The 1,124,757-nt window shown below is 45.3% G+C and overlaps 17 protein-coding genes across 50 annotated transcripts; 9 read left to right on the top strand and 8 right to left on the bottom strand.

The window, feature by feature from the left end:
• The first annotated feature begins 145,460 nt into the window (after window positions 1–145,460).
• Window positions 145,461–176,023, top strand: MRPS18A (mitochondrial ribosomal protein S18A). Its single transcript, XM_073338477.1, has 6 exons — window positions 145,461–145,686; window positions 146,828–146,859; window positions 149,868–149,972; window positions 161,585–161,708; window positions 164,328–164,394; window positions 175,288–176,023. Exons 1-6 carry the CDS (start codon window positions 145,467–145,469, stop codon window positions 175,430–175,432), a joined length of 693 nt encoding a protein of 230 aa, XP_073194578.1. The 5' UTR covers window positions 145,461–145,466; the 3' UTR covers window positions 175,433–176,023.
• A 1,185-nt stretch (window positions 176,024–177,208) lies between these two features.
• On the bottom strand, window positions 177,209–199,193 carry RSPH9 (radial spoke head component 9). Its single transcript, XM_073338479.2, has 5 exons — window positions 198,877–199,193; window positions 197,658–197,820; window positions 196,615–196,744; window positions 195,480–195,626; window positions 177,209–177,475 (listed from the first exon to the last, which is right to left on the bottom strand). Exons 1-5 carry the CDS (start codon window positions 199,101–199,103, stop codon window positions 177,315–177,317), a joined length of 828 nt encoding a protein of 275 aa, XP_073194580.2. The 5' UTR covers window positions 199,104–199,193; the 3' UTR covers window positions 177,209–177,314.
• Window positions 199,194–238,709: 39,516 nt separating this feature from the next.
• LOC140909361 (epoxide hydrolase 1) lies at window positions 238,710–257,241 on the top strand. Its single transcript, XM_073338475.1, has 9 exons — window positions 238,710–238,843; window positions 242,471–242,681; window positions 244,250–244,430; window positions 245,301–245,528; window positions 247,896–248,025; window positions 251,727–251,941; window positions 253,127–253,235; window positions 253,569–253,694; window positions 256,824–257,241. The coding sequence occupies exons 1-9, from the start codon at window positions 238,815–238,817 to the stop codon at window positions 257,023–257,025; spliced, it is 1,431 nt and encodes a 476-aa protein (XP_073194576.1). The 5' UTR covers window positions 238,710–238,814; the 3' UTR covers window positions 257,026–257,241.
• A 3,967-nt stretch (window positions 257,242–261,208) lies between these two features.
• MAD2L1BP (MAD2L1 binding protein) lies at window positions 261,209–265,256 on the bottom strand. The gene is made up of 3 exons (XM_073338476.1): window positions 265,167–265,256; window positions 264,792–265,081; window positions 261,209–262,152 (listed from the first exon to the last, which is right to left on the bottom strand). Exons 1-3 carry the CDS (start codon window positions 265,195–265,197, stop codon window positions 261,616–261,618), a joined length of 858 nt encoding a protein of 285 aa, XP_073194577.1. The 5' UTR covers window positions 265,198–265,256; the 3' UTR covers window positions 261,209–261,615.
• Window positions 265,257–269,651: 4,395 nt separating this feature from the next.
• GTPBP2 (GTP binding protein 2) lies at window positions 269,652–291,142 on the top strand. 2 transcript variants are annotated; one of them, XM_073338474.2, is made up of 12 exons: window positions 269,652–269,868; window positions 274,402–274,428; window positions 275,171–275,355; window positions 275,783–275,891; window positions 276,494–276,691; window positions 277,176–277,350; window positions 278,047–278,263; window positions 278,702–278,837; window positions 279,589–279,647; window positions 280,507–280,678; window positions 281,038–281,202; window positions 281,668–291,142. In XM_073338474.2, exons 1-12 carry the CDS (start codon window positions 269,698–269,700, stop codon window positions 281,863–281,865), a joined length of 1,812 nt encoding a protein of 603 aa, XP_073194575.1. In that variant the 5' UTR covers window positions 269,652–269,697; the 3' UTR covers window positions 281,866–291,142. The 2 variants fall into 2 exon arrangements, with proteins under 2 accessions (XP_073194575.1, XP_073194574.1); XM_073338473.2 differs by having other exon boundaries at window positions 269,655–269,868; window positions 278,044–278,263.
• Window positions 287,843–299,214, bottom strand: POLH (DNA polymerase eta). 3 transcript variants are annotated; one of them, XM_073338470.2, is made up of 10 exons: window positions 298,907–299,212; window positions 298,685–298,819; window positions 297,412–297,638; window positions 296,348–296,517; window positions 295,032–295,135; window positions 293,558–293,677; window positions 292,372–292,495; window positions 290,734–290,799; window positions 289,804–289,976; window positions 287,843–288,792 (listed from the first exon to the last, which is right to left on the bottom strand). In XM_073338470.2, exons 1-10 carry the CDS (start codon window positions 299,041–299,043, stop codon window positions 287,949–287,951), a joined length of 2,100 nt encoding a protein of 699 aa, XP_073194571.1. In that variant the 5' UTR covers window positions 299,044–299,212; the 3' UTR covers window positions 287,843–287,948. The 3 variants fall into 3 exon arrangements, with proteins under 3 accessions (XP_073194571.1, XP_073194572.1, XP_073194573.1); XM_073338471.2 differs by lacking the exons at window positions 292,372–292,495; window positions 293,558–293,677; window positions 295,032–295,135 and having other exon boundaries at window positions 298,907–299,214; XM_073338472.2 differs by lacking the exons at window positions 290,734–290,799; window positions 292,372–292,495; window positions 293,558–293,677; window positions 295,032–295,135 and having other exon boundaries at window positions 298,907–299,213.
• A 136-nt stretch (window positions 299,215–299,350) lies between these two features.
• Window positions 299,351–337,419, top strand: XPO5 (exportin 5). 4 transcript variants are annotated; one of them, XM_073338468.1, is made up of 33 exons: window positions 299,356–299,641; window positions 300,544–300,665; window positions 301,380–301,452; window positions 304,074–304,211; window positions 304,504–304,686; window positions 306,014–306,055; window positions 306,910–306,936; window positions 307,343–307,528; window positions 308,327–308,403; window positions 309,010–309,109; window positions 310,211–310,294; window positions 310,741–310,866; window positions 311,101–311,191; window positions 311,804–311,932; window positions 312,698–312,813; window positions 313,767–313,922; window positions 314,670–314,711; window positions 315,355–315,444; window positions 317,026–317,225; window positions 318,080–318,179; window positions 319,212–319,393; window positions 325,232–325,332; window positions 326,969–327,065; window positions 327,588–327,724; window positions 328,572–328,669; window positions 329,523–329,569; window positions 330,210–330,304; window positions 332,511–332,576; window positions 333,240–333,322; window positions 334,195–334,302; window positions 334,514–334,651; window positions 334,846–335,010; window positions 335,642–337,419. In XM_073338468.1, exons 1-33 carry the CDS (start codon window positions 299,627–299,629, stop codon window positions 335,783–335,785), a joined length of 3,558 nt encoding a protein of 1,185 aa, XP_073194569.1. In that variant the 5' UTR covers window positions 299,356–299,626; the 3' UTR covers window positions 335,786–337,419. The 4 variants fall into 4 exon arrangements, with proteins under 4 accessions (XP_078708371.1, XP_073194569.1, XP_073194568.1 ...); XM_073338467.2 differs by having other exon boundaries at window positions 299,356–299,731; window positions 306,913–306,936; XM_073338466.1 differs by having other exon boundaries at window positions 299,356–299,731.
• A 1,367-nt stretch (window positions 337,420–338,786) lies between these two features.
• Window positions 338,787–345,785, bottom strand: POLR1C (RNA polymerase I and III subunit C). Of its 2 annotated transcripts, XM_073338463.2 has the most exons (9): window positions 345,520–345,781; window positions 345,285–345,356; window positions 344,899–345,006; window positions 343,935–344,067; window positions 343,642–343,761; window positions 343,197–343,349; window positions 342,554–342,703; window positions 341,864–341,980; window positions 338,787–340,677 (listed from the first exon to the last, which is right to left on the bottom strand). In XM_073338463.2, the coding sequence occupies exons 1-9, from the start codon at window positions 345,736–345,738 to the stop codon at window positions 340,559–340,561; spliced, it is 1,191 nt and encodes a 396-aa protein (XP_073194564.1). In that variant the 5' UTR covers window positions 345,739–345,781; the 3' UTR covers window positions 338,787–340,558. The 2 variants fall into 2 exon arrangements, with proteins under 2 accessions (XP_073194564.1, XP_073194565.1); XM_073338464.2 differs by lacking the exon at window positions 345,285–345,356 and having other exon boundaries at window positions 345,520–345,785.
• YIPF3 (Yip1 domain family member 3) lies at window positions 345,731–357,053 on the top strand. The gene is made up of 9 exons (XM_073338465.2): window positions 345,731–346,167; window positions 346,424–346,630; window positions 346,999–347,105; window positions 348,046–348,091; window positions 348,953–349,045; window positions 350,389–350,520; window positions 351,129–351,242; window positions 351,817–351,940; window positions 353,359–357,053. Exons 1-9 carry the CDS (start codon window positions 346,078–346,080, stop codon window positions 353,478–353,480), a joined length of 1,035 nt encoding a protein of 344 aa, XP_073194566.1. The 5' UTR covers window positions 345,731–346,077; the 3' UTR covers window positions 353,481–357,053.
• Window positions 357,054–363,437: 6,384 nt separating this feature from the next.
• LRRC73 (leucine rich repeat containing 73) lies at window positions 363,438–371,934 on the top strand. Of its 2 annotated transcripts, none has more exons than XM_073338462.2 (6): window positions 363,438–364,899; window positions 365,555–365,715; window positions 366,737–366,859; window positions 368,426–368,526; window positions 369,286–369,397; window positions 371,394–371,934. In XM_073338462.2, exons 1-6 carry the CDS (start codon window positions 364,628–364,630, stop codon window positions 371,462–371,464), a joined length of 840 nt encoding a protein of 279 aa, XP_073194563.1. In that variant the 5' UTR covers window positions 363,438–364,627; the 3' UTR covers window positions 371,465–371,934. The 2 variants fall into 2 exon arrangements, with proteins under 2 accessions (XP_073194563.1, XP_073194562.1); XM_073338461.2 differs by having other exon boundaries at window positions 363,440–364,899; window positions 369,286–369,469.
• A 6,265-nt stretch (window positions 371,935–378,199) lies between these two features.
• On the bottom strand, window positions 378,200–440,461 carry TJAP1 (tight junction associated protein 1). 11 transcript variants are annotated; one of them, XM_073338454.2, is made up of 13 exons: window positions 440,261–440,461; window positions 438,979–439,067; window positions 434,060–434,236; window positions 399,626–399,719; window positions 397,234–397,286; window positions 394,131–394,289; window positions 390,457–390,485; window positions 388,516–388,677; window positions 387,759–387,825; window positions 387,285–387,314; window positions 385,807–385,914; window positions 384,409–384,492; window positions 378,200–382,405 (listed from the first exon to the last, which is right to left on the bottom strand). In XM_073338454.2, the coding sequence occupies exons 6-13, from the start codon at window positions 394,254–394,256 to the stop codon at window positions 381,089–381,091; spliced, it is 1,923 nt and encodes a 640-aa protein (XP_073194555.2). In that variant the 5' UTR covers window positions 394,257–394,289; window positions 397,234–397,286; window positions 399,626–399,719; window positions 434,060–434,236; window positions 438,979–439,067; window positions 440,261–440,461; the 3' UTR covers window positions 378,200–381,088. The 11 variants fall into 11 exon arrangements, with proteins under 11 accessions (XP_073194555.2, XP_073194553.2, XP_073194552.2 ...); XM_073338452.2 differs by lacking the exon at window positions 434,060–434,236 and adding an exon at window positions 406,766–406,943; XM_073338451.2 differs by lacking the exon at window positions 434,060–434,236.
• Window positions 440,462–461,234: 20,773 nt separating this feature from the next.
• Window positions 461,235–479,113, top strand: DLK2 (delta like non-canonical Notch ligand 2). The gene is made up of 7 exons (XM_073336688.2): window positions 461,235–461,287; window positions 464,755–464,912; window positions 467,930–468,031; window positions 470,471–470,534; window positions 474,718–474,848; window positions 476,029–476,173; window positions 476,807–479,113. Exons 1-7 carry the CDS (start codon window positions 461,235–461,237, stop codon window positions 477,582–477,584), a joined length of 1,431 nt encoding a protein of 476 aa, XP_073192789.1. The 3' UTR covers window positions 477,585–479,113.
• A 1,279-nt stretch (window positions 479,114–480,392) lies between these two features.
• On the bottom strand, window positions 480,393–503,952 carry ABCC10 (ATP binding cassette subfamily C member 10). 7 transcript variants are annotated; one of them, XM_073338441.1, is made up of 23 exons: window positions 503,760–503,952; window positions 499,198–499,395; window positions 495,950–497,330; window positions 494,678–494,905; window positions 494,143–494,299; window positions 493,093–493,232; window positions 492,917–492,996; window positions 492,579–492,750; window positions 491,455–491,553; window positions 491,005–491,194; window positions 490,469–490,543; window positions 489,537–489,728; window positions 488,846–488,981; window positions 488,157–488,352; window positions 487,233–487,576; window positions 486,881–487,050; window positions 485,726–485,886; window positions 485,028–485,281; window positions 484,474–484,619; window positions 483,869–483,966; window positions 483,479–483,591; window positions 481,583–481,706; window positions 480,393–480,970 (listed from the first exon to the last, which is right to left on the bottom strand). In XM_073338441.1, exons 2-23 carry the CDS (start codon window positions 499,356–499,358, stop codon window positions 480,815–480,817), a joined length of 4,773 nt encoding a protein of 1,590 aa, XP_073194542.1. In that variant the 5' UTR covers window positions 499,359–499,395; window positions 503,760–503,952; the 3' UTR covers window positions 480,393–480,814. The 7 variants fall into 7 exon arrangements, with proteins under 7 accessions (XP_073194542.1, XP_073194548.1, XP_073194544.1 ...); XM_073338447.1 differs by having other exon boundaries at window positions 487,233–487,360; XM_073338443.1 differs by lacking the exon at window positions 503,760–503,952 and adding an exon at window positions 503,638–503,748.
• An 8,275-nt stretch (window positions 503,953–512,227) lies between these two features.
• ZNF318 (zinc finger protein 318) lies at window positions 512,228–548,403 on the top strand. The gene is made up of 10 exons (XM_073338440.2): window positions 512,228–512,777; window positions 519,821–519,972; window positions 528,272–528,899; window positions 530,782–532,194; window positions 534,506–534,605; window positions 535,810–536,096; window positions 538,514–538,717; window positions 539,192–539,291; window positions 540,440–540,558; window positions 541,003–548,403. Exons 1-10 carry the CDS (start codon window positions 512,457–512,459, stop codon window positions 544,597–544,599), a joined length of 6,921 nt encoding a protein of 2,306 aa, XP_073194541.2. The 5' UTR covers window positions 512,228–512,456; the 3' UTR covers window positions 544,600–548,403.
• Window positions 548,404–560,990: 12,587 nt separating this feature from the next.
• Window positions 560,991–579,958, top strand: FAM98A (family with sequence similarity 98 member A). 3 transcript variants are annotated; one of them, XM_073338437.2, is made up of 9 exons: window positions 560,991–561,208; window positions 561,445–561,550; window positions 564,691–564,839; window positions 566,899–567,033; window positions 568,585–568,769; window positions 571,608–571,688; window positions 572,538–572,654; window positions 576,659–576,826; window positions 578,011–579,958. In XM_073338437.2, the coding sequence occupies exons 2-9, from the start codon at window positions 561,498–561,500 to the stop codon at window positions 578,770–578,772; spliced, it is 1,650 nt and encodes a 549-aa protein (XP_073194538.1). In that variant the 5' UTR covers window positions 560,991–561,208; window positions 561,445–561,497; the 3' UTR covers window positions 578,773–579,958. The 3 variants fall into 3 exon arrangements, with proteins under 3 accessions (XP_073194538.1, XP_073194539.1, XP_073194540.1); XM_073338438.2 differs by lacking the exon at window positions 560,991–561,208 and adding an exon at window positions 563,707–563,819 and having other exon boundaries at window positions 561,282–561,550; XM_073338439.2 differs by lacking the exons at window positions 560,991–561,208; window positions 561,445–561,550 and adding an exon at window positions 562,440–563,441.
• A 29,239-nt stretch (window positions 579,959–609,197) lies between these two features.
• RASGRP3 (RAS guanyl releasing protein 3) lies at window positions 609,198–714,928 on the bottom strand. Of its 3 annotated transcripts, none has more exons than XM_073338433.2 (17): window positions 714,748–714,928; window positions 662,591–662,782; window positions 660,581–660,683; window positions 659,843–659,905; window positions 658,216–658,347; window positions 656,894–657,041; window positions 648,242–648,415; window positions 647,648–647,764; window positions 647,044–647,319; window positions 639,451–639,528; window positions 631,465–631,581; window positions 628,002–628,117; window positions 619,308–619,455; window positions 615,228–615,264; window positions 612,075–612,200; window positions 610,636–611,000; window positions 609,198–610,090 (listed from the first exon to the last, which is right to left on the bottom strand). In XM_073338433.2, exons 2-17 carry the CDS (start codon window positions 662,658–662,660, stop codon window positions 610,082–610,084), a joined length of 2,079 nt encoding a protein of 692 aa, XP_073194534.1. In that variant the 5' UTR covers window positions 662,661–662,782; window positions 714,748–714,928; the 3' UTR covers window positions 609,198–610,081. The 3 variants fall into 3 exon arrangements, with proteins under 3 accessions (XP_073194534.1, XP_073194535.1, XP_073194537.1); XM_073338434.1 differs by lacking the exon at window positions 714,748–714,928 and adding an exon at window positions 685,441–685,524; XM_073338436.2 differs by lacking the exon at window positions 631,465–631,581.
• Window positions 714,929–742,508: 27,580 nt separating this feature from the next.
• LTBP1 (latent transforming growth factor beta binding protein 1) lies at window positions 742,509–1,118,017 on the bottom strand. Of its 6 annotated transcripts, none has more exons than XM_073338422.2 (32): window positions 1,117,206–1,118,017; window positions 1,115,982–1,116,052; window positions 1,083,766–1,084,054; window positions 1,001,363–1,001,538; window positions 976,564–976,731; window positions 944,145–944,369; window positions 938,550–938,827; window positions 926,203–926,305; window positions 920,433–920,504; window positions 894,263–894,385; window positions 881,733–881,900; window positions 877,192–877,425; window positions 872,381–872,403; window positions 870,196–870,298; window positions 867,093–867,191; window positions 862,210–862,335; window positions 860,105–860,230; window positions 845,083–845,202; window positions 840,703–840,825; window positions 838,408–838,530; window positions 835,185–835,307; window positions 832,091–832,216; window positions 822,647–822,772; window positions 813,715–813,858; window positions 798,114–798,296; window positions 796,868–796,954; window positions 791,209–791,337; window positions 789,664–789,804; window positions 787,106–787,276; window positions 758,181–758,303; window positions 751,358–751,507; window positions 742,509–743,491 (listed from the first exon to the last, which is right to left on the bottom strand). In XM_073338422.2, exons 1-32 carry the CDS (start codon window positions 1,117,634–1,117,636, stop codon window positions 743,322–743,324), a joined length of 4,854 nt encoding a protein of 1,617 aa, XP_073194523.2. In that variant the 5' UTR covers window positions 1,117,637–1,118,017; the 3' UTR covers window positions 742,509–743,321. The 6 variants fall into 6 exon arrangements, with proteins under 6 accessions (XP_073194523.2, XP_073194527.2, XP_073194524.2 ...); XM_073338426.2 differs by having other exon boundaries at window positions 877,192–877,260; XM_073338423.2 differs by lacking the exon at window positions 845,083–845,202.
• Window positions 1,118,018–1,124,757: the final 6,740 nt, after the last annotated feature.

Genomic DNA, 1,124,757 nt, shown 5'->3' with positions numbered 1-1,124,757 from the left:
CTGACGACATGTACCCAGAACCACCCGCGACAATGTTTTAGCCCCATCAGGCACTGGGATTTCTACCCAGAATTCAAATGGGCGGCGGAGACTGTGGGAACTGTGGGTTAGCTACCGACAGTGCAACGCTCCGGAAGTCGATGGTTGCCTCAATACTGTGGACACACTCCGCCGACTACATGCACTTAGAGTATTTGTGTGGGGACACACACAATCGACTGTATAAAAACGCTTTCTACAAAACCGACTTCTATAAAATTGACCTAATTTCATAGTATAGACATACCCTCAATTCATCATTGGGTAACTTTATTCAGGGCAACAGTTTTTACTTAGTCCTGGTCTACACTATGTGTTTAGGTCAAATTTAGCAGCATTAGGTCGATTTAACCCTGCACCCGTCCACATGACCAAGTCTGTTTTGTCAACTTAAAGGGCTCTTAAAATCGATTTCTGTACTTCTCCCCAGCAAGGGAAGTAGCACTAAAATTGACCTCACTGAGTCGAATTTGGGGTAGTGTGGACGCAATTCAATGGTATTGGCCTCCGGGAGCTATCCCAGAGTGCTCCATTGTGACCGCTTTGGACAGCACTCTCAGCTCGGATGCACTGGCCAGGTAGACAGAAAAAGCCCTGGGAACTTTTGAATTTCATTTCCTGTTTGGCCAGCGTGGTGAGCTGATCAGCATAGGTGACTATGCAGAGCTCATCAGCACAGGTGACCATGGAGTCCCAGAATTGCAAAAGAGCTCCAGCATGGACCGAACGGGAGGTACTGGATCTGGTCACTGTATGGGGAGAAGAATCCGTGCAGGCAGAACTCCATTCCAAAAGATGAAATGCCAATATATTTGCCAAAATCTCCAAGGGCATGATGGACAGAGGCTACAACAGGGACACACAGCAGTGCCATGTGAAAGTTAAGGAGCTGAGGCAAGCCTACCAAAAAACAAAGGATGCAAAGAGTCAATCCAGGTCAGAGCCCCATACATGCCGCTTCTATGATGAGCTGCATGCAATTCTAGGGGGAGCCCCACCACGGTCCGTGGACACCTGCAAGGGGGGAGTCTCACGCAACAGGGATGAGGATTTTGTGGATGAGGAAGATGAGGAGGAGGAGGAGGTTGAGGATAGCACACAGCAGGCAAGTGGAGAATCCCTTCTCCCCGGCAGCCAGGAACTATTCATCGCCCTGGAGCCAATACCCTCCCAACCCTCCCAAGGCAGGCTCCTGGACCACGAAGCCGGAGAAGGCACCTCTGGTGATTGTACCTTTGTAAATATAATACAGGGGTTTAAAGCAAGCGTATTTAATGATTAATTTGCTCTGAAGACTTGGGATGCATTCGCGGCCAGTATAGTTACTGGAAAAGTCTGTTAATGTGTCTGGGGATGGAGCAGAAATCCTCTAGGGACATCTCCATGAAGCTGTCCTGGAGGTACTTTCTGTGTTAGCCTCAGGAGAGTGATATCATTCATGGTCACCTGGTTGAAATTGGGAAATTTGTTTAAGGGGACATTCAGAGATGCCCGTTCCTGCTGGGCTGTTTGCCTTTGGGTGAAAAGAAATCATCCCCGCTGTTAGCCACGCGGGGGGGGGGGGCATTCATGCTGAGCTGTTCACATTTGGCTGACAGGGATCTTCCCTGATACTAGCCACATGGTGAGGGGCGGGGTGAAGCGATCATCCCAGAGAATTGAGTGGGGGGGGGATTTGGGTTCTGCTGCACATTCACCCTAGAACCACAGCCCCTCCTTTTAAATGGCCAACCCAACGGGCTTTGCTTGGTATGGGAAAGGAAGGTGCTGCTGTTTGAAACCATTCCTACATATTATGAAGGTTGAAGAAGCTGAAACCCTTTGCCTGACCATGGCTGCCTCAACCTGAATTCTCTTGCCCAGCCGAGTGTGCATGATGTCCCACACCAAACTGGCAGGCACTCAATATAAGAGGCAAAATGTGACCTTGTACCCAAAGTACATGTGCTATATAATGTGAATCGCTTGATTCAGTGTGAAATAGTCTTTCCTTTGTTCTCTAAAATGTATCTTTTTAAATACTACTCTCCCTTTTTTTCCTCCTGCAGCTGAAAATGTTTCTACACTCCCCCTATCATCTCCATCCCAGAGGCTAGCGCAGATTAGAAGGCGAAAAAAACACACTTGTAATGAAATGTTCTCAGAGCTCATGCAGTCCTCCCACACTGAAAGAGCTCAGCAGAATGCATGAAGGCAAACAATGGCAGAGTCTAGAAAAGCATTAAATGAACGCAATGAGAGGAGGGAGGAGCATGATGAAAGGAAGCAGGAGAGCAATGAAAGGAGGCAGGATGCAATGCTGAGTCTAACAGGGGAGCAAACTGACATGCTCAGGGGTCTGGTGGAGCTGCAGAAAAGGCAGCAGGAGCACAGACCACCGCTGTAGCCCCTGTATAACTGCCTGTCCTCCTCCCCAAGTTCCATATCCTCCTCACTCAGATACCCAAGAACGTGGCGGGGGGAGGCTACGGGCACCCAGCCACTCTATCCCAGAGGATTGCCCAAGCAACAGAAGGCTGGCATTCAATAAGTTTTGAACTGTAGTGTGGCCTTGTCCTTCCTGCCTCCCCTCATCCAACACCCCACCCGGTGCTTCCCTCCTCACCCACCCCTCTTGGGCTACCTTGCGAGTTTTCCCCCTATTAGTGTGATGAATTAATAAAGAGTGCCTGATTTTGAAACAATAATGACTTTATTGCCTCTGAAAGCAGTGATCGAAGGGGGGAGGTCGGTTGACTTACAGGGAAGTTGAGTCAACCAAGAGGGCGAGTTTTCATCAAGGAGAAACAAACAGAACTGTCACACTGTAGCTTGGCCAGTCATGAAACTGGTTTTCAAAGCTTCTCTGATGCACAGAACACCCAGCTGTGCTCTTCTAATAGCCCTGGTGTCTGGCTGTGTGTAATCAGCTGCCAGGCGATTTGCCTCAACCTGCCACCCAGCCATAAGTGTCTCCCCCTTACTCTCACAGATATTGTGGAGCACACAGCAAGCAGCAATAACAGTGGGAATATTGGTTTCACTGAGGTCTAACCTAGTCAGTAAACTGCACCAGCAAGCTTTTAAACATCCAAATGCACATTCTACCACCATTCTGCACTTGCTCAGCCTATAGTTGAACTGTCCAGGGTGCCTGTGTATGGCTTCATGAGCCATGGCATTAAGGGGTAGGTTGGGTCCCCAAGGATAACTACAGGCATTTCAACATCCCCAATGGTAATTTTCTGGTTTGTGAAGTAAGTTCCTTCCTGCAGCTGTTCAAACAGACCAGAGTTTCTGAAGATGTGAGCGTGATGCACCTTTCCCGTCCATCCCACATTGATGTCAGTGAAACATCCCTTGTGATCCACCAGTGCTTGCAGCACCATTGAGAAGTACCCCTTGCGGTTTATGTACTGGCTGCCAAGTTGGTCCAGTCCCAAGATAGGTATATGCGTTCCGTCTATCGCCTCACCACAGTTAGGGAACCCCATTGCAGCAAAGCCATCCACTATGACCTGCACATTTCCCAGGGTCACTACCCTTGATAGCAGCAGCTCAGTGATTACATTGGCTACTTGGATCACAGCAGCTCCCACAGTAGATTTACCCACTCCAAATTGATTCCTGACTGACCGGTAGCTGTCTGGCGTTGCAAGCTTCCAAAGGGCTATCGCCACTCGCTTCTCAACTGTGAGGGCTGCTCTCATCTTGGTATTCTTGCACTTCAGGGCAGGGGAAAGCAAGTCACAAAGTTCCATGGAAGTGCTCTTAAGCATGCGAAAGTTTCGCAGCCACTGGGAATCATCCCAGACCTGCAACACTATGCAGTCCCACCAGTCTGTGCTTGTTTCCCAGGCCCAGAACTAGCGTTCAACGGCATGAACCTGCCCCATTACCACCATGATGTCCAAATTGCCAGGGCCCATGCTTTGAGAGAAGTCTGTGTCCATGTCCCCATCACTATTGTGATCGCACTGTTGTCGTCTCCTCGACTGCTTTTACAGGTTCTGCACCTGCTGCAGGATAATGTGTGAGGTGTTTGCAATGCTCACAACAGCAGTGGTGAACTGAGCGGGCTCCATGCTTGCCGTGGTATGGCATCTGCAGGAGAGCAGGAGAGCAGAGTTGCAGCGGAAGCGGTGGATGACGATGGATGCCATGAGAATAGATATTTATACAGAATGACAATAGGACCTGCGAGGTGAATTCATGGCACCAGGAGAGCAGAGTTGCAGCAGAAAGCTGATGTGGGGGGGTCACAGGATTGCCACCTTCATTTCTGTGCTGTCTTCAAAGCTGGGCTCCGGAGACAGCAGCCACAGAACCTACTGCAGCTGGGGGAGATTCCCAGAGGTGGGTCTGATCTCTCCCTGAGAGTATCCGTGCAAGGGAAGGAGAAGAGGAAGTCCTGTCCCTCCCCCGCCTGGTGGACTAGCAGCTGGAGCCCAGTGAATGGAGGGAGCCCCCAACTGGGGCACCCTTAGCCCTGCCAATCCCCCACCCCTCCAATAGCTAGATTGCACTGGGGAGATTTGATTTCACAGTCCCTGACATTTTTTCACAGCCGTGAATTTTGTAGGGCCCTAAACATAAGGCCATATAATTTCAACCAGGCCTTGCTTCACAACACAAGCGTCGGAAGAGTCAGAAGATTTTCTTTGCAAGCAGGATACTAATTTAAAAATAAAGAAAGTCAGAAATCTTAAATTCTACAGAATCTGAGGGGCACAAGGATGTAGTGATATGGGGGATTCTCCATCACTTGCAGTCTTCCTAAAATATATGCTCTTAGCCCAACCAGAAATGATGGGGTTGATGCAGGAATCACAGGGTGAGTTTCTATGGCCTGTGTTATGCTGGAGGTCAGACTAGATGATCATCGTGGTCCTGACTGGCCTTAAAATTTGTGAATCTAAGAAAAGAAGTTCCTTAGTGGCCCTAGTTTGTCTACCACAGCTCTAGAGCTTCTGGGCATCTCTACAATAGAATTTGTCTACCCAGTAATACATTTTTAGGTTCCCTTCCATTTCCTATGTGTCCCTCCTCCCAACCCCGTCCTCACTTTTAGGAAGGCCAAGGGATATGGTAGCCTGTGAAACATCAGAAATAACATCATTTTAGAAGTACCTTTCATGACCCTACAGGTCTTGAACTTGGGTCCACAGTCAACTGTTGGTTCTCTCCTCCTACCTAGCAGGTTGCTACTAATCAGTTAAGCTGGAGAAGCCATGAAACCTGAAGCTATATCAGGGACGGCTTCCCAGGGCCTGAATGGAGGAACACTGGGAACTCTGATTGGTCAGGGCTTCCTATTTAAACCCGAATTGTGAGACAGGAAGTTATTTGCACATCTGGGCTCTACCAGGCTGCTACGTTGGATCCTGCCTTCTTGCCTGCCTCCTGAACCCTGATTCCCTGACCTATTCCTGGTTCCTGCTTTATTCCTGATCCTTGCCCCTGGTCTCTGAATCTGACTCTGACCCTGGGTTTGACTCTCCAATTCTGAGCCATGGCTCGACTCCTGACTCCAACTCCTGCTCCAATCATTGGTTTGACTTTCCGACTCCAGTTTTGAGCCTTGGCTCAACTCCTGACTGTGACTCTGGCTCAATTTCTTGGCTTGAGCCTCTAACTTCAGCTCTAACCCTTGTCTTGACTCCCAACTCCAACTCCTGCCCCAACCACTAGACCCGGCCACCTACCTCTTGGTCCTGACAGTTTGTGTGGACCACTGCCCCAAGAGGCGGGCCCAGGAAAAGATTGAGGATGGAGCCAATTAGTCAACCTCGGCTTCAAGAAGAACCAGGCTTACCTGAGTGGGCTGACTGCCCTCAGGTGGACAACCAAGCACTACATCTCAAAGTGCACAATTGACCACTAAGAACCAACTGTTGTGGGAGCAGGTGAGCCAGCTCCATAACAAGAACACAACACTGCAGGCACAACCCACAGTTTCTGCCCCAGAACAGGGTCCCTCAATCCCCTGCCAAAATGGTTTGACGGAAGTCATTGGGTTTCCGGGGGGGTTTATGAATCAATGCCACCTCCAGTTCTCAGTCCGTTCCTAGGCCTATGCACCTGACAAGGCCAAGATAGGCCTGGTAATTAGTCTACTGTCTGGGGAAGCTTTGGATTGGGCCTACCCTTTGCTGGAAGGCAATAGCCTGGTATTGTCAAACTGGGACACTTTTTTCAGTCAATATTGTCAAAGTATGTTGACCTTCATCATGCCCACTTAGCAGAAGCCGCATTAAGGAAGCTTCAGCAGAGACAGGGCATCACCACCTCTTACATGGTGCACTTCCACCAGTGCATTGCAGTCATTCAATGGAATGAGGCAGCATGATGATACCAATTCCAGTGCAGCCTGCAAGAGGAAATTAAGGATGAGTTGGCCCAGATAATGAATCCTGCAGGCCGGGCACTTTCATCAGCCTTGCTATGAAATTGATGCTATTGCTGAATTGATGACCAATTGCAAAAGCAGAAAGAGGAAAAGAAGGGCTCCCTCTAGCCCCTTTGTCTCCGTGCAAGTCCATCAACACGTACCCTGCCTACCGAACCAATGTAGATAGATCTAGGCCCCAGGCAGCTTGCCCCCAAAGAGAAGGAATGGCACCAAAAATGCCACCTATGTTTTTATTGTGGTGAATCTGGTCAAGCTGTAGTTGTTTGTCCCATACAAATCCCAAAGAACTAGCCCATGGCACTGGTTGTCTTCATTAAGAAGAAAGATGGCATCCTCCGTCTCTGTGTAGATTACCTACCCTTGAATCAAATCACAATCAGGAATCAATACCCTCTGCCCCTAATTCCTGAGATGTTGGATTGTGTAGGGTTTACCCAAATATTTGCAGAACTAGACCTTCCGGGGGCCTACAGTTTTGTGCAGGTGATATGTGGAAATGGTGTTTAGGATCCATTATGGCTGCTTCCAGTATTTAGTAATGCGGTTAGGCCTTATGAACACTCCAGCCACTTTCCAACATTTCCTCAATGATGTGTTACAGGATATATTATACTACAACATTTTGGTCTATTTTGACAACATACTCATTTTTTCCAACAACTCAAAGAAGCACAATTTCCACACCAGGACAGTCCTAGAGAGACTATGGCAACATGACCTTTATGCTAAATTAGAAAAATGCACTTTTGATCAAACCACTATAGAGCTCCTGGATTTTATCCTGTCTCCTGAAGGAATTAAGATGGATACATACAAGATTCAGGCTGTTTGCGATTGGGCCATTCCCTGAAATGTCCACAATCTGTAATGCTTTCTAGACTTTTCCAACTTTTATCATAGGTTCAGCCCAAACTTCTCAAAGCAGATCACACCTCTCACAACCCTACCTGGCAAGAATATTTAGTTCCATTGGCCCCCGGAGGCCCAAACTACTTTTGAACCATTAAGCTAGCCTTTACCACTGCTCCTATATTGGCTCACCCAGACATCCCACAGGACGTTGTTGTAGAAGCAGACACCTCCAGTATGACGATTGGAGTGTGATTCTCACAAAGACACCGGGCTGAGGAGATTTTACATCTCTGTGCCTATTTCTCTCAGAAACAAACCTCTGCAGAACAGGACAATGAAATCCTGGACAAAGAACGTCTACCCACCAAAACAGCCTTCCAGGAATGGTGCCATTACCTCGTGGTGGCTCACCATCCAGGCCCAGTTTTTATTGACCATAAAAATTCAGAGTACTTGCACAACGCTAGAGCACAGAATCAGTGACAACTTTGATGGGCCTTGTTCTTTTCACAGTTCAACTTAATTATTTCCTAGCATCCTGGAATTAGAAATAGCAAAGCCAATGCCTTATCCCGGAAGGGAAAATATTACACCACTTTAAAGGATCCAAGCCAAGAACCATCTCATATACTTTAACCCCATAATTTCATGAATGCTGCCATCTGATAGAATTTATTTTCTTTAATCTATTCTGCCTCTGCTTCAGGAATACCTTCCAATGAATTAGCTGCAATAAACAAAAAGGCACATGACACTTGGGAGGGAGTCACATTTATGAAGGGCCATATCGACATTCCCCCTGGTCCCCTATGCATGATGGCACCACACAATAAACCCTCCTTCAACGCCTGGAAACCTCACCTAGGCCTTGGGCAACTATCACATTAAATGTTATTGTAGAACTTTCAGAGTCCAACAGGTTTACTATAATCCTGACAGTTGTAGACCACCTTACAAGAATGGCTTCTTTTGTTCTCAGTGCCCATCTACCCTCATCTGAAGAAACAGCCTAATTATGGACAATCTATGTTGCCCATATCCATGGTCTCCCAGACTACATTATCTCTGCTTGTGCCCCACAATTTATCTCTTGGTTCTGCAAAGAGGTACTGCAAATTGTGGGGTCCACACACATCCCTCCTCTGTATACTGTCCTCAGACCAATGGCCAAATGGAGAAAGTAAACCAAATCTTGGAGCAGTACCTACAATGCTACACCAACTACCATCAGGATGATTGGGCTTCACTATTACCACTGAGCTTCACTATTACGCAGAATTTGCATACCACAGTGCATATCACATTTCCACAGGTCAGAGCCCTTTCTTTGCAAACTATGGGTTCCACCCAGAGTTACCAGCATTCTCCTCTAACCCAGCTGCATCAGATGGGGTTCAACAAATCCATCAGACCCAGGAGAAACTAAGGAACCATCTCAAAAAGCAAAACTGCATTATAAAAGGCATGCCGACCAGCGTCATAAACCAGGTCCCCCTTATTCAGTGGGTGATAAGGTGTGGCTTTCAGCAGAAGGTCTTTCTACTGATAGACCTTCATGCAAACTGAACCACCAGTTCCTGGGTCCCTCTCAAGTCCGATAACAGATCAACCCAGTCACCCACAGGATCCAGCCTGTTTCAGTGCTAAAACCATACACAGAAAACCCCTTCCCTCATCGGAATAAACTACCTCCTCTGCCCCAAGACTGAGTGCTCCTAGACTCCGAGACTCCACAATTCAGTGGGGCAAATTCTGGTACCTAATCAAGTGAAAAGGATGTGGCCCAGAGGAACATACTTGGGAACTGACACAAAACATTCATGCCCCTGCTCTTCTCAAGGCATTTCACAAAAACCACTCACAGAAACCCAGTCCTTTAATGCCCTGAGGGCACCTCCAAAGAAGGGGGCACTGTTATGATGCTGCAGGACTTGAACCTGGGTCTATGAAGCTTCTAGTTAAGTAGTGCTGCCCTGCTCCCAACAAGCAGCTCATTACTAGCCAGTGGAGCTGGAGAGACCATGAAACCTGAAGTTACATCAGGGAAGGCTTCCCTAGGCCTGATTGGAGAAACACCGTGAATTCTAATTGGTCAAGACTTCCTATTTAAACCCAAAGAAAGGCACAGGAAGTTGTCCATGTAACTGGGCTCTACTTGGATGCTATATTGGATCTTGTCTCATTCCAGCTTTCCTAACTAGTTCCTGTTCCTTGCTCCTCATCTTCAAAGCCTGCCCTGACCTTTGGTTTGACTCTTAGACTCTGGCTTGGACCCCTGGCTTGAGTCTCCCACTCTGACTCTGGCTCTAACCACTAGACTGGACCACTTACATCTCAGCCCCAGCAGTAACTGAAGAAACTTAGTACTAATTCTTCACACTCTCTTCTCGGGGCTCTTTTCCAGGTCAGTCATTGGCTGCTATTCTGAAGGAACTCACAGAATCGCTTAGATCAATAAAATCCCAGAGCAGGGAAGGAGCAAAGCACAGCTTGGAAATGACAGTTAGGAGAGTAAAGGGATGGAGGGAGGAAGAAAAGAACAATGAGACAAAAATGAGAGTGAAAAGGAAAGAGAAAGAATAAAGGAAAAGGAAGGAGTGAAAGGGAAAGAAAATGGGGAAGAAAGGAGAATGGGAGAAAGGTGAAGAGCAGGAATAAGAGAAGGATGAAGAAGGGGAGAAGAAAATTGAGAAGGAAAGAAGAAGAGCAAACAAAAGCTTGCCAGAGAAAGGAGAGAAATAATAATACTTTTCATGTCCCAGTCTGGGAACAGAAACATTGCCATGTGACTCTGGAGACCAACCAAACAGCACAGGAAAGGGCACAGTGTGGCTAGTGCCTGTAAAACTCAGAGGGTGAAAGTCTCTACTTGTGGAGATCATTAGACAATCATAGACAATGAACCAATTTGTAAAAATTGTGGGAATTCACAAACAGAAAAAAGGAATCATCCGAGGAAAGATTCACAGTGAACTATGCCATAAGCTTTCATTCTCCCCTGATACTATTGGTCTGGCATCAGCTCCCTGCCTCACCAATGTATTCCCAGCAAACCTGCCAAGAAGAGCTAGGAGAAGACCAGGAAGACTTCTCCTTGAATACTAAAGTGAAATAGAAAGGGAATGACGACTTACCATATTCTCAGCCCTTTTGCGTTCACTTTCACCAGGGTTGGTGTGAGCTTTTTTATTGGTACAAATGTTCACGGCCAAATTCTTGTGGCCAAAATTCAGTCTGAGTAGAGCAGGTTGAAAACCAGAATTTGGGAAATTGGGATATTTGCAGTGGGAAATTGCAATATTTGGACATTTGTTTTCATCCCCAACAAAAAGTTGAAATATCAAAACCGTTCACAGAATGAAAAGCTCCAAAAGAGTCCATTTGTTTGGACATTTTCAATTGAAATGAAACATTTTTACATTTCGGAGTCTAAATGTTGTGATTTATGAACCCGACATTTCAACTCCCGTAGGGATCCCCACGATGCACTGCAGCAGCTCAGCCACAGGGAAAGACTGTGCTGCATCATACAAGATGTAGTCTAAATCGGGAATCGGGACTAGTACTCAGTACTATACTCAGCAGTGAGTACTTTCCCTTCTTCCTCAGTCAGGTTGCCCTGCAGAGACCGCTATGTCTGGCTAGCAGATGGCTGTGGCCTCCCTCTTCCAGAAGTCCCAGGTTGTGAAGCTGGAGCTATGGGTGGGGCCCATGTTATGATTTTCCTCTTGGGTGGAGCCTACTTGGCAGAACACTTTCTCCTACTGCCGCTTCTCTCACTCAGTGTTTGTGCCGATGACCTGTAAAGGAAGTAATAACTGACATAACAGAGGGACAGGCTTGTTGAGATGCTCCTCAGAGACCTGAAACAGAAACTATTCCAAAGAACTTACTGTGTCTTTCCCACCAGGACAGGGGATGTACACCCACGCTGCAGTTACTAACGGTTAGATTGCGCAACCTTATTGAGCATTTACACAAGGAACCACCCGGCTTCTTTCTGTGAGTGCTCCCCAGAATGAGTAAGGGCTTACACAACCTAGCCTTCACTTTGTGACAGTGACAAATGGGAGGAATGGAGACAAGAAAATGGGTAGCTCTATGAAATGTTACTGCATAGGGGATAAGGCAGAGTAGTTAACACAGTAACCTTCTTAGGGACTGTGTCCCTCAAACACCAGGCTGGAGCCTTGGTACTAATCGAGTTAAACAACACAGACAAGGGTATGTACCCACACTTCTCACAGCTGAGATCATACAATCCACCCCTCACCCCAGCCAGATTCTGACCTAGATTTAATTAAATAAGACAGCAAAGGAGATGCCTGTGTCTATAGCTGCATGCACATATCACTCATGGGACTTCATCTGCATGTGCCAAGAGAGCATTCATTTTTAAATCTGACACCCCTGACCCCGCTCAGCCCCTGCTCCCAGCCCATACTATTGCAAAGCCCCACATCTGGAGGAAAACAATTTTGGGAAGTAGCAAACAGAGGCAAGTATTGAAATACCTAATGCCAAAGAAAGAAATATTTCAGTTAAAATACAAAGAACTCCACCACAAAGGAAATTGTGTGTGATTCAGATACAGACAAAACCAAAAATTGTAACAAACCACTGCAAATTCTTAGTACCGGTGAAAGAGCAATAGACTCTGGTTTCTAGGCATATACTTTAAAACCAGTAAATGGAGCTCAGGAAGCAAGATAACATGATAGTTGTTATTGTTTTAGGGCTGTGTGTTTCCACATTGTAAGGATGCCTCCTGCATTACTGAACCAGATGCTCCTAGAATTGTGAGAAAACGTGTTGGTCCTTTCTGGGCACACAGAGGGAATTGTGAGAAGACACTAGAGGACTAGCAGCACCCATGTGGACCTAGCCTACATCCACACTATAGAGTAGTCATAGTAGCTGCTGAGTTGGGCTCACAAGAGCTTTAGCCTACACACTCTGACAGGCCAGGCAACTCTAGTGAAAAATTCCACCACACTTTTGTGTGTGGACAGGACTCAAGTTAGGGGCACTCAAATTATTACTCGAGTTAACTGTGCAGTGAAGACAAGCGCCAAGAGGGAGGACAGTAGGGAAGTGCAGATCTAAAGGGAGGAACAGTAGAGCAGCTCGGCCCTGTCCTGTCCTTCCTGATCATTTTTGGTCCTTCCGCTCTCACCCCAGCAAATTCCCTTTGCACCACAAAGCCAATGAACTCAGTAGTACCTGGGTCAGGTTGGGGCCGGACATGGGATTCCTGCCAGTCTCCCACGACAAATGATCTCAGCAACATGATATGTTCCCTGCTACATTCCTGCAACTGCCACCCACTCCCCAAGAGACATTCCAGGACCAAAGCACACCGCCAGCGAAAGGAGCTGTCGGTGCAATTGCTTTCTGGGTTTCACAACCACCTGTCACAGCAACTTTGAACTCTATCTACTCTTTGTGTGCAAACGCATTGTGTGCCTGAGAATCTGGCATGCCTCTGTGCATGTTGGTGTGTCTCTATGTACGCGTGTGCTGTGGCGTGTATGTGTCTGAGTGAATGGGTGTGTTATGTGTCTGTGTGAGTGAGCGTGTTGTGCCATGTGTGTGTTGTTTCTGGTCACTCTGTATATCTGATGGGCATGGGAAATTCCTGCTGGACTCTGGCAACATGTCCCTCCCTTGGCTAATTTTTAATGGCAAAGGTTTCGTAATCACCCTCTGAGCTTGAGGAGCGGGAATTCCTGGGAAGTAATTGGCTTTGTCGGTCTGTTGAGCGCACTCGGCCTTGATCTCTTCAATTACTGCATGCATGTACCTTCTCTCACATTGACATGCCACTAAGGGGAAGCCTGCCAGCTCAGGGAATGGATGCATGTGTTCAAAAGGCACGACTGTCCTGGGAACTAATCCAGTGCATGAGACAAAAGGCAATGCTAGCAAGGGGATGCCAGTCCCAGCTCAGCAGTTGCCAGGTGGCTAGTGACAGTGTATGGGCTCTGCTAGCCACGCAAGAAGTGGCTTGATGGCTATTGCGACATGACGCGTTTCCGCCAGCATCCTTATGCAGTGCTTGTATAGGATGGGCCATCAGTAAATCTTGTTCTGTTTCGTCCACACCACTCAGCTCACATTCAGTGGAATTGGGCCTTCACCATTTGCCATGACTGATATATTATGGGCTTTATTCTCATTTAGACCAAAGCCTCATTTCCACTAGACAGCATGGATAGTGTAGCGCTATACTGGCAAACCCTCCTAGTGGAGACGTAGCTTATACCAGACTTTGCCTGTGCAGCTTAAACCAATTCCCTGAACAAAAACGGTTGTGGAGTTTTTTTGCCTGCACACCCACATCTCCACAGGGACTATTCCTGGCATAGCTGTGTTGGTTAGCGGGGTGATTTTTTTCACACTCCTAACAGACAGCTATGCTGGCAAAACTTATAAGTGTAGACCAGGCCTAAGGCTCCTTTCCGCTGCTCTGGTAATGGAAAGAGTGGGTGTAAATGACGTTTAAGCACATTTGAAGGCCCCTTTACACTGCCAGAGCCACATGAAGGGGCCTTAGTGTCAATGGGAATCAGGCCAAATGTGTTTTATGTCAAATGATACATTAAATATCACTAGAAATATGGTGCAGGGCACACTAAGTGGATATACATCTGAACCTCATGTTGATGGATACAGAGCATTCATTATGGTCTAATAGCATCTCTCTGTTCTCCTTATCGCCTCTGCCTTTATCGTCCTCACCTTCCGTCATCACATCACCTTCTTCACCCTCTGTGCATGTCAAACATCCTCAGCTCCATCCCCATTGCCTCACCCTCCTGTGAACTCTTTGATACCATCTTTCTCTATGAGGCCTTTGGGTCCATCCCCAATTCGCCGTTTGCACCGGGGCCTGTTGTCTGTCCTCTGATTGCCATCAACAGATATCTGGTTATTCCCTCCCAGCCATCTCATGGCTATACAGGCTGGAGTTCACTGCATGCAACTCTGACTCCCTCGGTTCCTTTAATTGCAGTCAGCATTCCCCAAGCAGTAGGGACAAGGGGCTCGTAAATAGTGCTGACATTCTGAGGGAGTCTCCCGGCTAGTAATGGACTGAACTTTCCAGCTGCAGTTCCAAACAAGAAATTAAAAAGCACTGTGACCTCTGTCAAGGGCACGGGCAACCCCTGGCAACATAAACATGGTCTCCCAGCGTAACTCCATCCTCTGCAGACACTGAGCTGACAGAGACTGGCTGTTTTGCATTGGAGTTGGGATGGCCAGGCCAGACATCTTCTTGAAAGTCTGTGTTAGGAGAACTAAAGACAACATCACAGCCTGTAAATCAGGCCTGGGCCAGAGGTTTGCCCTGGCTGAATTCTCCATAGACCCCTTATCAGAACAAGTTGACATCACCCATGTTAAGGGAGGGGCAGAGAGCAGGGAGCGCTGCCAAGCGACCTCAGATTAAGATAAGAGTGTAGGCAAAGCAGACCTGGCTCTCTTGAAAGCCTCCAGAACCCACTGATATGCAGGCCTGGTCACCACCATCCCACTGCTCTGGGGAGCCTGCCCACCCACCTGAAGCTTAAAGAACCCTGGGGTCTTCTGGCTCTGGGCGTGCTGGATTTCTAAAAATTGTTTCAGGCTCATGCAGCCTCCTTCACGGGACTGCAGATTAATCGTGCAAGCAAAGAGTTGACAAATGTAGGCATCTGAGAGCAGAATGAGAAGGGGGATCTCTAGGCCCAGACTCCCTCGGCCGATCCCCTCCTGCATTGGATTAGCAGAGAAACATCACTTACCCCGGAGTGCTGCACAGAGCTCAGAATAGCTACATAAAAATGGAACCTTTCCCGACAGCTGCTCTTTTGGCAGAGTTTCCAAGGGCTGCTATCCGAGGTCCACTCTTACAGGAGCAAATAGGTACTACGGATGCCTCCATGATCTGGAACGTTGTGTGGTGTATGTTAACTCCAATCTTACACCTCTTCTCGGGGCCAGGGGCCAATGATAGGAGTGCAGAATGACTACAATTAAGGGCACATCCCTGAGTATTCCAGTCTCAGCCTTCCCCAGCAAGAGGTGCTGTAGGGAATGATGAAGAAGTGCAGAAAGCTCCCATCTATTCCAGTGCTTGCATCATCCGGCAAGAAGAACCATGGTGAATGATGCAGGAACACTGAGAGCTCCCGACTACCTTAGCTCCCAGAGGGAGGCACTCTAGGGAACCGAGCAGAAGGGCAGGAAGTTCTCTGCACCCCAGTCCCAGCCGCTCCCAAGAGGACAAGCTGTAGAGAATGGGGCAGAAGCCCTGGCTGTTGGGGGAGCTCTCAGAAGGAGGTGTGGCAGAGCAAGGAGTTGTTTCAGCTTCCACTTAAAATCTTTGGCCTGGACTGGCCAGTGTGATGACCTCACCGCCTATTGTGCCATTTGCTTCTGTGTGTGGGAACCCAGTGTGCGGGGCATCTCCTCATCTCCCCCCTGGGCCCAGATACTCACAAAGTTTGAAATTAAGACCTAATTATGTGGCCTTTTTCTCCCTCTTTACAATGTGCCATTCAACAGGCCTGATGGCTTAACCAGGTCAGGCTGCTGCCTCTCTACCTTCCCTCCACCCTCCCTTTTGTCCCCAAAGAAATGGCCATGGGGCCTAATGAAAAATAAACAGTCCGCAAGCTTTATCCTCAGCAAATGAAATGGCAGTGTTTACAAATAGGGATTACAATGTATAGCTCTCACTTCCCCCAAAACTCTTCTGCTTCCTTCAGCCACCCCCTCTGGAAACAAGGAGCCATTCAGATATCCAGAGGGTCCCCCATGCCTGGCAGTGGTGCCGGCTTCAGAACTTTCCCGTCAGCTCCCCTGTGGGCCACACAGTCATTTTTAAAACAGGTTTTTCTTGTGCCTCTGATTCACTGTAGTAGGACCCGGGAGAAAGCTAGGCAGCACAGTGGGTTTCTGCTCCCATTCTGTCCCTCTGGACACATGGGCTCTATAGTTCTTCAGGATCACAAGTGAAATGAGTTGGCTTGCTCCGTTTGGTCTCCAATAAATATAGCTCCATATCACAAAACAGCTGGGACACTTGGTTTTCTTGAAAGCTGAAGACCAGGAGTGGAATAAGCACGCAGATACTATGGTGGTGAGTGCAGTATAAGATCCTATACAGAATAGAGTAGAATAGAATAGAATAGCAGGGGGCTACACATCAGAAGTGAGGGGCATTGGCAGAGCTGTGTGTTGGGAGCCCAGGACTAAATAATGGGGGTCTGTGGGTCAATAGTGAGGGGCACCAGCAGAGCTGTGGGGGTGGGGAAATAACAGGGGATGTCCAAGGTCAGGACTGAGGTGCATTGGCAGGTCAGCATAGGGTTGAGGTCTAGAACAGAAGGGGCTACAGGTCAGGCCTGAGAGACATTGACAAAACGTTGTAAGGGACACTTGTCCTCACCATGCCTATATGTAGCCAGCACCGTCGGTCCCTCACTTTTTCTGTACAGTAACAGTCAGCCTATAAAAGAAGATTTCCAACTGCAAAGCTTGGTCACTGGAGAGGGGAATGTAACTTAGGTGAGACACATACTGTAGGGTGTCACTAGAAGAGAAGTTTGGACTGGAGAAACAAAAAGTGGTGGCACTCTCACAAGAACAAGAAAGCCTCTTTACTCCGTGTAAACCATGGTTCTTGCTGTTAGGTGAAGATTGTCTAGGGATGGAGAAATACAGGGTCCCTCTAGGGCAGAAACGGGGCTGGGGGCAGCAGCAGAGACAGGCCTCTGCAGGGCAGGGCTGGGGGTGCCTTAGCAGGGGGGTGGTTAGAAATGCCCCCAGCCTGGAGTTGGAAGTTGTGCGAGGGATTCACAGCACAGTGCTTAAGAACAGATAAGTGGTCAAAAGGTCTAGCCCTGCTAATCCCATTTCCCTTCAATAGCTCTAAATCCATCACTTAAAAATTCAGCATCTCTGTGCTGAAGAGCTGGGTGGCCTGAGGGATGAATGAAGCACTTCACCCCTGGACAGCAGGGAGGCTGCAGACCCCAGGGCAGCAAAGGTCTCTGAGTGTCAGCACATAGCTGGGCTGTAATTTACACACATGTGCTCCCATTAGCAACCTCAGGTGGGGTCCAGCACTAAGGCTTAGTCTCCTTCCACCCTGGTTCCAGTAGAGGACTTTTGGAGGCAGCGGTGGGTGTGTTTGGCTGCTGGAGAGAGGTGACTATACTCAGAGCTGTGCCACATTTTTCCCATGGATGTTGTGGGTCTAATTTCCTGCCTGTCACAATAGACCTCAGGCCTTCTCACTTGCTGCCTTTTTGTGCAAAATATATGGGACAACATGGCAGATCTGTCTGAATGATCTGAAACTGGCCTGCTTCCCTACGGAATTCTCATAAATAGGATGGACACAATGGGCCAAATACATCCTTGCTGTAAATCCATTGACTTCAGGAGTCTTGCAACAAGGATAATTTGGTCCAGCATATTTAAAATGCTGTCTATAAATGAATGCCCAAGAGTCCAGCAAAGGTCACTTAGTGAGTAGACAGGCCTCTTTAACTGAATGGCCAACACGTTTAATACTGGAACCTTGGGGCTACTTTAAAAATGATCACATGATGCACTAGTATGATTGACTTATTAAGCGTCAGTAGTAGCATTTGCCATAGGAGTCACCAAATCCTGCCCCTCCAGCTGCACAGAGCTGCGCTCCACTAGGCGAGACACAACCGTCTCAGCAGTATCTACCTCCTGAGGGAATGAACAGCTGTGGGGGGAGGCCTCAGGGGCAAAGATGCCGGTTTCATACTAATGCTCCCAGTGATAAAATCAGCAGGGTAGAGAAATACAGAGAGTGCCTGGCCTATGGGCAGAGCCGTCTCTAACCCCTCAATCACTTATCATACCCTGCACTTTTAGCACCTTCCAGCTATGGCTCTTGGGGCATCACTCCCCCCAGCCCTCTCCTCCCCTCCATTTCAGCTGAGGTCTATGTCTCCATAGTCTCCGACTACCACAAAGCCAGTGCCCAGATCTGTGCAGTCAGAAGGCCTGGCCCGGCTCAGCAAGGAGGGAGTGCTGACCCTGTGTGTTCTTCCAGATCCCTCCCTTATCCACTCCTCCACTCAGTAATATCCCCACTTCTATCAGCCATTTGGGAGCTGACGTTCTTCGTGAGGCTGATAGTGTGCAGTGAAGGGATTATCTCCCCTCTCCCTGGAATCATCAGAGAGCTCTCAGCTCTGGCCCCCAGCGATTCCGCTGCATACATGGCACATTCTCAGAGCGCCAGAGCCTCTGAATCAATGTCGTTCCATTGACGTCAATGGACCATGCCGATTTACACCAGCTGGGGATCTGGCCCATTGACTTCAATGGAGCTATGCTGATTTACACCAGTTGGGAATCTGATCCTGGGAGTTTGCTTTCGAGATTCCATTCCCCCCTCCAAGCAGTCAGGCATTTCCCTTCCCTGGGGATATTAAAATCAATGTCCAGGAAGTGATCAAAGTCCAGTTTGCCTGAGCTGGGACCATGAATACACACAAGGAAAGTGCTCACACCAATGGCACTGGAACTGGTGGGGGCGAGAGGGCCATGCTCCTCCACTTTTTAACATGGGCATAGTTTGGGGAGCAAGGGGCTCCATGCCTGCCTGAGGCTTGCAGTTTGGGGGGACAATGCCTCCCCCTACCCCTCATATTATGCCCATGTTAAAAAGTGAGGGGGCATGGCTCCCTGCCCCCTCCGCTCCCCCCCAGTTCTGGCACTGATGGCACCTCCCCACTTCTACAAAGGTTCTGGTGCCCTTGGCTCGCACACTCATTATTTCCTCCGACCAGGTGGCAGGACAGGGAGGCTTGCAAGCCAGCTATCACTAACTCACTCCCCCAGGAGCGGGCAGCTCACTGAACACCGCATCACTCCCCAGGCCTACTTTGAAGGATGCACCCCAATGGCTTCTCCCTTCACGTTCTTTATCTTGTGGATTTGATTTGGCTGTGTCCCTGTATAGGTGGGGAACCCACAGGACAGGGAAAGAGCTAAGAATTTCTCAAGCGGATGCCAAAAGCCAGGTTCCTAAGTCCTGCAGTGCCCCTGTGCTCCACTAAGTGCTAGCTCCCTGGCCTCTCTTGCTCTTCCCAGGGGGAGAAGCCAAACTCTCTTGTCAAGCCTGACCTGCAGCCAAAATCTCCCTCCCCTGCAGAGAGCTGGGCAGCTTGGAGCCATAGTGCACTCCTCCACTTCCTCCTCCTTACCCTGTACTGGACAGAGAGGATCCTGGTATTTCCCTGATTTCTGTCCCCAGAGCCCTCCCTGTCAAGTGTTAATTAACCCCCAGGGGATAGGTGGAGGGGAGGAACAGAGGATGGGACATGAGGAGACCTCTGCTTATCTCTCATCTGGGGAATTTGTCACTTCTGCTCAGCTTAGCTGCCCGGAATGAGCCCGTCACAGAGACCCTGTCTGGTCTGCCCTGCTGACAAAGTCACAAGAGATGCCGAGTGCAGCAGGAGATCAAGGCAGGGTCTGGGAAAGGGTTTAAGCCCATTCTCCCTGCTCTGCTCCCCAGAGAAAGCGGTTGTCGTCTGCACAGCGGGAAAGGCCAGCACAGAGCTCGAGCTCCTGCAGCCTCTCAGCCATGGCCTCTCACCACAGCCTCTACCTTCCCTGGCCAATCAAAGGGGCAAGCAGGTTCAGGCAGCACAGAGTTTATGGCTGGAGACATCATCCTTTCAGAAAGGATGCAGCCGGGACATACCAAGGTTCACTTGTGTCTAATCACCACCAGCAGGTTCCCAGCCCAGCCACTCCACCCAGAGGGGATCACAAAGAAAAGGCAGCCCTCTGGCTTGGGAACTTAACAGTGAACTGGAATCATTTCTTGACGTGCATCTACAGACACTAGGGATCCCTTCTTCACTGAGGGCAGACAGGCTTCTCCACCCTCTCTTCCTTCCCCATACTTCTTCTCCTGCTCTCATCCTGCAAGGTACTGAACAGCTCTGAAACCCAAGCCCCTTATTCAGGTGCCTCTCTATGGATTTAGATAGCTAATTTTAAGATCCAGGTCTGAACATTTTTGGCCTGTGGCTCAGTTTCCCCATTTGTAAAGGCTAATGAAACTATACCTGCCTGTCAGGGGCACTGGGAAGGCTAGTTAATGTTTGCATGGTGCTTTTCACATGTAATCACACTATCTACTAGAAGTGTCAAGTATCACTCGTAGAATGCGGTTCAGTTGTCATGATGGGTTTATGCAATGCCATACATGCTGGATAAATAAATAATAATAATAATAATTAATATAATAATTTGGGCCAAGATTCTCCAAAGTGACTGGTGATTTGTGGAGCTTCTGTCTTTGGGTATCCAACTTGAGCCATCTCTAAAGGGCCTGGATAGTCATAATGTGCTGAGCACGCACCTATGTGTAAATGATTGCCCCATGTGCCAGGCAACAGTGGTTCAGGCCCAATCCAGGTGTGTGGAAAAACAAACAGTGGATGTATAAACAGGGAAATCTCAAACAGGAGTAGAGCAGTTATTTTACCTCCGTATTTGGCACTGGTGCAACCACTGATGAAATACAGTGTTCAGTTCTGATGTCCACGATGCAAGAAGGATGCTGATAAATTTGAGAGTGTTCAGAGAAGAACCAGGAGAATGATTAAAAGATTAGAAAACAGGCCTTATAGTGATAGACTCAAGGAGTCCAAATCTGTTTATCTCAACAAAGAGAAGGTTAAGGGGTAATTTAATCACCATTTATAAATACATTGGGAACAAAAGTTTGATAATAGAGGGCTCTTTAATCTAGCAGAGAACGGTATCACATGATCCCATGGCTGGAAGTTGAAGCTAGACAAATTCAGACTGGAAATAAGGCGTACATTTTTAACTTCTAGTGTAGACCTGGCTTTAGGCTGTAATGGCCAGATGTCCAGAAGTGCTCAGTTTCCATTGAAAAAAATGGAGAATCTCCTCCCCCAGGGCAATCACAGCAGCAGCTGCCGGATGTTGAGCACTGTGGAAAATCTGGCCATGAGCATCTCAGGGCAGAGGTCTGGTAAGCCCCAGGCAGAGCTGGGCCGTTGCAGGACAAATCATTGATTATAATGAACGAATAAGTCTTTCCCACCTCAATCTCCAGTTATCCTGTTGCATTAATATGGTGGGCTGAGTGTGATTCTGGTTTCAGTCCAGCAGCCGCCCTCAGCAGATGTGTGGGCAATACGCCCCTTCCAAGCCCAGTCCATCAAGGACCCTCTCTACTCCATGGGCATGTTCTTCAGACCCTACTGTGCTGTGCTTCTCCCTCTCCTAAAATATATACACACTCCTTCCCCGGGCCTTCAGGGCACTGCTGTTGGAGCCTTTTCCATGCTGCAGGCCGGCTGGTACATGGAAGTCCTGGCTCTTCCCCAGGTGCAGCGTCTCCTCTTGCCATCAGTGATGTCAAATCACTGAGTTGATTGATGAAGATGAGCCCTTAGGGAGGTGGGAGGAACAGAGCCTGGCACAACTCACAGCCAAAGCCCGATCTGACTTGGCCTCTTCAGTGTCACCACAGAGAGCAGAGCTCCTGCTTTTCTTCATCTTTCAAGTTTATTTTAAACCAAAACCCCATGATCCAAACAAATGCCCCTGCCTGGAAATCCAGGGCTCAGACTGGCTACAGGGGCTGGGGGAAGCCAGGAACCAGGGAGGTGCCTACTAGTTCCTGATGGTTTTCTCTCCAGCAACGCTGATGGCACTGAAGTCCTGCCATCCACAATGACAAGAGGGAGGGTCATGTTACTATGATGCTGAGGCCCTAGGAACTGGGGGAATAAAATTGGGAGAAGGAGAAATATGGGGGATCTCAGAGGCCAAAACCTATCCCTGCTCCCCACCAACAAAAAATTCTGAGTAGTGCAAACACTGAGGATCTAAGTGAAAGTCCCAAGACAGAGGAGCAGAGTTCCACCCAGCGTGACTCATCGGTTTCAGAGGAGAACACAGCGCTAAGCTGGCAGAGCCAGCCTGCCGCTTACTGTGCTGTGACATCAGCTTTCAGGTGTGAAGCCTCTTTGGGACAGTTCTGACTGGGTTTGAAAAAATCCACCTACTTTGCCTGTCCCAAACCCCAGGCCTTGGCAGCTGCGCTGGACAGCCGCGTGACTGAAAACGTACAATTTAAACCAGCTCAGAAAGGCCAGACTCTCACCGCTGGAGCCCCAGCTTGGCTCTCAAGGCGTCCAGGATTTACAAGGGGTTTTGAAACCGATTCATGACTTATGATCAGAGTCAGCGCTAGGCATAAACAGACTAAGCAATTGGTTAGGGCCCAAGCAGCTCAAGGGGGCCCTTATTCATTATTAGTATGTGTTGGGTGGGGCAAAAATATCCCTGCTTAGAGCCCCCAGTGGGCTACCATCAGCACAGCTTGAGGCTTTATGATTTCAAGAGAAGGCTGTGTGTGTTTGTGTGAGAGAAGAGATGTGGGAATAGGGGAGGGAGGGATGTGTGATTGAAGGGAATGAGGTTAGGGGATGTAAGGGGTCTGTGTGTTAGAGCAGAAGGTGACCGGGGCGTGCTAAGAGGAGTTGGAATGGGGGGAGATGCGGGGGGTGAGCTAAAGATGAGGGGGTCCAGAGGGGAGCAGGGAGGCAGGATATATGTGTGATAGTGCCTGGGAATGAAGGGAGGTGAACAGATAAGAGTGGGGGAAGCAAGGTGTGGATTGGTAGGGGTGAGAGAGACCACGCATTGTTAGCTTGTACGTGCAAAGGAGAACTGGAGACATGTTCATATTCCTTCATCTGTCCATCTATCCTGAGCCCCAGAAACCTTGTACCTTTGTAAACCCCCTCACCAAGGGAAAGTATTTCACAAGATCACACTTGGCAAAACTGACTTTCCTGGAAAACTAGGCCCTTGCGTCGCCGTGTGTTTGTTTTGCTGCAGATTCTGGTTTCAGTCCAGCAGCAGCACTATGGATTTCCTAGGCAAGGAAATGCAAATGGCCAGAGCAACATTAACACTGAGATTTGGTGTTTTGCTTACAGAGAGCAGAAATGCCGCGCCTTTGGTAAAGGAGGTGGAGATTGTGGGGACTCTATCTACAATGCAGAAGGCAGAGCATATGGGACTCTATCTACAATGCGGAAGGCAGAGTAAGGCCTCCAGGCAGGACTTGAGTGTTACAAAAGGACATTACACTTCCAGACAAGCAAGCTGGAAATCACTTCCATTGTTACTTACCCAACAAATCCCAAGTGAAGACTTTTGCATTTCCCATGCAAGAGATGGTGCTGTCTCTCATGCCTAGGACTTGGGACCTGGATGGCCAATGGAGAGGCCTCTCTCTGGAGCCTGCCAATATCACTTCTGTGGCCGCTGGAAGGGGCTGGGGTGTGAAATGCTCCCTTTCACTAGGAGCTAAGCCCATTGCCGGCCAACGCTCCCAGCTGTGGAGTGTGATGAGAGTGAAATTGGAGAAAGAGGATCACTTTACAGGAGGACCCTAGAGTGGTGTGGGACCAGAGCTTCAGGAATGCAGGACTGGGGCTGGCTGCTGGGAGACAAACAGCAGAGCCACAGCATTAAGGCTGGCTTCTCATCATGTCTAACAATGCTGCCCATCCGCACAGTGTCTGGACACCTTCCGCATAAAATCAATAGCAATAGCAATGTCCCTAGTAGACTTCATGGAGTCTCTGGCACGTCTCCCCTTTTGGGTTAAAAGCTCTGTTACTTACAGTTCTGCCTACTTGCCTCATCATTTATATCTAATGAAACGTTGCTCCCCTGGCTCCACACTCTGCCAGCTGCTGCTATTGCTAGATGACTCATCCCACCAGAGCTGCTCACCCAGAAACATGGCGGTGACATCCTCTCACTCCTTCTTCATGCATCAAGAGCCAAATTCTAACCCTGGGCTCCTCCAGTGGAATCCAGGTTGTGGTTGCCCAGTGGCAGAAAGTCTCGTCAGAAGTGAGTGGCAGTGGTACATACTGCTCATAAGCCCTGCCTCACCTGGTGCTCAGAAAGTGGGCAGAGCTGGCCAGGGAGTTGGCAGGGCCAGGGCATAGGGAAGATGTAACATAAAGTCATCCACCCGTCTCTGGAGGTGAATCACCCTCTGTGAAAATGATGCTGTGAGTGACTCAAGCCACAAACCTAGTGGTCAATAACAACTCAAGCACATAAATGTAGCATGGGCCTGAATGGAGTGTCCTGCGTAGAAGTGCTATCATACACCAGCATCTGGAGACAATTGTAACAGGCCTATTAGAAATGCCATGGACAGAGCGAAACACATCCTCTGTCAGGCCTAGTTTGGAGGCTCTCATTTCTGACATAAAAGGTTGCCATAAAGAGGGGAGCGATTGATTGTTCTCCACACCCACCAGGGGTAGGACAATATGTAATCAGATTAGTTTGCAGCAAGGGAGATTTAGGTTAGAGATTAGGAAAGGCTTTCTAACTATAACGATAGATAAGCTCTGGAACAGGCTACCTCAGGAGGTTGTAGAATCCCTGTCCTTGGAGGTTTTCAAGAACAGGTTTGACAAACAGCTGTGAGGGATGCTCTAGGTATACTTGGTCCTGCCTTAGCCTGGGGGATGGATTAAATGAACTTCTGAGGTCCCTTCCAGCCCGACATTTCTATGAGGCTTGCAAATTCAAGGGAAGCTGCAGGCCATCAGCTGTAGCAGCCTGTCAGCTATATACAGCACTGAGGCCGAGCACACACTACCCTCCACTCCAGGGCCAAAGATTGCAGCTGGAGAGGTGAGAAAGAAAAAGCATTCTACTGAACCCACAAAGGACCCCAGCCCTGATACTGGGAAGCAGATTTTCTGAGCATAGGTGGCCCCACAAAAGGGCCAAATGGATTGGGCTCTGAGACAAAGACATAGATTTGCAAGTGACTCAGAGAGTTGTGCCTCCCAATGAAGGGGAAACCAAAAGGAACAGACATCAGAGGACATGGATAAGAGGGAAGGTCCTCTCATGGATTAGTGACTGGTTAAAAGGGTAGGAATAAATGGTCAGTGTTCAGAACAGAGAGAGGTAAATAGTGGTGCCCCCCAGGGATCTGTACTGGAACCAGTCCTATTCAACATATTCATAAATGATCTGGAAAAAGGGGTAAACAGTGAGGTGGCAAAATTTGCAGATGATACAAAACTACTCAAGATAGTTAAGTCCCAAGCAGACTGCGAAGAGCTACAAAAGGATCTCTCAAAACTGGGTAATGGAGCAACAAAATGGCAGATGAAATTCAATGTTGATAAATGCAAAGTAATGCACATTGGAAAACATAATCTGAATTATACATATAAAATGATGGGGTCTTAAATTAGTTGTTACCACTCAAGAAAGAGATCTTGGAGTCATTGTGTATAGTTCTCTGAAAACATCCACTCAATGTACAGTGGCAGTCAACAAAGCAAACAGAATGTTGGCAATCATTAAGAAAGGGATAGATAATAAGACAGAAAATATCATATTGCCTCTATATAAATCCATGGTACACCCACATCTTGAATACTGCGTGCAGATGTAGTTGCCCCATCTCAAAAAAGATATACTGGAATTGGAAAAGGTTCAGAAGAGGACAACAAAAATGATTAGGGGTATGGAACAGTTTCCATGTGAGAAGAGATTAATAAGACTGGGACTTTTCAACTTGGAAAAGAGACAATTAAGGGGGGATATGATAGAGATCTATAAAATCATGACCGGTGTGGAGAAAGGAAATAAGGAAGTGTTATTTACTCCTTCTCATAACACAAGAACTAGGGGTCATCAAATGAAATTAATAGGCTGCAGGTTTAAAACAAACAAAAGGAAGTATTTTTTCACCAACACACAGTCAACCTGTGGAACTCTTTGCCAGAGAATGTTGTAAGGGCCCACACTATAACAGGGTTAAAAAAAGAACTAGATAAATTCATGAAGGATGGCTCCATCAATGGCTATTAGCCAGAATGGGCAGGGGTGGTGTCCCTAGCCTCTGGTTGCCAGAAGCTGTGAATGAGTGACAGGATGGATCACTTGATGATTACCTGTTCTGTTCATTCCCTCTGGGGCACCTGGCATTGGCCACTGTCGGAAGACAGGATACTGGGCTAGATGGACCTTTGGTCTGACCCAGTATGGCCATTCTTATGTTCTTATGGACAAAGGGCAAAGGTGATGCTATAGAGAAGATAGAAAAACAGATCTCCACAGAGGAAAACTGCCTCAAAGTGCTTCTCAAGACCCGAAGCTATTGTATTCTGTTATACTCTATTCTAGGCAGAAAAGGTAGCAACACCTCTAGTTAAGCTTGCCCAACATTTTCCATTATAAGTCCCTGTTTTCTGCTCCTTATAACTTTGCCAAACTTTAATCATCCAGGCTGAAATTTTCCATATTGGGTGTTTGTCACAGACTGACTTGTTTTTACATTGCAGTTAAAATAGTTCAGTGATTTCTCAGAATGAGATTAGGTGAAAGTGTGTTGTTTTTACCTATGTTAAAAAAATTCTTACCACTGTTTCATTGAGAAGCTCTACTTTTGGAGCAAGGGCTTGAAATTTGGCAAGATGTCACCCTTGTGTCAGAGATGTGCCTTTTGCGGTCCCTGTGACACTTTGGCCAAATTTGGTCAAGTTATAAACCTCTAAAAATCTTAGTTCACACATGCTCAGTAGAGACCTCTTAGAATTTGGCAATGACACTCTGAACAGCCGCACTGAGCGTGCTATATCCCCTTGCAGCTCCTACATGACAATCTGAACTACAGCTCCGATGAGGCTCTGTGGCAGGATATCCAAATCAAAATATTTGGGGTTTGGGTGTTTGGTTTTTCAATGAAAAATCAACATTTTCTGCAGAAAGTAGACACTTTTTGTGAAAAACTTAATTAAGCTGAAAATGCAATTCACCACTGAAAAACAATGTGGACCAAAACTTTTCAACCAGCCTTATTTGCCTTCCAACTTCTGCAACAAATGAGGCAGAGGTCCTACAGACAATAGACTCCTTCACTGCACAACTCCGATTCATCCCTAGAACGTGGTGCATCCTGTGCACTGAATGTTGTGAAGGCCAAAACTATAATGGGGTTCAAAAAAGAATAACTTCGTGGAGGACAGGTCCATCAGTGGCTATTAGCCAGCATAGTCAGGGATGCAACCCCATACTCTGGGTGTCCCTAGTCGCTGCTTGCCAGAAGCTGGGAGTAGACGACAGGGGGTGGATCACTCCATGATTGCCTGTTCTGTTCACTCCCTCCGGGGCACCTGGCATTGGCTACTGTTGGAAGACAGGATACTGGGCTGGATGAACCATTGGTCTGCCCCAGTGTGGCCGTTCTTAATGAATCAAGGGTCCTGTTGAAAAAATAATATGTGTCCCTATAATTAAAGACTGTATCAGAATGTATACATGCAAGGGGGCCAAACTAAGGTTGCACAGGCAGCTTTAATTCTAGCATTTCCTGACTTCTGAGTGCTTGGCTTTGCAACCTTAATCATTTTTTTTAATGTAGGATTTGGGGGATTCTATGTAGGTTCTTATACAGCACTCATCACCACGGTATCTGAGCTAGTATTTATTCTGCCTCATGAAGTCAGAGGCCTTGAATGGCCATACTGTCCAGCACTTGGGGCAGGAATGGGACAATAGGAGACAATGATATCGTTAACCCACCTTTGCACTTCCCATATTCTTGCATAGACAGGGGCCTGGCTGGCTTGCAGTGTAAGTCAGAGCAGCTTCCAGGTTGCTATAACTTGTCATCTGCTTCCTATGTCTGTCTATGGACTCTGGGAAGCAGAAACTGAAATAGCACCATCTTCTTAGCCACACACTCCCCTACCCCCCCCCACCTATACCAGAGCCAGGAGCAGAGCTATCATACAGCTCTGATGCCCGCTCTCTGCCTCCCAGGGAGCCCACCTGCACAAAGGGGTATTCTCAGGGGCCAGTTCCACTCCCTTTAAGAGCAGGACCCTCTTAGTGTAACTGCAAACCAGGCCCATAGACTCTTTTGGATCTCAAGAGCCCTCCAGCGGGCCATTTAGTCTCCTGTCCTGCGTCATTTAAAGATTGAGCCCATCGTCCTGAAAACAGTCCTGGCAGACGAGTGTCCAGTCTTGGCCCTGAGTGTGTCCTGGAATAAGGATTCCACGCGCTGCTCTGGCATCTTGTTCCATCCCTTTCCTTCTGATATAAAGGAAAGAATCCACCATCTAACATCTTTAGAGTCCCATGGAAGTGTGCCTGCCATCTCTCCATCTCAGATGAATGAGAGGGGACAGGGTTGAGAAGGGGGTATCACTTGCTTTTCTGATTTGGAAAAATCCTGGAAAGGCTGACACAGTAGCCAAGTTTTCCATGGAGCCAATGGCTGAGCCTGCTTCAGCCTCCATCAGCCTGTCACCTGGGGAGAGGGGGCAGATGTCAGCAGCTTTCGCACTAAGTCATGTGGCATCAGCTTTGAGAGCAGGGCAGAAGCAGCAGCCCCTTGTGCTTAAGCAGTGGGCACTCAGGCATCCTGATGGGAAGTGGCACATCAAAGTGGGATTTGTGTGGAGGTCCGGCAGGCTTCTCCTCTCATCTCTGCCGGGGGAGGGAAAGGCCAGTTTACCAGGTAATTTCCGTACCTCTTGAGTCAGGAGCACACTACCTGCAGATCACTATGGCCAAGAGAGTTTGCTTGCCTCAGCCTTCTGCATTCAAGTGCCTGGCCTCCCCCTAAGTGAAGCATAGAGAGAATATGGCCTGGAGCTCTCTAAACCAATTAGGTCTGCCTATTAACACAGCAAATCCAGGCAACAGAGTGCACTGGACACGCCTCAGTCCCTAGAGGAGAAAGTCAGCGCAGTGAAGGCCCATGACACTGCCAAGAACTCTGTGGCCCACATCTTTCAGTCTGCTTGGGAATCATGTTTCATTGCTTCAGCCTTCTCTTCAGCAGACACAGAAAACATAAAACAGAGTGAAAATACAGCACTGACAATCCACTGTCCTTCTCCAATGCCTGTCCTGGTTGTTCCCCCTTTCCAGTCTGCGTCCCTGTTTCAAACTTCTCTCTGGGTCCTCCTCCCATCCCTCTCTCTCTCTAGATCTCTGTCTTGTTGTACAACATTCTCCACCAAAATATTTCCACAAGTAATTCCTGGTCTGTAGCTCAGTCATGAACACCTCATTGCACGTATGCTTGAAATGCAAATGATTGTGATTGGATATGTAGGTCATGTGGAATCCTTTTCTTGTCCCTGACTGGATAAGTGTAACCCTCAGAACAGTGCGATGCCAGATAATCAATTCAGAATTTGCTCCCTAACAGTATTTTCTAATACCTGTGATTACCCATTCCACAGATCGCGAATGCTAAAGAGCACAGCCAAAAGCAGGGCAGGGTGAGGTCACTAAATGAATAGCCGCAGATTCGCTCAGTTGTACTGATCACCTGCAGCTACCCATGTACGAGAACTGGGGGCAATTTTGGCAACAGCTGTGGTAGCACCCTGTTCCCCAGCAGGGTTGCACAGCCCTACAGGAAATATCACCCTGAACATACACTATAGCAGTAAGGAACTGGAGACTCCAGCATACACTACCCCCAATCCATCCTTTCCGAGGAATTCCTTTAAGGGTATAAACAAACAAACCAAAGCCCTTCCTCAAGCCCATCCCCAGTGCCCCAGCTGTGTTCGACTCCAGGAGAGATCATGTTGGAAAGCGTTTCTCAGGGTGACGGGGCTGCTTAGAGGCACTTAAAACAAAACAACCAAAGCCACTCAATTAGAGTTTGGGGCTTAGGCTGCCCTTTATCTCATGAAAAAAGGATTAAAGTTCTCTGATAATTTATAAAGCGCTTAAGAGTTTAAAGGGGAATTGAGCTTTTATCTGAACTATCAGATAACAGAAAGCACGCAAAGGCCACGCACAAGGCAGCTCCATGCTGCAGTCACTTCTACGGAGCAAAGAATTTTTGCCACCAGCGAGAAGATCTGACCCCCACTCCCACTGAACGTAATAACGAGACTCCCCTTGCCTCGCTTGTATTTGTAGCCATGCAACTATAGCGTGTCCCATCACCTCCAATATTCAGCCAAGTAACTCTCACTTGATACTTGGAAGGCTTTAAGCATTTGTTACTTAGTAGCTCAACTGCACTTGCTTCCTGAACTAACCCTTGTGTGTAACTCATGGTTAGGTCAAGATCAGTCACTCCTCCTGCGTGTGACACTGAGGACTTGTTCCACCACACCGTGTGCTGTCACTATTATTTTTTGAGTACTGACAATACATTCAATGCTGTGCAAATATATTAGGAAACACAGTCTGGGCCTCAGAGATCTTATCATTTTGTTCAACCTGTTTTTATTTGTTTGGTATTTCATTCAGCCAGTTAATATTTGAGTGGTTGAAATTGTCCTTCATTATTACCCTGGTAGATCTTGCTGCTTTTCCAGATCTCTCTCTTTCTGTTCACCATCAATGATGACCTCCCATGACAGCTACATTCTGGCAGAGCAATGATTCTGTCAACCAATAGTGGGAGGGCCAGGAGTGCAGGACGCAGAACTTTCACTGGCTCTGATCCTAGGCAGTGGAACTCACTCCCACAGGATACGAGAGATCATGGGCCTCACTGCCAGTGCTGGCCTCTGCCCAAGTGTGGATTTTGTCCAGCAGTAAACAAGATGCTCATGTCAGTAGCCCCAATGTGAATAAGTGTTGCACATTTGGCTCCTTTGTCACTAAAGCTAGCTGAATCTTCCACAAGGAGTAAGGCAATTGAAAATTGTCACCTCTTTCTCATTTCACAAACTGTCAGCGGAAAAGTCATGATGTTCATGAATAAATTAGTTACTCAGAATTATTTGCCGAATCATCATTTGTAGGAGGGATTTTTGTGGGCTTTCAAAGACAGGATGAGGCATGAAGGTTGGCTGGGGAGACTGTGGGGGCTATTTACAGGAGACAGTGAAGTCTAGTGGGTAGTTCACTGGTTTGGGAGACCTGGGCTGGAAATCCAGAAGTTAGCAAGCGGTTGTTAGAAAATCTCAGCATCAGTGTCTCATCACAGGAAAGGTCCATGAATGTTTCTTTCACTATAAGTGACATAACAGCACTTGCAGTTGCTTCTGCATGAAAGGGATTTCTAACCCATGCTTCTGTTTCCCAATCCTTTTCAGGAAAGTACTCCGGAAACTGTAGTTTAAAGCTTTCCAGGTGGCTGCTGCTAATGGGTTGCAAGTCATGCTTTGGCAAGGCATTTTGATCCAAAAAGTCATCCAGTAAAAAAAAAAAGTTTCCAAACTGCCACTGTCCACAAGATAGAACATACCACAAGGAAAGTTTCTTGAACCAACTTTTAATTTTGTCAGTGAGAGAAAAGATGGAAGCATCTTGCTCTTCAAGTTAGGTATTTAACACATTTAAGCTTTCAAAAATATCTGCCAGGTAAGCTAGCCAAATAAGCCACTTCGTATCTGCAAACTTTTTGGCCAGCAGGGAATCTTTGTCTGAAAGGAAAATACTCACTTCCTCTCTGAGCTCAGACAAATGATGGAGAACCGTTCCCCAAGACAACCACCGAACTTCTGTGTGGTCAAGTAACTGATAGTGCTCAGCTCCCATCTTAGCTCACAAAACTCCACAGATGTGGAGCAACTCTTCATGAAGTTGCCTGTGCAAGCAGCTTCCTTGAGAGCTTGTTTTAGAATGGGTGGCTTTTTGTTGTTGTTGTAACTATTACTATAATACAATACAATACCAAAAATACAACAGTGAGTCCAGACTGCTTGTGGTGCAACACTCGGACTGCACTCGGAGACTAGCCCACTGTTTTTTCAAGTCATTGCATGAGCACCATCCCTGCAGATTCCTACACAGCACTGCCATTCCAAGCCAGAATCAGGGACAAAAGCATCCAAAAGTGCAAAGAGCTGTTCCCTTGTAGCACACTGTGGTAATGACTGACAGAACAGAAATTCCTCTTCAAGTTTTTTGTCATTCTCAAATTTTACACATGTCAGCATCTGAGCAGCAGCTGACACATCCATCATTTCATCAAGTTGAATGGGAGGAAAAAAGGACTCCACTTGATTTTGGCAATCACTTGTTCAGTTACATCATTTGCCATACTGTGAATACACCTGGCAATAGTATAGGCAGACAGGGTAATCGAATCAAGTTGAGTCGCTGCACCTTGCCCCATTATAATTAGAAGCATTTTCTTGGCATATGATAGGGGGGAAAAGTCTCCAAAAGTGTGCGATTTCTCAGTTTTAGCTATCCTATATGACAGCGAAAGATGACTCCAGGGCTTTCTCATTTGTTGGAGCTGCTGTTCCCTGTACTGTTGTCTTTAGCACTCTCAGCTTTCACTGAAAAAAATCAAGCTGTTTTGTTTGAAGAGAACTGTGCCATGTCTGCGAGTGCCACAACATTTTAGATGGTTTTAAGCTCTCCTTTGCCAGAACTTCACCACACACCAAACACTGTGGCCATGGGTCAAAACCAGTCCATGTAAATCCATATTCCAAGTAGTACGGATCATGTTTGTGGTTTCTTGTTTTTTTACTGCTGTTCGGATCCTTGTTGACAGCCCTTCCTTTGTGGCGCGTGGCAACTGACTCCCCTTCATTACCCCCTCTTCCTCCACTTTTCTTCAGAAAATGGTTCATTGCTAAAATTATTTCTGCAGCAACTTTTCAAACTGGCTTCAGCCACAATGTGCTCAATCCGTTGCTAGGAAATCATTTCAGACCGTTCTGACCAGCGTGGGCCTGAGAGAGGAAGTGGCACCCAGGGCCGGCGTTACAGGGTGGCAAGCAGGGCCATTGCCAGGGGCCCTGTGAAGTTAAGTTGCTTGGGCTTTGGGTTCAGTCCTGCGTGAGCGGAGAGGCTCAGGCTTCAGCTTTCTACCCTGGGCCCCAGCGAGTCAAATGCCAGCCCTGGCAACCCCATTAAAATGAATTTGTGGCCCACTTTGGGAGAACTGCTGAGTTAGACGAGAAGGTCTTTGGGTAGGGATTGTCTCTCAGTAAATGTTTGAGTAGCACAATGGGGCCCCAATCTTGGTTGAGGCCTCTGGCGGGCTACCATGATACATAATGAGAATTATGTGCAGTCCTTTCTCTGATATTGTGTGTTTTAATATATGGAATTTGGACCCTGAACATAAGATGGGCACCTAGAGATATTTATGTATAACTGATGTGACAAAGTTCCTCCTCTACCCTGGTGGGTCTTGCACTTTTTGGCGGATTTGCTTGCCTTGGAGCTTCACGGCAGCCCTCAGCTTGGCCGTTTTTCTGAACCCACAGTCCAGGTTGACTCCTCCTATGTCTGACCAGGAGTTGGAAGGATTTGGGGGGAACCCGGGCCCGCCCTCTACTCCGGGTTCCAGCCCAGGGCCCTGTGGAATGCAGCTGTCTAGAGTGCCTCCTGGAACAGCTGTGTGACAGCTACAACTCCCTGGGCTACTTCCCCATGGCCTCCTCCCGACACCTTCTTTATCCTCACCATAGAACCTTCCTCCTGGTGTCTGATAATGCTTGTACACCTCAGTCCTCCAACAGTCCGCATTCTCACTCTCAGCTCCTAGTGCCTCTTGCTCCCAGCTCCTCACACGCACACCACAAACTAAAGTGAGCTCCTTTTTAAAACCCAGGCGCCCTGATTAGCCTGCCTTAATTGATTCTAGCAGTTTCTTGATTGGCTGCAGGTGTTCTAATCAGCCTGTCTGTCTTAATTGTCTCCAGAAAGTTCCTGATTGTTCTGGAACCTTCCCTGTTACCTTACCCGGGGAAAAGGGACCTACTTAGCCTGGGGCTAATATATCTGCCTTCTATTACTTTCCTGTAGCCATCTGGCCCGACCCTGTCACACTGAATAAATACATATGTAATAAATATTCATGAAAAATGAGCACAGAAGCAGCATAAACAAGGAGGGAGTGAATTTGTTTAAAAATCTGGAGACATAATCTTGGGAAACATTTGGAATAATTCCATGGTATTTGTGATATGTATATTGGGCATGGGAAGGCCCTCACTGATTTGTGGCACATGTGTACTGGAGTTCAAAACACATCTGGGATTTGTGACACTGGGTCTGAACATACTTGGCTTCTGTGGCATTTTTTGAGGTTTAAGACCACTGCAAAAACTGACTAAAAATAACTCAGTGTGACAAATCCCCGTAGTTCACCTGGTCAGTGTACTAGCAAGCTCATTCTTACCTTGCACAGCTGTCATTTACAAACAAAATCCCTATTAATTGTGTCTGACTGAATTTCAGGCTGTCCGCTAAATCATCATTGATACAGGCTCAAACAATGAGTGGGTAACAAGCTGAATCCTCTTACAGGAAATGTACAAGACATTCTCTTGTGTTACCAATTCAATGAAGAGGGGTGAAGTATACTCCTGGTTAGAGCTGCCTGAATATCTTGAAAACTTTTGGCTTGAATAAAAAATGGAATTCATGTCAGCTGAGTTCACGCCCCATGCATGTTCAGTCCCCAAAACTGTCCTAGCCCAGGTGTTCGCAGGTAGGAATGTTTGTGAGAAGAGGAAACTGTATGTGACCATTGGTGGAAAACAAATCTTTGTAGCATTCTAAGAGTTATGTCCATTCAATAAGGGAGCAGACACCATACCATGTGAGTTAGGTATCCAGTCAACATTAACCATCACAGCTGGAATCTTGAACATCAGATACTCACAACAAACTTCTCCCAAATGGGCTAAAAGCTCAAAAATGTCAGCAGAAATTATCTGGCAAATAGTTTAGAATAATCAATACACTCAAGAAATCATAAGCCTATGGACAATCTGCAATCATTAAAAGAGGCTAAATTCACAGGATGCATTCGTGGCTATAAGTGATCCATCTACTCTACTCATGGCTTTTTAGGTCCATGTGGTGGCTGGGAACTCAGCCAAGATCTCCCCTCTAGATGAGGAACCTGGTGTGCCGGCTCCTGAGCCCTTTCACTTTGTCTCATTCTTTATGAAATGCATAATGACTTATTTGTGATGAAAGCTCTGTCTTAGGCTTTGCCAGAGTCCCTCTGGGCTGTAGCTCACCTCCAGGCAACACATGGAAAACCCTCAAAGCCAGAGCAGTGAGGAAAACCTGTGCAGGTTGGCTTCTTACCCCACAGCATGTCTCTCCACTGCTCTGCAGTCAGTGCCAGAGTCTCTGGCTTTGCGTCCAAGTTCCCCTCCCACACAGAGCTGAATCACCTCCTCCCCCATTTCTGCTTTAACTTTCTTACATAAGAAATGGAAAATTCAGAGAAGGAATTAAGCCGTAAGGAACTTTACAGACACCGAAGACATTAATAATCTCCTACTTTCCTGCAAGAGACATGTTACTGGCAGAGAAAGAGCAGACCAGTTCAGCTAACACGGGACACACCACAGCATGTGTGTTACCCTGTAATAGCGCTGTGCCCCCGGTGCAGTAGCACATGACGTACTGTGTATTACCCCTCTATAGCAGCTACGGGTACAACACAGAACAGCCTGTATTATGTTATGCCATTATAACAGCCTCACACCCCAGGTACAGCAATGCACAGTTCAGTTTGCATGATATCATGCCTTTATAACAGCCCCTGGTGTCTGATGTGATAACACACAACAGGCCATAGTGTGTGTTATAATGCCATAAAATCTTTATGCCTTGAATGCTATAACATACAACAGGGTGGGCATTAGTTAAAATGTAATACTCAGAGATTCATCCCCCTGGTGTGATAACAAAACAGGGTGTGTATTAGGTAACAACAATATCCTTATTCTCTAGGTACAATAATATTCAACAAAGCATATGTTACTCTTTAATAACAGTGTCCCACTGCTGGTGCCAAAACACACAATAGACTACATCCTACTGTGATAACAGTCTTATACCCAGAGCTAATAACAGGAAAGTGTCTCCTTAAGAAAAGAGCAATGCATGATGTCATAGTTTCAGAGTAACTACAGCTGCATTCTTCCCACCCTCCCCCTTCCTGGTCATCTCCAGGAGTTCCCAGTCAAGTCTCCTGCCATCACTTTCTGTTAACAGAGACTCTTTTCTCTCTCCCTTCTGACCAGGGCGTTTTAAGGCTCAGCATTTCCCTGCCTTACACGATGATATCCACAGCAAGCCAGTCTGCCTTGCGGCCAGTGCCTGGTCATTGCTTTCTCTCCAAGGGCTATGAATAGTGTATTTCCAGCAGTTACAAGTTACCACATAGCTCTTTCTAAGCAAGCACATTTATTTTTGAGGTAAAAGCATTCCAGAGAAAACATAAAAAACAATTAAAGTTCCTGTTCACATGCTAAAAGCTCACCAGAGGTCACAGTTAGATGGAATATATGGGCCAAAGTTAGATGGAATATATGGGCCAAAGATGTTAACATAACTCAGTCATTCTCCAGCATTAAACAATGTTAAACTGATCCAGGGCTTGGTATACAGAGACCTCAGCCTGCTTAGTGCCATGGCAAACACACCATTAAATTCCTTTTAACCTTTTATTAAAGATACCAAAAAAGAAGAAAAAACAGTTAAAGTGTTTGAAATATAAAGTATTAAATAAGGCTTTCATTCTAACAGCATCCCTGGAACAGAAGGTCCTTTTTGTTTGCTGCATCAGAAAGAAGGCCTGGAGTTAATTTAACCACCGCCTTTTTATGACAAAAGCCCTTTCTTTGGCTTTTGGTCTCTGAAAAACCCAGTTTGAACTGCTGTATGCAAGCCTCCACAGGGGTGGTATGTCTCTGGAGGTGTTTACAACCTAAATGATTCACCTCAACAGCTCCTTCCCCATTTTTGGTTCTAGGAGGAGCTGTGGTAACCCTTCCCCATGGACTTGAACACAATCCTATATACAGTCCCTGGTCCACAGTGATACAGAAACCACATACAGTATGTTCCCCCAAAGATACTGCATGTGGTTGCCATATCTGTCACATCTCCCCATTAAGAAGTGAGTGTAACTAAGGTGTGTGACCAGCAGCCTAGGGGAACCCACGGCTTATTCCCCGGGTAGTGTTTCTGCCATTGCCTTTCAGAATTTCACATTTCTACTTCTCATATAATAAACATTCTGCTAACAAGCTGACATACATCATTCATGTAATTTCTCTCTTTAGAACATATGGGGCAGATCTGTAGGGGGAGCTCTCTTAGGTGCCCCCTTTTATTCCTGTCATCCCAAAACCTTTGGGTGTGAACTTGAGTCCTACTCCCACCTCCCATCCAGTTCCTAGGGAGTGTGTGAGCTGTCCCATTGTCCCTCAACATGTCGGTCGAAAATTCCCCACCCCCTCTTTGGAGTATTCCAGGAAGCAACTCTTTGGACAAAAGAAAGAACTAAGGCAAGGCTGGCTCCCTGCAACGCAGCTCTTAGTTCAGTGGTTCTCAGCTTATTTACCACTGTGGGCTGCATATGCAGCTCTCTGTGTGTTATGTGGGCCGCAGCCACACAATATATATACTACCTGTGTGGCCCTGAGAATGTCACATGAGCCGTCGCTGTGTGCTGATTGGGCCGCAGGTTGAGAACTACTGTCCACTGTGCTTAACAGCATAGGAATTGGGCAAGGGAGATTTTTCAAACCTCCCCCATACCCAAATTCCTTTCTCTGCCCCACCTCCTTCAAGGTGGGGGCCTGGGCATCCCTGTGGCCTGACCTCAGCTTCTCTGAGGGGAGGGGGAAGAATATTGAGCCCCCATCCCACTGGGTTGGCCTTTTGATCCCCACACACTGAGTCAAGGTGCGCAGCAGTTCTTCCCCCATCAGACTCAGGGTCCTTCACATTTTCACGGACCATCAGGCATCACAGACTTGGGAGGGAAATTCCCCTTTCTTTTTGCCTGTAGTTATCTCCGTCAGCTCCCAGGTAGCTGGCATTCATTTCACTTGAGCATTTTCCACCATAGGGCATGTGTCATAGACTTGGCAGCACACTGCAGCCGCCTCACTGTCCCCATCTTTGGCTGGAGACACTGCCATCACCAGGCTGTGTACTGTCTCTGGTTCCCAGGTATGGGAGGGAAGAGACCTTATTTTCCTGGCCTGGACATCAGGACTTAGAGAATTTCCCTTTAAGTCCATAAGACTCCTAGCTCCCCTGAGCAAGAGGTTGTCTCATCTTCTCTTCCCTCAATCCCTGGTATTTGGTCTCATGTGCTGGGGGCGTAACTTGAGCGCAACAGTGTTTCCTCTCTCATTCTGGCAGGGATGACACAACCACCTCCTCCCTGTCAAATACTCCATTTGCATGTCGGCTAACAGCGCTTTGCAGGTTTGGAGCTCACTGAAGGGTCCTGCTTCACCCCCTTTTGCCTTCAAAGTCATAATAGTCCCACAATAGCAAAGGATATTGACTGTCTGCTAGCACGCCTGCAACTAGCATGCCTGACCCTTCCTGGGTCTGTATAGGAATCGGTGCTGTAGGTAGAGCAAAAGCTTTGACACCGGGAACTTTTACCCACATTTCACACCCTGGGGCATTTGATGGGGTTTTATGACATGGCGTTTAACTATTGTCCTAGCAGTCCCAGTGTCTCTCCATCCAGCAAATGTCTCCCCACAGTCTACCACCTGCCATTGGGGATCAGCTTGGTCTGCATGCTGGAGCGGGCAGCGAGCAGCGGGTGTTTTGGAGTGTGAAGAGCTTGGCATGAACATCATATGCCATTGGTGGACCAGCTGTGTGACGCCCTCCAAAGTTAATTCTGTGAGGCTGGGGTGCCATGGCCTTTCCAGCACTTCATGGGGCCTTAGTGGGTGGAGTGGACAATCCTGGACAAAGTGACCTAGCTAGCTATAAATGAGATACTGCTTTTCCCCACTCGTCCTGGGGCATCTTGGAGGTGGTTTCCCTCCACGTTGGGTGTGGGTCTCAACTTGGGCCCAATCGCTGTTCTCTGATCCCATTTCATTCCTATTAGATTTTCTATCAAACACAGGCCAAGTATTCACATAATGGTCTGCCAGTGTCCTAACTATGGTTACATTTGTAGGATCTTTTTCTGTAAGCAGTGATTTTTTTCTGTCAGAGTAACAGAGTTTATAGAATTGTTCTAAACTATTAATTCTTAGGCCTTATCACCCATGGTAATCCCCCAACCAGTTGCCCATTTTCTTATGCAACCCCTAATTTGGGTTGACATCTGAGCATAACTCATATCCCCTTTTTACTAAACTCCCCAAAACTTCTTCCTCTATATTTCAGGAGTCAGTTTAAACTTTTGCAACAAAGCTTATTTACACAGCCCATAATCTTGACGGTCCTCTCTGTCCATATGGGTAAAAATGTCTAAGGCCTTTGTCCTTGACAGTAGTGGAGACAGATACCATACCATGTCCTCCTACCCCACCTGGTTCAATTCAAACCCCATTTCAAAACACAGCCATGTTGTCCCCTTTCCTAAAGTAAGGCAATAATTTGGAATCTATTCCTGGGACAGGTTCATGGGGTCTGGCTCCACCTACCAGATTAGGGTTTTGTTGGTGCAGTCTTTCCATATATAGCTGTTACTGACAATGCTCGTCCTTCTCTTTCTCCTTGTGCTGTTGCAGTTTCTTCTTCTGTCTCTCCTCATGCTGACGCTGCTTTTCCAGGTCTGCCAGCAGCTGAGTTTCCAGACTCATTCTGTCTCTCTCCAGCTGCAGCCTCTCTTGCGTTAAATGTCCATTTGTCCATGATCCCTGTTGCCTTGGTGCGCTCTATCTAGATGGAGCTTCTGTCTCTGTCAGCCTCCTCCCTGCTTCCTTAAGTTCTCAGAAAGTGTCTCCAAGACTTCCACTCACCCCCACTTCTGCCAGTGGTCTGACTGTCCCATGCCACCCTGGATCATCATTCCTTTTCTGGTCCTCAGAACAGAGCAAGTTGACTAGCTGTGCCTTAGTCCAGCTCCCCAGCGTTGAGCTGCCTCTCCCTGCGTATTTCAATCAGCTGACTTTTTTCAGCTATTCATAACTCATTTTCCCCTGTCTCTCTTTTCGTTATTCCTCACCCAAAAAGTCCATGAGACTTTTCTCTGTGCTTTTTCCTTTCCACAGTACTTGCTTTCACTATGGTTGGTGCTTACCTGGCAATCCTCCACTGTCACACGTAGCACCAAGAGAGGCTGGGTAGGAGAGCACCCCAGGGAGAATACTGTAACACACAGTTACCAGGAGTGCTGGAACAATTTGTACAGTGGGGATGCTGAGAGCCATTGAACCAAACTGTAAACCCTGGATATGGTGGAAACCACTTCAAGTCAGAGGGTGTGGCAGCATTCCCAGCACCCCTAATTCCAGCACCTACGGGTGTTATTGAAGAAAGCTTGAATGCTCCCAGCAGCCAGTTAGCTGGGGAGCAGCGCAAACAAGTCACTAGCACCATCTGAGGCACTTGTTGTCTATGTGACACAGCTAATAAAGCAGGCTGTCAGAAAGACCACTCCTGAATTAAGGTCTGGCGGCAATGTGGAGGAACCCTGGGAGCAACATATGCAGCAGGGTTTGCTGTGCAATGAACCCTGTTTCAAGCACGCACTAAAAAGACTGGCAAAAATGGGTTGCTTTTAATAGAAATGTCTACTAGCAAGGGTGGAGCAAAACTATGCTCACTATGGCCCCAGTTGGGGAAAGCAATTAAGCAAGTGCTTCACGCCCTTTGACTTTGATGGGACCTATGCACATGCTTAAAGCTAAGCGTGTGTTGTCTAAGCTGTGTCCTGGATAGGGATGGTTCCTGAATCAGGGCTTGTGTCTGGAGATAGTTTAGGATTGTCTCTTAACCTAGGAGGTTGTGTAATATGAGCTGGTCTGGTACATGTTTCCCTGCACAAGATGGCAATGGATATGGGGCCAATGAGGAAAGAGGCCTTGTTAGTAACTGTAAATGGCGCAGAGGCCCTGGGCATGCTCAGTCACACCCACAGATAGGGATGATTCTGAGAAGCCATGAAGTCCTCCAAGGCTTTATTATGCTCCCTGATTTTCACACAAGAGCCCCTAAATGCATACGAAAGCCTTGAGAAATAGGTCACGGATAGAAGCCTTGAGGAATAGCTCGCTGCCTCAGGAGCCAGTCTTGCAACTTTAGCTGCTAAAGGTTCCCTGATGTGATAGTTTGAGAAGGGCTGCAGTGATAGGAAAGTGCATGTACATCTGTTCAGAGACCAAAACAAACCTGCCTGGTGACTGAAGAAGCCTCAATGAAAATTCATTCAAGTGGGTTGTTGAGATACTGTGCCTGAGGTTATTGCAGAGTGAGGCTGAGGAAGAGGCAGACTTAAATCAGTCGGCACAGGAAAAGACAACCAAACCTTGTACCAGACTTCAGTCTACATAACTGTTCGGGGATTAAGGATATGGCATGCATATAAGATGCTAGGGCCCTGTATAAGGATGAAAGGCTTCTCTGTTGAGTCAGCTGATTATCAGGTGCTTGAACCCTGCAGGATTTCAAGGATGTTGAAAAATTGGAGCCAGTACAGGAAAGAGCCACAAACATGACTCAAGGGTTGAGAAAATATGTGACAGCGAGAGGTTTAAGAAACTCAATCTGTTAAATTTATCAGAAAGAAAATCAAGAGATAACATGATTATGTATAAATACCTTCACAGGAAGAAAATACCAGGTACCAAAGGGCTCTTTAATCTAGCAGAGAAAGGCATAATAAGAACCATTGGCTGGAAGATAAAGCCAGACAAATACAAATTAAGAATAAGGCACAATTTTTAACAGTGAGGGTGATTAACCTCTGGAACAAACCACCAAGGCAAGTGGTGGATTCTCCATCTCTGGATGTCTTCAAACCAAGACCGGGTACCTTTCTGGAAGAGATGCTTTAGCTAAACAATTACGATTATGGGCTTCATACAGAGGTAACTGGATGAGGTTTTATGGCCTGTGTGGTACAGACTAGATGATCTAATGGTCCCATTTCATCTTAACATCTGTGAATCAATGAAGGCACCATGTAATTACTGCTGAATCATGTCAATAAGTAGATTTCACTTAGCTCCAACCAAGATATATGAGAGTAATTTTATTATTATTTATTTATTTATTTATAGTCCTATAGTGACTAGGAGCCCCAGTCATGGAGCAGGACCTAGTCATGGAGCCGGACCCCCACCATGCTAGGTGCTGTACAAACTCAGAACAAAAAGACCCTTCGAATCTCTTTCAAAGGCAGAGGGATTTAGGGTCTAGAACACAGAGGTCCCAAAGGAAACCTTTAGGAACAGCCAAACTCCGCTCGGCGTGGGAGGAGGGGTGCCTGGACAAATTAAACTGATCTATAAGTTATCAATAAATGCATGTCCCAGGAAAGTGGGAGGGTTTGGACCTTATACAGTATGTGTATATTCTAGTCAGAGCAAAGTGGGGACTGCACTTGCATAGACTGAACATTGTCTGGTGTTTGGGCAAAAGTGCAGAGTGCACCATTAGTCCAATCATTTCCTAACTAATGCAAACAAAAGAAATCCATGAACGCAGAGAAGGAATCCAGTGATGCTGTTCTGTCCATTCACCCTGTACATCATACTTTGCAACAGTACCACCAAACTGCATGGAAAGCAGACAGGTGCTGAAATGAATGCATCACCCTTCCACTCTGCTCTCCCTGAGAAACAGATCTCCACTAATGAAACTGACAAATATCTGGAACACATACAATGGACTCCCTATTCCCTGATGGGAAGATGCAGTCTCAACCTGACCTATACAAAACTGAAAAATAAACGTCTTCACTGATGCCAGGGTAAATCAGGAGTAACCCCACTGAAGTCAATGAAATGACACTGGTTTAAGAGCTGAATCAGTCGCAGGGTGTGTTAGAAATAAGGAAACTCTTGGGAACATTAGGGAAGTCTGTGATCTGCAAAACTGGCTTCCAGTGTTTGATTCTATGTGTACATTTCCTTTGGCTTTAGATCATTATTAATTGCTTAGTTTATTTATTGGTTACAGTTTATTTACATAGTTAATGAGCATGTGTCTAATCACACAATTAAGATATTGAAGTGTAATCACCTCATTACAGCATGTAACTATGACACAGACTACTTGTGTGACCCAAACAATCCTGTCTACATTCAGCAAACAATTTCCAATCTGCCACAGCTGGGGCATTTTCAAACCGCTCTTTTGCCAGCTCCCCAAAGCAATGAGTCCAGAATGGGCAAAGCTATTACGGACATTTTGTTTAAAGGGACCAAGATGATCCTGCAGTTACTATTGGAAGGCAAAAAAAAAAGGATTTGAACAATGGGAGCATTCATTCATAGCTTTATGGGTAAAATCCACCAGTGGGCAGAGGGCCAGTGCAAAGCTTATGCACCAACCACGTCCCACTGAAACTGAGGGGGTAAGTGGGAAATAAGTGGGCACAGGCCTCGTTCTGTCCCTCACCACAAGTGAATTTAGCCCTGATGAAAGGTATTGAACTGGTGGCCCTGGAGATGAAGGCCTCAATGTATGTACAAAAAGGTCACATCAGCATGAGCCTCCAATGTGCCTTGCTGGCCAACAGCTGTGGATGGGCCTCCATCTTGTCCTATCAGGAACACATCTAGGAGGCAGCTCATCCCCATGCCTATAAAGGCACCAATGACTTCCCTCTGTGATGGTAGGTCCGTCATGTGGAAACTTATCTACTCAGAGCAAAGGTAGGAGGCAGTAACTAATTTCACACAGACCACCAACCAACTGTCTCTCATTGTTGACCTGTGGCCAGATTGTAGCCAGCACTAAATTCACTTTAACAATGGCTAGTCTCAGTGTCATGGGAAGGTAAAGAGAGCCAGCGTCACTGAAGGACCATCCTCACAAACCGTAATAGAGGACTGTGTAATAACAAAGCTATAGCCCAAGCATTATAACACGGTTTGGTGCTCCCAATGGAGAAGGGATGGAGCCATGTTAGGGAACTATGGGACAGCCCTCCACAGAACATGTGGCATTAGCCTCTCCCCAACATCCTGGCAAGTTGAACTCCCAGGGGCTTCCCATGTGTGTCTGGCCTGACAATGTTGTATGGCTGGGGCGTTATTGTAATGCATAACTAGGTATGAAGCTGAGGGGCTGGAGAAGGTGGCGGAGTGTTTTAAAGCAGTTAAAGATCAAGAGAGACAGTGACTAAGGAGCTGTTGTCTTGACAAGGACAGCAGGAGAGTCTTGGGTGCAGTTTCTGCAGAATGGCATTGTCTGTGCGTGGGTTTGACCATCTCTGTTCAAGATAAACAGGACTTGTGTACATTTACACAGGAAAATACCCTACTGGACACTGTCTCACTGAATTCGCTACCAACAGGACACTGCCCTGCCGGGACAATGATATGTAGAGTATTCTTATGCACCTGTGAGGATCCAGGGGCCCAGTACCCAGGCAAGTGATGCTTCCATGCTGCCACCCAGCAGCCATGGCAGAGCCGTGATCAACACACTATAGATCCTGGCAGAATAATCCCCACAGGAAGTGCCACCTACCCCCCTACCTCTAATTGGTTCAAGTGCATTATTTAAGCAGGGAGGGAGTTCCAGGAAGCTGTCTGTGCAAGCCACAGTACCTGGCCTGCTGCTACGACAGACCCCCGCCCTCCTTCCCTGCTCTGAACTCTGGCACTGTTCTCTGGCTTTGACCCCTGGCTCCACTCCTGACTTGACTTTGACCCTTGGTTTGACTCCTAACTCTTTGCTCTGCTGTGACTCCCAACTCCAACTTTCGCTCCAACCACCAAGCCCTACTCTTGTTCTGACCACTAGACCTAACTCCTGGTCTTACCCACTCGGCCAGACTGCCCACATCCTGGCCATGATAGCACCTCCCAGAGTACTGTCCCTCCCACACTGCAAGAAAAATTGCTCCCAGCCCTGGGACCCAAAACGCATGACACTGAGCATTCCAGACAGAGCAGCCCAACCACATACAGCTTCAGGCAATAGTTTGCTGGGATATCTTTCCTGTGACTACGTTTGTTTATTATTTTTGTTTAATTGCAGCTATCATGTGGTATCTGAGCACTATCCAACAATGCAGTTTGCAACATGACTAGTATCTGTTGCATATGATACGGTGCCTCCTCTGTTCCTCTTCTCTCCCCAGAGAGAAACATTATGTGTGTCGGGGGGGGGGAGATTGCTGTTGTTATGAGGTGCTTTGTGTTTTATTAGTGAGGGCAAGGATGTCTTGCAGTTGGAATGGAAAGTGGGGAGGTTGGAAGTGGTTCTTAGTTTTGGGTAGAGTGCACCTACCATGGCACGGATCATTCTGGGTGAAGCGTGCCCATCATACCATGGAATATTCCAGATATGCCTGGTTCGAGTGCACCCACCATGGCACAGAGCAGTCCCGTCAGAGTGTGCCTGCCACACCATGGGACATGCTGGGTAAGGAGCCCCCGCCTTGTTACAGAACGTTCTGTGCTCTGTGTGCCCAGGCAGGGGGAAGAGGTGTCACTCAGTGGAGAGTAACAAACAGAAGCCATAAAGATTGTGCCGTCTCTATAGACCACCAAGTGGGCAAGCCAGCAGCAGGCTCCAAAGGCCAGCCTGAGTGCTGCCATGAATTCAGTGCCCACGTGCATGCAGGCCCTGTCTGCTGTCTCCAGTTCAGGCGATGAGTTCCACCCCAAATGCAGGTCCCTGAGCTCAGGCTCCCAGCGCCCTCCCAAATTCAGACCTCCAGGGGTGTCCCAGGTTTGACTCCTGACTCCTCTGGGTCTCTCCTTGAACTGGAGGGACAAACATTCAAACTAAAGCTACATGAGAAGAAAATGGTGTTTCCTAAGGCACTTCTGGGAATTCCCAGCCTGACCTCTGATCCCCTAGGGGAGAGGCAAAGGAACCAGATCTCTGACTTCCCCCTCTTCTCCTGCCCAGTGCAGTCTGACTGAGAGAACATACTGATTCATTAAATGTGAGGACACTTGCAGTTCTTGTGAAGAAAGAGGCCCTGAGCCCAGCCTGCTGAGCTCAGCTGAAAACTGGACATCTCCCACTACCAGCAAGACAGGGAAATGTGTGTCAGATGAGGAATGACCCTGCTCTGAGACCTCCAGCTGCTTCCTATCCCCAACCAGGCCCAAGACAGCATTAACTTCCCAACTCCCTTTCCCTGAATCAATTACCACATTTATCGCACAATACATTGACCTAAATAGGTGCCACGTTGCTGACAAATAGGCAAAAACAGTACACAGCTCAAACAAATGAGACACAGTCAGCTCAGAGCAAAAGGCTCTGGAGAGAATGGCTCAAAAAGAGCTCTCACCTATCCAACCCCAGCCTCTCCCAGAAGAAAGCGCTGTGGGGTCTGGGGAAGAAGTCGTGACTGTAGGGGAGCTCACCACTCTCAGCAGGAGGGTGAGGCCAAGAATGGGGCAGAAGCACTGACCGGCTGGGAGCACCCAGCTCCTCCAGACCCAGCCAGCTCCAAGTGCACTGATCCTGTGCACAGGCCGTAATTCCTTGTAGGATTTATGGGTCCGGCATGTGAAAACGTCAGACTGTAACCACCAGCACAAGATCAGGTGAGACTCTTTAGTGAAACCACAGGTGTGTCCCCATTGTCTGTGCCTAATGTGTGCTCTGATGGAAAAGTTTTATTCATTGGTTACTATTGTCCCTTCAAAGGCTGATTCAGGCTCTCCACTCTATGTTTATATAAGGAGTTTGGTGTGATCAGGAGGTCAGGAAAATTCCGCTTTTCCTCTCTCGGTGCTTTCCATGCAGTTACCCCTTTCCTCTCCCACGCCAAAACGCTCAATTTCATACAGTACAATTTAGTTATCACTAACATTGCTCATTCATACAGAAGGTTCCAGGTCATTTATAGTCCATACACATGGGCTATGTTGCTTAGCCTGTGCAGCCTGCAGGGAACAGCTGTACATGAGAGTGTCATACATAGGCGTGCACATGGGGTGTGCCAGGTGTGCCCAGGCACACCCTAACGCAGGGCAGAGCTCTGGGGGGGCGGGGCTGCGTGCTCCGGTGGGGCACCGTGTCTGGCTCTGTGCTGAGCCAAAAGCTGCTAGGAGCCTCATGGTTAGTGTGGCCGGGGAGTTGGATAAGGGGCGGGGGCAGTCAGGGGACAGGGAGCAGGGTGGGTTGGATACATAGGCGGCGAGATGGGCCATGGTGTGGGGCGTTCTAACCTCGGGGGCAGCTCCCCCTCCCCGGCGTCCCAGCATGCTGCTGAGAGTCTCGGCAGAGGCAGGGCAACTCTGCACGCTGCCTCCATCCCCCCTTCCAGAGCTGACCCGGTTCCCAGCCCATGAGAGCTGGGGGGGGTGGGGGGGTGCCAGAGCTGCCTGACCACGCCTCCCCAGCAGGGAGAGGGAGGGAGCTGCAGGCAGAGAGAGCAGCAGGAGTCTGTCACTGTCAGACACAGACAGGATGGGAGCATTGTGGGGGCAGACAAACAGATGGAGCCGGGGGCAGGAGAAAGGAGCAGCGATGGGCACCCCGGGGCTGGCATAAAATACACAGTACAGAGGGGCCTTCCTGGGGGGGGGAGGGTATAGCAACACTCCCTTCCCCCACAGAGCAGAGACCCAGGCTGCAGCCTCTGTTCATCACTCCCCCCCACCCCACAGAGACCCAAACAACCCTCTGCCCCCTGGAATATCCCCACCAGCCCCTATGCCCCCATCACCCCTCTCCAGAGAGCCCCCCCCGTGTGCCTCCAGAAACAGCTCCCCACCCCGCTGCCTCCCTACAATCTTCCCCTTTGCCTTCCCCCTCCCGCCCCCAGCTCACTGGCCAGGAGGCTCCCAGACTGTTGGCCACCAAGGCCAATGGGAGCTGCTCCTGAGGCAGAGGGCCTGCTTGCAGATGCAGACCTGCCCAGCTATGACTCCACAGCATGGGGAGGGGGAGCCACAGGTGGGCAAACCCCGGTCATCATCATCACAGGCCCAGCAATTCTCTGGATATTTAATTTCATTGCGGCAAGTAATTTAATCTACTCTTCCTTTCCAGACAGTTTGTGGCTTTTCCTGTAAGAAAACTTAAAATTTCTTTGCAAAGAAGTCCAGTTATAGTTTTTCACTTGAGAAGTATATTTTCTGGTTATTCATAAGCTCATTTATTTTGTTAACTCAGTTTCATAGGGAATTTTAAAAGTCATTTGAATTGTAACTGTTTTTTTCCATTGGTCCAAAAACACATGGAAGAGGTGCAGACTTTTATTTCTGCAGGCCAAACCACCCTATGTAGAAATGTAAATGTCAGAGCTAGAAAAGCTCAGCAAGGGTATGGGTCCCTCAGGAAATTGTCCTCAAGTCATTCATTCTTCTGGGCATTCCATTCTATTGTTCCCTCTTATAGTGATAGAGATCAGTGTCTCCACCCACAGCGGGGATGCAGAAGACTGGGCCAACCCTGCAGCCGCTCTGCCTCTACCCTTGTTCTCTGTCTGCTCCCCCTACCAGCCCCTTTGGTCTCCCTGGGATTCCCCCTACCATTACTCCCTCTGGGTCTTCTTTCTCTGGAGCTTCTCACAAAGTAAAGTTGTCATTACAGGTTCTTATCTCTGTAATGTATTTAATTTTGATGTATTTATTAAGTGTTAATTAATGCACTATGGGAGTCCCCCTTCAGCCCGCTGTATAAATTGATCCTCTTTTTTCCATATGTTTTGCCCGTAGGGTTTTCTGCAGCCCTAGGGCAGCTAGCAATAACACCTGCGCCTTTGCAATGGGGTGAGGGAAGGGGACCACGGGTTCCCTATTTATGTGATTTGCAAGAAGTGTTATCATTACTCAGGGTACCAAGTGTGTTTAAATGATATAAGTGCCTTGTAAAATCCCAAAGCAAGCTCATTTTCAATTCTCATATAATAATCTCATATACAGTATATACACTTTTTTCATTAATTATGAGTTGATTTTATTATTATTAATAATAATTATTATTATGAACTAGGTTATTGTTTTCTTTCAGTGCGGAAAATTGTGTACTATTTTACAGGTTGAATGACTGAATGACATAATACCCCTTACCTCCCCCAATGTCCATCACTAAGTCCGATAACTTTGTCAAGTGTCTGTCGCGCAACATGGTGGTGCCTAGCCCTGTCCCATTCTTCAGGGGGACAAGGGGTCCAGGGCAGCCTCGGAGGTTAGTGGGGGGCCTGGCGCTGGCAGGAGCAAGTGACCTTGCCTCAGCCCACTCTGCTCCACCCCACCGGCTCCCAGCGATGCGCAGGGGCAGGGGTTTGGGGGAAGAGGTGGAGTGGGGGGGGGGAAAGAGGTGGTGTGGGGCGTGCTGGGGCCAGGTTGCTCGCTGGTGCCAGGCCCCCTGCTAAGCCCCCTAGGCTGCCCTGGACCCTGTGTCCCCCTGAAGAATGGGACAGGGCTAGGAATCGGATCTGTCTTCCATGTTCCAGGCCTTTTACAAATTTATTCAATGCTTTGCAGTCTTACCTGTTACAAGCTGTTCATGTAAAAGAGCCTTTTCGAAACTAGCACATGTAAAAAACAAGCTAAGAAGTACAATGTCCCAACAGCGCCTTGACTCACTCATGATTTTGTACATTGAACAAGAATTGGCTTCGTCAGCTAATTACAATGATGTGATTGAGGAAGTTAAGTCCATAACACCTGGTGAGCGACATCTCATTCTCTAGGACAGGAAGATGAAGAAACCTTAATCTGTTTTGGTCAGTTTGGGTTAGTTCATTATCTGGTTAAAGATAAAGATCATGCAAATTGACTGTATCTTTGTATACGCCTGGTTATCACTACAGCAAAAATTTGGTATTTTGTGTCTCATTTTTTAAGTTTGAATTTTTTAAGTAAAGTTTAGTTGTTAGTTTTAAAAAAATTAAGTTTAGTTAAGTTTTAGTTTCTTTAGTTTGTTTGATGAATAAAAATAATGTCCCTTATGACTGAGTATTCAATAAATGTTCACCTTTAAAAATAAATAAATAAATAAAATTCCCTGGGTGCACACCCTAATGAAATGTGCTGTGCATGCCTATGGTGTCACACAGTGGCGGGCCCTTTAAGGGAAGAGGACTCTCAACACCACCTGTGACACAGGTAAGACCCCCTTCCCAGATGCGGAAAATGGGTCACATGACCTAATCGGACCTCTGGGATAAATGAGGGGGAGAGCGAAGGAAAGCCTTCAGAGAAAGAAGCCAGCATACCTGCCTGCCCTAGGAGTGAGTTCGCTAGAGAGCAGGGAACACCCCCAAAGGACTTCAGGAGGCGCTGAATGGGAGAGACTGAAAAGAGCCTGGGAAGGGCGGAAAGCTGCTAGGCCCTGGGAAGAAGTGTGGTGGGACTCCTTTGTCAAAGAGTAAATCTTGCTTGGGTTAGTGAGACAAAGTGCTGGGACTGTGGGGCCAAAGGATCTGTTGTTGATTAAAGACTGAATAAGTAAGATCCCACAAAAGGGAATCTTATTGTAAGGATCCTGGTTTTAGAGTCAGTCACTGCAAAGAACCCAAGAGGGAACTGAGGGCTGGGCTGGATTTAGGGGCAAGATACCCAGGCAACTAGCTGGGGTGCCGGGCTTGGGGGGTGCTGGGCTCGGGATGCTGTAAAGTATTCAAACATTTAAGTGTAAGCAGTGTCAGGATGAGCTCCACCCTGACATCTGGTAGTGAGGTGTGGCAAGTTGTGGAAAAGAACTTCAGGGGCTGATCTCATTTGCATAGGCACACCCACCACACCTAGAATGAGGCCATAGCTGCCCAAATGGTCACTTTGGCTGCTGTGGGATCCCCAGTGTCTCTGTTATTGGGGCAGGAAGAATAAATTGTTGTTACCCTGATTATGGGAACTCTGCTTGGAACTGTACGTGGCCTTTTGTTATGATGGAGGGACTCTCCATCACCTAAGTAGCACTCGCTAGCCAAGGGTCATGGGTTTTAAAACTCTGTGAATTGAGAGAGGCTGGGGACAAGTATTAATACTTGGTGGCATGGGCCCCTTGGTGAGGGCCTTACATGCTCATTGCACTTCCTCCTCTCTCCACTGGGGAATATCAGAGCTAATTTTGATTCCATTAGGAGTCTAGTTACAGGCTGCTGAGCTCACTTTGGGATAATGGTGCACCAGCACTGGGGTTCCCCTACTACAAGCTGAATTCACCAAAGAGCTGAACTGACTAAGAGCTGAAATCACTGAGTGTTGTGTTAAGTAGTGGGGGAGCCTGAAGATATATTGTGGAGCAGTTTGCGGGAGGGCTGGAATGCCTTGTGGACAGGCTGGTGGAGCAGTTTGTAGGACGGCGGGAGCTGCTGGGAGCTGCTGGTGGGATGCGGAGCAGTTTGTGGACCAGCTGGTGGAGCAGTTCTTGGGACGGTGGGAGCTGCTTGTGGGCTGCGGAGCGGAGCTGAGCGAAGGAGTTCGTGGGGCGGCTGGCAGAGCGGAGCAAAGGCCTATGGAGCTGTGGGGCGGTCAGCTTCAGATCATGTAAGGTGCCTCTTACCCCCACCCCAATCTCCACCCAGGTTGGGAGGTAAAGCTCTGCAGATAAACTTTCGAACTCTGGGGATGCCCTGACCAGGGACAGAGACTTTTGGGTCATTGGACTTTTGGGACTTTGGGTGATTTGGGGTTGCTGGACTCAAGAACCAAAGGGAAAAGGGCATGCCCCAATTTGCTTGGGGTGGGTTTTTTTTGCTCATGGGTTGTGTTATGAATCCTATTGGTGGTGTTTCCCCAACATAATGCCACATTGTTTCTCTCTGTTATTAAAAGGCTTTTTGCTACACTCAGACTATGTGCTTGCGAGAGGGGAAGTATTGCCTCTTGGAGGCGCCCAGCGGGGGTGGTATATATTTGTCCCAGGTCACTGGGTGGGGGCTCGAGCCGGTTTGCATTGTGTTATTGGAATGGATCCCCTAGATATTGAACCCGGCCCTTGTTGCTGCTAACTCTGACGGGCAGAAGGGTTACATAAGAAATGGATGGGAAGGGTGTTGAAGATGCTCCTCACCTGGGGAACCATTTGGTCTGGGGCCAGCCCTGACTGAGAGCAGAGTGCCTGCAGGGTCATCTCAGGCCACAATGGCATGGGCCGGGGGAGCACCCATTCACAAAGAGGAAGGGAAAGAAAGAGCAATGGCTGAGAATGAGCATGGGAGGATCAGGAGGCTCAAGGAACGGGGTTGCATGAGAAAGGGAGCTCAAAGTCCATGGTCCAGGAAGAGCATGGGGATAGGATCAGTAGTGGGCCAGTGGTGGGCAACCAGGGAGATCAAGAAACTGAAGATATGGATTGGGGAAGGGCAGACTTGCAGAGAGAGGCGTGGGCACTGGAGAACAGGAAGGGATGTGGGGAGGGCTGCTCATGGAGGCTCGTTAGAAAATGGGGGGATTTTTTTCCTGGGTTTTGAAACCAGCTGGAAGCCCAGGGCACATTTTGGAAGCAGAATCAACAACATGTTCTCATTTCCTGCTCTGGGGTGGAGGGGGCTGTGCTGCAGTTTGGACAGGCTGTAGCCTAGCTGGGATTTATGGACAGCGTCATGCAGGAAGACGGCAGAAGGAGCTTGGTCTCAGCAGAGGAGGGTTTGAGATAGTGTCGCTGTGGTGACGTTTCAGAGGTGACAGGAGGCAAGATGATGGACAAAGAGGGGTGGAGGGTGAAGTGGAACCGCTTGGGCCCTAACACTAGGAGTAAAAGCGGAGGCAACTTAATGAGAGTTTGCTCTTTACGGCAATTCCCCTGCACTCTCACCTGGGGCCTTTACAGAAAACCGGGGCAAGCCCCAGACAGGAGAGCTCGAGGGGAGCACCTGGATGTGTTGGGCCACAAGTTAAGTATCTAGGGCCAAAGTCCGATGAAGTTAATAGGAGCTTTACCATTGACTTTAATGGGCACTGAATCAGGCCTTTAGTTAGCTGGCCGCTTATTACCAATGTACTACATGTACTGCTGAGCACCTTGCTTAACTGAGCCATTTAGGATGCACCCATCTCTCCTTCAAATCCTTAAGAAGCAAAAATCTGGAGCCACCCTTAGAACACAGTTAAAGTTCCCATTGCAACAGTGCATCCATTTCCGATGGAAACCAAGATCCAGTTCAGCGTTCTGTTTTGTTATACAAAGTGCAAAACAGGTATCCTCGGTCTAAGACACTTTTATTTCAGGTGGCGAGCACTTGTACTGTCACGTGGTCATGGAACAGATGGATGATGTGTATGAACCTTCTTGGGCAGCCCAGTTTAGGCAGAATAGCCCATAGACCCTCTCTGACTGTATCAAAAGCTTTGGTCCAGGTCCGTGGCTAGGTGCTAGTACTGCTGAAAAGAATCTGGGGATTGCAGTGGATCATAAACTGAATATGAGTCAACCAGGTGACGCAGCTGCAAAATAGGCTAAAATCATTGTGGGGTGTATACAAATCATCTGTCTGCTCCATGATCACATGACAGTACAAGCGCTCACCAGTGGTGACTTTTCTGACACTTCTGAAATCTCGAATGGAGTGAAGCCAGGCTACGTACTTGCTCCAGTGCTGTTCAACTTGTCCTTTGCCTGTGTCCTCAGCCATGCCACAAGGGACTTGCATCAGGGGATATGCAACCGCTACCGACTCGATGGCTCCATCTTTGATCTTCGAAGACTCAGTGCTAAGACCAAGACGCTGGAGAGAGTTCTTATCGAGGCACTTTTGCAGATGACTGCACCTTGGTGGTTCACAGACATAATGACCTTTGGGTCATCGTTGATAGATTTTTTTTCTGAAGCACCCCATCTCTTTGGCCTCACCATCCATCTTGGGAAGACAGAGGTCTTGTTCCAACCAGCACCTCATTCCAATGCCCCAGTGCCAGCCATCTTCATCCAAGGCATACAGCTGAAAAATGCAGCTCAGTTCAAGTATTTAAGCAGCACCATCTCAAGTGACGGTTCCCGCGATAAGGAAATTTCCTCCAGAGTTAGTAAAGCCAGCAAGGCCCTTCGCCGACTCCGAACAAAAGTCCTTAACCAACACAACGTTCGTCTCTCCACCAAATTGAAAATCTATAGTGCCGTGGTCCTAACATTTCTCCTGTATGGTTCTGAGACATGGACTCTTTATAGGCGGCTCATTAAGCAGCTTGAGCAATTTCAATAATGAGCATCCGCTGGCAGGACAGAGTGACCAATAGTAAGATCCTTGAAATAGCAAACACAACCAGCATTGAGGAAATGCTACTGAGAGCAAAACTTAGGTGGACCAGACATGTCATCAGAAAGAAAGACTACTGTTCCCCAAAACAGATCTTGTATGTTGAGCTGAGTCAAGGCAAAAGAAAGAAGGGTCATCCCTATAAGCACTTCAAAGATAATCTGAAGAGTAGTCTCCAGGGGGCTGGCATCGATCCCAAAGAATTTCAGCAAATGGCTCAGAACAGGATTCACTGGTAATCTCTGACAAGATCAGCATGTAACAGGTTTGAGCAGGATCGACAAATTCATCTCCAGGCTGCAAGTGAAAGGCGCCACCAGAGCTGCATCATCAAACATCATAGATACAGACTTCCCGTGCCCTCAGTGCGGCCGACTCTGCGCGTCAACATTTGGGACTTCGGAGTCATATGCATAGCTATAGACAAGAACTGCAACAATATTGTCATCATCGTCAGCAACGGACTACCAATAATCAACATGAGCACCTAGCCAGTTATTCCCCATTTTTTAGTTGTGTATTTGACATTTCCTTCCTAAGTGAAGTACTTTGCACTTGTCTTTATTGAATACATCCAATGTTCTGTCCTGTAGGATGGGAAACTCACTGCTATGGGCTGGCCCAGCCAGCTTGCTACCACAGTGAGAATTGTTCTCCATGAGTCACAGCTCCTGGAATTGCAATGAACCCCACGTTCCCCTCTACACAAATTGCACCCTTTGCACTAGCCACAGGATCCCAAGCTGGACCAGTATCTCACTCGCTGGCCTGCCAGTGTCATAGAGGGGAGCAACAGAGAAGGAGGGGAACCTCTCCCAGTCCTGGAAGGATCTGATACCAAGTCCGTTAGGCTTTACTGAACCTCAGATACACAGGTACTCACCAGTTAATACATGTCTCTAGCAGCATATTAAAGGAGAGCTTCATCCCAAAACTTCCTCTCTCGGGGATGAAGTCATGTTTACACAGTGTGGGCTGATGTGTCCCCTGCTCCAAACCTTAGGATTCCCTTGACAAATCTGTAAACCCTACAAGGAGGGGGATGGGTGAGTTAGCCCTAATAACGTCATGTTTAACTAGACTATTGCAGTAGTTTAACCCTTGGCCAGTTGACCAATCCCACAGACCTCACATCCTTCTAGGGCTGAGCTGTTCTGCTTATGAGTGCTCCCTGTCAGCTGACCCAGGAATGGGTTTGAACTGTACACAGGGATGTCACACACCAGCTTTTCATTTGGTCAGGAGGATGGGCCAGCCTGGTGTAAAATCTGTCTTGGAGAGGAACATCTAGATTTTTGCCATGCAGAGTGGGTGGTTTCATTAGGTGGGAATGGGCGGAGAGAGGCGGGTTTGCTTCATTAGGGAAGTGAGGATAGGAAGCAGTTCTGGGAGAGTACCTGTTGCAGAAGTAGAGAAGTGTTTAACGCCCACTAGAAATGGTAGCGAGTGTGATGTAATAGGGAGCCTGGGAGTCAGGACTCCTGGGTTCTATTCCTAGATTGGGGACGAGAGTGTGGTGTACAGTATTAGTGCAGGGGTCTGAGGGTCAGGGCTCCAGGGTTCAGAGTCCAATTCTGGGAGGGAGTCTGGGCTGGAGGCAGGGAAGGAAGGAGCCTGAATGTCTGAGTTCTAATCCCAGTTTCACCACTGAAGCGCTGTGTGGCCTTGACACCTAAATCTCTCTGTGCCTCAGTTTACCCCTCTATAAAATGGGGAGAATGAAGCTGACCCACCTCGCTGGGTACTCTGAGGTGTAATTAATGCCTGTAATGAGCTTTGAGAATGTCTGATGAAAGGGGAGGGAGAAGTGTGATCATTTCATGGAGAGAAGCCAGCATGATTCAGTGGGAGAAGCTGCCCTGTCTAGAACGTAGGCCAGGCGGGTGCTCGGGGGAGAGGGGTGTATCAGACTCTCCCCATGTCCAGAATCAGCTGCAGCTCCAGTCCATCAGGGTAATTCCCTGGTGGAGCTGTGCTGCATCAGTGTGTGTTTGTGTTGCCTAAACCCCGCCAAGCAGCATCTCTGACATGGCAGCAGCATGATTAAGATGATCCTGCATTGCTGTCACAAGCATGTAATTAGGGGTTTCCTGTGTCACTCCCTGCTGGGAGGTCTGCAACTTGCCTGCCCTGCCTCCCTCAACAGCTCCCCATATGCCTTTTAACCTCCCTACCAGCACAAGCCTCCAGCAGGGAAGGGAAGAGCACAGTACTCAGCCTGGGGAGGGGAAGGGCAGAGGAAAAGGAGCAGTGGAAATGGAGGGGGAGGAATGACTTTGCAAGGGAAAAAGGAGGACAGAGAGTGAGTGAAAAGAAGAAGGAAGAGAGAATGATACAGAGATCTGGAGGAAGGATAACAGGGAGAGGCAAAGAACAAGGGAGCTCCTTCCCTTTGTGCTTTGCAGCTGCAGTCTAGTGATCACCCTCCCCCAGGGGAAGTTCTGGGGGGAAGTGTAATATACGTGGGGGTGGTGGGGGTGCTGTGTACAGCCTGGGGTACACCCTGCAACCACCAAGGGGGGGCCGGGCTGTGGAGAGAGGGAAACGGAGGACAGCTGCTGCATGTATTTCAGGGGACTGCTCCTAAATATTTAAATTCTGACCCCAGTAGGACTTATCTGTTCAGATCGCCCAGTGAGACAGGAGGCATTGTTCCCATGGTCAAGGTCTGCACAGAAGTTTGCCAGGTGTGGTGGGAGTAGGCCATTCTGCCTGCCCGATGGGAAACCCATATTACAACAAGTCCAGAGGGAGCAGGAGGAGTCCAAATGCAACCTGCATCACCCTGGTTCATGATCTCCCAAAGTCCATGGACACGGCAAACCCATTCAGATGCATTAACAGCTAACTCCAGCCTTCTCCCCTAACCCTAAGTAGAATGTCCTAGGAGGCCCCAACATTGCTGGTGACTCATGGGTAGTAGCACATGCAGCATACCAATAGGCAAGTAAAAATTCACAATATTATGTCGCAAGCAATCTTTATCCAGAGCCACTGCATAAACGTCTTGCTTGAATGTCTGGATAAACTTTTCCACTCATCCATTTGTGGCTGGATGGGAAGGTGCTGATGTTACATCTTTGACATAACTTCTTTTGACAAACAATTGAAACTCTTCAGACGTGAACTGAGTTCCATTGTCACTTACAATCTTTTCAGATTCAGGGACTCCCATCCGTGAATATAATAGTCTTAGCACTTCCACTGTCTGCGCTGAATTAGTTGAATTCATACAGAATACTGAAGGCCATCTAGAATGGGCATCTACTGCAATCAAAAACATATGGCCTATTAATGGTCCAGTGCAGTCTATGCGGATTTGCTGCGAAGGAGCAGTTGGCCTCTCCCAAGGGTGCAAAGGAACATATTTAGGGATGTGTTGTGTTTGCTGATAAGGAGAACTGGACAGACAATGCAAATCCTTTCCTTTGAAAAATGTAACATTTTTGCAAAAAAATTCATTCCAAATCAGGACAGTCAGAACCTAATGGAATTTTTCACCATGTCAGCTGCCTGTCTGGAAGGCTCTTGTCAACTGATCCGAGCTGTGCAGGAGAGCAACCAAGGAGCTGTCATTTCAATTATCCCAACAGAAAATTGAAATTTTCCCATGGAAAATTTTGATTTTACAAGGCCAGCATTTTCCATCGGAAAGTCATTCCAGCAAAAAATTCCCAACCAGCAATACTGATGACCTTGACATTGTTTTGCCATTCCCTAGATTTGTATATCAGGCCTAAGCCTTCGCACCCAACTTATTACATTTCCCCCATGTGGAACAGGTGCAGTAATTTCACATGTGATGGGAGATTGTACTGAAAGGCCTGCTGCCTTTGCTTCTAGATCCCTTACCTCAGCAGACAGTAACTATGTTCAAACTGAGAGAGAAGCTCTGAGTTTTGTCTGGGGAGTTAAAAAGTTTCACCAATATCCGTATGGAAAATGATTTTACTCTGTTTACTGATCAGCAACTTTTGGTTTCATTTTTTCACCCAAAGGCAAGAGTACTAGCAGTGTCTGAAGCACGATTACGAAGATAGACATTCACAGTCGCAGTACTGAGTTGAAAAGCACCAACCAACATAAGACTGCAGATTGCTTGTCAGGCCTGCCACTGGAGATAGTGAAGGAAAACCAGAGACAGTAGGTATGCTCTATATGGCTCAGATTGAACCATTGGCAGTTATAAATACCAGGGTACAACACAAAACTTAGAATGATCCACTGCTGGCTAAAGTGTATAGCATTCTGATGAATGGATGGACTTATGCAAACAACCATTTCCAGCTTTTGTTTTTTTCATGTAAAGAACAGATAAGTGTATATCAAGGAGCCTAATGTACTGCATCAGAGTGGTTATTCGTATGAAGCTCAGGTCACACGTACTCCAAGCATTACATGAAGACCAGTTGGGAATTGTAAAGCTGAAAGTCCTTGCCAGATGCGGATGCTGTTCCAAACACTAAACTGTTAAATTGAATTGAGGTACTTCTTGTCACTGTCTTCAATCTCTATTTGTAGTTAGGCTTGGACCAGTGGATCTTGGAGAAATCCTTATCTCCAGCTAATGAGGCAAATATAGCCTCTAATCTAGGCAAAGACCACTGGTTAATGGTAACCTTGAATGGTAACCTTGAATTACCACAGCTACAAACAGCCCACTCTTTTTCATTACTGGCACTATAGAGGTGCTCCATTTGCTCCAGTTAACCTTAGATATAATTCCAGAGTCCCGTAAGTGCTGAAGTTGTGTCTCTACCTTTGGCAGCACTGCCAAAGGTACTGAGCGAGCTTTGCAAAATTCAAGAATTCGCACTTCAAGCACAATTTTTAATTTAACGTGATTTAAGTTTCCAGTGCCATTGTGAAGGACATCAGCTGCCTCGTCCAGAAGTTCTGCAATTTTAAGTTTGGGCCTTTTGATGCTGTTGCAACTCCCTGGCATCTTTAGTAGCTGTCTCCGTTGACGGGGCAATTTCTGGAGCACGATTTAAGGTCAAATCAGCTTGAGTCAATAACTGTTTTTGTATTCCTTTATTTTCAATACCTCCCACTAGCAGGTCTCAATGTATGATATAAACTCTCTCCAAACTGGCAATGATCTGTTAATTTGTGTAATCCAACCACATATTCAAATTTTGTTTCATTTTCTCGTTAATGCCATTTACAAAAGCATAAGTGCTGTGCAATCACCAACGACTGTGGGGAGAGGTAATTATGTAAAATTCCTACAATCTCAGCAAATGCTTTTGTCATCTGGTTTAATAGGAGTGGTTAGGCTGCAGTTTCCTCGTTCGTTCGTTTTGCTTTTGCTAAGCCTCTGCAGTCACTTTCTAACTCACAGCATTCCTGGATTAGGCGCCCTTCCTCATCACCAAATGTTGTGGTTTTGCTCTTTACACATCAAAGAAAATACGAAGGAACCACTTGGATGTGAAGAGATCTGAGTGAATGTTTGCAGAGTATACACAGCCTGCAAGGCCTAGTTACAAATAAACACTGCTGCTCTGCTTGAGTAACGGAGGCTTCTAAATCATAGACTTGAGTGAATATCACAAGAAGGCTCACAGCCTATTTAAAGGGAGACTACTCTTTTCCCATGCACTGAAGATAGACAGATGCACACACATACACATCTATACATACAGAGCATGTATTTAATAGTGGAACCATCACAATATACACATCACAGCCCCAAGTAGCCACGTGAACTTTTATCCTACCCATGGCCTCCTTTCCACTCTGCCCCACAGCCACCGCTGGTTGTTGCAGTTAGGTGTGGCATACTGTCTCCTTTTAGACTCTATTTGGAGCAGCACCCATGTCCTCCCAGGTGTACAGGCTGTGTATTTTTTAATGCCTTCTGCAGGCACAGTACACTAGGTCCAATATGTGTTTCCCCACAAGTGACCAGCAGCCCATCCTAGACACTCCCTGTGGTCTGTTACTTGCTTTCTCTGTGCAGGGCTTTCCTTGCAAAGGCCTGAGTCAGGCACATAGAGAGGAAGGACGGTTCAGTGGTTAGGGCACTCACCTAGCACTCAGAAAACCTGCGTTCAATTCTCTGCTCTGCCACAGACCTCCTGTCTGCCCTTGGGTACGTCTCTCTGTGCCTAGTTCCCCAACACACACCTTGAATGGGATAATAGTGCTTCCCTAACTCACAGCAGTGTTGTGAGGATCAATATATTAAGGATTATGAGGCACTCAGTTACTCCAGTCATGGGACCATAGCAGTTCCTAAAACAGAACTGAAATTTACTAGCAATTACCTCTGATCTGGGCTAGCAGCCAGACACTTACAAACCTTCTCAGGTAACAACTGAGTCAGAGTGATGGGGGAAACAATATATTCTGCTTCAGTGCTTCAGCTAGTCACGTTAACCATTGACTCACTCCTTGGAGGTTGTCAAACGCCAGGGCATAAAGAGCCAGCTCTATTATTGATCCTCCCAGGATGTCCTTAAACTGATCTCAGACATCCTGAGATTTAAATGGCAGCTGCTCCTAGTTCTATGCAGGATGGGTCCTCTCTAGAGTGAAAGTTCCTCCAAACACAATGCTGTGTGTGTGTCTGGTTTGAGGTGTCAGGTCCTTGCTGGGGAAAACAGATGGCAATGCACCTCAGATGGCAATGCACCAACACTGGCCTACCTCAGATTGGGGTCAACATCATGTACTTGGGCACTGGAATTCCAGCTCAAGGTCAAAGTACTGCACATCCAGTGCAACTGATATCTGCACTGGATGTTTACCTGCGAAGCCAAAGCTTCCGCCTATTGTCTCCATCTCTAGTGAGAGCTCCTTCAAAGGAGAGGAGTCTTTCCCCAGCATACTCCCTCTGATAGAACCAGTAGTAACTGTCAGAATCTCCTAGTTTTGACTTGAGCCCAGAGGGGACTGCCTAGCACATCCATCAAGTCCTGGATACTGCAGGGTCGAACCAGGCAGGAAGAGTTGCCCTTCTTGTGCTTGGAGGCACCTTAAGAGTTAACACTGTAGGTTTTACTATGCCGGCACTCCTGTATCACTTCCTCCTTACCACACATAAAGTAAATATGGCTCTTGCAACCACACAGGTTCCTCTGTGCTCCCTGCTCCTGCCTATCCCCCACTGCACACAATCAACTTTGTGTCCCCTATTCCTCTCTGTCCCGCAACCTCACATGTCTCTGTCAGCCGCTTGGGCGGAACCATCCTGCACACCCCATGCAACCCTCGTTTCACACCTCCAGGTCCCCGGGTTTTCATTTCTATGCTCTCTTCTCTGCCAGGTTCATGTACTCAGCCAGCAAGTTAGTCTCCCAAAATGTGGCCTTTCATTGGACAGCTATTCCCCTCAGGAAATTCTGCCCCAGATCTAAGGGCCATATAGAGGTAAGTTCTTTCTAAGAGCCATATGTTTTCTGTGGGATATATATTGGAGGGGGTGAGCACTTTCTATGTGCAGTATGGGAGAGAGCAGGCCTTCTCCATACCCCATATGGTAGACAGTGCTCTCTGTATGGGATTTGCGCAGCTCTGTGTGCTCTACAGGAGGGGTAATATTCATAAGACCCTGCACTTCTACAGCATCTTCTGCAGAAATCATAGTGCTTCCATCAACACCATTATCCCCACTCCACCGAGTGGGAAGTGGAGGGACAGAGAGGTTAAGTGATTTCCCCAAGGTCACACAATGAGCCAGTGACAGAGCCAGGAGAGACCCAGCTCTCCTGGCTCTACACCCGAGACTAGACTTCTTCCTGGCATTCTTATTACACCATGGGGGACTGGGGGCAGGAACATGTCTTTCATTCAGTGCAGAGCGGGAGAACAATCCATGCACCATACCAGAAGGGAAGAGCTGTCTCTGCACTGCACTGAGGCACTCTCCAGACATTGCACATAGGTTGGGGACTGCCTTCTGTGCACTATCTCTGGAGGCCATAAAGAGATGGGGGAGAAGTGGTCTCCATGCACCTTAGTGGGGGGAATGTCCCCTGTCCAGCAAGGGAAGCACTCTCCATGCACTGCAGAGGGAAAGGAGAGGGGGAAGACATGCTCCATCTACCATACAGAGAGGACATTTTCTGTGCCTCCCTACTGGGATCTGGCATACACCAGTCTGCAGAGGTGTGGAAATTCACCTGCAGCGTTGCATCATTATGGTCTGGCTTAGGCAACATGAAAGAAAATGCTTTCACACATAAAACCCAGGCATCAAACCACCTGCTGCAGTCACATTTTCCTTTGAAAACTCTTGCAAGGTGAGTCACAGGTACAGAAGCACGTCAGGAAAGAGGATGCCAGCTTTCATCATCCTCCCCGCCCATTTCAGCTTCAGAAGTAGTTACTACTTGGCTCTTGCTAGTGGCATCTTCTGTATAAGCTTGGCAGTTCAGGTGATGCCCAGAAATAGCTTCCCCTGGAGGTGGAAGGGAAAGGTGAATGATACTTGAAGTAACACCTATAAGATTCTTGTAGAAGGCTTATCAGAGAGAAAATTTGGAACTGTCTATTATCTCTCCCTCTCTTGAATAGAGAGATAATGCTACCCATGAAGCACATAAGCAGGTGATGGAGAAGAGGCAGAAGACTCTCTAAATCCACCAGGGACTTTGCTGTTGCCAATCTAGTTAATGTGTGAAGTGCTCAAATATTGCTATGATGGGTGGCAGTACAAAGCCCTAAAGACAGGTGGGTAACAAAATACATAGGTAGGTAACAAAACTGAAGTGCTTTTCCTGCTGAAGTTCTGAAATACCTTCCATTTGTCCTGCACCTTGGGCCTTCTCACCTGCACTGTGCCCACTTACTCAGCTCTCCTGGGGCTACATAACACATGTCACACCTCCGAGCAGCTCGTTGGGGCAGGAACCCTCTTCTGGGTCAGTGCTTGCACAGTGTGTAGCACAATGGGGTCCTGGCCCGTGACTGGGGCTTTTAAGCGTTATGGAAATACAAATAAATAATCAAGTCACCACAAAAAAAGACTCTACCATAAACACTGTGTTTTTTCTTTCACTCCAGGTAAAAACAGAGATGGAGAATTATCCCTGGCTTGAGGCCCAGAAGGGGCAATAGTCAATACTGGACCAGGGATAGTTTTAAGGTCTAATATATTGCAACCTGCCATGGCCAGAAACATCATCCTCATATCACCAGAGAGCTGAGGTTACAGGCTTTCCAAAGATATAGTGCTTCGCAGCATTTGTTTCCAGCCCCATAAAGTCTCAAGATATCCTCTCTATATCTATGTTATTTATAGGGCACCGGCAATACTGGACAGACCAATATTTGAATTTCAAATCATGACAGCCTGTTTTAGGAAGCTATTTCAGACCATTCCCAGGGCTGGAATAGCAGGGGGCTGCAGATCAGGACTGAAGGGCACCCACAGAGCTGGGGGGCGGTCTGGGACAGAAATAGCCAGTTGGGCTGGAAGTCACTATTGAGAAGTGTCAGCATAGCTCTGTGGTGGGGGCCCAAGACTGCAATAGCATGCAGTGGGCTGGGCGTCAGGCGTGAGGGGCCTTGGCAGAGCTGTGTTGGAGACCTAGGAGTAGAATAGCTGGGGGAGCTGCAATCAAGAGTGAAAGGCATTGGCAGGGCTGTGGGGAGGAAGTTTGCACAGTCCCCGTTTGCTCTATGCCTAGATCTTGCCCATGCTCTCCGCCTTTCTCCTTCCTGAGCAGCAAATGTATCTGGCTATTTAAAACTCAAGAATAATTATAAGAAAGCTGGAGTTCCCCGAGGCAGCATTACTGTCAAACCCCATTGCCTGCCTTTCATGTGTATACACGCAGAGACTATCTGCACACTACGGACCCAGAATGTGCAACCCACCTATACAACTGCCGTACATGTTGCATCAGGTTATGTAAAGTTCAGTTGCATCACATACTTCATAACATTGCACAACGCAGCCTGCAATCTAATGCAATGCCATTTGCCAATTGGGGGTCTACAGTTGCAGCCTGGTGTTAGGGGGAGACATGCCGGGGCGACCATGGCATATCAAGCTCAGCCTGATGTGGGAAGTGCGTTCCCTGGCCAGGAACGAGGATCTCCCCTTCCACACAGGGGAAAGCAGCTTCGCTCCCGGGCCTTCACTGCCATTGGCAGCAGCACAATAGCAGCCATGGAGCTTGAGGACTGAGTGCGTGAGGTGTGAGCGGCGCACGTCACCTCCTCTCCTCTCTGCACAGAGAACTGAGGAAGCCACCCATCAACACGCCTCCCTGGGAAAGACTCCCAGGCTGAGGGAACCCCTGGGGATTCCAGCACATTTCTGGGTGAAAACTTTGCTGGCAAACCCCTCTGAAAAGAGCCAGTTCAGGACAGTCCAGAAGAGGAACTGATACATTCATAACTTCCCAGGACTCAGTGGGCAGCCCCCAATTTGCATAAAAGGGAGCTGGTCTCAGCCAGCCTGCTCCCTGATATGCAGGTGCAGCCTGCTAAGATGATAAGTCCCAGAATACAGACTTCATCCCTGGTCCAGGCAAACAGACTTTAAATGGACCTTCCTGCTTCTTCACCACCACTTTTATTAATGCATTATTATTAATAATAATATTTTATTATTAAGCTAGGTGAATCTCTGAGGCACAGGACAAGCTTCTCAAGCCATGGGGAGTTTGTGACCCACTCAGTGAGGCGCTCTGTCACCCTCTAGTGGTGGCAGAGCAAGATGTGGCGGCTGTTGAGCAGCCTGCTACAGCCTTTGCTAGCAGAATAGAGGCTTTTAGTGCGAGCTGTAGAGGCCCGTGTACTTATCTTCAGAGACCACAACGTCGATCCCCACTGCCCACGACTCTCCTAGCGCACAGCATTACGTCTGCGTTGATCAGAATGGTTTCGGGAGCAAACTAGCCCTGACATTAGAGAGGCAAGAGAGGAGGAGGAGGAGAGAAATGAAGGGATAGTGAAAAGGAGCCGCATTCTTCTGTAATCCTTCAAATTTACAACAAAGGGCTTGTCTCCCCAGGGGTTTTAACCAAATTGAGTCAAGTTAATACAGTTTGAAAATGCTTGCACAGGCATGAGGTAACTCATTACAACGTACTAACTCCACATTTATTACAGGCTCGGGAGTTCTCTTGCAAAGTGAACTAAGTTTGCTCCAAATCAATTTATTTCAGCCCATTGTTTGTGTTCACACAATACTGCTGTGCACTACTTTGGCAGTCCTCCAATGGCTATCCCACACTGCTCTGCAGGCAACCATTACTGACCAGTTTGTTTACCTGTGTACCCTTCTGTGCTCTGGTGTTGCCAGATGCCCCCTCCACCATATAAAAGTTGGCAGGGAGCCAGATTTTGCCCATTTACTCCTGGATTCAAGTATATCAGCGCTGCTGTGCTATTACTCCAGAAGCCCGCCAATATGCCTTGCACAGCTGCTTGGCACTGTCCTGGGAGGTGATGATCAGGAAGCTCTTGGGGCCAGTCACCAGAATGAAGATATTTGTGTGGACACTACTCAGCAGATGTCCATGAGAGGCCATGGCCAGGATGCTAGCCAGTGCTGGATAAAGAGCAAACAGCTCAGGAGAATGTACTTTAAAACTAGAGATGACACGAAAAAATCCAGCAACCTGTCCATTTTTTGAAGAGCTGGACAGGATTTTGCACCATGACATGCCCATCCAACCCAGGAAGGTTGTGGAACATGCTGCTCACTCTCTGCCCATCCACATACCCATGAGGATGACCAGCAAGCCTCACTGGAGGAGGAGCATGAGGAGGCCAATGAAGAGCTGTCCCTGAGCATCAGCATCGCTTTGGAACTCGGGACCCTGATGCCAGCCACGTAGAAGGCGACCCTCAGTCCTACCGAGCCCGATTCCCAGCCAGCAACCCAGGCCAGGCCTGAGGAGGCAGATCCTGTGGAGGGAACCTCAGCATATAAGTACCTCTCTTTACAGTTTATTACTATTGTTATTGTGCTACACAACTGTGCTAGCTCTGTTCTGGGTGCCCCATGGCCCACAGCCATTTTAAGCAGATGTGAGGTAGGAGCCTTTCCGAGGCAGAGGACCCCACCTTCCTCATCTCACCCTGTCCGCTTGGGCCCTTCCATATACATTCCCAAAATGGCAGCTACTCCAGCCAGACAATCGGTCCCTGTCTCATGCTAAAGCCCCATCTATCGACCGTTTTTAGGCCCATGACACAGAAGGCACATGCCCACCTACCTGTTTTCCTTTCTCCTTCCCTCATCTGTCCTGCCCAGTGAACACCGCTGCCCCATGAAGCTGTTTGTCAGCTCAAAATGGCGGGCAGCAGCATCACATAGTATAGCCTCTTGTATCTTGAGTATAGCCTCTTGTAGTATAGCCTCTCAACCGAACACCCAGTCGAAAAGGGATCCTTGCTAGCCCTCCCCAGCCCAGTGAAAACGAGCGAGTGAGTGAGGATGGGAGAGAGCAAGTGATGGAGGGAGGGGGGATGGAGTGAGCAGGGCCTCGGAGAAGGGGCGGGGCAAGGGTGTTCGGTTTTGTTCGGTCAGAAAGTTGGCAACCCAAAGCCTCTACCCCACTCACCATGGCAGATTCAAATAATAAAAACATTCAATTGTGTGAAATTCAACAGTTTTTTCAAACAGTGATTACAGAAAAAATAGTTAGGTTCATATTCTCAGTTTACATGAGGTAGACATGGATACTGCATGCCTAGAAAGGTACAAGGACTACAGCTCCCCACTGAAGTACAGATGCCCTATAACATGCATTTTTGCAGGAAAAGGGCTTTACGTTGGGGATAGGAAAGCTCTTAATGGCTCTTCACAGGCTTATACAGAGAAAGCTTGGGAACAGTGAATGCTCCAGACAATCAGTGCAGGACCCTACCTAAGATGGAGAAATTGCTTGAGTTTGGTCCAGACATTATGGGGGATAACTGCACCGTCATACCCCCGGTATTGCTCACAAGTCCCTTCCACTCCTTCTGGGGGACCTTCTTGGTGAATCAGTTCACAGTCTATCTCAGTCATCTGCCCTTTTGGCTTTTTGAAGAAGGTCATTCTCTGTCTCCTAGACACCTGCCTCAGAGTAACACCATTGAAAGTCAGACGGCCTAAAGGGGATGACCATCCATCTTGCCCCAGATGCCCCCCGCTAACCCTCCAACACCGTATCAGCACCTCCATGGCACCACAAAACTGCCAACACAGAGCAAGAACATTATTCCCATCTCGTCCTCCGCACGTGCACACATACTTTCCACATCCTTTCTCCAATGGCAAAGCCAATCAGCATACACTGCATAGACAAAAATCCCAGTACAGCTTCCTCCTGCACATACCACTTACCATCTTGGAGCTCCCCCAAGACCTGGAAGAATCTCAGGGTGAGAAGGTCAGAAATGCACGTTAAAAAACACTATCATAGCCTCACTAGAATATGAACAAGAACCGCTTGTGTTTTGTTCCTGCTCCTATAGCCACAGCACCTGCAGCAGCCAGACCCTCCAAGACAGGTCCTTTATCTGTGGCTGAGCGGCTGGCTAACCTGAGGGGGAGAAAACTCGGGGTGAAACATTTGCAAACATCATTGCAGAGTCCCACAGAAAAACGGAAAACAGCAGAGAGGTGGAGGCAGTAACCGAGGATGGAGAGGGAAACAGAGAGGGAGTCCCCCAGGGAAATTGTGGAGTGGCCAAGGACAGCATCACCATGGCCAAAGACAGGGAGAGGCAAAGGCAACTCCTGCAGGGAAAGTTCTTTGGGACAGCAGGCACTGCAGAGTCGAAACCTGGGATCCAGCCATGTCCTGCAGCCTCTGGAGAATGCAAGATACGGGGACCCCCAGCAACTCCTCCCCACTGGACCCTGCAACAGTTCTCCCTCAGGCCGTTCCCTTCACAGACCCAAGTTCAGGGCAGTGAGAACAGTCACACTTGGGAGCCCAGCTCTTTTGAGCTCTGCAATGCCTCCGATAGCTTTGAGCCTCACCACTCAATACCAAAGGCCCATGAACAAGAAGAGGCAGAGGCAAGACATATACTCTCCTGTGACTTTAAGCACCGCCCCTCCTCCCCCCACGTATGTTTTGTTCCGCCCCACACGGCACTGTTGCACTTCCAGTTTTTGCTTCGCTATTGTTTGAACTAAAGGTTTCTTTCTAGTCGGTAGCTCAAATAAAGCTCTATTGTTTGTTACATAATTGATGTTGTTTCATCATAAAAATCACTACAGATTCATTCCTAATGAGTCATCAACACATTTAACAAAGACAAGCTATGGAACAAAAATAATTCACCGAACTTCACAAAAGCACCTAGGCCAAGACACAAAGTAATACAAGGATTGCCAGAGCGCCCCGTTTCCACGACCCAGAAACAAGACTGTACAGCTCATAAGCCGCCCTACCCCTCCTCCTGCTCTATGGTTTAACAGCTGGACGTGCAGCTGCACATTTTCAGGCTGGAGATGCAAAATAAGAGCAATAAGCATCCCTGACAATATTGCCCCAGCTGTTTTCATTTGCTGCGGGACGCCTTGGTGGCTGCTCAAACCGCTGAGCAAGTCTCGGCACCTCGACCTCCCACCCGTCGTTAAGACTTTCTCCCTCACCCTGACAAATACTGTGCAAAACACAGCATGTGGCTAACATCGTTGGAACGTTGTTTTCTGCCGCTTCCAACCTACCCCACAAACAATATCACCCTCCCCCGCCATTCTGCAACTACTGAGTCGGGAGTTTAAAAGGTCCTTCTGTCCAAGGGCTGTGAATGGCTTCATTAACCAGGGTATCAGCAGATAAGCCAGGTCTCCCAGGGTAATAGGAGCAATCTCCACACCATTAATAAAAGGAGAACTCGTGGCACCTTAGAGACTAACAAATTTCTCTGAGCATAAGCTTTCGTGAGCTACAGCTGACTTCATCGGATGCTGTAGCTCACGAAAGCTTATGCTCAAATAAATTTGTCAGTCTCTAAGGTGCCACAAGTACTCCTTTTCTTTTTGCAAATACAGACTAACCACGGCTGCTACTCTGAAACCTGTCACATCATTAATGTCCACAGTGTTCCTGGAGACAGACAGTCCTTTCTCCATTAATTTAAATAGCACTGAGTTCTGGAAGAGCCTAGCATCAGGAACCCTTCCAGACTGCCCTGCCTTTATGTCTGTAAACCTGCCATGATGGTCAACCAGCCTGTTGGACACCAGGAGAAATAACCCTTTCTGTTTATAAAGTCTGTACCCTGCTGCAGGTGGGGAGGACATCAATTGCCCCAGTACAGTTTGGGAACCTCATGCGTGCAAAGCCAGCAATAATCTCCTGAGCATGACCAAATGTTATAACCTAGTGGGACAGTACCTTTCTCATGGCACCACATACCTGCATGGCAATGGCCCCAACAGTCGATCTGGCCACACCGAATTGTCTGCAATCTGGGGTGACCAACTTCCAGATGGCAATGGCGACCCGCTTCTCCACGGATCTGGGCACTGCGTGTTGGTACGGTGCTGCTGCAGTACTGGGACTAGTTCAGCACAGATCTCGAAAAAAGGGTGCCTTCCCCATCCTGAAATTCTCTGACCACTGCTGGTCTTTCTGGTCTGCAGAACAAGCCTTTCCCACCGCCTGATACTCGGGTTTCCCGCTCCCAGAAACGGTGCTGCCCTGTGTGAAGCTCCTCTAGTGTCAGTTCTGGGTGTCCTCTTCATCCTTGCCCTCATCCCACTTCCTCTGTCACTGAACCTTTCCTTCCTGCCACTGCTGCCGCATCATCTGCTCCATGGGGCAGTGGGCACAGCCCAAGCCAAAGTCATCTGGGTTTGAGCGCTGAAATACAGCCCAAGCAGCCTCGGTGTGTTCATGGTTGCCAACAGAGCAGTGTTGGGTCCATGCCGATCAGCAGCAATCCAAAAATGGCACTAGCCAACCCAGAAAGGAAGCATGGGGTGGAGACAATGGACACATGGGATTTTTTTCAAATTTGAACCTACCTGGCTTCCACTATGCATCCCACAATGCACTAGTGAGAAAAATCTCCAGATGCCCAGTGCTACGCAGCATAGCAAAGGACCATGGGATAACCTCTGAGGATCCTCCACGCTTAGTATGCAGTACACAGGATGCAAATTGAAAGGCAGCACTGGCATTCCATGTGCATGCCATTAGCGTGGCTTGCATAGTGCGAGTTATCTGATTCACATCAAAGAGCTGCAAATTAACCCCCCTGTGTAGACAAGCCCCAACGGAGAAATAAGAAGTCGCCAGTTGTGACAACGCACGATTGTGATATACAGAGAGCTTGTACATCATGCAAAGCTCAACCCTCCAATCACCATTCGGTGAGCACCTGGTACCCAGTGCAAATATCCATTCTCCATAGACCTGATCCTCAAAGCTGTTGAAAAGTTAGGTTTGGCACATTTACAAACTTGGGGAAATAGGACTTCCCAGTCCCATTTTCTTCTCACCCCAAGGATTGTTGTTATAACTGGAGAGGAGTCCCAGGTTCTATATCTCTATATCAAGAGCCGTATAAAGACCAAGGTTGCATATACTGTACTACACTAGGAACTTCCTCAGCGGAGCTGCAGTTGAACAGGGACATCGGCTGGTCAGTTTTAAGACTGCACTGCTCAAGAGCACATTTCCTTCAGCTATGAAAAGCCCAAGCCAGTACTGTGCAGTGTGCAACCCCAACAGAGCCTAGGATGATGCAGATCCATCCACACCGTGAGTCAAAGAGACAATCTTTCTGGACAAGCTGTATGTGCACCAGCGTACAACACAGCAGGGGTGGAGTCCAAGTGATCCACCTCAAGACTCTGTCATCTTAGGGTGAATGGAATCTTCTTTGTCTCTGGCAAGGGATTGTGGGGGAGAAATATGAGTGGGGCGGGGGAGTTCTGAGAATGATACAGGTGTGTGAAAACCCTCTACTCTGGAAGATCTATAGTTAGTCCTCTGGGATAACACTAAGAAAATGTGTCCACATCCTGAAGACTGGGTGTCCTCCCTAACAGCAATATATTATATGCCAGCTAGCTGCAGGGGAAGGTGGATGAAACCACACCATGAACCTCCAGGCAAGGCGCACCAGCATATTCACAGCTAATTCTTCCTTCCAGGAAAGTGTGCAACACCAAGTAGCAGCCAGAAGGCTGAGCTTGTTTGACTTGCTGCAGCTGTTCAGTAGGAAGAGGTTTTAAAACCAGTCAATCAATGGTGAATTGCTTCGGGTGTGAGGGCAGGGTGGATTATAATGATGGTGTGGGAATTTGTTAGACCAACTGTGACCCCTACTGGTTCTGTCTGAAATTAGTGTGCTGGTTGTCAGCCACTGCTGACTGCCATGCAATGAGTGTAGGGGAAGTGCATCAAACTGCTAAACGAGCCCTGAGAACTTGCATGTTAGGGTGGGTGGGGATGACTGTCTCAATGCAGGCTTCATTGTCAGTCCACATGCCATGGTAATGCACCTCCCCAAGCCCTCTTCTACCCATTGGGGCAGAAAAAAATGGCTTGTACTCCTCCAGAACGCATACTTGTGTGTTCTGCCGTCATGCCAAGTTTCAGCTCAGATCCCAGGCAGCTGAGAAGTGTTAGGAGGTGCCAGTACTTGCATGGGAGACTTGCACAGGCCACTAAAGTTCTGCAATCAAGAAGTGCTGGAGATTAATAGTCCCTCCCCCTAAATCCATACTGAACCAACAACTGGCATGGTTTCTAGGGGGCCTCTGCTGTGGAGGGTACTGCGCCTTGGCTGCAATGCACAACGAAGTATCCTGACTACATGTGATTGTTAAAGACCCCTCAAGGCATAGGCGCCAACTCTGTGGGTGTTCCAGGGCTGGAGCACCCACGGAAGAAAAATTGTTGGGCGCTCTGCACCCACCAGCAGCTCTCCGCTCTGCCCCGCCCCACTTCAGCTCACCTCCATGCCGCCTCCTCCGTGAGCGCGCTGCACGCCCGCTTTTCCCCCTAGCTCCCAGCACTTGTGCTGCAAAACAGCTGTTTCGCATGGCAGGGAGGGAGGGGGGAGGAGGGGGAATGTGGTGCGCTCGGAGAAGAGGCGGGACCAGGGCGGGGATTTGGGGAGGGGTCCAATAGGGAAAGGGAGGGGGCGGAGTTGGAGCGGGGACTTTGGGGGGAAGGGCTTGGAATGGGGGCGGGGCCGGGGCAGGGAAACAGTGGCGTCGGGGTGGGGCCGGGGGGGGCACTAGCACCCACCGGCGCTGTGGAAAGTTGGCACCTATTCCTCAAGGCACTTTTCAAAGACCTGAGCTGTCAGCACTTTTCAAAGACCTGGCTAAATTCCATTTTCAGCCTTGTTATCCTAAACAGCTGTGTAACACTGTTGTGCACGGGGCCGGATTAAGGCTGTCCAGGGCTCTATATGCATCATAACATGGAGGCCCCTGTGACTCTGCCCCTGCAGCCTTGCCCTCCACTTGGAATGGTGGTGGCCAGGGGATCCTCCTACCTACCCAGAGAAGCATGCATCACTAGGGAGCAGCAGAAAGATGGGGGAGTGTGTTATCCCAGTTGCTGGGATACATATCTGCTTGGGTGGGTGATCCAGGCCTACTGCACTCTTCTCCCATGGCTTCAAACTGAGTCTCCTACCAGGGTAGTGTTGGCTGGGCTCTCCACAGCACTTGGTGTTGGAGTTAACACCCCACTGAGATGGGTCACAGATATGGCTGCATTGTCTACAGCTGGTTCTGGTGCTCAAGCTTTTCTTCACAACCAAAAGGGCTAGAGCCTTACTTTATTAAAAAGTGAAAGCTGAGATTCTGATTTAATCTCATGACTCCAGGAGCCCAGGACCCAAGCATGGGCCTGTAGTTCCTATACCTTTATCTGGTCTTGGGTGTGCACTGTTTCAAAGAGCTGCTATGTTTTGCTCCAGAGGTAGTTGCATTTCACTGTGGGGCAAATGTTTGTTTCCATTGCTTTGTACAATGTTGTAGGATGCATTTGGATGAAAAGCACAATACAAAGGCAGACTCATTGGTATAACATTAAGGCGACTAACCATATTTTCAAAATCAAAAACAGAATCATTTGTGGTGACACTTTTTAGAGTTCTACAAAAGACTAGTGATTTTTTCTATTAGGTGTTAATGTCACTACTGCCAGCTTCCAACTCCACAGCAAGACATGAGTGTTTCTTGAAGCAGAAAGAATGAGGAGTACTTGTGGCACCTTAGAGACTAACAAATGTATTTGAGCATAAGCTTTCGTGCACTAAAGCCCACTTCATCAGATGCATGCAGTGGAAAACACAGTAGAAAGATATATACATATACAGAGAACATGAAAAAATGGGGGTTGCCATACCAACTCTTAATGAGAGCAATCGATTAAGGTGGGCTATTATCAGCAGGAGAAAAAAAACTTTTGCAGTGATAATCAGGATGGCCCATTTCAAACAGTTGACAAGAAGGTGTGAGAAACAGTAGGGGGAAAATTAGCATGGGGAAATAGTTTTTAGTTAGTGTAATGACTCATCCACTCCCAGTCTTTATTCGAGCCTAATTTAATGGTGTCCAGTTTGCAGATTAATTCCAGTTCTGCTGTTTCTCGTTGGAGTCTGTTTTTGAAGTTTTTTTGTTGAATAATTGCGACTTTTAGGTCTGTCATTGAGTGTCCAGGGAGGTTGAAGTGTTCTCCGACTGGTTTTTGAATGTTATAGTTCTTGACGTCTGATTTGTGTCCATTTATTCTTTTGCGTCGAGACTGTCCAGTTTGGCCAATGTACATGGCAGAGGGGCATTGCTGGCACATGATGGCACCATTTTTTCCAGTAATGTTGTATTCTAAATAGCTTTAAGGTGAAACAGTGAACAAAACTGTATGCTAATACAGCTTTGATGGTGTCCTCCCACATCTGACTTGTCTCTTAGTCCAAATGCTGTTCATCACACTGAACAAACCTTCCAATGGGCTGTTAGTTCACTCTAGACACTGGACAAATGCCTCAGTGCAGCATTACATACGGATTAAACATTCAGCAGTTATTTTAAAAAACAAACATTTTGACCAATGAAATGAAAAACTAGGACATTTCACGTATACTGGTTCCTGGGACACTGGGACATCATATGACAAGCTGGGACATGTGGTCACTTTACACACAGACACACACTTATCAGGGGGACATCTGCACTGAGCTCTCAGGTTGCTTTATATCACATGAAGGAAGTACTTACCTGACCTGATCTTGATGTGATGCTATATCAAGAAATGTGCCTTACTTTTATATAGGTACAGGGATGTGTACAGGAGGCAGTGGTCACACACACCTGCTGTCCCCAGGCCAGCAGATGCCTGGTTGATAAGGCCATAAGAGAAAGAGAGAGTATTAATGGTAACCCAGAAAAAGAAGGTGAAAATCATGAGACTGGAGGACACAGTTGATTATTATTATTATGTTTGTGTTGCAATCGAACCTAGAGGCCCCCATCTCTGATCTCAGCCTCAGTCCCAATTGTGAGAGGCACTGCACACACATATAATGAAAAGATGGATCTGCCCTGAAGAGCTCGCAATCCAAGGAGAAGACAGGCACATAGACAGAGATCAAAGAAATGGAACCAATAAAGAGATTTTGATACCAGGCAACTAGGTTGAAATGCAAGAGAAAGAACCTGCAATTCTGAGAGAGAGGTGATGATTGATTATGACATTGAAAAAGCGAACCAGTGTAGGTCTTGATATCATCAGTGGAAAACCTTGTGAGTGGGGTTAGGGTCAGTGGGAAGGAGATGACTTTAGGAGAGAGAGAGAATCAATGACACCCTGGAAAGAGGAGAGTCAATGACTTGCTTAATAGTAAGAGAGCAGACAAGCAGCTTGGGCCTTTACAGAGGACTGTATGTTACATCCCCAAAGCCTGTGACCTGAGCAGGCAAGTTCTCTTTGGAGCACAACTAACTATTTCTGTAAGTTATTTTTAAGTATGTGTTTTCAAGCTGGAATATATTTAGACTAGTTAAATGAAAATGTGGTTTACAGCAAACTGCTTCTTTGGAATTTCCCACGCTGGGGAGTCTGCTGTGCCTGCTACATCCAAACACATTATAGCTTGGACCATACATGACAGGGGGAAGGCACTATACATGCTTATGCTGTCTTTAGAACATGAAAATAAGATGGTAACACAATACATCAATGGGCCGGGGTCCCTTCATTGCTTGGATGGGTCAATTCAAAGGAACTCCCCTGTGGGGCAGAAAATGCTCTTCCTCTTTCTTCTGAGCCTGTACTAAACTACTACTCCAAGTTGGGGCAGAGGGGCATCAGGATGGTGAAGGTGCTGTGTAAAGCTGACGGTCTGTGCACTTGTGGTCCAGTCTCATGGCACTTCTCACAAGAGTCAGGATGTTCATTCTGGTGTCCTGGCCTGATTTGAGTATGATTTGAGTAGCTAGTATAGTATCATAAAGTCTAGGGGTGAAAATGTCTTGTCAATTAATCCAGTTCATCTCCTTGCCCATTGCCGGATTGCTCCCTATATATGAAATGTAGTATTGTACTATGAGCACATTCTGTCTCCCCAAATCCCTAAGGCAGTTTCAAATGGTTACAAGATTCTTTCTCCCTTCCTGTCTTAAACAATTGTTCAGCGTTGCTGTACGATACTGACCAGCTGCTGTGTCCCAACCCAGAAGTGGCTGCACTTCAGTGGAGGGTCAAGTTCTCCCAGCAGTGTTTTGGGATGAAGAAGAATTGCAATATGTTATTATTTTTGTTCTAGTTTATGAGGCATGAAGCTGGGAATGATGCTGTGCAGAATAATGACTAGCATTATTTATTGATTTCTCTTGCAAAGCTCTCCCTTTCCCACTGGATTTCAGCCTGCTCTGTTGATTTACAGAAGGCTTTTTGAAGTCCCTCCACTACCGCCTGCACAGCTAGATTGATTTTTTTTTTTTGTGCAGTTCTGGGAAGAGCACATCCAATAGAATCCCTTTCCAGGGCTCTGAATTGCTTTTCCAGCTTTTACAGATATTCCAGCTGGAGCAGCACAACCGTATGTGTTATAGTTTAGAAATATGACCTAGTTCCTGAATCCATGCTATCCACTGCAGCTCTCGAAGAGCTTGGAGGCAATGCAGAGCCTCTCTGGGTCACCTAAAACAGAGCTTTAAAGAGGTGCTTTTCTACTAGAGAAAATATTTTTGGCCATTATTAAATAAACCAATCAATGTGAAAAAATAATAGAGCTTAAATGACAACAAACTTTGAACGCCCTCAGTTTCTCATGAGTACAAAAGGGAGCTATAGCCCTGTGACCCAGTCTGCATCATCCATCTTAGTCTCCTGCAGGGGAATTCCAAAAACTGCTTGGGAGAACTATTTGGTAAATATTAATACAAAATTAAGTGCAATAGACCCTATGGCAGGGCAACATTCAGGTTGCTGTAATGAAATACAAAGGTGAAGGCCCTAAATGCAGTGTTAACTCCACTGCATTGCACACACTCTATGTTTTAATGCAATGTTTCTCAGCTGGTGACTTATGACCCTTGGGAGGCCAGGGGAGGTTCACAAAAAGCAGTCCAGATGCCAGGCATTGAAAATTTTATTACAAGCTAAAGCAAAGAAAATCTCACTTGCCCCTTACCCTTCAAGGTCTGGTGTTCTCTGTCAACCTCTCAAAGCACACCCACAAATAAATTATACAGGTTTAGGATTGTTAGCATTGATACTTCTTTTTTACTCTTACTTTCATGGTAATTGGGATGGAGTCATGAAAATTTTTGACTTCAGATAAGGGGTTGCCAGCCTGAAAAGGGCGTGAGACACTGCTCTAGCACATACATTTCACAGCACAAGCAGCAATGTTTTAAACTATATTTGTAGCCTCTGTCAGTGGTGATCTCTTTGTAGGGCTCTCAGATTCTATAGGAATAGAGATAGTATGAAAATCTAAATGGACAGATGAGTACAGGACTCACTCCTGGTCCAAATCAAGCCAATGGGAAAACTTTTAATCATAAATAACCCCAGTCTTTTTAATCTGTCTTTATATGAGAGCTTTTCCCAAGCTCCTAAACATTCTCACTGCCAGTACAAAACCCCCTCCACTATCTTTTTGAGATAGTATGACCGGAACTGCACGGATAATTTCAGATGAGGCCCCACCATTGCTTTATATAATGGTATTATGGTGTTTTGCATTTTAGTCTCCATCCCATTTCTTATGCATGCAAAGATTTTCTTTGCTTTTTAGACCACAGCTGCACATTGAACAGAGGTTTCTATTGAGCTGTCCACAGTGATGCCCAGGTCTTTCCCTGAAGTAGTCACAGTTAATTTAGAACCTAGTCATGTGTATGAATAGTTCAAGTGATTCCTTCCAGTGTACGTTCCCCTGCATTTGGTGACACTGAATTTCACCTGCCCATTCACCTAGCTTGGTTAGGTCCCACTGAAGTTCCTCACAATCTTTATTGGGCTCGACTAACCTAAATCATTTGGTGTCATCTCCACATGGGGGGAGGGATAGCTCAGTGGTTTGAGCATTGGCCTGCTAAACCCAGGGTTGTGAGTTCAATCCTTGAGGGGGCCATTTAGGGATTTGGGGCAAAAAATGGGGATTGGTCCTGCTTTGAGCAGGGGGTTGGACCAGATGACCTCCTAAGGTCCCTTCCAATCCTGATATTCTATGATTCTATGTGTTGCCACTTCTCTGCTTAGTCTCTTCTCCCTTAAATATATTAAACTCCAATTGTAAGGTGGCCCCTCTGGGCATTTGAAAATTGCCCATTGATTCCTATGCTTAGTTGCAGTCTCCCTCTTGCAAACTATCGCTGTAACAGCCAAAATCCTTGCCTAACTCTCTTGATCAAGCCCAGCAAGAAGAGTGCTTGTGGCATGACAAGGCTGAGGCTTCATTTAGCCAGGCTATAGAAACATAGGCGGCTTGGCATGCTCAGACTTTTTTTCTCCACCCCCTCCCTCAGTGCCTTTCCTTTGCCAAGTTTCTTCTCCAGCCAGGGCTGTCGCTCACGGAAACACGTGCTTGGGGTTGTTGGGGGGTTTTTTATATAAAATGAAAGTTTCTTTTCATTTTCCCAGACCTCACAATCAGCAACGGGATTTTCCAAAACAAAATCCAGTCTCAGGCCAAGCCAGAGGGTGGAAAATTTCATCCCAAACAGTGACTGTTTCAGAGCATTCCCGTAAGGGACTGGGATGTAGGCTGCCTTGCCCAGAGGTCGCAGATGGGCTGAGGGCTGCCCACCAGGGATGGAATTTGCCAGGCCAGAGTTAGAGGGATCACAAGGTCAGGTTCCATAAACAAGAGTCAGGGCCAGAGTCAGGCCGGGGTCAGAGACCGGAAAGCAAAGGCAGTACCAGGTTAGAATCGAGAGGCAGTAATCTGGGTCAAAGTCAGGCTGGAGTCAGAGACTGGCGATCAGAGGCAGTTCTGGGTTAGGATCAGGCCAGAGTCAGAGACCAGAAGACTAGGAAAAGTTCAGCATAGTAACAAGCCACGGTCTGTATGGTTGCCCAGACAAATTCTTGGGGGCCACCCCTGGGATTAAGTAGGGGCACTGGGCCAATCAGAGGACTGCAGGGTACTGTCACTCAGGGTCTTGTGGGTGGTACTTCCTGCAGCACCTATTCTCCACAGTGCTCCCCGGGTGTGCTTCTGCTGCGCCTTCTGATGGTACTGAGGGACTATCAGCCACCCTAAGCTCTACAGACCCTGGTTCTAGTCACTGGGTCCTTACAATTCCAAGCACATGAGAGCAGGGGAGAAGAATGAAAAATCATTGGAGATAACAGGAACATACAGAGTTTAAACAGTAAGAAATAAACAAGAGTTTGGGGAAAGGATATAAAACCTATTGCTTAAGCCAACCTCTAACTATTGGGTCAGGAGGAAATTTTCCCTAGGATCAGGTGCTCCCAAGTTCTCTTCTCTGCCTACTACAGGGTTTTTTTGCACCTTCCCCTGAAGCAGCTGTTGCTAGCCACTGTCAGAGGCAGGATTTTAGGCTAGATGGCCCCTGCACTGATCCAGTCTGGCAATCCCTATGTTCCTATGAAAACTGTCTGGTGGCTACAGTGGTCATTCCCAGCACCCATGGCAACACAGAAGCATCTTTTCATTCTGTGTTTGTACAGAACATGTAGCACAATGGGGACATGGCCCATGACCGGGACTCCTGAGGCCTATCCCAATGCAAATAATAATAAATAGTAAATATTTAGGCCAAAGTTCTCCAAAAGTGTCCCCTGTTTTTGGTGGCCTCCAGTCTGGGGGGTTGGGCACCCAAAAATGGAGGAAGCCAAAATCTGGGACGCCCAGCAGTGGAAGCATAAAGTCAGCAGCCACATTTGACATTTTCATCCCTAATGAGTTATCGTTCTAGCCCCCAGAATGAATCCTGGCAATGTTCATTCAACAAGGCGACCCTGTTCTAGGCAGGTGACCTATTCAACCTGCCTCGACACCTGAATGCCTGAACCCATTCATTAACTCAGGGACACCCAGGCGCTTAGCAGCTCCCGCTGGTGTGTGAAGAATGTGGCAGCCGGCCAGACGCGCCCTGAGCCTCAAGATCCCCCATCCCGCCACACTCCCAGAGACGACCCCCCGCTTTGCAGGCCCTTGTCTTCCGTGACCTTTCACACATCACATGCCTCCCATGGGGCACTTTGCAGGTGAAGTGAAAAAGGGGGAGGGGGCTGCATTCCCAATCCCCCTGCTGCACTGTCACCCACAGGTTAGGCAGTTCTGTCAACCAGGCCCCTCTTTGCTGGCTCTCTGGGAGTTCGGTAGCAGACGCTGGCTCAGTGTCATGGTCACAGGGGAAGGGATGGGGGAACACCTCAGTACAAGAGGGGACTGTTCATTTCAAACCACTTTTTCAAACCCAGATGGAAAAGGGGACAGGGCACTGGATGGAGCAGGGCTGGGGCAGGACACAAAGCTTTTCACTTCTGAGTCATCGGGGCCAGTTTGGTCAGAGTCACTGTGGAGGAGTCCGGCTGGCTCAAAGGGATTAAGAATGCGCGACAGAGCTGTTCACCTGTCTGATGCCAGCTCGGGTCAACCTTGGTGCAAGTGGGTGCAGCCGCATTGACTGTTGGAGCTGCTGGATTGGGCCCTCTGGGTTTGAAAGCTAATACAGCCCTGCACCGAGCTGGATGCCCATGCAGGGAAGCTGCTCTTGCGGCCAAACTCCTATAGAGGGGCGCACTTGTGGCCTGACTCCCCCAGCACCATCCCCCTTTTATCTCCCCCATCTCCCGCTTTCAAAGGGCTCTTTCTTATTTTCTCCATCTCTAAAAGTCACTTCCATTCAAGGCAAATATTTCTCCCAGCCCCTTTGAGCTTCCCCCCCTTCGGGGCCCTTTCTCGGGCAGCAATCACAGCGAGCCAGGCAAACATTGCCTCAGGGACACTTTGAATTAGGAATGGGGGTGTGAATAGGTCCCACACATTCTCCCCAGCCTCCACTCTTTCCTATAGCAACCCCGTTGGGAGCGAGTGGGCCACACAGACCCTCTGTTGTGTGACAAACCCTGTCACCCCTCTCAGTTCAGGATGGGGGAGGGTGGTCATTTCTTTGCTGTGTCTCAGGGCCTGAGCTGGTTGCGTAGGACAGGGGGCTGACAGCACTGAGGAATGGGGCACAGTAACCTGAGGGATGGAGCTGGCTAGACAGAGCCCCCTGGAATGGAGCAAAGAGGGGACTCTCTGCTCACACACAGCTCCATCTGCTGCAGCTGCTTTCATCAAGTGACTCTGATGCTGGATTGACAGCTCTGGAGACTGACGAGCCCTGTGTATCCTCAGGGCAGGTATAGTCCAGGCAGGAGGAGGACAAGCTTCCTCTATCCACATGCCACTCTCCCTACTACCATTCCCTGGTCTTGATGCTTAGGAGTGAGAGGAATTCAAGCCGCATTAACAATGGGCCCAGATTGGAACCATTATCCAAGTCTCTCTTCCGGCCTCCCAGCATTATTAACACTCATTATCTGTGCTGTTATTTGGATCGGGGCCCTGTTGTGCTGGGCACTGTACAAATAAACATTAAAAAAGACAGTCCCCACCCTGAAGAGCTCACAATTTAGGTACAAGATGAAAGACCATTTAGCGGATACAACAAATAGATGGGAAGGCGGGGGGAGGGGGGCAAGGAAATGATGAGACGATTATGAACACTCTGATGACCAGCCTGTCGGGGATGAGGATGTAAGGGGCCAGGGTCTGAACCGCTGCTGATTTGGGCCTTGCACAATACTGCCTTGAGCGCTGAGGTTTCACAAAGCCAGACACGCTCCCTGTCTGGCCGATCTCTGATCTCTAGGCTCTGGTCAGGCAATGGCCTCGTCTTTACAAATAATAGAATACCTATTTTTAAATGGAAAATGTTCTGGTGACTCAGAGACTGGAGGGAGAGTATGGAGAGGTGAGGATTCTGGAAGCTAAGGGATGTTCCTCTCTGCTTCAGTCCAGGCGGCCAGCATTTTACCATTGTGTGTGTGTGCATGTGTGTGGAGAGAGAGAGAAAGTGCACAATTTGTGTGCCCTGCAGAGGTAGGGAAGTTGGGAGCAAACACCCTAGTAAAGTTACGGGCCTAGATTTTGGGCGCAGAAGTATATATGGGAATAGCATGAGCAGATAGGGACAAAATCAGGAAAGCCAAGGCAAAGAATGAGTTACAGCTAGCAAGAAACGTTATAGCGAAGGGGTTCTTCAAATATGTCAGCCAAAAAAGAAAGATCAAGGACGGTGTGGGTCTGCTGCTCAATGGAGGAGGTGAGCTGGTAACGGAAGATGATAGGAAGGCAGAGCTGCTCAAAGTCTACTTTGCTTCACTCTTCCCACAAAAAATAACATGTGACCGGACGCCATGCGAAGTTACCACAGACAATAAAGGGCAGGGATGCAGCTCGGGATAAATAAAGAACATGTCAGAGATCTTCTGACCAATTTGAATGAATTCAAATCAGTGGGGCCTGAATCTGTTCACCCCAGGATGCTGAAGGAATTAGCTGAAGAAATCTCAGAGCCATTGGCAATAATATTTGCCAACTCATGGATGAGAGAGAGGTCCCGGAAGACTGGAGAAGGGCTAACATAGTACCCATCTTTTAAAAGAGGGGGAAAGAGGAGCTGGGAGCTCTAGACCAGTCAGCCGGACTTTGATACCTGCAAAGCTACTAGAGCAATGTAAAAGACATTCAATTTGCAAATACCTGGAGGATGAAGGGGTAATCACGAGCAACCAGCATGGATTCACCAAGAACAAATCACGTCAGACCTGCTTGATTTCCTTCTCTGACAGGGTAACTGGTTTGGGGGATAGGGGGAATGCAGAGGACATATTGTACCTGGGCTTCAGCAAGGCTTTTGACACAGTCCCACGTGACATTTGATAAGCGTGCTGGAGAAACGCAGGCTTGGCAGAGCTACCATTCAGTGGATACATAGTTGGTTAAACAACCACAACAAAGAGTAACTATTAATGGAATGATGTCAGACTGGAGAGAGGTCTCAAGTGGGGTTCCACAGGGATCTGTTCTGGGCCCCGTGTTGTTTAACATCTTTATTAATGACCCAGATGCAGGAAGAGAGAGCACAGTGATCAAATTTGCAGATGACACAAAGCTGATGAGGGCTTGCCCATACTTGGGAGGATAGAGCTAAAATATAGAGGGATCTTGATAAATTGGAGAACTGGGCTAGAGACAACAAAATGAAATTCAACAAAGACACATATACGGTGCTACACATAGTGAAGAAAAACCAAATGCACAAATACAACATGGAGGAGAACAGGCGTGGCAGCAGCACTGTTGAGAAGGATTTGGAGTTGTGGTGGATCACAACCTCAACATGAGTCAGCAATGCAATGCTGCTGCAAAAAAAGCAAATGCAGTTTTGGGCTGCATTAACAGAGGCATCGTATGCCAGTCATGGGAGGCGATAGTACTGCTCTACTCGGCACTGGTTAGGCCTCAGCTGGAGAACTCTGTCCAAGTTTGGTCACCAATGTATAGAGACTGGAAAGGATCCAGAGGTGAGCAACAAAGGTGATCAAAGGGTTTGAACACAAGCCATATGTGCAAAAGCTGAAGGAACTGGGTACGTTTAATTCGGAGAAGAGACTGAGGGGCGACATGATACTTGAAAGGCTGCCATAAAAAAGATGGGGAAAAGTTGTTCTCTCTTGCCACACAGGGCAGGACACGAGGCGATGGGTTCAAACTACAGCATAGCAGATTTAGATTAAATCTCAGGAAAAACTTCCTAGCTGTGAGAACAGTAGGAGAATGGAACAGACTGCCCAGGGAGGCTGTGGACGCTCCTTCACTGGAGATTTTCAAAAGGAGGCTGGATTCATCTGTCTGGGATGGTTTAGCCATAACAAATCCTGCAGCTTGGCAAGGGGTTAGACTAGACGACCCTTGCGGTCCCTTCTAACCCTATGATTCTATTATTCTAGTACCAGGGCCATATAAGGCCCAATTCATCATTGCCCTGTATTTCGTGGAGCCATTTACATTGAGGCTAGTGAGTGCAAAGTGGAGGTAAAATGTTCCCGGATAAAAATGGCAGCATGTTACACTCTCTCTGCACTAGTATAAATGACCACCCAGGGTGCAGGGCAGTGGTGAATCAGAGTCCACAGAAGTTACCCTTATGGACAAGCTTCACCACACCATTCACACAGATCAGCTCTCTAATATGTCTGTAAATAAGAGCAGCATTGCTCACAATGCTCTTGGAGCGGAAAATGCAGGCTCCAGGGCTGAAGGCAAGTGCCTTGCCCCCTATCATAGGCTGACTGTGATCCTCAGACCATGTTTCCCTTGGGAGATCACCATCAGTAGGGAAATGGATGAAGCTGGAATTCAGTGCAGTGCTGCCAGGCAGCTCTGTCACTGAGGCTGTGCAGTCCCTGAGGCATAGCTGCAGCATGCTGGACACACCTCAGCCGGCCACAGTCCCTACCTCTGCCTCTAACCACTGCTTAGAAGCCAGTGGTTTGTAGGGATTCTCTGTGCGTGCAGAGCTCCCCTCACAGCACGGATAACCACTTGGATATGTGCATTCCTCCATCACACCTGTCCCAGCTGCCACAGGAGCAGGGAGAAGGAGCGGGCTCTGAATCCAACAGAAAGTGTGGGCTAGTGAACTGAGCAAGGGACTGACTATCAGGAACTCCTGAGGCCTAATGCCTATATGCTCTGCCACTGGCTTGTTATGTGGCTTTTGGGCAAGTCCCTTTGTAGCTCTGTACCTCAGTTTCCCATCTGTAAAATGGGGAGGATACGGACCTCCCTTATGAGGCAGGGATGTGAGCATTAATGAAAGCTTGCATAGGGCTTTGAAAACAATGACCGCTATAGTAGCCAGACCAGATTGTGGCAGGACTGGGAGACACGGCATCACTATAATGAACCTCCCTGCATTGGTTAGGGTCATTCCAGCCTATGTGCCTGAGCTATGATGGAGGTGCTCAGATACTTATGGGAATAGGGGCAATACAGAATGAAAGCCCCTTCCAGAAAGACCCATCAGAAGCTTTCCCTGCTCTTGGTTGCTTAGCTATTTGATCTCTCCCAGCACATGCATACAAATGCAAAAGCCACAGAACCCCAGACAAAAGGTCCAAAAGGAACCAGATCCTACACTGTCTAGCAGTTGAGATTTTAAACAACGCACTTTCAGAAAAATTACAGTTAGTGTGAGAGCTAACTCAGGAACAGGCAGTGCAACTGACAGGTGAGAATGCAAGTCACCCTCCGGAACGTAGTGTGGAGGCAGGGTACATGGAGAAACAAAGACAAAAATTGCAGAGGGAGAAGGGAAGCAACATAAAAAATGCCGCTTAAGAACACAGAGTTCCATGGGTGACAATGGAGAACACAGGGCAGACGGCACTTCCAGCCCATGGAAGCTTCTGCAGGAAGTCTTAGAAGAAAGTGACTCTTTCCGTGATCCTTGACCCAATTTTCAGAGAGAGCCCCTGCCTCTTCTGGCCTCCCCAGCACACATTGTAGAATAAGAACCATTCCAGCAATCGGGAGGGTTTGATCAGCATCTTCATGACATGCCCCAGCTCCCAATATTAACACAGTCATAAAATCTCCCTGCAGGGTCCAGATCCTTTGCACCTGGTGCTTCTGCCAATGGGAAATTCCATCCAGATTCTCTGGAGCTTGGAGCACAAAGCTGCCACACCCTTTCTGGGTGTAGATCTAGGCTGTTTCTGTAACCCAGCACTCAGCAGTGTGGTTTGAAACAGATTCTTTAGAAGGGTTTAATTAAAGCATACTGTGGAGCCACTCATTTCTGAAGGCCTCCACTGATCCTATAAGACTCCCCTCCAGCCCCCAGCCAGGGAGGAGTGCATGTGACTCCCCTTAGAGTAACTGGATCAGTCACCAGGACTGAGAAAGGAGCACCACTCACCCCTCCCTGTGGACGCTGCACCACCTTCTCTCCTGGGCCCCACACTGGCATTTGTTACCTTTTATGATGCATAAATCATACAGTGTTTAGCTCCAGATGGCAAGTGGGTAGTTTGAACTTTTACCTCTGACCTTATGCACGGTCACCTCCCTTCTTGCTTGTGTCAAGGTCCTCTCCCAGGGTGGGACCTCCATGATAAAAGTGCATTGCTGAGTGCACAGGGTGTTCGCTGTTCCCTGCAAGAGCTGCTCCCTCCCAGCATTGGCAGCTTTCACAGGGACCTCGAGAACCCAAGGCTCCAGGTGACTGTCATGGATTTTAAACAGGGTGAGGTACAGCTGAAGGGGCTGGCATCAGAACTATGAGGAGCAATGTCAGTTAGTCACATCCCTGCATCCACAGGCCTTTGATGGAATTAGAGTGTCACAGGAGTAACTGGGGACAGGATTTGGTTCTTTGCAGCTGTCTGCTGCTTGAGGTGTATGACCCTAAGTGACAGGGCCAGTCAGGGCTGCATTAAGGCAACACCCAGCATGCTCCCACCATTTGCACTGTGGCCCCAACCCCCCACCTAGAATAGCAGTGGCAGAGGGGCACCTTCTTTTCCCAAAGAGACAGGGGCGGCAGCAGCAGCAGCATAGGACCCCCTGTTCCCTCTAGGACTGGCAGCAGAAGCCCTCAATCCCCTCATGAGCAGTAGGGGGGCAGCAGAGGTCTTCTTTGCCCCACTCCCTAGAGAGGCAGGGAAGCTGAGGGGGCCCTAAGTATTTACCACATAGATGGGTGGGCTGAGTCCATTGCACCATTCGTCTGCTACCCACAGAGGTCTCTGCTGGGATGGTGTTGGCTGGGCTCCCCAGAGCAGTGGGTCTTGGAGTTAACACCCCATTAAGATGCATGGGATAGTTCACACCTCTCAGGAGTACTGATCTAGGCTCCGGGCAGACTCAGGCAGGTGTGACAGCATCAGCTACACTTGGTTCATGCTTTCAAGCTTTTCTCTGGCACTTTTCCTGCTCCTGTGTAAGCTCTATCTCCCACACTCACCAGCCTCCCCTAACAGCCAGCTGATTCATTGTTCTGAGAGAACACTGCTGCCACAGCAGGTCGTGGTCGTGTACTGCAACACAACCTTTGAGGTAGCTAGGGCCAGTCTCATGGAGGGCTTTGAAACCGAGACTTTGAACTGGACTCTGTATTCAATGGGGAGACAATTATGAGAATGGAGCAAGACTCATGAGTTGCTAAGCAGATGGTTTTCTCCCAGCTGTAGTTTTTTCAGGGTCTGTGGCTTCCATCCTAAATGTGAAGGGAAACCATCAATTTGAACTCTAGTCAGTTTTCAAAATGAGTATATTATGGTTATTTTATGTCTAATTCTTTGTTACAGGAGCAATCATAGCACACTAAGCATTGTACAGGCATATAGCAGGCAGGGTTCTTGCCCCAAAGACCCTATAATCTATAAAGACAAAGAACAGATAAATGATGGGAAATAGGGGTACACCAGGCCTGCAAAGCGATCAGGACAGCTGGAAGTCATTTCAGGTCTTACACATTACCGTGAGACCCCAGGTTAGTCACATATATTTTTTAAAAGGTTTTCTCTCCCCTGAAGGTGTATGAAAGACCCCCCACAAACCACAGAGGAAAGTGACTACATGCAGAGTGCTGATAAATACACAGAGGGAACAAACTGGGAAAATAGTGTGAATGTTTTTCTCTAATTTCTGGAATTCTTGGGAGCATCTCAGATCAGTAGCAGGGGAAGAGCTGTCAGATAGAAGGATAAGGTTTCAGTGGTCAGTGTCCCGTCAGAGAGTTCCCACCTCCTTTCTCATCTGGAGGAGAGGTTGTTGCTGCTCTACCATAATCCCTCAGGATGAGGATGAGATGTCCTTCCCCTGATGGGGTATCATCTTGCCACCCGCAAGTGAAACCTTCAGATGTGAAGTTCAACATGAGGGTTGAGGATGGGGAGAGAGGCAGATTGTCCTAACACTCATCTAGCTCACAAATGCCATGGGTTTCTTTACCCCACCCCAGAGAGTCTCTCTCTCTACCCAGCTCAGATGGAGACCTTCTCAAGAGTCTGAGGTTTATTGTCCTGGGCTGCCCAATCAGAGACTTCCTCCCTCTTCTGGGAAGAGGCCATTAATGCAAAGACAAGAAGAATGCAAGCCCCCACGCTGTCCGGCTGCCCACAGCTTCTGGGCCAGGCTGAGTTTCAGTGGGGATGAGGGGGCAGACCTTCAGAACATCAGAAGCCTCACCACACAGAGCCAGCTGCATTCCTTCCCTTTGACTCCAAGATAGAAAACCAGCCACTGCCTGGCAACTGGCTCTGTTATTTGAGGTTAGGCTGTTGGCCAAGATGGCTGACTCGGCACGCCTGTCCACTGCAGGCTGAGCTGACTGTGTTCATAGCACATAGTGTGCTGCTGACAGGTTCTCAGCTTCTGCCCCGGACCTCTCTCCCTGCTCTGCTTTCACCAAGGATCGAGACACCTGAGAAGCACACAGCACCTCAGAAGGCAACTGGGCACTCAGTGAACAATGGGAGCTCCCAATCCTTGCCACCAGGAGTATGGTCTTGGCCCAATCTCTGCACCCATACAGAGCTCAGCTCATCACTGCTGCCTGTCATGACTGCAGAATTCATCCTCCTTTCCGCGTCCTCAGCTAACTGATGTCCCAGCACGCCGCTTGACGAGGAGCCGGGGAGAGACACTGGGAGGTGGAATGCACAGGGCCAAGAGGGGGCAGGGGGCAGATTCATTGAGAACAGCCACAGCCCACTCTGAGGGATGCACGAGTGTCAGTCAGGCCCAGGGTGGGACAGCATTTGCTACTGGGGTCTGTGCTCCAGCTCGGTGAGGAGAGGGCTCCCCAGGCCTGTCCCTAATGCAGTCTGCTCTAGCGTCAGACAGGGCAGAGAAGAGTGCAACCTCCGTCTGATCATTCTCTTGGTGAGGGACCCGCTCTACCTACCCACCCTAGACATGGGCGGGTGGATGCCTCGAATGAGGATGATGCTGATACTGCAGGAGCTCAGTGCTCTCATTGTCTGCCTCCACTGGCCACCCCTGTGCGACATTCCCTGCTGAATACTGAGTATTCAATACTCCATCCCAATTCAACCAGGAGCTCCCAGCTCGGATTCCTCTTCCAGGAACCTTCCAAAGCCTTCACTCACGGACCCTATGAGCCTTTGGTGCCCCTTGGAGAATGGGGGAATGACGTATATAGGTAACATTCCCAGCCCTTACCTGTGCACCAGGTATCTCTCAGAGACTGCAGGGGGAAGCATGGCTTTGTGGTTAAGGGACTGGACTCAGGAGACCTGGGTTCAAACTGACTGTGCGCCTTGGGGCAAGGGCCTCAGTTCCCCCTCTGTGAAATGGGGATGATAAATAGTGGCCCAGCTCACAGCGGTGTTGTGAGGAAAAGTTTCTTACAGTCTGTGTGGGGCTCAGACAGTATGGAGATGGGGGCCACAGAAATTTATAGAGACACACATATAGTTTAATTACATTGAACGCCATGCAGGACACTGACAAGGCACCTGGCTAAAGTGTCACTTACCCTGCAGCCACGTTGCAGCTTTGGGCAGCCCCTGTCTCTTCAGAGAGTTGTGGCCTGCTGTGGGCAGTCCCCCTGTCATTTCAAAGACCCCCAGTCTCAATAGTACTTGTGAAACACAGATTGCTTCTTCTCTTTCTACTTATCACCATGTCTTGGGACCTGCTCCTGCTCTGAGGGGCTTAGAACAGCCCCAGAGAGGGCTGGGGAACCTAACCAAGTGCCTAGAGTGGAGCAGGGCTGGGGGAAGACCAAGGGAGCTGGGGAGCTCCGGCCTGGAAACCGCCTGGGCTGTGGCCCAGTCAAAGGCCGTTAGGTACTGGGGTTGCAGGGGGCAACCCACGGGTAGGCAGAGGCATCAGGTCCAAACCCCCCTTGCCTGTGATGAGTGGCTTATATACTGCAGTCAGCCCCAGTGAACGGGGGCTAGATAGTGACTGGGCAGTAGCCAAAGACTGAGGCAAGGTGAGGGTTCCCCTGGGTGGGGAGACCCTGCAAGTGAGGCGTTACTGCTAGGGGGCAGCACCCTGGCATACAAGGGGCACTGGGTCTGGGAGGGACACGGGGGCCTGGCCTAATTGGGACACTGGCCTGCAGAGGGCGCTCCAAGGCTGGAAGTAGAGCTAATTCCCAGTACACCAGCAGGAGGCACCGCATGCTTACAGCACCCAAGAGTTCTCAGAAGAGGCATTTCCCTTCCAAAAGAGTAGAGGGCCCATGCAGGAGCCTTCTGGGGGGAGCCATGCCCATCTGCATACTGGGGTCTGTCTTTCCCATCTTCTCTTCTGTCCTTGTCACGCCGCAGCTTTGGTTGTTTTCAGAACAAATCCCTGCCAGAAAGCAGGAGGGCTAGGAAGGTGGCCTAGCTAACTAAGCCTCCATCTGAGCTGTCAGGGCAGTTAGTCTGGGAATGCTTGGCCTCGATTAGAAGTGGTTTATTTCTGGTAACCGCTCCAGCAGATTCCAGTAACAATCATGAAACTCCTTTCTTCTCAGAGTACGGTGGGTTCCAAGGCCTGTCAGGGTTATTCTTTCCCATTTGGTTTCTTTTATGGATAATTGGTGAAGGAATGAAGTCACAGAGGGAACACGATGGAGAGGCCAAGGCTGCCCAAGATCCCACAGAGAGGACGCTGTCAAATTCTTACTAGATCCCAACGCTACGCTATGACTGGCGGTGAGACAACCTCACATGCCTGGACAATGCCCAAAAGTCTGGCATGTTGAGGGAATGAGAGGGGTTATGATGACAGGGAAGCTACTCTCCTACCACCTCCTCAGGCCCTTGGGATCTGTCTTATTTGAGGGGAATCCCATTATGCTGCCCACAGCCCTGCTCAGAATAGGCCGCTCTCCTCGCCTCACTCTGCTCAAGCCTGAAATGGGGCACTCACCGTTGGAAGCAGCTGGCTCTGTCTCATATCTGCTCCTGACCCTGTGGTGGCCAGTGCCTGTAAAGCCTGATGGCAGATTGGGAGGCCAGCCAGAGAAGGGCTTTCCCCTAGAAGCTGCATAAACAAAACCACGACACCCCAAAGCTTTGCCGCCACCACTGCTGGTGGGGAACTGGAGCCACGGGCTCTGCACTGTCAGAAGTGAAGCCAACACTGCGTGGAGAGCAAGTGAGAAAAGCTAACACTGGCATTGGCCACCTAGCCACCAGTAACGTCCTTCCTGCCATACCAGATCAGATCATTGGTCTAGCTAGCCTAGAACCCCGGCTCTTCACAAACCACAAACAATTGTTTTTTCTAGTCTAGTATCCTGCCGTCATTAGACAGGAATAGACCATTACCTGGTCTAGTTAAGAACACACCCTCCAGCAGGGACCAGTTATTGTTGTTGTTATTTGTATTTCCATACTGCTGACGAGCGATAGTTATGGACCACGACCGTGTTGTGCTAGGCACTGCACAAACATGGAACAAACGGACGGTCCCTGCCCCAAAGCACTGACAATCTATGTTGCCACATGCTTCAGAGGAAGCATAATCCCTCCTCCACACCCTGGTGGCACACCTAACTGTGCAATATAGAATGCAGAGGACATGTGTTCTTCCACACCCCAGCTTCTAAGCTGTTGATCAGTGTATACCTTGACACATGAGTCTAGTAACCCTGGCAATTTTATCCAGGCCAATCTCACTGCGGATGCTGGATACAGCAGCTAAATATAACAGTTTTATAAAGATATAACTATTGAATCCTTTCTGAATCTTTATTGTTTGGCAGAGTTCCACTGTTGCATGACAATTCCTTTTATCTGGTTACAACTTGTTGCCTTTTGATTTCATCCCACGCCCCATTCCCCGTGTATTGTGGGATGTGGTGAACTGTGCCTGACTGATCCTCACTAGACCATTAATTATTTTATACCCAAGCATGCTGTCTTCCCCTTACCTCCTCTCCACACTTCCCAGCCCCTCTCTCCCCCATGTCTCTTGGATTAAAGCCCTACGTCCTTCTCAGTGTTTCCATTGCCTTTCTTGGGCTGTTTTCTACTTCTGCGCTGCCCTTTTGGGGCTGAGATGATCAAAACTGAACAAAGGATTTCCAGAAGGATTCTCCCTTCAGAAAACACATCGCTCCCTGCACGTGAAAAGCACAGGCAGGCACACACAAAGCAGTAGACACCCCAGTGAACAAACGTGCACTCAGACACCGAGCTGGCACATGTGAGTGCGTGCATGCACACACATAGGCGTGCACCATGCTAGTTTCAGAGGGCAATGCGGATTGTCTCCCCAAAGGCCTGCTCATCTCCCCTCTGCAGCTTCCCATTTATTCTCTCACAGACTCTACCCTTCGACAGTGTCACAATGTGAAGCATCGGGACAGCACCTCGATAAAACCAGTTGCCCATACCCATCTTCCGTGCCCCACCGTTTCCAGCCTGTCCTCCAATCCCAGAGGCAACAGCAGGGGGCTTGATCCATCTGTCTCAATGGAAAACGCACCTATCGCTCAGCTATGCTTTCTTTTTTCCCTGCTAGCTAGTTTGGCTTGGCACGGGGCCAGATGTTAAGGAGGAGAGAAGGAATCTCACTCCCTACCTACTTGGAACTCACAAGGAGCAGCTGATAGCAGATCCCCACCCTCCTCCATTCAAGCTGTGCTCTGGCCTTTCCTTGGTTGGTCATTTTAATGACTAACCATGTCTGTGAAAGTCCTGCCAAGTTTCAGTCTCTCAGATGGAGGGAGAGAAACATAGAGAGTGGAGGGAAAGGAGGAGAGAGGCCAAGAAGACAGAGGAGAGGTCTTATCCTCAGCACATCACTGGGAGGAGAGAGGGAGAATGAAAGCTGAAGGCAACTCAAAGCTGTAAGAGGAGAGGGTGTGAGGTGAGGGAGAAGGAAGGGTGGTTCTCCGGACTATAACAGGGACACAAGTGACCCTGCATTCTTTGTGTGAATTGGCTCCTCCCTTCCCATCAGGCTGTGATCTGATGCCTCCAGGCAGAGGCAGCAGAGATGCTCCCATCACCATCAGACACTTCCCTCTGGCGCATCCCAAGGGCAGAAGAGGTGAGGAGGTGGTGGGAGCAGGGAAGCAACAAGCACGAGGCACAGCCCAAAGTGTGAAGAACCCAAACAGAAAGAGCAGAGAGGAAGAAGAAACGCTGGTAAAGGGGATGCTCTGAGCACCCTCTCCCACCCCCCATATCCCCAGCAAACCAGAATCTCTCGGAGGCCTCAGATCCTGTAGCAAGGGCATTAGGGACATTCAGATGAGCCATTGGCCCAAGGCAACATTGAGGAGTGTTTCTCCAGCCTTGAACATGTGAATGAAGATTTGCTATCCACAGACCTTCCCCAGGGCTCATAAACTCACACAGGATCCAAGGGCAGTTTCCAAACAGACTCACTGGCCCCTTCTCTGGAGGGCCCTGTGCTCTGACACACAGGGTGCGCTGCAGGCTGTGCCCACTACTGCCAGGTATCATCTTATCGCCTCCCTGGCTCTGCATGGCGTCTCTGAATGGTGTGAAACAAACCAATCGTAGGCCACGGCCAAGTCCCAGCTCCCATACATGCTCTTCTGTTGGATCAAGGAGAGGAGGGCGAGCTCTCCCTCTGCTTTTTACAGACTAGGGATAGTTTTTCTTTCTCTGCCCTCTTTACTTTTTTTAATCCCTGGCTCTTAGTCCACTGCAGAAATCTGCCAGTGCTCCTCACCCCTGACCTACACCAGCTCCCCCCACCACCCCCACTATCCCAGCCCTGGGCTCCCCACACACAGCTCTGCCGTTGCCCCTTATTCCTTTTCAGAGTAGCTCTGTAGCTTTGCCAGCCCAACTGTAGCCCTCTCGGAATGATCCTAAAAAGTGTAGTGATTTTATGATGGAGACAAACATCTCCTGAGGTGAAATGCTGGTGCCCTGACCCTAACCCCCTCCTCAGAGATATGGCTCTCAGTTCCCCTCTCTTCCCGCAGCTCTGAGCTGGCCTGGAATTCACTCTGAATGGCGGATGGGAGGAAGTGGATTCCCAGGCCCCTCAGCCACAAGTCTTGGAAGCTCATCGGGGAACTTTATTAAAAAATAATCATGATGATAAAAAAGGAGCCTTGGAACCTATTCAAACTGTGAGTGCAATGGTCACAGGAGGCCCTTTCCGATGCAAATGAGAGCAAGCCTCCTCGAGTCCCAGAGACGCTTCAGGCAGCAGGTACCAGTTACCATTAGTACAGAGATCCAGGTGCAGATCACTTCTGAACAAAGCCAGCCCCCTGTCCATCACCCTGCTGGGAATGGAAAACTCTCCCCTCCTCTCCTTCCCAGGATCAGTTCCTGCCTCGATCGCAATGAATGAAGCATTTCACGTAAGCTGGCTGTGCCCTTTCCCAGCGGTTTTCTTCTCACCAGCTCAGAGGATTCCCCTGCTCTGCTGTTTTCTCCTCATCCCATGGGGCTTGCTCTGGGACCATCTAGGCTCAATAAAAAAAAGCCCCATGAAGTAAAATTCCCTTTCCCACACCATCACCAGGATAGTAACAGAGATGGAAAAGCCCCACAAGGTCCCGCCTAGTCCATTCCCTGTTCTGGAAGTGAGGACAGGATCCCGTACAGTCTATTCTCCCATACTTTATACAGTCCAGTTTTCAACACATTGGGTTACATGGGTCCCATTCCTTGCTTGGGTGATAGTCCCATAGCCTAATAGATTCCTCACCCATTAGGGAACATTTGCTGATGTCCAGGTTAAATGTTTCTTTGTGTAATTTCACCTCTCTCTCTCCTAGCTCCACCCCCTTAGTTCACCCATACACCTCCTCTGCTCATCTGGGGTTTACACCCTTGGCAGACTAGTAGTCACGTCTCCGCCCTTAGTCATAGTTAAACCAGGCTTGTCCGAATTATTCACGCCCACCTGACTTGATAGCCCCTTTGGTTGCCCTTTTCTCAACTCCATGCAGTTTCTTGCCCTCTTTCTGGTGAAGAGGAGGCCAGATAGGACTGCCATGTTGTAGGTGAGGATTCCCTAGGACTATCCATCCCAGATCTGACAGGAAGCCCCTGTGACAGCAGCACCAGGTCACATTAGATGGAGCTCTCCAATGCAACCCTGGCCTCTCTTTCCATCTGATGCTTCATTCTTCTCATTAAGGAGTTCCATTGTCTCAGCTAAGCAGGACATCTTGTTCCTCCTAGGTACCTGGCCTACAGGCCCCCACAGGGCAGTAAGTAGCACAGTGGGAACAGGTGATTCAACATGCTCTGGTGTTTGCACTGTCAGTGCCTTGAGTTTCCAGTCTGCAGACTAGACCTGCCATCCCCAGTCAAGATGCAACCTGCCAGTCCTTCACCTCAGGCATTCCACAGGAGAGATGTCAAGTCCAACCCATCCCAAATGCCTGGGAGATTCCCCCTCGGGCTTGGCTTGCTCTTCCCCAGCAGAGTTCCCTATCCCTGCCGGGTCGGGATTCTGCTGCACAGCTGAGAAGTATCAAAACAGTGACATGAATTGAGGTGTGTGGGGAAGGAGCGGGAATGCAGCTAAAGGGAATGGAGTTACTGTAGTGTCTGTAACCCTGGGAAACTGATCTAAACACCTTGCGAAAGAGAAGCTCAGACAATCCCAAGGGGTGGCTGGAATTTCAGGGGCCTCTATGGCTTCCTACAACCTCTGGTGTCCCACTGCTGTCAGCGTGGCTTCCCCCTGGCTGGAGCGGGTGCATGCGGGTCACTACTTGGCCTTATCTACCCTAGATTTGTTTGTGCCAGATTTCCCAGCATTGTTGGTACGGATGGGAGCTCTAGTGTAGGTAGACCACCAGCATTTTAGGCACTGTGTTTTGTAAGCCTGTGCTTAGACGTTAAAAACAGGAACTCTATCCACTCTCACCAAGCAAAGGTAGCAAAGGTGGGAACTTTTGGGGGGTGGGGGTTGGGAATGCCTTGTGTAAAGACCTCCATAAGAATTAGAGCCTGACCAGGCACAGTGCCAGGCTGCTTCCAAGGCTTATTCCAGTCCCTAGGAGAGAAGAGGGGGGTTTGTTCTTCACGGCCCATTCAGTCCTTGACCTCCCTGCCGAAGCAGCCCATGAGGGTGCCAGTTGGTGCCACTCATAATGGAAACTTTTCCTTTTGTGTTTTGGTTCTACTGGTAGGTTACCCCACCCCAGTGCATGCTGGGAGCTCGTTTGTGGGTCTCCTCTTCCCTGCCACTCAGCTGAAGAGGACTGAGCTTGTCGACACTATGCTGGCCCAACCGGGGTGAGACTGCTCTGTCTGCCACCTTCCTTCACTCTCTCTCTCTCCCTCTTCCAACTCAGCATGAACAGCCCCAGGGAGGGAGGAAGCTTAGACCTCCCAGAATTCCTGACCAGTTGATGACACCACAGAGAGAGTCCAGAACAACTCGCTCTGCTTGTGAGAGCTCCAGGATTTTCTGAGGCCAGTCAGCATACATGCTGCAGGACTACTTTGTGTCACTCTCATACCTTTGGTGTCACTGGCTCTGGGCCTACCATATCTGCCCCCATGACATTGCATTGTCCCTGGATGCTCCAAGCCACCCAGACCCTCTTGACCTAGGTTGCATTTTTCTCCCCGTTGGCTCCAATCTCCAATTACTTCTGTCTGTCCCTTTCTCCATCTAGCCATCTGTCTGTCTACCTGGGTTTTCACACTACGCCCACCACTGGAGGATCTTAGCACTTTCGAAACAGTCCCATGCCCGCTACAGCCTGTTTCATCATAACACGTGAGAGGATCAGGTCAATCAGTGGCTCCTCCCCAGGGAGGGAACAGTATGGAGCACCCCATCCTGACAGCACCCCAGTCCTGCCTCCCTGACTGGTGATCCCAGCAGGAGGGCGCTGATTCGCTGGCAGACACAGGTGATGATGATGCCTTCATGTTAGTCAATGTGGGCAGGTTGTTGGGCATCTGGGACTAGGAACCAAAAAGCATGTACTGGCTGGAGGCTCCTACTTAGGGCTCTGAGCTGGGATGTGTCAGCCTGAGTCACATCCTAGACCAACAGAGCAGCCACAAGGGCTGCTGAGTCAAAGGAAGCATGCAAAGTGTACAAGGCGTCACCTCTATGTGTGTGATAGAGAAAGGAAGGCAGATTATCCGGGGAAGGAGCACAACACCCCACCTCTTCCACTCTCTCCATTCACATCCCCAGTCTCGGAGCTCTCCTGATTGATACACCTGAACCAAAACATCCGGCACACGCATAGTGCATCACATGGCCCGGATGTGACTTTATCAGCCCTCTTTTTCTCAAAAGCCTGTTTGTTCTTCCCCTGTCCAGGCATCACCCTGTACTGACATCACGTGGCTCAGCCCTTCCCCAGCTCAGAGGTGACGGGAGTCCTGTGTAAACAAACTGCCAGCTCACGCTGCACTGCTTGTTCTGGATGGTCCCCAGACAGCTCCTGCGGTTGAGCAGGGGGGCTCCCTCCCTGCCAGCACCAGGGAGGATGGAGTTAGCTTCACCCTCTTCTGCTTGGGGCACGGTAAAGGCAGGGGAAAGGGCAGTTCCGCCAGGCTGGGCTGAAATAAATCTGGGTCAGGTCATGTTCTGTGTGCAGCTGACCCCAGCACAATGCTGACATCCCGCCTGCAAGGGACTGGGCGTGTCAAGAGAACACAAATGGGCCACTGACCTTCAGTTCCAACCAGTTTACTGGCATGACAGGATACCATGTGTTGCTCAGGTGACTCCATCCAGTCTCTGGGCCTGATTCTCCTCTTAGGCCTTGTCTACACAAGGTAGCAAAGTGTGCCAGAGGAGTATAGAAATCACACACGTTGCACTCTGACTGCCCCGTGTAGGCCCTGCTGGCTCACTGAAAGGTCCCTAATTTGCATTAATTTAGTCCTGTTTCAAATGTTAACAGAGTGCAACACGTTAGAGCACTTTACAAATCACAACCCCCTTATGCACTTTGCCAGCAACATGTGGACAAGCCCTTCGACACACTGGTGAAAATCAGGAGCGACTCCATGGAAGTCAATGGACTCACCCCGGAGTGAGTGGAGAATCAGGCCCCCTGTGGTAGGCTGAAGGGTTTAACAGGGGGCATGGGACTGTTATACTGTGTGGGTCAGATCCCCAGCTGGGGTCACTCAGCGCCATTCCACTATACTCAATGGGACAGATCCTTAGCGCAGGTAAATCAGAACTTCTCCCTTGGTGTCAATGTCTGCCTTCTATTTCAACCCCCCCGGGGGGGTCTTCCTTTGCGAGGCTGTTCCTGCGTCTTGTCCTTTGCTCCATGGGGTACACACTGCCTGGAGGACTTGTTCATCAGTGGGAGACGTCTCTTCCAGTCTCTTTTTTTATTTGTATCAATCCCCACGCCTCAATGCTACAAGCACAGCATGACTATGTCATGATTTCTGTTATTCCCACAACATCAGCTATTACCCAGCTGGACCTGGGGGAGCTAAACGCTGCTCCTGTGGATAAATGGACCCTACTGTCACACTCTTCACCAGACCTCGAATGTTCATGTTGAGGATAGGATTGCCAACCCTCCAGGATTGTCCTGGAGTCTCCAGGAATTAAAGATTAATCTTTAATTAAAGATTATGTCATGTGATGAACTCTCCAGGAATACGTCCAGCCTGTTGTCCAAAATTGGCAACCCTAGCTAAGGAAGCGAAGAAATGACAAAGGCCATTCTTACCTCCATTAGGTTAAACATTATTTGGTTTTGGTTATTTGGGGCTTTTCTGGAAAATCCTAATTTGGGTTTTTGGGGCTGTGACAGGGTAGTGGTGCCTAATGGTCAGTCCATCCTTTCATGTGGCGTGGCCCTTTTAGAGGTTAAAGGGTCTGATCATATAGGGCCCAGAGAGATATTGGGGGAGAGGAAGTGGTCCCTAGACTAAGAAGTATTTGAAAGGCAATCCTATTACTGTTTCTTTAAGGGCCTGCGGTCAGGAGCTGGGTACAGAGGGTGGGGCAAGGGTCCCCTCTCACCTAACCAATTGGGGATGAGATGAGAGAAGGCAACCAGTATAAAGGCTGACTCCTTTCACAGCAAAGTAGATGGTAGGAGATACTAACAGCAGGGAAAGGTTGGCCTGCTGAGAAGCCATAATAAGGGAAAGGTGCCAGTTGGGGGAAAAGGCTTCGTGGCTGGCTAATGCCCAACTCAGTTGTAGAGAGGAGGGCTCCTGTTTAGGAAGGACTAGCCAATATGTCAGACAGAACCCAGCTCCAGGGAGGAGAGCAGGGGATCCTGCTAAGGAAGGACTGAAACGGGGGTAACCCTGACAAGGAGCTAGGAAGGGTTCCCACACCACAGTCTGTTTTCAAGCACAGGAAAGAGTCGTCTTCCCAAGGAAGGAGCCAGAGCCTGCTAGTGGAACTAGTCCAGACAGATATCCCTGGGTGTATCTGAGTGCACTTCTGCTTGTGCCTATGGCTATCACTAATAAATGAGGCCCCTGAATGGGGGGGGCTGCGTCTTAATATTTTTTAAAAAGGTCTGTCTGGGCTTGTTTATAACCTAGGTGAATGGAAGTGAGGCAGGGCTCACCTGCAGCACCATGCCTGACTGAAAAGGGGTGCACCAGGGTGACCTTCACACCATCGGAGGGGCCTGCGTGAGTTGCTCCAGCCACTCTAGGAGAGATTGGAGAAAGGTTTATGAGGCAAACAGAGAGACTGAAGCTCTCTCCCTTCCAGAGTGCGGTCCCTCTGGGGCAAGTGGGGGGTGCTCAGGACTGAGCAAACATGGAGATTACATCCCCCTTTGCCTCACCTCCAGTGATGCTCAGGTCATAAAGGAGAGGCTAATCCTATAGGCATCAGCCTCAACCTGCAGGCAAAGCAGAGACTTGCAGCTGCCAGTGGACATGTGAGCAGAGCTGCCAGGCTTCCCCTTGCCCTTCCCACACAGCCCGATCTGTAAACATGGTTTACCTTTATTTTGTCCATGCACTAGGTGGGGATAATGGCAGAGGCTGCCAGAGTATCTCTAGGCACAAGAGGTCATGAGGGCTGCCTCCTTTGGGCAGCCTGGTGGTCTGCTGAGCTTCTCCTGTGCTCTGGGAGATGATTATCAGGGGCATATGACTCAAGCATTAGCTCTCTGGTTACTCCTACCCAGCAGGGGCTCTCTCAGATTCCTGCCATCCCCCATCCATTAAAGGTTTCCTGCCTCATCTGGTGCGGCATGGCTTTTCAGACCCCGCAGGGAGTTTGTCAGGGATTCTGGGATAGAACAGGGGGTGGTGAGAACTTTATCAGATAGGCTGTGATATGGCTAATCCTAGGATCAGCAAGAGTTCAGCGTTAACAGCTCCAGGAGGCAGATGCAAAAGGTGTCTGGGGAGGAGCAGATAGGATGGGACCTACAGCAAGACCCCAAATTACTCACCCAACTACCAGGCAAACACACCTCCCATGTGGCTGTGTTTCTTAAAGCAGGTATCATCCAGCCACTCGGGCACTAACCTGGGATGTGAGACCTGCAGTGTTCAATTCCCTGTCTGTAAAAAGGGGATGATCACACTGCCCACCTCACAGGGAAGTTATGACAATAGATACTTTGAAGAGTTTGAGGTGCTTAGATGCTATAGCAATAGAGGCTACATAAATACCTAAGATAAAGAGAGAGGGGTGCACTGGGCAGATGCCACTGGTTTTAGGAGTTGATGAAGACTTAGGGAGAGGAAGATCCTCAAACAGTTCCATTCAGATCATAAGCAGGCAAGTCCTGGGATGTATCTGAACCTCTTTGGTCCCAAAATGTAGCTGGAAATTCTTGCAAATACAAATTTTAGCCTGCTGTTTACAGTTCTGTGGGGAAATCCTGGGGTGGGGTTCCACCTCTGGTCCAGCGCACACAAGTTTTACCCAAACTTGTTCAGACCTTCCTGGAGCTCCTGTTGCGTTTGGACAAGTGAATCTGAGGGGGAGGCTCAGGACCTTTCATTTGTGATGTTTTCACAAACTCGCTCTCGCTCTGCTCAAGGGTCAGGGTCAGACTCTCCAAAACCAGCCCCACCCTGTTGGCCTCAGAGGAGCTACAGCAAGCAAGTGGAGGTCCTGCCACTGGGCGTTCACTGGGTGATATTGGCAGCAGCCTCAGGGCAGTGGGTGTCAACTGCCCTTTACAGGTTCCCCTCCCCCTTCCCTGTCACTAGAGAATCCTGAGGGATTTCCTCCGAGATGTCATTAATTAGAATCTGTAACATGTGACTGCACATCTGGACTGAGTTAAATGGCAAGAGCCTTGCCAGCTGTGCTCTGTTAGGTTTATTCATTTGTGAAAGGGCTGTGTAGAATAAGCTGTAAATAAAACGTTCCATTGGTTGACATTTCCCTCTGGGGCTTTCCCTGCCCTGCAGGCTACAACTGGGCAATCAGCACTGGAACCCACTACTGTATGATAATGCCCGGTAATGACGGTGGATGGCTGGGGATGCTGTGTAGGAAATTACTGCGCAGGAGTTAATGATCAGCTTTCTTCCTGCCAGAACACAGCAAACTGTGCTGGGACAGTGTGAGGGAAGTGAATTAATAAGAGTATTTAAGGAGTGAGAACAGCAGCCCTGGAGACTGATGGCCTGGTCTCCATTATTTATCCTCAGAGGAAGTCCAGCAACAGCAACAACTTCCTACGCAAGACCAGTCACTGATGCTTCTCAACTCTGACCTGGAGGGACTCCCTCTGGGGTTTTGGGGAGTTCAGTCTCCCTGGCTCATTCCGTCCTCGGCCTGTGCTTAGAATGACAACACGGGGGCCAAACAGAGACATATGGGAACAACGTTCAGTCACACAGAGCTACATGATGGAGGCAGAGGAGTGGTCTGGGGGCACTGGAGAAATAAAACATTCCCTGATTCCCTCTCCTCCCTACTCTGGGATCCCACCTGCTGACCCATTTAATCTGGCACCCAATCCTGGTACTTCAGAGGAAGGTGTAAAACTCCCCCCCCCCCACGCTATTCCCACAAAACCCCCCTTATTGAGCAATACTGTCCTAGACAGACACACACAATTCAGAAGGCTCCTGCTTGACACACTAAACCCCTTTAGTTTCCACAGGGCATTTTCATTTCCCATCTGAAGCTATCTTCAGTTGCTGCCATAGCTTTGCATCTGGATCCAGTAGGGATTAAGGAGGCCCACGATCAGCCAGAGGATGATGGGAAAATGCCTCAGGAGAGCTATTTCCCAGCCTCAGTGAACTTTACCGGATGTGTCCACAGATCCTGGACTCTGCTGAGCACTCTCAGCTCCACACATTGAGCCTGCTGCTGCCCAGAGCCATAACCTGCAGCTTTTCAGGACTGGCAGGCTGGATCCCTGACAGTAGTGTTTAGCCAGGGCCCAGACTGATTGCTGCCAGCTACGGAGAAAGACTATCTGCGATGCTTCTTTTAGGGTACCCAGAACTGTAAGCCACTGTTATCCCTCTCATCCTCAGCAAGTGAGAGCTTCACTGCTGCTAAGCTGTGTGTCAGCTCCCTGACATACCAGCTTGCCGGCCTTGCCAGCAAACTCTACAGGACTCTGCCAGGCCAAACCTTGCCTTGCAGGTAACAAACTGTGAACCCCCGCTCCTAGCTCTCTCTCTGCAATGCCCAGTCCCTCTTGCTGGACACTCACAGCAGTTATTAATGACAGGTTTCAGAGTAGCAGCCGTGTTAGTCTGTATTCGCAAAAAGAAAAGGAGTACTTGTGGCACCTTAGAGACTAGTCTCTAAGGTGCCACAAGTCCTCCTTTTCTTTTAGCAGTTATTAAGTTTGCTGCCTCCAGAGAGAGCCTGTTCGGTTAGCTGAGAACTCACTCTCCAGTTCAATACATAGCACTAGGAAGGGTTTGTAATGAAATAAGACTCTGTTTATTAACAAAGAGAAGAGATTTAAGTGATAATAGGTAAGGATAACAGAAATGGGTTTGATTACAAGAAAACCCAAACAAAACACACTTTCTAATGGCAAAAACTTAATTTTAGCAAATTACAATCTTTGTCTAAGCAGGTTTCTCACCTATAGTCCAGTGTCCAGCTACTCTTGCCTCCCAGGTCAAGAGGATCCATCTTTCATGGACTCAAAGGCTGCTGCTCTCCTTTGTCCCGTAGCTGATGGATGCCTCGAATGTCTCTGCCCCCTTTATATTAGCCCAGAGTTCATTGTCTCTGTTTCAAGAGCCAGGAAGGTGGCCTGGGGTGCAGACTCCATCCCTTGGTGTGATGTTAAGCAGTTATCTCCCCTTACTTGTTAGCTTGTTGGCTTTGGTTCCCTTATACGTCAGTGTACTTGTCACTGTCCTCGGCGATCAAGCTGGTCAGACAAGTAAATAAATTTACCTTTGTCTGGGTCAGGCCTGGCTTCATGCTCTGCCTGCCAAACACATTCCCAGCACACATTTATAACTCTTTGTACACACCCCGTACATACATCAAGTGATGATTATTGGGACCAGCCTGTTACCAGTTTGCACATGATACTTTACACAACACCTTTGGGATACAGATTCTGACAGCACTGAGTTGGGGCAATGAGTGTGTCAGGTCTGATGTGAGTTCTGCTGTGGTGTACCTTCTACCAGTTGCCACTGGGGGACTCCCAGGGTCACACCATCTCAGGCAGCACATGCAAATGGACAGAGGCGCACTGAGGGATGCTACCAAATGTCAGCCAGAGTGACCAGAAGATCAGGGATTATGCTGCTCACCTGAGATCTCACACAGGCTGCTAGTGACCTTCCCCACACGCCAGCTCCAGAGCTTGTCACAGCACTCAGCTCTCCTGCGGTGTACATGACCCGCAGGGAATCAACTCAGAGAGATTTCAGAGTAGCAGCCGTGTTAGTCTGTATCCGCAAAAAGAAAGTACTCCTTTTCTTTTAACTCAGAGAGAGTGGTACTGCTACCTAACCAGGGCTATAACGTAATCCATGTGACAAGTGATCTCGCAGCAAGGCCCTGAAGTGGGGATCACGTTCACGCTGACACGTGTTCTGCTAAAGCTCTTCGCCAAGGTTCTTTTTTTATTACTTCTCCATTTTGTTTAAAATCAGGGCTGAGCCGTTTGTAAACAGACACGCCACAGGCACAAGAAACACTGGCCTTCCCCGGCAATTGCTTGTTTGGCTTCTGTGTGCTGCTTGGGCTAAAGTACCCCTTCCCCCTCCCCTGCTTCCCTGTGGTTTGGTCCCTACACTGGAGCAGAGGGAGGGGAGGGGAATCCATGTGAGGATCACTAAGATCAGCAGCTCAGATAGGACATTACATCCTTATGTAGCTGGGAACTGAGCTCAGCCAGGTGTCCACAGTCCCCAGGCCTGGGCGGCACAATGAAGCAGTAACCATGCCATCCATACGCTGGGGACTCTGGAGGCCAGGACATGCTGCAAATGAGATGAGTGCCTTCCATGTCCAATGTGTTTCCTGGAGGTGGTTCCAGTGTTGGGCAGAATCCATGTGAAGTGAGGCCAGCCTGCACCCTGGGTGATGGAGCAGAGACTGTAAGGAAATGGAGAGATCAGGAATGGCCCCGTCAGCCTGTATCACACACACAGGGGCCAATGTCCACATCTACCATTAAAACCGGCGGCTTCCATTCCCTCCTCCCCTTGTGGCAGTCACCTGCAGTGTTTTAGAACATAAAGGGTGACTGATGCTGGCTGGAGGGAGCCAAGTGTAGAGTGTGTAGGTGCTGTGCAAGCTTCTCCCACCCATCCTGCTCCATCAGTGACCTACAGTCAGTTACAAGAAAGTAACTTAAAGGACTTACCAGTAGGCAGGGCGGCTGGGCTCCTGGGCAAGGTGAGCAGGGGGCTCTGCAGCCCTGGAAGGGGCGGGGCCTCAGGCAGAAGGGGCGGGGCTGGGGCCAGACTCCCGCAACCAGCCCTTCAGCATTGCCCAGCCTGTGCCACCCGGGGCTCTGACGGCAATTTAAAGGGCCCGGGGCTCCAGCCGCTGCCGGGAGCCCTGGGCCCTTTTAAATCACCAGACCCTGGGGCAGCTGCCCGTTCTCCCAGACCCTGTCAGCAGCCCTGCCAGTACGGTGCTTAAAGCACTGCCACAGCAGCACTTTTAACGTCAGCGGTGTACCAGCCCGTACCAGCGGCCACTGTCTTACTGGTACACCCTACCAGCCCGTACCGGCTTACTTTCACCTCTGGCTATAGTCCTGTCCCTCTCTGTTCCCAGCCTGGGCTGATCCTAAGTAGCACCTGTGATGTTATTGACATGAACTGTGACTGTATAGATCATTGTTGCAACCAGGGTCCTCTGGTGGCGCCAGGTCTTGTATAGAGGAGGCCAAGTGGGGTGTCTTTGGAAAGGTTGTAGTTTGCTGGTTATGATTATGCTGTATGTCTGTATGTGTGTATTTGAAGTTATGAATATTGGCTGTGTACTTGTGTCTCAATGTGTTTGATTCTAAGTAGCCTCAGTGAAGCATTTGGTCAGCTTCTTGAGAAAGGACTATTCTCAAAAAGTGCCCAATCAATAAACACTTAATTGACAATGGACTTTGGGAGACACCAATCGACTTCTGAGCTTTCCTGGAAACGTTTAAACTAACATGTAAACAACGGCATCGGCCTGCAAAAAGCTGAGTCATTCATGGACATGTGACTTGCCCAGGTGGCTACAAACTCCATGTTGTTGCTGTGACTTTGCACAGAAGAACAAAGGGGTTTCCGCCCACAAGAGAGAGAATATAAAAGGCCCTGGAAGCCTCTCCATTTTGTCTTCAGCTGGCTCAAGAGATGGCCTCTTCGTTCCAGTTTCTTTCAGGAATTTCTTGAGGGTGAAGGACAGTAACTACGGGGGTGTCAGTGATTGCTGGACCCAGATTAGGAAGGAGTCCAGTCTGTGAAAGAAGCTTATTGGAACATCTCTGGGGGTGAGATTCCATCTGTAATCAGTTTCTTAATGTATTAGGCTTAGACTTGCTTGTTTTGTTTTATTTTGCTTGGTAACTTACTTTGTTCTGTCTGTTATTGCATGGAACTACTTAAATCCTACTTTTTATATTTAATAAAATCACTTTTTCTTATTAATTAACCCAGAGTAAGTGATTAATATCTGGTTTCAGAGCAACAGCCGTGTTAGTCTGTATTCGCAAAAAGAAAAGGAGTACTTGTGGCACCTTAGAGACTAACCAATTTATTTGAGCATAAGCTTTCACGAAAGCTTATGCTCAAATAAATTGGTTAGTCTCTAAGGTGCCACAAGTACTCCTTTTCTTTTTGATTAATATCTGGGGAGCAAACAGCTGTGCATATCTCTCTATCAGTGTTACAGAGGGAGGACAATTTATGAGTTTACCTTGTATACACTTTATACAGAGTAAAACAGATTTATTTGGGGTTTGGATCCCATTGGGAACTGGGTGTCTCTAGCACCCAGACAGGAGCACTTGCTAAGCCATTTTCAGTTAAGTCTGCAGCTTTGTCAGACCCTGGGTTTGTGTTGCAGCAGATTAGCATATCTGGCTCAACAAGGCAGGGTTCTGGCGGCCCAAAGTGGCAGAGAAAATGGGCTCAGAGGTAGTCTCAGCACATCAGGTGACAGTCCCAAGGGGGTTTCTGTGACCCAACCCATCACAGCACCCATCTAGCACGGTAAAGTGTTGTGAAGGAGAAGTGGAGATCGCTCATCTCACTTCCCATCTAGTCTAGGCCTGTGACCTGGATGCTGGAATTCAGAGAGCTTCTGGGGCTGTGAGCCTGGGGCAAACACTGCCAGAGAACAATCTTCTCCTGTTTGTCACTTCGTGCACCCCCTGTTACTAGCTTGGCAACGAGAAGCAAAGGTTCACGCACTCCTTCGGACGGCAGCGCTCCCTCCACACCCCGCCAGGTCCCAGCTGAAGCCAGCAAATACCTTAGAAACCAGGAAATCAGGGGCCATCTGAGAAGCTGAGCTACAGTTGCCAGCTTTGGTTGGACGTATTCCTGGAGGTTCCATCACATGACATAATATTTAATTAAAGAGTAATCTTTAATTTGAGCTGAGAGTCCTTGCCATTCCTTCATGATTCAGACAGTGGAGCTGCTGCCTGCCAGGGGTGACTGAGCCACACAACCCCCAGGAGTCACGCGACTGTGAAACGGCGTCTTCCCGCACTTTGATTAAACCTTATTATTGAAATCACACACCCTCTTCCCCACCCCAGAGAGGGATGAGCCAGCAGCTGGGTCACGGTGTGATTGGCAGGGACCCAGCCGAAACCCGGACTGCTGGTTGCTGCGCCTAGTAAGCTCAGCCTGGAGGATCACAGAGGCAGAGAAATTTGAGAGCTCGTAGGTCGCAGCTGCTCCATCCCTTATGCCCAGAAGACAACTGTTGCCTGCAGTTTACTCTCTAGTATTGAGTCCAGCACAGTTTGAAATGACTCATGCACTGGGGCTTCCACCACAACCTTGGGGGAGGCCTTTTTCCAAGCCTCATAGGCCCCTCGTTATTAGGAAGTTCTAGACTACGCCTGATCTCAACCAACATAGAGCGAGGACTCAAGGGATGGGATTCAAGCCAGTGCCTCACCCCGGCGTACAGAACGGGAGATGGAAAGGTCGTTCTAAGGAGACAAAGCTCCATAGCTTGTCTGATCTCTCACTCTCTCTCTCCCTCCACGTGTTCCCCTCTGTCCATCTATCTCTCTGGTCTGGCACTCATCCTACCTGATGCTTACACCGAGTGCCCATGGAGTGCCCAGATCTTTCCCCATGGGACAAATGGTTGCTGCAATGTCCAGGACTGACATGCGGGACAGATCATGTCTAGTGGTGCTTAGAGTTGACATGCACTAACAGGCACTGTCTCACTACAGAGCCAGATTCCCCTTGCCCCTGATTTGTAGGGCCCAGGAATGTGCCGAGCGCCTGAACTCCATCAGAATAATATGGGACAAGCAGCTCTTTGCTGGAAGCGACTGAAATCCCTCCACTTCCAATGGACCCAACCTAGAAAAGCCCAAGCACCTTCCCCTAGCATATCCACAGAGGCCCCACCTGAGCCAGCAGAGGAGTGGAAATCTGATTAAAGGGTTTGGAGCAGCTCCCAGGGGAGCACAGCTATTGCTGTCTGCTGTTGCCACACACCTTTAGGGCATGAATTTAACCCTGTAACAGTCTCCCAGGGATAAAGAGTGCTGCAGGCAGGAAATAAACTCCCCTCGAGTGTAGACAGTCTGGGGAGGAGAAGGGAGGCAATGGTTGGCATCTGCAGGGGAGAAGTCGGGGCGGGAGGCCTCAGATTTTTCATCTGTGACCATTTCACTGGAAGGGAGATATTGACATGCTTGGATGAGGGGGATCCAGCTCAGCACCCCTTGGCTAATAGGCTGGCAGGTTGGGCTGTGATTTCACTGTCTCGGCGGAAGGTATTAAGGATGGGAGGGCAGTCCCTGAGCCTCCTCTCCCCTTCCCTCCCCTCCCAGGCTAGATTTATGCAATTTGAGGCCCTAGGCACCCCATGATGCAGGTCCCCTCTCACTCCACTCTCCCTCCCCATTTGGAGTAGAGGTAACAGTGGAGCTCCTTCCTCCCAGAAAAGCAGGGGCAAAAGCATGAGTCACCTTCATTCTGATCCAATCCCATGACTCCAGAAGCTGGAGCCATAGCCATAGGCTTCTCTGCCTATATCTTAATCCTTCCCTCCCTGGGGATTGCTTGCCATAGTCTCCCAATAATGGTATTATTATCATTGGTGTGGGACTGACCCAGATTTTGCACACTGGTGTCAGGGGCCCACAGCCGCTGGGATGGCAGCAGCCGTAACCTGAAGATTATACATTTGCAGGAGAGGGAGGTTCCTACAAAGCCAGCCTCCCTCTATTAAGACTCTTGTGCTGAGAGACAGACTAGGGGTTGCTGCCTCCTCCCCCTGCCTCCTCTTGCAGCTGCGGCTGGTCTCCTCCTCTTGCAGCTGCAGTGCCTAGAATGAAGGGGGTGGGTTATTTCCCTCTCTCAGTCCCTCCAGAACCTGTGTGTGGCAGACAGAATCACTTGGGGAACAGGGTGGGAGCAAGAAAGAATCTAGATGGGTGTAATAGGGACCCAGCCCAAAGAGGAGAGAAAGTGGGGGAGATGCCTCCTGAAATTACCATGAGAGGTGGGAAGAAGCCTGCTGTCTTCTAAAGATGCCCGAGAGGTTGGGGTACAGACCTGCCATCTGTTCCTGGAGCACACCAGAGTGGGAGCAGGCCATTTGGCCCTCGCCCCCTCCAAGCAGACAAATACAGGGGTAGAGCCCTTCTGGGAGAGGGCAAAGGCCCACAGGGACCTCCATTGGCTCAGAACAGCACTCAGGTGCTTTACAAAGCCCAGGTACTGGGGGGGTTCCCTCCCTCCCAGCTTACCCCCCCTCCCTCCCAGCTTATAAATATTTTTACAGTATTGCAAAGAGGCTGAGCTATTGAGGGCATGGAGGGAATCAACGTCAAGGCCCTGATCATTTCAACTCATTATTTAAAATAACCTACAATTCCCCTGGATGCGCCTATGTCCCCACCTCCCATTCCAGGGATTCCCAGGGCCCCAGCTTATCGGGAGACGTGCCCCATGGACTCATGTCCAACCATTGGCAGCCAGGCTGTTCATGTCTGCCAGGGTACATGGTGCTGCACAGAGCAGAGAGGAGGAAGTCGCAGCCTCCGCGCTCCCTCTGCCCCCACACCAGGACTCAACCTCTGTGATTCAGACACAGAAGGCAGCAGGTGGGTGGCCAGAAGACTGCTTTACGTGCAGAGTTGGACGGAGGATTCCCAGACTCAGCAGGACTCTGCAGTGGAACGTCTGTTCATGTACCGTTTGAAAGCACCTGGCTGCACGTTTCTGGACATTCCCTGACTCAGCTCACTCTCACCAGCGAATGCAACATCTGGGCTGCTGCAGCAGCCAATAAGAGAGCAAGCCTGTGTCATGGCAGCTGGAGAGAACCTCAGAGTGTTTGGCCAAGTCTGCCCCGGGGACCACAAAACCATGAGCTCCATGGAAATCCTCTGGAAAAAGCCCCCCCCCCCCCATGTGGGATTAGTTCACAGCAGCCCCTTCTGGGGCACTGTAGAATTCAAAGAGCAAACATTTCGAGCTCCTTACAGCTGAAAAGGCAGCATCAACAACACATTCGTGTAAGCTCAGGCATGCAGTCTAGTGGTGAGAGCAGGGGAGTAAGCATCAGGACCCCAGGTTCTAGTCCCACCTCTGAACTTGACTAAATCACATGAGAGTGGGGGTGGCAGGTTATTACTAATTCCATCTGTATGGGTCACTGTTCTCCTGGAGCAAATCCCTGACATCCTGCTCTGTGCTCTGTTCAACCAGGGTGGGTGTCAGTCTGGGGCAAACTGAGTTTTGGAATCCAAGCGCTTCCGCATGTCATTTTTTCACTCAATGCTCTCTCAAACTGTACAGGTTCCATCTCTTCTTTTCTGGGACCGATAGGATCTTGCATACAGTATCTGTAGCCCATTTTGTGTAGCTAGATGTACCCCAGGGGCGAAGAGGTGGTTCTGCACCCTCTCCTCATTGCGGCTAATTGAAACCAGGAAAAAAGTTGACAAACTGGAACATCCCATCGCTGTGGGGGAGCAAGGGAATACCACGCACACACATGCAGGTGGTAAATTGCAGCCAGCTCTGGGGTAGAACATGGCAGCACTTCAACACCAGAGCTCTCACCTCAACCTAGGATGGTGGCTATAACCTATAGGGAGTGTGGTGCTGACAGTGAAGCTTGTGGGGCTACAGACAGGGCTTCTTCAGCAGCGGCCCCTCAACAGCTGAGCTTCCTTCCAGCAGAAATCCAGATGAGCACAGATCTTGCCACCTGCTGAGTTAAAAGCCTCATTCTTGTGCAAAACTCTCCCAGAAAAACTTCCCCGAGAATGGCATAGCCACTCACCCCTGAAACAGGCTAATGACCGATGAGAGGGCATTAAATCATCCAGGCTTAGTAACGGCCCAACCCCCACTCTCAGTCACACACACCATCCAGTCTCTCCTGGTGCAGAGCGACTCTTTGCACTGAGGCCTTTGGGCTGTGAATGGCCCCATCACACCCTGCCAGTCAGGGGTAATTGCTCTTTGACTTCCAAACTCTTAGCCTGAGATTCCATGCTGGGAATCCAAAATTTCAACGCAGCAGGCTCCTGGCCCACCTTTGCTAAGCCATTCCAGAGCTGAGAATGGTATTGGTATCAGTGCACCGCCTGCCCCAACTTTAGCCTATCCCTCCCTTCTCCTCACCTTCTTTCCCCTTCCCACTATCTAGTGCCCTCTCCCCTCTTCCAGCCTCCCATCCCCTTGCCTGTCACAAAGGCAGACTGGAGGCATTGGGTGGGATCTGGTTCTTTGAAGTCCACGGCACATCATTCAGGTGAGACCTGAAACCACAGCAGCAGCCAGCACAAGGGGCCTGAGTCTCCCCTGCCCCTTGTGGAGTCACATCTGTGCAAAAGTGGATGGGAAACCCGCTTAGGCCTGTTACCGTCCCCTCCCCTCCCCACCCCCCCCACCCCACCCCCCCCACACACACACTGTGATGTGGGGTCAGGATCTTGAGGAAGGTGGTCTGGGACAGACGGGATGGTGCATTTATGTTGCCTGCCAAGCAGGGAGGGGGTGGGAGCATCTGTAGCAGGTGTCAGGCTGTTCTGAAGTGAAGCAGAACTCTGCCCTGAGCCATCCCCCCAGAGCTCCGCACCTGTTCTCTCACCTCACAGATGTGTAATGCCTTAAACAGCCCTCACCCCCCAAGAGGGGAGTCAGGGACATTATCCCCATTGCAGGCGTGGGGACACAGAGGCACTGAGTGGAGAAGGAACTCGTCCAAAGCCACAGAGTTATGCTAAGAGGTCTAGTCATTTCTACTTCTCTGCCCACCGCCACCACGGTATCTAAGCCCCAAGAGATCCTGGCTTCCAGCCGTGGTCAGTCCACACTGCACCATTATCCACCTTCATCTGAAAGCCTCTTTCCTAGGGGCTCCTCTTCACCCTCCAGCTGCTGCACACAGCTTCCTACAGCTCCCAGGATAATTAATATGCCTATGGGGAGTAGCGCTGGTGGGGATGGGACAGGGATGTGAGTGACAGTGCAGGCCAGTGGGGAGAAACACAAGCTGGGTGAAGATGGGGGTTTAGGACTGGTTGAAGACTGAGGGCTGGGGCTGTGCCTTGGGCTGATCCTGAGCGCACAGAGCCAGGAGCGGGGTTAACATGGTACATCCCAGCCAGAGCACTGCGTAGCACCAACTGCCAACGGATACAGAAAGTAGCCCACTTGTACCCAAGGATTTGAATGGCTGCCATCCTGGCTGGGCTGGTAGGTGAATTACTAAACGGGGCCTGGCAGCTGGGGCCTTTAATAGGATTGGCTGGGAACTCTGCATAAAGCCCAGCTGGACCATGGCTCCGGCTGCAGCTGCCAGATGCTTGGGTGTTGGGGAGGAGGAGGCAGGGAAGAATGTATGTGTGGGCTGGACTCAGTCATGGCCAGGGAGGTCCCCAGACAGCAGCTAACGAGACAGCAGGTCCTGTATAGTTGAGGAGTCAGTGAAGGACTCACCCCTGCATCAGGAAGCTCAGACAGCTTCCCCCTGAGGTCTTGGGCCAGCCACACAGCCCCGGCTAAAGGCAACTGGAATTAGTCAGGGTGAAAACAGTCGTGTAATAGCACCGTCTAGAATACATCCTCATGACCCGTGAAAGCTCTCCAGGACCCCAGCGATCCCCTCCTTCCGAGTTCTGCATCACAGCTTCTCCTTGTGTCTGAAGGGGAGTGGATGGGATCCCCCATGGACACGCCACTAACGCTTGTTCAGCAGGCAGAGGATTCACCTCTGCAGCACTCCCTGCCCCTTGCTGCAACAGACAAGAGGCCAGCCCCTGTGCGAAGGAAGAGTCAAACGTTCCCACTCTGATATGGCAGCTGGGCCAAAGCTTCGCCATTCAGTGAACTGCACAATGGAACTTAAAAGCCACAGACACAGCAGATTTCTCATGTGTGCTGTGGACTCTCTCGGGACCCTTTCTCAGTCCCACCAGAAAAGAAAGGGGCATGCAGCACATGGACACGGCTGGGCACAGCTGCCAGCACTGGCAGACAGTATCCAGACCTTGGGGAGGGCAGAAAGAATCACCGCTCTTTCTAAACACGCCACATTGATTACCCCCCCCCAACTCTGTGTGAGTATCTGATTCTCCCTTGGGCAGGAGCTGGATGGTCTCCTATGCTGGCAGTCCAGTGCCTTTAGACAAGCTCTAGGTTTCTATTTGTCTCCACCCCATGACTTGGACTCCCTATAGTGTGTTTAGTGCAGCAGAGAGAGGAAGACAGAGACACAGCCTCGCTGGTTGCCTCTGGTTGGCAGCCCAAACACACTGCGGCGTGGCTGTGTGGAATGACCATTGCTCAGAGTAGAGCAGAGACGGTGGTCGGAGCAGCAGTGATGTGTCCCTCTAACGATGCTTCATTGACAGAGATTCTGGAACCTGAGGAGTCTGTAGGAGCGAGGCTCAGTGAAGAACTCATGGTAGTAGGACCTGCAGTGAAGCAAGTGGGAGCAGGCCCCATAGGTGGAGGACATGGGAGTGAGCTTCATATATGGAGCCCATGGGACTGCTCCTGACTGTGGAGTCTATAGGAATGGACCTCACATGCAGAGCCCATGTGACTGGACTACTTACGTGAAGCCTTTGGGAGCAAACACCATAGGCAGAATTTGTAGGACTGAGCCTCACTCAGGGTCCTATAGGAATGGGCCTGATATATGAACCCCTGACAGCAGGGCCCATAGATAGAGCCCTTGTGAACAGCCCCACAGATAAGCCCCAAGGGAGCAGCATCATGACAGAGTGTCAGCTCTTTGGGGCAGTGTCCATCTCTGGGTCAGTGTCTGTACAGGTCCTAGCACAATGGAATCCCGGCCCATGGCTGGGGCTCTTAGGCACTACTGAAATACAAATACTAATCATGATCATTAGTAATGGCAGTGCACACAAGAATGGGCCCTGATCAGGGCAAGGTGAAACGCAAGGTTGATAGTGGTGGGGGGAACTGACTGGCTACTGTAGTGACATCATTCTTGCAAGTGCCACCTCTGGCATGATGCTCCACCCACAGAAAGATGCCTCTAGTGACAGTATGGGGGCTCAGTGAGGCCCCCCAGCAGCCTTGCCTGCAGGTCTAAGAGAAGCCTGACAAAAAAAAATTAAGGTTCCCCCCCCTCAGCAAAATGTAAACAAAATACAGTGTCTGCTTGGGATGGTTGCAGTGTTACCTGGCCCACAGGCCCCTTCCTGGTCTCTGAGTGCACCCCCTCAGGTGTCAGGCCTTGTGCCTTTACCTCTCCTAAAGTAGAATCATGCTATTCTCCCACTCTTCAATTGGCCCTGGGGTTACAGTATCCTGTGCCCCGACTGTGGTTGCCCAGCAGGTACGACTGGATTCCTCCCTTCAGGAGTCTGTGACCAGTGGTGAATATAGAGACCAGACAGCTTTCTTAAAACCAAAGTATTGTTTAATCTTAACAGTAGGAACAAAGCATAAGAATCTCTACATGCATGTCTCTTACCTATAGCCCTACCACCCTGTGATGGCAACCCAATGAGTCCTGGCTGCCAGCCTCAACAATCCCCAACAGTAACTACCTCTTAGATGGAGAGTCACTTTTGACCCAGCCAGAGTTCTTTGTTCTCTCAGTTCCCTACCTTTCTGGCCCTGCTGCCCTAAACCAGTTTGGTGGGCTCAGGGATAGGTCAAGCCGGTCTATTCGAGGCCAGCAGCTCTGCCATTGTACTGTGACAACCCTCAAGTATTTGCTGAAGGGCATCTGATCTTGCGTGGTTGTTTCCCCTTCCTGCTTGTTTCCCAAGAGGTAAGCCTGTTGATTTAACCCAACAGAGTCATGTAGTGAACATTCCCTGAGTGAGGTCACATGCAGCATTCATAAATAATTTCAGAGCAGACCCACATCCTTCACACTACTAGAAGGGGATTGTTATTTTCCACTTTCCTGTGACTCAGTGGTGAGTAAGGCAAGTGGCCTCCGTTTGGTGACTACATGTCTGTGCATACTCATGTCCGTGGAGTGATTAGACAGAGGGTCAGTCTATAACCTCAGCTCTCTTTGGCTTCCCCAGTTCACCAGCTCAGCCTCATCACAACCAGGAACTCAGCACCCATGAGGCAGGGTCTGGGCTCACTGGACTCAAGTGCAGGATAGGCTCTGGATTGGGGACATGACTGGAGGAACTCTGATGTTAGTTAGACCTCTAATTACCTGGTGTCCTATAGACTCATAGACTCATAAATATTAAGGTCAGAAGGGACCAATATGATCATGTAGTCTGACCTCCTGCACAATGCAGGCCACAGAATCTCACCCACCCACTCCTGCAATAAACCTCTCACCTATGTCTGAGCTACTGAAGTCCTCAAATCATGGTTTAAAGACTTCAAGGTGCAGAGAATCCTCCAGCAAGTGACCCGTGCCCCACGCTACAGAGGAAGGTGAAAAACCCCCAGGGCCTCTTCCAATCTGCCCTGGAGGAAAATTCCTTCCTGACCCCAAATATGGCGATCAGCTGAACCCTGAGCATGTGGGCAAGATTCACCAGCCAGATACCTAGGAAAGAATTCTCTGTAGTAACTCAGATCCCACCCCATCTAACATCCCATAGATGGAACTAATAACGGAAGAATGATTAGATGGGGGGAAAGAATTTTGGATGGCATTATTGAAGCTCCATGCCCACAGTGTGCTGCTCAGAACTCCAGATCATGGGACGCCCAGTAACAACCCCAGGAGACCCAGCTGTTCCCAGCTACAGGACCCCCAAGTCATTCTCACCTGGCCATCTGTAACCCCAAGCCAATCTTCCGGAGACTTTGGTATCTACGGTTTCTGGAAACACAAAGCAACAAGCAAGATCCATGGGCATCCTCAGTTACTGGAAACCTAGTCTGATCCCCAGGAGCCTTGTGCTGGATCTCCAGGAAGACAGTGCCAGCAAAACAGCATAGGAATGACGTGGCAATAGCACAAAGAGCTATTGTCCTTCATTCTTCAGAACCTCTCTTCCCTTTATCTTTCCATGACATCCTTCTCCTCTATCTCCCCTCACCCAGAAACCTTCCTGTCTGACACCCCCCACCCCATGCTATTGGGAAGTAGGATACAGACAAGGCTGATAACCATACAGTTGTTTGTTGCCCAGAAAATCTTTGATACATTTCCTAAGAGCTGTCTCTGGAGTAAGCTGCAGTCTGGCATTGCTTTCCACACAGTGGAGCTTGGACACAGAGAGGTGGAGCTTCCAGGATCTTCCAGGTCTCAGCACCTGGCCCTCTGCAGGTGAATTCTATTGGTGAGACTGGGCATTGTTCTGCTGTGAGCTTGAGTGCAGGGAGCTGGGTGTGTGGGAGGTGGGGGTAGGAGGGGCTTGTTAGGGGAAGCTCCCCAAAAGAAGAAATATGTCTAAAAGGTCACAGCTTGCGGATGAATTGCTGTAGATGGAATCCTCCCAGCTTTAACTGTATGTGCATGTTCCACCCTGTGTCAGTAATGATGCCATTCCAGGTCTCTCGGAATGCCCCGGGAGCAGAATTTTAGAAGACACTGACATGGCTAACCTGGGAGATTCCAGCTGTGCACTTCCCAGTGGGTCCATTTCCAGTTGCAGACTCGCTCCGGGGGACGCTGTTGTCTGGGGCCAAAGAATGGCAGGCAGCGAATCCCATGATTGCTGCCTTCTCGGAGGAAGGCAAGACAGGCACTGTCTGCTCTCTGCTACTACCAACAGGCAGCTCAAGCAAAGTCAGATCACAAAAATACGCTCCCTCCCCCACTCTTTTCTAATCTTCCTTCCTAAGTGACATAGTATGCTGGGGAAGCTTGGGTGGGAGGATGATCTGGGCCATAGCCCTGTTGGCAGAAAGGATGTGCTGTCTGCTCCAGATTGAGGCTGAGGGCCCTTGGCAGGGGCTACCGCTACCCATATGGACCCTGTTCTGGGAATAACTAGAGCCCTGCAGTCTCCAGGGCCATCAAGCCAGCACCTTTTGCCAGCACTGAATACACCTGAGGAAACAGAAAGCAAAAACAAACCCCACCCCTCATTCCCAGGAAATGGGGGTGAGTTTTTGCAGGCTGCTTTCAAAGAAGAGAGATCTGTTCCAGCCAGCCAGTCCTTCATGATCCTATCCCTGTCCTTCCTCCTTACTCATAGCCAAGGAGACAGTCCTCAGAGCCAGCTGTCTCCCTGCACCAGCCACCTGGCTAGATACAGAACATTAACAAGGACAAGCACGATTTAGGGCTGATCTACACATAGTCTGTATCCCTTTACCTAGATATGTTCGGAAGGCCATATAGCTAAATCAGTATGTCCCGCCCCCCCCGTCCCTCCAGCCCCCCAATAGATGGAGTTATAGGGGTACTTGTCTTGTTACAGCTGCTCCTTTACATGTATAATTCGATAGCGCAATAGGTGCAAACATTGCGTGTAGACCAGGCCTTACTCATGTTTGTCTCTCCGGCTGCAGTAACCCATCTGCTCCTTTGTCACAGTGCCAGAAGCAGGGCCTCTTCCCCTTCACACACGCGCACACTTGGGCCTTCACGCTCTCCCTGCTTTGCTCTGCCCTGCAGCCTGAATTCTGTGGACAGAGCAAACTGGAGGTTTCCCTTCTGTTCATCTGTAGATTCCCTGAACCCTCTGGTTCCTGGGGAGTCTGAGACACTGAGGCACGTCTGGCACTGACTCGGTTTTCTTTGCTCCATCTTCTGGACTTTTCGCCTCACTTTCTCTTTTCATTTTTTCTCTCTCTCCTTGTGTAGCTTGGCGCTCAACCTCTGAAAAATCCACTTTCTGATTCACCTACCACAGACCCTGACCAATACCGAGGAATAAGTGAGATCCGTTTACTCAGGCAGGCAATGAGGTCGTTTCTTCCACTTCTATCCATAATGGGAAATGATCTGAAAGGGGAAAGAATGGGTTCAAAATTGTCTCAGGCTAAGAATGGACTGAGTTCAGTCAGGTCAAGTCCAGGCTTCTCCTTGATGATTGCTTCTTCACATCACAGTCTCTCTCTTTCCAAGAGTCCTGATCCCTCAGTCCTCTACTCTAACCACCAGGCTACACTCTCTGCTAGAGCGGGGAATAGAACCGGAGTCCTGACTCCCAGTCCTCTGTTCTAGCCACTAAACCCCACTCAGAACAAGGAATGGAGCTAGGAGTGCAGATGCTCAGTCTCCTGTTTTAACCACTAGACCACATTCCCCTCCCAGAGCTGGAAACAGAACACAGGAGTCTTGTTCTAGCTGTTAGACAACACTACTTGGAAATGCAAGAACTCTTGCTCCCACTTATTGAAACAAAAGGGAGCTGTGGAGGTTGCTGAGGGACCCAGTATGACACAGAGCTAGCCTCATGCACATACATTGCCCAGTAGCGAACGGGACACAGAGCCTTCCCAGGCTATGTGCCCAACCAGCTCAGCACTGGGCTGGCTTTGTACATGGTACCCTCTCAGTGGAAGGGTGGAGGAGCAGTGCTGAAAAAAGGCTTTGAGGTAAACTGGATCTAAGTGAGATCTGCTCAATGCCTTTGCCCTCCAGTGCTTTGTCCCCTATTATTGGTATTCTCCAGTGTCCCTCTGTCATTAGTGTGCTCCAGCACCCTGTTCTTTGGATGTCCTTGTGCAGCCTGGACTGTGCAGACATGTGCTCTTCGGGCTTCAGTCCCATCACAGCCTGTTCTCAACTGCCCTCTACAAAGCCAGCCCGCAAACACCTATCTCGCTGCTTACATAGCGCTCTTCAGCATGCTATCAGAGCGTGTCCCAAACACAAAGAAAACAACAGAATCACCAGCTCTGATTTTTGGAACGCCAACTAAACTTGCCTCAGATTCGCCAGCAGCTGTTTCTTATTTGGGTAAAAACGAGGTGCCGGACCTCCAGAAGTTATTTCGAAAGGCTGATGGATTGCCAGTACATCTGAAACGAGGAGTTCCTGATCAGCTGCTATATCGGACCACTATGGCTCTAACGATAGGAGGGACCATTTACTGTCTGATAGCTCTCTACATGGCCTCACAACCAAAATCCAAGAAGTGAATGAACCATAACTAATGGGACTGATTCAGCATTTCTCTGAAGGACCAGTTGTGTACTACCCCTTTGTATTTACTGCTTAATCCTGTGATTGTATGTTGTGGATTCTTCAAATAAAGACATTAAGGGAAAAAAAACACCCTCTCTCCCCTTTTGCTGTCTGCAGGAACAGCTGGAGAGGATGAAGGCTTTGTCCTTGTGTATCTGTGCATATGTGTGATGAGCTCACTAAGTCAGATGAGCTCAGTGCTGACCATGGTGAAGCCCATGGTCTCTCGTCTCTTATGGGAGGGAGTTCCATTTTCTAGAGCCAAAGCTGTCTCCTGCACCCAAGAGACTATTGAGTGACAGCTTCATCGTTCCAGTGTGGAATGTAGCTGTTATGGTTACAGAGGGAGAGGTGGTGCTCAGGTAGATAGGGCCCATCTCAAAGAAGGATTTGAACATCAAGACAGAGACCCCACCTGGGCCACTGTATTCAGGAAAGGAGCCAACAGGGAGCAGAGCACCAGGATGATGTATTCTCAGTGACCTGTGTTGCTCAGCATACAGAGAGATGCAATTTGCATCACTTGATGATTTCTCAATTTCTTTGGCATCATTCCCAGCTATAATGAGTTGTAATAATCCAGTCTAGAGGTCATGATTGCATGGATCACTGTTGCCAGGTCTGCGTCTGACAAGACAGGGCCATGGGGTGATCCTTGATAAGTCAGCTCCAGGCAGGTCTGGAAACGTCATCACTGATTTGATCTGTGTGCGTGTCACTGCTCTCCAAAATCACGCAGAGCAATTCCCTGACATCATCCTCTCTGCCGGTCTTGGCAGAGGCCTGGAACAGCTGGTAGGCCAGGGACCGTCTGAGTTTAGACAACACAAGAGTTTCCATATGTGGTTTGTTCACAGGACTCCATTGCCGCTGTGCAAAAGCCTCAAACTGCACCAATTTGCTCACCAGAGTAATAGCTGTTCTAGCTGTCCCCTGTGCTCCATGGAAGTATAACAAGTTCTGCAGCAGGACGCCCTGGTTATTGCAGTGCTTTGGGACAGCCAACTGGAAATTCGTTGGCATCTTCAGTTCTGAGAAAAGGTGGTGATTTTTACTGAATGAAATGTGAAAATGAACAATACCATCACTCCCATGTCCCCGTGCTGTTCTTCAGTTGGATATCAGATTCCATGTGTTTATGCTGCCTTGACACTTTCAATCTGCTGCAGGATGTTGGCTTGAAAATACATCATTGCTTCACCAAAGGGACCAGGGAGCTGAGGAAGCTGGAGGTCTGGGCAGCTGATAGGCAATATTGGTGGGGAGGGAGGCTGGCACCTGGGGAGGCTGGTTGGGATTTTGGCGGGAGCACAGAAGCAGGATAATGCTGCTAAAATGGCCAGCAGTGAAACAATTAATGGTGACGTTTAAATGATCCTAAGTATGTTGCAGCAGCTCTGAGCCACAGGACCCATGTCTGACAGTGACCTGTGTGGAGCCCGTGGAGCTCAGAGCAAGGCTTTTCAGCAGCAAAACCTCGACTTCGCCCAACAGAAAGCCAGATGAGCCCAGATTTTACCATCTCTGGAGTGAAACGCAAACCCACCTCTGTGCAAAAGCCTTCCACAGAAACAGCCCAAAAGAAAGGATCAGCACCTCAGCCCTGCAGAGACAGGAATACGCTGATGCTAGAACTAGCCTCAAAAGCATCTAAACCTAGCTCACTCTAATGGCAGAGAGGGAATGCCCTCCATGAGAAAAACTGGATGTACGGACATTTTGTACGTGCCTATGTACCACAGAGAGGGATGCATTTGAAGTGATAGATAGGTTAATTAGATAGAACAGTTTGGAGAAAGACGTGAAGAATCCCGTTGTTCAATTGAAATTGCAGGGAGAGGCACCATGGAAGCATTGAAGGTGGAATTTGGCCAGGACACTGCAGATAATACATCAACTCCAGTGAAAAATTCCCCAATATCTTTAATAAGTGATCAGGCCATGGATTTATCTCTCATGTAATAGATGGTGCCTCCTTGCCCCTGCTAACCTGAGCACCATTTGGTGGCATTGGGTTCAGTTAGTACGGGAAAGTGTCAGTTACTGAACAATCAATATCACTCCCTGCAAAACACCCCTTAATTCAGCAGTGACTCAGAAGGAAAACTTCCTTCCTATGAAATCACCTTCACCACTTCTTGCAACATCTGGCTATTCCCCTGGATGTCTTCCAGCCATGTAATGACCAATTCCAGCCATGCTTATTTTATAGGGTTTGATGGGGTCAGGTATGCTCCCTATGCTTATTTACTGCTCACTCACTTGCACGTATCCAGCAGGGGGAAACCCTAAATGCCCATCCTCAGTGACACATTTACCCCTAAGAGACTCAGCCAGTGCTGGGGAATTTCTTGCCCTAGGACAGAAACCTGACAGGTCTGCACACCACCAGCTACACTAGAAGTGGCCAAACCTTGCTTGCTTGGGGGCTGGCTGCCAATAAGGGGCTGTGAAAGCTTACCGAGAGCCTGCGGGCTACCCCAAGGCTGCGTGACAGAGTGGATTGCAGCCATCCACATTTGGCACTGTGCAATTGAGTAGCTTCCACGGACTGTGCTAAACAGATGAACAGCCCCAGGCCTCATCACAGAACTACCAGGGGGGCAGGGATAATTTGTCACTGGACTGTGGTCACTTTATGTTGGCTCCACCAGCTAATGTAGCTGCAAAGCAGGCCCAGGTCCCTCCTGATGAATTACCCTGGCACAGGGCAGGTGCAGAGACAACTACTCTAGCTCTGTCCCCACCAGCTGGGGATGTGTCAGGGCATGCAGGGGCTGGGCAGGAGGAGGCATGCTTGGAGCTTCTCTACGTCCCAATAATTCCCTGCTGCCACAGTGCTCATAGGGATTATGGCATTAGGGGACAAAAGTTAAGGCAGCCCTCAGGCTTCTCTAACATGCTCCATGAGCCAGTCTGGTGACCATCAGCCTCAGCACATCAGAGATGTCCTCCCCTCTTTGTTCTGGCTGTGCACCAGTGCAGAGATGCATCCCCCCCTACACACACACACACACACGATCCTTGGGCCACGTTTAGACATGCCTCTAGCATCTTCAGGGTGCTCTGTGCTGCATTACCTATAGTGCTTTGGGCTTGCCACTTTGCCCAGAACTAATATCGTTGTGCTGCATTGACAGACCTTATTGCTAAATCCCCAGACTGATAAGGGATGAGCAATTGGGTTTGGATGAAATAAGAACCCTTTTCCTATCCCAAGGTGCAAACCCAAGATCTGAAGGTTTGAAACAATGGTTTACGGGCCCCTGCAAAGAGCTGCCAGGTCCCCAGTGGAGGGTTGCTGGTTCCCAGTGCACAAGGCCAGAGGGAAGGGCAACAGGCCATCTGGCTGGCTCTCTCTAGAGGAGCCTTGCTGCTGAGAAAGGAGGAGCTCACATCAAAAGGACAGAGGAGAGCTGGGCACTGTTACAGAAAGGGAGAGAGCCAGGCCTCAGTAGGAACAATTTTTAAGTTCTCATCTGAGCCAAGCCATCCCTGCAAAGCACTCGGAACAGTTTCTCCCTTGGGTTGCTGAGTCTGCCGCTTTTGCTTCCTCAACCATTTCCTGTCACTCACCTCCAAACAAGCACATGAACTGCTGAGTAGTTCTGCATCATTAGGGCAATTCTGTTGGACCTGTCCCTTCCGTCTCTGCACATGGAACAATGCCTGGATCTCATGGCATCACGTCCCTCTCCTCCATGGAGCACGCTTTCCAGCCCCTAGACAGCCCATGTTAGTAGCACCTGGGCAGTGTCAGTCAATGGGCTTCCGCATGAATCCCTCTCCTCTGCACCTCTCTGCTCCTGCTGGGCGTGGCCAGACAAGGTTGCATTTGAGGAGTTAATATTACCTACTGTACGGGCAGAGGTTTAAAGCTTGCTCTGTGTGTGTGCCGCACACCCAGCCCTGTGACCAACCTGCAACCCCCAGGCAATTGAGAAACAAGACTGAATGAATCAAAGAAGACCCACACTACAGAGACTTTTGTTAGGAAGAAGCACATGGAGTTGGTCCACAAGCCACATCCTGGTGTTTCACCCCTTGCAGCCTAAACGCTGCAGGCTGATTGCAGTGCTGCTTTATTCCGGACCGCACTCTGTCATAATACAGTGAGCACAACCTTGCCTCTCAACCAGCAACAGCAGCACAAGTAGCCACAAGCTGAATAATCCCCTGGGACTATTTGAATTGGTGGCTGGATACATCAGTGGCAAGGTGAAACCGTAACAGCTGATTCTCGGTCGCCCTGCCCCTTGTAGGGTGATGTACACCAGGGCAAAGTGGGTATGGAAGAGGCGACTGCTCTGATCTGGGAGAAATTTACACCCACGTCACACTGGCGCAGCTGGCTCCACAGGGTATTGGCCAATGGCGAATCAAAGCCCTAGTATTGCCACCTCAGTGGGGCAGCTTTGTTGTGGTTGCCATTCAGTGAGATGCTCAGCTGCTCTGGGAGCTTTGTAAAGCTACCCAAAAGCTCCCAGATGGCACTTGGCAAAGCAGTGTTCAAAGGCAGGAACAAACTCCTCATCCCCCACCATCCAGCTCAGTTCTCAGAGGGTGCATATGCACTGGGGATTTCTGGCCTGTCTCCCGCTGCTGATCTAGCATCTATGCTAGCAAGAGTGTATGATTAAGTGTATGATGGCTATGATTAAGCAGAGAGTGGAACTAGACACTCTCACATCCTAACCTGTGCGCTTGACCCTGAGCTGCAGGGCTGGCTGTGTCACCGCCCCCTAGCTTAATTGCCATTCCCCTCCAGGGCCATCTAGCCCTTCTGACTTACAGAGACAGAAGGAAAGCAGAAGACAGTAGTGCAAGGATTCAAGGGAAGCAGTTCTCCCCAGTCTGCTCTTTTCAGCCAGCTCAGATCCAATTCTAAACACTCCTCCGACAAAGTGCCTCTCGGCTCCTGGAAACTCTCCCCTTGGGGGCTGTTCCTCATCAGTGCTTTTCTCCCCTCTTCATTACATTTCGTCATCTTGCTCCCTGGCTCAAGGTTTATAAGCCTGGTTTTAGTGACTCCTGAGGCTTCCAGCCCTGCCCATATCTTCCGAGTGCCCGCGGTGGGGAAAGGAATGTTTACCCCTGCAACCAGGGCTTGGCAGCAGCTCAGTAGCTGGAATCAGGCCCTCCGGGTGGGAAGCAGCATCCAGATTCCAGGCATTCAAATACCATGGAGGTGTTCAGCTACCACAGTGGTGGGTCAGGTTGCCAACAGTCTCTTATTAAGAGGGACAGCCATTACTTTTTCATCTCTGTACAGCAAGATCGGGAGTGGAGGAGGGCTGCAAAAAGCAGCAAGAAATACCCCTGGCAAACATAGGTGAGTACAGCTTATTATTAATAATAATGATGATGGTGATAATAACAGGAGGAGAGCTGGGGTAGGGGCTGTAAGAAAACAGGCCCTTATTTTTGAAATACAATGTTGGCAACCCTAAGGTGGTCGGCACGGTAGGTAAACAAAGAGGATGGATGGATGTTTTAGCTCTCTCCCTCCCCTTTTCTTCCCCCATAGGATTTTAACCCAAGGAAGGCAGCTTAGGGGATCATTTCCAGCTATCCTCTCACAAGAGCTGTGGCATACTGTATGGGATGTGAGGGTGTATGCTATCATGTATGACCATCAATAGCCCCTTCCCTTCCCATCCCCATTGCTTCCTGCTTTCCGTTCTTTCAGCTGAGAACGCCAATTGTGCAGGGCTGGGGTGGGGCAGCGCCGGGAGCTGAAGAACCTGAAAATAATGTTGCTTAAAACATTCAACCCCCCAGAACCTGACAAACTAGTGGAAAGTGTGTTCCCCTTCCTGTTGGGGTGCGAAGGAACCTAGTGGGTGGTGGGCAGAGTGAGCTCCAGTCTTGCTTCCTTGGCTATTTCTCTGGGCTGTCTGTCCCCTAGGAACCTATCTGTCCTTCCTGTGAAAGCCCTGCTGATTTCCTTGCTAAGGCTCCCTTGCCTCCTCCACACTGTCACAGGAGCTTTAGGGGAGACTTAGGAGAGCAGAGCTGATAGATCCAGCTGAATTCCCATCTCCCACCAGACTGGACCCCCGTGTCATGTCTTTGCCTTCCCTCTGAGGCTTCTGGCTTTAGTGGGACAGTCACTGCTGTGAGTGCCTCACGACTCACACCCCTTCGAGGTGAGCTTCAGTGGATCTGACATGGCCAAACCCCACACCCGTGTGGGAAGCTTTCTTAGCCTGGGCTCAAGGCCTGAGAACCAGAATTGTAGTAAATAAAAAATGGTAAATAAATATATTAATCAACATCATACATTCCTTTGTGTATCTTTTTGCGGTAGCAGTGTGTAATGCTTAGGGGAGAAAAATATAATAAAAAAAAAAGGTGGAAGGCGGGGGGGCAGAACAGCCCGTCTCAGCTGACCAGCCTGCTTGCTTACATAAAGCTGTGTTCTGTCTCATCATTGAACCGCCACAGGGATCCAGGTGCATGGCTGCGGGAGCTGATCTGGATTCCTGGTTAACCAAAGCCGCAGAGCTCTTCTGTTAGAGGAGGTGTGCTTTCCAGCCCTTTCCTCATGCAGCATTACCTCCTACTGGAATGGCTCTGGGTAGCAGAGACGAGCACTCAGGGCTCGCACCTGTCCCTGCATCCCAAGCCCTCTGCCTTTTCTCGCTCCCTAGGTCTGCTGGATCTGGAAGAAGAGCTGTGGCAAGAACTCTGGCAGTAAAACGCCAGTCCTTCGGCCGCTGGCCCACTCCTGTGGTTATATTGTCACACACACGATTAGTCACAGACCTGGCTCCTACCCAATACCAGAGGCACAACCCATTGGCACTAAATGATGTTACGGAGCACAGCAGGCATGTAGGCAAAAGGACACTGACCCACTCAGCACACCCACAGGAATAGGGGCTCTCACCTGCGCTGCTCTCTGGATGATACTGCACCCTGTAGGGGTCGGGGGCTCCAGCACTGCTTGGTTTAGACTGGTGACTATAGACAGTCACGTGTTTGTGTGCGAAGGGGTCTGCATGTCTGTTGGGTGCATGCAGGCCAGCAAACAAGAGGGAGGTGTGTGTTTTCTGATGGTGGGCAGGAGTGGATGGGAGAGTGTGAAAGAGCTTTCAATGTCTGGGGGTGTTTTCATGTTCTCCCTGGGTGTGTGAGTGCGAGAGAGAGAGTGTGAGAGTTTCCATGTTGTGTCTAATAGGCTCTTTGTTTAACCAGTGCAGAAGGAAGAGAAAATCATCTGCATATAATGAATCCATTTACTGGATGGAGTTCCCAGGAGAGGGGCAGGAGAGCAGGATTTATGGAACGCACCAGGCTGTTGCTGCTAGGAGGGGGACACCAATCTGGTTTTGATTTTCACTCATAAGTGGAGGCGGCCACACAAGCCAAGGCCTCATAAATGTCCTGCTGAGAAGAGTGGCCATTAGCACTGAGCAACCCCATGTCTCTGACTAATTCCAGCCCTGCTGTACTGGCTTCCAGGGATGTGTTTCCCCAAGTAGCAGCTATTCAATGGGGCCTCACCTCCCAGTGGCTCTGAGAAGCTTTAAGGTGAGAGGGGAGGGGAGAATGGAGAAGTGAGCAGAGCTCTCCCACCAGGAGACAGGGACTGAGCCGCAGTAGGTTGAGGACAGAAGCCCTTTAACTGAAGAGCGAAGTGCTGTCTATGGAGCATGAGCAGTGCGCAGTGAATGATGAGATTGTAGTTTCGCCTTGTGCACACATCTGCCTGACAGATCTTGCTTCATCTGGGCCACAAAGCCATGGGTGAATCACGGGAAAGCTGAGTAACAGCAAATATTGACCCTAGTTACAGTGCCTTCATATGCTGAAGCCGTGAACCCCATTTCCTGCCCGAGCATTTTGCACACGGATTTTAAGTACATTTAAGTCTAATGGATTCTTCTCGGGCACAGTATCCGGTGAGCCCTGTTCCAAAACACAGCTGCCACGTGGAGCCAGTTCAGTGCTTTCTCCTTTAAAGCTCCATGTGCTCCTTTAAAGCCAGGCCCATCCCTCTACACTTCAGCCTTTGGGGCGGGAAGCTCTTTCGAAGGGTACGTCTCCACAGCCTGCCCCAGCCCACGGCACTGAGCCTCAGAGCCTGGGTCTACAGACTCCGGCTCATAATATGGTGCTAAAAATAGCTGTGTAGATGGTCGGGCTCGGACTGGCGCTTAGGGTCTGAAGCCCCCCTTGCCCAGCTTCAGAGCCCAAGCGCCAGCCCGAGCCCCAAGGTCTGCACAGCACTTCTGAGTGCCGTAGGGCAAGCCCCGTGAACTCAAGTCTGTAGACAACAGGCTCTGAGCCTGGCTGCCAGGGGCTGAGGCTTGCTGTGGAGACATACCCCAGATCTCCTCTAAAAGGAGCAGAGTCTCTTGTTAGAGGCCTGGAAGCCTAGTCAAGAACCTTCTGGCACAGCAACACCTACTGCCACATTCTGCCTCATGAGGAATGGGCCATAGTGTCTTCCACACTGGCCTCAGGAACAGAGCACCCCTGTGGCACGTGCCCTATCCACAGATTTCATGTATTCTTGGCCTTTGGGCTTTCAATGTAGCTTGTTCTTTCCAGCAATTCAGGTAGAAGTGGTGCGGGGCTCCCTGGAGGTGCCAGGGCAGCACAGTGCTACTGGCTTTATTGCTGGCAGGGTCAGGGCCCTGCTGCCCTCTTCACTCTGGTTGCAAAAGAAGTCACTAGAGAGCTGTGAATAGGTTGCTTGGACAGCGAACAAAGGTGGCATCTGGGAATGGGCTGTTTCTCTGCCGCAGCCCCCCAAAACACTGAATCCTGCTAAGCAAGGAAGACTTGAGTGGATGAAAGAGCTCAGAGTGATCCAATGACTTTCCCTCACCGCCCTGCCAATAAACCCTCCTCTTACCCTGTGAGAACCTTGCCTCCACCCTCCTGCACTCCAGAGCCAATGAAAGGTTGCAGGTCATCAGGCAAATGCTGTCTCTCCCATAACGAACCATACGTAGCTGCGGGGGGTGGGCTGGGTGAGCACAGTGTGTGTGTGTGTGTGTACACGTCAAGGCAGAGGGGGATTTGCCATAATTGAATCTCTTGTGCTACTTTAAACCAGCCCCAGACAGGCTAAATTTTCATTCTCCAAGCCACAGGGAAGAGAAAGAGGGAGTCACTTTAGATAGATAGATAGATAGATAGATAGATAGATAGATAGATAGATAGATAGATAGATAGATAGATAGATAGCCCCCAAGACTGATTGGGCAGATCCCCTATTTGCAGGTCTCAGGCAGGCAGCCAGAAACTCAGTCAGGAAGTGACTCTCCAATCTGTGGGAGGGGAAATTAAGGAATCCAGAATGGGGCTGGTCAAATTCTACTGGACATGATCCCACAGCATCTTCACCCTGATGGGGATGAGGTCCCCTTACATTATATCCAAGAGAATTGCACTGTTTGAAGCTGAAAAATACAGATATTTTTAAAGAGTCTCCCATGTATATAAGCACAGAGGAAGGCTGAGGGCATCTGGGAGCCAGTTTCAACTCCCTGATCCTATGGGCTGGTTTATGCCAGTCCAGGCTCATGCCACTGATGTATGATCTTTATAGGATCTTGCACCAGTGGAGAATCAGTGTAACAAAGCAGAACTTTGCCATGTTCTCCCCTTGCCTATGAGATATCCCTAGACCAGGGTGATGGGGGCAGCCAGTGCAGGAGACATCTCTGCCAGCTTTATGCCAGCTGAGAGATTCCTTCCACCAGGGGAAATCTCTAGTGGCCACTTGCAGTCAGATTCCAGATAGTATGCACTGACTGAGTGATGCAAATTGGTCAAAGTGGAAACAGGACTCTGAACAACTGTGTATATTCTCCAGGCTATGTCTTCTATTCCCCCAATCCCAGATATTTTTCCATCCATTCCCATGTCTGGCCTAGGTTCTACCATATTTACAGAATAGACTGGATTGTGTGACATGCAGTCCATGCTGGTTTATAGCATGCAATTTCCACTGGACTGGGACATGCAATCAGTGCTGGTTTATAGCACCGCAGTTTGCACTATGAATGGGATTTAAGTGTAAAGGGAAACATGAGTGCATCACATAGAGAGACCAGCTGAGGGTTCTAACAGGGTCCACTGGAATTTCCACTAGGACGAGGAACAAGGTCTGCTTCTTCTGGAGCCCCAGTTTGATGGCATTGAAGTGCCAGAGAACCAAGACCGGGAACAGCTGATCAAGACGGTTTCCCTGTCCAAGCTGGATGAGAAGCAAAAAGTAAACAAACAGACTCAATACTCTACAGTTGTTGAGATTTTAAACTTTCTTTCCATGTGCATGATCTCACATGTCATTAGTAACATAGGGAAGGATATTTAAAACAACGCAAATGTTATGGTGAGTGGCTAATTTAATTACTTACTACAGCTCTCCCTCCACCCACCTCCATCCCCTGCCCTTCTCAAGTACTAGTGCCAAACCTACTCAGAAGAATAGTACAATGGATTGAAGGCCGGAAATGTTGAAGGGAGTTGGGTTGCACTATACTGGATCTACCTATCATCTAGAGTTTTCTATGTCCCCCATCACTGTGGTATCTGAGCACCTCCCAATTTTAAATGTATTTCTCCTCACAACATCCCCTGTGAAGTGGGGCCATGCTGTTATTCCCATTTTACAGATCAGCACTGACTCCCAGACCCTCAAAAGTATTCAGGCGCCTAACTTTCATGGAAATCAGTAGACATCAGATGCCTCAATATCTTTGAGGCTCTGGGTCAGAAAAACTAATTGTCTTGTTCAAGGTCACTCAGGAAGCCTGTGGCAGAGCAGAGAACTGAACTGGGATTTCCTGAGTCCCAGGCTAGTGTCCTAACCCCTGGGAGCATGATGCTGTAACAGCCTGGAAGTGTCCTGAGAAACTTTACACAATCATCAGAGGTTACAAGCCTAACAGAGAAGGAGCAAGGTAGCTAGGGAAAATGTGTGAGCTGTATTCACAGACTTGCACACAACTATACACAGCAGGACATGCTCACACGCATAATTGCATGGCTGCATCTGTGATATACTCTCACACCCCACACTACGTTTGTGGGTGCTATGACACACAAGAACATGCAAACATTATTAATTTATTATTTATTATTATATCTATTGCAGTGTTACCAAAGGGTCCCAAATATCAGCTAATGCCATCATCTCCTCTCCAAATAGCCCTTCTCTAGCCAATCCCATGCTAGCAATTAAATCTACCTGCCTGTCTCCTTCACATCCCCCACTGACTGTTTTCAGGACACAAACTCTTCCTCTTACGAGGTGTATTTCCATCTCCCCTGAAGTCTGGGGTTTCCAGTGTCTGCAATCAGGAAATCCATGTGCAATCCATTTAACGTCCAGGTGATGGCTGGCAGGCTGAGCCCTACTGGATTCTGTGGTTTGGCTGCAGCCTCTAGGTTACTGTGCTTCCTGTGCTCCAGTTGTGAGCAACTTTATGGTCAGACCCACCCCTCTACAAACCTTCATGAGAGGGGCCAGAAGGTGGAGAAGAGAATGACTGTCTCTGAGCGTTAAGACCAAGAAGCAGAGTTTCCTGGAACTACTCTGGTGAGCACATGAACCATCCAAGCTGTGGAGCTGAACGCACAAAGGATTCAGACAGAGCCTATAAGCAGAGAAAGTCCCAGCCGGGCCTTAGGTTCAGCGGCATGAAGTCTGCCACTTATTATGGAAAAACTATAGGCTCCAGTGTTGGCCCTTTAGAAAAGGTCTTGCTTGGATGGTGTAATTTGTGAACAACTCTCAGAGGATACCAGCCCAGCATGGTTTGTCCGGGGCAAAGCAAATTCTCCTGAATGGCTCCTACCAGTTCAGTGAGGAAGTAACTTTCCTCCAGGACCAGCTCAGCATGGATTATACCAGCTCAGTGTAGTTCTGACCGTCTTGGCAAGGGGCAGGTGACTTCAAATTAAGTCCAGCTCAGTAAAGCTCCTACCAGATCCACTGATTTCCACTAGCTCCTGTTAGTCCTAAGAGGCTCCCACTGGTTTGGATGACAGGCTGAGCTCTGGGAAAGGAACATATGTCTCCTCTCCCCTGCAAACTAAAGCAAACCGTGAGTGGGAGGTCCAAGGGACATCACCAGTAGGAAAGCTCTCCCAGGTGGCATTCCTCAGGATGACATAGAGTGGGGCAAAAGGGAGAGGATGTTATGGTGTTAAAGCTCTGAAGAAGTTCAGGTCCCCCTGTCTGTAGAGGTACCCATCAAGCCATGAGCTAGTCAAGAATGGTGCTTTGACACCCACAACTGTTTGCTTGTGCCAGAACATCATGGCATCCACAAATGTGTTGAGGCGAGGGAGTGAGTGGGATTTAAGTGTTACATCCACGTTGTGTTGGCCAGGACTGGATTTCCCCCAAAAGGAACACAAAAAGGGCACCAACAAAGCCAGTGTGAATATGTGTAAAAATATTTGGAGTAATGCCCTCCTCCAGCACAAACATCAGCCACCTGGCTTGGGCTACCAGCCAAGAGCCAGTTGACTGATCTCCCAGGCCCCCTGGACACAGGCTTCCACAGCTTCTCAGCCACTTCCCCCCCCCCCGAATATTTGCTGCCCCTTGGCTGCACTGAGCCCAGCTATCAGTGCCCCTTGGTGCTGGAGACGCTTGCAGAGAGAGAGAGCGCCTTCCTGACCAAGAGTTTTTCATCACTTAACGGCTCAATAACACGGTCCCAGAGAGGGACACTCAAGAGTACCCTGGAGACAATCCTGGAGACAAGCCCAGTCCTGCAGCACCTCTTTCAAACTCCGCAGGCACTTTCCCCACCCCCTTTATTCCCTTGGCAGAGCTGGGAACCAAAAGGATTGCTTTGATTAGATGCTTATGGACACTTGATCGTCTGACTTGCATCCACGTCTCCTAACATTAACTGACTGTGTGGGCTGCTTTGCCTCAGGACCAAGGAGCCTGCTGCATTCCCCTCCAGCTGTGTCGTCGTCAGCGTCATGCTGACTGATTCAAGCAGTGAAGAGAGAGGTTGTTTTTCTAACCTGTCCTCCTTTAAGTAAACTTTCCCAAGTATTCCTCTCCACTGTCGTCAGGATCATCTGCTGCTCACAGATTTCGAATCCTGAAAGGAAAACTTCAGAATACAGAAAAGATTTTCAAATCCCTGCATCTAAAAAAGAAAGATAAAAAAATCACCTCAACACTAGCCTGCAGCATCCCCTGCTATTTCAAATCCTGGGCGCCACACTCCCTGCACAACTCTACGGACACTCCTCACTCGGACTTAGAGCCCCCCGTTATCCCAGTCCTCCCCCCCCACAGCTCTGCCCATGCCCCTCACCCCTGACCTGCAGCCCCCCTGCTATCCCAGGCCTGGGCTCCCCACACACAGCTCTGCCAGTGCCCCTCACCCCTAACCTGCAGCCCCCCCGCTATCCTAGCCTTGCCCCCCCCCGGCTCTGCCCATGCCCCTCATTCCTGACCTGCAGCCCCTCCGTGCTGTTCTAGTCATGAGCCCAAATTCAGCTCTGCTAATGCACTTCAGTCCTGATTTATGACATCCCCTGCTATTGCAGTCGTGGGTTCCACAACACAAGCGTTCCAGTGCACCTTAGTCCTGACTTGCATCACCTCCTACTCCATGTTATGTCTTCCCTAGACATAATTATCAGTTGTGGAACATAGGAATTGCCACACTGGTTCAGACCTGCGGTCCCTCTAGCCGATTGTCCTATCTCTGACACTAGCCAGCACCAGGCACTTCAGAGGAAGATGTAAGAACCCTACAATTAGGCAGATATGGGATAATCTACCCAACACACTACATCTCATCCTAATCTCTAATAGAGATAAGGTTTACACCCTAACACATCAAGTTTAACATCCCTTCCAACATTTTTATTAGCAGTAACTATTATAACTCTAAATATTGGTCAGCCATATACATGTCCAATCCCTTTCTGAACCTTGCTAAGTTCTCGATCTCAACAAATTCCTGTGCCAATGAGTTCCACAATCTAATCACACATTGTGTGAAAAAGGATTTCCTTTTATCAGCTCTGAATTTGTCACTTTTTAATGTCATTGAATGTCCCCTTGTTCTTGTGTTACAAAGCAAGGAGAACAGAAGCTTCCAATTTCCCTTCTCTGGACCATTCATCGTCTCCTCATCACTTTTCAAAGAATCCCGGTCTTTTCAATCTCTCATCATGTGAGAGTTTTTCCGTGATCATGATCATGGCCCTTCTCTAATTGTGCAGTATCTTTTCTGAGAGAAATGACCAGAACGTCACACACTATTCCAGAAGAGACTGCACCATTGATTTATATGATGGCATTATATTACTTTCTGTTTTATTCTCCATCCCATTCCTCATGCCTTCAAACATCTTGTTTGTGTTTTTGACCATGGCTGTGTTATACTGAGCAAAGGTTTTCCTTGAGATGTCTGCAGTGATGCTTTGGTCCCTTTCATGCATTTATACAGTTAATTTAGGACTTTGTAAGATGTATAAGTAGTTTAAGTTTTTCCCTCCAGTGGGCACCACTTTACATTCACCAACATTGAACATTATTTGCCATTGGGTTGCCCATTCACCTAGCTTGGTTAGATCCCTCTGAGCTTCCTCAAAAGACCTTCCTGATCCTGACTAACCTAAATTTTGTTAGTTTCAGCATGCTAGCATTAAAAGCTCCTGCATTGCAAGTGAAAAAAAGTGCCATTACAGAATGCCAAACACCACCATTTGTTTTGTATTTGTAAATCATTTGCTGAACTGCATGCTGTTGAATTCACTGCCCTAGAAAATGAAAGCCTCTCTGGACACAAAAGGAACAGCACCAGCTTCCCCAGAGCGTCAGAGGCCCCATCTCTCAGTACCCTAGGGAGTTGAAGCTCTGTGACGAGTTCGATCCATGCTTTCTCTGATGAAACTATCAAGGAGAATGATGACAGCCAATTGCTAGGTTGTTTGGGTGATGCTAGGAATTCAACTAACCGCACCCAAATCATTTCACATATGGGCTGCCAAACAGCCATCAGATGGAAATGGCTTATTGTGCTATGGTTTGCCATGAGGCTGAATATCCACTTAAGAATAAACCACAAGCATCAACCTCCTCTCCTCAGTAAAACACCTTCCAGCTGAGACTTTCCACAACATTCCCTCCCAACAGTGTGGTTTACAATTCCAGAGCAGGGTTGTGGGTCCACTGAGCTCAGGAGCTACTGCACAGTGGTGCAGGGACTGAGGTCCCAGCCAGCTGTGGACCGAGTGTGAAGAGCAGAAGGTTAACATGCCCCATCCATCACTGGACAGCACATCTGTAAAAAAGGAAATAAATATGAACTCAAGTTAAAATCTTGTCTGGAGATGAGTTGAGTTCTCCCCAATGGCAACTAAAGAATATGATGTGGGGGCGAGGGGTGCAGCTGAGCTGATTTAGTGCTGACTTGTGCTTGTGATTCTTCAAAAGAGTCTTATTCCCTCTCCACTGCATCTCCTCTGTCCCAGAGACACAGAGTTCGAGTACTGCTCGGAATATCATTCTGCTTCTTCTTCCCGTCCCAAAGAGATTTAAAATTTTGTTATCTTGCCAGACTCTTAAAAAGAGGCCATTACAGTCTGGACAAATTTAAAAGAACTGTGTGTTTTAGGAAAACCCAATTAAATTCTCTGGTCCTCAGTATCTCGCTTTCATCTCTGCCGAGTATCAGCTTTCTCCTTTCCTACCAGCCTCATCCTCCTTTCTGATTCACTCAGTAAGATTATACCCCAGAGCTCCCTAGGGTAGAGTACCTGACTTGCCGTGTATACCTGCAGAGCACTATGTACAACTGTGTCTCTATATAAATAATGATGATAGTGCAGTCCTATCTTGATGTCTCATGCACAAGGCACTATCCGGAAACTCTTGTAAACTTCCCCCACACGCGCATGAACATACATACTTCATCCTACTGTCACCAACAGGGCTTCAGCAGTCCTGCCTAGTGGTCATAACAGGGGTGGTCGGAGGCCAGGAACAACGCCAAAGGTAGAGCTGGAGTCAGGAACCAGGACTCAGAGCTGGGGTCAGGAGTCCGAGAGCAAGCCAAGAGGCAGTTCTATCACTATGACTAGCAGCACTGCACTGACGCTTCTCGGAAGTGCTTGTGGGCTTACATAGGGCACCTGAATCAATCAGAGGCCACAAGGGAAGCTGTCAGTCCAGCCTTCCAAGGTGGAAGTTTATTTGCACAGGGTGTATGTGATAATGCATATGGCCCTATTGTGGCTGCTGGGTAGTGGCATAGAGGCCATGGCCAGCAACGTGGGTTCTAGTTCCCATAGAACCTCACAGCTATTCCCAGGGAGAGGTGAGAGATAGGACAGTGGGAGAGAGGGCCAAACGAAAATGCAATGCACTCTAATGGTCCTGGCCAGTGGAGTGGCCCCTCAAAGGCCATGAGGCTGTTCTAAATTTTGTCAGAGGCCAGTGTAGTCCCCAGTATCAGTAGAGAAGTGTCATAAAGCCACCAATGATCCCTCCTCCCCAGGTGTGCCAAATACACCCCAATCCTTTTCTTGTGACTCCCCCGCAGAGAATGAATCCACCTGCCTGGGAGACACACCTAAAAGCCTTAAGAAATAAAATGGCATGTAGTGTTTTCGCCTGACTGGCAAGGAGGCTCAGAGGTGCCACATTTCACCGCAGCTTCCACACCTACCACAGGCCCTTACGTAATGAAAGAATAAGTCCCCTTCTGGGTATTCTCTTAGGGAATGTTCAGCGGAAAATTGGAATGCAAGAGTCTGCGAAACAGAAAGCACATACAATAATTAGGGATGGTGTAAACTGATCTGAGTAGCCTAACAACCTGAATTCCAATCCAACCAACCTGAATCTTTGCCCAAAATACCAGCCCAACCACCCAACCTTCCTAGGATAAAAAAAAAAATGGTTATTTTTTTTCCAACTTTCACAGGTGTTTGAGATTCCATCTATTACCAGAAATTTACCAAAACACAGAAGAGCCTTTCTCACAGATCATTCTGAATTGAGCAGTACAGGGAATTACCAAAAAGCTGGAAAGAAATCCTGTTCTCTCAGGATCTGCAAATGGATTTCTAGGTTCAGATAAACATACTTTGTCCATTCCAGACTTATCTCAGGACTCAGCTTGGTGCGTGATGGCATCAAGCCCAGGTGGCACCGATCGTGTCATGGTCTTAGACTTCTAACCATCAGGAAAACAAGGAGCAAAAAGGAACAGCCTCCTGGTAGTTACAACTTCCATGAGGTGATTGATCCTAAGTGTGCACTGCTCAGAGAAACAGAGTTGCAGCTTTGATGGCTGAACTCTCCAGAAGTGAAGGGCTTTGGGACACAGTTGAGATATTTGTTATACGGTACCAGCATAATGTTTCAACGTGCCTAAAAAGGAGTGAAGAGCAGGCAAAGGGTCAGTGTGTTTGGTGGGGGAGGGGGCAAGGAAGCAGTGCTGAAACCAATTGGGGGCCCGTGGGAGTGGCTTCCCCCCCCCCCGAACTCTGGCACCCTTTAGGTATATGTATGGTGTCTTTTCAAGCATATTTTTCAATTGAAAAATGGCCAATGACTCACTCTCCTCCTGTTTCGCCTTAGTTACAAAATCTGGCTCTGCTACTGGGACAAGACCTAAGGAAAAGGCAAGACTAGCTGAGAACAGACTCCATTTAAGTTGCATACAGACCTCACACAAAGCACAGAGAATTGGTCAGTAGATTGAAGCCATCTGGCTGGAGCAGCCATCAGAGGAAAACCTTGCAGGAGGTTTCTCCAACATACCCCATGATGCTCCAATATCAGAGCATGATATGGGTTTCCTCCATTCCAAAGAAGTGCAACTAAATGGAGGGAGAATAGGACTCTCTGTAGTTTGTCTTTCAGATGTACTCACAATGTATGAGTCCAGCTGGCACTCACTCTTGCAAAGGATTTCAGTTCTGACTCTATGCCTAGTTATGCAGATCCTGCTGCACTTAGAGTCTGGAAGTCTGTGTCCTGGCACTGGGCTGCAGATCCTGTGCTGTGCTCAGAGAATGGAGTGCAAACCTCGGCACTAGTGCAGTGTGTGGTGTCTTGCTGCTCAGAGGTAGAGGGCGATGGAACTTTTTCTACTCAGAGCATGGGGCTGTGGATCCTCTCGCGCTCAGACGATGGGAATATGAAGCCTAGAGATCTCCAAATTAAATACTCAGTGAAGCAGTTTCTGCAGTGGTAAAGGAGTCCACTAAAAGGAAGGTTAGGGGATCATTGGTAAGGCCCTACCAAATTCACGGTCCATTTTGGTCATAGGACTTTAAAAATCATAAATTTCATGATTTCAGATATTTAAATCTGAAATTTCATGGTGCTGTAACTGTAGAGGTCCTGACCCAAAAGGGTATTGTGTGGGGGTTAGAAGGTTATTGTAGGGGCATCGTGGTATTGCCACCCTTACTTAGGTGCTTGCTGCTCACCTCCCCTCTGCCTCCGGTCCCACCCTGACTCCACCCCGCCTCACCCCCTTCCCCCCCATTCCAACGCCTTCCCCAAAGTCCCCGCCCCAACTCCGCACCCTCCCTGCCCCCATTCCAACTCCTTCCCCAAATCCTCACCCCCATCTCTTCCCTGCCTCCTCCCCTGAGCGCGCCATGTTCCTGCTTCTCCCCCCTCCATCCCGGAGCTTGCTACAGTTGTTTGGCAGTGGCAAGCGCTGGGAGGTAGGCGGAGGAGCAGGGACACGGCGCACTCAGGAGAGGAGGCGGAGGTGAGGGGGGAGGAGCTTGGCTGCCGGTGGGTGCAAAGCATACACTAATTTTTCCCTGTGGGTGCTCCATCCCCAGAGCACCCACAGAGTTGGCGCCTATGCTTCAGAGCTGGGCGGCTGGAAAGCAGCGACTGCTGGCTGGGCGCCCAGCTTTGAAGGCAGCACCACCAGCAGCAGCACAGAAGTAAGGGTGGCAATACCGTGACACCCCTACAATAACGTTGTCATTCCCCCACAATAGCCTTTTGGGTCAGGAACTCTACAGTTACAACACCGTGAAATTTCAGATTTAAATCCTATTAAAATTTTATGTCCAAAACTCCAGCAGCAGTGCAGAAGTAAGGATGGCATGGTATAGTATTGCCACACTTACTATGATAACTTCTGCGCTGCTGCTGGTAGGGTGCTGCCTTCAGAGCTGGGTGCCTGGCCAGCAGCTGCCGCTCTCCGACTACGCAACTCTGAAGGCAGTGCAGAAGTAAAAGTTTGCAATACCATGCCCCCCCACACAACAATCATGCGACTCCCCCGCAACCCGCTTTTGGGCCGGGAACCCAGTTTGAGAAATGCTGGTCTCCCTCATGAAATCTGTACTGTATAGAGTAAAAATTCACAAAAGACCAGGTTTAACGGAGGAGACCAGATTTCATGGTCCGTGATGAGTTTTTCGTGGCCGTGAATTTGGTAGGGCCCTAATCATTGGCTTTGCTCACATTGCCCCGAGATATTTTATATTTTAGTCATAACCGGAGAGAAGCAGCAGCAGCTACAGTCTATCCACTCCAGTCAATAGCATAAGCGCATTAAGGGAGACTATTGGTATTAGACCTCCCAGGCTCTCCACAATAAAAAACACCCATTGGACTCTATCCATCCGGAAAAAGAAATTCATTGATGTATGAGTACATGTGGAGGGCAGAGGGATTCCTGCTTATTTCCCGAGCTCATCCCAAATATTCACCCATTGCTGAGGTACAGCTGGACATTCGTCACAACACAGCCCCAATTTTGTTCAGAACTTCCCTGAAATATCATCAGCAAGGGCGCTTTATCATGGCATTTTTAGGGAGTCACAGACAGCTCATGGTGAAAAGGGCAAGGGACATGGAAATGTCTTAAATCACAAGGTCACATACCACAGGCATCATTTTATATCTCAAGTAATCTTTCTTTGTATTTCATTGAAAATGAATGATGCTTATGCTTTGATAACATTGAACAAAGCTGAACATACTACAGTACAGCAACTGCTGTTCTAGAGCGGGCCTTTATAAACTCTTTTTTAACAACTTTCTTCATTGTTAGTTTGTTAAAATTCCTTCTTCACCTAGGTTGGGGAAAGGCGAAACTTCATCAACTCTGGTGATATTAAAGATCCTGCTTGGGAGTTCCTTAGTTGGTTGCTGAGTTTCCGTTCTCTGTGATCCTCCCATGCAGCCAGGGCTTGTCTACATAGGGACATTCAGGAAAATTAATATGAATTAACTAAAGATGTGAATTTGAAGTATATTAGCTAAACCGCATTAAACCTGTATGTAAAAATCATCATTCAGAATTAAACTGCCCTTAATTCTGTTTATCTTAATTCACCTCCAAAGTGAATTAAACTAACCAAAGGCCACTTTAATTCTGAATAATAATGTCCACACATTGATTTAATATGGTTTAACTAATCCACTTAAAATGTTAATTTGGATTAATTTTCATGAGTGTCCCTTTGTAGACAAGCCATAGATTTTAACTTGGCAAAACACAAGATTCTCAGTGTAAGTGGTTCAACTGTAACTGTCACATCCACTTGCCCATACGCAGACGTCCCAAAATGTCAAAAGCCATGATGGATACAGAGCAATTTTAAAAAAATCCACCTGAGAAATATTTATCTGAGGAATTTCAGCTGGTGACAACACTGCCACAGATAGCAAGGTTATGGACAGTAGCAGCCGGGATAGTAAGAAAAAAACCTATGAGGCTAAAGTCCTATTGAAAAAAGTTGTTGGATTTATTTCCCCTCTGGATTTTACTTGTTTACACTTAGCCTGAAATCTTGGAAGGAAATGTAATTAAATTATTACTTTGTTGTTTTAGTTTGAAAAATAACCATATCCCCTGGGAAAAGCAAGAAACTTTGGAAATATAAACAAGTTGTTTTCAAGTGAGTGGGGAGTGATAGTTTCCTATCACGGTGCCGCCTTCTTCTCCCTTTGCCCTACTCTCTTCCCAGTATCTCCTTCCTTGTCTTTCTCCCTTCCTTTGCCTTTCCTTTCTCCCACAACGTCCTTATTTCTGTCTCAGAAACCTTCTCCTCAGCTCCATTTCATAAAAGGCAAGTTACTTGATAGTTGTGCACAAATCTGGACATTTAGGGAGGTTGTCAGTTTATGGAGTGGACTAGCCTCACCTACGAAGATGCATCCAGCTAACTAAACCTGAAGTGAGATGAGTTATGAGTGATGAGATATAGGTGAGATGAGCTTCTTCAGTAACCCATGGGCCCTAACGGATCAGGGTTACTGTTCAATTCTCAGAAGGTCTTCTGAACTCTGGTTCTGGATGGTTGGGCTATTTGGTGAGCTGCACTTCTGATGAACAGTAAATAACTGATAGTTACTAAGGGCCAGAGCCACAAAGGTATTTGGGTTTCTAACTTGCATTGATTTCATTGAGCTTATGCTCAAATAAATTGGTTAGTCTCTAAGGTGCCACAAGTACTCCTTTTCTTTTTGCGAATACAGACTAACATGGCTGCTACTCTGAAACCTGCCATTCTTGACAGTGGCGACACAAGATGGGTGAGTTAATACTTTTTATCGGACCAACTTCTCTTGGTCCTAGAGACAAGCTTACACAGAGCTCTTCTTTGGGTTCTGACCTCTCTAATAGCATGGGACCAACACAGCTACAATACCACTTGTAATTCTTGACAGTAGTATTTTGCAACCAACTTGTTGCTGAGTTCTGAAGGTTTCCTGACTTTCGCAGGAGCTTTCTGGATACAAACTCTGAATACTGACCTGCAGTGACCTCTTATGGAAAGTAACAGAAAATGTCCCATAGGGAACAAACCTGCACTGGCCAGGGTTGTGTGTGGGAACTAGATGGCCTTATAAGATTTTCAATCTTAACTTCTATGATTCTTTGATCAGGGTTAGTTGGAACTGCTTCAACCTTCCTAGGAATAGGTCCTGCCATTTACATGGAGATATTGCTGCAGGGGAGACACATGCCATCCATTAGGACTGGCAGTCCAGGGGACCAGAACAGCTTCTCTATTACTGGAAGCAGAAAGCAGTAATACAGTACAATCAACATAAAAATACAATAGATTACATACCTCAGATGAGGACAAAGAATGGAACAGAAGCCAATAAAAAAAGTGAACACAAAGCCTCACTTAATATTTTACTTCTGCAAAATATAATATTTTCACTACAAAGTACAGTACGAAGAGAAACACCCTTTCCTTGAGAAAGTGTGATGAAATCTTTAATGATTACAAACAGTCAGAAACTTGGTTTTATGTCTCATACAAAAAATGCCACCTCTCTGCCTCTGCCCTACCCAACCAAACACACAATAGTATAATTGTTCAGTTGAAAGAAAGAAAGGAAAGAAAGAAAAAGAAAGAACGAACATCCCCTACTGAATTACCAGCATCACTTGCAACATCCTCGATTTTCCTTGGAAGTCTCCCATCCAAGTACTGATCACACCTGATTCTACTTAGTGCTGACAAGGTCACAGCCCAAGACTATATGGCTGTTGGCTTTAAGAGAAGTCTGTTGGGAGAACCTCTTTCATTTCTCCTTTTGTGACACATAGACACTATCCAACAATTATTTTTCTTTTCCCCTAAGTACCAGGGCTTGATGAGAGAAACAAATATGGTCACTGCTCCAAATTCAAAATTAACTGTGAGAAATCAGAAATATGACAAATTTCCAAACTCAGAGAGATAGGATGGGCTTCTACCCAAATTGGCAGGCACTTTGTTTGTATCCTTGGGACTGTATGATCTACACTGTTAACAGTTATTGTCAAAAATGCTCTCTGATCATAAAAAGTAAACAAAAAAAAACCAGTCAGACTGCCCAAAGGTTTCTCTTTGTTATGAAGACAGATAATCTTCTTTCCTGCATTAAATTATGTGCCAGTTAAATTTCTCTGGAAAGATGGAGTTGGGTGGAAGGTCAAGGAGAACAAATTAAGCACTGTATCTGCATCACCATATTAGCCTCATTCTGTAGGACTTCTCCCTAGTGCTGCACTAACATCCCTACCCCAGGTCAAAAGATACTGTGAAGCTCCTGGAAAGCGTCATTTGCCTCCTTGTCTTCATTATTTGTGAACCAATGTTGTACTTCCAACTGTTGGTCTCCCTCCCATTTGAAACACAGTCTGCCTTCTCTGCCACCTGTGGCAAGCCAGCTAGGAGAAGGAAAGTTGAATATACTGAATTGAGAGTTTATTCAATAACCTATCAGCTTCCTGCAGCTAACCTCCTTTCACCAGCATGAAGCTCACTTTATAAAGAAAAAAGTAAGAAAACCCCCACAAAAGTGGGGCATCACTGTGTCCAATACTGCTGAAAATATCCCTGGACAGGAAATCAGCAATGTCTCTTCTAGCTGTTAGGTATAAGCTTAGAGAAGTTAAAGACCATCCTGCTTCTAGAGATGGCCATATTGCATAACAAAGCAAGAGGGAACAATTTAAAAGCCTTATGCTAATTAACAAGGGCTCTAAGAATCTTATTAAAAAGGTGGGATGCAAGGGGAATACTTGGAAGAGACCTCCCAGGGGAGAGGTATATTGTTCTTCTCACGTCCTTCCATCATAATCATAGGGTTTTTTTCCAGTGTTGGGCACGCATGCCCAATCTGTAGTACTGGCAAGATATTCCATGGTGCATGGTTCCTCCAGGAGCTGGCAGACCAGCAGATGTTCCATGGTTTTGTGTTTCACTGCAGCCACGTGTGTCTGGACTGTTGGAATAGCCCCACTTCCGCATATTGACTTTTGACCTACCAGCTCTTGTTTGGAAGTAATTTAAACGTCTCCAGGTTGACTAATCTTTTTCTGTGCCCATGGGAAGGCATTCAGCAATGTCAATGTGTATTCTGACATCCTTGTGAAGTATTTCAAGCTGTCTGTGCCACATTTCCAGTCATGCAGCCATCACTGATTTTTTTTACATGGTTCCATTACACCTAGGAAGCTTTTCCGCGACTTCAGATGGTTAACTGCTGTGGTGTGGCCATGGAGCATATGTCTGGTATCTTGAGGTATACTGGGAAAGTTTATCAGCGGTACGGGAAGTAGTGTGGCAGGACTCTTCTGTGACAGGCGTTCTCTCTGGTCCATTTTGTATATAACACAAGAGACCTGGATGCAATCACTGCCTTAGTTTCAGAGTTTCTTGTTCTCTGGAAAGATCCTTCAGGACTTATACAGAATACCACTTATGTCAGTATAACTTATGTCACACAGGGGTGTGAATAAGCCACCTCCCTGAGCGATGTAAGTTACACCAACCTAAGCACCGGTGTCAGTGGGAGAGCTCTCTCCTGTCAGCACAGAGCACTTCTAGTGTAGACTAGCCCTTAGCTAGTGTTCTGCATCACCATGGGAGAGCCTTGCATTCAGTTCCTGGTCTGCTCTCCTGTTCCAAAGGCCAACAGGATGATTATTAGTGTTCTGGTACCACCCAAACACCCTAATCAAGATCAGTGCCCTGTTGTGCTAGGCACTGAATAAAGTAATATAAGATATGGTTCTCCTGCCCCAAAAAGTTTATAATCCAATTTAAGATAAGGTGTAACAAGTAAGTGTAACAAATAGGTGTGGAGAGGCAGTAATAAGAACACAGAGTTGCAGTTTAGCTAGAAACATCAACAGGGTATCCTGCATGTGCTTTTGGATTCCTGACCCTCAATTCAACTGAATGGCTGGATTTTTTAAGTAGTGTTTGCTCATCCTTTCAGTTTTAAGAGGACATTGCTCCCAGTGAATTTTCATGCTGCTGAAACAGCCGTAAGAAAGCCAGTTACGTTTGTGGGAAAGCCTGTAAGTGAACTTATTGCTCCCCAAGAGATGTAGTACCCCTTAGCCATCAATCCTTAAGAAAACTACTCCTGAAAAGGCATCACAAATACTGAAAATGAAAGGCGTTGATCAGCCTAGTAAGGGTTGATCTAAGGTAGTAAAGGCCTAGAAATGTTTATCATAAAGTCCCCATGATCCATGTTATATCTCCTGTATCATCAGTAAGGATACAATTTGGTCATGGAGGTTGCAGACTCCATGAGTTTAACAGATGGTTGCGACTTTGTCGGCTCCAGCTTTAGCCCTCCCACCGCAGGGCTTGGACTCGGCCCCCGTATGACCACATCTTGATTTTGTACATTTTTACCATGACTGTTCCATGCATTTTTCCGAATAAAATGTGACAAAATCATATCCATAAGTATCAGTCAGACCCTTACCACTCTCCTTCCGCCTCCTCCCTGAGGCAGTGGGAGAGGGAACAGTAAGATGCCATGAGAAATGACTGCCTAGGAAGGAGTATTAATGAAAGAGATCTAGGGATTATAGCGGATCACAAGATAAAAATGAGTCAACAGTGTAACACTGTTGCAAAAAAAGCAAACATAATTCTGTACTGAACTCCTGTATTAGCAGCAGGGTTGTAAGCAAAACATGAGAAGTAATTCTTCCATTCTACTCTGTGCTGATAAGGCCTCAGCTGGAGTACTGTGTCCAGTTCTGGTGGCCATATATCAGAAAAGATATGGACACACTGGAGAAAGTAAGTCCACCCTGACCTATGAGGAAATATTGAAAAAATTGGGTTTGTTTGGCCCTGAGACAAGAAGGCTAAGGGGGGACATAAGAGTTTTCAAGTACATAAAAAGTCATTACACGGAGAAGGGTGAAAAATTAAGTAATGGGCATAAATTGCAGCAAGGGAGGTTTAGGGTGGACATTAGGAAAAACTTAACTGTCAGTACAGGTAAGCATTGGAACAAATTGTTTGGGGAGGTTGTGGCATCTGCATCATTGACGATTTTTAAGAAGAGGTTAAACACCTGTCAGGGATTGTCTTGGTTTACTTAGTCCTGCCCTGAGTATAGGAGACTGGACTAGATGACCTACTGAGGTCCCTGCTAGTCCTACATTTCTATGCCTCTCTGCCAGGGGGCTGATGAAAAAATGCAGAGATAGGTATGAAGAAAAGGCTCTATTATTATTATTTGTAACATGGTTCCCTAAGACCCCCAATCAACCACCAGGTCTCAACTGTGCGAAGAGGGGATCCAAGAGGGGGGTCCAAAGAGGGGGGTCCAAGCCCCCAGAGAACTTTACAATTGATCTAACTGCAGCCAGGCCTCCCTCTGCCAGCTGAGGGCTCCACCTCCGAGCTATAAAACCCAGGCCAGGCAGGCTGATGCTGAGCCCCAGCGTCCCCCTACAGCGACTTCCAAGGGCGGGCAGCCCTAGCGCGGAGCGGGGCGGGTGTATGGAGCTGGAGACCCAGCTCTTCCTGGCAGGGCCCCGCGGTAGGGGTGGACCGAGGTCTCTGCTGGCCCCAGAGAGGGCTGATGGTGCTGCGGCCCCCACAGCCGGGATGCACCCCTGGCTCTAAGCTTCCCAAATGAGAGCCGCGGCTCTGGGCCCGTCCCTTCAGTGGCGGCTAGGGAGCGGGCCTCGCTCCAAGATGGCGGCATCGCAGGCTGCTCCCCGCCCTCTTCCCGCCTGCGGGCCCGAGCGCCCCGGAAGCGGAAGTGGCGCGCGGCGGCGGGAGGTGGGGGTGTCGGGTCCGATTCCCAAGATGGCGGCCCCCGGCTTGCTGCGCGGTGTCTGGAGCCGGCTGGTCTCCGGTCTCCTGGGGCGGGGGGGCGGCTGGGCCCGGCCTCCGGCCCGCGCGCTCCGGCAGGGTGAGTCCGGGGGGCGGCTGGGGGCGCCGCGCCGCTACTGTTGCCGCCGGGAGACGCGAGCCGGGGGGAACCAGCGCTCCGTTGCCGGCCCTGGTCGGAGCGAGGGGTGCGGGTCTCGCGCGGGGGGGCAACGGGCGGGGAAGGGCTGCAGGCTCCTGGCTGACAGGGTGAAATCTACCGCTGCTGCTGGCAGCGCGTCTGGGCCCAGACCGGGAGGCGCCCATCGGCCACGCCGGCTAGCCCGATTTGGCACCTGTAGGGGGCTGTTCCCCTCCGAGTTGCTTGGCAAAGGTCGGCTTGGGAGGGAGCGAGCGAGTGAGCCGCGAGGGGTGGGGCTAGCGATAGGGATTCTAGAGACCCGAGCTAGGTGCTTGCTTAGACATAGGCTTTCTGCGTGGCTTTGGAGAAGTCACATTGTCTGCCTTGGTTCCCCAGATGTGTGATGGGGATAGTGCTTCCCTTCTTCAAAAGGGTGGGGTGCAGATACGCTCCACTGATCATTGTCCACCACTGAGTTACTGCAATGAGATGCGACATCTAAAACAAATAGAAATAATTGTGTTGTCATTAAAGTTGCAGTAATTAGGGTTCAGGTTTAATTTCCTATCGCTATGAATGGGAGACCTTCCAAAATCCCAGTTCTGCACTTTTAGTTTCACAGATTCAAAGCAAGGTATTTGTTCTCTGTCTGAAGATTGTCACAGCCAGAAGGGCAAGGAAGTTTCTTTCCCCTCTACACAGACTTTAACCATGGAGGAACTCAAAACTCTGGAGGCAGCCTAAATGCTTGACATTTTCAGATTGCTTTTACTTAAAAGGGTCTCTTGACTTCCTTGATCAGAATTAGCCACAGATGATAGGGAAATATACTCAAAACAGTAAAAATTAAGCAATGAGAGGTCCCCAGTTTGAAAGGCCTGCCCTCTGCTCTGCCTCCAACTGCCCACCAGTAAAGCATTACTTTTGACAGTCTTCGTACCTCGGGTTTGCTTTGTTGGGGAATCACACTCTTCTCTTGCATCGCAGACTTCTGTCCACCACATGTTTTGTTTGTACATAATTTCAGTTTATTGATTAAAAGAAAGTCACTAGTTCCAGCTTGAACATGTCTGACCTGGTTTTCCATCTTTTATTTCTACAGTTGTGGAAGTTACGGAAGGAAGTACAACCATTGTAAGTTATTACTTTTTTCCAAGTCACAATACACACTACTTCTAAAGCCACATAGTTTGGGTTTGTTTGTTTTTCTTGCATGGAGAGAAATACATTTTCTTTAGAAACTTCAGGGATGAAGTTGTTGGGAGGTTTTTTGGTCACATTGGCTTATTTTGTCTGGAGGTGGGACATACAGTACATGATTTTTTTTCTGCTTAATGCAGTTCACTCTTAGTAAACGTTCTGTGGCTCGAATGCAATGCAAATGTAACCGTGTATTATGAATTCAGGCAACACAGGTGAGTAGTTGGGTTGTTAAAGTTCTGGGTCTTCCTCTCTCGCATGGATGAAAGCAGCATGAGATCCTAAGCTCTGATGGTCAGAATCACATGTAGCTGTAAATGCTCCCATATTATGGTCCAGCAATGCGACTGATAATATTGGAAGTCCTGGCTGGGGGGGACTTCCAATGTTATCGCAACTCAGCACATGTAGCACTCTTGGCTTCGGGTTCCCCAGCCTCGTCTTTTCAGTGGAGGCATTCATCTCTCTCCCTTCTGACTGGGGTATTTCCAGGCTGAACAGTTTAAACTCTGATATCCCCAACAGAAGACAGGCTTTTTTTGCATTCTCTTCAGAGGTGGTTAACAGTGTAATTACCACAGTTAATATACTACACAGCTCTTTCTAAGCAAGCACATTTTATTCTTAAGGTAAAAGCAATACAGCAAAAACATTAAAAACCATAGAAGAACCTACATGCATACTAATAAGCTTACCAGAAATCATTCTAACTCCAAAATGGACTCTGGCAGGTGAGCAGTCCTTTGAACCCCAGACAGGGGTTTTCCTTTGGTTTCAAGTTCATTACACTCTTTTCTTAGAACAAGAACACAGGCTTATGCGGTCTTAGCAAGCCAAAATCCTTCCAGCTCATCCCTAAGCATTGGGGCCCTCAGTGGACTTGAGATCATGTCCGTTTTCTAGATCAGGAGGAAGGCAAACACCAAAAAGGAGAGCAATTTGTTATATTACCAGCAGGTATAGGTAGGAGTGACTGGATGAAATCAAAGGTGGCCTACAACTGTCCTTTCTTTGCTTGCTATTGATTTATAGACAAGTTTGGCAAGACAGCACTTACCAAAAAGTGTGTTCCCTAAAAAGTTTGGGGTTTTTTCTGGTCATTTCTACATTAGATATCATGTATTGACTGAAATCTGAGCACCTTACTGGGTCAGAGTTTTTAGATTTGTTTCATTATATAACATAAACAGTCTATCCAGGTCTCTGTGTCCTTGATATGAAATTGATTGTATTTTTAACATATTTGTACCAACAAGAGTAAAACCGATCAGCAGCCATGGAATCGGGGGATGGATGACAGTCTCTGTCTTTCTTACCCTCAAATCCATATGCACCAGCACTCAGCATGCCTTTCTGCAAAAATCTGGAGAAAAAGATGAACTAGCACCATGCCCAGAAGGTCAAAAGATTGATGCTATTTCAGCCCAAATGGAGAAACTAATTCCAACGTTGGAAGCCCCTCAGGGAGAACCCCCTACTAATAGTATCTCCATTCAAAAACAAGGGACTTTCATGTAAGTGGATTACTGAAATCTGCAAGCTCCATCCAGAGCACTTCTCAATAAACTAGACTTGAGGTGGTAATAGCGTAGATCATAGTAGCAAGATCCTTATTTGAAAGAAATGGTCACAAACTCCTGGCGAGAGGTAGATGGTGCGGGGGAAAGAGAGAATTTCTGCTACATAATTTCTTAACAGCAACTGGAGATCATCAATATCCACAGAATGGAAACTCTCAACAAATGGTGGGCACACAGCATCAATTAAGGGGCAGACATAGTCCTCCTCATATCTTCTGATTGCGCCACCCATCCTACCAACATCACTTCAGTCTCTTCTGGATTCCGCCTCAGACAGCTAGCCCTTATCTGTATTCCAATCTTTATCAAACATTGAGAAAGGTATTTACCATGTATGGATGAGAATGTGCTGGGTCTCATGAGCCCGTGAAAACATAAACTCATATGCCTCCTTATTAGCCCTTCTGCAGGCCCAGTACACACAATGAACACGTGGTGTGACCACATAGAAACCCACATAAGAGTAATCAGGTGTAGAGGAGCCAAAAAATACATTCTGAAATTTTTTCAAGAGATGAGACTGAAGCTACTGAAGGGCATGTGGCTCTTTTTCTAGGGTTCACAGACAAGTCAACAACACCTTGTGGTCAGCAATATCAAAAGCAGCTGATAGATATAATAATATCAACATGGATGATGCATCTTTATCTATTACCAGGATGGAATCATTTATCAAAGCAGCCAGTGCAGTGTTTAATGTCACCAGGTCTACACCCAGACTGACAAAGAACAGAATACTAGATGCTGGCCTATGTTTGGCTAGATTGTTAATATCAAGCAATGATTTTTGAGAGACAGCCATCTGTACAACAGCTTCCTTAATAAAAGTTGGGTGTACTGAGAGATTCTCCCCACAGTGGTTTAACTGTACTTCACCGGGCAAGAAGGGCATGGGTCCAAAACACAGGCTGTGGCATGAAATATTCCCAACAGCTAGTACCTCACTGTGTGACACCAGACCAAACTCCAACAGAGAACTCTAAGTATTTGTCCCCATCACACACTACCTTGCACTCGCAGAAGCAGAGAGCTCAGTCTGAATTCTCTAGATTTTTACCTGCAAAGTAATATGAAACATCTGCAAAATAGGAGGGATTCAAATTAATCGAGCTCTCCACTACTCAACACAAATCCACTGATCAAGACTTACCAGGCCCTAATGACTCTTTGGACTTGTGCCAGCTCCTATGTACATCTGAAATGCTTGTTCTGTATGTACCTGACTATAAACAGCTTTAGTACAGGGACTCTCTTATGTTTATACAGGGCTGAGTAAGCTGTTGGAACTTGAGCGATAAGTCTACATAGGCATGAACTCTGGGCTCTTCATCTGATCAGTGTATCCTCTGACTTGTTTCCCAGATTGAGGGCAAAATTATAGAAGATGTCAAAACCCCAACTCCTCCGAACCCTTCTGGTCAGTGTCCCATTTGTCGCTGGAACCTGAAGCACAAATACAATTATGAGGTAAGTGTGGTGACACTTAGCTAGTTGAATGTTATCCTCAAAGCTGTACTCATTATGCTGCTACTAAACTGCACAGCCTGACATTCTTTTAGCTTCCTGAGCAGAATAAAGATTCACAGCTCTATCTCCTCCTCCTTAAGGTTTAGTGAAAACCCCCTTGTGCGAGAGCAGTTCCTACAAAGCCACAACTAGCCTAGATGAACAGCATCTAAGCACAGCTGGCTAGTCCTGTGCTAACTACTGTCCTATTACCAATGTGTCCTCTAAATTTTCGTTGTACTGAGCGGTTTACAAACTCCACAGAGCCTCATGTGATGGAGCCTGCATCCATGGGGGAACAGAGAGGAGGCAGAGACTGGGAACAGCTGGAACCTGTGCAGCGGGTCGCAACGCCATTCGAATTTGGCAGGCTGCTCCTCCATCATGCCAGCAGGGAAGGGACTCAACCATTACACCACCCAGCTCTGGTAACTGCTTCCCCATTGGTAGAGGTGTGACCTGACCTGTGGGCCGGCGGGGGGAGGGGGGCGCAAGGCTGGCCACAGTCAGATAAGCTCCAAGTTCCCACAGCCAATGGGAAGGCAGTAACCAGAGCCAGGTGGCATGGGGCATTGCCCTGCATGAGTGACAGAGTGGTGTTGTGCCCCGTCGCATGGGCTCCAGAGCCAGACACAGGCTTGGGCTCCGTGGCACACCACTCAGCTTTGGTTACTTCTTCCCCATTGGTGGAGGTGTGCCCTGCCTGCTGCTGGGAGCCTTGGCCAGAACCTTATTGGCTCTCAGCTCTCAAACAATCAGCCAATGGGAGGCAGTAACTGGAGCTGGTTCGGGGGGGGGCAGAGTCAAAGGTCTGAGTAGCATGGTTTGTGATGTGTGGTACATGGAAGATTGCTGTGTGATGCGCATATGCACAGGTTAGGGAACATTGCCTACCACACAGCCCTTCTTTGGATTGTTCATATCTGGTCTGGAGTAGTTTGTGTGCAGTGGGAAGGAAGGGATAGGACATGTCAGAACTTTGGAAACATGCATCTCTCGCCATCCAGTATATTATCTGGAATAGATTTATCTTTTTAATGAGCCCCAGTATCCAACATTGAATCAGTCTTCCAACTGGACTCTAGGTAGTAAACCCGCGCTAGTCAACTTGTTCAAGCCTATTCCTGATTCCTGGTAGCTCAGAAAGCTTGAGTTGTTGTTCCCAAAGAGGAATTAGATGTAATGTCTCCAAACACTGCAGGCTTCTCATTGTCATCAGTTATCTTTATAACTGGATGGTGGAGAATGGGAAGTGGGCAGGGGAAGGTGTTTAGAAACATGACAAATGACCAATAATTGTTTTACACAAAGTTGTGCCTGGATATGGAAGCGTCCGCAAAAAGAGCCTTTCTGTCTGGGCAAAAATTACATTGGGGAAGAAAACTATTAGAGCCTCCCCTGGGATAGTGCTTGGGGTGTGCTATAGACCGCCGGGATCTAATTTGGATAGAGCCCTTTTTAATGTTTTTAATAAAGTAAATACTAATGGAAACTGTGATCATGGGAGACTTTAACTTCCCAGATATAGACTGGAGGACGAGTGCTAGTAATAATAATAGGGCTCAGATTTTCCTAGGTGTGGTAGCTGATGGATTCCTTCATCAAGTAGTTGCTGAACCGACAAGAGGGGATGCCATTTTAGCTTTGGTTTTGGTGAGTAGTGAGGACCTCATGGAAGAAATGGTTGTAGGGGATAATCTTGGCTCAAGTGATCATGAGCTAATTCAGTTCAAACTGAACGGAAGGATTAACAAAAATAAATCTGCAACTAAGGTTTTTGATTTCAAAAGGGCTGACTTTCAAAAATTAAGGAAATTAGTTAGGGAAGTGGCTTGGACTGAAGAATTTATGGATCTAAAGGTAGAGGAGGCCTGGGATTATTTTAAATCAAAGCTGCAGAAGCTATCGGAAGCCTGCATCCCAAGAAAGGGGAAAAATTCATAGGCAGGAGGTGTAGACCAAGCTGGAAGAGCAAGCATCTCAGAGAGGTGATTAAGAAAAAACAGAAAGCATACAGGGAGTGGAAGAAGGGAGGGATCAGCAAGGAAAGCTACCTTATTGAGGTCAGAACATGTAGGGATAAAGTGAGACAGGCTAAAAGTCAAGTAGAGTTGGACCTTGCAAAGGGAATTAAAACCAATAGTAAAAGATTCTATAGCCATATAAATAAGAAGAAAACAAAGAAAGAAGTAGTGGGACCGCTAAACACTGAGGATGGAGTGGAGGTCAAGGATAATCTAGGCATGGCCCAATATCTAAACAAATACTTTGCCTCAGTCTTTAATAAGACTAAAGAGGATCTTAGGGATAATGGTAGCATGACAAATGGGAATGAGGATATGGAGGTAGATATTACCATATCTGAGGTAGAAGCGAAACTCAGACAGCTTAGTGGGACTAAATCGGGGGGCCCAGATAATCTTCATCCAAGAATATTAAAGGAATTGGCACATGAAATTGCAAGCCCATTAGCAAGAATTTTTAATGAATCCGTAAGCTCAGGGGTTGTACTGTATGATTGGAGAATTGCTAACATAGTTCCTATTTTTAAGAAAGGGGGGAAAAAAAAGTGATCCAGGCAACTATAGGCCTGTTAGTTTGACATCTGTAATATGCAAGGTCTTGGAAAAAATTTTGAAGGAGAAGGTAGTTAAGGACATTGAAGTCAATGGTAAATGGGACAAAATACAACATGGTTTTACAAAAGGTAGATTGTGCCAAACCAACCTGAGAAAGTAACAGTTTTTTTAGACAAAGGAAACACAGTGGATCTAATTTACCTAGATTTCAGTAAGGCGTTTGATACCATGCCAAATGGGGAATTATTATTTAAATTGGAGAAGATGGGGATCAATAGGAAAATTGAAAGGTGGATAAGGAATTGGTTAAAGGGGAGACTACAACGGGTCCTACTGAAAGGTGAACTGTCAGGCTGGAGGAGGTTACCAGTGGAGTTCCTCAAGGATCGGTTTTGGGACCAATCTTATTTAATCTTTTTATTACTGACCTTGGCACAAAAAGTGGGAGTGTGCTAATAAAGTTTGCGGATGATACAAAGCTGGGAGGTATTGCCAATTTAGAGAAGGACAGGGATATCCTACAGGAGGATCTGGATGACCTTGTAAACTGGAGTAATAGTAATAGGATGAAATTTAATAGTGAGAAGTGTAAGGTCATGCATTTAGGGATTAATAACAAGAATTTTAGTTATAAGCTGGGGATGCATCAATTAGAAGTAACGGAGGAGGAGAAGGACCTTGGAGTATTGGTTGATCATAGGATGACTATGAGCTGCCAATGTGATATGGCTGTGAAAAAAGCTAATGCGGTCTTGGGATGCATCAGGAGAGGTATTTCCAGTAGGGATAAGGAGGTTTTAGTACCATTATACAAGGCACTGGTGAGACCTCACCTGGAATAGTGTGTGCAGTTCTGGTCTCCCATGTTTAAGAAGGATGAATTCAAACTGGAACAGGTACAGAGAAGGGTTACTAGGATGATCCGAGGAATGGAAAACTTGTCTTATGAAAGGAGACTCAAGGAGCTTGGCTTGTTTAGCCTAACTAAAAGAAGGTTGAAGGGAGATATGATTGCTCTCTATAAATATATCAGCGGGATAAATACCAGAAAGGGAGAGGAATTATTTAAGCTCAGTACCAATGTGGACACAAGAACAAATGGATATAAACTGGCTGCCAGGAAGTTTAGACTTGAAATTAGATGAAGGTTTCTAACCATCAGAGGAGTGAAGTTTTGGAATAGCCTTCCAAGGGAAGCAGTGGGGACAAAAGATCTATCTGGCTTTAAGATTAAACTCGATAAGTTTATGGAGGAGATGATATTATGGGATAACATAGTTTTGGTAATTAAATATTCATGTTAAATAGGCCCAATGGCCTGTGATGGGATATTAGATGGGGTGGGATCTGAGTTACCCAGGAAAGAATTTTCTGTAGTATCTGGCTGGTGAATCTTGTCCATATGCTCAGGGGTTAGCTGATTGCCATATTTGGGGTCGGGAAGGAATTTTCCTCGAGGGCAGATTGGAAGAGGCCCTGGAGGTTTTTCGCCTTTCTCTGTAGCATGGGGCACGGGTCACTTGCTGGAGGATTCTCTGCTCCTTGAAGTCTTTAAACCACGATTTGAGGACTTCAATAGCTCAGACATAGGTGAGAGGTTTTTCGCAGGAGTGGTGGGTGAAATTCTGTGGCCTGCGTTGAGCAGGAGGTCAGACTAGATGATCATAATGGTCCCTTGTGACCTAAATATCTATGAATCTATTTAAAAAATAAAGCCAAAAACCCCACAACCAAACAAAAAAATCTGTACTAGAAATAGAAAGGAAGGGAACCAGACAAGAATGCACAGTTAAAAGATAAGGCAACCAAAAATGCAGAATAAGTTAATGCCAGTGGGATTAGGGGGATATAGATACAAATACATCTGGAGGAAAATAAATACTTGTGAGAAAGTAGGCCCACTAATGATGAGGGGGTTGAAAGCCAGAATGATTCTAATATGGCTGAACTACTCACATGTATCCATAACAAGAAAAATAAGGAAAAGAAGTTTGAATAATTGGGTAGTGATGACAATCCTGTGAATAAGCTTTTGCAAAAAAGTAGGTAAGGAAATTCTTAGAGACATTGACTTATACACACACACCAGCATGCCAGGATCACATGCAACCCTCCAGGGTCTTGAATTTGCTAATGGAGCAGTTGGTTTGTTAGCTGTTATTTTTGAGAAGGCATAAAAAACTGGGGAGGTACCAAAGGATTTGAAAATAATGAATGAGTTACTAAACATCCGAGAAATGGAAGTATGGTCCTGGCAATTGCTCTTTGGGAAGTCTAACCTCTATTCCTAGTTATATAACAAACAAAGGGGGAGAACCACACTCAGCACTCACCGGATAATGGAACTTAGAATAGAATATCAGGGTTGGAAGGGACCTCAGGAGATCATCTAGTCCAACCCCCTGCTCAAAGCAGGAGCAACAAGTAGTGTTGAGGGGTTATGAAGAATCATGCCAAACGAAAACTTATTCCGAGCAGGTGACACAATAAGTGGGAGATTTAAACTTCAATAAAATATTTGATTGTGTCTAGTGAAATATTGTAGAAATTAAATTGGCTAGGATGGGAGCATTTTCAATGGATTGAACACACAATGAGCAGAGTGCAATAAGAAATGATTGCGAGAAGTGTCCAGTGGCTGGTCTGGTCTTTGTAATTATCTAGAAGAATCAGGAAATAGTATCATTTGCAAATTTATCATTCTAAATTGGGAGGAGTTGCAAACACCAAGGATAGAAAAATACTATCCATAATGGGGATCAGATTTTTTCATAAGAATATAAGAGCAGCCATACTGGGTCCATTTAGCCCAGTGTCCTGTCTTCCAACAGTGACCAATGCCAGGTGCCCCAGAGGGAATGAACAGAACAGGTAATCTTCAAGTAACCTATCCCCGGTCACCCATTCCCAGCTTCTAGCAAATAGAGGCTAGGGACACCATCCTGGCTAATAGCCACTCATGGACCTATCCTCCATGAACTTACCTAGTTCATAGTGCTGCCCACACTTTAATGCAAAGATTGTCTTGAAGGAACTCTTCTCCAGTTCATTATTGCAGAATATATAACTACAGCAATTGCTTACACAGAAAAGTAACATTAGGAAAGAATGTAATGTGGTTTTAGTTTTTTAATGTGACTCTGAACAACTGGAAACAAGGAGCCAGCACCAACTAGCTTTCATCAGATCACCAGCAAGTGTTTCATGGACCAAAGTTTAAGAGCCTTGAGAAATTAAAAATCAGTAGACTTCTAATGTCCTCAGCACTGTAGTCTGTGGGTATTGGAAAGAGAGCCAGGAAATAACAAAAAGAAGAGGAGTACTAGTGGCACCTTAGAGACTAACCAATTTATTTGAGCATAAGCTTTCATGAGCTACAGCTCACTTCATCGGATGCATTCAGTGGAAATAACAAAGATTCAGCCTATCAAATGCAGCAATAAAATGGGGTTTTAGAGTTTAAGAGCAGAAGGGACCACTAGGATTATCTAGTTTCATCTCCTGTATAGCACAGGCCACCAGTACCCCCAGCACCCACACTCTAACCCAAGTCTAGATAGGTAGTAATCCAAAACACTTCGATCACTAAGGGAGGGGGACAAACATGTATTGTCAGCAAGGGGTAGAACAAGGAGCAGTGAGACCTCATTAAGCAGAGGGAAATTTAAGATGAATATTAGGAATCACTTTCTAGTGCTCTCTGTGGTAGGAGGTTCTGCCACTGGTGGGAATAAAAGGGCTTCTTGGAAGCACAGAGGTAGTTGTAGGTAAGTCCATTGTGCTGTTTGTGGCTTTAGAGCCTGAGAGCAGAGTTCTAGTATCAGAGTTGACTGTAGGTCCCATCACTGGATGAAAGGTATGATCCTCTTTTAAGATTTTGGCTGTAATTCAGCTCGGCTGGTCAGTGTGCTTGTAGTTGAGCTATTCAGTTTGCCCCATACTAGCATTCAGTTTGGCCCTTAGATGCTGATCTTCTGGAAGGAGGTGAAAACTAAACACCAGGGGAGCTCACCTTGTTTTAAGAAGCGTGGCTGGAATCTCAGGAGCCATCGTATGGAAGTTTGCATTCGTGGTCTCAGGAAGCAGGCTGGGAAATGTAGGCCGCCATGGCAGTCATTTTGGCCTTTGAACTTAGATTATATAACCAGTTCTCTTGCTGCAAATCAAAGGAGAGGCTGGAGAAAGAGATAAAGGGGATGGTGTGGATTGGAAAATCAGAGCAGTTGCGGATCATGACAAATCCACAGCTGGAGGTGTGCCTTACTCCAGTGGGACTGATTGGAGTTGTGAAAAGTAACTTGAGTTCTATTGTAAATAGTCTCTTTTTTCAGTATGTCTCTTATGTGTCTAGACTTTGTATCAGTCATGGTTTTTCAAATTTTGAAGTGTTTGGGTGGAATAAATGTTTCTTTCGCCCCCAGAAAAATCTCAGTTATGCTTCCTAGCCAAAGCAGTAGTGAGTGCTTGAGAAATAAAGAATTTGAATTTTTTAACAGTGAGGGTAATTAACCATTGGAATGATTTACCAAGGGTTCTGGTGGATTTTCCATCACTGGGAATTTTGAAATCAATACTGAATGTTTTTTCTAAAAGAGAGATTCTAGTTCAAACAGGAATTATTTCAGGGAAGTCTTGTGGCCTCTGTTATTTGAAGTCTTTTTAAATCATGATTTGAGGATTTCAGTAACTCAGCCAGAGGTTAGGGGTCTGTTACGGGGGTGGGTGAGATTCTGTGGCCAGCGGTGTGCAGGAGGTCAGACTAGATGATCATGATGGTCTCTTCTGGCCTTACAGTTTAGGGATATATGAAATACCACTCAGCTGTAAAGCAAAGGAAAGCATGTGAGCCCCATTGCTGGGGGCACACACAATTGGACTGGATAAAGCACTATAATACAGGGGAGTCTTCCATTAGTCCCTGGGAGGGATGGAAGAGATGACCTCAGGACTACTACTTCTCTAACAACTCTGATAGTGGAGCCCGAGGCAGTGGTACAATGCGTGATTTTAGTTTTGGTGTCAGATAAACAGATTCTTAATGAATCAGAAAATGGTATTGCGGGCAGTGGCAGGTCAAGCTTCCATCTGGCCTCCTTGCCAGTGTTCCTCAACCCTACCCTGGAGGGGGACAGCCTCCATTGATCATTTATTCCTTGGATTCTACTGAGGTTCCCTGCAATTGGGCCAGTTAGTGCCAATTATGATAGTGGTTTATGTGATGGGTAGAGCCCTGCAAATTCGCAGATATTCGCAGACCAGTTTTGCAGATCAGCTGCGGATACAGATTTTGTTTGTAAAGCCCTGCAAATCTGCAGATATCCCCTTTATATCCATGAACCATTTTTGTGGATCAGATGCAGATACAAATTTTGTGTTCGCACAGGGCTCTAGTGATGCAGACACTTCTCCACTAGGAAATTTGACTGACACCCTAGTTCATTTCACCAAGGTCACCTAATAGCCATTAGAGATGAAAACCAATTTCAGTTACTATCAACCTTAGGCTAGATTAGAACCTGCAACCTAGAAGTCTCAGCCCCCAAATATACCTGATATATAATGCCTGGAGAATGGTATAAAGCTCTCAGGAATAATAGAAGAAAGAAAACTGATTCTTATGTATCTCAAAGTAACAACCGGCAGATATGTCTGGTACAGACCCATACTTGTTTTGTTGTACAAACAGAACTGTTCTCAGAGTGAATTAAGATTTTCATGAAATGTGCATAACTAGCAATCAGTCTTAGTTCTCAAGGGTGTTGCAGTTATTGGGTCTGTGCTGCATTTCAGCAGGCCACCCAATGAAGGGAATGCACTGTTCAAACTTGGTTTTATATTTTTTATCTAGTTTATCCACCCTTTGTAGGGAAAAGTAAAATTGTATTTCCTTTTTCCCCTTCTCTGCTTTGAATACCATTAGTCTGAGCAGGCAGTAAATGTCATTGTACTTTGGCAGCACACAGGGGAGACCGAACTGCAGCCTTTGCCTATTAGCCCCAGATTAATTCCGTCCAAATTGTTTTCATCAGATGCTACAGATTACAGGGGTGGGAATCTGGGTCCAACCTCTCCTGAGAGCTGTCCAGTGATTAAAGCAAATCTGTGGTTACAGTCTTGGCTGCCCACTAGCACAGAAAGTTAATTTCATGGAACGTGACAGCAACATGTAACCTTGCCAGACTTCTTTTCTTCTTTAACCCCCTTACGTTTTTGTTCAGCTTTTCTCCCCATCCTCCCAAAACTGGCTGTCTCTGTCCGACCTCTTCTTAGGGGTGAGATGCATCTGGGTAAGAATTCTGGGAGAGGCACCTAGCACGTTACACTTAGGACCCTTCTGAAGTCATCGTAAGATTCTCGCCAGTGTGCAGCACTTCAAGCCAAATGATCTTGAGCATAATTTGTAAGGCAGAAAGGGTGGGACGTAGATTTCAGTAAAGAAATAACCGTCACAAGAGAGAAGCTGATTGGTGCTGACAGCATTGGGCAGAGATAACACTGGGGCATGGGCTCTCCTGATTGGCAGCGCAATAGATAAAGAGCATCCATCTCCCCCTGCCCTTTTTTCTTTCTTTGCATGGAAACGTTTGATATCAGCCCGGTGACCCCACAGGGCGTGGTGGTAATGTGAGAAGGCCCTTGGACCAAACGCACCCTACCTGAACCCTTCTTCTCCCTTTGGGAAGTGAGCTCTTTCAGTATTGGGTGGGGGAGCCAAGGTGTTGGCAACATGGAGAACTGGATAGCTGAAAGAGCTGGGGAAAGGGATGTGGAGTCTCATTCTGGGTCAGTCGATCAAATCCAGCTCACATCAGCAGTGACCAAAAGTCATTGCCCTTTGACTGTTTGGCAGATCTCAGTCCAATTTCCACCAATCCAGCTGACAGTTATTAGCCCTCTTGTAGTGGCCTCAGTGCCAAGGCCAGAGATTGGTTGGGACATGGACACTGAGCTTTCCTTTTGTCCTTAGGTGGTCTCTCCGGATGTTGTCCCTGTTGTCTGGATAAATCATCGCTCCACAGTTATTGGTCAGGCCCCTTGTATCAGCATTAAGTTGCCTAAATGTTTAATTTTAAAAGGGACTGAATCTGAAAAAAAGGGTTAGAATGGAGCCAGAGAACAGGAATTGTAGATGAGGAGGAGTCAGTGGCAGGCACCTTGAATAGTCTGGCACAAGTGCCCTTATGTAGTAAAGAAAGTGCGACTGAAAAAAGCTCTAGACTCAGTTTCTGTTGGTGTCAGCAGGGCTTGTGAGAGGGTCTAGCATGAGCAATAGCTCCCAGAACACAGTGCTACAGTCCATTTATTTCAGAATCAAGTCTCTCCAATACCGTAGTGATGGGTGTGGGATATAAACCTTGGTAGCTGGATATCCTGGCTTTTGCATTGGCTCAGCCAATAGCAGAGGTCTAGTTTGCCTGCACCAGTAGGTATGGGGGTGTGTATTGTGCTTGTCCATCTAGCCCTGATTTCTCTCAGGCTGGGCATGGGGAATGCCTACTGACAGGTCTTTTCCAGGCTGCGAGCCGCATGCACACGTGCCTTCCATCCAAAATATGGAAATATTTACAGCAGCAACAGAGAAATAAACTCCCAACTAGCATGGTGACTCTGGCAGTGGGAAACTTCCAGCAGATTGGGAAAAACAAGCCAAGCATTTCCAGTGGACTCTTGGGATAACATGATATCAGCATGTGAAAGGGGTGTGTCTGCATTGGTCTGAGCGGTGTGCTGGAATTTGTTGTGCTGCGTGTGGAAATGGAAAACATATCTGAATGCTGGGCTGTGCTCTTTGCACAGCTAATGGACCCCAGTGCAGCAGCTGCCGCTGCTGTGTCTAAAGTTCCGTCATCGCAGTTATGTGGTGTTACCAGATCCGGAAGATACACCACTTAAATTGTGTTTTATAAATAATGCTTTGCACTTCTGTAGCTTTTAATCTGAAAGGTCAACAGCAGTGAAGTCTACAAAGATCTCTGAACTCTGTCTGAACACACAACCTGCTTGCTCTCAGTGCTCTCTGGTAACAAGACTTCCTTTCCTTGACGTTGCTCTAACAGTCCCTCCTAATGTGCACGCAGCCAAAGGGCTGAAGGTTTGTTCTATTAGGACTTAGCCGGTAACAGTACAGCTCTCTTATGAGGCGCTTATTGCTGACAAAATCTACTAGATTTTGGACTAATCCCCCTTTGGGCACCCCAAAGGGACATGACAGAAGCTTCACCTTGGGAAATTGGATAAAGAATTGAGGAATAGACAGTAGAGGACAATCCTGCACTCAGTTTATAGGGGAAAACCTAGATGTGGCCTAATGTGTGAGTGCTGACATCTGTGTACGCAGATACTGATGAGCTAAAAATCAGCTCTCCACTCAGTCAAAAACATTGTGTAAAATTATATCTTCCTGCATGTTTTGTAAAACTGTATCTTTGTATATCTAGATGTTCGACAGATTATATTAGGTACGTAGTCTGAAAACGGCAGCAAATGGTGAGATGGCAAAAATGGCAGATGACACAATGATTTACATTAATTAGTCTATAAAAGGCTGTGAACTTCAGAGGACTTAACAAAGCTAAGCCAATAGGCTACACTAGTGGTTCTCAAACTTTTGTACTGGTGACCTTTCACGTAGCAAGCCTCTGAGTGCGACCCCCCCTTATAAATTAAAAACACATTTTTATATATTTAACACCATTATAAATGCTGGAGGTGAGGCACAGGGTTTGGGGTGGAGGCTGACAGTTCGCAACCCCCCCCCCCCCCCCATGTAATAACTTTGCGACCTCCTGAGGGGTCCCAACCCCCAGTTTGAGAACCTCTGGGCTACACAATGGCAGGTGAAATTCATTGCTGACAAAATGCCAGGTAATATACACGAAGGAATAATTTTGAACTTCTCATACGTTGCACTGGGGCAGTGTCAGCACCTAAGAATTGTAGCTGTTGGTGCAGCTCTGGCACTGATTTTTCTACCTTCTTTCCTTGCTTCCTTAGGATGTCTTATTGCTGAGTCAGTTCATCCGTTCTGATGGAGGGATGCTGCCCCGTAGGATCACAGGTCTTTGTCTGGAGGAGCATAAGAAGGTTGCAGTGTGCATACAAATGGCTCACCGAGCAGGTAATGAGTCCTCTCTGGGAGCAAGCTCCTGACCCCTTTATTTAGTAGTAACCACTTTGGGGAGCGAACACACCTTCCTCCCTCCGCACCACCGCAGCCACCAGAATAACAGCTGCCAGTGAGCTCTTATTGTTTTGGGACCCCTTACTACCAAGTGCCCAAAGCCCTTCGGTAAAACCTGGCCATCATTCTACCAACCTCCAAAAGGGTGATGAAACGCTACCCAGTGGCCCTAAAGAATTTTGAGTCTTCTTCCTTCCACCTAAACTATGAGTCATTAGTAGTCACAGCAGTATAAGAAAAATCCAAGTCAGTGAAAGGAACTCCTGACGACAAAGAGCCCAAAACATTGGATCTGTTCAGGCAAAAAGCCTGTTGTTGGCTTCACTGCAACTACATATGGCAAACTACCAGGCATAATTTGCCAAAAACAATTTCCTGACTTGGAAGAGAGTGATCCATTTTTGCCCAAATTGCTTCAAGACACTAAGAAGGAGCTGAAGGAAATTATACAAGAAGGCCAGATGGTTGCCAGGAGAGCTCTGCAGGTGGTGGCCACACAGGCCTTGGACATAGCCACAAGGTTGATGGCTACGTTTGTGATCAGGAGACTAACCTCATGGCTATCATCCTGGAGGGTACCAAGATAGGTGTAGGATACCATTCAAGATCTCCCATTTGAGGAAATGGAGCTCTTCAGTTCGAGGACTAGGCACTACCTCCCTAAAGGAATCAGGCCACCCTGGGATTCCAGAGGATTTACACACCATTCACCAGTAGGAATTCCTACAGATAACCCCAACAAAGGTAGTGGGCTCACCTTTACTCCCAGAGCAGACAACCGGACTTCCAACAATAGAAATGTTCACAGTACCAGTGAAGGTGCCCTTCATCTACCTCCTCCAGCATCCACTCCTCCTCCTCCTCAGTCCAATAGCAAATTTGATGGGAATGTCATGGGCCATATCAGAATCGATCAGGTGCTGGCAACTACTTTCAGGAGCCAGCTTGCCCCACTTTGTTAGTCTTGGTCTGATATCACCTTGGACAAATGAGTGCTGGGAACCATGTCCGTGGTTATCCCACTCACTTCCCCATCCCTCTTCAGGGACCTATCTCATGAGAGCCTATTACTGAAAGAAGTGGTGTTGGTTTATCTAGGCACCATAGAAGAAGTTCCATGGGAGTACAGGGGTAGAGGCTTCTACTTGCAGTGCATCTTTATCACAAAGAGGGAAGGGACAGCTGATCCTTGTCCTAGACCTGAAGAGACTGAACAAATACATATGTTATCTCAGATTCCGGATGGTAACGCTTGCCGCCATCACTGGCTGCTGTACCTTTCCCACTGAATATCAAGGCTCACTCCACCAGAGCTTAAATTACTTGTTTTGCCTGCTTCAGACATGTGTCAATGTCAGAGATCTCATGTAGAGTAATCCACTTGACCTTTGTCAAGCGCTGTGCCTTGGACTTAGCGGCTAGGTCAGATGCCAAGTTCAGGAGAGCAGCACTAGAATTATTGTTGCAGCTGGAACTCTATGGAGGCAGTGTTGCCTAGTGGATACAGTAACGAACTGGGATTCAGGAAGCTGGGGTTCTATTCCCACTGGCGTACTGGGTGACCTTGGGCAAGTTGTGTCACCTCTCTCTGTTTCAGTTCCCCCTTCTGTAAAATGGGGAAAAACCCTTTTGTAAAGCACTGTGAAATCTACTGATGAAATGCCATAAGTATATATATTTTATTTCGACCATCCATAGGAGATACGTCTTGCCTGCAGTGGGCTCCACATTGACACGTTCTCAAAAAAAGAGTGGTTATTTACCCTACAGTAATAGTGGTTCTTCGAGATGATGTAGCCAGCGTGGGTCCCACAACTGCCCCTCCAAGCCTGTTCTTAGGAGTTCTCAGCTACTGTGGGTTTTGAATTGCAAGGGAACTGAACATGTAGTCCGTGGGATCCAGTAAGTAACTATTCTTTCATGTCTCAGTGATCTTTGAGATGGAACAAAGCAATAATTTGTGCATAGCAGCACACACAAGTGTTCAGGACAGGAAGTGAATGTAATGTTTGGCATATAGCCCCACTCATCTGAGGATTTCAAATTAATTTACAGAGATGGGAAAGTGACTTGCCCAAGGTCACACAGCAAGGTGTCAGTCAGGAATGGATCCCAGGTCCCCTGCGTGGTTCCTTGCTCTAGCCATTATGCCTGCTTTCCCATGCTATATCCAAATTAAAATGCAGAGAGAATTCAAAGAGGCAGATTGTAATCCTTGTGCTGGAATTTGGCTAGATGTCAGTGCCCTTTGTTTGATAAACAGCACCATGGGCTCTTTAGTGACCACAAGTGGTCAAGTCTTCAGTTATATGTTTCATCTCAAATACAACACCTCCAGCCGTACTGCACCCCTGCCTGTGTTAGGGCATTGGATCAATAGTGACTCAACAGGAAGAACACCTCTTCGATTTTAGCCCCTTGGGCTCTCTCCAGAGATCTCCTATCCAAATACGGTCTGCTTATCTTATGAGTTGTAATGGGATCTCAGAGTGGTATAACTGTAGCTATTAGCAAGGGAACAATGCAAAATCTCACATCTTTCCTTTTCCATCTCAGGTTTGCTGCCAAACCACAGGCCACTGCTTCCTGAAGGGCATGTTTCCAAGAAACCCAAGCTCAACAGGTAAATAGTCTTCTCTTGCCTTTAAGGGGTCTGGAGGTGGGAGGGCATTTCTGCCTCCAAACAAGCCTAAGGCAGTGAAGTCAGCCTGGATTCAGGACCTGTAACGAGTGAGGTTCTATCACTGTGCTCTGGCCTGCCAATGCTTCAAGGCACTCCACAACTAACCATACCTGATCCAAGCCATCCACACAGAGTTTAGAAACTGCTGGACACATAAGATACGTTCTCCTTCCCTCAAATCCATCGGCTTCCCCATAATTGGCAATAATACAGGGAAGATACTGCAGTGAGGACTGCTGGTACAAATCCCTGAGCTAGGTAGGATGCAGAGAAGCCCACGGTGGGCAATAACAGTGGATGGAGGAGGGCAGGCAGAAGGAGCTTGTTACAGGCATGCTGCACTCTTTGCCCTTTCCGTGTTTTCCCCTTTTGACTGTAGTTTGTCATTCACCCTCAGCTTGCCCGTCCTGTGTAACAAGCTCTCTTCTCTTCCTTCTTCTCCCCCCGCCCAGCCCCCTGGCCTTTGATGGGAGAATTGAAAACCCCCTGTCACCTCTTGTGCCTCGCTCACTGTTGGGAGGTGCTAATCCCCTGTTTATGACCTCACACTCTGTTTCCATGGAGATGTCAGAGCGGTTTATGAACCTTCATTAGAGAGTTGTGGGGTTACCAGAGGCCATGGGCCTGTTGCTGGGAGAGCTTAGACTCCAAATCTCAGGGTGGCTTGAGACTCCTGGGGTTTGGGCCTGGCTTTATAGCTGAGACTTGGTGGGCAGCTCTTTGGGGTTTGCAGGCCACTGGGGGTGTGCCTATACTGTAGTTAAAAATCCCCAGCTGGCGCATGACAGCTGACTCGGGCTAAGGGGCTGTTTCATTGTGGTGTAGACATTCAGGCTTGGGCTGGAGCCCGGGCGCTAAGACCCTGCGAGGTGGGAGGGTCCCAGAGCTCAAGCTGCAGCCCAAGCCCATATGTCTGTACCGCAATTAAACAGCTGAGCCCCACGAGCCTGAGTCAGCTGGCACGGGCCAGCTGCAGGTGTCTAATTGCAGTGTAGACATACCCACGCTGTGCTGTCAGCAGGGATCATATTGTGTGCATTCAGGGTCTCCACAGTGGGAGACTTTATAGGATACGGCCCCAGGCTCCTCAGATATTGGGCTCTGAAATAATACTTCACATTTCCATATCTTAAACCCCTTTATCCAGCACATCTAGGGTGGAGTGCAGCGATTGTTTATCACACACAGCAACTCTGCCCAGCTGGTTAGGACAGGAAATGGAGAATCCTAGAACTCACTGCAGGGACCAAGGCTCCAGGGCTAGCACCCTGACTTCTGCTAATTATGCTGTGGGCTCTTCAGTTGGGTACCTCCATATACATCTGGCAGCACAGCACCCCTGAGAACCAAGCTTGGGACTTGGTATCTGAGTGTTCTCTACTGGATCACTATCGCTTCACTCTGCAGTACCCTTGTTTCCTCTCAGTGGGAGGAGAAAGGTATCAGAGCTGGGACTGTGATTGAGTTAGAGAAGGCAGGGAACAGAGCTGGGCCGCAGCAGGCTGGGATTTGAGAGGGAGCTGGCAGTTTGTGAAGGAGGCAGGATTGGGGTTGAGAGATCAGCCTGGTGATTGGGGAAGATGGGGATGAAGCTGAGGGAGGCAGGCCAGCTGGGGGACTGCAATGAGGGCATTTCAGGAATGCTGCTTAGATATTGTCTCCTCTAACTGCTGGAGGTAAAAAGCTCTGCATTTTTGGAGCCTTGCCATGTCTCGGCTGCTGCAGCACTGTGAGAGCTTTGGCCCCATGCCTACTCCCACCTGTGCCTCCCACATTGCTCTCTGGAACAGCAGCCAGCACTGCACAGGGCAAAAAACTTTAACCACTTCCTTCCTCCTGCCCAAATCACCACCTCCCTTTCCCTTCATGGTACACAGCAGTGTCAAAAGATGGGCTTGTGGTTAAGATGCTGTACTGGGACTTGGGAGACCAGGATTCAGTCCCAGGCTCAACCACGGGCTCCCTGCATGACTTTGGACAACTCATTTAATTTCTCTGCCTTGATTTCCCCACATCTGTGAAGTTCCTTAAATATCCACAAGTATGTAAGTGGTGCTCCGATCCTGTGGCGATGGGGGACCTAAGATCCTGTCCATAGTGAGTTAGGTGGCCGGGACCTTTGAGCAAACTCACGCACCTCCATTCAGTGCAGTGAGAGTTGAGGAGTTTTTACCAGTTTCCCCACAAAGCCTTTAAGGTGTAACATTAGGACCCCTCAGGTCATCTGACTTGTCACTTTGCTGCCTTTGAGCCTATTGGATTTCAAACTGCCAACTTGGGGAGGGGTCAGTTGTGCTTTGAGAGGGGCCTGAGACTGGGTGGAGGAGGTCACTGCAGTGAGAGGCAGAGCAGAAGGGTCTGGCCTCTCTCAGCAGACACTGTCTCACACAGCTCAATGGTGTATTTACCAGTTCCCCAAGAGCAGTAGCCCCCACTCCCATCTTCCCCTGTGGGGACTGCTGTGTTGAGTGCTCTGGTCCTTACTAGCACAGCCTCCTGGCTTCTCCAGGTGCCTCCCTACTTGAATGAGATCCTGTAGTTTCCTTTGGCATTGCTGCTATAGCCTTGGAGACATCCGTGGGGATTTGCTGAGGGGTGTCCTTGCAAAAAGTTTCTAAAGAGACCCCAACAGGAGCTGCAGTGACACCAGGCAACTTTTCTGTCCAGTTATTAAAGCCCTGCAGTTCCTCTTCCAAGGAGAGGGAAACAAGTGAACGAGTTCCAGGAATCTTAAAACCAGCCTATGTAGCCACTGAACTCAACCAGCTCTTCCTGTAGTGCTGGCTGTCTCTCCCTGCCCACCCCTCCCAGTGCGACTGCTGTGTGAATGGTGTTAAAAACAACATTCTCCCTGCCTGTCACTCCTGCAGCATATTGACTGTGCTATTGAAATGCTTTCAGCTGGGCATGGCTGGCCTCTTAGCACTACATGGGACAGCCAGGAAGGCAGAGCACCTTGCATTACTCTGCAATGACCTCCCCCTCTGGCTAGAGGGGGATCACTTGCTGGGCTCTGTAGAGAGTCTTTCTGGCCTTTAGCTGAAGGAAGATGGCAGGTGGATGGGACCTGGAAGACATGAGGAAATAAAGCCAAGAGGAAGGGAGGTGAGGAGTGATGCGATGCCTAACTCCTGGGGGGTACCAGGGCTGCAGACTTTTGGAGAAGAACAGCTTGCTCAGATGCCTAGCTATGTCAAGCTCTCCCTGATTCTCATCCCCTTCCCACCACATGGTTGCCCTGTTGCAGGTCATTTCCCCTCATCCCCCTTCCCCTGAAACACACACTTCTGTCTCAGGAACTTGCATATGGTAGTTCCTTCTGTGGATCTTCTGAACAGGAGGCAGGACGATAGGGATGCAGAGCTTTGTGGTTCTGTGGGGAGTGAAGTTTCCTCTCTATGGGGCAGATAGTAGTTTGCCTTAAGCTGAGGGACAGTGTGTCTATATTAGCATCTTATCTGCAGGTATATGTGCTCACCCCCCTCTGCTCCTGAAATTCCTCTCCTCGCTCCCCTGTGCTGAAAGATAAGCAGCCCATTCAGCCACCTCTTGTCTGTCTGGCTCTTTGCCCTAGACAAAAGAGCTGGGAAGAGACTATCTAGCTCTGGACATGGCCACCAGAGAGCTCCATAAGAGGGTGTCAGGGAAGATGACCTGGGCTCATGTGTGAGGAGGGGAAAAGTTATCTTGAGCTGGATGTGAAGGTGTTTGGTGCTTTGAACCTCTTCTCAAACAGCCAGTGTAGGTCATCTTGAGGCTTAGACTGAATAAGTGCTCTCATTGGCTGCTGGACTGACAGGCTCAGGACTGCTGCCTGAGATGAGAAGGTTGGTGTTAGATTCCCATCCACCTTCCCTAGGGTCAGAAGAGATTCACTATTCGTAGTAGACCTACCTCTGGCAGGTCATTAAGTCAAAAACAAGGCAACCTTGCTGATCAGCATAACAATGGTTTCATTCCATCCCCATGGACCTTTCTGCTCCCCAAGTAGGAGTCACAGCCCAACATCTTTGCTAAAAGTTGGACTGAGGCTCTAAATCCTATTTCCAAGGACTTGAGCTTCAGTGTGTGACTGGCAGGAATCAGGCAAATGGCTTCATTTGGGGGAAGCAGAGGAGGTTTAACGCATAGCTCCTTCCAGAGTCCCATCAGTGCTGCTCAGAGCAGCATCAGCTGGAGGAACCAATGTAAGACTCCCTTGTTTCTCCCTCCCTTCCCTGAAGTGAGCTACTACATCGAGGCCCTGGCCAAGTGGCTCCATGGAGCCTCTCAAAGGGCTGTTCATTAAAGGACTTTCCCATGAAAAGCCAGCTGCACAAACAATCCCAACAGACAGTCTTTGTTCCTGAGGCATCTGCAGCTCCTTCTTTCCTTACCTGCTGAGATGGCGTGGAAGACCAGCTCTTGGGATGGGTTGTAGGGTTCCTGAGGCAACGAGCAAAGGACAGTTTATTGGGTACTTGTCAGACTCTGGCTTCTCACAAACTAACTTTGGGGACTGCACAGCAGCAGCCCCTGAACTTTTCCTCTGCTACACTTAAGGTCATCTCACAAAGGATGTTCTGTCTCCCAACATGCTGTGCCCAAATTCCACTAGTCCTGTCAATTTAAGTGACCCTGTTTCATAGCGCAGGGTTTGCCTTCTGATCTTATCTGGGTGATCGCTCTGACTGTGCTTGCCGAGTGCCACTGTAAGGAATGGTTTCAGAGTAACAGCCGTGTTAGTCTGTATTCGCAAAAAGAAAAGGAGGACTTGTGGCACCTTAGAGACTAACCAATTTATTAGAGCATGAGCTTTCGTGAGCTACAGCTCACTTCCTCAGATGCATATCGTGGAAACTGCAGCAGGCTTTATATATACACAGAGAATATGAAACATTCATATTCTCTGTGTATATATAAAGCCTGCTGCAGTTTCCACGATATGCATCTGAGGAAGTGAGCTGTAGCTCACGAAAGCTCATGCTCTAATAAATTGGTTAGTCTCTAAGGTGCCACAAGTCCTCCTTTTCTTTTTACTGTAAGGAATGCAGTCAAGCAAGATGACCTCTGTTGTAGGGCAGTGGGAGTTGCTGCCCAACCACTGGCCTCTTGGCCCAGTGAGTCTAACTTGTGTGTTGAGCACCCAGCGACCCCGGTCTGCCTTGTCCCCTTTGTCCCTCCATAAAATGTTTCACAAGTATGCTCCCTGCACATACATGGTGCCGTGTCTCTCATATCAGTTGTTCTTCAGGGAAACAAAAGCCCTGTTTCCTCTTGACTGTGAAGGGGTCCCATCGTGTTACCTGATGCGTGAACCTCTCCTCATTGGTCCCTTCCCTGAAGTGTGATAAGAGTCCCTCCCTGATCTGAGCTCTTTTTTCCATCAGGTCACTTGCAGCATCCCCGTTTCCCACTCAAGGTGCTCCCAGTAATGTGGTTGGCCCTAACTGTTCCCATTCTTGCTGCCCTCATTTTGTGTGTGGCAGGGCAAGCACTGAGGATTGGATCATTGGGAAATGGTAAGAACATAAGAATGGCCATACTGGGTCAGACCAAAGGTCCATCCAGCCCAGTATCCTGTCTGCCGACCTTGGCCAATGCCAGGTGCCCCAGGGGGAGTGAACCTAACCGGTAATGATCAAGTGATCTCTTTCCTGCCATCCATCTCCACTCTCTGACAAACAGACGCTAGGGACACCTTTCCTTACCCGCACCCCCTGGTTTGTTTTCGGTTACACACGCTACCCTGCATAAGAAGGAGTCTGCATTCAGGATTGGAAGAGCCCTCTGTGCTTTAACACTAAGGAGGCATTTGAGAAGTGACAGTAGTAGAAGCAGGTCTAGTGCAAGAGTGTGATACACCTACTGAGGCTGTGATAGCTTGTGGTTAGCAGCTGAGCCGGAGAGAGGAGATCCGGGTCTAAGCAGCACTCTTGGCTGAATGTGGTCTCCTCCCTGTTGTCAGGATACTGCCCAGGTGAGAGACCTCTCACTGTATTTCTCATATCCCCTTTGCTTCCTGTTTGCTACTGTTCTTGACAGTAGTAGCTTGTTAGTGCCATCTGTTAGCTGTTTTACCAGCTGAGGGCCTATTGTAGCAATACTGTTGTTGGGTATCCACGTTTTGGTGGCCAGCGTGTAACAGGGTGTGTTAGCTGTTGTGCCCCTTCTCAACGCGCATTGGAGAGATGCCTCTGCCCATGGTATCATGTTTGTAGAAACTGGATGTAGAAAAGCCTTCGATTCCACCTCTTGGCAATGCAGAATTGTTCCCTACAGGGCACTTTCTAGTGTTTTGCCCAGTTTAGGGCTTCTGCCGCCTCCTTGAGATGATTCCACAGGCTACGGAGATGATCCCTCACTGTCAGGGATTGTTCCCTGATCTTCAGCCTGCATTTTTCTTTTCTTAATTTCATCACATTACACCTAGTTATGCCTCTCTTATGCTTTCACCGAGTATGTGCTGAGCAGTTACATGCCACAGCAACACAATCTTTTCAACGGCCAGCTTGAGAGAGTGGGATTTTGTGAGGCTTTTCCAGTACGATGTGCAACTTCAGTCTGCATTCAAAAATTCCAGAGCCGTGTGTGCAGGCCACACACACCAGAACAATCTGGGAAGCTGTCATGAGCAGCTGCAGATCAAACCGCCCTCCTTGCTTTCAAGATCAGAAACCGCACTAATTTGGCAGCTTCCTTTCTAGTATCTAAGTTGTTAGAGGCCAAGTGTGGGAGATCGCTGTTCTGAGCTCAGTGGCCATCCCAGAGGCAGAGTCTGGAGTCACTTTTATGTGGATGCTGCACGGGATGCTCATTTGGTCAGGACCAAAATATTGGTTAAAGCAAAACTCCATGAAATCATTCCTTCCATAAACTATTACAGGGATTATAGTTGTGAATGTAGGTCGTAGCTTCTCAGGGCCTGCTCTCTGCCAGTGGGAGATGCTGTGGAATTATGGGGTAGAAGCGCTGGATTTGGAGAGCTCACAACTACTCCATTTCCACCTTCCTGCCAGAAGGAGGCATTATAAGGCTTGGAGTCAGAGTATTGGGTGCAGATAGCTCCCAGTTTATTCTTCCCTAGTCTTAGCCCTTCTTTGTCCCTTGGAGAAAGGAGAAGTTACACTGGGTTAGGTAAGAAGGAGATTACTTAGTAGCAACTGGCTGCTAAACTCCTAGAAGGAAGTTTTCGCTGGGATTAGTGTCTCCTGCTGACACACCTTTCCACTTGCTGGGAGCTGTTATCCGCACTTAACTTATGTGGCATGTGGCTTCTCACCTGCATTGAAAGCCTGTAGCCCTGTTTCCTATTAATTCAAAAACAAAGAACCAGAGCAGCCTCAGGTGAGTGGAAGCTAAGAGGCATCCTGGGAAGGGGGCGTGGCAAGGAGGAGGCAACCCTGCCAGCACTTTGATAGAGGGTTTCCTGCATAGGCTCAAGCCCTCTGCTCTTAATCCAGACAAGAGCCAGATTGAAAAAAGTTCAGTCAGGGTTCAGAAGTTCAGCCTTGAGCTGCACCAGGATGGCTCCTGCACGCAGGTCCACAGCTGCCCCATGTGCAAGTCATTTCCCTCACCCTAGCACACTCCTTAGTGTTAGCAGCAGTGTCTGGATAATGTAACTTGTAGGCTCTTCCCTCTCACAAAGTGAACCCTGGAACCTGACTTCAACGTGCCATAGAAATTTGGGATGGCCCAGGGTACTCCAAAGACCACAGGTGACCAACTGCAGCTGTTTTTATACTTCTCATTCTTGCCACTACCCAGCAGGGTTGAAAATAGCTTTGCATGCTGCTCACTCCCACCATACGTTGTTACATAGTGGTGATTGTGACGCGGGGCTAGCCGCATGCACCTCTCCCAAACCTCGTTCCCCAGGACTGGTAGCCATGGCCCCCTTTGGCACCCGTGTGGCTAAAAGTTTGTGAATACTCTTAGAATGCAGAATGCTTTGTCCATCCATACTCCAAGGCACATCAGGCTCTAAGCTCTGCCCTGGCAGCACCGATATGCTTAAGAAAATGCAACTGTGTGAAGTGTAGGAGAAAGCAAAGACCCCTCTACAATGGACCCTAGTGCTTGGATACAATGGTAATGGGAGATAAGGAAACTTGAGAGGAATGGGATGCACAAATTATCAAACGAAGCAGTGTGCTTGGAAACCAGAATTAGCCTGAAAACTCCAGGTGCTGGACAGGTTCCATGGCCTTCCTCTCTGTGTTCCTTCCAGATAGAAAGTGAGTGCATTCTAGCATCAAACAGTGGGAAGAAGGGGTTAGGCAGAGAGTAGGAAAGGTGCTTTGCAGCAGAGTGGCAGGTCTTGGGCCTCAGGGCGATGCTTGCTTTTTGCCATTGCAGGATCATCAAAGTAAAAGGCAGCAAGCAAAATAGGTCAAAATTGAGTTTTGGACAAAGCAAGCATTAGAAACAGTAAAAGCAAACTATGCTCCAGGAAGGGAGAGCGTCCAAATGTCTGTTTCAACTAAAAATGAAAAGCCCCAGCCTGCTGTCCCCAAAGGAAGCCAAAGGGCTGGAGCAGAGGGTTGGATTAGACCTGCTCAAAGGAGAAATAACAAAAGCTCTAAAAACAGGCCATTACTAAATCCTTTTTCCTATGCCGATTTGGGGTGAGCGCTTCCAGCGCCCACATGGAAACAGACCAGGGATTTCTTAAAGCCACTGGCTGTCTAAACGTGCACACAGCATTGATGTATATCTCCAACATTCACTGTGCTTCCCTCTTCTAGTGAGATCATTTGTTATCACGGGAGCTCTTTCCCGTAAGTGGATGGTCATGTGACCAAAACTGCACTTGGCACATTGTGATGCATTGAAACAATTTTGGATTTTCCTCCTCTTTCCCTGTAGTTAAGTTCCTCTCCATCGGAGCTCACTGTAGGTGCATGGCTGCAGTTCAGATGAAATGTAAAAATAAGGACCCTGTCCCCTTGTGCTCATTAAAGATCCCATAGAACTTCTCCCAAAAGATATAGCATTAACCCCAGTTTCTGGCCAAATTCCAAATTGGTCATTGCTTTTGGTCTCTCTAAATCCTGCCTGCATTTTCAGTTGAATATGGGAGTCTCCTTCACTTCCTGTCCTAAAGACTCCATTAATGCACCAGTATAAGGGTACGTCTACACTACCCGCCGGATTAGCGGGTAGTGATCGATCTATCAGGGATCAATAAATCGATCCCCGATCGCTCTGCCGTCGACTCCTGTACTTCACTGCGGTGAGAAGCGGAAGCGGAGTTGACGGGTTAGCAGCGGCAGTCAACCCTGCGCCATGAGGACACGAGGTAATTCGACCTAAGATACGTCGACTTCAGCTACGCTATTCTCCTAGCTGAAGTTGTGTATCTTAGGTCGATTTCCCCCTCCCCCCCCAGTGTAGACCAGGCCTAAGATTAACCATAGAAAGGGACTGATACAATGTATGCAGATGAGAACAAGTGAGTTGATTCTGTGATGTGCAACTCGCCTCCCATTCTCACCCCCTTCCTGTAGTCTCCTCTGGACATGTTCATGTCTGCTCTAGTTGTAAGCTCCTGGACGAAAAGCCTAAATCTCTTTATTTGTCTGTAAAGCAGCTGAGAGGCAACTTTGTTTCAGTAGCAGAGATCTTTAGACACAATTTGTTTGTAAAGTTCTTCGGGATCCTTGAGGAAGAAAAGTGCTGGCAAAATGTGTACTGTTTTCGTATAGTCCATAACCACCCAGCACTGTGAGATTTATTTTACAGTTCCCAAGCATGTAGTAAATGCCTTGCTATACATATAAATTGCACATGGCCTCTGCCCAAAGCACTTAACCTTTAAATTCACACATGATGCAAATAAGAGGTAACAAAACCTTTTGTTTGTTTGTTTTGCTGGGGTGGGGGGAACAGATTGGGGATCATACTAAGATCACATGATTACTCAGCAGAGATGGCAAACAACATTGTTGGACAAAAAGCTTACCAGGCTGTTACAAATTTTAATTTGTCCAAGTGTGGTTTACATCAGAGTTTTGCTTCAGATCTTGCCTGACAAAACTTATTTCTTCAAGGACTTCTATTCCCTCCCTACCAGTAGCAAAAGATTTGAAGGGCAACAAAACTCCAGGCTTCCCAGACATGGAATTAGATCCCTGCTAGCTGACACTGGGCATGAAATTCCATCTTGTGTTCAAGGCCAGATGTAAAGTTCAATGGTAAAAATCCAGTGTAGTCCGTTAAATCACTAGGAGTTGCTCTTGTGATATATTTGCAGTTGTAATTCCACTCCCAGCGCTTTTTGCATTGCAAGTTCTGGTTTCCTGCACCAGCATGTTGGAACACAGTTATACAAGCACATCACAACTAATGTGTGTGTGTGTGATTAATTGGTCAGAATCCCAGGAGAAATAGCTGCCTACCTAATGAAAATAGACTAACATCTTTGGAGACTTTCAACTGAGTTGGGCCTGCCTTATTCAGGCTGGCTGTGGAGCTGGTATCTTCCCAATAAGATGGCACGGGGGGGGTGGGGGGTGAATTTAGAGTTGGCTTTTGATACAGTAAGGAACTGGATGCTCAAACTGGGTCAGATGGATAACTTGCCAGGAGCCTGCACCTACACAGAATGGAGCTCATGGCAGTTGCCATTGTCTTCCATACAGAGGTACAGCCTATGAGTCCCAGGATGCAGTGTTCCCTTTCAGTGATCCTTCTTGATCCAGTGGGGAGTTTTGCTTACTGTGTCCTCTGGTGTTCATAGTCCTTGCCTCTGTAACAAAAAGGTGGCAGTGGCCACCCCTGATTTAGCCAAAGCCTTTTCTCAGTTATCAGTCTCAAATTTGAGGTGCTTTTCTGCTTCTGTTTTTACAGGTATCTTACCCGCTGGTCAGTCAAATCTGCTAAGCCCATCTGGAAGAGGGGTCCTAAGTGGTGCAGAGTCCCCTTCCGTGTTGGACACCCCTTGCTGATGGATAACATCAACTATGGGCAGAAGCCTGTTTATTTAAATCACTGAGGCACAGCGGAACTTGCACAGCCAATGGATCACAGTTCTTCAGGCCACTCTGCCCTTGTTCTGAGTTTCTCAGCCCCAGCGACACCCTGATTCCAAGCATCTCTCCTTTTAGCATTCTGCATGGTCTCCAGCGAGCAAGCAACCATCTGCTCCTTTGGGGGCATGCAGGATTCGTCATCATTGCCTTCCTGTGCAGTTAGAACAAGGGGTGACATTTGATTATCATTTAAAAGCAGGAAAGGATCGGATCATGTCTTCGTGACGACCCAAGGGGGTTTTTGCAGCAGGAAGCTTTAGAAGGAGAATACCTCTCAGATCTGATTTGTCACTGGCCCAAGCCCTACAACCTTTGACTCTGAAGAAAAGTTCTCTTCTCCCTACTACCACATCAGGAGTGATGGAAATTGTGTTAATCAGTGCTGAAGTGGAATATTTGTGTAGTGTGTAATGACTTTAGTCTGAGGCAGAAAACACATGCCAGTGGCAGGCAGGCATTTGGCATGATGACTGTGTCTCACTGTGTGCCTGTTAGCATTATTTACTGGCTCACTGTAACTCCTGTTCCTGACAAATACAAAACACATTGACATCCTTGGTCTTTCTTCTCCTTCCGTGTAAACTTGCTGAGAGCCACTCTTGTCAAGGTTGCAGCTGCTGCCTGGAACAGTGTGTGGTTGGAGCTTATACATCATTGTCTGTCCTGTAGCTCTGTTCCTGTACCGTTCATACACACAGCTGGCTTTCACCTTAGTGAGCAATCCTACTTCCAAAATGTTAGGTATGGGCCTGATGCAAAAGCAAGATTAAATTTACTAGGGTTCATTGCTGCTATGTCTCCCTCTATCCAACATACCTCTGAGGCGCCAGGCTGTGTAGCCCTTTTTTATTATCTTCTGTTGTGCTGGTGAGTGCTGTGTTAGCTTAGGCAGGACCGTCTGTTACCATCTACCACCATGGACAAGAGAAGTGAGGGAGAGTCAATGACCTGTGTTGTGTAGCGGGTCAGACTAGATGACCAAAATGATCCTTTTGGGCTTGAGTCTGTGAAAAGGAAGCTCTAGATTCAGGCCAGGCGGAGTGCAAGATGCCTGGATCCTTGGCTTTAGGGAAGATGTAAGTGTTGACTCTAAGTGTGTTGAATCCTTAGGTAAAATCTCTAGCTGAGCCTCTCAGAAAATGGAGGCTAGGAGCTCTATCACCATATTCTGTCCCTTTCCGCTCTCTTTGAACGATCGCTACTCACATTGTGTCTAGAATAAACACACTTCCATGGCATCTTTTCTATGGCGGGTAACCCAAATCAGCCATCAATGTGATAGTGGGAGAATGACTGGGTGAGACAAGTGCAGTGGTACGCCATGTGGACCCTGAATGGCAGAACCTGAGAGCACAGTATTTACCAGCGCAACAGACTGACTCTTGTACAGTTGGGTCTTTCACTTCTGCCAGCAGTGAGCAGGGTGGACCTCTACTTTTAACAAAAGAGACCCCCTTCTCTCCTCAACACCCACACCGAGCACAAGGTGGAGTGTGGAGCCCTGAGTGTAGGCAAGACCTAGAATGCAGCAGCTTTTCCTTCTGATACTGAGACAGAAGCCTTATTTTCTATTTATGTTCACATGCTACAATCAACCTTCGCTCACGCTGCCTAGGAATAAGATCTGGCACACAATGCCTGAGCACTCAAACGGGGCCTAGGTTTAAGAATACACACAGTGAGGCATTAGGGAAATCCTCAGGACTCTTTTTGGGGCACAGAAAACTGCTGACAGGTGCAAGGATTTCACACAGGTTTATTAGAACAAACAATAACTGCAAATCCCCAAGTATAAAATCTAAATGTGACACCTCTTCCCTTGAATTCTCAGCTTGGGTGGGCAATTCACAGCATGAAGGGCAGGTCTATGTTCTTCTCACCTGTGCCAAGGTAGATATAGCCATATTGTTTAGTCATGGGGGTGTGGTAGAATGTCAGTCCTGGCCACAGCAAGCTCCTCAGAACCACCAGGCTGCCTCCCCTCTCCAGCTGGATGCTCCAGGATCCTACATAACAACAATGTGGCTGCTGAGAGTCAGCACAAATGCAAGACACCCTTCCTGCAGTGATATGTGCTAAGATCAAGGAGTGATCCCAATGGGTTGCTGCCTGGCTAGCACAGGGAGGTGAATTAAATGGTACACAAGGCTGAGCTAGCACAGCGGGGACTCTGCTACCTTATGGGTGTTGGGGATATCAAAGGATCTGCCATACCAGGAGGACAAAGAATTCTGAACCCTTCCACACCACTCACCCTAGCACTCCAGGCTGCCTTTCTATTTCCAGGCACTCCCCTCTAGTTTCACTCAGCATTTTCCCACAGCTATGGTGTGATGAGAGGTACCGGTGTGTGATCTGAGCCTAAGAGTCAGCAGATTCTGTTATTGGCTCTATTTGCTAAGGGAGGCAGCAGATATTCTAACGTGGGGCTCTGTAGCCTGCTTGGTCTGTGTACCCACTGACCCAAAAAAAAAAAAAAAAAATGGTTAATGCAGAGTTAAGGTTGCATGCTGGTATTTTGTGTCCTTCCAGAATGTAAAGTTCTGAAAACCAGGAAATACAGAGGTAAGGTACACAGCTATGCAACTTTAAACCCATAACATGCACCTCTGTAGCAGCCCTCCCAATACTTACCTCCCCCATGACCTGAGCACCTCAACCCCTCTCCCCTCCCCTCCCACTCATTCCCATTTTCCTCTTCTGTTTCTGCAGCCTCCCCTCCCTCCCTTCCTCCCCAAACATTCACCTGTCATTTATTTTCTTTTCAAAAATAATTTGAATGCCTTCTGAGTTTTCTGCTGTATGCAGATTACATTTCCCCAAACTAAAAAAAAAAACCTTTGACAGAGGCAGATTGTAGCAATGCCTATTCCTCCTCCCCCTCCACCCCTCCCCCCAGATTTCTGGCAAGTGTCAGATTTGAATTTACAGTGCCTCAGTGTTGTTCAAGTTTGATGTCCCCTTGAGTCACACAGGTCTGATGAGCTACGGCGGGCTAGCAACTGTCTTGGGCTGTCTGTCTTCAAAGTGTAATCTGTTTGGCTCACGAGTGTTAAGTATGTGCGTATCTAGATGCCAAACTCTCTTTCAAATACTGTTTTCAGTTGTGTTCCTGCAAAGGGCTTAGTGGGTGCCTTGCACTAGTCGGGGTAAACGATGAGTGATTGACACCATTTTGGCCATGATCACAGGCATGGTTTGATCCTATGTCTGCACACAAAAAAGTTGGTAGACTCTGTCAACTTTAAAAATAGCGTCTTCTTTTTTCTCTCCAGTGGGCTATTTCTTGAGAACCTCTTACACAACTGACCCCAAATTTGGATAACTGACTCTACCCCTCGTCTCCATGAAGCACATCAGATTTCAAGGCAATCCAGCTGAGTCGACCTTTAAACAGAAAGCAGTTCTCAACCTTAACTAAAGCAGCAATGGCATTCTGCTATTATTATATGGTACCTGAGCTAGCTATATAGCTGATCTCAGGAGGCTAACTTGGAGTGGAGTACTAAGCCCTGGAGCAATTTGCTCTGCTCATCTCAATCCTTGGATCCAAGCTTCTAGCAGCCTTGGGAACAGGAATCCGCAACTGGTCAGGAGCTAGACTCTTTTCCCAGAATGCTGCATGAAGACAGAGAAAAGATTTCCAGCTCCAAGATGGAAGATTTGCCCTGTTGTAGGTCCTGAGTGAGAGGAAAGAAGAGAAAAGTGAAAGGCAGGGACACTTTTCAGAGCTGCCTCCAAGCGCTGAGTGATTTATAGAAAAGGTTAATTTTCCTGAGCCTTTCTTGGCTCCACCTTTAGAGTGGGGATTAGTTTCAGTGTTAATTGTGCTTTGGCTTTGCTGAGAAGGTTAGGAGCCAGTGTGAAAATGCAGTTTCTCCTGGAAGTGAGAAGCTCTGAGCTGCTATTTGTTTTATACTTGACAGGACATTCTGGAAACAACCCACCAGAGAGGAGGTGGCAGGAGTGTTAACTAGGATTCAGCGCTAGGGGCCAGGAAGTGCCTGGAGAAGAAAACATGGGTTGCGACACCAAATCTGCAATGGCTAGAGCAGAGATGGGCAAACTACGGCCCATGGGACTGTACTGCCTGGCCCTTGAGCTCCCGGCTGGGGAGGCTAGCCCCTGGCCCCTCCCCTGCTGTTCCTCCTTCCCTGCAGCCTCAGTTTGCCGTGCCACCAGCATCCCAGGGGGAAGTCAGGGTACAGGGGGCAGTTGGATAGGTGTGGGAGTCCCAGGGGGCCTGTCAGGGGGTGGGGGTGTGGATAGGGGTCGGGGCAGCCAGGGGACAGGGAGCAGAGGGGGTTAGATAGGGGGTAGGGTCCCAGGGGGGCAGTTAGGGGTGGGGGATCCTGGGAGGGGGCGGTCAGGGGACAAGGAGTAGGGGGGGTTGGATGGGTCAGGGGTTCTGAGCGGGGCAGTCGGGGCAGGAAGTGGGAGGGGGCAGGGTCAAGCTGTTTGGGGAGGTACAGCCTTCCCTACCTAGCCCTCCATAGAGTTTCGGAACCCCGATGTGGCCCTCAGGCCAAAGAGTTTGCCCACCGCTGGGCTAGAGAGAGGTAAAATGCATGGGGAGAAGGGCTACTGGTAAATCTCCCCGATCCAAACAAGAAGCAGCTATAAAGCATCAGGCCCAAATCAGAAAGACAGCAGCTGGAACTGTCAGGCTCCTACTGGCCCATAGGTCAGCTAGACTGAGAGTCTTATCAATTTTTGCTGCTTCCAGAACAAGCAAAAAGCCCCAGTCTGTACCTAATGGGTGGCTTGGTTCACTTCTTTCTGCTAGATCCCTGAGGGCTGTGATGGGCAGCTTACAGGACTCAGTCTTGTTATTTCATGTCTGTGTGGCCACTGAAAGAATTGAGATGCTGTACTCTTCCATCTCACCACTGTGCAGCTGATCCCCCCACTTTGCCTACGCCTTGACAAATGCAGACAATGCAGTGCTCCTAATGATTCAGACCCCTGTGAAATGCGGCTCAGGACAAAAAGTAGATGACTCGAGATCAAGCCTAACGAGACAGAGGAGATGTTGGTTGGTGGGAGGATGCATTTCCTGGAACTATGGTCTCACCATCCACTAAAATTATCTCTTCACCCATGCACAAAGTGGTGAGCAGGCTTACCATTGTTATGTATTTTAAATGCCAGAATAGCTGTGGCCAGAAATGCTTTCTTTCATCTTCTGATGGCCAGACAGCTGTAGCCATTCCACCCTTATACAGCCCAAGCCAGTGCATTATGCATCTATCTCCTCCCGACTGGATTTCTGCAATGCTCTCTACTTGGGACTGATGCTAAAGGCCCATTCAGAAACTGAAACTGGTCAACTGTGTGGCTGTCTGCCTTTTGAGGAGATGACATCAAAACAGAGCTCTGCGCTCTACCCTACCTGCTAATCAAATTTCAGATCATATTGACGTCTTTGTCCTTAGCTTTAAGTGGATTTGGGGCTCTGCTATCTTAGAGCCTGACTTTCCATAGCCCACTGTGTGAGATGCACTCAAAAAAGGATGCTTCCGGTGAGAGAGAGCAGGTTTGAACTCAGAAAGCACGGGGCTGGAGTGTTCTCCGTGGAGGATTTGTAACTATGGAGCTCTCATTCACCAGAGAGCAGGCTGAGCTCACATCTCACCATCTTGATACAACAGTGCAAAACCCACCTTTTCATGCAGGAGTTTTCCAAATAAGCGTGTCATAGATCACCCTAAGCCTGCTCTTTTAGAAGTCAATCACCAGCATCTGAGCACGATCAGAGAGCAGTCGAATGGGAAGAATATCCCTTTCTTTCCCCTTTGAGAGAAGGTATTACAACAGCTCCCAAGAATTAAGAAAATTAAATGCTTCATTCACACCATGCTGGGGTCCTTCCTAGTGCTGTGAACCGAACCTCCACTGAGGTCACATCTGGGAGGAAGGCTGGTCTTGTGTTAAAGTATAAGATGAAGAAAGAGGTAGAACTCCTAGGTTCTATTCCTGCCACTGACTCAGCACGAGCCTATGTGAGTTATTCCACTCAGTACTTCATTCAGTTTCCTTCTCTGTAAAATAGAGCTAAAGCCTACCTCATGGGAAGATTGAGGTTTAATTCATTAGTCTGATAAGTGCTTTTATCAGGTTCTCAGATGGAGGGTACTAGGGAAATACAAAAATCATTTGTACTGCAGGGGAAATGTAAATAGAATTAATAGTAAGAATTAATAGTAAGAAGTGGCTTTTACCAGCATTAAGTACTACTGTTTGTAAGCCCCAGTTCTGTGTCAGATGTGGCCTGTGCTGTAACTAAACCTCACCTGGGGTTGACTCCACAGTTTGGTAGTAACTAGGCAGTGGTTCCCCAAGAAGCAGGGGCCTGGAGAATCACTGAGCTTGTGGCAGAAGCTTCCCACAATAATGCTGCTTAGTTTAAGTTTCTGTTCTTTAAAATGAAGGGGGGAAAAAAGGACAATTTACATTTTAAGTTGCATCCGCCAAAGGTAAATAAGTCAAGCGCTGTCTGTGTGCTGAAACTATTGCCTGTCGCAGCTCCAGAAGGGAAGGGAGGGCGCTGCTGTGTGGGAGGAAAGAGCATGGGAAAAATATCCTCTGGATGAAGATCTGGAGCTTCCTATTCCCTCTTTGGAGCAGACTACAGCCTCCGCCCCTCCAAACACAGGCAGGAATGTTGAGGAGTTCCTTACATCTTTCCAAACAATAAAATGTTTTGAAGCTCAACCAACCAGTGTTAAACCACTGCCTCTTTTATGGCCCTTTGAGAGCTGCCAGGATACCTGGGCTGCATTTCAAAAGTCAACCTCCCTCTCAGCTTCTTACTTTCCGATCACAGATAGAAATCCCTGTCTCATCCTCCGTGTCTGTCTCAGCTCTGGGCTGAACCTTGTTCACAGAGCAACAGGGAGTATGCAAGGGTAACTGTAGTGGGAGAGGCTTTTTAAACAATGCTGTTTGCAGAAGAGCTTCCCCCAGTGTATGGGCCACTTTCAAGCTAACCTCCAATTGCACAGCTACTTTGGAAGTGGTTCAGTGCTCCTCATTTGGGGGTGATGCTGAGAAAAGGCAGCTTTATACGGAACGCGACTCTGATACAGAGGCGTCATGTCCTAAAAGGTCCCTACAGGGTAATAGAAGTGACAGCACCAGCTCCTCTTAAAAGGAGGAAAGGTCCTATGGCTAGAGAGGGAACAGCATGGCTGCATTCACCACTAACATCATACATAAGACGACCTTACACCACTGCAATTCTGCCACTTCTGGGGGAAAAACTGAGGACATGGTCAACAACACAAATGTTAATATCCATACACATGACAGCATGGCCAGGTTCCCTTTCTAAAGCAACCGCACATCCTTCATAGCCACAAGCATTTAGCTCTGATAGTGCATCACCCACACCTACATCACCCTTAGCTTCCACTTCTACTAGTGACAAAAAACCTACACTGGGGAGAGTTTCACACTCCTACTTCACTGTCGCTAACTGCAAAGGAGTGGGCCATAAGGAAAGGAAAGGGCTCCCCACTCTAGCTCTTGGTGGAATTCTATGCCCACGAGCATTCTCACATTGCACACTAGCTTTGTAGAGCAAATCCTTACTACTCCCTGTGGGGCTTAGCCCCATCATGCCACTCACCGGCTGCAAGCTGAATCTCTCCCACTTGCCCAACGTGCCACCTGCATCCCACATGTTCAGCTATAGTCAAACATTTAAAATTCCCTGTTTGAATTTCTTAATAAAAACTAAACTAAAACACAGCCTGGCCAGAGGTTCAATGGTATTAAAAAACCCACCAGAGGCAGGAAAGCGGAGCCTACAAAGAGTAGAATGTTACCAAAAAGGGTTCTTGCCTATTCCTAATGCCTGCAACATCCCTGTTACCTAAATGCAATTACACCCAAAAGTTCTAGGGGAAAAGTTTTAACTTCACGGCCTTCTCTCTACATTTTTCTCTCCTATTGTGAACTATTTTTTATTACAAAAGATAAAGCATTTCAGTTAAAAACAAGGTATCTGCTTTCTTATGGCAAGGAGGAGCCCCTGCTTCCCAGAATCACATTGCTCAGGTGCCTGTGAGATTCACACCCAGCCCAGCTAGACCTACTGGTCTAACACCATCTGATCTTCAGGAAGGGGCTAAAATTCCCCCACTAGCTGAATTTCTGCCAAAGAGAAGGATGCAGACTTTGCACAGAAAGGCTCAGGAACAGGGATCTGGAATGGAGCCTTGCACTGGGAAACAGCAGAACTAAAGCTGAGGGGGTAGGATGTTTACAATACCAGTCTCTTCCTAGCTGCTGTGATTTTGATTACTACAACCCGTCACTTCATCGTGGGCCCTGTATGGTGGGTTTAGGAATCTCTTAGAGTTGCAAAGCACCCTCCTCCTCAAGTGCAGGCTTCCGTTGGATTCCGTCACACTCCATATTTCTTGCTCAGCTGGTCGCTGTGGAAACGTTTTTGGAGCGTGCCAGAAGTCACGTAGCATCTACCTGGGGAGCCCCTGCATTAATCCGTCACCTTCGTGGATTCCTGTGATCCCATTGGTTACAGGCAAGAAAAAGAAGGAGTCTCTCACCCCTCCTTGCTCTGAATGAAAGACGCTTCCTCTAAATCTTGCTGCTGGTTTTCAGGCTCAATTCAGCTTCTTTTAAGCTTTTGTTACTGAACAAATGTGACGTTTTTGAAAGAAAGATTAACAGTTCGATGAAAAGGCTCAATGGGCAGCTTTGTTTCAGCCTTAGGATCCTTCTTCCCCTCAGAATTTTCGGTCACTGTCTCTTTCTTAACCAACGGAGAATATTTGTCTGACTCAGAGGAGATTATGGCTGCCTTGTAAGTCTCTACCTCACTTGATCAAAAAGTGTTGGCCACTGTTAGGATGTAGTTATGACACGTAGGGGATGGATTAGGGGCAAATGTTGGAAATTATCCTACAGTAAGGGACTGTGTGTTGGCTTCTGTGTTAGCACACACGAGCACAAACTGTGATCCAGACTCAGTGCACTCGCTGCATATCCCATTCACAGCTCTGTGGAAAAACCCGTAGGATGGGAAGAGTTACACAGAGGCAGCCACTCACACAGCTCCCAACTCATCCAGTTAGCAGGACTAGAAGAGGAGCTCAGGAGTTCCCCCCCCCCCCCCCCCGATCCCAACTCGCACACCCAGACTATTCCCTCCCCTTCCTAGTAGGAATAGAGGTCATGGGTCAGAATCTGGGAGTTTTCATGCTAACAGACTCTGCATTAACTTTAGTGGAAATTTCCCTGTAGGTTTGCCATTTTCACAGGGAATTGTGTCACAAGGTGACGTCCCTAAACTTCTCCACTCTCCAGGCAGCCACATATCCCGTAAACCCTCAAAGCCCCAACCCACATGATGTTTGTATAGAAGCGTTTCTAGGGTATGAAGGGACAGGTCAGTGTCATGTTGACTCCCCTTCTTCCACAAGTTCTATAGCCAAAGAAGTAGGATTTCTGTTCCTTCCATCCCTTCTGCATCGTGCCCCAGAGGGGGAAGATATGTCCCATTGCTTCCAGATTATTTTTGCACGATAAATCTTCAGCTATTCTTCCGTAATCTGTGGCATTAACAGTCACCTATGATGGGAACTGCGGGGAAGTCAAACTAATGAACGATAATTCCATAGGTCAGGGATGGGAAGAGAGAATTTAACTGTGCACGAGCAGTCTGCGGGGCATGCAGCACAGCTCTGCTACCCTGAGCGGCCATTAAAATAATAAATAGCTAGGAGACAATATAAATGCAGCTGACGTCAATGCCAACCTGGGAGCAGGCACAGTGTGCCACATCTCATGTGAAGCCACATCAGATGCAGATTGTTCCTCGCAAAAGCTGTCTTGGTTAAGCTTTCTCTAACGTCCAGTAACACTGTTACTGCCCTAGCGCTTCACCTTCATATAATGTCTCATCATTCCCCAGAATAAGGTTTATTCCGCTACTGATTTATGTGGCAATAAACCAGAACACATGGTTCTATCTAAGAGGCTATTCCTGCATTTCCTGTCAGGTCAACAAAAAAGGCATTAGCAAAAGTGGAATGAACAAGAGACCAGGAACCAAAATGGAGACTGAGTGGGGATTTTTTTTTTTTTTTTTTTTTTTTTTGAGGAAGAAAGAACTTTAAATACAATCCCTGGAAAGTTGCTGCAAAGACTCTTTGTCTCTGGCTTCGTCATCGCCTTGTAGCAATTGGGACGGTGAAAGCCTCCACCACAGCCCAAAGGTTGATGGACAATCCTGCTCCAGTATAAACTCAGCCAAGGCCTTTGGCTAAACAAGCCCCCTGAAGTGATGTAGAGTTGGGACCCAAAGATAGTAAATACACTGCTTTATGCATAGAACCCAAGCCCAAGGAAAACAGACATCATTCCAGAAATCAGAGCAGACTGTGGACAGCAAGTCCAAAACTGTAATGCTAGCTGCCTCTGGAGTTCTCCTGCTGCTCTGCCACATGAGGGATTCCAGTCCAGTCCGGAACTCCTCAGCTGGCAGTGCCCAGCTCCAGGAAGAGGGAACATCTTGTGTCACTCTTGAGCAGCTCCCTTGGGAGTGGCACTGACAAGTCTGAAGTGACTCCAGACTCCTCTCCACTTGGCAAGAAGGATGGGTAGGGCTGATGTGGAGCCTTTGAAGGGGAAAATTATGGAGGAACTGAACATATGCATGCTCTCACTCACATGTGCACACTTGTACACTAGTGCAAAATCCCAACAGCCCTTCTTGGAAGTTGTCTAATCTGAAGGGGGACAGATAAAGCTCTTCTCTGACAGGTCAATATATCAGACGCAGTCTGGTCTCTCTGTCCTCATCTTCTTCACAAAAAGTCTGAAGCTCTCTTCAATACTAGACTTGCTCATTTTACTTTTTGATAAAAGAAAAGGAGTACTTGTGGCACCTCAGAGACTAACAAATTTATTTGAGCATAAGCTTTCGTGAGCTAGCTGTAGCTCACAAAAGCTTATGCTCAAGTAAATTTGTTAGTCTCTAAGGTACCACAAGTACTCCTTTTCTTTTTGCAGATATAGCTAACACGACTGCTACTCTGAAACCTTACTTTTCAATGGTTTCCTTTTATAATGTACTCAGCACTGATACTGATGCCATACTGTCCCCTGCTGGAAGACGTGAGGTATAGCAGTTTACCCCATGTATGCTTGATTTTTGTTAAACAGAGGAAACAGAGGAAACCAGGTACAGTACAGCCAGTACAGGTACAGTAGTGCCTTGGTCAAGTCCTGTAACCCACTGCTCCGGCTGTTTGGGTCTGATTCCCAGCTCTGGAGGCTCCCAAAAGTTCTGGGCACACTCATCAGCTGTACTGACCAATGTCGTCATGTTATTGCTTGTTTACCAAAATTAGGGTGTACAGATGTCCCGATTTTATAGGGACAGTCCCGATTTTGGGGGCTTTTTCTTATGTAGATGTACCCCCCACCCCCATCCTGATTTTTTACACTTGCTATCTGGTCACCCTAACCAAAATAGCCTTCTAACTGGCAAGTATCCCCATGGGCTGCACTATCTCAGGCTGTCAGACATAGTCTCCAAGGATCGCCCTTCTGTTCTGGGGATAAGGATGGCTATGGGCCGCATTGGAGAACTTGGGCCATACTTTGGCCACTCCTGCTTTAAAGCATCCTTTTCTTTCTAGCACTGCCCCCTCATTCATTATGGGCCTTTTAGTTTGGATTTCAGTGAAGCAGCTTGAAAAGCCTTGTCCCTGTGTGGCTCTTGGCAGGCTGAAAAGTAAAGTGCTCTCACTCAGCTTTCACAGAGCTAGGGTGGTGCTGCTTATTGTTAAGCAATGAAAGGGGTGGGCTCAGGTCACATCTGTGAAACGTTAGCAGAGAAGGGAGGCTGGGTGAAAGTAGGTGGCCAGCACAGCATAGCACTTTCCTGGATTTTGCAAGGCCACTGGGGAGATAGGCAGCCATTTGTCTTAGAGCCCCGATAACAGGCTGTCTTGCACTCTGCAGGCTAGCTGGGGGCCGTAAATGCCTCAGCAGACACAGACTCTTTGAATGGCTGGAGATGGAGGCTGATAGGGATTAATCACCCCAGGGGGGCCTTTGAAAGGGAGTTAATTAGCTGTGTTAATGCCTGGAGATAAAGCAGGTTCATGTCTCTTGGCTCTGTCACTCCCAGCACCTGGGGCTTTCCAGGCCGCCATGAAACCACCACCAAAATGATGTTATGAGCGTGGCCGAAGCAAACGCACAGAGAGGCTCTATCTCCTGCTCAAGAATGCAGTTCCTCCGTGTGCAAAGCCCATTAAATTCTGGCTTTCAGTGTGCAGATAAAGTGTGTGCAAGCCAAGTTCAGAGGCAATTACATCCCTGATTTCACCAGGCTATTGTCAGGAGAGTTTAAGGATAGGGTAACGCACAAGCATGGGGCCAAGTGGTGGTCACAAACCACTTCATATGCAGTGCTGCATCAGGAATACTATGGGGCAGCAACACTTCCTTGTGAAGCGGTGGTGCCTGGGGACGAGTAGCTGCCAGCTCCCCCAACACTTACTTTGGAAAGGAGCTAGAAGAGTTTCTGTTTATGTGGATTCCATTAAGTAATCTCCTTCTCCCCATCCCCCTGGTGAATCTTGAAATAGAAAGAGGCCAAGGAGCCCCATCTTGGTCCATCCTGCCTATATAGAGCCAGCAGGGTGCCTCCTCAAAAACCACTCTCTAATATAATGTTCTGCAGTTAAACCACAGGGAGTCTTATCTCAGTTCATCCCCCCATGTGCTGAGACAGCAGTGGCTAGGCCCGATGGGTGCTTCCCCACACCCCACATTCAATGCCCATGATCCGTCTTTGGCCATCTCTTCCCCATGCGGTTGGTAGTGGCAGCTTTGTGCCCTACTGCTGCTGGCATTGCTGCCTTGCTGCGCTGTGTGTGCTGCAGTGTGAGAGGCACTGCGACTCATTGGCGCACACACTCCACAGCAAACAGAAAGCTCAGCACAGAGCCAGCAGTTGGGCGGAGCAGGACACACAGCCCCTGCCACACTGATCGCTTGGGCAGGAGGAGGTGATCAGAGACAACCTGAGCCCAAGATGTTTGGGTTGTTTTCAGACAAGACCTGACACAAACCCAACACTTGTAGTTGGATCATGTTGGGTTTAGGTCAGGTTGCAAGGAACTGCATCTCAACTGGGTCCCCTTTCACTCTCACCAAGAGACTAGTCAAGTGTCACTGATTCTTTTCCCCACACTCCTCCATCTTTAGCAGACTGCATTTTGTGCAAGGAAAGCCAGACTACACCGTCTCTACAAGTCTTTCACTGCATTTACCGCTTCCTGTTGCTGAACTCCAGCGAAGGGATATGGAGCTGAACACCCTTATTTGCCCCACTGGTTTTTGTCACAGCCTTTTTTGATGTCCATTAACTTCACAGCTCTTCTCTAGCTGATCCAGTGATCAGTAGCAAATTCTTAGTGTCAACTTACTTCCTTGGGGTTGAGCCATAAAATAACTGTATTCCTCATCCCCAGGATCTCCTGTTTCACTTCCTCCTAAGCCTTCTTTGCACATCAGATACTCATGCCCCTTCCTGTCCTCTCCAATCACTTGTGTACACAGTCTCTGTCCATCAGTAGTTAGCCCCCATTAATTTTCAGTTCTCAGTCATGCCTATGAAGTTGAAATCTGCTCACATATTTCTCCTTTCCTCGTTGTGACTATTAGTTCATATCTGTACAGTATTAGGTCAACTGAAAGTTCGATAGATATGTTAAGAATTATCATCATTCTCTTTCCAAACTTCTTTCCTTTGCCTCCTGCTATGTGAAAAACTGTTTCAGCACTAGTTTCTGAAATGCTGGTACCCAGGATACCCAAACTTTGCCCAACGTTGACGTCTTGCCAGAATCTCAAAGGCTACACCTAACATGCATAAAATCGAGCAAATTTTCTGCTTAGACTGGACCAGACAACCTTATCCTTTAATACAGAGAACCTTATCCTTTAATGCAGCAAAAATTACAGGTCCCAGCATGCAATGCTCCAGCAGCATAGCCATTTGGATCTAAATGGAGAATTGCATGATCAGATACTATGGTGGCCAGAGCTGTCCCTTGGGTATGGCGAATCGGGGCGACCACCCCAGGCCCCGTGCTTTGGGGGGCCCTGAGGACGGGGAGGTGAGGCAGAAGGTGGGTGGGCGAGCAGGGTGAGCAGACAAATGGGGAGGCGAGTGGCTGGCAGGCAGGTGGGTGGGAGGGGCGAGGAGGAGCCCCCCTACCAGAACCTCCCCCTCCCCCCAGCGCCTCCTGCCTGCCGGTGGGCCCTGCAGATCAGCGCCTCCCCCGCCCTCCCAGCACCTACTGCCTGCTGCAGATCCAATGTTTCGCGGCATCAGGAGGCGCTGGCGGGAGGAGCGAGGACACAGAGCGCGCGGTGCAAGGAGCAGAACTGGGTGGGGAAGAGGTGGGGTGGAGCAGAGTGGGGGTGGGAAGAAGCGGGGTGGGGCTTTGGGGGAAGGGGTGGAGTGGGGGCAGGGCCTGGGCGGAGCCAGGGGGACCACCCCCTGGCAGATTAGAAACTCAGTCCCTATGTCACAGGCCCCGCAACCCCCTAGGGACGGCCATGATGGTGGTTATCAGCATCATCACCACCACATGCTCAGAAATCATGAAAGAGGCCTCCAAAATTCAAGAGGTTCATTTAAATATTGTAAGATTTAAAAAAATAATACATATGGGGGCTTGTTATTTGCTTTCTGGTTTTTGAGACTGTAGGGTTCACATTTTCATACTTTTCTTTATGATCATTAATGCCAGAAATTACTTTTTTTTTTAAAAAGCGAGATGAGATTCTCACACGATCACTTTCCTCTAACAGGTGGGGGCTTTGAGAAAAGCATCAAATATCATGAGACTCACAATACAGTCATGAGAATTAGCATCGCTGGCTAAGCTATGGAAATATACATATAACTAGACAGATAGATAATACAGCATGCTGGGACTTGTAGTCTCCTTAGGTATCACCTTTATACTAAAGATAAGGGCAGCAAGGGACCCCATTATAGAACTCTGCTTGCTGCACCCCTGCAATTGGTTCCCTGCTCTTACCACTGTGTGTTTTATTAATCTGGTGTTAGCTGCTTTTCCTTCCACCTCCTAGACTTCATATAGAAACCTCACTCTGCCTCCAACTTTCCAGTCTCCCATATCTGTCTAGCTTCTTTCCCACTACAGCGATTCTCAAACATTTTATAAATGAAATCCATTTGGAAGCCATCATAAATTCTCAGCATTCAATGAAAAATAAGACTGCTCCAATTACACTTGTTACTTGCCTGCTTTTAGACATGGAAACTCATACTTTAAGCAGCTCTTGCAGTTTTTAGGGTCAATGCAGGCTGGGGGTACTACTCATACAGCTCCCACTCAGCTGATCCACTTTTCAACGTACCTGACTGAGGCAGAGCAGGAAGCCAAGTACCACATAGCATGTACCTTATTCTGATCAGATGGCTTCAAATGGAATAAAGAAGACCAATCTGAAGCTCTAGAAAATAAACTAGTGGCATGAGAGCTGCATGAGCACCTGCCAGAGAAACAAAGAGGAACCAAACATGGAAACCTGACTAATTAGCTAACACAGGTTTTGTTCCATCTTGGGAGGGGAAAGGCCTGGTCTGCAATAAAGTGGAGGGTAGGCAGAGCAAGGATGGAGTTTTATTTAGTTTCAAATCAAGGGAAAGAGGGTAACCTTAACCCCAATCACAGTTTTTAATGCAACAAAAATACATTTTGAGGTTACCCACCTCTGAGCTTTGACAATCTCTGCTCAAGAGAGACCCTGCCCTGGAAAGGCAGGGATGCTTCAGGTTGGGAGGGTTGGCTGAGCAGTGTGGAAGGAGTCCAGGACAGGAATGGCCATAGTTGCTGTAGGTCAGGACTGAGGTGCATTGGCAGAGCTGAGTGGAGAAGGAGAACCCCAGACTGGAACAGCAGGGGTTGCAGCCAAGATTGAAGGACTTTGGTAGATTTGCGCAGAGGAAACTTGCATAGCATCTACCTGCACTATGCCTGGCTCTGCCCTGTGCTATCTGTCCCCTCATTTTAATAAGCACCCATTCCAAGTTTTAAATAGAGTGAAAAAACTCTGCAAACTGCATGCTCATCCAGGGCATGAGCTGGTCTCTTTAACTTTCAAAGCTCCTATTTGGGACTGGTCTGCATGCTGTGGGAAGCAATTAGAGAGGCTGCATGCCTTGTTGACCCTGTCAGCAACATTTGCCTTGTTCCCATATCCTGATGGGCTCATCCTATAAGAATCATCTCTATAGTCTAAGCAGTGGCAGGGGAATGTGACTGGATTTATACAGGCAACATAAGATGGATTTGTGCAGGAACCACACAAAGTCCTACAATGGCCAACTCTTCTGTTAGGAAGTGCACAGCTGCACCTGGGCTGGAGCTGCCTTTGAGAATCACCTCCACTAAAGGCATTTAGATTTGCAACAACAGCCTTCCCAGAAGAGACAGCAACAACTCACATTTACAGTAACCTCAGGTAGCTACAGTTAACTAAATGTGTTATTTGCCTCTCCCCTCTTTGACCCCCACATTCTAGCCCAGGGCTGGCTAAAATGCAGCCTGTGGTCAAATGTAGCTACCAGAGCTCTACAAAGCAGCCACCTTCATGTCTAACACAGAGGTGTGACCAACAAATGGCCTAGTCCTGAAGAACCAGAAGAGGAGTTGCATGGTGGGACCTGTAGTCTCTTCAGGCTGCCATTGCATATTACAGATGAAGATAGCTGCAATCAGCTATGTTATGCAAATTAGCCCTCAGGCTCTCAGCCAACCGCCACTGCCCTTGCTGCCTCTGTTCTAGTGGAGCATGGAAGGCTCTACGGATGCACAGCCTCCTGCATTGGCTCTATAGTTTCAGTTCTAGAATGAGTAAAGTTCTGTTCAGCTTTGCCTTGGGCCTGTTTGCAGTTATACTGTATTGGATTTCTTGGCCTTCACAGAACAACTACAGGCCTGACCCCTGGATACATTTTAAAGCAGTGCCCCAGATTTAAGCTCTCTCTCCTTCAGTCAGTTCCTGGTTTGACCTCAATCCTCACAAACTCTGCTGTTGATAGAGATGATGAGCTGAATTGCATGCGAGCGTCTTTGTTACCTCTGCAGAGGGTGTTCTCTCCTGAACTGGTGGCAACAACACATATCAGTGAAGCAATAGGCAAGTCATGAAGATTGGGTTCTCACAACTTGGAATGAGATACTCTGGAGTGCTGGTGAAAGGTACCAGCTTCATTGACAGCATTGACCTTGAAGGACCTGTGTTCACTGAACAGGGTCAGCAACAGCAGTGCAAGAGAGGTGTGATATAATGGTGTGAACACTGTACTGGGAATCTGAATTATAATCCCCACATTAACATTAAGGAACTCCAAATGGTGCACTAGGGAAGAAAGTAGCATATCATATAAACCATTACGTTAAAATCTAACTGTTTCACCATCAGGTTACAAACTTGTACCCTGGGATTCAGAAAGAGCTGGAACATGAACCCCAGAAGAGAAGGGTCTATAAGAGAAACCCAGACAGAACCTGAACTACAGCACAGTATTGCTGCTACAACACTAGGATAAGATTAACACCTTTCTTCAGATTTCAGAGTGGTAGCCGTGTTAGTCTGTATCAGCAAAAACAACGAGGAGTCCTTGTCGCACAAGGACTCCTCATTACCTTTCTTCAGAGGCATCTAGGAGCCAAGCTTTGTAAACATGAAGCAATACAGCTCAATGAAGAATGGATGTAGGAGAGAACTAGGTGGGATAGCTCAGTGGTTTGAGCATTGGCCTGCTAAACCCAGGGTTGTGAGTTCAATCCTTGAGGGGGCCATTTAGGGATCTGGGCCAAAAATTGGGGATTGGTCCTGCTTTGAGCAGGGGGTTAGACTAGATGACCTCCTGAGGTCCCTTCCAACCCTGACCTTCTGTGAAGAGGAAATAGATATGTAAGTAAAAACCTGAGACAAATGGGCAAATATAGCAGTACAGCCAATGCCAGGCCATTTAAGATGTCTTGAAACTCAACATTAAGAGGTATACTCTCTAGAGCCTCAGAAGAAGAGATTACTGTCCCCAGTGGGAAAGACACAGGGTGAGCAGGGATTACAGCCCTCGAGCATTGTTCAGGATGGTGATCCACAATATTCCTGATCTTTAATAAGAAGGTGCAACATATGGACACTACAGATCTCTACATACACTGTTCCTTTTTTTATTTGAGAGGATAGGCTTATCAAATCAATGGAGACCTATATGCAGAGACAGACATAGGGCTTCTCTACCCAGCACTGGCAAAGCGCACTAGAGGGGTCTGATTTGTAGGGTGCTCTAATGTGTTTCACTCTAACTGCCCCATGTAGACCCAGCTGGTGCACTCTGAAAGGTACCTAGTTTGCGTTGATGTAGTTCTGTTTCAAACAGGAGTACGTTAATGCAAACTACGTACTTTTTAGAACCAGCAGGTCAACACAAGGCAGTCACAGTGCACAGCACATTAGCGTACTTGACAGATCTCACCCCTCTGGTGTGCTTTGCTGGGCCATGTAGACAAGCCCTTGCAGTCTCTTCAGGCTGCACCTCTGGATCATGGCACAAGTAGCAGCACTCCCAATAAAGTTGAATGACAGTTTACTCCTGTTTACACTCACTCAGTACTTCCTGAAACTTACAGAATTTCAGCTGAAATGTCATCATTCTCTGCTCAAAAGTTACATTTTGACAGAGAAAGTCTGAGCACAAAATATATGTATTTGGGCAAAGTCTGGGAAACTATTTACATCCTTGGCACTTCTCAGCTCTGCCAGCCATGAAGGGAGGCTTACACAGATAGCTACTCTAGAAGGGAGATAAAATGGCAAGCCAAAATCCAGGCTTTTGGGGCAACAAGAGCTTTTGACATCAGGACAAGGAAATATCCCACACTGGAATCCTTGGCCCCAGCCAGAAGCATTTAGCAAGCCAGCAAAACACAGGCAGAAATAAAGAGTGAGAAACTGGAAGCAGTTAATGTTTTATAAGGATTACAGTGCATGTTAAATTGGTTAGTCTCTAAGGTGCCACCTAATACAGCAACAAGGAATGTATCTGCAGAGCATGTGGGACTTATAAAGATTCACTCTCCCTTTAAACTATGAACTAGATCCTGGCCAGAGTTTCAGAGACAGAAGATTATCATAAATCCAACCTGCTGGCATCTTTTTAGAGAAAGATTCTGCCAAATGAATCTTCTGGGGGACATTAAAGAAAACAAATAAAGACTGTCCACCAGACTGATGGGATCTGAACTACACCTACACTGTAATATACACATGCATGTAGTCCCTCTTTCTCCTTGTAGTTTGTTTTATCCTGCCAGTGTAACAGATTATTACACACTGCAGCATTTCTACTACAGTTTATCAAAGGAAAGTTTGAACCCAGCCTCTCAAAGATATGAGTTTAGAGTTAATGAGAGCCCATTTAGATAAGGAGAGCAATATAGGGTGGGATGGGAGGTGTGAAATACTTCAAACCCCATAAACTACCCTCTATCGCTAGCAGTGTTATCTGCCCCAGCAGGGCACCAGCTGCTACAGACCCCTTCCTAATCAGAAGAGAATGCAGAGCTCTAGCAGAGGAGAGTGCTGACATAGGGGTCAGGAGAAGTTACCTCTATTAAGGATGTGACAATCCTACTGCAGTTTATATTTAATCAGGAGAATCTTGGCACTGTAAATGTTTAAGATTTCTTGAGCGAGGGTCAAAACACAATATTCCTGTGTGCTGGACAGAGCTCCTTTGAAAATCAATGTGGCTCAACTGAGACCATTATTACAGATAAAAGGCTCCTTCTGAGCATGCCAGCTCCACAGAACTCCTGGGCCTAGTCCACTTCGGATCTGGAAGGCCACTAGGAGGTTATCCCTTTCCTTCCATCCTTTGACTCTAATCTCTTAAAAAAGTCTGTTTACCTGTTGGGATATCATGCTCCAGAGAGTCCAGGAAGTCAATGGATGGGTCCAGGTCAGCCTTTTGCAGGAGTGTTCTGTTCTTCAGGTTAACAGGCTCAGTGAAGTGGAAATAGGAATTTAACTTTTTTGCCTCAGTCAGAGACAGACCTGTAGTATGAACAGTTGGAGATCATTAGCACTATACCTGATCAAATACTCATTATATCAAGATCTCTCTGCTTGTTCATAATCCAGAGTGCACAGCAGAACCACAGCCTCTCTCCAGCTTTGTCCCATGGGCTCCAGAGAAAGATCAGAGACCTGCTGGAAATGGATGACCTCACAGTGTTGGGGGAGATTTTGCAGGCAATGCAAATTTCAGTCCCAGATAAGCAATGGGTGCTGAACAAGACAAATCTCTCTGTGAGCCCTGCAATCAGAGGGAGAATTCCTCTAGCCCTACAACTACCAAATGCTGCTAGACACTCCATGGACCATAGCATAAAGGCAGAGGTTCCCAAGATTGGTTCGCGGCTTGTTCAGGGTAAGCCCCTGGAGGACCACAAGGCGCTTTGTTTACCTGAGCGTCCGCAGGTACGGCCGCTCGCAGCTCCCAGTGGCCGCAGTTCGCTGTTCCTGGGCAATGGGAGCTGCGGGAAGCAGCACGGGCCGGACCACAGCTTCCCGCAGCTCCCATTGGCCAGGAACAGCGAACCATGGCCACTGGGAGCTCCGAGCAGCCGTACCTGCAGATGCTCAGGTAAACAAAGTGTCTCACGGTCTGCCAGGGGCTTACCCTGAACAAGCCACGAACCAAGTTTGGGAACCCCTGCATAAAGGAAACTCTATGCTCAGTAACTTTAGAGACTCAGAGACAAATCAAATCCATTGGTGATTTGGAGTCCTTCTCCTCCCATCTCTCAGAATTATGCACTCTGTATAAGTGATTTTGTTAACTCTGTTAACAGTTCCATAAGATGAACCAAAATGGATTCAGCAGTAGTGGATTCACTAGTCTCTGTTCACCAAGTCAACGGAGAGGAACAAGCCAGGAACCAGAATACCAGCTAAAAGGAGAAAGTAAACCTCTCTTACTGCTTTTGTATTCAAAGTACAGACATGCATCTGAATCCTGATATAGATTATGTGGATTTACCTTCAAAATTCCTGTTTTCATGGACAGGGCCAAGCGGGGTCTTCACAAATGCACCCCGTGGGATGATACCCACTGCCTTATCTATCTGATCTATCGTAGCTACAAGACGGATTTCCTCCTTGATCATGGGCTTTAAAGAAAAATAAACAAATATTAAATCACAGCTTTCATTGTTTCTTTTATTGGAAATAAACTCAGGGTGCATGTAGGAACCACAATACAGTCATCATCTTGAGTTTGATGTGATTATGAGAATGATCACACCTCACATATTCTTAGTGAAACAGTATAACATGGAACATTGTTAAGAGTAGACATGTCAAACCCACTGGGGCAGTAGCTATTATTCCTTCCCTCTGGATTAACCCAGACATAACTGAGATCCGAATTTGGCCATTTGATTATAAGCAATAGCAATTGTGTGTTCAGTTTCTATATAAAGTATCAGGCACAGTTATGAGACAAGATGCCAATGTTAAATAATGCTACATAAAAATATCTGAAATTAATCCAATTAATTCATATAAACAGAAAGAAGAAGTGAGGATGTTTCCAAGCCATTTATAACTCCAAAGTTGGCTGAAGTGGTCAATGAAAGTTGCTGCTGTTCCATAGAGACAGAAATCAGGGAAATGCATGTTCATCCCAATATGAACAGGGATTTCCTTAAAGGAGATGTGAGCTATGTTGAGCTCCTGTTGAGACTGAAATACTACTATCCCTCTTCTTCTAAGGCAACAGTACCCAATATTTTGGAGGCACCAGTTAGCACTGCCTGCTTCTCTGCAACTCCTCCCATTCAGTGGCACCCACTCAAACATGTATTGGTTATGAATGATGGGATCCTCGCAAGTGTAACACTTTGTACTCCCTTGATGATTAAAGCATTCACAGCTGGTTGGGAAGGGCAGCAGACTGGGAACCGGTATAGGTTTATTACCAGGAAGAAGTATCAATTTCAAGTTTGTTCAGTTCAAGCTGGGAACAACTGTGTCAGGGGACATCTTAGAAGACAGGTCTGGAAAATGGCCTGTTGTACTTACCCCACCTTCCTCCTCATATATTCTCTCATTCTCTTCCCCCTTCTTCTCAGTGGGATCATACTCATAAGATGGATCCCCCTGGAAACGGCCCTTTAGCCCTGCAGTCTGTGTGATCATTTCCTCAGTAGCTGGTGGCAGAAGACTCCACTCCACACAGTTCAAGCTGTCAGCCACACAAACACAACAAAGGGCAATGCTTATTGAAACACAGGGACCCTCCTTTTCAGATGTAATGCAGCCCACTGGGAACCTTGCAAGAACCATTGGAGAAACAGGTAACATGCAGAGAGACTCAATGGTGTGCATTGATAGAAACTGATTGCCTTCTTAAAGCAAGGATGGAAGCTGCTGTTCAATACTACATTGTACAGCCAGCATCACACAGACATTTTTAAAAGTCTTGTGGTTAAAGAACTAGGAGGTCTGGGTTCTATTCCGAGCTCTGCCACAGACTTCTCTGTGTGAACTTAAAGGTATGTCTACACTGCAATAAAAGACCCACCTAGGGTGACCAGATAGTAAGTGTAAAAAAATTGGGACGGGGGTGGGGGTAATAGGAGCCTATATAAGAAAAAGCCCCCAATATCAGGACTGTCCCTATAAAATTGGGACATCTGGTCACCCTAGACTCACCACAGCCCAAGTCCCGTGAGTCTAAGTTAACTGACCCAAGCCAGATATGGCTGTGCCATGGGTCTTTCATCACAGTGTAGACGTACTCTTAGGCAAGCTTCCATACTTTTCTGTGTCTCAGTTCCTTCTCTGTAAAATCCCCTTCCCATAGGGAAATTGTGCAGAGAAAACCATAAAGGATTTGTAGGGTGCTCAGATGTTATGGTGATGAGCACCATAAAACACCATAATAAAGTCTTGTCACAGTAAGAGGCAAAAACAGAAACCAGCTTGTCCCCGCCTGCAGCCCCTCTCAGCTGCAGAAGTAACTCTTCGGCCCAGGCTACCCCGCAACCCGTTGCTGTGTCCTGCATGGACAAATCCTGGAAAGAAGGTGCCCCTCCAGGGACTATATGGATAGTTCCTGGACAGTCTGCCCTCCCCCCTGTATGGACAGCTCCTGAGTCCAGCCTCCCATGTCCCCATCACCTGCATGGATAGTTCCTGAGCCCTGCCTGCCCTCCCAACACCTCTCTATGGGCTGTTCCCGGATCCAGCCTCCCCCCGACCTGTATGAACAGCTCCTGCCCCTCCCCCCCACACACACCTGTAGAGGCGGCTCCTGGGCCCGGCGCGGTCTCCCCCCAGCCCCTCGGCGATGTAATAGGGCCCGTGGATGCCTTGGATGCGGCCCCAGAACCGGATCTGCTCGAAGCGATAGTCCCGGCGCAGCAGCAGCAGCGAGGCCCGCAGCGCCGCCCGCTTCTCCGAGCTCAGCCCCGCGCCGCCCCCGGCCACCAGGTCCAGCGCGTAGGTCAGCGACTCGGCGTCCATGGCGGGGCTCCCGGGGGGCGGGTGGTGCCGGCTGCGCAGGAAGCCGCGTCCCGTTACCTGGCAACCGCCTCCATGGAAACGCGTCTCTCGAAGCGGGCGGAGTCGAGCCGTTGCTGCGGCTCGGAGGTCGGAGGGCACAGGGTGCTGGGGTCAGAGGTCACGGGCGGGCAGAATTTGAACTTCCCTTGTTAACTCTTTACTTCGGGACGGGGGTGGGGGAGGAGTTCTCAATTTTCGGTCAAAACTGAAAATTAATCAAATTCAGTCACATGGAAACAGTGCAGAGGCAGATGGTGGCACCATGGCACCAGCAAGACCCATGATGCCATGGCAACCACAACACCTATGATGACATGGCAACAGCAACACACATGGGACTAAAGGACACCTGAGCAATGGCAACACCAGATCAATTGCAGTCCCAGTTTCTCCCCAGCATAGCTGACCTGAAGAAACACATACAGGACATAATGTGGCTTCCCTCCTTCACCTGGGCCAGGGGCAGCCCCCTTAGAGCCTGTCCCACCCAATCCTGACACCCCTCTGCCCCGGCCTTCCCACTTGGCGAGAGAGCGTTGGGGTGGGAATGGGCATTGCCACACAGTGAATTGCACTGAGGACGGCCTCTGTCACTGGGGGGAGGGATAGCTCACTGGTTTGAGCATTGGCCTGCTAAACCCAGCGCTGTGAGTTCAATCTTTGAGGGGGCCATTTAGGGGGGGAAATTGGATGATTTAGTTGGGGATTGGTCCTGCTTTGAGCAGGAGGTTGGACTAGATGACCTCCTGAGGTCTCTTCCAACCCTGATATTCTGTGATACACCAGGGTCTTCATCCTGGCACAAGGGACAAAATGGCCAATCTGCTTAGTAGCACTGACAAGCATGACTGGCCTGGGCAGGTTCTCAGGCAAGGGCAGGAGTCCAAGATCCCAAAGGATGGCAAGGGGCTGGGGAGCACTCAGAGAGCCTGAGGGGATCAATGTGTATTTGGGTAGCTATCTCAAGGGCTCCTAAGCACTGGCTATACTAGCAACCTCTTGTCTTGTGTGGGGTGAATCCTTGATTCCACTGGCAGGACTAGAATTCCCTCTGCAGCCTCAGCACCCTCTCCCCCCCCCCCCCCCCGCCCATTAACAGACAGGGAGTGAATGCTACCAGGAGATCCAGTGAGAGGAGAAATCCAGGCACCTGTAATCACCTGTAATCAGGGCAGTTTTAAGAGGCAGTCCTGTGCTTCTCCTGTAGCTCCACCTTGTGATGGAGGAGAGAGCAAGGATTGTAAGAGAGTTTGGAGATGGCAGCCTGGCCAAACAGACCCCTGTGTGCTGTTCCTGTGTAAAGTGGAGCACTCCCTGAGCAATTGGGGACAAGCAGTCTCTTAAGAAGGTGGTTGGAGTAGGTTGTGCTGCATGGATACACGTCAGATCTCCTCAGGAGGCCGTACACCCTCAAGGTAAGTCTGTGAACCTGCAAGATAGCTAACTGTTGTATGTCTCTTGTTTGGCGTGCCATCCTGCTTCCTCCCCATTTCCAAAAAAAAACCCCATAAATCCCACCCCCCTCTGGTATCATTTCTACTGATGTTATTGTTGTTTATCTAGTGTATTATGGCAACATTTGAAGGCAGCAATCAGAATTGGGTCCCCATTGTGTTGGGCACTCTGCAGACAGAGGAAACAGTTCTTGCCCCATAGTGCTTACATTGTAGTTTTAAGGCAAGATGCAGAGAATGAAAGATGAGGGCAAAGGTAATCAGATCCAGTGGTTCTGATTGATGAGTCCACAGCTGTAATGTCCACAGCTTGACAGCTCTAAGTCACTTAAAGATTTTTTAATTATATATAAAAATTCCTTATCAAATCTAACTTCCTGGGTTCTTTGCACATTTTCCCCTCACACTCACATCTGGGGAAAAAAGTGATCCAGGGATTGTGCCTATAACTTTTATGTTTGGTTGGTCTCCCCCTTCTATATAAATAAACTATTCGCAGTTGTCCCTCTACCAAGCATTATTAAATTTAGTGTTAGCTCTGGGATACGCTTTCTGAGAGGCACAGCACAGAATCTGGTCTATTATTTTTAGTTAATTCTGGTGAAAGGAGTCAGATTGCTAACCCTGGAGACAGCCTCTATTTAACCTCAGATCATCACAGACACTAGCAACTCAAGTTTTCCACATACATTGTCGCCTACCTCATTGTACCTCATTCCGATCAGGAGAGATTACCTGTAGGTGTAAGAGGGGAGTTCAGTCTCCATAGTCCATTTAGTCTTTGGTTTCTATGCTGAGACTGCCAGCTACACCCATTGTTATAGTGATTTTTATGATATGGACACCTGTCCACTAGGAACTGGACTGAGACCTCCAACTCAGTTCACCTAGGTCAGCCAGCCACCCTAACGTGGTAATGACTTTCTATCACTATCATCCACAGTTGGATTCAAACCAGATGCCAACAGCTGAAAGGCTCTTTATCCCATTACTGATCCCCTAAGCCACCCAGTCTCCAGTCTCTGCCTGTCTTGACTGAAGATTATCGAAAAGGAAATCTATAGCTTAAGGAAATTCTTCCAGGTTCAATAAAGCCTGGTGGGTAACTGTACTCTGCCTTGCTTTGTCCTGACCCCAATTACTAAACACTGATAAGGATCGGGAAGTAAGTGGCTGTATTATTTAACAAATGAAAGGTCAAAAGCACTGCCATTCAGCAAGGTCAAAGGTTACCATCACTGTTATTAAACAATTTGAAAGCAACCTCTCCCATCAGTGGCTGTTCCAGGATAAAGCAGCAAGCCCATGAGGAGCCAGGCAGGCTGGGGAAAACAAAGCACCGACGCCAGATATAGTTCAGTCCAACACTTGGTTGTGGGCTTCATTTCTAATACCTTCTTCAAAAAGGGAAAGTCAAGTGTTCCAGGAACACACACGGACCTGTTGTCAGTGCAGCTAGCTCTCTTGCCCCTACCCCAAAGAGATTTCAGATCCTACCACAAGTTAATAGGATGGCTGTCCTGTTAGAGTTACCATTCATTGGGTGAGATATTAAACTGAGGTCCCTTCCACCCATCTCTGGTGGGACATTGAATATCCTATGGCAGTTTTCAAAAAGAGTTCAAGGAAAACTTCAGTATCAGGGTCAAACATTTCCTCTTTGATTAGACCAGTTCTAATGCTGGAGGCTGTGTGCAGGCTACTGCTGGATGCAGAATAGCCACTGCAAGCTTTACACTATTAGTACTACTTGACTTCGTAAAGTGCTTTGAGATACCTTGGATGTTAAAGGTGTTGTAGAAAAACAGTTTCTCTTCCATGGTGTTTACTTAGGGCTTCACAACTCAAGAGGAAAGAACAGATGTTGATCCATTAACTACCTCATGGGAACCAGTAGGAGATATCATATTAATAGTGGCCTGGTCAATGTCTCCTTACCTCCTGGAATAGATGTGACAGAGTCTCAGGCCTTCTCTGCCCTTTGCTAAGGGGACAGATACACACTCCCCAGCCAAGGAAAATCTACTCAGATCCGGTGACCAACAAGACAGCCCTCCAGAGATCTAGAAGGGCCAAGAGGAAATATTGGCAAATCAGGAAACAGCAGGCCAGTTAAGAAAGGCAGAGCTGGGTGAGACTGGAACAGACAGGGCTGGCTCTACCTTTTTTGCCGCCCCAAGCAGCGAAGAAGAAAAAAAAAAAGCGGCTGCCAAAGAAGAAAAAATGAAAAAGCTGCCACCGAAGGACTGCCGAGGAAGGAGTGCCGCCCCAAGAACAGCCGAAGTGCTGCCCCCTTCTGATTTGCCACCCCAGGCACCAGCTTCCTTAGCTGGTGCCTAGAGCTGGCCCTGGGAACAGACCAAATCAGTGGTTCCCAAACTTTAACAGCCCGTGAACCCCTTTCACTAAATTGTGAAATCTCATGAACCCCCTCCTAAAAATGAATATTTCCAGGGATTTAAGTTTAAATTTCCTCCGCACGCTGCACTCCGCGGGGCTTCTGCTGCTGGACCCCGTTGACCGCCCCGGTCAACTGAGCTCCACTGAGCTCAGGCTGCAGGTCCCGCTGACCACCAGGGCTCAGGCTGCCAGCCCCAACTGCCCGGCCCTGCTCTCCCTGGGGCTCGGGCTGCCAGCCCCCTGCTGAGTGCTGGGGTTCGGGCAGCCGGCTCCCCCACTGACGGGGGCAGGGCTTGGGCTGCCAGCCCCAACTGACCGGCCCTGCTCTCCCTGGGGCTCGGGTTGTCTGTCCTGCAACCGGATCCCACCTGCTGCCTCCAATGCCCGGGGTCCTCTGGCCGCCATTAGTGACATTTTCCAGTGAACCCCGTGTACCCCCACAAACCCCAGTTTGGGAACCACTGGACTAGATAGATGTTCCTCAGGGAGAACACAAAACACAGGCCCTGGCACTTGCCCTAAGCACTGCAACTAAGTGTTTATATTTTGAAAAGGTTTTTTCTCTTTGTTTAAAGGTACATACAGCGAAATCCTGTGTTGCTATTTTGTTACATGACTGATAAGGGACTGATGCCATGCTTTTGGCACAGACTTATGGCACACACAGGGGGGCAAACTTTACAGACTCAGGCAGGGAGTTGTTGGAATGCCATGTATGGCCTGGAAGGGGACACTGCAGAGCAGCCAGGGCTACCACAGTAGCCCATGAAAGCCTGCTCTGAAGTAGTTGCCATGGGATAAATTCAGCACAGTTCAGTGTTTCCAGCAGTCCATCACTACTCTCAGATTATACTATTAACAGAGGTGGGATCAGTATCATTGGCATGCCCTGGGTTATTTCCTGGTGCTGTGAGACAAGACAGAAACTGGGCTTGGTGGAGAGAGATGCAGGCAGAGGTTACTCATTCCTACAGTGTAAGGCCAGACCTTTCTCATGGCTGTCTCAGGAATCCAGCACTGTCATGGTTTTAAAAAACATCCATGACTTTGAGGGATTTTTGTGCATAAGTGAGCACTGGAGAGGGTGGATGGGGCTGTGAATGTTAGTAAGCAGGACAGAAGGGTGCATAGTTTAACAGGGGTGTTGGATGAATAAGGGGGTTCATGATGGGATGGGCTAACGTGGGAGGAGTTTGTAGATGATAAACAATTGCACAAACTTCATCAAGAGCTTCAAAGCAAAATCCTGAGCTCCACTGAAGGTGAACAGGGAACTGGAGCTCAGTGACAGCACTGTAGTGACAGAAAGGACCAGAGATGTCCCTTCTTCTCACAGCACAGGTGCTCTGCTCTGGCCTGGGGTTTGCACTAAACACAAGTTACTTTGAGTGCAGAGTATTGCCAGAGACTGGCAGTTTCTTTTGACTCTTTCCATGACTGTTGCCGTTTTCACTGTTTCTGTGAAAATTTCAGGAACCTTCCATCCATTTAAGTTTCCTCATAGATGAGACCCAAGGCAGTTCAGTAATCTGTTTCTAAAGTTGAAAAGATCTGGTGGAAAGGAAGGGGTGAGAAATTCAAAGTGCTCCAGAGTCTGGGATTCATCCCACATGTTTCACATCTGGAATCCCCCTAGTAGCATTTTCTGTAACAAGATAGGAAGAAACCAGGCCAGTAGGTCACGATGGGAACAGCTGTGCTGAGATAGAGCAAATCTGTGGGATAACTGTGGCCAGCTTTCCCTGGAGACTCTCTTTGGCATGATCTTGAGTAAAAAATGTGCCCGGACAGCATGGTTATCCTGCCCTAGTCAGGGAGAAGACAGGCACCAGGCCCAAAGAGCTGTCTTCATTATATCAGTTAGTTACATACAGTTTTCTGTCTTTTGGCTGCATTCCACATTTTTCAGCACTTCTGCAGTAGTGTTCTTCTTCCTGCCTCCTGGAAGAAGGAAGAAGAAATTAGGTGAAAAGAGGAAAGGTGCAGAATTTATCAAAGTGCCAGTGTGTTGTTTATATCGTCCTGCAGTGAGCATCACATGAACAGGGCAGCAGCCATTCTCCTGCCAACAGATTCTGTACAGACCCCTTCCTTTGTGCTCTCCATGCACCCAGATCAGTAAGATGTAGGCTTCTGTGGGACTCAGTACCCACCACACTGCCAATCAAGCTGCCCACCGTATGATAGAAAGTGTGTTGTTAAAGTGCTTCAAGAGGGGTAAATATCACAAAGAGTCTCTTTTATGGAATGACACTCACAACTCCGTAGTTAAGGTGGTGGGAGGCTTCAATGTCTGTATTTATTTCTTTATTTATTTATCTGACACATTTCTAAGGAGCCCATCGCCCTAGTATCTTGGCACCTTTAATAGATATAATTTGAGAAAATACATTTTTTCTTAAATTAGGGAATAATTTCTCTGTTTTTCCCTCATGACATCCAACACTACTGCCTGAAAGGATATTAGAATCAAAAGAGAAGCAGCCAGAGGGAATCCATAGTAAAGAGATGCATCTTCCATCATGCCCTAACAGTGGCAAGATATGAGCTTTGATAGATTTCTGTGGGGAGCGAATTCCTGATTGAACAGCCTGCTGCCAATAATGTCTGACCCCCACAAATTCAACCCTGGGGACTGAACAACATCCAGATCATCTGTGTGGGCTGCAACTGCTGCAGTGGGATGCAGAAGTGGTCTATAAGATTGCCAGAGTCCTGGTCCATTTAGGGCTTTAAAGGTCTTGACCAAGGCCATGAATTGCATCCAGAAGAGAATTGACAGCCAATGGAAAGCATAGCACTGGTCCTACATGGTCTCATCAGCCTGTCCTAGAGAAAGCAGGCCAACACATTCTATAGCTTCCAGTTGGCACCAGGTAGAACACATTGTAATAGTTTAGCATGGAAGTGACAAAAGTCTGGATGAGCATTGCTAGACTCACAGCTAAAAGGAGTACTCCTCATTCTTTTAGCTAAAAGGAAAGCACACACTTGTTTGGCCAGCTGAAGATGACAAGGGCATTTCTGGCCTGCTATTGGAGAATCCAGAGCAGAAATGAGTCCACAAAGATGCTGGGATCACAGGGCAAATTCCATTAACTCAAAGTGAAGTGACACTTCCTCACAACCTATCCTGAAGGACGATCCCTCACTCTCACAGATCTTGGGAGACAGGCCAGTCCTCGCTTACAGACAGCTCCACAACCTGAAGCAAATACTCACCAGCAACCACACACTACACAACAAAAACACTAACCCAGGAACTTATCCTTGCAACAAAGCCCATTGCCAACTCTGTCCACATATCTGTTCAAGGGACACCATCATAGGACCTAATCACATCAGCCACACCATCAGGGGCTCGTCCACCTGTACATCTACCAATGTGATATATACCACCATGTGCCAGCAATGCCCCTCTGCCATGTACATTGGCCAAGTCGCTACACAAAAGAATAAATGGACACAAATCAGATGTCAAGAATTATAACATTCAAAAACCAGTCGGAGAACACTTCACCCTCCCTGGACACTCAATTACAGACCTAAAAGTCGCAATTCTTCAACAAAAAAACTTCAAAAACAGATTCAAACAAGAAACTGCAGAACTGGAATTAATTTGCAAATTGGACACCATTAAATTAGGCTTGAAAAAAGACTGGGAGTGGATGAGTCATTACACAAACTAAAAACTATTTCCCCATGCTAATTTTTCCCTCACTGTTGCTCGCACCGTCTTGTCAACTGTTTAAAATGGGCCATCCTGATTATCACTACAAAAGTTTTTTTTTCTCCTCCTGATAATAGCCCACCTTAATTGATTAGTCTAGTTAGAGTTGGTATGGCAACCCCCATTTTTTCATATTCTCTGTATGTGTGTGTATATATTCATGCATCTGATGAAGTGGGTTTTAGCCCACAAAAGCTTATGCACAAATAAATTTGTTAGTCTCTAAGGTGCCACAAGTACTCCTCGTTCTTTTTCCTCAGAATACTTCTAGCTAGCTTTGCTTCTTATCTAGAACGAACCTTATCCATCTAGTTATAGCCACGTTACTACCTCAGCCAGAGGAGGCACAAGAAAAGGAGAAAAATGGCATTGTCTGGGTTTATTTTCTACTCTAAATCCTGATTTGACACCCTTCATCTTTCTCAGGAAAACTCTTTCTAACCTGAAACTTCTGCTCAGTCTCAGATACCAGATTATAAAAGTTTAGTAGGCACTGGAACTAAGAGTCAAAGGGGGATCTGAGCCATCAGTCTGCACTGCCCTCCTGGTTAAGTGTTTGTGTCTCACTGTGGGAGCATTGACCGTCTGGCAATATGTCTCACCCCATGTTGTGGTCATTCACCCTTAGTAACCATTCTGGGTTTCTGTGGTTCCCCTGTTGTCACCAAATGCCTCATAACAACATGTTCAAACAACCCAGCTGTCTCATGCTGTGTGGCTTCTTCTGTCCCTGTTCCAATGGTACAGTCAATTCAGGTTGTTTACAGGAAGAAAGGGATGGATATTCATTGCTTTCTGTACCACATCTGCTGATGAGCCCATTCCCCCTCATTTCCCTTATACATATATACACACAGACACTGCACAGGCCTTCCTCCATGTAGCTTTAAATTTGCATTAACAGAAGGGGTATCCTTGTTGTTGCAGTGGAAGGGGGGGAAATGCTTTCTCTGGTTCTAGAGAAAGTTTTGCCCTTCTGAAATCCCCAGTGTCTCCTCTGCTCAGAGCTGGGCTGTGACTGAAGAAACCTGAGATGGGCCAGGAGAGAGAACAGCAGTCTGCCTAAACTGTTTGAAGAGTTAATACTCTTTCCAAATGCTGGCACCTGGGAATCCTTTAATGACTTAGACGGTGCTTTGGGCAGACTGAATATCTCCTTTCAGCAACAAAGGCCCTCAAAATATTATTTATTTATCTGACTTAAATTCTTAAACTATTCCATTGCTGTGTCCCACCTCCTGCCTTTCTACTGGACATAATGAGACCAAATTCTGCTCTCAGTGATGCTGGTTTTATACCTGTGTAATTTATGTCCATTGATTTTAATGGAGATAGATTTACATCTGGTTTTCTGAGAGCAGAATTTATCCCAGGCTGTATCCTATATAATGAAAGCCTAAACCATCACGCTCCCCACTCAGGAGGGTATTGTATATGAAATATTTAAAACATTTAATGGATTTATGCCCCCTGCATAGCTATTGAAAATATAAGTAAGCACTTGTAGCTGGGAGAGGGATGTCATTTAGAGGAATGATGGACCACCCTGCTGTGTTTTATATCGTGTGTTGAGAAATTGTGTTAATCAAGTGAGCTTTTATTGGCAGCACTCTGTTTAGTTGCATTTTTGTTTCTCTTTAGTTTAGAGACTCCCACTGGTACCAGAGTGGGACATAGGCCGAGGTTTCATGGGTATAAACGAAGCCTCACTCCATCTTTTTAATACCCAGTTCTAGACTTTATAATCCTCTGAAAATTATTTCCTGCCTCTCTCCTTCCCTCCTCGACTTGTCTGTCCTTGTCTGAATACCTCTCAAGTCCACGTTAACCCCATAAAGCACTGATCTGTAGGAACTCCCCAAGCCCCCCTTTCCTGGTTTGATACATTTTCCTATTCCACAGTCTCTAAAAGATTGAAAAAAGTTACAGCAAAAAAATAGGCAAGCAAATGCTGCCCCTTCAGAGATCTCCTCAGCCCTGGGGAACCTGGCTTACAGCTGTCTCTCATCATGTGAGACGTCTCTCACTGTGTGTTTGTACAGCACCTAGCACAATGGGATCCCAATCTCAGTGGGAGCCTCTGGACACTGCTGGAATACAAGTAATACATTATATATAATAATTAATGACTGAATACAGCTTTGCTTCTGGAGACTCCTCTCTGGTGCACCTCACTTCTTCCCCTCTACCTGCTCCACCCTCAAAGTGCAGTGACTCTACTAGTATCCAAGAAGTCACTCCAGATTTCAGTTGTGAACGTTTTCTGGTGACAGTAACAGACTCCCCTCCCACAAACCCCCAAATTCAGATTGGCCCTGCAGCGGCACAACATGCTGCCACTAAACAACTGGCTTGGCCCTATATGCTGCATTCTTATAGCTTTGCACAGCAACTCTAGGGCTGTTAAATTTGTCATATAATTTTTGGGACATATGCCCCTCCTGATAGACTGCAAGCAAATAGTGCAATAGATTTACCCTATGATGGGCTGTGGCATCTATGACAAGTAACTCATGTTACCAGCATATAAAGACCTGAAGCATGAGGACTAAGTCAGGAACAATGCTCCTGCATTGAGGTACCGCTCTCACAGTCACCACTGTCTTTCAGAGTCATGGGTTTGACATTTCTTTGGTGTGGGCCTTACTTCTGGCTGCATGGGAGCCTGTCTCAGCACAAAGAAAAGGAGTACTTGTGGCACCTTAGAGACTAACCAATTTATTTGAGCATGAGCTTTCGTGAGCTACAGCTCACTTCATCAGATGTGAACATCAGGAACATCTGATGAAGTGAGCTGTAGCTCACGAAAGCTCATGCTCAAATAAATTGGTTAGTCTCTAAGGTGCCACAAGTACTCCTTTTCTTTTTGCGAATACAGACTAACACGGCTGTTCCTCTGAAACCTGTCTCAGCACAGAACTCCAGTAAGGTCTCTGGAGCTGCTGCGCTGATTGATTTGGAGTTTCCATGTCTCCATGTTTGCAAAAACCAGCCGATTTGATTTCAAAATGTGGAACCACTTAGTGTTTCCTTTTCATTTGACCCTGGCTTTACATCCACTCCAGTTAACCCAGTATCACATTTTGCAGCATGAGACCATTTATCTTTGGAGTAATAGGATGCACATGGGGTGAAACCCTGATCCTATTGAAATCAGTGGCAATACCTCCCGCCCCAATTGACTTCAGTGGAGCCAGAATTTCACCCATAGTGTGGAAACATGGGTCCTCAGGGTGATGGAACAAAATCAGCAAAATGGGCTGTAAGGCAGTTACGATAAGGCAGATACCTTGTGTCTCATGGAGAGACAGGAGAACAAGCCCATAGATAGGTGGAAGAGCTCATGGATAGTGTGAGAAAGTTACAGTGGCCATGTGATATGAAAAAGAGCTGGCAGGTGGATTCACCTCAGGATGGCAAGGGCATAAAATGTGGCTGTGGTAACTATGAGTACCATCCTTGCAGAGAGACCTTGATGCCTTTCATCATTACTGATCCACACAGACATGAAGGGGGGGCCTGTCTGCCAGGTTACTTCCTGTGAGAACACAGCATGGTGCAGGGCACTTGTGGTTACAATTGAATAACAATTCCATAGTCCATTGAGCTGATTGCTCAAGCCAGTGGTAACCTTGGCTGACGACTAGATACCTCTGTATGCCCTATAATTCCTGACTGGTAAACATTCCTAGATTTCCTACCCTGCTGAGCAGCTGCCTCATCTATGTAAGAATGTCAAACCGGTAATTCCTGCCAAACATTAGAAATCTGGTTTTGGACGGGGTGGTTTGCAAGAGATCTTAGCTTTTGGTATAATGCAGTATTAAAAAGCACCCTCTTGGGTGCTATAAACAAATAATAATGTTGTCATCCCCCCTCCCCCCCCCTTGGTTTTAGACTGAGTGATTCAATCCAGTAAAACCCTAAGGAAGGAGGGGCAGTTACTATTTCACATTTGAAGAATGTTTGATTTTTTTTTATCTATCTTTTCTTGAAAGCTCATTATATTTTTGCAGGGTTTTTGACCCTCTAGAATACATCTGGGCTAGATAGAGAGCTCGCTCGCTCGCGCTCTCTTTCTCTCAGTCTCTGGGGAGGGTGAACAGCTGTATACTATGTATGAGGGACAATTTATGTGGACTGAATGTTTCATTGTTATGGAGGTTGGATCATAATTAAAGGGACTAGAGGAGGTGGTGGAGGCAAAAGTCCTGTGAACCAGGAGAGCAGGGAATTTCTGAGTATGGAAGATTTGAGCTATCTCAGATCGGGAAAGCTTGGTAGACACTGCCCTCTTTGTACCACAAACAAGACTGCAGCTTCTGTACCTTCATTGCTAATCTTGCTTGACAGAGACGCTGAGGAGATGCCAGCAGTACAGCCTTGCCTCTTCAAGCTAATCTTGGTGAATTTGGAAATCATGTGCAAGTCAGGGGTCCTAACAGCCACAAGACAGAGCACAGCAAACATTTATTCAGGGGTCTTTGTGCTCATTCTGGGAACTCTTGCAAACATGAGCACAGGAGGAGCCCTTGTGCCTCTGCAAACATCGGTGTAAGGTGCTCTCACCTTCCACAAGATCATTAGAATTACACCCACTTTAAGCTCTATTTCCTTTGAGGTAGGTAGCCTCGGGAATTGGGAGCCCCTCTGGTTATACAAGCCTATGGAATGCCCTGAACATGTAGATTTAGTGAGCCCCTCATTCAGTGACCCTTTCCCTTCAGAAACATTTCTGTGCACACATGAACTTCGTCACTGGAATCACTATCACAAGACTTCCTCCTCCTCCTCCTCCTCAAAGAACCACTCTTGTAGCTGCATTGGAGCCCCCTCTGCCTTCCCTCTGAGTCATAGAGAAGGGGGCAAGAAGGGCACAGTTGGCTTTCAGTACATTTCTTGCAGTGTCACCTCAGTAACAGGAATCACCAAGGGAACAGAGAACAGAGATGTCGGATGCTGACAGGAGAGTTTTCATATGTTGGAGAAGAAGCTGCGATGGGTTCTATGCTTGGAAATTAACATGGGTTATGCCTGCCCTGGCTGGAGCAGAGCTTGATGAGACACCTGTTTTCATGGAGTCTGGAGACAAGTATGGGCTGACTGAGCACATTCAACAATGAGGAATCATGCAGCTGCTCTGCCTGGCTTATGCACATAGGTGCCTCAAAGGTCCAGAGACCCTCTTGGTTCCAGGAACTAGTTGAAGAGGCAGCCAGGAGGAGCAATGAAAATACAAACTAAATAATCAGGAAAAGAAACAAACTGTGCTGAGTGGCAGCTGGTCTTCAACGGGTGAGCTGTGTAAATACCACAGGGGTCTTGTGAATAGGCCCTGGGAATCCAGTCCCTGGAGAGGTACTCAGTTGGGTCAGAACATTGTTCCTCACAGGAGGTATGTTTACTGTTGCACAGCGCCGGGTGTCTGCTGTAAAAACATTCCACTGCTGATCTCCAATATACACTGACCGTTCAGCCAAAAGATGTTTCCTCCCTGTGTCTGTGCACATCTGTCTGTCTGCGCACATCTGTCTGTGCCAGAGAAAAGAAAGTGTTCCAAATGGATCCTGCACTGGAAATACTCTGCTCAGACCCCAGACAGGGGTGCACTCCAGCCCCACTCTGGTCATGGAAAGGCCCAGGACAAAATAATGAGATTTTCCATTTTGTCACGATTTCACATGCTTGGTACTTGTATGGTGCTGCCCTTGTACCCACATGCTGTTACACTGGAAGTTATTTGGGGCAAAAACCTGTTACTTGGCACATTTCTCCTATGGTGCAGCACCAGGTAGACTGAAAATGCGATACAGATAATATCATCAGATCCCAGAATCCTCTGAGGAAGCAAGATATAAGGACCTGCCAGTGTGGGTTGCCTCCAGAAGAGGCAAGGAGCTTGCCAGCTCCATGAGGTCTAAGTTCCTAGTGATATCACTGCTCCTGAATGATGGTGTACGAACAGTCATTCAGTGAGTAACCAACCAAAGGTATCACCAGTCAGCACCTCTGATTAATGTTCCTCCTTTCTGTCCATTCTGCTTTCTATCTATATCCTTTGTCTTCCTCTTTTTCTTCTTCCCTTGTCTCTCTCTGATCCCTCCCGCCTTTCAGTTCTGTGGTAATGTGCCTCATTATGCTTACTCCCTATAACCCTTTTCTGCTGGCAGATTTGCCATAGCAGGAAGCCCACAGCCACTTTGGCACTGGCTTCTATACAGGATCCAATAACCATAGCAGAAGAGTTGGTCTCAGCCTGGAACCAAAGGCACTGGAGGTTTCTATACAGGGTCCTGGAGAGATGCCACGGTGCAGAGAGAACAGAGGGAGAGTAACAACTGAGACCTTTTAGCATGAATCAGGTTTCCTTGTAGAAACCAGATTTGTGTCAGAAAACTGATATTTTAACAAGTGGCACTTTGGTGGCTTCCAATTCTGCTCCTTATGTCTTGTAGCTGCAGTGGCATTGTGACATTTGAACACACACTGGCTATGCCATTGTGCCCCACCCCACTTGTAGTGGCTCCATATATGCCCTCCTGTCCCCAAACTGTAGATCTGCCATCATCCACAGTTTGCAAAATATGGGCCATGGCAGTGGAAGGATGGGGGACTTTCAGTCATCATTTTAAAAAATGCCACCCCAGAAATTAAAGAATAGGTCACTGCAGTGTGCAAGGGTAGCAGAACTGGGGGGGGGGGCAGGGGGAGCTAGCACCCCAGCAATGGAAGCATCATGGGAACTGATGTATGTTTCTCCCCCCATATGTCACAGGCCACTGAGATTGGTTGTGGCCCTGTGGCTGCTGAGGGCAGAGGTAAGAGTGGGACCCAAAGGGGCTGGAGCAGCCACCACAGCGTCCAGAGCAGGAGGTGATCAGGACAGGAGCAGCTACCCCTGGTGAGAGGCTCCACACCATGAGTGGGGGTAGGACATTGGGAAGGGGCAATGCCACTGCTATTGCTGTTATACTGCCATAAGTGTGCATGGTGCTATAGGAGAGGTCACTGCCCCCGGGAACTGATAGTCTAAATTAGAATGATAACTGTAAAAAAAGGACAACCGAGCACAGGGAGGAAAGGGGACCACATGCCCCAAGGGTAGAGAGCTGCTCTCTGCAAAGTGCTCACAACAGCATGTTTGTTTCACAGGTGGGGTGGGGGACAGGTAGTTTTGTCTTTATCCAGAGGGAGGGAGGGAGCTTGGCAGTAGCCAGACAGCAGGGTGGAAAGCAGTTTGGAAGAAGAAATTTGAGGAGAACATTAAAGAAGGAAAGGGAGGCTGCCTTGTCACATGGGGCCTCTGAGCCACCCCAGAGCAGGTAGCTCTGTTTCTTGCCCTTTCATCTGAGATTACTTTAGTATCTGATCCATTCTCTTACCATTCTTCATTGTTTGTGGTAGTGCCTGGGGGCCAACAAAGATCAGATTATTATTTATTATTTGTGTTTCCATAATGCCTAGGAGTCCCAGTCATGGACCAGGACCCCACTGTGCTGGCTGTTGCACGACATAGAACAAAAAGACAGTCCCTCCCCCAGGGAGCTTATAATCTAAGTAGGCAAAACAGACAAAGAGCAGTAGAGAGGAAGTATTATTGTCCCTGTTTTATAAATGGAGAACTGGGGCACCAAGAGATCCAGTAACTTACCCACATCTCCTGAGTCCTGATCCAGTGCCTAAATCACAATTCCATCTGTTCCTCAGTGGGGGAGTCTGTGCAGTCTTTGCAGAGAAGTGGGGTTCCTTATCCAACAGGAAATAGTATATAAAACCCTCCCGCTCTTGGTCCTAAACCAATCTCTATTTGCCAGGGGTTAGGAAGAAATTTCCCCTACGAGCATGTTATTCCATAATTGTTCACATTAGAATTTCTGAAGTAACTGATATTGGCCACTGACAGAGACAGGATACCGAACAAGATGGACCACGGGGCTTATCCAGTCTGACCATTCATATGGTCCTATACTCTTCCAGTGGTAACCTTGCTGATCATGACTGGGACAGGGAACTTGGAAGACAGGCTTGCTGGAGACAGAGGGTGAGACTCAAAGCTGTGCAGGGCATTTGTTAGGGTGATTGTACTACACACTCTCTTCACACAAGGCCTGCCCTTAGCTCTGTCAGTGGTTGAAAGTAGCTGCGTGATGGACTCGGCTGGGAGAGACAGAAACACAGCTTGTTTTTCCAGAGACTGAAGTGGTTGTAGCCATTTCTTGTGCTGCAGGTGGGCAGTGGGCACCCAGCTGGTGACTCATCTGAACCCATCAATTTGCTGTTGTCATCGCAGCTGCTGGAAACCCATTCCTCCATCCACTCTGTAAACAGAGGCTCACCACAAAGCAAGAAGCTTCCCTGGTCGCCCATCAACGCAAGGAGCCAGAGAGCTTCTTGTTGAAAGCTACCTTCTCTTTGCTTTCAGACTTGTCAATATTTACCAAGTGAGACTCCACCTTTGCCCAGCTGGAGCATGACGGCTTTGCCACTCTTGCACTCAATGCCTGGACAGTGCAGCATTAACATTAGGAGGTGATGAGTGACTGGGCTGACATGACAAATGAGAATAGATCTGCAAACAGAGAACAGCAAACACTTCATGGGGGGGCTCAGGACACCTGCTGGGAAAGATGTTCCTTTTGCATGAGTCAGGTGGCATATGAGGCTGTATTAAAACTCCAAGAACCTGCAGTCCTGGAACTCCCTGATGGGGAAGGTACAGACCCAGGTGGAGGTAGACACTGAGGTGGTAAGGTGGCACTGAGGGGAAAGGTGTGGTCCTGGGGCTGAGCTAAGAGGGAGGTTGCAGTACAATCCTATGGATGTGCTGTCATGGAAGATACTTTGTCGTGACCCCCAGGGATTTCACTGCTATTTGGAGGCTACAGTGATGCTACAGTAAAGCTAGATGGACTGGATTAGACAGAACTTGGCCCAAATTCTCTGACCCATGAGAACCCATTTATATTCATAGATTCCAGTGGCTGACTGAGTGGGTGAGGGAAAAGGTGCTGGGGGAGGATATCTGAGAAGAGAATAAGTTGTTCAGTTTGGGCTTGGTTTTGTTGGTTCGCTTTTCACTGCCTCCAATCATTTCTGTTTCTTTCAGTGGGAGGTTCTGGCTGCAAGGTGGGGTTTTCAAAAGTGACTGAGAAGCACAAGTCCTTTGAAAGCCACTTCAGCACTTTTGAAAAGCCCACCTGAAATGTGTAAGTGGGAGGTAGCATTTTCATGAGGAATTAGAGTGAAGAGAATTTCAGGGACAGGCATTTAAGGAGAGGGGGTTTGTCTGTTGTACAAGTGAGGAGCAGCATGGAGCAGGCACGAATCTGAGGGTGGGAGAAGGGTATAGAGGGAAAATGAAGAGGGGAGGCCTGAGTGAAACAGAAGAGGGAGAAGTAAGAATAGGCAGAAAGCATGCGGAAGATGAGAGGAAGTCAGGACAGGGATTTGAGTAAGGGAATGACATGGCCTGGGCAATGAGTGAGGAGACCGATTTTGGCAATTGAACTCTGCATAGCATGCAATGAGGTGAGACTTGGGGAAACCAGACAGGAGGAGGTTGCAGCAGGGTCAAGAGGAAACACAAGCAAGGCTTGGACAAGGGTTTATGCAGTCAGCATGCAGAGGGGAAGGCTGGTTTTAGAGAGGTGATAAAGGAAGATGTTGCAGTTCAGCTGGCTGTTGGGCTATTTCACTTTGCGCCAAAAACTAGGCTCTGGAACCCCATAGAAAAACTTACTTCATTTCACTGAAATCCAAATATCTAATACAGGAGAGTCGAGGCATTAAGAAGAGTAAAGTATAAAGGCTGCTGGTCCACTTTCTCTAGAGTTCTTGTGTGCCTGGGCTTGTGGTGGGGGAAGACTCTAACGTGTCCCTCATTTCCCTTTGGAGATAGTGCCAAGATCCCTTCCTTCTCTTGCCGCCTCCTGCGATGAGGAAATGTTCCCTCTCCTGGTTGGGAAGGTTTCTTATGTGGAGCAAGTGGCTGATCTAAATTCAAGGTCATTATCAGATTATTATCGACCAAAAATACCTGCGGCTAATAAAACCAGTGACCAGCTAACCCAAACACCCAGACTGCCTGCAGGATGATCAGTGCTGGTAATCAGCAGGAACTAAGTCTACTGATTGACAGGTTGGAGACAGAGGCCTACACAGGCCACCAAAGGGCTTTCTGATGGCAACAGATTTCAGTCACGGTTGGCCTAGGCTGGATTGGAGCCAGTGACCTGGTGGTGCAAGCTCCTCTCCCGTTATGGATCAGAAGGTTTCTCATCAGTGGAGTCTATGTCCCGGTTTGCAGAGTGTCAGCAGGAGACCAGGATTCTACAGTAAATATCTTATGTTTGGGGATTATTTAAAGTGAATTTTGATAAAAGGACTCCCCAAAAAACAAGCTACCAAGGCAGGAAAGTACTTAACCAAGGGCCCTAATCAGCAGTGGTCTCTGGAAGAACAGACTGTCTGAAAGGGTCCTACCCCAGCTGGCCCAAGCTGACAGAGCCCCAGGCGGACAGCAGCTGCAAAGGGGCTGCCTCCCAGGAGCAGGGTGGGCAGACTCAGCCAACATCTGTTCCCCTTTAATCTCTTGTTCCTCTCTGTTTTGATTTGGAGCTCTTCTACATAATGAATTACACTCCCTGGCTCATCCACAGCCACTACCCTGAACTGCAGCTTGCTGGGACAGAAGAGCTCTTGCAGCACTCACAGCCATACCTGGGATGCTTTCAGAGACTGCAGGTGTACTTCTGCTGGTTGTACCTCTTCCTATCCTACCAGAATCCAGCAGTGTTCCCAGACCACTTCATAAGAGCTCAGCTGCAAGAGACTGGAGTGTTGTTTTATTTCACTTCTCTGACCTCACTGTTTCCAGTTGTTCTACTTACAAAAGACTCATGTCAGGACAACCTCCTGGGCTTCCTTTTATTCACACCCTCTTACACAGTCAATGTCTGCTACTCCCACATCTGCAAGGCCTCTGCCTTCAGGACGCTGGAGCTTTTAACCTCTTGCGTACGCTGTTTAGTACACACCATTACAATATCAGACCAGGGATCAGAATATTGAGTATACTGAATCCTAAAGATCTTCAACAAAGGCCGTGTGCTTGGTCAGCTTCTGCTTCTGCCCCTGTGGGAGCTCAGTGAGGCACTGGGAGAGGAGCCAAGGATGTCCTACTGAGAGGAAACAGCTAATATGTCACATATAGCCCTTCCCCATTCAACCCCCCGCCAAGGTGGCTCACAAAGGAGACTTCAGGGCTAGGGTTTGAAAAATGAATGTCTCCCAGTAATGCTGAGAGTGTCTATAGAACCTACAGGGGGTCTGGGAGAGGGAAGTGGTCTCCTCCCCAGACAATGTGAGAAACCTCAGCTAATGCTATCATTTCCTGCCTGGCACTTCATGCTGTCCATTCTGATCCTCTGGGATCAGGAAGCACAGAAGGATAAAATAGCCGTGCCCTCCACTTCCAATCCTTCCCCAGAGTGATGTGCCAGGATCATTGCTAACCTTCAGCATCCTGGCAGTCCCCAGGGAGCTGAAATATGCAGGGACATTGAACTCTGAGCTGATGCGGTGAAGCACCTTCCTCATACACAGCGCCATGCTGCAGTCAGAAGCAGTAACACCTGGCAATACCCTGGATGGGGAAACCATTGCAGAGGGAAAAGGAATGTCAGCAATACACAGTGGGATGGATTTCAGAGGCCAGTGAACCCAGAGCAGCTCCAAAGAATTGTGAAATTACCTCTCCGTGTCCAGCTGTACAACAAAGCTGGCAGGCGCCAGAGTCCCAAGTCCCAGAGCAGGGGAGGAGGAGCAAAACATGGGGCCCTATGCAGAGCAGGGGTGCCAATCTCTAGATGCACCACACGAACACCATCTCATGCGGACCTAGCTCTCCGCTTTGGTGAATGTACTCCCCTCCTCCCTAAGTCAAGAAGAGAAGGGATGGGACAATGGCAGCTTGCAGCATGATAGGGATGGGGAGAGATCTCACGGAAAGCTAAGCTTTTGTCCTGAGAGGCAGAGATTTCCTTCTGGTACAATGGCAGCATTTCTTCAACCAGGACTGGATAGGGGTCTTCCGTTAAGAACTAGCACAGAGATGGGCAAACTACGGCCCACGGGCCACATCCAGCCCGCAAGACCATCCTGCCCGGCCCCTGAGCTCCTGGCTGGGGAGACTAGCCCTTGGCCCCATCCCTGCTGTCCCCCCGTCCCGTGCAGCCTCAGCGCGATGCAACGCCAGCGCTCTGGTTCACCATTCCTGCCAGGCAGCGCAGCGGCGGCATGGCTGGCTCTGGCCAGGCGGAGGGGCTTTGCTGCTCTGAGCAGCATGGTAAGGGGGGGTTGGATAAGAGGCAGGGAGTTCCGGGGGGCACTCAGGGGACAGGGAACAGGGGGCGTGAGATAGGTGTGGGAGTCCCAGGGGAGCCTGTCTGGGGGCGGGGGTGTGGATAGGGGTCGGGGCAGTCAGGGGACAGGGAGCAGGGGGGGTTGGATAGGCATGGGAGTCCCGGGGCTGCCTGTCTGAGCCTGGAGTGTGGATGGGGGTCAGGGAAGTCAGGGGACAGGGAGAAGGGGGGGTTGGATAGGGGATGGAGTCCCAGGGGCCGGTTAAGGGCCAGGGTCCCAGGAGGGGGTGGTCAGGGGACAAAGAGCGTTGGATGGGTCAGGGGCTCTGAGGGGGGCGGGAAGTGGGCGGAGGCCAGGCTGTTTGGGGAGGCACAGTCTTTCCTACCCAGCCCTCCATACAGTTTCACAACTCCGACGGCCAAAAAGTTTGCCCACCCCTGAACTAGCAGATACTTTGACAGCTTTCTCTGCCATGGCCTCTGTGCTAACCAGAGGACACTGCTTCATCAAGGCTCTTTGTTACCCAGGAGAAGCTGCTCCCTCAGAGCCTCTGAAACCCAGAGTTGACTGGTTCTGCTGTAGAGCGAATGTGTGTGAAGCTGTCCCTTTTTCTCTCACACTCTCAATAGCTTCAGTTTAAAGAGGCCGGTAAAAACAGGATATGATGAGTTCAAGTGAAAATCTTTAACTGCTTCTCCCAGGAAAACAGCCTGTGGGCAGGGACCCTGCACAGCCAGGGAGGAACCGCCAGGAAAAATAAACAGGCACCCAGCTGCGGCTTCCCCTTCTGCATCTGTCACCTCTCCAGTTTCAGAACAAGCTGTGCATCCCTCTTTGTGCTCCTGTGATCTCCACCCAGGTCGGGTACATGAGTGCATTGTGGGACACCCACTAGGCATAGCTCTGCAACAGTGGAATATGGGGGAGGGAGGTGTTCGGGAGCCTATGCAAAACTGTGAAGAACCTCTTCTTCAGCCTGGTTCCCTTCAGTCCCCCGCATATGCTTGTCTCTGCACTGCCTGCTGCTGAGGAGCCTGGAACTAATGGAAATAGAGAAGTTAGTAAAGAACAGCCAGAGTCATTCCAGGAACATTAGAAAGGCAGAGGCTTATGGGAGGGGTTATGTCACACCTGCTTGTGTGTAACAGTTCCCTCTCTCTGGGCTGGTGGAGCTGTGGCTTTAGCTTGGATGGTAGAGGCCCGTATTGTGAGCCTAAGGGCCCAGCCTGGGTTCCATCTATGGTACTGTGGAGGGCAGAAGGCCTTGAGGCTCAGACCAGTCACACAAACCATCCAGAAGCTGAAAGGAGAAAGGGGTTTGTTCCCTTTGCTTAGAGCAGGGGTGGCCAACCTGAGCCTGAGAAGGAGCCAGAATTTACCAATGTACATTGCCAAAGAGCCACAGTAATATGTCAGCAGCCCCCCAGCAGCTCCCCAGCCCCCCCCCCGCCTGCCGTCAGCCCCCCACCAATCAGCGCCGACTCCCCCCCACCCCTCCGCCACCGCAGTCAGCTGTTTCACATGCACAGGAGGCTATGGGGGGGAGGCGGGAGGAGCGAGGGCATGGCAGACTCAGGTGAAGGGGCAGAGGCATTGGGGGAAGGGGTGGAGGGGGGGCAGGGCTTGAGGCAGAGCAGGGGGTTGAGCAGTGAACACCCCCAGCACATTGGAAAGTTAGCATCTATAGGTCCAGCCCTGGAATCAGTGCCTAGGTAAGGAGCCACATATTAACCTCTGAAGAGCTACAGGCGGCTCAGGAGCCACAGGTTGGCCACCCCTGGCTTAGCAGCACCTGCTTGTTTTGTTCTTGCCCAAACATGCGTCCAGGCTAGAATCGGTGACAGAGTCTAAAACAAAGCTATCTGAATTTTAATGATTAACCTACCAAGAACCTGATAGTGCTGGGCTATGGATCTTGGTGGTAGTGCTCTTGAGGTGTGGATCCTGTTACATCCAGAGACTGGGATGGGTTAGTACCCTGGGGGTGCGGATCTCACTGTCCTCAATATGAAGAAATGTGGCAGCAAATTGAGTGAGGGGATGTAGCTAAACCCATCTGCAGATAAATGTTGTTTCCCTAGAGGACATGCTATCACTGGTACAGGACAGTACTTTAACTGGAGCATTAAAAGAAGCAGCTTCTTGTTCCCTCAAATGGAGAATTGAGGGAGAGAAAAAAAGATCCTTATCCTCCTCTGTTGCTCTACTGCTGCCCCTGTGAAGTCAATGTAATTAAATCAGTGTAACTTGCCTTACGGATTCCCAGCATCTGCCGCAGAGTCTCAATCTCCCGCTATTCAGTCTCATTATACACATAGCAATTGACACAGACAAACACACACACACACACATATAAAAGTAAGAATCAGGAGCTGGTCGGGAATGGTATTTTATTTCCTGTGAAACATTTGTGAAGACTAAACTATTTCATTTTTGCTCAAAACAAACCAAACCAAAAATATTGTGGAAATTTTTTAGGTTTTCCTTGAAAAAACAAAACAGTTTTCAGATTTTTCAAATACCCGCCCCCCCCCCACACACACACAGAAATTTCCCTTTGGAGGATTTTACATCACAGCAGCCATCTGTGAGCTGCATCCCCCTCAGCCTGTGAGAATGTTAAATATACAGCCCCCTGTCTGGATCCAAGGTTCTGCTCTAACGGGGGCACTTTAGAAATGGGAGGGGGTCATACTTGTTCTTTTCCCAGGGCTCTGCAGTGGCCTCAGAACACCCTTTGTATTTGACTGTGCAGTGTTTTAATAAAATGAATCCCAAATCCTGTGCCACTGGGAGGCAGCTCTGTGGCTGTAATCATTTTCCTGAGGGATTAGCTAAGCCTGTTTTTCTTCCAGCCAAGCATTTGTTAAGGGTCAGGCCACCCCTTCACAGTTGCAAGGGGGCTCTGAGAACTCTGCACCAAAAGGAGGAACCTCGCATTGACACCTTCCAAGAGCCACTGTGGCTCCTGTCGGGTCAACTACACATCACTGAAGAGAGGTATATGGACATAAGAAAAGGAAGAGCAATGGGCAGACAAACATAGAGACCATGGGAAATGGCCATTCAAGAATGAAGAACTATTGGCTGTGGGGGTAGCTCTCAGGTACTCCAGTCCCTGCTTCACGCAGCAGGAGGCACTGAAGGGAATAGGGCAGGAGTGCTGGCTGTGGCGGGAGATGCCAGCTACTTCAGTCCCTGCAGAAATCATCCCAGTTACAGACATGGAAAAGAGACAACTAAGGGGGGATGTGATAGAGGTCTATAGAATTGTGACGGGTGTGGAGGAAGTGAATACGGAAGTGTTATTTACCCCTTCACCGAACACAAGGACCAGGGGTCACCCAATGAAATGAACAGGCAGCAGGTTTAAAACAAACAAAAGGACGTACTTTCTCACACAAGGCACAGTCAACCTGGGACTCTCATTGCCTGGGGATGTTGTGAAGCACCATACTATAATGGGGTTCAAAAAAGAACTAAAGAAGTTCATGGAGGATAGGTCCATCAATGGCCATTAGCCAAGATGGCTGGGGATGCGACCCCGTGCTCTGGGAGTCCCTAGCCTCTGACTGCCTCTGGACAATGAGATGGATCAGTCAGCTGAGTGCTTGTTCTGTTCTTATTAGACAAAAAGGAATTGTAGATTGTAGAAATGTAGACTGTGCTTACGCACACAGAAAGGAGCTGGATTCCCTTCACAGCATCGTGTTTAACGCTGCCATGGCCTGGGGCGGCTACTCCATCAAGCACCAATCACCCAGACATGTTGGCAGCCACCAACTGTGAAATGGGAGACAACTGCACAGAACTGGCCCTGCCAACATTTCACTACCTGCTTCAGGCACTTGGAGACAGTGCAGGCTTTGTTTTACCTCTCACGGAGACATGCTGAGTATATTTCCCTTTCCTTTCTTCCCTACGCTGGTTTCACTGGCCCATGGGAACATTCAGCACTTTCCAAGCCTGACTGTCCATGGAAACATACTCTGACCCAAAGGGCATGCTGAATCCAGCTGCCCCCCGTGGCCAGTGCCTATAAACTTGCACAAGGCTGAGTTGAACCAGATTCTCCTATGTGCTCTGAGGAAGGGAGGAAAATCACCTTGCCAGTACTGGGGGGATTCCACTCTGGAGGGAGGAAAGATCCTAACTGGGTGAAAGTGTCACGGCTTTAGCCCTGCAGCTTAGCTCAGCCTTCAGCGCTGACAAGGTGTGATCCTGCCAACTATGTGAGTTCCTAGGCTACTGAATCTACTCTTTGTCTTGAGGAATCCACTTTGGGGCTAAGGCTTAGCCAGGGCTAATATTCAGAGCTTCTGAGACACTGCCATGCTAGCCTGCCCCCACACAGAACATCAGCCTCTGAGCCTCCCCATCCTATCTCATCCCCCCAGCTCCCATCATGCAGAACTTCTACTTCTCTTCGATAGATAAAAGCAGTGCATCCTCATGGGCTCTGGGGCTCAAGGTGAATGCCAGAGAGGGGGGAAGATCATGAGGACAGGTGTTGTTCAGAATTAGCCTAGAAGTTTAAGAGTTAAACATGGCAGCAAAACTACACAGTGTAACACAGCAGGAGTTGGGGCCTCTAGGTGTAAAAATGGAGTTTTAACATGATGCTAGACATCAAGTTTAGGGAAAGAATGAGAAGCAACACAAGAGCTTACTATGATCAACAGGTGTGTAGGTCCTGGTGCATTCAGAGGCTGGGAGTGTGAATTCTGGTGCTAGTCTCCTGAGCTATGGATCCCACCATATTTAGGGGGTGGGAGGATGAATCCTGGTGCTAGTTCCCTGGGCTGTGGACCCCGCTACACAGGGGCTATTGCTTATGTGCTCAGGGGCTGGAGGATCTAGCACTTGTATCACACAAGTTAGGGTGGAAGAATCCTATTATGTCATGTAGACCAATGCTGAAAGAAATTTTCTGTTGCTTTGTCCAATCTAGTTTGAAATGTCCCAGGTGATGGGGCTTCAGTCACATTCCTTGGGCAGGTGACTGACTTCTGCTTATCTCTAAACTGTTCATTTTATCATTCCCTCATCCTTCCCACCCACTCCCACCGCCCATTTGTCTGTTTCATCCACATATTGCATCCTGTCTGTCATGGAGATTGTAAACTCTCTAGGGCAGGGCTACGTTTCACTGGTCTGTACCATGCTTCCCACACTGGAACCTTGTTCTTTGACTGGGGTTCCTCGATAAATAATAATAAAATTGTACAGCCTGATATCTTACCATTAGGGAAAACTCAACGTGAAGATGAGGAACATTTTCCTGTCTTATTTCCTCTAGTTACTCATAGTTATACCTCCTTTTATTATGCTAAATAATCTTCCTCCATCAGGGCTATTTACACATTACAGCTATCTGGAAACTCTTATTGTGTCATTCCCAGGCAAACTAGACAGATTTTGCTACCTTTAATGTTTTCATCATCAGTTCCTCCAGCCCTATGATCATTTTTGTTGCTGTTCTTTGAACTCGTTCCTATTTGCCAATACTTTTCTGGTAGAGTGGTGCCTGGAACTGAACGCAATATTCCAGGCATATGGGCTTTGTGTGTATGAGCAGGTATGTGAAATTGCCATCAGGTGGCTAGCAAAAGGAGGATGTGATTTAGGTAAGAATTATAATACATCTGCGGCATATAGATGTATTACTGCACCAGAGTTGTGGAGAGGATGATGACGATGATTATTTATTATTTGTATTACCATAGTGCCTAAGCACTCCAGTCATGGACCAGGAGCCCACTGTGGTATGTGCTGTACAAACACCCAAAAAAGGCAGCTCCTACCTCTCTGCCTTTGTGTATGGAATCCAGGATCACATTGGCCACTTCTTGCTGCCTACTCTGACCCCTAAGTCTCTGCATTGCAGCTTTGCAAGTTTCTTCTTCCAGTTGAACAGTTTGTGGATCCTGCTGTACTTAGAGGGTAGGAATGTGAATCTTGTTTCTAGTGCCCTGGTGTGTGTTACTGAATCCTGGGACTAGGAACATAGGAATTACCAGACTGGAACAGATCAATAATGACCCATCTATTCTGGGAGATTGTCTTCAACAGTGTCATAAAACTGCCAAAATATAGCTAACTGTGCAGTATTATACAATGGTAGGGACACGTCTTCCTTACCATAGCCAGTGATCAGTGTATGTCTTGAGCCATGAGGATTACCCCAGTAATTTTGCCCTAGTCACTTCAAATGCTGAGGAAGGTGTTTGTTTGTTTGTTTGTTTGTTTGTTTTGGGGGGGGTGTTTGTTTTCATATACTTATCTAAATACTAATTTTTTATTCTGAGCTATTTGCCTTTGGTCACATTCTGCAGCAAAGAGTCCCACAGGTTAGGTATATGCCACATAAAATGTATTTCCTTTAATCCCTTTGTGATGAGATGTATACCCCTATGCCGGTTCTGAATGCAATTGGTTGCTCCTGACAGGTGAGCCAGGGACAATTAAAATTGAAGCCCAGGTGTGGAGGAGCTGGGTAGAGCTATAAAGGCAGGAAATTGGAGTAGATAGGGTTGGGGTAGGAATTGTCTAGTTACTTGTTTAGCCCTAAGGCATGGAGAGACCCGTGGGAAATAGGAAGGCTCTTGCAGGCTAGGAGGGAGCGCGTGGAAGGGAATGTACTGTGAAGACACAGGATTTAAGCAAACTTCTGTTGCTGATCCTGACACAAGGGTAGAAACCAGACCTCTGGGCAGAAGCCCTGGGAGGTGTGGCTCATTACAAAGAGTCCCGGGGGGAAAGGCCTGAGGAAAGGCTAATAGTAAGGAGCCCAGAAAGGAGTGCCTATGTGTCTGACTGAGCAGACCTTGGCTGCTCACCATAAGGTCCCTGGATGGGAACCTGGTGTAGAGGGTGGACCTTGAGTTCCTTTACCAACCAACGGGGAAAGTGGTTTGAAGCCCCCCTGACATGAGGAGATAAGAGTGATTTTAAAGACCTGAGAAAAGGATGTAAGGATCCCTGGCCCCAGAGTCAGAGACTGGAAATCTGATACAAAGCCTTGAAATTATTTACTGGACTTTCTGGCACCCTGGAAAGGGTGGGATTAAAAAGTGACCTGGTTGGAGGGCTGAGTGATGAGAAGAGGGAGACTCCTAGAGCAACCGTTGGCAGGGAGCACTAGACAGGAAGGAGCTGCTACAGCAAGCCCAGCCACCTGCAGTGAGTCAACCCTTCTACACAGTTTTAAATGTTTCCTTGTTATTAACCAAGTGCCTTCTAGTTCCTGCATTATAGTTATAACAGATGGTGCAGGACTTGGCCCCATGGCAGCATTGATGAGCAGCAGTGCTAGCTGCCCCATAGCATGCTCAGGTTTTGCCCCATGTCCCTTCTGTCATGATAGGACCAAAACTGAGTGAGCAGGGTTGCAATCTGTTGCTTGGGGGTTGCAGTGCAGCTGAGGTTTGGCCCTGTGGGGCCTCCTAGTCATGACAAGGGCTGTGGGGCCAAATGTGACACCACCCATGTGCCACTCACTCAGTTTTGGCCCTGTGCCCCTCCGGTCATGATGGGAGGGCCACAGAGCCAAACTCAAATGGGCAGTGATCTGGCCAGCACTACTGCTCCTCGCTGCTGCCATTAGGAGGGCCCAGTGCTGATGACTTGGTACCTCCCTGCCAATGGTATGCACAGTGCATAACAGGCACACAACTGTGTGTACAACTGCTTTCAACATGCCTAAAATTGCATTGTTCCACATAGAATTTCATCTGCTATGATGTTCCCCGAACACCTAGCTCTGCGCTCTGTCCTGCTCCAGTTGCAGACCATGCTAAAATACCCATTGACTTCAGTAGGAGCAGGAGCAAAAGCCTTTATTAGGGCCTTTGGAAATTCTTCACGACCCTCCCTCATCTTGAGTAACTTAAATGTTCTGCCATAATCAAATCAGGCCCCCTCACTAATCACTCTTCTTCTGGATCATTCATAGAAAGCCAAATCTTGGTCCCACTGAAGTCCTAGAGAACTATGCCACTGAATTCAAAGGGGCTGTATTTGACTTATCTTGGCCATCATCAGTCTTGGTGGTGATTCATGGGGGTATCACACAATTAACCTCTTCCTACTGTTGGGAATGGATCATTTATTCCTACTCTTTCCCTCCTCTCTCTTCCCCCAGCAAGATGGCTGTTGCACTAGTGCAATATACCACATTCTTATATCTGGCCCATCACTGTAGTACCTGAAGGCAAGACCAGGAGTTTCCTTGAGTGAGGACTAAGTGGAAGGAGCTTTGGATCTGGCCCATGTTAACTTGTGGTTATTAATTATTATTATTTATTTTATTAGAGGTTTAACCACACAGACTGAGGATGCTGTGCAGGGAGGGTTCCTTTGCTCTGGTCATTGTTACTGAGCATGATGGGGGAAATTTCCTCCCATTTCTCTTTGGCTCTGTTAGCCTCATTCATGCTTGATTGCTGGTTGGGGGTCGCGGGGGGGCGGGGTTGGTGGTTTGGCCTGAATGCACTCTTGGGCTTGCCCTTTAGCCATATTAATTTATCCTGACTTCTGTTCTTTCCTCGGCCTCTTCTACTGCAACACCCTCAAGAAGTGAGTCTTCTGAGGCACTCTATTCCAAGAGACATTTATTTATTTATATCTATGTAATCTTGCAAATAAAAAACCACCTTCTTCCATGCTGTGCCCCGCCCTTCGGTCAACTGTGTCAACTTAGCGTTGGGATCCCCTCCCATCTCTACCCCACTATTGTGTTGCTTCTCCTGGGTCATGTGAAATTATATTGTAAGTGCTTTGGGGCAGGGACCATGTCAGGTCACAGTACACTTTAGGTGTGGCAAAACAATAAACACAGTAAGTGAGAAGGTTTCTGCAGCAGCCTCTTGTTGACTTTGAGTTTAATTCCCTGCAGGATATTCTAAAAAACATGGTTACCTACCTTTACATAACTGTTGTCCTTCAAGATGTGTTGTTTACATCCACTACAATTAGGTGTGCACGCACCGCGTGCATGGAGGTCAGAAACTTTTTCCCTTAGCAGCTCCCATCGGGACGAAAGGGGAGCCCCCTAGAGTGGCGCTCTCATAGCGGTATATATATTACCATGCTGGCCCAACCCCCCCTCGGTTCCTTCTTGACGTTGATTCAGACAGAGGGGAAGGGGGGTGGGTATTGTAATGGACGTGAACAACACATCTCGAAGAACAACAGTAACAAAAAGGTAGGTAACCGTCTTTTCTTTTTCAAGTGATTGTTCACGTCCATTCCAATTAGGTGACTTCCAAGCTTACCATAGGAGGCAGGTAGGCATCATGGAACGATTGATTGGAGAACAGCTCTGCCGACTGCCGCATCATCTCTGGCCTGTTGGTTAATAGCATAGTGGGCTGTAAACGTGTGTACTGAAGACCACGTGGCAGCTTTGCAAATCTCGTGGATAGGGACCTGAGCCAGAAAGGCTGTTGAAAATGCCTGTGCTCTGGTTGAATGGGCCGTGATTGCTGGGGCTGGAACCTTGGCCAACTCATAGCATGTGCGAATGCAGTCTGCAATCCAGGACAATATGCGTTGCACAGAAACCGGAAGACTCTTCATTCTGTCGGCTATGGCAACAAACAATTGGGTCAACTTGCAGAAAGGTTTTGTTCACGCTACGTAGAATGCCAGGGCTCTCCAGACATCCAGGGTGTGCAGGCTGCGGTGTCTCAGGCTCATGTGGGGTTTAGGAAAGAACATCGGTAAACAAATGTCCTGACCTATGTGGAATTGGGAGACCACCTTGGGGAGAAATTTAGGGTGCAGTCTAAGCTGCACCTTGTCCTTATGAAACACTGTGTAAGGTGGTTCAGAGGTGAGGGCCCTCACCTCGGACACCCTCCTTGCTGATGTAATGGCCACCAGGAACGCCACCTTCCAAGAAAGGTAGAGGAGGGAGCAAGGGGCCAGGGGCTCAAATGGTGGGCTTATGAGTTTGGAGAGGACCAAGTTCAATTCCAGGTTGGGACAGGTGGGCGAGAATATGGGAACACCCTTTCCAGACCTTTGAGGAATCGCCCCACTATGGGATTAGAAAACACCGAGCACCCAGAGTACCCTGGATGGAAAGCTGAAATGGCTGCCAGGTGTACTCTGATGGAGGAAAGGGCTAGACCTTGATCTTAAGGTATAGGAGGTATTCTAGAATAACTGGGATGGTAGCCTGGAGCAGTTGAAGACGCTTGGGTTCACACCAACAGGAAAACCTTTTCCATTTCGCCAGGTAGGCCGCCCTAGTGGAAGGTTTCCTACTGCCGAGGAGAATCTGCCTCACCGACTGAGAGCACTGTCTTTCCGTGGAACTTAGCCGTGGAGTTTCCACACCATGAGGTGCAGGGATTGCAGGTTCGGGTGAAGGAGGCGCCCGTGGTCCTGCATGATCAGGTCTCAGTGGAGGGACAGTGCAATAGGGGCATCCACAGACAACTCTATAAGGGTTGTAAACCAATGCTGATGGGGCCAAGACGAGGCGATCATGATTACCGTCACCCTGTCTCTGCGAATTTTGAGGAGGACCTGGTGGACAAGCAGAATAGGAGGGAAGGCATATTTCAGACCCCCGCCCCATGATATTAAGAACGCATTGGCGACTGAAATCGGACGGTGGTTTTGGAAAGAGCAGAACTGAGGGCACTGACAGTTGCTCTTGGTGGCGAAGAGGTCTAGTTGGGGATAACCCCACTTCTGAAAGACTGACTGTATGATGTCCAACCTGATTGACCACTCGTGCGTGTGATAAGACCTACTGAGGCGATCTGCAAGCTTGTTCCGCACTCCTTGGAAGTAGGATGCTTCAAGCTGAATGGAGCGGGCTACACAGAAATCCCAGAGAAGGAGAGACTCGCGGCAGAGAGTTGAGGAGTGGGATCCGCCTTGTTTCTTTATATAGAACATGGCGGTGGTATTGTCTGTCAGGACTGTCATGCTGTGACCTTGTAATATGGCATGAAAGGTTTGGCAGGCCAGACGAACCGCTCTGAGCCCCTTCAGGTTGATATGGAGAGGTATCTCGTCCCTCGACCACAAGCCTTGCGTCCTCAGGTCCCCTAAGTGTGTACCCCAGAACTGATGTGTCCGTTACTAGCATCAGAGAAGGTTGGGGCTTGGCGAAGGGGACCTCTGCACAGACCACCGGTCGGTCCAGCCACCAGCGCAGGGTTTCTAGCACCTGAACGGGGATTGTCACCACAAGGTCCCGGGGGTCTCTGTACTGATGGTAAGACAGTGCGAGCCACGCTTGTAAGGGTCTGAGTTAGGCATGCTTGACCACGTACGTGCATGATGCCATATGTCCTATTAGCTGTAGGCAACATCTGACTGTAGTAGTGGGATACCGCAGCATTGAATTTACGATCTGCTCTATGGCCTGGAATCTGGGCTCTGGAAGGCTCGCTCTTGCCTGTATTGGGTCCAGGGTCCCTATAAACTCTAACCTTTGGGTGGGTATGAGAGATGATTTGGGCACATTGAGGAGGAGCCCCAGCCTGTGAAACGTCTCTATGGCCATCGTCACGTGGGACTGAACTTCTTCCATGGAACGACCTGTGAGAAGCCAGTCATCGACGTACGGGTACACTTGAATGTGCCTTTTCCGCAGGAAGGCTGCCACCACCGACATGCATTTTGTGAACACTCGGGAGGCTGAGGAGAGGCTGAACGGGAGAACCATGAAGTGGTAGTGATGCTGGTTCATGACGAATTGGAGGAAGCGTCGGTGCGCGGGATGAATAGTGATATGAAAGTATGCATCCTTCATGTCGAGGGCAGTGTACCAATCCCCCGGATCCAAAGACGGAATAATAGTGCTCAGGGAGACCATGCGGAACTGGAGCTTGGACCAAAAATGTGTTGAGTCCACGAAGGTCTAAAATGGGTCAAAGACCCCCCCTTTGCCTTGGGGATTAGAAAGTAACGGGAATAAAACTCCTTTCCCCTTAGCTCCTGTGGAACCTCCTCCACCACACCTATCGCGAGGAGCGAACGAACCTCCTGCATAAGGAGTTGCTCATGAGAGCGGTCCCTGAAGAGGGACAGGGAAGGTGGGTGGGAGGGTGGGGAAGAGGAAAACTGGAGAGCGTATCCCACCTGTACCATGCATAGGACCCATCAGTCCGATGTTATATGGGACCATGCACAGTGAAAGTGGGATAATTGGTTTGAAAACCTTGGGAATGGATCTGGGAACTGGGTTAGTAGGCTGTCCTCGGGTGCACCTTCAAAACCCTTACTTGTTACCGGGTTGAGGCTTATTCTGGCCCTGGTTAGGAGCGTTGTTCTGTCTGCGCCTGTTATTTCTGCCCCGCCTGTGATACGGTTCCTGCCTAGGTCAGGGATGGTACTGCCTCTGCTGCGGCAGCTGAGGCTTAAAGGGTTTTCTCTGGGTTGCCGCCGTATGCCTTCCTAGCGATTTCAGCGTCACCCTGGAGTCCTTGAGGCCATGTAGCCTGGTGTCTGTTTGCTCCAAGAAGAGGCCCGAACCTTCAAAGGGGAGGTTTTGGAGGGTATTCTGGACCTCTGGAGGAAGGCCCGACACCTGCAGCCACACTGAGCATCACATGACTACTCCTGAAGCGATGGTTCTGGCCGCAGCATCCGCCGAGTCAAGGGAGGCTTGCAAGGAAGTCTTAGCTACCATCTTCCCTTCCTCAACTAAAGCTGCAAACTCAGGGTGTGCGTCCTGGGGCAGGCAATCCTTAAACTTGGACACTGCTGTCCAAGAATTAAAGTTGTGTCTATTGAGGATCGCCTGTTGATTGGCTATGCATAGCTGGAGGCCCCCAGAGGAGTAGACCTTTCTACCAAGAAGGTCCAAGCGCTTAGCTTCCTTGGCCTTGTCGTTCCCTTTCGCTGACCACTGAAACGACTAGGGAACAAGGAGTCGGGTGGCAGAACAGGAATTCGTAGTCTTTGGAGGGGGCGAAGTATTTCCTCTCTATCCCCCTAGCTGTCAGGGTGATGGAGGCCGGGGTCTGCCAAATAGTGTTGTAATTTGACTGTATAGTCTTTATGAGGGGGAGTGTGATTCTGGAGGGACCCTCGGAGGTCAGAATGTCCACCATCGGATCCTCGTGCTCGACTGTTTCCTCTGCTTGAAGGCCCATGTTGAGGCCATATTATTCTTTTACGTAGAGACTGTCCAGTTTGACCAATGTACGTGGCAGAGGGGCATTGCGCTACGTAAAAGAATAAATGGACACAAATCAGATGTCAAGAATTATAACATTCATAAACCAGTCGGAGAACACTTCAATCTCTCTGGTCACGCGATTACAGACATGAAAGTTGCTATATTACAACAAAAAAACTTCAAAACCAGACTCCAGCGAGAAACTGTTGAATTGGAGTTCATTTGCAAATTGGATACAATTAACTTAGGCTTGAATAGAGACTGGCAGTGGCTAAGTCATTATGCAAGGTAACCTATTTCCCCTTGTTTTTTCCTACCCCCTCCCCCCGCCCCAGACGTTCTTGTTAAACCCTGGATTTGTGCTGGAAATGGCCCACCTTGATTATCAAACACATTGTAAGGAGAGTGGTCACTTTAGATAAGCTATTACCAGCAGGAGAGTGGGGTGGGAGGAGGTATTTTTTCATGCTTTGTGTGTATAAAAAGATCTTCTATACTTTCCACAGTATGCATCCGATGAAGTGAGCTGTAGCTCACGAAAGCTTATGCTCAAATAAATTGGTTAGTCTCTAGGTGCCACAAGTCCTCCTTTTCTTTTTGCAAATACAGACTAACACGGCTGTTACTCTGAGCCCAGATTTGTGTTGCCACCCCCAAGCACTGCAGGATCCATACCCTAAGGCACTAACACAGCCTCTTGAGCTCAACAGGATCCATACCCCGAGGGCAATAGTTCCAGGACTTTCACAACCAGACTCTGAGTATGATATCCCAACCATTACCACCCCTGGGTAGCAGTGACCTAAATAAACAGTCTTGGATCTGAATGTTGTTTTTGTTTTCTTTATGTTGCTGAGTCTCTGAAACCAGCACATGTAACAACAAATCATCTGGTTCTATGAGGCTGTTGTGTAACTCCTCCTCCCCCTTCCACAATCCCACTGTCTACCATTCATGTAATGGTCTCAGTTTCATTGCAAAGTGCCCTAAGGACCCTCTTAGCTTCCTAATTAGCAACAGAAGGGGCTAATCCTTGCTGGAGGTAGCAGTGAAACATTTGTGAGCTCTCCTGAGAATGAAAGAGGCAGAGAAGGGACCATCTCCAGCTGGGAAAACACAAATGTTTATTCCCATACTTACTATAGTAGACCATGGGAAGGAGATCTGTATGGGCAGTGATGGGGAGGGTGCTGTGCAGAAGGGGTCTGGAGATCTGAAGACGGGATGTTGGGACAGTAGGTATGGAGAGAGGAAGATCCTTTGTGACTCCTCCAGGCTGCTAGCAACTACCTGAACCTAAGTTTTATGTAAGATGTTTTGAGGCATCAGCCATCGTGGAGACCTCGTGGACAGACTTCCCATGGGAGGAGGGAGGGGATGCCTTGAGCCGCTCTCAGATGTAATAATTTATTTGCTGTTAATAAGATTCAGGAATTAATGGCTCAGAAGCGCTTAGGAGTTCAGCATTTCTTACTGAGATATAATAATCAAGGCTGAGTACAGAGGCCGCCATTCATGAATGGGGCAGATTTCGGCGCAAAACAAATCTCCTCTAGACCAGCTGAATCCCTTGAGGCCACTGTTTCCTTTGAGAAGGGGTCATCTTTTCCTGCCCATTGTTTGTGGGTATTGGTGGATAGAGCCACAACAGAGTGGATAGAGCTCTTCCTTGGGCCCCACAACCCAGCCAGAGGCCACAGGCTCTCTGCTCAGCCACATGTTCCGTGCAAGAGGGATGAGAGTTCTTGGTTTGATTTAAGCAATAACAAATGAGTTGTGGGGCATTTTCTTGGGATTTGTATCCCCCTGGAAAGAAATGATGACCCAAGACAGAGCCACCAGGTCCCTAGGAAATGCACTGTGCAGAGGCCCTTAGTACTATTAAAAGGTGAACATGTGATATGTGGATTTTTCCTGTGTGAAGCCGTTTCTGGGCAGTGGTTATACAGGGCATATCTAGAAGATGAACTTCCTGTCAGACCCTCATCCATTCCCTTTATAATTATCTCTAGGCTTGGACGGATTTGGTCCTTCAAATCAACTGGGAGATGACCAGCAGATTCAGCCCTAGAGGGTGAGGAAATGCTTCTCAGCCCTCTCTGGTAATCAGCTCTGGATAGTTCACAGGACTTTTGAAGTTAGTGGAGATTGGGGGTGGGGAGATGTTATGGTTCTTATGATAAAGTGCATATAGAAGCCCAGAAAAGGAAGCTCCCAGGAAGCTCCCAGAACATGCAGGACAGCGCCCAACGCAGCACAAGTATATTCTAGCCAGCAACTATGAGGTGGCCACATGAAGAGGTGACAGCCTGGTCGCCCAAGCATGTCAATGAGTAAGGAGGGCTCCTTGCAATATTGTTACACACTGAGATATTTGTTCCCTTAGTGAGATTCTCTGAGATGCTGAAGCTGACTTAGTTCCTCTGAAAAAGGGACTATTAACCAAGGCCGGTGTGACCAGGGATGCACTTCCTCTACAAACATAAGAACATCTAGCCCAGTATCCCGTCTTCCAACAGTGGCCAATGCCAGGTGCTTCAGAGAGAATGAATAGAACAGGTAATCATCAAGTGATCCATCCCATCGCCCATTCCCAGCTTCTGGCAAACAGAGGCTAGGGACACTATCCCTGCCCATCCTGGCTAATAGCCATTGATGGACCTATCCTCCATGAATTTTTCTGGTTCTTTTTTGAACCCTGTTATAGTCTTGGCCTAAGGAGAAGGGCCAAGCATTACAGTCACCTCCACAAACTCAAGTCAGAGGCTCACAGTGACTCTGAAGATCACAATGGTTGTTTTAGATTTTACAAGTTACCATCTTACCCCAAGATACAAAAGCACAAGACTGAGAGTCAGGACTCTTGGGCTCTAGCCTCAGCTCTGTCACTGACTCACTGGGTAACCATGAATAAGTCACCAGTTTCCCTCTCACTCTCTCAGTTTTCTTTCCTCTGTAAAACAGGGATAAGGCATAAAGATACTAACTTGTGAGGCTTAAGTCATTGACATGTGTAAAGGCCTTTGAGATCCTTTGATGAATGTGCTAGAACAGGGGAAAGCACTGTTATCAGTGACGCCATGAACTCCTTATGTCCACCAGAGGGAACCCAATCCACACAAAATTATTGCAGTTTCTCTAGCTACCTTTTGGCCCATAGCATAGGAGTTAGTTTTATAGAGAGATCCAGTGCTTAATTTGTGCCAGGGCTGAGCCCCGGCATCTCTGGGCTTGTCAGTTCATAGCCCTGGCACCTCTGGGTTTGCTGCATCAGTTATGAATGTAAAAAATTGCTTGAGCCCCGGCACCTCTTTCATTACAAATTGAGCACTAGAGAGATCCTTTCAAACTCAAGGTATGTCCAGGTGCCTTTTCAAGCAGCAGTGCTCAGACGCTGATTTGTGGAGCCCTTACTGATAGTGTGTAGTGAGCTGGCTGGTTACGCTGTGACGGCTTCTCCTGCTTGTTTTCAGGTGCTAAACTGGAGCTAAAATACACTCAAATGCTTACTATTACTTTGCCATGAGAGCATTTGCTATAGTCATTATAGGGGTGATATGCAAGGATCGGTAGGAGCAAAGTGCAATGGCAAAGGGGAGGGGAGATGTCTAAGAAACTCTTTCTCTATTAAAATGTGGTTCATGTCCTTAAAAGGTTTGTGATCCCTTATAATAGATGCTGGCTGTGCAGCGGCCTTGGAGTCATATCTGCTAGACTGAAGTGCATTAAGGCAAATTTCTTTGCCACCCTTTTTTTCTGAACGATATAAAAGCAGCTGGGCGAGGAGAAGCTCAGAAAAGTCACAGAGCCATAGGTCCTGCTCTTCACTTTGCTGCACGCCGGATAGGCACAATTAACAGACATCTTAAAAAAGAAAGCACTGTTAGTGGAAGCCTACTTGCTATGAAGATAATGAATCCCATAGCTAAAGTAGTCAGAGCTGCTTGGGGAATGTCAGCAGGGTGAGTGGGGAATTCTTATTCTTGTTAATGAGCACTGGGTGAGTTAATTCCCTGTCCACCGCCCTACATATTCCATCCGATCAGATATGGCTTTAATAACACTTTTGTGGTTTTGATCTCCTTAGAGACCAGACTGGGAAGGGATTAGGAGCTCCAGGGCTTCTCTTGAGTTCCTCTTGCAGCTCCTGGGTGGAATATTATCCTGAGAATGTACGTCCCTGTGTGTATGCCCGAGGTAGAATGGAGACTGAATTCCCTTCTCTTTGCTCCAGGACAAATACTGTGCCTTGGAATCAAACTTAAGGGCAACAGAATGGGACAAATTCTACACCTCTCATTAATGAAAAGCAGCGACATTAACGGGAAACTGCAAAGCCATGCTGTTAATAGCCACCCATCCTGTCCTTCCTTATGTCACTAATGACTGCTGAAAGGACTGAAGTAATCGTAAAGATAAACATGACTTTTCCCTATTGATCCTGCTTGTTTGCATTCTGCCTTTCACTCAGTTTGGGCAATGAAACTGGAGAGGCGTCAGTTTTGCTTTAGAGTCTTGTCAATTTCCTGTTCATTCCTGGTTCTCAGGCCCTGCTGCAACCATGGCCAGGGAAGGTTTCCCATTTGTAAGCAGGGGAAGAAAATAATCCTTTATCCCTTTTCTTGGCATGTTCTTAGGATGGATGAGTTAATGTTCGCAAAGTGTATTTAAGATGACAAGTGTGATGCTGCTTAATTTAATTCTGTTCTTAATTGAGGCAAATTGTCTTGTTAAATGTTCATCATTCAAACTCTGGGGTGCTTTCCCTCTTACAATTAGAGTATTCTACAGTAACCTAAGCAAGCACTACACCTGACAGTGTTTGAACCCACAACTGTTCAGAGCAGTAGCATTGTCAATTTTAGAAGGGCAGGTCAGCAGTAAAGCTCTAGGGTAAAAGTGCAGAGAGAGCTGCCAGCAGCTGAATTAATTTGCAGCATGTCAGGAGAAAGTCAGTATATTCCATGTGGTCAACCTCTGCTCATTTCAGATGTATCGAGAAAAAGGGGAATAAAGTAGATAGTAAAGAGTTTTGTAGTTCAAACCAGATATCTCCCTGAGAAAATGCGTGGACTTAGGATGCACATTAAAATTATATGAAAGTCTTGTTGAATTCAGCTATAGCTACTCCTGCCAAATGTTCTGCATTTTGGCCACTAGAGGTAGCAGTTTAACAGAAAATTATTCTTGTTTACTGGGTAGATACTGCTGCAGTCCAAGAGTAGACGATTTCCCAGGATTCGCTTGCACTCTTTTTCCCTCCAGGGCTTCCTCAGTTCCGCACAGACAAAACTTCAGTGCTTTAGAGCCCTATTGAAAATGCAGTTTTAGTCTCAACCATACCAGGATCCAGAGTGTTAGCCATGTTAGTCTGTATCAGCAAAAACAATGAGGAGTCCCCTATCTCCCCTTGCCTCCTTTTTATTAATAGCCCAAGACTGTCTCCCCTTATATCTTAGCTAAAATCCATCTGATTCCCCTTAGCCCTTTAACAGCAGTAACTCATTCAGCCCTTATCTTTCTCTTTGGAGCCTTAACTATCTATGTTGGTTCCTTTCCCGCAATCCTCATACTGAGGATTTTACCTTGAGATCTTTGAGCCACTTCTTCATCTAACTGCACAGGCCACTTCACTTGTATTTACTGCTAAGAAATAAATAATAAGGATTTCCCAGTATAAGGTGTCTCTTGGACTCTCCTTCATTGCAAAGAAATCACAGTCTGTTGCACTTTAATTAGCATTCTTACAGGATTTCCCAGCTGCCTTCCACACGGTTGGGTTCTAATTCTTCGTTCTGTGCTCCTCATTCACTTGATTTCTTAATACAGTCTCTGCTTATGAATCCAAATGCCAGGCTCCGAAAGACCCAGGGAACCCACTTTCCTCCCGCTGCCAGAGGTGCAGGCTGCCCTGAAAATGCAAAGAGACTCTCAGCAAATGGGTCTTCAGCACCAAGGATCTCAAAGATTGTTGTTTTTCTAAAAAAAAACATGCTCTAGTTCAAACAGGAATTATTTCAGGGAAGGTCTTTGGCCTGTTACACAGCAGGTCAGACTAGACGATCACAATGGTTTCTTCTGGCCTTGAAATCTATAAATTATTCCATTTCACCTGGAACACCGCATAGACAGAGGAAGTTTCTTCCCCCATCACTGAAATACCAGCATCTCATGGGTGAAATACAGCAGCCATTCTGCACTAATGGTACTACAAGGCAGTTTAGGACAGGAAGTGAAGGAGAATCCTTTATCCAAATGAGACTGCAATGGAATGTTAGGGAGGCAAAATATGATTCTCTAGGCTAGAATGCAGCTAGAACACCCTGATGCTTAGGACAGGGCCTCACTTTTTTGTCTCATCCAAAACTATAGGTGAATTGGAGAGGTGCCCAGGTGATTGGGCCATTTGCAATTCCACATGAAGGCAGCAGGTGGCACTAGCCAACTATATATAGGTAGTTTGCATCCTCACTGAGAAAGCAGAGAAGGCGGTAGCTGCGGTTGGGGCGTGAGACTTTCTAAGTCCAGCACTAGAGTTGGGCAGAGCTGAACTGCAAGTCACAGGCACTTGTACAGACATGTGGCAGCAAATCCTTCAGAGTGTCCGGTGAGTGCAGCAGGAGCAGGAGAGCCCTTTGGGGGCGAGTGCTATGGGGTTGTGCTGTTTGTCATCCAGAATCATGGCAGAGGGGTGAAGTCCAACAGGGCCCTTGGTCCAAGCTCCAGCACTAATCTAATGCTGGGAACAGAACACTACCTAGGTAGCCATTCCATTCGGAAGCGTCACCTAGGAGTGGCTGCCTATGCACCCCCTGGACTGAGAACGCTTTGCTAGTGAACACTGCCTTGGGGCAGTCAAGGGGCTGCTGATCTGAGCCACTTGATGCGGATTAGCAGGGTTAAAGCTGCTCAGCCCTAAATTGGTGCCATAACCTGCCATGATACTCTGTGTTTCAGGCCTCCAGGCAGTTAAACCTCTGGGATTTAAGTGCACGGGGATTCGATTACCTGTTGCGTAAACTGCTCAGCGCCCGGAAAGCACCATGAAGGGGGCAGCTTAGGCTTTTTGTTCTCAGGAGCCCTGCTCCCTCTTGGCAGGCAGAACTGGCAGGAGCCTCCTGCTCAGCAGCTTGACTGGGGCTGTTTCAGAGAATGCTGCCCCGTTTCAGTCGCGGGGTCTCCAGTAACTAAGGGTGCCATCCATCTTGGTTTTCCCAGGATCATCCCTTTTTTGAGGTAGCTGTCTGGGGAAATCTGTCAGGGTGCTCAGGACACACTGCCAGCTGGCCAGTTTTATTGGCTCAGGATCAGCAAGATCTCCCATTTTTTTTGCACCTCACAGGTGGCAACCCAAGCCCTGCAGGAGCTGCTTCTGTTCCAGATCATGTGGGTGGAGTGGGAGCAAATGCTGCTGTCTCCCCCTTTTTCACTGCCCTGGCTAGACACAGGGCAGCCCCTCACACTCTTTGTGTCCCCACAAATCTCCTTTCCTGAGCCTCCTAACTTCCTCCATGCCAGGTCTAGACAGAGTCACTATTTCCACAACTGGCAGAAGAGCTGGAGCAAGGCTTGGAGACTACATAGCTGAGGGATGATTGAATGGCTTTAAATGATACCTCATATTTGCTAGTGCCTGCCCTGATTACGTGACACTTTCCTAGATAGCCTGAGTTTACAGCACCATCTTGCAACATGATATAGGGCCAGTGTCATGGTGACTATGGGCCCTAGAGAGTGACAGCCCTGGGAAGGAATGGGGGCACCAGACAGAGATGGCCCTTGTCACGCTGTCTGGAGTGGCCAACCTCAGGGCAGACTGTCAAAACCAGGTAGACACCCCAAACTGGTGGTATGTTCTGTAATTAGATTTCACCAACCGAGTAACCAATGTGAACTCCTAGATCACTATACCAGTCTTACTATGGAGTCATAGACAATGCCCTTGGGCTCGCCAGTCTATCTTGCCACCCAGGCAAGCTAGACTTAGTGATAAATGGTCGGTTACATCAAAAATCACAAAATATTAAGGTTGTTTCCAGAGCCCAAAGACCAGTCACTTACCCCAGATCGATCTGTACCTTAGAACTCTCACCAAAGACAACTCCTATAGCAAATCCTGTAATAAACTAACTAAAGGTTTATTCACTGGGAAAAAGAAATGAGTTATTTACAGGCTAAAGCAAGCAAGCATATATACACCGATGAATTTCAATCTGTGATTCAAAAGGTGACAGATATAATCTATCAGCATTGAATCTCTTTTTAGGGGTTAACCCAGGTTGACCCTGGGAATCTCTGCTTTTTGTTTCTTAGCTCCAGCCCTGTGAGAATCCAAATAGCAAAGAGATGAAAATTCTTCATGTTAGCTAATTTTATTTCCCTCTTCCAGCATCTAAACCGATAGGACGAGGCCTTCTGTACATACTTGCCCATGGGTGGATGGGGTAATCAACAAAGCTTTTGTCTTACAATAGCTCACTTAATTTTGATAGTCCTCCTGGATGGGCAGTGGGAGCCACTTTACTGTCTAGTTCACAAGTTCAGAGCAGGCATTTTTGCAATTATAAAACAAACTTATATTTTACCTTATAGTATGGCATACAGACATTACAAGTGAGATTAATGCATGCAGCAACTTACAAGCATTTAATAGAGTCCAAATACTAAATGCCTTCTTATAAGACTAATACATATTCTGAACAAAACTAACATAAAGGTGAACTGGTTTGGTTTCCAGCTATGAGTTTGTCAGTTCTTAGCTAATGCCTACAACCTTGGCAAGAGCTGCCACTTGGTCTACCAGCGTCAACAGCCCTGCAGATCTTTGCTTCTATGGAGAAACCAAGGCCTCAGGTCCAGTGGTGACCTAGAGGATGTTCAAACCTGTGATGAAACCATGTGGAAGGCCCTGCAGAGTGGAGTTGGGGGAAATTATCTCAATGCTCCTGTGCTGACGGTTCCTTCCAGAGGTTGACGGCCATTGTCTTCCCTTGCCCCAGAGTCCACTCTTGCTGTGCATTGGGAAGCTCCACCCCCCTCCCCCATCACTATTCGGCGCTGGTGAGGCCACACCTGGAGTACTGTGTTCAGTTTTGGTTCCCACACTACGGAAGGGATGTGGACAAATTGGAGAGAGTCCAGCGGAGGGCAACGAAAATGATTAGGGGGCTGGGGCACCTGACTTATGAGGAGAGGCTGTGGGAACTGAGGTTATTTAGTCTGGAGAAGAGTGAGGGGGGATTTGATAGCAGCATTCAACTACCTGAAGGGGGGTTCCGAAGAGGATGGAGCTCGGCTGTTCTCAGTGGTGGCGGATGACAGAACAAGGAGCAATGGTCTCAAGTTGCAGTGGGGGAGGTCTAGTTTGGATATTAGGAAACACTATTTCACTAGGAGGGTGGTGAAGCTCTGGAATGGGTTACCTAGGGAGGTGGTGGAATCTCCATCCTTAGAGGTTTTTAAGACCTGGCTTGACAAAGCCTTGGCTGAGATGATTTAGTTGGTGTTGGTCCTGCTTTGAGCAGGAGATTGGACTAGATGACCTCCTGAGGTCTCTTCCAACCCTAATCTTCTATGATTCTATGATCACACTCCCATGCATGACAGTGACACAAATCTAGCACTTTATTGGATGAGCTGACTCGGCTACCTTGAGATATACATGTGTGTTCCCCTCCCCCACTGCAGTGCTAAAGTATATCTGAACATTAGGCCTCCCAGTGTCCCCCGTGGCCAGTTCCCCAATCTGTGCATATATTTTTTCTGCTGTTAAGAATATGGGATTGCTGTTCACCACAAGGAGAGGGCCTGGGTAGCTTTGTGACCAGTGTCCAGGCAGGTGGTGATCCAGGTTCCTCAACCCATGTTTCATTAGTTGCAGGTGTGGTATCTTGATGGCCTGTTGGAAAGCTGGTGGGGGAGCTCTGTGGAAGCCTAGAACCTTCTCTCCAGCTGGTGCAGTTCTGTTCAGCTCTTGTTGAAATTGTTGTTCTGTTTCTAACCTGCTTCCAGGCACTTAGGCCGACATCTTCAGAGCTGGTTACTCATTCTGGGTGTCCCCAACTTGGGAGGGCCTGATCTCCTGAGGTGAGGGAACTCATAGCTCCTGTTGACTTCATAGGAGTTGTGGGTGCTTATCCTCTCCCAAACTCACCATGTATGTATACGGGTCTTGGTGCAGTCTCAGTGTCTTGAAGCTTTTGTTCCTGAATGCGAGCATCTTGTGTCTTCCTAGGTCCTTTAAATATCCCTGGAGGAGTGTAATTCTGGCCCCTGCTGCTCTGGGAGCTGGAGGGCTCCTCGTTTATTGGCTCCTGTCTAGACGGAAGATCAAGACTCTAGAAATGGGAGATGGATGGTGGGGCTCAGGCAAGAGGCCACCAAGAGAGAAAGAAGATGAGAGAATACGATCCTTCCAAATTGAAACCTCTGACAGGGAAATTCAGGTATCACTGACTGAGAATAGGGAACTGGGAGAAGTATCCAGGGAGGGGAAGCTGGTGGGGAATAGAAAGCAGAGTGAGAGGTAGAGTTAGCCAGTCAGATCCATCTAACTGCTTCAAGGTGATGTCCTAGTGACCTTAGCGTTGTACTTGAATACACCAGCACAGCTGTCTGGCACTGTGGGACAATGTACTGGCTATCCATCCCTCCACACGTGAGTTCTAGTCCAAATTAGATCACAAAATAACCGAGTTTTCTGAGCCCCAGTCTAAGGGAAGTTTATCAAAATCTCCACAGAGGTCAAGACAGTTTCTGCTGAGAGGCCTACGTCTGGAACAGCAGAAGCTGCTGGTGGAGACTGAGATGCACTGAATGGTAGAGCTGTCTGTATTGGTTTAGGAATAGCAAGGGGCTGCAGGTCAGGATTGAGGGCATCAGTTGAGCTGTGTGTGGGGAATCCAGGGCTGGAATAGCAGGAGGGCTGCAGGTCAGGGGTGAAGGGCGCTGGCAGAGCAGTGTGTGGGGAGCCCAGGGCTGGAAATAGCAGGGAGGCTGCAGGTCAGAGTGCGGGGCACTGGCAGAACTATTATGGGAAAGTGCAGACTATGCCTACCACTAAGATTCTAATTTACTAGCAGTGGGCAGGGCAGGTAACTAGGATTGAGCAATAGAGACTTTCACCTTTAGGTCACCAGTTCCATTCCAGTCCCTGTCAGTAGTGACTGAAAGCTGCTGTTATTTGATTTGATTGAGGAGCTGCTCATGTTGGGTGGCCAGATCACAAAACCACCCTGCCTCTGGCACCAGTTATCTCTGTTGTTTGGTGTCTCTGCTCAGGCTTCAAGGCCTGAATAGCACTGTCTCTCCAGGGCAGGGGTGAGGCACACTTGCTGGGGCAGTATGGGGTTCCATGCCAGATCCATATTACGAATAAAAAGATGCCTTCAGCTCCCAGGGCTCATAATCCAGCACCATGGTAAAAAGATAGGGTTAAACCCAGGTGTTGGCAAAACAGCTCCTTTCACCAAGCAGGATGCTTTAGGCTCTCTAGGAGAATGCTGATAGACTAGAACCTGGCACTTCCATGCAGCAGGCCCTTCTACCCACCTTTCCTCCAAGGAGCTCAAAGCCCTTTGCAGTCATTAACAGCCTCCCAGTCCCTAATCTGCATTATGTCAGTAGGATTACCTCACTGTATAGACAGGGAAACTGAGACAGAGAAGGGAAGTGATTTCACCAAGGTCACATAGCAAGTCAGAGGCAGAGCCAGGAGTAGAACCAAGGAGTTCTGTCCCTAGTTCCTGGTTCTAGCCAATAACATACAAAACATATTTTCACCATGTACCTGATCCAGGAGGCCCGGTGTGGCATGTGGCTGCCTGAACGGTGCCCTTTGGGTCCCAGATAATGATATAGAAAGCAGAGCTGCCTCCTTAAGGCCCTGGGCAGGTAGGAGACTTTATCCTTGGCTCCCCTGTTAGAACAATTCCTCCAGCGGGTAATGGGCACTGAGAGCAGCCCCTGTGAGCCTGGCCTGGGATGGAGCAGTGTGGGAACTCTCCCTCTGCAGGAACTGCACCAGCGCCTGGACCAGGCTCGCTACACACCGCCACTGGAGGGAGTTGCCTTCCAGTATGGTTTCAACTCCACCTACCTGCAGAGAGTTGTTGCTTATTGGAGGAACCAGTTCAACTGGCAGAAGCAGCTGGAAATTGTGAACCAATATCCACATTTTAAAACAACCATTGAAGGTGAGTCTCAGCTGCCCCTGAATGCTCCCTTTGCCTCCTCCAGAGGTCCTGGTGCCTCTTCCTCCATGGAGCACCCACCTATTGCTCCCCTAGCGGCCCTGGTGCTCCTAACAAGTTCCCTCTATTTTCTTTGTCTAGCTGCCCCATTGTCCTGTCCCCTCACTCATGAATCACCCCTCCATTTCTTTCCCATCCCTAGCACTCCATCCTTGGAGCTCCCACAATTCTCTGAGATCCCCCACTTCACTTAGAATCATAGAATATCAAGGTTGGAAGGGACCTCAGGAGGTCATCTAGTCCAACCCCTGCTCAAAGCAGGACCAATCCCCAATTTTTGCCCCAGATCCCTAAATGGCCCCCTCAAGGATTGAACTCACAACCCTGGGTTTAGCAGGCCAATGCTCAAACCACTGAGCTATCCCTCCCCCCATCTTCCTCTCATCTGCCCTCCTATGCAGGTTTCTCTGGAACTCGAGACTAGGCTGCTTGTTCCATGCAGAGCTCAGCATTGCAGTGAGATATAGTAAAGCAGGCAGAGGTATCCAAGGCATCCATTGTCTGCTAGGGTCACCACCTCACAGGAATCAGCTTCAGGAGGACAAATTTAGGACTCCTTTCCCAAGAGACGTAGTTGCTGGGGTCTGGGCCTCTCTCACTGTGGCGTTATTCCTCATCCACAAAGGAGCAAACATAGATCCAAAGGGGTAGAGGGCACCCAGCTCCAGCTGAGCACCTTCCTCTCTCTGCTGTGGTTTTCTGTGTGGCCCTGCCGTGAACACTGGCTAGGAATTTCCGTCTCTCCTTTAGGGTCTAGGCCAGGCGCTGAGAAGCAATTGGAGCCTTAACTTTTTTCTCTTGGGTTTGTGGCAGGGATTGAAGTCCATTTTGTCCATGTGAAGCCCCCTGGCATCCCCAAGGGTCAGGCAGCCAGGCCTTTGTTGATGGTGCATGGCTGGCCTGGCTCCTTCTATGAGTTCTATAAGATCATCCCACTGCTCACTGACCCAGCTGGGCACGGCCTGAATGAAGATGTGGTGTTTGAGGTCATCTGCCCATCCATCCCAGGCTATGGCTTCTCCGAGGCACCTCACCAACGAGGTGAGTGATGGGCAGGAGGGAGTTAATTAGAATCCCAGTGCTTTCTGGAATAGCATCTGGGAGACATCCCTGGAACCATGGATTAATTTCTGAACACTGGGAGTTGGGTTCTCCACCTGCTCTTTTAATAAAGCAAATCTGGTGGTGGATTGATGGCCCTAGAGCAGGGGTGGGCAAACTTTTTGGCCCAAGGGCCACATCGCCGTTATGAAACTCTATGGAGGGCTGGGTAGGGAAGGCTGTGCCTCTCCAAATGGCCTAGCCCCCGCCCCCTCCCACTTCCCACCTCCTGACTGCCCCCCTTGGAACCCCTGACCCATCCAACCCCCCCTGTTCCTTGTCCCCTGACTCCCCCCTCCCAAGACCCCCCGACCCTAACCGCCCCCCTGGGACCCCACCCCCTATCCAGCCCTCACTGCTGCCTGTCCCCTGACTGCCCCAACCCCTATCCACACCCCTGACAGGCCCCCGGGGATTCCCACACCTATCCAACCTCCCCTGTTCCCCATCCTCTGACTGGCCCCCGGAACCCCTTGCCCCTTATCCAAACCCCCCTCCTGCCCGCTCCCTCACCATGCTGCTCAGAGCGGAAGGAGTTCGCAGCCCCACCGCCTGGCCAGAACCAGCCACGCCGCCTGCACTGCCCGGCTGGAGCGGCAGGCCAGAGCGTTGGCAGCGCACTGAGGCTGCAGGGGAGGGGGAACAGCACGGGAGGGGCCGGGGGCTAGCCTCCCCAGCTGGGAGCTCAGGGGCCGGATGTGGCCTGTGGGCCGCAGTTTGCCCACCTCTGCCCTAGATACTGGTATCCACAGAACAGGTACAGCAGGGGCAAGGCCAGGGCAGACTTCTCTCAGCCTGCCTCACCTGACCTCTAGGGATCACACCTAAATAAGAAAGGGCAATTCATGCTCCAGAAACCGGTCAGTCCTTGGTGTCTCTGCTGGGCTGGAGGGGAGGGGCATTTACGATGATGTTTGTGTTGTTGACGTGTCCAATGGGAACTGGACTCAGACTTACGTCTCAAGTCACACAATCCACTAAATGTCCTGAAAGTTAAAGTCTTTGTGTCCTATTCCTGTGAGTCAGGTAATTATTGCCTTGGTAAAAGGCTCCATATCTCATTTTCTACACACATACCCCAAGACAGCCAGTCTCCCCAGTCTTGGGCTGAAGTGGAACCAGTGCCCCATAGACAATAGGATCCATAGTCCATTTACCACTTCCCTGAGACCCCCACACACACACCAATCCCCCCAGCCTGGAACCAGAGAGGAACCAGGGTCCTAGAGGTGAAAGACTCTGTATCCTAGTCTGTGACCCCCCCGAGCCAGCAAGTCTTCTCCTGTGCCAGCTCTTTCTGATGTATGACGCACAATAGGTGAACACCATGCTGTACAATGGGGTGATGTATACCTAACAGATCCCTTTCCCAAAGGAATAGGGGTGCAATAGAACATGGGGCAATATGAGGTGGGTGGTCATTAGAGCCAGGTCACTTCATGGACTGGGGCGGGTGTTTTCCAGTGGTTGTTGGAGAAGATAAGGGAGGGCGCTGGGAACCTTAACTGGGAGGCTGTTACAGGCCCATAGTGTGTCCTGGGAGAAGATGCAGGATGAGTGAAGGAGGCAACAGGAGCAGAGATTAGGGAGTGGAAGAAGGGGAAATGAGGAGGGTGGGACTGGAGACTGCAAAGCTTTAAATGGGAAGAGCAAGGATGTGAACTTGATGCCGGAGATTAAGTGGGAGCCAGTGAAGGGATTTGAGCATGGAGGGTGCAGGTATGGGGAGAAAGATTAATTTGGATGAACTGCAAGGTGGAGAAGGCACAAGTGAAGAGGGAGGGAGAGTCTGTGCCCTATGTTGTATCTGGGAAAGCACCCTGCACTCTTACAGTGCTTCTTAAGGATGATCCAAGCTGTCTACAGTCTGGGACCCGACCTCTCCATACTAGGATACAGGCAGCTGGTATCTGCTTCATTCTAGGCTCCTGGTGCTTTCAGTGCTTGTCTTCTCCATGGGACACTGAAATGACTGCAATGCACTCATTTCTTGGCCTTTTAACCCCAGTGTGCTAACTGCTTTGTGATAATGGGTCAGCTCCATCTGCCAGAGAAGAGTTAGTCTTTTGCAGTGATATTGGGAAAGTCCATGGGGCTGAGGTCACAAAGCTTTAGGGGTGGGTGTGGAGATTTGGAATGTAGGGGATTGGAAGGTTTCCAATTACCTCAAGTCTCCTTTCACTGTGATCCAGAGGACCAGTACTAGGCAATACCCAACAGAACACTGACCTGCATCCCCTGTGGTATCAATGATTCCTCACTGGGTGGAGAACAGGTGTTTAATAATAGGTTTCTCCTTATGCACAGGTTTTGATACGCTGGCTGCTGCTCGGATATTTCACAAGCTGATGCAGAGACTGGGCTTCCAGGAGTTCTATGTACAGGGGGGAGATTGGGGCTCTCAGATCACCATAAACATGGCCCAGATGCTGCCAAAGTGAGTAGCAAAGGGGGTTAGGAGAGGGATAGTTGTCTGTTCTGGTTCCTATGACATACCCTGCCCTCCCCCTTGTACTCAGGACACACTGTTGCCAACTCTTGTAGTTTTATCCCCAGTCTTGTGATATGTGGAGTCTTGCTCCCCAGCTCCTGGAGTTATGTGGCTACATAAGAATCTCATCATTCATTTAAAAAATAAAATAATATTTCTCATCCTTGTAGTTGGAGAGAACTGAAAAATATGAACCCTAAATGCTTAAAAATCAAAAGGAAAATGGAAAGAACCAATAATGTACTGATTTTTTAAAAAACACATCCCAGCAAGCAGTCAGGCAACTCAGCTGGAGCCTCTGCAAGCTGCACCCTTGTATTAAGGATTCAGATGCTTGCCATCTTCTCCAATGGATAGGGATTAATATCAGTCCTCGGACTCCTGCCAAGTTATCTGTGAAGCCCTTGTTTGAACAGCCCTAGCCCAGAGAACCTTTACCAAAATATAGCTGACAAGCAGTCTCCAGGTGAGCAGGAGTCAGGAGGTTTCTGAAACTATTTCTCTTGACTTTTCTGCATCGCTGCTAGGCAGTAGTCTGGATTCTAGAGCAAGAAGCAAAGCTACGATCCCGTAAGGGGTTCTAAACTTTCCTTAGATAGAGTTACTCCAATTAGTAGAGAGATCCTAGGATATAAGCTGAGCCAGAAACAAGCCCCATAACTGGAGCCTGTGAAGCTGATTGAGAATTGGTCCCTGTCCCCTTTGCATTTGTAGAGTTGTTTAATCTTGGGTAAAGCACTCTTCTTTCCTCTGATTTGTCCATACTTTTTCCTATGTATGGTGACAGGTTTCAGAGTGGTAGCCGTATTAGTCTGTGTCAGCAAAAAGAATGAGGAGTACTTGTGGCACCTTAGAGACTAACACATTTATTTGGGTATAAGTTTTCGCGGGCTAAAACCCACTTCATCAGATGCATGCAGTGGAAAATACAGTAGGAAGATATATATATATATATATACACAGAGAACATGAAAAAATGGGGGTTGACATACCAACTATATCATTTTTTCAGGTTCTCTGTGTACACATCTCTTCCTACTGTATTTTCCACCGCATGCATCCGATGAAGTGGGTTTTAGCCCACGAAAGCTTATGCCCAAATAAATTTGTTAGTCTCTAAGGTGCCACAAGTACTCCTCATTCTTTTTCCTATGTATGTTGTTGTCACTTGGACTCTCTCCAGAGTTAATGTCCTTTTTAAAAAAAGAAATAGCATAGATCCAAAAATTTTTAATGGCCATTAATGTTGAGTGTCCCAGTTTTTGTAAACCTCAAGTTTGGCACCCAAAATTAGTGGCCATTTTAAAAAAATGTTTGCCACAGTGAGTGCCCAAGCTGAATGTAAGGCTACAGCTCTGGCTTCACAGCTGATCTACACAGCCACCCTGATAATATAAACCAGTACAGGCAACAATGCATAGCTGACTCCTGTTGAGTTTATCCTGCACTCTACCCCCAAAATCAGATAATTCTTGGGGCTGCCTTGCCGCTGCCTAGCTCTTCTTTTCCATTCTAGCTTTGTGCATTGGATTATCCCCTCTTATGTATCCCCCCACCTCTTTGCATTCATCTTTATTCATTCCCGTTTCATAGATCTCAGCCTATTTCTCAAGCTTGTTCTATTGCATTCATATTTCAGCGGTATCTAAAGTATTTGTGATCACTCCCAGCTTTGAGTCAGCTGTGAATGTGAACTGTGCCCTCTCCATCCCATCCTCCAAAGAAGCCTTAAGGCTTAGAATAGACCCACCCGGTGATCTCTCTTCCAAATCAGAAATGAGAAGTAATGAGGAGATTCAAATCTGGTTGGGGAACCTTTGAGAGGCTAAATGGTAGCATGAGATATAAATTCCTTCCTTGCCTAAAATGCAGGCTTAGAACATCTGGGTGGAGGAGAAACATGAGGCTGCTCTTAGATGATAAAGTTAAATGTTAGGTTATGACTACACTGCGTATCTTACAGCGACACAGCTGTGCTGCTATAAGGACTCCAATGGAGCTGCTCTTTGCCAGCAGGAGAGAGTTCTCCTGCTGGCAAAATAAAACCACACCCCTGACCAACAAAAGTTTTACTGACAAAAGTGCAGTGTAGACATAGCCTTAGACAGTGAGTTGTTGTAAAGCATGTGCTCCATGTTAGCTCCCTAGGTGTGTTATACCAATAAAATAAAAACCAGCAGGATCTTATTAAAAGGGGAAAAGGCAAAATGCCACATTTATTGTGAATACAGAAAGAATCATAGTAAGCAGTTAGTTATAGCTATAACATTTCATTCAATCTCATATTTATTCACACACAGGTTCTGCAAGGTTGTTATTATATTTACCAGCCTTAGAGTTGTTCATGCCAAGCCCCTGGCCAGGTGGCCTGGACATGAGGAGGGAGCAGGGCCTTGTCAGATGCTCATCTGATGCTCCTGGAAGTTGGTTTGCAGAATCAGACCCCAAAGTTCTCACTTTCTAGAGTCCATTTTTATAGGAATTTCTTCCTATGCCAGTCTATGGGAATTGCTTCATCATGCTGTTGCTGAATCAATCAGCAGATAGCACATTCCTGACGGCTCTATGCTGCCAGATGTTATCTTGTTCTTTGGTTCTCCCATCCTTGAGGCTGTTGGGTGGATTCCAGTCTGCCCTCCGGGGGTCCTCTGGTTATTTCCACTTGACACCTTCTTTAGCCGATGGACACTGGATTCTTAGGCTGGCACCTCCCTGATCATTCAGTTATTATCCACACCAAGCATCCATCCACGTACATCCTCTATCTCTATTTTAATCATAATTGTTAACAAAGCGAGATGAATACAACAAAAGGGCGGGGAGTCTCTGGGTGCTGTTTCTGTTGTTACAGAGTATTGCTTTGAGTCTCTCTCTCTGTGAATAGTTGTTGTTACAAAGAATTGCTTTGAGAACAGACTCTGTCTTAGAATGTACTAACACAATTAGCAGCTTGCAAGTTTCACACAGAGAGGGAGAGAAACAGTACCAAAAACCAAGAGACCTCTTAATTAGTAATGCCCTGGAATTTAAACTATGGGGAATCAAACTCATTTGTGATTTTAATACAGAACTTCTTTAATATGATCCAACAGGTGAAAGGAGACCAAATCAAGGGGGAAGGTGCTAAAGGAGTTAGTCATCATGGCCCAGGTCCTTAAAAGTATTGAGATGCCCATTGATTTCAATGGGAAGTCTCTGGGAGCTTTAGGGTCATGTGTGGTTCACCACAGGCTTCTCAGCAAATGCACAATGAAGCCTTCATTACCTAGGGTTCAAAATGAGGCTCTTAGGAGAACAACCCAAGCCACAGTGATGGCTCTGCCATGCCAAGTCAAATGGGAGTCTAAGACTGCTGTAGTTATTCTGTCCTCTCCAGTGCAGCTGTGTTGGTGCTCGCATCAGCTGCGCTATCTCTACGCTATTTGCTACATGTCTTCACATAAGGGAATTGTGAATACACATGCCTGAAGAGCTATGTATGGTTAGGAGAGACATTCTTCCGGAAGTACCGATGGGCCTAGTGCAGTGTTGCTGTCCTAGCACAGCTCTGTATCTCAGAGGGAACCTGGAGACAAGATCCCTTTGTTCTGTTATTGTTAATCCATATTGCTGATTCTTATTTTATTCCTCAATACCATTGGTTCCAGGTCTGTGAAAGGGCTTCATCTGAATTTTGTCATCACCACCTCAAGAGGTTTGGGGAGGCTGGTGTCTTTACTGCTGGGGGCCTACGTGCCATGGCTGGTGGGCTTCACCAGGGAAGACTCCCGCCGCTTATACCCATACTTGGAGAAGAACGTGTATGAACTTCTGCGGGAGACCGGGTATTTGCACATCCAGGCCACCAAGCCCGACACAGCAGGTAGAGTACAGTCTCCACATGGCTGGGGAGTTTGTATAATAGACACATGTGGTCCATGAGATACCTGTCACATCTGGACAAAGGCCTAGAATGTTTGAGGACCAATGTGGACTGAGCAAAGGACTAGGAACCAGAAACTCCAGAGTTCTAGTCAAGTTCTAACAAGGATTTATTACACATGGTTTTTGGCACGTCACTGTATCTCCCTCTGACTGTTTCCTTAACTGTAAAATACTTCCCTACCCCACCAGGTGAACAGATAATATGCTATATAAATTCTGCATTTATTATATTTTGGTTCACAAAGCATGAGTAAGAAAAGGATAGTGGGGGCACAGTATTCTCACCCTTCCACCTTCATAAACACTGACTAAGGGCACTCTAGAACCTCCTGACCTCTTCCAGTCACACCCATTGTTTGGGAATGCAATCCCCACTTCCTGCCTCCTTTAAAGTGTAGTTCCTTTGGACACTTTCCCATCGTGCCATTACTGCCACCACCATGACTGTCCTAGTTCTCGGCTTCTCTCTGCATTAAAAAACTGGGGGGACGGGTCTGAGAATGACAATCTGGGCTCTGCCAGTACTAAATGTCCCAAACGGAATTGCACAAAGGTGGGTAGTATCCGAAGTCTCTGCTTGATCCCTATAGGAGACTTCCTGGAAGGGCAACAAAAATGATTAGGGGTCTGGAACACATGACTTATGAGGAGAGGCTGAGGGAACTGGGATTATTTAGTCTGCAGAAGAGAAGAATGAGGGGGGATTTGATAGATGCTTTCAACTATCTGAGAGGTGGTTCCAGAGAGGATGGTTCTAGACTATTCTCAGTGGTAGAAGAGGACAGGACAAGGAGTAATGGTCTCAAGTTGCAGTGGGGGAGGTTTAGGTTGGATATTAGGAAAAACTTTTTCACTAGGAGGGTGGTGAAACATTGGAATGTGTTACCTAGGGAGGTGGTAGAATCTCCTTCCTTAGAAGTTTTTAAGGTCAGGCTTGACAAAGCCCTAGCTGGGATGATTTAATTGGGGATTGGTCCTGCTTTGAGCAGGGGGCTGGACTAGATGACCTCCTGAGGTCCCTTCCAACCCTGATATTCTATGATTCTAAGTCCAGTTTATCCTTAGTGGAGGTAATGCAGTGCCATGTGAACCTCAGAGCTGTTCTGTTGCTTTCCTGAATTAGGCTGTGGACTAAACGACTCCCCTGTGGGACTTGCTGCATACATTCTGGAGAAGTTCTCTACCTGGACCGATAGATCATTCCGGGACATGGACAATGGAGGTCTGGAGAGGTATGGAACAGTGGCATGTCAATGAATGGGTGTGAAGGAGAAATGCAACTAAAGGAAGGCTGCTCACAACAGTAGGGAGGTGAGACAATCCACCACTGAGATCAAATTTAAGTAGAGGGCAAGGGAACATACAATTCTAAACTATGCAGATTGCCTTGTGTAATGGATTGGCTGCAGCACTACTGCACCAACACTCAGTGCTCTACAGCTTAGTTTAGGGCCAAGTGATGAGAGGAGAACAGATAGGCTGCCCACTCTTCAAGGCATGTACCTGATAATGTGCAGAGACTAGCCCCTGTGACAGTGATGCTTCTCTGGTTTATCCCTCAATAGGAAATTCTCTCTGGATGACCTCTTGACCAATGTGATGATTTATTGGGTAACTTCGTCCATTGTGCCCTCAATGCGCTTCTACAAGGAGAATCTCTCCAAGAACCTCAACACCGCTCCCGCTGCCAGGTAAAGAAGGGGTGGGATGAGGTGCAGGCTAGACACCATTGCAGGCAATAAACAATCTAGGTACTTATATGGCTCCATCATTATAGTAGCTGAGCTCCTCCTACATATTTCAAAAACAAATCAATCCAGATTCTTATAGTGGTACTATCACTGTAACAAAAAGGGTGTTTTTTCCCCAACCTGTTGGAGAAACAGCTTGATTATTTTTGGAATATAGAGGTGAGTGGTGACGTGTAGAATTTCTTTAAGGAACATGAAGTAACAGCAATGAGTTTTGTATGTGATGTGTTCAAAACAGAGGCCCATAGTCATTCTTAGCTCTTCTGGGAGTGAGTTTAGCTTGAAGCTAGCTCCTGTGAGAGTTGTCTCCTGCACTCATGAGCCTCTCCCTTTTGGTCAACAGTTTCACTGAATTAATAAGTAATCACTTTTAGACAGACTACAACTAGGAGCCACAGATATAAGTAAAAAACACATGGAAGGAGAATTTAGAAAAGATATTACAAAGGGAGTGGTCCTCTAGGAGAGGTAGTAGTGTGTTAATGTATTTAAGCAAGTGATGGATGACTATCTGGAATTTGGTATGGTGAACAAGTATTAGCTTTGGATTCGTAAAGAGCTGACTGCCACTGATAAGGCTAAGCAGGAGCACTTTGCTGACCATGATTCCTCCCCTCCCACCCTAAGACTGGCTATCATTAGTTTCATACACTATAAGGAAATCGAGAAAATTGTCCTTTAGAATGGAATTGATTCCTTTAGATTTGTATAGGGGAGTCTACATACAACAGCAACAGGGGCTTTAAAATGCAATCAGTTACTGAGAGGAGATGGGTCGATTGCATGGGAGGCTGTGGGCTCCTGCTATACAAATTTAAGTGTAGTAAGGTTAAACTGGTCTAGTCTACAGCATGCAAAGCTGTTCTAGAAGCTGTCTGTTTCTAGTACAACCCTACTATTTAATGGAAGCATTTCAGAGCCTGAACGGCACATATCACTTCTCCAGCCTACGTAGTAAGCCAGAAGAAGGGAGGCACTCCCAGGAGGCAGTAGTACCTACGGCCATGACTCAATTTGCTATGCTACTGCAGGCCCTACCACCAACTACAGCCAGCAGATTTGGAAAATATCAAAAGATATGTTAAAATATTTCAAGCACCAGCATCCTAACAGTTATTAAACTTATGGTGCCTGGTATTGATGGTCTGGCCCTTGAAGAAAGATATACTATATACAATGTGTGAAACTGTTCAAGGGTTTTAACCAAATACAAGAAAAATGTTGGAATTACAGAAAGTAAGGAGCATCACATGGGTAAAGAGATTCTGTGGTAGCTATGAGTTAACTAGCTAAACCAGTTCATTAAGGAATGCTGAACAAGGTAAACTGCCTGCTCTAATCAGTGACAGATAATTAGCTTAATGGTATTGTCCTTAGTGTATAACAAATGTAAGGTTCAATTTATACCATTGAATGATAAGACATTGAATAGTCAGCTCCATTTGGTTTATGTCAAGTTGCTTTAAAGATAGGACAGCATGCATATAGAAAGGCAGAACTCACCAAACCAGGGTCACCAGGCCTGTCTGCTCACACTGGGCCAATCGGATTTATGATCTACAGGGTTGTTTTGTTTTGTTTTTTAAACACATAACTTATTTTAATTTGGCACTAGTCCAATTGAAATTGACCACAAGGCAGACATATAATAGTTAGTTACATTTCTACTACCCTTCAAATTTCCAGCTACAGAGAATCTAAATAGCTTTAACCTACTGGAGAGCTTAGCTTGGGTTCAAACAAGATTCTAAGCCAATCATTCCATTTGTCTTTGTGGATGGGTACAACACGGGGGACTGTTGGACAAAATTGTTAGCCAACAGTATGTATTTCTAAAAAGGATTTCTAGTATGTTAAAGTGAAGCAAATACTGTGCAGTGGTATGGACCAGAAGTAGCCACACTTAACTTGTTGATATCCAGTGCGGTATATCACTGGAACCCGCAAGTTGAGCCCAACACCTTGGCTGCTGGTGCTGTTGCATATTGCTCCCCCATCCATTCATCATGACGCCACTACCCTTTGGGAATTCCAGTGGATCAAGGAAAACGAATGTCTTCCCATCCACCAGAACCTTAACAAACATTCCTCACCCCTGCTCGCAGTCATGTAAGTCCTTTTGGACCCACATGTTTAACCTTCGCCAATGCAACTTCAACTCTGAAGAAGCTTGAAAGGCTGAATGGAGTTCACAAGAAGTCACAAAAACACACCTCATGAAAGACCTGATGCAGAAGATCCCTGGCTTTGATCTCCTGCGAAGTTCATGAGCAACCCTAAACCACATCTGCACAAACCATGGCGGATGAGGATACTTGCTGCACAAATTGGAAAATTAAAGACTCTTCCGTGTGCAACTGTGGTCACCCAGAACAGACCATGGAACATACAACTCAGTGCCCAATTCACAGATATGAAGAAGCTATCACAGCAACACTCTTGGCTTAACCATCTGAATGTAAAATGATAGTTGGTACTCTAAATATATATCAGCCATACAAAGAAGTATTAGTGAGCCATTTTTCCCAGTATGCTCTGTCTTGAAATATATTAAACTGCAATGTATGAACTCTTCTTCCTGGCACGGGTAGAGATAGCCAAGAACAAGATAACTGTTCTGCTGAGGTTTGAGACTAATATGCAAACTGGTTGAATTGTTGCAACAAACTGTGTACAGAATTCCAGTAACCTTGAACCACCAGTGCAGACTGCATGGGAAAAGAAATATTAGGGTATTCCTGATAAAAAATGAATTTGGAGAGTTTTCTGTCAGAGTAACATATAATGTATACATGCTACTCAGTAGTGAATATATATTTCCAGAACAGATTGCACTGTGGACTGTTTCCCACATCGATGGAGTAGTAATGATTTAACCCCTATCTTTCTGTATTTGTGCTGATTAATCTTGAACTAATACCTTTTGTAATAGATCTGATTGAGCTTGATTATCTAATATTTTATTAAGAAAACCAAATGCTTTAAATAACATCTCCCTCCACAAATAATATGTACTGATTTAAAAAGCTCCTAACAGGATGGGTTTTTTTGTTTTTGTTTGTTTTTAAGGATTGGAGTGTATGTACCCACTGGCATTGCTGCTTTCCCCCAAGAGCTTGCACATAGTCCACGCTCCTGGGCACAGAAGTTGTTCAAGAACATAGTCGTCTACTCCTACATGCCACGTGGGGGGCATTTTGCTGCCTTTGAGGAACCAGAGCTCCTGGCACAGGATATCAGGCAGTTGGTCAGAAAGGTGGAGCATCTGTGAGTCATGACCAAGTGGGTGGCAGTATGCACAGATAAATGGTAGCACATTGGTAGACCACCAGCCTGAGGTAATTATTAACTGTATTTCTAATTACACTTTATAAAGCCAAATATCTATTTGCTTGGTAGCCACAGATACCAGCCTAAAACAAAATGCCAGATGGTTAAAAATCAATTTCTAGAGCTTTTAATTTAAAAATAACCATTAAATTCTCACTGAAAGTTAGGAGTATTTTGTCCTATTTCATTCTAGGAGCATGTTAGAGGGAAAACTCCTGCTGTATCTGGGGAATGGGTGGTTGCTGTTTAATGTGTGACAACATTGCACTGCACTTTAGCTTTTTAAGGATAAAATAGCCACCTATTTCTGAGCAAGGGCAGCAGGTTCCAGAGAAAAGCCCATCCAAGTTGTCTTCATCTCTAGAGTGACTTGACCTGGGTTCAGTAGCTGAGGTGGAAGTGACAAGTATGAAGGTCTTCCTCTTCCAGGCATGTGTATCCAAGACCCTCCTCCTGGATGGCTACAGAGCATCATATGGCAAACAGTGCCACAAAATCTAGAGAGCACAGTATGTTAGAATGCACCATTCAACCACAAGCTCTGGATAGCCCTGTGCAAGGCAGCTTTCCCTCTTTTTCAGGAATTGTGCCTCACTATAGATCAGTGCATTTGTTGTATGTTACAGCACTGACCACTGAGTCTCTCTACAACAGTTGGGGCACTCATCCAGGATATGGGAGACCCAGCTTCAATTCCCTCCTCTGCCTGATGTGAAGACCAGATTTGAACAGGGGCCTCCCACCTCTCAGAAGAGTGCTCTATACACACACATTCTTACTCATTGGCCCACTGTATATTTAATTATTTACACCTAGTGAACAGCTTCAACAGGAGTGACAGAGAGCCCTACACTAGAACATCCCCTAGAGTCCTAGACCACTGGTTAGAGCACTCTTGAGGGAAGTGGGAGACCCAGTTCAAATCCTATTCCACATCAGGCAGAGGGGGATACTGAACCCAGGCTTCTCACATGGCAGTGGTCCCCAAATTTTTCAGGGTCATTCCCCCCTTTCCAGAGTTGGGGCCATAGCTCCTGGGGGAGGGGGTAAAGAGGCCAGGGCTGGGGGCAGGAGCAGAGCTGTAGCCTGGGGCCAAGAGTAGAGTCACAGCAGGGCTATGGCCAGGGGCTGAGGCCAGGTCCATGGCTAGACTGGAGCAGAGCTCGGAGCGGGTCTGCGTGAGACTCCCTCCCCGCCTCCCCTCTGAGGGGAGGGTGTAGCAGGGCCCAAGCCAGCCAATGTTCCTCTGTGTCCCCCTAGAGAGGTGCACCCCACAGTTGGGAACCTGTGTCAGATAGGATGTGGTAGACCTAACCACTGGGCTAAAGGGAGGCCACCTCTGCCTCCTATCTAGCCCCCGGCCATTTTTTGTGGAGTCAGGCCTGCTCCAAGAACACCTACTAAGTCAAGGTCCATAGCTGAGGTAGGTACCAATCACCAGGAATGAGGCAGAAGTGCACATACCCAAAAGTAGAAACTTAGCTGCCCTGGAGACTCACGGACATTTAGATGCCTCCAGAGTTAGTTAGCAGCTGAGCAGAGATTGAGCTCAGTGCAGGGGTGCTCGAACAATTTGCTCAGCAAGCCCACTATACAAACTAAACCCTCTATAGGATGGAAATCACTTCAAGCCAGGGGGGTGCAACAGCAACCCAAGTTCCAGCACTTATGTCTCAGTGGTGACTAAAATGTTGGATTTAGGCACCACTCTGTTAGTGGATTTGGGCCTAAATGACTTTACCATTAAGAGTTAATCTATGTAAAGAGAACTTAATGAAGAGGCATTTGTACACCCCCAGGCCACACCCCAAAATTGGATAACAAGAGCCTAGCTGGTTGCATTGCAATAGGATCACGCAACCCAATGGCTTTAAAACTAGCTCAAGTGCTTTGGATCCAATAGAGCTCCCTTTCATAATGTACTAGATGAAGCCAGGTAGGTTTCTATTTCTCTCCCCTCTTATTCCAGGGTAGCTGTAACCCTTTCAAGTCTCTGCACAAGTCATCAAGGAACCAGGAGAGTTTTGCTGCTGAACAAGATCACAGAATTGTAGATCTGTAAGGGATCTTGAAGTCTAGTCCAGTCCCCTGCACTCAAGGCAGGACTAAGTATTATCTAGATCATCCCTGACAGGTGTTTGTCTAACCTTCTCTTAAGTCTCCAATGATGGAGATTCCACAACCTCCCTGGGCAATTTATTCCAGTGCTTAACTACCCTGACAGGAAGTTTTTCCTAATGTCCAACCTAAACTGCCCTTGCTGCAATTTAAGCCCATTCCTTCTTGTCCTATCCTCAGGTTAAGGAGCACAATTGTTCTCTCTCCTCCTTGTAACATCCTTTTTGTAATTGAAAACTTACATCCCCTTCCAGTCTTCTCCAGACTAAACAAACCCTTTCTCCCCCCCCCAAAATCTTCCCTCATAGGTCATGTTTTCTAGACCTTTAATAATTTTTGTTGCTTTTTTGTGGACTTTCTCCAATTTGTCCATATCTTTTCTGAAGTGTGGTAGCCAGAACTGGATACGCTACTCGAGTTGAGGCCTAAACAGTGTGGAATAGAGCAGAAGAATTATTTCTCATGTCTTGCTTACAACACTCCTGCTAATACATCACAGCATACAGGTTTTTGGGGTTTTTTTTTTGGGGTGGGGGGGACCACAAGTGTTATACTGTTAACTCATTTTTGTGATCCACCATGACCCCCAGATCCCTTTCTGTAGTACTCCAGCCAAGGCAGTTGTTCCCCCTTTTGTACACGTGCAACTGATTATTCCACTTTAGGAAGGAACACTGTTCTTCGTGAATTTCATCCTATTTACTTCAGACCATTTTAATCCTATCCTCCAGAGCACTTGCAACACCTCCCAGCTTGGTATCATCCATGAATTTTATAAATGTACTCTCTATGCCATCATCTAAATCATTGATGAAGACAGTGAACAGAACCAGACCCAGAACTGATCCTTGCAGCATGACTGTGAACCACTGGTAATTACTCTAAGAATGATTTTCCAACCAGTTATGCACCCACGTTATAGTAGCTCCATCTAGGTTGTATTTGCCTAGTTTGAGACACTCATGCAAGACAGTATCAAAAGGCTTACTAAAGTCAAGATATACCGCATCTACCGTTCCCCCCCCCCCCCCCAACAAGGCTTGTTGCTTTGTTAAAAAAGCTATTAGGTTGGTTTGACACTATTTGTTCTTGATAAATCCATGCTGTTACTTATCTTATAGGTGTTTGCAAACTGATTGTTGACTATCTGATTCCAGTCCTGACTATCCTTTTCCAGTCCTCTGGAATCTCACTCATCTTCCATGACCCCTCCTTATGCTCCTTGCTCAGAGGTCATATGCAAGGTATTACCCTATCCAGAGCACTTTACTGCCCCTACTTCCAGTTTCTCAGTAACTAGACTCAATTTTGTGCTGTTACCTTACAGAACTTGAATCTACGAAACCCATAGGTTAGGTATGGAAGTACTCCATCTCCTTTCAGCACAGATTAGGGAGAGATAGTGATAGAATGGGTAACAACTTATAGATTTGACAAACTGATTGTCTATAGGGGAAGAACAGCATAAATCAAGTAAAAAACTCCTGTACCTTTATAAACTCCGAGCCTTCTACTAATTAGGGGCAGGAAGGGCTATAAAGTGAAATCCACAAGCCTGAAGACATTTCTAGTTTAAACTAGGGCATCAGATACTGTGCAGTTTGAGAGATTAGTGAAGAGCCTCAGCCATTCATAGAAATGAAACATGAATCATTTATATGTTTTCACTGATAGTTGGAAAATTTAAGACATTCAGAGCCCTCTCACCATAGGTGCAAGTGGCATTGCTCACACATCCATTCTCCCACAAGTATAAGAAAGGTAATGCTGGGCAGATCTCTCTCATGGTTAGAGGTCTCCCTCTTTAGAACATCCCTCACACAACATTACATCCCTGAAGTGATTCTTGTTATAGCTATGCAACCCCCAACCCTCCCTCTGTTTTCATGGTATTACCAGACTGTAAAGGAGATGAGATCCTGAGTGGCTTAGTAAAACCTGCTAGATAGCCTTTGTCACCCCCATATTAAGCATAAGCACCAATCAATCAAGTCCCAGTGCATCCATTAACATTGCACACTACTTTATCAGCAAGTAGAGGAGAACAGCTATGTGAACACCATGATACTCCCAGAGAAGGTTGCTTCAAGTATTGGCTGGGTAAGCGAGCATGCTGCAAAAACATAAAATTACTCCCACTAACCCTCTAGGGAATTCCTTCTTCATGACTCAATTCCCCCAAGAGACCTATATCTGGGGCAAAACTGCTCTAGTGCTTACCCTTGCATGAGGATATTTAAAGCTCTGTTGTATGGACAGTGGAATGCACCCCAACTGCATGCAGGTAGCAGATTCCCTGGATATAGGATTCAGAGAGGTGTAGTTACAGATCATAAAAACATTCTTTTGTATCAACTAAAGTAGCACCAGATGATTATTAAAAATGCCCCATTAAAATGCTATAGAGCAAGAGTCATTCATGGAAGCCCTTAACTGTCACTGGTGCTTGGAACCATATGTAGTTGTCCCAGGCAGAGGTCACTCCCTGCTGAGTGGATGGATTTGTACTGCTGTTTCCACCACAGGACAAGTTGACCGTCAGCTTCCTCCCACGTGCTGGCACTTTATAGTTGAGCTTGGGTCGGAACCAGTCAATGCCACAGTCACGGTGCCCCTGGACCATGACAATGGTGCCCATGACAGGGACAGCCTGTAGCTCACTGAAGACATCTGCAAGGAAGAGTGAGTGAAAAAGCTTACGAACACAGGATGGTGTTTGCAGGCTCTCCTCAGCATTGCCCACAGAGATGCCCTCCAAGTTGATTTCATAGAGCTCCTTGGGGCTCATGGCATTTCCTCCAAGTAGAATAAGGACCCGAGGGACCAATGTCAGGTTGAACATTGCTTCCAAGTGCAAGAACACTCCCTCCAGCTCCATTAGCAACTGCTGGCACTTCCTGCTGCTCCCTAGGTCTGGGGGATGTGGCTTCTTCTTAATTGCATCTCCATCCTGCCAAGCAAAAAATTGGTACATTCTGAATTAGGCGAGCGGTGGTGCATTTGACTGCGTTTAGCACCTTGAACAACCAGACCTGACACAGGAAGCACAGAGATTTTTTCTAAAAAAAAAACAAACAAAAAAAACAGTTTAAGACTGAAAAAAGGAATCATCCTGGTGTCTTAACAACCAACTTGGAACAATTTCAATACTAGTGTTTCCTGGATTTAAGGTCAGTAGAAATAAAGGTATTAGAATGGATGTAACAGAACTAGAAACGTGTGAGCTTTCAGAGCATGTCATGGCTCAATGTGTCACAGTTCAGTCAACATTCACCCCACTCTGTAGGGGTGTGTCTGGATTTTCTTAGGCAGATTTTCAAGTTGTCTTAACTACAGACCTTGGAGTACAGCAGAACAATACTCCTGTGGAAATTCTGTGCAAAAAAAGTTAATTCTGCACACAATATTTTCAAATTCTGCAAAATTCTGCATATTTTATTTGTCAAAACAATATAACCACACCAGTTTCAATTATTTTTGGTCATTTCAAAATACCTGTCAGCAGGTATGTCTAACAATACAAACAAAGATTCAGAAAATGTTTCTTGACAAATAGATTCTTTACTAGGCATATTAATACAGAACTGAATAATAATTCATTTAAACTACAATATAGACCCATATTTCCCACACCCCCCAGAAGCAGTGCAAAGGCTGGGGAGAGTCAGGGGTAAGGGAGAGGGAAGTAATTGCTGGAAAGAAGCCTGGCTGTGGGTGGGAAAACTATGCAACAGGTTTGGGGGGGGAGAGGGGACTGTTAGGGAGCTTCCCCCATGCAGACCCTGGTTGACACCTAGCCTCTCCCATTCAGTTAGGCACATCTGCCCATTCCCATGGGTCTCTGCACACCCACTCCTCCCATCCCCCTACAGCCCTGCACCCTGTCCCTACATACTCAGCCACCCCTTCCCCCTGTAGCTCTACACCTCCCTCTCCTATCCCCACGTGTCTGTGTCCTCACTCAGCCACCCCCATTTTCCCCTGTAGCTCTGCATCAGCACTCCCATTCAGCCCCTGCCCCAATCTGTCCTCCCCCACTGCCCTCATCTGATTTCCCCCCCCAGTAGCCCCACACTGTCTCCCGACCTGGCCCTACAGGTACTGCAAAGAAGGCTCTGCAGGCTCTCTTTTCTGGCTGGCTGGGAGCAGCAGCCACGTACTATCGCCACAGGGGCCTCAGGTGGGCAAAAGGCAGAACTGCAGCAACTTTTCGGCAGAAGCTTTTTTCTGTGCAAAAAATTAAAAATATGCATGACTCATTAATCCATAGAATCATAGAATATCAGGGTTGAAAGGGACCTCAGGAAGTCATCTAGTCCAACAAAATAACACAGCATTCCCCCAGGAGTAGAACAGCCAGAGAGGTGAAGTAGTTTTGTCCTTACCAAATGTCAGGTTTCAGAGTAACAGCTGTGTTAGTCTGTACTCGCAAAAAGAAAAGGAGTACTTGTGGCACCTTAGAGACTAACCAATTTATTGGAGCATGAGCTTTCGTGAGCTACAGCTCACTTCATCGGATGCTCAAATAAATTGGTTAGTCTCTAAGGTGCCACAAGTACTCCTTTTCTTCTTACCAAATGTATTCTCTTTAGGATATTGTATCCCCAGGAATCACATTAAATATAATGCAGTGTTTAAGACAAAACCTACAGTGCATGTAACCTGAAATACAGAAGGATATCTTGACAGAAACTACAAATCAAGACAGCTAATAGATTAGACATGCAATTCTTGGAAAAGGCTGACTTGCCTTAGGAGACCGTGCCACTTCATTCAGTGAGAAAGAAAATGAGCCTCCTAGTCTTTATTCAAATTTTTCTTGCACACTAAACACACTCTCTATAGGTCTAAGAGAAAGATTAGCAATGCAGGATTTAGCCAATCTGATGAGTTGTTTTAAAATACATAATCTCTCTACCACATGCAAGTTTCTATCATTAATAACCTATTTCAAATACATAGGGCATAACATCCCTGGCAGACCTCCCCTTCCCCCCTGTCCTGAGGAGTCTGGTCTATCTTAGTTGTGCAAAGTTGCGTGGTCAGGCACTCTCCCATATCCCAACTCCCTTTGGTTCCAAAAGATACCGTTCCAGCCAAGCCACTTTCTGCAACCAGTGACTGCTGCCCCTTAACCAACCAGAAAGCTTACTACTTTGATCTGTAGCTGCTCTCTCCCGAGTCAGGGCGGAGCATTCTACCTCTGCAGGGAGCAGCTAGAATTCCTGCCTGGCCTTGCAGAGGCGGCTGCTATTTGCGGAACCTGCCGGGAACTGCCTCCAGCCCGCCTTGGCCCCCGGTAAAGTCACTGTCGTGCAGGGGGATGGAAGCGCAGCTCTCAGCAGGCCCCCGCAGAGCGTGATTTGCTGCGCAGGCGGAGAAATGAAGCCGATTTCCTGGAGCGGGAGGAGACGGCCAGCCGCCAGCTCGGGATAACAGCGTCTCACGCCGCACAGTGCGGAGCGCACCTGGCAGCCGAGGGCAGCGCAGACTGGTCGCCAGGGGCGTGGATCTGGGGCTGCGCCAATTATCGCCCCAGCCGGCTCTCGCTAGCCGAGGCTGGTTGGCCCCGGGGAGGCCCAGACTTACCTGCGGCTGGCGGGGCAGCGCCCTCCTGCAGAAGTAGGCGAGCTGCTCGTAGGGCAGGGGCAGCTGGTGCCGCTGGTACAGCACGTGCTTGAGGAGCTCGCAGGCGAAGTGGCAGCAGCCCTGCTGGGTCACCGGGCCGGGGAACGCCACCGAGACGGAGCGGCAGCCCGGGGCGCGGCCGGCCGGGCCCTGCGGGCAGTGAAACGCCGCCGCGCTGCTGCCGCCCCGTCCCGCGGCGAGCTCCGGGGTCACCGTCGGGGCCTCCACGGGCTCGGTCGGGAGCAGGTCAGCTGCGGGGAGAGGGGAGAGGTCACCCGGCTGCGGCGCGTACGCACGGACTGGGGGTGGGAGCCCGGAACCCGCCCCTCACCTCACCTGCCCGCTCCTGACGGCCCGGCCCCGCCATTTTCTGCCTCGAGCTCGGCCGCGTCCCGGCCCCGATTTGAATGGCCGCCGCCGCGGGGCACCATGGGAGCCTCGCGTCCGCTCTGCTTCCGGTCCCGGCGGGCCTGACCCCCCCCCCCCCCACCGGAGCCATCTTTGTTTAGGGCACAGTGGAGTCGCGCTCCGCCCCATCCCCTTCCCAAGGGAGAGAAGCTGCGCCTGCGCCGCTGAGAGGCGGGGCCCGGGAGGCCATGGCGTGTGTGCTGGGGAGGGGGATCTTGTCTCCGCCGCTTCCCCCCCATCCTCGGCATAGTGGAGCTGGGCCTCAGGCAGCGATTGGGTGCGTGGCAGGGAGGGGGGAGAATCTAGTGCTCGGGACGGGGCCTGGGTATGACGCACTGGGCATGGTAGCCTAGGGTGACCAGATGTCCCGATTTTGGGGGCTTTTTCTTATATAGGCTCCTATTACCCCCCACCCCCTGTTCCTGTTTTTCACATTTGCTGTCTGGTCACCCTATAGCACCCAGACACCACAGGGCCAGGGCTCCCCTCCCTGCTGCACCACCCAGGCTCCTGGCCTGTCTGTTGCCCTGAAAGCCCCCCATAGTTGTGCTCTATCGCTCCTGACTAACTGGGCCATGCTCAGCCTCCCATCGCCCATCTGCCTGCCCTTTCCACAAGCCCTCCTCCCCTGGGCATGAACAGCCTCCCGCTCCGCTCCCTAAAGCCCTTGCGCCCTCTCCTCCGCCAATGCAGCGTTGCCAACTGCTGCAATTTTTCGCCAATTTTGAAAGGCCTCAAGGACAAAAATACTGAATCATTTATTTGAGTTATAAATTACTTTCTTGGAGTGAAATGGGGGCAGTTTTATGCAGAGTCCTACAGCTGCCCAATCCCTGGCTCTTTGCTGCTACCTGGTGGCCTTTAAATGAGGAGCCACTCAGGCACACAGGCAACTGGACCAAATTGACCTCTCCGGTTAGGAGAGGCCACGTGGCACTTGTGCCATTGGGAACAAAGAAAGAATTCTGCAGCAAAGCAGGTCTTCTTGTTGACACTGGGATGTATCCAGCTGGGTGAAGAGGCAGCCAATGGGGAAGCAGGGGCAGCATATGAACTTGGAAAGAGCTCACATGAGTGAGAGGTGGCCTCTGCACAATGTTGTCAACCTTTTTTGAAAAGGGAAAAATTGGGGCTTTTTGAAGCAAACTCGTGTTTGGTGATATTTAGGCTACTTTTTGCATGTGATCAGTGAAAACTCAAGCTTTGTGAAAAGGAGTACTTGTGGCACCTTAGAGACTAACCAATTTATTTGAGCATGAGCTTTCGTGAGCTACAGCTCACTTCATCGGATGCATACCGTGGAAACTGCAGCAGGCTTTATATACACACAGAGAATATGAAACAATACCTCCTCCCACCCCACTGTCCTGCTGGTAATAGCTTATCTAAAGTGGGGTGGGAGGAGGTATTGTTTCATATTCTCTGTGTGTATATAAAGTCTGCTGCAGTTTCCACGGTATGCATCCGATGAAGTGAGCTGTAGCTCACGAAAGCTCATGCTCAAATAAATTGGTTAGTCTCTAAGGTGCCACAAGTACTCCTTTTCTTTTTGCGAATACAGACTAACACAGCTGTTACTCTGAAACCTGTCAAGCTTTGTGGTTGGCATTCAGCTACAGAGTGACATTCACCAGAGAACAGCACTGTTTCTGCACAGTTCAAGTGTATCATCTGTTGTGAGTGACACTGACACAAAAAAATGTGATATTTAACCACCATGATGATAATATTCCAGCCATAATTAATGTATTACCAGTACCATCATTACCATAATTAATTATAACAATGGGATTTATACAAAAGGCAATGAAAGGGAGATCAAAAGGTTCTCTCAGCACAGTGAGGAGAAGTGATTTTGCCAAGTGCTGGGACTAGAACTCAGGAATCCTGACTACTTAGCTTGTGGCTTAACCACATAATCAGCCTTGCATGTCTAGTCTGACTGTCTTTTTTATAGGAGTCTACAGGTGAGCTAAAAACACCCTGGGGAAAAGCAAGGGGTTGAATTAAATGTGCTCCATATAAACTGGGTCTTCCCTTGCATTTCTGTACACCACAGTATCTAGGCATATAGACTTATTCTGACACTTTTTAACTTGGCTATGATAACAAACTGAATTTGGTGGCTATGACAACAAACTGAATTTGGCCACCATCATGCCACAAGGTAAAGGCTGGGTTCTAGTGTCCTTCTAGTGACCTCTCACCAAGAACAGGAAGGGGTGTCAGTTGCAACATCTTTTTTTAAGACCTGTATCAGTGGAACAGGCCCACTGGGTGTGGGCCAAGGACAGTACTCTTTCCTCAGACTATTGATGATACCAAGTTGGGGGAAGTGGGGATATATCATAACATAACACACCATTTCCCCTTCTTTAATTTCCATGTCCAGCTGGTTTGCTATAGGCAACGTTGTCTAGTGATTAGTGCAGGTGAGGGACTGAGACTCAGAGCTCCTGGATTCTACTCCCCACTCTACTACAAGTTCACTGCATGACTGTGGCCAAGACACTTATTATTTTTATCATTTATATTACAGTAGAACCTAAAGAACCTAATCAGGATCAGACTCCATTATTTTAAGCACTGTACAAACAGAGCTGGTTTACATTAGAAAAATTAGGACCCATAACCACCAGATGGGAGTAGTGCTCCTTGTTGTTTTTGGTTTTGCTGATACAGAGTAACAAGCTACCACTCTGAAACCTGCTCTGAAGCTGTTATCTTTTCTCAGCTTGCTGTAGTGGGTGATGCAATTTGTTACCGATAGGAGGTCAGTCCTGGAGGAGGCGGTGCCAGGAAGCACTGAGAGGGTGTGGCTACAGCTAGTTGTGTTTGAAAACAAAACATCCCTGATTCCTCATTGGCTGCAAATTTAAAAATCAAAATAGGGAAGAAAAAGGAGTCCCAATTCTATATTCTACATGCATGATGGGATCTGTAGTTCCATGGCTTCTGCATGTTCTTGTGTGTGTAATATGCTTAGTGTGGGGGTGTAATGTACTGTATTTAGATTACACTAGTACCATGTCCTTTCATAGCACCTTTCATCAAAGAATTTGAAAGTGCTTTACAAACATTAATTAATGAAACCTCACTAGAGGCAAAGTGATTTGGCAAAACTATACAGTCAATCATTTGGGGGGAGCTGGCAGTATGACCTAGGAGTTTCCCAGTCCAAAATTCTTGCTTTAATTGCTAGACCATAGTCTTAACATGTGTCACAGTATGTTTGATATGAATATATTATATCGTTTTGTCTTTATAGATATTTAGGCGCCAAATTTCTAATCTGCCGGGGAAGATTTCTAATCTGCCGGAAGATTTCTAATCTTCCCAGCTGGCTCAGCCCCCACTCCATCCCTTCCCCCAAGGCCGTACCCCCACCCTGCTTCTCCCCACCCCCACTCTGCTCCCACCCTGCCTCTTCTTGCCCCTCCTCTTCCTCGCCCAGTTCCACCACCTCCCCCGAGCGCACTGCACCCTCGCTTCTCCCCCCTGGAAAAAAGCGGCCTCTTGATAGTTTCTTGGATTGCTAATGTACTATACAGTTGAGGCTCCTACAGCTCTCTTCTATGCTATATAAGGCCACAGTAGCCAGAGGATGCTAGGGGTCTTATGTACATACCCAGCACCATACACACAAGCACTGTACACTAGATGTAAATCTGTAGATTTCAGAAATCGGATCTTACTATATTGGTGCCCAAACTTTGCCCAACCATGAAGCTGCATGAGCAGCTTGCTGGGACTTGCTTGACATAGAATGATGTCAATCACAGCTATAATACAGAGGAGCAGCCCATGGAGGCAATGGGCCTCAGCATCAAATGTTCCATCTCATTCCCTTGAAAGTGTGTTAAGTCGTTTGGGAAAGGTGCAGAGCACAGGTGATGCCATTCTGCCTCCCTTCCAGTGCCCCAATTCCTTTCATGAAAGACAAAGAGGCTTGTTCTTAAAAAAGCAAACACAAGAAATGAGCCTGGTCTGAAACCATCACAAAATGGTAAGATAGCAGAGAACCAGCAAGCAAGCAGCCACTCAGTGAACTGGAAAACCACAACTCCCAGGAGCCTCTGCTCAGCAGATCCATAAGGAAAGGACGTTTTGGCCTTAGTGCATGCTGGGAGCTGTAGTCCTTTCGAAGTAGAGGCCACAGACGGTTTTTGTTTAGCGCAGTGGACCCTGGGAGCTGGGACTGCTGCGCCCGTGGTCCTTTGCGAGGAGGCCCCCAGAGGGAGAGAGGCGTGGCGAGCGCGATGTATGCTGGGATTGCTATGCGGCGCGGTGCATGCTGGGGGTTGTAGTCAAGGGCAGCTGCCCGCACTCGGTTTCCCGTGGCGCCCCGCGGCTGTTTCTGACGCCAGAGGCTGGAGGCAGCTGGAAGGGCTGGAGCCGGGGGGGCGGCGGCGGCGGCTGCCGGGGCAGGGGCAGGGAGGCTGGGACGCGCCGGGCCGGGATGGACTCGCGGGTGTCGGAGCTGTTCGGGGGCTGCTGCCGGCCCGTGGGGGGCGGCGGGGCGCTGCGCGGCCGCGGGGGGGCGGGGGCCGGCGGGGGCTCCAGGGGGAAGAAGAAGAGCGGGAGGAACCGGGGCGGCAAGGCCAACAACCCGCCCTACCTGCCGCCGGAGGTGAGCGCGGGCCAGGGCAGGCGGGGGGCGGGGGAGGGGAATGGGGGCCGTTGGGCTGGGGGTAACTTTCGTTGATTAGCATTTGCTCCGTGGCGATGGGCAGCGCCGAGTGCTGTCATTATTGTGACGCGATTCCCCTGGCTGGGGGCGTTAATGGGGCTAGAGGGTCCTTGTCGCTGTGCATTGGTGTGGGTTGTGTTAGCGGGGCCGGGGGGTTGTGGAATTGTGGGGGGGTTGATCTGTGTGTGCAGCTGTCTTGTGTCCTGGAGCCCAGAAAGGCCTCATCTCAATTCCAGTGCCCCTAGGCTGGCGATAAAAGTTTTGGAGGTGGGGACGCAGTCTCTGCTGTCCTATCAGGCTTCTCAAAGCCCCCTTGGCAGAGAATTCCGGTGCCTGCCTCTGCTCACGCTATAGCTTGCCAAGCCGCTCGAGAGTGAAACTCGTATGGTTCTCGTTTACTTCAGGCTTTCCAGGAGAAGTAGGGGAAAACCGAATAAAGCTCTAGTCATTTTTCACTTTTTTGAAGCTCTGAGTTGTGACCGAGTCACTGGAACTGGCTGTCTGCCTCGGTTATACCCAGTTCACATTTGGAAGTGCCTTTGCAACTGTAAAGGCTAGGAAAAACTTTAATTGATAGGTTAGTTTCTGTGTAAATTGGTGGCTTCGCTCCCTGCCAGGCAATGCTTCCAAAAGTCACAGGCAAGTGAAATTTTCAGGCCTTGATGATGTAAGGCAGTGACAACAAGATAATATATGTGCTGGCTGCAGGAGAGCTGAGGCTTGGAAAGGTTATGGAAGAGGGCTTTTCATCGGGTAAGAGAAAATGATGGTCAGCTGGGGATCCTAGCAGAGGAATTCCTGCCCCTCTTTGTGTGTGACTCTAGTTTCTTGCTGTCTCTTCCTGTCTCTTCACTAGCCCCCACCCTTGTAGGTGTGGAAAAGCATAATAGGTTTTCATGATTATTAACTAGATTGGAAGCAGTTCCTGAGGGTGGATCCTGTTCAGTCAACTGAGGAGAATGCGTTGATGTGTATCTGCTGTTAAGGCACTAGAATATTAGGCTATGTCTACACTATGCAGCTTTTAGTGACGGGGCTGTGTTGCCACGGCTGTGTTGCTAAAAGGCGCATAGTGTAGTCCCTGTCTGTAGACAAAAAACTTCCACACCCAATGAGCGCTGTTAGCTTTGTCCGTAGGAGAGCGCTCCTGCCGACAACGCGCTGTTCATACCAGCGCTTTTCGTCAGCAAAAATTTTGTCTTTCAGAGGGGGTGTCAACACCTCTGAAAGACACAACTTTTGTCATTCCATTGCCAGTGTAGACGTAGCCTTAGTGTAGCTTGGGTGGTTAATGAGGCCACATTAAATCCTTTTTCCCACCCTGGCCACATCCTGAGTGTGTTTAGCACATTTTGCCTTCTCTGCCTTTTACTCTGATTAATGAATACTGGCAGCTTGGCCTCTTGTGGAGGGAGACACTTGGGCAGTCCCTCTGTAGAGCTCTGATGTGGCAGTGCTACTCTCTTGTGCTGCCAGTCCCACAGAGGTACTTAAACGCCATTGGTGTTTAGTGAGCTGGCATTAGTGGGGCACAGTCTGCTTGTCTAGCATGCCATTTGAGTGCACTTTGCAGTCTGATAGCTACAGCCTTGGGAATAGGTTCTGCCGGACAGCTCAGCACGCAGTCCAAGATGCCCAGTTCCCTTCCATTGCTGAGATTTGATCTGCCATGTTCTATGGAAACACATTCTCAGCTGGCCCAGTGACACCCCAACTCCTCTTGGACTGCTAATTTGAGTTAGCAAATATTTGCTGAGTTTGGGATTCCACCCTGTAGAGGGTCCAGACCAAACCCTGGGTAAAGTAAGAGGTGGTTCCAAAGCAGATGGTGCCATGTCTGATGGGGTTTTCCTGCTGCATTGTGAAAATGAGTCTGGTAAGTGGCCATCTTAGTTGCTGGAGCTCAGACAATTCCCAATGGCCTGGGGCTGATGGATACCACTGCTTGAGGAGCATGAGGTTTGCCATGGACCATTGGTAGTCTGGCCCTGTGTTTCATCACAGGATATTTACACCATCCTCAAAAACATCAGGGTGCCAAGTCCCAAGTGAGAGGTGCGGGACAAGTACTTCTGTCCAAGGCAGGATGCTTTGCTTTGGGGGATGAGGAACAGAGATGCTAGAACAGGTTAATCCCTACTGAGTCCCAAATAGTCCATCCTTAGGGACAGGATTGTTCTCTGCAGTGACCTGGCTGTTATGCCTTTCAGCTGTAGGAGGGACAGTCCTCTCAGGCTTCAGTATCTCTTCCTTCCTGTCCCCAGACACCCTGCCTGCACCACTGTCCAGCAAGTCTAGACTTGTCACTGTCCTTGTACCTCTTGCACTAGACTAGAGTCTCAGTTGCTATGAGACAGGCACAAAACCCTTGTTCAGAGGACAATGCAGATACTGATGCAGTATCCAGAGCTGAAAGGCTAATGGATGGGAGAGGTTGGCAGATGGCACCCTCTTACCAGTGCCCCTATCTTGCTAAGAAGCTCCAACTTTAAGAGTAGAGTTACTTCTTTGGCCCTTGCCACCATAAGCCATTTATTTTGGTTAGGGGCTGAGTTAGAATGCAGGGCGGGGGCTTTACTTTCCCTTGCTGGGCAGATCCACGTGCTGGGAGAGGGAGCTGTATATTTCCAGAGAAGCCAGCTGGCAGGGCAGTTGTAGTTCAGGAAGAGCTGAAATCCAAGCAGGTCAGTTTTCACACTGCTGTCAATCTGGTTTACTGCTCTTTCCACTGGAGTTCCTGGCTCCCTGCAGGACCCAGTCCTGTCTCTGTAACCTGTAGACTGAGATCAGTGGGGGATCCAGTTTAGTATTGGACATGTCTTCTCTCTGGGGGCTGAATCCTGCCTTGGCTGGAACGGAATTGATGAGCTAATACATCTTTTCATTTCTGCCTACAATGATCTGGCCTCCTGAGGAAACCCTTCTGTGCCCAGGGAAGCTCCTGGCTCATATTTCTCGGGAGCTGTCAGACCAGTGAGTGGTTTGTTTTACCACAAGTTGATCAATAGCACTTGCTTGCTCATGGCTGTGAGGAGCATCTCTCACTGGGGGGCAGCCATGCATGCTTATGGGGAGAGGTCAGAGAGAGGAACAATTAGCAGTAGGTGCAGTCACTGTCAAGAAAGGTGGGAGTCTCTGATAGGCCAGCTCAATGCTGGATCAGTTGTCTGGTTCTCTTGTATTGAATGCAGATTTAAGAGCAGTATAATGCTGTTAGGGTTGGAGGTCCCTAGATGGCTTAGGCTTGGGTTTAGGAGTAAAGAGCTTTTTACTCCATGTCACCAGTTCCAGTATAGATCAGGGGAGGATGAGCTGGGTGGTTTGAGATTGGGGAGAGGGATATGGAACCTTTTGCCGCAGGTTACCAGACCCAAGACAGGCCCAGCTTGCTAGCAAGTAATAAAGCTGTTCCCATAAGACTTTTAATGGACTCTGTGTAACATAAAGTGGGGTGGCGTGTTCCAGACCAGTGGTTCTCAACGAGGAGTACATGTCTCTCTGGGGGTATGCGGAGGTCTTCCAGGGGGTACATCAACGCATCTAGATATTTGTCTAGTTTTACAACAGGCTACAGAAAAAGCACCAGTGAAGTCAGTACAAAGTAAAATTTCATACAGACATTTCAATGACTTGTTTATACTGTTCTGTATACTATACACTGAAATGTAAGTGCAATGGTTATATTCCAACTGATTTATTTTATAACAAAATGCTAACAATGAAAAAGTAAGACATTTTTCAGTAATAGTGTGCTGGGACACTTGTAATTTGATGTCTGATTTTGTAAGCAAGTAGTTTTTAAGTGAGGTGAAACTTGGGGTATGCAAGACAAATCAGCCTCCTGAAAGGAGTACGGTAGTTTGGAAAAGTTGAGAGCCACTGTCTCGGACCACTTCCTAGGAGGACACGCAATCACTGGTAACCTCAGCAGAGGCACAAGGAGTTGACTGGGCCATGGAGAATAAACTCTCCTCACACCCCTACATAGAGTGACTCCAGGGCAGGGTTGGGAGGTAAATGAAGAGGCTTGTGCGTTCCACTGCCCGGGCTGTGCCTATTGTGGACGTAGAGGTCTTTTAACTGGGCACTTCCTTTTGCTAGCACTAAAAAGATTGTCCATTCCCAGTACGACCCCTTAATTTTGGCCTCCCAGCATTCATACTAGAGTGTCCCAGCTGCTTTGTAGCGCAAACAGCAGCAACGTGCACGTGGTAGTTTCCAGTACGGCGTGGGACTGCAGCTCTGGCAGGGAGGCTATATCTTAGCATGTATGTTGAATTCTCTGCAGTTTCTTTCTCCTTACGAAGCTGGCAGCAGCAGCTGATTATCCATGTGTCATTCCAGACCACCCGGAATGGTGTGTGGGCTCCATGGTGTTAGGGAAGTCATGTGGGGTGGGCAAGGGCGTTTGGGAAAAGTGCCTGGGGTGGTGAGGTGGTTGCTAACCCATGTCTCATTTGGTTCTTTAACCAGGCAGAAGATGGGAACATAGAATACAAGGTGAGTCCTCAGGGGATTGCAAAGGGGGATCCTCTTCCCGACCAGTTACCCTGTAACCTCGGGTCCAAGGGGATGAATTGAGCAAAGCGGGTGTATGGGGGACATGCCCGGGGGATACTCAAAAGGGAACCATCCTAGCCTTGCCCTTGGGAGGGTGGGCCTGAGGTAGGGCACTATTCATCTCACTTTGGGTTCTCTGAACCTGGTGGGAGAAACTGGATGCTAGAGAATGTGCAGTGCAGAATCCCTTTGGACCGTACTCTGGAGGGGCGTTTTGTGTCCCATGTGCTGACCAGTGTAGAGGTCACTCTGCCCTGTAAAGTCCATCTTTTCATCCCCCTCTCTCTTTTCTTAAAGACCCAGAGCTACAGGTGCCATTTATGTCCTTTCCAGTTGTATTTTGGGGCAGTCCTGCCGTTCTCACTCAGACCAGAGCACAAATGGTTTGGGCCCTATGGCACAGGCTCCCTAATCCAGTGCTTCCCTCATACCAGCCAGTTTTCAGGTGCCATCTGCAAGATACAGGAATGTTCTGCTACAGAAGTTCTTGTCTCTCTTGTAACCTTCTCTCTCCTATCCCACTGGCTCCTCTGCAGGTGTTAACTCGGAGTGTGTTTCCCAGAGGTGGGTCTGCTGAGGGGGCCATTGCTCCATGGCAGAGGGTTAGGGAGTCACTGCCCCAGGGAGATGGGATTCTCTCTGCCCCCAGGCAGCAATTGTAACCGCTCCCTCCCTCGAGCAGCTGAAGCTGGTGAACCCCTCGCAGTATCGCTTTGAGCACCTGGTGACACAGATGAAGTGGCGCCTGCAGGAAGGCCGGGGTGAGGCTGTCTACCAGATTGGCGTGGAGGACAATGGGCTACTGGTGGGCCTGTCAGAGGAAGAAATGCGTGCCTCCCTCAAGACATTGCGCCGGATGGCTGAAAAGTACGTTTCTGAGGATCTCTAACCTCTGCTGGGCCAGAGAAACCCAGCTCTGCCCCATTCTCCCCGCAACCCCCAAAAGGGTCTTGGTGGCTCTTTCTTCTTCCTCCCCTCCTCTGAAAGGCCTGTAGATCAAGGAAACATGTCTCCTATCCAAGAGCCTAGGACCTTGTCCAGTTCACACTCAGAGAGGCCCCAGGCCAGGGAAACCAGCCTTGCCAAGGCTTTGGGGTTTTTGCTATTAGAAAAATAGCAAAACTGTCTGAAGGTCTGAGGCTTCTGTCCTGCTGCTCTCAGAGCCTCCAGCCTGCCCTGCAGTTTCAGTCCTGTTCCTAGGTCCCTTATGGTGCTCCGGCCAGGTGATGCCCTGGATAAGGGGCCAGTCATGTACTAGCTCACCCCAGGCTATTCCCTCTTGCCCCCTTTGCAGGGTCGGAGCTGACATCACCATCCTGCGGGAGCGCGAGGTAGATTATGACAGTGATGTTCCAAGAAAGATAACAGAGGTTCTTGTCCGGAAGGTCCCTGATAACCAGCAGGTAGGGAGCCCTTGGCTGGGTTGCTCTCCTTGACCTGGGAGCCCTGTGGTACTGGAGACTCCCAGACTCCATTCAAGAGGTTTCCCTTTGGGATGAGATGGGAACCCTTCCCCCTGGAACCACTTCACATTATAACAGTTCACAGGGCACACGCTAAAGAGCTACCAAAAGGGGGCTGAGCCTTTCATCCTCCGGGTACCAGCTGCAACTTACCCCAGACAAGGGAGGCTGGCTGGGCCAGGGAATGGGATATGAAACCTTTCACCTCCGCAGCACCAATTCTAATCCAGCCCAGTGTGGAGACTGGGGAATGATCTGGCATCTGTATTGCAGTAAGTGTGTAGATGACCTTTTTGTGATGTCATAGACTTGGCATGGTGGAGTCATAAACCCTAGTCTACAATATCGTGGGATGGTCAGAATCTAAAAAGAAGTGCTGCATAGCGATCCCTGCCTTTCTCAGCCCATTCTGGAGGGAACATGTGGGGCATGTCGGCTGACATGGGGTGAGCACGTGCCACCCATACCTGTGGGGTTCTTGTCCGTGCATCAGGTGCAGGTTGCCCCGTGGTTTCTCTGCTCTGACTCTTTTTTTCCTTTAGTTCCTAGACCTGCGAGTGGCTGTGCTGGGGAATGTGGATTCAGGGAAGTCAACGCTGCTGGGTGTCCTAACCCAGGGTGAGCTGGATAATGGGCGGGGCAGAGCCCGCCTCAATCTCTTCCGGCACCTCCATGAGATCCAGTCAGGGAGAACATCCAGCATCAGCTTTGAGATCCTTGGCTTCAATAGCAAAGGAGAGGTATGGAGCGTGAGTGCTGTCGCAGCAGTGCGGAGAGAGTGACGCCCAACTCCCTATGAGGAGTGGGAGGAACATGACTGCCCTCCTGTCTCTGTGCCGCCCCTCACTGCGGTGGGTGGAGCAGGACTGACTCAACAGCAACAAAGGAGTTCTGTGCCCCCTACTGCTGCAGCAGAGAGCCTAGGAGTGATCAAGTTGTAATTAGAGGTGGTAGGAGAAGGTGCTGCTTGTCCAGTTGGAACAGGCATCTGTTCTGGTGTCCTGCTTCTTGCCTCCAGATTAGTGGTGTACAGGGTTGACATTACAGTATAGCCACAGCAGCCTGCATAGTCAGGCCTAGTCCCTTTCCAGGTGCAGAGTCTCAAGCCCTCTGGCACTTGTTTCTGTTCAGATGGAGTTGGTATGGTTGGGGTTGTCTCTTCTTCCCTCTGCCTCCTCCTTTGCATACCCCATACCTCAGTCTCTGGTTCCTTGTCTTCTCTAGGTGGTGAACTATAGTGACTCACGGACGGCAGAAGAGATCTGTGAGAGCTCCTCCAAGATGATCACCTTCATTGATCTGGCTGGCCACCACAAGTACTTGAAAACCACCATATTCGGCCTCACCAGCTACTGCCCAGACTTTGCCATGCTGGTGGTGAGTGCCAACACCGGCATTGGTAAGTGCACTATGAGCCAGCCTTGGGAAAAGCACAGAGGGTCTGGCAGGATGCTTTAGGGGCACTTGAAGAGTGGTAGTTGCTGGCTAATGGGTGATTGTAGTTGGAAAAAATGATACTGATTCCAATTCCCTCCTGACTCTCTGTAGCCCAGTGAGTCCAGTGCACCTGTGGGTGCTGCAGATGAGCTGGGAACTTGGCTGCCTCATACACCATTGGTACCTGAGCTCTGATTTTATTGCTGAGGGTTGTGACCAGGGCAGGAAAGTTTTGGGTAGCATTTGAGGGCATTCTGAGCATGTCAGGGAAAAATCACCTTGATATATTAGTGGTGTATATTGGATCCCAAAGCATCTTAAAGGAAGTAAACTAGAACCTTCCCCTGTCCATTTGGACAGCCACTTTTCTGACTAATCCATTAGCTTCTGGAGAGAAACTCCTGGGTCCTAATGGAGCAGAAGCAGGTGCCTTGACCCAGAAAAACTTTGATCTGTCTTTCTGGAATGATGGTTAAAGAGCTGTGCCCCCTTGCCTTTGCCTGAGATGCTGAGCAGGTGAAGTGACACAGTTCCATCCTCATCTGTTTGATGGGCCCATGGGGCACTTCTTGGGCAGGGAGATGCTGGCATCCTGTGAGCAGGTGGCTTTGGTGCCCATGCTCCTTTTAGCTGAGCTCTCCCTTGTTTCTTGTAGCAGGTACCACGCGGGAGCACCTGGGCCTGGCCATGGCCCTCAAGGTTCCCTTCTTCATTGTCGTCAGCAAAGTGGACTTGTGTTCCAAAGCCACCGGGGAACGGACAGTGAAGCAGCTGGAGCGGATCCTGAAGCAGCCGGGCTGCAACAAGCTGCCCCTGCTAGTGAACTCGGACGATGACGCTGTCACGGCAGCACAGCAGTTTGCACAGTCTCCCAAGTAAGGGACCTTAATCTCTTCTGAAAGGAGCAGAGGGAGTCAGCTGAGTTTAGTCTGTTGGGATTTTACCAGCTCCGCTCACACAGGGGAGGAGACTACATCTCTAGGAGGCATTAGCTGTCTCCTCCCCAGATTTCACTCCTTCAGCTCCTCCACACATGGCCCCCTCTCCCAGGCCTTTTCAGTGGCTGAAAGTGTGGTGAATGTGTTCCTTGCTTACCCTAGAGACATAGCTCCAGTGAGGAAGCCTGGATTGGCTGGGTGCAGATGGCCCGGGCCAAGCTCTGGAGAGGCTTTCATAGTGCTGTCTCCGCTAGATCCCTTTTAGCTCATGTATTCTCCTCTTGGGGGGCCAATTCCTTGCAGTACTTTCCCCAAGATGGGCTCTGCAGCTGTGTTGTGGCCCCCAGCTCATTCCTTTCTCTGTGTGTTTGGCAGCATCACCCCGATCTTCACACTATCCAGTGTTTCTGGAGAGAACCTGGATCTCTTAAAAGTTTTCCTCAACATCCTTCCCCCTCTGACCAACAGCAAAGAGCAGGAGGAGCTGATGCAGCAACTTACAGAGTTCCAGGTACATACAGGCATTGGACTGATGTTCTTATACTGCACCCATTACCATGGCAGCTGAGCACCTACCTGAGAGCAAGCTGCACTGCAGTCCCCTGTATCTGGGGCAGTGGTTCTCAATTTATTTATCATTGTGGGCCAAATATGCGGCCCACAAAGTGTTACCTGGGCCACAGGTTGAGAAGCACCGTGCCCCCCACCTAAACCCCCACACAAACCCCTATGCTCAGGGCCCTCTGCCCAGAGATCCCTCCACAAAGTGGGGCCAGGAGCGGAGAGCTGGGTGGGGGGAAGGGACCCTGGACCCTGCTGTGTGGGGATCCCCAACCCCCGCCATGTGGGGCCAGGAGGCAGACGGCTGCCCGGAGCCCGCAGCCTTTAGCACACAGCTGACCTGGGGTGAGGGGAGGTAATGTGCTGAGCCACTGGAGTAATGAGGAGGATGGGAAATTAGAAGTGGTGCTGGTCCCCTCTATATTCCATGTGCTGCTTCTGAAAGGGCCTGCCAGGTATCTGAGTGTCCAGCTTAGTGCAAGCCAAGAGATGTGCTGGGCACATCTCTGAATAATGAGCTCTTGGGTGTCTACTTCACTCTGAGACTCTTTAAAATGGGAAACAGTTGGAGCAGGGAACAGGTCTGCTATAGGCCCCTGGGCGTCTGTGGTGGGTGGATGGTGGCTCATTCCAGTTCTGAAGTGCTGCTCTCCCAGTTGCATGGTGAGTCTAAAGAGCTTACTCTTGTTGCCCTGCTGCAGGTGGATGAAATCTATACTGTGCCTGAAGTGGGGACTGTTGTGGGAGGAACTCTGTCCAGGTGAGCGCTGCTCTGTGCACAGTGACTTGGATGGGCTCAGGGGGATTAGGGTTTGGAGGGGAGAACATGGGCTGAGCACTGACAGATCTCCCAGGGGATTTAATTCATCGTGTACGGGCTGGGCAGTAAAGTGGAAGCTGCCTGTAAGTGGGGATGGGGGTGAACATGGAGGCTGAATTTACGCTTCGCCTGGGTAGGACGGGGAGCAGGATAGGGGGAATCTCAGCCCAGAGGACAGGCTGTCTCCAGAGCAGGGCTCTAGTGTGTTGGTGGGAACCCTGAGCAGCTGCTTTGCCTCTGACAGGGCTGTGGTTGGAGCCTGGGTGGCCTCCTGAGGGTTGTGTCTTTCACTGGACTTTCAGAAGTCCTTCATCAAGAAGCAGGTGGGTAGTTTGGGAGGAGAGACAGCAAATCAGCAGTCTTAGGTCTGCTCAGGGCAATGCTTGCTCCATTGGCCCCAGTAGGAGTGTGGGACAGCTTTAGCAGTTGGTCAGTATTCCAGGGCTAGTCGAGTGCACCCAGTCTCTCGGGGATCCCAGGCAGCACCAGACCTGCAGCAGGTCACCTCTGTGCTGCCTCTATTGGAACAGACAGAATGGAAGAGCAGGTGGAGACTGGCTGAGTTGCCTGTGTCTAAGTCAAACCCCTTGGAATCTCAGAGGGCTGCATTAGCTGATAGTCCTGGGAATCCTGACTTCCTTCTGCTGGGCACCTGAGTTAGTTGGTCAGACACTGGGGAGGGAGAGTCCAGACAGACTCATTTCCAGTGGGATTCAAAGAGGCTATCCAGGTTAATCTCATTGGATGTCTTTCCCTGTGTCTCTGGTTAAACTCTGTCCTGCTCTTGTGCCCCCGGCAGTGGAATCTGCAGGGAGGGGGAGAGCCTTGTGGTCGGCCCCACTGATGATGGCAAGTTCCTCCAGCTGAAGGTGTGCAGCATCCAGCGGAACCGCTCTGCGTGCCGTGTGCTTCGGGCAGGACAGGCTGCCACGCTGGCCCTTGGGCCCTTCGACCGCTCCCTGCTGCGTAAGGTGAGTTGTGCTCCCATCTCCAGGGCGCTGCAGCTGGGCTCCTCACCTTGACAGCATCCTGAGCAGGCAAGGAGGAGGCTATTGTGCTTCCTCTGAGATTCCTATTCAAGGGGAGGGAGTTTAAAAACATGAAACAAGGCACATCCCCAATAGAAACCTCACCCCACTCCTGTCCTATTGCCAGATTCTGGTTCAAATGGTGGGGTAGTTGGCCTCCAGGCTAGAGATGGATGCATGGAGCTTTAAGTAGGGTTCAGAAGATGGGTTGGGGGAAATTGTAGGGGAAAGTTCATGGGGTTCAGCAGCAGCAAGGGGGCTGTTCCTGATGGTCTGGGTTTTGAGCTTGAAGTGTTGTGCAGGGCATGGTGATGGTGAGCCCAGAGATGAACCCCACCATCTGCTCAGTATTTGAAGCCGAGATCGTGCTGCTCTTCCATGCCACGACTTTCCGAAAGGGATTCCAGGTGACTGTGCACGTGGGGAATGTGCGGCAGACGGCCATCGTAGAGAAGATCCATGGAAAGGTGAGATTCTCACCAGCGGGGGTGTTCTGGCAGTGTCCCAGAGCCCTGCATGCTCTGGCTTGTTAGGTTTCCTTAGGACTTCTCCCCTCCCCTCTGTTAGGAAGTCTCACTTCGCTCCTTCCTGCTAATGCCATGGCACTTTCCTCTCCTCCCAGGAAGCTGCCTTTGTCCTCTGGCCTGCTAGTATCACTGGGGAACTTCAACAAGGCAGGGCAGAGGAGTAACCCCCTGGTCTCCAGACCTCTTTGCTGCAAGTCAGAGTTCCTTTGCCACAGTGCCCTGACTAGTGGGAGGGCCTCAAGCTGTGGCGCCTTAAATGGTGGGTTCTGGGAGAGACTCGGGATATCTTGTTAGCATTCTTCCTCCCCTCTCTGCCTTGGACTTCCCAGTGCCCCTGGATATGGAGGCAAAGGGCTGGGTGGGCATGCTCCTGTTTGTGATGGACAGCCCTCTCCTCTCCCTCAGGACAAGCTGAGGACAGGGGAGAAGGCTGTTGTTCGTTTCCGGTTCATCAAACATCCTGAGTACTTAAAGATTGGCGCCAAGCTGCTGTTCCGTGAAGGAGTCACCAAAGGTATCGGGCATGTCACCGACCTCCAAGCTATCACCACTGAAGAGAATGGCGTGGAGGAGACCCTGGGGAATGGGCGTTTGACCTTCTGACTCCCACTAGATCTGTGAGATCTCCAGACACCAGCAATGGAGGAGAGAGTTGTGGGGAGTTGTGAAGGGCAGGACGTGATTGGAACTTCTGCTGTCCGGTTCTAGCATGGGCTTCTCCTCTCCACACTGTGAGGGTGGAGCCCAGGAGAGCTCCCTGTGTTCAGTACCCCCCACGGGGAAAGTTAAGCGTGTTGTCTCCATCGTCTGCTGCTTTCATTATCCTGCCCTCCTCCACAATAGACCAGAGGCAGCCTTAGTCTGGGCAGGCGAGTCCTGGCTTTGTTTACAGTACTTTGGTGGGAAGTTGTTGGCTGGTACAAAGCAAAGCTCCTGAGGTGCTGAGCAGCGGTGAAGGGATGCTGCCACCGCTGTTACAGGGTCAGTTCCATTGCAGCTCTCTGAGCATTGGGCCTGACCTGTACTGTGTGCGCCCCTGTCTTCCAGTCTCAGGCTTTTCCCTCCAGGGCAGAGACCTTTGGGACAGCATAGGAAGCCCAGCCACCCAGAGTGCAGAGACTTGGTTAAACTCAGGTTCACAAACAATAGGAACCTGAGAAAAGTTCAGGACCCTTGTAGCCCTTTTAATCTTGGTTGATTTTAATCCCACGTGGGCCCCCCTTCTGTGTTCAGTGGCTCCTGCTTGGCTGTCCCAGCTGTACCCCAAACCAGTGCAAACAGGGATCTCTTCCATGGACTAGCCCTTGCAAGATTGTGATTTAAGCCCCATGCCCATCCTAGTGCTCATGTCTTGTGGTGGCTGGGGCTGCCCCCACACATCCCAGTGCAATCAGCCTCCTCGAGAACCTGCATGAAGCCAGGGTCTCTGCCTCTAGCCTTCTGCTCGCTGCAGCAGCTGAGCATCCTGCTGGCCCAAGCAGGAGGCCATTTTTGGGGAACAGAGCTGGGCCCACAGCTGGGCTTGTATCTGCTTGTCTGCTTCAACTAAGCGCCCCTGTGGGAAGTCTCCTTCACTGAGTTAGTGGCAGTGCTTTGTGATGGATTTCCCTGCTGCAGCCCAGCTTGCTCCTCGGGGACCTGCCTTAACTCTCGAGGAGAGGCAGAGGGGGCTGCCGTACTGGCCCAGGAGGACGTTTACTGTTGGATGCCATCTGACAAAGCTATTGTAAGGATTTTTTGTTTGTTTGTTTTTTGCTCTCATTCTACTTAAGGGAAACTTCCTTTCTTGTCTCTGCCACTGAGGTTTCAGTGCCTAGGAGAGCTGGTGGGAGCCAGCACAGCCAGAGGCTCGGTAGGTGTGTGAAGACATGGAACACTTGCTGCCATGTTTCCCCAGCTGTGCCTTCAGGTACCAAGTGCTGAGCATTGCCCTGTGCAGCTGCTGATGAGGGTCAGCCCGGTGCAGCTGGGAACAGGGGGGCTGGGGAGGGTTATGTAGTGGGGGCTGCATAGCTGTCAGAAGGCTTTTGATTTCACTGGTGACTGTTGAATAGAGCTGGACGTGCACGGCTGCCTGAGCCAAGGTGTGGTGTCTGGACAGGGAGGGGGCTCTGCTCCAAATGTTGCCAATAATCCCCAGGCTGTGCTGCCTCCTACTCAGGGTCTCATACCGGGGCTACTGGCATGGGCAGTGCACACAAGACTGAGCTTCTCACAGCAGCTCTCCCTGCCACAGGCCCTGCCCTTGCTGTCTGGAGGAGCCTTGCGGGGCGGGGGCAGGGGATTCCTGCCTGCAAGCTGTTCAAGTGCACCAAGCTGATCAGTGGGGAGAGGAGGAGAGTTGTTCCTCCCCTGTGAAGGGTTATGAGGAAGCTCCTGTGCTTTCTCCCACTGTGTTCTGTGCTGGAATCCTGGCTTAGACTGGGACCTGTAGGGCAAGCCTGTCATGCAATTGCTGTTAATAGCAGCATTGTCAAGGAAGGTACTGAAGAGTTGCCTCCTTAAATTCTTGGGGGATAGGATCCCTCCTCCACCTGACGGGGACTTGAACCCTGGACCCTCAGATTAAAAGTCTGATGCGCTACCAACTGAGCTAGCCATGAGGAGGCACTGCCTCTTCCCTGGGGGAGGTAATGTATTCACTCTGCTGGTAGTACCTTGCACACTTCGTGCTGGGGGAGGCTCGGTCTGTCTTTTCTCCCTTTCAGTCCCCTTGCACATGACTGCTTTGCTGGCTCAGCTAGTCTGAAAGGGGAACCCTTCCCATTCCAGCCCTGGCACTTAGCGCTGAGTTCCATTACAGTGTGTGCCCCTCATATGCTCCTGCAGGGAGAACAGAGTCCCAGTGAGCACTCCCCTCTCTTGTTATTGTGTAAATACAAATAATGGTGCCCTGGAAGGGTGAGTGTCTCCTGCTGTTTGCAGTGACCTTGGGGTAACCTTCAGCACTGCCACATACTCAAGCTGCTGCTCCCTTCCCTGGAAGAGCTGACAGGGGCTGAGCACCTTCCCTCTCTCCCCCCACCCTCCCTTTCTGTGGCGTGACTGTTCTCAGTGCCATGCTTGCCATGCTCCCTGTTCTTGTCTTGGATTCTCTAATGCAGAGGGATGGCTTCCATTTCCTTGGCATCTATATATAATGTACAGAATAAAGATGTTTTATTGAGACAGAACCTTGGCTGAATTGTGAAGGGGGATGGTTGAGCAGAGCCCTCTAGCCTCTCCCCTACCAGCCCTCCCCAGCCACTGCCTTTTCAGTTGTTTACCAGAGGGTAGTAATCTGTGCTGGGGCCTGTAAGGACTGCGTATATCACGGGTTACAAGCATCCACTGGCTGCTTAGCTGAGCCTGCCCGACTGTGAGGCTAAGGTAGCTGACAGCCACATTGCCCTGAGCACAGTTCTTATTGCAGTGGGTGGAGCTAGCTGTGTCTTATGTGTGGCAGAAGCCACAAATTCCTGCTACCCTGGAGTCTGTTTAAAGGGAGACACGATGTGACCTTCACTGGTGCTTGACACAGCTCATGTTAATTTAAAAGCAGTATGTAACTGCGGGGGGAGGGGAATTGAGTGCAGCCTGTCATCTTTAATTTGGATGGATAATATCAATGTTTGTTTAAGCATTTTTTATTTTTATTTATCTAAATTTTGCAATGGGGGCTCAGACTAATTATTTTATGACAGTAGATGTTGAGATTCAAAAAGCTAAAGCTTTATAAACAAACTGTCAACTTGTCAAAATACACAGAGTAACTAGCCATAGTTTGAATTAAGTTCTCAAGCAGCATTTTCCTTTCTTTGCCTGTCTACACTTTGATTATCAATGGAATATTTTCTCAGCAGTCGGGATGCATACAGTGAAATGGATGGTTGACATTTACTGCTTCAAAAATCTAGTCCTTCCACACCCATACAGAGGAGACTAACAAAACTGGAAATGCTCCAGTGTTTCTCCTTGAAGGGATTGAAGTGCAGGAGCAATTCTTGCAGCGTGCATCACTGAAGGTGACCTGCTGGACCTGTCTCCTCCCTTCCTTATCCTGACCAACACCTCAGTGGATCCCAGCTGGATGCATCTTCTCTTACTCAGCCTGTTTTCTATTTTATGGCCTAGGCCACCACCTGAGTCAGTTTCATTTCTTGATTGCCCTGCAGGAACTAGCTGTTGTGACAGCAGAGTGATGCAATCCTACCAAACAGGTTGTAATGTCTATTCAGGGGAGGGTGAAAACCCATCATTTCTTTCTAAAGTGGAGGCCTAACATGAGTGGGAGGGTCATTTTAATTCTGTCCCTCCCAAATGACTAAGGGCAGCACTGGGAAGCAGAATTCCTTTCCTATGCTGCTGCATCCCTACCTCCACCCCCCTCAAAAAAGCTACAGGAGTGAGATGGACTGGAAGGTATTAGAACTGCACTAACACCAAGAAGCATCCCAGAACAGGATAAAGCAGGCTCTGGCTGAGGCAGAGCTAGCAACTGATGCAAGAACTTGCTGTTGCAGTTGAGCTAATGGGGGAAGGGAAGGGAAATAATCATGCAAATACAGCTGTAGCCTGCTCCCTGCTATCTACACTCAGCAGTAGGATCCTGAGGCTGTCCAGCTGCTGCTCACTTAAGGAGAATCCCACAGCTGATGAAACTGCCTGCAAGGCTAGAGTTTACGAACCACACCCAGAGCTGCTTTTCCCACACAGTACTAAGTTCAACTGCATGGCAGTGACTAAGCCTCAAGAAATCATCTACTGGAGGGTTATTTCCCTGTTCACTGAGCTCTGTGCTAGCAGTGCAGGGTGATAGCTCTTCTCAGTCACTGAATGCACTACAATCCAGCTCTCAGTTCAGGCTTGTTCCCTACACATTCTAGTGCTGTCTGCTCTGCTGCAAGGGTGGTGAGTGCCAAGCCAGCCCTTTCCATCCCCCCAAGGTGAGCTATCACTCCCCAGCCTGCCAGCAAAAGTCCCAAAGATCTTTGTAGCCTCCTTGGTGCAGCAGGGGAGAACTGGGCCAGTAACAAGGGGCCGTAGAGCACATTGTTTTCATGCTTGGGGTAAAGGACATGCTTTTAGAAGTAACATAAACTGAGTGACTCTTAGCCCATTCTCCTCTTCCCCTGCAAGCAGTGGGTTTGATTTTGGAAGAACATGATTTTCAAGTCTCTTTGCCCTCCCCCCAAAGGGCTCTAGTTCTGGACTTCAGCTACACCCCCATCATTACTGGGGTCATGGGACACTGGCATAGGGCCTCACAGATCCACTGAGCTCTGGGGCCTTGCTGCTCAGGCCATCTCACAGGAAGCACACGTCTCTTCTGAGTGAGGGGTGCCTTGTGTGTATCAGAGCCCAGCTCTGTGCTGATGCTACTGTAATGGCTTGTAGGCTGCAGGTGCTATTTGACCCTCCTCAGCTGTAGTGCTCTGCCATAATCTACAATGCAATGCACTGTACCATGCCTTGGCTTCCCTGCCTTGAGAGGAAGAAAGGCCTGCACAGTATGCTGACATGCCATGGCTTTGAAAAAACCTCCCTAAAAGGGGACTAGAGCTAACATACTTGTCCCAGAGGAGTGGATCACATCCCTCCATACATGAGGCTATGCTGACAGAACAAAGCTGTAGATGAGAGGTGGGAAAATTGCAGCCCACAGGCCACATCCAGCCTGGCCCTTGAGCCCCTGGCCATGCCCCTGCAGTCTCAGCTCACTGTGCCACCAGCGCTCTGGGCAGTGGGGCTGTGAGCTCCTGCCAGGCAGCACAGCTGCAAGAGCAACCAGCCTGCCCCAATGCTCTAGATTGCATGGTGGCATAGCTGGCTCCACCTAGGCAGCACATCTGTCAGTCCTGGTGCACTGAGCAGCATGGTAAGGGGGCAGTGAGCAGGGGCATTAGATAAGGGGCAAGGGGTCCCAAGGGCAGTCAGGGGACAGGGATTGGTTGGATAAGTGTGGGTGTGTGGATAAGAGTTGGGGGGTAGCCTTCCCTACCTAGCCCTCCATACAGTTTCAGAACCCCAGTGTGGCCCTCAGGCCAAAAAGCTTGCCCACTCCTGCTGTAGAGCATCACTGTGCCCCTGGAGACTCCTTAGCACTGATAGCAGCTTCTCAGACAGGACTGATTAGAGAAACTCCCCCTATGCTGTAGGATGTTGGTGAAGGAGTGTGGAACGTAGGGCTCAGCTACCACATTGCCCCACTCCCTGCCCCAGTAGCAAGGAGTGGAGGTACTATACTAAATAACTAGAATAGTCAGACAAGAAGGAAGATCCTGTGGTTAAGGCACTGCAGGGATTACAGCTCTCCCTGAGGCAATCACTATCCCTCTGGGCTGTAGCTCCCTAGCTGTAAAATGGGGATAATGACACTTCCCAACTCCCAGGAGCATTTCAAGTGTAAACATCCATTACTGTTTGCAGAGCAAAAAATGCCTAGTGATGGGACCATGGGAACACCTGATCACTATGCATGCTGTGCCATCCTGACACTGTTTCTGTCAGCATCAGCACCTAGAGGCAGAAGAACTGTTACCAGAATCTGCCAAGTGAAAAGGTGGGTGCATTTCCCTGCTGTGTTTCCCCAAGAGCCTCATTAGATTCCAGACATTTATTATGCAATCTTTGGATAAAAGTTCTTTACAGAAAGGATAAAAACTTCACAAATCACTCAACTTCAGGCTAAAATGGTCCTGGAGCTCCTAGGGGGGCAGCCGTTTAAAGAAGAACTCCAGAGTCCTGGTCACTCCTTGCCTGGGTCGCTTTGCACTGGAGCCACCAGGGCTCTTGGCTTTGCTTTTGCTCTTGGCAGGAGAACTGGAAGCAGCAGCAGGGGCCCTGAGGGGGCTGGGTTCGGAGAAGGAGCTCTGCAGCTCCACAGCAAAGTGATAGTCCATGTGCTCCAGGAGCTCCCACACTGGCACCTGCTGGCCACACTTTTCACAGTGCAGCTGGTCTGGTGAGCTGGCAGGGCCTTGTGAAAACCCAGCAGAGGATGGCAAACTCTGCTCCTTCCACTCAGGGAGCTGGGAAGCAGCTGTTCCAGCTGATTCTGTTTTCAGAGTGCTCCTAGAGGCTGGGTCAGCAGAGGGCATTTCTGCAGGATAAGGGAGCAACTCCTCAGGGGGAAGCCGTCTGTATGGGGAGGGGGAGCTGCCATCCTTGGGACTGTGCCTCGCAAGGGCTTCTGGAGTCTGACTCTTGCCGAGGATGAGACCGTCTCTCTCACTCTGGCCACAGGGATCAGGCACTGACAACTCTGCCTCTGCACTGGGGACACTAGGCAGGCAGGGCTCTGTGGCCACACGGGCTCGCTGCCTTTCTGCTGCCTTCCGGAAAAAGGACTCAATAGCATTGATGGGCTTCTTGATGGGCTCTTTTCTTGGGCTCCCAGTGCACTTGACATTTGGGCTGGTTGCATTGGTGCCAGCTGGCAGGGTACACTGGGCATCACTGGTCAGGAAGGCAGCAATGCCTCCAGGAGAGAGCGTGGGAGCCTCAGAAAATTTGCTTGCGTAGATATGCAGAAATGTAAGCGGAGGGGACCTATGGAGAAAAGCAGATTAGCAGCAGCTCAAACCCAGCCAAAGAAGTGTGAAGCCTTTCAAGGCAGGATTTAAGTCAGTGTGTCAGGTTTCACTGGGCATGGTGACAGTGCAGCAGCTGAGACAACAGGACATTGGTGGGCTGGTAGGGGAGGATGTTTTAGTCATGCCTGTTGGCCAAACACTCGTACCCCCTCCTCCTCCTCGTGACTTTGCAGTAAGAGGCCTGGGCGCTGCAGATTGCCTGTGTCCCTGCCAGGAGCAAAGCAGCGCTTCCTTGAGGAATGTGACTTGAGCAGAGGGACTTGCCAGGCCCCCTGGATTCTGGCAAGGAGCCTGAACCCTCAGTCCCATCTGCCAGGGGTGGGAGCTCCTGCAACTCTCAGGCTCCCAGTCAGGGACAAGCTGTCCTGAAGGAGTCACTGTGGTGTGCTGGGCACACCTCATCCTCCTGTCCAAGCTAGGACATGAAAGTGGAAAGGAAACAGGTTGTACTTAAAGTGCTTTTATTCCCCCCCCCATGCCCTCTCTGCCCAACAAGCATCTTGTCCCCCTGACCACCAGAGCACAGTCATTCTCTTCTGGCTATCCCAGGGATGATGGCACCCTGAGTACAAGCCAGCCAGGTACTCACGGTGCAGCAGTACAGCTCAGTTCATTCCAACTCCAGAGGAGCACAGCCTTGCCCCCCTTTCTATTGGCACCACCCAGATGCTGAAGGTGGAAGTTAGCGCTGCATGGTGGGGGTTTGGGGGAGGACGATGCTCAACAGCTGCCCTTCTGGATGGGTAGTGCTCACCTGCAGCTGAGCCTAGGACAACATGTGCCTTGTGTCTTCCAGCTCTGAGGGCCCCAGCTCTCTCTGCCAGAGCCAGCTCCTTCCAAATTCAGTCCCTGCTCCTGTCTGTATTCAGCACAGCCCCTTTGTCCTGCATGTGTCATCTCCCAGGGCACAGCCCAGCCCCCCTCCTCCAACACACCAACCCTGAGGCCAGGAAGGGGAACTGCTCACCATGCAGCCTGCTGGGCTCCAGCCACATTGCAGTTTCGGATGATCATGAAGGCATCACTGCTGATCTTGTGGGCGTCATAGCGGGGCAGGGCACAGCAGCGTGACAGGCCACTCGCTCGCTGATCACCTAGCATGCGGATGCTCACAGTCAGCTGTTTGGCCACCCGGCAGTTCTGCAGAGAGAGGACACAGCTGCAGTACAGGGCAAAGCAGTGAATGCCAGGAATGTGCTCAGAGAGGCGCTCAGCCTGGAGCACTGCACTGCCAGCCAGTAACTTTACAATCCAATGCCACCACCTGTCCTGGCAGGATCAGCTGCTGTCTGTCATCATCACAGTCTGAGGTGGATACCGAGTGTGTGAGGGGCTCATACACCTTGTGCATGTATCGGGGGAGGGGGTGTCATCCCTGCTTCCAGCCCTACACAGGTACGTTCCCCTTTATCCACATCACAATACAGCACGGCTGCCAGGTTAATCTCAGCCCTGGCCAGCAACATAGGATCCATGGGTTATAAAGCAGCTCGTTCACTTTTAGTGGTGTAGGGCAGGGCTCCCAGAAGTGAGCCAGCAGGAAGCGCATGCTAGGACTGAGGTGCACAGAGAGGAAGCTGCCTGCCCCAGCACACTCATCCCCTCGTGTACCTAATGCTCGCATTCATTAAGGGAGGGGAGAGGAGGACAGTGGTTAGCTCAGGGTATTTTTGGGTCAGGCCCTCCTACAGCACCTTTCCCTCTCTGGGTCCTTCCTCACTTCTTAACTCAGTCAGCCAGCAGCTGTGCGTTTGAATGCAGGGCAACTTCCTCTGCCACTCACCACAGTCACCACATCCCCCAGGCTGGTGTCAGACAGCTCAGGTAGCGAAGACCCTGCTGCCTCTGGCCCAGCCCCACAGCAAGAGAGGCAGAAAACCCTCAAGCCCCGCCTTACTTGGTCTCTGTCCTTGCTCAGTCTCTCCTCCAGCTCCAAGGCCATCTGCAGGAGCCAGTGCTGCACCTGCAAGCAGGACACAGCAGCATTTGATACAGCCCCAGGACATCCCCACACACATCCAAGCAGCTGCTGTTACAGGACCTGGAAGTCAGCCCTGAACATCACCACACTCGGCAAGCTGCTGACAGCCAGAGCCCCAGGCAGTGAGGAACATTCAAGGGGCACTTGGCTCAAACTAGGACCACAAGGTCAGTTTCTTACAAACCCCAAGATCACCACAAATGCTTCCAGCAAATCAATAAACCCAGGGGAGACGGGGTTTAGATTTAATCTGAGATGCATCCACCATGCCCCAGAATCTAGAGCAGTGGTCTCCAAAGTTTTTGGATCGTGCACCTCCACTATGCCACCGAAGAAAGAAGAGCGGAAGACCTGCTGTGGACATGCCGCCGGAGGGGAAGAGCTGCTGCCGAAGAAAAAAAACGGCGGAGTGCCATCCGGCGGCACTCCTCCTGCCACACACCGCCTGGGATCCTCTGGCGCACCCCACTTTGGAGACCACTGATCTAGAGCATCCCAGATATTGCAGCACATGTCAGTGCTGGGAATCTGAAAGGGACAGAACGTCTAGTGACATTGTCCCAGGCCAAGGGAAACGCAGCAAGTGCAGAAATCCTGTAGATTTTTAGAACCGTCTTCACTCCCACCTTCTCAGCTGTTAGTAACACAAGGAAGGACAGAGTTTCTAACATGACAATGTCCATTTAAATCTGGATCTGAAAGCAGGCTGGGAGATTCAGAGCTCAGCTTTGTGCTGCTCTATCATATGGATGCTTAGAGAACCCTCTCGCACCCTGCCCAAAGACAAGGTGCCCTCCAGTATGGGCCCAGCTGATGTGGGTGGCATTTGTGTTAGCAGCAGGTTTACCACCACTTGCACTGCTGCAGTCACACAAGGACTTTCATTCCATCCAGGCATTTAAAGGCTCCTTTCCAGCAGGAATCTGGATTCCCCTTGGAGAAGAGACTTAGTAACAGAAGGCCAGCAATCCTGACAGACGCAACTAGATGACAGGGAATTTCAGCAGCACAATCCGTTAGCGGTCTTCATCCAAGCTCCCACTAGCTGCAGTTAACCAAGACAGACGGAAAAGCAGCAGGAGCACATCTTGTAGCGAAGGCAAAGGCAGAATATAGTGTACAGGACATTCTCATCCTGGCACATCCACGTGCTCCCTCAGGCACAGCAGGACCAAGGGGATAGAAATCCATCAGTGCCAAGAAGGGATTGTGCGCACAGCTGTGGAGAGGACAGGATAAAGGAACACTCCCTCCCCTCACTCCACACTGACCAGTGTGCTGTAGAGTATGAAGGGCTGAGAGACTCCTGTTCCCTGCTGATAGAGGGAGATGTAAGGTGTTTCCCCAAAGGAATTACACAGCTGCTGGTGCACAGACTCTACGAAGCCTAAGAGCCCGATTTCAGGGCGCTGCATTCAGCATGGTGAAATGCAGCAGCTCTTGCAACACAGTCTGAGCCCAGAGGGAGGGGGCTGCAGCCTGTGGAATGGATCAATGACTATCCCTATCTCAGGTCCAAACCAGTTCTGCTCAGGAGATCTCACGCTCTCTTACCTGCTTCTGAGTGGTCAAGGCTGCTTTCCCAGGGAAATTCTTGCTGCATCCAATGGACTTAGGCAATTGCCTAGGTTTCACAGGTTCCTGTTCAATTCCTCTGCACAGATCATAGAGCCAGGACCTGAAAGTCCCACATGAGGTTTGAGATTAAGGCTGATAATGGTCCATCTCTCCTCCTGAGCTCACTGAGGATTCAGATCAGGAAGACCTCATGGCTCCTGCACACCTGCATGTGAAACTAGGCCCCAGGGACTCCTGGGGCAGTGCACACAGGCAGGGTTCAGGGATAACTTTCTGTTCTAAACCCAGCCAGCCACTTGAATTATCCTTGCCTAGACCTGCCTAGGCAGGCAGTTAGATAAACCACACAATGGGCCCCATGGGACTCACCCCTTAGCACAGAGTCCTTTACTCCTGCAGAGTACTGCACAGGTATTATCCAACAGCTATGACCCCAACTGCATCTCACACTGGCCGCATCTGGGGCTACAGAGCTAGGTGACTTCAGCTAGCTGAAGCAACGGGCTGCTTCTCTGCTTGGCCATTTTAAACTATATTCAGGTGATGGTTCCAGCTCCCCAGGCAGCTGCAATGGCAGCCAGCAGCAGATTTCATTCAGCTACTAATGGGGAAATACCTTACAGCAGTTATTGCTCAAGTGCCCCAACTCCCTCCCTACAACAGCAGCATTCCCTAGACTAGAGGTTCCCAGCCACTGCTCTGTGCATTGGACATTTCAGGCTTCAGACTGGTATCCTAAGCTCCCAATGCCCAAGCTTGGGACTGGTATTCCTAAGCTCCCAACACGTAAATGATGAGCCTCCATGCTGGGCCTGAGCACTGCTGCCTCCCATTCCATCTTCTCTAACCTGCTCCGGAGCTTGAGTTGTGTCCCTGGAGCAGCACATACTCCACAGCAGCATACAGGGGACAGCTGAATGAAAAACAAGCGCTTAGCCTTGGGAGGATGGACAGGTGCTTGGAAAGATCAAAAGCCAGTTCACATGCCTAGCAGACCATTACAGGACACTGTCTCAATGCCATCCTGAAAAGGCCCAGACAGAAACTCTCCTGCGCAACAACCTCAGCAGAATGGCCTACAGATCTACTCATGAAGAGGAGGGAGAACACAAGCCTACTATCCTATGGAGACCTGCAGCCTAGAAGCCAGCATGTCACCTACCCAGTCTTGTCTCCGAAGTGAGTTTGGAGCTGTGACTCGCTGAATAGGGTCAGCTGCCCCATGTACTCCACTCCCAGTACGTCTGCGATGGAGGCACCCAGCTTCCCTCCCAGGTGCCGGCTGCAGGAGAAGGAGGAAACATAGAAGAGAACTGTCACATGGAGACTGAAGCATGTTCAGCACACCCCAGCTCCCATTCACTGGCAGGAAGCAGGATAGGTGAGGGAGCAGCGCTGACTGGCCAGACTCCTTTACTGAGGAGCAACACATGATGATTCCAGTGAGGATGGGACAGCTCATCAATTCCTAGCCTGAGACGTGGTCGCATAGGAACAGGGAGAGAAAAGGCAGAAATGCACAAAGGCAGCACCCCAGCACGCACCCTTGCTTAAAATCTATTTGTTCACTCACTCTTCCCTGCCCTCTCCCCAGATCTAGCCATTCCTATGTGGGCAGGAAAGACCCCAGGAGTAGCTGCCTGAAGGCAGATGCTAACTTTGCAGCTCTGGAGCACGGCTTCCCACTGGAAAAGTTGGTGGTTACTTTTTCAGCTCCAACATTGTTCCCGAGACATTGTTCATAGTAGATTGTGCAGATGTTCAGAATATGACCGTGCATGTTCTCCAGGCTCCTGGTGCTCAGCTCCCCAACACTAAAGTCTGAATACACCAAGCATGAGGAGTCTGCATGTTTCCACTTGGTGAGCCTTGCATGTTGTCCAACTGCACTTCTTGAGCTTAGCTACACCTTAGGAACAGGTTCAAATGATGCCAATTGAACTCTGGTAGGCCTTTTGGGCTTGCCTCCTTCATTGGGGAAGGAGCGAATGACAGCATCTCCCAAACCAGTCACTCACGGAGTCAGAATGAGCAGTCATGCTCAGTAAATTGTGCAGATCTTCCCAATAGGATCCCCTTTCTCTTTTCTTGCATGCTTTAACAAGCAGTGAAGTAGTTAATATTTTAAGGGCTTGTCTACGAACAATTAGTTCTTAGCAAGCTACGGTGTGAACTGACCCTGCAATTAGCTTGCCATGCAAAAACCATCTGGTAATGCGCTTTGATCTAGTCCCGTTTTAAAGTGCACTAAGGAACTGTTTAGTGAGCGTAAACAGGGTCCAGACAGCGTGCAGTGAGGTAGATTCATACCCCAGCCTGCTGCAAACTAAATGTTCATGTAGACAAGCCCAAAATGTCTACATCATCATCACTGGGCATCTGAATTAGCCCTCACTGAGCTGAATAGGGCAGTTCACACCTCTCCACGATATTCAACTGAGTTTTGCACGCAGAGTGAGCATGAACTAAAATGTGCATCTTGGCAACCAGACCAGCTAGAGATTATTTTTTAAATGAAAGCTTAAATTCTGGTGAACAAAGCAGCAGCATGAAAGAGGGGCTGATACACTCTACTGCCAGGTGCCAGCTCAGTCCAAGTCCCGGGTTCAGCGAAAGCACGATTCCCCAATACTTACATGCTGCTGATGGGCATGTGGCTGAAGAGCTGTGAGACAGATCCCTGGGATACCAGCGTCTGGCGGTTGGGCTTGTTCAGCCCACAGGCCAGTTTTGCCAGTGCCTGAAATATGGAAGAGTGTGGAAACCCCATTACTGCAAACCCTACATGCTTCTAAAAGACTGCCTACTAGGTTCTGCAGTAGAGCCCCCAGCTAATAGCTGAAGGGCTCTCTCTAGGCTTTAGGATTCCACAGCATCTTCCATGGGCACAGCTCTGTTGAGGACAAGATTCAGGTTCTATCACTCTTCACTCCCCGTTATTAACTACCACAGGATCTGAACTGTGCTGGCTAAACTGTCTTTAAACACAATGTCAACTGCAACAGTCTAGCTCTGAGAAGAGAGTCAGAACCCTGCTTTAGACAGTTTAGAGGACTCAGTGTGTTCAGCATGGTTGTGCTGGCTCAGTTCTGGTCAGGAAACTGTGCTAAAATCCCAAGAGCAGCCCTCACACTCCTGCCCTACTACCCACCCCATGCCTGTTTTCTCTGTCTGGGCCTCTCCTCTTCCATCCTCTCTGCTCCTGTCTTGCTCTTTCTTGCTGTGTCTCCTTTAGTCTTCTCTCTGCAAGGTCAGCAGCAACAGAGTGCTACAGAAGGAAACCTACAAGATGCTAGTCAGTAAAAGGTGTCACAGTTAATGCAGCAGGAAACTCAGAGCTGCAGTATCGGAGTGAGTCAGTTCCCCTTTGCAGCTGGCTGTGTGTGTGTTCCTGTGGTTGCTGCTGGTGGCTGGTTGTACATTACCCAAAGCACATCCACCAGACAGGAAGACCAGAAAGCCAACCTGACCCACATCACATCAGCATTCGTGGGGTGGGATGTGGGGAGGAGGGGAGACACTGAACTAGGGTTCTTTCTGTTCAATTAAACAGGAGTTTACATCAGTAAAGCCCTCCTATGGGCACAGAATATGTCTCCTCATTCTCGGAAGGAAACACACACTTTAAGATCAGTCATTTCTAGCGAGGACTCTCTCCTGAGCACTTTAAAGTGCTTTTCCACAGTGAGTTGACTGCTCGGGATATGCCAGAAAAATCAGAGCCCTGGCCAGTAAGTGAATCCGGTTCTAGGTAGTTTACATCTAAACAGTACTGGGCACACATTACAGCCTATCCCCATGCTTTATTTTCAACTACATGCATTTAAATGTGGCCATGATGTTCCATTCTGCTCAGATTCCATCAGATGGTGACTCTGATGGTTTCATTTATTTTACTGCATAATCAAAGTACACCACTTGAAACAAAACCACCCGATTGTGTTACACACACCTTGTTGTGTGAAATCCCAGCTGAACACCTCAGTCCAGTAACTGCTTCCACAGCTGCCCTCATTTCCTCCACAATTACTGCTCCTACTGTCAGCTGCAGCTCTGGACAGCTGATGTCAGCAAAAGGCAGCGACTCAAGCCATTGGTGCAAGCCACACTGCCGCAGATCCTCTGAAAAAGAGCACAAAGGGGATTAAAGCCCAACACAGCAAGGAGCGTGGTGGTTTTAGCAAGCTAGAATGAACAGTGGCCACACACTTGTCATTGCACCTTTATTCCATGGTCAAGAGGTAAGCTCCCTGCACCAGTGCATTTAGAAGAGGAGAAATTCTATTTGCCAGACACGTCCTTTGGAAAAAGGAAAGCAAGTCACTTTCCTGCCAAACAATTGAAACAGACAACTACTTCCCAACTGCACCAATAGGAGCTGGAGAAGGAGATGGAGATGAGGTAAGACTTTCACACACAGCTCTCTGCTTCAAAAAAAAAAACAAAAAACCTGAAACAGACTAAATGAGTTTGCTCTAGATAAGACCCAAGTTTGTAGGTACATTTGTCCAGATCTGCAAAGTGCTCAATTATTTACATGAACAACAGTGCTCCCAAGTGGTTGTTTGGGTACATTTCAGCCCATAGATGTTTTCTTTTGAAAATGAAACTTTAGTCTGAATTTGAGCTTCAGCACCAGATCATGGATAACAGAGCCCTGGGACCAGACACTCTGCATGGCAAGTAAGGATTAAAGAGGTTGGGAAGGGCCAAACAGGGAAAAGGGACTCTAGAAATCTTTTCCCAGACTCTATTTGCAATGCTGGCCTTTCACAGTCACAAGTAAGTCGTCTTTCACCTGTTCCTTAGGACAGCCTTGTTTCCCTTGCATTAGGGCATTTCTACACTGTGAGGCCTGCATTTTACTTTCTCTTTGACACGAACTGCAGTGTAGGGCAATTTCATTTTACCCTCACTTTCTTTAGAGCTGAAGGGAAATAAACTAAGATGAAAAGCAAAAAGGAACTGCTTAACTCCAGGAAAAGAAGCAGCATGCGCCTGGTGGCTTGACATTACCTTTGCAATCCACACTCTTATTCTTTGCTGCTGTTGTAGAGACATTTGGCAGTCCCTGGATGTAAGTAGTTGGCAGCCGCTCTGCTAGGATAGGCTGCCCTTGCATCTTTTTGAGCCTCTCTTGCACAGCGCTAGTCAGGTCCATGTAGGCTTCATCAATGCTGGCACGCTCAATCACAGCAAAGCGCGACATCACTTTCATCACCTCTACACTGGCCTCTCGGTATCTGCAGCAGAAAGACATAAGGAGCTCAATCTTTGTCATGCACCTGGGACTCAGCGGCCTCTCAGCCCACGGTGTCTCTTTCCTTTTGTCTCTCCGTCCAACTTCCCTACTGGCTGAGACCTAGCCAACCACTTGGGCTACTGAGCAGCTGGTTTAATGGATGTGCTCCTCTCCCAAAGCTAAGTTTACGTTTTGCATGAATATCTTAGCCCCACTATTCAATGACACTAGTCTGACCCTCGTGTGGATGAGCTCAGAGGCTGAAAGTCTGGGCACATCTCAGTTGGGTTTTCTAAATATGAGGTTAGTGTTAGGGAAGGGTCTGCCCTGATAGATTCAGACACTGAAGGCTAATCTACAGTGAGAAGTTACACTAGCATAGTTCCATCTCTCAGGGGTGCCAAAAAACCCACAGTCCTAAGAGATGTTACTATGCCAACCTAACCCCTGGTGTAGACACAGCCAGCCGATGGAAGGAATCTCCCAGCAACCCAGCTATTGCCTCTTGGAGAGATGAATTAATGACACTGATGCAAAAGCCCCTTCCGTCGATGCAGGAAGCATCTACGCTCAGGCTACGATGACCTTTCCAGTGGGGCTACGGCTACACCACAGAGCTTACAGTGGCGCAGCTGCACCCTTGTAGCACCACTAGTGCAGACGCTCTAACCCAACGGGAGAGCGCTCCTGTCAGCTTCATTCCTCCAGCCCCCGTGAGCAGCGGTAGCCATGTCAAGTGCTGTCCACACCAGGGCTTAGGTCTGTGTCATTTATGTCGCTCCGGGGGGTGGCTTATTCACACCCCTGAGGGACATAAATTATCCCAAGCTAAGCTGTAGTGCACACATAGCCGCTCCCTGCCTGGGCCCTAGCACAGACCCGGGTCGTGGCTGGGACAGCCTTAGCGTAGGTTTCCCACTCTTCCCTCGCACCCTGAAACCCGGGCCCCCTCTGGTCAGCGTCTCCTAGCGCCCAGGAGGGACCCCGACCCTGCAGCAGGGCGCGCGGCGCTGCACACACGCCCAGCGGGCCCCGGGCTCGCCTCACCTGCTGAGGTCCGCCTTCCCGTAGGCCTCCGGGACCCGCGCCAGCACCAGCTGCGGGCAGCGCTTCTGGGCCTCGTCCGCCCGCATGCCCCGGCTGATCCCGAAGGCGCGCGCCTCGTAGCTGACGGCGATGATCCTGCGGGGAGACAGTGCAGAGAGTGGGGCGGGCCGGGCGGGGCGGGGGGCCGCGGGAGGGGTGGGGGAGGGGAGAGGCAGCACGTACCCGCCGCCCCGCCACGCGTCGTACTGTACCACGGCGCAGGGCTGGCCCCGCAGCCGCGGCTCCCGGCGCTGCTCCACCTGCGCGAAGAAGCAGTCCATGTCCGCCAGCGCCACCACGCGCTCCCGCCCGCGGGACATGGCCTCGCGAGCGCGCGCGCGCGCGCGCGCCGGGAAAAGTCAACGGCTACGGCTCAAGCGGACCGCGCCCGGCGGCAGTTTGTTTTGCTCCCCGCCCCCGCCGTGACGCCGCGCGCGGTCTGCTGGGAGCTGTAGTCCCCGCGCGCAGCAGGATGAGGGCAGGAGGCCCGCGGTGCATGCTGGGAACTGCACTTCCCGCGGTGGGTTGCTCTCGCGCCCCGGTGATATAAGCTCCCTCTTCCGGTTCGGAGAACTGGCGCGGTATGTGCGGCTGCTTGTGATTGGATCACCGGACATTAAGGAGTCAGGACAGGGGTTGGCGCAAGCGCATTACCATGTCCCCAATCGCCGCCGCCGACGTTATCCTCCCTTCGCGCATGCGGTTTCCCTCCTTCAAGCGTCGCGCGGTTCACTGGGCGCATGCGTAGAAGCCTCCCGGTTCCCGTTGCACATGCGTAGTATGTAGAGCCATCTTGGTCCCGGGCGCGCCTGCGCACCGCCTCCTTCCCTCTCCCGGTGTGGTAGCCCTTGGTCCTCGCCTGCTCGGTCGCCCCGCGCGGACCTTGCCCCGCCCGGTGCCGCCATGTCCGCGGAGCAGGTGAGCAGCCTGTGCGAGCAGCTGGTGAAGGCGGTGACGGTGATCATGGACCCGGCCTCCACCCAGCGCTACCGCCTGGAGGCGCTCAAGGTACCAGGGCAGCGGGGTCCGCGTGGGGCGGCCGGGCTCAGCGCTGCCCGCTCCCCACCGGGGTCCTGGCCCGGGGCAGTGCCGGACCCCCGGGCCCCAGATCCCGGGGAGCACGGTGATACACCCCCCGCCCTGAAACCTGTCCCCCCCACCCCCGCCCGATCCGTAGCCTGGCTCTGCCCCCTGTGCAGGGTTCAGCCCATGGGTCTGCTCCGGGACAGCACGTGCCCGATACCCCTGAATTCTGCCCCCGCCTGAGCTGGGTTCCCCAGTCTCCGTCTGTGAGCTCGCCCTGCCCCGTGGCATGGAGAGCTGGCAGCCTGCATTGCCTTTAATCCCTGTGCGGGTGTTTAGGGACCCCAGTCATACGCTCTAGTAAAGGTCTATAGAGACACCAGGCTGGGCTTTGCTGCAGCACCTTTCCCAGAGTGAATATGAATGACCCTGAAGTTTGTCTCTTTCAGGGCCGGTCAGGGGGGTCTGAGGAGCATCAGAGACTCTCTTTCTGCTGCTAGAGGCTCTGAAAGTAGCCTGTAGCCTCAGGAAGGCAGCTCACGGTATTGGGCCACAAAGGGAAAGTATTCCCAGATAATGAAGATTTGAGACACTCGATGTGAAGCTGAAATTGTACAGAAATTGTTTGCTTAGCCTCCTGTGCTTTCCAGGGAGAGTTCACCACTTGCAGTGGGCAGTTTTGAAGCTCTGTTTTTCCTCTTTTCTCCAAATTGTCCTAATGTTTCACTTTTCCCACGCTCATTTCCATGTTGCCACTTGATAGTTTTTGGCTCATTGTTATCCTTGTTCCTTTTCAGTTCTGCGAGGAGTTTAAGGAGAAGTGTCCCATCTGTGTCCCCTGTGGTCTGAAGCTGGCAGAGAAAACCCAGACAGCCATTGTCAGGCACTTTGGTCTTCAGATCTTGGAGCATGTGGTCAAGTAAGGGAGCTCACTTGGGCTGCATGGTTTTGGTGCTATCCTAAACTATGGAGAGAGAACAGGCCTGTCATGTCACAGTTGTCAGTGCAAATTATTGTTCCCAGATGTCCGTCCATTGGTTACAGGAGTGGACAGGGTGTCAGGAGATTTGGGGTCTGTACTGAGCCCTGTCATTAACTCACTGAGTGACCTGAGGGGGCAAGTCACTTCCCATCTCTGTCCTTGTCTCCCTATGTTTAAAATGAGGGTAACAGCAAACACTGCAAGAGGGGCATGCAGGTTAATTCATTGCATAGATTTTAGACAAAAGATGCTGGAGACAGACAGGGAAAGTATTATCAGTAGATCACTGTAAAGTTCTCTGCCACTAATTTCAGATTAATAAAAGTACTTCTCCACTATACAATTTGGAGATCCTTCTCTCTTGACTCCACAAACCCAATATTTTGTGCTCTTGGTCCTTTTCCTGTAGATGTTAACGAATCCTGCCCGTCCCCTGAGCTGTGCTGATCTCGGTGCAGATGCTCTAACTGGGCTGTAATTTTAGCTTCAGCCAATAACGTTGCTCAGTAAGGGATTGGGTATTGGCAGCGCAAATGAACGATGCAGCCTCAGCCTCCCTGGCTTGGGCAAAGGGCTGATGGATTTCTAAAACAAGTCAGTGATCTGTGCCAGCGTATTGACTTGGTGCCCTCTGTGTGTTTTGTTGGACAGGTTTCGCTGGAACAGCATGCCTCGCCTCGAGAAGGTCTATCTGAAGAACAATGTCATGGGGCTTATATCCAATGTAAGTGCTGGCTGCCTCCAGGGCCAAACCACCATATGGAGCAGACTCATAGACTTTAAGGCCAGAAGGGACCATCATGATCATCTAGTCTGACCTCCTGCACCCTACAGGCCACAAGAGCTCACCCCCCCGCTCCTGTAATAGACCCATAACCTATGGCTAAGGGACCATGACTAAGGCTATGTTTTAGTCACAGATATTTTTAGTAAAAGTCATGGACAGGTCACAGGCAGTAAACAAAAATTCACGGCCCGTGACCTGTCCATGACTGGTACTATATACTCCTAACTAAAACTTGGACGGGGGGCTGCAGGTGCTCTCAGGGGGCGGTCTGGGGGTGCCGCAAGTGCTGGGGGGATGGCCCGGGAACCCGCTGGTGCTGGGGGGCAGGGGAGGGTTGGCAGGGCTGGCAGGCTCCTTACCTGGCTTCACATGTCCCTGCAGCCCCTAGGGGTGGAGTAGGGAAGGCCAGGTGCACTACATGCTCTGCCCTCGTCATGAGCTCTGGCTCTGCAGCTCCCATTGGCAAGGAACTGCAGCCAATGGGAGCTGTGGGGGCGGTGCCTGCAAACAGTGACAGCGCACAGCGCCCCCTGCCCTTCTGCCTAGGTCAGGTAAGTGCCGCCCCACATCCCAACCCCCTGACCCAGCCCTAAGCCCCCTCCCACACCTAAACTGCTGCCATTGCTGGTGACCTTCCAGAGAGTTCAGGCAACCCCTGAGCCAGCCGCACCAAAAATCACCAAAGTCACAGAAAGAAAAGGAGTACTTGTGGCACCTTAGAGACTAACCAATTTATTTGAGCATAAGCTTTTGTGAGCTACAGCTCACTTCATCGGATGCATACTGTGGAAAGTTTAGAGGATCTTATTATATACACGCAAAGCATGAAAAAATACCTCCTCCCACCCCACTCTCCTGCTGGTAATAGCTTATCTAAAGTGATCACTCTCCTTACAATGTGTATGATAATCAAATTGGGCCATTTCCAGCACAAATCCAGGTTTTCTCCCCCCCCCCCCCCCCCCGACTCACTCTCCTGCTGGTAATAGCTTATCTAAAGTGACCACTCTCGTTACATTGTGTATGATAATCAAGGTGGGCCATTTTCAGCACAAATCCAGGGTTTAACAAGAACGTCTGGGGAGGAACAAGGGGAAATAGGCTACCTTGCGTAATGACTAAGCCACTCCCAGTCTCTATTCAAGCCTAAGTTAATTGTATCTAATTTGCAAATGAATTCCAATTCAGCAGTTTCTCGCTGGAGTCTGGATTTGAAGTTTTTTTGTTGTAAAATAGCGACTTTCATGTCTGTAATCGCATGACCAGAGAGATTGAAGTGTTCTCCGACTGGTTTATGAATGTTATAATTCTTGACATCTGATTTGTGTCCATTTACTCTTTTATGTAGAGACTGTCCAGTTTGACTAATGTACATGGCAGAGGGGCATTGCTGGCACATGATGGCATATATCACATTGGTGGATGTGCAGGTGAACGAGCCTCTGATAGTGTGGCTGATGTTATTAGGCCCTGTGATGGTGTCCCCTGAATAGATATGTGGGCACAGTTGGCAACAGGCTTTGTTGCAAGGATAGGTTCCTGGGTTAGTGGTTCTGTTGTGTGGTATGTGGTTGTTGGTGAGTATTTGCTTCAGGTTGAGGGGCTGTCTGTAGGCAAGGACTGGCCTGTCTCCCAAGATTTGTGAGAGTGTTGGGTCATCCTTCAGGATAGGTTGTAGTTGTAGGTTGTATCCGTGCCTTCCGTGACCGATACATGCAGCCTTAACCATAACCTCTGGCTGAGAGTCCCACGACCTCTTGCGGAGCTCTTTCACTTTGTTGAGGTGGTACATGAAAGTGAGGAGGAAGGATGACCTTGTGGTTAAAGTACAGGAGGCCTGAGTTCAATTCCAGTCTGTGCCCTTTACTTGCTATATGACGCTGGGGGAAATACCATTTCCCTTTCTGCCTCAGTATCCTCCTCTGTAAAATGGGGATAACTTACCCACCTCAGAAGAGCTGGGGGTTGTGAGGTTTGCTTCATATCTACACAGTGTTTTTGCAGTCCTTGGATGGAAGGTTCAGTAAATGTGGAGATTGTCACTCATTCAGTTGAAGTATAGTGATCACTGCTCCAAAATGAATCTCTGAGGTGAGAGGATTTCTGCTGCTCTTTGCATGAAGGCTAGATGTAGCATCAAAGCCATATCCTTGACTCCTGTGAAGCATGCAATTTGGTCTGGTGCTGTAGGTCAGCAGTGTCTGGGAAAGCAGAATTGTGGATTGAACCCAAAGGTGCTTTAGAGTGCTAGACCTTCCATTTGGCCACCACAGGAGGTTTCCTGGAAATTCCCACCCACAACTGTCAATCCATCCAATGGAGGCGATGGTCTTCAAAGACCTATTCCTCAGATGACAGTCATCTGGTGCACAGAGCCTGCCAGCTGTGAATGCCTGGGAAGGCGGGAGTTCCAATCAGGACAAGAACAGCTGGGATGAAGGTGTATTTGTGTTTTTCTTATTGTCCAGTGGGTCTGCAGCCAGACTCCCCCATGGTATGAATGATTGTTCTGGGGGCAGCTGGCTCCATTTTGTGTGATCATCTTCTTTCTCTCATAGGGAACACAGAATATTTTAGAGGAGGAAAGTCACATTAAGGATGTCCTGTCTCGCATTGTGGTGGAGATGATCAAGCGTGAATGGCCTCAGCACTGGCCTGATATGCTGAAGGAGCTGGATACGCTCTCCAAACAAGGGGTATGAAGCACACCTGTCTGTCATACTTGTCTGTACTCTTCCAGTGGCTCATAATTCTAGGTCTCCTTTCCTTATTTCATGGTCAAACAAGCTGGAGTTACAGTAGGTTCACAGGCTGTTGTCAGGTCCCATTATTCCAGGAGATCACGTTATCAGAGACTAAACCATTGTAGTCATCCTTCTCTGGCTATTCCCCAGACCCTGGTCTGGTGTTAATCTGTGTCTCTGAGCTGCTCTCTGCAGGGCTTCATGTTACGGCTAGATTCATGGGTGTGTTTGTTTGGGACATTAGGAGACACAGACAGAACTGGTGATGTTCATCCTCCTGCGTCTGGCAGAGGACGTGGTGACCTTCCAGACGCTGCCCACCCAGCGGCGACGGGACATCCAACAAACCCTTACCCAGAACATGGAGAAGATCTTCAGCTTCCTGCTCACTACCCTGCAGCAAAACGTCAACAAGTATAGGCGCATGGTAAGAAGCTTCTTCCTGGGAGCCTAGTCAGCACTGGGATCTTGGATATGGGTCGCACTTTTTGGGCAAGTGAGAGGAGACTCAGTCTGAAATCAATTGCTGTAGTTACACCATGGAGCTCTGTTGTGAGCATGAAAACAGTCAATGGCTGATGAGAAAGTCTCAGGGTTCAGGAGGCAGCATTGGTGTCAGCAGTCTGGATTTCTAGTGTTGATCATCTGAGATGGATGAGAACCTTGCGCTTGCCACTGGGAGGCTCAGTTTGTTGGCATTAAGGCATTGGTTTGGCCCCATTCTCCTAGAGATCAGGTCAGAAACTCCTACTGCAAAGAGATGGTATGGGGTGCTGCTACCTTCTAGTATCAGATGCCCCTTGTCCTCCCATAAACGGGGCGGTTTGGGCTCTACTTTACTACGATTATAATCCTATGATACTGGAGATGTGCAGGGTGCTCAAGACGTGATAAAGGCAGATCTTTGCCCTGAAGAGCTCGTAGTCTGATCCGGTGAGAGTGAGATGGGGTTGGGAAGGTGAGGGATACAGCACTGACCAATCCAGAGACAAGCTTCTTATGTGCACATCTTGTTCCCTTTTATAATGTGTTAAAATGTGGAGTCATGTTTAGCATAACAACAGTGTGGTGGAGATGAAGCAGTGACAGGCTGTATCCTATTCGCCGAGAGGGACATTTCAACCAGTTTCCTTGGCACATTCACTGGCCTCATAGACTAGCGGTTCTCACCCAGGGGCACATGTACCCCTGGGGGTACGCAGAGGTCTTCCAGGGGATATACCAACTCATCTAGATATTTGCCTAGTTTTACAACAGGCTACATAAAAAGTACCAGCGAAGTCCATACAAACTGAAATTTCATACAGACAATGACTTGTTTATACTGTTCTATATGCTAGACGCTGAAATGTAAGTACAATATTTATATTCCAATTGATTTATTTTATAATTATATGGTAAAAATGAGAAAGTAAGCAATTTTTCAGTAATAGTGTGCTGCGACACTTGTATTTTTATGTCTGATTTTTGTAAGCAAGTAGTTTTTAAGTGAGGTGAAACTTGGGGGTACGCAAGACAAATCAGACTCCTACAAGGAGTACTGTAGTCTGGAAAGGTTCAGAGCCACTGGCATAGACCATTCCGTAGAGCTGTGTATTTCTTTTTGCCGTTTATGGCTGACCTGGGGTGGGTGGGAAACCTTGTTGCGTTTTGTAGTTCGGTTGAGTACATTTCCAGCTGAGGTCTGAATTGCAATGCTGAGACTCTAAAGTATGGTTTCTTCTGCTAATGGTGGAATCCTTCTGCTTGGCCAGGTGGGAGCGCCCCAGGAGCGAGATATCCTCACCACTCCACAGGTTAGCAGATCTTTGAGCTGTTTTGTGCACAGGGTGAATACTGCGGGTTGGGTGTCCAGCTACCAGTCTGCTTACTGGATTGAGAGGGAGGGAATTGCCAGGCCTGGGAGCTGTACTCTGCAGTGCTGTTAGATATTCAGCTGTGATGTGGTGGGTCTGTACTTAGGTATTTGGGGTACATCTGGGGTGACTTGAGTCATTGCACTCTAAATGTTGACAGAATGGAGTTTCCAAAGCAAAACCTTGCAGAAGAAAGGGATGCTTGCAATTTTCCTTGCATGCAGAAAAACAGGGCATCTACTCAGATCAGACTCTGCTGTTGCATAATTTAGGCAATAAGATGGCACACACACACTGCATTGTTGCTGTTAAGCAGTTAGAGCTGGGGACTGGAAGTCAGGACTCCTGGGTTCCAGTCCTAGCTCTGCCACTGCCTTACTTTGTGGTCTTGGTCAAGTCACTTCTTTCTAAGCATTAGTTTCATTAGAATGAGGCCACAAACGCTTCCCAGAGGTTGTGATCGTTGAACGTAAGACGCTTTAAAAGGGAAGCAAAGGCATCTTCTTCCCTGGAAGTTTCAAGGAAGTATTGGAACCCCCACACACACATTCAGAGGAACCTGCCACCTGGAACATCTTCTTTCAGAGGAGAGAATCTGTGGCTTAACTTCCAGTGGAAAGTCCTGGGGCAGTATCCCAAGCTGGAAAATGTGTTGCAGTCTCTTTCACCAGGCATCTATTCACTGAGGCTTCTCCGGGCTGCACCCTCTTGAATGAGCCGGGGACTGCCCAGCAGTTGCTGGGAGGAGATGTGCACCACAGCAGCTCACTTACTGTCTCTTGTTCTTTTTTCAGAAGACTGAACTGGCCCAGGAACCAAAGGTGAGTACGGCCTGGGGAGGCAGTGCAGAGCGAGGCTGTTCGGAACCAGACTCAGGTTTCCATGCCGTAGCCTGTCACCAGACACCGAGTTGCAGTTTATACTTTGGTTAATTACCTTACTATCTGGAAAGGAGGGAACTGCTCATTTCAAGCGGCCCTGATACTGTTAGCCTGAGGACTTTGCCCCACTTCCCCTACCCACTGCCACCTCAGTTACTTTCCCGGAGAAGGCACTTCAGAAGGTAGTTGCTGTCATATAATGCATGTGCAGCTCCAACATGGAGAAGTCAGCTATGGCTGAGACATGGGTTGCCCCACATCTGGGCCAGAGGCAAAGCTCTGCACTGAGATTGTTTCCATATAAATCCTTTCTGGCTCTGAACCGTTGGTTATGGTCCGTTCACAGGCCCAGGCAAACTGCCGCGTTGGGATAGCAGCACTTAACACCCTGGCAGGCTACATTGACTGGGTGGCCATGAGCCACATCACAGCAGATAACTGCAAGCTCCTGGAGATGTTGTGCTTGCTCCTGAATGAACCCGAGCTCCAAGTGGGAGCAGCAGAGTGTCTTCTGATCGCTGTCAGCAGGAAAGTGAGTTCCTCCTCCCAAGCCTCCCTGACCCCTCCTGCCCTCCACATTCCCCTTCTCTTCCTGGGTTTAGTCTTAGTTTATCAAGTTGAGCAATGGTAATGTCACTCCTTTAGCTAAGGAATTAAGTCACCTGCCTCTTTGGCTGCCCAGGCACCCGAGTGACTTTAGGGTTGGTGCTTCCCCAGGACAATGGACAGAGCAGTTTCTGGAACCCACCCAGGCCCCGTTTCTCTGTCTGCCCTTCCATACAACTTTAAAGCTTGAAATCCCTGCTTGAACAAATAACGTTAACTCATTCCTAACCCCTGCTGTCCTCAGTGCTCTCTGCCACAGAGGAGTGTTGGGGTATTGCCATCTCGCTGTAAGAACCTAGTAGGATTTCTGATGCCCAGTAGATGTTTTCTGAAACAGCGCCATCGAGGTGTGCCCTGTATGTTCTGCTGCCACGCCCACCCAGTGTGTGCTTATCCCAGATCAGTAGCACAAGCACAGTGCTTACAAGCAACCTTACAATAACAAACCAGTCCAGCTGCCCTGCAGCAACAAGCCAATATGCAGTGGAAGAAGAAATAGGCCTATGAGGACCAGGTTTTGGTTTAAGGCTCCCAGTGGGGTTACTGGAGAAAACTACTTTATTCTCCAGTAGTTCTTTAATTTCTTGTTGCATTTTGTTCTGCTCAGTAGTGGAATTCAGGTCCCCAAATGGTAGCACAGCTAGTGATCTGCTAGCTCCCTCTCACTGGTGGGATGAGGTGCGGTCACGTGTTTTGACCAGTGTGTACTTTGCTTTTTGTCTAGGGGAAGCTGGAGGATCGGAAGCCCCTTATGGTCTTGTTTGGAGATGTTGCCATGCACTACATACTTTCTGCTGCGCAGTGAGTACTGTCCAGTTGCTGTGGGAGCGCATCATGGTCTTAAGTGGAAACTGGCTGCAGCTGGCCTGTATTAATAAGTACCTCTCTGCCCCAAGCTATGAAACTAAAACTGGTCTCTTGGAAATTACCTCAGCACCTGTTCCCATCATGGCCTTTTCTCAGGTGTGGATAGAGTTCTTAGCCTTAGTACTATCGAGTGCTGCATATCGAACCACTGCTGTGCATAGATCCTGAGTGTGGGCAGCATACAGATCCAGTCTGGCCTAATGGCAGCAAGCTGGCATTGGATTAGGAGAGGGTAGAAAGTGTTACTTTTCCCAAACTTGAAAAGCCAACCATTTTCCTAAGTCCCATAACTTCAAAAGAAGCTGCTCAGGGTAACTCCCAACTTCCCAAAATCTTCTCTTTTGGCCTGAGATTGATCAGGAGATATTGGGAGAAGGTCCAAAAGGTTTAGACTAGAAATACTTCTAATCTTAAAATTGGATCTCATATCAATAACTTCTGTAATGGGGAAGGGAACCCAACCATGCTGATGTCAAATTGTCTTCCCAACTTACTACTGTGTGTGTAATCCTGACCTTCCCTTTCCCTTCTCCCTCCCAGGACAGCAGATGGTGAAGGCCTGGTAGAGAAGCATTATGTTTTCTTGAAGAGACTTTGCCAGGTCTTGTGTGCTTTAGGCAGTCAGCTGTGTGCATTAGTGGTGAGTCTTCTACAAACATTGGAAGCAGTCCTGACAAGACTGTCTTTCAGGGGAATGATTGGGGATATGGATACCATGATTCTTGTTTATAGCATTGATATGGAGAGCAGCAGTTCTTTCCTCTAACAGAGGAGGGAACAGAAAGGGCCTTGCATGCAGTGAAACCTGGCAGGTTTGATGCCAACTCTTCTAGGGGTGTGCTGGGAACTTTGGATCTTCTACCGATGGCACCAAAGTGGGGATGTAACAAGAGCGATCATTTAATAACGGAGCTGTCTTGCTGAAAGATGTTGTTTGTGGAAAGACCAGGTCAGCTGGCTGCAGAGAATTGGTGTGACAGTAAACTCACAGGGAGCTGTGGGAGGAAGGAAAATCCTGAACCACTTGAGAAGATAGACTTAACAAGAAGCAGCTCTTGGAGGTTTGACTACCTCAAGCTAGGGTGACTTCACTCACTGTATGGTGGAGGGGAGCCTTGGCTATTAATCCTTAGCAAAGCCTGCTGTGAGTGGCAAGGGCTTGTGGCCCTTTATAATACAGGCTCAGTTCACTCCAGGGATGTCAGGGTGACAGGCAACCCCACAGAAGGATGTGCTGCTAAGGAAATCCTGGGAAGAACAGCCCCAGAGAAGGGAGCACTCAGGACAGTGCTAGGTCAAAGAGTACTGCCGGAGTGAGGAGTGAAGCAAATGCTGATGCTTTTTTAAGAACTGCTACATCTCTGGTCTCCTTTTTCCCTCCATTTCTGAGGTAGTCAGGTCATTCCGGCCCGCCAGTGAATACCTCATGATGGATTGGGTGTTGTGGAGTGTTCATAACTTTTTCCAAGCTACTCATAGTCCATCCTTTTCTCCTGAATGTGGCTGTTGTCTCCTTTGGCACTTGCAAGGCAGGTAGTGGGAACTTGGCACTCTGGAGCAGCAGCAGTTTCAGAACACAGCTCTTTTTCCGCCATTATGCGCTGGCTTTTTTGTCCCCCCAGCACATTGCGCTCCTGGTTTCCAAGTGGTGCTGCCACCCAGCTCCTCCTGCTCTACTGCTGAAGCGTTGTCTGAAATCACTCGTCGTTTTGTCTGAAATTACTCATCCTTCCGTTAACAGGGCTCAGATTCTGATGTGGACACCCCAGCCAACCTTGGGAAATACCTGGACTCGTTTCTAGCTTTCACAACCCATCCCAGCCAGGTAGGGGAAAGGGAGAGGGGGCTCTGAGTGCAGCGTGTGTAGTTAAACCACAGCGTAGGAGACTGTGTCACTCCTGCTGCAGAGGAAATCAGCTCATGTCTGTTACGTTTTTGAGAGCCATCTGCCATTTTCTAACCATTTCCTCCTCTGAGGATGTAGAAAGTGATGTGGTCAGTGCTGCACTGCCATCCAGTGTCCCATAAGGCCCACACAGCATGGAGAGCACAGATTTCAGAGACTGGAGCAAACCCTGGTATTTGCTTGGTGGGAGACTCTTTCCCATTTGCCAGAGTAGCTTGGCAGTTTTGTCTGGGTCTGGAAAGCGTGTGGCCTGGATTGGGGAGTCATTGTAGCTTGCCATTCCCCTTTTAGCACAAAGGTTCAAACTTCTGCACCAGAGAGTACAACCCTATTGAAACTTTTGTTCTTTCTTCTTTTCCCCTCAGTTCCTGCGATCTTCCACTCAGATCACCTGGGGAGCCCTCTTTCGACATGAAATCTTGTCCCGTGAACCTCTGCTGTTGGCTATGATCCCAAAGTACCTTCGTGCATCTATGACTAACCTAGTGAAGGTATGGAGGAGCTCTGCTCTGCTGGGTGTGAGCTGCTGGTGCCTCAGCGAATGTTTCATAGTGCTAACAGTGGAGAAGCTGGGTTTTTGACACAGCAGTGTAGAGTATCAGTCCTGGTCTGAAGATTACAGTTCTTCCGCTCTTCCCCTTGTGTGAGTCCCCTTGGAGCTGGTGCTCAGGCAGAGGTGGGTGATTGCTCCACTCGCTCCCTCACCACGTCCCTTCTGTTTCCAGGTGGGCTTCCCCTCTAAAACAGACAGCCCCAGTTGTGAATACTCTCGCTTTGACTTCGACAGTGATGAGGACTTCAATGCCTTCTTCAACTGTAAGTCATCCGGGGGCCTCCCAGCAGGGCCTGCTGCCTCTGTTTGAAGTTTGCGGTCTTCCCCTCGCTCTCACAGGGCTGGGGTTCCTGGCCTAGCTTAGTGCCCACCCTCTCAGCTCAGTAATGAGCTTCAGTTGCTCACATTGCTGCTCCAGGTCTTCCCACTTGCCTTGTGCCTGGTGAACTTCTTGGCATTCTCCTGTGACAGCCCAGGCATTCAATTCTGTTTCCTCTTGGCCAACAGGTGGCAACTAAGGTTTGCTGAGCCTGCATCACTCCGTGTCTGAGGCATGTGCTTCCTCAGTCAGTTATCCGGGGGGAATGAAACTCACTGTACCCCAGGACTTGAACAGGAGCCAGGCCTGGGGGCAAGGATCCTAAAAAGGGGGCTTAGCTAAAGAATTTAATCTTATTTCCCAAAGCAAAGCTGGAAGGCTCCCATGCTGTACTACAAGCTGGTCTACTACCAGGTATTTGAGCTCGCTGTGCAGAACTCTGCTGCCAAAGTAGCAGCCACAGATGTTCCCAGCTGTGGAAAAGTGAAGAGCGACACTGAAGGGAAGCCATTTCCAATATCTGAACCTGACTCCTCAAATCCAATTCCCTTGGCAGCTTTCCGTGCCCAGCAGGGAGAAGTCATGAGGATGGCGTGTCGCCTGGACCCAAGGACTGGCTTCCAGATGGCTGGGGAGTGGCTGAAGTACCAGCTGGCAGCTCCTGTGGATATTGGACCCATGAACTGTAAGTTGCCTGAAGAGCAGGAGAGACAAGAGGCTCAGCCTCCCCCTGGAGCCCCAAACAAGCTTCTGTGTGTGTCTTTTGAAGCCACACCTCTTAAAATCAACTAGGTTTCCAGGGTCTCTGCAGGAAAAATCCCTCACTGCCTACTTAAGCAGCCACTGGTCGAGAGTCTTTGACTGACAGGAAAGCTCCTTCCTTCCCCCAGTTCCTCTCACTTGTATCTTTCCCATGAAAACAATTTCAAAGTGAAAGGCCAGACTTGACTGGATATGTCCTTCCTGTAAAATGCAGCCAATCTCTGTCCTGAGAAATCCAAACATATCTGCCTCGCAAAGGCATCTGTCACTTACATCGCTCGTCCTCCACACAGGCCACTTGCTCCCTTTAAAATCCCATTTAAGTGAGACCCTTCCTTTGTTTTCCCTTCTGCTGTGGTTTGTTGGAATCACTTCCTCTTATATTTCAGGGATGTTTGTGATCCAGGAGCCTCCACCTCGATGACAAAGCAAACAGCCTTTGAGCACCATTTAGAACCTACCTCCCATGCTTGCCTGCTGAAACCTTCTCCCTAGTGGCAAAGGGAATAGAGGGAAAGGATAGGAGCACTCATGAGTGGGTGGTTCAGATGTCCAGCAAGATTTCCCTGAGTGTGGGACTTCGCAGAGGACTTTCCAAGCTGGCATTGTGCTTGGGAGGAAAGGGGAAGCTAGACATCTCCAGTGTCACAAGTGCTCCAATCTTCTCTTCTCTTCTCTCCACTCACAGCTAAGACTGGGGAAGGTCTCTGCTCCATCTTCTCGCCTTCCTTTGTACAGTGGGATGCTATGACCTTCTTCTCAGAGAGTGTCATCAGCCAGATGTTCCGGACCCTGGATAAGGAAGTACATACCCTCTAACTGCTGTTTGCGTGGTTTCTGTGTTTCGGGTTGACATGGGAGGTTGCTGACTGTGTTGCTTTTCAGATAATATTTCCCAAAAATGCTAGCTTCCAGCAGCAAAATACAATAGTGCTGAAACTCCAGCTGTCAGAGGAGGTCGTAGTTGCATTGGGGAGTGGTGATCTTTTTGGTAGGTAGGGCCAGTTCCACTGTGGGCTTTGAATGCCAGAAAAGTGCTTTGGATTTGGACACTATTCAGTGAGGAGCCAGTGCAGTGATTAGGGTCCCAGGTGATCTCTTCAGAGCAGCCTGTATAGTTGGGAGAAAGAGTCTGTTTTAAGTGGTAGCTCTCTGGTTTTGTTGTTCAAATCAGCTTGTGTTTTTTGAGGCAAACGTGCACACACGGTGGAAGAGAGAAGTGAACAGCAAAAGATGAGAAAAATGCAGCTTCTCTCTGCTATTTGCAGTGCATTAGCTGGAAAAACACAAGTGCAGTGCACTGTCTTTATTTGCCAGTTAGGGTCTGGCCAGTTTTTAATCAGGATTGGGCTGCTTGGGCATGCCATTCTGGTCACAGCAAAGAATTGCAAGGGTTGTTTTGTGCTGGCTGGTTAAGCCTGAGACTTGTTAGCCAGCAGGCAAAAGGAGAGCTGGGGAAGAGGTGGGAGGAAGTGGACACCCTAGACAGGCAGTAAGAGTTGGAACCTCCGGTTGTTTCCAGACATCTGTAGAGACGGTGATGCTGTCTGTTCCCTCTTTCTTGCAACAGTAATTGCGCATAAATTAAAATGAGCTTTGCCACTTTTAACCCACTTTGGGAAGACTTCACCCAAGGGTGCTATTCAGCACAGCAGCTCCCTGGCCAGGCCCTGGGAGGAGACATTGGAGAGTTGGTTATATTTCACATCGCTGACTGTTGCTTTCTTTCCTTTCCCCCTCCCCTTTTATTCTTGCAGGAGATCCCAGTGAATGATGGCATAGAGCTGCTGCAGCTTGTCCTGAACTTTGAAACAAAGGATCCTCTCATCTTGTCCTGTGTGCTCACCAATGTCTCTGCACTCTTCCCGTTTGTCACCTATAGGCCAGAGTATCTACCCCAAGTCCTCTCCAAGGTAGGTGTTCTGTAGGCCAGTGGTTCTCAACCAAGGGTATATGTATTCCTGGGAGCATGCAGAGATCTTCCAGGAGGTACATCAACTCATTTACATATTTGCCTAGTTTTCCAACAGGCTACATAAAAAGTACTCGCAAAGTCAGTACAAACTAAAATTTCATACAGACAAAATGAGAAAGTAAGCAATTTTTCAGTTATAGTGTGCTGAGACACTTTTGTGTTTTTATGTTTTGTAAGCAAGTAGTTTTTAAATTAGGTGAAACTTCGGGATACGCAAGACAAATCAGACGCCTGAAGTGGGTATGGTAGTCTGGAAAGGTTGAGAACCACTGTTGTAGACTACTCTTTGATCAGATAGCCTCTGAGTGGAGTATTAGTACCACATGGCCCTTACATATTTTAACTAATCCTCATGAGACCCTGAGGAGAGGAATTATCCCTCCTGTTAGAAGTGGGATTAAAACTGAGGCAGTGAAGTGACTTGTCCAAAGACAGAGAATCAGTGGAGGAGTCAGATAACCTGGATTTTGTGATTTCCAGTCCTGGATTTCAACCACTAAATGACACACTCTGTCTCAATAAAAGCTTTATTTTATATCATGGCCTTGGTGCACTGGGAACTCATACCCTTCCTGAATAAAGGGGTTTCTGCTGGCTTGGTGAAGTCACACCAATATCCTGTGCCTAGTGTTCCAGAATGAATGCCAGATATTGATGAGTGACTGCCTTTTCCTTTGTCCCACAGCTATTCACTGCCGTCACTTTTGAAGTTATAGAAGAGAGTAAGGTAAGTCCATACTCCTTGGGCACAATATGCTATAGGACTTGCATCAGGTGTGCCCTATTTGAGAAGCATATTGATGCCTGAGACAAGGTCTGAAGTGCGCTGCAACTAACTTCTCAGTCGGATCTGTCCTTGACAAGGGGATACCTAGACACTTAAATCCCTTCTTCGCAGTCTTAGCCAATAAGCCTTGGCTGGTGGAAGCTTGGGAGTCATTTAGGGTGAAATTCACCCCCAAGAAACAGTCCAGGATATAGCCATTTGGGTATTTGTGCAGCCGGCCTCTACTTGGGAGTGACTTTCACTCACTAGCCACCACACGTACCCTTCAGTGGTTGGCCCGTGTGTGGCTGTGGTTGGTGTTGGTATGGCTGCTACCCCTGGGTGCATGCTGGGAACCGTAATGCAGTAGATGAAAATCAGTTGCATTCTCATCCCAGGAGTTGAATTGGAGCCCAGAGGCTGGGGCTTCCAGCGACTCCTCTGGGAACTGGCATTAACTGAACTCTTGGAATGCACGAATGGAAGTGTCAGTTTCCCCTGGTCTCCACAGCCCAGAAAATTACATTAATGGATTTGGCTAATGGGGAGGCCTTGGGTCTGTCTGGGTTTTGTAGCTTGACCCTGAATTTTGTTGTTGGTCCAGGCCCCAAGAACTCGGGCAGTGAAGAATGTAAGAAGACATGCATGCTCCTCGATCATAAAGATGTGTCGGGACTACCCTCAGCTTGTCCTGGTATGTATATGTACCTCTCTTCCAGGGCACCACTGCCCCATCTTCAGCTGTATTTCTGGGGATGGGGGATCTTCAGTTCCTCTGCCTCAATCCATTGTTTTTTTTCCAGGGAGACTCTCCCTATTTTGACTCGAATGGGACTGTAAAGCAGAGAGTGTTCTGCTGCACAGAAAGTCAGCCGACTTCTTCTCTTTCTCAACACTAGAGTGATACTGACTTGTTTTTTGTTTTTAAATATATTGCAGTAGCACCTAGAGGCCCTGATCAGGACCTGGACCCTGTTGTACTGGGCCCACTAAAGATATAGAGCAAGGCACAGACCCTGCCCCACAATTTACGATCCAAGATGCCGATCAACATCTGAAGTGGGGAAAGGGAGTATTCAAGTCTCTAACCATTTTATAGGCACATTTGTTATATTTTATTTATTGTAATATCAGTTGTGCCCTTAGTTGAAGCCATTAGCCCTGGCTGATCTCTTAGATTTTGCATCAGAAGTGGGTCAGGAGAAGGGACGTGAAGGAGCTGGGGAGGATATTGGCTTTCTGGATCAGTCCAGGGGGAGTAAAAGAGAATATAAATACTGGTTGCTCTTTCTGCTTGATCCCACCAGATCAGACTCTTCTACTAGCTTCACTGAACCAGGAAGCCTGCAAACTCTGTTTGGGCCCTTGGCTCCAGCAGCACTGGTATTTGATTGCTAGGGGACCAGGGGAGCTGTAGTTAGAGGAGCATTGAATTGTCAACCTGTTTTAAGGAAGGGAACTGTTGAGGCCTGAAGGATAATGGATGGCATTCTGCTCCTCTTGAGGATCCCTTCGGTTGCTGGAGGCGTAGCAGCTGCCACTCACTTTGTGGCTACAGATTAGTCTCTATGTTGTGGCAAAACACAAGCTGGTGCTTTGAAGGTGCTAATTGGGGTCGTTTAGGATTCCAGCTTGTATTTCAGTACAGCTGCCAAGAAAGAGTGGGTTTGTCATCATCCATCCCAAAGGTAGCGAACGCTCCTTGATGCTTGTACAAGCTTCTATGCTTGTTCCTTGACGCTTGACTTACGAGTAGAGTAGGCAAGCGAAAACTGAACCACTGCAGTGAGGATAGACCATTAGCTTGGACAATCAGGTTTTCTTGGTTAGACTCACAAGGGTGGGAGCGGAGAGATGTAAAGTCCTGAACTCTGAAATTTGAGTGCCTAGAGACCAGCTCACTTCCTTGCCATCCATGAAAGACTAGAGCAATTTGGGGTTTAGACCACGCTGTGATGGTGCAGCTGGCTGAGGCAGCAGCGTCTACCCTGATCTCAAACATTATTTGCCATGAACAGTGGAGATCATTGGAGTACCTAGGGGAGGAAGGAAGATAGAGGAGCAGGGTAGAAACAAGGCTTTGCCAGCCTTAAGGAAGAGGCTGGAAAGATCAGGGTAAGGGAAGATCAGAACAGGCCCTACTCATCCAGCTATTTCCTGCATCTTGTGTGTGGGAATACAGTACATACCAATCTGTCTCTTCCCCCGAAAAGTGAGTGCAGCATCCCCAGTCAGGTGGGTGAGTGACAATGTCCTGCTTGGGTCTTTGTTCCAGCCTAACTTTGAGATGCTGTATAACCACGTGAAGCAACTGTTGTCCAATGAGCTGCTCCTGACGCAGATGGAGAAGTGCGCTCTCATGGAGGCCCTGGTCCTCATCAGCAACCAATTCAAGGACTACCAGCGGCAGAAGGTTTTCCTGGAGGAGCTCATGTCTCCTGTTGCCAACCTGTGGCTCTCTGAAGAGATGCAGAGGTACTGGGTCCACATTAACCATTCCTGAGCTAGAGCTGAAGATGGTGCAGAGATTCCAGGGGCTAGTATGTGCCTCCCTCTAGAGAATGTGTGCAGCAGAGGAGCATCGCTTTGTGCCTCCTGTGTTTGCTAGCCACAAGCCCTCTGCACTCTTAAGAAATTTGGCCATGCTTTGAGTCCCTGCTAATAGCCTAGGAGATGGAAAAGCTTCTTGGTGTGGAGTATATCTAAACAGCATATGCTGGGAAGGGGTATGGGGCCACAGCACTCTCCAAACCTCTGACAAAAAGGGGAGTCAAAATATCCCCTTCGCTGACCTCCTGGAGAAGCCATGTGTGCAGAGCTGCTGTCCTCTGCCAACACCTGGGAAAGCTGCCACGCAGCAGCTAGAAGCAGAATTACTGAGCTTTGAAAGGTGCAAAAGGGCTTCTCTGGAATATTCCTTAACTGAACTGAAAGAGGTGCTGGGCTGTAGGTGGACTGTGCATGGGGATATTCGGAGAGCGGTTTGTTGGCTTGTTTCTGCAATTCTGGACCAAGTCAGCAGAGCTCAATGCGGAGAAGCAGACTACAGCTCAGCCTGTTTCACCAGCCTGGCCTGATCTTGGGTCACTTGGCATTGATGAGGCCTTGTGTACAGTGAGGGGGTCAGTTTCATTAAACTGAAAGGGGAAGCTAAGCACAATTGTTGAGGGCGGTCACCTTGAGTTCACCTTTAAGATGAATTGACTGACTGTGGTGAATAGGACTTTTGACTATCTGTGCTGGGACAGCATTTATCACAGATGCCAGACTCTGCTTAAAGGTCCTCAGTGCTTTTGATAATCCCAGGCTTGCTCGTTTCTGCCCCTCAGAGTCCTATCAGATCCTGAAGCTTTCATCTCTTACGTGGGTGCTGACAACAAAATCACTGATCCCGTTTTGGAAGATCCCAGTGGCCTGAACCGATCTAGAGTGAGTATCCATTACCTGGGGAGGCTCGGTCTTTGGAGAGTGGCAAGTAATTCCTCTGCCTTCTACACATGCTCACCTATTCTGCCTCTTGAATAGGGCCTTGTGCAAGACCTGTCCTAAGCATGCGCCTTTTGTTGAACCCAGATCACTACGTCGTTCATACTGCAGAATGGCGGATGGCTTCTGACTCTAGCTCAGTGGACATGGGTCACGTAAGAGAAGCAGGATCATGTCTCCCGTTCCCCCATCCCTGTGTGGTATATAGAATCCTGTAACCCTGCAAGGCAGGAGTCTTGCTGTATTCCTCATGCGGTAGTTCACAAGCCTTTGTGCCTGGTATAGCTCAGGCTCTTCTTGGAGCAGTCTGTTTTGTGGATGCAGTTGGGTTAAGGCCGGATGTTTTGGGTAATGTGGTGCAGTGAATTGCGATTCCCAAGTGAAGCATTCTGGAAAGCGTGAGACTAAGGCTGCGTTGCGTGGCGTGGCATGTAACTCAAATACTCACCAGGACCTGATGTTGTATGAGAGGCTAGCTGCAGGATGTCTTCGCTGCAAACTGGTAGTTGCTGTCTTCAGGGTTTGGTGGATGTGGAAATGCCGATGGTAGGACTCTGCTTGTGACAGACACTAATGCGGTTTTAGGCAGTTGCAGGAATGTGGAGTTTCTGGTCAGTCCATGATGTGTGCAGGGAAATGAGACAGTGATGACTTCAATGTTTCCTTTTAGAGGGTGCCCCACGTGGTCATTTGGACTCGGCGAGACCTTCTGCATTGACACTGTGTGTCCAGTAATAAGCTCCTGTGCCATTCCTGCATGTCAAGGGGTTCTTGCAAACTCTGGAAGGTATCAGGATAGTGTGAGGGATCTTCTCATGCACACGTTCCCCCGAGGCAGCCCCGCCCTCTGGGTTGGGCAAGTGGAGTGCCATCCCAGGAGAAGGGCTGGGGGAGAGGGTTCTCTCTGGCCTTCTGTTGCTTTTGCTTGCACCCTTGCTAAGAAGAGTTCTCTCCATGTCTTTTGTTTTGCTGTAGATAAGCTTTTGCGTGTACACCATTCTGGGAGTTGTGAAACGGGCTCGTTGGCCCACTACCCTGGAAGAGGCTAAGGCCGGAGGATTTGTGATCGGGTGCATGCCCAGCGGCAATCCGATCTACCGTAACCCCTGCACTGAGCAGGTCCTGAAACTTCTCGACAACTTGCTCGCTCTCATAAGGTGGGTCGAGTTGACGTGACACCAGTTATGCTGACTAAACAGTCTCTGGAAGTGAACCTGCAATGTATGTTGTGTTCTCTGAGCGTGTTCTCCCATTGAAGCCAACGGGAGCACAGGCTTGGGCACCTGCACCAGTGCTGTTCCCGACTGTTCTCAGTGGGGAATGGGACTGGGGAAGTGAGCCTTCTCCACACGCACAGCCCTGGCCCATGAGATTCCATTAAAGCCAATGGGAGCTCAAGCTGGGGTTGCCTCCCCCACCTCCACTTCCACCTGGGAATGTGTCCAACCTAAAGCTGCCTCCCTGACTAACCAAGTATTTCTCAACTAACATCTCTGCTCTGCCTTCAGTCCCCACCAGGCCACCTCTCCAGTCACCACCAGAGCAGGGCCTGCTCTCCTGGCGTCCAGTGGGAGTTTGCTTTAGTCTCGCTTCAGTACTAAGTTGAGCGTCTTTGATCTGGCTGCCTGAAGCGTGATCTGCCATTGAAACCAATGGGGGCTCATGCTAAGGCTCTTTCTGTGCCTTGCAGTGCCTCCTCTCGGTGTACCCGCTGGGAGTCTGCATCGTGTGTCTGCAGCTTAGCCAGGGTGGAGGTGAGACGAAGGTGGTTCAGGTTGGGTGGGAGGAGGAGTTCTGGATTGTGCCGTTCCCTCACCCGGTGATGCAGTGTTAGGAGAGTAACAGCTCTCTGAGCTACCCCTTGGTGGATTCTCTGTGACTGCCGATAGGGAAGCATTGCTAGGCTTGGAGCTGGCTCTCAACCTCGCGCTGGCCAGTGATGAGTGTAGTGTATGAGGCCGTTCCCCCCCTTCTGGAGCTGGGTGGCAGGTGGGAACAGTGTTTAATCGCTACATAGCTTTTCAGCACTCAGCTCTATGGGGATGAGGCCCATGTAGGGCACTGTCTAGCCAGGTTCTTAAAGTATGAGTCACTGACCAAATCAGGACAGTGCTGCTGCAGTTGTGAAGAGCAGGGAGGGGTAAGTGTATAGTCTTGGCCCACTCAAGCAAATTCCTCTTTACAAGGTGTAGGCTGAGCACTTTAGCCTATTGTGAGTGTTGAGCTATCCGGTTGCTATTGATGCAGCAGGGATGAGATTTGCCCTTTATTCGTGAAGGTGGATGATCCCATGCGTCAGTTCTCTTTGCAGGTTGTGAGCTCTCTGGGCAGACAGTCTCATGCAGAGTTTCCTGGGTGCTGAGCACTTCATCAGTGTATGTTTATATGGCATCATGTCTCTGAAATCCACCAAACCAGTGTCCAAGTGAGCATTCCCACTCCTTGAAGCAGGCTGATGGCTGAGGCTGAGTGAGCTGTTTGCCTTTACAGTCATTGCACTGCCAGTACCAGGCTAGTACTTAGTAAAGGCTTTAGGATACATAGAATCATAGAATATCAGGGTTGGAAGGGACCTCAGGAGGTCATCTAGTCCCACCCCCTGCTCAAAGCAGGACCAATCCCCAATTTTTGCCCTGATCCCTAAATGGCCCCCTCAAGGATTGAACTCACAACCCTGGGTTTAGCAGGCCAGTGCTCAAACCACTGAGCTATCCCTCCCCCCAAGGAGGACCTGTGTGACAAGCCTAGGAAACTAAATTCCACCCTTGTATGTCAGTAAACTCCCATTGTACTGGTTCTAAAGAAGCAGAAGCTCCAGTATTTGCTCTGTTGCTAGTGCTCCTTCTCCAGTGCTGTGGAAGTGGCTCCGCTGCTGTTTTCTGTGGGGATGCACCAGCGTTCCCATTAAGACTTTTCTGCCCCATACTGATGGAACCACTGGTTTTAGGCATGTCTGAGAAGTAGATTGTAGCATATTGCAGTGGCTTGCACTTGATCCTCAAAGGCACCCTCCCTTTCCCAATGGAGTTCTCGAGGCTGGTGCTGCACCTGGAAGAACTGAATGGTTGAGATTTTGAAAGTGACCAGCCTCCTGCCTTTTACCTTACTTTGCTGAGCACGGGAGGTGAGGTCCAACTCTGTATGGCTGCCCCAGTCTGCAGGATGCAGGGATTTCTCTGTGGTTGCTCTAGATTTGCAAAATTACACATAAGCAGCATTGGAGCTTCCAGGAAAGGGTAGAGCTTGTGTTGTGCTTCTCTCTGGAGTTGTTTCTGCTCTCCCAGTGTGTATGTCCCCTGCACTTGTCTCCTAGGGTACCTGTTAATGTGGATGTCACGAGGGGCTGTGAGGTCTGGAAAAGACTGTGTGGGGAGGTACAGTGTAAGGGCAAAGCGTGGCTGCCTGGAGTGGTAATTGCAGGATCAGGACAATAGCTGCCTTATTGTTGGGATCGATCATTGCTCATAGCACTGTGCCAATAGGCCAACTACCTGGGAGAATCAGCCAGCTTCTGCATGGTTAATGTGCCACTGAGGAGAAGGGGCTTATGGTAGGAGCTGGGAACTCTTGCAGGATGGATTGGCTGACTTGAGAGCGACTGGATCGGTAGGAGGCAGCCACATAAATTCTCCTGAGCAGTTGAGTTGAACTGTAAGTAAAGAAGCCTCTTCGAAGCAGGACTGTTCTCCAGTGTAAATGGTTGTGTTTACTCCTCTCTGGGTGTCTTGTCTCATCCTTTGTGCCATGTATGGGAGTAGATAGAGGCTGTGAAAACACACAGTAGTCACAAGGTCTGTGCTAAGGTAAGTAGTATGTGGAATAGGTCCTCAGTCTTGGCCATGCCTTTAGGGAGATGGCCAGTGAGCTGATACGGTAAATAGGTAACTTCTCTGAGGCAGTCCGCGTGCATGTTGAGGGGCATAGATAATGTAATGTAACCTCAGCTGGCCAGTTCTTTTATGCCTGACCTAACTTGCCTTTCGCTGTTTTGGTGGTTGTGTGAATATTTGTTGAATGGGCTTGAAATTGCTCCATTAATTACTTGTTGCTTGCAGCTTGTTGGCCAATCATTTCCCTTATCCTCTGGTATTTTAGTTTATCCAGCTGCTTTTGGCTTCTGGTTATCTTTATTTCCTGCCTGGATTTGAGCCTGAATAACGGTGCCCCCGGCCTTGGACATGATCTCTGCCTCTGGAGAAAGGGGAGTTTTCTGGAGTCAGCAGCTGCACAGACTGACTCACCCAGCATCTTCTATGCCTGGGATCTGTTCCTGTTGCATTAGAAACAGGCTTATCGTGTGCCCTGCACAGCCACAGGGCTCTTTCTGAATCCATCTTGACAAGATACTGCTTTTATACAGCATCCGTGTCCTTGGTGGATCAGGTGTACAGATATATATATAATATGCTCTGGGGAACTCCCTTTTTTTCCAATATGGGAGGCTCTGAAAGGCGAATCCTATGGCCCAGAAGATTTAGTCTCAGCACAGGAGACACTGCCTGCCTGTTGAGCGGAGCTCTAACTGTTTCTCTGAAAACACAGCCCCCGTGCCCTGCCATATCCTTTCCTTGGGTCTTTCCTATATTATAAATACATCTATTAGGAATGTCCTTTTTATGTTTTTTCTTTGGTGATGAATTCCCCAAAGGCCTCTTTGCCCTCTCGATTATGCTCATGGGTCACATTTTGATCTTGTCGTACGCAGTGGCTGAATTCTACCATACACGGTGGCTGTGCTTTCATGAGGAGCAGCAGATCAGCCCCTCATGTAACCTGTTACTGCTGTAGCTTTGCTGAGCCATTAGCCGGGGGAGATTGACCTTTATCTGACTGAGCATCTGCTCGTGCCTCTGCCTGTGATATAGCAGAGGTCACACAAGATAATTTTTGTGATCCCTTCTGACATTAAACTCTATGGCTCATGCAACTCTACTACCAATTTAAGAAAATGTTCTAAGATAGGACCCAAGACAGAGGCCTGTGAGATGTGATACTCTGATCCTCACCGGACTGTCCAGACAACCTCTTTGGTCAGCATAATCTTCCAAACCCACCCTGCTGCAGGACTAACCACCAGCTCCATAATCCTGAGTTTGGAATGCAATATGGCTTAGTCAGCATCCAACCACGTCCCTTTGCTCCAGCTGTTATTAGCATGAAACAGGCTGGAGAGACACACGAGGTGACTGTTTAAAGATGATGAAGCTCCTTTGGCTGGTTGTGCCACATAGCACTGCGTAAGTGGTTCTGTGTAAGCCTCCGATAGGGGTATGTAGCACTCTCTGAGCCTGTAAGGCAGCATTTTCCAAATTTGTTTTTGAAAGCTGAACCCTTGTCTATAATTTGCAGCAAGCGCTGGTGTAAATCTCCCCCACAGTAGTCTGCCACACGCCAAATGTCTGTGCGGCCTCTGCTTAGCAGTAAAAGTTCTGTGGTGCACTTTGGTCTGTTCCCATTTCAAACTGGGTTAGATCAAAGCACACCAGGGAACTTTTAGTGCATGGCAGGGGGGACCACATGGGTAATTAGTGTGCAGGGGGCTACTGCAGGGTAGATTTACACCTCAGCTTGTCATGGACTAGCTGTTCATGTAGACAAGCCCAGAGTCCCCTTTCAGGGAAGTAAAACCAGTCATGACCTCCTTTCTGCCCCACTGTGTGGTGTTAAAAGCCTACCCAAAATGAGTGGTCCGTCAGAGTAGATTGTTTAGACCTTCATGTACTTCCTCTGCTCCCTTATATGCCTTGAACAGTGAAATAGTTAATAATGGTTACAACTAAAATATCATCACTGGCATCTGTGTTAGCACTCATTGAACTGAATGGGATAGTTCACACCTCAGAGCTGTGTTTGTTTCAGGCTCTCTGCAAACTCAGGCAGAGATTGCTGCATCTTTTGTACTTGGGTCATCTCTTTGAAGGTTTTCTTCATGACGATAGCAGCTAGAGACTTATTTAAACAAAAAAAAGAAAGCTGAGACTCTGAAGAACAATTGAGGCTTGTCTGTGCCCCCTGCCCCCAGCTAGTCCTTCACACCCCCCAGGGGAGCGCGCACCCCACTTTGGGAAACGCTGCTCTAGGGGGAGATACTGAGTTGCCCTTGATCACCTCTAGCAGCAGGTACAATGGCATTGCAGTTTTGGAGGAGGCTGTTGGGCCGTTTGGCTGCAGGATTTATGCTGTGTGCAGCTGTCGACGCCCAGAGTGGAGGTCTGAGGTCTCAAAGGAGAGAGGTAGGTGAGAGAGACACCCCCTGCTGAGACAAGCTCTGAGAGTCACTACTCTGACTAGTGAAGGACCCTTTTTGGCCTGGATGGCAAAGAACCACCCACCCTTGGCTGAATTGGGATCCATCACAGAGAGGTGACAGTGAGTGGCTATCTCCTGGTTATGCAGAACTCTTCCCTGCCGGATGCATTGTCCAGGGGGCATATGTCTCTGCCACACTGCCACTTGTAACATGTGTATATTAGGCTGTTGTGCTCCCTAGAGTTCCTCCAGTGCCGCCTGCCACTCTGGGGACTGTGACCCATCCCTGAGGTGCAGCGTGTGTATTTCGGAGCTGGGACAGCCTCTCCCTCTGCTGGGCCATTGGGTGCAGAAGATCTTGCTGGAAACAGAATTCATGTCTGTGGGGTTTTTAAATATATTCTCTGGCCGCGCTGGCCAAGCTAATGAGCTGTTGCCAGTGTCGACTGGAGAATTGTTGGGAGTCTTTGCTGCTAGCGCTCGAAAAGGGTGGGGTGAACGGGTGGGGAATGTGAGGGGGCAGCTGGGAACTCCAGGACAGAAGGTGGAGTCTCTCCATGTCTCTGGAGTATGAGCTTCCCTGATGTTTTCCCAGGTGGAGAAGGGGGATCCCATGCACAAGTGCTTGGTCTCACCTTCCTCAGCCACAGAGGAGCTGTTGACAGGCTGAAGGTGGAGGATTCCATTGCAAAGCAGCAAAGGGGCTTGACTTGCATGAGTATAAACTACTTTTCCTTCTCTTTCAGGACCCACAACAATCTCTACATGCCAGAGATGGTGGCTAAGCTGGGGGAAACATTTGCAAAGGCTTTAGATATGCTGGAAGTGGAGAAGAATGCCATCCTAGGTAAAGACAGCCAGCTCATTTTCATCTGAATCAACCTTCCTACCCAGTTCACCAGCAGGAAGTGGTAGCACAAACCCTCATCTCCCTATCTCGGCTGGGGGGGCATTACAGCTTCTTGGCAGTTCATTCCCAAAAGAGGGACTGAGCTACTCATGTGTGTCTGTCTGTCAGCTGCATTAATGTTTCCATGTATACACATTTGGATCTGTGTGCTCCCATAACTAGATCATTGTTCCACAGTAACACTGCCTGCCATAGGAGCAGAAATCTGCCATCTCGGCATCCTCAGTAGAAATCTGGCCCCTGCCATTTGCCTTTAGTCATTATAAGCAAGGCCCTATCAAATTCACAGCCATGAAAAACGCGTCACAGACCGTGAAATCTGGCCTTTTATGTGCTTTTACTCTATACTATACAGATTTCATGGGGGAGACCAGCAATTCTCAAATTGCGGATCCTGACCCAAAGGGAGTTGCAGGGGGATCACAAGGTTATTTTAGGGGGCAATCGTGGTATTTCCACTCTTACTTCTGCACTGCCTTCAGAGCTGGGCGGCTGGAGAGAAGCAGCTGTTGGCTGGGTGCCCAGCTCTGAAGGCAGTGCCCCGCCAGCAGCAGCGCAGAAGTAAGGGTAACAGTAATGCAACCCTCCCCTACAATAGCCTTGCAACCCTCCCACCCCAACAAGTCCTTTTTGGGTCAGGACCCCTACAATTACAATACCGCTAAATTTCAGATTTAAATAGCTGAAATCATGAAATTTACTGTTTTAAAAAACCTGTCAGTGTGAAATTGACCAAAATGAACTGTGAATTTGGTAGGGCCCGAATTATAAGTAGGTTTTCAGAACCTCATCCAACAGATTTGGGATGCATCAGGCATGTTAATATATGAAGTGTTCTGTGTAACCAGGGAAGGATGGTCCTGGGGTTAAGGCACTGGCCTGGAACTCGGGAGATCAGGGTTCAATTTTCGACTCTCTCACAAACTCACTGTGACCTCATCAAGTCACTTCATCTCCCTGTGCCCCCCATCTGTAAAACAGGGATAAGCCTTCCTCTCTTTAGGCTGGAAGCTCTTCAGGCAGGGACTGTCTCTTCCGAGGTGTTACAGCACCTAGGCCACTGGGGCCCTGCTGGAACTCTAGAGGCTACCATGGTGCTAACGACTTGCACCCAGTGAGTCTGGCCAGCCCCCAGGACAGCAGGTGACTATTAAAGAGCCCACAGGGGCTGTTGGAAGAGGGGTTGCAGAACTGGCAGGTTCTCTTCTGGCCTACTTTGAAAGGCTGGCCCTGTCAGCCTATCCAGAGCAGTGAAGAGGGGCTAACGGAGCTGTTGGAAGTTGCACACGCTTTTGCTGCATTTCCCTAAGCTTAGAGAGCTGCCACATGTATATAGTGGGTATGTCCAGTCAGCAATTGTCCAGATGTGGGGGTTCTGTTGGGTGTGTGGTATTGGTGTTGTAAATGGGCTGGCTGCCTCCTAGCCTCGCTGCTTGGTTCCACGTGATCGTGCTGAGCACCTCGCTCTGTGCTCTCCCAGCCACCAGGCCTGGCTTAACTGGGGCTGCTGTGAAGGTGCTGTAGGATGGTTTGAGGTCTGTGGTTGATATATTCGATTTTCCTTTCCCTTCAGGCCTCCCTCAGCCTCTCCTGGAGCTTTATGACTCTCCTGTTTACAAAACCATCTTAGAAAGGATGCAGGGCTTCTTCTGTACCCTCTATGACAATTGGTAAGATCTCCCTCACACAGTCACTGATCAGCTGTAACCTGGAGTGGACCATCCTGGGGAGGGGGGATGGCATTCTGACCTCAGCTAGCAGACAGCTTTCCATGTGTGTGCACTATGGTTTTTTCTAATATCCAAGTGACCATGAGCAGTGATGTAACACAGAGCTCCTGTAACCCACCAGACATACCTGGTGTGCAGCTGCCAGATTAGCAACACAGGCTGGTGGGTCTCCTGATAACGCTTCCACTGTCTGCTTGTAATACCCTGACCTAGTTTGCTGCTTGTGTCCTGTTTCAGGGTTAGTAACATCAGCACTTGGGAATGCTTGGTGCTTAGATACTTCAGGGATGGTCCCTCTGCACATTCCTGAGAGAGGTATCCCATAGTGAAACTTCCTGTGGGCTTTATGTAGCCACAAGGCAAACACATCTCCAGAGTGGAGCCCTTCCAGCCTTTGCTACCATGGGAGGCATCGCATCTGTTGTGCAGCTTAGCTCACTTATACCTGGCTTTTCATTGTAGTTTTCACATCCTGGGTAATGCCGGCCCGTCAATGCAGCAAGACTTCTACACTGTTGACGGCCTCGCCAGCCAGTTCCTCAACTCAGCCTTTGTTAACCTCAACAATATTCCCGACTACAGGCTGCGCCCCATGCTTCGTATCCTTTGGCTGTGGCCTGAAACCAGCCCAGCAACCACTACAGAATGTGGCAGAAGGCTCCCTTTCCAAAACTGCTCTGGCTTCACCGTCCCTCCCCCTCCTCCCCAAGGCTGAGCCAGTGGAGGGAGTAGGGAAGTTAGATCAAATTAAATAAATCCTGCCTCTGCCCCCCTTATATTGTGGCTAGGACTGTTCCGCTCTGTTTAGTGGAGTGTGAGCAGGTGCACCTCGAAAGGCACTGCAAAAAGTGAAGTCAGCACAGATTACACGTGCAAAGAAGTTGCATTGCCCTGGGCAGCGGCAAGAAGGAGGGCCTCTCTGCCAACAAGTCCAACCTACAACAACCTTTGGGGGCTAGATTTCTCAGGAGGTTGGAAACCGGGTAATCTGGTGACTGGTTCCGACTGGCTGTGTGCAATGAGCTGTGGTGCTCAGTTCGGTTCCCAGGGCACAGCTGTCTACATTGCAAAACTGCAACACCACTTGGCACTAATTGTTCCCTTTCTGGGCAGTCTCAATTGAACGGCCTTCACACACTAAAAGTGGGGCCTCCAAGACCCAGGTCAGGGCTGCTGGGAAGGTGGGCTAGAGAAGCCTGCTGGGCCGCTCTGTGCAGTTCCTGCTCTGACTTCAGATGCTGGTACTGGTGTGAACGGTTCATTGGTGGTTGTCAGTCTGTTTCAGCTAAGAAGCAGAATGCATGGGGCTCTTCCAAGTATACGATGGAGCACTACACGCTGGGATCTGCAGTCTTCATGCTGTATGGTTGTCAGCTGTGTTGGTGCACTGCAGCCTGCCCTGGCATGAGACTTGAGCTGCATAACTTCCTTAACCAGCCCATGCAGGTGTGTTTGTGAAGCCCTTGGTTCTCTCCTGCCCCTCGGAGCACTACGAAACCCTTCTCTGTCCCATGCTCGGCCCACTCTTCACCTATCTACATGTGGTAAGAAACAGCTTTTTCAGCAGCCCTCCAGCCTCATCCTTAGCAGGGCTCCAAAGCCCAATTACACAGGGAGCAGAGCCTAGAAATTTGACTTTGGCCACTTCAGTGTGTGGAGTCTGGATTCCAGATATCGTCTTGCCCAGTTGCACCCGCTGTGCTGGTGTGTTAGAGTTCCTGGCTGTGAATTTCCAGGCTTGGGGATGTGAGCCCCCTGTGGTCTTCAGTCATTTGAATCTCTGTAGCCCTAGGCCCTTGGTAAAGCTGGGTCTGCACTCCCTCCTTCTCCCTTTCCTGGTAGGTAGCTCTGTAATTCCTAGAGCCAGCACAGCTACATCAGCTTTCCAGCCATCACTAGGCCTGTGGTTCCCAAACAATGGGTTGTGCCCCAAGTGGGGTTGCTCCATCAGCAGATGGAGTTGTGGTAATCCCAAGTGTGCTACAAAATGGCGTCCCCTGAGCAAAAATGGCATCCTCCACACAGCATGCCCTCACATGTACCCTCCATGCAAGATCTTGCTGTGTGGAAGCTGCCATTTTAAAATGGCATCCTTCATGCTGCCTGGAGTCGTGGGAAGCAATACATCTGCAAATGGGTTCATGCAGGGAAAAAGACTGGGAACCGCTTCAGTAGGAGTTTTTGCTGGGCTCCTGCCCTGTTCAGGGGGTGGGGGAGCTTTGAGAGAGGTATATTTAAACTTCTTTTGAGTCAGACCAGGTTCGTCACAGAGCCATGTCTGGTGGCCAGGGTCCTGCCCTGTTGGCTCTGCGGTCTGGTGAATGGTGTTCAGAACTCTGTACAGCGTTACTGGGATGGCTCCTTGAGGTTATTAAATCTTATCTGGTATTTTTGCAGAGACTGTCCCAGAAATGGCAGGTCATCAGCCAGCGGAGCATACTTTGGTAAGGGATGTGGACTGAAGGAGAGGCAAGGGGTGGGAACCACATCTTGGGATTCTCATCTGGTCTTTTGCCTCCAGCCGGCAGCACTGAGGAAGGGAGTAACCCTCCAATAGCAATATCTGTGAGCTCCGGCGGGTCGTGTCCAGCCCTCCTGATTGGGATGGGAGCACAAGAGACCACCCCCCGGCCCCAGAGAAAGGGAATCAAAATGGAGGTGGTGCTGCTGGGCCTGGGGGCTTGGACTCCTAGTCTGTGGGGAGTGTGAGCTGTTGAGCAGCTGCCTGAGGAGTGACTGTTCCCTCCAAGCCTGCAGCGCTGTAAGGGAAGATACCCTGAAAAGGGAGACACCACCCCTCTTGATGCTTCTCCGTGATGCTTCTCCGTGATGCTTGATGCTTCTCTCAGTTCCACAGTCTCTCTCTCGTCCTCACTGGGAAGTGAAGATCTTGGTTACTCTTTGGTCATGGGAGAACTTGCTGCCCTCCACTCTTCTGTTAATCTGGGCTGTGATCCAGGCCAGAAGCCTGGCCAGCTGAGTCGTTTGCGCCATGTATATAGGCAAAGCTAGCATACTAAGGTGCTGCCTCCCTGGTCTCAAAGTGCTCCCCTAAACTTCCCACCATCTTATTTTTCTTTTCAGCGAGGAGGACACGGCAGATGACAACCCTGAGTCCCAGGAGATGCTTGAGGAGCAGCTGGTCAGGTTGCTCACCCGTGAAGTCATGGATCTTATCAGTAAGTGAAACAAGCTGGTTGCAGGATGTCACAGGGAGAGTCCTGCCCTGGGCAGGAACACGGGGGTTGCCAGACTGCATCATACCTATGGTGTAATGGCCAGCAACGGAAGGCAGATGAGAGAGAAACTGCCCCCATGAAGATCTCATCTAATCCCTAATTGAAATCAGTTTACAGCCTAAAGCAGGAGGTTTATCTTCCTTCCAGTACGTTTTTCTGTTAGCATTAACTATTAGAATTCTGAATATTCTTTGTATCCATGTAGGAGTCCAGCCCCTCTTTGAGTCTTGCTGAATTATTGATTGGTGTCTGATGGGGTACATGTGCTATGTTTCCTTGTGTGTGGGATCAGGGTGGGGGTGTTAGCCCGAGTGCATTGGCACCACCAGGAGCAGAGTCGGGCATGGCCAGATCATCGTCTTTCTGCTGGTAATCACATCCCTTCTCCCTCTGTGATGAGAACATCTCTCTTTCTTTGGCAGTCCCCTTTAATTAGCTCCCAGGCTTTCACACACCCCAATCCAGAGTTTGAGGAAATTTATTTCCACATAAGAATTACACCGTGTGTGAGAGCCTGACCTTGTGAGTCATTTCCTAATTAGCCTCACTCCTTTAGGTTGCTGCACCCCAGCCAGGATCCTGGCACTGAATAAACTTGCTCCAGTGCCCTTTTCACTGCTCAGGATTTCTGAGACAGTCATGTACCCTGTGAAGCCCTGTGACAGGTTCCCCACAGGGTGCTACCTGGAACTGGGGTGCCACTGAGCCCCCCTGCTCCACCAGCCTGGGCTCTCTCTTACACTGTACTGCTGTGACAAGCTGCAACACCCTCCAGGCTTCAGCCTGCACTTTCCCCAGCATACACACAGGTAGGGACACACCCAGCTGCAGTTACATGCATACAGGCTCTTTGGCCAGCCCCTGCATGGGAAAACTACAGCTAGGGCATCTACCAGCTTCTCAGGCCCTCACCCCCTCTGGAGTATAAACCCAAAATTGTACTGTCTTGTGCTGCACAGGAAACTGTACAGCATAAGCTCATAAAATTCGCCCCCTCCCTCAATGTTGAGAGGAATATGCAACAGCCTTTTGCCCTTGAGTTATGATTCCCACACATTGGTTTAGATAAAGCAAAAATAAGTTTATTATCTACAAAAGATTGATCTGTTTGCTGTCACTTATAATCTAAGTAGATTACCTAGAAAATAAACAAAAACGCAAACTAAACTTAATATACAAAATGGATTGTATATGAATAGCAATTTCTCACCCTAAGAGATGATACAAGCAAGCTACAGATTCTTAAGGGGCAAGCTGCACTTGCGGGGATTCCAAGCTGTAAGCGTGTTCCATTCACAGGCTAAAAATCCCTTGAGCCTGGATCCAGCACTTCCCCCAGTTCAGTCTTTGTTCCTCAGGTGTTTCCAGGCATCTTGTGTGGGGAGTGAAGAACGCCAGACAATGATACTCCCTGCCTTATATAGCTTCTGCATATGGCGGGAACCCTTTGTTTCAAAGCTTGGTCCCCAGACCAGTCTGTGGAAAAATACTGACATCCCAAGATGGAGTCCAGCATCACGTGGTCTGATCACATGTCCTTGTAGAATCATAGCAGCCATTAGGAGATAAGATTCTCCAAAGGCCTATTGTTTTCCTAATGGTCCATTCCCCACCCACTGTCTAGAATGAAAGCATGTTGTCTAGTCGGCGTTCCCCAGATGAATAATTACATTTGAAATGCAGAGACCTAGTCAATATTTATAACTTCAGATACAAACTTGATACATGCATACAAATAAGATACTCATATTCAGCAAATCATAACCTTTCCAATGACCTCTCACATGACGTATCTTCTGTAAAATACATCATAACTCTATCTTAATCCTATCACAGTAATATCACTATGAAGCATATGGGGTGCAGTATCACAATCCCCCTCTCCAGTCTGGTACTGCAGCGGGTTTGAGGATGAAGATGCTGTGATGAAGACACTTGAACATTCTGCCCCTTAGCCCAGTCTTCGGCCTCACTTCCTGGCTCTAATGTTGCATTTGGCGTTCCTCAGCCGTTGTGCAGGGAACAAAGTTTGGGGCGTGTTGGGGGAGAACAAAGCAGCAGGGTCCCATGAGAGTGAGCAGGATGATCCGTGTAGGCTCTGTGCTGATATCTCCCCCGCCCTCCTGACCTGTTCTTGTGTTTGCAGCTGTTTGCTGTGTTTCAAAGAAAGGCACCGCTGAGCATAACAGCTCTACTGCTGCAGATGGAGACGGTGAGTATGTTGCCTTGCTGTATCCGCTCTCCACTGCCGTGCATACAGACAGACCCTTCCCATCTTTAGGCTGGCCTTTCAGAGAGACTGTGGCTTTCATTTGAGGTTCTGCACAGTGTCTGATCAGGGTCTCCAGCTCTGCCCCTGGTGGAGCTCCTCTCTAGGGCTCAGGAGTCCAGTCTGAGCCTCATGAGTCAGAGCTACCCATACTGACTTTGCAGGTAACTCTGCAGGAACCCAAGCGCTGGGGAAGTGTCTGTGATTCTTTGTCCTGTGATGGTGAGGCTTCCTCCTCCTAATCCCCTCTCAGCCGGATCTTACCTCTAGGATACAAGATGCCTTTTCCACCCCAGCATATGAAGCAAGCCAGCTGCTCCAACCGGTGCTCTGCAGGCCTTGTTGGCATGAATGGGACAGTGGAAGTTGACCCCAATGAACTGAGCTGGGGTGTCTGGTGAGAGAGGCTATCTGCATGGCCTCCATCCTAGCTGGGTGAGCCATAGCTAGGGGATGCTCTCATCCACACAGGCTTGCTTGGAGGTGTTTCTCTGGTGGGCTGAGGTGTCGACTCCAGAGTGTCAACAAACTCTAGAACCAGAGTGAGCCTTGCTGGTGTAGGAAGGGAAGATGGTGTTCACGCAGTTGCTTTTTCTCTGCTTGTAGATGATGAGATGATGTCCACAGACGTGACCCCACCTTCCAGTGCAGAGCTAACTGAGCTGGGCAAGTGTTTGATGAAGCAGGAGGTAAGAGAGTGGAGATGCTGGAGGCCTCTCCCACTTTCTGTACCCCTTGTACTTTACTGTAGTCTGTCCATGCTCCCAGTGCAGCTGTCTAGTCTGTGTATCCCCTGAAACAAGAGACCCCTGTAACAGAGGGAAAGTCTGTTTTAAGGGCCTCACCAATCATCCTGGAAAGTGCTAAAGGGGGAGGAGAGAATAAGGATTCAGGCTTCTAGTGCATTGCAATCTGAGTTGATGTATGGTCCATGCTAGGAGTAAGTCCTTTCCTGTAGTGTTGCCTGCCTGGCCCTGCCCCCTTTTCTGGGCCCTGCCTTTCAAGAAGAACTACTTGGAGCAGCTGATTCTTCTGTAACATCTGCCCAAATTAGCAGTTTTTGCTCAGGTCGGAGCAGAGGTGGGGGTGCTGGGAATTCTCTGTCCTGAGGCACTGGCCCAATCCACTTTACTCTCCTCCCCACACTCAAACTCCTCCTCAGATATGCCCCAGAGTTCTTTGCACCGACTCCAAAGTAGCAGCTAGTGTGAGTTCTTGGAGTGTTCTGGTGTTTGTTCCTGCCCACTTGCAACTGCCTGACACCTTGCTTCAGCAGAGACTGGCAAATAGGAGCAGACCCAGACTCTGTGGCACCTGCAGGCTGACCAGGTACATGCTGACCCTCTCTCATGCACAGAGTGGAATGCAGTGTTGCCTTTGGGGATAGTCAGGGACCTCAGCATGCTTCTTGCCTTTTGTTGGAGCATTAAGTAGGGTGCCTCTGTTAGGAAGATATCCCACCTGGGTTCGTGTGAAGGCACCCCCATCAGGAACAAACCCTTCAGCCAAGCTGAGAAGTGCTTCCACTGACTCGTTCTTTCCTCTGCCTTCCGCTTTCCAGGATGTCTGCACTGCTCTGCTGATCACAGCCTACAGATCCCTCTCTTGGAAGGACACCCTGTCCTGCCAAAGAACCACCACTCAGCTTTGCTGGCCACTGCTCAAACAGGTACTTTCCCTACAGGGGACCATTGGTGGAGGGGGCAGAAATGGAAGCTCTGAGTACTGGTGGTTCCTTCCCTTCTGACCCCCTAACCTTCATGGACAGACTCTGACTTTGGTCTGGATGGGAGCTAGATGTTTCCTTCAAATGGACTGTCTGGAGCAGGCCTGGCTTGTGTTAGTATCTTGGTTCCATGCTGCTGTTGTCTCTCCCCTAGGTGCTCACAGGGAACCTGCTCCCTGATGCAGTGACCTGGTTCTTCACCGGTGTGCTGAAAGGGTTGCAGACACACGGACAGCATGACGGCTGCATGGCAGCTCTTGTCCACCTGGCTTTCCAGATCTATGAGGCTTTGGTAAGGAGCTATCGGGAAAAAAGGGGGAATCTTTATAGTGCCAGGTTTGATAGATAGTAATGAATGAACTAGTCCCGGGCCTAAGTGAGGAAGGGGTGGAGGAGGTAGTAGCCCCCTTCCTCTGTGCCATCAGGGGAAGGTGGAGGCTTCTGTGGTAGAACTTCTTTGATTGGTCTCTTCCCTTCTCCCTGTAGCGCCCCCGCTATGCTGAGCTGAAGGCAGTGATGGAACAGATCCCAGAAATCCAGAAGGAATCGTTGGAGCAGTTTGACTCCAAGCTTCTCAACCCAACTCTGCTGAAAGTGGCAGACAAGCGCCGGAAGGACAATTTCAAACGCCTCATTGCAGGCTGCATCGGGGTAGGCAACCGCTGAGCCCAGAGCAAACCTGTTTCCTCCCTGTGGTCTGGGCTCCTGAATCCTGTAGAAACGGCCCTAGCCAGCCCGCATCTCCCCTCAGCCCCTTTCCCTTGTCCAGCTCTCGTGCTGCTGGAATGTGGCTGCAGCACATCCTTCATAGTGTTTGTGCTGCTCTGGCTCTCTCCAGCCCTGGCCTGGGTGAGATGGTAACTGAGCACTCAGGGCACCTTGCGGAAGCTCTCCTAGCTGAAGGGCTGCTGGCTCGCTGTGTACAGGGCTCCTGCAGAGAAGGTGTAAGCACCCCTGGGCAGGGCCCACGGGTGGGTACAGAGCTTTAACCAGGACAGCACCATTGGGTTAAAAAACACTGGGTTCCTGTCGACTATGTGGTCACAGTCAGGACCCCATTGTGGCAGTGTCCATTGGCATGTACTGCAGATGCCAGGCTACTCTCCTGGAGACAGAAAAGAAGGGGGACATGAACTGGAGCAAAGCATAGCACCCGAGCTGGGTAATGACTGCCGTAGAACCGGAGAATGCCTGAGACACACTTAGGTGACAGATTTTCCTTTGGCGGAGTGGGTCTGCAGGTGCAATGACTAACCTAGGCCTGTCCCTCTATCTCCTGCAGAAGCCTCTGGGAGAACAGTTCCGCAAAGAGGTTCACATCCGGAACCTCCCATCTCTCTTCAAAAAGGTGAAGCCATCGCTGGAGACAGACGTACTGGAGAATAACGAGGATGGAGAAGGCCTCACTGCACTCTTTGAGCCCTGAGTTGGGGTACCTCAGCCACCCCCATCCTCACTTCATATTTTCTGTCTCCTCTTGTAGTAACCACATTAGATTCCTCTTATCACTGCTCCATGTGCATTTGCCTAAACAGAGCCCCCACTGGTCTCATCCCCATACCTTTCCTGTGCGGGGATGTGCCCTGAGTTCGGACTTGATCCAGCCTGTCAAGCTTTCCCTAATTTTCCTGTCGGATTTGCAGCTTTAGGCCTCAGCTTGTGTGCAAGATGAGAGCTGAGCACAAAGACTCCACTAGGTAGAGCCTAGTTATTTTGCAGCCTTGGGTCACTCGAACCCCACCTGCTTCTGGGCTAGTCCCTCAGGAGTTAGGTTGAACAGGAGAGGCAGAATAGTATCCCAGCGAAGATGGCACTCCCCAGCCTCACTCTGAAGGGAGGGAGCCAGGCTTCACCTGGGACGCATCACACTGCTGTTGTGCCCACCACTGGCTGTCCCCATCTGGTATCATCTTCAGTGTGACGACAGCAGAGGGCTTGTTTTCTGGTGAATCTCTTTCCCTCTTGGACTACTTGAAAGCAGCCCTAGTTTTCTCAGCTGTGATTGCTTTCCTGGCTGGAGGCTGCATGCTTGGGAGTGATACAGTGCCCTAGAATCTCCCGGAGTCAGTGTTCTCAGTCTGATTTTTAAAACACTGCTCCTCTCTGGAAGGAGACAGACGTCGTCGTATGTGTGCTCAGTAGATCTTACTCCACAAGGAACCAAATGGAAAGCTGGCTTAGCCTTATGCTAGTTTCTATCAAAAGCCCCTCAGGGCTGGGGCAGGAATGTCATGCAGCATTTCCTGTGGACTGGAAAATGACAGGTGCAGAGTGTGGAAAATCTGGACCAGTATGCCAAGAGCCTGTAAACCCTGAAGGGGATCAGCCCTCAGTGTTGCGCGGGGATGACAGTGGGCCTGCATTCTGCTTTAGGGATATGCAGTCTCCAGTATCACCGTTCTTCCTGAAATCTTGACCTGCTGTAGCCAGGGGTTGAGGAAGATGGGGGTTGATCAGGAATTTTACCATTTTAGCAGAATAAGGAAATGGGGACTGAGCTTTGAACCCTTCTGTGCCCTGTTCTGGTGGCAGTGAGGGTGGTTTAGAGTTTGTTACTTGAGGATCAAGTGTTGTGGCAGGAGTTGGGCTTTGTAATGCAAATTGTATGGTGGGGGAAGGTCTTTATCCAAAACGAGCTTTTATGGTTTGCCATCCAGGGGACTGCAGAGAAGTGTATTGGCTAGGCTGGGGCCTGGACGAGGGCCAGAACAGAAATCTTAGAATAGAGCTGGAGAGAACAGCAGGCTTCGGGAACACAGCGTGACCATCCCTGTGGCCTGAGCCCACTCATCCTATTGCCCTTGTTACTCAGTCCCTTCCACTCTTTGCCTCATAATCTTTTTACTTACTCCTGAGCTGAAGTGACTCCTGGCTTCAGCAGAGGCTGGTTGTATTTATTGTGTTGTGGTATTTTTAACATTGTGACTTCATGCTACAAACAAAGATTTTTTTTAATGGTTTTTAGAGCCTTCTTTTGTAGGAATATTAAATGCAAAGCTGTCTCTGGATTGGTTGTTAAACCTCTGAATGTCAATAAAGGTATTTCGGTTTCATACACAAGGTATCATGTCTGTCTTTATTCTGTGGTGTTCTCTTGTCCAGCTGATGGTGAGGCTTCCACACTGTGTATTTCTCCTCCCAACACCCATTTTTCACTCCAGTGGCAAAAGTGTTTCAGACTCACAGCACTGAGGTTAATGTACTCTCCGGGCTGACTTGCATCATTAGCCATACATTTGGGTGAAGATCAACTCAGAAGCTTAAGAACTGTAGTCTACGTTAAAGGTATCTAATTAAGGGGAAGGTATACATGACCTTTCAAGACCAACAGCTGCAGTTAAAGCCGGGGAAAAAACAACTACAGTTGCACCTAAACAAAATACTATCTCTCATTCATGTAACCACTGCAACCTAACTCTGCCTCCGTTGGCATACAAGAATGTATCACCGTCCTGAAACAAAGCAGTGCCTGGGGTGGTTCATTTGTCCTTTGGAAGTGACTCCTGATACTGAGCTATGGAAGCTAATTTCCAAAGTTTGAGTCGCAGCATGTCAGGCACTGGATTGCTCTGGTCCACACCGCTTCCCAGGATGTTAGAAGTCCTGTCAGCGGTGCTCCCCCGCTAAGGCAGGCTAGTGCCTACCTTCTCCGACACTGCGCTGCGCCCCGCCGCAGGGCCATGGGGATCTGTGCCACTGGGAGCAGGGTGGTGCCTGCAAGCCAGAGTTGTGTGGAGCTCCTTGTACACCTCCACCTAGGAGCCAGACCTGCTGCTGGCCCCTTCAGGTGTCTCTTCACCCCGGCTGCACCGCCAACCGGGAGCCACCGGAGGTTTAAGTCCAGGCCCCAATCCCCAGCCCTGAGCACACCCCTCCCCCCCCACCACCTGGAACCTCTTCCTGCACCCCAAACCTCTCAGTCACACCCCAGCCTAAACCCCCCTCCTGCACCCTGAACCTTTCATTCCCAGCCTGCAGCTCTCACTCCCACACCCCAACCTACTGACCCAGCCCTGAGCCCCTCCCACACCACAAACCCCTCATCCCCAGCACTGTTGGGTCACGAGCATCAACAATTTTCCTCAACTGGGTCCCCAGAAAAAAAGTTTGAAAACCACTTGTCTAGGCTGTGACCTGCATGAGGTCAGATTATATGATCACAGTGGTTCCTTCTGGCCTTAAAAGTCTATTAAAATTGGAAGTGAAAATAAGACTGATTAGAGAGGGGACATATCATCTACCACTGCTGTTACTTAGTTACACAGTAGGAATTCCCTCTTTTTTAACTCCAAAATTAAAAGAAAAAACTCATAGCCTGTATCTGGATGTTAATCATTAAAGTGGCAAATATGAAGTGGGCTGTTCCCATAAGATGTTGGTTTAAGTGATATGAAAGTAGACCCAGGAATGAATGAATCTTGCAAACATTTGGCTTTTGTACTAGTTTTATTAAGTGCAGCTGTGGGATTAGACAGATGTCAATTCATTTACTCTGAGGGGCAGAATGAAGGGTGTGATGATTATTTAAGTCAGTATCTTATTTTGAGAGATGCTCCCTAACTTACCTTTCAAGATTTGGTAAAATGCTTAAATACATACATGGACCCAGTCTTTCTTCCAGCTTTTATACTTTGCCTCAGATTTTCCTCAGTTTAACACTCTTAATCTGGGATTGGAGAACAGAGGCATATGGGAGAGGGGAGCTCTCTCTCCCACCCTTGTTCCCTTCTAAGAGCTAAAGGGTCACTTTTTAGCATGCAAACTGCTGGCCTGGTTGACTTCACTATTGGTAAAAAAGTTCTTTCCACAGATAATTATTTTGCTAAACAACAGGGTTACATTTTGGAGTCTGTCTCTGTAAGGAAGAGGGCAAAAGCCTTTTTTTTTAAATGGAAATACAGGGCTCCAGCAGTCACCAGATGCCCTGTATTGAGCTCCTACTGTGATAGCATGTTACTGTTTCTAAAGTTAAGTGAAATCTCATTTTAATCCCCTAAAGTTTTTTTTCCCCCGAGGTGGGAAAAATTGGGCAGCCTTATTTTTAGGGCAGGATACAGATATTCCTTTATTTTTGGTCACCTACAGGAGCCCATAAATAAAGATCAATAATACTTAGTTGCAACCTAAGAAGCAAACTGCTTGTGTACAGTGAATAGGCTCAGAGCCAGGCCAGAACTCCCTCTCCACTGTGATCCTTAACTTGAATATTATACTTTCCCTCTTACTAGTTTCATTAGTTGTGATGAAATCTGCAGTCATACAGATCACATGCCTATATTTAGCAAGGTGGGGCTCCATATGAACAAGCTAGCATCCTCTTCTAAAACTTTCTGCGGCTAGGCTTATCTTAGGCCTAGAGCTGACTAAGAACATTGAAAATCCAATTTTATTCTCCATGATTTGCACTGCTTGACTAAGAGCACGTGCTCCTGTATGAGCAGTAATGCTTTAACTTTCACAGAGCAGACCCCCCTCTTAACAGAGATGGTCTTAGCATCTCTCTTCCCTTGGATGATCAAATACCCATTTTAGCACATACAGCAATTGCTAACCCTGAAGGGAAAAAAGGGAAAGTGGCATTTTAGCCTCTACACTAGAGCCCAGCTCTCGACGCACCAGCTCAAGTGCTGCAGCACTAGCATTGTTATTGTTAATGAATTAAGTGCAATAAGTGGTGACTCTTTCCACTGACCCCCCTCGGAAATCAAGCCACCCCCAAGCTCAATTTATTTAATGAAGTCTGACAGTTAAAACAGCCTCTACTTTATTAACAATTCCACACAATCTGCCTTTGGCTGAAGCTGGGTCTTCTCCTTAGCAAGGCTTCAGTTAGAAGATCTAGGGCCTTTAGTAAAGCCCAGTGGCCAGTCCAAGCCTCTGTTGTGCCTTACTGGCCATCCTCTGCAGGTGCTGCACACCATTAGAAAGAGTCGTAAGACTTTCCTAGGCTCCTGCTAGTGCATATACACAGCTGGAAGTTAACCTGAAACTGTTAACAGCACACCTTCATTTCTAGTGTGTCCACCTGCTTGCTTACATACAGTATGGGGGATAGGTGATGGATGGTTCCATTGCTTGGTAACACAGAAGGTACCCTTCCTGTTTACATAGGCTTGTGGGCTGGAAACAATCCCTGCAGATGAAGAGCCCAGGCCAACAGAATCAGTCTCTGCTTCTCAAACATGAGGCCCTAAACTGCTCAGTCCATGTGGTTGGAGTCCAGCTCATCCAGGAACCGTCGACATTTCCCTATCAGCACTTTGATGGCTTCGCTCACCAGCACATCTGGGGGCAGGACACCTGTAGACTCCACTGAGACTAGGGAAACAGACAAGGGTCAGCCCAGCTACTACCCAACATCAGATCCTCCATGTTAATTAACAACTTGGATAATGGAATGGAGAGTATGTTTAGAAAATTTGCAGATGACACCGGGGGAGGAGCTTTAAGCACTTTGGAGGACAGGATTGAAATTCAATCAAGATAAGTGCAAAATACTACACTTAAGAAGGAAAAGATCAACTGCACAACTACAAAATGGGGAATAACTGGCTAGGTGGTAGTACCACTGAAAAGGATGAGGGGTTAAAGTGGATCACAAATTCACAACTTGTGAACAGGGCTAATATTCTGGGGTGTATTAGCAGGAATAGCCCAAGAGAGGAGGTAACTGTGAGGCCTCGGTTGGAGTACGGTGTCTGATTTCAGGCTCCACACTTCACGAAAGATGTGGAGAAAATGGAGAGTCCAGAGGAGAGCTACAAAATTAAGAGGTTCAGAAAACATTGACCCATGAGAAAAGGTTAAAACTGGTCTTGTTTAGTCTTAAGAAAAGACGACTTGGGGGGGGAGGGGGGGGACAAAGGAGGACGGACCCTGACAACAGTCCTCAGAGATGTTAAGTGCTGTTATAAAAACAAGGATCAGTTCTCCACATCCACTGAAGGTAGGACAAGAAGTAATGGGCTTAATTTGCAGCAAGAGATTTAGGTTAGATATAGTTAGAAAGTTTCTCCTAATAAGTGTACTTAAGCTCTGGAATAAGCTTCCAAGGGAGGCTGTGGAATCCCCATCGTTGGAAATTAAGAACAGGATGAACAAACACTGCCAGGGATGGTCTAGCTTTCTTTAGTCCTGCCTCAGCGTAAAGGGCTGGACTTGATCACTTCTCAAGGTCCATTCCCCTTCTATGATTCTATGCTCCCTGCCACTCTGCCTACCTGTGGCTACAAGCAGAGAGTGACCTGCATACAGTGACAAGTTAAGCCAATGTGGGCAACAGTTCAGACACTGCAGGGTTTGCTTCGTACAGGGAGAAGGAAATGTGAATGTCTCCTGCCCCAAAGCCAAGCCCCCCAGGGGCACCCACTGTAACATGAATGTATGAAAGGGTGGATTTTCTGCAGACAATGAAGAGGCTTAAAATAGCGTGATGACAAGTTTCTGAAGGGTGAGAAGCCAAGAAATGGGCTGAAGCATCCAGCAGAAGAAGAGGATTACTTACAGATGTAGTGATCTCGCACTCGTGCCAGGCGCACAAGGTTTTTCAGATCATCATGCCGAAAGATCTCCCGGCTAAACGTGTCCATCCGAGCATTGGCCACTCTTGCCACCTTCTTCCCTGCAGGAGATAGGGACAAATACATACCCCCTCTCCATACTAGTGGACCAGCGATCTGTTTCCTGCCAGCACTGCACCCAAAATATGCAATTCTCCCCACCAGGAAAAGGCATTGAAGTCCTACACAAAAAACTGCCTTACTTCCAAAACAAACTTCAGCAAGGCATAAGCCCGAATAGGTAGCTCCAGCTCAAAAAGATAATGTGCATCCTGTCCAACATTAGGCACAGTTCCACCTGAGGCCTCAAGACTGCTGGGAATGGCAAACTCACAGCCCACAGTTAGAACAAAGCCTTACGGACAACTGAGCAGCACCTGCAGCTGTAAAGAGCAATAGAAGAGCTAAATGGACAGGCATATCCTAGCCTGACATCTCAAGGAGAGAACAGCCTCAACCTCATCACCTTTTTACACATGACAAACCCATTCATTTGTAGAGCCCAAACCCAGAATCGAGATTCCGGATTGAGGGCCACTGGGGAAGCAGGCTCTGTTTGTACAATGCCTGGCTCTAGACTGTACTCAGTCTCATCTCTGCAAATGCAGAGTCCCTGGGGTAGAGGTGGAAGGTACCTTTGATGTTCTGAATCTCAATAACTCCAGGGGAGAAGCACTTTTTCAGCGTCTCAGCTGCCTCCCCCTCAATGGGCTGCAGCAGAGTGATGTCAGGCAGCAGCCGGTAACTAGCTGTGGCCACTGGAGAAAACTTGGCATGGTCTTTACCTGAGGGAAAAGAGATAAGAAGGCAGGAGCACATTGCAGCAACTCAGAGAGAGCAAGATCCCCCAGGGCTGCCATTACCATGGCTCTTCCTAGCTCAATTTACCCCAAGCAGGCCCTTCAGAATGGTACTGTCAGAAGTAACAAGACATCACAACCCAGTCTGACATTGCTGCTTTGTGTGGCCAGGATGGACGCCCAGTTTAGTTTCTGGATGATGTGGTGCTCATCCTAGGTCCGCCTTGGGCTTCATTAAGGATACACAGAACCCACCTCCATTCAGAGTGCCCACTAATCCCTCATTAGAGAAGGTTAAGCTCTGAACTGCTCCTTAATGCCTGAAATTTAAGACAAAAAAGCTGAGAGCCAAGCCACACTCAAGGCCCCACAGATCAGGGAAAAATCCCTATGACCTCATGCCCACTACACACACCATACCCCACCTGAAGGACCCACGCTTTTCATCTCGCTGCCCCACTGAGCACCCTTGACTGACCTATGCCTTTGACACAGTGCATGAGCACATCAATTTCCTGGCCAGGCCGCAACTGGGCAATAAGGATGTCATCATGAACAGGCCGCAAATCTGCATCTGGGAACAGGTCTGCTTGATTTCCCAGGGGCACCCACGTGATGTGTTTGCTGTACACTGTGGAGAGACGTACGACAGGTATCAGGCCAAGCTGCCTCAGCACTTAGAGAGATGAGACAACACTTATACAAGAGGCTGCTGATCCCAGCAGGGCAGGGAAAATACAACCATGAGGATTGGACCTTGCAAAAAGCAAGTTTCATAGAGGGAAGGGATCAGTTTTCTTCATGCCAGCGGGAGGGGAAGAGAGGAGTTCTCTTTCTGGTTGAGGTAGAGCTCACTGGGGTCAACAAAGCCCCTATCCTCTTGGGAAAGGGGAGAGTTTACTTCCAGAGGAGCATAGTTTTACCTCTGTGATTAATGTAGAGCTCATTGGGGTCAGATGACTCCTTGACCGCACAAGGGTTCCGGCTGCATTTGATTTTCAGCTGGAACTGCAGCGTGTCAATTTCTGTGCCTTCCTCATCACCTAAAAAGGGATACGGAAAGCAGAATAAGTCCTGCCTGGGCCATCTCCCCATTGACGAGATTCCCACTCCCTCCTGGAACAGCAGATTTACTCAATCCATCTGGCACTGGTTTCACTTCAGAGCAGCCTCCAATATTTCCATTTATCATAGGATCCCCTGCACAGACTCTCACCTTGATTCTTATATTCAAAGAGGCGTGGGTCAGCTCGGATGGGAACGAGGCCCAAGCGATGGGCCAGGATCTCATCCTGCACAATGGACGTGTTGTTGTACACAAAGACCTTCTCTACAGCCATCGTCGGCACCTGAGGGAGAAGGAGACAGAGCAAATCAGGCAGGCAGTACCCCAGCCATGCACTATTTGCTAAGCACCATTCCCTAACACCCAGCCAGAAGTTCTCTTACTCCACCCCCACCCTCTTTGGGGTTTGATTAACTCTTGCTCTTCACCGACACCATTACCAAAGGAGGGATCTAGATGAGGATCCTGTATCTTCTCTCTGCTCCTCACTTGAGTGTTACCATTGATTTTAATAGGATTTGCATTACCCCATATGAGCAGTTGTAGAACTTGGCCCTATGCTGGGGGGACAGATCTGAGCATAGGATCGGGGTGGGGGGGTGACACTGTTTAACAGCTACTAGCAGCTGGACTACATTTATCCCAGAAATGCAACAGCTTTTGCTGATGGTCTCTTATATGCCCTCTAAGCTCTCCTAGCTTACAGAGGGACTATTTGCCTCTCTCAGGGGCAGAGACTATGCATTGTGAGCTCGGCAGCCCATGGAATATTCTCACTGCACTTCAAGCCTATTCTGCACCCCACTGAGTTTGGGGCTTCTGTCTTCTCTACACCCCTCAGTCATAATCTCGCCTTTCCCAAAAGTTGGGTCTCACTTCCCGACACTCCTAGGAGCTAGAGCCCCAGCCGGCCTCCCTGGAGACTTCTTTACCAGTCAACACAATGCAGGTTCTGGGCAAAGAACGAGAAGATTGGGATAAATTTTTGTCCATCCCAAAGCAGCTCAACTTTAGCCAGGACTAGCAGTGAGAAATAGCTATGACAGGATTTCATGGGACCAGCAGCTGGGTCAGACAGCCCTGGCGTGAAGGTCCAGAAGCCCCTGCTGGGTACCTCAGCGAGCAGGATACGCCGGAAGGCATTGGCGATGGCTGCGTCGATCCCCACCATGTCGAACTCCAGCGTGCTCTCGTCCATGCGGATCACGTCCACCCGGAAATTCTGCAGGGCAGAGGCAAGGGAGCAGAGTCACTGGGGGTCCCCAGTTCCCGGAAGGGGGGGGGGGGGTGAGGTGCGGCTGGGCTGTGCTAGCTGCCGCCAGGTGACCGGGCAGCCTAGGGCCTGTCCCTTAGCCAGGCCCGGGGCCACCTGCCACAGGGCTGCAGAGACCAGCCACGGGAGACCCCAATCCCCCTCCCCCGCTCTGCTCTCAGGGCCCCGCCCCCCCCGCTCCCTTCACCACCCCCCCTCCCCCACTCGGGGCCCCAGCGGCTTCTCACCTTCTCGAACTCGGCCTGGTCCCAAGCGTCGTCGTACCCGGGGTAGTTGCCGGGGAAGTCCGTGGTGTGCACCTGAAGCGAAGCAGAGAGCTCGGTGCTGGGCGGGGCCGCTACCGGACCCAGGACCCCTCGTGCCCGCCCCCCACCCCCCACCCCCCGCCTGCGCGCTAGGCCCCGCCCCTTGCCCCACGCCCGGGAGTGACGTCCCCCCCCCCCCCCCCCGCAAGTCACTCACGTTGCGGACCCCGAACTCCCCAAGTACCACACGGCTCCGCATCTCCTCCACGCCGCCGCGCGCCGCCATGCCCCGCTCGCAGCCCCGGGCACGCGACGCAGCGACAAGGGTGCTCGCCACTGCGCAGGCGCTTGAGCACGTCCCCGCCTCTCCGTCACGTGATACGGCCCCTGCCTTTTCGACGGCGCTGGCGTAGGGCACCGGCTTGGTCTTCACCATATTGGGCGTGGCGCTGTCATAGGAAACAGCCGCTGCTACTCCCGTGTAGTTGTCGGCGTTAGCAGCTGGGCTGGGTGCGCGCTGTCCGGATAGTAGGGCACAGCGCCGACCCTTCTCCCAGAGGTGCCCTTCTTCACGCTCGCTTTTTCTGCCACAACCAAAATGGCGTCGCGGCCAGGCCGCTATTACGAAAAGTCGCGAGAGTAAAGGCGCTTCCACGTCCTCGGCCCGAGCGGCTGACGTCCGTGTCCGTCACCTCCGGGTCCTCCGTGGTTGAGACGCGGCTTCCCCGAGCCCCTGCGGCGCGGCCGGGGGCTCCTGTCCCCCTAGCCAAGGGGGATGATGTCGGGGCCAGCGGGGGCAGGCGGCGGCGGCGGCGGGAGGAGCGGGGCCGGCGCGGAGTGGGGCGGCTTCGAGGACACGCTGCAGGTACGGGCCGCGGGGGCCGGCCTGGGGGAGCCGCTGCGGGGCGCCCAGGGCTAGTGGCGGGGGGAGGCGGCCTGGCCGGCCTGTGCAGCCCCGAAGCGGTCAGCCCTGCGGGGGCCCCCCCTTGCGCTGCCCCTCGGGCGGCGGCGGCGGCGGCACCTGCTCTGGCTGCGGGACCGTAGCGCTGGGGCGCGGTCTCCCCTGGCCCGAGCCTCGGCTCTGCTGAGCCTGGCTCACTGTCCGTCTGCCCTGGGCGCAGGGGGGAGGCTCCGCCGTGATCGACATGGAGAACATGGACGACACGTCTGGCTCCAGCTTCGAGGACATGGGCGAGATGCACCAACGCATGAAGGAGGAGGAGGAGGAGGACGTGGATGCCGAAGCTGCTGCGGCAGACGAGGAGGATGGAGAGTTTCTGGGTATGAAAGGTTTTAAGGGACAGCTGGGCCGACAAGTAGCTGACCAGGTGAGCAGAGTGCTGCAAGGATGGGGCCCTGGCTATGTTACCTTCATGCACTGGCTCTGACTGTGGTGGGCGCCAGATCCCATCTCAGGGCCAGGTAGCCCTTTCCCAATTGACCCTGTTCTCTCCTGGCCTCTATTCCCCATCTCCTTGAGGGTTTCCCAGTGCTCCAACCTGAGTCCCATTGTGGCCCTGATGTCCTTTGTCCTGCTTCCTCCCAGGCTTTGGGTGGGATGCTGATCTCTCTGAAGATGTTTCTGTTTCCTCCTGGTTATTTAGCCACCTGGTGCTTTGGTTCTAGGGGAATCTGCTCAGAGCAGCATTGCAGAAGGAGTGTTCAGTCTGCTACAGTTGCCCATTTCTCTCCGCAGATGTGGCAGGCAGGTAAGAGACAAGCCTCGAAGGCCTTCAGTCTCTATGCCAACATAGATATTCTCAGACCCTACTTTGATGTGGAGCCTATCCAAGTTCGGAACAGGTGAGCAAACTGGGCAGAGGGGCAAATGATTCAGGTCATGCAGGCTTCTCACCTGCTTTTGAGCAGCTGTATGCACTGCTGTGGCCCATACACCAGGTGCTTTAGAAGGGCTGCCCCATGATAATGGACCAGGGACACATAGTAGAGGTGCCACCTGAATAGGGCAGAAGAGCCATGCCATAAAATGAGGAGCATCTTCCACGCTATTTCTTGTATAATGAAGGCCTGGATTGCTCCTAATTAGTCCACTTCTGCTTATGGGCTTTTTATGGAGAAAGCTTTTGGGGGGGAAAGTGCTCCAGGATACTCAAAGTACTTATCCCTCTTTATCCCTAAAGAGTTACATCAATACATCCCCTAACTGAGTTGGATGTTGTTTCATTTGAAGCCTGTTGGTGCATTCTGTGTTCAAGACATAGAGTTTGTGGAGCTGAGCCCAGCAGCTCCTTTAGCTTTTCATTGTTGCTAATCTCTCATCCTGTGTGGGGAAAGCACAGAGGTCTACTAAACCTCCATCTGTCCCACACAACGTTTGTTTCCACAGGTGCAAAGCTTTGGCTGTCTCCTCTATGATAGCCTCTCTACACTTTCCCATGGTGCCACCCTGCCCTCAGGACACCAGGGAAGAGTTTTTTCAGAAATCTGCTTGTGCACAGAGGGCTAGGATTGCAATACAGATCCTTTCCTTCTAGGGCACTGTTTCCAGTCTGGTCCCTGGTTGCTATTGGGATTGACTGGCTCTGTTGGGGGTCAGAGGGAAAGAGAGATGGAGCCTTACATCACTAGAGCACTGGTTCCAATATGGCCCCAGGTCACAGGGTTACACTGGCTCAGGAGATCAGGGAATAGAATACAGCATCTCTCACTTCTCAGGTTTCTTGTTAATTTTTTAATTGTCTTCCTTGCTCTTGACATCCTCCCGCGCTTTTGTGCGGTGCAGATTGCTGGAGTCCATGATCCCCATGAAGATGATTAATTTTCCCCAGGTGAGTTCCCTTGTGATGAACCAGGCTCTGTATCCTGAGTGAATGGGCTTCAGAGGCATTGGAGCGCTTAATCAGATGTTTGGGAGATGAGTGTGTTAGAAATGCCTATCAGTACTCTGCACACCTTTGCCTGAGGGGGTTTCAGCAGTTGTGACCGACAGCAAGGAGACCATAAGTCCGGCCCTCTTAAGGCAGTGCTGCCCTTTATGTCTCTCTCAGAGCTGGCACAATCGTACAGCACCTACTCACTTCCACCCCCAAGTCCAGTGCTCTCCAAAGCTGTCAGTTTGCTAAGTAATAAGCCTGTCAGCAAAGTGCTGCTGACACAGTGCTACAGACAGCTTTTGTTCGCTCTCTCACTAATTGTACTGGAGTTGACTATGGCCTGAGAGCAGGGAACTCTGGGCTCTGACACAGACGCCTTTTGTGGCCTTGTGTTTTGCCTCCCTTCTCCCCCCACCCCCTCCAAAATAGGGCTCTATGGATGAATTTGTTAAAGCACTTTGCCATGCATGTGTAAGGGTGATTGCGTATGGATTGTGTGGGACAGAAGTTCTTGTATGGTCCCTCAACCAGATTTCCTGGTTAATTCCCATTAAACCACATCCCCCTACTCCCATGCAGTAGGACCCTAGCTCCTGATCTGACTCCTCAGTCAGTATCTCAGTTAAGCTTCCTCCTTAACCCTTACTTGTATGATTGGTTCTTTTTGGTTCCTATCACCAGCCTTTGCTGTAATTGCTCAGGTCAGTAAGTGACCAGAGTATGAGCTAGGACTAGGACACTTCCCATATAGCCTGGAGGTGGTCTGGCTTCCTGCAGCACTAACTAAACCCCTCCCTTCTCTGTCTCCCCTTGTAGAAGATTGCAGGTGAGCTCTACGGCCCCCTCATGCTGGTCTTCACGTTGGTGGCCATCCTGTTGCATGGGATGAAGACCTCAGACACCATCATTGTAAGGGAACATTTCAGTTTCAAGCCAGGGTTTGCACCAGGCTTTGAGCTGCTGTTGGTTACACAGGGTGCTTCTGTTTTGAGAGTGACTTAGAAATGCGTTGGTGAAGGGGACCTTGGTGTGTGGTAGGGCCTATTGTTCTGGGGCTGGCAGGGTCAGAAGAATCCAATGCTCTGCTGTCTGGGAAGCTCGGAAAGAGCCTACTGCAGTGGATGGACCAGTGCAGGGGTGTAGTGCTGCTTAAGCAGTCCAGAGAGGTGCTCCGGCACCTGAAATCCAGGACAGGATGGTCAGGAGCGAGAGGAGCCACCCTAGCCTGGGAGAGGAGCGGAGTGCTGTGCCCAGTGAGTGCCCAGAAAGGTCCCGGGGTGAGTTGTGAGTGGGGATTTCGTGGGATTGGGACTGGTGGAGTTGGGGGGCCAGGATATTGAGATGAGTGGGGGCTGTGACCAGTGGGGCTGAGGTGTTGGGCACTGCTAGGAGTGGGATGTATGGTCAGGGCTGCTGGGATGCGTGTGGGGGCTGTCAGGATAAGTTGGGGCTGGTGGAAAACCATTGCCATTAACTGATCAGCCAGTTAAATTGGGTTTATGGAGCAGCCCAATAAACATAGCTGGAGAATACCAGTGAGCGTTGCCCTAATTTGACATTTGTAGAGATTATTAATGTTGTAAAAACAGTATCTTACTTGTGCTGCCAGTGGGATTTTTGACTAAGCATATGTGTGCTTTGGATGTGCCTTGCTACTTAGCTTTTATACACCAAACTGTAAACTGAGTTATGTATGTTTTATGTTGATACGATACATGTATTTGGGGGGAGGGATAGCTCAGTGGTTTGAGCATTGGCCTGCTAAACCCAGGGTTGTGAGTTCAATCCTTGAGGGGGCCATTTAGGGATCTGGGCCAAAAATTGGGGATTGGTCCTGCTTTGAGCAGGGGGTTGGACTAGATGACCTCCTGAGGTCTCTTCCAACCCTGATATTCTATGATTCTATGATTTATTAGTAAGGTCTGAAGTCTCAATTGCTGTTATGCAGCTTTTCAGTTAAATGTACTGGTAAAACGTTAGATGTTGGATATGGGGGCTTTTTTATGGTGATGTCAGACACACTCATGTGTGACAGAATTACCAACTTGAGATCACTTCTGCAAGACTCCTGCACTATACAATTAGCACTGATTCACTGGTCCATCCCCCCTGGATGCTGCTAGCCAGGCATTAGGTAAACATCTACCAAAGGCAAGGGGAAATCTGCTGATGGTGGGTAGTGGTTGGTTGGTAACTGTTCTGTGTGTGGTGTCTTATCTGCCATCCTCTTCACCTTCTTGCTCTCTCTGCAGAGGGAAGGCACACTGATGGGCACAGCAATTGGCACATGCTTCGGTTACTGGCTGGGCGTCTCCTCCTTCATCTATTTCCTGGCATACCTGTGCAATGCCCAGATCACCATGGTGCAGATGCTGTCACTGCTGGTATGTTCAGAGCGGGGTTCCCAGAGTGCAGGGTAGCTGCACAGAGCTCCACCAGGGGATGGAGGATGGGAATGTAGCCCTTGCATCATGGTAAACTGATGGTTTCTATTTGTGGCTGTACTGTATACATATGAACAATCCCTTGGGGCAAGGCAGGAATTTACTTTAAGTCCCAAGCTGTTATCCCTGCTGGGGACCCCTCTCCTGGGACAAGGGGAGGGGGCAGTTGCTCCAGACTAACAGCTTGTTTCTTTCCCTGATTTCAATGCCCAGCTGTGAAACTGGGAGATTCCCATTTGCCTCTAGACATAAGTTAGTTTCCTTCATCTGCCACAGCCAGGCCCTGTGGTATCTAAGTCCACAGTAGGGCCTACTGCCAGACCCACCTCCAGCAGGCCCTGGCATTCTGGGGCAGGAAGCCATACCTCCAGCCATCACAGTAGCCACAGCTGGTTGTGTGATAGTTGGCTGCTGCACCTCTCTGGCGTACATGCACCTAGTGAAGCTTTGGTGTGCTCAGAGTAAGCTGCTACTTTTCATGTCCAGTGCACATTATGTGCCTCCATGTGGGGCTGCCACTCTTACCATACATTTTCTGTTCCTTTCAGGGCTATGGTCTCTTTGGACACTGCATCACCCTCTTTGTTACCTATAACATCCACTTCCACTCCCTCTTCTATATCTTCTGGCTGGTGATTGGCGGCCTCTCCACACTACGAATGGTAAGGGATGGGCAGCCCAGCAGGGGCTCTCTGCTAAGCAGGCTTGTCAGCTGTAATTTTGCAGAGATACACCTTTGATGTCACTCCTCCCTCACCTGAGGTTAGTGGCTAAAGTCTGGATCTTGCTAGGCTAGGGGGAGCCCCACTGCAGGTGAACTAGAGGAGACAGCAGTGTGATGTGCTTTCTGCTCTGCAGGACTGGCAGTAATTCCCATCACAACTGAGTGGGATGTCATGGGAAGCAGCCTGACTCCCCTTGTAGTGGGCAGCATGATGGGGAGTCCTGGAGGTCCATACCCATTCCCACAAAGAGTTCCCAGTATCCATTAGCACTGACAAGAGGTGACTGCTCACTGAACATGGTACCTTCTAACCCTTACCAACTTCCTCTGGCTAGACCCAAGAGCTCTGTCTAGGGATATTGGAGACCTGATTGCAGCAGGAATCTGCCTGAAGAGGGGGTGAGGGATCAGCAAGCTCTTGCAGCTTGGCCCATCTCCCATGTGCATCTCCTGCTCAAGATTCTGAAGTCAGAGGCGGGGCCTTGTCTGTCTAACCCGGGTCTCTTTCCTAGGTTGCTGTGCTGGTGTCACGCACAGTAGGACATACCCAGCGGCTCATCCTGTGTGGAATCCTGGCTGCTCTGCACATGCTTTTCCTCCTCTATCTGCACTTTGCCTATCACAAGGTGGTGGAAGGTAAGAGAAGGCAACACCTGTTTAGGCTTGGGGTTATTGACTGGGCATCCTGGGGCCCTGGTTTCTGTTCTTCCCAAGCTGTAGCACAGTTCTGGGTCAGGTAACACAGGAATTGCCATATGTGATCAGATGTGAGATCCATCTACTCTAGTATCCTGTCTGTCAGTGGCCAGTACTAGATGCTTCAGAGGCAGGTCTAATGTGGTATAATCTGCTGCCTGCGTTCAGTCTCATTCGAATAGCTACAGCCTGGCATAAGCCTTGAAGCACAAGAATTGATAGCCCTTCCAAAGTGTTAGCATAAGTGTTAACTGTGGATATTCTTGTAATCCATATAAATGTCCAGTTCCTCTTTGAATCTTGCTAAATTCTTAGTCTTACTTGCTGCCCTTGGCAGGGAGTTCCAAGGTCTAATTATGCATTTGTATGAAAAAAGTATGTTTATCTACTTTGAATGTAACATCCCTTGTTCTTGTGTTATGAGGCAGGGAGAATTCCCTTGTTTAGACCATCCATTATATATAATCTCCTCTGACTGTAAACAATGCCAGTCTTTTCAAATGAGTTTTTCCAGGTCCCTCATCATTCTTGCCACCCTTCTCTAAATCCCTTGAGATAGGGTGACCAGAACTACATGCAGTATTCCAGATGCGGCCCCACCCTTGATATTTATAGAATGGCTTAACGTTTTTTGGAAGTCAGCACTGCCCTGTCATGGATCCATTCTCTCTGCTGGAGCAAGGGCTCCAAGTCCACAGTGTGAGACTCTTCTGCTGGGAAGAACATTTTCCAAAGGCTTGCCCTAGAAATCACTTGCTTTAAAGGGGTTACAGGCAGGGCCTGGGGCACAGGTCTTCAGTCTGTACTTGTATTCCCTGCCACACCAGGTCCATATTTGTACTGCAGAGAGAGACAAATGTCTCACAGCCCTTGCCAGCTGCAGCTCCCGCTGTAAATATTTTATGCATAATTAAGGATGAAAAACAGGAGATCTGTGGGACTGCCCTGAGGGACAACTGGACAGGTGCTGAAGTCAAATGGAGAGAGGGCTCCCTCAAGCTGAGGGTACCTAGGAGTATCTCAGGGGAGCATGTGACACTGCAGTGGTCCCCCAGAGAGGATGATGGCTGACAGTCTCAGGGTGAGGGGCTCTGTATTCCACTCTTCAGATACACAGCCACCCTGCCCTACTGCAGAGGTGACAGGCTCTTCTCAGTGCAGCTGTTTGGCCACGTGCACACAGGGCTCGTTCTGGAAGTATTACTGCTTGTATGAACCTAAAGCTACCTGTCCTGAGACCCCAGCCTCCAGCATACATGTGCAATACCTCTGAGCATGTGCCCTGTCTGCCTGGCCAGAGTGGAATAGAAACACTCTTCCCTTAGTGTCTAACTCTCACTTCTTACCCTCCTCCACAGGTATCCTGGACACGTTAGAAGGACCCAACGTCCCCCCCTTTCAGAGAGTCGCCAGAGACATCCCCGTTGTTTCCTCTGTTGTCCTGAACACAACAGCCAAAGCCATCGCATTGACCCTGTAGCCTCATGGACTCTGACTTGCTGCCCTCACCTCTTCTGGGGCCATTAGGTCATAACCTCCTGCTGTTACCTGGGGAAAGGACAAAAGAGCAGGACTTGGTTTCTCTGCACCTCTTTCGGGGAGCTGAGTGCAGGGCTCCCCCTTGTGTCTCAAAGGAACTCAGCTCTTCCCAGCCTGCATCTGTGCTGGTCAGAGCTGTCCTCTCAGCCTCCTGCACACTTAGCTGGGATTTTATAGCTGCTGTTCCCACCCTAACCCTTTTGCTTGTCTTGTAACTAGCAGCCTATGTGCTCTGCTCCCCTTCTGAAGAGGGAGGAATTAAATGGATGTTGGTGCTGAGTGATGCCTTATGTTAGAACCTGCTCATATAGGGGAGAGAAGGAAAAGTTTTGTTGGGTCCCATCTAATCTTTCCCTCTCCCCTCCCAGAGCTGAACAGGATTATGCATTGCAGCCTGTTCCCTGGGCCTTTATCTGGTGCATTTTTAAAAGTCCTGTGAGGGGGCTTCCCTTGAGCAACTATTCAGTAACTCAAAAGGCCCTTCAACATTAGCAAAGGTGCCCTGAGAATCTGCTGGAACATTGCACTGCTTAACTGAGCCCCCTTCCTCTTTAGCATTCCCCACAAACAATTCCTCTCCATTTCCAATAGGTGCAGGCTTATCTCACCCTGCTTCCCCTCTTGTTGCTATATGTCATAGCCAGACTGACCAAGTCTTGGTCATGGAACTCAGTCCCTCCACCTCCATGATCGCGCTGTTGCTCTTCTGATACCTCCCCTGCTTTATTGTTCCATGGGACAGGGGTTCCCCCACCCATCCCACTGGCAACTGCATTACTTGAGCCTGCTCATAGCAGTTGGCAGAGGTGCTTATTTACCTTCTTCTAGATAAACCTACTGTAGGATGGTGCACAATTGCCTAGAAAACCACACTCCGTTATCAGTGGCTCACAATCAAGCTGGTGGGGCATCTCAAGTGGGGTCCTGCAAGGATCAGTCCTGCACCTCGTTCTATTAAATATCTTCATAAATGATTTGGATAATGGCATGGAGAGTACACTTGAAGTTTTCTGATGATACCAAACTGGGAGGGGTTGCAAGCAGTTTAGAGGACAAGATCAGCATTCAAAGTGATCTTGACAGGAGAAATAATCTGAATTAGGGACAAATGCAGAGTACTACAATTAGGAAGGACTAATCAGTTGCACAAATACAAAATGGGAAAGGACAGCCTAGGAAGGAGTACTGCAGAAAAGGGTCTGGGCATTATAGGAAATCAAACTAAATGAATCCGTTTAACACGGTTGCAAAAAAAAAAAATCTGGGATGTATTAACAGGAGTGTTTAAGCTTCCACTCAGTACTGATAATACTCCAGTTGAGGCCTTGTATCCAGTTCTGGGCATTACACTTTGGGAATGTGGACAAACTGGAGAAAGTCCAGAGGAGATCAACAAAAGTGATTGATGGTCTAGACAATGATTTATGAGGAAAGATTGAAAAAAAAGTTGGGTTTGTTTAGTCTGTAGTAGACTGAGGAGGGACATAAGCCTTCAGGTATGGAAAAGGTTGTTATAAAGGAAAGTGATCTCCTTAACCACTGAGGACAGGATAAGAAGCAAGGGGCTTAAATTGCAGCAAGGGAGATTTAGGTTAGACTTTAGGAAAAACTTTCTACTGTAAGGGTAGTTAAGTAGTGGAACAAATTACCTATGGAGGTTGTGGAATCCCAGTCACTGGAAGTGTTAAAGAACAGGTTAGACAAACCACTGTCAGGGATGGTTGAGAGAATAATTACTGCCTCTGTGCAGGGGACTGGACTAAATGACATATCAAGGTCCCTTCCAGTCCTGCGTTTCTATGATTCTTGGCAGTAAATGCAAATCACTTACTCTGCCTGTCTCCTAGCTGTGGACATTGGTTTTCATGTCTGGTGTAGCGGAGGGGCTTCCTGCTCCCTAGCACACTCCATGAATTGTTTGCCCTCAGCTGTCCAACCTCTTAGTCTGAGGCTCAAATACTGTTTCCCAAAAGTGTTTTTAAGCAGATTCTCTGGCCTTCTCCACTCCATTTGGACCACTCAGGTAACACCAGGGGAGCAGAAAACATCTATTAGTCCCCTGCAGGGGATTCCCCTATGCGGTGGGAGGTGTGGGGAGAGAAAGAGAGGGAAGAAGAGTCTCTACAGTGCATTATAGCAGATGTATTCAGCTCATAGGCCTTCTGCTGCAGGGGCTATGGCAGAGTGCAGATGAGCAGCTCAAACTAGCCCTAGCTACTGGCTTGTCTTCTGGCAGCCATAGCCAGCTAGTGCAAATGAGAGCAGCCTCCAAGCTATTCCAACCTGTACCAAGGCAGCGAGTAGATGGCTCTCAGCTTTCCCCCTCCCCCGAAGGCTGGGCTAGGTTGCTTTCTGTAGCAGAGGACCCATATTTCATAGAATCTCCCCTTAGCTGTGGGTAGAGCTATTCAAGCACCTAACTATATATTGCTACCATGAAAGACAGTGATTAGACAACAGGCCAGGGAAAGTATGGGAATTACTCTAGTGTGGTGGTTACCGCTCTCACCTAGGACTGGGGAGACCCTGTCCCAGTGTTTCTGGAAAAAAAATGAAATAACTTCAGCAGGAATGTCAGAGGCAGTCATCTTGTAGCACCCCCTTGCAGCTGGGTGTGCCTGTGCCCCAGATCTGCCTCATTTCTACCCCCTCTCCCTGAGCAGGAACTGCACAAGTTTCACTGTTACTCCCGGGCTTGGTTTGTTTATTGGCACACATGTAACTTTCTTATTCCCACATTAATGGAAAGTCCAAACGCCCAACTGTCCAGCCAAAGTAACATTCCCTTTGGGACTTCTGCCAGGCCTGGGTGCCTCTTTCATAGACTGTTTTAAGTACACTCCCAAGCCAAATCAATAAATCACCGATCCTCTTTAAATGTGCCCTTCCTCAAACTCCTCTCCAAGACATCCATATGTACAGTCATAAGAAAAATCAATAAAACATACATCCAGTCTCCCTTTATCAAGTGATACTTCCTAGGGCTCTCCTTGGCCACAGGTTCCTTTCCAGAGCTCATAATTACCTGTCTTCCTCACCCCCGGGTACCATCCTGCCATCTTCCTCAAGGCCCATCTTGTTGGTACTTCCTTTCCTTCTTCCTAAGAACTATCTGACTTTATATAGGGTAGAGGTGCCCACTACTAACCTTATTAGGAGGTACTTAACTGGCCACAGCGGGACTGAGTCCACTCCCTGTTAAGGGGCTAGCCCCAACTATGACAAGGAGAAACGGAGAAAGTGCTGCATCAGACTGTCCCGTAGCCTGATGGCTAGGGACTACTGTGATGTGGAAGAACTCAGTTCAAACCGCTTCGCCACAGCAGGCAGAGAGCAAAACTCAACCAGGATTTTCCCCAACTCAGGAGAGGGCCCTAATGACTGGACTACAGGTTATAAGGGAGACTTTTTCCTTCCTCCCACCAGGCCATTTTGTGACTCTAGCCTCCCTTGCCTTTGTTGAAATGCAGAACTTTGAGTTGGGTCAAAATTAAAGGTTTTGATATTTCTGAAACATTTTGATTTTTTTGGTTTTGGTTGAAATTATTTGCTGAACTCACATTTCACGATGAACAAACTCGCACTTTTTGACAAATAAACTATTTGACAAACAATTTTTGCTCAGCTCTGCTGCTTAGTCACCTGTCTCTTTGTGCCACTTGGTAACTTTCCACTCTCCAAACCCTCTCCCTACAGACCAATGTGCTCAAACTAACTTCCCAACCCTCAGACACCCTCCTTAGCAAAACTATTGTGTGATCCGAGTACAGTCATTAAGGTCAGCTTTCTTTTGTGCCCAGTCTTAGGAAGACAAGAGACAGCCTTTACCAACAGAGATGGAATCCATGCATGCACAGACAGAGGGGCATTCATGATCCAGCAGTTTTCATAGTAACAACTTCATAATATCAACCAGAATTCCTAAATTGTACATAGGTTCCCCAATTCATCACAGGCTCCTACCCAGGGATACAGGTACATTCCCACAACGCACATACCCTGCAATGTAAGTTCCTGCCTGGAATTGCCTGTCTGGCTTCCCTTCTCAGGGCAGCTTATTTGGGCTTATGATCGGCCAGATTGACCCAATCAGGATCACTTTGGGGGCAGTGTCTAGAGTCAGGTACTCTGAGTGGCTTACTTTGGTCCACTGTCCTCTTTTCTAATGTCTTGGGTGTAGGGCCTAGGTTCCAACTAGTCCCTTCTGCTCTCATAATCTAGAATGAGTCTATTCCTGTTCTTCCCTGAATGCTGTTTCTTCCAACACCAAATGGAGTACATGCAACAGGACTGATTTGGAGATGGGGAAGGATAGAGACTCATCTCTAGGCCATTGGGCTCTATGCCACTGGGATGATTCCAGGCCAGCTCAGCAGGGCCCAAAACTCATTGCCCTCTCAGCTGGCCCACGGACACTGCATTTTTTGCTAGGCCAGGCTCCATCAAAACTGGGTCTTCAGGGCTCCCAACACAGAGATAAAGAACTGTGTCTCCGCTTCCACATCTAGTGATGGTTCCTCCAGCTTAGGCCCAATGCCTGGGTCCCAGTCCATTCCCTCATGCTCACTGAAAGCCCAGCAAATGTCAGTGTGCAGGGCTCTCTGGGGAGTGCCACACCCTAGTCTGGGACTACAGCCTGGCATAAGGTCTGACACCCCTTGACTCCATGCTGCTAAAAGCGGCAGTGTGGTTTGTTTCATTCCTTTTCCCAGTCCCAGTTTGTATTTTATGAGCACGAGTGTGAGTGTACAGTGGTGTTTTCTGCCCTGTAGGGTTTTATATTCCGCTGAACCATCTGGAGGTCAGCCAGTGCTTTTGCATAAGAAAGAACAATACATACAGTCTGCAGCATAAGTTTTACTGCATAAGCCCCTTCCCTATATCTCACTAAATCTGGTCTGGGGCCAGGATTAGGAACTGATTAGCCACCAGGCCTTCTTGCCCAATGCACCGGCTGTTTTCACAGCCCATGCCCCAGACACCCAGAGTAATCATGTTTGGAACTCACAGCCTCTGTCCTCTCAAAGTGTTCCTCACTATCCCAGCTCCAGAATCTTAGAAGTGGCTTAGCACTCATGCCAAGTGATGCTGCAGGGCTGCTACAGTTAATGGAAGTTGGACATGTCCCAGGGGCTCTCTTCCCAGAGCCACTCTCTAATAATAGGCCTTTTAGTGGAACATGGGTAATTGGTGCCTGGAGGTAATCATGAGGGAGAATGCAACATCTTCTCCTTTTCAACCTGCATTGGCCAGAGGCACTGAAAAGAGACCTAGCTGCGCTATCCAACAATCCTTCCCACTGGAGCTACTGTGTGTCTGTCTAGGCTGCTCTGACACACAGCCATTTTACTCACAAACCCCACAGCAAAGGGCCTTATTCCCACTCAGACACCTAATCTGAGCACATAAGAGATTCTGCAACTCCCTGTCTGCAAAACATCACCTGTACCAGCACTGACACTTGGATGCAGGGAGCCAGGGTTGGCACCACAATGGCCCCTCTCCTACTCCAGGGCCCATGCAGTTATTTCTCCACACCCACTTGACTTCAGAGTCTTCTTGCTTCGGTTTTTGAGCCTTTTGAAAACCTAGCCCCCCATCAACCCCCTCCATCTCCATCCCACCTGCTGTGAAATGGAGAGACCGGTATTCACTCGCCTCTAGAACCTGGTGGCTGGAAACTGCTAGAAGGGAGCTAAGGGTTATTCAGACAGGGTGTTGACATCTTCAGAGAAAATCAGGTGTTGCAACCCAGGCCTTGGACTTGTCACCTGAGCCCAGACCCTTACCTGCCTTGTTCTGCCGCTCCCCTTTGGTTTCTATATGCTGCCTCGTGCGGCCTCGTGACATGCAAACCCTGGCTCAAGTGACCCCTTCTCCCTTCCAAAGAGAGAAGTTGAAAGGCTACTTAAAATGCTCGCCTGGATCCAGTTTCTCCCCCACTTGGCATCGCCTCTCTCCTGTGCCTGATGCTCAGGAGCCTGGTTTTGCTTCCTTAATTACTCACGAGATGGGATTTTGCTTGGGGGTTTCTATATACAGCACCCAATCCTTTTCCTTAGCAGATTAGCTCTTTGCAGAAAGCTGCCTACATATGCAGTTTAACCTAATCTTCACATCACTCCACTAGCTTCTTTATACTGCAGTTTATACTGAGCTGAAATCTAGCCAGAGTCTCTCTGCTTCCTATTTCCCATCAGCTACAGAATTCTTTTAGGGACCTCAGCATGGTGCTTTCCCAGCTCCCTCTCATCTGCACCCTGGGGAGCACTGTGAATGGAAGGGGGCCAGGCCCCCTTCACCTGCGTTGCTCACACTTAAGTTCATTCATTTAATGGGAGTGGGCCAGAAAAGTCCTGCACAGTGAGTGTTGCTGAGGTAAGCAAAGCTGGGATGTTTCCCAACCCCCTTCTCTCCCCCTCTGCCTCCATGCACTGAGCAAGGGATGTGAGCAGAGCCTGGCCCGTCTAACTCAGGGCTTGGCTACACTTGAGAGTTACAGCGCAATAAAGGAGCCCCGGGCGCCCTAGCTCACTACCCATCCACGCTGGCAAGGCACGTAGAGCGCTCTGACTCCGCGGCTCTAGCGCTGCTGGGACTCCACCTTGGCGAGTGGAATAATGTTTGCTGCGCCCCCGCTGGAGCACCGCAGCGCCAGTGTGAACAAGGTGTTGCATTACTGTGCTCTGATCAGCCTCCAGAAACGTCCCATAATCCCCTTAAGTCAAGTGGCCACTCTGGTCATTGTTTTGAATTCGCAGTAGGAATGTGGATATGCCGTTCGAAAGCTCCATTTCTGACAGCTGGCTGCTTATCTGCTCCCAGACAAAGCAACCATTACTGTGGAATGGGGTGTGTGAGAGAGGCGGGGGGAGGGAGGGTCTGCTGCTGTCTGAACTTACAAGACAGCATGCTGACATGCTCTCAGCCCCCCAAAACCCACTCTCTCTCCCCCACATACACACAACACACTCCCTGTCACACTCCACCCTACCCCACCCCCATTTGAAAAGCATGTTTCAGTCATTTGCATGCTGGGATAGCTTCCCATAATATACTGCTCCCAATGCTGCTGCAAGTGCTGCAAATGTGGCCACGCCAGTGAGCTGGAAGCTGTCAGTGTAGACAGACTGCAGCGCTTTCCCTACTGCGCTCTCCAAAGGCTGGTTTAACTCAAAGTGCTCTACATCTGCAAGTGTAGCCATGCCCTCAGATGATGAGCCCTGGGGGCAGGAACCACGTCACTGAGCACACACCACCAGTGTTTATCAAAGAAATCCCCAGGTCTCTGGCCTTTCTGCTCTGACAGATCATTCCCTGATCAGCTTTAATTCACTCTCTCCACTGAATGAAGAAAGGCACAGGGTTGGGGGGGGAGGGGAGGCAAACTGCCTGACTCTCTTCATTCCTACCATGTTTCCAGCTGTTATCCAGGATCCTTCCTCACCCCCTGCCTCTCCTCCTCTTCTTTCAGAGTAACTCTCCTGGGATCTACAATCCCCCGTCATTTCCCTGCCTCAGCCAAGGCTCTGTTAGTCCCATGATACCCTAGATTATCCCGTTAGCCTTTGAGATTGTCGATCTCAATGGGTAGTGATCAACGGCTCAATGTCTAGTTGGCAGCCGGTATCAAACGGAGTCCCCCAGGGGTCGGGTGCTGGGGCCCGTTTTGTTCAACATCTTCATTAATGATCTGGATGATGGGATGGATTGCACCCTCAGCAAATTCGCAGATGACACTAAACTGGGGGAAGAGGTAGATACAATGGAGGGTAGGGATAGGGTCCAGAGTAACCTAGACAAATTGGAGGATTGGGCCAAAAGAAATCTGATGAGGTTCAACAAGGACAAGTGCAGAGTCCTGCACTTAGGACAGAAGAATCCCATGCACTGCCACAGGCTGGGGACCGACTGGCTAAGCAGCAGTTCTGCAGAAAAGGACCTGGGGATTACAGTGGACAAGAAGCTGGATATGAGTCAACAGTGTGCCCTTGTTGCCAAGAAAGCTAACGGCCTATTGCTGCATTAGTATGAGCATTGGCAGCAGATCGAGGGAAATGATTATTCCCCTCTATTCGACACTGGTGAGGCCACATCTAGAGTATTGCAACCAGTTTTGGGGCCCCCACTACAGAAAGGATGTGGACAAATTGGAGAGAGTCCAACGAAGGGTAACGAAAATGATTAGGGGGCTGGGGAACATGACTTACAAGAAGAGGCTGAGGGAACTGGACTTATTTAGTCTGCAGAAGAGAAGAGTGAGGGGGGATTTGATAGCAGCCTTCAACTATCTGAAAGGGGGCTCCAAAGAGGATGGAGTTAGGCTGTTCTCAGTGGTGGCAGATGACAGAACAAGGAGCAATAGTCTCAAATTGCAGCGGGGAAGGTCTAGGTTGGATATTAGGAAAAACTATTTCACTAGGAGGGTGGTGAAGCACTGGAATGCGCTACCTAGGGAGGTGGTGGAACTTCCATCCTTAAAGGTTTTTAAGGCACAGCTGGACAAAGCCCTGGCTGGGATGATTTAGTTGGGGTTGGTCCTGCTTTGAGCAGGGGGTTGGACTAGAGGACCTTGTGAGGTCTCTTCCAACCCTAATCTTCTATGATTCTATGAAACCATGTGACTCCCTTATATGTGTTGCCGTGCAGAAGAGAATGTGCTTTCCACTCTTCCTTTTCAAGCCATGCTTTAGTTCCACCAGTGCAGAGAGATTTGACTAAAGCCAATGGCCTCTGCAACCAGCTCTGCTGCAACTCCCCAAGCAAAGAAGAGGAAGTGCCTAGTCGACAGGACCCCCAAACCACCATTTGGAAGCTGTTGCTGCAGCCAGCCCTCATGGCGTCCCTTGGGGAGGCCCTCTGTTTTAACCCTTGCTGTGGAGAGTTTTATATCAAGCACTCTCACTGATGTCATACCAGGCATTTTACTTATACCCGTGCCATGCCACAACAATATTACTAATGGTGAATAATACAGCATCTTTGTTCCCAACATCACCTTGCTCGCCCCCAGCCTACCACCAACTCCACTCACATACCAGCCCTACTTCAGAAGATGTCTCTGATAGCAGCAGCCCTGAAAGCACCATTTAAAATCCTTTTCTCCCCATTTTTAGACCAACAGCTTGACCCTCCCGGGGTTGGCATGTGGAGTTGTCTCACTTGATGGGTAACACCACAGTATGTTCCCCACCCATCTCTGGCCTGGAAGTAGGGTCCTTTTTACACATGCCTGGCCCTCTCAGATGTCCATGGAACTTATTCATTTCCTGACCCTTTGCCTGGGTGCTTCAGACAAGACTCTGTTAGTCCCATGATACCATAAAATATCTCCTCAGCCTTTGAAACTGTGCGACTCCCTCTTCTGTGGCTCTATTACCTGGACCACTGCCCTCCTCTTTGCCTTCCCAAGATCTGCTTACATGCCACTAGGGCTGCTCCAGGCCTTGGCCTCTAGGCAAGTCCCCTCCCTCTCTTGCCTGTCTCTCCTTCTCCATTTGTAGTTCAATCACACACCCCAACAGGGTTCAGTTTTCCTTTCCCTAAGCTCCAGCTGCAACCCAGGTATCCAGCCTGGAGAGCCCAGTGGCCTGAACAGGGGAGTGGGAACTGGAAGCTCCTGACCATGGGGTGTAAATTTCTCCCCCTCTCATTGTAAGGGGTGGATCCCACCCCCGGGAGGGGGGGGGTGAGGGCTTCACGGACCTAGGTGTGTAAGGTGCAGGGCCTCCTGCCCTAACTACATTTGTGGGGGAGAGGCTATATCCCAAAATAGAGGGTGCAGCAAGGCGGCCTGAGGAAAGGGTGGGGGATGGGCGGTCCCAGGCCTTTTGCACGGGACCAGGTACCTGCTGCCCTGTGCTAGCGGAAGCAGCGGGGGGAGGCGGTCGCGGTCGCCGCGGAGCCAGGCAGGGCAGGGGGCGGAGGCTGCTGGTCTGTGGCAATAGGAACCAGCCAGCCCCCGCCGGGCCGGCCCCAAACAAAGCCGGATCCCGGGAGGGAGGCAGCGCGAATCCCCGCAGCGGCGCTGGACCAGGGGTCTCGGGGGGCACCAGGTCCGGGCGGCTGCAGCCGCTGCCGAGCCGGTAGGAGGAGCCGGGGCTGCGAGGGAGGAGCCGCGCCGGGTCGGCCACACGGGGATCCGGAGCAAGGTGCAGAGGGAGCCGGGCCCAGCCGGGGGCCCGGCCAGCTCCGCCCCGGGAATCCCGGTGCCACAGCAGCAGAGTCCCCGCCTCCAGCAGAGCAGGTGCAGCGGGCGGAAAGAGCCGCAGCGCAGAGATCCCGGGCTGGCTGCCGCCTGCCGGGGGAAAGGAGCTGGGCACCGGGGTAGGGATGATCTGTGCCCGCGGAGGTCCCGGCCTCTGATGCTGCTCTGAAGCCTGATGACAGCGCAGCCCGTTCCCTCCCGGTCTCAGGGGCCCCGCGGCTGCTTCGGCTCTGTCTCCCCATATCGTTAGCGGTCGGGCTCAGTTCCACGCGGTGATCCGGATCCGATCTGGATATAGACCCTCCTTCTCGGTGATCCGGATTGCACGGTACCCGGTTCTGTTGCGGATTGCACACCTCTTTCCCGTCCCGGGAATCGTGCTCCAGCCGGACTGCAGCCTTGATTGACTCTCTACCCGTAATTGCGTCGAATATTGAAGCCGCTACAAGAATTGGAGATTATCTACCTGCTTGTATTTGGATTGCACTTAGTTTCCTTGCGCCGCTCGAGGTTGCACAGCAGCGCTGCACTGACCCGATTGCACAACATCAGCACCGACAAAGCTCCAGGTTGCACGTTAGTTACTTGCAGGAATTGGGATTGCACAGCAGCCTTTGCACAGGTCCATAGTGCACATTACTTACCTGCACCAATCCGGATTGCTCGGTAGCCTTGGGCTAATCCAGACTGCACAAAAACCTTTACACTAATTAGATTTGCACAGCAGATCTCAGCATTGATTGCACCTGCACTGATCTGGATTGCACACTGTTCACTTGCACCAATTCAGATAGCACATTATTTACCTGCACAGATCCAGATTGCACAGCAGTTTCTGCAGGTGTCTGTGTGTGTTTGCTCACGGCTAAAACTGGTGAAAGATGTTGCCAGGGTCTATCCAGATCTCTGGGGAGACTTTATCAAGTGCTGAGATCCGGGACATTTGCGAGAGCCTGCGGGAGAACTCGGTGCGACTGCTGTCACTCCGGGGCTGCCAGCTTTCTGACCGGGATTTCGGGCGCATTTGCCGAGGGGTAGCGGAATCTCACTCCTTGGCTCAGCTCAACCTCAACCTGGGGATTGTGTCCAACATCAACCGGGTCAAGCAACTGGCGGAAGCCCTGAAGACAAACCGCTCTGTCCAGTCTCTGTTGTAAGTAGGGGAGACCTTGCTGGATGTGGATGTGGAGATGTGCCACCCCCAAGAGTGGCCTTCCAGAAGTCCAGTATCCCTGCCCTCAGTGAGCATCCATGTCAGGAGATGTGCTCCCCTCTCTTCCCCCGCTGTTCTGACAGGGTTGCCTCACCCCTCTGTGGCACTGTGTTGCTCTTCAGTCCTGTAAATTAATTCTTATCTAGAAAAAATGTACCTGATTTTAAGCATCAAGTTCCCCTGCCCCATGCTGGGAGGAGGCCACCCCTGCACCTCTCCCATCTCTTGGCATATCTGATCTCTCTCCTATTTTGGAAGGGGGATGTCTCTGCATCCCTAATTCCCTAGAACCCTGTCTGTCCCATGCTGGGAGGGAATTGTCTGCACCTCTGAAGTCCCCAGGCCTGCTTCCCGTCCTATGCTGAGAGGACTGTCTCTGTACCCCTATCACTTGTCACCAGAGCCCTTTTTGTCCAGTCTGTTCTAAGCTCCCTCATTCAGGGACACAGCATCCCTAGGCATTTTGGAGCCTTGTCCCCACCAGGCAGTGGCATCTTCCTCCTGTTCCCTCTGTTTCTTGGTTCCCATCGTCTGAGGCAGTCCCCAGTGCCCTGAGGAAGGCACATTAAATAATTCCTACCCTTTACCCACATAGCCTCCATGGGAGCCCCCTGACAGACGCCGGCCTAGCTCTCCTCAATCCAGCGCTCTCCATCCATCCCTCTCTGGTGGCTTTGGACTTGGGAGACTGCATGCTGGGTGACGAGGGCATCAACTTGATCTGTGGGCTCCTGCCTCCTGATGGAGCCAAGTCAGGTAAGCAAAAGGGTCTGTGGGGTATGCAGTGGCCAGTGGAACTCATATATGGCTCAGGCCCCTCTGCTTAGAGCTAAACTTCTTCTGCTTGTGTCTTGTTAGGGGAGCAGCACATAAAGTTTCTCCCTCTGCTGAGACATGGCACGAAGCTTCTCCTCCCAGCGTAAGTGCAGTGAAACCGTCCCTTAGTACAGGAGCCATTGCACTGGGTGAGGACTCTGCTTCCTCCTTGCCTACTTCTAAGGGGAGGGAGCCCTATCCAATGGAGCATGGTTCCTGGTACAGTGGACTGTTCCATTGGCACGATGCTAGTGGGGAATGGTGACCAGTTTGCTGCCTCGTGATGGGAGAGTTTGAATTTAGTGGGAGGGAGGCACAAGGCTTGGACTTCTGATTTGGTGTTAATATTTTGCACTTGTGAAGCCTGAGCTGTGATTGTTTCATTTACAATGAATGCAGATCAATGCACATTACGTTTGCCCCCTCCCCCATCCTGCCCCGGAACTGGGGTTTACAGTAAATTCGCCCCATTGGCTCCTCTTGGAATTAACACTGAATGGTCCCTTGTGGCTGTTTTATGGGGAAGGGAATAACTGTCTGCTGGCTGAATAAGTTCCTTTTTAGGGGGGATGAAGTCTGAGGCCTGGGCCCAGCACCCTAACCAGCTATTGACCTCAGGCCTCCCCAGGTATATGCTCACAATAGACACAGCAGCCGCCCCTCCTGAAACTCAAGCTTCAGTACCTGCCTGTCCTGCCCTTCCTTGCCACCCTTGCCCATTTCCCCCTCCCATGCTGAGACTGCTTTTTGTGAGCAAATGAAGGGGCAGCACTGCAGGTAGATAATTAACTTTAGTCATTCTATAAACCATACCCTCTCCACCAATCAGGGTGCAGGGAATTGTGAAACTCTGAGCCATGCGCTTCCTAGCTCTGTGATTGGCTGAGCGGGTTCTCCTCTGGAAGGTTTGGTGACTTGTCTGGAGCCTTAGGGTGTTCGTTGGCTTCTCTCTTTTCTCCAGGCCTTAAGGAGTTAACACTGAGCGCAAACCCGGGTGTCACGGCCAAAGGTTGGGGACGGCTGGCCATTGCAGTAGCCCACAGCTCCCAGGTGCGAGTGCTGAACCTGGACTACAACCCCCTCGGTGAGCGGCACAGGCGTGAGAGGCTCTGAACTACTAGCTTGACAGGCTTTGTGTGAGTTTGCTGCTGCTGAAGGTGCTGGTCTGATGGCCCTGGAGACTGAATCTAGACCAGGGACATCCTGGGCACTGGCAGGGCAGGGCAGGGCAGGTTCCTCCACACTGTCCCTTCTGCTGGGCCTCTTCCTTGCCCTGGAGGTGCGGGCTAGGGAGACCAGATATCCTGATATTAGGAGATTTGTGTTATAGAGGCAACTATACCCTCCCGCCACCCCCCCTCCCAAAAAAAAGTGTCCCAGTTTTTCACACTTGTTATCTGGTCACCCTAGTGAGGGGGGAGTTCATTCTTCATAGCCCATTCAGTCCTCCAGCTTGAGACTGGGGGCCAGTTAGTCTCACTTGTGCTGATAGTTTGTGTGATGAGGACACGTGTCCTGCCAGGAAATGCATCAAACATGTTTCACAGAGGAGATGGCAGCTGCAAGCAACGCAGGGAGGAAAGACCCCCCCTCCATCCGCCAGGGACTCTGGGCTCCCCGTGTCCCACTGGCTGTGTTTGCTTGTGTCAGGCCTCAGCTCAGGTGGTGACCTTCCTCTGCTCCCTCCCATTCCCAATCCCTTAGGTCTGAGCCATTGGCCTGCCAGATGGAACATGCCCCCCCAGCCCACCCCTTCCCCCCAGCTCCTTCCCCAGATAATAACATGGAGGAGAAGAGTCTGGCAATGGTTGCCATGGAAACCAACTCTCCTTCTGCAGCTTGTATTGCTGCTGGTGAGGCAGAGACCAGGCCATGTGGCTCTCCCATCTCACCCTGCCCTAGGAAACTAGGCCAAGCAGCTCTCTCTCCCCTCCCTGCCACCCCCACCCCAGCGGAGACCCTGGCTGGGTGGGTGCTTCTGCTCTGTGTTAAGAGTTCCTACCATGGTAGCTGATGGAGCCCCACCTGCGACTGTCCCCTGCCTCTTTCCTGGGGATTTTCAGGGGAGTGCTTTACTGGCACTGGCTGCCAGTGGGGTCAGCCCCAAAAGAGCCATCCCCCTACAAGGGGTGACAGCATGTCTGCTGGCTAGGACGGTAGACTCTTGGGTTCTCTTCCTGGCTCTGAGAGGGAGCGGGGGCCAGTGGTCAGAGCAGACGGCTGGGAGCCAGCACTCCCAGAGTCTATTTCTGGTTCTACTACTAACTTCCTCTCTGACCCTGAGCCAGTCACTTCTCCTCTCTCTGCCTGAGTTTCCCCACTGGTGATGACGGGAGGCTCTGAGACCCTCGGGTAGTGGGGTGGAAGGTGTTGTGTCTGAACAAAGTCTTCTTGTAAGAGAAACAATTTCACTATGTTCCTTCAAGTTCTCTATGTTCAGTCCCAGAACGGCCAGTCACAGCCCACAACTAACAATCCGCTCTTTTCACAACCAATAACCCTTTACCTCCTCCTCCAAGATGTTCTTGGCAAATAGGGATTAGTTGGTAGCATTGGGACGGGGTAGTCCCATGATCTGCCAGGCCCAGTGGATGCATGGTCTGTGTGAAGCCAGACTCTACTTACATCCCCTGGCTTTCTTCTCCTCCAGGTGACCAGGTAGCAGGGATGCTGGCTGTTGCTGTGGCCTCCAGTCGCACCCTGGAGGTTCTGGACTTGGAAGGAACAGGACTTACCAACCATTCGGCCCAGGTAAGGAGTGTCTGGTGCTGATATAGCATCATCTGCGCCTCAGGGACACAGGTGTTAACAAACAGTGGGGTCCCCAACCCTGAGATGTACCTCCTTCCCTCCCCCCATCAGTGGATGCTCTCTTCAGAACAGTCTCTGCACCTAGAAGTACTGCTACTATCTGTTCCTTTCCCTGACCCAGGGCTCTCAGCCCTTGGAGGTCCTGCTCAGCCCTAGCCTGAGGCTTGTGGCCCCTGCCTCAGCTCCAGTGAGTGGAGAGCGAGAGAGCAGATATTTTGCATCTTTGGTTCTCTGGAAAAGTGAAGGAGAAGGTTTGGTTTCAGGAACAAGGTTTATGAATAAGTCTTGCAGTTTAGGCTTAGCGCGAGATTAGGGGGTAACAGATATTTATCTGCTGAGTGGTTTTTTGCAGTCTCTTCTCTGAGAAGCTCAGCTCATGGTACTGAGATTTCCCATTCTCAGTGTCTCATCTGACTCAGGCTTGCAGGGGACATTTGCAGGTAGGAGAGAGCAGTAGTTTCCTCCTTGGGTACAGCCAGGAAGTCCTGGCAATGGCCTCAGGTGGAGAGTTTTTAGTGTCCCTAAAAGCTGGGGTGGGGAGGGGATGCGGCTCAGAGCCAGTGGAGGGCAGAGAGAAGAAACGAGGACAGGGGTTGGGGCAGATGAAGAGAGTATAAAGCAGCTCTGAACGCCTTTCCTGTCAGTCTGACTTCTGTCTGTGCTGCCTCTCTACCCGCTTCTGGCTCTCGTTCTGCTCAGACCTTGCTGGACATGGTGGAGAATTACCCGACAGCCCTGCGGACGCTGATCCTGGCAGAGAACAGCATCAGTCCCGAGCTGCAGCAGCAGATCTCGGACCTGCTCTCTGAGGGTGAGGAAGAGGAGGAGAATGAGGCTCATGAAGTCACGGCTAGGGAGAAGAACCCCTGGATCTGCCAGAGCAGTAAGACCTCTGGGACCCCAGAGAGGTGGAGATGAGGCTGGACTGGGGAGGCTGTCAGGAATGAGGGTTCTGTGTTGTTTTCTGCTGGGATGAGTATGTCATTGTGGGGTTGGTAAATGGACAAGGTCCCATCTCATTGTGGGCTGGAATACAAACTGACTTCAAGTCTCATCGGCCAGTTAAGTAGAGTTGGGCTGGGTCAGTACTTCTATAGGAAGCCTCCCAGGAAAATCTGGCTTCTACAAGAAGTGGAGGTGGGGCTTAGTGGGCTCTTTCCAGTACCAGTGCCTTGGCGTGATGCTGCAGGAATTAACATCTTTCAGCAGAGATGTAAAATCAGAGTCATGGATATTAAAACTCCCATGGGTCTTTTCATAAAACTTGGGGATTTGGCCCTGGTGTCTCAGCTAAATTCTAGCTCATGTCATTCCAGGCTGCTTCCCTAAATTCCCGTCCAATTTGAATGGGGTAAACCTTGTGTGGGTTACCGGCACTATATTCTATCTCCATTGGCTGTATTTGAAGGAAAGGGATATTGTAGTGATTCCAATGAGCTACTGTATACCAATGTTTGATAGGAATCCAGCAGAACTAACAGGGATAAAGGCAAAAAGGAGATCTACCTGGATCCTGCTAATTTTTTAACTAGTACCTGCATCCAACCAATTTTTGTCCAGTGCTCACCCCTCCCCACTTCCAATTCCAGTGTCTAAATAGAGAACAAGTATAGCTGCTCATAATGCACCAAAAACATCTGGACCCTGACACATCTCGGTGCAGCAGTGCCCCAAAACCTGCCTCCAACACCCAGATTCTGTGAGATCCAATCAATATTTGGACCTAGTCCCTCAAATTTAATTGTCCAAATAGAGACCAGGGATAACTTCTCTGAGTCCAAAAACATTGTGACCCCCAATACTTCCTGGTGCAAGAACCTGACTCCAGCACTTCAGAAGAAGGATGGGGTTGTCTGCTTCTCAACAAACACATGTGTTCAGCTCCATACACACCATCCTCAAGACACTCAGCTGAGTTTGGGGAAGAATTCCTTTGGCAACAGTGGCTGGTTCTTTGTGCAGTCATGTACTGGCCAGTGCTATCAGGAGCAGCGGGGAGTGTGAGGTAATGGTATGTCCTATCTGCTTTCCGGCTTCATCTTCCTCTTTAAAACTGAACAGGGAAGTTACATGTCAACCCTCAATTCAGACAGTGTGAAGAGTGAGAATTTCCAGGTGTCAGTTGGGAAACAAAGTGCCGTGTGCTCGTGCCCCTTGGTTCTCCACAGCCTGGCTTCCCATGTGCATCGGGGTAGATCTGCTGCTTACTTCTGTGAACTCTGCAGCGCAAGCACAGCTAAAGGGGAGTGAGCTGGATTCTGTTCTTGTGGACTGGCAACAGAAGGGGTTGCGAAGTTCTAGTCAGTTATACCTGGGCAGCCTCTCTGAGAGCACAGGAGTTTTCCCTGAGGGTAGACTTTGAAGGCAGTGGGATTGCACAGGTGTCACTGAAGGGCTAATTTGGCCAGCAGAACCCATAGTGCTCCTGATGATGGACAGACTCTCAGATCCCAGGGGGAGTTTTCAGGGCTGGCTTTTCCTCTGTAACCTGAGCACACGGCGTCCCTGCGAGACGATACATCTGGATCCCCGCAGTGACATTGGGGCAGTCACTTCAAGGTCCCACAAACAGCATTAACTCTGCCATGTTGCACAGAGAGTGTGCATCTGATCACCTCTCCCCCTCAAAATCCTCTCTGGCTTCTGGCTCCTTCCATGTTAGCCAAGCTCCTCCTTAGCCCTCATTTGCTCTGCCTCTCTCATGTCCTTTATCCCCTTCTCTCACTCTCGACTCCGTGCCTGGTGGCCAGACCTGTGTTCTTCTTCAGCTCAAATGTCTAACATTCTCTCTCCCACCTGCTCCACAGATCCCAGCTCCCAGATGGTCTTGGTGACGTCAGGTCTGGGCGAGAGCCTCTTAGCAGAAACAGAGATGTGACTAGGATACTCCTGCAGCATCTGCTGAGACAAGCACTGTTTGCCTGTATGGGTGGGCCATGTGCAATGCGTGCATGGAGTGTGTGTGTGTGTTCACACCACACATGCTGGGTGAATGTCTGTGCTGTGTGTGTGTGCATACCCTGCTGTGCCCATGCCCACATGCCTCCAGCAAGCCTGCCCCAATTGTGCATTCACATCGATGCCATCTTGGGGCTCTGAGTTTTGGATCCTGGCCTGAGTGAATCTACATGAGTGTCTGTATCACATGCTTTGTCAGCTGCTTGTGCTTATCCACTTACTGCATGTTTAGATCACATGCCTTCCCTCTCCTGGCTGTACATTCCTGACCCCCGTGCTGGAGGTTGTATTTATTCAGAGGTATATATTTGTGTATAACAGATGTTCTTTCTATTGCTTGTACCGGTGTCTTGAAGAGAGTTTTATAAAGGTCACAGACATGGCACAGCTCATGGCTGCAAGAGGCTCTGTCATTCCTGCTCCCACTGACAGGAAAGGGCGTTGAATGGGCTTGGAGAGGTTGATTGCGCGGGTGAGGAGAGACCTATCACAAACAGATCCCTGGAATGGAGCAGGGATTCCCCCAGCAGAACAATTGCAAGGGACTGCTGGACTAGCAGCAGCCACGTGAGCTGCCCTCCACTGAGGTGCGTATCAATCTGCTGATAGAAACCAGGCTAGAGTGGGTGCAGAGGAAGCCAGGCACAGCCCCCAACAGAGGTTCCACAATGCATCTGGGAAGGGACAGGAAATTGTCCCCAGCGTTTAGTGTATTGTGCTTGTGCATTTATCCAAAGAAGGTAATGCACAAATAGCTGGGGCAAGACCAGATGCCTGGCCGGTGCTGCTCATATCCCCCTCTGTATGTCCTGGAGCCGGTGCTGGGCGTGTGAGCAAAGACCATATGGCCAGAATCTACTGCTCTGTCCCCACTTCCCCATGACCCAGAGCTGGCTATCAGGCTGGATGGGCTGAGAAGTTCTTGGTTCTGTCCTTGTGGGAGAGAGCCAGATCCAGTCCATGTATATAGGAGATGCTAGAAGGCCTGTATGTACCAGGGCTCTCTGCTGTTCCATGAGAGCAGAGCCCTGAAATCTCATTCATTGCTGGTACCTTCGAAGCATATGCTCCCACAGGAAATCAAAGCTGAGCCAGATCCTGCATAGCCCCATCTCCCTGAAGGGAATAACAGTGAGAAAGGGCCAAAGCCCTTGCTGTAATAGGGGCCTGTCCCTCTAGTCCTGGAGCCCTTCTAACTCTGCTCTTCTGTCAACAGCTGCAGAGCTGGGCAGATTTACAGGGGAGATGGCCAGTGAAAACCTAGGCGCTGCAGGCAGAGGTGAGGGAGGACTCAGGAAGGGGTGCGCTGCCCTTTTCATTCAGTGCTGACTTTAATGCCTCAGGAAAGTGCAGAGGGATGCAGTTACAGGGTGTGACAAGGGGATTCAGGCAGAGGTGCTCCTTGGGCCACAACCACACCAATGCTCCAGGTCAGTGCCAAGGGACGATTTGCTGTTGAAGCCACTGTATCTCAGGTGAGCCTTAAAGCCAAGGGTCTGCTCCTTGGGGCAGTTTATGTAAGAGTGGGGAGGGAGGTCAAATTCCAGCTTTTGTGAGTCCAACCTGCCTTCCTGAATCGGCCCTGGGTGACGGCTTGTCCTGCCCTCCCGTGGTGTGTTCCTGCGTGCTGTTAGCCCAGGCTTTGCGTCAGTGAGTTTGTAAAGTGCTTTGGGATGGCTGGGGCACGGTAGCAGTTTAAGAGGTGTTATTCCATAATAATAAAACCCAGCAGGGCAGAGCCCCTTCACATCTGAGCTCAACCTCCTGCACCGCCACTAGAGAACCAGGCGGAGTGGTTAGCTGGAAAGGCTCAGATTGGAGCTGGCTTCAAACCCCGGTAGAACAATAAACTGCAACTGGCTGCGGCAGGGCGAGTTCACCCTCTCCAGCACTGCGGAGAGCCCTCAGCACAGGGGAGTGAGCACACAACAAAAGCCAGGAGAGCCACCAGGAGGCAGCAGCGCTCTGAAGTGCCTGCCTGGGCTTGGCTGGCTGCCCGCTCAGCTCCCAGCCTGCTGGTCCTGTGGTGGTGATGTCTGCCTGCTGCAGGGGCACCCAGCTCTGGCCCTGCAGCACTGGAGGAAGGCTTTGGGGGAGGGATGGATGGAGGAGGAGGGACAAGCAGCCAGGTGAGTTGTGGGACACAGGGACCCATTTCTATCTGGTGGGATCCTGTCAGGCCCAGGCTGGGCAAGGCAGTGCTGGGGAGAGCCCCATGGCGCACTTGGTAAGAAAGGCCACACTACGGCAGTGTCAGCTCGTTAGCGTTCTCCCAGCTCTGCTCTCTCTTCACTGCCATGCGGTTGCATTTTCATACACACCCAGACTGATCCAGTCCCTGGGTCAGGGCCACCTTCCTAGGCTCCCGCAACATGCTAGCCGGACCACAGCAGTCTGGCTCTTCTACATGGCCACATTTGTCCCGCTTGTCACACCCCAGCCGTTTCACTGCCTTGGACAGGAAACAGTGATGCTCTCGCCCTTCCTGAGAGGTTGCAGTTCTCCTGTTTGCGGCACAGCGAAGCAACTGGGGCCCACCAGTGCCCTGGTCTCTGCTCATGCCCCATTCTGCAGCCCCTCCTTCCCCCACCCCCATCTCTCCCCCCCTACTGTTCAGCTGAAATGAGGAAGAGTTCACAGTGAATTGTCCAGGACAGACTGGGCCAGTGGGTTGGGTGTTAACCTGGGTATTGGGGGAATCCAAGCACCTTCCTACGTGACCTTGGACAGTCACTTAGGGCTGGGTTTGTAAAGGTATTTGGGGGTCTAAAAGCTGCAGAGCAGTGCCTAGTTGTGGTCACTGAGAGTTACCTGCTTTGGAAAATGCCACTCGTGGCATCTTCAGTACCTTTGAACCTAGCCTTTCTGTGCCTCAGTTCCCCATGTGTGACACGGGGCTAAGATCGGTGCCCTATCTCACAGCAGTGTGGGAGGATCAATATAGTAAGGACTGTGAGGTCCTCAGAATACAATGGTAATGGGGAGCACAGAAATACCTCAGATAAGTAGGATAATGGGGTCCCAGCAAAAACCCACACACAGCTGCCAACAGGAGGCTCAGGGCAGCAGGGACCAGCCCTGGAGAAACAGGAAGGGTGTGAGCATCAGCAACTACCTTTCTCAGGAGGGAGCTGGGGGAAAACAGGGCTTTCTACAAGGAGGGGATAGGGATTATAACCAGAGGCCAGCAGCTGGAGCCAGGCTCCATGAAGAAGCCAGTGGTGCTAGGGAAGCAGCGCTGGCAGCTTCTCACAGTTGCTGACTGTGCTTGACTCCTCACTACTGAAGCGGGGCTGTGATGTGCCATTTCCCTCCAGAGCCCCCAGCTGCTGCCATGTGACAAGGATGTGCCTAGTGATTGCAGATCAGCATGCACTCCTCTGCAGTCACTCGGGGAGAGGGAGGGAAGCTGCTAAGAGCCCAGGCAGCAGCTTAGAATATTTCCCTCATTGCCCAGGCAAAGAACATTGCATGAAATGGTGAATGCAATGTGCACCCAGTCCCCACTGCAGCCAAACAAGCTGAACTAGCCAGCAGCAGGAGCACATAAGTAACTGGAAGGTCAGATGCCTAGGTTCTAGCCAGACTCTATGACAGAGGATGGGATTATTGTTAAAACACAGAACTGGGACACAGGGCTCCAGGATCCTAGCACCAACTCTGTGACCTTGGACAGTCCCTTGCCTCAGTTTCCCCATCTGTAAAGGCAGTTGTGGGCCTTAGGGCAATTTCCTGTACTATCCTCTAAAGACCTTGTTGTATACAGTTTGTGTATTATTGTGGAACAGGATTTCATGTAACCTCTCTATGGGAGAGATGTCAGACATTGCATCCCCATTCAGTATCCTCAGGGATCCATTGTTTTAAATGACTGCCTTGTGTACGATTTGTGTTCTCCTCCATGGGGGAAGGCTGCCACAGCTCCTCCAGGAACTAACAACAGTTGTGGGGATTAAGGCAAATCATAGAATCATAGAATATCAGGGTTGGAAGGGACCCCAGAAGGTCATCTAGTCCAACTCCCTGCTCGAAGCAGGACCAATTCCCAGTTAAATCATCCCAGCCAGGGCTTTGTCAAGCCTGACCTTAAAAACCTCTAAGGAAGGAGATTCTACCACCTCCCTAGGTAACGCATTCCAGTGTTTCACCACCCTCTTAGTGAAAAAGTTTTTCCTAATATCCAACCTAAATCTCCCCCACTGCAACTTGAACCTCCCCCACTGCAACTTGAGGCAGGTTGTAAAATCAGGCAGGTTGTAAACCCCCCCGCCCCCCAACAAGAGAGGTATCACCTCCTGCAGAGGCTCACAAATACTAATTCAAACTGGAGTCTCCACATACCGGACAAAGAAAGGACTTTTGGATAAATAGCCTGAATTTACACTGACTCAGGATCTTCTTCCTGATCCAGCAAAGGGACAGGCCCTTTGGTCCAAGAGGGGCCTCCAATCCTTGTGGAAGGGTTGACACCTACCAGAGAGTCAGCTCATAAGCTTTTTAGCATGTGTGTAAGTTTTTATTTTTTTAATGTTTTCTCTGTAATGCTTTCACCTTAAGAATGTGCTTCCTTACCAAGAGCTGTTTGGTAATGCACAACTGCTGGCTATTACACTGTTCATAGCCTCTAGAGAGAAAGCAAACTGCAGACACTGGCCTTGTAGGCAGCCTGGATTGCTGGGAATATCACAGTGCAGGCAGGGAACTGTATAGCCTGGGATAACCTGTCAGGAAGGCAAGAGAGACAGGTCTCCACCTGAGAGAGGTGATGGCTGAGAAGCTGGGAGCCTAGAGTGGGGTCCCTTAAATGACCACAGACTTAAATTCCATAATATCTGCAAAACTCCAAGCTCCTCCTGTGGAAGGTGCAAGAGATGGGCTTCACTCTCTCTCATGTTAGACAGGGCCCACATGCTTCTGTTCCTCCCCCCTCAGTACTAAACCCATAGTAAGTCTCCCCCAATTTCCCCCACGTAGCAGGACTAGCAGCCGTAAATCATCCACTTCCAGGCTCAGCCCAGGGGAAATGCCTTGATAAGCCAGCTCCATCACCCGAAGACTAAACCCCAGCTCTGTGTCACACATCCCCCAGGCTGTGAGGGAAGGGGCTGAGTCCCTTGTTAGAGCCCTGCGGGGGAGGCAGGGCTGTGGGGGACTTGGCACGGAGCATGCACCCTGTGGAGAAGGCTCCAGCCAGTGCCTGCCCAGCAGGATACACACTGTGGGCCAAGTGCCCCTTGCACCTTGCTGGAGCCAGGCAGCGGGGAAGATTGTGTTTCAGGGCTAGAATTAGGCTGGAGGATTAAAGGGCAGCAGGAGCAGCTGCTCCCAGGAGCACACAAAATAAATAATTATAGGGACAAAGGGAGCAGGAACCACAACGAAGAAGGAGGAGAGCCCAGCAGGGAGGCAGCACTGGATCAGCTCAAGCTACCACAGGGAGAAGCAGGCAAACACAAGTCTTCCTCTGCTTGGCCCTCAGGTCTTGGCCAGGGAGCTCCTAAGGTGCAGAGTGAACTTCACTGTATGAGCTCAGCAGCCCCTTTATCCCTCAGACTTGAACAGCCTTTTCCAGTGGGGTTCACAGCATCACCAGCACCTAATATTCAAAAATCACACGTCAGGCCCCCCCAAAGTTATGGGACTGCCATAAAAATCAAGAATAAAAAAGATTTAAACAGTGGGTTCTTTCTCTTTGCCGTTTGCTTTCTGAGCCTGTAGGTGCCCGTGGGTCATATTTGCCAGATTTTGTCCACAACCTCAAGGGTTAGAAAGACATCTCTTTTAAATGAAAGCTGCCAGTCTCACCTAATCACATGGCTCCAGGAGCTGGAGCTTTAAGAAAAACCACCAGGCAGCAGAGTTAGCAACAGAGTTTGGCGCATGTGGGCTAGTTAGAAAAGGTGCCAGACTGAGCGCCGGAATTACAGCACAGGGACAACCAGCCCCAACAAGGTCCAGAGGTGTTCAGTGCCCCTTTCTCCCATGAGCCCTACGCCTTTCTCTTGAGTCTCGGGGACTCACTGCGAGGAAGGTTTTGGTTAAATGATGCTGGCCTTTGAGGCAGGAGCATCTACATTTTCAAAATATGAAACCACAACACTAAGCAGCTAGTTTAGGTTCACAAAATAGTCATGCAAAAGGCAAAAGTACACTTTATAAAAAGCGTGCTCCTGTTGGTACTGCCAGTTTCCAAGTCAATGACATGTGAACACTGCTGGGAGTGAGCATTCTTCCACAAACTTAATAGGCCGAATGAGCCTGAACACCTGACAACATTCACTGTGAGCAATGGAGCAGCTCCCATGGCGTCTATGCTCAGCTGACTTCTCTTCAGTCCAACACTCTTCAACACTCTAAACTCTCCTTCCCCAGCCCCGTTAGTCTGGTCCTGGTGAGCACCGAGTAGATGATCTGGGCAACGAGACATTTTGAACAAACATTGTGTAGTTAAAGCACAGACGTGTACTGAATGGTGAAAGGAAGAACCAGGACATCATCTGAAAAGACAGGTAATATGTTCAATTTATCCCTGACAAGCCAGGAGGTGGCATACAGGACCCTGCACACCTCTGGGACAGCAGCTTGCCGTAAGAGGGCCCCCGGCCACCAGGATGTACCTGCTCTTGGCTTCCACCCAGCATCCCACAGCCACAGCTTATTTTTAAAATAGTTTATTTCTGGTTTTAAAATATACATCAGTTTGAAAATCTCAGAAAAAACATGTTAGTTGCAGATGAACAGGCTGGACTTGGGACACTGAAAAGTGCCCCCCCCACCCCCCCAGAGCCAGTACTGCCAGACACAAGAAGGAGGGCAAAGGCCTGATGCCCCATGGACGCAGCCTCGGAGCAGGTTGCTCCTTCTCTTTTGGCGGCACAACATTCCCCTCACCATTTCTCTCGTGGGCTCTGCTGCTGCCTGGTCACACTCCAAAGGAAATGGCACCTCAGGACCATGGCCTGGACTGGGTCTATGGGCATTCCTTTGCTTCTAGCCTGATGTGATCAAAGGCAAAAGGGAAATTAGCTTTTGCCTTACAGGGACCAGCACACCAACTGCTTCTACAATCAGGTGGTATTCATCTTGGTCTGAACTGCTCAGGACAGCCAATTGCAGGGCAACCAGGGACCTTTGGGTTGAGGCAGGAGGGGAAGCACCTCTCGCGGAGAAGTGGAGGTGATCGGACCCACCTACACTAACCAGCTCAAGGACTAGACAGCCCAGGCCAGCCCCAGCTAGCCGCCATTGCTCCCAGCATGCACTTGCAGCTCAAAGCTAGGTCATGACACAAGTGAGGCCACCACGCAGCCCAGGAGGCTTGGAGTCAAGCTGTGCTGACCAGGTAGAGTCTGGGCCTAGGAGCCCAATCAAGAGGAGAGGCCCTGTGGCCGGGGCATGAAGATGGGGTGGGAGGAAGCAGCAGCTTGGACCTCAGCAGTGCAAGGAGGCTACAGGAGAGAGAGGAGCTGGGCTGCACTGGGCAGGGCCCTCCCCCACACAGAGGATTAGTACCTTGCAGGTTGAGGAGAGGCTCCCACCATTAGCACCAATTTGCTAGGGCAGCTGCTGAAATACTGAGTCCCAGCCCAGCTCCACACTGAGCTGAGTGGCCAAGAACAAGGCAAGTGCACAGGCAGCTGCTGTGACCAGAGTGCCCAAACCTACCCACACAGAAAGCAGCCACGGGCTGGGCCAAAATACAAGGAGAGGGAACAGCTCCCTTTCACAGGCCCTGCAGCCTCCAGGCTGGAGCTGAGAGCAAATCTTTGGCCCTGGCTGCCAACAGCTACAAACGCAGGGGCTTAGGGAGGGACATTGCCCCAGGGCAGCATCTTTTGCTGGGTGTTTGAATGGGAGCTTCCTTCCTGCAGAGAGAGGCTGCACCCTCCATACATAGTGAAGCACAGAGCAGCAGCTCGCTCTCACTGAAGGAGGACGCTACAGCTCCAGCTTCGAACCCACCACAGCCAAGGGAAGGGGGTCCCCAGGCCCAAGGGAGCAGCACAGGGACCATGCCAGTGTGCTGGGTTACACCTTCAGGGTGGAGAGGTAAAAATCCAGATAGGCAAGGGCAGGTTAGGAAGCTAGTAACTAGACCCTGGCGCTCTCTCTCACAAATAAAATATCTACACTCCCAACCTCTCCCCTTCCCCACCCCTGGGACGTGGAGCACAAACACTGAAAAGGAAAATCGTACCAACACTGAACACAAGGAAAATCACACACACAACTCCAGCCCCCCCAGTGGGGAGGCCTTGGAAGGGCACCAGAGCCAGCCCGGGACCCAGCCAGAGGAAGGGATGCACGTGCACAGGGGCCTTCCCAAAGGGCCACTGCTGAGCCATGAGGTACCGTGTCTGCATACGGCAGCGATAAGCCCTGCTCCCAAACAGGTCTCCCTCTCTCCCCAGAGCCCTTGCTGGGGCCCTGCCCAGAGGCAGCTTGCTATGGTCTTTCATTTATTGCTCTCCTGGGGTAAAATCCTGCCCTGGAGTCCATATGGCTCTGCTGGAGTAAAAAGACCTGGATGGGAAGCGGGAGCTGGTGGCTCCAAGGGCAGGACCTCACACCAAACCTCTGGGCAGACAATGGATTGGCTGTCAGCTGCTTTGCTCATTTATGCAGGAAGAGAAAAACAAAACATTTTAAAAGCAGAGGCCTGGAAAGGATTAAAATGAGAAGACGACCCAGGTGTGGAGAATCAGCACTAGCCAAACACAAGCCAGGCCAGTGCAACGGCACCCAGAGATGGAGAGACAAACACACAATCCAACCCACAGCATAGAAACCACTGTCATGGGAACGAGGCAGGCCAGCCTCGCTGAGCAACTGCTGGGGGCAGCTATGGCCCAGCCCCATGGCAGAGGGAACTGGGGCTCTCCCAGGGCATTGCCTCTGCATGAGCCACATGTTGGGCCAGGCCCATGAGCTAAGCAGCAGGGATCTGCAGAGGAAGCTTTAAGGGAGAGCCAGCCATGACTGCTGGCTGGTTTCCACAGAGATCAGCAGGGGGGAAACAAAAAATAGCAAAACAACAGTCCCCAACTCAATGCTTCTGACCCACAGCAGGGGGCCAGCCATCAAGGAGCACCCACCCCGCAGGGCAGTCCTCATGTCCCACTCAGCCTGCAGGGGCTCATGGGGATCAGACAAGACCAGAGCAAAGAGTTTCTATTTGTTGGCACCAGCACAAGTGCGCCCAGGGCCATGGGCATTAGCGTGAAAATGAGGGCATGGGCACCAGGGCAAGGTTGTGAGCATGAGTGTGAGGGCAGGCACAGGCCTCAGGTAAGGGCATGGGCACCAGAGTGGGGTTGTAAGATTGTGAGGGCAGGCACCAGATGAGTGGTTAGCACAGGCATGGGCATGCATGCCAGGGCGAGCAAGGCCTCAAGTCTGTGTTCTGGTGTGGTGGGTGCGGAACGCCAGCAAGATCCTGGCGCTTCCGGGTATCAAAACCAGAATAAATATAAGGTGGGAGTGGAGCCTGAAGCCCCCTGGGGCATGTGTGGCGCTGCCCTGTGGCGCTGCTCCCTGCCCAGCCTCAGTTGAGCAGGTTGCCCTGCTCCTGGGCCTGTGTCAGGCTGTCCTTGCGATGGAGATGGTGGACACCCATCCTCTTAGGGCTGCGGTGTGGCCGTCCTGAGGGAGGCTTGCTCCTGCATTCCCCGCTCTCCTCCAGGGCTCCCCCCGGGCTGCTCTCCTTGCTTGGTTTCAGCAGCATTTCCCTTTCCTCAGCTGGGCTCCCAGGTGAGCCCAGGTCCACATAGTCCTTGTGCTTCTCTGGCGGGGGGCTGCTGGGCTCAGTGGTGCCCCTGCCACTGCCCTGGAGCAGCTTCCGGGCTTCATCCTGGGAGAAGTCCATGCCGTAATCGGAGGAGAAATGGCTCCTGCGGGCTCGGGACTCAGTGCTGTCTGTGTCTACGCTTGAGTCCCGGCTCACGGTCCAGCTGCAGCTCTGTGCAGATTCCTCGCCATCCGAGTAGGCCGAGGCCGCCCTGCCCAGCTCCTGCATGGAGCGGCTGAACCGCTTCTGGAGCTCCGGGGCCATGTCACAGCTGAAGGAGGTGCGGCTCACCAGCACCTGCTCCGAAGTGGGCGGCGCCTTGTCCACAAACATCCGCTGCCAGTTGGCCAGGAGGTCCTCCTCCGAGCTGGCGGAGCTGGCAAAGGCGCTGGGGATCTGGGGTGGGCTGCTGAAAGGGCTGCTCTGCGAGGAGCCGTGTGCTCGAGCCGCCTTGGGAGACGGCTGGTAGGAGCAGCTGGAAGCTGAGTGGCGGCCCTCTGAGACAGGGCTGTTAGGGAGCGTCCGGTGCCGGTCACTGCTCTCGTCCTCGCCCTGCACCAGGCTTAGGGAGATGGCCTGCCGTGTGGCATAGGTGCAGTTGGGCAGGGGGCTGTTCTTTGGGATCCTCACTTTGTCCTCAGAGAACTCAATCACCTTACGCCCTGGGTACATGGGGTGGGGAGGGGAGGGCGTGGGATAGGGGCTCAGCTTCTCGAAGGCAGGCACCTCCTCTGGCAGGCTCTCTACACTGCTCTGTGGCTTGCAGCCCCCATTCTGCTGCTTCCCCCCTTCCCCTCTCTCCTTCCCAGGCAGCCCTGGGCTGGGGCAGGCATCCAGCAGAGCTCCACTCATGTCCACGTGCACAAAGACATCCTCAGCTATGGGACAGCTGCCACTGCTGGACTTGGCAGAGTTCAGGACCAGTGACTCGGGCTTCTCCAGGACTCTGGCAATCACTGAGGTGGGCACGATGTCAGATGGGGCCAGGGTATGTGCAGCCTCCTGCCCAGGGCCTGGGGACTCTTGGGTGCTGTGCAGGTGCTTATTGACCATGTCCTGCAGCTCATAGGGAAGCTAAGGAGAAAGAGAGAGGGCATTAAGCCTGAAACAGCCCCTCAGGGCCTCAGCAGAGCCAGGAGAGGCTGGGACAGAGCCACAAGCAGCACTTGGGAGACTGCAATACACTGCCTGCTCCACCCAGCCCTAGCTAACATCCCACACTTGCCTACCCCTAACATACTCACCTGCTCCCCACCACCTGGGCAGGGCCCAGCCACTGACATACATGCTGCCCTCCCCACCCTCAAAACAGGTTTGCCCCACAGGAGGAGTTAGCAGAGCTTTCCCAGCTCTAACTTCTGGCTGCAGGATGCTACTGCTCTCAAAGCACACAGGAGCCTGCCCCAAGCCTGACCAAGGGGCCCCATTCGGGAGAGGGAGCAAGGGAAGCCTGCTCACGGGCCTCAGGCCCATAGCTTATGAGAGTGGAGATGAGGCCTAGCTGGTGGGTGCTAGGCAAAGGGGCTATTGATCAGTGGAAAATCAGTTGGTGATTGCGTAGAAGTGACTGAACAGCCCCCACTGGCAGGATCTACAGCTCCCAGGAAGCGCACAGTAATTACAGCCCCACTGCCTTGGCAGCCTGCCCTAGGATCAGTATCGATGACTGTCCTAGCACTTGCTGGTTCCCCGGCCTGGTCCAGCTGCCTCACTGAGGCTTTAGCAGCTGTGGCAGAGCCTTGGCGACCCCCACACCTCACTGGGGGTTTAGCTTTTGGTTCAGAGCTTTCAACAACGAGAATAGTAACATTCAGGGCATGCCAAATGTTTCACTGCACCCTGGAGGCAGCCTCCTTGAGTCCCGGGTAAACTGGCTGCAGGACTAGGGTGAGCACAGACCTGCCACAGCCAGCCAGGCAAGCAGGTCGATTCCACCCTGCCTGTTAAATACCATGCTCTTTGGCCACACAAGCACCATGGTGAAAGATTAGGGTTGGGCTTTGTGGACCCCCCTCTTGAAACCCCCAGGGCCCCAAGCCATGGCACAGGCTGCTGCAAGAGGGATCCTGCAGTCAGACAAGTGGGCCCAGGGCACACAGATTGGGAATGGTGAGTGCAAGGTAGAAGGTCCTTGCACAGCTGCATTTTGCCTCAGTGGCATCCTAGTGTGGTCGAGCCCTCTGGGGGCAGAATTCAAAGCTCCTGTGAGGGGAGACAGCTGGTAGAGGTGAAGGTTATCCCAGCAGTAACTGATACGGTGACCTCAGGAGCGCTAATTTGAGACATGCTTGGGGGACAACATACCAGTCATGTGCTCACTCACAAAAGACAAGCACCAGGATTGGATGTGCAGGGCGCTGGGAGAGCCCTCTAAGGGAGCCCACGTGACGAAGCTTTATGGAGAGGTGATGAGAATCCTGAGGCTGGGGCCAGATCCCGTTCCAGGGGGAAAAAGAAATACCAATACAAACATGGGCTCCTCCCTCACGCGCAGGGATGGGACATTCCCAGCCTAGTACTGCACTCAAAGCCTTGCCCTCCCTGGTGCCCTTCCTGTCGGCAGATCTGTGAGCTCCCAGGAGTGGTAAGCATACCCGAATCTGGCACAAGTAGCCGCGTCCGTGAGCCAGACCAGCTGCATTCAGGTTCACCTGGCCCCTCAGTAGGCAGGATGAGCCTTGCACGTGGCCAGGTGCGAAGGGGGAGAAGACAAAAGGGTCAGTGAGAGGCCTGCTCCTCTGCCAGCTGCCTTCAGGCACCCGACAGGCTATCGGATTCAAGGCTATTGTGCTGTAGACGACACTCGCTCCCTTGGAAAGGCAGCTCAAGGCTCTTTTTATAACAGCCCCCGACTGAGACGTGAAATGGAGCCAGCCTGAAAGAGGAGCCAGCAGAGACCTTGCACAGAGGGCCGGGAGCTCCTTACACCTTTGACTGATGCTCAGGGGAGCGGGGGTCGGTGGAACACACGGCAGCTCCCCCTACCTGCAGAGGAGAGTGACCAGGTGTGGAGTTATGGGCAGGGAACAGAGCAGCTGTGAGCCCCTCCCACACCCTGCACCAGAGCTGCTACTCACGTCAGCAAACTTGTGGTTCCTGAAGTGGGACTTGTTGCACTTGAGTAGCTGCACTGCGAGGTTACAGTCCTGCCGATATCGCTCCTGCCAAGAGAGCACACGGGGATGGGAGTCATGCTGGCCTCATCTGGTCCCTACACACACACACACACACTGCCAGCAACACATGTAGGCCCCTGCTGCCCGAGCAGACACCTCACTCACATGGGGGAGGGGAGGTCAGCCATCCCACACCAGGGGGCTCCCACCATTCCCCTGGGGAGGCTCCTTCTCAGGCCAGTACCTCTCTCCCACTCGGCTGAGAAGCTCCTCTCCATTCCAGCCCCTCCCTCCAAGTTTACACTGAGTCTGTAACAAGCTTCTCCCCCTCTTGGGCCTGACACCCCTCAAATATCTGAGGGTCCGTACCGTCCCCCACCACAGGGTGCTGTCAGCCAAACTGGAGAGTTCAGTGCCTAAACAGGCCCTCACAGCCCTTCTCTGAACTCCTGCCAGTGTTAACAAAGTGCCCAGAATCAAGTGCAAGACCTCAGGCACTGTGGCACCAAAGCTGCATGGAGGGACCATCCCTCTCCCGGCTCTGGGCTGCTCAGCCTTTAGTTTTGCAGCCCACACTCAGGTGGGCCTTTTTTGCTGCCACTTCACACAGCAAGCCCAGATCTCATTTGCTCTCTGCTCAACTTGTAGGACTCATATCACAAGTCATTTCCTGCTTTTTCCTGCTATTTCCTGCTTCCCCTCTCTATTATTTATCTGTCCTCACTGGTGTCCTCAGCTCCCCACAATTTCAGCCATGGTTAAGACTACAATTATGTCACGGAGGTCACAGAATCTATGATTGCCATTGACCTCCATGACATTTTCTGTCCAGGGGTTGGAGCTCCCAGCCCTGGCGGGTGGGTGCAGCTGCCCAATCTTGGCGGGACCTCTGCGGGCAACCCCCCAGCAGCTGCCCAGACATGGCAGGCAGTTGGGACTCCCCACAGCTACACAGTCACAGCTGCGGCCAGCAGCTGCAGGACCCTACAGCTACCAGCCCCTGGGGCAGGGAGACCGCAGAGCTCTCACGCACCGCAGTAGTGGGGGACCCGAGAGCCCCAGAAGCAGTTGGGTATTGAACCCACCTACCTCTTTTGTCAGGGATATTTTTAGTGAAAGTCGGGACAGGTCACAGGTTGCCGTGAATTTTTGTTTATTTCCCATGACCCGTCCATGACTTTTACTAAAAATATCCGTGACAAAAACTTAGCCTTAGCCATGATGAATGTCAGCCATGTTCTGCTTGCCCCTCCCCATTCATTAGTAAGGAAGTGATAGACCAGACCTTATATTAATCAGCCATGAAACTACCACACATTTCCCCACGTTGAGCAGACAGGCTGTGGACTGGACACTTACATTGAGCTCCTCAAGTTTATTGATGGTAGTTTTGGCATCTAGCAGCTTGTTAGTGAGCTCCACAATCTCCCAGTCCAGGGTCTTCCGGTCCATCTCTGCCTTTTTTATCTGGGGCACAGGAACACAAGATGTAAATTCCACCAGAACAGGCTGGCTTGGCCTCTTACCCCAGCTAACCCCCTGCATAACACACAAACACATTCAGCTTGGAAATAAAACCTTCCAGACAGACAGGTAACAGCCCCAGCTTTGCACAGAGGGAGGGTCTCTGATAGCACATAAAGCCAGCCACCTTATGCTGGGCTGCTCAGAATTCTTGCCATGTTTGTTAGTTACTGAAGTGAGGTGAGTTTGATCCTTTGCAGCCCTGTTGCTCTTCCTACCCTTCCTGCAGTGGTAGCATGCAGAGACTGAACTCCCTCTCAGCATTAGAGTCACAAGTGGACTGCACTGGGACTGCGGAAGAAGCTTGCACTGGTGCTTCTCTAGAGATATACAAAGGATTCAGTCCCTGCCAATCCAACACCTTTCACCAGCAGCATAGATCACTGTGTTTGTGACATCCAATCCTCTCCACCAGGGCAACAGGAAGCTGTTGCTCAGAGAAGCATGCGAGTCAATGATAGGTACAGCAGAAGTTGACTCAGCATCAAGAAGGCTCTGCTTTTGCATAAGAGCTCAGGGAAGACTCTGGGGCTTGCCCTGCTGTGAAAGGACCTGTCTGTGCAGTTTCATCTCGGTTAATTCTGTTCCCAAAGGGGAACATTTCCTCACTAGACTCCCCATGGGTTCCTGCTCAGAGGAAACAGACATGAAGGCTAATAGCAGTGGGGGGGCAACAGCTCAGAGCTCCTGATCCAGCTCCTGTACGTGTCCCAAGTCCTCAGGGCCACAGAAGCCCCGGAATCTGCTCTCAGCCTGGGACTAACAGGGCCCACTTGTGGACCAGTAGTGGTAGCAGGGCCCAGTGCGACAGGCAGTGACGCATGCAGGAACAGGGCATTTCCGAAACATGGATTGACTTTTTGGTAACTGCATAAATAATATTAACCCCAAAAGCTCCTAGTGCCAAGGGCGAGAACCGACCCTGCATTCTCTATTATGGACAGGTGACTGATGATGACTAGAACAAGCATCTGTTTACTTACAGTACGGGTGGGCCAAATGGGTTCACAGACGCCCACACCCATAACACAGTATTGCAGCCTGTGGGCATTATGCTTCCTAGCAGGCAATGCTCCATTTGGATCAGAAGCAAATGCTCACATTCGGCTGGAGCACTGCGTGCTAGGACCAGTCGTCTCTGCAGACAGCTGTTTTGTTCAGTAGAGGTGGAGCCTTTGGCTGGATGAGGTTTGGGGCCCCTCAGTCGAGGATGGTACAAGTGGGCCAAGTAATGTGTGACTGACAGTGAAAATGACAGGCTGAGACATGTGAAGAGGAGAAAGAAAAAAACCACACAAACGAAAAGACGCAACTGCAAAAATCCAGTTTTGGCTGAGAGAGGCCTGAGAGGTGAATGCGCCCAGAGTGTGCCAGCAGCAGCATGGGGAGGAGAGAGAGAGGGAGGGAGGGAGAGAAAAGAAACAGCCATGAGCGTTATGAATGCACACAATACACACACACATGCTGGCTCCGCTCCAACAGCCCCAGTCCCCTGGGAGTGATCCCCTGGAGTCTGCAGGGAGCAACACATCCCTGGCACCTTTCAAAGAGGTTGATGCAACATGACAATTACATTGTGGGGAAACCAAGCTCTGGTGCATGATAAAAGTGGGGGCTCAGCAAAGTACCCAGTTCAGGACAACAGGCTAGGCCTGGGAAGGATCATGACCAGAACCTCCCACATGAGCTGCTGTAATGCCTGGCCTGAAAGCCAGGGTCCCTTCCCTCTGTCCCAACACACCAGATTCCCCCACTTCCTCTCCCCAGAGGCTCAGCAGGTCAGTTACCAGGGTATGCAGCTTCTCCTCCAGGTCCTGATTGGTTCTCTGTGAAGCAGTGTAGCTGTTCTGTAACCTAAACAGAGGCACGAATGTCCAAGTGAAAAGGAATCCAGGCCATCAACTCAAGTTCTCTTGATAGCCTGGAATGTGAGAACCGCTCCTCACACAACAGGAAAGACTACTTGCTACAGAGCACACCGACATGTTAACTCTTTGCCCAGATTCTCTCTCTTGGAGGCTGTAATCCCTTCACTTCTCAGGCTAGAGTGGGTCAGTATTTGGACGGGACACCTCCAAGGGAAAAACAGGCTGTTGCAGGAAGTGGTGTGGGCACTCTATAGTACTCAAATGTGGTGGTAGGGAGTGCTGTTCTAACTAAGGTGCTGCCTTTCAGGTAAGACATAAAAAAAGAGAACCCAGCCAACTATAGCCACTGATTTCCCTTTGCATTTGTCAGGGTATTAACCCCCAAGTCCTGGCTAAATTCCAGCTCAGACAATTTCATTCTGCCTTTGTACTATTCAAACCGATAAAGAATTCTCCATTTCCTGCCTTAAACTGCTGAGTAGCATTGCTGTGCTCCTCCCCAGAGGTGGTTGCAATGTGTGCTGAGCTTTATCTGTAACTCTCCTAATCTCCCCATACCACATGCCTCAGGTTAACACAACACAGGCTCAGCCGCCTCTAGACAGCCAAGCGAGTCCCTAGGCAGAGGTACCCTGTCTCCCCACAGCCACATCCTCTCCTCTGGTGTTTGCCATACCTACGGAATTTGTCCTTGAATTTCTCCAGCTCTTCGCGGTTCTGGCCCAGTTCCAGCTCCAGGTAGTCCTGGCCGGACTCCAGTTCCCTCTCCATCGCCTCCATCTTGTTAGTGACATAGGCCAGCCGCCGGCGCAACTCCTCGTTCTCATGCTGCAGCAGCCTGAGGCACACAGAGCAACAATGCACCATTCAGTAAGCGATGGGGGCTGCAGTCCTCAGTGCAGACACCCAGCGTCTAAGCTCACTTCAGGGCCCTGAGAAGCAGAGACCCCATATAGACAATGATGATGCTCCCAGGTGGTTGTGGTGGCACCATCCAAACAGGTGCTAATGGACCCCATCCCCTTTCCAGCTTAGCTGTTGGGGAGCATGCGGGCATTTCACACGCAGACCTCCCCTGTGAACGGAAGTGATTCTTTAGGCTCAGATCTCATCCCTCCTCTCACACCCACAACGGGACGCCATGAGGAGTCCGATGGTGTCTGAAAGATGGCTGTGTGCATGCACTGCCCCCGGAGGACTCAGTTGTTCATCTGGACTCTCAACTATTGTTCTAAGCCCCAGGACAAGGACTTTGGGAGGAGGCTCTGCAGGTCAAGAATATGGGGCATTGGCCGAGCTGGGGGGAGCAGAACTGGACTAGTGGGGGGACGCTGAAGAGGACAGGAGTGAGATGCATGGACAGAGTTTGGGGGCAGTTGCAGAGCCCCTCCTGCCTTAGGTTGCTGTTGCTCATGCCGTGGGTTTTGTTTTTTTATGAGCAGTCAGGGCCTGTAGCAATAAACTAAACTGACAGGAGGGTCAAATGCAGCAAGAGGCATGCGTCTCTGCTCAGCTGAGAAGATGAGAAATTCAAGCCCTTGCTTCCTGGCAACACAGGTTGCTCTCTACTCTTGGAACCAGGGGCAGAGAAGCATAAGCAGCCCTGCTATCCATGACACCAGCTCCCGCTCAGGTTGCAGCATTTGGATAAAGTCCACTAGCCAAATGGGCTGCACAGCTTAGGTGTCCCTCCCTGGAAATTGAAACCCACTCAATAATTTATCCCAGCCCATACTGCAGGAGTTGGAGGTGAAAGAGGCATCACAAATCCACAGCCCCAACCAAAGCCCTAACCCTAAACATGCAGTAAAGCAGGAGTCCCTGCAATTGCTGGGCCAGCAAGTGGGGAGCTCGAGCTGCGGAGGGAAGCATGGGCAGCATACGCGTTATGGGGAGATGCTGTGGCAGCCTCAAACAAAGAGACTCACTCCTGCATGTGCGCTTTCACTGTGCTCAACTGTTCAGAAAAACCTAGAAAATACAGCCTCTCTCTAGCTGCGTCAGTTTGTTCTTCACTTGGGATTTTGAAGGGACTGAGATCTTCAGAGCTGCGTCCTGCTAAGATTCTGTCTGTGCAAAAAGTTTTCATTCACAGTCACCAGGGGGAGCTCACACACTACAGTGAGTCACACCAAAATGGTATATTTGTGGCACCTTAGAGACCAACATAAGCTGTAGCTCATGAAAACTTATGCCCATTAAATTTGTTAGTCTCTAAGGTGCCACAAGTGCTCCTCTTCTTTTTACCAAAATGGTAGCGCTTTGAGTTTTTCTCCCTTTGACGGTGAAGAATAGATGTTTAGAATCAGGAGTGTTTGCCCCACCACCTCAAACTGTAACAGCATTCAAGGGACCCTGAGATGGGTCTCCTAAAAGCATCCCATCTGCACAGAGCTCTAAACTGTCCTTTCAGGGAATGCAGAGAACCACGGCAAAACTTGGCAAGTGGGAGCAGAACAGAGACACACCTGCCCCAGTCTCTCCAAATGGGCCTAGCTTCTCAACAGAAGGGAAACCCACCATGCAGATTCAAAGGAAGCTGGACAATGGGAGGTGGGAATCAGCACACACACAGCTGCAGTGAGATTGGAGCATGAGTAGGGAACAGGACACTTACTTCATCCTTTCTGCATCCGTCAAGGGCTCCTGTGGTGAGAAGAAAACAGCTGTAAGAACCTCTCAAAATAGGTGTCAGATTCAAGCAAGTACCAAAGGGCAAGATTTTGAGAAGTGAACTCCTCCCACCTCCCTGACAGCTCTGGGCAGGCCATGTCGTGCATAGCTAGCACTCTCCATGCACTGCTTCTCAAACTAGTCAATATCAAGAGAGACCACATGGTTTATTTCAGAGTCAGCAGTAGTCTGGGTTAAACCAGAGACCTTCACAGAGAGCCTGCAACTTCCTTCCCCCCGTGCTACAAGTTCAGAGACCCCGCAGTCATCACCCCACAGCTGCTGCCTCAATATTCAGCAGCCCCACAATGTCTGGGTGGTTAGGATGGGAGTCTCGTGGACCTGCATACACAAACCTATGATCCCTTCACTGTGGTGGTAACACCCCTGTAGATAATGAAAGAACTGCTCTAAGTGGCTGAGGAGCTGGGAAGCACCTTTTCCATTTGCTTCACCCAGGTAACCCCAGATGAGGATTCCTCTGTGCTCAGCTCAAGCTGGTTACTGGAACCAGGCTCCTGGGTGAACCTGGACACAAAAATAACAGGCAACATGCTAAAGGCCAAGCAGCCCAACAGAAGGGCCTACAGTGCTGAGAGCAAGTCACCTGCGCCTCTCCAGCAGGCACTCCCATAACACCAGAGCTCCGGCACATAGGCAGGGACAAGGGAGTGGGTATGAGCAGCTTAGCCTCCCCACTCTGTGCATTTGATGTGCTAGACCAGGTAACAGAAGCTGCCTCTCAACATGCCTCACTTGTGGCTGGGAGGAGAATTCCATCTCCAGAGCCAGTTCGTGCTAGCAAGGATGGCCCTTTCTGGGAAGAGGAGGCTAACCCTGGAAGCTGGAGGTTTCTCTTTGGAAAGCCCAGGTTGTTTTCAATTACTTGAAACAGCGGCTTTGGGACATACTGGATGGAGCCCTGGAGCCTTTGCTAAGCAAAGCACACAGGTCCCCAAAGATGACACTGCGCTTCAAAAGGTGCATATTAACAGACGTACAAGGTCCGCACATGGGACCCTGCCACAGAGATTTCCTTGGAACAGATTCAGTGCTAGCAACAACATGGTATAGAAGCCAGCCCAATCATGACCCTAATGCACAGTGGGGCCATTTCTCGCTCCCAACAACCTAGAGTGCACTGCACTGGCCCATGCTGCACATGGTGGCCCCATAGCTCTAGCTGCACTAGACATGCTGTGTCCCCGACACTAAATGCACTGCAGCAGCCTGCACTGTATACAGCATGATACTGTCCCAGTCCCAAGTGCACTTTATTAACTCATACCATACGCAGCATCACCACCCTGCATCTGTCTCACCTCTGAGGACTCCAGCTGATACCAGGCAATCAGGTGCACAAGAATCAGGCCAGGAGACGGGTGATTCCTGTTTAAATGAGTCAATGTCCCAGGAGCCCGCTGGGTGGATGGAAGGGAGGGGTTGGCAGCTCTTCCAGACAAAGACTCTACCTCAATAGACAAGGGACTTCTCACATAAATATGGGTCTGATTTACCAGGGTATCCACCATTAAAGCATTAGGAGGATTCAAAGGCCCGCATAGGGCACTAGACCATCCCGCTGTGTCCAGCTCTGCACACTGGTATCCTGCAGTCTGCTAGGCAGATTCTAAACTTTGGAAGGCAGACAAGCCCCTTCAGTGGGGAAAGAGGCACCAGCTGCTGCTTTTATGGCTAACAACTCCAAGGGGCAGCTGTTCCCTTCTCCCCTTTGAACAGAGGCACTCCACCTGGGTCACAGCTGGGAGCAACACAAACAAGGAGCAGGATCTGCAGCCAAACAGGCCAGCAGGGAGGCTGGAGGTTCAAGAGGCATTAGCACCACATATGTGTGTGGAGCACAGAAGGGCTAGGTCTGGGGAGTCACAAGGGCGATGCTCTGTCCCCTCTGAGGTCTTAGCATTTTGCTCTTGGGCACCCCTAACAGCCAGTTCAGGAGGAGCCTCCCAGTGGGGAACAATGGGGGTTGGTGTAAGGGGGGCTGGGATGAAGACTGTACCCTAAGTGAGCCTCAGAGAGCCCCTCACACCACTTGGGAGGTCAAAGTTGCTTGGCCAGGCCTCCCTGAGGCAAAGGAGGCTCCACATTCCATAGATCAACATCTGAATGGATGAGATGAGAGTTCAGACACAAATGCCCTGCCCCTCACTCCCCACATCAGCGCTAAGGGCACCTCTGGGAGCCGAAGGGGGTGGCCATGGCCTTTTGGAGACCTCTGTCCCCATCCTGGGTGAGGGGCCTGGGCTCCAGGACTCTGGCACCTACCTTGTTTAGTGCTAGGCTGAAGGAAGGGGAGGTTCTAGGTGAGGCAGTGCCCTCCTCCTGGCTCCGGTGTGTCGGAGGGGAGAAGGATGCGCTCTCTAGGTAGCCTGGCTCTGTCATGGGCTTCCGGCCAGGTTTGGTGCCAAGATGCTGAGGCTGCACTTGCCGCAATTGGTGCTTGCTTCGGTCCCTCTCTCTGTCCCTTCCTCCCTCCTGACTGGTTTTCCATGAAGGCAACAGTTGCTGCTGCTGCTCAGAGGACACCCCTGCCAAACCCAGCTCTGCCAGCTGCTGCAGTTCATACTGGCACAGATCCACTACCCGCCTCTCCAGAGAGAGGAACTTCTCCTTGCTGTCCTTCCTCACCAGGATGGGCTTTCTCCTCAGCCTGGGGGCCCTCTCAGCCTCCTCAGGGGGCTTCCTCCGGCAGGAAGCCATTTCCAGACCCTCACGCTTCTTATCTGCCTTTCTCCTGCTCAGGCGGTGGCTCTTCTCAGCTACTCGCTTGGCCCCCTCAGGCTGGCTTTCCTTCTGACCTTCTGGAGTGGAGCCTCTCAGTGGGGAAGGAGAGTCCTGGCCTCCCCCTCCTGCTCTGGCCTCCCCCAGGGATTGCAGGTGGACAGGGCTCAGCACACGGTGGGTGATCTCATCCAGGAACTTGGAGAACTGCAGCTTCTCCTCAGTGACTTTCTCCTGGCGCTTGATGGCATCGGCAGTGCTGCTGCTGCGCTCCAGCGAGCGTCTCTCCCTCGGGCTGAAGCACAGCTGAGGGTCGCTGTACTTGCGCGAGCTGCGGCCATGGGCCAGCGTCTCCACTGAGCGGGACTTGCGCAGGCTCTCGGGGCGCACTTCCAGCATGCCCGTCTGCTTCAGGATCCCTTTGAGAGGCAGATGGGTGGCAGAGACCTGGAACTTCCTGGGAGCTAGGACCTCGGCAGGCTCTTTGAACATGAGGGAGCGTTCCAGGCTCCTGCTCTTGAAGGAGCAGGTCGGCCTCCGGCCTTCGTCTCCAGACACCACAACCGTCTCCACACTGCGGCTCATGAACTTACTGAGACACCCCTGGCTGGGGTGCCGGCAGTGCTTCCCGCTCCGCCTCCCTGCCTTCCCACTGTGCGGCAGCACAGGTGACAGAGTCCGGCTCTTCAGCTTCAGCTCCGCTCGGCACCCTGCTACCTCCTTGTCACTGCTTGACTCCAGGGACCAGGAGGAGGAAAAGTTAAGGTTGCGCACCTCAAACCCATCCACCTGTTTGAGCTGGCCTGCCTCGGCGTAACTAAACCCCGCCTGCTGGCGTAACGGCGCCAGGCCCTTAGCCGCCCGGTTATCCGTTACCTGACTCTGCTCAGCCAAAATCACGCCATCTTGGTCATCTCGAAGGATGGGCAGATCATGGCGGATCTCGCGGTGCTGCGGCGGTGCCTTGCGGTAAGGCTTCTTGGATGGAGCTGTGCTCGTCATCCTCCCTCCTGCTTGGGTGCGACAACTGGTCACCTGCCAAAAGCAGAAAGGGCAGAGAGAAGAGGGTCACCAGTGCCCCAGCCAGCCCCGAGGGCTTCCCAGCAGCAGGAGATCAAATACCCTATGCTCCCCAGCAGCTTCCCATCCAAAGTGCTGAGAGAGTAGGAGGAGCTGGCAGCCCTGGATCCTGGAACAGCAGCCGCGGCAGGGAAGGGGGACAGAGAAGAATTTAGCTGTGTCCTTCTCCCAGCCAGCGCAAACAGAGAGTTGGCACATCCTCCCCCCCCAGCCGCGTGCGCACGCTGACGTACAGCGTGTGTCCAGATTATATATAGTAAACGAGAACAGGCCTCAGAGCAGCATATTGATTGGGCTCTTTAGGAAACGCCTTTTCTAATATGGAAACTGCAAGCCTTACAGGCAGCAGCGACGGTCAGGGCAGGAGCTATTGATCTCGCACTGTCACTGCCAACAGGGGCTACAGTCACTAAATGAGCAGCCAGAGCCAAGAAGTCCTTGGCTTGCACTAGTTAAAGCCAGCTTGTTCCTGGGTGTCTTGAGAGGGACTTTCTTGGGATTTGGGGAGCTGCGACTCAGGGGAGAGAAAACAAATACAAGGCACCATCAAGGCACAAGATGGCAGCAGGGGCGCGTGATGCCACCCAGCCTTCAGGCAAGAGGCTGGATTATGCCATGTTCAGTAGTAGCACTATGAGGAAGGACAGATCAGTCACCACCCACCCCTCCGACCTGTGGCAGGCTCAGACTCCCAAGCTTCAGGAGAAGTGGTGCAGGATCTGAAATGGGGCAGAGACAGCAGAACTACAACGGCTCTCTGTGGACATGGAGGGGGCTTCTGCTTCCAGCCATTCAGAGGCAATTGCAGCAGAGGGCAGCACTCAGGAAAGCTCTTGCTGCCATCCAGGGTTTGCACCATTTCAGTAAGCACAAGACATGAGTGAGGCATGCCACAGGCCACCCAGTAATGAAGGTGCCTGCTGATGTTTCCAATGCCAAAGGCATATCAGTCCTCCCTTCGGGTGCTGGGGTAGGTAACACAGCTACCCCTATGCTCAGAACAGACTCCCTCTTCCCACCCTCATCGGCTGTCCTTCTCCTTGCCTTAGTCTCCCAATGCTGATAATCCAACGCCGCTCTGTGCGCGGGCACCACCCCTTCCCTCAGCACTTGTGTGGCATCTCCAGCTCCCCTGAATTCAGACTAAATTCTCTCCCTTGTGCACAGGAGCTGCTCTACCGGGGCAGAAGCTCTCCCAGCCTGGCTCCTTTCAGAGCATTATTCCCCCTCCCATTGGGGGAGCAGGGACCGTTAATTCAATGGCTCGAAGAACGCTCACAGTGCCCCCCCCAGCCAGAAAACACAGTTCCTAGCCTGCAGCCCCCAGAACACACAGTGCACAACCACTCTCTTCATTTGTACGTCCCCACTAGTGCTCTGTTGTGTCCTGTCTGACACCTAGACTCCCACTCTCTGGGGTAAGGACTGTGCATATTCCTTGCCTGTACAGTGCCTAGCACAATGGAGCCCTGGTCCCTGTTGAGCTTCCTAGCCATTATATAAACATTCATCTCCTGTTGTGTCACTCTTTGCTTTGCCAAACACAGAAGTTCCCCTCAGATGCGTGGAATGCCCTCCTTGAACTGATTTGTAAGGCCACTACCCCTTCTTCTATCAAATCCTTGGAGCTCACCTTTGCTGCGATGCCCTGGGAAAGGGCAGGTTGATGGGGACAGATGAGGCAATTTCTAATAGCTCTGAAGAGCAAGTCTAAGGTATAGAATGTGTAGAAACACACACTCTGTATCCCTCTCCCTCACCACCTGGGCATCACTTGTCTTTGCAGAACAGGGGTAGGCAATAATTTCCTCAGGGGGCCCACTCCACACATTTTGGTAAGTCATCAGAGGCCGCATATTTCTACTATATTAATGAAATTTTTAAATTCTACCCCTCCACTGCAGTGCCATGTAATAAAATAATTCGTGCAAAAACTGAGGGTGCAGCAAGAGGTGTGGGGTCTGGAAGTTCCGGGCTAGTGCAACATCTTGGGGTGCAGGGTCTGGGAGGGAGTTTGGGTGCGGGAGCGGGTTTGACCTGGGGCAGGGGTGCGGGAGGGGGCGTGATGTGCAGGCTCTGGCTGGGAGGTGCTTACCACAGGCAGCTCCCAGCCGGCAGCACAACAGGGCTCAGGCAGGCTGCCTGCATGCCGTGGCCCCCACCACTCCCGGAAATGGCCGTCAGGTCTCTGCATGCCCCTTAAGAGGGCAGCGGGTCTCCATGTGCTGCCCACACCCACAAGCACCGCCCCCGCAGCTCCCATTGGCCAGTTTCCAGCCAATGGGAGCTGTGAAGATGATGCTGGGGGTGAGGGCAGCATGCAGAGCTGCCTCCCCCTCTGTTGGGGGCATGCAGAGACATACCAGCAGCAGCCAACTGCTTCCGGGAGCAGGTGGGGCCATGGCAGGCAGACAGCCTGCCTGAGTGCCCCGCTGCGCTGTGGGACTTTTAGCAGCCTGGAGATCGTGAGGACAGAAGTGTTAGATGGGCCTGATCCAGCCCACGGGCCATATTTTGCCCACCCCTGTTCTAGAGCGTAAGCACAGCACCCAGCAGAACGAGCCCCAGTCCTGACTAGAGCCTCTTGGTGCTACTCTGCAAGACAAACACCAACGCTGCTGGGAGGTAACCACTGGGGCCTGTTCCTTCTGCTGCTCATTGCAGGAGCTGAGGCACATCGGCTGGGTGATAAACCTGCCTTGCTGGAAAGGCATTCCTTCTCCTCAGAGAGAGGGGCTAAGTCCTGACTGAATGGCAGCTCATGTTAGCCACGCAGCAGCTAGGTGACCGAGAGGGGTGTTCTTGTTACCTCCTTCCACATCTAGGAAGCATGGACATGTGTTAGTGCAGATGTTACCCCACAGCAATCTTTGTACCCCATGACAGCTGGAGCACTTACCAGCCTGCGCTCAGAGTTGAAGTCTCATGTAGGGGGACACTCACTCAGATGCCCTACAGGTGAGAACACAAAGAATTTAACAACCCCCGCCCAGAGACCACTTGCATGCCCCAGCCCACCCAAACAAATGGGTGCCTGTGTCTGGCTGCAGCACTCCTAATGCTCTGCTCTCATGTGTCTGTGGGGGACCATGTGATAGGGGAGAGAACTGGTCCCCATCTGTGAGCCCCATGGGAACTTCTGCTTCAAGGCTCATACTCAGCAAACAGAGCAGGGACAGCCAGAGGAAGCTGGGCACTCCTTGCTCCCCAGTCCCCAGGCTTTGAGAGCCCTTGTTACTGCCCAGTCACAACCCTGTTTTAAAATAAAGCATATATAAGTTTCTGAAGTGGCAGGCCCTTCTCCCCACACAGCCCAGAATCTCCTTGACAGGTGGGAAGCCCCATGTCCCCTGAGATGCCGCAAAAGCAGTCTAGCAGAATCTACGCTCTGACGCTGAAGGCACGTTTCTAATCCTTTGGAGTGGGTAGAAAACTTCCCAGTGTTACCCTGGTGCGGCACTTTCCCAGAGCCAAAACAATGGCTCTAAAAGCCCACTCCTGCTTCCAGTGATGGCAAAAGCAAGCCACTAGCAGGAATGGGGCCCTTAAGAGCATGACACATTTTCCCATTCACCTCAGTGGGAAGTTAGCACTGAACTCGCACAATGCTGGATTTGGCAATATTAACTATTTCCCTGCTGAGCATTTTAGCAGAAACATTTAGCTAATGCAGGTATCCAGCATTATGGGTTGCATTGGTGGCACCTAACAGATTCTTATTCAGATCAAGAGGGGGTATTGCATACTGGAACGGCTCCATGGCCTCTATATAAGAAAGAAGAGCAAGCTTCTTTTAGAATTCCAATTTAGACACATGAGATGCTGTTCTCTGGCTCCTGGCAACAGTCACCACAGCTCCAAAGCCCTCTCTGTTCTACAGGGGTCTCTGAGGTGATGTGCTCCCAGACAAACACACACAGTAGAAACATAAGGAGACTGACACCCGCCTGCTCTGAAGGCCAGAGCCCAGGTTATGCAACCATCACAACAAAACATATTGAGATACTCTGGTGATAGGAGCCAGACAGTCATTTCCTTGCACCGCCCCAGGCACTACAGAAATTCCAATGGGGCCCTCCCTTCCCCATACACCTCTGCTGCAGACCTTTCTCTCTCCATGGCACCCAGCCTGAGGAGGTGGGGACTGGAGCGTTTGTACACATGCAGAGGGAGAGTCATACACAAGGCGAACGGAACAGGCAGGCAGCAGCGACTATGCAGAGCTCTGCTGAAACAAGTTTAAGAGATTCCCCTGGCATTGGCCTGGCCCCAACAAGCTGGCTGGCCCTGTTCCCTACTACAGTGCTGTCCTTGGGCCCCAACTAGTACAGGAAAAACAGCTTCACAATGGCATAGCTACCCCTCCCCAGGGCCCCAGCACAGCTACAAGACAGAGAGAGACAGACCAGCTCAGTACAGCTCATACCTACTCGGCCACAGATAGGAGACTCCAAGCAGGGATGCAAAAAGAAAAGGAGTACTGTGGCACTTTAGAGACTAACCAATTTATTTGAGCATAAGCTTTCGTGAGCTACAGAAGTTCTTGTTAAACCCTGGATTTGTGCTGGAAATGGCCCACCTTGATTATCATACACATTGTAAGGAGAGTGATCACTTTAGATAAGCTATTACCAGCAGGAGAGTAGGGTGGGGGGAGAGAAAACCTTTTGTTGTGATAAACACCCATTTTTTCATGGTTTGTGTGTATAAAAACATCTTCTGTATTTTCCACAGTATGCATCCGATGAAGTGAGCCGTAGCTCACGAAAGCTTATGCTCAAATAAATTGGTTAGTGTCTAAGGTGCCACAAGTACTCCTTTTCTTTTTGAATACAGACTAACACAGCTGTTACTCTGAAACAAGCAGGGATGGGCTCAGAGCAGCTCCTGTTGGGTCAGCTGTGGCACTGACTGCTGGCAGATGACAGCTCCAAATGACTACCACCAGTTTGGCATAGGAAGGCTCCCTCTGGTCTCACCTGGTACAGCTGCTATGAATGGCCTAAGAGAGTCCTTGCTGAGGTCTCCACTGCAGGGACGTTCAGAAGGCTCAAGCTAAAGGTCTGGCCAACTCTCAGCTGGCAATTCCTCAGTCTCACTGTGACTATCCTCCTCCCTTCCCTGGTATCTAGCACCTCTGCCATTCCTCATTCTCACTCCATTTGCCTGACCCCCGGGGTGGGAGGAGGACAACCCCACCTTGAATTCCTAACCCACTCCACAGTCTGAAACAACTTCCAGAGACATTCTCATCATCCCCCAAGTAACTGTCCCTCAAAACAAGGACTCACAGATCCAAAGCGACGTCCCGTCCAAACATCTCCCGGTCCACCTGCCTCCAAATCAGCTCTCCCCTGGTGGCATCTGGCAGCATCTGAATGGCTTCTGAAACACGAGAAAGGAAACTTGGCGTCAGTCACCTATCAGCATCACATATGGACTCACATGCGTGTGCGCCCAAATACAGCCATGCACCAGGGCTGGAGTCTGCAGCTTCAGGAAGCTTCCCCGTGGCAGGATTTCACAGTACAACCGGCTCATTGCCTCCACTGTGTCCTGGAAAGGGAAGGGCTTTCCAATTATCCCCTCATGGAGCAGGGAATTCCAAGGAGACCAGGAACTCCAGTGCCACCAAACAAGGAACAGGATTGCTAAATGGCCGGATGCGTCCCTCAGTACAGCAGTGGCTTTTGGCAGAATGACTCCAGGAACGACAGCAGAGTTGCACCTCCTCCCTTGATTTTATTCCTATACAGTGTGGTGTGTGTAACCGCTCTCACTCTAAGAAGTTAGTAATTGCCACAGCGGCCCTGGGGGAGCAAGTGGACTTTCATAATCCTTCACCAGCAATATGGCTGGGGCCCTGGAGGCATAATATCTAGGTTGTTCCTTTGCGCTCCAAAATCAGAGGGGAGGATTCAGAGGAGCGACTCTGAAACAGGCCTCAGTTCAGAGTGGAATGGAAACGCCAGCTGACACATGGGGCTGTTTGTTCTGAGGGAGGGGAGGATGGACTGCTGAAAGGCATGCAGATAACAGCCAGAATTGGGCACACAGCATGCACTGATTCTGCCCCATACTCACCAAGCTGTCAGCAATCCTATCTCGGGTGCAGCCCTGATACTGCAGCCAAGTGTGTGAGACCCAGAGCATCACAGCTTTGGCCTGAAGCCATAGAAGGAGGTGGCTAAGAGCCAGGTCTCTGGCCACTCTATTAGACTTGTATTGCAATAGGAAACTTAATCTCCCAGTCCCTTTTATCTGTCCTCGCTATCTCTCATCAGCAGGCAACGCTCCTCAAGAATTAAATCCCTCCCCCCTTCTGGGCTGCTGTCTGCAATGATGCTGATCCCATTTCAGAGTCCACTGAGAGATGCAAACATACTGGGAAGGATCATATGGGGCTGTCATTGTTCCAAGACAGTCTCCCAGTGATCAGATTCAGCGGTGGGCATGGTCACCCAACACTCAGAGGGACAGAGGATTTCAGGGTAACAGAGCAATTCATTCTATTTGTACAAACTGCTGGGGAATAGTTCTCCTCTCCCTCCCCTCCCCCGCCCACACACAAGGGGGTGGGGGTGCACATCTTCCCCTTTAGGCAGAGGGAGCCCAGGGCTCTGAAAGGAACATACTTTGCTTCCTACCCCAATCATCCTAACTGCCTCCATTCTCCAAGTTCTAATTCACAAGTGATGAGGTCCCCATGCATGGCTTCCAGCATTAACTGCATTTCCACTCCAGGTGCTCCCTTCCTCCTCCCGAACCCATTCCTATCTGCCCAAGTGACACAACATGATGATGCTGTGAAGTATCCCGCAGCTAATGCTTGCTCTGGGCATAGGGAAGTGCTAATTAGCTTCACTGCACAGTCGTCCTCTCCTCAACCAGAAGGATTGTCATGTATGATTTGGGGCCTGGGAAGGGGTAGGAGGAATCAGCATCCTTGCCCTCATCAGGAATGGAATGAGAACAGAGAACCGGAAGAGGAACTGCTCCCTGCATCTACTGCACAGGCTCCACAGAACTGTATTAACTTTCAGAGTAACAGCCGTGTTAGTCTGTATTCGCAAAAAGAAAAGGAGTACTTGTGGCACCTTAGAGGCTAACCAATTTATTAGAGCATAAGCTTTCGTGAGCTACAGCTCACTTCCTCAGATGCATATCATGGAAACTGCAGCAGGCTTTATATATACACAGAGAATATGAAACAATACCTACTCCCACCCCACTGTCCTGCTGGTAATAGCTTATCTAAAGTGATCATCAGGTGGGCCATTTCCAGCACAAATCCAGGTTTTCTCACCCTCCACCCCCCCACACAAATTCACTCTCCTGCTGGTTATAGTCCATCCAAAGTGACAACTCTTTACACAATGTGCATGACAATCAAGTTGGGCTATTTCCTGCACAAATCCAGGTTTTCTCACATCCCCCCCACCCCCATACACACACAAACTCACTCTCCTGCTGGTAATAGCTCATCCAAACTGACCACTCTTCAAGTTTAAATCCAAGTTAAACCAGAACATCTGGGGGGGGGGAGGGAAAAACCAGAGGAAACAGGCTACCTTGCATAATGACTTAGCCACTCCCAGTCTCTATTTAAGCCTAAATTAATAGTATCCAATTTGCAAATTAATTCCAATTCAGCAGTTTCTCGCTGGAGTCTGGATTTGAAGTTTTTTTGTTTTAAGATAGCGACCTTCATGTCTGTGATTGCGTGACCAGAGAGATTGAAGTGTTCTCCGACTGGTTTATGAATGTTATAATTCTTGACATCTGATTTGTGTCCATTTATTCTTTTATGTAGAGACTGTCCAGTTTGACCAATGTATACGGCAGAGGGGCATTGCTGGCACATGATGGCATATATCACATTGGTGGATGTGCAGGTGAACGAGCCTCTGATAGTGTGGCTGATGTTATTAGGCCCTGTGATGGTGTCCCCTGAATAGATATGTGGGCACAATTGGCAACGGGCTTTGTTGCAAGGGCTGAGAGTTACCAAAAGCAACTACAGCATTTGCTCAAGAAACTTCCTGAAAAAGCACAAGATCAAATCCGCACAGACACACCCCTGGAACCCCGACCTGGGATATTCTATCTACTACCCAAGATCCATAAACCTGGAAATCCTGGGCACCCCATCATCTCAGGCATTGGCACCCTGACAGCAGGATTGTCTGGCTATGTAGACTCCCTCCTCAGGCCCTACGCTACCAGCACTCCCAGCTACCTTCGAGACACCACTGACTTCCTGAGGAAACTTCAATCCATCGGTGATCTTCCTGATAACACCATCCTGGCCACTATGGATGTAGAAGCCCTCTACACCAACATTCCACACAAAGATGGACTACAAGCCGTCAAGAACACTATCCCCGATACTGTCACAGCTAACCTGGTAGCTGAACTTTGTGACTTTGTCCTTACCCATAACTACTTCACATTTGGGGACAATGTATACCTTCAGATCAGCGGCACTGCTATGGGTACCCGCATGGCCCCACAGTATGCCAACATTTTTATGGCTGATTTAGAACAACGCTTCCTCAGCTCTCGTCCCCTAAAGCCCCTACTCTACTTGCGCTATATTGATGACATCTTCATCATCTGGACCCATGGAAAAGAAGCCCTTGAGGAATTCCACCATGATTTCAACAATTTCCATCCCACCACCAACCTCAGCCTGGTCCAGTCCACACAAGAGATCCACTTCCTGGACACTACAGTGCTAATAAACAATGGTCACATAAACACCACCCTATACCGGAAACCTACTGACCGCTATTCCTACCTGCATGCCTCCAGCTTTCACCCTGACCACACCACACGATCCATCGTCTACAGCCAAGCTCTGCGATACAACCGCATTTGCTCCAACCCCTCAGACAGAGACAAACACCTACAGGATCTCTGTCAAGCTTTCTTACAACTACAATACCCACCTGCAGAAGTAAAGAAACAGATTGATAGAGCCAGAAGAGTTCCCAGAAGTTACCTACTACAGGACAGGCCTAACAAAGAAAATAACAGAACGCCACTAGCCGTCACCTTCAGCCCCCAACTAAAACCCCTCCAACGCATTATTAAGGATCTACAACCTATCCTAAAGGATGACCCAACACTCTCACAAATCTTGGGAGACAGGCCAGTCCTTGCCTACAGACAGCCCCGCAACCTGAAGCAAATACTCACCAACAACCACATACCACACAACAGAACCACTAACCCAGGAACTTATCCTTGCAACAAAGCCCGTTGCCAATTGTGCCCACATATCTATTCAGGGGACACCATCACAGAGCCTAATAACATCAGCCACACTATCAGAGGCTCGTTCACCTGCACATCCACCAATGTGATATGCGCCATCATGTGCCAGCAATGCCCCTCTGCCATATACATTGGTCAAACTGGACAGTCTCTACATAAAAGAATAAATGGACACAAATCAGATGTCAAGAATTATAACATTCATAAACCAGTCGGAGAACACTTCAATCTCTCTGGTCACGCAATCACAGACATGAAGGTCGCTATCTTAAAACAAAAAAACTTCAAATCCAGACTCCAGCGAGAAACTGCTGAATTGGAATTAATTTGCAAATTGGATACTATTAATTTAGGCTTAAATAGAGACTGGGAGTGGCTAAGTCATTATGCAAGGTAGCCTGTTTCCTCTTGTTTTTTCCTACCCCCCCCCCCCCAGATGTTCTGGTTTAACTTGGATTTAAACTTGAAGAGTGGTCAGTTTGGATGAGCTATTACCAGCAGGAGAGTGAGTTTGTGTGTGTATGGGGGTGGGGGGGGGGGAATGTGAGAAAACCTGGATTTGTGCAGGAAATAGCCCAACTTGATTGTCATGCACATTGTGTAAAGAGTTGTCACTTTGGATGGGCTATCACCAGCAGGAGAGTGAATTTGTGTGGGGGGGTGGAGGGTGAGAAAACCTGGATTTGTGCTGGAAATGGCCCACCTGATGATCACTTTAGATAAGCTATTACCAGCAGGACAGTGGGGTGGGAGTAGGTATTGTTTCATATTCTCTGTGTATATATAAAGCCTGCTGCAGTTTCCATGATATGCATCTGAGGAAGTGAGCTGTAACTCACGAAAGCTTATGCTCTAATAAATTGGTTAGTCTCTAAGGTGCCACAAGTACTCCTTTTCTTTTTGTATTAACTTTGTGTTTATAGCGCATCTGAGCCATGAGAAGGTCTATCAGCAACGCTCCTGACAATGCAGCTGCCAGCTCCAGTAATAAGAGAACAGTCTTGGCAGTACACTCTAAAGCCCAGCAAATTCAGACGGGGCAGGTAAGAGGGAGGACTGCAAAAGAGTTCCAGAGTCAAGGGGTACTTCCAGGAAATGTTCCCTGCTAGTAGTTTCCCTCTCTCACACCAAGGGGGCTCCAGCTCAAGCGTCTATGTTGATCACAATCCAGTTTTCTCAAGACAACGCTTCACTAGAGAAGCGTTCCTGAGGCAGCCAGACACCAATGGGCTACGGTACCCCGCAAAGCCCAGAACTCAAGATATACCAATGAAAGCTACCACTGCTGCTCTGTCCCATGCATTTAGTTACTACTGTTAATCCACCAGTTTCACTCTGTTTTGGACTGAATCTTTTATTTGAGTCCAATGAGACGGATCTCGTTACATAACACTCTGGTGTGTAACAGTTTCACTCTACTAAGATCACAGAAAATGAACTCTTTCCCATCTGCAAGAGAGCCAGAAAGTCCCCTCCCCCTGCCTTGCAGATATATCATCATCAGTCATAGACTCTAGCTGCCTCAAGTAGTGGGACTGATGCTCAAGACAATGGAGCAACCAGACAGGTCAGGTAAAAGCTGCTAGAATTTCATCAAGAGATCCTGACCAGGAGACTACATTAGCCTGACTGAGGCTAAAACAATCACCACAGACTGTTCCCCAACAGTTCAGCCATAGCAGGAGAGGGCTGCAGGGTATTAATTACAGGAAGTTTTAGCATCCAAAGAGGAAGGCTCTCTTTGGAAGCTGGCTAATCTCTTCAGTCAACCAGAGAATCCCAGTTAGAATTAGGTTCAAGATTCATTCTGCTACTAAGTAGCTTGTAGCAGGTTAGTTGCTCTCAGCACAGAAACATGCATCCCCCTACTAGGCTGGCTTTGCATATCCTAATGCTCGCAACACAGGTTGGACTAACAATGTTACACTGTCTGTCGCCTCAGAATCAGGATGGAATTCCATGGATTTTCACTCATTCCTTGCTCTTTCATATCAGTAAATCTTGATAGCTAGGTAGACAACATTGCTCCAAGCATGTGACAGGTCACAAGAGCGATCAAAACAAAGGGATCAGACTGGCCACTAAGCAATGAGCCCTACTTAATAGTTAACATTTTTCAAAGTTAATGAGATCAACAGAACCCTCAGATTGAAAGCTTTTGTTGTTGCTGAGTATAAGAAGGATCAGGAACATGAATAGGCTGCCTAGATAATGTGTCCCAGAAGAACCCCTTGTAAAGTTACCAGAATCACACCTCCCTCACAATTCCCCTCATCCCCTCCCACTCAAAACAGATCACAGGTTTTCTTTTTATTTATTTATTAAGTTTTAACAAGTTTTCAAACCCTTGCCATGTAAATATAAGAAACAAAACCATTACAACAGTTGCTTTTGTTTAAAGAAACATTATAGGAATATAGTCATCAGATCTTTCCATTTACCAGGGTGTTACCATATTACAGAGTAAGCATCATTAGTATTCCCCTTCTATAATATGCTGTTTCTAGATCACAGGTTTTCTAATTCAGCTGTAGTCCATTCACTAGGAACACATCCCATTACTTACTGCATTGATCGATCATCAATTTCTACAGTGCCTTATATCCCAAACCCTTTTATAAACTTGAACTGATCATCAGTGCACACTCCCGACATCCATCCACCACTGACAGGCAGCCACCTCTGGAGTGGAATGCAACAGCTGATTAACAGCTGAACAGCAACATTACACAAAAGGTTAAGACAGGAAGCAAAGAATCTGATACCCAACCAAAATGTAGAGATAATGCCAGTGGGGCAAGTTAAAATTTGACCAGGATACCAAAACTAGCATTCCAACTCTCCCTCGCTCTCTTTGTTTAATAAAAGTACTGAAAAATCTTTAATGGTTAGACTCAGCATTAGCTCAGAGAAGAGTGCCATCTACTGAATTATCTGCACCACTCCCTACTGTACAAGGTTTTCACTGAAGATATCCCACCCAAATACTGAACCAGATTAGCTTGGGCTGTGCTCTCTTCAGATCTCACAAGATGGTCTGGCTGCTGGCCAAGTAGTTCTCTGCTCGAGTTCCCAGTTTACATTTGCTTTCCCTCCCCTCACACATATGCCCCTGTTTTTAATCCCCTCCCCCGGAACAAATTTTCTCTTACCTGTGCTATCTTTAAAATGTCTCCTCTGCAGGCAGAGCTAAAGAATCATCGTTAGGCCTCATACTGAGACAGCAACAGCAGCAAGGCAGGGGCACTTCTGTTTTGGCATAAGCCTCTTGAAGGAGATACATCAGAGCATTCCAGTCCCTTGGTGAATAGTTCACAGAAAGCAGATGAGCTGTCAAAAGTTCCAGAGGATAACAGTGATGGCCCTGACAGCATAAAGTGAGTGTTGATCTGAGGCCTAAATCTCTGGGCAAGTGCTGGCAAAACACAGGAGGGAAGTTAGGGAGCCATTGTTCTAAATTCTCTCTCAATGAGCAGTGAGGAAACAGCTGCAGCAAGCAAACTGTTTGGAGAGCGGTGAGAAAGTGTGGGTGAACATTTCTGAAAAAAATCAACAAGCAGGAATCCCCTTTCCCAGTGCTCTGCCAGTTCTTGTGCTGTGTGGGTGGGCATAGGAGGGGAAGAAGAGGGAGAAAGAAGAAATCAGTAAACTGGAGTATGGAATCCAAAATAAGCCACTAAATCAGACAAACCAGGCACAGGTTAAGCTTTGCCTGGTCTTTCCTCGGGCAGCATAACATTCACTAAATCTTGTATAATCCACAGCAATCTAGATCAGCAGCCCCTCTGCTAGTCTCACAGTCTTGGTGCTCTAAGAAACCTAAACTCCCATAACTCACCCCCATAACAATATAGACGACCAACAGGATCACTAAAATAACCCTCTAGCACACAAGTTATCACAGCACTAAAGGATGTTCCATATTCTGGGTCTTTACATATTCACTGTAATACGCTGCCTCAAACATCCCCATCCATGAATGCTCTGCAGCTACAGAGAAGGCACCACAGAACTAGTGTTCTGTGTAGTACGAGAACACATCACCAGCCATCGGCAATATCAGGACGGATAAGCTGGAGTGCTGATGAGAAGCACAGTTGGGAAAGTAACTGAAATACTTCCCTGATGGACTGTATTTTCTAAATGGACAACCTACCCTACATTCTCAACTACTGAGGGACAATCTTTACTGATTGCTATATTTGCATTCCACAACGAACTCTCTGTTTAACTTTTCATGAGTAATGTCCCCAAATACTTGGATGCTAATATCTAAACTGTATTGTTAAATCTAATCTAAACCTTAATTTGGGTTATTGCTGGTTATGCACTATATGTATTTTATGACTTTTAAAAACAAACTTTGTATTTGTGGATAATCTAATGTACAGACACTCATTTCTTAATCTGTGTAGCATATAATTTTTAACATTAGCTTTAATAAAAATTTTAAATCTGTTTTTATCCCCTGGGGCTACTAAAGGAGATTCTTCCCTCCCACATAAAAAATAGCAGCTTGTAGCAATGCCCACCCAAAGTGAACATTACCGATTCCGTGGAAGCCTTAAATCCAATGCTGATGCTGCCAGGTGCTAAGCACTGCATGGCCAAGGCAAAAGCAAATGCCAAGAAACAGACTTGCTCTTAATGGCAGTCAGCTTCATTCCAGAGCTGTGGCACTCCAACGAGCCTGATTTTGGTCATTCACTGGTTAGATACAGTCCTCCGCTTCATACAGAAACCTGGACAGGTTGCACTAATTGGACATGGCCCAGTCTATTGTTGTTGGTTATGGAGGGAATTTTGAAGACTTGATCACGCAGTGTAACACAACCTAGGTACACAAGTGGAATAGTTACAGCTGCTGGGGGACCCATATTTGCCTAGTTCCTGATCTGGTTTTTTTTAAATCTCAACCCTAATAATGTTGCATTTGCTTTTGATGATTGATATTTTAAGTGTTTTGACTTTAACCACCGATTGACAAGTGTTTTGCACTTCAGCAGCATGTCCTACGTGAACATTAACAGATTCATGTTCCCCATTTCCACCCACCAGGAACTATCCCCATTTCACAGGTGGAGAAACTGAGGCACCAAGAATGGAAGTGGCTTCCACAAAGTCACAAGGTGAGTCAACAGCAAAGCTGGGAATGGACTGCAAATATGGTTTCATCCAGTGCTTTTACCTCAAGAAAACACCTCATTTCCATGAAGTTTGGCTTGGAAAAGGGAAGAGCCACAATTGTTTTGGAATTTACTTCAGAAAATTCATTAAAAACTCAGACGTAATGTTGCATTAGTGTAGGGCTTTTTGCAAGTAATACCTACACATACACACACACACCCTGTAGCCAGAAAATACATATTCTAAAGGTAAAGGAGAAAGGGCAAGCATGCATGGTATAAGCACATAACTGAGCTGCAGAGCAACGAATCAGAAATGCTCTGGGATCCCAAACAAGCGAAAATAAAGCATCAACTCTGACCCCCTAGCAGGAGAGGGATCTTTATACCAGGTTTAGTTCTCTCTGCTTCTAGGCTTTCATCCCAGAAAGACTTCTTTTGTTTTAATTACCCTTTCATCAGCAAATGGTCAGAGACATGAAAGGCAGAGGATGGTACAGACCTAGCTGTTGTGTGTAGATTTACAGCTATATCTGTATCTGAACAATTATGTGTATGTCCTTGATGCCATGTAAACTTTACAGCTGCTAAGGTCCATTTCTGGCACAATGGGAATGTCTCCCCCTTTCTCCAGATTCCACGCTGGAGGAAAAAGCACTCTCCAAAAGCAGGTGGGGATAACTAAAATGCAGCCTCACCTTCCTTGAAAGAAAAACTCCAAACACCAGTCAGCTGGAAGTCTTTCATATTGCCTAGGTGACATCCAATCATACTTAAAAGCATTTCTATGGAAACTTTAGCCATCCTCTCTGCTAGCCATCCTAGAAAGCTTGTTAGACTGGGCAATTCCATGGTCTATACAGCACTGAGCACACAGATGGCATACAACCTAGCGTAGCTAAAATCTACAGACTTCTGAGCTGTGTAAGGACAGTGAGATGGGCCTGTCCCCCTCCCAACCAGCCTGGACATCTCTTATGAAAGCTCCGTTCATGTACAGCCAACAATAGCTCTTGATAGGCTGGCACTTTGAGGGGAGATGCTGTCCAATCTTCCAATGGAGTGGGGCTGGTGGCCACTATCACACCACTTGCACCCACACCTCTCTTCAGTCAGGAAGATTTCCCCCTTAACACCCGCGAGGTCTCCACATCGCGGGGTGGCCAAGTGTTCCTCACAGACTTCTATAACACAGTCCACGGCCACTCCTTTCTCTGCTACTAGTGCAGTTCATTGCATGCTGGGACCTACAACTTCAATGCTCTACCTAGATCACAGCAGTCTGACCTACTGAGAGCAGTTGTTTCTACACACCATACATTCAGAATGAGGAGAAAAGAGATTGCTTTATAAAGATACACTCTGAGCTTAGCAGATTCAGAGCACAGGCCAAGGGCTGGAGCAGGCACAGAATTTTCCCCCGGCTTTGTAAGTGGTAGAGCTGTACGGTTATTGTAGCAGGGTGCAGTCCCAGAGCACGTCCCCAGGCAGAGCGGCACTGCAGTCAACCTGCCTCAGTTTCCCTCCTGGGTTTTTCAATGACTCTGCTTTCAGGCCAGTTCAGTTGCTAAAGCAACTCAGCCAGAGGGCAAAGCCACAGACGTTCACCCCTTCCAGAATAATCAAAGTTCAAAAAGAACACGCCAATCTTCCATCTCAGTCCTGAGTCAAGCACACAACTGTCTTCAACTCTTTGCATCCTGGAGTCAACTTCCAGCACTCCTGGCTCTGGTTTGTCCCTTCTTCCTCCCCTTAACAGCAGGGGTTGCTGCACCCCATCCAGTATAGGGGGAGCCCACACCCACCCTTTACCAAGTACTCCTCAGCTCTGGAAACCCTAAATAATGGGGCTGTCTGCTCTCTGTAGCCACAAGCTGCCCTGGCTTCTCCTTCCCAGGGCCTTTTCCTATATTTGCTGCCCCTCCTTCCTGGGCTCAAAGGTCTCCACCTTTGGAACAGGGTGGCCACAGCCTTCCTTCCTGGCACTGTGGCTGGCTTCCCCCAGCCCTTCAGCTTCTCCTTGGGATGAGGCTCTACAGCCCTCCTTCCTAGGTCTATGCTGTAGTCGTCACTGACTCCCTAGTTCACCCTCATCAGGGATCAGGTTCTGCTCCAGGGAGTCTCCCTCCAATTCTCTCCGGAGCCTAGGATCCCTCAAGTGAGCTCAGTGCAGTCGTTTACCGGCTGAGCATTACTGTCATCTGTCTAGGCACTTGGCCCCCGTTCCCAAGCTGTCTGCTGATTCTCCCCCTAACATCTATTCTTAACGTGGCCATGTCTTGGAACAGGGACTGACTGGCCCCAGGCCCCACAAGGGCCAGACCACTCTGTTACAGTTACCTTTTTTGTTAAGGGCCATAGTGTAATAGTGCCTTCATAGAACAAACACTCCGCTGGTCACGTGAGGGCTGAGGACAGGTGGATGTTGCTGTCTTCCTGAGATGCTGCAGAGGGTTGTGTTGGCCAAACCTGTAGAGCAGCTTGTTTGCTTTCATTCCTTCTGCTTAGTGTAGGCACCATGGGCAGGGCCCCAGGGATTCCATGATTCTGAGTTGCAGAATTTGCCGTACAGGGAAGCAACCACAGCAGTCCTACTGGCTACAGGAACACCAGCACTTAGGACAATTAGCAGATTTTATTGCAATCTACTGCCATACTGGGCTCCCTGCTTTCCTCTCCCTACTCCACAAGGGGGAGACCTAGCTATTTATGAGAGCAGTTTGCCACCGGAATAACAAGAAGGAGCTTCCTCAGGCAGTTAGGCTTTGGACCAGAACGCTGAACCTCAAACCCTGCAGATCAGCAGCCCCTAACCCAGTGTGAAAGTTAACCCTGGAAACTGAATTTAAGAACTGGCTGCGTGATCCCTACAACCGGTCTGAACTATGGCTGATGGGAAGGGAAAGGGATAGGGCCCTCTTACCTCCCCCCCCCCACACACACACTTACTTTTGTCCTTTTCACTCCAAGCCCCCTCCTAACACCTCCTAGCAAGCAGGAGGAGGTGGAGATGGGAACAACATAGTGACCCCAAATCCTACAAGACCCCCTGGTTTTACAGTAACAATCTGTATCCCAAAGCAAACTACCAGTAAGCTGCAAAGCCTGGAAAAATAAATGCACAGTGATTATTCCCTGTTAAAGGATGATAAATGGGGGACTAACTACCCAGATATCTGATGGAAAAGTTGGGGACAACTTGTTTCAGAAGACAGAGGCAGTAAGGAGGCGGCCAGCCATTTTAGACTTGATTCGGACCAACAGAGAGGAAGGAATTGGTTGCCCCTCTGAAGGCTGAAGACAATTTGGGTGAAAATGATCGCAATGATAGATTTCATGATTCTAAGGAGAGGAAGGAGTGAGAGCTACAGAATAAGGACAAAGGACTTCCAAAAAGCAGACTTTAGCAAACTCTAAGGACTGGTAAGTAAAGTCCCACGGGTAGAAGGGAAAAAGGAGTTCACCAAAGCTGGCAGTTTCTCAAAGAGACAATATTAAAGGCATGACAGCAAACTATCCCAATATGAAGGAAAGATAGAAAGAAAAGTCAGAGGACAAAATGATTATATCAGGAGTTCTTTAATGACATAAAAAGAAAAGGAGTACTAGTGGCACCTTACAGACTAACCAATTTATTTGAGCATAAGCTTTCGTGACCTACTTATGCTCAAATAAATTGGTTAGTCTCTAAGTTGCCACTAGTACTCCTTTTCTTTTTGCGAATACAGACTAACACGGCTGCTACTCTGAAACCTTTAATGACCTGAAAATCAAAAAGGAATCCTACAAAAAGTGGAAGCATGGATGAATTGCTAAGGATGAGTACAAAGGATTAGCACAAGCATGTAGGGACAAAATCAAAAAGGCTAAGGCACAAAATCATAGAATCATAGAATATCAGGGTTGGAAGGGACCTCAGGAGGTCATCTAGTCCAACCCCCTGCTCAAAGCAGGACCAATCCCCAATCCCTGCTCAAAGCAGGACCAATCATCCCAGCCAGGGCTTTGTCAAGCCTGACCTTAAAAACTTCTAAGGAAGGAGATTCTACCACCTCCCTAGGTAACGCATTCCAGTGTTTTACCACCCTCCTAGTGAAAAAGTTTTTCCTAATATCCAACCTAAACCTCCCCCACTGCAACTTGAGACCATTACTCCTTGTCCTGTCCTCTTCTACCACTGAGAATAGTCTAGAACCATCCTCTCTGGAACCACCTCTCAGGTAGTTGAAAGCAGCTATCAAATCCCCCCTCATTTTTCTCTTCTGCAGACTAAACAATCCCAGTTCCCTCAGCCTCTCCTCATAAGTCATGTGTTCCAGACCCCTAATCATTTTTGTTGCCCTTCGCTGGACTCTCTCCAATTTATCCACATCCTTCTTGTAGTGTGGGGCCCAAAACTGGACACAGTACTCCAGATGAGGCCTCACCAATGTCAAATAGAGGGGGACGATCACGTCCCTCGATCTGCTCGCTATGCCCCTACTTATACATCCCAAAATGCCATTGGCCTTCTTGGCAACAAGGGCACACTGCTGACTCATATCCAGCTTCTCGTCCACTGTCACCCCTAGGTCCTTTTCCGCAGAACTGCTGCCTAGCCATTCGGTCCCTAGTCTGTAGCTGTGCATTGGTTTCTTCCGTCCTAAGTGCAGGACCCTGCACTTATCCTTATTGAACCTCATCAGATTTCTTTTGGCCCAATCCTCCAATTTGTCTAGGTCCCTCTGTATCCTATCCCTGCCCTCCAGCATATCTACCACTCCTCCCAGTTTAGTATCATCCGCAAATTTGCTGAGAGTGCAATGCACACCATCCTCCAGATCATTTTTGAAGATATTGAATAAAACCGGCCCCAGGACCGACCCCTGGGGCACTCTACTTGACACCGGCTGCCAACTAGACATGGAGCCATTGATCACTACCTGTTGAGCCCGACAATCTAGCCAACTTTCTACCCACCTTATAGTGCATTCATCCAGCCCATACTTCTTTAACTTGCTGGCAAGAATACTGTGGGAGACCGTGTCAAAAGCTTTGCTAAAGTCAAGAAACAATACATCCACTGCTTTCCCTTCATCCACAGAACCAGTAATCTCATCATAGAAGGAGATTAGATTAGTCAGGCATGACCTTCCCTTGGTGAATCCATGCTGACTGTTCCTGATCACTTTCCTCTCATGTAAGTGCTTCAGGATTGATTCTTTGAGGACCTGCTCCATGATTTTTCCGGGGACTGAGGTGAGGCTGACTGGCCTGTAGTTCCCAGGATCCTCCTCCTTCCCTTTTTTAAAGATTGGCACTACATTAGCCTTTTTCCAGTCATCTGGGACTTCCCCGTTCGCCACGAGTTTTCAAAGATAATGGTCAATGGCTCTGCAATCACAGCCGCCAATTCCTTTAGCACTCTCGGACGCAACTCATCCGGCCCCGTGGACTTGTGCACGTCCAGCTTTTCTAAATAGTCCCTAACCACCTCTTTCTCCACAGAGGGCTGGCCATCTATTCCCCATGTTGTGATGCCCAGCGCAGCAGTCTGGGAGCTGACCTTGTTAGTGAAGACCGAGGCAAAAAAAGCATTGAGTACATTAGCTTTTTCCACATCCTCTGTCACTAGGTTGCCTCCCTCATTCAGTAAGGGGCCCACACTTTCCTTGGCTTTCTTTTTGTTGCCAACATACCTGAAGAAACCCTTCTTGTTACTCTTGACATCTCTTGCTAGCTGCAGCTCCAGGTGCGATTTGGCCCTCCTGATTTCATTCCTACATGCCTGAGCAATATTTTTATACTCTTCCCTGGTCATATGTCCAACCTTCCACTTCTTGTAAGCTTCTTTTTTATGTTTAAGATCCGCTAGGATTTCACCATTAAGCCAAGCTGGTCGCCTGCCATATTTACTATTCTTTCGACTCATCGGAATGGTTTGTCCATGTAACCTCAACAGGGATTCCTTGAAATACAGCCAGCTCTCCTGGACTCCTTTCCCCTTCATGTTAGCCCCCCAGGGGATCCTACCCATCCGTTCCCTGAGGGAGTTGAAGTCTGCTTTCCTGCAGTCCAGGGTCCGTATCCTGCTGCTTACCTTTCTTCCCTGTGTCAGGATCCTGAACTCAACCAACTCATGGTCACTGCCTCCCAGATTCCCATCCACTTTTGCTTCCCCCACTAATTCTTCCCTGTTTGTGAGCAGCAGGTCAAGAAAAGCTCCCCCCCTAGTTGGCTCCTCTAGCACTTGCACCAGGAAATTGTCCCCTACGCTTTCCAAAAACTTCCTGGATTGTCTATGCACCGCTGTATTGCTCTCCCAGCAGATATCAGGAAAATTAAAGTCACCCGTGAGAACCAGGGCGTGCAATCTAGTAGCTTCTGCGAGCTGCCGGAAGAAAGCCTCATCTACCTCATCCCCCTGGTCCGGTGGTCTATAGCAGACTCCCACCACTACATCACTCTTGTTGCTCACACTTCTAAACTTAATCCAGAGACACTCAGGTTTTTCTGCAGTTTCGTACCGGAGCTCTGAGCAGTCATACTGCTCCCTTACATACAGTGCTACTGCCCCACCTTTTCTGCCCTGCCTGTCCTTCCTGAACAGTTTATAAATGAGTTACACCTAAACAGGGACATAAAAGACAGTAAGAAGAAGTTCTTTAAATACATTAGGAGAAAGAGAAAAAGATGAAGGAAAACAAATACTCGACTCAGCAGGGCAGGAGAGCTAATTGATTATATCAAGCAGGCTGATGTGTTTAATACCTGTTTTCCTTCAGTTTTCACCAAAATGGTTAATTGTGCCCAGATGCTTAAAAGCAGGGCTTGATGAAATTCACCCGAGAGTACGTAAGGAACTAGCCGAAGCAATCTCAGAACCCAGAACCATTAGCAATTATCTTTGCAAACTCATGGAGGATGGGTGACATCCCAGAGGACTGGAGAAGGGTGCAAACAGTACTTACAGTTAAAAAGGGAACAAAGAGAAGCTGGTGAATTATAGACCAGTCAGCTTACCTTCCATATCTGGAAAGATACTGGAATAAATTAGTAAACAATCAATTTGTAAGCACCTAGAGGGTAACAGAATAGCAGCCATCACAAAAGATTTTTCAAGAACAAAATCATGCCAAACCAATCTAATTTCCTTCTCTAACTGGCCTAGTGGATGTGGGGAAGCTTTAGCTATATCTTGATTTTAGTAAAAGTACTCCTTTTTGTTTTTGCGAATACAGACTAACACGGCTGTTACTCTGAAACCTTGATTTTAGTGAGGCTTTTGACAGTCCCACATGACATTCTCATATGCAAACTAGGGAAATGTCACTGTCATACCAGAAGTCTGTATCTAGTGGGGTCACGCAGGGGTCTCTCCTGGGTCTGGTACTATTGAATATCTTCGTTAATGATTTGGACAATGGAGTGGAGAATATGCTTATAAAATCTGTGGATGACACCAAGCTGGGAGGGGTCTGGATGCACTTTGGAAGACAGGATTGAATTCAAAACGATCTTGACAAATTGGTGAATTGGACTGGAATCAACAAGATGAAATTCAATCAAGACAAGTACAAAGTACTACATTTAGGAAGAAAAAAATCAAATGCACAACTATAAAGTGGGGGGAAACTGGCTAGGCAGTAGCAGTGCTGAAAAGAATCTGGGGATTATAGTGGATCACAAATTGTGTATGAGCCAACAATGGCAAATATTCTGGGATGTGTTAACAGGAGAGTTGTATGTAAGACCCGGGAGGTAATTGTCCAGCTCTACTCAGCACTGTCGAGGCCTCAGCTGAAGTACTATATCCACTTTAAGAAAGATGTAGGTTTAAATTGGAGCAAATCCAGAGGAGAGCTATAGAAATGATAAAATGTTTAGAAAACCTGACGTAGGGAAAGGTTAACAAAATGGGCATGTTTAATCTTGGAAAAACACGACTGAGGGGGGACTGAGAACAGTCTTCAAATATGTTACGGGCTGTTTTAAAGAGGATGGTTATTGATTGTTCTCCAGGTCCACTGAAGATAGGACAAGCAGTAATGGGCTCAGTCTGCAGTGAGGAAAATGTAGGTTAGATAGCAGGAAAATCTTTCTAGCTGCAAAGATAGTTAAGCACAGGAATAGGCTTCCAAAGGAGGCTGTAGAATCCTCATCATTGGAGATTTTTAAAAACAAATTAGAGAAACACCTGTAAGGAATGGTCTAGGTTTACTTGGTCCTGTCTCAACACAGGAGGCTGGATTGGATGTCCTCTTAAGGTCCCTTCCAGATGTTCATGTCTATGATTCTACACAATTCAGCTGTAAACTCATTTATTCATATTTTTTTCCTAATCTCATTCTGCCACAGAGCATTGAGTCTGGTGCAGATTTCAGCACTACTGAACCACAAATCCAGGAGTCTCTAAGGGTATGTCTACACAGCCCGCAGAAGCAAGCCTCCCAGCCTGGGTTGACAGACTTGGGTTAACTGCGCATACGCTAGTGCTCTAAAAAGAGCTGTGTAGACCACCCTTTGAAGTTCCAACTCTGTCTGTACCTCAGACTCTGGAGCCCAACTCATTACCTAGGCTTCTTCTAGGATAAAAAACCTTAACACCCCTGCTTGCGGGGTGCCACATGTAGGGTAGGGTAGAGTGGTGTGCACCTCATTTCCTCTAGTTTGAGATTGCTCCTTTCGTGTCAACGGATGCATCCCTGAACAGTGCTGGTGCTGCATTTGCATCTGGACACAGCAGGATGGCCCGCACAAGTTGAACAGAAACAGGTACCAGCAGCACCTGATCTGAAGACTATGTCAGAGGAAAAGGGAAGCAAGAAAATGAAAACCAAGGCATCCCTAAAATTCTGTTGTTCACTGATCAAGGGTGGAGGCAGGGAGGGTCTTTTGCAGATGGCAGTGGTAATCCTCAAATACAGCAGCTTTGACTTGTGAGGTGGAATTTGGAAGTGCCTGGCCTGGGTTATGATCACAGACTTTGGGCCTGCTGGGAATTCCCACAGGAAGTTTCATTATGTGTAGCATGCATTCCACAGAGGCAGGAAGGACAACTTGCTGTAGAGACTGGAGGCTCACTCAGTACACATCAGAGGGTTTAATGAAGAAAGGAAGTTCTGTGTTCTTTCCACAAGACTTGACCCAAGACTTTGCACCTCCATATTGGCCAGTTCAAATGGAATCAGATTGCTCCCTTGGGCCATGGCAGATGGATCCCCCTGGCCAATAAAGACTTACGGCTGGACAGGGGAGGGTTGTACATGGCAAGGCTACAGAAAACAAGTGCCTTCTCCTGACAGCATGTTGAGCAGTGGGACAGATTATTATATATCTGTGTCCCCCGTCTACAGTCATCACTGAACTTCCAGCGCTGGAGTTATCAGTGACAGAGGCTGGTCTCTTCAGGTGTGTGTGGAAGAGAGTGGCAAGAGCAATTCAACCCAATGCTCATTTTAAATATTTAACTGTATGAAGACTGGATGTGTCCTCAGTGAGAGACTCACAGGAGTGGAAGAAAAACACCAAAACAACTCCAGTGATCACAGACTCTGGAGTCTCTACGTCTCCTGTATGTCTCTCACATACAGTTCGTACAGACTACACCATGATGGCACTAGACACCCAATCATCAACCATTCGGGAAAGAAGCATGCTGGCCACAGGGAATGAACCAACCTTAACTGGCCTTCTTGGTGTAAGTTTCAGAGTAACAGCCATGTTAGCTGTATTCGCAAAAAGAAAAAGGAGTACTTGTGGCACCTTAGAGACTACCCAATTTATTTGAGCATAAGCTTTCGTGAGCTACAGCTCAGTTCATCGGATGCATACTCTGGAAAATACAGAAGATGTTCTTATACATACAAACCATGAAAAAATGGGTGTTTACCACTACAAAAGGTTTTCTCTCCCCCCATCCCACTCTCCTGCTGGTAATAGCTTATCTAAAGTGATCATTCTCCTTACAATGTGTATGATACTTAAGGTGGGCCATTTCCAGCACAAATCCAGGTTTTCTCCCCACCACCCCCACAAACCCACTCTCCTGTTGGTAATAGCTTATCTAAAGTGATCACTCTCCTTACAATGTGTATGATAATCAAGGTAGGCCATTTCCAGCACAAATCCAGGGTTTAACAAGAACGTCTGGCGGGGGTGGGGGGTGTAGGAAATAGGCTTGAATAGAGACTGGAAGTGGCTAAGTCATTATGCAAGGTAACCTAAGTTAATTGTATCCAATTTGCAAATGAATTCCAATTCAACAGTCTCTCACTGGAGTCTGGTATTGAAGTTTTCCTGTTGTAATATTGCAACTTTCATGTCTGTAATCGCGTGACCAGAGAGATTGCAATGTTCTCCGACTGGTCTATGAATGATATAATTCTTGACATCTGATTTGTGTCCATTTATTCTTTTACGTAGAGACTGTCCAGTTTGACCAATGTACATGGCAGAGAGGCATTGCTGGCACATGATGGCATATATCACATTGGTAGATGTGCAGGTGAACGAGCCTCTGATAGTGTGGCTGATGGTATTAGGCCCTGTGATGGTGTCCCCTGAATAGATATGTGGGCACAGTTGGCAACGGGCTTTGTTGCAAGGATAGGTTCCTGGGTTATTGGTTCTGTTGTGTGGTATGTGGTTGCTGGTGAGTATTCGCTTCAGGTTGGGGGGCTGTCTGTAGGCAAGGACTGGCCTGTCTCCCAAGATTTGTGAGAGTGTTGGGTCATCCTTCAGGATAGGTTGTAGATCCTTAATAACACGTTGGAGGGGTTTTAGTTGGGGGCTGAAGGCGACAGCTAGTGGCGTTCTGTTATTTTCTTTGTTAGGCCTGTCCTGTAGGTGGTGACTTCTGGGAACTCTTCTGGCTCTATCAATCTGTTTCTTCACTTCCGCAGGTGGGTATTGTAGTTGTAAGAATGCTTGATAGAGATCTTGTAGGTGTTTGTCTCTGTCTGAGGGGTTGGAGCAAATGCGGTTGTATCGCAGAGCTTGGCTGTAGACGATGGATCGTGTGGTGTGGTCAGGGTGAAAGCTGGAGGCATGTAGGTAGGAATAGCGGTCAGTAGGTTTCCGGTATAGGGTGGTGTTTATGTGACCATTGTTTATTAGCACTGTAGAGTTTAGGAAGTGGATCTCTTGCGTGGACTGGACCAGGCCGAGGTTGATGGTGGGATGGAAATTGTTGAAATCATGGTGGAATTCCTCAAGGGCTTCTTTTCCATGGGTCCAGATGATGAAGATGTCATCAATATAGCGCAAGTAGAGTAGGGGCGTTAGGGGACGAGAGCTGAGGAAGCGTTGTTCTAAATCAGCCATAAAAATGTTGGCATACTGTGGGGCCATGCGGGTACCCATAGCAGTGCCGCTGATTTGAAGGTATACATTGTCCCCAAATGTAAAATAGTTATGGGTAAGGACAAAGTCACAAAGTTCAGCTACCAGATTAGCCGTGACATTATCGGGGATAGTGTTCTTGATGGCTTGTAGTCCATCTTTGTGTGGAATGTTGCTGTAGAGGACTTCTACATCTATAGTGGCCAGGATGGTGTTATCAGGAAGATCACCGATACATTGTAGTTTCCTCAGGAAGTCAGTGGTGTCTCAAAGGTAGCTGGGAGTGCTGGTAGCGTAGGGCCTGAGGAGGGAGTCTACATAGAGATCTTGTAGGTGTTTGTGTATGTAGACTCCCTCCTCAGCTATTACCAGCAGGAGAGTGAGGTGGGGGGAGAGAAAAACCTTTTGTAGTGGTAAACACCCATTTTTTTCATGGTTTGTATGTATAAGTACATCTTCTGTATTTTCCACAGTATGCATCCGATGAAGTGAGCTGTAGCTCACGAAAGCTTATACTCAAATAAATTGGTTAGTCTCTAAGGTGCCACAAGTACTCCTTTTCTTTTTGGTGTAAGTTAAAACCCACCACACATCCAATCCTTTTGGAGGGAACAAGCACGAGTTATTTTGCTGCAGCTATTAAGGCAATGTTGCTGCTAGGACATGCCCCTGGAGTGACTCCGTTCTGCTCTGCTCTCCCACTGCATTCCTCAGGTTGTTTAACATGGATTTGGCTCCTTCGTTTCCACAAGTAAGGAGAAGCCTGAATGCTGACTGCCATCTGCAAACACAGCCCAGGCTCCACCCCCGCATGCCTGCAGGCCACCAGGTGTGGCCAGAAATGGCACAAGCTACACACCAAACACACCTTTGATGTGGAGCTGAAAGCATGTAGCCACAGGGCACAAAGAGCACGCCGCCTGCTGCCGTGCTGACTCGCTGTGCAGGAATGCGGGCTACAACCACAGGACAAGACAGACAAACACGGTGCATTCCACACCAAAAAGGGAAAGAAAACAAGCAGCTGAGCCCACATGCCCTCTGCATGCCCACATGACCTCCCCACACAGGCCATGCCACCTCCAGAACCTCCACCATGGCCTCAGTCCCAAACCCAATCAACCAACAGGGAGTAGGAGCCCCATGTAGCTGCGAAGCAAGGGAAATAGCATAGGACAAGAGAGTTAATAAAGCAACCCACAGAGAAAGGGGAAGAGACGCTGTCTGGGCTGGGAAGTGACTGAACATCAGAGTTCGTAGAGTAGCAGGGAAGGGAATTTCCCTGTTTTCCTTATATATAAGTCAACAGACAAACCTGTGAGTGAGTCTTGTTAACAGGAGCAGACAGAGCTGAACTCAAGTGCAAAGCCTGAAGCTGAATTCAGGTATGAAACAAGTCAGAAGGGCTGGGCCTTGGGCCTCCCGTAAGAGACACCAATTTCCTTTTTCTAGGGTCCACTTTCACACACATCCTTCCCTGGAGATACAAAACCACTCCCATTCACTCTTACGCACACACACCCTACCCCAACATCCTTTCACACACACTGCCAGCACAAATTGATCTGATCTCAGTTCTACTCAACTCCTCCGTCTCTAGGTAGGCACACGGCCACTTGTATTAACATGAGGAGAACTCAGTCAATACACACAAAGATCTCAGATGCCTGGTAACCTCTGCCTAAGGTGATCACTTCTCACAGAACCCCACCTTGCTGGATAGAGTTACAAACAAGTCCTGGCTCTCTAGCCAGGGAACTGCTTCTCTTGCCCCTCAACTGAAGCCCTGCTCCCATGTTAGGGAGCCATTTCAAAGGGAAAAACAATAAGAATGATCCCCAAGAGGACACGAGTGGCCAGCATCCCCAAGCAGCCCAGGTTTAGCTGACTCTCATATACTCTGCCTTTCTGTTTCTTTTCTTTAAACTCAAAAAGAAGAATCACCAGCCCATTTTGTCTATCAAAGTGTGGGCAGCTATGGAACTTAGTGATCAGTACTCTCACTACCAGGCTGGAGACCTGGGTTGGAATCTCAGCTCTGTCTCGTGCCAAGGGCTCAGCATTTAACAGACAGGAAACACAACCTTCAGGACCAGCATTGTGGTGAGCGTATGCTTCATGTGACACTCTTCAGCAACAGGTTTCAGAGTAGCAGCCGTGTTAATCTGTATTCGCAAAAAGAAAAGGAGTACTTGTGGCACCTTAGAGACTAACAAATTTATTTGAGCATAAGCTTTCGTGAATTACAGCTCACTTCATTGGATGCATTCAGTGGAAAATACAGTGGGGAGATTTATATACATAGAGAACATGAAACAATGCGTGTTACCATACACACTGTAAGGAGAGTGATCACTTAAGATGAGCTAATACCAGCAGGAGAGCGGGGGCGGGCGGGGGGGGACGGACCTTTTGTAGTGATAATCAAGGTGGGCCATTTCCATCAGTTGACAAGAACATCTGAGGAACAGTGGAGGGTGGGGAAATAAACATGGGGAAATAGTTTTACTTTGTGTAATGACCCATCCACTCCCAGTCTCTATTCAAGCTTAAATTAATTGTATCCAGTTTGCAAATTAATTCCAATTCAGCAGTCTCTCGTTGGAGTCTGTTTTTGAAGTTTTTTTGTTGAAGAATTGTCACTTTTAGGTCTCTAATCGAGTGACCAGAGAGATTGAAGTGTTCTCCGACTGGTTTTTGAATGTTGTAATTCTTGACATCTGATTTGTGTCCATTTGTTCTTTTATGTAGAGACTGTCCAGTTTGACCAATGTACATGGCAGAGGGGCATTGCTGGCACATGATGGCATATATCACACTGGCAGATGTGCAGGTGAACGAGCCTCTGATAGTGTGGCTGATGTGATTAGGCCCTATGATGGTGTCCCTGAATAGGCTTGAATAGAGACTTGGAGTGGATGAGTTATTACACAAAGTAAAACTATTTCCCCATGTTTATTTCCCCACCCCCCACTGTTCCTCAGACGTTCTAGTCAACTGCTGGAAATGGCCCACCTTGATTATCACTACAAAAGGTTCCCTGTCTCCCCCCCCTTGCTGATAATAGCTCACCTTAAGTGATCACTCTGGTTACAGGTTTCAGAGTAACAGCCGTGTTAGTCTGTATTCCCAAAAAGAAAAGGAGTACTTATGGCACCTTGGAGACTAACCAATTTATTTGAGCATAAGCTTTCGTGAGTTACAGCTCACTTCATTGGATGCATACTGTGGAAACTGCAGAAGACATTATATACACAGAGACCATGAAACAGTACCTCCTCCCACCCCACTCTCCTGCTGGTAATAGCCCATCCAAAGTGACCACTCTCCTTACAATGTGTATGATAATCAAAGTGGGCCATTTCCAGCATAAATCCAAGTTTAACCAGAACGTCTGGGGGGCGGGGAGGTAGGAAAAAACAAGGGGAAATAGGCTACCTTGCATAATGACTTAGCCACTCCCAGTTTCTATATAAGCCTAAATTAATAGTATCCAATTTGCAAATGAATTCCAATTCAGCAGTTTCTCTCTGGAGTCTGGATTTGAAGTTTTTTTGTTGTAAGATAGCGACCTTCATGTCTGTAATTGCGTGACCAGAGAGATTGAAGTGTTCTCCGACTGGTTTATGAATGTTATAATTCTTGACATCTGATTTGTGTCCATTTATTCTTTTACGTAGAGACTGTCCAGTTTGACCAATGTACATGGCAGAGGGGCATTGCTGGCACATGATGGCATATATCACATTGGTGGATGTGAAGGTGAACGAGCCTCTGATAGTGTGGCTGATGGTATTAGGCCCTGTGATGGTGTCCCCTGAATAGATATGTGGGCACAGTTGGCAACGGGCTTTGTTGCAAGGATAGGTTCCTGGGTTATTGGTTCTGTTGTGTGGTATGTGGTTGTTGGTGAGTATTTGCTTCAGGTTGGGGGGCTGTCTGTAGGCAAGGACTGGCCTGTCTCCCAAGATTTGTGAGAGTGTTGGGTCATCCTTCAGGATAGGTTGTAGATCCTTAATAACGCGTTGGAGGGGTTTTATTTGGGGGCTGAAGGTGACGGCTAGTGGCGTTCTGTTATTTTCTTTGTTAGGCCTGTCCTGTAGGTGGTGACTTCTGGGAACTCTTCTGGCTCTATCAATCTGTTTCTTCACTTCCGCAGGTGGGTACTGTAGTTGTAAGAATGCTTGATAGAGATCTTGTAGGTGTTTGTCTCTGTCTGAGGGGTTGGAGCAAATGCGGTTGTATCGCAGAGCTTGGCTGTAGACGATGGATCGTGTGGTGTGGTCAGGGTGAAAGCTGGAGGCATGTAGGTAGGAATAGCGGTCAGTAGGTTTCCGGTATAGGGTGGTGTTTATGTGACCATTGTTTATTAGCACTGTAGAGTTTAGGAAGTGGATCTCTTGCGTGGACTGGACCAGGCTGAGGTTGATGTGGGATGGAAATTGTTGAAATCATGGTGGAATTCCTCAAGGGCTTCTTTTTCATGGGTCCAGATGATGAAGATGTCATCAATGTAGCACAAGTAGAGTAGGAGCGTTAGGGGACGAGAGCTGAGGAAGCGTTGTTCTAAATCAGCCATAAAAATGTTGGCATACTGTGGGGCCATGCGGGTACCCATAGCAGTGCCGCTGATCTGAAGGTATACATTGTCCCCAAATGTAAAATAGTTATGGGTAAGGACAAAGTCACAAAGTTCAGCCACCAGGTTAGCCGTGACATTATCGGGGATAGTGTTCTTGACGGCTTGTAGTCCATCTTTGTGTGGAATGTTGGTGTAGAGGGCTTCTACATCCACACAAAAACTTGGATTTGTGCTGGAAATGGCCCACCTTGAATATCATACACATTGTAAACAGAGTGATCACTTTAGATAAGCTATTACCAGCAGGACAGTGGGGTGGGAGGAGGTATTGTTTCATGGTCTCTGTGTATATAATGTCTTCTGCAGTTTCTACAGTATGCATCCGATGAAGTGAGCTGTAGCTCACGAAAGCTTATACTCTGGTTACAGTGTGTATGGTAACACCCATTGTTTCATGTTCTCTGTGTATATAAATCTCCCCACTGTATTTTCCACAGTATGCAGCCGATGAAGTGAGCTGTAGCTCACGAAAGCTTATCCTCAAATAAATGTTAGTCTCTAAGGTGCCACAAGTACTCCTTTTCTTTTTTCAGGAATAGGTGGTGTCTCTGCAGCTTCCCCTCTCCCTCCCACAACCCACACATATACTTTGTATGTTTAACACTGTCTCCTGGTACAACCCTCATCCTGCCACTGGTGGGCGGGTAAGGGGGGGAAAGGGGCCCTTTATAATTGTAGTGTTGTAATCTGCCAGCCCGGCCAGGCGGCCTGTTCCCGCCTGCACTGTATTAAATACCTTATAACTGATTACACCCCCATGGGGCATGATTAGCAGTCTCCAGAGAACAAAGTCTACTTTCAGAAGAATAAGAACAGACACGTACTGCTAACTTACTACACAGCTGGGCAGGGGAGCAAACAGTGTGAGCTTAATTTCACTGAAGTGAGCTGTAGCTCACGAAAGCTTATGCTCAAATAATTTGGTTAGTCTCTAAGGTGCCACAACTACTCCTTTTCTTTTTGCAAATACAGACTAACACAGCTGTTACTCTGGAACCACTGATTCCTCTATTATTCCTCTCCCTCCCTCCACTCCCCCCCTCAGAGAGCTACAGACGCTAGCCAGTGTGAGGTTTCCGCCACTGGCTTATTCTCTTCAGAGTTATACTGGAAGATTCAGAAGATACAGTCTCACACAAGCAACCTGCTGCCTGTGGAACAGAGTCCTAATTCTAGGGACAAATAGCCTCAAGGCAAGTTTTTTTGGATTATCATACACACTGTAAGGAGAGTGATCACTTTAAATAAGCTATTACCAACAGGAGAGTGGGTTTGTTTGGGGGGAGTGTTGGGGGGTGGGGGAGGGAGAGAAAACCTGGATTTGTGCTGAAAATGGCCCACCTTGATTATCATACACATTGTAAGGAGAGTGATCACTTTAGATAAGCTATTACCAGCAGGAGAGTGGGGTGGGGGAGAGAAAACCTTTTGTAGTGATAAACACCCATTTTTTCATGATTTGTGTGTATAAAAACAAACATCTTCTGTATTTTCCACAGGATGCATTCGATGAAGTGAGCTGGAGCTCACAAAAGCTTATGCTCAAATAAATTGGTTAGTCTCTAAGGTGCCACAAGTACTCCTTTTCTTTTTAAGGTTAAACTTGTAGCTCCAGTCTGGGTGACGGAGAAGGTAAATCCTTTGCACTGATTTCCAGGGTGGGGGAGGGGTCCATTCCACCAACAGCAGCAGGAGAACCAAGAGAGCTAGAAATATGATCGTACAACCACACCCCTCTCTAGCCACATTATGTACCTGGGGGGTTCTATATAAAGAAGAGTAAAGAATCTGATTTAGTCCGTTGGCTTAACAGCCATCCAGACCTAGACTTTAAGATTCTGTGGCTTAGGGCCACTCTCCCACAGAGATGGATTTTAGGGATCCCGAAAGATGGTAACACCTACCTACCTCTTATATAGCACTTTTCATCTATAGACCTAAAAGCACTTTACAAAAGGAGATCAGTATCACTACCCTCATTTTTACAGATGGGGAAACTAAGGTTCAAGAAGGCAAAATGACTTGTCCAAGGTCAGCCAGCAGGTCAGTGGCAGAGCCAGGAACAGAGCCCAGGTGACCTGAGTCCTAGTCCAGTTCTCTATCCACTAGACCACATTGTTTCCCCTGTTCTTGGGTGGCCATAACATAAACAGCCCCCAATATATTTGACACTAATTGACCTCAGTCTCAGGATGCCAAGGGTCAGGTTGACACTGGAGACTGAATACCTTCACCTAAAAAAAGCTAGTGAAATGTAGGGGAACCTTCAGTACTCTGGCAAGGACATGAAGAGCCATGCTCCCCTGCATCCCCAAAACCAATGTATCAGTGCAAACCTAGGTAAGCAAAGATAGTGTGAAGCTGTTCAGCCCTTTTTCTAGACCCCAATGCATCTAGGAGTTGCAGTACCTCACACTGCTCATCTGCAGGCCGCAAGCATGGCCAGGTCAGTTAGGAAATGTCAATAAATGACAGCTGAGTTTAAAAAAAACTAATTGAGAGGAAAACATTCCTACTCCAGAGAGAGGCATCTGTACAGTGGCTCAGTGAAACAGACTGAGAGGCTGTCTGTAAAGCGATGGAATTAGAAAAACTATTTGCTTACTAGCTTCCAGAACCCATCTGTCTTGCCCTTGTCCATGACCCTGGCTTTGCCTGACATGTGCAATGACACAGAGTGGTGTAGTCTGGAGGCACTGGTACATGGCTGTTATGTTTGAAGGATGCAAGGACCTTGCTGAAAAACATTCCACACGGATTCTCAAGCCAAACAACCTACAGAAGGATTTGCTCATGGAGACACTAATCCAGCTACAACTAACATACTAATATCTGTGACATGTGCAGAGTATGTCTGAACATAATGGCTGGTCTCATTTAGACTGTAAAGTCTGAGTATTCTGTGTATTATGGTAACACCTAGAGACACCAATTAACACCACAGCTTCGTTGTGCTAGATGCTGTACCATTAGCGTGGAAACACATTCAGTGTTATGAAACATCTCACTTTTAGGGACTGAAGGGGGAATTCACCATAAATAGTCCTTCTCCCACATGCTAGTCACTAGAAACATACTTAGGTGATTCACTACCACTCTTTCAATACCCAAGACAGAAGGAAAGAAATAGACCCCAATTCTATTTAGGTTCTTATGGTGTATCTATCACTGAGGCATCTTTAGCATTACAGTAGAACTCTTTCTGAAACCTGCAAGGTAGTTGTAAAGCCCTGGGTGGCATCATACAACGTCCAGTTCTGCTGACATTCAGCAATCCCAGAGAAACTGTACCACAGCCAGGCTGCAAAAATAAGCCCCTGAGAGTAGCCTTTATATTCTCTCAGCTCCTCTGTGGCAGGAATGACTGATCCACATTCTGCCTAATAACACAATTGATTGCCTACATTTAGCAGCTAATCTCCCCACTATGCAGGGCAGCCATCAATCAGGTATTCCACCTTAGCTGGTGAGTAGCAAGCACATAGCTACCCTGACAGCCTGAAACACCACCACTTCCCTTTCCCTGCCCTTCTGCCTATCCTGAGCCAACAGCAGGGTGGATTGATTTAAAATCACCAAGTGGAAAGGCTTGTATTAAATCTATTTTAAACCAACTTTTCCATTTGTACCTCAGTTATTTTCTAAAGAAAGGTGCATTCTCATTGACATAACCATTAAAACACAGGTTTCAGAGTAACAGCCGTGTTAGTCTGTATTCGCAAAAAGAAAAGGAGTACTTGTGGCACCTTAGAGACTAACCAATTTATTAGAGCATAAGCTTTCGTGAGCTACAGCTCACTTCACTGATTTACAACTAAATAGAGCCTTCACACAAGATTTGTGTGTACATCTTTTTGCTATCTTGGGGGGTACACTATAATTATATACATATATTGAAGCAATTATATAGCTTCATGTTTTCAGATTCTTATTAATTGTACATTTTTAGTATAATAGAAAATGGCGAATATGTTGCTTATTTATTTACCAGATAATTAACTTTTAGCTCATAACTAGAATTTAATTAATTACACAAAGCAGCATATAAAATTTATTTTTATTAAAAACGAAACAGCCTTAAAGTTTTGGATACATAAACTTCCAATCAAAACATGATTCACATTTACAATTAAATGATTTATTAAACAGAAATATTAATTGTAGTAACTGAATTAAACTAATTATTTCAGGTCAGCCTTTGGAAAACTTTCAAATATGCCTAAGTGAATGTGGCTGGAGCTTATTTTCCTAAGTCTCTTGAAAATGAGAGTCTCCTAAGTTATTTAGATTGTCTTTCAACTTTTAAAACTAGTAGATCTCATCTCCTTTCTATTCATAGACTGGAAGAGAAAGACAAGTTTTCCTGCTTTTTCAACTCCCAGTTGATTTCTCAACTTTGAATGAACTAGTGGAAGTGAAAAAAATATTCTTTCTGGGCTTGCAGAAAAGGCTACTGCTGTCAATAGCTGATTTAGCACTTCAACAAACTCTGGTTGGTTGGTTCCAGATGCTTAGCTAGTGACTTCCATCAGTTCTGTGGTATTACTTTCTTTAAATTGAAAACTGAGCCAGTCAAACCGAAGGTAGGGAGCAGCTGTAAAAATAGGAATATACATAGGCACCGACTCTGTGGGTGCTCTTGGACTGGAGCACCACCAGCAGCCCCCCCTCAACTCCCCCCAGCATTTGCCACCAGCCAGCAGACCCCGCTAATCAGTACCTCCCCCTCCTTCCCAGCATGCAGGAGGCTTTGGGAGAGAGGGGGAGGAGCGAGGGCACAGCGCATTGGGGAACAGGGCGGAACGGGGCAGGAAGGGGTGCAGTGGGGGTGGGGCCTGTGGCAGAGCCAGGGGTCGAGCACCCCCTGGCACATTAGAAAGTCAGCGCCTATGAGAGTATAAGACCACCCATCTGGGCTCAGTGGATGATCCTGATGAGATATAGGATGGTGTCTCCTGAAGTCAGGGGTCAGGTTCCAAAGGCTGCGATGACTTTGCTAGTCTCTTGCATCCAGTAGCACAACTCCTTAATCAAGTTCTTAATATAGTACATGACCTATTGTGCCATATTTATAAAGCTTAACCTCAAAAGTTACTTTTCCCCCCAATTGTTTCTTTATATAGAAAAAACAGCTTTTAACTCAAAGGTTTTGATAGAGGGTCATAGTTTTTTTTATTTAAATATTTTAAGAGATTAGAAGTAGCTTAGGCCTTAACATATTTTGTATTAAATTCAGATTTCATTTTAAACAGGTTTATCTTTGTTTAATTATTTAAATAATAATAAAATGAAAAAAATCTGATTTAAATAAAACATCTGATTTTATTTTTTTTAAAATGCTGATTTTTATCCACCCTGGCTAACAGGTTTCCGATTGAAGAGAGGTTTCAGAGGAACAGCCGTGTTAGTCTGTATTCGCAAAAAGAAAAGGAGTACTTGTGGCACCTTAGAGACTAACCAATTTATTTGAGCATGAGCTTTCGTGAGCTACAGCTCACTTCATCCGAAGCTCATGCTCAAATAAATTGGTTAGTCTCTAAGGTGCCACAAGTACTCCTTTTCTTTTTGCGATTGAAGAGAAGCACTCCTGCACTCCACTCTCTCCACTACCAGCATTCACCACCAGGGCAGCAGACCCTAATTTAGCCCAGCATGAGCCCTCTGCAAACTGCTAATCCCTGTGCCCAGCTGTTTCTCAAATGCACTGGCATGAGCAAACCATAAACGATTTATGGCGCGTGGCAGGAAGATTCCTGGCTCCCTGCATGGGCGGGGTTTTGGTAGAAGATCATGCTTGGGCTAATGTTTATATTGCAAGTTGTCAGTCTAGCAATAAATCATCTTCTGTACTATACAGTAATAGAGCTCTCCCCACCCAGCTGGCATCCTGACTACACTGAATCCGATTAGAGCCACTTCAGACACACCTGGGAGGCTTCTTTTTTTTTTTTTTAGAACAGAAGCACTAACAAGTCAGGGGAAAATTGATACATTTACAAACATAATCTATAAGAATTCTCTAGTCCTGCAGGCTGGGTTTACTTTCAGGAATCAACCCTGCCTGGTGCAAACGACTTCCTCAAATTACATTCCCAACCTGCTGCAAGTACATACATAAACACCTAGTACATACATAAACATCTTCTGCTACTACAGTGCTTTACCAATAATGAAGAGTTACGGCCAAGGAGATCCTTCCAAGCAAAGCTAGTTTTCAGGAACTTGCATAGCTGAACAGAGGACCCCTGGAAAGCTGAGTTATGAATATGGGGACATAAAATATGTTTTTCATATATTAGTCACGCAGACACTTCCTGCTTAGAAAGCTCAAACAGTTTAAAGGGACACTGCCAATTTGAAAACAAAAAAATCACACTTCTCTAATACTGTTGCTCAAAACAGCTCCGATTAAAAATATTTAAAAAAAATAGGACAATGAGATTTAAAACCACAAACCAGCAGGGAGAATCTGGGGCAGCTGAAGCAGCTGCAACTACTTTTAGCCCGTTTCATATCAACAGATTTCGAGTTGACAGCATCCTTTTCATTTTTTAAAGCTTCCCACTTGGCAGGGACACAGCCCTTACTAAGTAACAGCAAGAGCGTTTCAGATATTCCTGTTTTAGGAGTATGTGAAAATCACACTGAGCGTGTGCAGCAACACATGCTCAAGCTGCAGATTTGGACCAGGAACCATGGAGCACCTACCAGAAGCTGCACATGCTAAAACAATAAAAAAAATTGTTGTCGTAACTACTGGCCTAGTTTAGGGGGGAGAGCGGGGAGCAAGAGACAGGATATATCTTGCTTTTAGTAAGATTTTTGACACAGTCCCAACATGGCATTCTCATAAGCAAACTACAAAAATGTGGTCTAGATGAAATTACTACAAAGTGAGTGCTTGACCCCCATACTCACAGTAATTATCAAAGATTCACTAGCAAACTGGGGGGGAATGCGTCACCTGGGGTCCTGCGGGGTTTGTCCTGGATCTGGTACTATTCAATATTTTCATTAATGACTTGGATAATGCAATATAAAATATGCTTAAAAAAATCTGCAGATGACACCAAGCTAAGAGGGCTGCAAACTCTTGGGAAGACAGGATTAGACTTCAAATGACCTTGACAAATTGGAGAATTGGTCTGAAATCAACAAGCTGAAATACAATAAAGGTAAGTGAAAAGAACTATATTTAGGAAGGAAAAAATCAAATGCACAAATACTAAATTGGGAATAACTGGCTAGGCAGTAGTACTGCCGAGTTATATTGGATCACAAATTAAATATGAGCCAGCAATGTGATGCAGTTGCGAAAAAGGCTAATATTCTAGAGGATGTATAGGACTGGTGCATAAAAGATAATAAGAGTGATGTATATAAGACATGAGAGGTAACTGTCCAACTCTGCTTGGCACTAGTGTCAACTGGAGTACTGTCCCGTTCTGGGCATCTCACTTTAAGAAGATGTGGACAAATTGGAGAGAGTCCAGAGGAGAGCTATAGAAACAAGAAAAGGTTTAGAAAGCCTGACCTATGAGGAAAGATTAACAAAACCGGGCATGTTTAGTCTTCAGAAAAGAGGCGGGGGGGGGGGGGAAGAGGAGAGGCAGGGGGGAGACTTGAGAGTAGTCTTCAAATATGTTAAGGGCTGTTATAAAGAGGACAGTGATCAATTGTTCTTCGTGTCCACTGAAGGTAGGACAAGTAGTAATGGGCTTACTCTGAAACAAGGAAGTTTTGGGTTAGATATTAGGAAATGCATTCAAACTATACAGATAGATAAGCACTGGAATTAGGCTTCCAAGGGAAGTTGTAGAATTCCTATCATAGTCTAACCTGTTCTTAAAAGCCTCCTCCTGTCAGGGATGGTCTAAGTATACTTTGACCTGCCTCAGCGCAGGGCGTTGGACTTGATGACCTCTCGAGGTCCTTTCCAACCCTACACTTCTATGATTCTAGTCTAATTAACTTGGAAAACATTTGATCTTCACTAGAAACAAATGCCACAGAGTCAAGTTTGCCTAAGGTTTTATACAAGTCCAGGTACAATGCCCCAACAGACATAAGCAATTCCCCTTCTCTTCTTTTGACTTTAAAGAAAAGTCAGTAAGTTACATTAATGCCACATAAAGGCTGAGATTTTACATGTACAACAGTTGGAAATTTCACAGTTGTGGTTTCTGCAGCACTGTCAGTCAACCTCATTTCATAGATAAATTATAACAAGACAGAACCTGGCCCAAGACACTGTTCCTGTGCAAACCACAGCTCTAACTGTAAGCAGAGTTAAACACTGGAATGCTGACCCTTGGGCATTTGAAATTGTTATATCAATGCATAGCACTCAGCTGCCTCCTCCATCAGCACAAACCAAGTTCCATACTGTCAATGAAGTGAAGCAGCCACAGATCAGACCTAGTGCAGGAACCCATGGCAGTCAGTCTGAGCCCTGCAGGAAGTCCTACTACCTGACTCTGCATCATTTCACTTCTCAACATTATTCCCTCACGATCACACAGGCAATTGCTCAGAACTAGCTGGGGAAATCACTAGCTGTTTGTTCACTGAACATGGTTACACACAAATGGCTAAATTCTGCCCTAGGATGCATGAATAGTACCCAGTGAAATCCATGGGAGTTGTGTGCACAGATCTCAGGGCTAGAATCCATCCACAGCTCTGGAAATCCTCCAATTTTTCCATGGCCTTTGTAACAGTTCCTGCCACGCTCAGACATACACTGCTACTAAATGCTCTCTTACACACACTTCCCCACCACAGCCACTTACCAGGACCTCTTGCCTTATCTGATAGCCCATCTCTCCTGCCCGATTCAGTCAGCAAGACCACATGAACAAGCAGCACACGACCACCTCTAGGTCCTCGGCACAGATGGAGGTAGATAATGGGACAACGGAAATGCCTTGCAGAACAAGAAGGCTTTAGCTGGCATAAAAGCATACCAGATTTCACTAGAATGTCCTTAGAAGAATTCCATCCCCCAGCCAGCAAGGCTTCCAGCACCTCTCAGACTAAAGTCCACTGTTAGCTTACAACGTGGAGGGGCCAAACTCCACACATTCCTTTTCCTTCTAGCACCAGCTGAAAGAAGCATAGAGTGATGATGTCCCCTAATCACCAAGAATAAGGAGGCCATACCCACAGGTCTAGGGAGGACCCATTCATGGATAAGAGAAAGTTAGCTGCTAGAGGCTGCACTAAATCCCCAAGATTCCCCCCCAAGACCTTCTAAAACCCTCAAATGTTAGGACCAAAAAGAGTGATCTTTAAGGGTCATGATCATAAAGAGGAAGATTTAACAGGCAATGTGACAGGGCAAAGATGTACTGTACCTCTGAGGAACTGCCAGGCTGGATCAGACACGGGGTCCATTTGATTCAGAATATTGCCTCTGACACTGCCAAGTACTAGATGCTTCAGAAGAAGATGCAAGAAAATCATAGTGGGCAGCTATGGAATACCTTCTTCCTCCTCCTTGTAAACCTCAGCATTTAGAGTTGGTTTATGTGCTGAAGCACAAGAGAAATAATTCCATTTAAAATACATATATTATAACAAAAGTAAATCTCTGGACCTTCTCATTCATTTAAATGTCAGATCCATTCTGAATCCTGGTAAACTCTTAGCCCTAATGCTATTATGTGGTAGTGAGTTTCACAGATTAACTATGCATTGTGTGAAAGTATTTTTTAAACCAGTATTAAATATGTTGCCTATCAGCTTCATTGAATTTCATTCCATTTAACTGAAAAATACAGTCAGTCACTTTAACTTCTCATATGGAGCCTTCCAGGACTCAACACCTAGCACTGGACAGGGCCAGGAATACAGAGCTGATGCAAGTGATATGAATAAAGCATTCCAAGTAACTCTTCATTCCCACCCTGGCATTATGGGACTCATACCCCTCTGGGACTATGCCTTCATAGCAGTTTGGAAAGCCTTAGCAATCCACTAAGCATAACTTCCAGTAAGACACTCCAGAGTGTATCATGTCATTCCAGACACAAGATAGACTGTGAGCTGCTGCTTCTGGGGCATCCCTGTCTGAGCACATTAGCAATAAGAAAGTACATTGACATGCTGGCAAACAAGAGAATAGTTTCCAAGTCTAAACGTGAGGAAGGGGTAGAAAGGAGAGGAGGAAATTTGAGTCATGTGTAAAGACACAGCCATACAAGAGAGCATGTGAACAGTGGAAACAAATGTACAGATCAGAGACGCTAGGGGCTTTCTTAGAATGCCCTCCTCCTTTAAATAGAACAGGGGTGTAACTTAGGCCGTTTTACAGCAATTTCATAACTCCACAGAGCATGCAGGATAGTGGACCACACGAGTTCCTCCTTCATTCTGAGCATCAGGTAAGTCACACCTTAGTTAAATTTATTTATTTGTAGGTATTTCTATGGTGTTCATCTCCGAAGCATCTAAGCACCACACAAGCACTAATGGAGGTGCTCAACCCCCTCAATTCCACCTCACTAGGGAGCAGTATTAACCCTATATGTAGCTGAGAAAAGGAGGCAAAGGGAGGCAGTGTCTTTCACAAGTTCACACGATAAATCTGTGCAGAGCCAAAAACAAAACATAGTTCTCCTGTGTCCCAGGCCAGTGCCCTGACCACAAGATCATCCTTCCTCTCAATCCAGTCTATAAAGATACTTCACCTGAGAAAAGTAACATTCCTCCAATGCAGTTACAAATCTGTCTTGGATAAAACAGCAGACTTTATGCAGAGGTACTGGCTCAGGGAAAGAGGACTGATGATTTCACCTTTGTGGCACTGGCCAAGTTGGCAGAAATCTACATTCACAGCTCTTTGTTGGTCCCTGGATGATATCACTTTGGGAGGGGGTTCAGTTCACTCCCATCCTTAGTGAAGAGGTATCCATAACATATTTGGCACTAACTGAAGCCTAGCAAGTAGTCTGAGTAGAGGCCAAGGATCAAAAGCATGACTGTGACAGACTGAACTGTCCTATTCAGGCATCTTAATTTGTATCTGAAGGGCAGAATCCACAAAACCTTCAAGTGTGGAGATGGGGGCTGGGAGTCACTAACATTAACATATCTGCCCCCTCGTGACAATTCCAGCCTCAGTCCTGCCAACAAGAATACAAGATAAGTCCCCCTTCTTGTGGTGGGCATCCTCCCTTTGCTCCACCCCAACTCCATCTAACAACTGACTGTGCCTGCGGGTCTCCTGCATACAGTACGGCAGAAGCAGCAATGGCAGAGGGAACTGGACCCGTATTTGGCAATTCTCATCACGCATACTACTGACAGTGCTATCCCTCTGCTGCTGAGGAAGCAATATGTGGATTGGCTGTGACCCTGCCCTACAGAATTGTCCCATGCAGCAATGTTTGGAGTGCGGAAACAAATGGAGTCCCCACAACGACTTTAAATGCCCTTTCCCTAAAAATGAGTAAGGCATATTATCAGGATGGGAAGCCCACCTGCTGCTACCCAGGCTGCACCTCCTGATACACAATGCCAATCTCCAGGGCTCTCAGGCACCAAGTTTACTTTGAATGGAAGAGTCTTTGGCCGAGCTTGTGAAGGCCTTACTCAACTCAACAACATTTCTGTTTAGCTGTAATGCAATAACTTTTGAACTCTGAATCTGATCAACTCCAACATTTCAAGGAATGTTCTAGGTATCAATGGCCAGAACCCTATTGATTCTGGAGAAAATCGGAAAACCGAAGGAGGGAAATGGGGGACACATGAAGCCCCAGCCATCTGACTAGCACAGCCACAGCTTCAAGCACCTCTGCAACTGTGTACAGATCAAACTACTGGTTGATAGCACGCATTAAGACACCCTCCCAACAGAGTTTAACATGTTAACACCCTAAATGACATCTCACAGACAGAAAGAAGAATAATGGTGTGGGGGAAAGGGAAATGGGAGTGCCCACAGTGCTCCTGGTTTGGAGAGGAAATTGGGGTCCCTGATATGGGGGAGGGAGAAATGGGGCACACAGAACACAAGGCAGGGAGAGACTGGTGGACCCCAGTATGGGGAGAGGGGAACAGGAACACAGAGCCCCTAGCACAGGGGGCACATGAGAATGAAGTGCACATAGAACCACTGGCATGAGGGGATATTGGGAGATGATGTCACATAACACAGGAGGAAATGGAGGGGAACAAAAAACCCCTGCTGTGGTGGTAAGGAGAAAATGTGGGACACTAACAGGCCAAAGCATGAAGAAGGAGTTAGGGGGCTTTGCAGGGAGTCCCCGAAATAGAGGGGACAGGAAGGCAGACAAGGAGATGTGGGGGCAAAAGGAGGGATGTAAGAAGCCCCCAGTGTGTGTAATAATCTCATCTTGCACAAATTATGAAGCATGTGACCTGCTAGTTAGGGCCACTGGGTAAAGCACAATCATGGTTTTAGTCGATTCCATTTATTCTGCCATTACTGAGCTGATTGTCCTTGCTCCACCCTTAAAAGCATCCATAAGGCAAGGAAGGCCAACTGCCACAATCCTATATTACATGCAGCTCCATATACCGCACACTCTCCAGAGGATACCCACCACCATGCCGAAGTGTGTTGCATCAGTTACCCACCCTGAATACAAGGGGCAGATCCTTGATGAGAAGCACACCCTTCCCAAACTCCAGGGCCCTTTTATACTCTGTGCCAGCTGCCATTTAGGAAGACAGGAAAAAGATAGGTTTCAGAGTAGCAGCCGTGTTAGTCTGTATTCGCAAAAAGAAAAGGAGCACTAGTGGCATCTTAAGAGACTAACCAATTTATCTGAGCATAAGCTTTCGTGAGCTACAGCTCACTTCATCGGATGCATTCAGTGGAAAATACAGTGAGGAGATTTATATACACACAGAACATGAAAAAATGGGTGTTATCATACATACTTCAGGGTTTGAAATCTGCAAAACAAGCAACTAGCAGAGAGCCACAACTACTCAACACAGTATGTAGAAGTCTGCAATGCATCTTTGATACAGAGGCAACAGATCCCAGAAGTAAGATCCCCTCTTGATCACCAAGTGGCTCGGTGATATTAAAGATGAGAGTAGCCACAGGCTGCATTGTGGAACTCTATAGGCCACATTTAGCAACCCCGAGTGTGTTCCCTGTATATTATATGAGCCACATGGCTGCCTATAAGGAGAGCTAAAAGCAGAGAAAGGACTCCTGATGCTGCAGGCTACACCAGTGAGATTAAATGCTGACCTTACACTCTGAATCTGGTATGCACAGAACACCGTTTAAGTACAGGTACCCAATACTTTCTGTACAGATTCAGTGACAGGTAGAAACGGAAAGGACGTTTACACTGAAAGTGACTCAAGGGGAAAAGGAGTGAGGAAGGGCAGCACAAGTAAAAAAAAACATAAAATGGAACATCCCATCTTGATCTCCACACATTCCTTACCCCACTGCAGGCAAGCTCAGACATGCACTTGCCTTGGCATTAGAGCATCTAAAACATAGATGCAAAGGATAATTTACTAGAAGGAATTACCTAGCAGATTAGGGAATTACTAAAATTACCCAATTTGAGACATCACAATTATCACAAGAGGCCATGTCTGCACTATGGGTGCTATGGTAGCACAGCTTCAGCTATGCCACTGCAGAGCCGTAGTGTAGAAACTTCCTCCATTGACAGGAGGAGTTTTTCCATCAACCTAGCTGCATCTACACTGGGGGTTTGGGCGGCTCAGCAACAGTGCTCAGGGGTGTGAATTGCTAGGTCAATCCACATTTTAAGATCAGACCAGGGATGAAAGAGATCCTGAGGATTTGTCTGTGCAGCTCCAGCGGGACAGACCTTTTTTTAATTAGGCTGGGATAGCTCCAGCGCTCCCTGGACCCAGTCCACATTGACTCATTTCAGGAGCTATATCCACAGCTACTTCAGCACTGAAAAAGGGGGCTTTAAAGTGCTCATTTCATGAGGCACAAAGACCACTAGTACTGCCCTGGTTCAAGTTAAGCTATTCTGCCTAGTGGCTAATCTTGAATTCTACCCAGAAACTCCCAATCTCTCTTATTAGTACCCTGCAGTTACCATTTCTCCATCTACCATCTCACCTTGGGCCCGCTTTACATAACATGGACCTAATATGACAAGGAGGATGCCCTAGCGTGGAGGACCTACAGATGGACCATTTGCTAGGTATGCGACTCACACATTTGCACTCTGGGATTTCAGGATTGAAAAGCAGAGTGTGCTCTGATGTAGCATCACCTCTTTCCTGGCTTCCTTACCTGCTCTCTGCTGTTTGTATCCAAGGGATTCACTTCCTCCTCCTCTGCAGACGCTTTTCATCAGTTCTGTCTCTGGACTGATTCTGATTCTGCAAAATACAGATCTGCAGCTTTGAGAAGCCCTGTCAGGCAAGAAGCAGTCTCATTTTGCGGGGCTGTCTTTTCAGTGGACTCACTCCAGCTGGCCTCTCTCAGACCTGGTCCATTCCCAGCTCAGAGAAACTCACAGCTCACTCGCTCACCCTTTTGCCTATTAATGCAATTTCAGTTGGAAATATTTTTTTCCTCTTCCGTTTACAAATCCCGGTGCCAGTGCTCAACCTTTCACTTCTTTCCTACTCCGTTGTCTCCCACTCACACTCTAGACCAGATCCAGATGTGGTTCAGTATCATCTGCTCAGCTCTGCTGTTCTCTAAACTTTCCTTTTTCTTGCGATCTGTTCAGATTCACTAACTTTCTTCCAGAAAGTCTCTTGGATGCTGCCTGGTGCCAGGGAGGGTCTCTAGTTGGTAAATGATCCTCTCTCCTCCCCGACCTTCTGCTTTGCCACAGAAACAGTGTTGTTCCCTCTCCCCTACTCTGACTTCTTCAACACAGATAACACAAACTGTCTCAAATTTGCTTCACTTCATTTCCAATTCCAAAGCCCTCTTGTTGTGGCTATCACGGTCTCTCCCCAAAATACACATCGCTCCCCATGTTTCACTCCATAAGGATCTGGTTCCATTCAAACTTAGTTTAGACCTCTCTGGCCCACAAGCAGACCCAGTTCAGTTCTGGGATCAGTCTTCCTCCATTTCCAGACTCAACTGGGTTTAAACTGGCTCAGTTCCACTCTCTTCCCCTCCAGGACTCAGTTCCTGACCCATACACCTCTTCTGTCCCCAATTCAGTACTGGCCTGTACTGGCCCCTGCAGCCCAGCGGTGATTGTCTGGCTCTGATAGTTTTCCTCCCTGGGCTCACGTCTCCCAGTTCTGTTCTGACCGGGTTGGGCCCAACTCCCCCAACACCAATGTGACTTTACATCTAGTTCTGCCCGTTTCCCTCCCCTTTAGCCCGAGGGCGACAAGCTGGGGGCAGAGCCGAACTCCTCCCTTTCTCGCGAGTCCCGGTTCGGATCTGACCCGGATGGGGCGCTCTTGGCGCTGGCGGAGCTCTGACCTGGCCAGGCTGGGCCCTATCCCAGACCGGCTCTGACCCAGCTGGGACCCGGGCGCTCGAAGCCAGGTACGGTGCCGGCCCGGTTGGGCCCCCTTCCCGCCCCGGACTCGGTTCTGACCTGGCTGGGCTCCCTCAACCCCCCAGGGTCCCGGACTGGCTCGGAACCAGTCAGGCTCCGCTCCTCCCGGACTCCCGGGGACTTTACAGCCGGTTCTGACCCGGTTCGGTTCTGTCTCGGGCCCGCCCCAAACTTTGCCCCCGCTCGGCCCGGCCCCGCGCGCTCCGCTTAGGCCACCATTTTGTTGCGGGGTTCGCTGGGTAATCCGGCGGAATCCCCACGCAGCGGCGTAGGTGCGTCATCGAGGGGGGAGGGGTCACGCACGGCGGAGGAAGAGAGGCGCGTGGTAGATCACCATGGCAACGGGAGGGGGCAGAGCCTGCGCGCTCCTCGTCGGGCGAGTCCCGAGTTGAGACTCGCGGCGGCGGCGGCGGCAGCGGCAGGTTGCTGTGTAGACGCCCCCTGAAGTGCAGCTCGGCACAGGACTGCGCCGGTGTGGGCAGCGCAGAAGCGTCCGCTGCCCACGGGCTGGTGACACCGGAGTCACCGCGTAACGGGGGGCTGCCCCATGGAGACAAGCCCTGGCCGGGAGCAGCTCACCGAGCTGGGCTGTCCCGCGTTCACAAGCATCTGCCAGGTGTCAGGGACCCGGACCCGGACCCGGACCCGGGGAGGGGAGGGGAGAGGAGGTGGTCACGGGCGAGGCGATAGCTTTTATTGGGCCAGCTTCTGCGGGTGAGCGAGCTAGGGCCGGCCCACCACGTTTTGGCACCTGAGGCGGGGAGTTCAAATGACGCCCCCCCCCACCCCAGGCGGGCGCCTCAGTTTGCCTCCTGGTAAGGCCAGCCCTGGAGAGAGCCACGCTCTGTAACCCCCTGTTTGTCCTATGACTGCAGGGGGGTTAAGGGGCCGCTCTGCCTTGAATGGTCCCTTACAACATGTGCGAACTACTTAGGCTAAACTATCTCTTCCGCCTTCCAGTTCGCTGTGACGCTGGGAGGCTCGTCTCACTCCCCACCGGCAGCTGGTCTCCTAAAAGGTCTTACCACCTTGTCTCTCTAACATCCTGGGGCTAACACAGCCACAACTACACAGCATCCGGGACACTGGGGCGCGGCCAGGCTGCTCCACCTCCTCTAATTGGCTTCCCCACCCTGGATGAGGGGCAGTTCAGAGCACGTGTTTGCTCAGAGTCCCTCCCCAGACTTCCACCTCCACCGCCCTGTGACTACCTTAACCCTGCCCTGGAGGCCCTGCTTCCTGGTAGGGGAGGGGAATTCAGCGTCACTAAAACAACCTGAAGGAGGCGGTTCCTTTCTGCTTTGGCCCCTTGGCCTTTTCCCATCTCAGAGATGGGGCTCACATTAGGGATGCTGCGAGGGTCCATAAATCAATTGAATGGGAGGCCATGACACAGAGATATGATTCTGCTACAGTAGGGTTGTAGTCCTGGATGGTATCACAAGCAGAATCTAAGGCACTGAAGCTATGACTCGCATGTACATGCAGGTTTCAGAGTAACAGCCGTGTTAGTCTGTATTCGCAAAATGATGAAGTGAGCTGTAGCTCACGAAAGCTTATGCTCAAATAAATTGGTGAGTCTCTAAGGTGCCACAAGTACTCCTTTTCTTTCTATGTACATGCAGGAGTCTTTTCCTTGCTGAATGCAGGGCACTCTGGCCTGCATCGCAAGAACAAGAAGCAATTCTGCCTCAGATATTTCCCAACGGTGTCACTTTAGCAGATGCCTGGGCCGAGAGCATCTTACCCTTGTTATGTTTCAGAGTAACAGCCGTGTTAGTCTGTATTCGCAAAAAGAAAAGGAGTACTTGTGGCACCTTAGAGACTAACCAATTTATTAGAGCATAAGCTTTCGTGAGCTACTTTTTACCCTTGTTATGTAACTAATTCCCAACAAAAATCCTGTCTCCCCTCCCCAGAAGGCTGCACGTCAGACTTAGTCCTGGGGCACATCATAGTCTGTTGCTATGTTATAATGCTATAAACAGAGGATTCTAACCTGTATGTGGGACCAAGTGGGGAGGGAAAGAGATAGGTGGAGAGTGGAAAAATCCACTTAACAACAGCTGTAGGAGAACTGTGGTCTCCTAAAAGTGCAGAGGAGAATGGATAGAGGCAGACAGAATGTGAGCAAGGCCTGTTAAAACTGTGGGACTACCACCAGTAACCCTCACTCCTCACCTGCAACCCCCTGCTATTCTAGTCCTCCCCCCCCACCCTCAAGCTCTCTGAATCCTGACCTGAAGCTATTTCAATTTTAGACCAGATAGAATTCTGCCCATTGTCCCTCACTCCTGTACAGCAGCCCTTCCCACCCCTGTTATTTTTCAGTCCTGAGCATCTCCTGAGCAGGGCAAATGGACTGAGCCAAACTGAGATGAGATTTTTTAAGTTGGAAAAAGCCCTCCGGGTATTTGGATGAGACCTCTAAACTTACTTCCTCTGTGACCCTGCCAGGTCCACATCCAAGTGGTGAAAGGCTGGCATATTAGCTCACAGTGCTGCTGAACCCTCAGACAGATCTCTTCTCTCACAGCTGAAGACAGGGATTCGGCAGAGTTCTGCTTCCATGACCTTGAGATTGTTGTGCTTGGGGAGAAGCTAGAACGTCTGAACCACACCCGGTGTGTGCCTGCTGCCCTGGGCCATGCGTCAGCCAGGGATATTTCAAGAAAGCCTTCAATACTTGTGCCTCCATAAATTCTCAACATCCTCTCTCTGCACTGGAGTCAGATAACAGGCAGAAGAACAATGGCTCCAAGAATCCAGGCTGCCCATCTGCTCTGTGTTTCCAGATTCTTGCCTCCACAGCGCCAGCTGATGAAATTTTCATAGCTGATGAGGTTTCTCATTTCGACTGGGCCTTGGAGCCTTCGCAGTTGAGCCTGTCTGAGTTTCTGTGAGTATATGCTGTAGGTGACAATGATTAGAGAGCCCCTTGCTCTTTTATAGACCTTTCAACTTAGGATCTCAAAGCACTTTACAAACATACATTAATTAAGTCTAACAAGAAGTTAAGGGCCTGATTTTCAGATATTCTGAGCACTCACTGCTCCTATTGACTCCTCTTGGAATTAATGGTGCTCAGCAGTTCTCAAAATTGGACCCTAAGTGACTTCCACAGTGTCAAACAATGAATTAGAGACCGAGTCAGCAATATAACTCTGAATCCCATGTTATAACCACTATAAAACACTCCCCTCCCAAACCTAAAACCAGTCCTGACTCCTATTACTCTACCCATTATTTACTCCCTCTTGGCTCTCCTATCCCTGTGTTTCTACAAGCTAGGCAGCAGGTTCACCCCTGCACTGGAAGCTGAGGTGTGACATGCAGTGAGGTGGGGGCATTATGTTATGTTACATTATATTCATTTATATAACACTGTTAATACCAAAGCGCTGCTCCCTGCTGGAGCCAGTTGCTCACTAAAGCCTCTGAAGTTCAATTAACAAGCCCCAGGTAATCTAACACTGGACTCCCAATAATCCCTTTATTTTAAGGGGCCTCTGGCTGATGCAACAGCCCCCAACAAATGACCCTGGAAATACATTTGAGATTCTCTTAAATACCAGCTGAATTTATGACCCTCAGTGAAGAGCAGGAAAGAATCTCTTCAAAATACTTTCCAAGTGGCAGCACTTTATATAGACCACTGTAACAGTATAAAAGAGACCCCTGGAGGGGCAGGTGCCACCCTGTGGAGAGATGAATCCCCCTATTTAGTAACGCATTTACAACCTTGCCTGGTGATGGAGTGGACATCAGGAGGCTGAGAAGTATTGTCTCCCCACCAGAGGGAGGCAGTGTAGGCTCAGGCTGCTTAGGTTCACAGTCACCCCATGTCAAGCTGTGCCCCACCAGGGAAGCCTGAAATAACAGACTGACTCACTGGCCTCCAGCTTTCCTCTGTATGAAGCAAGGGATGGAGCCTCCCTGTAGAGATGTTCTCCCCTCTCCTTCCCTGGGACATCACAGGCATGCGGAGGGCACTCAGGAAATACTCTGTCCCCCCGCCTGCATTCCCACTCATTCTGGAGCAGCTTTGGCAGGCTCTGGAGGTGATTCCTGGCTAGTCCTCAGCTGAAAGGCTGGGGCCTCAGTGGGAGAGGAATTCTCATGGGATGGGTCCAAAACAGGAAGTATGTGAACAAAACCTTTGCAACATAGGACATGCACTCTGGGGTAGGCAGGCACAAAGGGATCCTGGGGCATCCAGGCACAACAGGATCCTTTCTTAGAGTGGGACACCCAGATACAGTGGGGTCCCTCCCAGGAACAACAAGAACAGCTAAGCACTTTCACCCTGGAACAGCCAACTATATCCTGCCAAGGCACAATGGGACAGCCAAACACACCCTGCCAGCGTGTGCACCTACTGGATCTATACAACTCACCAATAAAACTGCTGCTACCAATGCTGAGCCATATAATTCAACTCATTCTCATATATGGGAGCAAAGTCTGCGGCCCAGCTTTAGCAGCCAATCATATTTATTAAGATAAAACCTTCAGAGAACCCCTATTTGAGTTTTGCAAATACTTTTTGCACCTATCAACTCCAGCAATAATGGCTCCATCAAAAATAGGTTGATTCCCCTTCCTAATTAGTACTTGTATTCTGGTAGGTCCCAAAGGCACCAGTCAGGATTGGATCCCAATTGTGCTGGGCACAGTACAGCCATACAAGTAGGCCCAGTTTCTTATCTCAAAGAGCATACAATTAAATTCAAGACAAGACTCAGCAAGTGGGTGTAACACATGATCAGTGGGAATGGGGAGGAAGGATGAGGATAACAATGATAAAAACACATGGTTACAATAGATTGCCTTTAGGACAGCTAGATGGTTTCAAGTCATTTAAACATACGTATATAGGTATATTTATTATAAAATATAAATACACAGAAATCAAATAGATCTCAATGGCCCCTCCTCATCATTCACATGACAAATCCCAAAAAGATATGGCCTCCTTGCAAATCGAGCACCACCCAGGTCAGTCACTGAGAAGATGTTTCCGATGGTCTAACTGTATATTCAGCGTATGTCCATCACTGGCAATCTTATCACGCCATTGATGTTTTTGGTCCTCATGTGATCACCGGCCATATGTAGCAGCATTCCTTGGTACACATGCTTTGGAATTTCATTGGTTTTCCATTCTAATAATATATCCACACCTAGAAACGGACCTAGTGCTTATGAAGGTAGTTGCAGGATTCAGCTTTGAACATCCTTATTTCTGAGCTTTCCCTGCCACTTGATATGGAGCAGCTGATGAAGATGGCAAGAACTGAAAATGTCAATCTGGTGTCCTTCAGCCTTCCTTAGCAGTACATTTCAATTCCGTACAATATCACAATTCTCAGTGATCCCAACTGGCCATCTAACTAGCCATGAAGAAAAGAATATAGCAGACCTGATCGTCTCTTGTCATAGAATATCAGGGTTGGAAGGGGGTCATCTAGTCCAACCCACTGCTCAAAGAGGGACCAATCCCCAGTTTTTGCCCAAGATCCCTAAATGGCCCCCTCAACGATTGAGCTCACAACCCTAGGTTTAGCAGACCAAGACTCAAACCACTGAGCTATCCTACACCTTGTGCAGTTATTTACCCTGGTGCAGACTCTAGGAATACAGGCTCTCATTAGATTTGGGTGAACTATAGTTTTAAATTGAGTTGGGGTATTAGCACAAGCAATAGGCCCAAATCAAGGAACCAAAAAAAATGAGATTATGAGAAAGAAGAGTTGTGTTAAACTTGTAGTGATTCTTCAAAATACCAGACCTGGTCTATACTACAGGTTACTTCAGTATAATTTATGTTGCTCAGGGATGTGAATTATCCACACCCTTGAGTGATGTAAGTTATATTGATCTACGCTCTGGTGAAGACAGCACGAAGGCAGTGGGAGAGCTCCCACCAACACAGCTACTGCCTCTTGCAGAGGCTGGAGTTATTAAGCTGATGGGGGAACTCTCTCCTGTCGGCTTAGAGCATCTCCACCACAAGCACTACAGCAGCACAGCTGCATCAGTACAGCTGTAAGAGCCTTACTTCAGATGTAGCTCCAGTGTTATTTTATTTAAGGTTTGGGCTAAAGTAATAGAACTAAAATAAGATAATTGGATACAAGGTGCAGTAAATAATTGGCTATATAAGAAACTCCTTCAGCTGGCCTTAGCTAAGGTCCGATAATTGGCAATGACATCATTTGTTTGTTAAAAGGTATAAAAAACTAAACTCTTAAAGGGTTCATTGCTAATATCTGCCTGACCAAGTTGGAGCTGATCAATGTGGGTCTGAGCACCCCTAGCGTTAGCACATTTGTAAGTATCTTGATCAAATACTTATAAGCGGTTTTGTTACTGTCTGGATGTAATAAACTGCTTATTATTTAGGCTTTTTACACATGTTTACAGCACTTGTATAAATACCATTTGGCCTTTGGATTTAATAAAGGAATTTATGGTTTACTTAGTGTGGTGGTGATACACTCCATCAATAATAATGATTCCAACATTGTGGTGACCCAGGAAGGACAGACAACACTAATTTCAGTTGTTCTAAGTCCCTAGGGTGAAGAGGTAGTGACCTATCTTCTGGGGCCAGTATAGAATTTTCTCCTAAAAGAAATTCAGTACCATAAGGGGAATAGTGGGAGGTACTTTAGATACCTATGTAAAAGACAGCTTGGTAGACCATGGCAGTGGTCCATTGAATGCCATGAATAAATTCCTGGCAAATCACGGCAGAGGTCCATTGAGTGCCACTGAAATTTTAAAGAGTTGGACTCATGGGTGACCATGAAGAGAACAGTAATTGTAGCTAAACAGTAAATGCAAAAAAGCACAAAGATAAGGTCAGTGCCAAGAGCAATTGGCTGATGACCATGTCACTTTGGAAAATAAGTACATGATTTAAGGAAAAGAGTGAGGAATTAAAGGGAGTGTTTACACAGACATCAAAAACTTTGCAGTGTGCTGGAGGGATTAAAAAAGCTGGTGTAGTAAAAGGACTAGAAGCAACATCAGTAAAATGGGAAAAGAGAGTGCTTGGTTTGATAACGAAACCCAGTTATTTTATGGCAGTATAACTCCCTGCAGTCATGCCCAGTGAAATGCTTAGTAAAATCAAACAAATTATGCAACAGTAGTGACAACAACCACCACTATGCTTCTCCCCCTCTCCACCGCAAGCCTTTATAGCCATTCTGAAGGAAATGGACCCTTCCCACTGAATGCCTCTGTAAAAAATTGATTGTAAATGACAGCTTGTCTCTCTGCCTATAGCAGACTTGAATCATTTTACTATGGACGATTTAGTCAAAATCGCTAAAAGAGGGGTTTCCATTTGAGCGTGACTGCTTCCGAGTGTACAAGTAGGGAAGGATATCTGGGTACAGTTCTCTAAAAAAGTAATAATTAGAGCAATGTAAGGGGTATTGAGCAAAAATGTTTACAAGAAATACAGATACACTTGTGTAATTATGCAAAGTTTAAAAACCTAAACAAACACTCCTTGCTTGTCAAACCCTATTTTGTATATGTGAAATGAATGGGCTTTTAAAAGATTTCACTACAAATCTATTTGAATCTTTCATTTAAAGTTGCAAAACTGACACTTATTGCCAAACACAGGTAGCAGGTGTTATTTGGCTTTGTTATTTAGCATTTAACTCTTTGGGTACCTCAGTGCTTTTTTAAAGTTCAACCTCTTTCTAAATAAGGACTAGAGGAAATGGTCTTGACTGTGGCACAAGTGGCCAGAACCAGAATAGTGGGGAGAGACCCTGATTTATTATAATAAAGCATCAGCTAAAATAGCTGCAGGAGAAGAATGAAAAATCATACGACATCATGTATCTCGAGCAGCAGGGTGGGGGGCAGCACAAGAGAAGCCATATTAGGAACACTGAGCCTTAAGGAGGCTCTGGGTAATCAGACAGTTACTTTGATAGAAGTAACTGTAAGAACACAACCCACAGTTCCACTTTATGTGAAAAGTGATATGGCTAATATGACTTTATGGCAAATAAAAGATGGGGGTCAAAATATGGAAGGAATGTGCATTCCCACAGAATATGCAGCATATACTAGAAAACGTGTAAAAGAAATGTAAATATGACATGTTATTTAATTAAAATCATATAAAAGCTCCAAAGGGGAACCAGAGTCTGTTGTGTTTTCTTTTTCTGAGGGCTGTATGCTTTGACAGCAGAAAGCAACCCAGCATCAAGCAACATCAGCGAATATAAGAAATCGAGCTTAACCATTAAAAATCCTATCCGATCCAGTTTTGTTCAGCTATGGTGTAAAGTAAATGTGATGACGGGAGTGAAAAACATATGTGGTGGTGTTTTGTAAATGGAAAAAGAATAATTGTATCAAAACAAAAAAATAATATTTTTGGTCAATTGTATAAGAAAATGTAAAAAGAGAAACTGAAATGTGCTAGATTGGAAACGGGTCCAAATAATGGCTTAGGGTTAAATCTATTAAAGAAATATTGTATAACAATGTTCAGTTTATTCATGTACCAGTGTTATTGAATTTCACTAATTTGCATTCCCTGGAGTTTAGTCAAAAATTATTTAAAAACTATTAAAAGGACTTTTAAAATGTATAAACCTGCCAAGGTGGGCAGCAATGAAACCCAGAGGGGACTTACTAGAAATGGTATGGAAGCTGAACTGTTTGGGACTGGTATGTCGCTCTGAACCCAAGCTGACGTATAGAGACAATGTGGGAACATGACCAAGCATTTTAACAGAAGCTAACAGCAGAAGTACTGGATTTATTAAATAAGCAAGTGTTTTAGCAAGAATTAGTATCTAGAGAATTGCATTGCATTTTTAAAAATGAACAAAGCAAAGCACTGATTGAGAAAAAGCTTTTAAGTGTTTTATATGCATCCTGTTGTAAATGATTTTTTTACAAATTGTAAGATAAAATTAATTTGCTGTCATGAAAGGTAAAAAGCAGAAGTAATGACACATCTAGTATGTGGTATATATATGCTGTGAAATCAGCCTTAAGTGACAGAGAAAAGTTAAAAATTCAGTACAAGGGAATACTAATTGGTACACGGTAAGAAATTAACAAGGGTCCCATAAGCCTTGGTCAGAGTGTTACCAGTGAAATACTGGAAAATGCTGCAACCCATATGGTGTGGAAGGAGTGTGTTTTCCTTTCTCACATATTGTTGCAGACAATGACAAGGTCTGTACTGCTGTTTTCACCTGGGGGATACTTACACGTGCAGGTGTAATGTCTTACAAACAGAGTTGCCAGCATGTAGGTTCACTATGGGGGAACAGTCTCCAAATTGCATAGTATGGTTGAGACACTGGGAAGCTGATTAAGTAAGAGCTGCCTATGCTGGAAATTAAAGAGACAAGGGGGTAAGGTAATATCTGGGACTATGCTGTGAGAATGGCAAATATTGTGTGGTGACTGGAAACGACCACTTTCCGTATGGAACCAGCAAATGTTATTTTAATTGGCCTAAGTTCTGTTTCACACCTGAACTTCCCATGGCAATAAATGGAAATAAAATATTTTTGTACTAGTTTTTCATAATGTAATTGAAAATAAAGGCAAAGTTAAAATTGCAGAAAGGTGCTGTAAAGGCAGATCAATCTTATAATGTGGGATTATATCTATGGTGAAGGTTATCATTAGAAGTTTTGGTAATGATCAATATTATTGTGGTGATTGATTCTATACTGCAGAATTTAGCAGTTGTATTAACATTTTGCAAAATTGCAGAAGTCTGTTTGAAATGATTAATGTCCTAAAACCCACATTAGTGCATAGGGTTTTAAGGTGGGGAATGTAGGAATATAGGCCCCCATTAGATTTGGGTTAACTATAGTTTTTAAAACTATAGTTTTAAATAAAGTAATAGAAATCAAACACAGTTAAGTATAAGGTGCAGTAAATAATTGTCTATATAAGAAATTACTTCATCTGGCCTTAGCTAAAGTCTGATAATTGGCAATGGCTCCACTTGTTTGTTAAAGGGTATACAAAAGTAAACTCTTAAAGAGTGCATTGCTAATACCTGGTTGGAGCTGACCATTATAGGTCTGAACACCCATGGCGTTAGCCCGTTTGTAAGTATCTTGATCAAATGTTTTGTTACTGTTTGGATGTAATAAATTGCTTATTATTTAGGCTTTTTAGGCATGTTTAGAGCACTTGTATAAATACCATTTGGCCTTTGGATTTAATAAAGGAACTTATGGATAACTGAGTGTGGTGGTGATAGCCTGCATAAACAATAACTGCAACAAAGTGAGTGCAAAACCTTACCAGATCCAAAGAGTTGCGCTGGTGTGCATCACTCCACAAAGTGCTGGCAGGGCAACAGAAAACAAGGCCTTCTGTAACCATGTGCTCTGGTTACCATCCCCCTCATGCTGGCTCCTACCCCCACCCCCCCCATTCTGCTCGTTGGTTACACTCACTTGTTCCATCTTGCCTTTAATGAGGCTGCGATCTTGCAATGAGTTCTGCATAGTTGGACCCCTCCACCTTCACAGATCCCTGTGGAGTCAATAGAACACAGCGATCTACCTCCAGAAGTCCAGTTGCAGTACTTGGTAGTTCGTCAGTGAAGGAACTGTGTCTTACTATATGTTTGTACAGTCCCAGCACAATGGAGCTCTGATTTCAGATGGGGTTCTGGATGCTACTACAATACAAATAGTAAACATTAAAATAATAACTATGTTGCAACTTGCCACTGAATAAAGAACACAGGGAACTGACAAATGGATCCAGGGTGTTAAACTTCAACTACACGGTGAAGCCCTGTCCTGGGCAGAGGCTGGAGGGATTGTGTCTGCCTCAGAAAGAGCCTCCAGAGGTTCTGGATCTGTTACCTTTGTGTGAAAACTTGTTTAGCTTGTCCTGCTAATAAAGTGTTTGAAATGAACTGGGTTCAAAGTACACAGGGGTTCTCCTAGGGTTGCCAACCCTCTAGGATTGTCCTGCAGTCTCCAGGAATTAAATACTAATCTTTAATTAAGGATAATGTCATGTGATGAAACCTCCAGGAATACATCCAACCAAAATTGGCAATCCTAGGCATGGCTACACTTGCGGATGTAGAGCGCTGTAAATTAAACCCGCCTTCATACAGCGGGAAAGCGCTGCAGTCTGTCCACACTGACAGCTGCAAGTACACTGGCGTGGCCACATTTGCAGCACTCACAGCGGCATTGGGAGCAGTGCATTGTGGGCAGCTATCCCACAGAGCACCTCTTCCCATTCTGGCGCTGTGGCTTGTGGGAAGGGGGCGGGGAGTGCAGCGCATTCTGGGTCCTGTCCCAACCCCCTGTGATGCATCGGTTCACATCCCAGCATTCCCTTTGCTTCCATCCACATTTGGCGGTATCTTTCAACGGTTTTTGTACTGCGCTCTCTGTCTTCCCTTTTGGTCTGCGGGAACGGAGCCCGAACTGCTGAGGAGTATGCTGACGAGTCTTGCCAGCGCGTCACGTTTGGCAGTCGAGTTATTCCTTAAGATCCAAAGTGACAGTGAGGACTCCAACGATGATATTGACTTGAGCAAACAACATGAGTTTGCTTGTGGCATTCATGGACATGCTCACCATGGTGGAACGGTGCTTTCGGGCTCAGGAAACAAATACTGAGTGGTGGGATCACATCATCATGCAAGTCTGGGATGACGAGCAGTGGCTGCAGAACTTTTGGATGAGAAAAGCCACTTTCATGGGACTGTGTGAGCTCACCCCCACCGTGTGGCGCAAGGACATGAGATTGAGAGCTGCCTTGACTGTGGAGAAGTGGGTGGCTACTGCAATCTGGAAGCTGGCTAACCAGTTTGGAGTGGGGAAGTCGACCGCTGGAATCGTGTTGATGCAAGCTTGCAGGGCCATTAATCGCATCCTGCTCAGAAGAACCGTTACTTCGGGTAACGTACATGACATTGTGGCTGACTTTGCACAAATGGGTTTCCCTAATGGCAGAGGGGTGATAGGTGGAACGCATATTCCAATTCTGGGACCAGCCCACCTAGCCTCCGAGTACATTAATCAGAAGGGCTATTTTTCTATGGTTCTCCAGGCGCTTGTGGATCACTGTGGGCGTTTCATTGACATTAATGCAGGCTGGCCCGGAAAGGTGCATGACACACGCATCTTTTGTAACGCTGGCCTGTTCAGGAAGCTGCAAGCTGGGACTCTTTTCCCAGACCAGAAGATCACTGTAGAGGAAGTCGAAATGCCCATTGCGATCCTTGGAGATCCTGCTTACCCTTTGATGCCATGGCTCATGAAACCCTACATAGGGAGCCTTGACAGCAGCAAGGAGTGGTTCAACAACAGGCTGAGCTGATGCAGAATGACTGTGGAGTGTGCTTTTGGCCGTTAAAGGGTGGCTGGTGCTCTCTGTATGGGAAGCTGGACCTGGCCGATAACAACATCCCCGTGGTTATATCCGCGTGCTATACCCTCCATAACATTTGTGATGGGAAGGGTGGAAGATTCACTCAGGCATGGAACTTGGAGGTTCAACACCAGGAGGCTGAATTTGAAAAGCCAGAGAGCAGGGCTATTAGAGGGGCCCAGCACGGGGCTGCAAGGATTGGGGATGCCTTGAGGGAGCAATTTGAGGCAGAAAGCCAACAGTAATGTCTGGTGTGGTGCCCTGCACTGGAGTGAAGTGCGGTAGGAATCTGTGTTTGCTACATATGATACGCTGACTTTCAGTGCCTGTTGCTTTCCTGGGCTAAGGTTTCTTTTACATTATGCAATAATAAAGAATGTTTTCAAAGCCAAAAAAATCAATTGATTGAAAAGAAATACAACACAACTGTTTGGGAAACACAAAGGGCAAGGGGGTGGGGTGGGGAACGGTACAATCACAGATTTGCATATGTCCTGTCTGGAGTGCTGTGCAATGCGTGCTACACTTCAGGATGGCTACACTGCATGGTGATGGGGGTTGAGTGCCGTGGGTAAGGGTCGTCGTTTTCAGGGCTGGGTGATGAAGCTACAGGTATTGGAGGCAGCGGGTGGTGGTAAGAACTCGGATGTTGGGGAAAGTGGGTTGGAGGTGATATGGTGGCACAAGGGAAAGAGTTTTGGGACAAGGACTGCAGGAGGGGGAGGGCGGGTGCAGTAGTGCTCTGCCTGCATGGCTATGAGCGCCTGGATAGAGTCTGCTTGGCGCTCCATCATGCTTATCAACCGCTCCGTGCTTTGGTGCCAGGGATCCGCATTCTGCTGGCAGACCCTCCTTTCACTCTCCCACCACTCCTGCACTTTTTTATTTTCATTAGTTGAATGCTGCATGACTTCCTGCAGCATGTCCTCTTTGCTTCTACGTGGCCTCTTCCTGATTCTTTGCAGCCTCTCGGCTGTTGATAACATGGACGGCTGAGATCTCAAGGTTACATCTGTAAAGGCAAAATGCAACACTTAACAGAGGCAGCATTGTTCACACCAGACAGAGCAATGACTCCCCCATACTCAAGGGCAAGCACAGGCTACACAATAGCATAATTTTCCTGTCCCAAAGCGAGTGCACATAACCCATGGGAGCCCCAAAATTATGAGTAAGCACAGGGTCAAGCGTAACTGATTGTTTCATGGCTGTACTGTCCTCTGGATTTCTGTGCCTTGGGGAGAGACAACAGTGGCAGGGAGCCCCTATACTGAACACTGTCCCCACATTTTCCACAGGAGTTCATCCTGGAAGATATCTCGCTGCTGAGGTGACCAGGGAAGCAAGAGAGGGTCTTCTACTGCAATGTGGCTTCCGCCCTGGCCCATATGCAGCTTGCCTGTGTGCACCAATGGTCCCCCCACCCCTCATGGGACAGTGGTGCGGACAAGTTAGCCTTACTGGGACGAGGACAACAGTGGCTCTCCCGAAAAACCTGCGCAAGAGCATTGCCCAAGTTCTGGCTGAGACCTTTGAAGAGATCATTGAGGCCGATTACCGCGATGTGAGAGAGCATGAAAACGCCCTATTCCGCATCTAGGCATGCATGCAGCCCTAACCCTTCTCGCCTCAAGAGCCCGCACTGAATAACTTCCTTCCCAAAATAAAAGCCGCTTACCGGGAAGCTCCTCTGGTGTTTGTCCTTCCTCAAGCACCAGCCGCCGCAACTGACTACCTTCCTCCTGGCTTGAGAACAGCTCCTGGCTGCATGCATCTAAAGATTCTGGGGTGTCTTCCTCTGCCAGAGCACCCTCACTCCAGCTTTGCTGCTCCTCCTACTCCTCCTCCTGCCTTGTTGTACTGGCCTCTGAGGTGTCCATGGTGGTACTCGGCATGGAGGCAGGGTCGCCCCCAAGTATCGCGTCCAGCTCTTTGTAAAAACGGCAGGTCGCAGGGGCAGCACCAGAGCAGCTGTTTGCCTCTCGGGCTTTGTGGTAGGCATTCCGCATCTCCTTCACTTGAACCCTGCACTGCAGTGTGTCCCGCTCATGGCCCCTTTCCAGCATGGCCCTTGATATCTGCCTGAAGGTATCGTAATTCCTGCAGCTGGAGGGCAGCTGGGACTGGACAGCTTCCTCCCCCCAAACACTGATGAGGTCCAGCACCTCGCCATTGCTCCATACTGGGGATCTCCTAGCGCATGAAGGCATGGTCACCTGGAGGCATGGTCACGTGGAAAGTTGTGCTGAGAGCACTCCACGCCTGGCTGAGCAAACAGGAAGGGGATTTTCAAAATTCCCAGAGAATTTAAAGGGCGGGTCTGACGGTTGGTCACCTGAGGGCAGGGCAGTAGAGTTCAAAGTGATGACCAGAGTGGCTAGAACAGGCATGGTGGGATACTTCTGGAGGCTGATCACAGTGTATTAATGGACCAGGGAGTCCACACTGGCGCCGCGGCCCTCTAGTGGTGGTGCAGCAAACGTTATTCCACTTGCCAAGGTGGGGTACAAGCAGCGCTGTAGCCACGGAGACAGAGCACTCTGCGAGCCTTGTCAGTGTGGACAGGGAGTGAGCTAGGGCGCCCGGGGCTCCTTTATTGCACTGTAACTCACAAGTGTAGCCAAGTCCCTAGTTCTCATCTGTGTGTGCAGGAAGGTGGCTGAGGTCTAGGTATGATGATGGGACTCACCTGTCTGCATACCCAAAGGGGGCTTCACCTGTCTGCATACCCTATAGGTGGGGCAGAAGAATCACCATGGGTGTGCAAAGGTAGGGGAGGCTGTCTCCTGTGTATGTTTGTGTAGAAGGTGGCTGCCTCACCTAGCTGTGTGAATAGGGACCAGGGGCAGCCTCACCTGTGTGTGCAGGGAGACGGGGTGCTTTCCCTGTGTGTACAGGGAGACGGGGTGCTTTCCCTGTGTGTACAGGGAGAGGGAGGTCTCATGTGTGTGTGTGGGGGGGGTGGTCCTGTTTACCTTTTATGATGATGTTATTCTGTAATGTGGGCCATCCATACCCGCAGCCCTGCACAGACTCAGGCATTGCCCTGATCCTTGTCTGTCCTGAGCATCTGTCAGACAGGGGTATCTGGATACCTGGGCTCCTGAAGAACCAGAGCTTGTCTGAATTTTTCTCCATTCCTAGCTCACTCCTCCAGCTTGGAAGAGATGTTTCTTGTGAAATCCGTAACACCGCTTTCCCTGGGGAGCCCTGGCTGTTGATAGGGACAGGTCCAGGCAGGCCAAGAAGGAATTACCTTTCCTTAGGACACACTTGGCGTGTGGCTGAGTGTGCTGGTTCCCTGCTTCACAAGAGTTCTTGAGGCCAAGGAGCCAGTCAGTCTGGAATCAGCTTCCTGCCTTACCATCTCACCCCCAGAGACCTGGGCACCCCTAGAGCTTTGGCTGGAAATGGTGGGCTCCTCCTTATCGCTCACAGTGTCTGTTCTGAGCCCTTCTAAGGAGAGGCTGTAGTTGGAGGAAGAGAGCTTGGCATCTACTGTAGCTGACACTCCTGCCAGGCCTCACTGTGAGGGTGAGGTACACTTAGGGTGTCCAGGTGCCTGGTTTTTGACTGGAAAATCCGGTTGAAAAGGGGACCTCACAGTGTCCAGTCAGATCTACTGATGGGACAGCAAAATTCTGGTTACTGTGGGCAGGGGAGGCAGGGAGGCAGCAGGTCATCACCCATGCCAACCCCTACTTAGTCAGGGCTGCCTCCTACCTGTGTTGGCTGCAGCTCCCAGCCCCTGCTTCACAGATGAGTCCCTCCTGAGCCGGGCAGTGGGGTGGGGAAGAGCAGCGAGCAACACGGAGAGGGGGGAAGAGGAGCAAATGGGGCCGGGGCCTTGGGGGAGGGGGCGGGCCATCAGAGGGAAGAAGTGGGGAGGGGGAGGTTCTGGCGCTCCCACTGGAGTGTGTGTTTTTTAAATATTACAAAGTTGGCAGCCCTAGGTACACCAGCCCTCGTAGAAGATAGCTGGAAGCATGCTCTGCATACCACAAGCTCAGACGCCACAAACACTAGACTTGGAGGGGAATTCATTTTAGGGCCTCCAACAGGAAGAAGAGTGGGCAAATATCCTAGGAACCAGCCTAGAGATTACAATAAAAGATAAACACAGGAGCCCCTAAGCTAGCCACTGCCTGTGAGACTCCTCCTTTCTGGCATGACCTGAGTAGTCCATCCCTTGAGGGCAGCTAACCACCATCCCTTGAGGTGTCGCTAGGGCTTCTTACACACTGTTGCCCACCAACAGCGATTGCTTCCTGTCTCCTACTTGCAGGCTACTCCCCAGTGCTACCAACTTTCCTGAGTTCAACCTGAGCAACACAATGTAGGGCCCTTGCTGGAGCCAGTCTCGCCAGGCAAAAGCCCCTCTGGTCAGTCAGCTGTCTTCCCCACTTGCCTCCTCTCCTGGGGAAGAGCAGCAGGTCAGGGCTGCTGCAGGAAGCAAGCAAAGCTCTACCCCAGCAAGGAAGGAGCAGAAATAGCCCAACAGCTCAGGGGGCCTCCGCTCCCTCCTCCTCTCCTGTAAATAAGGGGTCAGTCTGATCCTCCCCTCTCAATCTCAGCAATGCCAGGCTTGAGAAGGAGGAGAGGAGAGTGAAGAGCCCACGGAGCTGTCCCCTGTCCCAGGCATGAGAATGGGGAGAGGGGACCCCACTGCAACTGCCCCCCAGGCCTGGGAGAGGGGAGGAAGTGCCCTGGAGCTGCAGGAGGAGCAGAGGTGGGACTGGGGGGATAAACTTTTAGGCTGGGGAATGGGCAGAAGTGGGGTGGGGGGAATGTTGGGGTTTGGGAAGAAGCTGGAAGCCCCACACCACCAGGCAGCCTGCAGCCGGGGCCCAAATCACCCTAGTGAGTATCTTTGGAAGAGTGGCAACATGAACTGTGTCTCTCACACACACTGGGGGTGGGCAGGGGAAGCTCAAAAATCAAAAGACGGAGTAAAAACCTCAGCCTAACCTTTAAAACAATCTCATGATTTTTTGCAGTTGGATTTGTGAACATGTGGGGTGAGAAATACCGCTTCCCTTCCCAGTCAGCTCCCAGGCTGCTGCCTATAAGCACCTCTGCCTCACTCCTGGAGCCTCAGCCTCTGAGCCCGCAAGCTTCCCTTTTCTTTTTCTGGTCCCTCTGCCCTCTCCTGGCTAGAGTGGATCTGGGGCCCTGCTCCTCCCAAAATGACCTATGACCCAGTCCTTCACTCCAGCTCATTCTAGCAAGGGTTGAGGCTACCCAGTATTGAGCAAGCAGGTTTGTTCGTAGGAACTGCCATACTGGATCTGCCCACAGGTCCATCTAGGGCCCAGTTAGTTTTCACCCTGGAGCCCCTTGCACCAGCCAAGCTACAGCATGGAGTCCAGAGAGCAGACATAAACCCCAGAAGGAATAACCCCAGCACAGGAGACCCCTTTGCCTGGTGCAGGGCAGACAAGAGGCAGGGCATGGGCAGGCCAGAGGAGGGAGGATTGGATACGGCTTGAACGGATCTTCACTTTTGGTGATTCTACACCCCTACAAAGCCCTGTGGGGCCATTCAAGCAGGGGTGCAACTTAATCACCATTGGCCCAAAGAACTTCTGAATATGGGAATTGCAAGTTGCCTCCCCTCCATTCAGATGCTGGCACCTATGCAACTGCATGGATGGATTTGCCCCAAGTCCAGAATCCTGTCTCCAACAGTGGCCAGTACCTCATGCTCCTGGGGAAGGTACAAGAATCCCTAGTGAACATTTATGGAATAACCAGCATATATAAACTGCTTCTTCCTAATGACTCTGAACTAGAGAGTGGCTTAAGAGCCCAGGAGCTGGAGGGTTTGTATCCCTCCTGGAACTATTTTTTATATCCTTATTATCATTGCCCTGGTTGTTCTCATTGTCCATGTAAATGTCCGATCCTTTTCTGAGTTCCACTGAGCTCATTGTCTTGATATCTTGTGGCAGCGAGTTCCAGGGGTTATAGACACATAAACTTTAAGGCCATAAGGGACCATCATGATTATCTGGTCTGACTTACAGCACATTGCAGACCATAGAACCTCAGCCACCCACTCCTGTAATAGGCCCCAACAGGTTATTTATGTTCTGTGTGGAAAAGGGTTACCTTTTATTAATTTTAAATATACTGCCTTTCCATTTAATTGGAATGTCCCCACCCTTGTTCTTGTATGGCACAAGAGGGTAAATAGAAGTGCCATCTGGAAGGGCCAAAAGTGATGTGAAGTCCCATGAACTAATGAGTCTGGTGCTGAGTCTAGGCAATGGCAACCGGGACGTCAAGGTCAGAGAGAATCTGGCACTGGGTTTGAACAACATCCCCAAGGACTTTGGGGTACAGAAAATGTAGCATTAGGTGGCCCGGGGGCGGGGGGGGGTTAAGATAGCAGAGAATGCAGAGCTGAGCCAGGGGGTGTCCCAGCCCAGTTCCTCTTATGCCAGTGTGCATACCACAAACCCACCATTGCTAATGGCATTAGTTGCCCCTTTGCTTGTCCTCAGTGGCAGCCTCAGCAGCGAGGCCAAAGGACTGAAAGGGCCTTGGAGACTGAACTCCATTTGTACCATCGGAGGACGACCACCAGAGCAGGCTGAGGAAGGGCAGGCAGCGTGAGGGAGTTAGTACTATCACTTAGGCCTTTCCCATTCTTCCTCCTCCCAGGATCTGCTCCAGGCCCCAACCACACTTGTCGGGTGTGTGCATAGTTGTATTTCAACACAGCCACTCTCCACAGGGTGACAGATTGTTGACATGGTGAAAATTACCCAGGAAGAGCCAGAAGCTGTTTCACCTTTGCCCTTAACCCTCTCTCCTGTTTCTGCCACCCCCCCCCTCCCCAGTACACACACTCACGCTCATATCCCTGCTGCCCATGGAAGCTATTTCTAAGCAATCCCGGGCATCTGGGGAATGAGGCTCTGAACAAATATCGGAGCGTGCGCGTGCACGCACACACAGAGACACAGACACGTGCTGCTGCTGCTGCGGAGTCAAATATAGACCTTGGGGAAGGGGGAACAATGGCAGGGGGGTTGGGTTACATTGCCGCAGGGCCAGCGGGCTGCGGGTGTTTGTTGTGGGCCAGGGTGGAATGGGAAAAGCGAGGGGGAGGGAGAGAACATTTGTTTTAATATATAGCCCCCCGCCTGGTGCTGTGCTATGCTGTGCAGTGTGTGTGTGTGATTGACCTGGAGTGAGAGCCAAGCTATGGGATGATAAATTGAGTTGGCAGCTCAGTGGCTTTTGTGGTCTCTCTCCAGCTGGTTTCCGCTACTCCCCTGTCTCCTGGCCTGGAGGAATTAGAGGGGGCAGGAAGGGGTGAGTTTCACTGGGCTTCTGCACAGAAAAGTGTTTCTCTCTTTGCTTTGGAGAAAGTTTCCCCAGTGGAGGGGAAGCCGCAGCATCACCTGTTCCCTCAGCCCAGCATCTGCTTCATGCCCCTGATGTCCAGTTGCCTCCAAGGAACAGGCTCCAGACAGCAAAAGAAAGGGAAGCAGGTCCAGCTGGTTTTGACAGGTAATTTTTCTGGCTGTATGTGAGTGGTGATAGCACTTTGGAAGTGTGGCCTGGGAGGGGCTGTTTAGCTGGCACGTGCCAAAGGAGTGACAGGTCACCCCATTCCAACCCCAGGTTCCCACTTTGTGGGATTTCCTTGAACAGGGGAAAATCTCTGGACAGATTCTTATGGCTAGAAAAAAAATCCTTCCTAATTCTGACCCAGCAGCTGTTCAATGTGAGAAGCCGCTGGGGATGGTATAGCAGTGATCAGAGGCGAGCAGAGCAGGATCTAAGCCTGAGCTAGGGGGCAGGAATCCCAATCTCCAATCTCAGGGGCTGCAGAAAGAGTTGTCTTTCCTGACTAGGTCTCAAAGAATTGGACATTGTTATAGCAAGTCCTAGACCAAGGATTCAGCAGGGGAAGGTTGAGAACCCTGCACTCCTGGGAAAGTTTCACTCTGAGCCCCTAGTGCTAGACAAGAAGCTGCAGGTGTTCTCCCACTCCTTTTTCCCCTCTGTCCCCTTCCCCCACTTTCTTTACCTCCCTTCTCCCCATCTCTTACTCTCTGTAAGAATCATACAAGGACCATGGTTAAAAAGTGAAAGGAAAAGTGTCATTTGTTTAAATTCACCCATTTTTTCCTCTCTCAGTTATTGAAATGATTTCTGTTCCCTACCCTACTGCCTGTGAGTTTATATCTCCAGTGACCAAGTGTCACCTCATGTACCCAGATGGCACTCACTCAGTGCCACGGCTCTCACGCTTGAGAGGAACAGAATGGAGAACCCGGGGTCCTGTATTACTTACTGCAATCTAAGCCCATCTCCCCCTCTTACAGATCCTGGTGAGTTGTATGTACACGCACACGCTGATCTTAACATGGAGTGCTTCTCATTATATGGGTACACACACATTCACTCTGTCAGAGCAGACACACACACTGATGCCACCACGGCTACACAAATACATAACACACACACTCAGTCCAGCAGCACACACAATGCCACTGGCACTCAGAGGTCCTTATCACTCAAACTAAGAAAAATACAATGTAATTGTATGGGACCCTGTTCCCATAGTGGCCTCGCAATGCCCAGCAGTCAGTCCCAGGGCAATATCACAATAAGAGCATGTGAGAACAGGTGAGGACAGGGAACAGGGAGAGATGCGAAGAGTGAGTAATAGCAAGCGCCTGCTACACCAGGGTAGTGTCCGAGGAAGCTGGTGCAGGCAGTACCATTTGAAGGAGGAGGAGGGAGGGAGGTGAGAAGCCTAAGCCCCATAGCAAAGGTGCTAGCAGTGCCAGGCGCTGCCTGGGCTTGGCAGAGCAGAGGGAGCAAGTGGGGATATTGGGCAATGGTCAAAGAAGATTGAACAGCAAGGGAGTTCTTCCTGTTCTTTTAGCAGTGCCAGCCAGGGAGGGAGAGCTCTCCTTCTGCTTTTAGCAGAGGAAGGGGAGATGTACTCTCCTCCTCACTGCTCCCCTTTACTGTAATGCCTAGTATCAAGAGAGGTAGGGTCACACTTGTAGACTGAGTCGGAACACAAAGGGCCTTGAAGAACAGTGCCTTCCATGACTAGGTCTCCTAGGCGCTATGATAATACAACTACTACTACAAAGATGAGGCTAGTGACTTTGCAGAAGATGGAGAACCAGTGAAGGCATCCCAGGATAGAGCTGGAGCAGTTCTGTTCCATGCACATCTGAGCAGATGGCTGAAGCATCCTGAAGAGACTGAGGTATGGATCTGAGGGGCCTCTGGAGACCATGGAAATGGGTGCTCATGCACCTGACTTGTGAAGGGAGCGATTCAGCAAAGAAGGTCTAGAAGATAGATTGAGGTGCAACAGTTTGCTCAGAGACTAGGGGAACTTAGGGCCAAGAGGAGAAAAGAGACCAGTGAGAAGGGAGGTGGTTGAATTGTGGTTACAGCTGAGCATCCTTCTCTATCCAAGAGGGAAGGTGTCTGTCTTGTTGATGTTTGAGTGGAGCAAGTTAAGAGCCAGGTGTCACCGTGTGTGACAAAAGGGGAGGGAGATGCAAGGAGAGGGAGTTGAGGGTGATTAGCATAAAAGCAATAGTTGAGGTAAGTGAAATGATGTGCCCAAGTTGGAAGGGGTGGATAGAGAAGAGAATGGTGTCTTGTATGACAGACATATGAGGCACAGTTATAGAGACAGGTGAGATCCCAGGTAGGGAGGGAGCAGAGACGCCAGCCTGAAGTCCAAGAGGGATGTGTAGCCCATGTCAAACGCGACACTGAGGTCAAGTGTGAGGGAGCCCTAGACAACAGAGGGGAGGAGGAGAGTGCCTGAGGAGGGTGCTTTCAGTGCTCTGGAGTTCAAATTGAAATGGACCAAGGATGCTGTGGGCACTAAGGGTGTTGCAGAGATGATTTTCAAAAGTATTTTGCTTTGAAGAGTACATTTGATCTGGGGCCACACTTGACAGCAGTGGGGTCAAAAGTGATTTCTTGAGGAGCACTGCAGCTATGAGTGTGGTAGGGATAGAGCTGCCAAGAAATGAACGGACGATCATAGTGCTGGCAGAGAGAGCCAGAGTGGAGAGGACAGGGCCTGAGAGAAGGTAGTCAGATGTGATGAGCGTGGATATGGTGATTTGGGAGGATTGGGAGACAGGAAGCGCGGAATTAGTGGCTGTGTGCTTTTGTTAACTGATGCAGTTCTGGAGTGGTAGGAAGTGGCAAACTCTGGGCAAGAGGTGAGGGGAAGAGGAGAAAGTGGGCAGGTGGCGGAGCAGATTGGTAATGCTGAAGAGTGAAACTTGCCAGGGCCTTTGGATGTTACACAGCAATAGACAGGAAGGTGCCTTCCTGGGTTGGAGAGAGGCCTTGCAGAGGACTAGCTGTTCTGTCTATGTCTGATGAAGAAAGCTTTGGGGCACCAGTACCTCTCCAAGTGATCTCTTAAGGGCTTAGAGCTTATCCATGTAATGGAAGGTTCGGGAGGAGCAAGGAAATGTAGAGTTTTTAGAGAGGCAAGTTGGTTTGGAGATGCAGACAGAACAAACAATCAGATGCTCCCCAGGAGTCCTTGTCACCACACATAAAGATCCTTGTTATACACGCACACGCAGACACAAGCAGTCAGCTGACTGAAGATGGGACTGACACACCAGTAAGCTTCCTGGAGATCCTTGCCGTCTTGAGTGGATGGAGAAGAAGAAGTTGGTTAATGGCTTGTGGATGGTATGAAGAGGAGGGCTGGGATTCACAGAGCATTCAGATTGCTTTTCTGATGGGAGGTGACTGTCAGAATTACTCTGTCTCTGCTTTAAGCAATGGACTATCCCTTGGGGTGAAAACTGGAAGAGCTTGCAGGGCAGCCTTTAAACTAGACAGGAAGGGGCTGAAGGAGGAGCTTTTACTTAATTCAGATAATTTTGCATGTACTTTCAATATAAACATCAAAATAGAAGATGGAGACATTTTTCAAGAGATGATTGATAATGGCGGAAATGAGCACTGATGTATGAAAAGGTATGCAGAAAAAAGCAGCAAGTGTGAGCAGGAAGACTTGATCAAGGCAGGCCTAGATAATGCAGTGATTAAAATGTGGCATCTTTGTGTGGTTGATTCACACAAGGACTTCCAATGTTGCTCCTGTTGCTGGAGCCGTACTGGTGCTAGTGCCACTGGGAGAAGGAGAGAAATGCCAGAGAAGCCAAGACCCTGCTGTGTTAGGGGAGTCTCTTGCCCCATTCTCCATGTGGATCTGAAGCTGCTTGCAGTCCTTGGTTCTCATCTTCCACTCTCAGCAGGAAGCCTGGGTTGGTGTCTCTGCTGGTCAGTCTCCATGAAGCAGATTTTGGCTGGCTGCCAAGCAATATGTGCGTAGTTAAAATCTCCATGACCACTGACCAGCATCCTGTGGCATGGGGTAACCCAAGAGTTGTCCTGGGGGTTTCTCCTTGTTTCACGTCTGTTTCTCCAGCCCTTGGTACTGGTTCCTGGCACCCAGTGGTTTCTCCTTCCTTGGCTTTTCATTCCTTGTATCCTTCCCCCCCAGACGTCATTCCCCACTTCCTCTCCTCACTCATATGGGACGGTAGCACCCCATCAGTGGGAAGGGGTTGTCTATTCAGCCCTGCACTCCCTTTCAGTGTTTCCTGGGCAGACCCTAGAGGGCTCCAGTGCCATTCCAGATCACAGGGGGATCCTCCCCCCAGGACTGGGACAGAGCTAGGGGGCTCGGGCTCTGTAACAGGGCACTCTCCTCCCTCCTCCTCTCCCCTGCTCCTGCTTTGCAGTGGTGTGTGGCTGCCCCCCACCCCCTAGGTGAGCAAGCACAGGGACAAAAACCTTGGGGCAGATTCTGCGGGGGAGGCCGGAGGGGGAAGATCTCCTGGGAGGGGGCAGGGAGGCGTCAGCCCAGCTCTCGGCTCAGGCAGAGGCGGCTTCCCAGCTGCCAATCGGGCTGGAGCAGGTGAGAGGTGAGTGGGGCAGGGCAGGGGGCTGCCTGCGGCTGGGGGCTCTGGGTTTCCTGGCTCCCGCTCGCCGTCGGGCTGCGGGAGGCGGCATGTCCCGGGGAGGGCGCAGGGATGTGCAGCCACACGCAGCCCCTGGCAGCCGGCCTGAGCGCACGGCAGCGGCGGGAGGAGCAGCCGGAGCGGGGAGCCTCGCAGCAGCTCCGCAGCCCTGCGCCTCCCGAACCCCCCGCAGCCGGGCCGGGCCGGGCATGGCAGCCCCCCTCCGCCGCTCCCCGAGTTAGACCCCGGGAGCCAAAGGAGCCGCTGCGATCGCCGAGGTGAGGAGGCGGGAGGCGGGCAGGACCGGCGCGGGAGATCAGGGGGCGGCCTGCGGGCTGGGGAAGGAGTAGGGGGCGGTGGGTTGGGTGCGGGGCCGCGAGGGGAGGGAGGGAGGATCCGGCTGCCTACGGAGGAGGCGAGCAGGCAGCTGCGCGGAGGGCAGGAGCCGGCAGAGGTGCTGCCCCACCGCCAGCTGGAGTCCAGGCTCTCGGTGCCCGGCGGCCTTTGCTGGCTGGCTGGCTGGCTGGCGGGCGGGGGGGAGGCGCCCCCTGCCGGGCCGGGCGCCTGGGGAGGGGGATGTGGCTGAGGTGAGGCGGGGGCAGCACGTGTCTGCACTAAGCGAGCCCCTTGCAGCTGGCTCGGGGGGAGGAATGGAGGCGTCTGCAGCGATCTCGGAGACCTGGCTCCCAGGTCCCTCTCTTCTCGCTCCATCCCGCGGGGCAGAGCCGTTCTGGGCTGGGGGTCAGGCTGGATGCAGAGACCCTGCCTGAGTGCACAGGAGTCAGGGGGCTAGGCAGGGCTGACAGTGCTCCTCTCCCCAAAGCACTGAACCTCGAGGGGTGCACCCCAAGGGGCACCACCCCCTGCACACTCCTTGCTGCCCAGGGGAGATCGGGCCCTGGCCTCAAAGAGCCAGAACCTGGAGCTTGAGCAATATCAGGATGTGCCAGAGAGAGATTCAGGGCCATCCCCTCCAACAGCATCTGGGGGCAGGGGACAATCCTCCTACTTTGCTCTGAGGTGGTTGCTTTTTTCAGCTGATCCACTTTGTGCTCTGCCTTCATTTACAGCTAGTTTAGTTTAGCTCCCTCTCCCAGAAAAGAGAGAGCTGTAGGGAGCCCGTGCGCCCCCACCTCCAAAGTGTGACGCTCGCCTAGTGAGCAAACTCGTGTGTCTGTGAAGTCAATGCTAAGGAAGCAGAGAGGTCAGGAGGGCAGCTCTAGGTGGGGAGTGGAGCTTAGAGGTGTAAGTCATAGCCCCTGGAAACCCCAGCCACCAACCCCCCCAGTAACCGTCAGCCACCAATCCCCCCATCCACCAATTCACCCAGAACCCGCTGATCTGGTAGCCCACAGAATCCCTACTCAGCAAGCCTAATAAATACATGAGTACAGTATTGAAAGGAGAAAGTTCCTTCAGTTCATGAGAGTGACCTAGGGCTTGGAATAAAGACCTAGCCCCAGTCCAAATACTGCTCATACTGCCTTTGCATTGTCAGAACACCTTATGTTTATTTAGAGCCTTTAATCCCAAAGGCTCGCACGGTCTCTGCATGCTGCCTCCCCACTAGTGCTGGAAGGTTCTACCTGAGCTGCAGGTACAGCGTTGGGAATAATGTCCACATTTTGATGGTCATGCCTCAAACTGGGACACTTCATGAGAAATCTAAGGGAAAATGACCTTTTCAATGACATGTGGTATGAGGCTCAGCTCCTAATGGCCCCGGAGGAGCAGGCTGCCAACTGTTCAATCATAATCCCTAAATTATTTTATAAGATTCACAGGAATCACTTCACCCTCGCCTGAAATGCAGCAGCTGTTCAACAGCTCACACCAACACTACATAGCACTTTAGGACAGGAAGTGAAGGAGAATCCTGTGCCCAAATGTAAACTGCAAGGGGGAATTCAGGGAGGTAGAATGTAATTATCTGTGGTGGAATTTGGTCAGGCTAATCAGAAGTGCCATGGGACTTGTAATGGCCACAGGTGGTTAGAATCTTTGTTCTGCAACTCATTTGAATGATGCTTCTAGCAGCACCGTACCTCTAAGACAACAGGACAGTCCAGACTCAGACCAGCCCGCTGCTGAGGTACCAGTGTCACTTCCTGAAGAGTCTGTCCGCTGCCTGAATCCTAGGAAGTCTCCCATCCAAGCATTAGCTCAGCCCAGCACTGCATTGCTTGCAAGCCACCCTTAAGGTAGAAGAGCCCCTGTCCTTCCCATCCACATGTTTGGGTAGAGTCCCTCCATATGCTCATCATTCTCCTAGGAAAATTGCCTGGCCCTTCTGATCTGGTTATATTTCTTTCCCTATTGTGTCAATTGCTTGCCCATAACAGTCCCAATGTGCCCCAGAAAGCTATGAAGGAACAAGGCCTTTTTGGGAAGTAGTAGTGCTGCTCCAGGAGGGCAAGCAGTGGATGGAAAATAAATGGCCTCAGAAACATTGGAGCTACCAGTGGCGCTGCAGGAAGACAGGAGAAACAGGAAAGAATGAACTACAGTTAATTAGGAAGGGAATCTTTGCTTTTGCTTCTTTAAGCTTTAACCCCAAATCTAGGGGCTTTTACCCCACTCCCATGTCCTGCAAATGTTGCTCCTGGCAGTACTGACCGCCTGCCAGAGTTGGAGGGATTTATTTTCCTCCCTCCCCCTTTTGAGTCTGGCAGAGACAGAAGCAATTTCCCTGCTTAGCCATCAGCTTTATTAGGTTTGCTAGCTGCAGCTCAGAGTCTAGTGAGAGGACATAAAGTCACCAGCTCTACATCTGAGTGCAGTTGGCTGCACTGATTGCAGAGGCAGTGAGGACTGAGAAGCAATCTCCTCAGCACAGCCTGAGCTGCACCTCAGAGTGTGTCACCTGTCCATTCAGACTGCAGTTAAGATGCATTGGTAGAGTCATGTGGGTGATCTCAGTATTGAATAAAAATGGGTATGGTTCCCCTATGCTGGGGAAGTGGGATTGCTGGAGGGGAAGGCTGAGATACATGGATGGGCTCCAGTTTAATATCCTTAGTCATTATATACAGTACACAGATATAATTCTGCTTTATACATTTAAAGGAGGCTGTTTGGACCCTGGAGCGCTGGTTGTCCCCATGAGAGGAGGTAGCCCAGAAAGACCTGGTAGAGAGATGTAGTGAGAATGTGACAAGTGGACAATCCTTGTAAAAATGCATGTGAACTTAGAGAAATAGGATGATGGGGAGAAAGGGATGTGTGAAGCAACCCAACAAGGCTGCAGGGGGGTGGGTGTAGGGTTTTTCTGACTGTTCTCTTTATGTCTCTGTAGGTGTTCATCTCGGTGGGGCCACATTGACCATGCTTAGAAGTTTCTGTCTTCAGCTCATGTCCTTGGTTTGGATCCTCTTGGCCCATCACCATCTTGCCCAAGGTGGGACTCAGTAGACATGTGTCTTTCTCCTGTGTCCATCCTTCCAAACCCACTTTGGTGCTCCTGAAGTCTCCTCACATCACTGTTGTCCAGCAAAAGGAAGCTGATCCGACAGATGAGAGCAGCGGCTCTGCTTAGCCAGTAGGCGTACTGTGCATGACTGGCTGCTTTCCAGAAGTGTTATATCAGTGCAGTGCTAGGCAATGCCCAAAGGGACAGAGGGTAGGACTCCCTTGGGCTGCATAGGGAGCTCACTCACTTTCTATAAAAATGGCTGGATTATGGTAATGGACACAAAAGTTCCAAGAGGCAGGGAAAGGCAGGAGGAGTGCAAAACTCCAACTTGGATCCTGAATTTGCCCTAGTTAAGTGGTGAAGCCACAAAGCACCCACCATTGCAGAGTGCTTATAGACATGAAACAAGATAGTACTCAGCCACAGGCTGAATTGGCCCCTCATGCTGCTCCAGATTAGCCATGGCACATTATGGGAGTTTCTGGTCTTGGTCTGGGCCAGAGGGAGTCTGCCTCCTGCTTGCAGTGAAGGCCGTTAGGATGCAGTGAGGAGAACACGCCATCCCCTCTGACTTCTCATGTTCCAAAAGTCTCTTTTGCTGGCAGCCTGATATAAGCTCTGCTGATGGGATTCGAGATTCAGCACAGGCCAAGGGGAGATGGACTCAATCAGCTACCAGTCCTCCATCTCCAAGATGGGGGCTGAAGGAGGCTCAGTCCCCGAGATAAGAGGTCCAATTTCCTGATATTTGCTTCTGCTCTCCCATTCCTACCCCATGCGGGTCTCTCTTCCTGCTCTCTTTGTCTGACTCCAGCCCATGTTTCAGGTGTGCAGTGACACCTGCTGGACAGGGGGCAGGATGAGAAGCTGTTTGCTTTGTTCTTGCCTCTGGCTCTCAAAGCCTAAGAGTAACAATGATGGGGAGTGGAGCTCCCCCAGCTTGTCCCAGCCACAAGACTATGTGGGACTGAGCGCTCTAGACTGAGTCTAATGGCCACTTCTGAGCCCTGGAAAGCCATGTCTCAGTGATAATCAGTGAATAGGAAGAAGAGAGCAGGTGACCCGAGAGGGAGAGGCAGAGAGCAATGAACAGGAGGGAAGAGGGCTGGAGATGAAAGGAGACACCTGACTGAAGAAAGGAGGCCAGTGTTGGAGAGGAGGAGCAGCGCGGTCAGGCCATGGCTCAGTTACAGCCTTTGGGGCCTTTAAATAAATAAACAGAACTTGACACCTGTCAGGTAATAATGCCCCACTCTTGCCTTCCTCTCTGCAATAGAGTGAGGGATTGTTACTCAGAGCCTGGCCTTGGCAGAGCCTCGCAGCATAGCACTCTGAAAGCATCTGCAGCCCTAGGGATAGAGGCCCTGCTGGGGACTGAGACGGTGCCAGTCCAGCCTCACTCACCTCACATCCTGGGGAAACTTGGCTTTTCCCAAAGGACACAAATGTTTAGAATCTTTAGAATAGAAGGAATCCTTCTCAAGGCCCTTAAGCTCCTCACATTTCTGCTCGGAAGCTAATCCTAGACTTTACTATCATTATTATTTATTATATTATAGTAGCACCTGGAGGCCCCAGTAGGATGAGTCCCTATTGGGCTGGGTGCTGTAAACCCACAAGTAATACATATTCCCTCCCAGAACAGCCACAGTCTTAGGAAAAAAGAAAAGGAGGACTTGTGGCACCTTAGAGACTAACCAATTTATTAGAGCATAAGCTTTCGTGAGCTACAGCTCACTTCTTCAGATGCATATCGTGGAAACTGCAGCAGGCTTTATATATACACAGAGAATATGAATGGGTTAGTCTCTAAGGTGCCACAAGTCCTCCTTTTCTTTTTGCGAATACAGACTAACACGGCTGTTACTCTGAAACCAGTCTTAGGAAAGTGCCACAGACAGGGTGAAGGACATGATCCCAATATGTAATTTTCAAGCACATTGTTAGTTTTCTGAACAAAGACGCAGTGTTTCAGCCACCTACCTGCTGTGTCTTGTCACAGCCCTAGATTGTGAGCTCTCTGGAGCAGGGATTGTCTTGTTTATACAGCACCTAGCACACCAGTGCCCCTAATTCTTGATTGGGGTCCCAAAATGCTGTTGTCATACAAGTACTACCTGTTTCTGTGCACCTGCTCCTCACTGTCTGATCCTTCCCTGTGCAGATGGTCTCTTGTAAAGCCCTCACACCCCATGCGGTAGTGACATAATGAGGGGCAGTCAGAGATAAATGAAGGAGGGGGAAGTGAGCACTTGCAAGATAAAAGGGATATATCGCCCCAGGGCCCTCAGCGTGGATAGATCTGACCTAATAGGGGCCCTTGGCATGAGCAGTTCTGGAACCCTGGGGCTTGCATGCACTGGTTTATGCTTGCTTTTCTGACCTCCTTGTGCACTAACTCCCACTCTCTGCCCTGTCCTGCAGGTGATGACTGCAGTGAGCACTGTAACTTGGCCCACGGCTGCTGTGACCAGGACGGCAAGTGCAGGTATGGTGTCTGGAATTCCAGTGTGGGTGCATTTCAACTTTAACCATTCCTGGGACAGCTGATCTCTCGCTCCATGCACTGTTTCCCTGGGACATCCAAACCCTTTCCTAGGTCAAAGAACGCAAAGGGACTCATCCTACTCAACTCATCCAGATCTCAGTCCCCAGGGTCCAAGAGTCACATACTCCAGCCAACTGGATGGACCACCCTCGTTGTGGGAAAGGGTTGTGGGCTTTGCTTCAATGCCTTTAGATCCCACCTGAAGCCAACAAACTTGCACAGTTCTGCAGAGGCAAAGTGGCCCCTATAATCTCAACAGCAGTCTGATAGGCAGCACAGCAATGTGAGAGACACTAGGGATCCTCAGGGCTTAGATATTACAGTGATGGGTATCCTAGACAGAGAACGATAGCCACCCAGACAGCAGGAAAAGGTTAATTGTAAGCTGCTTTAGACTCTGAGCTCTTTGGGGCAGAGACTGTCTTTCTGTGGGTGTGCAATGTGGGTACTTGCAGAACACATAACATACATGATAACAGAAGGCCACAGTAGCGTTGACACCCACAACAGAAAGAGCAGCATTAGCTAGAATCCTGGCTTAGGGTTCAGTTATAACAGTGTCACTGGAGCCGTACTCTCTCTGTGCTACTTGTTTCAGGTGGGAATGGGGGAACCCACTGTGGCTCAGTTCTGTAGTGATGGCCTCTAAGACAGTGATGTGGCTGGTTTCAGGGGTGGCAGGTTTGTATAATTTTTGGTGATGCCCAGAACAGGTTCAAGTCATGCTCCCCTCCCCCGCCCCACCTCCCTAAGGGTCTGGGAGGGCGTTTGGGTGCGGGCTCTAGGCTGGGACAGAAGGTGGGCTCTGGGAGGGAGTTGGGATGCAGGGGAGGGGTTGGGGCAGGAGGAGTGGGTGCAGGGGATGGGCTCTGAGAGGGAGTTTTGGGTGCGGGGGATGGGCTGGTGCAGGAGGGGGCTCAGGGCTGGGACTGAGGGTTGGGGTGCAGGATGGTGAGGGCTCTGGGATGGGGCAGGGCTGAGGCTGAGGAGCTTGGGGTGCAGACAGGCTGCCTCGGGGCTAGGGCCAGGGAGGAGGACTCCCCCCAACCCTCTCCTCCACTGGTACTGCCCCTCACTGTAGCCTCACTGGGGGTGGGGTATGGGGCTGCTGCTTGCCCAGCATGGGGCAGGAACAGTGACTGTGGGCGGGGGGGGGGGAAGGGTGTCACAACACTTACCCAAGCCCCAGCTGCTCAGGTCCAGGAAGCCCCCTCATCTCCCCTGTGGTTGCTGGAGGGGGAGGGAGCTGCCATCACATGTGGCTTCCTCCCCTGCTGCAACCTCCTGCCCCACACCATAGTCCTGCAGGGCAGGATCACAGGGTCAGACACTCAAGGAAGCCCTAGCAGCTGCTCAGGTGAATGAGGTCCAGACGTATCCCGGCTGGAAACCCACTCTGGGTCACCTCCCGGTGGGTGGCAGGGGAGGGGAGGGCTGGGCTGCCAATAATGTGTGCACCTCCTCAGGTGCAGCAGCAGCCAGCTGCCGCAGGCCTGCTCTTGTGCTGTAACCTAGCCTCAGGCAGCAGCAGCAGCCGGCAGGGTAGGTGAGGGAGAGCAGCGCAGAGCGGCAGGGCAGCCCCCAGCTTTCAATCAGGCAGGGACGCTCTGGGGCCCGGGGGGAGGCACGCGGGGAGGCACGCGGGGGGGTGGCAGGCAGGGGCCAGGCCGGGGAAGAGACCTGGCTCCAAACATTGGTGGAGCTGGGCCCCTGGCCTTGAATATTCCTGGAGCCCGGGCACCACAGACCCATGTAACTCGCTGCCCCTGGCTGGTTTGGGGCACAAGAGGTGGCAAGGGCAAGTCAAGGGTGCTGTGCTAGTCAGGATGGTGGTCTTGCTGCCTGTTATTGAGGTGGTTACAGAGGTGTTAGTTACTGCCTTCCCTTTTCAGGTCACCCTTGTTCTCTGAATCCTCCTACAGCTTGGCAGCCTCTTCTCCCCATCATCTGGTTCTCAGAGAGACTCTCTGGCTAGCCTGTGCTAGCTCTGGCTGCCTCTGTCCGGACTTTCATTGCCCAGATGTGGAGAAGCTCAGAGCTCCTGCTATCTTGCTGGAGCCTATTGGGATTGTAGGCGCTGCATTGTGTTTGTGAGGTTTAATTCTGTGATACGTTTTGAGTCCGATTCTTATATCTTCCCTGCTCTGTCACCTCAGCTCAGTTCTACTTTAATCCGGGTGCTCTCTTTCTCGGACACATCTCTTCTTTCCCCATTGGGGAGTCGGGCACTGTCCAATCAGGGAACACTTACAATCAATGCCCACTGTCCTGTTAGGTCCAGAATGCTGCTGTGTACTGCAGTGACTGGTTTCTCCATCACACTCTTATGGTGAGCTTGTAGAATAAGGTAATACTATACATGGATCCCATCTGGCATACTGTACATGGCTTCACATCTGGATTATTGTGCAGTGCCTTGAGTCCCACAATTCAGGAAGTGTGATGGGGTGTTCATCCCACATGTGCTGGGCAAGGGTTAATATGGGCCTGAGAGACCAATTAACCTGCCTGCTCATACTTGGAGGGTAGGCCAGGCATAATTAGAGATAAAGCCCAGCTGGGGGAAGAGCAGGGCTTGTTTCTATAAAGAGCTGGGTGAGCCCAGTTGGGGAGGAGAGACCCAGAGGAGAGGAGGTAGAAAGTTTCTGCTCTAGGAAGCAGCCTGACAGGAGGCTGAGAAGCAGGGCAGGCTGGTTGGCTACTGCAGGAGTGAGCTGGAAGCCAACTGGAGACAGGGACCCTGAGGTGTTATAGCCTGCCAGAACCCCTGAGGGAGGGAAGGGAGGAAGGAATGTGCTGCTCCCTGGACAGTGGGTTGTTCAAGGCATAGGAATCTGACAAGGTATGGGGACAATCTGTAGGAGATGAGGCAAATTTGTGAGGAAGAGGCAGCCAGCTGAGGGCTGAAGATCTGGTTTTGTTGATATTTCTTTTGTTCTTTGGTAAAGGACTCTATGGCCCTGGGAAGGGCAGAAATTTTCAAATTGTCCTCGCCCTCTGGTCAGACCAATCTTATAGCTGGAGTAGGCCAAAGGACAGTGAGGGGAAACTGAGGCAAAAGTTGCTGCAATGCCAGAGCCAGAGAGGAGGGGGTGAGTTGAGCTGGTAGCTTTGTTGCAGGAAGGAAATGGACACATTATACTAGTAAAAAGAAAGCAACAAAATGTACAAAGCTACGGGGCCCTGGGGGGAATTCTGCATCCCTGATGGTGTCTGTCACCTGCCCTTTAGCTTGGCTGGAAGGGTACAGGCATTTTCTTTCTGTCTAATTTGATACTTGGATACAGAGCAGATTACTGGGAGGAGGACAATGTGGACTAGCAATTAAAATCAAGGCTGTTAGCCAAACGTCTGGGGTTCTGTTACTGGCTCTGCCTCTGCCACCCTATGTAGCCTTGTTGGGTAAATCTTTTCTTCTCTGCCTCAATTCCCACATCTGTAAAATGCAGATAATATTTACCTCCATCCCTTGGGAGGAGTGAGGCATTAAATGTTGGGAAAGGGCTTTGATGCTGAAGTGTGTGAAAGCATGTGCTGAGTGCTGCTACTCCAGCTTTTATGGGAGAAAATAAATGCGGTAGTAGCGGTCGACATGTATGCACACAATGTCACTACAGCCATGTTACCAGACCAGGCATATGTTTACGCTGCAGTCACGGGTGTGATCGCAGCTCAGTGGACTTACCAGAGCTAGCTTTAAGTGATGCTGCGGCGTGATGGGCTAGCTGTAGAGGAATTACCCACGGTTCCAGGAATACTTACGCTGCCGGCACTGCCCTGGCTTTACTGCTTCTGGGACCCAAGCTGGCTACAATAAAGCTTGCTTGGGTACATCTACACCAGCTACAATTACACCTCATGATTAGAGTGTAGACATGCCCAGGATCTGTCATCTTTGCCTCCTCCCTTGGCCTTGATGGGCTCCCCAGAAGAAGCAATTTTCTGCCTCCTGGGGGCGCTTTGAGAGAAGACTTTCCAAGCACCCCACACACCTATAGCAAGCGCAGGACGGTGTGTGAAGATAGGCTTACGTAAGCCATCGCATAATCCACTTCTTGTCCATACTGTGCTACTATTGGGGAGGCTGCTGTGCTCGGACTGACCCTCCTGTATCCTCTTGCAGGTGCGATCCAGGCTGGGAAGGAGAGTACTGCGAGGAGTGTGTGCGGATGCCGGGCTGTCTCCATGGTACATGCCATCAGCCTTGGCAATGCATCTGTCACAATAGCTGGGCTGGCAAGTTCTGTGACAAAGGTAGGTCCCACCAGCTGGACAGGAATCCAGCTTGCTTCAGCAAAGGGTTCAGTGACTGGTAACTTGTTTACAATAAAGATCTCCAGGTGGGGAAAATGTGGTGGGGGGGAGGGTCCAAGTGCCCTGCAAAGCAAGGGAGGGGAATGTGGAGGGCACAGGGATTCGAGGCACCAGGTGTCAATCCAGCTGCCTGAGCGTATCCCCCATGAGATTCTGTTTTTTACCCTTTCACGATTAGGGTAGGAGCCCAGCACACATTCCCTAAATGAAAGGTTGATGTTGCTGTTTAGGTGACCAGCGTTTTCTCATTGTGATGCTTGCATGGGAGGCTGGGGTCTTACCTTTCTGTCAGAGATTTGGCCCATCCCTTTTCCTTTCTACAGAAGGTGGTCAGGCTGCTGGGCTCTGATTCCCAGTTTGCAGGGCCCCTGATGCTGTGACACTGATGGGCCTGAGGCAGTGGCGTTAATGGTATTCACTGGCTTTCCCTCACTGTTGGGTCTGCTGACAGTGCTTTCTATTTCCATCCACACTTTCTGCCTTTGGCAGCCAGCTGGGTGGGAGCCACTCACTCTGTCCACTTCAAATGGAAGTGAGTGATGAAGCAGCTTCGTGGCATAGCTAATCTGCCCTCCAGCTAGGGGTCTCGGGGTTCTGCGCTTCAGGCTGGAGGGTGTTCAGAATGCAGTACGCAGTTATACTACGGCGCTCAGAGCCACAGGGCAGCTAAGGGCCTTCCCTTCTCTGCATCTCGCTTTCCCTGCCATATAGAACAATGTAAAAGTGCGTTGAGAGCTGTCGCTGAAGAGTTTAAGGCCAGATGGGACCACCAGCTTATCCAAACTGTCTGACCCCTCTATACCACAGGCCATTAAACCCTGCTCAGCCACCCCCACTCCAAGCCCAACCACCAGAATTAGACCAAAGTTTTACAGCCCTCAGAAAGCTAAACTACTGTGTGCCACAGGCAGAGAACAGGCGGGACTGAGGTGCTCCAGTGCCTGAGGCAATGACAGGGAACTGACTGAGTTGTACCCCAGTGAGTTCTGTGTAAAAGCCATGCTGCTGGGACTGAGGGAAGCTGCAGCTCATGATTCATCTTTTCCCTTTGGGGTGGGGTTGACAGTTCTTGTTGGCACCAGCTCAGCTTACCAAATGCCTCCCCTTTCTCTCTCCTCAGACGTACACATCTGTGAACATGAGCTCCCCTGCCAGAACGGGGCCGAGTGCGTCTATGACGGGGATGGGGAGTATTCCTGCCTGTGTCCTGAGGGCTTCCATGGGAAGGACTGTGAGCGGAAGACAGGGCCATGTGAGAAGGCAGGGTGAGAGAGAGCGGCAGGGCAGGTGGAGATTACATAAGGCATTAGCTCCAGCTCCTACTCTATCAATCAATAGCCCAGCTTGGATCATTAGCTGTGGATTTCCTTGTTTATGGCACAAAGCCAAAATCTTCCTAGTCTTTAGGGGAGCTTTGGTTTAGCTAACTGTAATGGCAGCTCCCACAGTGGATGGAGTCTGAGCTGTGATCAGAGGAGATTCCAGTCACTCACGGTTAACGCAGTGACCCTGCCTCTGCTTTGCACTCAGGGAAACTTACTGGGAGTCAGCCTTCTCCTTTGTAAGGTTTGGCTTTAGGCTTTTCCTGATGTGGGATTGGCCAGTGACTTGGCCACAATCTCTAGAAGGGTGGGACGTAGCTGGGCTCCAGGTGTGTCTGTGTACGTCCATAGAGACATCTTTGGCGGCCTTTTTCCCCTCTGTGCACAGGGACCCAAACACCTGCCCTTTTCTCTCCCCCGCTTGAGGGTGGAATTCCCCCTTGTGCAGAGACCAAGCACAAGGCCTAGGCACCACTTAAGCCCATGAGTGCATTTCACCCTGAGAATGCAAGTCTATCTGGGTCCAGAGCTATGTCCTATCCAGGCCTGTGATCTGTTCCTGCTCTCTGCCTGCAGGTTTCCATGCAGGAATGGTGGCCAGTGCCAGGACGAGAACGGCTTTGCTAGGAACTTCACCTGCAAGTGCCTGGCTGGCTTTATCGGTGCCCTCTGTGAGAATGATGTAGATGACTGCCTGATGCGTCCCTGTGCCAACGGTGCCACCTGCCATGATGGCTTGAACCGCTTTTCCTGCCAGTGCCAGGTGGGCTTCGAAGGCCGTTTCTGCACCATCAACATTGATGACTGTGCCAGCCGCCCATGCAAAAATGGGGCAAAGTGTTATGATCGCATCAATGATTTTGACTGCTTGTGTCCTGACGGTTTTACTGGCAAAACGTGTGAGGTCTCCACTCCGGAACCGACCTGGGTCACCTTCTACCTGCCTGCTAACAGGGAGAACAACGGTGCTGTGAAAAGCACAACCAGCGAGCATCTCTGGGTCACGCAGCCCGAGCCAGTCAGGACTGTGGTTACTGGGAGGCGGGTTGCCAACCACAGCGAGAGAGCCAGTGGGGGAGGGCTGTTGAAAATTTCTGTGAAAGAGGTGGTGACCCAGCAGGACGCAGGGTTGAGTAAGTCCCAGCTGGTGACCGTGCTGGTGTTTGGGATACTCACAGCTGCGCTGGTCCTGGTGACCATACTGTTAATGCTGCGGAACCGGCAGAGAGGGCGTCAGAGGTCAAACTGGTACCAAAGCCCCTCACAGGCTGCAAGGAAGCTCCAGGAACAAGAATGTCAAGTGGGCATGTTAAATACAGTCATGGTAGAACCCAGGAAGACAACAGAGCTGTGAGGACTCTGGCACTCTTAGAGTGGGGCCCTGCCAGGCAGTCATGCCAATGAACCCTTCACACTACGCCCTGGGAGTCATTCTGGTTGGGTATCTCCAAAGTACTAAAGGTCTTTGGTATAACCTGGTCTGTGAATCAGTGGGGAGGGGGTTTCCACAAGGCAGCGAATTCGTATTTGAAAACAGAACTCTCGAACAGGGTGTGACCAGCCTGTCCTGGATCTAATGCATCTCCATCAACCAGGCGCACCTAGGAGTCCAGAGCAAGGGCTGCGTCCAAACAGCCCACTACTGGAAACGGCAGCACACTGACTTTGTCAGCTAGCACCAGAAGACATTGGTACCATCTTATACTAAACCACGCTAGAAATGAGACTGATCATGGCAGAGCAGAAGAGGGGCATGACCCTCTGAGAAACTCAAACTCTGCCAGGCCCCTGGATGCTTGGTAATTCCTAGTGCTGACACTAGTGCCATCTTTGGCCTACTGTTCACAATGGGGCTAGGGCTTCTGGAGCTGTTGGGCTCTGTGTCTGCCCTTCTGTAGTGCTGTGGGGCTCCCAGCTCTTTCTGGTGGCCATAGTTTGTCTGTTCCAACTGCACAGTCCAAAGGAGTGAGCAAACGGGCTCCCTCCATAGCCTTGAGGTGCTGTGAGCTGGTTGGGAGAGACTCCAGAGGTGGCTTGAGAGCCCATCTTGCCCTGATACCATGTCCCTTCTTGTGAGAGTGTTTTGTACCTTGCTGCTGCTGATCCATCTGTCTTTCCCCCTTTACCAAACTGGTTTGTGTGTCTTCTACTAGTAATGCACAAAGCTCCTTCCGCACCCCAACACATGCTTCTGCTTCCCCACTCGCTGATGGGGAGAGCCAGATGTGTTAAAAACACAGCCATCTCCCCTCCAGTGTTCTGGAGGACTGGGCTGGTCCCTACCACATGCCCCTGCAGGTGGAATTGAATTTGGAGGAGGCTGGAAGTAAGCTCTGGTTGGTTCAGAAGTAGTCCAGCTCCCAGTTCCTGACTGCCTCTCCCAGGCACAGAGCTGGGAGTAAGCTAAAACCAGCCATTGGTGCACCTTTCAGTAGGAAGCACACCTGTCCTGATCCCTAAAACACAGCAGAGGGAATGGGACATTTAACCACGGATCTAGGTAATCTCCTGGCTGGTCCAGTCCAATCACCGGTGACAGATCATTCACTCCCTCCCTGCCAAGGACAGCGTAGGGCTAGACACCATGCCTCAAACAAGGGTGAGAGAGTTTCCCTGTTTCTCACCACTGCCCCACAGCCTTGCTATGTCGTATTCAGGCAGGGTCCACAGAAGCCATGCCACAGCCAAGGTAAAGGAGCTAGAGCCCCAGGTGGAAGGGCGGGCTCCTGCGTGGGAATGAGGCAGAGCAGGCAAAGGGGCTAGAGGGAGAGGAGATTAGGGCTTTACAAGGAAGATTATTTTTTTTAATACACTGATGGATGATGTAACTTTATCAAATAAAATACCAGAACCAGCATGGAGCCTAACAAGCCCACAAGCAGAGCCCTTTGCCGGTGGTTTTCTCTCTTCTGCCCAAGTCCACCCTAAATCTTTGCCAGAGGAGCTTCCCCATAGCCCCTCTAAAACCTGATTCTCATGCTGTACCTCAGAGAGACCCTCTAACCCATGGAGCCTGCTGGGGGGGTCCTCAATCCTATTTCCCCCAAGACAGAAAGGCAGTGTTACAACTTGGGCTACAGCTCAATGAGCAAAGGGGGACCAGAGCACCCCGCAGGGATGCAGCTGGGTCCTGCAGCCTCAGGTGCAGGAAAGGGGCACCTGTGTCTCGGGTCAGCCTGGAGAAGGGTTTGCTTCTGCTATGGGCATCCTCAGAGTGGTGGAGAGAGGGGCTGTGTGGTAATGGCAGGGTCCCCAAACTGCACACTAGGAGAACGAGATGGGTTATGAGTCTGTCTAGCCTAACTATGGGCAGTGGGAGGGGAAATGGGGAGAGATCTCACACCAAAGGATGGAGGAAAACTCCCACCCATGGGGAGGTAAGAAAGGGAGGTTCAGCTTACATAGGCCAACGTCATTGTGTGGAAGACATGGATTCAAAACGCAGCTCTGCTGCTCCCTCATTCCCTGCCCACACCCCAGATCCCCAGGCTGGTAGGCTCTACCCTATCATGTGAGATACCCAGGCTTCAGTCTTCATTATAGGGGCCTCTCTCTATGGCCAAGCTGGAATCAGAGCAGTGCTGAGGAGCTTTGAGGAGAAGATTTCTCCAGCCTCCTGAACCAGAAGGTTGTGGAGCTGAGGGAGGAGGGATATAAGATCTCCTTTGGAATAGTGCCACCTAGATTAACTTTGGAGGCCTTTAAACACCTGAAGGGTGTGGGGTCCCCGAGCAGCCATAACGAGTACAACATGCAACACTGACACCATCTCTGGGCACTAGCGTATTTGTACGCACAGGGGGCCAGATCCTGTCCCTGACCCAATGCCCACTATTCAGTCTGCTGAGGCTGTGCCGTAAGGAAACCACAGCTCAGGGGAGGAGGTATCTGCAACCTGTGCTGGGCTCCCAGCATGCGAAAGGGCTTACTCCAGCAGGAGATGTAGGGACAGAGGAACCATGGCTCCTAAGCACTGCCTGTCACTGGTGTCAGTGTGGAGAGTCATGGGCTGCTTTGTGGAGGCCGGTGAGGAGACTGCACCTGAAGACTGTGTGAGTGAGGGAATCTTCTGACTGGGAGAGGGATTGTGAGGAGGCCTGGTTCTGGGGAAAGGGGAGCAGTGATGAGGGCCAGGGCCAGAGCCAGAGAACAAACAGAGAGCTTAACAAGGACATTTGCTCTTTATTTTAAACCATGAGTCCTTCACTGGGAGTCACTGATTCACTTAACAGTAGAGAATAAACCCTCATTACACCAAAGGGGATGCTGCCCCAAGCCAGGAGCATGTTTCCTCATCCTAGGACTCTTGACCCAGACCAGTAAGTCTCAGTCCAACCCCATCATGGCTTGGGAGACTGCTCCTCGTCCTCCCACGACTTCCCGCCTGAAACAAGGTCCACTCTGAGCAGGACCCAAGCCAAGAGCCAGTGTCACCCTCTGCTGTCCTTTGTGCAGGCTAGTGCATCCCCTATGGCAGCTCCTGGCCCAGCAGGAAGTAGGTAGTTGCCTGCACCCACCAGCCTGTTGGGGTCCAGCAGAGATGGGGGTTGCAAGTGTGCAGCCAGGAGGTGCTCATCACTGGTCTCAGTCCTTTAGCAGAGAAGTCATTGCTGCCCACTGGTCAAGAGTTGCTGAAACAAGGAGTCTTCCCTCTTGCTGAGGACAGCAGGTGAATCCAGCTCCGCCACCTTCCCCCCATGCATCACTAGCACACGGTCTGAGTCCAGGATAGTGTTCAGCCTGGTGAGAGCAAACATAGAAAGATGCATGTGTGTGTGTGCGCGTGGGTGTCTTGGTCTGTGCAGGGGGAGACACACCAAATACTGCTCCCCCATTCATTTGCACAGAAGCCTGAGACCCCCCCACATAGGCACCAATATCTACGGAGCCCTTCATCACAGTTGCTGAGGGAGCACTTATATACACAGGGATCACTCCTTCAGCACTAAAATGCAGCCATCTCTGGGGAGAAATCTGGGAGCTGTTTAACAGGAACGCTACACAACAACTTTCAAGACAGAGTGAGAAACCAGGAAGACAGCATTTCTCGTAGGTGAGAGCAGGAAGGCTGGGAGTCAGAACACCTGGGTCACCTGCCTGGCTTTTCCATCAACTGGCTTTGTGAACTTGGGTGAGTTATTTTGCCAATCTGAGCCTCAGTTTCCCTATCTGTAAAATGGGGATAATGATAGCCATTGCCTCCCGGGGGGCTGGGAGCCTAAATTCATTCCTGTCTAAAGCACACAGAGATACAGTGGGAGGATGTAGTATTATTAATGGTATTAGAATAAACTGCATGAAGTCACAGCACTGGAATTGGATCAGAACTGACATTAATAACCCAACTCTTACAGAAAGTACGAGTGGATCTTCACATGGACCCCAGGTGGTCAGGATTCCCATCTCAGTTTCCCATCTCCCCCAAAAGACAGAACCTCCTGCAGCCCACAGTGCCGGGCTGGGGCACGAGTCAGTCCTGATGGAGTGAAAAGTACCAACAACTGATTCTTTTGCAGCACCTGGATTTCCCTAAAGGTCTCCCATCCAAGTAATGACTTAGCCACATACATCAGAACAGCCATACTGAGTCAGAGCAATGGTCTATCTCCTATTATTTTTAACTTGGTGTCAGCAAACCTTATACTATAAGGCATTATCTGCGGCTGCAACATTGTTTTAAAAGCAAAAGAGCTTACTCAAACCAGCCAGGCCTGAATTCTATTAAAAAGGGTTAAAAAAAAGCCCTTAGGCCTTCAGCAGGAAGACCTCCTCCACTTCCATCCCCTCGACTTAACTAGTGGCCATGCCCTGGGGTCTCCAACATTATGAAAAGGGGTAAATAACACTTCCTTATTCACTTCCTCCACACCATTTCTGATTTTATGGACCTCTGTCATAACCCCCCCAAGTCGTCTCTTTTCCAAGTTGAACAGTCCCCTTCTTTTTAATCTCTCCTCAGATGGAAGCTGCTCAATACCCTTAATTATTTTTGTTGCCTTTCTCAGTGCCAGTTCCAATTCTAATGTATCTTTTTTGAGATGGGGCGACCAGAACTGCACACAGTATTAAGATGAGTATAGTCTACAGCCTGAGGTGGCCTGGCTGCAGCATGCTCTTCCTATCCATCAGTCCCTTCTTTCTCTTGGAACTTTTTAACCTAGTGGTAATGGCCCACACCAGGGGAGCAAGGGCATCCCTGGCCGGGAGGTGGCAGTGCAGTCTCTTGTCCTCTGCCTGTCCTGCAGTGCCCTCTACTGGGCAAGACCAGCTCCGTTTCATGTTCTGCACCCTCTCTGCTCTCCATGATGGTGGGGAGCTTTGAGTACAATTGTCAGGCTCTCCGTTTTCTATATTCTCAACCCCTTTTCACCCTCTGAGGCTACAATACCCCTGTTCCACTTGGCAGGAAATTCAGGGGCTCCCTAAGTCCCTATCAGACAGCTTCCAGCAATATATAGAACATGCTGGGTTTCCACCTGGCACCTACCAAAGAGAAGAGTTTGCTATTTGGACAGTATCTGGATGCTCCTGGAGACTGGCAGTCAGGTGGACTGGGGCCCAGGGGCAGGAGCTGAAGGGGGATGGTAAATGTCTGCTTCGCTCCAGAGCAGCAAAAGGAAACAGACAAGTTTGCACTTGAAAAATCTTGTCATGCTGATTTCACAGGTCAACTCACATATGGGGCTGAATATCAAGGTGGGGGCAAACACAATGCTGAGACTGTGGGTGTGGCCAGCACTGGGCATGGTGAGTGGGTAATGCTGGGGCTGTAGATGTGGCTAGTGGGGGAAGGCTGGCGCTGTGGGCATGGTGAGTGGTTAATGGTGGGGCTGTGGCTGGTGTGGGAAGGCTGGCGCTGTGATGAGGTGAGTTTAAGAGCAGAGGGCTGTCCCTTTCTCCATAAGGCATTTAGAAGGCTCACAGGGTATGTCTACACTGCCTCTGGCAGCCAGCCTCCCAGCCAAGGTCCAGAGACTTGTGCTAGCAGGGCTCATGTTAGTGCTCTAACAATAGCTGTGCAGATGGTGCTTCAACATTATGGTTTGGGCTGGGCTCAGGGTCTCACATGGCCCCCCTTTCTCCCCGCAACTTTAAAACCCGAGCTCTAGAACAAGCTGCAACATCTACACAGCTATTCTGAGAGCAGTAGTGTGAGCCCCTCTAGCACAAATCTGTGGACGGGGCTGGAAGGCTCTTTCCCCAATGCAGAGGAGACATGCCCTTGGTGTGAGAGGAAGCCGGCTGTACCTGTGAGCAATCATGAGCACAGTTTTGTCAGCAAAGCGCTGGCGGATGGTCTGCTGTAGCAGCTGATCGGTCTTCTGATCCACACTGGCTGTGGCCTCATCGATGCACAGCACCTGCCAGCGACACAGTGACAAAGTAAAGGGTATCCCAACACCATAGGAGGAGATCTCTGTTCCTGGCCCAGAGATACACCTAAGAGGGCACCATAAATCAGCTCACAGCCCTAATTCCCATACACATCAGACAGTCCATTTACTCACTAGGGCCTCCTGACACAGACTCCCTGTCCTGCCCTACTATCCCCACAATCAGGAACAGGCACCCCCTCTCCAAACAAGTAATTTCCCTGCTTTGAGCAGGGAGAATCCAGTTGGAGTTAGCAGCACTCACCTTGGCCTGGGTCAGGAGGGCTCTTGCCAGACACACGAGCTGCCTCTGTCCCACCGACAGACTCCTCCCTCTCTCCCCCAGTTCAGAGTCCAGTCCACCTGCAAGTAGGCAAGGACAGCTCTTATCTAGCAAGGCTTTGGTTAGAGCCCCTGCACAGCATGCCTGGGCCAGGAGCTTCCAGCTCAAGACCTCATCTCTGCTCAGTCCCAGCCCAAAGCCTTGGGATTTTAGACTCGGACAGAAGCAAGATTTGTCACTAACAGTGTGTGTGTGTATCCTCTGCTAGGATCACAAAGACTAGTGTGTGAGACTTGGAAGCCCCTATTCTTCCCCCACACTGGATCCCATTGGGGGTTGGCCTCCCTTAGTCAGTCCTGCAAGAGCCGTGCCTACTACCCCCATCAGATAAACTCACCTGCTTGTGTCCTTCCACTGGACCTTACAGGATTCTGTTTGGGCCTCACATGTCAATCCCATTGGACCCCACTGGGGTCTTGCCTCCCCAGAGCAGATCTTGCTGCATCTAGGCCCTTGACTACCACCTCCAACTCACTGGCTCTGCCCACTGCCAGAGCCTCCTCATCTCCTGCTGGCATTGGACTCACCCATCTGAGTAATCACCATCTGTAGGTGGCACTGCTCCAGCACCTGGTATAGGTCAAAGTCTGTATGTCGCCCCAGGGGGTCCAAGTTCTCCCGGATTGTCCCACTGAACAAAAATGGGTCCTGGGGGATTATGGCCAGTTTGGATCTGCAGGGAGAGGAGAGATGAAGGCTTAGCGGGTGGGAACAGCACGAAAGCAAAAGGCCTTTCCTCTGAGCCAATGGTAACCAGGCTGGCCCTGACTCTCCTGGGCCGGTCCCAGGCATGGGCATGTAAACAGGGCATGTTTGAGACACACTAGGGACCAGGCAGGGCTCTTCTCAGCCTAGGAGTCTCAGCACACACAACCAGGGCAGGAGGGGCTCAGGAACATTTCAGCAACTGATAGGAAACTGCCACAAGCAGCCAAAAGTGGCCAGAAAGGATCTCCACTAACCAACCCCCTCAGTATCACTTTGCTGGCAGCCATTAGAACCAGAGTCCTGTCTCTGGTGGAAGGGCTCCTGGCTGGACCCTAAATGACATTTGCTCCTCCTTCTGCTCTGCCCACCCTACCTCAGACTCTCCAGGCCCACTGATCGGCTGTCAACATTGTCCAGGAGGATCCGTCCCCCCCTCAGCTCCACCATGCGGAAGAGTGCCAAGAAGATTGTAGATTTGCCAGATCCAGTGCGCCCCACAATCCCCACTTTCTCTCCAGGGTAGATGGTGAAGGTCACCCCATCCAGAGCATTGGGCAGTCCCGGCCGATATGTCAGAACCACCTGCTGGAACTCCACGTGGCCCTGGCTCGGCCAGTCAGGGGCAACCTCAAAAGAAGAAGAGGATGAGACCAAAGTGTGACCAGGATCAACTACCAGCCCTGCCCCACTTGCCACCTGTCCCTTCACTTGGCTTCTCTGTTCCTGACCATCCCTGACTCTAAGCCTCCTCTGCACTTCCCAATCGCACAACAGCCCTGCTCCACCCACCCTGCCCTTCTCCCACTGCACAAGAAGACCTTGGGGGCGGGGGAAATGGGGGGTTGGTATTAGGAAAGGGCAATTGCTCTGAACAATTCCTGTAGATCAGGCCAGCAGTCCCCAGTGCCCACTCATTAGATCCCTGTAATCATCTCCAGCCACCGGCTCATCAGAGCCCTGTGGGACACCTGAGCAGATGGGAAGAATGCACAGACAGGAGAGAGAGTGCAAAACACAGATCCATGAGATGGGATGCAGGCCAGACCTGGAGGGCTGAGTGAGAAGTTTTACCTGGACCAGCTGCTCCTGGGGCTCTATGGGGATGTCTGTGGAGTACTCCTCTGCTCGCTCCACACTCACCATCATGGTCTCTGTCTGCGTGAAACTGGAGATGAGGCCTGACAGCAGGTTTGTGACAGACAGGGCATACGAGAGGGCCAGGCCTACAAGACCTGAGATGATAAGAGAGCACAGCAGGCATGTGAAGGAGTAGAGAAAGCAGGGGACGCAGCTCCAGCCAGGGAGGACTGAGGGGGACAAGGAAGGAGCCAAAGCACCAGGGGAAGGTTATAAGCTGGCAACCCATCTCTGAGATAGGGAGATGGAGGGGGAGGAGAAGAGGCTGAGGATCTACCTCCTGGGAAGGTGGACAGAGCTGCAGCTCTAGGATAGGGAACAGGATGGCCTGAAACCAAGTGCTTTGGGCTCTGTGTTAGATCCTGGCTAAGGACTGGACAGCCATGCTGGAAGAATGACTGTGGTGAGAAAACTACTTTGAACAAGAGATTCAAGTTTGTTAAGTTAGGTTTTAGTCTTAGAAGCATATTTTTACGTTTGTTTGTTTGTAACCATTTCTATCCCAATTTCCTTCTACTTAGTATCACTTAAATACCGGGGGCCATGAATCGGTGTTCATGTCGCACTCCCTGTTAGTACCCGGCCCAGGCAAGCTAATGATCTGACCCGTGGACCAAATTCAGTGACGAATCCAGGTCACGTGCCACCTGAGGCACGTTGCGTATACACTAAGAAGGCTCAAATACCTGTTCTTTGTTAATAAACCTAATCTTGTTTTATTACACAACCCTTTCAGTGCAGCATTTCCAACTGAAGAGTAAAATCCCCAGGCAACCTAACAGGCTGGTGCTGTCTCTTTAAAGAAGCAGAGAACTTGATCAGGTTTTGTGAGTGCTGCACTGAGCGGGGCTGAGCACTGCAGAGGAGATGGCTTTGGGGAGACTCGGGACTGGAAGGGCTGCTGGTGCCACCCTGCAAGGAGTAACCAGGCTGGTGGAAGCCAGGATGAGGTCACTGTGCTGCGAGCAGGCTGCTGGTATCAGGGTTCTGAGCCAAAGCTGCACAGCACAGAAGCACCCAGGGTTACTGGGCAGGCAGTGACACAATCCCTTACTGATCTGGGTGAACTTCCAAAGTTTCACAGCACACCTGGATTTCCCAGTTGCCTCTGGTGCTGGATGATGGCGATTCCTGCTATAGCTGTAACCACAGCAACTCCAATCATCTGCAGGCGGATGTCCAGCCACTGCATGGCGGTGTTACTGGCAAAGAGGCAGCGCTGGTTCTGCTCCAGTCGCAGCTGATTCTCTGCCTCAAATCTGAGCCGGGCACAATACAGTGGTTAATGTCAGGATCAGTCCCAGGGTCCACTGCCCTTCATCTGTCACCCCAGCCAGCCCCAGGCCCAGAAGCTCTAGGTAACACCCTTGTCCCTTACAAGAGTGAAAGCCCCAAGTTCTCCAGGTGCTGTCACCCTCCCCATCCGAGGAGCAGCCCTCACCTGTCAGTGGCCCGGGTGGCTCGGATAGTGCTCAGCCCTGTCAGGGTCTCTGAGAAGTGGGTGTAGATGGGGGACAGGGTGAGGCTGTAGAGGCGCTTGAGCTCACGGGAGGTACACCGGTAATAGCGCTGGATGGAGAAGTAGAGGGCAGCCAGTGGCAGCAAGATCAGGCCAATCCAGGGCAGCCCATAGGTTATCATCACCAGCATGCCCAGCAACCCAAAGACATTGGCCAGGAAGATGTTGAGGATGAAGGGCAGGCTGTCGTCCACACAGTACAGGTCCGAAGAGAAGCGGTTCAGGATCCGGCCCGTGGGCGTAATGTCAAAAAAGGTCACCGTGGCCTGGCAACATGGGAACCAGAGTGGTAAGAGCCACACTGGACTGGGACAACCTTGGAGAGGGAGCGGTGCCCCTGGAGTTATATATAGCTTGGCTGGTAGATGGCCCAGCAAGCAGCCACTATTCAGAATGCCTGAAGAGAAGCAGGACTGAACATGGACAAGGAAGGAATTCCCAGCCTGCACTGGTCCAGCAGACCCAGACTCCAAACCCCTCTCCCCCCGAGTGTAGAGGTGCCCTGCTGGAATGGGCATCCTCAATCCCCAGCAGCAGCACACATCTCACAAGGCACAGCCAGCCACCTTCACAATGTGGTGGCTTCAAGGTACCTCTTGCTGTGGAGAGTTGAGAGGCAGGCATAATGATTGCAGCCAAGGGGTGGGCGAGCAGGTCAGCACTCCAGTGAGCCGTGACTATCTCTGTTCCCCCTGCCCCCATTTGTGACTATCTCTGTTCCCCCTCCCCAGCTGAGCATGTCAGCACTCCACCCCATTTGTGACCATCTCTGTTCCCCCTGCCCCCATTTCTTTCCCCGAGCTGAGCTCCTGGGACCTCACTCTACCCCACCCTTATGACCGATACCTTCATCACTCTCTGGAGCAGCCGGCTGTGAATGACAGTGGCAGCGCGGATGGTGCCGTAGGCAAAGAGGAAGGCCCGTAGGATGGTGAAGACCGAGTTGGCCCCAGCAATGCCGCCATACACCATCAGGTAGAAGTTCACATCCAGTGTGCTATTGGGATGGACTGGAGCTGTGCCCAACACCTGGATGCGGGACCTGGGAGAGAGAAGGAGACAGAACGTGCTTCAGCCACAGTGCGCACTATGCCAAGGCTGAAGCCTAGAGCCCCTGAGACAGCAAACACAAGGGCCAGGGTGGGGGAGAAGCCAGGAGTCCTTATTCCCAAGGTGGGCTACCAGCTTCCTCCTGCTGTTCATCAGCCTTGGCAAGCTGCAGCAGACTGATCCCTACAATTCCAGCTGTAGGCGCTCTCCACCCCCAAGAGCCTTGTGCAGCCAGGGGGGTCTTCCATCTGCCTCAGACAGCAAATCCAGCAGCACCTCTTCACTACCCGTTTGCGCTGGGCTGGCCTTTTTGTCCCTATCTAGCTCGCACAACCATATTGGCTCTATGCAATGGGGGTGTTTAGCCAGCTTCTATTCACAGCAAGAGGCCTTTGCAAAAGGGGCACCAAGGAGCAACTTTGGAGACTATTGCTCCCCCGACAGCCAGACCACACCAGCTCCTGAGCCAACCTATGCCCACTTACACAAGCCCCGCAAGGGAGAAGAGCAGCAGCTGTGGGGAAGGGACAGAAGCTGACAGGGGCCTCGTGGAGATGTTCGCCATCTGGGGCAGGTTGGAGATCCAGTGTGACAACCACCAAACTGAGACATTCCCAGATGCTGCAGAGATACACAAGAGTCAGTGCAGGGTGGGGGTTAGACTCTGCTTCAGCCAACATGGGGGAGAAGAGCAGGAAGTGGAGCTGAGCTGGGGCTACTCTGAGGAACTGCTCTTACCACCTCACTACCCAGCCTAACCTATACCCTGCCGTCCATACATTCGCCACTGCGGTTACTTGAGCAGTAGAGATGACAGCCAGCAGCCATAGGAGCCAGGTACAGCAGGTCCCCTAGGGAAAAACAGTCTTCTATGGAGACACCACCCCACACCCCAGTGTCCCCCATGGTAGCAGGAGCACAAATTAGGACACAATGTCTTACCCTCACTCTGGCTAAGGGCTCTGGACAAACCCTTCAACTTGATGGGCAGGAAAGTGCTGAAGTGGCCCCGGCTGGAAAGTTAGGAGGATTGGGCCTTCCTCCTGCAGGGGCTAGGGAGAGAGAGAAAACCAAGTCTGCCACCCCCCAGGGACCCCTCATATATCCGGGGAGCACAGCAAGGGAGCAAGAATGGAGAATGGCCCAAACAGAGCATGGAGCGAGCTGCTGCCTTACCTTGCATCAGGAGCAGGGAGAAGAAGATGGACAATGCTAGGCAGCTGCCCACTGCCAACCAATATGCCCTATACACCTGAAAAGCTACTGCCCCTTCTTTTTTTTCTTCCTCTCGCTGGAGGAGGCAGTTGGCTTGGCCCAGTTCCTCTTCCTCTATCTCCATGTCCTCCTCCTGGCCTTGCTCAGCAGGGACTGGGGGAAAAGGCACAGGTCAGTGCAGCATCAATAGGACCAGCTCCTCACTGTAAACAGGGCAGGTCTATGCCAAAGGGAAGGCTTCACCATATTCCTAGGAGGCTTTCTAAGGTTTGTCCCCTCTTCGTTCCCTTTGCAACAGAGTCCATGCCAGCTGCACCCTGTACCATAGGCCTCTATCAGGAAATCCTGCAGCAGGTGGGAGTGCAGATCAGCTTACTGCTTCCTGGCCAGTATCCGATGGCTCCTTTACCCCAAGCACAGAAAATACCCCTGGCCCACTGTGCGAGGTGTGGGAATGGGGGTTCTTTTCCAAGCCCTACAGCTATCAATTTAATTACCCCCATTTCAGCTCATAACTGCGGATGTGATTACTGCTAAGGCGCCAGGAGAACTCAGAGAAACCTGTGTATTCAGACCTTTTCCACATATATTGTATGCTCTTATTTCTGCCACAAAAAGAAGGCAAGGCCTAGTCAGCAGATCAAGCACAGGGCTGGGAACCAGGAGTCTAATAATCCCAACTCACCCTGTGATGTTAGGCAAGTCACTTCCTCTGTCTCCCTCAGTTTCCCTTGGCTGTTTTCCTGCTCCACCCTGTCCCATTAGAGCAGTTGTCTTGAACTCCTGCTTGGAGGTCAGATAGTGGCAGTAGGCGGTTACGCATGGATGTTTATCCTGAGCCACAGTGACCCCACCCACCCTCACCAAAGCCCCTCAAACTGCCATATATTGACCTTTATTCTGCCTCCTCTTATTCTCATTGACTTTGGGAGTGGCTTCCACCAGTGGCAGGACTTCAGATGGGGTCCCTGGAAAGAGAGCGAGCGTGAGGGCTTTATACACTGCAGAGATCCTAAGAACCGTATGCTAGCTGCAAAAGTTCAGCTAGCTATTTGGTACAAGACAGCCCAATTTACTTCTACCTCTGCCCTCCTATTCCTCCATTCAGCACCCACAACCCTACAACCACTGCTCCACAGCTTCCTGTCCATGCACTGTGTCTTACCCCAAGACCCATCTCTTCAGATTCCGTCTGCTTTATCCATACTCCTGTACATTCACCATGTCCCAGTTCTCCCAGCTTATCCAGTGTTCATCTTCCCCTGGGCTTCCACTAATTTACCCCAGCCTCTTTGCAGCTGTCTGCTTTGATCCTCTATGGCCATTTTCCATCCAAACTCACAGCCCATCTGTCTGTTTGATAAGGCTGGGACAGAGTTCTTAGCCCTCTGGTACACAGACTGAAACAAAAGCAGGTGTGCCACTGTACCTGTCTTGACTATTCTGCCATTGTCCATGAGCAGCAAGGTGTCAGCCTTCTCTAAAAACTCCGTCCTGTGTGTGCAAAGAATCCTGGTCTTGTGTTTGAGAACTCCCAGAATACATTTCTGCATAAGGTGATTGGCTACATCAGCATCAACAGCTGCCAGTGGATCATCAAGAAGATAAATCTCCTTCTCCTGAGGAAGAAGAGACAGTGATACATCTCCCAGTTCCATCAGTGCCAGCTTTCCCCAGAAGGTGGTGTTGTAGAGAAAGGTGCATTGGCTTGGGGCTGTTCCCAGCTCCTTTACCGCCAGCCTGCTTGAACTGGAAGAGCTGGAGGATGTGCAGCAGGAGCTCTGGCTGTTGGACACTTCCTGCTTCTCTAGCCCAGCCTTGGCTCTTGGATAATGCACCTGCAGCAACTGGCCCTCTGTAGGGTCACTCTCCTATTTACCTGATAAACGGCTCTAGCAAGGGCGATTCGAGCCTTCTGTCCCCCACTGAGGGTCACTCCATTCTCACCTACCTCCGTCTGGTCACCTGCTGGTAAGATCTAGAAATGAAACGCACAAGATAATCCATTTAAAAAGTTGCTTCACACAGACAGCATGACATAGGGGATGCAGAACCAGGACTCCTGAGTTCTATTCCTGGCTCTGACACTAACTCACTATGAGACTTTGGACAAGACACAAGTGGCCTGATTTTCAGAAACTCTGAGCACCCACAACTCCCGCTAAAATCAAAGGGAGCTGCCAGAACTCAGCATCTTTGAAAAATCAGACCATAAGCCTCGTGTTTCTGCTTCCCTGTCTGTGCAATGGAAGGACAACAATCCCTCCCTCCTGGGTATTGTAGGAGAGTTCATCAGCTAATGTTTCTAATGTGCTTCCTGGATGGGATGTGGGGATTACTGATTGGAGAAGGGTGAGGGCTTGAATCAACCTAGATGAGCAATTCTTTCCTTCCAGGTCTCTTTAGGGTTGAGGCGTGGAGCATCATCAGACCTCTGAGAGATTTGATGCTGCCTCATCTCCCAAAAGGAGTCTGCTTTGCAGTTCCTTGGGACATCTGGGGCTCCTGCCTTGCTACTACCAGCAGTCCCACATGGAGGACACAATTTCAGGCCTCTTCTCATCCTGTGTGGCTCCACCAGATTCTGGGGAAGGACTTTCTGCTCCAACAAAGCATTGGCTTCTGATAGTTTCCCTGTAGCCAGAACCTGACTGCTTATTAATGGGAGTACTCAGGCAGCCTCAAACAACCTCTCCGTTTCTTGGGATTCAGAGCTTTCTGCTCCTCAGGACAAGTCTTAGAGGAAACAGTACAAAGTGTTGTCAAGCCAACCTCACACATGAGCCTCTGCCCAAGGGAAGGGAAGTGACTCAATGTCAGGGACCAGTAATGAAAATGAACAAACAGCTAAGCTGTGTGAGACACATGGCACATTTGGCTTAGGAAGGAGGGAGAGGCTGGGGAAATAGGTTCTGTGCCCTGATGGAGAAGTTAAGGTTCAGGCTGAGATTCATGGCAGGGCACAGGGAAGCCAATGGGATGTTTTCATCACAAGGCACTCACATTCAGATCATCGGAAAGTGCACAGCCCTCAAGCACCTCGTGGTACAGCCTGGCATCATAGTCCCTCCCAAAGAGGATATTCTCACGGACAGTGGTAAACTGGATCCAGGGCTCCTGCGTGGCCAGGCCAAATCCTCGCTCCAGATCCCAGACATACACTTGCCCGCCAAGTCTGCAAACACCCCAGAGCCGGGTAGGGGAGAGAGGCAGAAAAGGAAAGGAGAAGAAATAACATGGGGAAAGTGTGCCTGGCAAATGGGTCTACCCATGGAAAATCCCCTGTAGCAGAGGTGCTGGAAGGTGGGACAAGGGGAGAGAAATGTCTTTTGGCTATTTACCTGTTGAGTTCTCCAGTGATTGCTGCAAGCAGAGAGCTCTTCCCACAGCCAACCTTCCCAACAACTCCAACCAGCGCCCCCTGCAGAGGGAAACAAGCAGCAGAAGATTTATTGGATTAACACTTGGTCCTTCTGGTGATGGCTCCCTCTTCCATATTCCCTGCACCCCCACTCACCTTTGCCACTGCCAGGTCCTGAATGAAGATCTGCAGAGTCCCTCTGGACAGGTGCTGCCTGGTGCTCTCCTCCCGGGCCGGTGACCAGGAGAAGATGGAGTGACGCATTTCCAGTGCAGAGGATGGGTCTGTGGGGCCATCTGGCAAAAGAAAAGCAGCACAGCCACTGCATTAATCCTCAAGGATCAAAAGTGCACGGGAGACACTAAGCTGGGCTCAGTCACTCGGGTAGTATGTTTCCGAGAGAAGGCACCCAGACAATCTCAGATGCTGGTAGCACCATCAGCTCCACTCCCAAACAGAGTAGGCAAGGATAAGACACAGCTCTGACACACTCCCTGCAGCTGTACAAGGCCACTGTGTGACACTGAGACACTTCCCTGTTGTAACCTCACCTTAAAATCCTTCCTTCTTTCTCTCTTCCACCTGTCTCTGAATCCCTGTAGGAAGCAAGTGGAGACCCAGTGACTCCCATGGAGTCATTCCAAGAACAAACTGGATTCCCTGTGTCTGAAGGTGGAAGGAACAGCAGGGAGCTGGCAACAGGGAGTCGGGGGTGGGGGAGAAGGGAAATATGGTAGAGGGCAGTGCAGAGGTTCCACCCATTCTGCCAACCAAAGCCAACAGGGCTCATGGCTTCAGTGTCAAGGGAGATTTTTGAGAAATGAGCAAGCAGCCTTTGCTTTAGGAATATACAAAGGCTGGAATCAGCAGGCACAGGCATGGTTTGTTTGGTGCTGGTGGAGAGTAATACTACTGCTCTGTCCTCTCCTGGGGACACTTCCACAGGTCCATGGTGTGCGCTCATCTCAGACTGACTGAAGGAAGCACAGCTCACTACTCAGCACTCTAGGGAGTTCAGAGGAGGTGGAGCAGTTACCTAACTGCACTAGGGCCAGTGAGCCCGGTTCCTATAGGCTTGTGCCATATACACCCCAAGCACCTTCTGTGTTCAGACTTCTCCATTCTCTTCCCACCCCACACATGGAAATTCCATACAAAAGCCTACAGCATCCATTCCTGGTTGTGTCCCATCTCTTGTCTCCATACCAGTGGTGTAATAAGCATGCAGGTCCTGGTCAGAGAGCTCGAGGAAACACTGGATGCGATCCAGGGACACTTTGGCATCCAAGATTCCATTCAACACCCAAGGGAAGTTATTGAGGGGAAGAATCAGCATCCCAACAAGCGCCAAGGCTGTAAATACCTGTGTCAGAGAGGGAGACAATAAAGAATCGGGGGATAGTGACCCTTTGGCACCCCCCTTACATACACAAAGAAGAGTTTCACAGATTAGAGACTATCATGGGGAAGGGGAAGACAGCATGGACAGATGTCCTTGCATCTGTGGGAAGGTCATGGCTTACAGAAGGGTACTGAGCTCTATTCTCAGGGTGGCTACAGCTGCACTCAGCATGATGGGCTGAGCTCTGTCCCCAGGGGACATTCCAGAAAAATGCAACCCCATGCGGGAGAGGTGCCCCCACTGTCATTATGCTTAGAATAGTTCTGAAAATTCCCCTCCCACCTCACACATCAGTCTGAGCAGAGCAATGGGGTTGCACAGGTCTCCCCTGTCATTCACCTTGGTGGCAGTGAGTTGGTGCCCCAGCAGGACATAGGTGATGAAGATGACAATGGAGACGACTACTGGCAGTGCTGCCCACAGGTACACGCACACGGCATCCAGGTACTTGATGGCTCGCAGCTTTTGCAGCTCCTTGGCTCGGCAGGCATTTATCCGGGCGCCGAAGTGCTGCTCCCAGGTGTAAAACTTGATCACTCGCATGCCACACAGGAACTCTGTCATTAGCTGTGTCAGAGAGGCAAGCAGAACAGAACAGTCCCAGAGCCATGTCACACTAGACACTAGCCAGACAGATCTGACAAACAGGGGACAAATGATGGAGAAACAAAGGGCTAGGACATGTCTACATGTGGCAGTAGCAGCAGTCAGGAGTTCTGACCCCTCTTCCCTGATGATACCCCCTTCTATTTGAGCTCTGTGGTGTTCAGTAAAAAACTAAACACTGAGTATTTAACGTCTGAGCAAAACAACTGGCTCCTCACATAAGGTTCATCCTGCAGAGCAGTCCCAACTTATCTAGAGAAGACCACCGTGCACACTGGGGGAAATATAAACTAGATATAACTTCCTTCAGGAACATATTGCAAAAGCTCCTACAGATTTGCTGTGTGTATGGGAGTGAGACTTAAGTTTCTATGCTTCCAAAATATGGGTTGAGAGTTGCCAAAGGATTGGAAGGGCTGGAGAGAGCTCTGTCGCCATTGCAGATGCTAAATTAAAACATTACAATAAAATCCTATCACTCTGGAGCCCAGGACACTTGGATAGTAATCCCAAGAGGGAAGAGTCAGTGGTGGAGATGCTCACATGACAGAAGCAAGAAAGTGGATGACACTGACTCTGAGGTTGCCAAATCAGAGAGGCACAAACCCACCATACAAAGGTGAACGCATGCACGCACTTTGAACCAGCAGTGGGCAGGGGTCCCAGAATTAGAAGGCATCAGCGGGAAGATGGGATGGGAGTGTCTCAAAGGAATGGGCCCTGGGTTCCACAGTAACTGCTACTCACAGGACAGGGATCTATTGGAGAGACTGAACATGTCAGGGAGGCAATGGAACATCTGAGAATGGTATTACAGAACAACTTCCCTCTAGGTGGAATCACAATGACATTGCTTTGCACTGAGCTCCTTGGGTATCTCACCTTTCTGCTCTCCCATCAGGGTTTTCGAGGTCCCAGCTCATTAAATGGGTTCCACAATATGTATCCAAAGTTCTAAGAATGACCAGGAAAAAAATGCAGCAATGAACCCAAAGACTGCCTCACCTTAACTCGTGTGTCTTTGTGCTTCAGCATCTCCTTGTTGTTCTCCATGATACGGTTTGCTATGACCTTGTTGACAGGCACAAGCAGCAGGGCCAGGGCCAGGCCTCCCAGGAAGGCCACCCCCACCTGCTGGTAGAGGAGGTAGAGGGTGATGGCAAACTGGAAAGGGAGACTCCAAACCTCATGGAAGCTGATGCAAAAGTTGACCAGCCGATCGGTGTCTGTGCTCATGAAGTTGACAATCTCACCCATGGTGAAGCCAGCCAGACTGCTGCCGCTAACCCGCAGAGCCTTGCGATAGATGGCAGAGATGACTGCCGCACGCACCGTCAGCATCACCTTATTCACCTCATAGCTGAACTGGTTCCGCAAGAGAGCACCCAGGAAGGAGCCAGCAAAGAGGCCAAGGGCATACAGCACCCCATGGCTCAGAGGCTCCTGGTGCGACTCCATGAAGCTAACCAGCAGGTTCAGGAGCAGGGGACCTGAGAAACCCAACAGGCTACCAGCCAGTTTGAGGAGCCCTAGGGAGTAGTAGCGGAGCCCAAAGGCTGCATGCAGCACTGAGAGGAGTTGCACAGCCTGCTGGGCATCACAGCGGCTCCCTGAAGAGGGGGAGGCATCTCCACTCCCATCACTTTTGGTGACAATTGGGCTAGTGGAAGACACTGTATCTTCCTCCTCTTGGATGAGAGCTGCTTTTTCCTGCCAGCAGGAGTAGAAATGGTCATGGACCCTGGCAGCCTGGAGCCGTCGAGGTAGCAGATAGACATCCTGTGGCCGATTCAGCATCCACTGATAGCCACGCTTCATAAGAGGGTTCATCCAAGCATAAGAGAAGCGCGAGAGCCAGCTTTCACCATCCTCTGCCACTCCCTGCCAGTTAGGTGCTGGGATCCCTGACTCTGTGATGAGAGGTTCACGCTGCCAGGAGTCATTGATGGAGCAAAAAACTTGCCTGCTGGCAACAGGAGTAATATACCCGATCACATAGATAAGTAGAGAGGCCAACTGCAGGCAGAGGATGGAGAGTCTGCAGATGTGAGCAGCATGGAGGTGGGGCCAGGCCACCGCATTCTGGCAGTACCATACCAGTGTGATGATAAGGGCAGGGACAGGGAAGAGGGCTAGGAGCACCATGCCTGCAGGGCCACGGGAGGAGCCGTACGTAGACCTGTAAAGCATGAGGAGTGCCAGGCTATGAGTGAGCCATGCCAGCAGAGCAATGCCACTTGCCAGCACTACCAGATACAGGGTACCCAACTCCTGCTGAGTGATGGCTGCTGAGATTATATCAAGGATGGGGAGGCAAGTGAGTACGAAGGAGGCAGCAATTCTGCATTTCCAGCCAGGTCTGTGGGAAGCCCCTGGGACAGGAGATCTAGTGGAGAGAAAGGTGGTGAAAGCTTCAGAGTGGAGCCAGCTACCATTCCATCACCTCTGACTCACTCCTCCTCTTCTCTTCCCACAACTATCCAGTCACCCCTAGTTCTCACCCATACAGAGGGTGGCAGGCTCTGTGTCCCATTCAGAGCTTTTTAGGAAGATAAAAATTGCCATACCTGATCAGATCATTTGTCAATATACTCTGGTATCTAGTCTCTGACAGTGGCCAGTAGCACATACCTCAAAGAAAGATGCAAGAAACCCCACAGTTGACATTTATGGGGAAAATTTCTTCCTAACCTGTGATACTTGGTGGTTGAATTAGGTCCTGAACCAGGACGGTTTAAATCCCTGCTAAATATATATTTTTATCCTCTCTAATATAACTCTGGATAATATAACTCACGTTCTTCATACAAATTTCTGATTCTTTTTTGATTCCTCCTAAACTTTTGACCTCAGTGATGTCTTGTGGCAAAGAGTTTCACTGGCTAATTATCCACCGCATAACAATTTCCTTATCAGTAATATATTTGTGGCCTTTCAATTTCATTGACCATTCTCTTGTTTGTGAATTATGAGAAGGAGTAAATAGGAAACCATAATATAATTTCTGTACACCATTTGTTACTTTGTATATTCTCTCAATGCCATGTTGTATTTATATCCTCTCTAACCTAAATAATTTCAATCTCTTTTCATACAGAAGTTTTTTTCAGGCCTCTAATCCTTCTGATCACTAGTCTCTGAACTCCCTCTATTTCTACTCAATCTTTTTTGAGAATATAGCAACAGCAGCTATATACAATACTTCCAGGTGAGGAAACTGATTAGTGTAATGGCATTATAATATTTTTCTCTATCCAATCCCTTATACAGAATAAAGGATGCATTTGTTTAACAATCTATCATTGCAAATTGAGCAGATGTTTTCACTGAGCTGTCCACAATGATGAACACATCTTTCTCGAGAGGTTACAGTTAATTTAGAACCCAGCAACATGTAGGACTTTTCTTGTTTTAAAAAATAATACAACCTAAGGGACTGGAGGGAGTGAGATACAGAGAATATATGTGCTTGGCTAAGAAATGATTCAGGAGGGACATGATAACCACCTACAATTATGAAAGGAGCCGGAGGAATTGTTTAGGATGGTACCTAAGGTATAACTAGGTCAGGGGTTCTCAGACTGGGGGTTGTGACCCCTCACGGGGTCACGAGGTTATTACATGGGGGTCACTAGCTGTCAGCCTCTACCCCAAACCCTGCTTCATCTCCAGCATTTATAATACTGTTAAATATATAAAAAAAGTGTTTTTAATTTATGGGGGGGGGTCGCACTCAGAGGCTTGCTGTGTGAAAAGGGTCACCAGTACAAAAGTTTGAGAACCACTGAACTGAAGAGGAAGGAGAAAAGACGTACAACTGGCTTAGCTATGGTGTGTAATGCAACAAAACACAAACACAGGATAAATATAACTTTTTCAAAAGGGAATATGTCAGCTGAATATCAGGAAATATTAGCGACAATTAGGCTTGGGCATCATCTCCCCAAGGGAAACGGTGGAATTTCCATTGGTTGGAATATCTGAAACTGAACTGGACAAAACCCTGGGGAATAGACTATACGGCTAGATTCTACACTGGCCCTGAGAGATACGGATGGACTAAACAGGACCGAATAGTCTTTTTCACTCTGCATATGCTCCAGCACTCCTCCCAAAAGGGAGTAAACACAAGACTGTCAATGTTTCCTGCAGGCAGCTGCCACGTGACACAGAGAGAAATGATTTCCACCATTCAGGAGCCTTTTCCCACATTCTTCATTACAATGCAGAAGAGACACAGATGGCTACCGTACCTTGGAGTGCCGAGGTAGCAGGCGCTTACTAAAGCAAGGATTGCGTGAGGGACAACATTCAAAATCAGCTGGTTAAAGCAGTGACCAACACTACCATGGACCCACACAGGAAGTGGGTCTTCCAGCCTGGTACCACACAGATCAGCCAGGATCTCTTCCATCTTCTCTTAGGAGCCAAGTGCAACAGCCAGAGAGCTCCTAGGGAAGAAAACAAGAAAGAGAATGAGTTAGGCACACAGCTAAATCAAACACAGCTTGAGATAGGAAAGGAAGATTCCTCCTTTATTAATAATAAACTCCTTGCCACACTGCAGGTCCCTTGTTATGAGGATCTCAAACAATTTTACAAACATTTATTACACTTTACTGCCTTCCCCTTATCCCCGTGAAACAGGTAAGACACACACAGGATTAACTTCATCCATGACTATAGCCAGATGAAATTTTTCATGTGAAACTTTTTCTTGCTGAAAATTGTAGATTCAGGTTGATGGAAACCTAGGGAGGTGGTGGAATCTCCATCCTTAGAGGTTTTTAAGGCCCGTGTTGACACAACCCTGGCTGGGATGATTTAGTTGGGGTTGGTCTTGCTTTGAGTAGGGGGTTGGACTAGATGACCTCTTGGGGTCTCTTCCAACTCTAATCTTCTATGATTCTTTGAAACATCTAATGAATTTGTGTCAAATTGTTTTGGTCAAAATCCCAACCCCTGCCAAATCCACAAAAGATCAAAACATTGTTTTGACATTTTTGAAATGAAATATTTTGATGTTTCAATTCAAAACAACTTTTTGTTTCTAAATTCACTTCAATTTTACAAAAAATAAAAAATATTGAAAATATTGAAAACAAAACATTTTGTTTGACCCAAAACGACATTTTCCCCCAAATTTTTGGTTCACTAAAAATTAGATTTTTTTGTTTTTGTTTTGGGTCAACCCACAACAATTCCCTCTCCCCTTGATTTTTTGGAATGGCCAATGAACTGAAAAGTCACTTATTCGTACAACTCTCCCAATGACTGCTATGTGACTATGCCTGGAGTGGAAAACAGCAGTTTTTTAACAGTGCACAGCAATATTATGCAACGCTTTAGAACAGGAAGCAGAAGAGAATCCTATTCCAATTGAAACTGCCAAGGGAATTTAAAGATTACCTACAAAGGAAAAAAAATTGAACTTGTGCTCATTTTTTGCCTCTTACTGATACGTACAGGGGCCTGGAAATGTTTTGTTATGAAAAGGGTTCTTTTATATTAGCAATTCCGGTCCTGTGCATCATGATAAGGTTGACAACTGGAGAACTAGTGAAACATGACAGCATGACATTACAACAGTTAAAAGAGTGAAAGCTGCAGTAATTAAGGGAAAGGGCATTTTAGTCACTGTTTTAAACACTGGGTTTTTGTTAGCGCCTATTTAAAAAAGTATGGATAGGATGAATGGACTATAAGGTGGATAGAAAACTGGCTAGACTGTCGGGCTCAATGTCTAGTTGGCAGCCAGTATCAAGCGGAGTACCCCAGGGGGTCAGTCCTGGGGCCAGTTTTGTTCAACCTCTTTGTTAATGATCTGGATGATGGGATAGATTGCACCCTCAGCAAGTTCACAGGTGACACTAAGCTGTTGGGGAGAGGTAGATACGCTGGAGGGTAGGGATAGTGTCCAGAGTGACCTAGACAAATTGGAGGATTGGGCCAAAAGAAATCTGATGAGGTTCAACAAGGATAAGTGCAGAGTCCTGCACTTAAGACAGAAGAATCCCATGCACTGCTACAGGGGGACCGACTGGCTAAGCAGCAGATCTGCAGAAAAGGACCTCGGGATTATAGTGGATGAGAAGATGGATATGAGTCAGCAGTGTGTCCTTGTTGCCAAAAAGGCTAACGGCACATTGGGCTGCATTAGTAGAAACATTGACAGCAGACTGAGTGAAGTGATTATTCCCCTCTATTTGGCACTGGTGAGGTCACATCTGGAGTACTGCATCCAGTTTTGGGCCCCCCACTATGAAAAGGATGTGGACAAATTGGAGATAGTCCAGCAGAGGGCAACGAAAATGATCAGGGGGCTGGGGCACATGATTTCGAGGAGAGGCTGAGGGAACTGGGCTTGTTTAGTTTGCAGAAGAGAAGAGTGAGGGGGGATTTTATAGTAGCCTTCAACTACTTGAAGGGGGGTTCCAATCAGGGTGGAGCTCGGCTGTTCTCAGTGGTGGCAGATGACACAACAGGGAGCAATGGTATCAAGTTAAAGTGGGGGTGGTCTAGGTTGGATATTAGGAAACACTGTTTCACTAGGAGGGTGGTGAAGCACTGGAATGGGTTACTTAGGGAGGTGGTGAAATCTCCATCCTTAGAGGTTTTTAAGGCCTGGCTTGACAAAGCCCTGGCTGGGATGATTTAGTTGGTGACTGGTCCTGCTTTGAGCAGTGGGTTGGACTAGATGATCTCCTGAGGTCTCTTCCAACCCTAATCTTCTATGATTCTACATCAAGAACTAATTAAAATATTGTAGACTTTGAGCCCTCCCCAGCAAACCAGGGAAAACTAGACTATGGCTATGTCTACACAACAGCCTAAGTCGTCAAAACTTAGGTCACTCAGGGGGTGTGAATACTGTTGTAAGGAGAGAAGCTCTCCTGCCAACATAGTTTCTGCCGCTTGTGGAGGTGGGGATTTCATGCCGATGAGAGAGCTCTCTCCTGTTGGCATAGAGCATCTTCACTACATGCGCTGCCAGCTGCGCCACTGCAGCGCTTTAAGTGTAGACATGCCCTTAATGTGCCTGAAGATATGTCTGCACTACAAGCGCTACATTGTCAAAACAAGTGCTGCAGTAGTGTAAGCACTTGCTACAGCGACAGGAGGGGTTTTTCCATTGTTGCAGTAAATTTGCCACCTCAAGAAGCAGCAACTAGGTCAACAGAAGATTTCTTCCAGCAACCTAGTGGTGTCTACACCAGAACTTAGGCTGGCTTAACCACATCTCTCAGGGGTATGAAGTTTTCACACCTCTGAGGGACATAAGACAAACCATTGGTCCATCTAGCCTTGCATCCTGTCTTCCGACACTTGCAGTGCCAGATGCTTCAGAGGGAATAAAAAGAACAGAGCAATTACTGAGTGATCCATCCCCTGTTGTCCAGTCCTACTTTCTGGAAGTCAGAGGTTTAGGGACAACTGGAGCATGGGGTTACATACCTGACCATTGGCTAATAGTCACTGGTGGACCTAATCCAGTTATACTTTTGGCCTTCACAACATCCCCTGGCAATGAGTTTCATGGGTTGACAGTGCTGTGTGAAGAAGTATTTCCTTATGTTTGTTTTAAACCTGCTGCCTGTTAATTTAATCAGGTGATCCCTGGTTCTTGTGGTATGTGAAGGGGTAAATAACACTTCCCTATTCTCTCTCACACCATTTACGATTTTATAGACCTCTATCATATCCCCTCCCTTCTCATTCCTAAACTGAATAGGCCCGTCTTTTTAAATCTCTCCTCCTATGAAAGTTATTCCATAACCCTAGTAATTTTTGTTACCCCTTTCTGTACCTAGAAGTAGCTAGGTTAATGTAAATTTTACATGTAGACCAGGCCTTCCATATCCAAGGTTAAGAAAATAAGCAAAGCCTTCCCCCACCTCACCCCCTATTTTTATTTTTAAAAAGGTTAAACCCTCTTTCAGGCCTCTTCCTCCATCATAAAGCAGCAAAGAAAGAAAGAAAAAAGGCACCAAGCCCCCTTTCTACAACGATCCTCAGCAGGTCACAAACTTGTTTCCTTGGATGGGTGATGGAAGGGGGCCAAAATTATTTTCCCAAGCTGGATTCAGCGAAACACTTGGTCTCAGCAAATCTCAAACCTAATTCCCATCACTTTGGGTACAACCCTGACTGGGCCCGAAAGGAGAGAAAATGCAATTTACTAGGGCAGCGAGGCAGTTTTCCAGCTCCAAAAAAAAAAAAAAAAAGTCCCATCCTGCCTGGGGCCGGGGAGAGGAAAGCTGGTAGGGATGGAGCATCCAACAAATCAATCTCCGGGGAAGGGGGGTAGCAGGGTGTCTCCCTTGAGCGCAGCCCTCGCTGGTTGAATGAGAGACACGTTCACTGGGAAGCGAAAAGTCCCTTCCATCGAACCAGACACCGGCCCCGTTTCCCGCCCTCGCACCTTCCGCCCTTGGCCGTTTCCTCCCCAAACCCCGCCCGGTCCCGCGGGGGGTCGGCCGGGCTCCTCCTTCCCTCTCGCAGCGGCTGTCCGGGGCGGAGCGCTCGGGAGGGATGTGGCCAAGGCAGCGGGCCCAGCCCGGCTCTGGGAGCTTCCAAGCGGAGCCCGGGGCCCTCTGGCCTCGGCTGAGCCTCGCACACCCGCCCGGCCCGCAGCGCCCGCCCCAGCCGCCGCCCGGCCCGATGCCCGGAAAGGGAAGGGTCCCCCGGCCTACCCGCCAGGGGCAGGCAGTGAGGACAGGGCCGGGGCCGTCCACAGCACCCGCCAGGGGCTCGGGTGATGTCATTGGCTGCCGCCCCCTGAGCGGGCGGCCTTTGACCCCTGCCCCCGCGGTACCTGAGCGCGTCCCTGTCTCCGCTGGGCTCGCGAGGACGAGCCCGCACCCATTTCCTCGCGGTTGCGCTCCCTGCCGCCGGGAGCGCGTACTGCTGCCGAGCCGGCCTGGCGACGGCGAGCCAAGAAGGACAAACCCGGGCCGTGTCCCACGGCGGGCCTGGGCGCAGTGTCCGCGTCAATCCCGAGCCGCTCCGGTGGCAGCCGTGCAGGGCCCTAGGGCGGAGCGGGCAGGAGGGGAAAGCGCCCGTCCATTGGCTCTGCACAGGGGAGTGTCAGACCAGGAGGAACCTCGGCCCTGGCCCTGCAGTGAGACGGGTGCAAGCAGACCCCTGTGCTGGTGCAGAGACCTCTGGAGTTCAGCTGGTTTTTGTGCAGGTGTAAGGGTCCACCCGCAGAGATCTGATTTCCCAATGGGTACCATAGCCAAGGGTGCCATTCAGAAGACAAACATCCAGCATTACAAAGTAATCGCATATGTTATTCATCAGTTAAGTAAATCTATGCCTGCTACCATAAAGTTGATGGAGAGACACTACAGAGACAGTCAAATCAACAAGGCAAATAATAAAAAATACAAATTAGAAAGCAATAGAATTTGAGACTCTTGACACACAAAGCAATAACCCCAAGGAATATACAATTTGCCAATGACACTACAATGAAAGGAGTTGCAAACACTAGGTTAGAGAAATGTAATACAATGGGGGGAACAGAGATAAAAGAGAGGTAGAAAATATTTAAATAAATTGAGTTTTAAAATATGCAGCTAGTACGTCTGGGGAAGGGTAACATATGGGAAGGAGCAACCTGGAAAGTAGGAATGGCTGAAAGAGATGTATGAGTGACTGAACAACAAATAAGACATGGCCTTGCAAAGTGACATAGCAACTAAGCAGGTCAATGCAATTTTGGGCTACATACAGAGCGTCGTATCTTGGAGTAGAGAGTTCACAATCTCGCTCTAATCAGCTCCACTGCAACGGCTTCTAGAATATTGTGTGCCATTTTGGGTACCTCATTAGCAGAAAGATGACAAATTGGAGGGAGATCAGAGAAGTGCATCAAAACACGTTTGTGGGTCAAGTTATGAGGAAAGGATAAAATATGTGCAGCTTAATGAATCTGAGTTCTTTAAATATTTGCCTAACTAGTACACTGGGTACATATACAAATACTATGCAGCCTTCCTTCTCCTCCCACCCCCCAGAAAAAATGCCTAGAAAGCAGATCGGTGTCCAAGAACAACAATAATTGTTTCCCAAATCCCATTAATTCCCTCACAGGTTTCCCAGACATCCCTCCTGCTCCCCTCATCTTGGTTCTCAACGTCAGCCACCTGTTGTCAGATTTGTAGATTTTAAGGCCAGAAGAGACCATAAGGATAATCTAGTATAACTAGGCCAGAGAATTTATATCAATTACCACTATATTGAGCCCAGGGGTTAAATTCTCAGAACTTATTTCCTGGAGCCCCCCATGCCCTCCCAGCCCCATTCAGGGCTCCAGACTTCAGCTGTAGGGTGGGGTTCTTGGGGCTTTAGCCCTGCTGAGGGAGGCACTGGGGCTCTATGCCCATATGGGGCACCAGGGGTTGGGGCTCTAGCTGCACGGTGGGGCACTGGAGCTCAGGGCTTCAGCACTGTGAGGTGCACTGGGGCTCTGGGCTTCTGCCCCATGGGATGCACCTGGGCTCAGGGCTTCAGCCCCGTGGGACGCACCAGGGTTCGGGGCTTCAGCCCTGCGGGATGTGTTGGGGCTCAGGGCTTCTGCCCTGTGGGAGGCGCCCCAAGGCTTGAGGCTTCTGCACTACAGGGCAAACCAGGGTTCAGGCTTTCAGCCCCGGAGGAGGTGCTAGAGCTCCTGCAGGTTTGAAAATATTTACTGGAGCTCCACTCCAGATGACTCTGGCTGAAAGTAAGCCCTGACTGAGCCCAATCACTGTATTTGACTAAAGCATGTATAATGTGAGGCAAGCAGAATCAGGAAATACAAGACACAACTTTTAACTACAAACACACAGGCCCTTAGCAGATGAGATAAAGGCTCAGCTTCCTCAAGTCAGACAAGAAGGAACTGATATACACATAAGCAGGTCCAACATTCCCATCTGGGATGGGACAGTTGCATGCACATACAACCCATCTATAACAGAATGATAGGTGGGTGTAAGGTCACCCCCACAGTATGAGCACTCTGGCTGGTGGAGAAGGGAATTGTGATTTTCAGTACTGAAGCTATGAGTACACGCCTTTGCCAAGGTCTCTCTGACCCCTGACTCTGCCAGAGTTAACTTCAGGGCCAGACAGGCTGCCCCCTGCAATTCTGTACAAAGTGGTAATTCTATCATCAGATACAAGCAATTCCTTGTAGATAGCAAGTGTCTTTCCAACTCCCAGCCAGTACAGACACACATGGTGAAGAGTCCTCTGTGCTTGTGAGAGTAAGTGTCAATGTTATCACTGGTTTCAGAGTAACAGCCGTGTTAGTCTGTATTCACAAAAAGAAAAGGAGTACTTGTGGCACCTTAGAGACTAACCAATTTATTTGAGCATGAGCTTTCGTGAGCTACAGCTCACTTCATCACTGGGGTGCTGGAGAAACAAAACACCAGCAGCATTCCTGTCTGGGAAAACAAAACAATCAGGCTGAGGGAGTTTGAGCTGTAGCTCACAAAAGCTTATGCTCAAATAAATTGGTTAGTCTCTAAGGTGCCACAAGTACTCCTTTTCTTTTTGCGAATACAGACTAACACGGCTGTTACTCTGAAACCTGAGATAGAAGAGGCAGAAGTAAAAGCTGTGAGGCCAAAGCACCTTCTTATCTTAGGCTCCTTGAAAGAGAGAGAGGGAGAGAAAGGAGAGTCGAAGCAGCTGGCACTCACCAAAGGTCTTTTGCAGGTTTTAAGGGGATGGAGAATGACTGAAGCCCCAGGGTGGATACTGAGTGCCCCCAGTCCCAGATAGTTTGTGCTCACTGCCAAGACTCCTACTTGAGCCTATTTGGTATTTGGATTCCTTTCACTTTGCTCCTTTCTTATCCTGTTTTTGCCATGCTGTGAAAGATGAGAAGAAACTGTGTAAAGGATCAAGGTTTCTCTACTATGTTCCCATTTAGGGTGACCAGATGTCCTGATTTTATAGGGACACTCCCGATATTTGGGGCTTTTTCTTATGTAGGTGCCAATTACCCCCCACCCCATGTCCCGATTTTTCACACTTACTATCTGGTCTCCCCTTCTCCACAAGAGATAGTACCTCTTCCCCACCATTAGCATCTTGTGCTGTTCTTTTCACATCAGAACACTGGCTTTCAGCTGGAGTTACTGGTAGATTGAGTGAACTGGGGTCCTGCCCTTCCTCTCAGACAGAGGGACCCAAAGGGCATGAATACTGTACTGTAAACAGGGACAAAAGGAAAGAACTGGCTCTGTGTAGGCCATGACTGTGAGCCTCTATTCCACTCACTGGCCCTCTATCAATGTTAAGTATTATTACTAAGGGGCAAGAAAAAGGTTTATTTGTCTATTCTGGTCCGCCTGGTTGCATAAAGCAATTATTGGTATATCTATATGCTTGTCCCATTCTTCTGCCCATGTATCCTGGCTCCTCCTGGTCTTAAATGTAACACTTACCTGCATGTAGAAGTCAGAAGGTACCTTTATCATGCATGTATTGCCGGCCGTTGATTCTGTACAAACTGTGTGTGTGTTTGGTGGGTTCTTTCTTGCCTCTACCATACTGTTTTAAAGGCTATGAAGAAAGATTATGTTGACTTTAATAAGTAAGTCAGCTTCCATGTAGAAGACATGATGATTGGATTTCTGCTGTTGCTTTATGTGCTCTCTCATCAAGGAAGGTACAACTGAGGAAATGTTGTGATACAAAAGGAATCTCAAGAACACAAATATGAAACATCCGAGCTTGTATCTATCCTTGAATAAAACATTACAGCTCTTCATTGTGCTGAAATCTTACTTAAGTTCAAATGCAGAAGCTTCTCATAGCTTTATAAGGCACCAAGAGAAGTTCTTAGATATCCAGAACAAAGCATGACTTTATGTTCTTCAAACTACTCTCCCCAGATTTTTTCAACTAGACCTTCTAGTGTCTCTTGTCTCCTTCTGCTGCCCCTATTGTGCCCTCATTCTGCCTACTCTTCTCTCCTGACCTCTCCTTTTGGACCTGCTTCCTCGGGAGTGAACGAGAAGCAGTTTTCAGGGACCACTGATCCTTCTTTACTTCAGCCAGTGTTGTCTACCCACTCACACGATTATATATATATAAAAAACTAATAAAGCGAACCAGGAAAAGAACCAAAAAAACACCAGAGTCCAACATAACTGATCTGAACTTATTGGTCCAAAGTCTGTACCCTCTGATTGAAGTCAATGGCAAAACTCACATTGACTTAAGTGGGAGCAGGGTCTCATTACTAAATAATGCTTTTTTTCCTCTGTTTTCCATCTTCTTGTAATATCATCATGGCTTGTTCTAATTTTCCATTATGTTTCTGTCTGATCTAGGCTCTGAGCAACTTGGAGCAGGGGCTTGTGCCATATTCACGTATAAAATACCATGCACACCATTTATAAATAATAACACACCCTACATTTATCATAGAATCCTAACACTAGAGATGGAGAAAAAGTTAGGACTAGTCCCTCCCCCAGGGCCTAGCACAAAATTGTTCCCAACCGTCTATTCTCCAGGGCTTTGACCAATCAAGATTAAAATGTCCCAAATGATGAAGCGTCTCCTATTTTCGTTGATAATTTATTTTTGGACCTATTACATAGTGCCCATAGCAGGGCTTGTGCACTGGGAAGTGACAGAGGGGGGTGTATGACCATCTCACCTCCCAAACACAGGTAGGTATTGAATTCAATCAGGAGGAGGCAGACCCAGACAAGGCTCAAACCCAGAAATATCAGTGTTTTCACCATCATCCACAAATGGTCTTAAAATAACTATTTGGCTGCAGTTTTGTTCTCCCAGCTGGGGCTTTACTATCAGTTGAACTGTCTTAGAATTCTGTGATGTCACAAGAAGGGGGAGGTTTGAACATTCCCTCGCTGGCTCAGTCTGGAATATTTTCTTGACCTGTTTACTTCTGGATCTGAAGACACAGAATGTACACTTCTCTCTGCCCTCCACAGAAAAAACTAATGCCAAATTCTGGAGACAGGGGATAACCTCCAACACACCTCATATGGGTGAATGCACACACAGCAGCAAACATGCAACTCTGCCTAGGAAGAAAGAAAAGAAACCACATTTTCTCTTATTAATATTCCAGGGATTAGAGATACTGGGGCCTGCTGTGTGCTGGTCTCTGGTCTTTTCTCAGACTTATGAAGGTAAAACAAATTTAAAAATAAAGATTTTACATGTTTCCTAGCCTTTATTCTTGTCCTTGTCACTTAACAGCTTGTCAGCCAAACCCGATTCCTGATGCCTGTTCTTATTTACTTTTTTAATTCTCTCTAACTTCTGTTGGCTAATTCCCTTTCATGTTACTCTCTCCCCTCCTCTTTCCTCAAACTACTTTCTTCTGCCACATTCTCCCTTCTGTTTCTTTATTTAAGGCTTCTTGTATCCAGCTCTGGGTATCTGGCTACCGACTGGGAGAAATAAGAGTGAAAAGACCCCTTATTTCCAAACACTGCCATCTACATCTGATTGGTTAAAATCTCTTTCTTCAAGGATCAGCTAGTTGGAAGTTCCTCAGCCCAAAATGAGCCTCAGGGTTCCAAAGGACAGTTTCAGGTCCCAACAATTAGCACAGAAGGCTGAGTGGCAGCCCCTTTGTCCTGTGAAAGCCTGGAGCATCAATGATGGGACTTTTTCAAAAACCTCTGCAAAGCAGGTAAGGACCTTGCTTGAGTATTTCAATCACATGACAAAGCTTAGGGCCTCATCCTGTGAAGTGCTGAGCATCCACATTTTGCTCTGCACCTGGAAGGACTGAACCCTTATGGCCTTATTTTTAGAACTGCTGAGCACCCATAAATTCCATTGACGTTAAAGATTGTTTAGCCCCTTTGAAAAAAGGGTCAGTAGTGTGTATTCTAGAGATGGAAATATAGTGCAGTTTCTTAACTGAAAATGTAAAGAGCTGCCCAGTAGGATAATAGGACACTATAACATTAGGTTGTAATGCTTCTTTAAGACAAGATGAGTTTTTCTACTCTAGACTGTTTCAGACCCATGTAATCTCTCGTGTCTGCATCCTTTTTATTTGCCATTGAGCAGTTCTGTCATCTGAATGGAGAAAGAGGTTTTAGTCTTATTATTTTTCATTTGCATTTTTGTAACATATTATTTATTATTTTTATTATCATTATATTGAGGAGCCCATGGATCAGGACACCATTATGCAAGGCACTGTATACACACAGAACAAAAACATAATAGCAATGGCACCTGGATACCTTCTGCTTCCAGGTTCCACTTACTACAATATAGTCACCAGGACCTGTTCTTCTGTCTAGAGGAACAAAGTGAGAAAACATTTTGGTGTTCTGGGTTTCTGTGCAGCATTTATATGCCACAGTAATGAATGTTATTTAAAAGCCTGAGAGAGAAAGCTTTCCTAGGGTTTTTATATTGGTTGCTTTAAAGTGACTGTCTTAAGGGTAAAATGACTACAGAAAAAGGAAACAAATTTGTCTTTTTTAAACCAAAGATTCAGGACTGTTCTGAGGAAAGCAAGGGGATGGAACAAATATTCAGGCAGCTGGAAACCAAAAAAGGACATTTTTCTCCATCACTGGAATCTATTTTTGCATTTTTAAAGTTTGTGGCTCGCATCTTTCCTTGACTTTCAGACATGAAGATTTTTTTTTTAATTAATAAACGAAGTATATTTGTACCTATTACATTGTCCTGGTTGCAAATTTTAAGTGCTGTAGCGGTTTCATAACATTGTCACAGAGCAGTACTCAGTGCATTGCTGAGTTTGAAAGATTCTGAGCTCTGCAGAAATAATTAGTTAGAAATTATTTACCTGGTCATTTTCCTTATTATTAATTAGTTCTATTGTGTTGCACACTTAATCTCAGTTAGGATCAGAGTCCCTTTACGTTGGGCACTGTACAAATACATGCAATGTAGTCAAAAGTCACAAGTGAATCTTAACAAACTTTGAGAGAGTAGTGGGTAGGGTGGAGAAGGGTAACAGAAATAAATTCACGTGATTATGCAGGGTGCTGTGTGTTGTGCATGCTTTGATGGTTTACACATTTAAGTGTATTTCCTGAATTAGTATAGCAGAGCACTCATTCAGAAACAGTTTAAAGGTGAGGCAGTTGGATGTAGTGTGCCATTAAAACTCAGTTTACCCCCTCTGCACATGTGCCTTGTTAAGGTGTCAGGGGACCAATAAGCCTGAAAACCTTACTACAGCTACAGTTGTCTGATTCAAGTGTGCTCTGGGGCACGAAACCCCAGAAGTGGGCAAAATTTGAGCTGAGCTTGCAAAGACCTAGAGCCCTGCAAATCTGCAGATATCTGCAGAACATGTTTGCAGAGCAGATGCGAATATGAATTTTGTATCCGTACAGGCTCTACAAACACCATCCCTCAGATCCCAACCTGTTGTTAACCAAAGACTAAACTCATCTCAACTCCTAATCAACAAAGAAGGGCAGGGATTTAGAAAGTGGGGATTTCCACTGCAACATTAACTTGTCTGCTTTAACACAGGAAAATATGATTTGTCACACTAAATTAGGACAGCAGTCCCTCAGTCCAATGTCCTGTCTCTGAGAGTGACCAGTACCAGATGTTTCCAAAGAAGCTGCAAAAGAGCCTGGACACGTATGGAATAATCTCCCCGTAAAGGGAGTTTCTTCCTGACTCGGTTGTATAGTGATTGGCTTACACCTTGAGGCAGGAGACTTAATATGCTTTCCAAACTTTTACAAAACTTTATCTAACGTAGCCAGGAGCATTCCCAATGCCCAGCTAGCTTGGTTTGAATCCCGTTAATCTCTTGGCCGCAGCGGTAGCTTTGGGCTCGGCATTCCACCGGTTAATTACATGCGTGTCAACATATTTGCTTCCAGCACATCTACATTTGGTGCGTCCCCGGTTCATGACACGTGCCTCTGTTCCTGTAGCACGACATGGGGAGAGGGAGCCGGCCGCCTCCTCTCGACTGCTCGTTGCTGGCGAAGCCAGCGGTCTCCTCTCTGCACCGGGCGCTGGTCGCGGAGAGGAAGCTCTGCTTCTGTGCAGCTACAGGCCTCACCCCGCTCCGTCCCGACTTCGCTCCAAGGAGGGCCGCCTGCCCGCCAGCCCCGGCGCCCCGCGGCCGCACGCGAGGGGTTACAGCTCCCGCCCCCGGGCCGGCAGGGGGCGCTGCAGGGCAGGATGCCGCCAGAGACGGGGCTGGCGCCAGTGCTGCGGGAGGCAGGGAAAAAGAGGCGCTGGCCCTAGCGGGAGGTGGGCGATTTTAGGCAGGGTCACCCGCGCAGCAGGGAGACGCTCCCGCCGGCCTCAGATCACGTGACCGGGGCTCTGCCGGCGCCATTTTGTTCGGGTGTCTGAGCGCGCCGCCTTCGTGACGGTGGTGGTGTCGGGGACGCGCACGCAAGGGGGCCCGCGGGCAGAGGAGGAGAACAGCGCCGGGAAACTGAACTGCGAGGCCTCCCGCCCGGCCCCTTGCACCACCACCACCACCACCGCCGCCGCCGCCATGTACCGCTCTAGCAGCGGCCGCTCCGGTCCGCCGCCCTCCTCCCACCGCTCCAAGGAGAGCAGCTCGTCGGGGTCCCGCAGTTCCCGCTCGGGTACCTCGGGGTCCGGGCCGGGCCCAGGCCGCGGCCGCCCCCCCTCCTCAGCTTCGCCGCCTCCCCCGTCCCGCCGCCACCGTTCCCCGTCCGGCCACCGCGCAGCCTCCCGCCGCTCCCCGTCCCCGCACCGCAGCAAGAGGCTGCCCTCCCCGCCGGGGGGAGCGGGGCCCGGGAGGAGCCGGGCCCGACGCGGGGGCGAGCATGGAGACAGCAGCAGTAGCCGGGTAATTACCCCTCAGGACACCCTCGGCTAGGCCCCGGGTAATTAGCCGCTCCGCCCCCTCCCAAGGCTGGGCGATTGCCCTGCGGATCGGACAGTCTGTGGTGTCCTAGCGCTGCCTGCCTGGCGCTGTGTACTTGTCCCCGCTCCCACTGTACCCTTCCCTCTTACTGGGGTAAGGACACCCTGCTCTGTATGTTTCTCACCTGTCCCACCATGGAGGGACAGCCGCAGCCAGGAAACTACTCCTGAATGCCCCATCTCCCTCATCTGAATTCTCCCAAATAACCCCCGTTTGATTTCCCCTCAGTAATACTGATTGTCCTGCTCCCCTGAAGTCTTTCTGATTCTTCCATGAAATAATCCGTTCGGAATCTGACACCTCTTTCCACAGAACAATATTTTTCCTGACTGACAGAGTCCATGGGGATCAGTCCTGTGTTTTTAGAGAAGTGGACAGGATGGTCTAGTCAGTGAGTGGGGCACTGGAGTGGGTGTAGAGAACTGGCTCGGTTTCAGATTCTGTCACAGACCCACAGTGTGCCCATTCGTAAATCACGTAATTTCCTTGAGCCTCAGGTTCTCCATCTGTATGTAGAGTAAGGATAATCATTCTCACCTACTTTTGAGATCTACAAATTAAAAGCAGTTGATTTTATTTACTAGGGATCTTTCGTTTCTAATGTCTAATGATTTCTCCTTTCATCATTTATCCCCATCCCAAGTAATGCCCCTTTGATTTTTTCCCTTCAGGCTTTTATTCCGCTTCAGAGTTATAGCTGGCCAGAAACCTTAGCCATTTCAGCTAAGAATCAAAGATCAAACTATCTTTTAGCTAAGCAAAGGCTCCTATGGGTAAAATAGAATATTTAGCTAATGGGATTAGTTTGACCATTTAACAGAATCTTGTACTTATAGATCATTTATATGTGCAGAATGCAGAGAACTTTCTAAATCAAATGTCTAATAAACATTAAGTTCTTCCTGTTGATATAGAGAGCCAGTTAGTGGTTCATCAGATTCATTCTCTGAAAGTTGTTTAATATGTTTTTAAAACTTCTCATCTCAGCCTAAGCAAAATATTCAGATTTGTGCATGTAAAACCCTGTTTTTAAAATTCTATTTCTGATGTGAATATCTTTACTGTTTGGTACTGTGATTGTATAAGGAGTATTCTATATAGTAAATAGTAGATTATCTATGAATATGCTTTGCAGTAAGAAAGAGGTTTTTGTCTTGAACTGTAAGAGCTTCTCAATGTGGAGAATTATTCTGGAATAGCTATTCCTGATTAACTCCATGTGTGGATGCCCTTATTCAGGAATGAGTGCGTTTTTCCATATTAGTTTTATCCACTGGGTTTGACAGCAGTCCAGTGGATTAAAATAATTTAGAAAAAGGTACTCTTATTCCAAAATAAGAGCATCTGCACATGTAGTTAATCAGGAATACTTAATCCATTTTAAATTCATACCCTACCTTACTCCAGATTTTCTTGGGTAGACAAGCCCTTAGTTAATAATATACTTGCAGAAGAGATTCCCAAATGATTGTAGCCTAGCACCAGCTCTGCTAGTAAAGTTAATAATTGCTTTTATTATTCTGAGTGCTCTAAAATCCATATGCTTACTCAGTTTGTCTTTACACTTGCTATGTGTCTTGGGGGTGCTGGGTAGTGTTAATGCTCCAATTTTGGGGTCATTTGAGTAAGGGGTTCATGAGGTAGAACTGATCGCAGTCACTCAGCATTTTTCTCAGCTTGGGCATAGTACCCACCTCCCCTTTGGAGAAGCAATACTGGGAAAAAAAAGTATTGACCTTAGATTTTTGGATCTAGAGATTGGCGAACTGCAGAACCAAAGAAACTGAAATGTGCATTTGCAGCTAGACTAGGGCTCTATTGAAGTAAGAGGGTTTCTAGGCAAGCTATTGCCGCAGTGACTGAGTGGCTCAAGACGATATGCTATGGTCGCTGACCCAGAGCTACACCTGTGCACTGAGTATGAGCCCTACACTTGATAGTTTTCATAGCATTGTGTACATTCCTTGTTCTCTACCTGCATTCTGCAGGGGCTCATTTTGGAAGTTTTGCCCTGAGACCAAAACTTCTGATTTAAAAATGATATTTTTTCAAAGTGCTCTAAAATTCACATGCATACGCTCATTTAAATTTAGGTGTGTTCTCAAGAAAATTAGCATTGATCAAACAGAAAAAAGATGAAAGACAGGATAATGTGCTCACACTCAAAGTTCCCATTGTTCAGGAAGCATGATCAAAGGAGAGCAAGTCACTGGGTCATTTGGTCAGGACTTTTTCCTAATACAGAGTCCCCCTAACATGAGCTGTTCATAAAGTTTTCAGATCCTTATAATCTGTTGGTGCAGACCAAGGAAATAAGGGGGGGTTATAGCATTGAGAGGGAATGTGGGGAGGTTGTTAGAGCAGTGTGGGAATGTGGAGATTGAGAGAGGGTGTTAGGAGGGAGATGGGAGAGAGGGGTTTGCAGTTGCAATGAGGAGAGGGTGGGTTATGCGGTGGGGAATAAATGGCAAAGGGAGAGGGGTTGGGAGGCTGAGAGGGAGCATTGGGATGAGTGGCAAGTGGAATTGGGGGATTAGCATGGTGGAGCAGTTTGAGCCATTCTTCCTATGTCCCTCTGCCCCAGTGTGTAAGCCAAGATCAGGGGGCCCTTCCCCTTGTGAGGGTAAACCCCTCTCCCTGCCCTGTTGTGAGCTGGGATCTGGGGTCTTTCTATTGGGGGTGTGGATCTGAGCCCCTCTCCCCTCTGTGAGCCTAAAGGTTGAGGGAGGCAGTGAGAACACCTGCTGAGTTGAATGGAGCAGGTCACAAATCTCAGAGTGATTGTTTCAGGCTGTATTCATCTCCATTGGTTGTACTTATTCATTTGAGATGTTCTCAGCTGAATATGCTTCTTTATACTTCTCTAAGGCTATGTGTACGCTAGCACTTTTTTGGTAAAACTTTTGTTGGTCGGGTGTGAAAAAACACACTCCTGATCGACATAAGTTTCACCAACAAAAGCACTGGCATGGACAGTGCTATGTCGCTGGGAGATGTTCTCCCACCGACATAGCTACCGCCACTCGGGGGGTTGTTTGATTATGCTGACAGGATTGCTCTCTCCCATCAGTATAGAGTGGCTACACAGGAGACCTTACAGCAGTGCAGCTGTGCCGCTGTAAGGTCTGTAGAGTAGACATAGCTTAAGATTCCCATGCTGTAGATGGCTTTGTAGATCTCCTTCCCCATACATTAGAACTAGATATGGGAAACTGCATCTCCAGTTTCCTGCCCCTTGCTGTGTCCAGCATTCCTGGCAGCCCACCACCTCCCTACAAGCTCTCCAAGCTTAGCAGGGGCATGGAGTGAAAAGGATGAGGTGGAGTGAGAAGGCTTTACATGATATAATTGGCGGGGGAGGGAGGTGGAGATGAACCTCAAAGCAGTGGGGAATATGTGAGTAATCAGAACAATGGGTGTAAGGGAGAGACTGTTGGAGGAGTTGGAGCTCTGTTGGAGCAATGGATGGGTCTCTTACACAGTTGAATGGAATATAGGCAGTTGCAGCAGTGAGAGAATGCGGGGTGTTGGAACAGTATATTGAAAAATGGGATGGAAAGCAGGAGTTCTGAGCTGTGCAATGGGGAATGTTAGGGGACTTCTCTGTTTTCCCCCAAACCCCCTACGTCCATGCCCCACATGTCTGTCCCAATTGACTCCATGCTTGTCCCTGCACTCTTCTTGCATCCTCGTCACAGCTCCTCAAACTGCAGGTCCTTTGCTGACCCTTTCTTTTCTGGGGGGAGGAAGGACCAAGTCTTTGTGGATAGGCAGAGAGAGGGGAGACCAAGACAAGACGCAGGGCAGTGAAGGGATTAACGTGCAGCCAGTGCATTCTGTGGCTGGAGGAATCATGGCTAAGGAGCCTGGGGCAATGGAGGGGGAGAGATGGGCTGTGGTACAAGGGGGTGCTGAGAAACTATTATTTTTAAAACTGAAGGCAATTAAATGCCCAAAAATATAAACACAATAGTTAAGGTTGCCCAGTGATGCCTCATGTCCTTCCAGAACAAGGGGAGTGGCTAAACTTAAAACTGAAAACCAGAAAATGAAGAGTTAAGGTAATGCAAACTTAAACATCTGGAAACCAGGAAATACTAAGTTAAGGTACATCTTATCCCCATTATGCATCTTTACTTCTGCCCTCTGAGCAATGTCCCCCCATGGCAGTAACATATACTCGCACTCTACCCTTCAGGTGCTACAGAACACTTTGGGACCAGAGCACATGAGCACTACAGGACAAAGTTCCAACACCTCTTTGTTAAGGCAAAACTCGGGTTTAGGACAGGTATAGCAATCGGGAGCTGTCTTCACCAGGCCTACCTTGAAACACTAAGTCTATTCCATACAACTCAACTCACCGCCCCGCCCCGGTTGCTAAATGTGGTCCCCCAACACCCTTGCCCTGAGGATTCTTTCTGACACATTGCCTTTGCTTACCCCTCGGTAAGCCCTGGAGAATGCTATCATCTATTCTACCAGACCATTGAGAATGCCCATGGGAAGAAGATGTCCTTGTGCATGTTTACTGACATCCTACAAAACTCATTGCAGAAATCAGGTGTGTTTCATCCTTCAAAGTATACAGCCACCTCTCATCATATCACAGTAACAGCTCTGTCACACTGCTCCAACAAAACCCTCCATCATTTAGTACAACTACACATAACGCAGTGAAGGCAATTGGAGTGCATGCAGATAAATGCTGGAATTCAAATCTGTGCTATGTAACAGAAACAGTGGCATATTCTCTTAGAACTTCCTTGTCTGCTTATTATGGCATCTCCCTGGCTGAACCATTCCCAGTGGGTGTTGCTAGCTAGCTCAGGGTCAGAGTCAAGGTAGTGTAGTGCAGGTGGCATATACCATAACTTTTTTATGTCCTGATTTTCTGATTTTTAGGTTTAGTCATCACTCCATCTTCTGGAATGCCTCACTTGGCAACCTTAACTCTGTGTTAATGAAGTTCTTGGGTATTTAGTGTTCTAGGGGGAAGTCTACAAAGATAGCTCACTCAGACCTTGCCTACCTAGATATACAGAGATTTTTTTTTTTTTTAAACTCTAGCACAACTGTCAAGTTGCAGTGGGGGAGGTTTAGGTTGAATATTAGGAAAAACTTTTTCACTAGGAGGGTGGTGAAACACTGGAATGGGTTACCTAGGGAGGTGGTGGAATCTCCTTCCTTAGAAGTTTTTAAGGTCAGGCTTGACAAAGCCCTGGCTGGGATGATTTAATTGGGGATTGGCCCTGCTTTGAGCAGGGGGTTTGACTAGATGACCTCCTGAGGTCCCTTCCAACCCTGATATTCTATGATTCTAGTGGTAACAATGTGGGTAATGCTAATGTACATGAAGCGGTTGTGGCCGTTGGCACTTTTAACACTGTGGTGTTTATAGCTGCTGTAAGTACGTTAGACAACAAGGAAGGTGTTGAAAATGCCAGTAGATAAAGAAGCTTTGTTTTTACTAAGGTTCACATTGGTACTGCTCTGATAGAGTTGCACTAGCAACGTGTGGAAATTTCTGCTGAGAAACCCCAGTGCAGGTGCTGCTCAGTCCTGGAGATAGGAAGGTGATTGTGCCCTTCAACAACAATCCTTCAGCCATTCAATTTGTTGATGGGCTTTGGAAGATCTTCCTGCCCACTCTTCAGGTAGAATAGCGATTGCAATCCAGGGCTTTGTTTTGAACATGGTCTTCAGGGCTCCATCAAATAATAGGTGGCTTGTTGAGGAGCTGGAAATAGTATTGTTTCTTACAAAACAACACAGAATGGGTACAGTGTGTTTGATAAAAAGAAATGTGTGCTGTACTTCTTACTCCAGACTAGTGCATCTTCCTTCCCTTACAGAAGTAATGTGTTTGGGGAGACATTACAGCTTCTCATCTCTAACCCATCACCAGTGTTCAGTATCTTGAACTGGCCAGCTCATGAAGATTAACCGTCCTATGTAATAGCGGAGCTCCTTCATGTAGAGCAGTGGTTACCTTTCCAGAGAACTGTACCCATTTCATGAGTCTGATTTCAGCTCCGGGCAGCAGAGCTCAGGCTTCAGTTTGAGCCGTGGGCAGTGGGGCTTGGGCTTCTGCATGTATCTTAGCTTTGGGGGCCCCTGCTTGCCACCTGCTAATGCCGGCCCAGCACTTGTGACTCTCTAAACTCATCCTGTGACCCCCCCCCACCCCTGCCCCGGGGTTCCCACCCCCAGGTTGAGAAACTTTGTTATAGTATATAGAGCAGTGTAAACATGTCATTGTCTGTATGAAAATTTTAGTTTGTACTGACTTCACTAGTGCTTTTTATGTAGTCTGCTGTAAAACTAGGCAAATATCTAGATGAGTTGATGTACCTCCAGGGGAATGCGTACCCCTGGTTGAGAACTACTGATGTAGAGCATTCATTTACTACTGAGTCAAGTAGCAGAGCCCCTTCTGGAACACTTTCCAGTTTTGATAATGGGCTTTGTCACTGTCATTGACCCAGGCTCTCGTTAAGCCAAGAGGACCTGCCCAGTAAGTGTATCTGCTATAGGTGCACAAAAATTCCTTGGCACTGCAGGGTATGCAATTCATACAGTTGGCTGTCCCCAAGCAAGAGGAGAGCACAACAGCAGCTTTGGAATTTATTGAACAACTTCTTTTTCCTCTTCTTCCTCTCTGTTGTTCTACCTCCAGAAGTGCAGTTCTTCAAAGGTATTTTCAAATTTAAAAGTTCCTGTGGAGCTAGTGTAAATACAGAGTGACTGTTAGTTGCATGTAGGATTAGAAGTAACTACACTCAGTCCCTTTCTTTTTTTTAAATTGCATAGTAATTTATATAAATGGAGAAGATGTACAATTAATTTATTTCTTACGATCCCTGCCCCCAAGTCTAATATGATGAGGTGGACAGACTCAGATGCCTGTCTTGTGGTTGAGGGGACAGTCCTGTGCTGGGCTTTCATTCTCTCTTCAATTACAGAGACGTTCTCCGAGCCTCCGTTCTGAGTCTTCACTGGAGCAGAGTTTGCGGATCACTGTTGGTAATGACCGGTATTGCATTGACACACCAGAGCGAAGGAGGCTGCCTGAACGACTGGGCTCACCAGTTGATAACCTCAGTGACATGGACAGGTATGGTTCTCTGCAGACTGGGATCCCATAGAGTGAGACTATGGCTTAGCTCCCCAGGTTCTTTAAGCAATTTTTTTGGAATGCCCTACTTGCTTGAGCCATACAAAAGCCCAGATAACAGCCCTAGAGTGAAATGGGTGTTCTAGCTGGGAAAAAGCCGTTGCAGTGGCTGGAAGCTGTATGGAGTGCGCATCAAGATGTAAAAGCAGCCTTTGGGAATTGAGCAAGAGGCCATGCTTTGTTGCTAGGACATTGAGAAGGAGAGTGTCTCACACAGGACAAAAATTCAGTGAAGTGCTAGGATTTCAAAAGCCCCAGTGATGGGACTTGGAGACAAGTACACCTAGTTCAGAGATTTACTGGAAGTGATAGATAGTACTGTGAGGAGCATGGTATAAATATAGATAGACATCTATATTTTAAAAGTGTCTATTACAGAAAAGCAGGTGAAACTGGGCAGAGGAAATAAAGAACTAATACTCAAAGCTTGAATCGTCTTTTCTCCACTGAAATTGTTATCTGCTTTGACATAGGAACACAGTAGTCAGAGATGGAAAAGACTTTACATAGTCTGTGTCCCTCCTCATCATCATCACTGGAGCCACTTGTGTCTTCAGGTGAGGGGTTAAGCAGCAGGTGCAGAGGAGGCACTGAAACATCCTCTTTTCATGCAAATACCCCAACAGTAGTAGCACAAAGGAGGGGAACTGAGCAGAATTCTTTCATTATATTTCCTGTCTCGAGAAGTATATCAGCTCTTTAAAGTTGTTATGTTCCAGCAGGTGCGGTAATTAAAATTAGGGTTTAGTTGGTAATACTATCACTTTTAAGCCTTCTGCTCAATTCTCTTGTAATCAGTGTTTCATCTGTAAATCCCCTTTGCAGGGTACTAGTTTTCCAGCCAGAACTGGTGCACATACACAGGGGATAGCAGCATGTCCTGGAGGTGGAGGGAAATGATACAAAAGAGAAATGTGAGCATAGCCACAACTTTAAGGCTTGTCCTTATTTGCCTGTTGGGGCTTCCCCACTGCTTTCTTTTCTCCAGTAGGTGTATATATATATCATGTTTTGTGGTCATGCTTTAGGGTTAGAAGTGGCCTAGTTTATTTTAATGTGAAAGTGAAAATGCCCTGCTGGGAGGGACATTACCTCCCTCAGACAAATTAACCGCTTTCACTTAGACTCCCTGATAAAGCTTTGTTATTCGTTTGAAATGGTAAAAGAAGTAGTGAGGAACATGGGGCTAAAAAAGTATGAAAAGCAACAGCTAAACCAGACTAAGATAAGAAGGAGAAAGGGAGATAATATAAACTTACATTCTTATTTGAATGCTTTCCCGTATCTATCCACTGTTGGCATATATGCATCTCATGTACTCCAGTTCAAATTCTTTTGGTCAGCAGTCTCTGGGCTGCATCTGTGCCCTGAGTGTCCTCATGCCTCCCACATCCCACCTGAGGGCATAAAGGGCACAGTGACCCCAGCTGTGTCTTAGATATCCTCCCCCCAGCTACAAGTCGGAGTCAGAACTTGTAGTGTCCAAATTTCTTGGTTACTGAGTGGTCTATGCATTGTATTGTACATAGTTTGGTACTTAATAGTTAGTTACTTGAATTAGCTTTAGAGTTTTTGATTTCTTCCTTCAAAAGGAGAAAGTAAAGTCAGTAAAGGATACCATTATCCAAGACATATTCATTAAGTGGGGTCATCCATAGACCTCTTTGCCACTAACGAGAACAAGAAGTGCCACAAGATCTGCTCCAGAGATGGGCATAGTCAGAGTCTGATGCATTCCTGATCCCCTGGCCCTTGGACGTAATTAATGTTTACTCTGATATTTTATTGATCCCAAGAACTTCAGAGAAACTCAGGCAGGACTTTCACATTGATCATGATGGCATCAGCATGGCTGAGGCAGCTCTGGCTCTCAGACATGATGAATCTCTCCATTCAACCTCCAGTCCATTTGAGCCTGATGTGATATCCCAAAGATGAGGATAGATTCTTCATCCAGATCCACCTTCTGGCACCTCACAGCCTGAATGCTGTCTGGTTAACATCCGTGGAAAGGACCTGTATCTCTTAAGTACAAAACATCCTTATCCATAGTAGAAAGGACTCTGACACTTACTTACACAGCCAAGTGGCAAAGATTCACTGTACGCTCAGCAGCATCAGTTGACTCCATTTAGCACCTGCCATACTGGAATACCTTCTGTGCTTAACTCAAATAGCCCAGAGTTCTTTCTCTTAGGGGCCACCTGGCAGCCATCTCAGCTTTCCACCATCCAATTCAGGGATATTCCATATTTTTACATCCTACAGTATCAAGGTTCCTGAAAGACCCTATGGAATTATATCTTCTAGTCTGAAAGCTTCCCCCTTGTTGGGATCTCAACATTATAATGATAGGTTTAAAGGGTCCACCCTTTGAGCATTCTGCCTACAAGTTCCCTGTTTTTTCATAAAGATAGTAATTTTGAGACTTCACCCAAAATTCTTGCCCAAGTACTCTGTAAATTCCATGTCAGCCACATAATACATCTGCCTGTTTTCTTTTCAGAGCCACATTCCAGCAAAGGGCAGACTAAACTTTACACCCTAGATGTTTGTAGGGCACTTTCCTATTGGAACAGGACTCAGAGCTGTGAAATAACCTGAGGAGGAGTGGGTGGGAAGAGGCGGAGGAAAGAAAGCCAGGGCTGTTGGACCCCACTCCCTGGGGATGAGATGCCCTGGGTGTCTTCCCCCCCATTCCCAGTGGGGAAGGGGGAGGCAAGAAGCCTTGGGTGGCTTCCCCCGGGGAGGCGAGGGGCAGGGGCAACACACCTGGTGAGGACACACACCACTGACCCAAGGAGGGTAGTGTGGATATGCACCACTGCAGTAATTCCTGCGGTGGCTGTAAGTCGACCTAATATAGGTCTACTTAAGTTTCTAGAGTAGACATGCCCTAAATTGTTTTTGGAATCCCCTACCCCCAGATTATTTGTAGTTTAGGGAGATAGAGTAAAAGGTCAGACCATATCCACACACAGACTCTTAATGCTGGATTTCTACAATCATTAAGTTGTGCTGTGAAGTAACCAACTTAGATCTGCCATTGAGTGTTACAGCACATTCCACTAGAGCTCAGGCAGTTTCTTTAGCTTCTTTGAGAAATGTTCAGTACAAGAGATACATAGGGGAGCTACCTGGGGTTCACCATTACTTTGTGGTAGAAGCATCAAGATCTGATCCCCATTTCGGTAGGGCTGTTTTATAATCATTGTTTACATAGGCTCCTAGCACCCACCTACTGTGATCTAGGTCAGGGGTTCTCAACCTTTTTCTTTCTGAGCCCGCGTTTCTTTCCCCCCCCCCCCCACTATAAAAGCTCTGTGGCCCACCTGTGCCACAACAACTGTTTTCTGCATATAAAAGTTGTTAGGGAGTAGCAAGCCGGGCAATTGCCTGGGGCCCCACGCCAGAGGGGCCCCCATGAAGCTAAGTTGCTCAGGCTTCTGCTTCAGCCCTGGGTGGTGGAGCTCAGGGCCCTGGGCTTCAGTCCTGGGTGGCAGGGCTTAGGCTTTCTGCCCTGGGCCCCAGCAAGTCTAACACTGATCCTGCCTGGTGGACCCCCCTGAAACCTGCTCACAGCCCCCGAGGGGGCCCTGGACCCCTGGTTGAGAACCACTGATCTAGGTCTCTGCTAGTGAGTCACCAACAGTGGAATATATATGGATAAACACTCGAACATAAGAATAACCATTCTGGGTCGGACCAATGGTCCATCTAGCCCAATATCCTGTCTTCTGACAGTGGTTGGTGCCAAGTGCTTCAGAGGGAATTAACAGAACAGGGTAGTTATCGAATGATCCATCCCCTGTTGTCCAGTCCTAGCTTCTGGTGTCTCAGAAGCATGGGGTTATGTCCCTGACCGTCTTGGCTAATAAACACAGATGAACCTATCTAATTCTTTTTTGAAACCAGTTATACTTTTGGCCATCACAACATTGCCTAGTAACAAGTTCCACAGGTTGACTGTGCATTGTGTAAAGAAGTACTTCCTTATGATTGTTTTAAAGGTGTTGCCTATTAATTTCATTGCATGACCCTTGGTTTTTGTGGTTTATGAAGGGGTAAATAACACTTTTGTCACACCATTCATGATATTATAGACCAGTATAATATCCCCGTTAGTTGTCTCTTTTCTAAGATGAACAGTCCCATTCTTTTTAATTGTTTCTCATATGGAAGCTGTTCCATACCCCTAGTCATTGTTGCCCTTCTCTGGACTTTTTCCAATTCTAATATACTTTTTTGAGATGGGGTGACCAGAATTCCATACAGTACTCGTAGTATGAGCATACTGTAGATTTATATTGTGGCATTAAGATATTTTCTGTCTTATTATCTATCCCTTTCCTAATGGTTCCTAACATTCTGTTAGCTTTTTTTGACTACCATTGCACATTGAGCAGATGTTCTTGGAGAACTGTCCACAATGACTCCAAGATCTCTTTCATGAACGATAACATCTAATTTCAACTCCATCACTTTGTTTGTATGGTTGAGATTGTTTTCCAGCGTGCATTACTTCGCATTTATCAACATTGAATTTCATCTGCAATTTTGGTTGCTAAGTCACCCAGTTTTTTGAGATTCCTTTGTAACTTTTCACATTCAGCTTTGAATTTAACTATCTTGAGTAGTTTTGTATCATTGACAGATTTTTCCATATAGGTGTGAACCCCTTTTCCAGATCATCTATGAATATGTTGAACAGCACAGGTCCCAAGGGGGCATTGCTATTTACCTATCTCCACTGTGAAAACTGACCATTTATTTCTGCCCTTTGTTTCCTATCTTTAAGCCAGTTACCACCAGTCCACGAGAAGAGCTTTCCTTTTATCCCATGACTGCTTGCTTTGCTTAAGAATCTTTGGTGAGGAACCATATCAAAGGCAAAGAAACTGTTACTTACCTTACAGTAGCTGTGGCTGTTTAGGATGCACTGTCCACAAATATTCCATGATCCATCCTCCTCCTCACTACTGGGGAATCCTGTAATCCCTGGATTCTTTATTGGTGAAGGAACAGAGGTGCGGTTGGGGTTGCCTCACCCTCTATGCTCTCAGGATGGGAGGCTTGCGGACACTCAGGGCACAGGTGCAGTCCCAATGGAAACTGCTGGCCAAGTGTGTGGGATGCAGGCACACCCACAATGGAATGTATATTGACAGCATGTTTTGAAGAACCAGAGTTACTGTAGGATAAGCAATTGTTTCATATATCCCCAGCCCTGTACACAGGTGTGTTATATCCTTTGCTCTCCAGTGTGGCTGTCTTCTAAATCCATGTTTCTTTGCTGTCCAGAGTGTATTTTTGGTGCCTTTGCTAATTACGCCGATGACACAATTTCAACTCCATCCCCTCTGAGATATCATTAAATGTTCCCCTTAAGTTGGCTGCTATAATCAGAGTTCATAAGGATTGTTGATTGCTACTTGGCTAGTGAGAGTGACATAGTTAATTGCAGAAAAAAATCAGCTGAAGGTATTTTGTAACGTGAATCAGTTACTCCCCATGACATTTTCATGCATTTTTTCTGGGTGTAGTGAGATCTCAGGAATAGGAGGGGGTGGTACTGAAAAGGTGTTTCCTGAAAGTGAAGAATAAGTTAGTCAGCTGTGCCCTGTAGTGGTGAAAGTACCAGCTTTTATATGCGTGCAAGTTATTTTCAGTTACTGTGGTATAAATATTTTGGTGCTTATTTTATGTACGTTGCCAGAAGCCAAAGCTAGAAACGTGATCATATAGTCAACTTGGGTGTGTTCTACTTTAGGATTACAGTAGAACCTTGTTAATTCCTACTTCCACCTTAACTCTGATCCAAAGACAGTGCTAATTAACTTTTTCAGTATATATCCATCACTAAATTTGTATGTCTCTGACTTGGGGGGGAGGGATAGCTCAGTGGTTTGAGCATTGGCCTGTTAAACCCAGGGTTGTGAGTTCAATCCTTGAGGGGGCCATTTGGGGCAAAAATTGGGGATTGGTCCTGCTTTGAGGAGGGGGTTGGACTAGATGACCTCCTGAGGTCCCTTCCAACCCTGATATTCTATTATTCTGTGTAAAGCATCCAATCAGTGACCTATGAAGTGTGTTGAGAATTGTCTTGTGGCTCAGAGTTGAATTACTGGCATGAGGAAGATGAATTTTCACATATCAGTGTTGTTATTAACAATGTATAAACTGTAAGAGGAATAGAATACTTATGCAGACTACCTTATCTAATAATTTCCAGTCATTTTAATGCTTAGGATTTTTAATGGTAATGATTTATTTGATATCTTTAGAGATGGGAATATATTTACTGTAATTCTGATTCTTTGAAGGTGTCTTTTTGGCAAGAATCACATGCATTCACCAAATGATTCAATCACATCTCCGATTTCTGGAATTTTTTGAATAGGAGATGATATGCTTGGGGTTTCATCCTCTAGACAATCATCTATCCATTGTCCATCCTTTATGTGGCATGTTGATTACTTGAGGGAGGTTTTTCCCTATTCTTTTTGTTTCATTAGAGGCTTACAGGGCACTTTTGTTTCCTGCTGTTGAAAGGAACTAGCTAGAATGTTTGGGTACCTGAAGTTGAACCATGCTCAATATGACAGACCCCTCAAGCTACCCTACATGCGCTTCAGAGGGTCAAAAGTATTGAGAGATGGGAATTTCCCATGACTCCAGTGCATGTAATGTATGAGAATCCTGCAAGATGAATTCTTCAGAGAAGCAAAATTACAGGGCAAGTAAATTCCCAAATAAGTTAGTTGCCTTTTTAATATTGCTATTTAAAAACTACCCAATACATGAGACTTTTAGAGCTACCTCTCCTGAAAGTTTGAACTGTTAAGTCTTCTATAGGAGAGGGATCCAAAGCAGTTAGACACCAGCCCTAAATTTCTCTAAGGGGTCACATGTCAGACTTGCATAAAAAAAAGTACTCTAGAACTTAGCCTAACATCAGTATTTGTTTCCATGCTCAATGAGGATTTAAATAACACTTAATTGAAACCTGAACAAAACCTTAATGCCACTGAAGAAATAGTTGCTACTGACCCATCCATATTAGAGAAGACTACTCTCACATGCAGCTCTTGGGAGGAGGTTCTGGATTCCCCAGACTCTTGTTCCAGTTTCATTTTGCTTCCAGCGTTCTTGCCAAAATATCATAATTTTACTGTGTCAAATACTGATCTATATAGTAAGCTGTAATTAGCAGTGTTTTACAAAAAGTCCAGTACAGGCATCAGTTTTATGTACTGTGAAAATGTTCCATCTTCCCAGTAAGAAGAAAATGGGGAAATCAGGGGAAAGCTTAACAGGTACTTACTAGATGGAAGAGATAGAGATACATCCAGCAGCTGCCAGTTGCAAAATGGCCACTTCAGGACTGCAGCTGCTTGGCTCTGTTAAAGGCCGATCCCAGAAAGGCATACTGGGGGAAAAACATTCTTAAAGTCCTCCCTTTAAACATCTTCCGTGCACTGGGGAGTGTTAGTAGGGAGCAGTCACCAAAGAAGGTGCTGATTTGGTGTTGTACTAACTATTAACATATCATATAAATATATACTCTTCCCATCTAAACTGAGGCTAGCACAAAGGAGTGATTTTCTTACATGTACAGACTTCACTGCTTTGGTGTCCTCGTGAAGTTTGAAGAGGTTCCAAAGCATCTTTTCTGGTACACTAGAAATGTGTTCACTGATAACCCATGTACAAAATCTGTCTAGAATTCATGGCTCAGATCCTCAGCTAGTGTAAATCTGCATAGCTGATTTTAAAGCACTTGAAGATCTGGCCACGTGTGCAATGCAAAGCTAAATTATCCTGAATAATTCCTATGTAACACAACCAGAGTACCTAGCAGAGGGTGGGAGAAGTCTTTTGTGGCCTGAAACTTAGTAGTAATGAAATTTAGAAAACATGTATGTAGCCTTTTTCCTTCACAAAACCAAAGCTATCCTTTTGATCAGTTTCCTATATTAAATCTTGGCTGTCCTTCTGCAATTTGTGTTTGGGCTTCTGTATTTGAGAGTGATCCCATAGGAGGGGGGTGAAGTATCATATGTATATAATACTGGTGGTCCTCTTCCCTGCTTCTGAGGTGCTGCTTTTCACTTATGCCATGAGTTCATATTGTTTTCAAATGGCAGCGTTGAAGTCTTGCTACTGTAGAGTAAGAGACTGAAAAACTTTTCCTCTAACTCACTGACCTAGGTTTAACTCCATGTGCCTCTCTTACCAGGGATGACATGGCTGATGGTCCAATATTTACCAGAGGCCTCCCATGCCCTCGAGGCCTTGAACGCTATCCCTCTCATGAAGATCCGTCTTCCAGTCCCTACATAATGAGGCATGATGAGGACTACCGCAACAGAGATGTATTCCTTCACCGATCAGACTATAGTCCACACTATGGTCATCGTGAAGAACTGTCAAGGGGACCTGACAGGGATAGTGATAAACTCAGGAAATCCTCCTACCCAGCAAGGCCAGAGGAGAGAGGGCGAGAAGCGAAGCGCCCTCGGTACGACAAGGATGAGAAGATGCATGGCATGAGTGGTGATCATCATGGTTTCACACTGGGAACACGAAATTATCGCAGACGGAGCCGTGGCCGAAGCCAAAGCCCATCATATCTGGGTGAAGAGTTCCGGGAGCTTGACCGTGCCAGGAGGAAAAGAGAAGAGGAAGAACGGAGCAGAAACTTGAACCATGATCTGTCTGGTAGTGGATACATGATCCCTGGCTTAACTAGCACACTGCAGTCTTCTGAGACTCGGTACTTATACAGACCTGATGAAGCGCCATCTATGCCCAAAAAATCTATCCTGAAGAAACGAGTGGAGGTGGAAATGGAGTCCCCAATGCAGGTTTGGCCCTTAACTATTCCTCTACTTCTCAGAACAGTCCATTTGCACTCCACTGCATTAATTTGATCTTCAGTCTCTTGCCTTTTCCTTTCTCTGACAGACTGAATTAAGGATACTTGTTCTGTCGTATTGGTGCATCTCTTGCAGGTTGTCCTCCCTGTTTTGGAGTTTGATCCAGCACAGTTAATTACAGAAGCCGCAATTGCTCTCTGTACCTCTGTAACCACTTGTGACCACTTCCCCTAGTTTCTTATGTCTCAGGGCATCAGATCTGTGTGTCCTCCCTTTAAACATCTTCATTTATGTGCAGAATGGAACTCTACCAAGGATTTTCCAGAGAAGCGATAGCTATGGGGGGAAATCTTGTGCTTTAGTGCCATCTAGTGGGGTCACTGTCATTGTCTGCATAGGTCCAGAATTAAGATATACTCCCTTCCCCACCCCTTAAACACGCGCACATGAGCTGAAATTCTAAAGAAAGTCCCCACAGTTAAATAAGTGTTAAGTCCGGAGATGTGAAAGGTCAAGTAGCAGCAACATTAACTCAGCCAAGATGCACATATTCTATATTTTATGGTACAGATATATATGTAATAACTTAAACAAATATACTAAACCTGTATATTTAGAGAGGAAAAGGAGGAATAAAAGATGTTACATGTATTTAATGTGACCAGGTTAACGTGTCGGAACCTGAATCTTTGCATTGCCTATTTTTTGTGTGTGTTAAATTTTGCGTTATGTTAAAGCTATGATAGCTGGGTTTGAGTGAATGGGTGTACAATCAGGAATAAATGGTGCATTAGCATCTAGGTTAGATATTCAGATATTCAGCAGTTCATGGTAGCTCCATACGATAGTTAGGGCAGTTAATGAAGACTCTTGTATGCAAGTAGAATTTAGGGAGGCAGAATGAAATACCCTGGCTGCAATTTAGTCAGGGCGCTGGGATCAGCGCCAAGTTTTACAGAAAGTGCTACAGTATCTTTAGTAACACAGGCAGTCAGTATGTTAATTGAGTGGCACCTCCAGCTACAGTGCCCCCTAGAACTCTTTGCATCAAAATGTTAGATTGGAAATGGCTTAGCGGAGTGTTAGATTAGAAATGGATCAGTGAAGAGAGCCACCTACTGAGTATCAGTATTACTTTTTACAAAATCTTGCATTTTTCATTGGTTTCCCATTCAAGTACTGATCAGGCTCAACCATGTTTGTTATGAGAAATAAGATTACATAGTTCAGTCACCAATTAAGGCTAGCAATAAAAACTCATTGGTATGCATTTAGCATTTAGTAGAGGATACTTTGAGCTGTAGCTCACGAAAGCTCATGCTCAAATAAATTGGTTAGTCTCTAAGGTGCCACAAGTACTCCTTTTCTTTTTGAAAGTGAAGGGTCTCGGCTAGATATATTAGAGGAAGCCCTATTCAAGGGAGAATGAGTTGCATGCATACCCTGTATATAAGTGATTGAAAATAGCCCCAATCCACACAGTTTTACCTGTATTTGAGATTGATCTATCTAGATACATGATTAAAACCTGTGGCATAGTTCTCTATCTCATAGAAGTTCACAGAAGAAAACTTCAATTTGTGAGGCTGCTGAGAACTTGTAATAAAATGCTAAGTGGTTGTGCATGTGTATTCTCTTAAGCACCCATAAAAACATCTTAATGACTTCCCAAGTAACTACATGAACTTTTTTATAATACTTACCTTCTTTTCCTTTGTTCCCTTTCCATGGTTTGTTGCTCTCATGTGTTGTCTTTTCTAAATTTTTGATTGTAAATTCTTCAGGTGAAGTGACCCTGTCTTTTTATTTGTACTCTGAGGTGCTTATCCCCCTTTTGGGGTGCTGTAATAAACATTCTTTTCTTTTTCAGCTTGAGGGCTTTCCAAGCAGCTCTCCATCCAGCAAAGATCTCCCTCTTCTTTCAAGTCATTCATCTTTGTCCCAGAGCAGCAGCAGCACTCCTTTTGCCTCTGAAGTGGAGAACTTTCTCAAACGGTTTAACACAGACTCTGTGGAATCGGCAAACAAGGAATTGCATGATGGTGTATATGAGTGGAATTCACTTCCTGGGCTTCCCAATGACAACTTTACATTTGAAAAGAAGTTTGGAAACTTCTTAAGTCACAAGGAGAAGTTGGAACCAAAATCAGAGCCTGCAGACCGTCATACTGACTTCCTCCTCCCTCATGAGAGGGCCAGTCAGGATGGCAGTGGCTTCTCGCGCATTCTGGGCATGATGGCTGATTCTGCCAGTGCTCAAGAAAAGAGAAGGCGCAGCTTTCCTGACATTGAGGATGAAGAAAAATTTCTTTATGGTGATGAGGATGAAGACTCCAAAACAGAATCTTCCTCTGTTCAAAAGCCCCCAGTGAGTTGTGGGAGTGAAGTTACAAGCCAGAAAGTGAGTCCCCCTCCTTCTCCAGCTGTAAAGCTAGATTCTCTGGAAGAGTCCAATACAGAATATGCAAAGATTCATGACTTGCTCAAAACCATTGGGCTTGACATTGGGGTGGCTGAAATTGGCAAACTGGCTGTCCGCACGCAGGAACGTCTCCATGGCAAAAAGCTGGCATCTCATTCTCCTGATCGTCACTCTTCAGATTCCCGCAGACTGGAATCCTGGGAGATGCGCCGCAGCCGGAGTGACACTCGTTCTCCAGAGTCAAGCCAGCAGCGCTCTGCATCACCTCCTGGCTCTTTCCAGCCATCCAAAGAGACATCCTCTCTCCAGAAATCAGAATATTCTCAAAGCAAAGCTGTGGGTCAGGAGATACCTGCTTGCCCACCAGAACAGTCTGTTCCTTCTGTGTCTCTAATCCCTTCTGCGCCGCCTGCTCCTGCCAGTTTGCCCCCTACCTCTGTTTCCCAATACCAGATTCCAAACTATCCACAATTCACTGCAGCTCAGATGCCACAAAACTATCCACCTCCCACAATGGCCCCTCACGCCTATGATGCATATGGGCACTATATGGCTTATGCAGCCTCTGGCTGGCCCATGTACCCCCCTCCACAGCAGCCTAACCCTACACTGCCAGAGGCTCATGGGCTTCTCACAATGGCAGTGCCAGCAAACCCCACACGCCCAAACCTCCGGGTGATTGAGACAGTTTCCATGGGCAAAAATCCCCCTAATATCAAGAGAGGTGACTCTGTGCTCATGCAAATCCCCATCACGACTACCACTTACTCCAAAATGCCCCTTCGGCTTGCCACACGCCCACTCAAAAGTACCACGGAAAAGATCTCTGATGAAAAAAATCGGGCAGCTCAAAAGCAGAAGGTGAGTGTATTATTTGGAATTATAAATATGTGGCTAAACCACTCAAATTTAGAATCATAACTTGTATCTGTGTTTGTTTTTCAATCCTCTTTGACACAGCAAGGTTTCTTGGTTAGATTGCTAGTTGCTGCTGATGCTCTGATGAAATAATTGGCTTTTCATCTTCAGAGGCATGTTTTTCCGTGTGCTTGCAGTTTAACAATATTTATACTGAATTCACTTAAACCGCAACAAGTCATATGCTCTTGGGCTGTTGCTGAGCAGTTTGGGAGGGAGGTGCAAAGCTGATCACCTTCAACCAGCTAAGAAATGGCTGAGGAATACATGAAGATCACTATGTTATGCTTAAAACATTACAGGAGCTTGGAGTATTGACAGTAGTAGGCATTTTTTTTGTTTTGTTTTTTTAAACAGGTGAGTTTTTTATGTATCAGCGGGAAAAATAGTTGTTAGAGAAGACTATTTTCTGGTGAGATGGGGAACTGTTGAGCCTTTGAAGGTAAACAAGCTTTTCTGATTTGATTTTTTTTTTTTTAAATACAGTGTAGTGATAGCACAGTGCTGGATGCATTAGAAATTCTTAAATAGGTATTAAAGGACCAGATTAAACATCACATTTAAAAAAAATTTTTTTTGCTACATTTGTTTCAAGTAACTCGAAAGGTTCTAAGAAGTGGAAGAGAGAGGAAAAAATATTGTTCTTTGCTTTTTAAATTTACTTAGTGCATTTGACAGCATTTTTTGTGTAGTTAATTTCCCTGTATCTTTTTGTATAGTCAGATTGCCTGTTTGTGTGGGCCTTCCACATAAAATCAGGGATTGAAAAATGTTTTTAAAATAGCCTTACAATCATGTTTTTCTGTTTATGCTATAGACTTCTGCCAGCATAGCTATATAGTGTGAAGAGGAGTGATCCCTGGCTGACATAGCTGTACTGAAAGAAGCCCCTAGTGTTGATGCAGTTATAGTGGCAAAACTATGCTTTTACCAGCTTGTTGGGGCAGGGTCTTAGTGTACTGGAATAAAGCACAGCTTTGCTGGTATGGCTGCATCCACACTAGGAGTTCTTTGCCGGCATAAAGTACCGATATTCCTACTGATAAAGCACTCCTAGAATAAAAGTATAGTAGCATAAAACTTTGATTGTTAGGGGGACCTGAAAATACTTCACTCTTAAAATTTGACTGGTTGTCAAACTGATGGTGTCCTTTCAGCACTTTATGGTTACAACAACATTAAGACTCCTTAATGTTAATTTGTATCCCATTTTGTTTTTGTACGGGAGGGACCAGTGTTACCCTCTTAGAGGGTCCTTGTATGCTGCCAGATTCTCCTAGGTAACAAAACCTGGTGAGTCTGTTTAAAAAACAAAGCTGGAGGGGATGAGGGGAAGCTGAAAAAAGCTTCCAAATTCATTGTAAATGTTTTCCTTAGAACAGGAACATTGTTTTCTAAATGGAAGCCTATTTACATTGAAAATAGGCGCTATGAATTCCCCAGTCCCCATTTCTGTCTGTGTTATACAAGAAGCTGACAGCATCCAGGGACTCAACAGATGTCAGTTGTGTTTCAAAACATAGAGCATTACAAACTGTTTGGTAGCACTGAAACAAAAACTAAATGGTTAAATCCAAGGAGAGTGTAAGTAGTGAAAGCCAGATGTAGGGCTTGGCAGTCCATTTTTCATTTGTTTTCGTTGAAGTGTGCATGCTGTGAAGATATAGCGTGGGATTTTCAAAAGGGCTCTACACTGGACTAACTGCACTCAGCGAAGTCAGTAGGCCAACACCTGAGTGCTTTTGAAAATCCCAGTCATAATGTAAAAAGAATTTGTAAGCTAATGGATTTAGTTTATTCTCTGCCAAAAGGCTATATTCTACAAATAGATGTCACTGGCTTGCAGTAGATTAGCATGAGCCTTGTACTCTCTCCCATAACTTACTGGTGATTGAATTCTTTAAAAAGTTAAATTAGATTTTCTGAGAATAACTGCATTTACCAGTGCAGTAGCAGCAACAAGAATTAATGCAGTTCAAGTCTAGATATAGTGGTGACTTTTTTCTTGGGTTTTCGTTGGATTGAAAAATTGACACAGATACAAAAAGTAACTCAAAAATGCGAAAAAAAAAGTGGATTTGTTTATTATATTAAAAAGTTAACAGCAAAAGATTATTTTGAGAACAGTGATTAGAATAAGTGACTGACATCCAATGAACTGCAAAGGGGTCCTAGCAATCACTTTTGCAGTATTGCTTTATCTGTGCTGGAAGGAGATGGGAGTTTCATGCCCTTCTCTTCCCAATCTTTTTAGGTCATAGAAGAGAGAGAGAAACTGAAGAATGACAGAGAAGCAAGACAGAAGAAGCTCTATTATCTCAAGACTGAATTAGATAGGCTACGTAAACAACAAGGTACTATTGCTTTCTTCTCCTCCTTCCCTTTTCTCTCAGGATGTACTCCAGAGGCCCTATGTCATAGTACAGATCAGAATAAGTACAGATCAGAAATAATAGTTTAGAATATGAGTACAGATCAGAATAATAGTCTAGAATATGAGATATAATGTTTTCCCACCCAGGCACCCCAGAATTTTTTTTGAAAGCAGTGACTGTAACATTACCATCGTGCGTGTAGGCAAATGAAACAGCCATTCTGTAACCAGCAGTTGCTTACATGTCTTTGGAATTGGAATCTCTCTGTAGTGACCCAAAGTATGTAGGCCACGACTTGTGCCCAACTTTCTGAAATGTGCCATTGAGCAACTTGACAAATTAAATTTACTTCACTCTGTACATTGCAGTGTGTTAATGTAGCAGAAATGGGGGCCTGTCAATTTACCCTTCACTTACTTGTTTTTATTAAATTTAGTCTGGAGAGAGAGGATAAATTCCTCTTTGGGGAGGCAAGATAGTTGAGGTAGTATCTTTTATTGGACCGGTTTCTGCTGGTGGAAGGTACAAGCTTTTGGCTACACAGAGCTCTTCTTCAGGTCTGGGGAAAGAAATCCGAGTGTCTGAACTAAATACAATTACAATCTATCCTAACCGGTATTTAGTGCAGACACTGATTTCCTTCCCCAGACCTGAAGAAGAGTTCTGTGTAGCTTGAAAGTTAGTACCTTCCACCAACAGAAGTTGGTCCAGTACAAGATACTACCTCGCTATCTTGTCTCTCCCATATCCTGGAACCAACATGGATACAACAACAGTGCAAGCAATCTCTTAACAGAGTCAAACATATTTTTGGGTAATTTCAAACTTTTGTTTAACCAACAAAAGATTGAATTCTTCCTTCATCCCAGGAAAAAGTGTCCTTCAGGACAGAGTTTGAGATCCATTTGTGGAGCAATGCAGGGAAAGCCAAGGACTGCTTGTTTGCTCAAAAGTAAGAGGGAAATTTAAGTTTCTCTCTTGGGGTGTGAGCTGACTCCATTGTGGCTATTTCCCAAGAGCTCAGCTTCATCCTTCTTTCCTTTCTGGTCAAAAACTCTAACCTAGATATTTCCTAGATATTTTATAAATTTAACAGTTAATTATCTGACTGGAATAATTGTACATGTTTTAACATGATTTTCCTCTTGCGCTTCCTACTCCTCTACCTCCTCATTTGGCTCAGGGGAGATGCTGCGGAAGAAAAGGCGGGAGAAGGATGGGCACAAAGACCCTTTACTAGCAGAGGTGAACCGGCTGCAAGAAAACATTATGAAGGAGATTTCTGAGCTGCACAAGGAGTCTGATGCAGCAGAGAAGAAGCAATCTGAGCTTGACAAAGTAGCCCAGATCCTGGGGATAAACATTTTTGAAAAACCCCGGAAACCATCCATGGAAACTAAAGAATCCACTGAAAAAAACAGCAAGTCAGAGAATGCAAAAGGTCTGGAGAAAACGCCCTTTTCCAATAAGGTAAAATCTTAGACTTGGGTGAAAAACGATTTCCCCTCTTTGAGAAGAGGGCACTGAGGAGGTGTCTGTTCCCAGCCACTCACTAGGAGATCAGGGCAAGACTTATTAAGCTAACATTTTTATATGACATTATTGGTGCACACATACATACATGCCTGTTCACTTTTGGGGAATGCCACCACTCTTCATATGGGCTCTCTACATTTAAAGGGGTAACAATAACCCCAGAATAGATTACCTACATTCCAGAGGACAGTCCTAAAACTTTTATGTAGGTCACATGTACAACAGCCTCTGAAGAGGGGTGTATATGTTTGGGAGACGTATGAACCTAGTTTCTGAATGGGTAACATATATTTGGAGGGGAGATAGTATTCACCATAAATTTGTTTTGTTTTGTAGGTGTGACCATATTGTGTATTTTGCAAAGGGGTTGGTGGGGTTGCGACAGTTCAGACTATGGAGCATTCCACTCTTATTACTTTGTCTTATGTTGTTTGTACTCTGTATACTCATAGTCAACTGATTTCCTTTAATGGTTGCTCATTTTAATTTGGAAAATTCTACACCCTCACCAGGAACAGCTGGTATATTCTTACAGGCACATGGAATACTGGGGTTAATCTCTTAGATTCACCTAGGAGTTCGGATTGGTAGCTTTTTAATAAAAAGAAAAAGAGAAAAATTGGTTGTGACCTTTTCTAATCTGACATGAGGATTCTGAACATTTTTCTTGGCCTTGGGCAGGGCTGAAACAAACTCTCCATGGCATGAGTGTATCTGTCTCTGTGGCAATATTTTACAATCTATCTGTCTGCTGAGACTGGATAGTCAGTGTGTGGTGGCACAAACCCATTGCAAATATGGAAGTTGAAACATAATACTAGTGGTAAAGAAGTGAAGCACCAATTTTGCAGTATTGCCTGTTAAACAAGAGGCCCTAATAAGGCTGCTCTCCTGCATGAGCTTTTTTCCTTTACGGTTTCTGTTGGTTTTGAAGAGAGATCCTGTGATCTGCATGCTGCTCACTTTCAAGCGAAGAAGCATAAAAGGAGGTGAGAAGTGACTGCCATCTGTCATTGGGTCAATATGATCATTCCAAAGGGATGTGACTTATTGGGGTCTGTCCCTGCCATACAAAATGCCTTGTAGGACCCCAAATATGAGAGTGTATATAAAATTAACAGCATAAGCAATCCCACTTCTTAGATACAATGGATACACTTCCTTGTTCTTTTGACCAATCACTTGTTGCCCTGTACATTCTCTGGATGAGAGAATGCTATGTTCACTCTGTTCCTGAGCAGTCAGTAGTTATGGAAGTAGCCACTAGGTGTGTAGATCTCTTCCGGCTCTATTATCAAAGAGAACTTCAAGTAGGGATCACTAATGAGAAGATATGGAGTGGTCATATAGTTGGATTTGTTCGACACTGGGAACTGAATAACTTGGAGATGGTGCAACAGATCCATGCTTTGTGCCATCTCAGTTACCTTAAAATGTTAATTTTTGAGACAGTTGCACAGATTAGAAATGGTCCTATGATGCTGTTTCACCCAATCAGAATGTAAAGCACAAACTCGGTATTTACTAAATGGCAATATCTACAGGTCATTGTCTGAGCCAACAAGCTGACTCAATCTTATGTCCCTCTTGGGTATTGTTTGATTTTTTTCACTCTCAGATTTTCACCTGTACCTCAGATACTCATTTTGTTTATTTTTAAAAATGGTGGGAGTCTTCTGCTGTATGACTTTGGCCTTTACAGGTCAGTGTCCATTAGCATAGACTTCAAAGCGTAAAGCGCTAGCGTCTATTCCAGGATGTATCTGAGCACAAGAGACACGTTGTATCACATAAACTTGGGTAAAAGAGGCTTCTTTTTGGCTCCTTAGAAATCATGAGCCTGTTGGAAAATACAAGGCGCTTGTTTAGTTTTGCAGGGTGTTGTTCTTTGCCTGTTAAATAGTTTTGAGTTAAATGATTCAATTTCTTTTTATTCTGTTTCCATCCAAGTTATTTTTACAATAACCGCAGTATGGCAGTAGGGAGTTTTTTAGATATTCCTGGCAATGTTTAGCTGGTACTCCTAACTGGCACCACTCGGGTACATACACTTACCCCATAAAATGGGGAGGATGCTTACCCTGGGGGTATTTGCTCATTTGGTTCCTTAATTACATACCTACTATCTAGCCATTACATCTGGGAATCTTATTGGAAGCTCTTCATTGGCCACACAGCATCTGAGTCTGCAGTGCCAGCTCACTGAAACGGTGGACTTAGCCTGAGCGTTGACTAGCAGGTGATATATATTTTTTGTGTGTGTATGGTCTCTGCTGGAGGCAGGTTTTGAGTTCCAACACATCGTGTGTCCTTCCATGTCTTAAAGAAACGTTTCCTTGTGTTCCATTTAGGAATCAAAAACAACAAATGAAAAGTCCAGAGGTAAAAGTCCCAAGCCTGCAGAATCCTCTTCTCAGTCGTCCAAGCATCCTTTCCAGTTGGCCAATATTTATGAATATTATGATGCAGGGAACCACTGGTGCAAAGACTGCAATACCATCTGTGGGACCATGTTTGACTTTTTTACACACATGCACAATAAGAAACACAGACAGGTATGTGTCAAGCCTCCTTCATTAAGTAGATTTCATGTTATAAGGAATTACACACTGAAGTATCAGTCACAAAATTATCCTTTGCAAGAGAGCCTAAAGTGATATTGAACTCAAGAGCAATTGCCTAATGTAATTTGCTTAATGTAAAGCTTCAGCAGTTTGTGTAACTTGTTTATGAGCGTAAATGGGGCTTTTGTATCTAGTTCAGTAGGGCACCAGTTTTTAAAATTTGCATTTCAAACACCACCTACTTGTTGATTTGATTTATCTGTTACCTTTTCACAGGTTATTTTCTTTATAACAAATCACAAGGAGGGAAGGGGAAAGGGAATAGAACATAGTTCGTGTACATATTTGTATTCTGATTTTGGTTCTCACTGTATTAAAGTGATGTAAAAAGAAAAAACAAGAAGGGTGTATTTGACTTGTTAGTGTAATGAATGAGCTTGTATGCCTCTGTCACTATGCAAATAGACCCTGGATCCTTACAACAGACCTTGGGCTTCGAAGACCCAGAGTGAGGCCAAACAAGACTTCGTAAAACGCATTGATAAGATAACGGTTCCCGCCAAAGGTAACTTTACTTCCTTTTCTCCTACATATGATCTTGATCTGCCCTCCAGCAGGTTCCAGCTGCTCTGGGAGAGGAAGTCCAATGGTTTTGATTGTGGTTCTAGATAGTGTGTAAAACCTTGCTATGTATGGGAGGAGTATGGTAACCATTCCAAGTTAGGTGGGAATGTTTCATTACCTGATTATCAAGTTTAAAAGAGCATGGAGTGAGATTGTAGGGAAACATAAGCTGTTTTTAACATTTGACTTTTGTGGTGGTTGCTTCTTCTAAGCGTTAGGTGGTTTGTTTCCTTCTCTCCAGACGTTCTAAGATCTGCTGCTGAAACAGTGGGAGTAAGAAAAAGGTTGTAAAATTTAGTGTTTTGGGGGACTTTAGTATTTTAGCTGCTCTGAAGCCTGTAACTTTCCTTTATATATTTGCTTTGGTCCTGGGAATTGCCCCTGAGAGGCCTCTGATGTAAACTTGTTGGGTTCAAGTGACAGAGACCAGAGGAAAGGATTTATAGTGAATTGGGAAGGTATAATGTTTGGATCAAAAAATACTACTGCACACAAGTGATGTACTTAACAATCCTGCTAGGAATTGATTTACTGACTTGTGTATAATCTTCTCAATCTGGTGTGTTGGATAATGGCACTGGAGGAAGGATCTGCTGTATGTTAGGTTACAGTAGGTGGTTTCCTGTGGGCACAAAGACCCAATGAATTAAGCTTTATTGAGAAAGTTGCCTTTTTTCCCCAGGCATGCATTGTGGATTTTCAGTGCTTTCCTTTAGAAGGCTTTGTAGTTTTAGGTGGTGATTAGTATTTGAGTGGACTTCGTGTTGGAGATGAGAAAGCAGACAAAAAGCACAAGCACTAGCAGTTTAATATTTTAAGAAATAGTAGTGGATGAGGGAAAGAATTGAAAATAATTCTCCCAGCCATGATGCTGAAGATAGATGTGTTAAATCTAAGGAGTATTCCCGATAGTGCAAGTTCCCATACTGGAAGTGTAAAGAATAGTTTGTCCAATTCCAGGAGCATGAATAGGAACATTGCTGGAGGTTCTACATCACTGGTACCTGTCATGGATTTTTTTTTTTGGCTTTTATTAAAGGTTAGGCATTTTCTTCTGTTTTATTTCTATATTTTCTTTTGCCTTTTCAGGCTCTGAGTTTCTGATTCCCATCACTGGATATTATTGCCAGCTCTGTCATGAATTTTTTGGAGATCAAATCTCAGGAGAGCAACATGTGAAAAGTCATCCCCACAATGAGAAATACAAGGTTGGTACCTGGGGTACTGGCAGTGAGCCATTCCTTGGTTAGCTTCTGATTCTCTCTGTTCCTTCCCTTTGAAATAATACTTGCCTCATGGTTGAGTAGTGTGACCATTTACGACTGAACAAATTAAACACACTAAGAGCAAGAAATAGAATTTACTAGCTTATATAGAGGCTCGTTCATCTGTGTGGTATTGAAGTCAGGCTTTAATCCCAGTGCTGACTTTCAAACATTTCCGTAGAATATAGGATTTAATTTTAATGTTTTCTTAGCATTGAGTTGCAGAATTCTGGGCGTGAAACCCCTATTTCCTGTTTCTTGGCAGGAAGAAGATCTCTCTTCTCCTAATAGTGTTGAACTGGCAAATCTAACAAGTCAGAACCGTTCCAGAGCAAAGTTTTATTTCTTTAGTAACAGCTGCTGAGATTGTGCCATTTCTTTTCACAGAAACATGTGGATGAGAATCCACTTTATGAAGAGAGGAGAAACCTGGACCGTCAAGCTGGGTTGGCTGTGGTCCTGGAAACAGAGCGCAGGCGGCAGAATGAGATGAAAAGGAAACTGGGAGAAAAGCAAAAAGAGGAGAAAGATGAGAAGAAGGCAAAAGTGGCAAAAAAAGAAGAAACAAAGAGCACTCCAGAGCTGGGAGAAGGGGTTAGTGAAACCAGTAGTACTCAGGGCAAAATGGATACTGCTGGACGGAAACTTGGTATTAAGCTTAAATTGAAGAAGGAAGAGAAGAAGGAAGAGAAGAAGGAAGAGAAGAAGGAAGAGAAGAAGGAAGAGAAGAAGGAAGAAAAGAAGGAAGAGAAGAAGGAAGAGAAGAAGGAAGAAAAGAAGGAAGAGAAGAAAGAGGACTCAAAAAAGGAATCGCCAACTCAATCTTCCTTTGGAAAGTTCAGCTGGAAAAAGAATGAGAGAGAGGATAAAAATCCAGGAGCAGTTGCAGCTCCCCCAAAGGAGGAGAGTGTTGAAGGAAGTAAAGATAAGGAGGAGGGCAAGTCTCAATCTGGGAAACCCCATGCTAAGCCCATTGAAATTAAGCTCTCTGGGAAGACCGTTATACCACACACTAGCCCCTGGACGCCAGTCGCTTCCACTTCAACACAAGCAAAAATTCGACCCAATCTGCCAGTCCCTACCATGATTTTCAGGAAGTCTGCAACTGCAACAGTAAGCAAGCCAGCACCTTTAAACACTTTTTTGTCTATAAAATCCTCTGGTGCCACCACCAAACCACTACCCGTGGTGAAAGAATCCAATGCAGATGTTCTGCTGCCTCCAGATATAATCTCAAAAGCATTTGGGGGAGAGGAGGTAATTTTGAAAGGGACACAGGAAGATATGAAAGTGCCAGAGAAGAATGAATCCTCTGAGAAGCCACCTCCCCCTCCACCCTCAATTCCACCCCCAGCTAAACAGGCAGCAGTCATCCTAGCAGATGAAGTGGCGCCAGGGGTATCTGAGAGTGACCAGGAAATGCTGGCAATGCCAGTGCGCCCCCCTCCACCACCACCTTCTACTGCTTTTAGTGACCAGGCTAAAAAAATAGAGAAACGGAACTCTTGTCTGGCCACAGCAAATGCTAAAGACCTCTATGATATATTCTACAGTAGTGGTGGAAAGAATTCATCTGACAGCAAACTTGCAAGTTCCCCAGTTCCAAATGGAGAAAACTTTAACATAGCAAAAACAGAGAGAAGCATAGATATGCCAGCAAACTCTAAACCAAGTGGCAGTCCATCTTCCATGAAAGAAACTTTCCAAAATATAGCTACTTACTCAGAGGTTAGTCAGGTCTACTCAGATGAGGGGGCCTCAGAACCTGAGAAAATAGAAGTCCAGGAGACTTCAACACCCTATACAGAAAAGAGCACTGAAATCCCAAACAGAGTTCAGGGGGAGGTGAGCTATGAATCCCAAAATGTTCTTGCATCAGATTTTCAGGCTAAATCCAAAGAGGAGGAAATCGCGCAGTCTAAAGATCAAGCAGCAGGTGCTTCAGTTCCCTGGGAGAATGAGTTAGAAATGGAAACTATTGATCAGGCAGAAATTAGTAAGAAACTGCCAGAGCCTCAGATACCAGAAATGTCAGTCACACAATTGTCAGAAATTAAAACCGTCACCCATATCCAGAAATCTATAGAAATGAGAGACATGGGTAGAACAAGTGGAGAACAAGAGGTCTGCCAGGAATCCCAAGATCCACAAATAATTGAGGTCCAAGGGAAAACCAGAGAGGAGAAGAGAGACAGTACTGTGGATGCCAAAGCAGATATATCTAATGCTTCTGAAAAAGATATAGAGATGGAAGACTCAGAGTTAACAGGAGCTCAGTTTGAACTTAGTCTCAGGCACCCAGAGAATCAGTTACCTGAAAGATGCAATGAAATCCACAAGGTGGGAGATCCCAGTTTAACAGAGGAAAAATTAAGTGATGACAGCCATAAAACTAATACAGAAATTGACAGCCCAGAGTTGCCATATGTTCAGGGTGAATTGGTTCCTGAACAACTAGACACATCAAATAAAGTCAGTGAGGAAAAAGTTTCAGTAGCGATAATGATAGAACATAATGCTTCCTTACGAGGTATAAAACTGGAAAATGTAGTCTTGGAAAGGTCTCAGTCAGCAGTCATTGATGAAGCCCTCCAGACTTCAGAGATCCAAAATAGGGTTTCAGAATTGACAGCAAAATGCCCAAGTGAATTGGACTCCTCTCAAACTAGTAATAAAAACAAACAGGTCATCTTGGTTAGTTCTCAGTCACAAAGTAGTCAGGAACTACTATATACTCAAACAGTAGATAATCCAGAAATAAACAATGGTTCTAATGAAGTCAGTGTCCCTGTCACGTGTCTCACCAATGTAGAAATGAAAAATAGCATATTAGTGGTACAAGAAGAGCTCAGGCATGAACATTCAAGCTGTGCGACGTTAGACATCCACCACCAGGAACAGGATGTCACAGAGCTAGTCAGCACCTGCACTGCAAACACTGTTGAACCCAATTCCAGCCTAGAATTAATGTATGATGTTGAAAATAATACATTGAGGGGCCCTGAATCAGATATAAAGTTAGGGAATTTTACTGCAGAGAAAGATGCATTAGAAATAGGAGGTGTTGACTTTTCTAGTGCTCAGTCTGATATGGTTCAAGAGCCACTAGATGCTCTACCAGCAGACTTCAGTGTGGGTCATCTTGGAGGAGGGACCCTTACCCACACAGAAATAAACCAAGAGGTCTTAAGTACCTCAGCAGCTAATGACTTTGACCTTAACACCACTTACTCAGAATTTAGCTTTGAACAATCAGAAACTCTCACGCTAAATTTTAATATGGAAAATGAGAAAGATTCCTTAAAGCCAGAAGATGTGAAACCTAGTGACACTCCCATCCTGAAAGCAGAGTTGGAGTTAGAAAGCATTGATTTCAGTTTGGGGGACATTGAAGTGGAACGTGAACATCTTGGTATCCTAACAGCAGGAATTCTAAATGAGGATACTGAAGATCTCCCCAAATTAGAAACCATTGCATCCATCGGGCTGGAGCCCAGCAAAACCAGTGAACTGAGCATTGAGCATCCAGTGGATGAACCAGAAATTATTGATTTTGTTGCATTAACTTCTGGTGATCAAGAAGACAAATTTTGCACCCTGATCTCTGAAACAGCTGTCCCACACCTTGAGTCACGCTTATCAAATAGTGACACTGCCGAAGTGGGCATGCCTGTTCTAGAAATACAGGGCATTCCTCCAATCTCTGAGATCCTTCTGCAAGTGGAGGAGAGCAAAGACAGCACAGCAGACATTGCTGAAATGCCATCTTTGAGCTGTGATGGAGACAGTGTGGAAAACCAGGCTTCTGGCTGCATTGAAACTGTCCTCCCAGAGCTCAAGGAAACACCTGCAAAGGAGAGTGGCTCAGGGGACAATGGATTGTGCATTGTTCAGAGCAAGACAAAAACTGCTGACGGTAGTTTGGAAACTAACAAGCTAGTTTCAGTAACTGCTGAAAGCTCAGCAGAGAGCCCAGTGGGTTGAAATGGACCCAGCCAGTCTCAATATTTGAGGAGCCAGTGCTGGGACTTTGTTATGTATATTCTTTGTTTCAGTTTAATATGGGAGTATTTTGCATCCTGCAGTAGATACTGACTAAAGCTTACACTTGTTTTACCAAAAACCAGACACACACTTTATTCTGTACATACTGAATTGTGTAAAATGCTTTTCTTGTGAAATTTCACCAATTTCTTTTCTGTACTCTGCCATTAAAATGGAATCTCATAATGTGTGATTTGGTTGTTTTTGTTTATTTTTTGTCTTTTATTCTTTACCATTTTTGGATGGTTTCCAGTTCACACGTTTCCATCAGTAACATTCCATGACTAGTCTGTGAGACAAGCTCAAGAAAACCCATTCAGAACTTAAGGAAACGGACACTCTTGCAGAAGAATTGAAACTAAAAGTTTATTTCAGATGTAATGCATGATTTTGATTGCTCCCATTGTTTGAAATGCAGAAAGTGTGAATAGAGTTGACTTTGTTTCATGTCCTGTGGTTTGTAATTACTGTTGTATTACACCTGTACTTAAATGGTCTCATACTGTATTGTATAAACACATGTGGATACCACCTCACTAAGCAAGGGAGAAAATCTGTCAACTCACTTTTGAAGAAGAAGACTAATCGGTAAGGCTCCGTGGCCTGACACCTGGACCAGACATTTTGAGGTCACTTACATGATTTGAAATGGCCTTTCTTTCATTGTATTGTGATCCAGTAACTATTTGTGTTAAATCATTTAGCAGCTGCCCTGCTCTGAAGAACCAGAAGATCTGAACCCTGGTCTCAGGAATTGGACTCGCTCGGTGTGCCACAGCCGCATACATGCCCACCCTGAATGGTCCCTGAGCCATTAAACCTGTAGTGTGATGGTTTTCATTTGTACAGTTTGTCAAAGATTAAAGCGTTAAAATGTTTGCTTGCATAAATCTAACATTTTTTTATTTGTTAAATCATTTAAAATAAACTTATGGTAATCAAAAATATATTTTTTCTAAATATTCATTGTTTTATTTCAAACAAGTATTTCATTTTAACCATCTTCAGGTGATGAGAGACACTAATATGACCGCAGTAGAGAAGTAAGATCTCCACCATTAAGCCTGACCAGTAAAGGCTTGATCTAATTCCCATTGAAATCAGCAGAAAGGCTCCAATTGACTTCAGTGGGAAATTGATCAAGTTCTGAATTATGCAAGGTTAGCAGAAAGGAGCAGCAACTTACCATTTCATATTTCTTGTTTTACTCCACGCCAGCCTGTAACTCTTTATTCTTAAAGGTGGACTTACAAAGGTAAAAACGGACTGGTGCCCTTTTTGCTTTTTAAAAAAATGCGTGTAAAAGCATGAATTTTTTTCAAAAGTTTTTGCTTTATTTTTATGTGAGAAATTTAGGTCCCATCTAGGCTGAAAAACTGGAGAGCTAGTGTAAATGGTGACATCACAAGAAAGCAGCAAGATAATGAAAATTAAGCTGTTAGGGGAAAGGATTTTTAGTTAAACTGCCTAAAACTATTTTTTATTGACACTTAAGCGTTTACCATTTTGAATACAGGAAGCCTTTGTGAGTCATCACCCTCTCCTCTTCAATTAAAATGTTATATCTGTTGTAATTGCTTATCTTCCACTTCCCAAAATGCCTCCCAACACAAAACCAAAGAAGACAATATTATGCATTCCTGCTATTATTAAAACACAAGCTGGGGCAGGGGGAGAGAGATTGTTCAAGTCGTCTTCATACATCATAGAGGTACCCTTTCAAAGTTGTGTTTGGGTTTTGTTTGAGTTCTATGCTCTTGTCTTGGGATTCAGTCTCCCTTCTGTATTAGCTTCTGTTCCTCCAATGATACGTTCTCTGAATGCAACTGATTGCAAATGTCAGTAGATGTTGTTTTTCCTCCTTTCTTTGTATCAGTTTCTTCAGAGAAGTATCCTACTCCCTGGTATCTTTTTTGAAATCTCCAGTGAGAAGGAGAAATCCATTTTCTTGCCAGCTTTGTATGGCGTTCAGAGTTTGTCGGCAGGTGAGGGGGAGGATTAGCTTCAGAATATTAATGGTGACTTTGAACATAGTGAGGGTGAAGTTTACTCTCCACTTTTCTGGGGGCTTAGTCTTCACCTTTCTGGGTCAAAAACACTGTGCATTGGAATTCAGTGGCACTTTTTGGTTACTGCCCTAGTCCAGAGGTTTTCAAAGCCTGTCATCATATGGATGACTAATGTATGAGAATTTAATGAACAGTTTCCCACTCCATACATCTCCATTCTGCACCACAATATCCCTGTTGCAAGTAGTGTACTTGGTGAATTAGTAAATGCCAAATTACATTTTTTTGAGAAGAAATAATTTGAATCCTGTCTTCCTTTTTTTCTTTTCATTTCCTCTTTCTCCAGCTGCTTCTACAGGCATCAGTGTTCTGTAGTGAGGAGCTTATTTACCCGTAGAAGACACTGTAAATGAGCAGCTAGCACAAGCTGAAAGCAAGAACCCTTTGCAAGCCATAATTTGAGAACTGCTGCCACAATATTTTTCTCCACATGTTGAAACCTGATTTAAATTACATGTGAAATGATTTTTTTTCTTACTGTACTCCTTAGCAAATATTCATCCCAGAGTGTGGTACAACTGACCGTCTTTGTTCAGTATGCCTAGATTGGAATAGCAGGATGTTAGGATTGAGATGTACTGACAGACATTGGGATAGGTAGCAGTGGGAGAGCAGGAGCTGCTCAAGAGTAGGATGAGGGTATATTTGCGGATATGTGGAGGGCGGCAGGGAGTTTGTATGGGTCCCTTCACTTTTGTCAAATGGCATAAGTTTTGTTTTTGCTGTGGTTTACAGATAAATACATTTAATGGGTTATCTACTGTACTGATCCCTGCTGCTTGTAGATCTCTAGTCCTCTGACTTGGAAGCCCTAAGTCCTAGGCTGACTTTGGATTCTTGACTCAAGAGTTTCAGGAGGAGGGTTGAGTTTGAGAGGTGTTTTGTTTGTGTATGGTGGGTGAGTGGTGCCATACTTGGTTACCTCTCCTCCCTGAGATGGCTGTCTGAACATTTTATGTGAAGTAGGAAGTTGCTTTTCATTTCATCTTATAAAGTTGTTGGTTCTATTCATCTGCTGATAAGGTGGAATAAGTAAAGCGCTCTGGAGCATGAATAATATTGAATACGCAAAAAAAAACCTTTCAGGCACAAGCTTCTTGTAAATTCAAAGAGCAATGTTTGAATGGTACAAGAAGCTGCATGTTTCATTGTACTATACTGGAGTGCAGCAGAAATGAAGAGCCCTTGCTGTAGTGAATTTAGATCAAGTTTACTGCAAGATACATGGGGCCTTACTAAGCTGCAATGTAACAAGGAAATTCCTTGTGAAAGCTGCTGGCCTTCTTCTTAACACTTATCAATGAGCCTAGTATTGGACATCTGTAACATCTAACAATGCATGTGGAAAGAGGTAACCCCTTTCAAATAATCTGAAATTACTTGGATTATTTTTGTTAAATTAAGTTTGACTTTCTTGATATAACACAATACAAGAGGACAAACCAGTACAGTTCTTCTAAGGATAAATCTTGTCTCTAACTTGTTGCAATTCTTCGAAATGGTTAACTAAATAATGACAAAAAATTTTATTTAAACTTTAAAAAAGCTTTTGAAAAAATGCCTGTCAGCCATCTTCAGACGTGAATTCTTCCTGACCACATTTGTGTTTAAGGGATAAAGGTAGGCAGCAGAGAGCTGAGATGTAAGGTTTTGGTATAGATTAAAAAGTAGTTAAGGGTTAGGCAAAAAGAGGGAATAACTGTCTGGTTTTCAGCATGGAAAGGGCTTAAAGGAAACCTACAGATAAGTTCTAGGATTGGTGTTTAATATATTAAATATTTGGAAATTAAGGGTGAATAGAGAGGTGGCAAAATATGCCAGTGAGGTACTAGTTAGGTTCCTCAAGCCTAAGGAGTGTTGAGGAACTTCAGAAGTACCAATCAAAGCCAGACAATGTGGCAACCCATGAAATTCCATGTAGACCAGTGCAACATAAGGCATGTTAAAAGAAACAATTTAAACTTCTCATATACACTGATGAGTTCTGAATTAGTGGTAACCTCACAAAAAAGATCTAGGTATTGTATTTTAGCAAATATGTACACTTAGCACATCATAAATAATTTAGTGTTTTGCCCGGGGGAGAGAAAAGGCAAAAGAAAAGCATGGACTAGGTACTTGTCCAGCACTTAGAGTACTTGGAGTAGGTACTTGTCCAGCACTGCTGCAACAATGTTTTCATCTTGAGGCCAAACATATTCCAAAAAGGTGAAGGCTAAAACTAGTACTCTGAGGCAGAATCTTTGTAGTGTGCCACCCTCTTTGCACTACTCAGATAGCACAAAGGCAGCAGAAACCACCCATGAGAACCCAGCAGCCCCAGAGATGACACAGCTCCTTTCTGGGCCTCATGTTGCATTCCAGCTATCTCCAGCTGACTGATCCATTGTGGCTTATAGCTGGCGCAAGTTAGAGCCGCCCTCAAGCTGCTGTAACCTGCACTAGAGCTGCAGCACAGACTCCAGAAGCCATATTTGGTGATTGGTTCAGTCCCCGCTTCCTCCCCTCTCTCCTCAGCTTCCTGGTGCTTTTGTGGGGGATGGGTGCTGTCCTTTGCTAGGCACTCCCCTAGGCTCAGTTAGAGCTCCTCTACTGCTCTTGGAGGTCCAGTAGTCATCAGGGAAACAGGTAATGGAGCAGCCAGATTTATTTTCTTCCTCTGTGATGCAGCAAGTAGCTAGTGAGGAGCTGCTAAGTAGCAGTAGCAAGGAAAACATGCATCAGAGCTGCTTCAGGGGAAGTGGTGGGAAGCAGTCATGCTAACCTATTCCCCTTAGTGATGGGCTGATTCAAGACACTTCAGATTCAAAGTTGCAGACTAGCTCAGAGAACACAATTTTAGGACTTTTAAATGCAATTTTTTCTCCTTAAAGCAGCTCCCTTTGAGAGCCATGGAGTAGACACAGTGCACTGGAAGTCACTCAGATACAATGATGAGTGTGGTATAAGAACCTAAACAGAACAAAATACACAGTCTTGCAGTAATAGAATAAGTTGTTAGGCGCTATTATGAAGATAGAGGTGATGGCAAATCCATATTACAGCTGTTACATAAATAGATGGTGCTGGTGTCATCTTGATACCTCTGTTGGTTCTGGTTATCTAAACTCAAATGGGGAAGAGCAGAAATTGAAAGGCAAAATGATTGGAGAGGATTCCCATGGGAGGAGAGCTGAGGGATAGGTGACGAGGACTGTTTAGTTTGGAGAAGTAAATAAAAGGAGATAGGTACTCCTGCCAATTCATTTATACTTTAGTGTTTTTATTGCCATTTTCCACTATACAAGAACTATGTTGCCCCTAGGTAATTAAAGAGCAACATTTTAAATTGATTTTGAGGATTTATACATTGTATAATTAACGTGTGGAGCTTGCTGCCACAAAGTATTATTTCATCAAATGTCTTTACAAGCTCCAAACAAATGTGTTCTTGATTGCATCTGTAGTCACATCATCTAGGAGAAAATTATAAAGGTCAGTCTGTATGCTTCTTGACAAACTTGTCTACTGACGTCAGGAAGGAATCCCACACCCCATCTGGTATGGTATGTTTGGTGTGTTATGTGGGGATTACACCTTCCTTGGAAGCATCTCACATTGGCCACTTGGAAACAGGATACAGGACTAGATAACTGGTCTATTCTAATATAACAATTCTTTATAAGAGCTAGATATTATTGTGTTCTTAGGTACAAACTGACTCTTACAGCTGATCCCCAGTCCAGATTCCTGGAAGGACACGAGGGACTATATCCTGTCTCAGGTTTGTAAAGTGACCCGAGGGTTAGCATCCCAGATTAAGTAGCATAAGGGACAAGACCAGAGTTGCTTATTTTCCCCAGTAACACTTATCCCAGTGGTTACCAGTTGCCTGTTTACTGATGTTAGCACAATCCACGATTGTGTCTAGATCAGTTTGTTTGGCTGTTTTCATTCTGCTCTGAGTCCACTTGCCTTTTTTCCAGATGGCATTAAGAGAACTGTATGCCAGAAGGTTTTGATGTGGCTGGAAAGAAAAGTAAAGGGCGCCACAGGGTTGTGAGTGGTATAGACTTAAGTACTCAGCACATGTGTCTGGGTTGACCACCCAGTTTGCCCTGCTCTGTGGCAGACCCTGTCCCCTTCCTGGCTTTTGGTTAATTTTCCACAGGAGTGATACAAATGTTTTCTGGAGCTGTTTGACTGCTGGAATCCTACTCTGAGAAGGTGGGTATAGAATTGCATGCTTTATACAGTTCCTTATTTTCCCTTTCTCTTTGATGAGAGGGCACAAGGTCTCAGGCTGGCTTAAAGCATTGCTGTAAAAACGGAGCCCGTTAATCAGCGCTGAGGCTTTTACCCCCAAGTCTTCAGATGTGCTGTCCATGACCTACCTGTGTGTATGTTTGTTCTTTTGATGGCATCCTAGAAGGGTGTGTATATGTGGACACTGCTCTTTCTAATATTAAGCAATATATTAAACAGTTAATGTGAAATGACTCTGGACCTTGTGTGCTGTTTATTAAATCTTATTTTCAGTGAAGGATTTTTAAAAACTTTTATTTCATGCAGGTTATTTTAAAGGAATATTAAAAACAGTGTCTGTTTTAGGTGCTGGAGGATGCAAAAGCTGCCTCACTCCTGTTGCCTCCCAGGACCTTTGCTTGTGTGCTGAACAGAATTTGACAGTCGTGTGTATGTACTCTGTGGAAGGACTGGTGGTGGCAGGGACAGGATATTTTAAACTCTTACCTTTCTGCACTTCTTGGGTATTTTCCATGCAGCGTGAAACTGACAACTACTCTTAAATTCTTTTGTAAGTTGCCTCTTTTATGTGCTCAAAGCACTTGCAGGAAGTTATTTCACCTGCTTCTGAGGGGGATGCTGCTGCTTTTCACCAAGAAAAATGTCTTGTAATGAAAGCATCTTAATCTGTGGCTGGCAAGCACATAAAAGAACAGAAACAAATCCAGGGAGAGGACTTTTTTTATTAAATTCATTTATCATAGGTGTTAATTATCCCAGAAAATATTGCACAGGAGCTTGCCTTATATTGTGTGTATATATAATGCAAGTTGAGCTAGTTCTGCTGTGAGAAGAAATAGCTGATCTCACTTGTCTTTGCTGCATGGAAGAAATTCTCATTGTGAAAAACAAATGTCCTCTAAAGTAACACCTGGGCACCAGCCATACTCACTCCTCTTTGTCCCTCTATATAGTCTACATACTGAATTGCCAAGGCTGTGCCTGCTTCTGCTCCACAGATGGTGAATTTCCCTGACTTCTTTGTTAATTTGTCACTACAGAAGTTGAGGATTGGCTAAATGTAACCACAGAAGCACTGAAGTCCTTTCTATCTGGTTAATATTGGAGTAATCCAGTGATGGGCTCAAACAGCAACAGCTGCTCTCCCATCTGTAGGAAGTGGATTCTGCTGATTTTGCTGCATGTGTCGTGCTTGTAGATCATGTGGTGAAGACCCCATATATCCCTTTTCATCAGAGATGTCCAATATCTGGCCTACCTATTGTAGTTGTGGACCCCAAAACAATTTAGGTTGTGCAGAATGTCAGTTTTCATGTATTTAAAAAGAACAATAAGTTTCTAGCCTTCATGGTTGCAAAAATAAGCTTCCTAATGTGAACGGAGCATGGACCAATGCAGAGATTTATTCCTGAATCTGCAGGCAGTCTGAGACAATAGCAGTGAGATGTAAACTGTCCTATCTCATTAATCATAGCAGGTGCTGGCTATAAAACCTGCTGCTGATGATTTAAGCATTATTTACTTGCTGATCACTTTACCAGGTGGAATGAGATAGGAGTGATGCCCTAGGAGTGGGAATTGAGAGCTGCTGCAGTGAAGGTAAGTGCATAAGGAAGAACAGAAGAGTCAAGGCCAGTGAAGGACAAGAAACATGAGGCAGAAATAGCAGTAGTCCTGAAGCTAAGTGATGCTGAATTTGGTAAAAAGGTATAATACTGATAATGAAAAATATAATTGCTAACTAAAGGTCATATTTTACCCTGAATCTTTGTGAAAACTTCCCACTGACAGCAGTGGGAGTTCTGATGTGGGGCATCGTATACAATCTCATGGCATTTCTCTTTTTGTAATGGGATAACTTTGGTATGCCACATCAAATTAATTCCAAAACTTCAGGGAATGTTCTAGGTATCAACAGGCACAACCCTTTTGATTTTGGTGCAAATCAGAACACAGGAGAAGCCTCATTCACTGAAAAAGCAGGTCCCCAAGTAAAGAAATCTCTCTGCTGCACCTTCTGCTGCCTACCTGTGTCAAGCCAGCAGCTTAATTTGTTACATAGGGAGATTGTCTATAGGCTGGACTCCAAGAGAAATGAGACCCTTACAAGGAGAGTTTGTAGAGGAGATGGGGTGGGAGAAGCAGAAGGGATGGGGCAGTGGTGACGAGGGAAGCAACAGGGGCTGGAGGGAGAAGTGGAAATGCAAGCTGACCATCTGAGTTTATGCTACTACCAGGAGGAATAGTGTTTTAGAGCAAAACTGGATTGATGCTTTAAGACAGAATGGAATAGAGAAGGACTTGAGCCAATCCCTTATGGGACCAAGACTAGAAGTAGTAGTAAGAACCACTACACCATGTCCCCTTGTGTTATTTATTTCGCTATTCCTTGTGACCACAGTTGGGGGTTACAGAGTAACAGCTATGTTAGTCTGTATTCGCAAAAAGAAAAGGAGTACTTGTGGCACCTTAGAGACTAACCAATTTATTTGAGCATGAGCTTTCGTGAGCTACAGCTCACTTCATCGGATGCATACCGTGGAAACTGCAGCAGACTTTATATACACACAGAGGATATGAAACAATACCTCCTCCCACCCCACTGTCCTGCTGGTAATAGCTTATCTAAAGTGATCATCAGGTTGGGCCATTTCCAGCACAAATCCAGATTTTCTCACCCTCCACCCCCCCACACACAAATTCACTCTCCTGCTGGTGATAGCTCATCCAAAGTGACAACTCTTTACACAATGTGCATGATAATCAAGTTGGGCCATTTCCTGCACAAATCCAGGTTCTCTCACCCCCTCACCCCCCTCCCAAAAACCACACACACAAACTCACTATCCTGCTGGTAATACTCATCCAAAGTGACCACTTTCCCTACAATGTGCATGATAATCAAGGTGGGCAATTTCCAGCACAAATCCAGGTTTTCTCACACCCCCTCCACCCCCATACACACACAAACTCACTCTCCTGCTGGTAATAGCTCATCCAAACTGACCACTCTCCAAGTTTAAATCCAAGTTAAACCAGAACATCTGGGGGGGGGGGGGTAGGAAAAAACAAGGGGAAATAGGCTACCTTGCATAATTGTTAAAATGTGCGGCGGTGTAGGAGTGTTTCACAGCTGGCACTTGTGGCACCAGGCAGGCTGTTTGGGATTGTGAGATGAGCACATTCGCTGAATGTTTATGTTATAATGATCAGTAGTGAAACAGTTAATGTTGACATTTAAGTTTTTAAAGTGACAGCTGTGGATGACATAACAGATAACAGCTGGGACAGTTCACGCATCTCAGAATGGTTGTTTCTGACTACCTGCAAACTAGTCAGATATCCCTCTCTTGGTTACACTTGCTTCATAGTTTCAATGTTTTCTTTGCAACCAAAAGGGGCTAGAACCATTTCAAAACTAATGCTTAGATTCCAGATCGTGATTCTGATTCAAGGGGTAGATGCAGATAGTGGCCTTGGAATCATTATGTATGTAGGGCCCTGTATTTAAGTACTGTTAATACAGACAAAAGAAATGTAAAAGAGGATGTCAAGAAACCACTGGTGGAAGGACTCATGGAAGAAGTGAGTAGGGGATTTGGAGGAAGGTGGAAGAGAACATGAAATAGTAGACTTCGGAGTAGAGGGGACAGCAGTTGCTCAAATATTATGACGACAGGCACCATACAAACCCTTAGGAAGAGACACTGGATGGGTATTGGATTTGTCAACAGGGATAGAGAGGGGAGGCAGTGAGAGAAAAGTTGAGCTTAGTTCTGGAGACTGAGGAAGAGACAGAAGAAGAGATGTGAAACTGGCAGGGGCTAAACAGAATTCTGGGGAATCCTCTGCATAGAAGAGGGAGCTGAAACCATAGCAGTTAGTCACCTAAGAAAAATATAGTAATACTTAGCACTCATGGTAGTACTTCAGACTTTTTACACAGGTGGGTGTTGCTAACCCCATATGCACCTATGGAAACTGAAGCCCCAAGAAGCAATGGCCCATTGCCAAAGGTCTGAAGAGTCATTGACAGAGTTGTGAATAGAATTCAGTCTTGGGGAAGAAAATACAGGAACAAGGACAGAACCTATATTGAGCAGTGACAACAGCTACAGGACACAGCATGATGGTGAACTGCCACAGGAGATAGTGAGGTAGTAGTCAGCTCGGTAGGATGAAAAATCAGAGTACAAAGGACTAGAGAGGGGAAAGTGAGAAGTGATCTAAGGCAACAGAATGAGCAAGAACAGAGAAATACCTCTTCACTTTAACCAAGAGGAGCTCATTAGTGATCCTAGGGAAAAGTCAGTCAAACTTAGAGCTGGGGCACTGGATAGAAGGAAGGGGGAAAGATTTGTGGTTGCAAGCATAACCGATTAGATGGACACTAGCTCCAACACTGACATTTCCCTAGAAATAATCCACCAGACTTTTGGTGGTCTGTGTTAAATGAGCTGCAGGTCTCTGTCCAGTTACCAGTACACTGGAGACCAGGGTAGTGTATACAGCTTATTAACAGTCCCAACTCCCCTGCATACTGACCATCTGAGTTTATGCTACTACCAGGAGGAAGAGTGTTGTAGGGCAATGGATATTACCTAAGAGGGTAAGATCTCTAGGACAAAGACCAAATTGTAATTGTAAAACACCAGGCAGCTGCTGTAGAAATAACCTTGGCTAATCCCCTACCAATGCTGCAGGCTCAAAGGACAGATTAGAAATAGTATCTGTGCTGCTGCATCCCTCTGCTCAGAGACTGAAACAGCATGCTGCTGCCACCCGGTCATTGAAACAACAGCAGGAACCAAAGGCACCTCAAAGCAAAGAAACCCAAATCCGTATTTGAACTATAGGGATCAGCTCAGTTCTTGGAGATGTTTTGTTGGCACCAATTAGACCAATAGAGAGACTTTCTATCAGATCACTAACATTGGATCCTTTACAGAAGCCAAACCTTCCTTCTCCAGGCCAAACAGATACATTAACTAAATGATAATATGTTTGGGTGTGTTTAAACTTGTGTAAATGGAGAGGGTGGTGTAGCAGGGAAAGGAATTCCCAACAGTAAGAACTGAGTATCCCCTACTTTTTCATATTCACTCTTAATTGCTTTTCCTACTGCAGTACCTCCTGTCTCCTCAACATACGAGTTACCCCCATTTCCAGCTGTGTACATTACATTTCCTTTGTCTTTATGCTACATACTGTATAGGGCTGAACCTCAATCCTCTGACATATGAAGTGTCCAATCCAGCCCAAGTAAGGGAATTTGATCTTTTACTGGTAAAGGGAAATGTAATGAATTGTACTGACAGGAAGTACCACCTCTTATTGGTACAGGGCTCATGGCTAAAGATTATTTCTAGATCCCTTTGTTTCAAAGGCCATCCTGTCGTGTTCAGATGCCTCTCTCCTTCCATAGGCCTATCCTACAGTTTTCATATAACTAAACTGATTTAGAAACAAATATAGTTAAATCGGTACAACCTCCTACTATGGACACAGCTATAACAGTGCTTGTATTGGTATAGGTCAGTGTTTCTCAGCTGGTGGGTTTCAAAAGGCAATCAGGGGCATTTTGTGAGGCACTGAAAATTTTATTACAAATCTAAAGCAAAGAAAACTGGGATTACAAAAGCCTTCAAACTGTGTGAGATCAAATATAGTAGTTTGTATTATAGAGGTATATCATTATCAATGATATATTTGTTACGGTTACTGTTTTATAGTACATGAGGGAGATAAAAAAAATTGACTTTGAATAAGGGGCCATCAACCTGAAAAGGCAGAGGAACGTAGGCCAAGCTTATTTCCCTAGGAATGCAGCTGCATTGAGATAAGACCTACATTTTTGTTCCTTACTGTTCATATGACCAAATTCTGGCCCTACTGAAATCAGTGGCAATCTTCTTATTGACTCCAGTGGACCAGGCTTTGGTCCATGAAGATTAGACAGAAGGTGAAGCAAACATTAAAAAATGTTTATCCTTGGGCCTGACAAACGATTGTGGACTACAGCTGTCCAAAACTTTCTGAAGCCTAAGGGCATGTCCAGATGAAGATGTAGTGCATGGCAAGCCAAGGTGTAAATCTACAGTAGGCTATTCCAACATGCACTAACACGCCATGTGGACCCCACTGTTCCCTCTAAGCTGTGTACATGTACACACACAGATCCTAAACCCTGCACACATGGTGAAACACTGCACGCACAAAAAATGAAATACTACTTCGGAGCCAGGCCGAAATATCATTTACGGGTGACTTTTGACATTGTTTGCCAGCCATCTATCAACACAGCAAGATTCTACTAGCTGGCAAGGGAAAGGAGGTTAAATTTCCTTTTTCTAAATATTTAAAAATGACATAAAATAACATGGTGTAAAATTATCACAAATTAAAACTTTTAAAATGTATAAGCATTTTACTTGCTTGGGCGCAATTGCCTCCTGGTGCAGAAATTTGAACTTTGCTTCAAAAATTTGCAAAGAAATTTTTTGTGCACACGGCCTGTCAAAAATTAGAGGGAACATTCACCCAGCTACCATACACTAGAAGTTCTGAAGCGTGCTTTCACGTACAAACAGAATTATGTCAAAGTATGTCTTCAAGGGGCCGTTTCTGCTAATAAAACAAAAAATTGGAAATTAAAAAAACTTTAAGAATTTTTTAGTAGCTAGATCCACGTGGCTAGTTAGTGTGCATCTGGCTAGTAGGCTGTAGATTTACACCTTGTCTTTCTGTGTACTAAGTCTCCATGTTGCCAAGCCCAAAATCTAAGAGCCTGGACTATGGCTACTGAGCCTACCACAACAGAGGCAAAGAACTTAGGCCTAGATCTGCAAAGGTATTTGGGGCTTCTAACTTAGAAAACATCCCCCAAGAACTCTATTAACCAAATATATGCTTTCTAAATCTGTTTCTATAAGGAGCCTGGCCAAGTGCCCTACCCCAGTTAGATCACTCCACAGGTACCCCACTTGTGTGTTTCTAAATCTGTCCTTTTCAGGTATGTTTTGTGTATATTTTTAGAGTAGTTAGGCCTGGGATGTGAAATGTCCTCTGGGCATGGAAAAATAGCAGCAGGTAAACTTGGGGACTTGCACATCTATACTGGACAGATTACAATTAAAGCAATGCCTTGATCGTTCCTATGACCAGCCAATCAGCTCTTGAGACAGGGAAGCACAGAGTACTCACAACACATCCATATCCCCAAATAGCTGGCTACACCACCCTTCAGGGATATTTAGCTCTTCAGTAACCTAAGCTCCAAGTGAATCCTCATCTGATTAGCTGAGTTCCACAGAAGACAAAGCTTTCTTGCCAGCTTCCCTCTTTAGCGCTGCTTCTGAAAGGGACTGGATGAGCTCAAGATCACTCGTTTCTATGTAGGCCCCAAGAGCACCTGCCTTGGTAGGGCTCAGCTTATCTCACCTGAAGAGCAGCCTAGGTGGAACTTGACTCTATGGAGTATTCTCCCAAGCTCATCACTGTTCCAGACACACCAACCCCCACGCAGGCACAAAGCAGCTAATGTACAGTAAGGTTTTTTTCATTGCAAAATAACACATACTGATCATTTTTATTACAAGAAATAGGAATAATACTCTCTTTCTGAGGACCAGTCAGTCTGCAGCTCCTGAAAACCACCAAATACAATAGAGAGAAAACACATGCACCACTCAATTCACAGCACAGTACCAGCTTCTCAACATGGCTTCGCTTTTTACCACCTAACATTGTCTCATCCTTGACAAGCCACCCTTTGGGGATTCATGGACTCTCTGCAGGACTGGCTGCAGGACCCTGGGTGCCTGTCCTGTGGCAAAACAGCCTAGCAGTACCAGAGCCAGCAGAGGGAATTCTTCCCTTCTCGACGGGTTCTTATTCCCTTGTGCTTTCTCCTCTTTCTGTACCTTTATGCACATACATAGTTTCCCCTTTGAGGATGTTGGCAGAATCCACTCAGAATCTGTCCTTCTCACAGGATTTACCTTGACTAAAAAATAAGGTTTTGTTAGAACATGACCTTGAAAAATTATGTTAACATGATGTTAAACAGTTTGTTTCCATTTGCACTGGTTGCAGAGTTCTGTTTAACAGCAGTAGTCTAATTTGCTATGGGGCAAGGGCCCTTTCCCTTTTTTGAGGTCCCCCCACTTTTCATAGGTCTATATTACATCTTCCACTTTTTGGTCCCCTAACTCCAGGATACCATTTAACCACCGATAACACTCTGTGCTGGCACGTTTGTCTCCTCCCCACAGAATTTTTCTGAAATGACACCCTGCTTAATATCTTGAAAAGTCATGTTAAGTAATATGATGATCAACAGGGCTTTGCAGCTACTGTAGGCAGGGACTAATCGAGTTTAACATTGTGTTAATGGGCTTGACTGCTCAAGATTCTTCACTCCCTCTTCCTGGCAACGGGGCAGTCTCTAATCTCCACACACACCTGCCAACATCCTCACAGGGAAACATGATTTATTTGCATAAATCTACATAAAGAAAAAGAAGGGAGCCCGCGGAGTTTCATTCTCTCTCCAACCTCCCCTCGCCAGCAGCTTAAATTCGTCACACAAGCCTGCAACCGCATTTCATTACAAACACCCTGCTTCCGTTTTAGAAGGCTGAGGGAAAGGGCCCCTTCCCTGTTTGATCTCCAAAATCCTGAGTCTCCTTAAGCCTGGGATGGGGAGCAGGGGACCTGGCAGTGTTGGGAGCTAGAAAAGTTGCAGGAGGAAATTGCCATTCCTGTAGTAGGGAGCACTGCCTGCTGAGGTGCTGAGAAGCCCAGCAGCCCCTCAGCAGAGACAGAGACTCTAATTGGCAGAGGAGGGTCTTCCCCTGGAGGCAGGGTGGGAATGGGGAAGGCCTTATTGGAAATCCTGGGAGGTGCTTGCCTATGTCTAAAGGCCCCTCCCCCAGCCTTGCAAGGGGGACCACTGGCCCCAGGAACCAAGTGAATGTGGGGGACAACTAATGAATAACAGGGTCAGGAGTGAAGGTCACAGGTTCAAAACTAGGGTTCCAGTGGGGGAGCAGAGAACCCTGAACAGTGCCCACTGCTCCTCAAAGCTATCTAGTGAGTCAGCAGATGCTGCCTAGAGGAACTCTGCCGGGATGTGTGAGACCAGGGAAGAGTAGAAATAGGCCCCAAAGTCACAGAGCACTCCCTCGTTTAGCATCCTCCTCCTGGTGTTGAAGATGGTCACTTTGGCCAGGGCCAGGAGGAGGTTGACGAGGCGGTCTCGTGACTTGGTGGGGCTGCGGACAGGGTGTGCGAAAATGAACAGCTGTGGGGAAAAGTGCAGCCCAAACCTCAACAGGAGGCTCTGGAGGAGCCACAATAGGGGCTGTAATCTGATGCATTCAGTGTAGGCATGTGCCAGGTTTGTCCTCGTGCTCCAAAAGGGGCAGGCGTCGGAGATGGGCAGGCAGTGGACCGTTCAGCACAGGATTTTGCTGCAGCCTGACTCTGGTCTGGCCCATTGAAGGGGCTGCAGATGCGGACCCACAGGGCTGGACGTTGTTCCTCCCGCAGGTTCTCTTTTCTGGGGCAGCAAGATGTGGGTGGGCGGCCGAGTGAGCACGCGGCAGTTGGCATAGGTGGCTGCCGGACAGCTCGGCAGAGCATGGGAGGTAGCGCTGTAGCTGGAGCAAGGCCCGTTCTTTCCAACCTGGGTTGCTAATTGATGCACGCTGAGCCATGACGAAACGTGCGGATGTGGTACCTAACGGCCGCATAGCTCCAGCTAGTGCTTGGCATGATGGGACTTGTAGTCCTAGCACAAGCACCCACGGCCGCCATCTGCTGAAGTTTGTCCCTTTTCCCGCTCCATGTCTCCTCGTTTCTTTAACTTCATCGTCTCCGGACGGCCAGAACCCTCCACATTCCAACGTGGGTTCCACAGGAGGGGGGTCCTTCCGCTCAAGGCTGCCAGACGCTGCCTGACAAAAATATTTTTCTTCAAGGGGCCGTTTCTGCTAATAAAACAAAAAACCAGAAATTAAAAAAAAAATCACCCCTCACACTGAAAGAGAAACGGAGAGTAGCGGAGACGTTAAAAGAACACAAGGTGGTGATGTGAATTAGGCACCGCGCAGGGCAGCTCCCGGTGCCGGGTGAGAGGTCAGGCCGGGGGCCTGCTCCCCTCCTCTCCCCTCCCCCCCCCTCCCGCTCTGACATGCCAACCCGGCAGTCGGCTTGGTAGCTGCTTGCGCAGAGTGCGTCGGGGGAGCCCGGTGGGGCAAGGGAGGGGGCAGGCCTGGAGGAGGGGGCGGGGAGCTGACAGGGGTGACCCCCGGCCTGGGCAGGAGCGGTAGCGGAGGGCGTGGCTGAGGAGCCCGGGGCCCGGGGTTGCCGCTGAGCGGGGTGGGGTGAGGTGGCCTCGCCCCGGGCCCGGGGCTGTAGCCGGGGCAGGGGCTGGCGCGCTGGTGACTGACTCCGCTTTGCTGTGCAGGTGCCAGCTTTCTCCCTCGCAAGGAAACAGGCCGGTGGGTGCCCGGGCAAAGGATGGAGTTCGAGCTCATGGAGAGCGACATCCTGGAGGCGCTGGAGGATCTAGGGTAGGTGTCCTTCCCCGGCCTTCCGCGGGATACACGTGTGGGACCGGCTACCCCCTCCCGGCTCGCCCAACCAGCGCTTCGCTCGGGGCGGGGGCAGGTGGACCCGTATCTGGTGGGTGACTTGGCAATTCCCGTGACGGGGATCGAGGCTGAAAACTCCTTGTGCTCGTGTTTCCATGTTAGCTCCGGGTGGCCAATGTGACACTCGCCTATTGTTCCCTCTTCCATAGGCACACGTGAGGGGCTCCTCTAGTGGCAGAGGGAGAGGTGGGGTTTAGGGATTCAACTTCTTCAACGGAAAATCTTTGTTCTAGAAGAAACCCGACTTTGCAGGTTTTGAAATCTTTCTTACAGCAGAAAAATCCTCTCGCAGAAGTACAGCATGTCTGTTGTGTTCTCAGACTTAGTTTCCAGGGCTATTGTGTTGTGTCTGTTGATGGTTTCAGAGTAGCAGCCGTGTTAATCTGTATCCGCAAAAAGAAAAGGAGTACTTGTGGCACCTTAGAGACTAACAAATTTATTTATGCCACAAGTCTTCCTTTTCTTTTTGTCTGTTGATGGTACTTATTTGGATTCTGTGAGTGCAGTATCTGAGAGATGGTCTACACTGGGAACTTACATTGTAATCGGTACATCTCTCAGAGGTAATGAAAAATCTAAGCATGTGAGAGACATAGCTATACTGACCTAACCCCTGATGTCAAATTCTTCCATCAATCTAGCTACCGTGTCTAGGCCAGCTGGATTGCCTACACCAGTGGCCCCAACCTTTCTGTGGGAATAGCACATTCCTATTCCTAGAAGACTGTGGTGAGCACCGGGCACCCCGCCACCGAAATGCTGCTGAGAAGCCGCAGCGAAAAGAAGTGTTGCCACCAAAGTGCCGCCGAGAAACGGCAGTGCTTCTCAGCGGCATTTCAGCAGGCGGTTCTCTGGCGGCTGCACTCAGCAGCGGCATTTCAGTGGCGCGGTGTCATGCGGGCGCACACAACTGCCCCAAAGGGAACCATTGCGCCTGCGGGCACTGCATTGGGGACCCCTGGCCTACACAGATGGGAGAACCCCTCCCGTCTGCGTAGGTAGTGTCGACACTGAAATATTAGTAGGAGCAGCCGCAGTGTTTTGAGTCATCACTTATCCTTGCAGCATCATTGTGTGGTGAGGGAGTACTATTATACCCATTTTACAGATGAGGGAACTAGGCACAGAGAGACTGAGATCCAAGGTCATACAGGAAGTTTATGGCAGAGCAGGGAATTGAACATTGGGTTTTCAAGTCCCAGGCTAGCACCCTGACCAATGGAGAATCTTTCCTTTCTAGTTGAATGTTTAACGAAGGATGCCTTACTACAAAGTGTTCATTAGGCACTGAAGTCAAACAGATGTTGTTAAAAACGAATAAACCAAACAGCTTTAATATGTTAAAAGTCTCTGATTAAAATTCCCTTCTGCTTTAAGTTACTCAGCTTTAATTCCCTTGTTTCTTGTGATGTCCTCACTTCATTAGTTCTTTGATCAACATATGCTTTCATGCTAACCGGGGCGGGAGAACCAGGAGTAAAACCTTCCCTTCAGAGAAGGGAGGAAAACAAATATGTAGGCTCTGTACATTATGAAGAAGAATAAAAGGACACAAGCCCATTTTTCCTTTTTCAGGTCATCTTTATAGCACTCTGGGCCAAATTCTTTATTCAGGGTGTACATTGATTTAACTTTCAATGTCAATAGGAGATTACACAAATGTAATGGAGGGCTGAATTTCGCCCAGTGTGGCTTTGTTGATCCATCTGGACTAAACAAAAATGCTGTCAAACTGTGGATTACAAGAGGCTGCAGCAGAAAAAATACATCAACCAGAGCAGGGACATTACTGGAGGGAAGAGGAGCAGAAGTATGTGTATTATGGAACATGGGGAGGCACAGATTGAAGTTTCAGTCAGCAATCCATAGATTGGATTGCTAGCTAAAGAGCTGAAGAAGTGGAGCCAGGTTATGAGAGAGATGTTAGCTGGGACGGCATTTCTAGGGAAGGGGGAATTGCTAGGAGAATCAGAGAGTGGGCCTTTCTCTTGACAAACTATTTAGGCTCTAATCCTGCAAAGATTACTTGTGTGTGTAACTTTACACCCTGTGAGTAACAACCCAAATCTTTGCAGGATAAGAGCCCTCGTATGCTGGTTGAGACATCTGTCATCTTTGACATCTATCAAGAGTTGACTGCACCAATTGTCAAAGTGGACTCAGTCATTTGAAGTTTTACTTCTTCAAGGTATCAGGGTAACTTCAATTGTTTTTGAGGTTTCTTTGATCCCTTTTCAGATGGGTATATTACATCAAAACAATCTAGCACCTTTTATATTTACTAGAGTACAAGCTGTAATTTGTGCCATTACCGTGCTGGGGGAAATTGTTAGGTTTTCTGGACAAAAAAACCAAAAACCTCCGATCTTCTAAAACCAGTAAATAACTAAAATGTGTTATATTTAGAGTTGAATAAGATTCAGCTTTGACATAGTGCGTACAACTCTCATTATAAAATCGTGCCTACTTATGCCAGGCCTGAATTTGTCCCATAGGTCTCCATACAGAGACAACTTTTCACCTCTTTAATGTCCATATTAAAGTTTTTATTCAACAGAAAATTATTCCTCCTTCACTACTTATATAACATCTTTATCCAGTGTTTCTAATTTGCATTGTCTGGCAACCCAGTAAAAATATGAAAACAAATGACATTTGGGCAATTAAAAAAAAAGGCAATAGAACAGTCAGGCACTAGTTACTCAACATATTATGAAGCAATAATTCCAGAGAGGTACTTTAGAATTGCAGAAAGAATAGATCAATAAACTAATATCTATGATAGAAGTTGCACTCCATATTTCGGTAGCATTGCTCCGAATGAAAACATTTTGACTCCTGTCACATTTGTTTTACTCAAACATTTTTAATGTCCTGTTTCCCCATAGTTAAATTCATGAATTTTTATGACATTTCCCTGTATCTTCAACACTTAAGATATAATGGTGATATTCCTTACATGTGCACATAGATGTTAAAAAAAAAAAAAAAAAATCTATAGCGGAATTCAGTCATAATATAGATGCTTAATAAGTTGTGCTTTTAATTTTACTTGCCAGTTACAAAGGTCCATTGTTAGAAGATGAAGCGCTGACTCAAGCAGTCTCTGGTGGAGCCAGTTCCCCTGAATTTACCAAACTCTCTGCTTGGCTGGTATCTGAGTTAAAGCTATACTGTAAATTAGAAGAAAATGTGCAAGCTACTAACAGTAAGTAACCACAGCCCTGAGAACAAAATTGTGCAGTTAATACCCTTTTATAGATGTGTGTTCCATAGATTTGGTCTGACAGTTGTTAAATCAATTGTACCACAGAGTACTGTGCGCATCCTATCAGTTTTTGGATGATTTCCACCTCATTTTTCAAGCTGACCCAGTGTGCATCCAACAGAAGCTGAATTCATTGTTGGGATGAACTTTCTACTGAAGTTATTTTTTCCTTTAACTGATTTTCACAGAGAGGAGTGTGTTCAGTTCTCGAATACCTTCTTATTTTTGGAGGAAAAAGTTTTATTTATCAAAATTTCAAAATAACTTTTTTACAACTTTTTGAGGATCTGATGTATTAAATTATATTTAAAATTCCAGAGGGGATGCTCTAATAACTAGAGATTTGCCTCAATTGTCTATTTACTCTTGATTATCTTAAAGGGAAGACAAACAGTGAATTATGAAATGCTTTGTGGGGGAGGACTTGGAAATCTAAAATTTTTCATAATTTTTTTAACTTTAATGGGGAAAAACTAAATAAAACTTTCAAGAAAATGTTTAAACAATTTTATTGAGTTTTTAATGAGCTCTAATTCTGGCATTCTTCAGACTTATACTTTATGTATCAGAATCCATATTTTATCTTAAACAGGTATTCAACATAATTCTGAATATTTGTGGAATTGTATACACTTTTTAACCTATTTTTGTTACAATACCTAATCCTAATATTTTTCTTTAATTTTTCAGTTACAGACTTTTCTGTATTTTTCCATTTGTTTACTTTGTGCATTAATTTTCCCTGGTACAATTGGTTTCCCCTTTGGTTAATGAAAGCATTTAACACTTCAACACAAGAGACTTTTTGTGTGTGTGTGTGGAAATATAAAACCACACAGATTGGCAAATGGACTCTTAATGTAAAAAGAGAATTTTAACTTGTAATCTACTCAATGTCCCTATATATCTTTTTGTTTCTCAGCGTCCTGTCTCTTTCCGTTCTTTTTCCCACTGTTCCTTTTTTCAATATTTTCCATCTCTTCTTCCTCTCTTTAGTGTGCTCTTTCCAATAATCCTTTTCTCCCCATATTTTATTCATTTTAGTGAGAATACATTACTAGTAGAGGCAGTAAAAGATCTTGCATGTTATAAGGTTCCCTCTTCAGGGGCTGAATCAAAATAGAACTAAACTGGATCTTCGTGCCTGTTCCTAAATTCTCAGGAACTTGGGCAATAGATATATATCAAGGGTTTATATATTTATAGTGCTAGTAAGTGGTATCCTAATTTTGTCTGATTTGGTCTTATAATATTTTCGAGTTGATGTCTCTTTTTTAAATGCCCTAATTTTAAACTTTTTTTTTCTATTCACATTTTGTACTTCACTCAGCTTGGATGATGAAAAGCTATCTTAGTTTCACTCTAGTTCTTGGGCTCTAGGACAAGAAAACACATCTTTTGTCAATCTAAATGTTGCACCTAAGCTACTTGACTTTCCCTCCTACTAAGAAAAAGCAAGTAGGTGAGGGTCATAAATGTAAACTTAAAAGGGGTAGGTTTGTGATACTCTTGACCTTTCTTACCCAGCAGTTCCTAATTATTTACTAAGAGTACTTCAGTCAAAATTGTCTAAATCTAAGATGCCTATCGCTCTGATATTTAAGTGACACTAAGATTCCACACGGATTCCAGATTGGTATCTGTGATATCATTAGTTCCAACTTCTGTACTTTATATGGCTACTAAGTGAAGAGTTCCTAGACTGGGGGAGAGAGCAAATGGAAGCATAAGTCTGCAATCACTGAGGAACTACTTGTCCTCAGATCAGTCATGCTGAGTCCCAAGCTTTGAAAACCCAGAGGACTTCGTGGCTTTCACCCACAGCAATATTTTCATTTTGATACTCCTTTAGCATGAATAACTTTCTGCTGTAGCCACAATTTTTTTTTTTACCAAATCACCCTGGTCTCCAAAGTTCTGTAGTTCTTAATTAATTTATGATCACAAAATCAGGAAACTAAATATTTGAACTGATTAAACAAGTTGCTTTTTTTTAAAGGTCCAAATGAGGCAGAAGAGTTCCAACTTGAAGTGAGTGGGCTTCTGGGGGAAATGAACTGTCCATATGCATCACTAACATCAGGAGATGTGACAAAACGCCTTCTCAATCAGAAGAACTGCCTCCTGCTGCTCAGTAAGTTAAAGGGAACATTTTCGTAGAGGCCTGCTAATGCAAAGATTTCCGCTCCTGTTCCTTTTTATGATTCTGAAACAGAATAGTGGTGGTATTGTGTTGTTTGTTTCCCATAAGGAGTGAATAATTTTTCAGTAATTCTTAAGTAGGCCAAAATCCAAACAAAAGAATTGAAGGAGTCACATTACACTGCCACGTTTTCAAAAAATTTACCAGTCAGTATCCAGTAGAAAAGATTTGAGGGTGGGAGAGCACCTGTGAAGACCAGAGGCAATGACCTGGTGAAAAGCCTATTGCATTCCTCTCTACAAAGGTACTGGGAAGAGGGAAGCATGTTGAGATTCCAGTCAGGGTAAAGACCTTGGACTTTGCTCAGAGGGTTCACTTTTTGTATCTCACTCTGACTGGTAGATCTGTCATTAGTTTGAATCTTCTATCATGGCCTTCTACCTGACTCTTGGGATGTGGTGGATGGTTAAGAACTTTCCCTCTTCCACACCCCTAAAACCGATCTGAAAGCCTGACTTTTGGGGAGAGAAGGAGCCTCAGTTTTTCTGTGTCAGCCTCCTCCATAAATAGCTCCTGTATCTCTTTTTGCTGTTTGGTGTTTGAAAGCAGCATAGTAAAGTGACATTCTTGTTGACATAGAATTCCCATTGTATTTTGGAACAGAAGAACTCTAAATTACTGTTGAGATTTCTAGGTGAAATTAAAGAGAAAATGTACCATTAAATACATCACATTTTAATTCAAACTTTAAAAATTATGGGAATCACAAGCTAAGGTTACATAATCAAATCTGACATTAAACATAATGCTGAATTCTTGTACATAAGCAGACACTTCACAAGATTTTGTTCATTTGTGAGTTTTTTTGGGAGGATGGGGTGAGGTGGTAAATCCCTGGTTTGCCATCTTCCTGCTGTCTTCATGTGAAAAGCTTTGCAGAGTTCTCTATAGTCCGATTCAGCATCAGTTCCTGCTTTCTTTATATAGTGTCTCCATTGCCCCCAAGAATAGCTGCGATTGTTTTAACTGTTTTCCAGCCAGCCTAGCACCCCAGTTTCTTGGATGATCTCCAATCCTGGTTCCCCTGTGAGTCTTTCATTTATACCTCTAGCCGTCCCACTTTTTGACCCAAGACCTTAAGGAGTCCTATCAACCTGGCTGTAAATCCATGGGCTAGCCCCTTCTTGCTTTTTTCCCCATGTTCCCGATCAATATTACTCACTCTGGAAAGGCCTTGCAGGGGAAGAGCCATGCTCTGTTAGGCAGTATAATAAAATCTACTGGAGTGGGGCTTCTCGGCAGGACTGCCAGTTGCCACAGGTGCCTCAACCTTAGAGTTTCCCCTTCTCAGTGATCCCCTCAGGACCACATGCTCCTACCCAGTGATTGTTACAAATATGAGCTTTCTTTGGATTGAAAAATTACATTCTGAAATCTTTCTAAAATGCTCTGTTTGTGCCTTTATCATTTGTAAGTACTTTAATTCTCAGTAATTTTAAAATTAGATGTATCTTACTCTGAAATCTAATTTTCTTACCCCAGCATACCTCATCTCAGAACTGGAAGCTGCCAGAATGCTATGTGTGAACACCCCTCCAAAAAAAGCACAAGAAGGAGGTGGTAGTGAGGTCTTTCAGGAGCTAAAAGGCATTTGTATTGCATTAGGCATGTCCAAGCCTCCAGCCAACATAACTATGTTCCAGTTCTTCAGTGGAATCGAAAAAAAAGTAAGATCCAAAGGAACAAAAGTACAATATTAGAGTATTATTGCTTTCATTTAAATGAGCTCCATTGCCTCTTTTGAAACTTTTCTACCATTGGGGGATTAATGTGGTTTACAGAATGTGCTATGAATCACAAAGAAATTGCAGATATTAAAAGTGAACTTAAGGGCTTCTTCGTTGTTAAGACCTGAGGTCAGGGTTCTGTGTATCTTGCTCAAAGGCTGTGGCTATCTCATTACCATGAAGGGTTCCATATTCCTTATGCAGCTGTAGGTCTCTGAGTCATTACCTGCTGCTGAGGATTCTCAGAACCACTGAACTTAGGTCTTGGCAGGTAAGTCAAGGAGAAACTTGTTTCTAATTACTACTTAGATATTTAAACAACTTTTTAAAGGGATCTGTCATCTTGAAATCTAGTCAGTTTAAAATTTATATCAAGTGAACACCTACCCTAGAGTCCCCATGTCATTTTGTGTGACTTTGATTACATTTTCTATTTTCTTTTTTTTTTAAATAAGGAATGTTCTTACTATCTGGGGGAAACAGTGAAACTGAATGTGTGGTCGAATGCACAAATTAAACTGCAGAAAAAAAGGAAAATATTTTTTCTTTGTTATAAAAATACATTTTTGTTTAAAAAAACCTTTAACTTTCTTATATTATCTGTCCCTTAAAGTTTACATAATTACTAAGGTCCCCAAACCCCCTTTTAGAAATCTTTTGTTAATCTTTTAGGAATTTCTACTTCAGCTGAGTCAAAGTTGCTAGAAATGACTCATTTGGAAGTCTTTAAAGAGAATTTGGCTTTCCAAATTGCCCTCATTTAGGAGGGGAAAGATAATGTGGACTCAGGAGATCACAGGTTTGTTCCTTGCTTTGTCATGGATTTGAGACTTCAGGAAAGTCAGTTTAAGATCTCTGTGCCTCCATTTTCCCATCTGTAAAATGGAGAAAATGCTTTATCTCACATGGATGAACTCATTAACATGGCAAAGTTTTTCTGATGAAAGGTGCTCTATAGATAATTCTTTGTATTTATATCAAAAGATTCTGATCATACAATGTAAAAATGACATAGTAGAGTTCATACTTTTTCAAAATTTCATAATTAACTTCCCTATCACTTTTTTGCTTGGTTCACAATAACAGGCAATGCTAAGTCTATTAAGCTTAAAGGGATACTGTTAAGTCAGTTTAGGCCCCAAAGTCATCTTGTAGTGAAAACAGACTAAAAGGCTAATGAGATGTTTCAGTGAATTTTTAAAAAACGTTAAGCAGAAACTTATTTTTCAGGGAATTTGCAGTGTTTGCAATCCAAACTTTGGAATATCTTGGTAGTAGTTAGAAACCAAAATGTGAAGCTGATTAGACACTGACTATAAACAAAATTGAAACGTAATGGTCGACTTTCATTGACACAATCTGAATGAAAGTCAAAAACTACAATATCATAAGTAGTGAAAAGTTTAGATTTGAATATACAGTGATGATAGCTGTATTTTCTTCTTTTGTGCATTCCAAAGTTTCTGCCAGCTGCAGTAAACTTTGATTTCCAACCTTGTTCATCTTGTTCATGCATATGGCAAATATGCAGCTTATTTAAATCAACCATTAGTTCTGCTGTTCTGTATGTATTGGGTTTTTTGAACTAGTAAGCAAAACAGATAGGAATTGGCGATGAGTGTAGTAATAAGTAGCACTTACAGTCATAAAGAATGATTATGAAATAGACAGGTACCTAGAATTATAAACTTGGAAACCTTTCAGTTGATATCCAGTTTTCCAGAAACTTCTTTGGAACAACAACATTTTGCAAATCAGAAAGACGTTTGCGTGCAATTCTGGTGGTTGTAAAGGACATGTTCTGGCAGGGACAGAGATAGGTAGGAAAAGTTTTCTAAATTTTAAGAGAGGACCAGGCATGCATTTACCAGTATGTTGAAAAGGTGAAAACAACTTTCTTCAAATGGGTTGTGCTTCATGAAATGTACAAATTACCATCTGGTAGGAAACCATAAGCAAAGAGTTTGGGCAAAGCATCGCTTCTTTTTATGACTGTGGCTTTATCTGGGGCATGACTTGCAGAGGCACTGTTCATCTACAGTTCCCATTGATTTCAGTGGGAGCTGCAGGTATCCAGCACCTCTGGGAAACCAGGCCTTACATTTTGTAGGCCGCTGAAGAGAGTATTTGCATAAATTCAGAAATATGACTTGCAACAGTGGAAAGAAGCAGTATCTTTGTGACTCATTGACCCACTTTTCCTCCAGTCCAAGTGTTTTATCCCATTTCTATACCTGCGTTCTTAGTAGTTTTAAGATGGGAAAGATGGAATAGTAGCTACACACAAATCATTTGATCAGCATATAATTTAAATGATCATATTGAAGAATGTATTTTTTATTACAAGAGGGGCCCGTTTTAGATCCTCCTTCCATGAAGTCTTCATATAAAATATTCTGGAATTGAGAATGCTATGAAGTAATTATATATAGGATAGTTTCTGTGTTTAAAGGGAAATAGACCTCATCAAACGTTTGATTTTCCATTTTAATCACAGATGTTTCCTATCTCTGAGGTCATAATGGAGTCTGTTGCTCTTTGTATGTATTTTCTCTCCCTTATATCTAAGATTATTATATTACTTGTAACAATAAGAGTTAAGAATTTTCAGACACAAATGTGATTGGCTCTTTATACAGCACAATGTATTTTGGACAGTCCTGTATCAAAACAAAGGGCCCCCCTGTGCTTCCTATATAATACCCAGTCCCTAAATCTGATTTTTGAAAAGCCGTGTTTATGGCCACGGTAGCATGTTCACAATATATGTTATTACAGCTAAAAGAAACCTTAGCAAAGGTTCCGCCTGGCCATGTTGGAAAACCTTTACTGAAGAAACCATTGGGACCAGCTCATTGGGTAAGGAACCAAGTGTGTAAGAGACTTTTTGTCTCCCGTGTCTGGTAGCATTACCAAATACTTTGTGGTTTTTTTTGTTTGTTTTTTGTTTTTTAAAATCAGTTATCTTGAGTACAGACTCCTGGCAAAAGATAGACAAGAATTCCCTTTAGCCCTAAATGTCTGCGTTTTTGCCCTAGCAGGGACCATTGCTTGCCACCCTGAGAAGCCATAGCGTTTCCAGTGGTATCTTGTCTTTTTTTCCGATTATGAATCATAAAGGAACATCTTGTTGCTGCATGAGGCTGCCTTGTCTCTGCTGCATCATAGCCTCTAATCGAGATCCTTATACAGTATTTCAAACAATTATCCAAGTACTGCTTTTTATTCTTAGCGCCACATCTCGTGTCTTAAAGACACTTTAGTTTTGAGGAGCTGTGGACTTCAGACTCCCTAGCACTTGAGGGTATAAATCCTTGCATTTCTTTGAGTTTATACCTTGTTCATATTTTTCTCCTCCTTACTTGTTTGCTCTGGAAAATACTGGAGGAAGCAAACCAGCAGCTTAAAAAAAGTGAGACGTTTCATACCGTATGAACAACATTGAACACTGTGCCGATAGGAGGCTGTACTTGGGCTGCCATGAAGAAGGTAGAGCTTTCATGGCAGTCAGGGAAGTAGTGTTAGCAGCTGGGGCTTGCATTTGAGGCCCAATTCCATGACTGGAGAATGTTTAATAGGTAGATAATTGTGTGCTAAAGTCAAATCTGTGTTTAATATCTGAATCTGTTTATACCATTGTCTATCATTTATTGTTACAATTAGAAAATAATCTAGTGTGTGTGTCACTCTCATGAATCTTCATTTCAGGAAAAAATTGAAGCAATTAACCAAGCCATAGCCAATGAGTATGAAGTTCGGAGAAAACTCTTAGTGAAACGTTTGGATGTAACTGTGCAGTCGTTTGGCTGGTCAGATAGAGCTAAGGTACAAATTGCTTTCTGTAAACATGCTGAACATGCAGATCACTTATGCTTTATATAAAATATCTTTTGAAAACTGACTTTCCTTGCACTTAATGGAAAACATCCCCTGATGTAATATTTTTGGTTTATGGATTTCTGAAGAAGTTTACTACAGAATAAGTTGACTACAAAATTCTGTTTTAAAACTGATGATTATTATATGATTTAGTAACTATATATGTGCATATAACTATGTATAGAGAGCAAAAAATAAAGTTAAATGGATAAATAGAAGAATAAATATTAGGGATAAGAGGGGATTGTTAGATTTTTTCATTCACTGTCACATTAGCAATCTTACATTAGAACCAAGGAAACCAAGATTGGAATCTCTTCTTTGCATTGTTTCTGAAGAATCATGTCAGTGAATCCTGCTTCTGACCACCTCTTTACTTAGTACCAAAGTCTGTGCTGTCTGCTGAAGTGCTGACTTTTCCCCAAAATCAAGCTGCATCTGCAAGCCCAGATCCCTAGGTACATTACTGTTATGTAAGGCTGTCTTGAATGTTTCCATGCACTGCAATTTGCTCTGTCATCCTGGCTGTCAGGTAATATTTTGGTATATAATTTTGTTCTTGAATTGTAGCATGGAGTGTGATGTGATTTCAACCCCTTCTGAAGTTAATTGGATATGATCATTCTGGTTTCCAAACTAACTACCTGATCTCTCCCCTATGACAAAATTCCAAATATATTGATAGCAAAAATTGGGAACGATTATTTTAAACATGACAAGCATTATAAATCTGGCTTCTAAAATTATCACTATTGTCTAAATAATGTCCATAATGGTGCGATTAGTTAGCACTACCACATAAATTAGGTGGCCATCAACATAGGTGAGTTTCAGAGCCAGATGATGTAAAGTCTCACGTCCAATGTCTTTTGACTAAATAAGTTACTTAAAAATCAACAGCTTAAAAAATAAATTGTTCTGTATTTATCTTCTCTCTGGCTTGGGATCCTCTACCATCACACAGACGGGGCTATAGGTGTCACACAAGTGATGGAAGGCAGTGGCGATATGTCAGGTTTCATTGACAAACTTGGAAGAGCTGTTTAATACTTAGTGTTTCAACAGAAACTGAAAGCGAGCAGTGAGTTTTGGGCTGTGTTAAAAACACCTTGGGACTTGTGGCTGTGTCATGGTTTTGCAAAACCTGCCTTTTTTTCAAAAGAAGTGTCTTGCAGGGGCTCCAAGGTTTGATCAGCTGTTCAGATTTAGTTCAGGAAAAGCACAGTGTTCTTCACTGTATTTTCAGTAGAAATGTATTGAAAGAGCTGTTATGAACACAACAAGGGAGGACTAAGGACAATGTCTGGGCTGGGGAAATAGCTTGAACTGTGTGAGATTGCAATTAAACTGTGTAGGGAAAACTATATGTGCACAGTATTTAAGCACTGGCAATATGTTATATTTAAAATTTTATTTTCCTAGCAACTTTCAAAGATACGGTATTCATTTTAAAATATGAACTTTTAAAAACTTCTTTTTATAATTTCATTAAGAATCAAAGAATGCAGTAGTGGTAACTAATTGCTTAATTGTACAGATAAAAACAGTAAATAGATTTCACATTTGATGACAAATGACCTTGTTTTCTTCGCTGACTTGTATTATGTCTTATGTATTAGAGATTTTTAAGGTTAAAGAAATAATTAGTGCAAGAATACTAAAATATTATGGCTGCTCTGTATATTGTATGTGTATTCACCTCAAGGTTGGCTTCATATAAGATCACAAGTGTTTGGATTGTAGGTCAAAAATGGAAAAACGTACTGTACTTCTGTTCTTTTTCCCATGCTATTCTGTTCTTTCTGTCTTTGCTTAGTGTCAGGTAATAAAGTAAGGGTGTCATTCAGTTTTGCTATCTTTATGGTAAACATTTTACCTTTAGTTGCTAATGTAAAAGTGTAAAGTTGTTTGGTTTTCAAAAAGAATATTTTACGGTGTTTTGTTTGTCCCTGAGTAACCACTTTGATCTACCCACTACAGCTCTTATCATTCCTGTTTCCTGCCTTGAAGGGGAGCTATAGATGGGAAAACTAAAATTTGTTAAGTCACCCTGAAGATGTTAAAATATCAGGAGTTCAGCTGGGAGAACAGATTCTCCCATCCACCTGCCCTCACCCAGTGTTGTCCGCCCCAGACAATCCACTGTTCAGTTACACTAAATATTCAGTTACATCTCTTTATTCCTTTGCTCCACACCTTTGTTATTCCCTCACTGTCCTTTATCCCCAGTTGCATCTCTGATCCTATTCAATTTGGGCTCAATCTTGATGATATGCTAGTCAAAGCTAGATGCAGCTAACTTGTGTTGTATCGAGCATGTTACTTGGGGCGGGGGACAGGGGACCTTGCCATAGGTACATTTGGGCAGGAGGTCAAGAGAGCAAGCTGTTAATGACAGAAGGCAATTGGGGAGGATGCAAATGGGAAAGTTAATAAGCTGGTATTTTCTCCCGACTGAACTTCTGACTTCACACTGCTCAGAGTGACTTACGTTTATTTGCCTGTAATATCTCTTCTTGAAGTAGTTTTTTAACTTTCATTACCTTGGTCAATTGTAGCTCCCCTCAAACACAGGAAACAGGAACCGCTGATGGCAGCGGAAGCAGCATGTGAGCAAGAGTGGCTTCTTAGGAAAAAAACGAGGTAAAATATTCCTCTTTTAACTAAACGTTTAAAAAAAGAAAGTTACAGCCTTGAAAATTGGCATTGTAACTCTGCAAAATGTCCATGTAAACTTACCAGCCCATGCACATCTACTTACCTGTGGACTATCATAATTGATAAAAACATTAATATTTTACTAGCCTATCAAACAATTTACTCACACCAGGCAAGGAGAAATGTGAAAGGTTGTATCATATGTAGTAACCACCCACCCTTTCAAATGGCACGCTGACACACTATTTTATGTACGATGTAAGGAAACTGGACAGTTGTGAATTTCAGTAGATTACTTGAGGACGGTGCCCAGATGGTTTTTTGACCATTCAAAGGACCCATCATCAACACATTGGTTTACTGGCTCTTTCATTCCCGCCCTCTTTGTAATATACAGAGTTTGTTACCGAGGGGAATTATATCTAGCAGTGAACAGGAAATAGGATTATAGCAGCAGTTGGGAAGAGTTAAATAGGTTCCTATTATTTAATATAACAGGTGACAGATTTAAGAAGTTAGCGTATGCAAAGCAGTAAATAGCTTTAGCTAATTAAATAACAGTTAAAACTGTGAGGTGTTAAACACAATAGCCACATATTACCTCAGTGTAATGAAATCTGATTATGGTTCAACAAACCATCCCTAAAATAAATGATCCCTTTCCTTTTTATGACCTTCTACGCATTGGTATTATGTAATTAGGTGCTTTACAGACAAATGGGACATCATCTCTGCTTCAGAGAACTTACTGTGTAGGGAAGTTTATGGCTAGCATAAAACTGATTTGAGGGATGTTTTTTTTAAACATCGACTGTTTAGGAATTGTGCGTGTGCAAAAGGAAAAGGAGATGTATACAATCCGAATCAGTAACTTTAATTGGCATTGTGAAGGTATTGATTAGCTGGAATTCTTTTTCTAACATAGATAACTGATAATACTGACTGCCTACTCAAGACAAATACATAAATGCAGAATAACAAAATATCTTTCTCTCTCAACAATTTTCAGCTGTAAGAAGCAAATGTGTGCAAAGTAACATTTTGGCAATCAGGTTAGAATGATCATTTTTGTGTGACTAGAGTGAAAAAATAATTTGGCTCACGCAGTCCTTATTACAGTAATCCTTAAATTCAAATAGTGATTCTTAGCCATTTTGATATTCCTCTTGTATTTTAATAACACAAATATATTTTTATCTAGTTCATTTATTGATCTGGATCTTTTGGTTAGACACGGTCACATACTGATGCCTTTAGCTAATTGAATCATTTGTTTTTCTTTCCTCCAACAGAGTCAAACAGAGAAACTGGCTAAAGTCTACCAACCCAAACGTGCCCTTTTAACTACCAAGTGCACTATTTCCATTGCTCACCTCTTGGCAGCTCGGCAAGATTTGTCAAAGATTATGAGGACAAGCAGTGGGTCTATCCGAGAAAAGACTGTGTGCGCCATTAATAAGGTATGTCTTCAGTGACTGCTGTGAGATGGCAAATGTAACTTCGTACTAGGCTGTGAACATTAAGTCATTTCATTTTAAAATATTAAAAAAAATTTTTGTCCCAATGAGAGAGTGAGTGTTTTAAACACAATAACATTCTGTATTTTTCATCAAAGTCAATGTAAACTGGAAAATACGTGATGAGAAACTTATCTTCTTGCTGCTGATCCTTATGCACCAAAGCAAAGTGCGTAGTGTACTTTGAATTAGTTTGTAATTTTAGGAATTGTAACTTCTAATATTTAGGGTCAAATTCTGACACACTCGCAGTGAATAATATCATACTCCCCAAGCACCCCCTTTGCTTTCAGTGTGACTCATCCTGGTGTGTTATCCTATTCTGTGTGAGTAAGGGGTTCATAATATCTCCCTTAAGATCCATGTTACAGTTACACTTCATAGTCAACCCACACAGGGAGTGAGGAAGCTACTTGTATATTTGTGGTGTTATCATTTCACTATCAGGTGCTGCTATTGCTCTGATGTCATTAACATCACATCTAGAATAAAGAATGCAATCATTTAATTAAATGGATTTTAATTAGACGGGGTATAAATCTGTTTGCAAAATCAGTGTTTTGCTATTTAGATTCTCGTATGAGTTCTGATTAGATTACACTTATATAGTCAAGGTGCATATTTTTGTAAGAGCAAGTGTTGCCGTGGAAAGAATATTGCATAAATTAAGGAATTACACACATGCTCCTCCAAATCCCGTTATTCCCCTGAGAATTCAGGCTAATCAGACTGACTTGTACCCTGAACTTGAGTCTTATTAGCATTACACTATAGTGTATCTGTTCTTCAAAAGTTAACATGAAACGTCACCCACAAAGAATTAAAGAAAGTTTCCGTATTTCAGTAGCACTCAGTGACTGCAGTCAGGATTGGGTTTTGTTGTACTGAACTCTGTACAAACATAAAAACGGTCCCTACCCCAAAAAACTTGCATCTTGTGCCTATTTAGGCGTCAGCAAGGAGGTACAGAAGCCAAAAGGAAAGAAATGGGCCGACAAGGATGATAGTAATAGGAACACAAGGTTGCATATACTATTCACTAGGAACATAAGATTTGCCATACTGGATCAGACTGGTGATGGCATGATATTAGAACTCCTTAAACAATCTTTTTCTTACCTTTACAGGTATTAATGGGCAGAGTACCTGATAGAGGGGGCAGACCAAATGAAATTGAGCCTCCACCTCCTGAGATGCCACCATGGCAGAAAAGACAAGATGGTCCTCCACAGCAAAGTGGAGGCAGAGGAGGAAGAGGTGGCTATGAATCATCATATGGAGGAAGAGGTGGTTATGAACAAGGGGGTCATGACAGAGGAGGGCGAGGAGGTTATGATTCTTCATATGGAGGACGAGGAGGTCATGAACAAGGGGGTCATGAACGAGGCGGTCGAGGAGGAGGACGGGGTGGTTATGACCATGGAAACAGAGGGGGAGGAAGAGGAAACAAGCACCAAGGAGGCTGGACAGATGGCGGAGGAGGAGGCTATCAGGACAGCAACTACAGAGATAGCAACTACAGAGATGCAGGTTTTCAAACAGGTGGTTACCATGGTGGCGGTGGTGGCTACCAAGGAGGCGGCTATGGAGGCTATCAATCGTCTTCATACACAGGAAGTGGATACCAGGGTGGTGGCGGCGGCAGCGGTGGTTACCAGCAAGACAACAGATACCAAGATGGTGGGCACCATGGTGATCGAGGTGGTGGGCGTGGAGGCGGGAGAGGTGGCCGTGGAGGCCGCGGTGGCCGTGGAGGCCCAGGAGGAGGCTGGGGAGGCAGAGGTGGACAGAACTTTAATCAAGGAGGGCAGTTTGAGCAGCACTTCCAGCATGGAGGCTATCAGTATAATCAGTCTGGATTTGGACAAGGAAGACACTTTACTAGCTGAGGCTGCTAAATCTTACACTTCAGCAGAGCTCAAGTAATAGAAACCTAGTGTCAGAGGCCTGATCTATTGCTTCTTGAATTAGTAAAAGACCATATGTGGTGGCAAGGCCCTGTCTGGGTGAGAGGTCTTGCTTCAAGCAAGCTGTAGGTTCCCATACAACTCTGATTTTCTTTTTGTTGTTTGACTGAAATAAATAAATTGCCACTCTTCACTGGGATTAACCAAACCTTAAACCAACAGCTTAGCTTTTTAGATGGAATCCCTTTGATCAAATCATTTTGTTCTGAAATTATTACCCTGCTGTGATTGACTTCCATTCTGGGGGTATAGGAACTTGTAATACACACACACAACATTGAAAACTAATTAAATTATCGTTTATATGTTCTGCATTTCTCTTTTTAACTATTCTTTAGGTGTATATGCTCCAAACACAGTTTTGAGTATTGCTTTTGATTTGCTGCCCTGTCATCTTAATCAAGAAAAGGTTTCTCGCTCATGCTCTCACATACCTACTTTCAAACTGCTTTCTAGCTCTCAGGTCTCTTGTATCTATTATCTGAGCTCTACTGCAGATACCACATTCAGTAGCCTTATCTTCCACTAATTGAAAATTGTATCTCCTGCTCAACTCTGGAGATCTCGCCTGCGGCCAGAATCTGTGAAGATCATTTTAAAACCAAGCTAAGTTGTGAACCGATAGTGTATGTAGGGCTGTAGTAAAGTATAGCAATTCAAACTGACCTGCATCCATCCAAAACAAGTTGCTCCTCTTACAAACCTAATTTTTACTTGAAATCAGCTAGAAGGAACAGCAAACTGAAATTTGTTTTATGCACGAGTTAATACCACTGGCTCAGCAAATTCAGGGCAATTTGTTTTGGGGGTTGTCTTTTTTTTTTTCTTTTTTTCTTTTCTTTTCTTTTTTTTTTTTTTCTTTTTTTTTTTGAAGAAATGCACTACGGCCTGGAAAGACTAATTCCTGCCTGGAGGAAGCCCTTTTACTATTGCTGCAGAAAATGAAGCCTGGCTGAGTTTGATGTCTTGACATTTTTTTCCTTTACTGAAAGCCACATAATGCTTCTTGCTGGGATTTTGTGTACATAAACATTGTCAAGCTGTGAAAGAAAATGGCTGAAGGTGTGCTGTTGTATAAAAGGTGAGCAATAAAAGTATCTGTATGTTCTCCAGTTTGTTTGGTTTTCTTTAAATCATGGTAAGGTCTAAAAGAATCGTGCACTAGCAGGAAATCTATAGAGGTTCCTGGCCAGCTATTTTAAGCATGGGATGGGATGAATTCTGCATCTCTTGATGTTTTCAAACCAAGACTGGTAGGATGCCTTTCTGGAAGACATGCTTTAGTCAGACACAAGTCTGGACTTAATACAGGGGTAACTGGCTGAAATTCTATAGCCTGTGTTTATATGGGAGCTCACACTAGATTAACCTATGAATAAATGTGCTCATTTTATTTTACATCATTATCTATTGTTGATCATAAGTTATAGCACCTGAATGCAGCAATTCACAGCATAATAGAATATAGCTGGACAAATAGTATTAATAGTCACTCACTATACTAATCAGAAGACAGAGCCAGAAGAAATTCAAATTATTCTCTGGCCACTAGGTGTTGCTATTGATATACAAGTGAAGGTCACTTCAGAAGCACCAATAAAAATATATAGGAATCTAGGTCAATGTCCATTCTGTTCTCATTTAACCTATGGTCTATGTACAAATAGCTTGATGGAGGAAAATGCTTATTAGAGTAGATGGGAGCTTGCACAAGCCCTTTTTTGCAAGCCTAGTAATGTATTTGTCATAGTGTGAGCTTGGTGCTGTTAAATGAATTATGAACTTTCAGCTACAACTGAGCACTTTCACTTCACAAATGTACAGATGGCTTCCAGAGCCAGGCAGTTTGGAGTCTCTAGTTGATGCATTTGTTTTCTGATGGACTATAGTTCTTTGCCCATAGCAGTTTCTGCTGTCAAGTTAAATTTATTTAAAACCCTTCTTTCTCTATCCTCCTCTCCCCTCCCCCCCGATTCTCAGGAGGGTCTGGATAGCTTTGGATTAGCAAAAGGGTGTTGATCCTTTCACATCTAAGGTCACTGGTTCAGGTTTGGTTCAAGTTGGTGGTCGCTACTATTCATTGCTATCGGCACTTCATTTTATAAAATGGGTTGGTGGTCTCAACCTCCCCATTTGGAATTTGCTCCTATTTGCTAGCTGCCAAAGATGGAAGGTGCAAGCTGGGTTTGTTCACAGTAGCTTTTTTTCCTCTTATCTTTGCTGTAGCAAGAGATCACTTCCTCACCCTGCTGATGGGTTAAATAACAGGTAAGTACGTGAATAGAATACCATATTGTTAGTACTTGTCTGGTAGCCATGGAGCTCTCAAAGCAAAGAACTGTAAACAGATTAGTTCTCCCATGGCAAGGGCTGCTTATTCCTTTTTCAAGAACATGGTTTTCACTAAGAACAGATGTTTACTAACTTCTAATCTTGATAGGCCCACCTACAGTGTCATTTAGCTTCACTTTCCCACTCAGATCTTCAGCTTCATGCACTTGTGTGTTCAGGCTGGAATGGCATAGTCAGACAAATGGCACTTGTGCTGAATAATAGTATGGAAGCTTAACCTTTAACTCTCTTCATGGCTTTAATATTTCTGGTTTCTGAAACTTATTTCTGTCAAATAGATGGTGAGGAGAGTCATGTTGGTAGCGTGTGTAAAAGGGTGTGGGAATCTCTAATCCCCTCCCAGAGAGAGAGGTGTGTGAGTGAGAGACTTGGCTGTTCCTTCACAGGGCAGCCTGGGCTGGAAAGAGAAGATACAGAATTTCCCACACTATTCCTCATCAAGCAGTAGGAGGGCAGAGAGAAGAACAGAGGATCTGGAGGGAGAGCTGTGCCAAGGGAGTAACAGGGCTCTGGCTAAGGGAGGGCAGGCAGCAGAAATTGTGTGTGATGGGGAGGAATCAGAATTAAATGGTGCTTAGAGGACAAGAGGGAGTGGGGGAAGGAAACCTTCCACTCCCTCTGACCTAAAGTGGACTCTTACCTAACTCCTCCTCCTCCTCCTCCTCATACCAGCCCAGTTGTTTTCCTCTCCCACTTTACAGAATGAAGGATTGATAGGGGATGGAAGAAGAGTGCCCTCTTGTGGTGGGGGTGGAGCCAAGAATCCTAGCAACACTCATCCAATTCTTATGGATGTAAGTGGGAGTACATGCTGAAGGTGTAGCTTCCCTAGGTGTGGGTGAGGCCCCCCAATCATAGGGGGAATAGTGGGAGCAGAATTGGTATATGGGACCCACTGAAGGGTAGGAGCTAATATCTACTTTGTCATTTGGTCCCCTACCTGCCCCAGGTAAAGAGCTGGAAGCCTGGATGCCTTTAGCAAGTACTCTGTTTCCCATGGATGTAGATTCTAAATCTAGTAGCTGCTTGTAGTCAGAAGTTGTTGGCAGGACTGCATGTTACATATTGGCTGTAAAAGACTGCCATGTTTCACTGGTTTAGATTTTGATTACTATCTGTGTTATTTAATTGCACTTTCAAGGGGCAAGAGTGTTTGAAGTAGTCCAGGTCTCAAAGTAATGCTGCCTGTGCCTTCCACCTTATTTACCATTGCTTGTAGATGCTGATAGTCAAGACAGTATAAACTAAACATCAGGGTTTACTTTTCGAACAGGAAGAAAAACACTTTCCTTCTAACACTTGCTATGTTTTTCCTTAATGCTCTGTTATATCCTCTGTCATATTGCAGCTCCTTGGTTTTTCAGGAAAGCAAATATGTTGCACGCTCTAAATCAGCAGTTTTCAAACTTTTTTGAGCTGAGCTGTTTCTCCCTCCCACCCCCACTCCCCAACCTAGACAAAAATAGACACAATACCTGTCCCTCCCCCTTACCTAGGGAGGTGGTGGAATCTCCTTCCTTAGGGCTTTGTCAAGCCTGACCTTGGCTGGGATGATTTAGTTGGGGATTGGTCCTGCTTTGAGCAGGGGGTTGGACTAGATGACCTCCTGAGGTCCCTTCCAACCCTGATAACCTGAATCATGGAATTTCAGGGTGGGGGAAGGAATGTGGGATGCTCTCTGCAGGCAGAGCCAGCATTGGGGGTGGAGGCTGCCAGGAGCAGTGGTGGATGTTGACACCAGGTGACACTAGGTGGCCTGCTGAGATGAGTCAGAGGGTCAAGGTGGTGCTCCATCCCTGAGCCTCACCATTCAGGAGTGGCCCGTGCCACTTGGTGTCGCCACGCATCCCTGCCGAACATTCCTCTGTGCCCCTCTTTGAAAACCTCCACTCTGAATAGAGAGACGCCTTGATTAATGGAAGCAAATAGGGATTGACTCATTATTGTCTGTTTTGTCTCATTAAGTCTCTCTGACTTTTCTGTCAAAATATTTTTCTGTGCTGTTTCACCTGTCCTATTCTCCTTGAGCTGGCAGAACTTGAATCAGGAACTTGCACTGCAGAGTAAGTGTATCAAACTTATATGGGGTGGAGTTTCATTGTCAGCTGGGATATACATTCTGTATTTCATACGTCCCTTGATCCATAAGCAATCTCCCACTATGTGTTAGAGGGAGGTTTGCAGAGTGATCAAGGGGAGAACACAGTCTTCGCATACGAACTAAACTTCAATTTATTTTGTTCTGTCACATTCAGGAGTACTCAGTGAGAAAGTCATTTATCTTTAGGCTCCTGATCCCTTTCTTCCTCACCCCCAGTCTTGGGCAGTTTCCTCTGTTCTTCCCTTCTGTATTTCTGTCACTACAGCAACTCCCATTTCCTGCTTCCCTAAGGGCTTTGCACCCATCCCCTTTCCAGGCCATCTGCTAGAATGACCAGCAGTGGATTGCTTAATGTTGACATTAAAGATGACATGCCAGTGCTGACACTTTAAAGCCTAATGAGCTGATTGGGAAGCAGCGCAGTTCACACCCCTCAGAGCTGTTGTAGCAGGCTGCCTACTGACTCTGCGACACCACTGTCTGTTTAGACTTGGGTCACATTTGGAAGGTTTTCTGTGCAAGTGTGAGGCTAGAAACGTAGTTATTGTTTTTTCTTTAAATGAAAACTGACAGTCTGTTGACTCTGAATATGTCTTGGTGGCTGGAGCTTTGTAATAGCCTGTAAGGATATTAAAAATACATAGTAATAGTATTCTCCAACAGACATACTCCGCTTTGTCCTTGGATTTAGGTGATGAAGGGCAGAGTTAAACAGAACCGTTGGAGAGCTGTTCAAAATGTAGATCTATCGCCTTAATCTGACAAGCATGTTAGTGTGTCTTAGGAGACAACATACCATACCAAGCTTCTCCCAGGAGTAGTATACACTAGGTGATATCTTTACCTGTGTAACTATGCCTCTGCCTTGTTCATCTTTGGGATTGAATTTTGTGCTGGGGCCTTTAACTCAGGCTGTGGAGACTTACAGGGGTAGATCCTCCCTGAACCCGATGAGCTGGTCTCAGATGTTATAAGTGGTGGGGCCTGTAGGGGGATGTGAACTGCTGTGCAATTCTGAAGCTCAGGATGGTAACAGCTGTGTCTACTGTCTTCCTAGTGGCATTTTGATGTGTTGTGGGAATGGACAGGTCCTGGCTGTATTTCTTAGAAAGGGGTTTGTGTAGGGCCTAGCAACTCAGATGGCAGTTTCCTCCCTCACCCCCACTCTGCCCAATGGCTCTTGCTCATTGGGTGTGAGCAGAGGCTGGGAGTGATGTTTTCCCTGACTGAGGTGGCCAAAGGATCTTTCCCTAGAGCCCAAAAATCTTTAGCTGACTGCTGTTTGAAGTCATAGCAACCTGTTCTCTGCAGCAAGGTGGAGCAGGTGATGCTATAGGGAATGACCACACAACAAGTAGGATAGGGGTTTCATGGGGGGGAAAAAAAAGGAGAGTTAGATATGTAAGGAAGGGCTTCTCAGTATCGAGCAACCTGAGCAGGGAGTTGCCTAAACTAGCCAGGAGTAAAATACATCAGAAATATGGCCCAGATCCACAAAGGGATAGATTACGATTTATTGGGGCCCTGGGTACAAAGAACTTTTAGACATCATGCACTCTCTTGCCATGGGGCCAGGCTGCTCCTCCACTTGCCATAGGGCCAGACCAGAAGCTGCAGCAAGCTGTGGTGAGAGCTGTGGCAGCCACCCAGGGAGACGGGCTCCCCCCAGCAACCTAAGGGGACTGGAACCTTTGTAAAAGTGGGAGGGGGGCAAGGCCAAAGTGGCAGAGGAATCCATCTCCCCTTGCCCCTAAGCTACCTTCCATGATCTCACATCCCAAATCCACCCTGCTCCTCATGATGGTACCCACCCATAAGGCCGGTCCCGTGTTCACCTTAGTTCCAAACTCCATCATCTTCATAGCTTGCCATCAGGATACATGTGCCAAAATTAAAACTGCCAGGCTCAGTGTGGCCTAACTGCTAAACAGTAGGATACTACCCTCAAGATTTACCCTCCTATAGTGACCAAGATGCAGGCTCTCAATGTGTTAGGATGCATACAACAAGGCCCTAATGACAGGGTTCACATTAGAGCGCTGTGGGGGGGGGAGGTAATATCTTTTTTTGGACCAGTTTCTGCTGGTGAGTGAGACACGCTTTCAGGCGTGAAGAAGTGCTCTGCATAAGCTCAGAAGCTTGTTGCTCTCCAACAGAAGTTGTGCCAATAAAAGATAGCACCTCACCCCTGCTTGTCTCTCGCTAATATCCTGGGACCAACAGGGCTACAAGAACACTGCCTACAAAAATGGATGCTTCACATTAACAGCCCAGTGTGACCATCACACCAGGGCACTATTTTCAGGAGTCAGATGGCTAGCATAATGTTGTGGGCAGCTATGCCTCCCCAAACAGCCCGCCATGGCCTTGACCCCCAGGCAGGCTGCTCATCTTCAGGGAAGCGTGCCGGGACTTGGGGCTGGGTATGTGCCGCCCGGCCAGCACTCTGCAGCTGGGGGGAGCCATGCGCCACCTGCCTGAGGCTGGGAGAAGGCATTCCCCACCCACCCAGCACTCTGGAAGGGGGGGACATGTGCCACCCGCCCAGCACTCGGGCTGGGAGGGGGCCATGTGCTGCCCACCTGGTGCTCTGGGGGGCAGGAGGGCTTTGGGCTCTGGTGGGAGGGTCGGGACCAGTCAGAGGCTAGCCTCAGTGGAGGATTTAGAGTTAGTAGAGTCCTGTGCTTAGCTTCATTTTTGAGATTCCCACCCAGCCAAGAAAAAAAACATGCTCTCTTATTTCTTCCATCCCCTGTTTTTCATTTTTTTTTCTTCATCCTCCTCCTAAAGTAATAGGAAGTAAATGAAAATAACGTGACGTACTTTGATTGTTTTGTAGTCTAACTTTTTTCACAGCCCACTTGAAAAGTGCTCAGGGTCTCGGTGGACCACTTAATGATCTTTCCAAGTATTTGTGCCGTTTGCTAACTATTGTAAAGTGCTTTGGATTAAAGCGCTTTTTAAAAAAAACATACATAACAACCTTTTCTTGGTCCACCTGAATGGAGTTCTCAGATCCCAGTTTGAGAACTTCTGGTCTAGATGAAAGCTAAAACGTGAAAAGTGTGTAAAAATAAAAAGTGTAGATGAATGGAAAAATAAAAGTTAACTTCCTCTGAAGAAACTTATTCAATGAGAAAAAAAAAATTTATTCAGATAATTGATGATTTTGTAAAGAAAAAAAAGTGTTAAGAGGCTTTGGCAATATTGTTGAACTTGTTCCTGACTCATCGTATTTCGCAAATAATTGTTAACTCATTTCAATACAGAAAAAGAACATTCACCAGAAGCATTTGTGGCAGGAATTGTAAAAAATATTCTCAGAATGGTTTCTACATTTGGAAAGGTTGCCTACAAACCCTCACGTACAAGTCTATACAAATCAACTGGTGCTCTTGAAGCACAGACCTCTTCATTTTAGATAAAATGAATGAAATATGTCACTTCATCTTCAAAAAGATTTATGGCTATGTCCTCTCAGTAGAATTCACTTAATTTCTTACTGTAGTGACTTGTAGCATTTTTGTCCATACTTCTGTCAAAAAACACACAAAATAAATCAACAGTTTTCTTTAGGGATTCACCTCTACTCTGCAATTGCACTATTATTGTATCACATATAACATTGCCTGTCTCAACAATGATCTTCTCTTTCCCTTTTAAATTGATTTCATTGTCTCTAGTTTCATCGAAAAATAGCTTCCTGGTTTTTTTATGCTTCTCATCAGATATATCAGAGGAACCTATATTTACTGTTAATGTTAGTGCCGCTGCTTCCACCGTGCTATAGTCATTTCAAACTTCCATGACAAAAAAACTTGTAACTGAGGCTAACAATTGTGCAGCATTCAATAAATTTGTATCAACCTTTTGCAGTATTTGCTGAAATAAATGAAGTAAACAGTCCACAAAAGAGGAAAACCAGCAGCATCGTACTTTTAAAACTTTACTGCTAAGGATTTTGCTTCAGTTTTCACACGTGGTTTTTCAGAATTGAAGTGGCTATGTCTGATAAGGTTTTCTGTATACCATCATAGCTCATTTTCAAAGCCAAAACAGCATCTGCACAAGCAGACCACCTGGTGTCACATTCTTTTGACTGTCAAATGTGTTCCATTTGCCTGCTCCAAGCGTGATTGTAGCCTACTCCACCGATGTGTGGAAACTGGAAAAAAGGCACGTGTTCTGAACAAAGTAAAAAAATATGTGTAGCTCCCTCACAAGATTCGGCTTCAGCATTGCAGATTAAATTTAAGGAATGGCCAGAACATGGTATGAATAAAGCAGAGGGATTTGCATTGACCAGTCTTGCCTGTAGACCTGAATATTTTCCTGCCATATTTGCGGTGTTATCAAAGCTCTGCCCACAACAATTTTTGATGTCCAAACCTAAATTTGCAATGATTTCCAAAACAGTTGTCTCTAGACATTCAGAAGTGTGGGATTTTAAAGGGACGAAACAAATAAATCGCTCTACAACTTCCCCATTGCAAGTCACATATCTTAAAATTCATGTTAATTGGTCTACATGACTCACATCTGGTGTTGAATCGACTATTATGGAATAGTACTTGACATCCTTTACTTCATCAGTGAATTGGTTTCTGAGCTGCTCTGCTATTATAGTGATGAATTCATTGTAGGTTTGGTGCGTTAAAAAGTTGGTCTTCCCTGAGCCATAATACTGATAATTTTTCAAACATTCATTGAGAAAATTGTCAAATCCACTAAGATATTCAAGGCAGGTTAAAAAAATTACCTTTTCGATTTGACAGTGATGACTCATCATGTCCTCTTAGAGTTAGGCCCAAAGAAGAGAGCAGTTTGACCGTGGCAACAACACATCTCAGCACTTTCCTCCAATAAGAACGCTCCTTTTCAAACTGAGCCGATAACACAGAATCAATTCTTCCAGATACTTTACGTCTTTGAACGAATTTACACATAGGATTAATATGAGCTTTGGGGGTTTCATGATCAGCAGTATGTCTTGTAACGCTTCTCCAATGAGAGTGCCCGTTGACAAATGTTTGTTTTTCTTTGGTCAGGGAATAATTTGCAAACATGACAGGAGACTGCCTTGGTGGTTTCCGAAAAAAATCAACCAATTTCTCATTTCTGTCATCTCATTTTTCTTCTTCCTCAGAAAATGGGGCTCATGAAGACCTCTACATTGCTTTCATCCTCCAACCTCATACTCTTTTCTCAAATTTTCCATATTACCGACATTTTTCAGTTTATTGACTAAGAAAAATACTATCATATCCAATTAAACAGATTTTGGCAATAATACAATGGCTTTAGGGTAGGTTTCTTCCCTTACTTCAACAAAATTACCCATATTTTGTAGTTCCATTGACGCTTCAGAGTCCACTTGTTCAACTTTTGCAGTCGTCGTGGTATCCCCTCAACTCGGCAAGTGATCAGATGTTTCCTTGCCCATATTTTTTGACAAATGTCCACTATTCAATACTTCAAGCTTTTTAAAATAAGATGACAAACTGTATTTTTGCTTAGCTTCATCTTCTTGCCTCGCCTTCATTTTTTGCGTTTTTAACTGCCAGACTCATAGTGTTGCTTCATTATTGCTAAAAAACTGACCTTGATTTTAGGAAGATTAAAAGTGACTGAAAGAGCAGGGACATAGCCATGGGTGGACCGTGGACCACCGAATTAGGTTTAACACCAGTGATGCTGCAATGTTTTTAATAGTGGGGTGCTGAAAGCCAGCCCCTGTCCCTCCCAGCTGCGGGTCCAGACCTGAGCGTGGGTCGCAGGGTGGCAGCCGGGACCATAGGCACAGGAACTAGGGGTGGGGGGGCAGGGCTGCTGACAGAATTGCCAGGCCTCTGGGCAAGGTGAGGGCGGCTGGCTCTGGGTCCCCAGAAGGGTTGGGGCCTCGGGGCATGGCTGGGGGCCCAGTGCATGAGCAGAGCTACCATGGAGCTGGAGAAGGAGACGAGAGGAGACACCAAGATCTCCATGGCCACCAAGGACAGCTTCGGGAGCCCCGGTGGCCCTGTGCTGGCTGGCCAGGAGAAGCGGGCAGAGACCCATGTGAGCTGAACACCCACCTGAAGGTGCAGGGGGGAGGCACGGTTCCATCAGCAGCCACCGGAGCGCCCTGCTGCCTCCACACGCTCATCTCTGCTCGCCTCCCCTGGCTGTCCACCCCACCTGTGGGCTCTGGGCCAGTTCCGGCGGCCAGCCCCCACCCCCAGGCTGACCCCTCCACACCGTGGGCTGCACCCAGCCGCCACTCACCAGGCAGGAGAGCAGGGAGGGAGGCTCACCTGCAGCCTCAGGAGAGCAGGTGGGAGGTACGGGTGGCGGCGAGCAGCGCGAACGCGGGCCGGAGGACTCAGGAGGAGGAGAGGCAGCCATGCAGCCGGCGGCCGGAGAGAAGCGGCAGTTTCCTCTTCAAAGCACCGCTTCTCTCCAGCCGGCTGCGCGGCGGCCCCGTGCTCCTCCTGAGTCCTCTGGCCCACATTCACACCGCTCACCGCCACCCGTACCTCCCACCTGCTCACCTGAGGCTGCAGGTGAGCCTCCTTCCCTGCTCTCCTGCCCCCCACAGCTTCCACCCCTGCAGTCTCGCCTCCCTGAGCTACCAGGTCACCCGCTGTCCATCCATAATATTGTCATTACACAAGGGCAGCGGCACTATCCGCACAATGAGCTACATATAGCAGAGTGCAAGTGCCAAAAATTCACAGTACAAGTACACGGGGATCCATCCAGCAGGCTAGCAGTGTCAGACCGCGTGGTCACAATATAGTGGGGACGCACTCAATGCCTGAGTATAAGGGGTCAGCTGAACATACGGGCACCTGCAACCAGCTGTACTAACAGTAGGCTCTGCACTATTGGCCCAGTAGGAGTTGCATGTCTGGGCACTAATTCACAATCCCAGTGTAATGGGATCCAGGCACCAGGGTTTTTGTACTTCCAAAATAGTGGGACGGACTCACAGAAGTTAGAGGAGAAAAAGCCCTCTGTGATCATCCCGTCTCAGTCTATCTCCCTGCCAATGCAGGGCTGCTTCTTACAGCATGTTTTGTCCCATCTCCTTTTTAAAGAGTCCCAAGCCTTGGGGCTTGCCTACACTAATGCTTAAGTCGATGTAACAAAATCGCTCAGGGGTGTGAAAAAGCCACCTCCCCGAGCAACATAAGTTACATTAACTTAAAGCGCTGTCTACACTGTGCTATGTCAGCGGGAAACGCTCTCCCATCCACATAGTGTGTCTTCACCAGATGCGCAACATTGGCGTAGCTGCATCGATGCAGAAGCAGTGCGGTAGTGAAGACAAGCCTTTGGGGTTTTCAGCCCTTCCCCTGGGAGACTGTTCCACAGCTTAAGACAGAGATCACACTGCCAGGAAGGTTTCCCTGATAGCTTTGAGTTTCCCCCTCTTAATTTCATCCTTTTACTCGGAGTACTGGTCTGTGCAAAGCAGGGTAACAGTCTCAGGCGTCACCTTTCCAGCAATGTGAGAACTGCACGCCAGCCCCCGTCAGGGGGATCTTCACCTCCATGGTCTTGGGGAAAGGCATCTGTTGCACCAGAGGCTGGAGGGAGAAGGCTGAGATGCCCCGGACTCTGGAGATAGGACAAACAAACATGGGGAGTGGTGCAACCACTTCTTGCAGGCAGTTTAAACCGCAACAGGGAGATGTCCTGGGAAGGGAGGAGGCCCAGATGAGTGGAGGGTTCTGGTTGTGTCCCCAGGGGATGGGGATGAGGGACTGGATGTGTCCAGGAGATCCTGGTCAGTAGAGGATGTATCCCTCTGGGGCGAGGGGATTCCAGAGTGTAGAGAAGGTAGCCCCCTACAATGGGGTGATCACAGGCCCTGAAGGCAGGTGTCCCAGGGGATATTGAGCTCTGTGAAGCAGTGGAGGGTAGGCACAGGGGGAGGCAAGGCAGAGGCTACCAGAGCCCCCAGGATTGGCTCCCTGCACTCCGGCCACTGCACTCAGCACTGCAGCCAGGGCCAGCCCACAACATTTTGGCATCTGAGGCCGGGAGCTCAAATGACGTCCCCATTCTCCCTCGCTTGGGCCAAATCTTTGAAAGGTCTCAATTCTGCCTTCTTCCTGTTCTACTCCTCTCATGGTACTGCTCTGGTACCTACCCCAATAAAGGAGAACTAACAACTTAAAATGCCTTGTTCAAAAATTTTAAGTAACACTTAACTTTCAAATGCCTGAACAGCAAATGTAACTTTTCTTGTCTGCATAGTAAACACTGGCATTTTTATCTGTTTGAATAATCAAAGTGGTGCTTTCCATGCCTTCTTGGTTGCAAAGATTTGAACTGCTTCCTGAAGGTCCACAGTCTGGGCCAGCTCATGCTCTATTGAGATGGTTGCAAGGCCGACCAGCCTCTCCTGTGTCATTGTGGAGCGTAGATGTGTTTTTATTAACTTCAGCTTGGAGAAGCTGCATTCTCCATTAGCAACTGTTATAGGAAGTGTTAGAAGTATGCCCAGAGCAACAAAAGCATTTGGAAAGAGGGTGGTCATTTTATTTGTGCACACATATTCCAGAACAGCCTTTGGAGTTGATCCTGCTGAAATGTATCTTGAAAGGGCTTTCAGTTCATCACCTAAATCACTCGCATCAATATCGCACATGTCATCATGTGTCAACACTGTCTCTAGTGCCCTGCATTGCTGGTGTAGGTCTTCTTCAGGTATAGTGAGGAGTTCTGGAATATCATACAACATCCCAAATATACTGCTGTGTTCCTTGAGCTGCGTGAAATGTTCTTCAACTGACAGTATTGCACAATCTAGCACCTGGTTAAAGAATTCAACTTTGAATTGTTGTTTGGGGTCTCTTATGGGATTATCCCGTGCCTCGTAATCAAAATTTCTTCTTTGGTGACTCTTGTATTCTTGAATCGGTGGGAAAATAGCTGCAGTGTGAAGTTCCTCTGCCAACTTCTGTGCACTCTTCAGAACGTTTTGAAATCCCTCATCTGACCAGTAAGACTGTAGGTATGACTTTGCTTTGTCCAGTTGTTCTATTGCTCCAGATATATCAAGGTCAACACCTTGGAGTCTCTTGTTTACAACATTTATTTCAAACAGTATGTCACGCCACAACACTAAGCCACACAGAAATTTGAAGTTATGTATGTTTCTGGTGCTTCCATTTCCCTCTGCCACTGTTCTCCCACGAACAGTTCCTGTCATATCATTATCCTCCATAATGGCAACTATAGCATCATCTATCTTCCCAATTTGGTGTTTGATAGGCTTTATCACCTTCCCTCGACTTTCCCATTGTGTGGCACTCAGTGGTTTCAGTGTCAGAGAGCATGTTCCCAGATGTTGCTTCAAAATTTTCCATTGAAGAGTTGATGCAGAGAAAAATTACATTAAAAAATTCAGCAGCCTCACTAGAAGCTGATGCTGCATCACTGACCACCAAGTTCAATGAATGAGAACTGCATGGGACAAAAAAAGCTCGAGGTTTTAACTCTCGGATCCGTGTCTGCACTCCTCTGTTCTTTCCTCTCATGTTGGCACCATTATCGTAGGCCTGACCTCTCATGTCAGCTATCGCAATTCCCGTATCTTCCAGCTTTTTAAGAAGCACATTTGTCATACCAGCTCCTGTAGTATCATCAATGTCAATAAATTCTAGAAAATGCTCTCTGACAGTCACCATTGCATGGACATTTTCACTAGGTTCTGTTGTTATTACAAAATGCACCATTAAAGTCATTTGTTCCGTATGGCTGATGTCAGGTGTGCAGTCCAGAATAACAGAGGAATATCTTGCAGACTTCAGATCTGCCACAATCTTCTGTTTGACTTTTGTTGACAGTAACTGTATGATCTCATTTTGAATTGTTTTTCCAAGGTAGCGTGGTGTGTGTACATTTCTTGGGTGGTAACTCTTCTTAGATGCTCCTGGAGTACAGCATCAAACTCAGCTCCACAATTTTAAGGAAGTTTCCATTGTTTGGCACATACAGCTGATCTGAAGTGCCATGCAGTGCTGGGTTTTGGGTAGCAAGCATTCTCACAATGGCAATGAGCCTTTTCTGAACATTTTGCCAGTAAAGAGACTCTGATGCAATCTTCTCTTGATGCTGATCATCTGTGGTGGCCTTTAACCTTAGTCTCATCTCAAGCTCTTTCCACCTATGGAATGCTCTCTGGTGATTTGCTTCCTTCTCATGGCATGCCAGATTTCTAGCCAGATTTTTCCAGTGCTTTGTTTCTGTAGAACCCAATGTGGCTGGAACATTAGACTGGAAGAGTTTGCAACAAAAACAGTATCCAGCATTCTGGGTTTTTGAGTACATAAGCCATGGCCTCTCCACTTTGTCACCATTGGGGATTTCACGCCAGTAATGTGTGGATGGAAACTTCTATTTTCATTGTCTTTGGGGAACATGAAGTTTTTCACTTGCTGAGGCCCACGCAGTACAAGAAAGTCCCTCAGGCTACTGCTCAAGTGGGTCCACAGTCCTGGATCATCTAGACTTAAGGAACTAAACTCAGCAGCAGCTGTTTCTTGTGCCTCCACCACACTCTTCTCTGATCTACACTTTTTTTCAGTAAAAAGAAAAGGAGTACTTGTGGCACCTTAGAGACTAACAAATTTATTAGAGCATGAGCTGTAGCTCACATAAATTTGTTAGTCTCTAAGGTGCCACAAGTACTTCTTTTCTTTTTACGGATACAGACTAACACGGCTGCTACTCTGAAACTTTTTTTCAAGAATGTGCATGGTTACATCCATTTGAGATGGAGATATGGATGCTGCAGTAGCTGCCAGGTCACCTGCACTCTGACTAACTGGAAGATCAGGCATCTCCTCACCACTCACATCCTCACTGGGGCTGGAAGGCTCACCATGAACATTTGTATCTATGTATCTCAGGAGAGTTCCTTCCTGCTTAGATAGAAAAGCTTCCTTTGCTTTCTTTTTCTGAATGTTGCCCCAGAGTGGCGTTTTCTTCTTTCACTCATGACTGCTGTTCTGTGTCAGTTATATTGGCTCTCAACACTCAATTGAAGGGGACAAATAAGCAGGCTGGTAGCAAGGCCTGAGTGAGGGAAGATATCAGAGTCTTAAGGGCCTAACTGGGTCCTACTACTTCAGTTGACTGACTGTTCTCCTCAAGTGGGTTCAGGGAAGCAGCAGGAAACAGGAAGCTCCCTGAGAAGCTGGTGTTAATCAGTCCAGGCTCCTGGGGGTACTAGAGGGGTACATAAGAGGCTCCTCCTCCTCTCTCTCCCTGCAGCTCCTGCTGCTTTCTGTTATTCCCTCTCAACTTTTCTCCTGCCTGCCTGTTATGTCTCTTCTGGCCTCCTTCCTCCAGCACAGCGCTCCACCATCTCTGTGCATCTAGAGCAGAGAGAATACATATGCACCAGCAGCAGACACAATTTTCTACACTCTGGGTCCTAGTGGCGCTCCCACAGTCTGGCACTTGAGGTGGCCGCCTCAGTCCCCCTCATGGTAAGGCCAGCCCTGACTGCAGGTGCCACAACCTGTGGCCAAAAGTTGCAAAGTCCCGTGCCAGCTGCTGCAGGAAGAAGAGCCCAGAAGAGCTGCAGCCAGGACAGGCTCTAGGCACCAGCAAAGCAGGCACGTGCTTGGGGCGGCACAATTCCAGGGGTGGAATTTTATTTTATTTTATTTTTTGCACTTGAGCAGTTGTGCTCTCGGAGCTTGGGGCGGCAAATTTTTTGCTTGGGGCGGCAAAAAACCTAGAGACGGCCCTGGCTGCAGCCCCAGCACCACCTGGAGCAGAGTGAGAGAGCAGGTGCCTGGGAGCAGTCCCCCTCTAGTGGCACTGCAGGGCAAGCTGCCAGACAGCCTGAGCACTGGGGGCATGGGTAGTGGGTGAACTGGCTGTTGGGGGAGGCAAGCTCCCAGCCCCTCCCCTTCTCCCCCACAGGAGCCCAGAGCATCCCCACCACACCTGCTGGCCCCCCAGCTCCAGAGTGCCAGCACCCAGCTGCCCCGAGTCCCAGTGCAGGCCAGCCTGCCCCAGTCAGCCTGGGCCACGGAAGAGCGAGAACTGTAGGAGGGGGTCTGGGGGTGGAGCTTGGGCAGGGCCACACCAGGTTGCTTGAGAAGGCTCAGCCTCCCCTGGATTATGATACCCACTGCCCATGATTGGGGGTGCCAGAGTCAGCTGGGACGGGGGTCAGATGGGTCACAGCTTTAAATACTGCCTAAAGGGCAGAGAGAGCTGAGGTAGGCCCCCAGGGGCAGGTGCATCCCCTCCATAAGTGTAGTTTGGCTGCTATATTTGGGGTGGGGGGCAAACGTGTGCATGCTGAAGCCAATCCCCCTGGCTCACTGGGTCTCTCCCCCCACCTGGAGTGGTACCTGGGCTGCCGGTTCTGTAGGGGACAGCTTAACGGGTGAGTGGGGGTTGCTGCTGTGGCCACTCAGGCACTTCAGACACACAGTGCCTCTCCCCACCCCATCCCCTTTCCTCTCCACACTGTCCTCTGCCCCTTAACACGCCCCTGCTCCATCCTCTCCCCACTTCCCTTCCCCCCCCCGGCTGAGCAGAGCTGCTCCACGTGCTCAGAAATCAGGGGCGGGGGGCCAGTGGCACATGACCCACATGCATCCCCCATGCCTTGACCCTGTTTGGGGGGGAGGGGACAATGTCCTCCCCAAACTATGTCCATTCCCTCCCAGTCGCCCACCACTGCAACCTCCCCTTCCCCTGAGCCAGGATCCCTCTGCCCTGAGTGGGACTCACCTGCTGCTTGTGAGCCCATGCTGGACGCTGCAGCCGCACACACAGCCTGCCTGCCCGGCGGAGCAGGGGCTGGCGCTGATGAGGCAGCACTCCCTGCTCTCGCCTGCCCCTAAGGCAGGTTTCTTTTGTGAAAAAGTGAGCAGCCGTAGCCCTCCCACCTTCAAAAGCCGAGGGATCATGCCCCCCCCCCCAGTCCCGTCCCCGGTTCTGGCACCCCTGTCCGGAGAAGGGGGAAGCTCACGGGCTCGGGGCTGCTCTCAGGCACCCCAGCCCCCCACCTAGGGCAGGTGGAGGATCCAGGGTCCCCCCACACCTCCCTGGGTGGCTCTGGCCCAGTTCTGGCTTCCAGCTTGGCAGGGGGGAGAGAGGAGGAGCAGGGGGAGGGGTCATAGTTCCCGCACTCCTGGGGACCCCCAAATTAGCTGGGGCTGATGGGAAACCAGGACCCTGAGACTGACAGTCCCCTGGGGCGATGTGGAGAGGCCCATGTTCCAGGTCAGCCTGATTGACAGGGCAGGCTGGCCAATGAGGGAGTCAGGAGGCCAGAGGTCCCGTCTCTCGTGTGAGCTGGAGCTGCCTGGGCCAGAGTGGGGCTGAGCTAAGGGGAGAGCTGGAGCCTGAGCTGGGGAGCAGGGCCGCGCCAGCCAGAGGGGCAGCCCAAGGAGCTGCGCTGGAGGCAGAGCAGCAGTAGGTAGTGGAGCTAGAGCATAGATACATGCGGGGAGCAGAGCCACAGCAGCCAGCCAGACCAGAGGAGCAGCCCAGAGAGTAGCTACGTGCGGGGAGCAGCCCTGGAGGCAGAGCAGCAGCAGCGCTGAGGCAGAGTGGAGCTGGAGCAGTCTAGAGCCGGGTGCGGTGAGCAGCTGGGAAGCGTGAGGGGGACCCTGGGCAGAGGGCCCAGCACAGGGCAACACCCCAACCAAGAGGCCTTGCAGGCCAGACTGGGAGGAGGATCATAACCTCGATGGGGGAGGCTGATGCTGGGAAAAAGGGCCCTGTCACCCAGACCCTAAGGGCGTGTGGCCACTGCCAGAGCAAGTGTCTGACCCGCGGCCAGGGCCTGGGCAGGAGGCCTGGGACGTGTGAGGAACAGACTGTGAACTTCCCTTACATTCCAGAGATGGCTGGTTATGCTGTCACCATGCCACAGAGCTGGGTTACATATTTTCCTTTAGCCTTTTCCTTTTACCATTTTTTCCTTATTTTTAAAATTGGTTGCTGTTTAATAAATTGTATTTACTTGCTTGAACTATGTGCAACGGTGAGTGGGTCAGGGAAGCATCCAGAGTGGAGAGATTACCCCAGAATGGAGACACCCTATGCCCTGACCTTATAGACCATGACAAGATTGGGGGTCGAGCCCCACAGGAATCCTAGGCCCAGCCTTGTTGGGATTACAAGGACTTTGCCACACAGGACAATGGACAGGGAGTCTTCGAGGTCAGGCAGGCCTCACGGTAAAGAGAGTGGGAGTGAGGACTCAGATCCTTTTGCTAGCCAATTCCACTGGTGTAGTATATAAGCCAGGAAAGTTCCCCACAATAGCAGGAACAGACCCCCACTTACATAGGTACCAAACTGATAGGCTGGAGGGAGCTGCTCAGCTCAAGGTGGGAGTATCCGCTGTGAGGCTTATCCTGGAGTTAGGTGCCTAAACCGGAGCAGCCTTTTCTTATGAAAAAATAAGAGACAAACCCCTTGATAGCCATTAGCAAGGGTACTCACCTGGGATGTGGGAGACCTGTTTTTCAATCATTGCACTGCCTGAGTTAGAGCAGTGACTTGAACCTGTAGCTCCCACAGTTCACTAGACTATGGGGTATTGTGAAGTAAAGGGAAGCTCTCATTCTCTCCTGTTGAAGCTGGTGTTCTGTGTATTAACTAGTCAATGGCAAGAGAAAGGAAAAGTAAGTAGTTAATCCTACAGCTCAGTGCTTGAGCTCTCACACAGTAGGTGGGGGAGTCTTGGTCAAGTCCCTGTGTTAATGATTAGCTCCAATAGAAGAGTTTGAGAAAACTCCTCCAGTGTGCCCAGTAGCCTGTTGATGAGGGCACTTTACGGGGAGCTGGGAGATCTAGGTTCAGATCTCCTCGTCCAACTCAGGCAGAACAGTGATTCAATCCTGGGTTGTTTACATCTCTGCTAAGGACCCTAACCATCAAGTTATAACTTATTACTCTCTGCTGCAGCCCTGGCTGCCTTTTGTGCAGCTTAGATGGGGCCTGCATAGTTTAAGAATCCTGCCAGGGCTTACATGTGAGCAAAGGCTCTGAGCAGCATTCTAACTGTGGAAAGGTATCTGGACAGAGGTAGCTTTGTGCATGTCCAGTGGCAGAGACTTGGGCAGCAGTGAGGTGGCACCTAAATGTTGGCCTGTGATACACATCCTGTTGTGAATCTAGGCCAAAGAGACTTGCTCATGCTCAAACAGGAAGTCTGTGACAGAGCAGGGAATTGAGCTGGGGCTTGCTCAGAGTCCAGTCTAGCAGCCAAAATAGTGGACTGCCCTTCCACTTATTAGCGCAGTCCTGCCATACCTAAAGAGGGCAAATCTCATAATTTTGATACTGTGGACGTCACTGTCTCATGGTCCACTCTCGTCACGCTCAGCTAATATCCCCTATAGAGCAGGGGTGGCCAACCTGTGGCTCCAGAGCCACAGGTGGCTCTTCAGAAGTTAATATGCGGCTCCTTGTATAGGCACCGACTCCGGGGTTATACAAGATGCCAACTTTCCAATGTGCCACAGGATGCTCAGTGCTCAACCCCTGGCTCTGCCACAGGCTCTGCCCCCACTTTGCCCCTTCCTGTGCCCTCCCCTGAGCCTGTTGTGCCCTCGCTCCTCCCCCGAGCCTCCTGCATGCCACAAAATAGCTGATTGGGAGGTATGGGGCGGGAAGGGGAGGCGCTGATCGGCGGGACTGCTGGTGGGCAGGAGACGCTGGGAGCAGGGGAGCTGCTGGGGGGCTGCTGGCGTATTACTGTGGCTCTTTGGCAATGCACATTGGTAAATTCTGGCTCCTTCTCAGGCTCAGGTTGGCCACCCCTGCCCTATGGCAACTACAGTAGCTACTTCCTTGGAAAACAGGTATGTATCTTTAAGTGTTTTAATGTACTTTAGCATTTGGAAACAAGGTGGCATTATAGGACTAACAGCTCTTACTCATCTGCAAACAACTTTTGGTTCACAAACTGCTGAGTTAGATCAAATCAGCATTGCTGCAAAGAGCATTACACTGAAATAGATATGAATATTCTATTTCCGATGCTGGTCTAGTTTGGGAATCTGTACTCTCTCATTCTTTAGGTTGTGCTCTTTCAAAGGGATAGAGTAAGATGAAAAGAAAATCACACTGCTTGCTCTCTGAAATAGTTACTGGCTAAGAGCTCATAAAAAAAATCCCCCTCCCCCACCAATAACAAACAATACCTCACAACACTGTACCAAGCAAAATGAGAATGGAAAATATTTTTCTCACTTATTTACTTTGACACCCCTGTGCACTGTAAAAAACACAGTGTCATGGTTTCCTCTTCATTGTCAGTCAGTTTCCTTTGTTGTCCACGTGGGTCTCTCTCACAACAGGTGTGAGAAAAACAAGTTTTTTAAACATTAGAAACTTATTGTAAAACCAGAGCCAGGGTTGTGGGGGTGTGTTCAGTACAGGTATAGGTCCTTTTCACACATCTAGGAAACTTAAACATCAAGTTGGTGGGGATCCTTTAAACTTTCCAGGAATGACTTAACCTATTGAAAAACCCAATACAGCTAAAGCTGTATGATCTGGAAAAAGGGGTAAACGGAGGTGTCAAAATTTGCAGATGAGACAAAATTACTCAAGATACTTAAGTCCAAAGCAGACTGCAAAGAGTTACAAAGAGATCTCACAAAACTGGATGTCTGGGCAAGAAAATGGCAAATGAAATTCAATGTGGATAACTGTGAAGTAATGCATATAATAAAACATAATTCCAACTATACATACAAAATGATGGGGGTCTAAATTAGCTGTTACCACTCAAGAAAAAGATATTGGAGTCATTGTGGATAGTTCTCTGAGAACATCTGCTCACTGTGCAGTGGCAGTCAAAAAGGTGAACAGAATGTTAGAAATCATTAGGAAAGAGAGAGGTCAGGGTTTCTCAGACTGGAGTCCGCAGACCCCTAGGGGTCTGTGAGGGTACTCCAGGGGGTCTGCAAGTAACATCCGGAGCTGCTGGCCCTGCTGATCAACTCCTCCCCTTCCCTCCCAGTGCCTCCTGCATGCTGTGGAACAGCTGTTCAGTGGCATGTGGGAGGGGGAGGAGCGGGGATGGGGCGCGCTCAGGGATGGGGTGGAAAGAGGTGGAGAAGAGGAGGGGCGGCGGTGCGGCCTGGGGGAAGGCATGGAGTGGGGACAGGGCCTGGGTCTGAGGTGGAGCTTGGTGGGGGTTTGTGAAAATATTTAAATCAAAATAGTGATCCTCGGGTTGCTAAAGTTTGAGAACTGCTGGGATAGATAATAAGACAGGAAATATTATAATGCCACTATATAAATCCATGGTACACCCACACCTTGACTATTGAGTGCAGTTCTGGTCACCCCATCTAAAAAAAAAAGATTATTAGAAAAGGTACAGAGAATGGAACAAACAAAAATGATTAGTAAAAGCGGCAAAGAGTCCTGTGGCACCTTATAGACTAACAGACGTATTGGAGCATAAGCTTTCGTGGGTGAACACCCATTTCGTCGGATGCATGTAGTGGAAATTTCCAGAGGCAGGTATAAATATGCAAGCAAGGACTATCCGGATATGTGGACTCTCTACTCAGACCCTATGCCACTAGCACTCCCAGCTATCTCCGTGTCACCACTGATTTCCTGAGAAAACTACAATGCATTGGTGATCTTCCAGAAAACACCATCCTAGCCACCATGGATGTAGAGGCTCTCTACACAAACATCCCACACACAGGTGGAATACAAGCTGTCAGAAACAGTATCCCTGATGATGCCACAGCACAACTGGTTGCTGAGCTCTGTGACTTTATCCTCATGCACAATTATTTCAAATTTGGTGACAATATGTACCTCCAGACCAGTGGCACTGCTATGGGCACCCACATGGCCCCACAATATGCCAACATTTTTATGATTGACCTGCAACAACATTCCTCAGCTCTCGTCCACTCACACCCCTTCTCTACCTACGCTACATTGATGACATCATCACCATCTGGACCCATGGGAAGGAAACCCTGCAAGAATTCCACCACGATTTCAATAGCTTCCACCCCACCATCAGCCTCAGCCTGGACCAATCTCCATGGGAGGTCCACTTCCTAGACACCATGGTGCAAATAAGTGATGGCCACGTTAACACCACCCTATACTGAAAACCCACCGACTGCTGTGCCTACCTTCATGCCTCCAGCTTCCATCCCAGACACACCACACGATCCATTGTCTACAGCCAAGCACTGAGGTACAACTGCGTTTGTTCCAACCCCTCAGACTGAGACCAACACCTACAAGATCTTCACCAAGTATTCTCAAAACTACAATACCCACACGAGGAAATAAGGAAACAGATCAACAGAGCCAGACGTGTACCCAGAAGCCTCCTGCTGCAAGATAAGCCCAAGAAAGAAACCAACAGAACTCCACTGGCCATCACACACAGTCCTCAGCTAAAATCTCTCCAACGCATCATCAGTGATCTACAACCCATCCTGGGCAACGATCCCTCACTTTCACAGGCCTTGGGAGGCAGGCCAGTCCTCGCCCACAGACAACCCGCCAACCTGAAGCATATTCTCACCAGCAACGACACACCGCACCATAGTAACTCTAACTCAAGAACCAATCCATGCAACAAACTTCGATGCCAAATCTGCCCACATATCTACACCAGCGACACCATCACAGGACCTAACCAGATCAGCCACACCATCACTGGTTCATTCAGCTGCACGTCCACCAATGTAATATACGCCATCATGTGCCAGCAATGCCCCTCTGCTATGTACATCGGCCAAACTGGACAGTCCCTACGTAAAAGGATAAATGGACACAAATCAGATATTAGGAATGGCAATATACAAAAACCTGTATGAGAACACTTCAACCTCCCTGGACACTCAATAGCAGATTTAAAGGTAGCCATCCTGCAGCAAAAAAACTTCAGGACCAGACTTCAAAGAGAAATGGCTGAGCTTCAGTTCATTTGCAAATTTGACACCATCAGCTCAGGATAAACAAAGACTGTGAATGGCTAGCCAACTACAAAAGCAGTGTCTCCTCCCTTGGTGTTCACACCTGTGACCGGTTTCAGTTGGTCCTCCGAGCCCCTAGAGGCGATGGAGAGTTATGATCCCATTGGGAGACCTCAGTCACACCTTTCAGGCCCTGGGAAATTAGCGGGGAAGGTGTGCTGGCCGGAGTCTGCGGCCCGCCCCTCAGGCCGGGGGAGCGCCGGCACGAGTCTGCGGCCCGCCCCTGGGCCCGGTCAGTGGTGAGAGGCAAAGGTCCTGCCGCTGGGTCAGCGGGGCCGTCCGCGCCCGCTGACCAAACACACCCACCCCACGGTGCAGTTCTGCCCCTGGGCTACTTCCTACCTGGTCTCTCCGGCGGCTCTCTCCGGTCCCTCCGGCTTGTCTGGGTATTCCGCTGATGGCAGCTCCAGCTCCCCCTCCCCGTCTGTGTCGGACTCACGCCGGCCCGGGCTGCAGCCGGGCCCCTCAAGGTCCTCCAGGTATTCAGCGGCTGGCAGTCCTGGTTGCCACAGGCCTTCCTCCCGGTCAGGTTCCTCCTTGCCCAGGGCCTCACCTGGGTCAGCAGCAGGATCGCGAGGGAGCAGCCTGCGTCTGTCTCCCTCCCTGGTGCTCTCCTCACTGGGCAAAGGGCTAACTCGTTATCCCTAGCCTGATTCTTACTTGCATATGTATACCTGCCTCTGGAAATTTCCACTACATGCATCCAACGAAGTGGGTGTTCACCCATGAAAGCTTATGCTCTAATATGTCTGTTAGTCTATAAGGTGCCACAGGACTCTTTGCCACTTTTACAGATCAAAACTAACACGGCTACCCCTCTGAAAAATGATTAGGGGTATGGAACAAATTCTGTATGAGGAGAGATTAAAAATCCTGAGACTGTTCAGCTTGGAAAAGAAACGACTAAAGGGGGATATGATAGAGGTCTTTAAAAACATGACTGGTGTGGAGAAAGTGAATAAGGAAGTGTCATTTACCTCTTCATATAACACAAAAAGCGTCACCCAATGAAATTAATAGACAGAAGGTTTAAAACAAACAAAAGAAAATACTATTCCACACAACGCACAGCCAACCATAACCTGATAATTGCCTTGTTTTGTTCATTCCTTCTGACTTTGGCCACTGTCAGAAGATGGGCTAGCTGGACCATTGGTCTGACCCAGTATGGCTGTTCTCCTGTTCTTACTCACTAGTAAGATCTCCGCCTATAACAACAGCAGCCTTTCACTGGTGGTTTTTGCACTAGATTTACAAAGGGACATAGACACCTGCCTGCTTCTTTAGGTGCTTAAGGCCAACATTTAGGCACTACTGCCATCCACAACAATCCTGATCAACTGCCACCTACCCCTGTATCCATTTCAGCTGATCCACTAAACTAGTGGTCCCCAAACTTTTTCAATTGTGCCCCCCCCCCAATCTGGCCTGAACCCCCCTGGGAGCTGGGGTGGGGAAGGGGTGAGTGGGGCAGGACAGGGGAGGGGGAGCTGCACTCGGGGCGGGATGGGGGAGCTGCCAGTACCTCTCTCACCAGAGCTCCTCCAGGATCCAGCAGCACCTGCTGCTCTTCCTGCTCTCCTGCTGACATACATACTGCTGCTCATTAGGGTTGGTTTAATTATGCTGGCGGGAGAGCTCTTTCCTGCTGGCATAGAGTGGCTACACGTGAGACCTTAAGTGGTGCAGCAGTGGTACAGCTGGGCTGCCGTAAGGTCTCTAGTGTAGACATAGTCTGGGGAAACCAGGGGAGGTCTGCAGACTCCCTAGGAGAGGTGAGGAAGGTTCAAGAACTCTGGCTGCCCTGGCCATGCTGGGGCAACCACCTTTATCCCAGCTCCAGCTTGTCTTATTTTCATTACTCTCATTTGTTGAAATATGCTCTCTGAGTCCCCACCCCTGGTTGGAGGCCTCCAAGGTGATTATTCCTGATGGCAGTGGAAAGCTGAAAGCTACCTCCTCAGAATGTTGAATCCACTACATCAAGGATAGCAGTATTTTTCTTGGAATGGTCAGCCATGTGGACATTCTATCTGCACTTGGTTTGTAACTTAACACCAGCCAGTGCTGCAGACTTCTTATCCTGAGCAGAGCCTAAGGTGTGACAAAAGTGACTGAGGCCATGAGACCCAGAAAGAAGATTGCTTTCTGAGTAGGATTTTGATGAAGAATCTCTATGGTGGATTGAAACTTAAGAAATGTTTCCTCTGGCAGAAAGGCTCTACCTTACAGAAATAGATAACTGCTCCTTTAGAAGAAATCCTTTGTATATGTCACAGAAGAGATTTTTACTTGTTCATCTTGAGTCCTAACCCTCTGAAGAGGGAACATGTGTAAAATATGTCCTTGGGAAAGCCCTTCTTCTGAGGCTTTGATCAGCTAGCAATCTAAATAAGGATAGACAAATATACCCTGGCATCTTAAATGAGCTGCTACTTTGGATAGGTACTTTGTAAACACATAGGGGAGTAGATAGACCAAAAGGTAAGACTTTGTACCAATCAGTAAACAAAGATAGTGGTGGTACTTGACAGAGATATGGAAGTATGCATCTTTCAGATAGAACAACAAGCCAATCTAGGGTAGGTGGGGAGGGTGTGATGGATACTAGTGTCAACATGTGGAAACAGAATTTTCTGATTAAAGGAGCTGAGATTCCATAGATCTAATATTAGACAAAGCCCTCTATCTTGTATCCATATCAGAAAATATCAGGAGAAGAGTCTTTTGACCTCTGAATTCCCTTGGCACGTCCTCTAGGACTCCTGCTTCCAACAGAATGTGCACCTCTGCTCTTAATCTCCTCTCACGAGAGGAGTCCCGGAATAGGGATGGGAAGTAAAAGGGAATCTAATTGAATGGCATAACCATTTTCTATGATCTCCAGAATCCATTTGCCCAATGTGAATTCCAAGTGTTGACGTCTCCAAAAGGTAGGAATGAAAGGCAGATGCAGATTGGTTTGAAGCTCCTGATCTTACATCAAACTTGAGGCTTGATGGTTGAATCTAAAGTCAAAATTGAAGGTTGCTTTCCCTTCATTTGAAGCTTAAAAGACATCCTCCCCTACTCCAGTTATGTATAAGGAGGCTGCTGGTGTTGAAAATGACATCTTTGTGAAAAAGATGACTACAAAGAAGAAGGTGTTAGTACTGCCTATGGCACTTGAAGCCAAGTTCCAAGATCCTTCTCCTTGGAGGATGGTAGATACCCAGAGATCTTGCTGTTGACCTCTTGGGCTTCATCTTTTCCAGTGGCTCATCGGTCTGATTACTAAATAACTCATCACCTTTGAAGGGAAGGTCTTTTACCTTCCATTTGTTTTCAGGTAGGAAAGTAGAAGATCTCAGACAAGCATGTCTGCGTAGCACTATAGTGGATGCAATTGCTCACACATTACTGAATCTGACACATAAAAAGAAGCTCTAAGCATATGTTTAGTTACTGTCTGACCCTCCATTACCAAGGCATTGGCCAGCTTCCTTTGCTCTTTGGCAACCATGGACACCTTTTTCCCCATTAGTGATATTGATAACCTAACATCACTGCCTGGTATTTTCTGAGGAGGATACTTACCACAGACCTTCCTTTTATCCTCTTTAGGGGAAAGAAATAATTGTTGTCCCTTGTGGATCCAGCAGTGGATTCAACTGTGGATCTGTGTGGTGCACTTGCAGCACCACAGTAAAGGTTGGTGCAGAGTAGCAGGGCAATGTAGAGATGACTGCTGGCTCTGGAATGATCTTCAGATCCAATGCAATCTTCAGAACTGGGGGATGACTCTTAGGATCTGATGTTCTTGGATCCAGATCTGAGGAGTCTCCTGAATGTGATTTGGCTCTGCTAACAGGAGCTTTATCCAAAGGTTTTTCATGCAGTTTGGCTCTGATTTCAAAGGTCGGCACCAAGGGAGTCTCTGAGCACTTTGGGGTTGAATCTGATAACCTGGGAACTGACTGCCCTGAGGTGTTGAATCCTGATGTTGGGGCAGATATGGGAATCTTTTGTATAGCCCTCTTCATCCTAGCCCTCGAGGTGTCAAGAGCAGACACTCACTAGTCTTTTCACCTTAGACAAAGACCCCTTAAATGGAGTCAGATCTGGGAGCTGTTGCAGACAGAACTTCTTGCAGTAATAAGGCTTGCAGCCTGTTCTGGGTGCTCCTTATGCACCTTTCGGATAAACATGCTGCAGATAGAACACCTGGAATTAGAGTACTTGTGGCACCTTAGAGACTAACCAATTTATTTGAGCATGAGCTTTCGTGAGCTACAGCTCACTTCATCGGATGCATACCGTGGAAACTGCAGCAGACTTTATATATACACAGAGAATATGAAACAATACCTCCTCCCACCCCACTGTCCTGCTGGTAATAGCTTATCTAAAGTGATCATCAGGTGGGCCATTTCCAGCACAAATCCAGATTTTCTCACCCTCCACCCCCCCCCCACACACACACAAATTCACTCTCCTGCTGGTGATAGCCCATCCAAAGTGACAACTCTTTACACAATGTGCATGATAATCAAGTTGGGCTATTTCCTGCATAAATCCAGGTTTTCTCACATCCCCCCCACCCCCATACACACACAAACTCACTCTCCTGCTGGTAATAGCTCATCCAAACTGACCACTCTCCAAGTTTGGACTCCAAACCAGCAGGAGAGTGAGTTTGTGTGTGTATGGGGGTGGGTCTCACATCGCAAATCCCTTGAGTGGTAATACCCCTGGGACACTCAAGGAACAATTTGTTACAAGAGAACTATTCTCCAGTTAGCTGCTCTATAATTATCTCTCACTATCATCACCTTAGGCCCCTCTCCTGTGAAGACTTTTGCTCATAAGTAACTTTACACATGGAAGTAGCTCCCATTGAACTCAATGGGCCTACTCCAATGAGTCAAGTTAAGCATATGGACGACATATTTGCAAGATTGAGGCCTGTTTAATCAAAGGAACTGTAGGATCAGATTTTTTGTCAGCATCTCCAGAAAAGGTAGGTTAGACTAAGCAGTAGCCAGCAATATTTTGTTAGAGGAAGGGCTAGCTCACAGCATGAGTAATGGGCTGTTCTACTCTGAAAAGTGACTGTAAAAATGGTACCTTCTTACTCAACAGATCTCTTTCCTGGGTGTATTCAAAGACCCATCTGCCTGCTTGAGTGGCCAAAATAAGTTTTCATTGTTTTACACTCCTCTTGGCCCTGAAGAGCCAAGAAAGATGAGAGACAGAGCGCACTGGATTCTCTTCCTGCTTGTCCATCATCAGTTGCATTAGTCACTAAATGCCAGTCAGTTACCCTTGTGCACAGTTGACACTGAAAGGTTGTAGGACCTTCATTTATTGATGTGTGAAATGGGAGTGAGCCCAACTTCACTCTCCAACCCCAGGCTGAGGTTTCAGGGCTGGCACCTGGGAAGACACAGCTTTTGCTCAGAATAGGGTTTCCACATGGCTGTTTTTTAATCAGCCTGGCCAGTTTTTGCCAGTGGGAAGATTTAATGTGCCAGGGTTTGTTTTTTCACTTGGGATTTTTCAACTGCTAAAAGTCTGGAGGAAAGATTGTTGCAGTTGCTTAGTTGACAGATCAGAGAAATGCTTTCAGGACCTGTAAGTGTCTCCAAGCACACATTCCTGGATTTGTGATGAGGAAGAAAAACAGGTAAAGTGAGAGACTGTGAATTTGAGCAAGAGGCTGCAGCTAGTAGTCAGTAAACGTTTACACAACTGCACTGGGGCTCAGCGTGTGCTCTAGAAGTTACACAAAAGGACAAGTGTGCATTCTAACCGGTGTGGTTATTCATTTAAATCTTAACTGTATCCATTTCTGCCTAATTTATAGTAAACCAAACCAGGCTGCCAACATATTTCCAAATATGAAAATAATCCATGTTTTCTAATTTGTGAATTAGGGTATTTACTTTTCATTCCCAAATGAATGTAGTCAGTTATCTACATTTCATTTAAGAAGCATTAATAGGAGCAATTCAGGTTAATTCCATATTTCACATCATATCCAATGTACTACAGTACATTAAAATCCTTTACCAGATAGATTTTGTGCATGTGGAAGCTGTGTGTACTGATCCCATCATGTGGGTCATGTGACACAGGTCAGGAAATCTAGACCAGTGCTTACTGGCACTTGTGTGTGTCACACACTGAGGTTAACACAAGAAGGACATAGGTCCCCTCCCTCAACCTGGCTTGGGAACTCCATATTGTCCCACAGCTCTTCCTCCTCCCAAAGTGGTGCAGCAAGAGCTCCTCCTGCTCCTATTTTAATTATGGGTCACAGCTTTATTACAAGCTTCAGTTACTGATTTCCAAGCAGGAGAAACATGCAGGATACAGGTTGTGAACCAGACAAGGCAGCCTGTAACCACAAACTTCATTTAGAGACATGCAATCACAGAGGAGTCCTTTGGAGGCTGATTTATGGGTCAGTTAGTTTACAAAGTAGTTGCCTGATCTTGAGAGATGAGATTCTAATGAAGAGATCCCACCTCTCAAGCCAAAACCCTTAGCTAGCTCAGGTCCTCAGGATATCTTAGAAAATAGCTTCTTTCTGGCTGTTTTTTCCTCTTCTACTATCATGTGTAAACGTGAGTTAATCCAAACCAGACTGTCAATTTGAGTTGTGAACATTTAAGGGTGGGATTTTCCAAAGTGCCCAAGTGATTTAAAAACATAAGCCCCTTGGGGTTTTTATTTTAATAGGACTTGTGCTCCCAAGTTACTTGGGCCCAAACTAGTAATTCAATACACGTGGTTCATGGTACAGGTCCAAATACCAGCTCATGAGGAACATTGATTATGATCAAGTTGACACAGAGACAGTGAAATTCCTAAATTCAAGGTTGCTGTTAGTTAAATCTAGTGTTAAATTTTATTTAGGTATTTTCAGTTTGATTAAAAGAAGGACATTAAAAAAAAGTGAAACTAAAATGTTTATTACATGTTAATTTTACCATAATCAGTGCTGGGGGAAAAGGCATCTGTCCATTTATTGTCTAACCAGACATATGAATAATGATATTTGTCCTGAAATTCCTATCGTTCTTTGACACATGCTGTATGTTTGAAAGACCCTTCTCATATGGCCCTGTATTATAAACATGTGCTGCACATCAATACACTTAGGTTTAATGAGAACAATGTAAACATCTTAAAAGTTTGAAAAATGGTGTGCAAAGGAATGCATCCTAGAGAAGGATTTTTAATTCTGACATTTTCAAAATCTCCTGTTTGAGATTTAGCAATGAACATAAACTCAGTTCTTTCCAGATAAAAGAACATTATGAGCACCTGAATAAGGAGCTTTATCAAATAAACTTGGGTACTCAGATGCCATCCTCATCACCTTTGCCATGTATAGACACAATGAGCTGATGTGATGCTTTCAAAGAAGAGAAAATCCATCCTCATTGGTTTGTAGAACTGTAGGACTGGGTGTAGAGACAGTTTCCACCTTAGGGCATATAGCTACAAAAAAAATCATAGACCAGAAGACTGAGTCACATAACACACTGTTGTGCTCTGTCTAAGCAATGTTCACCAGGTGACTTACTCGTGAGAAAATAAATAGTGCATTTTGACTCTAACATCCTATTAAATAAGATAACAGGAAGGTCTGCTGGATTCATAAGGTTTAAACATGAGGTACAGGAATATTCATTCCCATGGCCAAAGGGTGGTCTACCGAATTCCACATCTTGCTGTGTTCTAATGGCCATCTTAATTGTCCTCCATCTTTCAGGGCAAGCGATCAGCTATCCTGTAACCAAAAAACAAGCACTCTTTACACCTCAGAGTTCCACTCAGAGTTTACTGACCAACTGTGCTAGGATATAATCTTTTTTTACTGCTCCTTGCAGTAACTGGCCATGTTCTGCTTTCACATACACTAGTGTCCATCAGGTCCAAATTCTATTGAACCCAATGATATACTCTGTTTTACACTGGCACAACAGGACAGAATATGATCTGATTATTCTCAGATTATTCTACTTATTTAATATCTCAGAAGGAAAATAATCCACAAAAGTAGAACATCTGACTTCTAAGAGCGCACTTGGCCAAAGCACAAAAAAATCATCCCCAGTGTTAGAGTAAAAAATAATACACACAACAAAGTTTGGGTTTATAGAAAACAGATGCTTATATATTTTGATAGTTTAGTGTTTAACGAGTGAAATCTTATTAAGTGATAGCAAAAAAGTAAGCAAAAAACCAGCATTTAAAAATGCACATAAAACAGTTTTATACACTCCTTGAGTAGTAGCAGATTTTAAACAGACATGCTCATGCTTTATTACCCACCTCAGGTTCTTGTCTTTCTTGGAGTGTTTCTATTCCATTCTCATCCAGCATATGTTCTGTGGTCTCTACCTCAATATCCAAATGGACCTGTAGGTTGGGTTTTTCATTCTCCCATTTTGCAAAGCCTTTGTTCTTTCCAGCTTTGCTATGGAACTTGGACTTCATTTTGGGGAAGGTATGGGAACCTGACTCACTCCAGCCAGGTTCATGCCACAACGGTTCCGTCTGTGTTGCTTGGCTGGTGGTAGCCCGCTGGAGACGGACTGAAATCTTTCGAGAAGAGCCAGTCACTAGGGTGATTGCTCTGCCATCTAGGTCCTGATGCCCTGTAGCAACACTGGGGAATTCAAATACTTCATCTTGTACTACAGGAGAGAGATTGCAATAATTTATTTTCAATATACAACTTCAAGATCACTAAACGCTTCCAAGATCTTTTAGCAGGGATCTCCTAAGCCAAGTTCCAACTCTTACTAATTCATTTAACATTTAGGATTTGATTCTTCCACACTTACTTAGACAGAGTAGCACCTTACTCCCTTGGGTAGCCCCACTGATTTTTTAGCAGGACTCTTCTTGGCGTAAGTTGCTACTCAATGTGAGTAAGGGTGGCATGATCAAGGCATTATATAGCGCAATGGGTTTGCATGGGGCTTTATAAAATGGTGGTTTTTTTTAAAGAAGGGAAAATTAGGGTTGGGGAGAGGGGAGGAGAAGGGGTCACTTTGCAGCAGTAAGCCACGAAGGAGTTCTATCAGACTCAGCCAAAATTCTTCTTGGGGTGGAATGGCAGCTCTACCGTGATTTGGAAACACACCTCTGGGCCCCAGAGCAGCTCCAATAAGGAGGTGGTACGGATAGGGCTCCCAGACCCTATTTGCAATGTCCATACTCCATTTTGGGATTGCCACTGGCTTTGCAACATGCAAATGGGGAAAGAGGGTGCAAGGGGAAGTAAAGGATTGGGTAAGGCTGGAGTAGTGTCACTACCTTCCCCAACTACTGACAGCAGAGCCGGCCTGCTACCAGGTGGAGTGAATTTTACTGAATTATTACTTACATGTTAGGGTGTCTAGAGCTTGCAATAGGTATATTTTTATTATTTAAATTTTTAAAAAGTATAATACAAGCTGCAACCTTTCAAATGGCAACAGAGCTGTTGCTCCAGCATTCGCTCCTTCAAAGGCCCCAGAAGCACTGCTGTTAGGAGTCCTGTCTGTGAGGACTGTAATTATGTCCTTGAAGGATACAACAGGTCTTAATGTAGCTGGGAACTACAGTAGGATGGGCTGATGAATTATGGGAATACTTTTAGGCACCCAAAAGTCTGCTCTATGTGCAGATATAATGATTAAATTAGAGCTAACGCAGTTTGGATGTTGGGTGCTGTCAAAAAGAATTCAAAATGAGTGTAAATTAGTAATAAAGGCTGCTTTTACCTGGTGGCAGAGATGGACTGTTAGGCAGAGAACCATGATTACTGCCCACGGAGGTACCTCTGGTAAACTTCCTGCATGCCAGCACAAGCAGGTCTCTACACTGCTTATGGCAGTTGGCACCACAATCTGTTAAAAAAAAATATTGCCAAACCATTGAGAGTTAGGGATTACCAGACACTACAACTAAAGGCCATGAACAAACATACACATGCAAAAGTTCTGATCAAAAAGATTTGGAGAAAACAAAAAGCAAGGGAAATGTGTGGGTTACCAAATGGTTAGTTTCCAGGACAATTAGCCGTTAGCACGAATAAGTCAGTCAAGGTGGGGTTTTTTGTTTTTTGTTTTTAAACGGCACCAGACAGTGCACTGAGGCTAAAGGCAGATCTGAGCACCATCTTCAAAGAATCTGTTCCACTGAACCAACCTCAAAAATGGTGGATAAGTTGGGTCTTTTGTTTGGTGTGGCAAACACTGGGTGTTTCAAGGAGCTTCTGTTTATGTTTAGGGCTTCTGAATATTGGGTTTAAATGATATGCACTGATAAAATACCCCCCAATTAAAAAAATCAGCATTTATCCAATGAACACTTGAAAAACCATCAGATATGGTTACTTGTATGTAAGGATTTGTCTCCATGTATCAGTCATGTGGACTATGGTAGTGTGATTTCTGAAGCGCACTAACATGTTGTGTATTCATTGTTCTGCGCAGACCCTGCTTGTGTGCAATAAGTTCCCTAATAGATTTTAGCTTAGTCCTGTTTCAAACATCACCATGTTCACGTTTGCTAGGAAACATTACAAAGAGATTATTCATTACAATATATACTACTGTAATGAGTAACGTACATAATATACATTACTCATTGCAATATATACAAAGAGAAGGCCCTGAAAATCCCTGATTTTTGGACAGCTACATAAAACTCAAATATTGCTACAAATAAACTCCCCCAAAATTAAACAAACCCCGAAAAACAGAAGACCTGTTTATATTCTAAATCTGCACGTTTTGGACACATTGTTACTTTCATAGTCTGAGCCTTTGGCAGCGCAGCTGAGAAAGAAGCCAGTTAAAGGACTGGCATTTTTAAAGGAGCCTATAGAAGATCAATGCCCAAATCCCATTGACTTTCCCTCACTCTCTTAGGCTTCTTTGAAAATACATCTTATTTATGTCTCTCTTATAACTAACTCTTTATGCATCGCTGTTAAAGTACAGTTCCGCTCCGATAAGTGACTCTAAAAAGGACATTGACTGGATCCATGCTTATTCCTTTGCTGCAGCTTCCAAATCTAATATGCTCACTTTACTTGTACAAAAGTAAAGTTACCTTCCTTACTTGGAGTTTTATCTTCTCTGAAGGTAAAAACAAATAAAACTGAATATAGGATCCTACTTGGAGATGGTTAATCTCTCCCAATGTCTATTAATCAGAACATAGAGTTATCTTCTTGGCTGTGGCACTTGGTTGGGGAACTGGGGGAGGGATGTAAGTTGTCATCTGAATAGGCAATTCCCCTTGATGGCACAAGGTCAGTAAGCTTAAAAATTGAAAAAGGAGACTGGCTTGGAAGATGAGGAGGAAGAACCCATTTGTAATGGTTCATGGAGCAGCAGGTGCTCACAAGGACAGGTGGTTCTTGAAATTGCTGCCCTGCAAACTCAACTGGGACCTGAAAGTCAAGCTGAACTCTCTCCCGGTCATTCATCATTACCTGTCACCTGGGCTCTGCAGAGAAGCACATTTCAATTTCATGTTAATAAACAAAACAACAATAAACACCACCTGGCTCTTATGCAGCACTTATCAGTGGGTCTCAAAGCACTTTACAAAGGAGGTCAGAATCATTATCCCCATTTTACAGTTGGGGCAATGAGTCACAAAGATGTGAAATGTCTAGCCCATGGTCACCCAGATGTCCGGAGTCCCACTCCAGTGCTCTAATCACCAGACCATACCGCCTTAACTACATCTCAGTTGAGCCACTGTATAGGTGATGACGTGTGAACAGGAGAGAGTTCAGCTTGACTTTCAGATCCCAAATTGAGTTTTCAGGGCAGGAATTATAAGCCCTGCCTACCCATCTTTTTATTAATAAAGATTTGTATTGCTGCTTGCCCTTGTGCTGTGGCACATGGGAACAGAAGGCAGTAAAGATCCAGTCCCTGGCATGACCAAACAGTGGCTAGCCACAGTTGCTGCCATGGGGCTCCTGGTAACAAATGGACTGTGCCATGGATGCCTCCCCCAGGCGCAACTGAGCAATAATGGGCAGGGAGAGATGGCGAATGGACAGAGCCATGGCCCCCTCAAATACAGGCCAACAGGAATGGGAGTATGCTTCACCTTGAAAACAAAAGTCCTAAGTTACTTGTCCCTGGGAAGTCTGGGGAGGCAAAGAGAAGGAGCCTGCATGCATCTAAGCACCAAAGTGAGCCCTGGAAAACACCAAAGTGCAAGAATCATGGAATCCACAATGCTGTTTTCCATGTCTTTTACTGGAGTAGACCTGTACTTCATGAAAAATACATGCTGATTCAACAATTAGCGACAAAGTTTCCAGAAAGTATTCAAATGGCAGGACTACAAGAGTTGCAGGTTGTGTGGTTTTTTTAAATGAAATTTTTATTGGAGGGAGAAGAAACCTGGAAATGAGATCTCAATCTATCAGGTATTCTAGGAATTAAAAAGTTGACTATCTGTATTGCAAGTAGCTCATTCTTGCTATTGCATTTTGAGGCTAGTAGACTTATCTGACAGACAGATAGGAGGAAGACAGGAGCATTGCCAGCCCACATGGATCTCCGGAGCTTCAGGGCCAAATCAAAATGCTAAAACACTTCAGGATTTCTCTCTACTTCACATGGAGTGAGTTAGTTTTACCAATATAAATTCTAATCACTAGCACTAAGCTACATCCTTGTGAAACCAGAGATCACACTGGATTTCTGGCTTGTAGTGTATGAGCATGCAGCTAGTGTTTTATAACAGTAAAACTTCACAGTTTACTGAGAATTTTGTTGCAAATGACACATCAAAATTTGGATGAACAGAATGTTTTTGCCAAAAATAGGAGTCTGACTTATTTGTGCTAAACATCATAATACCTATGTCTTGAAAACAACATCCATGCATTATGTATTTACCTTTACATTTGTATCCTTGTTTGATTATACCCCAGAGCTGTAATGAAAGACAAAAGAACATTAAGGAATCAGAAAAGAAAGCTGGAAGGAAAACAAGGTCATAAATGAAGGAAGTACCCATAGCTACAAAAGCACAAACAGGATATAACTGCTCTCAACACCCTTCCTGTTAGATAGAACTCCCCCTCCAGTTGTGATAAACTTAGACTGGCTTCCACCCTCACTTCTCTTACCTACTATAGAGCTAGCATAGGAGAGGAGACACAGAACATGCCTGCTTCCAGAAATGGGTGAAAAATTGCCATCTTGTCAGTTTACGTAAATGAATCAGCGTAAAGTATAACACTGCTTGGAGTGCTTAATGTAATCTAGCTATGCAATGCTAATATAGCCATTCTCTGGCTACTTGGATGGCATGTGGCATGCAGGTATGTCAGGACAAAATTAACACAGATTAAAAATTCAGCTCTCATTTACTATAGCAGTCACCAACGCATCCACTGTAAAAGACAGTTCTGGCCATCTTATTTTTTCCCCAAAATGGCTGAAGTCAAATGTCAAATGTCAAAACTGGCTTGAAAATAGGCTCTGGGGGTCAGCCCTGCAACCCTCCCTCCCATGATTAGTCCTTGCTCACCCCAGAAGTCCCCCAGAAGTACATGAGACGGCTTGCACAAGCAGAAGGTGTAGTATTAGGCTCTTAAAAAGCAATATGTGCATTGCTAAATTTGAACAAAGTTAGCTTGAATGTAAGATGTAAAAATCTAGATAAATTCATGGAGGATAGGTCCATCAATGGCTATTAGCCAGGATGGGCAGCGATGCAGAACCACGCTCTGAAATGTCCCAAGCCTCTGTTTGCCAGAAAGACAGAGAATGGATCACTAGAGGGGACAGCAGCAGAAATAAGGATGGGTGGTGAATTTAGTCTATAATTTATACCCACTGCTATATTGCTAAAGTTCTCCTTTCCCTTTGTTTTCTCTTAATACTTACACACTAAAATTAAACTTGGTTTACGTGGCCAGATAATGAGAATGGTACGCATTTGTATTAGTTTGGAAAGTGACACCAGAACTGACACTATTAGCTATTTTACATGGCTTTGCCAGCCCTTTTTGCTGATAGCTATTTATGATTCTTCATACCAGGAAATAGTTTTTGATAATTATTTGCTTCCATTAATCTTTGGACCAGTAACACTGAATATCGTTTTGCTTTAAATTATCCCACCCATCCAACATAGTACCTTCTTTAGCCTCTAATTTGACATCACTATGACGGTTACACAATGGAGATTAAATTATAGATTCTACTCCAGCAAGTTTGAACATGTTGGACACAGATTTTCTGGGAGCTAACTTGAGGTAGCTCTAAGCTAAGCGGAAATGTCTGAACAGTCCCCATTGCATTAATACAACACTGGACACAACTTTGACCTGTAATAGCCACATCAGTTCAGCCTTGTCAAATGCCAAGAGATTTTAGCTTGACATTTAATGTTCACATGTGTTTAATAATAGATATTTTATTGGCTAGCATTGACCTTTAATTGTCATTTCAATTCAGCCTTGTACACTCTCTGTGCACATTATTTTGACTTTGAATCACCACATCAGTTCAAAACAATGCACTATCCCTGAATGAACAGAACTGAAATGCAGGAGTAATGCATGAAGAGCTTTTAAGTTCAATTTCTTTTGCTCTCATTACATACTCTGGGACAACTTCACCTCTGACACAATGTCATTGGATTCAGTGAATTTGCATCAGGGATATCTTTGACCCTCTCTCTTTACTCAAAATACCACCTTTTCTCTTCAGTTGGATTTAACAGAAATCAGAAAAATACAGCTGTACTGAATTATTCCAGAACAGGACAAATAGTAAAAAGCTTAGTTCTCTGGAGAACAAGGATGGGCTTGTGGATAGGACACTGGAGATCTGGGTTTAATTTCCGCTCTGCCACAGACACACTGTTTGACTGCAATTGAAATCTCAGCTCATCTCAGGAGCAGGCCCCAAAAAACTACTCCTAAAATGACATCAATGGAAAAGGCAAGAAAGCAGATCAGAGAACTTGGGGACCATCTCAAGGTGATAAAGTTTTCTTCTGGTTTGCTTTGTGGAATAGCTTATTGTCTCATTGTAGGAGATTAATTAATAGATCTTAACATTCATAGAGTTTAAGCCCAGGAGGGACCATTAGTTCATCTAGTCAGACCGCCGGTATATTGTAGGCCATGGAATTTCATCCAGTTACTCCTCCACTGAACCCAATAACTTTTGACTAAAGCATATCTTCCATATTAGAAGGGTGCATTATATGCAAAACAGCTTTCAGTGGTTTTCAGATCTTTAATAGCCTGTAAGATAAATGTATTGCCTCTTTCTAACCATGAGGTTTTTAAATTAAAACAAAGCTGTAAGCCCTCCATAGTTTACTTGTCAATATACCGAGATCCATTAACAAATCATCTGCTTTCTTCACAACGAAATAAAACAAAAAGTTTTTGAACAGGCAATAGATCTCTTAACATGAAATGCTTTCATTCATAGATGTCTAACATATGGCCCCTGGGCCAGATCCATCTTGATTGATGTATTTATGTGACCCACAGATTTTGCAGCATCACATTTCCATTTAAAAAAGTACCAAGTTTTTAGCCCTCATGTTTGTGAAGAAAATCTTCCAAATGTGAATCAAATGTAACCAATGCAGTGATGTCTTCCTGCAACTGCAGATAGCCTGAAAAGGACAGATCTAATAAGTGTGACCTCCTCTACTCTCATGAGGCCACTTCAACATTAAGTATTCCACTGCTGATCATTTTAGCAGTTAGAATGGGAAAAGGTGCGAGTGAAGACCATGGGGAGGTGGGAATTGTTGCAGGGAAGGAAATACAGAGGGAAGAACAGAGAAGACTCACAAAGATAGAGAAAGAAAGGAAGAGGCAAAAAGAAGGGAAACAACGAGCAGATATTATGTTGGTCCTAAAGGAGAGTGGATTTTTGCCACCGAGTGATATGGAAACCAATTATGTGTTGAAAAAACAATACCTCCTCAATGGAAGTTCAAATGGGAAAATGATAATCCAGCATAATATTTCAGATTGTACTTTACATTCATTTAAAAGTAACATTTAAATCCTAGGTTTCAGAGTAGCAGCCGTGTTAGTCTGTATCCGCAAAAAGAAAAAGAGTACTTGTGGCACCTTAGAGACTAACAAATTTATTTGAGCATAAGCTTTCGTGAGCTACAAGTCACTTCATCAGATGCAGTGGAAAATCCACTGCATGCATCCAATGAAGTGAGCTGTAGCTCACGAAAGCTTATGCTCAAATAAATTTGTTAGTCTCTAAGGTGCCACAAGTATTCCTTTTATTTAAAGCCTACTGATTCATTCTTTTATTATGACTTGTTTGAAGCAGAACTGGTGAAAGGTTTATTATTGGTTTTAAAAAAATATTTGGTTTGCTTGACTATTCAGGAAATGCTTCAGTAAAGAGTTAATTTGTTTAAAAGATGGTACTCTATCATTAATTGATGGCATTCTGTATGTTATGTTGGAGAAATCAAATCATTTTTCATATTTTATACATGTTGCTAAAAGTGCCATTGATTTATTGGATATTTTTTTAACATTCTTCTCAATCTGAGCAGAGTTATGGTGCCAAGAGCAATTTAATGAAAAAGTTCTGCCTCTTCTTCATCCACATCATCTACTCCACACACCCACTTTCTCTAGTTAATTTGGTTTAGCTCCCTGTGTAGATAAGCTCTCTGTGAGGATTCTCTCCCTCCATCCTCTAGGACCCTTATTTCCTTGGCCATCACCTCTCTTTCCCAAAGAGAAAGTCTTAAAATTCAAAATATCCAAAAGCCAAAGGAAGAAAATATCGACAGCACAGAGTAAACATTTTCAGTGTCTCATTGTAATGAGATATTAGGACAGGATGAAGACACTATTCTTCCTTCTAGTGTTTGGGGCCCATTTCCTCTTTGTGGTGTTAGTTCATCATATCCTGAGTCTGACTAAGTCTATACGTGAAGCATGAGAGTGCTAAAAACATACTTACAAATCCTGCACAGTGCTCACAGAAAGTTGGTTTAAGATAGGTCATCTCATGAAAGTTATGAATAAAACCTGGTCCCATTTTACACTGTAGCTGCGATTTAGCCCTCAGAAAGTAGGCCATCATTTCTTCTTTGCTGATAAGACCATCCCTGTTCAAAGAATTTCAGGGTAATCTATTAATATGTCGCCACTTTGGACATTTTGGGATTCAACTGTTTAAAAACATATAGAATACACATGTACAGAACATAATATATAACAGAGATGGCAGAGAAACCAAGTCTCTACTCAGATGCTCTAAAGAGATAGTGTTGCCCCTTATTAAAGAGCTAAAACTAAATTCATTGCCTAGCAGGCATGGCTTTCTCTCCTGATGATAGATCAGCATTGTAGTGCTAAACTTTATGGTGCAGGAGCCCTTCAGAAGTGATTGCAAGTTGCTAATTCTCTCACCCATGAGATAGATTTGGGAGATTATCTTGTGTTATCACTATAACAATCAACCAACATTTTACCCGTTCATTTTATCTAACTGAAACTGTGCAACAGCAGTTACGAGACTTCACACCTTAGTAACAAACACACGTATCAAAAAAAGACATGCTTAACTCAGTATCTATATGCCAAACTGTAAACCAGGTAGCAAGGCACATCCAAAGCACCCATGTAGTTTGTCAAAAAGCCCACTGATGACATATGTAAGATACTGTTTTTACAACATTAATAGTTTGTACAAACTTCAAATAAGGGCAACAATCGTTGGTATGCTCCATTTATGTTTGGGCCACTCCATAAACCAATTTAACTGGCTGGCCAGACAAGGTTGGCAATAGTTTTCCATCAGCCCCTACTTATCCTGATAGCCCGCCCCCAACCCGTGGCTGGCATACATCCCATTCACAGCAACCTCCCAACCCCTCAGTCCCACAAGCCACAGCCCCCAACACCCCCGTACCCTCACCACCTCAGCACTCCCCACTCACTCCATAGCGCACCAGCAACTAGCCCACAGCCCCCCAAGGAACCCTTCCGGCCACTCATCAGTACTCACCAAGCACAGCATTTCACTCCTGTCCCAGGCTAGGGCAGCTCCTCCAGATCCCAGCCACCCCGTGGCTCCACTCTCTCCCAAGGCACAGGTCAAATTTGAGTGATGTGATCCAGCACATGGGATCATGGCAGCACTCAAGTTAGCCTGGGAGGTCGCGCCTCTGTCTTTATCGGGGGCAGCTAGGCCAAATTTGTGCAGCGTTGGGCTCCACCTGCCCTGTTGCAATGCCACTTAGGTTTGGCCCAGCTGCTCCTCTGTCCATGCTGGAGGGGCAGCCGTGCCGAATTTAAGTGGTGTTGCAACCCCATGCACCAGGAGATGTGCCAGAGTGCTGCTTCACCCTAGATCTCAGGTGCCAGGGCAATGCTACAGCTCTCCTCGTGATAATGTTGTATTCTCTATCTTTCATACTGGTTTTAAAGCATTCATATCATATGAATGTAAACCGATTTAGCAGTGCTTTTGTGATCAGCCAAATTAATATACTTATTATACTTACAAGGATACTGTCAAAACTTCTTAGGCCCAAAAAGCCTCCTACCCTTCTTCCAATGATTGCTGTTTCCCCTTAATAAATACTCGATGTTTCCCTCTTCCTCTGTGCCCCACGCAAAAAAAAAAAAAAAAAAAAGCCATCTCCCATTAATTTCCTTGAAGTATCACTCTAAAGCCCAGCAAGATAACTTCCATGTCCTCATTTCCCTACAATACCACACCAGTGCCCAGTGATTCAGGAAGGTTCTCTTATGTAACAAGTGTGTTGATCAGATACCAGACCTTCAGGACAGGCAAGGTGATTGTTCTGATGTAACTGTTCATGCAGCAATCACACGGTGTACCATGTATGTTCTTTAGACTGAGAGATATGACATCTATTTCACCAACTGAAAATATTTTAGAGCAGCTGTACAAAGCAGATGGCTTGTACAATTTTGATATGAAAAGAGTCAGGCCTTTAGTTGTAGTGGCCTAAACTAACCCAAACATAGAACACCCCCGGGGCTCTTAGCTTGTAGAATCACTGGGTTTCATGAGGTGCTCAACTGGGGCAAGTTAGAGCAACTCTGATGTCCTGGCCCTGATCTGCTCCCAAGAAGATCTGGAGAAAAGGCTACATCTTGGTTTCAGTCAACAGGTCCAGACTACTCTTACTAAGTAATAAGGATGGCAAATAAGCATGTAGCTGTGTACCTGGATGGGACCTGCCTTTTAGAATTTGGTTCTGATTGGCTGGACATCGTTAACTACGTGGAGGTTGTGTCTCTTTCCTTCCAAAATATAAAAGTGGCCTTTGTATTTGTGAAAAATTGACAGATGATAGTAATAAAAAGTGTTGAAAAGTTTTGAAATTTTGTACAATTGCTCCAGAGTTTACAGAAAATTCTCAAACCTCCCCCCAAAACAAAACAAAATCCTAGCAAATTTCATCGGAGGAAACAACAAATAAATAATCAAAAACCCCTTCCAGTTCATATTCTGGATCTTTTCACTCTTAGCTACATCTTTAAGAGGAAGCAACTGAAAAAGTGTACAAGGTACTGCACATGAAGGAAAATCATAATAAGATATTTGTTTGTAGGGTGCTCATTGCCTAGGATCTGCGTGTCTTGCATTCCATTAAAAAAATCCCCAGTCACATCTAATAAATGTTAATCACTCAAATGGAGGCCTTAGAGTCGTACACCAAGGTACAGATTCAACAATGGCACATCTGACATGCTGATGTGCTTTAGGGTATGTCTACACTACGAAATTAGGTCGAATTTATAGAAGTCGGTTTTTTTGAAATCGGTTTTATATATTCGAGTGTGTGTGTCCCCACAGAAAATGCTCTAAGTGCATTAAGTGCATTAACTCGGCGGAGCGCTTCCACAGTACCGAGGCAAGCGTCGACTTCCGGAGCGTTGCACTGTGGGTAGCTATCCCACAGTTCCCGCAGTCTCCGCTGCCCATTGGAATTCTGGGTTGATATCCCAATGCCTGATGGGGCTAAAACATTGTCACGGGTGGTTCTGGGTACATATCGTCAGGACCCCGTTCCCACCCTCCCTCCCCCCGTGAAAGCAAGGGCAGACAATCATTTCGCGCCTTTTTTGTCTGCTGCCAGCCAAAGATGTAAAGGATAGATGGAGTGGGTCAGAACAAGAAATAGACCAGATTTGTTTTGTACTCATTTTCCTCCTCCCCTGTCTAGATCACACTGCAGTCAGTCACAGAGAAGGCGCAGCGAGGTTAATCTAGCCATGTATCAATCAGAGGCCAGGCTAACCTCCTTGTTCCAATAACAACGATAACTTTGGTGCACCATTTCTTATTGGAACCCTCCGTGCAGTCCTGCCTGAAATACTCCTTGATGTACAGGCACACCCTTTGTTGATTTTAGCTCCCTGAAGCCAACCCTGTAAGCCGTGTCGTCAGTCGCCCCTCCCTCCGTCAGAGCAACGGCAGACAATCGTTCCGCGCCTTTTTTCTGTGCGGACGCCATACCAAGGCAAGCATGGAGGCCGCTGAGCTCATTTTGGCAATTAGGAGCACATCAACCACCACACGCATTATCCAGCAGTATATGCAGCACCAGAACATGGCAACGCGATACCGGGCGAGGAGGCGACATCAGCGCGGTCCCGTGAGTGATCAGGACATGGACACAGATTTCTCTGAAAGCATGGGCCCTGCCAATGCATGCATCATGGTGCTAATGGGGCAGGTTCATGCTGTGGAACGCCGATTCTGGGCTCGGGAAACAAGCACAGACTGGTGGGACCGCATAGTGTTGCAGGTCTGGGACGATTCCCAGTGGCTGCGAAACTTTCGCATGCGTAAGGGCACTTTCATGGAACTTTGTGACTTGCTTTCCCCTGCCCTGAAGCGCATGAATACCAGGATGAGAGCAGCCCTCACAGTTGAGAAGCGAGTGGCGATAGCCCTGTGGAAGCTTGCAACGCCAGACAGCTACCGGTCAGTTGGGAATCAATTTGGAGTGGGCAAATCTACTGTGGGGGCTGCTGTGATGCAAGTAGCTCACGCAATCAAAGATCTGCTGATATCAAGGGTAGTGACCCTGGGAAATGTGCAGGTCATAGTGGATGGCTTTGCTGCAATGGGATTCCCTAACTGTGGTGGGGCTATAGACGGAACCCATATCCCTATCTTGGCACCAGAGCACCAAGCCGGCGAGTACATAAACCGCAAGGGGTACTTTTCGATAGTGCTGCAAGCTCTGGTGGATCACAAGGGACGTTTCACCAACATCAACGTGGGATGGCCGGGAAAGGTGCATGACGCTCGCATCTTCAGGAACTCTGGTCTGTTTCAAAAGCTGCAGGAAGGGACTTTCTTCCCAGACCAGAAAATAACTGTTGGGGATGTTGAAATGCCTATATGTATCCTTGGGGACCCAGCCTACCCCTTAATGCCATGGCTCATGAAGCCGTACACAGGCAGCCTGGACAGTGATCAGGAGCTGTTCAACTACAGGCTGAGCAAGTGCAGAATGGTGGTAGAATGTGCATTTGGACGTTTAAAGGCGCGCTGGCGCAGTTTACTGACTCGCTTAGACCTCAGCGAAACCAATATTCCCACTGTTATTACTGCTTGCTGTGTGCTCCACAATATCTGTGAGAGTAAGGGGGAGACGTTTATGGCGGGGTGGGAGGTTGAGGCAAATCGCCTAGCTGCTGGTTACGCGCAGCCAGACACCAGGGCGGTTAGAAGAGCTCAGGAGGGCGCGGTACGCATCAGAGAAGCTTTGAAAACCAGTTTCATGACTGGCCAGGCTACAGTGTGAAAGTTCTGTTTGTTTCTCCTTGATGAAACCCCCCGCCCCTTGGTTCACTCTACTTCCCTGTAAGCTAACCACCCTCCCCTCCTCCCTTTAATCACCGCTTGCAGAGGCAATAAAGTCATTGCTGCTTCACAGTCATGCATTCGTTATTCATTCATCACACAAATAGGGAGATGACTACCAAGTATCCCAGGAGGGGTGGTGGAGGAGGGAAGGAAAATGCCACACAGCACTTTAAGCACAGCACTTTAAAAGTTTACAACTTTAAAATTTATTGAATGACAGCCTTCTTTTTTTTGGGCAATCCTCTGTTGTGGAGTGGCTGGTTGGCTGGAGGCCCCCCCACCGCGTTCTTGGGCGTCTGGGTGTGGAGGCTATGGAACTTGGGGAGGAGGGCGGTTGGTTACAGAGGGGCAGCAGTGGCAGTCTGTGCTCCAGCTGCCTTTGCTGCAGCTCAACCATACACTGGAGCATTCTGGTTTGGTCCTGCAGCAGCCTCAGCATTGAATCCTGCCTCCTCTCATCACGCTGCCGCCACATTTGAGCTTCAGCCCTGTCTTCAGCCCGCCACTTACTCTCTTCAGCCCGCCACTTACTCTCTTCAGCCCTCCACCTCTCCTCCCGGTCATTTTGTGCTTTCCTGCACTCTGACATTATTTGCCTCCACGCATTCGTCTGTGCTCTGTCAGTGTGGGAGGACAGCATGAGCTCGGAGAACATTTCATCGCGAGTGCGTTTTTTTTTCTTTCTAAGCTTCACTAGCCTCTGGGAAGGAGAAGATCCTGTGATCATTGAAACACATGCAGCTGGTGGAGAAAAAAAAAGGGACAGCGGTATTTAAAAAGACACATTTTATAAAACAGTCGCTACACTCTTTCAGGGTAAACCTTGCTGTTAACATTACATACATAGCACATGTGCTTTCGTTACAAGGTCGCATTTTGCCTCCTCCCACCGCGTGACTACCCCCTCAACCTTCCCCCCTCCCTGTGGCTAACAGCGGGGAACATTTCTGTTCAGCCACAGGCAAACAGCCCAGCAGGAATGGGCTATACTGAGTGTCCCTGAAGAAAAGCACCCTATTTCAACCAGGTGACCATGAATTATATCTCACTCTCCTGAGGATAACACAGAGAGAGAAAGAACGGATTTTGGTTGAATGCCAGCAAACATACACTGCAATGCTTTGTTCTACAGTGATTCCCAAGTACGTGTTACTGGCCTGGAGTGGTAAAGTGTCCTACCATGAAGGACGAAATAAGGCTGCCCTCCCCAGAAACCTTTTGCAAAGGCTTTAGGACTACATCTAGGAGAACCGCAAATGCCAGGGCAAAGTAATCCTTTCACATGCTTGCTTTTAAACCATGTGTCATAAATATAAAGGGAAGGGTAAACCCCTTTGAAATCCCTCCTGGCCAGGGGAAAGCTCCTCTCACCTGTAAAGGGTTAAGAAGCTAAAGGTAACCTCGCTGGCACCTGACCAAAATGACCAATGAGGAGACAAGATACTTTAAAAAGCTGGGAGGAGGGAGAGAAACAAAGGGTTTGTGTGTCTGTCTGTAGTCGTCTTGGCCAGGGACAGAACAGGAATGGAGCCTTAGAACTTTTAGTAAGTAATCTAGCTAGGTATGTGTTAGATTATGATTTCTTTAAATGGCTGAGAAAAGAATTGTGCTGAATAGAATAACTATTTCTGTCTGTGTATCTTTTTTGTAACTTAAGGTTTTGCCTAGAGGGGTTCTCTATGTTTTTGAATCTAATTACCCTGTAAGATATCTACCATCCTGATTTTACAGGGGGGATTTCTTTATTTCTATTTACTTCTATTTTTTATTAAAAGTCTTCTTGTAAAACACTGAATGCTTTTTCATTGTTCTCAGATCCAAGGGTTTGGGTCTGTGGTCACCTATGCAAATTGGTGAGGCTTTTTATCCAACATTTCCCAGGAAAGGGGGAGTGCAAGTGTTGGGAGGATTGTTCATTGTTCTTAAGATCCAAGGGTCTGGGTCTGTAGTCACCTAGGCGAATTGGTGAGGCTTTTTACCAAACCTTGTCCAGGAAGTAGGGTGCAAGGTTTTGGGAAGTATTTTGGGGGGAAGGACGCGTCCAAACAGCTCTTCCCCAGTAACCAGTATTAGTTTGGTGGTGGTAGCGGCCATTCCAAGGATAACGGGGGTAATATTTTGTACCTTGGGGAAGTTTTGACCTAAGCTGGTAAAGATAAGCTTAGGAGGTTTTTCATGCAGGTCCCCACATCTGTACCCTAGAGTTCAGAGTGGGGGAGGAACCTTGACACCATGTATAGCATTTTAAAAGGTACACTCACCAGAGGTCCCTTCTCCGCCTGCTGGGTCCAGGAGGCAGCCTTGGGTGGGTTCGGGGGGTACTGGCTCCAGGTCTAGGGTGAGAAACAGTTCCTGGCTGTCGGGAAAACCGGTTTCTCCGCTTGCTTGCTGTGAGCTATCTACAACCTCCTCCTCCTCCTCATCTTCTTCGTCCCCAAAACCTGCTTCCGTATTGCCTCCATCTCCATTGAAGGAGTCAAACAACACAGCTGGGGTAGTGGTGGCTGAACCCCCTAAAATGGCATGCAGCTCATCATAGAAGCGGCATGTTTGGGGCTCTGACCCAGAGCGGCTGTTCGCCTCTCTGGTTTTCTGGTAGGCTTGCCTCAGCTCCTTCAGTTTCACGCGGCACTGCTTCGGGTCCCTGTTATGGCCTCTGTCCTTCATGCCCTGGGAGATTTTCACAAAGGTTTTGGCATTTCGAAAACTGGAACAGAGTTCTGATAGCACGGATTCCTCTCCCCAAACAGCGATCAGATCCCGTACCTCCCGTTCGGTCCATGCTGGAGCTCTTTTGCGATTCTGGGACTCCATCATGGTCACCTGTGCTGATGAGCTCTGCATGGTCACCTGCAGCTTGCCACGCTGGCCAAACAGGAAATGAGATTCAAAAGTTTGCGGTTCTTTTCCTGTCTACCTGGCCAGTGCATCTGAGTTGAGAGTGCTGTCCAGAGCGGTCAGAATGGAGCACTCTGGGATAGCTCCCGGAGGCCAATACCATCGAATTGTGTCCACAGTACCCCAAATTCGAGCCGGGAACGTCGATTTAAGCGCTAATCCACTTGTCAGGGGTGGAGTAAGGAAATCGATTTTAAGAGCCCTTTAAGTCGAAATAAAGGGCTTCACTGTGTGGACGAGTGCAGGTTTAAATCGATTTAACGTTGCTAAATTCGACCTAAAGTCCTAGTGTAGACCAGGGCTTATACTATTGAGGTTTAAATCCACACCTCACCAAGATGTTAACATTTTCAGAGGCCTAATTAAACAGGAAAGCCTTACACCACATCACTCTGGTATTTTTAGTACCATTTTCTATTCTTCTTTTACACGTTCTAAATGGTTTAATTAGCTAATCAGAGTCACCTACTTGTGTAATCTGCCAAATCAAATTTAAATAATTATGATAACCACTCCCAATTGGCTAAGAATTGTGCACATTCTGTACTATTTGTTACCATCTCTCCTGCCCCTACCTGCCTGCTTCTTTGTTTTATCCATCTGATATATCACATCTTTTTGACTGTAAGCTCCTTGGGGCAGGAATTGTCTAAATGTGAGCACAATTGGACCCTGAACTGGAGGGCTCCTAGGAACTTCTGCAATATAAATGATAAATAATAATAATAAATAATAAAAAAATAACAAAAGGTAAAAGATTAATCATCATTTCTCTTCCAGTTTCTGAGTGAAAAGGCACATATATAAAAAGTTTGGAGGTCTGGGAGGCATTCTGTGTTCTTTAACTTAAAAATCCAGTGAAACAAAGAAAGAAATTAAAGAAAAATATAAACTTACTGGTCTTTGTCCAATACACAAAAGGAGTCCAGGAAAGGAAAGTTGGCAGCTATACTTTCAAAGTCTTCTTGAGAGATATAACCATCATGGTCATGATCATAGTTCCTAAAAACAGACTGAAAGACGAAGGAAGTACTGTCTGTCTCATTGACAACACAATGGCAAAATAAAATCCAATCAATGCACATTTATGACTCCAAACCAGTTTTGGAGTTACATGAGTTAAATGTCCATCCCTATTAACCAGACACTGCTGAACTGGTTCATTTAATCCAATGCATGCTATTAGTACCTGGTACTTTCATGTTCAGATCTGTTAGACTATAGGGAAAAGGCCAGTTCTTCAAAGAAAACTTGCCCTCGATAGTAACCTAATGTACATACTGCTGAGTTCCCACCACACATACAATAATCCTACTCACTTTTATTCACACATGCTGTCAAATCATCCCCCTTGCACCACCCTTTTCATCCTGCCTGATGTACTTGGTAAAAACACCACACACCTATAAGACACTTTCTTTTCAGTATTACAAATTTTCTTGATTACGTTTTATAAGTTTATGACCAGAGCTGTTCCTCTTCTCTCCAATATAATACTTCATAAATCTACTTTATTTACAAATACCCTGACATCCAGAACCCCTACACTCAAACACACACACTCAATCTATGACATACCGCCTAATGGAAACACAGATAGTGTCCCAAATTCACAAGGTTGCATAAGGTAGTGTAAGCAAGGCCCTCCCGTGCCACACTAATTTAATTTCTTTGTAGCTATTTGCATTTGCATAAGGAACTCTAAGTCACATGCCATAAAACTGGGAGAAAAGTATATGTCAAAGTCAAAATAGTTTTATGGAAAAATAGATCTTGTCAAACCACCTGATTTCATTTTTTGATGCAGTTACAGATGTGGTTGGTAACGCTAACTATGTAGATTTATGTATACTTAGATTTTTGAAAGGCATTTGATTTACTACTGCATGATATTCTCATTACAATGTTATCACTACACAGTTCAACAGAGCACACACTAAATGGATTAGGAACTAGATAACTGACAGATTAAAAAAATTAGCTGTCAATGGGAAATGATCAAATGGGGTGTTTTCAGGTGGGCTTCCACCAGACTGATGCTATTCAACATTGTAATCAATAATCTGGAAGTAAATATAAGATCACTACTGATAAAATTTGCAGATGATACAAAATTGGAGGAATGTTAAATAGGGATGAGGGCAGTACAGTCATACAGAGCAATCTGGATTGCTTGGCAAGGTGGTCCCTTTCCAACAAAGTGTGTTTTAATACAGTCAAATGCAAGGTCACATGTCTAGGAACAAGGAATGGGAAACTGTATGCTGGAAAGCAGTGACTCTGAAAAGGATTTAGAGATCATAGCGGACAAGCAACTCAAGACGAACTCCCAGTGTGATGATTGGCAAAAAGGGCAAATGCAATCCTTAGGGGGTATAAGCAAGGAAATAATGGATTTTTTCCCTCTCTATATTACCTTGGTGAGACCAAGGCTTAGAACACTGCACATTTGGTTTTGATATTCACACTGTAAAGAGGGTGTGGAAAAAGTGGAGAGAGTGCAGAAAGGAGTCACAAAAATGATTTGACAGTTGGAGAAATGACTTGAGTGACAGACTTTAAGAGCTTAATATGTAGATTATCAAAAAAAGAAAAGAGGTGATTTGATTACAGTGTATAAATACCTTTACAGGGAGAAAATCCCAGGTAATAAAGGGCTCTTTGATTTAGTGTAAAGGGTCATGACAAGAACCAATGGCTGGAAACTAAGGCCAAATTCAAATTAGAAATAAGGCACATGTTTTTAACAATGAGGGTGAATACTCATGGAGCTAACTACGAAGGGAAGTGGGCGATTCTCCATCTCTTGACGTCTTCAAATCAAGACTGACTAAAGTGTATCTTCCAGAAAGCCATCCAGACACTAATGCAAGTAATTGGGCTCATTAGAATGGTAAAAACTGACTGAAATTCAATAGCTTCTGTTGTACAGGTGGACAGACCAGCTGATCTGATGGTGTCTTCTGGCTTTAAAAAATCCCAAAACAAACTAGCACTCTCTGGAAAGTAGAAACCTCCTACTTTCCATAGAGTGCTAGTTTGTTTTGGGATTTTTTAACTTTAATGTAGGTCTTCTGGCTCCTCGGTATGCAAATTAGCCCATTAAGAGTCCATTACACTTCAGTGGAGCAAATGTAAGTAGTTCTAAATTAGCAAAAAAAAAGATTTGTTCCACCTTACATATCCCTTCCAAATTTGGTCTGTTAGCTCCAGAGCACAATTCTCAACCTAATTATGCCCACATGTCTGACATCAGCCTCTAAAATGGGAGACAGAGACTGACTATGCTACCTTCAGCATGCACAATATGCTCCAGACACTCAACACCAGTCTAAATTTAAATCCGAGATGGGCCACAGATTGCCTTGTAGTTTTTATTTTGCAAATCCCAAAAAAACAAAAACCCCAGGACTGTTCAGATCCAGCTCCCATTTTATTTGAACCACCAAGGTCTAGTTATAGCTCATCTCTAGGATTAATGCAGCCCAGATCTTTGCACTCAAAGGCCCTGCTCCTGTTCCCATTTAAATAAATGGCAAAACTCCTATTGACTTCAATGGGAGCAAGAGCAGGTCCTAACTGTGCCGCAGTCGCAATTAGCACAGGCTTATGGTGCTTTTATATCATAGGATCATATGAGCTAATCTTAACCAATGATTAATCTCAACCAAGTCGTAACAACAACAACAACAACAAAACCTATTGACCATGTGGCCCAGAACAGAATGGAGTTGAGGTTTATAGTAGAAAATTGTTGTCCTGATGTTTGGAAATATTGCTGATGGCACCAATAGAATGCTCAGGCTACCAAATGCTGCTAAACTAGGCATGGCTTCTCTCTGAAGATGGCTCATTGAGGGGAAGGGAATTTAGACTAAGTTTGTCAGATCCTGAACAATAAAATAAAATAAAAATCATTTCTGCCCTTTTGGTTCTGAAGTACAAATTTGACTTGCCTGATTTTTAAGCTGTCAAAAAGTTGCATTAACACACTGGTGCCAAGAATCGTGAGGTTTGCCAGCAAGTCAGGGCAAACATAAGTTACTGTAGCACTTACAGATAAGATTTCAGAAAGGGTTGCAGTTGCATTGGTGCCTGCCAAAATCCATTTGCACCTCATTTTACAAATAGAGCCCATAAAAAGGGAAGCCTGACTTCAAACTTCTGAAAGTTTATGCTTTGGCATACGGATACTGGGTTGCTGACCTGATCTTTGATTTTCAGAGTAAAGTTAAAGTCTGACAGTACAAGCAAGAAGATCACAAGTTACTATAAAATAGAAATTCATCTTGCGCTTGGAAATCTTAGGAAAGGCAAAGTTGCTGTCCCCTTTGAGTAATATAATCTCTCAAATACTTACATCCACTAGCTTTCTTATGTGCTTGTTAATGATGGTTGGGTCAGGTTTTGGTAGCACTCCAGATGCCCACTCCAGTGGCACTACTGGCTTGTTAGGGGTCGTTGGGGAGGTAGGTTGCTGACAGAAATTAGAAAACAGTATTTTTCAAATTTTAATGATAAAACAAAGTTCATTGCTAAAGTAACACTGCAGTCCAGAATGACAAATTATCGGATCAGCGAGGCTGTGAAAAACCTGTTTGGTAAGATGTCAAGTAAGGGCTCAAGGAAGAGGGGAGTTCCTTACCTCACACAGCTCCAGTTCTCAGACTGTATTGCCCCCATGCTGTTGGAGTCCTACACCTAAGCATGCAGCCACCAAACCTCCAGGAGCAGTGACAATTGAGGGTGCATGCATGAATAGCCTTTCCCTGCTAACTCTCTTTGGTTTCTTTCTACCGCTAGGTGCTTCAACAGTTACCAGGCTCCAAAATAGAGGGGCGGAGGGAAGGTCAGTGTGGCACTGTAGAGACAAGACAATCAGAGAACAGGAGTTACACAAGGTAAGTAACTTCCTTTTCTCCTTACTGAGGTTGCCTCCACAGAATCACACCACTAGCAGACAACTGGCATTGTCCTCTCTGAGGAGGTGGGACAAGGAGCACTGCTTGTTCAACAGTGATGAAAGCAGCGCCCTCCTGCAATTAACATTTATGCTTCGTGTTGTGTCAAGCGAATAGTGGTTTATGAAAGCATTGACAGAGTTCCACATAGGAGCCCTACTGACTTCTGATAAAGGCATGTTACAACTGCCTGGTTGGGAAGCTGCTAATCCTAGTGGAACAAGTCATAAATCTTTCTGGCACAGGGACTTTAGGGAGGTCATAAAAGGACTGTGGACTCAGCCTAATCCATTTAGACAGCCTTTGAGCAGAGGGACTAACCTTTGGATTTCTCTCCAAAGGCGCCAGCCAGCCTGTTTGATTTTCAGAATAGCATGTTCTTGTCTAAACAGTAGCTGACAGCTCATGTGACTTGAGTTGGGTGAATAACTGATTTTTTCAGTTCGTTGTCAGTTCTGAAAAGTTGGGAAAAAAAATTCAGTTTGACCCAAACCGACAATTGTGCAAAATTTTGATGAATCAAAAAAATTGACAAAAAACTTCATTTTGGATCAAATGAAACATTTTATTTGACCTGCAACAAAACGTCTCATTTTGTTTAGTTTCTGGGCACTGAAAGCAGAGGGGGAGTTTGGTGGTGGCAGCACTGTTAGCGGTGACTAATTAAATAGTCATTGGAGCAGGGACTTGAACTTGGGCCTGCAATCTCCTAGGTGAGTGCCCTAAAACCTCCCTCCTGTTTTGTGAACAGTGCTTAAGTTCCGAAAAATTATTTTGCCAGAACTATTCACGAATTTGTGTCAATGTCACAAATAGTTTTGCCTTGACCAAAGCTGCATTATTTGGCAAATTAAAAAGAAAAACATACACCCAGCTCTACATGTGATACCTAGAATACCATCTGACTCACCCTGAGTGACTATGTGGTTTAGGGAAGAAAAAGGACAAGATGGACTTGTTCAAGTGAAAGATCTGAGACAGCCTTGCTGATAAATTTCAAGGGAGGCCTCAACATAGCCTTATCCTTATGAAAAATGCCAGAAGGTGGACTTGTTTATTTATGCCTGCAACTGAGACACACCTGGCTGAGGCGATGGCAACCAGGAAAGAAATCTTCAGTGAGACATTGAAGAGAGATCAAGAGCCCAAAGGCTCAAAAGGTGCTTGTGTAATTTTAGCAAGCACTGAATTCGAGTCTCACAGGTTGTCAGGCTTCCTGGTAGAAGGGTACCGGCTCATGTGACTTGAGGCAGAGCGAGTTAAACTATCTAAAACTTAGGTAGTATTTAGAATTTGTGTTTAAAAACTATCAATATAGCTACATATAATATAAGTATTTTACACATTGCCATTGAGGGGGGAAAAAAAGGAGTAAAGGTTCCTATGCAGCTGTGTTTGGCAGGAAGCAAGGACCTGGGTGCATCAGTGGGGTGGATTAGTTATACCGTTGGCCCAAGGCTGTTAGGAGTTGAGGAACACATACACATTCCCCCTCACTGCTCTTGTAGTTTCTGTAGCTGCAAACCTAGGTATATAACTCCTACAGTGAGACTGTGGAGGCAAGTTTAGGAAAGAGAAATCTCTATACTCACAAGTCCAGAGGGCTCAAGTTAATTCAAATAAGAAAGTAACGTGACAAATGACCTCCACATATATTGTGCTCAAATCATTGTTTTATCCCAAGACTAACATGCAAGGGACTTTCTTTGCTAGAGTTCATGTCTCAGAGAAACAGTTTGCTGCACCCCTGCAACTGCAAGTTCCACATTTTTGAAGTACACAGTCTTTTAAAATTAACACACTAAACTTATAACTACTCTGAATGAGAGTCTAGCTGATATTGCTGCATTCTTATTGCTTTGACATGTTCCTTCCCTTTAAAATAAAAAACACCCATCAGTAATAACCCCCAAGCCCCAGAGCTTAGCAGAGTGATGTTAGGGTGTCTGGGAACCATTGCTGTATTAGGGAATGATCCTGTCAGGTACAGAGCGCTCTCAACTCCTGCAGACCTCAGCATATAGAAGGCATTTAGTACCTCACAGTATCTCTCAGTGGAGCTGAGTGGGAGGTGCTCTTCCCACCCTGTGAAAGTTTGGTATTCTGAAAATGTTCCTGTTCTGAATGAGGATGAAACCTTTTCAAGCTGAAAAGAGAGAGAGCAAGAGAGACCCCAGAATAGCCAATAGCTTGGTGGTTATGGCACTCAACTGTGAAGTGGAAGACTCAGATTTAAGTCCCTGCTCTAAGTCAGGCAGTGTAGGGACTTGAACCTGGGTTTCTCACATAGTGGTTGAGTGCCTTAGCCACAGGCTATTGGTTATTCAGGGAAGGGGCCGGGATGGTGTCTCTCTTGTTTTGACCAGAAAGTCCATCCTGGGCCTGAGAAACAATTTCTTGATGATGATGAAGTGTTGTTGACACTGTTAGGTTACCACAAAAAGTTCTGATTTTGATGAATTAGCTTTTCAGACAAAAAAAAATTGTTTCATCACAGTTTCCTGACCAGCTGTAACTCTCAGTTCATAGGAGTGCTTCCGCTCCTGCTGGGAGAGAGTGCTGCTTTTGACACATGCTGAAGGATTAGGCAGCCACCCAGCATGCACAGCAGGTCCGACTGGCTGCCCTTCCCTTGGAGGTGGGGTAATGGGGAAAGAGCCTCTCAGAAGGGAAAATCCCTAATCCAGCAAGGAATCTTCTGCAGACCCACATGAGGGTCTGAAAACTTATAGTCTGTGGGGAAAACCCATATAGCTGGCAGGAAGTCCAAGAGAGCTGGGAGGCACTTAGTATCTTGCAGGATTGGCCTGCAAGTTTCGTATCTTACTGCTACATGACTATTGATGGAGACTATGGAGGTTTGGAGATAATGAACAAACCAAAGAACCCCTGCCTTATAGGTCCGTTGTTGCTATCCCACATGATTCAACATGGATTCACCAAGGGCAAGTCATGCCTGACCAACCTGACTGCCTTCTATGATGAGATAACTGGCTCTGTGGATATGGGGAAAGCGGTAGATGTGATATATCTTGACTTTAGCAAAGCTTTTGATACGGTCTCCCACAGTATTCTTGCCAGCAAGTTAAAAAAGTACGGATTGGATGAATGGACTATAAGGCGGATAGAAAGCTGGATAGATTGTCTGGCTCAATGGGTAGTGATCAATGACTCGATGTCTAGTTGGCAGCCGGTATCAAGCGGCTTTATTAATCTTTAATCAACATCTTTATTAATGATCTGGATGATGGGATTAATTGCACCCTCAGCAAGTTTGCAGATGACACTAAGCTGGGGGGAAGAGGTAGATACAATGGAGGTAGGGACAGGGTTCAGAGGTAGATACAATGGAGGTAGGGACAGGGTTCAGAGTGACCTATACACAGGCCACACCTGGAGTATTACGTCCAGTTTTGGTCCCCCCATTACAGTGGAGTGCCCCAAGGGTCGGTCCTGGGGCCGGTTTTGTTCAATATCTTCATAAATGATCTGGAGGATGGTGTGGATTGCACTCTCAGCAAATTTGCGGATGATACTAAACTGGGAGGAGTGGTAGATACGCTGGAGGGGAGGGATAGGATACAGAAGGACCTAGACAAATTGGAGGATTGGGCCAAAAGAAATCTGATGAGGTTCAATAAGGATAAGTGCAGGGTCCTGCACTTAGGATGGAAGAATCCAATGCACCGCTACAGACTAGGGACCGAATGGCTAGGCAGCAGTTCTGCGGAAAAGGACCTAGGGGTGACAGTGGACGAGAAGCTGGATATGAGTCAGCAGTGTGCCCTTGTTGCCAAGAAGGCCAATGGCATTTTGGGATGTATAAGTAGGGGCATAGCGAGCAGATCGAGGGACGTGATCGTTCCCCTCTATTCGACATTGGTGAGGCCTCATCTGGAGTACTGTGTCCAGTTTTGGGCCCCACACTACAAGAAGGATGTGGATAAATTGGAGAGAGTCCAGCGAAGGGCAACAAAAATTATTAGGGGTCTAGAACACATGACTTATGAGGAGAGGCTGAGGGAGCTGGGATTGTTTAGCCTGCAGAAGAGAAGAATGAGGGGGGATTTGATAGCTGCTTTCAACTACCTGAAAGGGGGTTCCAAAGAGGATGGCTCTAGACTGTTCTCAATGGTAGCAGATGACAGAACGAGGAGTAATGGTCTCAAGTTGCAGTGGGGGAGGTTTAGATTGGATATTAGGAAAAACTTTTTCACTAAGAGGGTGGTGAAACACTGGAATGCATTACCTAGGGAGGTGGTAGAATCTCCTTCCTTAGAGGTTTTTAAGGTCAGGCTTGACAAAGCCCTGGCTGGGATGATTTAACTGGGAATTGGTCCTGCTTCGAGCAGGGGGTTGGACTAGATGACCTTCAGGGGTCCCTTCCAACCCTGATATTCTATGATTCTATGATTCTAAGGGATGTGGACAAATCGGAGAGAGTCCAGTGGAGGGCGACGAAAATGATCGGGGGCCGGGGCACATGACTTATGAGGAGAAGCTGAGGGAACTGGGCTTATTTAGTCTGCAGAAGAGAAGAGTGAGGGGAGATTTGATAGCAGCCTTCATTTACCTGAAGGGGTGTTCCAAAGACAGTGGAGTTAGGCTGTTCTCAGTGGTGGCAGATGGCAGAACAAGAATGGTCTTAAGTTGCAGTGGGGGAGGTCTAGGCTGGATATTCGCACACACTATTTCACTAGGAGGGTGGTGAAGCACTGGAATGGGTTACCTAGGGAGGAATCTCCATCCTTAGAGGTTTTTAAGGCCCGGCTTGACAAAGACCTGGTTGGGATGATTTAGTTGGTGTTGGTCCTGCTTTGAGCAGGGGATTGGACTAGATGACCTCCTGAGGTCTCTTCCAACCCTAATATTCTATGATTCTATGATATTTTCTTAACATCCCAGCTCATGGAGTTATGCAAGAGAATCAGCTTTAACCCAATAAATGGAGTGAACCCTAAATGCTCAAACCAGAAGATAAATAAAGAGAACCCCAAACATTTTTAAAGCTGTTAATTTTTAAGCCAACCTCTATTCTTTTTTGGGAGGCAGGAGGAAGGTGAGAAGAAATTAGGTTTGTTTTGGGGGTGGAGGGGAAAAAGAGGGATTGAAAAGGGCAATGTAAACAAGATTGTGCAGTGGCTCAGCTATTGTGTACACTCTTGTCAACTTAAATTTTTTTATATAGTTACAATTAAAATATAATTTGAGCCCAATTTAAAGGATACACTAGCAGAATGCTGTTCTTTCTAGTAGAGTGACCAGATAGCAACTGTGAAAAAACGGGGCAGGGGGTGGGGGGTAATAGGCACCTATATAAGAAAAAGTCCCAATTGATTGCAGTGTTCATTGATTTAAGAGCCTAAGTCGCTTTTGAAAATGAGACTAAAGGTTGGTTTATACTTGAGTTTTACCAATAGGACTATGTCAGTTAAGGGTGTGATGTTTTTGGCAACATCGTTATACCAGTAAAAACCCTAGCATAGATACAGTTCTACTGGTATCAAGATGCTGTAACTGGCAGAACTTATTTTGCTTCCCAAACCAGAATAATTTATACAATATCAGAGCTTTTATACTGGTATAACTGCATCCACACTACAGGGTTTTGCTACTTTTTAATTATACTGGCATAGTTAAAACAACAAAAAACTTTCTAGTGTAGATGCTTTTGAAAATGTTACCCCACTTTTCTAAATTTGGGTTTATAGCAGTATATCATTATTGGTACATTGCTATCAAATGAAAATTGCTATAGCATTTTTTGGTACTCTGTTGCAAATGCTGAGTGTCACTGATTATTCATTAATTACTTATATAGAAGTCCCTGATCATTCATGGTATTGCTAAGGTCACAGGACTGCTCCCTGCAGTATTTGAAAAAAAGATTTATATAATCTTTATTTTAAAAAGAGACTGGAGAATAAAGCAGTGAAGTGTTTATTTAATTTTTTCATAGTAATGACCCATCATTACTTCTTGACACATTGCTATAGCAATTCAGTGTTGCAGTTGTTGATGGCAGTGGAGGCATATAAGGGGTTTAGAAGAGACAAGGGATGAGAGAGATAGATTGATTAATGATCAGGTAGGTGTGCATTTTTACTACCAAATCATACCCTAGAAACCATGAAGAACAAAGAAGTGTTACATTAATTCCAGGAATTGAGAGTGAATTAAAATCGAAAGCCTGTTGAAATAGTCAGAGGAGAAGTCCCCATTATCAGATATTTTTAGAAAAAGGTTTCTTTTGTTCTACATTTGACCAGAGCAAAGATGACCTTACAGCACACTGTCCACAGTAACAGTTCTTATTCATGGGCTCAGCACTATGATTATATCAAGACACTTGATTAATCCCCCAAAATGATTTGCTACAGACAGGGAAACAATGTATTTGGGGTTGCAAAGCTTTTAAAACCTACATAATGCAGACAAGCTTTGAAAAGACTGGATTTACATACAATCAACTTAGAAGTTTTGGGACCCAGTCCTGCAATCTGCTAAACATCTCCTAGAAGGTGCCTGGGCTCTGTCAATTTCCACTGATTTTAGAGTTGAGACATGTGGCAGGACTGGGCCCTGGATGAGTAAAACAATATTGGAATTAATAAACTGAAAGTGGACTTCTTTGGAGTCCTAAGATTTTTACTGGAGGCCAAATAGTAATAATTTAAATTAAGGGTCCATTAATACAGATTGAATATTTACTAGATTCAGCTACATTCTATTCTTCTTAAAGCACAATAAAAAAAATGCACCAGTTTCTCAGGGTCCACTCTAATGTGTTCTTTTAAAGCACAGGAAAATACAGATGTTAAAACATATTCCTACTGTAATATGATTTACATTATTATGAATCATGTTTGAGAGTGCAATATATAGTTGATGTTTGTATAAACAAAGTTAGAATGTGATGGGATATAAAATACCAAATCATTAACAGCAGACCAACCTTTGACTAATTTTTTTAAACAAAATTTTATCAATCATCGTCATCCAAAAATCAGAGAAAGGGACCCATGAAAAATATTTAGTTAATAGTAAAATTGTAAATGGTGTCTTAACATAAAACACCACTAAATTTCTTGCAACCTGTCGAGGCTTGGTTAAAAGCCATTAGAGATGAAATCTGGGACATTTTACAAGAAGTTTCTAAATTATCCCATTTACAAATGCATATAAAAACTATAATGAGTGACCACCTTCATAATAAAAAACACATGAAAAAGACTTTAATTAAACTTGAACCAGGCAAACACCAATGGGTCTATTTTCTTCTAATTCCCAGGCATTTAAGGGTATAATCTCATTATTGCTACTATAAATATACTAAAATTGATATGCAACTGTATCCCCTTCAAAATTCAATAAAAGTGACTTACTGATTTAGAATTCCTTGGTTCTAGCACCAATGAGAGCTTGTAAATATCATCTTCTGTATGGTAGAGGTCCAGGGAAAGCTGTAAATAAGCAGGCAGGAAAACAGTGATATTTATTTGATCAGGTTGGAAATGACAGGCAAGCTTAGTAGTTTAAAATAAGGGACTCTTTTTGCTCCTACAAAAGTCAATGGGAATTTTCCCATTTGGCACTCAGCGTAAGTAGGGAGGCTTTGTGTGTGGAGGTGCACAGATATGCAAGAATACTATTTTTGATGGAGCTATTGTAACCCACTAGCAAATGTGTTACAAGTCGCCCTCTGTACTAGTCAGCAGAGGATATGAACTATTACAGTCCCCAGCTGTAGTATGTTACAACATGTCACGTTTGGCAGGCCCACATTTTGACCATTGTCAAAGGATGAAAACATGTGCAAAGAATTACCCTGCCACAAATGCTTCATTGTCAGCAGCTCAGCAATCAACAATCCTGGAAAAAGAATCCAGTGTATATGAGAGATGCAAGAAGGAAACAAACATCCTGTATTTGTCATGTCATGTATTTGTAACATAAACAGAGGTAACATTTTAAACCGTGCTGATTAGAAATTGGCAAACTATTTGCAACAAACCTATTTGTTCATCTTGGATATTTTTACCTCACAAATTGCTTGCAAACATATCACAGAGTGGTTTTGGTTCAATGTTATTTTACAAGTGTTTTATGTAACGTATTTCAGCCCACGAATCTCCTGAATCTATTTGCAGTGAGCACTAGATACAGGCAGTTCAAAACTCAAGCTGCTTTGATTGGATATGTAAGTCTCATGGTCCATTTCTGTTCCCTGACTGGATGAACATAAAACTCAGCCTCAAGCTGCTGGTGCAAATACTTGTCATTACAAATTCAAAATTCACCTTCTGCCCATATTCTATAGCGTCACAACAAAAAACTTCTACCAGCAAACTTGTTTTCAAGGACAGACATCAACAGTCAAACCTGTCACTTTTGTCTTACCATAAATTAGACTTCTAAGAAGAGGAAATCCGCTACTCTGGAGGATGAATGTGTTGACTGAGCCCATCCAGGCCCACAGAGGCAGCTCGCTCACTTGTGAAGAGCTTCAGTGCCATCTTATTCCCCCTCCCTCTATATACAGTCTGGTAACTGCATCACAAACTCCATTCTTCTGCACTTAATACAAGCAGATCACATTATGCTCTCTGCTGGGAAGTCCAAGGACTTTTTTTTTTTTTTTTTTTGGAGGGGGTGGGGAAGGCAGTGGCAATCTTTCCCTTTTGTGTTCCTGCTTCCGCTATCTTTTCCTCCTTTTCCTTCTGGCAGGCTCAGACCCGCAGGACTCAGCAGAGGAGAAGTTTAATAGGATCAGTGCTGCTCACGGCTCCAGTCCAGTGATGCTTACTGCCGAAAGCAGGGTACTATACGCTATCCACTGCTTGTGAGCAGCAACGTCCTGGGAGGGTCCCATGCATCAGAAGCAGGTGTGTTATTGCTGCTGCTCTGCAGAGATAATGCCAAGTTTTAACAAAGGAGGAAGTCCCACTGCTCAGATAACTCAAGAGAAACCCTGGAGACTGAGGATACTACAGCATAGACCCTATCTCATGAGGTACACAACTAGATGCAAGCCAAAGGAGAAGCTCCTTCCTTCTGTGGATCAGCAGAGTCCTCAAATCCAGTGTTTCATTCCCAACCAATCCAGTCACTTCATCTCATGTCTCCAGTTCCTACTCTGCTCACTATGATTACCACAGGCACTCCCTGCTTATGTGGCCTTAGATCTTCATGTATCTGAATGAGCACCTTCTCCCTCAGCTCCATTCCCAGACCCTCCTGGATAGGCGTGGTCAACCCAATAGTCCTCCAGGCTAGTGGATTTGCTGTGCAAATGAGAAAAAGGGCACAAATACAGTAAAAATTGTTTGCTAAAAATGGAAACAAATGTTTGTGAATTACTTTAGCAGCTTTCACTCAGCTCTAACAATAATGATTTATCGTACACAATGTCTTACCCACTCTAAACTATAAAGGAAAGAAATCATCAACACTAACGGCTTGGAGTATGCAAGAGGCAGGAGACAACATTACATGTTTCCTGTGATCATGTCACTGCATTAGTAGATTCTGGAGTAATTCTGATATGATTTGAAGTTATCTACCTTGCAAAATCAGGATTGTTTTGTTCAAAGATTTGAAGAGGTGCTGTTCACAGAATTATCTTTGACTCAAGATTTATGAGGAAAAAATATTCTAAAAAAGACTGGTGCAAGTGGCTTCATACAAACAAGTGATAGCTAAATTTCAAAATCCTCACCCAGAACTCAGCTTCATTTAGGGAGTACTTCAGCGGACACATTAACAACAACAGATACTTGATAAAATTTTCAGAAGGCCTAAGTCACTTAGGAGCCTCAGTCTCAATGAAAATGGGACTTAGGCTCTTGTGAAAATTTTTACCTATTGTTCACATTTGAGAATAAATAGGGCACATTAGAGATATTTGGATTCATTTCATACACGCAACATTTAGTAGGATCACACACTCTAGTGGAAGAGTCTTCCACTCATTCAGCTTCATTAATTTTACTGGTACATTGCCTTCTGAGCCTTGCAAGCCCATACTGGTGGGTGAGTGAGAGTGCAGCATTTGCCCCAGAGACAATAAATGTACTATGATGTAACTGTTAGAGAGAGAGAGAAGCTTTTGAGCTACACAGAACTCTTTTATATAACTGTTTTGTTCATGTAGTTATTTACCCAAGTACATGTACATCCAAATTCTCTGTTCATATAAACAGGCAAAACTTCATTAAAGCCAATGATATTTAGTAGATCAGGTTGCGAATGACAGAGTTAGTAGTTTGAAATTTAAGGACCTTGTCCTGCTCCCTTTGAAGCCAAGAGAAGTTTTGCCATTTGGAGATAGGGTAAGACGGGAGGGTGTATGTCTGGGGAGGGAGAGTGTACCCATATTGCAATTTTTATCATTGATATTTAATTGTACCCATTTACACCAATAGAGATTTGGCCTTTAATGAGCAGATATGTTTAGTTTAATAAACTTAACATGTAACTACAATGTAGGACTAAATATTGTCTAATCATAAAATCTTTTAGGGGGTTGGGATTAGTTACTCAATTCATTCAAATACTAGTAAATAATTTAAAGATATACAATTACTATGTAGTTCTCAATACATCATACAGTTACAGAATAGTTACACAGCATTTCAGTGAAAGATAGGCAAAACTGCTGGGGAAAAATACCCTACTACTCCCTTTATAATGGAAAGTAGCTCTTAATTTTAAATTTAATTATCATTCTTGTTTTATTTATAAATCATTTTGAAAAATAAAGAGTTATAAATTAATTTTCTGTTTTGTAAAAGAAACTTCACCAATCAAGAGTTTGTGAGGGTGACTGACTTTCCATTTGATTTTTAGGTATTTGTCACTTTGCTTCGCTAGACTAAAAATGATGGGGACTTTCCAGTTATTTGCATAGTCTCAGAACAGGTTAGTTAAGTAACTGTTAAAGCTAAAAATAAAGAGAAAACAAAAAACTCTGGCATCAAATGTGGTTAATATGCTGTTGTATTAAATGTGTGTTAGATTAGCAAAGTACCTATGCATTATAATCAGTCCTTTTAAGGAATTCAACAGCTGCCTATAGTCAGACACTAATCCATGTTATAAGAGTAAAGGGAATGTGACGTCACATCAATATTGGAGAGATTGTGCAGCAGGTATTATTATCCCAGCATTAAATTAAGCCTTCCCACGCTCCTTTCAAAATTATCGCTTCCCAATAATACTCTTGGGGGAGGAGGGAATGGCAGGGGGAGAACAGTATTATTCTTAGAGCTACTCTTCCTTAATGTAGAGCTTTTCCTAGAACCTTTCCCAGTTCTGCTGCTGCCTGACTCCCTGCATCAGTTTTAAAGAAACTTTATACAGCTCACCTATGAATTTGGCCCACTCAGTCACTGGGAAACTAAGGGCATGTCTGCACTGCCCTGCAGTTCGGATTAAGGGGATCTGTTGATTTCAGTGTGCACCAAAGTTCCATGCTGTAACTTTCCTGTGTGGACACTGTGTACTAGTTTATACTAATGGAGTACAAAGAGGAATTGAAGAGGATTACATTAGTGAGAACTAGGGACCTTTAAATTTGTCTGGAGTGTACAGTGCAGCACTTCGGTGCACATTGCTATGCACCCCAAATAATCCAAACTGCAGGGCACTGTATACATGCCCTAAACTGGTATAGCTCAAATGTCGAGGAGTCAGAGGGGAAGGGAGCATAGCACAGACCAACAGTGTAAGACCCTGAAGTGAGATTAAGCCACCCCCCTCTTTTAATTTACACCTTGTTCTTGCCTCAACTTTTAAGTCATGCCAAGGTTGATTTCCTTGCACGTTAGTAAGGGTGTATAAATACATCTAATTTACACATCACCTCTGAATTTAGCTTCTAGTGCTTCAAGCCATTTCTCATTTTGTCACAGTCTCCTATACCACATTAATATGGGGAAAAACGTGACATGCACCAGTATAGCAATACTCACTTTTGTGACATTTTAGTTACCACACAGCTCTTTGATTTGTTTTCACCTTGTACAAGCAACTGACTTTCTAGCTCACAGTATGTTCATTTTTATACTGAAACGCATAAGGGCCAAGATTTTAAAAAGTGGGCTCCTAAATTCATATTTTAGGCACCTAAAATAAGTGGCCTGACCTTTAAAGTGCTGAACACTCAGCAATTACCACTGACATCAGTGAGAGCACTACATCTCATATGGGTGTTTTAAATAGTTTTAGATTACATTGAGTTAGATTATTGGATTAGGACTAGATTATTGGGCTCAATACAGGAGTAACAGGATGAAATCCTGTGTTATACAGGAGGTCAGTCTAGATCAGTGGTCCCCAACCTTTCTGTGGGAATAGCATATTTCTATTCCCAGAAGACTGTGGTGGGTGCCAGACACCCCGCTGCCAAAATGCCGCCGAGAAGCAGCAGCAGCAAGAAGCGTCGCCGGTCTCTTCTGGTCTTAAATCTATGAACCTCTGCAAGTGCTGTACCGTGATAGTTTCATGGGCTTCCTGTCCCTTATTCCTCCCCTCTCTGTCCAAAAGGAATTAGATTTTTGCAGTGCTAAAATGGCTAACTTTTTGGCTGTTGTATCCCTAAGGACTCCTTGATGAAGTGGCCTCAAACTGGCAGAAACTCTACCACTGCCCCTGTGCTGGTCTACCCATTTTCAAGCTAATCTGACTACATATGTGGATTTTAGAGGGGATGTAAAATTCATCTTTAAAGAGAAATTTGGGCTGCAGCCTTTATCTATGGAACAAGTAGATGTCATCCCTTAATCATTAACATTAACATTGTGCAATCATCATCATCATCATCATCCAAACTACTCAAAAGAGTAAGAGACATGGATTGATCAATGAGAAACGCCAGAGAAGGCAACGGCAAAGCCCCACACGATCACGTTCTCAGTGAGATACCCATTTAGTTTAGTTTTGAACTGTCTGTCCAGCGAGTATACATCCAATGATTAACCTGTCAAGTAACTGAAGGCCAGATTGTTGGCAGTTGGGAGCAGTGAGAATGCTTGGCACGTTAAAGACCTCCAATCCCTTATGGTATTGCAGTCATTTTACACGCGGGTATTCAAGCCTGACTGGGGAAGTCATGTACCAAAAGTTTCTGAAGAGAGTTAGTGGGAAAGTGGTGCCAGTACATAACGAACAGGTTGATTGGCTGATTCACAGTGAGATGCACAATACTGTACCCATTTACTGGCTCCATAAGGGAGCTAGCTTCTCTAGGCAAGTTAAAGATTAGAAGGAAGTTGACATTAAACATGGAAAAGGCAGCAATAGATTGAATGCAAAATTATCCTTCTGTGTAGTGGAATTCAAGTACAACATTTAATAGTGAGGGAGGAAGAACACACTGGAAGAGCTCATGTTTTAGCAGGGGTCAACTATATTTAGTATGCAATTCTTTCCAGATTTTGGCAGCAAATCTTAGCTTTTCTCTCCCCCCGTGATCAAACTATTCTCATTGACTTATTGACCAGTATATTTCAGAAATATTTCAGCTACTGTATGACTTTGCTATTAGAGTAGAATAATAGATTCTTTTGTGAAAATTTTAACAGTTTATTTTAGTTATTTATATGGTACCAATCTGAGTAGTATCTAGATGTTGAAAAAATATTCATAGTATGACTCCAAGAAGGGGTTCCAACCCCTGACTTCACTGAAGCCAATGGCAAAACTCGCAAAGGTTACAATGGGGCCAGGATTTCACCCAAGGAGTTTTAGGATACATTGAGCTATCTATTCTACTAAAGTTTTAAAAGCTGATGTGACACCACCGTGTTAAAGCTGTACACTCACTAAATGAAAAGCAGGGGAAGCCTCAAATAAATGTTAACTCATGACCAGAGTTTAGGGCTTTAACATTGCAGTATGTAATGCCGCTCAATTACAAAGTCAACATAATGGGTCAACTTTAACCCTGGTGTTACTGAAGTCAGTGGAGTTATGATAGAGACGCATCTGACCCAGTATCATAAAGAGGCAAGCACCCATCTCTTACTCAGTTATGTCTCCCAGTGGATGGTTTAAAAAAAGGAAAAGGAAAATGGGATCCAACTTTTTGAAGGTGACTAACAAATGAGGAAAAAGATTAAAAAACAAAACAAAAAGTATTAGAGGCAAAGGAATCATAAGAATACAAGTGCACAAAACTATGGGCCTAATTCTGCAAAGTCCTGAGAGGTGTTAAGGCCCCTCAGGTCCCAGTGAAATCAGGATCAGGCCCTCTATGAACACAGACAACAGTAGTTCATGTAAATGTCAACAGGTAAATAGTACTTCAGCTACCACTTCACAGGATCCAGCTCTTGCCCTTCAGGCTCAGCTTCCTATTGCTTTGGTTTCTCTGTCTGAAGTCCCACTTCCTCATATTTAGGTTTGAAAGAATATGCAGACTTGAAAACGTACAGCAGATTTGTGTGTGTGTGTATAAGTAAACAAGAAAATTCCCCACCCCCATAAAACAAATGAAGGTTAAATTAAAAAAATATATTTTAACACAGAAGTTAGCGTGGAATCCATGTGGACTATCTGCATAGTCATATAGGGTTTTGTTTGTTTGTTTTACAACTCTGGTTTGGACACGGTGAAAAATGCCAATGTATGTTTAACAACTGTAAATGGTCAGAACCTCTTTTTACATCTCACAGTATGGAGATGTACATCTCATCTACAGAGTAGGAAGTCGATCAATTCAGTTGTCTGTTCCAGCTGCTAGCTCCAACTAGCCAAGACTGTATCTTGTCAAAGTCTTCTGTGACCTTATTCATGTTTTACCTAGACTGGCTTCTATTTTATATATTTATCCTATTTATCTTCACCTTTATTAAAAAAAAGCCCAACATACTAAGAGTGCTGTCCTGCAAATTCTTGCTCTCATGAATAGTCCTATTAACTTGAGTGCACCTACTGGGCTGTGACAAGAGGTGAATCAGAACCGTCATGACACTTACTGTTAGCAGGTTAATTAAATCCATATTTGGCTCTAGATGATGGGTAGCAGTCTGCAGGGAAACCAGTTCATTCAAGGTAATGGATAGTTGCTGCATTTTCACTATGTTTACTTTGTTCTCATCTATCCAGTCTGGAAAGACGACATGAACGGCTATCAAGTCTTTCAAGTGAACTCCTAATATGGGGATTTTGAAGCCAAGAGAGTCAGCAAAAGCTTTGCGGTAGTTGCAGTAGTTTCCATTGGAGGAGACCAGTTCTGTCATCTCATTCCAGTCCTATAAACAGCCATAGAAGCAAGACTCTGTAAGACCACCCATAACATTTGTTTGATCTATTCTGAGTGCAGCTTAAGCAAGTCACATCAGGACGCTGAATACGTCCATTTTATCCGCACCACAGTCACACAAAAACAAGTTCCCCACAATCAAATAGTTTTCCATCAAGAGCAATCTGACTAGTCTGCCTTTTAGGCTGCCCCAGTACAATGGTTCAAGCGTTCTGCTGCTGATATATCTTGTAATACCCATTACACACTACAGATATTACACAGTAAAGTCCGATATTTATATTTTGGATCCCTTCATATTAGAGATGCTCTTGTACCTTTGTAACCTCGGAAGATAGATGAGAGTGAGTTTCTTTGAGACGAGAAATAGAGCTGTGGCTTAGGCCTCCCACAACTGCCATCAGCGTGTTAAAGTTCTGGAGATGAAGCAGCTTCTGCAGTGGAATTAAACATATCAGCAAAAAGACTGAGGGCCTTTATTGTAGGATACTGACTACTGCTGTACCTGTGCTAAAGCAGCTAAAGTTAGTTACTGCTAAAATGCAATGGAAATTCTACAGAAATATAGATTTGATCATAGTACATCATAATGACCTAGTTTAGCACCTCTGATTTCCTGTAGAGCAGGACAACATAAAAACATTCAACTGACTAATTCCCAGAATGTCATCTTGAATACAAGAAGCCAAAAATGTGAACAGTAATGAGAAGTTACTATCAAATTTTCATATCTAGGAACATCTGTTTAACATTTTGATTTACAAATAGCTCAATGAATGAGCATCAGCTATGACTGAATAAGCTTTCAGCAAGAAAGCACCTTGCCTGCATGTCTAGTTCATCAGTTTTCTGTAGCATCAGTTTCTATTATTTCATTCGAGCAGACAAAACCACTCAAAGGTTAGTCTTACCTCTGCAACATTGATAAACTTTGTGATTACTTCTGCCCTTTGCTGGGGCGTTGGCTTGCTAAGAACCATCAGCTGGACCCACTTAGAGATACCGTTAAATAATGCAATTGATCTCTCCAGGGTGGGGTTGTTCTCCAAGCAGCCATGAATCACATAGCTTTGGTAATCTGTAAACTAGCAAAGGAAAGATTTACAGTTAAGGATTGTATAGAGTCAAAATGATATTTAAGCCACTTTTCTTTTAAAAAGTCCCACTGGTTAGAAAGAGACTACCAATTTTATGTTATTTCTTTAAGATGTGTTAATTTTTTTTTAATAAGGAAATTACAAAACATTACTCTCCTCTCTCTTTATATATAATCAGAAATACAGTAACAGACATTGTGAACATGAATTTATCACCTTCAGGAAGTCAAGACTACAAGGAAAGCTACCTTGTGAGAACTGCCAAAAGCCAAGCAGAGTTGGACCTTGCAAAGGTCTATAGCCAGAAATAAAAAGAAAACAAGAAAAGAAGCTGTAGGATGGCTAAACACTGAGGATGGGGTGGATATTAAAGATAATCTATGCATGGTCCAACACCTAAGCCAGTGGGTCTCAACCTTTCCAGACTACTGTACCCTTCAAGAGTCTGATTTGTCTTGAGTACCCCCAAGTTTCACCTCACTTAAAAACTACTTGCTTGCAAAATCAGACATAAAAATACAAAAGTGTCACAGCATACTATTACTGAGAAATTTCTGACTTTCTCATTTTTACCATATAGTATAAAATAAATCAATTGGAATATGAATATTGTATTTACATTTCAGATTATAGTACATAGAGCAGTATAAAGAAGTCAGTGTTGGTATGAAATTTTAGTTTGTACTGATTGTGCTAGTGCTTTTTATGTAGCCTGTTGTAAAACTAGGCAAAATATCTAGATGAGTTGATGTATCCCCTGGAAGACCTCCGCATACCCCTGGTTGAGAACCACTGACCTAAACAAATATTTGCCTCAGCTTTTAATAAGGCTAATGACGAGTTTAGGGGTAGTGGCAGGGTGGCTAATAGGAATGAGGATATGGAGGTAGAAATTATCAGAGCCATGGTGGAATTCAAACGCAAAAAGCATAATAGGACTAAATTGTGGGGGCCCCAGATAATCTCCATCCAAGAATAGTAAAGGAAATGGTACATGAAATTGCAACCCCAATAGCAAGGATTTTTAATTAATCTGTACATTTGGGGGTCATAGCCTCTGACTGGAGAACTGCAAATATAGTTCCTATTTTTAAGAAAGAGAAAAAAAGGTGATCCAGGAAATTACAGGCCTGTTAGTTTGACCTCAATTGTATGCCAGGTCTTAGAACAAATTTTGAAAGAGGAAGTAGGCAGGGACATAGAGGTGAACAGTAATTAAGATAAAATACAACATGATTTTGCAAAAGGTAGATCATGCCAGACCAACCTGATCTCCTTCTTTGAGAAGATAACTGATTTTTTAGACAAAGGAAATGCAGTATATCTAATCTCCCTGGATGTCAGTAAGGCATTAAATAATTTCCCATGTGGAACTGTGTCAGTTAAACTGGAGAAGATGAGTATTAATATGAGAATTGAAAGGTGGATAAGGAAGTGGTTAAAGGGGAGAGTACAACAGGTACTACTGAAAGGTGAACTGTCTGGCTGGAGTTCCTCAGAGATCGGTCTTGGGATCAATCTTATTTAACACTGTGATTAATGTCAATTTTTTAAAAACATTTTTTTAAGGTTTGGCACAAAAGTGGGAGTGTGCTAATAAAATCTGGAGATGACACAAATCTGGGCGGTATTGCCAATACGGAGGAGAACAAGTATTATACAAGAAGATTTGGATGACCTTGTAAACTGGAATAAAAGATGAAATTTAACAGTGCAAAGTGCAAGTTCATGCATTTAGAAACTAACAAGAATTTTTGCTATAAGCTGGGGATGTATCAGTTGGAAGTGACAGAGGAGGAGACAGACCTTGGTGTATTGGTTGACCACAGGATCACTATGAGCTTCAAATGGGATGTGGTCATGAAAAAGCCTAATGCAGTCCAAGGATGCATCAGGCGAGGTATTTCCAGTAGAGACAGGGAAGTGTTAGTACCATTATACAGAGCACTGGTGATACCTCATCTGGAATACTGTGTGCAATTCTGGTCTCCCATGTTTAAGAAAGATGAATTCAAACTGCAACAGGGGCAGAGAAAGGTTGTTAGGATGATCCAAGAAATGGAAACCCTACCTTAAATAACTTGGCTTGTTTAGCCTAACCAAACCAAGGTTGAGGGGAGATATGATTGTTCTCTATAAATACATGGATAAATACCAGGGAGGGAGAGCAGTTATTTAAGTTAAGCACCAGTGTGGACACAAGAACAAATGGATATAAATGGGCCATCAATAAGTTTAGGCTTGAAATTAGGTGAAGAGTTCGAACCATCAGAGGAATGAAGTTATGGAACAGCCTTCCAAGGGTAGCGGTGGGGGCGAAAAAAACCTAACTGGCTTCAAGACTGAGCGTGATAAGTTTTTGGACAGGATGGTATGACGAGACTGCCTACAATGGCATGTAGCTGATCTGTGACTGCTAACAGCAAATATCTCCAATTGCTGGTGATGGGACACTAGATGGGGAGGGCTCTACGTTACTACAGAGAATTCTTTTCCAGGTGTTTGGCTGGGGGTCTTACCCATGTGCTGAGGGTCTAATTGATGATCATTTTGGGGGTTGGGAAACAATTTCCCCCAGGTCAGATTGGCAGAGACCCTGGGGGTTTTTCACCTTGCTCTGCAGCATAGGTTATGGGTCACTTGCAGGTTTAAACTACTGTAAATGGGGGATTCTATGTAACTTGAAGTCTTTAAACCATAATTTGAGGACTTCAGTAACTCAGACAGAGATTAGGGGTCTATTACAGGACTAGGTGGGTGAGGTTCTGTGGCCTGCACTATTGAGGAGATCAGACTAGATTATTATGATGGTTCCTTCTGACCTTAAAGTCTATGAGTCTTTGTCTTTCCCCACAATTAATCCCCTTCCGTTCTTCATATTTTTCTTTTAATTTTTTGCTGAGGAGATAACATTCTGCCATCAAATATATATTAAAGAAATGTTCTCTTATCATGCTACACTTATGAGGGCATGAATACAACAATTTCCTTTCCCTAGAGTGAATTCCTCTCCAGCATGCTGACAGATGGCATTGTTGACATAAAGAGTGAAATCCCAGTTCCATGGCTATCAATGGGAGTTTTGACATTGACGTCGAGGGAGAAAGAATTTCACTGAAATTAGACACAGCACCTATATCTTTCCCAATTTTTTATTTTTATCACATTTATTCCAATAAGAACTTTCTGTACAGGATAGGGTATGTCTACACTTGGGGCCTGGGCTGTGTTTCATAGCTCAAGGAGACACACTCGTGTTAGCTCTGATTGCACTAACACACAGGTTTCAGAGAAGCAGCCGTGTTAGTCTGTATTCGCAAAAAGAAAAGGAGGACTCGTGTGCCACAAGTGGTGGGATGGACTAGTCGCCCTGAGTTTGTGCCTAGGGTCTCTGACAAGCATGTACTCAGAACAGCTAACCGCCTCCCTTCCCCCCTGCAGTGCCGCAAGCATTCCTGCAGTTACCTTCTGTTTTTAGTGCCCAAGGTTGAGCTGAGCTAGTGCGAGTATGTCTCCTTGAGCTGGGAATCCAAGTGTACACATAGCCTTAGTCTGAGTTCTTCCAGGGCTTGCTCTCTTTGATGATAGTCAATCCTTTAATGTTCATAGATACTACTTTACAGAAGAGCTACCGTTAGTAAGTGTTTTACTTACCTGAATTTTTGGAAGTTCCCTCCCCCGCCCACAATTGTCCCATAAAAATGGGTCTCTGGCAGATTATGGCCTTACTGTAATTTAAGTACAATACTCCTCAGGATACCAGGCCAGAATGCCTTTTTATCAGACTAATGATAAGGAATTGCTTAGGCCATCAGATGGCCTCCTAGTACACCCGTGTATTATCAGACACTTCAGTGCTGAAGGTACCCAATATCTCACAGATGCTGCTCAGAAGCTTTCAGATCTTCTCTTTGTTTAAACAATCTCCAGTCTCCTTTTCCTCCCCTTATCTGTATTTTTATGCCTTTATTCCACTGTGAACCCTCCAAAATAAAGAAGTAGTTTGACTTTCCTGGACAGATTGAGAATTACAACAAATTCAGTGGAGTTATATATGTTGCCCCCACATACCAGCTATCTGCTTCTCTGTGACAACTCTCTGACTGCTCCTCTGAGAGTCAGATAGGAGGCCTTGTGCAGAGCCCAGTGGACTAAGTTTATCTATCAACCTCCATCTTCACAAGGCTGCCCTTCCACCCACCCCGTAGTCCCTTTTAATTGTCAGTGTGCTGCCACCCTTATTACTTACTAGTAACCAATCTAACCTTTATTTAAAAATTAACACCTCGCAGTTAACACCCTCTTTAACTTCTGTATCATGCCAGAAAGAAAATGTAAGTTTAATTGACTTCAGTCCTGAATCCTAAAAAGCCTAACTAGTTATGGAGAAGTATCCGAGCTAGTAAATTCAAACAGAGGCATTAGCTATTAGTGTAACTGTCTGATTTCAAATATCAACCACCAACATAGCCACCATTCCTGCAGGTCTGAAGAGTCCCTGTTCTGGGAATGCCACAAAACTTTCATATATATATATAAAATTGAAAAAGCCATCCCCCTGTTCTTTGGCATTGCCATCTACCAGAAAGCCTTTCCTCTTCCTCCATGTTTTCACTGGGCCCTGCATTATACAGTTCATTATCATTTATTCTTCACAGATTTTTAATTAGTGTTGGTACATACAAAACTGGGTTACCCTTTCTGAGGTTCTTCAGCTCAAATTCCTCCCCATTTTTTCACATGCAGAATAGTGTAAAGTTTACTTTGAATTAATGTAATGATTTAAAAGAGAAACCCCAATTATACCTGTTTCTTTTCCTCATTTTGTTTCCCTCTCTTGAAGAATCAAGGAACAAAGATTTCTTTCATTTCCCTGATCTTCCTCATAACACCATCTTTCTGCTGAAAATAATGGAATCTGGAAACCATACTCTGGGATAGTTTCTGTTTACTACTAGAAGAGCTACAGTCATGACAGCTTTGTCTATGGACACTTCACTAGTTGAATCCAGGTTTAACAGATTTTTAATTAGTGTTGGTACATACAAAACTGGGTTACCCTTTCTGAGGTTCTTGAACACATTTAATTCTAATATTGTTCCTCTGGTCTCTGTTTTAATTGTCATCCAATTTTGTCTGAAGAATCTCCTCCTTTTGTTCCAGATGTATGACTCTGATCAAGAAAGGTGAGTAGGTTTGAATTTTCCTCAGTTCCCACTTCTACTGAGGTTATTCTCCTCCAACCATCAGCTCCAAGGAGATCTTTTACATCTGGCTTTGTAGCAGCCATTACTGTCTTTCAGCACAAGCCCTCCTTAGTGCCATCTTGCCTAGCTCCTTGGGAACAATATCATCTTGCTGTAGGGTTTAATCAGTTTTTGCAATTTAGTAAAATACTACATATTAGCAAGATCTGCAGAGTGAGCTGATAGAGACCAATACAACAGCTGCTCTGCCAACGCAGCACACTTATGCTTACACTACTAGTTTAAGCATTTGGGATCCAAGATTTTGTTTTGTGTGGTGGAGGAATTAGAGCAAATGTAGGGATCAAATTTAGGGCCTACCAACCCCAACAGTTTCCCTTTAAGAGTACAATGCTGGAAAGTTATCCATAAACATTGCAGTCCATAAATCAAGAACTAAAAGAGAAGAAAATTTGCAATATGTTTTAAGAACTAAGAAGTCTTAACAATGGCCCCTTTCTTCACCTCTCTTATGCATCATGGAGCAAAAATCAAGTCACCCAGTGGATGAGCACATTTATGAATCACTAATCACCATAATAGCTGGATACCTTTTATCTTGTTTATATCAAGATAATGAACAGTTGTCCCCAAAATAGGGAGTGTTGACTCTTTTTCTCCTCTTCTCAGCAATTGAGAACTTGGGTGGGTGGTGGAGAGAAGCCACTCCCTTCAGCACATAAATTCTGAGGTTTCTCTGAATTCAGAGGTGGGAGAGTAGGGAGAACTACAAATTCTGGGGGAAACACTGGAACCGGCAAAATTGAAATCAGCTAGTAACTATGTGTAAGGATGAGCATCACAATGGAATTATTCCCATAATGCAATAGCTAAGGCAGAAGCCTATTGACAATGCAAAGAAAAGGGAGTTGAGAAGATAGGAGGATCTCCAGGGAATCAGGGAGAGGGAAATGAAGCCAGGAGAATGAAAGAATAGTGTTTCAGAAGGTGAGGAGGTTGGGAGTGCGGGGGTCAGATGAGCTCTAGGCTCCATCTGAAACAAAGCCTTTGAGGGTTGCTGATCACTAGTTAAATATTTCCCCAAGAAACAAAAGGCACTGATTTGTTATTTTAAGTTTGGTCAAAACAAATCCTTGCTCATGGTTGTAGCCCTCACTCAGAATTACTGCAGAGGATTAATTTTTTTATGGTAAAAGTTATAACTCATGAAAATATAATGAAGTATTGATCCAACCTTTGAATGATTATGAATGATGAGATGTGATACTAGAATCACGCAAGTGTAGGACCAAGAAAGAACCTCAAGAGGTCATATAGTCCCCGCTCCCACAGTAAGGCGGAATTAAGTACTCCTAGACCATCCCTGAGTGGTGTTAGTCTAACCTGTTCTTAAAAACCTTCTTGGATGGCACTTCCACAACCTCCCTTGCTGCAAACTAGGCTGATTGCTTGTTCTCCATGTCTACTGAGGGTAGAACAAGAAGTAATCATCATCCTCTGCATAACATTTTACATATTTGAAGAATTTATGTCCCCCTGCAGCTGTCTCTTCTCTGAACAGTGGGGGAGTGGTAAATAATTAAGGTCACTGATTCAGAGCAATCTGGATCACTTGGCAAACTGGGTGCAAGCAAACAATATGCTTTTTAATATGACTAAATGTAAACGTATATGTCTAGGAACAAAGAATGTAGGCCATACTTACGGATGCAGGACTCTATCCTGGGAAGCAGTGACTCTGAAAATGATTTGGGGGTCATGGTGGATTAGGGTTGCCAACCCTCCAGGATTATCCTGGAGTCTCCAGGAATTAAAGATCAATCTTTAATTAAAGATTATGTCATGTGATGAAATCTCCCGGAATTCGTCCAACCGAATTTGGCAACCCTATGGTAGATAAATCAGATGAACATGAGCTCCCAGTGTGACTCTGGCCAAAAGAGCTAATGCGATCCTGGGATGCATAAAGAGTGGAATCTTAAGTAGAAGTAGAGAGGTTATTTTTACCTGTGTATTTGGCACTGATACTACCACTGCTGGAATACTGTATCCAGTTCTGGTACCCACAATTCAAGAAGTATATTGATAAAATGGAGAGGGTTCAGAGAAACACCATGAGAATGATTAAAGGATTAGAAAACATGCCTTGCAGAGATAAACTAAATATATTGAGAATTTCAAGTCTAACAAAGAAGGTCAAGGGGTGACTTAATAACAGTCTATAAGTATCTATATCGAGAACAAATATGTAATAATGGGGTCATCAATCTAGCAGAGAAAGGATAACAACATGATCCAATGGCTGGAAGTTGAAGCCAGAAAAATTCAGACTGGAAATAAGCATAAATTTTTAAGGGTAAATAGTTCCAATGGTTAATTACTCTCCCCAAGGGTTGTGGTAGATTCTCCATCACACACAATTTTTAAATCCAGATTGGATGTTTCTCTAAAAGCTATGCTCTAGGAATGATTTTGGGGAACTTCTACGGCCTGTGTTATATAGGAGGTCAGGCTAGATGATCACAATGGCCAGTACTTTCAACCTTTCCTTAAGGGCATGTTTTCTAAACTTCTTACTTTTGTTGCCCTCCACTGGGCTCTCTCCAATTTGTTCACATCTTTCTGAAAGTGTGGTGTCCCAAACCAGATTCAGTACTCCAGCTGAGGCCTTACACCATTGCCAAATAGAGTGGAATGATTACCTCCTGTGTTTTACATATGACACTCCTGTTAATACATCCCAGAATGGACATTTTCCTTTTCGCAACAACATGATATGGCTGGTTCAGTTTCCATTTGTGATCCACTTTAACCCCCAGATCCTTTTCTGCAGTACTGCTGCATAGCCCGTTATTTCCCATTGTGTATTTCGTAATTGCAGTACTTGGCACTTGTTTTTATTGAATTTCATCATATTGATTTCAGACCAGTTGTCCAATCAAGGTTATTTTGAATTCTAATCCTGTCCAAAGTGTTTGCAATCCCTCCCATTTTAGCGTCACCCGCAAACGTTATAAACATATTTTTCACTCCATCATCCATGTTGTTAATGAAAATATTGAACAGTACTGGACACAGGACAGAACCCTGCGGGACCCCACTTGATTCCTCCTCCCAGGTGTTATAAATATTTGCTACAATTAAATGGGGTACAACATAAAAGTGTTATAAATGTTAAAGCTGGCAAACTCTCTCAGTTTAAGCATATAGCTCTGGTCAGATTATAACTGAGTGAAACAAGAAGTTGTAGGCTTCTTACAGCAATCCTTCTAAAAGATTTATGCTCCAGAAAAGTGAGGTGTTCAGCTAATTCAACGGGTTCCAGGTGGTCAAACAACAGGCAGGCTTTTCCCTTCTTGGAAGTTTTTTTCCTCTGTGTGACTCTTCTCATCCAGTCATAGGAGGGACTGCAACAGAAAAGAGGTACAATCAGCAGATCCTGTCCATGCAAAAAACTCATGTGAACTGTAATCTGGGCATACAGAATAAAGTTAACCAAGAAACTGATCAAGAGTTCCCTGAACTATGACATCCAGCATATTGTGAACATTCAGAATAGAAAGATCTCTTCCAGTTTGCAATAGATTATATGAACTTAATAGGTACTATCTGAACTGATGTATAGCAGTAGAGCTATATATCTGGCACTCAAGAACAATTCTTTATTCTGTGTTACACTGTATCACCTAATTCAATAGGACCTAATGGCTACATTTCATCTAAGATCAAATTCAGACCAAAAATTGGATAATGTCAAATGTGTGGTGTGTTTTTGTTTTGTTTATATCTGGAAGACTACAAGCCCTGAAAAATGGAAAAAAAGAAGAAAGGGCATCTGTGAACTACATATGACAGCTAGGAGAGTACTTTGCTCTGCTGACATACAACTGAGCTTCACATATACTCGCTTTACTGAACTTTTGTCTGCATGTGTGTGTTTTGTTGTTCCTCCACAGGCCCATCCTTTATATTTGGCTGCTGTAGAGATGCACCATTGAAATGCTATTATTTTATTCTAGTATGATGTAGATATTTAGGAACCCCTTTTCAAAAACAAAGCACTAGGACTAAGCCTCCTAACTTTTGGATGTCCATGGGAGTTAGGTAGCTAAATCCTAGAACTAGTGAGGAACTGGAATTTCTATTTTGTGGGAAATGCCAAGATTTTAACTTTGTTTTTGTTCCAAATTAGAATGAAATCTCAAATGTGAAAATTTCTTGCAAAAGAAACATAGTATTCTTTACATATCTGGCATGAGCTTTGCAACATATAGAACCAGGAACAGTTTATATTCATATTTATATAAAAATGCAGCAATTCTTCTTCACTACAATTCAAAATATGTGACACTTGCCAGTCTATATTATCCCAAATGGTATTTGGTGTTTTAGAACTTTATTTCGGTTTTGGAGAGATCATCATCTTTTTGAGAATTACTTCCCAGTGCTCACTATACCGTCCCTTTAAACCAAAATGGGATCCTCAATATCACATAGTGCATTCTGTACAGAGTAAGGGCTCTGGTGTTACAAAATATGGAAAGAAAGGTGCCTGTGGAACCTGACAAATTATATTCTTACATGCTGGAGATGTCAATAAGGTGGACGTGTTCCTCATAACCAAGCTGGCTGGCTACTTCCCGGAACTCCTCAGTCAGACGAATCAAACCAAGATCCAAGTTAAATTCTGCTGGAAATTCCAAAATCCAGTACCTGAAATTATGGGAGAAAGGTTATGCAAAGATCCAGACATAACATTCTGTGGCTGCATAGATGCATGCCATGATTACTCAGCCACCATTCACATGGCACTCAGAAGAAATCATTGGCGATCCAAAGTCACAAATGTGGTAAACAGCAGTCCCACCACTAGTTCTTCCAGTAACTGAACGAGTATGCTTGACAAATCCTGACATGCTTCATCCAACAGAGGACAATGATACATATGCAAACGCCTCTTATTGCATACTTTCCCCGAGTTAGCACATTCCCTTCAGTGGAACACAGTGGGATTCTTCTGAGGTGCATTTTAATGGGAGTTAGGCACCTAAGTGACATTTGCACCTTTCAAAATATACTCTCCATTTAGGTGTAAGGCCTTGCCTATATGGTTGATACTGAAAAAGCTTTCCCAAAGTGTGAATTTAGACAGATACAGTTAAGCCAGTATAATATTCCATGAGGACACTTTTGTTCCAGTATAAGTGGGGTTTTTTTTGGCTTTAGCTTAACGCCTTCCCAAGCAAGATAAGCTACACCAAAAAAAGCTCCTCATACTGGAGCACAAGCATCCACATTGGGATGGGCTACAGGAGGGTGGTGTTAACCAGCATAGCTCTATCTGTTTAAATTCACACCTTACCTTGTACTGAAAAAAGAAAAAAGAAAAACCCAAACCAAACAGTTCCGTTCAGAGGTGGCCTTACTAGATCAATATTCAGGTAAAGATGTCAGAAAATTTTACCAATTTGACAAGGCAGCACCTGCCATACATTCTCCTGATCCTATATACCAGATACTTGGGGCATCACTGAAGTTGCTAAAACATCTTCTCTTAGGGTATATTTCATTGCAAATAAGTATGTTAACATGGGTTAGCTAATTCACATTAAAATAGCAGTGAAGACAAGGCAACTTGACTTTTAACTCAGGTTAATAGCTCAAGTTAAAGCCTATAAGGAAGCTGGGTGTTGAACTTGAGCAGCTAACCCAAGTTAAAAGTCAAGTTGCCTTGTCTTCATTGCTATTTTAATTTGTGTTAACCCACATTTTTGTTTGTTTGCTTTGCAAAGACATACCCTTGGTTTGAATGATCTAGGGTTCACATGAACTGAAGTGAACAATCCAGGGACAATCTTTCTATACCACTCTAGATTACACTATGACGTACTCCCCCCAGCTTTGCGTGCTGTGCCAATCTAGCCTGAGTGTTAAACCTCAAAGAACAAATACCAGTCAAACTGTAGCATGAGTTTTCAGTAAGCTCTTTAGCTTGATACAGTGTAAGTGTTCAAAAACCTGAATAACCCTAGTTGAATAACTGTGCTCTGAATAGGATTTTCCCCCAACCCCATGTTTGTAAACTAGTCCAAGAGAAAGCATTAGTAGGGGTAGACTGACTTGGTTTAGGATTTTTTATTATTTGTAAAAATTGACTATTCAGAGCTATAAAAACCAAATCCCAGTGAAAAAAAATCAGCATTTTTACCTCATGAAACAGCAGATTTTTAAGCGGAATTCACTGCATTTTTCGCCACTGGCATCTCTATAGGTAGATTAGTTAAAGAATAAGCTTCATGATCATGGTTTCAGTAACTTTTTTTTTTTACTCTGCAGCAGTCTTGTTTTGTTTAGAGAGTTTTCACTTTTGTACAGGATAGAGTATTTTTGTATGTTATTCCTCCAAATTAAAATGTGCTATACCTTGAGATGAGATAACACACTGAAAAATATAGACAGTATTTCCAATTTGGCAATTTGCCATTTGTCTTAGCAAAAACATGCATCTAATACACACTATTTCTGAATATTCTGCTGGACAAATAATTTCCCACCAGTACAGGCTAATCAAGGATATCAGTAGATACTGAATGATTACAGAGGAGATTTTCAAAGGCACAAGTGCCAGGCAAGCAACTCCCATAGAAAGTCAACGGGAGGAAAGTGCCCAACTTCTATTTGTATCTCTGTGTCCTTAAATATTTTTGTACATCTCAAAAGCTAATTCAAAATACACTTCAGCAGGCTCATAAAAGACCGGATCCAAAGTCTATTGTAATCAGTTGAAAGGATTTCAATGGGCATTGGACCAGACCCATAAACTGCTGAAGAGCCTTATATGCTGATGGCACTCCAATACTACTGTTTAATGCACAGACTTTACATGTTATCACAGTTTGTCTTCCAAAGTGCTAATGCTAGGCTATATGGATCTTTGAAAGGATATATGGAGAGAAGTTTGCCAACCAGTTCTGTGGAAGGCAGATACCACCGGTGCATTAAAAGAACCATTCTTGGCAAATGACTGGTGCCCAAATGTCCTTTATTATCTGTAAAATAGAGACACCATTTTAAGTTAAATGACATGCATTATTCAAGGGCAGAGATCAGCCAATTTCCAGATATCCATGATCTATTACCTCTCTTAAGGGAAGTCAGATGTATTAATATTCAAAATGAAAATATATCCAGTGCATTATTAATTAAAATATCTTCAGAACAGAAACATAACAAGTAAAATGCTCCTCTAGCAGTGAGAGTCAGGAAATTACAATGGTTGTAGCACATCAATTATTAAATAACAGTGTAAAATGAAAGAAAATATATATTCACTTCCTTCCCCAAAACCTTTATTAAATATTACTTAAAAAGTGGCAAAATAGCAATGTTGCTGTTTCAACATGAGTAACTTCTTCAAACTCCAAGTGGAATTTTTTTTAAGAAAGCTTTGCACAAGAGAAAATTGATACCAACTGATTATAATAACCCATTACCTAAAATGCACCCAAAGCCCAGAATTCTAGATTAGTAAAACACTATAATTAGAAGTTCAGTTGGATGTACCAAATTTTGAATTTTCTGATGATCACTTTATCTTGTCATTCATTGATAAAAACTGACTATGACAACCAAATGTCACACTCAAATGTGTATGTATTGGGAGGGACTACCTGGGGAGTGGAGAATAGTTCTTCATTAAATATTCTCTATAACTGGAAAAACAGAGTAAATCAGGACAAAGAGGAAAGGGAACCACACACACATATTATGGACTTCAGTACTCAAAAGAGAAGTGTATGTATGTATTTGGGGGAAAAGGGAAGGAGGAATGATAATTCCAATATGTAAAATGTAAATGGCCTCTGCTATCTCTGGTTAAGTATACCCTATATGGGATTTGCACCATTTTAGGGCCAGAATTGGCAATTGGATGTGCATGGATGCAGTGGTGTGTCTGTTTAGATTCAGGTGCAGTAACTGGTGCTTAGTGATTTCATCTCTGACAGTGAGAAGCTCTGTCTCTCAAAAATGAAATCAAATTATAACCTTATTCAAACCAAGTGGTCACATGGTTTTTAAATAAAATCATTTTGATTAAGGCCTCAATTCATCAAAGCACTTAAGGCCTAGTACCTTTTAAAGTTGAAAGAGGTGGTGTATATTCATGTTCCATAAAATGAAAGGTCCTAATATGATTATTTGTTTTCTTACTATAACTAGCAATTTGTGAGTTAATATAATTGCTCCTGACCTGAGATGTGGGGTCATTGTTTTGTTTTTTCAAAGGGTTAGAATTCATTTCTATATATGACAATCTATAAGGGCATCCAAGTATGTAAATTATATGCTTAGCAACAGGCTCACATAAATGATAGAAAGTTCTATAGGTAATGGTTGATTAAAATGAGAACCTGCAATCATATTACTACACAATGCATGGGGAAAGCTTCCAGAAGTAGCACTAGATTGAAAAAGATCCAGTGTAAACAATACAGCAAAACAAAAAAATAAATAAATCAGTGCATCAAGAAATATATTCCTATTCTTTTGTAAAAAATCAGAGGCAAATTCATAAAACAATCCAACTGTACAGTTATCTAATCTTAATACAGACCCACACTTTTAAATCATTCTATCAATCTGTCTTGTGTTAAATGTATTAACTTTTTTGGTATTATGTAATGTATATTATTAAAAATACACAGTTTGAACCCTTGAGGACAGAAGAGAGACTCTCCCGCCCCCTCACTTAGACAGATGAAAGAATTTTCTTCAAACTTTTCAAGACAAAAGTTTTCCTCTGGGCTAAGAGCCAAGCATGGAAAATTTCACAGCAAGAGGAATTTGTTTGCCAAACGAATGATCAGCTGAAAAAGATAATAGCCTGGGTGAGCTTATAATAGTAGTTGAATTTCAAGAACAGCAAGCAATGAAACAAAAGATTGAAGAATCATACCAAACATTTCAATGCAAGTATTTAAAAGTTCATCTAATGTTGCAGCCTTCCCAAGTATATTTGACCCCATTGTCCTTTAATCGTTGTCAAAAAATTAGAGTCATTTTCACCACGTAGAAGAATGTGTCCACAGCTGCATGGGCCTTATCAATGTATTGCTGGTTGCGTATTTAGCTAGGCTTCATGGAAAATCTGGAGAAAGAAAGCAAAGGAAATGACCACAATAGGACTGTAATGCTGCATTATGAAGACAGAATGTTTACAGTTTAGTGCATCCTTTTGTAGACTGATTTTTTTCCCCTCACACAACATAGAGTAAAAAGAAAAGGAGGACTTGTGGCACCTTAGAGACTAACAAATTTATTTGAGCATAAGCTTTCATGAGCTACAGCTCACTTCAGTCTCTAAGGTGCCACAAGTCCTCCTTTTTTTTTTGCGAATACAGACTAACACGGCTGCTACTCTGAAACAACATAGAGTATACATCAAAGATCACCATGCATTTTTAGTTCATTCCAACTTTTATTTTAAAATATATTGTTCAATTTTTGTCCACTAGTCCAAAAGAAATATGTAGTGATGTTGGAAAACAGAGGTTACACTAAGGCACATGTCATATAATTGATGCACTCTTTTACAGCCCATTTTATTTTCTTTATGCTTGATAACCCACATTTTGTTAGTACTTCAGTTATGCATAAAACAGAACAGATTATAACAAAAATTGTTTTATCCAGTATTACTGTTTAATAATAGATTTTTAAGGTAATGCATTTATTGATCGGAAACCCACAAAATGATTAATAATTAAGTTCACAGGCACATTCTACAGAGCATACACTAATGTATAAGAGGGAGATTTTCAAAGGCACAAAGGGGGAAAAGGTGTCCAGTTCCCTCTGACAGTCAGTCAGAGTTGGGCTCCTAACTGTTCTTTGTAAATCTCTCCTAACAATTTACAAGACCTGAAGTAGCACTTTCAACACCTACTAAAATGCATTTATTTTAAGGATTGCACATTTTATTATAGATGGCAGATTCCAAATTTCTAGAAATCTATCTAGTCAGCCTTTTAAAAAGTCTACTATTAGAGAGTAGAAGGGAGTATTAAATGGTATATAGATTCTCCATAGAATTTCTTGTCAACTTGTATTTCAAATCTCAACTTGTTCTATTTACATAAGTTTCTTTTAAATACAGACATGTAGCAAACAATATGTAGCATATCCAGCCACTTTTCAGAATCTAAACATTGCTGGAATTCTGACAAGTTTCTTTTTAAAGGATGTTACATATTACCTAACTTTTTGACGTTTTGTCAGGTAATTCACTGAACAGGATATACTCTGTACTCCACCCATAGTTGTATACTTTATGGCAACTATCAGATATGACATAGACCACACCCTTAACTCTGCCTCCCTAGGGACAGTATCCTTCCAACACCCTTTTTACCAAACTACCCCACCAAACAGGCTATCCCCGATCTTCCCCACATAAACTCCTTCACCACATTATTATAAAATAACTCTCACTTCACAGAAATGGCAGAAGGTACTGCTAAGAATTCACTAGGAATGAGGCTGTTGAATTCACCATGCAGTTATGTTACAGTAAAGGTCTTAAAAGGAAAATATAAGGCGAAGATTTTCAAAAATATAAGGGGTGCCTAAAGTTAGGCTGTTATATCCCTATCTAGGTACCTAAATAAGTGGCTTAATTTTCCACAGGATCAAGTACTCAACAGTTTTAAACCTCAGTTGACATTTATTCCCACCCCTGCCAACTCCCCCACTCCTAAACAAATCTTTTACAAAGGTAAGTTACTGCACTTTAAAATGCTGCTTCAGTCACTTCTTTAAAATCACAAAAGTAATCACGGCACATTTCTTGGGGTGAGTAATATTTGCCTCGTAGAACTGTAGGAAAGCAAGCAATTCAGTCCTGCTTTTCAGTTGGTTAGTGCTGCTTTACATTGTAATAGCCCCAGATGACACAGCTAATTAAAAAAAAATTGAATTATGCTATTGAGAGGGTGAAACAGCAATAGCTAATGTCCCCATGTTAATTTCACTGAGGTTTTTCTACTATGGCATCTACTTATATGCCCTCATCATCACAGTATCTAAGCTCCTCACATTCAGTAATGGATTTTTATCCTTACAACACCTAGGAGATAAATAGTTTCCATTTTTACAGACGAAAAACATGGTAGACTAAGCGACTTGGACAAGGTACATGTCTGTGGCTGAGCCAAGAATTGAACCCCGGTCTTGAGTTCCAGTCCAGTGCCCTAACAGTTAGATCACCCTTCCTATTCATTATCACCATTTGTGTTATTATGTAGAAACCTCAGATTAAATAATATTGCTACATTATTGAAAGATTTCCTATCACCATGGTATCAAAGTGCTATCCCACAATTAAAGATAGTTTTGTGGTAACAATGCCCAGTGCTAAACAGCAACAAGAATACTCAGTGCTATAATAATTACAAACATTCAAGATTCATAGACTTCTAATGGAAATTCCACATTCCCAGGCGTGACCCTGTAAGGTGTCAAGTGCTAAGTATTTTCAGTTACCATTGGCTTCAAACGGAAGTTGAAGATGCTCAGTCCCAGTATTTGGGCAGGGACTGGAAGCATAATTATTTTTATGTAACCCAAAGTGTTACCTAGACAGACTTTCCAAAAGGTTAAAAAAAATTAAAGGGACAGGACAAGAGAAGGTAGAGATTCAGGAGGAATGCAATCAGGTCATCAGACATAGTAAGTGGTGTGAATTTTTAGGGTACTTATTTGGAAAGCAACATATTACATTCATAAAGCTCATGCTCTGTTCCAAGCTATATGTATCATTCCCAGAACAAACAAATAAAATCTTCATTGAGCGAGAATTGGAGTTACAAATATAAAATCTTAAATGGAACCTCATTTGAATGTATTTCAAAACAACAGAAAGGCTGGAAATGTAGAGTTATGGTTTTGGTAACAGCATTAATGCTTACCATGTGACCCTGCCCGCTAACACAGGAATATCATAGAACAACATCTTTACAAACTTTTTAACATAATTTCCTACAAAGGAAATTGGCCTAGATTCTAGACACACATAGATGCCTATTACTCCTTCATGGAGAGCTAGTAAGGTTTACCCTTCAAATTTTGATCCTTAGCGTTCTTTTGAGAAATGAAAGACACCTGGAAGAGTGCAAACACCTCTTAAGAGTTTGAGAGGGCACTGTGGGTAATGTGCAACCTTAACTTTTAGCGGTGTGAAAATATAATATGTTCTGGATTGCAGTCTTTCAGTTCATAGGGAGCAAAATCAGAGAGGAGTTTTGCTATTCGACATTGGTGAGGCCTCATCTGGAGTACTGTGTCCAGTTTTGGGCCCCACACTACAAGAAGGATGTGGATAAATTGGAGAGAGTCCAGCGAAGGGCAACAAAAATGATTAGGGGTCTAGAACACATGACTTATGAGGAGAGGCTGAGGGAGCTGGGATTGTTTAGCCTGCAGAAGAGAAGAATGAGGGGGGATTTGATAGCTGCTTTCAGCTACCTGAAAGGGGGTTCCAAAGAGGATGGCTCTAGACTGTTCTCAATGATAGCAGATGACAGAACGAGGAGTAATGGTCTCAAGTTGCAGTGGGGGAGGTTTAGATTGGATATTAGGAAAAACTTTTTCACTAAGAGGGTGGTGAAACACTGGAATGCGTTACCTAGGGAGGTGGTAGAATCTCCTTCCTTAGAGGTTTTTAAGGTCAGGCTTGACAAAGCCCTGGCTGGGATGATTTAACTGGGAATTGGTCCTGCTTCAAGCAGGGGGTTGGACTAGATGACCTTCAGGGGTCCCTTCCAACCCTGATATTCTATGATTCTATTAAATGAGTATTTTTAAAAACAACTTTTTCCTCACTGGCAAGATGAAATGGCAATATTTTAATTGCATCAGAGAGTGTGCTAGGAGGTTTCAAATACAGATGAGAGACAAAATCCCTGCCCCAAGCATCTTCCCAATTTAGTTCTGAAATGACACAAGGAGACGGGGTAATGAAACAGCAGTTACAGTAAGGGTAGGGGAGTACAGACAAAGGCAACTCCAATAAGATTATATTGTTACTCAGCAAGGCTAGCTTATCCCATGATGGGTTGGTTTTTTTTGGTCTTATCATAGAAACGCAATAAAAGTCATAGCTGGTTAATCATAGGTTTAAAAGAAGATAATAAAAAAGTAATTAATAACTGTCCATCGGACACAGGTAGCAACACCTTGTAAATAACCTTACTGTAATTCTCTGGGGCTGTCCCCTCTAAATTCTTAACAAGTTTGTTTCAAAGGAGATAATTTACTCCAAATTTTACAGTGTACCCAGTGTTTGCTGTGACAGGATCTTAAGAGCTTAGCTGGAGCTGAGTGAATACACAGACAGTATAGATACAATTGACATAGTTATGTACCTCACTACCAATTCTCAGGGCTTTGTTTTAAGGTGCTCCTTGTAACTTGGGACACAACACTAATATTTCTGGGGACTGAGTCATAGTGTAAAGTATGTTATGTTTGTCCGTTGGCACATCACCTTTCTGGATAGATGCTGCTATTCAGAAGTGCTGTTTCTGGGAAGGGAGAAAGGTCTATGGCGACATAGGGATTGGTAGGAAGTCATAATGAATTAAGTTATCTATCCTTGATCCCACATATGCAGGAAGTTGAAGTCCCACATATGCAGAAACTAATCAGTTTGCCTTATCTCTAATAGTTTTGTGGCACAGCTAAATATTCTGTTCTGTGATTGTAATATTATTGGAAGTTATTTATATGGTGATGTTATGGTCTGGCTAGTTCTGTTTAAATGAACGTACAGGTAGTGAGCTCTTGAGATAAATGCTGTGACAGAGTTCTTTTTAGAAACAGAGTATATTGCCAGTACAACAGGTGATCTTTTTCATACTTGTTGAATCACTTTCATAAGTGCTAGCACAAACAAACAAAAACATTACATGTTGTGAACACAATGTGCATTTAAACTTTAACAACTTAAGTCATGGCTACTGTTGTCAGTAGTAAAATCAAAAGACATCTTCACTGCAAGAGGCTACTAAGAGGTGGTCTACATACACAAGTTATAGCTGTTTACCTTAAATTAGTTTAAAATTTGATTTAGTCAAACCAGTGCAAACCCCCTAAGAGGGCACTCATATTGGTTTAAAACTGGTTATATTGGTTAGAGCTGCACTAAACCAATAGGTCAGGTTTAAATAGATTTCAGAATGTCTAGACACAAAAAGTTACATTCAAACTACCCCCTTACTTAAACTGGCACAATTGTATGTGCAGAATTTTCCCTGCAAATGAAGTAAAGTAGCCTATTTTTCTTCTGCCTAGTGACAGAGACACAGATGAACATTCCAGCTCTGACATTCAAGCACCTCAGTGGTTCTTGGTTCACCCATAAACTTCAGGGAGGAAATATGAAGGAGACATTCTTTACAAGGTTAAGGCATTCTTTGTTTTGTTTTGTTTTTTTCCAGTAAACCATTTTCTAAAAGAAAAGGTATACTCTTATTAACAGGAACTTCAGCCACATGATTGCTCAAGGGAAAGACAAAAAGCTGAGTGCAAGCAGCAGAACAGGGAAATTTAATAGCAGCAGAAAGCACAAGAGAGCTCAGAAGAAATTAAAAATCTCAAGAGAAGTTGCCTATAGAATATCCTCTATATTTTTACTCTTTTCCTCTAGATCTGTCATGTCTATTTAAATTGTAAACTCTTCAGGAGAGGGACTGTCTGTGTACAGCACTAGCAGAATGGGGTCCCAATTCTTGATTGGTTCCTAGGCACTATTGTAAACAAATATGACTACTAATAAATAAATAAGATGAGGGAAGAGCACATGGGAAAGGTAAATGCTGTACCTTTAAATTCATGGTGGGAAAGGGCAAATAAACCATCTGTTTGGACCACAGTTAATACAGGCAGTAGGATGGGCAAGTCACTGTTCTAGATGTTTTCCCTCTCCACCAGAGAGCTTTTCACAAGCCTTTAAGTTTACATGTAAGTGGTCAGTACTTTTACTTATTACTATGTAGATAACTATATTTTTACTTCGAATTGCTTGCATTAGCAAAGTATTGAAACTCCTCCACAGAGTGTTTAAGAATTGATCATATTAGCCTCACTAACCACAACTGAAATCATTGACATCCTCCAAAGTTATTAAAAATGGTATAGGCCCAGTTCAGATGCTGCAGAGCTTTGTTCAACATTTATTGCATTCACTGAACAAGGGAATACCTATGTCCAAAAGACCTTGTTGTAAGTGAAACCAGATACTGTGGAATCTTTTATAGTGAACTCTGATCCAGCAATACTGTACCAAATACAGTACTGTACTGTACTAGGACCAAAACCTAGTTTGGAACAAGGAAGGACTGCAGAAGGCTGTAAACACAGTGGAACCTCCATCTTTTAGCAGCATGGGGAGGGTAGGGTTCAGAGAAGCCATGCAGGGGGAACTTTGCACACCACAGTGCTCCATGGTAGCGTTCACAGGAGAAGGACAGTGATGTGGCTAATTGATCCAGGACTGGTCAGTACTGCCAAGTCCTCTAACAAGAGATGCTACTGTACCCAACAGGCTGCATAAGCAACTGCAGAGCTGCTCCACAGCTTAGGGTTTTGGACAAAGGATTCCATCTGCCCCTTTGAACTCCCCTACCCAAAACTGGTTTAGAACATATACTGTGTCAGACCAATGGTCCATCTAGCCCAGCTTCCCGTCTTACAATAGTGGCCAATACCAGATGCTTCAGAAGAAATGAACAGAACAGGGCAATTATCAAGTGATCCATCCCTAGTTGTCTAGTCTCGGCTTCTGGCAGGCAGACGCTTAGAGACAAAGTGCGGGATTGAATCCCTGACTATCTTGGCTAATAGCCATTGATGGACCTATCCTCCATGAACTTATCTAATTCTCTTTTGAACCCATTTATACTTTTGGCCTTCCCAACATCCTTTGGCAATGAATTCCATCTGCTGACTGTGCATTGTGTGAAGAAGTACTGCCTTATGTTTGTTTTAAATCTGCTGCCTATTCATTTAATTGGGTGAACCTTGGCTCTTGTGTTATGTGAAGGGGGTAAATAATACTTCCCTATTCACTTTCTTCCCACTATTCATGATTTTATAGACCTCTATCATAGCCCCACCTCAGTCGTCTCTTTTCCAAACTGAACAGTCTCAATCTTTTAAATCTCTCTTCATATGGAAATTGTTCTATACCCTTAATCATTTTTGTTGTCCTTCTCTATCTTTGAGGTGGGTTGACCAAAACTGCATGCAGTATTCAAGGTGTGGGCGTACCATGGGTTTATATAGTGTCATTATGATCTTTATGGTCTTATTATCTATCCCTTTCCTAATGATTCCTAGCATTGTTAGCTTCTTTGATTGCCACTGCATATTGAGCGGATGTTTTCAGAGAACTATCCAGAATAACTCCAAGATCTTTCTTCATGGTAAGTGCAAATTTAGACCTCATCATTTTGTAGCTATGGTTGAGATTATACATTATTTTGCATTTATTTATCGACACTGAATTTCATCTGCCATTTTGTTGCCCAGTCACTTAATTTTGTGAGATCCCTTTGTAACCCTTCACAATCAGCTTTGAACCTAAATATCTTGAGTAATTTTGTATCTTCTGCAAACAAACATCACCACTTCGGTGTTTACTCCTTTTTCTAGATCATTTATGAAGGTGCTGACTAGCACTGGTCCCAGCACAGATCCTTGGGGGACCCTGCTGTTTTCCTCACCCTGCTGTTTACCTCTCTCCATTCTGAAAACTGACCATTTATTCCTACCCTTTGTTTCCTGTCTTTAACCAGTCACTGATCCATGAGAAGACCTTCCCTCTTATCCCATGGCTGCTTACTTTGCTTAAGAGCCTTTGGTGAGGGACCTTGTCAAAGGCTTTCTGAAAGTCCAAAACGCTTGTCCAGCATGTTTGTTGACTCCCCTCAAAGAATTCTAATAGATTAGTGAAGCATGGTTTCCCTTTACAAAAGCAGTGTTGAGTCTTCCAACAAATCATGCTCATCTACATGTTTGATAAGTCTGTTATTTACTATAGTTTCAACTAATTTGCCTGGTACTGAAGTTAGGCTTAGAAGCCTGCAATTGCCAGGATTGCCTCTGGAGCCTTTACAAAAAAAAAAGATTAGCGATCCTCCAGTCATCGAGTACGGAGGCTGATTTAAGTCACAGGTTACATATCACAGTTTGTATTTCTGCAATTTCATATCTGGGTCCCTTAGACTCAGACTTTAAGGCAGGGGTCTCAAACATGCAGCCCGCAGGGTTATTTCCTGCAGCTCGCCAAGCTCCCCACATCCCCCCGCCCCACCCTCCCAGAGTTCTTTTCTGTGGACCGCCAAGCTCCCTTCCCCCTAGCTCCCCCTCCACCCAGCGTGCCACGTCCCCACTCCTCTGCCTAACTCCAGGTGTTTCGCTTAGCGCTTTCCGGGGGGAAGGGCAGGGGGGAGCAGGGAGCCGCACGCTCAGGGAAGGAGACAGAAAAGAGGTGGGGCTGGGGCGGGGATTTTGGGAAGGGGTTGGAATAGGGGCAGGAAGGGGGCAGAGTTGGGGTGGAGACTTTGGGGAAGGGGTGGGAAGAGGTTGGGCAGGGTCAGGGCCTCATGGAAGGGATGGAGTGGCGGTGGGGCCGGGGGCAACAGGGGGTGTGTGCTGTCAGTGACGCGGCCCTCGGGCCAATGTACTAGTCCTCATGTGGCCCTTCTGGTGATTCGAGTTTGAAATCCCTGCCCTTAAAGGTCAGAAGTGACCATCATTGCAGGCCACAGAACCTCACCCACCCACCTCTGTAATAGGCCCCTAATCTTTGGCTGAGTTACTGAAGTCCTCAAATCATGGTTTAAAGACTTCAAGTTACAGAGAATTCACCATTTACACTAGTTTAAACCTTCAAGTGACCTGTACCCCATGATGCAGAGGAAGACAAAAACCCCAATAGGGACTCTTCCAATCTGACCTGGAAAAAAATTCTCTCACCAAATATGTCAACCAGTTAGACTCTGAGCATGTGGGCAAGACGCATCAGGCAGATACCTGGGAAAGAATTACCTGTAGTAACTCAGAGCCCTCCCTACCTAGAGTTCCATCTCCAGCCATTGGGGATTTTTGCTATTGGCAGTTGCTGATGGGCCACATGCCATTGTAGGCAGTTCCATCATACCATTCCCTCCATAAACTTATCAAGCTCAGCCTTGAAGCCAGTTAGGTTTTTTGCCCTCACTGCTCCCCTTGGCAGGCTGTTCCAGAACATCACTCTTCTGATGGTTACAACCCTTTGCCTAATTTCAAGCCTAAACTTTTGATGGCCAGTTTATATCCATTTGTTTTTGTGTCCACATTGGCACATAGCTCCTCTCCCGCCCTGGTATTTATCCATATATTTATAGAGAGCAATCATATCTCCCCTCAACCTTGGTTTGGTTAGGCTAAACAAACCAAGTTCTTTAAGGTAGGTTTTCCATTCATTGGATCATTGTAACAGCCCTTCTCTGCACCTGTTCCTGTTTGAATTAATCTTTCATAAACATGGGAGACCAGAATTTCACACGGTAGTTCAGATGAGGTCGCTCTGTATAATGCTCAGTATACAGTGCTCAGTGCTCTGTATAATGGTACTAACACTTCCCTGTCTCTACTGGAAATACCTCACCTGATACATCCTAGGACTGCATTAGCCTTTCTCATGGCCGCATCACACTGGCATCTCATAGTCATCCTGTGATCAACCAATATACCGAGATCTGAAACCTCCAACTGATAAGTGCCCAGCTTATAGCAAAAATTCTTGTTATTAGTCCCTAAATGCATGACCTTGCACTGTGCACTATTAAATTTAATCCCATTTTTATTACTCCAGTTTAAAAGTTTGTCCAGATCCTCTTGTATGAAATTCTGGTCCTCCTCCGTATTGGCTGTACCTCCCAACTTTGTGTCATCTGCAAATTTTATTACATACACTCAGTTTGTGCGCCAAAGTCAGTAATAAAAATATTAAGATTGATCCCAAGACTGATACCTGAGGAATTCCACTAGTAACCTCCCTTCACCATAACAGTTCACTTTTCAGTAGGACCCGTTGTACTCGCCCCTTTAACCAGTTCCTTATCCACCTTTCAAGTCTCATATTAATCCCCATCTTCTCCAATTCCCCACATGGAACTGTATCAAATGCCCTACTGAAATCCAGGTAGATTAGATCTACTGCACTTCCTTTGTTTAAAACAGAGGTGGGCAAACTATGGCCCACGGGCCACATCCGGCCTGCAGGACAATCCTGCCCAGCCCCTGAGCTCCAGCTGGGGAGGCTAGCCCCTGGCCCCTCCCCCGCTGTTCTCCCTCCCCTGCAGCCTGAGTGTGCTGCACCGCCAGCGCTCTGGCTCGCTGCTCTTGCCGGGCAGCGCGGCGGCATGGCTGGCTCCAGCATGGTAAGGGGGCGGGGAACGGGGGGTTCTGGCAGTCAGGGGACAGGGAGCAGGGGACAGTTGGATGGTGTGGAGGTTTTTGGGGGGGGCGGTCAGGGTCAGGCCCTCCATATAGTTTTGCAACCCCGATGTGGCCCTCGGGCCAAAAAGTTTGCCAAAAAGTTTGGTCTAAAAAGTCAGTTATCTTCTCAAAGGAGATCAGGTTGGTCTGGCACGATCTACCTTTTGTAAAACCATCTTGTATTTTATCCCAATTCCCGTTCACCTCTCTGTCCTTACCTACTTTCGCTTTCAGAACTTGTTTTTCAAAAAAGTCTCCCATAATCACACAATTCCTAATAATATTTATTTCATTAAAAACACAAAAAGAGGTCTCTGTCCATATCCAGATTGGATTCTGGTGGTCTGTAACACATCACAAGCACTGTATCGGGGAGCCTCTAGTAGCTTTCTTCACCAAAGTGATTCTGGCCCAGACTCTGTCTTATCCATTTCATCACTTCTAATTTCTTTACTGTCTACCTCAGTGGATCTCAAACTTTAGCAACACAAGGACCCCCATTTTGATTTAAAATTTTTCATGGCCACCAAACCGCCACGCTAATTCAGAACAGTTTTTTTGCATAATTAATGTCACTAGAAATGGCTGAACTAGAGTACATTAAAATACACCCAATAGAAGTAAAACCAGAAACAATTATCATGATTTGTAAATACGATCTCCATGGTGAGGGGTGATCATGTGCCTATTTTTCCTTTTGGCTCCAATTACTTCATATATATTACACCTATAATTCTGTCTCTGAAATGCACATTTAGTTTCAGATACATTTGTGGCCTCCTACTGTAAAGGAGATAGCTTTCGCTACTGCTGACCATAAAACGTTACATCGCTCATCTTCTCTCTTGTGACTGTGTGCCTTGCGAAGGTCTGGTTCAGAAATACTTTAACCATGCGTTAGCAACACAGCTGGCAGTTAGACTGGGGGTGATAGCAAGAGACTTTCAAAGCCCAAGAGGGTAGGAAGGCAGGTGCCTGAGAAAAAGGGGGCTGTACAAAAAAAATGGGGGCACAGGGTAAGGATGCTTACGTGTCATAACAGCCAAGCAAGGAGAAAGAGCTATTCTGAGCTATTATGCTTGATCCTTTACCTTTGATGACCACAGAGAAAGGCTCTCATATAACTGCTCCTTCCCCAAGCAGGAGGGGAGCAAAGACCGGCCCTTCAGGACTGATACATAGTACCCTCTCCTCTTCCTGGCTGCAGTGTTCCACTTAATCAATAAAAGCTAATCTTTAAAGAGCCCCTAGAGTTTCAAATTATGCATTAAATTACAGAGGCCATGTAGACGGACATGACATCAAAGCCAAATGCCTGACATCTGGCAGATCTGCTGTGGGACCCTGGGAACTCATGCAAATTCACTTGAGTGTGCAATGGACAGCAACCACAGAAATTGGCACTTGTGCAAAGTCAGGATTTTGCATTTGCACAAAGCATCGATGGCTCATAATTCACACATGAATGGCCCAACAGGAAAGTAGGCAGAAACCTGTGTGAATTAGAATTGGGAGGATTCGACAAGTCATTCTTTTAATAAATCTGGCCCACAGACGCTGAACATCAAAACACATGAAGAGCCTTCCTTCCTAGTCTATTTTTTGTGCAAGCTTCCCTAGGGAAGGGGAGTGAAACAATGGCAGACTTACAGTTTCTGAACAATGATGCAGAGAGAATATTTTTAAAACTGTATATAAATGGTGTTGTTTGAAACCAAACATTTCAAATGTTCTTAAAATATTAATTTTTTCCTGAAGAAATGGTATTATTCATGGTGAGGCAGAAAAGACACCCCACTTTTTTTCAGTAGTTAATTTGATCAGATTTAGATACATATTTTGTTTTGTTTCCTCCCAAATAAGAATCAGCTGATTAAGCCCCATTCCCTTGACAACAGCTGTCATGGGAGACAAACTGATCAGTACAATAACATAAAGACAGACAAGTTTCCAGTGCTATTTATAACATTCTGAAATCAAGTTGATAAAGAATTAGAAGACACAGCATCAATGCAGTTCCTTCCCTCTGCCTACTGCTAAAAATTAATGTATATATCTAAGCTACTGGCACACAGCAAGCATTATTAATAAACAGTATACATATCACCCTGATAATATTATGAAGGTTACAACAGTGGACTTGTTAAGGATTTAAAACCCTATTTTGCAAACTTTACTAGTTACAACAGATTTTCCTCCTCCCATTAGAAGATTTATGACAATGAAATGCAAGGTTATTTGAGTAAGGACTAAAACCAAAAAGAATAGCATAACTACCCCCAAAAGGGGAGGGATATGTGTGTTTTAAAAGAAGAAAACCCTTTTCCACTGAAGGAAGGAAAAAACCAACGTATTACAGACACTCACTAGAGAACAATGCTTAAGCATACAGTACATCAAACAAAAATGGGAAATTTGACCTTCTTTGCCTTGACTTATAGGGGTTCCTTCCTAAAACAGACGCTTAACAACTATTCCAACACAGGCCCAGTTCCACAAGAACAACAACATACATTGCAATAGATCTCATGAAAATATAAAGCATCTTTGGTCTATCCAGTTGGTTTTCACAATGTTTGTTTACTAACGTACATCACTAGAAGTCTGTAAAACAAGGGGAGAGAAAAGAACAATATTTACAGCCCAAGCTATTTTCTTCTGAAAAAAGTCTGTGGGGGATATTAGAGATATGTATTTTTTTGCAGATTTCGTGCCTGCAATATTCTTTTAGCTTTGTCATTCTGTGACAACTTCAGTATATAAATTACTCTGCCTGTAACATACCAGAGTTTTATATTCGACTAAGGATTTGGCTGCACTAGAAATTTTTAATCCTGAGTTAAACAGATTGCCAATTAATCTGAGGTAGTTAACACCTTTGTACAGGCTAGTGTGGGCTCTCCCCAAACATTTGTAGACTGGACCATAACTCCCTGACCAGCCTAATTAATTCATGTATGTGGGTGAAGGGCACTGGTAAGAGATTTTACCCTCCTCTTTAGCATGAGAGCATTCGTGTCTCTTGAATTGATTATTTTAATCAGAAATTTTGGAAAGGTTTGTTTGGTCACCTGACAGAGTATCTGCAGTGGTAATTTGGAAATATATCAGTCCAACTATTGTGTGAAAACCTGACTGCATTCTGTGTAGAGAAAATCCCAGGTGAAAAAGGAGCTCAGAGTAGAAGAGGAAATTAAAGTGTGGGAGGAATTAGAGTCTGTGACAACAGGAAAGGCTTGATTTAGAAATCATGCGCTAGATTTTTTTTTTTAAAGACGTTACAACCATACTTTCAAATACTGAGCACCCAATAGCAGGGCCAGATTTTCAAAACAACTTCCCTTCCATTCAGACACATTTATAGTATAGCAGTGTCAACAGTAGCAACTGCACCAATTTTATTCTATGCATGGAATCCATGAAGCTACTTCAACACCTAAATCCCATTTTTTGGCACTTAAATCCCCCACTGCAATCCCATCACATCCTGTAGGTGCCTAAACTTACTTCATGCCTAAATTTCTCACAATAAAAATTCCCTTGGTGCCTACATTTTTGCCTCTAGACATGTGCTGAGCTGTCTCTTTTCAGGCTTCCCAGATGCTCATCTCCCACCTGAGTGCCAGAGCAATTTACAACCTGGGGGAAGGCAGGTGTTCAGCCACCTAATTTATCCAGGGGCCCGATCCAATATGCATGCTCAGAGAGCACATACAGTTTAGGTCCCATTCAAAATCTGGTTGGGAGGAGTTGGTGCTGCCACTCACCTTATAACACTTTTAGCCTGGGAGGAGGAAGACCCAGGTTCAATTCTCTCCCCTCTGCTTGAGAGGATGGAAGGATTTGAACCCATGGTCTCCTGCCCCACAGGTGGGTGCCCAAATTACTGGATTAGAGATGGTCTCTCTCTCCCCCAATCACTCTTTGTTCACAATAGGTCAGCATCAATAGGAGAGACTGAGGGAGACTGAGGCAGGAGCCTAACTCTCTCCTATAAGAAACTATGTAGGTCCCTAAGCCAGGAGAGGGGTTCCCATTTGTGGATTGCCAGCAGAGCTAGGTGTCTCCCTGCAGCCTGGATTTAGGAACCTATCTCTGAGAAAAGGGCAGGGCATAACACATCAGCATTTCCCCCTGGCTTCTCTTAGGCAGGGAGCCACCTAGCATTCCGGCATTTGTGGATCCCCTTCTCGGTGTCTGCCTCTCCCTATTCATTGTATAGGGAGCCTAGGTATCCAAATCAGGCTTTTGGAAGTAGTTTGCTGTTCCTGTGATTTTCTAGGTACCTATAAACGAGGCACCATAATGCTCAGCACCACATTGCCAAAATTCTTTTGCGGATTCGATCCTATCAGTTTCTAAACTGGATTAGTTCAATCAGTACAAAACTGTACTGCCCTCAGGCGCAGATTTTTGAAAAGCGCTCAGCCTCCAGTTGTTTCCATTGGGACACATAGCCAGGTTTCAAAACATAGCTCCGGTTTCTGAATTTATTTGAAAATCTTGCCTTTATTTTGGTACCTTCCTGGGAGCTGAGCTCCTTTGAAAAGATGACCCAGTAAGCCATAAATTAGCTGTTGAAAAAATGAAAACAACTTTCACAAAGCCTCTTCCTGGGGTGTTTAAAAATAATTAAGGCTTGATCAGATATGGTGATTGTCAAGTTTTAAAATAAAGTGTTGTCACTGAAGGAAGAGTCCTAAGCATTGGGATAAAAGGACTGGTGAAGATAGAAAGAGGGAATGTTTCCTAAGAATGAGAAATAATAGCGAGGCTTAAAGACAACACTAAGAAGAGACTTATAAGAAGTCTGGAAACTGTAGTTACTCCAGAAAATAGGCTATTGTGAATTTCACAGGTAAGAGTGAGTGTTTGTGCTAAAATGAGCAAGAGGTCTCTAGTAACTGAGAGGGTTATTAGACTCTTAAGGAAGCCACCTGATAAGCTGTACAGTAAGCCCAGAAGTTAAGTGGTTATTCTGATCAGGATTGTAGTTCAGTATAGTGATAAAGCCTCTACAAATTCTAGAAGGCTAGCTAAATGATCTAGTTCTCAATCCCGCAAACATTTACACATGTAATTAATCCCACTGAATTCAGTGGGGCTGCTGATGTGCATAAAGGTGAGCGTGTATGAAAGTCACTGCAGGATCATGTTTCTTGACTTTAGCAAAGCTTGTTTCTTGACTTTAGCAAAGCTTTTGACACAGTCTCCCACAGTATTCTTGTCAGCAAGTTAAGGAAGTATGGGCTGGATGAATGCACTATAAGGTGGGTAGAAAGCTGGCTAGATTGTCGGGCTCAACGGGTAGTGATCAATGGCTCCATGTCTAGTTGGCAGCCGGTATCAAGTGGAGTGCCCCAAGGGTCGGTCCTGGGGCCGGTTTTGTTCAATATCTTCATAAATGATCCGGAGGATGGTGTGGATTGCACTCTCAGCAAATTTGCAGATGATACTAAACTGGGAGGAGTGGTAGATACGCTGGAGGGGAGGGATAGGATACAGAAGGACCTAGACAAATTGGAGGATTGGGCCAAAAGAAATCTGATGAGGTTCAATAAGGATAAGTGCAGGGTCCTGCACTTAGGATGGAAGAATCCAATGCATCGCTACAGACTAGGGACCGAATGGCTAGGCAGCAGTTCTGCGGAAAAGGACCTAGGGGTGACAGTGGACGAGAAGCTGGATATGAGTCAGCAGTGTGCCCTTGTTGCCAAGAAGGCCAATGGCATTTTGGGATGTATAAGTAGGGGCATAGCGAGCAGATCGAGGGACGTGATCATTCCCCTCTATTCAACATTGGTGAGGCCTCATCTGGAGTACTGTGTCCAGTTTTGGGCCCCACACTACAAGAAGGATGTGGATAAATTGGAGAGAGTCCAGCGAAGGGCAACAAAAATGATTAGGGGTCTAGAACACATGACTTATGAGGAGAGGCTGAGGGAGCTGGGATTGTTTAGCCTGCAGAAGAGAAGAATGAGGGGGGATTTGATAGCTGCTTTCAACTACCTGAAAGGGGGTTCCAAAGAGGATGGCTCTAGACTGTTCTCAATGGTAGCAGATGACAGAACGAGGAGTAATGGTCTCAAGTTGCAGTGGGGGAGGTTTAGATTGGATATTAGGAAAAACTTTTTCACTAAGAGGGTGGTGAAACACTGGAATGCGTTACCTAGGGAGGTGGTAGAATCTCCTTCCTTAGAGGTTTTTAAGGTCAGGCTTGACAAAGCCCTGGCTGGGATGATTTAACTGGGAATTGGTCCTGCTTCGAGCAGGGGGTTGGACTAGATGACCTTCAGGGGTCCCTTCCAACCCTGATATTCTATGATTCTATGATTCTATGATCATGGCCTTACTCTGAGGGCTACGATGTAGTACGGCCAACCTAAACACTTCAGAAGCAAGAGTAAGTCCTCTTCCCCCAAAATCACAAGATTGGCTTAAAACCATGAGAATTAAAAAAATAAAAAAAGTTCTTTTTCTGAGCCTTTAGGTCACACTTGGGTCATGTTTCCAAGCTTTTATTTGCAACTAAGAGCTGGAAACTTTCATTTAAAAAAAAATAGTAAACTGAGATCTCAAGCACTCTCTTGCTTCTGCAGCTGAGGCTTTAAGGAAAACATCAAGTGTTGTGAGAGCTGGCACCAATGGCTTGGGGCAGAGAGGAGTTAAATATTGGCCTTCAGGAGCTGATTGGTAAAATTAATGAGGCGATGAGAGAGTTATGAACTATGGTGAGCAAATCTCTAAGACTCATGTATAATGCTGGCTATTTCAGGAGGAGATAGTTATATGCAATGTTGCTGTAGCAGTGTTGGTCCCATGATATCAGAGACAAGATATAACCTCACACATCCTGTTGCTGATATTCGAGTTAGTGAGCTGGAATTCTTAACTGTGGAAAAGCCATTTCTTTATATAAAATGTAGGGGGATGCCAAGAATATGGTATAATAGCAAGAGAACGGAGTGTAACCTGTAGCTCAAGACCCCTGTATTAGAGCAAGTAACATGCTCAGCAATCTATCAGCCAGAGTCAGACATCTGGCATGCCTCTAAGCTATCCATAGATACACATTTTTAATGCTGCTTTTACATTTAGTGTATGAGAGAAAACAGAAAATATTTGTTGCATGTCAGAATACATGCCTGTTTTACTTCAGCATATATAACTTCCACTACTAAAGTCTGCTCATTGGCCTGTAACACTGAAAATCAGCTGTCTGCTTACAATATGAGCTCTCTCGCTAATGAAAAATCCATGTTTCTCTGGCAGAACCTAGATGGGAGCTGCTATTTCATGCATTCCTTGTGGCTGCCATGGTCTTTGCTCTCCCCTGCCCTCCTTCCCCCCTACTAGGTCTGTGCTTCACATAGTGAAGCATCACCTCTTACTATAGGAGCTTCAGGGGGAAGCAAATGCATCACCACTAGAAGGAGAAAGGCTGAGGTATAGTTATATACATATATACTGGTATAGTTAAAGCAGTACAACTTTTGTGGTATATTCACATCTGAGAGTACACCAGAGACTTCTGAACTACCAATATCAATGAACCATTTCATGCTTATTTAAGGCGAAGTGGTTGTTTTCAGTTTGTAATAGAAAAATATACCAAATCTGGACCAGAAGAGCTCAAGTGCTTGAGTTTAACACTGACTAATAACTTGGGCAGATTCTTCAGACTTTGGAGCAGTCTTCCCTCAGCTGTGAAATTCCATATAATTAACCAAAAAGAAATGAAAGCTCAGAGATGGGCGTGTACAGTGTAGAAACAGTCAAACCAAAATATTTTTATTTGAATGTGGTCAGAGAACACAGTAGAAGGGGAGTAGTGCTTCAGAGAAGTGAGACACCAGATGTCCACCAAAACAATCAGAGTAATTCTCAGAGGAAGATGTATTTTCTGATGAGCTACCAACTTCAGAGCTATGGGTATTTCCACACTCCCACACACTGACCCCCAACCTGAATACACTTATACATATGCTTAACTTTTCACATGGAAGTAGTCCCATGGAAGTCCTACTCATGCCTGAAGTTCAGCAGGAATGCACTTACTTGATTTTCTTGAACCTTTCCTAAAGTTTCATTTCTTTCTAAATTTAAAATCAGATAAAAAACTATGTAGAGGCTATAAACTGGATTTTGAATTCAGTTAAAAAAATCTGGAGTTAGTTCATTAATTTCAATAGACTTGTCTAGATTTATGTGAATGTACATGAGATCAGAATCAGGTCCTTATGTTTTAAGACTTCCATGCCTTTAATATGTGTTTTATAACTATAACTGTCTGATCTTTAAGAATTATACAGCCACAGCTGCAGTTAGTAACAAGGTCTGAGGTCTGGAACTGCCTGAATCCCTAAGTGCTATTGACTGAACACTCAAAATAACTTTTATAAAAAGTTAAAAAAAATTCTTATACTATAAACATTTATTTTTGCTAAGCTAACACTATACTACTGGACACCAAATACTGTATTGTTCACCAAATATGTTGCCATGAACTGCTGTCTAAAATAAAGGGCTAACTTGAAAATACAACAGTTATATTCAACAGTGGAAAAATCAAAACATCATAATACAGATTTACTAGCAGAGGAACAATTAATTATAAAGGTACTTGGGCAACTTTTTGTAGCCAGATCCAGACAATTTTGGGAAAAAGTCAAGCAAACCCCCACAGCATGTTCAAATCTAGTTTCCTTTCTTTATCTGGGGATTTCCTAGGAGCTGCCCTGTTTACAATAGCATTTTCAGTGAAAGGATGGGTGAAGCTGTATTTGCTCTTTGGTTAGTTTGTAAAGCAGCAACATGCTTGACCAGAGATCTGTAAAAGCAAATTTTTAATTTCCACTTATTTGTATTTGACCTTCAATATGGATTTTTAGTTTAATAAGAATACATAAAAATGTTTTCTAAACTCTATTAATCATGAAAAGTAAAAGTAAAATCATATAGTAGGAAACTGCTAAAGTTCTGTAAGATAGGAGCATGTGCATGGTTTCTAAAGATGGACAAGGATGCCATCCTGCCAACAGAATCTGTTCTGTCTCCTCTCAGTAGAACCCAGTGTAAAGTAGTACGCACTTTCCACGAAGTGGCACCAATATCATTCCTGTAATTACTACTATGTAACCAAAAAAAGACTCCATGGATTGTTCGTCAGTCAGGTCCTGATCCTACCAAGTGGTGAGCAGCTTCTGTGAGGTACTGAGCAGCCTTTATTTCTTTTGCAATTAATGGGAGATGCAGGTGCTCAGCACATCTGAGGACTGGGCCTTTACATCCTGGTCATGCAAAGACTTGACAATGGTTAGGCTGTTAGTGTGTAGACACCACTGCCTGTCATGCTAACCAATACTCGTTATTTCCTTGTTCTTCCCCCCACATCTGTCTACATCCATCTGTTGTGTCTTCTACTTGGAGTGTAAACCCTTTGTGGGCAGGGACAATGTTTTCATTCGGTGTTTGAACTACACCTAGTATAGTGAGGTTCTGGTCCAGGATGAGGTCCCCTCACTGCTATGATAATAAAAATAAACACATGCTCAACTTTACACATGAGTAGTCCCATTGACTTCAATTAAATCAATGGTACCACTATGCATAAAGCTGAGTGCATACTTCAGTTTTTGCAGAATCAGGTCCTTGATGGTAAGACTTCCCTAGTGCACAGATCTTAACTTCCAATTGTCTGTAATGCGCTCAACAGTCATACGGTACTTCATGAATAGCAGCAGTAACTATCCTCACAAATACAGTAGCATTAACAGAAACTCATCAGAAAAGCCAAGAACTGAATAGTCTGAAGACTGCAATACCCTCTCATCCTTCAAAGCACATGGTCATTGCTTAAAAAACAACAAAGTGAACTTGAGATAAGGGTTGAAATAAAATAGCAGCATGGAGAACTTTGGGCTGTCATTCCTCATGTTTTCTCTGTTCTGTGGATAGAGGATTTGAGTACCTAGTTCTATCAGTCACTCATTTTCCTTGAGCACTAAGTTGTATTTATAATGAAAAGATAAAAAAAATAAAATAAAGGTACATTACAGATTAAGGCTAAACAACACTGATTACCTGTGTGTGTATAGTTTAGGACTTTTAGTTTTGTTTTCAATCTCATTGTATAAATCTGCAAAATTTAGATGATCTTAACAGGAAATATACACAGTGGGGAGATTTTCAAAGGCACAAACTGTGTGCCTACAGTATAGTGAAATAGTTACTTCATTGCTGCTTTCTCAGAAATAACTCTCCGGTATCTGCAGATTATCTTGGCACGGTGCAGTTACATCATTTTCACCATGTAATAATCACCAGTGCCAGAGTCTGTTTTATAGAGCAGGCTCTTTATGCTCCTGACTGCACAGAGAAGCCCAAAAGGGGCTAGAATTAGCCCCACAGAATATTCTGATAGTCTGAAGGTACTCCAGCTAGCACAGAGCAGGTAAGTATAACAGTTTTTTGCCAGCCTCCCACCCGCCTCCCACTGTTCCTGGCATAGTGGGTGGGTCAGGTTTGGGGAAGGGCCAGAGAACAGAAGGATGGGGTGTGGCTGACATACTTTGTGCTCCACTTAGTCTGTGCTAGCGTTATAGCCAATAGACATTTGGAAACTGGTGGAATTTCAAGCAGCCCTGATTTTTTCAGCTTTCACATAGGTGAAGAATACCCGTCAGTTTGTAGTGAGATAATATATGGAAAGCAGTTCTCATCCCAGCCTACCACCTCCCACTCCCAAAATACCCCTCTCTACCATAGGGTGAAGGAAAGGGCAGAGGTTGTACTCCAGTATATGACTACCTCTTCTGGGGGCACTGGGCAAGAATGTGCTGATTTTCTCCTTCCCCACCTTGTGGTCTTTTTCATGGAGCTGTAGAGCTCAAACCCTTTCAATATGACAGAGATGCTTTCTGGAGGATTTCAGGCTTAACCTTAGCATTCAAAATAACATCCATCATCCAACTTTTTTAACTTGCCTCGTAATGTGGTTAATTTAACATGTTCCTCACAAGTATATAATAAAGACTAAAATCTTGCACACACTGGACTCTTCATGGCTCTAATCATAACTAATGGCATTCAACTGGCAACACCATAAAGTGGTTAAAAGAAAAGATGTCAGAGCTAAATAAATAGTTTCCTGCTTTGCAAGTCAAAATCTTTGGACCTGTTGGTAAGCTGGCATCAGAATAATTGTTCCGCCCATCTTTGTAGGACAATAAAGGTTCAAAAGCTAGCTGGTGTTTGCATTTGACATAACTCTGAAATTGCCTTCTGACTTTATATCCATCATCTTGGACAAGATTCCACTGCTCTCCACACTCACCCCTTTTCACCTTCCTCTGAAGCATCTGGTACAGATCAACTCTCTTGGGAGGATACCAGACTCAATGGCCCATTGATTTGTTCCAATATGGCAATTCCTATGTCCCAGGCCTAAATAATAGCTGGTTGTGGTGTAAAAATTCATCTGTTTTACAGTGTGTATTGTAACACTTATGTTTCTTGCACATTTCAGACCAATACACAGTGATCCTGGGATGTTAGGACACAAGTTATCAGGAAGTGAAAGAAACTTAAAGAATCCAAATATAAATTGGATTCTGAAGGCCAGAGATATTTAGGAGGCTTGGTGGTCCCTGTTTTTTGGCAGGATTGCACACGTCTATTATCTAGGATTGTCAATCAGTGAAGCCTTTATTGGCACATCTTATGCTTTCCTCCCTGTATCTATCTATCTATCTGCCTGTTTCTATTTTTTTCCTTTCTAAAAATCCAGTCTCATTCATCAGCATACAACACAGAGTAACATCAGTCACAAGTAACTCTTTAAAGCTGGATTGCATTGTTTTGATGGAATTCCTTTGTAGATTTTCAACATTAATATTGTGAAGTCAAATATAATAATGACAGTACTCCCCCTTTGTGCCCTAATCCACTTCAGAGTTCTGTTTGGAGGTCAACAGAGAAAACACATGGACCATAAACAACCTTTCCATATCACCATCCTAGTAAACAAACAGCCTTTTCTCTTGCTAGAACTAGGGCAAAACAAGATACCCGTTTCATTTCTGCAACAGCGAACAATGTTGTTACTAACAAAGGGTCCAGAAAAATATAGTCATTCTCAACACGAATGACTGTTTATCAGTGAGGTGACAAAATATGCCTCGCCCTTAAGTGTTTTTGCAAGAAGTCTACAATGAAAATAGGAAAGCACTGGCAGTTAAAAAAACAACAAGGAAAATCACTTACTGTACTTGGTTCTGCAGAGGTATTCAACACAAACATCACCCTTCCTTGTCCAACTGCCAAGTGCTAAAGCATGAAATGAGCAGCTGTTTCCTTCAAGCTGGGGCTGTGTGTCTTAACTAGTCACATGCCCCTTCTGATAAATCTCACTGCTGTGCCAGGAGGTCAGAATCTGAAGATCATTATTCTCCTTATTAGAAAACCTTTTCATAACAGCAGTCTTTGCTAAAACATTTGACTGGAACGTGGGGAAATGTGCTCCAAGACTAATTTTTTTTTTAAACTTGACAAACAGTAGATAAGCGTTAAGCCAAGGCAGGGGCAGCTCAAATGGAAAGTTAAACACATCCCTGGTGGTCATTCAGTTTTGTTTCTCACCTTCCATGGTTCTGTATTTTAATTTGCCCTTAATGCCGGGAGCAGGATAATCCAAATGTTGTGTGGCACTGATCTCCCCTTCAAACAATGCTATGCCAAGCTTCCAAAGACCATGCATGTTTAAGCTGAGCACAACCCTAAAGTTGGTTTGGGAATAGTTGGATTTCGTGGGAAGCATGGTATCTTTGATGCTCAGATGTCAGGGTGAGAGATGCCTAATTAATACCTTTGATAGATTTAATATTTGTACTACGGTAGCACCAAGATAGGGACCCATTGTGCCAGGTGCTGTCAAACACATAGGGCCTGCCCCAAAGAATGTACACCCTCCTAAACAGAGAAGACAAACAAGGGCAGATGAAAGGAAGCATCATTATCCCCTTTTATAGCTGGGGAACAGAAACAGAGAAATTAATTCTGAAAATTTTCAAAAGAAATTAAGGGAGGTAGGCACCCAAATCCCACTGAAATTCAATGGGACCTGTGTGCCTAATTGCCTCAGGCTCCATTGGAAACCTCAGCCTAGGGACCGGATTTGTAAAGGTACTTCAAATCCTAAAGATGCAGATAGGCACCTAAAGGGATTTTCAAAAGTGCCTAGTCCAACTTAGTGCCTATCTGCATCTTTAGGATCCGAAGTACCTTTACTGTCCTAAGTATCTGTCCTAAGTGTCTTGCCCAAGGTGACACAAAGTCTGAGGCATTGTTGGGAATACAATGCAGACTGCAAATATACTGCCTTAAACACAAAAGCATTTTCCCTAGAGAAGACAGGTTGCAAAATAAGAATTCAGGATGGAATTTAAAAAAGCATTTAAATTAATAAGCAGCATAGGTCAGTGGGGACTGGGCTCCTAAGTAACTTGGACTCTCGACAAATCCACCCTTAAACTAGCAGCCACCCAAAAGTTTTTTTCTGAAGATTTGTTTATGGGGCTAACCAGATGGGGCTTCTCTGGAGACAGATCTGGAATTTGCAGGTGATAGGGGCTCACACACCACTGGTTCCCAATTAATAATTAATAGTGAAGATAGTAAACAGTTGAAAGATGCTGGATGCATCAATAGAACCAATTCTAAATGACTGTGGGTAAGTGTAGGTGAGAAGATTGAGAGGGTGATTCTCTAGTGACAGTGCCTTTTGTGAAGATGAGAAAGACAAATAAAAATACAAACTGGTTTTTAAATTCAATTTTCATCCAAAATATGACATAGAATAATGTTTTGATAACCCAGACCCACTCTGGGACAGAGTTAGGGCTGCCTGTTTAGCCAGTAAGTGGTTTTCCAGAAGTTTGGAGTTGAAATCCAACCTTCCCCTCCCTGCTGATAGCTGTGCAACTGGAGTGCAAAGGGCAGGGAAAGGTAACTTGAAGCCTTTTTTGGTCTCCCTGCTGCTGGGTCCTGCTAGATCCCTGGCACAAGTTAATTTACATCAGCTGGCCATGTTCCCAAAGGACCATTACAGGAACCACATCCCTTTCCCCCTCAGCAATACCCATGAGTGAGGGAGTTCCCCATGTGCTGATGGGATGGGATCCTCTGAGTCAGATCGGAGTAGCCCTAAGCCCCAACATACCACAGAAATGGAGATTTAAACAGGAATCAGCCTTTGTCCAACTCTTCTCTGAAAAGAAGGGGTGAGGCAGTAGGAGGCAGGAGACCATGGTTTCAGCTTTAGGAAATAGAAAACTCAAGTGACAGTGTTATTTGGATTTCAGGATGAGACACTGTGGCAGACTGGGTTTTAATCAGTCTATTTAAATTTCATCTAGGAGAAGACTTACTGGTAAGAATGAATTATGAAAGAAATGAAAACGCCTGTCTCTTTAAAAGCAGGAACCATCAGCTAAATCAGGGACATCCTTAAAGAAGTTTAGCTTGGGCAATCTCCCAGAAAGTGGGTAATGCAAAATGTTTAGACACCCCTACAGTGGAACCTCAGAGTTATGAGCACCTCGGGAATGGAGGTTGTTCATAACTCTGAACAAAACGTTATGGTTGTTATTTCAAAAGTTTACAACTAAACATTGACTTAATTCAGCTTTGAAACTTTACTATGCAGAAGACAAATGCTGCTTTCCCTTTATTTTTTTAGTAGTTTACATTTAACACAGTACTACTGTATTTGCTCTTTTTTTGTGGTGTCTGCTGCTGCCTGATTGCATACGTCTGGTTCCAAATGAGGTGTGTGGCTCACTGGTCAGTTCATAACTTTGGTGTTCATAACTGAGGTTCTACTGTAATGTATTTGTACACCCTCAAAGAGATTAGAGAAACTGTAACCTACATTGTGTAGGTAACACTGATTACAATGAGGAATGACTGGGGAAAACAGGAGCATGAGCCCAGCAGTCCCCTGAGGGAGACAGCACTTTGGCAGGTTGGGGGTGCCTTATATGATTAGTTGGGCTAATCAAATGAACTTCTAAATGTATAATCAGAGAGAGGGGGAAGGAGAAGATTGTAGAAGAGACAAAGATGTTTGGCAGCAACTCAAAGACACTCTAAGAAGAAGAAGTTGACATGAGACTGTCAGGCTGACTAAGGGGGTCATAGCCAGAGGTGAAAGTAAGCCAGTACGGCGTACCAGTAAGAAAGTGGCCGCTGGTACACAGGTGACATTAAAGCGCTGCTAAGGCAGCTCTTTAAGCACTATACCTGTGGGGCTCCTGATGAGGGGGGAGGGCAAAAGGGGCAGCTGCCCCAGGGCCTGGCTACTTAAAAGGGCCCAGGGCTCCCAGCAGCGGCTGGAGCCCCAGGCCCTTTAAATCGCCATTGGAGCCCCAGGCGGCGTGGGCCAGGCAGTACTGAAGGACTGGCTGGGAGAGCCTGGCCCAGCCCCATCCCTTCCGCCGTAGGCCCCGCCCCTTCTGGGGGCCCAGAGCCACCCCACCCCACCTTGCCCAGGACCCCAGGCGCCCTGCGTACTGGTGAGTCCTTGAAGTTACTTGCACCCCTGGTCATAGCACTGTTTCCTCTCATTCACTGTAACTAAATTTCAGGTGAGCGTTGCAAAGTTCCATATTAAATTTGTTCCACATACTATTTCTTTTGCTTTAAGATAATCTTCTTAACAAATCTTGGGCCACATTCTGGACCCTATTCTGGGCCCTTTGCACCATTCCTATAGTCCAACATGAACAGAGAGCTGCAGAACATACACTGAGAAATCTCCAGCTGGCATAATGTTGGGGGCAGTAGACTTAACCCTTGAGAGAGCAGCTGAGGATTCCAATAGCATAGTACCAATATTATGCCAGTTCATGCCTGCTCCAAGCCTTGCATTTTGTGGTATGCTGAGGGCATGTAAAGGGTAGAAGGGAGCAAGGCTGGAATGTGTAGCCTGACAGTGCTGTGCCAGGATCATTATCCATTAGTGTTTGTTAGAGCAGTCTCAGGGCTGTTCTAACTTGTAGTGGGCAGACAGTGATCCCAAGTTTCCTTCAGGATCAGGGTGGGTGGAAAATTGACATAAACCCACCTCTGTCAAAGACTGCTCTGGCACAGCTGTGGATCTAGAGAGAAAGAAAGAAAATGGACTTGGGAAGATTGATTTCAAGAAAGTTTAGAAATAGAGTTTCTCTTGTTGAGGCCTTGTCTATCCTTAAAATTTTTGCCAGCATAGCTTTGTCAAGAGCACAAGGGGGGGCGGGGAACACACACTTAAAGGACATAGCTATTCCAGCAAAAGCCATCATACCATCAGAGTCCCTTTGGCAGAATAGCTTATGGAGAACTGGATTAAGATATACTTGTTTAAAAACCAAACAAAAGACCCAAAAAACTTCTCTCACCCTAAGCTGCGTCTTCTCTAGGGGGGATTTGCTGGCATAGCTGTACCAGTATATCTATGACCAGCAAACACTTCCAAGGATAGACAAAGCCTTCATTAACACCCAGCTCACTTATTCTTCAGAAGTCCCTTCTGCAAATGTCAGCACGGCCAACTCACTAAAAAGCCTATTTAATGTACCACTGAGCGATCAGGATGAGACTCTCAGTACTTTGTGGAATTGTCTTTCCTTTCTTCTTTTTCTAGAGATCTTTTGTTTTTTTGTTTTGTTTTATTGTCTCTCATTTCAATTTCAGCTGAATTTGGTCCTTTTTCTTATCCTTCGTGTTTGTCTTTTTTAGCAAAGGATCAGCAAGGACACTTTTGGTTAGATTGACATTTCACATATACAATGTAATTCTGGAATAGTACACAACTTCAGTCTCTTGCATTGTCATCTTTGTTACTCTGATGTAAATCTGCTGTTCTTGGTACTGGAACACTAATGTCTAAACCTAAGCAAAGCAGAAATTCAGTGAATCTAAACTGAAGTGCACTATATGATATTTTCATTATGGCACATTTATTGACTATAAATATTATTATAATGAACACCCTCAGGCAAATTCAGGGAATTGTTTTGAGCAGTGTTAAGTTATTAATTTATTTTAATTGTATAAAAGTAATTAATCTATTTGCTATTAATGATAACCGAGCAATTCAGTGAAAAGTTCAGACTGCCCCTTTGTCCTTGGCCTACTATATTGTGCATACGATTTAACATGTTACATAAACTCACTCACTGTTCTGAAAGCATGCAATATATCAGGCACCTCTATTATAGCGTGAGTCAAGGAGAGAGGGATTTCAGCCTTAACTGTCATTATCCGTGCTTTTGTGGGGTTTGCAGATTTTTATTATAGCAAAACTGCAGTTTTTCTTGAAGAGTTTTCTTAAAAAAGCAGCAAAATGTATTTTCTAAAAATTAAATGAAGGGGAAAAAAATCTCAGATTAAATCCAAACCAAGGTGCTTCATAAGTGATGCTTTCGTTGTATCCTACCTGTATGTGGACAGATGGCCAACTGCAGAGATGAGGATTTATGCATATAGAGGAGGCAGAACTGCAAGGTGTGCAACATGCATTATCTTCCCCAGTATCAAAGAAACCAGCAGGGAATAAATAGAAAAATGAATCCTGCCCAAGGCTGGTTTAATGTTTGCATGCCCCTTTTTCCATGATGGAGCCCCACTCTCTTTTGCAGGTGTGTCTGGGTGCAGTTGCAGGCAAGTGAAGCTCTAGCCAGCTTGGCTCCACCATGTTCATTGGACAAGTTGGGATGAAAGAGGTAGTGGAGCAGAAGGAAGCATGGAAGCACCTGACCTCCAGTGTATCCCCACTGATCTTAGGAGAACCATATATTTTGGGGATGAAATGCCTACTTGTTCCACAGGGATGGGGAGGGATAAAACCCCATCTCTGTTAAAAAGATCTGGTGGAAACTCCCATAAGAAGCTCAGGGAGTTCCATTTCCCATGCATGCTTTTCTCCTCAGGGAATGATTTGGATCTAAGTAAAGACCTGATGATTTGTTTCATTGACTTTAATGTGCAGTTCTATTCTGAAAAGTGACTCTAAAAAACATACCGTGGGCTGTTACCAACTCCATAATAAAGACAGTTAATTTACAAGTGAAAAGCAGCTTTTTTCCTAACTGCCCATCCTGCAGCACAGCTGGGGCTTTAAGGGTATGTCTACACTGCAGTTAGACACTGTGACACTCTATACCTCATGGGAGCACCCTGTAACCCCCCATATTCATTATTTATATATAATTGTGATATTCATTTAAAGTGTGCCATTTAAGATATCATGGGAAAGGCTATGATCTGCTGAAAGCCATTGTTCTATCTAAATCTGTATATCATTAGTGCATATGAAGTTATGAGATTGTGTCATATGGTTGTCACTAAAATATGCTGTGAACTGGGGAATTGCCAAGATATTAGATCCCCAGAGACAAGAACAAGCGAGCTAACCAATGCCCAGGCGGGTGTCGAACAACTATCAAAAGCCATGGTCAAGCAAGAGAGTTACAGTTCAAAGACTCACTTGCACAAAGAGAGATTACTCAACCAGAGAAATTACTCAACCTTGTCTGGTGACTGAGCAATGCCCACCAGACGTGCCTGGACTTAGGTTCTCCAAGCACATGGAACAAGGGTATAAAACAGAACACAGTGGCCCCATGCTTCGTCTTTTCTCTTCTCCCCCACCTACGCTGAGGGCAACGAGAACGCTGGAGCTGAAGAGACTGGTCCTGAAGCTAAGCGGGAAAGCCTGTGTATGAAAAGACTGTGACCAATCTGCAATATCCAGTGGAGTGAGAAAAACTGCTTAATCTAGATGTTGCCCAGTCTATAGGTTGAGAGTTTAGACTGCGTACTTATATATTTTATTTTATTTTGGTAACCACTCTGACTTTTTGCCTATCACTTAAAATTTATCTTTTGTAATCAGTAAACTTGTTTTGCTTAGGAAAGGGTCTTGAGCAATGCAAGAGGGTATATTACTAAGGAACAAGGACGGGAGCTGTGGAGATTTGGCTGGTGCCTTTCTGGTGTGATTCATGAGTGGCTCTGGGAGCATTCATACAATCCAGCCGGGTGTGGGGCTTCACATGCAGTTGTATGGAGTGGTAACAGCTCCTAGAGGGCTTTGCTACTTGCCACCATTGTGAGAGAGACAACCCAGATTAATGATTTAAGAGGAAACAGCAGTCTCACAGTCCCAGGTTGTACCATAGGGATCCTGTTACAGACACCCATGGCGGGCCCGTGCCAACTGACAAGCTTGTGTCAGCTGACAGGCTTCCCGGGTAGACATTCAGGGCAGGTCTACACTATGGCAGAGATCGACACTCTGAGATCGATCCACTGGCAGTCGATTTAGCAGGTCTAGTAAAGACCTGCCAAATCGATTACAGATCGCTCTCCAGTTGACCCTGTACTCTACCCCCGATGAGAAGAGTAAGGTAAGTTGATGGGAGATTTTCTCCCGTTGACCCCCCGTGGTGTAGACTCTGCGGTAACTCGATCTATGGTAAGTCAACACGAGTTGCACAGCATAGATTGACTTACCCCAATAGTGTAGACATAGCCTCAGGCTCAGTCTACAGCCTGAAATCTGTGTCCCTCCTACTTTGCAGAGTCCTAGGGCCTGCACTCCAGCCTGAGCCAGAACATCTACGCTACAATTAAACAGCCCCTTAGCCTGAGTCAGCTGGCACAGACCAATCATGGGTTTTTAAACTGTAAGTGTAGATACAACCTGGGACTCAAGCTTGTTTCTTTCCTTTCTTTGCATCATCCCCATTAATAATAAATAATAATAATAAAGGTTCTGTTATTATGGTCTCACTCCCATAAGACCATAGTTAAGGAAGCAATGGAATGTTCTGTTTTAAAGGGTCTGTACCTCAGTGCGGGAGTGGTGGAAGGTCCCAAAAGTGAGGGGGCACCGGCGCCTGAACCGTGGCCTTGCTCCCGTGCACCACCCCTTCCCCCGCCCCAGTCCTCTCCCCGCCCCCCACATTGCTCATGTGTAAGGCCAGTAAAAAGTGCGGGCCATGGCCTTCTGTCCCCCCAGTTCCAGCACCCCTGCCTCAGTGTCTCATCTTTTTTCAGATCCCTTTTTGTAAGCATGCTGTGAGGAATTTGAACCAAATTTCAGCTACAATGAATGTTCATGCAGTGACCTCCCATGTGTTTGTATGTTGTTGGCTTTTTAGGAAATTTGGGAAAAACTTGATTACTCTCCCCCCTGAGTATACATTTGCTGCCATCTCCTGTCATTGTGAGATCAGAGATAATCAACCACTCACCACTCCCTCCTTCCAGTTCATTTGCATACCTGTGGAGAGTCACTAGTACCCTGGTTGTCATGGCAATGGCTGCCTTTGGTAATGGACTTCCCTCTGCCGACCATAACATTACCACAAGGAAGGGTCCAGGAGGACCTGTAATGAAAGCTGGCAGAAGTGACTGCCTGGGAAAGTTCAGTGCAAGTGACTTGCCCAGCATCCAAAAGGAACCCTGTAGCAGGGGCGCCACTTTTTACCGGCTGGCCGTAAGGGTAAGCAACGGGAGGCTAGGGAGAGGGGGCAGGGCAGCACAGGGCCCCTTACTTTCAGGGATCTTCCGGTGCTCCTGCCTCGTTGGCATTCAACTGCCTTAACTGAGAGACTGGCCTTTCTCTTCCTGCAATCTCCTGCCTCATTCATCACAAACCTTCCAACTGCTGCAACAGAGGAGGTAAATGACAGCCTCCTTTGTTTCACTGATTCCTTCCCAAAGTAGGTCCATCCTGTGCGCTAAGGGTAGATACACACACAACCCCATGGCTGTCCCATGTCAGCTGACTCACGCTCAACAGGGCTTTGGCTGCAGGGCAATAAACTTGCTGTGTAGATATTCAGGCGGGGGTGGGGGGTGGGGCGGCAGGGAATAAATAAATAAATAAATTCAGCACACCCAAATATAAAGTTAAAAAGCTGAAGTTAAGCACCAGGTATCTATAACTTAACAAAACAAGCCACAAAAATCGTGAAGAAAATGGAGAAGTTACCCTATCCTTTTGATTCATGTTGGGGTCAACTGCAAGTCATTCACTTTGTGTACTTTGCAAAATAAAGTGCCTAGAACACTGCTGATGCCATAAATAAATAATAAAAGAGCAAAACCTCTCCTTTTTCAATATTTTATGGCTTGTTTTTACTATTAAGTGATTCTCTTAGCTTTTTAGTCCTATTTGAGTGTGTAATAGCTCTGTTCTATTAATTATTCATATGAATGTTTATTAATTTGAGCACTGATTAATGTGCTCAATTCAGTACAGGTCACGGAATTATTTTGTGAATTATTGGCATTTGGTGACTGTCCTTTTGTGCACTGTGGGGGGATTAAGAACCTTTACAGAATTTAAAAAACATTCTGCATTTTGTATAGTAATTGGCCAGATTTTCAGCTGGGGTAAATCAACATACCTTCAATGGAGTTATGCCAGTTAACAGCAGCTGAGGATCTGGTCCATTATATACATCCATTTCCTAAGTTAAAACAGTCATTTGACTGTAGTCATTTGAGTATGTGGAATCCAAGTCTAAAAAGCAGCTGCTGGGCTTGCTGATCTACTTCACTGGTCCAAATAATATATATCCTTTCACTAGCAACAGAACTGAAAGAAAGAAAACTGGAAATCTTCACTAGACAGGATGTTTTAATAATATCTAAGTGTGATTAAAATGCCTACTATAAATAACCTAACAGCTCTCACATGAAGTTGTTCAGCTGAAGGGCATCTAAAGGACATGATGGAAAGTAAATCTTGAAGCCAAGGGTTATCAGTTTTATAGCAAGCTCAGTCAGACTGCAGCATCTATAAGCTACATTAGTGATGAATAGTTTAAATAAATCAACTCTGAATTCTACAAAATACTTTCAGCTTTGGGGTGCTATAGTTCTGCAAATACTTGCACCCATTTAACTAGGATTTCTATCAAGACATGTTCCTTGTATTGATATTATTGGGAGGGGGGAACCCCATACCAATATTAAGGTTGAGAAATCAAACACTGAAAATCAAGAGATGTAGAGTTGGAGTCAACAGATCAACTAACTCTATCTCTAACTGCTTATGCATTGAAATATGTCCTCTCTTTACAATAGAAATTATTTGTTAATTAATTATACGTGGTACAGTTAGCAATGACCACAATTAAGCTTGAGTAACACTTTGCATTGCAAGATCCTGTTTTCAGTTATTTAATTTAATTGTTTGGCCTGAAATTCTCTATGTTGTTTGTCTGCCTCAGGTTGATTTTTTTGAAAATTTAAATAATTTGAAAGTTCTAATTCTCAGAAATGAAGGAATAAGTATTTTGTGTTGTCATGTTAAAAAATTTGTACAGAAGCATTAACTTCATGCTTCGGAGCACAGAATAGAAATGTGTCAGGGAGATGAGACTGGCATTGTGGTGCCTTTTGTTGTCCGTGTGAAAATTCACACAAATTCGGTTAAGTTATAAGCCCTTTAAAAAATCTCAGTGTGCACATGCTCAGTAGAGACCAGTTTGCCAGCTAAATTCTCATCTGCACTGGGCGTGCTCCAGCACTTCACAGCTGCCATATGCTGAGCAGGCTGCATAGAAGCGCTATCCCCACAGATCAACTGAGCATGCATCAACCCAGAGCTGCAGGATTTTCCAGTGTGCATACTCACATTCATGATCTCAGAATTTACTTTCCACAGGTATTCTGCAACATTGCTAAAACAAGGACTTAAGCTGAACATTTTTGCTAATAAACATACTAGTTAGAACATTTGTGGGAAGTGAACACAAACTGGGCGTTAGAGTCAAAACGAATGTATTTCTTTTCATGCTGAGTGGTTATTTAGAATGATTATATGTTGTGGGGCTATTATTTATTTTGGTATACTGATTTAGTGTATTTAAATAATTGTCAGAGGTACCTAGACTTATAGAGGCACCTCCTATCATTTTATAGATTGAAATAATATATTCTATTGAATACTGGCATTTTTTGGTAATATTCATAGAGCTCTCTTTTCACAAGACCCTTGAGAAATATCAATCCCATTTTTCAGAAGGGAAGTCTGAGATGCAGGGAGTTTATAACTTGCCCTAGGTCATACAGGAAAAGTGTGGCAGAGTTGGGAACAAATTTCATGGCTCTGTCTTGTGACATCACAAGACTAGACTTTCTATCTGATTTTATCTTCTTTAGTGGAGTTTCTGGGTATATCACATAATGCTGAGTACTTACATTAAGTGAAAAAGACACATACGTAGCTAATCTGAATAGATAACGTGGAAATAGTGCTTCTGTGTCTTTCATAGTCAAATGCATCCCACAGTTTTCCAAAGACAGTGTGATTAAAAGCCCATATAAATGATGCATAACATTTCTAAGAAGGGGCCTTTTATTCCCCAATCAGCCCAATGTTGCTTGTTCTGATAGAGAGATTCATAGCATATCATAAGATGATTGTGAATCACCATGTTGTTAATTATCCAGCTCAGAAAGCTTTTCCCAAAGCAAGGCTAGACTACAAGTTATTTATCAAGATTTGCATTATACACAAGCAGGTGAAAAATGTTCTGCTTGTTAATCTTTATGTAAGTGCTACCAACCACAGCATCACAACAGCACCTAACACTGAGAACTTTGATTGTACAATCTGCACAATGAGATGGGGACAGGCTGATATACCTGATCTTCCTCTACCTTGCACCAAAATACCTACAACTGATACAGACAATCCATAATAACTTAAAACAATACATTTACAATGAATTTACAAGAGAAGGAAAGAGGATTAAAAGGCTAAACTAGAAAGCTGCTGAAAGTTAGAGCTGGTCCAAAAAAAAAAAAAAAAGCTGAATGATTTTTGTCAATGATTTGAGGTTTTGAAAAGTTTTCATCTGTGCTACAGAAAACCCTCAGCTCCCTCTGCAGTCAGTCGATGAGACTAGAGAGCACTCAGCTCTTCACATGGAAGAGGCTTTCTCGGAGGCTGTCACTACAATGCTCACCATTTGTGCTTGAGAGGATAAGCAAGTCTCATCACATGTGGCATTCTACTCCATAGCCCCGCCCCCTAGGGTCTAAATTCCCTGCTTTTATGACTCTGTTGAAGTTATTCAGCATGGCTGAATCTGGACCTTCACCTCTTGCTGAGATTTCCACCTATAGCCTTTAACAGAGTAAAGATGCTATCTTGCTTTGTTATCCATATGTGAGGTATCTATTCACTCTTATACTCTGAATACTTCACACAAAATGTTTCACGATGTTCAGGATTCAGTACAGGTCATATAGCAGCTATGAAATCACACTGGGATGAAGACAGTATGGATGTTTAACCATCCATCATCAATCTCTAAAATTCATTCATCACTTGCCTAGGAGGGAGAAGGCAGAGATATTGTCATGTAACTGTGACCTGTAACTAAGGCCTAGCAGTAACTATGAAGAAGGCAAAGTATTTTTGAAAAATCCAGCACCAGTCCAAAGCTTTGCCTTCCCACACTTCTGAACCAGTCAAGAATACTTTCAAATTCAGTTGTTTGGATGTTGTTTCAAGTTCCCGCTTCCATTATTACTGAGCTACTCAACCCTTGGAAACCTCGCCCATACCTCCTTATTAAACAACTACAACATTCTGCAGAATAGTCCAGAACAGTAGAGTAACACAATACAAGATTACACTGGTACAGTACATTAGTGTGAGATTCCAAGAATGCTGGGGAAAGAGACATGCTGCACCATCAGCAAAAGCTATTTACGCTTAAAAAAGGGAAGTCACATATAGGGTGAATACAACCCATGATGAAATCTGACACAAGCCTATGCACCACTTAACTCCCATTCAGTGGCGTAGCCTCAGGGCCGTCCTTAGGATTTATGGGACCCTATGCAGTATTATTAAACTGGTGCCCCTATGCCCGCTGGCAGCCTGGGCTCACAGCCTGGGGGGGTGGGAGGAGGGATGAGGCAGCAAAGGATATGAAGATTCATGGCGGTGGAGAGTCACAGTTCCCCACAGAGAACCCCGTACCCTCTCCCTCACGCAGAAAGCATGGTGCCGGCACATTAGGCTCCGTGAATATGACCCCTGCCTAAGGAGACTGCAGTGTGCTCTGGGTATGCGGGAGCCAACCCGCTTTTACCTGCTGTCATGGGCGGCAGGTGAAGTTGCCGCTTGGGGAGTGTCAAGGTTCCTCCCCCACTCTGAACTCTAGGGTACAGATGTGGGGACCTGCATGAAAAACTTCCTAAGCTTATCTTTACCAGCTTAGGTCAAAACTTCCCCAAGGTACAAAATATTCCACCCTTTGTCCTTGTCGTCTTTCCCCACAAAATACTTCCCAAAACCTTGCACCCCACTTCCTGGACAAGGTTTGGTAAAAAGCCTCACCAATTTGCCTAGGTGACTACAGACCCAGACCCTTGGATCTTAAGAATAATGAACAATCCTCCCAACACTTGCACCCCCCCTTTCCTGGGAAATGTTGGATAAAAAGCCTCACCAATTTGCATAGGTGACCACAGACCCAAACCCTTGGATCTGAGAACAATGAAAAAGCATTCAGTTTTCTTACAAGACGACTTTTAATAAAAAATAGAAGTAAATAGAAATAAAGAAATCCCCCCTGTAAAATCAGGATGGTAGATACCTTACAGGGTAATTAGATTCAAAACACAGAGAACCCCTCTAGGCAAAACCTTAAGTTACAAAAAAGATACACAGACAGAAATAGTTATTCTATTCAGCACAGTTCTTTTCTCAGCCATTTAAAGAAATCATAATCTAACACGTACCTAGCTAGATTACTTACTGAAAGTTCTAACTCCATTCCTGGTCTATCCCCGGCCAAGACAGAATACAGACAGACACACAGACCCTTTGTTTCTCTCCCTCCTCCCAGCTTTTGAAAGTATCTTGTCTCCTCATTGGTCATTTTGGTCAGGTGCCAGCGAGGTTACCTTTAGCTTCTTAACCCTTTACAGGTGAGAGGAGCTTTCCCCTGGCCAGGAGGGATTTCAAAGGGGTTTACCCTTCCCTTTATATTTATGACACGCCCCCCAAATCTCAGCTAGGGTGAAACACTGGCTGGGATTTCTTCCTGGAGCTCTAGGAAAAACAGAGTTAATAAGACACATGCATCTCTAAATATACTACCAAGTACATAAAGACTAACAATATTTTCTACATCTCAAGGACGATTTTAACCAGTTGATTCTGGGAAACTTTCACGGGAGAGTGCATCAGCCACTTTGTTAGAAGCTCCTGAGATGTGTTGGATGTCGAAATCAAAATCTTGGAGAGCTAAACTCCACCGAAGAAGTTTTTTGTTAGTTTCTTTGACGGTGCGAAGCCACTTCAGTGCAGCATGGTCAGTTTGCAGGTGGAAATGTCATCCCCAAACATATGGGTGTAGCTTTTCCAGAGCATAGACAATGGCGTAACATTCTTTTTCAGTGACTGACCAGTTGCTTTCCCTCTCAGACAGTTTTTTGCTGAGAAACACTACAGGGTGGAATTCTTGATCAGGTCCTTTCTGCATTAAAACTGCTCCCACACCACGCTCGGACGCATCTGTGGTTACTAGGAACGGTTTGTCAAAGTCTGGAGCCCTTAGTACAGGGTCAGACATGAGTGTCGCTTTAAGCTTGTTAAAGGCCTTCTGACACTTTTCGGTCCACTGAACAGCATTTGGCTGTTTCTTTTTGGTTAGGTCTGTCAGTGGGGCGGCGATTTGGCTGTAGTGCAGTACAAATCGTCTGTAATAACCGGCCAAGCCTAAGAAGGATTGAACCTGTTTCTTTGACTTTGGGACAGGCCACTTTTGGATAGCATCCACTTTGGCCTGTAGGGGGCTGATAGTTCCTTGACCCACCTGGTGTCCAAGGTAAGTCACTCTGTTTAGGCCTATTTGACACTTCTTAGCCTTAACAGTTAGTCCTGCCTCCCTTATGCGCTCAAGGACTTTTTGTAGATGTTCCAGGTGGTCTGCCCAGGAATCCGAAAATATGGCCACATCGTCATGGTAGGCGACTGCATATTCTCCTAATCCCGCTAGGAGACCATCTACAAGTCTTTGGAAAGTGGCGGGTGCATTTCGCAGCCCGAAAGGGAGTACATTAAATTCATACAGCCCGAGATGTGTGTGAAGGCTGACCTTTCCTTGGCAGATTCATCTAGCGGTACCTGCCAGTACCCCTTGGTTAAGTCCAAGGTAGAGATGAACTGGGCCCATCCCAGTTTCTCTAATAGTTCATCTGTGCGTGGAATTGGATAGTTGTCTGGGCGAGTTACAGCATTTAGCTTACGGTAGTCCACGCAAAAACGTATTTCCCCATTTGGTTTGGGAACTAGAACCACTGGAGATGCCCATGCACTGCCAGAGGGGCGGATTACCCCCATCTGCAACATATCCTGGATCTCCCGTTCTATAGCAGTTTTAGCTTGAGGAGACACCCGGTAAGGTTGGACTCTAATTGGGTGAGCATTACCTGTGTCAATGGAGTGGTATGCCCGTTCAGTCAGTCCTGGGGTGGCTGAGAACATTGGTGCGTAGCTAGTGCACAGCTCCTGGATCTGCTGTCGCTGCATACGCCCAAGGGTCATGGAGAGGTTCACCTCTTCCACACCACCAGCACATTTCCCTTCGTAGTAGACACCTTCAGGCCACTCAGCGTCATCTCCTCCCTGGACTGTAAACTGACAAACCTTTAATTCTCTGGAATAAAAGGGCTTTAGAGAATTAATATGGTACACCTTAGGCTTTCGGTTGGAGGTGGGGAATGCTATGAGATAATTAACAGCTCCCAGGCGCTCCTGGACCGTGAATGGCCCTTCCCAAGATGCGCCTTTAAGACCATGACCTGGTCTCCTACTTTGAAGGAACGCTCTCTGGCATGTTTATCATACCAGGCTTTTTGCTCTTTTTGAGCATCCTGTAAGTTTTCTCTAGCAAGGGCTAAAGAGGTTCGGAGGGTGTTTTGTAGGTTGGTTACAAAGTCCAGAATGTTAGTTCCTGGAGAAGGTGTAAATCCCTCCCATTGCTGCTTCACCAACTGCAATTAACCTCCCGGCCATATACAAGTTCAAATGGGGAAAACCCTAAACTGGGATGTGGTACAGCTCTGTAGGCAAAGAGCAACTGCTGCAACACTAGGTCCCAATCATTGGAGTGCTCATTTACGAATTTACGTATCATGGCCCCCAAAGTTCCATTAAACTTCTCCACCATGCCATTTGTTTGATGGTGGTAAGGAGTGGCAACCAAGTGATTTACCCCATGAGCTTCCCAAAGATTTTTCATAGTTTCTGCCAGGAAATTAGTCCCTGCATCTGTGAGGATGTCGGAGGGCCAACCTACCCTGGCAAAAATGTCTGCTAGTGCCTGGCACACACTTTTAGCCCTGGTGTTGCTTAGAGCTGCTGCTTCCGGCCATCAGGTGGCAAAATCCATGAAAGTCAGTATGTACTGCTTTCCTCTGGCTGTCTTTTTCAGAAAAGGACCCAGAATATCCACAGCTACTCACTGAAATGGAACTTCAATGATGGGGAGTGGCTGGAGAGGGGCTTTGACCTGGTCTTGGGGTTTTCCCACTCTTTGGCACACCTCACAAGACTGGACATAGATAGAAACATCCTTGCCCATTCCCTCCCAGTGGAATGACCTCCCCAAACGGTCTTTGGTCCTGTTCACCCCAGAATGGCCACTAGGGTTATCATGGGCTAAGCTCAAGAGCTTGGCCCAGTATTTAGTTGGAACTACCAACTGTCTCTGAGGATGCCAGTCTTCCTGGTGTCCCCCAGAAAGAGTTTCCTTGTATAAAAGTCCTCTTCCTGGATCAATTAGAAGAGCTGAGAGGCGGTGGGTTGCTCCGTGCCGCCGTCCAAGCTCTCTGGAGGCTTTCATCTGCTTCCTGTTCGGTCTGGAACTGTTCCCTTGATGTTGGAGACATCAGTTCCTCACGGGATTGTGGACCTAGGCTTGGTCCCTCTGGAAGCGATATAGGGGATGGAGCTGTTTCTGTTGACTGTGAACTGCTCTCCGCTGGTGCACTATGTTGGGATTCAGGCTCCGGCTGAGCCTCTTGTGTAGGGTTATCGGCTGCTGCCAGTTCAGGTTCGGTGGGGCCCTCTGGTGTTGAGGTTGCAAGTACTGGATTCAGTGCTGACACTGGGTCTGGTGTTGGTTGTTCGGCTGGTTCTGGTTCTGGGACTGGTTCCGTCTGGGTCTCTGGGACGGGATCCACTACTGCTGTTGCAGACATTGGCCTGGGGTCCGGGTCCATCACCTCTGACCGGGTCCTGATAGAAGTTTCCGGAACAGAGCTAGGCCTCACGGCTTGTTTAGCCTGGCTGCGGGTGACCGTTCCCACCCTCTTGGCCTGCTTCACATGATAGGCCAAGTCTTCCCCCAACAGCATGGGGATGGGATAATCATCATAGACTGCAAAAGTCCACGTTCCTGACCAGCCCTTATACTGGACAGGCAACTGGGCTGTAGGCAAATTGAAAGAGTTGGACTTGAAGGGTTGAATTGTCACTTGGATCTCTGGGTTGATTAAATTGGTGTCCACTAAGGAAGCATGGATAGCTGACACTTGTGCTCCGGTGTCCCTCCATGCGGTGACCTTCTTCCCGCCCACACTCACAGTTTCCCTCCGCTCCAAGGGTATCTGGGAGGTATCTGGGCCTGCGGACCTCTGGTGTGATTCCGGTGCAATGAACTGTAATCTGTTGGGGTTCTTGGGGCAGTTGGCCTTTACATGCCCCAGCTCGTTACATTTAAAACATCGTTCAGCTGACGGGTCACTGGGGCGAGGTGGGTTGCTGGAGAATGGGGTGGTGGGACGATAAGGGGTCTGGAGGGTTCTTTGGGAGGTAGGTGGGGCCTTGGGCGGCCCCCCGGTAATAGGGTGTGGTCTGGGGTTGTCCCTTCTGGTCTCCGCTCCAACTGCGACCAGTTTTCTTCTTCTCTGCCACCTCCACCCATCTGGCTCCAATCTCTCCTGCCTCGATTACAGTTTTGGGCTTCCCATCTAGGCTGTATCTTTCTATTTCCTCAGGAACACCCTCTAAGAATTGGTCCATTTGCATTAGGAAGGGCAAATTTACTGGAGATTCAACACTTGCTCCTGATATCCAGGCATCCCAATGTTTCACAACGTGGTAGGCATGTCGGGTAAATGACACGTCTGGTTTCCACCTTAGGGCTCTGAACCTCCGACGAGACTGCTTGGGTGTTATCCCCATTCTGACTCTCGCCTTGGATTTAAACAGTTCATACTTGTTCATGTGTTCTTTAGGCATTTCAGCTGCCAACTCAGCTAAGGGTCCACTGAGCTGCGGCCTCAGCTCTACCATGTATTGGTCAGTAGAGATGTTGTACCCAAGGCAGGCCCTTTTGAAGTTTTCTAGGAAGGCCTCAGTATCATCGCCTGCCTTGTAGGTGGGGAACTTTCTGGGATGGGAAGTGGTACTTGGAGAAGGATTACTAGGGTTTGTTGGGATATTCTAGTGAGCCTTTATCTTCTCCATCTCCTCCACATACTTCCTCTCTTTTTCCTTCTCCAGTTCTTTGTCCCTTGCTTCCATAGCTCTCCTGTGAGTAGCCGCTTGGTGTTGTTCTGCCTCTCTCGCTTGTTCCTTCTTCAGCCGCATGAGTTCTATCTGTCTTTCATGTTCCCTTTGTCTTTCCGCCGCCTGAAATCTGGCTAATTCCAGCTTGTGTCGAGCCGTGGATTTTGTCATTCTAACCTCTCTGTTTTAACTAACTTTACACCCAAACTTTAGAAATAAACAAAACTTGGCTGTAAAATTTTGCTGTGCTGGAATAGAATACCTATTCTCTGATAGTGATTGTCAGCCTACAGAAAAAGACAATTCCCTTGTCTCTGCTCTGGGCCCAAATCAAAGCAAAAAACCTCCAACTACTTGGAAACCTGCTTACCAGCAGCCCAACGGAAAAAAAAAAATTCCTTTTCAAACCTGTGCTCCTTGTAAAACAAAAAAATCAAAATTCTAAAAAAAAAAAAAATCCTGCCCTTTTTGTCTCCAGGAAAATGGGTAGAACACCGCCCTCCCTATTTACTTTTAGGGGGGAAAAAAAAAAAAACCTCTGGGTTGGAAGACTGAGAATTTCCCTGCAGGAGTTAAGTACCCTGCCTCCAGGCAAAGAAAACCTGCAATTCACAAAGATAATCCCCTTTTGTCTCAGCTCTGGCTCCAAAGCAGAGAGAAAACAAGCTGCTTTCCCAGGAGCTCCAAAGGAAAAAAAAATCCTTTTAAAAATCTGTATTTCTAGTTCAAAAAATCTCAACTGGATCTCAAAATGATTTCAGGTTAATCCCACCACTATGCCACCATGTCAAGGTTCCTCCCCCACTCTGAACTCTAGGGTACAGATATGGGGACCTGCAAGAAAAACTTCCTAAGCTTGTCTTTACCAGCTTAGGTCAAAACTTCCCCAAGGTACAAAATATTCCACCTTTTGTCCTTGGATTGGCCGCTACCACCACCAAACTAATACTGGTTACTGGGGAAGAGCAGTCACAGGTTTTTTGATATGCCCTGAAGTTTGTCAGATGTTTATTTGCAAAAACTTTGTAGTAAGGGTGAGTCAGCTGTCTTGCTGAATACAACATTAAATATTATGGAATACATGATGCAGCTCTTCTCTGTTTTACATTTTCTTAATCAGTATTTCTAAGCTGATTTTATATTTTAAATGTACTCTCAAGCCTTCATTAAGTAATCATTCCAGATTACTACATATTTAACTCACTGAAACAAAGACATTATTTTAAATTAATCAATCACAGAGGTTTATTGTGTTCATAACAATGTTCATTGCTTTTAGAAAAAGGGAACACTAATTTACTTTGTGTGATCTCTGTAACAATAGACATGTTTATGAAATTTCACCAACTTTAAAAAATATGTTTCCAAAGATTTTAGGCATAACAAAGGATTTTATATCTTACTAGGTACTGATTTTGCTGGAGAGATCTCTTAAAACTAGTTCATCAGATAGTCCAAGGTAAAGAAAGGGAAACTCTTTGTCCAGCTATCTGGAAGGAAAGGGGTGTTCTCCCTTTAAAGGTTCTCTTCAACGTGGGAGGGGAAAGAGGTGTGTGGGAAGGGAAAAAGGGATGGGGAGAAAGGACAGGAAGGCTTTGGAAGCAAGGTTTTTTTACTATAGTAATTCAAATTAAAATGTATATTTTAGATAAGGGTGGTCTTTTGAAGGATTTATTTAAAAAACTATACGTCTGAAGATCCAAGTATTTAAGGCTAAAGATGATTGTGCATCTAAAAATCTATGCAAGGATTTCTTAAGAGATGTGATTTTATAATCTTCACCAACTCACTAATGAAATATTTTTAAAGCAAATTTTAAACTAAGGTCCTGTAGCCCAACATGTTCTGAATAAACATTACAGAAATGCACAACTGTTTTTGTCAGTAAATTCATAAACTGACAGTATACACCTGTGGGTTGGCAAATGCCTGTTAAAGGGCTTCATTACCACTTGAATGGCTCTTTAACAGTTTCAATGTTGTGCAAATAGGTCTGGAAGGCTTTTTCATTTTTAAGTTACTAGGGACTTGTCTACGCTTACATTTTATAGCGCTCTAACTTGCTGGCTCAGGAGTGTGAAAAATCACACCCCCCCTCCCCAAGTGCAGCAAGTCTGAGTGCTTTAAAGCGCTAGTGTAGATAGGCTCCAAGTGCTGGGAGCCAGGCTCCAAGTGCTGGGAGCCGCGCTCCCAGCACTCGGAGCTAATCCCCTTGTGGAGATGGATTACCAGGAGTGCTCGCGCGCGACCACACTCGCACTTCAAAGTGCTGCCATGGGAGCATTCCCGCGACAGCGCTTTGAAGTTTCCAGTGTAGCCATGCCCTAGGTCTCCTCCGGAGGAAGACTCACCAGGCTGCAGCAGCCTGCTGCGTGGGAGCCTGCAGGAAGGGTCAGAACAGGGATAGGACGAGCCGGGAGGGGGTGGACACTAAAATCCAGGGTGCCCCAAATTTTCAGTTGCCCTACGCAGCCACATATGCTGCGTATGCCTAAGGATGGCCCTGTGTAGCTAGGATGGCACATGTGGGTGGGCCCCAACTTGGGGTGGGTGGGCAATGATGTGGGGTAGGAGCGATCAGGACCACGTCTCCCCTCCTCCAGCCAGCCTTGCAGGGGGGAATAGATGCTCTGGCCAGGGCCCCTGGAAAAATGGGAGGGCCCGGAAAAATATGCCACCGCTCCCGCCTGGGGCTTGGGGCTTGCCCTGCTCTGCTCGATGCTCCAGCCCAGGAGCAGGGTTGGGGGCTTACCCCGCTCTACCCTCCCAGTGCTCCAGCAGGGAGCAGGATCGGGGCACGAGGGCTTGCCCTGCTATGCCCACCCAGCGCTCCCACTGGGGAATGGGGTTGGGGGCTTGCCCAGCTTTGCCTGGCGCTCCAGCCAGGGAGCAAGGTCAGGGGCTTGCCCTGCTCCGCCCTACCCACCTGGCACACTAGCAGGGGCACAGGATCAGGACACAGGGGTTTGCCCCTCTCTGGTGCTCCAGTTGGGGAGCAGGGGTCGGGGGCTTGCAAGCCCCCACACCCTGACCCCTGCTCCCCGGCTGGAGCACCAGACAGGAGGAGTGGGGCAAATGCTGGGGTGGGAGCAGAGGTGGGGCTGAGGGTGTGTGCCTGGGTGCTAAGTGGGTGGGCCACAGCTCACCCAGTCCCACCAGTGGTTACGCTCCTGTTCCCACTTAAACTAAGAGCTTTTTATCACTCTAATTAATCCTCACTATTCTGATCCTTCAAGTTTATATAGAATATTACCATGTTCCCCCTTAAGTCTTGAATTTGCAAATACTTATACACAAGCTTTACTTTAAACAGGGTATGGGGCTCAACAGGGTTCACTGGGTGAAACTTAGTGGCCTGGGATATGTAGGTGGTCAAACTAGGTGATCTAATGGTTTCCTCTGGCCTTAAACGCTATGAATCTGTTGAAGTTAATGTGACTACTCACCAACTTGAAGTTAAACACCTGCATAAACATTTGCAGCACACTGGGCTTTGGTCAGTTCTTAGCCAGCTTATGCTTATTTAACATTTTCAGTATTTCATCTGATATAAAGCTTTTAGCATTAGCCTTATTTGTTGTTCTTCTTTTAAGTGCATGTCATTTGGCAATATCTTTATAGTACTGACACACCCAGAACTGAAAGCTCTTTATCAAGTGGTTAATTCCCCACAATGTTTTGCTTGTCCCCCATGTGCTGTGCTAGGCTGTTGCATAGATCACCACATTCACATGTGTTCTAGGAAAGCTTCCTTTAACTGTCCCCTAATAAAACACCTGCATTTCCAAGGTTTTGCTGCTTTCTGATAATGTTATTGGATCATTTAGTGGGGTCAGCCACCTCCCATGCACCCTGCTAATAATTTCTCCCTCAAATGGCTTCTTAAACTCTTAAACTTACTAGCTCATTCACCATCCCATCTCAAGGGTCCAAGTTTAGTCACATAAATAAAGCTCCAAAATAAAACTCAAAGTCCCTAAACACAGTCCATCAGTTTTATTCTCTTACCAGGTCACTTCCAGACTTTTCTTGCCTGCTATCTCAGTAAGGAAACACTACACCTTAGATCTCTCTGTGGGAGCCAACTCATTCCTAGCAGTCTCTAATTCACTCTACTCCCAAGCCTTCCAGCCTAGGTCCTTTCCTGCTTTGACAGGCCGTACCTGTTTGGAGCCTCAGGGCTTGGGCTCTAGCTCCCTGGGAGCAAGCTCTTCCCTTCAACAGCTTATGGGTTCCTGCACTTTCCCAACCCTCCCCCCACTTCTACAACCACCTGCTGCCCTTATAGGGAATTACCTGATCGGATCCAGGTATGCCTCCTTAATAATCTGGGTTGGCTGGCCGCAGGCTCTCCAGCCCTTAAGGGGCAAGCCGCCCTGTTGCAGGCCAGAATGTGACAAGAGTACAAAGAGATGCAAGGGAGTAGCAATCTTTCCTACACAGTTAGGGGGGCTAACCAGACATTGAGTCCAGAAATGTACGAATAAATGAGGTACTTGCAGCATAGCTGGTGGGTTGGGAATGGATGGACACTTGACTCCCCCTTTCTTACTCACTGGCCAGAGTATCTGAGCTATCTTATGTTGTGGAGGCAATAATTTATTGATGGTACAGGTCAATTGATGGTAAATTACTACCTGCTCAGGAGCAAGGAGGGAGCAGGGAAGAAATTATGACTCACGGGGATGTCTCTCAGTGAATTACTGGCTTCGCTGAATCTCTTGACAAAACTTTGACCATTGACTTCAAGAGGTACAGGATTTTACTAAGTGTCTCCTGGAACTTCTCATAAGGGCATGCATCTTAAAGTATCACCTCTTGCTCAGGGCTGTACCCAAATTTACAATCTAAGCTAATATGTTCCGAGTTATTAAACTCACAGAATAAAACACTTTTGGCCCTGTGCATTTAATGTAGGTATCTTAGAATAAATCTTGATATTTTTAATACTTCAGTTAATGAATACTGAAAAAAGATTATTTTAGGCCTACAACACTTAAGCATAGACACATTAAGGGCAGGGTGGGTAGAAACCAACAGCAGTAGGCCTCACTTTAAAATAACAGACCAAAATCAATACAAATGTTTGCATTTCATTGTTTTCCATATGATTTATGACTGTATTTTTCACCTCTCTCTATTCAACAAAAAAGCAGAGAGGAAAGTCATTAGATTAGAGAAACATAAAAAAGTATTCTTTACCATGTTGTTTTATTGTATTAGTTAACTCCTGACAAACCTGGGGCTTATTCATAACCTAATGCATGGGGAATTTAATAACATAACTCCTGTTAACTCTAATGGAAGTTAAGCACATTAACTCCCTGTGGAATGAATGGAGACTCAATTTTCATATTTCAGTTTACATCTTGATGCACCACCAAGTCATTTCACACAGATTGCTGAACACCCGTCAGATGCTAAGAAGTTACTGTCTCTACCAACCATTTAGGTGTGTCAATGCCTGTGTTCACTAAAAGGAGTTTATCTGGTTACTGGAAGTGATTGATTAAAGGATTAGAAAACATGCCTTATAGTGATAGATTCAAGGAGTTCAATTTATTTAGCTAAACAAATAAAAGATTAAGGGGTGACTTTATCACAGGCTATAAGTACCTGCAGGGGGAACAAATATTTAATAATGGGCTCTTCAGTCTAACAGAAAGGTATAACATGATCCAACAGCTGGAAGTTGAAGCTAGACAAAGTCAGACTGGAAGTAAGGCATACATTTTTAACAGTGAATAATTAATCATCGGAACAAATTACCAAGATTTGAGGTGGATTCTCCATCACGGACAATTTTTAAATCAAAACTAGATATTTTTCTAAAATATCTGCTCTAGGAATTATTTTGGGGATGTTTTTTGTCCTGTGCTACACAGGAGGTCAGACTAGATAATCACAATGGTCCCTTCTGGCCCTGGAATCTATGATTCTCATAAAATAGTTATAAAATCCTTCTGGATTATATGTTTTGAACATGTCTATTGTTTCCTATAAAATCAGAGTATATTATATACTCTGGAGTGGCTGAAGAGTAAGGCTTACTGCTTTCTCTTGGGAGTAGTTACATCACCAGTAGAGAATCCCTCCTTTTGATATATATCTCATTCTACAAATAGTGTTTTGAAGCTAGTGAGCTCACAGACACAGTACTGTCAGCCCTAGTAATGTTAAATCAAGTCTTATTATATTTGGTGTTTTTCTTAGAGCCCCAGCTCTTGGAATCATGTGATTCTATAAGAATCTCAGTTTATTTAAATTAAAGTTCTAGCTTTCTTGGTTGTGGAGAAAAGCTTGACAACATTAACACTAAAATGTCAAATGGCAAATAAAAAGCACCTGACACTTATTGTATTTAAAAGTCTCATGGTTTTTAAGACAATCTCATGATTATACGGAGCTTGACTCATAATTTTTGAACACTTGATTTTGGCAGTACTGCAGACACAATGACCCTGATTTTCAGTTGCTCTATTCCCATGCTGAGTGCAGGTGTGAAAGGGTGTGGGAGTGGGTAAAGGTAGCTTTACATCAGCTTTGCATTCCCCATAGTGTGAGAAGCAGAGAAAAGTGGGTAGACAGTCTGCTATGCTGCGTGCACTTAACCCCATGGGACAAACTCTGTCCTCGGTTACCCTAGAGTAACTGTATTGACTTCAGTGGATTTTCATCCGTGTATACGATCAGAATTTTGTCCCTAATTCTCCTTTCTAAGAGTATGAATTTATTAAACGTATGTGTGATGGGTTGGACCCCTTGGGAAGTCACTTGATGTGCTGAGATACCACTGAGTCTACTTGTTCTGCCAGCATGGGCCCCCTTTTACCTGTGTTGCTGAGCCAGATTCTTAAAACCTCCTCCAACACACACACAGGTAGGGACACACCCAGCTGCAGATCAGCTCTGGGAAGACTCAGTTTAAGGGACTCGCTCCAGCACTCAGATGGCCACCTCACTTGGAGTACAGGCCCACAGATATATTATATTCGCCTCTTCTCTCAATGTCGAAGAAGGTATGCACAATTTCTCAACCCCCCCCAGTTAGAAATCACATAAACTGGGTTATATTATAAGCCAGAAATAAATTTATTAACTATAACAGGTGTATTTTAAGTAGTTAAGGAGGTAGCAGACAGAACAAGGCAGATTACTAAGAAAATAAAACAGAGCATGCAAACTAAGCTTAATACACTAAAGAAACAGGTTACATGTGGGTTTTCACCCTAAATGTGGTTCTAATAATCTTCTTCACAGGCCAGATGCCCTTCCAGCCTTGGCCCAGTTCTTTCCCCATGTTCAGTCTTATTTGTTTCCAGCCGTCATCTTAGGTGGGGTAGCAGGGGAGAACTGATGACCTGGATTACCTCACTCCCCACCCTTAAATAGGATTTGCATAAAGTGGGAGTCCTTTGTTTCCTAGTTTGACACCTCCCTCACTTACAGTGGAAAGTTGCAAGAAGTCCCAGGTAATGTTTTAGCATCAGGTGACAAGACCACCTGACTCTATAGGGCCCTCGTAGCCATTCTTCACAGGCAGACTCACACGTTCACAGGAAGACTAAGCTCTTTTACAGTCCATTGTCCTTGTTGATGGGCCATCCGCCCTGTCTGGCTTTTCCATTGTTGTACAGTAACTCCCCACTTAACATCCTCTCGCTTAACGTTGTTTCGATCTTACGTCCCTGATCAATTACAGAACATGCTCCATTTAAAATTGTGCAATGCTTTTCTATAATGTCGTTTGGCTGCCTGCTTTGTCCACAGCTGGGAACCCCCCATCAGCTCCCCTATGCCCCCCCACAGCGCCTCCCGCCCGTCGGCATACCCAGCGGACCAGCGCCTTCCCCCTCCTCCCCCTGCCTCCCGAATGCCGCAAACCAGCTGATTGCCACGGGCAGGAGGCAGGGGAGGGAGCGGGGAGGCTATGTGCCAAGTCCTCGCTCCTCCCCCCACCCTCCTGCCCCCTGAACATCGCAAGCCAGCTAATTGCCGTGGGCAGGAGGGAGGGGGGAAGAGCAAGGACACGGCGTGCGGACTAAAGTGGGGGGGAAGAAGAGGTGGGTTAAGGGTGGGGGCTTGGAGGAAGGGGTGGAGTGAGCGGGCCGAGGGTTGAGCCCCCTGTCCCTGGTGCTTGCAGAGTAGGGGAAGCTGCCCCTGCTGCTGCACAATGTGCTTCTCCTAGCCTACAGCACTGTCAGATTCCTTGCCTGCCTCAGTATCTCCAGTGCCAGTGGGCTGTGCCTGTGTGGGGTAAGGCGGGGGCACCTCCCAACTATAGTACTGCACTGTACGGCAAAAAAAATTTCCCTGGAACCTAACCCCCTCCCCCCATTTACATTCATTCTTATGGGGAAATTGGATGTGCATTTTCCAGGAACATAACTACAACATTAAGTGAGGAATTACTGTACCTAAAGTGTTGGCAGTGGGCATCACCCAAAGTAGCATAGTTGAAATACAGGTACATAGTCAATATTCCTATTTTCAGATACAGAAATGATAAATGCATACAAATAGGAAAATCACATTGAGTAAATCATAACCTTTCCAATGATATCTCACATGAGCCATTTTGCATAAAGTATATCTCAGTTATGTCATATTTATATCATAAGCATATTTTCATAAAGAATATGGAATGACACATCACAGTATGAATTAAGTAATTTCTAAGTAACCTCTATAATATACTCTCTTTTTCATAGGCACGCATGAAACTGCCTCAGTACACTATTCTGTCATTTTAAGCCATAGTAACTATTATAAACTAACAATATAAAATGGCTGGTTCCCAAACAGTTTTCCTCTTCCTGGCTAAACAATAGTCTCAGGTTTTGTACACACGTACAAGCCAAATGTACTTTTAAAATAATATTGTAGTGAACATCTCAGACCTGAAAAATTCTGAATGTTTGACGACTTATGCAGAGAAAGTGATCAATTTATCCTATATTTTCTGGAATTAACAAGGCTGATACACATGCATTGTACAAAGAGAGAATAGTGTTGCTATTCAGTTGGGTCCCTGAAGCCTAGCTGTTAATATTAATTAAACCAATCGCATTCACTTAGGGATAGATTTTGCAACCCTTACGCAGTTTGATGAGCACTTACTCATCTGAGTAGCCCTACTGAAGTGAGCAAGAGGTAATCTGTATTAATAAGGATTGCGCAATTTACCTTTTTTCGACTTAAAAACTATGGGCCAAATCCTCTCTCTGTTTTTACTCAGTCCTTATGCAGACAAAACTTTTACTGAAGTCACGCATAAATAGCGCTGAGTAAGAACAAATTGACTATCAACCTTCTCCACAAAAATTAATTGTATCTACCAAGGCATCCATTGCAAATATTTTAATAGACCAAAATCCTGTGCTGTGCTTATTCTATCTGGTTTAAAGCACTGCTTGTTTCCTTACAAGAGTTGTCTTTTCTAAGAGATTGTGGTCCTCCTCCTGTGAAGTGTGGAGCATCTCTGGTGAGAATGAAGTCAATGGCAATATAGATGCTCCACACTTCACAGGAGGAGGACCACAATCTCTTAGAAAAGACAACTCTTGTAAGGAAACAAGCAGTGCTTTAAACCAGATAGAATAAGCAACCTGATGCCATGAAATCCTAGCTCAGCACTAAACAAGATCGGGCTGTTAGTAAACAGCACGGATTGACACTATTTACCATTGTCCTATCCCAGCTTCTTACCTCCATATGTATCAGCAGACATCCTGCCTTGCTATCTTCACAACACCAGAGTCTAAACATAACACCATCCTACCAGGATAAAGTAGCATAACAGCATACGCTTTTCCTTTTCTTTTCCTCACCAGCAACATTTTACAATAACACACTAATCCTTAATAACATGAGTAATTCATGAATAATAGGGATTGTACCATGATAGACATAATACAGTACATCACTGAAACCGGTATAATGATCACTGTCATGATGAATTCAAGAATGGTGAAAAACCCATAGTACTGTCCACACCCTGTGGAGATCACTGAATATTTCAGAATTATACGATATATCCTGTATTTCTACTATTTTGACTTCAAGTCACACCACCACCTCCTATTTTGGCATGAGGCAAAGCAATTTTGAAATGAAGAAAACAAAAACCAACCTAATCTAGATCGCCATCAATGAGAGAAAATCTGTATTTTTAGGACTTTCCTCTAAGAGTCTTCTGTTCTTGTTAGTACCCATCCAGTAAGATGATATATTTTATACCCTGACATTTTACAATGTAGCTTTTATAGATAATTTCAGGTTATGTTTGTCATAAGATGATATAAAATGTGTAAATAATATACCAAAACAAAAGGCTTACATTTTCTAATCTATTTCAGTCTGCCATTGATTACATTGGACTTTGCAATGGCTGCTGCATCATTTTGAAATTAAATAAGCAAGCAAATAACTAAATTAATCCCAAATATGTAATTTGCCATCATGTTTTTAAGAACAATATAAACTTTCAGATGCCTCCATTTTAGGTTGATTCTTTTCAATGGACATGTCTGACAAGATTAAATCTTTTATTTTGTGACATTTTTAATAATGTACATTTTGGTGTTGACTTCATGTTTTTCTTTATAGGAAAAAAAGCTTCCATCAAAATGACTGTAGTAATTAATAACTGTAAGCTCAAACAGAAGACAAATGTATCAGAAATAGCAAAATTATCTAATAGTAGTTGTTTGGAAAAGATTTCTATTGCTTAGGAGGAACTCTTAAGGATCTATAACCAAACCACAATTATTTCTCAAGCAAGCTTTATCATTAAAGGCCAGTTAACCTAGTAATATGTTTGTGTGGCAAAATTCGTTCTCTGAAGCTCATACTAAAATGTATGGAGACTGAATTTTGCCACACAAACATATTATTACTAGCTGCTAGACTGAAAAACCATGGACAACTGCATTAACAGTGTAGCAAGCAGAAATGCCAAAGGAGATACTGACCTTAATTTGACACAGTCCACCCCTTTTCAGTACTGTATAGTTCTTCTTTTTCCCCACAATAACTTCTCTTACATGTGTTGAGCTGCTGAGATTTTTCTTTCCCCTTCTTCAGTACTTACATTATTTTCATTATTCACCCCCACCCCCTTTTAACGATTCTAAAGAGAAAAACAGAATTGTGCTCTGTTTACTCTCAGCAGCTACAGTAAAGCTGGAGAGCTTTTAAGCCCAATTAGTTCTAGATTGTTTGGCTAAATGGCAGTCACACTTCCTGCTATTCTTTCCCAGCTTAGTTTTTCTGCTTCCAGTGGAGGTTTTTCCTTTTCTTGGACTATAAATAGGTCTGCCACTACACAGTATATAACAATAAAGAAGGCAGGAAATATATTTAAACAAAGGAGAGATCTTGTATTTTTGCTATTGAATACTTAAATGTATATAAAACTTTTAGAAGAAGTTTCTTGTTTTTCAGATGCTGTTCTCATCTATATGAGCAGAACATTATTGGTAATAAAATGTTATTAGGATTTCATCCAGATCTATTTCACAGCACAGTGATGGGACATAACAGCATCAGACTTCTTGACCTTACATAGTTTTCTTTAGTTACTAGTATTTCATTTTAATATTAATTTTGCTTATCCTCAAACTCCAGTGAGGGCTTTGTGGGATTAAACAAAGATTTCATGTGGGGATGTTTTAATAAAAGCAAACTAAAATGAACAACACACTGTTTAGGGAATGCTCTAAATTAAGATTCCAAAATGTATATTCTAATAGGTGTAGGAATCACACACCATATCTAATCTTGTGAATTTAGACCAATCCTCCAATTTGTCAAGGTCATTTTTGAATTCCAATGCTATCCTCCAAAGTGCTTGCAACTCCTCCCAGCTTGGGGTCATCTACAAATTTTATAAGCATACTCTCCTCTACATTATCCAAGCCATTAATGAAAATATTGAATAATTTTGGAGCCAGGACTGACCCCTGAGGAACCCCACTAGTTACGCCCTCTTAGTTTGACAGCGAACCATTGACAATACTCTTTGAGTAATCTTTCAACCATTTATGCACTCACCTTATAATAATTTCATTTAGAACACATTGCTCTAATATGCTTATGAGAATGTCACATGGGACTGTATCAAAAGTCTTACTAAAATCAAGATATATCACATTTACTGCTTCCTCCCATCCACTGGGCCAGTAACCCTGTAAAAGGAAAGTAGGTTGATTTGGCATGATTTGTTCTTGACAAATCCATGCTGGCTCTTCCTTATAACCCTATTATTCTGTAAGTGCTTACAAATTGATTGTTTAATACTTTGTTCCAATATCTTTCCAGGTATTAAAGTTAGTCAGGTCTATAATTCTCCAGGTCCTCTTTGTTCTCCTTTTTAAAAATAGGGACTACGTTTGCCCTTCTCTTGTCCTCTGGGACCTCATCTGTTCCCCAGGAGTTCTCAAAAATAATTGCTAATGGTTTCAAGATTGCTTCAGCTAGTTCCTTTAATATCCTAGAGTGAATTTCATCAAGCCCTTCTGACTTGAATACATCTCACTTATGCAAATATTCTTTAACCTGTTCTTTCACTATTTTGGCTTGTGTTCCTTTCCCCTTTTTGTTAATTGTATTGATATCTGTTCACCCTTATTATTTTTAGTGACGACTGAAGCAAAATAGGCATTAAACACCTCAGGCTCCTTGATGTCATCAGTTATTATCTTTCCTTTAATGCTAAGCATGGACCTACACTTTCCTTCATCTTTCTCTTGAGCCTAATGTATTTAAAGAACATCTCTGTATTGCCTTTTATGTCTGTTGCTAGGTGTAACTCATTTTGTGCCTTAGCCATTCTGATTTTGTCTACATGGTTGTGCTGTTCTTTTGTACTCCTTAGCATTCATCCATGTTTCCACCTTGTGTAGGATTCCTTTTTTGCTTCACAGGTCATTAAAGAGCTCCTGATGCAGCCATATTGGTCCTTTGCAGTTCTTCACATCTTTTTTTCGCATCAGGATAGTTTTGCAGTTGTCCCTTTAATATTGTCTCCTTGAAAAATTGCCATCTCTCCTGAACTCCTTTATCCCTTAGCTTTTCTTCCCATGGGGCCTTACTTAGCAGTTCTCGGAGTTTTGAAGTCATTGTCCTTATTCTCCTGCTCTCATTCCTTTCTTTCCTTAGAATCATGAAACCTATGATTTCATGATCACTGTCACCCAAATTGCCTTTCACCTTCAGATTCGCTATCAGTTCCTCCCTCTTGGTCTGAATCAAGTCTAAAATGGCTGTCCCCCAAGTTACTTTCTCCACTTTTGAAACAAAAAGTTGTCCCCAGTACATTCCTAGAACTTACTGGAAATTTTGTGTTTTGCCATTTTTCTTGTCCAACAGATGTCTATGTAGTTAAAGTCCTCCATTACTACCAGGTCTTCTGTTTTTGGATATTTCTGTTAGTTGTTCTAAAATAGTCCCAATGTTGTGTTTTTACATGGTCACTTTTCAGAATACCACTGGACTTTAATGCACAGGGTGCTCAGTGGTGTTCCGCTTGTATAGTCCCTTATTCAAATCCATTTATGCCATGAATCAACTGAGTGAGTTGCCAATGTTTTTGGACATAAATTCACATAATCTGGCACTGTTAGCACCTTGTGCAGTCTATGCCCAAGAGAGACATAGGGCTGAAGTGGCATGGATGTGTGTGTTAGGACTGTGGGAGAAATCTTGCATGATGTCTGCCAGTGCTGTTAGCCTCAATTTTCTTGAGCATCAAAAATCAACTATACCTTTCCTCAACATTAGTCAAAAATATTGCCAAAGGGTTAAGAATTGAATGGAAGGCTTTAACAAGGATTTCTTTTTGGCACTCTGATGTCATCAGACACCAAGAGGAAATTCTCATCTATGGTGTAGTGCTTTTAAAAAAAATGTATTCCCAATTAAAAAAAAAAAAAAGAAACAAAAAAACTCTCCCCAAGAAGCTACTTGTACTCCCTTCCCTCATGGAAGGCCTGGTGGAGACAGCTTATAACTTCCACTTTAAAGAGCCCTTTGGAAAACCAGTAGCTGATGGAGCTACAACAGCTAATATAAAGACAGTCACAAGGAGGAAAGAGTGTGTGACAGAGAGTTGCTGAGGAGGAATAATCAGAAGAATTGTGTGTCTCAGAGCAGAACAGAGATTTCTTTTTGTCTGACAGCACCATTCCTACTCTGTGGCTTTCCTAAATTGCAGAAAGCTCAATTATGCCTTTTTGCAAAATCCTGTGTTTGTGGCAGCGTTGAGCATTGGCTCTCAACCTTTCCAGACGACTGTACCCCTTTCAAGAGTCTGATTTGTCTCGCGTATCTCCAAGTTTCACCTTACAAAAATGTCACAGCACACGGTTATAGAAAAATGTCTTGCTTTCTAATTTTTACCATATAATATAAAATAAATCAATTTGAATATAAATATTGTACTTACATTTCAGAGTATAGTGTAGACAGCAGCATAAAGAAGTCATTGTCGGTATGAAAATTTAGTTTGTACTGACTTTGCTAGTGCTTTTTATATAGCCTGTTGTAAAAGTAGGCAAATATCTAGATGAGTTGACGTACCCCCTGGAAGACCTCTGCGTACTCCCAGGGGTACACGTATCCCTGGTTGAGAATCACTGGTGTGGAGTGTATTACCCAAGGGGGGGGGCACTGGAAGGTAGAATTCCTCCTGCAGCTCCTTGGCACATAAGTCAAGTGTGCAGGCTGCTATACCCCTATATGGGGTGCAGTATACACTTCCACCCTACATGCTGGTCCCATTCTGCAGCCAGTGTAAAGAGGGATAGTTCCAAGGTGTCCTCTCCTTCCCACCTCCTTTTGTTTGCATTGCATTGCTGGAGGAGTACAGTGTTAGGGGCTGATTTAAATAGCTGCCAGAGGAAACCATTTGTAGTGCACAACAAGTTTTATTAGTCCAACAAAACCCAGGAACTATACTATGTATTATTGAGTGCCATCCACTGGCACTTTAATCTGTTGACATTAAGGGTATGTCTACACAGCAATCAGATGAGTGACTGCAGCACATGTAGACATACCTGGCTAGTTTTGATCTAGCTAGCTCAAACAATAGCATGGCAACTGAGGCAACATGGACTGCACAAGCCTGTCAAGGACCCTGGGTATGTACTGGAGTGGCTGCCATGGCTTCACAATCCTAAAGCTTGACATTTCTATAATGTCCTCCATCCAGTCTTCTTACACACCTGCAAACATTTGGGACTTAAGCCTTACAACAGGCCTATGAGGTTAGGAAGTATTACCCTGATTTTATTGAGGTGGAAATGGAGTGTAACCCCTAAGAAAAGGAGTACTTGTGGCACCTTAGAGACTAACCAATTTATTTGAGCATGAGCTTTCGTGAGCTACAGCTCACTTCATTGGTTAGTCTCTAAGGTGCCACAAGTCCTCCTTTTCTTTTTGCGAATACAGACTAACACGGCTGTTACTCTGTAACCCCTAAGGAGTTTACCTGGGTTCCTGGTGCTCTGTGTGCTGGTATTGGAAGCTCAGGGAGAGGTGCACTGTCCCTGGGAGGGGGAGCCAAGGCAGACTCAGAATCTGCTTGGCAACCAATAGGGAGTGAAATGCTCCCCTCCCCCACCCCGGGAGCTGAGGAGAGGGGAGAAGCCATTTTTGGAGCAGTCTGGAGCTATCCAGGGAAAGCAGGTCTGGTTGTGTGGGGAGCTGGAGAGTCTCAGGCTTGCATGCAGGGTTCCCCCTGAGAACTGGCCTCTGGGGACCTAAAAGCAAGACCCCTCAGCTTGAACTTTTCCCGCTCTGAGGTGACTCCCAGTTTGTAGAGTTTTGCTGGGAAAACTTCTCCCAGCCAGGCTGAGTTTGCCCTCCAGCTCTCTAGGTCACAGATCAGGGACCACATGGCACTACTGCTCTGGCTGCCTGCTGTGAGTGTGTCTGAGAATAAAGTTTGGATTTTAGTAGAGTTGTGTAATCTGCACCTTGAGCCCTGCACCCCTTGGTGGTGAGGGGAAATCCTGGGACTCGAAGCAGCCTGACTCCTGCATGAAGAGCAGGCCTGCCAGCAGTAGCCATCATCCCCTCTGCAGTGACTAAGGAGTTTAGAGCCATCTCTGAACCTGAGGATCATTCACAGAGTTTGTGAGTACACCATCTTTTAGTTAGCTAGTCAGGGAAGTTGTTTGGGAGACCCCTTACTCCCTAAACTCTGTCCTCAAGCCAGGGGGTAAAGGGTTGGGGATTTTATTACCTGCTGCCTATTAAACCTAAGGAAGGACTTACCACCTTATCCCATTTGTGAGTCCTTTGGGCTGTACTGAACCCAGCAGCCAAATGGTTAACTGCTGCACAGAAGATATTATGGTCACAGTATTTCTTGGGAGTTTCCAACTATTTGGCAAGTAAGTGGGGGTTGCCCTGTGGTTAGAATTTTCCTGCCAAGGTGCCCTACTGACCCTGCCAGGAAAGAATGAGGGGAGTGGAGGCACTGCTAAATACATTCATATGGGAAGAAAATAAAGGAGTTACACCCTGCTGAGTGGGTGTTGGGATCCAGAAGAACCCAGGCCTGTCCATCAAAACCTGTAAGCAGATTGGTATTAAAGGAGGTAACCAGGTGGAGTGGCTGCACTATAGGAGCCACAGCGTGATTTGCCTACGATCACACAAACAAATGGATAGTACAACTAGGAATAGAAGATCTCATGTTGCCCAGTTCAGTTCTTTAACAAGACTGTCCAGCTCAAAAAAATAAATAAATCCCCATTTACAAACAAAATATAAGAGCAGAATTAAACTTTCAAATAAAAGCATTTGAAACAGAGTAAAAACTAGGGCTGTCAATTAATTGCAGTTAACTCACGTGATTAACTCAAAATAATTAATCACGATTAAACAAATTAATCGCGATTAATCGCACTTATAACAATAGAAATACCAGTTGAAATTTATTAAATATTTTTGGATGTTTTTCTACATTTTCAATATTGATTTCAGTTACAACACAGAATACAAAGTGCACAGTGCTCACTTTATATTATTATTTTTTATTACAAATATATGCACTGTAAAAATGATAAAACAAAATAAATAGTATTTTTCAATTCACTTCATACAAGTACTGAAGTGCAATCTTTTTATTGTGAAAGTGTAACTTACAAATGCAGATTTTTTGGGGTTACATAACTGCATTCAAAAAAACAAAAACAAAAAAAAACCCATCAGTGTAAAACTTTAGAGCCTACAAGTCCACTCAGTCCTACTTCTTATTCTGCCAATCGCTAAGACAAAAAAGTTTGTTTACATTGACGGGAGATACTGCTGCCTGCTTCTTATGTACAGTGTCACCTGAAAGCGAGAACAGGCTTTCGCGTGACACTTTTGTAGCCTATGTTGAAAGGTATTTACATGCCAGATATGCTAAACATTCATATGCCACTTCGTGCTTTGGCCACCATTCCAGAGGACATGCTTCTATGCTGATGATGCTCATTTGAAAAATAATATGTTGATTAAATTTGTGACTGTACTTCTTGGGGGGAGAATTGTATGTCTCCTGCTCTGTTTTACCCACATTCTGCATATATTTCATGTTATAGCAGTCTCAGATGATGACCCAGCACATGTTCGTTTTACGAACACTTTCACAGCAGATTTAACAAAACGCAAAGAAGGTACCGATGTGAGATTTCTAAAAATAGCTACAGCACTCGACCCAAGGTTGATGTGAGATTTCTAAAAATAGCGACAGCAGTCGACCCAAGGTTTAAGAATCTGAAGCGCTGTCCAAAATCTGAGAGGGATCTGAGGTGTGGAGCTTGCTTTTAGGAGTCTTAAAAGAGCAACTCTCTGATGCAGAAACTATAGAACCCAAACCACCAAAAAAGAAAATCAACCTTCTGCTGATGGCATCTGACTCAGATGATGAAAATGAACATGCGTCAGTCTGCACTGCTTTGGATCATTATCAAGCAGAATTCATCATCAGCATGGAAGCATGTCCTCTGGAATGGTGGTTGAAGCATGAAGGGACATATGAATCTTTAGTGCATCTGGCATGTAAATATCTTGCAACACCAGCTACAACAATGCCATGCGAACGCCTGTTCTCCCTTTCAGGTGACATTGTAAACAAGAAGCAAGTAGTATTATCGCCTGCAAATTGTAACTAACCTTGTTTGTCTGAGTGATTGGCTGACCAAGAAGTAGGACTGAGTGGACTTGTAGGCTCATAGCTTTATTTTTGAATGCAGTTTTTTTGTACATAATCCTACATTTGTAAGTTCAACTTTCTTGATAAAGAGACTGCACTACAGTACTTGTATGAGGTGAATTGAAAAATACATATCTTTTGTTTTTTACAGTGCAAATATTTGTAATCAAAAAGAAATATAAAGTGAGCACTGCACACTGTGTATTCTGTGTTGTAATTGAAATTAATATATTTGAAAATGTAGTAAACATCCAAAAATATTTAAAATAAATGGAATTCTGTTGCTGTTTAACAGCACAATTAGTTTTTTAGTCACTTGACAGCCCTAGTAAAAACATTTAATTCTTTGTTTACCTATCATGATTACTGTACTAACCAAAGAATGCTAATATTTTGCCCAAGTATCATTCTTAGTAAGAGGCGACTTCACTACAGTATTGTGTACGCTGTTAAGTATTTGCTAAAAAGTAGGTGCAGATAGCTGTTCTTGTGAAAATAATGCAGTGCAAAAATGAGCACATTATGGATTAGTAGGATTCATTTTGAAAATGAAAAACATCTGATGAAAAAGCAATGAAAAATTGTGAAACCCCAAATCATTTTGTTAAAAAAAATAGAATGAAAACATTCCTAAATTTTCAAAATTCCTGCAAATTTTGTCTTCTGTTTTTTGATGAGCTCTAGCTGCCATCTCTTACCCAAATGGTGATAAAAATCTGTTGCTGGTCTCTGTTGCTAGTTAGACATCAGGGGTTAGTGTGGAATCCAATAAGACCCCAAAGTTGCCATAATTTTTGCTGACAGATTAGCTCAGGTGTGGGAACAGCATGTGGGCCTCATTCTCTTCTCACGTCCACCAATTTGACACTGGTATAACTGCATTGACTGTAAGGCAATTACTCCTGATTTATATTAGTGTCACTGAGAGGAGAATCAGATTAATTTTCTTTTGCAATATTTCAGAGTGATTCCATTTGCTTACCAGTGTCACTTAAATTTTTTGGCTTGAATTAGAGATACCTGGCCTTTATTCAATTCCGTACCTCTGCCAAGCGCTGGGAAAGCAGGGAACAGTTCTGTTAGGGACTATTGAAAAGGAGACAGAGCTGAGCACCATCAGCATACAGAAGACTTGGTATCCCAAATCCCTTCTCCATCTCTCCTAGTAGTTAGAGATAAACTCTAAACAAGAGTGGTGATAGGACAACGCCGAGCAATTCGCCGGTGCCATCACTGGTGAGCTCTCTGAAAGGAAAGTGCAGAGGGGTGATTCCACCCTCCCCTACCAGATTACATAGAGTAGCATCTCATGAGTGATGGTATTGGAGTTTTCTGAAAGATCCAGATAATACAGTATATCAGCATTGACACTTGGGGTGATATCTTGGCTCAGCTGGGATTTTGCCATTGACTTCCATGAAGCCAAGATTGCACCATTAGTCTCTGTCCATGACTGTTTACTTTGCTTAAGAGGGACCTTTGGTGAGGGACCTTCTCAAAGCCATGTTGACTCTTCTCCAACATCATGCACATTGTGTGTCTGATAATTCTGTCCTTTACTAGAGTTTCGACCAATTTGTCTGGTACTGAATTTAGGCTAACCAGCCTGTAATTGCCAAGATAGCTTCTGAAGCCTTTTTTAAAAATTGGGTTACATTAGCTATTCTCCAGTCTTCATCTGGTACAGAGGCAGATTTAAGGAATAGATTACATACCACAGTTAGTAGTTCTGCAATTTCATATTTCAGTCCCTGCACAACTCTTGGGTGAATCTCTTCTGTTCCAGGTGACTTATTGTTTAATGAATCAATTTGTTCTTCTATTGACACCTCAATATGGGACAATTCTTCAGATTTGTCACCTAAAAAGAATGGCTCAGGTATGGGAATCTCCTTCACATCCTCTTTAGTGAAGATTGATCTAAAAAATTCATTTACTTCTCTGCAACGGCCTTGTCTTCCCTGAATGCTCTTTTTGCACCTTGAGTGTCCAGCGGCCCCACTGGTTGTTTGGCAGGCTTCCTGATTCTGATATATTTTTAAAATGATGTTAGTTTGTGTCTTTTGTTAGTTGCTCTTCAAATTATTTTTTGGCCTGCCTAATTATACTTTTATCCTTGACGTGTCAGAATTTATACTACTTTGTACTTTCCTCAGTAGGATTTGACATCCATTTTTAAAGGATACCTTTCTGCCTCTAACTGCCTCTTTTACTCTGCTCTTTAGCCATGGTGGCATTTTTGGTGCTTAATGTTTTTTTGTCTTTTGCTTTGGGGTATACATTTAATTTGGTGTTTTTAAATAGTTTCCATGGAGCTTGCAGGTATTTCGCTCTTATAACATCATGAATGGTATTGAGAAAGCGTAATGCATGAACTAGGGAACACCTGGTGAAATGAATAGGCTTAGAATGAACAAAAGGAAGTACTTCTTCACACAGGGCACAGTCATCCTGTGGATCTTGTTGCCATGGAATGTTTTGAGGCCAAAGGGATAACTGGGTTGAAAATAATTAGATAAGTTCATGGAGGATAGGTCTATCAGTGGCTATTGATCAGGAATGCAACCTATGCTCCGGGTGTCCCTAAACCTCCAACTGCCAGAAGCTGGGACTGGGTGACATGGAATGGATCACGAGAAATTCCCCTGTTCTGTTCATTCGATCTGAAGCATCTGGCTCTGGCCACTGCTAGTAGACAGGATACTAGTCCAGCTGGAACATTGGTCTGACCCAATATGGCAATACTTATTTGTTTTTATGTAGAATGCTGTCATAATCTTATACTGCCATTTCTTCACTTTGTTCTTTGACATTTTTGGATATGTATGAAATTATTGTAATCCTTTATCTGTAATATAGTATAGTTAGTTCTGAACACATCCGGTGTGTATAAGCAAGCTCTGTAGCCAGTCCATATCTGTATGATCTCTTCAGTGACCCAGAGATCAGCTTTGACAAACCTTTAGAATGATCAGACTGGAAACAATATTTTGTAAGATTTCACATTGCAAACAAACTCCTTGAAGTATCTAGATATAGAGGTATCTTCTTTAATTTATGTTATGGGGAAGCAAGCAGAGTGTATCTTTAAATCCTTTGACTTTACTGAAGACAGTCACAAAGATGACTATGAAAGGGTTTTGACCGTTTTTGATGCATACCTCAGAGAAATGTGGTTTATGAAAGAGTGTGTTTTCACCAGAGAATTCAAGAATCAGGGGGAAATGTTGAATATTTTATAAGCGTTCTGCATTCTTTGGCTGAAAATTGTGATTTTTTTGGGAATGTAAAACTTGAAAATATTAGTGACAGGCTGGTTATTGGGTTAACTATACAGATAAAAACTTTTCACAACAGCTACAATTGAAGAGAATTTTAACCCTTGCCAGACTTATTCAAATAGCAAAACAGACTGAAATGGTGAAACACCAAACCCTAGAGAAACTTGAAAAACCTAAAACTAGCTTAGAAACTGTAAACAGACATTACTATAAAACACCTGAGGCAGGGAGAGAGAAATTTCAGGCTAAGAGGGACAAATTCCACCCTACATGCATAAGGTGGGGTAAAAGTCATATCCAGGAGATGGTGTATGTCCACAGCCAGAGGCACACCTTGTAATAACTGCATGAAATGTGGACATTTTGCAGCTGTTTGCTGTATCAGAGCAATCAGGGAGTTGACTCATATTACAGAGAGCCATTGTATCTGGGATCTATCACTTGTGAGGACACTGAATATTCATGACAAGATTATTGACTTGAAAATTGGCTCAGGAGCTGGTATCACAATCATCTCAGAAGGGCTTTACAATCACCTTCAACCTTCAGCCAGTGTAAGGGACTTGGACATAGGCAGTCTTGTTTAATGGTCACAGCTGGGCTGAGGTCTGCTCACCAGGGACAGAAGTTGGAGGAATCACAAGGCCAGGTTCTGTAAACAAGAGTCAGGGTAAGAGTCAGGCCGGGGTCAGAGATAGCATCAAGTACGAATCAAGAGGCGAGAATCAGTCAGGCTGGAGTCAGAGACTGGAGATCAGAGGCAGTACCCGGCTAGAATCAAGAAGCAGGAATTGGAGTTGAAATCAAGCTGGAGTCAGAGACCAGAAATCAGGAGACAAGGCAAAGACTGGCATTACAGCAGGCCAAAGTCTGTGTAGCTGCGCAAACAACTTCCTGCGCAACCCCTGGGGTTAAGTAGGGACACTTGGCCAATCAGAGGACTGCAGGGTACTGTCATTCTGAGTTTCTTGGATGGTACTTCCTGGGGCACCTTCTCTCCACACTGCTCCCTGGCTGTATCGCTGCTTAGCCTCCTGTTGGCACTGTGAGACTATCAGTTTCCCCAGGTTCTGCAGAGCTGGGTTCTAGTCCCTGGGTCCTTACACCCAGAACTGAAGTCACCTGACCCATCCTTGTAGGTATTTGAAACTACATGGGCCAGTTCACCACAATAACAACTTACAAAAACAAAAGCTGTGCATTCAGAATGTAGGTGATCAAAGGACCACAGGTCAACAGTCTTCTCAATAGCAGCCATCATGGGCCTAATGAGAAAGGTGGAAGAACTCAATGGAATATGTGGTGATATTGGACTTTTGAAAAGAGACTCAGTACAAATAACCTTAAGAGACAATGCTGAACTAAGTATATAGTGTACAGACACCTCACAAGATCCCTATCCCATGATTTCATAAAGTGGAAACTGAGTTAAAGAGAATGGAGCAGATTGGCGTAATCAAGAAAAATCCCTGAGCCAACAGCATGGTGTGCCCCAGTGGTACCAGTTGTCATACTATCTGGAGTGGCTCACAACTGTGAGTGCCTGTCTCAGAGCAGACTGTCAGAAAACAAAGGCAGACACCCCAGACTAGTGGTATGTTCTATAATTAGATTTCACCAACCCAGTAACAAATGTGAACTCCTGGATCACTATACCAATCTTACCATGGAGTCACAGACAGTCCCCTTAGCCTCTGCAGTCTATCTTGCCACCCAAACTGAACTTTGTGATAAAAGGTTATGAAAACCAAAAATCACATCACATCAGATTGCTCCCAGTTCCAAAGGACCAAGTGACTCACCCCAGATCAATTGATACTCCAGATCTTACACCAAAGACAACGCTGGCAGGCAATTCTATTGTAAACTAACTATAGGTTTATTAGCTAAGAAAAAAAGAATGAGAGTTATTGAGAGGTTAAAGCAGGTAAAATATAATTGGTAAATCACAGTTTGTAACTCCAAATAGTGGCAATGATGTAATATGCTGCCAGTTTCCCAAAAGTCTTTTCCAGGGCTAGAATTATTCTGGGGATCTCCGTCTTCTCGTTCAGTTATTCTGCCGTGTTAGAATCCAAACAGTCCAGAAATGAAGGATCTTTCCTTGAATCCATCTTTTATATCTCCTTTACACAGAAAGCTAGCTGACAGTGTCTGTACCCACATGGTTTTTTTCTTTAATGACAGATAGCGAGGAATGCATTCAGAGTCCTTGACCTTGATCATCACACACAATGATCACTTGCTTTGAAATCAGTATTTTCTGTTAACATTCTTCAGTCCTTCATTAGCATATCACAAGATTTCTCTGATGGGTAATTTAGTTGCAAGGATAATTACCATGTAAATGTTGCTGTTACATTATGACAGGAATAAATAAGTGAAAACAATACAAGTAACATCCCATTAGTTTTATGAAGTTTAAACATCCAAAACACACATACATTTACAATTGCTTTGATCTAATACACATGTGAATTGGCCTGAATACACTCTGGCATGACCTGGTCAGCCCCTGTCACACTAGTTATAAAGACCTAATGGAAAAATGTGAATCTTTGTGGATTTAAAAAGATTTAATGAACTAGCTGTGAGAGAAAAATATATCCTTCCAACTCTGGGTGCCTTCTTTCCCAGAGTGAAAGGAGCTACAGTGTTCTCCAGGCTGGATGTCTTGATCAGATTCTGGCAAATTTCTTTAGCCAGAGAAAGTCCTAAACTGACTACATTTGTCACACCTTTGGGGAAATTTTGCTTTCAAAGATTACCTTTTGGGTCTCCCTTGGGGGAGCACCCTGTGACCCTCATATTCCTCATCTGTATATAAAATTATGATATTGCATATAAAGCAGGCCACGTGAGGTATCGGGGAAAAGGTTATGATCGGCTGAAAGTCACTATTCTATCTAATTATATATATCTTTAGTGCATATGAAGTTATGAGATTGTGTTCTATGGTTGTCACTAAAACATGCTGTAAGTTGGGGAATCAGCCAGATATGAGCTCCCCAGAGGCAACAGCAAGGCAAATAACCAACGCCCGGGCGGGGTGTCAAACAACCATCAACAGCCATTGTCCAGCAAGGGAGCTACAATTCAGTGACTCACCTGCATAAGGCCACACGAGGGGAATTGCGCAACCTCGCCTGGGGTCTCAGCAATGCCCACCAGACATGCCTGGACTTGTGTTCTCCAAGCACATGGACTAAGGGTATAAAACAGAACAGAGGGGTCCATGTTTGGCCTTTCTCCTACCCCCACCTATGCTGCAAGCAACAAGGACACTGAGAAGTCTTAAGACTCCAAGAAAGGAGACTGGCCCCGGTTTCAAGGGCTCACTATGTGTACTATGAACTGCAATATTTAGTGGGGTGAGGCTTAATCTAGTTGTTGCCCAGTCTAATAGGGTTGAGAGTTTAGACTGCATGCTTATATTTTATTTTATATTGGTAACCACGCTGACTTTTTGCCTATCACTTAATATCACTTAAAATCTATATTTTGTAGTTAATAAACTTCTTCTAGTGTTTATATTTACCAGTGAGTTTGTCTGAAGTGTGTGGCAAATCTGCTCTGGTTTACAAAGGCTGGTGTATATCCACTTTCCATTGATGAAGTGGTGAACCAATTAATAAATGAAGTGGTGAACCATTCATCTTGAGCAGTGCAAGACAGTATTTTTCTGAGGTACAAGGCTGGGACTTGGGGGGGATTTGGCTGGTTCCTTTCTGTAAGTGATTCATGAGTGGCTCTGGGAGCATTCATGCAATCTAGCTGGGTGTGGGGCTCCACATGCTGTTGTGCTGAGTGATCACAGCGCCTGGAGGGGTTTGCTGCTTGTCACTAGCAAAACATTGTGTGAGACAACCCAGGCTGGAGAGTTAAGGGGGCACAGTGGTCCCATGGTCCCAGGCTGCATCCCGGAGATCCTGTCACACAGTGCATCTGAAATTTTCCAAAGAAAGATGGCAGAAATGTTAACAGACACAAACTGATTTTTTGTTTTCATGGACAATATTCTGATATCTGGATCTTCAGTGGAAGAACACAACAAAATCCTCAGCAAGTACTAAGCCTAATCAGTCAGTCTGGACTGAAGCTAAACAACGAAAAATGGATTTTCCACATTCCCTAAATTAAGTTTTTGGGACAGACAATACACAAAGATGGAATCAGTCCTAGCCCTGAAAAAGTAAAAGCATTTTCAGAGTTCAGTGCATCAACTAATGTACTAGAACTGAGGTGTATACTGGGGATGGTAAATTATGGTGGTCGATACCTAATAAGATCTTTCTACAGTGACAAAACCATTGGATGAATGGTTAAAATCCAACACATTGTGGCTATGGGGACAAAATCAATGGCTTTCAAAAAAGCAAAAGAAATGATCTCAACAGCTCCAGTTCTCAAGTACTACGATGTGAACAAACCCACAATGGTCAGTGCAGATGCAAGCAGCTATGGCCCTGGTGGTGCATTGTTGCAACAACATGGCTCTGAGAGGAAGCCAGTTGTATTTTGCTGCTGCACACTTACAGAAGCAGTAAAATGATATGCACATATTGAAAAGGAGTGCCAGGCAAGCATATGAGCATGTAAGAGCTTTAACAGCTATCTATGTGGATTGGATTCATTACACTGATAAAAGACCATAAACCACCTGTAACCCTCATCAGTGGAAAAAACCTGGATCAAGCACCACTGAAATGCCAACATCTATTGATAAGGTTAATGTTGTTTAACCACATTGTTAAATATGTTCCTGGGAAAAATCTGGTAGTAGCAGACACTCTGTCACAGAGGCCAGCATCGCACTCCACTACCTGTGAGCTCAAAGATGACATAAAGGTATATGTAGATGCATAGGCGCCAACGTCCACTGTTCCTGGTGGGTGCTAGACCCCGCCCTTGGCCACACCCCTGCACCACCCTTGCCCTGCCCCCATTCCACCCCCGCCTCTTCTCTGCCTCCTCCCCTGAGCGCGCTGAGTCCCCACTTCTCCCCTCCCCCCCGGAAAGTCCTAAGCACTGCCAAACAGTGGGCACCGCTGGGAGGTAGGTGGAGGAGTGGGGATGCGACGGACTCTGGGGAGGAGGTGGGGTGGCAGGGAGTGGAGCATGGCTGCTGGTGGGTGCAGAGCATCCACTAATTTTTCCCCGTGGGTGCTCCAGCACCAGAGCACCCACAGAGTCGGCACCTATGTGTAAATGCTATGGACACATATAGATCAAGGTTAGAAAACAGATGACACCAGCTACAAAAATCAACCTCAATAGACATAGAACTTCCTGCAATTGCAAGTTACATTAGAGGCAGTATCTAAAGGACACTAAGGAAGTGACAAGAGACTACTTTGAGGTGCATGGACAATTAACAGAGTCAAATGGAGTCATGATTAAAGGCATGATAATTCCACACAAAATGAGAGGAGAAATCATAAACCACATCAATGAAGGATGTCAAGGATTAACTATATGCCATGAATGGGCCAACCAGTCAATGTGGTGGCCAGGTATCAGCAAGGACATACAGAATAAAGTATCTGCATCTGAACATTGCAGAACTAACAAACCAACACAACACTAAGAACTTTTAATAACAACACCTCAAGACAGAACTTGGAAGAAACAAGCTGCAGATTTATGCGAATTCAGAGGACATCACCACCGAGTAGTCATGGACTGTTTTCCCAGGTACATAGAAATAATGTACTTGGACAACATATATTGCAGAGTTATCAAGAAACTGAAGTGCACTTTTGCTTATGAACATTTTTACAACAGACATCATTCAGTTAGAGAACTGCCAGGTCTAGAACCTGGTGACTATGTTCACGTCATGTTGGATGGAGAAAAAGGATGGACAATTCCAGCTGTTGTAAAGAAAAAGAATTCAGTTCCCAGATGGTATGATTTCAAGACTGACAGTGTGGAGATCAACAGAAATTGTCAACCTCTACAGTTTGTTCCTCAAACAGAACAATCAACAGAGCAAACTACAGATGGCAGATGCAAAACAAGAAGAAGCCGAAACTATTCAAAACCAACCACAGCCAGTCATTGCCACTAACGGACAGCCAAATTACCAAGTTTGTTATGCATTTGGGTCAAATAATTAGAAAATCAGAACAATTCAGAGACAATTATCAGACTGATTTGTACTGAACCTCAAAGTCAGCATGATCATGTTAATATTGTAAATGATAGGAATGTAAAAGAGGAAGATGCACTGGAATGACAAACTGTTCTGCCACTAGATGGCACTTTATGTAAAATTCCTTTTTTAATGAACCTCAGCCATACCTGGCAGAGCATTGGAGCAACTTATAATGAAGACATCTGGTATGTATAAGCAAGGTCTGTAGCTAGTCCATAGCTGGTACAGAAGATGATGACACTTGGAGACTGATTCTGATCTCATGCTGGTTTTACAACAGTGTAACATTATTGACTCCAGTACACTTAGTTCTGATTTACATCAGTATTACTCAGAGTCAGGCCCTTGGTGTTTATCCTATTTTGTGGTGCTATGATAAAACTGGGTTAACTGAAGGTCATTTTAAAAAAGTTTTAAAATGTACCACATCTAAAAATTCAGCTTGACTTTATTTCTGCCTTCTTGGCCCTTGATCACAGTACATTTTAATTCACATTTCAGATGATGGTCACCAGGGGACTTAGAAGGGATTGGGTGAGGTAAGCATTTCTGCAACACATTCTTGAAAAATTGCTCATTTAAACTTATTCTGTGGTAGGTCTGAGAATTTTGCTTAGCGTCTGACATTATTTTTATATTTATTACTTGGCACTTTGAGTTACTGGACTCGCTAAGCCGTGGCGCATTAAGAAGCTAAAATAGTTATTTAATTGATACCAAATTCAACCCTGGTGTAAGCCCATTGAAGCCAAAGGTAAATGTGACCCCATAAATATAGTTGACTGGAAAGGATGAGGAGAAAGCAGATTTATAGCGAGACAAGAGGATTGGAATGGTGAAATTGAAAGTACAGGGAAATTGAAAGTTTGAGGGGCCTATGTGGATAACAAAGGATTTGGAGGTGAGGGAGGGGTTTGCTGGGGAAGAGTCGAGAGAGGAATCATCTGAAGTGGAGCACAGAAGGGGACCTGAAATGCGACCTGAGGCTGAATTATTGTCTGGATCAAAGAAGTGACTCCAATGAGAGGGGAAAGCATGATTTCACCTGGAGCGCCTCATAGGGAAGGGAGAGGGGGCAGAGAGCCAGCAAGAAGCTAGAACCCAAGTGATTTTCACATGCTGCTGAAAAACAAGTCAGCAGCAGGTACAAATACAAGTGTTGGCTTTAGATTAGCTGAAATGAGCACATTGTATTCAATTGCTTTTTGTTTCTGCTCTGTGATCTGTTGCTAGTTGGGCGGACCACCTAAGGTTTGAGAGTAAGTGTAAGTAAGGAAGAGGAAATGAGCCAGAATGGAGGGTGAAATCCTGGCTCCATGAAAGTCAGTGGCAAAACTCCCATTGACTTCACTGGGGCTGGGATTTCACCTGGAGTGTATCATTTTTAGAGCTATTAACAACATCAGAAGTACATGAGAGCAATACAATAGTGTGGAGAACTGGAATGTAGCCAATGGCTCTGAATCAGGAGAATTTGTAGCAAAACTGGAGCCACCTTGCAAAGCTATTCAGTGGGCCTCCAGTTGCCAGGTCCAAGAATTGATAAACAACCTTGCCCACTGTCCCAAATTCCTCTGTGCCACCACCTGGGGTTCAATGCAGGCAGGCAGGAGCATAGGACAAAGCCCGGACCCACAAAGGGAATTAGGCATTGCAGTGCTCAGGTTGTGTAGAAAATCACATGAACAACACTGTGACCAACAAAGCCTGAGTTAGACACCTGGTGTCTCCTCATTGTGATGGTACCAGTGCCCGCCTTATAGCTTTTAGCCCAGCACTCACTGGGATGTGGGAGACCTAGGTTCAGTTCCTCCCTTTGCCTGAGGGGGAAGATGGGATTTGAACAGCGTTCTCCCACAGCTCTCAGGAGTGGGCTACAACCAGGGAGCTATGGGATATTCTGATGTGAAGCTCCCTCAGTCTCTTCTGTTGAAGCTGCTACACTGTGTATAAATACTTAGAGTCATTGTGCCAGAGAGAGAAAGAGGGTGAGGCCTGGTCTACATTACAAATTTAGGTTGATGGAAGCCGCCTTATGGTGTACTGTTGGCATTTCAGCGTCATCAGTGGTTATTCTCTGATCTGGAAAGAAAGTCCCTGCTTGCAACTTTCTGAACAGACACATGTTCTTAAAGATGCGCGTGTCATGCGCCTTTCTTGACCATACCACGCTGATGTCAGTGAAACGCCCCATGTGATCCATCAATGCTTTCAGTACAATAAAAACGTATTCCTTTTGGATTATGTACTCTCTGGCAAGGTGGTCTGGTGCCAAGATAGGGATATGCATGCCATCTATCGCTCCCTGCAGTTAGGGAACCCCTTCGCAGCAAAACCACCCATTATGTCCTGCATATTACCCAGAGTCACTATCCTTCTTAGCAGAAGTATTAATGGTCTTGCACACTTGGATCACAACAGCTCCCATGGTAGATTTATCAACTCCAAATTGATTTCCTATTGACCAGTAGCAGGCTGGCATTGCAAGCTTCCACACAGTGATCATCTCTTGCTTCTCCACTGTCAGGGCAGGTCTCATTTTAGCATTGCTGCACTTCAGGGCTGGGGAAAACTCTGCAGAAGTTCCTGGACAGTGGCCTTCTGCATGCAAAAGTTCTGCAGCCACTGCTCAACATCCCATAACTACATAATGGTGTGGTCCCACCAGTCAGTGTTTGTTCTTCAAGTGCTTGTTCATGTCCATTCCAATCAGGTATGTGTGCGCACATGTGCATGGTGTCCAGAAGATTTTTCCCCTAGAAGCATCCTTTGGGCCAGCCTGGGCGCCCCTGGAGTTGTGCCTTTATGGCGCTCAATATAGAGCCCTGCCGACCCACCACCCCTTCAGTTCCTTCTTATCACCAGTGACGGTTGGGTGGAACTTTCTTTAGCCCTTGCTTAGCAAGCGTGTTCTATAGGAACTGTATGTAGTTACCTTAATATCCGTTCTTAGTATTAGAGTTCTTAGTACAGAATTGTTGTGGGTTTCTCCTGCATCCCACCTTCCCTGAGCCGTGGTATGCCACGGTCCCCGGGGTTTAAAAAGTGTGTGGCCTGCGCAACACGCATGCCAAAGAGTGACCCACACTCGTCGTGTTTACAGTGCCGAGGGAAGGGCCACCAAAAGGATCACTGTAAGATCTGCCTTGAGTTCCGCCCTAGAACTCTTAAAGAAAGGGAACAGTGGCTTAAGGTGATCCTCATGGAGGCAGCCCTACGCCCCCACTCCGACCCAGACTCTGGGGATCCGGCCCCTAATGCTTCGTCCTCAACGAGGAGCACCCCGGCACCGTCGTCAAGCTCGAGAGAGGACTCGTCCCGGGACGCTCAGCACTGACACGGCACCTCACAAGGCCCAGCTGAGAACAGGCACCGATCCCATTCGCTGGTGCCTCAGAAGAAAAAGAAGTCAGACAGCCGCTCACCTCCGGCTCAGTCCAGAGAAGTGAGATCCCAGGTGGGCCACAGCTCTGGATCCCCTACCGGGCCGCGTCGACTCCTGCCCAGAAGAGGCAGTTGAGTCTGGGCCCCCCTCAGTTGCTGGACCCTACACAGCAGCTACAGCTTATGGCGCTGTTCTCACCCCCAAGGAAGGAAGAACCTCCACCGCTGGCAGACCCACCCCGCCCCTCAGTGCAGTCAAGAGGGAAGCTGGCTATGATGTCCAGGTGCTCTCCCTCCCCAGCCCACTCGGGCAGAGAGCCTAGCTCCCTGAGCTCTTGATGCTGAAGGCATTGGGGCTTGGCTCCTCAGTGGTTTTCAGTCTTGGAGACCTCGGAGTTAGAGTCCGACTCCTATCGCTCCAGGAGAAGCAGGAGCTGCAGATCGAGGACTGGGTGAGACAGGAGGGAGCCCCAGGCATGGCCTCTGCAGTGGCAGAACCCACCACAGTGGCCCTTCTGAACCCCTGGGCCTTTCACCAAGGACAGGGAGAGAACCAAGGTCACCGCTCTGCAGCGTCTTCTGTGACCTCAACTACCTTGACCTCGCCATCGGCTACGCATCTTCCCTCGGCGCCTGCCCATGCACCAACACCTCTGACAGCGCACCGTCGTCGACTCCTGCACCAGATTTGGCACCGCCCTTGACAGTGTCCTTGGCACCGATGACACGCCCGACTTCCACGCCAGCACCATTGTCAATGTCGACTATGGCACGGGCACTGACGACCCTGGCGCTGATGCCAGCGACAAACCCTCCATCTTCGTCGGCAGAGACGAGAAGATCGGCAACAGCTCCTTTGATGGTTCCTCCCATCGTACTGATGACGGCGCCAACACTGTCGAGCGCACCACTGGCACCAATGCTGCCGCAAGTCTGGGGACCCCCGGGGGCGGATGGCAGGGAGCATCCGCTCCATATAAGCACTTCCTCTTCTTCGTCACCTGATGAAGCATTGGCAGGTACAGCCGTAGTCTCAGCGTTTGAGGACAACAGGGTGCTGCACCAGTTGCTGCGCAGGGCTGCTCAGGGTCTGGGCATTAAGGCCGAGGAGGTAGTCGAGGAGGCTGATCCCATGGTGGACATCCTCACCCCCTCAGGACCTTCCAGTATTGCCCTTCCACTCATTAAAACCATTGTGGACACCACCAAGACCCTGTGGCAGACCCCAGCTTCCTTGCTGCCCACTGCCAAGCGTAACAAGAGGTGTTATTTTGTGACCTCGAGAGGGTTCAAACGTTTATACTCTCACCCACCCCCACTCTCTTGTTGTGGATGCTGCTAACCAGCGTGAGAGACAGAGCTTCCAAGGGCCCTCCCCTAAAAACAGGGAGGCTAAGCATCTAGACCTTGTTGGGAGAAAGGTCTATTCCATAGGGGGTCTGCAGCTCTGTATCGCAACCAACAGGCCGTCGTCAGCAGGTACTCTTATAACACCTGTGCAGCAATGGCCATATTAATGGAGCTCCTCCCATTGGACACCCATTTGAAGGTGTGACCCTTTTTTCTGAAAAGACAGACAAGAGGCTGCACAGCCTGAAAGACTCATGAGCCACCCTCAAGTCGTTGGGCTGCACACTCCCACCACACAGCGGAGACGCTTCCGACTGTAACCTCCTCCGAGATTCCATCAGCAGAATCATCAGGAGAGTTCCCGGAGGAGGAACAGGAGTGGCAGGAGGAGGGAACACCCATCCTCAGGCCAGGGCTCTGGCCAACCCAAGCTGCCCTCTGGCCCTAAACTGGCCTTTTGAAGGTGCAATTGAGGATGGCGCACCAGATCAGAGACTGGATCTACCCTGCCTTACCTTTTCCTGCCGACTATCCCCTTTCTACCATGCATGGTCCCATATCACTTCGGACCACTGGGTGCTCCCCACAGTAGAAAGGGGATACTCCATCCAATTCTGTGCCCTCCCGCTCTTCCATCCCCCTTCCCCGTCCCTCTTCAGGGACCCCTCTCACAAGCAACTCCTCATCCAGGAGGTGCAGTTGCTCTTATCGCTAGGGGCAGTGGAGGAGGTTCCTCTGGAACACAGGGGCGAGGGTTTCTATTCCCGGTATTTCCTTATACCGAAAGCCAAAGGCAGCCTCAGGCCTATCCCGGACTTGCGAGAGCTCAACAAGTTCATAAAGAAACTCACGTTCCGCATGGTTTCCTTGGCCTCCATCGTCCCCTCACTAGATCCAGGAGATGAGTATGCCACCCTTGACTTGAAGGAAGCTTATTTTCACATCACAATCACTCAGCCCCACACGAAGTATCTCAGGTTTGTGGTCAACGGTACCCATTACCAATTTACTGTCCTCCCGTTCAGTCTGTCAGCAGCACCTCGAGTGTTCACCAAGTGCATGGCAGTCATCGCCGCGTTCTTGCAGAGGCACCAGATACAGATGTTTCCATACCTCGACAACTGGCTGAGCAAAGGCTGCTCCAGGACCCAGGTGGAAATTCAGGTCACATTTATCAGAGCTACCTTTGAGAGCCTGGGTCTAGTCCTAAATGAAGCGAAATTGACTCTGTCTCCCATCCAGAGGATAGAGTTCATAGGGGCAGTACTGGACTTGACCCAAGCTAGGGTATACGAGGAAAGATTGAAAAAAATGGGTTTGTTTAGTCTGGAAAAGAGAAGACTGAAGAGGAACATAACAGTCTTCAAGTATGGAAAAGGTTGCTGTAAAGAGGAAGGTGATACTTGTTCTCCTTTACTACTGAGGACAGGAAAAGAAGTAATGGGCTTAAATTGCAGGAAAGGTGGTTTAGGTTAGACATTCGGGAAAACTTCCTATTGTAAGGAAGTGGAACAAATTATTAAGGGAGCTTGTGGAATCTTTGTCATTGAAGGTTTTTAAGATCAGGTTAGACAAACACCTGTCAGAGATGGTCTAGATCAGAGGTCTTCAATCTGTGGGGCAGCCCCTCTGGGGGGGGGGCATGAGTTTAAAAAGTTTGAGTTCCACTGGTCTAGATAATACTTAACCCTGCCTTGCATGCAAGGGACTGGAGTAGATGACCTATCTAGGTCTCTTCCACTCCTGCATTTCTTTGATTACCTGTAGTGAGGTGGAGTGGCCTCCCATGGACCCAGAGGGGGAGGGACCACTGACTGAGCCCTGGTGGGCAGAGCTAGGCTGTGCTCACCCCTCTCACCGGAAGTCAGTGGGCGGGATAGGAAGTATAAAAGGCAGGCCTGGGAGCTCAGTTGTGCTGCAGCTGCCAAAGGAGCCAGGTGTCTCCTGCCTGCTGCCAACCTGGGAGACTGCCCTGGCCCCTGCGAAGCTGAGGACTGGCCAAAGCTGCCGGAGCCACCTGTTGACCAAGCCATGGAGGAGTTGCTGGGACTCCCGCGGGCCTTCTCCCTGACAACCAGAGGACCCCTTACGGATCCAGGTACACCCTGAGGAGGTAGGAAGTAGCCCAGGAAAACTAGACAATAGTCTGGTTAAGAGCTGGCCTGGTACAAGGTCAGTGTGTTGCGGGTGGATCCCCGCTGACCCAGTGGTGGACCACTCTGCCACTGTTAAGGCCATGGACTGGGATGCAGTGGAGTTGGGCGGGCCTGCGTCCCTCTTGCCACCCCATTCCTGTGGTGGCAGTACTCCCGCTCCATAGGCCAGGAGGCCTGCATTATCCTACAGTCCGCCAAGCTAGGACACTAGACTCTGTGAATCCTGCCTGAGACTGTATTTAGGTGCTCTACCCCTGCCTGAGCCCTAAGGACTTCTTGCCTCGCCCTGACTAAGGGCTTGAGCCTCCTGTTTGTTGCTGTGCCCTGGCTGCTGCCCAGAGCCCCAGCCCTGTGTGTTGCCCCGCTTAATTCCCCCACAGTGGGTGACATATAGGGGTGTAGTGAGGCAGAGTGGCCTCCCATGGAACTGGGAGAGGGGAGGTGGGCAATCACCACCAACCCACTACATTACCTATTTAAAATCTTTTAATATTTTTATATATCTTTTTTGCTTCAAGACATTGTCTTTTTTTCAGCTTCTCTTGTAGTCTTTCTTCCCTCCTTTATGTCCATTTTGATTAATTTAATCTTACTTCTCTCTGCACTTGTGCTAAACATCTCTCTTCTTTGTTAAACCTCTCTCTCTCTCTCTCTCTTTCAACTCCTCTGTGCTTTTCTTTTGTCCACACATAACCCCAGAACCGTCATCATCAGTCTGAAGAGAATGATACCCACATAGAGAACTGTGACAGAGTGCTGTTGCTCCAGGACTCCTCCATCCTTCATGCCACTTTCATATATTTTCAACTAGGACAAGAAGGAAGATTTTTCTCCTCTAGCTGATTATCATGAAGGACATGGAGCTTGTGGCCTCTGTTGTAACAGGGACATACTGTAATTATACTACTTCTCCTACTGTATGTAAGGGAGCAGTATGACTGCTCAGAGCTCCGGTACAAAACTGCAGAAAAACCTGAGTGTCTCTGGATCAAGTTTAGAAGTGTGAGCAACGAGAGTGATGTAGTGGTGGGAGTCTGCTATAGACCACCGGACCAGGGGGATGAGGCTTTCTTCCGGCAACTCGCAGAAGCTACTGGATCGCATGCCCTGGTTCTCATGGGTGACTTTAATCTTCCTGATATCTGCTGGGAGAGCAATACAGTGGTGCATAGAAAATCCAGGAAGTTTTTGGAAAGCGTAGGGGACAATTTCCTGGTGCAAGTGCTAGAGGAGCCAACTGGGGGGGGGGGAGCTTTTCTTGACCAGCTGCTCACAAACAGGGAAGAATTAGTGGGGGAAGCAAAAGTGGACGGGAATCTGGGAGGCAGTGACCATGAGTTGGTTGAGTTCAGGATCCTGACACAGGGAAGAAAGGTAAGCAGCAGGATACGGACCCTGGACTTCAGGAAAGCAGACTTCGACTCCCTCAGGGAACGGATGGGTAGGATCCCCTGGGGGACTAACATGAAGGGGAAAGGAGTCCAGGAGAGCTGGCTGTATTTCAAGGAATCCCTGTTGAGGTTACAGGGACAGACCATCCCGATGAGTCGAAAGAATAGTAAATATGGCAGGCGACCAGCTTGGCTTAATGGTGAAATCCTAGCAGATCTTAAACATAAAAAAGAAGCTCACAAGAAGTGGAAGACTGGACAAATGACCAGGGAGGAGCATAAAAATATTGCTCCGGCATGTAGGAATGAAATCAGGAGGGCCAAATCGCACCTGGAGCTGCAGCTAGCAAGAGATGTCAAGAGTAACAAGAAGGGTTTCTTCAGGTATGTTGGCAACAAGAAGAAAGCCAAGGAAAGTGTGGGCCCCTTACTGAATGAGGGAGGCAACCTAGTGACAGAGGATGTGGAAAAAGCTAATGTGCTCAATGCTTTTTTTTCCTCTGTCTTCACTAACAAGGACAGCTCCCAGACTGCTGCGCTGGGCATCACAACATGGGGAGTAGATGGCCAGCCCTCTGTGGAGAAAGAGGTGGTTAGGGACTATTTAGAAAAGCTGGACGTGTGCAAATCCATGGGTCTGGACGAGTTGCATCCGAGAGTGCTAAAGGAATTGGCGGCTGTGATTGCAGAGCCATTGACCATTATCTTTGAAAACTCGTGGCGAACGGGGGAGGTCCCAGATGACTGGAAAAAGGCTAATGTAGTGCCAATCTTTAAAAAAGGGAAGAAGGAGGATCCTGGGAACTACAGGCCAGTCAGCCTCACCTCAGTCCCCGGAAAAATCATGGAGCAGGTCCTCAAGGAATCAATCCTGAAGCACTTACATGAGAGGAAAGTGATCAGGAACAGTCAGCATGGATTTACCAAGGGAAGGTCATGCCTGACTAATCTAATCGCCTTCTATGATGAGATTACTGGTTCTGTGGATGAAGGGAAAGCAGTGGATGTACTGTTTCTTGACTTTAGCAAAGCTTTTGACACGGTCTCCCACAGTATTCTTGTCAGCAAGTTAAAGAAGCACGGGCTGGATGAATGCACTATAAGATGGGTAGAAAGTTGGCTAGATTGTCGTGCTCAACGGGTAGTGATCAATGGCTCCATTTCTAGTTGGCAGCCGGTGTCAAGTGGAGTGCCCCAGGGGTCGGTCCTGGGGCCGGTTTTGTTCAATATCTTCATAAATGATCTGGAGGATGGTGTGGATTGCACTCTCAGCAAATTTGCGGATGATACTAAACTGGGAGGAGTGGTTGATACGCTGGAGGGCAGGGATAGGATACAGAGGGACCTAGACAAATTGGAGGATTGGGCCAAAAGAAATCTGATGAGGTTCAATAAGGATAAATGCGGGGTCCTGCACTTAGGACGGAAGAACTCAATGCACAGCTACAGACTAGGGACCGAATGGCCAGGCAGCAGTTCTGTGGAAAAGGACTTGGGGTGACAGTGGACGAGAAGCTGGATATGAGTCAGCAGTGTGCCCTTGTTGCCAAGAAGGCCAATGGCATTTTGGGATGTATAAGTAGGGGCATAGCGAGCAGATCGAGGGACGTGATCGTTCCCCTCTATTCGACATTGGTGAGGCCTCATCTGGAGTATTGTGTCCAGTTTTGGGCCCCACACTACAAGAAGGAAGTGGATAAATTGGAGAGAGTCCAGCGAAGGGCAACAAAATGATTAGGGGTCTGGAACACATGACTTATGAGGAGAGGCTGAGGGAACTGGGATTGTTTAGTCTGCAGAAGAGAAGAATGAGAGGGGATTTGATAGCTGCTTTCAGCTACCTGAGAGGTGGTTCCAGAGAGGATGGTTCTAGACTATTCTCAGTGGTAGAAGAGGACAGGACAAGGAGTAATGGTCTCAAGTTGCAGTGGGGGAGGTTTAGGTTGGATATTAGGAAAAACTTCTTCACTAGGAGGGTGGTGAAACACTGGAATGCGTTACCTAGGGAGGTGGTAGAATCTCCTTCCTTAGAAGTTTTTAAGGTCAGGCTTGACAAAGCTCTGGCTGGGATGATTTAATTGGGGATTGGTCCTGCTTTGAGCAGGGGGTGGGACTAGATGACCTCCTGAGGTCCCTTCCAACCCTGATATTCTATGATTCTCCGGATAGGTCCCTTCTACCACCATAGTCCACTTGGGTCTAGACTGTACCACCATTACTCATTATCAGCTCTTAGTTGTGCCAATAGTCTCATTGACTTCAGTGGCAGTTGCTTTTGAAAATCAAGCCTCTTACATAGGTGCTTAACTAAGGATTTAGTGGGGATATTTTCCAAAGTGCCCAAGGGAGCTAGAAACACAAAACCAATAAAAAGTCAACTTTCAAGTCAGCCTAATTCCCTTAGTTGTGTTTGAAAATCTCCCTGTAGGAGTCTAACTTTAGTCACCCTCCAAAAGACTCATAGACTTTAAGGTCAGAAGGGACCATAGTGATCACCTAGTCTGACCTCCTTCAATGAAAGTCTTGGCCTTGATAAAGCAATATGAGAGAAGAAAAAAATGTGATGAATCCTTAAAACTACATTAGTGTAAAATAAATCCAGTAGTGTATGAGAATATTGGTTAGTGAGATATACAGCGGTACCCTAATTTTGTTAACTCCATTGTAAAACATGAAAAAACAAATGCCAATAAAAATCACTACATCCATGAAAGAAATAAGATAATCTACAATTAATAAACAGCTTCTTTTCTAAAAAAAGAAAAAGGAAAAAAGTGATTTTATTGAGTTATAATATACAGCTTTAATATGTTAGGATAATCATACAAGATCTCTTTTGTGTTCAATTTACATATTACAATACAGACATGAGCTCAAATCTTTTGTTTTAATGTACAAAAGGAATCCAATGGTTGTCCATTAGCAGCTTTGAAACTTGGCAAGAAAGGTTCTAAGGATTTTAAGTGCAGTATAAGACCATGTAGAATACAAAATGAGTACAGAGGACTTTTCTCCAAAGTGTATAAACATTTGAGAACAAACAGTGCCTGCTCCACAGGGCAGACAACTGGCAATTAAAAAAGTCAGTGACCAATGTTCCAGTCCAGAAAAGAACTGGAGGAGCATTACCCTGTGTTACAATTTTTATAAAATGGCCTTAAAAATCTGTATAAAAGAATTTGCACTGTTCAGAAAAAAGTTTTGAAGAGAAACGGTAGGAAAGGAACTGCACAATCAAAAAATGAAAAAAGTAATAAAATATTTTCACTGCTATTTAAATGCCAATTAAATCAAGCAATAGTAAAAACAAAAACAACCACCCCCTCTTCTGTTTAAAATAACAGCACTGTTTTGCCCAATTCCAATGAGTTGTACTTATGAACACACTATATACTTGATTTTCTTCCATATAGAGAAATGTGTCCATTTGGTCTGTCATTTCAGTGAAGCTGATGAATATCAACCCATCACATTTCACCTTCAAGAAAACACATTTTAATGCTGTTTTCCATATAGTCATCACTAAATTAGGTGCATCCTCAGCTCAAGTTAAATACATTTCTTCCTTTTCTTTATACAGTGCAGAGTATATGGGCTTAGGTTATGTAGATTCTTCTCTACTCCAGTTCACTGTCTATTTCTGAGTTCAGTGGTGTGCAGTAGTTTGGCTTGTCTGAAGGTACATAGCCTGGCAGACACAAACACTTGTACGAACCCTCTGTGTTAATGCACTTGGCGTTCTTGCAGAGAGACATCCTACTGTTCAATTCATTGCATTCGTTCACATCTGCAAAAACAGATACACCAGAACATGTAGATAAAACTACAATATAACTAAACATGTCAATGTAGCCATTTTCCTCCACAAAGACTATTTCCCCCGGATGCATTGAATTAACTTCTATCATCCATCAATGGTAGAACATGTATGAAAAAGTGAAAAATTGTATTAACTTCAGATTAGGCAGAACTATATTAGGGAGGGTCAAAAGCTTTTTAATGAATACACATTTAATGGAAAAGAAAACAGCGGAGTGGATATTATAGGGAATCAGTAATGGTTTAAAGAGTCATTCACTGCTAGATCACTAGTTTGAATTCAGTCCAGGCTGTTAACAAACAATTATTATTAATACTCACTTCTAAATAGGTTTGGCAGAGTTTAATTTTTATTCTTTTCTAATTTCAGCAGCTAATAATATTTATTTTAAGCTTTTTTTCTATTTTTATCTATATACATTTTCACATGTGCACAAAATTATGGATTTTAAACATTTCCATTTTTATCTGTGAATTTTTGCAGTCAGAGGAAATTTTTTTGGGTGGGGTCAGACATTTAATGACAGTAGACACAGATTCAAAAAATTAAAGTTTTATAACTGTTAAAACACTAATTGTCAACATTGCATGTCAAAATATAAAAAAATAAATATCCTTCAGTCAAACTCTAATAAGTTCCGAAGCAGCATTTTTCTTACTTTGCCTATCTATAAATTTTGATTATTATCGAAGGACATTTTTTTGTTGTTGTCAATTTGCATGTGCATGATGAAATTGACATTGACCAACAAAAATGAGGAGGTTCTTTGAGGTGTGGTCCTGATCTGTATTCTCCTATGGATTATGCACATGAACCATATGCCCGAAGTCAGAGAATTTGAAAGTAATGTCCATTGGTCCATGCATGTGCCTGACTTGCTTTATGTTTCTGTCTGAGGCAATAAAGAGCAGGGCGGACTGACTGCATCTCCAGTTCCTTCTCCAATGTGAATTTGACAGATCTGAAGCAGAGGGGAAAGAAGGCGGGAAGTGGAATACAGATAGACCACACATCTCAAAGAACTTCAAGTTACAGGTAAGTAACTTCCTCCTCGTCTTTGAGTCATGATCCCTATTGTATTCCACTGTGGGTGATTGACAAGTAATACCTGATTTAGAGGAGGGTGCAAGGAGGACAATGGAAGGATCATGTGGAGAACTGCCATGCCAAAGGAGGCATTCGCCACTGAGTCCTGCACCAAGATGTAGCGTGTTGCAAATGTGTGGACAGAACTCCACATGGCTGCTCTACATATGTTTATGAAAGACTCGTCTTGAAGGGATGTCATGGTCATTGCTTGAGCTCTAATGGAGTGACCCCCTACGTGTGTGTGTGTGTGTGTGTGTGTGTGTGTGTGTGTGTGTGTGTGTGTGTGTGTGTAAAAGCAGGTTCAACAGCTAGTAGCAGAGTTTAATGCAGCTGGAAATCTATTTGGTGTTTCTCTGGGTGGAGATGGCCTGTCACCTGATTCTCTCTGTTACTGCAATAAGCAGCGTAAGGGACTTCCTGATTGTTTTTGTTCTTTGCAGGTAAAAGGCCAAAGCTTGTCGGATGTTGAGGGAATGGAGTCTATGTTCTTCTGCAGATGTGTGCGGGTTTTGGGAAGAAAACAGGTAAGTGAATGGATTGTTAAAAATTTCAGGTGTAGGCCTAAGGAGACTTAATTCTTGTGGAATACTGTAAGGGGCAGGTCTGCCTCATAGCTTCGAGTTCTTCTTTAAGTGTTTGCTCATGTCCATTCCAATAGGTGTGTGTGTGTGCTGTGGGCACGATCGTCAGAAGGTTTTACACTAGTGGTACCCGTCGGGTCAGCTGTGGAGCCCCCTGGAGTGGCGCCTTTATGGCGGTGTATATAGGTCCCTGCCGACCCACTGCCTGCTCAGTTCCTTCTTGCCGGAATACTCTGACAGAGGGTAGGCAGGCGGGATTTGGAATGGATATGAGCAACACATCTCAAAGAACAACAGTTACGAAATGTAGGTAACTGTCTTTTCTTCAAGTGATTGCTCACGTCCAATCCAATAGGTGACTCCCAAGCAGGTTTGACAGAGGAGGGGTCGGAGTTCACTGAGTTGCTGATTGCAATACTGCCCGGCTGAAAGCTGCATCATCCCTCACCTGTTGGGTGATGGCGTAGTGCAACATAAACGTGTGGATGGAAGACCACGTTGCTGCCTTGCATATGTCTTGGATAAGGACCAGCGCAAGGAATGCGGCAGATGACGCCTGCGCTCTTGTGGAGTGCGCCGTTAATGGCGGGACTGAAATTTCAGCTAGGCCGTGGCACGTTCTGATGCAGGACGTGATCCATGATGAAATATGCTGGGATGAGACAGGGAGCCCTTTCATCCTCTCGGCAAGTGCAATCAAGAACTGTGGTGACCTACTATTTTGTGCAGCACCTGAGGTAGGAGTGGTAGTGGAGGGAAGGCACAGTTCAGTTGGTCTGAGCAGGAGAGAAGGAGGGCATTGCCCTAGAGTGGTAACTGAGGGCTCCTCTGGAGCTGTAGTGGCGCACCTGCTGTTTGTCTGAGAAGCAAATAGGTTTCTGGCTGAGTTCCTCCATTGCGCTAAAATGTTGTATAGCACTTTGTTGTGAAGTTCCCACTTGTGGTCGATCACGAAGTGTCTGCTGAGTGAGTTCACAGGCACATTCTGCATTCCTGGAAGGTAGGCTGTGGATAGGGTGATCTGATTGTTGATGCACCAGTTCCAGCTATTGACTGTTTCTGCACATACAGCGGCAGATTTCGTTCTCTCTTGTTTGTTGATAGAGAAACCAGGGGTGGTGGTGTTTGACACGACCAGGACATGATGAGAGCAAATGAGTGGAAGAAAGAATTCACATGCCTTCCTTACTGCTCCAAGTTCTAGGAAATTGATGTGCATCCTGGATTCTCGAGATGTCCATATGGGCCCCCTAACCTAACAGGGACATATCAGTAACGATAGTTTTGTCTGGGGAAGAAGGAAGACAGAGGGCTCCCACACGTATGTGATGTGAGTCTGTCCATCATAGAAGGGATGACAGTACCTTGGCTGGGACTGTCAGCAGGAGGTTCATAGAGTGACAGCCCGGTGAGTACGGTTGACGCTGACTCCCTGTGAAAAAAGGAGGCTGAGTAACATAGAGGTCAAATCATGGGCTTCCTGGCAGCTATGGGCCAGTTGTTGAGATATGGAAAAACAAGGAGACCGTAATGCCTGATGTGAGCTGCTACTACAGAAAATACTTAGGTTCAGTGGGTGGTGGTTCTTAAGCTCATGTAAAAAATCTCATGGCTTGTGGTTGGGTTTGAGATGTTGAAGCCTGAGAGGAGGGCCCACGGCAGCGAGAACTTTGGATTTTTTGTCATTTGCATGGAAGTTCATTGGGTCTCTGCTGGTAAAACTGTGGAGACCTGTACCTCTGTGTGGACAATGGAAGGTGGAACTTTCATTTTGCGGCAGGAATGTAGATGCCCAGTTAGTGAAGGGTGGTCCTGGAATCTTTTAGTATATACAAAGATTCATCTATCTTCTGTTTGAAGAGATGGGATTTGTCAAAAGGGAGATCCTCAATTGTGTTCTGGACCTCCATAGGAAAACCAGAAGCATGAAGCCAAGAGTCTCTTTGCATCACAATAGCCATAGCCATGGCCCTGGAGTATGTATCAGCCATGTCCACTGTGGATTGGAGGGCAGTTCTGGCTAAGAGTTTCCCTTCCTCGACCAGGGCCTGAAAGCAAGCACAATCTTATGGGAGACTATTAGCAAATTTCTTGAATTTAGCATAATTCAGGAAGTAGCCAACAATGCTTGATAATTGGCTATCTTGAATTGTAAACTGGAAAAAGAGAAGACTTTTGTTTTCCCCTAGGATATCTAAATGCTTCCCTTCCATGTCCACAGATGTGGATCAAAGGTGTTGTTGTTTAGCCCTCTTCCCAGCAGCCTGACCTACCAGTGAGTTTGGAGCTGGGTGAGAGAAGAGGAATTCTGAGCCTTTGGCCGGGATGTAGTAGAGTCTCTCCGCTCCTTTAGGGGTGGTGGTAGATGTGGCAGGGGTGTGCCATGCTGTTCTGGATGGCTCCAGTAGGCTTTGTCAATCAGCAGTACTGTTCTTGTCAGTCCCAAAGTGTGAAGAATGTCCAGAAGCTTATGCTGTGAGTCTTGGATTTCTTCCAACCAGATTTGGAATTTCCATGCAACTCTCCATAAAAGGTCTTGACATTGTCTGAAGTCATCCATTGGGGAAGGAGATAACACAGTCACAGTTATGTCCAGCTATGAGGATGGGAATCTAGCCAGCTTGGATTGGACCACTGGATCTGGGGAATAAAATGCTTCCTCTGCTATCAGATTCGTGGGCATGCTTGATGGATCCCTTGGGGGGGGGGAAGCAGGAAGCTAGTGATGACCCTCTTGTGGACTAGACAGGCTCCGAAGGAGGATACTGTACCCAAGGCTCCCAGTATGGACAATGAAGCAGGATCAACAGTGGCTCTGGGAAGGGTTAGGAGGTAGTTCCATGAGTGTGTTGGACTCTGTGATGTTGGACAGAAACAGTATGGCAGAGGCAGTTCTTTCCCCCGTTCTGATTCACTGGAAGAGGAAAAGGTGGATTCTGGTTCCAATGGTAGTACCATCAGAGCCAACGGAGTGGTGTATAACACTTGCGAAGAGGGTGATAGACCCAGTATTGTAGTCATATCCTGTGGCGGAGATATGAGTTCTCTGGAAGTGGAGGGACCTTATGGAGGAGGAGACTCTGGATTCGGTAAGGCAAAGACATCTTGGGGTGTAGCCATGGATCTGGATCTCCCTGGTGTAGGGAGTACTCTCTTTTTTCTGGTTGCCAGTACCGTTGCTGAAGTCTTCCTGGTGTAGGAGGATCCTGCGTCTTGGGAGGTGCTGGAGATGGCGGTACCAATGCTTTGCTGCCTGGAAGGAACCATTAAATCCTATTGTTTATGGGTCTTCTTCTCGTGCCTGTGGGACTTCCCCTTGGGCCAAGCTGGTGGAGGGAATGTTTCAGTTCCTTGGACTTGGAGGAAGACTTAGGGGTGTGCTTGCTAATCTTCCGACTAGGCCCCCCCTGGGGTCGGTGGGGGCGGTTCTGCTGGCACCAGAGTTTGACACAGGAGCACATAGCACACTCCTCACTGAATCAGGCTGACATAGGATTCCCTGGCCTGGGTCCGAATGAGGTCTCAGGGCCATCTCCATGACATACTTCCAGGGAACAAGTACTCGGCCTTCTCAGATAATGGCTGGGGAAGGACTGGCAAATTCTGCACTTAGCCAGGATGTGAGTTTCTCCCAGGCAGTAGAAGCAGCGTTGGTGGTTGTTGATGACTGAGAAGGATTGTGAACAAGAGGCACAGAGTTTGAAGCCCAGAGTTCTAGGCATAGTCCAGTACTTGAACAGGAGTACCAGGTAGGAGAACAGAGGGTGAAAATCTCCGAAGTATATTCTAATCTAACTGTTAAAACTAGTAACTACTAAAACTAGGAAACAAATAAAATTCGAAAAAGTATGGCTAAAATTGATACAACTATTTACAATTGTAATTATTAGAACAGAGACAAAAGCACTGAAGGTTCCGAACCAGACTATGCGGCGGTGAGAAGCAATTGGAGACGTGGTTGTTCTACCCTGCCCTTTATCGCCTCGGATGGAAGCACAAGGCAAATCAGGGCACATGAATGGATCAATGGGACACTACTTTCAGATTCTCCAACTCCAAGTGTGCATGCGTAACCCACAGTGGAATACAATAGGAACCTTCACTTGAGGAAGAACTAATCCTTTGAAGCCTGCTCATAAAGTGCCATCTGGTGACTGTTCAGTGGTCTACGTGAAATGAATTGTTGATCTCAGTTCCGGTGTAATACAATTCTTACATAACCATATTAAAAAAAGAAAAGAAAAACAACTAGCACTAGTTGGCAGTCTTAGCAGAGAGGCCAGTGACTAATAGCTGTGAAGAGAAATCTACCACATTCCTCCACCAAGTCTCTATAGCACTGGACTGAGATGCAGTAGGTCTATGCCTTCATTGCCCGAAAAGGTGGCTGGTTTTTTTGGTTTGTTTTACAGAGAGATAATGAATGTGTATTACTATCTTGCTGTAAAATCCTATTGGAGACATGGTGCAAGTAGTTTTTACTGCAATGCAGTTAGACAAGATCAACAGTATACCACCCCACCTGTGGTTGACCTCAGCTAGCTACTTTGCAGTAACAACCACAGACCCTTTGCCTTCACTAGCATTTTACAGATATAGCTAATATACGTTAGTTATCTCATTGCAAAACCACACCTTTTTTTTGGCAGTGAAGACACAGTCTGTTAGGGCAGAGCAGTGTAAAGAAGCTTACGGTGCTGCTACTAGAGTTGCATCTGTATTGCAGGTAATAAGAGTATGTCAGTCTCCGGTGCTCTCAATTCAGTTCTTTACATGAGTAATAAATTCACTTAAAAAAATCTTGGGGAAACAAGGACAGAAAAATACATGTGAATATATATACATGTATATGGGAAAATGTATGATACAGCTAGATAAAGGATGACATTTTCCAAAGTGATTTAGGGCCAGATTTTTAAAGATATTTAGGTGCCAAAGATCCAGATAGGTGCCTAGTGAAATTCTCACAAGCACCTAGGTGCCTAACTCCCATTGATGGACCTCTCGAGGTCCCTTCCAATTCTATGGTTTCAAAGGTAGGGAGTTAGATACATAGATACTTCTGAATATCCCACTAGGCACTGATCTGAATCTGTAGGTGCTGTGACAAGATGGCCGATATTCCTATGGTGGGGTGGGGGCGGCTAAGACACCACCCTTTTCCCCTGCTCTTGGGCACCAAAGGCCCCACTAGTGGCCCGGAAAGGTGGTAGAGGAGGGAAGCCGGGGAGGGGGTCTGGGTTTGCTCCTCACTCTGAGTCCCAGCCCCCCTGCGGGTTTCTTACCCTCTTACCCCTTGGGTGGGGTTACCCTCGGTCCTTAGACGCTGCGGGAGGAAGTCTCCCTTACTTTGGTTCTCTGGTCTTTCAGCTCTCACAACACACCTCCAAGCTCCAGTCCTCTTTCCTTCCTCCTCTTCCCCTGACTGCCTAAAGCAGGGGGTTTATTAGTTCCTGACAAGGCCTTAATTGACTACAGGTGCTCCAATTAACCTGTAGCAACCCTCCCTAGTCTACAGGGAACCTCGCCTTAATTAGCCTAGGGTTTATATATTTCTCCTCTACCACTGCTCCTTGGCCCTCCCGTATCACAGTGCTTGAATACCTTTAAAAATCTGTCCCTAAGTAACTTTTGAAAATGGGACTTAGATACTTCTGAAAATTTTAACCAAAGCTTGTTCTGCATTTTAATGTATTATATTTTATGTCAGTTATTAGTGAGTGTCTTTTAATTAAGAGTACCTTTACCATACTAGTTAGCTTAGCATTGAAATTGACACAGGCACACTAACATACTTTTTATAACGATTATGAATAGTATGTTCCCCTAGCTAATTATTATTAGTATACACTCCACAATCCCATATTTCTCATGGATACTTAGGACAACTGTTCACTGATATTCAAATGATCTAGGAATTCAGAGATGGCTGCTCAAGTGAAAACTGGCTTTCAATATATCATATATAGATTTAGAATGTTTAACATAATTCAGATGATCATTTGTCAGAAAGGTTTTGCTCCTGCAAACTCTTATGACAAATGAGTAACTTTACTCACATAAGGAGTCCCACTGAAGTCAAGTGAATGGGTCTGCTTGTGACAGTAAATCTGCTAAAATACAAAAAATGAATTGTATGTAAAATATTGCATTATAATCTCACCAACACAAGTCATTTTGGCCATGTCCAAGTGGTAGCCATCAAAACAATCACAGGTATAGCCTTCCTGGACTCTCACACACCGGCCATTTTCACATCCATTCAGAATGCCACATTCCTCTGCTTGTAATTCCTCAAAGCTGTTCAGGAAACCTGGGTGGAGAAAGTATTGCAAACACATCAGTTAGATGCTGAATCCTTTTTTTTTTTTAATACAAATGTACAGTGAGACTCTTTAATTGTCTCAGGGATTTACTGGGATGTGACTCAGCTTTGTAGAAAATAGGTCACCTTTAGCAGATCTGCTCCATCTGGAATGTTTAATGTACTAATAAAATACAGTTATATTTTAAGATGAAAATAAAATAGCTGTGTGAAATGTGTTCAGTGTTAAAAGCTTTGATCCATTTTTAACAGAGACACATTTTGATAAATTATCTCAATGATAAAATATTACTTTGTAATAAAATCTTGTAAAATCAGACTTTATAAAAGTTTACAGTGCTGATGTAGAAGTGTTGTAGGGTAATTTGAAAAATAATTATAAAAAGCTCTTCTAAATATTACTATAAAAAGGGAGGGAAGAAGTTATATTGTAATTACTGTAGAGGAAACATGCAAAAAAATATTAGTCCCAACTGCCTTTAGTGAAGTAAGAGGAAATTAGACTACAAGCCTATTGTGGTTTTGGTTAATAACTCTTTAGGGGTCACTCAGATATTTGAGTGATGGGCACTGATATAAATACCTATAAACTACTTTACTGTGTCTTGTCATAATCTTAGGTAGTGAGCTCTCTGGGATAGGGACTATCTTTGTTTTACTAGTTCGTACGATGCCTATTATGATGGAACCGTGAGTCCTGATTTAGGGTCTCTAGACAATAACATAACAATAATAGGGGAAGAGTGCATATATTTTAAAACTTATTCAAAAATTTTAAATGCTCATTGAATTTCAGTAAGATTAAAGTGCTCATCTAAGTACCAACAAGTTAACATTATACAACAGTCTTACTGTCTTTCCATTCTTAGAAGCAATAAATCAAACAGAACTGTAGATGGCAGCCAACCACATCAAAAAGAATACTTGAGAAAAAGTCCACAACATTTAATATCCCTCCTGATCCAGTTTAAATAATACATTGGGGTTTGGTTTTTTGTGACGTCATGGTGTGCGCATGGCAGGGGAGTCATAGAGGGGTTTTTCTACTGATATTTAATTCACACATTAACTCCACAAACAGACCATTGGTATATCTAAAACCTGTTCATATATTTGGAATCATTTTTAACAGATATTTGTATGTATAATACACCTCAACTATATGTTTGTCAAGGTTCCTCCCCCACTCTGAACTCTAGGGTACAGATGTGGGGACCTGCATGAAAACCCTCCTAAGCTTATCTTTACCAGCTTAGGTCAAAACTTCCCCAAGGTACAAAATATTACCCCCGTTATCCTTGGACTGGCCGCTACCACCACCAAACTAATACTGGTTACTGGGGAAGAGCTGTTTGGACGCGTCCTTCCCCCCAAAATACTTCCCAAAACCTTGCACCCCACTTCCTGGACAAGGTTTGGTAAAAAGCCTCACCAATTTGCCTAGGTGACTACAGACCCAGACCCTTGGATCTTAAGAACAATGAACAATCCTCCCAACACTTGCACCCCCCCTTTCCTGGGAAATGTTGGATAAAAAGCCTCACCAATTTGCATAGGTGACCACAGACCCAAACCCTTGGATCTGAGAACAATGAAAAAGCATTCAGTGTTTTACAAGAGACTTTTAATAAAAAAATAGAAGTAAATAGAAATAAAGAAATCCCCCCTGTAAAATCAGGATGGTAGATATCTTACAGGGTAATTAGATTCAAAAACATAGAGAACCCCTCTAGGCAAAACCTTAAGTTACAAAAAAGATACACAGACAGAAATAGTTATTCTATTCAGCACAATTCTTTTCTCAGCCATTTAAAGAAATCATAATCTAACACATACCTAGCTAGATTACTTACTAAAAGTTCTAAGACTCCATTCCTGTTCTGTCCCCGGCCAAGACGACTACAGACAGACACAGACCCTTTGTTTCTCTCCCTCCTCCCAGCTTTTGAAAGTATCTTGTCTCCTCATTGGTCATTTTGGTCAGGTGCCAGCGAGGTTACCTTTAGCTTCTTAACCCTTTACAGGTGAGAGGAGCTTTCCCCTGGCCAGGAGGGATTTCAAAGGGGTTTACCCTTCCCTTTATATTTATGACAATGTTCTATTAATTTCTTCCTCTCTTGCTGCTCTTCCCTTCCATCTGCCTTTTCACATTTTCCCTTGTTAACCCAGACCCCTCTCATTCTTTCCCTCATCTCACATTTTCTCTATCCGTGCCCTACCTTTCTAATTCTACCCTCTCTGTCCTCATCCACATGCCCTCTATTTGAACAAATCTGGTGTGTCCAGCACTGGCTCTTCAAGGTTGTCTGGATACTTCACAGGTTCATGTCCACTTGTGGCTGAAATGCGCTCAGTTTGGGATAAGGTTGATTTGTGGAACAGATAACAAAAATGGTGCCACATACCATAGAGACTTAGAAATGAACCTGAACATATATTTACTTTGTTGAGTACACACCTTCACATATAGTAAGGATCATTACAAAGTTTCCTATTAATATAGTAAACTGCAGTAAGATACAGATATACAATAATTCATTGAGTAGATTATTTTGGTTTACTGCAAGATAGCAGAAAACTTTTCAACAACCTCTATTATATTTTAATCCATTCAGAGCGCCTACATGGGGCTCCGTTACATTGCATGCGTTTGATGGGCCATCATATAGACAGCTAATTATGAAAAACAAACACTGCCAAGCAGGGAAAAGGTGGTGCTCTTGAACAAATTCTTTACAAATGAAAGATATCATTTGTTCTCCACTGAGCTCACATATAGCATGCTGACATTTTTAACCAGCTGAAACTGATTTAAACAAGATTGTTTGCACTATAATCCATACTGCACATGTCTATTTTCAAACTTGCTTGCAACAAGTAAAAAATATTTGTTTGCAGTTCTAACAGCATCTGATGGTAATAAAATTGAAAAATATTTAATTGGCATGTCAAGATATGTACTGTAGGTCTTTCAAGGCAAGAACTGTCTCTTTTCGGGGATCGTATTGCACCCAGCAGAAGGGGATCTTAATCCCAATTAGGATCTCTGAGTATTACCATACAATAAATATTTATTATTAACATTATCGTTATTAACAACAATACAACTGGCTAAAATGTCCAAAAGGATAGAAACATTGGGTATTTGCAGAGGCATATACAGCATTTGCTCAAGCATCTGCCCAGGATGTGTTCTGGGTTATATTCTGTGTTCATTTGGCACTATTGTTTTTGATTTAGTGGCAGGATGCTAAAGGGATCCTAGCTCTGATATCGCTTCGATATCTCCTTGGATTACACACAGTTCTCTAATCACTTATTAATGGAAAGTCTTTTATCATTGCTTATAATTTGAGGAAGTAATTTTTTTACACCCCTTTATAATTGGGACATTGGAATAGAATGTACGTATCCCACTCTATTTCTCTTCCATCATATTGAGGACACTATCATCTCTTTCTGGGGTTTTCATTGTGCTTAGATAATTTTCATCAGTGTCAACATTTAGTTAGAAGTCGGTATTGTTTAGTTTTGTACAACTCTGTATAAAGTCTATTAGGTTTGTTAGGTATTAAACAGAGATGAACCCTGGTTTCTGTAGGCTATATTTAATAGAATCATCAAAGTGTAGGACTGGAAGAGATCTCGATAGGTCATCTTCTAATCCAGTCCCCTGCACTACAGCATGACTAAGTATTATCTAGAGACCATGCCTGACAGGTGTTTGTCTAACCAGTTCTTAAAAACCTCCAGTGACAGAGATTCCACAACCTCCGTAGGCAATTTGTTCCAGGTCTTAACTACAGTTGAAGTTTTTCAGTTGAAGTTTTTCCTACTGTCTAACTTAAATCTCGCTTGCTGTAATTTAAGCCCATTTCTTCTTTACCTATCCTCAGTGGATAAGGAGAACAATCTCTTACCCTCTTCTTTATTGCAACCTTTGCTGTACTTGAAGACTGTTATGTCCCCCCTCAGTCTTCTCTTCTCCAGACTAAACAGATCTATTTTTTTCAGTCTTTCCTCATAGGTCATGCTTTCAAGACCTTTAATCATTTTTGTTGCTCTCCTTTTGACTTTCTCCAGTTTGTCCACATCTTTCCTGAAGTGTGGTGCCCAGAACTGGACACAATACTCCAGCTGAGGCCTTATCAGTGCTGAGTAGAGTGGAAGAATTACTTCTCATATCTTGCTTACGACACAATACATTCCAGAATGCTGTTTGTTTTCTTTGCAACAGTATCACATTATTGACGCATATTTAGTTTGTGACCCACTCTATCCCCCACAACCTTTTCTGCAGAACTCCTTTGTAGGTAGTCATTTCCCATTTTGTATTTGTGGAATTGATTATTCCTTCCTAAGTTTAGTGCTTTACATTGGTCCTTATTGAATTTCATCCTATTATTACTTGTGCAATTACTGGAAGGGAATACATCTGAAACTTCTGCTACTCACTGTAGTCCTCTGGCCCTGTCAAAGCTATCATTTTGATTTCTTTTACCATTATTTCTTTTAACATATTAACTTGTTTTAATGGGAGACATGTTGGGTAAGAGAGAAGTGGTACCTGCATGCTATAAGTACAAGGCAGTTGGGATTGCCTGTTTCTTTTGTAACCACCATTTTGTTTCTAACATAAAACTGTGAAGAAATATGCTGGACCAAATGCAGCCCTGGTATAAGGGTGTAAGCTGAATTCAAGGCAGTCCAAGTAGTCTACAGCCTATCCTGAAGGATGACCCATCACTCTCACAGATCTTGGGAGACAGGCCAGTCCTTGCTTACAGACAGCCCCCAGCCTGAAGCAAATACTCACCAGCATCCACACACCAGAACCACTAACCCAGGAACCTATCCTTGCAACAAAGCCTGTTGCTAACTGTGTCCACATATCTATTCAGGGGACACAATCATAGGGCCTAATCACATCAGCCACACTATCAGAGGCTTGTTCACCTGCACATCTACCAATGTGATATATGCCATCATGTGCCAGCAATGCCCCTCTGCCATGTACATTGGCCAAACTGGACAGTCTCTACATAAAAGAATAAATGGACACAAATCAGATGTCAATAATTATAACATTCAAAAACCTGTCGGAGAACACTTCAATCTCTTTGGTCACTCGATTACAGACCTAAAAGTGGCAATTCTTCAACAAAAAAACTTCGAAAACAGACTCCAACAAGAGACTGCTGAATTGTAATTAATTTGCAAACTGGATACAATTAACTTAGGCTTGAATAGAGACTGGGAGTGGATGGGTCATTACACAAAGTAAAACTATTTCCCCATGTTTATTCCCCCCCCCCCCCGTTCCTCAGATGACTGCTGGAAATGGCCCACCTTGATTATCACTACAAAAAGTCCCCTCCCCGCTCTTCTGCTGGTAATAGCTCACCTTACCTGATCACTCTTGTTACAATGTGTATGGTAACACCCATTGTTTCATGTTGTCTATGTATATAAATCTCCCCACTGTATCTTCCACTGAATGCATCCGATGAAGTGAGCTGTAGCTCACGGAAGCTTATGTTCAAATAAATTTGTTAGTCTCTAAGGTGCCACAAGTACTCCTTTTCTTTTTGCGGATACAGACTAACACGGCTGCTACTCTGAAACAAGTAGTCTAGGTCAGCGGTTCTCAAACTGTGGGTTAGGATCCCAAAGTAGGTCGCATCCCCATTTAAATGAGATCACCAGGGCTGGCTTAGACTTGCTGAGGCCCAGAGCTGAAGCCCAAGCCCCACCGCCCAGGGCCAAGCCCAAGCCTCAGAGCTTTAGCCCTAGGCGGCGGAGCTCAGGTTATAGGCCACCTGCCTGGGGCTGAAGCCCTTGGTCTTCAGCTTTGGCACCTCTCAGGGCGGCAGAGCTCGAGTGGGCTCAGACTTCAGTGACCCCTCCTGGGGTCATGTAGTAATTTTTCTTGTCAGAAGGGGGTCGCAGTGCAATGAAGTGTGAGCACCCCTGGCCTAGGATCAAACAGCTTTCCATTGACTTCAAAGCAAGGTGGATCAGGCTCCTATTCAATAGAAAACCCGTGCATTTTTCAAGCATAAATTTAGAACCCTACTTCTATAAGATTCTGTAGCAAGACCTTTGCTTTCCCCGTGACCTATTCATTTATGTGTGCATTGGCATTCCAACTAAAGCATGTGCAAATCAGACTCAGTGGTCATGCTAAGCTAGGCGATTTTTTCTGGAGTATGATCATCATGCACACACTCCACCTCCCCCACATAAGTTCTGCTGGAAAATCATGGAAAGCTGGCATGAAGAATTTTTAAAAAAAATTAATATACCCCAAAGGAGTTTGAGTCACATGCTCCAAAGAAAAATTAGTTTGTGAGAAGGAAAACTGGCTTTTTTTGACCTTTAGCTGTAAATCTGTTGGTAAATATAAATTTAGTATACCTGGCACACATTATTTCACTATATTAAACAAAATAATATTGTACTTCGGGCCCAAATGGGCTCATATACAACTCTGGCACTGGAACTTGAACACCTGACAGTTAATGTCATAGGAATAAGTAGAACATAAATAAATAGGCCACATTACTCAGAAGCAAACAGATGAATGGAGCCAACTACAGGGAAGTAATCCAAGTTATAATCCTACTTTCAAGAATTTTACATAACAGTGATATTTACTTACGGTCTTCAACAAAGAATGGATCAGTTTCTGGGGTATAGTGTTCCTCAAAGTCAACCAAAGCATCTTGTCCATATGGTCGTCGAGATCCTGGAACTGGAACATTGCACAGCTGGGCATAATCCTCTGGGGAGGAGAAAGCAAAATAGGACATAAAACTAAACACACTGGTAACAAAGGCCACATTACAGCAATTCCAATGACTTGCAACTCCTGTCAGCTGGAAATAAATATCTTTCCTAGAAACAGCATAAATCTGAAGCTTCTACAAATTGTTCTCTCCCCTTCAAGGATAATGTCATTAAAATGTAATGGGCCAAATTAATCCCTTTTGTGACTTCAGTTGTTTTACGCTGAAGGAATGGATTTGAATTAATAACTGTACAAAAAATTAAGGGCCAGATTTTGGCTGTCCCTTCAAAGGAGGAGGGGATGAAAAGGCATAAGCAGCTTACCACACTCCCACTGCACAAGGGCCAGCTGCAATTATAGCCTTTGTATTCCTTGACTGCAAAGACTGCTTCAGGCCAGAACAGGTGATGGAATTAGCCACCCAAAACGAGGCAAAGAGGGTGAGGAGAGAGTGGGTCCATGTCTGTCCCACACACACTACACCAGCCAGCAGAACTGGGCCACTGTAAATAGAGAATACTCTGCATCCCTCCATCATAGCCCCTTCTCATTGTCCCACGATGTGGGCCATGTCCTAAAACCAGAGGTCCCAAATATCAGTTCCTCCCAAGCTCTGCTTGGCTAAGGGACTGAAAAGGCAGAGGGGACTTGGGAAAGTCACTTTATGCTACTGTAACTGCATACAGAGTGTGGCTCTTTGTCCTCTGCTGGTGACTGGACCACATGTTTTATGATTCTGCCACTAGCTCTAAGTTAATAAGCAGACCTGAATCTTTTAGCTGAGGTAGTAGAAGCTTTTTGTTTCGGTTCTGATGTCCCAGGTTTGATCCCCTCTGCTGATGACCCCCCCCCGCCCCAGGGTAATTGCATTACATCTTCTGCCTGTCCCACACTGTAAGTTAGATCAGCCTCAGTGCTGTAATTGAACTGTTATTACACATTGCAGGGAACTATATACAAGACAGATACTTTGGAATAAAACCCTCATTGTCATATGGGTCTATAGCCACTCCTGACAACTGCTGCGGACACTTTAGCATCAAAGCAACACTTCACATGCAGAATAACTGGTTTTCAGATAACCTATAACAGGAAATGTACGAAGGAGAAAACTCAGGCATTGGTGGTGGCCATAGAACCGGCAAGCTCTCACACTGTGTAGAACTATTCCAGATAGTAAATGGCTCCATAAACTCAGACTGCCTTCACTCAAGCCCAGAAGCCAGAACCACTCACTGGGTAGAGTTGTCATCTTTTTCACAGAGAAAATCACCTGCATGTGTCTATCAAGAACAACACATTGCTCATAAGACCAGAAACACAACACCCTCCCTTCCAAGAATCCAGCCTATTCATAAAAAAGTCATGGAAGCTTAAATGGCAGCCAGAGCTACCAACCTTTGACAATGATTCTCTGTCCTTCCTATCTGCCTTAGGGTTTTGTGTACAGCCTATCATTGTACCTAAGCACTTAGATATATAGATCTTTTCTGGATGATACAAGAGTAGATAGAACCTGAGACCCCTCTGAACAAAGATTATCAACATCTCCCTTGACAAAGGGAATTTACTACTTACCCTAAAACATTCATATTTCTGACCAGAACAAAAGAAACCATCACTCAGCACTACTGACCTTTCAAAATACCTCCCTGCATCACCAGACTATTCATGGAGGAGGCAGGGAGCATAAAGGGGACCAGGCTCTGTGGGCCTGCCATTTCCCTCATGCACAGATGAGAGGGTGGAGAGGATTGGGAACTAGGCAGAGCTTTGACTCTGGCCCCTGGGCAAAACAGTTTAGCCATGGAGGAGGGAAAAGTAGTGTGCTGCGGATATGGGCCAGCAGCAGAATACTTCTCAGTGGATCAAGGGTGGGAACCAGGAAGGGACTGTGACTTGGAGTCACAGTTCTTTCTGTGGGCTGCTCCCCACAGTGTAACTATGTGCTGGCCCCAACTCAGGACAAGAAGCAAAGTCTCAGGGCCACATCCTCAGCTGGTGTAAATCATAGAACTCCATTGGGTCATTGTGGTATGTAAGTAGATAGAATGTTAAGACCACAAAAATAAACCAAGAATTTTGTCCATAAACGATTTAAGGCAGTGTTTATTTAGAAGAGGTAGAGGATTAGATTAACAACTAGGATGATCAGAACTGAGATCTGTATGAGGAAGACTGTTTTTTAACTGTTTGTATTTTTTGCCTTGATTTAGCCAATGCTATCATGCCTTCACTTTCTGAAGCACCAAAATAATATATTTAAAATAAAATAGAAAAAGAGGTAGCAACAAAGAAAGATGCATCTATCAGGAAAGGGACTTAGTGCACTTTTCTGGATGTCATGTTAAAATGTCTATGTATAATCTTGCCTCATAGCAAGAGTCCAACATATCAGGAGAAAAGCCTGTTGAAGAGTCTTTGGGTTAAGTTTAGAGGCAAGAGCAACAAGGGTGATGATGTGGTGGGCGTGTGCTATAGACCATTGGATCAGAAGGATGAGGTAGACGAGGCTTTCTTTAGACGACTAACTGAAGTCTCCAGGTTCTGGTTCTAATGGGGGACTTCAATCACTCCGACATCAGCTGAGAGAGCAATACAGCAGTGCACAGACAATTCAGGAAGTTTTTGGAGAGTGTTGGGGACAACTTCCTGGTACAAGTGCTGGAGGAACCGACTAGGGGCTGTGCTTCTCTTGACCTGCTGCTTACAAACAGGGAAGAATTGGTAGGGGAAGTAGAAGTGGGAGGCAACCTAGGATGGTTGAGTTCAGGATCCTGAAAAAAGGAAGAAAAGAGAGTAGCAAAATACGGACCCTGGACTTCAGAAAAGCAGACAGACTCCCTTAGGGAACTGATGGGCAGGATCCCTGGGGAGGCTAAGATGAGGGGGCAAGGAGAGCTGGCTGTATTTTAAAGAAGCCTTATTGAGGGTGCAGGAACAAACCATCCCGAAGTGCAGAAAGAATAGTAAATATGGCAGGCGACCAGCTTGGCTTAACAGTGAAATATTCGGTGAGCTTAAACTCAAAAAGAAAGCTTACAAGAAGTGGAAATTTGGACAGATGACTAGGGAGGAGTATAAATATATGTCTAGAGCATGCAGGGGTGTAATCAGGAAGGCCAAGGCACAATTGGAGTTGAAGCTAGCAAGGGATGTGAAGGGTAACAAGAAGGGTTTCTACAGGTATGTTAGCAAGAAGGAGGTGGTCAGGGAAAGTGTGGGACCCTTACTGAATGGGGGAGGCAACATAGTGTGGAAAAGCTGAAGTACTCAATGCTTTTTTTGCCTCGGTCTTCACAGACAAGGGCAGCTCCCAGACTGCTGCACTGGGCAACACAGGAGTAGGTGACCAGCCCTCTGTGGAGACAGAAGTGGTTCGGGACTATTTAGAAAAGCTGGACGAGCACAAGTCTATGGGACCAGATGCGCTGCATCCGAGAGCGCTAAAGGAGTTGGCGGATGTGATTGCAGAGTCATTGGCCATTATCTTCGAAAACTCATGGCGATCGGGGGAGGTCCTGAACGACTGGAAAAAGGCTAATGTAGTGCCCATCTTTAAAGAAGGGAAGGAGGAGGATCCGGGGAACTACAGGCCAGTCAGCCTCACTTCAGTCCCTGGAAAAATCATGGAGCAGGTCCTCAAGGAATCAATTCTGAAGCACTTAGAGGAGAGAAAAGTGATCAGGAATAGTCAGCATGGATTCACCAAGGGCAAGTCATGCCTGACTAATCTAATTGCCTTCTAAGATGAGATAACTGGCTGTGTGGATGAGGGGAAAGCAGTGGAAGTGTTATTCCTTGACTTTAGCAAAACTTTTGACATGGTCTCCCACAGTATTCTTGCCAGCAAGTTAAAAAAGTGTGGGCTGGATGAACAGATTATAAAGTGGATAGAAAGCTGGCTAGATGTTGGGCTAAACGGGTAGTGATCAATGGCTCCATGTCTAGTTGGCAGCCGGTATCAAGTGGAGTGACCCAAGGGTGGGTCCTGGGGCCGGTTTTGTTCAATATCTTCATTAATAATCTGGACGATGGCGTGGATTGCACCCTCAGGAAGTTTGCAGGTGACACTAAACTGGGAGGAGTGGTAGATACGCTGGAGGGTACGGATAGGATACAGAGGGACCTAGACAAATTGGAGGATTGGGCCAAAAGAAATCTGATGAGGTTCAACAAGGACAAGTGCAGAGTCCTGCACTTAGGAAGGAAGAATCCCAAGCACTGCTACAGACTAGGGAGTGAGTGGCTAGGCAGCAGTTCTGCAGAAAAGGACCTAGGGGTTACAGTGGACGAGAAGCTGGATATGAGTCAGCAATGTGCCCTTGTTGCCAAGAAGGCCAATGGCATTTTGGGATGTTTAAGTAGGGGCATTGTCAGCAGATCGAGGGACGTGATTGTTCCCCTCTATTCGACATTGGTGAGGCCTCATCTGTAGTACTGTGTCCAGTTTGGGGCCCCACACTACAAGAAGAATGTGGATAAATTGGAAAGAGCACAGCAGAGGGCAACAAAAATGATCAGGGGGCTGGAGCACATGACTTATGAGGTGAGGCTGAGGGAACTGGGATTGTTTAGTCTGCGGAAGAGAAGAATGAGGGGGGATCTGATAGCTGCTTTCAGCTACCTGAAAGGGAGTTCCAAAGAGGACGGATCTAGACTGTTCTCAGTCGTAGCAGATGACAGAACAAGGAGTAATGGTCTTAAGTTGCAGTGGGGAGGTTTAGGTTGGATGTTAGGAAAAACTTTTTCACTAGGAGCGTGGTGAAGCACTGGAATGGGTTACCTATGGAGGTGGTGGAATCTCCTTCCTTAAGATGTTTTTAAGGTCAGGCTTGACAAAGCCCTGGCTGGGATGATTTAGTTGGGGATTGGTCCCGCTCTGAGCAGGGGGCTGGACTAGATGACCTCCTGAGGTCCCTTCCAACCCTGATATTCTATGATTCTGTGTTCTCAGTGGTGGCAGATGACAGAACAAGAAGCAATGGTCTCAAGTTGCAGTGGGAGAGGACTAGGTTGGACATTCGTAAACAGGGTGGTTAAGCACTGGGATGGGTTACCTAGGGAGGTGGCGGAATCTCCATCCTTAGAGGTTTTTAAGGCTCGGATTGACAAAGCCCTGGCTGGGATGATTTAGTTGGTGTTGGTCTTGCTTTGAGCAGGGGATTGACTAGATGACATCCTGAGGTCTCTTACAACCCTAATATTCTATGATTGTATATCAATTAGCCTTACAAATCTTTGCAGAGAATGCTTTTACTATGAATATTAAACATATGAAGAAAACATTTTAAACAGCAAGAATATCCAGTACAAAGAAAAACTGTAAGGAATGCAACTGAACACTACCCAAAGTACAAACGGCTGTCATAATTTTTGGTTAAAAATGAACAGGAACATTGGTATTATCCCATGCATAATAATTCTTGAAGTGTTTAGAGATTTCAAGAGTTGAGGTAATTTTCTTTTTGCAGAATTTTCTGTATACATTTGTTTTAAATCTAAAACCAATGAAGGTTAAATACTACATATTTCAAAACTAGGCAACTGTAATGACTGATTTTTTTTTTCCAAACTAAAAGACCATGATCTCACACTGATATAAACCAAGAAAAACTCCCCTGAAATCAGTGGAGTTAGAATGTTATGAAACTCATGCAAGTGGGATCACTTGCCAATTTAAGAACTCTCTTTCTTGGGGTGGGGTTTTTAAAATTGTTCACTGCTAACCTAACTTTGCTCCCACTGAAGGCAATGATAAAACTTCCATTGACTTTAATAGGAGCAGAGTTAGGCTGATGCTCAGCCCTTTTGGAAATCATGCCCATTATATACAATAACCCTAGCACTGAGAATTTTCTTGACTCAGGTTGTGGGTATTCATACATCTATTTCATAATTGGGACAGGTACTAATTGCACTATATACAATACATTTTAAAAATATTCTAATTGAAAAAAAGTAGAAACCATCGACCGGGAGCCAGAGGGTCTGGAGTTCCTGCTATTTCTGCCATTGCATACATAGTATACAATGCCAGGAAATCTCAACTCTCCAGGTTTAAGGCATTTGTAGGAGAGTCTGCAACTGTATGTAACATAACATCATGGTATTTGGGCCTGTGAGAATAAATATTCCAGTACAATCTGCTAAAGAGTAAACATGCAATCCTCATAAACGTGTGACACCCATTATTATTATTTAACATACTGCGCACTAGTGTTGAAAATGTACTTATCTTTGATTTTAATTATGTACATAATGCAATGTATGACACAATTAATACAAAATGCTTTCTTTGGAGACCTCCCTTTAGTTGATGCCCTGATGCATGATTTCTACCCAGTTTAATGTAAATATAATAGTAAGGCTACTTAAATGAGTGACTGTGCTGTATTTTTCTTAGCAGAGGGAACTGATATCTCCATTGCAGTGCATTGGCTCATGCAACTCCATGTTATCAGCGTTAGTGGTATCAATATATCTGTCCATAAAACATTACACTTCAGTTTTGTTTATATTTTTAGACCCCATGTGTCATCTAATAGTCATGTAAAAATTGTATGTACTGCAATATGCAACACAGAGATGGAACTAGTTGATAGCCTATTGTTGATACAGGTGACCTGGATAATTTGAAGTCTCAGACAGTATTTTATATTGCACATCTGTCAGTACAAAATACACATAGTTTATTATCTAATCTGTTGGAAATTTTGATAATGGGAACTTCTTCTCTGTCGCACTGAGCCTTCCCTGACACAACTAAGTTTTGAATGTCTTCATTGCTAGCTCTTGTACAACAATTACAAATAAAGTAATGGTTAATAAATGTCATAAGCATGTTACAGACATGAGCGGGATGTGTTTTATAAATAGTTATAAGCACATTAGTAGGAGGTGTTATAGATGGTAATAAGCTATGGTTATACAGAACCTACTGGCCTGTTGGACTCCATAACAATTGATTAACCATTTATTAAAACATCTATTCATCTTTTATTAACATTTTATAAACTATTTATAAATGCATCTTTCATGTAAAGTGTGACCTAATATATTCTAACAAAGTCAAAGTCACTTTAAAAATTTCAATTAAACACTTGTTTGGTGCATAGCTGTAACAGATTTGGAGTTGCCTGTATTAATCTATGAATTAGGGCTGTTAATCACAGTTAACACAAGCAGTTAACGCAAAACAAATTAACTAGATTAAAAAAATTAGTCACGATTAATCACAGTTTTAATTACACTGCTAGACAATAAAGACATTGCACTACAGTACTTGTATGAGGTGAACTGAAAAATACTATTTTTTTAATCTTTTTTACAGTGCAAATATTTGTAATCAGAATAATAAAAAGTGAGCACTTTACACTTTGTGTTCTTTGTTGTAATTGACATCAATATGTTTGAAAATGTAGAAAACATCCAACAATATTTAAATAAATTGTATTCTATTAACAACAGTGTGATTAAAACTGCGATTAATCACAACTTTTTTTAATCTCATGATTAATCGCGATAAATTTTTTAATAGTTTGACAGCCCTACTCTGAATACTATATACGCTATATGTTGTCTGGTTTCAGAGTAACAGCCGTGTTAGTCTGTATTCGCAAAAAGAAAAGGAGTACTTGTGGCACCTTAGAGACTAACCAATTTATTTGAGCATGAGCTTTCGTGAGCTACAGCTCACTTCATCGGATGCATGCCGTGGAAACTGCAGCAGACTTTATATATACACAGAGAATATGAAAAAATACCTCCTCCCACCCCACTGTCCAGCTGGTAATAGCTTATCTAAAGTGATCATCAGGTGGGCCATTTCCAGCACAAATCCAGGTTTTCTCACCCTCCACCCCCCACACAAATTCACTCTCCTGCTGGTGATAGCCCATCCAAAGTGACAACTCTTTACACAATGTGCATGATAATAAAGTTGGGCCATTTCCTGCACAAATCCAGGTTCTCTCGCCCCCTCACCCCCCTCCCAAAAACCACACACAAACTCACTATCCTGCTGGTAATAGCTCATCCAAAGTGACCATTCTCCCTACAATGTGCATAATTAAGGTGGGCCATTTCCAACACAAATCCAGGTTTTCTCACATCCCCCCCACCCCCATACACACACAAACTCACTCTCCTGCTGGTAATAGCTCATCCAAACTGACCACTCTCCAAGTTTAAATCCAAGTTAAACCAGAACATCTGGGGGGGGGGGGGTAGGAAAAAACAAGAGGAAATAGGCTACCTTGCATAATGACTTAGCCACTCCCAGTCTCTATTTAAGCCTAAATTAATAGTATCCAATTTGCAAATGAATTCCAATTCAGCAGTTTCTCGCTGGAGTCTGGATTTGAAGGTTTTTTGTTTTAAGATAGCGACCTTCATGTCTGTGATTGCGTGACCAGAGAGATTGAAGTGTTCTCCGACTGGTTTATGAATGTTATAATTCTTGACATCTGATTTGTGTCCATTTATTCTTTTACGTAGAGACTGTCCAGTTTGACCAATGTACATGGCAGAGGGGCATTGCTGGCACATGATGGCATATATCACATTGGTGGATGTGCAGGTATACGAGCCTCTGATAGTGTGGCTGATGTTATTAGGCCCTGTGATGGTGTCCCCTGAATAGATATGTGGGCACAATTGGCAACGGGCTTTGTTGCAAGGATAAGTTCCTGGGTTAGTGGTTCTGTTGTGTGGTATGTGGTTGTTGGTGAGTATTTGCTTCAGGTTGCGGGGCTGACTAGCCCCAACTTTATTATCATGCACATTGTGTAAAGAGTTGTCACTTTGGATGGGCTATCACCAGCAGGAGAGTGAATTTGTGTGGGGGGGTGGAGGGTTAGAAAACCTGGATTTGTGCTGGAAATGGCCCACCTGATGATCACTTTAGATAAGCTATTACCAGCTGGACAGTGGGGTGGGAGGAGGTATTTTTTCATATTCTCTGTGTATATATAAAGTCTGCTGCAGTTTCCACGGCATGCATCCGATGAAGTGAGCTGTTGCTCACGAAAGCTCATGCTCAAATAAATTGGTTAGTCTCTAAGGTGCCACAAGTACTCCTTTTCTTTATATGTTGTCTGAGTACTTTAAAGATTTTTATTGTATGCCTATATTAGGTTAATTTAATAGCCAGGTGGCCAGGAAACTTAGCCAGAAAGAAGGACAATAGCCCAGATAATAGCTCTTCAGTAAACATCCAGAAGTATTAACTATGATATACCACCTCCCTCCCCGTGGTGGGCTTGCCTGATTGTCTTTGCCAGAACTGAATCACGGCCCCCCACACCCGATGAAGGGAGGGGCAGATCAAAAGACTGAGAGGGATTAAAAGAGAGACACTCCTGAAGGGGCAGGGGACAGGGTTTTTGAACTAAGGTGAACTAGACCCCAGAGGCTGGGGTGTCTGAAAAGACAGAAGATAGACTAACAGGTCCCCCTACATGGAAGATGGAAAGATAACTACACATGTATGTGTTTTGTTGTTTTAAACCTTTCCCCTTGCTATTCTGTGTTTTGTTAAGATTAAACAATACTTAGTTTTAAGAAGGCTGTTTTGGGTTACTGTATTCACCACTGGTCACAAGCTTCCAGAGGGAAAAGGCACAAGGTACAGAATCTAGTAAGACCTATTGTGGAGAAAGCCTGATTATTACAGGGTTGTGTAGCTTAGCACCCTGCTCTAAGAGTGGGAGAATCATGGGATTTCTCCCCAGAGAGATGAAGGCTCATGGCCTATGACCTGGAAAGAGTGCAGTCAGTGAGATCAGAAGAGGGGACAGAGGCGCAACTAGCCTTGAACCACGACAGTAATGTTTTACCTTTAATGCAGAAATTAATGGATAATTTCAATCCAATCATGTTCATATAAAGAATTACAAAATGCGTAGCTATTTTTCATGTTTCATAATCTATGTTAACAGCATTTACTGTTTGTTTATATTTTCTCTCCTAGTCTATCTCTTGGCTCTAATCAGGGATATTATATCCATGGCTCAAGAACAGGATTTTCCTTTTTATAATGCACATATTACTCCATATGTTTCTAAGTTTTTCTTAAGAAGTACTTTCAAAAAAATATATGGGCAGTGCATTTTGTAACTTAAGATGACTAATGCATACAGAAGTTGGTGTGAGCTTAAAATTTAAAGGGACATTTTCAAAAGTAGCTGCCTGAGTAGTGCATGCAAAATAAGTGTGTTTTAGGGGAAAATAGGAGATGCACGTACGAACCTGCGCAGAAGTCAATCATGACTAGTAGCTGACAAAAAAGGAAGCTAAAACATAAGTCTGATAAAAGCCCAATGATTAGACGTCATGTACCTGGATTTTCAGAAGTGTAGTCAAATAAATGCACATCTAATTGTTATGAGAGAACTGAACTTGACATAGCCTGTAGCCATCTTGTGCACTTAGCCACCATAAGATGGAAGTGAGGACACCACGTAGCAAGGAAGAATTTGGCCTTGCTTAGGCAGACAAAAACATCTGCACAAATGCAGCATTACTAACAAGGATAACTGACCTTGGTCTGGGTGCCTGTGTTTATAAGTTTCTTGCTGGAGTTGCTTTACTAATAAGTAGAAATTGAGCTCTTTGCTGTGGCTAGGGAAATTGTTAGCCTATTAGAAGTTACTTTCAATTATTCTTTGTTTTAAGTTACTTATAAAAAAATTAGTTAAAACATGTACTTTGGAAAAGTTTTGATTTTCTATGAGCAAGACGACACGAACATCAATCTCACAAGCAGCTAGGACAGTGGTGGGCAAACTACGGCCTGCGGGACCGTCCTGCCTGGCCCCTGAACTCCTGGCCCAGGAGGCTAGCCCCCAGCCCCTCCCTGGCTGTCCCCTCTCCCCTGCAGCCTCACCTCGCTTCACTGCCAGCGCAATGCTCTGGGCGGCGGGGCTGCAGAGCCTGGCCTGACCCGGTGCTCTGTGCTGTGCGGCGCAGCTGCCTGTCCTGGTGCAGCTGCGCTGCCAGCCGCCTGTCCTGGTGCAGCTGCGCTGCCAGCCGCCTGTCCTGGTGCAGCTGCGCTGCCAGCCGCCTGTCCTGGTGCAGCTGCGCTGCCAGCCGCCTGTCCTGGTGCAGCTGCGCTGCCAGCCGCCTGTCCTGGTGCAGCTGCGCTGCCAGCCGCCTGTCCTGGTGCAGCTGCGCTGCCAGCCATCAGTGCTCCAGGCAGCGCAGTAACGGGTCAGGGAGCGGGGTGGGGTTGGATAGAGGGCAAGGAAGTTCAGGGGGTGGTCAGGGGCGTAGATAGGGGTTGGGGCAGTCAGAGGGTGGGGAACAGGGGGGTTGAATGGGGGCAAGGGTTCGGGGGGAGCAATCAGGAAGGAGAGGAGGGGTTGGATGGGGCGGCGGGGGGTGGGCAGTTAGGGGCGAGGGATCTGGCGGTGGTCAGGGGACCGAGCGCAGGGGAGTTGGATGGGGCAGGGGTCCCCAGGGGGCCATCAGGGAATGGGGGGATGGATGGGGCAGGAGTCCTGGGGGGGCCATCAGGGGGCGAGAAGCAGGGGGGGGTCAGGAGGGGGCAGGGCCTGGGCCATGCCTGGCTGTTCGGGGAAGCACAGCCTCCCCTAACCGGCCCTCCATACAATTTCAGAAACCCAATGCAGCCCTCAGGCCAAAAAGTTTGCCCCCCCAGAACTAGGAGGAAGGCTGGCCACTGGAAACCTGCTGCTGTCACTCGGCACCACCTCAGACTTTGGGTAACTATATTCTGGGACACTCTAGACTAGTGCTAGTTTAGATGTGTGCTTTGTACTCAATAAAAACAAGGATTTTTAGGTGGAAGCACTCTTGTGTGTACGAATCATTTATCAGAGGGAATGTGTCCCCCACTGATTTATTTCCTGACACCTCCTAAAAAAACAGTGATTAGTTACCATAGTTTTAGGTTCAGATAACCCCAGGTAACATAATTTGCCTGTAAATTTGTGGTGACAATACATGCAACTATGGTCAGTGTACATGCAAAAGAGGTGCTCAAGTGTGTGCCTGAGCTTCTGAAAACTGGACTCAAAATCTCCAGTCAACTAGTTAATTCTATTGCTTCATATATTTAACACAGAATATTATAAACAGTTTTTCCTGACATGACCATGATTACAAATGAATAACGGCCAAATCCTCCCTCCCACCACAAAGAAAGCTTTATTTTCTGCCCAGCACCTTATAACTGTCAGCATTACAGAAAAAAGAGCCAAAGCTATCAACACCATGGCAGTTCTTTAGAAATATTTTAAAATGTGACAGTTTCACCATAGAAGAAATCACTGGAGACAAGGACAATGCCAAGAAAATATTTATTACACAAAATATGTGTCCCAATCAGATTCCGGACATCAGTCTGAATTGCTTAAGCTGTGCTGTCTCAGGAAATTGCATCATCTATGAACCAAGACTGAAAAGAAAAGGAGTACTTGTGGCACCTTAGAGACTAAGCAATTTATTTGAGCATAAGTTTTCGTGAGCTACAGCTCACTTCATCGGATACATACTGTGGAAACTGCTGAAGACATTATTTTCACAGAGATCATGAAACAATACCTCCTCCCACCCCACTCTCCTGCTGGTAATAGCTTATCTAAAGTGATCACTCTCCTTACAATAAGAAAAGGAGTACTTGTGGCACCTTAGAGACTAACCAATTTATTAGAGCATAAGCTTTCGTGAGCTACAGCTCACTTCATCAGATGCATATCGTGGAAACTGCTATGCTATGCTATGCATCTGATGAAGTGAGCTGTAGCTCACGAAAGCTTATGCTCTAATAAATTGGTTAGTCTCTAAGGTGCCACAAGTACTCCTTTTCTTTTTGCGAATACAGACTAACACGGCTGTTACTCTGAAATCTCTCCTTACAATGTGTATGATAATCAAGTTGGGCCATTTCCAGCACAAATCCAGGTTTTCTCACCCTCCGCGCCCCCCCCCCCCCCCCACAAACTCACTCTCCTGCTGGTAATAGCCCATCCAAAGTGACCACTCTCTTTACAATGTGTATGATAATCAAGGTGGGCCATTTCCAGCACAAATCCAGGTTTTCTCACTCCCCCCCCCTTTTTTTTTTTCCAAAAACCACACACACAAACTCACTCTCCTGCTGGTAATAGCTTATCCAAAGTGACCACTCTCCTTACAATGTGTATGAAAATCAAGGTGGGCCATTTCCAGCACAAATCCAGGTTTTTTCACCCTCCGCCCCCCCGCCTCCCCCCACAAACTCACTCTCCTGCTGGTTAGCCCATCCAAAGTGACCACTCTCTTTACAATGTGCATGATAATCAAGGTGGGCCATTTCCAGCACAAATCCAGGTTAATTGTGGAAAAGCAGCATCACTTGCCCCATAACCTCAGCCGTGCAGAACACAATGCCATCCACAGCCTCAGAAACAACTCTGACATCATAATCAAAAAGGCTGACAAAGGAGGTGCTGTCGTCATCAAGAATAGGTCGGAATATGAACAAGAGGCTGCTCGGCAGCTCTCCAACACCACTTTCTACAAGCCATTACCCTATGATCCCACTGAGAGTTACCAAAAGCAACTACAGCATTTGCTCAAGAAACTTCCTGAAAAAGCAGAAGATCAAATCCGCACAGACACACCCCTGGAACCCCGACCTATGATATTCTATCTACTACCTAAGATCCATAAACCTGGAAATCCTGGGTGCCCCATCATCTCAGGCATTGGCACCCTGACAGCAGGATTGTCTGGCTATGTAGACTCCCTCCTCAGGCCCTATGCTACCAGCACTCCCAGCTACCTTCGAGACACCACTGACTTCCTGAGGAAACTACAATCCATCGGTGATCTTCCTGATAACAGCATCCTGGCCACTATGGATGTAGAAGCCCTCTACACCAACATTCCACACAAAGATGGACTACAAGCCATCAAGAACACTATCCCCGATAATGTCACGGCTAACCTGGTGGCTGAACTTTGTGACTTTGTCCTTACCCATAACTATTTTACATTTGGGGACAATGTATACCTTCAGATCAGCGGCACTGCTATGGGTACCCGCATGGCCCCACAGTATGCCAACATTTTTATGGCTGATTTAGAACAACGCTTCCTCAGCTCTCGTTCCCTAACGCCCCTACTCTACTTGCGCTATATTGATGACATCTTCATCATCTGGACCCATGAAAAAGAAGCCCTTGAGGAATTCCACCATGATTTCAACAATTTCCATCCCACCATCAACCTCAGCCTGGTCCAGTCCACACAAGAGATCCACTTCCTGGACACTACAGTCCTAATAAACAATGGTCACATAAACACCACCCTATACCGGAAACCTACTGACCGCTATTCCTACCTACATGCCTCCAGCTTTCACCCTGACCACACCACACGATCCATCGTCTACAGTCAAGCTCTGCGATACAACCGCATTTGCTCCAACCCCTCAGACAGAGACAAACACCTATAAGATCTCTATCAAGCATTCTTACAACTACAATACCCACCTGTGGAAGTGAAGAAACAGATTGATAGAGCCAGAAGAGTTCCCAGAAGTCACCTACTACAGGACAGGCCTAACAAAGAAAATAACAGAACGCCTCTAGCTGTCATCTTCAGCCCCCCCAACTAAAACCCCTCCAACGCATTATTAAGGATCTACAACCTATCCTGAAGGATGACCCAACACTCTTACAAATCTTGGGAGACAGGCCAGTCCTTGCCTACAGACAGCCCCCCAACCTGAAGCAAATACTCACCAACAACCATATACCACACAACAGAACCACTAACCCAGGAACCTATCCTTGCAACAAAGCCCGTTGCCAACTGTGCCCACATATCTATTCAGGGGACACCATCACAGAGCCTAATAACATCAGCCACACTATCAGAGGCTCGTTCACCTGCATATCTACCAATGTGATATATGCCATCATGTGCCAGCAATGCCCCTCTGCCATGTACATTGGTCAAACTGGACGGTCTCTACGTAAAAGAATAAATGGACACAAATCAGATGTCAAGAATTATAACATTCATAAACCAGTCGGAGAACACTTCAATCTCTCTGGTCACGCAATTACAGACATGAAGGTCGCTATCTTAAAACAAAAAACCTTCAAATCCAGACTCCAGCGAGAAACTGCTGAATTGGAATTCATTTGCAAATTGGATACTATTAATTTAGGCTTAAATAGAGACTGGGGGTGGCTAAATCATTATGCAAGGTAGCCTATTTCCCCTTGTTTTTTCCTACCCCCCCACCCCCCAGACGTTCTGGTTAAACTTGGATTTGTGCTGGAAATGGCCCACCTTGATTATCATGCACATTGTAGGGAGAGTGGTCACTTTGGATGAACTATTACCAGCAGGAGAGTGAGTTTGTGTGTGTGGTTTTTGGGAAAAAAAAAGGGGGGGGAGTGAGAAAACCTGGATTTGTGCTGGAAATGGCCCACCTTGATTATCATACACATTGTAAAGAGAGTGGTCACTTTGGATGGGCTATTACCAGCACGAGAGTGAGTTTGTGTGTTGGGGGGTGGAGGGTGAGAAAACCTGGATTTGTGCTGAAAATGTCCCAACTTGATTATCATACACATTGTAAGGAAAGTGATCACTTTAGATAAGCTATTACCAGCAGGAGAGTGGGGTGGGAGGAGGTATTGTTTCATGGTCTCTGTGTATATAATGTCTTCTGCAGTTTCCACAGTATGCATCCGATGAAGTGAGCTGTAGCTCACGAAAGCTTATACTCAAATAAATTGGTTAGTCTCTAAGGTGCCACAAGTACTCCTTTTCTTTTTGCGAATACAGACTAACACGGCTGTTACTCTGAAGACTGAAAAGATTTCTATTCTACATTTAGACTGCTATCCTCACTTACATGTTTGACATCATCTGTAAATTGGAATTTAGGTTAAATACACATGACAAGGTTATTTCTTCTTAATTCATAGAGCTCAAGAAAGAGGAAAGGGCACTAGTCACAACAAATGATTTTTCCAGGAATTAAGGGTATTTAGGTTCTTGCAGAGATAAGTTCTAAAGCAAATGGCTTCAGAAAAGCTCACAATGGATAAACTTTCCTGTTAAAGTTGAAGAAACTCAGGTTACCAACCTGCTTATTACAGAAACTTTCAGTTTTTTTTATTTCAGAACTTAGGCTGTTCAGATCTGCTAAAATAATAATTTCTCCTACTGCTTGTGGCAGACTAATAAAACTATGGTAAGAGTCAAGCTATGTCTGTGATAACTTCACTGCTGGTTTCCAACCACTCACTCATGATTTGATGTGTAGGAACATTAGCTTTCGCGTTTCCTCTTTTAAATACACAACCCAATCTCTGGTCTATTTTTTCAGATCAGGGTTCATACCCAAAAGTAAATGAATATACGAGTCAAAGTTTTTAAAAGCAACTACAGCTTCACTACAGGCACTTGTACAAATAGTTAAAATCATCATAAAAACATTTTCAGTATAAATTGCCACTGCCATCTAAACAGCTATACAACAGTACAACAACCTAATAATTATTAAGTACTTTACCATAAATAAACAAATGCCCAATAGTACAAAAGCTTTGCAAAGTACTTGAAGGCCAAAAAAATCCAGGATCTGTAGGACCAAGGAGAGAAACAAATTCCAGAATTGAGGACTTGTCATGGAGAAAGCTCTGCCAGCATCTTTCTCACCTAGAGAAGGTCCCTAGCTTGAGCACATTTGATGACTGACTGCAACTACAGAGATAAAGTTTGGGGAGAGGGGTAATCAGGGTCCAAACCATTTAGAGCTCAATAGGTCAAAACATCTTAGATTCCAGACAGAAACTAACTGGCAGTCCGTGCAGATCTTGGAGTACTGGTGTAATGTGCTCTCTGCATGAACCTTTCCTTAGTGGTAACTGTACTCTCCTCTACCCAGTGAAGTTTCGAACATGTCTCAAGGAGAGCCTTATATAGAACACATTGTAATAGTCTAATCCTGAAGTGACAAAGGCCTGAATAATGGTCACTAGATCCGCATATAAAATAAATAGTTGCTTGCACCCTATTTGCAAAGGAAAGAAGATAAAACTTAATCTTATCAACAGCGGGTACTTGAACTTCTAGAGGACCAAGAACGCCACAAAATCCCAAGGTTATGAGCTTGAGTAACTAATGCCCAGAGCTGATCTAAACTCTGCCAGGTAGCTTCCCACACCTTAAAAACATTTCCCCAGTCTTCCTCATAGGAAGCCTCAGCCAGTTAGCCTTCACTCAAGTCCAGTTACATTCAGACACAAGGTAAGGCACTTTTGCTGCACCTGCCAGAGCTGATGAGGTGGAAACAAAGTTGGGTTCCTCAGCAGCCCATGCCTACTTACGAAACCTCCCAACAGACTCATATACACACTGAATAGGAGGAATGGGAACATGGAATTTTGCAGCTCTCTGCCATGGTCAATCACCCAAAACCAAATCTGTGAACCCCCAGAAAGAACTGAACAAAACCACTCCAAAGTGACTCTGTCTATCCCTACTAGAGACTGCAGACGCATCACCAATCCGAAAGCAGTAAAAGTTGGTCCATGACAACATTATAGCCTCCATCCTACATATTTCCGTTTCAGCATCATATTTCCTTCAAATCACCACCACAGGAATCGAGGGAGCCTGACCCCCACCAAATCTTAAGCTCCAGGCAGCACTGTTTCACTCTCCTAGCTACCCTAAGACAGCCACTGAAAAGACATAGCTGTTGCAGCTGGGTTCTAGAACAGTGATTTCTTATGCAGGCTTTAAGCCACATTAATATACCAATCCTCCCCAAACAAAACACAATTCCAATGCCCCCCCCCCTTTCTCCCCCATCTTACTCAACAGCTTCTAATTTTTGCTAGTTTCTCTCCCGCACACCAGATTCACTATTCCCTGCAACAATATCCCTTACTTCACAATCAATCCCAGCTCCATAAGATTCTCAATAGGAGCTACTGGAGACTCAACAATTTTTAAACGCAGGACTGGTGTAATGTGCACTATAAGGTGGGTAGAAAGCTGGCTAGATTGTCGGGCTCAACGGGTAGTGATCAATGGTTCCATGTCTAGTTGGCAGCCGGTGTCAAGTGGAGTGCCCCAGGGGTCGGTCCTGGGGCCGGTTTTGTTCAATATCTTCATTAATGATCTGGAGGATGGTGTAGATTGCACTCTCAGCAAATTTGCGGATGATACTAAACTGGGAGGAGTGGTAGATACGCTGGAGGGGAGGGATAGGATACAGAAGGACCTAGACAAATTGGAGGATTGGGCCAAAAGAAATCTGATGAGGTTCAATAAGGATAAGTGCAGGGTCCTGCACTTAGGACGGAAGAATCCAATGCACCGCTACAGACTAGGGGCCGAATGGCTAGGCAGCAGTTCTGCGGAAAAGGACCTAGGGGTGACAGTGGATGAGAAGCTGGATATGAGTCAGCAGTGTGCCCTTGTTGCCAAGAAGGCCAATGGCATTTTGGGATGTATAAGTAGGGGCATAGTGAGCAGATCGAGGGACGTGATCGTTCCCCTCTATTCGACATTGGTGAGGCCTCATCTGGAGTACTGTGTCCAGTTTTGGGCCCCACACTACAAGAAGGATGTGGATAAATTGGAGAGAGTCCAGCGAAGGGCAACAAAAATGATTAGGGGTCTAGAACACATGACTTATGAGGAGAGGCTGAGGGAGCTGGGATTGTTTAGCCTGCAGAAGAGAAGAATGAGGGGGGATTTGATAGCTGCTTTCAACTACCTGAAAGGGGGTTCCAAAGAGGATGGCTCTAGACTGTTCTCAATGGTAGCAGATGACAGAACGAGGAGTAATGGTCTCAAGTTGCAGTGGGGGAGGTTTAGATTGGATATTAGGAAAGCTTTTTCACTATGAGGGTGGTGAAACACTGGAATGCGTTACCTAGGGAGGTGGTAGAATCTCCTTCCTTAGAGGTTTTTAAGGTCAGGCTTGACAAAGCCCTGGCTGGGATGATTTAACTGGGAATTGTCCTGCTTCGAGCAGGGGGTTGGACTAGATGACCTTCTGGGATCCCTTCCAACCCTGATATTCTATGATTCTATGACATTTTATTTGGGTGTCCAAGTATGGACATAAAGGCTCAATTGTAGGTATCAGTTTTTGAAAATCGTGGCCAATGTGCCCTATTTTCAAATATGGAAGCTTCAATTTAGTTCTTAAATCCATATTTAGGAACTTAAATACCCACTTTAGGCACCTAAATTAAGTGCTGATTAAGGTGCCTAGGTACTTAAACTTAGGCATTTATGTTTGGAAGTTGGATCTTATAGTAAAAACAGGTAAGTGCTAAGGGATCAAGGAGGCAGAATTTCTAAGTTTTTTATAAAACTATCCAAACAGAGATAGACTAGACTTCTCCTCTTGATTCAGAATGCACCTTTTCCATCAAGAATGCTGCTGTCTGAACTGATAGGAGCATCAAAACCCCCAAATAGAATTTTTGAGAATTACTATAAATTTCTATTATTGATTTAGTGACAGATGAAAAAGATTAGGTGATACAGGTCCTGGACAAGCTAATATCACTGTAGGTAGCCTTACAAGATCTAAGGTCAATATGAATTGTTCTGTAACACAGGAATATTACAAAGACAATCCTTTTTATTTCATCAAACTGTCAGTTCTTTGGCCTAATACAATAGATATACATACTGCTGAGTCCCAGAAAGAGTATAGAAGTTTCTGTGGTTACAATTTCAGTTCAGTATTAGATCCAAAACTGTGAAGACTTTTATTTGGAAGATAAATACTTTTATTTGGAAGATAAATGTTACTGTATGATTTTAGCTGTACTGTTGCTGCCTTAATACTTTATTGTGCAATATCACAGACAGCAAATTACTTCATTAGTTTTTAGTAGATTCTCTCTTATTTTCATATATCTTACCTGTCTTACCTTTCCTGCATGTCAAAGAGACAAATCCTGCAAACTCATCCTCATGAGAGTAGTTATTACTCACCTTGGTAATATTACAGTCAATGCACGTATGCCTGTGAGTAAGGGCTACTCAGATGAGCAAGTGTTTGCAGGACTAGACTCTTAGGCAGAAAGAGCAAAAGAGTCTGACTAGCTTTATAGTGAATTATGGAACTGCACCAACAGTTTTGATCAGGATAATGAAACTTGTTTCTGTAAATATATTGTCAGTTGTACACTTCCAACTGCCCAGTTATCAAGTTTACTGCCAAACAGCAACACTTGAATAGATTCTACCCATTCTCCCCCAAACTCCAGAGGCTCAGTCTCAGCTGGCATAAAACCATTATTTTACTTTGAGGGGGTCTATGGGAATCATTTTAACTTACAGCAGGAAAATAGCAGAATCCCCATTCATCATTTTCAGAAACAGGAGGGTTCCAATGAATGATTTTCATCACTGGTCTACAGCTGATCATATCACGGTTTCTACCCTTCTCATTTACATGCATTAACTGTGATATAAGTTTCCTGTCTTCGTCAGATGTTTTTATGTTGGATGGTGTTGAGACAGGGCAGGTTTAAATCTAACCATGAAAAATTCAAGCAGCCAAAATAGTCCAAGGAAAGCCAGGACACAAAAATTACTGGTTATTTTTTAAGACAGGAGTTCCCTTTATAACCATTTTTAAAACGGTCGGACAAAGGCTGCAACTCTGTTCAGACAGCCCAATATTTTCTCTTATGTCTGTCATCTATAATCTCAGATACAAGAATGATATAAGGAAAAAAGAAACTGCAGGTCACTGAATGATCATTCTGTGATCTACCAATTTTATCATGAAAATGTTCTGGTGATAATGCTTCCCCCACCCTCAGATCCTCCTTAACGTATGTTACAAATCTTCAGGGTGCCCCAACAACAGAAATATGCATACTGCTACAGTAGTAAATCCGTCGAACACAAGGTATAAGGTATTTGACAAAGGAGCAACTCTAGGGCCCCCAGTCAGGACTTGAACCTATGACCGTCTGGCCCAGAAGTGTGAAAGCTCTCTCCTGAGCCAATGATATCACTTTTAAGTGTCGTAGACTGAAAACGTCAAATGATTCATTCATTCAGTTCACTCAGCTCTAAGTTTTCCTTGGTAAACGTTCCTGAAGTGGTGAACTGCTCCCAAGGTTTGGGTTTCTATCTATAATTGTTCTTACATGATAAAAACAAGGCTCTTATTTTCACATTCTTTGCTCCACAAGGAAAAATATAATAGTGCCAAAAAACAGTTCCATTTGGGATCAAAACATGGCTCATGGTTTCAAATGAATACAAATATCCTACCCGTTCCTTCAGTGCTTATTAAAATTCACATAAGTGAACTGTATTCACCTAACACGTTCAATTGGAAAGAATTAGTTTTCAATGGAATGAAGAGAGTCATCCCTGATGACTGATAAATTAACTCATGGCTTCTTGTGTAGAGACATCAACAGTAATAGATAAGAGGGGGGAGGGACAGCTCAGTGGTTTGAGCATTGACCTGCTAAACCCAGGGTTGTGAGCTCAATCCTTGAGGGGGGCCATTTAGAGATTGGGGGCAAAAATTGGGGATTGGTCCTGCTTTGAGCAGGGCATTGGACTAGATGACCTCCTGAGGTCCCTTCTATGATATTCTAACAGGACTTGGAAGAAAGGCATATAGAAGTATTTGTCTAGTACAAAATAAAGATACCTGGGCTCTGAAGTGCTCTTGAGCAGTACCTCAGCCAACTCCTGTTCTGACTTGTAGAAAACTAGTTCCAGTCTGCCTGGCTGACCCATAAATATATGATTCACCCCTGATGGTTTAAATGACTATTTGAGTTGGTCTGCTTCTTTCTGAACGAGATGGTCTGCCAGAAAGTCTCTCACTCCTGCCAGCGGAGAGGCAGTCCAAACAGAACTCTTCTCTGTCTGTTCAAGTAGTATGTGGCAACTATACTGTGTGTGAGAACCTGCACTGGCTATTTCTTGATAAGAGGAAGAAAGCTTTTGAGAGCCAGGCTGATGGAGCTTAGCAAAGAAGGTCTTTAAAAACATGAAATGAAGTCTAAATCTTCATTTGCAGCTTTTAGAGATCATTGTGGAAGTTCATTAAAGGATAATCCCTCATTTGACATTTTTTCACACACAGTAGTCACACTACTTTTTCTTTTCTATTACAAAAACCCAAAACAACATAGAAGGAAAGGAAGTTTCCTAGACAACAATATTTGGCAGAGAGAGAGGAAGTGGGAACTTTTGTGGGGGCAACCTTTTTTTATAAAGTTAAGGCTTCAGTGACATACACAGGTCCCTACCAACCATCACGACTACTCCAAAAAATTTGGCAGCAATGTGATTCCTAGAAGGTAACTGTGGAGGCAATGTCAGCAAGGAGAAACACACATTATATACAAAGCCAGTATGTTATATCTTGCTTCCCAGGTTTCACTGTATATCAGAAATCTTTTGCCACAATAACTGGTCAATCAGATCGTTATTTTTGGTGAAATCATAGTAGTTTGCCTGATAGTTTACATTTAATTATATACTTTACTGCACCATGCTGATGGCCCATCTGTTCCTATTGACATAATGGGCCTAATTTCTGCCTTCCGTTATGAAGATTCAACCTCCAGGAAAGTCCATAGGAGCTGCCCCCCATGTAACTGAGTAAACCATTGAGCCCAACCATTTAAAAAGAATTTAGTATTTTAAAATATTTTAAAAATGCATTTAAAAGAGAGGCACAGCCTTTCTTTGTGGGTCACCTGCAGGCAGATACTGAATCTTAATGTTATATGCTTTTATTTAGCACGCACACTGTACATTGTGTTCTATTAGTTGCTGGTAATAACTAGATTGCTGCTTGATTATTTATAAAAAGCAGATAGTATCTACATATTAAAGGGGAAACCAACAACAATTATTCCATGTAAGCCAAAGAGCATTCAAAGGTTCTCACTGGAATCAACAAAACATGCTTCCAAATGGCATGAAGAATTATTCATTCCTATTTTCTATTTTAAACATAAATTGAATTCGAAAATTTGACCTATAAAAAGATAATTAAACATTACTTCTCCCTTCATTATCTATCTTTAATGATCATTTTATTTTATAAATGTGTGTGGAAAACCAGCAAAACAAGCAGAGTGTGTGTGTATATATATACACATACATACATACATACACACACACACACCCCCCACAGCTTGTTTTGCTGGTTCTCTTCTTCCATGGATCAGCCCTGTAAGAGGGCGGCTTGCCCATGGGCTGGAGAACCTGGGGCTAAGCTAACGATGATTACAAGATGAGCCCCACCTGAGAGGAATCAGGTGGTTCAAATATTAAAGGCAGCAGGAAGCTACAGGGGAGAGTATTTCCTACTGCGAGGGAACTACAGAGTAAAGCTGTAGGGAAAGAGAGTCTCCTGCAGTGATCCCTGAGGAAGTGACAGTTCTTTAGGGAAGAGAAGGGCTGGGTGGATGATTTCTTTTGTGTTTGTTTTTGGGAACTTTGTTAATTTAATAAAAAACCCAGACCCCAAAGAAGGGCTGTGATTGAGCAAGACTGTGTGAAGTTTTGTTTAAGGAGCCCTGAAGAAAGGGAAAACAAGGATAAGGCACTATAGCGGCACCCCGGCCACGAGGGGGGCATTCAAGTGACAGGGGTGGTAATACAATCCCCAATTAAAGGGCTACACTCAGGGGCTCCAACCCTCCCCAGACAGGACTGGTGCAAAGGGGAACCTTGGATTTATTCTGCCACTTAATTTAGAGCTGCCATTTCTACACTTTTTATTCTGATTCTCTCTTGGCTGATGGTTTAGCTATCCTTTTAGCGTATTTCTGTAGCCCCCAGAAATACTGTCCAACTGCACAAAGGCCCAGATCCTCAAGCACCTTCACATGTGCATAATTTTTATGGGACTACATACATGCTGAAATGTAATCACATGAAGAGGGTTTGCTGCATTAGGGCCTCACTTGGCTAACCCTCCTCTGTGTCACTTCAGAAATGAGCTCAACCACTTTCCTGATGAAAGATCCAATCCCTGGTTGCTCCTGAACCAGGATTCTTTGTATGGATTTGCAATCAAACTCTGCAGACCAGGCTTCTAGTTACTTTTCTGCTAGATTGGAAGTTGATACTTTTCAGTTATTTATCACAGAATTGCAGAAATTAGAGACTTAAAGGCCTATTAGATCATTTCATCTGGCCCTCAGACAGTGCTGGACTCTTCTCTACAGTATGCTTACCAGTCTTATTTTAACTATACTAAACACACAGTTCTGTTAAGCATTAATTTGATACATAGTAAGTTTAGTAATCGATCACTGGCTGAATGTCATGCTTTTAAGGGCAAGTGTAAAAGCACCTCTTACCCTGAGTCACCATCTCTTCCAATGCCCAGAATTGTCCGCAGGAGCCTTTCTGTGACATTGCTTGGCTTACAAGGCATGGAGAAGGTTGCAATTTCCTTTCTGAAACAATCCCCCTACTCCTTTTTTACTATTGTCTGGGAAGCCAATGTACTTCATGCTCTATTCGGGGGCAGCAGCCAACAATTACCCCAGCCAGTCAATTCAAAAATCATATTTTATTTTTAGCCTTACAGAAATAGGTCCTGATCTTCCAAAGCATATAAACACATGGGTAACTACTAGAACAAGCGGAGTTATGCATGTGCTTAAAAGCTTTGCTGGTTCAAGGCCATTGTGAGTAAATTATAAAAAATAAAACATAAGCAGAAACAAACACACCTAGGCTAATACTTTAGAACACTAAGATCTTGTCTACACACAAAAACTGAATCACTTTAACTATAACGGTATGGTTAAAATGATACAACTCCCACACAGTGGAAGAAGTTACTGTATATATCAGTAAAAAAGTGCTTATACAGGGATTGCTTATACAGGAAGGGGAATAAACTAAACCAGTAAAAGGCACCTTTATACTGGTATAAAACTGTGTCCACATTAGAGATTGGACTGATATAACTATGCTGGTAAAAAATTACCACCTCTCCCACCAGCCGACACAGTTATACTAGTACAAAAACTGTGTGTGCACCAGGCCTAAATTACAAAATACTGAAATATTACTTATATATGGCATGGCATAAAATCATAGCATCATAGACATGTAGGGCTGGAAGGGACCTCTTGTGCATCCCCCACATGCTGAGGCAGAACCAAGTATATCTAAACCATCCCTGACAGGTGTTTGTCTAACCTATTCTTAAAAGCCTCCAGTGATGGGAATTCCACAACTTCCTTGGGTAACAGTTAGAAAGTTTTTCCTAATATCTAACCTAAATCGCCCTTGCTGCAAACTAAGCAAACTACTTCTTGTCTTACCTTCTGTAAACATGGAGAACAAGTGATTACTGTCCTCTTTACATATTTGAAGACTGTGTTCTCCCTCAGCCTTCTCTTCTCTGGATTAAACATGTCCAGTTCACCTTTCCTAATAGGTCAGATTTTCTAACCATCTTACTATTTTTGTTGCTCTCCACTGGACTCTCTCAAATTTATTTACATCTTTCTTAAAATGTGGTGCCCAAAACTGAATTCAATACTCCAGCTGAGGACTCACCAGTGTCGAGTAGAGAGGAACAAATACTTCCCATGTCTTACATACAATACTCCTATTACCATATCCCAGAATGATTTTTGCCTTTTTTCACCAGCATCAAACTGTTGACTCATATTCAATTTGTGATCCACTATTCCCCCCAGATCCTTTTCAGCAGTACTACTGCCTAGCCAGTTATTCCCCATTTTGTATTTGTGAATTTGACTTCCCCTTCCTAAATGCAGCACTTTGCACTTGTCTTTATTGAATTTCATTTTATTGACTTTAGACCAATTCTCCAATTTATCTAAAACATTTTGAATTCCTATACTGTCTTCCAAAGTGCTTGCAACCCCTCCCTGCTCAGAGTCAGATGCAAATTTTATAAGCACACTTTCCACTCTATTATCCAAGTCATGAATAAAAATATTGTAAAGTACCAGACCCAGGACAGACACCTATGGGCGCAGACTCAATATGTCCTGCCAGTTTGACAGAAAACCATTGATAACTACACTTTGAGTACAGTCTTTCAACCAGTTGTAAAACCACGTTAGAGTAATTTTATTTAGACCATATTTCCCTTGTTTGCTTATGAGAATGTCATATGGGAAAGTGTCCACAACCATACTTAAGTCCAGCCTTACTTAACTCATATCTATTATGTCCCCCTTATCCACTAAGCCAGTTGCTGTGTCGAAGAAAGAAATTAGGTTGGTTTGGTGTGATTTGTTATTGACAAATCCATATCGGCTATTACTTATCACCTCATTTTCATCGAATAAAATAGCATCTCTTCTCTCACAGCTTAAAACTCTGCTGCTCTAACAGATCTGTGTTCAGGCCACAAGTCCCAGAAAGAGGTCTGTTTATAACCAGAGAGACTTCTCCCCATACCCGTTTAGCTTCCAGTCATATTGATAAAAAGAATTTTGTGTCCTTACACAAAACAATATTTTTTTGAAATAATAAGACAAACACATTCATTTTCCACTATCTATGTCAGCTAGCTAACGCTCCAAAAATGTCAGTAGTATTAGGCAATATTCCCTGGGAGGATGCATTTCCCTAATCAATAGCAATACCCCATTTTTTTCTCCCCTAGCAGGCTTCCTTATCTATCTTAAATGACCAAGACTCATTCTTCTGTAGGTCTAATTATTCTACACAATACCTTTAGTAACACTTCATTATTATGTCAGTATGTCCCTTTGAAGGCAGTCTAGTATAAGATATAATTGCTCCATCTGTATATATGCAAAAATAAGTTATTAAAATCCATAATATTTATGTAGAAGGAAAAATTCATATATGTGTGTGGGGAGAGAGAGAGAGAGAGAGAGAGAACAGGCTACATCATCTGCCATAGAGGGACAGAAATTTTAAAACTATAAAATAAAAGTAACTCTGTGGAATGACAAACTCTTCTTTCACAAAAATCATTCACTGAAAAGCAAAGCAGTCCAGCAGGGCTATAGAGGAAACTTGCCAAGTTAACAGATGAAAAACAATTTCTTACTCTGGTACTTTTTCAATAGGCAGCATTGTATGAACATAACTTCCCCTCTAGTCTATTAAACCTTAATATTACCCCAGACCACAATAAGAAGCAGCATATTTCTTTCTAAATATTTACTATATGTTAGCATATAACAAGAAAATAAACCTACTCTGAATTTTGCTCTATAATATTAATGGGCAAAATGTATCAGGCCTACATTTTCTGAAATGGCTCTAATTTTCAGAATGCCAATAAAAAAATTGTAAAGCCTGAGTTTTAGAGGTGCTAATCACCCACAATTACAATTGAAATGAATAAGAAAGGTTGATGCTCAATGTGACTTGCACTCCATATGCTCTATGAAAAATATGCTTGGAATGTGAATATAATGTAACTGGAATATGCTTTATGCAAAAGGTTTCTTATAAGGTATCAATACAAAGCTTATAATCTACTGAGTGTGTTCATCCTATTTGTATCTACGTATCATTCTTGTATCTAAAACTAGAAATATGAAGTTAACTCTGAGGTCCTGTTGTAATTATGCATAGTGTGGGCCGTTAATGGTGGTTTAGAATCTTGATGGCTCCCATTATCTAGAACAATTGGTTGTAAATGGCTCTGTTTACTTGTAAGCCTTCCTGTGTTCCTGTGAGTCAGGATGGAAAGAAGGAAAGAATCAACGCTTGGGGCCTCACGGGACATAAGACCATGTCACCTCGTACTGGAATCCATCTTAAACCTGGTCCTTTTCCATTTAGAAGGAGGGGTGGGGACCCAGAGAGACAAAGGATTCCCACCTTGTGCCAAAGCTATAAAAGAGGGTGGAACAGAACAAAGGGGACTGCAGTCATGAGAAAACCCCTAGTTACCAGCTGAGCTTGTACTAACAAGAACTATACCAGGGAAAGGATTGGCCCAGACTAGAAAGGAGTCTAATCTGTGAAAGAAGTTTATTGGAACATCTCTGAGGGTGAGATTTACCTGGATTCAGTTTCTTAATGTATTAGGCTTAGACTTGCGTGTTTTGTTTTATTTTGCATGGTAACTTACTTTGTTCTGTCTGTTATTACTTGAAACCACTTAAATCCTACTTTTTATACTTAATAAAATCACTTTTGTTTATTAATTAACCCAGAGTAAGTGATTAATACCTGGGGGAGCAAACACCTGTGCATATCTCTCTATCAGCGTTATATAGGGCGGACAATTTCTGAATTTACCCTGTATAAGCTTTATACAGAGTAAAACGGATTTATTTGGGGTTTGGATCCCACAGGGAGCTGGGTGTCTGGGTGCTGGAGAGAAGTGACCTGCTGAGCATTTTTTGGTTAAAGTCTGCAGCTTTGGGGCTGTGGACCAGACCTGGGTCTGTGTTGCAGCCGGCTAGCGTGTCTGGCTCAACAATGCAGGGTTCTGGAGTCCCAAGCTGGCGGGGAGGCTCAGAGGTAATCTCAGCACATCAGGTGACAGTCCCAAGGGGTTCTCTGTGACTGAACCCATCACACTCAACACTTCTGAAAGTCAAGCCCCAGTGTTTTTAAAACTGAGGCAGCAAAAATTAGAGGTCATTTTTGAAAATCTGAACTTTAGTTATTTCCATTTAGCAGCATTGGTTTATGGACAGCCAGTTTCTTTTTTATGCTATTAATTCAGGTATTGAGAATACAGGGAAAGAGATTAAAATGACTACTGGCTCTAAAAATCATCTTAGGAACTGAAATGTACATTTCCTTACCTGAGTCCTTCATGGGACAGAGAGCACACTGCATGCCCCAGGCCTCACCATATAAGCAGCAGCACTCAGTGTATGTAGTCTGCTTTCCAACCAGAGGCCGGCTACAAACAAAATCCTCACTCAGATGTTGCCAGCAAAGATCCTGGTAGACTTCAGTTTCTTCAGTTTGTTCTGAAGGAGAAGTCAGTATTACATCAGTACCACAATGCTCTTACTATTTCAAAGACATTAGTAAAATACAGTGTTATCTAAATGAAGGTTACAAGAATAATCTAACATTATTGCTTTACATGAAACCAAAGCTGGATGGGTTTACTAATGAATTCAAATGTTTAACTTAGAAATTATGACTACGTGATTATGACTAGTGATTTGGAGTGGCTCAAATGTTGACTGTCGAACTTGAGAAATCTGAAAGGGTCCTGGTATTCAGAAATTGTTGAGCACCTACTCTCAGAAAACCAGGCTTCTTTAAAGATTCTCAGGCTAGGCACCCAAGAGTGGGACACACTGAGTTTCTAGTCACTTCTGAAATTCTTTGCCAAGGAGTGCGATTTTTCCAAAGTGCTCAGCATTGACTTAATTCTACTCCTATTGGAATCAATGGAACTTCCACTAACTTCTGTGGGAGCTGAGTTAGGTCAACGCTAAGTGCTTTGGAAATCCCATCCAAGGAGTGAACCCTAAAATACATTAACTTGGATTTCCTTACACTGGGTAAAGATTGTATCAGTAAGACAGTTTAAGAAGTTTGTCCGCTAGAGATGGGTGGAATATTTTTGACACAATATTTTTGTCAAAATATGCTGTTTTGTCAATGCTGAAATGTTTTGTAGGGACACATTGGTTTCAATTAGGTTTTTGACAGGAAGGTTTCTGAGTTCCAGGGCTCTCTGACCACTGTTGACCACACCTACCCAGAAATAAACCCAAATAGAAAAGCTGCCTTTTTGGCTCAGAAAACTGACATTTTCCTTTTGTGAAAATATTTGAATGGTTCTGTTTTGTTCCAATGCAGAATGAAAACAAATATTGAAACCACAAAAGTTGTCACAAAAAGGAATTGTCATCCTCTAGTGAGTTGTAGTAACTGCATTTGTTACATGGTGTAACAATACAACTTCAACTACACACACTACATGTAAAATCATAGGATTGAACCCCAACTCACAAGGAAAATGTGGTATTCTGAAAGCATGAAGACTACCTGAGTTTAGATCCATCTTTTACAGCACATGTAGCCAGAGGCTTCAAATGATAGAATTAGAGTTTCACTGTGCCTTTAAGACACTGCACATTGCCTCCCTGAGCTCCAGAGAGCTGAAAGGAGAGTGGGAAGAAAGGTGCAAGTACCATCCATCTATACACAATGAACTCTGCATGCTAGTGGCTGTACTGTTGCCCTTTTTCCTCCCTCTCTACTTTAGAGAGGCTAGTGCCAACAGTTAAAAAACAGGAGCACTATGAACTTCCCAAGTACAAAGATTGTTCTTCTGCTAGCCCTAGTGCTTGCATTGTCTGGAGACGCTTGGCCCTCTCCCCTCCTGGCACATCCATGCAGAGGCCCAGCATAATCTTGTCCATAGTTTGTTTAGTTAAAACACCACTGTCTGGTTGAGTTTTAGGTAAGGATTTATAGAGATTTATTATATGATCCACATAAAATAAAATGTTCAATCAATCTGCACTAGTACCCCCTATTATGGAAACCTCTTAGATGGTTAAATTCTTCATTGGCTGCATAGAACAGAGGCTTGAATTCATTGCTAGACACCACTATTAATCAAATGTTTTAACATTTCTAAAAATGTGTATGATGCAGAATTCCATAGTTAGCATTGCTAACTCTTTCGATTTTATCATGAGTCTTAGAATATTTGGTGTTTTTCTTAAAATCTCTGCTGCTGGAATTAAGAATTTGCGTGAGATTCTCAGCTTTCATTAAAAAAGTATTAAGATTCTAACCCTCTTGGTTGTGGAGAAAAGCTTGAAAAAATGAACGGAGTGTACCCTAAACAAACTTCCTACAGTTACAAAGCTGAGAGACAAATGAGGGACATATCCCATTGAGTAATCAGAGGCACAGATATAATTCCCACTATTTACTCCTATATCTTTCCTCTATTATAAAAACACAATCTCTGTTTTGTCTGGAGTGAGTCTTAGCCAGCTATCCCTCACCCAAGTCCCAATTTCAGTGAGATGCTGGGCAGGTTGGGTCACTTCACCTTCAAGGTTGGAACAGATAGAGATCCAGTGCTGGGTGTCATCAGCATATTGAAAATACCTCAAACCAAGCTTACTCATTAACAGTCCCAATGGTCCCATATACACACTGGGGGACACGATGAAACCCTGTGGAATTACATGAACGTGTCCTCAGCATAGATAAAAAACTGCGCAAGACTACCATCTGAGATTTCCTCAGAATGGAGCAGAGCCACCCAATAGTGACCTACATTGGTAGGATCTGCAGCCATATCTACAACACCTCATGGTCAACAGTGTCAGTTGTTGATCCTGTACAGGAACAGTATAATGCATATAATGGAGCATACCATTTGAATCTGCTGGTCTGATACACTGCTTTTCTGTGGCATCCAGAACCATTGGATGGGTACAGAAACAGTTGTAAGATCCTTCAGTGTTAATGCACTGGCCATCCACACAGCTGTTTGGGTCCTGACATTCATCTGTATCTTTAAAAGGGAAGAAATGCACCAAAAAAAGTCAACATCAAAGAAGTTGCATTGTGTAAATTAATGCCTACAAATTCTTAAATTAAGAACAGATTTCCCCAAGTGCCACCTCTGAATTAGTCCAAATACAATTTTACAGAGGGAAAAATTCTGCCTGCACCTATGCCCAAGTGGAGGAATAGGAGTCAGGTAGCATCTTCACCCTACTCAGAGCACCGGCACAGGAGAGAGGCAGGATGCTGACCTATTGCACTCAAGAATTGAGCAGCCTCTTGATTAACACATTGCAGTGTTTCACAGGCCCAGGTGGGCGTGCCATAGATATGCCAGCTGCATCCACAGCAGATTCCGCAGAGAATGCCTGCATGCTGCTCTTTTATTCGGTAGCAGTAAGGACCATTGATGAGCACCCTGCCCAAGGTCCCTCAGTACTTCTGCGGAGAGAAAAGGATCTTCCTTTTTGGCCACCACAGCTCTACTCCTCGTAAGCTTGGCTTAGAGAGGAAAAGCAAGTATTCAGCCCTATGGAAACAGCAGGCTGTTTTTCTTAAATGACATTAAATCAGAAAAGAAAATATCTTTGTAGAAGATAGTCTTAGAAACCCCAGGTGAAAGGCTCTCTTATTGTGGTTTCAAAAATTACTTCCTTTCATTATGTTATTCTGCATAGTCTATATGGTTTTCTGCTGAAGCAGCAAAAGTCAGGGTCACACTTATGAATAAGTTTCAATCAAATGGCAAGCATAAAGGAGTAAGAGGTTCTGCAGACTAAAAGGAACGTGCTTATGTTACATCAGTGACCTGAACTGTAATTCCATATTGCATATTAACTCTTTGTGGAGAAATCTGTACTTAATAAAAATCATAGTGTTAATTCAATTTATTGTGTTACAAACTGCACACTTACCAAAGTTAAAGTGGGATAAAGCATACAGGCATTCAGTGCCTGATTTGTGTACAAAGAACAGAAAGCTAGATTGTATCCCGTAGATTGAAGCAGCAGTGTGTGGCGAGAGAGGGAGTAGTTTCCTCTCACCTTGTGCATTGCACACAAAGGCCACTCTGATTAGTAGCTCCTGTTCTCTGGGGAGCACAGGGGCTGCTGCTGACATGCAAGCCCCTGGGAGCAATTTGCTGAGAAGAAGGAAGGGAGTAGGCAGAGTCCTGGTTCTACCTTCCTCCATCATATGTCCTTCAGGAGAGCTGGCCACCCATGCAGGAGGAAGGGGGAGCATGCTGCACCCCTTAAAAAGATGCTACAGGAGTAAAGGAAGCTCTGTGCTTCCCTTACTATGAGCTCTGGATAAATACCACATTTCAGCCTTGCATTTTTACTGCATAACTCTGCTTATCATGCCCATCTGCATACCATTATAATGTACAGTGAGGCATTAAAGAACTTACCAAAGCACTGGAGTTTAACAGGATCATAGTATGTGCCTTGTTTACAGTAACACTCATAACCTGGCTGTGTGTTCAGACAGAAGCCATTTTTACAGATTTCTTGTCCGAAGAGCAGGCATTCATCTGCATCTGTAGAGAAAACTACAGTTACAGCCCTTACTCAGTCATGTAGGGGACTATAGAGCAAGCCCCACTTACTCCCCTGTTCAGACTGTGACTCTGGCTGTTGGGAGCATAGCCAGGGCTACTTGCCACTGCGAGCAAATGATTTGGGACTGGGTTGAGTGTGGTGTGGAGAGCTGGGGGAGCCTTGGTTCTGCCTCCTTATTTGGTGGCCAGAGTAACTTAGCTGGATGCATGGGGGAAATCAGTCACTCCACAAAAAAGGGTGCAGTAACTTAGTCCCTTCCCAGAGCAAGGGGGAAGCAGGGAAGGAATTGTGACTTTGAGACACAATTTATTCTCTGGTCTGATTCTGGGTTGCTGCAGCTATGCACTATATCTTACTCAGGGCAGATTGTAAGGTGACAAAGTGGATACTAAGATAAAATACTATTGTATTTCCATACAGCCCAATTCTGTCACCCTTACTCATGCTGAGCAGTCCTTTACTCTGTGGGTAGCTCCTTCAAAAGGAAGGGACTACTCCATGTGAGCAAGGGTGCCCAAACTGGTAAGCTACTAAAGAAGATTTTAGATTTATATTGCCAATTCAAATTAGTGGGAGGCACAAACTGCAGCAATGTTGTAGATGTCCACATGCTGGACTGTGAACAAGGCTAATTCCCAGAGTCACACAAAACAATCTTATAGATCCAAAGTGAGTAAGGACAGCTCCTGTTAAATCCAGAATACTGAAGTGGTGTAGCCCTGATGCATCCTATATACTTTGATGCAGACTGAAGCTAAGGAAGAAAAAGTTTACTAAGACAGCAAACAACAACATAAAGACAGTTCTGACAGAGATAAAACCCACTGGTTAGAGCAGGAGAAAGAGGTGACAATAAACTTACTAAACAGGGCAGAGGCAGCCATGGCCCAAGTACCCTGTACTATACACAGAGCAGTACACAGGCATAAAAACATTTCCTCACAGTCCAGGCTATGTGAAATCGACAGCACTCAGTTGGCACCTCCTGTATTTTTGCTTTGTAATTGGCCTTAGGTCCAAGCAGAACAGACCAAGAGGACTGACTGTGCCTTCCACATATCATTTGTCCTTTCTTCTGTTTGGCTGAACTTCCTCTTCTGTGACTGTCTCAGTTCAACAATTGTCTATGTATATGTAAATCTGTTGTTAGGTTTTGTCTCCTCCATTTTGAAGCAACGGAGGTAATCCGGACCCCACTGAAGTCAGTGGCAAAACTCACATTGACTTCAATGGAGCCAGGATTTCGCTCCATAGTTGGGAGTTTCTATGATATACGCAAACAGCAGTGGTGCTTGCTGGATGGATTGTCCTAATACCGTTAATAGAGATGACCTGGGATCCAGTCCTATGGCACAACTGTTTGTGATGGTTGTGTACCACCTGCAAGTGTGCAGCATGTCGTTTTTACCTGTATTTGGCTAGGATCATGTATTTCTCATTCCAGCATGGCCTACTTTGCCCATCACATTTCCACTGTGGGTGATCATCATCTTTCCTGCCTGCATCATCCTTTTACCATTGTGTGGCTTGACCAAGCACTCATCCTGACTGTGCTCCTTATAATCACTGTTTTGCTCTCTGCACATGTTTACTGACGGAGCACCCCCTCTATCTTCCTCCACTGTGTATGATCTAGAATCCTGAGGTTATTTTCTGCTGTGCTCATGATTTATTTTATTGGTTTTGTACTTGTTTAGGGAACCTCAATAAAGATTTCCCACACACAGACATAATTGTCTGTGTGTCTAGTTGGCAGCCGGTATCAAGTGGAGTGCCCCAAGGGTCGGTCCTGGGACCGGTTTTGTTCAATATCTTCATAAATGATCTGGAGGATGGTGTGGATTGCACTCTCAGCAAATTTGCAGATGATACTAAACTGGGAGGAGTGGTAGATACGCTGGAGGGGAGGGATAGGATACAGAAGGACCTAGACAAATTGGAGGATTGGGCCAAAAGAAATCTGATGAGGTTCAATAAGGATAAGTGCAGGGTCCTGCACTTAGGACGGAAGAACCCAATGCACAGCTACAGACTAGGGACCGAATGGCTAGGCAGCAGTTCTGCGGAAAAGGACCTAGGGGTGACAGTGGACGAGAAGCTGGATATGAGTCAGCAGTGTGCCCTTGTTGCCAAGAAGGCCAATGGCATTTTGGGATGTATAAGTAGGGGCATAGCGAGCAGATCGAGGGATGTGATCGTTTGCCTCTATTCGACATTGGTGAGGCCTCATCTGGAGTACTGTGTCCAGTTTTGGGCCCCACACTACAAGAAGGATGTGGAAAAATTGGAAAGAGTCCAGCGAAGGGCAACAAAAATGATTAGGGGACTGGAACACATGAGTTATGAGGAGAGGCTGAGGGAGCTGGGATTGTTTAGCCTGCAGAAGAGAAGAATGAGGGGGGATCTGATAGCTGCTTTCAACTACCTGAAAGGGGGTTCGAAAGAGGATGGCTCTAGACTGTTCTCAATTGTAGCAGATGACAGAACGAGGAGTAATGGTCTCAAGTTGCAGTGGGGGAGGTTTAGATTGGATATTAGGAAAAACTTTTTCACTAAAAGGGTGGTGAAACACTGGAATGCGTTACCTAGGGAGGTGGTAGAATCTCTTTCCTTAGAGGTTTTTAAGGTCAGGCTTGACAAAGCCCTGGCTGGGATGATTTAACTGGGAATTGGTCCTGCTTTGAGCAGGGGGTTGGACTAGATGACCTTCTGGGGTCCCTTCCAACCCTGATATTCTATGATTCTATGATTCCATGAATTATTACTGTTGCTATGTACAATTATAAAGACATTCATCACTATTGTATCTGAGGACATTTGATGCAATTTAGAACGAGAGATATTTTCCCAGAAGTAGGCAGTATGTATCAGACATCTCAATAGTCACAGTATACTCCATATTTAAACATACAATGAAGCATATTCTTAGCAGATAGAATCAACAATATCTAAAATGAATTAGTGCTCTTAATAAGGTTTCATTGAAAAATATAAACCATGCTAACACATACTTACTTTTCTACAGTTTTATTTACTTTCTACCAAGCTTTTACTTTTTGTTACTTTTGGAATTTGCTTCCTTTTTCCGCCCCTTTTTCTTTTAGTTTACCAAACATTTACTCTATTACTTCGTTTAAACCAGGCTGGTGTTAGAAATGCCAATGAAGAATGAAAGGTACAATATATAGCAGATAAACTGGGACAAATTCTGCACTCAATTCCCCTGGCGTTAATCCATTGGCTTCAACAATGTCACTCCAGATTTACACCAGGGTAACAAGAATGTCACTATGAACTATTTTTTCCATCTGCTGAACAGTTCTCAAGGTGAATTATTAAAATACTTACTTTTCCAGAAGAGCTGAAAGGACTATAAAAATATTTTTACAGTCACTTTTCCAGCCACTAAGCAATTTTAAACATTAAATATTTTTTTAAGTTTGATTGTTTAGCAGCAAGCCCATTATAATGATTAATTAAAAAAAAATCACATAGCTGAGTGACTGTCCACCTTTTCTTATGGAAACAGAATATGTGGTTTTGGGGAAAAGTGGGAGAGCTGGGGAACATACATTTGTTTTTGCAATAAATTCCAAATTAAAAATATATGGGTTACTCCTGCAAAAAGAAGCATGCAGATGAAAGCAAAATAAATACATGATGTGTTAATGGAAGAGAGAAATGTCGCATTTTACAAAATAATCTGTCCATTTGCAGGTCCACTGTCTCCACTATAAATCTGCCATTTATAAGGATATTGCCAAAACTTATTCAATGCAAAAATCTTGTTAACATGGTGAGAGTTTTCCTGGAAAACATATCTAGTTATAAAATATTTTAATTTCCATATTTTTAATATTTGTAGCAGTTGCAGATGTCATCAACTGCAAGGCAGCATAACCAATCAAAGAAGCTTTTTATCTCAGATGCCTATACACATACAAATCAAGTGTGCCAATTTTTTGTTGCAAAGAATAAATAAGCATAGCAAAGACACAAATAATATCATGTGCCTGCTCCATCCAAAAAGAACTGTACTCGGAAACTGGATTTCCCAGTTCTGTACAATCTGCTATAGATCCATGATGTCTTTTTCAGGTACTTAAAAAGAGAATTATGAAATCTTTCTGATTCATCTATATATTATCTGTCAATCTGTCAAGGCCTCTATTACCATAGAATCTCAGTACCTCGCAATCTTTAATGTATTTATACTTATCATATTCCTGTCAGGTAGGGAAGTACTATTATCTACATTTTACAGATGAGGAAGTAAGGCACAGCGAAATTAATCGACTTGCCCAAGGTCACACAGGAGGCCTGTGCTGGAGCAGAGACTTGAATTCAGGTCTACTGAATCCCAGTCCTATGCCATAGCCACTGGGTAATCCTTCGCCACTAATTCAGATACAAAAATTAGTGGCCTATTCCTGAGAAGCAACAAGAACCTGTAACTCCCACTGATTTTAATGGACATAGCAGATGCTCATCATCTCTCAGAATCAGGCCCTATATGGCATAACTTTTAAGGACTTTGTTTCTGACTTAGCTATTGGTGATGTTGGCATAGCTAAACATATTAACTATGTGATGCTACTGCTCTTTTCAGATACTGTATGTTACATTATACTGCATTTTTAATGTAATATAAATGTACACTAACGTCAGAGTTATTAAATATTTGATCTGTAAAACGGCAAGTCTGATATGAACAAATGTAATTTTATGTAGTAATACTGTAGCTACTTTATAACTCAAGGCAGCTATGCACATTTCCTTCTAACTAAATAAAATTACAATGCATTTATGCCACGCATTGTGGAAAATATACTTTCCTGAATTATTAACAGTAGTTCCAGACTTCACTAACTCAACAAAGGAATTTTACTGATCTTGCTCTTCCTTGTTAATCAAGATTTTTGCCTACATACTCTCTTTCTCTCATGCACATATTCTATTTTGCTCTCTCCAGTAATGTCCATTTCTTCACAGATTATTGTATATGGCATTATGTTCTAAATAGCATTGCTAAGTTTATTTTCAATTTTCAGCATAACTTAAGCATCAATCATTCATTCCCCTTGTAGCCTGCGTGCTAATGCAGGACAGAACCTTCCCCATAACTGTTAAAAACACTTGTTATTTATAAATTAAAGACTGGTTTGTGCTACTTATACATGAGCAAAAGCTGATCTTTGGGGTTATGTGTTTTAAACATCTGCTCTTACAGTGTAAGATGAATACAGGGAAAATACTATAAGCGTTACAGCACCTAAGATGAATAAAATGTGAATAATAAAGAAAAAAACTATAATAGTGTTATGTCCTAAATACAGGTTTACCATAAGGTAAGTATTTTGGAGTAACATTTTACTTCAAGATGCTGTTTCTGTCATGTTGAAAAACTGAAGTAATATGCTGACATTGCTGGTTACGTAAACGATCTATTTTTAGAATTTCTGAAATGTTCATATTTAATACAAGTTAGCATATCTAATTGATACTGACCTCTGTAATTCTGTGTAATGACTCCATATGATGGATCACTAGAGGGGATGAAACCTTTTCCTTCAGGACACAAATCAGTAAATTCAGCTGGTAGAGAAATAAACAAAAAAATCATATCAGAAAAAAGCAGTTATTTAGGATTCTAGAACTGTAACAGATGATAAACTTTTCATGTTCACTAATACGTTCTCAGAAATCTTAGGCAACCTTTCCTCTGATTAATTCCCTTTGGGCAATCTTATACACCTAGGTATAACCTTATGGCCAAATGCTGCGGTCATAACACAGGCAAAACTTCCATTGACTTCAACAGGAATTTAACCATTGTCTTCAAAAAGTTTTGCCTCAGCAGGAACTGAGTAAGAACTGCATCATCTGGCTCACAGAGGGAATGAATTACGTTATGTTGGAGATGGCATAGGCTCAAATGCAAACAAATCCTCTTTTATATTTTTAAGTATAGTGGCTCTTTCCAAAACACACAGCAATAGGCACAGTTTCACCAGTTCAAAGATGTGGCTAAGATAAGAACTGAGAACAAGAAATCACTTTTCTTTTAAAAGTTATCTCATGCATTCTGAAGAATTTACACATGTTCTAATCTTAAATGATTTATTCCAGCTGGATATTGAATATCAGCCATCACTGTTTACACACTGTGCTTCAAGTACTGTTATCAATATTTATGCCAAAGAGCATATGGTTATGCTCTTCTAATTGGCATTTAAAGGCTAAAAAATGTTGTGCAGACAGCATGATTAACTGTATTATACAGTAGGTAGCAGAATGTAAAATTAATGTCATGTTATACATCTATTCTAATGTTTCACATTGCTGCATAAAATACGTTGCTATGACTAATGACAGCCAGACAAAAATAAAAAATACTCATCTTAATTTGTTACTTTATGGGGAGAAATATAACTAACATTACAATAATATTTGGCAAAAACCTGGATCAGAAATATTGTTGCTTTAAAAATCATTTGGAAATAGTGTGGGCCATAGAAAAATAATGGGTCATATTTATCCCTGCTGTAATTCCAATGAAGCCAGTGGAGTTACACCAGAGACTAATTCTTCCTATTGCCTTTGCGTGAGTGGAGATTTCGCCTGGATAAGTTTGGAGTAAGCTGCTTCAGGAGATGACCCTTTATGGACAGCCCTCATGAAAGCCAAGGATATCTATACTAATATAAAGCACAACCCTTGAGAAACTATTGCTGGATGGAAAGCCTCCTCTTACCAGTTCCAAAGACGGGGCATGGGAAGATTTCACAGTTATCTCCCCAGCCAGCACCCAACGTACAGCAACATTCTTGTTTGGTGATGTTGGATGTCAACACATTATCACAGAAATTAGCATCGTTTAGATTGTAGTAGCATTCCTTCTTTTCATCTGCAGGTTGACCAACATCTACTGGTAAATCTAAAGATGAAAAATAATAAAATAATATGTCAAATTAATCAGTTTGATAATAGATACAGGAAAAAAGCAACTGCATGATGTTGTCATAGCACCATTTTCTATCTTCAGGGCCAGAGTCCTCGGAGAGAAAAATGTGTTGGCAAAAAAATTTGGTGGATTTTTTAATCCTCAAAATCTTTCCCCTGATTTTCAGACCGCTGTTTGCAGATTTAGGTGTTGGAAGAGCTTCCATATTTGTACTTCTACTATGTTTAAGTCATGCACGTACCTCTACTTTTATTATTAAAAACGATAATTAGCACTTACAAAGTTGCTTTTCATACATTTTTCACTTAAAACACTTCCCAATGGTTAGTAAACATTTTACAGACGTGGAAAGCGAGGCAGAGAGAGTGAAAAGGTCTGATTTTCAATACTCTCAGCTCCCAGTGACTTCAGTGGAAGAAAAGAGTTCAATACTACTGAAAATTACGTCCTAAGTGACTTATACAAAATCATATAGTGAGTCAATGTGAATGACAGGAACATAACCCAGGTTCCTGACTCTCAGTCTGGTGCCTAATATACTGGACTAGAATGACATCAGTTTTTAGACTAAATTATGCCTTTTACAGAGCTTAAGCACAGTGGGGAAACGGAGAAGACGTAGTTCCCAAACAGCAGCAGCTGAACAAGGCATAATTCCTTTTTCAGGACACAGGACCTCGGCAGTGCTTTCTTTGACCTGGAACCAGGGGACATGTCTCGCTCTTATGTTCAGGTGGGTTTTGCAGTTGCATTGTATTTTAAAGCAGTATTTGAAAGCAATAAGCAAAGGAATCAAAATATATTGACTCTTCAGAAGAGAGGTGCAAGGGTTAGGGGCGCAGGAGGGGAGTACAGAGGTTGGGGTGAAGGTGGCACAGAGTAGTGGTTAGGGGTGCAGGAGGGAACAGGGATTGGGACAAAGGGTGCACAGTGTAGGGGTTAAGGAAAGGTTGGGGTACAGGAGGAGAGTACAGGGTTGGGAGGAAGGGGGCACAATGTAGGGTTGGGGCACAGGAGGGGGTGCAGGCTTAGGTGTGAAGGGTGTGCAGAGATTGGGGCACAGTGATTGGTGTTAGGAGAGGAGGAGGGGGCAAGAGTTAGGGGTGCGGGGGGGTACAAGGGTTACGGCCGAAGGGGGCACAGTACAGGGTTAGGAGTGAAGGAGGGGTGGGGAGCCTGGGGAGCCCACAGGGACCAGGAGCACCAAAATACAAGTTCGCTCAGGGTGCCATTTTCCCTAAGGCCAGCCCTGAGTCTAGTCTATCATCCACAGTTTTAAGGAATTTATGATCTCACAGAGTTCTCAAATACCTAGTGCATAACTCTACAAAACATAGTTACTAACACAATAAATAACAAGAAAACTTATCAAAACCTACCAAACTATAGTTAAAGGGCACCGTGGTGTTCTCCTTCAAGACAAATGAATAAAATATCTTTGGCGGTTTTAGAGCAAGCCATTTTAGAAATATGACAACACGTAACAGTGGAAAAAGCACTCAAATCTTTCATGTTTCCAAAACACTTAGTCCATCTAACCTTAAACTTCCACTAAATATTCACCTTTGGTAAGATCTGAGATGAGAGAAACTTCAAGTGGAAATTATTTTTGTTTCTTAGGATGAAAAATACATTTCTTTTTCCTGTTAGAAAATTATTCATACTCAGCATTTAACATGTGACAACAACCATCAAAAGCAATACAACAAAGAGCTATCCAAAATTATTCTATGTTGGCTGATTCTCATATATTTTGAAATTTGATTCATTTCCATTGAGACTAGAAGGTAATGTTACTGTCATGAGACATTTTTTGAAATTGTCACAAATTTACAGGAAGAGATGAAATCTTTATTTTATGCTTCTGTTATAATGTATTTCAAAATCATTATGTTATATAAGAATTGAGATCAAAGCTTCCATGTGGTTACATTGTGTTGTTTGTCTTATTGTTCTTTTATTTATATTTGGCTTGCAACCTCAAAGATTTGTCTTTGTCTCGTCAGTAGGAAGAAAAAAGTCATGGCTCCTTTAAGGGTCCCCCCCTCCTTCAAATGCAGAGGGAGCCAAAACATCACCGAACCTGGAGGCTGGCTGGAGGGGCTCAGGTAAGCCATTGGTGCCCCGTGCTCTTAGGGCACAGTATATATAACTTGTCCCTTTGGAGGGAGCCCTCTCTCACACCCAAATTAATAGCTACCACCCTCCCACCCATGGGATCAGAGAAGGACCATATTTAGTGGTTTGCTGTGGGCACTGCACTAGTTGCCTTTTTGGGGACTGGGAAGGAATGTTTCCCTCACTGACACATTAGCTGTGGCAGGGTGGGTTTTTTTGCCTTCCCCGTAGCAGCTTAGGGACCTGGCAGGACAGGTCAGGAGGTAAGGCTCAAGATATTGTAACTTAGCAGGTGGCAGTGTCCAGTGCAGGCATTCATTCCACAGGGGTCTGGTTCCTTGATTCACTGGAGCTGGAAGTGGATTTAGGAGAAGGATGGGAAACAGAGTTGGGGCTCCTAATATGTTGCACGGTGAGAAGACAACCTCCTTTTCCCAGCCCCTTAATCCTCACCACCCTCCTTCTGTGGAGTCACAACAATAGGCTAGGACGCTGTTTGGAAGGACAGGGGGCTGACAGCACCCTTCAGATAGGTGGAAACAAGTGAGGAAGGAAGGATGACCTGTATGAGTCCCCAGATGAGTTAAATTGACAAAGTTGTGACCTAATTAAAGCGCATCCCTCACATCCTGTCTTTCTTCCTGCATGTCCAGGAAAATACATCAGGCTGGTCAAGTGATAGTTGTTTATACCATTATGAGGGAGACCCAGGTTCACTTCACTGTCCTAGAATTTAACCTCATTCTCTGGGCCTTTAAGGAGTTCAAAAGCAGCCTCTCTATGCCAGTTATGGAATGGACCATTCCCAATCCCGTCCAGTCCTGTTTGTTGTCAGGATAGTGGTTAGGATGTGGGATCTCAAGGTGGAAAAGATAAAACAGAGGCTGGGGGAATAAAATGAACCTCAGGCTCTTACTTCCACCACTGCTCCCCAACACACACACACACACACACATCAAACAAACAAAAAAGTAATAGGCAATAAAAAGTCAAGTTTCAAGTATCTGTAAAATATGATGAAATGAAAATGTTGCACATAAGAAAGTAAGTTTTACTAAGCTTATTCTCTTTAATTTTCATTAGCTACAATTGTTTTAACATTAGCGTGCTCAAAATATTTATTTTGTTGTGCCTATTATTGTGTTTTAATTAAAGAGAGTATAATAGATATTTATGGCTTTTAGTTCTAAATATACATTTGAATTTGTTTCTAACTTCCTTAGAAAAGTGAATGTTTTGGTTTGTGGAGTTTGAGGGGCTGGCAGACACCACACTGCCACCAACAATGCAAACTCTCCTTTGCTGTTTTGCCAATGTAAGAAGTATACATTGAGGGAAACACCCAGCTGAGTGCTATTTCATCTTTGTTAGTTTAATCTGTGGTCTCCTTTCATCAGATAATTACAATTTTCCATAATGTACTGCATTTCATAAAGTACGATGGTTTTGTGGTATCAGCTGATGTCCAATAGGAACCAAATTAAGACTATCATGTGTCGCAGAAACTCAACTGAACTAAATCTGTTATTCCAAGGTGAGAGAGCAGTACTTTAACCACCAAGTTATACATTTTCTTTGGACATATGCCACATGTCTAACTGAATCAGGGCCAAAAGCTTAAATAGCAGAAACACCATGGAAGTTTTCACACCATTTACCAGGGAAAGAGCTTCGGAGGCTGTCCCAGGAGGAAGGAGAAACATTCTCATCATGTGATTATTTATTCCCATTTTATATTTGATGTGATGGTTTCTCCTCCCATTATCTGTTCAGCACTTTAAAAGTCTGTTGTTTACACAGCTGTGACTGAGGGTTAGTCAAGCAGGCGTCATGAATGTTTGGAAAGTGAGTGAGACATAGATCTTTAAAAAAAGAAATTTACAAAGGCCAGTCTGTGTCTACAAGCTCATAATTTCTCTCTCTCTCTCACACACACACACACTTAACCTTTTAATAAACAGATTCTTTTAAAAGATATTTTGGTATAATTTTTCCTTGGAAAAATGGATTAGTACCTAGATATTTATTTTCTCACAATTTTGGTTATTTCTGATTTTATTTCATTGTTAAAAAATTAGAAATTTTACTCAAGTAACTGTGGGATAATACAGTAATTTATCTGACTGGGTTTTTAAAAATATTTATTAACATTTTTCAATCTTTTTTCTTATAACAAACCAAGTAAATTCTAGATACCAACATATAGACATTTATCTGATTGTAAATATGATGGCTATATTAGTGCTACAGAATTCCAGATATAAAAAGTGGGGGCTAAATATAGACTGAAGGTATTTTATATATTTTTATATCTTAATTGCACTGATCCAGCAAATCACTTAGGCGTATGCTTAACATTAAGTGCGGTAGACATCAATGAAACTAAAACATAAGCTTAAAATTAAGCACATATTTAAAAACTTTGATTAATTGTGCCCTAAATTATTAGTGTAAAAAATAAAATGTGTAGGGTTGATGGAATCTTAAATTAATAAATTATATAGCACTGTCCTTTGCCTCTAAATGACATAAGCAATACAAACTTTTAGGGCATGATTTTCAGCAAGCCAGTAAATATGCATTTGTATGTTCCCATTTTCTATATGCAATGTACTACAGAATGTGTAATGCAAATTTCCCAATCTGCTGCACACATGACAAGATACCTCTCTTTTGGGCATATGTATGTGTAAATCAGGAATTTGTATATGCACATCCAATGATGCATGTGCAAAAAAGACATGCATGGGTATGTATGCAAATACTTGAAGATCAGACTCTCAGTTCATTTGGGTTAAAGCAAACAAACAAACAAAACATTCTCTGTGTATATATAAAGTCTGCTGCAGTTTCCACGGTATGCATCCGATGAAGTGAGCTGTAGCTCACGAAAGCTCATGCTCAAATAAATTGGTTAGTCTCTAAGGTGCCACAAGTACTCCTTTTCTTTTTGCGAAAACAAAAACGGTTACTCACCTTCTTGTAACTGTTGTTCTTTGAGATGTGTTGTTCATGACCAGTCCAATCAGATGTGTGCGCACTGCGTGCACGACAGCCGGAAGATTTTTCCCCTAGCAGTGTCTGTAGGGTAGGCCTGGGCGCCCCCTGGAGTCGCACCCTCATGGCACTCAATATAGTGCCCTGCCAACCTGACACCCCCCCCCCCCAGTTCCTTCTTGCCGACTACTCCAACAACGGGGCAGGAGGGTGGGTATTGGAATGGACATGAACAACACATCTCGAAGAACAACAGTTACAAGAAGGTGAGTAATCGTTTTTTCTTCGAGTGCTTGTTCATGTCAATTCCAATCAGGTGACTCCCAAGCCTAAATTACGGAGGTAGTTTCGGAGTTGTCCACTGATTGGAGCAGCACTCTACCAAAAGCTGCATCGTTTCTGGCCTGCTGGGTAATCGCATAATGCACGGTGAAAGTATGTATGGAGGACCTCGTCGCTGGTCTGCATATTTCCTGGGTGGGAACCTGCCCCAGGAATGGTGCTGAAGAAGCCTGCGCCTTGGTGGAGTGCGCAGTGAGCGGAGGGGCAGACACCACTGCCAGTTTGTAACACTCTCAGATGCAGGATGTGATCCATGACAAAATTCATTGAGAAGAGACTGGAAGACCTTTCATTGTGTCTACCACAGCCATGAAAAGTTGCACTGACTTTCGGAACGGCCTTGTTCTCTCGATGTAAAAGGCTAACGCTCTGCTGACATCCAACGAGTGAAGCCTCTGCTCCCTGCTGCTTGAGTGCAGCTTAGGATAGAACACTAGGAGGAAGATGTCCTGGCTGATGTGAAACTGGGAGACAACCTTCAGGAGGAAAGCTGGGTGGGGCCTGAGCTGAACCTTGTCCTTACAGAACACCATGTGAGAAGGCTCTGCTGTTAGGGCCTTGAGCTCAGACACCCTCCTGGCTGAGGTTATCGCTACCAGAAACGTGACCTTGTACGAGAGGTAGAGCAGGGAGCACGTCGCTAGCAGTTCAAAGGGCGGCCCCGTCAGTCTGGAAAGGACCAGGCTGAGGTCCCAGGCTGGGACCAGCTGTCGAACTTGCAGATATAGCCTGTTGAGACTTTTGAGGAAACGGCTGATCATAGGGTTGGCGAAGACTGACTGGCCCTCTGCGCCTGGATGGAAGGTAGAGATGGCAGCCAAGTGAACCCTTATTGATGACATGGACAGTACCTGCTGCTTGAGATGGAGAAGGTAGTCCAATATGAGCAGAATAGAGGCGAACATTGGGGATGAACGATGATGTACAGACCAGATTGAAAATCTCTTCCATTTGGCAAGGTAGGTAGCTCTAGTGGAGGGTTTCCTACTGCCAAGGAGAACTTGTCTAACCTGGTCCGAGCAGGAAAGCTCCACCGGGTTTAGCCACGGAGCACCCATGCCATGAGGTACAACGACTCAAGGTTTGAGTGCTGGAGATGGCCGTGATCCTGAGTTATCAAGTCCGGGAAGAGCAGCAAAGTGACTGGGGCTTCCATAGACATGTCCAGGAGCAACATGTACCAGCGTTGGCAGGGTCAGGCTGGGGCTATCAATATTACCACTGCTCGATCCCTCTGTATCTTGAGGAGTACTTTGTGAACGAGAGGGATAGGTGGGAATGCGTATAGGAGATGGCCTCCCCAGGGAAGGAGGAATGCATCTGCTATGGTGCCCGGTCTGTGATTCAGGAAAGAGCAGAACTGCTGACACTTCCTGTTGTGCCATGTGGCAAAGAGGTCTACCTGGGGAAAGCCCCACTGATGGAAAAAGGAGTTAGTGACGTCCAGGCGTAGGGACCACTCGTGGCCATGGAATGATCTGCTGAGATAGTCCGCTAACTCGTTCTGTATGCGAGGGAGGTACGATGCTTGAAGGTGTATTGACTGCTCTACACAAAAGTCCCACAGCATGAGGGCTTTCTGGCATAGGGGAGAGGAGTGTGCATCCCCGTTTGTTGATCTAGATCATCACTGTGGTGTTGTCTGTCATCACTGATACACATCTCCCACTTAAATGGGCTTGGAAAGTCTGACATGCCAGGTATACCGCTCTAGCTCTCTGACATTGATGTGGAGAGTGAGCTTCGCCTGAGACCAGAGGCCTTGTGTCCTGAGGTCTCCCAGATGTGCCCCCCAGTCCAAGTCCAATGCATCCATAACCAATGAGAGAGTTGGCTGGGGGCTGACGAAGGGGACCCCTGGACACACTAAGTGTGGGTCGAGCCACCACAGAAAGGAGTCGAGGATCGGGTGAGGCAAAGTCACGAACCTGTCCAAACTGTCCTGGACTGGCCAATACACTGAGGCTAGCCATGATTGGAGTGGCCGGAGTCTGAGCTTGGCTTGTTGCACCACATACGTACAAGCGGCCATGTGTCCCAGGAGTTTGAGGCAATTCCTTGCTGTGGTGGTGGGGAACTGCCTGAGATTCCGAATGATGTCTCCCAGGGTCCAGAACCTTGATTCCGGTAGGTACACCCTGGCCTGGGTCGAGCCAGCACTGGCCGTATGAACTTTATCCTCTGAACATGGGACAGAATTGACTTCCCTGCGTTCAGGAGAAGGCCCAGTTTGTCGAACGTTGCAATGATGAATCTGACTTGCGCGTCCGCTTGGGCCCTGGAGCGGCCCTTGATCAGCCAGTCATCGAGGTACAGGAACACCTGTACCCGGCACCTGTGCAGAAACGCGGCCACGACTGCCCTGCATTTGGTTAATACTCAAGGCGCTGCTGAAAGGCCAATCGGAAGGACTGTGAACTGGAAGTGGTTGTCGTGCTCCACAAACCTGAGGTATTTTCTGTAGGACGGTGTGACTGCTATATGAAAGTATGCATCCTTCAAGTTGAGGGCGGCATACCATCCCCTAGATCCAAGGAAGGGACGATGGAGACCAAGGAGACCATGAACAAACTCAAGTTCCATATGAACTTGAGCTCTCGCAGGTCTAGGATGGGCCCAAGCCTGCCTTTGGCTTTCGATATTAGGAAATACCAGGAATAGAAGATTCCTTGCGATCCTGAGGAACCTCTTCCACGGCCCCTAGCGAGAGGAGTGACTGCACCTCCTTATGAGGAGTTGCTCGTGAGAAGGGTCCCTGAAGAGGGATGGGGAAGCGGGGTGGAAAGGCAGGAGGACAGAGAATTGGAGTGAATATCCCTTTCTTCCATGTGGAGCACCCAGCAGGCTGACATAATACGGGCCCATGCATAGGTGGGATGAAAAGGTAAAGTGGGATGGATCCAGTCTTTGCACTGGTGCGTCGCCCCTGGGTGCACCTTCAAAAGGCTGGTTTTGGGCCTGAGGAGGGTTTAGACTGACCAGCCCTGACTAGAGGAGGGGCGAGGTCTCTTCTTTGAGTTCCTATTTCTCCTGCGCGACCCATCCTGCCTACCCTCGGTGGGGGCTGGGGTCTAATGTGCCTCCATTGTGTGGCAGGGGTATGGAGGCCCAGGTACTTCAAGGTGGCTTGAAAGTCCTTGAAGCTGTGCTGTGTTCTCGGAAAACAAAGACTGACCCTCAAAGGGGAGATCCTGGATTGTCTGCTACACTTCATAGGGGAGGCCAGAGACTTGCAGCCAGGAACAACTCCTCATGGCCACCCTGATAGCCATGGTGCGAGACGCTGCATCCAGGGCCGCCTGCAGGGATGCATGGGAAATTAATTTGCCCTCCTCTACTAGCATGGAAAACTCTGCGTGAGAGTCCATAGGGAGGAGTTCTGCAAATTTTTGCATGGCCCCACAAGTATTATAATTGTACCTGCTAACCACTGCATGATGGTTAGCAATAGGGAGCTGCAAGCCCCGCCCCCTGTGGAACAGATTTTCCTTCTGAAGAGGTCCAGTTATTTGGCCTCTTGTTTCTTGGGAGAGGGCCCCTGGTAGCCCTTGAGTTCACGCTGATTGGCCACGTCCACTACCAGGGAGTCCAGCTGGGGGTGCGTGTAAAGATGTTCATACCCCTTTAAGGGGATAAAGTATCTCCACTCATACCTCTTGACGGTAGGCAGCAATGAGGACGGGGGTCTGTCACAGGGTCTTCGTGGCATCGCTGATGGTTTTAATCAGTGACAGCGCAATACGGGATGGTCCTTTTGTTGAAAGGATGTCCTCCACCACCTCCTCAGGTTTAATGTTCAGGTTCTGGGCCACCCGTCTCAGCAGCTGCTGTAGGACCCTGCTGTCCCCTGAGGCTTGAGCAGTTGCTGATCCAGCCACTGCCTCATCCGGAGATGAGGAGGACAAGATGGCGGCCGGTACCGGAGCCTGTTCCCTGCCCTCAGCCCCTCTGGAGTCCCTAGGAGTGAGGAACACTGGAGCCGCAGCTGGTGCTGTAGTCAGTGTCACTGGCGGTGCCCTGGTTATTGACACGGGCAGTGCCAACGATTGAGCTGTGATCAGTGCCGAGGATGGTGCAGGAATCAGTGCTGAGATTGTCGACGTCGCGGTCGGTGCCGAGATCGTTGATGTCAGTACAGCTCCGGATGGGTCCCCTGCAGTGGTGCGGAGGGCATGTGTGGTGGCCCAAAGAACACCCATGTCACTGAGGCTGGTCTGGAATCCTGGCTCTGCCCCCTGGCTCTGGTGATAGGCCCAGGGTGTCCAGAAGGGCCACTGAGGAGCCTGCCACTGTCCCAGCCACTGTGCTGGGTAGGGTTGTCAGTTATGGTGGGAGCGGGATCTTCTGCTCCTACTGGAGCGCGATGACTCCGCTTCCGACTCCAAGGTCTCTGACTGCGAAGACCACAGAGGAGCGGAGCCACTTGACGCCAGTGAGCGATGCCAACTGGAAGACCAGAGCAGCTCCCCAACATGGGCCACAGGTGCTGAAGGTTGGCATGCAGGGGATGATACCCTCATTGCTACTATCTTTGCCAGCTTGCCCACAGAGTGGATTGGGCCAGGAACTGGTGCCAGAAACCTCTTCTGCCTTGGAGGGGAGGGTGGCGCTGTCAGTGCCAGGAGGTCCGATGCCACTTCAAACGTTTCCGGCATGGAGGGAAACTGTAGGTCCTCGTGGCGACAGATTGGTGAACGGTGCTTGGTGGGTAGTGACTGACCTATCAGGAATCGATTTATCGTGTCTCATCTAGACAAGGTAAATCGATCCCCAAATCGACGCCTGTACTCCACCTCAGTAGGAGGAGTAAGGAGAGTTGACGGGGGAGCCGCCGCGGTTGACTCGCCGCCGTGAGGATGGCCAGGTAACTCGAACTAAGATACTTCGACTTCAGCTACACAAATAGCGTAGCGGAAGTTGCGTATCTTAGTTCGAACCACACCCCCACCCCCAGTGTAGCCCAGGCCTTTGAGGAGTCCTTCATCGGCTACAGCTCATGTGTCAACAATGCCAGAGCACTGTGCACCGAGGAGACGGCACTTGGGGCCGGGGCCGCAAAGCTGAGGTCTGTCTGAAACCAAAGTGCTGCCTCCATAAGCAGAAATCAGAGGCGCTGTTCTCTGTCCTTGAGTGTCCTGGGGCAAAACCCTCTACAGATTTTACAACCGTCCCCAAGGTGACCCTCCCTGAGACACATGAAGCACAAAGTGTGTGGGTCACTTCTCGGCATAAAACTGCCACAGTCAGAGCACGGCTTAAAGCTTGGGGACCAAAGCATACCCCAGAGCTGGGGAAAGCGTGGGGGGGGGGGCGACCCCCAAAGGAAACTTATGAGAGAAAACTATCTACACTAACTAAACTACTACTGAATTTAACTATATACACTTGATACTGTGAAGCACGCACTTGTCGAGGCAAGAGCAACGGGGAGTTCCAGCTAGCCATCACAGGTGGTAAGAAGCAACTGAGGGGGGTTGGGTCAGCAGGGCACTATATTGAGTGCCATGAGGGTGCGACTCCAGGGGGCACCCAAGCCGACCCTAAGGATACTGCTAAGGGGAAAAATCTTCCAGCTCTCATGCATGCAGCGCGCACACAACTGATTGGAATTGACATGAACAAGCACTCGAAGAAGAACTATATATTTAAATAAAAATTATTTGGTAGTAATGACAGTACGAAAGGTCTCCCTTGAAACGTAAAGACATACAATTTAGATTTGGGTACCAGACTCAGTCTAGTGTCTAATAAACAATGCAGATTACAAGAGCCACCAAGAATAGTTTGACATCATTGGCAGTCTCTGTTCAAGAAAGGCCCAAGACTGAGGAGCACAGATGTTATTATTCAGGAATGATCAGAATAACCAACTTTAATATCAGATGTTTGTGAGCTGCTTCACAGTTAATAGCGTAGAAACAGATGATCCTATTAGACACCCTTATGACTCTTTTCTGTGTCATCTTCTCCTGATCTCCCCCCAAAAAATCTCCTCTTAACTTTCCCCCTGAGAATCCCAGCTTTCCAACTCTATTAGCTATATATTTGTTTTTCTACCCTTGAAGTTTCATGAGTTTTTGCATCATAAATTTGTAACTGGTCTTTGGTGAGGCTACATTTTTATAGAACTGGTCCAGGAGTAAACATATTATATTTTGGATGCCAAAACAGCACACTTTTTATTTCATGAATACTGGTAATCCACTGTTCTGAATGCCCCAGTAATTGAGCACATTATTTTAAATACTGAGGTGAGAAAAAGATGAAGTTGCAGCCTAGGGTCTCGATCCTTCAACTGCATCTGCACAGGTGGATCCAGGGGCCTGTGCAGAGTCATATTGACTTCAGCGGTCAGGGCTGCACCTGAATTAAAGCCATGGCAGGATGGGGGTACAAAATAAAGAAAAGAGAAACAGGTGCTTTGAAACCTGCGCATTCGATTTTTTGTTAAATTTATTTTGTATTGAATTGAAATGAATACTGGAAGACAACAAGATGGCTGGAACTAAGGAGACGAATGTTCATATACTGACAGCATCATTTCAGGACATAGCAAATAATAGATGAATTTCTGCCAAATAAAAGGAAAGCTCTAGGTCCCCCGTGGTGAATAAAGAGAAGTGTGAACATACAAAGGGAACAGCCTTTAACAACATGTGAAAAAGTCCCTGAATTAAAGTTATGCTTCAGTTATGCCCTGCCCCTACCTTCAGTAGAAATGGCATCCCACTTCTCTTTAGTAGAGTGGAAATGGGATGACATTTCTCTATGTGCAAAATAGCACACATGTATAAAAACAAATATGCAAAGGCTGAATACATCTGTAAGATTTGCATGTTAATGTTTACAACAGTATAAGGCAGACAAGATATTTTTCTCTGCATGCAGGTAAAATGAGGCACAAGCCCATGTTGGGGGTGACATGGGAGCACACAGCAGGAGCTCCCAGAAGCACGGTGCCTGACTCAGGCACGTGGCATGCCAAAGCTCTAGGAAGCATGGCCGTTGCATCATCCTTTGCACGAGTGTAGCATGAACTCCATCACCACCTTGGTGTGGCTGGTGCTAGGTGGAAGGATGTGGCATTGGCCCTGCACCCTTTGGGCAGCGTAGCACTGCTGTCGTAGCTAGGCTTGTAGATTCCTTCTATTCTGGGGAAAACAACAACTAGACTGAGCCCAGTCCCTGCGCAAGAGGAAAGGCTGTTTGTGCTCTCCTCTGCCTTACACACTCATGCAAGGGTCAGCCACAACCTGGCATTTAGCCATTAATTTTCAGCATGAAATGAAAACAAAAAAGAGGTAGGTAGGTTAAAGAAAAACAAACACATTGTAAACTCCATAAGAGTTTTCCAAAACCTACAGGTGCAGTAGGTAATATTACGACTTCACAGTTTGTTTGGGTGATCAGTTCCTAGGATCTTCAGACTCTAAGATAGAACCCATTTGAGCTCAATGAGAAAAGAGTTTGCTACCAGGCTATCCAGAAAAGTGCATGCTTTGTCTCTTATATAGTATACAAAGTAATATCCTGTCCAATGAAACATTGATTGTAGGAAGTGTTTTTTTCCTTCAGTTGTGCAAGCAAACAGAGATAAAAGAATGGTAAGATGTCCCGTCCTTCACAATGTACATCAGCTTATAGTGTTCCCTGGTAACAGATAGGTTCCCTTATTCCATTAGTCAAATAATATAGTGTGTAGGGATCCTACTGGGCTCTAATTTCCATACTGTCTGGTCTCCTATATGAGATCTTCCTCCATGATGAACCTTAACATAGGAGAGAAAATGATTAAGTATGTGTTTTGTTAGTGCCCAAAGAAGGGGTCCATATTGAGATGAAAAAAGTTTTTCTCTTCCGAACTGAACACAAATGAAGTGCCCATTCATGATGCCAAACTGAGACACCACTTGCTGTAGACTGTACAGATGTTCACAATATGATCATGCATCCTTGCTGGACTTTGTGGGCTTTCCTTTCCCTCAGCAATAAATGATAATAGGATACATCCATGAACTCTGCTTGGTTTCTTGGGCTTGGCTTCCCCTCTGTTGGAATCAGATGACCTGCTGGGCTTCTTGGGAATGGCTCCCCCTTGATGTGACTCTGCTAGGTCTTAGTTCATTTTTGACTGGGGAAAAAATAGTTAAAATCTCGCAAGTGTCATCTTATTTGGCACCAAAATGAGATGGCACTCATAGCTGGCTGTAGATCTTTGTAATATGATTTACCCTCTCCTTTTTGCATGCTTTGATCAGCAGTGAAATAGTTAACAATGTTGTCATTTATGTTATCATCATTAGATATCAGTATTGAGATGAGGCCCCTTGAGATGAAAGTATACTGCAGTTTGCTTCCTCACAAGTAAGTAAATGGCAATACTGCTGTGTATTCTTCTTCTAAACCAGCAATTCTCCAGAGTTTTCATTCCTTCAACCTCTTCATAAGGTGAGGTCCTCAGTCTAACCCATTGCCATTGGTTCACAGTTCATTTTATTATGTAGCTGTTTCACAGACAGTGTTGCAATACCAATGTGCTTCCCTGTGCAAGTACATCTCAGGAAATGTTGCAGAACAAAATACTGAAGAAAGCATATACACATTAAGTAGGAATCTGTGAATAAACTACAAAGAGTTTGTAGCTCTGATTCTTTAAAAAGAAGAATTTGCCTCTTAGGTGTTGCACAAAAGAGAACTTGATCTATTATTAGGAAGGTAAAAAGGCACTATGTTCAGTGAGCCAAATCCTGGTTCCATTTGAGTCACCAGGAGTTTTGCCTTGTTCAAAAGATTTGGAAAGATGGGAGACAGGATGAAATTTCCAGGGCCTCCTGAATTATATAGACTGGAATTGATAGTACAGCAAGTTATTCTAAAGCTATTCAGTAGCTAGTTCAGCCTGCAATGTAAACCTAAAATATATTTGTTTGTTTGGGGGAGAAGCTCATGTAAATCAATTTGCCAATCTCAATTCCCCCTTATCCTGGACCTGTTCCTCTCCCCAGACTGGAGCTGTGTAGCCCACTTGGAGGCAACTTTCTGAGAGAGAGAGAGTCCTAAGATAATTTTTAAGTTAGTGTTTGTAGTAGCATCCCTAATGTGTTAAGACACTGAATAACATAAGAGAAAGGCACAGTGGCTGCTCTGAAAGGCTCACAATCTAAAAAGACAGATCAAGAGTAAAAAAACAGGGGCAGGAGGCGAGAGTACAACCCACAAGTAACGTGGACAAGGTGACTGGCCATGTCTTCATGAGCCTAATATTTTGGGGATTTTTCAAACTAGATACAAAAGTAAATAGTTGAGTGGCAATTTGTTTAAGTTCTTCTGTTAATATTCAATAATAAGCCTGGGTTACCATATACAAATTTTGCTCTCAACATTACACTTCCTTCAACCTTATCCAGACACCAGTAGTTATCTATATAAATTTTAAAAAAATTATTTTAAATCTCATGTGCTGTAGCCTTCATTTCACTGCCAAAGATGAACATTGACATCACCACCTCAGCATGGTACACATCATGAGAAACAATGTTCCACAAACCACACTGTGTGAAAAAAGGCCCGGCTAATCAGAGCTCTGAGATTGCCTCTTGTACAAAAATTAAAGGCATCTATGCCATATTTTTGTTGTTTATGATTTATAGCATGCTCAAGAATAACAGAACCAAAAGCACACATGGCTTATTATATTACTATGCTTTAAAAAGGGGTCTAAAATACACTATTTCTTTAGAAAACAGTGATTTAACTACAGCAATAAATAAAATCCAAATTTACCCAATTTTCATTGTAACTCTTAACACCCCCCCCCTTTTTTTTTTTTTTTTTTTACAGCCTGTCACAATTTTTTATCCTTGCTGTTATTCAGGAGGATGTGCATTTTTTATGCTTTGTATTATGTCTGCAAGCAAAGCCACTGGTATTTTACCTGTTGATGTGCGGAAGCGACATTGTCCAGTCATTGGATCATACTCCTGGTTTTCATCGGAACAGAGACACAGGAAGGTGCCTTCTACATTTTCACAGAGGGCTTCACCACATACCCCACTCAGCATTTCACATTCATTCACATCTGGAGAATGAAGCATAAATTGATTCAGACATGTTCTCCATCACTGACAGCTCTTTATATTACCTGCTCTATCTGTCCCAATATTGTCTGCAGAAAAACAAAGGCGATCCCCGAGGAACAATCAATACCTGACTACTACTTAAGTGGACTCCTAAGGAAATTAGTTTGTCTGAGGAGATAAAGGCCATTGAAAAAACAGTAAAATTATAAAATGCCAGTGTTGATTTTAAGGTAGACCAGAGTCCTAACTTTTTTATTCTCCTTCTCCCTCATCCCCATTTCTTACAATGTAAGATATTGACTCCTTTTGAGCTATGTTTGCTATTACCAGAACAGCAAGAAACCCACCAGTATTTATTTATTTTTATTTAACAGATATTGTGCCAAAACTTACTGTCATTCTTTCAAAGGTCAGTGAAATCAAAGAGTTCAACAGGTAGAAGATGACAGGATTTAGGCCCTGGTATATAAACAGAATTCTCTTCTCCCCACACCCTGAAAAACTGCCTTCCTGCAGCATGTTCTTTTTGTCCTCTAAACCCATTTTTGTAATAGACTCCTCACCCACAAAACCCTATAGGTTGCTCTGGAGCCCAGAAACATTATTCTGGTATCACCTAGTGAAGACCCTGTGGAGCAATGCAAGTCTCCTCTTCTACAGTAAGGGCTGGGTCCCACGGTACTCTCAATTGCTGTTGGCCTGGGACCAAAAAACATTCCATGAATCCTAAACTTGGCTCCCAACACTTCTTACCTCATCTAAATACTATGAAAAGTTGCCATTTGAAAGGAGAGTTGTCTATGGTTTGAATGACACGGAATTACCAAAAAGCTCAGCACTGGCTTAACTCTGCTCCCACTGAAATCTATCGGGGTTTTACATCTGACTGTCCACAATACAGCACATCCACTAACTACATAACTGTAAAATTATTACATTATTTTTCATAATTTATACATTTATTTTTTGTATATTTAATTGACAATATACAGTATAATATTTGTAACAAAGCATACTGGCTCTTTTTTTATCCACCAAAATAAAAATGTAGCCATATAATATACTACACTACTGATTTTATATGTTTTTATCTTATCTGGATCAGCTAACTTGACACTTTCTAAATTCATTTAATTAATTATTTTATTTTGTTTGCTGCATATCAAGAAGTTCAAAGTCTGCTTTCGGGAACACTGTTTACAAAGTATGCAAACACATATTTTCCATAAAAAATGTTTTTGGTAGACCGTTTACATCAAAATAATTTATAAGCATGTTTGAATACTTTCAACATCTCCTATAATCTCATTATCACATATCCAAGTCAGCAAAACTGTGAGGTTCTTCCACAGGGCAGAATCCCATTCATTTTACGAACAGCCAGAAACAAAAAGCTTCCACAAACTTTCTTTACTTCTTCTTCTCTTCCTTACTTTCCCGCCTGAATTTGCCTTAGTATTTGAAAAGTCATTATATGCAAAATATTACACACAAACCACTGATTGTGACATTACAAAAGAAAAGCAAATATCAACACAGCGCCATATGGGACAGCTTGTATTTAGGATTGGCAGTATCCAATTTTGATTTTTTTTCTAATGTCAATGAGTAATATCAATGAGTAATTTTTATTTTTTTCTGATTTTTAACTATTTTTATAGTTGCCAGAAATTAAGGTGGGGTGGGGGTCGGGTTGGGTTTAGGGCTGACAGCAGGGGTGCTGAGAGTTCCCAGCACTGACAGCGGGGCTGCAGGGGCCCCCTGCACAGCTGCGGGGCCCAAGCTGAGGGGGAGGCTGTGAGCCTGGCCCAGCGGAGTAGAGATACTAGCCAGGACTGCAAGGGGCTGTGAGGTACTGCTGCACAGTTCCTGACCAGGGATGGCTCCCACACTCCTGGCAGGTGAGTGTGAGAGTGGGGTCATGACAGCAGAAGTCTCCCTGCACAGCTACAGGACTGGTGACATCTGATCCCTCCAGGCACAAGGTGAGGGAAGGTCGTGTTCTTGACAGAGACAGCAGAGACCCCCAGCCAGGGCCACAAGGACAAGTCCCTGGCCATGGGGGAGGCCACCCAGCTGCAGATGGCTCCTGGCCAGGGACGGAGCCATTCATCAGCAGGGTGGCCTCCCTCATGGCTGGGGGCTCAGCCTCCCTCTTCTCACAACCTAGCCTGGGATCTCTGCTCTGCCCTGCCAGGACCACAGCCTTCCTCACACCTTGCGCCTGCAGTGATCAGGTGCCATCGGCCCTGCGGCACCAGAGAGAGACCCCTGCAGCTCCACCATCACCGGAGTGAGGGAGCAGGTCCATAACAGTAGGGCTGCAGTTGCACTGCTGCAGGGTTGGTGACACCCGATCCCTGCAGGTTGCACTCCTGTTACCGACAGTTTTACCATTGATTTCAGGATGTTTATCAACATCTATCTATTTAAACTGAATTCTGCTAAGCCTATTTCCATTAGTTCAAATAGGCTTAATTTCTCTGAGTTTATGTTTCATACCACTGGAAAAAAAAAACCCATCACTCCCATAGAATTAATTTTGCAAGAATTTATTTCCTTTCAATTCAATCACTAAAATTAAAGAAATCACAAGTTGAAGCAACACTGGCATTCACATCAGATGAAGGGCCCCATCAAGGAAAGCATCTCTATTCAGCATAGCACCCAAGTATGTGCTTAAGACAATGGGATTTAAGAATGTCCTTAAGTGATGAACTGAAGCATGTGCTTAAGTGCTTTCCTGAATTGGGGTCTCAAGTTAACATGCCTTACCACCCAAACATCAGAAAACCAAACAGACTCAGACTCCTTACCTGCACAACAAAATCCCTTTCCTTTCCACCATGTAGCCACCTGCAAAGCATACATCCAATTCTCCAGAATTGTGCACATATGCACTAACTTAACTGTGCCCTCAGAACCTGTAAGGTAATCATTACTTTTGCCAGTAAAACTCTATACATTGGTTACATCATTTTTCTGAGGCCAGGTTTGGGTGTTGCATATTTGGGTATGATAGTGAGGAACTGGATATATCCATCCCCCAGCTCCTGGAGCAGCCCAGTCTGTCTTCCTGGAGCCATGTGCTGAACACAACCGTGGAGGACGGCAGGCGGTAACAAAAAAGAGAAATAGCTCATGGAATGTGAGAGCTCTAGGTATTCTGGGCATTACTAGAATAGGTTATGCCAAATTAGGAGGATCATTTAGAATGTTTTACATATAAATTCCCAACTAGCTCACTTGGGAGACATTATCAGAGTGTGCATGTTTAGTCTGGAGTTCGTAGGAGCTGTATTTGTCTAGCTAAAGGGAGCTGAACAAAGGTGAGGGCTGTCAGGACCATATTTGTAAAAGAGCATTTTAAAGTATTTGTTTTCTAAAAGATTTAGTAATACTGGCAGAGGAAACATTACAGAAAACTCCCTTTGCCCAGGAAGAGATAGTGTGCAGAAATTGGAAACTCAATGAAATCATTTGTTTGTTTAAGACAGGGATTTTACCCCCACTGTAATTTAAATTCTCAATGCAATCTGTACTAGTAGTCACTACTAACACCTCCATCATTCTGTAGGTAACCACAGACTTCTACAAGTTGGCAACACCCACTTATTATAAAATAAACTATATAAAATCAAGGAAATACTCATTGCTTCATGACTGATGGGCTATACTGTGCAAATGACCCCTATTCAGAATACAGAGCTCAGCTGGGCTCTGAACCTGCAAACGCTTATGCATCTGCTTCATTTTAAGCACCTTTAGGGTCTCAACAAGGTCAAACAGGCCAAACTAGAAGTTGCAGTCACAGAAAAACTAAAGCAAATTTTCAACATGTTGTTTAATAATAACTCCCCCCCCATCATTAACTAAGAAACAGACAGATATTTGCTTTAAAAAGCATTTATGCATTCTGATTTTTAGAGTCAGCTCCTACTCCTATTGAAGTCATTAGGAATTTTTGCCATTGATGTGAGTGATATCAGGAGTTATCCATATACCATATAACCAGTAACCTCTCTCTCAGGTTTCTATCAGTAAAGAGTTAAAAATCAGAACTCTTTACGAAATATAACTGTATTCCACAAATTAAATCATGTGAAAGAGAATGCACAACAGTAAAGGTCTTTTTTCTATTTCTACTAATCCTTAGAGAAATAAAGTACAAACTAAGTTGAAAAGGCCTATTGACAGCTTGTAGCAGAATCTGATAAAAGCCATAAACTGAACAGTCATGATGCAGTTCTAATGAAGTACAAACTGTGTACAAAGGCCAATCTGTTTTAAGAACAGTTCATAGGGCCAGATCCATCCACTGCAGTGGAGGGAGAGCACAACATAAGAATGGCTATACTGGGTCAGATCAATGGTCCATCTAGCCCAGAGGTTCTCAACCTTATTCTTGCAGAGGCCCACCCCAATATGCTATAAAAACTCCACGGCCCACCTGTGCCACAACAACTGGTTTTCTGCATATAAAAGCCAGGGCCAGCGTTAAGGGGTAGCAAGCAGGGCAATTACCCAAGGCCCCATGCCACGGGTCCTCCAAGAAGCTACATTGCTCAGGCTTCAGCCCTGTGTGGCGGGGCTCAAGGCCCCAGGTTTCAGCCCAATGTGATGGGGCTTTGGCATTCTGCCCTGGGCTCCTGCTTGGCGGACCTCCTGAAACCTCTCGCAGCTCTGCAGGGCGCCGCAGGCCCCTGGTTGAGAACCAACTGATCTAGCCCAGTATCCTGTCTTCTGAGAGTAGCCAGTGAGTGCCAGGTGCTTCAGAGGGAATGAACAGAACAGGGCTATTATCAAGTGACCCATCCCTTGTCAATCAGTTCCAGCTTCTGGCAGTCAAAACATGGGGTTGTGTCCCTGACTGTATTGGCCAATAGCCACTGATGGACTTATTCTCCAGAGCTGGCACTAGGCCCCATAAGCAGACTAAGCAACTGCTTGAGGCCCTGAGCAGTTCAAGAGCCCTCCCAATTCGCTTTTTATTATAAGAACTTGCTTGTTTTACTATTGTGAGGGAGGGCAAAAATATTCCTGCTTAGGGTCCCCAATGGGCTAGCACTGGCTCTGCTATCCTCTATGAATTTATCGAACTCTTTTTTGAACCCAGATATATTTTTGACTTTCACAACATCCACTGGCAACAAGTGCCACAAATTGACTGCATGTTGTGTGAAGAAGTACTTCCTCTGGTTTGTTTTAAACTTGCTGCCTCTGAATAAACATGGGGAAATAGTTTTACTTTGTGTAATGCATAGACAAACCTCACCCATTTATTCTTTTACGTAGTTGCTGATCCATGATAGGACCTTTCCTCTTATCTCATGACTGCTTAGTTTGCTAAAGAGCCTTTGGTGAGGCACCTTGTCAAAGACTTTCTGAAAGTCTAAATACACTGTATCAACTGGATCACCTTTGTCCACATGCTCATTCACACCCTCAGAGAATTCCAATAGATTGTTAAAGCACGATTTTCCTTTACAAAAACTGTATTGACTTTTCCTCAATGTATTATGTTCATTTATGTGTCTGATAATTCTGTTCTTTACTGTAGCTTCAGCCAATTTGCCTGGTACTGAAGCTAGGCTTACAGCCTGTAATAGCCAGGATTGCTCTGAAGCCTTTTTTAAAAATTGCCATTACATTAGCTATCCTCCAGTCATCTGGTACAGAGGCTGCTTTAAAACTGCTATTACCACAGTTAATAGTTCTACAATTTCATATTCGAGTTCCTTTACAACTCTTGGGTGAACATCATCTGGTCCTAGCCACTTATTACCATTTAATTTAACAATTTATTCCCAAAACTCCTCTATTGACACCTCAATCTGGGACAGTTCTTCATATTTGTCACCTAAAAAGAATGGCTCAGCTGTGGGAATCTTCCTCATATCCTCTGCAGTGAAGACCAATGCAAATAATTTGTTTAGCTTCTGTGCAACAGCTGTGTCTTCCCTGGGTGCTCCTTTAGCACCTCAATCATCCAGTGGCTTCCTGCTTCTGATGTACATAAAGAATTTTTTTTCCGTTAATTTTTGTGTCTTTTGCTAGTTGTTCTTCAAATTCTTTTTTGGCCTGTCTAATTATATTTTTACCTTTCACTTGCCAGAATTTATACTCCTTTCTATTTTCCTCCATAGGATTTCACTTCCAATTTTAAAGGATGTCTGTGTCTCTGTCTATTTTACTCTGTCATTTAGCCATGGTGGCATTTTTGTTTGTTTGTTTTTAACTTGGGGGTATACATTTAGTTTGAGATGCGATTATGTTGTTTTTAGATAGTTTCCATGCAGCTTGCAGGCATATTTTATTATTGTGACTGTTCCTTTTAGTTTCTGTTTAACTAGCCTCCTCATTTTTGTGTTTGAAGTTAAATGCTATTGTGATGGGTTTCTTTGGTATTTTCCTCCCCTACAAGGAGGAAATGTAATTTAATTGCATTACAGTAGCTATTACTGAGTGGTTCAGCTAAATTCACCTCTTGAACCAAATTCTGTGCTCCACTTAGAGGATTAAATCAAGAATTGCCTCTCCCCTTAGGGCAGGGGTAGGCAAACTTTTTGGCTGGAGGGCCACATCTGGGAACAGAAATTGTATGGCAGGCCATGAATGCTCACAAAATTGGGGTTGGGGTGAGGGAGGGGGCTCTGGTTGGGGGTATGGGCTCCAGGGTGGGGCCAGAAATGAGGAGTTCAGGGTGCGGGAGGGAGCTCCGGTCTGGGGGGGGGAGTGCGGTGCGGGGGCAGGTGCTCCGGCTGGAGGAGCAGGCTCTGTAGTGGGGCTGGGGATGAGGAGTTTGGGGTGCAGGAGGGTGCTCCAGGCTGGGAGCGAGGGGTTCAGAGAGTGGGAGGGGGATCAGGGCTGGGGCAGGGGATTGGGGCATGGGGAGAGGCTCAGGGGTGCAGGCTCCGGGTGGCTCTTAGTTCAAGCGGCTCCCGGAAGCAGCGGCATGTCTCTTCTCCGGCTCGGACACGGAGGCGTGGCCGGCAGCTCTGCATGCTGCCCCATCCACAGGCACCGCTCCTGCAGCTCTCAATGGGAGCTGCGGGGGCGGTGCTTGGGGTGGGGGCAGCATGCAGAGCGGAGCCCCCTGGCTTCCCCTACATGTAGGAGCTAGAGAGGGGCCATGCCGCTGCTTCCGGGAGCTGCGTGGAGCAGCCTCCCACCCTGCTCCCCGGCTGGAGCGCCGGAACGGGGCAAGCCCCAGACTCCGCTCACCAGCAGAAGCTCGAGGGCCAGATTAAAACAGCTGGCAGGCTGGATCCGGCCCACGGGCTGTAGTTTGCCCACCCCTGCCTTAGGGGTTTGCAGGACTAGCTTCTCCAAGAAGCAGTCATTAATAGTATCTAGAAATTTTGTCTCTGCATCCCCCCCTGAGGTGACATGTACCCAGTCAATATGGGAATAATTCAAATCCCCCACTATTATTGAGTTTTCTGTTTGTGTAGCCTCTTGACAAGGGGGGGGGCTTGTTGCTTATGCCTCCCTAATTTTATGTCCATTATTGTTCTAATACTGGCCTTGGTTCCCATCATCTGGGAATAGTTGGACACCATGAACTCTGGTCACATTCCCTTATCCCATATTATGTTAGGGCTGCAATGGATGGGTGGCACAGGAGCCAGCTATGCTGGCTTTATGGCTTCTGTGGATTTCCCTCCAGCGATGGATAGATTTCGGTCCTAAGGAATCCCCTCCAAGGCTCTCTTTGTGCTGCCTGCCTGAGTTGTGTGAAGGGAGTGCTGTGAATCCGGTCCATCACACTGAAATGAATTTCAAAAGGAGCACTGGCTCTCTCTGAAGTGGTGCTCCCACACCAGATGTTAAGAGTAGCAAATGTCGCATTTCAATGAAAAATAATTTAAGGTCTAAAACTCTGTTTTTCTTTTTAAATATGGGTCAGAATACTCAGCACCTTGCAAGCTGAGCCCTAAAAGTGGACCAGAAGAATTTTTCAGTAAAACCATTTTTTACTGAATATATATAAAAAAATTATTTTTACCACTCTTTCATTCCCCTCTGTTTTCATTCAGCGTAGTGTTACTGGCAAATGTCTTTCATCCTGAATCTAGTCCGAAGAAATTCCTTAACGAATACCTTTTGTTGATCTGGTATTAATTTTATATTAGAAACTTGTGGTGTTCAGGTCCAACCACCACTATTAACAACAGATTTGGAAATCTATTACTCACTAGAGAAATCTACAATATTTACACATTTATGGAATTCTCACATCTTTTCACAGTGATAGGTGTCTTTCCTGGAGCTTGAAGGTAATGTTAAAACCTGTTCAAACACACTGTTTCTAAGGAGGTGTGCTGTTTAATTCAGACAGGCTGTACCACACACCAGACTATATTTCCTGTAGGAGGTAGTACAGAGTTCTGGCTAGTCAACTAAGAGACTAAACAGATGTTGCATTTAAATAAGCTGAAGTATTAAATTCAATCCATTATGATTTATATTTGTGAATGGCTTGACATTTGCAGAAATAGTGGTTTTTTTTTTAAATAGATAAAATGAGTGGCGCAGCTTATTTGCTGTTGGTTTCCACTCCAACCTTAAAAACAGATTCTCCTTTAACAGATACACAGTAAGTACCCACATGGTATACAGGGTTTAGAGAGCAAGACATATTTGAGTCCTATGTTACTCTGAAATGGTGCAATTTAACATAAAATGATGGAAGACAAAATAATTTTATGAAGAAATAAATTCTGTTTAAATCAGTTTTTCATCCCTGAGGTGATGCAGTACTGATTATAAAATCTAAAAACTCACCCACACACCCTTGCCCATCCTGTGGGTCCTGATACCCCTGGTAACAAAGGCAGCGGTAGGAACCAGGTGTATTTTCACAGAACCCATGACTGCCACATAGAGTGCTGTTAACACATTCATCAACATCTGGAAATAAGACATTTTAACATCAGACAGACATAATAATACAAAGGCAGTTTGACAGGTAGACAATTACATCTCTACAAGTAGATACAGTTAGTGTATCTGTAGATTTTAAGGGAAACAAATACAAAGGACAAGAAATAAAAATATTACTGGTCAGATAATATTCTACAGATAATTAACTTATGAGCATCTATAAGTACATTTTTCTAGAACAATATAATAATAGTGATGTACATACATGCTTCAGATTTACTCTACTATAACAGCTGCATGCAGATAGACAAACACTGAAACAACAACTTCCTAAATTTAATTTTACGCAAGCCTGGCAAATTCTAGCCATCTCCCTCTCCACAATATTAGAGCTTGATCCAACAAAAATCACCGTAAATAATACAATTCTTGTAAATGGAGCTCTCTCTTTTAGTGTTTTCTATGGTGTCCATCATTTTAGTGTTAAATAGTAAACAATATTGGTAAAGTTCACGCCTGTGGAGAAAGCCAACACACGGAGGCCCCAATTCAGCAACGCACATAAATGTATTTAAGTCCCATTGAAATCAATGGAATATAAGCATATGCTTTTCAGCGCATAAGTGGGACTTACAGAGTAGCACAGACCTTATGTTGGGCTTCTGCACAAGTGCCAGTAGCAAGGATTTGCAGATTGGGCCTTTAGGCACTAATTCTGTAGATTTATACACATGAACAGCCCTTACTCAGGTCTGTCAAGTTTTTAAGGTGCAGAAGTATTTTCAGAATTGAGGTCTTAGTGTGTAGCTCCTATTTCTGGTTTGTTGCCCGCCCTAGTGAGCATCCTAGAGTACTGTGCTGAGTAAGTCTGCTCTTCTGACTGACTCAATTGCCACGTCAGCCTATAAAGAGTCTGCTTGTGGCAGAGAGCAGTCTGTTGTTATAAGTGTATTATGAATACCGTGAATATATTATTTTAATCTCCATTCAAAATAAGACCTAAAACCGAAGTCCTGACCACTTGTGGTCATTAAAAATCTCATGGCATGTTTTTCAGGAGTAAGAATGTTAACCCCAGTATCCTGGCTAAATCCCAGTTTGGGTTATTACATTTTGCCATCTTAAATCACCCCTGCAATTTCAAATGGAGAAGTTATTTCTGCATTCCATTTCTAAAAGCTATTGTAAATGTTGAGTAGTGATGCTGTCCACTGTGGAACACCTTCAGTGTTCTGCTGCTGAGGTGGCTGCATTTCAGTGGTGAACCAAGTGATTCTTTTTACTTTATAAAATGCACCAAGTTTAGGCTGTAGCTGTATGTGAAATTAGTTGTGCACATTAAAGCATACAGAAACTGAGAAAAAGTAAATTATAGAAGGATTCCAAGAAAAAAAACCCTGGGAATGGAGATTCAACATCTCATTCCCAACCAACCTCATACTGATGGCACCTATACTCATTCTTGCCATCTCTACTAAAGGCTTTACATATTCATTCGGCTGGAAAGTTGACAGAACAGAACTTTGAACCACACCATATAAGACAACCCTTCGGACAGATGAGCATTTCCACAATGCTACTCTTTGGTATTTCTCAGAAAGGAAAGAATGGAGACATTCAAGTGCAGCTCTGTCTACCTCTCCCAGTGTTTGGAGCTGTGTCAACAACACCTCATCATTTACAATACCAAATGCCTAAAAGAATCAGGAAAGACATGCCTTGTTCATCTCCTGAAAGAGGTCATTGAGCAATGATATCAATGACTTCTCTTAAAAATACCCAGATCTAAAGTCCAATTGAAAGGGGTCAAGGAAATCTAAGGTCTCTGAATCACTTGGTCACTGCCCCTCAATGGCTGCCTAAATTTTGGTAGCCTTTCACTCATAGGCCCAGACTTCCCCTCTGCCCCGTGGGTGCTTGATCCCCCCACCCCTGGCCCCGCCCCTGCCTGCCCCAATTCCACCCCCTTCCCCCAAGTCCCCACCCCTGCCCCACCTCTTTACTGCCTCCTCCCCAGAGTGCACCACGTCCCCACTCCTCCCTCTCCCTCCCTGAAAGTCCTAAGCGCCGCCAAACAGCTGTTAGGTGGCGGGTAGGAAGTGCTGAGAGGGGGAGGAGCAGGGACGCTATGCTCGAGGGAGGAGGAGAGGTTGGGGGTGGGGGGAGCTTGGCTGCTGGTGGGTGTGGAGCACCTGCTAATTCTTCCCCATGGGTGCTCCAGCCCCGCAGCACCCATGGAGTTGGCGCCTATGTTTTCACTGCCTGCCTACCGCAGCAGCACTACCCAGAATCTCTGCAGTGCTACAGGCTATGGTTCTAGCCAACACACCCATCCCACTCATAGCCCCACTCCTGTCCCCATGCAGAGTCTTGTGAAGGAGTACTTGGAGAACAGCCTTTGGTTGTCTGCCTCAGATGGTGTTCTAAAGGAATTTTCCCTCAGCTGGAACTAGGGCCTTCAGAGCCTCTCTATGCTGTTCTGGCCTCTTTACACAGCATAAAGGGACTGGACCAGGGGGGAAGAGTCTCCCTCATATACTTCTAAGGCCAAAAGGGATTACTCTGATCATCCAGTCTGACCTCCTGTATAACACAGGTCATAGAACTTCACCCAGTGATTCCTCCATCAAGCCCAATACATTGTGGTGGAACTAGAACATATCTTTTAGAAAGACACCTAATCTTGTTTTAAAGACTCCAAGTGGTGGAGAATTTATCACTTTCTCTCCTAAGCTGTTCTGTTTAATTAGCCTCTATTAATGTATGTAAAACTTATGTAAAAATGTGTAAAATATATACTTATGTTAATGTAAAATTTCCAACATTGCACTGAAATTTAGAAATATTTTTCTTGTTATATTTATTATTGTATTTGGTATAATTTTTTTCACTCGTAGCTTGGATTGCCACAAGAATATTTTACTATTAAAGGTAATATTACTTGGAATGATAAAACTTTTATCAGTGGTTAGTAAATAGATGATTGATTTTTGCCAATACATGTTCTTTTAATATAATTCTTTTTATCTTGATTTATTAAACAGATCAAGGAAAAATACTGCAGTAATTAATCTTGAAAATGGTTATTTGTCTTTGGTGAAGAATACAATCATTAATACATTTATCTCACAGGAACTGAATGTGATAATGGGAATGGGCTGTCAAATAATTGGTTATTGAACTGTTCAACATCACAAAAAAAAATCAGTAAAATTAACAGAGCAGTAAGAGTAGCCAATACGTGTATCTGTATTATAGTGTTAAAGAAACATTATCAAGGCTGAGAGGTCAAAAACTTGTCTTGGATTCCAAATACTTCCATCTCCTAACCAATCACCACAACTATAGGACAATTATTATTAAAAAGCAAAAGCAAGTGTACTATGAGAGACCCAGGATACCTGCACTTATGGATGCACTTTTCTGACCGTCTCCTCTTGCTACTCAGAATAAGATCTTATTTTATTCATTAACCTTATATTGTGGTTTGCAGAGTTTTGTACATGTGGACACAGAGAACGGTTATGATCCTGCACTCTTTATTCAGACAAAACTTCCATTCAGATCAAATGAGAATTCCGTCTGAGTAAGGAATATAGGATTGAGAGCCAAGTGTATAAGACAATACAAAGCAATGCATTGCATATATTTCCAGTGGCCAATTACAATTTAATAACAGGGATTCCTGAGCCACAGAACACAGTTATTCTATTAAAAGTCTACACAGAGAAGACAAGAACTAGGAATTTAAAATTATATAAATTACAGTATCCTTTTCTCGTAATAGCTATATATTAAAGAAAACAGATGGGAAAGGATCATATAAGTCTGTTCTCAAAAGGTAAAGTGAGGTCATTGACTGAAAAGCAGCAGAAACAAAATCCATCATTGCAACAAGTGTCCTAATTAAATATATAACACATCCACAGAGGATGATTTTGTTTTTAAAAGTACACAGTCTGAACACGACTGACTCATACAGTGAGTGACTGGGAACCTACAGAGAGGGTCCAAGCACCAAATATTTTTCCTTGTCTAGACAGCTCACTCAAAGGCCTCCTGTTTTACAGCCGGAAAGGGCATTTGTTGCTTTAATCACCCTGTAAAGTATGTGACTTGTAATGGGCAAACATCTTGCTACATGGAGACAAAAGTGGGGGAACATACTAAGATAGCATATGTCTGTACAATTAAAATGTAGCTTTGTGATTATGATATATTTCAAAATCTAATGCCAGTTCTGCATTTCTTAATCAAAACTCCTACTGATCTGAAATCAGTAAGAGTTTTACCTGAATAATGAGTACAGGACTGAGGCCTGAATAACTAGGATCTTAAAAGGAATGCCTCAAATCAGCAAAACATTTAAGTATGTACTTAAGTCTATACCTATTCAGCAAAGCACTTGAATCCAAATTAAGGGAAACATTGCTTTCAGGAAAGCACCTAAAGATGTGATTAACTTTAGGTATCTGCCTAAATTGCACTGAATTCTATTCAGATTGTAAGTTTTCCAGGGCGGGGACTGTTTCCTTCTACATGCTTGTACAGTATAGTGCTTAGCACAAAAGGCCCCAATATTGGCTGAGACCTTTAGGTACTTCCATAATACTCCTAATAAATAACAATAATAGTAATGATGAGGGGGAAGTCAGAATAACTAGGATTTTGAATATAGTGTTTAGATGGCCACGTGAAGTATTGCTGGGTGGCTATTCCATGTGGTGATGGTGATTTGCACCTCCGGCTTAAGGAAGAAGTTTCTCTGTTTTCCATTCAAGTTCTGGGTCACTGCTTTAGCCTCAGGGTCAGGGTGGATACATTATGGCTTGGAACCCAATCTGTCTACTTCAGGACATGTGAGAGGGCTGTTGAAGCTTGCTAGGAAACTATTAAGCGTTCACCAAAAGGTGGCCCATTTTGGAAAGTGCCATGAATTTATTTTGGGTTTACTTTTGACAGGTCAAGGATGGAGTTTCCGACTTCACTGTAGAATATTTAAGTTGGGGGTCTAGCATGCCTGTGATGATGGCCTCTGCACACTACATTGGAGGAATTCACTTGCACATTTAGTGGACCATACCATGGCTCCAGAGGAGTGCCAGAGTTCCTGCTCCTCCTTCCCAAAACCTCCTTCTCTTCCCAGCAAGGGCACAGTTAAGATTGTGATGTGTGGTCTGTGGTGAACAATGGCTATGCAAAGTAGTAAGGTGTCTGGATGGAGGGATAGAAATTATGTATTTTTCATCACTTAACTTCTCATTTCCCCAATGTTGAGGTTTATGGTAGGTATTTTGTGTGTACAATAGCCTTAACTGATACACAATATAGTGTTTTTTTGTTTTAGAAAGATCTATTCACAGAAATGCCCTGACAGCTCAGAGGTATGACAGCTACGAAGTGGAGTAGGGAAGAAGCAGAAAGAATGGGGAGCTCCGGTGGGCTGAAAGATACAGACATGTTATGGTAGCACTTAGATGTGTTGGGAGCTACTATGTGTGAGTTGGTTCTTGGCACAGAGAGGGGAGATGCTGGGGGGATTCCCGGAAGAGGCACTGGGGGTGGAGCTGGGGACAGAATTGAGTGTCGCCAGGACCAGAGTAGAGGCTTGGGTATCAGGGCAGGGCTGTTGCTTAGCACCGAGAATGCTGCCATGACTTATTGCTGCCAAAGCTGGCTGACAGTTAGCTAGGGAAGAACCTTTGCAAGAATCTCAACAAGCTCAATGGAAAGCTAATGAGTCCCCCAGTGTTACTTCCAAGAGTTTCCTTATTAGGTAACTCTGTCAAGCCTGATCACCAGATTCAGCTCCTGGGAAGGGGGCAGTGATGGAATACCACAGCTACTACAAAGGTTTGATTTACTCCTTCGAAGACGGTAGAGTCTACACAGCTGTGCAGCTTACTTTGGCCAGTAGCCATAAAGACTCAAGACCAGGATTAAACCACACAAGCTCCTTAATCATCTTACGTTGTTTTTAACTTTTCAGAAAACATCTGAACTTGTAAGAAAACAACCCAGAGAGATGGAAAATCTTCTTTCCAGGTTACTAAAGGCAGCTAAATCCAGCAAAATGTCCTTAGTCTCTACTCTGATGATATAAACAGCTATTCTCATTCACTTATCTAGAAATAAAATTCATAAAGGCAACTAGTGTGCAGAACAGTAGCTTCCGCAGCTGGAAGCCACATCCTCTCACAGCACCTGGAATGTTATAAGTTCTTTTTGTTTCTGTTCTTTTTTTTAAATTTTATGCTAAACTGAATTCTGAAAATTATGGACATACAAAAACCAGGACTGAAGTGATTGGTGTCTGCTTGAAAGCTTTTTTCAGCTTTAGATCTTTATATTTTTATTATTTTTTAAAATTAAAACGATTGCATACAGTAGCCAATTATAACTTAAAAGGATTATTACTGCTTCAGGAGACTATAAACAGCTGTGTTTAGTCAAGTTATTAAAGTACATTTCCTAGTGTCGAATATACTGCCTGATCTGCATCCCATATACACCACCAGTTACCTGTGAAGCACAGTTAATGGGTTTTACACTTTTTATTTTACTCTCCATTGTTTATAAATATATTAGATGCCTGCATATAAATATTCTTCTGATTTAATCCTTTTCTATTTGGTTAAAAATCTGGCTTTTTGTTTGTAATTAAGATTAACTTTGTACACATAACCATCATCATCAATGATGCCACCACATCTCTGGGAATAGTGCTGGTTAATTAACTGGCACAGACCCAGCCAGACTTCCTCATTGTTTTGTGGGACCCCTAAAACTAGCAGTTACTGCTTTTGTTTAGTTGAGGTTGCTGTTTAATTCTGGCATTTCCTAACTTTTTGAGTGTCTGACTTTGCAACCTTGATAATGTTCCTTTAACATAGAGTTTCGTTTTGTTCTTGTGATATAGAGTGTTTAGTTTAAACCTTTCTGACTTCTTCCTTACGCTCTATGGTGAGGAAGACACCTACTATAGTATTCTTGTTCAGAAACTGAAGACATTTAACCCTTTCCCTGCTAAATACTGGATGGAGTCTATATATCCTGCACAATTTTACATGAATAATTTTAGCAGTCTGGATTCTGGGACAACTTTGAAGTATTTTCATTGTTTGAGATCATAAAAATGCATCCCACTGCCAGAACTCTTCAGATGCACTGTCTCTTCTCTACCTGACAAGGCTATTCTAATGGCACAAAAAAAAAAAGGCTCTTTCAGTTCATGCTACTATTAATTACTGAGCACTGACAAGATGGTTGATGCCATATCAGTTCTAAATATTTTATGACAATCTCTTCATGGTAGTACAGCAATGTCCCATTGCCAACAGCATGTTTGGCTTTATTAGTTATTACTACAGCAGGTATATGCTAGACAAAAATTACTTCAATTTTCCTCCCGGTATATCTTTCACAAGGTGGGGGGAATGAATACAGTAACCACGCAGGACGTCTCCACATGCCCTCTCCATTGCAGAGAAGGTCTTTGTACCAGCCCTGAGTAGACTGATGGGGTGAGGTTTGTAGAGGTGGCACCATATGTAAATAAATTTACATGGGTTAATTGGCCTCCAACAAACTAACATTTGGAGTGGAGAAGCTGGTTGGGTGTCTGAAGTCCATCTCCCCTAATTTCCAACACAAAGCTGCTTATAACTCTATCCAGTATTTCTGCTATTCATGAATTCTCTAGAATTGCTTCTCAAGATGCCTGCTGGTTTTTTTGTGTGTGTTTGTTTGCATTGTTTAATTTTGGTTTTATTCCTCTTGAATCGTTGTTATATATTTCACAATATTTCTCGATTGAATAGTCCATGTATCTCTATGAATGACCATTCTTAATCTGGTTAGTGGAACTTTTACTTCTTACTTTGTTGATGGCAAAAATTATGTTTTCTGTGTATTACGGATCATAAATCTCTTTTTTAAAATTTACCCAAAGGACGGTAGAGCAGCACCACTGGCAAGTGTGTGCTTTCAATCAGCAACAGGACACTTTCTTATGTTGGAGCCAAACAAAAACCCCAAGTGCACCTCATCTGCAAACTTTCCATGCCTGTGGTTGAGGTTTCTCACCATTGTTATTACTGGAACTGTTTTTACTACCATTTTTGAAAAAGATCTATATATGTGTGTACGTGCATGTGAAAAGGGGGAGGGAGAAAAAGAGGGGGAATGTATGAGTTTGGTTTAAAATTGAAAATTCTAATTTGAAGAGCTATTTATTTGTAGCTCTGACAAAAAATTTAAAAATGTCTAAAACACTAAGACAGAATTTTAAAATAGCCTCATGCAAAAAGAAATTAACCATGATTGCCAGTTTGATTTATTTCTACTGCAGGAATATTTCCTTCATGTCTGTATTTTTAAACATATTACAAACAGGGTTTTAATGTTTCAAATAGAGCCATCAGAACATTAAAAAATTAAGTTAAGGTTTTACTGCTAAAATATTTGAGAAGCCCTAAATTAAAGGTGCCTAAACTTTGTAGCAATAATGGTCACACTTAAAACTTTCCAGGAGTCTGAATACCCCCTCTAATTTATGTGAATTTTGTGACCAATTCCCTCCTTCCACCCCCTCAAGGGGATTTTAAAATAAAGAAAATTTTTTCCAGCTATGAATAGTTTTTTCACTTTACAGCTGTGTGTCTTTTTGCTTCTCCCTCACCTTTTCCCATTTCTTTATTCCATTCTCTCTCTCTCTCCTTCCATCTCTCACTTTCCGTTTGCAATTAAATCCCCCACACATTGCAGTTTAATTTATTAAATATTATAAAGCATTAAGGTTGCACAGTTAGTCACCAAAAGACAAGAAAAGCAGAAGTTAAGTTTCTAACCTTCACTCAGTCTTGCTGCTTGTTCTGTACGTTTCATACTATACATTTTATGACATGAACAGTAATATTAAGCTACATGTTTTCCAGAAAAACAAGAATATAAAACACCATATACTTTATGTGCAAGGTTGCTATATTAATGTTGCTTTTGGAATCTTACAGCCAAATTGTGACTACCTTATTTACCCAACTAGTTCCATACAATCAATGGGATCACTTAAATGAGTAAGAATCTGGCCTTTAATTTTTGCATTTCTTAACTTCTTGTGACTAACTATGCACATTCAATATTGCATTAGCAAAGCATTTAATATTTAGTTCTCTAGATTCTCTTTAAAAAATTTAACACAGCTTTAGGTGCTTCAAATGAGGAAGAAGACAACTTTTATGTTGTTTGAAAAGTTTTTAGCAACATAAGCTCTTAAACTACATTAAATCCTTACTGTGGCATATGGCTACAGGGTGAAATTCACTATGGTATCACTACTCATCTCACCTTCACATGTTTGGCCATCTGTAGAAACTGAAAAGCCTTGTTCACAAATGCAGTGGAAAGAACCATCTGTATTTAGGCATTCCCCATGTGGCAAACAAAGTTCAGATCCTTCACATTCATCGATATCTGGAAAACACAGAGCAGAGTTGTAAAATGTTTTAAACTTCCCTCTCTAATATTACTTGTGAAGCAGATTCCAACGTGCATTAGTGTTTGGCATATTGCCACAACCTATTTACATTGGTTAATGACGGTCAGTTAAACTGCCAAAATGTATGTGAGGAATGCTGATACCTGTTAGCAGAAGTGTGCTCCACTTGTCATACATGATCTGTTTTCAGCCATGGGTGAAAGTGCTAAATCAGTAAAAGTATGTTTACTAGAGTGAAGGGCCAGATTTTCTGTGGTGCTGAACAGAAGTTTGGCAGAGAGGGAGGGGGTGCCAGGAAGCCAGTAATTACACCACCCTGACCCCAAGCACAGGTTAGAGCAGCGTATGGAACTAACTTCCACCAGCTAAACAGATTTTAAGGGCCAATATATCAGCTAAGCACAGCCAGAGAGTACATTCTGGTCAAGCAATGCTCCCTTCACTTGACTCCCTACAATGCGGCTAAGAGGAGGATGGGGAGTGGTGCAGGGGCTAGCTACATCAGCTCTGCACTAGCTGACAACTCCCTTGTGTCAGAAGGAGAATTCTCAGATGGCCCACTCTGATTGCTTTCTGGACCCTCTGTGCTGCTCAAGTGGCACAAAAGGCGAGAACGCAGCCGAGATTTTAGTACAAGGTCTTGACAGCAGAGTTTGGAAGATTACATTTTGTTTCCAATAAGCTGATTTTCTACACACTGCAGCCAAAAAGCATCTTTAGAATTTGGGCATGTTCTCAAGATGTCAGTGCATACGGAGCAGTCAAGTACTGCTCAGTTTTTACAAGTAAAGATATTTTTTCTGCCTGCCTACCCTGCAAACTCAACCTGGAATTAGAAAATCAACTCTTTGTTCTTTCTGGATCAAGCATCATCAAAGATAAAAATTTCTGCAGCTTGAACTTAGTTAGTAATTCTGTTGATGATGCATGAGCCAGAATAGAAATCAACTCAATGTTCTGGAGCAGTGTTTCTCAACCCACAGCCCACGGGCTGTCTGCAGCCCAATCAGCACACATCTGTGGCCCATGTGATATCCTCAGGGCCATACAGGTAGTATAAATATTCTTGTGTGAGTGAACCCACAGAACACATAGAAAGCTGTATATGTGGCCCACAATGTACATAGGTTGAGAACCCCTGTTCTGGAGTCTCACTGGCTGTGGAGCGTAACTAGGTAAAAAGAAGTAATACATATTTTAGTTAGCAAAGTAAGCAGATGGTTGAATACATACAAGGATCAGGTCTGTTGATTAAGGTGGTGCCATTTATACATAGTCACTTTTCAGACTATAATTGTACTTTTAGATTTTGCTTTATAAAACACTCAAAAACATTCAGGTAAGTCACCCAAATAAGCCCCACCTTAAGGTCAACCACAAACTCTGAAACAACCTGACCCATCCATCAGAAAGGTTCTTCTGATCAGTAACCACAAAAAATATAGATCCTTACTCTTAACTAACGAGAGGCGGGTGTCTTTTGAAAGTATTGTGCAGGTTTCCTTTGAGGATGAGGAGTTTGATAGGTTAGATAAAGATTGATTGCTTTGTGAAATGTGTGCACAGTGGGAGTTTAAATTCATTACTCTGCTAGACATTAAAAAACATGGACTGAACAGACACTGGATTTATGGCTTATTGCAACAATCTGTAACCCAACACTAACCCTTTTTTTAGGTCCTAGGACTGCAGAGGTGTTAACAGGCCACCCTTCCTTGAATGGTTCCTTAAATATGTGCTAGCTACTTTTGCTCAACAATCTATTACACCTTGCATTTTGCTGTGATGCTGGGAGTTCCTTTTCCCAGACCTGAAGAAGAGCTCTTTGTAGCTCCAAAGTTGGTCTCTCTCCGCAACAGAAGTTGGTTCAACAAATGATATTACCTCACCCACCTTGTCATTCTAATATCCTGTGACCAACATGGCTACAGTCAGTCGTAACTATACAGTTTTGCTTAGACTCTGGCCACCTTTATAGCCACCTTTACAGTCCATGGACACCAGCAATACCTATGGTTAATTATATATATAGCACAAACAACGAGGAGTCCTTGTGGCATCTTAGAGACTAACAAATGTATTTGGGCATAAGCTTTCGTGGGCTATAACCCACTTCATCAGATGCACGGAGTAAAAAGAGTAGGTAAGGTACAATATCTTTGGAAAGTAAGCTGTCCCTAGTTATAGGATAGGGATGTCTTAAAGCTGTTAGAAAAAATCTTGGAAACCAAAATAAATGCTTCCAAAGAAAATGGAAGGTTAATAGTGTTATGGGGGCAGAATTAAGGTTTTTTGATCTTAACCATGTATTTGCATGCTTTCAAATGTTTTGGAGTGTTTTCGCTAAATGGCACTTAATCTTCGGCTATCAAGACTTTCAAACATTTATGTTCTTTGAGAAAAAAATTCAATAGTATTTTATCTGAAGGGATAAATCCTTTCAGCCTTAATCGCTGGCTAATAATTGTTTTGCCTGTGAATATTTATTGTCTCTGTCAAGTGGAATTATTAATTATAGCAAGATACAAAATAAATATACCTAATTGTGTAGTCTTATTTTTCATTTATTTTCCGGTTGTATTTTTTAAATAGTGTACTTACCAGATCTACAGCATTGATAAAAATGGTATAAAATGATCTGTTGTATTTTTCAGCACAACCTGTGCTATCAAAATGAATCTCTCTCAAGACTTGGGAAGACACAACAACTCTAACCTTATATTAGTTTATGAAGAATTCCTACCTCATGATAGGAAGGCTGAGACTATGCCTGTTGGAACAGTTTCTCAATGTATAGAGAAGCCTGCCTGTGGCACAGCAGATGATTGTTTATGGCAAGAAGAGAAGGGTAAGAAGGTGCTTGTAATCCTGTTGATTTGGGATTCTCTTTTATACTATAATTTAAAACATTCTTCAGATATCCCTAACTGAATTAGACTATACCTTGACATCCTCTGTTGGCCATCTGCTGGAAGCCATCTGAACAAGTGCACTCATAAGAACCTTCAGTATTCATGCAGTTTCCTCTAAGACAAATATCACTGTCTTGAAGGCATTCATTAATGTCTGAAATCAAACCATTGCCAAAAATTAGACAATTTCAAAACTGAATAACCTCTTAAAAGTGACATATTTAATACTGGTATGTCAACTTGAGGTAACAGCTTATATTTACTACATTTAAATAAAAATAACAATTTTTAAATGTAGCGTGTGTCTAATTTCCCTGTCTACACATTCACAGCTCAGATTTTCCCCCTAATATTTCTCTACAGTTAAAGTTTGAATTTGTACATTCTTAACAAGAATGCCCACACAATGTTGATTGTAAAGCTGACTGAGACAACTCCCTCCCTCTATACTCAAGAGACAATTCTACAAAATTCTCCCCCATTTCCATGGGAACTGTGGGACTATTGTACTACAAGCAACTACAATGGCTTAGAAACCTAAAACAGCTGCACATTTAGAAAACACAAACTCCACGGTGACGCAAATACAGATTCTGATGTACATACAACACAAACACTATGATGCTTCTGCAACATTAGTTCCATGACATGCAAACAATACAAACTAATTTACTGTCATTCAATAGGATGCTGAAGTCTCACTCAAAACAGTTTTTATAACTGAACACTGCACAGATTATGTAATCTGTTCCACGTGGACATGTAGGATTTTATACTTACTGCATAAATTGTATGAACTATGTTGCCTGGTTACCTTTTGTAAATTGAGTTGCATTCATGCTTTGGTACTTTCTGAACCTGTGTGTTTTGGACACTACTGGGCCACCATGCAAACTTTTATAAACTGGTAATGATATTAAGAATTCACACTCTGGTCCACATTGTCTGCAAATATAATTCAACATGGTTCCACTGAAGTCAATACAGCTATATCGATTTACACTAGTGGACTGATCCAACTCCCATATAGGCTTTGGGATACAGTCTCAACTGAGAATCAGGGCCTCAACCACTGTGAAATTAATATGATGGTAGCAGCTGAAATGATACACTGATAAATGAGAGGAAGCAATAAATCAGCTATTTTGTTATAGGAATATATAAAGAAGTGATTATAGCAAAAATGCTTACATTACATGGATACTATATAAACACCTTATTCCACTACTGCAAAGGAAGCCATTTAATGTTTTGTGATTGTGCCTCACTAGTTTTCGGGAAAAACAGAAAGTAAAAGAAAATAAAATAGAAAAAAAACAGTTTATAGGCTACAGGCAGATAGGATTTTCGTTGATACAGAAAATAAAGAGTTTTATGTGATGGTTTTTTATTATTCTGACCTTTTATGCATGACTTTTTAGCAGACCAAAATGATGCTGCCTTTTCCATTTGGACATGAACCCAACAAAAGAACATAAGGCTCTTTCTGAACTGATCTTTGAACAGTTTGGCTGAATGTGCACTCAGGCCAAGATATCACTGGGATTTAATCTTTTATTTTTTTTTTTAAAAGAGCTTTCTTGCATATGTGAAAGTTCTTATTTCAGATAAAATTGCACTTAATGCTGATGACGTTATGCGAATTCTTGATAAACATATTTGATTTCACATGAATGTGTTTTATATTTATATCATATTTTCAACTGAAAAAAATGTTGGTTTATTTAAATGGTAATTTACTTTGACCGAGAGCAAGTGAAAAAATTGACTCCTTTGTCCTGAATAAATGCCAAACCCCACAAAAAGATAATGGTTTCTGCCAAATTCATTCTAAGTGAAAATTTATTAATCCTAACATACTACCCAAACCTCCCTTCTTCTATTGGAGACTAACCATTTTATTTGGGTATAAGCTTGTTCTAGCCCATGAAAGCTTATGCTCAAATAAATTTGTTAGTCTCTAAAGTGCCACAAGGACGCCTCGTTGTTTTTGCCTATACAGACTAACACGGCTACCACTCTGAAACCTTCTTCTATTGTAACTGTTCATAGTTCCTATGATCAGAATGCAAGAGCCCAAAGAAATAGAGATTTTTTTCTTTGATTTCTTAAAACATTGGATTCTATGAATTGCAAGAGAAGCTGGCATCCTCGTTTGTGAAGGGAAGATCCTGTGACTATCTACCTGCGCTGCTCTTCCCCCACCAACAGAGGTACTGAATCACTGTGGAGATGGTATCTTCCTTTTTCTCTGCATGTCTTATTTGATTCTAGCCCCTGAACAGAATTTCCCAAAGCTCCTTCATGTGCAATCTTGTTCTATACATGAGACTTAAAGATCTAGGAGTTGTATGTGAAGAAGCACTGCGAAGACTCTGGCCCTCCTTGTGTCTGTGCCTATGTCAAAGTGCAACCATCTGAGGGCTTTTCTCTAAGATAACCCAGAACAACTGTTCTTGAAGCCTGGAGAGAGCCCCTTTGGACTGAAGGTTTTCTTGAGATGAAGCTCATATAAGAATGTCACAAAGCAATGAGAATGAGCAAGGACAGAGAATATATCTGAATTAATTATTGAATTAGTTTGCTAATATCAGGACCGAAATCTTATTTGGGATATCACCAAAAGATAGGAAGAGCATTTCCTACAGCACAGCATATCTTCTTGCATTTTGCTGTGTATTTTTTATTTATTCTGTTTTGTACAATTGTTGTGCAAATTGCACTTCTGAGACAGACCAGGCTGCTAAGCTCCAGAAGGATTTACCTGTGGGGAAGGGCAGGTAACGTTTACACAGGACTCCACAGGAGCTAAGCCAGGCCACCCTGCCAGTGCTTCTGTTTGGGGTTGTGGTGGTTGGCTGCAGGCTCCCAAACCAGCCACAGAAGCAGCTGTAATCCAGACAGCCACATAGGTGGACTTTCCATGATGGCAGAAGCATTTGTAACCAGGGATGAATACAGCCCTCTGTTTTAGAATTTGAGCAAGGAGGAGATTTCCTTATTCAAAAGAAACAATCAAATTATTCTCCTCGCCTTCCTCATGGAGCCATAGGTGCAGGTGACAGGAACTGTGTGTGTAAGAATACATGAGATATGGGGTGGTACAGATAGAGACCATCTATGGGATAGTAAAGAATTGAGAAGAGGAGAAAAATCTATCTTCCTTTTCTATCCTCAGAAGTGGCTGTGCCTATGGTTAGAATACTCAGGATCTCATTGAAAAAATCCATAAGTAGTTTAAGTCACATACTTACCCTCACATTGGTCTCCCATAGATGATAATGTGTAACCTTGGCTACAAATACATCTGAAAGACCCATCTGTGTTTCTGCAATTCCCATTTGTGCAGAGATGATGTTGCTGGCATTCATCAATATCTATGAATGAAAAGAAAATATATATCTAAAAAAGAAAACAGTAATGCTGTGCTTCTGAAAATGCCTGTTTTTAAGCAGAAGGTATTCAACATCCCACTCAAACAAAACTGAAGAGTCAAAAGAAAATCACTCTTCTTTTGGTTTGGGTTACTAACAAATAAGTAAGTTCAAAATACTATTAGATGAAACCTCAGCCTAAGACTTCTCCTGCATTTAGGGTTCTCTCAATACCCATTTGTCCTTCATGAACACACACATGCTTTGCCTGAGGGCTTCTTTCACCTCCCACATAGCTAGCTGAGGTAATGAGCCAGCTGGCCCACTGAGTCAGCAAAACGCACAAAACAATTTCCAACAGAATCACCACCTTCTAACAGGGTGCGATTTTCAGGCAAACACTAGCAGGCTGTTTTTCTGTCAAATTTTACATAAAGATTAGATTTTCTTATTTAAACAGTTGCTCTATATTAGAATTAATCCTGTAACTATGATGAGTCAAATGTCTCTCTTTGCTACTATACCCACTGTAATTCCGCAGTGCTTAGAATGATCTCTTCAGTTCTCACAAACTTAAGTGGGGTCAGCCCAGGTCAACATTTGGATTTGGATAGGATACTCCAAATTGGATAGGACTCTGCAGGAAGTGGTATTGCTGATTCAGAAGGTAGCACATGTTTCTATGAGTCAGTACCAAACCATTACCCCAGAATGATGTTAGGGAGCCATGTATTACTGGAGCAGTGTGGTCTTTAATGCTTGTCTAAACTAGAAAAAAAAAGGTGTTTTTTAAAAATTGCATTAGCTAACAAGTTTTAATTTGGTGGTGCTTAAAAATGTTTTAGCACTTAGTATTGACAGGCTTTAACTTCTTTAAAAAGATGTTAGCTGGTTATGGTCCACCCTAGGGGCAGGGGATCAAAATTGGTTTTGATTAAACAAAGATACCATTTCATATCTGTCAACAGCAATGTGATGTGCATGGATAGACCACTGTGAAACGATGTGGTGGATTCTCCATCACTTACAGTCTTTGAATCAAGCCTGGATGCCCCTCTAAAAGATATGGTATAGCTCAAAAAGAAGTGATGGACTTGATGCAGAAATTACTGGGGTGAGGTTCTTTGGACTGTGTTATACAGGAGGTCAGATAAGATAAACATAATGGTCCCTTTGGCTTTAACATTTATGAAGCTCCATTGACTTAATTGACTGGTTAGTGTCTAGAAACATGCATTACATTGCAGGATCAGGTCCTTATTTTAGAGGTGTGCATTTCAGGAAGGGCCAACTTTCCATGTATGCCTAGCTTGATAAATGTGTTTTCCCATAAAGGGTTCTGAGGACGTAGACTAGCTTTGCCTAAATATTTCCTCTAAACTCAGACTGTCTTGCCTCCTGAGCCACTCCTCCAAGCCCCTCAATCTTCCCCTAAAATTTGTTTAAGTTTGGCAGGAAATCTGAAATAAATTATCATTAGTATTATTCCTTTTACAATTGTACCAAGAAGTCCCATTGTCTTAGATATTGTATAAATGTGTCATAAAAAGATGATTGAGGGACAGATCCTCAGGTTACTTCCTGCTTCCACAGTAAGTCCCTAAAACAGCTACATGAGTTTATTTGTTAGACTGTTAGAATGATACTTTTAGGGCTTGTCTACATTACCCGCTGGATCGACAGGCAGCGATTGATCCGCGGGGGTCGATTTATTGCGTCTAGTCTAGATGCAATAAATCGACCGCCGAGCACTCTACCGTCGACTCCAGTACTCCACCAGGGCGAGAGGTGCAGGCAGAGTCAACACGAGAGCATCAGCCGTAGACTTACTGCAGTGAAGACACCACAGTAAGTAGATCTAAGTATTATTCATGTAGCGGAAGTTGCGTAACTTAGATTGTTCCCCCCTCCCCAGTGTAGACCAGGCCTTTGATATCATAACATTTTATAATATATGTTACAAAGTATACAGAATGCACAACAAGGCCAAGTTAACACAGAAACTTTAGCTCTTGAATTTTCTGACTTGTTTAAATTTTAACTATGCAGGGCTTATGTTGTACATTTTGTTGTTTTGCATTAATAGTTATTTTGTAAAGCATTTGGGATCCTACTGGATGCAAAATGCTATAGACTCATTAGATGAATTATTCTGAGTTTTAGCCACATTCCTACCTTCACACTGGTCCCCTGCTGCAGATAGTTTATAACCTTGGCTACAAGTACATCTGAAAGATCCCTCGATGTTTTCACAATGTCCATTTGTACAGAGATTGCCATACTGACATTCATCTATATCTGTGAATACGAAGAAAGCACGAATATATATATGCGTTAGTACCTATCACATTGTTACACGTTGTAAGGAGAGTGATCACTTTAGATAAGCTATTACCAGCAGGAGAGTGGGGTGGGAGGAGGTATTTTTTCATGCTTTGTGTATATAAAAAGATCTTCTACACTTTCCACAGTATGCATCCGATGAAGTGAGCTGTAGCTCATGAAAGCTTATGCTCAAATAAATTGGTTAGTCTCTAAGGTGCCACAAGTACTCCTTTTCCATCTACAAGGACTTTCAATAGAATGGTATTTAAATTTTGTGTGAACATGGATCCAATTAAATTGGGTTCTGACATGATTTGGTCAGCCATTGTGGACCAGCCAAAGTCTGTCCAAATCATATTTAAAAAACATAATCCAGTTTAGATTAGAACACTTTTTTTGTTAAAACACATGGATCTAAAATTTCTTGATCCCTGAACTGTATTCTACCCTAGGCTGGTAAACAGTTTTAAAGCACAGTTCTTACCATGAGTTAGCTATGCCCACACTATCCTTATCTACACTAATCTTTTCCCCCCTTAATTTGCTCATTGTTGCTTACACCGGTGCAGCTTGAGTGCAGATCAGGTGTCACCAGGTGCTGGCATTTTTACTCCAGTATTCTACAAACTTACTCCTTGCAAGCATAGATAACACTGTTAAAAATGCTAGCGGTTGCCAGTGTCTTGCAAATACTAGCACCCCTCCCCCCCACATTGCTATTGTGGGAAACATTCAGGAAAAATGTCAAAACTTATTCTACCCAAAAATGTGGAGTGGAATTGGGTGGCTGAAATTTTCAACTGTTTGTTAATAACCAACCTGTCCCGATGACAGTTTTTGAAGAAATATTTGACACAATAGGTAGCAACATCATTGCAAAAAATTGTATCATACAACTAAAAAGAAATGTAGAAGACATGATGAATATATTGAATTCAACTGGAAAATGACAGCTAGAGATAGATATTATAATTGCTGATGCTGTTGAAATTTTGAAAGAACACCACAAAACACTGCAGAAAGAGAGAACTAAAGACAAATTTAACTCACAGGCAGTGCAGAAACAGAGGGAGCAAGCACTTACTCCATTCTGATATATATCACACAATGTTCTCAATCCAAATTACAAAATTAAGTGTCTAAATACAAATGATGGGGATGGCACTGTGACTTGGGCATCTGCTAATCATCCATCAATCCTGCCCACCATAAAACATTTCAGGGAATGAGGAGAACTGTTAAAAAAAAAATAAGTTTGCTGTGGAAATTATTAGTAAAGTGAACAACTGTACTGGGGGAATTGCTGGCTATGCAGATATAGAATTCACAGCAGTGATAAACCAGCTTTTCTCCTTCAGTAGCCTGTACTATAGAAAGTGTAGAGAGAACATTTTCTAGGCCTGGACTAATTTATTCTAAGTTAGAAAACTCATTTGATGTAAAGAAAGCAGGAAAATCAATGGACAAAATCCAGATGGCATATGAAGACACAGTATTTGTGAAAATTTCTCAATGCTTCTACTATCATTTATTCAATCACTGTACTGAAACTTGCTTCAACTTTACTTACAAACTACTGATTTTTATTGTAATCACATCAGCAATTTTGATTTCAATGTACAATAGATTTTTTTTAAAAATGGAAACAAAAAGATTAAATTGGTGATTAGAATCAAGTTTTTTTAAAATTAACAATTGATTCAAATTGCATTTATTTAAATCAATCCACCCAGGTTCTAGGACTGATTATAGCAATTCCCAAACCTTGTATCAATGAGACAAGGTGGGTGTGGTAATATCTTTTATTGGACCAAATTCTGTTGGTGAAAGACACAAGCTTTCAAGTTTACACAAGGTATCTCTATGTTGCAATTAGACACCAGTGGCTCACCTGTGCCAGCTGACTCAAGCTTAGGGAGCGAGGCTGCAGCCAGAGCTCTGCAACCCTCCCATCTCGCAGGGTCCTAGAGCCAGGGCTCCAGCCCGAGCCCAAATGTCTACACCACAATTAAACAGCCCCTTAGTCTGAGCCCCACAAGCCTGAATCAGCTGACATGGGCCAATTGCAGGTTTTTAACTGCAGTGTATACATACTCACAGAGCTCTCCTTCACGTCTGGGAAAGGTACCCAGAGTGTAACAGCTAAATACAACATGGAACAGATTTTCAATTAGCACACGCTGCAAGAGACCATTCAAGGTGAAGTGGGCAGCTAACACCTCTACAATCATAGGACAAAGGAGGATAAGTGGGTTACCAATTGCTGTAATGAGCCATAAATCCAGTGTCTTTATTAAGCCCATGATTTTTGGTATCTTGCAGAGTTATGAATGTAAGTTTCCAGGCTCGCCTTTTGAAGGTGTTGTGCAGATTTCCTTTGAGGATGAGGACTGAGATGTGATTTTCAATTTCAGCCTGTTAATTTTTGATTTTGATGTCCCTATCCCACACAGTTCCTAATGTTGTATACATGTAAATCTACCTAAATTTAAATTGAAATGATATGCTTACCTTTCATAAAACAGGGGAGGATATAATTTGTACTGTTAAAGAGCACTGGGATTGTTGGAATTTGTTTCCTAAGGGATCAATTAAAAGGAGTGCAGGAATGGAGAACAAGAATAGGAAAAGAACGACAGAAGACTGACTTGCAGAGGGAAACTACAGAATGGCAATTGGTATGAAGGTTCATCAAGAATCTGATCAATGAGCTGAATGCAGAAGGGACTCTCAAGTTTGCCTATAAATACCTTCACAGATAGAGTAGGATGGATTTTTGCCACATTGTTTAAAGGGAACTTTATTATAAAGCTACAGAGTTGAGTTAAGAAGGAAAAATCTGTCCCCATTAAACCTACTAAAGTTCATGTGGATAATTTTGAATGGAATTCAAGTCCAGGATAAGCAGAAAATGAAGACTGATCATATCACGAAAAGTGTGGATGAATTGCCTTGGTTATATGTGATTTAGAATTTTACATGAAATAAGAGAAAAGGAAAAAGTACTTTGCATGCCTTTAATAAAAGATTATATATGACTTCAGTAATTCAAAACAGAGATTTATTGCTTGGAGCAAGCAGTTAAGTTTGTGACTCTGGGCTGAGTAATGCAGTGATATAACATCTCTGCTTGCAATTTTAATAATCTGGCTGGCAAAATGAAAAATTTAAGTGATGTAATTCTGGGACTGCACTAGAATACTGGTATTTTGAACTGGGTTATCTCTGTAAAGCTATTTCTGTGGCGGTATAAAAATCAAGCCTAATGTTAGAAAATATGCACTCTTCCTAGACCACCGTTGAAGCTGTATATTCAACTGTACTATATATAAAAAAGGAATATATATATATAAAGGCAACCTTGTACTTCCCAAATAATAAATGGAAATCTTGTATTGTAGAAAGAGTCCCAAATCATTGCACAAAGTACAGTGTATGCATGCATATATGTACATACACCCATGGATGCATGCACGCACGCACGCACACACAAATCACTTCCCTCAGAACTGAAATGCAATCGTGCTTCAATTAATCCAGCAGGTGGTACTCTCAGCTCCTGAAGACAAGTAGCACTGTAAAATTATTACGCAACACCTCTGATTGCCCTTTGCTACCAGTTTCAGAAACAGACGTCAATGTCCTTGAAAAAAGGAAGGCAAACAACTGGGAAAAAAACAATAATAGGGAGAAATAGGGAGTGTGAAAAATCTATCATAAAACCTGACCTAAAAATAATCCTTATTGAATGGCTGTGAAACTGCTATAAGTGTGGTGAATGATTTGGTGGAAATACTAATAATTAAGAGATGTTGTCAGTGTGCTTTGTGAAGCAGTATCTGAATTTTCTTCAACAGGATGCCATTCACATCTAAGTATTATACCAATCTCAATTTTTTCCACTTGCTTACTAACCTTAACAATGGCATTCTAGCATATCACTAGTTTAAAAATCTCTTACATTTTAAAATTCTGTATTTTCATATTTCTAAAATTCCATTTTCACATCTCATGATACTTACATCCTAAATTTAATTTTCATTGCTCTATAGTGAGGAAGCCTTGTCTGTCTCCCTCTCTCTCCAAAACCAGAAATCATTTTGAAATCTTACGTACCTTCAGTTTCTAGTTCAGTAACAAAAGGAGGCCTTTTTGGGACATTTCCATTAACACCAGTCTCTCAGAACACAAATGAAACAATATTTGGGATACAAACACTGCAGAACATACCATGGCACTGTCCATTCCAGCCTCTGAATCCATCTGTGCAAGGAACGCAGTGGTAAGAGCCAGGACCATTAATGCATTGTTCATCTGGACAAATACCTTGGGTCAGGCATTCGTCAATATCTTTAAAAATAAGAAAATCTAGGTTGGAATCATAACAGGCTGTTGAAGAACAAACTAGTCTGATTATTGTAACTGCATTTATATATTAAGTTGTATATTTTGAACCAGATTCTCAGAAGGTGTATATCAGGATAGCTCTACTGAAGTCAGCAGACCAGATCCTTCTCGTCTGGTGTAAGTCAGCCTTGTTCCACTGAAGTCAAAGGAGTCCCACAGATTTATACCAGCTGTGGATCAGATCTTTTATTTATAAATTGATTAACGATACCAGAGTAATCACTTGTAGCTTCACTATTAAATTACGGAGTTGCTTATAGTGGTTCCATAGTGAAGGACATATCAAGCTTTTGGCTTTGATGGGAACTGACTACCTCTGTGTTGCTCAGTCCATTTACCATTTAAATAAACTAAAACTGGGAAATGCTCCTTGAGCTGACCTTGAATTTCTGAGGGTATTGTGAGCATTAAAAATGTTCCTGGGTGAGATATAAACCTGCAAAACCCCTTCTTTAGAGAAGTTTGGGTGAATCTCATGTTTTCAGCACCCCCAACTAACTAACTCCAGCCACTCTTAGGACCTTGTAGAGGCTTGTCTCACCAGCACTGCGGGTCTCACTGCATGCCCAGTTTCCCTAGCTAAAGTGAGATTTGTTGAGAGCATAGAGGGGGGAAATTGAGGCTCCCCTAGGCCCTTTTGTATGCAGAATTATAGGGCAGATAAGTTGTGGGAGGACTAAAAATGCAGGCAGTCTGAGCAGCAATCGAAGACATGGGTGGGTAATGGAGGGCTATTAGGTCTAAGAAGAGGGTGTGTGTGACTGGACAACCCCATGAGGCTACAGAAAAGGTTCTGGCAATGTACGGGGTAGGTGGCTGCATCAGCACAGATTCTACTCTGATGGTCTAGCTCAGTCACATCAGAGCAGGGAGCTTATGTCTAAACCTCAGAGCAATCATTGACAGGCTCTGCAGCTCCACAAATAACTCCTGTCCACATACAGAAGAACCCCATGCTACTCACAATACACACACTTTTACATACAAAAAGCTAAAGCAACAGACGCTTAAGGTTGCAAAGTCAAGCATTCCAAGTTAGGAAATGTCAAATTAAGGTTGCCTGTGCAGCCTTAATTCCATTCCCTTGTGCATATGCCTTATGCTACTAGTCTTTAATACTATTTTTTCCATAGATCTCCTGCGTCATCCAATGGACAGGATGCATTCAATCTCCCAGCTCCTAGTCCCCCCCATCTCCAGACCCCATGTCCCAATCTATTCCGCACACCATACTTCTGCCCAGCTCTTGTCCCCACTATATTCAAGACAAGCTGTTTCTTACTCTATCGTGCCCGGGCAAAAGCAGCGGGAGTACTGAAAGCACAAAGGAGACAGTCTTCCTGCTGTCCTTTCCAGTGCCCAGTGCCACAGTGGTTCCCAGGAGCCGGAAGAAGCAACTGCAGGGAAAGTACTGTTCTGCCCCTACCTTCCTGGGTTGGAACATTATCAGTGCAGATTAATCTTCAGAAAATTCAGCCTCCAAACTAACAATTCTCTACTGAACATGTGCAAATGACAATTTTTCAAAGGTTTAGAATTTGACCAAATTTAGGTAGTTTTTCATGAGAACAGCAAAAGGCACATCCCTGACACAAAGACCACCCCTTGCCAAATTTCAAGCCTTCGCTCCGAAACGTGGAGGCACGAGAGCTTCTGAATGAAATGGCTGTAAGACTTTTTTTTTTTTTCCCCCCCCACATGGGCAAAACAATATATTTCCCTCTAAATTTGTTCTCAGGAACTGCTGGACCATTTTTGTGAAAAATTTCCAAAAAACCTGAGCTTGAGGTAGATATGCAGCATGGAAAATGTCTGCCCATATAGTTAAAGTCCAGCAAAGTTATAAGAAACTGACAACAGGATCTTATCATGCGAAGTGTCAGGCAACCTTAACTATAAGCAGCACTACCTGCTCTACCTATGATGATAGGACACTTGAATTCTGAACTCCGAAATAGCAACTTGTATGTACTCTTAAAATCTGACCACTGGGTAAGTTCCAGATCTATTATATGTGTGGGTGTGTAAAGTCTGAAGTAAGGTATGGTGTTATAGTGAGTGATTTGCAAGTATTGTGTGTAGTGTGTGTGTGTGTGCAGAGGGGGGGGGGTTGTGTGGGAAGCGGAAGGGAGTTATTTGTGGAGCTGCAGAATCTGTCAGAATGGTAAATGTCATGTGTGGGTGTAATGATGTGGTGAAAATGGTTCCCTTAACATGTCATTTCCTTGGTTTGAAGGGTTAGCGTGGGAGGGTTTTTCCCTTAAGCAACCTTAACTAGTTTTCAATGTAACATTTGTTTGTAGGAACTATGTGTGTTATATAATGGGAAGCTACTGTGCAAAATCTGGGAGAATAAGAAACGTGATGCACTGGAGTGAATGTTTTTAAACAATCAGTAACAGAAAATAATGGATGGGTCAAACTAGGAGTTCTTCTTTAACAAAACCCGCAGCAGCAAATCTATTTGCTGCTATCACTGGATGCTACTGTGAATGTCTGTATGTAAAGTCTCCTACTGGAAAGTTGCTAAACACAAAGTAAAAGGAGGACAGATAGAAGAAATGATGATGGGCTTGATCTTTCAAGACGCTGAGCCAGATATGAGTATTGTGACAGGGTCGGGCCAGATGGCTATAGGAGAGTAATTTTTTTTTTTTGAAGCAGAAAATAATTTTATTTGTGTAACACTTACAAAGAATCACCAAAAAGGATAAAGCAAAACTATGCAACAAAACAAAAGCAAGCACAAGGTATAACACAGCAGCCTTCAGGAGGAAGAAGTGATCAGGCTAGCCTGGGCCCAGAGCGGGGCAGCTTCCTCGACACTCGTGGTCTTCCACCCCCTCGAGTTACCTAGTGCCACGCCCAGTGTCACCGATTATTCCTCTCCTGAGAGTGCCCGACAAGATGGGCACGGCTGCGGGGTGGCGGTTTAAGGGTGGGGGGACGACGTACACCCACGTGTGATAGGACCCCTCCTAGGTGACAGTGATGATGGTATCCACAGCGGCAACGGCTGGGGCCTCTCTCTCTTCCCCTCAATCAAAGGGTCAGACGGAGGGAACCGGATGGGGTCACCGAGCAGAGAACCTCGGACAGCACCCACCGCTCCTCGAAGGCGTCAAGGGAGTCAGTGGACGCCGCTCAGAGGAACTCCGCCTGGATACGTGAATGTACTGAGGATCAGAAAACGGCCCTACAATCGCAGGACGCTTCATTAGCCAACCTCCCCTCTCTGGTTTTATAAATGGCTGTTTTAGCTAGGGCTAGGAGGAGGTTAACCAGGGGATCTCGCGATTTTGTGGGGCCACGGATGGGGAGTGTGTAGATAAAAAGGTGAGGGGAAAAGTGTAGCCAAAAGCGTAAGAAAATATTCACGAGGAGCCGGAAAAGGGGCTGCAGCCTGGCGCACACTAAATATACGTACGCCAGAGTTTCCCTCACGTTGCAAAAAGGGCAAGTATCCGGGATGGGGGTGAACTGCGTCAAAAACACATCCGTGCTCACAGCTCCGTGAAGGAGCCGCCAAATAATGTCCCCAACGGGCCTTGGGACCAAGGTGGAATACAGGCTGGCCCACCGGGGTTGCTCACCCTCCAAAGGTGGCAGGAGGTCCCGCCACTTTGTATCAGGGTGGGACACCAGGGTGTGGGCGTGAAGGGTGTGAACGTGAGTGTGTATAGATATTTCCGTGGCGCAATTTGGAAGCTGACCGGCTGCAGTTCATGCAGCCAGCTCGCAGTGAAAGGGTGAGGGGTTTGTTGGGATCTACGGGGTAGGGGCCCAATTGAAAGGTCCGGCAGGCCTGGGGTAGAGGGAGGGTGGGCAGGGTGCGCCCTCGCGCACGGCTCGGTTGAGATAAGCCCGAGCAGCGGGCGTTAAGGCGGCCTTCACCTCCTGAAGAACACGCCGGGGGGTATGAGGTCTGGAGAGCCCCATGCACCGAGCAAGCATCAGGGGATCCAGCCAGGCTCCCCGGTCGTAGTCCAGGAGGTCTCCAACTCTCGTGACTTCTGCCAGGACCAAACTCTGGCGCACCGAGTGGGACTCCGCCGCCTGCACACGGAGCTGGGGGTTGTGTAGCAGGGGCTCCGCGAGGAGATCTGCTCCCACGGTGACCGCCACGGACCTGGTTGTTGAAAACAGTTTCCAGGTCCAAGGAGCTCCTGGTAGAAGACCGGCAGCCCAGAGAGGTCTCGCAGAAAACCTCTCGGATAGAGATAAAAGAGCTGCCAGTTGTATTGGAGCCCTTGGAAGTGGCGCAGGAAGGCGTGCGCCAGTATGCTCCACGTCGATCTACCTGCGCTATAAAGGAGCCTCTGCAGGGCCTGGAGGCGGAAGACACGGACCTGAGTGTGCAGACACTTCAGGCCCTGCCCTCCTTCCTTCAGGGGTAGATGAAGAACCCCAACAGGGTCCCAGTACATTCCTGACCAAAAGAACTCTAGAATCGACGTCTGGAGGTTGGTCAGGAAACCCGGGGCCGGGACCAGGGTGTTGAGCCGGTACCAGAGCGTGGACAGGACTAGTTGGTTAAGCACCAGTGCTCTCCCTTGGAGGGAGAGACATCAGAGTAGCCTCGTCCATTTCCGGAGCCACTCTATCACCCTGCCTTCTAAATTTTGCCAGTTCTCCAGCAGAGAAGGGTGCATGGCAGAAAGGTAAACGCCTAGGTACAGCAGTGGACCTGCGCTCCACCGGATGGTCTGAAGCACAGGTGGGATGGAGCTCACCTGACGCCAGTCCCCCACTGCCAAGCCAGAGCTCTTGACCCAGTTGACTCGGGCGGAGGAGGCTGCCAAATAGATGGCCCGGCAAGCCTCCACCCGTGCCAAGTCCCCCGGGTCCTGGACCATGAGGAGCACGACATCGGCGTATGCCGACAGGACCAGCCACAGCTCCGGCTTCTGCAGCACCAACCCTGTCAACCTCCTGCGGAGGAGACAGAGGAAGGGCTCGATTGCCAGAGCGTACAGCTGGCCCGAGAGGGGGCACCCCTGCTGTACTCCTCGCCCGAAGCTGACCGGTTCAGTCAGGGTCCAGCTGAGCCTAGCCAGACGCTCCGCGGAAGCGTACAGCACCCGGAGAAAACTCACAAACTGAGGTCCGAATCCAAATGCCTGCGAAGTGCCCAGGAGGTACCCAGGGTCCAATCTATCGAACGCCTTCTCCTGATCAAGAGACAGGAGGGCGAATGACAGACCGTCTCTATGCCCGAGTTCCAAAAGGTCTCCGACTAGAAATAGGTTGTCAAAAATGCTGCGACCCGGGACAGTATAGGTCTGGTCTGGGTGGATCACGTCCGCCATCACGGACCCTAGCCGCAGCAAGATTGCTTTCGCTACGATTTTGTAGTCCGTGCTAAGGAGCGAGACGGGACGCCAGTTTCGTAAATCGCGGCGGTCCCCCTTCTTCGGCAACAAGGCGAGCACCGCTCGCCTGCACGAAAGAGGAAGGACCCCACCCTGCAAAGACTCAGCCCAGACAGTGGCCAGGTCTGGGCCAAGGATGTCCCAGAACGCGCGGTAGAACTCCACGGTCAGCCCGTCCATGCCCGGAGATTTATTAGTGGGCATGCGATGGAGGGCTTCCAAGAACTCGGCCAGGGGGAGAGGCAGCTCTAGTCGGTCTCGGTCGCCCACGCTGACCGTGGGGAGTTCCTCCCAGAGCACCTTGCAAGCGCCAGGATCGGTCGGATCTGGGGAGAAAAGGCTTGTGTAGAAGTCATGGGCCCTCCCACACATCTCCACCGGATCCGTGAGGGGGGCGCCGTCTTCTGCTAGAAGGCAGGTGACGTGTTTCCTGGCCCCCCTCGTTTTCTCAAGGGCGTAAAAGAAATGGGAGCCGCGATCCATCTCCCGAAGGAGGCAGATGCGGGATCGAACAAAGGCCCGATGGTCCTCGAGGGCCCGGAGCTCCTCCCGCTTCTCCCAGCACGCTCCGCAAAGGAATGGGTCCTTGGGGCTGGTGGCCAGACGCCTCTCCATCTCTAAGACCTCCCGTTCCAACTGCTCTGTCGCTGCATTTCTCCTTCGGCTGGTGCCCCGAGTGTAGTCACGGCAGAAGAGCTTGGCGCACACCTTCCCTAGATCCCACCATTGTCGCGCCGAGGGAAAGGCACGCCGCTGCTCTCGCCAGGCCAGCCAAAACTCCCGGAAGGACATCACGAAGCCCTCATCCTCCAACAGGCTGTTGTTAAAATGCCAATAGTCCAGCCCTGGCCTCTCTGTGCGGAGGGAGGCTGTTATGGTGGCTAGATGATGGTCGGAAAATGGGGCCAACCAAATGTTGGAGGAGTGGGCTTGTGAAAGATGGAAACGGGATAAATAAATACGGTCCAACTGAGAGTGGTGTGACCGATGGGCCTCCACCCGGACAAAGGTGAACGTGGAATTGTCATCTGGGTGATGGTCACGCCAGACGTCCGCTTGGGAGCGATGTTCGACTATTCTTCGGAGAATGTTTGCGGCGGCCGGGCTCAGCTTGGCCCCTGAGCAGTCCTGTTCCTCGAGGGTGGTGTTAAAGTCCCCTCCCAGGACTAGGAACTCGTGAGAATCTAGGGTGCCGAGGAAGTCGGACACCCGCTGATAGAATTGCGGCCGCTTCGGGCTCGTTGTTGGGGCATAGATGTTAACGAGGTTGACCACGAGCTCCTCCATACGGACTCGGAGATGCAGCAGGTGGCCCGGCACGGCCTCAGTGACCCCTAGCACCTCGGACCGTAGGTTGGGGGAGAACAGGGTCACCACTCCAGCTTGTCAAATCGTGAAGTGGGTAAAGTAGACCCAGTCCCCCCACTCCAGCCGCCAGCTGTCCTCGGCGGTCGGATCCGTATGGGTCTCCTGCAGGAAAACCACAGAGTACCCCCCTTCCCGAAGGTAAGAGAGCACCTGGGACCTGCGGAAAGCTATCCTGCAGCCCCTGGTGTTCAAAGTTGCGATAACGAGAGGCATCATGCGGAGGGCTGGGGGAGTGGGGTTTCCTTGTTGGCAGGGGTGTTTGCGGCCCCCGGCGCGTCGCGCAACAATCCGTGACCCATCCCGTAAGTGAGTAAATCATCACGGAAGCTGCGGGCCCGCCCGTAGGCCGCAGCACCGTGCCTTCCTTTCCCTCTACCCTCCTTTATAAGGGCCCTTGTGGCCTGGAGGAGTTGATCAAAGTCTCCCCATAGCTGGAAAGCCAGCTGTACCCTGTTGCGGGAGCCACGGATGTCTTCTAAAAACTCCCGCAATGCTTTTCACAGCTCATGGGGGGGGGGTGTTGCGATTTCCCGGTTATTCCCTAGTGGGGCTCTTGGTGCAGCCTCGTGGTCCGCTGAGGCGGGCAGGCAGGGTGCGGACCACCGACAGGGTATCTGACAGGCTAAAGTTATTAGGTCCGTCTCAAGCCTTGGGGTACAAGGGGATGGTGGAGGGAAAATTGCAGCTCCTAATGGGTCGCGGCAGGACAATGCAAAGGCTGCTCCTTGCGGGGAATCCACAAAAAATGGGAAAGAAATAACCCCAGGGGCAGCAATAGCATTGCAGGAAGAGGTGGATTGGGCAGGGACAGGGGTGGGGGCGGGGTCAGTGGCGAGGCTCTGGGCTTCGGGAGGCAAGCAGCTGAGAGGTGGTGCCTCCCGAACAGATTCGAGGGTTAAGGGGATGGGGAGGGGGCTCCCAGTGATGCTAGGCGGAGGCTCTGTGGTGGATTTGGCAGCCATGGCATCAGGTGGTCGACCACCTTCTGTAGGGTGCCCGTCCAGGAAGGCGGTTAGGGGGAGGGAGCATGGGGAAAGGGGGACTGGGGTAAGGTTGCCCAGATCGAGGCCAGCCGGCAGTAGGTCATTCTCTCCCTGGGTGACCGGGGTCAAACCTAGGGCCTCGATCTCCTCATACATGGAGGAGGGGTCGTCTTCTGCCACCCCAGGGGTCTACCCTCTGGTGCCCGCTACGATGGTCGCTTCGGGGTTCGCGGGGGGTTCGGGTGATATTCGGGCAGAAGGGGCTTCCTCAGGGGTCTCAGAGGGGAGGGTCTCCCGTGGAGGAGAGATTCTACCTTCCAGTGCTATTTTGTCTTCCCCTCCCGACACCGGCGGAGGGATCTCACTCGTAGGCACAGTGGAAGGCTCAGTGTCAGTGCCTCCCTTCCTGGTCTTCCGGGGAGCCTCCGCATCGGATGGGTGCAGCGGAGCTCGAGCCTTCCGCTTGCCTCGCTTTCCCTGGACTAGGGTCCAGCCCTCCATAGCATCGTCTGGGGGCTGGTTAGCAGGGGTCGTGTTGGGGGGCAGAGGCGAGGCAGAGGGTAACGGTGAGGCAGCAGAGGGGGGGCAGATCTCCTTGGGGCGGGCCCTCTCCTATGCCTGGTAATATCTTTGCTGCATCCTCCTCCATAGGCTCTGCTGGATTGTTAACAGCAAGGGCGGGGCTCCCTCGCTCGTCTGGGCGTTGTAGGGGAGGTGTCTCTTGGGCCCGGGCAGGAGCAGCGGTTGATCGAGCAGGAGGAGAGGTGGTTTCAGGTACCGGGCGGCCAGGGGCGTCGGCAACGATGGAGCTGATGTCCTGCCGGGTCTCGGGTGCCCCTCCCCACCGGGCCAAGAAGCAGTATCTTCGGACATGGCCCGCTGATCGGCAGAGGTAGCACCGGGCCTCTCCTGTGGAGTAAAAGACCCGATAGCGGGCTCCCTGGTAGGGAACTAGGAAGGACCCCTCGAGCGCCTCTCCATCACACACTGCCGGCAGCGGTAGAAGCTGCACTTGCCAGCAGAACGAAAGGATGTGACGGAGGGTGGGGTCCTTGCAGCCCAACGGGAGAGGGCTGATGACAGAAATGGATTTCCCCAGGGTGGAGAGAGTGGGTAACAGGGCGGCATTGGGTAGAAAAGGAGGGACGGAGGTCAGGATTAGGCGGACGCCCAGGTTCTCTAGCGGTTCCAGGGGAACGAACACCCCCCCACCGCCAGGCCCTTCTCCACCGCCTCCTGGGCGGCAGCCTCCGATGCTAAGAAAAAGACGACGTTCCCGTACATTTTGGAGGCTGCCACAATAGCCGTGGGTCCTACCACCCTCACCAACGCCTGCACGTATGTCTCCACGTGGGGCGAGGTGGGCACCAGGAGGCAATGGACGCCGTGCTTCCTGGTCATGATGGGGAAGGGGCCCCGGCCGCTATTGATGGTAGTGGAGGTGGTGGGTGGGCGAGATGATGAGGCCGCAGGCGGTGGGGGGCTGCTACCGCCCGGGCCTACGCCCTGGGGGCCAGGGGAGGGACGCTCGCAGAGCTGGTGGAGGCAACAGCGGGGAGAGACGCCATGGTCAATGTCGAGGCCGCAGCGGTGGGGGCAGCACCTGCCATGGAGGGCCTGGTGGTTGTAGCAGGGCTCTTTCCCCTCTTCACATGCTGGCCTTTCTGGCCAACTGGGGGGGCTCTCCTAGAATCTGGGGGTGGGGGGGGTGTAGCAGCGGCAGTAGTCGCCCCGGTGCCTCCTGCTACCGATGCCCCAGCGGGGGCGGTGGCAGGTGTTTTGGCAGCAGTGGTGGGGGGGAGGCTTGGGGGTTGGGCAGGGGGGTACGTGGGGGAGGGGCAGCTGAGGTTACTAAAGGGGCCTCACCCCTCTCATTCCCTGCCATCGTGAGCAGGAAGAGGCGGGGAGACACCAGAAGGAGGAGGGGGGAGGGGGAAGCAGATTAACCGCTTCTCCCTGTTGGGCTGCAGGCGGGGGGAGGGGGACCAAATGGGTCGGACTGGACAGGGGAAGGAAACAGGAGTTGGGGTTAGGTAGGAGGGGCAAACTGTGGGGTGGGCAGTCTGGGGGTGGTGGTGGGGGGAACGTGGTCCCACACGTGTTTGTCCAAAGAGTCTCGTTTGGTCGGCTGTTGTGTCTGGTCCGGACGGCGAAATTCAGAGCAAGCAGCTGAATCCAAAGGCAGATGGCAAGTTGCCAGCAGGAACGGACGGCGGGGGGGCCGTGACGGTTATAGTAGTGTTGGGGGGGCACCGATGGATCGGGGGGCAGCTCTGTGCCACACCCCTGTGCCCCTACAAACGCAGTTATGACACAGTCAAACTCCCCCCACACGAGAGTACAGTTCAAAAGTTACTCAGTCTTACAGCCCCCTCTACGATGATTTGTAGCTTCCCTGGGTGATGTCTTTGTCGGCTGTCTTCTCTCCCGGGCTTTGTGGAACATTCCAAAAATGCCAAGTAGATAAGAAGAAAAAAAAATAACTTGTCGGTTAATTACAGGTCCACAGACGAACAGCAAACAGCTGGGTCTGGGGGCTTCCACTCGCCTCCTCCGGGGAGCGGGTCGGCAGTCCCCCCCCCCGGGGGGTTTCAGCTGGAGCAATAGCAGTGTCCGAGGGCAGGTGTGGGGGGGCTGGCAGGCAAGCTGGCAGCCGACCAGCACTCGAACGGCAGCAAAGAAAAACAACCAAAAAACCAAAAAACAAAACGAAGAAAAGGCGTCTGGCCCGGTTGCGGGGGGGAACTGAAGCAGGGTCAAAAAGTCAGAAAAGCCCAGGCCAGGGGGCTTTAGGAGAGAATAGAAAGCAGACAGCTGAGCAGCAAGTGAAGTAGGTCCCTTTTCCCTGGGTAAGGTAACAGGGAAGGTTCCAGAACAATCAGGAACCTTCTGGAGACAATTAAGACAGGCTGATTAGAACACCTGCAGCCAATCACGAAGCTGCTAGAATCAATTAAGGCAGGCTAATCCAGGCACCTGGGTTTTAAAAAGGAGCTCACTTCAGTTTGTGGTGGGTGTGAGGAGCTGGGAGCAAGAGGCACTAGGAGCTGAGAGTGAGAACGTGGACTGTTGGAGGACTGAGGTGTACAAGCATTATCAGACACCAGGAGGAAGGTCCTATGGTGAGGATAAAGAAGGTGTTGGGAGGAGGCCATGGGGAAGTAGCCCAGGGAGTTGTAGCTGTCACACAGCCGTTCCAGGAGGCACTCTAGACAGCTGCATTCCACAGGGCCCTGGGCTGGAACCCGGAGTAGAGGGCGGGTCTGGGTTCTCTCCAAATCCTCCCAACTCCTGGTCAGACACAGGAGAAGTCGACCTAGACTGTGGGTTCAGAAAAACGGCCAAGTTGAGGGCTGCTGTGAAGCTCCAAGGCAAGCAAATCTGCCAATAAGCACAAGACCCACCAAGGTAGAGCAGGAACTTTGTCACAGTATCTTCAACTCCCACTGAAGTCAATGAGCATTGAGGGTGCTCAATGCTTTGAACCCTAGAAGCAGTCTCAACTCCCCTTGTCTGTGATAAACTTAATCTCAAAGTGATGTATTGAAAGATAAAATAATGAAAAAATGAATCATAAGTTAAGACAATATTTTATTTTCAGAACCACGAAAGGACTCAAATAATCTTATTTTCCCCTATCTTTAGCACACAAAATAAATAATCCAACTATGATTCTCTCATCCACCCCTGCCCACAAAGAACACTTAAAAGACTATGCAAGGACAATCCCAGAGCTAGATTTTAAAAAAACGAACCCTGGCCAATGGGATTGAGGAGCCTGCGAAACAAGCTCACACTTCCAGGTTATGAACATCCCAATCCCAGTCCACATGAATTTAACTGGAATGGCCTCTCCAAGAGAAGTAACTGATTGGTATCCACTGGTAAAGACACTACAAATGAATTAACGGTCTCTCCACTCAGCTTGTGTTTGGATTGGATTTATAATCAGGTCTGAGCTTGTCTCTGAAGCACAGGGCCAAACAAAACAAACATGTTTTGCGTATGTTTCTGCTTGGACCCAATTATAAATACTGCCCTACAATCAGTATTTTCTTAAATTTCTTCGAATAAACACAGTTCCTCCTTCATTGTTTAGCCAACGTAGAACTATCATGTATACATGTACATTTTATTTTAACAATCTCAAATTACTTGATCTCACTTTGGAATCTTTTTGTTGTCAGTAAAAAATAAAACAAAAAAAGTTTTTTTTTAAATGCTACCCCTGAGCAACCCTGATTTACTAATATGCTCACTTCATAATTTCTGATGTATAATGGTGAAAATCTTCATGACCTACATTTTTAAAAGTGCATGCACAAAAGTACAATTAAGCTTGCTTGCACACAACCCCTTCACTTGTGCATCCATACTGGTTGTTGGATAGGAGTCCTTCTGAAAATCTGGACCAGTATGTCTTATGCCAGAATAAACTAGCCTAGGACAGCCTGTCCCACAGCAGGTGATGAGGATCATTTCAAACAAATATAAAAACAATGAAAAATACTTTGAACTGTCTTCTAAAGAAAACATTTTAAAGTCATTGTAAGTCACTCAAAAGAATGTGTGGTGCTGGATTGCTACCAGTTTATGGGTTACTGAAACGCAGACAAGGCAATCAGGATCCTACAGAATGCAGGGTATTTTGTGTCTGTCTGTTTAATTATTATAGAAATAGGTTAACAAATTTCTTCTATGCTGAGTAATTTAGATTAAAGTACAAATGAGGATATATTTAAAATGGAATAATTGACTGTGGTTTTAATTCACTGATTATCAAATCAATGTTGAAGAGGTTAGGAAAAAAATCCCAGAAAACACACACCAGAGAAAAATTCATGCCAAAAAGCAAAAGGTACAAATTTTTAGGTCAGATGTGCTGGGACTTCTCTCTCATTCTATGAAATGACAGTGTTTGGTGGCAGCTTTATATTCCAAACAGCAAATGTAACCCTTTGTTCAATTTTTGTTGTTACACAAATGTAAAACATTAAAGATGAGCCTTACTGTGGACAGAGTTTTTATAAACAGATTGCAAGGGAAGAGATTAAAATGAAGTGTTAGACTCCAGGCAAGCAGAAGTTCAAGTATTGCCCAAATTATCACCCATCACAGAATTGCAAAAGAAGAGCTTTACTTTTGTTGTTGTATTTATTCTTCCATAATAGGATGTGTTATTTAATATTTTCATCAAATATCCAGAAGTTAAACATAACCATGATCAAATTTGCTACATTAAAATTAGAGGGGTATCAAATATTCAGAAAGACAGACTTAAAGTTAACTGGAGAAATTAGAAACACTAGTCTGGAAACAACAGGGGAAGATTCAATACTAACATACTGCTATTTAACTTGCCAGTGGTTTGGCTTCCTTAATTTCACTGCCATACTTCTACTACTGTAGAGTCAAAACTCTGTCACATTGGCCTCTCTTTTCATTCAGCATCCACTGTTTCAACATTCACATTTATATGAGCCAATGGTATGTACACAGAAGCCTTCCCCACAGATGTGAGGTCTCAAACCTTCAACAAAATCTGAGAAGTGGGACAGGGGGAGAAACCAAAAGATGCACATAAACTTAAATTCATCATCAAGTAACCAGCACACACAATATATGCATTACCCCTATTCTTTCTTGTATGTTTGTCAGGTAGTAGAGAATTACAAAAGAAAATGTTAATGTTCAACTTAAGAAGAGGAATTTAACAAACACTGGAGAGTAATATATTGTATATTAGAAACATTATGGGACAGGCAGATCTTGCCTTCAGTTGCACTGGTGTAAATCCAGAAAAACTACTCCCAGATCCTCAAACGTACTTAGGTGCCTAACTCCTGTTGACTTCAGTAGGAATTAGGCACTTAAATACTTTTGAGGACCTGGTCCTCTGTGTTTCTTGGAGTTCTCTGTATTACACTCTATCAGGGTGATCTGCCCCTTTGAGAGCCAGGATGCAGCCAGCCCTGTTCTGGAAAGAAGCAGTATCAGGTGATTGGGTCTGTTGATTACCAGCTTGGTGATACAGATGTGGGCCCCACTTCCATGAGGGAGCCTGGGTCCAGGAGCGTGATGGGAGAATACTCTCCTGTACTGCAGAAGAGGACTGTGAGGGAATAAGAGGCCCTGCAAACTGCTCTTACCCTCTGCCTCCACAGCTGGCTGAAGGTTCTGACCACCAAATTGCAGGAGACTAGAGGGCAGGGGTACAGTCTCATGTTGAGAACAGAACTATTACTTTATGTTGTCAGGCCACATTTCCTTTTTTGTGTTGGACAAAAAACAGAGCCCTGAGGCAAGGGCTATGAGTTGATCTGGATGTGGCTAGTTATTTTTCCCAGGCTGGTGATCAAATCTACCACCCTATACATACTCTGTTGGAAGATGACCAGAGAAGGTCAGATCCACAGCTATGTGGAGTCACCTGCAATTTTCCTATGCAAAGAGAAGAGAGAAGAGGACACAAGGGCTGTGCATGCAACTGAAGCCTCAGAGAGAAGTGGAGGGAAGAGTGATCAAGGCAACATATAAATGTTACATGAATAGTGTATTCACACTGTAGTGCTTACAGATGGCAAGAACGGACAGTTGGGTAATTCTACGGAAAACTGTGGAAAAGCAGATTGTCCTACCAAATTTGGGACAGTTGTGAGGTAAGGAGTTGTTTTGTAATTTTTTTTAAATATCTCACTCTGCAGCCAATCAGTTGAGGGGAAAATAAAAAAAATGATCAGGGAGACTCTTGATTTCATATCTGCAAAAAGCAATAACTTTTAAAATAAATAATTCTCAACACTCAATGTGGTTAACCATGTCCCTCTGTAGCTATACACATAAAAACACCTTGGGGTAGGGTTTGGGGTTTTTTGCCCTCTTCCTAACAAATATGTAATGAAGAAAACATTATATTGATCTCTTAGGCCCCATCCTCAAAGGTATTTAGGTGCAAAACTGACATTGATTTTGAGGATCTGGGCTTTAGGGCCTGATTCAATGCTTATTGAGTGCAAAGGGAGTATTTTCAATGACTTCAATTAACTTTGGCTCAGGCTCTTAATGATTAGTTTTAAAATTATTATTCTCATCATCATTTTAATAAAGAAGAGCAGTGGTTACCAATGCATTCTGTTCCTTCTTCATTGGCCATGAATCCTGTTTGGCAAATGCACAGGAAACTCCCTTCTGTATTTTCACAGTGCCCAAGGGAGCACAGATGGGGAGTCTGAGCACACTCATTGATATCTGTTTAAGAAATAAAAATATAAGGATATTGAAAAATGGAACATAATTGGGCATGAGTCTTTTCCCGACCCCACCCAACAAATACGTGCATTTGAAAAGATAGGGCTTGTAATGAGTTTAACTGTCTGAAAGCCTATAACACTTTGTTCTCTTAAACAGCCTCAAGAAGGGTATATCAAATCGTTGTAGATGGGAAAATCAGGCTTACTGGCTTAAGCTCTAGGAGTACCGCAATTACGTAAAGACTAAACAGTGGACACGATTCAAATCTCCATTTGCAAGTAATTAATGCTACAACAGTATTTGTGGTACTCCCCATATTAAGCATTGGCATTGCTATACAATTATAAGAATTTTAAATCTTCATTATTCTAGGTGTATTTGTATAAAATGTATTTAAATAAATAGTGTATTCGCACCAGTCAGGAGAGGTATTATTTTTGAGTAGTTATTGACTTTCTGATAACGTAAAAATGAGTAACAGAACATTTGAAAATATAATACAATCAAATGTAAAAATTACTGTGTTCATTCAGTATTACAGTTGACATTTTGTTTACACAGAAGTCAGGAACTTGATTCCTGATTCAGTTGTGACTGATCATCTGCTGTAATTCACAAGCAGCCTTTTGTATTCTTGTATATAGTGTTAACTTTAATGCCTTAATATAGGTAAAATATGGTAATATAAGTAACATATGGCTTAACTATAGTTGCTGTGGGCACCATAAGTCTGAACTTCTGGTTCCTGGACATGTAAAATCTCACCAATAAAACTGCATTAATAGAATGTTTGCATATATAACTTTATTTATTATTTTCAAAGAAAAAATGCAGAGAAAGGACTGATTCATCCTTCAAATACGTAAAGTATACTTGGTCCTGCCTCAGCGTGGTGAGATGGATTACATCAGTGGTTCTCAACGCAGGGTACGCAGAGGTCTTCCAGTGGGTACATTAACTCATCTAGATATTTGCTTAGTTTTACAACAGACTACATAAAAAACACTAGCGAAGTCAGTACAAGCTAAAATTTCAAACTGGCAATGACTTGTTTATACTGCTCTATATACTATACACTGAAATGTAAGCAGAATATTTATATTCCAATTGATTTATTTTATTATATGGTAAAAATTAGAAAGTAAGCACTTTTTCAGTAATAGTGTGTTGTGACACTTTTGTATTTTTACACCTGATTTTGTGAGCAAGTAGTTTTTAAGTGAGGTGAAACTTGGGACTATTCAAGACAAATCAGACTCCTGAAAGGGGTACAGTAGTCTGGAAAGGTTCCGAGCCACTGCCCTAGAGCACAAGGTCTACATCTTCCTAGCAGCCAAGCAATGCAAGGCATCCCAAAGAAGGCAGGAAAGGCGCGAGGGTAACCGCTTCTTGCTCAACCCACTCCTCATTAGCCAGCATAAGAGAGTCAACTGCACTCTCAGGATAGTAGCAGCAGCACAGTCCAATGTGCACTGGGGAAATCTGAGAGAAATTCTGTTTCCCTGAGGCAGGATCCCTCCCAGAGCACCTCATGGGGTGGTGTGATCCTGCATCTCCCAAAATGCAGACTAGTGCCTCCAAAGCATGATCGAACCCACGAGTAAAACAGACTTTGACACTCACCATGCTCTATATATTTGTCAAACACACACTCATTGAGACAGGTCAGACAAGTTAAAATGGTTTCCTGCTTATTAACCTCAACTTCTAGTGATTTCAGTGAGACCTTTCATGAGCACTAAGTTCACACACACAAAAGTTTTTTAAAAAATTCCATTAGTCTTTGACTGGCTGAAAGGTTCACTGGAGCCGGCTTTTGGCAAATATTTCTCAATATACAAAAATTACATTTTTGAGTAGTTTTGGCATGTACAGAAGAGGATTTCTACATTCTACATAGCACCTTGCAGGAACACTCTATTTGAAAATGCTTCATACAGTGATTACTTTAGATTATTGAAGAAGTTCTTTCATACCAGAGCATTTTGTCTGTTGATCATTCAGCTTGTACCCATCATAGCAGATGCAGGTGTATCCCACAGGCAAATTAACGCAGTGTCCTGCTCCGCAGATATCAGGGTTCACTGTGCACTCATTGATTTCTAGATACACACACACAGAGAAAAAACTTATTACAAACTATCTTAAATAGTTCCGTAAATGGGTGATATTCAGTTATTCCAGCTAAAAGGAGAGGAACACTGAAGTCAGTTGTGACCACACTGATCGGTCCAACTTACCTTGAGTGCCTAACAGACCTACGGCCAGATGACTCTTCCCTCTCCCCTTTCTGCCCCCCCCCCAAGTCAAGTGTGTGCATATGCAAATCAAAAGTGAAGATAGAGTAAAATGAACATAATCATAGATGTTAAACTGTTAGCTGTAGCAGATTACAGAATTATTTTCACAGACTGCAGTTTTTAGCAATATCACAGGCTGTCTATGAAAACACACATTTCTAATTATGTGAAATATAGATTTGGCTACTTTATTATGAGCAGTATGACAACTTGGTTCAATATGAGGATTGTTTTGGAGACCGCTCACAATATCAACCTCATTTTAAATTTCAAAACATTCTGTCTTAGAATGTAGTTTCATTAGTTTTGTCCTTAAACTTAATTTAAACCCTCTTTACCAACCTTGCAAGTCTAGGATTCAGGATATTTGCTGTTGAAATGGTGTCCAAATGGAAACCTTTCAAGTCAAATAGGAGGAGGAAAGGTAAGAAAACTTTGAAAAACTATTGAAAAGGTTTGAGCACTAGTGTGTTACATGAAAGAATGTTACCTATGGACGATATATTTTCTGGATAAGGACCATGAATTATGTATGAAGATTATTAAAATCCCTCATTAAAGATCAAATTCCTTTGGGGTGCAATTATAAAAAGTCATGTGAAATGCTACTATGAGACATGGACTTGGCACTGGAAAAGGTAATATTTGAATGCCAAGCGGTATAACAAAGAAGAATGCAAATCATGGCTGTAAAGAGTGACTAAGAACTCAAGTGAAGGCAAAATGTTATTCAGAAATCCATCAAAGAAAGAAGCTGCAAAATCAAATGAATGGCTAAAAAATATGCACGAGTGGTTACATGTGAGGAACAAATTCCACTTCGGAGTGAATGTGAACTGTCACTGAGGGGAAAAAGGGTTAACGGTAAAACGAGAGTTTGTGACACATAGCACATTGAGGAAAGTGACCAGACTTGACCGTACACACATATGAGGTGGTAGGTCTAATCAAGAGGGATACGTCATGAAGAGTCTGAATGACAAGAAGACATGTTCACGGGAAAAGGATGTTTCCCAGTTACTTACAAGATGCAATTATGGGAAGAGACAAAGCTTGTTATATATGCCACGCTAAATGCTCCACAAGCCTAGGGAGAGCTGGAAAACTTGACAGCAAATGGGATTATTCTGAAGAGCTGACAGGCTGGGTTCACTCCTTGGCAACTGTAGAGACAAAAGGAGCTGGCTCAGACTTTGACCTGACTTCAAGGAGTTGAACAAGACAATTTAGAAGATATATTTCTTCTTGCCCACAAGGTATGAAATGTTTGCTGACATGGCAGGATCCAATTTTTTCAGCAAATCAGATACATCACAAGGGTTTGGCAGATTCCCATGGACACTGAAATCTCCAAGACTTGTACTTTCAGTAACCATTTGGCAGATAATGTTTCCTGAGATTGCCTTTTGGAACATGTTTTGCGCTGGAAGTATTTCACCTCATAACAATCTGTCCTAGATACAAGAAGGTCTTGCAGGAGAACATCAGGAACAACTGTGAAGAGTACTGAAAATTGCAAGAAAAAACAACATTAAGTGGAATAAGGCAAACTGTCAATTTCAAACAACTTAAATCACCTGCTTAGATGGGAAACTGGTCACAAAGGGAACAATGTTTACTGATTCTAATATTTAAATTATACTGACTGTGCACAGACACAAAGATAAAAAAGGAATTCAGAGATTGCAAGGCATGCTGAAGCAGATCAGTAAGTTCATACCCAGCTATGAAGTTTAAATAACATATCTAAGAAAATAACTCACAAAGACTGAGGAAGGGCATGAATGCTAGATCATGAGAGAGCACTCAGATTTGGCACATACAGAAACATCAACACCAGTGCTTCAATTTATCTGACCCAGTGAAAGACAGAAAACTCTCCACAAAAACGCTTCACCAGAAAGACTGTGGGGAGTATTGTTACAGATACATGGAACTGAATGGCTGCCTGTCATGTGTGCCATAAAAGCTACGATAGCTGTAAAGAAAATGTTTTTGCAAATTAAAAAAAGTGATGTTAGGCCATGAATATGTTTCATGATTTTTCTCTACGGATGTAGCTTCTGTGTTGGAAACTGACTATAAAAAAAAATGATTGCACTTCACAAGAAAGAACAGCCTCAAGGATACAGGGATTACTTAAATCCAAAAGTATGATACGAGCCTTCTAGTCACCTCTGATATCACCTACTGATTGTGGACACTCTGTCATCAGAAATATAGGATGAGCTGGAAAAGAAACACTGCAAGCAGTAATACAAAGTAAATGACAGGTGGAGAAATCAAGTCCTACCTATCCCCAACATCAAAACGAACTTTTAGTGATTTCAGGAGTTTTCATAAAAGGTCCTTTTTAAGTTGTTAGTTAAATTAATAAATTATGCTGCCTCAGTCATCATTCAAATATTAAATCAGTCATCAAGACTGGAGCTGATGGAGTTTTAGTTGTATAGATAAGAAAGAAAGAGTCATTCCTTAGAGATAACATGGTGGAGGAAGTGAGAAGATCTGGATATGACCTGAAAGTGTGGGGTAAGTGACAATATGAAAGGATGGCTCCAGGTTACTGTCCTGAGAATAGGGAGGATGATAGTGGCAGAGAAAAAGCACAGCAGAAAGTATGTGAGAGAAAAGATAAATTCAGATTTGACAGTATTATGTTTAAATTGAGGGAGACACATCCAGGAGATGTAAGAGGCAGGGTGAAATAGAAGATTGAGTGAGCCAGGAGTGGATAGATAAATTTATTAGTTAGCATTGAGATATTAGTTGAAGCCATGCAAATGGATGAGATTAGCCAAAGGAAGTGTGTAAAAAAAAAAAAAAAAAGTGGAGGGCTAAGAATAGATCCATGAGGAATCTACACAGAAGTGGGAGTGAGGAAGAGGCAGACGTGCCAAAAGAGATGCCAGGGTGGCAGAAGGAGAACCTAGAGAGGACAAGCAAAGCGTACAGATTGACAGACAGTGTCAAAAACATAGACATCCAAAAAGGATGAGGCTGGGAATTGTGCTGGCCTTCAGATTTGACCCGGAAGAGCCTGTTGGACACCTTGGAGAGAGCAGTTTCAGTGGAGTGAAGTAGATGGAAGCTAGACTGGTGAAGATCTGGGCTGGAGCTGGAACAGTAACTAATTTATACCCACAAGCATGATTCTTTTTGCCTTAGTACTAGCAGAATAATTTTGGAAACATCAGCATGGAAGTAATCTTCAATTTTGACCCAGGGATGAAATGTGGACCCCGCTGAAGTCATTGCGGGTTTTGCCCCAAGTATCTGAAATTGTTTATGATGCTTTTCATTCAGCTGCTATGTCTTGACATAAGCACCAGTGTAGATAACAATGTGTAGGGTCATTCTTGCTGTCCACTTCTCTGACCCTGGACCTCTGAAGCCAAAGGAAGTTTTACCCTTGATTTCAATGAGAGTAGGATTAGACCATGTGTGATATTCACTGAGCAGATACATCACATTTGGAGTTACGGGACAGTTCTCTGTCCTGCTCTTTTTCTCCTCTTTGTATTACATTTAATTCACAATCCTTGATGTTTAGTAATCTACAGTATAATTAAAGTAGCTTCTCACACTTCTTTTCAGTGTCCTCAGCTTGCTCACTGTCTTCCAATGTCTTCTCACCTTCATAAGGTTATCCAGGGTTAGTTATCCCTCTGCAGTCTCAAAGTGCAAAGAATTCTCACAGGCTTTATTCATCCCATTCTTATCTTTGCCTTCTGATAGCTTTCAATTTCTGCGTCCTCCTCTATTGCTGTGGTTTCTACCAATGTTTTATCCATCATTGGTGTCTCTTACAACAGCCTGTTGATTACTTCTTCTAATGGCATGGCTGCCTCTGAGTCTTCCCCTGTTACTCAGGGATACATACTTGCCCCTCCAACAAGGCGGCTAATTTGAACTTACTTCATGCAGCAAAAGTTTTCATGTTTATGCTGGAGCATGAACAGTGCATCCTCCACAATGGACTCCCATTGTTATGTTGGTCACCTTTCCCTTCATTGAGCAGTTTATCTTGACTATTAAATATTCATTATAATTAGTAGTAGTAGTAATTATGGTAGTCTCTAGGAATCCCAATCATGGATCAGAGTCCCATTGTGCTAGGCACTGTACAAACATGTAAAAAACCATTTCACATCCTTTTTCTATGATTACACATTGTGCTTGCATTTTTATACCCACAATTCAATTGTGGGTGCAAATCTGAATATTAACTACCTGACTGTGGAGCAGATCAGATATCTAAAGGTGGAATTATTCAGATTTTCACCCACCATTTATTTTGTGGGCATAAAAATGAGGAAGCAAATTGTACCTGCAACCAAGGGAGCCCAAGTCCTAACTCTGCTGAAAACATACTCCTTACGGTGTTATTTTGCCCTCCTGTGTTGTACCTCCTAGTTAAGTATTCCCTGTGCTCTACTGTTACAGTCTATTTGCAATTACAATTCAATGGTAGTGTGGTACTAGTTAGGTGTTATTATCAGGAATGTGTTCAGAGTCATATCTTACCCTATTTTTACGCTAAAAGGCAAGTACCATACCTGTAACTTGAGTAGGTGCAATTACTTGACTTGCACTTGAAGTAGAAACTTCAGGGGCAACTTCAACAGGCAGGGGAGGGGAGGTTTTTTCAATCACTGCTGTTTGATATAGAATGGAAAACAATCATATTTAAGATATATTTCAACACATAACACACACAGTATTGAACTAATCTGACAGTATGAAGGCTTTTTGTAATTTACGCTTCTTTGATTCTAAATAAGAAAAACAGTTTGAGGTTTTTATCATTACACCACTTGAGGAAAAAAACCCTTTGTACTGGGTTAAACAAATAATGTCTAGTGGCCAAATTTTTTGCACCTAAATTTAGACATCTAATTCTAGATTTAGGCACCTCAATGAGAGTCCCCATTATCAGAGGTGGATTGCACCCACAGCACAATGGACTTCAAACTTCTTGTTCTTATATTCAAGGTCATCCACCATTTCACCTCAGCCTACAATATCTGTCTTTGACTCTTAACACTTTGCCTACCTTTTGCTCCTTCAGTGATGCCAACCGCAACCCCTTCCAATCCCATTTCCTTCTTCCACTCCTGGATCTATAGAAGCGGCAAAGAGTCCTGTAGCACCTTATAGACTAACAGACATATTGGAGCTTAAGCTTTCGTGGGTGAACACCCACTTCGTCGGATGTATGTAGTGGAAATTTCCAGAGGCAGGTATACATATGCAAGCAAGAATCAGGCTAGGGATAACGAGGTTAGTTCAATCAGGGAGGATGAGGCCCTTTTCTAGCAGTTAAGGTGTGAACACCAAGGGAGGAGACACTGCTTTTGTAGTTGGCTAGCCATTCACAGTCTTTGTTTAAGCCTGAGCTGATGGTGTCAAATTTGCAAATGAACGGAAGCTCAGACGTTTCTCTTTGAAGTCTCGTCCTGAAGTTTTTTTGCTGCAGGATAGCTACCTTTAAATCTGCTATTGTGTGTCCAGGAAGGTTGAAGTGTTCTCATACAGGTTTTTGTATATTGCCATTCCTAATATCTGATTTGTGTCCATCTATCCTTTTACGTAGGGACCGTCCAGTTTGGCCAATGTACATAGCAGAGGGGCATTGCTGGCACATGATGGCGTATATTACATTGGTGGACGTGCAGGTGAATGAACCGGTGATGGTGTGGCTGATCTGGTTAGGTCCTGTGATGGTGTCGCTGGTGTAGATATGTGGGAAGAGTTGGCATCGAGGTTTATTGCATGGATTGGTTCCTGAGTTAGAGTTACTATGGTGCGGTGTGTCGTTGCTGGTGAGAATATGCTTCAGGTTGGCGGGTTGTCCGTGGGCGAGGACTAGCCTGCCTCCCACAGCCTGTGAAAGTGAGGGATCGTTGTCCAGGATGGGTTGTAGATCACTGATGATGCGTTGGAGAGGTTTTAGCTGAGGACCGTATGTGATGGCCAGTGGAGTTCTGTTGGTTTCTTTCTTAGGCTTGTCTTGCAGCAGGAGGCTTCTGGGTACACGTCTGGCCCTGCTGATCTGTTTCCTTATTTCCTCGTGTGGATATCGTAGTTTTGAGAATGCTTGGTGAAGATCTTGTAGATGTTGGTCTCTGAGGGGTTGGAGCAAATGCAGTTGTACCTCAGCGCTTGGCTGTAGACAATGGATCATGTGGTGTGTCCGGGATGGAAGCTGGAGGCATGAAGGTGGGCATAGCGGTCGGTGGGTTTTCGGTATAGAGTGGTGTTAACGTGACCGTTGCTTATTTGCACCGTGGTGCCTAGGAAGTGGACCTCCCATGTAGATTGGTCCAGGCTGAGGTTGATGGTGGGGTGAAAGCTATTGAAATCGTGGTGGAATTCTTCCAGAGTTTCCTTCCCAGGGGTCCAGATGATGAAGATGTCATCAATGTAGTGTAGGTAGAGAAGGGGCGTGAGTGGACGAGAGCTGAGGAAGCATTGTTCCAGGTCAGCCATAAAAACGTTGGCATATTGTGGGGCCATGCAGGTGCCCATAGCAGTGCCACTGGTCTGGAGGCATATACTGTCACCAAATTTGAAATAATTGTGCATGAGGATAAAGTCACAGAGTTCAGCAATCAGTTGTGCTACACAAACATCCCACGCACAATGGAATACAAGCAGTCAGGAACAGTATCCCTGATGATGCCACAGCACAAGTGGTTGCTGAACTCTAACTCAGGAATCAATCCATGCAACAAACCTCGAGGCCAACTCTGCCCACATATCTACACCAGCGACACCATCACAGGACCTAACCTGATCAGCCACACCATCACCCACGAAAGCTTATGCGTCTATAAGGTGCCACAGGACTCTTTGCTGCTTTTACAGATCCAGTCTAACACGGCTACCCCTGTGATCCTGGATCTATGACTGTTAACGTTCTGCCTCCTGTTCATTGAATGCTCTCACAAAACCTGTTCGCCAAGCCACTACCATCTTCTAATGAATATCCCTTCAAAAAAACCCACGTCTTCCATGTTGCTACAAGTAGTGCACCAATTTACCATTAAGAACAACAGTAACTTGAATGGAACCAAAATGTGCACACTCAGTAACAGTCATCGTGTGGTCTAATTGTCAACCTTCTTATTTTCGCACCTTTGGATTATTACTCTCAAATGTTGTATCCAGCTTGAAGTTAGAGTGTAATTTCTTTGGGGCAGAGACAATGTTTCCGTATTCATTCTCTAAAGCACTTAGCACATTTTTAATAATAATGTTACAAAGCTTAGTTGTTGTTTTGTATTATTATTCCATTTAGAATTTTCCTAGGTAAAGAATTTCACTCCTTACAGTACAATCCTTCCATTACAATCCCCTCATAACACTCCTATTGACTTCAACGGGAGCTGTGTGTGCAGAGCATCTGCAGAACTGGACTCAGAGGGACCAGTTCTGCACGCACTTACACAAATAGTCCAACTGACTTTAATGGGGCCATTCTTGTAAGGATCACTTGCAGGAGTAAAATTATTACAGGATCAGGCCCTAAATTTGTGAATCCAGAGTTTCAAATTAGATTCTGAAACAGAAAGGAACATATAGCAAAATGTAGTATTCCATTCTTTGATTCACAAGTACTGTCAATCCGCTAAAGGAGGAGTCGTCAAAAAGAGCTACCTGGAAATTGTGGATGCAGGTTAATTGTTGAAATCCCAGGAGAAAGCTGAGGTTGACCAGGCTCTAGCACAGGTTTTTCTTGATCATCAAGTGAAACTAATTCCTAAGAAAATATTTAAAAATTTACAATTTGAAGATGTGATTTTAATGCAGTTTTCTGAGTTGTGTGGGAAACTGTTGTCTGGGAAAACAGTTGCTGTTCTTCCATACCTATTACATGTTAACAGCAAACTAAGTATTACTAATTAAAATATGAAATAATGGTGGCATACCATGCAATACTGCCATTATCTGAAGTGGTTACTCATAAGGGTTCTAGTTCCACATTGGTGTTACCACTCATGAGCAGCCCCATCTCTCACTTTAGAATAGTTCAAAAATATATTTAATTGCAGTTTAGAGTGCAATTTTATATTTTATAAATATATCTCTATCACAAATATAGGGCACACTCATGGGCATCTGCAGGCCTTTGGCTGACAGAGAACTTATCACAATGGTCATTGTATTAGACTTCTTATTTTCATAAGTTAGAGATGCTTGCATCACTATGGAGGTGTGAAATGAAGCATAGCTATTGTTATCCCTAACAAATCAAAGCAGAAAGTATAATACACTGCCCACTGCAAGATACTGCTCTACTTTAGGGGGGCCTGGTTTACATTTCTTAATTAGGCAAAACTGTCACTGGAGTAAATAAACAAATACTCAATAAGCTCATTATTTGTGTGATATCTAATTGCCAATATTTTATTTTTAAAAGCATTTTGATTACTTCTGTAACTAGGGGCTGAAAGTTCTTATTATATAGCTTCATATGGAGGAAAGTAGTAAACTATACTGATTCAGAGATTCAAAGAGTTTAAGGTCAAAAGTGACGATCCTCTAATCTGCCCTCCTGTATAACAAGGACCATTAAATTTTACCCAGTTACCCCAATATTGAGCCCAATAACTTGTGTTTGACTAAGTTTCTATCTTCCAAAAGTTTCCCGTCTCAATCTGAAGACATGAAGAGATGGAGAATCCACCACTTCCTTTGGTAGTGTGTTCTAATGGTTAATCATACTCACTGTTAAAAATTTGTGCCTCATTTCTAATTTGAATTTGTCTGGGTTCAGCTTCCAGTCATTAGTTCTTGTTCTAGCTTTCTCTGCTAGCTTAAAGAGTCTTTGAGTGTCCTATATTTTCTTCCCATGGAGGTACTTATACACTGTAATCAAGTCGCCTTTCAATCTTTTTTTTTTTTATAAGTCAATCAGATTGAGCTCTTTATGTCTCTCACTGTTATACATATTCTCCAGCTTTCAAATAATCTTTAGCTCTTTTCTTCACTGTCTCCAATTTTTCAACATCCTCTTAAAAATGCTGATGCCAGAAATGTATACATTATTCCAGTATCAGTCTCACAAATGCTGTATACAGAGGCAAAATCTGCTCCCTACTCCTACTCACTACTTCCCTGTTGATACAGCCAAGAATTGCATTAATCCTTTTTGCCACAGAATCGCATTAGGAGCTCCTGTAAAGTTGCTTGTCCACTATGACCCCTAAATCCTATTCAGAGTCACTGCTTTTCATGATACAGTCCTCCATTCTTTAGGGATGGCCTGTGTTCCTTGTTCCTAGAAGTATGACCTTCCATTTGGCTATATTGAAACATATTTTATTTGAATGGGCTCAGCCTACCAAGCAATCCAGATCAGTCTGTATGACTTCCCTATTTAACCTCATCATGGACATTTTTGTTAGTGGTACTCTTGCATGCTGTTCATCTAGCCCTCAATTCAGGGAAGCATCCCCATTTAGGATAGCACTTAAGCACATACTTAAAGTCCATTGAAGCAATGGGACGTGGGCGTGTGCCTACAATTAAGCACAATTAAGTGAGTTGTTGAATACAGATGAAGTGATGAATCGGAGCCCTAACCTTTATGAACATATGATGAATCCCAGTTTTAGCCCTAAGCAACTATGACTGATGCTTTTTAATGGTCACTGGTAAATTTCAGTGGAAAATTGAACAATGTGTGTACTACCAATGAGTCTGAATTGCCACAGCCTCATACAGTACTGTTATATTCTCGTATACAGTACATTTCTCATAGCTGGATGCAAATCCCCTGGATCCTCTATTGTACTGTAGTTATTTTGTGAAAGCATATAATAAAGAATTCATGTTTTACCTGATCAGGGGCTGCAGTTGCCACTAAAACCAGAAAGAAAAGAAAAAAAAAGAAAAGGAATGGAATTAACTAGTTTGAATAGAAAGAATGTGTCAAAAACATGAGTCATTTTAATGTGTTCTGAAATTATTTGTGCATTCCAGGCCTTAGTACCATTTAAAAACAATTAACCAAGAAATTATCATCATATTTCAATTTCCACTTGGCTGTCTCATAAGGACTATGGACCTGATTCTGATCTCAGACTCGTACAGATGAGAAGTAACTTTGCAAAAGTCAGTGGATTTATTCTGACATAAAACAAGGTCAGAATCAGGCTCTATAAAATAACACAGCCTGCCATCTCATCCCCTAATTTTCAGCTCCATTAGCTAGTTCTTATTTAATTTTCCTAGAACTTGTCAGAGCTGCTGGGAAACACAGTGATGCCTGTAAAACTATGGAATTGTATTTTAAAGCATTCGTTTTTATGTAGTAGTTTTGTTATTGCGATTTGTTATTGTTATTGTTGTGAGCCTTATGTATATTCTTGTGATTTAAGGGGAAAAAGGGAGGTGGAGGACCCTAATTAACCATATCAAAAACATGTGCAATTCCTGAATTTGTCTCAAGGAATACTTGGGATAAACATTATGGGCCAGATCCTTAACTGGAGTAAATCAACATAAAGCCATCAAATTCAACAGAGCTCCATAGATTTACCCTAGCTGATGATCTGGCCCAGTAACTCAAGATGACGACTGCGAAAATGATTTTTTTTATATTATTGTACAGCACTGCTATTGTAATGAGACAGTGTGTGAAAGGACTAAGCATGTATATTATGGTTAAGGTCCTACCAAATTCACAGTCCATTTTGGTCAATTTCACATTCAAAGGATTTAAAAAATCTTAAATTTCATAATTTCAGACATTTAAATCTGAAATTTCACAGTGTTGTATCTGTATGGTCCTGACCCAACTCTGAAGGCAGCAGCACAGAAGGGTGGCATACTATGGTATTGCCACCCTTACTTCTGCACTGCTGCTGGTGGGGTGCCGCCTTCAGAGCTGGGTGCCTGGCCAGCAGCAGCCGCTGCTCTCCGGCTGGCCACCCAGCTCTGAAGACAGCACAGAAGTAAGGTGGCAATACCATGACCCACCCACAATAACCTTACGATCCCCCCACAACCCTCTTTTGAATCAGGACCCCCATCTTGAGAAACACTGGTCTCCCCCTCTGAGAAATCTGTTTTGATAAGGTGAAAGGACACAAAAGACCAGACTTCACAACAGATTTCATGGGGGAGACCAGATTTCACAGTCCGTGATGCGTTTTTCATGGCTGTGAATTTCGTAGGCCCCTAATTATGGTATCTGGTTTTGGTGAAATTTAGGGCTTGTGTACACTTTAAAATGCTACAGCAACACAGCTGTGGTGCTTCAATGTAGACACTACCTATGCCAATGGAAGGGATACTCCCATTGGCATACATAACCCACCTCCAATTCTTTCATCAATCTAGCACTGTCTACACAGGGACTTAGGTCAGTTTAAGAACACCACTCAGGGGTGTGAATTTTTCACACTCCTGACTGAAGTAGTTAAACATACAAGTTATTGTTTTATAATGAATTTTTGTTTTGGTATTAATCTGCTCAGTTGTGCAGTATTTAAATTGTAAAGTAGCAAAATATAAAACAAACAGAAATGACTTTCTTGCCAAGTTTGTCCCCAAAAGTTCCATATTTAAAAAAAAAAATCTTTATTTTACAAATGAAAATTTGTTGGTAGTTAGTTAATCCCTAAATGTTGTCAACTGCTTCACAATCTTTAAAAAATGACTACGTTAACATTAGTTTAAATATTTAAGCTTGAAAATATAATGCATCTTAGGTATTTTTATATTATCCTAACCTCTGATAGATATATCTGAGACTTTTAAATCCTTAAAGAGGGCTACTGTCAACCTATGTAAGTCTCAAAGACTATCCTGAATATAAATCCAATGCAGTGTCTCTAAAGGATGCTATTTGCTAACAGAGTTTAATACTTTTAAAATATGGTTTGGATCCTCCAAAGATGTTGGGTCAGATTCCTGGTCCCTGTTCCAGTCAGAAAACTGGTACAGCATTTGTGCAGCCACTGTTTCTATTCCCTCTCCTTTGAGGATTCATCCTAATTACAGCCAAGGAGCACACAACACGTTCTCAAGAGGTGCATGACTTATCCCGGGCTGACTATATGCCAGGCTGCCCCCCAGCATAATTAGTATAGCAGTGTGTGAATCACAGAGAAGTCCTTGCTTTGCCCTCAACACTGGCAGATAGGTGGAAGGGTGGAATAGCAACCTCTATCCCAGATCTATGCCACTGGAGGGGTCCCTTTTGCTGAGATTCATAGATTCATAGATATTTAGGTCAGAAGGGACCATTATGATCATCTAGTCTGACCTCCTGCACAATGCAGGCCACAGAATTTCACCCACCACTCCTAAAAAAGACCTCACACCTATATCTGTGCTATTGAAGTCCTCAAATTGTAGTTTGAAGACCTCAAGGAGCAGAGAATCCTCCAGCAAGTGACCCGTGCCCCATGCTACAGAGGAAGGCGAAAAACCTCCAGGGCCTTCCAATCTGCCCTGGAGGAAAATTCCTTCCCGACCCCAAATATGGCGATCAGCTAAACCCTGAGCATATGGGCAAGATTCATCAGCCAGATACTACAGAAAAAGGATGATCCTTTTGTTGCAGGCTATGCTGGCTTAGGTCCAGTATGCACCTGTGATGTAGCATAAGTGCTATGTTAAAGGCTCCCCAGCCCGGTGAGGCTACCCATTACAGTGCTGATGAGCCCTGCAGGCTCCTGGCCTGTAATTTACCCACCCTTAAGTGAGGAAACTGCCATTAATGAAGCATGCAAATCTTTTGATATGGACCTGTTTGGTCTGTTGAAACTTACTTAAACTGGAGATACTCAACTTGAGGAGCTTACAATCTCTGCTGGCTTTACCACAGGAGCAAGGCATCCTTAGCAGAGGTGTTCTTATAGAGTTGATCAAAGTTTAATTGAAAATGTGATTTTTCCACCAAAAAAGGCTTTTTTTGTCAAAATGAAAATTTCCATGGAAAATATCCAATATTGACTAAACAAAACAAAACAAAAATTGGGAGGAGGGGGTGTCACCAAAAAAATCAAACCCTGATTTTTTTTGTTTGTTTCTAGCAACCAAAAATTAAGCACTTTTGGCTCAATGCTAGTTTTCAGTAGAAATGTTATGGTTTTCCATTGCTGTAAACTGATTTCCCCCCCCAGTTTCTGTGGGGGTTTTAAGACACCCCCCCAACCCATTTTTTCCCCCATGGGAACAAAAAACATTTCCTTACTAGCTTCAGTTCTTAAGCATTGCAGACAAATTGAGTATAGAAGAATATTTTGCATTTCAAAGGTTTTATTAAATGCATAAAAAGAATAAAAATTCTAACATGCATGAGCATCATTACTGACTTCAAGTGAGCACAGTGTTTTTTCAATGTGTAATTTTAAAACTAGTGAGTCAATTTTCTTCAAACTTTCCTGTATTTTTACATCTCCCTGAGTTCTATAAAACTTAGAATTTCTAGCTTCAGTTGTTTTGATTTATCCTCGCACAAAATTTCTGGTGAGAAAAAGTGTAAATTTCATTTTTGAGCTGACACTAAGCATGGAAAATTTCAGCTCAAAAGGAACTGTGTAAGAAAGGTATGAGCAACTGAAAAGGTGGAATTAGAACAGAGAGAATCCCTTGAGTCCTTTAAAATACCGAATAGTTTTTATTTTCCTTTCAAGGCCTAAACAGGTTGACAATTCCTCTTCAAAGATTGGAAAGTCTCAAGTCTCTCCCTCTACTTATGTAACTCATATTATAGCAGACGGAACTCACTTACTTGAAAAATATCTCATTTTTTCTACCTTCCTGATCCAGAAATATCACTCAGCTTTTCAGAATGAAGGCTGCCAAGTTCAAGGTAGGATTTTCCAATTTGCAAAACAGATTGTCTATTTACATTGTTTGTTTGCTTTTTCAATTAAAATGTTAGGTTGTTTTTTTTAAAGGAGCACCAGGGAATTGATCCTTAGAAGAAGTAAATCTATGGTGACTGCATTTCCCATGAAGTTCTGCAAAATTTACTCAGACACTTCCAACTGTTGCCCCGTGCACCAGTTGCATAATTACTTCTTGAAAATAACATATAAAGGACTCCAAACCATCACAACACTCCTCACAATCAGATTTTTACCTGCCTATATTCTGTTCACCAATAGCGTGTTGGCAATGCATTTATTTTTGCACATGCTGCAGGCTGTCTGTATTTCTTTGCTTCTGCATTCATATTAAGCATGTTAAAAACAGGGCATTTTAAAGCTGCTAATGGTATTTAGAGGAGCTTGCAGAAACCCATGCAAAGATTGAGAAAAAACTTACAGAAAGAGGCCTCATTGTAAGAAATAAGACAGTAATGAGACTTTTCACATTTTAGAGATGCCTAATATTGTTACAGGAATCCTTATAATAGAACAAACATTTTCAGTTTCTATTGCTCACAAAAATTAAGCCAAACTATGGTTTTCTCTGTGTGGAGTTTTCAGTGTATAAGGGGAGCTATTGTATAACAATGGCTGAAACTACAGTCTGTAGCATAATTCATCCAGTGACATGGAGCTCTTCATTATTTAAAAACCCTCAAATTCTATATACACACTGTAGAAAAAGGATGTAAAACAGAAGTACATGCACAGAAATTTATAGCTGTCTACTAAACTACAGATCAAGATCCTTTTCCACTCTCACCTTCTTGCACAGCCACCTCAGGCTCACTTTTCTGTGAGAAGGTCAGTGCCTCCACTGGCTCTTCCTTTGCTGGGAGAGGTGGAGGAGAAGTACCTTTAGCAACAGGTTGAGTAATCTGGGTCTTGCCAATGACAGGTGGCTGTACTCTAACTGCAGGGTGATGATATAGCTTGTTTCTATGAGAGCCAGAAACCGTATAACCCATTCCACCAGGGCAGATTTCCTTAAAAGCAGCTAGATTTGGGATGGGAAAATATTCCTTTTAAGAGTCTAAAAGTGCAATATTTTGACACAATGGAAAATATAATGAACACAAATCAACTCTGCTACTGTATGTACATTTTTATAACAAAATATGCTATATTTAAGAACAAACATTATTGCATGCTAATATTATTGAATACCTCTGAAAAATTACTTTAGGACTTAATTCATTCCTCTATAAAAGGCTTACCCTCCAGTTTATTATTTCTTTCTTCAGCTGTGTTAAATATGTCTCTACAGCTGAACCATTTTTAATTAATCTAATTCACATAGTATGTTATTTCTGAGGTGACTTTGCATCTGCAACTTGTCATTGTTTATAGAGCATAAGTAACTAGGATTTATTATTTCTATAGTTCCCTTTTTGAAGTTGCCGAAGAATAAAAAGTAGCTTCTTACTACCACTGAACCAGAGACATCAAGCTGAAAAATCTTGATTTATAACATTTATTTAAGATATATGAATCAACTACACCAGAAACCTTACATACTCCTTGATCTAGACCACACTGAACTCACATGAGCGAGTCTTTCCATAGACTTAATTTGGCTTTGGATAAGGCCCACAATGAATGTTAAAATACTAGTGAAACCATGATATACTCCATATGTCCTAACATGGAGTTACCTAGTTTATAAATCAGTCTCTCAGAACAAGTGAAATTGAATGAAATTTTACTATGGAAAAGATTATTTCAGTGAAATACTAAGATCTCCTACAATTTGAAAAGTTCTGCTGGATACTTTCCTCCTTGTTGGGGAGGAGACCACTGAAAAAAAGTGTTACCAGCAAAAGCATATTTTAGATTGGGGTTTTTAAGAGAGTCATGTGTAGCAATCTGACTTTGGAAACAGTATTATTTAGAAAAGAAAAAATATTTAAAAAATAGGCAATGACTATAATTTACATGAAAAAAATCTCTCATTTTAAAAAATATTTAGTCATATATTAATCTTTAAATGAAACATAAAAATGTTTCAGTAATTCAAATGTGATATTAATAAATGATTTAAAGGAAACCTGTGGCATGTCTTTCAGAAATCTACAACAACATAATGATGTCTATTTTTTCTTAAAAATAAAATTAAACTAATATCAAAATATCTCCAAAAGTAAGGGTTCCAAAAAGGTCCCCAAATATATAGTACCTGTTTCATCCTACAGTATTATCTTCAAATACAGTGGTGGTCTTGCCTCACTGAAATTTAAAATTTATACTGAATCCATTGTTCTGATTCACGCAGAACAGGATCAAAATATAGTATGGTATAATATTCAAAAAATAACATGCCTTTCCATATGTGCAGAAAAAATAACAACACTTCATCTGGATTTTTTAAAAGAGTATTTCTTTAGTACTTGCTAAGAGGGCTGATATATGGTTAGATCATCTCTAGAAGGGAGGAGTGGAAATCCTGCTCATAAATCTTTCAGAAGAAAAGGTAGTTGAAGCTAAGCAGCATCTATTCTGACCCCACATTAGTCCCTTTGCATGAACTCCAGGTTCTGAGGTTTGGGAGTTGTAGCGAGATGCAGAGGGCCTCTGGCTCTGTGATCATCTCACCCAAAATAGTGGATTCTTGCTCAGTGCTTGAAAAACTCAGCTGGTAGAGGAGAGAAACAAGTTAGGGGTTTAGTGGGAGCAGGGCCTTATTATCATCACGGCTCTAAATACAATCAAGTTGATATGTGGGGCAATAGTGCCCAGGGGGCAACTAAGAAAATCTGGCCCTTCATGTTCCAGTGATGACGCTTTACAGAAGCGGAAGATCTACCCCTATATCATGAAACATTAATGGAGTAGGAGGCCAGTCCCCATAGACTTTTCAACAGACCACCAATCCTTGCCAGCTGAAGAGGGTGATGCAGCTTAAACCCTGCAGTTTAAAATTTGCTGAGTTTTTCCGTTTAATTTTGATCCTCCCAGATCTTTTTATGATGGAGGGCACGATCTGGCCTATTGCATGCTTTTTCATTCCTAATTTGAACCGTACTTTTGCAAATGCTAATATATTTTATTAATTGGCTACCTCATGTTTTATCCACCTTAAAAAGGGGTTCAAAATATATTACAGGGTAAAGTTGTAAAGCCAGCTTCCAATTTTGCACTTCCAGTCAATTGCTGGTACATTTTTGTAAGGACAAAAGATGTCGTTTACAAATTCACTGAAGTCACAAATCAGATAGTTTGATGTCTATATAACCTCACTTGTGCTTCTAATTAATTGTGGACACAAAAGTGGAGATCAGATTGAAGTCCCTTTAAAAATGTGGCCCTTAAATATGTTTTTTACTTCTAAAATGATTACATACAGAAGTTCTACTTAATTAGGTGCCTAAAACAATATTACAAAATAATGTCCAGATATACCGGTACTCCACATTTTTCATTCTGGTGAACACATCACATATAGATATATATTTTTTTACTATGGATCCTACATTTTTTTGCTGTCTGTTCAATGGGAGATTTAGTAACGCAAAAGATGTAGGGTGAAATTCAAATTTCATTGAAGTCAATGGCAAACTCCTATTATCTTCAATTGGGCCAGGATTTCACCCACAGAATCAGGCTCCCATATTAATAATTGACTTTTTTGTATATTTTATACTCTCTCACTAGTAAACTAATATGTTAATTTATTTCATTAGACTTGTCATTCCAATTACATAAATAGCATACAGTATTAAAACACTTATTTTTATTTGAGAAACAACTTTTGCAAAAAGATATCTGTTCAGTTCTAATTTAGAGCAAGCAGGACACAAATTCCTGATCTTTAGAATTCTCACAGGAACCAAATATTGTTCCTGCAATTAAATAACTTGTCACCTGATGAGAATATTGTTCCATGTAAAAACTGCTCAAGCATTACTTGTCTGACAGTGCAAAACAGACGGACATAAAAAGTCACCATTGATGTATGAACTATCAGTCAAATATTCATACTGGAAATAATGGCCCAAATATTCAAAAGTGACTAGTGATTTTGATTGCTTCAGTTTTTGGAGCCCAAATTCAAACATCTTAACGGGGCCCAGTATTTTCTGAAAATTAGATCCTGTTACAATGTTCCACGTTGGACACCCAAACATTTCTAGTCACTTCTGAAAATATGAGCCAATGTACCATAAAACCATGTTCTAGATAAGAACAAAAATTTCCTTTGATACTGTATGGTATCATACCAGTGACCTCTATAGCAGCAGTTTCAGTAAACGCAGTGTATTATAGTTCAAGTTCTATTCTATCACCTACAAATCCAGGAAACACATACACTAATCCACTAAACACAACTGAAACAATTATTAAATTTAATACACATAATGGTAATAAAATTGAGCTAGAACAGTGAACTGATGTTAAGTGCTTTTAGTCATTTGTTTTACCATACATCCAAATGAAACAGTGAACTAATCTTGAAACGAAGCCTTAAAAGATTCAGAATTCTGACATTTAAGTTTTAAGTAACATTAGATAATAGGCACTCTGAAACAATCCTTACTACTCACATTGAGTAGTATCTTAGTCTGTGAGTGGCTTCACTAAAACCAGTGATCCCATCTCTTTGGTGCACCAAGTTGATGACTGATGTGGTTTTTTGTTCAGCAAGCCTTTTTAAAAAAACAAAACCCAACTGGACTACTCACGGAATAAGATGTTACTCAAAGTAAGGATGGCAGAATCTGACCCTAAGTGTGCCACAAGTGATTGTTTCAGCCAAAAATAATTTGTAATATTTAATTTTTCAGCTGTTACTATTCTGAAAATACCATCCGTAGCACCACCCTACAAAAGTGTGTTAGAAACATATTGGGGAAAAAAGGGGGGAGTACACTTGCCCACATGTAACTTCCACTATTTATAATGAAAACTTAATGCATGCAGGCGTAGCAAACTATTTCCCAAAACCTTCCATCATTTTGTTTGTACCTTTTATGTTTGAAAAGTATTAAAGACACTTTGGTTCAATTTATCCAGATCCCCGCATACTAACCTTATCTTCATATTACAGGAATTAGGAATTTAAAACCCCACACACTATTTGTTAAATTGGAAGCCTACCATTACATAGCAATGGAAAATCCCATCTTTCTTATGAATGCTAGTTTATCCAAACCAAAAAAAGCTGTATTGTATTTTTCTATTAGCATTTACAAAACCTGCAAGAAACTACAGGACACAAAAAATAGGTAAAGTGTAGGAGGTGATATAGTACGTATTCTGCATACAGTGTGTGGGTAAGCGTTTGAGGTTTTTCTGGGCACCTCTTACCTGTTCCTGGAAGGGGACATTTCTCACAGTGTGGGCCCCAGGCCTTGCCAACACTGCAACAGCAGAGCTGCTTGCTGAGCTGAACAGAGAGAGGGTGCATGCACTGCTTTCCTGCACTGACAAACCGGTAACAGGGCCCTTTCTCTTCAGAGACCATAGGATTATCAGCTGCAGCAAAAAGGGAAGGAGGACGCTAGAGTTTACATGAGAAACACCACAGGAGTTCTATCACCAGCGAACAGGATTAACACTGCTATCTGCCAACAATTTTTTTAAAAAATGCTTGGGTCTCTCAGTACTCAGGATATAAGGAAGATTTCTTATTTGGGATCAACAGCATCTGAATTCAGACGAGCACCACACACAGTATAAAACTGATAATTTTAGGAATCAAAGCTGATATTCACACCAGAAGTTGCCATGCTCTAGAAACACAGAATTAGAAACAGCTCTCTTTCCCATGCATGAGCACTACAGCATAAGCTTAAAGCAGGTGAACAGTAATACAGAACACTGTCAGGCTACACAGTTACAACCACTCAGACTTACAAAGCCATAGAAACAGATGGGACTGCAAAAGGGCTATTTTGAGTATTATATCTCAGACAGCTGTTCTTAAATAGACAAGGCAATTACATATTTACATTTCACTGTGTTTTATACATTTTAACAACAACTGGTTGAATATTTCTAGTTCTGACAACAAAGACATTTTGCAATTAAAACAGCTGAATAAAGGGAACAATTTTAGATTATCCTGCTGTTTCTTTCTTTAACCAGACTTAAGAGCTGTTTGCTGAAATAGTCAACTAGTAATGCTGCAGGTCATGCCCCACCTCACCCCAACCTCTTTGCTGTACCATCTACCCCCTCAAATATATGAGATTAAATATTCCACTGAGATTCAAAATTGCTCTGGTCCAAGAAAATCACAGTGCCTTGGCATATTTTTGATCATTGCACATACAAAAGATATAAACTTTGCCTAGTGTGGACATAATATGAGGCTGAGATCCATCCAATCTTAATATTCTCCGCCCCCCCCCCCCAAAAAAAGTTGACAGAACTGGGTGAAAAGTTCAATTAAATCAAAATAAGGGCAATGATTTCAGAGACGTGGAAATCAACTGGAAATGTCAGAGCATATATACAAACTAACTGCAATGTAATTTTTAAACTATAAAAAAAGTTATTTAATATTTGAGCATCAACAGCCACCAACATAGGACAGTGACTAAGCCTCAGAACGCATGTCTGATACAATATTTAGGGCTATGTTGTGTCTTCCAAAGGCACAGCTACATAAGGTTGGGGGAAAGAGGGGCAGAGATTGAGCTTTATATATCTTTTCCCCCTCCCCCACCAGCTTTTCGCATTAGAAATTCAGGTATTGCCTACCCTGTTTTTCCTATAAGACACTATGGTCAACTGGAGAAGTCATAAGTTTATGACCTCAGAAATATGAAGCAAGTAAAGCCTGATTTTACTAAGGGAAGAAATTATTCTTATTCATGCTGTTTACAACTTTTTCACTTTGCTAATGCCTACTTAACTCCAACACCCAAGAAATTTTTTTGGGGAAAAGATGTTTTTGTTAAAGATTCAACACAACAGAAATTAGAAACAAACATTTCAAGCATCTCTGTTAATCTTCATGGTGGAATTTCACTGAACAATATGTGACTTATGTGATGCCTCCGCTTATGTAGTCTTAAACTGCCATGACTTTTTTTTGCCACTTTATCACACTACAACTACATAAAACCTTTTAAGTTGCCCCAAATAACTAAATAAAGTTTCTTATGTATTCACAGTACTGCCCAGGTTTTCCCTCCATCAAGCACAGAGGAAAAGAAAGAATACTGAGGTGGCAATCTCATTATCAACGAAGCAAAAATGGAAAATTGTAAGGGTGATTTTGTTGTATCCTTTGCATTACTGCATTCTGAAGAGCTTTCTCCCACTAAGTATCAGCATTCCAGATTATTTGTCCCAGATCTGTTAACAAAACTTGAATTAATCCTGGGACATGTAACTTCAATCCTTTCCATATTTCTAAGGTTGCTCCTATTTTCTTGGTAGTACCATGATACCAGCACCTGCACCCATCTGGCATGCATCTCAAACTGCTGTAAGAGTAACAAGTATTGGTACCATGGTGGTCAGAAAGCATGTCCCTACCACCCTCAGGTACACACACATTCTTTCCACGATAATATCAATAGAGTTCCCACCACCTCTATTTCTGAGTGGAAGGGACATTGCACGATCTCTGCTTTCAAGATGACAGCTCCTCCCAAAGCTCCCTGCTGGCTCCATTCTAGTGAGGGTAAGCGGAAAAGGAAAGATACATTCTTCTCATTCCCTTCCCAATATCACTGAGCAGAGACTTTGTTACATTAAAAGAATAATAAATCAAGTTTTTCCACAAGTGGGGCTCAGACACGTCATCCAGAAATAAAACATGCCTTCTCCGAATGATAATCACCAGCACTACTGAGGCTTTTGTTAATCCTATCCTTTTTGACAGCCTAATATGGAGAGGGACAGAAAGGAGAAGCCATGATTCTAATATGAGTAATTTTATTATTGTTACTATTAATCTGTATTGAGGTAACATTAAAGGGTCCAATGAAGACTGTGGCTCAATCATTGTGCTAGGTTTTGTACAAACCCCACAGGAAACACAATTCTTGCCTAGAGGAGTTTATAATCTAATTTGAAACAAGGCACAACAAGTGAGTTTAACAAAAAACAAGTGGGAAAGGGGGAGGGAGGACAGAGGTAACAGTAATAAAATTATGTGGTTTCTGCAGTTCGGAAGGTGAGTAAAGATCATATTTAGGAAATGTATAGGAAGGAGTGGCAGGATTTAGACATCACCTGGATGTGCATGTTTAGAGGGAAGGTGAAGCAAGTTCTCACCCAGATTACATGCCTGAACAAAAGGAAGATCATGGTGTCATCAACCGTGAAGATAAGTATCACAGTAAGGACATGTATACTTGGAATTTGGGGTAGGGATATTGCATACCTAATTTCTGTGATTGCAGCATTCAGTGCTGGTAATCATAACTAAGGGTCATGTGTGGAATTCCAGTACAGGGTGCTCACATCAAAATATTACCATGTAAATAGTTACTTCATATTTCAAATGTCTCAACACCCCTCTGACTTACTTCTCTGTCCTAAATGTTGTTTGCAACATCAACCAATTCAGTATCATGCTGTTTATTCTCTCTTCAAGATCCTAAATGACAATGTTAACTATAAGATCCAAGCAATATTCAATTAGACACCATTCCCATCTAGAGCTGTTCAGAAAATATATAAAATCAATACAAAATCTGTAAGAGGGAAAACCAATTTTTGTGTGTGAAAAATATCAATTTTGACAAAATTTTGTTTAGGGGGAAAAAGTGTCCCTTGCAGTTATAGTGAGGGAATGTCTTAAAATCTAAACTTTATTAAATATGTCAAAATATAATTATAATTCTCTTATAAGACATGTATAATTAGATCAGAAATCCTATCAGTATTCCATCCAAAAAAGCTATTAAATAATTCAGAAAAATCATTAACTCTAAGCACAATGGTATCCTACAGCAAAAGGCTAACCAGAGATAAGAAGTCTGTTGTATAATTGGTCTTTCCATTTCCAATTTTAATTCTTATGGTTTCTCTTCAGATAAGTACTATATATTCTGTGGGTCATTAGTTTGACTGTTTGTAAATCTACCATTTGGTAGCTTTTGAAGATGTTGGTATTGTTGGTCATGTACAATTTTATGATATAATTTTATGGTATGTAAGTTTTTGAACAAATGTTGTTACTCTGCCAAAATGACAGAAGCATATTAATTATTTCATTTTCTGTTACGAAGAAAATGTGCCATGTTAAAAGAGAAATCAGCAGTATTTCTCTGGAAAAATTGTTCAAGTTCAGTTGTTTTAATTTTCCTCTGCCACACATGTTCCTGCTGCAAAAAAATATAAGATGACAAAGCCTTGGGGTTGGGAGCTGGCAGCGTGGCTGGAGGGAAACTGAGACTCGGAGTGGGGGTGGGGATAGGACGGACATTAGGACTGGCTGGGCAAGGGCACTATGACTAGAAATGAAGAAAGGAGCAGAATGGGACAAAGAACCATGGAGAGAAACGGTGGCGGGGACAGGGAGCCAGTAAGCGTGGGGAGATTCGATGAGGACCTGGGGTGTTGGAAACTGGGAGACTGCAGGGCAAGAAGACTGGAACAGAGAACCAATGGAACTGGGAGAAGGAGATGAGGGTGAAGGGGGGAGAGATCGGAAGATGGGCAGATGGGAAGAACTGGACTGGCTGGGCAAAGAGACTGGGACGAGGAGCCAGGGAAGGGTCAGGGACACACCAAGCTTCGATGAGGAGACAGGGAAGGAGATTGGGACAGGGAATGTGGACTGGGGGAAGTGCAGGCCAGAGTGAGAGATTGGATGAGGAACTGGGGGAAGGGAGGAACAGGGAATTGCTGGGCAAGGAGACAGAACTGGGATGTGGGATGAAGCCTGAGGAGTGGAGATTGGGAATCACGTTGCGATAATTGGGCCTACAAATTTACCCTAGTTATGAGTTCAACTGTAAAAACTGTGAAAGTTAATACAATGTCACAATAACCTATAACAACAAATGCTGATGTGAAAAGGTACAAAAGCAGGACAGAAAAACTGAATTAGTCCAAACAAAAAGGCCTCCTGATATAATTCAAAGACTGTGTTAAGATCATGCTTCGTAAACAAGAAAAGTGTGGAACCAGAAATCAGTGAATCAAAACTTGTGTGTCAGAAACTAAGCCTAAATAGTGGAAAAAATAATGGGGATGAGCAATTCCACCCACTATTCCCTTAAGGAAAGACACTTTGGGAGAAAAACTGGCTACTGGAACGAGCTTCACCATCATGGCTGCCAACCCCTACATCTTCTGGTACCCTGGGCCTTTTGCATCCTGATCCTAAGAAATGTCCTCACCAGAATGGGCCAGAGATAGGGACTCAGGTGACATCACTACCTCTGCTGGCTCCAGATGAATCCCAAACACCATCTGGGATGAAACAGGATTGGACTTTAACCACAACAGCAACAATAGCTCCAGCCCCTCTCAACTAACATTTTCTCTTCCCCAAAAGGACAGTTATTACCAACTCAGATACCATCTAAACAGTCTATCAAACAAGAGCAACAAGGAGTCTGGTGGCACCTTAAAGACTAACAGATTTATTTGAGCATAAGCTTTCATGGGTAAAAACCCCACTTCTTCAGGGTTTTTGCCTACGAAAGCTTATGCTCAAATAAATCTGTTGGTCTTCAAGGTGCCACCGGACTCCTTGTTGTTTTTGTGGATACAGACTAATACGGCTACTCCCTGATATCAAACAAGAGGTTTTTCTTTCTAAAAGCTCTCTCCAGCTAAAGGGAAAAGGAACAAGGGATGCTGTTAAAGTGAAAGCCTTATTTAATACTTGACATTTCAAATGTGTTGTTTTCCGTTCTTTTCTTTATCTTTAATAACAAGCTAAAAGGATTTTTAGTTGTGTATTTGCCATGGTACTAAGTAGGCTGAGATCTCTGTATACCAAACCCCGACCTTGTTTAACACTGTTTAATATTGGACTGTGACCGGGTTACATTAACACCTTTGGTCCATTTATTCCATCTAAATTAATACAGCAATGGCCAGGTGAGGAGGATGTGACTGGGATGAGGAGCCAGCGTGGAGAAGAGACAGAATGGATGCTGAGACAGGTTGGAGGGAACAAAGCAGAAGGGGTAAACCTGGGGGGATGGGGGACAGGCAGAAGAATTTGTGCCCACTAGAGAACACTGCTCACCAGAGCCTGAAATGGAAAGAATAGTTACTTACCCTACAGTAACTGTAGTTCTTTGCGATGTTGTCATTGTGGAACCCACCATACATACGCATGCGTTTCATGCACGAGATCAAAGCCTATTGATAGCAGTGTCTGTCAGAGCTGCACGTGCCCCGTGCCTCTTCATGCTCCCTTATGAGGGCATAAAGTGAAGAGTAGCTGTGACCCTCCCTCAGTTCCCTCATAATTCAAAGCCTGTGTTGCTGGGGATTCCAAACAGCAGGGACATAGGGTGGTTCATGGGAGCCACACTGACTACAACATCTTGAAGAGCCACAGTTACTGTAGGTAAGTAACCATTCTTTCATCTTTAAGAACGTGCCACTGTGGAACCCACTATAAGGGACTGGCAAGCAGTATCACCTCAGAATGCCAGGAATGAGGAGCTTTAGCTGCATTAGTGAAATAAAAACTGAAGTATTGCTTTTCTGAACTTGGCATCAGACTTAGCCACCGTGTCAAGTGAATAATTTTTGACAAAAGTTTCCACTTTGCTGCTTTGCAGATCTGAGACAGTGGCACATTCCTGAAGCAGGCCAAAGATGCTGCATGTACCATGAATGAGTGTGCTTTGACTGATAACAGGTGGAGGGAGATACATTATGTAATCCACTTAGAATAGCTGACTCTTTGACAAGCTGGATTTAGCCATAAAAAGATGAGGAGACAATCTAAAAAGTCTTATCAAGGTATAGAGCAAGGTTGTGGAAACATCCGAACTATGCAGCCTTTTCTCTCATGGTGTCTTGTGTGGCTTTGGGGAAAAGACCAGTAGGTTAATCAACTGATTCAGGTGAAACTTTGAGATCAATTTAGGGATGAACTTAGGGTGCAGTCTCAGAACGCTCTTGTCCCTGTGAAAGAATATGTAAGGAGGTACATCCATAAGGGCATGGAGCTTATTGATTATTCAGGTCAAGGTAATAAAAGACTGCCATGAGAGTAAAGTGATGTACTGAACAATCCGATAGTGGCTTGAACAGAGGCCTCATAAGTTTTAGGAGGACAATGCTGAAATCCCACATAGGAGTCAGGTCTCTAACAGGTAGATAAGTATGCAGGAGGCCCTTGAAGAATCTCAGCACCATTGGATGGGAGAAGACCAAGTGTAATTGTATCAGAGAGTTACAACTTGATATTGCTGGAAATTTGGACTTTGACAGACCTAAAAGCCAGTCTGGCATGTTTCAAGTGTAGCATGTATTTGAGGATGTTTGCTATCAGGGCCTCTACTGTTTTCATATTATACTGGATTGCCCACAGGGAGAACCGCTTCCACTTACAGGAATAGGTATTCCTAGTAGATGGTTTCCCGCTCTATATGAGAACCTGGTGAGAACAGCTCCTGCCAGCATTGCTCAATCAGCCAACATCCAAGGCACCAGGTGAAATGACTGCAGCTCTGGGTGCAATAACTGACATAGTTCTGAGATATCATGTCTGAAGATCAGGAGATGGAGGGGAATCCGAATGGATATTTGCAAGAGGTCTGATAGCCAAAACTGTCTTGGTCAATAGGGAGCTATTAGGATCAATGTGGTACTGTCTCATCTGACTTTGGATATTACCCTGGGTTTGAGGTAACTGGGAGAAAGGCATATAGGAGGGCTGGAGATCACTGTAGCAGGAAGGAGTCTGGTAAGTAACTTGAGCTCATGCCCCCTCTAGAGCAGATGTTTAGGCACTTAGTGTTGTCCTCTGCATCAAAAAGTTCTATTGTGGGAGCCCTCCCTGGCAAAATATCTGCAGAGACCACACAAAGGTTAAGAAATCTGCCAAGTCATTTCTGGTTTTGGAAGGTGAAGAGCCAGTGGAGTTACACTGCGGTGAAGGCACCAGATCCATGGCCTGATGGCTTCCTGGCAGAGAGAGAATGATTGAGAGCCCCTTGCTTGTTTATACAGTGCCTCGTGGATGTGTTGTCCATCAAGATCTGGACCTTGCAGTTCTGCAGAAGAGGCAGAAATGCTATGCAGGCCAACTGGATGTCCCTGAGATCTAGGATGTTTATATGCAGCTCCAGCTCATTCTGGGACAAAGGGCCCCCTGCATCTGCAAATGGTTCAGGCAGGCACCTATAATGAGTCTCATTGCTGGGGAGGGGACAGAAGGGAACCCCTGTCATACTTTCTCTGAGTCTAGCCATTGAGCTAGTTCTGGTAAGACTTTGGGTGGGACTGCGACTTTCTTGGTCTCGTGATGCTTGAAAGGGGAGTACTCCAACCTCAGCCATAATTGTAAGGGCTGCAGATCAAATCTGGCACACAGCATCATGTACCTGCAAGTTGACATGTGACATAGCAATCTTAGACTTTCATAGAATCATACAATATCAGGGTTGGAAGGGACCTCAGGTGGTCATCTAGTCCAACCCCCTGCTCAAAGCTGGACCAATCCCCAACTAAATCATCCCAGCCAGGGCTTTGTCAAGCCTGACCTTAAAAATATCTAAGGAAGGAGATTCCACCACCTCCCTAGGTAACGCATTCCAGTGTTTCACCACCCTCCTAGTGAAAAAGTTTTTCCTAATATCCAACCTAAACCTCCTCCACTGCAACTTGAGACCATTACTCCTTGTTCAGTCATCAGCTACCACTGAGAACAGTGTAGATCCATCCTCTTTGGAACCCCCTTTCAGGCAGTTGAAAGCAGCTATCAAATCCCCCCTCATTCTTCTCTTCCGCAGACTAAACAATCCCAGTTACCTCAGCCTCTCCTCATAAGTCATGTGTTCCAGTCCCCTAATCATTTTTGTTGCCCTCCGCTGGACTCTCTCCAATTTTTCCACATCCTTCTTGTAGTGTGGGGCCCAAAACTGGACACAGTACTCCAGATGAGGTCTCACCAATGTCCAACAGAGGGGAACGATCACGTCCCTCGATCTGCTGGCAATGCCCCTACTTATACATCCCAAAATGCCATTGGCCTTCTTGGCAACAAGGGTACACTGTTGACTCATACCCAGCTTCTCGTCCACTGTAACCCCTAGGTCCTTTTCTGCAGAACTGCTGCTGAGCCATTTGGTCCCTAGTCTGTAGCGGTGCATGGGATTCTTCCGTCCTAAGTGCAGGACTCTGCACTTGTTGAACCTCAGATTTCTTTTGGCCCAATTCTCTAATTTGTCTAGATACATCTGAATCCTATCCCTACCCTCCAGCGTATCTACCTCTCCTCCCAGTTTAGTGTCATCTGCAACCTAGCTGAGGGTGCAATCCACACCATCCTCCAGATCATTTATGAAGATATTGAACAAAACCGGCCCCAGGACCCACCCTTGGGGCACCAGCTAGGGCACCAGCCATTGATCACTACCCGTTGAGCCCGATAATCTAGCCAACTTTCTATCCACCTTATAGTCCATTCATCCAGCCCATACTACTTTAACTTGCTGACAAGAATACTGTGGGAGACCGTGTCAAAAGCTTTGCTAAAGTCAAGGAACAACACGTCCACCACTTTCCCCTCATCCATAGAGCCAGTTATCTCATCATAGAAGGCAATTAGATTAGTCAGGCATGACTTGCCCTTGGTGAATCCATGCTGACTGTTCCTGATCACTCTCCTCTAAGTGCTTCAGAATTGATTCCTTGAGGACCTGCTCCATGATTTTTCCAGGAACTGAGGTGAGGCTGACTGGCCTGTAGTTCCCAGGATCCTCCTCCTTTCCTTTTTTAAAGATGGGCACTACATTAGCCCTTTTCCAGTCGTCCGGGACTTTCCCGGATCGCCATGAGTTTTCAAAGATAGTGGCCAATGGCTCTGCAATCACATCCGCCAACTCCTTTAGCACTCTCGGATGCAGCGCATCTGGCTCCATGGACTTGTGCTCGTCCAGCTTTTCTAAATAGTCCCGAACCACTTCTTTCTCCACAGAGGGCTGGTCACCTCTTCCCCATGCTGTGCTGCCCAGAGCAGTAGTCTGGGAGCTGACCTTGTTCGTGAAGACAGAGGCAAAAAAAAGCATTGAGTACATTAGCTTTTTCCACATCATCTGTCACTAGGTTGCCTCCCTCATTCAGAGGGGCCCACACTTTCCTTGACTTTCTTCTTGTTGCTAACATACCTGAAGAAACCCTTCTTGTTACTCTTAACATCTCTTGCTAGCTGCAACTCCAGGTGTGATTTGGCCTTCCTGATTTCACTCTTTTATCCCTGAGCAATATTTTTATACTCTTCCCTGGTCATTTGTCCAATCTTCCACTTCTGGTAAGCTTCTTTTTTGTGTTCAAGATCAGCAAGGATTTCACTGTTAAGCCAAGCTGGTCGTCTGCCATATTTACTATTCTTTCTACACATCGGGATGGTTTGTCCCTGTAACCTCAATAAGGATTCTTTAAAATACAGCCAGCTCTCCTGGACTCCTTTCCCCCTCATGTTATTCTCCCAGGGGATCCTGCCCATCAGTTCCCTGAGGGAGTCAAAGTCTGCTTTTCTGAAGTCCAGGGTCTGTATTCTGCTGCTCTCCTTTCTTCCCTGTGTCAGGATCCTGAATTCGACCACCTCATGGTCACTGCCTCCCAGGTTCCCATCCACTTTAGCTTCCCCTAGTAATTCTAGTAATTCATAGATTCCAATGCCAGAAGGTACCATTGTAGTCCTCTAGTCTGACCTCCTGTATACATCGTTATTGTCAGATTCGATTTTAGATCCTTCATCATTGACTGGAGAGATCAGAACCTGTGCTCTGGTAAAACATTTCTCACCAATGAGAGTCGATCACAGCTCCTATTAATACCATCATCTGTGACGCTGTAAGAGAGAATTTCTCATAGCTCACAAGGAAGAGGATATAATCCAGGGCTGCAGTGGCCACCTGCTGGGACCTGACCCTGATCAGCCAGTCATTGAGATATGTGTAGGTGTGGGTTCCCTTTCTCCTTAAAGGCTCCTACTGCCTGGCATTTCGTGAATACTCTCAGTGGTGTGGAGAGTCCAAACAGTGGAACCCTGTATTGATAATGGTTTGGGCCTCACTGTGAATCTTAGTTACTACCTGTGGGCTCAATGGATAGCTATATGGAACTATGCATCCTGCAAATGAAGAGCCATGAACCAGTCTTGAGCTTGGAGAGAGAGGCTGTAGGCATCGATGCTGCAGGGCATATTGCTAAAACCAGGATTGGTACCAGAGATCTTTGTGCCACAGGATGCACCTTATCACCAGCCCTTGAGGCCATGTAGGGCTTGGTGGATTTCTCTCTGGAACCTTTACAGTATCTTGTGGGAAGTCACAGAGCTATTTCAGGATTCTAATTCTGTGTTTGGAATTCTCCCTTTTGGTGCCAGACATTGATATCAGAGGTGTCAACTTTAGTACAGATGGTGTCTGCAGTGCCAGTGGAGTTTGCTTCCATGCCAGAGGTGTTGGTGCCAGATCTTTTTGCAGTCCCATCATCTTTGCATTGGTCTTAGGCATTTGCTAGACAGGGCACTGAATAAATCTGGCTCGTCTGCTGCTAGCATTCTCGTGCCTTCTCCTTAGGATCTGAACAGACCTAGTTTGCTCCAGGAGATAAGCTTCAACCATGCATCCTGTGACTTACCTGCTCTTGTAGAGAATGACAGGCACATCAAACATTGTCAATGGAATTAGTCTATTACTAAGGATGGGCAGGCCTTGAAGACTGCAGGTTTTGGATCTGCCATGTTGAGGTGTCCTGTACAAAGGGTCTGTACAGAAGGGGTGGGCAGGAGGGGCTGACCATCAATATTCACTCCATATGGATTGATATAGTTTACAGTGGTCATATATCAGTGAATCAGAAGAGTTCTGAAGGCTTTTGCAGGTTTTGAAAAGATTTAGTTGAAGCTAAGAATTAGCAGGTTGGACACTTGCCAGGTTCCATCTCAATGAAATGGACATTAAGAGAAAACTAAGGGAGGGTCTTGGTCACTCCACTCTTTATGCTCTCATGCAGGAGCACAAGGAGGCACAGGATGCTTGTGTGGACATTGCTGTTCAAAAGACCTCTATCTGGCACTCCTGAGGTGCATACCCACCTAGAGTGGTTTCCGTACTGACACATACATACTCAAAAAAACAACCCAAGACTCCCGAGTCATTCATCTGTGAAACCACTGACAATGACAAAATATCACATCCCCCTCTAGAGTTGTTCCATCGTAGATGATGACAACCTACTACTGCTATAATTACTCTGAGCTCAAGTGCCAGAAATTTGTATGGTGGATCTAAAGATTCCAACCCTGCTGATGACCCATGTGGGTGTCAATATGATGCCACATGATGGACTTTTTAAAAGTTTGCTTGTTTAAAAACCTAAGAAATTATACAAAATCTACATTAAAAGAGCATTAAGGTTGCAAAGTCAAGCACTCAAATATTAGGAAATGACAGAATTATGGTTGATTGTGCAACTTTGAAAATTTCCTGGTTTCGGGAGCTGCAACCCCTGGGTCATCCATTATCTTCGTGATTCAGAATGGCATCTTCCTATTTGATCATTGTCCTGTATTTAAGAGATCTTTAACTTGATAATTTATGCTTCTTTGTAACTGTATATAATTACAATATCTTTAATCAACACTAGTTTGTTTGAAAGTCTAATCTGCTTAATTCACTGTATGCTGCAAGGAAAAATCCCCGTTTTAGATCATTTCTATTACTTACGTATGCATCTTGAAAGAGTAGGGTCTGGCACAAATCCCATTTTGCAGGTACATCTGTAGCTGCCCATGGTATTCAAACACTCACCATTAGGGCATACCCCTTGCAGCTGGCATTCATTAATGTCTGTAAGGAAACAAAAATATTTATCAGTGGGAGAATGGAAATAACTGAACATTAATATTAATCAGTTTAGTCTTCATTTAGGGGTTATTCTGCTGTTTTACCTGCAAGACACTTTTATTCTGCAGCATCTACTACACTGGATCAAATTGTGTAGTTACATGTTGGTTAGAGTAATTTTTCTAACACTAGCAACATTTGACTTAGCATCTTTTATAGAATCACTGATAACTCAAAAGAAGAAAAAATTATGTCCATGTCATTTTTCGAGTACCCACTCTGAACTTAAAAATGAAATTGCTTCCCCATGTTATGAACCCACATATTTACTTTCAATGCACATTGATAAAATCAAATTTTACTTGCAAGAAAACTTGTGGTTAGCAAATTTAAAACTTACACATTTGAGAATTCACAATAGATGTGGTATATTTTAATATGGGACAGAACATTGCTTGACTATTATATTATTATTTATTATTTGTATTACAATAGACTCTGACATCCGAAAATAGGGATTTAGTTCCAATTGTGCTGGAGGAGGGTACAAGCATAAAATAAAGGACAGTCTCTGGCCCAAACAGCTTACAAAATTTAATAGTGAAGAGATGTGGCAGGGAGTGTAGACCATAAAGGTCAGGAACAAGGGTCCCAGTAGTGGGAACACAAGTTTGCGTTATTAACAAACAGAAAGGCCTGCAGATCAGACCAGAGTGTGTGTGAGGAGAAAGAAAAATACTGTCAAATATATATATATATATATACACACACACACACCCCCAACCCAGTTTGTTCTCTTACCCTAATCTGGTGCTCACTTTCTAAATGTTCGTTCTTTATAGATGTTTACAAGGGAAGTTCAGTTAAAATAAATCTTCAAGTGTATACTGTTACAGCTAGAAAGTCTCTGAACAGTTTTATCCCCCACAAATAACTCAATTTATACATTTTCATTCATAGAAAATCAACCCACTATCACCAAATAGATGGAAAATATCTCAGAGAGAGAGAGAAATCTATTGTATGCTACTTTATTTTGTTTGCCCCATTTCCTGAACTTACACACATCATAGCAAGCTATGACATACCCATTTAAGTACAGTGAAACCTGTCTTGAGTGACCATTAGAAAACTAGCAAAAATCAGTTGCTTAATAAAGGTGGAGTAAAACTATGCTCAGTGCATTGGTGACACTATGGGACAGTAACCTTTTAGAAAAGGTTGCCTACCAAAGGTGGTCTCTAACACAGGTTTCACTGTATTACTGATGTTAATGACTGGGGGGGTAAGTGGCTTATATTTCCTCTAAAATTCACAGATATACCAACATGTTTTCTTCAAAATCATCCAGCCTGTACTCTGTTCCATAAATTATTCTTTTATAGGATGTTGTCATGACCATATCTCAAATAAAACTCTTCCCAGATGAACCATCTTTGCTCTTCAATATCTAAAAATACCTCTCATCAATCAATAAGCAAATAGAGACATCCAGTTCCCTTGTACCAATGGTATTCCATTAAATTTAGGCATTTCTCCTAAGATACATGTAGTATATAAATGCTGATATTGGCTGCCTCTCCCTTTATTTGAAACTGAGGTCAGTGACACCAGCATTCCTTCTGTTTAATTTGCTTTTTATTTTTAATTTTAACTTTAATGTGCATGTTCTGATGCATCAGCATAACTCAGTTCTTGTATGTTTTTCATGTCTCTCTTCCAGCTCTTTTGTTTCTGGCTAAGCTCGTCAGAGAACCATTGTGTAGATATATGGTACTGCATTACAGAGTTCTATCTAGGGATTCAACAGGAACCATCCATAAACTGATAACAAACCTTAAATGTTTTAAAAGAAACTGATGGGCATATTAGAATGATTTTTACTTATGCGCTTTGGGCAAAAGTCCTTGCAAGATTTCCTATTCACTGCATATTAATGCACCCTGTGGTAAATGGCCACCTACCTAAAACATTTCCAGCCACCCGCAGACCTGTCCAGCTGTGTAAATTAAACTGAAATCAACCTGTTAAGGCAGCTGGAAAAGGAATCTGGCTCAAGATTAAGTGTTTTTTGTTTTTTTTTTAAGTCGAGAATGTTACTTAAAAATGACTAAACTTATAAATTGTGTTTATTTGCTCTTCCCCCTCCTCTTTTTTTAAAATAAAAATTAGAGAAATGTATACTTGAAAATTGTCCGAATGGTCTTTCTATTGTCCAGAATTATAAATAAGCGAATGTTTGTGAAGTGGTTTGAAGTGTAAAACACTACATAAACATTAAGTATTATAATTTTGTTAAACAGCCACATTATAACGGCCACAAAATTTGGAGTCCTAGTGGCCAATATGAACACTGTAATTTGCTCCAAGAAAACTCTAAAAATCAGAATATACTTAAAAGGATACTTTTCAGTGAACAAAATTCATCTGAACAAGCTGTCTGCCATAACACTTACTTTCAACATTTTCGTCTGGAATTTAATTCTGACCAATTCTTACTTATAAACTCCACAGAATCCCTTGTGGAAGGAGAATGAGACGGGGCCCTGAGATGGAAACCAAAATGGGAGTACTTCTGTGGCTTGCATAGCAAAAAGGAAGAATAAAAAAAGGGTGATGGAGTTAGGAGGAGGTCAAAATCTTTAGTGGGCGCATCCTTCCAGCTAAGGAAATATCTTCTGGAGTTTTGTATTTTCCGTTGTAAAAAACTATAGATAACTGGATTTAATCAGATTTTATGGAGTCTACCTCAGTTTTCTCTTTTCACAGAAAGAGTCAGAGACATAGTAGACCCTCATTAATTTGCACTAATGCTGCGGCCCAAATTGTGAGAAGCCTTTGCATGGTTGTACAGGGTGGAGAGTCAATCAAGGAGCTTCCCTCTCCCCCCACCCCCCAACATCTTGTATGGCTGTGTAGGGACCATTCATAACAGCAATCTCTGAGGACCAGGGAGCTCAGAGATTGCTCATTCATTGCTTCTTCCCTCATACAGGGACCAGGATGATGGAAAAGGAGCAGAGAAGAAACTGGATTATTGCTGTAGCATGGCCAATGTATGGGTATGGTTGGGCAGACACATGACAATCTCCTCCATCTGTGTGCAAGCAGCATACTTGGGGAGAGATTGTGCCTACTCAATTAAAAGCCATAATCCCGTCTGAGCAGACCAAATGCAAACAAGTGCGTTTTGCATACTAACCAGTACAGTAGATAGTAAATCTGCAAGTGTGGAGGGTCCCTCAACTGTCAGAACCAGCATAGCTTGCACCCCTGGAGTGATCCAGAGTCCTGATCCACGTGAGTCACAGTTGGGTTAGGGATTCACTGATATGCTGATCCTGTCATCCTCCCCCTCAGCAAGTTATCGGAAGGTTGGTGCATGAGGGTGCAGAGTGGCTTCTCTAGCTACTGGGCTAAAGCAGAGGCTCTGAACCTTTCCAGACTACTGTACCCCTTTCAAGAGTTTGATTTGTCTTGTGTACCCCATAGTTTCACCTCACTTAAAAACTACTTGCTTACAAAATCAGACATCAAAACACAAAAATGTCACAGCACACTATTACTAAAAAATTGCTTACTTTCACATTTTTACCATATAATTATAAAATAAACCAATTTGAATATAAATACTATACTTACATTACATCATATCGTATACAGGGCAGTATAAACACATCATTGTAGGTATGAAATTTTAGTTTGTACTGACTTTGCTAATGCTTTTTATGTAGTCTATTGTAAAACTAGGCAAATATCTAGATGAGCTGATGTACTCCCAGAACACCTCTGCGTACCCCCAAGGGTACATGTACCCCTGGTTAAGAACCACTGGGCTAAACAAGGTTTTCTAGAGTCACTCTGCAGGTATTCTGTAGTCTGTAGGGGAGGATTTTTTTCCCCTGCCCATTTTCCCAGCTACTTTATTAGCTGAAAAATATGGAGTCATCAAGGTAGATTCTCTGATGGTGTAAACGGTCATAACTCACATATACATTTCAAAGTAAAAAAAAGAAACCCCTGTCAATTTGGTGCTCTTGCCTTGCTGGCTTTAATTTTTCAAAAGACTGCCACAAAGCCACTGAATGACTGAAAACTGTAGGGCTTTGAGGCCTGTTTCTTAATCTTGAATAGTGTGCTTCTTGAAGCATAAAAAGAATAATAGGGAAGTAAAATATTACCCATTTTGTAAAAAAGTGCTAGTGTCATTGACTGTCCCTCAGGAAGAAAAAAAATTGTCGCTGCATTTATAGGTGGATGTTTTTATGTTCTGATCCTCATGAACAGTTATACTCTAATCCAGGCATTTATTTTGTTTTACTTAAAACAAAAATGATGTGAGAAATCTATGTATGGAATTTCTTTTATTATTAATGATTATGCTACTATTGTAAAATATTATTTTTTTGTTCTTTTTGCTGCTTCAATTTATATATGTTTACAATTCCTCAGTAAAGAACATTTTGAAAAAGCATTAGAATTACAGTTGGCAGAGCAAATAATTTGGATCAAATGTTCAGTGAAACTATGCCGTCTTACATCAGTTGAGCATCTGGCCCTTTGTCATTACTGTCCAGATTACTACATGTGCACAACACATGGAACTTGTTCCTAACACACTGAAGTTCTAGCCGTTAGTTATTTGTGGCTACTTTGTCCACCACTATGAATTTATCGCACAAACTTCCAGGAATTAAAAATAAATTTTTAACAACAAAAGATAGCATACAACACCTTGCCACAGATTTTATAGGACTACTGGGTATAAGGTCAAAGTGCTACTAGAAAATACAATGTGTTAATGACTCACTTTGCAGCTGAATTTCCTGGAGAAAACAGGCTAAAATAAACAGTCATTTCCTATCTGAATGTTTGCCCACTCATGTAAAGGGTATGACTATAAATGAAAAAGGTGACTTTAATGCTGTAATACAAAAATTGTAGGAAGGAGATGTGGGGGTGACAGCAGGTGATCTTAGTTTAGATGGAAATATAGCTCCCATACCATAGGTTAACATTATTACATTGTGTAGTTTGTATCTGTAATAAAAAATATACGGTAAAATCATATTAAAAATTGTTTTGCAAAATGAAATTTTAAATGAGCATTTCCCTACAAAAACATACTAAAAGTTGGTAAAACAAACCTGAACTAATTACACCTGCTATATAATGAACTATGGGCCAAATCATCTCTTTTGAGTTTAGTAGTGCTGGGGATGAAAGTTGCAGAAAACCTGCTAAAATGGCCATATATTTTTTGGAAAGTGACTTCTTACCTCACCCAGCAAATTCTGGATGCTATCAGAAATAAATCATTATGACAATGATTATGATTAAATAATAAATACATTGTAACAACCAGCAAGAAGAAGGTTGTGATATGTATGTTGTCTTGTAAAGGAGAGTGGAATTTGGCCCATAAACTGTCTGAGACTGGGGATGAGGGTTTCATTATAATTTTAAAAATAGGATTTACCAACAATAATTAGCTCTTGTAGAATGTTTTTGTCTTTACTTGCATTAACTAATTAATACTAGAGATTGGGAGATACTGAAAAAAAAAATCAACAAATATTGGCTTGAATTTAAAAATGAATTGGCATTTGCAATGCTTGTGCCTTTTTTCTGTTTGTTTTCTGTGAATATTCAAGCAATCAAGTTTTATTCACAAAAACGATCATGCAGAGCCCATTCTAAGCTCACATACACAAGTATCTGCATTGGAAGTGGAATATTTTATATGGGATAGGACAATTGCTGGCACAGAAAGAAGACAGTGTTTCAAAAAATCCCTTGCTAGAGTCCTGGTACATAGGCAATTAAAAGAATCTGACAAGGAACTGACCACACCTTTTCAGCCACAGTTACACATGCACATACAGAACTACTTGGTGTGAATGTAACAACAGAAAATTAAATTTTATTAGCTCATATGCAGCCAGCAAATCTCATAGTGATCTAATTTTTCCAGGAATTATGATTCTAGGAAGGACTGTAATAGTCCAGAAAGGGAAACGTTTAAAATTTTCTAAAATTACCTAATCCTCTTTTTCTGCTACTTATCTCTAACTGGCTACCTCTCCCTTAGAGATTCAAAGGTCCAGTACCTTCTCCTGTTTATAATAGGTAGGCTCATTCAGTAACATAATAGAAACAATATCATGTGACTTATGTGACCAACCAATACATCTTGTATTTTGATTGTTGAGACCCAAATGCTCATAGCAAACTGTTTGCAATCAATTCATAAAGTAAAAAAATGAGAAAAAAGGTAAAAATATGCTGAATCAATAAGAATTATGAATAAATCTGAGGAGCCTATGATCTACTTGTTGACATTCTGGAAGCAGAGGAAGAGGATGAGATTTTCAAATAAATAATTTGCTGTGAATCATTTGCTTGGCTATATTATGCACACTGTATGGTGTGAATTTTTGGGGCTAAGAGTACAAATTATAAGCAAATTGGATTTTAAAAATAAACACAGCAATTTTGATGTAGAAAGTCTGAGAGATGGGGCCAAATTCTGTTCTTGGTAACTCCAAATTTAATGCAAAGTCACTACAGTGGCCATATCTCACGTTTTGGGGTGCAATCCAGACAAGTAAGGTGCTGTGTCACCACCTGCGCTATCACCCTGGGTGCCTTAAATGCTCTGCTGCTGTGGCTCACAGCCCAAACACCAACAGCCAGCGGACAAGCATGCAGTATCTTAAGTGTCTGTGCAGCTCTGGTTCAATGCTTCTGATGCTAAGCAGCCTGCCACAACACAACAGACACCCGCAGTTTCCAGCAGCTTTGGTGACACCTGGCAAGATGGCCTCAGCACACTTCCAGTCCTGAATTCCCCCAAAACATCTGCCCTGAAGTGTCCAGCCCTTTTCTGGGCCACTCAGATAAATGGTCCTTTAAAGAGACAATATTCAGCAGTTTGCCACAATAACTAGAGATAACAATTACTTCAATGCAAACACAGCATTTAGGTTAGATTTGGTTTAGATTAAATGTATAACATGTTTACTAACAAGAGGACATAGGTTAAGTGATACCAAGTAGAAGGAATAACATTAGCAAGGGTTACACACAAACAAAAGTAAACATATACTTTCTAATGGCTAAGACCCAACTTAACAAGCTACAGTCTTTCTTCAAGGTAGTTTCCTCACCAATCTTCCATTCTTCTCACTGGTCTGGATTTCACCCCAAAATGTGACACCCTGATTCGAGGCTCTGCTCTGGCTCTTGAACACTCGCTTTGTGAATATACAAGGCTGCAAAGCCGGCAATTGCCTACCCTCTCCCAGAGGTATGGACAGGACCAGGAAGGGGCAGTTGCTAGAAGGGAGGATTCTTGGCCAGAATACACTGTGCTACGGCTGTAGTGGGCTGCTTCAGTGGCCCTTTATGTAAATTAAAGTAGACCCTGGGCCTGCACTAGCTTAAGCTGAAGGCCACTGCAGTTCTTCACTGCCTCTGAATCTGGGAGGCCCAGAATTGGCATAAAGCCACCTTTTGGTCCTTCTCCACCCGCCTTCTGGGCTGTGCGATGCTCAGCTCAACCACAGCTCCGAATAAAGGTGATTGACTGCAATGGAATTACTCCAGGTTGACTCCAGTGTAACTGACATCAGAATTTAGCCCATTTTCTCCCTTTTTCCTCCAATAGTAAAGTATTCCAAAGATTAATAGCCAACTCTAGGGAGAATTTCAGTGCATACTCTAATGAGATATGCATTTGCCATTTATGTATTGCTGAAAATATATGCTTTGGTTGGTTACTGTTAAATATGCGGAATGATTTACTTTTGGTAAAGCTATTATGCATCATTAATTCACCTACAAACTGCAGTATTTTTACCCTAATAACTCAGCCAACAAAATATGAAAACTCAGCACAACCTACTGGTCATCAATGCCATCTACAGTTTAAGACAAATCAAAAGAGGCCTGTGAACTAGTCACTGGAGGAAATCCTGGTCTCCATTACAGCCTCTATTCTACTCCACTGGCCTAATTGGCCAGCTAAGTGTTGACCTGTTCCGGATAACCCCGGGCAACCTAGAGCTGGCCTAACCAGCTCTGCATCACATCCCCTTTGCTGTCTCCAGCACAAGGAAGTATCAGGGGAAGGGAGCATGGCTGCAGTACCTCTGTGTTTTGGCTATCCCAACAGCTGTAATGGTCCTTTTGGACCATTACAGTTGGGTGGAACCAGGATTGGCATGAACAGCTATCTAAGCTCAGAACAGGAAAAGCAAAAAGGTGGTGTAAAGCCACCCTTCTCCCACCCCCACTGTGGTGTACTGAAAACTGTGTTAAAATTGCAAACCAACACTTTAAATTCTCAAAGGTTTTTTTAGGTTTGCTTACAGCTAGGGAGCTCTATAGGGAAGCATGTGACAGGCTCTAGCAACAGTCAATATGCAAAGATTCAGCCTAGAACAAGGTGGAATGAGTGTGCCTCTCTGCTTTAGGGAGCAGCCTGCTTTCTCTCTGTCTGCCCTTGGCTCTTGTATGCTAAGATTCTGGATTTTAAGAAACAGTCATGCTGTAACCTTCCAAAAAGAGTATTTTATGTTTTTATCTGAATTCCCTGTTCATATTCCATGAACATAATATCCACACTACAGCTTGTTAAGACACAAGGCCACTGTCTTTACTCTTTTGGGATGTTGATTTAGGTTCATATTTGATCACAAACTCAAGACAGAATTTGAAAAATTTGTAAAATGAAATCTGCATCTTCCTCTCCATCCTTAATGGAACATAATTTATACTCACTGAATCAACACTGCTTGACACATTACCAGAATTTAAAAAAAATGTCTAGAACAATGTGCATTTGTCAATGTATTCAGGTCAAAGCCACAGCCTTGTGACAGCATACTATTTAAATCCATGTGTTGATTTTAAAGAAAACATTTAGGCTCAACAAAAACAGAGAGAGATCACTACATGCATTTTGAACAATGTAATTATAAACAAAAATTAATCCTTTAGCACAGTGTTCAGAGATCTTATTTTTCTAAAAGATGTCACTGGCTACCAGCCATTTAAAGAATGAAACCAAATTTCTTTTTGAAGGAGCAGTGGTAAACTCAGTGGCTGTATAAGCGGTCATTTTTGTGTTAACATAGAGCCTCAGAAATTTCAAAAAAATTAATAATGTCAGCAGCCCACTTTATCTACATTTCTATGAAAATGCTTCTCCCAATTTTTTAAAAATTTAAGCACAAAAGAATAAAAAAAAAAATCTTAGACACTGTATTAAAAAACTTCCTGAAAAGACCTAACAGTCTTTACAGTTTTGTAACATAACTCTCTTTTTGTATTGTAAGATATTTCATATTCCATTCAGTAAGTGATTTATTGTGAAGCATGTGAAGAAATTCCTTCACAAAATGTAATGGACATTTTAGATTCACATATTCGTGATTATATATATATACACACACACACATATACATATATATATATATATATATATATATATATATATATACGCACACACACACACACACACACTCACTCTCTCTCAACAGCAGCTGTAATTCTTCAAGAATAAAGCCTCTGTTGACCCATGTTCTGGGATGCATGAGGTCATAGTACCATTGAGACAGATGTCTAGAAATCAGGATAGTTGTGTCTGCTCAAGAAGTTGACACTAGGATGGAGAGGTCTTAGGCTAGTCACAAAGGTGGCAGATGCCAGTAAGCATAGAAGGATGATTTGAACAGATTTCTGAGGCTGTTATGGAGGATGGAAAATAGAATCTCTTAAATACTGAACTTTGTCAGAAAGAAGGCAGATGTCTTTAACGAACTGAAACTTTCCCCAGTAAAGGCTAGTTTTTTGGATATGAATCAGAGTGTATTTTTCTAGTTTTATCCTTACCCCTGAAAATTTAAAGAGAGAATATATGACTTAAAAAGAGGCTCTCACTCCTTGAGAACATGGTGCTCTCTCCAACTGTCCAGATAAGGGCAACAGCCATTCCAAACAAATGGGACTAACAGAGTAGTGGAAACAGAAATAGTGCTATACTGCCTCTGGGATCTTCCACTTTGATATTTGGGAGGAAGTCACTGTTGGACAGAAAGTGACCTCAGGAGCACTGCCTTTGAAAGTGAAGCAAGACAGATAAAAGATGGTTTCTTGAATGGAATCTGAGATAGACCTACTGACCCAGTGGATTCCTCTCTTTCCCTTCCTCAAAGACCTCATCTATTTCCATCTAAAGACGTTCAAGATTTTAAATTCTCAGTTCTCACTCGAACATCCAAAGAGAGTCCCATGACTTCAGCCCAAAATGTCTCTTCTAACCGAGCGAAGTGGCACTGCATTTGTTTCAGAATCTGAAACATCATACAATGCTTAATGGATATCACAAAATACTTTGACCTTCAGAATCAAATAATTTGCCTGATTCAGCAAAGCACTTCTATAAGTATTGAATTTTAGGCATATGATTATGTCACACTGACATCAGTTAGACTTAAACACAGGCTTTGCTGAAATGGAGCCTAAATCTCTTGTGAAAGATGGTTCAGTACATATTCTCTCAAATATTTAAGTAAACCAAGAGAGGACCAGCTAGTAGTTCTCAATTCTTAGGGCTATAATGGCTGAGGAAGAAGCTTTCTTCTTCAAGTTATTGATTTTTTTTTTTGGCAGCATCTTAAAGCATTACTCAGGAAACTGAGCTTTGGTCATTACCACTGCAGCTCAGACAAATAGCGAACCAGGGTTTGGATGTGAGGAAAAAATATTTAAAACCTCTTTACTAGTACCCGATGAAGCCACAGGAAGGATTGATCTAGGAGTAAGCCATAACATCTGGTAAATTCTAAGCCTTTATTTATTGGATGTGTAATTTTTCCTTTATGATGAGATTCCAAAATACACAGTAATTTGTGAGTTTTGTCTTGGACAAAATGTGCTTCCAAACCAAAGGCTGTGCCATTCCAGGTAGTAATTGTAGACTGGGACTGGGGAAGCCAAATGGACCACTGAGTATAAAAGGGGAACATGCAAGTGCCTTAGGCAGTGACAGTCAAGACACCAGGAAGGCTCCTCGAAATGTCTGTCCTTGAAAAGGAACTTACAGAAAGTCTGTTGTGCCCTAGAAGCCCAACAGCTCACAGGATGAACATCTGGGTTCTTTCGCAGCTGGAACAAAAGCAAGCTAAGTGGCTCTCAGACCTGGGGAAACTAGATCCCCCAAAGGAGAGCAAGTCCAAGGAAGAGCAATAGGGGATCAAGGGGAACCAGCCAAGTAGTTAACACTGAGTCAGGTGCAAGAAAGGACCTAAAACTCCCCCCACCATAAGAAAAGACAAGAAACCAACAAGATGACCTTGCTGCCAGGAGGCTCAGAGAGATTCTAGAACCAGAGATGCTCCCTCCAACAGAACTAAGGATTAGGGGAGTGAAGAAGTTCTCTCAGTCCTTGATTTCAAAACTGATTCACTCTACAGCTCCATGGACTGCTCCATTAAAATGGCACCATGGCAGTATTGCCAACTCTCATGATTTTATCATGAGTTTCATGTTACTTGGTGCTCTTCTTAAAACTTCAGCTGCTGCAATCAAGAGACTGCATAAGAATCTGCTTTCATTTAAAAAAGTAAGCTTCTCTCCCTCATAGTTACAAAGAAAAGCTTGAAAACATGAAGCAAATGCACCCTTAAAGGAGCAGAAACCAGAAGGCAAATAAAAGAATTCAAAAAGTATTATTTTAAAAAACTTCATGATATTGGGGGCCTGACTCATGAGTTTTGAATACATGATTTTCCTCTGCTTTAGAACTCTGACTGAAAATTGGGTGAGTGCTCCTGCATCCTCTTCTTTCTCTTTTTTCCAAACTTTTGAAAGAGTTCCCAATGACTCAGCATAGGTTAGTCTGTTAGGATCAGAGATCATCATCAGATCTATGCAGTATGGACTGAACAAGCCTTTAGACTTGGAACCTGAAGCCCTCAATGAAACCAAGAAGCACACAGATTGAAAGTCCAGAGCTGATACATTGCCAATGCCTCCTCCATGAGTCTTACTATGCACTGGTGCCCAACCTTACTACACAGGAGGGTCACACAAATCTAAGCACAACTTTGTGTGGGCCAAACAGATTCCACATATTTTAAAAAGATTTAAAGTCACCTGTATGGATTTATATTTTAAGTTCAGCTTGTTTCGTATGTATTTAGATAGGCTGTTTCTATTTATGGTATTGTCTATTTAAAAACAAAAAATCAGTGAATAAAACGGGTATCAGAATGATAGAAAACGGGGAAAAACAGTAAAGAACACATCACCCTCTCCCAAATCAAAATAAAGAGCTGCCCAGAGTTGATAGCCTGAGCCCCACCTCCCAAAGCTGATACCAGGAGCCCTGCCATGTGGCGCAGACAGCCCTAGACCCACAGTGTGGGGCTGACAGCCTGAGCCCCGCCATGGGCCTTATGAAATGCTCTGGTGGGCTGTGCCACGGACCATAGGTTGAGCACCCCTGACCTATTGTATCAGGCTCTGGGAGTTAAGGTAGCACAATGAAATCACTTTCTGGACAATTGTCCTTCCCCCAAACAGTACAAGTAACCTGACATGCTAGTTGGATACTAATATGTTGGTCTCATCGGAGGCATATCTTATGAAGCCCATTATTTTCCCATGTTTGGCAGCAAAGGGTGGGATCACAAACTAAATATGAGTCAACAATGCAACACTGTTGTAAAAAAAGCAAACTTTTTTCTGGGATGCATTAGCAAGAGTGTTGCAAGCAAGACAAGAAGGAACTCTTCAACTCTACACAGCACTGATAAGGCTGTGCTGTAGTATTGTGTCCAGTTCTGAGAGCCACTTCGGAAAGAGGCGGACAAACTGGAGAAAGTCCAGAGGAGAGCAACAAAAACGATAAAAGAGCTAGAAAACATGACCTGCAAGGAAAGATTGAAAAAATTGGGTTTGTTTCACCTGGAGAAGAGAAGACTGAGGGAGGACATGGTAACAATCTTCAAGTATTTGTAAAAAAGGTTGTTATAAAGAGGAGCGTGATAAAGTGTCCTCCTTATCCACGGAGGACTGGACAACAAGAAATGAGCTTAAATTGCAGCAAGGGAGATTTACGTTAGACATTAGGAAAAACTTCCAAACTGTAAGGGTAGTTAAGCACTGAAACACTAGGGAGGTAGGTGAATCTTCATCACTGGAGGTTTTTAAGAACAGGTTAAACAAACACCTGTCAGGGATGGTCTAGATCAGTGTTTCCCAAACTTTTTTGGCCACGGAACACTTTTTAGCCTATTACAGAATACTTATAATATTATTTTGTAGTCGTCTGGTTTTCAAATAAAAAAAATGCATTATTTATGCTCAAATATATTTTATTTTATAAAACAAAGCAAAAATACAAATTTAAAATAACCTGAACTAACAATTTCTAAGTGGAAAGCACGTATAAAGTAGCACAAAAATCAAGTGCAAGAGTCAAAATTAAAAACAGTGTTCTACTTAAAAAAAACCTGTTTTTATACATATACAAACACCAAACAAATTAGATTTTTACTAGGAAAATCTATTTTTATAAACAGAAATACAAATTTGGATTTAATGGGATTGGTGTTTCTGCATTTTTCTATCACAAATTTGCTTAATATTAGGAATAATACCGGGAAAAGAATTTTACATTAAATTATAGTCATTCACAAATAGTTGTAAGCTACGCTTCAAATATGCCAAATTTAAAATTAAAAAAATTTAAAAGACCCTTTTTTTTTTTTAATTACGATTCTTTCACGGAACACCTATTCACATCGTGCGGAACACCAGTGTTCCACGGAACACAGTTTGGGAACCGCTGATGTAGATCACATTTAGTACTGCCTCAGAGCAGGGGACTGGACTAGATGACCTGTTGAGGTCCCTTCCAGCCCTACATTTCTATGATCATATGATTCTATGCTGGTCCAAGGTGAAAACCCTAACCAAAGGAGATGGATTAGAACTTGTACTGATCTGAAACTAGGACTGAGCCCCAAACAGAAGATCAGAAGGGTAACCGTGTTAGTCTGTATCTGAGTCACTCCATGCATCTGAAGAAGTGGGTTTTTTACCCATGAAAGCTTATGCCCAAATAAATCTGTTAGTCTTTCAGGTGCCACCAGACTCCTCATTGTTTTTCCGAACAGAAGAGTGCACTAAGAACAAACTACACTAAATAGTAATTACCCTAGCTGGCAAATAAAAGAGAAAACATGGAAAAAATCCCAAATTATGGAGAGAAAATAATGAAGGACACTTGTAGGGCAAGGGAACAAAGGCTCTGATACTCAAAGCCAGTGGCCAGAAAGGAACTGAAAAGCATTGTGGTCCCCTTTTTATAACCTCTGATGCAAACTTTTCATGCCAGGGGACACAAACACTCCTGCTTTCTACAAGGTTCCAGGCCCACAGCACTATGGGAACAGGTACCCCTGGTAGGAACCTCCACAGTCAGTTCTCAGAGCAGAACCACATCCTAGTTCTAAATTCTGAGCATGAAGTGTATTTACTGCACTTAACTCAACAAGTAATTAAGCTGAATGAAAAACGTTTATTCACATTTATTACAAAGGGTTTTATTTACTTCTCAACAATAGACTCATACATTTAAACTGTTTTAGAGTGTTAATCTTAAACAAAATAAATCTTCTATATCAGTTACATGAAAATTAGAATTTGTCAAAGTACCACATAATTTCTTAGAGGTTTCTTAATCAGAAGTTTCTTAATTAGAAGTTACTCATAAGTCAATTGTTAAATGTTATTTAGTAGTTATTGCCCTGACAGAAGTGTGCATATATTAAATTACCTAACATATGTGACAACTCATTCTATAAATTAACTAAGTGTGGAATATTTAATTTAGGGCTCATTTGTGGAACTCTTAGTCATGTTAGTGAGCACTTACTTGGCTATATTGGGACTATTCATTTAAGTTTTCTCCAAATGTTAGAAAGGGTTGACAGTTGGGCTCTTATTTTTTATTGTCTTTAGGAACATCAATTATGATTGTAAATGCTAATGAAATTTAAAATATTGTTCCCATGTGACACAGCAAGGTTGTTAATTTCTCTCATCTCCCCAACTATATGAAATGTATGCTATTTGCATCTTACAACCTCCATTATGTTTGATTACTTGAATAATAAAACAATCCTGCTGGCAACTTAATACACACTGACAGGATTAAAGAAAACAGCTTTAGTTGCTAATGTAGGTATTGTAATATAATTGAAAATGTTTATTAACAGTCTCAGTTGTCATTCTAAGGAATAGTCAGTTGATCTCTATCAGCAAACACAGCTGCAAAAATTAACCCAAATCCTTCTATGCCAGCAAGATGAGACTTACTGTAGCAAAGGTATCTAGAGCCACAGTTCTCAAACACACAGTGATCCAGGTATGGAAGAGGATGATGCCCTGCCTGCACAGGTATGCAGCAACTACTGCCAGAGTTTTGGAGAATACTCTGGGTGCTGTAGAGAGTCCGAATGATAGCACTCTGAATTGGAAATGACAGGTTTCAGAGTAGCAGCCATGTTAGTCTGTATTCGCAAAAAGAAAAGGAGTACTTGTGGCACCTTAGAGACTAACCAATTTATTTGAGCATAAGCTTTCGTGAGCTACAGCTCACTTCATCAGATGCAAATTGGAAATGGTCATGTCTCACTGTGAATCAAAGGAACCATCTGTGGGATGCATGTATTGTGATATGAAAGTATGCATCTTGTAGGTCGAGGGATGAAAATCAGTCTCCTTGTTCCAGCACCGGTATTATGGTGCCTAGAGTGACCATCTTGAATTTTTGGGAGCATACAAATTTGTTGAGTTTTTTGAGGTCTAATATTGGGCGCCAACCTCCGTTTTTCTTGTGTGTCAGAAAGTAGCAGGAATAGAATCCCCTCCCTCTGTGACGAGTGGGAACTAGTTCCACAGCTCCTAGGAGGAGGAGGTGTTGTTGTACCTCCTGCCTCAGAAGGTGCTCGTGGGAGGGGTCCCTGAAGAGGGACAAGGAGGTGGGTTGGGTAGGAGGGCGGGTAATGAATGGGACGGAGTAGCCCGATAAGATTATCTCTAAGACCCAGCGGTCTTATGTGATCAGCTCCCACACATGATGGAAATGGCGTAGGTGGTGGCCCAAATGGGCACTGTATAGCTGGTAAGATGGGGAGGTCATTCAAACCCTCGATCAAAGATTCTAAACTGTGGTTTTGATGTCGTTGATTGAGGTGCCAAGGGTTGTTGATGTGGTTGTTGGCGTCGAGGTGGTCTGTTTGTCTTCCCACTTCGTAGGGTCTGGAGTGAGGTCAGGCATAGGGAGATTCCCTGGGGCGTTGGTAGGGCTGGTACCTCTTCCTCTTTTGAGGTGGTGTATATATGTCCAGTGTTCACAGCGTGGCAAGCGAGTTCTTCATAGCGTGAAGGGTCTCTCTGTTTTGGCAGAGAACAGCTTGTCTTTGTCAAAAGATAGATCTTCTACCTTCATCTGGAGTTCTTTGGGTATGCCAGAGGATAAGAGCCATGAGGCTCTTCTCATTACGATTGTCGTGGCAGTAGTACAGGCTGCTGTGTCAGCCATGTTTAGGGCTGCCTGCAGCACCATTCTAGATATTAGCTGTCCCTCGATAAGCACAGTTTTGAGCTCAGCTCTTTTGCTCTCCAGGAGGTCAGCAGAGAATTCAAACAGTTTCCCGTAATTGTCAAAATCATATTTAGCTAGAAGGGCGCTGTAATTTGCAATTCGGAACTGTAGAGTCGATGATATGTACACCTTACTGCACAGTAGGTCTAGATGTTTGTGCTCTTTATCTTGTGGCATGGCCTGATTTTGGAATTGTTTGGCTCTGTGATTTGCTGCATCCACAACCAAAGAATTGGGCTGTGGGTGTGAAAAAAGAAAGTCCATGCCCTTTGTGGGTAAGAAATATTTTCTGTCAGTCCTCTTGCATGTTGGAGGTGCAGTAGCAGGTGTTTTCCATATTGCCTCCACTGGGTTGGAGAATGGCCTCGTTAATTGGGACAGCAATTTTTGAAGCAGAGGAAGGTTGGAGTATCTTCAGTAGTTTGTGCTAATTCTCCTGAACCTCCTCTTGGGGAATGTCCTGGCTAGTAGCAATTCATTTACATAAGTGCTGGAATTGCTTAAGGTCATCAGCTGTCATGGGCGGAGGTGGCATTATCGCCTTGTGCAGAGAGGAAGAGGGATTGTGTGCAAGGCGCACATCCTCTGTCTCCATCTCAATCTGAGGTGCTTCTGTGTCTTGGTCAGGGGCCACGGAAGTAGCGGGTGCTGGCGATGTGGGTGGAAAGCGTACGTCTCCCTTTCGTGGAGAGGAGGTCCTAGAATAATGTGACCTATATGCCGCCCATGGGTCCCAAGGTGGTCATTGGATTGGGAAGGGCATGGGGGTAGGGGGAACATCTATGGTTGTCTGTACCACTAGCAGGGCACCTGAGAGTGGCGGTGCTTAGGTCTGAGCTGTTCCCCATCTTCCTTTTTGGAGTATGGGGGAGATTGGTGAAGAGAGAAGATGTCCGAATCTGTGAAGGTGGACAATGCCACAGGGGAGGTCAGGGGAGTACTAATACGTGACCAGCGTGGTACCGAGGAAACAGTAATGGCTGTCTGAGTCAGATAGTGTGGTGGTGCTGGTATCGGTGTGAGGTCGAGTGGCAACCATTTGATTTATGCATCGATTTCATCTGCACCGAGTGGTGCTTTGCGGTGCCGTTTGCGGGTGCTGCATGCAAAGTCGGTGCTGTGGGCATTGGCAGTGCCGAAGCCGCCACCAGTGCTGGGGGCAATTGTATGATCCATGCTGTGTCAGTCGCTGTTGCTGTTGTGCCCAGTGCCGTGGAGGAGTCTTGAGAGGGTTTGTTTCTCGACTCCTTGGGCTTTGGTGCCAGGGCATGGCTGGTGCCAGAGGTACCAGGAGAATCATAAGTACTGGCTCTGGGGGCCATAGGCACCAATGATAATGAACTCACAAGGGACCTCTTCTTTTTATGTGGATCCCCCTGTGGAGAAATAGAAGTTCACTTCCTCTTTTCCTGAGAGGATGGAACGGTGCTTCTTGTGGGCTCAGACCGCACTGGGGAGTCTTTGGTGGAGGACTTTGTGGTTGTCCTTGCTAGATCCTGCATGGAGAAATTTCTCCATGAGGATCATCTTGAGCCTCAGATCCTGTCACGGCGGGCTCTCGGCTTCAGGTTGCCAGTGGGTGCATTTCGATGGGATATGCTCCTCACCGAGGCACCTCACGCACTGTAGGTGCCCATCGGACCTGGGTATTGCCTTGTGGCAAGAATTACATCTTTTAAAGCCAGGGGAGCCTGGCATTATTGTTAAAGAAAGTGGTGTGTTCCTGAGGGGAACACAGGAGAGCGAAAAAAAACCCAGCAGGAGGAGGAAGAGAAGAAAGAAAAAAAATTTTTTTTTAAAATCAACTAACTACAAAAGAAAACACTAAAACGCTAATTTATACTAGCTATTTTCTGTTTTTAGGAGAGAGAAAAATGGCACTGTTCCGAGCTCCGTCTTCGGCTGAGGACAGTAGAAAAGGAACTGAGGGGGTTAGGCTGTGTGCGCACTGACCTTCCACTGCAGCATGGGGCACAGGTCACTTGCTGGAGGATTCTCTGCACCTTGAATTCTTTAAACCACAATTTGAGGACTTCAATAGCTCAGACATAGGTCAGGGGTTTGTTACAGGAGTGGGTGGGTGAGATTCTGTGGCCTGCATTGTGCAGGAAGTCAGACTAGCTGATCATAATGGTCCCTTCTGACCTTAAAGTCTATGATTCTATGAGACAGCTGGGGCACGCACACAGCCCAGCCAGGCACTGCTATTGAGGATGTCCAATCAACTGGGACACACTCATCTGGAGTGGAGCACCCACAGGGACAGCACTTGAAGAAGTGGTGTGAGTTGGGTACTCTCTGGGAGAAAAGTGCACTCTCTCTTGGCTGCCCTGAACACGATACCAATTTTCAGAGAGTTGTTTGGCTGTAGAAAGGGCTTTGAAAATACATTCCGAGCATTGCTCGCTCAGGCAAACTGTTAGTCCCTTCTACCACGTATGACACATGGCCAGCAGCATTTTCAGAAAGGGGTAGTCCCAGACGGTCTCCTCATATGGTGCCAGAGTGCTGAGAATCAGCAACTGAACCAGTTAGATTTAACCAGTTAAGCAGCAAAGAGGACCTGATTAAGGACAGGAATTCCTGATTACCAGATCAGATTGGGGCCAGGTAGCTAATGGGCTAATTAGCTCATTAACTAGGAGACCGGATAAAAGCACACACCCCACCCATTGGGAGACAAAGTAGTTAAACTGAATGACTGTATAAATAGTATGACAGCATAAGTATGTAAGAGGTGGAGTGGTGAAGCACTGTAAATAAACTACACAATGTATGTACAATAGGAAGGTCTCTGAGCAGCCAGTGGGAGAGCAAAGAAGATGGGAGCAGAGGGTGCCTGTCACACAAGGGGGCTTGTCTAGGATCCTGCGTTTTTCTATGTAGATGGAGAACTTGATGAGGGAAGCAGATGGAAAGATTTAGTAGGTGGGGGGAGGGAGGAGACGTTACAATGGCTGGTTGAACAGCAGAAGGAAACGCAGAAGACCTGGCAGACCGTCTAGAAATCCCACTACTTGAAGAGACAGTCCTTGCTCACCTGGCAGGTTGAGCAACAAAAAAGCCTGCAGATAATTTATAAGGGAGCAAGCCCAGGTGCAGTAGCAACTACTAAAAAAAAGGGTGGTGAGTCCTGCAGCAGGGATCGGCATTAGGGCGCAAGGCAAGAGGTAGGCCTCTGCAAGACAGGCTAGGCGGAAGACCCTGAAGCGGTTTTGGTCACATTTGAGAGTGCCTATGATGGCAGGATGGGATAAGAAATTCGGGCCCTACAGCTTGCAACCTATTTGGCAAGGGAAGATCAGGCAGCCTACATAGCTCTCAGTGATGAGCAAGCAAAGGACTACAAAGTGGTTAAGGTGGCCCTCCTCAACTAGGTGACTTTCGACAGAAAAGTACTCGCAAAAATTTTGAGCCACTAGATGGACTGGGAGATTATGGCCCGAGGCTTTTGCCCAAAAATGGAAAGACTGGGCTACTTGCCATGCCTATGGGTCAGACAGCATCAACCAGTCAGGCTAGTTGTGGCAGTTAAACAGAGGAGTTTGTAAACGTGGACATTCCCACAGGGGGTCAGCAGTTTAAGGGTCTGGATGGGGGAGGAAGACCAGAGAACCCATAACTGTTAAGGGTGCCAAGAAGAAGGAGGAGGAACACCGAAGGTGTCGCTGGAGATTGTGTGCTACCAGGAACATATAAAAAGAGACTGCCCATATATGGAGCAGTCTCTACCTCCTTCTCGACCAGACCATGCTGAGCAGGATGGGGATAATCTTGAGACAGCCAGTGTGCTGAAATGAAGATCCTGTCTCCTTTGCAGATGCTGAGAAACCCTGTAGCTAATATCCAGAATGATTACACTGTTATATGCACAATCCAAACCAGTCAGATAATCTCCTGGACCTGGTTAGGAGCATCTTGCTACTAAATATGTACTATCTGTATGTCTGACAAGGGGCTTGGCCTCGATGTGCCTTGCCCTCATCTCCCTCACTTCTATCCAGGTTCCCTGTCAGGAAGTTGCCACCAACATGTGGCATCTCTTCCTGCCATCCTTCTCTGTTTCCTCCTTTTTCTGTGCCCCATCTTTCTCCAGTGAGAAGCCTCATAGGTCAGGCTGAAGCTCATGGCATTCCCACCACCTTCCTTTTCTAGTGGTCCCAGTCTTCTGACACATCTGATGCCTCTAGCCCTCATCCAGAGCAAGGGACATGGGCAGTGCTTGTGTGTCAGGAATTTGGCAGCACGTACCCCAAAGCATCTGACAGAGAAACTCAGATTGCAGTTCACATCCCCCCAGAGGCAGCAGTTTTTGAAGTTTATGTTATGTGCGCTTCAAAGCAGTTTTTTGTTTTGCTTTTTGGTATCACCATTTCTTTACTTGGCTGGTTGCTATATGCTTCTTTATCCTCGTGTAACGAAGTTCTTCTTCGAGTGCTTGTTCACGTCAATTCCAATCAGGTGCGTGCACGCCACATGGAAGGTCATCGGAAACTTCTCCCTTAGCAGCTCCTGTTGGGTTGGCTAGGGAGCACCCTGGAGTGGTGCCTTCATGGTGCTCAATATATGACCCTGCCGAACTGACCCCACTTCAGTTCCTTCTTACCATCCATGGTGGCATTGGAACTGTGTTCACTTGCTCGCAAGTGCTCCCTTAAAACTAAAACTACAAAGAACTAGGCACAAGGTTAAGAGATGTTAATATAGTTGTTAGTAGTGGTTGGTGACCGGGATTGTTCGTATCCTGTCACCCCACCTTGGGCTGCGGGGCATGCCTCAAGCCCAGGGGTTTAAGTCTTGCGGTGTTTGCCAGAAGCCTATGCCCAATAGTGACCCTCACAACTCATGCCTTAGGTGCTTAGGGGAGGCGCATCAGTTGCAGTGCTGTAAGATTTGTAAAGCTTTCAAGCCTAGAACCAAGAAGGAGAGACACTTCCGTTTAAAACAACTATTGATGGAAGCCGCACTCCGTCCTGCGACACCGGACCGCCCAGCCCCAGGCCCAAGTTCATCAGGGCGGAGCGCCCCGGCATCAATCCGTGACTCAGTGCCGAGGAAGGACTCTGGCAGGAGAGACCCTCGGCACCGAAAATCCCTGGCACCGCAGCAAGGAGCAGTGCTCTGGCTCTGCTCCACGTCACTGGTGCCACACAAGCGGCAAAAGAAGACAGACAGAAGGCGCTCTCCTCAGAGGGCTGCGAGATCATTAGGGAATGTATTGCTGCTCCAGAGAAAAGACTCGGACACCACGCAGCAGGAACTCGTGCCATCGACTCTGGTGCCCCAAGCACCGTTGAGTCCAGCACTTAGTGACCCTCCGGCAGTGCCTGGTGGAGATGTTGGAGCCGTTGGAGCCACCCTCCATGCCGGACACTTTTGGGGCTGCTAAGGACCTCATTGAAATTATGGCGCCTCTGCCCTTGACCATCAGGGACAAGCCTCCAGCACCGCCTAGACTGGTACCATCTAGAGGCAAGCCCTTGTTGCCAGACAGGCACCGTTCCCAATCCGCATCCCCACACCACCACTCCCCAGCACTGCCCACAGTACAAGTTTGCATGGCACTGGGAGGAGATCTGCATCTCCCAGGGTCAGCGCCAATCTAGGACACCCTCAGAGGATCGGCACTGTCTCACGGCACCGGGGCACAGTACGTGCGGCACTGGTTTCAATCGAGGGACAGCCGGCACCGATCCTTGATGCGGTAATCATGACACCGATCCCAAACCTCTTCTTCACGGCACCGACTGTCGGCACAGGGGTTGTCGGCACTGCCTTGGTCGTCGCCCTCGGGTTCCTCGGCCGAACTGTTTAATTCAAGGCCCGGTAGGCATAGGTCCAGTAAGCGCCAGAGAGATGTCCAAATGGCATGGCAGCCACAGTGACCACCCCCTGCACAATGGCCTTTCTGGACCCCCTGAGCTTACCACAAGGCCCAGGGTACCCCTTCGCGGCCCTCCAGGTCAGTGGCCTCGGGACATCACCCCTCCCACTCACCAAGGGATAGACCTGCCCCTCGGGTGATGGAAGCGACCCTCGCCAGGCTGCCCCCTCAAACTGCAGAGCAGTCAGGGGATGCGGCTCCAGTGCGACCTGTAGCCCAGGACACTCCCAACTGGGCTGGAACAACGGGGGAACCTAGCACAGCCTAGGGACAACCAGCACAGCTTGAGGGCCACCAGGACCCTGTACCCCAGTTATCACCTCATCATTGTCGCCTGGTGAAGCAGTGGCAGGAGCATCAGCCTCAGGTCCCCTGACCACTGACCACAGGGCTCACCAGGATCGACTCCGCCGCACTGCCCATAACATGGGCCTACAGGAGGAGGAGGTAACCAAATAGGAGGACCCAATAGTGGACATCCTTGCTCCAGAGGGTCCTTCCAGAGTGGCACTGCCAATAATTAAAACAATCCAGAATAACAACAAGACCTTGTGGCACACTCCAGCCTCCATTCCGCCCACCGCCAGGAGTGGGGAGAGAAAGTACTTTCTCCCCCAAGGGATAGGAGTTTTTATTCTCTCACCCACATCCCTGCTCCTTGGTGGTCTCAGTGGTGAATGAGAAAGACCACCAGGGGCAACAGGCGCCAGCCCACAAGGCTAAGGAGGTCAAACACATGGACCTCTTTGGCAGGAAAGTGTATGCTGCTGGGGGCCTACAGCTGAGGATAACCAACCAGTAGGCTATCCTCAGCAGGTATAGCTTTAACTCTTGGGACGCTATGTCCAAATACAATATACCCACTTGGGATCTCTATCTGGTCCTCTCCAGACTAATGGGAGCTCCATTTGAACCACTGGCTACATGCTCCCTTCTCTATCTCTCATGGAAGGTACTGTTCCTGGTTGCCATCACTTCAGCCAGGAGGGTGTCCGAGTTAAAAGCACTAACATCCAACCTCCCCTACGCGATCTTCCATAAGGACAAGGTATAGCTCAGGCCTCACCCAGCCTTCCTGTCAAAGGTGGTACCACAATTCCACATTGGACAAGACATTTTTCTACCAGTCTTCTATCCCAAGTCGCATGCCAATGCGCGGGAGCAGAGACTTCATTCACTAGACGTCCGGAGAGAGATCTCAAATGCTTCAGTTATAGCACATCAGCCCCAACCATTCCAAATAAAGATCACTGTAGTTTTGATTTGGTGCTGACTGAGTGAGCTCATGACTACACTGAGAGCACAAAACTTTTCAGGAAATTGAATCGACTGTTCATACCAGTGACAGACTGGATGAAAGGCTCCCAGTCTCTTCACATGACATTTCATTATGGATCACGGCCTGCATCTGTTCTTGCTTCGACCTCGCCAAGGTTCCAAGTCCGCCTATTGCAGCGCACTCGACGTGGGCTCAAGCCTCATCCACCGCTTTCCTGGCCCAGGTGCCCATCTCTGCTTGAAGGATGTCTTAACAGAGACTTACTTAAGGCAGGTAGTCAACTTGTTCTTGTAACATACATTAAGCAATGAATTGCTCTGATTGTGCTGAGGAATTATTCTACCTTCAATTCTACACCAACATAACTAGGGCCCTACCAAATTCATGGTCCATTTTAGTCAATTTCATGGTCACAGGATTTCAAAAATAGTAAATCTCATGATTTCAGCTATTTAAATCTGAAATTTCACCGTATTGTAATTGTGGGGGGGAGGGGAGTGTCACAAGATTATTGTAGGGGTGGGGGGGGATTTGCAGTACTGCTACTTTATTTCTGCGCTGCCTCTGGCAGGGTGCTGCCTTCAGAGCTGGGCACCCGGCCAACAGCCGCCGCTCTCTGGCCATCCAGCTCTGAAGGCAGTGCAGAAGTAAGGGTAACAATACTGCAACCCCCCTAAAATAATCTTGTGACCCCCCCCCCCCCAGCAACTCCCTTTTGGGTCAGGATCCCCAATTTGAGAAACGCTGGTCTCAACCATGAAATCTGTATAGTATAGGATAAAAACACACAGAAGACCAGAATTCACGGGGGAATATCAGATTTCACGGTCTGTGACGTGTTTTTTCGTGTCTGTGAATTTGGCAGGGCCCTAAAAACAACACTGAAATAACTCTATTGAAGTCAGTGGAGTTACAAACGAAAACAGGTATAAATGAGCTCAAAATCAGACTCATGGCCATTACTTGTCAACAGTGTAATGACACCATGGTTTGGTTACCTACTAAGCAGAAATTAGAAAAAAAAACCTGACAGCGTGTAATTATTTCTCAGTGGACAGAAAAAACTTATATCGTACTGTGACTTAAATAAAGCTTGCTTAATTTGAAGTTAAGGTTGAAAGAGCCTCCAGAAGGATCAGGAAAAGCTCAAGAAAAAACATCCTTTATGAGAATGTTACAGTTTTCTCAGAAAAATGCAAATACTGGAAAACCTAGAAATCAAAGTGAAGATTCTATTAAAAACTATCAAATTAGGAAACAGGAAACATCCAATTAAGGTCAAATTATTTCATAACTTTCCAATTTGAATGTACTTATCTGCCTTATTATCCCAGGGCATGGCTGAGCACATGGAGCCCTGCAGAATAGTGCTCAGTTCAAAGCCTGTCCATGTGGCAGAGGAGAGGCCTCCATAGGGTGGTAGTTCACACACTACAGAGGAGTACACGGCTACACAGAAGGGAGGAAGGGAGCTTCTGCCTGAGGTCACGTCTCAGCACTTGCTGCAGTGGTGATACCATTGGCTGAGCTGGCCAGTCTTAGCTCAGCAGGGCAGGCTGTGTTTGGGGGCCATTGCTCTTGTAGTGAAGCTTCTGGGTTTCAGTAGGGTCTTGCCTTGTGCCACCGGCAGGATTTAATTCAATGCCAATGGCTTTTAGAAAGCTATCCTGTGTTACCACTTCCGTCTTATTTGGTTTCTATTTATAGTTTCTGTTGATTATGTTTTTGTGTACAATATATACACAAACATTTAAGAGCTGTTTGAATGATGGGGCCTGATTCTCCTCTCACATCAGTGTAAATCAGGAGTAACTAGGGAAAGGCCTCCCTTTGCCCTCCCCTTCCCCCATACTGCTCTGCAGATGCTACTGCAGCCTCAGGAAAGGTAGACTTAACATCCTTCAGCAAAAGAAAAAGTCTGAGCCTGATATTTTTCATAAAAAAGCAACAGAAGTAAAATTTTATGAAACTACCTTCATATGTCATAAAAGACCAGTAAGGGTACAAACAGCTGTTTGCTTTGTAGTAAGCTATGCTAGACCGCTGCCAATATTTTGGACTCAGTTACACTCGTTTCTCCCAAGCACAATCAATGAGCCAAATTCATCCACGTAACTGCAATCAGTGGAACTAGGCCTAGGATTAATTTAGCCCAAAAGATTTATTCAAAACAAATGAAGTTAATCGTTGACAAATATCTTACCTTGACAAAAGGTAGCATTAATTCTCTTGTAACCTTGGGGGCATTCCACCATTTGGGTGTATCCAGGGTAAGCTGGGGGAAAAAAAGAAAACTATTGGTTAGTTATTACAATGTATGACATTTATATGGAGAGCATCACAGTCAAATTACTATATAATTCTATCCAAAAAATTTACATTTACATTTTTAAGGATGCATAATTAAGTACCTAAAAGTCAGGAAATGCCAACATTTAGGTTGTACATGCAATCTGAACACTGTCTCCTTCTGTGTATGCATTACTACAATTTTTAATTACTCAATCAAATACCATTTTGCAGATAATATGACATAACAGCATGACAGGAATTCTTTGAAATTATGGCTTGTCTACATGGGAAGTTACTGCCATAAAAAGACAAGGGTATAAATCTCGGTGCACCAGCTTGCTATATGGCAACATCCCATATGGACACTGCTATAGCATGCTAAGCCCCACTCCAGGACTTTCACACCCTGACGCAATCCCTTAGGAAACTTTCTGTTTCATTCTACTCATTTTCAAAAATGACTGAATCATCCCTGCTGAAAATACAAATATCACTTTCAGGAAGTAGCCATGCTGGAAAATTTCAGCCTGGAAGACAATTGTTTTAGAAATGTTCAAGCTAACGAAATCAGAGTTAGAATAGGAACCTGAATGCAACCTTAACGATGGCAGTTGTTGCTGCGCCCACTATAATAAATCTGAACATATCTGATCCATTGAAAAATATAGTCAGTCACATATTTTATTTTTATAATAGTGCAACCATAATTATAAGAAAGGAAACAGACTTATGCTTTATCTTTTTAATCTTTTTGAGTTTTAAAAGACTGTCATTTGTTGGCTATTATTTATAAATTATCTAATGTGAATTATAAAGGATAACAACACAAAATTAATTCACTTTAGCCAAACTCGAAAGTCTTCAGCTAATTAATAGTTTTATTTCTATTTATTGTTTCTTTCCTCCAAGATATATTGTGAGGTTGATTTTCTAAGTCTAATCCTGAACAATAACATTATCTTAATTGGTAACAATAATATTATCTTAATTGGCACTGTGGTAATACAAATTAATAAAATAAAATAATAATAATAATAATAATCTCAGATGCAGCTTCCCTGGATATATTTTAAGCAGAAATAGATCTGTTTCTTCATGGGTTGTGGGTTTAAAACATACGCAATTTTGACCTTTAAACTGGCTGCAATTTTTTGAATTTAAATGAAAAAAAATTGGAAGTGATATTTATCACAGTGATGGGGTTAGCTCCACCTCTTTCCCCTTCCTGGTCTCTCTGACTGCACCACCTCAGGTGCAAGTTATCATGCCTTTATCTATCGCCTTTAAGTATGCTGGAGTGAAATTATGTAATTCGCCCACTCTTAGACCAAGCCCTTGCTACTGTACTGGATATATCAACCGTCCTTACCCAGCAGGAACAAGCTAGTCTTGGCACCTGCAGTTATTTCCATTCAGGAGTCTGTGACCACTGGTATACAGGGACAAAACAGCCTTCTTAAAACCAAATCATTATTTATTTTAGCAGTACAGACTAAGCATTGAGAGAAAAAGGATTTTCATAGATTCCAAGGCCAGAAGGAACCATTGTGATCACCTAATCTAACCTGTATAACACAGGCCACAGAATTTACCAAAAATAATTCCTAGAGTAGATCGTTTAGAAAAACATCCAATCTTGATTCAAAAATGTCAGTGTTGGAGAATTTAGCACGACTCCTGGTAAATTATTCCAATGGTTAATTAGCCTCACTGTCAAAAATTTACACCTTATTTCCAGTTTGAATGTGTCTAGATTCAACTTCCACCTATTGGATCATGTTATACCTTTCTCTGCTAGACTGAAGAGCCCATGTATACTTACAGATGTAATGAAGCACCCCTTAACCTTCTTTATGTTAAGCTAAATAGATTGAGCTTCTTGAGTTTATCACTATAAATCATGTTTTCTAACCCTTTAATCATTCTCATGTCTCTTCTCAGAACCCTCTCCGATTTATCAACAGTCTTACTGAATTGAGGGCATAGTATTCCAGCAATGGTTGCACTAATGCCAAATACAGAGGTAAAATAACCTCTTCTCTAATCCTACTTGAGATTCCCCTGTTTATGCATCCCAGGATCATATTAGTTCTTTTGACCACAGCATCATACTGGGAGCTCATGTTCAGCTGATTATTCACCATGACCCTCAAATCTTTTTCAGCATCACTGCTTCCCGCAGGTGAAGTGGAGTATGGGGTGTGTTGGGTTGGCTCACAGTTGAGCAATGTGGGAGATGGATAAAATCCTACATTTCTTTCTTATTCATTTAGCAAGTACTAATTATTGACAAGCATTCTGAACGGACATCAGCCTCCACTTGTAATATAACACTGTACAGTTTGATTCAAAAGGTTCTCTTGTTAAAAAAAACAAACTTTGACATATAACCTGTTTCTATTTTCTGCTCATATTTTTCAGTATTATTAAGCCTGTGGGCATACAAGCCACAAAAGCTGTTTCAAGCCAAGGTGTATGTACATTATAGGGTTTGTGGCAAAATACCTTGTTCGCCTCAGTAGGCTCAGTCCTTTCTAGCCTTAGAGACTCAGGTTTGGGGCAAGGCGAATCCTTATAGGTGGCACAGGCTCCTGCTACTCCTCTCCTCAGTCAGTCCCTTGTCCTTGTTTTCCTTCCCTTCTGGGGAGGAAGTGCAGCCTCCCTACTGGGAAGGTTTGGTGCCTTGCCGTAAACAGCCTACTGGCAGCTTCCCTGCTCCTCTCACTCTTCTCCTCCTTCCACTCAGGGGAGGGTTTAAAAAGGTCTCAAGTAGTTGGAGTCAGCTGAACCTAATTGGTTCCCTAGCAACCCCTTTCCTAGCTGAACCTTATTGCCCCATGGTTATCTTTTCTCAGTGGCCAGGGAGGGGCCTTTTAATCCCCTGGGACTAATTACTACCCCCCTTTTGTAGCTGTTTGTCCTGGGTTTACCACAGGTTGTAGACCTGATTCAGTAAAGTACTTAAGAATGTGTTTAACTTCAGGTACATGCAAAAATCCCATTAAAGTCAATAGGATTTAAAAATGTGTCTAAAATTAAGAACATGCTTTAGTGCTTTACTGAACAGGGAAAGAAAAGAGGATAGAGATAGTATGACTTAAGCACATGCTTGAATACTTTTGCTGAATCGGGGTCTTGCAGACAACCAAACGTTAAATCCAACCTGCTCAAAAACTGGCGTTTATAAAAATATTTCAGTCTCAAGTAAAGATCATAAAGCACAAAACCATAAAAGAGAAAGCCATGGAAAGTCTATCTTCTTCCAAGATGACTACAATATGAAGAGTAATACCAACTTAGCAAAGGAAAACTATCAAAATGACATGGGAATAATCTGACCCTGAATCTGCATCCTGTGAATGAGTCAACAAAAGACATGAATACAATTTAAATGTCAAACTGTTAACAGTTTATTTGATTTCCTCCTAATCTGTATTGGCAGTTTTTAGGATCAGTCAGTTTGCACAGCTTTATAAGGAACAAGTCAGCATTTTAATGCTTAAAAAAAAATCTACAGAAGGGCTGTAGGTGGACGTGGGTGTGTGAATGAAGAACATGAACACATCATATATTTACAAACTCCACACCCATTATTCACTTGGGTAATTTCTCCATGCTTACCATTGCCAAAAATCACAACACTGTGTGTATCCTTTTCTTCCAATACCTCTGTTAAAGAAACCAACCCTTTTGCAAAATGATACTAATAAGAAGCCTTAAAATATTAGTATTTCATATCTGCTATTCTATTTTTACATATTTGCTCCAGGCTCTTTATCTCTGTTTTCAATGGTAAATTCTTTAATCCTACATACTACGTGGTTATGTCTAGTCTTCTCAACCACTGAAAAATTCTTATCTTCATCATCAAAATATAAGAATATCTGGTGCAATACAGATCCTCAGATATGTACAGTATATTTTTTATAAAATCCCATTATAAACTGTTACATTTATTCTTTGGAAAAATTTGTTCTACAGAAATTTAAGTCTTTGATGCAACTATGAAGCACAATTTGGCACATATCCTTGAAAGTAAATAAGGAAGTGTTATTTATTCCTTCTTATAACACAAAAACTAGGGGTCACCAAATCAAATCAATAGGCAGCAGTTATAAAACAAACCAAAGGAACAGGTTTCAGATTTTTTCACACAACACACAGTCAGCCTGTGGAACTCTTGGCCAGAGGATGTTGTGAAGGCCAAGACTATAACAGTTTTCAAAAAAGAACTAGATAAGTTCATGGAGAATAGGTCCATCAGTGGCTATTAGCCAGGATGAGCAGGGATGGTGTCCCTAGCCTCTGGTTGCCAGAATGGATGACGGGGCATGGATCACTTGATGATTACCTGTTCTGTTCATTCCCTCTGGGGCACCTGTCATTGGGCCACTGTCAGAAGACAGGATACTGGGCTAGACGGACCTTTGGACTGACCCATTATGGCCGATCTTATGTTCTTAAAGACACCCAATGAGTGCCTTATGTGGAAGCAAATCATAAGATTAGGGGACTCTGGGACACAAAATACACTACCTCACAAATCAATGGGCCAGACTGAGTCAGTAATTACTTTTGCAGATTCCCCTTCTGGGCTGTAAAAGACTCCTGACAAAACTACTCCCGCAGAGCCTTTGTGCTGCCCGTGAAAGGGCCAATCACAATTTGAGACACGATTTTTTCCTTTGAGAAATTTTAAATAAAAATGCATCCCTAAATTCATGGATAAAGATATGCTACACCATACAAAACAATTAATATATTTCCTTGTGTTAAGCATCCCATGTTGATAATTGGGAAAGGAGTGTGACCTAGGGAATATAGTATTGGACTGGGACTCATGAGACCAGCATTTTATTCCCTGCATTGCCACCAGCCAGCTGGATGACCTTGGGCAAGTCACTTTGGCCTCTCTTTGTGTCAGTTTTCCCATCTCCAAATAGGGATAAGGATACCTTCTTTGTAAAGTGCTTAGAGATCTATTGTAAAGTGCTTAGAGACAGGGATAAAATAAACTCCCATTGACTTTAATGGGGCCAGGATTTCACCCCAGGTCTTTCCTCCCCAAAGCCATTTCAGAACTAGGTATAATTATTTATTATTAAAGTTATGAAACGTTTCAATAGATTAGGTTTACCTTTCATGAGAATCATTTAATAGCTATTTTTCACTATTTTACATTATTCTGTCAAGCTGTAGCAAAAATATTGGGAAAGTCTTCATGGTACCCTAATTGTATAGACAGCATTCGAACAACAGAGTTTAAAATGTAACTGATATTTTAGAGCCTGAAAAGCTTTGGCATTAAAACTCAAAGTTCATTCAAGGTCTCAAGATGTCATTGCATTTTCTCTAAGTAGGAACTGGTGCCTCTATAATTTAACATTTTTGTGCAAACTTTAAAAAAGTAAGTCCAGCTAGGTTATGCAAGATGATTCAATATCATTATCTCCCTACATGGAGGAAACACAATGAAGCATCACTAGCTCCGTCAGAGAAGGAGAAAAATAAAAAAAACCATTTCATTGTCACTGAAGCTCAGAGTGTGCCTTCTATCACCTTTCTTATATCAAATAATACGGTTCTTTTGAAATATAGTGTTAGCATTTCTCTTAAAGAAAAGGTATTTAGAGCACAAATAAGTGAACTGATGCAGAAAACAATAATGAAATCACACTTACATGGCTTCTTGGGACATTTGTGACATTTGTTAAAGCCCCAGGAAGTACCCACAGTTCCACAGCAGTCTTCTTGCTTTGATAGGCCAGGGAGCGCTTTACCACACTGGAATAATTAAGTAAAGAATATTCAGGTTAGTGTTACTGTAAGATGCTCCCCTCTAGAACACTGCTATATTACATAATCATCTTGGGTAAAACTCACCCATCTGCAGAGGCCCACTGAAGACTCATTGAAGCCCTCAGTGGAACTTAAATAGTGCACTGGCCTTGAGCTAGTCCTCTTTGTGGGGGTGAGCAGGTTCAGTTTTAAAACATTTTGTTTCAGTATTTTTTCCCCTTCAACTTTCAGAACAAAAACCAGTCACTGAAAGAGTGAGTATATTTCCAAGCTAGTAATTCTTCATTGGCAGTAACTCCTTAAATTTTGCTTTATAAAAATCTGCCCCTGCACTTTTTCAAAAGGTATATAAATCATCTCAAATACCTTTCCCATTATTCTTTTAAAGAAAGGGACAAGAAAGTATTATCATGATTTTTAAATGTCATTTCCTATTTCATTTTTAAAATACAAATACCCATATTACCACAAGTTGTACCTAATGTTTATGACTGGTTACTGAAATTGTAAAATTATATTGAAAGAGTCTAGTATTTGTAAACTGAAAGAGAATTTAACATAAGTAAGACGATTGGGCAAAAAAGGTAAGTGATGCCTATCTATTTTTACTTGTGACTCTTTAATCATGTAAGCAATTGGCCCACTCTTGCAGTGCTTACTGAGGCAAAAATCTCATTTATTTCAAATGGTGTTTTGTCTCGAATAAGGAAAACAGGATCCTACATTAGTACCCTATATTAGTAAATATGTTAACACTTTAACAATTGCCAAGCTTAAATGTACCTCCTTGATGGTTGATATTTTTCATTTTGCAAGGCAAAGGCAAGTAAAATGGATTTTCTGTCTAGAGAATGGATACAGAAAGATGTGTACACCTGCTGTGTACCTGAAGAGTATCAATTAGGTGTAAAACAATTCTGCAACATGGAACCTGTGCCACCCTGAGCCATCTCTTCAAGCTAAAATAGGTGAGTTCCACACCAATAGAACAGCCCAAAAGTTAAGAATTGTGGAGCTACTTAGAAATGTCACTATAGAAAACTGGAGATTTTCTCTTCTCAGTGCTTTCAGTCTAGATGGGAGAATGGGGCCCTAAAACACCATAACCTGCTAGAAGAATGCCTGGAGAAATACTGCAGCCCTAGTCTCTTTAATGACTATTCTCATAGTTTGTGCATCTATTGTACTCAGTAACTAGATTACATCTGCCGCTGAAGCATAGGCACGGGAAGTAGGGGTGCAAGGGGTTCTGCAGCACCCCCAGGTTTTATGTGGAGCAGCTGTCCCTGTCCCCAGGGCTCCACTCCCCACCTTGGGTTCCGGGGGCTGGCCCTGTGCCCTGCTCCCCAGCCACTGGCTCCACACATAGAGCCTGGTGGTGCTTCCCACGCCTACGCCCTGCTCCCAGCCCTCTGCCCGCACTCCGCTCCTCAACCCCTCACCTGGGGCTTGGGTCCTGGCCACTGGCCCCACTCCCTGGCCGCTGGACCTGTGCCCGGGGCCAGGGTCCCACTCCCGACCCCGTGCTCTGCTTCTAAGGCCCCAGTTGCCTGCCCTGCTCCCCGGCCACTGGCCCTGTGCCCGGCCCCCTGCTCCCGGGGCCCCCCACTCGGCCCCACAGCTTGGCCCCGCACGTGGGGTCCCAGCTGCCGGTCCCTGTCCAGGGCTCCGCTCCTGCCCCCAAACTCACCCCCAGCTGTGGCCTCAGCCCCCTTTCCCCAGTCCGGTTTCCCCCTCCAGGAGACACAGCCCTCCTCCCCGCCTCAGTTCGGGGGGGCGGAGGGGGGGACAGGGGTAAGGGTGCTGGCTTTCAGCACCCCCACTACTAAAAATGTTCCAGCACCTCTGCACTGGAGGAAACAGACTTTAAAATTTGTCAGTTGAAAGACAGGAATAAAATAAACTCCGATTCACTTTAACGGGGCCAGGATTTCACCCCAGGTCTTTCCCCCCCAAAGCCACATGCAATCCTGGGGATATCAGACTTAACCGTACATGTTAAAAGGGATTAAGCTTTTATTTAAATAGGGTTAGAGTTTTTGTGACATACCAAGGGGTCCGGTAGGCTGGGGGTGGGGGGAAATGCCATCTCTCCACAATGCCTCTCTGAGAGGATAAAATTATGTACTGAAACTTGCTACATCTTAGTCCGAATTGCCCCAACTCTTAGAGCTCACTCAACTAGACAGCTTTCATAATATTTCCTTCTAGTGCAGCCCTAAACATTTACAAGGCCTTCTATTCACACCTGAATACAGCACTACTCCCTTGACCTGGCATCCCAGTCTAACACACTGTTTGGAAGGGCAGTGTTCCTGTTCAACTAGATCTGTTCAGCCTGACTTCCTGGAGACTGCACTACTCTCGCAAAACTCAAAACAGTTGCTTACTAGTAACTGGACTTCTTTGTGAATATTTCCTATGCATATTTATACTTATATTCTTCTCCCCCACCTCCTGCCTTTCCCTTCTTCCTCAGTTCCACTACTTTTCTGGTCTCTGAGCTTTAGTGGGAGGAATCAAGGTGGTTGAGACTGCACCTCCCCTTATGACCTCAGACAGTGAGCATTTGGTGCCATGAGGGGTACGTATGTGGCACCTAATAGGCACAGTTTTTCTAGAAGGATCCAATCTCCTGCGGCATCAAAAAGACATCCCAACAGTGTGCATCGTGCACAGGCAATACTTCAGAAGCAGCTTTTGTTTTGTTTGTTGGTTGTTCCCCCCCCCCCCCAAATATGAAATATATCATTTAACCACATTAAACTGAAGAAAGAAAAAACCCAAACAAATCAACAAAACATAAGGATTAAAAAATAAAATGTAAAGCTCACTCTTAGTTTAGGTGTGGTGCTGTAGCATTTGTACTGTACTGAAGATCATGATCTCAGTGGTCATAATGGTTTCAAATTTCCATATAAAAACCATGAGCAAGAATAAAGATTCCAAATTCTGAGTCATCTGGCAACTGTGGTTTACAATCCTATCAATAAATACTGCCAACAATTTAAGATCTTGCTCCTATCACATCTATGATGAATTGAAGCTTGAAGAATCAGTGGTAATTTGATTAGCATCCAGCCACTTTAGGAACTGACATCAAGGGAAGGCATCTGCCATGTGGGGCTCCTCAGCTCCATATAAATGGTGCTCCAGATTTGCATGATTTAGGACACGGGTGGGGAACCTATGGCCCAAGGGCTGGATCTGGCCCATTGGTTAATTTCATCCAGCCTGCAGCACCCCCCTTGGGGGGAAGCCCCAAACCTCTGTGCCTCCTCCCCCCACACCCGGGTGGGTGAGTGGCCCATGATTGATTTTTTTCTGTGGGTCAATGGCTCGTGACAGAAAGAAGGTTTCCCACCCTGCATTTAGGACATAGGCAGCAGGGGAAGGTGGTAGCCATGCAGAGCTTCTAAAGTAGGCAGGCGTGTACTCTGGCTTATGAGCTCTGATGTTCCTGTTTCCTCCAACATAGTGCTTCAGATCCTTCCAACACTCATGGCACCGCATGCCCGGTTTCCCAGCCAGCCACACTTTCCAGAAAGGCTCTCCTCTTTCACAGTCTGAATCTCACAGGAGTGAAGCTCCATTTCAGTGGGGCAAAAACTTGGATTGGAGCCTCACCCTCCCTAGAAGTCTCACCCTGCTCCCCAACAGATAATTCTTTAACCCTCTCTATCTCAGGTTCTGAGACACAAACAATAGGTGGGTGACTGCCCTGGGGAGACCCCAGAAATTCCCCATCTGTCACTGCTTTCAGTGCAGCTCTGCTACATAAATCTAGCCCTAATTTAAGTTGCAAGCCTTTAACGTGCACACTGTGCTTTGAATAGATTCCATTAATGGGGCATCAACTTTCATTATGCTTTAAGACCGACACTTTTTAACATTTATACATGTGTATCTTTAATTTTTTTATATCACTTATACTTTGCATAATTAAAGAAAGTGCACAGTATTCCCACTGTTAGTTTAGATTCTGCTGGTGCACAGAGGTTGCAAGAGCCACATCACTTTGTTTCCCTGTGTGCATTTCAGCCACAATCCTAGTCTTTGCATGAGTTGGGTGCTGCTGCCAGTGACAAATTCCCCAAAAGAACTAGAGAGATGGCAAGACCACACCCGCCTCTGCCTCCCCAGCACAGCTGAACCAGTACACCAAGGAATAAATGGAGCTCCTGTTAAAGCATAGTAGAGATCCCAATCTGGCAAGAAGTCCCACAACAATCACAATTATTCTGTTTGAAATCATCAGGATGCCTCCTAGGACTCCTACTGCCATGTGCCCCCTTTGCAACACCCTTTTGTGGGCTGTTACTAATAAGTCACAGTATCACCATTAATAAAGTGATACTAACTGATTGATCCTGGCTGAAATCCATGGGCGCTCAGCCTGAGGAATAACTAATGATTTCAGGATTCAGCTTAAAGACTTATCTTTCACATACCACAATAGCAAATACTCCAGAGTGAACAGATACACTGTCAAGCATTCTGAAAACTTTTCAATGGGCATAGACATTGGGCTATTATACCTTTCTTTCCCCCAAATGGACATCAGACTAATAGACCCCAAATTTACTGAATCATATTACTGATATAATGACCAAACAACATACTGGCTATCTGAATGACAGGTTGTTAAAAAGAATATCATCATCCAATATAACACTGGCTCAGTAACAGGCATTGTCTCATAAGAAGAGTAGAGAGAAACTTAAATACTTCCAGACTTTCTAAAAGGACTTGTAAAGAATTTGTTTTGGCTTAAGCAGAACATTCTTTACAGGCAAGTAAAAATTATCCAGCTTTCTTTTATTTGAGTAATTAAAACAGTGTTTGGTGTTTTTGGTATCTGATACATCTTTAATCCTCTGATATTTCAGGGTATTGATTTTGCAAAGAATCTATTGTGGATGAAGCATTATATCCTGTAAATGGATCCACACTGATTTTCTGACAGTCTATTTGTTTAAAAGCTTCTGAAGCCAAACCATGAGCCTCAAGGAATTCCAGACAACTATTTTCTATTATGAGTTGGTATTTTTAAGACTACTTGCAAGAAAAAAAGTTTTTAAAAGTGCTCTGAAAAAAGAAAAAGTACTAATGTGTGAAACATCTGATTTTACTTTACTTTTTTTTAAAAAGAATTTGTCAAATTACAATATGGCAGGTATTTGCTATAACTGTTGAGCAATGAAAACCTATATTCTTTCACTTCCATAGGAAATGTCTGTAAAATCTGAAGTACAGTATGGTCATTTATGTTGCTTAATAAACAAGCTATCTTAATGTTTGACAAAATGGCACATTACTAAGGCCATGTTTCCATATTAATCCCTGATACATCTACAACCATATCATACATCATTTACATGAAAGCACTATGAATGGATTAGTTTATTCACTAATAACTATCAATATACATTAAAAGCTGTTTTATCCGGCACTTCACCGACCAGAAAGGTATATAAACCAGCATTTCTAATCTTCACTGAACGTCTGGTTTAATAGTCTGGTTGGCGTGGGGCCGGCAGGTTGTGGGGCATGGGAGGGAGTGTGGAGCGTGGGCTCTGGGAGGGAGATGGGGTGTGGGAGGGGCTGTGGGGTGCCAGATCCATGGGCCACTTACCTCAGGCAGCTCTGTGCAAGTGGCAATCTATCTCAGCTGCTCCTAGGCGGAGGTGCGGCAGGCGGCTCTGCGCACTGCCTCTGCCTGCAGATGCCACCCTCGCAGCTCCCACTTGCTACAGTTCCCAGCCAATGGGAGTTGCAGAGCCAGCGCTTGGGGTGGGGCGGCAGCAGCACGCAGAACTGCTGGCCATGCCTCCGCCTAGGAGCAACCAGGATAGGTCGCCGCTTGCGGGGAGCCACCCAAGGTGAGCATCTGGCCGGATCCAGCACCCCGCACCTCCTCCCGTGGCCCAAGCTCCCTCCCACACCCAAACTCCCTCCCAGAGCCCATGCCCCACTACCCCTTGCGAGCCCCAACGCCCAGACCCGTATCCCCTCCCACACCCAAACTCCCTCCCACTTAATTAACTGGCATTTTACCTGTCCCCCTCTTTCCCCCAACATACCTGATAAAACAGCTTTTACTGTACTTTGCTGCCCTGATCACAAACAGATCTGTTTTGTGCTTTATTTAATACTTGCAGTTGGGAAAAACATGTTAGTGACTCAAGTCCAGTTTCTACAAATACTTATGCATATGCTTTTTTTTATGCCCAAGGTCAATGGGACTACTAATTTGAATAGAGTTAAGCATATGCATAAGTTTTTGCAGGGACAGGGCCTGTGTCACAACCCATCCTCTGAACTTTGCCAACTTATAAACTTTTCTAACTGCCACAGTCTGTTTATTCTATACTTCTCTAAGTCCAATACTTAAAGATGGGGGCCACCTCAGTCCTAAATACATACATCTCATATGAAATCACTTCTGAAAAAAAATGGTTTATTAAAATGCTTCCATAAAGTAATTTCTTTGGGATATTTATCAAGTACACGTTTACTTTCTTCAGTCATAATAATAATTTAAATAATTCAGTACTCCCTTGAGAAAACATTGGTCATGTTGAAAACTGACGATAACTTATAATTCCCAATGAAGTCTTCAGTAAGATTATTTTTTATTTATTTTCATTTATGTACACATCCTTTCCTCTATATGCCTCTTATTTTTAAAAATGCAATGATCCAGTAGATTAATACAGTAAGAACTCCAACTCAAGCACCCTTGCTGATCTCAACTATAGCAGATCCATGGGTCCTACACATGGTGGTGTACTGCCTCCAGTGCACTAAATGCCCCAATAGTAACTACCTGGGTGAAACCAGACTCGTTCTTGAATGAACTCACACAGGAAAATGATCAAAGACAAAAACACCACATCACCTGTGGGTGAACACTCTTCACAAAGCAACCACTCCCTATATCTGACCCATCAGTCCTCATCCTCAAAGGAAACCTGCACAACACTTTCAAACAACAAGCCTGGGAGCTTAAATTCACATCTTTGCTAGACACTAAAACTCATGGACTGAATAGAGACACTGGACTTATGGTTTATTACAACAATTTATAACCCACTAACAACCCTCCCACCATCCGCTTTCCACCCCTCCTTCCCTTTCCTCCCCTCCCTATGACTGAAAGGAGGTCAATGGACCACTTCACCTTGAATGGTTCCTTGAAATACATTTGAACTACTTATGCTAAACAATCTGTTCCATCTTGTATTTTGCTGTGACAGTCTGATGGCTTGTCTTCATGTACAATGCTGCAGCTGCATCGCTGTAGTGCTATGGTGAAAACCCTACTATGCCAACCCTTCTCTTGTCGGCATAGTTAATCCTCATCCCCAAAAAGCACAAACTATGATGACGGAAGAAGTTCTACATGGGGGGGTTAAATCAGTATAACTACATCACTCAGGAGCGAGGATTTTTCAAACCTCTGAGTGACGTAGTTATACCAGTATAGGTCTGTAGTGTAGACCTGGCCTCCGTAAGTTTCCCAGACCTGAAGAAAAGCTCTGGGTAAGCTCAAAAGCTTGTTTCTCTCACCTGCAGAAGTTGATCCAATAAAAGATATTACCTCACCCACCTTGTCTCCCTAATATCCTGGGACTGACTTGTATACAACAACACTGCATACAGCAGCATGGTATGCAAACAGGGACAGACTTTCAGATCTGCAGCTGAAGGCTTATAAGTCAAAACAAACACTATAAATTCCACACCATACTTAACAGATAACCAGGGCAGATCCAAAAGCACTGTCATGTGCTTGAATTTGTTGCAGAATACATTCAGCCTGCTAAGTTGTTTCAACTACATATTTTCCTTTAAACAGGAAAACGGTTTGTTTTGTTGTTGTAGTTTGGAGTGTGTTGTGTGGACTTTGTTGGGTTTTTTAAGTCACAGAGCAGCCCACCAGAAACTGAATGGCTGTGATTTATGTAAAAATCTACATTCAAAAAATCCTGTTCAAAAGGCTAGACTACAACTTATTAATCAGAGAAGATATGGGAATTCCCCTGGTTTAGTCAAATACACAACAGCCAACTTCTCCTTCGTGCTTCTTAACATTGTTTTTTATTTATATTGTGAATAATAATTCTTCTTTATTTACATTTAACTGGAAAGAAATCAAATCAATTTTGGGATAGCTATTTTTTTTAGACAAAAGCCTTAAAACTAGAACATACTTATTTAAATATCAGCATTTGTAGCAATATTAGAAATATCTCTCATAAAGATTTAAAGTGGCATATGAGAGAAATCTATACATAAATCTTGACAAATCATAGGCACCTGTGTGAATATATATTCCGTCTACACTGAAATGTTCCATAACAATTTAAATGCACATTAATCATAGGTAACATTAATAGGATTCACATTAGCAGTACAAACTTTGTGTGCGTCACTGACACAATAAAATTATTTTGGGAAATAACACGATATTCTGTGTCACAGTAAAGACATATTATTAGAATTAAAATGAAAAGCAGTGGAGGCGGTGAGACGGAGTTAAAGAAATGAAACATAATGTTACTTGTTTGCTTGGTTTATAAATAGGACTGAGTGGACCAATGCTCTAAGCTGACAGACTCTTGGCTTCCAGAAAGATTCAAGAACAGGTATTGATTTGACCAATACTCTTTATGACATGGAACTAGCAGTGTCTGGACTACAGATGAATTACTGTTAGTTTCTGACATATGTGCAACAATGTTTCTGATGCTGATAAAGTATTTGGCAACAAGAAATGTTTCTTTTTGAGATAGTACTAAGGACCTCTAATGGAACGAATACTATGAAATCTTCCAGAAAAAATACTGACTCGGGGTTCCATTCTGAAAAAATTAAAGGCAGTGGGGATGAGTGAACTGACTTTGAAAAAGTAAGAGCTAGCCAGAAACTAAACTCTTTCTCTATACCCAAGTTTTAAAATATTATAATAATAATCCTATTTCTACAGGTGCCCATCAGCCCACCTTTGTCTCCTCTTCCCAATGATCAGGACACAAAAATACACAACAAAACAATATATACCTAAAAATATATCACTCTGAATCCTGGGGGCTGTCATCATTTTTTATTCTCTCCCGCACCGGCTCATCTCTTTTCTCTGACCCCTATGAGGGCTTCTGCCTTTGCTTATAGTCCTTTGTAGGCTCTAGGTGGTTAGGCACCAGGCGGGTTTGGCAGTCTGGGTTGGGGTTGGGCCAACTGCATGTTCTAATATTGCACGCTCTGGGCTTAAATGTGTAAAATACATTCTGGGTATCTCTGGCCTGGGTAAGGCCAGAGTAATTGGGATTTGACTACAGCAGCTAGCCCAGGCCTCGTGAAGACTGCTACTTGTAACTGAGATCCATGAAAGAAATACCAAAAAAGGTAAGGTGAGCAGGAATGTGTTGGGGAGGGGGGAGAACCATGGGAGGGGTGGGAAAAAAACAGAGTGACAAGAATCACTGGCCTATGCCTGGGAGATCATCTGATTATATTCAACAAGGAAAGAGGGAAGATCAGGATCAGTTTAGACACAATCAGAAGGAAAGAAGGAGAGAGATGTGAAAAAGTTTGGACAAATTCAGGTAACTCTGAATAAATTCTATCTAAAATGAGACTCTTATGTTGCACACTTAGACTCTTATGTTGTCTTGTTTGTGTAGCCTAACTTCACACACAAGACAAGTCCCCCAGTACAGCTCTGAGATTCAAGACAGTTTACTTAAAATAGTAATTTTATAAATCAGATTAATAGAACACTTTTTACCCGTGCTAAAAGCAGAGAATAGAAATGGAAAGATAAGGAAGATCCTACACTAACTTGGTTGATTTGCCTAGAAGGGACCACACATACATTTCTTCCGTCTCTTTTGCAGACAGTAAAATCACCCCTGATCTCAGAATAATGAATAAAGTTTTTTAGAGTACTAAAGCCAACTATGCAAAGCCACTCTGCAAGAAAATACACAAACGCTGACAATTGTTAAGCAAAGCAAGAATACAGAAATTATCCAGCGCAGACTCAAGTATTTTAACTGAGGACTTATTACATGCTAGTATTAATAAAGAAAACTCAGTTTGAAAACCTCCAGGGACATATAGAGAGGCCCTATCACATTTACCAAAGCAAATATTGAATAAATAAAAAATAAATGGCTCCTTTTAGATTACAGACCTGTCTGACCCTAACAAATTTATGTTAGGTCCTAGTGTCTGCTTTTGGCTCCTTTGAAAGTTGGGCTCTACAATTCCAGCTATAAATTAAATTCTTCAAAACAAAAAGGTTCTCTCAGGCTGCATTAGGCCTTTTTCCCAAAGTTGGCACTAAAAGGATTAATAAAGTTTGGGAGAAACAGGAACATATCTCAGTATAAATTGGGAGGCACTGCCCACGTGCAGGGGTAGTGCAGAGAGGTACTGCTCCTGACCACGGGGAGTACTGAGAAGAATATGGCAGGTTTCAGAGTAGCAGCCATGTTAGTCTGTATTCCCCACACCCCCTCCTCCTCCCCCCGCAGCTCTCCTGCTGGTGATAGCTCACCTTTCCTGATCACTCTTGTTACAGTGTGTATGGTAACACCCATTGTTTCATGTTCTCTGTGTATATAAAATCTCCCCACTATATTTTCCACTGTATGCATCCGACAAAGTGAGCTGTAGCTCATGAAAGCTTATGCTCTAATAAATTTGTTAGTCTCTAAGGTGCCACACGTACTCCTTTTCTTTTTGAGAAGAATATGTCTCAGACAAGCAGAATGCCTTGTGGAGCACCCAGTCATGTAGGGTGAGGGTGCGAGCAGCTACACCAATCTAAGAGCTAACCTCCATTGGCTGGTAAATAAGACACCATAGCACTGGTATGTACCATCTCTTCCCCTCACTGTACACCACAAAAAGAAGAGGGAGGAACAAATTCCTGTGCTCTGTTGCTTGTAATTCTATCTGGCCCTTATGCAGGCCTCAAGTGGACTCGTTATGCCTTCCACTCCAACTACTACAGACAGAATACGGCCCTAATTTGTAAACATAAAATATGCAATGATGGCAAACGAAAAACACATACCCCAGTACAAACATAGCATTTCTACAAGTATAGCATACCCCTAAACTGTCTGAGAAGTGTCGCCTATGCTCCAGGCCTGCACCTTCCTATATTATTTCTGGCACTTAGAAATAAACCATGTTAACAGAGGAGTAAATCTGATAATCAGACAATAATGTAGGGCATGTTTGTCCTCCTTATACTGTATATCATGATAGTGTGAATAAATATAAAATGAATTTGGTCCATATGCCCTTCTCTAAGCTAAACTTAGAGTGGTCCTTAAAATGAGTAGTGCTAAATAGGCCCAAACTAATGACACTCATTTTTCTTCAAATCTTTTTTCTACCTCAGCTTCTACAGTGTCTGCACCTTCACTTTCTTTGCCCAGAAGTAAGTAAAAAACTGTATTTTGTCCTGCACCCTCCCCCGCCTTCTTTTGTTGGAGAAGCATTCACTGCAAAGGCTTCTGCCAAGGCATAATCCAGTTTAGTTGCCCACAGCGGTAAGCAGAAAGATCTGCTAAAAACAAAGTCAGACATGGATCTGTCTGAGATCTGGAGTGGCAGATGCAGCATGGATATACAGCAAATGGATGACTTGTTCCACCAAGATAAGCAAATTTCTTTCTTGCACTGACACTTTCTTATCAACACATTTTGTGAAATGTTTCCGATCACCCGAGTGCATGGCCCTGTGATGTAAAATACACAGCTCTCAAACTTTAAATCTTAGTGCACCTTACAAACTAAACATCAAGTAAGGTTAAGCACAAACACCAACTTGTGGCTGAACTACAGAACTAGCTGGAGGAAGAGGGAGAAGAAAGACCTCCCCGCGCCATGCTCCACTGCCTCCATGAGGGCCCACAAATATGTTTGGCGCTGGGCCCACAAAAGGTTAATCCGGCCCTGCCTGAAAGCCGTATTTCAAGGACGCTGGTATGCAGCAGGAGAAGGCGCTCACTCAGAAAAGAGCAGGAGGTGTGAACAATTAGCACTGTTTTGCAAAACAAAGCTCTACAGGAAGTGTGAAGTGAAATCTCTTTTGGAAAAAAAGAATGTTGAGGCGTTCTTTGCTGATCAATGGAACATTTTTCAGTGTTGTATAATACTGCTTTAAAGCTTCCCATCTCAAAAAATGTTTGCAAATATTTCTTACCTGTGTCCCAATAGTCTCCTGAAAGCAGCGCCCAAGCTGAGTTTTAGCAGAAACAGGAAACACATGAGGAATGGGTTGCTGATGTGGGTAAGTAGAATATCCTTTCTGGGTCTTGTGATATGGAACACCTTGATAAGAGACCTGGGGATGTCCTGGCTGGGGTACTTTCACTTTCTGTCCTGCTGATGTGCTGTCAATTCTTGAAACTTGATGGAACTGTACTGAGGCCTCAGGGGGATGTTTCACATGGATATTCACTACGTTAGGGGGGAACTTCACTAAAATAATTGGAAGAATAAACAAAGAAAAAAGCAGCGAGAACAGATGTTAAACCAAAATACCCAACATCTTCAACAGTTCTTTAGTATTAATGTTTTAATTCAAATTTATATATGACATCCAAAAAAATGAAAAAAAATATACATAAAGCCGAAATATAGAAAAAAGTTAAAATGTAGAGTGTGTGGTTTAGAATGGAAGAGAATTCAAACTCTTTGTACAGAAAAGTAAGACTCTATAGAAAACAATATTAAAAACTACAGTGTAAGGTAGGTGTCCAGCTGGCTGGTGTGACATTAATATTTGTGGTCAGACTGTGTAAAAAAAATTCCCATTCTAAGTCCCAGAATTCAAACTCTACGATGTTATTTTTGGATACATAGTAAATTTTGTTCTATTTTTTAAATCCATTCTCTCTCTTTGGAACATAGAGAAAGCTTCAGAGTTCATCATTTCATCTTGGTATACTAGCCAAGTCCTGAATTTGCCCATGAAACCATTGATGACCTCCCAAATATCTAAAAAAAAACCACTCCCTTCATTGAACTCTGAATTAAGGATATGTCAAATAAGGAGGGACTACTTTTCAAATACTTGGTTTTTGAATGGAGTTGTAGTTTTAAGTCTGTGCACATAGGTTCAGAATTTCCACTCACTTATTCCAATGTGAACCAAGAGTAACTCTGTTAAAATCAATGGAATTACATGGATATTAAACCAGTCTCACAATCCCAAACCCATTATTGATTTGGGTTCTTAACCTATTTTAAATATTATTTTTATAAAATCTTGGTGTACCTTTAAATCCAATCTTAAATCCACTTTAAGAATTCACAGTTAGAGTAACTCTCTAAGAATAGACTCATCTCCTTACATTTTACAAGTTAAAAATCAAAGAAGGTGAATACTCTTACAATTACTTAGGAGCATCAAAGGGGCTTAGCCTAATGAGGGGAGGGATACTCTCTCTTGCAAAACTCTAAAGTTTTCCATGGGGAAGAGAAGGAGAAGAAGAAATAACCATCTCTGTGTGCCACCCATGCTAAACCCTGCAACCACTGGTGATGATAGGCTAAATGTTGTGGTGAATGAATGTTGTGGTGAATGACCTACTGAAGACTGGATACAATATAGTGTAAAGTAAAACAGTTCTCATGTATTATACACAGGAAAGCTGGAAAGTATAAACAATATTCTCAAATGAAATATAGTTATGTTGTAGGTAGGTATTAAGTATTTTCTCACCTCTAAATTTTGTGTTTCCAAGAAAACAATTTCAGGACTGTTTATGAGCCTTATGTCCATTTGGGTTATTAAATAAAAGCATTGGATACATGCAGTTCAACACAAAATTTGGAAAAAAACACACTTACTTTTTAAGTTGCCATAGTACAATTAGAATTCAATATTTAGTCTTTGTATCTGGGATGATATTTTCAGCATCTGTTAAATGACTTTCCTCTAATGCACTCCTAAGGCCAGCCAGACAAGGAGTCAAGAGCACGCAAAAGTCTTGTAACACTGCTGTCTCTACAAACGATGTTAGCTGATCCTACTTAGCTGTTTTCCTGTCTCCAGCAGATGCAGCAGCTCTTCTTGATGGTTAAATGTGTCTTTGCTAAAACTCTTTAATTCCCACAAGGCTTAGTTAGTTTAGTCTGGGTTTTTGTTTTTTTTTTAAATGAAATTATGTTTGCTTTTCCACCTCTTTTTCTCTAGAGTACCCTATGACAGGCATTTTCAGTGTAACCAGTCTATCTTACTTAAAAGAAGCAGCCTTGTAGTTTCAGTTATTGCACTGCTTTCTTTTTAAGTCTGAGAAGCCACAGCTTTAGGGTAGGCAGAGTTCCCAGGAATTAGCTGATGGGAACCAGGGTGGATAAAAATCAGTGATTAAAAAAAAAATCAGATTTTTTTAAATTTAAATTGGATTTTTTGATAAAATGCTTTTTGAGGAAAAAAACCTATCTAAAGATAGTTTTAATTAAGATACATTATAGCTCAAAGATATCTCATCATGGAATAGGGATTATAAATTCTAATTCTATAGTATGAGACAATATATTCATGTAATGTTTAGGAAAAGTTTTATAAATGAGTTCCAATAGTTCATGGATTAGGAACCCAATCTTATGGGGATCCAGGGGCTTCTGGATAGATTATTTAGGTTAATCTTTCTATCTACCCAATGGGACTCAGGGCTCAGTCTAGAAGATACTATCAGAGATGCTTAGTTTTGCAGTTCTCAAACTGTGGATTTGTGTTTCCAGAGACAACATGCTTGTTAATAGCAAAAATGTTTTAAAATAAATAAATAATAGAGAGGTGAAAAATAACAGACCTCAACCATATTGTCTCTCTGCAAATTTGTGTATACAGAGTCAATCCCTTACCTCTCTCTAAAAGTGCAAAGTTTCAAAAAGTTCAATGAATAGAAGATTGTTGGGGGCGGGATAGATATGGACAAGGAGAATAAGTCTGGAGATAAATGTGAGAAGGGAGGGACAGGCAGTAGAAACAAAAGTGAAACTGTTTGAGCAGCATATTCCAGAAGTCTTGAGGTCTTTCTGAGTGTAGCCTTCATTGATTTGAGATCTACCATACCATTCTCTCACTAGAAGGGAAAATCTATAATGGCAGCAGGCCGTAAAAGAGACCCAGTTTGGGAATATTTTAATGAAGTTCGTCTACGTGTGGGTAAGACAAGCATGCGTGCAAAATGCAAACAGTGCAACAAAGAAATGTAAGGCCTGGTTGCCCGAATGTAACATCATCACGAGAAGTGTTCCTTCTCAGGAGGAAGCTGCGTTGATTATGATGAAAGGAACATGTCTGAACACGCAGGATCTTCAGGTTGGTAATAACCAACAAGAATGCACTTTTATGTAGAAATCCATTATTAAATCAAGTCTTCCTGACTAGTAATTTAAATCAAATCCACCCTGATGGGAACCCAGCAAGTATGCCTCCATGGCTTTACTGGTTTTTAATTCCCCACTTGGTAACAGATAGTCATAACTTCTTAATGCCATAAGAGGTCTGTTGTAGTCAAGGCACACAGGGAAAGGGGAAAATGTTGCCAGAAGAAAAATCTTTTGACTAGGAATTGATACAATTATTTTAATAACAGGTTTCAGAGTAGCAGCCGTGTTAGTCTGTATCCGCAAAAGGAACAGGAGTACTTGTGGCACCTTAGAGACTAACAAATTTATTAGAGCATAAGCTTTCGTGGGCTACAACCCATGCTCTAATTATTTTAATATCATTTTGCACTACATAAGGAAGACAACACAACATGGCTATTTCTGGCAAACAAAACTGGTTCACTTACATGAATACATTGCGAGTGAACACTCCTTTCAGGCTAGTATTGTGGTTTCTTTCTGACTCAATAGTTCTCAGCAGGCAGATGTTGACTTAGGTGCCTTGCTGGCTTCTATAAGTCCATCTAGCTCTGCTAGGGATGTTCAGCCAATTCAAGACTGTGACAAATCAAGATGAAAGTGCTTCCTCCCAGGTAATGTTTATCCCCAAGACCCTCTGTCTCCAGGTCTTCGATTCCTGTCTAGCTGCAGTCTTAAACTTTGCTTTCTGCCAATCTCTTACGGATGATATATTTTCATCCTCTTATCCAGAAAAGGAGCATTCCTCTCCCCATTGGTCGATGTCCTCACTTGGACATGGAAATGGCAGGCAAAGGCAATGCGACTGGTGATGACCTTGATGGGGAGCTTCCTTCCAAAGGGGTAGGAAAATTCATCACGAGTAAGAAATTTGCTGTACTTTTCAAGCTAGTGACTTGTACATTAAATCTGAAGGATGACTATGGCCAAACATAAAAAGAGCTATTTTTCTTTATGGGTCACCATTTCATACAGGATATCTTAACCTCTAATGGAATGCTCACAGTAATAAGCCTCAGTCACATTAAGTATATGGCAGTTTGATCCTCTTGTTTACAAGAAAAGTTCAAAGTAATTTTGGTAGCACAAGATAAGGTCTAGAATTTCCACACTGGTAAAATAACCTGTTTTCCAATAGATTGGGTAGCAGTCTCGCAGAGTCTGATTTACTGAAAAATGGAGATGGAGCTTAAGAGAAACTTCTAATTCTAATGTTTCCTAGTAGATGCCTACTTGTATTTCTTACACAGCTATTGCCTGTTTCGATAATAGAGTTAAGTTAGATTATGCCTGCCATAAAGATACAATTAACCTGGGTTTGTTTTTAGCAAAGCGATTCAGAAAGTAACTGTGAACATCTAATCCCAACAGAAAATTATTTTTAAAATGTATGAATTCAGTTGCAACCACATGGAAAAGTTGGCTGTATATTACCAACTACAGTCAAAATCAGGTTGGTTATTCAAATAAACAAAAAATTAGTGTTAAATTACTGAACTGTGGAATTTAATTGTGGGACTCTCCACAAAAACAGAAACAAACATGGATGAAACAGACTGATAAATAATCCTTTGAGTTCATTTTTTATCAAACAATGTCAAGCATCTTCAACATGTCAGTTGTAGTTAGCAGGCTAGTTAGAAAGTGAGTCTGATCTCTTAGTTAGGGCAAGATTACTGATTTTCTTCTCAGATTCTTCTTGTTTTTAAATAAATACTTTTCAGTGTTTAGATAGCAGTAGCACCTTATCTGTGATTTCATCAACCTTACTGGAAATATTGTTGTATTTAACTGAAATACTCTCTAACTCCTGAAGGGATATTTATGTTCCATATGCTGGTCTCTGTAAGTTAAAAGGATCACAAACAAAAAACAAACCTCTGCATACAACAGTTCACTGAGAATGAGAGGCAAATTGTAAGGGTAAACATGAATTCTATTTTCATTTTAAAATCAAGTTAATTATGTTGGAAGGCAACCACACTCTGACCCACACTAGTGGGAACTTAATAGCTTGCCATTTTAACAGTCACAGGTAAATTACAGACTGCGTTCTGGAACAGTGTCTTCTGTCCTTCCCCATGTGAAATCTGGCTATGCATCTGATAAGAGGGAACTTTGTTATACCAAAGAACGTGGCACCCTTTTTAATTCTGTGATCTGGACTAAATTCTACCATGAATTAAAGTAAAATTACCTTATCAAACTCATTTCAATAATATTGTGTTTCTTATTATTCCAACCATCTAAGGAAAATAACTTCCAATCATTCGGGTAGGCTCTGGAGTCAAGCTGTGGTATCTAGATTCAAACTGTGTAGACAGATTTCATTATCATTACTGGTCTGATAGCCACAATTCGAAAGTAAAACTAGCTCCAAAGGGAAAAGCATCCATGAGAGGAAAAAAGTTACCTTTTACTCCTTGCTGTCCAGGCATAGTCAGTGGTAAAGTATGCGTAGAGTGGATGACATGTGATCCAATGGTCTTGCTTGCCTGCTGTGGTTGATGGTAAAGTTTTGGAGTATTGGCATTCTTCGCTGGGATTTGACAGAGTTTACCAGTATAATTAGGAGGGCACTGGCATTTATCTCTAGAACTGCACTGGCCACCATTCATGCACGGAAGATGACAAATAACTGAAAGGCAAAAAACCAGAAAAATACAGAGATGTTGTTAATTTCTCTTCAGCTGCCATTATTTTTTTAGCATTATCTGAATATACATCATGGTGCTACTCATAGCAGTAGAGAAGGGAGAGATCTGGGCCTTCCTTCTTCTGACATTTGTGGAATGCTGTCCATTTGAGACAGGTTTTTACGTGCTTAGTGGCACGGCCAAGCACCCTGCTTATTACCTCTGTGTAGTTCACGTGTTTGGCTCGCTTCACATCAAGCACAGTGTGTGTATTTCTTCCCTACTTGATTATATTTCACCATATGACAAAAAGAATGCTATGTTTAGAAGCATCCCTTGTGTAAACCCCTGTGTGTGGGTACTACTTCCTGGAAAATCTAGCTCTTTCTGAAAACCCTGAGGCCTGTGTCCCCTTTGGAGAAAGGGATAAAACCCTGTCAGATCAGACAATGCTGGGGGTGAATTTCTCATTTCCCTCAGTGCTCTGGTTGTTCTTTGAAAATTTGTCTCCTATTCAGGGTAGCTTTATATATGTATTTTTTTCTGACATGAGCCAATATTTATAACTATCCATTAGGATAATTAAAATGCCAACTAGTTTTATTCCAATAATCTCAGAAACATAAGTTCCACGTTATAAAAATATTTTAGCACCTACATAAACACCTACCTATGGCTGATTATTTCTGTGCCAACTTGTACTTTCATGTCTATATAATTTATCAGAAATTATCAAACATAGAAAATACGAATATTAAGTGCAAAATTAAATCTCCAAGCCATAAAAGTGAATATTTAACAATAAATGGTCTTTTATATCTGAGGTTCATTCCATTCTAAAAATAGAGCAGAATGTTTTAGAATCTACTATAGTTTAGCTGTATTGTAAAAACTTTCAGAAACTAAATCAAGCAGAAAATACAAAATGATGTTGCTCACAATAAGCTAAAGCCATTTGTGTTATTCTTTTTACATAAGTATAAGATTCTTGGAGAGATAATATAGCATTCACTTGTAAGCCATAATTTTTCTTTTTACAACTTGATATTTTGTTAGACTTATACTGTTTGATTGTATTGAATTACAAGGTAATTTGGAAGCTACAGAAAGTGGCAAGTTGTATGTGTACATTGTCCCTACTAATCCAAGTGGTGTAATCTTTTGACAACCACTGCATATTGCTATCTTACAGCTACTATAAAAGGCCAGTATCGGAAAAAGAATGTGCATGTTGTGTGTTGTAACAAGACAAAGCAGGCGATTTTAGAAGTCTCAGGAGTTCCAACTGAGCTGCGTAATTCATTTGGAGTATAAAAAGCACTGGAAAAATAAGCAATTGGATTGGCTCTTAGCGGAAGTATAACCACATAATATTGACAGGGTTTGAAACTTGTTTGTCTAATCATTAGATAGGTATTACTATATCTACATACAAACATAAACGACCTAAAATGTTTTTCCATTCTAGTATACAAATATATTTTTAATAACTGTTGTCTGCTTATCTCGTTTTCATTTTATAGGAACTGATTATAAAAGGACTAAAACTGTAGCACTATAAATGAGCATAAAAAGATCTAGCAGCTTTCAGAATACTGATTGCTTTAACCCATGCCTTATGGTGTGTACCAGTGAACTGCTGTTGTGGTTTAGCTGGAAAAAACAGCTCTCTTTACAGAAAAAGTAGTCATTTCGAAGAAAGGAGAAATGTTTCTGATTTGAGCAGTGACTGAAACACACAAAACTGTCTCTAATTTGGAAAAAAAAAAAAAAAAAAAGGCTTTTCCTCTTAAAGGTTTTCGGCATTTCTTAAAAAAATCAGCTTCTCTGTGAGCAGCCAAAAATTAACACTTCTAGTGCAATAGCATGACATCAGAGGGACCCCAGGTTTCTGTATGTTCTGATCCCTTTGCAGGATTGGGGCCTAAAATAGAAACATGTTTGAGTTCTTGCATAAGTAATAACTGTTCTGAAAATATTTTGCAACAATGAAGCAGTGTGTGCAATGTTAATGTGATATTGGTTTTAGATCACAAGGGAGTACAGTGAAAAATTCCAAATACAATTCTCTGTAAGGCTGCATCAGCAGAGAGGCATTCTGGGAAACTAGAAAGTGAGAACTGGTATTCTCTCTGAGGAGCTCCTAAGCCATAAGAAACCTGTCATTCTTGTCAGTTCTGTCTCTTTACGTAATGAAATAATGGGGCAAATTCAGCTTTCAGTTAAACCAGAGTAAATCTATGATAACTCCTCTGAAGTCAATTGAGCTATTCTAGATTGAGATTAGTGTAACGGAGAGCCGATTCTGGACTCACACTCACATCTTAAATTGTTGGGTTCCTCCACTTACATAGGCTTTTAAAAGGCAAACTAAAGTACTAAGGTTACAAGCAGCATTGTCATATTGCAATAAATTCATCTAACAACTTCTATTTTCCTTTTCTTGGTATTCACAAAATGATATTTCCAAATCAGGCTAAAGAATGAACGGTGCAAGACAACATCAGTTAAAACAAAATGCAGGATACTCAGGACAATAATCAAGTATAATCAATAATCATAAAAATACCCTCTCAAAGGTAGGATACAGATACTTTTATTACCATATTTCAACTTTAAAGTAATGTGGATTAATATATTCAGCATAATTGTGTTGCTGGGGTTCATAATAAAGTTTGTGGATAATACAAAGCTGGGAGGTATTGCCAATTTAGAGAAGGACCGGGATATCATACAGGAGGATCTGGATGAACTTGTAAACTGGAGTAATAGTAATAGGATGAAATTTAATAGAGAGAAGTGTAAGGTTATGCATTTAGGGATTAATAACAAGAATTTTAGTTATAAGCTCGGGACGCATCAATTAGAAGTAACGGAGGAGGAGAAGGACCTTGGAGTATTGGTTGATCATAGGATGATTATGGGCCGCCAATGTGATATGGCTGTGAAAAAAGCTAATGCGGTCTTGGGATGCATCAGGAGAGGTATTTCCAGTAGGGATAAGGAGGTTTTTAGTATCGTTATACAAGGCACTGGTGAGACCTCACCTGGAATACTGTGTGCAGTTCTGGTCTCCCATGTTTAAGAAGGATGAATTCAAACTGGAACAGGTACAGAGAAGGGCTACTAGGATGATCCGAGGAATGGAAAACTTGTCTTATGAAAGGAGACTCAAGGAGCTTGGTTTGTTTAGCCTAACTAAAAGAAGGTTGAGGGGAGATATGATTGCTCTCTATAAATATATCAGAGGGATAAATACCGGAGAGGGAGAGGAATTAGTTAAGCTCAGTACCAATGTGGACACAAGAACAAATGGATATAAACTGGCCACCAGGAAGTTTAGACTTGAAATTAAACGAAGGTTTCTAACCATCAGAGGAGTGAAGTTTTGGAATAGCCTTCCAAGGGAAGCAGTGGGGGCAAAAGATCTGTCTGGCTTTAAGATTAAACTCGATAAGTTTATGGAGGAGATGGTATGATGGGATAACATGGTTTTGGTAATTAAATATGCAAGGTAAATAGGCTTAATGGCCTGTGATGGGATGTTAGATGGGGTGGGATCTGAGTTACCCAGGAAAGAATTTTCTGTAGTATCTGGCAGGTGAATCTTGCCCGCATGTTCAGGGTTTAGCTGATCGCCATATTTGGGGTCCGGAAGGAATTTTCCTCCAGGGCAGATTCGAAGAGGCCCTGGAGGTTTTTCGCCTTCCTCTGTAGCATGGGGCACAGGTCACTTGCTGGAGGATTCTCTGCTCCTTGAAATCTTTAAACCACGATTTGAGGACTTCAATAGCTCAGACATAGGTGAGAGGTTTTTCGCAGGAGTGGGTAGGTGAAATTCTGTGGCCTGCGTTGTGCAGGAGGTCAGACTAGATGATCATAATGGTCCCTTCTGACCTTAGTATCTATGAATCTATAATTAACCCAAACTCCACTTACATAATTGATGGCAGTGAGACCTGGTTGCTCAGTAGTTTTGAAAATCACACCAACTATTTAGGTGGCTAAATAGAGGCTTCAGAGCCTAAGTTTGGGCACCTGTTTTTAGAAATTTTGTCCCGAACCTGAAAGTGTCTAGACCATCCCAACTCTGGAATTTCTATAAAACCACAAACGTCCCATTCAGAATTCTGAGTCTCTCTCATGGGAAATCAAATCCAACTCATGTACAAACCTAAGGCCTGGTCTGGAGAGGTGCTGAGAACCCATAGCTGCCATTGACTTCACTGGGAGGTATGAAGATTTATTTCCCAGAATCAGGTAGGAGATCCATTATATAAAAGTGATCCAGGGAAACTGGCATAAAGCCTCTTAGAATATTTTTCTTCTCTGTGCTCTCCTTGATGGGAATGAGTGCAGGAAGGTAAGCAACCTGAGAGTTTTTAATTTGTTTCTCTTCTCTCTAGAAGGTGGTCAGTTGAGAAAATAACGGGTGAGCAGAAAGGTCGTTTTTTCCATCAGAGGGCTGTGCTAGAATTGCTGGCTTGCAAACTTCCAACCTACTGGATAGATTTGGATACATACTCAGAAAATTTATTTGCGAAGATTTGTTTGAATATTTAAAACAAGTTAGACTGTATTCTTACTCCTTTCATGTTCTTTTTCTGTGAATATTATAGCAAGCAAGCTTGCTGGCAAGAATGTTGCTGAAACAGCAAATAAGGGCTTGTCTACATAGCTAGTAAGCGCGTAACACGTCGAGGTACAAATGTACTGCGGATTAGCATGCCACACATTAACTGGCCACGTGGGCCCTGGCACCATGAACTAAAAGTTCTTAAGTGCACAGTAGCAGGGTCCACCTGATCAGTTAGCGCAGGGCAGGCTAGTGCACTGTATATTCACACCCCAGCTTGCCATACCCTAACTAGCTATGTACGCAAGCCCTAGGAGGCAAATATTGCAGAATGTTTACTATTTATTTCTTGATTTGTTTTATTTACCCAGATTTACGGCACTATCAATAATGCTTAGAAATTTAAAAATTATGATGGAACCAGATTCTGAGCAGGTGAATATCACTGTAGCTGTATTAACTTTAGTGCAGCTGTGTTGATTTACATCTGCTGAGGACCTGGTTCAGTTTGTGAAAACTGAATTCTTAATCATTAGCATTTGCATCTACAATAAAATTGTAATGGTTATGCTCCTCATAGAAAAACACCGAACAACTTGTGGGTACTATAAAAACAGCTTAAATTTCAAATGGTAAATACAGAATTCTCAAAGAAATACTCATTATGAGCAATCCAAAATTTTGCAAGCAATCTGTAGAGTGAAATATGTTAAAGTAAAACACTGGTTGTATAATTTCACTTGGTTAATTAATTGTTAACATACTTCACTTGGTTAATTAATTGTTTTTTGTGAATAGGGTGCTCAGTGCTGCTGTAATTTCTGCAGAGTTGGAATTACAGGATTATCATGTGGATAAAGAGGACTCAAAAGGACAGGAGGTACTTTGAGGGAGCAGAAAGGAAACGGCTACTCTGGCCTCTTCTTTTTCAACCATCTGGGAAATACAGGTTAATAAAGAGCAAAGCGCCCTGGGGAAGAGACCTCTGCAAATATAAACTGATTTTGAAGCCAGTATTTGTTTGAACAGCTCACGTTCTGGTCAAACACTTTTTTAGTTTTATTTTGCCATTAAGCTTAAGGAACTTAAACAGAACATTGAGTTTTTTGCATAATCACTGATGAGCAACATCCAGACAAAGGACCTCTTGAAACTATAACCTGTTTATCCCTGGGCTCATTGTTATAACTGTATTTGAAGGAAAGGAAAATCTTCACTGTAATAATGGAATCACCTAGCTATTTATAGTCTAGTAATAACAATGTGGAGAAATAGGGGTATAAAATAACAGAGAAGAAATTTCAGTCTGGTGACAGATAACCCACAAGCAAGGGGGAAAAGAAGAGAGAAAGAGACTAATTTGCAAAATAAACTACCTGTTTCAAAATACACTTACCAAGTTAGGTGCCAAAACTGTCCAACATCTATTAATGATCCATCACTATGGGATGGAGCAAATCAAGATTTGTGCTTGATTCATAAATGAATCTATCACTTTAAAAGGTACCAGGTTTAATTTAAAACTGGTTTGGGAATAGGCAAACATTACAAATACTCTCCTGGTCCTCTAGTGGTAATTGGCTTTGATTTCTGTGAGTGCTACTAAATGCTCTGGCTGGGCAATCACAGTTCAAAATCAGCCAGTCATAGAAGATTTGGTGAGACCCTTCCAACTTGTGTCTCATTGAGCCAGGACAAGTGGCAGAAAGAGAAACCTGGCCTGGGAGATCTTTAGTATTTGCAAGACAAATCCCGGTAAAGTTGCTGTGGGCATAATTTGCAAAGCAGAGGGGCTGGAATCATGAGCACAGAGGGTATGAAACAATTGAGACCTAGTTTGTCACTTCAATTACATCATCTAATTTGTTTTCATGACTCTAAACTCCTCTAAATAGTTCCAAGTAAACTTAATACTGCAGTCAACTTCGAAATCTTTAATCCAATCAAAATAATGTGCAACAAACCAAATTATTGGGACCTAATTCCTCCTAATCCTCAGAAAATAGCCCATACTTATCTAATCAAGCCCTAAGCATGGATGGAAACTCCTTGCCTGTAACAAAGAATTCACTGAAGATGGCTGTCAAAAAGTTTCCCATCCCCTTGGGTCCCTTTCCAAATAAACATATAAGGTAATACCCTGCATTTCCCCATTAATCTTTGCCTTTTCTTTTTACACGTTAACAACCACTCAAATTTAGTCACCTATAAAAGTACTTAATCCCAAGTCCTTTGCATAAAATGAGAGGGCCGGCTCTCTCAAGAAAACTGCAATACTTTTAATTAAAAATAGTATTTCCATTGGATGTATCAGAAACTAGCAGATTTTTTTCTGAGGGTTCCAAATTGTCCAGCACTAATATATATGCAGAGATGGAGGCTTGTAATTCTTTCTCCTGTGTTAGGAAAATTTGTTAAGCACTTAAAAAGCACAGGGAGTAGTACAGAAATACAATGAATGCAATTTGTCATAGACTGGAAGAGAAGCTTGTTGTAACAGGAGTGACAAATCAGTGTACACTAAGTTCCCCTAACTCAAATTCTTTACATACCATACATTTTTAGACAAAAGACCAAAGTCAGAGGTGATGTGTATGGTGGTTCAGTGTTCCTTTATATTCAAAACTTATTCCCATTTTCTGATTACAAGGTAGTCTAACTAGGTGTAATTTATACTTTCTGGCTCCTTGGTGTTTAAATTAAAGTAGGTGGTGTTATACATCAAATTTCACATTCCTGTACTCCCCTGTTTATTGTTTTTCTTGCTACACTCCTCTCTTCTGACCCCTCAAAAGGCCGAATTACACCATATTCGATTTCTTTATACTTAGACTCATGGCTCAAATTCAGAAGTGATGGGTAAGGAGGTAGAGGTTGTTACAGGCTGAGTGGGAATGAATCTAGGTTAGTCTAATAGAGTCTAAGTATGGAGACGGGAGAACAGAAAGAATAGTAAATTGCACCAATTTAATGGTACTTTAATCTCTAGACTCACCCATGTATTCATCCCCAAATTGATACAAATGGTAAGTCTACGCAGCAATCAGAGGTGTGATTGCAGCATGTGAAGATATACACAATTTAGCTTTGATCTAGCTAGATCAAACAACAATAGCAGTGAAGTCATGGCAGCAGGGACTTCAGCATAGTCTGTACAAGCTTGCCTGGAATCCTAGGCATGTATTCAAGAGTGGCTAACCTGTGCTGAAGTCTGTGCTGCTGTGGCTTCTCTGCTATTGTTACTTGAGCTGCTTCGGGTACGTTTACACGTGCTGCAACTGTGTTTCTGATTACTGTGAAAACATACCCATAGACAAAACTCTTTTTCTGAGAGACGTTTTAATGCAGTACCTAGATGGTTATTTTTTAAAGGTGAATATATAACAAATATTATTCTTGGAAGTAAACATTTTTTCCAAATGTAAGCCCAATGGCCAGAAGCACCAAAGGAGGAAAAAAACTGTATCGCATCTATTGGTGAAAAGGGAAAAGTGCTGCAATAGACAGCTTTGTTTGCATAGGCTATCTACCTACAGTTCAGACTACTGCTACTCGCTGATCCAAACAGTGAGTGGGGTTTGGTGGATGAGGGAAGTGGTGCAGTCAATGGACTATTTGTTGTGGGACATTCTCACTGGCAGGTGGGAAAGGAATTAGATGGACTACTGCCAAAGTTACTGGAAAGGAGCATTTTACTCTTTATTCACTTATATATTCGGTTTCTGTGTTTTCTCAAGTTAATGACTATGTTCCCTTTCCACTAATAAAGATTTCCTTATTTGTCTCCTCTCAGAGTGCTTGCAAGTGGGGAAGTTCTGTCTGTACCCCAAGAGGGTGCATTTAGTTTTCCCTGGTTTCTGGGTTGGCGGCTCAAACCAGTTACATTATTGCTGAAGAGGGACCCTACATTTACTGAACCCAGCCCGTTTTGCTTCCACTAACCACCTGACAGAAGGATCACACAAATTATAACAAGAAGCTGTTCAAGGGAGAATATAAACATTGAACACCATGATTTGCTATTAGAGATATCCTTAAAACTAGGATGATGTGTTAATGAAGGTACTTTAGATGTTTCCAGTAGGGACAAAGTCTACCGCAACATTTTCTTGGGCCACAGACTAAACTCAGACAAGAAATCTACTTTAAATCTGCTGATATGATAAGGACAAGAGGATAGATATTGGGCCAGATTCTCAGCTAGCGTAAATCAGCACATCTTCACTGGAGCTTTGCCAATTTATATCAGGGGATGATTCGTTTCATCATATTTAAACAATGTTTATTACCAGTTTGACAAAGTAACAATCCCAGTCCCAAATGGGTAAACATTGATGTCACAGTATTGTGTTTTATCCAGATAAGGAAAACAAATTATTGCCAAATACAAGCAGCTTTGTGGTACCAGTCCTGTCATGATTATGCATGCTTTAAGAGAGAAAACAGCAGAGCAAAAAGCAAGAGAATTAACCACAAAGAGTAGTGCTGAAACAAGTTTATCATTTTTTTACAGTATAAAGACCTTTTTTGGGCATTTGAAAGTTATTATTTTAAACAGATAAAATAATTATTTTCTAAATTTTGCCTGGAAATAGGAAAAAAGAAAGATGGTTACATCAATCAGGAGTGGTATCACTTATTAGTTCCCCCCAACACACACTCAAACCCCTCTAAAGGTGAAGATAAATGTGTAGACATTATACTTCAAGACTGTTAGTGTTAAAAAAGCAACAAAATGTTAGATATGCATGACATGCAGCGCTAAGGCTAAATTTCCCAAACAAGGTACTGACTCATATTTAAACAACCAGCATAACCTTAACTCTGCCTTATTACAATTGCAACCATGTATATTTTCAGAAAGCGTTTCACTATTTTCTTTTCTACAGCTGGGCTCAAGGACGCTGTTGGGGAGAATTTAGGAGGGCTACCTCTTTCCCTTTCCCAGCACCTCTAAAGACCTGAAACTTCAGCGCTGAGGGAAGGCGGAAATATGCCACAGATGCAGAACTCCCCCTTATACAAGCGTGTTTCTGTTAATGACTGAGAGGTGAACATGGAGCTCAAAGAGTGGAACCTGCGATTTTGCCCCAAAGAACACCTTGAACTTTACAATTTGACAGGGATTTTGGGCTTCAGTGAAAGGATTGTTTTAGGGAGATTGTAGATTGCCATAGAAATTGCTTCTCTCCTTATGTCATATTGTGGTGGTTAAGGCGAGATAAGGCACATGAACTAATAGCTCCCAGATTTATATGTGAGCAGGGTAGAGAAAGCAAGTTACCAGAGAAGGGTCTGAGGCTTTGGCATTCTAACCCACTAATGGTACAGCAGAGTCTCTGTTTGCTGACTTTCAGAACACACTAAGAATTATTTTCCCAGGCTCTCTCTAACAAGTGTGCTGAATGGTGTTGGGCGGATTGAGGGGAAACTTTTGGGCCACTAAATTGGAAAAGATAATTAAGGTAGTCAGAAAGTCAACCAGAAATTTTGTATGTATTTTAAAATTAATTTGAACATGCACCTCAAGCTTTGAGAGCTACATTTTAAAAATCTAAATCAATGACATTTGGTTGAATTTTCATAGATTAATAGAGTTTAAGGCCAGAAGAAACCATTATGTCATCTAGTCTGACCTTCTGTATATCACAGGCCATTAAATTTCACCCAGATACCCCTACAGCAAGCCCAGTAACTTGTACCTGACTAAAGTATATCTTCCAGAAAAGTATCCAATCTTGATTTGAAGACATCAAGTGATGGAGAATCCATCACTTCCTTTGGTAGTCTGTTCCATGAGTATTCACCCTCATTGTTAAAAATGTTTGCCTTATTTCTAATTTGAATTTGGCTTATCTTCCAGTAGTCATTGGTTCTTGTCATGCTTCTCTCCACTAAATTAAAGAGCCCTTTAGTACCTGGGATTTCCCCCCTGTGAAAGTACTTAGACACTGTAATCAAATCACCTCTCAATCTTCTTTTTGATAAGATAAACAGATTGAGTTCTTTAAGGCTGTCACTATGAGGCATCTTCTCCAGCTCACAAATAAATGTTTTGGCTCTTTTCTTCTCCCTTTCCAATTTTTCAACATCTTTTTTAAAATGTGGACACCAGAACTGTATGTCATATTCCAGTATTGGTCTCCCCGATGCCATAGATGGAGGTAAAATCTCCTCCCTACTTTTACTCACCACATCCCGATTTATACATCCAAGTATTACCTTAGCCTTTTTTGCCACTGCATCACACTGGGAGCTACTGTTGAGTTGCTTGTCCACTATGACCGCTAAATCCTTTTCAGTCACTGCTTCCCAGGATACAGTCCCTCATTCTGTAGATATGCCCTGAGTTCCTTGTTTCTAGAGATGTAACTTTGTGTTTGGCTGTATTCAATGCATTTTGTTTGAATGGGCTCAGCTTTTCCAGCATAGGTGCTGTAACTAGGGGTGCGGGGTGTGTGTGTGTGTTGCAGGACCCCATGGCTTGAAGTGGCTTCCATCGTATACAGGGTTTACAGTTTGGTTCAGTGACTCTCAGCACCGCCATTATACAAATTGTTCCAGCATCCCTGTTTTCCAGTGACCCAGATCATCCTGTATGACTGACATGTCCTCATCATTATTTACCATTCCACCAATCTTTGTGTCATCTGAAAATTTTTTCAGCACTGATTTTATACTTAACTCCAGATCATTGACGTAAATGTTGAATAGTATCAGGGCTAGTAATAATCCATGCAGAACCCCACTTGGAACATGGGAATGATGAAGTACCTTCCAGTCCATTAGTCCCTAGTTGATGATGAGTCCCCACTGACAACTACTTTTTGTGATCCGTCAGTTAGCCAGTTCTTAACCCATTTAACATGTGTTCCACTGATAACTTTTGAATCAGAATGTTGTGTGGTACTAAGAAAAAAACTTTACAAAAATTTAAGTATATTACATCTATGCAATTACCTTTGTCAACCAAACTTGTAATTTCATCAAAGAATGAAATCAGGTTTGTTTGAAAAGACCTATTTTCCCTAAAACTATGTTGACTGCTATTAATTTTATTCCTATTTATTAGCTCTCTATCAGTTGAATCTCGTATCAGCTTGTTCATTATTTATCCTGGGGCTCATTTCAGGCTAACTAGCCTATAGTTATCCAGGTCATTCCACTTGCCCTTTCTGAATATTGGCATAATATTACCTCTCTTCCAGTCTTTTGGAATTTCCCTGGTATTCTAACATTTATTAAAAATTAACCTCAGCAGACCAGAGGTCTCCACAGCCAACTCTTTTAGGAGCTTGCATGGAGATTATCCGAGTCTACACTAATAAAATGTTTATCCCTAGCAGATATTGTTTAACTTACTCCTTAGTTACTAATGGACTGGAAAGTATGTCATCGTCCTCCTGCAATACACATACATCATCCTGCTTCATTCAAATACAAAAGAGAAATAATAGTTGACTACTTCTGCTTTTTCTGCTTTCTTAACTATTTACCACCTCCATCTCGTAATAGGTCTACACCATTGCCAGGACTTTTTTTTGTTCCTAATACGCTTAAAAAACTCCTTCTTGTTGTCTTTAGCCCAGCCAGATGTAGATTTTTTCCTAATGTGTTTAGCTTCCCTTTCCAATATTCTGTATGCTATAACTTCCAATTTATATTGAATTCTATCTATTTCCCTTTTTTCCATTTATATATTATATACATTACTTTGTTATTTCTAATTGCTGCCTTCACCTCACCACTGAATCAGGATGAGTTTTGAGCCGAAGTTGTCCTCTTTCCTGATTGTGTTATCATGGCTTTTTGGCCATCTAATAAACTCTTCTCAAAGAATTCTGAATTTTCATTTACACTTTTCAATCTAATTTTTTCTCCCAAACAATTTCACTCATTACTTTCCTGAGCTGAGGAAACTTTAATAAAGAACTATCATGTGAGGTGATTTAGGAAAAGAATGGAGTGGCTTTGAGGGTAGGATTTCAAAAAGCACTGTATGCTGGCCTAGCTCTATTCACACTGAATCTGTTAGGGGCCTGGATTTGTAAATAATTTCATGTGGGAATTACACTGGGACTATCTGGATGACTGGGATTTAATTCTCAAAAAATGCCTGTAATGAATCCTGAGGCTTTGCAAGTAGCTTTAGTGGAATTCTTCTCAAACAAACAAGACTTCTCTTTCTGTCACCTTTTTCTTCCTTCACAAATACAAAGTGACACATGACACACAAACACTGTGGCACTCAAGAGGGATTTGAATAAGTGCTGAGGCACCTACGAAAATTCAGTATTTGTGTCTATTTGCTGATCAATTAATTTAAATACTTTTAAAAGAGGTGGATTAATATATTAATGGAACAAGATCTGAAGATATTTCCCTATTATAATGATCATTATTTTGTAAATAATAATTACATTATTCTGTAAAATTAAATGACTTTAAAACATGCTCCCTAAATATAAAAATATCTCCCTATTTGCTTTTTCAGAGGCAGAGATATAGTTTCCCTGCACTATAGTTTCCGGGCACTATAAATTTTTGAGAATATCCTTTCAAAAAGTAAAGAGGTATTTTCATTCTAGATCAAATCTTGAAAAAATACATTTAACCAAACAAAAACAAAGAGCAACTTATCCAATCTCCTGAAATGTCCAATGTTCCCCTTTTTATTATTGATAAAATTTCCATTTGAAAAAGAACATTCTTCTTCATTACTCCTTTCCAAGTTTCTCTATCAGCCATATTCAACATTCAAAGTAGAACACAGCATTTATTACATTAAAATCAGATGAAACAATGACTATGATGTGACTTAATGTAGTATTATATCTGCACTGCACGGCCGTGAGACAGCCTCTGTTCAAATAATCTGTAGAAGCAATAACAACAACAACAAAAACCAAAATAAAATAAAAAAACAACCAAAATATATCTTCAAGCATGTTATATCCCAGTTTCCCTCCTGCCCCCTCCAATATAAAATTCTCCATTTAAAACACATTTAAAACTCCATTTAACCTCAGTAGAGAGCCATGGGACTAGGATCAACTTCTGGGATGATCATTATCTCCATGAATAATTAAGCTCTCTCTCAGCTGGTGAAAAGTAGACCAGTGATCAAAGTCATCTGTAAACAATGTACATATGTGTAACAAATTAGGTTTAGACTAGAAAATAGGGGCAATCTACTTTTGAATAATCAGACGAGATCTGTGTCTTAATCATAGGCAGGAAGCTGATAGGGTTTGGGCCATATGAAAAACCAAAATAAACTAGCACACATTGGCTCAAGTCCTTTTATCCTTACTCATGTAAGAAGTTTAACTAAATTTATTGGGGCTATTCAGATGAGTAAGGCATATAGTGTTTGGCTCAGTGACAGAATTTTACAAGAGAGGGCCCCAAATTTGCAATCTGATCCATAAGGAAGGATTGTATTGCCTTCGTCGAGTCCCGCTGGAAGTCAATGGAATTCTGCTAGAGTGCAGGCTACCCAGAAGGATAAGACTGCAGGACTGGAACCTACTTCTCATGATCTTTTATATCAGGTATAAGAAGAGTCACTAGTGCACATACAAGAGAAAAAGTGAAGATACCAGAGATTCAATCCTGATTTTTTCCAAGTACCAGTTCCTTGTTGCCACCGGCATGACTCCGTTCCCATTGGGATGACTTTGAATGCACCATGTATGTGAGGTCATGCTAGGTGGAGGATGCAATTTTGTTTCTGTATAAGTGCCAAAGACATACAGAGCCACTGGGCCCAGACAGAGAAGCGCTTCCACTTGACAAGATAACAGTTTCTTTTAGAGCCCTTTCTACTATTAGTAAGGACAGCTTGCACATTATGGGAGCAGGAACATTCTCGATCCAACACCCATCCAAATACCAAGCTGTGTGGTGAAAAGTTTCTGGGTTGGGATATCTGGTCTTGCCATTCTCTTGAGTCAAAAGATCTGAAAGGAAAGAAATGCTGATTGGCAGTTGAGCCGACTTGTGCATGGGGAACTGGAAACCAGAACTGCCTGGGCCATCTAGGCGTGATCAGAATGATTCATGTTCTGTTGTGTCAAATCTTCCACAGTACTTAAGTAAGCAGTGGGATAAGAGTAAAGGCATAGTTTAGGCGGTCTGTCCAAGGAAGGAGGAGAGCATCACCTGGAGAATTGATCCTGAACTCCTCTGGAGCAGTGTATGTTGCATTTCCTGTTTGTTTGAGTGATGAAAAGATTCCAGGTAGGGGTTCACGACTGAACTGTGGAATTCCCACTCATGGTTGGTGACACTGTACCTGCTGAGGGTGTCTGCCAGTAAATTATGGGTTCCTAGGAGGTACACTGATGATAGGGTGATCTGGTTCTTGATACACTAGTTCCGCAGATTGACCCCTTCCTCCTACACAGGATTGGATCTAGCTCCTTCCTATTTATGTAGAATATGCTTGCCATATTGTCTGACATTACGAGAATGTGGTAAGATTGGATTAATGGTAAGAATGCTCTGCATGCTTCTCAGACTGCTCAGAGTTCCAGGAGGTTTATGTGCATCATGGTTTCCCAAGGTGTCGAAGTGGCATGTGCTGTGTGACCATCCATGTGAGCGTCCTATCCTAACAAAAAAGCATCTGTGATTACTGTCCTATTGGGAGGAGGACACAGGAAAGGAGTGCCCAAACACACTTATGCTGGATCCTCACACAAGGTCAGAGAGGTCCTTATGTTGATGGAGATTGTCACTACAATGTTCAGTCTGTGTTTGCTTGGTACATAATACTGTTTGAAAGCAAGCCAGTAGGCAGCGGAGGTGGTGTCTGACAGACGGCTTTAGGTAAGTACATGACACCACATGACTCAAGAGTGCAAGGCCCGCCTAGCCCTATGTCAGAAGGTTGTGTATCTACCAGTCTGCCCATGGTTTGGAATCTCTCCATAGGGAGATCAGTCTTTGCCTTGACTGAGTCTAAGGTCACGCCTATGAATCTATCGTCTGGGTCAGAATCAGGATGGACCTCTCTATTTTCAAAGAGACTCCTCAGGATATTAGGAGACGGGGCAGTGATACTATGATTTCTGGATGCATCTTGCCTGTGAGAAGCCAGTTATCCAGATGCAGGAAGATAGTGGAACCATCCTGTCTGAGATGTGCTGCTACTAGAAACAACACTTTCGTGACGACTCTGGATGCATTTGCAAGGCTGAATAGGAATACCCTGTATTGACAGAAGTTGTGGCCCACCATAAATCTGAGAAGGGGCGAACTGTGATGTGAAAGTATGCATCTTTCATATAAAGAGTTATCTATCACATGTGTTTTTCTAGGGTTGGTACAATTGATGCCAACGTGAATTTTACGCACAATTTTATCTTGCAAATAAAGATACTGAGTCGTTGCACGTCAAGGATGGGCCTGAACTCTCCTGTCTTTTGGGGACTAGAAAAATATTTGGAGTAAAACCCTCTTCCTTGTTACTGAAGGGGTAACTGCTCGATTGGTCCCTATTGTAGGAGGGGTTCTACTTTCTGAAGGAAGATCTCCTCATGAGAGTGATCCCTGAAGAGCGACACAGAGAACATGGTGGTGTACCCAGAGTTGATAATATCCAACACCCAAAAAGAAAAGGAGTACTTGTGGCACCTTAGAGACTAACAAATTTATTTGAGCATAAGCTGTAGCTCACGAAAGCTTATGCTCAAATAAATTTGTTAGTCTCTAAGGTGCCACAAGTACTCCTTTTTTTTTTGTGGATACAGACTAACACAGCTGCTACTCTGAAACCTGTCACCCAACACCCATTTGTCCTTCGTTATTGTCCTCCAATTGTGGGAAAATCATGCTAGGCATCCACCAAAGCACATCTGGGAGTCAAGTGGAGATGACACCAGAAATGGTTTGAAGCTCTCGAGCATCCCATCAAAAGTATCTTTTGGTTGGAGGGTGAGGTTGTGTAGCTGCAGTAGAGCTGGATGGGGCATTGTATCTGAACTTTTGTACCTGCTTCCTTTTGCAAGGTGGCTTGTAAGAGCATTGGTGGTAGAAGGGCAGATGTAAAGGCCTCGGCTTGTAAGACTTTTTATGGTACTTCTTCTTTGGGGCTGTCATATATATGCCCATGAAGGGGAGGTTTACCCTGGAGTCCTTTAACAAATGTAAAGACTCATATGTCTTCTGGAGGAAAAGACCAATTTAATCAAAGGGCAAGTCCTGTATGGTATTCTGTACCTCTCTGGGGAGCCCCAAAAGATGTAGCCGAGATTCTCCGTGTATCGCCACAGCTGTCGCCATTGATCTTGAAGCAGTATCAGATCAAACGGAGCAGAGACAGGGGGCCATCCAGGAGTTAGTTGTGGATTCTTAATCTGGACCACTTGGCTCCAGCACAAATTAGAGTTGCAAGGAACAGCTCTAACTTAAGGCCCTCAATGTCTTCACATCAGTGGAGGACAGAAGGTAGTTCCCTCCCTCCCACTTGCTCACTCCCTCTCTTTAGCCTGAGGGTGAGATAGGGCTGGTGTGGGAGGTGGCTACGGCAGTAGAGAGATCCCCTAAACACAGAGAATTCTCAGTTGTCCATCTCCAGCCACTTGCCCATAGAGTCAAATTTGGAAAGGGCAAATTAATTTTCTGCAGACACAGTTTTCACCTGCAAAAATTGATCCTGGTTTGTTTTTTGGTTTTTTTTTTTTTTTTGCACTTGTGATTGCAACAAAACTCTCAACAACTGGAGGGCTAAGTACATGATTTGTGCCCACAAAAATGGAGGATATAACAGGCCTCTTCAAAAATGTGGCATACACTGTAGTCCATAAAATGTAGTCCATCAAATGTTTAATAATCCAGGTTCTTGGGATATCAGTAGAGAATCCTTAATTTTAACTAGCCAGAGGTTGCCATTATTGAGCCTCAGAAGTCAATGAAAATAGCCTTTTCTGAAGCAGTACAAAAACTATCCTACAGGTTGTTTGACTATGAACTATGTAAGTTCATAAGAAAATGTGCAGGTTTTAAATGATTAGCATACAATACATAACATGCTTTCAATTTTTAGGGCTGGCTATCAGTAACAACCACCAGTAGAAGATTCAGTTCATTCATGGTATGAAACGGAGATGTTTAAATGAAACCCATCTGGCCTATTTAAATTTTCCCTCCACCCCCGAACTTGATTATGAAAAAAATAGAAAATACTCTCTTGCAGCTATCGACTTTAATAAGGGTTGTTGAAAACAGGCTATTCATTAAAAGGGTGATGACTTCTTTTCTTTACTTTAACATTTAAAGTGAATTTAGTGCTGACGAAAGGTTCCAGACCAAAACCCAACATTAATTCTCAGAGCAGGAGCTATACAACACAGGTAGTGACAGTACAAGACTTCTGTATTGAAATGAGATGAACCTTAATCCCTTTTCTGGAGGGGACACCTCTCATTCATACCAATTTAATCACTGGTCTCTCTAATGAGACTACCAATAAAGGTACCAATTAATGTCAATTGTGAGGTGGCCACCTGTACTCTTGGAACCAGGCCAAAACAGCCTATATATTTCATAGAGGACATTGAACATAAGGTTACACTACTACTATGGAGCTGGAATCAAACTGGTAACCTAGAGGGGAAACAGCTCTGTCTCTCTATACCAATCTCTATAGCTATCCAGTTCCCTTTAGAGTGATGATTTTGTTTCCTCTACATGCATTACTCTACAGGGGGGGAAAACCCTCTTCACCAGCAGTGGTAAAACCCAAGACTACAATGAGATTATTTTTACTTTAAAAATAAAAAATATATATATTATTTTTAGATTTGTCATTTGCTGTAAATATACTCACATGTGATAGTAATATTCACATAATAAATTGTGAAAACATTTATCATACAACGCTGACCACATACATGCAGTTTGCCCACTAATCCATCTTTTCTAAGTATACTTGTAACATTCCAAACATCTGAGCAGCTTCAAACATCCACAGTTTGAAGTGCAAAGGGGGGAGTGGAGACAAAACATGCTTTGGGATTCTCTGCTCAGTTACACTGGTTTTAAACCATTGCAACTCCATTGACTTCAGTGGAGTTAATCCTGACCTACATTAGAGTAATATGAGAGGAGAGTCGGTTTGAAATTTCTGCACTAATACAAAGTTGGGAATCTCCCCACAACACCTCCACTATTGAAGGATATAAGATGCGTACTTTTGCCCCACTAAACTGCAGGATATCAGACCTTAAATAACATCAACATGTATAGAAAATCTACCCTAGTCATTTTTAGTGATTTCTTAAATGCATCTGTCACAGTTCAGGGTAACTGCACCTGTATTATCCCTCCCTCATCCACCAATGGCACCCACTCTGGTCTCCTAGCTCCTCACCCACCACCTCTCTTGGGTGGAGACCCACATCTCTCCCTCCTGACCAAGAAATCTTCCAGGCTACTCAGTTCCCTAGACACACAATGATATTCCCAGAAAGCCAGACTGCCTAAAAGGTGAGCATCTGCACTTTGCTTTCTCTCCAGGCTATGAACAGCGTAATTTCTAGCAGTTACAAGTTACTACACTACTCTTTCTAAGCAAGCACAAAAGCTTACCAGAGGTTACTCTGACTCCAGCCTCGGGCTCTGGTAGGTGTCAGTCTTTTCAACCCTTCCACGAGGCTTACTCCCCTATTCCTTTGGACGGAAGTTCCCATCCATTTGACAGATCAGAAAGAAGGCCCTGACTCAGTTTAAACTCAGGATATTTATCCAGTAGTCCTTTCTTTCTATGTTGACCTCTGGAGAATTCAGTTTGAACTAGTATATGCAAGCCTCCGTTGCAAGGGACATCTCTCTGGGGGGTTGCAACCTGGCTGATTTCCCTTAATTACCACCTACTAGCTTTAATTCCTGGAGGAGCTGTGATAATAAGGTCTCCCAAGAATATGCAGGAAATTGCCATATCTGTCACCGCATGAATGATCATTTCCTCTCCCTGCAAAACACATGCATTTGGACTCATAGTTCTTAGGAAGCCTGTGTGTGGAAGGATATGAAAGAGAGTACTAATAAATACTAAAACTCTTTCAAACATTCTTAAAATAGTTTTTTTGCAAAATAAGTGTCAAACAGAATACATGTGTGTTGTGGTATAAAGGTTTTATAGGTATTACTTTGGGATGTCCTGCATAATTTATTAATTGCTTTGCCAATTGCAAGAATTATCAAAAAGAAAAGGAGTACTAGTGGCACCTTAGAGACTAACCAATTTATCTGAGCATAAGCTTTCGTGAGCTACAGCTCACTTCATCGGATCGTCATCCCAAACCCATGCCAATCAAATCTTGGTACCACAACACACCATTATGTATTCTCTACGTGTATCATAATATCACAGGTTTATTACCAAGCCTTAAGTTCCCTATATGATCATTCTAAAAATTTCCCTGTAGCAAAAAGTAAAAATAAATTTATATAGGGGTGATAGACTTTTGAAGAATAAAAATTATGTCAAATAATCCCAAGAAATACATTAATCTTACTAAAAGTTTATTTTTATATAAACAAACATGAAAATAATACTATATATCAAAATATAGAAGTAGAGACATTGCAGTTAAATAATATGAAAGTACAAGATGTGTTCCTTTTACCCTATTGTCACATTCAGAGCTTAAAACAATCTTTAAATATTAGGGATTAGGATGAGACCTTCGACAGATTTTCCCACATCTGTTTATTATGGGGTTTCTTGTGCCTTCCTCTGAAGAATCAGGTGCTGGCCATTCTCAGAGAAAGGATACTAGACTAAATGAACAGTGGGTCTGATCCAGGGTGAGAATTTGTATGTTCCTAACACTTTAAAGTCCCTCCCCTCCCCTATATAGACCACTCATACACTATTCATTAATATTAATAATTCTTTCTGTCAATTAACACTCAAAATAAGAGTCCAAAACATAAATTCTCACTTCAACTGATAGCAAACATTCTGAATGTTAAATGGACATACCTGGTACACATGCATTATTGTATCTGCTTCTGCCACTTTTGAAAAAGCCCCCTTCCATGTTTTGACATCAGTGCAACACATGAACACAGTACTCTCCTCCTTCCAAGTTCTGAGTCCATATGTTTCAGTGGATACACAGAGTTGGGTGGGCAGGAGTCCCACATGTATTGGTTATCTGGTTATTCAGTAGCATGACTGCTAGTGACACTAGCTCTTTAAAGGCTCCACATCATTATGATCTGAGAGCTGGCAGAAGCAGTTGTACCATTTATGCAACTGCTCCAATGCCATTATAACATTCTCCCACCAGAACGTAGCTCTGCTGCCTGAAAGTTTCTAGAAGGCCTGTTGGAAGCTTCGTATGGAGTAAAAAATTAGCAATGTAGAGTGGTTTGAGGCAGAGATCAATGCAGCTGTGCAACACAAAGCCACACAGGCACGCTCAGGAAGGATCTTGAAATATCATGAAGAACAGTAACTTCACTGTGGAGTCATGTTACAAACCCAGCATAGTGCACCTGCTCTCACCAGGATCTGAAACACGAGGAGGCTTCCCTCCAATTATGACAGTAGGTAATACTACCACAATACCAACTTTTTGGAGAATGTTTGTGCAAAGAATAAAGTGAGGATGATCCCTTTCAAGTGGATCCCCTTTGGCATATAAAGAAGGATCCATGAACCAAGCTCTCCTAGGTCAGTTCAGAATCATGAGTAATAGCATGAAGGGAATTTGAAATTTTGTGACACAGCTTATGTTGAGGAAAAACAAAGTTTTGCTGGGAGATGGCTTTAGGAACTGATGGGACATGGAGGTTCTGAGAGAGACAGAGTTTGAGTAGTGAATTAGGTCATGGAGAATAGGTGACATGCAAGAGAGTGGAGGGAAAGACTGAAATCCTGGAGTCTGGGGGAAAGGAGCCAAGGGACTGGTGATGGGTGGGAAGGGAAAATATGCTATGCATGGAAATAACAATCAGAAATGTACACTAAAAACATGCACATCTGCAACAGGGTTATCATCCATTCAAAACACTTTAATAAATGTTTACACTTGCACTTATATTCCTGAATGTACAGCAGCCATTCAAATCTATCCTGTACTATTTGAACAGTATGAATGAATAAAAAAAGCAGCACACATAGCTTTCTTGAGCAGTTCAAGAGCATGGTCATGAGGCTGTACCCATACTACTGCACTTCTTCAGCAAGTTGCAAATATTAATACTCCCTTTGCACAAGTTCTCATAAGAAAACAACTTTTAAGACAAATCTGATTTAAAAACAGACTTCAGCCAGTCTGAAAAAATAAACATCTGCATTCATTCACTGCTGCTGTCAAGAAAAATGTAGCTGTAGTAAGTGCTTGGGATTGCCTCTTTCGCAAAGGATTGATCAGCGTGCACAGTAACAAAACCTGTGTTTATTATTATGGCTGATCCCATCAGAGACTTTAGGCCTTTGCTATCTATTGGCCTGCTCCCATTCACTTTACTGGTGCAAGATCAGGATCAGGGTCTCATTGTGCCAGATGCCATACAAAGACATTTGTGTCACAGTGCTTACCTCAAAGAGTTTACAAACTAAATTGAGACAAGACGCAACAAGTGAGTGTGACAAGCAAAAGGAGGGAAAAGGAAAGGGCAAGGAGTGACAAACATAACAAAAATAAGATGAAGCAATTACATAGGTTAACCATTGCACAGCCTGAAGTTTTCTGAAGGCTCCAAGTGGTGAGTACAGATGTTTCCTTACTTAAAATGACAAGAGAAGTTCTTGTGTACTGTATAAAAAAAAGTGCATAGAAAGATGTCTGGAATGACCCAGCCTTGCAAATAATTTTTTTTATTAATTTAGTCCCAAATGTAAGCCTTGTATCTGAACTGCACACTTCATACTGATAAAATACTACCTCCATGAATGGAAATGGAATACTAACAATCTGAGGTTGCTGAAGCAGTAGATAGGGGGGAAAATGGAACTGCAATAAATAACATGCTGTGTAAATCTATGGCGTATGAATAATAAGCAATAATAATAGAATATGAAAAGGTGCTGTGAGTGCCTCAAAAACTATAAAATTTGAATTACATCATTATAAAATATTACATTACAGTGCAACTTAATATTTCTAAACGAAATGGAAGGCGTTACAAATACACAAAGATACAAGTACTTTGTCAAATATAATGAAGGTAAGAAATGTTTACTAATGGCGAAATTTAAAAAAACTGATGCACATGGCAAAACTCCTAAGGTGAAATCACCCCACACCCTGCTTTGCAGGAGGCCAGCACAAAACCTATTCAGTACTTAAGGCACACTCAAGCCTTTAAAGTAGGTCTCAAATGGGACACTTAAGTGGTGTATAGATGTTATTCTGTTTTTGTGCACAAGGGTGCATTTGCTGCCTCATGTAGGGCTCCCTCAAAGTAGGGCTTACTAACTGTTCTTTTTGCTGGTCCTCCACAACGGGTGAATTTCATCTTCAGTGGGCACACACAAGTTGTATATTTGCACAAGCATTTTCCACATACATGCAACTTTGACGTAACTTCATTAGAACCAGGATTTTGCCCCTTTCATTTAACTTGCGCAATTTGTGCAATTCATGCACATTCACTTTTGCGTGCTAAGTTTTTAAAATTTGGACCTATATTTTCTAAAATTATCAAGGAATTAATTGAAATCCATATGCCTTCTATTCCATAACTGGCAATTCCTAGGACTTTATAAAGGGTCTATTAAAACTGTCAAAAATTTCAAGGCTTAATTCTGACAACTGACAAACAATGGGATAAATTCAGCCCTAGTATAAGCTGATGCAAATCCATTTAAGTCAATGGAGTTGCACTTGATTAAACTAAGGCTGAATTTGGCCCAGGATCTAGACACTGGAGATCTCTCAATCTGATTTCATAAGGGAAAGGGGCTGAGATTACTTGTAGGCTGACCAGACAGCAAGTGTGAAAAATTGGGATGGGGGTGGGGGGTAATAGGAGCCTATATAAGAAAAAGCCCCAAATATCAGGACTGTCCCAATAAAATCGGGACATCTGGTCACCCTAATTACATTGCCTGTTTGCCAATGTGTTTTTTTCTTATTATTCAACATATATTAGGTTTTATTCACATATTTCAGTTCAGAACCCAAAGCCAGACAACAAGCCATGGCAAATCAACAGCTTGTGGTTTTAACATCATTTTTCAGTTCTGATCAGAAACAGTCTAGTGAAAGCAAAGAACTAAGGTTCATTTGGCTCTCCCCAGAGCTGAAATCTGATGTGAAGAAAATACATTGCGACCTTCTGAAAAATCAGTGGGGAATTTCTCCAAGTGAAATGGAGCTTTTTTCTAACATAGCACAACCCAATCACAACCTCCCCCAACCATGTCATTTTCACATAATGGTTACATAAACAGCCTGGGTGAAATCCTGGCCCCACTGAAGTCAATGGCAAAACTCCCACTGACCTCAGAAGCGTCAGGATTTCACCCCCTAAATCTGGAACTTTTTGATTTTGCTAATTTCCTAGTCCATTTTTTAAGCATGAGTGTAAATTTTCTTAAAGAATTAGTAAACAAACATGAAAACAGACACCATTCTCTGGTGCACTAAAATTCACTTTATAGAAGGAAATAAAAAATAGAGAAAATTAATAAAATTCTGTTGATACCAGCAGTAAATGGTCCCCTCCAAAATCAATTTAGCTAACATTTTTCAGTGATTCTTTCAGATTGGGTCACAAATTTTTTATTTTTTTAGTATTGGTTTTTTTTTGTGGGAATGGCAGCAAAAGTTGTTCCTATGAGGTATTCATACACTAGGATCTTTAAATGTAGAATGAACTCACAAACTCGTTCTACAATCATTAGTTTTCCTTTCCTGTGTCTCCACACAGTCCAACATCTCCAGGAAAGTACTAGGCCTGGCCATGGATTCGCTACTGCTGTTATAGTGTTGCTGCATGACTAAATATTTCAGGTATGGTCATTATTTGTACAGATTAAATTTCAAATTACCAGCTAAAACAGGGAATAAATTTCTGTATGCTGAGCCTTGAACCTTGTTCTAAAGCAGACTCTGACAGGCAAATTGAACTTGCTTAATCACTACTATAATATAGTTAATCTTCTAAACAAGCAGTTGAGAATTCTAATATTTTCAAGAGTCTACCAGGTAAAAAAGAAAAAAAAAATCATCTGGTAGCAAACAAAGCAAAACACAATAAAGTTCAGCAAAAGGGAAATGGTAATGACTGCAAGAACAGCAGAATCAAATCTTTTACCAAATAAGGCTATGTGCGGTTATGTTTTTTGCAGTCTGTGTAATTCAAAAGAAGCCAACATCATAGGCAAGATCTTCACCATAATGGGTCAGATCCTCTCCTGGCACACCTCCACTGACTTCAACAGAGCTATGCCAATTTTCACAAGCTGAGGATCTGGCCTGTAGAACTTACAACATAAGAAAAAGTAAGCAGTGTTTGAGCAAAACTCCATCTATTTGTTGTGTACACAACTTCAGCCTGTCATAACTTTTTCATTTCCCCAGTACTTTGCCAGACAAGGTTCTTTGAGTACTTTACAAGATTTGCATATGCTTCTAAATATCCACTGTATACAATCAATAAAAAGTCTGACCCAATATATTATTAATATTATAAGGAGATTCAAAACGCTCCTACATCATTATTTCATTAAGAAAGGACAATAACTATGAAATATTGTGCCTGAACTAAATAATTACTTCAGAAACAGCCTACTCATTGATTAGAACATTTAAAGGGCCGCCATCAACTTGAAAATCATATTTTTTAAAAAAATTACTGCTCCTTTACTATGTCAGTAATAACTTTAAAATTTTTAAAAAATCTAGCTGAAAGGTGTTTTCAAATGAGATTTGTAATTCTCCAGTTTTACAACTTGATTTCATATGCTAATTCCTATACAGGCAAGGTAAAACTCACCCATAGGCAAAGGATGCACACAAAACCTTTGTACCAGCTAAGTCCCACCTGAAGACCTAAAACAGTGCTTTACTCAAATGTAAGTAGTGCATGGGCCTTGTGTGGGTCCTCTGTCCAGGGGTAAATTTCACAACTTACAAAGTACTGCAGATCACTGTGTAATAATGAGGAAGTTGAAAACACATTAAATAGTGTGTTGCACCTTTGGTATTCTCACTGGACCTTTAGCAGCAAAGTGGCCAAGTGAATAAAAATACAATTATAATAGGTAGAAAACTAAATACTGAGTGTCTGACACAAGCAGCCAGAAAAGTTTTTAAGCCCTTTTCCACTTCTGTCCAAATAGTTCAACAAGCTGTTTGTCTGACTTTATGCTTCCTTCTAATCTGCCTTCCTTAGCACACTGTCCTTTATATGTCATTAGTCTTTTCGCTCCACTTTTATATGAAATATATGCCTGACTGGTTGTGCTATTTATGTATCAGCATTAACCAAACTGTCCTTGAGAAGTTTCCTCAGTTATCATAGCTTTACAGTATCTCTTGAATCCTGTGGGATTCCACAGATAAAATGGAGCAATGAAAGCAAACTTGGGCACTGTATTAAAAAGCAAATGGCAGCAACACAAGGAAAGAAAAAAGGTATGATTTAGCATCCTGTTTCTTAGTAATGAAATCTGGTGTTCATTTTCTTTCTTCTATGCCTACATTACTTTTTAAAAGCAATTTCCTTAAAAACATTTAACTGCAACTCATTGCTATTGGATCTCTTCTCATACAAAGACTACAGTTAAAAATATGTTGGCTTCCTTACAAGTCACATTTGTGTTTTAACTAAGAGTTTTCTACAGTACTTTCCAGAACTGTTTTAATAAAAATTTAAAAAAATAAAAATTAACCTTTAAACTGAAGAGGCAACACAAATTAATGAGCAGTACAAGTCTGAAAAAACATGCCTTTATTTGTGATAAAGTATTAACACCTACCATATATATACTGTATTATATTTTCACAGAATTTAGTAATTATCTAGAAAGCCTATTAAAACAATGATAATTACATAGTAACTCATGTTGCCACTACTATGTTCCATCCTAAGAGCTCATTGATTCAGAATGTAGTGCCCAAGTGTCTTTTCACTGCTCTACAACATGTACTGAATCACAGTGGGTCCAAAATATATAGTCTGGGATAATGCATAGTGCCTGCTTAGGCATTGCAAATGCACCCAGTCACCACAGTATCTAGGGACCATACTGCATGGCTTTACAAATCTGTTTTCTGACATTTAAGCTGTGCAAAATAATTGTATTTTGAGCAAAACTATGTGCGTTATCTTTTCTCAGGGACATGAGGAAGTTGCATATCCGTCATAAAATACAGGATAAACACAAAAGAGAGTAAAATTTGAGCAAAACACTTTGTGTTTCTGCTTGGTTTCTGTCTATAAATCATGGAGGAAGGCTCTGAAATTGTCCAAAAACACACCTAATCTACACAGTAAACATATTACTGTAGGGCTGTCAATGTGATAACATTTTTTAATAATATAAGCATGTAAATGTGCTACACCATCATTCAGTACTATTCATTATATAAAGCATACAAGTTGTTTCTAAGACATCACTTATTGATAATATAAGTATTTGAGCATTATTGCAGTGGGTATATAAGTATGTACAGATTTTTGTGGTCTGTGCTGATATCTCTGACCCCTATTTGATTTATATGCCTGTGGGACACTGAGGATGAAACTCATTTCTAACCTGTGACATCACAAAACCATATCCACAGAGGATCTCTGGGTGCTCTTAGTAACCTTTCAGTGTAGGGGAGAAGACTGAGGAAACCGTCAGAGGGACCAAGAGAAAAAAGAAGCAGAATGGACTAGCAGCTTCTGATTCCCAGTTCAATGATATCATAGGTGAGAACAGTTCACATGCACCAATAGCTCTAAGGAACAGAGTCTGGCACCCTAATCACTCTCCCTAAGAGCAAAGCATCAGTCCCAGAGAAAGTGAGTGTTAACTTCACAGTCTGAGGAAGCTGCAGGAGGTGTTCTCATAAGTGTTCACTAGACTGCCCTATGCAATACAGGAGAAAGGAAAGAGCCATTAAGAACCTCACCTTTCCCCCAAGGGAGAGCACACTTAAAGAAATCTTCTCCAATCCCCAGATAGGGATAGTATCACTTCCCTACCTCACAGGAATATTGTGAAGAAAAATTTGTAAGGTGCTCAGATACAAAGAAGATAACCACGAAAAATCTATAAATAAATAAAAAATACTCATTCAGGGCAGGGATTGAAAGAGGTGCAATATGTGAGGCACAGGGCCACACACTAAATAGTGAAGTTAAACATAAAATACTGAATGGTTGCCTCTTTTACAGAGCTCAATTCAGGCAATGATCCTGTAGAAAAAATTGCATGTGATCATATAATTAAAGGTTGCATCATAAGCACAATGGGGCAGAATTAAGATTGCATAGACTACCTTAATTTTGGCATTTCCTAACTTTTGATGTTTCACTTTACAGAAGTAATGGTCTTTTAATTAAGTTTTTTTAAATGGATTTTCCTAATTGTTTTTAAAAAATGCTATAATGTGCAACTATTTGCTAGATGTAATAGACTGTGTAATGTGTCTAATGAATGAGGCAGGAGCCCTTGCTGTATTCTGTATGCATGCTTCCATACCCACCTACATAGACCATATAATGCAAGCCCCTACATATATGTAAGACTGAAATTCCACTCAATTTTCTTATGCATATATGGGCATAATCCGTGAAATACAGAGAGATAATCTCTTCAGCAGAAATTTCCATTCACATTATTTATTCACACATGCTTCATGCCAATGAAACATTAGCAGTTTATTAGTCCCATTGTGTAATGAAATCCATGTGCAAGGTAATTTTTTTTAAAACCAAATTTCACTCTCATGAAAAGACACATCTACAATCTAGGGACTATCTGCCTTAAAAATATCGGGTTTTCATCATCTCCAGATAAAGTGCTAGAGCTCTTCAGAAAAGGCTGCCATTTTTTTTTAGTTAGCTGAAAAACCATAAAAAGAAAAGGAGTACTTGTGGCACCTTAGAGACTAACCAATTTATTTGAGCACGAGCTTTCGTGAGCTACAGCTCACTAGCTCACGAAAGCTCATGCTCAAATAAATTGGTTAGTCTCTAAGGTGCCACAAGTACTCCTTTTCTTTTTGCGAATACAGACTAACACGGCTGTTACTCTGAAACCTGAAAAACCATGTTTCTCCCAAGCTGTATGTGCTTGAAAACCAGTCACCCATTTCTGGGGAAAAAAACTTTCAGAAAAATTTTGCTCCCTGACTAAGAGCTAGTATACCAAGTTTCATCTGAAAAGATAAAACACTGAGCAAATTTTAGGAAACCAAAAATGACCCATTAGAGTGGAAATGCTTGGGAAACATTATTATAGGTATCACGGTGTGTTCTGCCTAAAATTCTAACTGCAGCAATACAAGTATTTGCAAAGCTAGGATTGAAAATGAATATTAAACTAAAGTTTGTTCATTATGAGCACTAAAGCTCATCCACAGTGTAACAGCACAACTGCTAATTTCAATCTCCAAGCAAACAATTTAAACTTGCACATATACACACACTTTTGCTGCTGTCTCTAAGGCGATGGAAAATTTGGTTTTAAAAAATAGAAAGGTAAAAACATATTTTCTCTCACCTAAACATGCTGTTTTCATAGCTGCACATCTTCAATAGAAAATGATCGCACAAAGCACCTGCATGTATCATTCTGTAACTTTACACTGTCCAGCATTAAGCAATATCAGAACAGGGTCTTTTCAGCCAACAGCACAAATAAAATATACTACATTTAAAAAAAAAAACTAGGAGACTCTGACAAGGCTCAGATAATCACTAGTTTGTATGTTAGGAGAATGTCTTGATCAGGACAGGCCTAATTTAATGTGAGACACCTGCCAATTATCAGAACTGGGACATTTGTACCATACAGATCATCATCAAAACATGTGCTTTAAGCCCTGAATCAGTCAAGAGGTCCCTGAAAATTAGGGACCACTGAAGTAACTGAGTCTACAGATGCACTTGTTCAGCCTTGGTCTTACTCTTAAGAAATATTTTAAATTCACATGCTAATTATATTTGTAACTGGAGAGCCCAAAAATCTTTGCTTAGATCCTAGTCTTCTTAATTTTTATGAAGATAACTATCCTGGGAGCAACTGAGCATGCTTTTGGTTTGTTTCTGACAAACAAACACTGTCTATAACATAAGTGTATGAAGTAGAGAAATCATTATGATGAATACAACTAAATTAATAAATATCTATAAATGCACAATCACTTATTAGTATGCATTTCCAAACATAACGTTCCCCTTCCTTTTCACCGAATATTATAATATACTGCTTTTGCCAAGTACTTTTAAGAAGCTACTGTACATGCTGAATCAAAAAATATCTGGCCTCAGTCCAGGAAGGAAGGTGTGTTACATGTTTTAACAGGTTGATTTCTACTCTCTCTCAAAGTTTTCAAATATTTGTGAAGAAATCAGATTACAGCACAGTTTTACACACAAATAAACTAGGTAAGTGCCCATTCTCAATGTTTTATCCTTTCTATCAAAAATAAATTCAAATAAGGAAATTGCTTAGCTGTGGCAACTGCCAAAAATTAATAAAAACCCATATAAACAGTAAATGTCAATTACAAGTAATTAATTTAGCATTCGTTAGTAAAATCCTTTTTTAAAAAAAGTCTCAGAATATCCACACTTCACAACGACATCGGTGTTGTATTCCTCTTTTTACAAATCTTGTTTTTACAGCAAAAAGAAAATGTATCTTATACTAAGGTGCATATTATACCAAAGTGCATTGTCAAGGAGTGTGCTTAGATTTCAAAAGAGTTTGCATCCACAGCAAGGTAATCTAGTAACAGTCATAGAGTGACTGCTCTGTACTTTGCATCTTCTGCCTGGATGTAAGAGAAGAATTGAATTTTTCCCTCCCTCAGAAACTGAAATATAGTGCACTTTTAAAAGGGCAGCATTGGCTACCATCAATGCTGCCTGACATTTTGTTTATACGAGCAAGAAACTAAAATTGGGTCATTACAAAACCTAAACTTAATTTCCCCAATACTAATTTCTCCCTACTGTTACTCACACCTTCTTGTCAACTGTCTGTAATGGGCCACTCTCTTACCACTTCAAAAGTTATTTCTCCTCTGTTGGTATCCTGCTGTTAATTGACTTATTTCATTAGACTGACCTAACACTTGGTAAAGCAACCCACATCCTTTCATGTATTTATACCTGGTCCTGTATCTTTTACTTCATACATCTGATGAAGTGGGGTCTAGCCCACTAAATCTTATGCCCAAATAAATTTGTTAGTCTCTAAAGTGCCAAAAGGAGTCCTCGTTTTTTTTCCTAAAATTATAATGTGCATATCTATGATTCCTTGAGTGCACATTGGCAAAATAATTGATTAAAAAAGGTGTGGAGATAAAAATACTATAGTATTTTCATAACAACAAAAAATCCACTCTCAACAGCAGCAAGAAAATGTTTTAGTGAAATAAAGAATTTAAAGTCAATATGCCATCTCTACATATCTAGATTTCTCTTAATTTACGGAAAAATATTTTTGCACAAGAGGTACTACCATCATTATATTATATAGTGCAGTTAAACTATGTAAACCTATTATCCCACAAATTATTCAGGATTTGTTTCACCATAACTTATCAGTTTTAGGTTACAGACGAGTATACTGTAGATACTCATTCAACAAGTATAGAAGTATGAGCATTAGTAGTAATGATTACTTTCAATAGAGAGATTACAGTATGTCAGAATTATTAAATTATATTTCTAAAATTTCAATCTCCTGTTAAGATATTACATACATAATAAATCTGTAAAAGTGGCAAAGAGTCCTGTAGCACCTTATAGACTAACAGATGCATTGGAGCATAAGCTTTCGTGGGTGAATACCCACTTCATCGGATGTATTCACCCACGAAAGCTTATGCACCAATATGTCTGTTAGTCTATAAGGTGCTACAGGACTCTTAGCCGCTTTTATAGATCCAGACTTACACGGCTACCTCTCTGATAATAAATCTGCTTTATTCACAGCACAAAAAAGGCAAGAGTTGTAAGCTGGCAACTCTGTACTGTAATAGGAATGCAGAGTCGGGCAACTCTCAGACAGAGCTTTTCAGGATAGTTTCACTAACTCAAACTAGTTTTCACCTTCATTTACTACAGTTTAAATAAATGGGCGAAACACAAACTTTTGTTTGGTATCTGACAAATCTTTCAGAATGTATTAATCCAAGCTTTGACTTATGGGTTTTTCAGCAAAAGCTATAGTCCAATACATTGTAGTCCTGCAACTGAAACTTTAGATTATAAATGCAGTTATATTCTCTTTAGGACATCTGGGAAATTATCAAGAACATTTCAGAGGGAAACCAAAAACCTTGTCTGACATACAATTGCTTTTACTTAAGCACAGTCTCTCCACACAAAGAGTAACAGATGCACAACTGATACTAATCACTAAAAATCTTCCTTTCTCTGTTAGCCAAGAAACCTAAGGAGAAGTATGGTTTGAGGGTACTTACCTACTCGGAAATTAGTGGCTGTCAGGGTGTCAGCTGCATGGCCATTTTCACTAATGAGGGTGGTGGTATTTCCCTTCTCACAGTTGTTCTGACAATTGCCCTTGGTACAAGTCACTTTACAGATGCTGGGTGTAAAGACCACCTTGATGCGGCCAGTGTGATTTCCCACTGCGAGTGGAGGCAAAGAAAAAAAGAAAAACAAACAGATCACTTTGGTATCCATTGACTTCCTTCAAACGATTAAAAAGAAAAAAGCGACAGGTCTACAGGAGGAGGCAGCCTGCAGTGCTCTCTCTCATCGATCTCCAGTGGTGTCTCTGGAACAGGAGTAGGAAGCTTAGCAAACAGAACTCCGGGATGCACTCCAAAACCACATTTAAAGTCAAGTCACTGGAGTAGGATTAGTAATCACAATGCTGCACTTTATTCACAGTCAGACAAAGAGCAATACCAAGGGCATGACAGCTTAAATAGCCAACTCTGACAAGCAGATGTAATGTAAAGAGGCTGACTGTGCACCTAGGGGTGAATAAACTCTTGTGTCCTCCTGCATACTTTTCCTGTTTCTGCACTTATTAAGTCACTATTTGTAGCTCAACCCCTGGAAATGTTTTAGGCATGCGGCATGTCTGAAAACATCTGTCTCAAATCTCCTGGCACCCCAGCCTGAAGTGATCAAACCCTGTGACGCAGCTGCCTGGACCCTTTTTTTTTTTCTTCAGTTTCTTGGCACTATTACTCCACCTGGATTTACATATTATAGATTGAGTTTTGCAATCAACTGTTTATACTTAAACAAAGGTGAAGCAGGGGAAAGGCCTAATAAGTATCCATAGTTTAAAGTACTACTTTAGAACTCTTATAAATTATTTTAGGAGAAAATCTGCCATTTTCCCCTTTTGTTTGTATGGTTGTTTTTTGTTTTGTTTTTTAAAAGGTAACAAAGATTGACCATATACTAATTTGAGTTTAAACTCCTCAGGCCAAATTCATCCATCATGTAAACCATTTGTCTTAAGTAGGTTTTACATTATGGATCTATTTGGCCGCTCACCTGGATGTTAAAGCCAAAAACTAAAGCTAAAGAAAAAGAAAAAAGCAAAGAAGGGATTCTACTTTGAAACTATTTCCAAATAAAATCTTTTTTGTTGTTTTATTTTTAGTTATTACTATTTTGTCAAGTACCTGTAAATATATTAGGATACATTTGTGAAAATTGTCCATCTCAAATTTTACATTTAAAAAACAATTTTAAGCTCCACAAAATGAGACATAAAGAGAGAGAACATCTCTTTTCTTATACTGCCACAGCAGCAAAAGCAGTCAGATTACCCACAATCTGCCCAATCTACTTTATGAAATACCCTGTAGGTAAATATTTTTTGATAAAACTCAGGAAGATGAAGAAAATCTTCCCACTTCAAAAGAATATAAATTTATATTGTTTCTGGCTCTTTATGAAATAAATTAAAACAATTGTGCCAACTGTCTTGTCTGCAACAAAGGGCATTACTCTAGTTGACCAGCAGCTGCATTACAGATGCTTCCACCTTATCCTAAACAACACTTAAAAAACAAGCATAGGCTAGAAATACATAGAAACAAAGCATTTAGTCAACCGTCTGATTTCATTAATTTTAATTAATTTAAAGGCATTTTAGATTTTTCAGAGCTAAGCCATTGTTTATAACAACTACCGATATACCTTCCCTGACAAACAGAAATTAAATGGCTTGAATTGTGAAGACTTCCAAAAGACAGATTTAAAAGCACCTAAGACAGTTTAACAAGAAATATTAGTGTTTTATATTTTATTTGGAAGATTTCTTTAAAAAAATAAGTTATTTCCCAGAGAAAAAAAAAGACTATTTTATATTTTGAAGTCATTTTTGTAACAGGTTTCCTTTATGAAGTAATCTGAGTAAAAAAACATGCTTAGTTGAATAACAAAGTAGGTCCTGCCTACACTGTAAAAACGACTGCACTGGGAGACTCACATTAGTGTCCCGACTCAGCTAAAACACAATTTGGCTTTGCTAGTGTAGATGAAACTAAATCATGTTCTAATTGTGTTCCGGAATCACTGTACAACACTGCCAAGTCCTGAGCAGTAGCACAATTTGGGAACAGAGTTAAAATACAATTTGATCAACAAAATAATTTTTACTACACAGCTAATAATTTCTGTGAAAATATCTGTGGCAGGAACACGTTGAGTGATTGGTGGGCCTGAGTTTTAGGATTAGACCCAACATTCAGTTAGCTCTCATTTTTACGATTGTAAATTTGCAGTCTTCTACTGCTGTGTGTGTGTCTCAAAGAGAGGGAGGATTTTGGTAAATAAGTTTAGATGCCTAAATATGAATTTAGGAGTCTAACATTAGACAACCAGGTTTTAAAATTTTGGCCCATGTCTATAAGAGTGAAGAGTCTCCCTAAAATCTTTACAGGTGGCCTTCCAGGTCAGTAAGGTATTCACACAGCCATGCAATCAAAGACATAGAGGATTAAAGGCAGAGGATATAAAGTGACAAATGGTGATTGGAATACTTGTACTATCTTTTTGATAGATCACCAATTCACTTTTTCAGGGCACCCCTGGAACTAACATTCTTCTTTTCCCTGCTTGGCTGGCAAGTACCCTTAGCTTTCACTCCCTCAGCCAGACACATGGATAGGGTGCAAAGAAGGAGAAAGCACCCCTGTAGGGTGCGTGTTGAGCATCTGTCTGCGGAAAAGAGGGGTCCATGGACCACAGGGAGGAAAAAAAAGACAAGAGATACTCCTCCCTTATCTTCCCTTATAATTACGGATCTTACTTTCCCTGCATATCCTCAGGTTCAGATTCAATACTCATGAGCATGATATATATATATCCCTAAATAGAAGGGGAAAAGAAGAGACCACAAACTTTTATTCTGAAAGAAAGCATTGGGCAGAAACTGCCAGGTGAGCTCAGAGTTTTCTGCATCCTCTTCCCTTCTTCTGTGGGTTTTTCACAGGAGGGTATGACTTAATCCTATCTGAGAAACAGTATCCTCCAATGCTTTCTTAGTAGATTTGGCAGAGTTGATGTTAAAAATAACAATTATTTCAGACTTGACAAAGTACAGAACAGCTATGGCCTTGACCCCTTCCTCAAGTTTGCCTAATTGATAGTGTGGGAGGACAATGTAATTTAAGGTCACGTACACACTATATTTCATCTTTACCTAATGAACTTCAGAAGATAATGCCATTGTGCTATTGACAGGAACAAAACTGGAGCTTCTACTTTTTCCAAACAAATTTATGATAGTGTATGGTGGTGACATCAACACCATAGCTTAGCTCATGTTCTTTATTTATAGACAGAAGTATAGTGTAGGCACCTCATGATCCATTTGAAAGAAAGCCATGGAAATGGAAACCCTTGCTGAAGGACTGACTTTCCATTTGATATTCTCATGATAATATAATAGCAAAATGGTGGCAAAATAGGATAAGCAAGTGAGCCTACATGAAGAAGAAAAGAGGCTCCAGGAGCAGATAATAGAGACACGGCATCATTAGCAAAGCTATCGAGAAAATTAATAGTAGAACTAGAGAGGATTTAAAAGTCTTGATTTCCTCAAGCTAGAAGAGGCAGGTGTAAACTAGGTCTTCGGTCAATGTCAGAGCTATAGGGGGATGGGGGGCAATTGCCCCCCCCAGCAGCCTTTAGGAGTCCTGGTGGTGCCTCTTCAAGGGTATAGTGCACAGAGGCTGCTCTAGGTATAAGCAAGGTAGGCAGTTGCTCGGGTGTGATCTATAGTGGACTAGCCCGTTGCTGCACAGACTCACTGTCCACATACACCCTGACATGCATTAACAGTTCCTTATTGCACTTAGATCTAGTCCTCTCTGAAACAGGTCTAGATCAAAGTGCAACAACAACCTGTTAATGTGTGTCACATGTGCAGAGGCCTCAGCACAGATCATGCAGCTGAAGGGCTTGGGGGTGGGGGCAGCGTGGGGGAGCCCACAGCCTTGTGCAGCCCTCTGGGGCACCTCCCTGCATTAGTCCTCCTACCCCCCTCTGTGCCCCTGTCTTACCCCCATCCCACCTGTCCCCCTGGGGTCCTGCCCTCTATTTTTCCCCATGCCCGAATGGCCTCACGATAACCCCACCCCATTTGTGTCCCATAGCATCCTGAACCTCACCCCATTGCTCCTCTGTGCCCTGGTCTCCCCCGGTCCCTTGCCCCCATCCATACCCAATGTCTGGAAGCCAGTCCCCCTGGTATTATCACTCCATTGTTCCACCCATATATTGCATGCTGCCCCTTCCCCTCCCTCATATTGGGCCCCCACCCCCAGCCTGGTGCAGCTCCCCCTGCACCTTAGGGTTTCCTTCAGATTGACATCCATAGGAGTTTGCTTGGGATGGTTGGGCCAGTGGCCAATTAGGGGTGGGGCAGATGTAGCCCCATGCCATGAGTCCCAGCATACAGTGCTCTCAAGGCTAGACTGCTGGCACTTGTTGAAGAGATCAACTTCTAGTAACCGGGTGTCAAGCTCTATGTAGATTTGCACTCCCCTTGTATCCTTAGCTAGGCAGCCATAACTGTGAGGCACGCGGTCAATACTCTGGGAGCTGCGGAGAGGCCAAAGGAAAGCACCCTGTATTGATAATGCAACTTTCCCACAAGCAACATAAGGTATTTCCTGAGGGTCCGGTTGAACAGCTGTATGGAAATAGACATCCTGTAAGCTGAAAGCCAAAAGCCAGTCCTGAGGATCTAGGGTAGGAACTAAGGAAACTAGGGTTACCAACCTCTATTCTTCACTGGGATTAGGAAACAAAGTGAATAAATCTCTCTGCCCTAGAATTCTACAGGCTCTCCTTCCATTGCTATAGAAAAGTTTATTTCGTTTAACAGTATCTCATGAGTAGGGGGGAGGGATAGCTCAGTGGTTTGAGCATTGGCCTGCTAAACCCAGGGTTGTGAGTTCAATCCTTGAGGAGGCCATTAGGGATTGGGCCAAAAATTGGGGATTGGCCCTGCTTTGAGCAGGGGGTTGGACTAGAGGTCCCTTCCAACCCTGGTATTCTATGATTCCCTGGAGTGGGGGACAGCAGTGGGGATCCCTCCAGGGCAGCCTGTGCATGGAGAAGCACGCTGCTATATTTGCCACCCTGAAAGGAGAACTTACCTGGGGGGAGGTGGTGTCAGGAGGCCACAAAGGGTCACTCCTGTCTGCATGGGGTATCCCCTTTGAAATGTGGGTACACTTGTAAAGGATTCCCAAACACTTTTTTACCAGATTGGGGGAGGAGTCATAATACACAGGCATGGCAGCATGGGTGAAATTAGCAAGCTAAAAGGTATACTTGAAGGTGGCACCACCACTGAACCATTGCCGTACCCCCCACCCAATCCTCACCCCCTGGTTGCAAAACTTGGCTCCACCACTGTCTTTAGTGCATCAGCTGAGGGATAGATTCACCTTGAGGGAACTCAGCTAACATTACTACCACTTCCTTCGATATTTCTGGTATACAGAGCTAGTTTCAGTTATTTCTGCGTGTCCACAAGACCACTGCCTACAGAGACTGCTGGAGGCATGTGCTAAACAGTGCTAAATGGGTATTGTTTGTTAAGTTATCTTGGGCCAAATTCCCAATGGAGTTGCCAAGGTGCAACTGAGAACTAAGTTTAGTCTCAAACTGGTATCACATATTCATGCATTCGTAACTTTGTCTTTCTTCTCCTTTGTAAGGTGCTGAAACAGAGTGGTGATGAGCATGACAGATGTTTAATATAGATTAATTGTTTACTGGAGAACTAAAAAGTGTACTCAGTGCTGTACCATAAACAACAATAAAGACAGTCTCTACCCTGAAGACCTGACAATCTAATAGCATCAGAAATGGAGAATAAAAGCCAAGTAAAGATTTTTCCCCTACCCCTCCATTGTGACCAGTGGGGATTTGGTCTGTTATATTTTAGTAGGAAGAATGAATGTACTGAAGAGTGAGGCAGTTGGCGGGGTCTAGGACCACATGGTCCTGACAGCTGTTTTGGCCATACCTGGCACAGGGTTATAGAAGGCATAAAAATCCCTCAGGTTAACCTTCTGGGTCACTTTGTCTATAATGCTAATCTGTACAGATCTCTTTCTGGAAGAATTACTATAAAATATTTTTTTTTGCTTTTATGAATATGTGGATTTTTTTTAAAATTTACTTGAATTACACACATCCCTCTGAAGTTTACATGGCTAGCCTCACAGTTACAGCATGCTGCAGGCTTCCTAATCATGATGACATTCCATAGTTTAAATAGACCTCAGAATATTTGGTGCACGAACCTACTTTAAAGGAAGTCAGTGAGAGGTTTTGCTATTGATGTCAGAGGGAGCAGGAGCAGGCTCTTAAAAACATAAGAATGGCCATACTGGGTCAGACCAAAGGTCCATCTAGCCCAGTATCCTGTCTTCCGCCAGTGGCCAATGTCAGGTGCCACAGAGGGAATGAACAGAACAGGCAATCATCAAGTGATCCATGTGCTGTAGCCCATTCCCAGCTCTTGTTATGAAGAAGACTGTATCATCCCAAATGTGAAGTTGAGTGACAAGTGGGAAGGAGAAAATTATCCAGAAATTTAATAAAAATCACGTACACCTACATATATGTTGAGGGCAGAAAAAGAAAGTCTCCACTCACAACTTTTGTTCCTTGATTACATTATAGTACTAATTTTTGTGTTATTTGGAGGGTACATTTAAATAACCAGTCAATCATTCCGTAGGACAGTAGACATTATGATGGGGATGCGAAAGGCAACTTCAAACAGTCTTAACAAGGAAAATGTCTGTGCAAAAACATAGATAAACTTGAAAGAATTCGGAGACCTCAAAAATGCAGCTCTATCTTTTCTCTCTTCCTCTCTTGTTAAAAGTACTTCCTCTTAAGCTAAAAATTCAATTTTTTTGAACTTTTTAGTTGACCAACTTTTTTTTAATCGCTGACAAAAAAATAACTTAGAAGGAAATGACTTATTTCCTAAAGCTGGTCTCTCCCAGTTATTTTACCACCCCACCTGGTTTAATTATTCCCAGCGGATTTGTTTTTTCAGCCAAAAGGAAAGCTGACATTGTATAAAAATCTACTGTGGAAGTAAAAAGTTTATTTATATTTTTTGTTTAATGACGATCTATTTAACCTTTAACAATATACAGGGAAAGCACCACTGAGTCATGAACAACAAATCATCCTGATCATTAACAAATCAACAATTTTCCCCAGAGATTAGAGCAATGTAAACCATGGCTTTAAAAACTCCCAGAAGATTTTGCCTCGTTCCTCTATCAGTCAGGGTGCGGAAAATCAATTTACATTAGGAGCAAAGGAATTTAGACAAAAAATGTTTCAACTTGATGCCCAATGCATAGCCCAGAGTAAGGGTTCCCTGAATCTACTAATGTGCAGGGTGAGTGTACACTGGGGGGTTCAGGGAACCCTTACTCTTAGCTATGCATTGTCTAGTCCCAAACACTACAAGATTCACCGTATTCTCACAGCTGCGCAGCCTCACTCTGCAGGTCAATGCAGGTGAGGATAGCGCCCCCGCCCCCTTCCTTTTAGTGTGCCAGGCACCTCTGGGGAAATAGGAATGGAGGAGTATCTACACACTTCTGAGAACAAAGACTGAAATTCTGCCTGGCCCTTATGCATTCCAAGCATGGGAAGAAAATCTCCGCCACTCAAACCTTGTCTGTATAAAGACCAGTCATAGCCCTTAGCCTTTGTAATGATAGCCATGAGTGCAGAGCAAAGACTAGAACATTCATGGATTGCAAAAGATTTTCCATAGTTGCACACTAATATTTCTTTAACAGCACTGATTTAGGGCACCTATTTGCAAAGAAGATAAAATGTTTTCCCTCTTTTCAGATAGTCAGTTTGACTGAATTTCCATACCCCACATTCAATTCTAAATTCCATTCAATTCCACTAGCTTAGTAGGAGTATTTCCAGGAAGCTAGGAGGGTGTCAGGAGGAAACTAGGCTTATCACGGAAACTAGACACAGCACCACAGTTTTAGTTCATCCAAGATCTACATGGCCTTATACTAGATTGTATTATATAAAAAGTACCCACTGGCCTACTATATTATCTAAAGTGTGTGTGTACAATGATCACATACACAAAAATATTATGAAGAAGAGGGAATAAGGATTTGGGAAGCTATCCCTTAATTAGTTGTGGCCAAACCATTACAATTACATTATTGCCACCAACTACTGGTTGCCTTTTTCCTTCCATTTTTTAAAACTCTGCCCCTCAATTATTTTTGCCACGATTCTATTATCTCACTGTTGCCTTCTTCATTAAGTACTTCATTAAGTGCCAGATCTCTGATATATTTGTTATTATCTAAAGCCCAGTTCGGTCATCCATACTCAAGCTAATGCGACGACTCACAAAGCAAGGTAATAACTTAAAGCAAGGGTGACAGAACTGAGGCCTTAATAGCTTCCTTCTCACAGTGTCATTCTTAATTTCAGTGCTGCCATTATTACCTGTGCTCCTGTATTTCTCCAATATTTGCTCATAGTCACCATTATGACAACTCAGGCTACCTCCACATATAACTCCTGCCACCTCTAGTCACGCCTCCTGTACTCATCTCCATTAACCTCCCCCTTTTTCCTCACTTGCTTCTTCTCTCCACATCTTTACATCTCCCTTCATTATTCTGTTCTCACAAGCTCTACTGCCTTCTTTATTTAAATCTCTCCAGCTCCACATATGATCTCCCCTTTTCACTCTCACAAATTCTCTTCTCAGCTCCACTTCTCCCACGGGCTATGCTGTGGAGCAAGGCTACAAGCAGAGAACAGGCAGGCAGCATGCTAAAGCTGCAGAGGCTCCTGTCGGGGGAGCCCATTCTCTTCTGATCACGCTAATCCAGCTTCCTTCTGACAGTGTGACAGAATGGCTGCTCTGCTCTCTCTATAGTTTGGCCATAGTACTGGGTGCTCTGCCTTTCATTTTTCCCCTCCAGTATGAAGCAGAGCTCTCAGACTTCTTACTTCTGCCCTTGCTCTTTTCTTTATTTTTATTTATTTATTGGTCTCTCTTTCTTCCTTTGTCTCCCTGTAATACAAAAGAAAGAGAGGGGAGAGAGTAGGAGAGTTAGGAAGGAGGCTCTGTACTCCTGAGGTGGAGAGAAAAAGATCTTTGGAAAGAGGTTCTCTTCAGACCCTCAGAGCTGGGGATTCCCACTGGGTAACACCACAACAATCTGTCCCTCATTCCATGGCCATGGGATGGGAGATGAGAGAGGGGCATACAACAAACAACTTGTGTTGATTACATTAAACAAGCAATCTTACACATGGCAACATGTCTGGCCCATTTATAAAAAAAAGTCTGCACTTCAGTTTTCGTAGTTAATATTGAATTAGGATAAAGTAGAAAGTACACAACATATCTTGGTTAAATAGTTCACTGTAGCAAAAGTGGTTCTGTCCAAGTAATCTTTTTTCATTACCCTAGCCAGGTTCTGAAAAAGTTTCCTCATTCCACAATGTTAAAGGTTTGATCCTGCCCTTCCCTCCTACACAGTGATGAGCATTACACCATATACCATAAAAGTAGCTGCTACACATGCAGGCACAAGTGCTGTAGTGGTTTTTCAAGAAATTCATAACTATATTATACACCTCTGCACCAGAGGTCTTTTGTGGATAAAGCATTCCCTCTCTCTGAGGCAGACACCACCTTTTGGTCTGAGTCAGAGGAGTGCACAATAATTGTAACTGATTTTGTTCATCTGCGTAAGCGTGTAGTATATGAATGATCATGACTGGGTTAGGAAACTGGGGTCTCTGTCAAATGGTTTTTATGAATCACCTCTTCTTCTTCCTTGTATATTTTACTACCATCAAGTCTCTGTGCAACATCCTCAGACAGAGGATTTTGGACTATGGCCATTTTTCCATGTTTAAAACAATGTAAAAATATGCCTAATAGCAGTGTGAGCAATACTGTTATTGTTTCCTGGCAACCAGCTTCAGGGCATTCCAGCAAAAAGCAGTGGCCCAAATAATGAACTGAAGCAATAATGTGGTTTGTGGTGCCTAACAAAATGGTTTCAATTCTGCTTTGTCTTTTTTTTTTTTTTTAAATCAAATTATACCATAACTCCTCAGGTTAATGTTTATAGGGGTCCCAAATCAGTAAATCGACACTTGGGACCAGATTATATTTTCAAAGCTACAGGACAGAAAGCAGCATTATTTATTGGTCATCACAGATGCAGAGTAGCATTGTTGTTTTTACCCAACGTCCCAAATAGGGATTTGCACTGAGGGCTAGAATAAAACACATAAAGATGCAACAAACATCAAGAATGTGTGATCAGTTGTTGAACTCAACTTTCCACACGGACTCACATGTAACAGGATTCAGGTGGTCCAAGGATGGATGAAAGCAGATTATTATGGTCATCATCATCTTTATGTCTTTGTGTAAGGGCCTGATCCAAAACCCACTGACCTAATAGGAACCTTTCCACTGACTTCAATGGGCTTTGAATTAGGCCCTGATACATTAGATGATTAAACTTCAGAGTGGTGTATAGAGACGCTAATACTCTTAGGATATGACTGAACCTGTACCAACTCCCCCACATCCTTCAGGTTGCACCAGTGCCCATGGTCAGTAGCAGAATAAAGAGCAGTAGCAGAAGTAGAAGAGCAATAGTAAATATGATTTCTGACTTTTTTTTCATACATAGCGATACTGTGCATCAATGCAGTGTTGCCATACCCCTAAGCACTGTAGTGTCCATTTCAGAATTCTTCTCTTTGTAATTTTGGGTTTTTTTTAATTCATTTAGAAATCCACAAGAGAAAGATTTTTTACAGCTATTCCATATTTTACAATCATCATTTAGAAAGGTTTGCGTTCATTTTCAGAGGTCTGAGTGTCTCTTTATATCAATAGATTTCTTCTCGGTAAATTACTTACCTCAATAGTATACTCAATGTAAGGTGTAATGCACTAAATTGTCCACCACTTCCAGGAAGTAAGTGAAATAAAGAGGAACTACATATGAGCTTACAAAGCTCATTAATGTAACATTACATTTACTGAAAGGTAGCAACCGAAAAGTACTAAGAAAGTCAACATACTGTAAACAGTGACATATGTGGATGAGCCATCAAAGCACAGGTGATCAGGGAGATAACTTGTGAATATATTCAGTCCTCTCCATATACTGAATCTCCATTAAAATCATCTCATTTAACACAGAAAAAAAGCCAAGGACTGGTTTATTAGCGTAAAATCCCAAAATAAATAAATATGTCACAGATACTGAAATCTTAGTCTCACTGGGTATAAAGAGCTGCTTCCAGGCCGTTCTCCTGCAGTAATTCTTTGTCATTGACAATACGTCTACACAGGGATAAAGGACGCGCAGCGCAGCCGCGGCTGGCCTTGATCAGCTGGCTTGGGCTGCGGGCCTACGAACTGCTGTGTAGACGTTCAGTCGCCAGTTGCAGCCCGAGCTCTGAGACCCTCCACTCTCACAGGGTCCCAGAGCTTGAGCTCCAGCCCGAGCCCAAACGTCTACACAGCAATTTTTCAGTCCCAGCACCTGAGTCCATGTCAGCTGACCCAGGTCACTGAAGGTTTCATCCCTGTGTACACATAGCCTGTTAGTAACATCACTCAGGCCTGAAAGAGAAAACGAACACTAGAAGATTATTTTCAATTCCTTATGAGCGAAGCCAGATTTCCTAGCTATTTACAAAATTCCTACTAATTCTGGGTATTTAAGACTTCTATAACAATCATCCTGATGTTAAGATCCTTGTATTCTCTTCCCTCTTTCTTTTTTAAAAAACCTGTTGAGATGCGGAGGTAGTAAGGGTTAAGCAACCAGCAGGTTGGGTGACCTGGAGGCAACCCTTAAGGACACAGAAGAATATTGAAATGGTAAACAGTGCCATTCCTTGTAGTTATCAAAGCCACATTAAGTAGACCAGAATCTTTAATATATATACTTGTATTGTTAGAGAATCAAAGGGTAGACGCTAACTGTATTTGCCTACCGTTCATTAATTTCAGCTTCCGTATTTTAAAAGGTTCATAGTTGTTCATCCATTTGGGTGTGTGTATGCAACTTAAAATTAATTTCTATGAAGAGGGAACCCGAGCCTACAATTTGGATCTGCTGTCATTACTGAATTCATGATCATGAGGGGGTTTTTTTTGAACATTCAAATTGGTAAATACTTTTTTTTTTTTTTGGCAAGTTTTCATTTGCTGACTAAGCCTCAACATTCCCATAAATCTGTGAAAGTAATTTGATAAGGATATTAATGAAATGCTAGCAATTCCAGTACATTAAGAGAAAATCTCAAACTGTGTCTGCAGTGCTTGCATGCTGACCCTGTCCTTATACCCCATTTCTCTTTTTGAGTTATTTCTACCTGCCACATACCCTAAGTTTAGAGAATCTGGTAAATATATTTCCCCATATCACATATTATTATAGATGTTTTTCATTTTTGTTATTAAAGATTTAGTATTGTTATTAAAATAATTATTTGCACTTGTATAGATGCATTCATATAATGCTCCAGGGATTTCAAAGAACTTTACAAACATTACTCTTGTATTGTTGAATACTTCAGTATATTTAAATTAATTTTAATAGTACCTGTTACAAAAGCAACTATTTTTTTAAATAAAAAAGCACATGCTTATTTGCTTAGTTACTGCATCGTCAAACTGATGTTGCCCCAGTCTGACCTAAAATCTTTGAGGAGAGTTTTCTTTAGAAAAGACATTAAGATGTAGCCCTATGCGTCTCTTGGGGGAAATGTCTCACTGGTTAAGCCAAGCAAATGGAAGAATTATTTTGCTATTTATGCAATGTTTTAAAGTGAAACATCAAAAGAGAAGGAAAAAGAGGATATTCAGTGCACTGAGACTTGCTTCTGTTTGAGATTTTCCCCAAAGTCAACACATATTGAATAGCTAAAATAGAATTGCACTATAATGTTTCATCACACAGACATATTTCAGACGCTGAACGTCGTATCTGTGAAAGCCTTTTTTATTATTAGAACACCTCATGTACCCACAACTGTTTTCCCACACTTATTGACAAGGAATGGTGTAATTAGCATGTGTCATGCAATGGAGACCATGATCCAGTTTCACAAAAATAGTGTAAAATGGAATTTCAAAACAGCACCTTCTCCCCACCCCCAGAACAACCTATGAAGTCTTCAGTGAAACAGCATGGGCACATATAGCACAAGGCCTGAGGTTTAAAGAAGAACTTATCCAAATTAAAATTTCATAAGCATTAAATATATTATGGCAAAATTTTAACTAAAAGTCTTCTATACTTAACAGAATTCCAAGTCTTGCTATATGTTTCTCACAATAATAAATAGTCCTTATATTTTAAAAGCCACAGTGCAAACAGGTGCCATAAACACTAAACAATTATGTGCACCAGTAATTAATAAAGAATGACTGTTTTATGATTTTCACATTAATATTCTGATGCATGTGCAACTTCCATACAAAGCTACAGGAGATATCTATGCATATTTGAGGGATGACTATATAATGAAATCAATTTGTGTTTTTCTATTTAATTAATCATATGATTTTAAAGATAATGCAAAAGCCTGTCTAAATTTCAGTTAGATAGTTACATTCTGGCTACTGTTCTAGATTCTGTTGTTTTGCACTATTGATCAAAGGTTTCCAAGTAGTTGCAGAAGTATCCCAGAAGTAGTTGCATTTTAATGATGGATGAAGTAATAGCATGGTGCTTATATAGCACAGTGATTGGCATGAAAATAGATTAGATAAGCAAGATACTGATTCCTGACTACATATAGTTTGCAATTTTAATTAAAGCACAAAAAAGTGACATTAGGAACGATATTCAGAATGTAAAGATAAGTTCTCAAAAATTAGGAAATGCCAAAATAAAGCTTGTCCATGTTCCCTCATACATTGACACAGTCTTTAATTACATGATCCCATACTATTTTTTCCACAGGACCCTTGCCTCAATGAGTTCACAAAATGGACAGGACTTAATTAATCAGGCAGCTGTTCCATATTTATTTTTATCCTCCTCATTCATTGTGTGGCTCCCAAGCCTTGGTTGCTTTACATCCTGAACTAAATAAGGATTTTTTTTTTATTTCTTCATGGGTTTTTCCTATTGAGCTTATCAGCATAGCTCAGTGCCTCAAACAAACAAATTAATTTATCTTCAGAACACCCCTTTTAAATATGGAAGTATTAGTATCCCCATTTTACAGATGAGAAAGTCTGGCACACAAAGATTAAGGCCAAAATCTGCAAAAGTATCCACTAACTTTGGAAGTCACAATGACTGCATGGCATGGCTATTTTGAGAGAAAAGGACTGATATTTTGGAGGTGCTGACCATCCACTACTCCCCTTGATTTCAGCTGGAGAGTTGAATTCTCAACACTTCTGAGAATCTGGCCCGAGCCTTCACCGGGGGAAGGAGACCAAAGCCCTGAGGTAAGTGGGAAAGCGGGATACCGGGAGGAAGCACAGGCAGGAATGTCTGTGAGGGGAGGGCTCCGGCCTCATACTGGCAATGAGGGGCGATCAACAGGTTATCTCAAGTGCTTATATACAAATGCACAAAGCCTTGGAAACAAGCAGGGAGAACTGGAGGTCCTGGTGATGTCAAGGAACTATGACGTGATCGGAATAACAGAGACTTGGTGGGATAACTCATATGACTGGAGTACTGTCATGGATGGTTATAAACTGTTCAGGAAGGACAGGCAGGGCAGAAAAGGTGGGGGAGTAGCACTGTATGTAAGGGAGCAGTATGACTGCTCAGAGCTCCGGTACGAAACTGCAGAAAAACCTGAGTGTCTCTGGATTAAGTTTAGAAGTGTGTGCAACAAGAGTGATGTAGTGGTGGGAGTCTGCTATCGACCACCGGACCAGGGGGATGAGGTGGATGAGGCTTTCTTCCGGCAGCTCACGGAAGCTACTAGATCGCATGCCCTGATTCTCATGAGTGACTTTAATTTTCCTGATATCTGCTGGGAGAGCAATACAGCGGTGCATAGACAATCCAGGAAGTTTTTGGAAAGCGTAGGGGACAATTTCCTGGCGCAAGTGCTAGAGGAGCCAACTAGGGGGGGTGCTTTTCTTGACCTGCTGCTCACAAACCGGGTAGAATTAGTGGGGGAAGCAAAAGTGGATGGGAATCTGGGAGGCAGTGACCATGAGTTGGTTGAGTTCAGGATCCTGACGCAGGGAACAAAGGTAAGCAGCAGGATACGGACCCTGGACTTCAGGAAAGCAGACTTCGACTCCCTCAGGGAACGGATGGCCAGGATCCCCTGGGGGACTAACTTGAAGGGGAGAGGAGTCCAGGAGAGCTGGCTGTATTTCAAGGAATCCCTGTTGAGGTTACAGGGACAAACCATCCCGATGAGTCGAAAGAATAGTAAATATGGCAGGCGACCAACTTGGCTTAATGGTGAAATCCTAGCGGATCTTAAACATAAAAAAGAAGCTTACAAGAAGTGGAAGGTTGGACATATGACCAGGGAAGAGTATAAAAATATTGCTCGGGCATGTAGGAATGTTATCAGGAGGGCCAAATCGCACCTGGAGCTGCAGCTAGCCAGAGATGTCAAGAGTGACAAGAAGGGTTTCTTCAGGTATGTTGGCAACAAGAAGAAAGCCAAGGAATGTGTGGGCCCCTTACTGAATGAGGGAGGCAACCTAGTGACAGAGGATGTGGAAAAAGCTAATGTACTCAATGCTTTTTTTGCCTCTGTTTTCACTAACAAGGTCAGCTCCCAGACTGCTGCGCTGGGCATCACAAAATGCGGAAGAGATGGCCAGCCCTCTGTGGAGATAGAGGCGGTTAGGGACTATTTAGAAAAGCTGGACGTGCACAAGTCCATGGGGCCGGACGAGTTGCATCCGAGAGTGCTGAAGGAATTGGCGGCTGTGATTGCAGAGCCACTGGCCATTATCTTTGAAAACTCGTGGCGAACCGGGGAAGTCCCGGATGACTGGAAAAAGGCTAATGTAGTGCCAATCTTTAAAAAAGGGAAGAAGGAAGATCCTGGGAACTACAGGCCAGTCAGCCTCACCTCAGTCCCTGGAAAAATCATGGAGCAGGTCCTCAAAGAATCAATCCTGAAGCACTTGCATGAGAGGAAAGTGATCAGGAACAGCCAGCATGGATTCACCAAGGGAAGGTCATGCCTGACTAATCTAATCGCCTTTTATGATGAGATTACTGGTTCTGTGGATGAAGGGAAAGCAGTGGATGTATTGTTTCTTGACTTTAGCAAAGCTTTTGACACGGTCTCCCATAGTATTCTTGTCAGCAAGTTAAGGAAGTATGGGCTGGATGAATGCACTATAAGGTGGGTAGAAAGCTGGCTAAATTGTCAGGCTCAACGGGTAGTGATCAATGGCTCCATGTCTAGTTGGCAGCCGGTATCAAGTGGAGTGCCCCAAGGGTCGGTCCTGGGGCCGGTTTTATTCAATATCTTCATAAATGATCTGGAGGATGGTGTGGATTGCACTCTCAGCAAATTTGCGGATGATACTAAACTGGGAGGAGTGGTAGATACGCTGGAGGGGAGGGATAGGATACAGAAGGACCTAGACCAATTGGAAGATTGGGCCAAAAGGAATCTGATGAGGTTCAATAAGGATAAGTGCAGGGTCCTGCACTTAGGACGGAAGAACCCAATGCACAGCTACAGACTAGGGACCGAATGGCTAGGCAGCAGTTCTGCAGAAAAGGACCTAGGGGTGACAGTGGACGAGAAGCTGGATATGAGTCAGCAGTGTGCCCTTGTTGCCAAGAAGGCCAATGGCATTTTGGGATGTATAAGTAGGGGCATAGCGAGCAGATCGAGGGACGTGATCGTTCCCCTCTATTCGACATTGGTGAGGCCTCATCTGGAGTACTGTGTGCAGTTTTGGGCCCCACACTTCAAGAAGGATGTGGATAAATTGGAGAGAGTCCAGCGAAGGGCAACAAAAATGATTAGGGGTCTGGAACACATGAGTTATGAGGAGAGGCTGAGGGAGCTGGGATTGTTTAGCCTGCAGAAGAGAAGAATGAGGGGGGATTTGATAGCTGCTTTCAACTACCTGAAAGGGGGTTCCAAAGAGGATGGCTCTAGACTGTTCTCAATGGTAGCAGATGACAGAACGAGGAGTAATGGTCTCAAGTTGCAGTGGGGGAGGTTTAGATTGGATATTAGGAAAAACTTTTTCACTAAGAGGGTGGTGAAACACTGGAATGCGTTACCTAGGGAGGTGGTAGAATCTCCTTCCTTAGAGGTTTTTAAGGTCAGGCTTGACAAAGCCCTGGCTGGGATGATTTAACTGGGAATTGGTCCTGCTTTGAGCAGGGGGTTGGACTAGATGACCTTCTGGGGTCCCTTCCAACCCTGATATTCTATGATTCTATGATTCTATGATTCAAATTGGGACCCAGATAATGCATCATACAATTGAAGGCCATTCCTGGAAAGACTGTGTTACATACCTGTAACTGGAGGTTCTTCAAGATGGGTGTTCTACACATGGGTGTACATGGACGCTATGCACCTGCATCCATAAGTATTTCGTAGCAGTGTCCATTGACCCACATGTGTGTTGTGCGTCTCCTTCTGCTCTCAGCTGAGAGTAGAAGAGGTAGTGCGAGTCAACACCTCTCCAGTTTCCCTCTTACCATTACAGAATCCAGTCCAAAGCAGAGGGGATGGCAGGGTAGTGGGGTCCACACAGCTCAAAGAACCTCCAAATACAGGTAAAAAACCTCCCCTTCTTAAAGTGATAGACCCTGTTGCCCACATGGATGACTCGTGAGCAGTGATCAGTGCAGACAGTCCATGTGAGGATGCCAATGGAAGTGCGGTCTGCAGTACGGCCTGGTCCATGGCTGATCTATAGCTGCTGCTTGTACGATGGCATAGTATGTTGTGAATCTGTGGACAGATCGCCACACCACTGTTCAACACATGTCCTGCCAGGACACATCAGCCAGTGAGGCTGAGGTGGCAGCCTGCACCCGTATAGAGTGCTTTGTGATTGTCAGGCGGGAGTATGTTGGATCATTTGTAGCATTCACAGATGCACCCCGAGACCCATTTGGAGATTCACTGGGACAAGAGAGCTTTGCCCTTTGACTAATCAGCAATGGTCATAAATAGTTTTGGCGATTTTCAAAATAGTTGAGTCCTGTGGAGGTAGAATGCTAGCGTGCAACCCATGTCGAGGGAGTGCAAGGCCCTGTCAGTGGAGGAGGTGCGTGGCTTGGGGTGGAAAACCAGCTGGTGGATAGAATGATTGAGGTGGAACTCAGACACCACTTTTGGAAGGAATTTAGGGTGCAGCCATAAGGACACCTCGTTCTTGTGGAATATCAAGTGTGTGTGGGGGGTGTCCGCCATCATGGCTGTGAGTTCACTGAGTCGTCTGGACGAAGTAATGGCTCCTAAGAACACCACTTTCACTGCGAGGTGGGAGAGGGAGCATACCACCAGTGGTTCAAAGGGTGGCTTCATGAGGGTGGAGAGAATGAGATTAAGGTCCCAAGGGAGCATAGGCTTCAGCACTGGAAAAGTGTTGAGTAAATTTTTCACCGAAATTATCTTTGTATCTCTCCACTTGTTAAGACTGGTGCATTAGTTACCATGCGTCATATCCTGGCCCCGCTGAAGTCAATGGCAAAATCCCACTGACTTTAGTGCGGCCATAAATCCAACTGGAAAGGACTCAAAAGGAACCTAAAACCTCTAAATATAGCCTAAAAGAGCTTTTCCATCCAAGAAAGTGTCTGACTCTAAAGTATAATATCTTGGTCCATCCAGAGCTAGGAGTGAGTATTATGTGCGGCCCTGTGGAAAGCTGAGGACATCTTTTTCCTTCTGAGTTCTACTCAGCGCAGCACAGGAAGGACAATCAGGCAATTGATTATGCTCCCTGATTCTGCGTTGGGCCAGTCCCAACAAAAGATTTTGCAACTTTGTCGAAAGCACCATTTAAATAATACCTGTGGAAATCTGCCTTGATTATCCCTTTTTTTGTATCTTCTAATTTGCAAATAGCATGAATCTGAAGACTCCCTATTACTGGCAAATGGTATGTCTAGTAAGTAATTTTCACAATAATTTTGCTGACAGTAATGCCAGGAGCAGAGTACATTTTGTTCAGGAGTTACTTCATCATCATTTATACATTCATGGATTTAAAAGATAGCACAGAGTCCCTCTAGTCTATACTTTATAGCATTTAATTTATAGAACCCATCATCCCAGCACTAATATTTACAGAATTCAAGTTCAACTCATGCTGGCTAGTGTATATTTATTTAATAGCTGTTTTAAAAGAGTAAAGTTCAATGCAATTTTTTTTTGCAATAAGTCCTATCTGAATTTCTATAAGTTTTATTTGTTTGCTGGTTTATAAATGGGGCTAAATGGGGAATTTCACAGGTGAGTTTTCTAAGTTGGTGCTAATGTTACCACTGGAATCTCTGATCATTTTTTATCCCTGTGGATTTCAACGTTCAGGCAAATGACAGTTCATCTGTGAGGATATGTACTTTCCTGGAACCAATGTGCTCTCTTGGTATTACCTATTGGCCTGTGGAGAGCTCCCATAAAGCAGGCCACATGCATGGCCTCACCTGTGGGTCTGATCTAAACATTTTTGGTGTATAGTTCACCCATGCTGGGTGGGCTATGTAACTATCCATTTCAGCTTGGAAGCTATTTCCCCCTCAATAGCTATATCCAAAGACTGTAGAAATCCACTGGATTTTATCAGTTTCCCTATTGGTGCTGAATCATATTTGTATCCCCTTTCCAGGTAGGGTGTCAATCAGCTCACCATCAGCTATATCCATTTGTTTGAGGAGGCTCTGAACTCCCTGATTCTCACTGTGCCCTATTTGCCTCTTGTGCTTGGAGACACCCATGGTTCAATTTGCAATAATTTAAGTATCTAACTTATTAGAGAGAAGAGAGCAAGGGAGCTGGCTTACAGTATGATCATTTCAAACTACAATATTCTAATTATATATACTTAAATGAAAAAGACCTAATTACTTAAAAAATATGTTAAAAAGCATTATTTAGCTTGTAAAGTCAAGCTTTTGAAAGTTAGGAAATGCCATATTTATAGTTGCTTGAGAAACTTTAATTCTGCCCCCTTATTTACCATCCTTTGCACTGAATAAGGACAATGTCCTTGCAGCAGATCGCACACTCACCGCCATGGTACCTCCTGCTGGTCAGTCGGGGAATTTGCTCTTTTCCAGCCCTCGAACTGCCCCCTGCTGGCCGGTGTCTCTCCTGCCTCAGGTCCCATGTCCCTCCCGGACCCTGGTGCCCCTTTCCCTGGGGTTCTGCCCACAGCAGTACCCCCACACTCTGCGTCTCCCCTCTTAGGGGAAGTCCCAACCCCTTAAGTCCACCTTGCCACAGTGGCTACTGTCAGACTAGCCCCCTTTCACTGAGGAAAACTGCAGTCTGTAATGTCCACACATCATTGGCAAGGGGGTTGGACCAGCTGCCTCTGCCTATCTCCAGGCTGCACCTCTGCGGCTCCGGTACCTGCTTAGGCCTTAAACAAGTCCTCAGCTTGGGGAGTTGCCGGGCTGGAACTTCCCAGCTTCTCTTGCCCTTCCCCAGCCCTGCTTCAGGTACCCTTTGCTCCCAGGCAGCTAGGCCCTTCTTACTCCAGGGCTGGAGTGAGACTGACAGCCTTCTGGCCCAGCAGCTCTTTTATAGGGCCCAGCCTGGCTCTGATTGGCTGCCCCCCAGCCTTTTCTTATTGGCTCTTGGCCCCAGCCCTCTCCCAGGGCTGGCGTGGGATGACCACCCCACTACAGTCCTGTAGAAAAAATCGTATGTGATCATGTAATTAAAGACTGAACTATAATGCATACACATGAGGGGGGCAAATTAAGATTATGCAGGCAACCCCAAATCTGTCATTTCCTACTTTTGTGTACTTGATTTCACAACATAAATAATGTTGTTTTAACATAGGGTTTTTAAATGTAATTTTCTAGATTTCTTTAAAGGGGAAAGACTAAAAACAAATTCTGCTAAGTGCAACTGTAATAACCATTCCATCACATATCATCAATAGGGTTTGAACCAGGAACTTTCAGCATCCAGTGCCACCATTTGAGCTACAGGACTAAGTGCATTGGTTAGCAGCAGCAGAAGGGTTTTATCTCAGAGGAAGGATGGAGCGCTGCTCACTCCAGATCCTGGATCCTGGAGGGGTCGATAGGGAGACACCCAGCATTAAAGTTTAATATACAAGCAGCATAATCTTGAGAGCTCACTGAGTTTTCAAGCTCCATTGGCATGGCATTCATATAACTCCTCAGCAGAATTTAGAGAATTTTTTAAAAAGTTTTAGCATGCTTCCAAATGCAGCAATAACTACTCAAAAGCCACCTGTTTAATTCTTTGCACTCTTTAGTAAATCTAGAACTCTGAAGGCTCTGAAAGTGAGAAGACAAACCAAACACCTCCATCTCAGAGATATTAAGGGGTAATGTTCCACCAGGAAATGCTCATAAACCTTTGTGAAAAATTATTCAGTATGGCTCATTTTACATCTATGTGTATCTGAACTATTTTATTGAAGTTTGTCACACCCAACTGGGCAGATCTGGCCCAAAGGTCAAAATCCAACAACAATGCTCCCTCTACACTCGCTTCTTTAAGGAAGGTGGAGCCCCGAGGCAGCTGCAGGTGCCCTTGTCGGCAAACCTGGGGGAGATGTCACAGGTGCTATACTTACCCCACAACCCATTCTGCCTACTGGCTTCGGAGTATGTCTTTCCCCTATCTATTCCTAATAGTACTGGTCTGACAGAACAGAAATCTCTGTCAATGAATTTCAGGTTTGCCAACAGGGGCTGCTGCCTCAGGAAGAGAGTTGGCAGTTCCACTCCTTAGATACCATCAGGGTCTATATCGACCCCTCTCCTTGCCCTTTCTCAAGCTAACGATGGCCAAAGGCAGATCTGTCTTTGAAGGTATGTCTTATACTGTAACTACTTAGGACTTATAAAATATTGTACCAACTGGACCTCAGATGCTAATCATGTTGGAATGGAACTCCCTAAGGAGTTAATAGAAATTATTATAGGAATATGGCATTTTAAAACAAACAAGTCTTTCTTGTATATAAGGATCAGACGGATTTTGCTTACTTTTAATGTAAGAGTCTATGAGCTGGCTATGTGGCAGTTCTTAGGCTTTAACTACTGCAAATTGATGCAATTCTAGCTTCTGAAGATGGAAAGACTAAAATATGCCACAAAAGCAAATAAATATTTAAAATATAATATAAAATATAATCTCAGAAAAGCACTTTTATACCAAACAAATGCAAGTAAAACAACTGTCATTTTCTTTCAATCAGTGATGCAAGGTGTAAAAGGAAAAAATATTTTGAGCCAAAAAATGGGTCTAAAATGGAATCTAAAAAACTACCACATGAAATAAAATGTTTGGCTTCTCTCATTATTCTTTGATTTGACAATTATCAAGATCTTACATGGTTTGGAAACTTCTGCTGCTAATAATATAGAACAATAATATAAGATTTCAGAAACCATCACCTGATATTGCCAATCTGACTATCATATGAGAAAAGGTGAGGGTATAGGGTTTTGTGGGTAGTTTATTTTGTTGCTTTGAATTATTAGCTGGTTATGTTAATTTCAATGTTGTTTATTATGTTGCTGTGTGGTTACTCTTGTGTGGCTTGAGATTTTAATTAATTGTCAGTGCACCCAAAACTGTGGATATGCTTTTTTTTGTTTGCATCTAAATATAAACATCTAAACAAACTAAAATGGATTTATAGAGTAGTGAAATAAACAGATAACTGCATATGGAAGCTGTCAAGGTTCCTCCCCCACTCTGAACTCTAGGGTACAGATGTGGGGACCTGCATGAAAAACCTCCTAAGCTTATCTTTACCAGCTTAGGTCAAAACTTCCCCAAGGTACAAAATATTACACCCATTGTCCTTGGATTGGCCGCTACCACCACCAAACTAATACTGGTTACTGGGGAAGAGCTGTTTGGACGCGTCTTTCCCTCCAAAATACTTCCCAAAACCTTGCACCCCACTTCCTGGACAAGGTTTGGTAAAAAGCCTCACCAATTTGCCTAGGTGACTACAGACCCAGACCCTTGGATCTTAAGAACAATGAACAATCCTCCCAACACTTGCACCCCCCCTTTCCTGGGAAATGTTGGATAAAAAGCCTCACCAATTTGCATAGGTGACCACAGACCCAAACCCTTGGATCTGAGAACAATGAAAAAGCATTCAGTTTTCTTACAAGAAGACTTTTAATAAAAATAGAAGTAAATAGAAATAAAGAAATCCCCCCTGTAAAATCAGGATGGTAGATATCTTACAGGGTAATTAGATTAAAAAACATAGAGAACCCCTCTAGACAAAACCTTAAGTTACAAAAAAGATACACAGACAGAAATAAAAGGAGTACTTGTGGCACCTTAGAGACTAACCAATTTATTTGAGCATGAGCTTTCAGACAGAAATAGTTATTCTATTCAGCACAATTCTTTTCTCAGCCATTTAAAGAAATCATAATCTAACACATACCTAGCTAGATTACTTACTAAAAGTTCTAAGACTCCATTCCTGGTCTATCCCCCAGCAGAAACCAGCATATAGACAGACACACAGACCCTTTGTTTCTCTCCCTCCTCCCAGCTTTTGAAAGTATCTTGTCTCCTCATTGGTCATTTTGGTCAGGTGCCAGCGAGGTTACCTTTAGCTTCTTAACCCTTTACAGGTGAGAGGAGCTTTCCCCTGGCCAGGAGGGATTTCAAAGGGGTTTACCCTTCCCTTTATATTTATGACAGAAGCTATATTCACAGCTTTTCAGCTACTCTCACTAGTGTGAGGCTACTTCTTTCTAAATTCACAGCAGAAAACTGTTTCTCTCTACCATAATACACAACCATTAACATATACTGAAATCAAGTTTAGGCAGAAAAAGTTTGTTAGGAATAGAAGATAAACACCTTACTTCCTCAAATCGACTGCATGACCTTTTAACGCGCAGAACATTTCTTCAGATCAAGCCAGTAGACACTTTGTAATGCCTAACTCATAATTAATCACATTCTCCACCTTTTAAGACCAAGCTTGTCCTTGAGCTGCCCACATGATGGGACATGAACCAAGGCAACAAGCTGGGCATCTATACAACCATTCTTTACGAAAACTAACTAAAAACTCTTCTTATTGTGCAAAAGTACATAAAATGTAATAAATTAAACATTAAAAAAATGTCACTGATCAGAATGCAATTCTGAGTGCCAGCTTCTCAAGAAGTGTGTTCTGAATAGAAGATTGGAGGAAGGGATCTGTCAGTTTATATTGGCTATACTCTCTGTTATATCTAAATCTAGCAGAGTTCACAGAGCATTTTTTATCTGAAAAGAAGCCATGATGTGGAAATAGCATTACATAATTCTAAATGTGAGTCAGGTTCAATTTTTTTTTTATAAACAGGAAACCATACTAAATATTGACCGTCTTGTTTGTATGAAAAATATCTTGTTTTTTATTATTTTGACTTATCTGTTTTGACATGTAAGATCCATCCAGACATCATACAAAATATTTCCAAAATTTGAAACTATGTTTTCTCTATGCTATCTGTTTACAGTTTTACTCACAATGGAAAGGTGATGCAAGTTGATTCTGGCCCATTCTTAGAGGCAATGAATCCTCAGCGGATTGTTCTCCTGAAATCACTTTCTTTGCTGGATAATATTTGGGTTTGATCACATATTCTTGTGTCTGGCCATGATGAAGATTCATCATCAAAGTCTGAGATGAAAGTGGTATCATTCTGTTTAAGGAAAACAAAAAGGTGAAATTAATAAATTAACCATACAAGCAAACACACACAGAGAGGAAACTATTGATAACGCATCTGTACTCATTTTAAGGTCTTAAAATAAAGTTTGGAAAACTTATTGGATTAAAAAAGTCTTTGGCTTTGAAACATAGCAACTGAGTTTCTATTCATTCTACCTGGTCACGCCTCTAGCAGTCTCCTGGCCTTGTCAGTCTATAGCTCATCCTACAAAGGGGATCTATTAAACTTGTGGAGACTGTCTTATGATATTCCTACTAAGTAGTGACATCATTTAACAGATTACCAAAAAATATATATAGCTGAGGAGGGGATCTCTCCTCAGAACTCCAAGTCAGAACTCAATTTTGTTAGAACGTAGGAATTTCCAGATTGGTTCAGACAAGTAGAAATGCATCTCGGCCATTCTCTTGTTTCCTACAATGAGTGGTACCAAGTACTTCAGCTAAAGATACAAGAAATAATGAAATAACTTGCTCATTAGGGAAGTTTCTTCCTTGGTCAGTTAGTGGTTGGCTTATGAGCTAAAGCATTTAGGTTTACAATCACTTTACACATTTTTAACCTCTTTAATGGACCTCTCTACTTAAACAAAGTCTAAATTTGGCCCAGAATGACTAGTCCACTATCAAAATGAAAGAAAGAAATATATTCAGTGAGCCCTCCTTTTTAATTTGAATTAACAGTGAAAATCTTTACCATTTAAGTGTGTTTTAAAGGAGGTATTTTTGTAATTATTATTATTACCCCTTTTTGACCCAAGCAGCTAGTCAAAGCTCAGGGCCCTAGGGATGTCCCAACTGGGAGCAGAAATTTATGAAGAAGTCCGGTAAATTCTTTGATGCATCTTGTTTATTTGCAAGGAATGTACAAAGACCTGCTTCTCTGAAGGCAGCAGGAACCAAAAAATGGGACAACTTCTTTGCTTATAGCCCCAAGCCACTTTAGCCAGCACCAGAGCCGGAATCTTACTCTCGGCTTCACCAGGGTCACACCATGCTTACAGGCTGCTACTTGGCTTTCTTCCTGCCTCTGATGAAGTGTTTTCACCTTGTATGTCTGTTTTCACTTCATCTGTTTCGCCCAAGTTGTCAGATGGTTACAATCCCTTCAAAAAATTTTGCCTTCATCTATGATCACTGAGTATGAGAGAGGTAAGCTTCTTTGATCACTGTAGAGTTGACTGACCAGTGCCCATCTTTCCAAATTCTCACCAAGTCTTTGTTTTTTAACTGTGCAAGGGATCTTTCTCCCTTGACTGTACTTTCCCACTCATTTCCTCACTATTACTCCTTTCTTTTTGTCCCATATCTGGTACTCAAGTATTTAGACATCTGTTGTAAAGTTTAGCAGATGATTTCCACATTTCAGCAATGTAGCTCTATAACTGAGTGGTACTAAAGATGGATCTTGGTCTTGCATCCAGTGCTTTTTTGAGCAAGTTCTTCACTATACATACTCCACATTCAATGAATCCATTGGCTTGAAGTTATCTGGGACTAGATGTCTTATGATGAATGTTGTACATTTTAGCAAAGTCCAGAAATTCCCGATTTTTGAACTGTGATCTGTTGTCCATTATTATTGTTTTTGGAATTTCATGACATGCAAATACAGATTTAATGTGCCTACAACTGTTGCTGCTGTGGTGTCGTCAAGCATGACTATTTCCAGGAAAGCGGTCAAGTCGGTCCATTGTAACCAGGTGATTATGTCTTCCAGGTTAAACATGTCAATTCCTACTTTTTCCCATGGAGCTGCAAGATTTTTATGCAATATCACTAGTTCTTTCTGCTAAGATTCTCTGTACTTCTGACATATTCCAACCTGCTCGCCATTTCTTCAGTGTCAATATTTATTTGTGGCCAGAATACAACATCTCTAGCTCTCTTTTTGATTTAGTCATTCCTAGGTCCCCTTCATGTATTTGTTCCAATGTTTTCCTTCACATCACTGTGGGAACCACGATCTAGGTCCCCTTCAAGAGGACTCCTGAGATTGCTGAAAGCTCATTTTTATAGCGGGAACAGGCAGTTGGGAAGTATTAATTTTGTCCCTACCTTTATGTATCACTTGTATCACTGCTTGCAGCGTTTCGTCTTTAGCTGCTTCTGTCTCCAATTCATGCCATATGCCTGGAGATACATGTGAATATGATAAAAGTGTCGTGCTGTATGTTCACTGATTGATCCAGATATCAGATTGTGTATTGTCAGATGGAGCACATGCTCTTGAAGGTGTGTCTACCATTACTAAGTGGCATCCAGGTAGGAACTCCAGGCTGACGACATACTTCTGTATTTATAAAAGTAGTTACTGCATCCTTAGTGCTGCTTCTCCAAGTCCTTTTTTCTGTATTGCAATCAGTGGTTTGTGATCAGTTTCTGCATTGAAGCTACAACCAGAGAGAAAGTTGTGAAATCTTGTACACCCATATCCCAGACCTAGTGTCAATTTTACAATTAGTGTATACATCTTCTCTGTGGCTGTCAAAGCCCACATGCTGACAGCTAATTAGTTCCATGGCACTGTAATAATACTGTTCCCAACGTTCCTTTGAAGGCAGCTGTGGAGAGTTTGAGGTCTTTCAGTGGCTCAAAACTTGCAGCACTAGAGCGAATGACAGAATGTCCTTTAAATTACTGAACTCTTTTTCAAGACCTGGTATCCATGCCCATTCAATGCCCTTATGAAGCAGCTGTCTTAGGTATGAATTTGCTGACACAATTCAACATGCCTACAGCCTCTAACTTCCCTTTTTATCTTCAGGTCTCCATATGTTCAGTTTTGCAAGACTCTTTGATTCATCAGGTAAAAGTCTTTTGGAGGTCATTCTTTATGTCAACTATGTTATTTTGAAACTGACATTTGACCTTTTCATTTTAAGGTTATTACCTCTTGCAATCTCTCTTCAGTCATCCCAGATGTTCAATGTTTGCAGTGTTGTTGTAGCCATGCTGGATCCAGGATATTAGTGAGACAAGGTGGGTGAGGTAAAATCTTTTATTGGACCAACTTCTGCTGGTGAAAAAGACAAGCTTTCGAACTAAACAGAGCTTGTAAGAAGTTGGTTCAATAAAAGAAATTACCTCACCCACCTTGTCTCTCCCAAATGCCCAAAGGCTGTATTGCCCCAAATTATGATGTCATCAATGTACACTTTCACACCTGCTAGACTGTCCAGCATCCAGATCATTGTACAGTGAAATACTCCTGGAGTCTTATAAGTTATTGGGAGGCAAACATTTCCTGTGATTACATCTTCATATGATGCCATTAATACTTTCATATCTAGTTCTTTGTCGTTTTTCTGACTCTCTCTTGTATACATCCTCTTAACAAGACTAAGCACCTCAAGCATGTGTAAACCCAAGACTGGTTGCTTGCCTCTGTGTACCACCACAAACTCTTGTTTTATCAATTTCCGTTTATCTTTAACAGTCGATGTGCACTCTCCCAATACTAGAATTGTTGCTCCATTATAGTCTTTCACAGACACTTTTGCCTCTTCTGCTTTTTTATGCTCCTTACATCTGTCAGTTTCTGTTATGTTTACTTGTGCCTCAGTGTCTATCTTGTATGTCATACATGTGCCATTTGTTCACATTTTAATTAGTCGATCTTTTGCATTTTCAGACTCCTCTGTTATTGTGCTTAAAAATAGCTCTTGCTCTTCACTTGAGGAAACCTTTCTGCAATTAATACGTGCACTTTTTTGCCTTCTCTGCACCTTTTAGCATAATGGTTGGGTTTATAACTATTTCTACATATTTGCCAGAATGCAGGGCATTTCCTATACTCAGAATGGTTGCCACATTCCTGGAATTGTTTCCTGCTTTCCAGGTTTTGGTCTTTGGCCAATTTAATTTCTGTTAACTTTTCCCTTCCTGGTTTAGCTATCGTACTCACAGTCAAATGCTCTATGCCTTTCTCTAGGCTTTTTATTTGTGCTTTTTGCTGCTTGGAAAATACATATTGCCCTTTCTAGTGTCAAATCCATCTCCCTTAGTAACCATTCACAGACACTTTTATTGTTATACCCCAGGACAATCTGGTCTTTAAATCAGAGAGTTTTAATATTCCATATTCGCACAACTGACTTTTTAGTTTTAAGTCTGTAACAAACTCCTCCGTTGCTTTTCTTTCATTCTGTGTTCTCATCCAGAACAGCGCTCTCTCTCTCAAGTAACATTTTACTAGGAATACAATGATCCTCAAAACATTTTCATTATTTCTGCAAAGCTTTCCTCTCTTTCCCCACTACCTCTGTATGGAATGCATTGTGTACATTTAGGGATTCTGTACCTCTCACCATTAAGAGAAGAGCAATCTTTTGCTCCTCCTCCAGTTAGTTGCCCCTATGGCCTTCATATACAGCTGAAATCGCTGCATTCAGCATTTCCGCTGATTCTCAGGGCTGGTGGGGCAGTTACATGAAGTTGCACGGGCTCTGTAGCAGCCATTTCAATGTTACCTCCCTCTGGATCTTCCTGCATGCTGTGCCTTCCACTTCTGGTCACACACAGTATCCTAGCCCTGCTCTACACTATGAACTTATGTCAATATAAGTACATTGCTCAGGGGTGTAGAAAATCCAAACCCCAAGCAGTGAAGTTATACTGACCTAATCCCTCAAAGTAAACAGTGCTATGTTGATGGGAGGGCTTCTCCCATCAACATAGCTATCACCTCTCAGGGAGGTGGAGTACCTAATCTGATGGGAGTGGAGGTAGCATCTTCACACGGAGCACTACAGTGCTGTAAATGTAGACATGCCCTTACTGGCAAAGCAGATCACTATCAGGATAAACCTTTTATTGTGAATATAACAGGTAACAACTTTCTACCACTCTGTGTGGCTGAAGCCTGCAACTGCCCTTTCCTTGGCTTGTTTCTGCCCCAGCAGGAAGTGTGTACCAGAAGACCAAAGACTGAATAAACAGTGTACAGGAAGTGTGGCATCTGTACACTTCCTAGAAAGCTTATGTCATATAAGGAACATTCAGAGAGATTTGAAGGGAGACTCCTTGAGCTGCAGGACTATACTGAGGTCCCAGGCAGAAGATGGTTCTCTAACAGGTGGTTAAGCGAGCAATAGCCATTTGAGAAACTTTGATACCATGGAAAGAGAGGAAACCAAGCATGAAAGCTGGATGGCAAAATCAGACTGCTGTGAAGTGAACATCATTGGAGCTGAACAACAAGCTGGCTTGTTTTAAATGTAACTAAAAGTCTTGGATCTTCAGTAGCAAACCCTGGACCTGGTATGTCCCCATATCAAGAACCTCTTCCATTCAGATGAGTATGTCCTTCTGGTAGATGTTTTCCTTCTCTGATTCAGGATTTCCTGGATGTGCTGGGAGCAGTCTCTAGCCATGGTACTTAACCAGCCAACTGTCATACCGTCAGGTGCAGTGACTCTAGGTCTGGATGGAGTATCAGGCTGTGGTACTGTGAGACGGGTCTAGGTAGTCTGGCAGCTGCATAAGAGGCTGATGGGACATCTGCAGCAGCTCTATCGGCCAAAATTGTCTCTGTCAGAGCTATGAGAATGATCATGGCTTTGTCTCTTTTGATCTTGGAAATTATCCTGGGAATTAGGGAAACTGGTAGAAACGCAGAGAGTAGGCCTTTGTTCCAATGCAAAAGGAAAGTATCTGGTAACAGTCCTGTACTCAGGCCTCCTCTGGACCAGTAGCTCTGACACTTGACTTTATCCTCACAAATGATGGAACATCGATTCTGTGATGGATCTGTGCAATAACCATTTGTGATTGGTCATTGACTGCCCACACAGGAAATCCATTAGGCTGCTGCTGACTCACAGGAGATGAAGGATGAACAGGGATCAGCCTCTTCTGATGGCAGAATTTGACAGCATCCAGGCAGAGGGACGAGAAGCAGGCACCTAAGTAGGGACAGATGTGAATTCCCTGCCTTCTCAGGTGGGCTATTACCACTGCTAGGCATTTCAGAAAGACCAACAGTACTGGGGAGAGTTTGGGTGCAAACACCTTGTAGTGGTAATGCTTTGACCACACTGTGAATTCTCAAGTGCTTCCAGTGGGCCAAGTGATTGGTTATGTGGAGGTATGCATCTCACTAGTCAAGAGCCATGAACCAGTCTTGAGCCTGCAGAGGTGAAGTAATGGAGTCTTCTTCTAAAGTGGCATATGTATTTGTTCAGTCTCCTCCGGACTAAGATAGCCCCCCCCCACACACACACACACCCCCCTTTCTTCTTTGGGATAAAGAAATATTGGGAATAGAAACCTCTTCCCCTGTACTCCTGAAGCATCTCTTCTAGATAAGTGCATCCCTTGACTTGCAAGTCCTTGAGGAGAAGGATTTACACACCAAATATTTATCTGGGATGAGACTCTCCCCCAGGCAGAGTAGGTATCAACTATGCTGGTTGCCCAGGGGGGATGAGTCCATTGTAGTTCAGTCACTTTTTGTACCCTAAGAATTTAAAGACTGTCCTGGCAGTAGGAACCAGGCACCTTACCCCACTGAAAGAGGGTTGTTGTGTCTTTTCCTTTAGAATGTCCAAATTAAGAAAAGAAAGAATAAGGAAGGTGAAGATAGGTTTTCTTTACTAAACTAGTTAAAAAGGGATGGGTTTGAGCTCAGTAGCATTAGCAGGTTCAACCCTTGCTGGGTTCAGTCTTGCTGCCAGGCATGGGAAGAGGAAACTGAGGCAGGGTGGCAGCTGCTCCACACTCTATGTGAGCATTAGGTGGTGGAGGGTGCATGCACAGCCCCATTGGACACTGCTATTCAAAAAAAAAATCCAATCTTGTGTGCATGAGGTGCATGTGCACCTAACAGTGGGATCCACACTGACACGTACTCGAAGAACGTATTTTATGACCTTTCTTCTCTCCCCTTCTCCTCATCTCTTTTGACACCCTCTTACTCAGTCTTCCTATTCACAAACTCTTAAGTCTCATTTGTTTACTGCCTCTAAATAAATCCCTCCTCAAAGCTAATGTACTATGACACCTTTAAGAGATCAACCAATTAGAGATAGGCAAGCTGAGTGACCACTAAGGATATCTAGCTCTTCTTTTAATTATTTATAAACAACAGTACAAATGTATATAAAAATTGCATATATCTTACTGTTTCCCACTCTCCCTGCCCCCAACTTTAAAAAGTTGGCTGTCTTCTCTTACTGTAAGTTCCTTGGGACAGGGCCTGTCTATTACTATGAGTCTGGACAGAACATAGCTCAGTGGGGCCTCTGAGCTTTACTGCAATGTAAATGTTAAATAATACTAATGCTACTATAATACATGCTATTTTGCAAGATTAAAATTAAGAATTGTATAAATCAAGTATGATTTTTAAATAAGATTTCATTTCACATAGATTTATATTGCTGCAATATATGTGCAAGCAAGACTGTAAATAAATTGTCAAAATGGATATTCACTTAAATACATTTGACTAATAAGATCTCCTTGGCTAACGTGTACATGAGCCACATGAACAGATGTTTCATTGTGCCACCTCTCCCTTCAATGCATCCATACAATACCCACAAATATTAATGAGGTTTTGAAAGCACATCAAGGGAGGACTAAACCTCAATGTCACTAAGTAACCTGCATGCAAAAGAAAGTTTTCTTACTCTGATATATAGCATTCCTGGACTGCCTTTATCAAACAGATCTGGCAGGCAGAAATGAAAGCAGCAACATTTGGCATGAAAAGTCCTGTCTAGACTAAATAAGCCAAGCCTGACTCAGGCTGCCTCCTTCTAAATTCATGTTATTTACTGTGAGTCTGATTCTTCCTTGCTCTGCCCCCACGCCTAGTAATAATTAAGGAAAACTGACTTGCCAGAGCAATCTTTTTATATGGCCCCAAAAGACAATTCATTCCCCTCTCTTACACACTACCCCAAAATAAAATGGAAGCGTCAATAACAGAAGATTATTTGATTTTTCTTAAACTCTTGTGATAATTAAGAAACTAGTCAGGCCTGGATTTCAAAAGCATGAAAATATAACCAATATTTTTCCTTCCATTTAAATAAAAAAAATACAGCCTGGCCTCTGACAGCTGTTTTCTCCTTCAGATAAATTGCTTATGTATATTTAAAAATATTGTGGACAAGGTTTAACTTTCAAACTGATACGTGTGTGGGATTTCTTCATATCTTTGTGCTAATAAAATATGGCCTATTTCACAATGTCTTCAAGAGCAGGGAGCGTTCAAAACTTTCCATTCTTCTGTTCAGTCTCATAAAAATTTCATATTAAACTGAAATGTACAGATGAAATCTTGTCACTGAGATACAGTACAAGCATCACAAGATATATATTGTGTTGTATTTGTGCTAGAATAGCAAAGGTTACGTTAACCTTTTCTAATGAAAATGCTAATATCTCAGCAAAAACACTTTCTTCCAGGGTATACTTCACGAACAAAGTCACAGTGCAGGAGCAATCTTTAAACAATATCTGAAAGTTATCACATTAAAAAAAGGAAGTTTCTAGTTTCAGATTTTTTGAGACTTTTCATTCAAAATTTTGTTTTTAAACTGAGATTTTGCACAAAATGTAAACTAGATTTTATTTGAGACAAAAGAAATTGATAGTATGGATTTTTAATACAGGTACTTAATGCAGATAAGCTGCAGTGGCATGGAACTCTAAAAACACTCCAACAAAAAAAAAATTCATTATTCACCATATCTCAGGTAAAAAGATCTGTAATTGAAAAGCTCTCTAAATAGGAGTCTATAAAATACAAATGTCTACTTTACCCATAACTACCCCCTTTACACTGATTATGTTCAGTTATACAAGTATATATCTTTTGACACCATTTTAACTCCTTCTTAAACATTCTCATGACCTGCCAAAACCAAATAAATTAACTTCAGTTTTCTTCAGCTTTACATTTCAGGACACAAGCACCTTTGCTGGACAAGAAGAGCATCCACAAACACAACTCCATCTCTTCTTTCTCTGCTTAACTCAGATTTCCTGTTTAACTCAACTCTCTGTAATCTTGATATCATGCTTGACCATGAAATCTCTTCCTCTCTCATTTTCAGCATCTGTAAATCTGTCTTATCTCTTCTGCAACACTTTCCATATAAATAACTTTCTCAAGTCCACTTTCTCTGAAACGGTCAACAATATCATAATTTCCTTGAGTACTGTAAATCTTTTCCCTTTGGTCTCCCAAAATCTCAGCCCTGCAGGCTCCAGAATGCTGAATATGCAGAATACTGCTGTCGACCTGTGCACATGTAGAAAGATGAAGAATCATAGCACTCCATCCTCAAGAAGCTACACATAAGACCTGATCTCTCACTACTTTCTTCCCCTTCCTATCTGCTCATCTATCCCACATCTCCTTCCTTGCTAATCTCAACAGTATTTATATGAAAGCCTATTTCTCTGCAACTTCTGACATGTGGAACAGCCCTCTTGTTGCTTTCTGTCTCATGGACAAGGCCCTACGTAGCCTGCAGCAAGGTGACCTTAAGTTTTGTGAGGAGATTCCTAGATTTTGTGGCATTGTGTTGCAAACACACTAGAAATTTGGTAACTTTTGTTTAAATGTTTCAAAGTTGAGGATTTTAATTAATTAAATATGAAAATTAGTGACGCAATCAGTATGTAGTCACAGTGTTATTAATTTTATATTAATTATATTATATACAATTTATTTTACACTGTTCCCACACTATCAGTTTTCAATTGAGCCAATATTTTTATGTTAAAAAATAGTAACTCCACCACTTAAGTTGTTTAAGGGAAAACTAAAGCTTTTAGCAACTTGGTGGGGAGCAATTGGGTCTTCTGACAATTGGGGAGGCAAGAGAGGCAGTTAGTGACTGTAGGATAAACAAATTAGTTGGATGTTTCTTGCAAGTGACCAGCAGTGAAACAATTAACAGTGTTAACATTTAAACTGTCATCTTTAAATTTCAGATTAAACAATTTACTGTGAGGATTGAGGTAATTCAGAGCTCAGAGCTATTGTTTTATACTGTAGATTTAGGCAGAAGACACCGCATCAGCAAAACTCAGGCTATGTCTATACCAGTGGTGGACAACCTGTGGCCCGTCAGGGTAATCCGCTGGCAGGCCGTGAGACAGTTTTACACTGACCGTCCGCAGGCAAAGTCGCCCGCAGCTCCCAATGGCCACAGTTCGCTGTTCCCGGCGAATGAGAGTTGCAGGAAGCCGCGGGGAGCAGGGATGTGCTGGATTACATTGACGCAGACTAGGAACTGTTTAGTTTGTGCCCACCCAGAGGAATTACAGTGCAGCACTTCCAGGCACACTGCTATTTACACTACTGTAGTCTGAACTTCAGGGCAATGCAGACAAGTCTTAAATTCACATTTTCGAAGTTATCTTTGCAACCATAAGGGTAAACAACTTTTTCTTTTAAATTAAATTTCTGATTCTACAGCACAGTTGTGATGCAAGGGGTGAATTCTGCAACCAAGCCGAGCTCATAGACTCTCTGGCTCTTCTCATGGCTCACCTGAAAATATAACTTTTTCCATTCTCTATAATAATTATTTTCTCTCTCTCTGCTTAATATTAATTTTACAACTGTATTATTTATCTCTATATAGCCTTTGGGGATATTGTAGCTATGAAACAGTCTATGCCACTTGGCTATGTATTTAGAGCTTGATAATTTGATGGAAGGAAAATTAATACTGTACAATACTAGAAAGCTACCTTAGAGAAAGCGATTAAACAATCCCCTTTAGGCAAGTTGGTTGTTCTTATGTCAAAAAAGGAAAGTGAAAAGCCTCTACAAACTTTAAGTAAATAAAGCTATAGTACAACAAAAGAAAGGATGAGTAAGGACACTGTAATAGAGAGGGAAAGAGTAGGAAAGTAATATAATACCAGACAAAATAATACCATAAAGGAGCAAGATCCCTTCCACAGTTGAAAAACAAAGACTGGATGAGATTTTGGCAAGATGGGCACTGACCAGTCAAAGCTACAGTGATCAAAGAAGTGTCACCTCGCTCATAGTCAGTGATCACAGATGAAGGCAAAATCTTTTGAAGGAATCATAACCATCTGACAACTTGGCGGGCACAAATGAAGTGAGAGCAGACATACAGGGTGAAAACACTTCACAAACTGACGCTGTTATTAACCATGAGACTAAACAGTCAGTTAAGACAAGGGTTTATAAACTGGAGGGAATGTCCTTACGATACCTTTTAGGAACTTCATGGTAGTGAGGCGTGTAACACCGTGCAGCTCTCCACCACAGGCTAAAAGGCATTATTAATTCCCATGGGGTACATTTGGCAGCTAATAGACAGATTAGATGTCTTCAACAAGAAAAGGTTTTCCAGGATAGGAGGGATTCCCAGTTCCTCAGAAGGTAAGTGGCACTGCTGACTCCACAGGGAGAAACACTTCCACTCGGTGTGATAGCATTTTCTTGTAGAGGGTCTCCTGCTATTGTTAAGGATGGACTGCATATCCTCTTAGCAGGCTCTCTCTACACTCATTGTCCATCATGTCACCAGATGGCGGGAAGCTGGGATAGGGAATTTAGTCCTGCCCTTGTTCAAGACAGTAGATCTGTGAAGGGTTGTAGGTGAATGAATGGGCCAGAGACCAACTGCAGGATAGTGATGAACCAATATTGTCTCAGCCACCAGGGAGCTACCTGGATCACTGCTGCCCTGTCCAGTTTGATTTCCCTGAGGATACCGGGGTGGGGGGGAGAGGAAGCAATGAACACATCAGTGGGTCCAACTACTGCACCAAGGTGTGTCCTCTGGAGTTGAGGTTCTGGGCAGCTCTTGAGCAATGTGTCAGGCACTTTTTCTTCTTGTGAGTTGCAAAAAGGTCCCAGGATAGGACACCCCATTGATGACAGACATATGGCACTAAGCCTGGGTAGAATTCCCACTTGTGAACCCTATGGAAATGCCTACTGAAGCTGTCCACTAGGGAATTCATAACTCCTGGCATATGTACTGCTGACGGGGTAATCTGATGCCAGACACTCCAATTCCAGTACTAGACCAATTCTCTGCAGAGTAGGGTGGACCTCACTCCACTCTGTTTATGTAACAGATAATGGTCATGATATCTGATCTGACCTACATATGTGTGGACTCAATAAGAGGTAGGAATGTTTTGCATGCATCACATACTGCCTGAAGCCCAAGAAGATTGATTTGCAGCCTGGATTCCTGTGGGGCCCAGGAACCCTAAGCTGTCTGGTGGTCTAATTGTGCTCCCCATCCCAGTAAGGAAGCATTCCTTACTGTGTGTCTTTGTAGATGAAGGTGTGGGAATGAAGGGTCACATCAACACATACTTTGTCCCTGGTCTCCCACCAGGTTAGCAACGTCAGCACATTCCAGGGTAGCAAGACCTTCTTGTCCAAGGAGTCCCTCTTTGGAGCACAGAACGTCCTCAGCCAGACCTGGAGGCACCATAGGTGCAGCCTTGCAAAAGGGGTGACAAAAATGAATGTGTCCATATGGCCTAGCAGGACCAGCAGGACTGGATAATCATCTGAGGACTGAGATGGAGCTGGGCAATAAGGTCCCTCATCACAAGGAGCTGGTTTTGAGGGAGTAGGCCCTGGCCATGATTGAGTTCAGGCTTGCCCCAATAAACTCTATAACTTGTGAGATAGGAGGGTGTTAAAGTGGACTCTTCCGAATTTAGCTGAAGTCTCACAGCCTGAAATAATTTGAGCCAGGAGCGGACTGCTGCTTCCACTTCCTGATACAACTATCTAGGTAACTGTCAAATCTCTATCTAAGAAAATATTGGGCTTCCTTGTCTGCAGAGGTATGCAGCCACCACAGAGAGTACCTTTGTAAAACCTTTGGGGCTGTTGAGAGGCTGAAGGGGACATATACTTGTCATTCAGTTGTCTGAGGTCCAAGATGGGTCCCCAGCCCATGTTCTTTTTGGGAGTGAGGAAGCATCTTGAATAAAAGCTTTTCCCTTTTGCGATGTGGGGACATGGGCTCTATTGCCCCCAGCAGGAGTAAGGAGTCGGTCTCTGGTTTCAGAATCTTCTTGTGAGAAGGTTCCCTGAAAAGGGATGGGGAGGGAGGTGAGCAGACAGGAACTCTATTATGTAGCCAGTTGACATGATCTCCGAGATCTATTTGTCCAACATGATAGCCACACTGGGAGAAACAGACCAGGTGGCCCCCAAAGGGAGTGGGGGGTAACATAATAAAGACACTGGTTGATGGCTTTTGATCATCCTACCAAAAAGCCTTCTTGGTAGGTATATGGGACTGAAGAGGATAGGGCAGTGGTGCAGTGTGTACGCCAAACTGACCCTAACTCATTTTGTAGGGGGCTCATAGGTCTTTTGGTGGAAAAAAGACTGTGGTAGTGGGAGATATCTAGGAGTAACCAGCCTGGAATGATTCCTATGGGGTTCTGGATTATATATTCCCAAAAGGCAGATGGTAACAAGAGAGTCCTTGAGGAGTACAGTGACTCATCTTCTTTTCTTTAAAATGGTGGTTACCTCGAAGGGGAGATCATCTGCCGTTACTTGAACCTCCTTGGGGAATCCAGAGGACTGCAACCGTGAACCCATCTCATAACCACAGAGGTGGCTACAGAATGTGATGCCAGTCCACTGCATCCAGAGACACTTAGAGGGATATCTTGCTACCAGTTTTCCCGCATCCAGAATGGCCTGGAATTGGGGCCTACATTCCTGTGGCAAGTTATTAGTGAATTCTGAGAACTTGTTGTAATTCGTGAAGTCATACTTGGACATCCACGCCTGGTCATTTGCTATGGGGAACAGCAGGCTAGCCAATGAAAAATTATTTCTGCCAAAGAAATCAAGTCTGTTTTCCTCTTTGTTTGAAGGGGTGGACCAGGGCTGGTGCAGCCTGCTTTGCTCCACAACTCCCTGTACCACCAAGGAAGCTGGGGTTAGGGTGGGAAAACAAAGACCCTGCTCCTTTGCAGGGAATGAAGTATTTCTTCTCAGCCCTTTTTAGGGTAAGAGCACAAGTGATAGGTGTGTGCCAAACTGCTCATTGGGGTGCAGAAAGCCTTACTGATGGGAAGCACTACCCTAGAGGAAGCTGTAGCCTGGAAAAGGAGTTTGTGATAGGATCCCGAACCGTCTCTACTGGGATCTGAAGAGATTCAGCAATCTTACACAGGAGGTCCTGGTACTGTCTATAATTGTTCGTAGTGATGGAGAGGGTAGTGTCCCTGCTTTGTCTGTGGAGGCCAAGAAAACCACCACTGGCAGATCTGGCAGTACTGTCTGTTCCTCCTTGACCAAAGCACTTCTGTGGAGACTGTGGTTCCTCTCTGGAAGATGACCATTGTTGGGAGCAACGTCCAGGGCCCTTGTATCCTGGTGCCCAAAAGTACAGATTCCAGGGGCCTAATAAGGTCAGTGGACAGGATCATAAGGGTATGGAGAGGGCCTTATGACAGTTACCATTGACTCCTTGGCCAACAGTGCAGTTTGTCAGGGAGATCACTATCAGCCCTGATGGGTCTTCTAAAGCCAGCCAGATGGCTTTGCACCCTCACTAACTGGCTAAGAATTGATACTGGGTCATTTTGGTCAGATGAGGAGGAGCTGTCAGGCACTAGTGGAAGAGCTGATGATACTGTGTACCCTGACCAATGGATAGGAGCTAGCGAATAAAACAAGAATGGTGCCGGAGCCTCCACTTCTTGGCTGGAGCTCAGGACTGGCAAATGTCAAGTTGACAGTTACGGGATATCTCTCAGCAGAAATGGGACTGAAAGAATCGGAGATTCTGTGTCTGTGTAAACTGCCAGGTTCTTAAGGAAAGCGTAACATGGTCTCACCAGAGGAGCGCTGGCAGGTGTCTTGGGTTTGAGCAAATCCACCAATTTTGTCTTGGAAATGGTGGACTTCTGCCAGAACAGTGCCACCAATGCAGAGGGAATATGGTCCCTTCTGTCTCTGTGTGATGTCAGGGTTGGTCCCACCTATTCAGTTTATGGTTTCATGAGAGCACTGGTACCTCTCAGTACCATCAATTTCAGTCTCTGCTCCCTGTGAGATCCGGATGCACCCATTCTGGGCACAGAGTCCCAGGCAGTTCTAGAGGAAGGGGAGAGATAGATCTCTTTTTCAAGAGTTTGTGGGGTGATTTAACCCCACCTTCTTCAAGCCCCTGTTTAGTGGGGTCCTTGGGCCTGCTGGAAGATTCTGAGCTGGAGGATGCTGGTGTCAGAGGGGCACTTCTCAGAGGCTCAAATCAGGAAGATGGGGAATGGGAGGCCTCAGAGAGAGTCTCAATGTCTGTGGGGTCTGAATTTCCAAGATTGCCTGGTACTTAGAGGAAAGGAACAGCAGGTGTCATACCTTGAGGGGATGTGTGCTTCCCCAAGGCAGTACAAGTGGCGCTTTTGCAGGTTGCTCACCAGGAAGACCCGGGCTCAGGCCAGGCTGGGTTTTTAAACCTGGAACTTTAAGCAACATAATACAAGCCTGAACAGTGGGGGAACTAAGGAGTGGGAACCCTCCCACCCCCAAACTATTTAACTACTACTGATCTAAATCTAAAATACCTAATAAACTATTTAACAATTTATTTACAGAACTGAAGATCAAGCAGCAATGGTAAAAGGCTTTGAACACAGAAGGGTTCAGTCTCAGACTGAGAGCATCAGAAAAGAACTGGAGAGGCGAGCAACCTGCACCACCCTTTTTGCTCTCAGATGGGAGCACAAGGAGACAAAGGGTGCACGTGCTATTTAAGAATTTCCAATCTTGAGTGTCAAGAACCAAAGCCTGCAATAGCACCAGTCTCCGGGCAACCTAAGAAGCGCATCTGGCTGCAGTAGTAGGTTACCTGATGGCTACACCACATGATTAGTTGGAAGAGTCAGCAGACCGGCTCTTAAACCCAGCAGCAGCAGTAGGCCAGCAGCTGCTCAAAGTATTCACCAAAGGCTGTGATAACTTTTGCACTCCCCTGACCCAGGTCATGCTCTGCCTAGAGGCTATGTCCACTCACCTGAAGCTGGCGGGGGCTCACTCAGCTCCAGCTAGCCATGGAAGGCTCCGGGCTCCTCCTGCCATGGGGCGGGGAGAGGGAGCTTGGGGCTGTTCCAGCTGCAGGGGACTCAGGGCTCTGGTGAGTGGGGTGCCTTGGCAGAAGGGGCAGGGCCAGTGGGCTAGCCTCCCCAAAGTGGGGGTTCACCTGCTGCCCATGCTCCCAGCCTTGCTCCAGCCCTACTCCTGCCTTGGCCCCAGCCTTGCGTCACTGTAAGTATTCCAATTCTGACCCTCAGCTCTGATTCCTGGCCACTGCCTCCTCTTCAAAGCACTACACCTGACTCCTGCTCTAGTCTCTAGATATAACTCCTGCTTCAGCCACTAGACACGACTGCCCATGTCCTGGTCTCTGACACTGGGCACATAGGGCATACACACTGCACACTGAATACAGACTGGGACCAGCACTCGCAGAACTATAATTACACTGAATGAACTGAGACAATTAGGGTTGCCAATTTTGGTCAGCTGTATTCCTTGTGGTTTCATCACATGACATAATCTTTCATTAAGGATTAATCTTTAATTCCTGGAGACTCCAGGACAATCCTGGAGGGTTGGCAATGCTAAAGACAATGGTGCAGGAAATCAGAAGAAAAAGTCCCCAGTTCAGTCTGATCAAAGGTAATTACATGCACTAAGTATTGTGGCCTTGTGTACACAGAAAAGTTTTCTTTTCACTGTAAGGTGTGAATTTAAACTAGCACAGTTATACCAGTATAAACCCCAGTGTAGATGCTTTTCCCAGTACAAAAGTGGCTTTTTTAGTTTTAGTTTATATCACCTGGAAGGGGTTTAAACTAAATTGAAAAAAGCCACTCAAAGCAAAATAAGAGTGAACAGCTGGGGTGTTATGCCAGTATAACAATAACCAATATAACAATAGGTTTCAGAGTAGCAGCCGTGTTAGTCTGTATTCACAAAAAGAAAAGGAGTACTTGTGTCACCTTAGAGACTAACCAATTTATTTGAGCATAAGCTTTTGTGAGCTACAGCTTCATCCGATGAAGTGAGCTGTAGCTCACGAAAGCTTATGCTCAAATAAATTTGTTAGTCTCTAAGGTGCCACAAGTACTCTTTTTCTTTTTGCAATATAACAATATCTTTCTTGTGGAGAAAAGGGCTGTATATCTGTATAAAATACTGTATCAACACCAAAGAGAATTCAGGCACTTTCAAGTATTGTAAGTGCTATACACGTCAAGTGTTTAAATCCCTATTTGTATACAAGACTATATGTTAAAGTTGAGATCTTGGTAGATTTTGAACATTTTTCAGTGCTTATAAAGAGAAGAGGGGTAACCCAAAAGTCCTCCGAAATCCATGCACAACAGTTTGTTTCCTAGCCCTCAAAAGGGGAAAGGTCTCTTAAGAAACAAGAACAGTATCAGTAAGCTTAATATTCACTACTGTACCAGCATAAAGTATCAAAAACAACAGCAAGCAACTCCACAAAGACACTTTGAAATCCATTACAAACAAATCCAACAGGAGATTATCATTCACATGTAATGCCAATATTCAAAGACCAAATATGCTAAAGAACCACTTTGAAAAGGTATTAAATTATAAAAAGGCATAATTAGAAAACTGTAATAATAAAGGAGGAAGGTTTGTTTACTATGCCTTTTCACCTGGGTGTGCGTATAAATTGGCTTTTTTCAGAATGCTATCAGGTTCCAGAAAGTGTGGGCTTCAACACCTTCTTAGAGCATCAAGTTTTAACAACCCACGATAAACAGCAACAGCCAGTAAAACAGGAAAGAAAGTAGAAGCAATTTTCTAGCTCCAAAGCCTATTTTCATTTCAATCACACTTGAAGGCTATGAAGTATATGATTTTTGTTCTCTTGCCAACTACGCTGAAGGCTCAAAATTAAACTTTTGTATGCAGATTAATTATATCAAAATAGGAATATCAAACCAGAAAAATAGTACTTGCTATGAAGCATCTGGCTGGACTAGAATGTTTTATTTATACTGGAATGATTTAAAAAATTATAAAGTCATTTGTTCAGAATTTATTAATTCAGTTTATAAATTATTATTCAGAAAATTAAACAGAAAAATTAAGCCATCCTTAAACTTCTGCCTTAGAAATGCATGTTGTTCACAATAACACATTACAGAAACAGCTAAAGTAGATTGAATAGCCATAACGTTTTCAAGAAAAAACTACAACAGTATGGAAAATATTGAAAGGGAAGAGTTAAGGTTTAAAAATTTAACATCTGTATCAAATTCTGTTTAGATTAAGATGGAGCATTGCATATTGGGATCTGTAGTCGCAGTGGGCTGAACCTCCATATTAAAGATGTGAGTAGCTGCAATATGCTTCATTTTATGTAAATTAGGTACAGCTTTCTGGCAAGTTGCCACTACAGCCCTCAGCTGAGCAATGATAAAGCACCCCTAAGTGTGGAACAACTGTGACCAGCCAACAGGCTAGTCAAAGTTAGCGTGCAGGCAGCCTCTGTTTAAATGTATTTGAAAACATCACACAAACACAAATTGAAAACCAGCAACCACTAATAATGATTTGTCACTCCCTGCATATCATCATCAAACCATCTGACAAAGTGATGCTTCAAAATTCCAGACTGAATTAGCTAGGTGTCTAATTTATGTTATACAGCCATTAGCCACATATGCATGTTCAAGAGGCTACGCACCGCTCTACTGGCAAAGCACAAGAAAAAGAAAAATGATTAACTATTCTGTTAACTTGTTCACCTTATAAAAAGTTTTATTTTTTATGGAGGTTACCAAAACCAAACCAAACCCAACTCTCCTCCTCCAGCAACATCACTTTCAAAAAAGGCCTGGTGCCAGTCCTATGAAGATTTGTATTAAGAATGTGACCACAAGGCACCAAGAATAAACCCACCATTTAATGGCTGGGTAGCTTAATTATAAGTGTGTCAAGCCTTTTCCTGCTGGCAGTCCAACATAAAGTCTTTACTGAAACAACATTGATCTCTATTCCATATTTCACATTAAGTTTTCCACATCAAAATTTCATGTACTGCTAACACCATAAAAAAAAAAACACAAACACATTATTGTACATTGAACTGCTGTAATATGTGCAATAAAATAAATAGATTTTTAGGAAGAAGCATTTCCTAGGATGATCCTATCACCTACTGACCAGTAAACCTTAATTTGGTACTAGAAAAGTCTGTTGAAAAGAAATTAAAAACAGAAGTACAAAATCCCCCAACGAACATAATATGATAATGATAAGACAGCACAGCTGCCGTAAAGGAAAGCCATGCATCACTATTCCATTGGAATTCTCAGGTATGTTAACAAAACAGTCAACAAAGAATCCAGTTGATTGATATAATTTTAGGGCTGTCAAGCGATTAAAAAAATTAATTGTGATTAAATTGTGCAGTTAAACAATAACAGAATACAGAATATTTTGGGATGTTTTCTACATTTTCAAATATACTGATTTTAATTACAATACAGAATACAAAATGTACAGTGCTCACTTTATATTTATTTTTATTACAAATACTTGCACTGTAAAAAAACAAAAGAAATAGTATTTTTCAATTCACCTTATACAAGTACTGTAGTGCAATCTCTATCATGAAAGTTGAAGTTACAAATGTAGAAATGATGTGCAAAAAACCTGCATTCAAAAATAAAACAATGTAAAACTTCAGAGCCTACAAGTCCAATCAGTCCTACTTCTTGTTCAGCCAATCGCTCAGATAAACAAGTTTGTTTACATTTGCAGAAGCTAATGCTGCCTGCTTCTTGTTTACAATGTCACCTGAAGTGAGAACAGGCATTTGCATAGCACTGTTGTAGCCAACATTGCAAGATATTTACATGCCAGATGTGCTAAAGATTCATATGTCCCTTGATGCTTCAACCACCATTCCAGAAGACATATGTCTATCCTGAGGACAGGTTCTGCTTGATAACGATCCAAAGCAGTGCAAACCGATGCATGTCCATTTTCATCATCTGAGTCAGATGCCACCAGCAGAAGGCTGATTTTCTTTTTTGGTGGTTTGGGTTCTGAGCCTCAGAGTGTTGCTCTTCTAAGATGTCTGAAAACATGCTTCACACCTCATCCCTCTCAGATTTTGAAAGGCACTTCAGATTCTTAAATCTTGGGTCAAGTGCTGTAGCTATCTTTAGAAATTTCACATTGGTATCTTCTTTGCATTTTGTCAAATTTGCAGTGAACATGTTCTTAAAATGAACCACATGTGCTGAGTCATCATCCAAAACCGCTATAACATGAAATATATGGCAGAATGCAGGTGTCATAAATATAAAGAGAAGGGTAAACACCTTTAAATTCCTCCTGGCCAGAGAAAAAACCCTTTCACCTTTAAAGGGTTAAGAAGCTAAGATAACTTCGCTGGCACCTGACCAAAATGACCAATGACGAGACAAGATACTTTCAAAGCTGGAGGGGGGGGAACAAAGGGTTCTCTCTGTCTGTGTGTTGCTTTTGCCGGGACCAGAGCAGGAATGCAGGTCAGAACTCCTGTAAAGAGTTAATAAGCAATCTAGTTAGATACGCGTTAGATTCTGTTTTGTTTAAACGGCTGATAAAATAAGTTGTGCTGAATGGAATGTATATTCCTGTTTTTGTGTCTTTTTGAAACTTAAGGTTTTGCCTAAAGGGATTCTCTATGTTTTGAATCGGATTACCCTATAAGGTATTTACCATCCTGACTTTACAGAGATGATTCTGTTACTTTTTCTTTCATTAAAATTCTTCTTCTAAGTACCTGATTGCTTTTTCATTATTCTTAAGATCCAAGGGTTTCGGTCTGTGTTCACCTATGCAAATTGGTGAGGATTTTTATCAAGCCTTCCCCAGGAAAGGGGGTGTAGGGCTTGGGGGGGATTTGGGAGGGAAAGATGTTTCCAAGTGGGCTCTTTCCCTGTTATTTTTTGTTAGATGCTTGGTGGTGGCAGCAATAAGGTCCAGGGACAAAAGGTAAAATAGTTTGTACCTTGGGGAATTTTTAACCCAAGCTGGTAAAAATAAGCTTACGGGGTTTTACATGCAGGTCCCCACATCTGTACCCTAGAGTTCAGAGTGGGGAAGGAACCTTGACAGCAGGTAAAACAGAGCAGGAGACATACAATTTAACCCCAAGGAGTTCAGTCACAAATTTAATTAACACTTTTTTTTTTTAAACGAGCGTCATCAGCGTGGAAGTATGTCCTCTGGAATGATGGCTGAAGCATAAAGAGGCATATGAATCTTTAGCACATCTGGCACGTAAATATCTTGCGACATCAGCAACAACAGTGCCATGCCAATGCCTGTTCTCACTTTCAGGTGACACTGTAATTAAGAAGTGGGCAGCATTATCTCCCATAAATGTAAACAAACTTGTTTCTCTTAGCGATTGATTGTACAAGAAGTAGGACGGAGTGGATTTGTAGGAACTAAAGTTTTACATTGTTTTGTTTTCGAATGCAGTTACTTAAAAAAAAAATCTACATTTGTAAGTTGCACTTTCATGATAAAGAGATTGCACTACAGTACCTGTATTAGGTGAACTGAAAAATACTATTTTTTTGTTTATCATTTTTACAGTGCAAATATTTGTAATAAAAAATAATATAAAGTGAGCACTGTACTCTGTATTCTGTGTTGTAATTGAAATGGATATATTTGAAAATGTAGAAAAACATGCAAAAATATTTAATGAATTTCAATTGGTATTTATTGTTTAAAAATGTGATTAATAGCAATTAATTTTTTTAGTTAATTGCGTGAGTTAACTGCGATTAATCGACAGACCTATATAATTTGTTTGGATCTTCAAATGGTTCTGACAAAGTACCTTACAAGAGGCTATTAAGGAACCTAAATTGTCATGGGATGAGAAGTAAAACAATGTCAAGAAACTGAAATGAGCTAAGAGACAGGAAACAGATAGCAGAAATAAGTGGTCAATTTTCTGCATGGTCAAAGTGGGGTGCCCTGCCCCTAACTTTCCATACTAGGCTTGATGTTACTTTTTATGACTCCAATTCAAGAAAACACCTAAGCACATGCCTAAGGCCTGATCCACACTTCAACTTTTAACAGCATAACTTTGTTAGTAGGGTTTGTTTGTTTGTTTTTTATTTTTGACTGAAGTTATGCTAGTAAAAGCTTTAGTGTAGACAAAGTTACAGCAGTATAAGATGATTTGTACTGGTATCATTTATTTCGCTTCAGTGAACCAAAATAAGCTGTACTGATATAAGAGGTACGCTGGGGGAGGGAGGTTTCTGCTTTAACTATGCCAACACTTAAGCCCCATTGACTTAATGGGGCTTAAGCACGGGCTCAAGTTTTTTGCTGAACTAAGGCCTATATTTGTTAATGATCCGAGAAGAAGGTGTATAATCAGATGGTAAAATACACAGATGACACAAAAATATTTATGTTATTGAAGAGATTAGAACACTGGGAAGAATTTAAGAGGATGTTGCGTGACCAAAATCTTAACTCCACTTTAATGAATTTGCTTTGCAAATTATGTTTTAATAAATGGAGAGTCTAGAAATGTGCATGTTATTTTAAATTATAATTATACAGAAACTTTCCAGCCTAAGTTTAGCAAGTGTGTATTTCTACACAAGGAGCTCATTTTTACTATATTATGTCATCATAAACCACTATGTTGCGTGGAATGTCTCTAGCAAATTAACAATATAGATGTCTTTTTGGAAGGAAATGAGAAATATAGTAAAGAAAACAACAAGGACTGAAAATGGTCCTTCTTAAAATAGCATATGACTTAATCCTTTTAGGGCCCTAGGAAGTAAGGCATATATCAATTAAAAGGATGACATAAGCCACCCACACATCTTGCCCTACCATTGAAAATACTCAGGAACTACGTTTAAAATGCTTTGCCCCAGTCCTCAGGGCCAGCCAATGCCAACTGCTGTACATGTATACAGGAGGAGAGGATGAAAGAAGCTTTGCTGGCCAGATTACAGTCCATGTAGTCCCCCAAGTGCTGGGACTGCTTTCTCCTCTTGGCCCCATGGAAGCTAGCCACCCCAAAGGGGCAAGGTTGGAAAAGGAGTAGAACCATAGTGCTGTCCCTCCTCCACATTGGCCAGCTGAGCTAGAAGGCTCAGAAGGGTATGGCAATGGATGTGTGTCCCATCTATATCTGAAAGCTCTGGAAGGAATTGTACACACCAAGAGAAAAAATAAGAAACAGGAGAATTTTAATATACATTATAAAGCACTTTCAAATGTACAGCTAAAGCTACTAAGTTAACTGAACTTCCCTATCTATTCTTTTCATACCACAATAATGAGTAATAGATAGCGATTATCCTCTGTTTACAAGCCCATCACAAAAATGGAATGTTCCAGTTTTCAGTCCGAACTGGGGGGAAAGGAAGTGTAAACATACATTTTAATAGTTCGATTGCATTTCAATTTAAATCCCTACAAAGATGTTTTTCTTGTCAATTAGGTAGTTTATTAAGATCACTCAATGTCAGAGGACAGCAGTTTTCAAAACCTTTTAGTAAATTTAGACAACGACCTTGTTCATTCAAAAATCTGTATAAGAAATGCCACAACTAATGTTAAATTATTATGGGTTTTCACATGAAATAACACTTGAAGAAATTGTGCATTCAAGCCTACATGGTGCTATGTCTTTAAAAAGAATAATGAGAGATAGCTCTAATCCTATTTGTATTGGTACAAGACCCTGGACATAAAAAGGTCACTTAAACAGAACTGAAGAACTGACTAAAGCTAACACAACTAAAATAGTATTATTCAGGGTCATGCCCCAGAAAATTCCTCTGCAGTCTTTTTTGTATTCTTTTTCTCAAACAAGCCAAGGATTTTACACAAAGAAGCTTGGTGACAGTTTAACAAGAAAATGGACTTTATTTTTGTTTCTATAAAAAAATCAAAACCAACATTTAAAAGTCACCAGAACAGTATTGTTGGCATTGTTCTATCAAAGGCCAAATCCTGCTACATGAGAAGCCCCAGTGAAGCATAATATGAGCAACATTTGTTTGAAAAGTTTCTTCAGTGTTAATGGAAGTAGCTTTTTGGCCTGTCCTCCCAGAACAGGGATGAGGCATACTGCTGCCTATGCTGTCACTGCTCTGAGATCTTTCACAAGCCTAAAAAAAAAAAAATTCAGTATTTTCTGAGAAAGGCCCCACTCACCAAGAGCATACATGAACCCAGGTTATGGAACACAACGCCTACCCCCTTATGTGCCCAACAGAACCCTAACATCAGCTAAGGCTGAGAATTCAGATCTACAATAGTTGTGAAACGAAGTATTAATGTTTGATTAGTGATACACAAATGCGTTTTTCTTAAAATATTATAAAAGTTGATTTCTTGAAAAAAGTGAAAGTTAAAATAGATTTTTTTTAAAAAATGAACACAGAACAGAAAGACTAGGGCCCAGATTTTTAAAGGTATTTAGGCACTGCTGCACTCAGCATTGCAATGCCTAACAGATGTAGGAACCTAAATCTCATTTTCAAAAACGACTTAGGCTCTTAACAGCCAAAATCCCATTGATGCAATTTAGGCTCTTAGGTACTGTGATAGACGTAGGCCAGTTGGGTACAGCAGAGTAGTCTTATTGGGATCCAGAAAGTGGGCAGGCAAAGTCACCCCCCAGCCTAACAGGGGGGTCCACAGGACCTGGAAACCAAATAAGTACGGGGGACAACTAATGAAATAACAGGGACAGGAGTGCAGTCAAAGGGTCAGATGAAGGGAACCAGATGGGGATACCAAGCAGAGAACCCTGGACAGCGCCCACTGCTCCTTGAAGGTGTCAAGGGAGTCAGTGGACAACGCCCAGAGGAACTCTGCCCGGATACGTGAACGGATGAGGATCGGAAATAGGCCCCACAGTCAAAGGAAATTCCATTGGCCAACCTCCTCACCCTGGTTTTATAGATGGCCACTTTAGACAGGGCTAGGAGGAGGCTGACCAAGAGATCCCGTGACTTTATGGGGCCATGAATAGGGAGTGCATAGTTAAGGAGGTGAGGGGAAAAGTGCAAACAAAAATGTAACAAAATATTTGTGAGGAGCTGGAATAGGGGCTGCAACCTGGTGCATTCCAGGTAAATGTGCGCCAGGGTCTTCCTCACGCCGCAAAACGCGCAGGTGTCGGGGATGGGGTGAACCGTGCCAAGTACACGCCCGTGCTCACAGCCGCATGAAGGAGCCACCAACTTATATCCCTGGCGGGCCTCAGGATCAGGGTGGAGTATAGGCTGGCCCACCAGGGCTCCTCACCCTCTAGAGGTGGCAGGAGGTCCCTCCACTTTGTGTTGGGGCGGGACATGAGGACATGAAGGGTGTGGAGCACAAGAATATATAGATGCTTCCTTGGCACGGTCTGGAAGCAGACCGGCTGCAGATCGTGCAGCTGGCTCACGGTGAAGGGGCGGGGGGGTCAGTTGGGTCCACAGGGCAGGGGCCCACCCTCATGCAGGACCTGGTCAAGGTAAACCCAAGCAGCAGGCAGCAAAGTGGCGCTCACCTCCTGAAGCACGCACCAGGGAGTACGAGGCCTGGAGAGCCCCATGCGCTGAGCAAGCGTCAGGGGATCCAGCCAGTCTCCCCGGTCGTAGTTCAGGAGGTCTCCGACTCTTGTGACTTCTGCCAGGACCAACCTCTGGGTACCAATGGGGACTCCACCACCTGCACACGGAGCTGGGGGTTGTGTAGCAGGGGATCCAGAAGGAGATCTGCCGCCACGGACCTGGTCGCTGAGAACAGTTTCCAGGTCCAGAGGAGGTCCTGGTAGAAGACTGGCAGCCCGGAGAGGTCTCGCGGAAGACCTCTCAGATGGAGATAAAGGAGTGGCCGGTCATATCGGAGCCCTCGGAAGCGGCGCAGGAAGGCGTGCGCCAGTACACTCTATGCCGGACTACCTGCACCATAAAGGAGCCTCTGCAGGGCCTGGAGGCGGAAGACATGGACCTGAGTGTGGAGACACTTCAGGCCCTGCCCTCCCTCCTCCAAGGGTAGACTGAGAACCCCCGCAAAGACCCAGTGCAGTCCTGACCAGAAGAACTCCAGAATCGATGTCCAGAGGTTGGCCAGGAAATCCGGGGCCGGGACCAGGGTGTTGAGCCAGTACCAGAGCATGCACAGGACTAGTTGTTTAAGCACCAGTGCTCTCCCTTGAACGGAGAGGCACCAGAGTAGTCCTGTCCATTTCCCAAGCCGCTCTGTCACCCTGCCCTCTAAATTGTGCCAGTTCTCCGGCGGAGACGGATGCGTGGCAGAAAGGTAAATGCCAAGATAGAGCAGCGGACCCGCGCTCCACCGGATGGCCTAAAGCGCGACAGCCTGACCAGACACTCTGCGGAGGCGTACAGCACCTGGAGAAAGCCCACAAACTGGGGACCCAAGCCAAACGCTCGCAGAGTGCCCAGGAGATACCCGTGATCCACCCTGTTGAACGCCTTCTCCTGATCCAGGGACAGGAGGGCGAACGACAGACCGTCCCTACACCCGAGTTCCAAAAGGTCCCGGACCAGATAGAGGTTGTCGAAGATGGTGCGGCCCGGGACGGTGTAGGTCTGGTCTGGGTGGACCACATCTGCCAGCACGGACCCCAGCCACAGCGAGATGGTTTTTGCTACGACTTCGTAGTCCATATTGAGGAGTGAGACGGGATGCCAATTTTGTAAATCACGGAGGTCCCCCTTCTTCGGCAATAAGGCGAGCACGGCTTTCCTGCATGAAAGAGGAAGGACCCCGCTCTGCAAGGACTTGTCTTTTTGGTGGGGCCCTTCCCCTTCTTCTTACCTTGGCCCTTCCCACCAGTTGGGGGGGCTCTCCCAGAATCTGAGGGGGCGAGGCACATGGCAGCAGCGGAGGTCACCCTGTTACCCGCCGCTGCCAGCGCCCCAGCAGGAGCAGTAGCAGGTGGTTCAGCAGCAGTGGCTGAGGTAGAGGCATGGGGGGGTTGACGGGGGGAAGGCGGGGGAGGGGCAGCTGGGTCTGCCGAAGGGACCCCACCCACCGTGTCTCTTGCCATAACGAGCAGGGAGGGAGGGAGGGGGAAACACCAGAGAGGAGAAGAAAGGGGAAGCAGATCGACCACTCCTCCCCGCTAGGCTGCAGATGGGGAGGAGGGCGCCAAAAGGGGTGAGCTGGATGAGGGGCAATCAAGGGCTGGGGGTCAGTCACCGACACGGAGTGGGATTTTGGCTCCTCTAGCTGCACTAGGGGAGGGTGGAATACAACAGCATTGGGGGGTGCAGTGAAAGGGGTCCAAACTAAAATGGGGAAGGGTACAAGCGCATGGGAGGGGGCATGGGAGCACTGAGCGATGGGCTAAACAGGTTGGAGGTAGGACAGGGAAACCAAGGAGCTAGCTTCAGAGGCTGGGGTGGGGCAAACAAACAAAGCTGTAGTGGGAAAAGGGCAGGGCAGGCAAACAAACTGAAGCTAGTAAGGGGGGAGCTGGGGGAAAGGGGAGGAGCAAAAGGCTGCAAGTGGCAAATGGGGCAGGTAGCAAGGGGCAAAACTGTGGGGGGGGGTCAGTCCAAGGTCATGTGCGCCCACGTGCGCTTGCACAAAAAGTCGGTGTGGGCTGGCTTCTGCTTCAGGCCCAAACAGTGGAAACAGGGCGTGGCAAGCCAAGCAAGCAGCTGAGTCCAGAGGCAGGAGCTGAGGCAGATGGTAAACAGCCAGTGGGGGTGGTGGAGGTGGGGGACACAGATGGATTGGGGGGCAGGCTCTACACCACACCCTTTGTGTCCCCACAAACACAGTCAAAAACCCTCACCACAAGAGCACAGTTCGAAAGTTACTCAGTCTGAAAGGCCCCCTCCACGGTGGTCAGCAAAGTCTCTAGGTGCTCCCCCACTGGTAGATGGTCCTGTTCTTCTCCTCCTCGGGGCTTCAGCAGCTCCAGGTGGTGGTCCGGGCAGGCAGAAGGGACCCCTCTCAGGTGGTGGTGGTGATGGTGTCTGCAGTAGCAACAGCTGGGGCCTCTCACTCCCCTCCTCTGGGGAGCGTGCCAGCAGGCCCCCCCAAGGGGCTGTACCTGGAGCAGCAGCACTCGGGGAGTCCAGCAGCTAGCCAGCAACCAGGTAGCAGAGAAGGGGGGGGGACAACGTCTGGCCCAGCCAGTGGGGAGCAGCTGGAGCAGCAACAGCAGCAGCAGGGAAAGCCCAGGGCCTAGCAGCAGTACCAGCAGCAGTCTCCCACCTCCCTCCAGACCAGCTGGGTACAGCAGAGTAGTCAAAGGCAGATATACTGGCCACTGGAGAAGCAGTTTTCTGTTCCCTGACTGACCAGAGCAGAGGCTGCTGCAGATTAGGGTGGACACATGACTCCAATTAGCCTACAAAGAGTCAGTTGAAGCTGTTAGACTAATGAAAACACCTAACTCCAATTAACCTGCGAAGAGTCAGGTGAGGCTGTTAAGCTAATGTGAACACCTGACTCTAATTAAGGCCCCTCTGATACTATAAAAGGGCTCACTCCAGTCAGGCCAAAGAGAGCCAGGAAAGAGGAAGTGCGGCTGAAGGGCTGGGTAATGAAGACACCCTCAAACCACTGGAAAGGGAGCCCTAAGGTAAGGGTGAAGAAAGCATTAAGAGAGAGAAGCGGGGGGAACTGTGGGGAAGTGGCCCAGGGAAATGTAACAACTCTGACAGTGAAAGGTCAGCTGCTGCCATTAGGGTCCCTGGGCCAGAACAAGGAGTAGAGGGTGGGCCCGGGTTCCCCCAAACCTGCCACTAAAGAAACACCTCCTTAGAGGGGAAGACAGGAGAAGAGGCTAAACTGTTCTTTAATAAACCCATAGGGACAACACAGACTGGGAGTTCTCTCACCAACCTACTTGCTGGCTTAGGATGAAAAGGGCTCAGTAGACTGTACCCTGGCCTTAGAGAGAGAAGGGCTATGTGGACGGTTGCAGTGAGCCTCTGAGGCTAGGGAAATCCGCCAGGAAATGCGGGACCCACAGAGACAAGGACAGAGCTTTGTCACAGTCCCTAAATCACTTTTGAAAATGAGATGTAGGCTTCTAAATCCCTTAGGTGTTGCAATGTTGAGTGCAGCAATGGCTAAAATACCTTTAAAAATCTGGGCCTATATCTTTTTGTTTGTTGGTTAACTTTCTGATTTTCAACAAAATACTATGCAACTCTGAAAGTAAATTTTATATGCTTCCACTGATTAATGAAGTTTAATGTTCACTGATAATGAGACCAATGCATATTACAATTAACATTATGTTATACTCCATTATTATTCCTTCAGTTATAGAAATTAGAGATGGAAAAGGCTCATTAGGGTAGCAGTTATGGTAGCTCTACACATGTTAAACACCCACTAAGCTTATATTGAAATACATGGAATTTCCACATGTGCAGTGCTTGCAGGATCAGACCATAAACAATCTAAGCCACAATCCTGCAAAAACTTATGCACGTGCTTAATTTTACACACCTCAGTAAAACTGAACTCCCTGGGACTACTCACATGTATAAAGTTAAGCATGTACTTGAAGGTTTACAGGATGGCAACTGTAGTCTTTCTTGCTGCAATTATCACATTGATTCCTACTTTGTCATTTTGTTTCCAACTAGATCCATTTTTGAAAGTAAAGTAATATGTGAAAATTATATTTGAAAATTAAGTCAATGGCTTCTAAAGTTATAAAATAATTCTGTGCTAAAAACTGCTCAATTTAGTTTTTTTAATTAATATTCTCTCTCAACCTAAGAAGATTTAATAATGAACTTCTGATGGGCTTTTTTCCATTTCTCAAGCAATGGATAAGAGAGTCACTCCACTCACTAAAAATGGAAGTGCCTATTAAAAGCCCACAATTATTCACATTTCCAGTGTCACAAACGAAACTTTTTCTATGTTTGCTGTTCCATGTTTGCTAAATCCCAGCAATTAAAATAAAAAATGAAAGAACTGTTGTACCCAAATTTCAGTGCACATTACCAAGCACAAAAAATGATTCATCTTCCAGTGAAATCAATGGGAACAGAATTGGTACTGAATTTCTACAACATCAAGGCTTTATTTTTTAAAAAGTAATGCCTTTTTTAACATGTATTTTTTTTCTAATTTATACATCTTTACGTTATGGTCATAAATTTTAATTTAGCAAACATAAGCTTTCATTTTCCTTCGTAAACACAACTATACAAAAGCCAGACATCTCTTAAAAAGAAGATGATCTTTCATTTCCTAAATTGGATTTGAATCCATTTTCCTACCAATTTAATTCAGCTAGTAAAAAAGCACTGTGATCTAGTGCACTGAGCACAGTACGAGGAGCCAGACATGGTTGAGTTCTTTGTCTCTCTTGATCTTTGCCAGGACCCTGCTGATGAGTGGAATCAGAGGGAATGCGTACATCAGGGTCCCTGACCACGACAGAAGGAAGGCATCGGAGAGGGAGCTCTTGCTCAGGCCTTGCCAAGAGCAAAACCGGTGGCACCCCCTGTTCTGTCTGGTGGCGAACAGGTCCATTTGGGGAGTTCCCCACATTTGGAAAATCATGCAGGCTATCTCTGGATGGAGTGACCACTCGTGGTGAGAGGAGAATTCCCTGCTGAGCTCGTCTGCCAGCATATTCTTGACCCTGGGAAGGTGACAAGCTTCCAGATGAATTTCATGGCTGATACAGAAGTCTCACAGACAGTGCGCTTCCTGACAGAGAGCCGACGGGCGCGCTCCCCCTTGCCTGTTAATGTAGAACACTGAGGCTGTGTTGTCAGTCAGGACTTGTACCGACTTCCCCGACAGGTGAGGCAGGAAGACTCCGCAAGCCAGCCTGACTGCTTGGAGCTCTTTGATGTTTATGTGCAACTTCACCTCCTCTGGGGACCACATCCCGGGTCTGGAGGTTGCTGAAGTGCGCACCCCAGCCAAGGTCTGAGGCGTCCGACACCAACTCGATGGAGTGAGGGCAGCTGTCGAATAGAACCCCCTCCAGGACTGTCCCGTGGTTGGCCTGTCACAACCTCAGGGGTTCCCCTGGGGAAGGCAGATCAGCACTGCATGTTCCTAATGCTGTTGCAAGCATCACAAAGCATTTTGGGGAGGGTTAAAGGTGTGAGTGGGGAGTGAAAGATTCTTTTGCAGGCTGCAAGAGGCCAAAGGGGGAAAGAAAAAGAGAGCAGAGAATGGGTTAACTCAACACTGCAGCTACCAAGCTCAGTCCAACGATAAGACACTGGGCCAAGTCCAAAAGTTTCTCTCCCTCAGCCACAGCCAGCCATGAGAAAACCAGGGCTACAGAGATGGAAAACACAGGCGAGACGACGAGGCGGGGAGCAGAGCTTCGCATCCCTGGAGCCGTTGTTTTGGAAAAGCAGAGAAGACAGAAAGCCAGTTTGGACTGGCACAAAGAGCACCAGGAACAGAAGTCACGGAATGGAACACCCCTAAAGGAGCCCAGGCCTTAAAACCCTCCTGAGAGCTGGAGCAATTTGGAGATTGGCAGCGAACCCTGGATGAGCTGTGAGCACAAAAACAGAACTCCCGTCCACCCCTCCCCCTCTTCTTACGTTACACGCAGGCCTGGCCAGCCTCGGGTAGTGCGGGTGTAAGTATGCAAGTGGGTTAGGGTTTGGGGCACTAATGCGTCCTTCCTTCCTCTGAGTGACGTGGGGAGCACCCATCATTCTCCGCTGTTGTTTTATTATTTTATCAATAAAGCTTTAAAATTCAGACAATTGGTGTGTTTTGTCATCTCCTCCCCAAATGATCCTGCGGCTTCAGCCTGATCACCTGATGCCTCAGACCGATTGGGAACAGAAATCTGTCACAGGTCTACCATTGCAGCGAGGGAAGTATCGCCTGGGGAATGGTAACAATCTTTTCCAGGAGATCCCGGGACCTCCTGAGTAGACCGTTCCCAGCCGTTGTTGCAGAGGCCGCATCCAGAGCCTGGCATGGCAGACCACGTAAGAGCACGCTGCCACGTGATCCAGCAGGCAGACAGACAGACCCTGGCTGTGGTCAAAGGGAACGTGGAGACTTCTGCGATGAGGTTTGTCAATGCGTGGAACCTTTCCAGCGGCAGGAACGCCCTGGCGCAGGTCAAGTCGAAGACCACTCCAATGAAATCTATCCTCTGCACTGGCACTAACATTGACTTTTTATTGTTCACGGGTAGGCCCAGAGAGCAGCACGTGGCTTGAAGCACCGCAACATCCCTTTGGACTTGAGACGTAGAGCTGCCCTTGATGAACCAGTCGTCGAGGTCCGGGTGGATCTGGATACTCCAGCGCCTGAGATAAGCCACTACCACCGACATGCACTTGGTAAACACACTCAGTGTTGCTGCCAGGCCGAACAGGAGGACCGCAAATTGGTAGTGGTGGGGCCCTACTGTAAACCGAAGGAGACGTCTGTGTCCTTGAAAGATCATTATGTGGAAGTATGTGTCCTTCAAGTAGAGGGCAACATACCAGTCTCCCTGATCCAGGGAAACCATGCAGAACTTTAGCTTCTTTAGTACTTGTTGAGGTCTCGCAGGTCTAGGATGGGCCGTAGACCACCCTTAGGCTTTGGGATTAAAAAGTATCGGGAACAGAACCTCTTGTTCCTGTACTTGAGAGGAACTTCCTCCACCACAGCGAGCTGTAGCAACCCCTTTACCTCCTGTGCGAGGAGACTCTCATGAGAGGAGTCCCTGAAGAGTGACAGGGAAGGGGGGTGTAGATCACTCAACTCCTTCTTGGAAGCCTCAGGGAGCAACCCTTCGAACTTGGCCATGGCTTGCCACATATTAAAGTCATATCGGCCAAGGAGGGCTTGGTGCTTTGCCACTCTCAGCTGAAGGCTGGACAATGAATAAATCTTATGCCCAAAGAGATCCAGCCTCCTCGAGTCTTTCTTTTTTGGGGGTGGCCCCGGGTTGTCTTTGCCTCTCCTTGTGGTTAACCACTTCTATCACAAGGGAATTGGGGGCAAGGTGGCAGTATAACTACTCATGCCCTTTTGTTGGCACAAAGTACTTGTGTTCTGCCCTTTTAGAGATAGGGGCTAGGGAAGAAGGGATCTGCCACAGGGCATTAGTGATTTTGGAAACCCCTTTGTGAAGGGGTAGGGCCACGCTGGCAGGAGCTGTGGAGCAGAGGACATCAAACAGGGAGTCAAAGGGCTCTTCCAGTTCTTCTGCCTGAAGCCCCAGGTTGGACACTACCTTTTTCAACAGTTCCTGGTGTGCTATGGCATCATCTTGAGGAACTGGGTGAGGGGACCCCGTGATAGCCTCATCTAGCAATGACAAGGATGATGTTGGTGCCACAGGGACTTCTACTTTCATTGGTGGTCCAGCAGCTTGCTTTCGTGGGTCCTCCTAGATCTGTGGGGTCTTATCCCCCCAAAGCCTTGGGCACTGGAGCGGGATGGGATACAGAGGCCGCTGGCATCTCCGAGGCTCCCGACACCGACCAGACAGCCTGGGAGGGTAGGGTGAACCCCCAAGGGTTCCACAGGTAACATGGCGCCAGCCACTGCGCCTGGGACCATGGGACAGGTTTTGGTGCTAATGATGTGGGCAGCACTACAGGTAAGGGGGCTTGTCTCACAGTCAGGGAGCCTTGCTCTGTGCCGGAGCTGTAAATGGAACGGTCGGTACTGAGCAAACAGGATCGGGTGGAGTGGTAGCTCTTATCCAATCAGTGCCAGTCAACGTGTCCCGAACTGACCTGTCCGAGCAACATGAGTGTCTTGGTCAGGATCTCAGGGGTCGACAGCATTCAGTGGATCTGCGTCAGAGACCCAGCAATTCATGCCTCATGCTACTTGACTGGTACTGGGATGTTGAAAGGGACTGGGAGCTAACACGGACCGGTTGCCAGGAGCATCTTCCCGAGTAGTGCGACCTGCTGCTAGGAGTCGGGCGATGACGGCCTGGCTATCTGCAATCTCTGATCCTTGATCGGTCCCGTGATCGGTACCAGGCCCTTGGAGACATTCGGGGCCGGCCCAGAAGTTCTTGCTGGGTGGCACATGCCTCAGAGGGTCTGTGCCAATCCACCAGCGACATATGCCTCAAGTCCGTCTGTGCGGTGTCTGAAGAGGGCTCCGCTGAGCCTGTGTCTCTAGTCCTGAGGCGTGACTGCTTCGGGCGGGCAATGGCAGGACGTCCCTCTCAATGGGGAACAGTGCCGCTGAGGTGGGAACATATGCATCAGTCCCAGTACAGACTTTCCCCAAGACTGCGGTACTGCTGGAGCTGGTGTGGGTAGAACTGGGAGCATCAGGATCTCCTGAGCTGCTTGAAGGGCTTCGGGCATCGACAGCACCTGAAGCTGGCTGGGGCCTGTACCACTATCCAGAGTTACAGGCAAAGTGTGGGATGGGCTGCATCGGTCGACTTGAGCTAGGGCCCAACTTCCTGAGAGGGGTGTTGAGCTGCCCAACATGGGTCGTGGCTTGCCCCCAGATCCCTCTTTTCCCTTGCGGGAGGTTGGAGATCTTCCCCTCAGTCTTTTTCGGCTTCTTGACCAGAGCTGTGGAGGGCGACTGGTGCCGGCTCATAGACAGCACTGGCGGAGCAGATTCCATTAGGAGCACTTTCAAACTGATATTGCGCACCTTCTTCATCCTAGGTTTGAAGGACTTGCAGATGCGGCTCTTGTCACTTATGTACCCCTCACCTAAGCACCTTAGGCAGTTGGTAGGTGGATCACTGACATGCATAGGCCATTTACAGTGATCACAGGGCTTAAAGCCTGGGGACCGGGGCATGCGCCTCCCCCAGTTGAGTCCCATTTGGTACTAATGAAGAGTTTGAGAACTATTACTAAGGGTAACTAAGAAACTACTAACTATATACAACTATATTACAGGTTTGCAAGAACAGAGAACAAAACAACACTCGCCGAAGCAGCAGAAGTTCCAGAACCATCACTGGCAGCAAGGAAGAACTGGGGAGGGGAGGGCGGCGCACCTTATACCATGCCATGCGGGCATCACTCCGGGGGGCGCCAAGGCCAGTCCCCTACAGATACTGCTAAGGGAAAAACTTCTGGCACTGGTGCATGTGGTGAGCACACACACCTAATATGGAATGGACATGAGCAAGCACTCTAAGAAGAACTCCCACTGACTTCAGGGGGCTAGAGTTTCACCCCAGGACTTTGCTATTTGTCAGACAGTGCTTCCCACCTTTGGCCTTGTGATCTGTAAACACTACATTTCAACTTCTTTTACCCTTCCTTTGAAAGCAGAAGTAGAGATTCCACTTGGTACTTAATTCTAGTTTCTGAAACCCACATTTGTCACACTAGAATACAATGAAATGCAAACAAACTTAAAAGAACACTGTATCCCTGACTTCAGCCCATGATCAACAGAAGGATAAAGTATGTGAAAAGGAATCTAACTCTTTATTACAAAAATAGGTCTAACTGCCGTTTAATGTCAGCTTGCAAGAAGGCAGCTATGAAGAGTTTCTGACATATGGCCGGACCAATAATGTTTGGAAGAAGCTGGATCTCTTATTCCAAACCACTTTGCCTATTTTCTAAAGTAGTGTGACCAAAAGCCCAGATTGCATACCAGAGGTCTAGGAACAGCTTGTTTTCCTATGTGCAGTAGGTAAATTTAAAGTCTATAAGGCATTCCTCTGGTTTTACAGAGGTCTATGATTTCTCTTCAAAAATTCATTTTGTTTCTCTTTTTCTTTGTTAAAAATCTTACATCATCTAAAAACTATAAAGTTTGTTTCTAATTTTTCAAAGTATATTTTGAAAAGGGCAGTTATAATATGTGGATATTTTTTCTGACTCTTTCTTGGCTCCCAGTGCTGGTATTTTGGCTTGATATCTGTAAATCAGATAAAATGTAAGGTCACAATCTCAGTGTCGGGCTACAAAAAGGCACAACAGTAAGCCAGTTTTTATGGTACTTTTTTTCTCTATTATATAAGCATTTTCTGTTCAGTGTTGAAGTTGAGTACTGTCATTACAGCAAGTCTAAGCTATAAAAAAGGAGAGGCTGTAAGGTGTTTGAAATTACATCCTTAGAGCTCAGTTTTAGAAGCTTCTTTTCACATTCTTTTGATTTACACGCTTCATTACTGAAACGTCTGTGATAGCCCTCTTTTTCTCCCTTCTACTTAATGACTTCAAAGCAATACATGCTTGAATTCCCAATATAGTAAACAAATTTAAAATTACACATTTAATCTTACACACCCTGTTACTGTTCAACAAACTAGAAGAAAAACATACTTAGCTCCTAGAAATAACCTACTATTTCATAGGTAAAAAAGTGAACACAAAAAGTATCAATCAATCAGAACAACAGCACAACTACTAATAGATTACCGGTACGTATAATTATTTCTTAAATGTTGTAGAACTATTACATTTAGATAACAGCTTTGGTTTAATTTCATACTCCCAAAATTTGATATTCAAATATTTTTTCGTTTTTCCAAGCATGACTTCAACATTCTTTTTATTCTAAGTTAAAGAAAGGGCAAAAGTTTATGTAACCTTGAATAATGAAACAACTGAGATTTACTATTCAAATCCACCACCGGAACTACTCACTATCATTTTAACCAACAACCTGTCACATTTGGTTTTATTAGCTTAATGTGAAATTCAGTCTATTAAATGCACTTTTTTTCCTGTCTGCTTATTTATTGTAAAATTATCAAATATTAAGAAACCATGCATTTCAAAGGTATTTCACAATTTATTGGTGGTGATGAAAATGCATCTTCAAAAACAATGAGGCTTCTTGAGTTGAAAGTGAAGAAAAATATTTCGGTTTTAGACAGGACTTTTTTTTTTTTTTAAGTGTAAATCAAATTCAAATCTGCATTTAATATCAAATTTGTACCATTTGTAAAATTTACCAGTTTTACTAAGGAAAACTATGTAAATAGTAAAAAGAAAAGGAGTACTTGTGGCACCTTAGAGACTAACCAATTTATTTGAGCATAAGCTTTCATGAGCTACAGCTCACTTCATCGGATGCATAAAGTGGAAAGTACAATGAGGAGATTTTATATACACACAGACCATGAAAAAATACGCATTGTAAGGAGAGCGATCACTTAAGATGAGCTATTACCAGCAGGAGAGTGGGGTGGGGGGAGAGAAAATCAAGGTGGGCCATTTCCAGCACATTTCCAGGAATTAACAAGAATGTCTGAGGAACAGTGGGGGGGGGGACGGAGGGGGATAAACAAGGGGAAACAGTTTTACTTAGTATAAGGACTCAACCACTCCCAGTCTCTATTCCAGCCTAAGTTAATTGTATCCAATTTGCAAATTAATTCCAATTCAGCGGTCTCTCGCTGGAGTCTGTTTTCCATGTTTTTTTGTTGAAGGATAGTCACTTTGAGATCAGAAATAGAGTGACCAGAGAGATTGAAGTGTTCTCCGACTGGTTTATGAATGTTATAATTCTTGGCATCTGATTTGTGTCCATTTATTCTTTTACGTACAGACTGTCCAGTTTGCTCAATGTACATGGCAGAGGGGCATTGCTGGCACATGATGGCATTTATCACGTTGGTAGATGTGCAGGTGAACGAGCCTCTGATAGTGTGGCTGATATGATTAGGCCCTATGATGGTGTTCCCTGAATAGATATGTGGGCACACATGGCAATGGGCTTTGTTGCAAGGATAGGTTCCTGGGTTAGTGGTTCTGTTGTGTGGTGTGTGGTTGCTGGTGAGTATTTGCTTCAGGTTGGGGGGGCTGTCTGTAGGCAAGGACTGGCCTGTCTCCCAAGATTTGTGAGAGTGATGGCCCATCAAACTGTATCTAGTAGGCTCCCACAGGGGTCTGTCCTGGGTCTGGTACTATTCAACATTTTCATTAATGACTTGGAGGATGCTTATAAAATTTTGCGGATGACAGCACTTTGGAGGACAGTATTAGAATTCAAAACAACCTTGACAAATTGAAGAATTGGTCTGAAATCTACAAGAGGCCATTCAGTACAGACAAGTGTACAATCGTGCCCTTAGGAAGCAAAAATCAAAGGCACAAATACAAAATGGAGAATAACTGGCTGGGCAGTAATATTGCTGAAAAGGATGTGAGAGTTACAGCACTGTAAAAACGATAAACAAAAAAATTGTATTTTTCAATTCACATAATACAAGTACTGTAGTGCAATCCCTTTATCATAAAAACTGAACTTACAAATGTAGAATTATGGAAAAAAACAAATCTCTTTTTCGAGTGCTTGTTCATGTCCATTCCAATCAGGTGACTTCCAAGCCAAGTTCAGGAGATGGGGTCAGAGATGTCCACTGATTGGAGTACTGCTCTTCCGAAGGCCATATTGTCTCTGGCCTGCTGGGTAATCACATAACATGTGGCAAAAGTGTGTATTGAGGACCACGTCGCCGCTCTGCAGACTTCCTGAGTGGGAACCTGAGCCAGGAACGCTGCCGGTGAAGCCTATGCCCTGGTAGAGTGCACAGTGATCGGTGGTGTGGGAACACCTACCTGCCAGGTCATAGCACTCATGGACACAGGACACGATGTGCTGGAATGAAACTGGCTGACCTTTCATCCTGTCTGCCACTGCCACGAACAACTGGACCGACTTTCTGAACAGTATCGTTCCCTCGATGTAAAAGGCCAGCACCCTGCAGACATCCAGAGAGTGGAGTCTCTGCTCCCTGCCGCTGGAACGAGGTTTAGGGTAGAAAACTGGGAGGAAGATGTCCTGGTTGATATGAAACTGCGAGATGACCTTTGGGAGGAAAGCAGGGTGAGGCCTGAGCTGAACCTTATCCTTATAGAGCACAGTGTAGAAAGAGTCTGCTGTCAAGGCCCTGAGCTCAGACACTCTCCTGGCCGAAGTTATTACTACCAGGAACGTGACCTTATAAGAGAGGTAGAGCAGGGAACATGTTGCTAACGGCTCAAAGGGGGGTCCCATGAGCCTCAAAAGGACCAAATTGAGGTCCCAGGCAAGGACCGGTTGACAGACGTGAGGGTATAACTTGTCAAGCCCCTTCAGGAACCGGCTGACCATGGGGTTAGCAAATACCGAGTGGCCCCGCACGCCTAGGTGGAAAGCCGAGATGGCAGCTAGGTGCACCTGTATAGAAGACAACGAGAGACCCTCCTTCTTCTGATGGAGGAGGTAGTCCAGAATGTGTGGCACTGAAGCCAGCGTCGGGGGCGAATCTCTTCCACTTGGCAAGGTACGTGGCTCTCAGAGGGTTTCCTACTGCCAAGGAGGACCTGTCTGATCTGTTCTGAACAGGAAAGCTCCAACCGATTTAACCATGCAGCTTCCATGCCATAAGATGGAGCGACTGGAGGTTCGGGTGTTGAAGACATCTGTGATCTTGTGTGAGAAGGTCTGGGGAGAGCAGCAAGATAATCGGGGCTCCCACTGACTTGTCTAGGAGAGAAGCGTACCACTGCTGACAGGGCCAGACCGGTGCTATCAATATGACCCGAGCTCGAACTCCGTGGATCTTGAGCAACACCTTGTGGACAAATGGTATGGGTGGAAAGGCATATAGGAGAGAACCTCCCCAATTGAAGAACGCATCCATACAAGAGCCCAGGCTGTGATTCTTGAAGGAGCAGAACTGCGGCACTTCCTGTTGCATCGTGATGAGGTCTATGAGGGGAAACCCCCACCTCTGGAAGACTGAAATTGTGACATCATGGCAAAGGGACCACTCGTAGCTGTGGAACGACCTGCTGAGGTGGTCTGCCAGCTCATTCTGCTCCCCAGGGAGTTATGACTCCTGCAGGTGAATTGAATGTTCTACACAGAAGTCCCACAGCATGAGGGCTGGAATGACACACATTGTCTGGTTAGGTAAGAACAGAATGTTTGACATGCTAAACGCACTGCTCTCTGACACCGATACGGAGAGACAGATCTGCTTGTGACCAGAGCCCTTGAGTTCTGCAGTCTCCCAGATGAGCTCCCCAGCCCAAGTCTGATGCATCCATCCCCAACGACAGAGATGGCTATGGGGCAGCAAAGGGGACCCCTGAGCACATCTGCTGAGCATCGACCCACCACCAGAGCCAGTTGAAGACAGGGTGAGGCAGGGTCATGATCCTGTCCAAGCTGTCCTGGGCTGGGTGATACACTGACACTAGCCACGACTGGAGCGGTCGAAGCCTGAGGCTGGCGTGCTGGACCACGTAAGTACAGGTCACCATATGCTGGAGAAGTTTCTGTTCCCTCGCTGTAGTGCTGGGGAACTGCATGATGCCTCAGATTATGTTGTTGAGGGCCTGAAATCTCGCCTGTCAAGTCTAGTACTGCCCATATGAACTCTATTCTCTGGACGAGAGAGCGTCGATTACACTTCGTTTAGGAGTAGACCTAGGGTCTCGAAGGTGGCTCTGATAAATGTGACCTGAGACTCCACTTGGTTCCTGGAGTGGCCTTTGATCAGCCAGTGGTCGAGATACGGGAACACCTGTACCTGGTGCCTCCGAAAGAACACGGCGACGACTGCCATGCACTTGTGAATACACGAGGTGTTGCTGACAGGCCGAATGGGAGGACAGTAAATTGGTATTGGGTACCATTGACCACAAACCTGAGATACTTCGTGTGGGGCTGAGTGATTATGATGTGATAGTACATACCCTTCAAGTCGAGGGCAACATACCAATCTGCTGGATCTAGTGAGGGGATGATGGAGGCCAAGGAGACCATGCAGAACGTGAGTTTCTTTACAAACTAGTTGAGCTCTCCAGGGTCCAGGATAGGCCTGAGGCCGCCTTTGGCCTTCGGTATTAGGAAATAGCGGGAACAGAAACCCTCGCCCCTGTGTTCCAGAGGAACCTCCTCCACTGCCCCAAGCAACAGGAACAACTGCACTTCCTGGATGAGTAAATGCTTGTGAGAACGGTCCCTGAAGAGGGACGGGGAAGGGGGTGGAAGGGCACAGAATTGGATGGAGAATCTCCTCTCTACGGCGTAGAGCACCCAGTGATCCTAAGTGATGCATGGGACCATGCATGGTAGAAAGGGGATAGATCCAGTCTCTGATCTGGTGCACCGTCCTTGACCGCACCTTCTAAAGGCCAGTTTAGGGGCAGAGGGCTTGGGCTGGCCAGAGCCCTGGCCTGAGGATGGGTGTTGCTGCCTCCTGCCCATCCTGTTCCTCCTCCGAGAACTGTCCTGGTGGTTCTGCTGAGGGAATCTCGGAGGAGGCTGCAGTTGGAAATGTCTCTGCTGTGTGGTGGGAGCGTGCAGCCCAACGACTTGAGGGTGGCTTGTGAATCTTTCAGGCTGTGTAGCCTCTTGTCTGTCTTTTCAGAAAAAAAAAAAGTCTCACCCTCAAATGGGAGGTCCTGAATGGGCTGCATGACCTTGTAAGGGAGCCCTGAGACTTGGAGCCAAGAGCCCCTCCTCACAGCTACCCCAGTTGCCATGACCCTAGTGGCGGCATCTGCAGCATCCAATGTGGCCTGGAGGGAAGCCTAGGAGACTAATTTCTCCTCTTCCACCAAGGGCGAGAACTCAGTTCGGGAGTCCGAAGGGAGGAACTCCGTAAATTTGGCCATCACAGCACAAGTGGTGTACGAGTACCTGCTGACGATGGCCTGTTGGTTCAAGATGCAGAGCTGAAGATCCCCTGTAGAACCGACCTTTCTTCCAACCAGGTCTAGACGCTTAGCCCTCCCTGTTTTTTGGGGAGGGCCCTTGGAAGCCCTGTCTCTCATGCTGGTTAGCAGCATCCACAACAAGAGAATCAGGAGGTGGGTGGGAGTATAAATGTTCCAACCCTCTGGAGGGCACGAAATCATGCCTCTCATTGTGCTTGGCAGTAGGCGGCAAGGAAGCGGGGGTCTGCCACAGGATCTTGGTGGTCTCCACAATGGTTTTAATAAGGAGGAGGAAAACATGGGAAGGTCCTGAGCATGAGAGGATGTCCACCACAGGATCAGCCTCCTCGGCCTTAATGCCCAGACCCTGAGCGGCCCTGCACAGCAACTGCTGCAGCACCCTGTTGTCCTCAAGCACAGGGGCTACAGCTGTACCAGGCAATGCTTCGTCCAGTGACGAAGAGAAGAAAGTTTATAATGAGTGGATGCTCCCTGCCATTTGCCCCCAGAGGGTCCTGAGACTCTCGGGGCAGCGTTGGTGATAGTGGTGCACCAGACAGTGCCGGCGCTGCAGACGCCGGACCAAGTGTTGGCGCAGCCATCAGTACGACAGGAGGAACTATCAATGGAGCTGGTGTCGATCCGCTTGCAGTCCCCGACGAAGGCGGAGGTCCCGATGCAGACATCGGCGCCGGGGCCATCGGTACCTGCATCAGTGTCGACGTCGACAACAGTGCTGGCATGGGAGATGAACGCAAGGACGCTGGCAAGGTCAGGGCCGAGCACAATGCCAGAGTTGACTATGGTGCCGCTGTCAGAGGCGTTGACATGCGGGCAGGTGCTGAGGGCAGATGCAGAGCCAATGGTGGGACAAAGGTAGTTGAGGCCACAGAAGACGTCCCGCAGTGGTGATCTTGGGTTCTTCCCTGCCCTTGGCAAAAGGCCCAGGGGGTCCAGAAGGGCCACTGAGGTGGGTTCTGCCACTGCGAAGGCCACGTCTGGGGCTCCCTCCTGTCTCTCCCAGATCTCAATCAGCAGCTCTCTCTTCTCCTAGAATGATAGGAGTCGGACTCTGACTCCAAGGTCTCTGAGACTGAAGACCATGGAGGAGCTGAGTCTCGGTGCTTTGAGAGCTCTGAGCGGGTAGGCTCTCTGTCCAAGTGAGCTGGAGCCAAGGGACATGGAGAGAGGGAGCGCCTCGATATCATAGCTGGCTTCCTTCTTGACCGCACCAGGTGGTGGAGCGGGTCCACCAGCACTTAAGGTTCTTCCCTCCTGGGGGGTGAGAACGGCACCGTAAGGTGCAGGAGGTCCCGAGCAGCTTGGTAAGCTTCTGGCTTTGAAGGAAGCTGTAGTTACGGTGTAGGGATGGGTGACCGAGTGGGAGGTCAGACTCAACTGCCTCACCTTGGCAGGAGTTGACACGGCCTCAGCAGGGGATCTGGAGTTATGAACCACCTGGGGTTTCACGTCTCTGGGTTCAGCCGGAGGAGAGCAGCTGTCCGGCTTCTTTTTCTTCTGAGGCACTGGTGAGTGGGAACGGTGCCTTGAGGTGCAGAGCGTCTCGGGAGGAGTCTTTTCTCTGCACCAAGCTTGATGACTGTGCCGAGGTGCTCCGCGTCGAGGACGAAGCGTTAGGGGCCAGGTCCCGAGTCCATGTCTGAGTGGGGGCGTAGAGCTGCCTCCATGAGGATCACCTTAAGCCGCTGTTCCCTTTCTTTAAGAGTTCTAGGGAGGAACTTGCGGCAGATCATATAGCAATCCTTTTGGTGACCCTCCCCTAGGTACCGTAAACATACTGAGTGTAGATCATTCTTTGGCATGCGCTTCGCAGAGGCCACACAGTTTTTAAACCCCAGGAACCGCAGTAAACCACGGCTCCGGGGAGACAGGATGGGGGGACGGATACCCCCACAACTCTATGATAAGAACTCTAATACTAAGAAGACACTAAGGTAAACTGTGACAGGTTAGATCACAGAAACCCCCTTGGGGCTGCCAACTGATGTGCCACGACTACTTCTGCCCTTGCTTTCCCTGCCAGCTTGGGACTCCAGCACCCTCTCTTGCTGAGCTAGACACGCCAGTCTGCTCCAACACAGACCCAGGGTCTGAACCACGTGCTCCAAAGCTGCAGACTTAACTGAAAGCAACTTAAGAAGTGTTCCTGTGTTTAACACTCAGATGCCCAACTCCTAATGGGGTCCAAACCCCAAATACATCCATTTTACCCTGTATAAAGCTTATACAGGGTAAACTCAAATTGTTCGCCCTCTATAACGCTGATAGAGAGAGATGCGCAGCTGTTTGTTTCCTCTTCCCCCCCCCCCCCAAGGTATTAAAACATACTCTGGGTTAATTAATAAGTAAAAAGTGATTTTATTAAATACAGAAAGTAGGATTTAAGTTGTTCCAAGTAATAGCAGACAGAATAAAGTGAATTACCAAGCAAAATAAAATAAAACATGCAAGTCTAAGTCTAGTACAGTAATAAAACTGAATACAGATAAAATCTCACCCTCAGATGTTTCAATATGTTTCTTTCACAGACTGGATGCCTTCCTAATCTGGGCACAAACCTTTCCCCTGTTACAGCCCTTGTTCCAGTTCAGGTGATAGCTCGGGGATTTCTCATGATGGCCCTCCACCTTTGTTCTGTTCTACCCACTTACATATCTTTTGCATAAGGCGGGAATCCTTTGTCCCTCTGGGTTCCCACCCCACCTCCTCAACGGAAAAGCCCCAGGTTAACGATGGATTCCAGTTCACATGACATGATCAAATGTCACCGTAAGACTTCATTACCCACTTGCCAGCCCACAGGTATACAGGACGACTTGCAAGTAAAACAAAGCCATCTACAGGTAATTGTCCTGGTTAATGGGAGCCATTAAGATTCCAAACCACCATTAATGGCCCACACTTTGCATCACTACAACAGGACCTCAGAGTTATATTTCATATTTCTAGTTTCAGATACAAGGGTGATACACTTATATAAATAGGATGACAACCCTCCGTAGATTATAAGTTTTGTAACGATACCTTACAAGAGACCTTTTGCATGAAGCACATTCCAGTTACATTATATTCTCACTCATTAGCATATTTTCATAAAATTATATATAGTGCAACGTCACAATGGACACCCCCAACAACTCTATACTAATAACTCTAATACTAAGAAGACATTAAGGTAACTATATACAATGAGTACAGAACGCGCTTACTAAGCAAGGGTTAAGGGATGCTCCAGCTAACCGTCATTGGCAGTAAGAAGGAACTGAAGGGGTGGCAGATCAGCAGGGTTCTATATTGAGCGCCATGAAGGTGCAACTCCAGGGGGCGCCCAGGCCAACCCAACGGATGCTGCTAGGGGGAAAATCTTCTGGTCATCATGCACGTGTGCGCATGCACAAACCTGACTGGAACGGACATGAACAAGCACTGAAAGAAGAACATGCAATTATCCCCCAAGCAGTTCAGTCACAAATTTTATTAATGCATTATTTTTTTTAACAACTGTCATCAGCATGAAAGCATGTTCTCTGGAATGGTGGCCAGAGCATGAAGGGGCATACAAATGTTTAGCATATCGGGGACATAAATACCTTGCAATGCCGGCTACAAAAGTGCCATGCAAATGCCTGTTCTTACTTTCAGGTGACATTGTAAACAATAAGCAGGCAACAGTATTTCCCATGAATGTAAACAAACTTGTTTGTTTTACGATTGGCTGAACAAGAAGTAGGACTGAGTGCACTTGTAGGGTCTAAAGTTTTACATTGTTTTGTTTTTGAGTGCCCTTATGTAACAAAAAAAATCTACATTTGTAAGTTACACTTTCACAATAAAGAGATTGCACTACAGTACTTGTATGAAGTGAATTGAAATATACTATTTCTTTTATCATTTTTACAGTGCAAATATTTGTATCAAAAATAATATAAAAAGTGAGCACTGTACACTTTGTATTCTGTGTTGTAACAGAAATCAATATATTTGAAAATGTAGAAAAACATCCAAAAATATGCAATAAATTTCAATTGGTATTCTATTGTTTAACACTGCAATTAATTTTTTTTAATCGTGAATGATTTTTTGAGCTAATAGTGTGAGTTAACTGCGATTAATCAACAGCCCTAGAAAAAATTTATAACTACCACGACAGTTAAGCACTGAAATAAGTTTCCAAGGGAGGTTGTAGAATCTCTGTCATTGGAGGTTTTCAAGAACAGATGAGACAATCACCTGTCATGGATTGTCTATGTATATCTGATCCTGCCTCAGCACAGGGGGATGGACTAGATGACCTTTCAAGTTCCCTTCCAGTCTTACATTTCTATGATTGATAGGTCCTCTTTAGTCTCCTCTCTTCTGTACCTAAGATTCTGGGATGTCTTCCGATCCTCTGTAACATCCATTTCTTCCTCCTCTCTCCTTTCTCACGATGAGCTGCATTTTCAGCTGCAATCCTTATATTACACCATGACTCTTTTGGATTTGGTTTCCCTTGTGCAATACAGTAACTCCTCACTTAACGTTGTAGCTATGTTCCTGAAAAATGCGACTAAGTGAAACGATGTTAAGCGAACCCAATTTCCCCATAAGAATGGATGTAAATAGGGGGGGGTTAGGTTCCAGGGAAATTTTTTTTGCCATACAGTACAGTACTATAGTTGGGAGGTGCCCCCGCCTTACCCCACACAGGCACAGCCCACTGGCTCTGGAGACAATGAGGCAGGCAACGAGGCTGAAGGCTAGGAGAAGCACATTGCGCAGCTGCAGCTTCCCCTACTCTGCAAGAACCAAGGTCGGGAGCTCAACCCTCGGCCCGCCCACTCTACCCCTTCCCCCAAGCCCCCACCCTTAACCCGCCTCTTCTTCTCCCCACTTCCCCCTTTACTCCGCACACTGCCTCCTGGCTCCTCCCTGCCCTGCCTCCTGCCCGCAGCAATAAGCTGGCTTGCAGCGTTCAGGAGGGAGGGGGGAGGAGCGAAGACACAGCATGCAGGCTCCCCCTCCCTCCCCTGTCTCCCTAACACCACAAACCAGCTGACTGCCACGGGCAGGAGGCAGGGGAGGGAGCGGGAGCCTGCACACCGAGTCCTCGCTCCTCCCCCCACCCTCCTGCCCCCTGAACGTCACAAGCCAGCTGATTGCCGCGGGCAGGAGGGAGGGGGGAGGAGTGAGGACTTGGCACACAGGCTCCCCCTCTTTCCCCTGCCTCCTGCCAGCGGCAACCGCTGATTTGTGGCGTTTGGGGGGGGGGGGGGCCTGCACACTGAGTCCTCGCTCCTCCCACCACCCTCCTTCCCCCTGAATGTCACAAGCCAGCTGATTGCTGCGGGCAGGAGGGAGGACTCGGCGTGCCTCCCCCTTCCCTCCCCTGCCTCGTGCCTGCAGCAATCACCTGGCTTGCGGCATTCAGGAGGCAGGGGGAGCCTGCGTGCCGTGTCTTCGCTCCTCCCCCCCTCCCTCCTGAACGCCGCAAGCCAGCTGATTGCCGTGGGCAGGAGGCAGGGGAAGGCACTGATCCGCGGGGTCTGCAGGCAGGCAAGAGGCACTGGGGGGGGGGCGGCGTAGGGGAGCTGCCAGCTGTGGACAAATCAGGCAGCCAAACAATGTTATAGCAAAGCATTGCACAACTTTAAATGGTGCATGTTCTGTAATTGAGCAGGGACGTAAGATTGAAACAACGTTAAACAAGAGGAGGTTAAGTGGGGAGTTACTGTACTCAATACTCAATATATGCTGGTCATTATCACTAGTAAGTGGGGGAGAGAGAATGGTTTTTTTTGTTCTCTCTCTTTCTTCCTCCTTCTGTTCTGTTTTTCCTTGAAAGCCTGGAAAGCACAACCTAAAAATTCTGTCAGATCTGGTCTGTAATATCAGGAATGCTTAGCAGGGGCCTTGTTACTCAGTGTATAGGAGGATGGAGTCTGTCATAAATATAAAGGGAAGGGTAACCACCTTTCTGTATACAGTGCTATAAAATCCCTCCTGGCCAGAGGCAAAACCCATTCACCTGTAAAGGGTTAAGAAGCTAAGAAAACCTCACTGGCACTTGACCAAAATGACCAATGAGGAGACAATATACTTTCAAAGCTGGATGGGGGGGAACAAAGGGTTCATCTGTCTGTGTGATGCTTTTGCTGGGAACAGATCAGGAAGGCAGCCTTACAGCTGTTAGTTAGTAAGTAATCTAGCTAGAAATGCATTAGATTTCCTTTTGTTTAGTGGCTGGTAAAATAAGCTGTGCTGGATGGAATGTATATTCCTGTTTTTGTGGCTTTTTGTAACTTAAGGTTTTGCCTAGAGGGGTCCTTTATGTTTTGAATCTGATTACCCTGTAAGGTATTTACCATCCTGATTTTACAGAGGTGATTCTTTTACTTTTTCTTTCATTAAAATTCTTCTTTTAAGAACCTGATTGATTTTTCATTGTTCTTAAGATCCAAGGGTTTGGGTCTGCATTCACCTGTACAAATTGGTGAGGATTCTTATCAATCCCTCCCCAAGAAAGGGGGTGTAGGGCTTGGGGGGAGATTTTGGGGGAAGACATCTCCAAGTGGGCTCTTTCCCTGGTCTTGGTGTAAGACGTTTGGTGGTGGCACCATACGGTTCAAGGACAAGGCAAAAAGTTTGTGCCTTGGGGAAGTTTTTAACCTAAGCTAGTAAGAATAAGCTTAGGGGGTCTCTCATGCAGGTCCCACATCTGTACCCTAGAGTTCAGAGTGCGGAAGGAACCTTGACAGAATCTCTGCCCCTAATGGTTGCTGGGAAGATTTTTTTTCCTGGAGTGTCTGGATCTGGGGGTGGGGATGACGGTGGATGAAAAACACTTGCAGCTGTGTTGAGGTTTTGCAGGTAGAGGGGCTTTTGATATCCTCCTCTCAAATATCCCTGGACTGATGAAGCCTGAAGAGAAAAATCCACATCAGGCACCTAAAAAAGTAGCCTGATTTACAAAAGTGCTGAACACCCTGCAGTTCCCACTGAACTGAATGGAATCTGCAGGGTGCTGAGCACATTTGAAAATCAAAATATGGATTTAGGACTCTACTTTTAGGCACTCAATTTTTAAAGTTGTGGTCTATATTTATTGTACTGTAACTTACAATATATAAGGTCATAAGAAATTCCAGTTATATTTTATGTTAATTGTAAAATAATTTATAATAATATAAAGATAAAACGTTTTCAGGCATAAGCATAAGGAGGTAGAACTGAACTTTAGGCCTTAAGCTCTAGATTTTCTGACTTTTCCTCATTTGATTTCTCAAACTTAGGTTTCATTAACACTAGTTTTTGTATGAAACTAACAAATACCAATTTTTTTTGTTTTATTTATGCTTGTTTGATACAATTGTTTTCAACACTTCAGTGAAAATAATTACCCAATGATTAAGTAGGTTTAAACTGTGCAGTAGGCTTTCTACTAACGGGGAGGGGAGAAGCAAAATCCAATATTTTACATTTTTACTTCAAATGTACCAAACATTACACCTAATTACTCTGTACCCAATATAATACATTTGAGAGAATTAAAATGCTGCATTTCTTTGATAACAATGATGGATTGCATAGTGCTCACATAATCCCAAATTAACCATTTACCTGCACTATTTAATATTGGACAGAAACCAAGAATGGTTCCTAACAACCACCACATGCATTTTCAGGCATATCTGTATAAGGTTAAAAAACATGTGTGAAGCATGCAAATGTCTTCAGACAAATGATTTATTGCCACTGCTGTTATGTTAAAAAGGAAATTAATATATATGTTGTATAAGTACTATAGGTTCCACATTTTCAGAGAAGACTTACAACTGAAATTCTTAAAAATGTATGTATTACATCCTGTGTACCAGGCAGGAAGCTGAATGAGATATAAATCCCTTTTTGAGAGTCAGGAATACTTCAGAACTTTCTGAGTATTAAGAGAAGCAGAACTAAAAAAACCACAGCAAAATTCACACTATGTCAAACAACTTGGCAACAATTATACAGAGAGAGTTTTAGGCAATCTACCCCTTTCAGCATCAAAAAGAAAATCTGACTTTGAACTGTACTTGTGGTAAGAGAAACATTTAACAGGCATTCCCAAAGAATTTTATATCTACAACTGCAAGACCACCAAGGATAAAATAAAAAGGAGCATGTAACAAGCATCAGCTTTCACTGTCTCTTTGGTTTAATTCTTTTATGATGGCAAAACCTTTTCAACAATTTTTTTTTAGGAACATGCAACATAGTATTCAAGTAGTCAGGAAACAAGTAATTTAATGTAGTAATTGCCTTATTTTCAAGCACAATGGAACTGTATAATTTCCTTAGCTGCATTTTCTAGGAGTGTACTATAATTAATAGAAAATGGTCCATAGTACATTTGGAACTGTAAGCACTGGCATACAACCCCCCTAATTTTTGCAGGGTCATACTTTATTATAACATTTGCTGGGCAGAGGAATCTTCCAAGGTGAAACTTGGCACACTTGGTCTCATTTGGAAGCTCACAGTAGGAAGGTGATATGGAAGGGGGGGTTCAGCTGTTGTGACCTGCACTGGATGTGCCATGTTTGTCTTTCTTCCACAGGACAGAAGCGACTTTGTCTGTACAAAGTGCAAGCTGGTCTCCATATTGGAAGAGAAGATTGAAGGTCTGGAGCAACAGATAACGACCCTGAGTTGCATACGAGAATCTGAGGATTTTCTGGACAAAAGTCAGGATATGCTTCTACGGACACAAAGCTCTAAAGATTTAGAGCAGGTTGCACAGCGGAGCCAAGAGGCCAGTGAAGAAGCTTGGCAACATGTGACCTCCAGAAGAAGAAGGGGGAATGTCCGGGTTCCAACAACGCGGACACAGGTAACTAACCGCTTTCATGTTCTCTCCACAGGTACCATTGCGGAGAGTGGACCAGATGACACGTCTGGGGGGAGAAAGCAAAAGGAGACTCCGCTGGTTGGAAGGTATGAGATGCACTGTCCTGAGGTTGGGGGTTCCACGACCACCACTCCCAAGAGAAGGAGGCAGCTGGTGGTGGTCGGGGACTCTCTCCTCCGGGGGACTGAGTCATCTATCTGCCGCCCTGACCGGGAAAACCGAGAACTCTGCTGCTTGCCAGGGGCTAAGATTCGCGATGTGACGGAGAGACTGCCGAGACTCATCAAGCCCTCGGAACGCTACCCCTTCCTGCTTCTCCACGTGGGCACCAATGATACTGCCAAGAACGACCTTGAGCGGATCACTGCGGACTACATGTCCCTGGGAAGAAGGATAAAGGAGTTTGAGGCGCAAGTGGTGTTCTCGTCCATCCTCCCCGTGGAAGGAAAAGGCCTGGGTAGGGACCATCGAATCATGGAAGACAACGAATGGCTACGCAGGTGGTGTCGGAGAGAAGGCTTTGGATTCTTTGACCATGGGATGGTGTTCCATGAAGGAGGAGGAGTGCTGGGCAGAGATGGGCTCCACCTTACAAAGAGAGGGAAGAGCATCTTTGCGAACAGGCTGGCTAACCTAGTGAGGAGGGCTTTAAACTAGGTTCACCGGGGGGAAGGAGACCAAAGCCCTGAGGTAAGAGGGAAAGCGGGATACCGGGAGGAAGCACAGGCAGGAACGTCTGTGGAGGGGAGGACTCCTGCCTCGTACTGAGAATGAGGGGCGATCAGCAGGTTATCTCAAGTGCTTATATACAAATGCACAAAGCCTTGGAAACAAGCAGGGAGAACTGGAGGTCCTGGTGATGTCAAGGAATTATGATGTGATTGGAATAACAGAGACTTGGTGGGATAACTCACATGACTGGAGTACTGTCATGGATGGTTATAAACTGTTCAGGAAGGACAGGCAGGGCAGAAAAGGTGGGGGAGTAGCACTATATGTAAGGAAGCAGTATGACTGCTCAGAGCTCTGGTACGAAACTGCAGAAAAACCTGAGTGTCTCTGGATTAAGTTTAGAAGTGTGAGCAACAAGAGTGATGTAGTGGTGGGTGTCTGCTATAGACCACCGGACCAGGGGGATGAGGTGGATGAGGCTTTCTTCCGGCAACTCGCAGAAGCTACTAGATCGCACGCCCTGGTACTCATGGATGACTTTAATTTTCCTGATATCTGTTGGGAGAGCAATACAGCGGTGCATAGACAATCCAAGAAGTTTTTGGAAAACGTAGGGGACAATTTCCTGGTGCAAGTGCTAGAGGAGCCAACTAGGGGGGGGAGCTTTTCTTGACCTGCTGCTCACAAACTGGGAAGAATCAGTGGGGAAAGCAAAAGTGGACGGGAATCTGGGAGGCAGTGACCATGAGTTGGTTGAGTTCAGGATCCTGACACAGGGAAGAAAGGTAAGCAGCAGGATACAGACCCTGGACTTCAGGAAAGCAGACTTTGACTCCCTCAGGGAACGGATGGGTAAGATCCCCTGGGGACTAACATGAAGGGGAAAGGAGTCCAGGAGAGCTGGCTGTATTTCAAGGAATCCCTGTTGAGGTTACAGGGACAAATCATCCCGATGTGTCGAAATAATAGTAAATATGGCAGGCAACCAGCTTGGCTTAACGGTGAAATCCTAGCGGATCTTAAACATAAAAAAGACGCTTACAAGAAGTGGAAGGTTGGACATATGACAAGGGAAGAGTATAAAAATATTGCTCGGGCTTGTAGGAATGAAATCAGGAGGGCCAAATCGCACCTGGAGCTGCAGCTAGCGAGAGATGTCAAGAGTAACAAGAAGGGTTTCTTCAGGTATGTTGGCAACAAGAAGAAAGCCAAAGAAAGCGTGGGCCCCTTACTGAATGAGGGAAGCAACCTAGTGACAGAGGATGTGGAAAAAGCTAATGTATTCAATGCTTTTTTTGCCTCTGTCTTCACGAACAAGGTCAGCTCCCAGACTACTGCGCAGGGCATCACAGCATGGGGAGTAGATGGCCAGCCCTCTGTGGAGAAAGAGGTTGTTAGGGACTATTTAGAAAAGCTGGACGTGCACAAGCCCATGGGGCTGGACGCGTTGCATCCGAGAGTGCTAAAGGAATTAGCGGCTGTCATTGCAGAGCCATTGGCCATTATCTTTGAAAACTCGTGGCGAACGGGGGAAGTCCCAGATGACTGGAAAAAGGCTAATGTAGTGCCAATCTTTAAAGAAGGGAAGAAGGAGGATCCTGGGAACTACAGGCCAGTCCGCCTCACCTCAGTCCCTGGAAAAATCATGGAGCAAGTCCTCAAAGAATCAATCCTGAAGCACTTCCATGAGAGGAAAGTGATCAGGAACAGTCAGCATGGATTCACCAAGGGAAGGTCATGCCTGACTAATCTAATCGCCTTCTATGATGAGATTACTGGTTCTGTGGATGAAGGGAAAGCAGTGGATGTATTGTTTCTTGACTTTAGCAAAGCTTATGACACGGTCTCCCACAGTATTCTTGTCAGCAAGTTAAAGAAGTACGGGCTGGATGAATGCACTATAAGGTGGGTAGAAAGTTGACTAGATTGTCGGGCTCAACGGGTAGTGATCAATGGCTCCACGTCTAGTTGGCAGCCGGTGTCAAGTGGAGTACCCCAGGGGTCGGTCCTGGGGCTGGTTTTGTTCAATATCTTTATAAATGATCTGGAGGATGGTGTGGACTGCACTCTCAGCAAATTTGCGGATGATACTAAACTAGGAGGAGTGGTAGATACGCTGGAGGGCAGGGATAGGATACAGAGGGACCTAGACAAATTGGAGGATTGGACTAAAAGAAATCTGATGAGGTTCAATAAGGATAAGTGCAGGATCCTGCACTTAGGACGGAAGAAACCAATGCACCGCTACAGACTAGGGACCGAATGGCTAGGCAGCAGTTCTGCGGACAAGGACCTAGGGGTGACAGTGGACGAGAAGCTGGATATGAATCAGCAGTGTGCCCTTGTAGCCAAGAAGGCCAACGGCATTTTGGGATGTATAAGTAGGGGCATAGCAAGCAGATCGAGGGACGTGATCGTCCCCCTCTACTCGACATTGGTGAGGCCTCATCTGGAGTACTGTGTCCAGTTTTGGGCCCCACACTACAAGAAGGATGTGGATAAATTGGAGAGAGTCCAGCGAAGGGCAACAAAAATGATTAGGGGTCTGGAACACATGACTTATGAGGAGAGGCTGAGGGAACTGGGATTGTTTAGTCTGCAGAAGAGAAGAATGAGGGGGGATTTGATAGCTGCTTTCAACTACCTGAGAGGTGGTTCCAGAGAGGATGGTTCTAGACTATTCTCAGTGGTAGAAGAGGACAGGACAAGGAGTAATGGTCTCAAGTTGCAGTGGGGGAGGTTTAGGTTGGATATTAGGAAAAACTTCTTCACTAGGAGGGTGGTGAAACACTGGAATGCGTTACCTAGGGAGGTGGTAGAATCTCCTTCCTTAGAAGTTTTTAAGGTCAGGCTTGACAAAGCCCTGGCTGGGATGATTTAATTGGGGATTGGTCCTGCTTTGAGCAGGGGGTTGGACTAAATGACCTCCTGAGGTCCCTTCCAACCCTGATATTCTATGATTCATTTCAAGGAGGAAACTATTTTTTTGTCAAACGTGAAAAGAAGTGCACCTGAACATTTCCCAGTTGGAGGAATGAAAAGATTCTTTTTTTGCTCAAATAACTTGAAAAAAACACCAAACAGCAACAACTTTGATTTTTAAAATCTTGGCACACCTTAATGGGGGAAAAGTGATTTGCCTTTTTGCAGAAAATTAAATTAGGGAATAATAGTTTGAAAATGTTGTACAGTGCACACAATATATGACATTTTCAGAAGGTGATTAGAGCCAACAAAAACATAGGTCTTTTAAAACGGGAGCCATCAGCTAGTCTCCATGGACACCTCTTAAATATTCAAAAGCTTTGAAGTTTTTTTAAAAAACAACCTACTTTTCTATACACCATTTTTAAACAGTTGTTTTAAGGAATTTTTTTTAAAGCATTTAAAACCAAAAGCATATGATTAACAAAGCGGCCATTGTGTATTTAACATTTCTGTGCTTTTTTGACAGAAATAAGTAGTATATCTCTTTTTACACTGGTCTTTGAGGAGACTGCACTGACCTGATAAACTGTATTACTGTAACACGTGGGGTACATCTACTCCGCAACAAAGGACCTCCAGTGCAGCCACACCAGGCCTAGGTCAGCTGACTCAGGCTCGCGGGCTGCAGGCCACAGGGCTATAAAATATGCAATGTAGCTGCTCAGGCTCAGACTGCAGCCTGGGCTCTGAAACCCTTTTGGGGGCGGGGGGAGGGAAGAGGGTATCAGAGCCCAAGCTTCAGCCCAAACCTGAACAGCTACACTGCTATTTTTAGCCCTGCAAGCCTGAGTCAGCTGAGACGGTCTCTAAGACTCAGTGCCGCAGGTTTTTTATTGCAGTGAAGCCTAGAGGCCCCAGGTGCACTGCACTGTACAAATACATAGCAAGGAACAGTCCCTTGGGCAAAGAGCTTCCGGTTCTATACTCTATCCACTAGAATACACTGCCTCCCCAAAGTTATCTTAACATCAAATAGTGCATCAGTTTTACTTTTGACAATGACAAAGCAACATTTATTTGACATCAAACAAACTTCAAAAGTAAATTAAACACAAAATAGAAGATGCATAATTGCATTCTCGGGATACATAAGCTATGAGTCAGTGCAAAGAGGAAGGGCTGCTGCAGTTCAAAGTTAAGGGAAGCTGTCATGGTCTCAGTATCCTAATTACTGGATATTTGAAAGAGGCTATTATTTGGTCTGTGGGCAACCAGTTATATGGTGTTAAATACACAGAAGATCTAGGGCTCAGGCACATCCTTATCTGGGCTGGCTACTCCAGATCCTTGCATGGAGGTAAGACTGTCAACGAAGAGGCTCCATACTTCTTCCATAGTTGCCGGATTCTCCCTACTTCTTCAGGGTAGAATCTGCAACCTCTCCAACCCAACTGTCACTTAAGGATGTCAGGCTCTTGTGAATTAATTTTGGAGAGGCACAGACAGCATTCATCACCTTCTTGACATTGCAGCAAAGGACAGATTCCTCTCTGGCTAATTAATACTCAGCTAGGGAGAAGATTTGTAGGAGACCAGAGTTGTAGGGGACCATACAGGCTAAAGATATATCCCTGGCTGACAGCTCCAAAATGGAGCTCACCTAGGAAGGTCAGGGGAAACCCACTGGGCTGGATATAAATCCCCATGGCAATTAGCAACAGACAGCCCAACCCCAAAACATCTCTACAGTGCAGGGAAGATTTTATCGGATACCAACTTAAGGAACCCATCCTGTTCCTTTCCTCTCCCCTTCACCCTCCCATCCATGCTGTAGCTGTGAGTTGTGTAAAGGAATTGCTATATATATTCCCTATGCAGCTATAGCCAGAGGCAAAGAAGTTGGTGAGGATACAAGTACCATAGTGCTTCTCAGAGGAGAAAGGTGCACCTCCTCCGTAAAACCCCTGAACACAAGAATCTGGGGCAACACTGGAAATACCCATCGAAGATAGGAGAGAGGGTGAAGAGGCTGCAAAGGAGTACCTGTGCCCTCTCCTTCCCTCAGACTTGGGAGTCAGAGTTGATGGAGAAACATCCCTCTCCCCCCACCCGCTCACACACGGAATGAAATATCCAGCTGTGGCAGGGAAGGCTGGAAAAAAGCTTTTGTGGCTCTCTTCCCCAGCAGGAACCTGGAGGAATGGGGCGGGGGCGGAACACCATCTATCGGTAAGGAAGGATGGCAGGTGCTGCAGGGTTGTTCAGCAGGTCAATTACCGTGAACCCAGCTCGAAGTCTGAGCTCTCTGATATGCACACAACTGCTTGCAAAACTTGCCCCTCTTTACTCTCTCTCCAGCAGCCCTTTTAAATCAGCTACTGTGATTAAAGGCAGAATAGATGAGGTTACACCTCATGCTCCATGCAGGACCATTCTCTGTCCTGGCTGCCCTGCATGAACTCCCAGCTCTGTGAGAGGTCTGGGGTGGGGACAGGACACGTACATTATATCTGTTTTTACCTTCATTCTCAGGATGAAGATCAGATAAAAGGACAATCCAGTGTGGGAACTTCCCAGCCTTTTAACAGATCCATCAAAAAACAGCCTGTGGAGTTCAGAGGTGGAAAAATATTTCAGGATACAAGAAATTCCCTGAAGCACTAAGCCTCTGGTCTACGAAAGAAAGAGCCTGACTCCTTGTTGAGGGTCTGGATCTCTGTAACAGCTGGAAAACTATAAATGAACATTGCTTTGTGAAGCAGCTTCTGTTGTTAGTAAGGGTGTGACTGGAGAAGTCAGAGGTCATAATTCTCCATTTTAGAAAGGCAGGGCTCTAGTCTGCAGGGGCAGAACAGACTGACTATTGGTGCTCATAGCAAATGTTAATGGTTGTGTTATGTGATATTTCAATAAAAATAAATTAGTAGTTAAATAAAAACTCTCTACGCCTACAATTGTTATGGGTTTTCATGTGAACTAATTTAGCAATGCCATCAGTTCTGCTAAACTTACTCACACTTACCATTAGGGCTGCCAATTTTGGTTGGTGTCAAAAATATAAAGGGAAGGGTAAACCTCTTTAAAATCTTTCCTGGCCAGAGGAAAAATCCTCCCCCCTGTAAAGGGTTAAGAAGCTAAAGGTAACCTCACTGGCACCTGACCAAAATGACCAATGAGACGACAAGATACTTTCAAAAGCTGGGAGGAGGGAGAGAAACAAACGGTCTGTGTCTGTCGGTATGCTGCTTTTGCCGGGGATAGAACAGGAATGGAGTCTTAGAACTTTTAGTAAGTAATCTAGCTAGGTATGCGTTAGATTATGATTTCTTTAAATGGCTGAGAAAAGAACTGTGCTGAATAGAATGACTATTTCTGTCTGTGTGTCTTTTTTGTAACTTAAGGTTTTGCCTAGAGGGATTATCTATGTTTTGAATCTAATTACCCTGTAAGGTATCTACCATCCTGATTTTACAGAGGTGATTCCTTTACCTCTATTTACTTCTATTTCTATTAAAAGTCTTCTTGTAAGAAAACTGAATGCTTTTTCATTGTTCTCAGATCCAAGGGTTTGGGTCTGTGGTCACCTATGCAAATTGGTGAGGATTTTTACCAAACCTTTCCCAGAAAGTGGGGTACAAGGGTTGGGAGGATTTTGGGGGGAAAGATGTGTCCAAACTACGTTTCCCAGTAAACCCAGTTAGAGTTTGGTGGTGGCAGTGGATATTCCAAGGACAAAGGATAAAATTAAATTTGTACCTTGGGGAAGTTTTAACCTAAGCTGGTAAAAGTAAGCTTAGGAGGTTTTCATGCAGGTCCCCAGATCTGTACCTAGAGTTCAGAGTGGGGGAGGAACCTTGACAGTTGGACATATTCCTGGAGGTTTCATCAAACAACATTATCTTTAATTAAAGAGTAATCTTTAATTCCTGAAGTCTCCAGGACAATCCTGGAGGGTTGGCAATCCTACATACCATGCAGAATTCAAAACTGTTTCACAAAGATCAACATGCATTTCTCTGTGGCCCAGAGGATGATTCTAGCTCTTATCTATTCCAGCAGAATATAAAGAATGTGTTAAAATAGGCTGAGGGAGAATTCCCCCAGAGTTGGGCCAGCCTGGATCAATGTAAGTAATACTATATTGCCCCCACTCCTCCATAAGCCCCAATGAAAGGGGTTCTCAGTGCTACAAGATTCTGGGCTACAGCACAACCCATAGGCAGCCATTGTGAGATCTGTTTAACTTATTCCAGAAGCTTTTGCCCACCGTCCCCCCCCCACCCCCCCAAGAACCACTCTCTCTCTCTCTCTCTCTCTCTCACTGCTGTGTCTTAAAGGAGGCACAAAATCTGCCCCAACTTTTTTTTTGTTTTTCCCTCCAGAAAATGGTCACATTTTGGCCCTAAGACAGTTGAAAACAATATTTTCCAAAATCCTTTTTTTCCACCAAAAGTTATTGCTAACCACTGGGTGGAGGTTTCCCGACACTTCAGTGCATCAGCTTTTGATCTAATATATGAGCACAGTAGAGTAGCTTTGGGAGAAACAATGTACCAAGCAACAAGAAGTTTATCTTTGGATGTGTTGTTCTTGTCTCAATTTTCAAAACTGAGACGCCATTACCCTCTTCCCCACTTCCAGTTGTAAATTACAAAAATATTGCTTGACCAGGCAAAAGTAGAAAATACATTTCGGGGGAATGGTAAACAGAAAAAAGTTAGTTTCTTTCTGTTGGAAACTAGGTATTGCTGCTCCACAACCAGTTTAGAGGTATATGACAAGGCCTCATCCAAGAAATTATTTAGGACTGCCCATGACAGCAGTTCATTTGTTTCTAATTTATTTTGTGTATTAGTAATCTTTTGCTGAAATCATAGGAGAACAAAACAGAGCTCATATGTACCCATTCATATCCATCTGCCATTTGAGGAAGAGAAGGCCCACTTCAGCATTCAACAGAAAGGCAATAATACATATTAAACAAAATAGGTGGTTCAAGATGTGCTGCCAAGAAATGACATATTCCAGTGAATTCAAACCACCCTTTTCAAATTCTGGAATTCTTTCATATGTAAATAAGTCAAAGAGAATGAAAGCAAAGCTTGCCACCTACTGCCCAATGACATAATAGTAATTGCTAGTATTGTCTTGTAAGTTTCTTTCTTACTTTTGTGTTTTTGAAACCCATTTGTCCTTGGTATAGCATACACAGAATTGCATCTCAAAAAAAGCTGTAACAAAACTCTGCATGTCAAGCCACAGCTTAGACTATCTAAAAGCAATATTTCTCATCTAACTAAAATATGTCGTAAAATATTATATGAGCTGTACATAATAAATATCTGACAAGATTACAACACTGTTTATTATAGCATCCAGACTAGTGAGGAATTTCTTTTAAAACACGCCAGCAGTGTCACGTGCTCTACAAATCGGTCCTCAAGCTGGATGGTATGGAATAATAAAACAATTTTCTGTTTAATGCATACTTTAAAATCCAAACATTATTGCAAGTTACATTGATCTATCATAGAAGAATTTATTGGTTTTTTTTTTTTTTTGTACATAGATAGCTACAGATCATTTGCAGTTTCTAAAACTAAACTTTACATCGGGAGCTTCATTACTGGCCTATTTTCATATGCTCATATGAAACTCTAACTTGTTGAAAACTTTTCCTTTGGGGCTGTTTTCATGTTTAATCTAAACTAGGGCACTTTCTTTTTAAGTTTTGTTTGTTTTTTGAAAATTTGAGGAAAATCTCATCAACCATTATTGTGCTACTGAAAAAGTGAAAAAAAGGTCTTACAAGTATTGTCAGATTTTTAAGTCACAAATAACTCAAATATCTGAGAGACTGAATACCTCCACATTTCACATGTAAATAGTTCTTACCGAGGAAGAAGCCCTCAGCTAAGTTTAGGGAATCATTTAAAAATCAAGAAGTTGTGTATAATTGAAACATAACTTCTAAGCATGCTAGGTAGGCATCTGTTCAGATTTTAGTAGCCTAATAAAACCTGGGAGCAGATGATCAGCTGGTTTAAAGTGTCACAGTTCCATTGTTTCAGAGTAGCAGCCGTGTTAGTCTGTATTCGCAAAAAGAAAAAGGAGTACTAGTGGCACCTTAGAGACTAACCAATTTATTTGAGCGTAAGCTTTCGTGACCTACAGCTCACTTCATTGTGGAGCTAGCTGAAGAACACGCCCTCCCTTTATGAAATCACAGGGCACATGCTGCGACAGTCTTCAGGAGGGAGATAGTATAGGACTCATTGAAACTCACAGCAAAGTCCTCCAAAACAATGTGTCCCTGCCTTAAGGCCCCATCACCAATACTTAATGCTACTAGGAGACAAATCCCCTTTTCCCCCAGCCCCCATAGCCTTGGCATCTCTCATATTTAGACTAGATTTTTTTTCTTACTTTCTACAGAGAGATATAGTCATGCATGACATCTCTGTTTCAGACCATGCACTGACAGACACTGATGTCCAGCTTTCAGATTCATAGGATGGTGGAAGTCAACGAATGGCTACGCAGGTGGTCTCAGAGAGAAGGCTTTGGATTCTCTGATCATGGGATGGTGTTCCAAGAAGGAGAAGTGCTAGGCAGAGATGAGCTCTACCTAACAAAGAGAGGGAAGAGCATCTTCGTAAGCAGGCTGCTAACCTAGTGAGGAGGGCTTTAAACTAGGTTCACCGGCGGAAGGAGACCAAACCCCTGAGGTAATTGGGATACTGGGAGGAAATATGAGCAGGGGAGTGCAAGAGGGGAATGCTCCTGCCTCATACTGAAAAAGTGGGATGATCAGCAAGTCATCTTAAGTGCCTGCACACAAATGCAAGAAGCCTAGGAAAGAAGCAGGGAGAACTGGAAGTCCTGGCACAGTCAAGGAATTATGATGTGATTGGAATAACAGAGACTTGGTGGGATAACTCACATGACTGGAGTACTGTCATGGATAGATATAAACTGTTCAGGAAGGACAAGCAGGGCAGAAAAGGTAGGGGAGTTGCATTGTATGTAAGAGAGCAGTATGACTGCTCAGAGCTCTGGTATGAAACTGCAGAAAAACCTGAGTGTCTCTGGATTAAGTTTAGAAGTGTGAGCAACAAGGGTGATGTCGTGGTGGGAGTCTGCTATAGACCACCAAACCAGGGGGATGAAGTGGATGAGGCTTTCTTCTGGCAACTAACAGAAGTTACTAGATTGCATGCCCTGGTTCTCATGGGAGACTTCAATCACCCGGATATCTGCTGGGAGAGCAATACAGCGGTACATAGACAATCCAAGAAGTTTTTGGAAAACGTAGGGGACAATTTCCTGGTGCAAGTGCTAGAGGAGCCAACTAGGGGGGGAGCTTTTCTTGACCTGCTGCTCAAACACGGAAGAATTAGTAGGGGAAGCAAAAGTGGATGGGAACCTGGCAGTGATCATGAGATGGTCGAGTTCAGGATCCTGTCACAAGGAAGAAAGGAGAGCAGCAGAATACAGACCCTGGACTTCAGAAAAGCAGGCGTTGACTCCCTCAGGAAACCGATGGCTAGGATCCCCTGGGAGAATAACATGAGGGGGAAAGGAGTCCAAGAGAGCTGGCTGTATTTTAAAGAATCCTTATTGAGGTTGTAGGTGTAGAAAGAATAGTAAATATGGCAGGCCATCAGCTTGGCTTAACAGTGAAATCCTTCCTGATCTTAAACACAAAAAAAGAAGCTTACAAGAAGTGGAAGACTGGACAAATGACCAGGGAGGAGTATAAAAATATCGCTCAGGTATGCAGGAGTGAAATCAGGAAGGCCAAATCACACTTGGAGTTGCAGCTACCAAGAGATGTTAAGAGTAACGAGAAGGGTTTCTTCAGACAAGAAGAAAGTCAAGGAAAGTGTGGGCCCCTTACTGAATGAGAGAGGCAACCTAGTGACAGAGGATGTGGAAAAAGCTAATGTACTCAATGCTTTTTTTGCCTCTGTCTTCACAAACAAGGTCAGCTCCCAGACCACTGCACTGGGCAGCACAGCACGGGGAGGAGGTGACCAGCTCTCTGTGGAGAAAGAAGTGGTTTGGGACTATTTAGAAAAGGTGGACAAGCACAAGTCTATGGGGCCGGATACACTGCATCCGAGGGTGCTAAAGGAGTTGGCGGATGTGATTGCAGAGCCATTGGCCATTATCTCTGAAAACTCATGGTGATCAGGAGAGGTCCCAGACAACTGGAAAATGCTAATGTAGTGCCCATCTTTAAAGAAGGGAAGGAGGAGGATCCGAGGAACTACAGGCCAGTCTGCCTCACCTCAGTCCCTGGAAAAATCATGGAGCAGGTCCTCAAGGAATCAATTCTGAAGCACTTAGAGGAGAGGAAAGTGATCAGGAACAATCAGCATGGATTCACCAAGGGTAAGTCATGCCTGACTAATCTAACTGCCTTCTATGACGAGATAACTGGCTCTGTGGATGAGGGGAAAGCAGTGGACGAGATATTCCCTGACTTTAGCAAAGCTTTTGATACGGTCTCCCACAGTATTCTTGCCAGCAAGTTAAAGTAGTATGGGCTGGATGAATGGACTATAAAGTGGATAGAAAGCTGGCTAGATCGTCGGGCTCAATGGGTAGTAATCAATGACTCCATGTTTAGTTGGCAGCCTGTATCAAGCGGAGTGCCTCAAGGGTCAGTCCTGGGGCCGGTTTTATTCAATATCTTCATTAATGATCTGGAGGATGGCGTGGATTGCACTCTCAGCAAGTTTGCAGGTGACTCTAAACTGGGAGGAGTGGTAGATATGCTCGAGGGTAGGGATAGGATACAGAGGGGCCTAGACAAATTAGAGGATTGGGCCAAAAGAAATTTGATGAGGTTCAACAAGGACAAGAGCAGAGTCCTGCACTTAGGAAGGAAGACTCCCATGCACCGCTACAGACTAGGGACCGAATGGCTAGGCAGCAGTTCTGCAGAAAAGGACCTAGGAGTTACAGTGGACGAGAAGCTGGATATGAGTCAACAGTGTGCCCTTGTTGCCAAGAAGGCCAATGGCATTTTGGGATGTATAAGTAGGGGCATTGCCAACAGATCGAGGGACGTGATCGTTCCCCTCTATTTGACATTGGTGAGGCCTCATCTGGAGTACTGTGTCCAGTTTTGGGCCCCACACTACAAGAAGGATGTGGAAGAATTGGATAGAATACAGCGGAGGGCAACAAAAATGTTTAGGGACACAGGGAACACATGACTTATGAGGAGAGACTGAGGGAACTGGAATTGTTTAGTCTGCAGAAGACAAGAATGAGGGGGGATTTGATAGCTGCTTTCAACTGCCTGAAAGGGCATTCCAAAGAGGGTGGATCTACACTGTTCTCAGTGGTAGTAGATGACAGAACGAGGAGTAATGGTCTCAAGTTGCAGTGAGGGAGGTTTAGATTGGATATTAGGAATACCTTTTTCACTAGGAGGGTGGTGAAGCACTGGAATGGGTTACCTAGGGAGGTGGTGGAATCTCCTTCCTTAGAAGTTTTTAAGGTCAGGCTTGACAAAGCCCTGGCTGGGATGATTTAGTTGGGGATTGGACTAGATGACCTCCTGAGGTCCCTTCCAACCCTGATATTCTATGATGCGAACAGTAAATCCTCTTTATTTTTTATAATAATTTGCTAATACAGCACCCTTTGTGTAAGGCAACCATTTTAAATTCTTGGAAAGAATTCCTATCAAATGACAACAATGGTACTGTGTCAGACCAAATTTTATCAGGTTCTGGTAAAAGTGCTACACATAAAGTATAAAAATTGCTTCTCAAAGGGAAAAAAGAAAAATGCTCAGATTTTGAAAAAATAAGATTGTTATAGTTGGACAATATGTCCCCTGGTGATCCTAAATCATTAACAGAATTAGCTAACCTTAAATGCACAGTTAATGTGATATCTGTAATGATCAGAAATGCCAAATCCTGAGAAGATATCTGCTTTTTGTGCCAAAATTAAGTGACCAAGATTTATGAATGAAGAAAGGGAGGCTCTTTATTCACCTACTACCTAAAATACTGAATACTATCAAAACGCTGAAATCAAATAAGTCCCATGGACATGGGTTCTCCACATATGGTTTTACTAAATTTTCTCCTAATAGACTCCAGTATTAGGGCTGGAAGTGGAAAACACCTTCTAAAGTCACACTAGTTCAAAAGAAGAAAAACAAATCAGCTGATAACTGTGCCTAATTTCTTGTTAAACATGGATGTCAAATATGTTATGCAAGAATCTGGTATATAGCCCAGAGGTGGTCATACTAGTAGGCAGGACCATCCCTAGGGGGGTGTGGGGCCCAGGACAACCCTCCACTCCAGGCCTCGCCCCCAATCCACCCCTTCCCCCATACTCCCACTCCACCTCTTTCCAGCTTCCGCCCCCTCCCCCAAGCGATGCCGGGAGGGCGGAGCAGGGCGGGCTGGAGCCAGGTCACTTGCTGGCACCACACCCCCCACTAACCCTTCGCACACACAAATCACAAATCCCAGAAACTGTTCTCTTACTTCACCTGTGACTTTTGAAAGAGTCAAGCCTGCCCATTGTCGTCTTTGCTGTTTGCACTAGGGACTGAGCCATTGGCTCAAGGGGCAATGATCTTATTAGTGGCATTGAAGTCTAATGGACTGACAAGGAATTGCTTTATACACTGATTATATGGTTTGTTGCAAATGTTAAGCAGTCTATTGCCGCTCTTTTGTCTGTATTGGATACCCCTCTGTCATAATCTCTGGATACAAAGCAAACTTGTCAAAATCTCAGATCCTCCCTATTTCTGTATCTGAACCCACAGGGACAGTTTAAGTGCCAATTTCCCCTTTTTAGTGAACAAGTGCATTGGTATTTTTTTTTTTTAATACTAAATATCCATTCCCTAAATTAGGCTGTATTCTTGGGTCTATTTGCAAAGTTCTGTGGAGAGGCAAATCTCTAAGCTCACTCCCAGTTAGCTATATTAGTCATGTTGTGTCTATTTTGGCTGCTTCCTATCCCTGTCCTTGCACAGTGGTTTGCTTTGAATACTAAAACTTATCACTAATTTTATCTGAATAGGTAAAGGGACTCCACTTAGCTCAGAGCTTATTGTATAATTCTCTTGAATAGTATGGATGCTCTATCAGAAATAAAAGGGTATGGTCATGCTACCCAGTTAAGAGCTATACTCACTCACTCCCATGCATGACACTGGAAAGAAATAGAAGGTAGTTTGCTAAGTATGGAAAATCTCCTACAGTTTTTTATGAATCAGTAAGCATAAAAACATATTTCACTTCCCTCTCAGTAATAGCTGTGATGCTTGCTTGATATACAAGTAAATGTACTAAATTCAAAGTTATATGTAATCTATCCTCTTTAATCTGATCTAGTCTAATGCTCACTTTGTCTCTGCTAATTAAGATGACTGGAAAACTAGAGGAGAGTTTATAATATGAAACACTTATTTCCATTTTTAATAAAGCTAAAGCTCTCTGACTCTTTCAGAGCTCAGATGCAAATGGAACATAAAGAAGCTAATACCAGAGAGTCCTGTCTTTCAGAGTAAATCCTATTTTTTAGTATGAACCTTGGAATATATAGTGGGAAGACTGTACAAGTCTTCTGTGAGGACAGAATAAGGTCTATCAATTGCGGGCAGGAAAAGACTCCCTCCCCCCAATCTCTTCCCTGGAATATAACTGCTTAAGGAACCCTAATACCTAAAGCTACTAAAGATCCAGTTTATAAAATTTCTTAAATCCATGATCCAAAGACCAAGTTGCAGCCGCACAAATCTCCTCAAAAGACGATTTGATCTTTCCCCTTAGGAGACAGCCATTGCTTATACCAAGTGAGCTTGGACCTTGATTGGAGAGACAACTTTCTTTACCCTTCCATGCTTCTGATATTGTGTATCTAGTCCACCTGGATACAGGACCTTTTGACATCTTCCTTTCCTTGTAGTACAAAACAGGACTAGTGGGGTGGCTGCCCCACTTCCACAGAAAAGGGGTTAAAAGCAGCCCTGGAGAGGGCTGCAGCAGGGAAAGGGATTAAGAACAGCTGGGGGAAGCTGTGTAGCTGACTATAGATGTGGCCACCTCAATTAGGGCCCAGCTGACCCTGATAAGAGGGCTGTGGGCCAGAAGCTGGAGGAGTCTCACTCTAGCCCTGGACTGGGAAGGGCTAGCTGCCTAGTAGCAAGGTACCTGAAGCAGAGCAGTGCGAGGGAAGAGCAAAGAGGAGCTGGGGAGCTCTAGCCTGGTAAACCCCCAAGTTGCAGGCCTTGATGAAGGCCTACAAAAGATACTGGGGCTGCATAGGGGTAGCCAAGGATAGGCAAAGTAGTAGGCCCTAACCCCTTGCCAAAGATGAGTGGCCATTACAAGACTGCAGTCTGTCCCAGTGAGTGGGGGCTAGATGATTGACTGGCAGTAGCCACTGAGGCAAGGTGGGTGTAGAGGGTTGGGGTTTCCCCTGGGACAGAATGCCAAGGTAAAGGGCACAGAGGTCTGGGAGGAACACAGGGCCAGTGGCAGGTGAGACACAGGCTTGCAGATGGCGCTCCAGAACTGAAAAAGAGCTAATTCCCAAATGACCAGCAGAAAGTACCACACCAGTGAGTCTTCACATCGCTACAAGGACACTTGACAGCCCCCCAATATTTGGTGCATCGAATATAAATTTTGAGTGACCTATGGACAATCAAGAAATTCCATCTTTTTCCCAAAAGCATGAGCCAGCTTCAGCCAGAAAATTAGTAATATTAGCTCTAGTGCTTTGCAAAACATAGTTTGGTTTTTTGAAATGAGGTAGAGAACTACCCTGAACTACACTGTCTGTATGGATGATGCATACGTAGAACTGCATAGATAAAATATCTAACACTAGTACTTTTTCCTCATTAATCTAATTGCCACCAAGAACACCTTTTCATGGTAAGAAGACTCAAATGGTGGGTCTGTGAGAGCACTTAAGATCAGCTTTCATGACTGAACTTTATAGAGGATTTGACATGGTAGATACCTTGAAGAATCTCTGGATGTGACAATATTATCTTCTTCTTTCCAGCTGACTGAGGAATTCTGGATATCGTTGTGACAGATATTGCAACTGTATGCAATATCTTTGGGGACCATATTGTATTAAGTTTATGAATGGCTTTTATATATCACAGAGCCAGAAACTATATACAAAACCAGGCGAGGGTTATCACAGCTCCTTCAGGAACCAAAAACATTGGGAAGGGTTTAAGGTGAATCACTTACGTTGTAATCACCTTCAGAGGGGTACCTCTCCCTAGAGAAGCTACAATTTACTGGTTCAAACTGGGTTTTCTAGAGACCAACAGACAACGAAGGGGCTTTTGATATTAAAAGGCTGCAGTTAAACTGACTCAGGGCCTTCCTTCTTATCCAGCAAACGGACAGGATGTTCTGTCCAAGAGGATGGGGGGGTGGGGGGGAATGCAACGCATGTGGAAGAGTTGGAAAGACTTGGCCTACTAAGCCCCATAAGTCTGATGGGTAACCTCGAGTAAGCTTTTAGCATGTGTTTAGGAACTTTCATTGTTTTTATATGTTTTCACTGTAATGCTTTTATCTTAAAAATGAATGTGCTTGCTTAGAAAGAGCTTATAACTGCTGAGAATACATTGGTCATAGCCCTGAGAGAAAAAGCAACACACAGGTGCTGTCCTAGTCTATCATGTGCTTGCTCAGTCAATTTGCTGCAGTACTGGATTTTCCTCTTATGTGTAGGGCATACAGGGATGAGAGATTCTGCTCGCCTATGTTAACAGAAGCTATGCTTCCTTCTACAGGGAAGATCATGTTCCCTTCTGCTTGCTGAGAGAAGTCACAGTGGAAGCATTCTCTGCTTTTATTAGAATGTCTTATTCTTTTCTGTGCCCCAGTTATGCCAGTGCAGACTGATGGGTAGCAACCTCTCAGACAGGGTGACCACAATTAGGATCCTCTTATTTTCATGCACTCCAAATGGTGAAGCTCCACCCTTTTCTGCTCCCTCTGTGTGGGGGCAGAGGCATGGGTGTTACTCCAGGGTCTGCTGAATAGAACATGCCTTGTGTGAACTAAGCTACTTACAGGACAGAACACAAATATGGCAGATGATAAACTGAAGAGCTAGTAAACCCAATAATAGTATGTTGCCAAACATCACATGTGACATGATATCAGGATATATTTAACCAACTAACTTCTTCAGGGATGCCCCACTCTTCCTGTCTGCTGTTGCAAGTAGTGTTCCATAGAAGTAAACAGGAACTTAGGAGCGCTGGACTGTTCCCTATCTGGGGCTGCCTGACTACCACATGTTCTCAGAGAAAGGACACTCTCTAGCTTGCTTCCTTCTCATCCCTAACAGTCAGCTCTTGTCTATATTAATTTTCCTACCAAGTTCGAAGTTATTAGTAGAGCTAGTGATCCTCTTCCTCAATGTTCAAGCACTCCTTCCCTAACTCACTGTCTACATGGCGCCTTAGTCTGCATGAGAGGGGTGTAAATCCTAGTGTACGCTAACATGTTGCTCACTAACTGGTGACTTATGTGGACCCTAGTGACATGCACTAAAAGTTCCCTAATGTATGTTAATGTAGAACCGTTGAAATGGGACTACATTAACGCACACTGGAGAACTCTTTTAGGACATACCAGCAGGGTCCACATGGGCCAGTTAGTGCATGCTAGCACGTTGTGCACTAGAATTTACACCCCTCTAGTGCAGGCTAAGGCACCATGTAGACAAGCCCTGGGTGATTCCTGTAAGGAAAGCAGTTTTCTATAGTTATAACTATCCCCAGCACAGAGACAGCCAGCTCCGCCATAACCATGGCTTCTCTTTTGGCATAATGCCAGAAGCTACTGCCCTACAATTAGCGGTCTGGAGTAGAATCACCAATCAAGCGCACAGTGCCTGTTATTGGGGGAGGACTGAAAACAGTTTTTCCCTAGTATATTACAATATCCTAGATTCCCTAGAGCACTTTACAGATTTTCCTGCCTTTTAACATGCTTGCATATTTAGATCACGCCAAAAGTGCTTCTCAGCTTTCCCAAAGTTGACTTTAGTTGTTCCTTAAGATTTATGCCAGTGTTAGTAAGAGCAGAATTTGGTCCATGCTGTCCAGAAACAAATTCCATTACACTTTGTCCTACTTCAGATACACCAAACCTCCGATGACGCTTTCTGTAGGTTTCGGTTTCCAAGGGAAATACAGATCCTTTATCACCTAGGAAGCTGTTACTCTACCCCTCCAGGACTGGATATGATATACATTCACCAGTAGTGCTTTTGCTGTTTTAAACAACTCTTTAGTACAGTTTGTTTTGTAATTAAACCAGCCTTGTCTGCACTGGCCTATTTCCCCCCCCAACTTTTGAACTCTTTCTTTCACCAATGAAGCTCCACTAGTAGTATCAATGGCAGGAGCTCTAACAAAGAAGATGCCAGCATCCGCTTCACTAGGTTACCTAGATTTGTCCTGAACAGTGGTAGACGGCAAAGCAGTTAAAATGCTGGTAGCCATGTAGAGCCTTGTGCGTTCTAGAGCTGCTGTCTTGGATACTACTGGGGGGAGCAAGGAAGTGTTAGCAATAAGGGGAAATCATACAGAGGGGAAAAAAACGCAGCGTTGAGGCGTATCTCAAAATGCCACTGTTTCTGGGATAGTCCTGGACAGGCAGTACTGGGAAAAGCAAAAAAAGACAGAAACTTATGGTGTCAAGTTAAAATGAACATTAAAATTGGACATATGTCAAAGCCTCTCATCCTTGTATTGACCAGCCAATCACTATCCAGTTTAATTAAAACATTTTGACAACACTACAACCTAGGATAGAGTGGCTGCAACTTCCATTTCAACCAACTAAATTTTAACTGGTGGTATAGTTTTATATGTAGCTCCCTGTCCTGAAATGCATTGAAAACAGAGGGCAGAAGTCTCAGGCATATGGAATATATTTACCTTGTAATGTCTATGGAATATTCTGCTGTTACCAACGGACATTCCAGTTTAAACTTACTCCAGGATCTCTCAAAGAAAATAACTGATAAGTTAATTAAAAAATTGAGGCTCCACTGTGAGGTATTCTCTACTTGTTGGTATAATTGTACAAGAAAGACTATGCCACCAGGGACACATCATCATATGGTGGTATGAATAAGTGACCTGCAAATATTGTCCACAAGTTGCTAAGGAAGAATGATAGTAGTAGCTCTTGTGAGCGCTCACAAGGAAACCATGGTTCCTAGTGCCATGACTGGGATGTGGACAGTGAGACCTAGTGTCCAGTGAGGGAATCAGGAGTCAGGTTGAGTCTGGTACCAGAAGGCCAGTCCAAGATAGGACAGTGGGCAGACTGAGAATCAGGTGTCAGGATGCAGGCAGCGTCAGGTTACCAGGAGATTGGGGTTGGGCACCAAGTTATAGACAGCAATCAAATAGCGAAGTCGAGGACAAACCAAGGTAGGAAGCCAGAGTCTAGTGTCTATTGCAAGCAGAATCTGGAGCAGACATGGGCAGGCAGTCTGTGTTGTTAAACCAGGAAACATGAAGGGGCAAGTACTAGTACCAGCCAATCAATGGGCTAGGAGGGGCCGCCACACAGGTCCTGATGGGTGGTACTTCCTGCCAAGCCCCGCCTCACAGGGTCCTCCCATGGGAGCCCAGCCTAAACCTCCCATGGCGATGCGGACCAGTCAACAGCCCAGAACACCCATGGTCCCAGATTTCTGCCCTGTAGGTTTTTACACCTAGGGCCAACAACCCTCTTGTTCCAGGAGTTGCCCATCTCAAAATCCATCCCAGATGGAACGAAGGCCAATTTAGACCTCCCCCAGAACTGAAAGCTCATAATGGGGAGATGAGTAGCCTGATCCCCACTGCATCCATCTATGCATGAGTAAGCCCTGTAACTGGTGCACTAGGGCTTCAGTAGTGGGGAAACAGTAGGCACAACAGGGATCTGCACTGGTTAAATTAAAAAAAAACCCAACTCAGAACCATAATCCATGGCACAGATGACTCCAGATCCAATCTCTAATCCTAAAAAAGACACTTGTTTTTCTTGGTGCGCTCTGACCTTCTGGACACCAAGAAATTCTCCCCACTCCACTTCCTCTTAGTTCGTGTTTTAAGAGAACGTGGAGGAAAGTGAAACTATGGATTTACACATAACATAATCCAAAGGACCTTGTTGGTCTGAAGACTTGAAAATTAGCTGAGAGGCTTCTTTCAGCTAATCTGGTGTCACAGGTACCCCCAGCATAATGACCCTGCACAATCCCCTTACCAGTCACTGGCACCAATGGATTGGCACTGGATAACTCCCATCAATGTCAGAGCCACGGAGGGTATCCACTGGTGCCAACTCTTGTGATTTTTACTGGGATTGGAGCCAGTCTCACGATGACCCAAGAAGGGGGGTGTGGGGGGAGAATAGCCACCCTTTACTGAATCTGAGCCTTCTGACTCGCTATCCACCCCACCTGCCCACCTCCTGGGACAGAACAAACAACCAGAGCTGCTGCAGGCTGACCACTCCCATTCCCGCTCCCTCTGGCAACCCAAAGCCTATCTCACAGGAAGGGATAGGAAAGGAAGGAACAAAAAGAGCCCAGCAATTAAGGGTGGCTCTTCTCCCCGTTCCCCTACTAGGAGCAACAGAGATAGGACAGCTCTTCTGCTCCTCCCCCCTCCTGCATAGAGATGGGTGGGGCTGAACCGGTGGGAGCTGGGCAGTTGAACTGATGGACCAGAACTGGGGATGGAGCTGGGGAAGTGACCTGAATGGGTCTGAACTGATGGGGCAGGGGCTAGACAGAGGCAGAATTAATGGCTGGGCAGAAGATGGTAGATGTGGGGGTTAGAGCTCTTTCAGCAGGTGCCAGACTCACCTTACCCAAAAAATTTGGGAGAGTGGGCAAAACTAATTCTCTCTCATGACAGGAAAAGACCAACAAAACCCACACTACAGTTTTCTATTTTAAAAAAAATCTCAGTCCTTTCTTACAGACAGCCCCGCAACCTGAAGCAAACACTCACCAGTAACTACACACCACAGAAACACTAACCCAGGAACCAATCCCTGTAAAAAACCCCATTGCCTGCTTTGTCCCCATATCTACTCTAGCGACACCATCATAGGACCCAACCACATCAGCCACACCATCAGGGGCTCGTTCACCTGCACATCTACTAATGTGATATATGCCATCATGTGCCAACAGTGCCCCTCTGCCATGTACATTGGCCAAACCGGACAGTCTCTACATAAAAGAATAAATGGACACAAATCAGACATTAGGAATGGTAACATACAAAAGCCAGTAGGAGAACACTTCAATCTCCCTAGACATTCAACAACAGATTTAAAAGTAGCCATCCTGCAACAAAAAAAACTTCAAAAACAGACTTCAAAAAGGAATTGCAGAGCTACAATTCATTTGCAATTGAATTGTTAAGTTTCATTAACACCATTAATTTGGGCTTGAATAGGGACTGGGAGTGGCTGGCTCACTACAAAAGCAATTTTCCCTCTCTTGGTATTGACACCTCCTCATCAATTATTGGACCTTGTCATCACTAGTTCTCCACTTGTAAGTCCTCCCTTCTCTTCATGTTCAAGTATATTTGTGCTTGTATCTGTAATTTTCACTCCATGCATCTGAAGAAGTGGGTTTTTTACCCACGAAAGCTTCTGCCCAAATAAATCTGTTAGTCTTTACGGTGCCCCTGGACTCCTCATTATGATTTTTTGGGCTACTCTCATGACTTTTGATCTCTTGAGATTGGAAATACCAGGGATCAAAGCCTTGATACTGCAGAGAGCATGGCACTGTTCAAAGCCTCTGTGGACTTTTTTCTCTCAGGCAGAATCTCTAGACACAGAACTCCGCTACATGGTCAGCAGCAGTGTCAAAACTGTAGTCAATGACTTCTAAGCACTTGCATTTGGGCTTTTGGAAGTCAAAGATAACCAACTAGAGTTCTTCATGGAACAACGGTCATGGTCACCTAATAGGTCCACTGGAGTTGAACAATTCAAATACTGAAAAATTTTGTCAGAAACTTAAAATTTTCTATTTGGAAATACTGCTGTGGTGCTTGACAGGACTCATAGATCAGGTGCTTCCTGCTCCAATACTCCTCTATAGGCCAGGCTCCCTGATCAGACTTCTTCTCTTATGATTCAGGACAATCTGTATCTCTTGGAGAGGGGCAACAATGCATTGGGGAGTCCCCGGCCTTGGTGCACCATGGCCCGAAAGCCCAGCCCATAGAGGAAAATGGGGTCATGATGAGGCAAGCAAATGAAAACTGCCATGAGGGACTGCAGCAGCATTTCAAATCCAAGTATTTTGGGGTTTTCACAGGGGGGGAATAAAGTTCTGTGGAAAGCCGATACTTTTTGCCAAAATAAATAAGTAAAATAAAATTTAAAAAAATCGGAGCTAAAAACCCAATTTTTCCTCAAAAAACAGTATAGATTAAGAATTTTGAACCAGTCCTAGCCCACAGATGTCACACACACACGGCTTTCCTAATCAGGAAGGTCTGATATTTCACTTGTTGATCCTTGTAAGCCCTTAGAATAAGAGCCAGATCTACACCTCACACATCAGTTAGGAGGAATGGAAAGGAAGTATTTTTTCATACGACGCAGAATCAACCTGTGGAACACTTTGCCGGAGGAGGTTGTGAAGGCCAAGACTATAACAGGTTTCAAAAAAGAACTAGATAAATTCATGAAGGATAGATCCATAGATGGCTATTAGCAAGGATTGAAAGGGATGGTGTCCCTAGCCTCTGTTTGCCAGAAGCTGGGAAAGGGTGACAGGGTCACTTGATGATTACCTGTTCTGTTCATTCCCTCTGGGGCACCTGGCATTGACCATTGTCAGAAGACAGGATACTTGGTTAGATGGACCTTTGGTCTGACCCGCTATGGCCGTTCTTATGTTTTCCAGAAAGAATCATCCCTGGTGTAGGCACTGGATTCAGAAACTATATCAGGGCACCTTTTGAACCCCTTTCTCAGCTCTGCCATGTGATCAATACCAAGACAGAGCTGGTCATGGAGCCAAGTGTTCTAACCACAGGGAAAAAAAAAAACCCCCAACCCTAGACAAAAGTATCTAAAATAGATAAAATCTAAGAGTATGATTCAAGCACAGCTGAGATCATATGCTAAACAGGACCACAACAAAAGATAAGAAATTAATTGTATATAACCTCAAGGTCCAAAACATTCCATGCCACATCCAAAATGAAGAAGATTACATATAAATATCTCCTCCATCCTCCCCTTAAAATAAAAGCCGAAGAAGACTTCAGCCAAAAGAAAGGAAAAGTCATTCACTAAGATTGGATGATTAATATGTAGAATTTGGTTAACTAATGGCCATCTAGCAGATCTCAGTACAGCAGTCACCACTACTCTGCCCTAATATTGCATTATTCCTAAGGACTGAACTTTGAACCTTAACCAAAGGAGGAATTTTTCTTGAATGTACTTTGGAAAGGAATGCTATGACAGTTGTGAGGGACTACCAGGCTGATTTGAAAGTACATTAATGGGTTTAGTTAGAGAAAGTTCCCAACTTCCAATAAAGAATACTCATGTGATTTTAGACAGTATGCCCTTGGAGGCCTACCCTAGAGAGTAGGAAACATAACATCACCTTCTGCAGAGCTTCAATATCAGTAGTGTTGTACAGAGCAAAATGAGATTCCAAGATCATGCTCTATGACCTTGCATGGTTGGATAAAGTGACATCCTAAGGAAGCATCTAAAATAGGGATCTGTACAAAAACTTTCTTCTCTTGAACATGATGAAAGCATTATACTACAGAGACTTGACCTTTTTCCTTGGACACTCATACATCCACAATCAAGCTCTCCTGGCTATGGCCACTCAAGGACGTTTCACTCGTTTAACATGGCAGTTAAACTATGGACTTTGCACCAGTCAGTAGAATATGTTCTATTTGTTCACTTCTCTTTTCGGTTCGATGAGACAATAATCACTTCATCCAAATAAATGAGTCTGATCCTCAGTGGAGGGTGGGTCTTTCAGTAGCAGAGCTCTTCTGTGATGCAGACACATCTGAAGGTCCAAAGCTAGGTGAATCAGGCTAGGTTAACCAAAAAGTCAGAAACAGTTTCACTACTGTTCTCTCACTTCTATCTTTTGTATTCCCTAGGGGATCAGTGGAATAGGTAGGACGGCACATAGCTTGGACCTTCCCTGGCTTTGCAAGATGTCATTCACGATCTCGAAACACAGGTCCTGACATACAGAGAGGCAGGGTACTTTATTTACTGTTTCCAGATCCAAAGATGGTGGTCACCAGCCCTCCAAATTGACTTACAATGAAAAATATTTCTGGGTGTCAGAACCACTCTGCTAACCTAACTTCTCCCATGTAAGTCTTTGAGTTCATCTCTCCTTTGGTGAGCAGTGCACATAGAAACAGGAAATTTTGCTCTACCTAGAACAGAAGACTTCTCTGGAGTAGAACTGATAGAGTTTTCATAATAACCGGAAAGAAGAACATAATCAGACACATTGACTGTCCTGACCAGAACAGGTCTGTTATTCAAAGCTCTGAGAATTCAATGAATCATTGCATTCTGAATGGTGGATACCGTGCTCTCTCCTTCTGGTTCCAATTCCTTGAACCGAATTGGGAAGATCCTTTAAAAAAGAAAAAACAACCTGATTCTCTGCGTTCACTAGTTGTGGGAGTAGAGAATATACAACTGGAGCTGGATCTCTGCCAATGGATGAGATAAGGGGAGATGAGGCGGGAATGTCCAGAATTACTAGATAGGTATAATATGAACTCTGGATCATAAAAGCATGCCTGTGTATGAGATCAAAATTCCCAACATGCTCCAGTAAGAATTGAATTTTTGTTTCTGTGACACCACTTGTTTTCAGTTATGGCAGTCTTCATCTTCTGTTAACATTCTTCTGAGATGAGACCTTGTATCCTCAACACAGACCTAGAATGGACTTCTCTTGAACCAGGTGTCTGTTTTGTCTTGAATCGAAGATACTTTGTTGTCTTCAACATTCACTCTGTTCAGTTTTTTCATCAGAATTCTGTCCTGGAAGTGAATTTTTTCTTCTTCTTCTTCTTCCCTAAAGCCAATATTAGTGCTACCATGATCATGGAGAGGGATCCTGGAAGCAGATGTAATGGTAATCATCAAAGCTGGAAAAAGAAAAAAGCTGCCATCCATCTGCAAAACATAAGAATTGTCTGAGGATGGCAAAATGGGAATACTTTGAAGACAAGCCTCCATGAGGAACTTATTTAGATTTTTCAGATAACAACAAGCAGAGCAGAACCCTGAGTCTCAGGGGATAAAAACAGGATGGGAAACAGGTTTCCGTGCTCTGATGTGAAGTAGATGATAGATGATTTCATTCATGTTGTGACCTTTCCATGGTTTGCTGAGACTGCGAATGGGACAAAGCTGTTCCTGTAATTCTTGTACAGCTCTATTGGGTACCCCTCTGGGCAGTGTCCAATGATTTCATTTAGTCAAAGCTACATGTAAGCTCTTTTGCTCCCAAATTGAGAGAACCTGGTACCAACTGGGGGGGGCCTAATTCCAGGTAAAGCTAATTTGAAGTCCTGCCGATAGCTCTGATGCAACAGTGGGAAGCTACTGACCCTGTGCTTGTTCTAGCTACCTCTTGCAAACAGATATTTTCTCCTTTTGTACTCCATGGACTGCTTCAGCTTGTCATGTGAGTTGTATTCCTTTCTGTAGTGTCTGGCAGGAGTCAGGATTGTAAATTGACTCTTCTCCTTGACTCCTGAATAGCCTCTGCATTCCATAAAGTTTCCCATTGTATCACTAAGATAGCTGGGAAAAAAATGGTTACCTACCTTCTCATAAATACTGTTCTTTGAGATGTGTTGCTCATGTCCATTCCAAGTAGGTGTGCACCTGCTACATGCACAGTCGTCGGAAGGTTTCTCCCCTAGTGGTACCCCTTGGGTCGGCTGTGAAGCTCCCTAGAGTCGCGCCTTCATAGCAGTGTATATAGGTCCCCACAGACCCACCGCCTCTTCAGTTCCTTCTTGCTGGATACTCCGACAGAGGGGAAGGTGGGTGGGTCTTTGAATAGACATGAGCAACACATGTTGAAGAACAACAGTTATGAGAAGGTAAATAACCGCTTTTTCTTCAAGTGCTTGCTCATGTTGATTCCAAATAGATGACTCCCAAGCCTTACCTAGGAGGCAGGGTCAGAGTTCATGGAATCGCTGATTGAAGCACAGCTCTGCCGAATACTGCATCGTCCCAGGCATGCTCGGTGACAGCATAACAGGAACTGGAGGTGTCGACCGTGGACCATGTCACCACCCTGCAAACCTCCTGAATCAGGACCTGGGCCAGGAATGCCACTGAGGAGGTCTGCACCCTTGTAGAATGTGCCATCAGTGCAGGGGCAGGTATCTTTGCCAAATCATAACATACCCAGATACAGGACATGATACTTGATGAAATTCTTTGAGAAGATACCAAGAAGCCCTTCATCCTGTCTGTTACCGTGATGAACAGCTGGTTCAACTTACGAAATGGCTTCGTGCATTCGATATAAAAGGTCAGTGCTTGTCGAACATCCAAAGAGTGGAGTCTTTGTTCCTGATTGTGTGGCTTAGGGGAAGGAAAAAAAAAAACTGGGAGAAAAATGTCCTAATTCGCATGAAACTGACAGACAACCTTTGGGAGAAAGGCTGGGTGACACCTAAGCTGTACCTTTGTCCTTGTTAAAGACGGTGTAAGGAGGGTAAGAAGTTAGGGCCTTAAGCTCAGACACTCTCTTGTTTATGTTATTACGACCAGGAATGACAATTTCCATGACAGATAAAGTAAACAGCAAGTCACTAGGAGCTCTAAGTGGGGAGGCCTCATTAAATCTTGAAAGAGCCAGATTAAGGTCCCAAGCCAGGATCAGCTGCCTAATTTGTGGGTATAATCTGTCAAGACCTTTAAAAAACTGACCGACCATTGGGTTAACGAAGACTGATCGACCAGTGACTCCTGGGTGGACTTCCAAAATGGCGGTGAGGTGAACCCTTATTGATGAGACTGACAGGCCCTGCTTCTTTAAGTGTAGCCGATACCTCTCATCTTGGACTACTGATGACTGCATCAAAGGGGTGCAGCTCTGCGAACACCAGATCAAGAATTTCTTCCATTTGGCCAGGTAGGTGGCCCTTGTGGAAGGTTTCCTACTGCCAAGGAGAACCTCCCTAATGGGTTCGGAATACGTTAGCTCTACCGGGTTTAACCATGAAGGTTCCAAGCTGCGAAGTGGAGAGACTCAAGGTTGGGATGCTAGAGATGGCCGGGGACTTGAGTGATCAGGTCCGGAAGTAAGGGCAAGGAGATTGAGGTGTCCACCAATAGCTCCAGAAGCATGATATACCAGTGCCATCGATGCCAGGCTGGCACTATCAGTATGACTGTAGCCCCCTCCCTGCGAATCTTGAGCAGAACCTTGTGGACAAGTGGGATAGGCAGGAATGTGTAAAACAGGTGGTTCCTCCAGGGGAGGAGCAATAAGTCCACAAGTGAGCTCGGACGGTGATTCAGGAAGGAACAGAACTGCAGGCACTTACTGTTGCTTTTTGTGGCAACTGGGGAACTCCCCACCATTGGGAAATGGTGTTCACCATGTCCAGGCGAACGGACCACTTGTGGTTGTGGAAGTATCTACTGAGATGGTCCACCAGCTTGTTCTGAGAACCCGGGAGGAAGGATGCCTCCAGATGTATTGAGTGGGCTATGTAGAAGTTCCACAATTTGACGGCTTCCTGACATAAGGGAGAGGAGCGAGCTCCGCCCTGTCTGTTTATATAAAACATTGCAGTCATATTGTCCATCACCACTGACACACCTTTCCCTTTCAAGTGGGCTTGGAAGGTCCTGGCATGCCAGGCAAACCGCTCTCAGCTCCCTGACATGGATGTGAAGTGAGAGCTGGCTTGGGACCAAAGGCCCTGTGTCCTGAGCTCTCCCAGATGTGCTCCCCACCCCATCCTTGATGCGTCTGTGACCAGGGACAGCGAGGGATGCAGTTTGCCAAAGGGGACCTCCTGCGCACACTGCCTGTGGACTGATCCACCATTGGAGAAACCCAAGAACTTATGGTAGAAATGTGACCGCCGCGGCCAGGTCGATAAGTTGATGCCAGCCAGGCACTCGAGAGGTCTGAGCCTCAGCCTCACGTGTTGTACTACGTACGTACAAGATCCCATATGACCAAGGAGCGTCAAGCAATTCTTTGCTGTAATGGTGGGGTACTGCCTGAAGCCTTCTAGGATGTCGTGCATTGTCTGAAAACAAGACTCTGGCAAGAAGGCTCTGACTTGACCCGAGTCCAACACTGCCCCGATAAACTCTATTCTCTGGATAGGGAATAGAGTTGATTTCTGTACATTAAGCAGGAGATCCAGCCTGTTGAAAGTACACTTTAGCATGCTGACATGTAGTTCCACTTGTACTGTGGAGCGGCCCCTGACCAAGCAGTCGTCAAGGTATGAGAATACCAGCACCTGCCTTTTTCTCAGGAAGGTGTCTACGACTGCCATGCGCTTGGTGAAAACTTGAGGGGCTGCAGACATGCTGAAGGGGAGGACTGTAAACTGGTAACGACTGCAGTTCACTACGAACCTGAGAAAGCATCTGTGGGCTGGGACTATCGATTTGTCGAAGCATGCATCCTTCAGGTCTAAGGTGGCTACCAATCCCCCGGATTCAGGGATGGGATGATGGTGGCCAACGAGACCATGCTGAACTTCAACTTCTTCATGAATCTGTTGAGGTCTCGCAGGTCGAGAATGGGTCAGAGACCCCCTTTGGATTAGGAAATATCGGGAGTAAATGCCCCTTAGCTCCTGAGGAACCTCCTGCATGAGGAGTTGCTTGTGAGAAGGGTACCTGAAGAGGGACTGGGAAGGGGAGTGGGAGGAGTGGAATTGGAGAGAATGATCCCACTTCTATTGTGTGGAGAACCCAGCAATGTGAGGTTATCTGGACCCAAGCACAATAGAAGTAGGACAGACGGTTCAGAAAACGAGGTGAAGAATCCAGTTACTGGACTGGTGTATTGCCCCTGGGGCACACCCTTAAAAGGCGTGCTTAGAGTCAGAGGATTGCCTAGTCAAGGCTTGCGCCTGCCATTCTTGCCCCCCTTTCTGGAGAAGTCCTGTCTAGGCTGGGGACGATAAAAGAGTGGAGGGGGCTAGGACTTAAAATGTTTCTTCTGTGTGACAGGGGTGAGTCTTTTAGGCTACGGAGCTTGGAAGCAGTCTGTTCCAAAAAGGGCAGGTCCTGAATTGTTTGCTGGACCTCTGTGGGAGGCTCAATACTTGGAGCCATGAGCTCCCCCTCATGGCTATGGCAGAGGACACTGTTCACATGGCTAAGTCTGCCGCATCCAGCGAAGCCTGTAAAGAGGTCCATGTCACTTCCTTGCCCTCCATCACAGCTGCAAATTCTGCTCTAGAATTTGTGGGGATTAACTCTCAAATTTCATCACAATATTCCATGAATTAAAGTTACATCTACTGAGGATCACTCGCTGGTTAGCAATCCGAAGCTGGAGCCCCCCCAGTGTAATACACTTTCATGCTGAAGAGGTCTAGCTTCCTTGAGTCTTTCGATTTCATAGTTTGGCCCTGCTACCTTGGATTTGTTTTAGGTTAATAAACCAGTCCCCAAAAAAGATGTGTGTTATTGAGTATAAACCTCTGGATTATTCCTGAGAATCTGTGATAGGGAAATCAAGGCAGAGGGCGCCACAGGGCAGGCATACCCCTTTTACAGTGGGCCAAGAGGCCTCTTACTGCCTGCCATTTCTTCCACACCTGGGATGCTGTCCTTCTCCTCATTCATTAGACAACAGCTGGAGGAAGAAATAGAGGCAGTGACAAGGCATGGCAGCTTAAACAGAAGATGGAAACAATAACCTGGACATTAGGGCATGGTGACTCAGCAGCAGCAATCTTTTAGGTGTGACAGGAAATCCTTATCCCTCTCTTACACCCTCCCAAGGAGCAACAGACACAACAGGCAGGAGACACAGACCATGCCTTTTGTCTCTGGGTTTTCTCTGCTCAGAGTTCTCCCTCAAACGTACAGGGGCACCATGCCTCAGAGGGGAAGCAGAGTGTAGGAGACAGTCTCCCCAAAAGGTAAACACAGCCCTGAGACACAGCACAGAATTAGACAGCTACATTATTGAGCCAAATTGTTAATCTAAACATTGTAAATAAAGTTTGGCATTTCCCTCAGGAAAGTGCTGCAGCAGAGAGGCCTGGTTGAGCCACCAGCCGATGTGGAGGCAGAAAAAACTGGAGGGAACTTAAGGAGGGGAGAATTCCCCTGTTGCCAGTGACAGGTTCTGCCCCCATGTTCTGAACAGGCTGAAATAAGCATCCTGACAGATCTGTGAACCTTACCATGAAGAAGCAATAAACTTTTCTAGCCGTTAAGATCATAAATGAAAAAGCCACGAAGAACCAGAGTACAATGTAAAGGTCAAATTTTACTCTCCTTGTTCATGTGCATAGTCCTACTATGCTGGATTCTGTTCTCAATTAAACTCCAACAGTTATGACATTTTGGGCCTTATTTTCATCTCACACAGGTGTAAATTAAAAGTAAATTCCATTGAAGTCAACATAGTGACATCAGTGTAAAAATCATAATCAGAAGAGAATCAGGTTCATTGACTTTAATGGCATTTCTCCCATACATTGAATGGATTCGGTCCATATATTATAAAAGGCCCTGTGGATCTACTTAATGAGGTTTTTAAAATAAAATAAAATAAAAAACAGAATAGAATAGAATAGAATAGAATAAATGATGCTTTTACACAACAACTCTTTGAAAAAATCTCCAAGCTAATAAATAGTCTCTCAGCTTTGCAAAGACAGTCAAAAGGAATAATATTTTGTTTTAAATTATGCATTTCCCTAAACCTAATATATTTTAAAAGAAAGATGAGCGGAAAACTTACTGTGATTGCAGTTGCTGAGGTAATCCAACAGGCGGCTTCTGCTTGAGAGTGAACGTCATCTGAGCCACTGGGCTGACTTTCTGTGGAACCTGTACCTTCTGAGAGAAAGTCTGCTGAGCAGCCTGCTGAGGAATTGGCCACGGTGGTGCCACAGGGCCCTGACCTCCGGTGGAAGAAGTATCTTGCGTGACAGTATCCTCACAGGAGTTACCTTTCGTCCCTGGTTTACACACACAAAGCTGAGGTCGCAGACACATCCCTCCATTTTGGCATGGTGGTGAACAGTTAGCTAAGAAAAAAAGAAAAGACATTTTAGAAAGCAACGATGAAGCAAAGCATGATGGAAACAAACCCTCCCCCAAAGTACAATGGCAACATTACTGAGTTTCCCAAAGACAGAATTAAATCTCAAGGTTGAAAACAAAATTCGGCAGTGATATAAAAACTGTATATGTGGTAAAGATGTGTAACTCACATTGATTTGACACTCGCATTGATTTGACATTCAAGGGGTGTGCTTACATGAGGACGGGCAGAAGGCTGACGAACAAAGAACAGAACAGAAGATAAATTGTGGGAGCCTACTTTATTATATACCCTCCTGTTAGTAGCTTTCTGCTTCATTTCCCAGCTTTCCATCTTTTAACGTGTAAATTGGACACATTTTGCACACCCACTAAATATCAAATTGGTGCAAGTTATGCAACTTCATTATTGACACAAGGAACCAGATTCTCTTTATAAATATTCAATGCACCAAAAAAAATGCCATAAGTACTATTAGAAATTGTTCCACTTATTTCACAGATCAGTAAAATGAGGAACAGAAAGGTTAAAAATGATTCACCTATTCCCTTTCACTAAAGCCGAGACTAAAACTCCTCTTACATACATATGCCATAGTCATAGTGTAAAAAAAAAATGTATACATAAAAGTGGTCCTAGCACTAGCTAGCAACACTGCCAAGAAAATAGCTTTCCTTGATGAGAAAGCACAATAATGAATCCTTAACCACATTCAAAGCATGTGTGTCAGACTGTAGCAAAACCTCCATCAGAGCTAAGTAATGTAATACCCATGAACAAACATGGCACAATTTATAGAGTACTTGAGAAAGAACTAGGGGATAGAGAATGTCGGTCTCCAAAACCCAGCTTCTTAGCATTATCAAAATGATTATTTAGGTCTGTCAGGATTATAACTCAAGCAAGTTCTCATCTTCATGCTCAATCTCCTGGACCACATCGTTTCCCTAAAATTTTAACTGCATGCATCTATACCATCTTGGAAAACAAATAACCAACCCTGCAAATCCTGGCCCAAGCTGTTCTATAGCCATTAACAGACGATCAAGTATCTGCAAATCTTGCAGTATACAAACCCTCTGAGAGGTGGCTGCCTGCTGCCTACCTCCAACCTCAAAAACAAAGCTGATGTCCATCACTCCACTCCCTTCTATCCCAAACTGCACCCACTTATACATCAGGATCAGTCAGCCTAGTGAAAGAAGGACCAGTACAGGTGGCAGTAAGAATATACTGCAGTGGTTCTCAACCCCGGTACACATACCCAGGCAGTACACAGACATCTTCCAACAGGCACATTAGCTCATCTAGATATTTGCCTAGTTTTACAATAGGATACATAAAAAGCTCTAGCAAAGTCAGTATAAACTACAATTTCATACAATGACTTTTTGTATACTGCTCTATATACTATACACTGAAATGGACACATATTTATATTCCAGTCAATTTATTTTATATTTACATGGTAAAAATGAGAAAGTAAGCAATTTTTCAGTAATAGTGTACTGTGTCACTTTTGTGCTTTTATGTCTGATTTTGTAAGCAAGTAATTTTCAATTGAGGGGACACTTTAGTGTACGCAAGACAAATCAGAATCCTGAAAGGGGTGCCATAGTCTGGAAAGACAGAGCCACTGATATACTGCATCCCTTACAGACACATAAGCCCAAAATTTGGCCTTAAAAGAAAAAAAACAAAACAAAAAACAAAACTTTCTATAGAGCATAATAGTAATAATAAAATCAGTAGCAGCATTGTAAATCAATGAGATAAAGCAACAAAATGTATAGTTACATTATCCTACCGATCATGTAAGATCACCAAGTTTTTTCCTTGCTGTGATTTCCTGAACCATCAGCAAGTAGAAACTTTCCCTATCTTTTGGTGGAGGACATAGTTTTGCTCAATTTCTGTCAAAGTAGTTTGCTTTTTAAGCAAAACACTGTCTCTTCTAAAATAGAAAACAGTTCTTTCCCCTTTTGAAATAAGATTCATGCCATGTGTAGTAAAGTTGGTGGAACAATTTCCATCTAAACTAAAAAGCAGGGTTTTTGGTGTTTTGTTTTTTAAAACAATCATATTGTCTTCAAATTTCAGACAAATAATGTATACCATAATCTCTGCATTTTCCTTCCTTCCTGTCTCAACAGATCTTTCAATATGTCTAGTTACAATAGTTAGCAATGCCAGACAGCTTTTCAAAGCCAGCATCAGCCTAACACCTGCTTAACCATAACAATTAATTTATGTGAGGAAAAAATGATTAATGAAAATTGTGCTAATCCTGATGCAGTAAACTCCCTATAACAAATCTCCAGCTATGTGAGAGTTGCAACAAAACAGTCTAGTGGTCTGCGTGGGTAATCTCTTTCATTAGCCCACTTAAACCAGAATATTTCAATCCCATTTAACCAACAAACGTCAACTGGCAAACAGAGATTTCCTTTTTTGCAGTGTTACCGGTGATATTGTATTCACAGAATTTGAAAGCGGTTTCTTTCTCTGCAATACTGGCTATTTTTGGTCAGCTCCAGCTCTTCTCTGGTGTCTTAACATGTACTTTTCTTTTTGTTTTAAGCCTGTAATTTCTACTTGAACTGTTGTGTTGCACCCAAGGATGGTGCCTTATTTTTCCAATCAACGTTGCAGTCTATTCAGCAAAGAGCTGTTCTGTTTGAATCTATCAGAAAACTCATATCGTTACATCCCATCCCCCACTTCAATGAGCGTCACCAACTACTTCTGAAAACAATTCAATTTAAATTAAATTAAAATTTATTGCACTAAACAATTCAAAACAACCTTAATGTAATTCAAATATCTATCTAAAGGTAATTTCTTACAGCCCCCATTATTGTAGAATGTAATCCCAGTCAAATTACTATCTTTTTATTGAGCATAATAATTCTATATACCCCTAATATCATTAGAGAAAGTTATTCTTCAAACATAGACTAAACATAACTGATACCAAATTATAACATTATGTTAACAATTTTAAAATTGGAACAGTTTAGGTCATAACAAACCATCAAATCTGATACCACAGAATAAATACACAAGCATATTCAATTATCCAAATTTATGTTAAAAAAATATATGCAAGGCCCTGGGCCAATACCCATTTAAGTCAAAGGAAAGACTCCTTGGAACTTCCATGAAAGTTGGATTGGTCCCTAAAATATTTAAAACAAATGTGGGGTCAAATTAAGATTGTTTGGGTGCTAGTCACTGAGAATTTTCCAGTTAATGGTGCATGCACCTGAGTGTTAAGTTGGAATCAGAATATTTTATGTAACCTCAACTTGTGTCTTCCATATTGTTGTTTTCTTTAATAAAGATGTTCTTCAGTGGTACATCTCTCCTCTTGAACTTTACATAGCTGAAGAAAGTTTGGTACCAGAGGAATATAACATTAAATATTATGTTATTGTTTATTATTTGTATTACTGTAGCACACAGGAATCCCAGTCATAGACCAGGACACATTGTGCTAAGCACTATACAAAGAGAACAAAAAGATGGTCCCTTATAAAAAGTTTGTTTATATTTGTTTGTTACATTTGTTTATATTTTGGTTGATTAAAGGAGAGATTTTTTTTCCTTCTCTCAGAAAGCTGGCATAAGGATTTACAGCAACAAATAAATATAAAAACAAATCTTCTTGACTAAATATTTTAGTTGCATTTTGCCCCTGGACTCAGGTTTTATTAATTTGCCACAGTATCCCCAAAATTATCGTTTCATAATTAAGGCTAGGTTTTAGTCACAGATATTTTTAGTAAATGTCATGGACAGGTCACGAGCAGTAAACAAAAATTTACAGCCCATGACCTGTCCATTACTTATATTTTATACCCCTGACTAAATCTTGAGTGCTTGGGGGCGAGGCACAGCCCAGCCAATGGGAGCTGCGGAGCCAGCACGCGGGGCGGAGGCAGCATGTGGAGCCCCCTGGCCATGCCTCTGCCTAGGAGCCAACGGACAGATCACCACTTCCTGGGAGCCACCTGAGGTAAGTGCCGCCCAGAGCCCGCACCCTTCACCCACACCCCAACTCCCTGACCCAGCCCTGAGCCCCCTCCTACACCCAAACTCCTGCTGCTGGGGTGGGGGCAGGTGAGAGAGGCACGGTGGCCCGAGATTGCCTCAGCAGCCGCCAGTGAGGCTGGCCATGGGGCTGCCCAAGTTGCTCAGGCGGCCCCTGGGCCAGCCGCGCTGGCTGCTGCAGAAGTCATGGAGGTCCCAGAAAGTCACAGAATCCATGACTTCCCTGACAGACTCACAGCCTTATTCATAATCAATAACAGCAATAACCTGCTAGTGTGTACAGTGCAGAAGTGAATCTTATACAATCCAATTAAAAATACTACATATTTAGAAAATGCAGTCTAGAATCTTTAATAGCATTTTTGCCAATAATATTTCAATAGAACTTGCAAAGTGGAACTGAAAGAAAAAGTACCATGGGCTAACAATGGGTAGTGAAACAGCTAGAAGAGTGAGTTGAAAGGACTAAGACAGCTGTCCCAAACATCATGATATGTGACAGGGGCGGGCAAACTTTTTGGCCTGAGGGCCATATTGGGTTTCCAAAGTTATATGGAGGGCCGGTTAGGGGAGGCTGTGTCTCCCCAAACAGCAAGGCGTGGCCCAGCCCCTGCATCCTATCCAACCCCACCCCTGGCTTCTCACCCCCGACAGCTCCCCCGGGACTCCTATCCCATCCACTACGCCCTGCTCCTGTCCCTGACCACCCCTAGGCCTCCCACCCCTGACTGCCCCCTGCAGCCCCATCCAACCCACCCCCCTTATTCCTGACTGCCCCTCCGCCAGGACTCCTGCCTTATCCAACCCCCCTGTTCCCTGCCCTCTGACCACCCCGACCCCTACCCACACCCCCACCACCACCCCCAACTCTCTATCCAACCCCTCCTGCCCCCTTACCGCGCTGCCTGGAGCACCGGTGGCTGGGTGGAGCTATAGCCACGCTGCCAGAGCACTGGGTCAGGCCGCGGCTCTGCAACTGCGCTGCCTGGTCACCCAGAGTGTTGTGCCGGTGCTGCGCTTCACTGAGGCTGTGAGGGAGGGGCCAGAGGCGAGCCTCCCAGCCCAGGAGCTCAGGGGCTGGGCAGGAGGGTCCCACAGGCCAGATGTGGCCCGCGGGCCGTGGTTTGCCCACCTCTGATGTATGAGAAGGCTGGGGAAGATGAGGGCAGACATGGTGAAGAATGTTTCTGAATCTGGAACACAAATCAAAACTGAATATAAAGGCCTGCATATATAATTTATGAACTCAGTACAGTTTCCTAATTCTAATCCAGTATTATTTGTTAAAGAGGAGACTGTCAAAAGCACCAAAGGTATTTAGGAGCACAAGTGCCTCTGGTGCTTCTGAAAATCTTATCCTAAATATGGAAGAATGAGAACAAAAGAAACAGAGTATTTGTTTTCTCAAAGCCCTTTTAACACCCTTCTCTAAATAGGTTTCAGAGTGGTAGCCATGTTAGTCTGTATCAGCAAAAACAACGAGGAGCCTTTGTGGCTCCTTTTCTTTTTGCGAATACAGACTAACACGGCTGCTACTCTGAAATGTGCCACCTTAGAGACTAAGAAATTTGTTTGGGCAAAAGCTTTCATGGGCCAAAACCCACTTCATCAGATGCATGGAGTGAAAAATACAGTAAGCAGTATATGTATGTGTCTATACACACACACACAAAAAGATGGGAGTTGTCTTACCAAGTGGGGGTCAGTACTAATGAGGCCAATTCAATTAAGGTGGAAGTGGCCTATTCTCAAGAAAGGGTGAATATCGAGAGAGGGAAAGAACGAGGAGTACTTGTGGCACCTTAGAGACTAAAATTTATTTGAGCATAAGCTTTCGTAGGCTAAAAGCCCACTTCATCAGATACATGTAGTGAAATATACAGTAGGGTGTGTGTGTGTGCGCAAGCGTGCGTACGCATATCGCACACACAGAACATGAAAAAGTGAGGGGTTGCCATACCAACTATTAACGAGTCCAATCGATTAAGGTGGGTTATTATCAGCAGGAGGGGGGAAAAAAAAGACTTTTGTAGTGATAATCAGGATGGCCCATTTCAAACAGTTTACAAGAAGGTGTGAGTAACAGCAGGGGGAAAATTAGCATGGGGAAATAGTTTTTAGTTAGTGTAATGACTCATCCACTCCCAGTCTTCATTCAAGCCTAATTTAATGGTGTCTAGTTTGCAGATTAATTTCAGTTCTGCTGTTTCTCACTGGAGTCTGTTGGAGGGAAAATTACGTTTGTAGTGCTAATGAGACCAATGCAATCAAGGTGGACGTCGGCCATTTCCAACAGTTGATAAGAAGGTGCGAGTATTAGCAGAGGGAAAAATTACTTTTTGTAGTGACACATCCATTCCCAGTCTTTATTCAGGCCTAATTTGATGGTGTCCAGTTTATAAATTAATTCCAGTTCTGCAGTTTCTCGTTGAAGTTTTTTTTTTTTTTTTTTTTTTTTTTTTGAAGAATTGCCACTTTTAAGTCTGTTATTGAAGGTCTCCTACTGGTTTTTGAGTGTTACATTTCTTGATGTCTGATTTGTGTCCATTTATTCTTTTGTGTAGAGACTGTCTGGTTTGGCCAATGTACATGACCTTTGAATAAACAGACCTTTGACCTCAAAGAGAAATCCAGAAGAACTAACACTTGCTAAGCGTGCCACAATATTCTTCAAACTTGAGGTTTAATGACAAAGTAAGTGGAACTGCACAGCTAATGGCCAAACTGGACCATTCCAATACACAAATCATCTTCTATTTCCATCTAAAATCCCTTATGTCAACATTGCTATGAAGAAATGAAAATCTATCAGTCTCACCACTGGAAGCCTTTATTACAATTTAAGAAATGATTTTAAGTACACTGCTACCACTGGATAAATGGACTTCTGTGTATATTAATTAATGCCTGTGTCTAGACAAAAAGGAAGCAAAGAATGTGGCTTATCAGTTTCAGAAATTCTGTTTGATACAATATAAAAATGGCTACCTCATCACCTGTTTAACACTCCACACAGCATAAGATATTAAATAGAAACTACTGATAACTGTCATACTCATTAGCTCAGCAAATCAGAGGGTAATTACTTGCACTGTATTGCACCTTCAAAAAGACACTCAATGAAGGAAATGCCAAATTTCTTCATACTGCTTTGTTTCTCTTTTAATATGGATAGACCCATGTTGCCAAATCATGACATAAGGGATCAGAGAGTTGCAAACAGAAATCACCAGATAATGCATGTGGAAAAGGGAAGCTCACACTGTTACTTCTCCATAGCTAGAGCATTATTAAACACACCTGTTGGTAGATAGGAGCTCAGTGGCTAACCCAAGAGTAAAACAGAACAGTTGCCCCTCTGGAGAGATCATGTCATTTTTCTGCAATCCCCGCACAACATCCAGATGCTAGGGTGATAGACACTTTATAAAAAGCTGATAAAGTTATGCAGACACAGAAACAGACATCTATCATCCATTCTGGGTAGGAGCCAGGGATAAAAAAAAAAAATAAAATCAGTCATATTTTATGAACCTTGAAAATGTGTGTTCTATTGATACCTAAAATATATTAAAATCACCTATCCTAACCTCTAGGTTCTCTAACAAGTTTAAAAACACACACAAAATTAAGACAACAACCCACCCAAAACATCCCCAGCCTACATAACAAAACAATCAACCAGGACATCTGAAAATATAAACAAAACTCCTACCATACTCAAAAAGAAAATGAAATGGTAATTCAGATGACAAATTCCTAATTTTGCCAAAAATACTGAAAGCATTAGGATCCTCATCCCAAATTCTGCTCCAGCTACACAAACATAAATCCTGAGTAACTCTACTGAAGTGAATGGAGTTATTCTAGATTTACACTAATACAACTAAGTAGAATTTGAACTCTGTTTTTAAATCAGAGTAACTTCTTTCACCTAAGAAAGTAATTTTTGAAATTCTTTAAATCTTTGATTTCTAATCATACAGGCCAGATTCTGATCTCATTTACAGCAGGATAAATCGAAAGAGTTTCTCCAATTTGTATATAAAACATATGAAGCATTGTGGAACAAACGGCATTACTCTATCATTGCCTCCTATAAAACAAGAAGAGGCAGCAGCATGTCTAATATACGTTATGGGGAGAAATTTTAGTCAAACTGTTTTTGTGATCAGTAACAGCAGATTAAAAAAATGTTGCATTGTGTCAACACAGCAACTCCCAGCTGCCCTTTTATTGAAGATACTGAACAACAACATAGACTGTTATCAGATCATAGCATGACAAAATGGGCATTTGTAATACATCATAAAACTGTCTATTGTCTCCTTTTACCCACTATTAAAAAAAAAAAGTAGTGACTTCTTTATTTTTATAAATACCCAAAGCAGGCGTCTGCAACATGCCACAAATATGACCTAATTATTACAATTTAACTTCAACTAGATGCGCAGTGATTATTGTGTTTAAACACCAGTTTTCCACAAAGTTGAGTTTCTAAAATGTGGAATGTTAAAGTACAGATCTGATAGCAAAACTATGGGACCAACATTCCTCCTCTTGAAGTCAATGGGAGTTTTGCTATTGATTTCAATAAGAGCAAAATTGGGCACTAGGGCCAAAATTCAGCAGTGATGTACATAATAATGTAATGCAGGTATAAATTAGTTAGAAAATGGCAAGATACGCAGCAAAGTAGTAAACTTTACACTGATTTCGTATTTGTGGAGGGTGAAATTCACAATTCTGCAGAGGGCCAGCCTGAGGCCCTTAGGCTGAAGTGAGATAAAAGTGGTGGAAAGGCCTTGTGCTGGTCTTCTGCCCAGAGATTCATTTTACCATCAGAGTACAGGGAGTGGTATAGGGGTAAACTGAAGTGCAGAGCTGATTTATCTTACATCTCTTGGCTGCTTTTCCTGCTACATTCTCTTGTGCCATTAGCATGTAAATTGTGCTCATTTTGTACCTAATGAACGCCAGTTCAATCCAAGTTTCTGTTTTCTAAGCTTAATGCTAATAGTTTTGTTGTAAAGCACTTGATTTTTCAATTTTCTCTTTATGTTTACATGCCTGTGCCACCATGTTGTCTGATAACTCTTACACTTCGTGAATCCTATGATGATATGAACTGTTTCTGCTCACTCTATTTGGTTTTATTTAAACTTGTTTAATCTGAAAAATAAAGTTTTACCTATTGGTTAAAATATGACAACACACCAAATCTCAGGCACCTGGATTATGTTTTAAAATCCCTGGGGAGAAGTAAAATGACTTCCCTTCATCCAGTTTTCTTTTTTCAAGGAAGGTGCAAAACATCTTACTTTTCCAGTAGCCCCCAACTCACTTTTCTACCTCCCCAGGACTTTCCTCTCAGTAGATTTTCTGTTAAAGTAGGCAGACAGCACTTTTTTGGCCTTGATGTGCCCAGTGTCCCACATTGCCTACTGGTGCAGTGCAGTAAAGGAGGTACATGTGCAGTCTTAACAAAGAATCTCTCTCGATCTATGCATTTTAATGTGTAGTACCTAAATGCCCAATACATAACATTAGAAAAGAGCAATTCTGGATCAAATTATTCTCCCGGCCCCATTTTTAGGCCCAATGGATACCCAGGATGCAGAAGTTTCATGATAGGGATGATGCTGTACTGATCTCTAGTTTCATTACTGGGAGAAGGACTGTAAAATAGAAATGAGTCTTGCATCAGTTACTGGTATAATCTTGCACAGCTGATTGCCAACAAACTTATTCCTAACTTACTGGAAAGATAAAGAATGCCATGTATCTAAGCACAGTAACTGACAACACAACATTCTGCAGTTTTGTTTGGTTTTTTTTTTGGGAAGGGGGAGAAGAAACTGTCATTCTGATTGAAGTCAACATTATGATACAAGCAAGTTGTTTTAATTCAAGCAATTATCATTACTGCTATTTTTCTAAAATATACTGCAAATCTGCACAGACACACCCCTGGAACCCTGACCTGGGGTATTCTAACCTGGAAATCCTGGACGCCCCATCATCTCAGGCATTGGCACCCTGACAGCAGGATTGTCTGGCTATGCAGACTCCCTCCTCAGGCCCTACGCTACCAGCACTCCCAGCTATCTTCGAGACACCACTGACTTCCTGAGGAAACTACAATCCATCGGTGATCTTCCCAAAAACACCATCCTAGCCATTATGGATGTAGAAGCCCTCTGCACCAACATTCCACACAAAGATGGACTACAAGCCGTCAGGAACAGTATCCCCAATAATGTCACGGCAAACCTGGTGGCTGAACTGTGTGACTTTGTCCTCACCCATAACTATTTCACATTTGGGGACAATGTATACCTTCAGATCAGCGGCACTGCTATGGGTACCCGCATGGCCCCACAGTATGCCAACATTTTTATGGCTGACTTAGAACAACGCTTCCTCAGCTCTCGTCCCCTAATACCCCTACTCTACTTGCGCTACGTTGATGACATCTTCATCATCTGGACTCATGGCAAAGAAGCCCTTGAGGAATTCCACCATGATTTCAACAATTTCCATCCCACCATCAACCTCAGCCTGGACCAGTCCACACAAGAGATCCACTTCCTGGACACTACGGTGCTAATAAGCGATGGTCACATAAACACCACCCTATACCGGAAACCTACTGACCGCTATGCCTACCTACTTGCCTCCAGCTTTCATCCAGACCACACCACACGATCCACTGTCTACAGCCAAGCTCTACGATACAACCGCATTTGCTCCAACCCCTCAGACAGAGACAAACACCTACAAGATCTCTAACAAGCATTCTTACAATACCCACCAGCTGAAGTGAAGAAACAGATTGACAGAGCCAGAAGAGTACCAAGAACTTACTTACTACAGGACAGACCCAACAAAGAAAATCACCGCTAGCCATCACCTTCAGTCCCCAACGCATCATCAAGGATCTACAACCTATCCTGAAGGCCGACCCATCACTCTCACAGATCTTGGGAGACAGGCCAGTCCTTGCTTACAGACAGCCCCCCAACCTGAAGCAAATACTCACCAGCAACCACACACCACACAACAGAACCACTAACCCAGGAACTTATCCTTGCAACAAAGCCCGTTGCCAACTGTGTCCACATATCTATTCAGGGGACACCATCATAGGGCCTAATCACATCAGCCACACTATCAGAGGCTCGTTCACCTGCACATCAACCAATGTGATATATGCCATCATGTACCAGCAATGCCCCTCCGCCAGGTACGTTGGCCAAACTGGACAGTCTCTATGTAAAAGAATAAATGGACACAAATCAGACGTCAAGAATTATAACATTCAAAAACCAGTCAGAGAACACTTCAATCTCTTTGGTCACTCGATTACAGACCGAAAACTGGCAATTCTTCAACAAAAAAACTTCGAAAACAGACTCCATCAAGAGACTGCTGAATTGGAATTAATTTGCAAATTGGATACAATTAACTTAGGCTTGAATAAAGACTGGGAGTGGATGGGTCATTACACAAAGTAAAACTATTTCCCCGTGTTTATTTCCCCCCCCCCCCACACACACACACAGTTCCTCAGATGTTCAACTGCTGGAAATGGCCCACCTTGATTATCACTACACAAGGTTCCCCCCGCTCTCCTGCTGGTAATAGCTCACCTTACCTGATCACTCTCCTTACAGTGTGTATGATAACACCCATTGTTTCGTGTTCTCTGTGTATATAAATCTCCCCACTGTATTTTCCACTGAATGCATCCGATGAAGTGAGCTGTAGCTCACAAAAGCTTATGGTCAAATACATTTGTTAGTCTCTAAGGTGCCACAAGTACTCCTTTTCTTTTTGCGGATACAGACTAACACGGCTGCTACTCTGAAACCTGCAATAGGGGTGTCTCATTAGTTGCAAACTATAAAGATCAATACCGCTACAGTCAGAATGGATTAATTTAAATAAAATTAATTTAAATCACTGATTTGAATCATAGGACTGGAAAGAACCTCGAGAGGTCATCTAGTCCAATCCACTGCACTCATGGCAGGACTAAGTATTATCTAGTCCAGGGATGGCCAGCCTGAGAAGGAGACAGAATTTACCAATGTGCATTGCCAAAGAGCCACAGTAACACATCAGCAGCCCCCACATCAGCTCCCCCACTCCGGCCCCAGGAGAGCCAATCAGTACCTAATCCTCCATCCCTGCGCCTCCCGCCTGCCACGATCAGCTGTTCTGTGCTGTGCAGGAGGCTGGGGGGGGGGGGGAGGAGAGAAGGAGCAAGGGTGCAGCAGACTCAGGGGAAGGGGCAGGGCCTTGGGGAGGAAGGAGTGGAGTGGGGTGGAGCTTGGGGCAGAGCCAGGGTTTGAGCCGTGACCACGCTGTAGCACACTGGAAAGTTGGCACCTGTAGCTCCAGCTCTGGAGTTGGCGCCTATGCAAGGAGCCGCATATTAACTTCTGAAGAGCCACATGTGGTTCCAGAGCCACAGGTTGACCACCTCTGATCTAGACCATTCGTGACAGGGGTGTTTGTGGAATCTCCATCATTGGAGATTTTTAAGAGCAAGTTAGACAACCTCCCTAGGCAGTTTATTCCGGTGCTTAACCACCCTGACAGTTAGAAAGTTTTTCCTAATGTCCAACCTAAACATCCCTTGCTGCAATTTAAGCCCATTGCTTCTGGCCTCAGAGATTAAGAAAAACAATTTTTCTCCCTTCTCCTTGTACCAACCTTTTACAACGTACTTGAAAACTGGTATCATGTCCCCTCTCAGTCTTCTCTTTTCCAGACTAAACAAACCCATTTTTTTCAAATTTTCCCTCCTAGGTCATGTTTTTTATATCTTTAACCATTTTTGTTGCTCTTCTCTGGACTTTCTCCAATTTGTCCACATCTTTCCTGAAATGTGGAGCCCAGAACTGGACACAATACTCCACTTGAGGCCTAATCAGCACAAAATCATGATTTAAATAAACAAGCAAGAAAACTGGATTTAAATCATCAAGTTTAATCGGGTTTTCCATTTGTACTTTTTAGTTATTTACCTAAACTAAGGTTGCCAGCCAGGCCCACCAACAGAGAGAGCGGGGTAGAGCAAAGGGGGCAATTGCCCAGGGCCCGGGCGATTTAAAAGGGCCCAGGGGACCCCAGCAACTGCTGCAACAGCAGCGGTAGCCAGGAGCCCTGGGCCCTTTTAAATTGCCCAGGCGAGCCGCAGGGTGCCTAGGCACACAAGACCGCTCTGGGGGACCCCACCACTGTTCCCTCTAAGCTGTGTGCGAGTACGTGCACACACAGATCCTAAACCCCACGCACAGGGGGAAACCGTGCACACAAAAGTTTGCACAGAAGCATAACAATTTGCACAGAATAATTTTTTTGCGCACACAGCCTGTCAAAAATTAGAGGGAACACTGGACCCCGCAGGCTGGCATGGGCGGTCCCAGAATTGAGCCCTGGGGTCTGGAATTTCTGGCAGTGGGCCTGTTGCTAGCTATTAAGACATGTTGATTTGCAATTAAATACAGTTTTTACATTAAATTTGGTGCTTCTTTTTGCTAACTTAAAGGATTCATGATATTGATATTCATGATATTGATAAGCAATTATATGGCTTAATTTACATGTATTTAGATTTTTACCTTTATTATTCAAGAGGAAGGATGGCTCAGTGTTTGGGGCACTAGCCTGGGAATTCAATTCCCTACTCTGCCATGGACTGCCTGTGTGACCTTGGTGAGTCACTCTGCCTCTTTGGGCTTCAGTTCCCAATCTGTAAAATGGGGGTCCCAGAGAAAAGATGGATACTACCAGAAGAAAAACTGCCCATTGAGATATAAAGTAAAATGGTGACCCTAAAACTCAGTTAGTTGCAGGATACATTTATTAGTATGTTAGAAAATGGTTAATGATGCATTTCTTATTTACTAGATTCATTTTTTATTTGCAATTTGTGTCAAACTCTATTTGGATGGAAATTCAAATTCAATTATAGTTTTTTTATTAAATAAAACTACCTTAAACTTTTTTTCTTATATCCAGCACATTTAACACGTTTTACATTTAAAACTAGTTGACTAAACAAAGGAAGTATTATCTGTAGTTAGTGTACTGAAATGATTGTTTCTGGTCAACATCTGCTTCAAGATTTTACAATTAGAAGCATGGACAGGGGGTGGAGCCCCACTTCAGGGAGGCTAGTCCCCGGCTCTGCCCCTTCCATCCTCCCCGACTCCTTGCGGCCAGAGGAGCCCCGAGACCCTCTGATCCCCACCTGCAGCCAGAGGAGCCCCGGAGCATCCACGGAGTCAGCACCTATGATTACTACTGAAGCCGGGATGCCGAGTAAAACATACCGCCTCCTCAGGGGCATACCTGTATCGGGCATATCAGAAGCTCAAGTTCTTCTTCTGGAAGAGAGAAGAAGAGAAGAGTTTTTGAATTTTCCTGCAGGGTGGCTTGGAGTCTGCGGAAGGGGAGGCATGGCTGTGGGGGCTCCAGCCAGCTCAGGGCTCTTCTGAGCACGTTGGGTGGGGCCCAATAGGGGCATGGAGGGGGCGGAGTTGGGGTGGGAACTTTGGGGAAGGGGTGGAATGGGGGCAGGGCAGGTGGAATCGGGGTGGGGCGCAGGGTAGCGCGAGCACCCACCAGCACTGGGAAAAAATTGGCTCCTGTGTGCCTGATGAACCCAGGAAGCTGAATAGCACATACCATCTTCTCACCTGCCCCAGAACCTGCGTGGAGCATAATTAAAAGCTTCCCCCGCCAAACCACAACAGGGGTCCAGCAGCAGCAGCTGCGCTGGGGAGGCTGAGCCTCCCCTGGCCTATTATACCCACCGCCCATGATTAGTAGATCTCATCCTCTCACATCTAGTTTATATTTATAGATTGGAAGAGGAAAATAAGCTTTCCTGATTTATAAGCACACAGACTGGTTCCTTAACTTTGAATAAACTAATCATTTAGCTGAACTCGCTGAATAAACTGAAATGTAGAAAATATTCTGTTGCTCCTATAGAAGAGGCTGTTCTCAAAAACTGGTTTAGCACTTCACAAAACTCTGATTTGCAGGTGCCTAGCCAGTGACTTCTACCAGTTCAGTGGTCTGACTTTCTTTAAAACTTGGCAGCAAATATGTACTGCTTAATATTACTTTTTCTATTTAATTTAAATAATTTTAATAAGTTTAGGCCTTAATATAAATTATCAATTTCAAAATTAATTGAATATGATTTTTTTAAAAAATAAACCTCTAATTAAAATGTTAAAAAATTGATTTAAAATATATATAAAAAAAAACAACCTTGGGAATCCTATGCAAAAAAACCTTTCAGATGTATGCCAAGAATTTCCATAAATAAGATTATCTATGCTCAAATAAATTGGTTAGTCTCTAAGGTGCCACTAGTACTCCTTTTCTTTTTGCAAATACAGACTAACATAGCTGCTACTCTGAAACCTAGATAGAGATAAAAACTGTAAAGTCACCTCATTTTTCTCCTTCAAATCTTCTTTAAAACTCCTCTGCTGTGATGCCAACAAAAACTCAACTGTGGGTAAGGGCCTGGTATTCTATGACCACTGCTTTTCATCTAAGCAGTTTTGTCTCATAGTTACCTTACACGTTCCCCATCTGTTTTTGTATCCACCTGTTATCTCTTGTCTTATATTTAGATTGTAAATTCTTTGGTACAGGGACCATCTTTTATTATGTGTTTGTCCAGCACCCAGCACAATGGAGCCCTGATTCATGACTGGGTCCCCTAGGTCCCATTGAAATACAAAACAAATAATCAGGTTCTAGAGGCATAAAGGGGCCAGAAGCCAATCAGGAATTCCTCTGTAGAGGTTCCCAGAATGGCATGGTATAAGTGTCCTATGCTGCCCTCCTCACCCTTGTAGCCCCCTGGCATGATATGGGGACCGGAACACATGACTTTTGAGGAGAGGCTGAAGGAACTGGGATTGTTTAGTCTGCAGGAGAGAAGAATGAGGGGGGATTTGATAGCTGCTTTCAACTACCTGAAAGAGGGTTCCAAAGGGGATGAATCTACTCTGTTCTCAGTGGTAGCTGACGACAGAACAAGGAGTAATGGTCTCAAGTTGCAGTGGGGGAGGTTTAGGTTGGATATTAGGAAAAACTTTTTCACGAGGAGGGTGGTGAAGCACTGGAATGCGTTACCTAGGGAAGGGTAAACACCTTTAAAAGCCTTCCTGGCCAGAGGAAAAACCCTTTCACCTGTAAAAGGTTAAGAAGCTAGGATAACCTCGCTGGCACCTGACCAAAATGACCAATGAGGAGACAAGATACTTTCAAAGTGGGGACGCGGAGAAAACATGTCAAGGTTCCTTGCCCACTCTGAACTTTAGGGTACAGATGTGGGGACCTGCATGAAAAGCCCCTAAGCTTATTTTTACCAGCTTAGGGTAAAACTTCTCCAAGGTACAAACTATTTTACCTTTTACCCTTGAACTTTATTGCTGCCACCACCAAGCGTCTAACAAATAGGTAACAGGGAAAGACCCCGCTTGGAAACGTCTTTCCCCCCAAAACCTACACCCCCTTTCCTGGGGAAGGCTTGATAAAAATCCTCACCAATTTGCATAGGTGAACACAAACACAAACCCTTGGATATTAAGAACAATGAAAAAGCAATCAGGTACTTAAAAGAAGAATTTTAATTGAAGAAAAAGTAAAAGAATCACCTCTGTAAAATCAGGATGGTAATCAGGGGAATCAGATTCAAAACACAGAGAATCCCTCTAGGCAAAACCTTAAGTTACAAAAAGACACAAAAACAGGAATATACATTCCATTCAGCACAACTTATTTTATCAGCCATTTAAACAAAACAGAATCTAACGCATATCTAACTAGCTTAGTTACTAAGTTCTAAGACTCCATTCCTTTTCTGTTCCTTGCAAAAAACAACACACAGACCAAGAGAATCTTTGTTTCTCCCCCCCTCCAGCTTTGAAAGTATCTTGTCTCCTCATTGGTTATTTTGGTCAGGTGCCAGTGAGGTTATCCTAGCTTCTTAACCCTTTACAGGTGAAAGGGTTTTTCCTCTGGCCAGGACAGATGTTAAAGGTGTTTACCCTTCCTTTTATATTTAGGACAGTCGGATATTAGGAAAAACTTTTTCACTAGGAGGGTGGTGAAGCACTGGAATGCATTACCTAGGGAGGTGGTGGAATCTCCTTCCTTAGAGGTTTTTAAGGTCAGGCTTGACAAAGCCCTGGCTGGGATGATTTAGTTGGGGATTGGTACTGCTTTGAGCAGGGAGTTGGACTAGATGACCTCCTGAGGTCCCTTCCAACCCTAATATTCTATGAGGCTTTGCAGAAGGCAGTGGAAGACGGGTGTTTTGGTGGTGAAGACATATGTCCTCAATATTCAGTACTCCAGCTATTTCTGGGTTATGGAGTGGCCCATAAGTGGCTGTGAGAAGCCACTATAAAATACAGTGACTGCTTTAAATTGGTCAAGCCAGAATTTGGTGGTCACAATAGTGGTTTAAAAAAAAAATATCAAGAAAATTACACTGGTTTAAAACTGGAATAATGCAGTGATGAATCAAGAACACTATATATATCAGCAGGTGGTTAACAGAAGCATATCTGCACCATCTGTATCAGACCCTATAGCACTCAGACCTGATCATTTGAATCTCACACCCAACACAGAGGTCAAAGGGTCTCAATTACAAAATAAACAAAAAGCTTCCAAGTCTCAGCATGAAATGTTAGTCCATAACTCTGCAAAAGGAAGAAATACAAAAGGGAAAAAATGTGATGTTCACTCTAATCAGACATTTAATCAAACAGTATTCTTGTGAATAATGATCTAAATGTGAAACAATTGTTTTAATAATTAAAGAATGGGGAAGGAGAGCTTTGAAAGTTATCTAGTATCAGTATGTGATATCAACTGAAAGAAAGCCTTGAAACTCCTATAATATTTCACAATAAAATAATCTAAGTACCAATCAAATACTCTTTTCTTGCAATTCAACAATTGATATATATATACACACACTGTATTCCCTCTGGTACCACCAAAGGAAATGCAACTACAATAAAAGTCACTTACATTTAAACTGCCATTCTAATATATTTTAGTCAATATATTTACTCTACTCTTTTAATATAATAAATTAATGTAGTACACATTATTTAAAACAGTAACAAAGGTCTTTAGAACTGTTTCAATTCTGTAAAACATATACTTTCAGGCCCCTATCCTGGAAACATTTGCATGCCTATTAACTATAAGCACATGAGTACAGTAGTTCTGTTGGAGACAATAAGCATGGGGTTAATTCCAAAGTTAAACACATGTAAAACTGTTGGCGTATTAGAGCTGTAAATTTCAAAGTGGGGGGCTGGAGGATGAGCACCTAATGTAATGTTTTTGTAATTACAGGTCTGACTGCATGGTTCCACAAAGGAAGGGGAAACTAGGATATACACTCCAGCTGCTCTGCACTGCTCTGGTGCTGCAAAGAGCTTAATTGACCAGTTCACTCTGTCTGCTTTGTGCTACTAGAGAATGGCATAAAGCAGTGAGAACATACTGGTGAATATGGTTATGAAAGATTTTTTTTTAAATTTAATGTTGATATTTCATATGTACATTTTTTGAAATACCACATGCAAACATTCTTTTTGAATGTATTGTTTACTGTGCATTTATGGAATTTTTAATTAAACAAAACAACCAAGGAAATTCCTAGACAGAAACTGTGTTAAGATGGAGTTAAGGCTGAAACAAAACAAACAGTCAGTAATACAGGGTAATATATACATCACAGGAATGTTTCAGTCATCTCAAAAGCCTAGTTTTATAAGCCCAGGAAATTCAGAGTCAAGATTAAATTTAAAAGAAAGCCAAACATGTTAAGGTATAGAACTGCACAGTTGGGGCACTCAAAGCAATCTTAACTCTGCCCCATAGTGACATCACAAGGGGGGGGGGGAGAGGGGAAGAAAAAAAAACTAATGTGTCTTTTTAAAAATTACATTTAATCTCAAACCACAAACAATACAATGCCTCATAATCATAATCATGGCGGTTACTGGATGGCATCACTACAGGGAACAGTTAAGGTTACTTGGGTGCCCTAATTACATATATATATGCGCAGGTTTGAATTTCTGTGTCATATAATACTCAATTTTCGGATAATATCAACTTCCCTGTAATGTATTTTTTCCTAAATTACTGATATGTACTCTCAACTCTAATTCCATTTTAATATAATTTTTGTCTGGGAATATTATACAAGAAGTGTTATTTTATTTTTAATTGCCTGAAGATCAATTGATAACACAGAACATTACTTAAAGTCTTCAAATTCAAAGTTAGTTTTAATGAATTTACAGAGACTTTTATTAACGTTATGTAAAAAAATAGTTAACAGAGAAACAAAGATTTAATATAAGAAATAAGAAAAAAAAAATAATTTCAACCCAAAAATGTTTCATATAAGAGAGCAAATAGGGTCAAATTCATGCTTAGTATAAGATGGTATAGCTCCACCAAAGTCAAATATATCTGTGCCTGTTTACACAGGGCTAAATTTGGTCCAAAATATCCATACATTTTGGGACAGATTTTCAGAAGACATCAGCTTGTACTAAGGCACCCTAATGAAGTGATCAGATTTTTTTCAATGGGAGTTGCCGGATGCTCAGCACTTTTGAGAATCTGACCCCAGTTGTGGTTTTTAAAAACTTCACTCTTGATTTTCACCTTGAACTGTAAAGTTCTTCCTCTCTAATAACGTTATTTTGTTTTCAAGTTTATTTTTTCAGTGTCTCCAGTGTAGCCTTTAATAAATTGAACTGTACAGTAAAACCTGCATTTAGGATCACTTTCACTAAGCAAACCTTTGTCAAAAGTCACTTCAAAGTCTTTTCAAAGTTCTCCATACATTCTTGACTATTATTTAAAGACCAGCTCTATCAGGCAACTGGTTTTTGCTTGTCTCTTGAGTGATGGATTCAGATATTTTTCACTCTCAACATTGAATTTTTAATTAAATGAAAATAATGACTTTAATTTATAACTTTATAAGTCTTGTATTATTTCTAGTGAGCCCAGACTTTAAATATTTTCTTCTTGTTCAAACGATAAATCCATGTTGAATTTTTAACAGCACATAGCCAGCCACCAATTCAAATAGAATAGCGGCTTCTCAATAGCTCCATTAATGCACACATTGTCACAATATGCATCAGCTTCCATGGGTTTGATGAAATATTACCTATCCTTTATTAATTTCCAAAAATATCTGCTTTGATCTCTTTTTGCTACCTTCTCCCATATAAAATAAATTGCCAGACAAAATGAATATAAAAAAGTTAAAAATATATAGTCACTAGAGGTAAGATTAAAACAACGTAAATGTGGCATTGTTTCAGATTCCAGTGCAGTAAAATCTGGAAAAGATGTCTGGATCAATTTTAGGTAAAGATGAGAAAAGTTAAAGATTGGGCTGGATAAATGGACATAAGGTGGATGGAAAGCTGGCTAGATCGTTTGGCTCAACAGGTGGTAATCAATGGCTCCCTGTCTAGCTGGCAGCCGGTGTCAAGCTGAGTGCCCCAAGAATCGGTCCTGGGGCCGGTTTTGTTCAATATCTTCATTAATAATCTGGAGGATGGCATGGATTGCACTCTCAGCAAGTCTGCAGACGACACTAAACTGGGAGGAGTGGTAGATATGCTGGAGAGTAGAGATAGGATATAGAGGGACAAACAAATTAGAGGATTAGGCCAAAAGAAATCTGATGAGGTTCAGAGTCCTGCACTTAGGTTGGAAGAATCCCATGCACTGCTACAAACTAGGGACTGAGCGGCTAGGCAGCAGTTCTGCAGAAGAGGACCGAGGGGTTACAGTGGACGAGAAGCTGGATATGAGTTAAAAGTGTGCCCTTGTTGCCAAGAAGGCTAACGACATTTTGGGCTGTATAAGTAGAAGCATTGCCAGTAGATCGAGGGACGTGATCATTCCCCTCTATTCGACATTGGTGAGGCCTCATCTGGAGTACTGTATCCAGTTTTGGGCCCCACACTACAAGAAGGATGTGGAAAAAACTGGAAAGAGTCCAGTGGAGGGCAACAAAAGTGGAGCACAAGATTTATGAGGTGAGGCTGGGATTATTTAGTCTGCAGAAGAGAAGAATGAGGGGGGATTTGATAGCTGCTTTCAACTACCTGAAAAGGGGTTCCAAAGAGGATGGATCTACTCTGTTCTCAGTGGTAGCCGATGACAGAACGAGGAGTAATGGTCTCAAGTTGCAGTGGGGGAGGTTTAGATTGGATATTAGGAAAAACTTTTTCACTAGGAGGGTGGTGAAGCACTGGAATGGGTTACCTAGGGAGGTGGTGGAATCTTCTTCCTTAGAGGTTTTTAAGGTCAGGCTTGACAAAACCCTTGCTAGGATGATTTAGTTGGGGATTGGTCCTGCTTTGAGCAGGGGGGTGGACTAGAGGACCTCCTGAGATCCCTTCCAACCCTGATATTCTATGTTCTAGATTCTGTGAAAAAAGGTGGAGTTGTGATAATACCACCTGCTCCAGAAGCAGTGGTTTCAAGTTCCTTTCCACGCCATACTAGAATAGGCTCGTACAGGTGCAGTATAACAGGGCATGGTAAGTACTATTTTTATATTAATATAATATTGTATTTAGTCCAATACATTGTTATCTTTGTATATACTGAAGTGATATTTCAGTATTCTCCATGAGTGAAATTCACCGTTGTGCAGAGGGCCATCAGAAAAAAATCCCTTTTCTCTGGAGAAGTGAGTCTTAAGGACTGGACCTTTTGCTGGCCATCTGTATGTGGCAAATTTCACCGTGTGATTCGAAGTTCAATATTAGGTTTATTTGAACAACCTAGATACTTGTGTAAACTCATTGGAGTCTTTCAATTACTATCAGTACAATGGTATACATCCAAAGTAACAGCATTGAACTCAATGGTATTACTCTGGATTTACATCACTGAAACAGAGAGCTGAATTTGGACAGCAGACCAACAGCTGTCTGTTAACTATTAAGATCTGAACTGTATTATGGTGGAGTGAACGTGCAGCCACGGCACAGTCTCTATAAAATTGGAACGGGAAGGATGGTCAACATTTTTAAAAAGGTAGGCCAGAGAGACAGTGCAATCATAAATGTTCTTCATTTTGTAAGTGTCCATAGCCTGTTTGGGTACATCTACACTGGAATAAAAGACCCTCAGCATGGTCACAGCTGGCTCAGGTCAGCTGACTTGGGCTTGCAGGGCTTGGGCTGCAGGGCTAGAAATTGCTGTGTAGATGTTTGGCCCCACGCAGGAGCCCAGGCTGTGGGACTCTCCCCATTGTGGGATCCCAGAGCTCAGGCTCCAACTGAAGCCCAAACTTCTACACAGCAATTTTACAGCCCAGCAGCCCAAACCCCAGGAGCCCAAGTCAGCTGACGCAGGCCAACCACAACTGTTTAATTGCTGTGTAGATATAACTGTAGGACTGGACCCAAGGGTCATACTCAGACAACATTAACGCTGAACTGCTAGAATGACTGAAGTCAGGAATAATTATGAGACTTTAATATTAACACGTTAACTGTGAACACATTAAAAATAAACACATATCAACAATACTTAGCACTTATATGGTTCTTTTCATCCATAGATCTCAAAACATTATTCCAAAGGAGGCAAGCAAAGACACTGCACCTACAAATTACTGGCCATTCATTTTTTTTCCCCACAACCATTTGATTATATATCTCATAGGAATAATTTTCAAAAATTATGTCTGAGTGGATTTGGCAAACTATTTTATTTCTGCAAGAACAACAACAAATAGGACTACAAAATCATTAAACTGAGAATTTTTTTACTATAAATCAGCTGAAAGAAATGTAACAGCCATCTTGCAGATAGTTCTATAAAAAATTTTTCATTCAGCTTTTTTTTGGTTCAGAAAAAAAAAAAATACTATACTCTTTGGAAAAGTGATCTGATCCTTGTAATCCCTGTGGAGGAAACATTATGAGCATCTATATCTTTCTGCACATGGACTTTGTTCTTATAACTGTGAGGCCAAAGGGAATTCTTTTCCTCAATACGCATCTAATAAAAGTGTGCAACATTGTTGGAATTCTTAACTGGTCCATTTCAAAACATTTGATACATTCCTATATTGACTTCTATGATTGTGTAAACATGACCTCTAGGAATGGGACAAAAACAATGTCTTCACTATATATTCTTAATCTTTTGCTCCCAATATAAAAATAAGTGTCTGGTTAGTATAATGTATAAAATACTCAAAGATTCTTCTCTTTGCAACTTTATGGAATACTCTTAAAATGCCAAAGTTCATCAGAAATTAAAGGCGGACTCAACTAGAGGCACTGAAAATTTCATGTTAGCAAAAGTACACCTTATTAGGCCGGTTACATGCTGCATATTGCATATTTTGATACTTGAAATGTTTGACTAATAACGTTCTTAACATAGCTTATAAAGCATATACTACTAAGGTGAAATGCATGATCTGAAAAACATTTTAAGTGCATCATGATATAATGAGTTTTGAAAGTAGAAGCAAAATTAAGTTTTCAGATGCTGCACATCCTTCTTTTGTTTTCAAATGCAATGACCCAAAAGCGTCCTCTCCCTATGCATCATTCTTACAGGTCTCTAATACACAGAAAAGCCGAAGAGTCCAGAGCACTGATGTCATCAATGTTGGTTTGAATTCAAAGTGTGATGGATCTGCAAAGCAGGAGACTAACACTCCCATCAGCCTCCTCCCCACTGTACATCCCCTTCCTCCAGCTAAGCAGGGATTACATTTCCCCATCAGCCCTCTCCCCGTTCCCTGGCCAGGTAAGGGAAAAGGTCCTGAACCAGGAAGTGTCTGGGATCTTTAGGGATTGAGCAGCAGGGAGCTGGAGAGAAGCCCCAGAATCTGTGGACAGAGCCGCACTCAGAACAGGCTGTGACATCACAGTTCTGTGTAGGACTTATGTGGGAGCAGCAGCAGCTGGGCAGGGAACTAGTGCAAAGTAGCCCCATTGAGACACATTAACTGAACCTGGCTTGGAAACCTTCAAGCGCCTATTTGCTTGGCCAGAGACTGGACTGGAGAGGACACCCCAGGCACTATGCCTGAAGAGCCCTGACTCAATTGGACCACCCCAGGGACCCGAACAGGAACTGCTATTGCTCACTTTGAATTGTAACTCTTTAAGCCTCTGTACACAGGGTATTTGCAATCTTTCCATTTTCCTGTCAGCCCTAGTAAAATACCCTTTCACTTAGCCATGTGTCTGAGTGGTTACGGGGACTGACCACGGCTAGTGCCTACAGGCTACCTGCTGAAGCACCTACAGTGCTTGCCTCTGAGACACAGTACACTGGGCATGCTACTAGCACCTTAGGGGTTTGGGAAATAGACCACCACCACCAATTACAGAAGGACTGTGGCATAGAGTTTTAGAGTTCCAATACGTGGACACCATTTTAGCCCTTCTGACCAAAGCGCTTGCTCACTTTGCTACGAAGTATTTTGGAAGAAACAAATAATAAATTGAACACAGTAGAGTTAAATAAAAAAATTCATAAATGGACCACCTTGTAGCTAGGATATTTAATTTTGAATCCAGAGTTTAGCGGAGTACAAATTAAACCAAATACTTAAAACTCAATTGTGAAAAAAATATTTGAAAGAAATATCTAGCACTGGAGAACTTTCCATTAATTCGGTTAGAGAAAATAAATCATTAAAGCTACTGAATTATTTTCAAAGGAAAATAAGGGAGATAGGTGCTCAAACACAAGTGAATTTAACTGGGATTTGAGTGCCTTGCTGTTACGATCTTTGAAAATCCCAGCCTAAAACACCACCTAGAGATAACAGAAAATCCATCTGGATTATGAGTATCTGTTCCTGCTAGAGAGGACTGAGAAAGCTACTTCATTTTTATCAAGAAGTGACTACTCAAATTTCTGAATCTATATGTGGAAAGATGTTTCTGTCTCCTTACTTAAATAAGCTTGCTAACAAGGACGAAATTTTTTTTTCTTATGTGCAAATTAAAGTGAAGGATGAAATGATACCAATGAGAACGGAACATTTTATCAAGAGGAGGTACTTGTTTCTTGGCATAAGTCAAGCTACACAAGCAAAACATCAGGAAGATTTTCCTATTAAACCAGTCTATTTTAACCTAGAAAGTACTTACACAACTCTTTCTGCACCCTATACCTCCTCCAAATTATGTTCTTGTTGTTTACTTAATGTGCAATTGTGACAGAGGCCCATTGGAGTTCACTACTCTGTCAGCAACTGATCAGGTCTGACATACTTAACACCTAACACACTGTTGTTATGATATATACACACACCAAAAGATGGCATGCAATATATCATTGAAAAACTAACAACTCACTGATCATTAATATGTAAGGTGTGTGTACAAAGAGTTATAAATGTGCACTAGAATTATGTTCCTAAAATGTGTTTGGCAAGCAGTGCATAAATAGTCTACCTTAAACAAAGGAATATGTATTTGCTTTTCTGACCAGCCTAGATGCCAGGCAGAGACAATTAAGATACATTACATATAAAGTAAACAAAGCCCTCAAGCTAACAAGGAGGGGAGGTAACAACTCAACTATCACCAGCGGAACACACGGGTGATTAATATCATTGTGTAATGTATGCATTAACACTGTGAGGAATTATGGATCCTCGCTGCTATTATGCTGTAAAGCATGTGACCAAACACAAGGAGAAACATGCTTTCTCTCAGACGGGAAGGAAGGCAGCCATCTGGGAGGGCATTGGGGTCACTCTGCAAAAAATAACTGGGCAGCGGAAGCCAGGGTGTTGGTGTCAGGGGTGTGACCCACAGAAGTGAATGGACCCAAAGTTGCAGGGCAAGTGGTAAAAACCACCCTTTATTGGACTGGGTTGAACCCCAAAGTGTCACAGCAATCATTGCACATTCTGTTCAAAATGTTCATGTTTGGGGGTTTTGCAGTGCACAGTACACAATGTTTAAAGCAAATAACCAGGAAGTCCCACAGAGAAAACACTGGACCCATAGGCTCCTCCCAATACCATTTGAAAAATGGGTGTGGTTAAGCCTTAACACAACTGCATATACATACCAACTCAAGAAAGGACCCAGAAGATTCGACAGCTTTTCTTTGAGTCCTCTATAGACACCTATTTAACTGTTTGAATGCTCTGAAGAGCCTAAGAAATTTGATTTGAATATGCTATTTAACACCCACACATTGCTGTAATGAGTGCCAGTTCACATCACAACATAGTATCTGATTTGCAGTAGAAGGACAACAAACTGCTTGATCCCTCAAAGTATAGATAGAAAAATATAAGTTAGAGTTTATTACTGCCAGGTAAAGTCAAGACTGGGGCACAAAGACAATGGGGAGAAAGTCTCACCTAGTTGTGGGCAGTCTATCTCCCCAAAAAAAGGGCAAACTGACAGACGTAGCTGAAATGTTTCTGCTGATGGGAGGACTCCTAACTCTCTCCCATCCCCACAGCAATGGAATTGACGGATAAAAATGGCAGGGAGGCCAACAAGGCACTCTAGCATAATGTAAATACAAGAATCAGACTCTCTTCTCTCTGTCCGTGGATCAGTAAGTGTGTGAAAGGAAAGCACATAATGGGGCACTACTGCAAATAAATACACAGTAATAATACTGCAATTAAGGACCATCTTTCTATCTGAAATGAAAACAGAACTTTTATCCAAATGAAAAAGTTAGCTAAGGTAGAAACCAATTATCCAAGTTAATTTGAGTAACTGAAAGACAAGTGCTTAAAAGTAAAACCAAAGAACAGATTAAAAAGAACCAACTTGTAAATTAGTTCTGAGAGAAAGGAAAACATAGGTATAGTTAATAGTAAAATGGAAAAGTTTAATGACAGATTATTCATCCGCCTGACCTGATAGGTATCCTTCCCCTCATCTTTGCAACAACATGCTGGTGTTTCCTTTTACCAATTACAACCCAACAACTCTGTCCCCACCTGCCCCCCAGCATTCATTAGTCCCAGTCCATTAATGGACTCTAGAATTCCTCAAGGCACCAGTATTTTTATTAGGATATGCAACGGTTACACTGGGCATGCTAAGAAACAGCTCAAATTAACATTCTGTACTAGTGTACTGTTTATAATATATTTGTAAATTCTCCTCTGCCTATCTCTTTCTGCTATAATTATAAAGTGCTTTCATGCACTGTTTGGGAGATTCCAAGTACTGCAAACAGCAGGGAGTAATCTTTGGAATTTCCCAAGTACAAAAAAAAATAAAATAAAGCCCTTTGTAATCATAAACAAAATGAAAGAAAGGGGTAATTCTATAAAGAGAAGTTGTACCCAATAGACAGGAGTTTGCTACTAACTATCAAATACCACAGTTGAAAAATAATATGACCCAATGGAATGGGTATGGGGCTGGGAGCCAGGAACTCCTAATTTCCAATTCCAGCTCTGCCAATCAGTTGTTGTGACTTGCCCAAGGCCACATTTAACCTCTCTCACTGCCTTCATTTCCCTATCTGCTAACAAAAGGGATAATGCTTTTTTAGCTGCCTCAAAGGAATGTTGGAGAATTAATTAAATTAGTGTGTTTTTGCATAATGCTTTGAAAATGCAACAAACACTAAGTGCTGTTATTAAATGTATTATAAAAACTGAGTGACATTTCAAAATTTGACAGTGCCTTATTATAGCACTTTTACTTGTTATAACCACTGCAGCCAAGTCCATTTCACATGCTCACAACTTTCCAAAATATTTATTGTTTGGGCTCAAATTTTCCATGTGTGGTCTGTATCTAAAGGTGAATGTTTTTGAGAGTCTGAGAAAAATCTTCTCAGCTGGTTTGAAGCTATTTTCCCATTGTCAAATAGCTCTAAACACATTTTCTTTTAAAGAGAACTTTACAACTCCATACTTATTACACAATAAGTATATGATTGCTGAGCAGCAGAGTTTTGCTAAGTTTGAAAATTATTTATTTTGAAAGAAAGATTGAGCATTCCAGGAGACAATCCCATGCTTAAAGTTGGATGTGGTGCACATTTACTCACAGGCAATTAACTGCAAAGCTGTTTGGTTACTTACAGGAATGTATAAACTCACCCACTGAAGCAGGAACAGATTGTAAGATCAAGAAGCTCAATAGAGGTGGTGACACTTGTAAACGTAGCAAGCAGTGTAGCTCCAAACTATGTAGTTTATAACCAGAGCTTGAAAAATCCACTTGCCCACTTAGTACATGATGTGTAAGTGATATCTTCCTAAGACTGGTTTCAGAGTAACAGCCGTGTTAGTCTGTATTCGCAAAAAGAAAAGGAGTACTTGTGGCACCTGGATTTGTGCTAGAAATGGCCCAACTTGATGATCACTTTAGATAAGCTATTACCAGCAAGAGAGTGAGTTTGTGTGTGTATGGTGGGGGGGGGAGGGGTGAGAAAACCTGGATTTGTGCTGGAAATGGCCCACCTTGATTATTATGCACATTGTAGGGAGAGTGGTCACTTTGGATAAGCTATTACCAGCAGGAGAGTGAGTTTGTGTGTGTGGTTTTTGGAGGAGGGTGAGGGAGTGAGAGAACCTGGATTTATGCTGGAAATGGCCCACCTTGATTATCATACACATTGTGAAGAGAGTGGTCACTTTGGATGGGCTATTACCAGCAGGAGAGTGAGTTTGTGGGGCGGGGGGCGGGGGGGGGGGGGGCGGAGGGTGAGAAAACCTGGATTTGTGCTGGAAATGGCCCAACTTGATGATCACTTTAGATAAGCTATTACCAGCAGGACAGTGGGGTGGGAGGAGGTATTGTTTCATGGCCTCTGTGTGTATATAATGTCTTCTGCAGTTTCCACAGTATGCATCCGATGAAGTGAGCTGTAGCTCACGAAAGCTCATGCTCAAATAAATTGGTTAGTCTCTAAGGTGCCACAAGTACTCCTTTTCTTCTTCCTAAGACTGCACACAATCAGCTCCAGTGCCCCTATTGCCACTGTTTCAGGAAAGGGGCTACCAAGTACTGCCATTAAAGCAGCTGGGGGGGGGGGGGGAGGGGGGGGGAAGCTCAGCAGCTGCTGTTCGAAGCAGGGTGTCCTGGAGGGACTGCCACCCCCTAGAACAGGAGGCACTACAGGCCCGGCCACCCCTGCAGAGGGCTCTGTATGTGGGAAGGTATCCCCTACCAAATACAGCCATTCCAGTAAGGAAAAAATTATTAAGCAGGGCTCAAAAACCTACTCACTGGGGGGGGGGGGGAGTAGTAATTATATGTGAAATCCATCAACTTCTGCACATCCACGCTTTCTTTTAAAAAAGGAAGTTTCTGGCTCTTATGGCTTTGGAGTTACCCTTCCAAAACTAAGCTAACATAGTGCTATCATCCTACATCTTCAGACATACATCTCCAGCACCTCTGGTGCTATACATAGCTTTGCCAAGTTGCGACCAAGTGAACACTATTTAGGCCATGTCTACACTATGAAGACAATACCAGTTTAGCTATGTCAGCATAGCTATGCCTGCATAACTCTATAGCACAGGCTCAGCCTACACCAACAGAAGGGTTTGTTCCTTCAGTGTGGGAACACCACGCCCCAAACAAAATTAGCTACATCCATGGAAGCATTCTTCCATTGACACAACTGCATCTACACTGGGGGTTAGGTCAGCACAGCTATAACAGTCAGAGGTGTGGGCTTTTTCACACCCCTGACTGACATAGCTAGGTCAACCTAATTTTTAAGTGTAGGCCAAGCCAATCTCAGAAGACCCAGGTCAATGTCACTGTACTACATCTTGGGAAACTGAGTAGCAGCAGAGACAAACACTGAAGATAATCACTGGTGAGGGGGAGCCAAAATCAGAGACTCTAAAGTAGGAGGGAGAACTAGAGAGAAAGACTGTTCTCCCTGTTAATTTTCTGTCTGTTAGGTGTCTGATAAATTTTTCAAGCCATATGTATTAAAATGGAAAATGAATCGAGTAAGCCATTCAGCATCAAGACAGATGCAAGGAGCTTGGAAGTTAGAAAAGAGTAATAAAGGAGAAAAGAGGAAAGAATCAGTGGCTAATCTGGAAAAGTGAAAGAGGCAGAAATTATAGGAGAGAAGAGAGAACACAAATTTATAATAAAGAAAACTATAAAGGGATACGGAAAGAGGAAAAGGACACTGAAACTGCTCAAAGAGGGAGAGAGACACTAGTGACTGATGGAAATACAAGAGAAAAGAAGTGGAATGAAGCCAGGAAGAGAAAGAAGGTATAAAAATGAAAAATGTGATGATGTAAATTAATTTGTTGAATGTACTGAAAATATTTGACTGTCATACATTGTGATTAAATACAATACACAGTGAACAACTGTTTTATGTCTTAAAGTGCAGGAGCTTGATGATGCGGATATTTTTACTCATGTTAGTGACTTAGTATCAGGTATGATTTTCAAGCCCTGAAATTAATCACATTAAAATATTTCTGTTTCCTTACATATATAAGTAATCAGCCATTCAATCTATTACTTGAATGTTTATTTAAACATTTAAATTGTTGAAATAAACACAGCAACATTTATTTCAATCCACACATTTTTGAGGACATGCAAGTCTGAAAGACTGCATTCAATGTAAAGGAAATTGGGAAGGGGAAACCATGTACTCTGTGTGTTCTCTTTAACTACCCATTCTATTATATTTTTTTTAGTTCTTAACACATTTTTCCATACAGGTCAAAGATATATGACCTCACTGAGGACTGAGAGCCACATTGCCTACTATGTTGGAAAATCCCACATAGGGAACCAAAACAAAAACAAACAAAACTGCTGATTGCTAAACTGATCAATGTTCCAGGGTCTGTTTCATTTTCTGGATACCTAGCAGAAGCTAGGCCATCCATGTGGAGAGCCTGAGTCCCTGCAGTAGCTTCCAACTCTTCCCAAGACTCAGGGTAACAGTGCATCTGCGAAGAAGTTTACAGCCACCCCTGAATCCTGCCCCACTCAGCAAGGGTTCCTTACGCAAGGAATAATAATGCTGGCCCACCCAGAATTATTTTACGCAGTTAATTCCTGTAGATATGCAAGGGAGGATGCCTTACAGCATGGCCATTTTCCAGCTCCACCCTTCCCCCAGTGTGCTCCACCCCTCTGCAGAGCTTGGCCATGTGGTTCTCACATGTGTCTCTGGAACCAGGAGGGTGTATGCTGCAGAGTAACTACCCCCCACTTCTGCATGTTTGGGAGCTTCTGTACCCCATTCAGGTCCCAAGTCCCCTCCACTCACAAATGTCACAACACATGAACAGCAAGGGTTTCCTTCACACTCTGATCACTCAAACACATCTGAATGACATTTTACAAAGTTTTCCCCAAAATTCCACCTCTGTGCAGAGAATCAACTTGAGAAATGCTCATTCTTTAAGAAAGTTATGAGGGTCAGAAAACGGGGTTCAGAATGGAATGAAAATCCAAACATTAAGATTACAGCATTGCTACCTTCTCACAAGTGTGTAAATATTTAAAATCCAAATGAAACAGAGAGATAAACAAGCAAATTTACTAGCCAAACAACAGTTCAGTGAGCTTGTTAGTATCTCATCGCCTAATAAAAAATAATCCATAGGCCTGGGATTTCCCCACACACCCTCAGCCCCCCAATTTGTAGGTTCTGACTTTGCCAGGTTATTTTCTGATGATTAATGATTGCCTGGGGCTACACCTTGGACTATCAAATCCCCTCCCAGCTAGCCAGACATCCCCAGTTACCACACAGACACTTACGTTTAGTGCACCTCTGGAAGCCAGGAGCTTTGCTCCAGCCATGACAGCACTGTCCTCCACAGACATTCACCCTGTAGTAAAGAAAGGAAACAATCCAACACAGCACTTGACAAGGTACCCGTGCCCAGGTGCAGGGCTTTAAAAGCAGTGCCCTGTAATTCAACAGTGCTCACAGCTGGACCATTATTGCTTCCAGAAAATACTGTTCCACACCGAGGGGGGAGAAAAGGCGGGAAGAACTAAGGAGCCTGAAGACAAGCACTCCACAAACCCCTGCTCCCTATAATGCATTTCAGGAGTTGACAGGAAACGGAGTTTAAAGCCCACAGGAGAAACCCCCTAATCTGAAAGATACAATCGCTCTAAATCGTAACAGAAGCTCGCTGTTTTCAATACCTCCTCTAATGGGGTCTCCCCTGCCCCCACAAAGGGAATGGGATTTGTGGATGTAGCTGGGGCCACACACGCTCTTTCCTTGCACGTGACCTAACAAGCCAACCCCGCGCCCAGCTGCAGGGGCATGTGAGAGAGATTACCGATTTCGGAGCTGGTTGCACTGCTTGGGGCTTTCCCAAAGATTAGACCCCAAAACCTGGATCCGACTCCCCCACCCCCCCACCCCCCAAAAAAAAAAAAGTTCCGTCAAGGCTAAAATCTGCTCTGGCTACCAGCTCCACGCTCAGGTGCTGAGGAAAAGACAAACAAAGCCCTGCAGCCTTTGCAGCAGGGGCGAGAAGGCAGTGAGGGGCACAGTTTTAAAGAGCTGCTGCAGCAGGGCTAGCCGAGAAAATGAGTGGGGGGACTCATGGCACGGGGGGACAGTGACGTCGGGTGTCTCCCCCCTTTCCAGCCGTCAGTCAAACCATAACAATGAAGAATCTCCCTGGGATATCCCGACCGCGGATACTGTATTTGGGGCAATGAACCCCCTCCGCATGCACCCGCACCTTTGTGAACTTGCTGTTCGTTTCTGATGTTGAGCTACGTGAAGTTCCCCCGCTCCCCTCCTCCCACGCCGATCAGTCTCACTCTTACTTCAGATGCCCCCCAGGGTGACTGCAAAAGCCACTGCCCGCCCCTCCTGCTCTGTTGGTGGGAGGTCTGAGGCATGTATTTGCATGGTAACTTCATTAGTTCCGCAGCCCACTAAGGGACCCTCCGAAGCTCCGCTGCTTGGAGAGGGAGAGGTGGCTAGTGGGGGGTGGGGGGGTGAGCTCGCCTTACCCCTGCAGCGGGTGCCTCTGGTGACCCTGCGGGCTGGAGCTGCTGTTGCTGCGGGTCTCCCGTTGCTGCAGCTTGGAGCGCTGAACCAGCCTGGTTGGCTTGGAGAAGAGGGCTGCGGGGCCACCGGCTCTGTGATGGAGCTGCACGCTGGAGCCCAAGCGGAGCTGCATGCTGGGACTTCCCGGTTTGCTCATCCGGCGAGTCCGCTCCAAGGTGCTGGTGCTGTACCGGGCATCCAGCGCGACGTTAAAAGTCTGCTGCTGCTTGCCCCGGAGAGGAGCCGAGCTCTGCAGCCGGCTGCTGGGGGAGCCCGCCTGGCTGGGGCGCAGTACGTATGTGATTCTCCTCAGCCTGCTCTTTTCAGCGGCGTCGAGTGCCGGTGACAAAAATACACATGCACAGAGCAAAAAGCCCCACCTGATCCAAGCCATTTCCACAGCAAGAGCCCCGGCAGCCAGCAAACGCGACAAAGCTCCCGATGCAAGGATTTCCTCGCCTCCAAAGTTTGTGTGTGTGTGCAACTCACTTTGCCTGCGAGCGAGCTGCACCGCCCCCGGGGTGCTGCCGCTTCCACTCGCCTTTGCTTTTTCCTAGGAGAGGAACTTAGTTCTCCCCCCTCCGCCCCCAAAAAGGTTAGGAAATTTCAGCAAACAAGTTGTTCCACAGAGCAGGGAAACATTGTTAGAGGAGATGAAGGTCTGGACAAGACCTGAGCTCTAAGCAGCAGTAAAAGGGGAGGAGGAACAACAGCAATGGAAGGGGGTTCTCAATAAGGAGCAGATGTTTAGGCTGCTGGAGCTGCCAGTGGTCTCTGTGTGTGTAAGAAATAGTCTTTAAGCCAGATCAGGCTCAAAAACTCTTTTTAAAGTTTCTCTGCGACTCAGAGAGGGAGAGAATATGTAGCTGCCCTGAGTGTCAGAGCTGAACAGCCAATCTCGGGCAGACATGACGTCAGGCAGCAAATCCTAATTGGGAAAACTATAAAATGGGGCTGAGACGTTAGCCACAATACACTTTAAAATATAGTTAGTGTAGGTCTAGAAAACCACAGCTAGGGGCTTTCTGCCTCCCCACTTTTATAAGAAAGGGACAAAGAACTCAATGTAGTCATTGAGGGATCTTTTACTTCTGGGATTTTACTACTTAAGAGTGGGTTGATATTGTGTTAATAAAGTTGTTTTCTGATATGAGAATGCCCCTGTAACTATAATGTACACGCACACTAGCTAAACAGTGGTGTAGGAACTGTATAGATTAATTTGAACATATAAGATGGTATAACCTGATGCAGATGCATCCGCTTATAATGTACAATTCAAATGTGTATTCTTAATGCCTCCATCACACCTCAAATGTACCTTTTTGGCAGTGACTGCTATCATGTGATAATTTTTAACAAAGTAAGTCACCCTTTCACAAAGTGAATACTATTTAGTAAGTTACTACTTTAATTATTTGATTAAGAGTTATTTGAATTATAATGATCCAATTGATCTTTATAAAAGAAGGTAGGCATAGGATGCTAAATTAGGGAATATGACTAAACACTGTCCAGCTAGGCTCTATGTATTCATCTGTATGGATCAGTTTTCTGGACTGGGGCCTAAGGCTCCAAGTCCTGCAAAGGTTTAACTTTACACATGTAAGCAATCTCACTGAGGTCACTGAGATTACTTACATGTATAAAGATAAACACATGCTTAAATCTTTGCAGGATCAGGACCTTAGATTGTAAATTCCTCAAAGCAGGGCCTTTTTTTTATTATTATTACTATAAAGCATTATGTACACCGAAGGGACTATAAAAATAATAACTACCACAGCTTGAAAATAATATATAAACCAAATTGCCCAAATTCTTCCCTTATGTAACTCCACCAACATAGAGTTATGCCAGGGATAAACTTGTCCCAGTTCCATTTATTTATTTTTGTAACATGGATTTTATTAATAATTTTCTTCAGTATCACAGACAAATAAAAGAAGTCAAAGTTAATATGATATCCTGAAGATTCCATCCTTTGAAACATTTGGGAGCTAATATGTGAGAGCCATCTACAATGCACCTTTATAGATGAGAAATGGAACAAGGTATTGAGAAAACAGAATACATTTTTTCACATTAACTGGTCAGGTTGCAACCCAGGTCTTCCTCCTTGGGTTCTTGTTTCCAGGACTTTTAGGAGTTTGAGCCTGGCCCAAGCTGACTGGATTTTGTGCTTAAGAACTATTGACACAGCTACTCAATTCTGTATATGAAACAGAAGCCATTTAAATTGACAAGGCTACATGGAAGAGTCAGTATAATGAGTATAACAGCTCCCTCTACTCCAGAGCTCATCTATATAAAACTCCTCAAATATAAATAGATGTTTTAAATAGATGAGTTAAGGGTTGCTATATTCACACCACAGCAGAACCACATCAATGTCAAAGTCTTCTGCACCCCTCCCCCCTAGAACTAAGCAGTGATGCTTTGAAGGGAAAATGCTACCAGTACAAGAGGCATGCAGGTAAAGGCTACATTCAAAATAGCCCTGGAAGTCCTAGGTGGTGCAGAAAAAAACTAAACAGGGAGGATACAGCCTGAAAGTAGCTCCTACTTTTAATATAACTAAGAAATTAATTGTAAGACCATCCCTTTTCCCCCCATCTCAGAGAACCTGTACATCTTATTTAATGCAGAAGCTGGTCTATTGTATCCAAAGTTACGGTGCATAATTTTTAGTGTCATACCTACAAAAGTTAAATATTTTATAAAAGGTTTTAAAAAAAGACTACCTTTAAATGGGGTGGGGACTGAGCACAAAGAGGCAAACTGATGGGATGCTCGGGATTGCTACACTACACAGGGCTCCTGCTATTCAGAAATTTTTCAGAATGAGATCACATCTATGTGTGTGGCTGAGCTTTTTATACAGAGAGCAACACCTGTGTCATCCCAAAGGAGAAGCCAGTTGCTTTTAAGAAACACAGTTTTAAAATCATGTTAAATAGAGGACAAATGTGGCATTTTAGTAGCTACTGTATCAACAAATGGTGAGGAAATTAGCTTATTTTGTATGACTTCAAAGGAGGTAAGTCCAAAAAGCTGGAAGTCCTTCATAAAAGAAATAGAAATGTGAATTTTAAAAAATGAATAATTCTCAGGGGAAATGCAAGGAACTGATGGAGACTTATTGACACAAATCTACATGGCAGATCTTGGATCCAAAATTCTCTTTTCTCTGTGGAGTAAATCTAGCCTTCTCCTCTGTAGCTCTAGAGCAATGGTCCCCAACCTTTCTTGTGAGAATAGCAATATGCTATTCCCAGAAGACTGTGGCGGGCACCAGGCACCCTGCCACGGAAATGCTGCTGCCACTTGTCAGCAACGCTTCTCGGCGTCATTTCGGCGGCAGGGTGTCCTGTGGGTGCACAGAAATACCCCGGGGCGCACCATGGCACCTGTGGGCACCGTGTTGGGGACCCCCGCTCTAGAGGTTCCCTTGACAGTAGAGCAGGTGTGCTTCTGCTGCATGAGAATGTGGGGCTGGATACAAGTATGGCATCTGCCACATCATGAAGAACAACATAAGAGCAGGGCTGAAGAGCAGTAGCAGCAGCTACTCCCACTATTGGCCTGGAGTATCTTCCAGAAAGAGGCTCCAAAGCCACTGTGTGGTCTAGGAGGGAATATTCCTCCCCTCCCATATGCACAACTGGTTGGTGCCCTGTCTGCCTTCTCAGGTTGGGTGCTGAGTTCTATATTTGAGCCTAAATGAATGGAAATTCCATTGATGTCTAAGGACATTCTATATAAGCAGGAAGAAGAGAATACAAGTCAAGTTCTGTCTTATGGACCTCAGAGGAATCTCACCTTTAGAGACTTATAGTGCTACCAAGATTTCAACCATTCAAATGCTGAAAAAAGATATGACAGACTTTGAATGTACAGTAAGGTATAAAGAGCAAAGCTAAAGTGTATAATGTGTGTGATAAATGTGCAAGAGAAAACTAAGTCTGGAGAGATATCTTTCTTTTGTGAACAATGGACACTAGAATTGCTTGGAGTGAAGTTTCCCCCAGAATCTGTTAGATGGCAATTGTAGTGCTGAAATGAGACTAACAAATCTACTGATAAAAGTGCTGCCAGAACTATTGTGGTTCTGAAAAGTATTATATTCTGAAAAGTAACTATAAAAATGGCCCCATGGGAGGCCTGTGTTTTAATCTGCTATATTTTATTATTAAACCAACATGTAAACATGCAATGAGAAATACAAAATGACGACGAAAATACCGTGAAGCTGTTAATCAAAGTAATTGACAATTAATAAGTGAGGGGTTTCAGAGTAGCAGCCATGTTAGTCTGTATTCGCAAAAGAAAAGGAATACTTGTGGCACCTTAGAGACTAACCAATTTATTTGAGCATAAGCTTTCATGAGCTACAGCTCACTTCATCGGATGCATAAAGATGAATCCAATGAAGTGAGCTGTAGCTCATGAAAGCTTATGCTCAAATAAATTGGTTAGTCTCTAAGGTGCCACAAGTACTCCTTTTCTTTTTAATAAGTGAGAATTACATCAGTGAGTAAATAAAAGTAAAATTTAAAGTAAAAAAAAGTTTCAAATTTCAAATCACAAAACTACCAGTAAACCACTTATACCACACCATTAATTTCAAGAGTAACCAACCTCTAGATATGCTCTAGTTCAACCACAACTTACTGGGCTTGATGCAAGATCTCTGGAGTCAAGTTTTATGGGCCACTAATATGCAGGAAGTCAGACTAGTGATCTTAATGGTCCCTTCTAGCCTTAAACTCTATGGAGCTAACAGCTAAGAATCTCTTTTGATTTCTCCAAAAAGGTCTATGGGCCTGATTTTCCTGTAACCCCAGTGTCAATCAGGAATAAGTTACACCAGTGTGTAACAGCACAAGTGAAAGACAAATCAGATAAACATTTTCCCAAAATAGAATTACATTTTGAAGCTTGACATCTAAGAGCCTGATTTTCTACTGCCATGCAACTTGTATAGCCACTTACATCCGTACAAAGTGAATGTAAAATGCTACTGTGACTATTTGGGAAATTTGTCTGGGTGAATTTATGAATTCCAGTTTGATTTTGTGTTTGTATGTTTACACCCTTATGGTTGTCTTTCAGTGCATTCATTCCCCTTCTGTTAAAGGGAAACGGATGGGACGGTCATTAAAGACCATCAACAATTGAATAACCTTGCCCTAGCAGAACAGTGATATGGCTGCCATCTAGGGAAAAACAGTGGTCCCCACCTTGTCTGCAGGAGGTAGGGTTGGGGCGGTGGAAAGTCCCCAGAAAGGGAACAAAGAAACAAGGGTGTTAGAACTGGATCTTAAAAACGCAGATGCTGGGAGCTTCAGGGAACACAACGGAATATGCTTTCTGAGAGAAAGGGAATTTTTGACTGCTGGACCAGCCCAAACTGAATGGAGTCAACAAGAAGAAACCATGTTCAGGAAGGGAAGACTGAGCTGGAGATGAGAGGACAAGGAAGGACCTGAAACTCCTAATAAGACACTGACCAAATCCCAAAGAGCACTCAAGAGTGGTAACACTCTGAAGGAGGGATAGTGTACAGGTGCTTTATTATTTTGCCTAGAGTTGCAGCTCTCATGACTTGTATAAGAGTAAAGAAGTGATTAGTTTAGAAATCCTTCTGCAAAGTCTGTCTGTCTTGCTTCAACTATCACGTCTCTGAAGGGTTAACCATAAACCAGAATACCCATCAGGGTGGATTTCTGGGGAGGGTATGTTTGCGTGACTGGGCTGTCTTGGGGAGTCAACACTGGTCCTGGGGGCCCCAAGGCAGCTGGACCATAGGGATCCATTCCCTGGAAGTGATACCAGGCAGCATGTCTGGGCCAGGGAAAATGTCTGGGCCTGGGAAAAGTCCCAAGCCAGAGACTGTGGCTGGAGCCTGCCCATTCCCAGGGGAACTTAGAGCCACATGGATCCAGTATGTGGGGCCAAACACACCTGCCTGGTGAGTGTCCAGTAGTGGGTGCTCAACCAGAACTGTGACAGCTATCAAATCGGAGCAGTAGTGTTCTCTCTCAGTGATACAGTTTGGCAGAGGGGGTGTGAATTGGGCCGGATGAGTTTAAAAAAAATAATAAATCAAAAGACAAATTGACCAAAATCACAATATAATCTATTTTTGTAAATCTCATGATTTTTCACGGTGTGACTAATGATTTTTGAACCTTTAAGGTTGGCAATACTGTGTTATAAAGCCACTTTGTACAGGTATAAATGACTGGAGAAGGTGCAGGACAGTTGTACACTGGTGAAACTCCATTAGTTTCAGTGGCATTAATCCTACTTTTTTCCCCCCAAGATAATTGTTGGGAATCAGTTTTTCTAACTGCTAGCCCTGCAAACTCAACCTGAGACCCAACCATCAGACTTGGTTATTTTTGTACATCATCACCAGTAGGCCAAATTCTGCATTTAGTTACACTGGCACAACCCCTCTCTCTTCAGTGGCTTTGCACAGGTGTAACTGACTGGAACTTAGGTAATACCTATTAGTGGACCAACTTCTGTTGGTGAGAGAGACAAGCTTTCGAGTTAACACAGCTCTTCTGGTTGTCACCTTGTCTCTTTAATGTCCTGGGACCAACATGGCTACAACAACACTGCATGGAACTTAGTAGATATTCCTGTTGATAATAAACAGGAAGGAATCGAGTCCAGCTCACTTACTCTTACCTTTGCTCGCTCCATATTGCTAACAGGAGAAAAAAGTAGTCACTAAAATAAGCAAATATGACTCTGACTACCAGAAGCAGATCTCTGCTAAGTAAGAATGTGTTGGTATCCATGTAATTTTCACACAGTAATTTTTCATAGCAGCACTGCACTTTTTTATTGAAAATTATTTGTTGTTCTGGGCAGAAAGTGGCATTTACTCTGTTGGTACAGCAACCAGCCCCACAGGGGCCCACTCCAGTTAACACCTTTAGGTACAACCACAATATAAATATTAAATAATATTTCACAAAAGGCCAGATCCTGCTCAACCTATCCATGCAAGTAATTATAAGTATATCTAGGGGAACCAGCTAGTCAAGCCAGTACTGGGTTAAAGTCCAGGCTTGGGAAAGTGACCACAGACTCCTGATGGTATTGCTGTACCTATTGGCCAATGGTGGCCCTCCCTTTTTAAGGGGCTTTTACAGCTCAACCCATGCACGTTTAGTGCTGCAAGACTCATGCTGGATACTTTGCAGTCCTTGGGTAAGCAAGCTTTCCCCTTGTACATTATGGTGCCAGCTGCAACTTTATGGTTTCTTTTTCAGTTCCTCCTCTCCAAGAGATGTTTCTCTCTGAATAAGTAATTATTATGATTAGTTATTATGGAGAATGAGATTCCGGTGTGTTAGGCACGGTACACACAGAGGTACACATGTATGCCTCAATGAGCATAAGTCCAGGTTTGGGACATGATTGCGTGCCTCCCTTGGAACTGTAGGTGAAGGTTTTGCATGCTGACTCTACCACCCTCTTGCAATTTTAGTTTTT

The sequence above is a fragment of the Lepidochelys kempii genome, chromosome 3 (genome assembly GCF_965140285.1).
Source record: "Lepidochelys kempii isolate rLepKem1 chromosome 3, rLepKem1.hap1, whole genome shotgun sequence".
Classification (NCBI taxonomy): domain Eukaryota; kingdom Metazoa; phylum Chordata; order Testudines; family Cheloniidae; genus Lepidochelys; species Lepidochelys kempii.
This window is presented reverse-complemented; position numbering and strand designations above follow the sequence as displayed.

What these genes read in the sequence shown, in the direction of transcription:
- MRPS18A (XM_073338477.1), top strand. Translation starts at nt 145,467, where the DNA reads ATGGCGGCATCGCAGGCTGCTCCCCGCCCTCTTCCCGCCTGCGGGCCC. An exon ending in GGCCCGCGCGCTCCGGCAGG is followed by an intron (nt 145,687 to 146,827) that starts GTGAGTCCGGGG and finishes TTATTTCTACAG; the next exon opens with TTGTGGAAGTTACGGAAGGA. An exon ending in CGGAAGGAAGTACAACCATT is followed by an intron (nt 146,860 to 149,867) that starts GTAAGTTATTAC and finishes CTTGTTTCCCAG; the next exon opens with ATTGAGGGCAAAATTATAGA.
- RSPH9 (XM_073338479.2), bottom strand. Translation starts at nt 199,103, where the DNA reads ATGGACGCCGAGTCGCTGACCTACGCGCTGGACCTGGTGGCCGGGGGC. An exon ending in CCCAGGAGCCGCCTCTACAG is followed by an intron (nt 197,821 to 198,876) that starts GTGTGTGTGGGG and finishes TGTGGCTGACAG; the next exon opens with CTTGAACTGTGTGGAGTGGA. An exon ending in GGAGCATGATATCCCAACAG is followed by an intron (nt 177,476 to 195,479) that starts GTAAACAGACTT and finishes GTTGTTATGTAG; the next exon opens with GATCCTGGAGCATCCAGCTG.
- LOC140909361 (XM_073338475.1), top strand. Translation starts at nt 238,815, where the DNA reads ATGTGGCAGCAAATCCTTCAGAGTGTCCG. An exon ending in CCTCTGACAGGGAAATTCAG is followed by an intron (nt 242,682 to 244,249) that starts GTATCACTGACT and finishes CTCCCTCTGCAG; the next exon opens with GAACTGCACCAGCGCCTGGA. An exon ending in TTTTAAAACAACCATTGAAG is followed by an intron (nt 244,431 to 245,300) that starts GTGAGTCTCAGC and finishes GGTTTGTGGCAG; the next exon opens with GGATTGAAGTCCATTTTGTC.
- MAD2L1BP (XM_073338476.1), bottom strand. Translation starts at nt 265,197, where the DNA reads ATGGCGGGGCCGGGCCGTCAGGAGCGGGCAG. An exon ending in GGGCCGTCAGGAGCGGGCAG is followed by an intron (nt 265,082 to 265,166) that starts GTGAGGTGAGGG and finishes CTCTCCCCGCAG; the next exon opens with CTGACCTGCTCCCGACCGAG. An exon ending in CGCTGCCCCGCCAGCCGCAG is followed by an intron (nt 262,153 to 264,791) that starts GTAAGTCTGGGC and finishes TTTGCTTGGCAG; the next exon opens with GATGGAGATGCAATTAAGAA.
- GTPBP2 (XM_073338473.2), top strand. Translation starts at nt 269,698, where the DNA reads ATGGACTCGCGGGTGTCGGAGCTGTTCGGGGGCTGCTGCCGGCCCGTG. An exon ending in ATGGGAACATAGAATACAAG is followed by an intron (nt 274,429 to 275,170) that starts GTGAGTCCTCAG and finishes TCCCTCGAGCAG; the next exon opens with CTGAAGCTGGTGAACCCCTC. An exon ending in GTGGGAGGAACTCTGTCCAG is followed by an intron (nt 279,648 to 280,506) that starts GTGAGCGCTGCT and finishes TGCCCCCGGCAG; the next exon opens with TGGAATCTGCAGGGAGGGGG.
- POLH (XM_073338470.2), bottom strand. Translation starts at nt 299,043, where the DNA reads ATGTCCCGCGGGCGGGAGCGCGTGGTGGCGCTGGCGGACATGGACTGC. An exon ending in GGGAAGGCGGACCTCAGCAG is followed by an intron (nt 297,639 to 298,684) that starts GTGAGGCGAGCC and finishes TTTCTGCTGCAG; the next exon opens with ATACCGAGAGGCCAGTGTAG. An exon ending in GGAGCCCAGCAGGCTGCATG is followed by an intron (nt 288,793 to 289,803) that starts GTGAGCAGTTCC and finishes TTTTCTCCATAG; the next exon opens with GTCCCCTCCGCTTACATTTC.
- XPO5 (XM_073338466.1), top strand. Translation starts at nt 299,627, where the DNA reads ATGTCCGCGGAGCAGGTGAGCAGCCTGTGCGAGCAGCTGGTGAAGGCG. An exon ending in GGAGAAGAATGCCATCCTAG is followed by an intron (nt 325,333 to 326,968) that starts GTAAAGACAGCC and finishes CTTTCCCTTCAG; the next exon opens with GCCTCCCTCAGCCTCTCCTG. An exon ending in AGCCAGCGGAGCATACTTTG is followed by an intron (nt 329,570 to 330,209) that starts GTAAGGGATGTG and finishes TTTTCTTTTCAG; the next exon opens with CGAGGAGGACACGGCAGATG.
- POLR1C (XM_073338463.2), bottom strand. Translation starts at nt 345,738, where the DNA reads ATGGTGAAGACCAAGCCGGTGCCCTACGCCAGCGCCGTCGAAAAGGCA. An exon ending in GGGAGTTCGGGGTCCGCAAC is followed by an intron (nt 345,357 to 345,519) that starts GTGAGTGACTTG and finishes GCTTCGCTTCAG; the next exon opens with GTGCACACCACGGACTTCCC. An exon ending in ACCAGGCCGAGTTCGAGAAG is followed by an intron (nt 345,007 to 345,284) that starts GTGAGAAGCCGC and finishes TCTGCCCTGCAG; the next exon opens with AATTTCCGGGTGGACGTGAT.
- YIPF3 (XM_073338465.2), top strand. Translation starts at nt 346,078, where the DNA reads ATGATGTCGGGGCCAGCGGGGGCAGGCGGCGGCGGCGGCGGGAGGAGC. An exon ending in GCTTCGAGGACACGCTGCAG is followed by an intron (nt 346,168 to 346,423) that starts GTACGGGCCGCG and finishes CCCTGGGCGCAG; the next exon opens with GGGGGAGGCTCCGCCGTGAT. An exon ending in AGATGATTAATTTTCCCCAG is followed by an intron (nt 348,092 to 348,952) that starts GTGAGTTCCCTT and finishes CTCCCCTTGTAG; the next exon opens with AAGATTGCAGGTGAGCTCTA.
- LRRC73 (XM_073338461.2), top strand. Translation starts at nt 364,628, where the DNA reads ATGTTGCCAGGGTCTATCCAGATCTCTGGGGAGACTTTATCAAGTGCT. An exon ending in CGCTCTGTCCAGTCTCTGTT is followed by an intron (nt 364,900 to 365,554) that starts GTAAGTAGGGGA and finishes TTACCCACATAG; the next exon opens with CCTCCATGGGAGCCCCCTGA. An exon ending in CCCCTGGATCTGCCAGAGCA is followed by an intron (nt 369,470 to 371,393) that starts GTAAGACCTCTG and finishes CCTGCTCCACAG; the next exon opens with ATCCCAGCTCCCAGATGGTC.
- TJAP1 (XM_073338449.2), bottom strand. Translation starts at nt 393,839, where the DNA reads ATGAGCCGCAGTGTGGAGACGGTTGTGGTGTCTGGAGACGAAGGCCGG. An exon ending in TTCAAGGACAAATTCCGTAG is followed by an intron (nt 387,826 to 388,515) that starts GTATGGCAAACA and finishes GCCTCTGTTTAG; the next exon opens with GTTACAGAACAGCTACACTG. An exon ending in AGGAGAAGCTGCATACCCTG is followed by an intron (nt 387,315 to 387,758) that starts GTAACTGACCTG and finishes TTCACCTCTCAG; the next exon opens with GCCTCTCTCAGCCAAAACTG.
- DLK2 (XM_073336688.2), top strand. Translation starts at nt 461,235, where the DNA reads ATGCCCAGCAGTCAGTCCCAGGGCAATATCACAATAAGAGCATGTGAG. An exon ending in GAGCCGCTGCGATCGCCGAG is followed by an intron (nt 464,913 to 467,929) that starts GTGAGGAGGCGG and finishes ATGTCTCTGTAG; the next exon opens with GTGTTCATCTCGGTGGGGCC. An exon ending in GGGCCATGTGAGAAGGCAGG is followed by an intron (nt 476,174 to 476,806) that starts GTGAGAGAGAGC and finishes CTCTGCCTGCAG; the next exon opens with GTTTCCATGCAGGAATGGTG.
- ABCC10 (XM_073338441.1), bottom strand. Translation starts at nt 499,358, where the DNA reads ATGGAAGAGATCCTGGCTGATCTGTGTGGTACCAGGCTGGAAGACCCA. An exon ending in TGCTCCAGAGAGTGATGAAG is followed by an intron (nt 487,577 to 488,156) that starts GTATCGGTCATA and finishes CCATGTTGCCAG; the next exon opens with GCCACGGTGACCTTTTTTGA. An exon ending in GTGCTCATGATTGCTCACAG is followed by an intron (nt 481,707 to 483,478) that starts GTACAGCCGGCT and finishes TCACTCCATCAG; the next exon opens with GACTGACTCGTGCCCCAGCC.
- ZNF318 (XM_073338440.2), top strand. Translation starts at nt 512,457, where the DNA reads ATGTACCGCTCTAGCAGCGGCCGCTCCGGTCCGCCGCCCTCCTCCCAC. An exon ending in AAATGGAGTCCCCAATGCAG is followed by an intron (nt 528,900 to 530,781) that starts GTTTGGCCCTTA and finishes TTTCTTTTTCAG; the next exon opens with CTTGAGGGCTTTCCAAGCAG. An exon ending in AAACGCCCTTTTCCAATAAG is followed by an intron (nt 536,097 to 538,513) that starts GTAAAATCTTAG and finishes TGTTCCATTTAG; the next exon opens with GAATCAAAAACAACAAATGA.
- FAM98A (XM_073338439.2), top strand. Translation starts at nt 563,353, where the DNA reads ATGCTGTCAAACTGTGGATTACAAGAGGCTGCAGCAGAAAAAATACAT. An exon ending in TGGAGGGAAGAGGAGCAGAA is followed by an intron (nt 563,442 to 564,690) that starts GTATGTGTATTA and finishes TTTACTTGCCAG; the next exon opens with TTACAAAGGTCCATTGTTAG. An exon ending in GCTGGTCAGATAGAGCTAAG is followed by an intron (nt 572,655 to 576,658) that starts GTACAAATTGCT and finishes TTCCTCCAACAG; the next exon opens with AGTCAAACAGAGAAACTGGC.
- RASGRP3 (XM_073338433.2), bottom strand. Translation starts at nt 662,660, where the DNA reads ATGGGGTCAAATATACTTGGGAAGGCTGCAACATTAGATGAACTTTTA. An exon ending in AGTTTATCAATGTTGCAGAG is followed by an intron (nt 647,765 to 648,241) that starts GTAAGACTAACC and finishes ATTCCACTGCAG; the next exon opens with AAGCTGCTTCATCTCCAGAA. An exon ending in TATCTTCCGAGGTTACAAAG is followed by an intron (nt 647,320 to 647,647) that starts GTACAAGAGCAT and finishes GGCTGTTTATAG; the next exon opens with GACTGGAATGAGATGACAGA.
- LTBP1 (XM_073338422.2), bottom strand. Translation starts at nt 1,117,636, where the DNA reads ATGGCTTGGATCAGGTGGGGCTTTTTGCTCTGTGCATGTGTATTTTTG. An exon ending in TGAGGTGGCTGTGCAAGAAG is followed by an intron (nt 872,404 to 877,191) that starts GTGAGAGTGGAA and finishes TTCTGGTTTTAG; the next exon opens with TGGCAACTGCAGCCCCTGAT. An exon ending in CAACTGCAGCCCCTGATCAG is followed by an intron (nt 870,299 to 872,380) that starts GTAAAACATGAA and finishes ATATTTTCTTAG; the next exon opens with GAATTAGTTTCACTTGATGA.